Raw genomic sequence first — 1,123,279 nt, 5'->3', positions numbered from 1 at the left:
TTTGAACATATCACCTCTACTTCATCCTGGCTAGCAAGGTTTCTGTTGAAAAATTTCTGAGAGGCTTCTAAGGATTTCGTTAGATGTGACAAGTCTCTTGTCTATTGCTGTTTTCAAGAGTGTCTCTTTGTCTTTGACTTTTGACAAATTGATTAGAATGTGCCTTGGAGTATTTCTTCTTTGTATTGATCTTGCTTGGGCTTCATTAATCTTTCATTAATCCTGTATTAGATCTTTTAGGCTTCATGAATCTGAATATCCACATCCCTCCCAACTCACACTGGTAGCATGAAAGTGTGACATGCTCTTTCATGCTCATGGTGACATGGTGTGATTACCTGCACCACAGAAACTGGCAAATGTTACAGATCAGGGATTTTTGTCCCAAAAAATAGTTGTTAAAAACTTACCAGCACCTTATGAGTTAAGGTAGAATGAGAAAAAGAAAAGTAAACAAAACAACTCTGAAAATTTTATCTAAATACTGCATAAAGGTATAATTTGTAAAGAGGAATGACTTGATTCTCATTTCTCTTTACCTAGCTCTCACTTACCTCCTTGCTCTTCCCATATATAAGAACAAATGTATGCACTGCAATATATCTTCATAATTCCAGGTTTGGTGAATTATATGAGGCAATATGGCATCTGATTTAAGAGCGTGGGATCTGCATTCAGAATTCTGGCTCTGCCACTTTCTAATTATTTTACCATGAATAATTTCATCAAACTTGAAAATCTCAGTTTTCTTATCAGAAAATGTGGATAAGAATAGCTCTTATTTTGTGGAATTATCATGAGAAAGAAATAAGATAATTTCTGGCATGTGATGGGTACCCATTAAAGATTTGTTAAGTAAATGTATGAATGCTTGTAAAAGCGTTTTGTCAATGCCTAGCATAAGCCAAGTGCTTAATAAATGTTAAATAACATAAAATTAATTGTGGGAGCCCAGAATTACCATCAGTATTAATTTATTTACTTTCTTAAACCTTTTCACATATATATCAGTCTTTCAAAATGGTGTAAGTCGGGATCTGTTTTTGAAAATATAACTAATTACTCTCAGATGAAATAATACAAGTTTATTTCTTCTCAAACAAAAGTCCATTCACTGCTCAAACAAGCTGGAGGAGAAGCTTGAGGATGGCAGACAAAAGTCGGTTTATCCATATGTGACAGCTTGCAGATGATGGGCATGCTGTGACATATTCCCAAATAATATTCATCAGCCATTTCTTCCGTGCCTCCTGCTTTATATATATATATTGACCATATCATCTCTGAATATCGTCATTGTAACATTCATTTATATATTTGAATTTTTAAATTTATCTGAATAATATAACTACGTTAGCCCTTATAATGTTCAGTTATCTTAGGGATTTAAAAATAAATACAAAGATTTAACTAAAGAATATAGGTCAGCTTAACATTGCATTGTTTTTTGTTTAAGTAGCTGTATATTTCCTTAAGTGCCTTTCTTATCGGGTATTAGGGGTAGATTTATGTCTCTCTGTTAAACTCATTGGGGAGATTAATGGTGGCAATAACAGTTACAGGAAATAGAGACAATAACAACTATTTGCTTTGGCCAAAAAGAAGGAAAAATTAGAAACATATTGCAAACTCAATGCACTGGTAGTCAGCTGTCAGAAGCAGCTATGCTTTCATATACCAGTGAGGACCTGGCAGCTTATAAATCATATTTAGGGATGGACAGAACTTTCATAAGGAAAAGTAACCATAATTAATGGAAATCCAGACAGAATTCTTTTCTGCTCATTCTCCACCACTACCCCCACTTACCGTTTCTTCTTAATTCTCTGAAAATTCATATGAAATCAAGTGTTGACAAATGAATTACATGAGAAATTAACAGCCCATTCTACAGGGAGATTTCATTTAGTGAGTCCAGGTCATCTCCTCACTATGTTCTTCCCTCCTCTTTAGCAAGCCTATGGGAAACTATGGCTTAGGTAATAAGAATGTGCCGAACATGTGCTCAGAAGTTTCTTGGAGAGGATACTACAAAAGTATGAAACATGATGTCTGCTCCCCGAAGTTCACAATCTACATAGAAAATAAAGATGTAGACACATGCCACAGTACTAAGCAATGTTGCATGTATATCCTTAAGAGCTAGTTATACACAATTCACCAATTAGTGAAGTAATCTCGATGGGAGGGAAATCATTGAGACACTAGTCCATCACAGTTGAGATAGGATTGAATTGGACTATGGGGAAAGGGTAGTATCTGGATATTCCAGGGAAATGGAGGACTTAGGAATTGGGACGGAGGCAAAAGTGTCTGCCGATGGGAAGGCCAGCAGGGTTCCTGGAAGGCATTAAGGACAAGTTATTGGATCTAAATCTAATCCTTAGGGTGGGCATATTCTGCAGGATAGTACGCGTTTCTGTGGAGTTCACGTTTCATTTCGTCAGTTCCTGAGTTCTGTTACTTTATATGGAATTCCCAAAGTGTTGACTTTTCTTATGACTTCTATACACTTAATACAATTTGATTATAATGCATTTAAAGCATTTTAACTTCTATTAGGTACAGGTTTCCAGTAGACAAAGAGCGATCTACAAATCTGCTCTAGTAAACTTGCTGTATCAAAATGCAGCAACATTTTTCTATTTACTACCCAGATTGTGGGAAAATAAATAATCAGAAATCTCATTTTACCTTTTATGTAATAGAGTAATGGTCAACATTATGATTGTTTAATTTTACTGTATTTATTTTTTATAAATGTAATTGTAGAGAAAATAACGCCAATCGCATAACCACCAGCCCCTACTGAAATGTTCCTAAAGGTGACAGTGTGTTCTGCCAAAACCGAATTCACAGTTAGTAAGTATTAAGATGCTGAGTAACAGGAGTGCATCTATACTGGACTCATGAAAGCATTTCTCCTTTTCATCAACAAATCTAGCACATGATTTTCACAAGATAAAAGTGACTTGGGGTTTTCATTTGCAACATCACAGGAACATTAAAATGGTGGTTATAATAACTGTAAGAAAGCTGAGAATATTGGTCTAAGCCAAAAAAAAAAAAAAAAAAGATAGTTGGCCAGGACAGAAAAATACACAGAAAATTAAAAAATAAAAATAAAAACAAAGTAAACTTCCATAGGTGTGCGAGTTTTTAAAACAGATTTAATACTAAAAGCTTTGGGAAAACTTTATTTTATTTCATCATCACTGTTTACTTAACAGATAGAAATTTAAAAAGTAAGTAGAGGCTGAGCATGGTGGCTCATGCTGCTAATCCCAACACTTTGGGAGGCCAAGGCATGAAGATTGTTTGAGCCCAAGAGTTTGAGACTAGTCTGGGCAACACAGTGAGACCCCATCTCTAGAAAAACTAAAAAAGAAAAAATGTTAAAAATTAGCTGGGCATGGTGGCACACACGGTAATCTCAATTACTCCAGTAGCTGAGGTGGAAGAATCACTTGAACCCAGGTAGTTGAGGCTGCAGTGAACTGTGATTGGACCTCTGCACTCCACCCTGGGAGACAATGAGACCCTGTCAGAAAGAAAAAGAAAGGAAGGAAGAAAGAGAGAAAGGGAGAAAGAAAGAAGAAAGAAAGAAAGGAAGGAAGGAAGGAAGGAAGGAAGGGAGAAAGGGAGGAGGAAGGAAGGATGGATGGACAGAAGGAAGGAAAGAAAAGAAAAGAAAAGAAAGGTAGAAACCTAAGGGCATATTAAAGTGACATTTTAAAAGATTTAAGGCTGTCCAAAATTTTGACAATTGGCAAGTTTCCATTTGAATTCACCGCTGTTGAACACGTTCTGTTCCTTGACTCCTTAGTCACCTGCTCACACTCACATGTACTCAGACCCACTCACCCAACTCATCTGCTCAATATCTTTGACTGACCTATTGCAACATTTACACAATGGAAGTCAAGTCCAAACCACTATTATTATTGTTTTTAAATCATTTGTGGGATATTTGGATCTTATCGTTTGCCATTTCAGCAATGGTTATGAACAAGGCCCAGTAACAGTATAGATCTTCTTGTGTCTAGTCGCTAAATCAGTGGGACTTGGCCATTGTTATTCAGCCATTGCTGGTAGGTCTCCCATGTATCCGTATCCCTAAGCTGTCATCCCAGTCCTCACATCCCCCATGCTAATAATGCCATAGGCTCTTGCATTCTTGCTGTCCACATGCTGACATGGACAGAGGTTTTCTTCTATCTGTTTTGTCAATCTTGTACCTCTAAATGAGGGAGGTCCCACTTTCAGTTTCAAACATCTCCTTCCTTTTATTTTATTTCCATGCATGAGGCCATGATATACTCTTCTCTCGGGGTGTACCTCATTACGGAAGCTGTCTGAGAGACTTTGAAAACCACAATGCTTCCTCAATGTTCTAATGATCCCCTATGTCCTATCATTCTCTCTCCCATGATGGTGCCTCCAGAAGCACATGGTCTCTTTGGCCAGACCTGCCCCAAGAGTCTTCACCATCAAGGAGCTTCCAGTTTAATAGAACAATAGGCTTACAAGCCAATATTTACACTGCAGCATTGTAAACACCTGCAGAAAGTACATAGGAGGTACCATAGGAGCAGAGTAGAAGAGGGTGCCAACTGTGCCTAAGGGTGTCAGAAGAGCTGAGTGAGGCGAGGCGTCACAGAGGAAAGGAGGCACACAAAAGTAAGCTCAGGGGGAGGCACAGGCAAGGCTCGACTGCCTGAAGCACACCAAAGATCCCACAATTACAAGCGATGGGACTTGAATTCCTACTACTCACAGGGAAGTGCTGGAAGATAACACTCGGAAGAAAGAACCCAGTTTGTGAAGGTCCTTTTATGCTTAGCTATGGAAATTGGGTTTATACACTAGGCAATTGAGTCTCTCTTAAGTAATTTAAGAAGGGAAATAAAACCCACCTTCTATTTCCGAAAGATAACTCCAAGAGCAGTGTTAGAAACCTTCGTGTATAGTTCAGGATGTTTTGGTTTCAGGCAGGGGGAACGAATGGACTAAATTTAACAAAGAAAAGGAATTTGTGGTGAAGTGTCGAGTTATTTCATTTAACTGAAGAAATTATTAAATAACTTAAGACTACAGGCAGAACCGCAGGAGCTGCAGAAGTCATGAACAGTCTACCTAAAAAGTCATGGACAGTCTACCATTAAAGTATCTCAGTTCTGCCGACCCTTGTTCCTCTATTCCAAGAATTAATCACTCCCATCTCCAGGAAAAAGAATATGCTTTTCCCAGCTTGGATCAATCATTCATGTTCAGGGGATAGGTTAGCTAACCAAGACATGGCCATGAAGGGTTCTGTCTACTGGAGTTGTTAATGACTTCTGTGAATCGAGCAGCCCGTTACCAAAGAGAGTTAGAAAGCAATTGTTCCGTGCCAAGATGGAACAGTCAAGATTTAGGGGAAACAGTGTAGAAAATATTCTACATATATTTGTTAGTCAGAAGCAACATAGTGTGGTAAATAATTAGACATGGGAAGCAAGTGAAGTAAACTAGAATGACTCTTGTAGATTGGAGAATAGGGTAATGCCAATACGAGTCATCCACGTAGACACCAAAGAAAGAAGAGAAGGGGGAAGACGTGGGTTCTATTCTAGACCTTCTGTATTTGAGACGCCTGATGCCTGAGCAACACACCCAGGTGGAGATACTCAATGGAGATCTGAGGTCTGATTTGGCAGTTCAAGAGAGACAATATCCCTGGATGTCATTAGTGTGACTGCATCCCTAAAAGCCATGGATGTGGGTGCTGTCACCCAGGGAGACCACGTAGAGCAAGAGAAGAAGCAAACCCTGGAACTGTAAACAGTGATTCATGACATGAGGGCAAGTAAGGAAAAGGAGAAGGAGGTGTTCTTGTATTCGTTATTTAGAAAATTATTAGTGACTATGTGAGCAATGGGCTGGCATCGTGTGACTGAGAGGTAGCAGCATAGGACTGAACAAATCAGAGGTGAGAAAATAGAAATAGTGAGTACAGAATGGCATTATACTTTCAAGAAGTTTGTCCTGAGAGAGAGAGAGTACACTATATTACATTGTTTTGTTTCTGTATCTGGTGACAAAAGCAATATATAGTAAGTCTGGAAAAATAGAAAGTCATAAAAAGCATAAATTCTAGACTTTAATAATACCATAGAAGAAATTGACATGGTCATATTTACTAGTGCAGGAACACACATTTATTTAAAAAGCAAAAAGAGAAAAAAATGGATGACAAATCTTTAGAGAAACCAGTAGTGTTTGAAAAGGATTAGTTTTAGAAAGAAAACACCTGCTTTTGTGAAGGGGTAAATAAGGAAGAAGGGAACTGAAGGAGCTTGTTAGTTTCTTCTCACTGGGAAGTAGGAGACAAGGCCATCTGCCAAGAAGGATGGGGTAAGGGACTTGAGTTGAAGTAGGTGTTGAGTTGAAAAGAGTGGTGGGATGTGGGAAAGTAATCTTTCCAAGAACAAGGAATTGAAAGGCTCAGCTGACGTTGGAAAGCATACATTTGTACAAATTCCAATCTGAAAAGTTTTCAGACTTCTATTTAATCTTTAGCAGGCTTTAACTCTTTATGCAGGAAGAGAAAAGGTAGATAATTAATGCAGAAGTGTGGCTTCACATATCAGACAAGACAGAAGCACGAGTAGACAAGACTTTGAGTCATTACAAAAGACTAGTAGAAATGGTTTGACCACAGTGTTTAAGCCATAAAGGGAAGAAGGGAAGCCAGTAGAGAATTTATCAGTTGGAATTAAAGAGAGCAATCAAAGACCTAGAGATCTCAGTTAATTAAAGAGAGAATTTAATGGAAGAAAATGATCAAGTAGAGGAAGAGAATGATGTGGGTGGAGAGGAGAATAACAAAGTTGTCGTCTCTAACTTAACAGAGAAATATTGATTAAAAACAAGATAAAGATAATCTGGCTTAAAATAATCATGAAACTGAGCTTTGTCTACAGATGGGATGGTTTATTTCCTTTAGAAATTAAATTTCTCCAAGGTTATGGCAGGAGTTGGGAGACAGAGGATGACTGAGCCAGTTATTAAAATCGTCAAAGAGTGTGCATCGGTGATGGGAAGAACTGTGCATGATTACACCATTTATGACCAGCAGGTGGTAGAGCTGTATGATATGATTACAGAAATAATTTTTTGATTTTTAAAGAAATGTGGGAAACTGATAATTCTAACGTGGCAATTGAGAATAACGTGAATGTTGTTCAGAATGCTCTTAATTATTTAGGAGTGGGGTAAGAAGAATACTGTTTAATTGAAGTGCCCTATTAATAAATATTATACATTAGTTTTTATAACTCATATGTTTTATTGTTAAAGGTATGTTTACAATGGATAATAGCACAATAAGAAAATAAAATAATTTTTTAAATTAAATATAAGGCTAATGGAAGGCTTACTATCTTGTGATGAACAGACCTACTTGGTGTTAAAACAGGCAGTCATCTTATTTGTCAACAGAAAAAGTATCTGCTAATTTAGTGCTAATATTTTATGTTAGTGATAAAAAAAATTCTTAAAACTCCAGAAAAGCTGCCACCTAAGAATATTGTACATTTTCAAACAACCTGGGGTAAGAGGTGAAGGAGAATGAAGAAAGAAAAGAAAGAAAAGGAAGGAAGGAAGGAAAGGAAGGAAAGGAAGGAAGGAAGGAAGGGCCTCCAGAAACTATCCATAAGGTGGATTTTTATGTCCATCAAGTCACTATTTCAGTTATGTGTCCCTTTTAAGTGCTTAGGGGATGCAGTACAGGTGGTGGAAAGAGTAAAGTGCTAGCCTATTAAGGGTCATGACAATTTAATGCCCACAGCTAAAAAAACAAACAAATAAAAAAACCACTTTGCTGGCATATGTTTGTAGTCAGAAAAGGTTAACTAATGTTTATAGATGATTATACTTTATAATAAAGTGTTCAACATATTAAAGAATCTATTGATAAATTATCAAAATATTAGAGTCACTTTTCAGGAAAAAAATAGTGGAAAATCACACACCAAAATATTAAGAGATTATCTCTCAATAATGGGATTACAGATGCTCTTTTCAGTAGCTTCCAAATTCTCTATAATGAACATCTATAAATAGTTTCTGGAGGCCATTCCTTTACTTCTTTTGATTATTAAAAACCTATGATGCTAAATGTTCAATATTCCCTTTATAATTGGAATACAGAAATAAATCTAAAATAAATATAAAAATAAAGGGTGAGTTATAAGTGTTAAATAACCGTTCCTGGGTCAGTTTGACTGGTAGATTGATTCTGCAGTAACAGCCAGGGTCTACCCTCATCTTAAAGTGTCCATAATACATTTATGGGAAAGAAAAACACATAGTTCAACAAGAAATATCCATGAAATGTTATGACTTTATTGTAAATATATGGGACTGACTGGAAGTTTTATTTTAGCTTTAATTTTCAATCCTTATTAAAATCTCTATGAACACTAATAAACAAAATTTGCATGACCTGATAATTATAAATTATGTAGATAAATCTAGTAAATATATCTATTATCTATTAAATAGATCGACAAATTGCAGTCTTGATTTCTTTCAATACAATTTATCAATTAGCTGCAAAGATAGGCATTAAGAAGAAAAAACTTTCATTCATTAGGCTAGAATTTTTGATGAATGGAGTCTTCCTCCTGCACTTCCTCCTCTTATCTTCGTCCTTGCCTAATGTGTACTGAGGATGATCATTAGGCAGGCAATTCTCAAACTGTTTTAGATGTATTACTTTATTTATCACCCACAATAGCACTAGGAGGTAAGTACTGTTAGTATCCACAATTGATAGAAAAACTGAGCCAAAAGAAGACGGGCAACTTGCCTTAGGTGTAATAGCCTGAATAGTGGACCAGGATTTGAATACAGACAACCTGGCTACAGAGCCTAGATTCAGCGCTCAATCACTCTATTGTTTTAAGTATGATTTAGATTTTACTCTCCCTTTAAGATAATTATATACCACTTATAGAAGATTTGTAAAAATGCAGAAGAGAGAAACTTTTTTTTTTTTTTTTTTGAGAGTCTAGCTCTGTCACCCAGGCTGGAGTGCAATGGGGCGATCTCGGCTCACTGCAACCTCCGCCTCTTGGGTTTAAGCAATTCTCCTGCCTCAGCCTCCTGAGTAGCTGGGATTACAGGCACCTGCCACCATGCCCAGTTAATTTTTGTATTTTTAGTAGAGACGGGATTTTACCTTCTTAGCCAAGCTGGTCTCTAACACCTGACATTGTGATCCGCCCACTCGGCCTCCCAAAATGCTGATATTACAAGCATGAGCCACTGCACCCAGCCCATTTTTAATATCTGAGTACTCTTATTACAAATTGAAAGTATGTAAGAAAGAGATTATTAGTTCTCCCTGTCTCATTCAAGGCCTAATTTGTCTCTCTTTCTCTTTCTAGAACTAACACAACTTGCTTTGTCTCCCAGATACCTGGACTCCTACAGTACTGAATGTATCAGTTAATTTAGCACTTTAACATTTTGTGATTTTAAAAATAAGGGTAAGCAGGCCAGGTGCAGTGGCTCATGCCTATAATCCCAACACTTTGGGAGGCCGAGGCAGGTGAATCACCTGAGGTCAAGAGTTTGAGACCAGCTGGCCAACATGGTGAAACTCTGTCTCTACTAAAAATACAAAAATTAGCCAGGTGTGGTGATGCATGCCTGTAATTCCAGCTACTGGGGAGACTGAGGCAGGAGAATCGCTCAAGCCCGGGAGGCAGAGGTTGCAGTGAGCTGACTGCACCATTGCACTCCAGCCTGCACAACAAAAGCAAAACTCCATCTCAAAAAAAAAAGGGGAAGCAAATCTGTTCTTTTCTTTACAAAACACACACAACATGTGCACACAAACAAAACACACACACACACATAGTAGCATGGCACTCTGTTCTTCTCACCAGTTGGTGAGACAGAATGCCTCCCATTACAGGCTTTCAGCCCTGGTTCTGCCATTATCTCTAAAATCCTAACCAGTTTAGGATTCCCTCTGAGTTGAAAAAGGCCTAGGTACCCCAAAGGCTCAACTGAACCCCTGCTCCTGAATTGCTAATCACCCACAGGATTAACTTATGAAAGAATTAACAAGAGGATCCTTTTTGAGAGAAGCTTAGATATGCCTTTCTTTCTGTCCAGAAATTAGTTACATTAAGACATCAAGAAAGAAAGAAACTCTACAGCTTTGACAGTCAGTACCAACCAGAACTTCAAGAACCTTTTTATAGAATGGAATCACTCTTTCTAGGGGTTTGCTAAAATGCATTTTTCTGCTTTGGGCTGCCAAAATACTAATCCTATATAGACATACTTATAACAATTTGACATGATGCCTTATCACTGTGAGCACCTACATACATATGATTTTGTGGAGAAAAGTATGGATTTGCTAAGCTTTTATCTTTAAAATCACTTGCAGAGGTAGCAAATTCTCATTGCCTGACAGGTGCCAATTTGGTTTGTCCATGTAACAGATAGAAAGGAAAACTGAAAAATGCTTTGAAAGCCTAGACCAATCTAGATTAGAATGGAAGAACAGCATTTGACAGACAGCTTAAGAGATCAAGAAAGATGAGATATTCAACCTAACGTGGACTGGGTTTATAGAGTTTTGGAGGATAGAGAAGAGAAATTTCCCAACAGCTTGTATGCCTGAATAAAGAATCAGAGAGATATGGGGAAAGAGGCTTTAAAGTTATTTTCTCTGTGATATGAATGTAAACCCTTTTTGACACTGGTGTGAGTCATTGCAGAAGAGATTTAAATTGCTTTTTAATTTTGTTGGATTTCAGATTTGTGTCTCTTTGCTTGCAGCAGCATGTTGAAATTGGCTAAAAGACTGCCTGGCCTTGGGTAGATTATAGCAAACTATCAACTGGGAAAACTCTTCCACTAATCCAAAACACTAAACATTAGAGAAGGTGCCATCCTGCAGGTAATGGCTATGATTGCACTTCTAATGAGAAGCAACTTACCAAGCAGGAATTTCACCAGTTGTGGATTTTGGGGGCAGGTACAATGGTGGAAAGGTCTTAAACAAATGTAACAGACAACACAGAGGTGTTACCCTGACAGAAGAAAACAAAACAGAGTGCTTCAGCCCAGCTTCATCTGCCAGTGAGTGTTGCATTGAAGCTGAAGAATTACATTTGAAGAAGAAGGCCAATGGATGGAATGCTAAAAGTCTGGGCAGATTTCTGGGAAGTGAGCAGGTTCTGTTTGGTACAGTAAATTCCACTCCTTAATTGTATTTAATTAATCTTGAGCCTCTCCTGCTGTCCTGTTGGCATTTTCAATACTAACAGATAGTTTAAAAGTTTATGGAAAACGAATGTTCTGAAAAAAAAAATACATGGATTTCAAAATTTTTACACCAAAATATACTTGTACTATTTTTTTATAACATGCCTCAACAGCATCTAGTTTGAGGCACTAAGAAGGATAAGACATGAGTTTCAAAAGAGCCCCAATCAGAACAAGATGAATTCTGCTAAAATTAAAGCAAGAATGAACATAAATTTATGGTGAAACTTGGATGGAATAATGATGAAATAAATAATGGGTTATGAGAGTGTATGGGGAAAATGTCCCAAATAAATCGGCAGTTTACAAGTGAATAACTCATTTCAAGAAGGAATGAGATGATGTTGAAGATGAAGCTCACAGTGGCATACCATCCACATATACTTACCAGGAAAAAATTCATCTTGTTCGTGTTCTAATTGAAAAGGACCAACAATTAGCAGCAGAAACAATAGCCCAACACCATAGGCATCTTAATTTGTTCAGCTTACACAATTCTGACTTAAAAATTAGGGTAGAACAAACTTTCCACTTCGTGAATGCCAAAAATGTTGTGCCCATTTGAGTTACAGACAAGAGCAGAGTTTTCAATAGAAATTTTAAACAAGTAGGATCAAGATCTTGAAGCATTTCTTTGAAGAATTTTAACAGGAGATAAACATGGCTTTATCATTATGATCCTGAAGACAAAGTGCAATCAAAGCAATGGCTACCAAGAGGTGGAAGAGGTCCAGCCAAAGCAAAAGTGGATTAATCAAGAACAAAGGTTATGGCAGTTTTGGGGGATGTGCAAGGCATTTTGTGTGTTGACTTTCCAGGAGCAGGGCTGGGGGGGCACAAAACATTAACATCTGCTTATTATGAGTGTGAGTGTGTTTTAAGAAATTTAGCCAAAGCTTTAGAAGAAAAACACCTGGGAAAGCTTCACCAGCGAGTCTGCCTCCTCCATGAGCTCTTGCTCATTCCTTTCGTCAAACAAGGGCAATTTTGTGAAAGTTTTGATGGGAAATCATTAGGCTTTCACCTCACAGTCTTGATTTAAATTCTTCTAACTTCTTTTTGTTTCCTAATATTTAAAAATCTTTAAAGGGCACCATTTTTCTTCAGTTACTAATGTGAAAAAAAAAAAAGATGGCATTGACATGGCTACATTCCCAACTCTCATTTCTTTAGGGATGGACTAAATCACTGGTATCATAGCTTTCAAAAGTGTCTTGAACTTGATGGGGCTTATGTTGAGAAATAAAGTTTGCAATTTTTGTCTTTTAATTCCATTTTTCCATGAATTTTTTGAAGTCCTCTCCTATTTGGGTTTGTCCTTGTAAGAAGTAGTGGGCCATTTCCTCTCATCGTTCTTACGGCTGAACATCTCAGGTCACAAGTGAATTGTCAAGTGCCTTTCTTCCATGGCCCTGAGGTTTACATTCTGTAACTCCCCAGCAAGTGATGTTTGTATCTTCCCGTCCTTAACCCCTAACTCACCTCTGTGCTTGCCCATCTTCCCCATCATACAATCCCTGCCTAAAAGAAATCTGTGAGTTTCCCTACGAGGCAACTAATGAAGTCCTAATGCCAAATGAAGTGTAGGTTATTTCCTTCTTCCAAACAAGTTATATAAAATGTTTTTCTAAGCTTCACCTATAGGATATACTTCTATTTTTTGTTTTTGTTTTATTTTCTAGAAGATATATTATTCTGCTAAGAATCCTAGTTGGAATCATCAGAGGTCACTACTACTAGGAAGAGCGTTTTGACAAAAGACCCTTCCTCAAGGACCTCTGCACTTTCTGACAGAGTTAAAATTAAAAAAATATTTCTCTAAAAAAGGAGAAAATCAAATGAAAGTCATTCCAAAAGAGCACCATATGGCCCACAAGATGTGTGGGTATGGAAGACTCATGCGATGCGGGAAACACACAGATTCTGGAAATCAAAAATGAACCCCCCCCGCCCCCCTCAAAGTAGGTCATCCCTCATAGCCAAATCCTGAGACCAAATTTCTCATAGCATACTGCTAATTTGGTTTACCTCTGTTGGCATAAGTGTGTTCATTTAAAAGTGAATTTCATTCTCACCTCAGCATGGCTCATATTTGTGGTATAGCTAAATGGCTTTATCTTGAGGGTGATGTTGTGCAGCATATGTTACTAAAGTATAGCATCATCTTCTGATCTGAAAAAAGAAATGTACATTTGAACTCACTTTGGAAGCACATGTACACAAAATTGCTCTCCTTAATAATAGCTAGCTAGCATGTCCTAAAAACTGAAAATAGGTTCAGAAGTAGAAAAGAACTCTCGTGGCTTCCTTCAGGACAGGGTTTCTCAACCTTAGTACTATTGACATTTGGGGCTAGATAATTTTTTAATAGATTTCACTTTTCATAGCAATTTAAAATTTGAGCATAAGGTACAGAAGGGCTCCATCTACCATTGCACCCAATAATTTCAATAATTTTTTTGTAGGAAGCTGTCTTGTGCGTTTTAAGATGTTTAGCAGCATCCCGGCCTCTTCCACTAGATGCCAATAGCATCTTGCAGTTGTGAGGACCAAAAATATCACCAGACATTGTCAAATACCTCCTGGTTAAAATCACCCCTAGTTAAACATTATTCTTTCAGAGTTGGGCCTTACCCCTACAGGAAAGATAGAAGGTAGATTCTGTCTTTGAATTTATTAAGGAGCACTATTTTTTAACCCTACTCAATAAAACAGTACAACATGGCTAGATGTTTTATGAGTATTTTATTTCTTTAGATAAAGCCACTACAAATTCATTATAAGCATTTGAAAAAGATGAGACAGTTGGAAGTGGGGTTGAAAAGATGTGGAGAGGAGGCCAGGAACGCTCCATAAGAAAGACGCACACAGTGGTAACGCAGGGTCTATCTGCAGCCCTGCATGTTCACAAGCTCAATATAGGTCAAGAATTATTAGCTAATTGATCAGACTCAGAGTTTCAATTCACAGGGAAAAAACCTCATGAGACATTATTAAATGGAACAACCATTGATAATTTGTGAATTTGCAATGAGAAACATCATAATAAAAAGTATTAAAATCCATATGAGCTTTACTTGCACAATTTCCTCCAGTAAGTGAAACTGCATGGAAACTAAAAATCAGAGGGTATGCTGTAAATATGAAATCAAAACAGGGCAAGTAGGACTTGTGGTCTGATAGTTTAAAGGCTATCAGGGTTTACTCAGCCTGGTACTCTCATCTCCACAGTGAGGCCCTTCTCCCTGCAGCTCTGGGGAAAGTCACATCTGAATTAGTGCTTCCACAAGTTAATGGGCTAAAAAAAAAATCCAGGAAACTTGTTAAAATTCAAATTTGTGGGCTCCATTCCCAGAGATTCTGATTTACTAGGATGGAGGCAGGACTAGTCATCAACATTTGTAACAAACATTCCAGGTGCTTGTGAAACACAGACCTGTGGTCTCCTTTGTATCTGCCTTTTCCCCTTTGCTTCTGTAAGGTTCTGCTCACTCTGGTCAACACAGCCTTTCTCTTGACATGTTAACACCTTCAGAGGTTACAGTAAAGCCTGCCAGCCTGAAACACTCTCTGTCTCTGTAAGGTAATCCTGGAAATACAGGCATTGATTTCCACTCTATCAAAATGTCAGCATATCTCCCTTATTTCCTTACTGGGAATGAAGGAAGGCAGCAGGTAGAGACACAAAAATGTCAATCCCACACAACACCTACAAGTAGTGCAAAGATGATTTTCTTAAATTATTGTTGAAGGTAACAAACTTGAGGAAAGGTTGTGCCTCTCTTTTAAGCAGTCTGTGACTTTTTGTTGTTGATTTTAGGTTACTTATTTTAGTGAAATTACCAAACCAGAGAACAGAATATTACGTACTGAGTAATAGGCACCCTGCCTTGTCTCCAAGTCCCCCGATTACTACGCCGAGTGTCCTGTTCTTTGTATTATAAGCCCATCTGCCCGTTCATTCTGTAAACATTTACTGAGTATTATTGAGATTGTTGTGATTTTTCAGGTTTTGAAATGTAAGCTCTCCATTCTAGGGTGCATAGTTGTAGGACTAGGACTAGAGAGGGAGTAGAAAAATAAAGGATGCTCTGGGTGCAAGCAAAGGGAAAGAACCTAACTCTAATAGGGTGAGTGTGGTCTGGGAGTGGAGAGGAGGCAGCAAGGCTTCTCAGAGTAGGTTACACCTCTGCTGCACAGAGACGGTGAGGAGGAGCCTGTCACACAGAGCAAGGAAGAGATGACATTCAAAAACAATGAAATGTGAAGTACAAAGGCAGAGTACTGTGAGGGAGACCGGTGCTTCCTGAGAAATAAGGGGTGCATATGGAGATGTATCATGTTAGAAGGTAAGCAGGAGACACTCATTGAAGGGCCTTGTACAAAATGCTGAGGACTTTTGACTTGATAAATTAGTGTAGAGATGAGTTCTTAGTTATTTTTAGCAAATGAAATGACATGAGTGGGTTTATGTTTAAGAGAGAGCTCCCTGTAACAAAGTGGAGGCTTCCTAGAGTCAGAGACTCAAGGAGAGGCTGAAAGTTTGTCTTGAGAAAAGATCATGAATAAGAATAAGGAACAGGTTTGCCTTGTCAAACATAAAACATAAAAGTTTTAAAACATTCATCCTCCGAATAATCCATTTGCTTTAAGAACATTTTCTGGCAGCGCTCAGAGTCTATTGTATGGCAAAGAAAGATGATGATCGAATCCACTCACTGTTGTCATGTATAATTTTTAGACCATGGAAGCAACAATTTGTAGGTTTGAACAAGAGGTATGGTAGAAGAAAATAATGAGAGGCAGGAAGGAGAAGCATCAAATAATATATGCTTTTAATACATTTGAAGAGCATATTTGTAGTAGTGATTAGGAAGTGAAAAAAAGCTAGGGAGATGGACTGTGATAGGGTGAAATATTGAAGATTAACGTATAAGTTGCAGTGAGGGGTTGGGGGAAGTGGGGATGGTTAATGAACACAAAAAATATAAATAATGAATAAGACTTACTATTTGATAGCACAACAGAGTGACTATAGTAAATAATAATGTAATAACATATTTTAAAATAACCTAAAGAATGTAATTGGATCGTTTGTAACTCAAAGGATAAATGCTTGAGGGAATAGATACCCCGTTCTTCATGGTGTGCTTATTTCACATTGTATGCCTGTATCAAAACATCTCACATACCCCATAAATACATACACTTACTGTGTACACACAAAACATTTAAATAATTTAAAATATATGTATGTAAGAGGCAGAACTATCCTAGGCGATGAGTCAACACTGCATACAACTATTACAGGAAATCCCTGCAATAGATAGCCTATCAAGTATATTTGTAATTAACCACTCCTGCCCTTTCTCTTACTCCTGAAGCTACAGTGGACAGGGTGACAGATCCTATGTCCATGTTTATGATACTGTGTGGCAGCGTTGACCAATTGGACCAATCAGTTTCTCACTTGAGGAATCTGACATAAGAATATCAGCCATTCTGTTTTGCTTGAACTCTGGTGCTGTGGAGTATCATCATCTTTAACATGTGCCTGTTCATCAGAAGAAAAAAAAATGAGAGCGAGAGAGCGAGAGAGTGAGAGAGAGAGAGAGAGAGCATGCAGAGAGAAACAGAAATGAGAGCCTTTATGTCCAGGAGAGAGAACTCTATTTTTCCCAATGACTTTTCAGTTCTCAGTTCATTTCCTTGGATGTTCTGCCTGTAATTTGTTTACCTGAGCTGGACATCTGTGATATAATTCTTTAGGAAAGAAAGCTCACCCACATTCATAAATTACACACTTCAAATTTAAGTAACTTTATTAGCTTATCAGCTTGGCTACAGTGTTACGATTAAATAATAGCTTCTATGTGGAGGTAGAAAAAAGTATTATCATATTCATTTGGAAAGGAATCTATATATATATATAGCTACCACCTTTTTGAAGGGAAATTTGACAACAGCCAAATTTATATGAAATGTAAACATTTCATGTGTACATTCCTTTTGACATAAAGCTTTCACGTTACATAGTCCCAAAAGTAAACAATCTTCTCTATGCATAATTCTAGTCATTGCAATATTCTTTGTAATATCAAAAAAACTAGAAACATGGTCTATATCCACAAATAGAGACTATCTAGTTACTTACATTATGATACATACGCACAGTGTAATACCTATACTACACCATCCTCAAATGCAGTGAAATATGTCTATATTGGCCAATATGTAAATATTTCTAATACATATTACTGAATGAAAAAGCAAGGCACCAAAGAGTGTGCATACTGTAATTCCATTTCTGTACATTTTATAAGTATATACTTATATATGTAGATATACCCATAATATTTTCTGGACACACAGCAAGTTGGTTACAGTGATTAATTTGGGATGAACAACTTGAGTGCACTGCCAAATGGAGGAGAAAGAAAGCTTTTTTCTTCTCAACTTTTCTTTAAATTCAGTGGGTACATATGAAAGGCTGTATTGTGTATGCTGAGTGTTTGGGGTATAATTGAACCCATTTCCCAGGTAATAAGCACAGTACCCAATAGTAGTTTCTCAATGCTTGCCTTCCCCTCCCTCTCACCACCTTCTTGTGGTCCCCATTGTTTATTATTCCCATCTTCATGTCTGTGTGTGCCCAATGTTTCACTCCCCCTTATAAGTGAGAACATACAGTATTTGGTGTTTCGTTTCTGCATTAGTTCACTTAGGATAATGGCCTTCGGCTGCATTCATGTTGCTGCAAAGGACATAATTTCATTCTTTTTATGGCTGTATAGCATTCCATGGTATATATATACCACATTTTCTTTATCTAGTCTACCATCTATGGGCACCTAGGTTTATTCCATGTCTTTGCTATTGTGAATAGTGCAGCAATAAACATGCAGGTGCATGTGTCTTTTTAGTAGAGCAATTTATTTTCCTTTGGATATATACCCAGTACTGAGATTGCTGGGTCAAATGGTAGTTCTATGTTTAGTTCTTTGAGAAATCTCCAAACTACTTTCCACAGTGGCAGAACTAATTTACATTCCCACCAACAGTGTATGAGTGTTCTGAGAAAAGAAACTTTTTTTCTTTTTAGTCTATGCCTCCTTTATATGCTATTCATCTTTTTTAGTATGTCCATATGTTATGTTGGTTTAAAGAATAAAATAAACTTGCTTTCAGTAGCAGTTCTAATATGGGTCATTTATAGCAAGGCTACTCAAAGTACTGGTCCATGACAAACTCAGGTGTATATGTCAGAATGTAAGTCAACACATTGTTTTCTTCAGCAAATAGTCTTCCTATTACAAAATAATGACAGCTGAACTAAACAATGTGCTTAGTGATATAGTTGATTTCCATTCTAGGGCAATCTCCTCATCCCTCATTGGCCAGCATCAAACAGTCCTCGTGTGGTTTTCATACCACCCTTTAAATAACAGTGATTTTATACTTCAATATGATTTTAGGACAAATTCTCACTCCTCACAAGTGTACTTGTACATTAAGACTCATTCTTTGCTTTGGAGGATAATAAATTTCAAAAATATGGCAAAGCTATTTTCTTGAGCAGAATTCTTTTCTTAATCCCCCAGTCCACGTAGGCGCTCAGGGGGCCAGGCTAACAGTGGCGCTGTCATCCTTAACAAGTGGCTTTAAGAGCATGGAATACTATGCAGCCCTAAAAAATGAGTTCGTGTCCTTTGTAGGGACATGGATGAACCTGGAAACCATCATTCTCAGCAAACTGATACAGGAACAGAGAATCAAGCACTGCATGTTCTCACTCATAGGCGGGTGTTGAACAATGAGAACACATGGACACAGGGAGGGGAGCATCACACACTGAGGTCTGTGGGCGGGGGGACTAGGGGAAGGACAGTGGGGTATAGGGAGTTGGGGAGGGATAACATGGGGAGAAATGCCAGATATAGGTGATGGGGATGGAGGCAGCAAACCATATTGCCATGTATGTACCTATGCAACAATCCTGCATGTTATTTACATGTACCCTAGAACCTAAGATGAAATTATATATATATATATAATAAAATATCTTAAAAAAAAAAAAAAAGCAGCACTGTTGTCAACAGTGGTAAGAACTAGGATACAGTATCACCTAAATGTAAGGCTCCTGGGATAGTCAGTCCCTTGCTGGACAGCTCCTTCCTAGAAACAATTTAACACTGGAAGGGAAATCATCCTTTGGATAGCTCTGTTATAGCATTTAGCATTTCCAGTAATGAAAAGCAAAACCATAGAAATCAGATGCACTATTCCCAAATAACCATTTATATATAATAGATGTTTTAATTCTGATCATTAACTTTAAATATACCTTTTTTGTATACATGGGTGAAATATTTTCCTTAACAAACTATGAATGGCAATTAATATAACATTTATAAAGTATATTTAACTTGAGAAAACAAGGCAACATGGTAACTAGCTGATGACATAATGTGATACAGTAACCTAATCTAGTCTGCGGTCTACATATTTTTTTTGGCCTCCCCAGCCTACTGTGAACAGCTCACCCACCCTAGCCAAACAACCCTGATCATTTTGTTGAGATTCCATAACCCAAACTTTTACCCATTGCCCCTAAATATCTGGGCCAATTAGGGAGACAGAAACTAGTTAGGCGTGGTAAGGGTGGCCACTTTGGCCATGTGCACGTGGAGAATAAAGGTCAGTCGGTAAAGAAAAGATAATAAAGGTCACCCACAGAGAGGAGCCGAAATGAGTAACCACGTGGCCCAGAAGCAAGAGTTACTGATAAAGTGGTGTCTGCCTCCTGAAGGCTTTTCTGTTCTTGGTTCTGGTTCCCCAAGGTTTCCTTATGTTCCTTATATCCTGATGACTAATTACCTCTTTATTTTTCATTTACTAAGTTCATTTGAGTATGTTTCTGTTATTCACAAATAGCCTTAAGACAACTGTTTATCATTCATTCCTTCCAAATTTCTTGCTCATACAAATCAGGTGGTGAAGAAAAATCTTGATTAGGCCCATAGAATTCAGATGTCTACAACTTTTTTAAGTTAGAGCTTCTAAATCTATTTTTTGAGCATTAATGCAGAGAGGGTCCGCTCCCATCTTTTGCTCATGCAGATTTATCTCTTTCAAGAATATGTACATGGCATAGAATATTCGGCAATTCCGCTTTCAAAAATGTATTTTCTGCTTTCCTATGTCTGCACTTCACATAGTACTCATAGTCTCGGTTTGCACTTGCACCCCAGCTTTGTACGAGACATGCTAGACTCTAAAATGTATGAGCTTATCTGACCTGCACTTTTTTCATCCTGTCACACTCCCTAATTGTAGATTCACAATAAAGAGTCCTCCAAGTTTTTGTTTGAATGACAACCAAACTCAAATTGCTGATTTTGACCCTGCAGTTGTAACACTAAACATATTTCTTTCTTAGCCCACATTTATAAGAAAATAAAATTGTTTGAAGAGCGGCAACTTTAATTAGTCATTGTCAAGAATAAATTCTTTTATACCAAAGTACTGAGAATATTTTTCATTAACTTACTTGCCTCACCAGATGTGTAATTTTCTTCTAAGTGGATTTATCAGGATACATGTATACTCATTCCAAAGATGTATCCAGTTATTATAAAGAACATCAGTCTCATGACTTTGTAATGTAGACAAACTCCCTGATGTGGTCTGACTCTGTGTCACTGCCCAAATATCATCTTGAATTGTAATAATCCCCACGAGTCTAGGGAGGGACCCAGTGAGAGGTGATTGAATCATGGGGGTGGGGCTTTCCCGTGCTGGTCTCATGACAGTGAATAAGTCTCATGAGATCTGATGGTTTTTTAAAGGGGAGTTCCTCTGCACATGTCCTCTTGTCTGCTGCCACGTAAGATGTGCCTTTGCTCTTCCTTCATTTTCTGCCATGGTTGTGAGGCCTTCCCAGCCACGTGGAACCATGAATTCATAAACCTCTTTCCTTTATAAGTTACCCAGTCTCAGGTATGTTTTTATTAGTGGCACAAGAACAGACTAATACACTCCCTCTGTAAAAAATATTTTCCCCTGATTTCACTCAGCAAAGCTCTTTGCTCCTTTCCTACTCTGAATTTCCAACCAGCCCTCCTTCTGGTGTGAAGGACCCTAAGAAGGGAGTTGTGAGCTGTGGGGCCAGGCAGAGCTCAGATTCTCAGGCAAGGTACCGTTCCTTAGGAACATTTTCTCAGGTAAGTCTGAGGAAAGGGCACCATCAGGACATTTGATCAACCTTTCTGCTTGTTCCTACCCTGAGATTAAGGCATTAATGTGTGAGTTTGGGAATGAGACTCATCAGAAAAGGATTTTAAAATCAGCACTGTAAAAAGATTTACTCACTTCATATTATCACTCTCAGATTTTTCCATTTCTCCCCATTCATAAAAAATATGGTGTTTAAATGTTTTTTCAAAGAGAACTAGAGTGTTTGTTAAAAACTGAAGAAAATCAAAGGCTTCTGGGTAAGACAAGATCCAGGATAAATCAGTCCTATTTCAGCCAAAGCTCTTTTATTTTCACAATGCAGTAATGTCTTGGTTGCTCAGTGTTCTCATACTAGGTGACTTGTTTGTTTGTTTGTTTTAATGACATGAAATACCAGTCAGAGAGGATAGGATCCTTATATTCTCAATGGGCCTTTATATGAATCAATAAAATCTAGCCCATTTCTATGGTTTCCATCTTGTTCCCATCTCTTGTTTTTCTCCCTCTATTTCTGTCTCGTGTCTTTCTCTCCCTCACTTCAATTACTTGAAAACAATTAGTGCAATTATCTTTATTTGGTCCCTATGACACTCCCTCTCTCTTATACCTGCAGACCTGCCACCACACTGTGACAGTAATATGAATATCAAATTCAATTATTCTAATGAAGGCTTTAATTGAAGGCTGTCATTTGCTCTCAGTCTCATTCTAAGTGATACCAATTCTTTATTTCTAACTTTCTGTGTCCCCCAAAGGTGGTCTCCTCAGATCTTAGTCCTTTATACATTATTGCTCTGTATAATGGCCTGTTTTAAGAATTTCATATTTTGATAGCAAATATCTTATTGACCACTTAAATGTGGTAATGTGCTTAATAATTAATTGCTTTCTATTTTATATACATATACAAAAAAAACCCAAAATACTAATTTTTTAGATACGTTATCACTCTGTCACCCAAGCTCAAGTACAGTGGCATGATCATAGCTCACTGCAGCCTCTAACATCTGGGTTCAAGCAATCTTCTTGCCTCAGCCTCCCAAGAAGCAGGGACTACAGGTGTTTTGCCACTATGCTGGGGTAATTTTTTTTTTTTTTTGGCAGAGATGGTTTTTTGTTGTTCAGGCTAGCATCAAACTCCTGGCTTCAAGCAACCCTCCCACCTCAGCCTCCCAGAGTGCTGGGATTATAGGCATGAGCCAACATGCCCAGCACTAACCATTTTAATTGGGTATATTTAGAGGATTTTAGGGGTAAGTCAAGACAGATTGGTGTTTGGAGTTCAGTCTCCCAGAATTTTGCTAAATAGAAAAGTCCTTTTCACAATCCTATTACTCTTGTTACCTCTTCTATTAACTTCTGGTCTTTTCTTGTTGTTTTAACTTCTGTGGGTCTCAGTTTCTTCACCTGGGAAATCAAGGATATTTGACTATGTCACATCTAACTCTAAAATTCTTGTTACCTTATTAGCAAATCAGTGTTTTCTCCTTATTACAAACATCTTTAGAAATCCCCCACAGATAAATAACCAAGAATAGGTGCAAATATTTTGATTAATTATTAATTAATTTCTCTAAGCACCAGTTTTCACATGGATAGAATGAGATGTTGTTCAGAGCCAGTTAGGACCTATGATCCCACTATACACATGGTAGATTCTTGCTGCCATTTCAATTTAGGAAATATTTTTTGCTACAAATAAATTTGTGTGTTTTCTGTTGTCAGAAACCAAAAACTCTAGAACCCCACTGTCTTTCCTGGCTCTAAGAAAGCTTAGAGCCAAATCCATTGTTCAAACATTGTAATATGCCTAATGCTATGGCTGAGGAAAACATCTCTTTCCTTTCAGTTGGATTTGTTCTCCATCATCCTCAAATGCCTTTCTTGAAGAGTTTTAATTTGTAGGTATGAGCAAAATGCAAGACTTCAATTAATGGTACAGTCTTGAATTCCATACTGATACATTTTCAGGTTCTTGGTTACATGTTAATTGAAGAAAGTACAATTGTACACCTTCCAGCCTGTTGGCAGAAGCCATGAGTAAAGATTTATTCCCTCCATAGGTATCTCTTTCCAAAGACTAAGGAGCTGTTCTGAAGTATTGGAGTATGAGAAAATGGTCCCATAGAACCCATCCATAGGGAGCCAAAGTGGAAAAACTATCCAGAGACTGTAGTAGTTTATGCAAAAACCACCTGCTCATGTATGCTCAAATGGAACTGTTTTGCATAAGCAGATCCTTTAAGTTTCCCAGGCCTACAGAGTCACCATTATTTTTATATCCCAGGGGACATCCTCAATGCTGAGAAATACGTTCTTGCACTAACAGCTATCGCTACTTGGTTCCTTTCTTTCTCAATGTCCTTCTTTCTTGGCCCAACGATTAAGATATTTTCTCCTCAAGTCAAAGCAGCTGTGTACAAAGTTAATAGTGGCCAACAGATGTACAGTCTCTCAGCTTCCCAATAGAACTCTTCCCATAATCTAGTTCAGAAGAGTCTTTTTTGTTTCCATTTGTAGATTTGATCAGTTCCAGCACTACTCAGTCTTGAATGTTCAGGAAATTTCATTTAACTAAAGAAACTCCTGGCCGGGCGCGGTGGCTCACGCCTGTAATCCCAGCACTTTGGGAGGCTGAGGCAGGTGGATCACGAGGTCACGAGATTGAGACCATCCTGGTCAACATGGTGAAACCCCGTCTCTATTAAAAATACAAAAAATTAGCTGGGCATGGTGGTGCGTGCCTGTAATCCCAGCTACTCAGGAGGCTGAGGCAGGAGAATTGCCTGAACCCAGGAGGCGGAGGTTGCGGTGAGCAGAGATCGTGCCATTGCACTCCAGCCTGAGTAACAAGAGCGAAACTCCGTCTCAAAAAAAAAAAAAAAAAAAACTCCTGATGTCTTTTAAAATCACACAACAGATAATATTCACTAAGAATTGTAAGCACTTCTCTTTTGGACTATCACTCACCTATATCCAGTATGAACTCAGCAGCTAAGGAGGACAAGACAAAAGTGATGGCAATTTTTGAGAGGCAGCTAAGGAAATAGGTCAATTCTACTTTCATTCTATAAATCCAGTATCACCTTGATACAAAAATCAGGCAAGAACACAACAACAACAACAAAATAAAACTACAGGACAATATTCCTGGTTAATAGACATGAAAAAAAATTCAAAAAAATACTAGCAAACTGACCAACAGTGCATCAAAAAGGTAATTCACCATAAGCAAGTAGCCTTTATTCCAGGGATGCAAGGATGGTTCGACATATGCAAATCAATAAATCTGACTCACCACATAACCAGAATTAAGAACAAAAACCATATGATCATCTCAATTGATGTACAAAAATGACTCAAAGGAATCCAACATCGCTTTATGAAAAAACCTTCAACAAACTAGGCATCAAAGGAACATACCTGAAAATAAGAAAAGTCATCTATGACAAACACACATCCAACATTATACTGACTGGGAAAAAGTTGAAAGCATTTCCACAAGAACTGGAAAAAGAAAAGAATGTCTTTTGTCACCACTCCTATTCAACATAGTACTGGAAGTCCTATCCAGAGTAGCCAGACAAGTGAAAGAAATGAAAGGAATCCAAATTGGAAAACAGGAAATCAAACTATCTTTGTTCACTGACAACATAGCCATAACCTAGAAAACCCTAAAGACTCCTCTAGAAGAATCCCAGAATTGATAAGTAACTTTAGTAAACTCTCAGAATAGAAAAATAATGTACAAAAATCAGTAGCATATGTTCGAACTGAGCGGGATCCACCATTCTGAATGTTTTTATAATCACTTTCTTGATTTTTCTCTGAAGTGTTACTATCACATTATATATCCCTAACCAATGTTGTTTGATTTTGCCTATTTTTAAATTTTTAAAACAGGAATCATGCATTCTGTTAGCTCCTTTTCTCAATATTATACCACCAAGATTCATTAATGCTGTTGTGTGAATATGCAATTGATTCTGTTATTTATACAATGAAAAATACGCAGCATTTTACTGTTAATGGTTATTAAGATTATTTCCAGGGTTGGTTTATTACCAAGAGTGCTGCTATAAATACTCTTGAAAAGGTATATTATATATAAGCATGCATTTCTCTAGAATTCATCTGAGACTAAAATTGCTGATCATGAATTTCTAGTAATGTAATTAGCTCTTAAACATTTGTTCAAAATGGTTTTGCCAATTCACACTTCCACCAACAATGGACACATACTTCCATTTACATTGCACCAACCCCTAGGATTATGAGACTTCTTAAAGTTTGCCAATATACTAGGTGCATAGTGGTACCTAATTTTGGAATTTGTTTATATTTATCAGATGACTAATAAGATTGAGACATTTATTGGACATTTTAATTACCTCTTTTGTGACTTCGGTCCACTTTTATTCTTTTTTCTTAACTGATTCTGAGTCAATAAATTCTAGGTATACTGATAGCCAATTATAGGTATTACATATATATTTTCTCTCTCTAGGTTGTCTTTCAATTGTGTCTTGATGATCAGATATTCTTAAATTTAATGAGGTTAAATTAATCAATCTCTTTTTTTTTAAGGTTAGTGGGGTTTGTGTCTTATTTAAAAATTATTCCCGACTCTGGGACTCGCGGGCAGGTGCCGCGGCGATCCCGGGGACCTAAGAAGCCATCTCCACCCTCAGGTGGTTTGAACTTTGAGCCTTTTGTAGTCCTGATGAATAATTTCATTTTCCTCAAGTTTATGACACTCGGAACGTCAAGAACTGGAGGTTTCTGCAATTTGAGACCGGTCAGCACCGTGCAGAGATCAGAGTACTAAGAGACAGAGATTAAAATGGCTTCCAGAGGAAAGACAGAGACAAGCAAATTAAAGCAGAATTTAGAAGAACAGTTGGATAGACTAATGCAGCAATTACAAGATCTGGAGGAATGCAGAGAGGAACTTGATACAGATGAATATGAAGAAACCAAAAAGGAAACTCTGGAGCAACTAAATGAATTTAATGATTCACTGAAGAAAATTATGTCTGGAAATATGACTTTGGTAGATGAACTAAGTGGAATGCAGTTGATGGATAGAGATCTGATGGTAGGAAAGCTGGAAAGAGACCTGTACACTCAACAGAAAGTGGAGATACTAACAGCTCTCAGGAACTTGGAGAAAAGCTGACTGCAGATGATGAGGCCTTTTTGTCAGCAAATGCAGGTGCTATACTCAGCCAGTTTGAGAAAATCTCTATAGACCTTGGCTCTGGAGACGAAGTCCTTGCTCTGGCAAGTTTTGAGGTTGAAAAAAACAAAAAAATGACATGGTGCAGAAGCTTGTAACATTGATCACATTCTTATTGTAAATGGCGTCTTTCCTCTGGGGGTTTTCAGTTATGCAAAGAAATGAAGAGATTCTGGAAATGCATCAATAACCTAAGAAAAAGTGACATAAAAGTATACTTATGGCTTGTGTTTATGCTCTTCATCATTGTGCATTGTGTGGGGTTACCTGCTTGAGTGATCCTGAACTTGCTGTGACAGGGACTCACTGAACTCTACTCCTTTTGATTTGTCTAAAAGAGAAAACAAAGTGGACTTGGTTTTTATTAAGGCTGTTTGTTTTTAAGTGTTGATAGTGAATGGAAAGATGTGTAGTAATGATATTTTTCTGCTTGTAACTTATCCCCACTCATTGGAGTGAACAGCGAAGCAAGCTCAGTAGACTTCATATGTGTTCATAGAATTTTAGAGTTCCAAGGAATTTTAGAAATCATTTCTGTTTTTACGAACAAGGAAACTGAGGTCCAGAAAGAGCAAGTGACTTGCTTAAAGTTACATTAGAGAGCTGATGGTAAAACTCAGGTGTCCTGGCTCCCAGTTTAGTATCTTGAATTTTTTTTCCGTACCATTTTATAAAAAATAACACTATTAGTGCAAGTCAGTGTTTTTGAAAATTCAGTGTCCCAATAAAAAGTTGACTGCACATGAAGGGACCATCCCCCAGCCTGTAAGCTGTCTGTATGAATGGGGCCCCTTGTATCTCAGAATTTTGAGGTTGGAACAATGGGAGCCCTGTTGAGCGTCTCCTAAAGTGACTTACCAGCCTGGTTGTTTCACCAGGGAAGCAATAGGAAATGGCAGCTAGAGGCCCTCCCTGTGTGTGACCTCTTGTCACACTCAGAGGGTGGTAACTGTCAGCTGTTATCTACTCTTCAGTTTTTGGAGAAACACAAAATAAGAGGAAAAGCAAATTTCTCTCCTGAGTATTTACATGTCTCTGCATGCTCAACTACGTGGATATGTCCATATACATGTATATTAGCTTATTTCTTAGGCTTTGGCCATTTTATAGCCTTTCATGTGCTTCTCTTTTTTTTTTTCTTTTTCTCCTTTTTTTTACCTAAGTATTCTGGGGGTCATGTGCTTCTCAATATTTTTTCTTTGCACTTTATACAAATTAAAAGCATTTTTAAAGCTTCTTCTATACTGTAAACTACTAGGTGCTTTGCCAACCAGACAGATTAGAGGACCTCAGGTACACTGATGCCTTATTTGGAAATTTTAGTGGGTTTTTTTTTTTTTAAGATGGAGTTTTGCTTTTTTTGCCTAGGCCTGACTGCAATGGTGTGATCTCAGCTCACCACAACTCCACCTCCTGAGTTCAAGCGATTCTCCTGCCTCAGCCTCCCGAGTAGCTGGGATTGCAGGCTTGTGCCACCATGCCTGGCTAATTTTGTAATTTTGGTGGAGACAGGGTTTCTCCATGTTGGTCAGTCTCATCTCGGACTCCTGATCTCAGGTTACCCACCTGCTTTGGCCTCCCAGGGTGCTGGGATTGCAGGCATGAGCCACCTCACCCTGCAGGTTATTTTTTACATATTGATTTATAACTGTCAAAAACTCAGGCTGGGTGTGGTGGCTTATGCCTGTAATCCCAGCACTTTGGGAGGCCAGGGTAGGTGGATCACCTGAGGTCGGGAGTTCGAGACCAACCTGGCCAACATGGTGAAACCTCGTCTCTACTAAAGATAGAAAAATTAGCCAAGCATGGTGGTGCATGCCTGTAACCCCAGCTGCTCGGGAATCTGAGGCAGGAGGATTGCTTGAACCTGGGAGGCAGGGGTTGTGGTGAGCCGAGATCATGCCACTGCACCTCAGCCTGGGGGACAGAGCAAGACTCCATCTCAAAAATTAAAATTAAAAACAAAAAACTCACTGAAATTGTGACAAACCAAGAAAAAGCAAATTAGCTGCTATTCATCTAAGGCTTTATGGTCAATCCTTACTTCATTTTTCTGTACTTATTTTAAAGGAGGTGAAATTCATATATCATAAGATTCACCATTTTAAAGTGTACAGTTCAGTGGCAGAACATTCCCAGTGTTGTGCAACCATCACTACTCTCTAGTGCCCGAACATTCATATCACCCCCAAAGGAGGCCCTATAGCTATTAAGCAGTTATTCCCCAGTCCCTTCTTCTCTGTCTGCTAACAGCCACTAATCTGCCCCATCTTTATGGATTTACCTATTCTGGATATTTCATATAAATGGAATCATAAGATACGTGGCCTTTTTATGTGTCTGGCTTCTTTCGTTTAGCATAATATTTTCTTTTTTTGGTACGGAGTTTCACTCTTGTTGCCCAGGCTGGAGTGCAATGGCACAATCTCGACTCACTACAGCCTCTGCCTCCTGGGTTCAGGTGATTCTCCTGCCTCAGCCTCCCGGGCAGCTGGGATTGTAGGCATGTGCTACCATGACCAGCTAGTTTTGTATTTTTGGTAGGGGCGGGAGTTCACCATGTTGGTAAGGCTGGTCTTTTTTTTTTTTTTTTTTTTGAGATGGAATCTCACCCTGTCACTCAGGCTGGAATGCAGTGGCATGATCTCGGCTTACTGCAACCTCCTCTTTCCGGGTTGTTGTTTTTTTGTTTTGTTTTGACAGGAGCTCTTCCCGGGTTTAAGCAAGTCTCCTGCCTCAGCCTCCTAAGTAGCTGGGATTACAGGCATGCACCCATGCCTGGCTTCTTTTTGTATTTTTAGTAGACGCGAGGTTTCACCATGTTGGATCTCAAACTCCTGACCTCAAATGATCCACAAGCCTCAGCCTCCCAAAGCGCTGGGATTATAGGTGTGAGCCACTGTGCCCGGCTGGGCAGGCTGGTGTTGAACTGACCTCAGGTAATTCACTTGCCTCAGCCTCTCAAAGTGCTGGGATTATAGGTGTGAGCCACTGCGCCCAGCCATCATCATATTTTCAAGGTTAATCAATATTATAGCATGTATCAGTACTTTATTCCTTTTTACAGCTAAATAATATTCCATTGTATGGATATCACATTTTGTTTAATCCAGTATCTGTTGATGATTTGGGTTGTTTCCTTCTTTTGGCTATCATGAATAATGCTTCAATGAACATTTGTGTACAAATATTTGTTTGAATACCTGTTTTCAATTATTTGGGGTGTATATCTAGGAATGGGATTGCTACATTTGTTTTTTAAGCCATAGAAGATTCTTCCCATCAGCTGGGCACAGTGGCTTACGCCTGTAATCCCAACACTTTGAGAGGCCAAGACGGGCAGATCACAAGGTCAGGAGTCCAAGACCAGTGTGGCCAATATAGTGAAACACCATCTCTACAAAAATTAGCTGGGCGTAGTGGTGGGAGCCTCTAGTAGCTAAGAGGCAGGAGAATTGCTTGAACCCGGGAGGTGGAGGTTGCAGTGAGCCAAGATCGTGCCACTGCACTCCAGCCTGGGCAACAGCTTGTCTCAAAAAAAAAAAAATTATCTTACTTTACAAGTGGCCTAGTTTGCATTGCCCAACAAGACATTGACAGTCACAGCTGTGTGACCTTTTGTGGGTTACTTAAACTTTTGAGACTCCTCTTCTACTCAATGGGGATAATAGGACCTCCCTCATAGGATTATCGTGCATTCCCCTCTCTTTGTTAATGCAGATACAGTTTTTACCTGGAAAGCTAACTCACCATTTAACAGCCCTCCTAAGCACCATTGGATATATTTTGTTGCACAAATTTGGTATTCATTCAGAAAAAGTAGTTGAAAAGTGAGTAAATTCTATGCAATTATAGTTATTAAATGACTTATAAACTGTGTTTCTCTTCTACTTTTTGCTACATTTAAAATCTAGGTGTTCAGATGTCTTTGGAGGTTACAGGCAGCAATAATGCTAAGGCAGCTAACGTTTCAACATTCTTGTGTCAGGCTAATATTTTGGTGAAAAGAATTCCTGTATTTCTCAAATAACTAGAGCTGAAGCAGAAATAAGTTTCAATGAGCAAGTGTCCAATTGGGCCATTGAATGAAATCTAGTGTTTTAAACAACAACAACAAAAATAAATAAAAAAATAAAAAATAAAAATTATTCCCAACTCTTAGGTCATAAAGATATCATCCAACATTATTTTGTAAAATCTTTATAGTTTCAATTTTTACACATAGGTTTATGACATACTTACAATTTATTTTTATGAATGATACAAAGTACTAAGTCCAATTTTTTCACCACTAAATATGCTAAGTGTGTGAGATAATACATATTTTAACTAGCTTGATTTGGTCATTCTATAATATTTATACATTTCAAAACATCATGATAAATGTGTGTAATAACAAAATTTTTAATACCCTTTGGATGATTTAGCAACATAAGTTATGAAATGTTTTATTTCCATTACCATTCAATTTGAAATATTGTGTAATCCATTATGATTTCCTTTTGATCCATATGCTATTTAGATGATTATTTCTTAATTTTCAAATATATTGCTATTTCCTGGCTTTATTGTTGTTTTCCATTCCTAATACAATTGCTTTGTGGTCAGAAAATATAGCCTGTAATACTTTAATTCTTTAAATATGTTTAGCCATGCTTTATGTCTAATGTATGGCAATTTTTATGAATACTACTATGTACATGAAAAGACTGAGTTATCCAGTTAGTTATATGAGTAAAAAAGACTTAAATAACAAATATAACCTCATGCTATATAATACCGTCAAAGCAAAAAAACTGAGTTACCTAAACAATTGGACCTCTCCCTCTTTCTTCTTCTTATGCTGTATATACTCCTAGAGTCTTTAAAGCAGTTGTTGGCAATGTGGAAAAAAGGAGCCAATTGTGTCTGCACATAATTTTTTCAACTTGGTCAACTGAAAGGCTCACAGCTATGTTGTTATGTCTGATTTTTTTTCCCATGAACCAACAGAGCATATTTTTAGAATTTCAAATGTCAATTAAAAAACATCTGGGAAAGAAAAATTTGCTGTTAGTAACTCACACCAACTAATCTGTAATGAATTATTGTAAATTTGATGCTGTTCCCCAGCATCAAAGGGTAATATATAAGATAACCATTTTTTTAAACTTTGGCATTCATTTTTAGTTTCACACTATTGCAAATAGAGCCAGTTTCACTTTTCACCTTACAGCCTAACTAAGAATCTTTCACAGGAAAAATCATGTTATTTTGTATTAATAACATACTGATTACATAGTGGTGTCAAAGCAATGGGAGTGCTGTGTTAATGAAAAGAAAATGGGACCCCCATCCTCAAGACTGAATTCTCAGTGAATTTACTATATGACTAGAAATGCATAAGACCAGTTCACACAACGCTCATTGATACCCAGGCAGCACGAAAGGTAGTGATATAACAATTTTGAATCTTGTTCTGTGTTGCCTGAGTTTAGGTTGGACTCCCTGAAACCTGTGGTTCCTTTTTTTATTACATTTTGTATTAGTTTAATGAAACGGCTTGAACAATATCTAGTGAAGCTCGTAATAATAATTGAGATAATAATATTCTTACTCCTTCCCTTTGAAGCTGTGTGACTTTGAACAAGGGACTTAACCCCTGTAGTTCTGTTTCTTCTTCTTTGAGATTGGAAAAATCATACTAACATTGCAAGGTCGCTGTTGAGAGTGACATGTCAGTATTCTTGTGTGTGACTATACAACATATTTGGCACATTGGGTGCATACAGTGCTTTGAACACTTTATATTTCTATGATTATCAGATTAGTGTTAGCTGCTGGAGGAAGCCAAACCTGTAACACAAGGGAAGGACGCACTGATAATAGGAGACAGATGGATCAAGGCTTTTAAACGTAGCCAAGTCTCTCCTTGTGGCTGCTTCCCAAAAGCAACAATTTCCATTTAAATCTTTGAAAATACAACAAGATGAAGTGCTTTTCAGATGACAGGGTCCACTCCAAGATACAAGTGGCTTTTTCATAGAAAATAACTGGATAATGAAAACAATATCTAAAGCCTCCTGTCAGACATTATCCTTTTCTACTGTGATTCATTTTACTTCAGGTACAGACATCTCAGTGTCATTGTATGGTCTGGTTCCTTTTAGATGTCCTTTCAGATGAAAAGGAACATGATTTTTCAGGCTTTCTCAGACAGGAAAAGCAAAATGCAACTAATTTATTTATGATTCTGTTTTGTTCAAATCAGTAAGTGTATTTTTTAAGCTTTGTTCCAGAAAAGTAAAAATATGGCTCTCTTTACCAGAGGGGTTTGAGAAGGGAGAACTTTCTGAATGCCATCAAATAATTCATTGTGTTACTTAGTATAAGTCATTTATGTTTTCTACCATAGAAAAATCAATAGTTATAGTTTCTTCCTTAGGCAAAAAGACACAGAATAAGTCAAAGTTAATAAAGTAATAATAATAGCTGATATTTATCACCACCTAGGAGTCGTCTGCTAATCTAAGCACTTCATATGTAATTAATAGCGTTTAATCCTTAAAATAACCTTTTATGGAAGCTGCTAGAATTATCTTATTTTCAGATAAGGAAATGAAGGAACATAGAAGTTAAATAACTTGCTTAAAATCATGGGACTAGTAAGTAGTAGATTCAAACCCAAGCAGTCTATCTCAAATCCTTACAAGTATACATTGCTGCATTTCCAGTGAAATAACAAATATAGATTCTTATCCCCAATAACAGACATTTAATGAATCAACCAAGATGTGAAAAAAATAATGTAGGAATTACCCTACCAAAAGTTTTCCCTGTTTATTTTTTTAAGTAAGACGTGTTCCTCATGTCTATGCAAAGGTAGGTATATGGTTGCCTTTCTCTTCTGACAAGAAAACCTGGTTCTTGGTACTCATCATGATGTAAAGAGGGTATACTCCTTACAATCGTGCTGCAATAGCTCCAGTGCAGTTCATCCTTTGAGTTCGAAGGCTATATTTCATATGCCGTCTCATAAGATTTTTCTAGAAGTCTTGGTTCAAAATGAATTGTCTACGCTTCAGCATTCCCCAGCTGCACAGAATAACCACAAAGCCAGTTCCAGCTGTGCGTCCTAACATTCTTGCAGCAGCCTCCCTCTCACCTCAACACACATCTTGCTTTAAGGTTGTTTTCCTCAGCTAAGCACAAAGTGCAAACATTCGCAACAAGCCTGCCAAGGCAGGAAAGAACTGAAATTGATGCTACCTCACTTAGTTTCTCTTTCTGTTCCATCTCACATTCTGCTGTCAGAGTAATCTCTCTTGAGTATCAGGCGGTTTTATTGATTTCCATTTTTCTACCACAGAAAATGAATGCATCACCTTCCTTCCAGCCCTCCTTTATCTGTTTTTTTCCTGACATTAAACTTTGCCTTCACTTCTATAGCCAGGCTGAACTACTCCCTATCACAGTTTTAAGCCCCCTTTTCAGATGTTTTGCCTTACTTGCTTAAGTTTTCAATAAATATTTCTAAAGCACCTACTATGTACCAGGTATAAAGCATGGCACTTGTCAAGAATGACTTCCTCTCTCAATCTGTTATTTCTCACCCATATTTCAAATGTCTTAGTACATTTTTCCCATTAACATGGCGTAGTCTTTTCCAGCACTCATTATTCATTATTAATTTAATTCTGTCTCCTTAATGAGGTAGAAGTTGCTTATAGGCTTTAGACCTCTGTATACTTTGCCACACTGAGTAGATGCTAAGCTAGCCAAAAATAGTTACTAGTAGAGGAACATCGATGAAATCCTAAATCTTATCAGAACCACAGTCCAACTAAGGTCACCAACCTTTGCTTAGGAAGCGAGGATGAATTGTTAGGAAACTGATGAATAACTGTTGCCATCTGTGCAGATGTAAGTGAGGAACATGGAGTCACTTTTGGTCTTTAAAAACGTATGGTGTTGATATGTGTCTGAGGACAGCGGGGGTGGGTGCACGCAGAGGAAAGGAATGTACTTTTATCTTACACAACCTGGTCCAAATCCCTTGGTTTTCAACCTTATTATCCTCCCATTAATACAAAACTTTTTTGATATATTGTGTTCCCATTTTTCTGCATTTTCTAACCACAATTTTGAGTGTTCTTTCTGTTAAAGCACAGAATTGATCCAGCTCTCTGACCCTTGCCTTATGCTTTGAGATGGTGCTTTCCTAGCACTGTACGCATAGTGTTTTCTTCATTTATTCTGCAATACCACCAGCCATTTCCAACAGATTATCATACTGTAAATACTTTGGTGCACTCATTTAATCAAAAGCCCACTTTGTTCATTTTACTTTGTAATTCAATTCTCAGTGCGTCTTTTTCAGCACAATTGTTATGAATTTTCAATTTATTTTTATATTTATTTTTATAGCTGCCACTTCTACAGTGTGGCAAGCTTTTTCCCTTAACTTTAAAAACATCATTTCTGAAAGAAAGCTGTTCTGAAATCTGGCTTTTTCAGCAAACTGAACACCCACGCAATGAAGACAGAATGATAGAAGTTAGATGTAGAAAAGATGCATAAGGTCATCTTGCCTATATTCTTAAGCAAATACAAATATGTATGTGCAATAATGCTGAGTTTATGTAACTTCCCATTTCAAGTTTAGAAAATCTTGTCGACCCCCACCCCATTATATGTTCTCTTATCTATGGGTTTTGCTAGAACCTTATGAGCTTTGCTAATAGTTCACATTTTCTCTGAAATCAATTTGTTTTGTATTGTAGAATGGGAGTCTGATTGATTCCAGATTCATTTTTATCTTTTAAAGAATAATAATAACTTGCTTGTACCTACCTTTTTTCTTTCCTGTTTTTAGGAGTAGCATTCTCCTTATCTATTGCTTTCTAACAAATTAACTTAAAACCTTAATAATTAAAATAACCTCAGTCATGTGTTATCATTTCTCATTGTTTGGCAGGGAAATGGGGCTTGTTTAGGCAATTCTTGTCCAGGGTCACGTGAGCGGCTGCACTCAGATGGTGGTGACTGCTAGAGTTATTTTAAAGCATTTTCATATGCACAGCTGTTTGATGGCACCTCAGCTAGAGTTTCCAGCTAGAAAACCTATCAGTGCCATCTTTAGGTGCCCTGGGCTTTCCTCACAGCATAGCGACTGGATCCCAAAGGCAAGCATCCCAAAACAGACGTGAAAGCGGTATTGCCCTGTATGACCCTAGCCTCCAAAGTTATACGACATCATTTTCACCCAGCAGTCACAAAGGACCACCCAGGTGTAGGCAGGGCAGGGAAAGAGGTCTAGGGTGAGGAGTAGAAAAGGTGGGAAAATAGACTCTGCCTCTGGATAAGGGGAGTGGTAAGGTCATATTGTAAAGCATGGGATGAGAGATATTGTTACTGCCATCTTTGGAAAATACAATCTTCCACAGTGCTGGGGGAAGAAGCAAAGGAGAAAGAACTTACAGAGTGCCTATATAAATTGTTTATGAGTAACATAAACTGGGAACAACAAACCGGCAAACTGCAGGAAAACTCTGGGGAGGCAAACTTCCCCATGCCTCGTGTTCCGGTGCAGGGTGACCTAGGCTCTGTTACCATAAACGTTGTGCTCAAGGATGTAAAACCCCTTCGTAGCACTATGACGTAGCCAGACTTGTAGGCTCCTTGTAAGGCCTGCATTCCACCGGCTGCACATAGATAATAGGCTAAAGATAACCACCTGTTCGTGTTTTGTGAAACTCCCAAACTGCCACTGTTATCAATCTTTAGAATGAGGCACCAGTTCCAGCTCACTGATTCATCCCACCATCACATCACCCTCTCCCCACCATCACTCAACCCCACCCTATAGATAAAAGTGACTGTAACCAATCAATACTGTGAGTCATCAGAGCTTGGGGCCTTCACTGCCTCCACTACAAGTGATGGCCCCTGGTCCCACTTTTGGCATTCTTAATCTGTCTTTTTCTGATTCCTTTGTCGTACCCATGGGTGATGTGGGGGCTGGTTCCCTATACCACAGTGGTTACATAATCAACTACTTATTATCTGCAATGGATACAGAATTAGATATTTCAATTTAGATGCCAGTTTCAACCTCTTTTCACACCAACCCATACATAAGTGCCACTAATAGACTGAGCAAAATGCCTAAGTCTTCATTTTACTCATTTTGTCTTAACGCTTCATGATCATTCCCTTAAAGTCAGATACAAACAATGAAAATGAAGAGGAAGAAAAAGACTTGCTAATTCATAATCTGTGTACAATGGGCTTTAATCATTTCCTTCAACAAATCTGGGCTATTTCTCTGCTAACTATGTGAACCTGAGTGTCAGTTGACTTCCCTGGACTTCAGTGTGGTTAAATTATCCCCAAGTTCTCTTTGAGCTCTTATGTTCTAGAATTCTGACTCTTATATTTGCAGGTCTAAAATTCTATTTCCATCTGCTAAATAAAGATCATTAACAGTACCACCAGATAATTATTCTAATGAATGTGCATATGTTTATTTTTCTATTTTGGACCCCATGGAAAACCATGAAATCAATTCCTATCACGTGCTCCTTCATCACAAATAAGATAAAATAATTATGCTTCTGCTTGGAGTTGAGTGTATCCAAGTTACACATATTATTTTTCCTTTCCCTTTTATCCTAGAATAGTCCATCAAAACTCAGAAGTTTTCCCATGAAAAGAATAACACTGTTCAGACAATGTGTTCTCAATAGGCTTATTGGTAACTTCTTTCTTGATCAAACATGAAGAAATGAAAAAAATCTGGATTCTGTCAGAAGTGTGGAACTCACTTGGGAAACTGGTTGCTAGTGTGTGGGACATTTGCAGCACAGCACTACCCCTGTGGTTTTATAAATGAACATGAAACTCAAATCTCCAAAACAACCACTAAGGCTTTCTAAACCAAACCACCTCTGTCTGGGCAGAAGACAAACCAGTGGTCAACATCGGTCCCTAATATCATTCATTAGCAATATTTAATTATTTGGTTTGGTCACTCTGAATAAAATATTTTGTTAATTATAAATAAAATCTCCTCTTTCTTTATCAATTTTTATTTTGAGAGTTTAATTCATACTTCCGGCATCTCCTAAGAGCTTTTCTCTATTGTCTCGATCAAGCGATCTCTCCTATCTTGCTGTTATCAACAAGATGACTTTTCTCCACTTCCACAATTTTCTCTCTCCCATTTGTGACTTTGAAATCAATATGTTTTTCCCTGATCTTTGGTACAACAAATAGGCCTTTCTAACAAGTTTTTCTGGTCTTACTCCTATTTCTAAATCCAAATTACAAACTTAGGTCAAATCCTCTGGGAATGCCTCTGCTTTATAGGGATGGCTCTACTTACAAGCACATGTACTGACACATACTAGACATTGAGGAAAACTGTTCGTTTTCGCCATCTTAATTCATTGTTTATAGTAGTGCTAGCATTAGTCTTCACTATGCCTTCAAACTGACTTATGGGAGCCAAGCCAAGGACTGAGAAGCTCTTCAGCCCCAGGTCTCAGAAGCTGCTAGTCAAGACCAGTGCACTGCTGGAGTGCCACAGAAGCACACGAGAATTCAAGAATTCAGGCTTTCCTCCGCTGAACCGCCATGACTCATGCTCCTGAGGGAGCATGCCAAAGGATTTGCTGGCATTTCTCTCCATCCCTCATGTGTCAGCACTCCTCATAAGCACAAGATTTCTAACGGCAGCTTGAGACTTAGGGGACGAAAGTGAGCCACACTGAAAATGCCACTGTGCTCGTCACAACCTGTCATCCAAATTAGCATTTGGAAAGTGGTTGGACCTAAAACTCTATCAGTGAATCTGTTTACTTAATGACCTCAACAAGAAATATCTGGCCAAAGAGAGAAAGAGAAGAAATGTGGCTGCTCTAACTCCAGCAATATGCCACCTACTATAGAGGAAGGCCACCCACCAGAGCAGCCAAACATTGCACAGCCTCCTTGCTGAAGAAGGCGACTTAGATGCCCTTACACTAAAGTCCTAAAGCTGCTTTGTCCTTTGCTGGAAAAAAAAAAGTTATTAAGCAGCTGATTTGGGAAAACACAGACTTTCTTCTCTTCTTACCTATCCCTTGAAGCAAAACTGGTATTTTCAACAAACAGAAAAAAAGAGACCAAAAAATCATAAAAATCAGCATTGTTCTTATGCTTCTCTTCTCCCATCCCCCAGAACCACCCTTTTTAAAAATAACCAATGAGACTACAATAGAGGTAACTGGATAAAAAATTTCTTCTCAAAATCATTTTGCCCCTGCACTCCAGCCTGGGTGACAGAGCAAGAGACTGACTATTTTTAAAAAAACGTGAAAAGAATATCCACAGTGTGTAAATATTCTGTCAAAAAGAAACATATATGGTTTCCCTAAGATGCAGGGTTGAAATAAAAACAGATTAGATTAGAGGAAAGACACATACACAGCCTAAGCTGATTCTAATTAAAATTAAAATTAAGGGCATATTGAAATAGATGAATAGGTCTGGCTGATAGGTCTCTTTACCTTACTATTAGGTGCCTAGTTGCAGAAAAAAATGAAAATAAAAAGGGATTTAGGAGCCTTGAAAATTAGTTACATTTTTGGTAATTGTCTCTTCTGATATTAAAGAAAACACTGCATGACCAATAAGCTTCTAATGTGTGTGTGCATGTGTGTATATGTGTATGGAGAGTGAGTAGAGGGTTAGAATTTTTAAGTAATTAAATTTGAAATGAAATCCTAATGCATCTGATGGGACCAGAATTTCAAAAAACAAATATGGTGTTGCAGGTGGGGAACTAGGCTCTTGGCATCATCTCCTTGGCAGCTTCTGTAGTGGAAGGATATGCTATGCAGCCCACACTATCTCACCTATGTTGGGAACTAAACAGATGCCTTGTTCCTCAAAACTACAGGTCTGAACTTGAGGTAGCAGATGAGGGCTGGCTGTGCTAATGACCAAACACACATTACCTCACTCACAGACTCACTCACACACAAACCTTTATGTTTGCAGGGGGCACGAAGGTAGAGTATAAATACACATACCAATAAATACACATATCACAAGTAGACATTATGACACTTCTCTTGTTAGTACTAAGAACACTTTGTGCAAACTTTAAGATCAAGTAGAGTGTAATGTTTACTTCTTAAATGTCAAAATTGCCAAAGCTTGTATTCTTGGATGGGGTGGTATATTTGTTTTTAAGCTTAAAACTAATAGATGTGTCAGTACTCTGTCTGACTACGGTAGATGGAAAGTTTCTTATATGAGGCAATTACACCGAAATAAGAATTCTGGTCTTTCAAATTCAAATTAGATTTGGCAAATAACTGTATGTTCTGGCCTACATCTACAAAATAATTTCACATAAGTTTTTAAGACCCAAGTGTCATTTTTCCCGATAGCACAACGTCAGCCTCTTCAGAGTATCTAATAGCTAAGGATTAGAGTCTCCAAAAGGAAGATGGACATAAAACCAAAACTAGTCTGGTAGCTTGCCATCCATATTCAGGGTCTTCCATCTTGCTTTCCAGCTCCAGCTCCTATTGTTCATTCTTTTTGGCTATAAATCTGCTTGTAATCCACAGACATTGTTGACTGACCATTGTGAGAACACCATTGTAAACATCAAAATAGCCTATCTCAGAGTTTCCAAAGCTGCCGGTCTTCGTATTTTCAGAGTAATCTGAGTTATCTGAAGAGGTGTGAAGAATGGTGTGCTCTCCCACACTGTTTATCTTTCCCATCAGCTCAGATTTAGCTCCCTTGAAAATAGTTTCTCCCTAATGTGATTCATTTTTCGCCAATGAAAATGTTTTTCTCCTCAGAGCCAGAAAGTCACTGCAATCTCCATTTCAGCATAGGGCTTGCCCTCACCTATGCCTAACCAAAATAAAGCAACTCAACCTCCCCCACACCTTGCACACAAAAAAGATTGCAATCTTTTACCAAAAATAAAAAATACCTGAAGCAAAGAGATTTTCACTCTCTAGCTCTTGTACATGAAAAATAGCTGGAAGTTTTATAATTACAGGAGTTTTCTGCCAAGTTTCTACCCCACTGCCCCATCAAGTTTCTTCACTTAATTAAAACCACTTCAAGATACCATGTACTTCTCTTCAGCGGCCTCTGATAGCACACAATCTTGAATGAGGGCCTGACTTCTTCAATAATGACAGTGGATTCTGAAATGATGGATCCTTCCACACTCCAGAAATCGTGGTCCCTTGTTCTCATATAATTTTCCATGGTCTTAGAGTCTGGAAGAAAAAGGAGACACATATAAATGATGCCTTCAATTCCAAGGCAATCTGTAAGTAACCATGGTTATCTGAGGGAAGAAAAACATAAAGAAAACTTTGAGTTTTTAAGAAGAATTGTTGGAAGAGTTGAGCTTTGACTTGGGCCTTGAAGGATGAATCACATGTGGACAGGCAGCTATGAAAGGGAAGGGCATTGCAAGCAGCCCGAAAGTAACCAAGTGAATCAAAAGCATGGAGGCAATGGGGTGGAGGGTTGGTTTGTGGAAGAGTGAGTTAATAATTGTGAAAGAATGGTAAGACAAAACTGCAAAAATTAAAGGTGGTTAATTGGGGAAGTCAAATTATTGAGACACTTGAACAACTGGCTAAGATGTTTGAACTTTATTTAAGTGATCGGATGTTGAATTTTTGGAGCAAAAGGTTAATATGATCAGACTTGGGTTTTACGGAAAGTATAAAAGCTATGAGCTTAAGAAATAAGTGATAGACTTAAAGTAGAGAAAATGGGAGTGAAGAAATTAATAGTCATTTATTCCAATATTGAAAGCAAGTGCAGATAGACACACAGTTTGTCTGCAATTGCCACAAAACACCCAATGATAATGACTACTAACAGGCCACGAATTCTTGCTTAGCTCCAATTTCTTTGATTATTGGGAATAGAGCAAAGATGAATGTTGTGTTGTATGAATTACATACAATTAAATAAACCCTGTCTAGAAACAAACTGTCTTGGTTTAAGGAGTCTTTTCTCCAAATGGTTTTATTGTTTATATAACAATCATGAATTGTGCTTGTATGATTCAGTATGGCCTTGTTTTTTAGATATTATTATCTTGAACCATATTGTGGCAGCCTGGAAATATCTTCACAACTGTTATCCCTTGGAATCTAGAAATATGCCCATTAGCCATGAACTGTGACACCAGCTGAAAACTTGCAAATGAAATGCATATTATTAGTCACAGGAACAATTAGGCTAATCATGGTGTAATCAAGCTATCAATCTTATATTGAGCTGCTCACTCTCCCTTATGGCTTCATGATACCGCTAAGTCAGAAAAAGGATGCCATCATTAAAATAAAGAATCCTTTACCTTAAAACAAAAGCCTTGGAAGTGGGGATGCAGGAAGGTGGAAGTAGTTGATTTGTTGACAGAGAAAGCTTGCCCTTCTTAATGAATTATCAGGGTTTTTACATAACTTCAGAAAGTTTAATTCCAAAACTTCTGCATAACAATAAAGTCACTGATGATAGGCCATAGAAGTTCCCTGATGATTAATTCAAGCAATTGCACACAGCATTTATATAGCAGAAGGGACTGAAAGTATTAAAAGTAGTTTCTTGATATTTTGCTGTTAATCCTCAGAGATTTATTGGTGATCTTCCAGCTTTATCATAGTAAATGAATATTTTCTCCATATAGCTACAGTGTTGTATCACTAGTATCATTGTATAGCATAAGCTTTATCTAATTAAAGAAAAACTTAAATGTATAGCAAGGGTCAACAAACTGTAGCCCATGGACCAAATTTGTTCTGCTGACTATTTGTGTGAGATCTACAAGCTATGAATAATTTTTACATCTTTAAATGGTTGAGAAAATAGCAAAAGAAGAATAATATGTTGGGAATACATGAAAATAATATGAAATTCAAATTTCCATTTCCAAAAAGTATTATTGGAACATAATCATGCTCATTTATTTATGTACTACAACAGCAGAGCTGAGTAACTGGAACAGAGACCATATGACCCACAAAGGTGGAAATACTCCCTATCTGGCCCTTTACAGAAAAAGTTTGGTGAACCTTGATTTACCGCATTCCTGGAACATGAAATCAAGAGTCACTTTGTTTTTTTAAAGCCAAAGAGTTTTTAAAATTATATTTATCTAACAGAGAGCAAAAGTTTCCTTTAACAAGGTTTTGGTTTGTGACAGTAATGCCAGAATTCTCACACGGGTACCTGCAAGTATGTGATTTGGAATTATACGGAAAAATATGGGTGAGTAAGTAAAATAATACATGAAAGAACACAGTGTGGGCCTGAAATCCCTGCAAGGCTTGAGAAAATATACTGAGTTACAGAATGTGTGCCTGTTTGCGTTTCATTCTGGCAGGCATGTAAAACTGAACTATTTATAGTGAGTCAGGCAATGGATAAATGCATGTTAGCTACAGAACTACCTTAGAAAATAACGGGAACTGTTCTTTACAGGAGAAAGGGGCAGAGAAAAGGCTACCTTAAACGAACCAGAATAGGAAAAATATCAGAGGAAAAGAATGTAATACATATTTGAAACATGGGAGAGTATGGCTAATGCCTCAACCTGAAGATGCCTTGCTTTAACCATGGCTGATGACCTTAACGTCCCTCCTTGAGAACAAGGGGCTCAGCCACAGAGTGTTTACTGTGCTAGTCCTCCAATCTGGTACCTTACATCTATTCCAACACACATGACTAGTGTTTCCAGTGCCCCTTTTAAGGCATTCCCCTGACGGATCTATGCTATTTCCATTCAGACACAACTAATTAACAACCATAGGTCACTATACAGCCCCCCTGTGGTAATAAACAGAAGAAGAGGAAGGAGTATCTGATTTTATTTGCGATTCCCTACAGACCAAGAAAACAGAACCTATCTAAAAGGTTTTAGGCTTCCATGGCAGCTTGAGGTATTTACTGGCATCACAGTACCAATCAAATGAACAAATAAAACTGCCACTGCTGTGAAAGGAGACGCAGAGCTCAGAGGGAGTCATCTGCAGTCCTCCAACATGATGCAGAGCCTCACTTGGGCTCCCAGGGCCCTGCAGACCTACGAATTTGAACATATTTTAATATAAATCACTAGGATTCATATTTTCCCTTTTAAGTCAAAGGACTGGTTTTTTACATAAGGATTCAGCCCCCCAGATGTCTGTACAATGTCTACGTGCAATACAGCTGGCATTACAGAATCAGAACACACAGCTTTTGGGGACAACTGTGGCTTTGGGGCCAGCGTCATATTATTGCTTTGCTTCCTTGGCATAGCCCTTGGCTGTTTGACCACCTCAGCTTTGTGGCTCTATTGATTTTGATTTGATCGCCTGATTTATTCCTTCAGTTTATTGAATTGGAGCAGCTCTGCCGAGACTCACTCAGACTTTTCTAGTTATCTGCCATCTTTGCATACAGCTTTTTATTTCCTGAGTATTGAAAAAAAAAAAGTATTTTCCTTTTGATAAAAAAAGTACATTGTTTTTAATGAACTAGATAGGTTTAACCTGATAGATGTGATCTTCACATTTACACTTCCCCAGGGTTGATTTCTAACATTATTGTGAGGGCTTACTCTAGTTTTCACAGTAGTTTCCAGTAATTGAACAACCAACAGACCATAATTTAGCAATTCACTTTTAGTTGTTGATTAACTTTTCTTCAAGTGTAACACCTCAAAGTTTTAATTTTCCACTGACATGCTCAGTTAGATCTTTCACTTACAGCCGTTATTTCATTGTGTGAACCACTAACCATTTTAGCAATGTTAGAAAATTGACAATCACCAGCTAAACTGTAATGAAGATGAGAAACAAAGCAATAATAGGAGATGAAGTAAGTGCTAGAACTTGGCAATCGATGAAAAGCACTGAGATCATCATTTGTGTCTAACACAAAAGTAAAGTATTAACAGTAAGTTCCGTCACTAGTGAGGAAGATTCTGTATCTATTGGGAGCACTATGAGAAATGTAAAAGTACAGAGTATTAGAAGGTATATCAATTTAATTTTAGAAATTTAACACAGAGATTTTAAAAAGTTAACACTCATTCTATTGCATTGTAAACTCTAAAATAACACCCTAGCTAGAATCTACCATGTTAGCAAAATGTTCAATACTGTCTTGACGGCCAAGAATTAAAGTATCTATCTGGAAAGAGGAAATACAAAATGCTAAAAAAGAGTCATAACAAAATCTTTTCAACTAATCAATTGAAAAGTAGCAGATGGTGCAAATGAGTAACTGTTTAGACAACTATCATGCAATGTATAGTGCATGCTAAGCAGGTATTTTAAAACCATCAGCTAACTTGAAAGCAACATCATACAGAATTTGGAATGAAGGAGCCTAAATGGTTTTGGACAAGTCACTCAAATCCTTCAAATCTTGGTTTTCTTAGTTTTAAAAGTAGGGTTTGAAATACTGGTCCCCACAGAGCTTAAGGAAATGAGATAATTATATGCAAGATTTTAAAATGCGATCAGTTTGTAAATTGGGAAGCAACTTATGGAATTTTACAAGTTACACACACAAGTGGTTTTGGTTAGAAGGCCCTTTGTGCCTGATGCCAATGCTAATGATGTTAGTGATAATTCTTTTTTCTTAAGCAGCTGCTATATACCAGGCCCTCTGCTAAGGACTTGTAGTACATTTTCTCTAATCTTTATGACAACCTTGAAAAGGTAGACATTGTTGTTACTACTCTGTCTACAGAACACTCAGCTTCTATTTGTTATACATGCACAGCTTCTTTACCCACTGGGTTGTAGGTGAAGGCCGAAATACTAGAGTATCTTCTACTCATTCTTCAAAAACTGGCCTAAATGTCACATGTTACCCCTAGACTGGGCCTTTCTCAAACCCCCAGGCCTGGCCTAGGACTCATTCTCTTGGCTTCTTTAGTGGCATTTCTTATATTCTGTGACAGTTCAGCACAAATAAACAAGGTAAGATACATAAGGGCTTAGAGAGGGAAGAATAAAGAGAAAAATCTTCTGATTTTACAGATATGACAAAAAAACTGCTATAAGAGAAGAGAATTAAATATGAAATTAAAACTGCAACCCTGGAGCTGAAAGATGTCAATGATGCTTGCTTATTAAGAGGAAAACACTGTCCTTTTAGAAATTTATCTCTTCCCTTTTGTATTTGCTACCTGATTTAGAATAAAGTGCTTCGCTGGATGCTTAGCAGACTTAATTATATCATTTTCCCGGGGAAAGAGACATGCTGATGAATGAGAGTGGAGTGATATAGTACCTCAAACAAACCAGTAGTGAGATTTTCCTCCTGGTGTGGTGCAGAAGCGGGGCTGAAGCCACAGCTCCAGGGCCTTGCTTTGCTCTTGTGTACTAATTTTGTTCCAGAATGAAGCAGAAGCATATTGTGCTTGAGATTAGAACCCTTATTTTTTATGAAGCATAATAAATTGTCAGTCTTCAAGGAGACACAATGAAATGTGTGGAAAAAAATAGTGTATTTGTGAATGAGAAGATACTCTTATTCTCATGAAGATAAACTACAGAGAAATTTCTCAGGCACAGTTCTGTGAAGGCTAAATATTGCCACAACTATTTACAAGCCATCATTTCAGTAAGCAATGCCCACGATAACATTCATAGACCTTAGCTACTTTTGCCTTTGTGGGCCCTTTTCTTCAGTTAAAAAAAAAATTTATATGTATATACATATAAATACTATTATTATTATTATTTTTTTATTAGGAGTCTTGCTCTGTCGCCAGGCTGGAGTGCAGTGGAACGATCTCAGCTCATGGCAACCTCCACCTTCCCGGGATCAAGTGATTCTCCTGCCTCAGTCTCCCGAGTAGATGAGACTACAGGCGTCCACCACCGCGCCTGGCTAATTTTTGTATTCTTTTTTTTTTTAGTAGAGATGGGGTTTCACCATGTTGGCCAGGATAGTCTCGATCTCCTGACCTTGTGATCCACCCACTTCGGCCTCCCAAAATGCTGGGATTACAGGTATGAGCCACTGCTGCCGGCCAAAAATCATATTTAATAACTGTGTTGGTAGACAGATGATTATATTGATATTATATGTTGCTTTGAGTCTAGGAGTTTGAGGTTACAGCGAGCTGTGATGGCTCCATTGCACTCAACTTGGGTAGCAGAGTGAGATTCAGTCTCTTAAAATATATCTATCCACACACACACACACATATATTCTATATATATCTACCTATATATTATATATGTATATACTATACATATGTATATACATATATTATATATATGTATATATGCATATAATATATACATACATATATACATATATAATATATAGGTAGGTATATATATTACAATATATACATATATTGTTATATATAATATATAGGCATGTATATATATTATAATATGTATATATTTCATATCTTGCTATTGTGAGTGTGTATATATATTATAATATGTATATATTATAATATACATACATACCTACATATAGGTTTATATAATATACATACCTATATATTATATATAATTATATATATATTCAGTCTCTTAAATATATATTTATATATGTGTATATATATTTTAAGAGACTGAATATATATATTTTATGTATATATAATGTGTATATGTATATGTATACACACACACACACACACACACACAACAACAACATTATAGCAACCAAAACAGCATGGTATAGGCATAAAAACAGATACAGAGACCAATTATACAGAATAGGGAACCCAGAAATAAATCCACGCATTTATAGAAACTCATTTTCTCCTAAGGTGTTAAGAACATAATTGGAGAAGGGACAGTCTCTTCAATAAACAGCTGGGATAATTGGATATGCAGAAGAATAAAACTAGGTCTGTATCTTTCACCATATACAAAAATCAGCTAAAAATAGGCTGGGTGAGGTGGCTCACACCTGTAAGGCCAGCACTTTGGGAGGCTGAGGTGGATGGGTCACTTGAGGTCAGGAGTTCAAGACCAGTCAGGATAGCACAGCAAACCCCCAACTCTACTAAAAAATACAAAAATTAGCTGGGTCTGGTGGCACATTCCTATACTGCTTAGCTGCTTGGGAGGCTGAAGCATGAGAATTGCTTGAACCCAGGAGGAGGAGGTTGCAGTGAGCTGAGATTGAGCCACTCCACTCCAGCCTGAGTGACAGAGTGAGATTCTGTCTAAAAGAAAAAAGAAAAAAACAAGAAAAAAATTGACTAAATATAAAGACTTAAGTGAAGACCCAAAACTATAAACTTCTAGAAGAAAACATGTGGGAAATGCTTCAGGGCAATGGTCTGTGCAAATATTTCTTGAGGAAGATATCAAAAGCATAGGAAACAAACAAAAATTGACAAGTGGGATTATCTCAAGCTAAACCGCTTCTGCACAGCAAAGAAAAGAATCATCAACAAAGTCAAGAGACAACCTGCAGAATGGGAGAAAATATTTGCAAAGTATCTATCTGACAAGGGAATAATAACCAGAATATCTAAGGAACTCAAAAAACTCACTAGCAAAAAAACAAATAATTCCATTTTTTAAATGAGCAAAAAATTTGAATGGACATTTCTCAAAAGAAGACATTAAAATGGCTCACAAGTATATGAAAAAATGCATGTCACTAATAATCAGGGAAATGAAAATAAAAACCAAAATAAGATATTATGTCATCCTCATTAAAATAGTTATCAAAAAGACAAACTGGCAGATATGCAGGGATGTGAGAAAGGAGAGTGCTTGTACATTGTTGGTGGGAATGTAAATTCATACAACCACTGTGGAGAACAGTATGGATATCTCCTTAAAAAATAAAAATGGAACTACCATGTGATCCAGCAATCCCACTGCTAGCTATATATTCAAAAGAAATTAAAATATTATATAGAAGGGATGTCTGCATTCTCATCTTCATTGCAGTGCTACTCACAATAGCCAAGATATGAAATCAGCCTAAGTGTCCATCAATGGATGAATGAATAAAGAAATGCAGTATATATACCAAATGGAATATTATTCAGCCATCAAAAGAATAAAATCCTATCATTTGCAGCAACATCAGTTAAACCGGGACATTGTGTTAAGTCAAATAAATCAGGCACAGAAAGATATATGTCACCTGTTCTTACATGTAAGTAAAAAAGCTAAAAATGTTGATTTCAAGGAGGTAATGAGTAGATTGATGGTTGGTTACCAGAGGCTGGGGAGAGCAGTTGGAAGGGAGGTACAAACAGAAATTGGTTAGTGTCTACAAAAATACAGTTAGATAGAAGAAATAAGTTCTAGTGTTTGATAGCATGATAGGGCAACTAGAGTTAACAATAATTTATTGTACACTTTAAAATAGCTAGAAGATATTTGAAAATGTTCTCAACATAAAGAAATGATATATGTTTGAGGTGATGGATATCCCAATTATCAAAATTTCATCATTACACATTGTATTATTGGATCAAAATATCATCTGTACCCCATAAATATATATGACTAATTTGTATTCATAAAAACAGAAAAAGTAGTGAACAATAAAGTATTAATTGTGCTTTTAGTATATTCACAAAATTATGTAACCATCACTACTATATAATTCCATAACATTTTCAGAACCCCAAAATAAACCATTTATCCATTAGTAGTCACTCCGCATTCCCCTTTCACTCCCAGGCCCTGGCAACAACTGAGTCCACTTTCTGTCTCTATGGGTTCCCCATTAAACAGTTACCCTTAAGGCAATATAAATTTATCATTGCTTCCTGCCTTCACCTAGAATACATTACCCCTTCTCTTTTACCTTCTGTTTGGGACAAAATCATATTCCTCTTTTACCTTCTGTTTGGTACAAAATCATATTCATCCTTAAAGATTCATATTAGATTGTATTAATATTTTCCCTCTCCTGGGAAAAATTAGTGGCTGTTCTATCCTTGCATGCCTGGCACATTTTATGCATATCCCCTGTGACATCTGTAACATGTTGTCACTATCTGTTTGCCTGTATTCAGTGGTAAGTTTTTTGAATACAGATTTAAAATATGGGGATAATTTGTTAAATTTTGTGTTTTTGTATTCTCAGTATCCACTTCCACATTTAAGAATGAGATCTTTCAACTCCTTCGGAAAACTGTCTCTACCACTCAAATGATTTGCCTCTGACAGAAATGGTCATCTAGGCATTTTCTGCTCACTCACGTTAGAGATGCAAAAATCATTAATATCCTATTATTCTGACTTCTGATATTATTATCCTACTCTACTGACTTCTGTTATTTGTGTAAACTTTGGCCATGTGATCCAATCAGAGTCAATCATAACAAATTGCTGGGACTTTCATATATGACTCTGGTAAAAAAAAAAAAAAAAAAAAAACAAAAAACAAATTTCTTTCTTACCTTTTAGGTCAGATATTATAAGGATGTGACTTAATGGTTCCTGTTTATAGATGAGGCAAGGTTTCAAAGAGAAGCTAAAATTAGAGATAGAGAGAAGAAAGAAAGAATATTGAAAGTATTATCTAAATCCCAGAGATAGAAATGCCTAAAGCCAATTCCTCCTCTTTTTCTTACATCATAAGAGCCTTTAAGTTCCTTTAGTTGAATACACTACCATGCTAGTTAAGTACATTATTAAGCTAGTTAAATACACTATTTTCTTATTCATCTTTCTATTACAAGAACTTATGGTGCTTGGCTTACACATAGAAGATATTCAATAGGTGTATGGGATTTTTTAGTTTTAATTTTAATTTTTGTGGGTACATCAACAGATGAATGGATAAAGAAAATGTGGTACTTATTCTATACAATGAAATAGTATTCAGCCACAAAAGATTGAGATCCTCTCCTTTGCAACAACATGAATGAAACTGGAGGTCATTATGCTAAGTGAAATTAGCCAGGCACAGAAACACAAACATCGCATGTTCCCACTATTTGTGGGATCTAAAAATCAAAACAATTGAATTCATGGAGATGGAGAACAAAGGATGGTTACCACATGCTGGGAAGGGTAGAAGTGATTGGGGAGAATGTCAGGATGGTTAATAGGTTCAGTAGGTGTATATTAATACAGCAGGTGTTGGTAATCTTACAGCTTCTACTTGGTAGTTACATATGTTTTTCCAATCTCAAACCTCCAGCACCCAACAATTGATCCATTTCATTCATTTCCCTTATATCTCCAAACCACAAGTATTTGTAGTCACCCCTGAAAGTGTAGCTAAAGATGGTGGTTCTCTGAGTAAGTTCACTATTATAAATATTTTATAGGGATAGAAGTAGGGGGAAAATTTTATGACTAGAACCACATTAATATTTGCTACCTATCTCATATCTGATGTCAGTTTTATTCTTCTTTTTATCAATTCCTTGCAAAACCCCTAACTTGAAAAGCAATGTTCAGATATGAAGAGCAATCTTTGGAAAGACTTTCCATGGCATAATTCCCACCATGGGCCATGTACGCTGTTGGAAGCCATGTGGACAGAATGTTAGGTCCCAGATGTAATCCTGACTCTTCTACCAACGTATTGTGTGACTTGCACAGTTCATTTAGCTTTTGGGAGTTCTCAGCATCCTTACTTGAAAAATTAAGGTTTTGGTCAGATGATTTCTGAGATTTCTTCCATCTCTGGCATGTTATGATTTAGTGAATCTTTACAATCGAAGGTGTTTCATCAAATTGAATTTCATTGTATGACATTATAGGACTACAGTATTCTTATATTTTCAAATATGACTCAGTATTGATGTTTAATTTTAAACTATCTTGTACATGCTCTGTTAACATATACCTCTAAAGGAGGATTACAGTTTGCATATCTTAACTAAAATACATTCACTCATATAAAGATATTTATCTATGTATAGGTCAAACCCTTCCATTGTGATCTACCTTTCATTTTTGTGATTGAATTTAAAATATTGCTCAAATGGCTAAGAGTATTTATTTTATACATTGTAGTAAATCAATGTTGAATCGAAATCTCCATTTTCTTCAGAGGAAAAGAGTCACTCAATAAAATGAAAAGAATTTTTTTGCAAGTAAGGGGTTTTTTAATGATACCATTTTAATGATACAGGCACATGTCAGACTAGAAATCATAATATTAATATTTCCATTGTGCTCTGTAGATTTCAAGTTTCTCTCTCCACTGTTAATAGTACAGTTGTGCCCTGAGAATTTCTCTCATTTCTAGAACCAGCGCAACTCTCCCCTTCTTTTGATTGTAATTGAAGAGTGATTTTTGAAGATAGATATAAAAAGAAGAAAATACTTGTGCATGTGTAATGTCCCAAGCGTTCTTTTATCAGTCATCTATTTAATTTTCACACAGTTCCACTATACCGAAGCTCAGGAAAGTTCACAGGCTAATAGATGTACAGCAAGATAAGAACTCCAGGTTTGTCTGATTTAATTGTAGGTAACATAAGATTCTAGCAGGAAATGTTAAAAGTTTATTTCCTTATAATTGGGAAAGGTAAATAGTTTTTTTTTTTACATGCTTTACAAAACATTTAAGAACAAATACCAGTTTCATAATTGATTACAAATTGATTTTTGTTTTCATAATCTTTTTACTCACAGTAATAGCAGATACCATTTATCTAGTACTTACTGAGACCCAAGCATTATATAAATTATTGTTTTATATATGATCTCATTGAATATAATCCTTATGTAATAAGGATTATTACTATCTTCATTTTAAGACTTGGAGGTTAAGTAATTTAATTTGCCCAAGGTGCATAATTAGTAAGCAGAAAAGCTAGAATCTGAACTCAGGTCTCTCTGACTCAACCACTCAAGCTTAACCCCCCCACTACAGTGCCAAGCACTAGATTAAAAGGAGAGCTGAGTGCGATGCTGGCCTTCCACTAACTCGCTAAGTTACTTTTATAGCTAATTTAACTTCTCTTAATCTCAATTTTCTCCTCTGTAACATTAGTAGGTAGAACCAGAGCACTTTACAAATTTCTTTCCTTTTTAAACGTACTGAGTTTTCATGATCTGAGGCAATTCTCGAATGTGCAAGTGCCAAACTCTCAGACTTCTTCCACCCTGACTTTATTTTTCATTTAAAAAAATAAGACATGGCTAGAAATCTCTGAACTTGAGCCTCATGTTGAGTTTTTATTTGGTTTCACACAGCTTGTGAAATAAACATTGATAGAGTTCCAGCCTCACTCTGTACAAGTTGACCTCCTGTGCGCATTTAGGAATTAGTATGAGACAGTATAATGGTTTCTGGGAGAGGGAACTTTTAAAATGTCTAAAAAGCAGACTAAAAACAGCAAGACCTAAGTTAAATCCATAAAATTCTTTCCCATATATAAAAAATTGTATAGGAAGTAGAAGAGTCCCTATCTAATTTCAAAACTATTGGTTGGTGGCAGGTATCACAAACTATACTGTTGTATGGCCTTTTATAATTTCTTTTTTAAAATTGTAAAATACATACATGGGAGTATTGTATGCATATGAACAATTTGTACACATCATTCATCTTAAGATGCAGAATATTAGCAGCAGCTTTGCATTCCCTTGTGTGCCTTTTTCAGATCACATCCCCCTACCACCCTCCTGAGTTGACCTCTAATATGACTTTTGTACTAATCATTCTGTCACTTTTCTTTATAGTTTTGCCATTCATGTATATACCAACAATGTAGTGTTTAGTTTTGCCTGTTTTCAAGCTGTATATAAATGAATAATCACACTATATGAATTCTATGATTTCCTGTTTTTATGTTCTGTTATTAAGATGTATCCATGTAGAGTGTGTAGCTGTTGGTATTGTGTGACTAATGAATAGTATGCCATGGTATCAATATACCACAATTTATTTATCCATTCTAATGTTAATGCACTTGCAGATTATTTCTGTTGTTTGTGTGTGTGTGTTACAAACTATGAACATTCATTTGCCTGTTCCTGGTCATACACATACAACAATTTCTCTAGCATTTATACATAGGAGAGGGATTGCTGGATCTTAGGGTAGGCACATGTCAACTCTACTAAGCCAGATTGGTTTATCAATAGATTTTCAAAATTTTAATTAATCTATTAAAAATAGGGCATGAAAGAAGGCATAATCCTACTGAGTCGTGAAACCTGGATTCCTGACTATAAATCAAGCATAATAAAGAATGCTGTGCTCAGGTTGTATCAAATGACTTTAACCAAGGTATCAGTAAAGATCACTGGAAGAACAGAGCATTAGGCTGAGTAGGACTACTGAATTAAGGAGAAATGATTAGTTCATAAGAACCATAAGAAAATCAGCATAGGGATGGATACATAAAGAATGCAGAAAGTAGAAACAGGAGGCCACTCTGTTCCTAGAAAAATATTTGAGGAGAATGAGAAGATCTTATTTTTTTTCTGTTAATAACTAGATATTTATGTTACTTCAGCCCCTAGAAGATGGCCAGCCCCCTGTGAACTCTGTATCAATGAAAGCAAGCTTGCAAACCAGGAACACCAAAGGATCTATATTGACTTTGCCTCACCTATTCTTCTTCCCATGCCTCATCCTTCCTTCTCCCCATTTCACCCCACTGTTTCTAACTGTTCCAATTCAGCCATTATAAACTCCAAGAATAACTCCCTACTCATGCTTTTGATGAAACGCCATGAGTCACGGTGTAGAAGGAAAAACATCTCAATTTTTTACAGTAATTGATATTCTGAAGAATATATTGTTAGACAATACAGAGTTCATATTTGTTTATGAGTTTATTCTTTTTTGTGTTATGAAACCTATTGGGAGTCATTCAAAATGGACCTCAAAAAATTGTTTGAATATCCCTGCTCAATAGTTGTTTCCAACCTGTAGGCCATGGAGCTCAGTGGGCATTGACAGCTATCTCAGTTAGACGGTGACTCCATGTGTACTAATAACATTTTCAGTGGGCTAAGTAAATTGCACAGTGCATCTCGCACACCTAAGAGACAATAGCTATTTAGATGTATGTAAATTATGTTGTGAAGAGTAAAGGAAAAATGTACTTAACATATAGGTCAATACTATGTGACTTTTCTAATTTCTTAATGAATATATAGATTTCAGCTACTGTCATGGAGGTAGGAGAGAGGAAATTTTGTTATTAACAGGGTTGGAACTTAAAAGTTTGGGAGCAACTACTGAATAACATACATCTGTACCTCTAAGTATACATATATATATGTAGTTATATATGTATAGACCTATATATAGAGATATGTGTATATGCATGTGTACACACACACACACACACACACACACACTCTTTCTCTCTCTCTCTTTATAAATATCCACACCACCAGAAGGATGTGAAGTATTAGGAAAATAATTTTCTATAGAGATTCACCTTCCAGCTATATCTGAAAGAGCATTTTAAATTATTAAACGGAATACTTAACATTTATAATTGAACATCTTATTTGTAAACAAATAAATTAGAACACACCATTATTCAACAGGATTTCTCACATTACAAAAAGAAGACAGGGTCCCTTTTAGTTACATCTTTGTAAACATTATAAATCACTAAATGCTTAATAGAGAGAAGATCAGAAAGCTTAGTTGAGTAAAAAAGAATCAGAAAATAAAATAAAGCAAAAATTTAATACTAAAAAGTATCTCCTCTTATGTATTATCCAGGTTTTGAAAATTAATTTAAAAAACTTTTCTTAGTTTTGTTGTTCACACACACAATTTCTTCCAGACTGGAATGTAATTATTAGCAGCCCTGAATATACATATGTGTGCATTTACTTTCTCTTCACTTGAGTAAAATTTTCTTGAGTGGAAGAGACTGATCTTTTATAAATAGCATCAGGATGACACCTTCTCTGTACAATTCAATTTTATAATTGAATACTTCAAATGAAAACAAAAATAACAGAATGATTCCTCATATGGCTAAAACTCGGCATAAGAATTTCTCTTGCTAACCCCCCTCAGAGAACTGTTATGGAAAATAACTGGCTTCTGACAAGGTTGTCATATATAAAACAAAATATAAATGAGTGTTTTCATTACTGTTACTAATGAAAATATTGATGTCTAAATATTTATACTCTGGAAAAACATGAAATGAGAGCTTGACTGAATTTTTTAAAGTAGGGGACAAAAAGAAAATGTGCTCATCACTGAAATGTATTTCTTTAGTTATGAAAGAATCAACATCTAATGTCCTATGTAGGGTTTCATCTCCTCCCCTAGTGATGCTTAAGGGAGGAAGTTAAATTAGGGAAAAAGATGAAGTAAATATACCAAGGAAAATAATAAATTTAATAAAATTCTTAATTAGGTGATCCATGAGGTCCCTACTTGCCCCCTCCTCCCCTGTTTTGTGTAAATAGTGTCTTGACACCAGGAAAAGGTAAGATTAGAACTAACTCCCGGAATAGGTCCTGGCCGCCTCACTGAACTGAATGGTTCTTTGGTGTAAGCTGATGCTCATTCTGTGCAGGACAATTTATCCTTTGAATCTGTTTATTGGTGTGAAAATACAGGTTCTGTAGTATACAGACAGATGAACTGTTTGAGAACATTTACCTTTGTTACTCTTGTAACACAATTATTCCTGGTTTTTGCCCTTTAGTGAAAACTTTTCTCTTCCCTTGAGGAAATTAAATGCTGAAATGCAGACAGGCTAATGAGAGTTAGTGTTTACCTCTTGCTGTTTGGAGAAGGAGGGTATCCTCAATGGAAGGGTTTAGAGTCCCTGCAAACCCTATCTGCTAATAAACGGGGGACGTTTACAAGGTCAGACTCCTTGTAGAAAGCTGGACCTTAATCTTTGTGGTAATTATCCCAGAGGAGTTCATCTGTTCAGAAACACAATTTCCTTCAGAGCAGACAGTTCCCAGTTAGTAATCATTTCTCATTTTAAAAAGGCAATTGAAATCCATCTTTCCCTCCTAGCACTTCCACATTGCAACCAGATCCCCTTAGCTCCAAATAGCTAGCTAGATTGAATTCAATTGTAGTCTTTCGTCTTCTAGATTATTCACTTTCTCCCTCATCCAAAGCAAGAGGGTGTATCTTCTTACATGTTTAAATTTTGCTTATACTTTAAAAATATATCATCAACTTACTCATTGTAAATTTGATTAGGCTTAATGTATACCAAGACTGGCAATGCTTTACGTCTATATTCTGAAAGTGCATAAACAAGCATACATCAAACCATTCCAATTCTCCTTGGTATTTGAGGTGTTTAAGTTGCAGTTCTGATGCCTTAAAGCAACCGAGTAGATTCATCGTAATTCATAATTTGTTTAAATACAATGTTGAATTGTGGATTCTTCAAGGCTAATATGTAAAAACAAGTTATTTGGTCCAGTTGAATGCACTGAAGTGGATAATTCTCTGATTAAAATTGACTCATCTTGTATGTAATAACCTACCCTGGGATAGCATAACTGACTCCATTTTAGCTGTAAACTCCAACGTGGCTTCCCCCTCCTTACCACAGCCTCTTTGGGTGCATAACTGGGTCATGCTGTACTTAGAAGCATTGAAGGTACTGTTCTTAACACTTGTAACCATTGTAACTGCGTCCTGCTTGGCATACCTCCCCCTGCTATTGGAAGAAAAAGGTTTCCCTTTGATTATTGTGTAGAAGGAGCCTGATCGCTGTCTTCTTGGTAATTGTATGGAAACCACCTGTGCCTGCAGCCCCTTCCTCAAACCTGCTTTTCTGCTTCTGTAAAATTCCACTTCAGCTAGGTACTCTCCTCCCCTACCTAAATCAAGGTATAAAAAATAATCAGGCCGCTTCCTCCGGGCGGAGAGAATTTTGAGCGTTAGCCGTCTCTGGGTCCTTGGCTAATTAATAAAGGACTCTTAATTTGGAACTCAGAGCGTGGCGCGTTCTCTAACTTGCTCGATATTTGGCGTCCCCAGCGAGGTATTCGCCACCAGGTGCAGATAGGGCTCGTTCTGGGCTCCCGGGGGGGAGGAGGCGGACTATAGGGGAGGCGCCCGGTGAGACGTTCCTGGGCCCCATAGACCACCCCTTGGCGGAGGAGAGCAGATGGACTCCCGGCGCGCTCCACCAAATTATTCTTCAGAGTCCCTGGTCATGCTCCACGGAGAAGGTAAGTCAGGCCTGATCTGGTTATTCCTGGAAGTTACAGGGATCATCCAGTTACCGGGACGCCGGAATTGACTACGGTGATTTCTGTGATCTTGGGCTCTGGGTGCCCCGTAATCCCTGGTCCTAGTTCTAGTTTTGGACTCTGCAAGAGTCCTGGTTCAGTCCTGGTTCTGGTTCTGGACTCTGGAAGAGTCCTGTTTCTGGTCTTTGGACTCTGGGTGCCCCCAGAGTCCCTGGTCCTTGTTCTGGGTTTTGGACTCTGGAAGAGTCCTGGTTCTGGTTTTTCTGTCTTTAAATTCTAGGAATCTAGAGTTCCTGGTTCTGTCGACTTTTGACTGTTTCCGGACTCCGTGTGTTCGGGGTCCCTTGTCCTGTCCTTCTGCCTGATCTAGAGAGGCTCAGCCCTGACGAGGGCACCCCCCTGGATTCCATCGCCACTCCAGGACGCTGGAGGACGGGGTCCCTGGTTTCTGTGTAATTTGAAATATTTATACACAAGATAAAAATTTAGACCAATAACTCTCATGAAGTGAAAAAAAATTGTGTCTTGGAAAAATGATTTCCAAAGAAGTCATTCTTTAAAGAAATCTTTCAAACTGAGAATGAAGAAGGTGTAAGGAGGACTTTACGAATATCAGGTCTGCTGAATTGAATATTTTCATGTCTTCCTGGTGTAAGTTTAGTTCCAACTAGAAACCCTTAAATGTACCTACATTGACACTGTGAGTTGCATGCAATGAAGGATCAGTTCAAATAGAATCACTCAAAAAACAAATTAATAGGCTGGGCGCGGTGGCTCACGCCTGTAATCCCAGCACTTTGGGAATCCGAGGCGGGTGGATCATGAGGTCAAGAGATAGAGACCATCCTGGCCAACATGGTGAAACCCTGTCTCTACTAAAAATACAAAAAAATTAGCCGAGCGTGGTGGCACGCACCTGTGATCCAGCTACTCACAAGGCTGGGGAGGAAGAATCGCTTGAACCAAAGAGGCGGAGGTTGCAGAGAGCTGAGATTGCGCCACTGCACTCCAGCCTGGAGACAGAGCAAAACTCCGTCTCAAAAAAAAAAAAAGTTAATAAAAAAAAATATGGTTCACATAACTGAGAAAGTTGAGGGTGTGGATATAATTACAGATGTGGCTTGATGCAGAGGGCAATAGACATTGTTAAGACTCCTTCTGAGAGTCTTATGTGAGTTTTCTCTTATGAAGCAGTATGTCTGTAGCACCTGCAGCCTCATATCCTTCCAATCTCAAGTCTAATAGGCCCTACATCTGTCTCAAAATTCTCATCTGAAACTTTCATTATGTTTGATTGTCTGTGATTGTGTCATTGTCAGCCCTCAATCAGTTACTGTGGCCAGGTGAATACAACACTACAACGCACTGTTAGACTTGGGCCTTGGTTGCATATTTCACCCTAAATGCAGGCCCATCCAGACTAAAGGGGAAAAGAATGGGGAAGAATGAAGCCATAAACTAAAACTGAAGACTTTTGCCAATTTCTGAGGACAGAAACCACAACATTCACTACTTTACCCTCCTGGAACCCATTAGCACCAGCTCACCAGACATGGCTTCATGTAGCCTTATATGTCAAGGATGTTTAAAAAGTTATAGAGATACACCTTTATAGATCTAATAAGCAATACTAATTTAATAAATTATTAATAAAAGGATTGACTGTATTGAATATAGTATTAACCATTCCTTAAGTGGGTTCTTCATATTGTAATGCACAATCACTTGCAACTTTAATTCAGAATTCAAAATTTATTTTATTTGACTTGAGTCAAAAATAATATTAGTATAATTTATAAGTACACTTATGCAAGCAAAGTTAAACTCTTTCCTCCCTACCATGAGGGCATTATATGGTACTGCATTTAATTTCTTCTATTAAAGATACAAAAAATAAAAAGCAGGGATTAATTAAAAACAATATGCTCAGAAAAATAAATAAGAAGCATCCAAATAAAAAAGTAAGTCAAATTATCTTTCTTCACTGACAATATGATTCTATATCTAGAAGACTCTGGAGACTCTGCCAAAAGGCTTCTAGAATTGATAAACAATGTTAGTTAAGTTTCAGGACACAAAATCAATGTAAAAAATTAGTAGCATTTCTATACACCAATAAAATCCATGCTGAAAGTCAAATCAAGAACACAATGCCATCAACAATAGCAGCCACAATGAAAATGAAATATCTAGGAATATATTTAACCGAAAAGATAAAAGATCTCTGGAATGAGAACTACAAAACGCTGCTGAAAGAAATCAGAAACAATACAAATAAATGGAAAAACATTCATGCTTGTGGATTGGAAAAATCAGTATTGTTAAAATGGCCATACTGCCTAAAGCAATTTACAGATTCAACGTCATTCCTATCAAACTACCAATGTCATTCTTTACAGAATTAGCAAAAATAAAAAACTATTCTAAAATTCATATGGAACCAAAAAGGACCCAACAAGCTGAAACAATCTTAAGCCAAAAGAACAAGACCAGAGGCATCACACTATCTGGCTTTAAACTATATTATAATGTTACAGTAACCAAAATAGCATGATGCTATTCACACTAGTCAGAAACAGACAGATGAATGGAACGGAATGGAAATCTCAGAAATAAAGCCACACTCCTACAGCCATCTGATCTTTGATGAGGCCAGCAAAACAAGCAATGGTGTAAGGACATCCTATTCAATAAATGATGCTAGGATAACTGGTTAGCCATATGCAGAAGAATGAAACTAGACCCTCACCTTTCACCATATACAAAAATTAACTCAAGAAGGATTAAAGATTTAAACATAAGACCTCAAACTAGAAAAATCCTAGAAGAAAACCTAGGAAATACCCTTCTCCACATTAGTCTTGGCAAAGAATTTTTGGCTAAGTCCCCAAAAGCAACTGCAGCAAAAACAAATTGACAAAGTGGGGCCTAATTAAACCAAAGAGCTTCTGCACAGCAAAAGAAATTATCAACAGAGTAAACAGACATCCTACAGAATGGGAGAAAAATATTAACACACTGTGCATCTGAGAAGGTCTAAGATCCAGAGTCTATAAGGAACTTAAATAAATCAACAAGCAAAAAATGAATAGCCCCACTAAAAAATGGGCAAAGGACATGAATAGACACTTCCCAGAAGAAGGCATACAAGCTGTGGAGAAAATGGGAGTCTAATACACTGTTGATTGGGATGTAAAGTAGTTCAGTCACTGTGGAAAGCAGTCTGGAGATTTCTCAAAGAACATAAAACAGAGCTACCATTCAACCCAGCAATCCTACTACCAGGTATATGCCTAAAGGAAAATAAATCATTATACCAAAAAGACATATGCATTTGTATGTTCATTGCCACTCCATTCACACTAGCAAAGACATGGAATCAACCCAGATGCCCATCAATGGTGGACTGGATAAAGAAAATATGACCCATACATACTATGAAATACTATACAGCCATCAAAAAGAATAAAATCATGTCCTTTGCAGCAATATGGATGCAGCAGGATGCCATAATCCTAAGTGAATTAACACAGGAACAGAAAACCAAATACCATACATTCTGACTTATAAGCAGAAGCTAAACCCTGAGCATACATGGACACATACATGGAAATAATAGACACTTGGGACTACGAGAAGGGGGAAAGGAGAACGAGGGAAATTGATTGGCACACTACCTCTTGGGCACTATGCTCACTACCTGGGTGATAGGACCCATACCCCAAATCTGAGCATTACACCCATGTAACAAACCTACATATGTACCCCCTGTTATCTAAAATAAAAGTTGAAAAAAATGCTCTACAAAGAGTAGAGGATACAAGGGGAAAAACATATTACTAGATATAAACACTCCAAGTAGTGTATAATAATACTTTCATATTTAATACTATATTAAGTACTAATTTTATGGCTGAAAAGGACAGTAGAGATTATATAATCCTGAAACTTTCTAACAAAAATGTTTTCTTGTTATGCTGTTCATTACCATTTTCTCCATAAACCGGGACAGCCAGAAAGACATATTCACATTACTGTATCTCTGTGAAATAGATTAATTTAGGCCTCATTCTATAAAGAATTCTCTGTTTGTTCAACGAGGCACAACTGCATCTCAACTTCGCTGATTCCTTCACAAGCCCTTCATTTATTCCAAGTGTCTTTAACCACCCACCCCTTTATTCCTAGCACTGTGCTAGCTGCTGGGAAACAGTGATGATCACATGCTGTTTCCAGTCCAGTGAGGCCAACATACATTAATCATGTTGTTATACAAATACATTCATCAGTACAAAATACTATTTGTTTTATAAAGGAAATTTTCAGTGTACCTGTTCCATTGTCTCAGAGCCTGTCAGGCTCAATTGGAGGCTTAGGGAAGTTGCCTTTGAGCTGAGCATAAAAGAATGAAAGTCTGGGCCGCAGCATACACTGAAGGTTTTGATAATCTCCCCCATGGAACAGAGAGCAAAATGAGGGAATTATGAGGGGCCAGGTTATGCAGCCTTGTAGACTGTAAGAATTTCAGTCTCATCCTAAAGTCTATCTTAAAAATCTCAATTAAAGTATCCTCTAGCCAAGGGCAATATAATCAGATTTGCATTTTAAAAAATAACTCTAGCTGATCTGAACAAACATGGAGACTAGTGTAAAAATAATGTGAGAACAGTTAGGAAGCTAATAGTTGGTCCAGGTGAGAGAGGATGATATGAGATGGCTTGCTCTAGAGTGGCACTATTGGAGAGGAAATATTTGACAGACTTGACTGATTGAAAGATGTATTAGTTCTCACCAAGTTTTGAGAGTCATAAATGCCAGCAAGTTGGTTTTTTCTCCAGTGTACTTTCTGAGAGGCCCCATGACCCCTCTTTCCTAATGAGACTCAATAAACACTGCCATTCTTCGACAGCCACATTCCTTTATTTATATTGATATATAAATACCTGAGGAACAATAGCGCCCATATCCTATAGCTTTCTGGTTATTGCAAATGTGTTTTGGGTGTTAACCTAAATTTTCAATCCTGTAAATTCAAGTCTCTTTGTTCTTGACTGAACTCATAGATACTTTCAAAATGCAAAAAGATCCAACAATTTAGGGTCCCTCTGTGTTTGGAATTTTTCTGAATTATATCATAGTTTATAGATATCCATTTCTAAAATCCTCATATTGACATGATTTGGAGTACTTTACAAGTCAGTAGAGTTAGCTGATCTGACATAACATGCGATGTGGATATTTTTTCTTAAGCAAATGCTATGTCCTGAATTAAAAATTTAAATGTAGACTAAAATAATGTTGGATTGATTACGTGCTTTGAAAATTTTTCTTTCTGCCTCTACTTTTATTCCCTGCTTCCTTCAGTAGTGGTGTTCCCTATTCCCATTGTAGGTGACTTCCTTATTCTAAATCAGCAATGTCTAAATCACTGATGCCACTTCTGAGCCTTTAACAGTCCCACCCAACTGTTCATATATTCATTAACAAATATTTTTGAGAGTCCAATTCTATCTGAGCCCCCATGAAATATCTTCATGGAATGGTCCTCCAATGACACAAATCTACATATCTGAAACTAAGTTAGCCGTCCGACTTCTCCAAATCTATTTCTTACTTGTATTCACTATTTGGTCAAGGTTAACCTTGAAAATGTACTTATTTAGCTGGACAGCCCATTGTTTTACTCTACGCATACACTGATATCTTCCCGCCCTTACAACTCCATCACAAGTCCTACTCTTCTTCCTCTATGACTCTTTCAAATTTATCCTTTTTCTGCCTTCACTTTTAGGGTTTTCATCTCTAAGTTCACACTGGGTTTCCTTTCCTCTAATTGGGAGCCACTTGCCAATGCATCCTTCCAATCCAAGCCATCTTTTTAGGAAGACTGATCAAATCATGATGCTTCTGTACCTGAAAATCTCAAGGAGGATGATTTCTCATTGCTTTTAGGATAAAAGCATAGCACCTCAGTATAGCAAACAGGATTCTTAGAAATATACTTTTTAACCCTTCAGCTATACCATACCACCCCCAACCCTCCAACCTCAGACTCTAGTTGCAAGTGACCTCTTGTCTGCAGTTATATAACATGTTCACGTCTATGCATTTGCTATTCTTTCTGCCTCCCTCTACTGTGACTGTCCTCCTTCAAGATTCAGCTCTAATGTTATTTCTCTCCAATAACAGAGATTTTAAGCATCAAGCCCACACGTACTCCCTTACTCTTTGTTGATCTATGCCTAGGGACACTCAGATCAGCTTCCTGCAATCATTTGTTAATTTCTCATTCTCTCACTCAAGTAAACTTTCTGGAGCACTGATTATCTTTTTATCCCTGGAATCTACCACAGAATATGATATACAATAAGTATTCCACAAACATAATTATGATACTTAAAAACGATTAATATTTAGTATGTGCTGTTTTATGAAGTGTAGGAGGAATACACAACCACGTACATGCTCACACACTAAGAAGACCAAATTAAAGCTTGACTTTAGAACATTAATAGGTCAATTCAAAAAACTCTTTATGGGGCTTCTCAAACAGAATAATTTTCAAGTATTTTTTACACAACGAAAATAGTAAAAACACATTTTATGCCATAATTCTCCACCATCCAATCATATATAATAATGGAAATAAATAGAGATTTTACAAAAACAATCCTCATTCTTCTTGTATATGATGCCTTCTGATATTTTTCTACAACTATTTTGTTTTTTAAATGTTGGTTGAAACCATAAAAATTATTTTATGACTCATTTTGGAAAATGCTTCCTTTATATTTCTACCATATTTGATTTTTATTCACACAATTTCTGTAAACAAGCCTGTATGTGAAAATTAAATAAGCAATTTTGCTAATTTTTAGGGCTACTCAAAACTCATCAATTTCCTAAATATGCTATTATCACTGCTAACTCCACTGCTGTTTTCTTAATAATAATAAATTGCTTATGACCATTGTTGACATATTTCTCACACATTAAACTCATTGGAAGCAAGCTGAGTGACCCTGAAGCAAGATTTACAATCACTGAATTGGTCAATTCCCGTTTGCAGTCTTTTATGTCGAGTCTAAACTTCCTACTGTAAAAGAGTTAAAACTCGCAAATGGTGCCCTATTTCTATTAGGTGTGCTTTCTTTCTTTCTTTTTTTTTAAGTAAAATACTGTAAAATTTGATTATAGGATTGTTTTCTTAAAATTAAGCTAGTGATAGGAATTAATTCAATGTATATATAAAGAATCATTCCAGAATATTATTTCTTTTTTCCTATTTCTGGACAACTCTATCACTGAATAAATCACATATAACTCTCCTATAATCATGGTGTTTGGCAAGGAAACTTGCCACGTTTCTTCCTTAATTTTAAGGAACACATATCTGCCAACTTTCATGTTGCCTCACGGAAAGTAACAAATATTATACGTCATATGTCAGCATTTCAGTGCCCAATAAGGAAGAAACTGCCCATTGTTTCCCTAAATGAAAGCACAAAAAATTCAGAAAGATAAAGAGATTTTGCCAATGTTTTGCTATAAAAACATTTATCTCTTTAAAAAATCCGTTACAGGAACTATAGCAGAAATAAGGATATTTATCATGATATATGCCTTCACATCTAAAGTTGCGAATATTTTAAATTGAGATTTTGAAAAGCACATTTATATAAATAAGTGTTTTGTTTTTAAATAATTCATTTTTCAAAACAAGACTTAAGCTGTGATGAGAAATTTGTCAAAATTAAATTTCTATCCCTGCCCTCCTTCTAACTATAGTAGCACAGCTGTCATGAATCCTAAATTTGAATACACAATTTGTATAAGTGGGACATAGAATGCCATTTCTCAAGTAGAATATGGGGTCCTCTTGATGTGTTTCAAGGCCATGAGTTTCCTTCCTACATTTAGTGGTGACACCAAAACTGAAAGCTTGGGAGTAGTACTTAGAAGAGGGAGGCTGTGAAATATCCTTACTTATATAGGTGCTTTTCTAAATGTTGAATTGGAGAATTGTTTAAACAAGGAAATGTCCAAAGTGTTTGTTGTAAATTTTCCATACTGTTTGATGGAGTAAACAAACAAACAAAAAACAGATGAGGAGTTTTTGCATAGAACAGCCCCACAGAGGGCGAGGAGGACAAGCCACGTGAGCAGTGTCCACACGGTCAGGGCTGCGGGTGTATGGAGAACTGCAGCGGCAGCTGTCCAATGCAGGATGTCACGCCTAAAGTGAGGGTGATGCGGAAAGTGGTAGCTACACTAGGACAGTGGTGATGATGGCCTGGCAATTGGTGTCAGACCTCAGCAGAGCAAGAAGGACATTGGTGCAGTAAGACAAGGGGTAGCAGTAGGGACCAATGCTTAGTTACATACAGGGGGTCTGATTAAGTAAGAAAATAGATTACCAGAAAATATAGTGGCACATGGTGGCTCACACCTGTAATCTCAGCACTCTGGGAGGCTGAGGCGGGCAGATCACCTGAGGTCAGGAGTTCGAGACCATCCTGGTCAACACGGTGAAACCCTGTCTCTACTAAAAATACAAAAAATTAGCTGGGCATGGTGGCGCGTGCCTGTAATCCCAGCTACTCAGGAGGCTGAGGCAGGAGAATTGCCTGAACCCAGGAGGCGGAGGTTGTGGTGAGCCGAGATCGCACCATTGCGCTCCAGCCTGGGTAACAAGAGCGAAACTCCGTCTCAAAAAGAAAAAAAGAATACAGCTCTTTCACAGTATCTCCTTAATTTTATGTATATTTACTTTATTGTGACTTGACAGTAATAACTATACACTTCATCTTATAAATTTATATTATAATTTTTTAATTAAGAAAAAACTTCTCAGGTTTGAATTTTTATTATGTAAAAACCTATCAAGCAGCAGTAGTTGAATATACCTAATCATAGAGAGAAGATTCCTGTATTTCAGAAACTTTCCCTATATGATAAACACTCCCTTACACTTCAATAAAACTGCTTTAACCATTGTTATCACTCATCTCTTTTTTCATTATTTCACTGTGAGGACACTTAGTTCTTTCTTGGTGTTTCATTAGATACTCTTAGCCTTTGTCTCCTTGAAACCCTTATTCCACCTGATTCTGTGACAAGTTTTTGTCATCTTCGTTTTACCTCTTTAGGATTTCCTTCTAAGTAGTTTTCATAGATGCTTTTCCCTCTGATCATCCCTAAAATATTGATGCTCCTCTGGGTTCTGTTCTCATGTCCCATCTCATCCTCCATTACACAATCTCCCTGAATCATCTTTTCAAAGTCTTGATCATTGCCCATGTCCTGATGCTCTCAAATCTCTATTGCATCCAGATATCACTCCCAAGCACAGACCTGAACAGCCCATTGCCTAAAAAACACATACATACTTGTATCCCTTAGGTATATCAAAATGAGTAAGTACAAAACTGAATTCATCACCAAATCCCATTTGCTCTCAAGTTCCCTTCACCAGGCTTGGTGCTCTCTCTTACTCCTCTCTCAGTGAAGTGCATCACCATCTATCTAGAGGCCAAGCAGCAAACAAGGTCTTTTTAAAATTCCTTATTGTGTATCAAATCCATATAAATATATATCTCTCCCTCTCACACTGCCTTGATTCAGACCACAGTTATTTCTTCTCTGAATTATGGCCTTATAGGTGAGGTCCTGGACAGAAGTTTTGCTCCTCTGCAATTTTTCTTCATGATGATCATATTAGGGTTCTCTAGAGGGACAGAACTAATAGGATAGAAATATATATCTATGGAAGTTTATTAAGGAGTATTAACACACGATCACAACGTCCATAATAGACTGTCTGCAAGCCGAGGAGAAAGGAAGCCAGTTCAAGTCCCAAAGCTGAAGGAACTGGAGTCCAATGTTCAAGGGCAGGAAGCATCCAGCATGAGAGAAAGATGTAGGCTGGGAGGCTAAGCCAGTCTGGTCTTTTCACATTCTTCTGCTTGCTTTTAATTCTTGCTTTAAATCCCTGACCCATGCTCCATTTTTTATATTTCTATGTAGACTTAACCGTGGCTATTCTACCAAACACAAATCTGTTGTATGTAACTGACTTTTAATGAAAATATGGGACTTGAGAAAAATTGTATTTTAGAAAAGAAAACAATCTACTATTAAATAGCAGTTCTGAAAACTCACAGACTTTCCCCAGCGAGAAAGCTCTTATAGCCTTTCCTCTCCTTAGTCTCCAGCCTACCACTGTGGTGCTAGACCACTACATCCACCTACAGAGATAATTCTCCCAGAAAATTCCTACTTTTTCTTATTCAGAAATTTCCCTTGTATAATATTTTCTCTCCTAAATTAAGTCCACATATTTAATTTGCAAATAAACCACTAACAGATTTTCCTAAACAAAAGAGATATTCACACCCCTTGATAGAGGAGTAACTCTATTCGAATAGAGCAGAGTTATCATCTTCCTCATTTTAGATGAGTGACTTCCATCAACAATGCCTAAAATTACATTTAGTTTTAGGTTAAACACACTGCGTGACTGACTCTTCGAAACAGTCCAAACTGAAACCTTCAAGTCTTTCACAAGAGTTGCCTTTCAACTGCAACTCTCTCATTCTGTGTTTATTTAGTTGGAACTTTGACCAAAGTACAGACATGTATCCCTGTTAAGTTTCATCTTATTATATTTGGCCCATCATTGCCGCCTGTCAAGATCTTTTAGAATCTTGATTCTGGCATGAAATCTATTCACTATCCTTGCCAACTTCATGTCAAATGCAACTTGCTTAAGTATGTTCTCTATCCTCACATAAGCCCCCAAAAGTGGCTAATAGGCATGTGCAGTTTTGTACATGTGCGGAATTCCAAGAGCTAAAAAGAAAAAATCACCAAACTAGACATCTAAGGACAAATCTCTTTAGATTGAGAGTAAAGGTCTCATGTTCAGGCATGTGTCCCTCATTTCTCTTGGTAACTCTTTTACTACTTATTTTGAGGGATGGATTGAGGTGGTGAGGAAATGAAGCTTGAAATGGGTTAGTGTTTTAAAAACATTTTAATGTGGCAGGGACAGAGCTAGCTTAAGGCTAGTGAGAGGCCAAAGACAGAAAATTTAAGGAGTCACTCACTCTCAGAGTCCTGCAAAAGCAGGGTGGCATTTGCAGACTCTGAGAGCGAGTGCCACCTTAAATTCTGTACCATATGCTTCTCGCTGGTTTCAAGTTAGTCCAGATCCCAAAATGTGGAGGAATGTTTAACTTACAGAAGCTGTCTTTTTCAGAGTTTACTCCTTCAACCTTAGCTTGAGCTATCATATTACCACCTTTCTCATTGCTACTGAAAATCTACAGTTAATATTTCTAGCAATCTTTGAGCCATGCTTGAATTTATCCTCATTTCATTTCTCCAGCTAAGATCAAAATTACAGAGAAGAGTTTCAGGCATCAGAAATAGTAAAAAATAGGTGAAACTCCCTTTTAAATTAAGAATATAGTCCAAAGATGTCATTTCTGTTGTTCAGTACATCTTTCAACCTTCTGTGCCAACCGCAGTACTCTTCTTTGCTCTGTCTTCAGTTCCTTGCAGCTTGGTCCACCAATACCATCACCTCCAGGAAAAACAAGTTGAAAATCAATTCTGACTTAGTTAAGAAGTGTATTTGGATCCTTGTGGCAACCCCATGTTGGTCCATGCAATTAACTTACTCCGTCCAGACATGCTCAGCCACATTTTCTGGTAGTCTATATTTCTACTCTGCATCTGAAACTCTGACCCCCCGGACTGATCCTCAGTGAGCATGTGACCCAAGCCATAATACTTCTCAATTTTTCTTTCTTCATGCCCATTGCTGTTATACCAGCTGCTAGATACCTGAGGAGGTTGCATTCTTTGTTAAAAAATTATGTGTTGCTTTGCCTTCACTGTTTTTATATAGCTGTTTACCTGGTTGAATACACACAAATCCTACCTCATTTGTTTTTAAAATGATAGGTATTTCATAGTTATTTGATGAATGGATGAGTGAACTAATGAGAATGAGCAGTAGGAACTAGGAATCGAACACTCTAGAAGCTGTGATTTAATTAACTGAACTGCTAATCTACCTCACCTTGTGTAAACACTTGGGATCCAGGCAGATGGTAACTGTGATATCTGGGTGATAAACAGCTACTCCTCATCAACCATAAGCATTGCCTGACTTAAGTGCTTCAGTTGGCAAAATTATAATTTACAAGTCCAAAGTCTAATGAATATAGGAGACTCAGAGAAAAGTGATATCATGCATGCATGCATGTTTATATGTGTGTGTGTGCGCACCCACATACACACAGTAAACACATTTTAAAGGACAGCCAATCATACAAGTCATATTATTTACCACTTTTGCTTGCTCCAATATCACTGTTTTCAATGTTCAAAAACAGGCAGCTAAAGTAGATTCTCAATAAACAGAAATATGTTAATTTTATGTAAGATTGTATCTCTTCTTAATATTTTAAAATTTAACCCATCTGGATTAAAATTTAATGGTTTTTTTGTTTGTTTTTGTTTTAGTCCCTTGTGATGTTCTCACAAGTCCTAATTGCTCTTTCAGCAACTGCATTTAAGACATTACTAGACATTACAGTAAGCATTAGGGATACAGTAGTGAAAACATTCACATCCCTATCTTTATGAAGTCATAAACTAGAGAGACAGAATTAACCTGTACTTAAGAAGACATTTGATTAAAGATACATTATACTACATCTCTGATCAAAGATCCCCATTAACATTTTATGAACCTACTCCATTAGTCCATACTCACACTGCTATAAATACCCGAGAGTGGGTAATTTATAAAGGAAAGAGGTTTATGTATATACTTATTTAATTTATTTTTTTGAGACAGCGTCTTGCTCTGTTGCCCATGGCAGAAGGCAAAGAAGAAGCAAACACGTTTTTCTTCACATGATGGCAGGAGAAAAAAGTGCAAGCTGGGAAAATGCCAGACGCTTATAAAACCATCAGCTCTGGTGAGAACTCACTCACTATCATGAGAACAGCGTAAAGGAAACTTCCCCTATGATCCAATCACCTTTCACCAGGTCCCGTGCTCAAAACATGGAGATTATGGGGATTACAATTTGAGATTACACTTGGATGGGAACATAGAGCTGTGCATATCACCCACTGTTTAGAAAAATAAAAGGAGATGGGTCATCAACAGATTAGAGATTTTCATAAATTTATGGAATATATAAAAGAGATTGAAAGTTATAACTGGTAAATAAGGTCAGAGGAAATCTCCAGCCTGGTATATAGAAAGGCTTATAGTTTAAATTCACCTGTAATGGATCTAGGCAATACTTGGGACTGAAATATGCAAGATTTAATTAAGGGCAAAGTCAGACATGGGACTAAAAGCAGGAGAGATAATAGAATGTCTGTATTTGGAACAGTTGACTACCCCCCACACGAAGATCTTTCCAACCTCCAAGAAAAGCACACTGGAAAGCAGGCTTCTGTCCGCCAAGCAGGAGGGGACTTTTCTAAAGAAGTTTAAAAGCCCTAAAGAAAATAACTTATTTAAAGTTTCCCCAGAGTGAGAAACTTGAATGTAGAGTTCCCTCGGTCTCTCCCCACACATTAATTTAAAGAAATACTTGCCTATCAATTAGCACAGTCTACACATATGGAAATAGCAGGATTTTTTTAACCAGCATTTTTTGTAAAAAATAAATAATCAAGATGCACCAAAAACCTTCAGAAATCCTTCAATATGACAGAGTGACTAAAATAAACTAACATAAAAACTATTTTAAAAAAAGAAAATGGCTGAGCGTGGTGGCTCACGCCTGTAATCCTAGCATTTTGGGAGACCGAGGCTGTGGGATCATAAGCTCAGGAGATCGAAACCATCTGGCTAACAAGGTAAAACCATGTCTCTACTTAAAATAACAAAAATTAGCCAGGCCTGGTGGTGTGTGCCTGTAGTCGCAGCTACTCAGGAGGCTGAGGCAGGAGAATCGCTTGAACCCAGGAGGCAGAGATTGCAGTGACCTGAGATCGCGTCACTGCACTCCAGCCTCTGTGAAAAAAAAAAGAAAGAAAGAAAGAACGAAAGGAGGGGGAAGGGAATGGGGAGGGGAGAAGGGAAGAAGGGAAGGGAAGAGGAGGGAAGAGGAGGGAAGGGAAGGGAAGAGAAGGGAAGGAAAGGGTGGCTCACACCTGTAATGCCAGCACTTTGGGAGGCCAAGACGGATGGATCATTTGAGGTCAGGAGTTCGAGGCCAGCCTGGCCAATATGTCTCTACTAAAAATACAAAACAAACAAACAAACAAAAATTAGCTGGATGTGGTGGCGCATGCCTGTAACACCAGCTACTCAGGAGGTGAGGGATGAGATTTGCTTGAACCTGGGAGGAGGAGGAGGTGGCGGCAGTGAGCAGAGATCGTGCCATTGCACTCCAGCCTGGGGAAGAGAGGGAGACACTATCTCAAAAAAAGAAAACAACAAAGTATTTCTAATTTTTTATCTTCAGAGACCCATGGAGGTAATGTATCTGCAAAACAAAAATAGGAAGCCTCAAAAGGAACAACCAGAAAATTCAAAGGAGCTCTTGCATATGAAATGTATTGCGACCAAAAATGTATCAATAGGTTAAAAGATAAAGATGAGTAATCTACCAACAAGTACAGAAAAAAAAAATCCACAAAGAAACTGAAGATGTAAGAGAAAATATTAGAAGAATAGAGAGACAATTCAAGAGGTTCAAATGTCTAACAAACAGAATAGAATTTCTAAAGATAGAGTATGTAAAAATTGATGAGAAATTATCAAATAACTAGTTGAAGGTAAATCTCCAGAGTTAAAAGAGTCAAGTCTTTAAATTGAAAGAAGCTACTGATATCAAGAACAATTAATTAAAATAGGTCACCACTGGATTCCTCAATTCTGAAATTTTGGAGCACCAATACATAGATAAGGGTTTTAAATCTTTTGAAAAGTAAAAGCCATGATATGTACAAAAGAGAGACTTCTCTGCCTGAGGGTTTTTTGTTGTTTGTTTTATCTGCAGCGGTGGATACTGAAAATAATGAAGCGGGGTCATGGGATTTCTGAGAGAGCAATATTTTTGGCTTTAGCTCTATATGCAACAGTTCTACCAAATGAGCAATAGGATTCAAAGAAAATCAGACACATAAAGAATCAGGACAACAATCTTCCCAAACTGGCAGGTGAAGGAAAATCTCCAGATAGCAGTTGTGCATCAAGTTTTAAGATAAACAAGTGCAGATAAGAACAGAAGAATAGAGGATAAGCATGTAGTTCTGTATGAAATAATTAATGTGTCCAATCATATGTAATGGTTAAATAAATCATGGCCCATTCACAGAGCCTGATAAATGTCATACAAGACTATTTGTTGATACATCCATGACTTCTGAAGTAATAAAAACAGTTTACAAGATAATAATTTGCCAGTAAATGTGGTGTGTGTGTGTGTGTGTGTGTGTGTATGTGTGTGCAGATATACTTCATAGCTCTCTCTATATCCTTTAATGCATAGAAAAATTCTAGAGGATTGTATACTACAACTTAAATATTTTTCATATTTTTCTCTGGAATTACAAGTGCTTTTTTAACACCTGAATTTCCCCTCCACATGAACATTTATTATTTTTATGATAAAGATACAAAGACACATTTGGTGATGGTGTTTTGGTTTGCTTTTAAGTAGCCTACACATGCTACCTCCACTTGCTCACTCACTTTTTAAAATTTACTCCTAAACCCTCTGCAATCTAGTTTCTATCCCCAAGTTGTTATAAAAATTGCTGTCCACTGAGGTCACAAATGGTTTTCTAGTAGCAAAAGCCACTAGATAGTCTTATCTCTTTATTATTCAACCTTCCCATGCTATTTGATATTCTTAATTACTCTCCTCTTCTTTTGGCTTCCTTCACCCCAACTATTCTAGCTTCCTTCCCACCACTCTGTATCCCTCCTCTTTTCTGGGCTCTCTTCCTTTGTCCCACCTATCAGTTGTTGGTGTTGCCAGTACTCTGCCCTTGACCTTTGGTTATTCATTCCACTCTTTTCCTGGGTAACCCCATGCATTCCCATGAGCTGAACTACCATCATGTGTATTCTGTTGACTCTGTCATATATATTTCCAATTCAAATATGTGGTCTCAAAAGCCCAGTGTCAAATCCCAACCAAGTATGTTCACTTGAATATGTGAAACTGGATTTATTACATTCCTCCTTGCCTCCATCTTGACCTGATTCTTCTGCATTTTCTGTCTCAGTTTTTCATACCATTTCCCAAACAAAAACTCTCCATCTGAATTTCTCCCACTGGTTCATTCTACATGAGGCCAGTATAATAACGTCATCTTTATTTCCCTTGCATTGGCTCCTCCTAACCGTTTATAATGCTCTTGCTTTTCTGAAGCTCTTCCTACACTTCTTGCCTACAGTGATGCAATAATTTCTAAGTGATCTCTCCCGGCTCCAGTCCTAACTCCTGTATACTTCCCCCAACACCCCAACACACATAAGGCTGCTAGAGTGACCTTCTTAAAATGCAAATGCTCCCTAACGTTTCTCAATTGCCATAAAAAAAAATCTCATCACATAGAAGGCTTTGTGGTTTGATTCTTTCTCTTCAATCAAGACTCATAATTTTTGTCACCTATAGTCTGGACTTCTCCATGAGCACTTTGCTTTTAATAGAAAAAGCCTTCTTTCCCATGCACCTTCTCCACTTGGTTCCTCTTACATCTCTCCAGAAAAAGCGTGACATCTTTCAGAATCTCTCCAAGTTATAGTTTTGTTTATTTGTAACATTCTTCTATCAGATTGTGAAGTTTTCACGGAAGAACCTACATTTTTATTTTTATTAGATTGAATAGTATAGCATTATTCTTTTTAGGCTTAAAAATGGTCAGGTCATATAATAACAATTTTATGTAATACAACTTGATGTGTTCCAGCATTTAACATAATACCTGGCACTTAATAAATGTTGGAAAATGTATTGTTAAAAGAACAGATAGAATTTACCAAAAATGGTGGGGTAAGGGGAAGAATTACTCTTAACACCTGGATTTGAGATTTGTCTACCCAGTTAGGAATAGAAAATAAAGACTTCATTATTATAAGATTTAAAAATTAGTATTTTAAGATCAGAAACCAGACTATTAGCATTTAAGTCAGTGAAGTATATTAAATTAATGATTCCAGCTGTATAATTGCTTTTGAAGCTCAATCACGAAATCACTCTAACCCAAGAAAGGAATCATTAGTTGGAAAATTGGACTCATTAAAAATCAAACAAAAAATATGCTTAAGCTCTTAATATCTAAATTACAGAGTGCTTTTTTTTACATGATCGATATGAAGAGACCTATTGTATAATTTGCTATTGAATATTCTGTCTTCTGCCTCTCTGTGGTTAATTTTTAGCTAACAGTATGTGGTTAAATCAAATGCTTTTTTTTTGTCATTCTTGGTATATATGGATGTTTAAAAGAAGGCTACCCGCTGAACTGGGCATTAGAAGATATTGATTGAACATAGTGAAATCGATTGGACCTTTTAGTGTTTTACATATGTTTGTTTCCTACTAACTTTCAAATGGGTTGACTGATTTTGATCAAATTTCTTACACTACAATTTTACATATCAAGATTAAGGCTTATGTTGAGAGAACTTTTAAGTATGCAAGATTTGTCTTCAGAAACGTCCTACCTTTCAGGTGAGACTAGAACATTTATTGTCTAGGTCACAAAGTGGATCTAATAGGTTCTAGATAGCCTTATATCCTTATCTTCTCCCTTTCCTTCTGTAGGGTGTCCCATTTCCTTCCATCATGGAATCAGAAGCATTTCTAACAAGAAATCGAAAGATCTTACTCCTGATAAATGAAACATCAGCATTGATGATAAGAGAAAGATATATTTATAGGAGCAGGTAGGCCTTCTCACTACTCCAGAAAGCACTTCAAATTCCATCTTACCTTGTAAAATACAGCATAGTATTATTTGTGAAAACATAGAAAACTAATTTAACCTCCTCTGAGCTTCTATTTTATCATCTGAAAATGTATTAAAATCCTATCTACCTTAAAAATTTGGGTATTATGTAAGAAACTACATGTATTCCTCATAACAGAGTACCTGACACATAGTTAGTGCTCAATAACTGTTAGCTGTTTATGTTATATATCCCCAAACAGATGATGCCTAGCAAGCAGAGCTTCCACATTCTATCTCTACCAAAGTCTTCTTTTTTCTTAAATTATTTTCAAATAATAGATACACAGGATGTCACCAAAAATTACGCAGGGTTGTCCTGTGTACTCTCCATGCAAATTCCCCCAGTGGTTACATCTTGCAAAACTCTAGTATAAGATCAAATGTAGGAAACTGACGCTGGTGCAATCTATTAAGTATATTTAGTTTTTGCCAGGTTTGCATGCGTGTGTGTATTTGTATGTGCAGGTGTGTATACTTCTATAAAATTTTATCACATGTGTAGATTTGTGTAATCATTACAATCAGTACACACACTGTTCCACTATGAGGGTCCCTCTTGCAGACTCTCTCCAGCCATATCCTCCTTCACCCCCTTCTTCAGCCCTCTGTGCCTTACCCACTCAACACACACAAGCATGAATTTATACTTCATCTCTATTCAATGATGTTATATAAATAAAATCACTCAGTTTGTAACCTTTGGAGATTGGGTTTTTATACTCAGCCCAATTCTCTTGAGATATATTCAACTTTTGTGTAACAACACATATGTATGTAACATAGTGGTGACACTATTATTTTAACCATTTGTTAAGTGTTAAGACAGTTGAGTTGTTTCAAGGTTTCAGCTATTACAAACAAATGAAACTGCTATGAACTTTAGTTTATAGGTCTTGTGTCAACATAACTTTCTTTTTTTTCTTTTCTTGAGACAAAGTCTTGCTCTGTCATCCACGCTGGTGTGCAATGGTGTGATCTCGGCTCACTGCAACCTTTGCCTCCCGGGTTCAAGCCATTCTCTTGCCTCAGCCTCCCGAGTAGCTGGGACTACAGGCATGTGTCAGCATGCCTGGGTAATTTTTTTGTATTTTTAGTAGAGATGAGATTTCACTGTGTTAGCCAGGATGGTCTCGATCTCCTGACCTCTTGATTCTCCCGCCTCGGCCTCTCAAAGTGCTGGCATTATAGGTGTAAGCCACCGCACCCAGCCATACTTTTCATTTCTCTGATATAAATGTTCAAGAGTGTAATTATTACATCATAACACATATGCATATTTAGTTTTGTAAGAAACTGCCAAACTATTTTCCAAAGTAGCTGTGCCATTTTCCTTTCCTACCAGTGATATATGAGCAACCAGTTTCTCTGCATCCTTGGCAAGATTTGGTAATATCTCTGTATTTTATTTTAGCCTTTCTGATAGGTGTTAGTGATATTTCATTGTGGTTTTATACACTTCAGTGTCTTCAGTGTCTGAAGTGGTATGTCCTCCTTTACTCATGATATTGGTAACTTGTGTCTTGATTCTTTTTTTATTTGTGTTGCTAGAGGCTTGTTAATTTTATTGTTTTTTGTTTTGTCGATTTATTCAATTGTTTTCTGCTTTTAATTTCTTGGAATTTTGCTCTAGGTTTATTATTTCCTCCTTATGGTTGCTTTTAGTTTATTTTGTGCTTTTTCTCTAAATATGAGATGATTGATTTGAGACTTTTCTTTTTTTCTAATATAAGTATTTAGTACTAGAAAATTTCCTCTCAGCGTTGCTTTAGTTAAATCCCACAATTTTTTATATGTTGTTTTTCATTTTCATTGAACTTAATGTATTTTGCTTTCCTTGGGCCTTCCTTTTTTTTGAGATGGAGTCTCACTTTGTCACCCAGGCTGGAGTGCAGTGGCATGATCTCAGCTCCACCTCCCAGGTTCCAGTAACTCTCCTGCCTCAGCCTCCCGAGTAGCTGGGATTACAGCATGCGCCACCTCGCTCGGCTAAGTTTTGCATTTTTAATAGAGACAGGGTTTTACCATGTTGGACAGTCTGGTCTCGAACTCCTGACCTCAGTTGATCCACCCGCCTTGGCCTCCCAAAGTGCTAGGATTACAGACATGAGCCACTGTGCCCAGCTGGGACTTCCTTTTTGACCCACTAATTATTTAGAAATGCATTGCTTAGTTTCCAAGAGTCTATAAATTTTTGTTTTATTTATGTTATTTCACTGCTGTTTTGATTCCATCATGACCAGAGAATACATTCTGTATTATTTCAGTTTTTTAAAATTAGATGAAATCTGTTTTATGGATGCCAAATATATGATCTATTGTGATAAATGTTCTATGAATTCTGGAAGGGACGTGAACTCTGCTGTTGTTGAATGGAGTGTTCTATAAATGCCAATTAGATTCTGTTGTTTGATAGTGTTGTTGACTTTATACGATTGTTAATTTTCTCTGTATTTGTTCTATCAATTGAGAAAAAGTGTTGAAGTCTCTAATCATAATTGTGAATTTGTCTATTCTTCCTTCCAGTTCTATCATTTTTTGCTTCACGTATTGTACAGCTCTGTGGTATGGTGCATCCACATTTAAAATTGCTATGTCTTTTTGGTGGATTGACTCCTTTATCACTAATGATTGTTTCTGTCCCTAGTAAACGTTTTATTATGAAGTATACTTTATCTGATTTTAATATAGCCAATTCTTCTTTATTTTAATTGATGTTTGCATGATATATCTTTCTGTTCAGTTTACCTATATTGTTATAGTTGAAGTTATTTTCCTATAGACAACATATAGTTGTGATTTTTAATCCACTCTGCCAATCTCCATCTTTTAATTGTGATATTTATATCATTTACATTTAATGTGATGATTAAACTTTTAGCACTTAAGCCTGGCATTTTTTTTTTGTTCTCTTTTGTTCTTTTTCTATTTCTCTTTTTTTCCTGACTTCTTGAGGGTTACTTTGAATATTCTTTAGAATTCCATTTTGATTTATCTTGAAGGTTTTTTTCAGTTTATTTATTTGTATAGTTTTTTAGCAGTTCCTGTATGTAGTAGATTGTGCATATATAATGTGTCACACTCTATTGGTATTATCATTTTACCAGTTCAAATAAAGAACAGAAACCTCATCTACCTTTATTATATCTTATTTATAATATATTTGTCTTAAATATTTTCTGTATGTACATTATAAACATACAACATTATAGTTTTCCTTCAACCATCAAATACAATTTACAAAAATTAAGAGGGAAAGGAAAGTCTATTTGATTTTTGCACTTTCTATTTTTCTTTGTCTAAAACTTTTATTTTCAATCATCTCTTCCTTTTTAGGAAAACAAATAATTTCTCTTCCTGTTTAGGAAAATAAATAATTTAATTATTGTTTTAAATTAGGTCTACTGGCAACAAATTCTCTTAGTTTTTATTCATCATGAAATCTCTTGATTTTCCCTTCACTCTCAAAGACTTTTTTTTTGCTGACTATAGAATTCTGAGCTAACAATTCTTTCCGATAGCATTACAAAAATATCGCTCCACTTTTCCAGCCACATGATTTCTGATGAGAATTTCACTGTCATTCCAATTGTTTTCCCCTTATAGAGAAGATTTTTTTTCTCTCCTGATGTTTTCTAAGTCTTTTTTTTCTTTGTCTTTAGTTTCCAGAAATGTCGTTGTGATGAATCTTGGCATACAGTCCTTTGATTTTTTTCTGTTTGAAATGTTTTCCCATTTGACATTTTTTCACCTTCTTCAATCTATAGGTTTATGTCCTTTGCCAAATTTGGGGAAATTTTACCCATTATTTAAATACTTTTCCAACCACACCTCTCTTTCCTCTCTCCTTCTGGGACTCTGATAGCACCAGTCTTGCATTATAGTTTCCACAAAACCCTAAGACTTTATTTTTTCAGTCTATTTTCTCTGTTTTTCAAGTTGAGCAGTCTTCATTGTTCTATTACTGTTGTCCTATGTTTAACTTCAGGTTCTTTCCTCTGTCATTTTCTTTATGCTGGCAAGCCTATCCATTGACTTTTTAAATTTCAGTTCATATATTTTTCACTTCTAAAATTTCTAGTTCATTCCCATATATATATATTATATATATAATATATATATTATTTTCATTAATTTATTCTTTTTGCGGAGTCCTTCTATTTATCTGCTGGTACTGTCCATTTTTTTTCAATTGCTTCAAACTTACTGAAAAACTTTTATAATGCTGCTTTAAAATCTTTGTCATATAATTTCAACATCTGTTTCATCTTGGCATTATCTGTGATTGTCTTTTCTCGTTCAAGGCAAACTTTTTCTGACTTTGTAAGATAAGTAATTTTATATTATATCTGGACATTTTGGCTCTTATGTTATAAGACTCTGGATCTTATTTAAATTATTTGTCTTAGCAGTCCTCCTCTGACATTGTGCCGGTAGGAGAAGAGAGGACACTACCTCATTACCACCAGGTGGCAGTGAAAGTACAGGTCTTGCGCTTAGCTGCAGTTGATGCCCCAGGGGAGGGTCTTTCCCTGCAACTAAGCGAATGTGGGAGTTAGGGCTCCCCTCTCTTCCTCTACTGACACCACTCTGACTTGGAGTGCAGATAATGTCTCAAGTTTGCTTTGGACATAACCTCCACTGACGCTGTCAGGATGAGGTTTGGTCTTAGGGAGGAACCATCTCGCTTTCCACTCCACCTTCACTGATTCAACCCCACTGGTGTAGGGGGCAGTATGTTGCAGCTTCACAAGCATGGAAATCTGTCTACCCACTCCCTCTTTGTTATCAGGAGTGTGGAGACAGTCACAATTTTGTCCAGTGTTTCGCTAGTATAGGGAGAAATGTTATTGTCTAAAAGATTTTTTTAATCTTACTAACCTGTCCCTTTTCTTTTTCTTTGACTTGAGAGATCAGGCCTTTCTTGGGGCTTTTTACTTCTTTATTTATTTGGTCCAGACCCATTGGAGTTTCCAGGTCCCCGATTCCCCACCACACATTGAGGCATAAGAAACAAAAAGAAAACCCAGGGAAGTCACCTCAGCTCCAAAAGTACCTACTAGTTTGCCTTCTTTCCTCCACTTTTCAAATTCTTCCTATGTTTATTCAATATATAACGTCTGAGGTATTAATTTTCCTTAGAAGAAGGAATAGAGAGAAGTTCATCTACTCCATCTCATTCCCAAATCTCTCTTATGATTTTAAATTGCATTTTCCTAATTGCTAATGATGTAACACATCTTTTTATGAACTTATTTGCCATCTGTATATCCTCTTTGGTGAAATGCCTCATCAGGTTGTTTGCCAGTTTTTCCTTTTTTTTTTTTTTTTTTGAGACAAAATCTCGCTCTGTTGCACAAGCTGGAGCTACCTACAATTCTCTGCCCTTAACCTGCCAAGTACCTGGGACTACAGGCACATGCCACCATGCCTGGCTAATTTTTTTTTCATTTTTGGAAAAAAGGATATTGCTGTGTTGTGCAGGCTGGTCTTGAACTCGTAACCTCAGGCGATCTTCCTACCTTGGCCTCCCAAAGTTCTAGGATTACAGGCATAAGCCATTGCACCCACCCTGATTTTCTAATTAGTTTGTTTAGTTGTTTTCTTTTTCTTTTACTGTTGAGTTCAGAAAGTTCTTTGTATTTCCTAGACATAAGTCTTTTGTCAGGTATATGGTTTGCAAATATTTTTTCTTAGTCTATGGCTTAATTTTCATTCTCTTAATAGAGTCTCACAGAGAAAAAGTTTTAAATTTTGATGAAGGTAATTTCTTAATAGCTTTGAATACTAAAACTATTAAAAATTCTCCTACAAAAGTGCCTTAATTGAACACATGGCACAAAGAATTGTTAGAGATGTTTATCGTGCCCTGAGAAAGCTCTGGATCATAAAATAGTCATTAAGAGACCACTCCCTTAAAGGAGAGCATAGGCTTGAGATAGATTTTCTGAGACATCAATTGCTTACTAGCTGTATGGTCTTTAACAAATTACTTAACTTATTTGGATCTCAATTTCTTCATCTCTAAAAAAGGAATGATAATTGTAACAACTTACCACATTATTATGTTAGATTTTTAAAACACATTAATTTTTCCAGAGAAGATTAAACTTATTTTTCAGAGTTGAAAACACTGCTGATTGAAATTTGGATTATAAATGCTTTTAAAATTCAAATTAATTCAGTAATTTTTCAATTTAAAGATATTCCAGTCTCCCCTCAGAATTGGGTATGCCACTCCATTGATTCTAGTTTTCTTTTTCATTTTTAGTAAACCATTATACTTTTGTAATACATGTTCTGTGTATTTTCATTATTTTATATTCTTTAGGTTTTCTCATAAATGAGATCTGTCTCAAAAGCTGATTATTTGTTCCAGTGAAAATGTAACACTGCCCTATGAAATAAGCCCCCCCTAAGACAGAATTCTATAAGAGGAAGATGATTACTGGTTGTCTCCAGACAACCAGTGCACTAGAATCTTGACTATAATAATGAGAAAAGATGCACCATTTCAGGTGGCTACATGCAATACACAAAGAAGTACTGTTTAACTTAAAAATACATGAAGCCAATTAGTGCTTTCAGACTATTTGAACTCTCTACTGTAAGGATTACCGTATGCAATGTTTCTATATACGTACATGTAACAATCTTTTTTTGGACATATATTGGTTTTAGCTATCTGTCTCCAAATCTTCCTCACTGAGAAACTAGTGATGACACTCAGTGTGGCTAAGAGGATAATCTCTCTGCTTGTCCTGACTGTATTCTCTATTTTTTGTGTGGTAGGCTGTTCATTTCTAGGTGAACATTACAGTTCTAATCTTTGTATGTGCATTTGGCTCTATGCAAAGGATTGACTACATTATTCAGCAATTATGACTACCTTGACAATCTGCCTTCTGCTTCTAGTCTGCCTGGATTCTTTTGGTATGGCTTCCCTTTTTACTTCTTGCAGTTGCTGCTCTAAGATGCTGTAACAGTTCAGAGGACTGTTAGCACAAGCTTGAGGTTCAACCAAATACCACCATTTTTGTGATGCCATAAACGTTTTTCTGTGTTCCATTGAACATTCCCCCTTGAAATAGTTGCTCATAATGAGAGTGGGACTACACTGGCATTATTTACTGAATAATCTATTAGAGAGTAATTACTGAATAATTATTAAACTATTTAATAATCATTGAATGAGGTTTCTTTTCTCTACTGAAATAACAAGTAAATAATAAATACTATCTACTAACAAATAATATAATTTTTTGAGGGTTGATATGTATAATTGTAAATTTTCTAGTAATTCATTTAAAAAGTAAAAAGAAACACAAAAAATTTATTTTTAAAGTATGTTTTATTCACCCATTTTAGGTTCCCAAGAAAAATAATCAAATTGGTCTCATTTGACTCCATTCTATTTTCATGCCAGGCCATTTAGCAGACAATTGCTTGTATATAAAAAATCTATCTCTGGGTCAGCAGCTACCTTTCCAGTCCAGTATGTACTATCTCTTCAGGTTCTATCAGTTACTGGGGAGGAAATTTTATTTCATACTGCAGGATGCATGAATCAGTACTTGTTCTTTTTTATATGTAATGACATTTTGCATTAAAATGGAGTTAAGCTCCATTTAATGAAAGGGAAATAAATCCATGTAAACTATTGTGATCAAAGGGAAATAAATCCATGTGAATATCTGTGATTTGTCCATTACCTAGATTTCAGGGTTCTAGTTTCCATCCTGAGGTAAAGACATGAATTGTTGGGGATAACCGTGATATTCACCCTGGCAATTGCTTTACTTTATTGCATCATACAACATGATCTTATGCAACAATATGATCTTATAATTGGCAGGATAAGTAGAATCATCCATCAGTATCTGTTGGGGATTCAGTTCAGGATGCCCGTAGATACCAAACTTAGGATGTTCAAGTTCCTTATATAAAATGGCATGCCCAGTCCTTTTCCCCTGCTTGCTTCTCAGGTCCCCAGAGGATATATGCCAATATTGTATTCTTCAGTCAAGAGAGTGAGCAATTCTCAGGAAAAGCTAAACCACCCTAGAGAAAGCACCAACAAATCCAAACATTTCAGAATCTCCATTATAAATGTTAATGGTCTGTGATCCTATCCATACACAGAATTGCATGATAATGCTCCCAGTGAGTGGAGAGCTTCTAATTAACTCTCTTATATACAGTCAAACATCTCAGTATCACCAGACACTTCTTCTTTTGATGGTAAACATGCACACATGTGTAAACACACACACACACACATACACACATGCATATATATGTCCAGACTGCTGGAGATTAACTCGGGTAATCAGATCTGCCCTGCAGATCTGATTCCCACAATCTCAGGTTACCCATGATTTCATTACTTAGGTTTTGGACTTTTGGCTTTCTCTGGAATTTCTCAGTGTTTTTTAATATAAAACCACTACTCATCCCAATGCTTGTGAAGATGCATGTCTTTAGACCACCCATAAAGCTCAACCCAGAATCACCTGTCTTTATCAGTGGAGGTAACAGCAATGAAGAGAGGTAAGGGGTGCCTTTAGTCATCCAGGAGCTCCTGAAGATAGGTTATCATTGCACAATAATACAGACAGTAGGGTTGGGATCAGAATTAAGTAATCAGGAACATTCTGTATTCTGTCTATGATATAGATTATAATATATTCTCTCTATAATCTATTACAGATCATATTAGATTCTCTCTATAATCTATTCACAAGGATATCTGGGCATAAGATACAGATAAAGAGAGAGCCTAGAACCAAGAAGAACTGAGACAGAACATCATCTCCAACTCAACAAAAGGAATATAGATCAAAAGAAATACTGAATTTAGGCTCCGTTTTTAAATAGAAACATCTTTAGTCTGAATATGAACGCTCTTCCAGTCAGTAGCTGAGGCTGCAAATGGCAAAAGTGATTTGGGCCTGCAGCCTGCCCACTGCTGCTGTTGTCCTCTCCCTACAGAAGGCTGGGCTTGTTTGGGGCATTACCTTTTTCTAACCCAAACATTAAGGCTATCTTTATCATTGTAGTTTCTGGAAAAAAGTTATCTCAAACCTTCCTGGGTTGAAACCATCTCTCTGGAAGTTTGGAAAAAAATCTGAGAAAACTTGAGGGAACTGACTAAAGCTTATCCATCTACTAGTGGTCAGAGAAACTTGATTTATTTTCTTGTATTGAGTGTACTTCATGTATTTGTAGTAAGATGACTTTTGGAAAGTGAAATTTGTTACATTTTGGCTTTTGACAGGTGAAATATAAATAAATCTTATAATGAATTTTTAAAAAAACAAAACAAACACCACTAACAGCTAACAGGCCCAAGTGGAACTGACCAAGAAGATGAGAAAACAGTGTCATGGAGGTGCACCCACCCTGAGCCACCGAGTCCCCTAGGTGATCATCATCATTTCTGCCAAAAGCCTGGCTGCCTGCATGAAGTATGAGGATCTGCACTTAGTGCTTCTTGGGGCCTTAGCTACCAAGCCAGTCCTGCACATCTGGAAGCCTATCCTGGATGAGGGAGGGGTGTGCTGAGGCTGTGCTGCTGCGTAGGGAATGCACACACTGCAATTTGGTTCTGACAAGCAAGGTAGCAGCCTCCAGCTCCAGAGTCACCAGCCAGCACAGATGAAGCAAGGGCTGCTGCACGGTAATCAGCCACCAGAGAGCTGGGTGCATGTTCTGCTTGCCCCAGAAGTTGGAGCTGTATCAGAGGGAGGTGTCCCATCTGAATGCCCGGAAGGAGTGTTTCTCACACTTCTGGACATGATCCCAGCATTGCCAGGGGAGGCTGCACACACTAGAAAGTGATTGACACCAGCCATGACTGCTGCATCTTCTCCGTGAGCAAGAAGATGAAGAGCTTCTGGAGGACCAGGGCAGCTTCTGAGACACTCAGAGGCCCAGTGTCTCCTGCCAGCATCCCAGCAAGGACATGGGGAGGGGTGGGGGAAGAATTAATAAACTTCAGGCATTTAAAAACAAAGTTACTCCTTCCCTCCATATTTCATCTGGTAGAGGATAGTAAAGAGGTCTGTTGTCATCAGTTAGCATTTTTGAATCAATCCTACTCCATCCTGCACAAGAAATATATGCAGCATTAAGAAGCCAGTATCTTCACACCTCTTTAATAGCTCCAAAACAAATGTACACCAACTCAATTGCTTCCTTGCTGAATTTGGCAGGAAGCCCAGTTTTTTCCCCAATCTAAACTAATAGCCTCTACTCCCAGAAATGTCACACAACTCAGGGTCTTATGCAGACCCAAAAAGAAATCTGTCCAATGACCATTTCTAATTCCTACCTGCATTTGGGTTCTCCAGAGGGACAGAAACAATAAGATACATGTATATGTAGGAGAGTTTATTAGGGAGAATTGGTTTACACAGTCACATGGCGAAGTCCCACAATAGGCCATCTGCAAGCTCGGGAAAGAGAGAAGGCCATAGCACAGCTCAGTCCAAGTCCAAAAGCCTCAAAACCAGGAAAGCTGACATTGCAGCTCTCAGTCTTAGACCAAGGTCTGAGAGCCCACAGGAGGCTGCTGGTGAAGGCCCAGAGTCCAAAGACCAGAGAACCTGGAGTCTGATGTCTGAGGGCAGGAAGAGAGGAAGCAAGAGTCCCATTTGTAAAAAGAGAGACAGAGCAAGAAGTCTCAGCAAGTTGCTTATCCTTTCTTCTTTTGCCTGCTTTGTTCTAGCGGCACTGGCAGTTATTGAATGGCACCCACCCACACGGAGGGTGAATCTTTCTCTCCCCGTCTGCTGACTCAAATGTCAATCTACTCTGGCAACACCCTCACAGACACACCCAGAAACGGTGCTTCACCAACTGTCTAGGCATCCCTCAATTCAGTCAAGTTGACACCTGATATCAATCATCATATCACCTAAGAGGGTAAAGAGCCCAGGGAGCTTTAGGTGGCTGCTACCCACATGCTCCTGCTGGCACAGCAGATGTCAAACCCCTAAAGCCCAAAAGATGCATTCTCCTCCATCAATGAGCTTTAATGTCTCCGAGGAGACGTAGTCACCCTACCTGAGTTAACAAAGGAAGACCTTTGATACCTAAGTGATAGTTCTAAGAAAGCCACTAGTCTCAAGGGACTTACCAGTTGAAAGTCGAGCACAGTGATTCATGCTAGAGCAGTGAAAAAAAAGAAAAACACTCATGTTCAATCTTCCTAGGTAATACGTTACTTTTATCTTGGGCTGCACTGCCTACTTCCTACATTTTTCCCAATGAATTCAATCAAAGACTTTATTTTGAGGAAAAACTCTGAATGTGAACAAGTTGTCCTGGCTTTTCTTTTCCTAAGAGATGGTCACCAAAGACATGTTGAGAGTGTCCATGTATGCTGAGAACAGAACTAGGTGCTGTGTGATTAGAAGGATGTGACTATATTAATAGCCACTAGAAAATATTTATAAAAGAGAATCTAGAGTTCCCATATACAGTATTTTTCTTTGCACTTTCTTTAGCCTCTTGAGAAAGTTATAATGACAATTATGAAGAGGAAGCTATTAGCAACCAGGATATTTGAGAGAAGAACATTGTGAAATACGGCTTCTCAGAGGAATTGATTACTAATAGCCTTGAAGTTAGAGTGACATTTGGTACATTTCAGATAAGACTCCTAAAGCCAAAGCTTCTCTTCCACTTTACATAGAAGAGATCTTATGATCACTTTGCTCAACTAAGCAATCATACTTCTTAAGAACCAGACAATCTTTGGACTCCAAATATATTCCTCTTGGAAGAGAACATTGAAAACTACAATGAGAAAGTACTATCTCCTGGCTTAAGTGTTTTTCAAGCCCTGGAATTATTTCCACTTATTTCACTTTGTGCCTAAGTATTTCTCACTTATTCAGTTCTCTTAATTTCCAAGAAGCCTTTCTTGTCTTCATCCTTTGGATTTTCTTCCCTTGTCAGAAAAAAATATCACTCCCACAGTTTTTTCCTTCTTTTCTCCAAGGATAGAGAGTTCTAAAATTGTTTCATCATACCAGATGGTGAGGCCTTTCAACCTCTAATGAAATTCTGTTCATAGAAATTAAGCCATTGTCACAAAATGTATGCTCTGCAGACTCTTTTCCTCATTTGTTATTCTTTATTATTTTGATGCACCTTTCAAAACTCTGTCCCAAGTTCAGGATCTCTATAAACAGGAAAATAACTTTTAGATGGTATGGGAAGAGCCCAATACTCTGGCACAGAAAACTGCAGGAGTTTTTCCAAATGCTAAAATGGCTCTATGTATTTAGAGAAGTATAATTGTGCGTTGCAAACGTCAAAGAAAAACTTGTTTACACAAGGGATTATTGTTACTAAGTGGATCAAAATTGGGAGAATGATCATATGAACAATTATATGAAAGGAGTATTTATTCTTTCAGTTTAAAAGGAATCTAGCAATTACTTGTTTTTCAGACTTTCCCCTTGATGAACTTCACAGAAATTCAGGGTGGGAGGGCTTAAACAACCCCTAGATATAACCACACTCCTGCAAACTGATCTTTCAGCCAATTCCTCAGCATCTCTAGCAATGGAAAACACTATTTCTAGACTGCCTTTTGCCTTGGATATCTGGCTTTCCTGTAATAACTCAGTGCCTTTAAATACAACCACAAGGAGCTGTTGCCCTGACCAGGATGCTGCCCCCAAATTATCTGCAGTCATTCCTCAGAATAAGCTGATGTCTTCTTCCTCCTTAAAGTTGGACCCGTTGGTTCTAGCTTTGCCTTCCTAAGTCACACAGAAGAAATCGAATCCATCTTCTGTGTAAAATCCCCATACTAAAAGGCCACCCATCATGTACCCCGCTTCAAATCTTCATTCTATAAATTAAACATCCCATTTCTCCAACCAGGAGATATGGTTTCTAGATGGCTAGCTATTCCAAACAGCTCCCTCCGAACATCCTTTAGGAATCTCAACTATCATTGAATAGATGCTTCCTGGTAATGTTTAATCAACACAAAATCCAGTAAGACCACTTAGACACTTTCTATAAACGCAGCCTAAACCACAGGAGCTTTCTTGGCAGACACATCTGCTTTTTATTCATTGAGCTCACAATCAGCTAAGCCAAATATTTTGTACCCTGGAATTGTACAGTTTAACATCTGAACCTGAACATATAACTTTACAGTTAGACCCCTTACATATCTTTATCCCAGCATTGAATGCTTTTTAACGTTATTTTCAATTTCTGTTTCTTTGTAATATTATTCTTCCTTATTTTTTAATATCTGAATTTGATTGATATGTCATTGAAACATTTTTCTAAACCTACTTATTTATACTGTCGAACAGAACAGAATGAAAGACAGGCCTTTTGATATGTCTCAAAAATCCACCCAGATTGCCATCAATCCAGCGATATTTCCCATTCTCTTTTGGGTAGGGCCGCTTGGGCCCATCTATTCCAGCCCGACTTTCATAAATAACTATCCCTCCCTGCTGTTTTCTGTAACTTGGGAAGAAATGGAAAAATCTATCAACAGTTTACAAAGTTTTTACAGAAACACCACTTCCCCTATGTATTCAAGGCCATACTGACCTACAAAATGGTGGATACGATTAAGATTGTTGCTATTTATAAGTTGTAGGATAGATACATTTAGGAATTCTTGTTCATTCCAAGGCACTTTGCATAATATATCCTGTACATATATCATCTCAGCTACCCCATACTCTGTACAAGAAAAGAAATGCTAGACGTATTCAACCCCAAACCAAATTCTGTGTGGCCTAAAAGAATCAAGTTAGCATTCAGGGTCCAAGATTTAGGGAGAATGATGTTGATTCATTATAAAAGCTGACTATAAATAACACGGAAGCAGCACGCTGAGTGGAGGCAGGGTTCATATAATGTGTTTATACTTAAATGCACTGACTTATTCCAGGCAAGGGAGATAAAGTGTAGTCTTAAGACATTTCATCTCTGTAGTGTATCTCTGCTAACATTTACCTAGTGTGCAAGAAAGTAAATGGGTACCCTCATCTCAACCATCATCTTTCTACCACGGTGTTCAACCCAAGTCCTTCAACACCAGGCACTTTCTCATACTCCAGATCTTTCTTTATCCTGCACACATCCAAACCAAGAACATACAACCCATGTTTAACATCCTTTAAAAAGGTAAGTATTTTAGTAAGCTAACATTGCAATTAATATATCAACACACCAAATAATATTCGCATTTTAACAAAGGCTGTCAATGTCCTAAACCGATGAAATAGATATTGAATCCTTTACATCATGTTAAACAAATAACCATATTTCTCCACTGACATGCAAAGCCAGCTGTGAAACCACAATCAACTTTGTGAAGCTGGAATCTAGGTGACTTGTCCAAAGAAGAATTGATTACTATCTTTATTTTTATTTTGTATATGAATGATCAGCCCTGTTTACCTTGCCTAGTTAGAATTAAATGCATAATTGTATCTACTTAATAGATTATATGTATGACCAGCTCTGTTATCTACCTGGTTAATTAAGAGCTTTTAGCCCAAAGTTTGGTTTTCATACACATTTAAACATCCTATTAAGAATAAAATGTCAAAAAACTTTCAAAAGAAATACTCAAAAAGTAATTATCCACAAAAACAATAGTTCTAGCATCAATATAACAAAGGTATTGTAACAACCAGCCCTGAATGTCAGCTCTCATTATAGAAGATCTCAGGCACTGCTACTGAAGCTGCATCCCAGCTTGACATTGAAATATAATCAACTTTTTAAAACTGTCATAACAACATCTGTTCCCAAATAACAATTTGCTAAATTTTGAATGTTTTCACCCAATTTAATTACAGTTGAAGGAGTTCATATATATGTAAACACATATGAACATTTTTTATTGCTCACGAGAAATTTCAGGAAAAACTTAGTCTCCAAAACTTTTATGGCAATCCTTGCACATTTAACAATTTTGTCTTGTTTTTGAGGGTTGGCACCAAGTAGTTGGTTAAAGAAAAAATATTACTAAAAATGTATATTACCTTATTACAGTGTAATAAGGATTTAGAAGGTACTTTGAGGCCAGGCATGGTGGCTCATGCCTGTAATCCCAACACTTTGGGAGGCCAAGGTAGGAGAATCACTTGAGGTCAGGAGTTCCAAACCAGCCTGGCCAACGTGGTGAAACCCCATCTCTACTAAAAATTGAAAAAATAGCTGGGCATCATGGCACATGCCTTTAATCTGCTACTTGAGAGGCTGAGGTGGGAGAATCACTTGAATCCAGGAAGCAGAGGTTGCAGTGAGACAAGACTGTACTACTGCACTCCAGCCTGGGTCACAGAGTGAGACTCTGCCTCAAACAAAAACAACAATAAAAAAAAGGGACTTTGAAAAGTCATCTTAAACTTTCAACTTTATAGGCTTAAGCCAAAGCAAAACTCTGAGAGATGTGTAGCTCTTCTTTTGCATGAAGATTTGCAGAAAAGATTTCATGACTAAGAACTTCCATAGTATGCCATTATCCCTGTTTTTATTTTTGTTTCAAGAAAAAACCTAGTCACTGATCAGGAATATAACAACCTTATCTTCTAAAACTCTTCTTTATGGTTGTTCTAGTATTTGTAGAGAGAGAGCACAGCTTCCCCACTATCCTAGTGTGTAATATACTTGGAAATTCTTCTTAGGTTATCATGAACTATCTTTTCTTCAAACTCAAATTTAGTAGGGATTCCAAAGAGAAGTAGAGAAAAGATTTTCACAGCTTTTCTTACCCCAAAATGTTGTTTGTGGAGGCTGTTAGGTTTGCTTTTGGAGGCTCAGTAAGTCTCAAATTAACCATAACATGTGTTTGACAGTGACGTTGCAGATTTTCCCATTCACAGTCACTCCAAGTTGATTATTGTCCTCATTTTGCTGGAAGGCAACAGTTAATAGCAAAGATTCTAGAATCAGATGATATGGGTTCATATTATTAACTATTTACAATACTAGTTAATTTGGCAAGTCTAAATATTTTAAATCTCAGTTTCCTCATTTGTAAAATGGGGTTGTTAATAATGTTTATGTGAAAAATCAGACTCAGACAGTCCTGAATGTGTGTAAGCACTTCAGAAAGGTTAGTTTACTCTTCATCTTCCTCATTCTATCTTCATCACTTAGTTAAAGCTAGACCCTCTGACTTTAAACCCCAGGCCTTTCCCCATACCATGCTGCCTCCATTATACATAATCTTAAACTGCCTAAGGAAAGAACAGAAGATTAAATAAGTCAAGCATCACTGAGGAAACCTTAGGCCAGTAAGTAAAAGCACCACTGGACAAGAACCAGCATGGTCTAGTTAAGTGATTCTAGGGCAATGCTGCCGATTCATCATTTGATCAACCACATGGGAAGACAAACTAAAATCTCTAATAATGTGATTTTCTGTCCCACCTTCACAAAAACGTATGCATCAGACAGGGCTGGTAACACTAGCTCCTAACACAGGTTCAGGGAAGTTAGATGTTTGCCCAGATCACTGAGCTGATGAATAAGAGACTTGAAGTAGGGTCCCTAGCTCAAGTCTCCAAACTCAGATCTTCAGTTTCAAAGCTTAGAACTTTTACAACCACCAAATATTGTCATTTCCACCATAAACCATTTTCCTCAAGACTGATGTTACATTTATTGCATCCACAATGTACCGTTTAGTGAAAAAAGTTTATTAAGTTTCTCAAGTTTCTCAGAGGAAGCCAGCATCTATGTAGAAGATTATTGGTTGAGAATCATTTCCCTATTTCAGATGAAGGAAAGGATTTTGATTTTTATGGTACCCATCAGTTTTTAGCAGGTCTAAATGGACTCTAATAAAATTGGCCTTACTCTTGATCACAATGGATTTGGCTGATAATTTACCAGATATGCAGGCCTAGCTTTGTCTTAGTCAGCATTCCACAGAACTGCAGTCTTGGCCTGGATTATAAATTTCCTAAATAGCCATTATTTGGCTATATGCCTTTCAATATAGTTGGCTGAATCTAAACCATGCCAATCCATCATTTTGCTTTGCCACCTTTAGCAATCTGTGTTTCTACTACTGTGCTACCCTTGGGAATTCTTGATTACAAAAGATTTGCCTATGTAAAGATTCTGTAAACCTAGTAAAGATAAATTTCTGTACAAAGTCATATTATCTTAGAGACATATGTAAGAACCTTCACAAGTGCATTTATTAATATTTGGTGCACTTAAAAACCAGAATGAGGGGGAAAGCATCTGTGGTGAGATGAACATATGTAGCAAGTTTGTTCATTGCTTGTTTGAGAATATTGATCTGTCAATACACGTACTGGGTAATTATTCAACTTGTAAGTGTCAAATCTGAGGGATCTGCTAAGAGAAGAAGCAGAGTTAAGTTAGTATCCAATAATAGAGACTATTGAAAGATATGGAAAAAGATGTTCTCAGGGCAGTTTCTAGTTATCCTTGTTCAACCATTGAAGAAATCATAGATATACATTGTTTTAGTCAACACTTAAAAATTTTCAACAGGGCATGAAAGCTAGATAATGTTATCACTTCTTCTGACAAGTCCTTCCTGATAAATTTCGATGCTAGTCTCCAAATATTCCATGTATTGTGATCAGTTTTGCAAAGAAACGGAAAAATCCACAAGAGTGCATTAGGAGAAGAACGAACAATATATGGAAGCAAATGTTAAATAGCCATTGGTTACAAAATAGCTTTTGTTAGGACGGGGTGAGGGGGGAAGCAAATGTGTGCTTATTTAATATCAATTTTACTTAACAGAATGCTGATATTGTAACTGGTGTGAGGAATGTTCCTCCCTTGAAAGTCTGCATTCTGACTATAAGCTGCCCAAAAGTTTGTTTTTAAAAATCTAAACATGAACATACCAATAACTCTACCTCCCAAAAGCATTATTATATAAAATTTGACTTTTTGTCTAAGTATTTTTAGAGAAACTTTATTCTTTGGCAGCACGGTATGGGATGGTTCTTTAGTTGATTTTAAGCTTTATGTATTCACCCAAAATGTTACTCTTGTAAAATATATTATTATAATTTTTCTAATAGAACATGTGGCTACTTTTCAAGATGCTTTATTAAATCAATTACTCATTAAAACTTTTATTGGCTCTTTCCTCTTCACAAGTGGGAGGCATTTGGAAGTCTATCACTACCAGATGGAGTGGGAAATATATGCCCAGGCTGGGTAATGCTTCTCTGACATCAAGGGATAGAAGAGTTTCCAGAAGACTCTCTAAAAGTGGAGGACAGTGCTCACTGTCCAATTATTACTGTTTGTTTTTCTTTTTGATATGAATTTTTTAGAGGACAGGATATGTAAGCAATGTTCCCCAGATTGCCATCCCTAAGCAAGGGGTGGCAGTAATGCCACACCAATGGCACGGATCAGTGTTGTGTCATCCCTCTCTCACTCGTAGAGTGACTCATACATGGTGGCTCACACTGGTACCTCATCTTGCTGTTGACCCTGCTAACTTCTTTTGCCACAGCCATAACCTAGGAAAGGTCCCCACCTCTGCTTCTAGCTTTGTGGCTTGTGTCCTCTCTATCAGTGCTGTTTCTACTTCTCACAGTGGCCAAGGTGAGCAATGCAGAGGAACCCATTCTGAGTCCCTAACCCAGGGCTCTGCCACTCCCTGTGGTTCCCCCATCTCTATTTGTCACACTGCTGACACATGGCCACATGAATGTCAGGCTGTCTTCCTTGACTTATGGTCAACTTGTTCTTGTCTCACTGTCTGGGCCACTGATCTTGGGTAGAACTTGGACTTCGCCCTGAGGCTGCCTCACCAAGGGGCTCTTTCTTCTTGGCATTGCTCTGGGGAGAATTTGGACCCCTCAGAGATGCAACCATCATTCCTCCCCTCACATTTTAGGGGTTGTGCCTCTTCTCTATCGAAGGGAGCTAAGAATAACTCTTCTTCAAAAATGACCTAAAAATTTGAAATGGCTGGTTCTCCTCATGTTTCTATCTAGAGATTATTTTTCATTATTTTATGCAGCTCATCAATATCATAATCGTGAATGCTTTTCATGTCTTTTTAATTCATTTCTTTCATTAGAAACCTAAATTAGGGAAATAAAAAAAGTGAAGCTGATTCAGCCACCCAGGGATATAATATTACCAAGCAAGTGAAAAGAAGTGACAAATGGGGCTGGTCACAGTAGTTTGCACCTGTAATCCAGCACTTTGGAAGGCCGAGGCGGGTAGATTACCTGAGCTCAAGAGTTTGAGACCAGCTTGGCCAACATGGTGAACCCTGTCTCTACTAAAATTATAAAAATTAGCCAGAAGTGGTGGCAGACACCTGTAGTCCCAGCTATTCAGGAGGCTCAGGCAGGAGAATCCCTTGAATCCTGGAGGTGGAGGTTGCAGTGAGCTGAGATCGTGCCACTGCACTCCAGCCTGGGTGACAGAGCAAGACTCCATCTGAAAAAGAAAAAAGAAAAAAATGAGAAATGGGAAAGAGGCGGCAGCACAGTGACACCTTTTGCAGACTTAACAATGAAGTGCTGGCTTATGTTATAGCTGTAGGGGTCTCAGAAGTCACATCTCCTCTCTACCCCAGTGTTCTACTGTGTGACTCAAATTTCCTCTAGAAGCTGTGTTGTAGAACCTTCCCTTCAGTATTTTAAGTGTGAAGTAACTACATCTCTTAATCTTTCAGAAGTCTCCAATTGGCATCCTTTGAATTATTCCTGGCCTGCAAATATGTTTACTTTGCCCCCACAGTGTTGCTTAATAATCTGAGCCTTAATACCTTTAGACAGAGGAGGTACTGTCAGGTTTAATAAGTCTTCAGCATTCCCTATTGTGTACACTTTGCTGGCTTCACTTATTGGCATGATCTGGTTTTAGGTCCTTATAGACTATGTATGTCCCCAAAAAAATCACAATTGCCCTTTTTACTGCAGAATTACTAATGTGCTAGGATAGTGCCTGCACATAAGAGATATTTAATAAATATTGAATGGATGAAAAATTTTATTTAAACAAATTTGAAAGGGAGTGAAAAGAGAGATCCGGAAATGTAATATGAAATTAACTGCGATAAAAAACTATGCTAAGATCTGACTGGTCAGTAGTGTACACAGCAGACGCCTCAGATTATCATACTACCCCCAGCACCAGTACATTCCTAAGCTTCACTTCATTCCTAAGGTTTAGTATTTTTCTGAATATTGTCACACTCCCCCATCCTGACTCAGTTAGATGTCTCTTATTTGTGATCCCTCAGAACCCCATTCTGAAGGTGTAAAGTATGTGGTACATACTATAATAGCTTATTTACTTACTTGAATCCTTCACTAGCTCTATACTTCTTGAGGACAGAGGTTATATCCTATTCACAGCTGTATCTGTAGCACCCAGCAAAACACTCAATTACCTAACACCTAATAGACTCTCAGTTAATGTTTATTGAGTAATAAAACAAATAATAGATGGATTTGAAGGCTTTCAGGGTTTTGCCTCTTTTTATTTTCTTGCCTTTTGTATTTTATATTGAGAGTGATCCATCATAATCAAATCCAAATAAAATATTTTGAGAAAAAAATATTTTTCCAATAGTTTGAAAATCTCTGTATTACCTCTAAAACCTTGAGAAGTGAGGCTAAGAGGGTGTTTCTGTGTATGGAAACAAAGGAGGAGGCAGGAAAGAGAACTAGTCTGAGCAGAGGAATTGAACTTGTGCTTCTTAGACTGTAGCTTGTTTTTCAGGCTTAACATCTCAGCTTCTGCTCCATGAGATGTAAGTTTCTGTCAAGTGAAAGATAAAAGAGAGAACCTCCTCCTTTAATGACAGCCTGTACTATTTCTCAAAAAGCATCACCAGGAACCAGGCCTAGATAGGATGTCTCCTATACTCTGAGTATTTCTTTGCAGCTTTCAGCTATATCTGTTCTGGCAGAAACTACTTTTTACTGCTTAGTTAAATTATCAAAGCAATAGTTCAATAGGAATGGATTTTTTAACTCCAACTTTTTTTTCTACAACCTAAAGACCATCCTTGGGAAAAGGCTGACATTCCATGTCAAAAGCCCTAAATACTCTGCTGCTCAAAGTTTGGCCAAATATCATAGACTAAAGTTTCTTCCAAGAGAACTATTAGGGCAAACACAAAGGTATCTCAGGGGATCTGCTGAAATAGTGTTATTGTCTTATCTTTACTTCCATTGAAATGCTAAGTGAGAAAATCTGAATATTAAATTGCAAAACCTCCAATAAGACCAAAGACGAATTTCATAAAAAGATAGAGGAATAATTTTTGTAATAATGTAAGTGAAATAAAGGTAAGGACATAAAAGTAGAGGTTATGAAAATGGAGAGCCATTACTAAAAAGACATTTGGATATAAGACTAAATTGCTTTCACTGACTACTAACCAAATTCAGATCTTCTATCTGTCTCCTGTCTGCCAGATTATAAACCCCAGGATCCATATGGTTTAATCTCAAACAATGTTTTGATCAAAGAAAACTCAAACAGTAAGCAAGATTTCTTTAATTTTCATTTTTATGCACGATCTTTACTCAAGTTTCTCTAAAACCATAAACAGAAGGCCAATATATAGAGTTTAAGTAGCTTATTTAGATCCCACATCTCTCCTGCCCCTTCCCTCACACCTTGCTGCACTACTCCAATATTTCTCTCCAAATTCCTCGAGTTCTTTTCCTGCACCTCTCTTTCCCCAGTCCTGGCTTGCCTCTTGATCTTAGCGACCCTCTACTTTTCTTCTTTTCTCTCCAGCTCTATCTTTCTCTCTTTATTCTCTTTGATTTGTTTTTAAAGCACATGATTCCAGAAACACAGCTGCGCATCTTCAGATTCTTTCTCAGAGAGTGGAGGAAAAAGAATAACTGCTGGGCAAACCAAAACCCCCTTGTGTAAGTAGATTGAAAAAGCAAAACTGAATTCGGAATTTTTTTTCCTAACAAGAGCACCAATAGCTCTGTCTTCAGCATCCTCAAGATTAGGTGGTAAAGAGTGGGGAAAAGTGGTAGAAGAGAGGCATAAACTGAGGCTCACTAGTGTAACTGAGCAAATAATGCTACTTAGTGATCAAAGTATGGCCCTTAATTCTCCAGTTTCCACCTGGCAGTGTAGGCAAGAAGATCTTTGAATCCTTGGTCTCAAGTCCTTGACAAAGAACTAACGGGACCCATCACAGTTTGCTGTGAGTATGAGCTTGCATATTGTCTTTAGTAACCATTGTGTTTGTCTCACTATGACTATATAGACTTTTTCACATGGTTTTCAACATTGTCATGTAAGATAACTGTAGATACTCTGAATCCAGCATTGGATTTGCATTGCTTGGGTTAATAGAGTGCAGACTGGTGCCTGATCTTAGGTATCTTTCTTCTTATTTCTGCTCGGACTTGAATCTGCATAGTGGTAGAATTATCTATACCTTTGATTGTAAGTTGTGTGTATTCCTATGTGCCTAATCAGCATAAAAGATTTGTAAAAATGTTTTTCCTGTGGAAGAGAAGATACAGATTTTTTGTTTTTGTTTTTGTTTTTGTGAGACAGAGACTCACACTGTCGCCCAGGCTGTAGTGCAATGGCCCGATCTCGGCTCACTGCCATCTCCGCCTCCTGGGTTCAAGCAATTCTCCTGCCTAAGCCTCCTGAGTAGCTGGGATTACAGGCACGCGCCACCATGCCCAGCTAATTTTTTTGTATTTTTAGTAGAGATGGGGTTTCACCATGTTGTCCAGGGTGGTCTCCAGAGGAGATACAGTTTTAAAAATATAAAAATCATGGAAACAATTAGTGATATTCCCATTAACAAACATGCTAAGATTTTCATGATAAGCTATGGTGACCATAAAGACACTTTCTGCAGCCTTTGGAAAATGTAATAACATTTCCAGGAGTAGAGAAAATGTACTCTATAGACATCTGCATATTTGGCAAATCTTTTATGCCTGAAGGGTTTGTGATGATCACAGACTACTTTTGAGTTTACCATTTCTCCTTTGAGGCCAACACATTTGAACATCAGTCACTAGGACCAAGCACTGTTCTTCAATATGACAGATGTGAAGTCTTTTGACACCTCTTCATCTTGTCTAATGCCAAATATGTAGATGTCTATAGAATACATTCTCTCTACTCCTGGAAATGTTGTTAAGTTTTCCAAAGGCTGCAGAAAGTTTATCACTGTAGCTTATCATGAAAATCTTGGCCTGTTTGTTAATGGGACACTAATTGCTTCCATGATTTTTATATTTTTAAAACTGTGTCTCTTCTTCTACAAGGAAAACATTTTCTCTTTGTAATGATGTCTAAAATGTACGCTGTCTTCAACTTGCCAATTTCAGGCCTAGATGTCAGAGTTCATTTGGAATAATTATCACTTCAGACTTTGCATCCTACCTTTTTCACACAAGTCTCTCCTCTTAGTTAATCACAAATCTGTCTAGGCTTCCACTTGTGTCTTATTTGTAATAAACTTACATTAAGTCAAATTTTGGACATTCATTGATTTCACAAAAGCAAATGCTACTAAATTATATGTGTCTATAATTTTGGAGTAACATATTTAATTGCAGAAAACACAAAGCCCAAAAAAAAGTCACATTAGAAAAAAATCATCCTTAGCACCAAATGTTCAAATATTTATTATGTACTAGAGATATTTTTGGCACTGTACATTTATTAAGTTAATGTTTACAAAATGCATAAGAAATAGATATAAGAATGTTGCTATAATATATTTTCTGAAAAAAAGCTCATGCTTTGCAGAATTGCACAGTGAAAATCATAAGGTTTGTTGGAAAAATAGTTAGGACAGTGAAAACCTATGTATTACAGCACTATGTGTCATAACATTAAGAGAAACAATAACTGTTACCTTAACAGACTATTTTGACAGCCCAGAAAGGCAGTTCATAGTGGTTGGGGGCTCTTTCAGGGGTGGGAAGGCTGGCTTGTAGGCCCTGGAGATGCAACTGTGTATCAGGATCTTAGATAGTAGGGCAGCATTTAAGGTAGGCAGATGTGGAAGTATAACCTGCCAGGAGACAAATCCACCCAAGACTGGAGGTATGCCAACAAAGTCAGCTAAACCTGAAGTTTTCTTTGTAAGAAGTTTTTCATTACTAATTCAATAACTTTTCACTCGTTTCAGGTTTATTCAGACTTCCTATTTCTTTTGATAGTTTGTGGAAATTTGCTCATTTCATTGAGTATGTCTAATTTGCTGGCATATAAATGTTCATAGTATAATATTCACTTATAATCCCTTTTTATTTCTGAAAGATTATTAGTAATGTCCCTGATTTCATTTTTTATGTTATAATTTATTCTTCCTTTTTTTTTTTGTCATCCTAGCTAAAGGTGTGTTACTTTTGTTGATCTTCTCAAATAAACAAGTTTTGGTTTCACTGATTTTTAAAACAAAATAATAAACAGAAATTGATTCCTCATAGTTCTGCAGGCTGGGAAGTCCAAGATCAATGTATCAGCAAATTTGATATCTGGCAAGAAGCCCAGGCTCTCCTTCCAAGATGGTGCCTTTTTTCTGTATCTTACGAAGAGGCCAAATGCTATGTGCTCACGTTGTAGGAGAAACGGAAGGACAAATAAGGGCCTAGTCTATTTTCCTCCAGCCCCTTTATAAGGCACTAATTCACATGAAGGTAGATCCCTCATGACCTAATCTCTTCTCAAAAAACTCCACCTCTTTGAACAAGCACAATGGAGATTAAGTTTAAACATGAATTTTGGAGAGGATACTCTTTCAAACTATAGCATGTATGTTTAACTTTATGATACTGCCATACTCTTTTACAAAGTAACTATACCATTTTGCATGCCCAACAGCAGTGAATGAGAATTTGAGCTCCTCCATATCATCACTACCAACTGGAAATGTCATTCTTTATTATTATTATTATTATTATACTTTAAGTTCTGGGGTACATATGCAGGTCATGCAAGATTGTTACATAAGTATACACATGCCATGGTGGTTTGCTGCATCCATCCCCCCATCACCTATATTAGATATTTATCCTAATGTTATCCATCCTCAATCCCCCTACCCCCTACTGTCCCTCCCCTAGCCCCCCACCCCCAACAGGCCCCAGTGTGTGATGTTCCCCTCCCTGTGTCCATGTGTTCTCATTGTTCAACACCCATTTATGAGTAAGAACATACGGTGTTTGGTTTTCTGTTCTTGTGTCAGTTTGCTGAGAATAATGGTTTCCAGCTTCATCCATGTCCCTGCAAAGGACATGAACTCATTCTTTTTTATGGCTACATAGTATTCCATGGTATATATGTGCCACATTTTTTTTATCCAGTCTATCCTTGATGGGCATTTGGATTGGTTTCAAGTTTTTGCTATTATAAACAGTTCCACAATGAACATATGTATGCATGCATCTTTATAATAGGGTGATTTATAATCCTTTGGGTACATACCCAGTAATGAAATTGCTGGGTCAAATGGTATTTCTATTTCTAGGTCCTTCAGGAATTGCCACACTGTCTTCCATAATGATTGGATTAATTTACACTCCCACCAACAGTGTAAAAGCACTCCTATTTCTCCACATCTTCTCCAGCATCTGTCTCCAGATTTTTTAGTGATCACTATTCTAACTGGCATGAGATGGTATCTCAATGTGGTTTTGATTTGTATTTCTCTAACAACCAGTGATGATGAGCATTTTTTCATATGTTTGTTGGCCGCATAAATGTCTTCTTTTGAAAAGTGCCTGTTGATATCCTTTGCCCACTTTTTGATGGGGTTGTTTGTTTTTTTCTTGTAAATTTATTTTAGTTCTTTGTAGATTCTGGGTATTAGTCCTTTGTCAGATGGGTAGATTTGTTGTACAGAAAGCTGAAACTGGACCTGTTCCTTACACCTTATACAAAAATTAACTCCAGATAGATTAAAGATTTAAACATAAGACCTAACACCATAAAAACCCTAGAAGAAAACCTAGGCAATAATATTCAGGACATAGGCATAGGCAAGGACTTCATGACTAAAACACGAAAAGCAATGACAACAAAAGCCAAAATAAACAAATGGAATCTAATTAAACTTAAGAGCTTCTGCACAGCAAAAGAAACAATCATTAGAGTGAACCGGTAACCAACAGAATGGGAAAAAACTTTTGCAGTCTTTTTAACTTTAGTTATTCTAGTGGTTGTAGAGTGATATCTCATTGTAGCTTTAATTTACATTTGCCTAGTAATTTTCAATGTTGAGCATCTTTTCATGTGCTTATTGGCCACATACATATCTTCTTTCTGCAGTGTTTTTATATCTTTTTCTGTTTTTTGCTTTCATTATTATTTTTAATTGACACATAATAATTGCAAATATCTGTAGAGTACAGTGTGATATTTTAGTAAATGTATACAATGTGTAATGATCAAATCAGAGTAATTAACCCATTCATCACCTAAAATATTTATCATTTCTTTGTGTTGACGATATTCCAAATCTGCTCTTCTATTTGAAAATAAAATATTTTTTACTATAATCACCTTATAATGCTATAGAACCTTAGAAATTTTTCCTCTGATCTAGCTATAATTTTGTGCCCATTAATTAACATTTGGTTGTTCCCACTATTCCCCATAATTGTCCATGCCTCTAGTAACCACTATTCTATTAGGTTGGTATAAAAGTAATTGCAGTTTTTGCCATTACTTTTTTTTCATATATGTAAGAATTTAATATACAGTTAAATTTCCATCATAAATTAATATGTAAAAAGAAGAACATTCAATAAATAATGCTGGAACAATTGGTTAGGTACTTGAGGAAAAATAAAGAGAAATCAAAATGACTTAGTGCTATGCTTAAAATTAAGACAAAATCAAACTAAATCAAACTATTCTAGTAATGAAACTAGAATAAACTATAAATGACCATTTCTTAGGCTCCAAGAAGGGGTAACTGTTTCTAAGAATGAAATATATGGAATAAATCACAAAGCAAAAATAATAAACAAAACCAAACCAGTAGCTTTAACTTCTTAAAAATCTAAAACATGTTTCTCAAGAGTTATTATGAAAAGAAATTCTAAAAACTTGCCAAACTAGGGAATTATTTTAGACAAAGTGTTATTCTTCTTTAAATATTTTTTAAATTGTCCTTTATTAATTATTTTCTACTGAGGTTTTTGCCATTACTTTCAATGGCAGAACCACAATTACTTTTGCCCCAACCTAATAGTTTCTACAGCTATGAGAGCAATTATTTTACCTTCCACACATGAGTAACAAGATGAAGTATTTGTCTTCCTGTGCCTGGTTTATTTCTCTTAAATAATATCCTCCAAGCCCATGATGCTTTGATGACAAAATTTCAGGTTTTTTATGGCTAAATAGTATTCTACTGGGTATATATAACACACTTTCTTTATCCATTCATCTATTGATGGACACTTAGGTCAAATCTATTTCTTGGCTATTTTGTTTTTGTTTTTGTTTTCTTTGAGACAGAGTATTACTCTGTTGCCCAGGCTGGAGTGCAGTGGTGTGATCTTGTCTCGCAACCTCTGCCTCCCAGGTTCAAGTGATTCTCATGCCTGAGCCTCCTGAGTAGCTGAGATTACAGGTGTGTGCCATCACACCCAGATAATTTTTGTATTTTTAGTGTAGACAGGATTTCCCCATGTTGGCCAGGCTGGTCTCAAACTCCCGACCTCAGGTGATCCACCTGCCTTGGCCTCCCAAAGTGCTGGGATTATAGGCATAAGCCACCATGCCCAGCCCATATCTTGGTTATTTTGAATAGTGCTGCAATAAATATGGAGTGGAGATATCTCTTCAAATACAGATTTTCTTTCCTTTGAATATATATCCAGTAGTGGGATTGATGGGTCATATGTTAATTCTGTTTTTAGTTTTGTACAAACATTCCATATTGTTTTCTGTAATGGCTATACTAATTTACATTCCCACCAAAAATGTATGTGTTCCTCTTTCTCTGTGTCCTTGGCAGCTTTTGATATTTTTTGTCTTTAAAATTTTTTTTTTATTATACTTTAAGTTCTGGGGTATATGTGCATATTGTGCAGGTTTGTTACGAAGGTATACACGTGCCATGGTGGTTTGCTGCATCCATCAACCTGTCATCTATGTTAGGTATTTCTCCTAATACTGTTCCTCCTCTATGCCCCCACTCCCTGCTATCCCTCCCCTAGCTCCCCAACCCCCAACAGGCCCTGGTGTGTGATGTTCCCCTCCCTGTGTCCATGTGTTCTCATTGTTCAACACCCACTTATGAGTGAGAACATCTGGTGTTTGGTTTTCTGTTCTTGTGTCAGTTTGCTGAGAATGATGGTTTCCAGCTTTATCCATGTCCCTGCAGATAAGTGCAGTATTACAGTCTCCATGTAGCTTCTTCAACTGTGTTCAATATCAGTAATGCCTTTGAAAGTCTCAGTGGTCTAGGCTGTAGAGTTCAAGTGTTTGAAGCCGCTGTGGGGTCAAGATCCTACGCTGAGAGTCTCACAAACGTATTATGATACCTTGGTCTTAGGGTACAGGTTTATGTTCTGTGGCATGGTTGAATGTAGATTGAATGTAGGTTGCCTACAGAGCCAGGATCTGTGACTGAACTATTTCCTAGCAGCCATCGTCATTCAGGCAAAACCCTCCACCAGCAAAAATATTATGACTCATTGAAGGCTCAAGTAATAATTAACATTTTTTAGCAATAAAGTATTTTTAAATAGTATGTACATTTTTTAACATAATGCTGTTGCATATTTAATAGACTACAGTATACTGCAAACATAATTTTGTATGTACTGGGAAACCCAAAAATTTGTATGACTTACTTTATAGAGATATTTTCTTTTTTAAGGTGGTCTGGAATCAAATTCACAACATCTCCAAAGTATGCCTATAGTTCTAACAAAGCTGAAAATACTGAAAAATTTGGCCCTTTATGTTTTTAGCCTCCAAAACTAAGGTGTTGATACTGAATTTTTAAGAGAAAATAAAGAACAAAGCCCCTAGTCCATGCAAGAATTGTGTACAAATCAAGTTTACATTGCATTTTAAATACATAGAAAGGGAAGAATAAATTATTAAAGAATATGTATTTGATCAATGACATTTCTTAATGTAAAAGAGAATGTCATAAGGGAAATATTGGCAAATCTGCTTTCCAACTGGCTTTTTCCAGAACTCAATCTTTGTGTATGGGTGTGAGATTTTTAATATAATTTGTACATCACTATATTATTAAACTTTCCATATAATTTTGTGTGGAAAATTATAACTTGATATTAGGCAATGGCATGGCTCTAGAATTATGCAGTATCATGGAAGGTGTATTCCAAATTTACAGGATAGTCTTAGTCTAAAGTGAAGAGAATGTGTATGTATTAAAGTTAAGAATGCTATTTTGCAGTTTCACAAATATTATTTTAGAAGCATAGCCACTTGAAAGCAGAAGAGACATTGACCAATAGACTCAATCATAAGCCCACCTAGAGAGACAAGAAAACTGGTTAGAATCTTACTGACTTCAGGAGAACAAGGAATTTCAGGCTTATTTGTCACTAACATGATATACTGCAGGTAGTACACACACAGTTTTGCTTATCAAAAAGAAAATATCAATATTAGAGTGGTACTGATGCAAAAGTACTTCTTTGCACATAAGAAACTAAGAAAATTAGTACTATAAAAATTGTTTTAGCTGCAATTTTCCTCAACACACCTTAATCATAGTATTTTTCACCTTCTGGGCACAGACATTAGAGAAAAACATCATTTCTTAGAACCCTAGAGAACTAAGACCAGCACTAGTTATCTAGAAAGTACTTGAACTCGCTTGCCTAAAATCTGAAAGCAATTACCATAAAAATATCTGAGCTATGTAGTGCCACAAACCTCTAGGAGCATGATTGGCTCATAAAAAGTCATAAACTAATATGCTTTGTATTGTCTATTTTAACTCTAAAGGGATTGCTGATTTAATTGAAACAATACTAGTTTTAGAGCAAGACTCATTTAGCAATATATTTCACAACCTCAGCCTCTATGGACACTGTGGTAACTTTGTCTTTTGACAAACCAAAAGATCATCAATTAGCATCAAATTAAATATAAGATGGACACATTAAATTTCTGTAGCTTAAAATATTTCATAGATGTTGTTGAGTGTGTTCCCTCTGGAGGTTTTTCTGGTAATTATTAAAGAATGTGTCTCTAAAGTTGAAGTTTTTCCTCGCATATCAATACCACTTTCCAATCATGTCAGTGTGATTAAGTTTTAACTGGAAATCACTGGTGACGAGACTGTCAGAGAAGCTGGTTGAAGCAAATGAGATACGCATACCTGTAAAATTAGGAACAAGATATTTCATCCAAGCAGCAACTGACAGTGAATGTAGCAACTACATATAAATGTTATTTTTATTACAGAATATTATTCAGGCCTATTTTGGAAACCTCAGATTAATTGGCAGTTCCTCTATATATACATATGTGTGTATATATACATATATACATATATATGTATATATACACACACACCCCACACATATGCACGCACATGTGTACACACACACATACACATACACCTTGCCCCTAAAGTGACTCATCGAATGCTACCTGTATAGCTTTCTTCCCTTTGATGATTAAGCCCAATGCAAAAGGTCTTTCATAAGTAGCATTGTTTTTACAAACACAGCAGGCTACACTTGTTATCAAATATGAAATACAACAAAAAGTCAAATCTCTGTGCAAAAAGGTGTTAAAAATTATCCGAAAGAATACACTCAAAGCCAGTAGCAGTATTAACCTCCAAGGAGGAGGCAAAGAAAGAAGAATTAGTGGTGGGCAAAGGCAATTTTCGTCTCATTTATAATATTTTGATTTTGTACAAGGAGAATACCTTCATATACTAGCTGTGTAAATTAAAAAATAATTTTAAAAATAGTGTTTTAATAGGTCTAAGTTAGTGTTAGCATATTTATACATCCTTTTTTCTCAGATTTATATTTTTTAAATGCTTAAGACAAAGAACACAATATTATCATTTCTTCAATTCTAGTTGTATTATCTCAAGACCTAATATGGTGATTTTTTTTTTTTTTTGAGATGGAGTTTTGCTCTTGTTGCCCAGGCTGGAATGCAATGGCACGATCTTGGCTCACTGCAACCTCTACCTCCTGGGTTCAAGCTATTCTCCTGCCTCAGCCTCCCAAGTAGCTGGGATTACAGGCATGTGTCACCATGCCTGGCTAATTTTGTATTTTTAGTAGAGACGGTGTTTCTCCATGTTGGTCAGGCTGGTCTCAAACTCCCAAACTCAGGTGATCCACCCAAAGTGCTGGGATTACAGGTGTGAGCCACTGCGCCCGGATCCTTTTTTTTTTTTTTCTTTTGAGAAGAGGTCTCAGTTTGTCACCCAGGCTGGATTACAGGTGCCGACAACCATGCCTGGCTAACTTTTATATTTTTAGTAGAGACGGGGTTTCGTCATGTTGTTCAGGCCAGTCTCAAACTCCTGACCTCAAGTGATCCTCCCACCTCAGCCTCCCAAAGTGCTAGGATTACAAGCATGAGCCACTGTACTCGACGCGATAACTTTTTTTTATTACAAATAGTAAGAATCAGTTATTTTCCCCTCAATTTTTACCATAATCTTATGAGTATTTTTTCTATCTAATTGATACATTACTATATCACAAACCTTACCAAAGACAGATTTTCTTTCTATGGTAGCTATTATCAAACCAGTCACATGTACTGGAGCAGTTACAATCAATTAAAATGATCTCTGGAAATTTTACAAACTACCAGGAAACAAAAATCTTTATAGGAAAGAGAGCAGCAGAATTCCAGACATACAAATATTTCATTAACATATGCTAGAAATAGACAGACCTAGGATATTAAATCAGTGCTTCATCTAATTTAAACAAATCTGTAATAATTTGATGGCAACCAATCTTTATTGCAACCAGCTTCTGATGCTGTCATGTTTAGCAAAACTGGGGCTAGTATCAACTTTTACAGTTTGACTATTTTGATATTTTGGACAGATTGTAAATAACCTTTTAATGTGAAAAAGAACAGAAAATGTGACTAACATAATTCACTAATTTTGTTTCTTCATATAATATATTTCATTGCCATTATTCCTTGATATCAAGGAATTTATATTCTAATTTAATGTGCATAGGCATGAAATAAAAGTAGAGTGTTAGACCTAGAAAAAATCTTTGAAATCTTCTAACTCAGCTTCTCCAGATGAGAAATTGAGAAACAAAATGTACAGACACTGACTTTAAGTCACTCAGCAAAGTAGTAATGAGTTCAACTGGGACAAATGTATTGATCAACATACGCAGTGTAAAAGTGTTTTCTTACACAATGAAATTAGAAGAGTAAATGGGTGTGAGAAGGATACCATCACAACAGTTTGTTAAATATTTCAGGATACTCACTAAGAAAAAATGTACATCTAGTATAGAATTGTTTTATATTTTATTTCTTGGTTTAAAAAACCTTGCTTTCTCTCAGTTAATATCTGGCATCGCTCAATGCTTTCTAATTACAATTAAATTCCTAATGCTGTCATTACAGATAGAGCAGTATCACGACAAGTGGACACTTGCCAATTCCCCAATCACTCATTTTTGTAAACTTTCTATTTTTTCCCTCATCCTGTGACTAAATCAAACCTGTAAAGTTCTACTGTGTAATTCCCCTTTATCTTGTATTGAAAAGCTCTTCCCCCTGCAATCTAATGTTGGAAAATTCAAGCTGTTAGTAAACCGTATGCATTCCTAGGTTGGAAAGCAGACTGTCTATGTACACAAACACCTGGTTATAAAGACTGACGCCTCCTATTACTCATTCAAAACATGAACATCAATGGCAAAATTCTGGAATATTATCAGATAATATACTTGAAGGTGCTAATAAACTAAAAACTTTACACAGTGACATGTAGATGTTGCTTCAACTTCTCTTCAGGTTTTCTTCTTTTCATTCCTTTTTGTGCAGAGTTGCTGGATTAAGCAAAGAAGTGCACAAGATGCTCATTAAATTTGAATTTCAGATAAATAACAAAGAATTTTTTAGTGTAAGTAAGTCCAATGTAATATTTGGGAGACAGTTATACTAGAAAATTATTCGTCATTTATCTAAATTTTAATTATAACTGGGCATTCTGTTTTTTTTGTTGTTGTTGTTCGTTGTTATTGTTGTTGTTTTTTCTTTGAGACAGAGTCTTGTTCTGTTGCCCAGAGTGGAGTGAAGAGGCATGTTTTGGCTCACTGCAGCCTCTGCCCCCCAGGTTCAAGAGATTCTCGTGACTCAGTCTCCCGTGTAGCTGGGACTACAAGCATGTGCCACCACACCCAACTAATTTTTTGTATTTTTAGTAGTGACAGGGTTTCATCACATTGCCCAGGCTGGTCTCAAACTCCTGAGCTCAGGCAATCTGTCCTCCTTGTCCTCCCAAAGTGCTAGGATTACAGGCGTGAGCCACCACACCTGGACGGGCATTCTGTATTTTATCTGGCAACTCTAGTTATATGTAAATACCTCTGGCTATCTCTAAAGATAATCTGGTCTTTTGTATGAGTTAATAGATGATTTTTATATACTTGGAGGGGAAAGATATTCAATTAGTAACTATTCCATAAACTTCACCTCAAGACCTGACGTGGAAATTTACCAGAGTTGGTGTACTGGGTGGTCCACTGCTAGGAAAACATTTTCTTAAAGGGACAGATAGCAAATATTTTATATTTTGCAGGTCATGTAGTCTCTGTAACAAGTATTCAATTCTTCTTTGTCATGTGAAAGCAGCCACAGATAGTGGATACATAGGTGGATGTGTCTATGTTGCAATTAAAGCTTATTTACAAAAACAGCTGTCAGGCTGGATTTGGCCCACAGTTTTCCAACCCCTGTCACAACTGAACTGGCACATAGATGACATTCCAGTGACATTACATTTAACTTATTGGAAAATCAGTTTGACATATTGGATATAACTGGACTCCTCAAAATTATAAAAATAGCAAGGTCATGAAGAGAAATGGAATAAAGCTTTTGCACAAATACTCTGCTGTATCCCTATGCCACCGAAAGTAGATGAGAATGAACATAGGCTTATTTGGGTTTGAAACAGTAATTGGAACTAATCAAATTTAGCACATTGTACTATTGCATAGTTTATAATACAAAGAGACACTGTCATTCAGCCAAATTATAACTTTTAAAAAAAATTAATGAAAATATTTAAAATTTAAAATGATGTTGAGGGCTGGCAACTCAGAGATGGAAAATTTAAACAAGACGAATAACACTGAGGAAGGCAAGTAAAAAAGGCATCTCGTTACACAAGGGCAGCTGAAAGGCAGACAAATAACAGGATATGGCTGGTAGGATAAATAGAGGGAGACAAGTCTTGAGTAGTTTCCATGACTCATTGCTGAGCCACAGTAACCAGAGAGGCATAGAGACTGATTCAAAATGGATACAGGAAAAGCGAATATGGCATGCAGAAAGAGGGATAAAAAGAGCCAAGAACCAAGAAAGGATGAAATGGAATGATGTCTTAGAGAGATACCTTCCCTGGCGAGACTTCTGGAAAATAGAGACACAGAGATTGGTTTTGTTTATGATCTCTTGCCAGCAACTACTTGTTTACAATACAAGGTTAAGTCAAAGATGACACGTGTACCTGACAATGACAGGAAAGCATTTTTACAGCAAGCATGTTTTTCTGTCCTATGGGTTTAGTCTAATAGAAAGAACTCAGGCATGTATTTAAAATCAATCATGTGTCTGACAGCCAACGATGCATTTCAGATAATCCATTGGGACAAATGTTTCACTTGCTAAATTTGAGACACAGATAAAGAGATGCAAAAGCAAATTGAGCGGAAAAAAAAATCACTTTATTTAATAAGTTTCTTTTTCCCTTTCCATTCAGCATCAAAGCTTGAATAAACCTGACACAACAGTAACTGCGGAAATGACTAAAATGAAGTAAAGAGGTAATTGTCTTTGAATAGTTATCCCCATGGCAATAGGAATAGACTGTGAACACCAAAGAGTGGAAGGAATGAGTGAATAATGAATGAATAAACACAATACGTATTCTGAGAACTCAGAATCCATCTGATGGTTTTGAGGATGTGCCAGAAAAGATACACAAGAGTCATGATATCAGAAATGACCAACATTCTAGCTTTGCTAGAATTTGCTAATTTGTGAGATAAAATTCTTCCCATGTGAGAAGGCAAATTTAGGGGAAATGGCCCAAGATAGCTTTAGCTTTAGCTGCTGCTTTGTTATTATCACGAAAATGGTAGCTAAACTACTCTTAAGAGGAGAATTTATACACTGTGATCAAAATAACTTTAAAAAAAATCTCCAGCTCCTGTGTGATTCTTTTTGCATATGTCACACTAAAATATATAAGAAAGTCTTTATTCTGATGAAGTCACTAGATATCATCAAAGGAAAAATTCATCTTGCTGGAGGCATAATAACCTTTATTGAGCACTTTCTATGTGTCAGGCATGGTATAGTAAGTGCTTTGATAGAATTTTCACAACAACCCTGGGAAGATGGTATTATTAATATCTCTGTTTTTATATGGAAAAAAACTGAAGCCTGGAAAGGTTAAGTAACTTGCCAAGGAACACAGCTGAGAAGTGGCAGTGCAGAGATTCTACTGCAGGCTGCCTCACCCAAAAGCCTGAGTCTGGATCTACATTAAAAGGTTTTCTGCATGCCTGGACTGAAATGTTTGGTAACTCACTATCCAAGACAACAGTCCCCGTGGACCTCTTTAATTGGTATTGGTTGCACCAAAGATCTTTAAGAGAACTTTCCAATTCTTGGTTATAAACACTGCTTACCTCTTTACTCATTGTGCTGGTTTATGGTTAGAAAGGTGATTTGACTGGGTCATCTACCACTACACTGATTTCCAGAGACAATTCTGTTGGTTTTACTGGCTAGGCAGGTGTGTTCTTTCTCCCTCTCTGCAGTCTGCGAATGGCCCTCCTGAGGTCCATTCTTTGGTCATGGATATTCATAGAAGGCATCGAGTTTCCCGATTGAATTAATCATAGGGCTAGTGACCTCTCAGGACAGTTCTATTCAATGTATGGTCCTGAGAAGGGCAAAATAGCAACACCTGGGAGCTTGCTAGAAAGGCAGCTTCTCAGGCCCCACCCCAGACTTACAATATCAGTATCTTTGGAGTGGGGGGTAGGGGGCGGAAATCGGCATTTTATCAAAATCCCAAAGCAAGTTGTAAACACATTAAAGTTCAAGAGACACCAACTTAGGGGATTCTCTATGACTGTCTCTCTTCCTCATATTTAGAATATTCATGGCTCTGTATATGCAGAGTCTTTCAGGACCCATAATTAATTTCCTGGGGCGCCCAGGCCAGCTACTCCCAATCTCAGCTGGCTAGAGATTCCCTGGCTAGAGGTAGTAGATGTTGAATGTAGCCACACCTGAAAATTCCTCTTAAAATTTCTCTTCATAGAATTGTAAATTATATGTTTTTATGGAGCCCTAGTTCTCTTCAAATTCCCAAAGAAATCAATGACACCAAAGGCTTCCCCCGGGATGCTCCTGGTTACTCCTTGACTTTGTATTTCACTGCATTAAAGAGCTTGAAGCTGAGACCAAAAAACAATAAAATATAAAGGTCTACATAAAATTCAGTTCAATTTAAGATGATGGAAATCATGGCAGCTGAAAGTGAAAGTTAAGTGATAAATTTGTGATAGAGAAACACCACTCCTGCCTTCCATTCCTTCACTTTATTCCTGGCTGCCTCCGCAATCACCTTTTCCTGAATGTTTATTTAATATTTAAGAGATTAATTTTGATGAACTACTTAGTGCCAGAGTCCAATCCTGCCAAACAAGAGTTTTATAGTCTGCTTGAAGGGCTGCCATGGGTGCATAAATTACACAAAAATAATATAAACAAAATAAGAAGTTGCAAACAAAATCACCAATTATTTACATTACAAGCTGGGTGAAACTCTATATAAATAGAACCTGGAAATCTTATTCATAAGCAAGCCACAACAAGCAATCTATGATTTTTTTAAAAAAGCAAACTAAACTTGAGTTTCAATCACCCAGACTACAAGCAAATCAAATGGCTGAAATTTGTTTTGCAAAAGTGGTTAGTATAGCTTTCCTTTAACTTTAAAATTAATTTTCTTTCTATTTCTTAATCTTGTAATAAAGATTTGCCCCCACCTGTTTCCAAATCTCACTTCCTTCTTGTCTATCTCTGTATCTGTCACCCTATCCTTGAAGTTTTTTCATCTCTCTCCTTGTGATCACACAACTTATTTTAGAACTGGCCAGAGTTTCTTCATAAGCCTTCAATCTGGACTCCTAACACCCAGAATTTAAATTCATTTTGCATCCTGGACAAAGTAGGAATGAGAGACTTGTAAAGACAGACATAACATAAAAGCAGATGCCAAACAATAGTGGATTAAGGAAAGACAGATGTCAATAAAGTAGGAGAGAAATGAATCAATAAATACATGAGCAGAAAGCTAGACAATCAGGGAGAATAAAGATCCTATAGAAAGGGAGACAGGACTTTGCAAGATCTCAACTAAGGACCTCAACTAATCATGGTCTGGGTATCTGAAATTTAGCACTTACACTTTAGAGTTAACTTGATAATTTATAAATAAATAGTGTAATTATTCTTCAACTCTGAATGCACACATCGATACCATCAGGCGGAATGTTCAAAATCATGGTTATATCAAAATTTAAGTTAAATGTACTTTAATTTTCTAATATGCTATTAATATCAGCTTAATTATTATATAGACTGCATATAACTTCGAAAAGAAAAAGTAAAAAAGAACGTTGGCAAGTGGGTAGTATGGGAAAAATGGTCCTTAATATAGTTTTCAAAAGCATCTCTGAATCCAATGGTTGATCCAAACAGAAGCAGATTGTCAAGTGTGCAGCCAGTTGGTCTTCTAAGAGGAACCAAGCACATAAATCTCCATTTTGGCTCTCATGGGCATCTACTATCATTTGAGCACTAGGTAAGAATTTCTGATGTCTACCTTGTATCTGAAAAATGAACTATACAAACAAACACACTAAATATATTGCTTAGGGATACTTACATATGTTATAATAGTCTTTTTATTAAAGGAAGGAAATGCTAAACACAAAATTCAGGATAGAAGTTATCTCCCAGAAGAAGGCCTTGGATAGAAATAAGGAAAAGCACAATGGTATTGACGATATTCTAGTTTTTAAATGCAGTCATGGATGTGCATTTTATTGCTAGCCATCATAACTTAATATCTTGTATAGTTTTATATGCATAAAATATTACATAATAAAAATTTCAAACAAATCATACATAAATTTTATTTTATTTTTTAAATAAATTTTATTATTCTACCAAATCCATAGAATGACAATTTAGAAAAAAAAAAACCTTAAGTTGTGAAAGAGTCATGTTTGAACATAACTAGATAGGAAATTAGAAAGACTTATCTCTTGAATATTTTTCTAAATGATTTGAAAGCAGAGAAGGCATCATTACTCTGCCAAAGAAGTCAAGCAAAGGACACCTGGTCCTTCTGTTTCTTGGCTGTTCATGAATGTAAGAATGAAAATTTTGTCTTTTCTCAAAAACAATTCATAACCAATTTTCCCAGAGAAGTTATAAGTTTAACTAATAGGCTTGGATGTATTTCAAAATAGAATGTTTTTCTTAAATATTAGGCTACTATATATTTTAGTTACATTTGTGAAAACAAACAGAAATAATAAAGACTTGTTGAATTGGTGCTTTATCCGCACATTTAAAATTAGAATATTGATATAAAAGATAAATGAAGATTGAGCAACAATGAGGTAAATTTACAACTTCTTAAATGTCCATGCACTCAATGTGACTGATTCATTGGTGCGTGGTGGGATTCAGGGCTCTTGTCAGACTCAAGGTGATGAAATTAATCTTTATCAATGTAGCAGATTTGAGAAAAATGGAAAAATCAGTTAATACAATGTAGGATAGAACCAATATCCCAAATGGTTGTTGACAAGCTGCAATGGTAGATCAAGCCAAACAAAATATATTTAATAGGAGTAAATTATAGTAAAAAAGTATATGTGAAAACAAGCTAATAAAAAACCAGTTACCAAAAGGAAATTTGGTCTCTGCATTAATAAAAATAGAGTGTCTAGAAGGAGTGAATACTGTGAACTGGTTTGCTTATACTCAGGAAATTTTGTATTCACTTTTGAGTGCCATATTTTGCAGAAGATGTTGAAGAAAACGACCCAGGATAATAAGTTTCTTGAATCAACATAATATATGAAATAGTGGGTATCTAAACCAAGAAAGAGAAGACAGGGCAAGGAGGAGAAGATGAGAGCTCAATCGGATATACGATTACTTTAGGAATCCTAAATGTGAGTGAGGAAATGATTCAATTTCCACATTGTTGTTGGTGAGGGTGAGGATATGGCCAAAGAAAGGAAGGATTACCTAATAGTTATTCTTCCTTAAAGATAATTAAACTGAGGCAAAATGCTGTAAAGGAGACTCAAATATTTGACATAGACTTAAGTTAATTTTAGAAGTACTTCTAATCTAAAGAGGGGTGTGTGTGTGTGTGTGTGTGTGTGTGTGGGATTTTCAATTTATGTGCTGTTTCCAATTAATACAATTTTTTAAAGATTTAAATAATTTATTAGCTCAAATTTTTTACTTAAATTAGAACATAAAGGCAGAGCAAAAACAAGAATCAAGAGAGGCTAAAGATACTGATGATGAGAAAAATATTAAAACAAAGAAAAATTAAATGTGGTGACCAAGATAGCCTTAATGTTCTCCTCAGCTTAACTAACCTTTAGATAGGCTTCTTTCTGACTCGAGGTCCCGACTTTCCTTTTCTTTTTTTTTCCCTCAATCCTACAACAAAATCGACTTCCCTTTTCTTAAAGCATTTACTTTAGAAAACCTTCTATTGTACATCCTTTTTCTGCCTCTTTGAGATGTATATTTTCTCCCAGTCTTTTACCAGTTTAACAACCCAATAATGTCTTTCTCAAGGACCTGGGAGCTATCCCTTTGAAAGGTAATTATCAAGAAAGTGCTGCTATCTCCCAGTCTTGGAGGTGGGGAAGGAGTCTAACTTTCTTGGGCACCAATTAGCAAACACAGATGGCATAATCACAGAGAAGAACATTTGCAAATTCAGAAATAAATAACTCAATGTGCTCAACACATCCCATTGATCATCCTCCTCTAAACGTCCTCCAGCATTTTTCCACTAGCTCACTCCAGTGCTTAAACCTCTCCTGCTTTTTGTTTCAGCAGAACTTACTTCAAACTGGAGTCTCTCTCCCAATACTGCAATTGTCTTGAATAAATCTTCCACACCTGTTTAACTTTCTCCAGTGCAATTTTTACTTTGACAATGGTAGCCAAGGTAAGGTCCAAGGGTAGAATGCCAGGCAAGAAACCAAAGCCTATGCAGGTACCACCATCCAACAAACACTTCTTAGTACCTACTGGCAGTCGTGATAGCAAGAAATATAGCATGTAAAGTCTACTAGCATAATGGGGCATTGCCACAAATGACTTTAATTCAGTTGAAAATGAGCAGTAGCTTGAGAGATCTTATAAAGTTCTATGAAAGAATAATAAAGTTCTATCGTTAATGTTAGAAACCAAAGGCCCAAGAAGCATACGTAAAACTCCAGAAAATAAGAGTGAGGCAAGAAACTTTTGACATAGCTAATACAAGGGCAAGAGGCAATTACCAGGCAGAATTAGTAGCAGAGTTGTTGAGTAAATGGCATGGAGTACAAGAGGTGGAAAGAATGGCAGAGCTTGACTCTGCATCTGTTTATTACTGTGTGGTCCCCATAGAGATACACACACACACACACACACACACACACACACACACACACACACAGAGATATGTTCCAAAGAGCTGGGGGAACTAGGGTGATCAGCTCTCTGCTTTAATGATATAAACAGTAACAACAACAACCAATAATAGACAGTGCCATGCCAAGTGTTACATACTGTACATCATTTAATTCTTCCTGAAATCAAATGCAGAAGGTACTGTTATTATCCTTACTTGGTAAAGAAATTGAGACTCAGAGAAGTCACACAGCAGAAGGTGAGTTGACATTTAAACTAAAGCTGATTACAAACCCTATAGTCTTATATAATTAATCCAGTGGTCCTCAAATCTATCTAAATATTAAAATTACCTGGAGTTCTATCAATATCTGAGTCCTGTTTCTGGAGATTCAGATTTAATTGGTTTGGTCGGTTTTGTGGGGAGAGGGGAAGCAGGCATTAGCATAAAAATGTAAAAAATAAAATTAACCCTCCTCAAGTAATATGCTGCCAGTGTTGTGAACTGTTGCACTAGGCTATTCTGTTTCTCCTCCTACCATTTGTGTGGCAGAAATAATAGCATAAATCAATACTAGCTGAGACAAAACTGGCTTTTCACTGCTTCCTAACCTCTAATTCACCTTAGAAAATAACAGTCTGGCTTCCATACTCACAGGGTGAGTATGGAATAATACAGGGTGGTCGCAGAATAGAAAATTCCAGGCAGCAATTTTGCATGACTAAGTGAAAGGAAACTGTTGAAATAGCTACAGAGCTAGGGACTGATGAGACCCTGAAAAATAGGGTGTGGACCGAGCTGGCTAAGACTGACTGGACCTAATACGGCTTTGGATTTGAGCTAGATTTCTCCTAAGACCTTATTATCTACTCATTAACATACTAAATCACACACCCACCAGCACCACGACAGTTCCAAGAAAAGCCAAATGGGTAAAAATGGGTGGCACCACAGTTCTGAGAAATCTTCATCTTTTTCCAGGAATTTCATCAATAGACCACCCCTTGGTTATAGAAACCCATAAATGTAGAAATCCCAAACTCCATTGCATGACTCTCTCTAGAGTACACCCATACTCCCCTCTCCTGAGTATGTACTTTATGCAATAAATCTCCACACTTTCACTGTTTTCTAACTCATCCTTGAATTCTTACTCACAATTATGTCAAGAGACTGGACATTAGTTGGAATCGAGTTCTCACCAGCATTTGGGGACATCCCACAGCCTACCATTACCACATCCACTTAGACTACAACATGCTGCTAAGACTGCCAATTAACTCCTACCTGACAAATCCACAGTCCTTTTAATATTAGATCATCCTGCATTATTTGACACTATGATTAGAGCATCATTCTTGAAACTATAACTCTTTCTCATTTTGTAAAATATCTTATCTATGGAACCATCCTGTGCTTCTCACTGGATTTTCTTCTTTGGCCCATCTCCATAACTTTAGTATTTCCCAGGTTTTCCCCAGGATTCCATATTCACCGGCTACCTTTCTCATTCAACACAATTGCATTCCTGCAGAGTTATCTCACCCACTCCTACATTATCAACTACTTGCTAAGAAGAGCAAACTCCACATTCCTATCCCCAGCCAAGTCTCTATCTTGGGCCTCAGTTCTACATACCCAGATGCCTATCCCAAATAGCTCCACCTGATTCATTGTAGGCCAAGAGTGCCTGGACCTTGGGAATTACAACTCAGGAGCCATGGGTCTTTCATCTTATGCAGGACCTATTCTTTCAGGCATAGTGTAGGGGACATGGTGATCACTTGCTCATCAGCTCCTGAGAATGAAATAAACCCACTATGTCTTCTACACACACCTCTTAAGCCTCAAGGCGTTTGCCTTGCTGATGTCAAGACAAATGCTTACTAAGAGTATTATTTTAATAGAATGTTAAAGAAATAGAAGTATATCCTACTAGGTCCTTTGCATGTTTCCAGGTTCTTCTATATACAATTATTCTATTGGGACAAAAGGCAAAAAAGAAATTATTCACAATCATGGTTGGTTTGCTATTTCGTGATTCTGTCTCTTTGTGCTGCTAACTATAACTAGAATACAATATTCAGGGTATTTTTCACTTCAGATACTTAAGAAATATAATTTATTTTCCAATTACTAAGTTATATATAGCTGATGTATTTTTCCACTTTTTTCTCATTTCTGAGATCACGTTTATTAAAATGTACTGCCTTTAATAGAGACAAATTGTCAGTTACATGTTCCAATTTTAAGATAAATTAATGTTCATCAATTTTACTACGTAAGGCAATAATACACTGAAAGAAATCACTATATCATTAGTTATTTAAAATGTTATAGCATTATTCTTAATATTTACAATATTTGTGATGATAGTGATAATAACAGGTAAGGTATTTTCTTTAGTGAAACTTCTTTTATAGTTTATATTGTCAATTACTAGAATGTTTGTCTTAAAATTTTCTCTAATATATCAGAACACAAAAATATTATAGCATCCCATTGTTTACTTTTACTAGAGTTATGAATGAGTAATAAGTTAAAGTTATATAAATTAAGTATCTGGCTCAATAATTGAAGTCCAAATTTATGAGTTACAAACCCAAGGGGTGCATGCTCATATTAAGTAATAATTATACAGATTACATGGATAATTATATGGATGAGTGTACCATTTCATTTATAATAAAGTACAAGTGGTTTGCAATTTATATGAAGACAAAAATCCAATTAGGAGATTTGCAAAATTAGTCATTCTATTACTGAATATATTAACTTTATCATATTAAAATCATTTCCTCAGTGCTAAATCATTAAGTCAATTTCTATTACAATTTCCTTTTGCTTACAAATTAATATGTACACTATGCATACTGGACATAATAATATTCAATAGATGATTCCTTTTTGCTTTATAAGTTTAACATACGGCATCATTTTCACTGTGCTCCATGTAGGACATGCTGAAACTTGTCTATGAACACAGAGATACTCTAAGATATTTAATTTTTCATTTCCCACTTCAAACAAAGCCCTAAACTGGGAACTTTAAATACGATGGTTTATAGTCTAATTTGTGATAGAAAAATTTGAGTCAAGAGTTGAAATCTATTTATTGGCTTTTTCAATCCTAATCATTTTATAGTTAAGTAATAGGGAAAAACACTTTAGTTTCATGGGTAATTTACTGCTAAGAATATTCATTAGGATATTCAATTAGGTATGTAATAGGTATGTTTATACAAAATCAAGCAATGAATTTTACCTGTTCTTTCAAAATGGAAGCAACCTCTAATTTGTAAAATAAAAAGCCTTGCAATCAATATGACTGACTGATGAGCTCCAGTTGTGTTCCTGAATAATCATTTTAGGAAGAAACCAAAATACCCTATACACTATCCCTGGTCAATCCTGCAGTCAGGTATTTGGCTAGTGCCCACTTGGCCTTCTATGACCTGCAGACATTTTCATTGACTACCAAGGAGTCCACCAGACAGTTTTTTTCTTACAGCTTGTGGGCCACAGAAATGCCAGGGCAGACAGAAATACCCTGAATTGCCATCACAACTTCTCTTTTTGGTTATCTAGTAGGAATAATCACATGAAATTAAGTCTCCAATCTCCACCCTTTGTCTCACATTTTCCCATCAGTCCTATCTGCAGTTATCAACAGTGGAGAATTTCTAGTTTGTTATAGAGTTCAAATATTAAAAACAATAAAATAATGAAATCATTGAAATTTTAAGGGTAAAACCAATGAGAGTATTGGTTTCCATGTGTATAGGTTAGGATTTTGTAGTCACATGCCAAAGAATATTTCTGATAAAAGACTATTATCCAAAATATACAAATAACTCTTAAAAGTCAACAATAAAACAATAAACAACCTAATTTTTTAAATGAGCAAAAAATATGAGCAGACATTTCACCAGCTATACAAATGACAAGCATATGCATAAATGTTCAACATAATATGTAATTAGGGAATTGCAAATTGAAACAGCAGTGAGGTAGCTAACACTTGTTAGAATGGCCAAAATCTAAAAAATTAATAATACCAAATGCTGGTGAGTATGTGGAATAACAGGAATTCTCATTCATTGCTGGTAGAACTACAAAATGATACAGCTACTTTCAAGATAGTTTGGCAGCATCATACAAAGCTAAACATACTCTTACCATAATATCCTTCATCTTTACAGAAATGAACTAAAAACTTATGTCCACACAAAAACATGCATGTGGGTATTTATAGCAGCATTAGTCATAATTGCCAAAACTTGAAAGCAATCAAGATGTGCTTCAGTCAGTGAATGACAAATAAATTACTACATCCAGACAATGGAATAGTATTCAATACTAAAAATAAATGAGTTATCAAACCACAAAATACATGGATGAAACCTAAATGCGTATTACTAAGTGAAAAGGGCTTATTGCATATTACTAAAAGGGCTACATAATGAAGATTCCAACTATATGACATTCTGAAAAAGGCAAAATTATGAAGACAATAAAAAGATTAGTGTTCTCCAGGTGTTAGGTAGAGGGAGGAATGACAAGGCAGAACACAAGAGGATTTTTAGGGCAGTGAAGCTGAGGTGGGAGGTGGGACTCAACTCTAGAGGTGGGGCTCAGACACCAGACAAAATTGAGGACTAGCTAAAGTAGGGATGGGGCGGAAGCAGTTTTTCATAAGGCACACTCACCAGTGTGCCATGGCAACACACAGGAGTTACCACCCCTTTCTATGGCAATGACCCAAAAACCCAAAAGTTCCTCTTTCCTAGAAATCTCTGCATAAACCACCCCTTTACCTACATGTAATTAAAAGTAGGTATAAACATGACTGCAAAACTGCCCTGAGCCACCACACTTAGCACACTGCCTATGAGGTAGCCCTGCTCCGTAGGAGCACTCACAGAACTGTAACATTGCTGAAGCTATAACATTGCTGCTTCAATAAAGCTGTTTTCTTCTACCCTACCAGTGGCTTGCCCTTAAATTCTTTCCTTAGTGAAGCCAAGAATCCTCACAGGCTAAGACCACTTCAGGGCTTGCCTACCCTGCATCAAAACTACTATAATACTAAAACAGTGGATACATGTCATCATATATTTGTCCAAACTCATAGAATGTACAATACCAAGAGCAAATCCTAATACATACTATGGACTCTGGGTAATAATGGTGTGTCAGTGTAGGTTAACCAACTGTACCAAATGTAACATTGTAAGGTGGAATGTTGACAGTGAGAGAGGCTATGCATGTTGTGGTGACAAGAAGTATATAGGAATTTTCTGTACTTTCCACTTATTTTTCTGTTAACCTAAAACTGCTCTACAAAAAAAAGATAAGAAAATCTTAAAGCAATGCCTGTTGTTCTCTGTAGACTAATACTTAAGAATTGGACATGTTAGCAAATCAACTGCAGCAACACGTCCAATAATGAAAATAATGGCTTTAATGGACTGGGCCCGCTCACTCACGCCTGTAATCCCAGCACTTTAGGAGGCCGAGATGAGCAGATCACTTAAGTTCAGGAGTTTGAGATCCAGCCTGGCCAACATGGTGAAACTCTGTCTCTACTAAAAATACAAAAATTAGCCGGGTATGGAGGTGGGTGCCTGTAATCCCAGCTACTCTGGAGGCTGAGGCAGAAGAATGGCTTGAATCTGGGAGATGCAGGTTGCAAATCATGTGACTACACTCCAGCCTGGGCAACAGAGCAAGATTCCATCTCAAAAAAAAAAAAAAAAAAAAAATGGCTTTACTATATTTATGTAAACCTACTACTTATAAGATATGAAAAAATTTTATTTCATGTTTCTCTTCAAGTTTGGATACTTTGTAATTTAAAATTGCTTTCCAGATGTGCACATCTGAAACTTACTTGATACTGAAATAATTCTAAAATTATAATGTATTGACAGAGCCCTAACAGAAATTCACTAATCTATGAATATTTGATATACCTTAAACATTTAAAATATCATTGTTGTGTGCTAAAGGTAAAAACCAGAAGATACAACATGAGCAGATGGTCAATGTCTATTTTCCAGCACCCAGGTATTAATAAATGCTGCTTGTGCCTTAGCACACAGATTAAATGGCATGTGTTAGTGCTTTCTCTTTTTACTTCCTTAGGAATTTTCCTTTCTAAGAAAACTCTTGGGGATTTTTCTTAAAGTTAGATTCTAGTGCAATAACAAAAACAAATATGAAAATAATTTAAACTCTTCCTTTTTACATTTTTGATTCATTTTTTAAAAAATTCATTGAAAAAGAAAGATGTTGCTAAGGTATTGCTAATAGGATACCTATTAATATCTTGAGAAACACCAGTGTTCTATAGAACAGGAACTGGAAAACTCTGCACTAGATAATTAAGTCCTTTCATAATAAAAACGGACATTCTATTGACAAACCTTGAGTTAACCAACAGCATCTTCTTTCATCCTGGTAAATATTGACAGTAATGTAACAGTGAAGTTTGCTAGACCATAGTGTTGTTTCTTCTACTCTAAGAAACACTTGCTGGAAACAGTACATGGTATATTATTTGAAAAGCTGGTGGTCTTCTGATGTATTCATGCATGTAGATAATGTTAGAATTAGCAGAAATTATTAAAACCTGTTCTTGATGATGGAGAATCTTCAAGAAATGATGGATATTAAATTAACAGCTCAGTACTTCATTTGTGTTATAGTTTGATAGATGAACCTCTCAGGATTTCTAATCTGATCAACCAATGACTTTCTTCCTGTCTCTATACAATCATCCTGGCAGGAGTATTTCCGACTTTGAAAAATGAGACAAGAACCCTTTAATATTTCTACTTTAAAGTGGGTGTCATATTTATTTTCATTTGCATTGTATATAGAATTTATTTGATTAAAAATATTATTAAACTATTTATTTTGATAAATAATTATTTGATAAACTATCAAATTTATTTGAATAAACTATTTATTTGATAAACTATCAAATTTATTTGATTAAAATATTATTAAACTTTTCAAATAATGATAGCAAAAAGCACAAGATTCTATAACTGTTAGTTTTAGAATGTATGGATGACAGTATCAGGAGACCACATGAAACAACAAACAGTCCTGTGACCACAGATCCTTCATAGAGACAGAAGATTATTGCATGATTCAGGCTTACCAAAATTTATCAGGTTTTGTTGATTTCTATCCTCTAATGAATTCATTTTCTTTAAGTAATGTTTCAGTTACTGAAAGAGACGAACTATAAAAGTTATTTTCCCACTGTTTAATAAAACACTTCAATACTAACTGCACCTTAAAATATTGATATTAAATGTGTGCTGTTGATGCAAACAAAAGTTTATCTAAAAGTTACATATAGACAAAAAATAATGTAAATTTGTACTATGAATGCAAAAGAAATTAATCTTTCATAGAAATTATTTTTAAAAGCAGAACACTGACTTAAAAATTTGCTGGATTTTCCTTTTCCATTGCAGACATTAGGTTAGTTCAGTCTTTTTCTGTGGTTTAGTCATATATTAATTATTAGGTATCTAAAGATATAATAATTAAACAATCCAATCCTGCAACATATATCAGCTTGCTAAAGAAAATCACAAGGTAGAAAGTGAGAGCATAATTGTGACAAACTTGTTATTGCACCACTTCTGTAGAAATACAGAGAAGGACATAACAAGGTGAAAGTGTCACCAACACACTGTGAAAACAGTCAGGTATTTGCTTTGCCATCTTTTGTATGAATCATCCCTTTTCTTGAAATACAAATTTAAACACATCGTATCTTGTATTTAGAAAGTTAAAATAATTGAATGCTCTCAATTAAAAATAAAAAGCAATAGATGTGATAGCTCACATTTTGGGAAATATCACAGTGCTAATTCTTGAAAGAAGCTCAACATAATATTATCTATATGTTTATTTTGAATATTGTTAAGTTCTTCACCAGAGTGAAAAGTACAGGGTGTGGAACTTGCAAATTCCATTGTGTAACTTATCTTGGGAGTGTTTGATTCCATTAGTATATTTCATTTTTCAGACAATTTTCTGACCTTGTGGAGCAATTAAGGAAGACCTCTTCTTGGCTGCTTTGCTAAATGTTCTTAGTGCCATCTGCTGCATGCTTCCGGCTACTGTAGGGGGAGATTACTCTAGTTAATAGGAGTTTATGAAACTAGAAAGAGCTGACATCATATTTATCAAATGGCAGTTCATGTGTGGAAAGAAAACACACTATTAAAGCATTCTGACATAAAAAACAGTTAATAATAATGATTATTTTTGTAATTCTTACACTAAAATTATATCCATTTCCTGTATTCCTATATTTCACTAATTGTATTCCATTTCCTCTATAAAATGTCTATGTATAATAATTTCATCTGATAAGTTATTGAACATTAGCTACAGCTCTTCTACAGTGAAGCTGTTATTATCTTTGATCTTGCTCCTTAATCTATAAATCTATTGTATTTGGAAGCAGCAGAAATAATTTAATGGCACCAATAAAGTCTATAGGGAGACATTCATTGCTTTTTTAATTAATGGGCTTCTTTTTGATTTTAAAAAAACTAATAAATAAGACAAATATAGAAAGACATAAAAAGCAGATGAGCCCATTATCCTGAAGAGTATTTCCAAAGATAGATTTTGATAGTTAACTACTATTTAAGTGGAAAGAAAAGACTACTTGTGATTAGTTAGTTTTAAGAATAAGGAAACTGGTATCCAAGTATGCAACTCTATGACTCCTTAACCAACAAATGCCATTTTGAGACATGGACTGTAACTCTTCCACAGATGGATACAGATGGTAGAACTATATCCCTTTGATTACTTCCTTACTTAGTTTTTCTTTTCCTGATACAACATTCATCATTCTAAGACCTGGTGTGTGTTAGGATGGCTGTTGGTTATGAACAAGCTCTTGTCATATTCTGGTTCTAATCTGTCCCCTTCCTCGAATACTTAAGATTCAAGAAAGAACGTGGCTACTCCAGTTTTCAGTAGATGCTGTTCCAGTTCTCACCTCACCTAGTGTGTTGTCCTTTGGATCCCTTGCAAGGGGCTTTACCGGCAAGGGGCTTGGTAATTTCAGTGAGATTTTCTCACTTGCTGTAATAAGCATGATGACATGCTTTGTGGCAATAATTATATAGTTTAATTTTAATAGTCTGGTTTATTATCTAAAATGTGTAAGTATGATGTCCAAAGAGGACTGCCTCAGTCTTTATCTCTTAAACTGTCTACTAGCAACAGTTACTCTATAACAATCCCTTGAGCTGGTTTTTCTTTTCATTCCAGAGAATTATGCCTTTTTTTTTTTTTTTTTTTTTTTTTTTTTTTTTTTTGAGACGTAGTTTCGCTCTTGTTACCCAGGCTGGAGTGCAATGGCGCGATCTCGGCTCACCGCAACCTCCGCCTCCTGGGTTCAGGCAATTCTCCTGCCTCAGCCTCCTGAGTAGCTGGGATTACAGGCACGCGCCACCATGCCCAGCTAATTTTTTGTATTTTTAGTAGAGGCGGGGTTTCACCATGTTGACCAGGATGGTCACAATCTCTTGACCTCGTGATCCACCCGCCTCGGCCTCCCAAAGTGCTGGGATTATAGGCGTGAGCCACCGCGCCCGTATGCCTTTCTTTTATGCTGTCTACAGACCATTCTCATCTGGCAGATAATTAATATATTCAAGATTCTTATTCCCTGTAGTGTTTTAAAATCATCACTTCCTAAAAACTACACAAGCCATTTCTTCAATATTGGAAATGAAGCAGATTGTGCGGTAATGCAAAAGGGGTTTAATTATGTATAAAACAGATTATAGTTGCAAAATGATAAAGAAATTAGCGGCATTATAGTAAAAGACTGCAAGGAAAAACATGATCAAAAACACTGAAAGCTAATAACAAATACATTACAAAAATACTTAGATTGACAGAACTCTTTAAAGAAAATATCAGTCATTGCTTCTAAAAGCCAACTGATATACAGTTGATCGAAAGCTTTGACACCAACCAGTGCCAGGTATGCAGGAACAATTCTTTCTCAGAGACCCTTTTTCAGTGTTTTAACAAGTATAATCCATCTAATATCTATCTGCAGAAAAGTGGCAAGGCATTCCCAAGGCTTTCTTGGTTTGGACTTTGATGCCTAAAATTTAAACTGCCATGGGTGAGACCATCTGCATATTTTTTCATCTGTTGATTATAGTGTATGTAACTTTAAGACAGCATAGTTGTTTTGATTTCCTTTTCAATTCATTTTTCTGATTGTAATATTCACTTTATTTGGTTGACTAAATTAGATCAGATTAATTTTCACGGCATAAGAAGTGGTACAGTGTAGGAAAATATTTTCCGTTTTGTTATGTTATAAAGCACTACCCAACCCAATATAATCACTTAACGTTATATTAAAAAGGCACCTCTAATCAGCCTTTCAAAACAATGAATTAATATGCCTAAAAATATAAAGAATGCTTCCAATGTGAACATGGCCATGAAAGTCAGCATTTTCCCCTTTTCCTACTGGAAAATATAGAAAATCAACAAGAATTAAAACAAAAACCTGAAACCCACATTTTTAGTGAATCTAGGAGACAAATATATTCTAGACTCAAACTACATTTAAGGCAGCCTAAGGAAAAAAAAATTTACATCACTACCAGCAGTGTATGAGAGTTCTAGTTCTTCTGCAACTTTACCAACATTTGGCATGGTCAGTATTTTCAATTTGACTCATTCAAATAAATGTGTAATTTTATTTTCTTATAATCTTAATTTATATTGTGCTAATGTGGTGATGGCGAAAACCTTTTCATATCTTTATTTGCCATTTAAATATATTTCTTGAAGTATCTATAAAAATATTCTATTTCAAAATTGAGTTGTTTTTCTTAGTATTATGTATTGTTAATTAAAATTTTGCTAATGTGGTAGGCAGTGGGGGTAGTACTATTACCTCATTAAGACTGTAAGTAATATTTTCTTAATTATAAATGAAGTTAAAAACATTTTTAAAGGTTTATTGGCCTTTTTGACACCTTTTTGGGCAAACGTCTATTCATGTTATTTATCCCATTTTTTTTCTATTGAATTTTCTCTTTTTATTGATTTTAGGAGTTCATTGTATGTTATGGATATGAATCTTTTCTCTGTTAGCAAATATCTTCTCCCACTGTGGCTTATTGTTTAGTAGTTTTATTGTACCTTTTGATGAACAAAATTCTTACTTGCTTTAAAAAACTTTCTTTGTAGAGTCAGAATATCACTGTGTTGCCCAGGTTGGTCTCAAACTCCTGGTTTCAAGTATTTTCCTGCTTCAGCCTCCCAAAGTGCTGAGATTACAGTGTGAGCCACCACACCTGGCCCCAAATTCTTACTTCTAACATAACCATGTTTATTGATCTTTTCCTTTGTGGTTAGTACTTTTTATGTTGTATTTAAGAAATATTTTTCTCCCCAAATATAATGAATATAGTATCCAAACTTACTTCCAAAATGTTCTCATTTTGCCTATCCTATTAGGTGTCTCATCTACCTATGAAATGGTGTCAGGTAAGGGTCCACTTTAATTTTTTTCCCACATAGATACTCAATTATAATTGCACCATTTATTTTTCAAATGTCCTTTTCCACTGCTCTACACTGCTTAATTCAGTGCTCACAAATGCATGACTATTTCTAGGTGCCCTCTTTTGTCCCATTAGTTATTCTATATTGTGTTAATATTACTAAGTCTTGATATCTGGTAAGGATATATGCTAATTTGTGATATTTTACAACTAACATGTATATCATTTTGCTTTTTATTCCTTTATGCATCTCACATCTTCCATGTAGGGTCATTTTATTCTTATTAGGTAAATCCTTTAGAGTTTCAGTTTAGCGCAGTTTGGAAGGTGGTAAACACTCTTACTTTTCTGTGTATCTGAAGATGCCTTTATTTTCTCTTCACTTTGGATGATAGCTTCACTCGCTACCTATCTTAAAACTTTGAAGTTAGTGTTCTACTGACTAGCAGCCTTACTTGCCATTATGAAGTTGTCAGTCAAACTGATGTTCTTTTGGAGGCAGTTCATCTTTATTTTTCTGTGGTGTTTAACATATTCTTTTGCTTAGGCATTTTGCATTTTCACTATTGTATGTCTACATGTTTGTATATTTTTTAATTCAAATTTTATTGAGATGATTATAGATTCACATGTAGTTGTAAGAAAAAATACAGAGGCTGGGTGCAGTGGCTCATGCCTGTAATCCCAACACTTTGGGAGGCTGAGGTGGGAGGTTCTCTGGAGCCCAGGAGTTCAAGACCAGCCTAGGCAACATAGTGTGACCCCTTCTCTGCAAAAAAAAAAAAAAAATATATATATATATATATAAATATATATATATATTAGCCAGGTGTGGTGGCATATGCCTGTAGTCCTAGCTACTCAGGAGTCTGAGGCAGGAGGACAGCTTGAGGCTGCAGTGAACCATAATTGTGCCACTGCCCTCCAGCTTGGGCCAGAGTGAGTCTATCTTTAAAAATAATAAGAAATAAATAATGCAGAGATATTTTATGTACACTTTCCTATTTTTCTCGATGTTAAAATTTTGTAAAACTGTAGTATAATGCCACAACCAGCATTTATACAATCTACCGATCTTACTCAGATTTCTCTAGTTTTACCTGTACTTATTTGTGTGCATGCACGCGTGTGTTTAGTTACATACAATTTTATTACATGCCTAAGTTTATGTGTCCATTACCTGAATCAAGATAAGAATAGTTCCAATACCACAAGTATTCTTCATTTTGCCCTTTTATAACCACATCCATCTCCCTACTACAGTCTCCTGGCTCTAAGGGAACAAACTATAAAGATTGATTTCTACTCATATTATTTTAGATCTTCCCAGTCTGTGTGTTCTGTGTCTTTTAGAATGTCTTTTGCACTTTCTATCTTTTTGTAGCTTCATGCTGCAATCTGAAAAGTTTATTCTAACCTATCTTCCAGCTCACTGATTTTCTTTTTAGTCTAGTCTGTTGTTAAATCTTTCCAGTAAGTCCTTAATTTTAGTTAGAGTTTTAGGATAAGAATATTGGTTTGATTTTCTTAAAATCAGTAACACTTCTAAAAATAACTTTCTGTTTTTGCTGTTTCCCTCCCTCCCTCTCTCTCTCTCTCTCTCTCTCTCTCTCTTTCTTTTTTCAGGATCTCCCTCTGTCATCCAAGGCTGGAGTGCAGTGGTTCAATCACAGCTCACTGCAGCTTCCACTTCCAGGGTACAAGCAATTGTTGTGCCTCAGCCTTCTGAGTAGCTGGGGCTACAGGCATGCACCACAACCACCAACGAATTTTCATACTTTTAGTAGAGATGGGGTTTCACCAGGTTGCCCAGCCTAGTTTTGAACTCCTGGCCTCAAGAAATCTGCCTGCCTCGGCCTTCCAAAGTGCTGAAATTACAGGCGTGAGCCACCGTGCCCAACTTAACTTTCTGTTTCTTAAGTTGTTTTGTCAATATATATTTTTGCTTGTAAGTATAAGTTGTTTTATACTATGTCTGTTAATTTTAATATCTGAATTTTTATGGCTCTCTATTGTCTATTTTCAAGCAAGGGCTTCTGTACTTCTGGTTCATACTTATTCTGAGGATATAGCTCTTTTCAGACTCCACAGTTAGGTAGAAATTGATTTTTGAAGTGTGTTCCCTTGTCTCAGGAGGCTGCCAAAACCACAGTTCAGTTTCACAGATGTTTCTTTCAATAGATAAATACCCTCTTGGCAAAAGCAAGTTTTAGTTTGGGATCTTAACTCTCTGAATTTTTAGTTTATCCTAGATTTTTGCCAGGCAATTCTTAACTGTCTTGCTAGCTCACTTACACTTTTCAGAAATGTTTGAACCATTTTATCTAGCTCTTTAAGTTGTTATTTCAGGATATTATAGACCCACCATATATTATTCTGTATTATTTTAAAGTTTGAATCATGTAAAATAATATGAATTTAGAAATTACACATGCACACACACCCTCACACCATACACAGGTCGAGGAAGGACTCTGAAGATGTACTGTGAGAATAGGATAATCTGGGAGAATTTTATCAAAGCTATCCATGCCATAATACTCTGTAAAATCAGCCACACAACCATGGAGTCTGTGTTTTGTTATTTACTTTTGAGGCTTAAAAAAAAGATGTACAGATTGCCAAAACTTCTTGGCACAAATACAACTAAAACACAGAATGGAGCTTGGGGTAAAGGAAAACAGATTTATTTTCCGTATTAATCACATAAGTTCATTTACTACTGAATGTTTCTAAGGCAGTTGAATTTAAAGTAATCTATTGGTTATTTTTTTTCTTTAGTTTTAAAATTGTGCTTTCAAATTAGCTAAAAGGAAAGATGATAATGGGTAGTGTTTCATTCAGTGTGTCTTCACTAGCGTACTGAACTCTGGAAAAGTCACTAAATGGAGTCTACAAAGATAAGAGAGTGAGAAGAGTCCTACACAAGAAAGTTCATGCCTTGATCTATAATCAGGTGAAGACAGACTTCTATAAGGCAGTAGCAACTTCAAAAAGCAATAGCTAAGTGGATCCGAAATGCAGCCCCTTGGTCGGCAATTATGCCTTAAGCAAAAAGTTATAAATTATAAACTGCTTAAAGAAGAAACAATTAAGGTAGCACTAATAAGGAAAGACAAAAAGACCACCAAAAAGCTGAGGCGAAAAAACAAGAGCATATATTTGACAAAGATGTTCCTATTTAATACTCTATAAATAAAACAGCAATTTAAGTGGTAGTAATACTGCCTGAAAAACAGTTAGATATTTTGACATGAAAAGAACTGTAATTTAAATGAAGACAAAAGATGATTCAAGGTATCTCTAAATCCCGTTAAACAGTGTCTGTAAGTAATAGATTGTCTGTGAACAGACAGCAAATTCTCTCACATCAAGCTGTGCTTTAAGATAGTTTAACCCTTATGTAAAGCAGTCTTAGAAGGTCGAGAATAGTGAAGATTGCTGAGCTGTCGTTATGATGCAGTTTGTCCCTCCTCCCCTTACCAAAAAATGGCTTCTCCTGTACCAAAAAGACATTCAAGAAATTAGAGATGGGTTGGCTTATTCAGAATCAGATCTACTCTGATAGCCTATGGGATATCTTATAGGAAATGAACTAATAAAATTTCTCTCAGTTATCACATTTGGAGTATGAGTTTTCCTTCCACCACTTATTGGAGATAGTTTCTTTCAATTATTTTCATTAAATATTCAGTAGATAAAAAAATACTTATAAAATATATGAAAGGTACAAAAATAGCAATGCAACACTTAAACAAACGCATGTTTACCTACAACCCAGTTTAAGAAACACAGTATTACTATCACTTTGCAAATCTCATAAATACTGTTCATCAGTCTCATCCCATTTCCTGGCCCTTCCTACCATTCCAAGTAACCACAATTTCTATACCATTCCATTGTTACTAAATATGTTTTTTAAAGTAGCTACCAAATATGTTTGTATATGCAAACAGCATATTGTTTACTTTTGCATGGTTTAGTACAGTATTTAAATGGAATTATCAACTATAGCAAAATCTTTTTGAATTTGGCTTTATTGTTCCTATTATAAGATTCATGTTGTATGTGGTTATAATTCATTCATTTAATGGCTACTTACTGTTCCATCGTAGAAATATCCCACAGTTTATTTATTCAGTCTACTATTGGGTTGTTTCCAGTTTTTTGCTGTTAACAGACAGTGCTTTTAAAGACATTCTTACACATATTTTTGGTATCCATATGCATGTGATTTGGAGAATATATAGACAAAAGTAGAATTGCTAAATCATAGGATTGATGCATCTTCAGCTCGATTGGAAAACATAAAATGCTTTTGAAGTGATGGTTCAATTTACATTTCCACCAAGAACACATAGTGGGCAGGCGGTTCTGTATACTGGGCAAAATATGATGTTCTCAGATTTTAGTATTTTTGCCAGTCTGGCAAATATGAGTTGGCTTCTCTTTATGGTCTTAATTTCCATTACCCTTAATCTTAAAGATATTGAATATTTTATAGATTTTCTGTTTCAAGTGAAATGACCCTTCAGATTTTGTTTTCCTTTTATTCTTTTTGGCCCATTCATTGGATTGTTTGTCTTTTACTTGTAAATTTTGTGGTTTCTTTATATATTCTAGACTAATGCTTTGTCAGTTATATGCATTGCAAATATCTTCTTCCAAATTTAGTTTGTCTTTCTATTTACTTTACAATTATTTTGAGCAGAAGTTCTTTATTTTAATGTGCCCATTAATATATTTTGGGGGGATCTTCCTTTAAAAGCCTTCTCTGTGCTGTGGGCATACTCTCCATCATTACAACAGTTGAAAATTATTTTTATGCTTGGGTTTAGGCCCAATTTTATTTTTCTCCATAATTTTTCCAACACCTTTTATGTTTTAGTCCCTTAATCATCATTAACATAAAATATCAATTCATCATCAAGTGAGTTTATATATGTTTTATTCTGTTTCAGGACACTCTTCTATTTTGTTGACTGGCTTAATTACTATAGTATTATAATTATCCTTTACAATTTATCTGAAAAAGACACCTTTATTCTTTTCAGGGGTTTCTGGGCTATTTAGGGCTCTTTGCTCTTCGTAAAAATTTTAGAATTAGTTTGTCAAGTTCATAATAAAATAAAAAGCAAGGAAACAAAAGCAGAATTTGTCAGAACTTATACTAGAATTGCAATGAATTCACAAATGGAAAAGAAAACTAGTATCTTTATAATATTGTATCTTTCAATTATAAACATGGTGTGTCTCCCCACTTATTTAGGTTTTGGTCTTACTTAATACTTTTCAGTTATGTTTGATATTTTTTCCCATTAATGTTTGCATATTTTTTGTAATTGATTCTTAATTTTTAAATGTTATGCTAAAAGTTATATTTGTTTGATTCCATTTTCTCTTTGTTGCTAATATATAGAAGTATGGCTAAAGTTTTTTATTAATTCATGTGTCCAGAAGTCTTGATAAATATACTCATAGCAGGGGGTGGGGGCATTGGGGAGGGATAGCGTTAGTAGAAATACCTAATGTAGATGACGGGGTGGTGGATGCAGCAAATCACCACCATGGCACGTGTATACCTATGTAACAAACCTGCATGATCTGCACATGTACCCCAGAACTTAAAGTATAATAAAAAAATTTTAAAAAGAAAAAAATGATTCTTTAGAGGTTTCTACACTTAAAAAAATCATACCATCTATGAAAAATATGAGTTTTATTTTTCCTTTCCAAACTTCATAGATTTTTTTATCTTTCCTTGCTTATCTTCATTTGCCAGGGCAAATGCCCAACTAGAAGTGGTGACAGCAGGAATCCCTGTTTCTGTGTTATCTTAAAAGGGACATGGATGAATCTGGAAACTATCATTCTCAGCAAACTGACACAAGAACAGAAAACCAAACACCGCATGTTCTCACTCATAGGCGGGTGTTGAACAATGAGAACACATGGACACAGGGAGGGGAACATCACACACAGGGGTATGTTGGGGGAGGGGGGCCAAGGGAGGGACAGCAGGAGGTGGGGAGGTTAGGGAGGGATAACACTGGGAGAAATGCCTGATGTGGGTGATGGGGGGATGGAGACAGCAAACCACCACGGCATGTATGTACCTATGCAACAATCCTGCAGGATCTGCACATGTACCCCAGAACTTAAAGTACAGTAACAAAAATAAAAGGAACGTTTTCAAAATTTTATCATTACGTAGTCTCTGGGGTTTCAAACATCTTTAATAGGGAAGTTTTTTACTTTCAAATCTTAGATTGGTAAGAGCTTTAACACATACAAAGGTTTAATTTGATCAAATTCTTTATCTGCATCCATTTAGATAATTATACATTTCTCCTAAATGTGTTAATGTGGTATATTACTGAAACTTATTTTCTGTTAAACCACTTTATATTCCAAAATGAATATATTTGCCATAACGTTTATTACTTTTAAACAATGCTGATCTTTTCTTTAAGATGTTAACATCTATGTTCACAAGTTACTTTGGACAGTAACTTTTTTTTAATATATTATCCTCGTAAGTTTCAGAACCAAGGTAATGAAAGCCTCATAAAAAGACCTAGGAATAGCTCATTATTATTTTCTCCATATTTTTTTAACCGTCACAATATTAAAGGGTCTTCAAAAAGGAGTTTCTTGAGATTTCTTTTTTTTCCTTTATTTCTTCTAAAAAAAATGGGATATATGTGCAGAATGTGCAGGTTTGTTACATAGGTAAACATGTGCCATGATGGTTTGCTGCACCTATTGACCCCTCCTCTAAGTTCCCTCACCTCACCTCACCGCCCCGACACAGTGTGGGTTGTTCCCTTCTCTGTGTCCATGTGTTCTCATTTTTATACTCCCGCTTATGAGTGAGAACATGAGGTGTTTGGTTTTCTGTTCCTGTGTTAGTTTGCTGATACTTCCTCTATCTTTATAGTTTAGAATAGTATGTATAGGATTGGAATTACTTCATCTATTGAATGTTTGATGGACTTTATGAATAAAATACTGGAAGCATTTTTGGAAGAGTGTATAAGAAAGAAGATTTTTAAATACTGATTTTATTTTTTTAATAGTAACAACTCAGTTTGGGCTTCCCCCATCCCCATTTCTTCTTAAGTTAGTTTGATTTATATTTTTATAGAATTTTGTCTATTGTACTAATACTTTAAATTTATTGGTTTAATATTTGAACAATAACTTAGTTTAAATTACACAGAATGCCTAGTTATGTTTCCCATCCCCTCCACTGCTAATAGTATTTTTCACTCTTTTCTCCTTTGCACAGTCTAACTGTTTGTGAAGTTTGACATTCATTTCCAATAATTTTTGGCTTTGTTTATTCTGTTTTCTTTTTATTTGATTTTCTATCTTCCACTTTTCTATTTTCTTTCATTTGATTTTTCTATTTTATATGTCTATTTTCCTTTCATTTGATTTTCTGTTTGGGGGGATGAATTCAGGGTTTTTTTCTGTTAGTAATTTTTAAACTCATTCATTATGAGGCTTTTACAATTTTCTAATGTAATAATTTAAAACTTCCTGATTTTAATTATTTAATTTTAAATAATTTATTTATAATTAAAAACAGAAAGTTTTAAATTATTTTCTAATATTTTCTAATAACTGCGTTACCTTTATCACATAAGTTTGTCTGCAGCATTTGTATTATCATTGTTTCCAGTACTTCCTAATTTTCATTATGATTTCTTCTTTGACCTATGTGTTTTTTAGAAATATTTAACTTCTAGAAGTGCGACTTTTCCCTAATCTTTTTGTTAATTACTTCTGACTTAATTATACTGTGGTCAGGAAATATGTTCTGCCTGATTCCAGTCATTTGAAATTTGGTGAACCATGCTTTATGGCACAATATGTGGTTAATTTTGTAAAAGTTCTAAGTGTTCTTGAATGGAATAAGCATTTTGCTGTTGATTCATTAGGTTAAACTTATTAATTGTGTTATTCAAATATTCAGTGCTCTCACTGACTTTACATGTCTAAGCTCTCAATTACTAGACAAATGTGTTAAAATCTCCCAGTCTTATGGTGTATCTGTCTTTTCATCCTTTTCATTTTATACACACACATATACATAAAAGACTGTGGTTTTAAGCAGATGTATACAAATCAGAAATCTTTAGTCTTACCAGTAAATTGAAACTTTTATCCACTTTGCAATTACTCTTTCAAATTTTTGGCCCTAAAATATATTTTGTCAGTATTTACGTAGTTATATAGTTATACCATTCTTTTTCTTATTTCAACTTTTTTTTTTTTTTTTCTGAGACAGGGTCTCACTCTGTTGCCCAGGCAGAGTGGTTTTTTTTTGTTTTTTATTTTTATTTTTTTTGGAAGAAAATAACTTTATTCTAATTAACTCACAAAGAATAAAATCATCACAGCTAGTTTAAGGAGGCCACACAGTTGACCAGCTTTAAATTCTCCTGAGTAGGAACACCCCCTTCCATTTCAGTTCTGAAGCAAGGAAGCTAGGAATGACAGGAGAGGTTTAACTGATGGCTACACTTTATACCTTCACTATTAGTTAAATTTTTATATTAAATTAACTTGGTTATGGGAGCTGGTTTTCCATTTCTCCAGGCTGAACTTCTTGATTGGGCCAATCCATTTGCAAGTTGGCACTGTTTCAGCACTTCACTGAAACCCTCACAGAGCTTGATGTCACCCTGGTTCTGGGCACACTCCAAAAATTGTTTGATCTCATAGAAGCAAGGCTGCTGCTGCTGCTGTGCCTGCTGGGTTCCCTGAGGCTCCTGGTAAATGATGTCAGGCCTTGAGGCTCAAAATTACTTCCTCCACTGAAGCCCCCAGTAATGGCGTGGCCCAGTGTGTGCCCCACAGTAGAGCCCACAGCCACATCAGCTGCAGTGGTTGCCATCTGGGCCATCAGACCTGGCTGCCGGGGTGCAGCAGCAGGAAAGCCAATTGCAGATGGGGGTGCCGCTGCTGGTGGCTGAGCAGCTGGTGCTGGCCTGGGGGCAGTTCTCATCTGAGGGGACTGGCTGGCCGGAGGGGCCATGTAGGAGGTGCGGCTTTGGCTTCCACGCAGCATCCTAGCTATGGGGTGGCTTGGCCTTTAGACGTGCAACAATCAGCGAAGAGCTCAGCGGCTTTTTTTTTCTTTTTTCTTTTTTTTTACCCCTGGGTCCATCATCAGCGAAACAAGTGAGGGAGAAATTTGAAGAGTGATGACCCTAGAAGTTATCTGAGTTTAAGCCTGGGAACCTTAAGGCACAGAGCAGAGGATTTGGGGGCTGAAGAAAAAGACCCTTTTCAGCTTCAAAAAGTGGTGTACTCTTGGCTCACTGCAACCTCCACCTCCTGGGTTCAAGTAATTCTCGTGCATCAACCTCTGGAGTAGCTGAATTACAGGCATGTACCGCCAAGCCTGGCTAATTGTTGTATTTTTAGTAGAGACAGAGTTTTGCCATGATGGCCAGGCTGGTCTTGAACTTTTAGGCTCAAGTGATCTACCTGTCTTGGGATTACAGGTGTGAGCCACCACTTCTGGTCCCAGCTTATATTTTAGATATATTAGGTACATGTGCAGGTTTGTTACATGGGTATATTGCATGATGCTGAGGTTTGGGGTACAGATCCCATCACCTAGGTAGGGAGCATGGCACCCAATGGGTAGTTTTTCAATCCATGCCCCCGTTCCATCCTCTTCCCTCTAGTAGACCCAGGTATCTGTTTTCCCTAAGTTTATGTTCATATGTGCTCAGTGCTTAGCTCCCACCTGCAAGTGAGAACATGTAGCATTTGGTTTTCTGCTCTTGAGTTAATTCACTTAGGATTATGGCCTCCAGCTATTCCATGTTGCTACAAAGGACATGATTTTATTCCTTTTTGTGGCTGCATAGTACTCCATAGTGTATAAGTACCACATTTAAAAAATCCAATTCATCATTGATGGGCACTTAAGTTGACATTGACATTGGCAAAGAATTTTTAGCTAAGTGTCCAAAAGCAATTAAGGCAAAAGCAAAAATTGACAAGCAGGACTGAATTAAAGAGTTTTGCACACCAAAAGAAATTATCAACAGAGTACACTAAATATATTTGCAAACTATGCATTCAACAAAGGTCTAATATCCAGAATCCATAATGAATTTAAACAAATTAACAAGCAAAAAAAAAAAAAAAAACCATTAAAAAATAGGCAAAGGACATGAACAGACACTTCTCAAAAGAAACCATTTATTTTTTGACTCACATTTTCCCACTTTTGCTCCAACCATCCATACTCAAAATGTTTCCTGAAGGTTAAGGTAGGTCTTACATTTTGTAATCAAGACTGAAAATTCTTGTCTTTTACTAGATCATTTTAACTGTATCATTAATTAGATTTTTATATTCCAGCAGGTAAAATTAGGATATGTAATAGTAATAATATAAAAATGCAGATTAATTTCCCCAAACATCAATAAAACACTCTTACACTCATGTAACAAGCCACCAAAGACTTCTGAATTATGTAACGCATTTAAAACACAACTTTTGAAATGATTTAATGGCTTTGCTTAATGGGCCATATATTGACAATGTTGTGTCTAACATATTTTGGAATGGATGCAAATCTCCTTGACTTTTTATGTTCAATAATAAATGTGTACTGTTATGTAACAAAACAAAGAAATCATATGTTTAATATGGTAGGAACATTATCTAAATTGGATTTAGGTGTTAGTGCCTTCAGATAAGTGGCAGACACAAACACAGAAGCTAAACCCTGAGGAAAATCACATTAGTTAGAAACGAAATATTATCAGGATAAAAGCTGAGATACTCAGCAAGAACTATAAAATCTCCTTCCTGAACATACACACAACTTGACATTTTTTCTGGTGCAATTGTGAATATATCATAGTTTTCATTTCAGATATTAGATCACTACAAAAGTAATTGTGGTTTTTGCTACTGAAAGTCATGGCAGAAACTGAAATTATTTTTGCATCAACCTAATAGTAAATTTTTGATAAAACATTTGCAAGTCATTACTGCAAATATCTAAATGTTGAGAGTTGAGAAGAGAGGGGTATTTATTTGGATTTATTTCTACTATCCTGTTTTTGTGCTATTTGTCCCTCTTTATCCGTTTCTTTTTTATTTGTTGTTTTGGGTTGTCTTCTTAAATATTAAATGGATATTTTCCTCACTCATGTTTTCCTCCACAGATTTGTAAGTTAAATATTCTGTTTCTATGTGTTATTGGTTACCTTAACATTTTCAGCATGTATACTTATAAAAATATGAATGTACAATTTTCACTCCTTTAAATAATGATTTTATTAAACCTTGAAGTCTGATCACTCCTTCCGAACTTATATGTAATTATTGAATACCATAGCTTACCTTCTTTTAAATCCCCCAAAAATTGTTTTCTGCATTCAATGCTGTTTATATTTACCCACATATTTACCACTTTCTTTGTCCTTTAATCCTTTTTGTATCTTCCATGTGGAATTGGTTTCATTTTCCTGGAGTATATCTTTTGAATTTTTTTAAGAGAGTTTTGGTTGTAAACTTTCTCACCTTTTCCTCACCTGACAGTAACATTATTTCTTTTTCATTCTTCAAAATTATTTTTGCTAAGTATATAATACTACACTGATAGGCATTTTCTCTCATCCCATCAAAAATACTCCACTGTTTCCTGGCTTCCATTATTGTTGCTGAGAAATCAATTGTCAATCAAAATATAGTTCCTTTTTCTCTGGTAGTTTTTTTTCAATACGTAATAGAATTATATAATTTTAGGGTACATGTGCTATTTTGATACATGCATAAAATGTGTAATCACCAAGGCAACTGGAACACCCATAACCCCTCAAATTCACCCTTTCTTTATGTTGGGAACCTTCCAATTCCTCTCCATCAGTAGTTGTCAGCTATATGACAAATTATTGTTAACTATAATCATCCTAATGGAGATCCACTTTTTTAGCTTCCACACAAGTGAGAACGTGTGGTATATGTCTTTCTGTGCCTGCTTATTTCATGTAATATAATGACCTCTACTATTTATGTTGCTGCAAGTGACAGAATTCCATTATTTTTGAGGCTGAGTAACTATATGTACCACATTTTCTTTGTCATTAAATTTTTAATTGATATCAATACAGGAGATAGAAAGAAATTATTTAGGCAGACAGTGGGGGCAAAAGAGTCCTCAGCAGAACTTCCCTTCTAACAAAAAGCAGCTCAAGAAATCACTTTTTTTTCCCCTAACAAAAACCAGCCTAAAAGATGAAGCAAACATAGATAAGGAAGCTGGAAGTTTGTATGGACGGATGCTAGCAGCTGCACAGAAACAAAAGGGCTACCTGGGGGCCAGGCATGTCCACCATGGCGGGTCCACCTCCGCTCTGTTTTAGCAGATACACAGTAAGAAAAAAATGGGCAACACGGACAAGCTCAGGCAGAGAAACCACCTGCAGAATAAAAGATTGGGGTGGGGGGCTGCCAGAGATTCATGCCCTATGCAGATGGCACACCAGGTCTTGTGTTTGTCATGCCCTGGGTAAATCAGACACTGCCTCCTGACTAGTTCATCTATTAAAACACCTGCATTTTATCTCAGATGAGCAACCCATTTTTCTGGAACCCCTCTCTGTAGCAGAGAGCTCTTCTCTTTCTTTTGCCTGTTAAATTCCCACTCTTAACCTCACTCTTTGTTTGTCCACATCTTTGATCTCTATGGTCATGAGACAAAGAACCTCGGATGTTACCCTAGAAAATGAAGCTGCTTCAGTATATTTTGAGGGTACATGTAATATTTTGATACCTGTTTATAACGTGTAATGATAAAATCAGGGTAATTGGGATATCCATCACCTCAAACATATATCTTTTCTTTGTACCACATTTTTTATATCCATTTATCCACTGATGGACACAAGTTAATTCCAATATTTCAGTTATTTATTTTTAATTTGTATGGGTATGTACAAGGTATATATATTTATTGGGTACATGAGAAGTTTTGATACAGTCATACAATGCATAATAATCACATCATGGAAAATGGGAAATCTGTCCTGTCAAGCAGTTATCCTTTGTGTTACAAACTATCCAATTATGCTCTTTTAGTTATCTAAAAATGTGCAATTAAATTATTATTAACTATAGTCACCCTGTTGTGCTATCAAATTGTATGATTTATTCTTTCTTTCAATTATTTTTTCATTCTTCATTCTTTCTATTTTTTGTATCCATTAACCATCTTCACCTCCCCAATACCACCCACTACCCTTCCCAGCCTATGGAAAGCATTCTTTTGCTCTCTATCCCCATAAGTTCAATTGCTTTGATTTTTAGATCCCATAAGTAAATGAGAATATATAATGTTTGTCAATCAGTGCCTGGCTTGTTTGACTTAACATAGTTACCTCCATTCCATTCATGTGGCTGCAAATGACGAGATCTCATTCTTTATGGTTAGATAGTACTCCATTGTGTATATGTACCACGTTTTCTTCCTCCATTCATCTGTTGATGGACACTTAGGTTGCTTTCAAACTTTGGCTCATATGAAAAGTGCTGCAACAAAAATGGGAATGGAGATATCTCTTTGATATACTAATTTCCTTTATTTTGGATATATAACCCAGTAGTGAAATTGCTGGATCATATGGTGGCTCTATTTTTAGATTTCTGAGGAACATCCAAACTGTTCTCCATAATGGTTGTGCTAATTTACATTCCCACCAACAGTTTACGAGAGTTCCCACTTCTTCACTTCCTCACCAGCATTTGTTATTGTCTGTCTTTTTGTTTGTTTGTTTTGAGACAAGGTCTGGTTCTAGCACCCAGACCGGAGTGCAGTCGTGTAATCTTTGCTCACTGCAACCTCCACCTCCTGGGATCCAGCCATCCTCCTACCTCAGTCTCCCGAGTAGCTGGGACTATATGCAGGCACCACCACGCCTGGCTAATTGTTGTATTTTTGGTAGAGGCAGGGCTGCCTATGGTAGTTTTGAACCTGTTAGTTCAAGTGATCTACCTGCCTTGGCCTCCCCAAAGTGCTGGGATCACAGACGTGAGCCACTGCACCTGGCCTTGTCTGTCTTTTCAGTATAAGCTGTTTTAACTGCCATGAGATGAGATCTCATTGTAGTCTTGATGTGCACATCTGTAATGATCAGTGATGTTGAACGCTTCTTCATATGCCTGTCTACCATTTGTATGTCTTATTTTGAGAAATGTCTATTCAAATATTTTGCCCTTGTTTTGATTGGATTATTAGATTTTTTCCTATAGAGTTGTTTCAGCTCTTTATATATTCTGGTTATTAATCCCTTGCCTGATGGGTAGTTTGCAAATATTTTCTCCTATTCTGTGGGTTGTCTCTTCACTTTGTTGATTGTTTCCTTTGCTGTGCAGAAGCACTTCAACTTGATGTTATCCCATTTATCCATGTTTGCTTTGGTTGCCTGAGCTTGTGGCAGCTACTCAAGAAATTTTTGCCCAGACTGATGTCCTGGAGAGTTTCCACAATGCTTTCTTATAGTAGTTTCATAATTTGACATCTTATTTTTAAGTCTTTAATCCATTTTGATTTAGTTTTTATGTATGGCTACAGATGAAGTTTAGTTTCATTCTTCTTCATTTGGATACCCAGTTTTCCCAGAACCATTTATTGAAGAGATTGTTTTTTTCCCAGTTATGTTCTTGACACTTCTGTTGAAAATGAGTATACTGGAGGTGTGTGGATTTGTTTCTGGGTTCTTTTTTCTGTTCCTTTGGTCTATGAGTTTGTTTTCATGCCAGCACCATACTATTTTGATTACTCTAGTATGAAGAAATCATACTAGAGTATGAAGTATGTAGTATGAAGTCAGATAATGTAATTCCTCTAGTTGTGTTCTTTTTGCCTAGAATATCTATGGCTGTTGTGATTTTTTGTGGTTTCATATAAATTTAGGATTGTTTTTTCTATTTCTGTGAAGAATATCATTGATATTTTGATGGAGATTACATTGAATCTGTAGATTGCTTTGAATAATATGGACATTTTAACACTATTGATTCTTCCAATCCATGAACATGGAATATCTTTTCATTTTTTGATGTCCTCTTCAATTTCTTTTAATAGTGTTTTATGGTTTTTATTATAGAGAAATTTCACTTCTTTGATTAATTCCTAGGTATTTAATTTTATATGTGACTATTGTAGACACAAAATTAAATACCTAGGAATTAACCAAAGAAGTGAAAGTTCTCTATAATGGGATTTTTTTTTATTTCTTTTTCAGATGGTTCACTGTTTGCATATAGAAATGATACTGATATTTTATATATTGATTTTGTACCTTGAAACTTAACTGAATTTGTTTATCAGTTCTAATAGTTTTTTGGTGGAGTCTTTAGGTTTCTCCAAACTTAAGATTATATTTGACAATGATAATTTGACTTCTTTCATTCCAATTTGAATTCCCTTTATTTCTCTCTTTTTCTGATTGCTCTAGCTAGACAAACAAATGGTATCTCGGTCTCTGTTCTGAGCCATGTAAAGCTGGGGGTGAAGTAACACACACACCACTGTCGCCACCACTACTAGGACTATGCTGGGTCAGACCTCAAGCCCACATGGCACTAGGTCTCACCCAAGGCCTACTGTAACCACTCCCTGGCTATGTTTGCTCAGGACCCTGGGGTTCTATCACCAGGTGGCAAAGCCAGCTAGTCCTGTGTCTTTACCTTCAGGGCAGTGAGTTCCCCCATGCCCTGGGCAGATCCAGAGGCACTGTCTGGGAACCATGGACTAGTTCTAAGGTTCAAAACCTTAGAACTCTACCTGACATTCTATAGTACTACAGTTGACCTAGCACACAAATCACAAGACAAAGTCCTTTCCACTCTTCCCTCTCCTTTCTGAAGGCAGAGGAGCCTTCCCCCATGGCTGTTGCCACCACAGGCCCATGGGGTATACTGCCAGACTACAGCTGATGTTCCCTTAAGGCCCATGTCTCTTCAGTCAGCTTGTGGTAAATGCTGCCTGGGCTAGGACTTACCCTTCAGAGAGGTGGGCTTCCTTCTGACCCAGGATAGACCCAGAAATGTCCCGGAATTGGGGACCTCAAAAGCTTGCTTGGTGCTCTACCCCCATGTGGTTGTGCAAGATGAAGTCCCCTTTACTTTATCCTCCACTTTTCTCACATAGAAGAACCATTGCCCTATAGCAACCATAGTTGGAAATGTGCTGAGTCTCACCTAAGGCCAGCAACTCTCAGAGTTTCACCCAATGCCCTCAGGGTAGTACCTGGGTATTATTGATGGCTATTCAGGGCCAAATGCTCTTCAGTTAGCAGGTAATGAATTCTGCCATGACTGGTTCCTTCCCTTTAGGGTGACAGGTTCCATTCTGGCCCAGGTGTGTCTAGAAATGTCATCTATGAGCTTGGGCCTGGAAAGGGGGCTTGGCTACTCTTACAGGAACCCTATCCTGCTGTAGCAGAACTGATATCCAAGATGCAAGACAAAGTCCTCCCCACTCTTACTTTTCCTCTCCTTGAGCAGAAGGAAAGGGTCTCTTTCGGAGCTGTGAGCTGTGCAGCCTGGGGTTAGGGGAGGAGTGATGCCAGCACTCCCCTAGCCACCCTGGCTGGTATCTCAGTAGGTCCCCCCAGTCCACTGTTGGGCTCAGTTCAGCACTAGGACTTGCCTAGAAGTTGCAGTTCTTGTGGCCTAGATTGTCTTTCAAGTTTATTTAGGGCCCCAGAATACCTTCAGCCACAGTGATAAGGTTAGTGGGAACTCAAGTTTGAACCACTAGGATTCAGCAATTCCCCTCTGGCTAGAGCTGGTTTAATGCTTTCTCTGTGGGCCAGTGTCAGCTTTGCTTTCTGCTTTAACAGGTAGCACTGAGTTCAATGCCTCCCAATTACTGAACTCTCCCTCTTGCCTGTGCATGGAAATGCTCTCTGCACCACGCCTCTGCTGCTGGGGGATGGAGAGAGGTGGCATCCACAACTCAAGACTGTTTTCCTACCTCTTTAGTGCCTATTTCAGTGATACGAAATTAAAAGCAGGTACTATGAGTATTCACCTGGTCTTTGGTTCTTACTAAGGTGCTTTTTTCTATAGATAGTTGCTGTCCTTGTGGAAGGTACAATTGGCAGAGCTTTCTATTCTGCCATCTTGGTCTACCTTCTGATTCCATATCTTGACTATTATGAATATTGTTGTAATAAACATAGGAGTGCCGATGTCTTCCCTATACTGATTTCCTTTCTTTTGCAGGTGTAACCAGCAGTGGGATTGCTGGATCAAATGGTAGTTTCATTTTGAGTCTTTTGAGAAATGTCCATACTGTTGTGCATAGCAGCAGTGGATGTACTAATTTACATTCCCACTAATAACAGGGTATGAGTGTGAGTGTTCCTCTTTCTCCTTATTCTTACCAGCTTTGTTATTTTTTATCTTTTTAACTGTGGTGAAATAATATCTCATCATGGTTTTGATTTGTATTTCCCTGATGATTAGTGATGATGATCATTTTTTATATACCTGTTGACCATTTGTATGTCTTAAGAAACAGCTATCCAGATATTTTGCCCGTTATTTAAATGGGTCATTTGTTTTTTGCTGTTGAGTTGTGACCCTTACATATTCTGTTTATTAATCCCTTGTCAGTTTGATAGTTTGCAAATATTTTCTCTCATTCTGTGTACTGTCTCTTCACTCTGTTGATAGTTTCTTTTGCTGTGCAGAGGATGTGATGCGGATTCTGCTTTTGTTGCCTGTGCTTTTCAAATCTTATCAATAAAAATCTTTGCTCAAACCAATATCCTAAAGCATTCCCCAATGTTTTCTTCTAGTATTTTCATAGTTTTGGGTCTTAGATTTAAATTTTTAATCTGTTTTGATTGATGTAGTTGTTAAAGATTTTTCAGCTAATCTATAGCATTCTGAAGTTTAAATTACATAACTGAGATGTTCACTTATTTTTATTTATTCTGTTTTAGGTTCGGGACTTTATAGATTGATGTTTTTCATCAGATCATCAAATTTCTCAATTTTTTTTTCAAATATTGCCTCTACCTCATTAATTTTCCTCTATTTCTAGAACTGCAACTTCTAAAATTAGATTAGAAGTTTTTATTCTGTTTTACCTAACTCTTTTCTGTCACATTTCCTCTTTTTTCCATTGCGTTACTTTCTGGATAAATTATTCAGATCCCTCATCTAGTTCACTAATCCTCTCACGACATATCTAATCATCCATCACACCTAATCATTATTTATTTTTTAATATTTTTTCATTTCTAAAATTTTTATTTTATTCTTTTTTAAGTCTGCTTGTTCCTTGTTAATTTTATAGCACCTTGGGGATATTTTGACCCTCTCTTTTGAAGCATGTATTTTTTACAAATGCTAAGTGTTGCCAAGTTTTGCTAGTTTGATTTATTTGTTTACTCTGCTGGTGGTCATTCATGTTGCTGTGTTTCCCTGGGTGCTTGTGATTTTGGCAATAAATTTCCATATACTAGAACTTTATCTGCAAGTATTCCTTGAGGCCTGGCTTGCTATTGGGTAGCTTGTTTTCATCTCCTTCTTATAAGTTCCTGAGGGTACTACCAACCTGGCACACCTTTAAACTAAAATAGTGCTAATAACGTTTTTGAACTACCCAGATGATATGAATTCAGTCTGCAATGCTTATGTACTGACCTATTAAATTATTAAGAAAACCTTCTCTCCCATAAATTTAATGCTAAGTTTTCATACAAGTAATTATTTTTGTAATCTGTTTTCTATTAGCCCTCTTTTTATTAAGTATTCAGCCCCTTGTAGTTCTATGCTGGGAGAATCACCTATGAGACCCTACCTTGAGTAATTTTGTCTCTTGCTACTATCTGTCACCGCCCTGTGAAAATTAAGGTTTAAGTTCATCTGAATGTTGGCAATTATCTTGAGGGGGATAGTTCCACTTGCCCATCAGAATTGTCATTTTATACTCGTTTTTGACCTCTGAGGGAGGCTGAATCAGAGTGCATCTTCTTCCACAATGCCAGAAACAGAATGTCAATAGTCTTTGTTATGTCAATTAGCATATGTATATGCACATAAAAAAACACACACATAGGGATATATATGTGCTTGGTTTGTTTCAGTTTTTGTTGCATCTGAATCCATGAGAGCCCTTTAAGAAAATCATCTACGTAGTCCGTGAACCCTATCAGCAACACCATGTAATGATTTCTGCTTGTCCTCGAAAGGAGATTAAAGTTCAGATTCTTGTAACCCTTCTCCAAAGACAGAGACCATATAATGTCATCAAATTCCCTGTTAAATCTTTTTGTTTGTTTGGGGTTTGTTTGGCTGGTTGACTGCTTATCTGTTGCCTCCAGCAAATCATATTCTGGTATTGCCTACAAATAATTGTCCCAGAAATAAAAGATATAATTTTAAAATATGCATACCAATTTTTAAATAAATATTCATTTTGTGGTCACAGTTCCAAGAGTCTGATGACATTGAATATGATTCTGCCCTTACACCTTGGAATTCACAATCTGTGTGACTTGAACTCTTTCAAGGGAACAAGCATAAGGAACATTTCTTATGCTTGCAAATGAAACTAGATTTGCTTGTAATTATGTTTCTATAAAATCATAAAGCCAAACAAGCATCTCAGTTTCCTAAATGAGGTAAGAAATTTGTGTTTGGATGTCCGGGAAAAGCAATACAGTTTCTGGGAAAAACAATAAAGGATATTTGACCATTCACTATCTTAAACCAGTAGCTTATTCTGGGCTATGAAAATAGGGTGTAAGAAGCGTGCAAGCCCTTTTTTGTCCACTCCTAATCGCCAAAGTGTCAATCTCAGCTCTAGACTCCAGAACATCTGTATGTTTGAAAAATTCCACTTCAGGCAGAGAGCTAGAAGCAAAGTATATAATATTTAGATGTTGACAGGCACTCCATTTGTTAAAGACTAAAGTGTTTATATGAAATTTTTGGGAACTTCCTGGCTCTCAATATCTGAAATTTTATTTTCACTGAAATATATTAAAATTTACAGAGAAAAATTAAAGTGTGTTTCAATTTAAGAAGGCCAGCAGCCTCATAATTTGGAAACTTCTGTGTTCTTTCTGTGATAGCTCATATATACCATAATCATTGAACAATGTCTATAACAGCACACCACCACCACCAACAGCAACAAATCATATTCTGGCATTATCCACAAATAATTGCCCCAGAAATAAAAGGTGTAATTTTAAAAATCTGTGTGTTAATTTTTAAATAAATACTGATTTTGTGGTCACAATCCCAACAGACTGATGATGTTGAATATGATTCCGGAATCACAATCTGTAGGACTTCCAAGGGGACAAGCATAAGGAATATTTCTATGTATAGTGGACGTTGGTCATGTTTCCTGACTTGTTAGTCGCTTTTGAGTGTTCTTGCTTTGTTTGAGTAATTCCAGGCTCTAACAGTGCCAGAGCACCAAGATAAAGGCAGAAAAAATAGAATGATCCCACTTAAGACTTTGAATTGGAAATGACTAACTAACTTAAGGAGGAAGAACAAACTCAGCTCCCATTTGGTTGGCTTTATGGAGTAGTGTTGGTTTTAAGAACAACCACTAGCTAAAGGAGATATCTGTTGGAAATTGTGGTACAATAAAGAAATGTTCCAGCAAATAGGATATTAACTGTGGCATCAATGTTATCAGACCAATTTTGTGTTGTTTGGTTCGTTGCTCCTAAATGCTTAGCCTCTGGCCTGGTTCTCTAACCTTTGCCTCAATAATGTGTGCAACTCAGTATTCTCCAAATAAACTTTTAATTAATCAGAGCCAGCTACTGTTGTTCTCATCTGAGAACCAGAACTAAAACAAAAGTCATTGCCAGGAGCACTATAAGGGACAAAGGACCCAGCCCATTCACAGCCTGGGAAGCCAGTGGCTCTCAATAGACACTATAGGCAGTTGCATGCTAGATCTGGGGTATAGACCATGTACCACCTGAGGTTGGAATGTTAAAGAAAATGCTACCAAATTTGCAGAATATTTGTGTATAGTAGACTTAGCTTTCTGTTTTCAGCAAATTTCTATAAGAAAGAGATGAAAGCTTTAATGATTAGCATCTGTTCTACTTCTGAGAAAGATATATTAAATCTTCCACTATAATTTTTAATTTGTCAACTCCTTCTTGTAGTTCAGCCAGTTTGCTTTCTATATTTTGAAGCCATATTATTTTACCCATACAAATTTAGAATTACTGTATTATCCTGGTGAGTTTAACCTTCTATCGTTATGAAATGCCTCTTTAATCTCTAGTAACGCTTTCAGCTTTAAAATCTATTTCATCTGATACTGGTATAGCCACATCTGTTCGTATCCTTTTACATTCAATCTTCTGTATCTATGAATTTAAGCTGTGTTACTTGGGCAATCAAGGGGGTGGCCTATGGTAGACATTGCTGGTTGTCTGTCTTTCCCCATTTGTTTACATGGTTCTCAATTATTTCCAGTATGTCCAACTAAAATAATTCACCTTGCTTACCTTACATGCAGTTGTGGTTGGTCATGAGATGGTTCTGGCCAATGAGTTACAGGTAGAAATTCATCAGGAGGATACCCTTTCTTAATAAAAAGTAAAGTCCGTTTTTCCCTTGAGCCTTTCCATTATCACCTGGAATTCAGACATAATGTCTGGAAACACAGCCGCCATTGCTGTCATCATAAGGATGAATGACACATGCTAAGAAGGTGAAAGTGGCAAATGGAAAAAGCTAGGCTTTTATGTCTTTGTGGAGGCTTGCCTGCCTGACTCTTGACTCAAGACTTCTCTGCTTGAAACAAACAGGCCTTACTTAAACCAGTGTTTAGGGAGGGGATCTCTATTAGCAGCTGAACACATTCTTAAGATGCACTGGTAATGTTAGGATTCAGAATCTCTAGGAAAGGAGCATCTGTACTTTTCTGTACCTAGAGATTCCAGGTTCAGTTAGGGAAGTGACTCTGTTCTCTCTCCTGTGTTTGGAGCCAGAATGATCAGTGTTTATGGACCTTTGCAGATATATCTTTCTTCTTCTATGTGGCTGTTAATAAAATTTGTAAATAGGCAACCCTCTATTCCTAAAAGTATTTTCTAATTTGGAGAGACATATGGTTTTGTGATTAAGATCACAGTTTCTGGAGTTAGATAGCCATTGTTCATATCCCCACTTTTTGGTTACTGCTTGTATACTGAGTCTCTTAACTTCTCTGAGCTTATTTCCACATCTCAAAAATGGGGAGAGTAGTAATGCCCACCTCATATAGTTGTTGCAGGATTAAATGCAATTCTTCAGGAAAGCATGTAGGAGAGTATATACTGACATTTTTTCCATCAAGAGTTAAAATTTAAAACTTGGAACTATTTTAGAATTTCTGCATTGGTTGAAAGAAATTTAAATACCATCCCAACTCTAAAATTCGATAGCTCTGTTAAGTATATGAGGGTTGTGTGATAGGGAAAATCAGAACAAAAAGTTTTTTAAAAAAACAGAATGGGAGAGAGAGGCTGAGTTTATTTAGATTCATGTACATGAATGTTTCTATTTACTTTAATATTACTTCAGCTTTGGAACTACTGAAAACATGATAACTTGTAACCTGAGTGATGTTGGATTTGCCAGTTAGTTATGTTCCTTTACAAGAAAATATCTTAAAATAAATAAACATTCCAACATGTGACTCCTAATTTTTTCTCCTAATACTTTTTGTTTTCTCCATAACAAAACTGGAAGCCATCCGTAAGTGTTACTTGACATTTACAGAGCATCTAACAAGCGCAAGGCACTGGCATCTCTTAGACCATAACACATTATGGCCTCTCGTTTTGAAAATGAGAAAACTGGGGAACCAAGAGACCAAAGGCTGCATCCAGATTTACTTGTACATTAAATAGAGTTATTGGGATTTAAGTTAATCCATTTAAAATCTCTGATTTTGTCAGCATAATTCAAAACAGAAAACAATTCAGTCCAAGTTTAATCATTTTTTAAGACAAAAAATTAGAACATTGTTTCAGGAGTATTAAGGAAATAGGAATACTTTCATTTCAAACTTAAGGAGTAGCCTTATTTTTCTTAAAGAAATGACTTTCGGCCGGGCGCGGTGGCTCAAGCCTGTAATCCCAGCACTTTGGGAGGCCGAGGCGGGTGGATCACGAGGTCGAGAGATCGAGACCATCCTGGTCAACATTGTGAAACCCCGTCTCTACTAATACAAAAAAATTAGCTGGGCATGGTGGCGCGTGCCTGTAATCCCAGCTACTCAGGAGGCTGAGGCAGGAGAATTGCCTGAACCCAGGAGGCGGAGGTTGCGGTGAGCCGAGATCGCGCCATTGCACTCCAGCCTGGGTAACAAGAGCGAGACTCCGTCTCAAAAAAAAAAAAAAAAAAAAAAAAAAAAAAAAGAAATGACTTTCTTTTCCAGAACAAAGAAACTTAAGGAGCCCAATAGACCAATAAAGATGGAAATAAATGCAATATTTGGGGGATTTATGTAACCATGTGCTTAAAACCAAACTGAATAAGTGTATACATAAAAAATAAATACTACCTATGGAAAACATATCTTTGATTTAGCAGAGATTAAAAACAAGTTTTTCCAAAAGAGAGGTAAATTTATTCAATAAGAAAATAAACCATTTCTTTCCTTTTAATATCTTCAAATTCTAACAGATTTCCTTCTAACCAGAGACCATTGTTATGTAAGAAAATTGTTAGCTGCTATAGTACATTCATATATTACTAACTAAAGTTAAAAAAAATGTCAGTTTGATACAGCTCTTCTAAGGTTATGAATGTGTGCTTTTATTAAATTACTCAAATATGATACAGCAACCCACAGTGGAAATACTTGCATTAAAATGACACTCAGACCAAATGTTCATGCTTGAATCTCTCATAAAATGCCTCTAGTGAAGCAGTGAATAGGCAGCTATAAACTCTAGGTATTTTAATTTGCTAATTGGTATTTTATTACCACCTTAATCTAAAGCGCTCTTGTATAAATTTATATGAAATTAGATAAAATTAGAATAAGCCTATAGTGTCATTTGAAGAATCTACATTCTAATGCAATTAAGAAAAGAAGTCTCAGAAGAATCCTCATAACCCTGAACCAATTGGCCATTTATTTGTTCTCTGATGTTTTTGCTGTCTCTTTCATTTCTATCCTATATTAGAGGCAGGAAGGTATGTTAATTTTTAGGTATACAAAAATAGTGATACTATTTTAACCTTCTAGAATACTGCAAAGTCTGACGTGTTTACTTACCTGTTGACCTTCCCTGGTTTTGTAAACATTGAAAGATTTTATTTTAAGTGAATGAGATCATCTGCAAAACTTAAAGTTTCTCTTCTGGGTTATCTAAAGGCTTACTCATACTTTTTTTTACAAATTTATATTTCTATAACTTTTTTATATCTGCTAAATTTCAGCTACATGTTAACAATTACGGAAGTTAATGTTTCAGAGAATTTAATCAGCTATTATTTCAAATTGCGGGCTAAATCACAAACTGAACCCAAGGTAAATCTTGTTATACATAAATATTATTAGTAGTTAACATTTAATGAGCACTTACTATGTGTCAGCACTAAGATAAGACCTTTACATGAACTATTTTGTTTAATTATCCCAAAAGTCCTGTGATAAGGATATTATTATCCTTACTTTAAACATGAAAGAAATAAAGACTTAGCGAGATTTGGTAATCAGCAAGGAACCAGGATCCCACAGGTGTATAAGTTTCTTTTGATTCCACATCCTTAGCATATTCTAAAACATATTTAAATATTTTATTAGTATTTATTGTTCTACTTTTAATTTTTGTCATCAAAGCCAATATTGGGTCTGTGGCCCCCAGCTTCTTTCTCATTTTTAATCTTTCTATTCACAACAGAACATGTCTTCTTCCTTAAAACAATTTTCAACTTTGTGTCTCTCTCTCTTAAAAAAAAAAAAAAAGATGCTTTAGTCTTATATACAAAATAACATGCAAAAATGAAACCAAAAACTTGAAAACATGCCAGGTGATACTCCCTTTATGTCACTGTCCCTATATTGTGTATCAACAAAATTTTACACCAGAGTGGTAAAATTCAACTTGATTGCAATCTCACATTTCCTTTCTTTTTCAGGACATTTGCCTCTTGCTCCAATTAACTCTTTTATTTTAATTTTTCCTACACAAGGCCCAGGGTGTCTCTGTAGCATTTAAATCCTAATGCTTCTTATAATCCAGAGAATCCAATCACTGCTGCAGACTCAGAGTAGCTAAAACCTCAGGTCCACCACCTCTGGCTATCACTGGCCTCCTCCTTTTGTCTCAGTGGGCCATAAGCCTTGTCATTTTGTAGCTGAGCCATGACTCAAACAAGGCAGGAAATACTCTAAATACCCTAACAAACAGGACCATTCTGGAGTTCAGTGGTTTTCAAAGACAACTTTAATGGCATTTCTGTTAATATAATTTTATTCAGAAAGTTAATATGTATATATAAGACAAAACAAATATCTGATTGAAACTCCAAAAATTTGATGCCCCTACTCTTGCCAATCCTTGACTTGTCTGAGGGACTCTAGGTATCTCCTGTCGCTTTCAGTAACACTGTTGAAAACTGTGTTGAATAGTTAGCAGGTATTAACTTTCTTTTTTCTGATCTGGTTAGTTCCTCATCCTTCCATTATAAATAAAATCTAACAAAAATGTAGTTTATCTAGCATGAATTTTTCTTCGTGGTAAAACTAAACATGAAAAGTTCACACTTACTAAATTGAATTTTTTGAAATGTTAGAAATGAAATATAATATTTTATTAAAATGCTATTACAGTACTGAATAAAATCAATAAAAGATGTCCAAGTTGTTGCAAGCCCCACAATTGACAGTGAAATAGTGTCTGTCAAAATTGCAGCTGAATTATCCAAACACCTGTGCAGGCTCAGCCTCAGGACCTGTGAGAGTGGCTGCAATAGCCACTCAAGTCTCGAGTGAATCAACATTATTTTGTCTAGTGCCTTCTTCAAACCTATCTTCTGCTTGCTTCTCCCACTTTAAAATAATTATCTCCATTCCCTTATCTTCACATTGTTTCTCTGCCCACTTTGATCTGATTTCTATTTCTGCAGTTCTGCAAGGAAATAATAAAAACAACTTCTTCAAATGATCTCTTTGTTGCTAAATCCAAAATCCTTACCTTATTTGATTTCTTTCAGACATTTCCCTATTTAAGCTCCTTTTTTGGCTGTTGTAGCAGTGGCCCTCAGTGATTACTCAGCTTTCTTGATTTCAGCCTCTTTCCCTACTTGCTGCTTCTCTTTTATCCCGAATGGTCATGCTCACCAGGGTTGGGTTCTCAGTCCTCTTCCTTTTTAAACAAATTCCCCAGGTAATTTGATTCCAACTTATTGATTTCACCCAATATAAATATAGGTTGATGATTCCAAATTTCAATTCTAACTCCCCCTAAGCTGCAGATCCATATATCCAAGCGTCGACTAGATATCTCCACTGAGCTGTCTCAACAGATATGTCAAACTCAATACAAAATTCAACTCAACATCTTTTCCTTCTTCAGACTGTCTTCTCTTTGATCTTTATGAATTGAGTAAATGATGTCATCATTCACTGACTCATGCCTGAAATTGGAAGCTAGGCTTAACATCTGTCCATGGATTGAAGCCTCACTAACCTATAACATAGACGCTGTATTGTTTTCATCTTTGAGTCTCCACTTGGAACAGCGTGTGCCACTTGTAGGTGTTCAAACCATGTCAAGGGCTTTTCTGAAAGTAGAAGTATGACATGTAGTGTTTCTGGCTTAACATTCATCAGTGGCTCTCCCCATTCACATCAGGATAAAATCCAAAGTTTTTGCCAAGACTTTGTCATATAGCCCTTGCCTTACTTCTAGTGCCTCCTGCTGATAGCTACACCTCCAAAAGCAACTGAGCTTCAGTAGAATCCATCTACTTATTATTCTCAAAGTATGATCAGCTCTTAAAATTTTTCTTCTTCTCTGGCTGGGCTCATGCCTGTAGTCCCAACACTTTGGGAGGCCAAGGTGGGCAAATCATTTGAAGTGAGGAGTTCGACACCAGCCTGGCCAACATAGTGAAACCCTGTTTCCACTAAAAATACAGAAATTAGCTGGGAATGGTAGTGTGTGTCTATAGTCCCAGCTACTCAGGAGACTGAGGCAGGAGAATCACTTGAACCTAAGAGGTGGAGGTTGCAGTGAGCTGAGATTGTGCCACTGCATTCCAGCCTGGGCGATGGAGCAAGACTCTGTCACATCTTCTCAAATATTCTCTTTGAGTTATCCCTCATGTCTTCATCAAAATCTAGTTATTCCTCAAGACTTAGCTTAGCTATTACATTCTTTAGGAAGCCCTCTGTAGCTTCCATAACATTCTGTGCAAACCTCTGTGAACTCATCACCATGTTATAATTACTTGCTCACTCATCCATCTCCCCAACCAGCCTATTAACATAATAAGAATCAGGACTGTCTTTTTTCTTTGCACCACTCCAGGTATCTGGCACCTGGTAATTTAAGATTATTTGCTGAAGAGATTAATAGGTTTTCAGGGCTTCATAAAAGAAGTTTTCTTAATTCCCTTTTAAAAAACAACGGTAAAATGTCAGTACCACTAGGGGGCACAGACTAGTAACAGAATTTTCCAGTACACTAGCTCAAAGGAGATGTTTTCCTTCTGTGGCAATCTCTCGCATAGTTTCTAAATATATGGATCTTAACAAACAACTGTATTCAAATTATTCCCAGAGAGATATGTTTAAATAGTTGGCTAAAAGATAGAGAGCAGTACTGACATATTAACATGAAAAAATGAAATCAGGTATAGCCAAATACAATTAACAGGGTTTTATAAATAAAGCTGAGGATAGCATTAAGAAAAAGATCAAAATGTAAATACAATTTTAAGAAATTGATACTATGAGACTTGACGCTATTTTAAAAATTTCAACACAGAAGAGTATCTATGCAGGGAAACTCCTACTTCCACAGGAAAAGTGAAGAGAAATATTGACTCTATTTCTGTGTTTGGAATAAAACCTCAAATCATCCTCCAAGATAATCAATAGAAACTTTCCAATACTTTTCTTTTGTAACAAAAAAACCATCAAGATTATTAATACACAATAATAGGCTAAGTATTTTTTATTCAAAAGCTGATATAGATTAGTAGTTAAAAATCTAGTTTTGATTGTGTTTTTGTCCTGCCTCAGCTATTTTTTAGTTTTAAAAAAATATTAACTTGTCTACACCTCAGTTTCTGCCCCTATAATTGGATATGATTGTAGTGCCTACTTACGAAACCATTGTCACAATCAGGTGACAATAATTGTTTTTCCCCAGGCTGGAGTGCAGTGGCATGATATTGGCTCACTACAACCTCCACCTCCCAGGTTCAAGCAATTCTTATGCTTCAGCCTCCTGAGTAGCTGGGATTATAGGTGTCTGCCACCGTGCCCAGTTAATTTTCATATTTTTTAGTAGAGACAGAGACAGAGTTTCACCATGATGGCCAGGCTGGTCTTGAACTCCTCATCTCAAGTGATCTGCCCACCTTGGCCTCCCAAAGTGCTGGAATTACAGGCATAAGCCACCATGCCTGGCCTGAAATAATTCTTGTAAACCACAGTGCCTAACACATAGAAAACACATAATAAGTATTTGCTATTATTTTGCTTCAATGATTGCGATCAGCACAATATTTTAGAAATTCTTAGAAACATTAATTTTGTTAGCTTCTGGAATAAAAATGGTGAGGACTTGTTGAGGTCTTTCTGCACTATTTCTCACCAGCCTCTCCTTAAGGCCACACTCATTCACACCTGCTTCCTTTCTGCATCCCTGAGGCAGAGGCTGTTTTGAGGAACAATGTCCCATTTGCTGTGTGAGGTAGGCCTGGGATTCCTGCTGTGTTAGAACTCTTCCGCAGTCTGGCTAGGCTCATATGATCTCTGATGTTGTCTTGGGTTCTCTGATTAATTTTTGCTTGTTGAAGAAACATCGTGAAACGCTTGTATCATATCTCTTAGAGATAAGAATTGTTGAATGACCAAAACAAATGGTATATTATTCTGATACATTTAAAATAATAGGAGATAAATATATTTACTGAACCAATGGTTATGATATCTATGAAATGCATTATAGTCGCTATGCTTATTGGTTTGGTTATGGCTTGATTGGAAGGAAATAAAAGCTAAGGAGAAGGGTGGTGTAGCTTAAAGGGACTTCTATTCAGGAGTCTGGAGACTTCCTCTAAGGCTGCAAGGCAAATTGCTGAGCCCTGTGCAAGTTATTAAACAGCAGCCAACCATGAATTTTCATTTCTCCAATAGTGCATTTTCTTTTTGTTTATTATTTTCTACTTTTTTAGTTTTATATTTGCCCCTTCATTATATGCCCGAGCAGACTCATGTCACGTGCATTTCCCTTTTATTATAGGGTTTAAGAATTCTATTTATCATTCCTACTCTTTTTAGCCCAGGAATTTCACATTGGATCAAAATGGATCCCTATCACTAAAAAGCGGCACTTCTGTCACTCACTAGTTGATTAGAACCATGAACATGACTTAGTGGGAACATGTCTTGCAGTAGGAGATTAGGGCAAATGAGAAAATAGGTAGGCATGGAGAAGAAGGAAAGTGGGAGAGAAATGGGTCACTGACACTTTGTGAAACTGGTCCAGATCTAGTTATTCTGCCCCTCTTGTGGGCATTTAAAGTCTTTTCTTGTGCATCTCTAGCTCATACATAGAATTTTAAATATTATTATTTCAGAGTATCTTTCAGAAGAAAAATACAATGGGATAGAAAACACACTGAGGACAGGTGCTGTGGCTCACACCTATAATCCCAACACTTGGAAGGCTGATGTGGAAGGATTGCTTGAGTCCAGGAGTTTGAGACCAGTCTGGGCAACACAGCAAGACCCCATCTCCAAAAAAGAAAAAGAAACACATTGAAGTAAAATATCTCTAGAAACTATGTTCAATTGAAACCATATCTATGTAGGCTTCAGAAAATGTTTCCAAGGTCATAAATTTCAGGCAGGCATCTTACATGTACAGAGAATGAATAAGTAAAAGCAAACACATCTCAAAAGATGGGGAGGGCAAATCAACTCACATACTTTACACTAGCAGTTAACATTTGCTTTTACTTCTACCTCTTCATAATGCTCTAATGCAATTATAATGCACAGAATATACACCATGTTGTTTTACTCACTGCCAAGTAAGCCTATCCTCTTTCTAATGTTCGAATTTTAATATTTCAGCAAAACGAACTAATAAAAGCCAGTTTCCTAGCAACATCTGTATTCAAAGGAACAACAACAAAGCTTAATCACAATCACTTTATTTTCTCCAAAGTTAATTCTGGTCTTTTGAGGGAAGTTAGCAGGTAGCAAATAAGGCAAGGTGCAAACAGAGACTCTTGTAGGAGAGGCTGGCACAGCCTCACTTGGTGTTTTCTTTCTGGGCATTGAAGGGTAGGGTGATTAGAGCCTCAGCTAAGCCAGTCTTTCCCAATGGTTGCAGGCAGAGAGCTTGATACAAAAACCCAGAACCGTGTGCTGTTTTATCCATTCTCTGTTGGAGATGCAGATTGCTGGTGAAGGAACAATGAACTAGAAAGCCAGGTTGTTGGGTTCCTAGTAACTCTCACACTACCCGCGAAAACTTGAGCGGGTCACCTTTTTTTGGGCGGTGTGTACAAATGGCAGTTACTCTAGAAGACATAACTCAAAGGTCTTTCCCAGCAGTTCAAAACTGCTACCGATGACCGGTTCTTTTTCTTTTTCTTTTTATTTATTTAATAAAGCTTAAGTGGCATTTGCTTAATTAGTAACACAGTTTCACTTGCTGCATCCCCAGAAAAGCATTACTTAGAAATTAAGCAGCTGACTCTCTTCCAGGGAAACGGGTCCTTGTGTCCTGCCTTCCTGAGACTTCCTGCCTGCACGCGGGGCCCAGCCTTCCCAGTGAGATGGAAGTGACCTTACCTACCCAGAGATAGCTGAAGTCTGCAACAAGGAAAACAGAAGTTAAGAGGAAGTGGTTTTCATTTTATTGCCTGCAGAAAGGTCAAGATTTTGACGTTTAAAGAGGGCACGCGAGTCATTTTAAGTCTCTAGATCTTTCACCCTGAAAGTCCCTGCACAGAAACTCCATAGGGAGTCTAAATATAGAAACAGCAACCCCCCTCCGCCCCCTCCGCCTTCAGTCCGGGTCCCGCGCAGCTCTAGGATTGGAGAGCTTACTCCAGAGCGCTCTGTGCATCTGCCTCGAATAGCAGGGCACGGAGCAACCTCTCTCGCACCTCCACAGTGCGTGGGTGTGAAGTGTATTAGGGGAAAGCTAGAGTGACTCTGGGTGCTGGTGCTCGGCTCACAGTCACGTGGCGTCGCTGCCAGCTGCACAGAGCTCTCCGCTAGCTAATGCTGCCCAGAGGCTTGGGGGAAAGGAGGGAGGGAAGCAGGCTCCTGCTGGTGACCAGGAGCCGGTGAGAGGGCTGAAACAAATAATAGTGATAATAACAAGTAAAAGCAAAGCATTTAAATTGAGCTATTGCAGGAGATAGAAATCAGCTGCTGCGAACGTGGGTGTGTGTGTGTAGGGTGGGGGTAATTGGGAAAGTATTTATCTCCGAGGGGAGGAGACAGCTGCAAGAAGACTTTTGCCTTAGCATTGTTTTAGCATCAGGAAAGGGAAAGGCCCAAGGAATCCACCTTGCAACTATCTGCTATGTCTTTGTGGTGAAAGCTTAGTTTTCCCTTCAATTTAATTTGGTGACTGTTTTCTTTCAAATTTGGGGAAAGCCACTCTGTTGGAAGAAGTCCCCGAGCCTTTCAGTTTTCCCCATGCTGAATGTGAGGTTTAAACTGGTTTTTCTTTGTAATACACCGTTTCTGAAGGCCAGAGGCAGCGGCCAGTGTGGTACTATGGCCTCTCTCTCCGCCAAGGGCTCATGGGCTTCAGGCCACCCAGCTGCCAGAGGTGGTGGAAGCCCCAGTCAATTGTTCCTTGCAACAGGTCTCTAAACTTGTAAGTTACAACATCAGGTGTGTGTGTGGGGGGAACTCCCCAGAAGCCAGCGTCCTGGACTCCCCACCCTCCAGGTTTTCTTTCCCAGACACTGGGGTCCTCGCCGCCGCTGCTGAACTTCGCAATCATATGACTTTCTCCGACTTAAATGGAAATTTCTTGACGGAGGGAACTGGGTTTGTTTTCCCAGGCTTCGCGCTACAGTCAGGCGGAGTCCCGGGCAGCTCGCTCACCGCGGAGGAGCCACTTAGGAGTTTTACGCCCTTTCCACACCCCACCCATGGGCTGGAAAGGATGTTCAGTTACTCGCGGGCTTGTTGTCTGATACTGGGATGGAAAGTCACAGTCCGCAGGCTGGAGTGAGGCGGAGTGAGGCGCGGGAAGATGCCTGGTCCTTGCCTCGTGGACTCTGCAGCCGCCTCCTTCGGGTCTGTTCACTGAACTGCTGAGGACTCGCCGGTGCGCGGGGACCCGAGTGCCACTGCCTGGAGCGTTACCTTGCGCTCCAGCCCCCAGGCTAGCTAATACCTGGAAGGTAGGGCTGTTCCCGCTCTCACCCCTTGCGGAAGGATGGCAGGATCCGGCGCAGCAACGTAGCGGCGGGAGAGCACAGCGACCTGCGTCTCCAGTTTCTCTTCAGGACACAAGACTGACTTCACCTTCCGGACAGCTGCAAAGCTCCTGCCAGAACCAAACCAAATTCGCACCTCGGAGAGGGGCTTCTGAGGCCGATTCACTGCAAGGCGTGGGGAGGAGGAGAGAAGGAAGAAAGGGGGAACCTGGAGCTAGGTGTGCGCGCGAGGGAGCGCGCCTCGGAGCGCCCCGCACTCCCCCACTCCATCCCCAGGGGCACTTCGGGAAGGAGGGAGTGATAGTCGCGGGAATGAGGGAGCAAGAGAAACCCTCTCAAAGTGACGCCTCAAACAGGTCTGGATTTAGAATTCGAAGCTAAAGGCGGTTAGAAATTGGGACTCCTCGGCCTCCTTTGCAGCCCCTCCTTTCCCGCCCCGAAGCCCGGGCGGTTCGCTGGCTGCCTGCTTCCCCGCCCCCGGCTCGGAGGTCTCTAGCTGGCGGGCGCCCCGTCGGCCGTCAGCTTCCTCCTTGAAACCCGCCGGCGCACATGAGGCCGCTGCCCCCGCCGCAGGCGCTGGCGGCCCCCTCGCGGTGCCCGTGGTGATGCCATGCCCCGCCACCACGCGGGAGGAGAGGAGGGCGGCGCCGCCGGGCTCTGGGTGAAGAGCGGCGCAGCGGCGGCGGCGGCGGGCGGGGGGCGCTTGGGCAGCGGCATGAAGGATGTGGAGTCCGGCCGGGGCAGGGTGCTGCTGAACTCGGCAGCCGCCAGGGGCGACGGCCTGCTACTGCTGGGCACCCGCGCGGCCACGCTCGGTGGCGGCGGCGGTGGCCTGAGGGAGAGCCGCCGGGGCAAGCAGGGGGCCCGGATGAGCCTGCTGGGGAAGCCGCTCTCCTACACCAGTAGCCAGAGCTGCCGGCGCAACGTCAAGTACCGGCGGGTGCAGAACTACCTGTACAACGTGCTGGAGAGACCCCGCGGCTGGGCGTTCATCTACCACGCGTTCGTGTGAGTACCCGCGCCCCCTGCCACGCCCGCTCCAGGGGACCCCTCTTCCTGGCCCCCTGGGGCGTGCTCCGCGCTCGCGCCCTTGGTCCCCGCGAGCGTGCACACGTGGTGGCTTTTATTTCTTCGCACGTGTTTGTGGTCTTCCTTCGGGAGCCTCTCCCCTCCCCCAACCCCACTTCTCCCATCTCTACAGCTTGAACCTTTTCCCCGAGGACACCCAATGAACTCCCCGGCAGCTTCAGCTTCCCGGGCGAGAGCAAGGCAGACACCGGACTTAGGTTGCGCGGATAATTGGGAGCAATTAGGTCCCAAGATACGTAAACTTCAACCGAGCGGGGCGCCCGGGAGCTGGGGAATGCAAAGGGAGGACAGGCGCCGGGTGAGGCTTGAGAGTATATTGGAGAGGTTAGGAGGTGTTGGCGGGGTAGGACCGGGAAGAGGGAGGAGGCACCAAGGGCTAGGTCCTCAGTCCTAGGGGCGGAGTAGGGGAAGCTGCTACTTGGTGGAGAGAGCTGCTAGGTTTTAAGTGCGCCCGGAAACACGCCTCGCCACCACCCAGCCACCACCAACGGAAAATCTGTCAGTGCATGTAGCCCTTCCTGCCCCGGAGAAGGTGGCCAAGGTCTAGAAGGGGCCAGCGGGCCAGGCAAATCCACGCTCCCGCGCTGCAGGGGGCGGGGAGGCAGCGGGGAACCTGGGGCGCAGGAACGCGGAGGTGCGATAGCAGAAGCGCAAATGGGTCGCCTCGCACAGAAATCAGGCAGTGGGTTAAGTCCCCATTTGTGGCGCGGAGTCAGAGAGAGAGAGAGAGAGAGAGAGAGAGAGAGAGAGAGAGAGAGAGAGAGAGGAGAGAGAGAGGAGAGAGAGAGGAGAGAGAGAGGAGAGAGAGAGAGAGAGAGAGAGAATGTGTGTAGTAAGCTTTCTCCATCTAGCAGAGAATGCTTAATGAGAAAATGATTGGAAGCAAATGTTTATTTTTCCCTTAGGCATTTAAAACCTTTCAGTGGCTTTAAAGTTTACTACTGTTTTTCCCACAAAGTCCATTCATTCAGTCTCCTATTAGAGTTATGTTTATCTGGGCATTTTAAGGTTGTTTTTATAACGTTACCTCATGTCTAATTTTTTTTCTTCCTCTTCTCCTTTTTCTTCCTCTTTTTAGTATTATTATTATTTCTGCTTTTTTAAGATGAAATATAAAGACATCAACCTTAGAAGACCGTTAGAGAAAGTTGCAAATACTCACTGATACATTCCTTGTTTCCTAGTAAAATAAGTTTTGAGCACACGGACTAGGTTTATTTTAGAAATAAGGTGTGTTATCCATACATAGCTCTCTCTTGGGATGGAGAATTGGCGTCAACACCAGAAACGTGTTTTGAAATAACGTGGAAGAAGGGCTGGTTTTGTAAATAGGTGAACCTGGAATTCGACCACATAGGAGTCAGGAAATTGGTGGAGTCTACAATCTGTGGGGCTCTGGTGTCTGGAAAATTTTACAGTCCCAGATTGATGTGAACATGTAGCATTAGACAGAATATTCCAGCCAACTTTCTGTTTTACAGTGCACACAAGGAGAGCAGTTGTGTTGCATCATTATTACATCAAACGGTATAACTTTTATGTAAGATTCACATTTATTTAAATATGGTTAGGGCAATGATAGAGAAATGCTACTGATAATTTTCATGTTCATCTATTCTGAATTGGTATATAATTAAACATATTACTTAATAATCCTGGTAAATTATTTTGACCTGTCAGAATATACTAAAACAACTTAGCAATGATGATGCTCAATTTGGCAGCAAATATATACTGTATTGATTTTTTTTTTTCTTTTTTTACAACAGTGTGCTCGCGCTCAAAATATTTATGGCATTGAATTTTAAATATGATACCATTTGTAGCATTTCATTTTTGGTATATTATACATTGTATATTCAGAGAGAGTTAAAGCCTCGGTTGGTGCACATACTTTGCGTCTTCTAACTTGTGCTTGAATGTGAATGAGAACTTGCAACATTTTCTTTTCCATGTGTTGGTGTTAACAGGTTTTCATGGGCTTACAGAATTTTAAAACATTAATAAATGATTTTTCCAAAGGTTCAGGTTAGATACTTCCCTATCCACCAAGATTTATCAGTCTAGCAGTGTCTTCAGTGGTAAATAGGAAATAAATTATGTATCTAGTAGATGTAGCTAATGTGAGGTTTTGCATTGTACATTTTACAGTCTGAAACTGTAATGCCTCAGCATTTAGATAGGGGTGCTAGATCCACATTAGCTCAAAGAGGGAATGGATAGTATCATCTTCTGGGAGGATTGTGCACAACTAAGCAGACCCTGGGGGAAAAGGCCATCTTTGGCAGTTGCTGCTTGTGATTTTAAGTGAGCTTTAGAATAGCCAGACTTTACACATTACATTCATAAATTGAAGTTGCTTTACACTGTAAGTCTAACTAGACCACAAGAAAATAATTTTGAGAGAGGTGTAACTAATTCCCTGCCAGCCTGGGAATCCCCAAATCTTACTTTAATAACAGTTTTTGTAGCATATTAAGGTTCTTGCCAAAAACAAGTGCACTGTGATTAATGAGGTACTTCAGGGATGAATTTACTTGGTCAACCAGTGTTTCACTGCCAAGAAACAAGAAAAGCACGTTTAAAGTTATGCTTGAGGTAAATATAAATTTCTATTATGCAAAAATAATCATAATGATATTTTAGGGGTATAAAATGTCTTTTCAAGAGTACATATCTTAGCCTATTGATAGGATAGCTGGACAGAGCAAGAGATGACCTACTTCAAATACTTACCCTTAAACTTTATAAATTAGTGGAGATTAGGAGATCCTTGCCCTTACTGTTCTTTAAGATTTACCAGACAGCCATATTTCCTGTCTTCAGCTTTTCTTCATTTTACTAGTGTGCTATTCAGATATGAGGTGACACATTTCCTTGAATGTTGTTTGTCCCTTTTTAATTCCTCCTTGTTTAAGGAAAATTTTGGAAGAATAATGAGGGTAGTATAGGAACACAGGATAGGGCTTCGTATATAAATTTGCATTGATGCAGCAAATGTGGTTCTGAGAAATTACATGGCAAATGGTGTTGCAGATACATGTAATTGATCTCTTTGCCTAATGTATCTTTGCCTGAATTAATGCTATGGATGTGAATTTGTAGATATTTTAAACAAGGAGACAAGAAGAAGTCACCCAAGCTAGGAGCTCTGAAGTCATCATTTTTCTCATAGTTACTGCCACTTGCCAGGCAAATGGTCATTAAATACTGTTTGTTTACTTTATAGGTAGTATTCAAATACATTCCCCTTTTTTCTTTACTACTACTACTATTCCATTCTGTTTCTTACCTCTCCATTGGATGATTTGTAATTTTCTCCTGCCTAATCATCTGGCTTCTGTTCTCAGCCTTGTAACTCTCTGCTCTAACATCATAGTGTTGTTCATAAAATGCAAATATCATCATATCATCCTCTTGCCTAAAATATTTCCATGACTCTCATCATCTACTCCTTCATCTATTTATCCATCTACAAGTATTGGAGTGTGTAGTATGTGCTAATTCCCAAATTAACAAGGCAAAGGCCTCCACTCTGGAAGAAGGAAAAGACTCCATCGAGGGATCACTACAAGCCTGTGAATAAGTATGAAACAATGCTATTGATGTGCTTAGAGAGTTAGGTTACAAGGCTACATGGGAATAGAAAAAGTGAAGCCTGGGCAGAAACATCAGCACAGGGTTTAAAGGGGAAGTGAGGTGTGAGCTGAGTTTCCACAAATGAGTAGTTGATTTTCAGGTAGACACAGCAGGAGGGAATAAACAATCTTGACAGAGAAAATAGTTTGAGGAAAGATATGGGGTTGTGAATCAACACAGTAATTCTAGGTACTGTTAGGTATTTTCAGGGTGAGGAAAGCCACAAGAAAAGAAGGTTAGAGCAAAAAGCAAGTAACCAATCTTTTGGGTAGCTTCAGATGCTGACCATAGAATCTGGTATTTATCCCATAGGCAGTAGTGGTCATTGAATGGTGATAATCAGGGAAATGACATAATCAGATATACATTTTGGAAGGATCTGCTTTTCATCAGATCAGCAAATGAATTGGAGAGTGCAAGATGGAGTCAATATGGCTTATAAGGAGATGATAGCGTTGTGCAAGTTTTCCATTCATTATTGCATTCATTTGTTCATAAACGTATTCTGTGAATGTCTGTTGACTATTAACTATATGCTGTGGACCATACTAGAAAGGTGAGAGATGATTGCCTAAGGAACTAAGGTAGTAACTGTGGAGATGAAAAGGAGTTGTTTAACCAAAGAAATGTTAAGGAGATAAAATTGGCAGATTGTTTTCACCAGTCTGACAAGTAGTATGAGGAACATGATTCTGACTTGATTGATTTGAGGAATGAAAGTACCATTCACTAATATATGGAACAAAGAGTGAAGGGCAAATATTCTGGTGAATATAATGGGTTCAGATTTGAACATGTTGGGTTTTCGATGTTTTTGAGTCTTTCAGGTGGATTGTGAGCGGTGGGAACATAGCAGTGGACGAGGCACAGTCTATTTCCAACAATGTTGGATCAGCAACCTGAACTATTTCTGGCACATAGAGAACACTCAATAAAATATTTTTGAACAAATGAATTCATTTATAAATCTGGAGTTTGATCTAAATATCTAACCAGATATTTAGCTTTGAAAGCTTCTGTCAGTTTTGTGGTAATTAAAGCAATGATAGAAACAATGAGATAGTCCAAAGAATGCAGAGAGTGAATGAGGGCATAGTGGAGGCCAGAGACTGGGGAACACCACCACCAAGCAGTAGATGAAGAAGTAAGAGCCCACAGAAGAAACTGAGAAAAGCTTGACAGTAAACCAAAGGCCGAGGGAAAATCTGGGAGACCTTATTTTCATGAAAGCAAAGGAAGATGCATATGGAAAGAAGGTTATGGCCAGCTGTTTCCAATGCTGCAGAAAGTTAGGTAAGATTTCATTAGATTGCTCATTGCTGCTGCAGCTTCGGTGGAGTGCTGAGGGTCGTAAATATGATTCAGGTGGACTGAGGAGTGGTTAAAACTTGGGAAAATGGACACAGTAGTGTAAGACTCCAGATTCCTTGGAAGAGTTCAAACAAGCCCCTCAGAGCATGGACTCCCATGCTGCTCCCCTCTAATATGCACTCTAAGCCCAACGCTTACTGCCCTACTCCACCCTGTGTCTCACCACGTTTTTGCTCATGCTGTTCTCTTGGATTCTGCCTACGTCTTGCACCCTGGCTGTTAAACTCCTAATGTTTCTTCAAAGAAGAGTTCACAGATAACTTCCTCTTGAGCATATTTCCAAACAGTCTCCTTCCCTCAGCCGGGATAAGTTAGGTGCCCCTTGTCTCAGGTTCCATGGCACTCTACCAATGTCATTATGATGGTGCTTCCCTGATTGTATTGTCATCATGGGCTACTTGGTCTGCCTCTTCCACATGAGGGTGAGCTTCTATACAGTGAAACTCCTACTTATCTGGATATTAAGTGCCTAGCAAGGTGCCTTGTGTCTCATAGACCCTCTATAAATACTTGCTTCACGAGTAAGTAAATAATTTTCCTTATAAGCCTTCCACAGAGGAGCTTCGGAATCAGCTGAAGCTGAAGGAACTACCAAGTCTTTTCAGTTTTCTTAGAAGTAAGATACTGATGATTTATTTAAAAGAAAGAAGTATGGGACTAGAAGTAGGAGATGAGTGCTTTGCAACTTTGCCACTAATTAATTCTATAAGTCATTTCACACTTCTGAGTCTCCAAATCTTCATCTGTAATGTGGGCACAATCATGTGTATGATCCGAGATGGTGGAGGATACTGTAAAATGTCTAAAATACTATCATAAAAGGGAAAGAGTATTTGGAATAAGAAGTGATCTGAACTTTTTATCATTTTACTTCCTCATCTCTGAGCTGGAGGGTTGCCTCTTAACTAATTGCTTTAACTTAATTCCTAAATCCTAAATCCTAAATTCCCAAGGTCTCTGTGCTACATAGTACCCAAAGTGATCCCCCACTCCGAGATTGAGTCTCACTCTGTTGCCCAGACTGGAGTGCAGTGGTGCAATTTTAGCTCACTGCAGCTTCAGCTTCGTGTGTTCAAGTGATTCTGCTGTCTCAGCCTCCTGAGTAGCTGGAATTACAGATGTGTGCCATCACACCTGCCTAATTTTTAAAACATTTTTGGTAGAGATAGGGTTTTGCTGTGTTGGCCAGGCTGGTCTCATACCCCTTACCTCAAGTATTCTGCCCACCTTGGCCTCTTAAAGTGCTGGGATTACAGGCGTGAGCCACTGTGCCCAGCCCAAAGTGATCTTTCTAAACACTTAAAAGAACACATCGCTCCTCCTCTGCTTGGAGGGGAATCTGTTTATTGCTTGTCTCTCCCCTAACCTCCAACTCTTTAAAGGCAGAGATTTCTGTCTTATTCACTATTATATCACCAGCACCCAGAACACTGCCTGTCACATAAAAGATGCTCCATGCATAAATGCTGATTCATTTACTGACACCCCAGATCTCCAAAATACACTATTAGTTCCCCTGTAGAAGATGGAATTTTACTCTGTTGGCCATTCTGTGTGTCAGACACAATTAGACCTAATGAATTACTTTATTATTTACATATATATTCTATTCCAAATTAAGTCTGTGTCTATAGAGATTGAGTCTACATAATCTTTTTGCTCCTGTATCCTTTAAAAAAAATCGCTGATTTCTCTTAAGTCTACAGAAGCCTTGTAGAAATTATACTGCTTTATACTGTACTGATATATAAAATGCTCCATACTTTTCTAATTAGTCTTTAGAAATCTAAACAATGCTATTGTACTTGAGGACCATATTACAATAAGAAATGTTGAAAAGTGTTACAGTATCAGTACCTGGAATATTATAGCCTAAAAGGAAATAAAAGGATATTTCAAAATGTAATGAAGGACTGATACAAAAAAAACATTATCAACAAGAAAGATAGCCAGCAGCCTTCTGAAAATTGCTTGCAAAGAAGTAGTGCCAGTTTTAATTTTTAATTGCAAATGGCTATTTTGGCAGATGAAAATGCCAGCAGAGCATGTTTTATCCTAGCCCAGTGGTGTGAAACTACTTGAAGCCCAATTGTTGAACAGTCACAGCTCATAGTTACGTTTAATGATATGTGTGTATTTTCATTTTAATTTCCTTTTTCTTCAGCCATTTATGAGTGTGTTATTTGAAGTTTTATTTGGTTGCAACCTGGAAGAAAGATTGGCCACACATCTGCTTTTTTTTTCCACAGTTAGGGAAATTCTTTGATGGTCTCAGAGTTTCAGGTGATCTTTTAATCCTTTGCAGTCAGTGTGTCTAAAGAATGAACTTCCTAAATGTTGTTAAAGTCATAAATTTCTAAACTTAAAAATAGTTTGAACTTTTTCATCATACACATTTATGTATTGTGCATATATATTTCACACTCATACAAATACATGTGCAACATAAACACATACTGTATCTTTTAGCAGAGAATTTGTGTTAGTGCAAATGTCTGTTTCCCTTTGTTTTGATCCTCTAAAAGACACTTGAATAAAATGCAAGCTAGAAATAAAAAGAACATTAACTTTACTCTTGATAATATAGAGCTCATCTCATAATTTGAAAGATAATTAAATTTTTACATGATGAAGAGATATACACCTTTTACAGACTCAGTCATAGTGGTTATTGTTCTCATTTATTGTACCTGTGAGGGAATTCTAGAATCCCTATTCCTTCTTCAGTCAGTGGCTGGGTAATCTAATAATCCATCATTTTTCTTTTTAAACAGTCAATTTAGTTTAGCATTTGATTAACAGCTATTATGTATGCCAGGTAATATGCTAGGTGCTGGTGGTTCAAAAAAGAGGAATGCTGTGGACCTGACCTCAAAGAAATCCATTGGAGAATATGAGAAATTTAGATTCAATGATCAACTTTACTTTTACTATACAGGTACTAGTTTCTTAATCTATAAGATATCAGTATCAGTTTCTTCATCTATAATATAGGAATAAAATATTACTTCAAGGTGTTATGATATTTTATGTATAGTATTATGATTACATAATGCTATATAAATATATATATATATTCACACAGCATGGTGGCTGTCATTGAAACTAGAGGGAAAAATAGAGACAATGTGGCAGAAGGCTGTATTTATATGGTAAAGGTCTAGGATTTTATCCTGTATGTGATGGGCAATTTTGAGTAAGATAGGATTTAGGCAGGTAATAATGTCATTGGATTTTCATTTTATATTGGTCACTCTGCTAGCTCTATCAGTGATGGCTTGAGGGAGACAAAACTGGAGGTAGAGGATAAATTTTAAAACTCTTGCCAACTTAAGCAAGAGATAATTAGGACTTAGATTGGGGCAGTGGTAGTAAGGATAGAAGAAAAGTGTGGCAATAGAATTGAAATGTATTAGTGAATGGTTGAATGTGGAAGATTAAGAGGTATAGATTTGTTATTTCCAGATTATTGGATTGGGTGGTTGGATAAATAGTGGTGCTATTAACTGAGATCAGTACAGGTGGAACAACAGGTTGGGGAATTGCAGGGGTGATAAAATGAGTTTAGCTTTGGAAATGCTAAGCTTTCAGTGCCTGTGGAAATTCCAACTGTAAATGTACAGTAATTCTTGGATTGTGATTTTAAAGACATAAAAATACAGACAGGAGTTAAAATCATGAGGAAAATAAATAAAGAGTAGGTCAGGGATGGAAATCTGGAGAATACCAACATTTAATTGATGAGCAGAGGAAATAAGGAATGAAATGGAGTAGACAGCAGGTTGTAAGGAAACACTAGACAAAAAGATGGTCAGGATTGTGGAAACCAAGGGTACCGAGAGTTTCAAAAGTAGCCAACTCTGAAATGTAAAGAATGGTTTAGTAAGATAAAGACCCATCAGAAATTACCATTAGATCTGGCAATGTGGAATTCTTCTGTGATTTTTTAACCTTACCAGTGTTAACCTTCAGTGAAGCAGTGAGGGCAGAGGCAGATTATTGTTAGCTGAGAAATGAATCAGAAGTGAGGAGAGGAAACAGCATATAGGCCATATGGTCAGTTAGTTTGGCAAGAATCAAAGGGAGACTGGACACTAGCTACAAGGAAATACAAGGCTAAAAGGAAAATCAAGAGAGAATAAAATTATAGAGAAGAAGATTTTTTTTTCTATCTTTTTTTAAATTTTACTTTTGTTCTGGGGTACATGTGCAGATTGTGCAGGATTGTTACATAGGTATACACATGCCATGGTGGTTTGCTGCATTCATCACCCCGTCACCTACATTAGGTATTTCTTCTAATGTTATCCCTACCCAATCTCCCCACCCCCTGCTATCCCTCCCCTAGCCCCTGACCCCCACAGGACCCAAGTGTGTGATGTTCCCCTCCCTGTGTCCATGTGTTCTCATTGTTTAGCACCCACTTATGAGTGAGAACATGTGGTGTTTGGTTTTCTGTTCTTGTGTCAGTTTGCTGAGAATGATGGTTTCCAGCTTCATCCATGTCCCTGCAAAGAACAACAGCTCATCCTTTTTTATGGGTGCATAGTAATCCAGGAGATTTTTTTAAAAAAAATCACAAATAATAGTCACTTTGATTATTATGTGCTGGACGTTGTTCTAAATGCTTTATGCACGTAATTCTTTTAATCCTCAGAATAACCCTAATAAGTAATATTAGTGTTATCACCTCCCTCTTAGCAAACCAGAATACCAAAGTTGGGGGAGGTTTAGTAACCTGTGCAAAGTCAGCTACTGAGTTAATGGCAGAACAGGGCTTTGAACCAAGGCAGGTTGGCAGAGAGCCACACATGCTTAGGCACTATAATATTTTCTTTTCTTTGCCTGTTAGATTTTTTTCCTTTTTTAAAAAACTCAACTTTTATTTTAGATACAGGGGGTACATGTGCAGGTTTGTTACATGGGTAAATTGCATCCAGGTAGTGAGCATAGCACCCAATAGGTAGTTTTCAACCCATGCCTCTTCCCTTCTCCCACTTCTAGTAGTCCCAAATGTCTGTTCTTTACATGTTTACATCTATATGTGCTGAGTATTTATCTCACACTTATAAGTGAGAACATGTGGTACTTGGTTTTCTGTTCCTGCATTAATTCACTTAGGATTATGTCTTCCAGCTGCATCCATGTTGCTGAAAAGGACATGACTTTATTCTTTCTTTATGGCTACATAGAATTCTATGATGTAAATGTACCAATTTTTTTTTTAATCTATTCCACCACTGATGGGCATCTAGGTTGATTCCATGTCTTTCCTGTTGTGAGTAGCGTAGCAATGAATGTATGACTGTGTGTGTCTTTTTGGTATAATGGTTTGTTTTCCTTTGGGTATATACGAAGTATTGGGATTTCTGGGTGAAATGGTAGTTCTGTTTTAAGTTCTTTGAGAAATCTCTAAACTGCTTTCCACAGTGGCTTAACTAATTTATATTCCCACTAACAGTGTATAAGTGGTCCCTTTTCTCTGCAACCTCACCAGCATCTGTTATTTTTTGACTTTTTAATAATAGTCATTCTGATGGTATGAGATGGTATTTCATTGTGGTTTTGATTTGCACTTCTTTGATGGTTGGTGACGATGAGCATTTTTTCATATGCTTGTGGGCTGCTTGTATGTCTTCTTTTGAGAAGTGTCTGTTCATATCCTTTGCCCATTTTTTAATGGGATTATTTGTTTTTTGCATGTTGATTTGTTTAAGTTCATAGACTTTGGATATTAAACTTTTGTCAGATGCATAGTTTGTGAATATTTTCTCCCATTTTGTAAGTTGTCTGTTTATAAATCAGAGACAACACAAATAGAAAAACATTCCATGCTCATGGATTGGAAGAATCAATATGTTAACATGAGCATACTACCCAAAGCAGTTTACAGATTCAGTGTTATTCCTATCAAACTACCAATGTCATTCTTCACAGAATTAGAAAAAACTAATTCTAAAATTCATGTGGAACCAGAAAAGAACTCGAATAGCCAAAGAAATCCTAAGCAAAAAGAACAAGGCTGAAGGCATCACACTATCTGACTTCAAACTCAGGCTATAGCAACCAAAACAGTGTGGTACTCGTATAAAAACAGACAACAGACCAATGGAACAGAATAGAAAACTCTCTCCTTCCGCATTTACATTTTCCCTGGATGTTTCTTATTTTGCCTTTGCCATTGGTCTGGTTGTATTTTTCCTTCAGTTAAATTGTTCCTAGTTGTTTTTTCCTTTCTCTCTGTGCTTTCACCTTTCTAGAATGGTATTTCTCCTCATTTCTATGTATTATGTTGCTTTCTCTTCTTCTGAAAGCTGTCCATTCTTAATAGATGCATTGAATTTCTAATTACAGGCTCTAAGAGTGTACTGCCTAAGTAGACTGGGTACCTAATTTACATATTGCTCTACGGTAATTAATAGAGACTTCAGAAATATGTGGGTTTTAGAAGTATAAGGGGAGAACCGTATTTTTCTTGGGGTTTTAGTTAGGCTCATATTTCTTAGAAAATAAGGAGTGAAGCCTTAAAATTGCTGAAGTTTTCTGATATCTATATATTATTTCTGAAAATTGGAAATAGTCAGATAATCAGTGAATAATTTTTTAAAGATTCTATCTTCCATTTTGGAAGTTATTGTATATAGTTAAGAAGTAAATTAGAAATTACTTTTTATGCCATGTGGAATTATTATAGAAAAATGCACATTAAAGAAGTCCAAATATATTTGTAACATAGTTAAATATCAGTTTAAAATATTTACCCCATTGGTTGTTATAATCATTAGGAGTTTCTTTACTCAGTGAAACAAGAAATAGATCTATAATCTGGCATCAGAGAGCTGCACTTTTTCTGTTTAATTGAGAGGTTAAAGTATGGCCTCAAAATGCAAATGTATCTTAGGAGTACATAGGAGATAGAAAACCACCTGTATTTTTTTCTGGTTGAGAATTTTTTCAAAGCATAGACTTTGTGAAAGCTATTCTTATAACCTTTTTTTAGAACGGAAAAGAAGTTTAAGGTTCCTGTTTCTCTAAACCTGTTTTCTGTCACACCTGAATGAATCTAGGAGGATTGGATGGAGTTGAGAACTTAGATTCTTCTCCTCATGTTTTGAGTCATTGGCTACATTTCTCAGCCTACTAGTTTGTAAAATTAGGATATAATTATACAATGTTTGTTTTATAACCTGACCTCTTGCTAAGTGTAAGGCCCTAGAGTAGGAACTGTAGGGCTTAACATAAATAAGACATAGCATATCCTCTCAAGAAATTTTTATCTAGAAGGATATGCATTTACTATTTACTAAGCTGCAAAAACCATCTCTCTGAACTGACTTAGGATAAAAGCAAAGGTTGGCCTTTCTACAGTGGCATTTAGCTATTACTCCTTTTGAAGGGATTTACAAGGTAAACTCCAGGATCACCATGTACAGAACTGCTGATTGCCGGTTCTCTTGACCCCTTGGGAAACTTTGGAGCTTGACGTTCAGCTGCCTGTGCAAGTGGGCGTGCTGCTCAGGGCATTCCCACACTGAGACCAAACACAGGAATTCCCACTGATCACAGTAATTTCTAAACAGTAGTAATTAAACTAGTTAAAGTAAATGTTCTAGTTAATAAAACATTCTGAGTATGTTTAATTTGCTGTTTCATAATACTTTGTTTGGAGCTGTTATTTTTTTCTCCTCAAATGGGTTAAGAACAATAATATAAACCAAAAAGTTGGTTTTTTTTAACGAAATGAAGTGTCTGTTTATTTTCAGTATACACTTTAAGCTTCTAATATTGTTCACTTAATTCTAGTATGTGAAAGGAAAATATTATACTTACCCTTCCAAGAACACAGTATGGAGTGGACACTGAAATATTGAATGAGTGAGTGCCCACTGCATACTGTGTTCTTGGAACACTTTGGAAACACTTCTTCCCATTTGTTCAACTTTCTCCAGGCATGTGGAAAATGGCTTTTTTCTTCAACTAGGAGTGGTACTTCCCAGTGCAGCTAATGTCAAAAAGTGTTAGAAATGTGTTTTCATTGCAATCTCTAAGGTGGTTTTTATCCGTCTTTTAAAGACTACATACTTCAAATGGATTTCAGACCTAGATCAGCAGTCAGGTTAAAGAATTGCAAAGTGAGATTAAACTAGTTTTAAATATATCATGCCTGATGATAAAATCTTACAGTTCTGTTTTGCTATGTCAAATGGAAAAGGCAGAGAAATTGATTGGCAATCCACTTAACGTTTGGGAACTCACTTAGAACCTTCAAGATAGGCTCCTGAACCCAGGGAACATCTACTCTTACTCATGGAGTCCTTGATATAAAAGAAATTACAACTTGTTTTGGGGAAACAGTTTTAACAAGCTCGAACATCCAAATTTGCATGCAAGTGTTTTTCTCTGGAAGAAATCTGAGTAAGTTCCTTTAGCTTTGGATTCATCAAGGAAAAAACAAAATGAGATGGGTTAGGATCTTCCCAAAGGAACCAGCTACCTTACTTACATAGGTTCTACTTTAGTTGTGCACTGAGATGGTCCTGCAGTCCTTCCAAAGGTAGGACAGAAGCATAGTAGGAAAGAAAACTATGCAGTCATCATATTTGTGCCAATTGTGTGGATTCCTAGACAGTAGTTCAGGCTACCAGTTTGGTTGGGCCATGTTTCAGTAGCCCATTACTCCTTTCACTCAACAGAATGGCCCCAGCCATTCCCCTGAAATTGAAAATTAGAGTTTCACAGTGTCTCTAGCAGGAAAGATTCCCTTACATGGTTCCAGATCTTTTACATCCAGTATTGGACTTGATGAGCTACTTTACAAATTACATTTCCTAAACTAGTTGGGTCATGCTGCTGAGAGCTGTTTTCCAGAACTAGTGGGTATGGAGTTTTATTCCAGGCTTCAGGGCAGGAAGTGGATAATAAAAATACATTTATAGATGGCGCTAAGTGATGTAGCCTAGACAACCATAAATAGGAGTAATCAAACTATCATGTTGTACTGAAGGAGACAGAATATTCCTCTAATTGAATGGTAGTTATCATAATTTACAATTGTCATCAATGAAAGATTGTACTTTTTTCCTCCAAAAAAGGTTAAAGGCAGATACCTATTTTTTTTTTGTTTCTTGTTGATTCAAATTCATTTTCCATACTGCATTCTTAATATAGATTTCTAAAGTATGTGATAATATATTTAAAAGAACTATTCACAACATATCTATTATGTTTTTATACTTGCTTCAAGGGTGACATGTAAAGTTAGTGGTTGCTCTACGGTAAGCATCTGGCAGTAGAGCAGCAATGAGGCATGACAAGGACCTGGGGAATGTGCAGAAAGGGGGAATGGGAGAGAATTTAAAGGGAGAACTGATGTTCTTAGCTCTCCATTAGCTTCTGGTTGGCAAAAGAGATGAAAGAATCAAAATGTTCACAGTTCTAAGCAAGTGTGACTGTGACCAAGCAGAAGTTGTTTAATTCTGTTTTAGGTAAGGAACAAGTGCAAGTAGACATGGGGCCTGTTTGGGCTTTGGGAAAGACAGGGGATCATCGGTTACCAATGTAGAGTGATGGATGAGGAAATAATACGGGTGCTTGGAGACGTGTGTACAGAAAAAGATTTAGAGAATACTGGCATTTTGAAAGATGAGAAAAGAAAGTTTGGCAAAAGAGACAGAGAAGAGAAAAACTGGGAAAATACAACATCCACAGGAAGACTGACGCTCAAAGAAGGATTGCAGTGGGATAAAAGTATTACAAAGAAAAGAGGTGAAGATTTATGTTAATGTAAAAAGCCAGAATGGAAGAAGAGGGGCCAGAACCTGGAAGAAAACTTAGCCATTTAGGAGTGGATAGCATCTGCAGTGCCGTGTGTTAGGAGGACATCCAATTTCACAGGAAACATGATGTCCTGGGGAAAAAAGACCAGAACAACCCAGCATCTAGGTTGTGTGCAGACCTAGCAATCAGTATTTCAAAAGGGACCATGCAGGGTGAGGGGTGTCCCTGAAAATATCACTGTATATCTGGAATGGGGACTCCAGAAGAGCGGGTGATATTTACAGAGCCTCGAATGAAAACAGGGATATCTGGTTGGAAAGCAGTCTTGCAGTCTCTAGGAGAGATGCTGATAAGTGCAAAGCAGTTCTAAAGAGCTTGAGATAAGGCACCAAACAGTGCTTGCAGGGGAGAAAGGGGAGACAGATTAGGCTGCATAATTGATAAATAAATGGGCAAAGTGAGAGGGAAAATGGTAGATTGGGAAGCAACAGAGTAATACTAAGCTTTATTTCTCCAAACAGCTGGAGATCTGTATAAATAAAAAAGCCTCAGGAAACCCTTTCCCCAAGAAGGGGAAAGATTAAAGTAATTAGGAATAACAAGATCCTGGACTTATGGTAAATAAACGTTTAGGCTGGTTAAAAAAAAAAAGTTTGGAATGGCAGCATTGGGAGGTATGATAAGGCAACATTGGGAGATAAATAACACGGTGTCTCGACAACCACAAGGGCCCCCATGGAGTTCAGGGATGATCATGTAGAAGGCTACCTGGTGTGTGAGGTTGTGAGAATTTCTCTAACAGTAGTGTGCAGGGTAAATTTTAAAAAGCAGGTGGAGCCCTAACCCAAGACTGGCAACTTTGTAGCCAAGGTAAAGGGAATGAGAAATTTTCCGTAAGTCACACACACTGAACATGTGTGACCTTGATCTTGGGCAAATCGTATACCCCTGTAAGCACCAACCATCTGATAAATGTGGAAATAAGAAGACAAAGTGTTAAAGCTCCTTATATAATTGCTAGTGCAAAATAAATGGTAATTTTTATACTTCCTGACCAAATATAGTCTGTAGCCTCTTCAGAGGAGGAAATGCTATAATAATAGACACCTGTAAAAATACATGTGTTCAATGAATAAATGTGTGAATACATGAATTAGCATAACACTTATTTAACAGCATTGTATTTGGTGCCAAGGTCGTAGAACCAGATATTTCCTGCTGTATGTACAAGTTCTCTGAGCTTGGACAAAAGGATTTTTCTTCAGAAATTAAGCCATATTTTATAATCTCTTTATTTTTGAGTGTATAGATAAAAGCACATTCTTAAAGCAGGAACTGCTGTTTTGACACGTTTAAGTAATAGGATTATAGAACTGGAAGGATCTTTGGTGACTGACTCTAGTGCTGTTTTTTTTAGATGGGAAAACAGCCTGCAGAAATGTTAAGTAGTTTCCTCAGGATCAAGTACTATTGGAGCCGGCATTGGTGGTCAGTCCTGTATAGAAATGACTTCAGTTGTAGATCTGTGACCTGCCTTACTTACCTTCCTCTACCGAAGGCACTCTATAATTCTTAGAAAATGAATATTGATATTCATTTTAAATACTATTTGTTGGACTATTTCATGAAGAGTATTATATTAATAAGCATTGTAGTTCTAACAGAGAAAATATTTTTCCCTATTAGAAACTCCTAATAGCCAGCAAAAGATAGTAGTTTCTATAACTTTTCTTTCTGCAAAGGAAGTTAAATTCTGAAGGTGTTTCTCTTGGAGTTAAACCATACATTGACTTGCTCTTTAAAGGATCTAATAACTGAATAGATCAAGTAAGAAACAAATTAGTATTTAGCCCATTCAGTTGTGTGCTGTGGTTTCATTCCAGATCTGAAAATGTGAGAAATATTTCCTGAAATCAAACTAGTGGAAGTGGGAAAGAATATGTATGAATGTTACATGAGGAATCCAAAATCATCATCGTCACACACAGACACACACACACACACACACACAATTTCATTACACTTGGTAAATTCATTAGGGCAGGGCAAATGTATTCATGCAGACATTGAAATAAGCACAAACATCTGTACAGTTTTTAAATCTGCCATATTAAACAGGACTAGCACTTTGTTTATATGTCCCAAAGAGCCTGAACCAAGACAGATGTAAGTAGGAGCAGCCGGATTTGACCCTAACTCTTGAAAATTCTGCCCTGCTTGAGAAGCGAGGCATATCTTCAGCTTTGCAAGCACACTAATGTGTGTATGTGTCTGTGTGTGTGAGAGAGGGAAAAAGAGAAAAAAAATGGTTAAAATTAACTTGAATTTGGTTTCTCCCTCCTGGTATTTCTTTGTCTATATTAATATGCTTTTTTATTGTTAATATTATCATTAGAAAGGTACATTTAGAGAAAAGAATTTTGATATTTAAAGTTATTGGCCTACAATTGACCATTCTCTGCCTGGTCATGTGCGTGCACTGAGAGAGGTTGAAGTGTATTGTATGTGCTTCTTCAGGAATTTCCTTTTTATCTAAGACACTTTTGAGACAGAATTGACTGGAGAAAATGAAGGATTCTCATTTATTTTTATGAACGATTCTCTATGACCTATTACCCCCCAATTTTTTAATATCTACACAATCTTCTCTCTCAGTTGTCTTAACCTCCACACTGACGGTCCTGATTCAGAGCTACTTCATTCATTACCCAAACACAGCCTGGGGAGGGAAATGGAGATGTAAGGCAGTAGAGGCTCAGCTCCCCTTGTTATTATACATGGTTATCACTTTTTACCTTAGGGAAGAGTATTAGTTTGACCCTACTAGATAAAGAGCATGTTAAAAAGGCCTCCCAAATTTACAAGTAAAATCCAAACATTCTGCAAGTAAAAAACAAGCAATCATTTCCTTTGCCCACTACAAATTTTGTTTTATTTAAAAAATGAGCAAGGGATATGAACAGAAATTTTTCGTTTTTTATTATGTGTATCAACTTTTAAGTTCTAGAGTACATGTGCAGAATGTGCAGGTTTGATACATAGGTAAATGTGTGCCACAGTGGTTTGCTAACACAGATCAACCCATCACCCAGGTGTTAAGTCCAGCAAACAGACACTTTTCAAAAGAACATATACATGTCGCCAAGAAGCATATGTAAAAAAAATGCTCAATGCCACTGATCATTAGAGAAATGCAAATCAAAACCACAATGAGATACCATCTCACACCAGTCGGAATGTGGGCAAAAGGGTTACAGTGTCTATTGTTGTAACCGTCTATTGTTAAAACATCAAAAAATAACAGATGCTGGCAAGATTGTGGAGAAAAGGGTACTCTTTGTGTGAGTGTAAATTAATGCAATCATTGTGGAAAGCAGTGTGATGATTCCTCAAAGAGCTAAACACAGAACTGCCATTAAACCCAGAAATCCCATTACTGGATATGTACCCAAAGGAATAGAAATGGTTCTACCATAAAGACACATGCACACATATTCATTGTAACACTATTTACAATAGTAAAGACATGGAGTCTAACTGCCCATCAGTGGTAGACTGGATAAAGAAAATGTGGTACATATATACTATGGAATTCTACACAGCCATAAAAAAGAATGAGATTATATCCTTTGCAGGAACATGAATGGAGCTGGAGGCCATCATTCTTAGCAAACTTAACACAAGAACAGAAAACCAAATACTGCATCTTTTCACTTATAAGTGGGAGTTAAATGATGAGAACACATGGATGCAAAGAAGGGACCAACGGACGCTGGGGCCTACTTGAGGATGGAGGTTGGGAGGAGGGAGAGGAACAGAAAAAATAACTATTGGGTACTAGGCTTAGTACCTGGGTAACAAAATAAATCTGTACAACAAACCCCTGTGACACGAGTTTACCTATATAGCAAAACTGCACACTACCCCTGAACTTAAAAGGTGTTTTTAAAAAGGCTTCCTTTGGTCATGGAGATTTGTACACAAACACAGAGCATTTTCCATTGATCCTCAGACCAAGGGACCCTGCAGTTATTTAACCCTGACTTTACATACCAAAGAAAGTCTAATTATTTGATGTGTGCTAAACATCCTCAGTGTGGTGCTACTGTTCAGCCACATTAAATTCACAGACCAAGTCGGCACCCTATGTAGTACAGATTGAGTATTCTTAATCCAAAAATCTGAAATCCAAAATACTCCAAGATACAGAACTTTTTGAGTGCTGGCATGATTCTCAAAGGAAATGCTCATTGAAGCATTTCAGATTTTGGATTTTGGATTAGGGATGCTCAACCAGTAAATATATACAAATATTTCAAACTTTCAAAAAAACCTGGAGGTCAAAATGCTTCTGGTCACAAGCATTTCAGATAAGGGATTCTCAAACCTATCAATCTGTTAAACTTTTTGATGGTGCCTAAAGACAGCCACAGATGTTATGTAGTTGTCACAGAAACCAGAATTTTCTTTAATTTCTTTAGTTTAATTTCTTTAAACTATTGTTTAGATTGTAAAGATGTAAGCATAAGAATGATCCCTGAAACATTGTTTTGTCATTTTAAAAGTCTAGAAAAAACATAAAACCCTGTTATTAGCATCTAGTTAAATCAGTGATGGTAAACTGTCCAAGGGAAAACTGCATCCTTTGAAAAGAATAAGGTAGATATGCATGATATGGTATAGCATGATTTCTAAAATGAAAAAAACAAGGTATAAACCAGTCTATATAGTGCATACAGGTATCCACTTTGTAAATTAAAAAATACACACATAGTAGGTTCTCATTCTGTTCCATAAAGTCACTGCAAATACTGAATTAGCAAATACTGACTCGTTGCTCCTAGTGGAAATACAGGGTTAGGTCTTACGAGCCTTTGGTCATAACATTTTCATCAACGGATCAATACATAACCTTGTTTTATGTGTTTCTGTTTAAATATACATTATTTAATATATATTGTTGATTTATTAACATTGAACTCGCAGTCTGTAACTCATACCTGAATGTCGTTTATCTTAAACACATTTTCTCCATAAGGCATATCACAGCCTCCCTTTGCTAGGAGCACTAGATCACCCTGTAGCCTGGTTCAGTGTTAGCTGGGAGTATATGAGAGAGGCGACTCAATTTTTGGCTGGTCTGCATATGTCTGCAAATGACCTCAAAGGTGCTGCAGGTTACAAATCAATTTTGAGTCGACAAATTCTCAAATATGAAATCCACAAATAATGAGGATCAGCAATACATAGATAGCACGTGTGCATGTATATAAATAGAAAGTTTCTGGAAGGATTAAACTACTTGATGAAAGTTATCTTTGGCAAACAGGACTGTGGGGCAGGAATGAGACAAGATGCCCCTTTTATTGTAACCCTTTTTTGCCATATATGACTTTTTTTTACTGTGTGTATACCATAGTCCTTCCTTTTTTTTTTTTTTTTTTGGAGTGGAGTCTTGCTCTGATGCCCAGGCTGGAGTGCAGTGGCATGATCTTGGCTCACTGCAACCTCCACCTCCCAGGTTCAAATGATTCCCCTGTCTCAGCCTCCCGAGTAGCTGGGACTACAGGCGTGCACCACCACACCTGGCTACCATAGTCCTTCTTATTCTCTGTCTCCTCCTTTTCTCCCACCATCACTATCATCACCATTCTCTCAGCAAGCCAGTGCATTTCCTGAAGAACTCTAGGGACAAGGTTTTATTTGACCCAAACTGATCATAATGAATAGTCACTGAATCAGGCTCTTGGAAAAGTTGGTCTATATAGTTTTTCAAACTAAGAGTATTTTACAAATGCTAAGTTTCATGACACTTAGAACATGAGTTCTCAGGATAATTTGTTTCACACAGTATTACCCCATATCCCAGCCTGCTGGGAAGGCCTGGACTTTGGGTACTTTTTGTCTGCCAAATACTCTTACTTAGGGGTCATGCACAGTGGCGCATGCCAGTAATCCCAGCACTGTGAGAGGCTGAGGTAGGTGGACTTTATTGAAGCCTGGAGTTTAAGATCAGTCTGGGCTACATAGTGAGACCTTGTCTGTAAAAACAAAAACAAAAAATTTAAAACATAGCTGGGTATGGTGATGCATCCTACCTACTTGGGAGGCTAGGGTGGGAGGATCATTTGAGCTTAGGAGTTTGCGATTGGAGTAAACTATGATCATGTCACTGTATTCCAGCCTTTGTGACAGAGCAAGACTCTGTCTCAAGGAAGAAAAACACACATATACATAAACAAACAAACAAAAAACCCACCAAATACTCTTACTTACATTCTTACTGTAGGTTGCCAGAATGGAAGTTTAATAAGTAGGAAATGAATGATATTAATAATACAACAATCAGTATTAAGTCAATATATGACATATGGTATGGAAATTCTCTTCAGGTTGAATTCCTGTTTTTGGTCTACCTGCGTCTCCCTCATAGAAAGGAGGAAGGGAAGAGGTAGCGAGTCTCTGGGTCTGGTCTTTGCTGGCTTTGCGCTGGGCCCACTCAGAGTTCTTGGGTCCCTCCTTCCCCAGGATGTCCAGACACAAGAGCATTTGGTTATGGTTTGTCCTTACCATGCTTGGCCTCTTGAATGAGTTTGAAATCTTGCTATTTTTAACCTGTAACTTTAGGAGATTGGGAAAGGTTTTAATTTTTGTGTGTTTCTTTCTTTGCATGTCTCATGGTGAGTCCTTTAATGAAAGAGAATGTAACTCCTTACTTCCCTGAAAGGCATTTTTTCCTTAATTGATGTAAAAATTTCCACTTCCCCCCAGGTACTTCATGTGATGTACTGTGCCCCTAGTTAAAAGCAAACTGAAGCCAAGCTGACAGTAGATCAATAAAACGATGTATAAGGCATGCCAATTATAGATGGAATGCAGTCATATTAATGGTCTCCCATGGACTATCACCCTATGTTCATCGTTAATCCGTAATAATTCAGATTTCTATATAATTGGGTTTCTGACAGTAGGATCCTGTCCATCATATTACATCTTCTCAAATATTGACTTTTAAATATGTTTATATGCATATACACATACATAATGAAACTGTGAAAAATACATCTCCATTTGATAAAAAAAGAGTCAACAGGCTTATAAAGAATAACTTTAGCAACAAATGAGTTTATTTTAAAAATAAATGTTGTAAATGTATGGACCTCTAAAAATAAAAATACTAAAATTTCTTATACGTTTATTTTCCTTACCAAATATGGCAGTTATCCACAAGTGGAACAGATTGTAGTTATTGCTGATCTTATGTCTGAAAAACCACATGGATTTTGGGGAAAAGCATATGGTTATCTATTGGTCTACATAGTTTACTGTTGCATGGGTAGACAGAAGCCTTCAGTAAAACTAAAGGGACCTTTTCTAATCAAACCCTGTATATGATTGATAGATGTTCTGCCAATCCAGCCTTGCTTGAGTTTAAGGGTGCCTTCTAGCCTGGGATCAATTTCTCTGTGATTGGTTTAATGTTATTTGCCCCAGGAGTGTACACTGCAGGATGATACTGCTGCCCAAAGCAAGTGCACAGCCTAGGTACATCATCTCATTTACAAATCACCATCCAGGCATGTATATGAACACTGAGGTATAAATCATCATGATTTGTACACTTTAGTCACATTTGAGGGAGTTCTTCTTGCTTACTAACGCTATAAAACTCTCAAATGATTTAGAATCCTCAAATTCACGTAACTATCCTATCCATTTCCTGTAGGGAGAGCCATATGCAACACTAACCAAACATTGGGAGGTGCTTGGTAAACATGGGCACAGAACAGACTTGAATCAATTCTTATAAATCTGGGGTCCATTATAAATAAAGTTTTATTGAAACACCATTATGCACATTAATTTATTAACATCTGTGAGTATTCTCACATTACAACAGCACAGTTGAGTAGTTACAACAGTGATCTATGGCTCAAAAAGCTGAGAATGTTTATTATCTGACCTAGGCAAGAAAACTGTGCTTTCTATTACGTGTCCTTGCCATGTAGGCAGGTGACTTACGGAGAAATGGGATGAAAAGTGGCCATGGTGAGTCAATCATCAGTAGGTCTGAATTGAAAGAATGCCATTAGTTGGAGTCAGAGTCATGGTAAGAGAGGGAGAGTGCAAGGTGAAGTTGTGAGCAAGAAGAAACCATGTATTAAGATGAAGAACCTGGTCAAGAGATGGAGGGATGTGCAGTAGACCCAGAAAACAAACAAACAGAGATGCCATAAGATGAGAGAGAGAGAGAGAGAGAGAGAGAGAGAGAGAGAGAGACAGAGAGAGGCGGGGGCAGAGACAGAGATAGAGAGACTGATCATCTGGCATATGGCCCTGAGGCGGAGATTAGCTTGTGCCTCAAGTTCCCTGGGTTTCTGACAGCTGTTCAGTTCACAGACAGGTACATAATGCCCCCGACCTTCCAGGACCCCCATCTATGGACAGCAAGGAGCTCTTTTTGCAATGAAAAGAGGGGGACTAAACCAGACCATTATGTATTGGACCATAATGAGGTAGATTTATTTCTCTTATTGCTAAGTTCCTATGGGAATGACTCCCCCATTAGATCTCAGTATTGACGATAAGCATGAATAAGCTAATTTGGATAGAGAAGTCACTTGATATAGTAGAATGTAATGTTGACTGTTGTTAAGATATCTCACACGTCGTGAAATTAAATAAGATTTCCCCTTTATTTCATTTGTTCAGCCACTCAGTACATGCTGAAAACCTATCGAGTATAAAGAAGTAAAAGACAGCTTGATAGGTTAGAACATGTATGTAACAAAACCCACTCCCAGGGAACATATACAATCTTGTATGAAAGTTGAGACAGATACACTGATGACTACCACACAGAGAAACCTATGGTAATTAAATTTAATATTATTTATAGCAGACACATTATGTACTAAAGCATAAGGCCATACATCATGGCTATTGAGATGGATGGGGCTGAGCCTTGGACATTGGAAGAACAGTAGCGCTCTGCACGAGAACTGAGGATTTCTTCTTGCCATTAAGACCAGGGAAGCCATCATGGGACATTGTGCAGTGGGCACAAGAGATATACTTAGAATGCCCATTGCAACATTATTGGTAATAGAAGAAAATGAAAATGTCCATAAGGATAATAATGAAGAACTGGCAGTGTCATTATATAGTAAAATACCGTACAGTCATTGAAAGGAATGAATTAGAGCTACATGAATCTATGTTGATACATCTCAAGCCTAATGTTGAGCCAAAAATAAAGGTGCAAGTACATTTTTATAGTGTGAGACAAATTATACAACATGGAAACCAATACTTTTATATTACTTAGACCAGCATACATGTATTGTATAAATATTTATTTAATGTTTAGACTTGACAGATACAAGGATAGCATTTAAGTCTGGAGGGGGGAAAAGGAAAATGGTATTGAGGATGCATATGCAGGAGTTTCTACTGTGTGTGAATATTTTAATTTTTCTAAGACCTAAGCTTGTGGAAATACAGCAAAATGGGAGATTAATACCTGGACATTCTTTTTTTTATTTTCAGAAGTCTTTTGTTTGAAATATCTCAGAAGAGAAAAAGAAACACCGAAGTGTGTTTATGTGGAGACACATCCCAAAGAAGGGACATGTGGTTGTTTATACTCAGGGTGGTTACGTTCAGTTAATCTACCCAACTGGATGATAAGGGTCAGGACCCAGCTTTAGTTCAGAGATCCCCAGTTTTACTGTGTGCTTAATCATATTACTCAACTAAGTGAAATTAGGTTTTGATAGAGTCAAGGTACCACTTTATGCAACCAAACGAATGCACGAAGCCTGGAGATGGCTGTGTTTGAGCACAGGCTTTGTCCTGCTCACAGGTGTGCAGCTGTGCATCTATGGACAACAGCAGAGGGATTCTAAGAACATTAATGGCAAATATGTCAGCAGTCCCTGGCCAATACTGTTGATGCAAAGCTAAGGTTCTAAACATTTTTGGATCACAGCCTCTTTCAGAATCTCTGTGTATTCTAAAAACCAGTGAACCATGTCCTTAAACATGCACATGTATGTACACATATACACATGATTACATACATTTTCAGAAGTTCATAAACCAAGGGGTTTAAGAACCTTAGTTAAGAAGTTCATGTATAGACACATTATCTTAGATAAATTTGGTCACATCTTCCAGTGAAGACAACTAGTGGTGCAGTTTCTGTGAAAACACACAGGACTCTGGAAATGGAGCTACAGAACCCAGTAAAGAGTTTGTACAACTCAGTGAGACTTCCTAAATTCATTGATTTACATACTCTGCTAACCACCATCAATCTTGGCGCACAAATGACCAGAATATACAGAATCTACCTTTGCTTTAATTGCTTTGTAATGGTTCTTGAATGCTTCTTTAAAGAATAAAACTGCTGGACATAGAAAATTCTTCAGCTTGTACAATCATTTAGGCTGGTGTAATTCAGAAGAAGCATTACATGTGAAAAGGAAACTCAGTCAGATGACAAGCAAATTCTTGGCATTCAACCCTGACCACCAATGCAGAATATGACTAAGGAATAACATTTTTAGTAAAAGGTCACAGACAACATGAACTTAACACATTTTTATTCACCAGGTGGCAAACAGAAATGAAATCCCAGAAGCTTAGTTCCTTGAATAAATATTGCAGTGACTGACACATCCAAATATATTTAATACAAACAGTCTCTCATTGCAAGCGGTATGTTTTTTCTGATTGTTACATATTTTTATTCATTATTTACACAGCTAATGATAATGTTAAACTCCACCTTCCATTTTTCTGAAATTATGTCTGTATAGTTATTGGTTTGATGTAATAATTAAAATGCACTTATGTGAGCTATACACTGTTTCCTTTTCTTGTCTTTTTTTTAATAATTTAATCTGTATTAGGTCATTCAACTAGTAATTGTTATTCTAATAATTTCCCCTATTTTCTTTTTTTTTTTTTTTTTGAACTGGCTGACTAGCTAAAGTGTATAAAAACTGACTCACAGACATGCATTTTGAAGTAACCAATATAAATAGGCACGTTCTGGTTATATCACATTTTAAACTGCTTAGTCAAATGAAATGCAAAAAGAAAATTGTTTCAAATACCTTGAAATGTGCGCTTCAAGCTGACTTTCAGAATAGTTCCACATTTATATAGCTGTGTAAAAAAAGAGGGAAAAAAACCACAGAAATTCCAAAATATTTTCAAACTGGCTTAGACATCTTGACACTTTACTGTTTTCCTCTGCCAGGAGAGTAAATGAGTGGTTTGCCCTCTGGGGAAAAATCCATTTAAAAGTGAAAATATTTTAAATGCATACTTTATACAAGAAAGAAAAGGAATAGTTCTCAGTAGTGGGGGAGACGGTGGGATATATATGTATGGAAGGGCACACTGAAATGTATTAGTATAGGCTGTTGTTTGCTTGTAATTATTTTCTTCCTTTTTGTCATTCCTCGCACATTTACATGGTAAGCGCTGGTGATAGAAAGATGAAAGAAACATTCCTTGCCTTCAAGTGGTTTCATTCCTCAGGAAGAACACTCAGGAAAAAAACAGTGTGCATCAACTTAGAGATGCTATGAGAATGAAACGTGCAGTAACTAATCCCATGGGCAGAGGAGAGGATGGTGAGAGGAGGTCATGTTTAAATTGGGTTGAATAAAGTTGCAAAGGGTCAGCCTATTTAAGAGGACAGGAGGGAAGGAGCAGGAACAGAGGCCAAATGCAGGAGATAATATTTTGTAAACTGTTTTGTGTATGATAAATTGTACCTTCTGTGTGGAGGGTATGAGGGGAGATTTCTGCCTTCTTCCAATCTTGTTCTCATATATTTGTTCATATATTTAATGTAGCATGATAATTACCTGATTATCTTTTAATCTGCTCTTTGAAGTCCTTAAGAGTAGGAACAGTACTTTATCCATCTCTTTTTCCTAGTGCCTAACATAGGGCCAGGCAGCTGGTGGATACAAAATGAAGACTCCATTACTTGAATTGAATGAATGAAAGGATGGACAGATGGATGGATAGGTAGATACTCTGTAATTACAAAGAAATGTACCTGGGCTATGGCTCCTTCAGTGGAAAAAGCAACATAGCAGAAAAAATGCAATACATGGGGTGTGGTAGAATTGTAAAAATATTTTTACTAGAAATACTCTTGGACTTTATGACAAATTAGAATTTATTTCCTTCTATGCCTGGCCCTTCCAAGATTTCACATTCATGCATACACTAGTATACTTGTTAAATTGTTGGACAAAAATCTCTTTTGATTTAGAAGTCTATTCTTTCACTGAGATGACAATTTTTAAGTAACAATGAAAGTTTTCCAATGAAAACACTCTAATTTTGCAATATGTACCTCAATTATGTGAAAATAAACAGCTTAGTACACTGGAACAATCTTAATTCCGTTAAACTCCTTAAAATCATATTGCATATCAAAGAGTACACCTTTAAACTACTAATGGAAGAAAAATAAAATAACTCAAGGAGAGCAGGCAGACAGCTGGAATTTTTGCGAAATGTCTGTGGTATTTGGGTTTATTTTCAAAGGAAAGAAAACTTTCCCATTAAATTTTATAACACAATAACACTTTTAAAATTTATACTCAATAAGAATCTTTATAATGCCGATGTAAAATTCAGATTATATTTTATTCATGAATTACAGATTTCTGATGACGGTGGATAGGGTAAGAAGCAGGCTTTTATAAGCATCATTTATCTCTTTTAATTACCTCCTTCTGTCTCAATGCTCACACTTACACTCACTTTAAAAATTTTTTATCTTTCATGGGATCTATATGTAAATAACACCACATCATATGTAAATTAAGAAACATTCCAAATATTCTCTGGGACATTGAAAGGAAATCAAACAAAACATTCTGTAATGTGTAGGCAACTTTAAAAGTGTTTGAGGCAGAAGCAAAAAAAAAAAAAAGTGAGAGAAGGAGGCTTTCTAGCCTGTGTCTTTTTTAGTTAGATGTTTCAGAAGATGAAGAAGTTTTAATTATGTGCTTCCTTAGAGAGTGGGATATTAATTCCTCTGAATCATTCTCTCCAACTTTGAGTCCCACTCTCATTTTTCTCTCCCTCTTCTTTTCCCCCAGTGTTTCCCTTCCCTCTCTACCTTTTCTCCTCCCATCTCTTCCTCCCTCCCTTCTTCTCCCACAAAATGCCAGAACTGCTTGGTGGTGGTTCCCTAGAATTGAGCAGGATTGAACTGGGGGTCATTCTGGCTTTGTACTTTTCCCTTTCTTATCTAACCTGAATATCCTTGATTCTTAAGACTTCTGATCTATATCACAGCCCGTTTCTCTCCTCACCCTGGCCAGTGAGATTTCTCATGGGGCTTTGGAGAGGTAGAAGGCACACTTGTTAGTGTCAAGAGAGCTGTATTCTTGTATTCTGTTTTAACCCTGAAGAGAGGTACTGTGCTAGTGAAGAAAGAATACCCAATCCTAATCAAAGGACCGAGATCAATTCAGCCTCACAAGAGGCTGTAAGTATGATCTTAGACAAGGAAACTTCAGGCCCCAGTTTCCCCTATAAATGAGAATGGTTAGAAGAACTATATTACCAAAGTATACTGAGAATTATGTGAATTGATATATATTTAAAGCAATGCACCCAAATGCTGTTTACAGCATTCTGTGATAAATTCCCTGTTTCAGTTGGTACCATTTATTCACAGACAATCACAGGTATTCAGAGATTTTAAGAATTACGGTAGCTCTTATGTTTATGTTTAGTAATGCCAGATATAGGTGATGGGGAGGAAGGCAGCAAATCACACTGCCATGTGTGTACCTACACAACAATCTTGCATGTTCTTCACATGTACCCCAAAGCCTAAAATGCAATAAAAAAAAATTACGGTAGCAATCGCTTACTGTAGTTTGTTTATTACGTAAGAGTGGCTTTAGTTTATTTTTAAAAGAGAGACTTCTCCCTTGGATTTCACTGTAATATGTTTCAGCTGCCACATTTTCTGAATTTTCCATGTCTTGAAGCCTTTGTGTTGGTGTTTCATAACCAACCTGCAGGTTGTCAGAATCAGTGGAGCATGCCATTTAGTGCTTGTCTTAGATACACTCAATGATTCTTTCTTTCCCGAGTGCTTCAAGTTTTGGCTTTAAAGATCCTCCTTTGTTTGAATAGATTTTCCATTAGTGTCTGCTTATGTAATTTTATCTTCATTTCCAATTGTGAAATTTTATTTATAGATATAAATTTTCTTTCAGTATTATTCAGAGAGAAGATAATGGTTGATACCCAAAAGAGGGGGCTAAAAATGCCTTTTTAAATTCTTACTGTATTTTGATGTTTTTTACCAATGGCATTATTTTATACCTGTGGTCATTATACTGTTTATTAAAAATATTTATTTGAAGTTACTGCACGAATGTCAATCTCTGAATAACATTTTTGCAAATATAGCATGTTATTTTGTCAGTGCAAATGTGTGCTACATACTAATTTATGTTGCTAAATGTGGATACAAAAATAGTTAATTATCTTGCTAAGGACACTCATTAAAGTAACATTTTAATATTTTTCAAGACAACTATTTTTAAATACTTACTAGAGAAACTGTTCTAGGGGAAAAATTAAGATTAGGTATTATGTATTTTACTCTTTCATGGAAACATACATACTTGGATATCAAATAGTTTCATATCTAATTACATATCTTTGTACTCAATATTTGAAAAACTGTTTTCTCATCTGTAAAATATAAATAATAGCATCTTCTCATTGAGTTACTTTGAAAACCATGAAAATAATACATACGGGATTTAATCTAGTGTCTACCATATGGTAAGCACCTAATGAATACTTGATACTGTGATTGAGCACATGCTATAAATATAACCCAGAATAAGACAATAGGAACATAATAATAGGAATGATCAACATTTTAGATAGGGTAGAACAGAAGAGAAATACACAGAAATGACATCATTTATGTTTGAGACCATATGGCATTAGAATTGGAATAGAAGGAAACTGGGATGGTGGGGAGGGAACTGGAAGAGTGTGTAGGGGGTGGGTTGGGAATGAAGAGGTGATACCAAGTTGTGTTTGGGGTATATTTAATTTAAAGTGATAGAAGGTAATTGTAGTAAAGACAGACTGTAGTCATCTCATGGATTAGACCAGAAAGTTAATGGTGTTCACTTAGTTTTCCAGGATATATTTATTATTGGCTAATACTGTGTACTAGATACTGTGCATTGGTACAATAACCAAAGTACAGTAAACCAAGGATGGAAATACATAAATTTGTGAGTCCATTTTCTGAGGGAAGGTTAGAAATGAGGAATGTCGGGTTAGGCATGAAGTTTTGGTTAGTGATTACAAATAGGAGAGGAGAAAAGAAGGAAGTCCTCAAGGACACGAAGCTAGAGACTGAAGGCATATCAAGAGAGTGCTGCACTAGGGGAGAAGACAACTTTAAGACATTGTGATTTTTAGAAGAATTACTTTTATAGAAATTGAATGCTTTCTAGAGTTTAGGATCATTGGTATATGTTTCAGTAATAGAAAATGAAGATAAAGATAAATAGATTATTCTTGGCTTTTATCTACCATATTTACACATGAAAATGATTACACATATCTACTTATTCTGATATTATTTTCATTAAAATAAAGGTATTGAAGCAATTGTTCCATGAACAAAGAAAACTGTACTTTTGACGAAATTGTAGTTAAGTATTCTTAAACATTTTAAAATGCTTAGTTCTGCAATTTTCTGCACAATTTCTAGTAAGCCAGACGTATTTCCAATAAACAATGCTTACCTTCTTTTTGTTTTTATGTTTAATAGCCAACGTCTATCTTTCTTTTTTGAGAAAAGAAAAAAAAAAGCAAGCATTGGATGTTCACTGAGAGCCTCTTGTCTCTGGCTCTGATGCTTTTGGCCTAGACCTAATCACTGCCATTGACCATTGCATCTGGGATACATTAAGCGCCGTCATTAGGTGCTTGAAGATTTTACTGTACAATATCATATAAGAAATTATTCATAACCCAAATCCTGTGAATTAAAGTATATTTTAAAACCTAATAAAATAATGGTTCGGGAGGCCAAGGTAGGAGGATCACTTGAGGCCAGGAGTTTGAGACCAACCACAACAGCATAGTGAGATTCCATCTCTACAAAAATAAAAAACGTTAGCTGGGTGTGGTGGTATAGTCATAGCTACTCAAGAGGCTGAGGCAAGAGGATAGCTTGAGCCCAGGAGTTTGAGGTTGTGGTGAGTTATAATTGCACCACTGCACTCCAGCCTGGATGACAGAGCAAGACCTTGTCTCTAAACTAAAATGAATGGAAATAAAATATGAGAGAAAATAGAATTAAAATGATGGTATGGGAGAAGACCACTTACATTTCACAAATTTGCTTTAGCCTCTACACAAATACTAGTAATTAAATCATATTTCTTAAATTGTAAGAAGTCTTAGAAATGTTACAATTTTCCATATTTAAGAGAATCATTTATAATTTTTTCTCATCCTCTTTAAAAATTTATCCTGATTAATTCACCCAGTTGACAAATAGATATGTTTTCAATGAAATAGATTTAAGTATTATAGTGCACTTTCTCAGACCACAAGAGGTTATTTATTTTACTTCTGAAGGTTTTGAAGTTTGCCTTACAGACTGTAAGTGCCTAATGGAAGAAACAGGGTCTTATTCACCTGCAGTGGTTCGTAGGAGATGCTCAGAAGTTTACCTAAAGTTGTATAATGTGCCAAGACTAGAAATTTTTTCCTCAAACTAAAGCCTTTGTGGTTAGAAATCTATAGCTTATTTGCAAATGATGACATGTTATAGTTGCAGCTTGCTTTTGTATTTGTCAAACTTGTATAATTGTTACAGTTTTATAAGAAAATTTAATGCAGCCTATAAAGCAACATTAGTTTGTCTTTGTTATTCCCAAATCTACCTATTCTCACTTGCTATTCTTACTTTGTGACTTCTCCAACCTCACTTTTCTTGGGAAGGTCCACAGAATCTGATGCACTCAGGCCACATTAAGATGTAAATGATCAACAGACTTCTGAAATATTTGCATTTTAATCCACAATTTAGATTCAAATGAGTCATCGCTATGTTTTGTATTCTTGGCATCTGCAGGCCAGGAAATATGATGAGCAGCCCAATAATTTCTCCCGGAAGTCCTGAAATCCTTCCCTTTGGGGCTTAGAACACCGATGAAGATTCATTCTGAATTCCAAAATACCTGTTTTGAAAGAATAAATGCCCAGGAAGACCCTTTGAAAATAAAGTGGGTTTGTTCTACAAATTAGATATTTATTTTTGTCAAGTTAGTTAATTATTTTATTTTTAATTATGTAAAAACAATTTTATTTTATTTTTTATTTTTACTTATTTTTTTGAGATGGAGTCTTGCTCTGTTGCCCAGGCTGGAGTGCAGTGGTGTGGTCTCAGCTCACTGCAACCTCTGCCTCCTGGGTTCAAGTGATTCTCCTGCCTCAGCCTCCTGAGTAGCTGGGATTACAGGCATCTGCCACCACGCCTGGCTAGTTTTTCTATTTTTAGTAGAGATGGGGTTTCACCTTGTTGGCTAGACTGGTCTCAAACTCCTGACCTCAAGTGATCCATCCGCCTTAGCATCCCAAAGTGCTAAGATTACAGGTGTGAGCTACCATGCCCGGCCACAATTTAATTTAAAAAACAAGAGTAGATAGAACAGGTATAAGGGCAAAGTAAAGCCCATGGAGAAGTGTCTTTCATTGCACACTCTCTACTAGCATGCTTCTTCCATATTCTCAATTTTTCAAGTTCCTAGATTCCTTTAGATTCATCTAAAGTGTCTTCTTCCGGCTGGGCGCAGTGGCTCACACCTGTAATCCTAGCACTTTGGGAGGCCGAGGCGGGTGGATCATGAGGTCAGGAGATTGAGACCATCCTGCTAACACGGTGAAACCCCGTCTCCACTAAAAATACCAAAAATTAGCCGGGTTTGGTGGCACACGCCTGTAGTCCCAGCTACTCGGGAGGCTGAGGCCGAAGAATCACCTGAACCTGGGAGGCAGAGGTTGCAGTGAGCCAAGATTGTGCCACTGCACTCCAGCCTGGGCAACAGAGTAAGACTATGTCTCAAAAAATAAAAATGAATAAAGTGTCTTCTTCTCTGAAGTCCATCTGGGACTTTACTTATTTAGTTACTGACTCTGTGTTTCCCAAGTACCTTGAGAGAGTGTTTAGTAGAACACATGGTATTTTCTCCCTCAAACATGTTGTCTTCCCTACTAGGCTTCTCTAGGCTCAGGCTTTGTCTTTTCATCTGTATTCCCAGTGCCAAGTGGCTGGCTGAATGAATAATTACCACCAAGTTATTCATAACTATAGGCATGTGCTAGTTTGAATTGTGGGAGAGTTATTCATATTTGATTCTTAAGCAGTGATTAGTGATCCTTGGGTCAACAGTTGAGATGTATGTACTGAACTTCTCTCCTTCCTGAGGAGCACTGACTACTTCTTGTATTATTAGCCAAATATATTTCATGATAGACATTTCTTAGAATCATGAATTTTTTTTTACAGTGGTTCATGGCTTTAAAAATTAACATCAGATTTCTAAACATATTGAGAATCCAGACAATCCCAAAGTGTGCTATGCATACAGCTTAGCAATTAGGCAGATATTGTAAGGATTCCTTAAAGATCTCTATTAAGGTGAAAAATTAATTTACCTACATTTCAAATTGCTTTCTTGCAACTTTCCATCTCTCATTTGAGCCTTATTCTGCACAATGTAATTTAATCAACAGTAATCCACTTTTAAATTTTCACCCACATCTCTCCTCTTGTTTATCCAACTGTCATTGATATTTCCAAGGATGTCTATAGACATCTCTGCCTGAATATGTACAAAGCCAGCCTCCTGGTTGTCCTCATCCCTTCATTCCAAACTTGGACCTGTATAATCATCCCCATCTAGGTATCTTGCCACACCTAGCACCATTTTTCTAGCAACTCAGACAAAAACAAACAAAAAAGCCAACAAAAAGAGCAAAGAAACAACCATCTATTTTAATCCATTTGTGCTGCCATAACAAAATACCATAGACTGGATAATTTATAAAAAATATAAATTTATTTCTCAGATTTCCAGAAGCTGAGAAATCCAAGATCAAAGCACCAGCAAAGTTGGTGTTTGATGAGGGCTGCTCTTTGCTTCCAAGATGGTGCCTTGTTACTGTGTCCTCTGAGGGGAACTAATGCTGTGTCCTTACAGGGAAGAAGGAATGGAAGGGCAAAAAAATGATTAGCGTGCTCCTTTCAACCTCTTTTATAAGGTCACTGAACCTTTTCTTGAGGGCTTTGCCCTCATGACTTAATACCTCCAAAAGGTCCTGCCACTTGATATTATCACTTTGGAGATGGATTGTCAATGTATTAATTTGGAGGGATACATTTAAACCATTACATCCCCCAGCCCCCTAAAAAAGCGACAATTTTGAATTATTTTGTTCATTTTTTTTTAAATGCCATGTGCAGTTGATAATATATCCTTCATGATATCTCTATAGCCTTTCCACTTCTAACCACCTTCTCCACTCTCATCTTGGTAGTTACTGCAGTGGCTATCTACATAGTTTCCTACTTCCATTCTTGTCCTTTGTGGGCTGTTCTCAACACTGAAACCAGAGCAAACGTTTTAAAACATAACTCTAGTGATAATTTCCTCTGTTGAGGACCTTTATGCAGTGTTACTGAAGTGTTTTGAACATTATTAATAATAGCATAAGCTAATGCATGTTGATTGTGTAGTGGAATCTGTGCTAAAATAGTGCAAGCCTATTTTCATTTTATCCCCACCACAACCTCTTATTATTACCATTTTATGCATGAGAAACTGAGCTATAGAAAGATTAAATAATTTCTCAAGATCACTCAGATTTTGAGGTGGCAGAGCTATGCTTTGAGCTTAAGCAGTCAGATTCTAGAGCACGGGCATGAAAAAACTAAGCCCCACATTCTCTCCTTTCTTTGTAACTGTTTAACCTCTTAACATGGTATGTTGTTATAATCAAGGTCTATCTGCTAATCTATTTTATCAGTGAAAAGGCCAGAAGTGGCATGTGCTATATTTTGAAGGACAACTTCGTAATGAAGTTTCTTCGCATCCTGTTTTTGTAAGAAGTAACTAGCAGTACGCTGAGTAACTAGCAAGTATTTCTCTTGAGATTGATGGTCCCGGCAGTGTTTTAGTCTCCTGGAGCAACTCCTACTAAGTTTTAATGTTTATCTTGCACTTCATTTGTCAATAAAATCCTACTATTGATGTCCTATTTTGACTTTTTCATCATAATTTGTCTTTTTAAAATCAGTGCTCATTAAGGCAATAAGTGAGTATAAGTAATAAATGCTGTTTTCAGAAAATTGCATTTATCTGTTCTTCATGAGAACAGGCACTAAAATGAATGTAATTGTAGATAAAGAAGAATTTGTTCAATTGTGAAGTGGTACTGTGTTTTATCAGACTAAAACGACGGGAACCAAAGTTATTACAGCCTAAATATTGGCATATAATAAAAAGTACTGTTTCAAATGTATAGAGGACTCATGTGTGGGTGACAAAATTTTAAAAATAACTCATTTTTTTCATGAAGTTTAAGCAAGTATAAATTTCATCCACGAACCAGTCTTAAAATATATATTCTTATCCAATATTTCAGATATCCATGTCTAAATAATTGTCCAAAGGAAACTCATTATATATGTTGATATTTAACCCTCTTGTCAGGAGCCACTAATGTGTTATTTAATACTTATTTTCTTAGAAATGTAGTACTCTATGTAATGTATTATTCTTTATATGTAAGTTACAATCACATTTGTGAATTTATCAAATGGAGTACAATATAACATTGGCGTTAGTTTCTATCTTAAAGTATTTCTAAAACTATCTTCATAGTTTTTCTTAGTCCTATCATGCAGGGTTATCAACTTACTTAGCATCATGACTGTTTCACAATTACACAATTAAAATAATAATAAGTGAATGCCTTCCTTGAGGTACAAGAATTAATCTGGAAAAATGTAAGTTAACCCACCATCCATGATATTCTCAACTTACTGTAACATAATTGAGAGTACATAGATGATTTTTTCACATAGGAGTCAGTTTCTTTCCATATGTTTTTCATTTATTCAGCCTGACTTTTTTTTGTATTGATGTAGGCTTGGAAATGTTTTTACTATTGCATTGCATTTTCCATGACACACACCCAATGTGTATCACTAGAGTGTAGTGATTAGATGAGCTTTCGAGACATGAAGATTGGGGTTTAAAGCCTGGCCTGTGACTTAACTAGTTTTGTTGGCTTTTATGTGGTCAGTTTATTTAATCTCCTTATGCTTGTTCTTCATGGGTTCATATATGTAAAGCATTGAGCATACAGAGGTGTGTGATGGGCCATTTTCCTGCATTTATAGCATTTTATCAATGGGCTAGAATAAGCTTCTTGAAATGAAGAACTGGACTGTTTCCAAATTGTTTATTTATGTTTATCCATCACAGCACCCAATAGAGAGTGTCACATTCAAAATGAACTCATGTGATAGAGGTGGTGCAGTGCTCACGCTTTCCCACACAGCACATCTTTCTTCAGACAGTGTTTGGTTCATATTTTCTTCCTTCTCCTAAACCTCTATTTGGCATAATCTTTCTTCTTATTTCTTCCCTCATCTGATGCATAACTGCTTCCCTATTTAGAAAGCAATCTTTATTATTACTTCTTTTCCTCTCAGCACATTTATATCTTAAACCTTATTTTTTGGTGCAGCTGAGGAGAATAAATTCTATTGCCGTGTAAGCACATTTACTTCAGTCACAATTTATCCTTAATATTTTTAATGATCAAAAGTACTAGCCATGAAAAATAGATATTTTATATCCTAGGAATAAAAGGAAAAACAAATAAAAATTTGTACTTTCCTTGTATAGTAAAATATCTGTGGTTTGTTTCTTTTCAATTCTCTCTAGCCACTCAGAAATGTGGTGGTGATATGATTGCATAAATAACTTTTGTCTGGAATGTTTTTATTTATTGAAAAGCAGATGTGGAGCAGCTACTAGATAGATATCATTACATCATGCCCATGAGAGACAAAAAAGAAATTAAAAATTATATAATCACAAATAGCAAAACTGAAGCAAGTGAGGGATCAAAAACTCAGGTTAACTCCTGGGAAAGAATTTTTTTTTTTTAAACACTACCTAAAGTAGTATTTTTCTCTTACCTTTAGAGAGGCTCATGATATTGTTTAGCAAATACAATGTTGTGACCAATTTAAGAACTGAATCACTGTTCATCTTTTTAGGAGATTGCTTTGCTGTGTTACTGCTTTGTTTTGTTTAAGCTGCCCTAATTATTAGTAAGAGAAAAACAAAGGGTATTTTGAGAGCTACAAATATGCATCATACAAATAAAATGACATAAAATAAGTGCTGATTAACAAATAAACTAATTTATCACTTATACTCACTGATACTACTTGCTATGCATATCAGTGAGTTTTGTGTTGCTATTTTAAAAACCTATGTTAAAGGTCTTCCAGAAAACTTATTCCTGGTACAATAGTAGTTGCCTAATAATTAAAATAATCATGTTTCTAAGGAGGCTTAACGTTTTATTTTATTAAGATCTGTCAATGATGTATAGCATTACATACTGTAATTATAATCATATTTGGTATTTAGCATAAATTTGGCCCCCTGTAAAGTTAACAGAGACTAAACGAGACTTCCTATGAGTGAATACACTGAAAATTAAGGTAACACCCTGGTTACCTTAATTGCTGCTTAACATTAGTTCTTAGGAAGTCACACTTCTCTAAAATTAAATGAAATTTTTAAAAAAGTAATGTTCAGATTTTTGTTATAAATATAAAGCTGTAAGTTGAGAATAAATCTGAAATTGGCATAATTTATGCTATTTCCAAAAGATCCCGAATACAAGTTCCCAAATAAGGAAATTAAAGTTTAGGAACGTGACCTAAGTATAGTGCTTTCCTATTAAAGTATGGAGCTTTTAAAATGCATTCTTCAATTCCAAAATAAGACTTTCTTTCAAAGGCACTTCTTTTTCAAATTTTATGGTGTGAAACACAAAATATATTCTTTTTTTAAAAAAAGTACTTCTAGTGTTCTCAACCATTCTTTATATGTGTGTTAACACTGTGTCCTATGCTTTAAATATTCAGATATATGATCTGTGCTCACCTTGGCTATCTATTTTGAGACCACCCAGTTTTGGATTTTGTTTGGAGATATTTCTCTGGACCAACATCCTACTCCTCAGAGTTTCTAATTCTAACTCCTGACCTTGTTTTCTTCCTCCTCCTTCAACACATTATGATTTCCCAAATACTTTGCACATTTACCTGTAAAGGCTGCTGACTTTAAGAGGACTTTAAACATTATTCTAAAGTGCTGCTGGACATGAAATACAGGAGTGACCAGAAAGTGTTAGGAGGGTGTGGAGATAATGAATCCTATGCGATGGGGAAGTGCAAGAGAGGATTACAGAGTTGGGGTCTAAAGTTAATACAAAACAGGAAAAGTTCATACAGTTAAATTTATTTATGAAATCTCTTAAAACTTTGGGTTCTCCAGTTCCTTTGCAAATCACAAAAGGTATTCTAAAAATACAGTTTGTATTAATGAAATATAATTTTAGTAAATATTACTTGGAAATTTGGCCAGGTGCAGTGTCTCATCCCTGTAATCCCAGCATATTGGGAGGCCAAGGTAGGCAGATCACTTGAGGTCAGGAGTTTGAAACTGGCCTGGCCAACATGGCAAAGCCCTGTCTCTACTAGAAAACACAAAAATTAACTGGGTGTGGTGGTGCTTGCCTGCAATCCCAGCTACTGAGGAGGCTGAGGCAGGAGAATCCCTTGAACTTGGGAGGCAGAGCTTGCAGTGAGCTGAGATCAAGCCCTGCTGCACTCCAGCCTGGGCGACAGAGCAAAATTCTGTCTCAAGAAAAAAACAAAACAACAACAACAACAAACAAACAAAAGCTATATAAGAGAAGCAAGGAAAATAAACTGAGCTCACAAAATGACAGTTTGAGAAAATAATATCGTCAAATGACTCGATATAAGGCCATGACTCAAATGAATTTTACTGGAAAATGGTGCATTACATAAATACAAAAGAAATAGGACATTATTTAAAACTGTTATTGTCATCTTTTACCATTAAATGTAGTTGTCATTAATCTCATAAATCTCCCCTACTTAATTGCTGAAAACAAAGTAATTAACTACCCAGACATTTTATCAAATAGGTAGGCAGACTGTAGTTTACGAGTACAAATATATTTTTGGGTAAAAGTATTGTTTTTGAGAGTAAAATAAACCCTTCAAAAATATGTAACTGGCTGGGCCTGGTGTCTCACGCCTGTAATCACAGCACTTTGGGAGGCCGATGTAGACAGATCACTTGAGATCCAGAGTTGGAGACCAGCCTGGCCATCATAGTGAAACCCCATCTCTATTAAAAATACCAGAATTAGCCAGGCGTAGCACATGCCTGTAGTCTCAGCTACTCGGGAGGCTGAGGCAAGAAAATCACTTGACCTGGGAGTCAGAGGCTGCTGTAGTGAGCCAAGATCGTGCCACTGCACTCCAGGTTGGACAACAGAGTGATACCCTATCAAAAAAAAATCTCAGTGTTATGACTGTGAGTTGAAGATAAAACCCATTTGTATAGTATGGTGTTTTAAAAGTAAGTACCAGAGTCTAAATCTGTTGCCATCATTTAAATCCACCCAAGAATTGTCAAGAATTTCTGCAAAGAGAATCAGTAGCATTCTGGTAAACTTCTAACTAGTTCTGTGTGGATTATTCACATTGTAGATTGGCCATTACATAAGAAACAATTTCCCAAATCAAGACTCACATGGGGGCATTAGAAGCATGGTCTCTGCCCGACACAACAAAACTACTTCCTTTCTTTCCATGTAACTGTATTTTTCATGGATGGTCCCTGTTTTCAAATTTCCACTTGTTTACCCTCATTAGCATGGATCAAGAGTTGCCATGTGAGGGTGATTATCGGGTGCCAGAAGTTATATAATGCACACTGTTGTTGTCTTTGAGGTAATAGCCCCAGGAGGCCACACCACTGCTATATTATATTACAGGGTGGCTATTTCTTAACCTCTTTGGAATTGACTCAGAATCTCTTAATGAACTACATAGGAATTTTTGTCATTATTTGGCTTCTGATCATGAATGAAATTACCCCAAACCTGTTACCCACCTTACTCGCTACTCTTGACTTCTAATGACCTGATATTTGTTTCCATAATGAGAATAAAAGGAAACAATTCTAAACCAGGAGTTCTATAAATGGGTTCAGCTGTGGGTGGGAGTAAAACAGGAGTAATTTCATGGCTTCTCCATATAATTGCACTGTATCAGTAAGAGTAGAAGACTTCAGTCTTCAAAGATTTGATAAGGTTATTTTCACATATTAAAATTAAAAGGTGAAGTTAAATATCATTTATTTTTCAGAAGTAAGTAACAGTAAGAAAGAAATAGAGGCATATATCATGATATTAAAAAGGATTTTAATTTTATAAATAAAAAAATTCTAACTCTAAACTTGTATTCATTTTAACAGTGTATAAAAGAAAAATAACAACTGGAATAAATTTACATATTGATTTGTGGAGAAGTCACACCTTACCCCAAAATCATGACATTCAGTCAGTCAATACCACTGTCATAAAACCGAATGATTTAAAAATGAAAGAGCACTTACTATTTTTCACCAAATCTAACAGGCTGGTAAGTGGTTTGCCTTTTGAATCAATTTAGATTCATAAGTTTGAATCTCATTTGTGCCTTTAAAAAATTCTTTAATTTCTTTTTGAATAACTTAATGTATTGTAATTATACCTAAAAGCTAATTTGTAATTATTCAAAATACTTACAAAATATACTAGAAAGTGATCTGAAATACAGATTTACTTATTCAATGTTAACATAAACTTTTGAGAAATGTGTTAATACTGTACTAAAGAAAAATCCTCGTAATTATTTTATTATGACCATTTACACTTAAAAACTTTGAGAGTGCATTATTATAAAATTCACAATAAGGTGTAGTATGAAGTTTAGTGAGATACTTATTAAGCATATTCATGATATAATGATGAACTAACTCCTAGGGTTCCAACTAAATGTACAATTAGTAGGTTATGGTTTCCATCTTTTATAATTACATGTTCCATTGTTTATAGATATACTACAATAAACATTCCTAAAATACTGGTCATGATAAATCAGCAAACAAATCAATTGAACAAATTTTAAAATATGTGTGCTACTATAACATTAGTAAATATTCATTAGGAAATAAATACTTTTTTTTCAAAGATTTGAGAAACATTGCCTATTTCTGATAGGAAATGTCTGGTGTCTGCTGCTACTCTCCTGCCACTCTGCCCCCACATCTGTTTTCAGTTGCCTTTACAATAAATCTTTAGGCTAGCTCAGATCAAAAATTGGATCTCATCAAGCAAGGGGAGTGGAATGGGCTTGATCTATCAAATTAAGGCAGCAGCCAAAGATGACTTAAGCCTCACCTCTCTCTCTGCTCTGTAGTTAGCCACCATTAAGCCTCCTATTGTACTTGCATTGATCACTCAGACTCTTATCCCAACTTCACCCTGCTTTGCCCTATCCAGGGGAATTAAGGCCTTTGCCTTTTGTTCCTGTAGAAAACTGAAGTTTGTATTGAAAGTTGACAGTTCAGGAATAAGAAAATTGAAAATCACCATTCGTTAAACTATAGAAATAGTTATTGATAGCAAGATCTGCCAGTGAGTGTTAAAATAAATAGATAAGAGATGAAGGAGAAAAAGGATCTTTATATTGTCTCAAAGTATTTCCTCCAAGATACTTATTAATTACAAAGAAAAAGATAGTCACTTTACAGTGGAAAAACCACGCAGGTACCAGTTGGTGATTCGATTAATGTCAGCAGCAACAGGATACATGTATATAAAATGATTGAGGTTAATATCAACAGTAATAAAATATATCCATATTATGTTTCCTAATATACTAATAGGACATATTGAAATCATGTATCCCTTATATGATGGTCTTCATGTTAACAATGCATAATCTTAATCTAATGAGAAAATATCACAGAAGCACAAGCTGAGAAATACTTTACAAAATAACTGACCAGTAATATTCAAAAATTTCAAGGTCATGAAAGGCAAGGAAAGACCAAGAGACTATCACACATTGGAGAAGATTAAGGAGCTACGACAAGCAATTACAATGTGGGATCTTGGTTTGGATCCTGGAACAGAATAAGGACGTTATTGAAAAAACTGAAATTCAAAGAAAATTTGTAGTTAGCTAATACTATGATAATATTAGTTCCTTGGTTTTGATAAAGGTACTGTGATTATATAAGACGTTGATAGTGGGAAGGCTGGGGAAAGTATATGGAAACTCTCCTATACATGCTGTAGTATAGGGTGTACAATTTTTGCCTCTTTTTCTATAATTATAGAATAAGTTCAAAATTAAAAAGTTATTTCTTAGGAAAGTTGACAGCCCAAATCAATATAATTCAACTGCATTGACTAAATGTAATTACTGAGCCTCAGTTCTGTGGTAAGCATTACAGAGGATACGATGATGAGAAAACAGAATTTCTGCCCTCAAACAGTTTACAGTTTCGTGACAGCAATAAAATAAATTGAGCTAGCTATATGGGAGTTGGCACAAAGAGGACAGAAGTAACCTCCTGTTGGGACTGTGTGTGTGTGTGTGTGTGTGTGTGTGTGTGTGTGTTTTGGGTGGGGTCGTAGGTTTAGGAAAGCTTTTTGTGAGCATAATATGAAATAGAACTTGGTAAGTAGATAGGATTTTGATGAAGATGAAGAAGCAGCACTCTAGGAAAAGTAAGGAAGTGCAGGTGTTTGGGAATAATAGGCAGCCCAATTAGGTAAAGCATAGAGTGGTACTTTTGGGTTACTCCAGGTGACTCGCTAGTAGATGTCTTGGTCAGCTCAGGTTGCCATAACAGAATTCCACAGACTAGATGGCTTAAACAGTGGAAACCTCATAGTTCTGGAGGCTGGAAGTTTCAGATCTTTGTGCTGGCTAATGTGATTACTGGGGAGGCCCTCTTTTTGGTTTGTAGGTGGCTGACTTCTTGCCATGTTCTCACATGGTGCAGAGAGAGCACACGAGCTTCCTGGTGTCTTTTCTTAGAAGGATATTAGTCCTGTTGGATTATGGCCAGGCCCTAAAGACCTTCTTTAACCTTAATTACCTTCATATAGGCCCTGTTTTCAAATATGCTCATTGGGGATAGGGGCTTCAATGTATAAATTATGGAGGGAAATAAGCATTTAGTCTGTGACATTCCACCTCATAATAAGAATTTGTGTCCTTCTTTTATGCAAAATATATTAATTCCATCTTAACACCCCCCAAAGTCTTAATGCATCAAGCACCAACTAAAGTCTAAACTCTAAAATCTCATTTAATTATTATTTAAGTCAGATGAATGAGACTTAATGTACGATTCATCCTGAGGCAAAATTCCTCTCCAGCTATGAACCTGTGAAACCAGACAAGTTAATGGGCTTCCAAAATACAATGATGAGACAAGTATAGGATAGACGTTCCCATCACAAAAGGGAAAAATCAGGAGGAATGAAGGAGTGATGGATCCCAAGCAAGTCAAACCTAGCAAGGCATATTTCCATTTGATCTTAAGGTTGGAGAATAATTGTCTTTGGTTTGAATAATCCCCTTTGCTTTGAATAATCCTCTTTGACTTTCCAGGCCTACTGGGGTGGCAGCATCACTGCCACAGCTCTGCAGGGTGGCCCCACCTTGTGGGTCTCTGAGGCAGCTCCACTCTCTGAAATCAAGAAGGAAAGAGCCTTACTCACCTGTCTTCCCCTCCACCTGGGCCTGTGGTCGGGGTGGCAGTCCTGATCCTCTCCGAATTGCCTTCAGAGTCATTCTTCCCTTTCTCTGAAGACTAGTTCATGTTCATAGAAGAGCTCTATGGTCTGGTCCTGTAGAATGCAAGAAGTTTGACAGCCTTCTGTTGTTTCATCCCACTGTCTGTCTCCCCTATAGTTCAAACTGGCAGGGTCTCTGCTGGTGTAATCTTATTCCTGGCTCTGCTGAGATGGCTGATTACATTCATGAATTGCACCTATGATCTCTATCGAACAGTTACTCAGCCATACCCTTAGTGCTTATAGTGTTCTGTTCAAAACAAGCTTTCTTTCCTTTTTCTTGGAATGTGAATGGGCTGAGAAATTTCCAAATCTCTGAGTTCTAGTTCCTTTTATACTTAACAGTTCCTTCTTCCATTCATCTCTTTCCTCTTGAATTTGACTATAAGCAGTGAGAACCAAAGCTACACATTTAATATTCTGCTTAGAAATCTCCTCTGCTTAGTGTCCAGCTTAATTGCTCACAGTTTCTACTTTCCACAAAACACTAGAGCACAATTCAGGCAAGCTCTTTGCCACTTTATAACAAGGATCGCCTTTCCTCCAAGTTTAATCACCTGTTCCTCATTTCTCTCAGGTCCTCATCAGAACAACCTTTAATGTCCATATTTTTACCAACATTCGGTTCATAATTATGTATGTATTCACTAAAAAGATGAAAGCTTTCTCTCCAGCTCTCCTCTTTTCTCTGTGAGCTCTCCCCAGTGTTGCCTTTAATGTTCATATTTCTACCTACAGCTCCCTAATGGCAATCTTAGCTTTTTCTAGCATGTATCTCTAACTCTTGCAGCCTCTACTCATCACTGAGTTCCAAAGCCCCTTTAGAACTTCTAGAGTTTTTTGTTGTTGTCGTTGTTGTTGTTTAGGTACTTTTTACAGTTTTACCCTACTTCTTAGTCCCAAAATCTGTCATAATCAGCTCAGGCTGCCATAATAAAATGCCATGGCGGTATTAAACAACAGAATAAGTGACTTAAACAACATGGATTTATTCTCTCACAGTTCTGGATGCTAAAAGTCCCAGAGTGAGGTGCCATCCAGTTCAGTTCTTGGTTTTCTTCCTGACCACAGACAGCTGCTTTCTTGCTGTGTGCTCCCATGGTTGATAGAGAAAGTGTGAGATCTCATGTGTCTCTTATAAGGACATGAATCTTATAGGATCAGAGCCCCACTCTGATGTCCTTGTTTAACCTTACTTACCTCCATAGGTAAAGACATAAGAGATAATCAAGGACATCAGAGTGGGGTTCTGATCCTATAGGTCAGATCCTGTCTCTAAATAGTCATATTGGGGGTTGGATATTCAACATTCAACACACTAGAACACAATTCAGGCAAGTTCTTTGCCACCTTATAACAGGGATCACCTTTCCTCCAAGTTTTAATAACCAGTTGCTCATTTCCATCTGAGTCATCATCTGAATGACCTTTAACACCTGCATTTCTACCAACATTCAGTTCATGATTGTTTAGTATTCACTTAGAAGATGAAAACTTTCTCTCCGGCATTCCCCCTTTTCTTTCTGGGCTCTCAGATTTGAGGGATTTCGGGGGATACAACATTTAAATTCATAAGAGTAGACAGCCTTTACTTTGGGAAAACTGAGTGAGTCACTTGCTCAGAGAAAGGAATAGGGATACTGATGAGTTTCATAGGGAGTCTACAGTGAGGGCTCATAGGGCTGTGTGGAAGGCGTAGTTGTGTTTATTGTCAGAATAGCCAGAAGTATGTATCATAGATATGCTACTAGCATTTTTATAAAGTCTCAGGAATTGTGACTACTGAGGTTTTCATAAACTTTATTCCAAACCAATACCTTTGTGGTTTTTACTTGAGTCTTGTTTTCTAGAGAGACAAAATAATGACAGTGAACACATTTTTATTCATCACTTTAAACTTGTGCTGCCTCTTGGGCTTAAATTTTCTAATATTATTTATTTAAGAAAAAGCACCAATTTTATATGGTGTGTACTACTTTCACCTTTATACATGACAGAGTATTAGGATTATCAAAATGTAACCATGACAACAGACTTCCTTGCAAACTAGTTCATGATAGCAGAGTACATGGGCATGCAGATTCTTGGCAGGAAATATTTTTTGGTGGTGTATGTATACACATAGATATACATAAATATACACATATAGATCACCAGAATTTTTTTTTAATTTTTAATTTTTTTTGAGACAGAGTCTACTCTGTCACCCTGGCTGGAGTGCAGTGGCACGATCTTGGCTGATTACAACCTCTGCCTCCCAGGTTCAAGCCATTCTCATGCCTCAGCCTCCCAAGTAGGTGGGACCACAGACATGTGCCACCACACCTGGCTAATTTTTCTATTTTTTGTAGAGATGGAGTTTCGCCATGTTAGGCAGGCTTGTCTCAAACTCCTACCTCAAGTGATCCACCTGCCTCTACCTCCTAAAGTGCTGGGATTACAGGTGTGAGCCACTGCGCCCAGCCTTCACCACAAAATTGTATATGTATATAAACATAGAGTAAGCATTTTTTAATAGAAGAAAGTTAAAAAGACACACTAAGAGCCACTAAGATTGTTTTGTAGACATAAGTGGATAGCCTAGGGTTTTTAAAAAGTATAAAAGTTTTGGTGTCAGAAGTCCCAGTTTCTGATTTAGCTCTTTGGCACTTTCTGGCTATATGTGCTTTGGGAGTGACAACCTCCTGCGGCTTCAGTTTCCTTGTCTAAGAAAAACAGAAGCTTTATCCCCTGCCATACCTACCTTACAAAATTGTAAGAATCAGAAGACATCATGGCCACAAAAGGACTTTGTAAAGTATTGCATTGATTTCACTCATTATTTCATTACTATAATATTCGTTATTTTCTAGTATTTATCACTTTCACTTCATAACTAAAGATGATGGGAAAAGTCTAGAAGTATCAGAGTTAGAGTAAAAAAATGATAGGAATGATAAAAAGCACTTGCGAAAAGATGAAATGGTTTGTAGTGATTATGCATGAGAAAGAGAAAGCCAGTAGGTAATTTAATGATTATCTTCAAGCACTTGAAAACCACTCCAGCGAGTTAATACTGATGACCAGACTGGGAAAGTTCAGCATGAGTTATTTAGGCTAACTAAACCAAGTAACTTTCCAATAGTGAGGTTGCTACAAAGTAGCATTGGCCAATGGGGAGGTTGTAGAATCCCATTTGTGAAAGCTGACCCATTGCCTGAGGATCCCTAACGTCCAGCCTTGCCTGGAGTCAAGGACTCTAACTCTAGAGACTCAGGGCTCCCACCCTTTCAGCTTTGTGCTCTGTGCCTCCATATGGATCTAGGGTGTTGGGCTATTGGGCAAGGGAACTTCTTATTTTCCTGGTCATAACTGTTTACTTAAAGAAGAAGAAGCAAGCATTGAAAGACACACCCTAAATATACAATGCATCAAGTATATTTTCTTCCTTGAAATTCACTTTACTTTTCCTTGAAAAGTAAAATGTCCAATTTTTATTTTAAAATATTGGAAACAATGTCATTTACTGAGTATAGTAAACAGTATAACATAATTCTTTTTAAGATTATTTTCATTTAAAGTGATTGAGATGTGAAAGAAGACAAGTAAAAGGAGGTAGACTAGGAAGAGAGTGGACGAAGGAAAGGAGTCTGGAGTGGGGGGATTCAGACAGGCAGAGGCAGTTACTCATGGGGAGGAGTGGAGGAGATGGAGAAGTAAGGCAAGGAAGGAGGATGTAGAGTGGGAATATTTTAGGTTTAGTAACTCTTCATTTAGACTTTGGAAATTGGCATTGTTTTCCTATATCCTCTGCTTTCAAAGAGTTAGTTAGCTGGTTAATCACTATGTTCACATCTTCAGCCATCTAATATCTTTACTTTGGTCCATTACTTGAGAGGGTCACCAGCGTGGACACTAGAAGTTATTTTCTATACTGTGGTAGCAGTGACAAATCAGTTTCATTCAGATTAAATTGAACCAAATGCTCTCAAACCAGAAGTTCTCCATTTCAACTATATGGAGAGGATAACATGAATCAACTTCTTTATTTCTAGAATTTCAACCAATATTAGTATGTTACACTAAAAGCATTGCTGCATTATTTTATTATAATAAAATATTGTCTTAGAAGCTACATTTCTAGCTTTAAAGACTTAAAGATTGAAACTGTACAGTGAATAGTAAGTATCACTACGGATCCTTTTTGGAAACAGGGAGAAGGAAAAATCTATCTGTATGTCTGCCTATCTGTCTATCTGTCCATCATCCGATGTTTTGTTTGTTTGTTTGTTTGTTCTTTCTTTCTTTCTTTCTTTTTTGGAGAAATTACTTCTCATTTTCCCAAAGCCTTGATAATACTTAGAGTTAAATTTCTTAACTAGAGTAATTGCAGAATGTATTCAAGAGATGCTAAATGGAGATCCTTAGGAAAGTTGGCTCTATATTGTATACAGTGTACATTGCTCGGGCAGTGGGTACAACAAAATCTCAGAAATCACCGCTAAAGAACTTATCTATCTAACCAAGAACCAACTATACCCCCAAAACTGTTGAAATAAAAATTTAAAGTTTAAAAAAAAAAATGCCAGCCATGGTGGCTCATGCCTGTAATCTTAGTACTTTGGGAGGCCCAGGCAGATGGATCACTTGAGCTCAGAATTTCGTGACCAGCCTGGCCAACATGATAAAACCCCATTTCTACTAAAAATACAAAAACTAGCCAGGTGCTGTAGCATGTGCCTGTAGCCCCAGCTACTCAGGAGGCTAAGGTACAAGAATCACTTGAACCTGGGAGGTGGAGGTTGCAGTGAGCTGAGATCGTGCCACTGTACTCCATCCAGCCTGGATGACAGAGTGAGATTCTGTCTCTAAATAAATAAATAAAGTTAAAAATAAAAAGGTGGGAGTAGGTGTGGCAAATTATCTTTGATTATCTAACTAAGGCTTTGCTATCAACTAATTTTGATCTCCCACTTAGAGAATAGCTCTATTTTATTATTCTGTGAATAAATATGTGTGTGGGTATAACTGCATGGATACTATAGATCTTTTACTTTAAGTAATGTAATTATTACATAAAGACTAAAGACTGTTTTGTAGAAAGTTCTTTGCTAAGTTGCACTTTAGATTTTTCATTATGTAAGGCACTGTAGTTCAGTCTTTAAAAAATTTAGTAGTTATTTTTTGCTTTGCTCAGGTCTTCCTAAGGCAGACAAAACCAACGAACCAAAAAACAAAAAAACTTTCTCTGGTTGGATTTCCCAAAAGACATTAAGTATTGGTACCTGGGGACCACTCAATTTTCAAAATTGAGTATCCAACGCAGTCTTGGGGACACATAAGGTTTAGTCATGAACATATTTGTTAGGTTAATTATACTTTCCAAGGGACTTCTAAGAAATAACAAAATTGCCATCTATTGTAAGGGAAAGTTTAGTTCCCAGGAAAAATTAGAGAAAGTTTAGATTGTATTAATTTTTCTTGGAATTGAAGTAATATTTAAATTCAGACATTGTGCTTCTGAATTCTATTGTGGAAAGCCAGTCTTTGCCTAGGGCCTGCTGATTTCGATTTTCAGTTCTGTCCCTTGTGTCTGCTCCTACTTTGTCTTGCAGTCTTGCATCTTATCAGATAAACAGTCTGAGATTAAACATCACTGGCTAAGATTGGGTGACTGGACAATAGCAATAACTGCCAGTGAGATAATAAGTGAACTTCTTGGCATGCTTCTCATACCAGTTTTCTGAAGGTATGTGTGACAGTTTTCTAGAATGACCGCCAGTGAAACTTTGTCTCTGGGGAATTCCTGTCCCTTATTTCACTCTAAATTCTTTTAAACTAAGCCTTAGGGTTTTATGTTCCTGTAGCCTGAAACTATTAATATTTAGAATGATTTTCCAGTGATTTATGAGATGGGAGCAGTGGCTTAGAAAAATTGATCCATTTTAGAATTGAGGGAGTAAATCACTGGGCATTTTAACCTAGTTTACTAGACAGTCTCTTTCTTTCATTTTGAAGTATATCCATTCTGAATCTTTTATTGGTTTTGAAACTAGTTATTACTCCTATGTAACTGTCTAAGTAAATTCAGAGCATTGTATCTTTGGGGGTACTGTTATTATGTGATCTAATTTCATTAACTCTTGCAAAGACCTTTGGACTCAAAAGCAGTGTTTTTGGATAATGAGAAGTAACTAACCTGCCATGATCTACTGCACATCCAATTTAGTGCTTCATGAGAAAGACTGGCTATTCTCTACTCTTATCTTGAACACAAAGACACCTCAGCATGTGAGCTAGGAATAGGAGAAGTGTGTGGAAATGCAATGTATCTGAAAGAATGGAAAATTTTGTCTTTCTCTCTCTTTTTATTGGATTGTTTACATATTGGGTTTTGTTGTCACAAAGTAGCAGAATAAAAGTTAAATCATAAACTATTTCACTCTATTATAAACTCAATTTTACCGAGTCAGAATATGCTCAGGGCTGATACAGGAGGGAGAGGATGTTTCCGTTGTATGGTAAGTCTGAGAAGAAGCAGGTTGGTATCTCTATTCCTAGTTTTTCAAGTGAATTTCTGGAGTAAGCATTCCTAATACCACGCAGCCATAAAAAATGATGAGTTCGTGTCCTTTGTATGGACTTGGGTGAATCTGGAAACCATCATTCTCAGCAAACTGACACAAGAACAGAAAACCAAATACTGCATGTTCTCACTCATAGGCGGGTGTTGAACAATGGGAACATGTGGACTCAGGGAGAGGAAAGTCACACACTGGAGGCAGTTGTTGGGGGCTAGGGGAGGGACAGCGGGGGAAGAGGAGGGATAACATGGGGAGAAATGCTGGATATAGTCAAAGGGGGAATAGAAGCAGCAAACCACCTAGTTATGTATGCACCTATGCAACAACCCTGCATGACCTGCACGTGTACCCCAGAACCTAAAGTAAAATATATAAAAAAAAAACTACAAAAAGGAAAAAAAAGAAAACATAAATATTTCTGTATGGAAATGTTAGAAAACAAGACTCTAATAATTAGTATGAAATTTTACTATTCATTCCTTTAGATTGCCATTGTTGCATTAATTGACCAACATTACTTTTAAAAAATGCTATCACTTCTCTTTATTTATATCTTATTTTTGCTTTTTCCCATACATTTGACATTTCCCTTAAAATCTTGGCATAAACTTTGTTACATAAATTTTATTCTGGCTCCTTATAAAATGCTGATTTAAAAAATATATATTTATGTGGAGATTAAATCAATGTGTCAAGATTCTTGTTTTCCTTCAAAAGCCTGCTGTAGGATAACATAGGACCAAATGTTAAGGGTATTTGCTGGCCTAACTCCAAAGCAGTGTTTTTGGATAACAGGGACTCTTTAATTCTCAGGTATAATTGCTGTTTTTAGTTAGTACTTTTCTTTTCAGCTTCGTTTTGGGTTTGATTGTGGGTATGTGTATGTATGTCTGCTTCTGTAACAAGTTTTGAATTTTTTGATGACTTATCTTCTTGGGCCACCAAATCAAATTAGTTAAGTAATTATAGTCTCAGTTCACCTTGTCTCCCTCTCAGTGGGTCAGCCAAAACCTGGTTTGCAGGATCAAATGCACAGCATGCCATACTACTCTGAAGCCTCTACTAGCCTGCTCCTCCATGTTGACATGTGTTCAGGCAGGCCAGGACTTACGTCAGATATATCAGTTACTGGGGTGAGAAACTCTGGGCCTTTCAGATGCTGTCCTCCGGAAACATCAGCACCAGCCTCTGGGTTTAAGATCACCTGGCAAGATTGATTAACTTTAGGGAATGGTACAGATAGGATAGTTCCTGGACAATTTGGGAACCTCAGGAATGGGAGTATTTATATTAGGATGACATAAAATAACTCTTTTTTCCTTGGGGGCCTTGCAGTAAAGATTATCATCACAGTTGGCCATACCATGAACTTTTCTAAGCTATTCAAATTTACCTTGAAATGTTATCCATGTCTGATGTCACAGAGAATGAATGTATCTGGCATTAACATTTTACTGATGCTTGCCTTGCCTTTACTAAACCTTATCTTGTATTTGAAGAAGTTGCCTATTTTTAATTCTGAATACGATATGCCTCAGAATAAGGTTTTAAGGTTTAGGTAAGGTAAAGTTTAACTTTAGTTTGTATCTGTGACACCTAACCCAATACTAAGGAATTCAATTGAATGATAAATTTATTCTAGGCATCCACCATGTTCAAAACATAGTAAATATCTAGGAATTACTTATAGAATAGATATAACCCTATTGAACTGTAAATCAAATATCAACACACAAAGTTGAATGAACAGACTTGTTTGCCTCTTTTTATTTTTTGTTACACTGATGGATACCACATGTCTTAGGTGATGGGGCGGTGGCGGTGGCTAGTAATTACTGCCATTATTGTCTGTGATACAGCAGTGTTCAGATAGGAGCTATTCTGCTTATAATCAGATGAACAAGATACTATGCTTGGCTTTGTTTATGGGAAAAATGCATTTTATGAAATTGTGGTTAGAGACCTGTTAGCAAAAAGGATGAATGGTTTCTTGGAATTACTACTTGAATATTTTGAGAGGAATAAATGAAAAGTATCTCACTGTGGGGCTGAATTGGTTTGTTACCTTGCTTCTCTAGCTGAAGTCTGTTGACTCTCTCAGAAGTGTTGCTAGAAGAAAAAATAATCCCATAAAAGGGCATTAAACAATGCTAAGAAAAAGATGATGATAAAAATGCTTTCAGCTCGCCATGAGCCAAACATCATATTAAACACTTTAAGTGCATTATTGCACTGAATTCTCACAACCCTATACCATACTCTCATTTTACTCATGGAAACATTGAAGCCTAGAGAGATCAAGAAATTTTCTCAAGGCCATAAATAGAGAAATCAGGATTCAAATCAAATAGATCCCAGGGCTTGTTCTCTTCACCACCACATTGCTGCACATTGTTATTCAGTTATTAAATAAAGCCTTGCATTAGTGGCACTTCCAAATGAAAAAAAAAAAAGGAAGAAAGAAAAAGTAACACTGGTCGTATGTATGTGTGCATTTTTAATAAAAATTACATTATTCCGCTTGTTTTTCTGGAAATTTTTGTTGCATCAAGTTGCTAGAATACCATAATATAAAACTTGGCATTTTCTCAATAAATGTGTATGATGCTCTAGTAAGTGTTTAAGATGTCTTTGGAACAACATTTAATTTGCAAGATCTTTTTTATTAATGTGCTGAATTAAGTAATTATTTCTTTCCCACTTTGGGTATGTTCCATATTTGATTTTCTGCTGCTTTCAAGAAGCCATACAATAGAATTCCTAATCCCATTTTGATTCAACTTCATTCCAAAAACTAAAATAAAAGATGTGAAGTACTTCTTTTATCTTATTAGAAAAGCCAATAAAATGAAAGAATCATTTAAAGCAATTTTTTCAAAATATAAAATTGGCAGAGTATTTTGTTGGAAGCCAAGCTGAGATTTATATACAAGGACTTCAAAACTTGTTTTGCTAATGCAATGTCACTCAAGTATTCACTGAACCTCACAAGGTAAACTTGCAGAGAATGTTTGTTTGGGGAAATGATGATGACAGGCAAGAATTTCCTTGGTAGAAAATTGAATTATAGCTCAGATGCCATGCAATTCACTCTTTTAAAGTATGAAAGTTGGCCAGGCATGGTGGCTCACGTCTGTAATTCCAGCACTTTGGGAGGCTGAGGCGGGCAGATCACCTGAGGTCAGGAGCTTGAGACCAGCCTGGGAAACATGGTGAAACCCTGTTTCTAGTGAAATTACAAAAATTAGCCAGGTGTGGTGGTACATGCCTGTAATCCCAGCTACTCAGGAGGCTGAGGCAGGAGAATCGCTTGAGCCCAGGAGGCAGAGATTGCAGTGAGCTGAGATTGTGCCACTGCACTCCAGCCTGGGCTGGGTGACAGAGCAAGATTCCATCTCGAAAATAAAAAATTTTTAAAAAGTGTAAAATTCAGTGGGTTTTAGGATATTCTCAGAGCTAAAGAACCATTATCACTATGGAATTCCCAAATGTTTTGATCATTCTAAAAAAGAAACCTCCTTGTCCATAAGCAGTACTCTCCATCCCCTACCATCACCCCTTTCCTAGGTAACCTCCTGTCCATTTTTATCTCTATGGGTTTGCCTATTCTGGACATTTGGTATACATGGAATCATGTGATATGTGGCCCTTTGTGCCTTTTCTTTCACTTAAGGTTTTCAAGGTACATTCATGGTATAGCATGTATGAATACTTCATTTCTTTTTACTGCTAAATTATATTCAGTTGTGTGGATATACCACAGTTTGTTTATCCACCAATCAGTTAATGTGTGTTTGGATCAGCTTATTTTGTTTCTGCTAAAATTTTGAGGAGTAGGAACAGGAATACCATCCATGCTAGCTTCCAATTGGAAGATGATAATTAGCACTCTTTTATTCTCTCTCATATTAAACAAAATCACAGCCAATGAAGTGAAGATACCTTTAGAAAGAAAAACCTTGACTTATTTAGGCAATACATAACCATTTTTTACTTACTAAAATGCTTCAGCAAGTTAATTTTGCTTCTCATTACTTTGCCTAACAAAAATCCCTAGTGTAAATTCATTGTCTAGAAACTCCCCCAAAATCCACATTAATAAAACTATAAGAAAAAAATATCCCTTTTCAATTAAGTATAAATATAACCAAGGTAGTGTTATGAAACTAAACTAGCATTATGTTTGCTCATTGGCTTTGTTGGATTAATCTCAAATAACCCAAAAGGAAACATAAATTTCAATTTGTAGTGAGTTTTGTGATCTGATACTTTTAAGTGGGTGTTTAGCAAGGGGCAACAGAAGAAGGAGCACTAGACTGTAATTACTTACTGCAAGTCACAAGCTGCTGGAAATACTGCTTTCTAATTTTATACCAAAGAGCTTGAGTGAAAAAGCGTGTCAGGGCCATGAAAGCCTTGCCTCCCCTGTTACTTGCTTCTATAAACCAGGATGCAAGTTGAGTGACCTGTGCGTTTATCCGAGCTCTGTTAGCACACAGATACTGCATGTTTGGGAAGTTACAACATTGAGGACCTGAGGAGAAAGCAATGGGGGCTTGCTGTGCGATGATGCTACTCTGTAACTACTTTTAAGATAACAATAACAGTGACGATAAGAGATCACAATAGCAGCTGTTATTCATTAAGTAATTACTCTCTGCTAGACTCTTTGCATCTACACTTTACTTCTTAACCTCACAACCCTCCTGGATAACTTTTATTATTTCTATTTCACAGGCAAGAAAAGTATGTCACTGAAGAGTGAAGTGATTTTTTTCTTGTGTCAGATAGCTAATAAGCAACAGAACTGAAATTCAAACCCAGATCCAAAGTCTCTCTCTTTGAATTAGTCAAGGATGCGTAATTAATGTTTGACATTAAAACTTTAGATACTTCAAACCCATAATATTGATGATAATATGGCTTATGTGGCCCAAAAGATGCAGCCTCTGCATGCATGCCCTGAGTGAACCTGTTTTGCCAGCTTTTGTTTTAGATCTTGCACCTTCACAGTTGCCCCTTAAAGCTTATCCCTGCAGCTTATCATCATCATGCTGTGATCCTGGGACATTCAGAAGATGTGATAGAGTTTTCATGGGATAAACCTGTGAACTATGTCCTTTCAATACCTTCAGTGCCCCTTTCAAACGTATAGAATATGGAGTCAGTCTAAAATATTTAAATTTTCCCTTGAGGAGTCTCTAGACTTATCCTGCACTTGCTCCTGGGTTCCCTTGGAGAATAAAAGTTCTTCCCTGAGGGGGAACTAGAAAAAATTCTGGATTCCCCAGGATTTAAGGATTTCCTGGAGTGTTAGAAACTAACATCCTTCTTGTGAGATCCTTCAGATCCACGGTCCCAACTCTCAAGAATGTGGAGAAAAGAGCCTCAACAGAGTTATCTCTGTCCAGAGCCACATGATAAAATGCTTTCCTATATATTTTAATGCTTAGCAGTCCCATCTGTAACATGAAAAGGATTGGACAAATTCCTCACATGGTTATGTTCTTTGGCCAGCACGGTATTAAGTAAAAACAAAAACAAAACCCTCTACGTTGCTTTTAGGAGCAAAGTGCTTGCTCTAGTTCTCCATAGTCTCCTCCAATATCTGTTATATCACAACCAGCCAACTGCCCTGATTAACATTCCCTGCCTGACCCCTAAAGGTATTTGCTTCTGAAGGTCCTAGAAGTGATAATCTTCCAAATTTCTTCTATCTCTGCTATCCTCTGATTGTCTCATTACTTTCAGTTTACAAAGCAGGATTTGTACCTTTTTTCCTTTGGCCCCACACTTGTGTCTTCCTTGCTTCCTTCCATTCTGCTTCTCTGACCTTCCCTTCAGTGCTCCAGACATCGAGTGCTTCAACTCACTCTTGGCCATCCAGGTTCTCTGCCATGTGCTCTCCCTCTCTCAGGGATCCAGCCCTCAAAGTGCTTCTCTTATACCCCTACTTTATGCTTAATAAATTTTCTATCTCTGTGAAGAATCATGAAAGTAAGCTCTTTAAACTGATTCAATTCCTCGTATCTTTTATTTTATCATTAGGAAGGAGGGTGAGAGTAGCATGAAGAGGTCCCTAGGAGCTCCAATGAGTTTTTAATTGGTCAAGGCCAGGGTGGTGAGGATGAAGGGTTGTGGAGGGTAAAGACCCATTCTGCTGATTTTTTAACAGTTATCAAAGAGAGAGGAGGAGAAAGCCTCCTCCAAGAGCCTCTTTACATTTTTATGTTGAAAGAGAAGCTGATCTCTGCCCCACTTAGAGGTATCTCACTCCCTTCTCTGGAGCAGGCACCTTCTTCACAGATGGCTCCGTCCTCAGCCACATGTGATTTGTAAACTCAGAGTGTCTTCCTTGGCCTGGATGCAGAGGATGGAAGATGGCATCCTTACTGCTTCATGTGTTTTACAGCAATTTTGTAAGTGGAGAAATTATGGGTAATTAACTCAAGTTCGCACAAATGCTAAGTGTTAAAACTAGTTCTCAAACTAAAGCGTGTCTGAAACCCAAAGCCAAGCCTTTGCTGTCAGACTTTCTGAGGCTCTCAGAATCCAATTTTCAGCTACCTGTGGTCAGAGGAGGGAGAAATCAGCACACATTCTCACCCACTCTCGGACTCTGGTTTTAGGTGGGAGCTTGAAGCAAGTGCTTGTTAGGCACATTTACTTTTTCTCTTGCCCAGCTGATCTTAACTGTACATGATTTAGATGTCTCTTAAGAATCCCTCTGTTCATGTGCTTGATGTGGTTAAAAAAAAAGAGAATTCCATTTGGGTAACTGCTTACCAACTCACCAAATTATGATGAATAAAGTAATTATTTCAAAATTTTTAGGTTTACATTGTCTGGAGCTTATAATTTTATTATTTTGTTAACAGCTAGTTTTTCCTTTATGTTTCCACATCATTTTCTGTCCCCATGGAAAGTCTTAACCCGTGAGAAAGCCATTGGTATCTTTATTTCAGTAATAATGAAACTGAGACTTAGTTTACCAACCCACATGGTCAACATCAACACACAGATCTTTTGATTCCAAACCCTGCAAGAATACTCTGTTCATGTAGATAGATTTTGTTACCTATTATGCACATGGCATGATCACCTGGTCTCTACAAAGCAAAAACAAAAAGCCCAACATGGTTCTGTCAGCCTTCCTATTCTGAATAAGTGTGGTTCCACCATCCACAGCCACCAAGGTCCTTATTCATTCAAGATCCTTCCTCAGTCAGATCCTGAGGCTTTTGTGTGCACTGGCAGCCATGGCACTCCACACTTCCCTGATGCCAGAAGTTACCTACAGACAAGACCCTAACTGCTTCTAATTTTAAGGCACATCTCACATGTGGTAGAGTGAGAGCCTGCACTGACATAATATTGTGGTTTCTTCCCAAGAAACTATTTCTTAACTATTTTGCCTGGAAAACTCCATCCACAGTGGCAGACAGTAAAAATTTCCAAAAATGTCTTATCAGTATCTTTGAGATAGACCTGCCTCTACCACCTGAGCATTAGTATCAGGTCCTGATATTGATCATCATACCTGGCATGTATGTATCAAAATATCACACTATACCTCCAAAATAGGTACAGTTGTCTGTCAACCAAAAATTATAATGCAAGGAAAAAAACTGTTGTTTTCAGGCATTTTGAATTGGCCTTTGCCCATGTTATCTATGTAATACTATGCATTGTCATTTGGAAAGTTTTAGTTTACTAGTTATGAAAATCTTCCAAATATTGACATATTAATTTATGAAATAACAAAGTTACATTTGTTAATGTGAATTAATAATGCTAGCATCTGATAAAGAATTTGTGTGTGTGTGTGTGTGTGTGTGTATGAGTATGTGTCTGTGTATGTATTTCTGAGGCCCTTAGCATTGCTCCATTTCTCCTCTGTATAATTTTTAAGAAACATTTCCATTGGGCTGTGTTGCTTGGCCTATACTAAAACAAGCACAGATAAACGCACTGAACAAAAAAGTGAAAAAGGCGATTAAAATGAGATTTAGAGAGAGGGTGTAGGGCTGTGTGATATGCAGAATGATTGAATGAATCCAGGCAAACTCTGATTTGGTTTGTAAGTTCTATTTTATCTATTTTAGTAACCTGTATTTAATGCCTGGGCCCAAAGAGCTGAGGTGATAAATCATTGGTTTCTGTCTGTGATATACAAAGTGGCTACTCACTAAGTAGTTTGCTTGGAATAAATACCTTAGGAGTTTAAATAAATAAATGCCTTAGGAGTTTATACAGTACTGTCTTACCCATTTTCATAGTACACAGAATTCCATCGAATGGATGGGAACTAATTTATTTAACTGCCTTCAATTATTTCTAATATTGTCTATCATATTTCAGTGAAAATGCTTATATGAATGTCATTTTGTGTGTTAGTATATCAAGAGAATAACTTTCTCTAAATGTGTCTTAGGCTCCTCTAACAAAATACCACTGCTGAGTGGCTGAAACAACAGATATTTGTTTCTCACAGTTCTAGAGGCAGGAAAGTCCTAGATCAAGATGCCAACAGATTCAACTCTTAGTAAGGGTCCTCTTCCTAGCTTGCAAATAGTTGCCACCTAGCTGCATGATCATGTGACTTCTTCTTTGTCCACGCTGACAGAGAGAGCTGTGGTGTCTCTTCTTTTTTAAGAAAGTTGACCCCATTATGGGGCTCCATCTTCATGACCTCATCGAAACCTGATTTACCTCCCAAAAGTCCCACATCCTAATACTATCACATTGGGGGTTAGAGCTTCAACATACAAACTTTAATATGTTGAAAATTCAGTTCATATCATGACTGGGTAAAACTGTGTAAAATTTTGACAGAGTTGCTATTGCTAAAAGCTCTTCAGGATCTCCCAGGTGACTAGGTTCTTAAAGTTCACTCTTCTAAGTGAGTTTCTCTCTTTCCCATTGTCTATATTGGTCCTACCCGTTTCCAATATAAGAAAGAGTAAGACTTTGAGCCTTGCCAACAAAGTGTATTATCAAATGTTTTGAAGTTCCCTTGAGCTGATAGGTTAAAATGATAGTTCAGTATAGTTTTAATTTACATTTCTTTTGTTAATATGTGAGATTGATGAATATTTCGTATGTTTAGTAACTATTAGCACTTTATTTTTTTGAGAAGCAACTAATCACAGTCTATCTACTTTTCTGTTGGGTTGATGATCTTTTTCTTATTGTTTCATACATCTATGTGAAAATTGTCATTTTTCTTTGATGTAAGCTGTAAATACTTTTGCCAGTTTGTCTTGTGTCTTGGTTTTTCTTAAGGGTGTTTTTATTTTTCATTTTAACTTTTTAAAAATTTGTATTGTATTCCATCTCTAAGATGAGATTATAAAATACTTCACTACCCATCTTTACTTTGATAACCTTTTTGGATTTATTTTTTCACTTTTAAGTCTTTGATACATATGGGACTATTGTGCTACATGTTATGAGATAAGAATCCAATATCTTTATTTTATTTTATTGTTTTGTTCCTTCTTTTAATGGTCGTTACTCAGGTGTTCTGTATCTATTTATTTCCTCAGAAAAAAATAGGTTAATCTATCAAATAATGGAAAATATCTCAAAAAAGTCATAACAGGGCTAAAATGATATGATTCTGTATGAGTATTTATTTTTGTCACTGTAAGCATAATCTGGATAATTCAGATTTAGAATGTGTGTGTGTGAAATTAAATATATTTTAGGACAGTTCTTAGTTTATCAGTTAATTGTGTAACTCTTCTATTTAATTTACACAATCTATAAATTGTATTTGTATAGTGAAGATGTTACCTTGAGCAGCCAAAAGTAGTGCCAACACCAACATTTTCTAAGGCTGTGTATGAAGTTTTACTGAATTCTTAAGCCAATATTGCTCTCTGCTCTGTTTCCACTGACGTTGATTATCTGGATCACATATTTGAGTAGAAAATCATCTTCATCACTATATTATTTCTGTTGTATATGTCTTATCTACCTTTCTTATCTAACTTCTTAGTAGAGAGATCATGACTTATACATCTGTTTGATCTGTTCAACAAACATTTTAAGTGTCTGCCATGTTCCAAACACTATCCTGAGGACGAGAGAGACAAAGGGAACCGTAGGCCCTGCCTTCGAGGAGCATGTGGCTAGTGGAGACAGACAGTGAGTTGACAGTGAAAATACATGTGACCATATTTACAGCGTTCCAAGAAGTTCAGAGGAAAGCCATCGGATTTGGACTCGGAAGAACATTATGGGGATTTAAGAAGATAAAAAGTGAAAGCGTACTTGAAGTACTAGGTAAATGATGGATATAAAGTAAGTTTAGGAAAGTCCTGAGTAACATTTTACTTCTGTTTATATTATAAGCTTCGTGTCTCAAACGGTAGAGTGATGTTTCATTTATTCGGCTTTTTCTAGGAAAGAGAAATGAAGTATTCTTCCTAAGAAGTGAAAAGAGCCCATAAGAGCTCCAATTTGCAAAATGTTAGCCTTTTTATTGGTCACTTTTTGAAATGTTCTAAATGCATGTTACATTGCTTTCTTAATATAACTATGCTCAGCAGAGTTTACATTTTATTTGAGGTTTCAGAAATAGCATTCAGAACATCTTTTGTACAACACAGCACCTTCAAGGGCTCTTCAGGATCTCCCAGGTGACTAGGTTCTTAAAGTTCACTCTTCTAAGTGAGTTTCTCTCTTTCTCATTGTCTAAGTCTAGACTGAGATCCAAGTTTACTTCCAGCATTTCTTTATCTTTATCCTTTTTCGTTTGCAGCCTCTGATTGTGTATGTTTTGGGAAACCAGATGAAGAAACTGGTCTAAGTTACAGTATACCTAAAAGGGGAATTTACAGGGTCTCTGTGGCAGCATGCAGTTCCCTCTTGTAAATAAATATATATAAGTTTTAGTGCCAAAACATATGCAGTCAATTTTTACTGTCATTATATCTGTTAAAATTATTGTTTATTTCTCTCAGCAATTTTCAATACAGTTGAGGTTTCTGGATACATTATCTTAAGTATATATGGCGTATGGTCATACATTTAAAAATACAAAAGGTTTCAGACAGCATTTAATGTCATTCTTCAAATTCTTTATTAAAATTGCATCATATTTATCAACAGTAGTTAGCCACCTAACTTGTTTGAATGTTGTACAATAATGCAAAATGTCTATGATTGCAAGAAAAGTGAGTTTTTAAAAGTTTTGATCTTTTGGTGTGTTTTTTTCTCATTGTATCTGAGTTGCCCAAAAATAGAAGCTTGATAAAACTTATTGTCTTAAGAAATATTTCATGTCAAAAGAGAGCACATGTTAAAGTAAAAACAATTCTTGAGAGTGAGAAAAGCATTATAGCTGTATAAATAATTAAAGAGTTTTGACTATTAAAAATGTAACCTGGCCGGGCGCGGTGGCTCAAGCCTGTAATCCCAGCACTTTGGGAGGCCGAGGCGGGTGGATCACGAGGTCAAGAGATCGAGACCATCCTGGTCAACATTGTGAAACCCCGTCTCTACTAATACAAAAAAATTAGCTGGGCATGGTGGCGCGTGCCTGTAATCCAAGCTACTCAGGAAGCTGAGGCAGGAGAATTGCCTGAACCCAGGAGGCGGAGGTTGCGGTGAGCCGAGATCGCGCCATTGCACTCCAGCCTGGGTAACGAGAGCGAAACTCCGTCTCAAAAAAAAAAAAAAAAAAAAAAAAAAAAAAAAAAAAATGTAACCTTAAGTCATTAAGTCATTAAGTATTCATTACTCATTCAAAGTTCTTGCAGTTGGGAATTTACTAACAGGCTATTTATAGTTAATTTTGAGATTTAAAGTAAATGAACTTACCAGATATAACCCTCTGGAGTCCTGGTTAGAAAACAAAAACCGTGAAGCCACTCGCATAGCTCTACAAACCTGTGGTGCCTTCAAGCGTCAATGGCGGAACAGAATGAGTAAGAGTAGAGAAAGGGGGCAGTGACTAAGGGACCTTAAGCCGTGGATCTAATTCCCCTGGGACATAGCTGGCCTTCACACAGGAAAAACAAAACAGAAAATCTCCACCAAATATATGCATTTCTCAATCACAAGAAACATCCGTAACTCATCCAAAATGGTCACTGGTCCAAGGGGGACTGGGTGAGAGAGCATCGACCCAGAAAAGTTAGAGAGCATCTGGTGGATGGGGAAGCCCAAGCAGCAGCCTTACTAACAGAGTAAAACACATTTGTGACAGACACACATTGGAACATTTCAGTCCCTTTAGAAAGTTTCAGAGGTGGCAGTCTTTGCAGTAGCTGAGAATTTGTGTTCAACTAAAAATTGGAAGATTATATATACTTATACTCAGAACGTATTAGGCAAATGGTAGCCTATCTGTGTTCATTATATTAAGTTTTAAAATTATTGGTACTGTGGTAAAATTTACATACCTGAAGTGTATTACAATTCAGTGACATTGCATGCAGTTTTAAAATAGCTTAATGATATTTAGTTTTTCTAGTCGAAAACAAGTTTTTTTGCAACCTCAGTGCAACAGGAAAGTGAAAAATGAAACAACCCATAGTAAGTTGACAGGAATCTGATTGGGTAACTGATTTTTCTTCTATTTTGAGTTATTCAGTTATTTAAGAGTTACTTAAAGAGTACAAGAATAAATTTGTAACTTGAATTTCCAGATTTAGCTGGAGTGGCTTACAAAAGCATGAAAACGGCCAGGTGCGGTGGCTCACGCCTGTAATTCCAGCACTTGGAGTGTGTGAGGCAGGCAGATCACTTGAGACCTGGAGTTCAAGCCAGCCTGGCTAACATGGTGAAACCCTGTCTCTACTAAAAACATAAAAATTAGCCGTGTATGGTGGTGGGTGCCGTAGTCCCAGCTACTCAGCAGGCTGCGGCAGGAGAATCGCCTGAACCCAGGAGGCAGAGATTGCAGTGAGCCAATATCCTGTCTCAAAAAAATAAAAATAGAAAAGAAAACATGCTGTTTCCACAGAATTCATTTATTACAATCAAACATAGTGGCCTATGTTTATTAATATCATTTCATCATCATCGTCGTATATTCAAGTTACTCTTCCTAAATTTTTACCTGCATCTGAATCTCTGTTCTTTGGTTCCTGCTCTTCTCTTTGCCTCATCTCCCTCACTGAATTGTGTGGTTCATGAAAGGAAAGTTTATTTTCTATTTAGGGTTGTGGACAGAGGACTAATAAAATTTCTTGTCACCTACAATTGAATCAAGTTGGTGTTTCCAGTTATTTGTAAATCTACAAAAGATTTATAGTAGAAGAGGCAAAGGCTGGGAAGTGTCAACATTAAGGTTGCTGCTGCTGCTGTCAACATCTGTTCCCCCAACCGCATACAGAACTCTAAGATGGGGCAGCCCATGACTCCTGGAATCTGTTACCAAGAAAAAAAATCCTAATAGTGCAACATTTTTTATTTCTTAAGCCACAACAATAGTGAAACTGTATGTGTTCTTTTGTAGCCATTCCTCATAGGAAAGATGCTGAAGTATAAATTTTGTTTAGAATACCATATATAAATTCCACATAGATGTCCTTTAAGAATTGTAAAAATAATGAAAATTATATTTATCCTTTATCTCTTATTTTTTCCTTAATATTTCCTTAAGAATTGTTGTATATCAGACAACAATTCAAAATATTCATATTTATTAGCCTCTTAACCATTCTGTTTATTAGCTTAAACTAATAATAGCAAATTGGCTTTGCTTCTTAGCATAGGTTTTTGGAAACTTGAACTCAAACTAAAAATCAGTAAATTCAAAAGGAGTTATAGTTTGAGAGTATTTGGCATAATATATTTGAAAAGAATATTCCCTTCACCTATCTTTGTTTGCATTAGACTTGTGTTAATTATGTGATTCCTCTCCATAGCCTCAATAATAAAGAGGTCTCAAGTTGCAATGTATAGTTCTATTTTTCATAATTATAATTTAAAAATCGATTTATAAACCCTATGATTTATGAAATATTTGTGAGCAAAACTCCCAGTATCACTGGAATAATTCAGATGAAAGAGGATCTTATATTGAGCAATTTTCCAGTTTAAGAGCTGCCCTTTACAATTTCTCTGCAATTGACCCTTTAGTCCTATTTTGAGTTAGCAGATGAAAATAAGGTTTCCCTTCAAGTAGTGGTTGCTAAGGGCAACTGGTACTGATGCTAAAGATGAATACTCTACCTCCTTAGTATAATGCCTACTTTGTGAGCTAAATAAAGAGCTAAATTGTAGAAAAGGAGGTGGTATAAATGTGAAATCTCAAGAAAGGAGTAGAAACAAATATTAGTAATGGGAAAATAAGAAAAAGAATTACTATAATCACTTTTTTGGCAACTGCCTGACATTTTGGACAGATGTCCTTATCTCCTGGGCACTCTGCGTTTCCACCTTTCATAGCTAGAAAATTAATATTGTTCACTGGGGCAAGACTTTCTTTTGTAATATGAATTCATGTCATTAGTTCTTAGTGGATTTTGAAAAAGTGGAAGTGAGGCTGTGATAGAAATATTTGTCAACTTTTTAAGCTTGGATTTTTCAAGCATAAATATTTTGTGTCATTAGAATTGCTTTATGCTATTTGGAAAACTTATAGGGGCAGGGTCAGTTATATCTAACTCCATGTCAGTAAAGATTGTTTTATGAACATGTTGGTTTGAAAGAGACTTCATATAGGTTGTGTTATAACAGTGTTCATAATTTCTTTGACCAAATTGCACTTAATGTATTCATTTCTTATGATTTCAGAATATTTTTTGAAAACTTCTTTGTATCCTAGACGATGCTGTTTCTGAAGGGTGAGTTCATTACTCCTTTATGAGAATCTGTTCAATGCCAGGTGTTTTGCCTATCTACAAGGAGCTCATACTGGGAAGATGGACATTAAATCAAGTAATTATAGAAAAGTATACTGTGAGCTACAATCAAGGCATAAATTTGATGTTATAGGAACACAGAGTAAGAAGCATATTCACTGAGGAAGTCACATTTAGCTTGCAGGATGGTTTGGAGTTTGCAGGTTGTGCGAGAAACATCTGCCTGCAACAGCATTCCTTCCTTGATTATCAAGGTTCATGCAACTGATTTGTTTCATTGCACGTCTTTGAATGTCTCTTTCCTTCCTCTACACTTCTAGAATTAATTTGTTGGTTAAGGAAGATAACTCAGCTAGGGGAATATTTTTTTCCTACAGTGGGTTTCTTTATGAGACTTTGCAAATACATTCCATGTAAGTGTGAACATTTTGGAATTTTCTAAGATGAGGAAGAGCAAAATGAGACTCTGTAGGCACAGCTAGGAATGGCTTCTGCAGGAAAGTGTCAACTTTATGTTCCAGATTTCTCAGGGCAGTCTGGATTCCAAGTGAGTCCTTTTACCCTGGTAGAAGCTTGCTTATCAGACCTTATATCCTGATGCTCTTGATTCTAGAAATATGATCAATGTTCAAAGACACAAAGGAAAGAAGGAGGGCTGGTGAGACCCTGCTGCGATATGGTACAGGGTTTATGAGACTGGAAAAGTATGTAAGGACATACTGTAGAAGGTTTTGTGTGCAACACTAAGAAATTTGGACTTTATCCTCCAGGCAGAGGAGAACACCACACTTTTCAAAAAGGAACGAAGAGGTGGAATTACTTTTATAATTTATTTTCTGTAGATAAATTGGCCGGAAAGGTATTATTTTTAAAAATAGTATTTCTAATAGAGAATGGATTGGGCTTAAATTTTCAAGAAAGAGGCTAACTTTGAAGTATATATTTATGTGTTGCTAACTTATAGATAATAATTAAAGCCATAGGAAATGGGTAGGAGAACCCAAAGGAAGCATGTGGAATAAGAAGACAAGCAGGAAGAAGGAAGGAATCATTAAAAGCATGTATGAATTCAAAAAGGAGGAGAAACGTGCACACAACACTTGGAAGGAGTGTTTAGAGAGTTAGAAGAGAATCAGGAGAATGTGTTTGGGAGCAAAATGTGGAGAGATTTTCAGATAGAAGAGTTGATAAGGAGTGCAAAATCCTGCTAGGGCTGTAGGACGAGACTTAAAAAAGTGGATTTGGCAGTTAGGCCATTTGAACCTGAGTGCTGATAGGTTCACTTCATAAGGTCTCCTTTGTTAGAAAACAAAACAAAACAAAGCTGTTGGTACTGGGATAAATGATTCTTCATCAGGGCAAGGGAGTAAAAGTTTTTCTCTGGAGGGAAAAAAGGGAGAGATTGCAGGAAAACGAAATAAATCTTAGGGCCCAGTAAAGGAAGCCCTAATCATAGCATTGTAGGACTGGCCATTACTGGTTGTTTAAATTGTACCACCGAAGGTTAAAACTGCACTTAAACTATTCCAGAGAGGTGAATATTTTAATTGCTTATACAGAATCCTAATTATGAGCTAATAAGAAGAGGCATTAAAACTAGCACCTCACTGATTTAATTTGAAGAGAGACATTTATATTAGCTGTTTCTAAGACTCATCTTTCAATTCTTTCCAAAACCAGTTATTTCACAGTTGGTTCACAGTTTTGAAAGTAGAACTGCTGGAGTAAAGAAAGAAATTTACAGCTTCAGATGTTTAGTTTCTGAAGGTGTCAGAATCCCATGTTTCTCTTTTATTTATGTTTCACCGAATTTTGTAGAACACTGATTAACTCAAATTTTTAGGTTTAATTTCTTCCTATGGATCATTACACATGAATGCCAGCTGCCTTCTGCCAAGCAAAAACTAGGACAGTCCCATTCCAGCCCACCCCATTTTAAGCTACAGGGTCACTGAGGATACAGTGAGAAATTACACATTTTTGATCATGTAAAATATGGATTTTTTTTCTAGTAATTACTCTCTTCCATATTTCACAATTTATCATTTCTATGAGGAATAGTGACACATGAAATATGGAACATTTGTGTCCCTTAGAAGAGGCCCTCAGAGAGGCCTTACATAGGGTTGTGCCCCCCTGTGGCTGGGCAGGAAGACTTGGTCTGCAGATAAACTAGCTGGATAATGGATGGTTGCTGTTATTTTGGTTGGAAGGCTCAATATGTAACAGATGGATCCTTATTTTGTGTCTGTCCTTTCTTCTCATGGATTGAGAGATGCAGAAGGGTTGTGTGGCAGAGTTAAGAGAAAAAGCATTGGCCTGGGTCGGAATCCTGGGCTCTAGTGTTGACTTGGGCCCATATTAACTGTATAGCTGATGGTAGGCAAGTCAGTGAAGCTCACTGAAGCTGAATTTCCTCATGTATAAGGTCAAGGTAGTTGTGCCACCCTGACTATTTAGTAGAATGTCAATGAGGATCCAAGGCGAGAATACCTGGACAGACTACCTCAAGAAGTGTGTTATTGTCATGATATTGGAACTACACCTTTTAAAAAATAATTTCAACTTTTATTTTCCATAAGCATATTACATAATACTGAAGTATATTGCATAATACGAAGCTTGGGATACAAATAATTCCATCACTCAGGAATTATTGCATAATACTGAAGTATATTGCATAAGTATATTGCATAATACTGAAGTTTAGGTTACAAATAATTCCATCACTCAGTTACTGAGCATAGTACCCAACATAAGTATATTGCATAATTCTGAAGTTTGGGATACAAATAATTCCATCACTCAGGTACTGAGTATAGTACCCAACAGTTTTAAAACCCTTTCCGCCCTCTATTAGTTCCAGTGTCTGTTGTTGCCATCTTTATGTCCATCGGTACCCAATGTTTAGCTCCTACTTATAAGTCTCACTTAAGAACATGTGGTATTGGTTTTCGATTTCTGAGTTAATTCACTTAGGATAATGGCTGCCAGCTGCATCTATATTGCTGCAAAGGATATGATTTCATTCATTTTTATGGCTGTGTAGTATTCCATGATATATATGTACCACATTTTCTTTATCCAATTCACAAATGATGGGCACCTAGGTGGATTCTATGTCTTTGCTTATGTCAATAGATCTGCATTGTACATATACTTCTCTATATTCTAGGAAAACTGCTGTTGAGATATTTGTACACATAAGTGATCGTTGTTGTAAAATATAGCATCATATGTCTATATTTCATGACTTTAATGCTGTTTCAAAAGGGCCTTAATTTTTACTTAAACTCAATAATATTTTTATTTGTTTTTTCCTGATGATTTTTAAGCTTACTGAAAAGTACTGAAAACAATAGATATTCTCATACTTTCCTCTTATATAAAATGTTGCTACCATATTGTCACATTTCTTTCAGATTTTTGTACAACAAAACAAAGTTTACAGATGTTGCTGCAACCCCACCTCTCCATCCCATTCACCTCTTTTCCTCTCCGAATGTTATTATCTTTAAATGTTCACACAATGACAAAAATCATCTAGGAACACTTCTCAGAATATATACATGCCATTAAACTATGCATGACTGTGCTTATAATATATATTAGATATATTATAAATGTATGATTTTATATAAATGTATATATGCATATACACACATAAACATACACACATATACTTGTTTTGGGAAGATTTAAACTTATACTTAAATTGTTTCATTCAAAAATAAGGTTTTGAAGGGCTGAGTCAGGTGGCTCATGCATCTAATCCCAGCTATTCAGGAAGCTAGGTGGGAGGATAGCTTCAGCCCAGAAATTCAAGGCCAGCCTGGGCAACATAGCAAGTCTCTGTGTCTAAAAAATTAAAAAATAAAGAAAAGGTAACAGTTTTTTAAAAAGTGAGCCAACTGTAATATTTTAAGAGATTCAGCCATATTGATGCATGCAGTTTTAGTTTATTTTACCTTGAGAAGAAAATGTGGCTATTAAATTGATGGTAAGAAGGTACAAATAGTAGACCAATTTGGAAAAAACAAGTAAATTTGAGGGAATGTATATCCTATGACCCAGCAATTTCACATCTCTGCATAAGAAACTCATACATGTGCACAAAAATTACTTCCAGGTTTTTAATAGTAAAAACCTCAGAGTAATTTAAGTGGTCCTCATTAGTAACATAGGCAAACAGTGGAATATTATACAGCAGTGAAAATAGCATTTTAATAAAAATGAATTATGGTAATCAGAAAAATTATCACTCTATTAACATATAAATCTACAAACAATACTTGATAAAATATAGGTGTGAAAAAAATTTTAATGTTAGGCACTTTATGAAGCATGATGTATTCTCTTATACCCCATTCATCATGATAATTTTTATATAATCTATTTCCTTTTTAAATGAATGTTTTAGGCTTGCATGAGATAATTACAATGACAATAAGATGTTTTCAAAAAACATGCAGGTTAACAAATGATCTATTTTGCAATTTTTCTCCAACATTTTTGTGTGATGCTCAGTAGCAACTCTTTATATTATCTCTTAGTGGGCCATAATTAAAGAAGTCCATAAATTAGTGTTATCTATAGGTTTTCTGCTTTAAGAAAATCTGGCATTTTAAAACATAGACTTAAAAATATATAGTAAGTGGGGGATTTTCTAAAATAGAGATATATTTGGATTTATAATTGGAAACATCTTTGCATAGAAACACTCCCAGTATCTTAAATATGGCTTACTATATGAAAGTTATTTTTTCAAAGCTTCAAGAATACATCTATTGCATAAAGAAGACAAGTATATTCATGGTAGTAATTTTAGCACTAAACAATGATTGATACTTCAATGCCACATATTAGTAGCTCTACTAATAAAACTCTATCGAAGATGGAGATAATCAATCAGTTTACTGCTCACCCTTCCAAAGTCTGATATTTATTTGAGGTCAATCATGGTATAATTCTTTGATTTCATATCTTGTCATGTTCATCACTGTGAAGTTGAGATAAAATTCTTTTAACTCATTCTGTAAAACTGTTAAGTTATAAATCAAATGTTCATTAAAGTCAAGTAGAGCTTAGTTTTGTGATTTCATTCTCCTCAAGAATCATTGAGTGATCTTTTTCCTGTGAAATAGTGCTTCAATAAGGATTGATTTTGCAGCTCAGATAGGTTGGTTGTTTTTACTGGTCATTCACCCTGTTCATTTGTCTTAAATCTCATGAATTAATTTACTTCTGGGTACCATTTGAACTGTAGAAGGAGCAAGTGGGATGCAAGGGAAGAGGAAAGAGCTATACAGAAGTTATAGGACATAATAACTCATGGTGAGTCACCACTTTATTTCAGCACCTTCTTTTCTGAAATTTGGTATACAGCTTCTAGATTTATTCCTAGAAGAGCATCTTAAACTATATGCAGTGAAAGCAGCTGATGGTGGTAAAACAAACTAATCCAAAATGAATTTTCTAATGAAAAAACTTAGAAGAAATTAGGATACAATTCCTTAGGCTTCTGTGAAAAATAAGGAAGGAAGGAGTGATGAAGAAATATTTGGTGATTAAAGTCAAGAGAATTAAAATAAGATAAATCAAAGTTTTAGGATATGAGTTTAGTTACTGCAGTTTTACATTGATGTTTACATTTTTAACTATTTTACCTGTTATGTTGTTTTATTAAAAGGGTTCCTTTTTTCAGCTTTATTAAGGTGTAATTGGTAAATGGATATGTTAATTAGCTTGATTATGGTGATTATTTCACAATGTGTGCATAGATCTGAATATCAAGTTGTGTACCTTAAACATATACTATTTTTACCAAAGAAGTTCTTGGTAAAACAAAATACCTTTTCAAAGTGTATCAACCAGGGACAGTAGCTCACACCTGTAATCCCAGTACTTTGGGAGGCTGAGGCGGGAGGATTACCTGAGGCCAGGAGTTCAATACAAGCCTGGATAGCATAGTGAGACCCTGTCTCTACAAAAATAAACAAATAAATAATAAAAATGTGTCCATTGATGTCTGTAATAGATTTTCACTCAAGTAATCAAGTCAGTAGTTTCAGAACAAAATTATTCTTTATTTTAAAACCCAAATATGTAAAGCACCAGTAAAAATTAATGTATTTAGACATTTTTTTAAATGTTGCAATTATTGGGGGATTTTCTGGGCATGATATGAACATGTTGAAAGTTGTTTAAATATGGAAAAGAGAATAAATGTTCTATGACAATTTGGAGATAGATTTATGTTTTCTTCCTTCCTTCCTTCCTCTTTTATTCTTCTTTTTTTTTTTTTTTTTTAAGAGAGACAAGGTATCTTTCTGTTGCCCAGGCAGTAGTGATGGAGTGCAGTGGCATGATCATAACTCAGTGCAACCTGGGCTCAGGTGATCCTCCTGCCTCAGCCTCCTGAGTAGCTAGGACTGTAGGCATGCACTTCCATGCCTGGCTATTTTTTAATTTTTACTGTTGCTATGTCACCCAGGCTGGTCTCAGACTTGTGGCCTCAAGCTACCATCTTGCCTTGGCCTCCAACAGTGCTGGGATTACAGGTGTAAGTCACCATGCCCAGTCAACTTATGTTTTCTTAAGGATTTATTATACTTTAAAAGACAGAATAGAATTAACAGTAACATAGTCTCATAATTAGAGAGTATATTGATTTCTTGTTGGAAGTGCCAGAAGGTACCCATTCTAACACTGTTTTGGCTGAATCTTACAGATAAGGATGGCTCTTTGGAAAAACTAAGGGTAGGTTGGTACCTGAATGTTTAAAAATCTGAATCAGCTATTAGAACCGAAATCAGTGGGACCTTCTAAATTTTAGATTCAGATTCTCTTTAAGGGATAGCTTTATTTTTCTCTAGTCTTCTTTGTGGTATGAAATACTATTGATCAGATGACTTCTCAGGTTCAAATTAACAATGACTAAAGATGAGATCAGTGGTTAAATGCTGACAGACTTTCATTTAGAGATTCACAAATTGCTCCAATGCCCAAAAAGGAATTGAAATAATTTTTTTATTTGTGTCAGCTGAGTAAGACCTTTCTTGGCTCGACTCTTGACCTCTAAAATGAATAAGTCTAATGTTTTTTCTTACCATGAGAGTTACATTATCCTACCTGGCTGCTTATATCAAGTTAATTAGAAGATTGCCAACTTCCCCACTTTATTAGAAGCTATATAAGTATCACAATTAAAGGGAAAATGATGGCTCTACAAATCTCAAGAATTTATAATTTGATGATCTGAAGGCATATTTAATATGAGAATACTTTAACAACATAAATTTTTGTTCTTAGCCACTTAGTTTGGTTCATGTTGGCATGAAATGGCTAATTTGAAGTTTGATTAATTTGAAAATGTAGCATAATACAGATCAGACTTAAGTACTCTTATTTTGGTGTACTGTTCATTACTTACACTGTTAAATTAAACTTCTGTGAGCAAAATAGTTAACATTTATTGAATCTATGTTTCAGGCATCATGCTTTCCGTGCAACCGACCTTACTTTTCATGCATAATTAATTGTTCCTTGTTGTGTCTTCTTCATCTGTAAAGTAAGGATAAGAACTAGACTCATTTCAAAGGCTTGAGGGTTAAATGAAATTTATAGAAAGCACTTAAAACATAGAGTAAGCACTCAATAAATGTAAAATATTAAAATCAGCTGCTTTGACCATCAAAACAGTCATATGTTTTGTCATGTTATTATTATGTTTAGGCATTATTGTAATCCCAGCTCTTAAATGGTCAGGAAGCTCACACAGCTAATAACTAACAAAGCTGGGATGCAAACTCAGTTGTTTGGTTTTAGGATCCAGTCCCTTATCTGCATTCAAAGATATATATATATATATTTTTTTTAGTTTAACGTATTCTGAATTCTGCCATGAATAATTCCATCTCTACCATCACTGTTCTGGCTCAGGCCCATTCATCTTTCTCCCATTCGTTTTTTTTTAAACTAAGATTTATCAGGTTTTTTTGGAGTGTCTACTCTTAAAACACAATATCCAGCCCTGTGATTCTAAACCACAGTGCAATTTGCTTATTGAGTCACAAGTAACTTTCCTCAAACCAGTAAAATAGTACAATAAAAACCTAAAGCTTAGAAATGACTTTTAAAATCTAAATTCTAGCAGATATGAGACTATTCCTAAAATAGCAACCCATTTACTCCTCCATGATCCTATATGCTTTCTTGAGAGGGAAAGCAATGGTGGAGCTGCAAGCAGTCCTCCAGTAACCTGACACAAAGCAGTGGCCAAGCACCTGCACATTCCCAGCACAGGCTCTTCCAGTCCATCCATCATGGAGGCCAGGTGAAAGGCCCAGAATGGCTGAGGAAACCCATCCTTCAGCTAAGCCTCTGTGGAGGTTTTCTTTCTACCTTAATTTACCAGGTAAAAAAGAAGTATTAATATTACCTAGGATCATTAGATACCCTGTAATTTTAAGATCAAATCACATAGTTTCACTCTTCTATCATGTGACTACATTGTTGTTTACTAAGTTCATTGTAGAGATGCCACAGCAACAACACCTGCCACAGAATTTCCAGGTGGGACTTTAATAGCAGAGATATGAGGCAAGAGTTCTAGTAGCTTGAGTTACTAAAATGACTCTCTGAGAGATTAATAAATTGTACTTTGTAAAGAACCTATTTGTTAAATACCAGCTCAAGGTAAAAGGATGTTTAATTAAAGCTTTATATTCATGAAAATTTAACAAAACAACCAAATTGTTTTACTATAGTTGTGCAACAGTTAACTGAAACTCACATAATGTTTAAGGCTTTTTACCCCAACTTCAGACCCTCTGAAACAACTCCACTTGGTTTAACTTCAAAACTACTACGTTAAACAATTTTTTTTTAACTCCTGAAGAGCAAGAAGCAAATTTTCTGGTAACATTTTGCAAATAAAATACTGTCAAAGAATGAATAACAAATTTGTTAATTTTGTAAATGGACAGTATTACAAATTCTATAGCTAAGAATTATCTTGTACTCCATGCATGTGAAGAAAATAAATAGAGTGTTGTGGGGCCAGTTCTTTTTTTGATTTTTGTTTTGTTTTTGTTTAGAGTTGGGGGTCTCATTCTGTTTCCCAGGGTGGAGTAGAGTGGCACTATCATGACTTACTGCCTCAAACTCCTGAGCTCAAGTAATTCTCCCACCTCTACCATGCCTAGCTAATTTATTTTTATTTTTATTTTTGTGAGACAAAGTCTCATTCTGTCACCAAGACTGGAGTGCAGTGGTGCGATCTTGACTCACTGCAACCTCCACCTCTGGGGCTCAAGTGATCCTCCGAAGTAGCCTGGACTACAGGTGTGCGCTGTGAAGACTGGCTAATTTTTGTATTTTTTGTAGCAACAGGCTTTCACCATGTTGCCCAGGCTGGTCTCAAGCTCCTGGGATCAAGTGATCTGCCGGCCTCAGCCTCCAAAAGTGCTGGCATTACAGGGGTGAGACACTGTGCCCAGCCAACTTTGTTTTAAAAAATTTGTGGGCTGGTTTTTGATGTTTTTAAATAAACTTCATGTTACATCATCATACATAATTATTAGAGATGATGCTCAACTAAATTGTTACATTCTTTCCACAGCACAATAGAATTACAGAATAATTCAAAGCAAATACAAATTATTTTCTTAGCCCATCTTCTTAATTTGTAATATTGTCCCAGAATACCCTTTCAGAATAAATTAACATTTACAAACAAATGATTTTTCAATAAGGATACATTATGAATGTGAGGTTGATCAAAGATAAAATACTAAAATTTGTGTAGCAACGTGCAGGGCTGCTTAGATAAAGGTAGGAACCAAATATAATCACCAACTGATGTGATTCAAGGGAAATAAATGTGGACATTCCTGAGTTATTGGCCAAGATTAAGGAAATACAGTTTTTTTTTTTTCTTAAGGAGTATGAAAAGATTAAGGAAACAAGTAATTTTTTGCAAATGATAAAAAAGTATCATATTCGTGGAATGTTAGAATAAATAGCTATGATCGAAGTAGAGAAAGATGTGTTTTAAAGGAAGAAAAACTCCCTTTCTTTTGTTCCACTCTTGGTGGAAATGCTTTAAGACTTAGCCCTGAGGACTGTGCAGCATCAGGTAAGTTGTGATGTTCTCCCATATCCACAGCATGTCAACCCGTTCACACAGAATATTCGGATACAAACATAGGTTCTATTTGCCAAGTAGTGTATATTTCCCTAGAGTTCATTGCAATTGATTTTTTTAAAATGGCGACTTTACAGTATGATCTCACTTCATAAAGGTACATTTTTGGCAGATCCAGGTAAAAATAAATCATTTGTATTTATTATCATTCTGCATGTTCAGCCTTTTTACTTGCTTAGAATCAGTCTTGATTACTTTTAAAAGCTCTTTACTAATCTTTCTCTTCCTCTCCATCCTGCCATCACTGACCTGCCTCAATCCTTGTTCAACTCTCTCGTTTAAGTCTCCTATGTGGATTGTTCCACTGCTTTCTGTCCTCTGCACAGCCACAAGAGTGGGCTATTTAGGATGCAGATCTGTTTCTGTCACCCCCATGCTAGATCCCCACAGCAGCTCCTCACAACCAGCCTATAGCACACATGCTTTTTCTAGAGCAGATTATACTCCTTGTGGGCAAAAGTGGTAGTTGTTTGTCATCTCTCTGCCCTTGAGATGCTCAACTCCACCCTAGCAACTTTGAACTTCTTGCAGTGTCCTGCCCTTCCCAGCATCTTATCTTGCCCGTGCTGCTCCTTAACGTTCATCCTCTTTCCTTTTCCTCTAACTTCTCCTTTTAGATTCAGCTCCCATGTCACCTCCTCCAGACATTGGTTGAATGACCTTTGTCAATGAGCCCATGTCCTGAGCAGATCTGAATTACTGCACTTCTCTGTTGTGTGTGTGTGTGTGTGTGTGTGTGTGTGTGTGTGTAAAGTGTCTGCCTCCTCCAGTAAAGTGTTAATTTCTGAGGGACTGGAACAATGTCATACCAATTCAGCAAAACTAGAAAGGCTGAAAATAGTTAGTTAAACCATTTCTTAAAAAATATTTTATTTGGCCAGAACCAAGGTACACAGATGTAAATTCCTGTAAAGAAGCATTTGCACAGAACCCAATTCAGTTTATAAAATAGCAAGATTAGGTGGTTTAGCTGTATGTCAGTATTTTTTAGTATTCCTTCATTTGGTCTGATTTTTTAAAAAACATTTTCCATTTATCCAATTCTATTTGTGATGTGTGCTTCAATTTTCAGCTAGATTGCAAGAATGACATGACCCTGCAAAGGAAGTAATTACCTAGGATGAGGACATTTGATATATTTGCCGTTCCTGTGAAACTTATAAAACTACTTGTTCTAAGAGATTTTCTCTTAAAATGAGACTTTTAGAAAGGGAAAATTCATTAAATAGTTTACTTGTTGCTGCTTTTAAATACGAATATTTTGTGCTACACATTGTGTGCCTTAAAAATTTGGCAAAACCATACTTTTTTATGAAAGTAAAAATCCTAGCTTAGTTCCTTCTTAATACTGATAACTGCACCCAACATAGATATTCATTTTGTTTTGGAATTTTAATCAACAGTTTCTATTCTAGGGTTGAACTTCATGTTTTCAGATACGCATTTATTATCAAAAATCAGACTTTGGGGAAGGTCATTTCCTGTTTTCTTCTCTTTTATGTATGCAATTATAAATCTTTAGAGAAATATTTCTCCCTATGTTTATGGAGTAACAGTAGAATCATGTTAAATTCATTTTTTAAATTGTTTTCTAAAACCCCCAAAAGCAAGCTGAAATATTTGCAAGTTTATTATTTAAATCTTTAAATAATACATTCACAATATGCATGCTTTTTTGTCTTTATAAATTATCCTTTTTTAGAATTATTTATGTTACTTTAGACAACTGCAGTAATGGCTTTCTTTGCTCAGCAAGATATATTAAATATTTTACAAAAAATAGAATCATGTAGAATGACATGTCAATAGAAATTCTGTAATTTCTATTATATGTAAAATATAGTTTTCTCTTTGCTTAGAATTGCCCTTTAAAACATGGAATGTTACTATCTGATCTTTACGTATCTTAATCCTGTTGCAAATCTCTTGATTTGATGATACTGCAAAGAACATGCTATGTCTTTCCCGACCCCATTAAATTAACTGCATTTAAAAGATGATTATAATGCTATTGCATTAAAGGTACAAGCTGTTTACAGAGAAAATGTTATCTTTGCAAATTTTATTATGCCCCTGTCAGTTCAGAAGTGTGGAGGCATACCACTGACCCTTAGCCCACCTTTCAAGTTATTTCTAATGTGACTCTTTCTTGGTATCTTTGCTCCAAATAAACTGAACTAGTCAGTGTTTCTCCAATAATTTGTGTTTTCTGCCTCTCTGCCTTTGCTCAATCTATTTTTCCACCTGATGTGCTTTCCTTGATGTTTGAGTCCAAATCCCAAACATATCATTCCCCTTAACCACATAGGGAGATGTTGACATTCTTGATACTTCCACCATGGGACAGAACTACGTATTCACTTCACTTATTTAGTTATTCACTAAATAACTTCTTACTCACTTTGGTCTATGTAGTCAAGTTGTGAGAACTGATATCTATGATCATTAGAATTCACTGTGTGTCTGTCAGTTACCAATAGGCTAAACAGCAGAAGGTAAAGCTAGAATATGTCTTTGTATTGAATCCATTTATTTTTTTCTGCGTTTGACATGTATGAATAATACAGATATACTTTGCCAAGACATAGATGTTAGAATTGCCTCTATAGAGGAAAAGAAATACAAATTGCTTCTTTGTGGAAGCTTTGTGCTTTCATAAAGGAAAGTTTAAGTAGATGCAGATCGACATGTTGAAACATTTTGGTGTAACTATTCTTAAAAATGCCTAGAGGTTTTACTGTCCATGTTTTTTGTTTGTTTGTTTTGCGTTTCTGGCTGAAACACAGCCAATATGATAAATGAAAATTTGTAAAATGTAATCTCTTCTCCTGTAGGATTTTGTGGTCCCTTTGAAAAATAAGGTAGGGAAGAAAATTTCAAAGCAATTATCAGATCTAATATTTAAGACAGAAGAGCTGTCAGATTTTATACCCTTATTACATTAATCTGGGAGGTAATTTGTTATACTGTTATAATGTTGTCAGACTCAAATTCCCTGAAATAAGTTATCAAAATAAGAAGTATAGTATAAGATAAAAAAATTTATTATTTTTGGTACTGCTTCTTACCAAAAAGAAATGAGGGGTTTTTTTCTGTGTGAACATTTAAAAATAAACTATTAAAATGAAGTATTATGTTTATATAAGTCGATTTTGCAATAAATATTGGACAACCTTTACTACATGACTAGCTGGTTAATTTATTTTGGAATTTTGATTAAATGAGGCAACAAAAGTTAGAAATATTAAGCACTATAAAAATGAAACTTGGTTAAAATGTCACTTAAAGTATAGCTGCGTTTTTTCTTTTTATCATGATTTATTGAGTGGATCAAAACAGAAGCATCTTATCTACCACTGTAAATGTAGCCATTATTATTTTGTATTTTATTAAAGCAGAAACATTAACATGCTTTTAGTACAAATTCTGAAATGGAAAGGATATTTTCTATGTAAGCTGAAAAATTCTGATAAATTTAAATATTTTATAATATCTTGTTATAATTAAAATTTGAAAGACCCCTTTCTTTGCTTATGGCCCTGTGGTGGGTACTAAAGTATTTATTATGTGAATAATATATTCACGTATATGGATAATTTTATAATTGGAGAATCTGAGTCCATATGTAAATGTATATGTTTACATATTTTTAATCAACTTAAGACTATCAATCTGTAACTATTTGTTTCTTATTCCCATGCCCAAATTGCTTCTTGATGTTAGCTTAAGTGAATGACAAAATATTAACTACTTTAAGTGATAGGTTCTTTAACTTAGTTGCTAATGTGGCAACCTAAACTGATGTCATAGTGGCCTTGAAAGCATCAAGGTGCCTTCCAAATATCTGAATGAAAACAAAAGCATAATTTAACCAAAAAGGAGAATGTGACTACTGCAGATGTTCATAAAAAGAACAGAATAGTTTTGTATAGTAATCCACACCATCTGTGATTATAAAGTGTCATCTTTATCTATTCCTGCTTATCAAAAGTGCAATACTTAGACCCACATGTAATAATTCTCTCTGCTCATTCACATTCATAAACATGAAGGCGCTATACCAACATAATCATTCTACCAGTATTATACTTTTAGGGCAAATTTATTAACTTAATTGTTTCTTAGTTTTTATATCAGGGACAAAGATGTTTAGCTAACATAATTATACAAACTATGAGTGTTCGTGCATGTGTGTACACCCACTTAGGCATGTGCAACAACCAACGTTTTCAACTGGAAATGACAATTAGCTACTTCATAAATAGTTTTGGCTATGCATGCATATTCACTAGCCACCTGCTTTTTAACAGTATTGAACATTTTCACTACTAAGTTGAAAATCTGAATTTTACAAATGTTTCCTATCATACTGGAGACCAGTATTGATAAATACCATTTTAAGTATCAAGGTAGAAAACCCAAATTAATTTAGTATAATTAATATAAATCAGTATTAATTTGTATTGATAATAGGGGTGTTCTGTATGTGATCATTGTGTCCTGTGTCCTCATCTGAAAGCATTATCCTTATATGTGTGTACGTTTATGTTTATTTCAGAATTTTGACAATAACATTGTTATACTTTTCATCTGGATTCAGTAAGGAATGAAACAAAGTTTATATTTGTTAATTGAAATGAGTAATACTGAAAACTATCCAGAAATTTCCTTGAGAAAAATTATAGCCAAGATAAAATGCTTAAATGTTCAATTAATTTCATGATCCTTGAATCTCCTGGAGCTTAAATTATATGTTAACCTGATAATAGTTAAGACAGAATGTAAACTAGATTCCAATTATAAATTTTATGTGTACTGAATCTCCTGGAACTTAAATTATATGTTAACCTGATAATAGTTAACTTAAGACAGAATGTAAACTAGATTCCAATTATAAATTTTATGTGTACAGAATCTCCTGGAACTTAAATTATATGTTAATCTGATAATAGTTAACTTAAGACAGAATGTAAACTAGATCCCAGTTATAAATTTTGTGTGTACACGTTTAACCATTTATCACACACAGAACTACTTTTTTTTAGAGACAGCTTGCTCTGCTGCCCAGGCAGGAGTGCAGAAGTGCAATCGTAGCTCCCCGCAACCTTGAAATCTTGGGTTCAAGAGACCCTGCTACATCCGCTTTCTGAGTAGCTGGGACCATCTGTGGTGCCATCACGACTGGCTAATTTTTTTATTTTGCAGGTTGGTCTATAGTTCCTGGTTTCAAGCAATCCTCCTACCTTGGCCTCCAAAGTGTTGGGATTACAGGCATGAGCCACTGCATCAAACCAAAATTTCCTGATGAAATCTGAATCAAAAAGATTTTGTTTCCACTAGCTATCCTGGGCAAAACATAGTAGGACCACAGCGATCCTTGATAGTAGCTCTCTTTACTCTTCCTAGATTTACTCTTAGATCTTGCTTCTCAGAAGTCTTTACTGTCTTAATCATAAGACCTCCTACAATAAAGTTTTTGTTTTGTTTTTTGCCAATGTATTTGTTGATATTTAAATTTGAATTGCAACAAAATGACAAAACTTCATGAATTTTATTTTTTTCAAATAATTTTCACATTAAGACATTTTATGTGTATTAAGATATGGAATGGAAAAGAGGATGGAGAAAATTTTTGGAAAAAATTTTGAAGTATAAAAGGGAAACTTCCCTTACATGTTCTTTTTTTTTTTTTTTTAAAGAAAAAGAGAGAAAAAAAATGAAGAAGAGGAAGAAAAACGAAGAGAAAGAGGGAGAGAGAACGGGAATATTGCTTTATTGCCCAGGCTAGAATGCAGTCTAAAAATGGGAATTGCAAACCTCTTTTATGCGAATAATTGTGCTTAATAATGGAGACAGGAAGGAATAAGGAAAGAAAATAACAAACAAGCAACCAACCAATATTTCATTTAAACCTATGAAATGCTATGCAATTATTGAGGGGTGATTTACTTGCAATTATGTAGTCACTTTTGGAATAGGTGTGATATGGTACTGATAAGAATGTATGTTTTGTGTATTTGAAGTGGAGAGTTCTATAAATGCTTATTAAGTTTACTTGTTCCGGGTCTGAATTCAAGTCCTGGATATCCTTGTTAATTTTCTATCTCGTTGATCAGTCTAATATTGACAATGTGATGTTACAGTCTCCCACTACTATTGTGTGGGAGGCTAAGTCTCTTTATAAGTCATTAAGAACTTGTCTTATGTATCTGGGTTCTCCTGTATTGGGTGCATGTATATATGGGATCATTAGCTCTTCTTGTTGCATTGATCCTTTTACCATTATGTAGTGTCCTTCTTTACCTCTTTTGATCTTCATTGCTTTAAGGTCTATTTTATCAGAGGTGAGAATTGCAACTCCTGCTTTTTATTTATTTATTTATGTTTGCTCTCCGTTTGGTTGGTAAATCTTCCTCTCTCCCTTTGAGTCTTTGTGTATCGTTGCATGTGAGATGGGTCTGGATACAGCATACTGATGGGTTTTGGTTTTTTATCCAGTTAATAATATATATGAGTTTAATACTGCCATTTGATGCTAGCTGGATATATTTTTGGAAAGGCTGATACTGGTTGTTCGTTTCTATGTGTAGTGCTTCTTTCAGAAGCTTCTGCAAAGCGGGCCTGGTGATGGTAAAATCTCTAAGTACTTGCTTGTTTGCCAAAGATTTTATTTTTCCTTCACTTTTGAAGCTCAGTTTGGCTGGATATGAAATTCTGGGTTGAAAGTTCTTTTCTTTAAGGATGTTGAATATTGGCCCCCACTCTTTTCTGGCTTGTAGGGTTTCTGCTGAGAGATCTGCTGTAAGTCTGATAGGCTTCCCTTTGTGGGTAACCTGACCTTTCTCTCTAGCTGCTCTTAGTATTTTCTCCTTCATTTCAACCCTAGTGAATCTGATGATTATGTGCCTTGGGGTTGGTCTTCTTGAGGAATATCTTTGTGGTGTTCTCTGTATTACCTGGAGTTGAATATTGTCTTGTCTTACTAGGTTGGGAAAGTTTTCCTGAATAATCTCCTGAAGAGTATTTTCCAACTTGGATTCATTCTCTTCGTCACATTCAGGTACACCTATCAAACGTAGATTAGGTCTTTTCACATAGTCCCATATTTCTTGGAGACTTTGCTCATTCTTTTTTATCCTTTTTTCTCTAATCTTGACTTCTCGTTTTATTTCGTTAAGTTGGTCTTTGAACACTGATATCCTTTCTTCTGCTTGATCAATTCGACTGTTAAAACTTGTGCATTCTTCGTGAAGTTCTCGTGTTATGTTTTTCAGCTCCATTAATTCACGTATATTCCTCTCCAAATTGTCTATTCTCGTTAGCATTTCGTCAAATCTTTTTTCAAAGTTCTTAGTTTCTTTGCATTGGATTAGAACAAGTTCTTTTAATTCACAGAAGTTTCTTATCATCCACCTTCTGAAGTCTACTTCTGTTAATGGAATGCACTCGTTCTCCATCAGGGCTTGTTCTGTTGCTGATGAAGAACTGTGATCCCCTGTAGAGGGAGAGGCATTCTGATTTTGGGTATTCTCAGCCTTTTTACGCTGGTTTCTTCCCATCATTGTAAATTTATCCACCTGTTGTCTTTGTGATTTCCGACTTTCAAATTAGGTTTCTGAGTGGACGTCAAACTTGTTGATTCCCAGCGCTGAAATCTGAGCAATCCACTGTGCCAGCCAAAACAGCGGTGTTAAGATTGATGGTGCTTTTCTGCCTGGGAATCGGCCAAAAGGGGACCCGGTCCCGCTCACTCTGCACCAAGAACTGCTGCGCTGAGGCGCCAGCAAAAGCGCCATGCTGGCCACAAGAGTCGCGCTAGCGACCCGTGGGGCTCTTCTGCTGGGAATCTCCTGGTCCGTGAGCAACAAAAATTCATCTGAAAGTGTGGCGTCCTCTTGTTCTCTGCACTTTCACTAGGAGCTACTATCCTGAGCTGCTAGTGGTCAGCCATCTTGGATCTCTCCCCTACATGTTCTTAAAGACATGAAATTACTTCGAATTTTGCCCTTTTGCAAAGAGAAGAAAAAGTTACATTTGAGCTTATTAAACAAATACTTTGTTTTGTTTTGTTTTGGGAGACAGGGTCTCACTCTGTTGCCCAGGCTGGAGTGCAGTGGCACAATCCACAACTCACTCCAACCTCCACCTCATGGCCTCAAGCAACCCTCCCACCTCAGCCTCCTGAGTAGGAGGGTCTATAGGTGCACACTACCTTGCTCGTCTAATTTTTGTATTTTTTGTAGAGATGGAGTCTGACCATATTGCCCTGCCTGGTCTCCTGAGCACAAGTGACCCACCTACCTGCCTTGGCCTTCTAAAGTGCTGAAATTACAAAAGTAAACCACTGCACCCAGCCCACAAATACTTTTTTTTTTTTTTCAAACTTTTCCCCAGGTTGAGAAACAAATCAAAATGGAAATAGGGGTAGTTACTGTCTTGGCTCAAGTACTTTTCAGGAAGTAATCAGGTTCCTACCATGATATTTTGGAAGACAAAGATCACAATTCTCTAAGAATTTGCAAATATGATATATATAGTTTTTATTAAGTTACTTCTACTTTTTGACAAATTCCAAAATCTAAATATAATGTTGATCCGTTTTGTCAAATTCCCATCCTCAAGTGATCCGCCCACCTTGGCCTGGCAAAGGTGCTGGGATTACAGGCATGAGCCACCATGTGATCAGTTTTCCTTCCTTTTAAGATTCTCTAAAAATGAAACATGCATAGAAAATGTATCTACTTTCTTAATAATACCTGGTTTGAAGTAGAAGTTATTCTAAAAGTGTGCTTTTATTGCCTTGTTTTTAGGACATTTATTTCAATCCATACAAAAACATCCAAATAATTTGGTCTTGGAATCCCATTCATTGGTAAACTAAAGGACCATCCAAAAATAACAATCTGGAGTTACACTTGGTTCTTGGAGAGGAAATATTTCTAGAAATATAAATACTGTTATTCTCTTTTCTCCTGTAATTTTCATAAAACTCTGATGGAACTTTTATGGCCCCTAACAGAGATTTGGCCCAGAAAAGACATGCTTAAAGTGAGGGTATACCCCTGCTAAGTCAAAATAAATTGTGAAATCGCTAGAAATTACTACAACTTCTCTTCATGTTCTGCAAATTGTTCCAAGATGTTTTCTATAAACTTTCACTACTTTTCCTTTTTTTTTTTTTCTTTTACTTAGCAAATATCTACTAAGAACATACCATGTGCTCTACACTAGATGTTAAGTTCCAAGTCACTGGTGAACATAACAGACATTCTTCCTGTACTACAGAGATTACCCTCTGGTGGAGAAAATAGTAAGAATCAATCATATGAATAAATACACCCACTAATTTATTCAAAAAACATTTATTGAGTGCTCCCTGTGTTACGGATCTGTACTAGATTTGTGGAATATAGTACCTAAACCCACGAATCTTACATTCTGGTGCACAAATAAAACAGTAAACAAATAAACAAATAAGTTAATATTATCATGGTGGGTGGTGCTATGAAGAAAAATAAAGCTCTATAAGGGCATAGAAAATTTGAGGAATTTGGATAATATGTTTAGAGTGTAATGGAGTGAGTGGGGGAAAGAATAGTAAGAGATGAGTTCAGAGAGATAGGAAGGGGCTTGGTCTTCTACATGGTGAACAGTGCTTGTTATCATAGATGGTGAAAGTACACTGTAACAAATACAAGATGTTAAGAGAATAGATAACTGGGAGCCTACCAGGAATCAGGGAAAGCTTCTGTTAAGAACTGAATTGTGTCCCCCAAAAGTTCAAAATTTATTTAACTCTCAATGTAACAGCCAGAAATCAATTAATAAGCTGACACTGGTAAGTTCTTACATTCAAAGTAATTACCGACCAATGTCTTTTCTACTTTGTAATTACTTTGAATGTAAATGGATTAAATTCTCCAATCAAAAGGCATAGAGTAGATGAATGGATTAAAAAATTTAAAAAGCAAAAAAAAAAAAACAAAAAAAAAAAACAAGACCCAACTGTATGCTGCCTACAAGAGATTCATTTCACCTTAAAAGACAGACTGAAAGTGCAGGAATGGAATAAATTATTACATGTAAATGGAAACAAAAGAGAAGAGAGGGTTAACTATACTTATTTCGGACAAAATAGACTTTAGGTCAAAAACTGTAAAAAGAGACAAGGTTATTATGTGGTGATAAAAGGGTCAGTTCATTAAGAGAATATAGCAATTGTACATATATATGCACCCAACATTGGAGTATCTAAATATATAAAGCAAATGTGAAGAGATTTGAAGTGAGACATAGACTGCAACAAAATAATAGTGGGGGACATCAATACCCCACTTTTAACATTGGTCATATCATCCAGACATAAAATCAATAAGGAAACATTGGACTTGAATTATACTTGGGGCCAAATGGATCTAACAGACATGTATACAGAACATTCTACCCAACAGCAACAGAATATACATTCTTCTGAAGGGTATGTATACAGAACATTCTGTAGAATAGATCTTAGGTTAGGCCACAAAACAAGTCTTTAAAAAATATATCTTTTCTGACCATAGTAGTAGGAAACTAGAAATCAATAACAGGAGGAATTATGGAAAATTAACAAATATGTGGAAATTAATTCCCCACATGACTATATTTGGAAATAGGGACTTTAAAGAAGTAACTAAGGTAAAATAAGGTCATAAGAGTGGGGCCATAATCCAATAGGACTGGTGTCCTACTTATAGGGAGAAGAAGAGACATTAAGAATAAATGTACACAGAGAAAAGGCCATGTGAGGACATAGTGAGAAGTAGCCATTTACAAACCAAGCAGAGAGGCCTCAGGAGAAACCAACCCTGCCAATACCATGATCTTGGACTTCCAGCCTCCAGAACTGTGAGAAAATAAATTTCTGTTGTTCAAGCAACCCAGTTGGTGGTATTTTGTTATGGCAGCAATAGCAGACTTGTAAAACAGAGTTAATCCCTTGAAAAGAAGCATAATGGAACAACATGTGCAAAGCAGTTGGCACATTTGAGAATCTGAAAGAAAGCAGAAACTAGAGATCATACATGAGAGTGGTGTCTAGGGAGATGAGAGAGGTAGAGGGAAGCCAAATCATACAACGTCTGGTGGACTCTGGGAAGGATTTTGGCCTTTATTCTAAAGGGCTGACATAATTTGATCTGCATTTTTAAGCATATCTGACTGTGGAGAATTGGGGTAGGGAAAGTGTGGGTGCAGGGAGACCTATCCAAAGGTCCCAGGTGATAAAGTACGCTAGATTTGGCATGGTGGCAGTGGAGTTGGAGAGAAGTGGATTGATCTTTAAGAACGAAGTTGACAGGACAAGGATTAATTCTACATTTCTGAGTTTTTCTGGAAGGAAGTTGGTGCCATTTTTGAAGTGGAAAACATTAGACTCAATTTTATCCCCAACTTGACAGTTTCATTTTGGCCATGCTGAATTTGAGATGCTTCTGAAACATCCAAGTGGATAATCAGTCAGCAAATGAATCTGGAGCTCAGAGAACAGATGGACTGGAAATGTAAACTTGGGGGTCAAAAGCATATGTATAGTAATCAAAATATGCTACAGTGTCAGTTCTCTGTAAACAGGGATTTTGTCTGTTTTGTTCACTTATGTATCCCAAATGCATGGAACAGTACTGGTGCACAGGAGGTACTGAACACATGTTTTAGAAATGAATGAATGAGTGAATGATGAATGGATAGATTATCCATGAAAGAGTTTGACATAAAAAGATCAATAGATCTAGAATAAAACCCTGGAAACACCTACATTTATATTCTCTTCTGAGAATGAGCTTACAAAGAACTAGCAAAGGTATAGTCACACACAGGGAGAGATTTATTTAGTCTGAGGTTCAAGAAGACAGGGGAAGAAGACACTTTGAGAAGGAAAGAGAATATATCCTCTGAAGTGAGTGGCATGCAGCAGCAAGCCTAGCATACGAATGAACACTTCTGAATCCTAAAAGCTTTAAAATACTTGAATCTGTTTGTCACTGTTGTCAGTCTCTAATAAGATTTAATTTCTTTTGTGTAAGATTTGCCTCCAGTAATAGCCTGTTGGAACTCCCTTTGAAAGCACATCTCTATCACATTCTCAGCATGGGTGGATATACAATAACATCATCATTCTTTGTATTAGATTATGATCATAATGACAGTTGGGGAAAATATAAGCAACTAATAGACCACCAATAGCTTTTCTTGACAAGTTCACTTGGAGTATCCTCTCTGGATGAAACCTCAATAACTTTTTGCTTTACTACCTTCTGTTACTTAACTCTGTGCTCCTCTATACTTCTGCATAAGAAAAACTTTATTACCTTCATACATAACCACATGATAAGTCATAATTAAGATTCGGATGAGCAGTAAAACATAATTGTATATCACCACCTGTAAATACCTTCTAAAATTAGATGTTTATTACTTGCCTTTGGTCAGTCTTCCCTTGGGAGATAATCTATGTGGGAACAAAAACACTTACTCTCCTGTTTGCTGCATCCCCAGACCCAAAACTGTGCCTGACATATTGTAGTTGCTCAGCAGTATGTACATAATAAATAAATGAATACATGCTTAAAGTCTCATGGCAGGAGGTAGATATAAAAATGTTGGTTGGGTTTGCAGTTTAGTCAGTGATGCAGTTCCTAATATTAAATTACACACTTGAAATCCAAGCAAACATCTCGGCTTGCTGACATCTCTAGCTGACTTTTAAGCCCCAGCCCCACATAGGATGTTCTCACATGAAATCCAAACAGGCACTTTGAACTCAAGGTATCCCAAACATGATTCTTTCCTTTTATTCCTGCACCACTCTTCCCCAGCCCTCACACCTTCTCCTCTTCAAGGCTTTTCTTATCTTTGAGAGAAACATCACCATCATCCTGTTCATCTGAGTTACAAAACTTTTCTCCCTTCTTCAGAAATCCAGTTAATCACCAAATTCTATGAATTTGGCTTCTACAATTTCTTTCATATCTACCTTCCAAATCACCTGTCTTGGTCCATAGAATGACTTGCATTTTTCCCAGTAGTTTCAGTGACCTCCTAAGGAGTTGTGATGCCTCTAGCCTCTCTCTTCTCCAGTCAATATTCCATATTGTCAGCCAAGATTTGCTAAAATAAGTAATTGATACAAATTCCCATTAACCGACAATAGAACATCAGTTAAATTCCTTTTATGCGTCTATTCTAGGCTTAAGGAGTAAGTGCTCGAAGACTGCAGAGGGTTCTTTGTCTTATAGATGGGTATGGAGACTAGATAAGCTTATGTCACTGCCCTTCTCAGACTTTACCTTTACAGTAGAATAAAATTTAACCAATTAAGATGATATTCTCAGACCTTTAAGTACAGACTCTCTTGCCTAACTTTATCCCATATCATTTCCAAAACCCTAAACACATTCTACTTGGATCCTGTGTTGTTTCGGGAGACTTATGCACTTCCATCCTGAGTTACACCTTTTTCATCTCATTTCCCTAACTGGAATGTGTTTTCCTTTCCCTTACACACAAGATAAAATGCCATTCATTCTTAGAATCTCAACTCAAATGTTAACTCATTTATGTGCCCTTACCCATTATATAGACTTCATTTATTTCTCTGTAAGAACAATTACATCTGCTGTGGAGCAGATTCTGAGCAACATAGACACATAAATTCCTAGTGAGTCCATTTGTTGTTGTTGAAGGCCTCTTATTACTAAGTCTTAATCTCTACCTAATTAACTATTTTAGGTATCAAGTTCATATCAACTACAATGTTTGTACGAATTTCCTAGATTCCCTACTTTATGCTCTCTAAGACATTACCCATCATTGTGCAATGCTGCCATAGCTGGTGTGTTCTTTATATGTAAAGTTCCCTGTCTCTGATCTGTAGCAATGGAGGAGCTTGTCATAACCCTTTTGGTAGAAAGGCTAACACCCTCTTTGGAGTTCAAAATGGAAATGGATCCTCCACTAAATTGAAATAAATAAAAAATCCTTTATAGTACATGTCATGCAATATTGTTAAATATTTTGCTTTTCCTTCTCTCTCTCATATGGCTTAGGAAGAGTTGCTTGTATAATTCATGTATAATATTGTGTGGGTTACAAAAGAACATGAAAATATCATTTTATCATGAGTATGGATCGTGATTGCCTTGGGTATTATTTGATAGCTAAAGTGCTTTCCTTGATGACCATCTGACTCAGTTTAATTGTCAACCAATACATGTCAGAACTCCTTCATATACTGGATAATTTCTGTCAGTTTCTAAATGATAACTGCTAATGTCAAGGCAGTTAAGAAACAGCAAAAACTTGATTTCCCCTTAATATCCTGAGGATCATATTCATGGGCACCAGGGAGTCTGAGCAATAAATCTGATGGATTTTTGTCATCATATTTAGAGTAAACAAATTAATGCTAGAAATTTTTTCTAACAGGAGATAAAGGAAATGGGCAAACAAAAATAAATATATAGTCTCTGTGAGCCAATTGTTTTTTGTAAACTGGATGAGATTTTTTAAAGGTAGGCAAAAATTCTAAAATCACACAATTTGGCTAACATAGTATTTGTTCCTATCATTAATTGTTTTTCAATTGGGACCAAAATTGGTATTTAATATTTTAAACATTTAAACTGGTGAGATCACTGAAGAACTCACTCAGTATCTGTAGCAAACAGAATGGCCATGGCCACATATCTGGGTGCATTCACAATATGACCAAGCCCAAATTCTCGGCCACATCCCTAAGGGAATCTGGGTTTTACCTTGCAAATTTTGGCTTCTAGGCACAGTTACAGAGCCTTGTTATGCTGCAGGCTCTCAATAAAAATGTTTGCCCTGGGTTATTATAAAGGTTTTCTTGGTACAGAGATTCAGACAAGATCCTGAAGCTTAGTGTGAAAATACAGGAATGAGCAGAAGGATCCAAATCTAAACTTCTCTGAAGTCAGCTCATGCCTTCACATAATAGTGAACTTCTTGGTCCCTCACTGAAACAAAAAAGGTGAACATGTAATTTACTTAGAAATATGGATGCATCTAAATTAAAAAAAAAATCATATAAAATATGACATTTATAAAGTATCTTGAAAATAATATTTGGTTTTATACGATGGTATTTTAATGATAATTAGAGAAATTCAATTCTATATAATCTGAATATTTTAATATCTCAATTTTTTATCTTTTAAAAAATATATCTAAGTATAATTTTCCTTTATTATATATATCAAAATTCAAATGTTTGTGATTGATGTTTATGTTATATTTTTTACCGTTATATATAGAATTGTGAAACTATATCTGAGATCATGATTAAGCACCTATTTCAAGGCAATAAGAACTCTTGTAGTCTATTTAGGATAATAAATACAGTGGGATATTTGTCTCAGAAAACTAGAGTTCACATCCAGAAACATGGTATTTATATGTAGCATAGACAAAATCATTTTATAAGTTTTAAAAAATAGATATTTCACATAGAGCACTTTTAGTTCATATAATTTACAACAGGTTAAAAGATAGTTGGTGAACTCATTTTAATATTTTTACATATTACCTTCTCCAACTTAAAACTTTTGCACTCTTAAACATTCCATATCCTTTCTGATCTTTTATTTAAAGCAAACACTCTTTATAATAGATGGCACCTTTTAAAGAAAATATGTTACTATATTTATAATAACTTATGACAATAATTCTAGGAATGTCACCTAATACAAAAAAACATATTCTAAAGAACTCCTAAATTAAATTAAAACATCAAGAAATCCTAAAATTTGATATTGGATGTAAACAAATCAGATAGCAAACTACATGTGCCTATTTTAAAGAAAGACCTGAAGCTTAAAAGAAATGATCCCAAGGTGTAGCTGTGGGGAAAGAAAATGAACCAAAACCGAATATAAAGAATCAGACTATATCAATTGCAGGCTTTCTCATAGCCCCTCTAAGGGACAGATTTCCATTATATTTTAAGTTTTAGCACACTGTATCTGACTGTGGATTATTTTGACTCTAATATTAAAAGTATATTTTATTTCTAAATGTGTAATTTTTGAAGGTTTTCAGCAACATTCTACATGTAATTTCTTTAGAAAATAATATAATAATGTGATGAAATAAAATTATTCTTTTAGGAATGTACCTTTAAAGTGTAAGTATAAAATACTAAGATTGAAGAACACATACATGAAATTAGACAATAGGATTTGATCTTAACAATAATTACTCTGATAAGCTTTCTACTTAGGCCACTGATAATATTCTAGGGTTCGTCTTCTAGATTTGCCTTTATAATCAAGCTATGAACCACATAAAAAATTCCTAATATGTTATAGTTGCATCTTGTTCTTAACTCAGATGTCATTGCTCATCTTGATTATTTATGTTGTTTATCATAAAAAATTCCAACTGATTTTTTTCACAGCCCCCCCCAAAAATAAAATTTGTCTTTTAAGTTTAAAAGAATAGGACATACTTCTGAAAAAAGTAAAAATTGATTTTGAAATATTTAAATGGCATGAGAATAAATGTATAACTTCACAAAGTGGCTTTCATACAGGAAAGCAATTATTTGGTTGTGTAAGGCATGGTATGTGTGGTCATACTTTTTATCTATTATGAATGAATTACCATATTAGCATGAAAAACTATTCTTAGCATCAAGGAGGCATTTTTTTAAATTCCTGGTTTTAAGTTCATTTGCTTAGTTGAATATTCATTTGGCTTTTGCAATACCAAAAGCAGTGGGTGAAACCTGGCTCTAGGGGCTTCTTCATGGCCTTTAATTATTTTGAGAGAAGAGAAGCTTTACTTTTTATCAATTAATCTTGGGCACCATATTTTGCATAGAAGATTGAATTTGTTTATTTTTTTTTAACACAGGTAAGACTGGTTTAGTGACATATGGCTGTATATAGTAGGTGTTTAATTACTACTATCTATTAAGTGGATGTTAGATATCAGACACAAACTGTCATATTTAGGTTTTCTGACATTTGAGAGAAGTATTCAACTTTGGTAAGACAAGAGAGAAGATTGTGTTTTCACAAAAGCACCCTTTAGAGAACAGATTGCAGGGTTGTGTATTTATACAGTGACATATAAACTTCTTGCTCACCTTTAACCACTGGTTCTTCAGTGCTATCTCAAAGCAGCAACTTAAATTCACTTATGCATATGATCAACACCATGTTTATTAAACACCTATTGCCTGCCAAAGAGTCTTTCAGGGATGGAGAAAACAGAGCTCCTATGGAGTTTGCATTCTAATGGAGAGAGTGATAATTCTCAAAGATACTGACATTTATTTGTGAGCATGTTTCTGATTATTGACAAAAATGTGAGTCATGATCTCAATATAGTGGAATCTCACTGGCATAATATGATTAGCTTCATTAACTGTCACAGCAGGAAGTGCCAGTTATTTAGTTTGAGCAAATCTAGGCAATTTGAACATCTAACACCTAGTCTTCTTTCACCCATGTTGTAAATGGCCAGCTTAAGAGGAATGGTTGAGCCAATCAACAATAAGGGATCATGTATCTTAAAATTGCTAGAAGAGGAGATTTTTAATGTTTCCACCATGAAGAGATGATAAATGTCTAAGGTGATGATATGCTAATTACCCTGATTTGATTATTATACAACATATGCATGTATTGAAACATACTGTATTTCATAAATATGTACAATTATGTGTCAATTTAAAAAAAGATGTTTTAAAAAGAGAGAGAAATGGTTGACCACTCTAGATTTCACAGGAATTATTACCAAATAACATATCATGAGAGAACATTTTGGGTGTTATTTTAGAAAATAGCACATGTATTATCAGTATGAGAATAACTTATTTTTGGTACAGTCTTTAATAAAGCCTTTATTCACTCATTTGAGGCTTTAGGGCTCTCAATCTTAGCATTAACCACATATTTAAGGGGTAGTAGGCACAATGTAAATTAAATCATTAGTTTAGAATCCCACTCCATGAGGCTTGCCTGTAGATTTTATCATCATCCATCTAAACCACAGAAATAAAAATTGAGTGAATACTTTTGTTTATATACGCATGAATGCATTTCCCCAAAAGCATGAAAACTATTTCTAGTACTAAGGAGGTTTTTGAAAAATTTATTTGTTAAGGACCATTTGTTTAGTTGAATATTCAGCTTTTAACAGTACAGTAGTACCAACAGTAGTTAGATTTCTGCCTTGCAGTCTTTCACAGTATGACCTCACACATCTCTTTCTCCCAAGCATCACATGCCAGTCATTAGCTGCATATGTCTAAGAGGGCAAGGATCCTACTCTCTCTAGCCACCCCAAAGCATACATGCCTCATGCATGAGGTTCATTTACATTTTTACAAATTGACTTTGGTGAAGAATTACGAAGAGCCCTCTCTTCTTTACCCTGTATAGCTAAACTTTGGCCTTGAATGACTTTCTTGAGAAACTGAGGTTGCCCTGGCAGCCAGTATTTACTGATTTCAAATTCCTTTAGAAATCCACAGTCTTCTAAGAAGGTTTCTCCAAGCTGATCCTAAGAACGTATGAATAGGTAATTATGTGACAGTGTCTGCCTCTCCCTTTGTTGGTCTGCATGTTCTGCTTGCCAGATTTCCACCCGCAGTTGGTGGCATTAAGCAGCAGCTGCCTTGTCTTTATCTTGGTTTTTACTTGGAGATTCAGGAGCTAAGCCAGGTCTTAAGACTCTTCCTTTCTGCTCTATCTACGGCCTTATTTGAAATACTTTCACATATTTGGGGTACCAGGACAAGGAGAGACTAAACAAATGATAGTTTCTTCTCAGTTTCCATTATTGATTCCATTTTAAGCCTGCTATTGTAAATCAATTGCTGTTTTTGCATTGAAATCTAAAGGTCGTCTAATTTTGTTTTATAAAAATAACTCCTAAGAAATAGTTCAAACATGGATGTAAAATGCTGTCAATGGAAAAAAATGAGAGAGGTATTTATATTTATATTTCACATTTATTTATGCATTCAATATCTGTTTACTGAGAATCTCCTATTTGTTGGGATCTGTGGGGCTTAAATAGATAAGATATAATTCTACTTCCTTAGAACATGCAGTCTAAATGGGAAAATTCTAATCTTGCCCTGAACCAGCAGGAATCTGAATGCCTGTTGAGATTTTTAGACCAACTTTTTTGATGGAAAAGTGTTCTTCTGTGTTCACTGTGAGGCATATTTTGAAAGACTGACAGTGTTCATTGAGGTGGAAGATAGAGGCAGAGATCTTTCTGACATTAGGCATCCCTTGCTGTTTTCATTCTACCTGCTGTTTCCAAAGATAACTACACTCAGAAGCCCCTCTCTCATGGGTTTCTCTGAGTACATCCCAATATTCTAAATAAAGATGAAATAACAGGAAAAATTTAATAACCAAAGTTCAGTTATATACCAGCAATATTTTATTTAATTCTCTGAACTATGAGATGATATAGATACTTGGCTAGTGAAAAACATGAATACTAGATGACCAACCCAGGATTCGAAGTCAGATCTATGTGACTCCCTAGCCTTGCACTTTTAAAGTTCTAATTTTGGGATCTCCTGCTTAGATATCCTTCTCTGTGACAGTGACACCTATTCTTGGCAGTGGTGGCCCAATGAACCTGTGTGGGTAGCTAGGAAGCTCATAGGTTCCTCTCTTGTCTCTCTGGTAACTCCATTGCTTCCTCAAACAACTCTCCAGGGATTGGACAGTGCAGTGTTGCTCGCTCAGCACCAACTTCAGAACTTTCTAGTGTGGGCAGTTCTCTAGACCACTCCTGAGGCACTTATGCAGGGACTGACACCCTAGACTTGGGGCCTCCTGTCTTGATACCACAGAGCTGGAGTCTATCACCAGTGTCTCAAGTCATCGAATAATTTGGCAAAATCTCATATTCCCCTTTATCCTCATCTTCCTATGCCCGATACGTGCACTAAACTTTGGTAGGTACTCAGCAAACATTGAGTCAGTGTTAGAGAGGTGACCCACTGCTGTATCTGTCAGGCATGCATGCAAGGCAGTGCTCATCATCATTCCACCATGTGGCCTCTGGCAGTGTCCTTTGTCCCACACTGAGGAACTTCAGACACTGTGCTTTTGAGTCACAGTGTCTCAACTTTTTGTAGTTTCAGTATTATTGCCATTGCTTTTTGCTGCTATAAGTGCACAGTGCACTTAAACTTCTGGTAAGTTAGCTGCTTTTAATCTGCCATGGAATGGATGTTCGTGTATTACAAAGCTTTTTTATATTATACTTAAAAAGAGATGATAAAACTTACAGAGAAGGACTTCTCTATGAATTAGTGCATTTGTTGAAGTTTTGAATCTACCAAATTAAGTGTTGCCTGCTCTAAGGGCATTTTTGCTTCCTCCGTGGCGCTCACCTATGTCATGTTATTTGTGTTGCTGAGTCCTTGGAAAAACTGATTGTGAAGGCTATTTTCTTTTCCCTTGTTCCCACAGTTTCTAGACGGGGTTTGAGCATGTGATTTTCTGGAGTTTCTTTCCTACTTAGCCATTTTTCAGCCAAAGAGGTTTCTGCTAACATGTAGAATTCCTTCTACGAGGAGTCCATGCTATCATCAATGTGGAGTGATATATGAGTCTTAATTATTATACTCATAAAATCCTAGAAATGAACAAGATATTTTTGAGATTAGTTTGTCTCGTCTTCTTATTTTCAGATTGAGAAAATGCAGACCATGGAGATTAAGGGATTTGTTCAAAGTCCCAAAGATAGTGGGCTCCAAATCAGGAGAAAAATCCCAACTTCTATCTCTAAGTGCGTTGCTTTTCCCTCTCTCAGTACTTACTTCTTCTTCTTCTTAAAAAGAATCAGGAATATCTATTAAATGATTATGGATTTTATATTTAAGTTTTTGAGTAATTAGTCTTCTATAGGTGAGCATTCTTTGGAAGACAAAACAGCAAAGCCAAAAGTGTATGAATTTAGAAGCCAGACAGAAAATAACCAGATACAGGTTCTATCATCTTCTACCTGTGTGATAATGGAAAAGCTATTTAATCCTTTTACATCTCAGCTTTCTGATTATAATATCAACATCTAGGGTTACTGTGAGGATTAAAAAATTAATATTATATAGTGCTTAAAACAGTACCCTGCCTATAGTTGGTATTCAGTCATTGAGATGTGCAATTCTTAGATGGCTTCTTCCCCTTTATCAGAAACAGGTAAATTTTTTTGCCTTTATGTTTAAAATACTGAATTTTGTTGCATTATTATTATTTCAGATTTGTGATAAATCTTACAAACTAGTGTGTAAACAAGCTTAAAATATACATTTGATTTTTACATTTTTTTTTTAAGTCCTGATCTCATTCCCCTCATGGACTGGGGTAAGAGTGTCAACTTATGAAGACATTTACATGTCATGGCCCAGCATTTCCCAAAGCGTGATCTTAGACCACCTGCATCAGAATCATCTGTGGGGACTGTCTAAAGATTTTTGGACTCCATAGACCCATAAATACTGTATCTTCATCGCAGATCCAGTGATGAAAGGGCCCAGGAACCTCTGTGTTAAAACAAATGTAAAATGTGTTTTTATACACTAATTTTTGAGAACTATTGCTATAGATGAATTGCCAGTTAAACTCCAGATTACCTGACCAAAAATATTACTTTAATCAAGCTACTTACCTGTTTAAATAACCTTCCATACCTCTCACTTGTCTTCAATTGGGCAAGGAGGGCCATCAGGCTGTGTGAACCTTAGGCTGAAAATGTGCCCCCAAAGATGTCATGTGCTTGTCCTCAGGGTCTGGGAATAGGATACCTTATTTGGCAAAGGAACTTTGCAGATGTGCCTAAATTTCTTGAGATGGGAGGATTAACCTGGTTTATCCAGGTGGGCCGAGTGTCATCACCAGGGACTTCATAAGAGAAGGACAGGAGAATCAGAGTTAATATATGATGACAGAAGCGAGAGACTGGAGGGATACAGGGAAGGGATCCTGAGCCAAGGAAGCTGAAAAAGGAAAGGAAACTGATTGTCCTTTCGGAGTCTTCAGAAGGAACTAGACCTACTGGCATCTTGACTTTAGTCCAGGGGGGCTGATTTTGGACTTTTGACCTATAAGCTAAAACAAGGCATACTGTCCCTTTGCTCCACTTCTGTCCACTAGTTCTATGAAATTTTCAAAGTTCTGAATAAAACCTTTCTCCTGTCTAAAAGCTTTCCTTGACCCTCCCAGCCAAGAGTTATTTTCCCTTCTCTGAAGTTCTAAAACAATCAGAATCTCTGCAATTTATTGTGCATCCATTTATGAAAAGCTCTGTCTAGGAGTAGTTATATGCAAGATCTTTCAAATCAGAACACCTAGGTTTAAATCCTGATTCTGCCACAACTACCTTGGGAAAGTTTCTTAGAGTCTCCAAATCTCATTGTCTTCATTTATATTTATCTCAGCAGATGGTGAAGGTTAAAGATGCCCCACCTCGAAGTGAACTGACATAGTGGCTGAATCAGAGTAAGGACTTCACACATGTGGCAATCACCAGAGGCATTGTTCATTCGGCATAGTTAGGATTATTGTCATAAACATAACTATTCAGACCATGTTGTTTACATTTTATTAATAATATATTCATGTTTCTGTTTTCCCCTGTTAATTCCATGAAATTAAGCATTATAATAACAGTAACAACAATAGCAAAGTAGTGTAGTGAAAGGAATATTGGGTTTTGGTAGACTTTTTTTTTTTTTTTTTGAGACAAGGTCTCTCTCTGTCACCCAGGCTGGAGTGTAGTGGCGTGATCACAGATCACTGAATCTTTGACCTCTTGGGTTCAGGTGATCCTCCCACCTCAGACTCCCAAGTAGCTGGGACTACAGGTGTGTGCTACTACACCTGGCCAATTTCTGTATCTTTTGTAGAGATGGAGTTTCACCTTGTTGCCCAGGCTGGGCTCAGGCAATCCTCCCACCTCAGCCTCCCAAAGTGCTGGGATTACAGGCATGAGCCACCACGCCCAGCCCGATTTTGGTAGACTTTTTATTTCAGTTCTAGCTTTGAAATTTACTGAAATGTGAAAAGAAAATAACTTGATTTATTTATATTTAAAATGGAAATAATAATGATAATGGTACTTACTCTTAAAAATGATTTTAGGATTAAGTAAGATTTCAGGATTAAAGACTTAGAGTACCTAACACAGTAAAAATTTAATACCTGATAATTATTATTAATAGTAATTAGTATTTAGTTTTCATTGTTTCTATTCTATACTATGAATCTTGATATACCTTTTACTTTATATATGGCAATAATTTGAGAAACAGGAGGAAGAATACTGGATAAATATCTAATATTTAATGTTATGCTTTGCTATCATATGCATTATAGTATATATATATACACACACATGTATCTATGTGTGTATATATATATACATATATATATGTATATATGTGTGTGTGTGTGTATATATATATATATATCTCACTGACAGGGTTTGCTGTTGGAGCAATGCTCACGCTATGGAAGTGTGCAAGAAACACATAAAAACTGCCTAGGAGGCTCTCTTCTTCCTTCACTTTTTTCCTTTTTCCTACCTTTCTTTCTTTTATCACAGGTGATCATATAGTTTGATATCTTAAATGCTTTTAAATCCATTGAATTTTAGAGCAATTTTTACAAAAAAAAAAAGAAGTATATGATTCGGCCAGGCATGGTGGCTCATGCCTGTAATCCCAGCACTTTGGGAGGCCTAGGCAGGTGAATCACCTGAGACCAGGAGTTCGAGACCAGTCTGACCAATCTGGTGAAACCCCGTCTCTCCTAAAAATACAAAAATTAGCTGGGAGTGGTGGTGTGTGCCGGTAGTCCCAGCTACTGGGGAGGCAGAGACAGGAGAATTGCTTGAACCTGGGAGGCAGAGGTTGCAGTGAGCTGAGATTGCACCACTGCACTCCAGCCTGGGTGACAGAGCAAGACTCTGTCTCAAAAAAAAAAAAAAATCTATGATTCAATACATTGCCATTCATCATTACCTTCCCTTTACAACCCTTTGTGCTATTTTAGTTCAGATGAGAACTCTCCTATCGCATCTAATTTGAAATCATTTTTCAAATGAGAGTTCATGAGCTACTATGCTAAAATTAAGGTCTATTACATCTTCTATACTTCCTTTGTCTGCTAATGTTGTAATATGATTTTAAAGTAATTTTCTTTTGACATGCTTTGCTTTCTTATTTAGAAACTCAGGCTTATTTACAAGTCTGTTATCTCTATAGATGTTTATGTATTTTATATAGATGTTTTCTCCGTGGTTTGCTCCCTAATTATTTTAGAGAGACTTGGAATTACTCATTTTTATGTAAGCCATATAAAATAGCTCCATGTGACCAAGGAAATATGATACAAAAATGCCAGGAAAACTTGGTAGTAATACTACTTTCGTGGTTAAAGGTAAGGAAGGGCAAATCAAGCCAGTTCTGATAAGAAAAAAAAGTATACTTGAATATACTAAATAGATGCTCCTTGTCATTTAATATTTTTAAAGCAATGAAAATTTACCTTTTCTTTTTCCTCTTGCTTCTTTTATTCAAAGAAAGACAAAATTTTATAAATAATTTACAGGATTAAACTTACCTGAAAGGCAATTGGGAGTTTCCCTTCTGACCTGTGGGATAGTCAGTTCTTTGTGTATTCTTCCTAGAATACAAAAGGGGTAATTGCAGTGGTTGTAAGCTCTCCCTGGAAACTTTGTCTAGTAGCCCAGTGCCTTGGAAATTGTCCATTTTGCTTTGAGGAGGCATTCTGACTCTGAACTTATACATACCATGTGTGAATATTAATATGAGAAATGGAGGATTCATTTGACAAACTATAAAACATTGGCTCTGTTGATAGATTTATGCTCCTTGTGTCCCTCCTTGCCACCATGCATGAGTGCCATGGCTGAGAAGTAAAAGTCAGAACTGAATGAAGCTCATATTACTTTATAGACTTGGTGACCTGTGGTTTCACTCATGAATAAGCAACAGCTCATGCTTGTACAAAATGCCTGTCTGTCTGGGTCTCTCTTAGTTAAAAAGAGGTATTTTAAGTCAAATAGAAAAATATTGTTTAACTTACCATAGGCTTCGGTGCAGAAATACGAGTTATGTTTTATTTTATAACATGGTTGTATTAGAGAAGGGAAGCCATATAAACAACTCAACATAATTCTAATAATGTATTGGTTCATGTATGATAAAATTAACCACATATCTTAAAGAATACACTACATTAAAAATGTATTTCTTATGTACTGAAGTGAGGATGTATTTTTACTTAGAATTTTTTTCTGTTTTTCCACTAAATGTGGTTTCTTAAAAAAAAATCTTAATAGAGAACTTGGTATCCTTTCAAATAGACTTTTAATGCAGTATGAAATTATATTATAATCTAATTGATGACAAAATCACATTGTTATATTAATTCTTAATATATATATTCCCCAAATCTATAAACTTTTAATATCTTTAATGAAGATCAAGTAGTAGTCATTTTCCTATGCTTATACAAGTTTCCCCAAAACTGATTAATCATATTGATTACTGCTTTGGGGGGAATTTCTAAGATTAATTTAAAAGTATTATATATGGTGGGACATGGCTTTTTCTGAAGAAGTGTAGTAGAAAAAGAGAATTTCTATGGGAATTATTTTTAAAGTTGAGACTTTAAAACTCACAGAAGTAGAGAACAGAATGGTGGTTGCCAGAGAATGAGGGAGGGAGATAGAATGGGAAGGAGGAGATGTTGAACCAAGAGTACACAATTTCAATAGGCCAAGAGGAATAAGCTTTAGTGGTCTGTTGTGTAGAATGGTGACCATAATAAAAATGCATTATATGTTTCAAACTTGCTAAAAGATGAGATTTTAGATGTTTTCACCACAAAAAGGTGGTAAGTATGTGAGGTGGTGGCTTTGTTAATTAGCTTGATTTAATCATTCCACAGTGTAAACATTTATCAAAGCATCACATTGTCTCCCATAAGTATATACAACTATTACTTGTCAATTAAACATTTTAAATGATTGTATCTAATCAACAAAGATAGTATGCTTCTTTTATTCTTAGTAACAACATCCATTTTGAATTGGAATATTTGAATTTTATAGTGAAAATCATCTACAAAATCAGCCATACATGTATCAGATAGTTTATAACAAAAATGGATGCATCACAGTCATAGCTTTCTTAGCACAGTTTTTTGAAATGACTTACCCCCAAAGTAATTTACAGGCAGAATAAATGGATTCATTATATATAAAAATCCTCATCTCAAATTATCTAAGAAAAAAATTTGATGTTTAGTAAAAATATTTTAGTTCACAATAATATGAGCCCTTACATTTATCAGGAAAATTCAGGTATTTGCAAAGTATAGATAAAAATCTGTTTTTTAATATTGCCATGTTCTCTTAATAAACTTCTTTTCATAAATTTCAAAGTTTAATGTAAACAGGGCATGTTTAAAAAAACTCTTGTGAAAGATGACTGCCAGTGCAGGCATGGCAAACAGGGGAAGATGAAAAGATGATTTAAAAAGAATGGAGAACAGATTGTGAATGTTACTAAATAAATGCAAAGAAAATTTAATACTCTCTTTAATTCTCTTTTATAGTTAAAGGAAAGAAAGAACAATGAGGAATAAAATAGAGAGGATACAAAAAGCAGGAGCAAAGACAGATGAAAGCCTTAAGTTCTAATGCTTTTAAATTTTTTTTTTTAATTTTTTTAGAGATAGGGTGTCACTGCTGGAGTACAGTGGTGTGATCAAATCTCACAGCAGCCTCAACCTCCTGGGCTCAAGCAATCTTGAGGCTTTCTTATTAAAGATAAACTGTTCAGATCATTCTTAGTTGTGACATGCAGGGAAGTGATTTTTTTTTTGAAATATAAGCCAGTTGGTTAACTACTATAATAATTCAGTCCTTAAACACGAAAATGCTTTCTTGAATTGGAGTAAATGTAACCATTAATTTTAAACCATGAGGAACTGTATACCCCATGTAGCACAGCAGGGTCTCAGTATGACCTGCCATGGGACAAGAAGGATGAAAAGTGAGAGGTGTTCTGAGCAGTAACTTCTCGCATAGTCACTTTTAGCTCCTGAACCAGAAATTCCTACTTTTCATCTTGATCAAGATTTATGGGGAAATTAAAAATGCAGAAAATGTCAAACCTATCTCTGAAATATGATTCCCAGTTTGTGTAAGATTGTCATTTCATAATATCTAAACATTATTCTTAAATAAAAAATGTTTTCACATGAAAATTCAATGGTAGCATTTATGTACTTAGTGTCCGTCCCTCTCAGAGAATATCCCCGTTGTTTTCTGAGGGCAGCTACTTTGATTTCACAATTTTTCTGGATTTTTTTTTACTTTTGTAGACATATAGCAATGATTTATAATTGCCTCTAAAATAATTTAGACTCAGTAGCTAGCAACTGGTTTTCCTTCAATAATGCCTCAGGTTCCTGGATTTGTATGTTAGTTAACTGTTGCCACAATAATAATGAATGATATATTACCTAAACCTGAGGGGCATTCAGGAAGTATGTATTTCTTCCTCTCAGGTTGGCTGGGCTCAGCTGAGATGTGGTTGATCTAGGCTGCCTTCGGCTGGGCTTGGCCTTAAGTTGCAGGTTGGATCTACGTCTACTGCACCTTGATTTCATTCTTCTTGAACCAAGAGCTCTATAAGACAGAGTCTTCCCAAGGCCTTAAGTTTCAGGTTGGGTCTACATCCACTGCACCTTTCTTTCGTTTTTCTTGGACCAGGAGCTATATGAGGCAGGGTCTTCTCATGGCAAAAGGCAGGGTAAATGCACCAAAGCTCAACCTGGCAATAACATTTGAATCCTCTGCTAGTGTACTTCTGCTAACACACTGCTTGTCAGCAAAAATCACATGACAAAGCATAATATCAGTGAGGAAGGAAAATACCCTTTGATTCTAGTGGTAGGTTATGCAAAGTCATATAGCATATGTTATAGTTATGGGAAAGAGTAGACAATTAGCAACAATTATGCAATATACCATGTTCCACCTTCTAGATCACAATTATTCACATGCCACCCACACACAAAATAGCTTAGTTCTGTCTCATATATAAATATAATTTTAGGAAATTCTCATACTTTTAATCATAAGTATGAAATCAAGTTTAAACTCTAGGATCTTATTATTTATATCTGTTCCACATGCAGTTTTTGATCTGGAGGCTTTTGAATTTAAGACAAGTTATCTAATGCCCCCCAGCACATACTCCCAACATGTAATAGTGGAGTACTATGGTCTGTGTGCCTCTTATTGTCCACCTTTTGAATAGAATGTTCATTGTGATTATCCTGTGAACACTCCATTCAAAAAGGGGGACAATGAGAGGCACACAGCAGTCATTGGTCCATAGCAATTCTGAAAATTGCTAGGTTTCCCAACCCTGGAGGAAGGTGATGTTCTTTGATTAGGTATTACCTCTGTTCACTGGAAATTAGCTAGAGAGAAAAAGAGGTTGTATCAACACTTGCCTTGGTGAATGTATTCAGAAGCCATCAGAGTCTTCAAGACAAGCAAAGAAAAAAATTTCCTTTCATTTTTGATATTTTCTATACTTCATTAATATGACATCCCCTGGTACATAATTACATAGGTCTTGAGATTTGCAAAGTTCTCAATGATATTTTCTTTCTTTATCTTACTAATAAATACTTATTTAAGTTTTTGACTAGATAGCATATTTTAATGACCCAAGCATCAAAAAGTATGCAAATGTATAGAGTGAACATGTATTTTCCAATATATTTCTATTTTTCTTATCTTTTTTTTACACACACAATAGTGGTGTACTATACTGTGCAATGTTCTTTTTCACTTAATTATATCATAGATTTTTCCATATCAGTGCATTAAGAGCTCCCTCATTTTTTAGAGCTAATATTCCATTTGATGGCTACATCACTATTTTATTTACTCTGTCTCCTATTAAAGGACAATTAAGGTGTTTCCAGTGTTTTTCTATTATAGATAATTGTTGTAATGAATAATCTTGTATGTGTGCCTTTTCACATGTGGGTTAATATTTTTGTAAGAAAAAATTATAAAAGTGGAAATGTAAAGTCAAAAGGTTTATGAGTGTTTGTTTTTTTGTCACCCAGGCTGGAGTGTGCAGTCTCAATTCATGGCAACCTCTGCCTCCTGGGTTCAAGTGATACTGTTGCTTCAGCCTTCCAAGTAGCCTCCTGCCACCACACCCAGCTAATTTTTACATTTTTGGTAGAGACTGGGTTTTGCCATGTTGGCCAAACTGGTCTCAGACTCCTGACCTCAGCTGATCCTCCTGCTTCGACCTCCCAAAGTGCTGGGATTACAGGTGTGAGCCACCATGCCCAGCCCGGTTTATGAGTTTTTAATTTTAAAAGAAACTACTGAATTGTCTTCAGTAGAATTTCTAATAGTAATTATTCCCACCAATAATATAAAGAGGGCTTCTTTATCTACAATCTTGTCAACATTGTATTAACCAACTTTTGAAATTTGGTCAATGAAGTGAAAATAAAGTGCCTTTCCTTTTTATGAATGAGAGAGAATTTATGTATCAAAGAAGTTTTGGTATTTTTGTAAACAAATTTACTTTCTTATACTGGGCCTATATTTTATTGGGTTGTTAGCTTTTGTCTTACTGCCTTCAGTAGATATTAGGGCCAGGCACAGTGGCTTATACTTATAATCCCAGCATTTTGGGAGGCCAAGGTGGGAGGAAGCTTTGAGGCCAGGCGTTTGAAACCAGCCTGGACAACATAGTAAGATCCCAACTGTACAAATAAAGATTTAGCCATGTATGGTGATGTGAACCTGTGGTCCTACCTCCTCAGAGGCTGCCGTGCAAGGATCACTTGAGCCCAGTAGTCAAGGCTGTGGTGAGCTATGATTATACCACTGCACTGTAGCCTGGGTGACAGAGCAAGACCCTGTCATTATATTAAATAAATAAATAAATAATAAGTGAGTATTTTGTAGGAGCTGCATATATACCAAGGAAATTAGTCCTTTTTAGATCAATAGAATTGTAAATGTTTTTCATATTATTTATTTTGCTTATATTTTAAAAAACTACTTAGAATGTTTTGTGTTTTTCTTTAATGTGGATTAATTTATTCATTTTTCTATTACGGCTTTTAGATTTCAGGTAACTGAAAGGCCTTGCACCACTTTGAGGTTATAAAAAGAATTCTCCTGTACATTTATTCTAGTACTTTTGTTACTTTGCTTTGTTGTATTTATTCTCTGATCCTTTGAGAATTTGTTCTGGTGTAATGTAAGATATGGATTCAACTTCCTTCTGTATGGCCACCCCGTTCTCTTAGCACCATTTATTGTATAGCTCATCTTTCTATAGAGGTATGAAATGCCACTTTTATCATATACCAAAATTTTGTGTATGTTTTGCATCTGTAACTTTATATTTTGCTTCTTAAATTTACATCTCTATTCATACAGTAGCTCCATATCAGTTTAATTACTGAGACTTTATGGTGTTTTTATGTGATAGAGTTACTCTTCATTACACTTTTTTCAGAATTCTCCTGGCTGCTCTTGTTTATTTCTTTTTCCATATAAACTTTAGAATGAGTTAATTTTGTTCTGAGAAAAAAAAAAGTATTGACTTTCAGGGTGCCATTACATTTACAAATTAGCTGTGAAAAGATGAATGTTTTTATGGTACGTTTTCCTGTCTAAGAACATAGTATGCATTTCTATTTATGTGTCTTATGTCCCTTAGAAGCATCTTAAAAGCTTTCTTCATGTGGTTCTTGCATATTTCTCATTAAGTGTTTTTCTCTTTCTGATTCTATTTATGGCTTAGCATATGTGATACTGAAAAGGAAGGACTCTAGCTGTTCTAACCCTGGCTCTACCTCAAGATTCTCACAGATTAGAAGGAACAGATAGATGTTATAAGTAAGCAGATGAAAGTTTTAAGTGAAAATGAGGGGACAGGTGGGTAGAGAGAGCATATTGGGTGCTAACTGGTTTTTGTCATCCTATCCAAGGAAAGCCACCAGATTTGTCTGGCACACACAACATGGGCAAAGCACAATGGAGACAGAACGGTCTCAGAAGGCAGAGCAGTTGTCATTTCGAAGTAGAAAATCAGTGGATCCAAGAATTTTTATTAGGCTTTGCTCCATATAAAAGCTATCCCAAATAACAGAGTCTTTCAACACAATAAAGCTTTATTTTTCTCTCATGTAAACGAGTTATGGGTATAGGCATCCTAACATTGGATGGGAATATGATTCAGGCTTCTTTTTTCCCCCCATTACTATTCTTTGTATGTGATTTCCATCTTCAGGTTTGCCTCATGGTTTATGATGGCTGCTCAAAGCTCTCACAAACATGCACATTTCAGTCATGAGGACAAAGGAAAGAGGAGTAAGGAATTATGTGTGTGCCTTCAAGCAAAGCCAGTCCTCTTCTAATACTTTTCAAGAAGCCCCACTCTGTCACTCATCCCTCCTTAAGTGTACAAGAGGTTGCTCCCAACAATATAAATATTCTGTTACTAAGAAACAAGGAGACGATGGATTTCGGGGAGACAATTTCCAGTCCTGCCACAAGGAACAAACTTTTAAAAAATTATTTCTTCAAAAACATGTTTAGAAGTGAAAAGGAAAACACCAATAAGAAAATAAAAAAGTGAATAAAATGAGTGCAGTTTAATTAGTTTTCATATTTTGGAATAATTTAAGACAAGCTAGTGCTCAGAAAAGTCTAAGCTAGATATCGCTGCTTTGATTTTATAGTTTTTGAACTCAAACATGTTTTCAAAGGTAATTGAATCACATGTTCTCTTTTTCTTCTTTGGGATTGGAACCTCTGTAAGGGGTTAAAATACAATCCCCAAAGATTACAGTTGGTACAGGGGTCACAAAGATGTTGAAGATATAGTCCTTGCCTTGAGTAATAGGCAATCTAGTGTGGAAGGCAAATAGATACAGAGATACTTCTAGTGTAGGGTGAGGAGTGATCTGACAGAGGTGAGCTCAGGGTAAGAGGGACCACATACTACAGGAACCTGAGGAAGCCTGAGTAGGGGAATAGCATCAGTAAGGGGAGGGGAGGTGGAAATTGAGCTGAGTCCCAAAGGATCAGTGGCAGTGGAGGGTGTGGATGTATATGTGGGGAAGGGAGGAGGTGGTGGGAGGATAGAATTAGTTAGCTAAAGAGAAGAGCAAATGGACAGAGAACCTGCCCAGCAAGAATGCAGAGTATGTGAAGTCTAGCAAGTGAAAAAGAGCACTGTTTATTTAAGGGCTTTGCCTGCTTTTATGTCTATCCTCAGTTGGGAATGACTAAACAGATGAAAGTGGAGAGGAAGCCACTGGGACTAGATCATAACAAGCCTTTGGGTCAAACTAATTGATTTTTCCATTATGCTTGGGTGCAGGAATCACTGGAATACTTGAAGCGGGATGTGATATGCTCAGACTTGCATTTCAGAAGAATGATTGTAGAGAATGGGTTGGAGGTCAGCAAATTCAGAGAAAAGAGTACTAAAGAGGCACATTAAGCAAGAAATGATGAGGGCCTAAACAAAGTAAAGAGCAGCAAGTGACTTGCAAGTCCTTAAGGGGGAAAAACAGGGAAGCAACGACAATATTTGGCATGGACTGAATCAGGAAGTGGGGAAAATGGGGGAAAGAAAGGAGGAGGATGCCCTAGTTTCTGCCCTGGACAACTATGTGAAAAGTATTACTCTTCACTAAGATATGGAAACAGGATGGAAGGTGTGTTCAGTTTTCTGTGAAATGGTGTTAAGATGCTAGTTGGGGCGTGGTGGCTCACGCCTGTAATCCCAGCACTTCGGGAGGCCGAGGCAGGCAGATCACGAGGTCAAGAGATCAAGACCACATTGGCCAACATGGTGAAATCCTTCCTCTACTAAAATGCAAAAATTATCTAGGTGTGGTGGCGTGTGCCTGTAGTCCCAGCTACTTGGGAGGTTGAGGCAGGAGACTGCTTGATCCTGGGAGGCAGAGGTTGCAGTGAGCCGAGATCACGCCACTGCACTCCAGCCTGGTGCCTGGGGACAGAGCGAGACTGTCTCAAAAAAAAAAAAAAAAAAAGATGCTAGTTGGACATTCACATGGGACTAGAGAGAATTTGAACTTAGGAAAAGAACTGGGCTAGAGAAACAAGCTTAATGTTAGTCTTAAGCCATGCTGTGACTAAGCCAGGGTGAGTGTGTAGGGTGAAAGGACAACTAGGAACAGGAGGATGAGTGAATAAAGGAGACAGAGAAGGAACCAAAAACAAGGAGAAGTGAAACTAGGTGACAGTAGTATTGTTGAAGTTAAAAAAAAAAAATTTCAAATACTATAGATATCAAGTAAAGTAAGAGCCAACATACCTATTGGATTTAGCCACAAAAAGATCATTGAGGACCAATGCAAGGTAGCTTTAGTGGAAAGATAGGATGAGGAGTGAGTGAGTATCAAGGAAGATAAATATAAAATACTTTCAAGCAATGATGCTCATTGGGTTAGGGAGAAGTTAGACTTTAACTTTTTAAAAATAGAAGACTCATGAGCAGGTTTAAATGCTGATGAGAAAGAGCCATACAAAGGTGAGAGACAGTTATAAGAAAGAGAGGGGATGCTGAAGCAAGCTTCTGAGAAGTCAGCAGCAAGAAGAATTTGGAGAACATGTGACAGAATTAGCCTTGAACCTCTTGTGTAAGAGGAGGAAAGAAAACCTGGATAAGTGTGGCTAAAAGCTCCTAAGTGCTGGGAGAGGACAGCAAGGACAGCAACTGTAAGTCTCAATGGTTTCTAATGGGTAATTGAGGCATGAGTTGCTTAGGAACAGATCCTGCATCAGCCTTGCAGCCCCGTGAGGCTGAAGATTTCGAATTTGTACTTCCTCCAATCCATGTGGCTATGCCATTTTCTCCATTAGTGCTCTGCTCAGCAATTCAGGTATAAGGTAGCTGAGGAGGACAGTTTGATTTACACAGGGTTGAAGTTCTCCCAAATGGGCTTGAAGGGAGAACAAGGGGACAGGGAAGGACAAGAGACCTGTTGGTTTGGGCAATAAAGTGTCTACACTGGAAAGAGAATGAAGACATAAGACCAACTGGGGTAATTTGTGGGGTAGGCATGAGATTAGATCTTGTTGATATTTAAAAATTAAAGTCAAAATGAGAAGCAAGCTGTAAGTTTCATTGCAGAGGAGCTTTGTGATACTATGATTTCCCTCTCAAGTTCAAGACTGAAAGATGTTATGTAATTGAATGTTAAATTGTTATTGTTTTATCCAAAATGAATTAATCTCATATGAATAATTAAATATTAGAAGATATTCATATTTAAAATATGGTCTCAAGTGCTTAACACAAATTTTTTAAATCAAGTTTAATAACTATTTTTTTTTAATGTAGCATTAAAGTTATAGCTGGTTTCGTTTGATGTTTGAGACTTTTAGTTGTGCTGTGGTTTCAAATCCCCCTTTTGATACCCAGTTAATCTTTTTTACTTACAAGTAATACCCAGATTAATCTTTTTAACTTTCAAGCTATTATTCTACTTCATAGGCATATAACCTTTTATTGCAGTAGAGCCCAGAAAACTTGGTGGATGATGTTGCAATGTATATATAAAACTGCAATAATTTTAGGTTCTGTTAGATAATTTTAGTAATTTAATTTAAAATTTAAGATTACCCATTTTAGGCCCTGTAGTAACAGAATAACTTCTTCAGAGATCAGTTTTCTCAGCTGTAAAATCAAGGGACTAGATTGCTTGTTAACCCAAATTCTGCGATTCTTTATTTTAATCTTGTTTTCAATTTTACCTCAACCTCATGATAATTCTAATGTCAATCAATTAGCTATGCACAGTTACAAATTCTGTAACTTGTCTACGGCCATACCACCCTGAACGCGCCTGATCTCGTCTGATCTCGGAAGCTAAGCAGGGTCGTGCCTGGTTAGTACTTGGATGGGAGACAAATTCTGTAACTTGATCTCTAAGCCTTCTACATTGGCACAAAAGGAAGGCCATTGGTCAGAAGAGAAATCAAGTGACTATATGTGGATAGTTAAAAAATATCTAATGTATTGGAAAAAAAATTCAAGATGCAAGACTCACTGTTGGATAACTTGGTGATCAAAACACTCTTTTCTTAGACTAAATATCTAATGATAATTGATTATTACAACCTATATTTTAACTTAAAATCAGCAGTACCTGTAGGATGGTTCTCATGAAAGAATTATAGTTCAGGACTTGTATGGACAAGTCTGCACCTTCAGAATTAAGTATTTTATTTTAGCAGAATCCAATATGAGAATTACCATTTCTTTCAAGAAAAGTGCTGAAGACACCATTTGCACTTCAGATGTCTTCAAATGGCATATTTTGAAGACTGGGTTGAAACCATTGTTATAGCAAATAGTTCCAATGTTTTTCTCTTTTAAGACTACATAAAATACAGTACTACTGATATTTTTAATGTCTCAAAATGCACTAAATGTAGTGTCTTTAAATGATTTTCATAAAAAATGACTATATTTTTAAATAACCAAAGAAAATCTTAATTTTAAGAACTATTTTTCATTTATTTTTAAAACTTAAAGTTTTGAATTAGTGAGTTTCAAGCACAGTACAACTTATCGCTTCTCTAGATTTAAAATTCAGATTCTTATTGGTGACTATTAGTTAGAAGGGTCTCCTATTAAGCAAATTGGATTCTTTTTATTTTTAAGAATTTTATTGTAGTCTTTTGGATGCTTTGAAAAATAAAGAAGCTTTCATCTTTCTTCTAATTTATAAATGTTTTATTTATGTAATAAGTAGATATTTAACATTTTTCTAGCATTTTAAAATAAATTTGTAAAACTACTTAGACAATATTATTTTTATCTTTTTAAGCTAAATAATTTTAAAACATCTTTATGGCAGAATGTGTATACTAGTGTAGCAACTTCAAAAAATGGATATTTCTTTTATTTTTGTTTCTTCTTTTGTTAATAGTCCTTGTTAAGAAACATGAAACTCACAATTTAAGATTCACACACATGTGCTTATACACACACGCACACACACACACACGATTCCTCAATTCAAATTGTTAACATAAGATTTGTGACACTGACAATTTTTATCAGAACATATCAAAAGCTCTAAAATATATCATCCCTTTGACCCTTTGACCTTTGAACTCTATTCCAAGTAGTATAACCCAAGAAAACAAGAAAAATGTTTCTGTACAAAGAACTTTAGCAGTGTTATGTATGATATTAAAAAGTGGCAGCAATCTCAATTTCCAATAAGAGGGGGCATAATTAAGTAGATTATGGTTCAATAGTAGTGTGGATTACATTGACAAAAAGATGAGGAATATAAATTGCTAAGAAAAAATATGATAATCTGCTTATGAAGTAATGTAAAATGAGAGTACAGAATTAACATAATATTAATTATGCTTACATGTAAAAAAAAGACTTGAAAGGCAAAATTTTGCATAGGCAATATGTAAAGGTGAAAGTGTTAGTTCCTTTTTAAAATGCTTTAAATTTGATGTGATAGTAAACATATTTGTAACATAGAGCTTTTAAAGAATGTCAACTGTATGATGAATAAGCAAGGTTGGGTTTTTTTTTGTTTTGTTTTTGTTTGTTTGTTTGTTTGAAGTGGAGTCTGACTCAGTCTGTCACCCAGGCTGGAGTGCAGTGGCGCAGTCTCGGCTCACTGCAACCTCCTCCTCCAGGGTTCAAGCAATTCTCCTGCTTCAGCCTCCCAAGTAGCTGGGATTACAGGCACCTACCACCATGCCCAGCTAATTTTTATATTTTTAGTAGAGTTGGGATTTCACCATGTTGCCCAAGCTGGTCTTGAACTCCTGGCCTCAAGTGATCTGCCCACCTTGGCCTCCCAAAGTTCTGGGATTATAGGCATTAGCCACTGGGCCTGGTCAGGTTTCATTTTAGTAGTAGCAGTCATAACTTCCACTATATATATATATATATATATATATATATATATATGTATATGTGTATATATATATACACACACATATATGTATATATATATATGTATATGTATATGTATATAATTTATATATATATAAAATGTATATAATTTATTTATTTATTTATTTATTTATTTTTTTTTTTTTTTTTTTTTTGAGGCGGAGTTTCGCTCGTTACCCAGGCTGGAGTGCAATGGCGCGATCTCGGCTCACCGCAACCTCCGCCTCCTGGGTTCAGGCAATTCTCCTGCCTCAGCCTCCTGAGTAGCTGGGATTACAGGCACGCGCCACCATGCCCAGCTAATTTTTTGTATTAGTAGAGACGGGGTTTCACCATGTTGACCAGGACGGTCTCGATCTCTTGACCTCGTGATCCACCCGTCTCGGCCTCCCAAAGTGCTGGGATTACAGGCTTGAGCCACCGCGCCCGGCCAAATGTATATAATTTATAAATATAAATAAATATATATAATTTAATGTCTGTGAATATATATAAATATATATATAATAAATTATACATATAATTTAATGTTAGTGAAATATTTATAAGAAGAAAAATATGTAATTGTTATGATATTTCTAATTGGCAATCAAACAAAGCTAGCACTGCCTCTGATGGGACAACAATATATAAAGGATAAAGATGTGTGACTCCTATCCAGAAAACACAGGTGTTTGTTTTTTCTCTTGGAAAGCCACCAGCCTGGTACAGTTAGAAGCACTTCCTGAGAGTGTCTGAGAGACGGCTTGGGTGGATGTTGGAGAGTGTTATCCTACCTGTGGGTTCTAGCCCATTAGTAGGGCTTGATATCAATTTAATGCATAGAGAACTACATATTGGTTTTTGTTTCTTTAATTTTATATCATTTATTTTGGAAACTTTTCCTTTTACATTTAAATGTTAATGAAATCACATTCCATATTGCCTTTCTTATATTTTGACTTTATCATAATACTTACAGGTGAGTATTGTTTCATGAAACTTGTCTAAATTTTATTTGCAGGCAAGGTGCAAGGTGGAGAGATAGAAGGGGAGAGGAGAGGAAAGGAGAGCAAGAATATAAAATTTATTACTTACGGTTTAGGTGAAAAAAGTCTGAAAAATACCACCTTACAGGGCAAAAATAATCTGTTGACAAGAGAGGACTCAAAATGTTGACTTTCCAAGTTTCTCAGATTCGAAACAGCCTCAGGCCCGTTTGACCTCATTCACCTGGAGAAGTTTTTGGGCTGCTTTCAGTTTCCAGAGACTTCATTATAGAATCCAGATATTCTGATGTGTAAAAAAAACTTTATTCTCGGGCCAGGCGTGGTGGTTCACTCCTGTAATCTCAGCACTTTGGGAGGCTGAGGCGGGTGGATCACGAGGTTAGGAGTTCAAGACCAGACTGGCCAACATGGTGAAACCCCGTCTCTACTAAAAAATACAAAAATTAACTGGGCATGGTAGCTCATGCCTGTGTGCCAGCTACTTGGGAGACTGAGGTAGGAGAATTGCTTTAACTGGGACCCGGGAGATGGAGGTTGCAGTGAGCTGAGATCGTGCCACTGCACTCCAGACTGGGCTACAGAGCAAGATGCCATCTCAAAAAAAACAAAAAACAAAAAAACATTTATTCTCTAAATTACTATAAACTTATTAAAATGTTATATTACACTTCAGGTTCTCAACTTTATTTACTATTTTTTAGTATATCTAAAACAATATGCTAATAAACTGGTGAGACTTTCAGTTCACATATTCTTTATAATACCTTATTTTTCTTTCTTTATTTCTGCTGTTGTATTGATTTATGACATTATTTTCCATGGTCAATTACAAGAATTTGCATGGTAGCACAAAAACATTTTTATAATGAATTAGGGCAACCAAGATATCCTTCAGTAGGTGAATGGGTTAATGAACTGTGGTACATTCAGGCAATAGCATATTATTCAGGGCTAAAAAAGATAAGCTATCACGTCATGAAAAGACATGGAGGAACGTTCAATGCATAGTACTAAGTGAAAGAGACCAATCTGAAAAGGCTATATGCTGTGTGATTCCAACTATATGATGTTCTGGAATGGCAAAACTATAGGGACAGTTAAAAGATCAGTGGTTGCCAGGGGTTAGGGAGAAGGAGAGATGAGAAGGCAGAACCCAAAGGATTTTTAGGGCAATGAAACTACTCGATGATACTATTATTATATAAATACGTTATTACACGTTTAGCAAAACTCATAGAATGTACCACACCAACATTGAACCCTAATGTAAACCATGGACTTTGGGTGATAATGATGGATCAGAGTAGGTTCACTGATTGTAATCAATGTTCCAGTTTTGGGAGGCACCTCAATAGTGGAAAAAGCTGTACCTTGTGTATGGAAACGCTATACTTTTGCTCAATTTTGCTGTGGACCTAAAAGTGCTCTTGAAAATAAAGTTTATTTTAAATGTAAAAAAGGAATTATGGATTAGTATGAGAGTTGTGAAAAGGATATCACTGTGGGGGAATTATAGAAATCCGTTCCCCATTACATAATTCCATGGAGTAACTCTACTGAGAGTCTAATGATAGTGCTGTGTCCAAAGGACTGAAACAACCATCTGTGGTGTGTTATGGGGCCAACACAGAACACAAGGAAAAAAATCCTAAATTTTACCACATTCTGTCCTATCAATGACCCTTCCACCAACTGCTTATTTTGGTTTGACTCTGCTTTGTCTCTGTTGCTTCTGAACTTCCTTCATTTCCTAACAGAAACACTGAGACTTTGCCACTTCACCAAATTTTGTTTTAAAACCTATTCTTTCTTAGAAATGATAATACAGAAACCACTTTTACAAATACAACAGTTAAAGAAAATCATAGTCACCTAAATAATTTGTTTATCAGAGAAGGCAGTGGAGCTACAGACGGTCTGTTCAGTCAGCTGAGAATTTAGGACTGAGGAGCGGTTAATTTCCACATCAGCTCTACTGATAATTCGATGGTCCCAGGACCTGAAATCTTTCAGAGCCTGCTTCATGCACTATACATCTATAAAATGAGAAGATAAAATTAATTATTGTGTTTCAAGAATATTTACAGCACTGCAAGTTGAGACTATTATATTAATTATCTATTACTGGGTAACAAGATACCCAAAACTTAGTACCTCACAACCACATGAATTTATTATCTCACAGATTCTTGGGGTCAGGAGTGTAGGCAAGACTTTTTTGGATTATCTGCTCAGGGTCTCACTTGGTTGAAATCAAGGTGTTGGCCACTAACAAACTGAGGTACCAGAGAAATTTTTTTTCCAAATGTTTATTATAGTAACCCCATAGCCTTCTCAATATGTTTCAGTGTTTTCCCTGAATAGTGACATTGCAGAGAGCTGCTGTCATTTTTCCAACTGTCTTTGGTTCAAAAATATTTACTAAGTACTTCTTACTTGCTGGTTTAAAGCATTGAAAGTAAGAAATGAATAAGAAGACCTGTTCTCAGGGAACATATGATCTACTAGTAAAGCAGATTGGGGGAACGACATGAAGGGATACCAAGTCTGAATCATTTTGAGAAGTGGAAGGAAACTCGGAGTGGCTGTCAGGATCAATTTGTCTTGAGAGAAACTTCCCTACTAGTTAGTAACTAAAATTCTCTGCAGATGATACATTTGCCATGAGTACCTGTTACACTGGAAGACTGAAGCAGTCTGCAGAGGTCATTCGAATTGAAAGCTAAAATGAGATTCTCAAAGGAAGATTAAGTCCAAATAGCAATTTCATGGCAGGGATTGTGGAGGATCTGGGGAGAGATCACAGGCAAGGGAAATAGTTGAGCAATAGAGCTATATTCACCCAACCCATAAGAGAGATGAATTCTGACAAGTGTATCATAGGGTGAATGAAGACTTCTCCAAGCAGAGTTGTGCAAATGGATGGAAAGATTCTAGGAAGTCGAATTGTGTGCTGACCATTTTATGCCCTGAACCCTTTAGGTAGATCCCTAAGGATTTCGGCTGCTAAGCCCTTAAGTCCTGTTAGCTCTTGTCTCCTTGTCCAGTCTCCTTTACCTGTCCCCTAATTATGACTTTATTGATTGTGATTGAGCATCTTTTGAGGGGGAGACCTAGGAATTGTTCTGAGTTGTTCAGTGTGTTTGCTGTGTAATGACCCCTGGCGCCAAAGTAACACCATTAGAGGACTCTCTCCTGGGGAGAAACTTAAAAGTGTGAGGATGACGTTGTTCACCTGAAAATTAGGGAAGAGAGTGCAGATGAGAATTCAGGTGAAGTCAGTGATGTCTTGCCCTTTTCCTGAGGGCAAAATACAGGAGTTGGGATGTTTAGAAAAGCTGAATAGGCAACAAGTTGAACTTTGGTTGGCATGAACTTGAATGTCAGGCAGGGTCTGATGTAGAGGTTGGAGAGGTGGAGAAGGTGAAAATGAAAATTTGCATTTAAAAAAAGTTGCCAAGTTATGCAAGTGCTTCTGGTCCATAATCTTCATTTTAAGTAACAAAACTTTGGAGCATTAGAATAGGAAAGACATCTTAGATGATGTTATTGTGGTCTTGATATGCTATAAAGCCACCAAATGAGAGGAAATAGCTTACCCCATTAGCTGAAGTATGAACTAATAAAAGAGCAATTCAGGATCACTTACAGATCTATGAGAAAAAAAAACACAACCCAAGCAAACAAATATACTTTCTGGTGGTAATTTCTGTTTTTTCTTAAGAATATGTTATGAAAGAACAGGAAATCTGGCAGTTGCTAGAAAAGCAGACAAACCTAACTCCATTGTCCCCTAAGTCTGAAGGACATAATCTTCTGTTGTAAGTTTTAGGGGTCACTTAATACCAGATAGTTAAATAACTTGGCTGTGCTACTACCCACAACCTACCCCCTTCATCTCATGCCATTGAGCCTGTAATCTCCCATTGACTTTCAACTGCCTTCGTACAGTAATACTGGAAGCAACTGAAGGTTTATTGGCTCAGGGATGGATTCTACACTTGGTTATCAAGTATTCTAGAGTGACTTGTGGTTGGGGGAAGGGTAGAGAATCTCTCTAGGAGTGGCGTCACAGTGGAGCCCTGGTTAGCAGATAGCTTCAGTATCCTTTATTGTAAATAGGTCATTTGAATTTTTAATGCCATGCAATTCAAGGATCTCTGAAGAATTTGTATTTCTCTTAAACTTAATGCAGTGAAACTTTCCTGTGTAATAGATGCTTTTGTAATGCAATCTTGGAAATACTTTTCAAAGTTCAGAAGGGTTGCAAAAGTTCTACTTGATCTGCTCACATATACAATTGTTCCTTTCCCTGCTCCTCTTTCTACTGCTATTTATATCAGCTGTCCTCTAGGAGATCAGTTTTCTTCTCAGTATCTGATATAAATAACCACAGTTCTCAAAGCAGGGTCTGTTCAAAATTTCCAGGTAGTCCATGGACTGATAACTAGTTAATTGTATTCATGATGTGTCAGTGATATATATTTGTTACTATTATCTATTAATACTCTTTATATAAAATGCAATAACAGTTGCACCTGACCTCAACGATATTTTTATTAAAAACTCTGTTATTTTTAACAGGCAGGTAAGTAAGTTGAGTTTGGATGCTGCAGGGTCATTCAGAAACAAGCAGCACTGATGGTCCTTTAGGCCATGCCCTTGAGTTGAAATTTTCCCTGAGAATCAACTTCAAATGCAGAAATGAATGTAATGTACTCAAAAGAGTGCAGCTGTCTGATTTTCCCCAAGCCTGTTCATTATCTGTCAGACCAAAGGAGTGTGGGCTTCTGCTTATTTTCATGTTCCTTATACTGTAACTAAAAGAAACCTGAAATATGCTTGCTTCTCTAAAAACATTACCAATAATTTAAAAAACTGGAATATAAAACTCTCTTTTTAGGGATGAAACCAACCAATATTGTTTTTAGTTTAAAACTGTCCATGTGAAAGGCTACTCAGTCTAGCTTCTGCAAAACATTCTTCAAAAACCTTTGATCATTTTAACCATTTTAGGTGTATTTTGAGCTAAAATGCACTCTTGACTTCAAGTAATGTAGCAGCAGCCATGAAATACTTAGAAGATTTAAAGGTCAAATTATGGAACAGAAGTAGAAGTTTTAACTATATAAGTAACAGTATTAATAAATAGGCTTTAGTTTTTCTCCACTGGTAATGAGTCGAAATATTATTAAATATAATTAATGAAATCTTTTATAATGTACATAATGTATTTTAAAGGTTTTTCATGATTTTAGTCATCAAGGACATAATTTAATGATTTTAATAGAATTTTAATAGATTTAAGCTAACATTACTAAGTAGCTTCATAATTTAAATCTCAAAATGAATTTGTAGTAAACACAAACCCATTTTATTTTTATTTTATATTATACAATATAATGCATGACAACAGAATGTAATGGCGATTTTTCAAATCCAATTTATTAATGTCCCTAGTAGTGACCATACCAAGATTATGCTGCACTAAGCCCTTTTAAAATCTAAATACTGCCCTTACTATTAGGTCCATGCTTATATTCACTTTGTAGCTATTACAAACAACGTGTAAGGAAGAATGCTGGATTCAACCTCTGGTTTGTATTCTTACCAGGTCTGTTGACACTGAGCCTTAGCTTTCTCTTTTATGAGCTAGGGACTCTAATCTGTACTTTGCCTATTGTTTGTGGTAGTAGTATCTGAGGTGAAAATAAAGTATTAGATATTACACGAATTTTTTTTAATCATATCTTTCATGGTAGACCGACTAGGTTTTGCTGCAGTAACAAAAGAAAAACAAAGCCCAAGTCTCAGTGAATATAATCTTAGCTCATAGGTAGAAGTTTATTTCTCCCTCATGTTTCATGTCTACAGGAGCTCAGCTTGTAATCCGTTTGAGACACAGCCTAATGGAAACCCCAGGTTAGCATGTGTTTTCACAATCACCAGGTCGGAGAAAAGATACTGGTAAATCATGCACTGGCACTTAAAACTTTCTTCCAGAAATGACACCCCTGCTCACACTGTATTGGCCAAAGTAAGTCACATGGCCACACAGGTAAGCTCAGAGGCAGCCGGGAAGTGCATTTCTATCATGTGCCTGGAGGGGGAGGGGAACAGACCTATCTATGATGAGTTCTAATGACTGTCACAGATATTTAAATACAAAACTGTAATCTATTTATCCTGTGGTGGATTTAGTGGAGAAATTATTTTTGCCTTGCATTGGTAAGGAGGACTGTTATGTAACTCTCTACTATGAATTATAGATATGTACCACCAAGATTTGAGAAGGGGAGATGTTCTGATATGAAATAAATAAACATGAGAATACTTTTTTCACACTATAGGCACTATTATGTTTCTATCAGTAGGAACATTAGATAGATAGGTATACAAAAGTGAAATAGAAAAAATGGTAAGAGGGCACGGTGGCTCATGCCTGTAATCCCAGCACTTTGGGAGGCCGAGGTGGGTGAATCACTTGAGGTCGGGAGTTTGAGACCAGCCTGACCAACATGGTGAAGCCCGGTCTCCTCTAAAAATACAAAAATTAGCAGGGCGTGGTGGCGGGAGCCTGTAGTCCCAGCTACTTGGGAGGCAGAGGCATGAGAATCGCTTGAACCCGGGAGGCAGAGGTTCAAGTGAGCTAGATCACACCACTGCACTGCAGCCTGGTGACAGAGCAAGACTCTGTCTCAAAAAAAAAAAAAAAGAAAAACGAAAAAAATTGTAAGGAAGGCAGAGGTACAACAGGCTTGCTGAGAAATCCCATAGTTAGAATGGGGAAGGTTTTTTTGGGAAACATGAGTTAAGGAGTGAATATTGAAGCCTGGGAGGGATATGGCTTTATGGAAAAGAAAGGATGATCTATAAAACAGAGAAGTATAATTCAACCCAGAAATTCTGATTTACGGGCTACTATTAATGACTATATTTATGTTATTTTTGCTAAAATATCAGGACCTTTTAATCTAATGACTCAGCTCTTCTGTGTCTTTGTTTTTCCTGCACTTTGTCTTATTGTTTTGCCATTTAAAAATTCAGCCATGAAAGGAATTTTGGAAACTGTGTTCTTTTCCATGTCTGTAATTGCTCCTTGAAACTGAAAAAATCAATTAGGAAATGATTGGCTCCTTCATACTTCTTTTACCACCTCTGTTAATTAATTGATTGAATTGGGTTCTCCAGGTTTAGCTCTTTGTTTTCATTTCAGATCAATAAAAGATTAAATGTTTAAATTAAGTGAGCACATGTAAATTTCACACTCCTTGCAATTTCTAGGAGCCACCTCAGATCATTCAGGATTGTCAGTAACGGTAGCATTCAAGGCTAGAATCAGAGTACTTGCAACTTTTCATTCTTTTTCCTAAACTTCAGCCTATATTTATGGGAATAATAATGCAGCCATGCTTTCCTTAAACTCAGTATATATGTGTGTGTGTGTGTGTGTGTGTGTGTGTGTGTATATTTTAATTAAAGCAGATTTTTGAGACAGAAATTAAGATTGTTGCCCTGATGTTAGTCATAGCGAATTTCTAACCCTTCTTAAAGGAGATGGTTGTATTTGTTTCCTTGGGCTGCTGTATCAAATTACCACAAACTGAGTGGTTCAAAAGAACAGAAATGTATTCTCTCACAGTTCTTGATGCCAGAAGTTTGAAGTCAAGGTGTGTACGGAGGGCATATTCTTTCTGAAGGCTCTAGGAAAGAAGCCTTCCTTGCCTCTTCCTAGCATCTGGTGGTCCCTAGCAGTCCTTGACATGTTTTGGCATGTAGCCACCTCACTCTGGTCTTTGCCTCTGTCATCACATGGCTGCTTTCTCTCTGTCTCCCCTGTATCTCTAACTCCAAATATCTCTCTCCTTATAAGGACACCAGTGGTTGAAATTAGGGTCCACTGTAATCCAGTGTGATCAAATCTTAATTATATCTGCAAAGACTCTATTTGCAAAAAAGGGGACACATTCACAAATATCAGAGGTTAGGTCTTCAACATATCTTTATAGGAGACACAAATCAACTCACAACAGTGCCATTATTGAAACTTCTTTGTAATTTTCTAGCATTCTGTTTGTAGGATTCTATGGGATACTTCCCCTCCCAGCCCAGAAATGTAAGCCAGTTACTAATTTCATCAAGATTATTCTCCTTGCTACCGATTGCCATCACATTTAAAAGTCTGCATTATTGTTCACCTGCCCCAAAACCTGGTTTCTTGATATCCGGTCTTCTCTTTCTCATGATTTTCTCCATGCGACTTGTTAAACTTTTTCTTTCTCTCAGAAAGCACTCAGAGGCAGTTCAGATGTACCAGAGTAGACACGCTAGTCATCAAGGGTGAGTCAGGGATCTGCTGACAGGTACTAATGGGAGCAGTCATTGAACTAAACCTGAAGCAATGGTGAAACAAAACAAGGTTTGCATCACTTCTAAAGAAGATACTTAGAATTGTTTTCTTCCTCTTGCTTCAACAACTACATTAGATATATTTAGCTGAATGCTATATTTTGAATCTAAGCAAAATCTCATAGCAACATCTTTTCTTTCGAAGTACCATTAATATAATTTTGAGTACAGGAATAAGGAAAAAAGTTAGAACACTTCATTAAGGATAATAAATTGAGATTAAACACTACCAGATAATAACTCGAGAACATTAACATTCTTTTATGTTATGCTACGTTATTATGTTAAATTAATGTATATCATACATTATAGATACTAATGTAGTAGCTGTGGAAAGTAATGAAGCTCTTTGATTCTATCTAGCAGAACTACAAACTCTTAATTATAACAACAAAAGATATGTTACAGTGTAAGTCTTGCCTAGAAGGATACAAAGATATGGATTTTGAGGTATTTTAAGGATTATATTATATTATAATTCTAATATTTATATCTGTAGTTCAGGGCTTCATAACCTAAAGTCCAGAATTTGGATAGAAAAAATATATCTTTATTTTTTCTAACTCTAAATGATATTGCTATCTCCTTCAGTTATGAATGTAAGCCACAAACCCCAGTGGTTTTGGCATCAATAGAAATCATAGATTAATTTTCAGTTACATCACAGGTATTGAATTTATCTCAAATATAATTTATACTTAGTACTTCTTCAAACTACTAATATCTGCTGTGATACCTTATTTAATTTTCTTTTAATATTTTGATAACTATTTCTATAAAATTGTTTTTCCTTGTAATGTTTTTATTTTATGTGTTTTAAAACAATCCTATTAAAAAGGGTTCCTTGGGCTTCATGGGACTGCCAAAGTGCCCTATGACACAAAATTGGATAAAAATTTCTAGCTAGTTTTAGTACCTTCTGTTTCATGAAGGCAAATTAAAAGACAGGTTCAAATGTCAACATTATATACTACAATTTTATTTCTTTTTCAGTCAGATAATTCATTAATCATCTAATTTTTTTTATAATACTATACCTAACATTGGCTAAATGACTGAAGAAACAGGATTATAAAAATATAAGTATAGTATATATTCCTGTCCTCAATGACATTCAGTCTATTTAGTTACACAGCATATGAATTGCCATTGTTTGTATCATACCTTAAAATAATTCTTACACTATGTTTTTATAATGCTTTTAAAAATATGTTTTTATACTGTGTTTTTATGATGCTTTTAAAAATGGAAGACAGAATGCTGTCCTCCATAAGAACTCATTGAACACCATCAACAGGGTTGTTAAATTGGTAAAGCAAGATCCTACCAGGTTTAGAAATAAAGAAATGGCTTTCCCTTAAGTAGTGAGAGATGAAGAAAGGAAACAGCTCTTCCAAATGGTAGTTCAGTGGGACTTTCATTTCACATCATTGTTTCCTTAGAAAAATCCTACATCAGAACATCTTCAGTCTTTCTCATTGTATAATCTGTACATTTCTTAAAAGTATAAGATGTCTTGTTAAGAATAAAGTGTGGGTTGCTTGTGTAAGACCTGGATGTCTCAGAAAGGGGAAAGAGAAAGAGAGGAGTGATGTTGAGTTTGGGAGAGTTGTTACTCTCTGTGATCTTTTATACAGTTGATGTGCAAAAGTTTTTTTTTTTTAATTCCAACCTGTTCTTAAATGCAAATATTCACAAAAACTAGAGAAAGAGATGGAATCAAGCTGAAATTAAACTCAAAGTGGGTTCAGTATCAACGGGCTGATTTTTGTAACCTTTCTGTCAAAGAACTGTGCCCTAGGTTTTTACTCAAAAAGTATTCCATAAAACAACAGCTTATTGCTGCATTACCTTGCAGCCTGTTATAGATGAGAATCTTGAGCCCCATCCCAGACTTAATGTATCAGAATCTGCATGTTAACAAAATTCTCAAGTGATTTGAATACACACTAAAGTTTGAGAACCACAGATGACTTTTAATTCAGCCATAATAACTGAGAGAAGACTGTACATTCTTACACCTTGTTCTTCATAATTTAAGGAGTTTCTTGCTGTTGTTTCTACCTTCATCAAGAGATATGAGGCTTGTACTAAGAAAAATGCATTTAATAACTACTTTGAGTGAAAATTCTCAGTAAGTCAGGAAGTTGTTCCTAAAGAGCCTTTAAACAGGTTTTCATCATAGAGAGAATGGTATATGAGAAAAACCCACCCCTGTTGATGCTGTACCAGGCAAACTCCGTGAATGTAAGTGGCAAATGTTTAAGGAGAACAAGAAAGCCCAAGTATTGCATTTAGGCAAATCATAAGTGCCTAGTGTGCCAGAGAAAACAAATGTTTTTCCTGCACTGGCTCTGACACGTTCACACATGAATGTATTTCATTCAGAAAAAGTAAAGGTTCTAGAATGGCACAGTCTGGTTTTATGAGAAACAGATGTGTCATGGTTCACCCACTCCCTGACCACCTGTGGTTTGCCCATGACTCAACTTTCTTGAATAAAGGGAGTTAACTCTTGGCTCCTAAACAAACTCTAAATTACATATTTATTTTCTTCCTCCTCATACTACTTTCACCACTCATTGCCATGATAAAACCTTCCGATTCAGAGAAGTCTGAATTCTCAACACCCCAAAACGTTTTCATTTAAAGGTGAATCCTTGCTCTGGTATTTAGATTGAGATTCTGTTAAAAGTTCAAATAGAATACCAAATTATCCAGCCAGTTAGAGTGATTTTTGTTTATATTTTGAAGCCTCCTGGTTATGAGTATCTTTACTGCCTATTTTGTTGATTGAGGATAGGAATTATTCCCATTTAGAAATATGCTTTTAAATGCCTTTGGTTAATCACTTAGTTTTCAGCTACCTCTGTTTTTGGAATAATGTGAACAAATTTTTAAAAAATCAGTATTCCTCAAACTTTAGTTCAGGTAATATCTACTGTTAAATGTTACTGTGAACTACTTCCTCCAACTGCTCACAAGTAGCCAAAAGGAAGGATTTGAACTTCATTAATTTTATCTCTCCTGTCATGCTCTGCCTTCCACTCCACAAAAAAGGGACAGGAAATAGTCCAATCACAGATAGGTGGATGGAAAAATACAAGGCACAAATAGCCCACACAGAGAATAATCATACCTTAAACAGTCACTGACAACATTTAAAAAATATATTTGTATTTCCATTTATGTAATCAACTTAGGGTTGTTTTTGACGTACTACTCAGGCATTTGGTTTTTTCTTTTCATAGGATCTTTTTCATTTATTTGTTCAGGAGCATTATCTGATTAAAAGCAAACACTTAAATTAACATGGCCTGTCAAGGAAGTACTAACCATTCATGGGCTAAATTATAATTACGATGATAACAATGTCAAAAAGAAAAAGCAAAAACCTTTTCTAAAACCTGTAATTATTGTTTATAATTTTTAATTGGAATGCAAATAACAGGAAATTCAAATTTCATAAAACCGTGGTTTGTATATCTTGTTATCAAAATGCTATCCAAATAGCACATGGCAAAATGTAATTTTTTATATATAAATTGGGAAACTTATGAGACAAAGAAGCAAATAATCCGACTGCAATGTGAATCATTGGCAAACCTTGGAAGGGAAATCCCAAGTGCATTTCCTAAAAGAGTATTTTGTATGTTCAAAGGTACTAACTCTATCCAGAGTGAAAGAATACCTACGAATGAATAATCTGTACAATCTGATAGGATTAAGTATTAATTATCTTTGGGTAAAAATTTACTAGACACCAATTTCAGTGTCAGTTTGAGATTTAGTTTTCAGAAAAGAAAATACCGTGTTAATAGGTTTGGAAATGCAGAACTACTTAAAGTTTACTTGGCTAGGATAACCCTTAATAAATCATCAGTGTACTTTGGGATTTATTAATTTTATAAACAATAAAACTAGATGTTGATTTTGGTTATAGACTGAGCTGCAGAAAATTAATGAGCTTTTAAAAAGACAGTGGATTTTTCACATGACTACAGTATGATGCTTTTTAAGTTCACTTGATTAAAAAGGTCATAATACTAACATTTCAAAATTGAAGTTATTCTATATGATCAAATATGGTTCTATTTGATACATTAAAAAAAATCTGAATTTGAAGTTAAAAAATGCTTTGAATTAAATATATATTAAAAATGTTGAATTCATGTGTCATGCATATTGATTTTGTACATTATAATCAAAGCTACAATGGTACTAACAGGGTGTAATTTGTTCAAACTAAATTTTTATACTAGATGATAATAACCTTCAAAAGGATTTTTACATACGTATACACGTGCCCTGTGGTTGGCTGCATCCATCACCCCATTATCTACATTAGCTATTTCTCCTAATGCTATCCCTCCCCTAACCCCCAACCCTGACAGGCCCTGGTATGTGATATTCCCCTCCCTGTGTCCATGTGTTCTTATTGTTCAACTCCCCAGAACTTAAAGTACAATAAAAAAATAATAATAATCAAATTTAAAAAAAAAAGAAAAAGCCACTTTACCAAGGTTGGGGAAATGTATGTACCTATTGTGAATTAGCTCTAAGCTCACTGAAAAAAACTAGAGAACACTTAAAAAAAAAAAAAGGATTTTTATTTTCAAGGCTTTCACTTCCATTCCTTTGACATACTTAATGAGTTTCATCAATTTAAGTTGTTTAAAAAGATGCATCTTCTGAGTATGCCAGTTAACATATTACATTGTGGCTTTGCTTATATCTAAAATAATAACATATTGTTTTAGATGTTTGCTCAGATACAGCTGGTACTGGGATGAAAAAAATGGCTAATACATGGTTCCTATCATTAAGAAGCCTACAATTTGTCTGAAGAGAAAAATCTATTCAAAACTAGGTTTAATACAAGAAGGGTTATCCAAAGTGCTGGTAGGGAGGGAGACACATAGATGAGTAAGAAGTTACATTTGAATTGGGTTTTAGGGGATAGGCAATGTTTTTGATTGAAATATTAAAAGGCAATTTTAGGAAAAGGTACAGTGTGAGCCAAGACATGGACTCAAGAAAGTACAGGATGAATTTAGGTAATGAATCATCTGTGTGATTTGGACTCAAAATTGAAAGAAAAGTATTAGAAAATAAAAGGTGAAAACATTAAGTCAAAGCCAGATTTGAGAAAGCTTAAATGATATACTATCACATTAAGATGATTCTTTAGTTCATGATGGACCAAGAAAAAAATGTGATTTTTTTTTGTCGTTAGATAAAATTCATGTTGATTATTAAAAAGGAGAAATGTAAAGTAAATATACATATTTAGAACACAAAAATCATCAAATACTTTGAATGACTTGAAACTGTTATTTTCAAAGGTCAACAGCAGTCAAATATCATCACTTTCATGTAGTTCACCTTACTTAATAATTGATTCTGGAATCAGAAATGTGCATTTTATTGACTTGTTTTATGAAAAGATATTCTTAAAAGGCAGTATAATTAGGATTAAGTTAGGCATCATTCTTATTTAGTATAAAAAGCAATGGATCAGTTTTATAATTTTTGACCACCTACTGTGTTCTGAGCATACTATAAGGTGCATTACCCACCTTTATTCATTTGTTATTACTCAAATCATTTTAAGGATGAATGATGGTCAGAATGGATTTTCCTAGATCATATGCAGGTAAATTATTTTTAAACATAGGAAAGTGATGCTCAAGATATTTACGTAAATTTCACCAAATAATTAGCTAGTAAATGGTGGTAATGGGATTCAAATATACATCTTTTGCTTTGTGTTTGGGGTTTGGATTCGGTTGTTGATATACTACCATACGTTGCTTCACGTTGGTGATAAGTTATCTCCATAGCATGACCAGCAATCCCCCAGTGGAAAGTCAACCATTTGTTGAGCACCTGTCTTGAAGGAGACCCCAAATCAGGTGCTGGGTTTAGGGTGGCCAGCACGGAAGACATTGTCCTTTTTCTTATGGAGTTTATATTTGAGTTGGGAGACAGATACAAAACATTAGTAACAAGCTAATTTCTTCACTAAAATCATGCTATGTGCAAGGAGCTAAAGTATAGATGAGTTGAGGTTGTATAAGAGGAGGAACTTGACACCCAAAGGAGAAACAACCTCAGGCATTTAAGCTAATACTTGAAAATAAGTAGAAGTTAATGAAAATGAGAGAAGCTTAGACAAAGAAAATAGCCTAGGTACAGATTTCTGCTTTCTTTAGTTAACAGCTATATCTCAAGGTAAACAAGCTTGGAATAAAAAGCAGGGTCCTAAAGAAAATAATTTTACCCTGGCTCTGCCCCACCCATTGATATAGACAATCAATCATCTTCAATTATTTCTGTGAATTTTCCAGGTTGCATTCATATACGTTCACGACTACAGTCCATTACTCAGTTTGGATCTTCACATTCTCCTGAATTGCCTAAATTCTAAAGTGTGCACAGTTTAGACTGACAAACCAGAACAGCCAGTCCATGTAAAATATGGGACTAGACTAAGTTATTTTGAATCTGTATTTCTGTTCTGATAATCTATCCTATTGTGCTTTGGATTTTCTACAGGTATTAATACTATAAAATTAGATATTTGGTTTTATTAGAAAGAGGGCATAATGTAGATATATACAGTGACAAAGGACAGGAAGTGAAGAATGAATTGATCTAGGTTCTTCTAGGTAGACTATAAAAGAATATTTTCAAGTGATAGGAAAAATTGTATACCCATTGTCAATGTTTTGATATTATTAATAAATCAATAATTAAAATTTAATGTAAGTTTTTACTTGCTAAGAAGGCCTGTGCAGCCATGTAACAAACACCATGATGAAGCTATAGAATACTTCCATAACCCCCAAGATTCCTCCATTTCTCTTCCCTTGATACTATTTTCTAACAGTCACTGATCTGATTTCTGTCTCTATAGTCTGGCCTTTTCTAGAATGTCATATAACAGGAATCATACAGTATGTAGCTTTATATGATTGGTTTTTTTTCACTTGGCATAATGCTTTTAAGATGAATCCATTTTGTTACATGTATCATTCCTTTATTTCTTATATTTTTGAGTTGGATCTCATTTTACAGGTATACTGTAAAAGGATAATTTGTTTATTCTTTCATTAATTGTTGGATATTTGATTTGGTGATTATGAATAAAACTGCTATAAACAGTCCTAGGTCTTTGTGTGGGGACTTTACTTGGATAAATATATAGGAGAGGGAATCCTTGATTGTATACTAAATGTATATTTATAAGAAAATGCCAGATGTTTTCCAAAGTTGCTACACCATCTTACATTCTCTTCAGGAATGTGTAAGTTTCAGTTCAACATCTAAACCAACATTTGGTAGTGATTGTTTTTGAATTTTAACCATTCTCTTTGGCATCTAATAGTATCTTATAGTTTTGACCTAATTTGCATTTCTCTAATACTTAATGATGGTGAACATCTTTTCACATGATGTTGCCACTCATATCTCAAGTGATACACCTTTTAAAATATTTTGACCATTTCTAAAAAAAAAATGGGTTGTTTCGTTTTCATTATAGAATTGTAAGATTTCTTTATGAATCCAGGATGAAAGCTATTTTTAATGAGATATGTGTTTTGCATATATTTTCTCTAGGTCTATGACTTGCCTTTCAATTTTGTTAGTATGTAGTACCTTTCAAACTTTTGAGATTTTCTACATAGGCAATCATGTGGTCTGAAAAATAAAAGATAGTTTTATTTATTCCTTTCTAATATGTGTAATTTTGTTTTGGTACTTTATTACATTGGCTGGAACCTTCACTATGATGTTAAATAGGAATAATGAGAGCATTCTTTCCATATTCCTAGTCTATGTAAAAGCACTCATTCTTTCACCATTAAGTTTGCTGTTAGTTATAGGTTAACTTTAGGTACCCTTCTTCAGGTTGAGGAGGTTCCTTTCTATTCTAAATTTGCTGAGGGTTTTTATCATTAATGGATCCTAAATTGTGTCAAATGCTATTTTTATATCTATTGAGATGTTATTTTTTATTTGTGTAGTGGTTATTGTTGTTAATATGCTGAATATTGACCCAAACTTACATTTCTGGGATAAGCTCACTTGGTCATGATGTATTATCTTTTTTCTATATCATTAGATTTGATTTACTAAAGTTTTGTTGTGGTTTGAGAGCGTATTTTATATCAGTGCTTCTTAGCTAGGGACAGTTTTGCTCCCCAAACGACATTGAGAAGTGTCTGAAACATATTTAGTTGCCACATTTGAAGGAAGGGAGTGGATTTTCTACTGGCATCTAGCAGATAGGGACCAAGGATGCTGACAAATATCCTACATTGCATAGGAAATCACCCCACAACAAAGAATTATCTGGTTCCAGTGTTGATAGTGCAAGTTCAAGACATGCTGCTTTATGGGATTTCAAAAATGTTAAATTTGTTCAGATTTATTATTTTATGACCCAGAATATGACTATCTTGGTAAATGTTCAATGTACACATGAAAACAATGTTTATTCTTTTAATATAGGGAAGAATGTTGTGTAAATGACAATTAGGTCAAGTTGGTTGATAGTGATGTTCAAATTTTCTATATCCTTACCGAATTTTAGATTACTTATTCTATAGATTACTGGAAGAAAAGTGTTGAAATTTCCACCTATAATTGTGAGTTTGTAACTTTTTTTTGTTCTATCAGTTTTTTGCTTTTTGTACGTTTTATTTTATTCATGTCTATCAGTTTTTTGCTTCGTGTAGTATGACGTTCTATTGTTAAATATATTCAGGTTTTTATAAATTCTCAAAGAATTGACCTCTTTATTATTATGTAATGTCTCTCTATTCCTAGTAGTATTTCTTGTTCTGAAGTCTACTTTCTTTGATAGTAATACAGTCACTCCAGCTCTCCAGCTTTCTTTTTTTTTTTTTTTTTGGGAGATGGAGTTTCACTCTTGTTACCCAGGCTGGAGTGCAATGGCGTGATCTCGGCTCACCGCAACCTCCGCCTCCTGGGTTCAGGCAATTCTCCTGCCTCAGCCTCCTGAGTAGCTGGGATTACAGGTATGTGCCACCGTGCCCAGCTAATTTTTTGTATTTTTAGTAGAGACGGGGTTTCACCATGTTGACCAGGATGGTCTCGATCTCTTGACCTCGTGATCCACCCACCTCGCCCTCCCAAAGTGCTGGGATTACAGGCGTGAGCCACCGCGCCCAGCCCCTCCAGCTTTCTTTTGATTAGTGTTTGTGTGGTATATTTTTTTATCCTTTAATTTTTAAACTATGCCTTTATGTTTAAAATGTGTTTATAGCACATATAAAGTATGTTTATATTTTGGGACTTCCTTTAATTCAATTTGACAATTTCTTTCTGTTGATATTTTAAAGGATTTATATTTAATGTGATTATCAATATGGTAAATAATAGTTCATACTTGTCCTTTAGAAATTCGTGAAAATTTTAGCTAAATTTTTCCTACCCAAATTTGTAGGATGGCCCCCTATTTTTCCCATGCTTTGCCAGAGATGAAATACTTTTTACGTCCCTCTTAAGGGACATATCACTCTTTGGAGTTCAGTTTACTTGATTGCCTTGCACCTCAGCTCTCTAATGGGCTCAAGGAAAGTAGTAATTTTGTACCTCTTTTGGTTTTTGTTCATTGTTAGCAGGAGCAACGTTCTCTTGCGTCTTTCTACATCATTTATCAAAGTGGAACTCCTCTTTTCAACATCTTAAACAAATTTTGGATTTGAAATGGCTCAAAGCATTTGGGAACTCTATTTTACATATATTTTTAAATGAAGCTTGTATAGCTCTGTGGTATTTTATATGATCATAATTGTTAATTACTCAGAAGGATATGTGTCACCTATTAGTAACTTTTGGGGGTATTGTTTTCAGAGATTATTTGTCATAACCCCAAAGGATCTATTTCTACATAAGTATTGAAATCATCTTTCAAAAAGCAGCAATAGCAAAAGCTGCTCTAAATTCCATGGCTAAAGGTTGGGAGATATTCGGGGCTGATGGTTTGTGGTGATACTAACCTTGTGATCAGCCTAAATTCCTATTTATTACATTTTACTTGTTTTTATTCCTATAAATATTATATATAAGAATAAAAGTCAAATTATAGAACAGTTGTCACTGGAACATATTTCTCATTCCCCATTTATATATATGCAAATGAAATGCACATACTTGATCAAAGTAAATGCATTAAAAACAATCATCTTTAATTCCTTTGAATCTGTACTGCATACAAAAGACGTATTTTTAGGATTCTCTACAAATTATTAAGTATAATTAAATCAGAATTAAGGTGATCTTCTACATGTTGAAAGCTGCCTTCCAAATGAATGAAATGCAATATAACATTTCAAATATAAAAGGATATGTTGATGCCCATGAAATAATTTCACTTTCGCTTATCTAGGATAAAATATTGTGAAGAAATTTACCGTTATCTATGGATTAGGATTAATATAAAGAGAAATAGGATGGACTGTAATTGAGCATTCAAATTAAGTTTTTCATGTAGTGTGCTCAGATGTTAGATGTTTAAAAAATGTGAATCAGATCTAATCATAGCAGCAGTGAGTGATTATGCAGTTTGCCTGGTAAGGCAAGGCACCCTAGGAAAATGCTATTCATATAACATTGCCTAATCAGTGTGTATCTAAGGCATCTTTAAAGGAAAATGTATTCAGATGCTCCTTGATTCACGATGGGTTATGTCCAGATAAACCCATTGTAAATTGAAAATATCATTAGTTAAAAATGCATTTAAAACACTTAACTCCCCAAACACCATAGCTTAGCCTAGCCTACCTTAAAAGTGCTCAGACACTTAACATTAGCCTACAATTGGGCAAAATTGTCTAACAGAAAGCCAATTTTACAATAAAATGTTCTGTATCTCATGGAATTTATTGAATGCTGTATTGAAAGTGAAAAAGCAGAATGGCTGCATGGGTACTGGAGGTACTATTTCTACTGTGTGCTTATTCTTTTCATGCTGTCATAGGGTCAAAAAATCATAAGCTAACCCTGGGTAAGTCAGGTGCCATCTGTATATCCTTCATATATAGGTTTTTATTATTTTACTTTTCAGAATTTCTCACTGTGATGAAATTAATGTAATTAGGAAAATAATACTGGATTTAAATTCATTTCTAAGAACAGAAGAAAATTAAAGATATTAATTATGAAGTTACAAAACATATCAATGAGCTCTTTTTGGAATTTGAGTTTAGTATTTGAGTCAGAGTGATGTGAGAAATGTTTATTTGTCAAGCATCGAGCAGATACTTCAGTGGCTGCAGTAGTATAGGTTCTGCTCCCAAGTGGCTTCCGGTCTAGTAAAGGGATATACAAAGCCTCAGTCTAAGTGCTGCAGGAGCCATGGCCAGGATTCAGAATGCCCAGAGGTCTCCCAGGCAGCCAGGGAAGGGGAACACTGAAGATGGAAATCACTGGATGAGTATGCAGAAGATTATAAGCAGAGATAAGAAAGAATCCCTTCTTCTCATCCACATGACACATACCACAAGATGATATGGGCTCGAAATCATAGCTCTTCTTATTTTCCTTAAGAACATTCACATGCAATTAACTTAAATCTTTCCAGCCCCCCGTTCTCCCTTCACTAATTACCTTTCTATTTTGCTGTTCATATGATGTGCCTTAAGACTATGGTATGTTAGAACTATTGTTTCTATTCTATTTACTTTCAGGCTTTTAAGAAACTTTCATTAGATGATTTTAGTAATTCGTGTGAAAAAGCATAAATTTACCAATCTGTAGCAGTAGATAATCCAAGGGAGAGTTTATGCTAGAATTGGGGGACCAGAAGTAAATGTTCTCCTAACTAAGAGCTTAGGTCAAACCAGAATCCAAGAGAGTAGAGAGCTAAAGCCTGTGCTGAGAGCCAGAACATAGCAAGAAGCCTTTGATACTCTCAGCTGCCAACTAGGAAACAGGTGAGAAGAGGCACACAAATGAGCAAACGGGTAGAAATGAGATTTACAGCAATTGTAATATATTTATTCAGCGCCTATAATCATCTTTGAATGCACTCACTTATTTAGATTGTGCATTCTGTGTTGCCTATTTGTTGATTCACATTTCCATTAGTTTACCATTGTAGAAATAAAAATAGTAAGTTATATGTCTGTAAGAGGGAGGCATGTCTGGCTAGTCCCTGTCCAGAGTTCTTACTGACTTGATTGACTTAAATATAAGATGAAAGGAATAAAGCTATGTTAGGAAGAAGTGGTTATTGAGATCACCCATAATGGCCAGAAATTTCAGTATGAATATTTATGAGAGAGAGTCCACTGAAACTACACATTTAGTAAGGGGAAACAAGATCTTTGGCTTTTGAGAACTTTCTATTGGACAAAACTTCTTAATGCCAAAAGCAAGTCAAAGGTGCCAGGTGATACTTTTTATTTCAGATGAAGCTGGCTATCTATCACAGAACCACCACTGTGCAGCGACCTGAGTTACATTAAATCCAAAAGCTTTGGAGATAAATGACCTCGTTAAGATTCCTCTCTGGTAATGTGAAGAGATAAGATCTAAATTCAAAGATTCTGATCCATAAATTTTTGTAAGTCTGAGGTCAAAAGACATGAATCTTAGCAAACAATTTCCTTTTATCCAGGGCTTTCTGTCTCTTTACCCATTCACTTGTAAGCAAAAAAAAAACCCAAAATTATTATGGTAGAAGAAAGAATGGTCAGTGCAAGCTGATCTTGGCTAGGGTTAAAGGAGGACCATACAATAACAGTCTGCCTCTTTCCATTTTTATTCAGCTTCCCAATAGAATAATGATTATGCTGTGGAATATTTTGGAATAATTATTTCTGGCAGAGGCATCACTCAGGTTTTACCTGTATGTAAATATAGGACTGTTTCCTTGTGGGTAGATTAGCCACACTTCCCAATTTACCTAGCACTGTCCCTGGTTGTGCCCCTTTCTTCTCAATATACCATGATTTGGATGCAAATATAAATGGTCCCCCTGTTAATGAGCCACTCTTTTAGAGATGGCTGCCTCCCAGAAGGAAAGCTACCTAACTAAATACACCCTCAGATGGTATTAAATATTACTGAAAAGTAAACTATAAATATGTTCTAGTCACATTAAAATAAGTAAAAGAAGTGCAAATATAAGTAAAGAGAGTGCTTCAAATACACATGCGTGCACACACACACACACACACACACACTGGCCTATTTTTCAAATTGAAGTATCTGTGAGACTAAAGTATGGTAAGAAGAAAAGGGAAGAAAATAGAGAAGATGTGCAAATGAGACAAACCTTACTATAAGGGTGAAGGGACAGGGAGAAATGGAGCTAATCCTGAGCAGAATGTACTGAAACACAGTATTTCTTCCCCAGGATGGCATGCTCTTCTGAGGAAATAATTTCATACCAACAAGGGTAAGGGTCCCCTTTCCAGATGACAGGATTTCTCTTCAAAACGAGGGTATGCAATTACTGGACTTTGTCTATACTTGGTAACTTTTATAAATAAACCAAGTCTGGTAATTCATGCTGTACCAAGAAAGGCTGTAGTTGAAACAGCAGCATTAGCATTTTAGATTTTGGTCTAACAGACAGTGTAGCAAGTTCTCCTGGGTAAAAGTTTTAAGAGCAGTTAGAGCTAATAAAAAGACAGGCTTGTCAGCACCTGAACAATGTGGAAAAGGAGAGCCAGCCAGTGGCTTGGCTTTTGATTTTGAACTGCACCCAAGTTAAAGCTAATACAATTGGTTTTTCAGGAGTACGTGTGTGTGTGTGTGTGTGCACGCGCACGCACATGTACACTCGTTTGTGTGTAGCCTGTGCGTGGGGTGAGGGGGTTCATAAACATAGATATAGTTCAGCTTGGGAATAAAAGTGAAAGGCGTTTTTAGTTGCTTCCAAATCCTCTAAAAATAGCCACAAGTCTCTGCCAAAGCTAATACAGACAGGATTCCCATGGAAACCCTCTGGACTAGAAGGGGTGGGTATTATTTTTTCACTGGTTATTGGTTAAAAGACTCCTACCCATTTTCTATAATGTAGGAGTGTGTTTACTGTCAAACTGATGAGCTAAATCTTAAAGGCACCTGCTTATCTGGTCTATTTATCTAAAGGGTTGGGGGAAGTACAGCAGTATCTGTACTTAATAAAAAATTTTCACAAGGAATGCTTTAGTTAAGAAAAAAGTGCCACCTTCTTTCACATTCTGTGCTTATGTTTTTTGTAACTAGTTTTTAAATTCCTACTTTGAGTCCATAGTCACAGCCAGATTTCATTATATTTTTACCCGTATATTTATCTGCGATAACAATCATCCTTTTTTACATTTTCTCATTTTGGGCTGGTGCCTTATTTGGATGTATGTGTCAATTCCAAGGAATCAAGAATTAAAGTATGATCAGCCTAGATTTTGACATTGTGAAGTTAACCCTTAGGAATTTTCATTTTCTTCACTTTTAGATGGAAGATAAAAATTTCAAAAAATATTAAGAGCTAAGAATGATCAATGTATTTCTTTTCTTTTGAATTATAACATCTTTGGGGAAAGTATTTTAAAATAATTAGTTGTTATCACTATCAGTTTGCAAATACAGAGATAAGAAGAACTTAAATATTTTTAAAGATTATAAAAAGCAAGAATACAATAGAAGTATAAAAGTATTTTCCATATATTTTAGTAGGTTCAGATTATGACTAATTAAATGATGAATTGATAGTTATTTTAAAAACTTTGATAGCTTCGTCATTTTATTCTATTTTTTCCTTTACTCTTCTTTCTAATAATAGGTTTTCTAAACCATATTATAAGTAATAATAGCATATGTACATGATTCTTAATAACCTACTAAACACTTCCATATAAATCATATTTAATCATTATAAATACAAACATAAAAGTTTATAAAGTCACAATTTTTATAATTATTCCACAATTATGAAATAATATAAATATTCCTCACATGTCATTCCATTTTATTTCCTCATGTGGTAAATGTCATTTAACCTATAGTTCTAGAAGATGTTTTTGCAGTAACTACAATATGCACATTTTCTTGCTTAGTATTTTACATCTTTAAAGATTGAGGAGGAAATGTAATACCCTAAAATATTACAGCTCACCAAATATATCCTGGAGTTATATTTGAGGATATTCTTCTTCCCAAATAGCAGTAGTAGTGGCTAGAAACAAACCTTTGGTAAGTAGAAGTCCCCTAGATTCCTAGATAGTATCTGGAAGCCTCCAGGGCCTGGTGCTGAAAGGATCTGGTTTTCTTCTCCTGTAGTAGTGGCTAAGAGGCCTGTATAGAAGAAGTTGTGGGTCCCACACACACCAGTCATCACTAGAGCTTTGCTAGGGGCATGTCGAGGAGGCATTTTTCTTCTGTTCAGCCCCACCTGCAAGAGACATTCACTGTACCCAGAGGGAACTGCAGTAGAGGTGCCAGGTAAATCTGAAATACGTACTGCCATTCCATATATGAAAAATTCAAAAAATCACATCAGATGTTTGGGGGAAGGAAAGGCTAGGGTATCACAGTCAGGAAATAACGTTTTTGGGTTAGCTTTACAAATTTTAAATTGTTGGTTTTAGTTTTGTGAGACTAAAGGGAGGTGAAAAGGGAGGAGGGAGGTCCCAGTGTAAAAAGTATGGGTCTTGGAATTACTGAGGCCTGGATTTAAAACACAACTTTGCCACCCAACTAGCCAATGACTTTAGAAAACTTAAAAAAAGATACAATATGTTTTAAATTTGGATCTTCCACACTTTTTAATTGAAGACAGCACAGTTAATGATATGAGATGGCTTATGTATCGTTTTAATCAGGCATCAGCTTTCACAATGGTTAAACAATGCTTGGCACTGAAAGATTTTGAAAACATCAGGACGAAAAGGTGGTGTACTATGGCCAAAAATGTGATGCTGTTGTAATCAGCCAGAAAGCTGATTTAGCTTGGGCAGTGTTTCCTAGGTACTAGAATAAACACAGCCTATTGTCTAGATGAGAAGAAGATGACACTGTGTTGTGATTAAATGAGTAAGTAATACTTATACCCTGCTTGCTACTGTTTGAATAGCTTAACATTTACTGCTGTGTCTTATGAATTACTTAAGCATATTATATTCATCCATTTTAGTTAAATTTTCCCTCTATTTACTAAATTGGCCTATCATTGTCACTTACATCTAATTTAAATATTTAGTCTCATCTTCCCAAGATAGAATAGCAATTGGGCAGCACTGAGCCATTTTAGTAATGCTTGTAGTAAGCACACACATACACACTGACACCTACACAATTACATTGATAAGTTATTATCCAGAATCAGATCTTTTTTCATAAATAAAAATTTGTTCCATAAATGGTAAATTTTAGTTTACCTATAAACTGTAAATCATGTAATGCATCACTTACTTAATACAAACATAAAAATTTATTTTCCTGTAAAGATACATCTTATTTATTTTTCTGCAAAAGTTCTAACACCCTGGGCCATGGGTATGTCATTTCCACAGCACACTGAATAGTATTAACAAGCCTTACATTAATTATTTTTTGAACAGGCTTAATAGCCCGACAGGCAGGATGTTTTGGCCTTAAAGGGCTGAGTTATTATAAACACTATCTGTGTAGACATTTGAAAGAAACAGTGTGGGAGTTAAAATTACAGGTTCAAGAACCTATTTTTCGTCTTTCTCCCACACATATACTCATCTCCTGTCATATTCTTTCCCAAAAGTTTGCAAATTTCCAGTGTTTCTCAATAAATCCTTCTTTTAAATAAGTGTATAAAATGTCAATTACAAGTCATGCTCTGTGCCCTTTATTGTCTCAAGATTCTTAATATCTGAATGCTTACAATGTAAATTCTTACAATTCTAATACCTTAGTACTAAAAAACATTATGTTATCAGTACAAAGGTGTTCATTTCAAGACTAAGGCTTCTATTGTAATTTCTGTCCTAAAAGAGGACTCCAGCTAGTGCTTTCTCTAAATTCCATAATATTCTAGTTAAGGTCTGGCAAGTAAGGAGATGGAAAACCTAAAGAGGAAGAAGATACATGAAGGAACAAAGTTAATGTTTCATGTTTTCCAAATAGTCCCTTGAGGGGTAAACATGAACTGTTGTAGGAAAAAAATAGGATTTTGGGGGAGACAAAAACCTGGGCTGAATTCTGACTCCACCATTTTGTTGTCCTGTTTCCTTGAGAAAGTCATATAATCCCGTTTCGCTTTTGACTCCATTTCAATATAGAACACTAAAGAAAACAACTTTTTTCATCAGATCCAGTGCTCTCTTTTGTAAAATGACTCAGTAACTCTAAGTTACCGTGCAAGTATAAGGTCTTGTAATCATTATTTTGATAATATCTACCAAGAATGAAGAAAGGAAATCTAAGTAAATCAAGCAAACCACCATGGCATGTGTATACCTATGCAACAATCCTCCACGATCTGCACATGTACCCCAGAACTTAAAGTATAATAATTTAAAAAAAGCTGCATTTGCCAAGGTCATACTTAGAACACTGAGAAATGTTCAGATGTGACATCTAATAATAAAACAAAACACTCTGCTAGTTTACTTGTAAAATTAGGCTGAATTCTAAATTGTACTCATTTGGAACAAGAAAAACAAAAATAAAAATCAACCAACAAACTGTATGAGACTTTATCAAAATATATTGCCCTAACCCACTAGGTAGAAATTGGTGATAAGGTGAAGGAATGTAAACTATTTGGTGTGACAGATAAATATTAAACATCTACTATGTGCTGGCTACTATGGGAAATGCTAGGAATACTGTTTTGACAAGGAAAGCACAATCCCTGATATCTTTTTTATTTTTTTTCTATTTTTATTTTTTGTGGGTAAGTAGTATGTGTATATATTTGTGGGGTACATGAGATGAATGTTTGATACAGCATGCAGTGTGAAATAATTGCATCATGGATAATGGGACATCCATCCCCTCAAGCACTTATCCATTGAGTTGCAAATAATCCAGTTATACTCTTTGAAAAGTTATTTTAAAATGTATAGTTATTATTGACTATAGTCACCCTTTTGTGCTATCAAATAGTAGGTCTTATTTATTCTTTCTGTTTTTAGTACCCATTAACCATTCCTACTTCCCCCCGCCTCCAGTGCCCCACTACCCTTGCCAGCCTCTGTTAACCATCCTTCTACTCTCTATGTTCATGAATTCAATTATTTTGATTTTTAGATCCCAAACAAGTGGGTGAGAGCATGCAATGTTTGTTTTTCTGTGCCTGGCTTATTTCACTTGACATAATGATCTCCAGTTCCCTCCAAATTGTTGCAAATGACTGGATCTCATTCATTTTTATGGCTGAATAATACTCTATTGTGTATATGTACCACATTTTCTTTATTCATTTATCTGTTGATGGACACTTAGGTTGCTTCCAAATCTCAGCTGTTGTAAACAGTGCTGCAACAACATAGGAGTGCAGATATCTCTTCAGTATACTGATTTCATTTCTTTTAGGTATATACCCAGCAGTGGGATTGCTGGATCATATGCTAGCTCAATTTTTAGTTTTTTTGAGAATCCTTTGAACTATTCTCCATAGTGGTTGTTCTAATTTACATTCTCACCAACAGTGTACAAGGGTTCCCTTTTCTGCACATTCTTAGCAGCAGGATCTCTTGAGTTTATATTCTGGTTGTGGGGGAAGGGTGGACAGGGTGGAAGGAGAAGAAATATAATCAATAATAAATAAGAATCTCAGATCAAGATAAGGGCTATGCAGAAAGCTAAAACAGAGCAATGAGTCAAAATGACCAATGTTTACTTTACACTGGCTGGTCAGGAAAGTCCCTGGTAATATTTAAGCAGAAGTCTTAATGATCAAAAACAAGCCAGACTGGAATAAGAGTGTTCCGTGAAGAAGGACCAGATAGCATCAGGAAAGATCCTAAGACCAGAGTGATCTAGAGGTTCTTGAGGATCAGTATGGCTGAAGTGTACCAATAAGGCAGAAGTGTGGACTCAAGTACTGAGAAATAGGCAGGAGGCAGCTCATAGCAACCTTCCTATATCACAGGTAAGGCATTTAGATTGTATTATAAGCATGATGAGTTACCACTACAGCGTTTTAGGCAGGAGAATGACTTGATCTGTTTTGCATGTGTATAAAACATAATGCTTTTTGGAGATTAGACTGTAGGAAGACCTGCTAGGAGATTATTAGGGAAGAGACCTAGCGACTTCCTGCCCTCATGTGACTTTTATTCAGTAGAGGATATAGACAATCAAGGGGAATGAAGAGTGATGGGTCTACTTTTAGATAGGATAGTCAGGGAAGACTTCTGCTCATACCTAAATGAAGAGAGGGAGCAAGCATTGCAGTTGTCTGGGACAAAAGGGACTCAGGCAGAGAGATAGCAAGAAGACACTAGGATGGGAATGTGCTTAAGGAGTTGGGATAGCAGCACTGTGGCTGGAGCACAGTTAGGTAGGAGGCAAATGGCAAGAGTTGAGATCTGGAAGCCAGCTGAAAGCTAGATCATGCAAGGTTGGGTAGACCATAACAAGGCCTTTGAATTTTGTTTTAAATACATTGAAAATCATCAAAAGACTTTGGACAGGGAAGTGACTTGATCTGATCTAAAGTTTAAAATAATCACTCTGGCTATTGTGTGAAGAAAAGATAATGGATGTGGGGGTGCTAGAATGGAAGTAGAAGAACCTATTTAGAGACTGTTCACTAAACCAGGTAAAAGATGATGGCAGATTGGCCTAGGTTGGTAGCAGTGGAAGTAGTAAGAAGTGGTCATTTTCCGGATACAATTTGAAGGTAGAGCCTGTAGGATTTGTTAATACATTGTATGTTGGGTGTGCGAGTAAGGAGCCAAGAAAAGTCCAAGGCTTTGTGCTGAACAATTGAGCAAATGGTGGCACCGTTTTCTGGAGATGAGAGGGAAAAATATGGTGTATGGGGGCAATAAGGAAAAGTTGGGGATCAAATGTGTGCATTTGGGCTCGTTAAGTTGGAGATGCCTTTTGTGAAGTTTGCTAGTTAGAAAGTTGTATGTATAAGGCTAGAGTTTAGAGTAGAAGATGAACTTGGAGATACATATGCATGTCATCACAGCATAAAGGTAGTATTTAAGCTATGTAACTGAGTGAAATCACCTAGGAAATAAAGGTAGGTAGAAAAGAGGAGATGAAGAGAATGAGTTTAAAATGTGCTTTGGAGACAGAAATGAGAGAACTTGCTGATTGATCAGGTTGAGGAACAATCACAGATAAATTTGGTTTCAATAACTGAGTGGATAGGTATAATTCACTAAGTTGGAAGAGACTGGAGAAGGAACAACAATGAATTTGTAGGAAAGGAATGAAGAGTTGTCTTTTGCTATGTTAAATTCAACGTGCCTGTTAGAAATGCAAAGCAACTTGTTAATCCATAAATCAAGAGTGAAATCAGTTAATGGTGTTAGGGTAATTGGATAGCTACATGAAAAAGAATGAAATTGAACCCTTACCTCACATTATATACAAAAATTAAGTCAAAATGGATCAAGACCTAAATGTAAGAGCTGAAACTATAAAGCCCTTAGAAAACACCAGGCTAAATCATTATAATCTTGGTTTTGAGAAATAATTATTAAATATGACACCAAAAGCCCAGCAATAGAATAAAAAAATAGATAAATTTTATTTCATCAAAGTTAAAAAAAAGCCTTTTTGCTTCAAAACACACCATAAAGAAAGTGAACACAATCCACAGAATGGGAGAAAATATTTGCAAATTGCATACCTGATAAGAATGTAATAACCAGAATATATTAAAAAGTCCTGCAACTCAATAGTCTAAAGACATCTCATTTTACCAAATGAGTAAAGGATCTAAGTAGACATTTCTCCAAAAAAGATATGCAGATGGCAAGTAATACATAAAAAGATGTTTGAGACCATTAGCCATCAGTGAAATGCAAAACAGAAGCACAATGAGATACCACTTCACTCCAACTGGAATGGCTATAATGAAAAAGGCAGATAATGACATGTGGAGGAGGATATGGAAATACTGGAACCCTCATACATGCTGGTAGGAATGTAAAATGGTACAGTAATTTTGGAAAGCATTCAGTCTGGCAGCTTCTCAAAGGCTTAAATTTAATGTTGCCATATGACCCAGCAATTCCACTCATAGATATATATCCAGGCGAAACAAAAACATATGTTCACACAAAAACTTGAACATTAATGTTCGTGGAAGCATTATTTTTAATAGCCTAAAAGTAGAAATGCCCCAAATGTCCATCAACTAATGAATGGATAAATAAAATGTGGTGTGAGAGTGGAGGATGTGTCGGAGATAGTTAAGAGGAATTGGGCAGTGACTGCTAAAAGGTAGAGGATTTCTTTTAGAGGGAATGGTCAGCTGAGTTGAAATCTGAAAAGAGGTTGAATACAGGAGACCAGAGGATTGACTCTTAAGTTTGGTGGCCTGGAAACAAAGGTGAAGAACCTTCTTAGTGGAGTTGAGGAGGGAAGTCCAACTGGAATGGATGGAGGAGAGAGAAGCTGAGGAAAGGAAGATAACTTCTGATAGCTTCTTCGAGAAATTTTGCTTTGAAGGCAAACATGGGACAGGAGATGGGTTAAAGTTGACTTCTGTTGTTTGTTTCCTTTTCTTTGTTTTAGAACAGCTTTGCTTTATGATGTGACTGTTGTAGGACAGAAAGAGAAATTGATGCTATAAATGGGAGATAGAGGATAATTACCGAAGTCTGTGAGAGAGAATGAGTTCACATGAAAAAGGGATGAACCTTCGATAGAGATGGGACCCTTCATTCAACATAATTGGAGGGAAGTATTGAGTGCAAGATTGAGTGGGTATAAATAAGTGGCCCCAGTTATCATATCACAATCTACTTCATGAGAATGAATGGGCTTCTTTATAGTTGCCTTACTTTTAAAACCATTTGCTTCTCTCTCTCTCTCTCTCTCACTCTCTCTCTGTGTGTGTGTGTGTGTGTGTGTGTGTGTGTGCGCGTGCGCATGCGCACATTAATGTATTAAATTTATTTTCATTATAAAACCCAATTTTTGTTTCCCTTTACATTTATAAATATTGCACTGCCCACTTCAGTATTGGAGCTATCTGTAAGGCTTTAGCCAACAATTCTTGTAATGGAGGGGAGAGGGAAGCATTTCATCATGTGGAAAACTAGTCGCTCTGCAAATACATTGAGTCTCACAATCCTTGGCCTTAGCCCAGAAGTCACCAAATACTCTCCTTTCCTCAAATACTTCGCTTTTCCTATTTCCATGTATGCAATGATCAGAAAAAGGTAAGCCTCCAGAAGAGAATAGCGTTAAATAATTTTGAAGTGAAACAGAAATATCATGCCATGCCAATACATGAATGTAGAACAAATGCATATATATTGCTTTGCTCATCTTTTCAAAAGGAATTTTGAATTTTTGAAAGTAATGAGGGAATAAAATCAATGATTTAATGTTTAATGCTATATATATAATAAAAATACATACTTTTAAGATAACAGCTGTGTTTTGGACTGTTTGATAGAATAAAGTATCAAAATAAGCATGATCAAATACAAAAACATAGATATATCATAAGATAAGAGAGCTATCTGTATTTTTCAATCCTCAGAAACATCTGGTAGAGTTTTTAAAATAAAATACCAATGCCTAAAGTCCACCCCAGATCAATTAAATCAGAATCTCTGGATGGGTACCTGAGTAGAGATTTTTTTTTTTTTTAAGCTCTATAGCTGATTCTTTGTGCAGCCAGGGTTGAGAAACTTTGGGCTGATTACTGACAGTTTCTTGTAGAAATGCACAGAGCTGCATCATAAGCTTGTGTTCTGACATTGCAAACTGCCTGCTACAGACATATAGAAGGAAAAAAACCGCACTAAAATGCAATTCTACACCTTCTGAAACGTCTTATTTCATAATGTTGTCTGAAAACAAAGCTTTGTATAAAGGACAAGAAGTTAGAATGTTGGGCTTTTCTCTTGGTATGTTTCAAAATGGGGAATTAGAATAAAAAGTTCAGCAGGCTTTAGAGATGCAAAGAACTCAACAGCTGTTAATTTGATTGAGGTGGGAAGTCAGCCAGACTAAGAACTATTTTTAGGCAGTGTGTTGACAGGTGTTTTACCTTCTCTCACGCCCTCCCGGACAGGACTTGCCTAGAGTAGCTCTGAGTTTTTAAAACTTTCAATAAAAGAAACAGAAGCCTGTAAAAACAGAATCCACAGCATGTAAGCCCTTTTTATACCATCTCAAGCAACAGGTTAAGAAAGCTTAAATGGGAGATATGGTTTTAAATTGGACTTCAATGGCTCATTTGACTGAAATTTCTTTTAGGGAGAAATGAATTCTAGAAAATGTTGGCAGTTATATCAGGTGAAATTATTTTGTTGTCAATTATCCAAAAATGAAAGCAATGGGAAGAGGAAAGAGACAAAGGCTAGGTAAGTCTAGCTCTTGAGATGATAGGCATGGTACCTCAGAAGGCATTGGGAGACATTTCTCATATTCTGCTTTTGTGTTAAAGATGATAAAGCATTGGTAGATGATTGTGAGATGTTTCAGTAATGGCTTGACAAGTAAATTTATTTCAGGGCTTTGACAGGAATAAAATATAATGAAACAAAATATTACAATCTTTGACAGATACAAAATACAATGACAGTAAATATTATAATCTGCAGAACAATCAGTTTTGTTTTTAAAAACAGAGTCTGTAAGATAACCTGAATCACACATTTATAAATCAAAAATATTCAGTATGAAATCAATAATTCTTTGAAGGAGACAGGAACCATTATTCATATATGTGTACCAATTTTATTTTCCATATTTTTAGAGTGCTATATTGCTTGTGGACTTTAAATATTTCAATTCCTTGTCTGTTATTAAAACTAATTTAGTATTTCCATGCAAACATCATAGAATAAGCTGAAAAGCTAAAACTATGTCCATAAGGATTCCATTGTGAATACAATTGTAAAGTATTAATATTAGCCCCTAAAAGCTTTATCACAGTAAATGCACCACTACAGAAAAGATTCCTTCATTTATTTATACATCCACAAACTTTTACCACTCACTAATGTGTCAAACTCTATCGGCATTCAAATTTAGAGATAAATATGAAATTCTCTCAGCCCTCAAGGGACCCTCAATCTAGAAGGGCGAAAGGGGCGGGGAATTATAACCAGAGAATGTCAGTAAATTTGGCGCACTGAAAGAATTGTTGCACATCTAGTGAAGGAGCAGATAAAGGAGTGGGCAATCTTCTGCAGGGTGAGTGGGGATGAAAGTGTGAGAAACAGTTTTCCTGTGTGCATACAGATTTAACTGCGACCAGGCAGAGGGAAATGGGTGTAGGGCAGACAGTGATAAGAGTAGGTCTCAAAAAGTGAGTAGGCATTTAAGGCTGAGACAAGATGGAAGGGTATCCATTTATTCTAATTCATGAAAATAGCAATAAATATATTTTGACTTAAACTTAAGTTTTTTAATAAAAGACTTAAAGAATGGGAGGATGTTCAGCCTGTTAGGCAACCAAAGTATTTTTCAGCAATTTAAAAGCCAACAGCATATAAGGATTCCCTTTTCTCCCCACGAACATTTGTTATTTCTTGTCTTTTTGATAATAGCTGTCCCAGCAGGTGTGAAGTTATGGTTCACTGTGGTTTGGATTTTCATTACCCTGCTGATTAGTGATGTTGAGCATCTTTTCATATTTAGGTGCTCTTGCCACACACACAATAAAGGGTAACTATGTGAGATGATGGATATGTTAAAACATTTGAATATAGTAACCATTTTGAGGTGTGTGTGTGTGTGTGTGTGTGTGTGTATAAACATCATGTTCTATACCTTAAATATATGCAATAAAAATGGTTTCTGATGATAATGTAATTTGTAAGTAGGAACTTTTTTTCAGGCCTCATTAAAACAGGATTTCTGTGATTTTGATAACAGATTGATGTAGTAGTTCTTATGAGTTGAAAAGCTAGGGGATAGATACAAGAAACTAGAGGATGGGATCTATGGATGGGGTATTTATGCTTAGGGAACAAGGACCTCGTGAAGCCCTGGACATATGCAAAAAGGACGATTTTGTTTATTTCTCTGGGGAGATAGTCTATAGTTTTCAGCAAATTCTAACATGATTCATAACTCTAAAAAAGTTGACTTTTTTGCCTTAAGAACTTACTTTACATATTTTATGATACAGATTTTTCACTGAGTATCTTTATTATTTCAAGTTTGTGAAAAATATTGCACTATAAAATTTAGCCCTAAATTAGCAAATTCTCTATCTTGACTTACATTTTCGCTAATGTGCTTATATTTTAAGGATATTATATATCTTTTAAATACACAGAGAGTACATTGATACAAAAGTTTACATACAAAATTTCAATGTAGACCTGAATTTGCAATCAACTATTACAATAGCCTCTAATAGCCTATTTTATGACAAAGTGCGGTGAAGAAACTCAAAGCTAATTGTTGAAAAGAATAATAACACGTTTTAGTAAGTGGACACCAGTTTATAATATTTATACATAACTCATTATAAATTGTCAAGTGCCTTTATACACTAAGAAGAGAAATTTCTTTTTTATTCTAGTAAAATAAATGACTTCAGAGAAATGAAAATAAAAAGAGGTATTTTGACAACATTAACACGTGTCAACCTTGTAGAATGGTCATCCTTCACCAGCCTCCATCTGGGGTTGTTAGAATTATCTAATGAGATAATGTAGGGAAAGTGCTATGCATGTAACATGTTATCCGAAGCTAACTCAAAATTCACTAAATTCCACAAGATGTATTGAAGGGCTGTGCAGCATTCCTACTTTGCTCAACCTCTCAATTGTTGCTTGTTGGATAAGAAAACAACATTACTTTTAAAACATATCACTGAACTGCAATGTTCAGAAAAAATAACAGTACTGCCCTTTCTCACATGCAAACACTGAGAAATGTTCAAATACAACTTTTTCCTAAGAACTCTGAAGCTACCAAAGAGCTTTCATTGAAAGGACAATGTCTGTACACCTACCGCAACTGAATTGCAATAATTCTTTATAGATCTCTAACAGGAAATTTTAAAATTAAACTAAATTGCTAAAGGACATCTTTTGTTTCAGTGTCACAGATAATCTAAATTTTAGCTTATCAGTGTTGCACTTTATAGAACACAATGTTGAATATATCAATAAACCAAGGGATCTAGAACTAGAAATACTATTTAATCTAGCAATCCTATTACTGAGTATATACCCAAAGGATTATAAATCATTCTATAAAGACACATGCACACATATATTTATTGTGTCACTAGTCACAATAGCAAAGACTTGGAACCAACCCAAATGCCCATCAGTAACAGACTGGATAAAGTAAATGTGGTATGTATACACCATGGTATACTATGCAGTCATAAAAAAGGATGAGTTCATGTCCTTTGCAGGGACATGGATGAAGCTAGAAACCATCATTCTCAGCAAACTAGCACAGGAACAGAAAACAAAGCACCACATAATCTCACTCATAAATGGGAGTTGAACAATGAGAACACATGGACACAGGGAGGGGAACATCACACACTGGGACCTGTCATGGGGTGGGGGGCTGGGGAGGGATAGCACTGGGAGAAATACCTAATGTAGATGACAGGTTGATGGGTGCAGCAAACCACCATGGCACGTGTATATCTATGTAACACACCTGCACGTACTGCACAAGTATCCCAGAACTTAAAGTATAATAAAAAAATGAAAGTAATATTGTATAGATGCTATTCACTGATCTAAATGTTTTAAAAGTTAAATTTATATATAGTTTGAAGCATTCTTTTCACATCTGAAAAAATATATTTTTCAAAATGGAAACCTTTTTTGACTTCCCTAACAATTAAAATATTTGGAAATATCAATATAAAACTTTCTAAAATGTATATGGAAATGCAAAGGACAGCTAATGTCTTCAGATGGATTTACATTACAAAATATAAGACCTATTATAGAACTGTAGCATTTAAGACAGTGCAGTGTTGGTGAGAGGTTAGATAACAATAAATCAATGGAACAGAATAGAGAGCCCAGAAACAGACCCATGCTTACAGGTCTTCTTATTTATGACAAAGATGACACTTTGGTAAAGTGGGAAAAGGATTTTTTTCTCCCAGTAAGAACTGCAAGGTCAATTGGATAGCCTTATGGAAAAAAAAAAAGAATCTTGACTCTTTCATCACAACATACACGAAAATCAATTCTAGATGAATTGCAAATCTAGGTGTAAAGGTTAAGAACAAAATATTCTAAAATGGGAGTTGGAAATCTTTTCTTGCAGTGCCCAATAGTAAATATTTCAGGCTTTACAGATCCTACAGTCTCTGTTGCAATTACTCAACTCTCAGCCATGGTAGCACAAAATAAGTCATAAACAATATATAAGCAGATGAGCCTGTCTGAGCTCCAGTAAAACTTTATTTATAAAAACAGGTGACGGGCTGGATTTGGATTGCAGGCCATAGTTTCCAATCCCTTTTCTAGAACAACTTTCTGAAGCTCAAGTAAGAAAAGATTTCTTAAACCAAAACAAAGGTAGTAACCAAAAAATAAAATGTGCTATATAAGATTACATTAACATTTAAAAATGTGTTTATCCAAAGACACTGTTAAGATTATGAAAAGGCAATCCACACAGTGGAAGAAGGTATTTGAAATACATATATTCAACAAAGAATTGATATCCAGTGTATAAACACACACACATACACACACACACGTACGCGCACACACACGCACACACACACCCTACAGATTAAGAAAACAAATATAATCCAATAGCAAAAAAGAACAAGAAATTTTGAAAGTTTTACGAAAGATAATATCAAATGGCTAATAAACATATGAAAAGGTTCTTGCCTTCATTAGTTATCAGTGAAATAAAAAATAAAGTGTCCATGACATACTTGTATGTATCCACAGATGATAAAGATTGGCAATTCCAAATGTAGTCAAGGAGGCAGAACACATGGGATTTGTACTCTGCTGATGACTGTGTCAACAGGCACAACTCTTAGAAAACTGCATTATCTACTTGAGGTGGTCATCGGTGTGTCCTATGATCTAACAATTTCATTCTTTGGTACCAACACAAATATGTCCATGTGTTCACAAAAAGACATCTACCTGAATGTCCATAGTGGCACTATCCATGTTGTCACAACCTGGAAGCTACTCAACGCACAGCAACAGAAGAAAACATAAATACATATGTTATATTCACACTAGAAATAGCATATAGCAGTGAGAATGACCTACAGCTATACACACGGAGAAACACTGTGATATATTCACATTATATGTATTCATACTACACAGCAGTAAGAATAATCTAAAACTCTATGCAACAACATGGATGAAAGTCAACTCAACTCCACCTCCCTCAAAAAATACTGAGTGAAGAAGCCAGAAACAAATGAACACATTTTGTCCCTGTCCCTGCTTTATGTTTATTTTTTTCTCCTTTTACTTCTACTTAATGTAAATTTGGTGTTTCAAAAATAACCCACATTTCATAAGCCTATACTGATACAATGAGTGATTGAGTAAATTAATCAGTGAGGGAGAAGAGACACATTTGCCATGCAGAAAAACTCCAAGTAATTTATGTAGATAACCCCCATGGAGCTGGAAATACCTCTGCCTTTTAAGGGCAGGCTACACATAGTGACTTCCACAATATGGACAGGAGGGGGTAAAAGTAACTTAACAGTGGAGAAGGCTGACAAATGTTAGCTTAGCCAAGTGATTGAGGTCAACATCATCACTCATATGTCATATTGACAATATGTAGCCTTGACATGATGTGATGAGAATGGCACTTTACGTAAAGGCTGTGGTCTTCTTCCCCAAACCCATAACCCCAGTCTCATCATGAGAACATCAGACGTGCCCACGCTGAGATACATTCTACAAAATAGCTCATCTGTACTCCTCAAAACTCTCAACGTCATCCAAAACAAGGAAAGCCTGAGAACTTGTCAGAGTCAAGAATATTCTAGGAGACACAAAATCTAAAGGTAGTGCAGTATCCTGGATGGGATCCTAGAACAGAAAAACAATATGAGGTAAAAACTAAGGAAATATGAATAAAGTGTGGACTTTCATAATAATGTATCAATATTGGTTCACTAATTATGACACAGGTACCCTACTAATGTAATACGTTAACAATAGTGGAAACTTGGTACAAGATATACTAGAACTTTCTGTACTATCTTTGCAAGTTGACTGTAAATCTAAAATTATTCCAAAATTAAAAGTGCATTTAAAATAATAAACAACTCCTATAATAGGCATCGTGTTACACTGAAACTGGGAAGCATGATCTTCAACATCAAGTTATTAACAATAAGAGAATATATAGGTAGAAAACAAGGAATAGTTTTGTAACCCAATAGCCATTTATAATGTAGTAGTTATTCTTTGTTTTTTTCTATGAGTTTGAATTGATTTCTAGTCATTAAACTTTATGAATGTGAATTACTTCTGTTTACTCCAACACATTAAGGTAGGAGCTTTATGGACAATTACTTAGTCAGAGATATTTTAAGTTAAACTCTTTATTTATCAAACTTCATGCAGAAGAGATGAATGATGAAATAGGGATTTTTTGTTAGTAATTATGGACTATTAAAAATTAACTTTCACTCCATTACACTCTTTCAACAAATATAATAGAAGCATCATGGAATGTTGGAACTGAAAGGGACATTTAAGAGATTAGTTCAGCTCCTTAACTTCACGTGAAATAACTGAGTGCCAGAGAATTTGAGACTTGCCCAGGGTCATAATAAATTTGTGGGAGAGCTGGAATTCACTTATTCAGTTGAAAGAGCATTTACAGAGTATTTATTATGTTCAAGCATTGTGATAGGTGCAAGAAATATAAAAATGAGTGAGAATTTATCCTTCAGGTGGGGTAGGCAGGGTGGGAAGAGGCAGAAAAATGAATAGATGAATACAGTACAATGTGGAAACAAGCCAGCAGACATGAGGACAGGGCACCATGAAATGAAAGAACAGGTCATTTGATACAGCTCAGGCATCATCCGAGCCTTTGGAAGATGGGCAGGATTTACACCGGTGAGGAGGCCAGGAACAGACATTGCAAGCAAAGTGGATCACATGAGCCAGAGCTAAAAGAGGGGAAGGGAAATAATGTGTTGTGAAGATCTCCATCCAGCTTCCAGGAACTGCAGAATAGTGTAAGCAGGGAGCAGGGATGGATGAAACTGAAAATGCTACATCCTGGAGAGGATTTTGTACCATTTAATGAGCTGAGTCTTTATCCTATAAGAAACAGACAGTTATTGCAAGATTGTGAATTTTAGTTTCGCCAATCAGATGGCTTAGTGGAAGGTAGATTTGAGAACAAGGCATTACTGGGAACCCTATCAAAGCGGTTACTATTGCACTCAAAGGACAGATGGTAAACAGTTGGTTTAGGAAAGTGGTGGTAAATATGGAGCGGGGGAGGTGGAGTCAATAAATATTTAAGAAAAATTATTTGTGATTAATTGGATGGGGTGGGGTAAGTGGGGTGAGTGGGTGAAGGTGTTGGTGAAGGAGTCTTGAGCTACACTCCTAGTCTATACCACAGATCTTTGGAACTTCAAATCCCAAGAAGAGCACATTAGCCCTGAGCTCCATTTACACATTTTTCCACCTCCACCCCAGGAAACAGCTCTAAATATCAGCCAGTGAAACAGTTTTTGATAAGCATTTAAACAACAACAACAACAACAAAACTCATATCTTTATGGTCTTATCCTAGGACAAAAGGTACCTTCTTGCCCTACACACATAAAATCAAGAGAAATCACAGAGGTGATTCTTTGAAGAGCTAAGAGAATTCGCTCCCAAGGCTTTTGTCTTTACTCCTAGACTACCAGAGAGCCTGCCCTAAATTTCAGGTATACCCCATAGAGACTATCACCTTGAATCTCTGCCCTGACACACCCTCCATTAAGCTTTGACTGAGTGACTGTGCTCCTTGTAAAAGAGAATGTATGAAGAGGATCAAGAGAAAAGATAATGAGTTTACCTTTTAAAAAGCTAAACTTCAAATTCTTATAGAATATTCAGTCAAAGAAAATCAGTTGGCAGTAGGATAATCAACTCTGAAACTCAAGAAGACGTACAATTTGAAAGTCAAAGGTCGTGGTAAGAAAAAACATGAAAGTGGATGCCATTTTTCAAGGACAGCCTCTAGCATAAGTGGAAAGTGGAAAGAATGCCAGGCCAAAGATGAAGGTCGCAGGGTCACTAGCACTTGAAGTACAGCTCTCCAGTAGAAAACTCAGTGAAGAAAGAATAAGTTTTAGAAATCTACTGCATAATATGATGTAACATACAGGCCAGGCACGTTGGTTTATGCCTCTAATCCCAGTACTTTGGGAAGCAGAGACAGGCAGATCACTTGAGCTCAGGAGTTTGAGACCAGCCTGGGTAATAAGACAAAACCCCATCTCTACTAAAAAATACAAAAATTACCTGGGTGTGGTGGCGCATACTTATGGTTCCAGCTTCTTGGGAAGCTGAGGTAGGAGGGTCGCTTGACCCCCAGTGGAGGAGAGTGCAGTGAGCAGAGATCACGCCACTGCACTCCAGCCTGGGCAATAGAGCAAGACTCTGTCACACACACACACACAAAAAGAAAAAGGAAAAAAAAAAGAATATACTGTATACTTGAAAACTGCTAAAATAATAGATTCTAAATATTCTTACCACAAAAAGATAACAATGTGAGGTGCTAGATATGTTGATTATCTTGACTGTGGTAATCATTTCACAATGTGTATGTATATGAAAGCATCATGTTGTACACTGTAAATATATACAATTTATATTTGTCAATTCAACCTCAATCAAACCGGAGAAAAAATTTAAAAGAATTCAACAGCACAGTCAGAAATGTGGCAGAGAAACTAGAAGAGAGTTGTATCCCAGAGCATAGAAGTTCAAATAGTTTTCAGAACAAAGTGATCAATTGTATTGAATATAGAAGAAGTGCCACTAAAAATAGCTTTTGTCAAAATATTTATTAAATCTGATACTGAAGAGGACAGGGGTAACTTTAGTGATTTCACTGCAGTGCTTGTCCTTAACTGCAGTGAGGTGGACTGATCAGCATGCAGGTGAAGAAGTTGAGGCTGCTTTTCCAGACTGTTCTTTGAAGGTATGGATGAAATTAGAGGGAGAAAGACAAGAAAACATCTAGGGGCAGAGCCTAGGGAGACTCTTGATGTTGTCTGCTTGATTTGGGATGAGATGCATAGTATATTTGTAGGCTACAGGGAAGGATGCCCCCTAGAAAGTGGGTGTTGACCAGAGAGAGCATTATGAGTCAGAGTCTTGGAGGAAGCGAGGGACGCTTAGGCCAGGGTCAAAGGCACACAGAATGTGGGTTGGCACTCAACAGTCAAAAGGTGATAGGAATATTTCTTTTTCAGACCCAGAAAGAAAGGAAGCAAGCCATCATAAATGAATATGTAGACAAGTTTGTGAGAGAGAGAGAGAGAGAGAAAGAAAGAGTGTGTGTGTGTGTCTCAGAGGCAGTGGTGGGACAGAAGGGAGTTGAAAGAGATCATGCTTGACTGTTACTTATTTACTTATTCATTTTTTTTCTAGTAAGAGGTAAGGTAATCTGCTGAGAATAAGGTTAGGTAGAGTTCTAGGAGAGCAGTGAGTATTTGGATGAAGACTAAGGAGAGTAGGCAAGGGAATTACTGAGGAAAAAAAAATAAGATTAAGGAGGAGGGTTTTTTTTGTTTGTTTGTTTTGAGATGGGGTGTGATTCTGTTACCCAGGCTGGAGTGCAGTGGCACAAGAATGGCTCACTGCAGCCTGGACCTCCAGGCTCAAGAGATACTCCCACCTCAGCCTCCCTAGCAGCTTGACTTCAGGCACGTACCACTATACCAAGCCAATTTTTTTTTTGAGGGATGGGGTCTCCCTCTATTGCCCAGACTGGTCTCAAACTCTTAGGTTCAAGCTGTACTCCCAGCTGGGCATCCCAAAGTGCTGGGATTACAGGCGTGAACCACCACGCTGAGCCAAGAGTGGGAGATTCTCAGTTGGGAGCAGCAGCAATCTATAGGCTTGCATAATTTTTCAGCTGTACTCAACTACCTCTATTTAGTTAAAGTCACTTATTAAGTATTCTTTACTATGTTCTTGGCATTATGCATTGCAAACATTACCACACACCGCAGTAGGTAGGTACATTTATTACCCTAATTTATGGGTTAAGTAATTTCTCCAAGGTTGCACAGGTGGTAAAAAAGCAGAACACAGGCCTAACCCACTCCAAACCGTATGTTATTTTCCATATGTTATCCTTCCTCCCAAGGAGTTGGAGCTTTAAGAATTGATAAGAGATTTTGCCTAGCCTGAGGAAATTCCTAATGCACAAGAGAAGATATGCCAATAAATAATCACAACCAAATGTGAGGGATTGGTATGCTCAAAGAGCAGAGAAGAGGAGCCCAGCACTCTGACGAAAGCTTCAGGGAAGCCTCATGGAGCTGGCACCTGAGAATTGCCTAGGTCTGAGTTTATATTCACCAGGTGGACAAGGGCATCCCAGACTTGGGGACTGTATGTGTAAGGAAAAGGAGTTGTGAGAAGCATCCCAGTCTTGCTCAATGTACCTTAGACATGGAGTGACTGTTGGGTGAGGAGTAGAAGACTTGGGGGGAGATATGAGATCAGATATTAAGGGGTATTGTATCTACTGAGAACTTTATCTGGTAATCAGCTGGATAACATGTAAGGTTTTAAATAAGAATATTAGATTTGAGTTTTGCAAACATGATTGTGTTTGTAACAGGCAGGATGGATTATAGAATAGGGAGATCAATAATTATAGTAATTACAAGCCGTCACTTACTTTGGATCAGGCACTGTGTAAGTGTTTTATAGATTCAGCTATTTAATCATAGAAAAGAACCAGTCCCAGGTTTCTAGCTCTGACGCCAGTGGTTTTTCCACTATTTTCTTATTTTTCATAGTTTTTTTGTTTATATCTGAACATAAATCTTCTGACACTAATAATCGTTCAAATAGTGTCTATGCAGAATCTCAAATTCATGTCTATGCAGAATCTCAGAATGTAATCTCATTTGGAAATAGAATCATTGTGGATGTAATTAGTTGTTAACGTGAGGTAGCTGAGAAAGTGGGCCCTAAATCCCATTAATGGTGTCCTTGTGAGAGGACACACAGAAAGGAATGTGAAGACCAAGACAGAGATTGGTATGAAGCAGCACAAGCCAGGGAATGCCAAGGACTGCCAGGATCCATCAGAAGCTAGGAAGGGACAAGGAAGAATTTGTCCGTAGAGTCTTCAGAGGGAGCATGGCTTTGCTGATACCTTAATTTTGGGCTTTTAGCTTCCACAAATGTGAGAGAATAGATTTGTTGTCTTAAGCCACCAACTTTGTGGTAGTTATGGCAGCCCTAGGAAACTAATATACCTTTCTTGTTATATTTCCAGCTAGAGTTATATTCTCATATGTTTATAGCTGCATGCACTTTGAGGGGAAAATCACTCACAGTTGATGATCTCATGGGCCTGCCATCTTTGTCTTTATTGCATTTCACTGTCATTTTCCTGATAGATTAATCTCATTTGGATTCCCTGGGGCAAATCTTGTTTTTATGTTCATGTTGATATTGCTGCCCACACTCTTAAGTATTTTGGGTTACAAAAGCAGAATTATCTTTTAACCCTTACCTGGCAGTTACATGAAGACCTGAAGACCTACTTTATAACCAAAACAACTTCTATGCTTGAAAAAAGGTATTACATAAAAGTGCTCAAGCCTGCTTTCAACTTGACCTAAGGGTTGACAGAGTCTGCTTTTATTCAAAACTGGAAATATCAGGAGCTGTTTGCAAGGTACATGATAAGCCAGTTAAGCGGTTGAACACAAAGAGAGTCTGTAAAATCTTATTTGAAACCCTTTTGACAGCATAGGACTGTAAAATTGTAGAGGTAGCCAAATAGAATTGAGAGTTAAAATTGTTTTAATTTTGACCAAAACAGTGGTATTAACTTAACTCCAACCCTACATCTTTTGTCCTTTTTGCTGCCAACAATTTTCTTGTTGACATGTCACTTAACATTTGTTACCTACTTCACAAACACTCCTGGGATTGGTTCTTCTTAACAATTCAGTTTTCATAGAGAAAAGCTGGACATAAATGCATTTGAGGTTTTCTAGGGTTACTATTCAGACTCATCAGTCACAGAGACAACTTTGTGCATGTGTACACACACACATACACACACACACACACACTCTCTCTCTCTAGCCCCCCCATAAGAACTTTCAAGTACATCTTAATGATAAAGAGAAAGAGACATGATGACTTGGGCAGTTCTACTCAGAGCATCTTCTCCACACCCTATACCCTGGTCCTACACGGTACAGTTCATTCCACACTTCCCCATGAATGAGAGTATTGTAAGTTGCATGTGCATGAAGAAATAAATGATTATCCTATTCTCCAGAAACACAAATGCAGTATCACAAAGCATGCACCATTTTCCTTTTAAAATTCCTTCCTGAAAAGTGTTTGTGGTTGTTGTTTTGATGAATTAATTATATTAGGACACAGAATGTAGATCTTAAGGTTAGTGATGAGGAAGTTTGTAACATTCAAGTTTCAGTGGAAATGTTTCCTGCTCAGAAAGGCCCTTTGTCCCTCTGTGTCTCCTAACCCCCATTTTATTTTATCATAACACCAGGTTTTATCATAATACCTGGTTTTCTTATTTATTAATGTATTCATTGACCTCTTGTCTGTCTAGACCCATAGACTCTTACCTGCCTTATCACTGCATTATCTGCAGAGCCTAGAATGGTTCCTGTTGCTAATCAAATGTTATTTCAATGAATGAATCAATGACTGCAGCTACGTAGCCCAGGAACTATAAGGAGTAAGGACTGAGAGAAAGAAGCAGTGGTGGAAGCTGTAGGTAACTGAAGACAGGTTTTTTTAGCAGAGCAGTAGAAGCAGGAACCCTGGTAGAGGACCTAGAGCAAAAATCTTTTGTAATGTCAGGAAGGGGTTAGCTTCAAGTCTGCAGAGACAAAGGAAGGAGGCATTCAGAGTGTGATCACAAAACAGCTATGGGTGGGGGAGGATGAAAGGACAGTTCCTAAAGGCGTATCCTTCAGGCAGCTGTAGAGAAAGATGGTGGAGGGGGTTATGTAAGCTGAACAGTCTCAAAGCTGATCTATAAAATACATAAAGTAAATTAGACTCTCAATAAAGGAAATTGCCCAATTCCTAAGCACCATTTTCAGAGTCTTCACAATATGAGTATTCATTCTGAAATCCTACATTTTCGTGTATGTACATACTCCATGGAAGATGGCCTTATAGTAGTAATGTGCAATGCGGTAACATGCTGGAAAAGAAATAATGTAGACTGAAATGAAATAACTAAATCACAATACGAAAGACACATTCAAGCAAATATTCAGATAAAGTTACCTATCGGTGGGATGTGTCTTTGCCTGTTCTCTCTACCTGTGATTCCACATGGCTTTATATAGGAAACAAGAGAGGCTTATTTCACCCAAAATATCCTAGGTATTTTTTTATCCTCAGTATTGCCAGATAAAGAAATTATAGAAAGAAGGCAGAGCGTATCATTGTGTTGAAAGAAAAGTAAGGAACTATAGTTACATCAACATTACCCAATGTCACCTGGTTACATTAAAAAGTTCTGAATAAACAGCTTGAGGGGAAAAAGACATTTTCCTTTTCTGAGTTAATACGTCTCTGCGCTGTAGTCTGGGCGTCTTTTCAATTTTCCTTTGTTGACTTTGCTGTTTTTGGATTGGAGGCTTCTTTTTCTTATCTGTGGGGAGAAATGCTTTTCTAACTAGAGCCTGATGATTTTGCTGAGATGACAAGGCTTGTGTGGGTTTACCACAGAACACAAAAGGCCATGTAGCCCTAAAAGAACTGAAATATATTCTCTAATACCCAAGGGCTTACCAAATGGAGAGATAACATTGACATTCCAGCATGGGGAGCTGCCACACCACCTCTCCTGCCTCCATACCTTTGGTGGTGATTTCACCCTTCCTCGAATCCTCAACCCTCTGGCCAAGGGTCTGGGCATACATTCAACCAAGTGCTCTGATGGACACTCTTTCCTTTGGAGAGAGCATGATCAAGATGTGAAGGGGCTGCACGTGTTACTGACTGTGCTTCCAAACCACCACTGCTGTTCAAGGCATTGCGTTTCTCCCAGATGTAACCTTCCCCAGATTCCAAACTTGATGAGTCAAGACCTGACAGAGAGAAGAGAAGGGAGAGAGCAGAGAGAACAAGACAAGTGAATGAAAGACGTAAGAGAAGCACAGTCATTGGGAGACTTCTGGTGTGGAGGGGAGATGACTTATTATAATAATAATATAAATAACAGTTACTCTATGAGGTAATGTTGTATACACTGCAGGTAATAGAAAATTGGACTAATAGTAGCTTAATGAGTTCAGGATTTGTTTTCCCCACACAATGTAAAATCTAAAGGAATTTAGGCCTCCACAATATCATCCAGGACCAGGGCTCTGTCTGGCCTACTCTCCTCAATGTGTCATTCTCATGTTGATCCTCTCATGGTCACAAGATTGTTGCTCCACCTCCAACCTGCATTCCAGTCAAGTGGCAAAGTGACCAAGAGGCTACTAGCAAGGCTTTTCCTTTTTATGGGAAAATATCTTCTTCCAGGAATTTCTGCCCATGTCCCTTTGGCCAGAACTGAGTCATGTGGTAACCCTTACATGCAGGAGAGACTCAGAACTTGGGAATTCATTAGCCTCTGTGGTAGAGATTATCCCAGAAGAGAAAAAGTGATTTTACAGTGGATTCTGAATGAACCATAATGAGTCAAGCCCAAATTATCACATAGTCAAAGGAAAATAATACATCTAAGCACCAAACTACGAAAAGCTAAACAGCAGATAAAAAGTAATCAAAGATTATGCAGCCAGAGAGCAACAACATCCGTCAATGAAGATAACACCAACCAAAGGCAATTGACCAATACTAAACTGTTTTAGACTTGCTTGGCTTTCATCCAATATCTCATAAAGTATTTCTTCTCGTATCATTGAAGACAAATAGAAAAAGAATATTTTGGAATTAACATAGACAGTTTTTTCTCCTGAGTTGTTAGAGGAACATGTGCCCACCTGAGTCTCGCTGGCACTGTGACTATGCTCCTTTGGTCTGGGGTGAAGTTTCTAGTAGCAAAGTTTGGAGACACTATAGAGCTGGGATTGTGACTGGAAAACATGACAGGGTTAGAGAGTCAGTAAAGGTCAGGAGAAGGGCAGATTTGTGTATTTTTCTCATTTATCCTTCCTCTCTGGCACCTGATTAATGTTTAGCCTTCAAGTTGAAGCTTAATCATCACCCTTGCTTGAAGTCTGTTGCACCTCAAGACCCTCCTGGGTGCACACATCACAGAGTTACATCCATTCCCTCAACAAACAATTACTTAGAACCCACCATGTTCCAAATTCTGCCATAAACCCTGGGTTTAGGATAGTTCAACCTCTGCTCCCTAGAGCACATCACAGAGTTACATCCATTCCCTCAACAAACAATTACTTAGAACCCACCATGTTCCAAATTCTGCCATAAACCCTGGGTTTAAGATAGTTCAACCTCTGCTGTCTAGAGCAGCACTGCCCAGGAGACATATAATGGGAGCCCCAAAGTTAATGTAAAGTTTTCTGTTATCTACATTTAAAAAGAAACAGGTAAAATTAATTTTAATAATATATTTGATTTAAATCAGTATATGCAAAATATTACTATTTTGACACGATTGTTATGACATATAAAAATTCTGAGTGAGATATGTTACACTCTTTTTTTCATACTGCCTCCAAAATCCAGTGTATATTTTAACACAGCACACTTCAGTTTGAACCAACCACATTTCAAGTGGTCAGTAGCCATGGATGAGTGCCTACTGTCAGACGATGTTGCTTTAGAGCTTACAGACTGTACATAATGATTTATTATAAAACATGCTAACTATTCCTAATAAATGTTTAATTTATAGAGCTCACGTCATGTGGTAATGGGGAAGCAGTCTCATTTGAGGAAAGGCAGCGGCTTCTCTAGTCAGTTTTCCAAATGATGTCATTTGTCTCAGTGATTTCTCCATTGCCTAGAGTATAGATCTCAGCCGCTTGGGTTTAGAAAAACTTGATTTATTCAAAGTCCTAACATTTGTTTACTTCAGAATGCTGGCTTCTTATGACAGAATTCTGAGAGACCAGTGTATTAGAAATGAGAATCCTGGTTCATTTGCGATGAAACCTGTCTGTGCATTCGTATTATCTCCACAGACCAAGGTTTTGCTACCCTGACCTGTGAGACAAATCCAGCCCCTCACCTGTTTTTGTACAGCCACAAACTCACAGTGGTTTTTGCATTTTTACATTTAAAATGAAAGAAGTCAGAATGAAATTTTTTGATAGATGAAAATTGTATAAAATTCAAATGTCATTGTCTATAAATAAAGTTTTACTGGAACACAGCCATACTCATTCATGTAAGTATTATCTATAACTGCTTTTGTGCTATGATAGCCAAGTTGAGTAGTTACAACAGAGACCATATGGCCCACAAAGCCTAAAATATTTACTATCTTGCCCGTCACAGGAGAAGTTTGCCAAACCCATGTTGTATATGTGAATCACTTGAGGAGCTTTAGAGATGTACAAATATTCAGCAATACCCTCAAGTAATTCAGATTTAATTAGTCTCTGGTGAGGCCTAAGTATCAGTATTTAAAAAAAAAAAAAATATTCGAATACTGTAGCCAATCTATGTAGGAAGCCAAAGTAACCAGAAGGTTGTGTGGAAATCATGGATGCAGAACAAAGGGAATCAAGAAAGTAACTTGAGTACCCTTCTTCCCAGTCCATGCCTGTCAGCATGCAGGCCACTGAGTCAGCATGCCAAGGAACATTCTTCTGAGTCAGCGCTCATCCCTGTTCCTATTCACCTCTGTGACCTTGATGTTCCTACATTTCCAAACTTAACCAGCTCCTCTGTTGATTGGCACATTCTTCCTGTGCATTCACCAGTTAATCCTGTCTTATCAGCCTGAGGGCCATTCTGTCTCGCTAACACGATTTTGTTTATGTGTGTTCTGAGTCACTATGTGCTGCTTCAATAGGTTTCTCAAGACCAATCTGATTTTTCTGTTTTGTTGTTTTCCAAAATGTTTCTTGGTTGCCTTAGTGTCTGTGCCTCGGATAACTTACATTCCAATCACTGCTTTTCTTGGGTATCTTTGCATCTCCAGCCTGACGTCCACTAGTCACTTAAGTGTTTAGTGGATGGGCTCATTGGTAGCCAAATAAGTGAATGGATGAATGAGTGGGGAAGAAAATACAGGAGAAATTTTGTAGACTATGTATTGTGAGTATAGTAAATTTAAAATCAGAACGCCCAGATTCCAAGCCTGACTCTGCTACTTTCCCTGGAAAGCCCATGGGAAGATCCCTTTGCCTTTAATAACAAGACTTTGGATATCTGTAAGATGGGAAGAGTAACACATACTTCACAGAATATTATGGGGATGACTTACCAAGTACGGTAGCACCTACCACAGTGCCTGACTCATAATAGCTTCTTAATAGAAAGTTTCCTTCTTCCTTCTGTTTAGCTAAGACATCCTTCTGCACTTAAAAGGGTCTGAATTGTTTATAGTTAAAAATAGTTTGCTGTCTTGCTTATTAAATAATACAGCGGATAGCGGTATTATTAGAGATAACTTGGTAAAAGTATTTTATTGTTGATCAAATAATTTATAACAAAAAATAATTCAAGATTATATAATTCTATGTTAACCTTATAGTTTGATGCCATGGCTGTAAAAATAGAATTTTTATAATAACAGCATCATATACCTCTATAAAATTTTATTTTTTCTTCAAAGTGTTTTTAAATTTTAAGGTGAGATGTTACTTCATTTAAACCCATGTCTTATATTTTAGGAAAAATATAACCCATGTCTTATATGCTTAGGAAAAATATGGACCATCCTAAAAAAATTGTCCTTTCTTATTTGTTGGTTCCTGAATAGCTATAGATATTGAAGTATTGAAAGTTTTCAACTTAGCTTCACATTAGAAATCCCAGAGGAGATACTTTTAACTTTTAAATACCAACGTCAAGCCCCACTCCAGACCATACTCTCTGATGGTGGAGCCACAGCATTATCTGTTTTCAGTCTTCCAGATGATACCAATGTGTAGCCAAAGTTGGGAGCTACTAATCTAAACCTACCCTCTATGATGTGTGTGTGTGTGTGTGTGTGTGTGTGTGTGTGTGTGTGTGTGTGGTGTTTGTTTGAGACAGTCTTCCTTTGTTGCTTAGGCTGGAGGGCAGTGACACAATCTTGGCTTACTGCAGCCTCTGCCTCTAGGTTCAAGGGATTCTTGTGCCTTAGCCTCCTGAGTAGCTGGGACCACAGGTGTCCCCCATCACACCTGGCTAATCCACCCTCTATATTTAACATATGAGGAGAAATGAAGTCCAGAGGCTAAGTGACTGGCCCAAAGCCCTTCAGCTTAATGAAAACTGAAACTTAGATTTTCTACCTCAGACCAGTGTTTCAGGCTAATCCTAAACCAAGAATCTTGGGGCATACATATTTCTTGATGCATACAGAAACGTTGCTGTAAGGAATATTTTTAAGTTAATTTAAATATAACTTATTATATAGAGAAAGGAAATATAACTTATTATATAATCAGTGATAGAAGAATTAAAGTGTATGCTAAATTCATTTTTAAGTTCAGTTAAGTATACTTCATGTATTAGATGTGATGACCTATTCATCATTAGGTCTGTTTTGTGCGGTAGATATTATCATTCATATATTTCATATATTTTTGAGGAATCTGATACACAAAGATATAAATACACTTGCATTAGTTCACAGCTGGTGAGTGGCTAAGTCAGGAAAACATAGGACACTTAGTCCCATCTTTCTTTTCCCTTCCTAAAAATAAAACCTTATATTTGTACAATATAAGTTTTGTTTTGTTTTCCTTTTGGAGGCTGAGTGGAAAGGACCTCTTGGATAGGAGTGGTGAACAGAATGCACTTACATTTCACAAAGGACCATTTTATAATTAACTTGGATGGGTCCCAGTGCAAGAGAACAGAAGAATAGTATTGAGAAGATGGGATCCTGCAGCGTCCAAGTAGAATCAGAACTAGACTCAACTTGTCAAGATAAATATTTGACAAAACTGGCATGTCTCAGCACAATTCATTAAAATGTCATTTTAAATATTAACAATTTCTTAAAGCAATACTCATGATGCTTAAGAAGTTATACTAACAAGTTTTTCTTTTTTCTTCCTTGGCCTAGTTCCTTTGTGCTCTATAGAATGACTATAATCACAAAATAAGCTCCCAAAGTAGTATAAGTTCCTCAATATAAATGATAAGGTCAATAAAGCCCAGGGAAGCCACATCCAACTGAAGATGAATTTAGTAGCTAATTCAATTTGGCATCAAGTTGAGCTACAGATTAAATGTAGAAAAATAGCCAGGCACAGAAAGACAAACTTTGCATGTTCTCACTTATTTCTAGGGACTAAAAATTTAAAACAATTTTACTGATGGAGATAGAGAAAAGGATAGTTACCAGAAGCTGGAAAGGGTAATGGGGCAGGAGGGTTCTTCACAGGGAAGTGGGAATGGTTAATGGGTACAAAAAATCATTAGAAAGAATGAATAAGACCTAGTGTTTGTTAGCAGAACAGGCTGACTATAGTAAAAAATAATTCAATTGTACATTTAAAAATAACTGAACGAATATGATCAGATTGTTTGTAACACAAAGGATAAATGCTTAAGGAGATGGATATCCCCTAAATAATTCTATAAATGTTTCCATTAGGGAAAAATAAAGTCATTTAGAATGTTAAGGACGTAAAGAATAAAGCACACAGCATTAAAATTGAAGATAAAGAACAGAATTTTTAGGTCCAAAGAATTATATTCAGTGTTTGTTTATTCAACGCAGGGTTTTGTTTATTTGTTTCTTGTTTTGTTTGTTTTTAGTATCCTCTGTGTGTCAGGAATTGTCCTGGGTCTGGAGGTAAGAATGGAAAACATGGGGGGAGATCATCATAAACAGTCAAGAAGTCAATAAACAAGATCATTGCAGCTTTGTAAATGCTCTGAAGACAATAAACAGGATGTGGTCTTAGAGAGTGGCTAATAGGGTATGAGAATGGCTTCTTCCATAGAGAAGCAGCGAGGGCCTCTCAGAAGAAGCAGCATTTGAGGTGAGATGTTAAGGCTAAGAAAGCCAGCCACAGGATGAGCTAAATGCCTGAGATAGCAGCTTTGCATATGAGAACAATAAAAAATCAAAGTGTGCTGTGGTATACGTTCATGTACTCACACATGCATGCCCACACATATGTGTGCCTGTGCACACACACATACACACACTGAATGATGACAATGTGAATATCAGCTAGACTAGTATCCAGAAATCAAGATAGGTAAATTCTCTTGACATCATATTTTGAAGTGTTCTAACTCCCTTCTCTCCCACCCAATGCCCTCCCCTCACCCAGATTAAACATACTGACTTCCAGAAAGGTGCATTACATCTTTATCTGTAGTTTAGGATGTCTCCTGCCTATGCTTGGTTGGTGAATGGCTTTTGTAAATTCAACTATTTGGGAACCACTAGTTTTCAAAGGATCAATGTGCAGCAAAAGAAAATGTCTTAAGTCTGTTTTGTGCTGCTGTCACAGAATACTTGAGATTGGGTGGCTCATAAAGAACAGAAATTTATTGTCTCACAGTTGTGAAAGCTGTGAAGACCAAGATTGAAGGACCGTGTGTAGTGAGGGCCTTCTTCCTGTGTCATAATATGTTGGAAGGCATCTCGTAGCAAGAGAGCACACAGGAGGGAGGGAAGGGGCCAAACTCATCCTTAATAAGGACACCACTTCTCTGATTACAACTTTAATCCATGTGAGGGCAGAGCCCCTATGACCTAATCAACCCCTAAGGGTGCTGCTCTCAACACTATTGCGTTAGAGATTACGTTTCCAACACATGAACTTTGGGGGACACAGTCAAACCATAGCAGCAGGCCACTATATTTTTCATGGAAAGAAAACTAACATAATATACTGTCTGTATTGAGACTCCCACAAAGTAAACTTCTTTGGATGCCATGAGTATAAAATCTTGATTTGGGCTTCATTTCATAGTCATGGTGGCAAATCAAATTGCTAAATATATTTGTGAGTTTGTAATTGTGGAGAAAGTCATTGTCTTATAATATATTCCAAAAATCTTTAAATATTTGTTTTCTTCTGTTTTCAGTGTCTTATAGTCTTTTTCTTTTACCATGCCCATTTATTTCTTTAAATCACCATTCATGAACCTTCCCAACATGGTTTTACATTTAAGCTTCTTGTTTTTTCTGCTTTGGTAGGATCTTGCATACCATTCTTCTCCCCTATGAAGTGCAATAAAGCCAATAGTAGAGACATCCTCTTGTGTCAGTATTTTGGAATCAATATTTTCATAGGTATCTTACAGGCAAATCAGCTCTTGGATGAAGTGGAGCTTTAAAGCTGATTCTTAAACTGACTGTATTCTGGTAATCACAAAGTCATAAAACAGAGCATTTCAGTGGTAATGGGTCATGTTTTTTCAGTCTTAATTTAGAATTTTTCTTTCAACTGACTTTGGGTTGCTATTACAATTCAACCTGCCTCTGCTGTTTCATATCCCTTAAAACTTGTTGGTACTGTATAATAACTGGGAGAGCATAGCTGCAGGGTTCCAATTACTTTGGCAAAAGAACCTTATTACATTGTCTCCAACTAAGCATGTAATTAATGTCTCTATTTCAAGGCTATTTCAGCAAATTCAAAACCCAGAATCTGTCCATACATATTTAGGGATGCATGGGAACACTTGTGATGTCTTCATTGCAGCAGTTATACCAGAGGAATTTTTGGAAGAATATGAAATACTTTATCATGGGTTGCAAATATTTTGTTATAATGAAAGATGTGGTTTGAAATTAAACATGTCATTCTAAAGAGTCTCTGTAGAACTAGAATATAATAGAATCACCCACCTCCTGGGAGAGTTTTTTATGGGTGAGACATTTTCAGATTGTTACAACGTCTGAGCAGGCATTATATGGCAAGAAAGAACATAGAAGATAAATATCTGTCCACAGTGTCTGGGGCATTTGCACTTTGAGTATCCTGCTGCACAGTTATGTAGGTAAAAAGTCTGTTTATAATCATCTGAACTTAAGCTTATCTCCATTTTGCAGATAAATGCAAAGTATTTTTGCACAATCTTAATACTCCCTGAATTTTGCAGGAATACAGCTACCATATAAATGAAGAAGATATTGTAGTTAGTTTTGTTCAGAACTTTACCAAGAATTGGTCACCATTTCAAAAAAAGAAAAAAAATTACACCATTGATGGCAGCACAGCTTGTGGTATTTGAGTTGCCAATAAAACATTCCTGTATTATACATTTACAGCAGTTGCAGTTGTGATGATTCTGCATTTAGGCACCATTGTCCAACAATTTAATTATGTCTTCTAATAAAGCATATGATGCCCAGACATTACCTATTGAAATACATTTTTATTATGAATTATTTCTCTTATTTTTCCCCTTAATTATGGGGGAGTTGGCATTATGTGTTTAGGCAAATTATTTTATTAATTTTTTTCAGAATATTAGAAGGACATTTAATTATATTCTCAAAGAAGAATTAGGTGAGATAAGGTGAAGAACAATTCTGAAATAGATCACTCCTCCAAGAAAAGGGGGGATGTGGTGCATGTGCACACATGGGCCCTTCAGTGCAAAGAAAGAAGCTGGAAAGGGAGATGGGAGAATTGGCCTTGATTTCAGCTCCTATTGGGTGTCAGGCTCTGTGCCCAGCCCTTCAAATGCATGAGCTCATTTTTTGTGCACAATGCTGAGAAATGCCATGTGTGCTTTGAATCCCGTAGCCCCGGAGTGCCACATTGGGAGCTGACTGCTTGACATTTGGAGATCAGAGGATGAGAGGAAATAAGTAGATGAATATTCTTGACATTGCTGGAGTGTTCGAATTATTTAAAAGTTCTATTAAATAAGTGACAGTCTCAGAGCCTGATTTATGGTAGTTAATGAAATTTTCACAAAGAAGTATTATCACAAAATTTGAAAAAAATCATAGCTGCGCACACAAATTCATATGCATATGAATGTCAGTGCACGTTGGTGCATTCGTGCTTCCTATTTATAGCTTTCGGGACACATCCGAAAGTGATAAATGAACATTGAAATGCTACACATATGTTTATATCCACTTTTAGCTATGGGGTTGTTTCAAAATGTGGTATCTCCACTGAGCCAAATTCCAGGCATTTAGAAAGTACGAAAAATTTAAAACTTTAAAGTGAATCAAAGAGGAGAAAAAAATAAAAAAACAAAACTAAACTAAAACTGAGAGATATGGTAATCATAAACCTGGCACCAAGTTATTTTTTAAACGTACTATATGAAAAACTAAATATATCAGAATTGGTTACTAATACTTCTTTGTTGGCTGATTGTCATTTCTAAAGACTGATAAAGCAGGATCTTTCTGATACATAGACATTGCCAAGGCATTTTTAAGCCTTGAGGGTAATTTTATTGTTTATAACATTTCAGGGGGGTAAATGTAAACACTATAAATTCAGATAAGGGACAGATTGCTTTCTTTTAAAAATGCCTGGGTAAAGCTAAAGGTTAGCACTTAATGAGGGGCATGTCTCTGTTCATCTCTTTTTTTATTGACCTGAATATTTCTCTAAGAAGGAATAAAACAAGGCAAAGAGACCAAGTTCAGAGGAGAGTGTACCTGTGCTGAAAAGATGGCCTTTTGCAACCACTGCAATAAAATTAAAATGACTAGAATTTTCAAAACCTTTTTCTTCAGTTACATTTGGTTGCAAGTTGCAGAGACGCAAATAAAACTGATTTAAGCAAAAAACAAAATGTTAGATAACGTGACTAAAAAGTCCAAGAATGTTACTTCCTTCACCATAGCTAGATACAAGGAATTGAATTTTGTTATGTTGATGTCTCTCTCTTGCCATCTCTTAACTTTGCTCTGACTCATCTAAATCGACTTCTGTCTAGGTAGATGCTTCCAACATGTTGGTGGACAAAAGCATAATATCTAAATTATTCTAATCCGAGCAAAATGAAACTTTATTTTTTCAAAAATTAAAAAAGTCGGGGGGGAGTGTGTGTCTTGAACCAATTTGGGTCACATGCCTATGAAACAAATACTGTGGGCTGGGGGTTGAATTACACTGATTGCTAGGCCAAGGTTACGTGTCTCTAAGATAGGGTCAGGGAGCTGTCAGCCCTACCAGAACCTGAACCAAATGCGTCGGTACCAGAGGAGATGCGATTCTGTACCCTTCAGTTGCTAGTAGCCCAACCCAAGAGGGCCACTGGCAGTCAGATATTGCATTGCATTTTGTACATATCCCTCTTGAGATGCAAGAATGCATAGTGAGGGAATAACCAAATTTCAAAACTGAAAAAGATCTTGTAAGTTACATAGTTGAACATCATCAATTTTTTTTATTGTACTTTAGGTTCTGGGGTACATGTGCAGATCATGCAGGATTGTTGCATAGGTATATACATGGCAACGTGGTTTGCTGCCTCCATTCCTCTGTCACCTATATCTGGCATTTCTCCCCATGTTATCCCTCCCCAATCTCCCCGTCCCTCACTGTCCTTCCCCTAGCCGCCCCCACTAGCAGACCCCAATGTGTGGTGCTCCCCTCCCTGTGTTCATGTGTTCTCATTGTTCAACACCCGCCTATCAGTGAGAACATGCAGTGTTTGATTTTCGGTTACATGCAAGGAGCACATGTCTTTATAATAGAATGGTGTATAATCCTTTGGGTATATACCCAGTAATGGGATTGCTGGGTCAAATGGAATTTCTATTTCTAGGTCCTTGAGGAATCGCCACACTGCCTTCCACAATGGTTGAACTAATTTACACTCCCACCAACAGTGTAAAAGTATTCCTATTTCTCCACATCCTCTCCAGCATCTATTGTTTCCAGATTTTTTAATGATCACTTTCTAACTGGCATGAGATGGTATCTCAATGTGGTTTTGATTTGCATTTCTCTAATGACCAGTGATGATGAGCATTTTTTCATATGTTTGTTGGCCTCACATATGTCTTCTTTTGAAAAGTGTCTGTCCATATCCTTTGCCCACTTTTGAAGGGTTTGTTTGTTTTTTTCTTGTAAATATGTTTTAGTTCTTTGTAGATTCTGGATATTAGCCCTTTGTCAGATGGGTAGATTGCAAAAATTTTTTCTCATTCTGTTGGTTGCTGGTTCACTCTAATGATTGTTGTTTTTTTTTTTTTTCTGTACAGAAGCTCTGGAGTTTAATTAGATCCCATTTGTCTATTTTGGTTTTTGTTGCCAATGCTTTTGATGTTTTAGTCATGAAGTCCTTGCCTATACCTATGTCCTGGATGGTTTTGCCTAGGTTTTCTTCTAGGGTTTTTATGGTGTTAGGACTTATGTTTAAGTCTTTAATCCATCTGGAGTTAATTTTAGTGTAAAGTGTCAGGAAGGGGTCCAGTTTCTGCTTTCTGCACATGGCTAGCCAGTTTTCCCAACATCATTTATTAAACAGGGAATCCTTTCCTCATTGTTTGTTTTTGTCAGGCTTGTCAAAGATCAAATGGTTGTAGATGTGTGGCGTTGCCTCCAAGGCCTCTGTCTTGTTCCATTGGTCTATATCTCTGTTTTGGTACCAGTACCATGCTGTTTTGTTTACCGTAGCCTTGTAGTATAGTTTGAGGTCCAGTAGTGTGATGCCTCCAGCTTTGTTCTTTTTGCTTAGGATTGTCTTGGCTATGCAAGCTCCCTTTTGGTTCCATATGAAGTTTAAGGTGGTTTTTTCCAGTTCTGTGAAGAGGGTCATTGGTAGTTTGATGGGGATAATGTTGAATCTATAAATTACTTTGGGCAGTATGGCCATTTTCATGATATTGATTCTTCCTAATCAGGAGCATGGAATGTTTTTCCATCTGTTTCTGTCCTCTCTTGTTTCTTTGAGCAGTGGTTTGTAGTTCTCCTTGAAGAGGTCCTTTACATCCTTTGTTAGTTGTATTCCTAGGTATTTTATTCTCTTTGTAGCAATTGTGAATGGGAGTTCGCTCTTGATTTGGTTCTCTGATAGTCTGTTTTTGGGAACACCGTCAATTTAAATATTTTTTGAGAATTCACTCATCTTTAAATTGAGTCTTGCTAATTGCAAAAACTGGTTACTGTATAGCAGTGTAAAATACTAGATAGGAGTAATATAGCATATGAATCAGAATTATATTAAAAGCATTTGTTGTATATCCCAAAGATGTTTTAGGAATCACTCCTTGATGTGACCTACACAGATTATTATCAAAAGTTTACATAAATTTTTTAATCTGATTTTCCCCATCCCAGCTATGTTATCACTTCCAGAGTTTCTATTATTATAATAACTTGTTACTCAGTCTAAAATGTTCATTGAAAAGTAATTCTGACTTCTTTTTGTATGCATTTTTTAGTTCCTCTGCTCACTATTTCTCCTAATTATTATATACAAGGACAATTGATAAACTCTGTTTACTAGCAAAAAACAATCATTTCATAAATACACACTTTTCAGAAAATGTACACCTTTAAAAGAAATCCAAAATCAACCTCAAATGTACAATCAGACACTTAAATCCAAATTCCAATAGCTCACACCAGATAGAGAAGTATTTACAATAGAGATGTATTTGTGCTTCTAATAACCAATGAGAATATGAATATTCATATTTGCCTATTATAGACAAGTTATTATTAAATATAATTTCTGGAAGTAGTTACAAAATATTAAATATATTTTGAAGTAATTGCTGAATGCTTTTTACAAAGGAAGAGAAATTTGACCCAAACTAATAATCTCTCATTATTTGAGATTTTGTCATTGTAAGTTTGAGTTCACATTTGAAAATTATGTGACTGCCTGTAACCCCACTCCCCAGCCCAGACAATGACGTGAAGCAGGTGTTGTGTTTCAAAAATAGCCAGGACCACAGAGAGCGAAAGGAACTCTTTTGTGCCTGCAACTGGTTACCTCAATTCATTAGAGCTGATAATGAGGCCCAGGTCAGGGATCTGACCTCTGGGAATGTCCTAAGCTCCCTGGATATGAGGCCACAGATCATAGCACTGTATCTATCCTTAAGGGGAATACGACTCAAAGCATATGAACAGAGTAATGCTAAACACCCTCCAACATTATAAGGCCATCTACATAGCATACTGTCCAGTGCCAGTGGCCAGACTCTTCATTCCAGAGTCATTCACATCATAAATGAGAACTATAAAATGATGGGGATCTTTGCTGACCCATGAAAGCTGACTTAAGGTTTCAACATAATTAGATATCTTTGTGATATTAAGACAATATTAAATTTTGCAAGAAATACTGATTTTAAAAATTACAAAGGTCAAAACTGAAATACAAATAGATGCTGTAATAGGATTAAAGGGCAAGAACATCTAATGGCAAATCTGTTCATTGAATATAATGAGATTATTCTCAGGCAGATGAGTTCCTAGCTTAAACAAGAAAATGAGCTATGCAGACAAGATATATACTATTGCAACTTCAATGAACTCACTGCCTTTATGTTTTGTCAATATACATTAATTCTGATTTCTTTTAGAAAAACAGAATTACTGTGACAAGTCTCAGCAAAGCTGCATGAATGTAAATAAATTTTTATTTAATCCTAAATTTATCTAACCTAGCTAATTTATTCACTATTCCAGTTAGAATAGCATATTAAATAAAAGCTCGTAATGCCCATCAACTATATGGTTTTTTGATTTAGCAAAATATTAAGTATAGGCCAGATGTGATGGCTCATGCCTATAATTCCAGCACTTTGGGAGGCCGAGGTAGGAAGATTGCTTGAGCCCATATATTAGAGACCAGCCTGGGCAACATGGCAAAACCCCATCTCTCCAAAAATTTAGAAAAAATTAGCCGGGAATGTTGGCACATAGCTGTCGTCCCAGGTACTTAGGAGACTGAGGTGGGAGAACCATCTTAGCCCAGGAGGTCAAGGTTGCAGTGAGCTGTGATCACTCCACTGCACCCCAGCCTGGGTGACAGAATGAGAACCTGCCTCAAAAAAAAAAAAAGTTCAGTATAAATACTGCTTGTTATAGTTACATTGACAAGTACCCCTAACATGCTATCAGAGCTCAGCCATTAAGTTAATGCTATATTTAATAGGTTCTTATAGTGATACTGTTTATCCAATTGAGGTTTTAATTATGTAAGTAGGATACATTACAAATTAAGAAACTTTATTGGATTTTTATAGATTAGTGACTCAATGTATGAGTTATAACATAGATATATGGTGTGAATAAACAACAAAATAAGGATCAAATTTTGGCTAGTATTTCAAGCAGGAGAAAATCAACATATTAAATCATTAGGATATTATTCATAATTATACAAACTCATTAATTCTTTGTTAGAATTATACCTTCTATATTCATTATTAGTTATCAGTTAATTCTTAAGTTCCTCAAATATGAAAGTTACCATGTGTAAGATGCTAAACTAGTAACTGAGAGAAAACAAATAAATATGAAAATTGTTGACCTTTTAAAGGAATTTATGGCTTAGATTGTACACAAGAAAACAAATACTAAACAAGAAGCAATATAAAGCACTCTGTGATACCCATGAGTGAATTGGGGATATAAATCCTCTAATAGTTAAAAAAGACAACACAGTCACTATGAAATTTTAGCTAAGTCTTCAGAGATGAATATACTTCATATTAGTAACATGTGCTTGAAAGTTCATGAGCATGTCCAGAAACTTCTTATCACAATATTTCCTTGGATGTAATTACTCTACATCTTTGAAATATCTTTTAAGCTGGTGTTATGGTTTGAATGTATCCTGCAAAGTTTATGTGTTAGAAAGTTAATCTTCGATGCAACAGTGTTGGGAGGGAGGGCCTAATAAGAGGTGATTCGGTCATGAAGGTTCTGCCCTTAAATGGTTTAAAGTTGTTATGATAAAAATGAGTTAGTCATCAGAAGAGTGGGTTTGTTATTCATGTGATTTTGGTTCTCTCACATGCATGTGCTCTGCTGCTCTTCTGCCTTCTGCCATGGGACAATGCAGCAGGAAAACCCTCATAAGATGCAGGCCCCTTGGACTTCCCAGCCTCCAGAACTGTAAGAAATACATCTCCATTTTTTATAAACTACCCAGTCTCAGTTATTCGGTTACAGAAGCACGGAATAGACTAAGCTGTTATTTCCATTTCAAGCATTAGGTTTCACTTAGGCCCATTGTAATACATAATATAATTTATAAATATGAATATTCTCAGAGAGATGTACAGAATGGGATTGATCGTGCCTCCAGTTCATGGCACACAGACATTAATAGTCCAGAGATTGACTTTCTTTATCTATCATACTTAATTTTTAAAATTGCATTTGTCTACTTCATCTCCTATTTTCAATCCTTTTCCCTATTTGTGTATATTTAATGTAGGACTGTTCATTTTTTAATTTTTATGAATACATATATATAAAACCTATAATTATGTGTGGGTTATGTTTTTAAATTTAGAAACATTTAGTTATATAAATGGCAAAGAATGGTGTATCAGCCAGGGTTCTCCAGAGAAACAACCAGTAGGATATTTTATTAATATATAAGACAGAAAGAGAGAGAGAGAGAGAAGACATACAGAGAGACAGCTTGCTTTCAAGGAATTTGCTTGCTTACACAATTGTGGGGACAAGGAAGTCTGAAATCTGCAGGGCAGGCCAGCAGACTGGAAACTCAAGGAGGAGCTGATGCTGTAGTCCTGCGGCTGAATTGCTAAAGGAATTTACTTAGTTTTGCTCTTTTGTCCTTTTGGCCAATTGAATGAGGCCCATCCACACTGTCAGGGTAATCTCCTTTACAGAAAGTCAGCTGATTGTAGATGTTAACCACATCTACAAAATGCCTTCAATGCAACAGCTCTATTTTTATCTGATTACTGGGTACTATCGTTTAGCCAAACTGGCATGTAAAACTTGTCCTCATACATGGGTTCTGGTTTCCTATTCTGCTTAAGAAGATTTCCTCCAGGTAACTTCAATTTAAAACTATATGCCTAGCTTCAGCAACAGAATACACTTGTGAACTTAGGTTGTATACCTCCATTTCAACACAAGAAAAAGACAGACTCTGTATTTCCTGCAGTCCAGTCTAGTGACATTTCTTTGAGATCAAACATGGAGGTTCCAGAGTTGGAATGTGAAATGAATATGATGGAAGCACTGAAACTGGTTCTTGGCATGATAGTGCTTAACTGTGGGACTGCCCGCAGTCCTGTTCTTGAATGAGAATGATAACCAGAATGTGTTCCCTGAACACATTCTACATGCCAGACTTTGGGCCAAGAGCTTTTTATACACTTTATTTATTTCTCACAGCAACCTCATAAAACTCTTCCAAATAGTGTAACAGAGACTTAAATGTGTAGCCTTCCAGATGATACTGAAGAAGTATCAAGCTACTTTGAAAAAATATATTTTAAATTTTATTTAATTATTATATCATATGTTCTATTTACTACATTTTAAGGCCATTTAGAATAATTCCAATTAAAACAGAGGAAAAAATTTTACTTTGATTATAGTACCTTATTATGTACTTTAAATCTATCTCTTGATAATGAGACTAATAATTACAAGAGAAGCCTACCTTTATTTCCACCCCCATAATCATACTCTCTGAGTTACAATTTGAATTTCAAGGGTAAAACCACATACTTTATAATGAAGTCTTATTTGACTTCTCATTCTTTATGCAGCAAAACAATGGTAGCAATTTTAGGTCGCTCAAACATTTTTTACAACAAAATAAACAATCGTCTCTTTACTTAATCTACAGATAAAATTAACCATTGACTCAGTTTGTTCTTCAGATGTGCAAAGCAAAACCTAACCTCGTATCATTACTTTAACTTAGAAAGAATTCTGTTTGTCTTAGCTATAGTCTCATTTCAGTAACAAAGATCGTAAGACATGATTCTGAAGATGAGCTTTTACACATTTCTGAATCAAAGTAGTTAGTTTATAAAGAGCCTTTTAGCGCTTCTCGGCCTTTTGGCTAAGATCAAGTGTAAAGAGGCTTGTAGTCTGCATAAAGGAATCCTTTTAAGGTCCAAGAACTCATGTCTCACCACTAGTTGAAAACAGAGCAGAGGCCAGAACTCAGATCCCCTGGCCCTGACCTCCTGCAACCCAGTCAATTATACTGCATTCTGGTCTTATTAGAGCTCAGTCTCATAAAACTTGTTCTTGTAAACTCTGTGATCATATAATCATGCATCTCTGCATTGAACTTAAGGAATTATAACATGATCATTGTATTACAGTGAATGCCCCTATTTCCTTATGATTCTTCCACAGCCCTAACAATCCCTAGGCTGCACCACTGTTAAAGTTTCCTGAGATAATTAGGAAGATTTTTTAAGAGATTGCACCAGGACATTGTTGAGGTCTCTAATAGCAGAACTTTACTTGGTTCTTTAGGCAACCATGGAGTTCAGTCTCAGACCAACCACAATCAATAATTGTCTTAGACACGATCTTCATTCCAATATTTCCACTGATTCTCCCTGTTTTAAGAGAAACAATTTCAGGAGTGAGGAGGGACATGCAATGCCACATACACATTCATTCTCAACATTTTAATTTTTGCGTATAAAAATCTATATAATAGACTCAAGAAAAATCTGGGCTGCAAACAGATAGTTCATGGAAGAAAAGTCATCTTACGCCTCCATGCTGACTCCTAAGAACCATGCCTTCCAAAGTCTTGTATGAGAATTGCCAAGTATATAAATTTCTCCAAGGACCTTAACTCTCATAGACTTTTCTGAAAGTTTGTGCTTAATGGTTTTAATTTCCAAAAGTAGAGCTTATACCAGCTAATTCTGCACAATATGTCCACACCAGAATATTTCCCTACAGGCACTGGATCTGTCCTATAAATTAGTCCTTATCAGATTTCTTCTCAGAACTCTGGAGGTTTGGAGACATTGCATAAATACTTCAGCTGTTTTATGTAGTTTTGAGAAAAAGAAAAAAAAACTCCTAGCATGTTCACAAATCATCACCCTAGGAAGTATTAGACCTACTTGTTGCTGTCAGATACTTTTTAGTTCGTTGGTTCTTTGACTAAATATTTAATATCATGTTCTTCCTCATCTTTTTAATTTTCCTGAAGTGGCTTTTCAGAGATCCCCTAAGATAGATTCTTTTGAACTCATATGTAATACTTTTGTTTTTGAGTAATATAAACCTAATAATATTCCCTTGAATAATTTTAGTAGCTATAAATAGATGCATTTCAGGAGATAAAGCATAGCAAATTATAAACATAGATTCTTGAATATAAGCTTGAATATATAAATATAGATTGATATAAACTTGTGCATTTATATAAACTTACACGTCACTGTTAAAACTTTTTTGAGAAATGCTTTACAGTATACTTTTTTAACGTTAAATTTTTGTGGGTACATAGTAAGTTCATATATTTATAGGCATACAAGGCATAATAATCACTTCAGAGTTAATGGAGTGTCCATCACCTCAAGCATTTCTTCGTTGTGTTACAAATAATCCAATTATATTCCTTTTGTTATTTTCAAATATACAATAAATTATTGTTGACTGTAGTCACCCTGTTGTGCTATCAAATAATAGGTTTTATTTGTTCTATCTAACTATATGTGTGTACCTATTAACCATCCCTACTACCCCTGTTCCTTCCCTGCCCTTCCTAAGCCTCTAGTAACCATCGTTCTACTCTCTGTCTCTATGAGTTCAATTGTTTTGATTTTTAGATCCTACAAATAAGTAAGAACATATGATGTTTGTCTTTCTGTGCCTGGCTCATTTCACTTAACATAATGACTCTGGTTCCATCCATGTTATTACAAATGACTGGATCTCATTCTTTATAGCCCAGTAGTACTCTGTAGTGTACATGTACCATGTTTTATTTATACATTCATCTGTCAATGGACACAGGTTTCTTCCAAATTTTGGCTATTGTGAATAGTGCTGCAATAAACATGGGAGTGCAGATATCTCTTCAATATACTGATTTCCTTTCTTTTGGGTACTTAACAGCAGTGGGATTGTTGAATCACATAGTAGCTCTATTTGTAGTTTTTTGAGGAACTTCCAAACTGTTCTCCATAGTGATTGTACTAATGTACCTTCCCACCAACAGTATACAAAGGTTTTTCCCTTTCTTCCGCATCCTCGCCAGCCTTTGCTATTGCGTATCTTTTAGATAAAAGCCATTTTAACTATAGTGAGTTGATATCTCATTGTAGTTTCGATTTGCATTTCTCTGATAACCAGTGATGTTGAGCACCCTTTTTATATACCTTTTTGCCATTTGTATGTCTTCTTTTGAGAAATATCTATTCAGATCTTTTGCCCATTTTAAAATCAGATTATTGGATATTTTTCTATAGAGTTATCTGAGTTTCTTATGTATTCAGGTTATTAATCCCTTGTCAGATGAATAGTTTGAAAATATTTTCTCCCATTCTGTGGGTTGTCTCTTGACTTCATTGATTGCTTCCCTTGCTGTGCAGAAGCTTTTTAACTTGATGTCATCCCATTTGTCCATTTTTGCTTTGGTTGCCTGTACATGTAAGATATTACTGAAGAAATCTTTGCCCACATCAATGTCCTGGGGAGTCTCTCCAATGTTTTCTTGTAGTAGTTTCATAGTTTGGGGTTCTAGGCTTAAGTCTTCAATTGATTCTGATTTGATTTTCATATATGGCAGGAAATAGGGGTCTATTTTCATTCTCTGCATATGGAAGTTTCCCAGCACCATTTATTGAAGAGACTATCATATCCCCAATGTATCTTTTTGGCACTTCTATTGAAAAATGAGTTCACTGTAGATATATGAATTTGTTTCTGGGTTCTCTGTTGTGTTCTATTGTTCTATGTGTCTGTTTTTATGCCACTACCATGCTCTTTTGGTTATTTTTATACCTATGTGGTATAATTTGAAGCCAGGTACTGTGATTCCTTCCAGTTTCATTCTTTTTGCCCAGGATAACTCTGGCTATTCTGGGTCTTTTGTGATTCCCTATAAATTTTAGAATTGTTCTATTTATGTGAAGAATGTAGTTGGTATTTTGATAGGGATTGCACTGACTCTGTAGACTGCTTTAAGTAGTATGAACATTTTAACAATATTGTTTCCCTACCCATAAACATGGAATATCTTTCCATATTTTTGTTTCCTGTTCAATTTCCTTTATCAGTATTTTATAATTTTCATCATAGAAATCTTCCGATTCTTTGGTTAAGCTAATTCCTAGGTATTTTATTTTATTTTATTTGTAGCTATTGTAAATGGGATCACGTCCTTGATTTCTGTTTTAGATTGTTTGCTGTTGGCATACAGAAATGCTTCATAGCATACTTTACTTCCTGGTGCCTGAAATCTGCTGAGAGACAACTGGTGACAGAGATCTGAAGAAAGTGGAGCCCAGAACTATCTTGGACTTTGACTTTATCTCTTTCTTTGATGGTCTTTCATGATGCTAAACAAGCCCTGTGTGCCTGGATGGAAACTGAAGCTCATCAGAACGTTTTCTCTTTTACTTGGAGTGGATTGGGATCCTCACCATACATCATTAATTTTTTAACTACATTTATAATCACAAAAGACAATACAGCATTAATTTCTTAACTACATTTATAATCACAAAAGACAGTAGAGGCATCATTCCAGACAATACTTTTAAAGCCAGTTGGCACAAGAAATAAGACAAGCAAAAATGCTAAAAAGAGACAAAAGCTCTACCCAATGAGGAAAGGGTCAGCCTCCATGTAAGTAATACAAAAATGGGATTGGCCTGAGGAAGTAGGAATGGGAACCTAGTACTGAAGTTACAAGCCAAATCAAAACACGGGAAATGTAGAAAGGTATTTCTTCAAAAAGATAACATAAAGTGCTTAGGGTCAGTTCAACAAAAGCTTTACAGCTCAAACCTGAAGAGATTAAAAAAATAGCAACAGATGAAGTAAGGCAATAAGCAGAGAATCATAATGCTTACACAACCTCAGGAGGTTCACTTGCTATGACCTGCTGGGAAATAAAATAATATCTGAAAATTACAAGACTCCAAGATGTTGGCCCAGTGATCCTATTATTAAGGAATTAAATTTGTCTTTTGCATTTCCCATATTTTGATTTGGCTTATAACTTCATTACTGGGTTCCCATTTCTACTTCCTCAAGTCGAATCCATTTTTGCTCCTTGCGCTGTAAACCACTGGACTGGAGCTCATTAAGTCTTCCTTTTAAATTTTATTTGTTGATTTTCAGTTTTATTTTTCTCCTGTATGAGAATAAGATCTACAAACAGCTTTACAGTGTGAAAAAGTCTTTCCATAAGTAACAAACATTCAGTTTTATAAGCAGCCTTTGTCTCTGTTCCTATTTATTATTTTAGATTGCATTTCTCATGGACATTTGTCAGTCAGAATTTTTAATCTCTGTGGTAGGGTGCTTTATTCCATTTATTTATTTATTTATTTATTTATGCATTTCTTTATTTTACTGTCAGGAAGTCCGGCAATTTAGCTGAATTATTTAATCATTCAAGAGAATAGTATTGAAACTGAATTTTGATAGCAGCATGTCTGGGTTCAGTTATTAGCTACATCTTGCTAATCCATATAATACTCATACCATAGGGCTTAGTTAATTGTAAATACTCAATAAATTTTTATTTCTAACCTCACCATGTTTATTTAATATTTATTATGAAAATAGCAATATAATAGTTATTTCAAAAGTAATTGATTTATGCAATAATTATCTTTACTACCAAGAGGGTTAAAATCTATTAAATTATAAATGATAAATTTAATTAGCATTTATAATCAATGGCATCTTTTTGTATTTATAAATTATTTATTTACTTAATATCAGGATATCTTCTGTTCTGATAATTATTATCATATTATTTATTTTAGCAACATAGTTTTGCTCCATCACCCGAGCTGGAGTGTGGTGGTGTAATCCTAGCTCACTGCAGCCTCAAACCTCTGAACTCAAGGAATCCTCCTGCCTCAGCCTCCTAAGTAGCTAGGACTAAAGGCATGGCTATTTTTTTTTTCAATATTTTGTAGAGACCGGATCTCAATATGTTGCCCTGGCTGGTCTGAAACTCGTGACCTCAGGCGATGCTCCCACCTAGGCCTCCTAAAGTGCGAGCCTCCACAGCTGGCCTAGACCTAAAGAATAAATAAGGAGTTTCTCTGTGCAAGAGGTTGGCACAGGATGTGGAAAAGTTCCCAGCAGAGGAAACTGCAAACACAAAGGCCTACAGAGCAAAAGCACATGGTCTTAGGGGTAACTGGAAGTTCAGTATGTCTATTTTATAGAAAGGGAAGTGAGAAGGAAGAGTAGGTAGTATTAAATAACTTGGACTTCATCCTGACAGTATTAACTTGCCACAGAAGAGTTAGGAGGAGACAGATGTGATCAAATGTGTTTTACTGGCAGCAGCATGGGGAGTTCACTAGAGGCAGGATGGGGAACAGAAATTGAAGGAGAGAGTCAATGGTGGCCTTATCTGGGCTAGTGGCAAAGGAAATGAAGAGAAGTGGACTAATTTGAGTGATATTTAGGAATATCTAAGAAAGAAAAAGTTGTTAGGATTTTGACTATTCTACTGCAAACAATCAAACACACTTAAGAGAGGATACATAAAAGGAGCATTCACTTTGGGAATGGGGTAAAATGGAAAGATGCAACATAAAGAAACAGAAACTAAGTTGATTTCTTTTTGGATGGTCTGGAATACTTAGTTAAGGTGTCTACATCAACCAAACCAAAATACAAGGAGTTGTTCTGTGCAGGAGGGTGTACAGAGCACTGTATGAGGGTGCCCATTATCAAAACCCATCATGTTTTTGTTAGCCATAAATTTTCTATTTCTTATGTTACTCATCCTGATCATCCACTATATCTATTTAAAATAAACAGAAAGGCTCTTTTTACTTTTTATTTGTGTGTCTAGTGCCCTGGCACTTGCAAGGAGCCTTTCCCAAGCCAGGTGGTGAATGAAGAATAACTATAAAAGTGACACCACACTTTTTGGAGTCATATCTATGTTGACCAGGTAAAACCTTGCACACCGAAGAACACATGTAAAAATAACAATCCATGTGGGCTGAATGCTGACCATGTTGGATGGAAATTTGCACATAGGGCACTTCTCTACAATTCAGTCTTAAAAACGTCAAGACAAAGGAGCATTTAGCGACAGTCATTCTATATAACAAAGATGCACTGCTTTCTAATGCTTCCCTTCTCTTTCACATTTTTCTAAAGTTCACAGATGTGCCCTCGATGTGGTCTGTGTATTTTTGTGAACTACTGGAAAATTTCACTCACACACCAGTGGATCCAATGAACACAAAATACCTCTTTCAGAGGGCAGTTGCCAATAAGCAGTATTTTTAGAGGCACATGTCACAGTTTCTATTTGCCTCTATTGTGACTTTTAATGGGCCCTGAATGATTAAGAAACAGCCTCTGATAAAAGGCATTGCCCGACTGCTTCATTATGTACTATGAGTAGTAAATGTTTACTACACAGTGGGCTCAAGCTAACATGTTATTAAACCGTGTTCCACTTACATCAGCTCCCAGAGCATAGCTGTTACTCCCTTGAACATGTTTGTCATTTCCCTGTGTCTAAAAGAGCAGATCATTCCTTTTGGGGTTCCTACAGCTTAAATGCTCCTTAACAATGATGTCATGTTGTTTAGGCATGCTTCCTCAGGAAAATATGTTGGTTAATTTTATTAATTATTCGGTAAACTTTGTTACTCACTCTAGGAGACTATACCTGTTTCCAATAATTTTGTCTTACCTGTTGAGTAAAGGAATTCTATTCACAGAAGAAGTGAGAAGTGAAGGACACAGATATAGATCTAAACACTAGAACTCATAAGACATTTTATTTCTTAGAATGTATGTCGTATGTTGTTGGGACTAGCTTTCCTGTGAGGATTGGTGAACCAAGATTTCTGCTGTCTGACTAAAGTGGAAATGTATTTTCCTTTATCATTGTCAGAGTAGTGAGAGTATTAAAATTTCTTACCCTCTAGCATTAGCAGGGAAACTTTCTATTTCTTCTACTGTGATTTGAAACGAAAAAGGAAATGCTTGCTTTTGAAAACACTCCCAGCTACTATAATGTTAATGCTAGAAATTATGACTGCGAGTAAGAGGAAGGGAAAAGTCATTCAGGTGCCATTTTGGCTTTCCATGAGCATGGCTATAAAAATAAAGTGCCGCTTTGGGCATGCTTAGTCATTACTTTGGGGTTAAAATTGAAGTCAGAAAAAAAAAAGAAAAAAACTCTGAAACATAAACACGTGTTTTTCATTCTGACATAAAGAATTAGCAATTTTCCATAGCTACAGCCACGGAGGGTTAGTATCTTTTAATCTGTCTCTTTTCTAAAACAGCATGGTAACATTTTATATTGGCTAACCTGGAGGTGCTAAGAATACCCTGTGTCTGGTTCTTCTTGGTACAGAGTATTTACTGTATAAACTGATGAGGTTCATTTCCATGTGTTTATAAAAAGGCAGGAAAATGTCTTTCTGCCTGAAACTCATGCATGGCATCATTGCACATGGCATTGCTCAAGCACAGATCTCGCCTGTTGGCTCCAAAATGAAAGAAGAGTGGGGAGTTGCCCGGGTCAGAGGCTTCGTGCAAAATAAGCTGCCACTTACTGGCATTGAACTTCCATAACTCCCTGTGCTGGGCTTGCAGTGAAGGAAAATGTTGTTGGTGGTCAGTTCTGAAAGCATATTTCTAGTAGAAAAGAAAAATTGTAGAGAGAGATTTTATTATTTCCTCCTCTTCCCAGACTACTCTGCTCATGCTTCCTGAATCTAAGAAAGTCTGATAAATTCTGAATTCTAGAGAGCAAATCATGAAAGTTCATTTGAATGTCATCTGCTATCCAAGTTCTATACATCCCCTTTTAGGAAAGAATCATAATTTATTAAAATTATTTTTCTATGTTTGTGGATAAGTATACTATAAATGATATATGCAAGCATCTCTTTTCTACCAAAAAAGAATGCTATATACTGCCAGTAGTTTTCGTAAAAGAGTAAAAGAGACTCCTCTCCTCTCAGAATTAATTTTCTGTATTCCTACAGCTCTGTCACAGTAACAGCATGTGTCACAATTGGCATGTACTAAGTTATTTAAGGATGATTCTTTCTGTCCCACTAGATTAGAAGCCTGTGGAGGCCAAGTTCCAGGTGTCTCTCATCCTTGGCTACTGCTGTTACCAGAAAGGGGTTCCAATTCGGACCCCTAAGGAGGGTTCTTGGATATCACACAAGAAAGAAAACAGGACAAGTCCATAAAGAGAAAGCAAGTTTCTTTGAGACATAAAGAAACAAAAGAATGCCTATTCCATAGGCAGAGCAGTCCGAAGGGCTGCTGGTTGGCTATTTATATGGTTGTTTCTTGATTATCTGCTGAGCAAGGGGTGGCATATTCATGAGATTTCCAGGGGGAAAGAATCGGGCAATTCCCAGAACTGAGGGTTCCTCTCCTTTTTAGACTATATGGGGTGACTTCCTGACGTTGCCATGGCAATCGTAAATGGTCATGGTGCTGGAGTGTCTTTTAGCATGCTACTGCATTATAATTAGCTTATAATGAGCAGTGAAGATGACCAAAGGTCACTTCATTGCCATCTTTGTGTTGGTGTGATTTGGCCAGCTTCTTTATTGCATCCTTCTTTATCCACAGGGTCTTTATGACCTGTATCTTATAATACCAGTCCTGCCGACCTCCTGTCTCATCCGGTGACTAAGAATACCTGACCTCCTGGGAATGCTGCCCAGCAAATCTCATCCTCATTTTATGCAGCCCTTTATTCAAGAAGGAGTTGCTCTGGTTTGAAAGCCTCTGACACCACAATGCATGGGCCAGTACTCTACCTGTAGTAGGCACTCAAATCATGTTTATTGAATGAAATCATATTGAGCAGGGAGCCCATATCTCTAAAAAGCAGAGTATAAATGATACTTTAGGATTGGTTTAATGGCAAAACCTTGATGTAAAATTAAATTTTAGCATTGAAATTTAAGATTGATTTAATGGCAAAACTTCTGTGTACTGACATGGGACTTACTGCTAAAATTGTGTACACAGGGGACTTTCGAACTGGCATGTTAAAAATCAGTGAGAAAGAGCTATAGAGCCACTTTTGTATGAGGAACATCACTCCTGGCCAGGAATGGAGTCAGAGAGGCTTATTAACTTTGTGTAGAATAGAGTAGGTTGATTAGACTGGCTTCAAAGGTTAGCTCTACTTAGATGCCATAGTCAGTGGCACATTAAGTACATCCAAGAAGAATTTCTAACTATAAAGAAATATTGCAAAGATTTTAGGAACAAGTGAGAGCAAATTACAAAATAAGCAGCAAGCCAGGATTTGTCCTAGTACCTACTGTCATAACAATTACTGGGTCAAGTGAGGAGCATCTGAAAATGGAAACACCATTTTTCTAATTTAAGTGGATTAAAAATGCATATTTCCCTAAGTGATTTATAATCTAGTGATAATTAATTTATAAGATACTATTACAATGTGGTATACACTGCCTTGAAAACATTCCAAGTGAGATTGCTTTCCTGGTGAACATGCATTAGTTTTCATTTTTCTTCGTTATGCCCCACCTAGAGATGCTGTTTATTCACTCATAAGGAACTAGGATGTTTCTTCTATTTGATTTTGTGTTCATTGTGTCTGTTTTATCATTTACCTATGACTAAAGTGAATGTGAGAAATACATGTTTAAATCAAGCAGAACTTTTAAAATAGCCTTTTTTCAGAGGCTTATTTCCAGAATTCTCCCAGAGTGAAAGTCGCACCCTAAGAATATGTTAGGCCACCTGGGGAAACATTTATTTTTTATTTATTTTTTCCTAAAGTCTGTATTCCTTGTCAAATGGAAACATTTACTTTTGAAGCCTACTCAGGTATAGTTTATTGCTTGATAATAGTAATTTGAGTTTACAGAGCTTTTCATCAGTTTGTTAGCATGTTGCATATATCTGGGAATAGAAACTTAACTATTTTTAATCCAAATGGGCCTCTTCCTTTACTTCTCACAATTAATAGACATTACTGTCTGTCACACTCACCTCATGTACCACCTCTTAAAGTGAAAGCTTTAAAAAAGTTGTCTCTAGGGATCCAAGAGCTATTGGTTGATTCCAGGACCCCCAGGGATTGGTTTCAGGACCCCTGTGGATACCAAAATCTGCAGGTGCTCAAGTCCCTGATATAAAATGGTGTAATATTGCATATGACCCAAACACATTCTCTCATATACTTTAAATCATCTTTAGATTACTTATAATACCTAATATAATGTAATTGCTGTATAAATAGTTGTTTTTACTGTTTTTATTTGTATTACTTTTTGTTGTTGTAATGTTATTGTTTATTTTTTCAAATATTCTTGTTCTCTTGTTGGTTAACTGTGGATATGGAGGGTCGACTATACCCTGTTATACTCCTTGGATCAGGCATTTAGGAGCAGTGATTGAGCTATGAGTGGGTTATTTGGGGCTTGCTGACTGTATCAAGATTTGGTTCTTGTCACTGTCACCCAGAGCCTATGGAGCCAGGCAGGACTGCTAGCAGAGCAAGAGCATGGCCCAGCACAGAGCCAGTCCCAAGGCCACTGGTGCACAACATTTTGGGTCTAGAACAGAAGGAAAGGGAAGATAGGAGGCAGAAGACAAAGAACAGCCAAAAGAGTAGAAAAGGGCTGGATCCCAGCAAGGAAAGGCAAAGCCATCATGCCCCAAGGTGTTGATCCTGTCCACCCCGGAAAATGAGTTTCTGCCTCTGAGAACAGGATGAATTAGCCATGTTCAGTCGTGCTCCTCCACTGCAGTGTAACGGCTCACTACCCAACCTGCAGCCAGGCTGCCAGCTTCAAGTCCTCACTCTGGTACTTACTAATTGTGTAACCTTAGGGAGATTACTCAAGCTCTACAAGCACCTGTTTTTTCATCTGTGAAATGAGGGTTATAAAATCATTACCAACCTCATAGATTCCTGTGAGGATTACTTAGAAAATATAAAATACTGTAGCTCACTCCTATAAAGAGCAACGCCTGACACAGGAAGTTAAATATTTTTGTATCATATGTCTTTTGCAACTCCAAGTGCACAATATTAAACTGTTTAAATTCTGTGTGGCTTTCTTCTACCACTAGTATTTGCTATGGTCTTTGTTTCTGTGTCAAATCCTTGGCAGTAAATTAATTTTTAATTTAAATCCAGTAGTTTACTCATGTGGAGCACCTAAGCATAGAGGCATAGTCTCAGTCTTTCCTTTTATCATCTTGTTAATTGTCAAAGCTGATCAGGGCACTAGCAATCCAGGCCCCAATGACATAAGAATTAATTTTTTCTTGGTTATTTGTGTGCATTTTCTTTAAAGCAGGATATCCTTACTTAGAGTTTTAAGTAGGAGACAATTTGTCAGAAGATAATACTAAGAGTTTGAAGTAGGAAACAATTTCGTGTAATAGTCATAATTTTATATAAATTTATACATAGAATCTTAGCTAAAATCAGAAAACAATGAGCGAATATCAGGCAAGGGAATGCATGGGAAGGGAGTGGAGAAGTGGACCATGGTCAGGAAATATGGGATACTGTTTTGGATAACTTATTTAAAGTCATATATGAATATATGGAGTTATAGTGCTTGGGGTTTTAGAAGATGCAAAGGAGAATCAGTTTTTACTCTCAAGGAGCCTATGGAGTCAGGTAGGTGGTATATAATATGTACATGGGGACTTTACCAGCTTAGAACCTAACAGACACCTGGCACATAGGAACTGCGAATCATCCACTTTTTGTCCTTAGAACACAGCAAAAGAGAAAATGTAATAAAGGTTAAAAACAGATTTTCATAAGTATCATAAGAGAGTTGTAAAGTTGTATGTCATATAAAGGAGAGATGAAGGAAAGATGTGGAAAACTAAGCACTTGACTGGGTCTTTCAAGATGTGCAGAACATGTGGCTTTGTGGGTAGAGAGGGCATGAGCAAAGGCAGCAGGGTAAGAAGATTCAGGAAACGTGAGCAGTTTAGTTTGACAAAAGGGAAGTGGTGAGAAATGAAGATGAAAAGTAGATTGGTGCCAAACCAATCAGGACTTTCAAAGTTAAGCTTAGATATTTGAACGTGATTCTGCAAGCAATGAGGATCCAAAGAAGACTTTATGTCAGAGTGGTAGCATGATCAGATTTAAGCATCAGGAAGACACATCATTAAAATGGATCAACAGCTTAACCACTGGGCAGTGAGTTTAGAAATGAGACTGGTGCAAGAGGGATTTATTTAGAAGATAAAATTGATATGACTCATTTTACACCTCTAAGTGACAATTGATGTTGCCATTAGCAGAGCCAGACAGCCCCAAAAGAAGATCTAGCTTGATGGAAAGATGATGAGTTTAACTTGGGACACATTAGGCTGATGGTGCTGGCAGGACATTCAATACCAAAACTCATGAGAGAGATTTTCAGCAGAGAGATATTCATGTACAGAAAATAACTGAAGCCTTGGAACTACCAAAGGAGAAAGTGCCTGAGAACAGAGGCTTCAGGCCATTTCCTAAAGGAACACCCCCACTTGCAAAGCAAGACCACACAAAGAGTGAATGGCAAGAAATGAGGTGAACACTTTAGAGAGTTGCGTAAGTCATAGGGAGAGAAGGTGTGAGAAAGGAAAATCCAGACAAGAATTTTATTGTTGCAAATAAATATGGAACCTGAGAAGAGATGCTGAATTTGATGACTGAGAGAAACTAGTGACCTTTCAGGAGAATAGAAGAGTAGTAAGGGCCAAAGGCATGCTGTAAAGGATTGAGGAGGGAATCGGTGGTGAGAAAGTAGAAGCAATGAGCATAGAAGATTTTCTCAGGATGCTTGGTAGTAAAAGGAAAGAGATCCTAGAATTATCTTAATTTTATTATTTGCAAGTAAAGTCACCAACTTCACTTGACAACTTAAAATTCAAGTAACTTCGTAATATTAGGGAGACTACAACAGGCTATAAACTGAAAGAAAGGTTTCAATGCTCCATAAGGGAGTAAAATTGAAAAATAACAGTAGGTGGTCAAGACCACAAAGCAAGTGGAAAAATATGGGATCAAGGATATAATTGACATGTTCCAATTTTATGAAATCCACATTATATATCTAGATTATTGTAACAATTAACATAGTCTCGAAAACAGCTCAGAGATGCCATGAGGAGAACCTCTACAGTGTTTTGTAATCCAGTCATGTGGTCACCCATGGAAGTGGCCTGTCTTCCCAAGGATGAATTAATTACCTTATCTCTTTATTCATTGTCTTTCCATTACCATTGTCTTAGTAATATCAGAGAAGTGGACTGAGTAATCTTCATAAGAGCGCTCCTCAAGGTGGAAAAGAAAACTAGACTCTCAGTAGTACATTCAGCAAGGAGTAGGGAGAAAGAGTCCTCCTAAAACCTGCCTTGGGTATGAAGACAGGAGTCACGTACAAGTATTTCACTGACCTGAGAAATACAGAAAGATGTTTGGGATGTGGTCCAGGGACAGTTAGGTTGCATTTATTGTCAATGTGAGTAAGAATTATCTAAGAGTAAAATATTGAGGAAGACAAAATGAACATTTGCCTACTTCCACAACCAAGAAGGGATATATAGAAGAATTGATCTTGAAAATAAAATCACATTTGAATGCCACAAATTAATGTAGTTATTAATATTATGATCAACACTAATAGAAATGGCATAAACATACCTTCACACTTGCTACTATATACTGAATTAAGAAATGGTAGAGACAAGGCTAAATTTATTCTAGTTCAACAATGATTCAATTCATATGAGAAAATTGAACATGGTTTGTTCATTTTGAGTGCCTTAAACCAAATATTTTAATGTGCATTACTCACAATTAGATTCTAAAAATATAAAACAAACGTGATGCTACAGCACTAGTACAAAGACAGCTAAAAATGCATTATAAAAGTAGGAGTAGTACTTCAGAAAAATGTGGTAAAACTGAACACGATCCTGAGAAAGTACTACTCAGTGCAATCATGGAACCACAGTTAAAGTTAGGCAAGACATGGAAGGTTCTCCTGAGAGCCTCTTGTTTTATAATTGTAGAAACTGAGGGCCGAGGTTAGTGGCTCATGCTTGCAATCCCAGCACTTCGGGAGGCTGAGGTGGGTGCATCACTTGGGGCCAGGACTTTGAGACCAGCCTGACCAATATGGTGAAACCTCGTCTCTACTAAAAGTATAAAAATTAGGTGGGTGTGGTGGTGCACGCCTGTGATCCCAGCTGCTCAGGAGGCTGAGGTGAGGGGATTGCTTGAGCCCAGGAGGCAGAGGTTGCAGTGAACCATGATCACACCATTGCACTCCAGCCTGGGGGAGAAAGCAAGACTCTACTCAAAAAAAGAAAAAAAAAAACCTGATGCCCAAGGTGTCCAAGAGCTCCATCAAAGGAATGCTTACAGAGAAATCAAGTAAAATCCCTTCATAAATCAGTAGGGTACATACACTATGACAGATTTTATATTTTTATATTGATCAGTTAATATTTTAGAAAATCAAAGCTCAGTTTGAATGAACCTCAACTTAAAAGCAATAAAATTAGCCCTTTAACGTCATAAGAATTTGAAAAAATTGTGACTAACCATTCACACATACTTTTTACACCTGCTTTAAATGTGAAGAAATGCTGATTAATTAAAAGGAAATTTCATTGAGAAATCGTATGTTAATGTCATCATGGCTTTAAAAAGTTAACTTGTTTCTCTCTTGATTAAAACCATAAATCTCTGAATTAATAAATTTTGTAGGTCTATATTAATACAGTTGTGTGTATTTTTAAGAAACTGTTGGGTTTTTAAAAACTATTTTTCCCAGAAAGTAAGCATATTGCAAAAAGAAAACAGCGAGGAAGGGTATTTTTCTGAGTGTTAAACATGTAAGCTGTATTTGTAGTATCTATGTGACAATTTTAATTATTGGCTTTATAAAAGCTAAGATCAGGTAATTTGAAATTTACATAAACATTGCCATTAATATGTAACTAAAATATATATATTAATTGGAGATGTTGTATTTGATTTGTCTTTTACAGAAGTATATCACACCATATGTGTTTTTTTTATTAACCCTCATGTTAACAATTATTTTTGAGATTTTTAGAACTTTTGATAACAGAATTAATGAATAATTCTTTAATAAAGAATTATAAATTATGCATTATTTTAAAATATTAAATTTTTAAATTTTAAAAATATTTTTAAAATATTTTTGTATTTTAAATATTTTTAGTATTTATGTTTAAATAATCTTTATTTATTTAACAAAGAATTTGTTTTAATAACAAGATTAAATTTGCATCATTTTTTATTTTTCAATAATAGTGCAGTTAGATACATACATACGCTTTGTTAGACATAACACATGCTCTGGAAACAGAGTTAATGACCGTGTGTGCATTCATTATGAGGTAGAAAATTCTTACTACTATCGATCTTATTACTCCATGATTTGAATATATTAAAAGTTAGTCAGATGTACAACAGATATAGGGAATTAATATTTGTGTTTTGGTTTTTTTAGCAGTGCAATAATTTTATTTTTATTTCTTTTAATTTTTTAATTACTTAAAAAATTTTTGTGGGTACATAGTAGGTGTATATATTTACGGTGTCTGTGAGATGTTTTGATACAGGAATGCAATGTGAAATAAGCACATCATTGAGAATGGGGTATCCATCCCCTCAAGCATTTATCCTTTGAGTTACAAACAATCCAACTACATTCTTTAAGTTATAAAATATGCAATTAAGTTATTATTGATGTAGTCACCCTGGGAATTTATATTCATCCAACAGTAAAGCTACTAAAAAAATCAACATATCTATGAATAAAAATACCAGGAATTTAAAATGAAATTATATTATATAACTTGATTCATATTATTTCATAATTTAAAGCTCTTTTTGTACAAATCACTATTAAAATCAGTACTGTTTAGTGTTTCTTCCAAGAGTATTCAAAAGTAACAATTATCTGATATTCTAAAAGCATTCCAAGTCAGGAATATCTAATGTGAATAGTTGGTAAAACTGTTGGAGTCCTGTAGATGGGTGCCCTTGCTCCAGGAAAAACTGCTGTTTCTCGTCTCCCAGCTTCCAGTCCAGTGTCCCAGGGGCTCTGGCTGACAGGCTAGCATGAGCCATCATGCCTCTTTGGTATGTCTCAAAGAGGCATAGGTGGAGTAATTTCTCACTTATCATGTTTTGCCATCTCAGCTTTGTCCCAGTGCCTCTTGAGCTTCTCCGAAGGTAACCTAAGCTTCCTGTTTGTCTGCCTATTGCAAAAGCATCTATTGCCACTTCCTTGGCAGCCTGTTGACTTGGAAATAGAACCCTACATTTGGTTTCTGCTCCTGACACTTTCTGAGCTTCCTCTCTGGTCTTCTCTGTTCCCATTCCTTCCTCGGTCTTTTGCTTTACAGATCCCCTTTTAACGTCCCTTCCAGCTGGGTATTGCGCTACTGCTCCATTTTTCTCACTTTTCACATCTGGGGCATTAGAGTTCATTGTACCGATGTAGGCCCATTAAGTGCAGATGCTTCCACTCTGCAGAAGTAATTGTATCTGAGTTTATATTTTTCTTTGTAGTCATATGTCAACTTCTCTTGTCATAGTATGTGTACATGTGGGCTGAATAAATAGAGGGCCTCACGGTTCCAATTTGAGGTCCAAAATACTATAATCATCAGCTGGACATTTGGGGAAACTGAGGGACAAAGAGGTTAATTCACTTGGATGAGTCACCCAGCTGGTGAGAATATGAGCTGGGATTCAAGCCCAGAGAGTCAGAATGACAAAGTGTGTGTTCTTAACACTTACCTTATTATGAGGGTAAGCAGGCAGGGTGAAATATTGAGGACACTAACAAATCTAATCACCCTTTACCTGGGTCCTTCATTTTTTATTTTTTTGTAAGTTGATTTAATAGGTTGTGAGTTTATGAATTCCAAAAAGTAGGTGTGTTGTTTAATAAGCAGTGTATTTGAGCATCTCATTTTCCTATAGTAAGGAGAATAAAATATGTAAAAGCAGGAAGACAGAGGAAGCCTGGGGGAAAGGCTCAAAGAATAGCTGCAGGGTTTTTTTTTTTCTCTCTCTCTCTCACTTCTTGGCATCAAATCAAAGACAGACTCACAGAAAGAGACAGGCAACCCTCAAGATATTAATGAAATGTATCATTTCCCTCTGTAGTGAGGACCTGCCTCTGATCACCAGTAAAGCCTCAAAGCCGTAACAGCACATAGGGTGTTTATGAATTTAGGATTTTACAGAAGTATTATAAGCGTTGTCATTTTCCAAATAGTGCTTTGTATGTTCATCGTATGCTTGCTGGAACATTTTATGACTACTTGTATAAATTGTTTCACTGGACTTGGCCAGGCTTCTGTAGAAAATAAGCTGATACATGGATAATGGCAGTGCACATTGTGACATGGATGTAAGGACAGAGAAAGAAAAGAGATAGGTCCCACCAATGACTGTGTAGTCTCAAGAGCCGGTGGGATGGGGAAGACGATGTGAGGATGTTGAGACAGAGAGACATAAAACCAGTAAACCACAAAGGACAACTGCTAGGGGTGTGTCAGGGGTTGCAACTGTATTTTATAAATGGTGGAAGAATTTTCAGCCTAGTCACCCAACATTTACGTTCTAAGCAACCTGAAATCTCTCCATGAAAGAAGCTTCCTACTGCAATTCCTATTCTACACACTCCAACCTGTCCCCTAAGGAGTAATTCTGAAGAAGGAATACGAGAGATCCATCCTGAGTTCTAATTCTCTCTCTAACACGTGGACACTTACAGACATTATCTTTTTCCTTGAGCTCAACTGCAGTATGCATATAAATGAGAGACAAATTTACTTGTCTACCTCCCAAATAGTCTTTCACTGAATTTCACATATTAGGTCTTGTCACTATGGTAGACATTTTGAGCTGAATATTCCATCAGAACTGAAATGCCACAGCCGTTTAGCTCTCATTCTGAATAGTATTTGTGACAGAGTGGCTGGCTGCTTGTGAATTTTTAAGGGATTTTTTTTTAATGCATTAGAGTTTTCTCTACATCTGGTAATTTCTGAATTACAAGTCTCTCAAATCATACTTCTATCTCTTTTGCTTCTACTTTTATTGAAAAACAATTATTTCTTGCCTGGGCTATTTTACTCCTCTTCTGTTGCATTTCTTGGGGCCTGGATCTGTAGTACCCTCTCACTGTAGTGCCTTAATGTCACTGCCAAAGCTGCCCTCATAGAACTCTGTAGTGATTTCTAGTTTTTCTCTCCAGGTCCCTTGCCATGCTTCTTATGGCCTAATAAACCAGGAGCAAAGGAATTCAATCTCTACATCAGCCTCTCATCAGAGCCCCTGAATGGTGCCATCTCATTCTTTATGCTTCCTCTCTGTGACTCTCAGAAAGGCTGTCAGTTTCCCGGTCAGTCTTTTCCCTAATAACTTTGGGTTCATAGCATACTCCATACTGCCCTTTCTTTTCCCTCAAGGGATCTTTGAAAATCTATCTCTTGCATACAACAGGAGGGCCCTGGGTCTCTAGTACCTTCTGTGACCAGCTGCAGAGACTATCAAATCCCTAAAATGACTGCCTAAGAATACAACTCCCAGGCCACCCTACCCTGCAACATCAATTTAAATTTTCCTCAGAGAAAATATTTCTTAGTTAGCATCTACCACTATACATGGTCATTTGGGTGACTGCAGTTTTGCAAACTTGCCTCTAGACACAAGAGATGTTTAGAATAAATACTTAGGGATTTACTAACTGATGAAATCATAGAATCATGTGTATTTTTTTGAACTTTTTTCTACTCACTATTCCTTGTATGTTATCTGCTGAGCTTTCTTCATAAAATTGGTCTGCACCATGGTAACCAGGGATTAAAAATCACAAAGTATAGAGAGACATGAGAGACATCCACACGATGCTTCTATGAAGCATGCTTTCTTAATATGTGCTTGTGGGAACTTTGGGTGCTTCTGTTTCTTTGTTTTTCTTAAATAATAAGTTTTATCTTCTGTCCATCATTATTGAAGTTCTAACATTATGGAGAATAGGACAGCAAATCATCTGTAAGCTCTTTTAGTTTTCCTATTACTGCTCAAACAAATTACTACAAACTTAGTGACTTAAAACAACACAAATTTATTATCTTATAGATCTGGAAGCCAGAAATCCAAAATGGGTCATAGGAGATAAAATCAAGGTATAGTCAGAGCTGTATTCCTCTAGGAGGCTATAGGAGAGAAGGCATTTCCTCTCTTTTTCCACATTCCACAGCCATCTGTATTCCTTGGCTCATGACCCCATTCACTTAGACCCCTGCTTCCATTGTCTCCTCTGACTCTGACTCTCTTGTTTCCTTTTTATAAGGACCATTGTGATCACATTGGGCCCACCTTCGTCATTTAGGATAATCAGCCCTCCTCAAAAGTCTTAATTCTCTAAGAGAAAGTCTTAATCACTTTCTCCAAAACTTCTTGATCACTTTGCCTATTTTGCTCTATAAGGCAACATATTGGTAGATTCCAGGGATTAGAATGTGGTTCTATTTGGGGGACCTCCTCAACACCCACTTAATTGTAAATTTGAACTTATGTGTAATACTTTTCACATATTGACTTAAAAATAAACATTTTAATATTTTTATTAAGATAGGAAACTTGTTTTTTAAGATCACAACAAGCAGGTACTTGGAATTTTCATGAAAGAATATTTACCACATAGTCTTAATACATCATCGGTGTTAGATATCAAATTGTGGTTGCTGATTTCTTTACATTGTGTAGTATTAAAAATGGATGAGACCTAAAACTGCCAGAGTCCATCCAATACAAAAGTACAAGTATTTTTAGGAAACTCTTAGAATTTTCACATGTAAGAATATGTCACATTTCTTAAAAAAAAAATTTACCCAGTGACACCTTTTCTTACTATACCTGTGTGTTTTTTCAGCGTTAGTATTTGAACATAAACACTTTTCCCTATAAAAGCCTATAAGCCAATAACAGCTGCAGAAGGGAGCCCTGCATGTTATTGGCAGGCTCTGGGGCTCACTTGGGTTCCTGACCTAGGCCTTTTCTGAGTCTCCCATATGCTTCACAGTTCCCTGCACGTCCTAATTCTGTGACACTACCGAAGTTGCACTTGTGGTCCAAGCTAAATGCTAGCTCAAGAGCTCAGAAATAACACCGGAGTGAAAAAAAAATCCTAATTACCCTTGTAAACCAAATGCATATGAATAGTGTGGATTGTGAAGACAACACATTCAAATACATTTTGTATGGGGAGGTCTAGTCAGCATCAAACTCTAATTAGTGTCATCTACTTTATCTACTACATTTGTGTACGATTACCTTTCCTTCATAGTAAACAAATGTGTAAAATATTTTAATGTGTTCTTGTTAGATTCATTTTAATGTTTCCTAATTATTTCTATTAATAAGTACCATTTTATATGTTTTCTCGTGTATTTCTTGTTTTCTCCTGTATTTCTTGTTTTCATCCAGGACTACTAGATTCCAGCAAGAAGAAAATTAAACATTAGAGGGTTGAATTCCATATTATTTAAGAAAATTAGTTTCCCTTCTTAAATAATTACTAATATTTAAAGATTATAAATCATAAACTAATCACAAGCTCCATACCTACTATTTTAGAAGCAATTGGGCAATATAAATGGTCTTCAGATTTACCAGTTCTTGATCTGTAGTAAATTAGAGGGGGGCGGGGGAGGTCTGTGAAATAATGAAGAAAAAATTTCAGTTTTAAAAAAAAGAGCAAAAATGATACCTAAATTAGAAAATTGTTTGATTTATTGTATCAAAATATCTGATAATTTTAACATTCATTACGTATTCTTGAAAGAGCACATACTGTTCATCAGTTTTCTCATCAGTTTTTCTGTTTTTCACTTGACTTTTATTGATACTTTCTATTGCCTGAGTAATTTAAGAGCCTGCAAAATTAACCTGCCTTTAAATTTGCACATTTACTTATTATGGTAAAATCAATATTTTTACCCTAGGATTGATCATGTACTTTGCAGTCTAATGATAAAGAGAAAAATAACCTCAGAATAGTGAAGTTCTGCTGGCCAGCAGTGGAGATTGGGTAGGGAAGAAAGGTGTCATACCACCTGGACATAGCCAGCTAACAGCTTGATTATATGATTACAAGCCAAACCCTACATTTAGTTTCCCTCTCCCTCTCCCCCTCCCTCCCCCACCTTTCACATCTTTATATTGTAGTTAATAATGTTTGGATACACAGTCATCCCACTTATTTCTCACGCAATTCTGCAATAATAACGCCTTTTCAGTGTGTAGAGCTTTCATTGTTTTCAGAGCACCTTTAAAGCCATTCTCTCCTTTGATCTTTACAACAACCCCAAGAAATGGGCAGGAGAGACAGTGATCTTCTCATTTTGACACATGAAGAGACCTCTTCAAGCTTCATTGTCTTTAAGGACCTCTGGGTAGTGATGTCATCTGTCCTGAAACTGCCAGATGACTTTTGCTCTAGAAGCATGCTAGGGAGGAAAAAATAAAAGCCTTCAGAGTGTCTTTCCCCACCTTCACTCCTCAAAATCTACTTTGCAGAGAGCAACATCCACTCACAATTCCCAACATTTTCTATTCCCCTTCCCTGATTTCTTATTTTTCCACAGCACTTACTACTTTTGGGTGTGCTGCTCTGTATTTCATTTGCTTACTTACTGTACTTGTTGTCTGGCTCCCTCACTAGAAGGTAAGATCCTTGAAGGTAAGGATTTTTGTTTGTTTTGTACGTATCTCCCCGGCAACGAGAACAGTGCCACTGGCAGAAGGCGTAAGAAAATGCCAGAATGAGTCACTCAGTGCAGACTGGAACTGGGAACAGGAACAGCTGGCTAGTGGTCCATGGGGAAGCTTCCCTCCTTTTTCTGGTTGAGAGTGAGAAGTCTTATTGGCAAGAAGAAGAGAGCTTGCCTTAGAATACCAGTTTGGCTTTAGGTGTATGCCTCTTCACAGAAGCTAATGGGACCTGCACCATGTAACATGTGGAACTTGAAGGGCCTTGGAGAAGCTGAGTTTGGGAGCAGGCTCACTTGCTTGGGGAAGGGAAGTCTCTCGGCCCATTCTTCAGCCCCCTGCCAATAGTTGTTAGTCAGTTCCGTTTGTCTACCCACACTGGCACATGGGAGGCATTATATTTGTCGAATGAATGAATGATGAATGAATGAAACCAGTCATTTGTATATTGAATGTCATGGAATGTTTTGTGTTTAAATGAAGAGAGACAACATCAATCAGATTAAATATAGGAAGGATATTTGGGATCTAGAAGGCCAACTCAGTTGTTCAATCACAGTTGCCTTCATGGGAGTCAACCTTAAGCATTGTGCCTGTATTCTCTGGTGGAAAAGCCACTGTGATTCTGGGACCCTTTTCCTGCCATTTCGCTTCACAGATCCATGGCAAGGAGCTTCAGCTCTGAAGACTGTAATTTGCACAAAGCAATTCATGGTAAAGATACCAGTTCATTTGACTCTAACCATCAAAAAATACATATACACATATATGACATGAGGAATACTTTAGTCACCAGTTATACTTCCTGTGAGATTAGTCATTAGATCCCATGATTGGCCTTGTTAATGCCTTGGGGAAAAAAACAGATAATTATAATGAGTTAAATTTAGAAAGAACAGTCATTTTTTGTGGATTAGAAATAGTGAAAGTCAGTGTCTAATCAGTCTTTTTGCCTCAAAAGCTACAGGAAGATTATAAGAAATAATGAATTCAAAGAAATATGTACTATTTCTAATTGAAAAATGGCTTTTATTTCAGCTCCCTTGTATGGCCGTTTGCTTAAATATAATCATACTTACGTTTAATGTCTCCTGTACATTCCTGCGATGATCTTAATTTTTTAAATTGTTCTTGGGTTTTAAAAAAATGTTTGTTTGACAGGTAATAATTATACATTTTCATGGACTAAATAGTGATGTTTCAATGCATATAATTTATAGTGATCAGGATAGGGTAATTTGTATGTCTATCATCTCTAATATTTATCATTTCCTTGTGTTAGAAACATTCAGTATATTTCTTCTAGCTATTTGAAACAATATAATATATTACTGTTAACTGTAGTCCTCCTACAGTGGTATAAAACATTAGAACTTATTCCTCCTATCTAGCCATAATTTTGTATCCTTTAACAAATCTCTCCCTACCCCTCCCTTCCCCATTCCAGCCTTCAGTTTCCTCTGTTCTACTTTATACTTCCGAGAGATCAACTTTTTTTAGCTTCTACATATGCGTGAGAACATCTGGTGTTTAACTTTCTGTTCCTGGCTTATTTCATGTAACATAATGTTCTCCAGTTCCCTCTATGTTGCTGTGAATGATAGGTTTTCATTCTTTTTATGGCAGAGTAGTATTCCATTGTTGATGTATACCACATTTTCTTGATCCATTCATCTGATGTGGTAGACCTCAGTCGATTCTATATCTTGGCTATTGTGAATGATCCTGCAATAAACAAGACGGTGCAGATGTCTCTTTGATATAATGACTTTCTTTCCTTTGGGTAAGTTCCCAGTAGTGGCATTGCTGGATCATATAGTCATTCTTTTGTAGTTTTATGAGAAACCTCTATACTGTTCCGTATACTGGCTGTGCTAGTTTATGTTCTCAACAACAGGTATAGTATACAGGTTGCTTTTCTCCAAACCCTCACCATCATTTGTTATTTTTTGTCTTTTTTATAGTAGCCATCCTAACTGCGGTAAGAAGGTACCTCATTGTGGCTTTGACTTGCATTTTCCTGATGTTTAGTGATGTCGAACATTTTAAAATATATTTGTTGGTCATTTGTATGTCTTCCTTTTATAAATGTCATCCAGATAATTTCACCATTTTTTACTCAGATTGTTTGGGTTTTTGCTGTTGATATGTTGGAGTTCCTTGTATATTCTAGATATTAATCCCCTATTGAATGAGTAGTTTACAAATATTTTCTTCCATTCTGTTAGTTGTCTTTTCACTCCGTTGGTGTTTCCTTTGCTATGCAGAAGCTTTTTAGTTTTATATAATCCAAGTTGTTTATTTTTGCTTTTGTTGGCTGTGCTTTTGAGATCTTATTCATAAAATATTTCCCCAGACCAATGTCCTAAACTGTTTCTCCTATGTTTTCTCCTAGTAATTTTATCATTTCAGGTCCTACATTTAGGTCTTTGATCCATTTTGAGTTGATTTTTGTATAGGGTAAGAGGTAGAAGTCTAATTTTATTTTCTCTCTGCATATGGATATCCAGTTTTCCCAGCAGCATTTATTGAAGAGACTATTCTTTCTCTAGTGAGTGTTCTAGGCACCTTTATCAAAAGTCAGTTGGCTGTGGATATGTGGATTTATAGCTGGGTTCTTTATTCTGTTCCATTCTTCTGTGTGTCTCTTTTTTATGTTAGTACTATGGTGTTTTATTTCCTGCAGCTTTGTAGTATATGTTGAGGACTGATGGTGTGATACCGCCATCTTTGTTTTCTTGTTCAGTATTGCTTTGGCTATTCAGATTCTTTTGTGGTTCTATTCAAATTTCAAGTCTTTTTCTTTTTTATCTCTGTGAAGAATGTCATTGTTATTTTGATAGGAATTGCATTGAATCTGTAGATTGCTTTGCATAATATTGTCATTTCAACAACATTAATTATTCTAATCCATGACCATGGGATGTCTTTCCATTTGTTTGTATCCTCTTCAATTTCTTTCATTAGCGTTTTGTAGTTTTCCTTACAGAGGTCTTTCACCTTCTTGGTTAAATTTATTCCTAGGGACTTTACCTTGGATTGCCTTCCTGATTTGTTTTTGCTAGTTCATTCATGTACAGAAATGCTTCTAATTTTTGTATATTAATTCTCTGCCCCACAACTTTACTGAATTTGTTTATCAGTATTAAGAGTTTTTTGGTAGAGCCTTTAATTCTTCTATATATAAGGCCATGTCATCTACAGAGAAAATCTGACTTCCTCCTTTACTCTTCTTAATTTTCTTTTTTTACTACCTGCCTCTTTTTGTCAAAATGACTTTTTCTCCTTTACAATGTGGATGCCTCTTTATTTTGTCTTTCCTAATTGCTCTGGCTAGTACTATGTTGAATAAAAGTGGTGAGAGTGGACAGCCTTCCTATTCTAGTTCTTAGAGGAAAAGCTTTCAGTTTTTCTCCATTCAGTAAAATGTTAGCTGTGATGGTCTTTGTTTTAAAACAACCTACAAAATAAAATAAATTTATGTACATATCTAGATATATACACATTAAATATATATGTGTGTATGTGTGTGTGTATATATATATAGACAGAGAGAGACATCTAAATACATATGAGTAGATATATGACATGTTCATGATAAACTAGTTTGACCGTGGTGTGGCCCACATACTTTTGCTTGCCCGTTTTTCTTCCCACAGTACCGTGGCTCTCCAGAGAGTCTCTCATATACTCTGCTCCAAGAGCCCCAGCATGTGTCCCGTTCTGCAGCAGGATCGCTTATGGAGAGGCTCTTTATCAACTAGGTAGTGCTCATTTCTGTATGTTCTTGAAATCTGGAAAACCTCAAGACAGCAAATGAATTTATTTTTCAAAGTGGAATTTAATGCAGCAGTTAGGCAGATGAGAAATATTTTTGACCCAAGACATTTTTGTTCACACCTTATAAAGGAACAGTTTTGCTTCTGCTTACAAATGACTTTAACATAGTATTGAAGTTTCTCTCTCTCTGTCTCTCTCTCTGTCTCTCTCTCTGTCTCTCTCTCTCTGTCTCTCTCCCTCCCTTCCTCCCTCCCCGCTTCCTGCTTACAAATGACCTTACCAAGGTATTAAAGGTCTTTCTCTTTCTCTGTCTGTGTCTCTCAATTCTTTCATTCATTTATTCAACATATACTTAATATATTCTACGTGCAAGGCACAATGCGAAGAACTCTAGATGTTTTAACCCTCATAAGACACATACTCAAAATGCTGCAGTGTTAATTTGCTGCACCAATCATTTGGACAATTCAGTAGGTGTCATAGAGGTTCTAGGAGAAAGAATGTTTCTGGACCAAGGATCAGAATACAATTCAGGGAGGAAGTGGCAAACATATATAAGGAGGAATGAATAGATATTTGAGACATAGTAAGTGTTAAAGTTTACATAAAAGAGAAGGTTTTTCTAAGAGAGTAGTGGGAAAGTGGGACTAAAAAGACTTGTAGTGAACAAATTGTGGGTAATTTCAAATATGGGCTGAGGGGCTTTAGATTTATGTATTGATAGGCAAAGAGAGCCATTAAGGATGTCTCTAGGAGAGAGACATAGTTGCAGAGCTCCTTTACTAGGGTTGCACTGGAGTACAGAGAAGATTAGAGTGGGCCTTTAGTGAGGTGATATGGGCCTGATTTCAGGGAGTATGTAAAGGCTGGGAAACCTGAATTATAAGGCAGGGATGTTGGGGGCTAACAGAGAGGGAAAGGTCAAAGGTAATGAAGATGTCAATCCCAGATGTCTGGTAGGATAGTGTAGCATTTAATGGAATCAGAACATCAGGATGAAGGCAGTATTAATTTCCTGCAGGGGTAATAGATTGTCCATAGAAAATATCCAACAGGTAGGAGGAAAGACAGACAGAATTGGGATTGGGGAGAGAGTCTGAACTAAAGGTGCATATTTGAGAGTTGCTCATGGAGAGATGAGAACTGATGAGATGTGGTAATGGATGAGATATTTGAAAGAATGAGAGGAAAGAGAATAAATTAGAGCAAAATCCTTTTTGTTTTTAACCTAAATTTTAATGACCAGCCTTAGCCTTTACTGTTCTCCCTGTTTTAGGTGACTCTCTATACCCTCAGTAGTTCTCAACTAAGGGTGATTTTTTTTTTAAGTATGAGAAGAAAAGGGAGTGATACCACTGGCATCCCTGGGTAGAGACCAGGGAGGCACTAAGCATCGTGTCATACACGGGAGAGCCCCACAACAAAGGATTCTCTGGCCCAAAATGTTAATGATGCCAAGGTTGAGAAACACCGCTCTGTGTTTGGCAAAAGAAAATCCTGTTGGTGTCTTGTTTAGTCAAACAAACTGTCTCCTAAATTTGGTCATCTCCTACAAGAAATGAAAAGCAGAAATACTTACAGAACCAAATAAGCTCTCCCACAAGGGTCTCTAATTCTTCCTGCACACTTCTCCATAGAAGAGAAACTGAATACTTAAGAATGACAATTTGGCAACAGATTATTTTTACAAAAGCAAGTAAACACTCTTCTTTTTCAAGTAATTCCAACTGAACACATATATGGTAAAAGGCACTGGGAGGAAAACCAGGAAAGGGCTCCCACATGGCCATGTCTGTTCTGGATGTTCGCAGATACTCATGTTAAGTAAAAAGCATGCCCATGTATTTGAGCAGCCTGGGTCTGCCTTCGAACTTTCTCTTTTTCTTTTTTATTATACTTAAGGTTCTGGGGTACATGTGCGGATCATGCAGGATTGTTACATAGGTATATACATACCATGGTGGTTTGCTGCATCCATCCTCCCATCATCTACATTAAGTATTTCTCCTAATGTTATCTCTCCCCAATTCCCCCACCCCCTGCTATCCCTCCCCTAGCTCTCCCCACCCCCCAACAGGCCATGGTGTGCGATGTTCCCTTCCCTGTGTCTATGCGTTCTCATTGTTCAACACCTGCTTGCCATGAGCAGAATTGATCTACATGGGATGTGTTGTGCTTGTACTTCATTGCACGGTTTCCAAGTGTTTCTGCACTTGGAAATAATACTTTATTTTTGCAACATTCCTGAAGGGATGCCTACTTGATTCATTGTGATAAAATTGGAACAATAAGTACATGTGAGAGAGTCAAAATATCCATGAGCTCTTCAACAAGCCACTTCTCTGTGTGACAACATTTTAGCACAGTGCTTAAGAGAGGAAGTTCTGTGCCATTCTGTCCAGATCCACATCTCAGTCACACTTGTTATTAATGCAGATTACCTCACATCGCTTTCTCAGTTTCCTCATCCATAAAGTGAGGATGGTAGTATGCCCATCTCATAGGGTTGTTCAGGAGTGGGGGTAAGCTAAATTGTTAGCCACATCCCCAAACGTCCGGAATCATTATAATGACATAATTGGGTATTGCTTAGCATTTCACCAAACCAAACTCTTCATATTTTATCCTATTCTATACTTTGAACTGACATTTATTACCCCACATGGATATAGTGATTTCTTCCCTTCGGCATATTTATATGATGGAATAACTATACAACAATTAAGAGGAAATTCATTTTTATATTTTTTATATCTATAGATCTCAAAAATGTAAAATTGGATGAAAGAAGCAAGATAGAAAAGAATATGTAGTTACCTACTTGTGTAAATTTAACAAGAAACATTATGCAATACTATAAACAGATTATAGATAGCAGTTATATCTGAAGGAAGGTAAAGGAATAGGCTGGGGAAGAGAAAGGAGACCTCAACTTTATCAAAAGTTTCTTTTATAAATCCAATTGAATACATAAGAAGCAAAATAACAAAATGTGAACATTTGTGAATTTGGGGGGTAGATACATGAGTGTTGTTATATTATTCTTTGCACTTTTCTGCATTTTTTAAGCCTTAAAAAATAATTAAATTGGACTTGAATATAGAAAAAAAGAATTGCATTGACTACAAAGTAACAACGCTCAAGTTAGGATAATTTTCCAAGAACTGTACTGCTCAAAAGTAATTCTCATTCCTGTTCCAGTAAGAAGTTCAGTGTTGGATATTATGGACGTTGATTTGACTCTGAAATATGTGCCTATATAGAATAAATGATTTTATTTTCTGCGTAGAGATTCTAAAGAGAATACACTGGAAGATGCTTGCAAAAGATAGGAATTGACTTTTATAATTTGCAAGGTCTGATTACAGGTAGTCTGACACTTGTCAGGGTTTTATCCAAACTGGTTCTATTGAACATAAGCTACCCTTTGATAAGAAGACTGAGGCACAATTAAATTCTGTCCTTTTTGCTCAAGGAAACTTTAGGATTGGCCCTCTGATGGAAGACCGTGCTGGCCTTCCTTCTTTTAGGTGGAAATAGAATTCTTATATTCCTTGGAAAACCAAAGCAAGGCCTGTAATCTTTCTTAACATGCATGTGTAACTTCCATTAACACATATCCCAGGTAATATTCCAACACTGCTATTTTTGTTGTATGGCTCTCAGATGGAATGTAGAAAAACAGCCAGGAATTATTTTCTTTTGGTTCCAGGTCCCATGTACTTTATATCATTTTCCAGCTGCCCCTCCTCCACAAAACTGAATTGAGCCAGTTTTGTTTTCTGGCTCTAACTTTGATCATAAATTACATAAATTTATAAAGTAAATTTTATAAATGTTTTATTTAGTCAACCTCCGTTTCAAGTATGTGAAACCCCCAAACTCAGGAGTATGTTCAAGTGATTATTTTTTTTTTCCTCAGGCAGGGTACGATATGAATTTTCTTCAGACCACTGTAAGCATAGACCCACCTCAAGAATGGTCAATGCATATAATGGTTTCTTTCCTTCCCATCACTAGCCATAGTGGCTACTGCTCATATATTAAAGTGTTATTTCCTGCCAATCTTAGAAGCAACCTCAGGATTTTTGTCAATACAACATGCTCAATTAATCTGAATTACTACCCAAGAACCTATTTACTCTTTCTGCAGATGTATTCCAGAATGTATGGAATTCCTTTCTAGGTCATAATCTAGCTAAGTAAATATTGCATCAACTGGTTGAGACCATGTTTTCCCTTTCAGTTTCTAATAGTAGAGTAGGTGTCTAGGAAGCAAAATTGACTAACATTTTGTGATTCTTAGATCACAAAATAAGAAATACATTTTTTTACCAATAAAATTTGCCCCATTATTTTTGTCATTAGTAGAGAAATTTTATCAACAATGTTATTTGTTATAATACATGGAGTGAAATATTATTAGGTTTCAGATGTTGTGCCAAGTGTTATACATGTATTTCCTCATTTTATCTTTGCAATAACTTTATGGTGTAGGTTCTATAATTATTCAGGTAAGAACACTGAGGTTTACAGAGATTAAGAGATTAATCTCTCTAAAGAGATGAATTTGTCCAGTAACACCTGGAAATGATACAGTTCTGTTTCAAGTCCATATACTTCCGATGCCCTTTAACCATTACTCTACACTCGGTACTCACTTCCTAATTATTTACTCCATTTTACTGTGACAATTCTTTGGTTTATTTACATCTATTTTGTCTTCATAATGGAATGACTATGTAATAGTATATTACTGTGCTTCTTCTCAACTCCACATTCAGTGGCATCACATTGGTAGCTTGAAATGAGCCATAGACAGAGAATTTATACCACAGAAGTTGGCAAATACTACAAATTAGGGTTTTGTTTTGTTTTATTGAGAGCCAGTTGTTAAACATTTACCAGAATGCCACGACCACATTGGTGGTGTTCTTGTTTTTGTTTGCTATTTTTGTAGTTGATTTTGCCCTCATTGGATTCCTCACTAATAATATAATCTTGAGTATAAATTAAGATTTTGGTGGCTGCATCTAATCCAAGAGTGAGTATAATGATGAGCCTTATTAGATTATTTAGTCAAGCAGCAAATTACTTATAAAACAAGCCTGAATTTTAAGAACAGAAATATTTATTAGATGGCAAATAGAAAAGTAGAAAATGGGGCTTCTGAGAATAAACCAATGATTATGTGACCCTCAGATAAGTATCTGAAAGTTTTGATTGTATTTATTAAAGCAAAACTAGAGAAGAATTTACAAATTTGTTGCCATGTATATGTTTGACAGGGTCTTTCATTCACCCAGGCTGGAGCACAGTGGCATGATGAAAGCTCACTGCAGGCTCAAATTCCTGAGTTCGAGCAATTCTCCCCCCTCAGCCTCCCCAGTAGCTGGGACTACACATGTGCACCACCACCCTCTGTTAATTTTTCTTTTTTTCTGTAGAGACAGGGTCTCACTGTGTTGCCCAGGCTGTTCTTGAACTCCTGTGCTTCAGCAATCCTCTTGCCTCAACCTTATATTCATTTTTATGTAAACATTTTGATATATTTTATAGTTTCCAGCTATCTGCAATGTCTGGGATCACTGTCTATACAAATAATTTATTGTTTCAATTTTTAAAAGAAAGTGGTGAGATTTTTAGAGTAGAGTTGGGCCTTTTTTATCCTTTTATTTCCATTCTCCATCCCACCCTCTATCTTTTGATAATACATTGCAATTTGTAAATACTAATAAATAACTGGAATTCATCTAGTCATAAGATTCATAGCTGGTGTTATCTTTTTAATGTAATACATTATATTTTCTGCAAGTCTGATAGAATATGGAACTGAGTGGAAAATTCGCATAGTTCCGTTCTCACCTAGAATTGCCGAATAATGTTCTAGTTCACCTTTTATATAAACCTTCAAATTTGGCACCTCCTGGAGACCAATATGAGATCAAATTTTCAAATTAATAAAATTATGTCATTATTCATTCATTCATACATTCAACAAATTTTTGATGAAGTAAAATAATACTACAAGCATAACAGCTACCATTTATTGATCACTTACTATGCTCCAGGTTCTAATACACATACTTATTGCTGTATCCTATACAGAACACACAACAACATTATAAGGCAGCTGTTAATATTATTCTTATTTGAAAAATGAAGAGACTGTTATTTGGAAAGTTGAAGTTACTTATCCAGATCTGAATCCAGATAATTGTTGCTTAATTCTGAGCTCTCCATTGTCTAGTACCTTGCCTTTGTATTTAACACCTATACTAGGTGTTATGTGGAATGTCAGAGAAACATGTAATACTGTTATGAATATTGAACTCTCAGTCTCATTGGAGAAAATACACATGATAATGATTACACAAAAAAGGTGAATATATATCCATTTAGCACAAAAAAAATCAAATATAAAAGACATAAATGAAGTAATACTTGGTTTTCTTTGCTATACCGCTTCCTTTTACCAGCATAAGACATCATTCGTATATCAATCATGGCAAAATAGATCAGAGGAGTCATATTATATGTTTTTTACCTTAAAACAATTTGGAAAGTACACTGTACATTGAATTAATCTAGCTAAATAGAAACCTGATAGTATGTGTTATAGACACCAAGTTCTTTAATAGCTCTTTCATAGTTTCATAGTTTCATACTTTCTCTCAAACACCATCCTCTGTCACCAGCTCTCTAAATACGGTATCAATGTCCAAGACTTCAGTAGCTCTTTTCCTATACAGACACCACTGTTGATTGAATACTTTCTTTGCTTCTTGTGCAGTGTGCTAGAAAGTTCTCCCCAAAGTAGAATAAAATAGATCTCCATACTCCCTGGAAAAAAAAAATTTTGTAAAAGGAAATCAGGAAGTCAGATTCAGTAATCACTCACAAATATTCCCTACCATCTTTGCTGTGTCTAATATATGTGAAACATAACTTGGGCTGGTGCAGTGGTTCATGCTTGTAATCCTAGCACTTTGGGAGACTGAAGTAAGCAGATCACGAGGTCGAGACATTGAGATCATCCTGGCCAACATGGTGAAACCCCGTCTCTACTAAAAATAAAAAAAATTAGCTGGTCGTGGTGGTGCGAGCCTGTAGTCCTAGCTACCCCAGAGGCTGAGGCAGGAGAATAGCTTGAACCTGGGAGGTGGAAGTTGCAGTGAACTGAAATCACGCCACTGCACTCCACCTGGTGACAGAGGGAGACTCTGTCTGAAAAATAATAATAATAATAACTTAGCTTAACAACACTGCTTTCAAATTGTATCACTTTCATTTTCATGAGTTATGTTTATATATTCTGTATTATATAACCTAAAGAAGCACCAACACTTAAAAAAAAAAGTTACAGACCAAGAGTTAGTGAGAAATTTAACTTCACACTATTTTATATAGTTGGTATTCTTATAAATGTTATTATATATTGTATTTCCTAGAAGTCTGTTAGAATATGGAGCTGAGTGGGAAATTTGCATATTTCTGTTCTCATCTAGGATTGCCAAATAATGTTTTAGTTCACTTTTTATATAGGACTGAGTCCAAGTATTTAAAAGGATTTTTTTCTTCTGTGTTAATTTTAACTATTTTATGGCCTTTGAAGAGCAGTAGGTTTTAGGTATTTTTCTGGACTATGTATTTAACAACTTACACAATGCTTGTGTGAAAATTATTTTAAAATACACTTTCTTTCAGATACTCCTTCCATTTGTTTGGAAATTGTCTTAATATACTGGTTTTATTATTTTCATTTTCTCTGCAGAGATTTCATATCAATAGCTGCTTTAAAATATTTCTCTTATATTTCCAAAATTTGTGTCATCTTGGGATTGACATCTGTTGGTTATTTCTCCCTTAAAAGTAGATCATGTTTTCCTGACTGCTTGTCAAATAGTTTTGAATACTATCCTGGACACCGTGGGGATTATGTTGTGGGGACTCTGGGTTCTATTATATTACTCTAAGTGTTGTTGATGATTTTGCTTTAGAAGCCAATTATCTTGGTTAGATTCAAACTGCAAACCATCTCCCCTACAGTTGTTGGTAGCTCAGTTCACCATTTGGAGTACTTTCATTTTGATTTTTATTTATTTTATATTTATGATTGATAAATTATAAATGTACATATTTATGGGGTACAATGTGATGTTTTGTATATGTGTATAATATGGAATGATTAAGTAAAGCTAATTAATGTATCTATTACCTCATATAATTTTTGTGGTGAGAACATTTGAAGTATACTTTTAGTAATTTCAAAATATTAATACAACACATTATTAACTCTAGTCACCATGTTGTGCCATAGATCTCAAAAACTTATTTCTCATATCAGTGGATGTCGGAGGGGAGGGTTGGTGGTTCATTGGTAGAATTCTCACCTGCCAAAAATTTATTTCTCCTGTCTAAATGAAACTTTGTTCCCGTTAACCATATCTGTCTTATTTCCCCTCCCTCCCAACTTCTGGTAACTACCAATCTACTCTCTGTTTCTGTGAGTTTGACTGTTTAACTCATCCAAATAACAGAATTATCTTCTTTTTTAAGGCTGAATAGTATTCTGTTGTGTATATATACCACATTTTATGTATCCATTCATTCACTGCTGGACACTTAGGTTGATTCCATATCTTGGCAATTGTGAATTATGCTGCAGTGAATATGGGAGTGCAGGTCTCTCTTTGACATACTGATTTCAAGTCCTTTGGATATGTACCCAGAAGTGGGAATCCTGGATCATGTGGTAATTTTATTTTGAGTATCATATGGTTTTTCATAATATTTCTATTGTATCCTGTGCTTCATACTTAAAGGGATAGCCAGAGACTCAAGTGGAGTTTATACACAAAACTTGGGGCTGTCTTTCTCAGGCTCTCTCCTTTATGAAGTTCCCCAGCTTGATCTCCAGTGGCTCTTTCGTCATATTGCTCCAGCTACCCTTAGGATAAAACTGAAGATCTGAAACTCAACCCATACCAGTTACTTACTCCAAATATTTACCTTTCTTCAAAATCGTCCTACTTTTATTGACTCTCCAAGGCCCTCAGCTAGTTTTTCTTTCTGTATTTTGTTGACCAGTTGTTACTTACAAGAAGTTCAATTAGGAGCTTACTCTTCCAGACTGCAAATGGAAACCCGTATACAGATTTATTTATTTATTTTTTATTGCATTTTAGGTTGTGGGGTACATGTGAAGAACATGCAAGATTGTTGCACAGGTACACACATGGCAGTGTGATTTGCTGCCTTCCTCCCCATCACCTATATCTGGCATTTCTCCCCATGGTATCTCTTCCCAACTCCCCACCCCCTGCTGTCCCTCCCCTATTTCCCCCCAACAGACCCCAGTGTGTGATGATCCCCTCCCTGTGTCCGTGTGTTCTCACTGTTCAACACCCGCCTATGAGTGAGAACATGCGCTGTTCGATTTTCTATTCTTGTGTCAGTTTGCTGAGAATGATGGTTTCCAGGTTCATCCATGTCCCTACAAAGGACATAAATTCATCATTTTTTATGGCTGCATAGTATTCCATGGTGTATATATGCCACATTTTCCCTGTCCAGTCTATCATCGATGGGCATTTGAGTTGGTTCCAGGTCTTTGCTATTGTAAACAGTGCCACAATGAACATTCGTGTGCATGTGTCCTTATAGTAGAATGATTTATAATCCTTTGGATATATACTCAGTAATGGGATTGCTGGGTCAAATGGAATTTCTATTTCTAGGTCCTTGAGGAATTGCCACATTGTCTTCCACAATGGTTGAACTAATTTACACTCCCACCAACAGTGTAAAAGTGTTCCTATTTCTCCATATCCTCCCCAGCATCTGTTGTCTCCAGATTTTTTAATGATCGCCATTCTAACTGGCATGAGATGGTATCTCAATGTTGTTTTGATTTGCATTTCTCTAATGACCAGTGATGATGAGCATTTTTTCATATATTTGTTGGCCTCATATATGTCTTTTTTTGTAAAGTATCTGTTCATATCCTTCACCCACTTTTAAATTGGCTTGTTTGTTTTTTTCTTGTAAATATGTTTTAGTTCTTTGTAGATTCTGGATATTAGCCCTTTGACAGATGGGTAGATTGCAAAAATTTTTTCTCATTCTGTTGGTTGCCGATTCACTCTAATGACTGTTTCTTTTGCTGTGCAGAAGCTGTGGAGTTTGATTAGGTCCCATTTGTCTGTTTTGGCTTTTTTTCCCAATGCTTTTGGTGTTTTGGTTATGAAGTCCTTGCCCATGCCTATGTCCTGAATGGTTTTGCCTAGATTTTCTCCTAGGGTTTTTATGGTGATAGTTCTTATGTTTAAGTCTTTAATCCATCTAGAGTTAATTTTAGTGTAAGGTGTCAGGAAGGGGTCCAGTTTCTGCTTTCTGCACATGGCTAGCCAATTTTTCCAACACCATTTATTAAACAGGGAATCCTTTCCCCATTGCTTGTTTTTGTCAGATTTGTCAAAGATCAGATGGTTGTAGATGTGTGTTGTTGCCTCCGAGGCCTCTGTTCTGTTTCATTGGTCTATATCTCTGTTTTGGTACCAGTACCATGCTGTTTTGATTACTGTAGCCTTGTAGTATAGTTTGAAGTCCAGTAGTGTGATGCCTCCAGCTTTGTTCTTTTTGCTTAGAGTTGACTTGGCTATGCGGGATCTCTTTTGGTTCCAATATGAAGTTTAAGGTGGTTTTTTCCAATTCTGTGAAGAAGGTCATTGGTAGCTTGATGGGGATAGCATTGAATCTGTAAATTACTTTGGGCAGTATGGCCATTTTCATGAAATTGATTCTTCCCAACCATGAGCATGGAATGTTTCTCCATCTGTTTGTGTCGTCTCTTATTTCGTTGAGCAGTGGTTTGTGGTTCTCCTTGAAGAGGTCATTTACATTCTTTGTTAGTTGTATTCCTAGGTATTTTATTCTCTTTGCAGCAATTGTGAATGGCACTTTGTTCTTGATTTGGCTCTCTCTAAGTCTGTTATTGGTGTATAGGAATGCTTGTGATTTTTGCACATTGATTTTGTATCCTGAGAGTTTGCTGAAGTTGCTTATCAGTTTCAGGAGATATTGGGCTGAGACAATGTGGTCTTCTAAATATACAATCATGTCGTCAGCAAATAGAGAGAATTTGATTTCCTCCTTTCCTAGTCGAATACCCTTTATTTCTTTTTCTTGCCTGATTGCTCTGGCTAGAACTTCCAATACTATGTTGAATAGGAGTGGTGAAAGAGGGCATCCTTTTCTAGTGCCAGATTTCAAAGGGAATGCTTCCAGTTTTTGCCCATTAACTATGATATTGACTGTTGGTTTGTTATAAATAGCTTTTATTATTTTGAGATACGTTCCATCAATACCTAGTTTATTGAGGGTTTTTAGCATAAAGGGCTGTTGAATTTTGTCAAAGGCCTTCTCTGCATCTATTGAGATAATCATGTGGCTTTTGTCTTTGGTTCTGTTTATGTGGTGAATTACGTTTATAGACTTGCGTATGTTGAACCAGCCTTGCATCCCTTGGATGAAGCCTACTTGATCATGGTGGATGAGGTTTTTGATGAGCTGTTGCAATCAGTTTGCCAGTATTTTATTGAAGATTTTTGCCTCTATGTTCATTATGGATATTGGCCTGAAGTTTTCTTTTCTTGTTGAGTCTCTGCTGGGTTTTGGTATCAGGTTGATGTTGGTCTCATAAAATGATTTGGGAAGGATTCCCTCTTTTTGGATTATTTGGAATAGTTTCAGAAGGAATGATACCAGCTCCTCTTTGTATGTGTAGTAGAATTCAGCTGTGAACCCATCTGGACCTGGGCTTTTTTGAGTTGGTAGGCTATTAATTAGTGATTTCATAGAGCAAGACATTTTATTACCATTTACCAGAAACACCTTGCAGGAATATAGAAATTTATGAAGTCTGTGATTCATGGTCTAGGCAGTGGACAGACAATCTTCTGTGAGCAGCAGCTCTGATAATATATGCATATTATGGCACCAGCACACACAGTTATTTTGATACTATAAAGATTATGGGTGGTTGTTTTACATAAAATCTACGGTTATGGTTTACATTTGCCCCTGGTCCTCACCTTCACTGAGTCGCTCACCTAAAGCACCAAAGCACCCAGACTATTGAGAAGCAATTCTGCTCTCAAGTAACTACAGAGAGAGCTTTCCCGTCATGTTGTGAGTAATACAATACTTAATATAGAATTGCTAAGAAAGTCCAACTTAAATCTCGCCTACTGCCTCAGTCACTGCCACAACTGCAAGCTAAATCCTACACCTCTTCATCTTCTCCCTTTCTAATCACACTGCATATTGCTCACCACTTGTAAAACTATCATAATTTCTATTAGTTTTGCAACATCACTATTTCAACTATGAACCTTGATGGTGAAGACAAGCTACATGCCTCCTATTACTTAACACATTGAATCAAAACTTCTATCTAGCTTGAAAAGACCTTCTTGAACTGCATCTATCCCACTCTTCCAACTTGCTTTACTGCTGTAATTATGGACTTGTCCCCTTCCTTATTATGTCGTAGATATAGCATATCAGTCTTCATGCAGACCTTTGTTACAAAAATGCTTAGGATATTGATGACAACTGGAGTGGATAGTTCAAAAAATAAATTTTTAAAAAAATGCTTAGGATATTGAAAGAAATACCTCTGAATTTCTACATTCTTTCTCATGCATATTCCTCCCAAACCTAATTGTTAAAGAGTATACTAAAAAAAAAAAAAAAAAAAAAAAGAGTATATAGTGCCATATTTCTTACATGCTGTTTTTATTCCCCATAATCTCTTAGCCCTCTCTGCCAATGTTATACTGGATTATTCCTTAAAAATTATATAAGCATGAAAACGTTCCTTTTCTTATTTGGATATATAATGCTAATTAAACAGAGTCCTGGTACTTTTTTAAAATATGTGGCGCTCATGTATCAACTTGTACCAATATCAGATTAATTCTACACATTACTGCAATTATGAAACATTTAAGGAATGTTGATATTCAAATCAACTATAGCATAAAACATGTACCACAAAGATGATGATGTTAAATAACTTTTAGAAGACTATGGATCTTGGTTGTCAAGGGGTCCTTAATTGCTATCACATCGTCTCTTGATTAGTGCACATAAAGTATAAAAATAATTTTAATCAAAACTAACTCAAGAATAGAATAAATAAGAAATATCATAGGATTAGTGAGTTGTCTTAACTGGACATTCACACACATCACAAAGCAAGGGTTCGGGAGAGGTCCAGCTGAAGGGGTTTCTGGTGGAGGAAGGTCAGCTGTAAGAAAAAACGTTGGAAGTTGATGGGATGTGGAAACATCATCTGTTGAAATGACTTCCACAGTGAGAGAGTAACACCTTTCTCTTTAATAAATCATTGCGTCTCCACTGTCCATTGTACTTTGGCCCCTGTCTTTTTACAATAGCTGAAAAGTATCCATTGTGCCTGTAGGGCTAGACAGCAATAGCAATGATAACAAGATAAGTTGACAACTCTGATTCATTAAATGTATACTGCGTGCATACACGGTGCTCGTTTGTATTGGCTAGATAATTTGTAAAGCAGCTATAATAATCCTCATTTTTCAGAAGAAGAACCTGATGCTCAGGTCACAATGCAGTTTATCTAAGATCACACTGATGGAGGTAGCATAACTTGGATTATAACTCACATCCATCTGACTCTTAAATTTAAGCTAGTAACCATTGCATTACACAGTGCTTTTTGGAGGGAATGAGCTCATCAAATAAGGACATACCTTGTAAGCTCTCTGGAAAGACTCAAGTTATAGATGTGAAAAAGCTTTGAAAGCCAGAGAGTGCTACAGAGATGCGAGGCATTGTTCCCTTTTGTTTCCTTTTCTTTATTTTTCACCTTTTCTGTCATCACCATTGGTAAATAGGAGAATCATATTAAAAATGTGCAATTCTCTTCAGGTTATTCTCTAGATTCATCCTATAATGAAACATACTCTTCAGTACCTAAGACAGCATAAAATAGTAGAATTACAATAAGATAAACCTCTAACTTCTATAATTCAAACTCTACATATCACCCTTTATTTTCTGTTAATCTAACTTTTTGTAATGTATAGCCAAACAGAGGGATCAGCTAATAAACCTGACTCAAGTCTTCACCTTCAAGTATTGCATAAAAGCAAAATTATACCAATGAAAATAGAAGGCCTCCATAAAAATCCTGCAAAGTACACAATTTTAAAAAGTAAAACAAATCGTAAAGTAATCAGTCCTATAGAAATGACATCCCTAACCTTTCCCTAAATTACATGAAGGTTGTGACATTTCGTGGCCACTGGCACAGCTAAATATAAACGGATTATTCTGTGCCTGCTCCCCGTGCTTTTGCTGACTGACACAACAATTAAGGAAATAAGTTTCCTTTGTAAATTATAGCTCCATGCAGCTTTGAGTAAGCAGAAAGTGTACATTAGAAATATTTTTAGTTTGACGTGAAACTTTCCTAAGCTTCCTAATTAAGCAGTTAAGTCCAAGAAACTATAATTGCAACTGCCAAAATAACTGGGAAATCATACCTTGGGTGGGATCAATCTTAAACTAAAGCTATTGTTTGGAAAATCTTATGAAAAGACTTTATTATTCTTTAACATCCTCTTTAACAGAAGGGTATGTCTAATATTGCCCACATTCTGAGAAATGCAGGTGCACTGTTTATTTGCAGAGTATATATATATATAGTGAGTGTGTAAACAAATGCTAGCAAAAAGAATGACTGTAAGCATTGGTCATTCGTGACTAGAAAATAAACCTCCAGAGTCTTGTCCTATAGTGAACACTGAGACAGAATAGCACCAGCTCATGGGTCAGATGTGGATTCCCACCACGGATTCAGCTACCAGAAACAGCAAAAGAGGTCTTTTTAGAACACCGTTTCATAACTTGATCCAAAAGCTATTTAACCCCCATAGATGTGTCACATTTCCAAAGGAATAGTAGCAGAGTTTTATGCATACTATTTCTAAAAAGCTCAGATATCAAATATTGTTATATGAAAGTAATGAATAGTATACTTTAAATGCTTTCAGATAAACACATCAGTTGTGTTCATGAGAATGTTCAGAGTCATTAGCATATATGAATTTAAAATAGTCATCTATCTCTTGTTGTCACAAAAATCATGTTATGGTCACGGGTGCAGTTACCTCGATAAATCTGTGAAGATGTTTAGAGGATTTTATATTCATGTAATTTTAAATAATCATATTAAAGTGGTGTTTATTTCACTATTATTTTTATTTGAATATCTTTATGTTATTGTTTTGATTCAGTCTAATCCCAAATTAGAAATGATGGTAGCAGAGTAAGAGGCACAAAGTGGGCTGTCAGTAAAACTTTTATGACAGCGGCATTTATGGAATACTTACCATGGGCACCAGATAATGAATGCGTTTACTCACTGAATCCCCAATGCTAATGTTTTAGCCATTCTACTCAGATGAGGAGACTAAGGGTCAGAGGTTAGGAAGCCTGTCCAGGGTGACACAATACAGAGTGTCATCAATTGGGTTTGTACTCAGCCACTCTGGCTACTGCTGACTATCAACATCAGCAATATATTAATGGGTGAACCCTTGTTAAGTGACCCAAGAATGAATGCCAACTGCTTCAGCTTAGAGGAGATAATCAAACAACAGAATGTGGTATTAAAAAATGAGATTTAGTTTTAAACAAACACATCACATTTGTTTCATATATATATATAGTTTGAGAATAGGTCCCTTGAAACGTCCTATACTGATGGCACCACCATTTCTCAAAGAGTTGAGGAGCTATCCTTGGGAACTGACTTTAGAATCAATTAATAAGCCACAGTCTTACACAATGTACCTGAATGGCTTCATAGTCTCACCTCTCTTTTTCTAAAACTGAAGTGGGGCCTGGCACAGTGGCTCACACCTGTAATCCCAACGTTGAGGTGGGAGGAGCTTGATCCCAGGAGTTTGAGACCAGCCTAGGAACAGCTCCAGTGGCGCAATCGGTTAGCGTGCGGTACTTATAAGAGACCAGCCTAGGAGACCTCATCTCTACAGAAAAGAAAAAAAAAAACATTAGCCAAGCCCGTTAGTGCATGCCCTGTAGTTCCAGCTACTTGGGAGGCTGAAGCAGAAGGGACACTTGAGCCCAGGAGGTCAAGCGAGTCACTCACTGCAGTGAGTCACCATTGTGACACTGCACTTCAGCCTGGGTGACAGAGCAAGGCTCTTTCTCAAAAAAAAAGAAAAAGGACTACCCTGGCTGCTTATGTACCTTCCTCCCCAAACTTGGCTCTAAATGATGTTTGACTGTTAAAAGTGTCAATTTCACCCTCAAGGGGCGAAAATGTGCTGATTGTCAAAGTAGTCAAAAGGTTCTGTTGCATTTTATTTCAATCAATTCAAAAAATGTTTTGAGTAATGAAGGGATTATTATAAAATGTGTAGTCGATTAAGTTGGAGGATCTGATGCGGATCCTATTCATTTGAATAAATAAGTTATTTAAAAGACCCCCAAAACAGTCCTAATTCCTTTAAAGTCCATGTGTGAAACTTCTGCCTTGCTCCACTTTCTGTGCTAGGGAATAGGGGAACATGGGATGGAATAGAAAGTAAGGTGGATAGTTACTGATTTTTTTTCCCTTTAAAATGTTATAAGGCTGACATCGTCTAAAAAAAAAAAATTCTTGACCTCCAGTAGCGTCTTTAAATGGTCGTGGTAGTGATAGGGGGTGGTCAACAGCCATTTACCAGAAGTGGAAAAGTAAAGGATTTTAGTTGAGAATTGGCCTTAGAGAAAGCTTAAAAGTCAAAACTTTGTCCTTGGAACCTTCTTAGGCATCCCCAGAGCCTTTATTTCTTCTCTCATTGAGCTTCACCCCTCCTCCAATCATCCTCCCATCACCTTTATTTCAGTGCTTGCGATCAGAAAAGTACTAGCTAATGGCAGCTTGCCATTCTGTATATGGCCAACCACTTATATTTGCATTATACAATGACACTTTCAGAGAAGGAAAAAGCAAACTAAGCCACAGAGGAAAGCCTCTACCGTCTGCACCCACTTCTCTTGAAGGAGACTTGCAAGCCAAACCATCTCTGACACTCAGAGTGGTAGCACCTTCCTTAGATGGGGAAAACCAAATAACTTAGATTACATGAAATTTACTGGTATAATCGCAATAATATATCATAAGCCATGAGTCTTTGAAGAGACCCTTGAATTTCTAGCATTGTATCTCCATCCAGAAAAGAAAAGAAAAGAAAGAAAAAAAAAATTCCCAATGAAAACCATCCAATTTTTAAAGGAAATACTTGAAACTAGCCTAGTTCATGTCCCAAGGAGGCAAGGATACTAGAGCTGTGGTATTTGGTAAGCACTTGAAAGGCCAGCAGTGGCCTCATCATGTAAATATCTTTATGATAAACTCTCAGGACAGCCTTTTTGTGTTTTTTTACTTTAAGTTCCAGGATACATGTGCAGAATGTGCAGGTTTGTTACATAAGTATATCTGTGCCATGCTGGTTTGCTGCACCTAGCAACGTGTCATCTAGGTTTTAAACCCTGCATGCATTAGCTATTTGTCCTGATGCTCTTCCTCCCTTCGCCCCACCCTGACCCCTGCTAGCCCCAAGTATGTGTTGTTCTCCTTAATAGCGATAAAGTTTACCCTTGACAAGAATGTAACATTGATCAACATTAACACTGAGTAATGCTGGTTCATTAATAACAAATATATTTAATTAACAAGATTAAAATTAAAGTTTTATTGTGCAATTTGGAATGAAGAGAGGGGAACCCTGACATAGTTTTGTAACTCAAATAACTTTACACATCCCTAAAAGTCTAACCCAAAAGAAAAATGACAGACAACTTATAAAAACATCAGTTCAGCCTTCAGACATCTCATTGACAAAGTTAAACATATCTACGCGAATCCACTCCACTATGAAACAGCCAGCTATGTATTGATTGAAAGAAAAAAAGAGAAAGAGGTGGGTCAATATAACAAACCATATATCCAACAGAAATTGAAATTTGAATTATTAAATCTAGGTGACCCCAATGTAATCGTTAAATATTCAACTAAATGGAGAAGGATCAAAGCAATGATCCAGGATCAATGCTGTTAAAATGCAAAGGAAGATATTAATACTGTTAAAGTAAGGCAGATGTTTGTTCGTTTTTATAAATTTAAGGGGTACAAGTACAGTTTTGTTACCTGGGTGTATTTGATAGTGGTAAATACTGGGCTTTTAGTGTAACCACCACCCAAGTAGTATACATTGTACCCATTCAGGAATTTCTCATTTCTCACTTGCCCACCAATCCTAGTCTCCAGTGACTATGATTCCACACTCTATGTCCATGTGTGCACATTATTTAGCCCCAACTTATAAGTGAGAACATGTATGATATGGTTTGGCTGTGTCCCCACCCAAATCTCATCTTGAATTGTAGTTCCCATAATCCCCATGTATCATGGGAGGGACCCAGTGGGTTATTTAATCATAGGGGCAAGTACCCCCATGCTGTTCCGTGTTAGTGAGTGAGTTCTCACAAGATCTGATGGTTTTATAAGGGGCTTCTCCTGCTTTGCTCAGCACTTCTCCTTGCTGCTCCCATGTGAAGAAGGACATATTTGCTTCCCCTTCTGCCATAATTGTAAGTTTCCTAAGGTCTCTGCAGCCATGCTAGACTGTGAGTCAAATAATTCTGCTTCCTTTTTAAATGACCCATTCTCAGGTATGTCTTTATTAACAGTATGAGAACAGACTAACACAATGCTATATTTGACTTTCTGTTTCTGAGTTGTTTCGCTTAATAGCCTACAGTTCCATCTGTGATGTGGCAAACAATTTCATTCTTTTTAATGTCTCAGCAAATGCACACACACACACACACACACACACACACCCCAAATTTTCTTTATACAGTCATCCTTTGATGGACATTTACATTGATTACATATATTTTTATTGTGAATAATGTTGCAATAAACATAAAAGTGCAGGTATCTTTTTGATATCACAATTTCTTTTCCTTTGCTTAGATAGCCAGTAGTGGGATTGCTGGATTGAATAGTAGCTCTATTTTTAGTTCTTTGAGAAATCTCTGTAGTGTTTTCCATAGACGTTGTACTAATTTACATTCCCACCAACAGTATATAAACATTCCCTTTTCTCTACATCCTTGCCAACATCTGTTATTTTTGGTATTTTTAATGATAGAAAGATATTTCTGATTCCTCAAAAGATACTGTTTTTAAGTAGATCTGAGAAGTTCAATTGCGTCATAAACTGGTGCCATGTGGCTCCATGTTGGCATGTGAAAAATTGATGATCGGCAAGAACTACATGCCCACCAGACAGAATCAGGGAAAAGGTGGCAAGGAGACAGGGCTAAAAAATTCCAGCAATTTAAAACCTAAACAATGTATCCATGTTTCTTTCCATATAGCCTTCTATGTTTGTAGAGAGAGAGGTCCTCTTCAAGGGGATTCATCAACAATGGAAGAGTCTTGGAACCATTGATCCTATCAGGTCTTAACTCTCTACTCTCTAAATCTCCACTTAGTGGTAGATTTATTTCTAGTAATTCACAAATGGCCCCCAGAGTCACAAACTTCTTGGAATTTATAATACACACTCCAAAATAAATCTTAAACATTCTACTATTTAAAAACATTTTTCTGCATCAAACATATTCCTTATCTAAATATATTGGGTCTACAGAGAATGTTTTGTGAAGATGTCAGCTTATACTGGTTTCCTTCTTGTACACTTAATCAATTTATGATTTTTTAAGACAAGAAATTTTGTAACATTAGGGTCTTTTTTTACCCAGTTAAAAATGCTTATTTAGAAGAATAAGTTTTTATGAGTTCTAGGAAGGTATATTGTCAGGTCATAGATATAAGGCTTGCTCTCTCTTAGATCAGCCGACTTCATGGATAACAAAATTGTTGTCCAGTGCAAATGAAATATGAGTTAAAGTCTGGACTTGAGTTTGGATCTAAAGTACTTTACTTATCTGAGATGGCTTGCACAGTTGACATAATCTACAATGGCATTCATTTTAGAGTTACTCAAAGTCTGCTTTCTATATAAAAGAGAGGCAGAGCTATGTCTTAGCTCTTGCTCTGATTCAGATCTATTAAATGATTTTTATTGAGAGCCTACTACATACATAGCAGCAGCACTCTGTCAATTTCATTTAACTCCTGGAAAATACATCTCTGGTATAACTCTTGTTCCCAGATCTCCTGTGGGAATAATAATCTTTCACACTTACCTAGTTCCTGGAGATGCTGTGATAATTGACAAGTGAATGTTTGTCAAGTACTTGAAATCCTCAGATGAACCTGTTATGTAAACATGGAAGAATGCTGCCTTTCCAGGTCACAGCCATAGCTGGAGCTTCTCTAAACAATGATGATTTTTTCCTGGTTGGGTGCTACTTGCCTGAGGCTCTGTTGTTTTGAGATAGCTGATGTGTTCTTTATTAATATGTATCCCTGACTCTTGGCCCAGTGGAAGACAAAGATATGATGACCAAACTATATTTTACATGGGCTAAATGTCTCCTAATCTCTCATTTCTTTTGAATGGAGTGCCTCAAATCTTGGTGATTCATTATACATTTAAAAAAAAAAGAGTGACAGAGAAAGAAGATTTGCTTCTTGACTAACAGATACTCCTCGTGTTCAGGAAGATTCTTGCAAAGATACTAAAACTTCCCAAATAATTGTCTGCTTAGAAGTTGGTTCATATATAATGGAAGGGAGCAATTTTTCAAATTCTATCAAATTTCAAAATAATTTAATCATCACATTAAAACAGTGTATTATCAGATTAAGGATGGTATTATAACTTTTTCAAGTAGTTCGAACATTAGAAAGCTACTCGTGAAGATTTTGTAATAGACTCACCAAACATCTTGCAAATTTATTTTGTAAGTTGCTGAAAAACCCTACTATTTTAACTTGTCAACATACATCTGAAATTATTGGTTCAATGACACTTTCTACAAAATACAATTTTGTGTCTCTTGTAATGTGTGTCAACAGTTATCAGTATTAATTAGTACTCAGCAGTCAGGAACTGAGCTCATTTCCAGCTGTTAGTCTGGAACCAGCTCAACAAAGAGTCCCATTATCTAAACAAGCCTGGCTACTAGTCCTTCAACCTAAATGTCATAGTTTTCTGAGTAAAGCTTTATATCCACTTGTTTTTTTTAATACCTAAATTATTATTATCATGGCTTTCAATTTACTGAAAAATATCACTTTCTGAAGAAGATATGTAGAAGAAAAACACAAACTTTTATCCAAGGTAGATTTTAGACTTTTTTAGTCTTTGATATATATTCAACTGATCTGAGTCCCATCAATTTCCCTCCACCCTCTACATTCACTTACGTAAAATCTAAGTTATTCTGTAAATACTGTCGGGGCAAATTAATACTTTTAAAATTACCTATACTTACTAAAAAAAGTTAAGAATAGTTACAATTTGTGTGGTAAAATTATACTTTACAGAATTGTTTTTCTTGAAAATAATTGAGATACTTTTTCCAGAATATATATATATACACATTTGGATTGATATCAATAAATTTCTTTTTTTTTATTATACTTTAAGTTCTGGAGTACATGTGCAGAACATGCAGGTTTGTTACCTAGACATACATGTGCCATGGTGGTTTGCTGCATTCATCACCCCATCATCTGCATTAGGTATTTCTCCTAATGCTGTCTCTCCCCTATCTCCCCACCCCCTGCTATTCCTCCCCTATCCCCAACCCTCCAACAGGCCCTGGTGTGTGATGTTCCCCTCCCTGTGTCTGTGTGTTCTCATTGTTCAATACCCACTTATGAGTGAGAACATGCGGTGTTTGGTTTTCTAGTCTTGTGTCGGTTTGCTGAGAATGATGGTTTCCACCTCCATCCATGTCCCTGCAAAGGACATGAACTCATCCTTTTTTATGGCTGCATAGTATTCCATGGTGTATTTGTGCCACATTTGCTTTATCCAGTCTATCATTGATTGGCATTTGGGTTGGTTCTAGTCTTTGCTATTGTGAACAGTGCCACGATGAACATATGTGTGCATGTGTCTTCATAATAGAATGATTTATAATCCTTTGGGTATATACCCAGTAAAGGGATTGCTGGGTCAAATGGTATTTCTATTTCTAGATCCTTGAGAAATCACCACACTGTCTTCCACAATGGTTGAACTAATTTACACTGCCATCAACAGTCTAAAAGCATTCCTATTTCTTCACATCCTCTCCAGCATCTGTTGTCTCCTGATTTTTTAATGATTGCCATTCTAACTGGCGTAAGATAGTATCTCATTGTGGTTTTGATTTGCATTTCTCTAATAACCAGTGACAATGAACTTTTTTTCATATGTTTGTTAGCTGCATAAATGCATAAATGTCTTCTTTTGAGAAGAGTCTGTTCATTTGTCCAATTTTTGATGGGGTTGTTTTTTTTTCTTGTAAATTTGTTTAAGTTCTTTGTAAATACTAGCCCTTTGTCAGATGGGTAGATTGCAAAAATTTTTTCCCATTCTGTTGGTTGCCAGTTCACTCTGATGATAGTTTCTTTTGCTGTGCAGAAGCTCTTATGGTCAATTAGATTTCATTTGTCTATTTTGGCTTTTGTTGTAATTTCACTTTATTACTCTAAATAGGGATAATGTAAAAATAGGTAGCTAGAGATGGAGGTAGTTCACTGCATATATAAATACATATACGCATAGTATTAGTGGTTACTATCCCTTCTGTTTCTCCTTTTTCTTCAGTAAAACTAATTAATAAATGGCAAGGCTGTCTGTGGCCTTACTAATAGTGTTGAAAATGAACTCTTTAGCCATATTAAAGAGAGCACAAACAATTTGAGTAAATGGGACATATTTCATGATATTTATAAAGATATGAATGTCTGCCTTCCCCAGTGGTTTGTTGGAAGTGGCTCATACAAGCTTCTGAGAGCTGGAAGTTAAATTTTCTGGATTTTTGAAAGTAGATTAATACATCGAAGAGATCTACACTCCCATGATTATTGCAGCATTATTCACAGTAGCCGAAATACAGAATCAACCTATGTGCCCATCAATGGATGAATGGATTTTTTTAAATTTGGTATATATACACAATGGAATATTATTCAGTCATAAAAATAATGAATTCCTGTCATTTGCAACAACATGGATGGAACTGGAGGCTATTACGTTAAGTGAAATAAGCCAGGCACAGAAAGAGAAAGATCACATATTCTCGCTTATACATGGGAGCTAAAAAAGTGGATCTCATGAAGATGGAGAGTAGATTGGTGGTTACCAGAGATCAGGGCAGGCAGTGGGGAGAAGGAGATGAAGGGGAAAAAAATATATATAAATGTGTTTATTACCACTGAACTATACACTTAATGATAAAGATGTTAAATTTTGCATATATACTTTACCTCAATGAAAAATAAGATGAAATAATTTTTAGGAATTCTATGAGCCAGTTTTTAAACACACACATTAAACAATTATATAAACTTATAATTAAATAAATTATATTAAAAACAATAAATACTCAAAACTCATCATTCTTTAATTATTGTATTGTCTATGTTCTTGGAATTATGTAATGTCTCTACAAGATGAAATATTATAGTGAGCTCCTGTTACACACTTCTTCACAACTTCACAGTGACATCTCTTTTTTTAAGCTTTAAATAGTAGAAATGTTTATACCATGGAAAACGGCAAATGCTGTGCATTAGCATTTTTTTCCTGGAGAGTTGTTTATTAAACAACTAATAGCACACCACCAGTTTATCCTAACAAAATTTTTAGATAAATAATTATGTTTATCCTTTATATCAATCCATCCCTCCCTCCTGATAGACTTTAGTCAAAGTGAACAAAGTACATTTTATGTTCCAATCTTCTAATAGACTATGTATTTCTCTTAAGTTCTGTGATAAGTGCTTTGAGATTTTGTGATTCTAAGCCCTCTTTCTAAATTTGAACTTCAGGTGGGATCCTAGACAATATTGAACATTTCTTTCCTTTTGGGAGGCTGTGAGGAGACAGTGTCTCCCTCTGTTGCCCAGGCTGGAGTGCGGTGATGCCATCTTAGCTCACTGAAACTGTTGCCTCCCAGGTTCAAGCGATTCTCCTGCCTCAACCAGTTGAGTAGCTAGGACTACAGGCATGTGCCAGTATGCCCTGCTAATTTTTATATTGTTATTAGAGACAAGATTTCGTCATGTTGACCAAACTGGTCTCGAACTCCTGGCCTAAAGTGAGCCACACACCTCTTTTTGAATGTAGGTTAGCAAATAATTTTTGTTTTGCACCCTTCTGTGGGGCAGCCCTGGCTGATGATGTGCAGCCAGGTTGAATGCTTGTCCTGCATCCAGCAGCAGGAATGAAGCTTAACAGGCACTGAAGGGAAGTGGAGCAACCTTGGGGAAGAGGAGGACTCAGTATAAATGTAACACACCAAAGTAATTCATCAGTAATGCCCTTTCCAATAATGGCCCAAGTCTTCACAGTTCCATTTCCATTCATTTTTATTTTGTGGCATATTATCATGTTTCTTATAAATATTTAGAGAAATGTGTAGTTGGGTTATTAATGTGCACACTGAACCTTAAAGTAAAGCTATATTTATTACTTTCTGCCCACCTCCTAGATGGAATAAGTATGCCGTTTTTTTGTAAATCACTTCTAACAGGGACCATGACAGACCAAATCATTCCAGTGTCCTATTTTGTAGTGAAGTATCTGTGTAATGAGGTTATAATGACCTAATAAATGGATATACCATGAGAATGCTTAAGAATCTGCATGCAGCATTACCTTCGAGATTTACATTAGTTATCCTCTGAAAATATAATAAAGATTCTTTTTACAATCTGGTTGTATTGAACTTTCAAATTAACCAACTAATGGTACATATAAAATAATTATAATCACACTTTACTTAGACAGCACTAATATGGGATGATCAGAGTATTTAATCTATGATGACAAAACTGTTAACGGATTACATAGCTTTTTTACATAAAAATGTTTCTTACTATTAATATGTGTTTATTTATGTAAAAAATCAATATTACTCTAGAATCATGCTAAAGTTTTTAAAAATAATCCAAAAAAGTTTATGATGTCTATCTTTAAGTTTTAAAAGAGAGAATAAGAGTAAGTATATGATAAAGGATTCTTTTATTATAGTTTAGTCCTTTGAAGTGTTGTGTTTTCTATTCATCTTTTTTATAATGTCAAAACATGAAAAAATCATATCTAAATGACTTAAGGAGCTAGTAACAAACTCTTTATACACACACACACACATATACACACAGTCCATGGTTTGTGTGTTTGTGTGCGTGTATAGATTAGAGCAAGCAGATTAACTTTATAATGCTATATGAGAAGTGTCATTTATGACTTCACAATTTTCCAATTGTAATTTCATAGCCTTGTGGAAGGAAAGACATAATTACCATTTCTAGTGTCCCTAGCCTCACTGAGCAAATGGCTCTTGATATTGACATTTTGTACCATGGATAATGATGCTCTCCCTTCATTCAGTGGAACAAGAAGTGCTATATAAGCACTCACTCATCAATAGCCATTGTTTTATCCTCAATTATCACACATTAGAAAAGAAACAGCACCAAGCCTCGCCCAGTACAAATTATTATGTTCTCATCAAGCCTCACCAGTATTAAACACTCGAATTTAGTTCAGGCTTCTGATAGGAAGATAAGAAACTATGCCATGGTGGACCAAATGTTTTTAACCAGTTCTAGTATTTTAAACAAAATAAATTAAAACTATTTGAAATTTAAATGTTTATTTTTAAGGAACATGAAAACTCTGGCTAAAATTAACTAGGTACTTAAAAAGTTCATCATCTAGTTACACTAAATATATTATTTTGCTAAAATGCTAGGTTAAAAGAAGGAATTATTGAAATAAATTGCAGTACAAATAAAGGTAATCTGTGTTTTTGTGTATATCAGTATGCAGATATACACGCACAACAAAATGAGCAAAAGTAGTAAGTAGGTCTTAATTCTATGCACCACAGTCCATTATATTTGTAGACAAACCTAGAATACACAAGTTTTATTGTTTTGTCAAGTATTTTTATTTATACTGACAAGACACCAAGGAAATGATATTCATATGGCTTAATGTAGTTTAGAAAGGCACTCTGGTGAAATTTTGGCTAATATTAGACTGGAGGGAGAAAGCACTATTATGGAAACCAAGGTCTTGGAAGTAAGTGGTCTATGAGTCAGAAGTATATTCTGCTGTAGAAATAATGAGTGCTACCAGCTGAGATATAAAATCCACCATGCAGATTTCACCCTCTGGTATAGATGAGATTTTAAATTAGATTTTAGCTAAAGGCCTATTTTCTGAAAATCTTAATTAAAAGTGTTGCCTGAAATTTGTCGGTATACCTGGATTTATCTTAAGACTTAATTAACCAAGAAGTTGAATACAGGATCCTGTATAAAACCATTGTAATTCACATCCATACCTCTCAAAAGAAGCAAAATGAGAGGTTTTGTTCCCTATGAATTGAGGAAAGTATACACTCTTAGTGTGTAAATTTTGAATGAACATTTTAAAATATCTTTATTAGGCACAGCTGCATACAAATGGTATTTCTATTTTGGCTCTGTTCTGTTAGCGATTCTGTTGTTTCTATCATTAACTTTTTTCCTTTTTTCTTCAAGCATTCTGGATAGAGTCCCTCTAAGAAATCAACACAGATGAGACTGGTTTAGAGTACAGCCTACCTAGCATGTATTTCTTTGCTCAATTTTTGTATTGCAGTAATCTTGAGGTTGACAATGACATAAGCCTCTTACCTTAAAAGGTTCAGATTCCCTATATAAATTTTAGGTTCTTAGATAAGGTTTTTTTTTTCATGGTTGGAAAATGTATGATTTAATAAGACTTTAATAATAAAAGTAGGCCAATAATTTTACCAAATCCTTGATAGCAATATATATGTATGTATACACACACACATCACACATGTATGTGTGTATGTATATGTACTTGTATGTGTATTTAAATGAAGATGCTTTCCAGCATGATAGACAAGTTGGGAAAAGGAAATATGGTATGAACTCATTTCTTTAAGACTCCCCTGCCCCAGTGAATCCTTATAAAAATATTAGACTAATGATGGAAATTTGTCAAGTTACAGAATAAGAAAATACATTAAATCTGAATATATGGTACTGAATATGGCCAACAAATAATTCTTTTAAAAAAGTATCTAATGAAAAAGAAATATTTGTGCATTAAGAAAGTGCCCAGGATCTAGACTGTTGCAATGTGGAGGTCCCCATGGCCAGCAGATCTACTCCTTGGCCAACTCTGATGATGTAGCTGCACACACCCCAGGTTGGGCTATAGTAGAAGAACCCCAGACCCTGCCCCACCTCCTTGGGGCTGGAGATGCAGAATGCTGGGGACATGCCTGAGGGTTATGGACATACATGCTTAAGCAGACCAAAGGAGTATATATCAGGCCCAGAGAGAGAAAGATACTCTGTCACAAGGTGGCAAGCCCAGCACAGGCTGTGAAGGCTCTTAACACCCAGTAAGGAAATATCCCAGACCCATAGCACTCATGTGACCATGCAGGAGCCAACAATCTGTGCATGACTGCCTTTCCCAACAGAAAGATATGTGACTAGAAATGAAAAAGCACTACTCAAACTATTCTTTTTCTTTCCTTTTCTTTTCTTTTCTTTTTTTAAGATGGGGTTTCACCATGTTGGTCAGGCTGGTCTTGAACTCCCGACCTCAGGTGATCTGCCCGCCTCGGCCTCCCAGAGTGCTGAGATTACAGGTGTGAGCCACCGCGCCCTGCCTCAAACTATTCATAATAATTTTTTTCAAAGAAATAAAGCACTTATTCTCCAGGTTTCTAATGTTTGAAGTTACAGTATACTAAACAAATATTCATCTTATTCTTTTTCCATTTCCTTAGGCATTTATAAGTGGCAATGAGAGAATTTTTAATGTTTTATTAAAAAATTTTAAAGGCCATGGATCAATCATAATTTTTCCATTAATTATTAAGATCACTTTCCAGTTTCAATTTTCAGGCATTTTCGTGGTCCCACACTACTGCACAAAGGCTGACTGTATGCTTCTAATGTTGGTGTATTCTACGGGAAGGGGAGTTTACAAACAAAGCAAGTTTACAGGATGAAGCCTTCTCAATTGCCTCAGTAATGACCTTGATATTCTGTCTTTGTGATTAAGCATAAAACTAAAAGACCTTAGAATGTAAGTGAGCATCAATCCAGTGAAATAATTTGTGTTTTTTGCTTATTTACAAGTCAAGGAAGACAAAACAATGGCAGCTTTGTTGACCCAGTACACTGATTTGTGACCTGAAATACTGGAAATTCTCTCAGTAGATGTTACATCACATACTGATTATTAACAGTTATTTATTGATAGCCCAATACGTATGCAACAGAGGATACACAAGTGCATGGCATGGACCCTAATCAAAGAGTTCACAGTTTAATTGAAGAATAAAAGTAGGTTCACTAATTTCATCAGTAAAAATTTCTTGAATGCCTACTATGTGCTGGGCATTGAGCAAACTCTTGGGATTCATGAGAAAACGTAATGCACAAAGAACTCTTGCCTCATAGAACTTGCATTCCTCAAGAGTGAGTAAGAAAAGTATATTTGAGTGAAGCATGGTGTAGATCAAAAAGGAGAACAAATAGGGCTTAAGAGGTTGTGAGAAGTCATTGGAGAAAGTAGAATTTGAACTGACTCATAGCTAGTAGAACTATATATGGAGTATACCTTAGAATAAACTTATTCTAAATTTTTCCCATGGCATTTAACTTTAAAATACATTTTTGCTTTGAAAAAAATCATTTATAAATATAGAGAAAAATTTCACAGATACTGAGCTATGCTTTAAAATTGTTTCCATATTTCTACAAAAATACATGTGTGGCATGTCTCTACATCCATAGATATTTATTTCAAAAGTTGGTTTGCATTTGCTTGCCGAGATCAGATGTTGCTATGTTTCTGTCACTTCATACTGTTTCTCCAAAAAAAAAGACTGTTTTGCTGACACATATAAATTTTGGGAGGGTTAGACCATTTTCTTAATGTGGAATATGTATACATATTTATATATATTTATATTTTTCCAATATAAATATTGGAAAATAGTTTTCTAAAAATAGTAACCTTCAAAATGTGATTTTTTTACATTGTTGCTCTCCAACCCTTAGATTTGTATTTTCAGTTTAGTACATTTTTTCCTTTATATTTAATTTTGCTATTTTTTCCTTTAAACATTCTGGTTGTATATCCCATTTAGTTTTCTTTCTAAGAATAGCTTTCTTATATAAAGCATCTCTCTATTGTCTGATCCTTCCATTCCAAGGTGTTCTCCAGTTCTGTATCTTGATTGTGGTGGTGGTTATAAATCTATGCATGTAATAAAATTTCATAAAATTGTACACACACATTCAAAACGCTGTAAAAACTGGTGAAATTTAATTAATATCTACAGTTTAGTTAATTTCATTGTGTCACTGCCGGTTTCTTGGTTTTGATGAAGTGTTATACTTATGTAAGGTGTTACCATGGAAGAAGCTGGATAAAATCTACATATAACATTCTGATGCTAGTTTTGCAATTTTTATGAGACTATACATATTTCAAAATAAGATTTTTAGGGTGTTCTCTAGTTTTCATCTTTATTCAGATTAGACCTGTTTATGTCACATAAATGTAAAAGGTTTATATACTCAAAAAGCATATGGACTTCCTCTTTAAAAAATTCCAAGACTCCCTGGTATGACACAGATAGTTTTATTATATAGAGTTGTATTATAATATTTAAAGTTTTATTATAATAGAGTTCTATAATAATAAACTTTTCCTTTTAATTGCATATGCCTATTCCATAATGCTTTGAGAAAAAAATCTAATCAATGGCATTAAACACATATATTGATAGAAAATATATTTTTAAACATGAGAGTGGCAAAAGTTATTTAATGAATCTTCTTCCAATGTGCAGAAATGGTTGAGAAATAATGTACCCTCATTTTGCCCATATTTTTCACATTTTTTTCAATTTGACTATATCATACATCACTTTTTCTAATATATGATTTTATCTTTGCATCTCCTAAATGTCATTTCTCTATTTTTCTCAAATTTAACTCTGTATTTATTTTTTCTTGTATCTTTGTGCCTACCTCCCTCAAAGGAGGGAAGTAGTTGAATGATCAACTACTTATTCTTGATTTTCTTTTCTTTTTTTTTTTTTTTGAGACAGGGTCTCACTCTGTTTGTCACCCAGGCTGAAGTGCAGTGGCGCAATCACAGCCTCAATCTCCCCAGGCTCAGGTGATCCTTCTATTTCAGTCTTTCAGGTAGCTGGGACTACAGGCATGCACCACCACCCATGGACAATTTTTTCATGTGTGTATTTTTAGTAGAGACAGGGTTTTTCCATGTTTCCCAGGCTGGTCTCTAACTCCTGGGCTCAAGTAATCTGCCTGCCTGCCTATCTTGGCCTTCCAAAATACTAGGATTACAGGTGAGAGCCGCTGTGCCCAAACTGTTCCTGATTTTTAAATACCTTCTTTTGTTATTTCTTTATTATTATGTAATCTTGTTAACAAAAAAAAAAAAAAAAGCTTTTTCCCCTTTTGTTGTCTCCATCCTCAAAAAGCAATTATTGATCTTCTTTATATAAGATACTAGGCACAAAGGGAAGACAATGCCCTTTCCTGAAAAGCCAAGGCACAGTGAAGAGATGAGAGACAGGTACAATGAAACAAATACAAAAGATATGAATAAAAATTCAAATGATGTGAGGATCCTAATGCTGTGTCACAAGCATGATGACACTTCTCCAGCTCTATTTTCATTTTTACTCCAAATTAATTTTGTCTTCTTTTGAAGTCTCACCTGCATGACAGCAGACCACAACAAATACCTGACCCTCCGAGCTACTTAAACTTTATTCCAGTTTGATTATTTCAACAGGGCCTTTTCAATATGCTCAGTCTTCTTTTGGCAGGGAAAAGTTTTTAAAGCCCTAAAATACAGGAATTGGAAGTCTTGACTTCACCCTTTATTAAGTATGTGATTTTGGCTAACTTAATCTTTACTAGGCTTCTGTTTCTTCATCTGTAAAATAATAGGAGTAATAACAGAACTGTTCTGAGGACTCTGTGAGACAATTCATGGAAAGCACTCAGTACAACACCAGAAAATTAGCACAGTATATATTATTTTTCTTCCTTTTTTAATTATCAAGGTCAGTGACTTTTAGAAAATCAATATATTCATTTTCTATTGCGAGAACTTTAATCAAGCAGTATCCATTTTCCTTGTAAAAATCTGTTTGTTCCAGAAATATTTCCCCCTTTTAAAAAATTATTGTACTTCATACACTTTGAGATATGAATTTAATTCCTATGATCTTTATTTCTGTTTATTCTTGGTGTTAATGTATTCCTGGCTCACCACTGTCCTTGGAAGGCTCGTGTGTGTGTGTGTGTGTGTGTGTGTGTGTGTGTGTGTGTGTTTTAGAGGATAAGAGATCACACTCTATGCTGAGTAGTTTTACCTTTGATTGTTATTTTTTGTTCATTTCATAGACATTAGTAGTTACGTATACAGTATTAGAAGCTTTATCTGAAATGTCCTAAGGATATTAGGGTTGAGAGCTCACATTTTTTTTAAGATAGCGATATAAATAATGCTATCCAGTCCTCTAAAATATTCCCAGGCTAATAGGATTAGAAGAGTGGCCACCAGGCAGTCTGAAACCCTTCAAGGACATGATGAGAATGAAGAAGTCCAGCCAAACGGGGAAACAGCATGTGCCTCATGAATTTTCTTTTTTGTTAATAATGACTCAAGAAGAAAACAGGTGGTTGTAACTATGCAAACCAAGCACCAAAATTCCAAATACAGAAAATAAACCTCAGAGATTCCTTTAAAGAATCATTTAAAACACAAATAAATTCCTAGGGGGACAGTAACAAAATTGAAATATGTAGAAGAAAGACCAGTGGGGTGTGTAGGGAATTAGAGAATGAGTTGTGAGTGTGGCCCTCAGAATCCTGGGAGCACATAGGTCTCCAGAGATGAAATGGCCAAAAGAAAGAACTGTCCCTAATTAAAGGTCTCTAGAAAAAAACGTATCCTTTGAAATTCAGTCCAGAATCCTCCTGACCTGCAAAAGATCCTCCTTAGTGTGTATCTGGATATCTTCCTTGGAAATAACTTGATTGTAAACAGAGGGAAAAGGAAAGTAATGGAGCTTAAGCTTCAGGGTCCCTCACTTGAGCTAGGGCCCCATGAGGGCCGCTATGCTAAATTTTCTATTGTAATTTGGAGTTCTTCTTCTGAGAGAAGGCTCCCAAAATGGTATATGTTTCAGGTCCCACAAAACCTGAATCCACACCCAGCTGTCAAGTATAAAAAACCCCTTTAAAGCAACTAGAGTAAGTCATCTCTCCTGAGGTCTCTAGCTTTTTCTTTCTACCCTTCTCACTGTGTCAGCTCCTTTTTCCTGCCAGTTTTCTCAGCCTACTCGTGACTTCCCGGCCCTACTAAATCTTTAGTACATGTGGTTCTGGCTGGCAGTGGTGCTAAGTCTGGCTCAGACTCTATATGAACTTTCAAACCAAACCCCCACAGGCAAGTAACTGACTCCTATCCTTCTGCCCCAATTCTGAATTCTTTGGAGAGGGACCTGTCTGTCTAGCATGAGTTGGTGGTTACCTGGATCCAGTCAGCTGTAGCTGGGCTAACTGGAGAGGGTCCTGTCATGGGCCCATACAACTGCTTCTTGGAAAGTGAGAGGGGAAATTCTCTAAGGAGGAGTAAGTGAAGAGGCCATAAATGTCTGTCTACTGTATTTAAAAAGGAAGTTGACTAAGTGTTTTCAATCTGCCAAAGATATACTAAGAGCTGAACAGGGAGGGGCACTAGCAAATGACTTGCTTTCTCATTATGATTCACGTAGTGTTCCAAAGCCACTGCTTTCCTGCTGTCTCTTTTTTTAGTATTTTTCAAATCTCTCAGTAAATTGCTTTCAAAAGACTTTTTTTCTAATTAACAGAATATGTCATAAGCTCATTCTAGTGTTCTATCACCCTTATATTCAAGAATTTTGTCCAGTGAGTCCATAGGCTAGGGGAAAAAAATCTAGTCAATGTCTTCCTACTTTATTTTTATTTATTTATTATTATTATTATTATTATTTTAGACAGAGTCTGGCTCTGTTGCCCAGGCTGGAGTCCAGTGGTGCAATATTGGCTCATTGCAGCCTCAACCTCCTGAGCTCAAGCAATCCTCCCACCTCAGCCTCTCTAATAGCTGGGACTACAGGCACTCAGCACCAAGCGTGGCTAATTTTTAAATTTTTATAGAGACAAGATCTCACTATGTTGCCCAGATTCATCTTGAAGTCCTGAACTCAAGAAATCCTTCTGCCTCAGCATCCTAAACTTCAGGGATTATAGGCATGAACCACCATACCGGGCCACCAATGTCTTTTAAATATCTAAAAATATAATGTATGTTTGTTTTCTCTTTGCACTGTTATTCATAGGAACATAGCCAAAAAAGAGAAATTTTATTATTTTCCAGATAAAATAGGCTAAAAATCAGAAGCAGCTTATGGCAGACTAAATGATTCAGTTGCTACTATGTGTATAAACATACCCTTTACAGTGTAGTGAATGCATTTCTCAGCAACAGGTGTGCCTTAAATGTGTTAGTTAGGAACATAGGAAAAGTATGGTCCTGGACTTCTAGGAAAAAGCAGGCTTTTCCTGCCCATACTGAATAGCCACTTAGAGACTAGAGTCTTTCCAGACCCTTGCATGTTAATCCTTTTGAGCAAGTTACCAGATAGCTGAACACAAACTGGGTCAAGCAAGTCATTTCTCAGAAGGCAAGATGTGCCATCCTAACACCATAAATCTTACTCACTTTAAGAATACGTTTTTCTTTGATCCAGTTGTCTTTTCTCAATAACGCATTCCTAAAATTTATGTTTTCAGATGCCTGGTTTTTTTTTTTTTTGCATATTATACATAGTGTAATTTGCAAAATATTTCTTGCCATTACACATAGGGCATTTTATTGGAAAGACTCTAAAGGGCTTAGGGAAAGGAAAATTTCCCTATGTTGCAAAGAAAATCAGCTAACCAATCATTCTGAAACATAATAAAAACTAGTTTTTAAGAACAGCTCATGATAGGTAAGGGGGAGTAGGTAGACCCAAACAAGACTGGTCAGTTTCTACCTGGACAATGAAGTAGGCATTAGTTTCCTCCAGATATAGGTATTTCTATAACAGATTTTTTAGAAAGATTTTAAAAAGATGCATAAGGGTATTTTATTTATCAGAAAAAAATAAATGTATTTTAAACTGCTTTGAATGTAAACAAAAAATTACAGCTGAAAATATCAATTGTTTATGTTACACAAATAATTCTAAGTCTTGTGTACTGGAAGTAAACAATAAAAGTATGAACTTTATTTTGACCACCCCTTTCCCCTACCAGAAAAATATTGGCTCCATGGCAGAGGCAGTTTGTGTCTCAGTCCATATCCATCCCCTTCTTACTGGCATTGCAAAGGGATTGCAGCCTCCCCACTGCAAGTAGCTCAATGAACAAATATTGAAACTGTCTGTACGCTGCTGCCCAGGTCATAAATTCTTGTTTCTTGACCTATCATTCTTTTATATGCTTTACTTTTCTTTATGCTTTTTATCCCTATGCCCTTTCCCTTGTACCCTACACCTACCTGAAATGCAGCATGCATGCTGGCCATGCCTGTATCCCCTGAATGCTACCTCCAAAGCTGCCTGGCTCTCTATCCTTCCACTTTTCTTTTTATTATCATTAAAGTAATAATGGGCCATTAGTACCACTCAAGACACAAAGCCAAGGAGTTTACAAATAATACATTACTAAGTACTTTCCTAGCAGCCTTGCTAACTTAATGCCAATTCTAAAATGGCAAACTCTTTGCCCAGAAGCAATGTTTGTTCACTGAGAAAATCTGGGTCAGTACATGGCCTTAGTTAAGCCACTTGTTTTTTCTTTATCTCATTTCTGCCCCGCCCCACCCCCATCACCGTGGAAATATTAAAATGTTAGCAGTAGCCAAAGCTTGAGTGAATTTGACTTTATGAAGCCATGCAGAATTATTTGGAGATGCTAGTTTCTCTCAATAATAACATCACCATGTAATTTAATTTCATACACGTACACACACAGGATCCTAAAAGTCTTAGTGCAATTTTAGGCTTAACTAATTTAGAAATATAAGTCCTATAAACTTGTGAGAGGAAAAAAAAACATAATTTGAAAGTTTAATTAGACTTCTTTCTCAATTATTTACTTTTGTGAATTTTGAATAATATTTTAGTTTTGATTGTTTTTGTTTCAAGTATTTGCTACTTTCAGTCGGAAAAACTGATATGTATTTCAAGGACATGGAAAAATTAGCATCCTAAGAATTACAGAGCTTTTCACATCTGAGTCAATACTGGAACATTGCTGTAAATATAGTTCATGTCTTTCATCCAGTAAACACTTGTTGAGAACCTTCTACCTTTAGGGCCTACATTACATCGGTTACATTTCTTCATTTAATCCTTACTGCATCTTTGGAGTTAGATATCATAATCTTCACTTGGAAGATGAGGAACTGGAAGTCTAAAGGAGTGAAGTGACTTTACCATGATACTTAGAAATCGTATGTGGGAATCTAGACCTGAATCCAAAATCCTCCAGGTCTGCATCTCAGGTTCTTTCCACACACTTGCATTGCCATTCTCCTTGTTGATGTTCTGCGTTTAGACTCTATCTCATTCAAGTGTGGATATATCTAAAAGTTGTCATGAAAATGTGTATTGAAAGACAGTCTAGACCAAAATCGAGAAAAATCATAAGCTGAGTACCTCATAGATATAATCTCCTTTCTCCAGGATAATTAAAGGAACTAAGCAGAATTAGTAGATCCACTACAGAATATTAAACCTATCTCAGGTCATATAATGGTCCTGTCAGCACTCTTCTCTCTGTAAGATTCAGTGCATTATCTCTTTGACAGACTAATCCCTAGGTTGAGTTCTTTTGATCATAAGAGATCCTGAACAGGATGTTTTGCCATCCAGAAAACCAGTACCACTGAGACGCCAGCTGGAGACATGTCATGAAAACTTGGCCCTAATTCCAAAGCCAACAGTGTGTTGAAATTAGGGCATATCATTTACTCAGTTCCTGACTGCATACTTTACAACTGACAACTGGAGATTACTAATAATGTCTTCTACTTGTGTGTACCCCTCATCCAGGAGGATACCAAGTCATTGTATCAGTGTGTAGCAGTCATTTAACTCTCTGATTGCAGAGTGCTTTTAAGTCCCCAGAATCTTTATTGTGGAGCGGTGCTTTTCTGCAAAGAAGGGTTCTCAATTAAAGAGCTAAACCTTTTAGTCACTGCCTGTGTCAACTTGCCTAGTAGACAGACAAACATTTATTGAACATATACTATATCCTGAGAGCTTTACATTATATAATCTCAATCCCACAGTACTTTCAAAATAGCTATTATTAAATCCATTTTATAAACAGGAATACTAAGAATACAAGTAAATTAGATAACTTGCCCAGATGTCACACAGTATACAATAACAGGCAGAACAGAAATCATGTTTGTCTGATTCTGGAGCCTTCATATTTAAAACTTTATTATGCCCCCTCAGAATTTCCCCATTGTACTTATTCTAGTTCCCTCCACCCTCTTTATTTCACCATCGCCCCTGCCCCCTCCTTTTTTTAAAATGGTCTCACTCTGGTTGCTCAGACTGAAGTACAGTGGCGTGATCTCTGCCTATTGCCGCCTCAACCTCTTGGGCTCAGGTCCTCTGACCTCAGCCTCCTGAGTAGCTGGGACTACAGATGCACACCACCATGCCTGGCTAGTTTTTTGTGTTTTTAGTAGAGACGGGTTTCACCATGCTGCCCAGGCTGGTCTTGAACTCCTGGACTCAAGCAATCCACTCGCCTCAGCCTCCCAAAATGCTGCGATTACAGGCATGAGCCACTACATTTGGCCCAGCCATCTTCCTCCTTATCCTCTTTTATAAGGAACTTAGTCTCATCCAAACAAGCTAAAAGAGATGATACAGTTAGTCGTGTGTTAACAGTTAGACACATAGGCCTGTCTCCAAACCACACTTTAATCAAACCCTTCAGGTTATTTCAGTCACTGACATACATCCCTATCAACAATCAGTTAATTTAAAAACATGAAAACAGTTTCAGAATTTAGACTGTGACCTAATCTAACAATACTGCCTAAAGACCTTGAACTTCATAACCTCTATCATCAACATTCTCAACACCATTAAATATGTAATTAGAATATCCTTCCTTCATTTGGAAAATTACATAAACCTCTTAATTTTAACCACCTCCCTCTTATCTGCATGAGCTCAAATTATTTGCTGGCAAAACATATTTAATTTTTTTTGTCAAGTCCTTATGAATCTAATTGATTAAGCTTGGACACTGCCACAACTGATACAGGCATAGATTGCATATTTGGGAGGCTTGCCTATTACTTTAATAGCTGAATGATAAATATATATGTATACATAGAATTGAAGGAAGGTAGTTTGAAATTTTGTACGGGAATCAGCATTTGCTCTATGGAAGGAAATAAGTTACTAAATTGTAATCTAACTAAATATATCACATAAAATTGGCTTAGCTTTTGCTTTTTCAGAGTTTCTCACAGTTTTCCTTATACTCCTTTTTAAAAAAGTAATCTTAAGAAAATACATTGGTTTTGTTTCATTTGAGAGTTATTTGTTAGAATACTTGATACTTGAAGCTCAGAGTCTCTTATGCCAGCCCATTACAACTTTCTTTGGTCTTAAGGTGCTTTAAAAGAAACACAGAGTGTTGTAGATCGGGAGGAATTGTAAACCCATATTGGTGAAACCAACCTGCATTAGTGCAGTGTTTGTTTCAGGCATACTTGAAGAAAAATACAGATAAATGGAAGCATGTTCCAAACAGAGCCAACAAGAAGGTGAAGGGATTTTTAAAACTTCACAAAGAGGAATAGTTGAAAGATCTCAAGATGTTTAACCGAAAGAAAAGACATTGCAGAGGGAATAAAGTAGCTGTTACCAATTAATTGGAGATTCTGGCTGAGTAGGTGGCTTATGCCTGAGATCCCAATCCTTTGGGAGGCTGAGGTGGGAGGATCACTTGAGGCCAGGAGTTCAAGACCAGCCTGGGCAACATAGCAAAACCCCTTATCTCAAAAAAATAACCAAGTGCAGTGGAACATACATATGGTCCTAGGTACTCGGAAGGTTGAGGCAGGAGTATTGCTTAAGCCCCAACATACAAGACTTCAGTGAGCTATTATCAGCCACCACACTCCAGGCTGGGCAAGAGTGGGAACCTATCTCTAAAAATAATGTTGGTAATAATTGGAGATTCTTGGGTGGAAAAGCAATTTAGACCTGTTATTTGACATTCCAAGGAGCAGAACCAGGACTAATCCATCAGCCACATAGAGTTACATGGACTGCATGTAACTTCATGGGAGTCCTGCACAAGGACTTCCAGCCAAGGAGGGAAATGTGGACTGAAATTTTGCCATGTTTCTATGGCCAAGCACTGTAGCCTGGATTAGGCTGTGGTATGTAGAGGCTTTTTTTTAAAAATTGGTCTGTCTAAAAGGGATGCCTTTTTGTAATGTGCACAAAAGCACACTCTGTGTTATGTAGACTCTGATTTCATGTTCATGGAATAAAAACATTTCTATTAGTCATTTCTTTACATGAGATACAATTGGCTTCCTCAAAAACTAGTGGCCTTGTGGATCTCTAAGGCCCAAGAAATTGGATGACCACATAATAGAAATTTCATTCTAAACATGGTACATGGAGGCCTATCAACCAGAAGAAGTCTGGGAGTGGCCCAGATCTGAGCCTCAATTCTGACACTGGCATTGGTTGTTGAAAGAGTGGACCTAGCTGCAATGGAAGGAAATGGATTCAGATGGGTGCCATATTGTATTCAGCAAGTATAATGATTGCCAATAGGTGATTCTGTGGTTACAGCTGGCATCAAGAACTAGGCAAAAGTAACAGACAGGTGGAACACAATCATGGGAAAGACAGGGACCAGTAAGCTCTATGGACAGAACCAAATGGATGGCAGTCTACACCAGAAAGACAGTGTCTGGAGGTAGCCAAGCTTCCATCACAAGGAGATATTCTGAGATGTGTGGAGAGTGAGGCAGCCCCCACTTCCTAAGGAAGGTAATGAAAATAGAGATTCAAGTACAAGAAACAAGGTTGAGGGACTGGGGATAAAATGGGGATGGTTAATGGGTAGAAAAATAAAGAGCTAGAATGAATAAGATCTAGTATTTCACAGCACAACAGAACAATAATTTACTGTAAATTTAAAAATAACTATTATAAAAGAATGGGATTGTAATGTTCCTAACACAAAGAATGATAAATGCTTGAGATAATGGATACTCCAATTACCTGATTTGATTATTATACATTGTATGCCTGTGTCAAAATATCACATGTACCCCACAAATATATACACCTATTATATTTACCTATAATAATTTTTAAAAAGAAAGAAACAATGTAAAGAGCCACCTTCTGGTCAAGATTTAGTCTCTGTTAAGAGAAAAGCGCCCAGTAAGAATTAGTGTTTACCTATAGTGCAGAATTTGTGATGAGGCTGTCTCCCCAAGTGTCAAACCAGAATTCCTTCTATCCTTGACATGTGATGATCTGAGCTTGGGGCAGACTGACACTGCAGGTGAGGGTCAAGTGACTTACCTGAGAGCAGAGAACCAGGCAATGTAAAAAATGAAAACATTAGGTTAGCATTTAGACAAAATGATCTTTTAGCTATGTTCTAACTCACACATACTCTGATTCTGTAGTGATAGATGGACTTTTCTGCACTTAACATTTTTCCATTTTCCCATTTACTTTGGGTAAATACATGAGTGTCTTTTCCTCTGTAGGCTTCCTTGCTCATCTTTGACAAGCATCGCCTTTGTAAAGACAGAACGTTTTGACACAGCCTTTCTGATATTCAGTCACGTCAAGATGTAAAAATATTTTTAAATTGAAAAAGATGGAACTTTTGCTTTGTTGAAGAAGTACCTTTTAATGACAAAAAAAAAAAAAAAAATGGGGGTGGTGTTTCCAAGCAGTGCTCCTAAGGGATGTTTTTCACTCCTGTACCTTCCTTCAAGATATTCCCCACAAGGGGCATGAGGCCCAGTGTTGGGTCGAGGCTGGACAAACGGTGCAGCACTTCAGGGAAGCCCAGGGTGCAATGAGGGTCAGAGAGAATTCAGATAATTTTTGTGCAAAGAACTTGGTATTTTAAGAAGTTAAAAATATAATGGTTTGCTCTTTAAGGCATATCAAAATATTCCCCTGCCAAAACTGCTGCATTGAAAAGTCCACACCATCAAAATGGCCCTATCAAAATTTTACCTGCACATGCTCATACTGTAAACCACAGCTATTTCTGAAGTGCTGGTGTTTTGATTATCATTCTGTTTGACTACTTTTTAAAAATGTTAATATTATTAAATCTTATAATCAGATACCTGGATTTTTGTCATGACTGCAATGACATCAGGATAAATAACCCTGCTCCTTGGGTGATATATTTGTTTTGTTTTGTTTTTGTTTGTTTGTTTTCAGATAAGCTCTCTCTCTGTCACCTAGACTGGACTGCAGTGGCATGATCTGCAGCTCAACTGCAGCCTCAATCTCTCAGGCTCAGATGATCCTCCCACCTCAGCCTCCTGAGTAGCTGAGGCTAATTTATGTATTTTTTGTAGACATAAGGTTTTGCCATGTTGTCCAGGCTGGTCTCGAACTCCTGGGCTCAAGTGATCAGCCTGCCTCAGCCTTCAAAAGTGCTGGAATTGTAGATGTGAGCCACTGCGTCCAGACAGGTGACATATTTTATGTCTCTTAATATTTCCATACTGCTGTGCCCTATAAGCTTGGCTAAAAAAATACAATAAATTCCTCATCTTTATTAAATAGCATCCAAATACTTAAAACCACTGATTTTTTAAACTGATTTGTCATAATTCTTTAGTCCTGAAAAATTACTTATTTGAATGCCCATATTACTTATTTGAATGCCCCTTTACCTAACATGTAACCAGGTAGAAATTTTAATTATACAGTGTAGTAATAATCCAGTAATGCAGATTTCTTGTGTATATCATCATAATAACTATAATTTATACTACACTATATGTGGTACATAGGCTTTTAAAAGTCAAATATTAACTAGAAGAGGATGATGATTATTTCTCTGCTGCTTCAGTTTTCTTGTGTTAATTTTTTCCTTATATGTTTTAATCATTTGGGAGTAAAATCTTGAAAACAATAGGCTTTTTAGCTTCCAGGTAGACACTCTGAGAATCCACACGCATAGGGCCGGAATTGGAGTGACTGGCGCTTTACATACAGTAATAGTCACTGTTGAGCATCCTGTATGACCCAGTCCTATGTACTCTGCCCACTGCATCGCCATTATAATCACAAGCTTTTGATACAAGAATGAGCATCCTCATTTTATAGAAGACTGAAGCAAAAGAGGCTTCTTCGTTTAATTATTTTTTAATTTGGAAGAAGAGATCATTTAAATATATATCACTGTTATAGTTTGACTTCTAATTTTTTAGTTGACCATGTAACATATTCTGATTTTGATTCTGTGAAACCTAGTAAGAAATTCTGGGAAACAAATGAAGTAGATTGCTAGCTTTTCCCTTCTCCTGTTATTTTCCACTCTTTCTAATGCATTTACGTATTCATGTAGTAAATGCCGTGATGATATGGCTGCCAACTCTGTCATCATTTAATCTGTTAAATAAACAAATGTGTGTTGGAATCGATCATTAAAGAAATAGCTACTCACTAAAGTTAAAGATTTATTTTACTTTCAGTGTAATAACTCCCTTGTAGTTGTAACAAGCAAACAAAAATATTCTAAATTATACTTGCCATATAATCCAAAAGAACAATAACCTAAATGTAAACTAAAAGCCATCATGTTGATCCACTAAATACAGAATAGTAAAAGCCAGACTAAAATCAAAGAAACTGCCCCATGTTCCTTGTAATGTACTCTGACTCTGTACATAAAGTTACCTCTCCCACTTTCTCCCACCCCTCTGAATATTAGTCCAAGGATACATCTCTCCACCTAGCAAAATCTGGGATTGAGCAGGCATTCATCTGTAACCTCATATTTTTTCTTCAAACAGATCATTGAAGAGACAAATGTTCTAACTGAGAGCTGGAGAAAATTTTACTCTTTCCTCCCTCTTCCAGGTTAGTAGGCTTCCCTAAAGAACAAGGAACAAAAACAAAGAAACAACAGCAAAACAAACAAACCTGGGTCTCCAGGAAATTATGCATGCATCTTGAGAGAGTTTCTTCAGTCTTTGAAATGGACAGATGGATAAATAGATAGAAGAGGAAATTATTTTATTGCATAGGTTTATCTAAACATGTTCACATGTGCCTCTCTACCTTCCCTTTACTTCCTAAAAGAAATACTTTCAGCATGTGTCTGAGTCATGATCTAATGTAATATGTTTTTATTAACCTGCTATTAAAATTAAGGGGTGAAATTTTTAAATTATGATTTTAAGTTAAAACAATAAGAGTGATCTCTGTTATAATGTCACTTTTGCTAATTTGCATTCAAGTATATTTGTTATGAGAGAGTAAGGAGGTCTACTCTGTAGAAAATGGACCAAAAAGCATGTATTGCACATGTGGGCATGGTTCGTCTTGTGAGTCTCAGCAAAAAACAAACTGTTAGGAACTACTGCTCTGAAATAGCCATCATAGCTGGTACTTGCTATGTAATTTCTATATGCCAGACATTGTTTCAATATCTTTACATGGATTATTTCATTTAAACCTCTCTAAAGCTGTGTTAGGCAGGTATCATTATTCCTATTTTATAGTCTAATGTGCTTAAGTAACTCAGCCAAGGTCACACAACTAGTAATTCTTAGGGCCACAATTTGATCCCAGGCCATCCAACACAGGCCTACACTTTGCTAATTTACAACAAGGAAAAACTTTTCAGTTTCCGATTTGTACAAAAATAGGGGGATCTACATTCAAAGAAACTTCATTATTCAATGAAGAGCATTATTAAATAATCTCCCATCTCTGGAGAGTATTCAAATTATGAATACTCTCAACCAAAAAACCTTGAAATTGACGTCCATATTTTATATTATATTGTTTTTATAGCGAATTCATTCATACAGGTATTGGAGAACCTAAATATAACCCTTGTGAGCTTTCCAGATAGCTCTTCTACTAAAAATCAGAAAGATATGCATGACTTTTCTGCTCTAAAAGTGTCCAGAAATGAGAGTGCTCACATTTTTGTAGTGGCCCACTCAAGCATTTTATACACTTAGAGATACTTTGTTATAAATCTAAGCCTTTCTAGAATTAATATATCTTTCATTTTCTTTCCAATCAATGAGATTTTTTCATTCTCTGTAGTTTATATTCAAATAATTTTTCTAATCACCTTTTCTCTGTTATTAATATAGCTGAAGCTAAAATAAAATGTACCAATTGAAGATGACATTTGAGTTTAACATTTTTGTTCGTATTTACTTATTGGAGTGAGACACGCTCTTTACGTTGGATAATTTAAAAACAATTGTTATAGTTTATGGTTCTACATCATGTCTGTCGCAAACATGGTGTGCCCTTCCTGAAGTATACCTTCAGTTTTGCAAAACAAGCTCACATCCCAGTAAGTAAAGCAGTTCTGCGGGTACTTGTACAATCTGGGTGAGATTTTATTTGACCCCATCAAATATCTTACTCTAATACAATCCTCCAACCTTTTAGGCCAGGAAAAGAACAGAAATGCTTACATGGTATTTCTGCTTCCAGATATCAGATGTGATTTATTACTGAGTAAGGCAACTGGCACAATGGTTTCAACTGGCTTAGAAGAGCCTAACTGTACTTTCTTCTTAATCATGTTAGTAGCAATCTTAGTATTTAATTACATTTTCAGAGCATCTCAATAGGAATAGTATTTTTCATACATTAAAAATAATCTAGAAAAAACTGTTTTTTTTTTTTGTTTCCTAGACAATGAGATGAGCTAGTCTCTCAGACTGGAAACATTCTAAGATAATAATATATATTATATTTTAAAATTCTTCTCTTATATGCATGTATACATATATCTTTTATAAAACCTTAATGACAGTCAGCAAGTATGTTGATATTATGAGTTGAGAAAAGACTATATAAACCATTACACTCAGTAATATATAGACACTAGAATGTATTTTTGGATTAAAGGTCCTCACTATATATAAGTAAATCTAAATCCAGCTGATATTATATTTAATGTTTTAATTATGATATACTTTAAGCATTAAAAATCATAGTTTTTAAGCTAAATGAGAATGCCTCTCTCAGACCTGAAAGGACAAATATTTTAATACTATCAAATATAATTCATATTTGCTATATTCAGAGTAGGAAAATAAAGGAATAACATGGTTTTAGTTTTCTGGAAAACACATTATGAATAATTTTACCTAATTAGATAAGCTAAACATGGCTATGTGTAATTTTTTAGAAAAATTTTACAAAGTGAATTCATTCATCTACCTAGAAGCAATAATGCACTAAATTTCTTAGGTCAGATAAAGTAATGGAGTTGTAGAAATGGGGGCAAATAGAGTTTGGGACCTGGATGGTCTGTCTACATAAATATTTATTGCAAATGATTTAACAATCATCGTACAATGAGATTTTGCAGGAACATTTATTTTCACTTTAATCACTGAAATAACTAAGACCAAAACATAAAAACCTATTCTTCCTCAAATCCAATGGGAAGAATTAATGAGAAGAAAAAGAGCCAAGAGGCCTTTTGTCAAATAAATACCTGGTATCAATCAACAAATATTAACTTTTTGTTGTTATTATTTTAGATTTTTGAAAAATATTTCAGACAAAATTTGATGGGCTATCTTCCCTTCCTCAGTTTAAAAGTCTATATTTTTAATACTATTTACATGGTAACCCATATATATAATGTATATAGTTGTTTGTGTTACTTTTCTTTTTTATACAGATTATATTACATGATGTAATATTTTTTGCAATTGCTTTTTCACTTAACCTAATCAATTGGCTTTTTGATATCTTAGAGGAGATGTCTTTTTTATACAGAAAACATTTATAGTTAGTTGTCTCTAAATTATTATTCTGTTTAAAAGAGTTTTAATTATGGAGCCTAGTTTTCCATAAGATTTTAGAGTAAACTTACAAATTTAAAACTAGTAATTCAGTGAATAAATTAGTATATCAATTTTAATTGTTCTTGATTTAATATTCCATTGGTTTATGTATTTAATAGGTTAAAATTCCCTATATATTTGAAAATATTTAAAGAAAAATTAAGCAAACTCTCTTAAACATTTTTAATTAACACCACAAATTGGATATATCTGTTTCTGGCACTTCAAACACCCAGGAAGCAGACTTTCAAATACTCATTAAGACAATAAAATCTTCCTAAGCACTCAAACACTGCTTGTAAACAATAAACCTAAGTGGATAGTTCTAATAAATCAGATTGCCTTGACCATCTAAATATTGATTAAAAACTAAGGTAAATCTTTTTAAATATTTCAATTAAAATCCAAAGTCTTTTATGTCAGCTTTATTTAAATGTCTGTGTTTAAAAAGCAGATAGCACAAGTTGAAATTAACAAAAACGATATAAATCATTACTAGACTTGGATTTAATACAAAAATATTATACTAAGCATTTGTTTGATGTCTTTTTCCATCTCCATCATGTGTCATACCATCAAGAGTTAAAATTGTTTATCATAGAAGCAAAATAACCATCTCAAACTGGCTGTTTGGTTAGAAATCAAGTTTACAGAGTACACTTAATTAGGACCTTGGTATGTTTGTAGATTTGTCTATTAGTGAGAGATGTGAGACAAAAATTTGGAAACCTGAGTGTACTGTCTTACATGACAGAGCCAGTGATTATCGGGATGGGATCTCTTCACGGTACCATCTGCTGTGGTGTCAAGTAGTCTTTGCAGAGAAGTGGTTTCTCATGGTCTATCCCATATGCATCCCTTAATTGTCACTCTCATCCATTTTTTTAAATTTTGTTTTACTTTAAGTTTCAGGGTACATGTACAGAACGTGCAGGTTTGTTACAAAGGTATATATGTGCCATGGTGGTTAGCTACACCTATCAACTCATCATCTAGGTTTTAAGCCCTGCATGCATTAGGCATTTGTCCTAATGCTCTCCCTCCCCTTGCCCCCCACCACCCCCCGACAGACCCTGCTATGTGTTGTTTCCCTCCCTGTGTCCATGTGTTCTCATTGTTCAACTCCCACTTATGAGTGAGAACATGCAGTGTTTAGTTTTATGTTCCTGTGTTAGTTTGCTGAGGATAATGGCTTCCGGCTTCATCCAGGTCCCTGCAAAGGACGTGATCTCATTCCTTTTTATGGCTGCATAGTATCTCATGGTGTATATGTACTACAGTTTCTTTATCCCGTCTATCATTGATGGGCATTTGGGTTGGTTTCATGTCTTTGCTGTTGTAAATAGTGCTGCAATAAGCATACATATGCATGTGTGTTTATAGTAGAATGATTCATAATCCTTGAGTATATATCCAGTAACGGGATTGCTGGGTCAAATAGTATTTCTGGTTCTAGATCCTTGAGGAATTGCCACAATGTCTTCCACAATGGTGGAACTAATTTCACTCCCACCAACAGTGTAAAAACATTCATATTTCTCCACATCCTCTCCAGCATGTCATCTCCTGACTTTTTGATGATCACCATTCTAACTGGCATAAGATAGTATCTCATTGTGATTTTGATTTGCATTTCTCTAATCACCAGTGATGAGCTTTTTTTCATATGTTCGTTGGCCACATATCTCATACAGAACTTTTTACCACAGACTCCTTAAATTTTTACCTTCTGACTTTTTCTAATGGAACTGAGACAAATAAAATACAATATACTTAAGTTTCAGTTAAGTATCTTCTATAGATGTTATTGAAAATCCATAGTTCAGGCACGGTGGCTCATGCCTGTGATTCCAGCACTTTGGGAGGCCGAGGCAGGTAGATTACCTGGGGTCAGGAGTTCGAGACCAGCCTGACCAACATGGTGAATACAAAAAATTAGCTGGGTGTGGTGCCACATCCCCATAATCCCAGCTACTTCGGAGGCTGAGGCAGGAGAATCACTTGAACCTGGAGGCAGAGGTTTTGGTGAGCTGAGATTGCGCCATTGCACTCCAGCCTGGGCAACAATAGTGAAACTCCAGCTCAAAAAAAAAAAGAAAAGAAAAGAAAATTCATAGATGCATTTGCTTCCATATAGCTTCTATCATTTGTATCGTTGTCCTACCTTATGTAACATTATGAATTCATGCCCTTTGACAGGATTATTATTTTCTTTTTTGGTACTTTGATTGTCGCAACCCCAGGAGGCTTTTTCCCCTCTTACAGAACCATTCCCAGACATCTTTGAAAAGTGTCCTTGCTTTCCAGTAACAATTACATAGTTCCAATATAACTTTATTTTTTCTACCCCATGACAGGAATTATACTCTTCAAGGAGTCCTGGCTGCCTACTTTTATAGAATATAGAGACCAAAATCTTAGCAATAGGTGTGCAGGTCAAATTGTTACTCATGAGTTAGAAATGGTGACATTTTCTTAGCCTACTCAATAACTGAGCTAGGAGAGAAAATTTGAAGTTCATGTGAACTTCATGAAGTTCATTTTACCTTTAAATTAAATTTTATTAAGGCTTGTTAAAAACTTTTTCGTCCTAATATAAAATATCTTATCTCATTTATTTCCCTTTCAGACTATCATTCTTTCACCATTTTGAATATGCCATTTTATTAGTTGCCATATTAAATTATATGATTGAATTATGAGAATGTCTAACCTTTGTATAATTAGATGTGATTTGCTAGAATCGTGTATCCCTCTCAGCTGCTGCTGAGTCTTTTTCTTTATATAAATCATAATGTTATAGTCATATTTTGGATATGCATTATGTTTTCAAGAAACATTATGTTTCTTTTTATGTTATATATAATTTTTGACTATAAGAGACAATGCTGTAAACAAATATCCTTATGTGTGTCTCTATCACTATGTGCCAGAGTTTCTCTGGGGTCTAAATCTAGAAGTGAAATTTTTAGATTATAGGTTCTGCTCACTTTTAATTTTAGTAGATATTGACAAATCACCTTTTAAACTGGGCTGACAATTTGTACTCCCTCCAAGAGTGGTGGGAGATATGAGATTTCCAATTTCTCCTTATTCTTACCAATACTTGATACTGTTTTAATTTTTTGCCACTTCTGATAACAAAATTACTGCTCTTCGTTGTTTTACTTTTCATTCCCTTCATTATAAATGGGATTGAGCATCTTTTCATATTTTTATTTGCTGTGTAAGATTTCTGTTTAATGAATTTCTTGTCCATATCCTTGCCCATTTCTGTTTTTGTATCTTTTTCTTTTCCTAAATGTGTTTCATTTTCTAAATATTTACCATATATGTTAATATACATCTTCTCAGGTACTTTACTTCTAACATTGTGGTACCTTTTATTATGGAGATGTATGTGTATACATAGACAATTTAACAATTTGTTCAATCATCTTGTGTTTTGTGTCTTGTGACATAAAAAATACTTTCTTGCCCTGATGTAATGACGTTATTCTCTTAAATTTTCAAGATGTCTCAAGTTCTTTTTTCATATTCAGGTCTTTAAATCATTTGGAGGTTTTTGGTTTTTGTTGTTGTTGTTGTTGTTGTTTTTTGGTATGATATTTTTTAAAGTCTAATTTATTTTGTATTCCTTTCCAATAGCCATTGTTCCAATATCATTTTTAGTCCATTTTCCTATTTTTTTTGCTGGTTTTTAATACCAAGATCAATATATGCTTGAGTAGCCTCCTGGGCTGCATATTCTTCTCAGATCTGCTTTTCATCTCTACCTGCAGTCACCAATATTCTTGATTACTACATATTTATAACATCTGGCAGAGCAACTCTCTGCTTCCTGATTTCTTTTTCTTAATTTTTATGTCTAATCTTGGACCTTTACTCTTCCATGTAATAATCAAATCACTTTTTCAGTCTGCCATTTCCCCCAAGGAAAACTGTTTATGGTTTGTTTGGAAATTGACAGAATTTATAGAAAAATTCAAAAGAACTTATATCCAAAAAAAAAAAAAAGTGTCTTCTTTATCTTTTCAAGCTGCTATAACAAAATAATACAACTGGGTGGCTTATAAACAATAGAAATTTATTTCTCACAGTTTTAAACTCTGGGAAGTCCAAGATCAAGCTGCCAACAGATTCAAAGTCTGGCAAATGCCTGCTTTCTGGTTAATAGATGATACCTTCTAGCTGTGTCCTCACGTGGTGGAAGGGGCGAGGGGTCTCTTTTGTGCCTCTTTTATACGGTCACTAGTCCCATGCAAAAGGCTTCACCTCTATGACCTAATCACCTCCTAAAGGTCCCACTTCCTAATATCATTGCCTTGGGGCTTAGGATTTCAACATATGAATTTGAGGGGGACACAGTTATTCAGACCATAGCACTTGCTATCCATGCATTTGTGTGGCCAAATTCTGATCTTCTGTGAGTAACAGTGAAGATTACAGACATGCGTGTATTTGTTATATTTATGCCTGAGAACCTTAAAGTTTTGTTGCCCCTGTGAATAGTGTCTTTTTATTCTATTTCATTTTCTATTTTGCTATTGTGGCCGCAGAGAAGCACTACTGATTTTTATGTTTTGGTGTTACATCCTGGCAACCTTGCTGACTTACCTAATTGGCTTTACTAGATTTTATATCATCTTGGATATTATATTTAAATTATGTCAACTTTTTTCTCTACCCTGCTAAAACTTGGTTTCTTGTCTTATCGCTTTTACTAGAATGTCCAGTACATTGTTAAATGGTAGAATTAATAGCTCTTAAAGCCCAAATAACAAGATGAAAACCATGAACAGTTGGATTGATCCAAGATTGATGGAGCAGAGATGATTGAAGATGTTGATAAAATTCTATATACAACTGGACAGTGGTGATATGATGATGGTAATGACGCTGATAGCCAACTTTCAATGAATGATTGTCACTACGTTTCAGAACAGGGCTAAATATTTTATATTTGTATTATACTTAAACCTTAGGAAAACCATAAGAGGAAGGTAACTCTTATTATCACCGTCTTAGGGATGAGAAAATGAGTTCTGGAGAATGTAGTGACTTGTTCATGACCACACAGCTATCAGTTGATGGACAGAGGACACTAATCCAGGCTGCAGGTTCAATCTCTTAGAATCCTTGACAGTAGACCATCAACTAGTTCTTTAGCTCGATGAAGAACAGAATTAGAGGTAATGGATTTCAGTTTGGGCATAAATGGTTTTAAGCCCATTTTCACTTCTTCAAGTATGTCTCTGATTATTTTCTCTGGAGTTTTTTAAAAAACAGGTAGAAACCCTTGTTTCTTAGATTTCACTTACTAAGTAATTATTGCATACCAACTATGTGACAAGCATGATGAGATATTCAAAGATATTATCTATCAACATTTCTTCAAAGAGATTTCAGTGTATTAAAGCAGACGAATGAGGACGTGACCAACTATAATTTCAAGCAGAATCTTAAAAGTGTTATAAGTAAAAGTACAAACAAAATGCTACCTTGGATAAAAACCAGGTAATAGATTAAATTGACTTTTTTTTTTTTTTTTTTTTTTTTCAGACAGTCTCACTCTGTTGCCCAGGCTGGAGTGCAGTGGTGCAATCTTGGCTCACTGCAGTCTCCACCTTCTGGGTTCAAGTGATTCTCCTACCTCAGTGTCCCAAGTAGCTGGGAATACAGGTGCATATCATCACCACATCCAGCTCATTTTTGTATTTTTTGTGGAGACAAGGTTTTCCTTATGTTAGCGACTTGGTCTCAAACTCCTGACATCAGGTGATCCGCCCACCTCAACCTCTCAAAGTGCTGGGATTACAGGTGTGAGCCACCGCACCTGGCTGTAGATTATCGTTTGAGACTCTTTTCAGTGGTGATTCTGCAATTCAGTCATTATTTTCAGGATTTTTGATTGTCTGTTTACTCATTAAAAAAAAAATAAAAGAATGAAAATGAGTGAATTTCTCTGGGCACTTGCCCATACATTTGATTTTTTTAAATGAACAGAATAAGGAAAAAAAAGACAGTATGCTTTCCCACTAAGTAATAATTTTGTACAATATATGATGCCATTTCAAAGGCCAAAATACTCCAATTTAAATTTTAAAAGACCTGTGTTATCACAAATATATTTAATCCCTGAATTTTAGTCTTGCTGTACAAAAAGAGCATCGTGTTAAAAGTAGATGTGGGTGGTTCTAAGATTCATTTGCATAACTGTTAGTAATGCAGAGCCAGGGTACAGGCATCAACTAGGAAATACTCTTTATAAAAGGCCTGAATTTGCACAAGCAAATCTTGAGAGAACTTCCTCTAAGTACATAAGATAGTACAAAAATAAAAATAAAAATGACCCTACATGCAGTTGAATGAGTGAGAGAATCCATTAGCAAGTGATGTGTTCAAGGAAAGTCCAAGACATGATATTGTATAAAGTTAAGAGAATCAGATTTAAATGCTCAAAATTTTGGTCCTTTTACTTGGCTTTTCTTTAACTTTTGGGTATTCACTTTTCTAAAAATAACATTTTAAAATTTGCTTTTGAGTGTTTGGGAGTAATCTTGCACATGTACGGACATATTGCTTTTATTTTCTTCCTTTTTGATCAGCACACATTATATACATTCTAGGAATGGTTTAACTCATGTCTCCGCATTCTGCTGGGTTGGTGCTGATTACGAGATGTCTTTCCAAAGAGTACATGGAAGTTTGACAACAGCGTATGCATGCATCATCGTAAGAGCTTTATGGTCTTTGATTTTGGAAGCAACTTTTTTCATGTAGGAAAAATAGATCTATATCCCATTTTATCTTCAACTTGATTTAGATAATTTTAATGTGACTAACAAGTTATGACTCATGCATTTGTTGGTTTGTAATTAACCACAGGCCTAAGATCCATCAGAAACCCACTCTTCTGTGAGATTTCCAGCAGTTGTGAACCTTATGTTCACCAGTCTTCCTGCTCTGTTCTTAAGTAGTGTCAAGTAATCATTGTTTGATGAGAGCAACTGAAAATAAGAAGAGCTCCATGCTTTGCACTTCTCAAAGTGTTTAACAAGGTGATTTTCCCTCTTACACTGTTTCTATCTATTTATTTACACTACCATTACTTTGTAGAGTAGTTGATACCTCCTGTTCTTAAACAATATTTTTTTGTTTTTTTTTTTTGTTTTTTTCTGGGTGTGCTGTCTTTGTATAACAAAGTGAGAAATTATAATATGAAAAATCCTGATAAAACTGCTTTTTCTGCTGAGCTCATGCTCTATTTAAAAAAAAAAAAAATCCTGAAACATCCATTGTTGGATTTTGTAGATTCCTCTTGAAAATTCAGAGCCAAAAACTTAAAAGGTTTAAGAAAAGAAATAAAAAGAAGAAACAGTCCAATATGAAGCAAATACACTTGGGATAGAGCTGACTCAGGAAGAAAGAAGTCAAAAAAATAGAGTATTTACAAGGAACAGTGAGAGATAACATCAGAAAGAGAACATTGTGTATGCATAGGAGCCAGGGATGCAGGAGAACTGAACAGAAAAGTTTCCATTGCTACCTGCAGAAAATCTTATGTTGAAGCAGCCAATCACACAGCAGCCAATGAATGAGAATAAAAGAAGACCGGGTGGCCACCTGGGCTGACACAAAATATGAGGAAATGGAGAGAACAAAGAATGCAAAGAGTAGGAACCTAAAATAAGGCAGATTGAGAATAGTAAGATGGTACTTCAAATGTCAAAGAAGCACAAGTACCGTTGAATAAATACAAGTTGTGCTGAAAGGATGTCATTAACACAATTAAATGCAACTATATATGACATAATGATTACTATGGTCATTGCTTGTAAGAATCAGTATCATTAAGGACATAGACAGTAAGTCTTATTTAGTGTCTCAGAACTTGTATGATGAAATTAATCTCTGCCACATCAAGTAAATATTCAAAGATATAACTCAAAAATCTGATACATATAAAACAACTGAGGATTGAATTATTTGACCAAAATGTTTTACATCATGATTAGAATGATGTTCCTGCCTGAAGATACTCACTCCTCAATCTAGGATATAAACTAGAGCTTATAAATCCTGATAAAGACTACTTTTCCTGCTTAACTCATGCTGTATTAAAAATTCCTGAAGCATGCATTGTTGGATTTTATAGACTCCTCTTGAAAATTCAGAGCCAAAACCATTTCAAGCATTTAGGAAAAGAAAGATAAAGAAAAAAGAAAGAAAAGTTCAATATGAAACAATCACACTTTGGAAAGAAAGAAGTCATCAGAGCATTTGCAAGCAACAGTGAGAGATCACGTCAGAAAAAGAGCATGTGTATGCATAGAGGGTCCATCCTCAGTGATACATCCTCATTTTCCTTTTCATAAGTTCAAGTGAATCTCTGAAACAATGTATGATGTTGAGTCTATAGCAGTAGAAAATTATTATAAAAATTCAATAGAATTTGATACTTTTTTTTTTTTTTAAGACAGAGTCTTGCTTTGTCACTCAGGCTGGAGAGCAGTGGTGCAATCTTGGCTCACTGCAACTTCTGCCTCCTGGTCTTTAGAGATCCTCCCACCTCAGCCTCCTGTGTAGCTGGGACCACAGGTGCACACCACCATGCCCACCTAATTTTTTGGGTTTTTTTTGATAGAGACAGGGTTTCACCTTGTTGCCCAGGCTGGTCTTGAACTCCTGAGCTCAAACAATTCATCCACCTCAGCCTCCCAAAGTCCTGGGATTACAGACGTGAACCACCTTGCCTGGCAAGATAATTTAAATTTTTTAAATGTAGGTTATGGCTAGCTAATCATAATAATTATTATACTTATCTCTTTCTACACACGAGTCACTTCTCTCAGCCTCAGTTACCCCATCTTTAAAATGGAATATCAACAATGATAAATTCGTAGGATAGTTATGAAGATTAATATGAGACAAGCATAGAGAATCAAAACAACTAGACAATTTTCTAAATTAGAAATGATTCACCAAAAATTAGCTTGTATTATTTTTAATTTACCAGCTTCGTAAGTGCAGGGACCATTTCAACTTTGACTTCCTTTATATATACAAGTGACTTGGTACATCAGTACATAGTAAACAACAGAAACTTATTATTTCTTGACTAAATAAATTATTACATGGTAAGAAATGGTTCCTGCCCTCAGGATGAACACAATCAACTGAAAAAGATGTTTTTTAAAAAAATGGTATTTACAAAGGAATATACTTTGGTAAGCTGAAGCAGGAGGATCACCTGAGCCCAGAATTCTGAGTCCAGCTTAGGCAATGTAGCAAGACCCTGTCTCTAAAAATTTTTTAAAACAATATACTAAATATTATAAAATGGGAAATTTGAAGCACTATGAGAGGGACTTACCTTTCTAACAATATGATGGAATATGTACTCTGAAAATCCTTTTTATAACATCACCTATAAAAATAACACAGTTGAGCTGACAAAACAAATAAGGGAGCCCCTTAAAGGCCTAAATTAAGGAGCAATTTTGAATTCAGAGAGAAAATAGTTGACAGCTGCCATGTGCTTCTGCCATTGCCTAGTGGCCAGGAGCTTAGATCACACATGCACAAAGGAAAAGAAGCAGAGCCTTTTAGCTAGTAAGAGGGTCCCAAGTAAAGCAAAAACGGTTTAAGAACAATTGCCACAAATAAATAGTAAAATCGGGTGGGGGAACCACCTCAGAAAGTGAGAGATTAAAAAAAATCAATGTATTTCAAATTTGGCTCTCACTGGATGGAAGAAAAAAATCTAGTTCTTAGATCAGTGTCAACCTGAATTCATGTTACCTGTGTGTTCCCCCAAAACCTAAGTTCACACGTCACATAAGCAAAAAAAAAATCCTCTCTTGGAGAATAAACCTTACCCCAATAATATAGACTCTAAGAATTCTAACAAATGAATAACCAAAGAGCATGAGCTAACAAGAGTGAGGGTCAGCAAAAGAAACAAATGACAGACTCAGACCATCAAAGATTGTAGATAGTGTGTCAGGCATTTTCAGAATGTAAAACAGACAAGTAAAATATTGAATAAATAAAAGAGCATTCTGTGAATATGAGTGGGGAGCAAGGGAGCATTAGAGATACACAGCCATCATACCTGAAGAATGAATATAACTTATAGAAATTATTATTTGTATGTGTGTGCATGCATGTGTAGTAAATATTAGCATCTTAGACACAACTGAAGAGAAAACTAGTAAAGTAAAATATAGACATGAAGAAATTGCCCAGAATGCAATATAAAGAGGAAAAGGATGAAAAATATGAAAGAGAATTTAAAAGATACATTTAATCAGAATTCCAGAAAGAATACAGAATTATAGAGAAGAGGAAATATTTTTAAACATGATTATTAAAAATTTCCAGAATTGAAGATAAACACCAGTTATGCAATTCAAGCAGCCAAATTTATTCCAATGTGGATTAATAACAAGAAATCCATACACACTGTAGACAAACTGTAGAACACAAAATAGTCTCATAAGAAGCCAGAGAAAATATGCAGATAACTTAAGAAAGAATGACAATTAGACGGACAATTCTTAGCAACTATGGAATATAAAAGACTGAAATAATTATTTTAAAGTTCTGAGAGATAAATTACTGACAAATATAATTGTATGTCTTTCATGAACAAAAGGAAAACAACTTTGTTTTTGGTCATTCCAAAAAATAAATATTAAAAACTGAAACTAAATAATTTATTACCCAGAAACCCTCACACATGTATTTTCCTAAATGATGTACTTAATGAAAAAGGCATATTACCCCAGAAAAGGTGTCTTATCTAAAGAAAAAAGAATGATGAGCAGTATCATGTAATTATAAGTAAACAAATAGAAAAAGCTAATTGTTATAGCGTTTAAAAAAACTACTGAAAAACAATTGCAAATAAATTTTAAGAGGATTATCAGAATAAAAATATTCTAAGGAAGAAGGAAAATTTCCTTAAAGGAAGGAAATTTAGTCCATTTTTACACTGCTGATAAAGACATACCTGAGACTAGAAAGAAAAAGAGGTTTAATGGACTTATACTTCCACATGGCTGGGGAAGAACTATAGTTAATGGACTATAATTAACTATATATGTACTTATAGTTTCACATGGCTGGGGAGGCCTCACAATCATGATGAAAGTCAAGGAGGAGCAAGTCATGTCTTACATGGATGGCAGCAGGCAAAGAGAAGACATGTGCATGGAAATTCCTGTGTTTAAAACCATCAGATGTCATGAGACTCATTCACTGTGATGAGAACAGCACAGAAAAGACCCACCTGCATAACTCAATCACTTTCCACCAGGTTCCTCCCACAACACATAGGAATTGTGTAAGTTACAGTTCAAGATGAGATTTGGGTGGGGACACAGCCAAACCATATCAGAAGATCTGAGATACAAGAAAGTATGATGAATAGATAAATCTAAACAAATTTTGACTATAAATAATTGAAAATAATTAATTTGCACATTAAATAATACAATAAAAAGCAAGACAACAGCATATCAGTTATTGATAGTGGTGGTGATTAAAGTTATATTCAAAGGTCCTTGTATTCTTCCAAAAGTGGGTAAATATATTGATTAAATTTAAACTGTATTGAGTTATGTATGCATATTAGAAATTACAGTAAACACTAAAATTATAAAGTTCAAGACTGCAATTCCAAAACTAACGAGAAACTAAGAAGAGGAAAAAAATCTAATTAGCTCAAAAATACTAAAAGAAAATTTTTAAAAGCACAAATATACTGTTAACCAAGTGAGTGAAAATTAACTAAATATTTAAATTAAAAGACAAAGAATTATAGATAATACATTTTAACTAACATAATGTTTATAAGGAGCCCACTTAAAAATATAACACATTAATATTAAAAATAAAATTGTGAGAAAATAACTACCAAGAAAACAAACCAAAGGGAGCTGACATGGTTTTAAAAGCATATGAAATAAAATTTAAGACCACGAAAAACATTGTCAGAGAGAGAGGGTTAATACATAAAGTAAAACGTCAAAATTTGGCAGAACTAAAGAAGAAACTGGCAGATCCCATATGCTAAGAAGTAGAGGGTAAATTAATGCATTCTAGGCAGTACAAGGAAGGTTTCTCAGAAAAGATGAAACCTGTATTGGGACTTAAAGGTGCAGAAGATGGCAAAATAAGTAGGGTGAGAATTGATAAAGGAAACAAGTTTACAAAAGCAGAGAACACGGCATTTTTGAGAAACTGCTAAGTACTTTAATATAATGCTGTGCACAGAGGACCGGTAATAATGAGGAGAAAATGAAAAACTAGCATACTGGTTTTATTCACTGTTGGACTTTATCTTGAAAAATGTGGAAAATCACTGAAGAACCTTAAGCAGACAAGAGTCATAGTCAAATTTTACTTTGAGACCAGTAGTTCTGGTGTCACTGAGCATAATGGCTTACAGGAGATCCAGACTACATTTGTGATGAACGATACGTGTTTCTGGTCCCAGAATCGGGGAACAATAAAGTAGTGACAACAACTATAAAACCAAATGTCAGTCCACATGACGTGGGCCTTACTGCTCTTTGTAATGCCCAGATAGAAAGTTTCCAATTCCACTTAGTGTTAGTGAATGCCCATCACTTGGCCAAATATAGGGATATCTTACTTTTTTGTCATGTTGCATTCCTGAATAGTCCTTCATTCACATTTTAAAATTCATTTAATATTTATTGTGGAAACTGCTACTTACAAGCATACTTTTGTAGGCACTGGGGATACAGCAGTGGGCAGAAGGAAAAAATCCCTGCCTTCATGGAGCCCACATTCTGTATGTGCACTGTGTGTTTGTGTCTCTGTGCATTTGTATACGTATAGGAAGATAAAGTCACATTACACATAAATAAATTATATAGGACGTTAGAGAGTAATAAATACTATGGAAAAATAAAAGAGGGTAAGGGAGATGGAGAGTGCCTGAGCAATGAAAAGATTACAATTTTTAGGTGTCATGAGGGAAGCTTACTAAGGAAATACCTGAGGTAGGACTTGAATGTAGTAAGGAATAAACCATGCAAATATCAAATGAACAGTATTCCAGGCAGAAGCAATGATAAAGTTAAAGACCCTGGAGTGTGATTGTGCCTGATGTGTTGAAGAACGTCAAGGAAGTCACTGTGGCTGGAACAGAATGAGGCAGAGGGGAAGCAGATTAGCTGGGACCTTGGAGCCTTGGAAGCCACTGGGAAGCTTTGATCAGAGAGCTGCTTAACAGCATATAACTGACGCATTTATGATATGTATTAGGAATAGCCTGAGATGTATTCAAGAAAAGACTTACATTCTCCCTCCACCTTCCACCCTCCTTTCTTGCCATCTCTGATTATTGAAGGTATAAAATGAAGCAGTACTACCAAGGACAGACCCAGGCCATGGTAAGAGAAACAAATTCACCTTGACTCAGCATCTACTATGTGCCAAGTGCCATGCTAGAAACTATACTTTTATCTCAATTCAGCAGCAAAATCAGCCTGTCAGGTATCAGTGACACAAAGAAGAGAACACAGAAATATTTTAGTCAATTACGAAATGGTAAGCTACATTTTTTTTAGTAAGTACCCCCTGCATAAAGAAAAGATAAACGTTTAAGGTGATGGATTTCCCAGTTACTCTAATTTGATCATTATACATTATATGAAAGTATCAAAATATCTCATGTACCCGGAAAATATTAAGGACACCGTGGCTGTTTGCAGCCTTATATGCAGAAACCTCCGTGAACAGGTAGGACACAAGGCAGAGAGAACTGAGTACAGTCAGAGCGAAATGGTGCTTGGAATGTGCCCAGCCTCCCAAGAAGATATCTGTTTACCCTCAGTGAGTAATCACAGTGTCCTCTGCCCAGGAGAGCAAGATTAGCTCTGAAACAGGGTTATTTCTTTTTTTTAAAAAAAAAAGCTCTGTTGAAACATAATTAATATATTTAAATTTTCACATATTTAATCTATACATTTTGATGAGTTCAGACACAAGTACATACTTGTGATACCATCACTGTAATCAGTGTACTAAGCATATTCATCACCTGTCAAAATTACCTTTGTTCTTTTGTGGTTTTGTTTTGTTTTTTGGTAAGAGCACTTAACATGAGCTCTATCCTCTTAACATACGTTAAAGGGTATGATACCTTATTGTTAACTACAAGTACTGTATTGTACAGCAGATCTCTAGAACTGATTCATCTGGTATGACAAACCATCTTCAGGGTTTTTCATTTTTGTGGCAACTCTCTATATGAAAGAGGTATTTGTCGGGGGAAGTTATTAGGTTGCATTAAAACAAGCCATTGAGAATAGCAGTGGGGTTGTGGATGTGTGGCAGTGGCTGCTGCTGTAGGAGGTTGTGTGGCTGGTGGTCATGAATTGTGCCACCACTGGCACCATTTGAGAGCGGACGGAATTCTAGGATACACCAGGATCAAAACCATCTTGCCAGTGTTCTTATTCTTGAGGCAAATAGATGTGTATTTCATGAATTATCAGATAAAAACCTTTGTGTCCTAACTAAAAGTAAAGTGGGGTTCCCAGTGACAAGCTTTGCAAAATTCCCACATCACATAAGCACATCATATCAGAAGACAGTAGAAAGAACAGTGAACATCAAGATTGACACCAAACATCTGGCCCTTGTAAAGAGAACATGTAGTCCTCTCAAGGGAATTCCAGTAGTTGAAATGAAATGAACTCTATCCCAGTATCTGCAAAACTCCTAAATGAGATAAACAAATCACTGTCCACTGTTGTGGAAGAATTTTGGGAAATGGGAAAGGTGCTGAAAGACTAGAGACAGACAAACGTTATTGCTGATTTTAATATGTTAGGTAATTTCAAGAGCCAACATGCTTCATATTAATCAAAAGCAATATTCTAGAATGGATTTAATAGGTGGGTATATGAGTCCTTTGAAAAGCAAGTGTGTTTGGGATCCTGTATGTGCTCACCAATAATAAATCACATTACTCTTACTTTAATTCCTTGTTTGACAGAGATCCATGATGCTAGTATTGCACAGTTAAATCCAGGTTTCAGTAAAATTGTTGACAGAATCTAACCTGAAAGTCTTCAGAAAATGTTCATTTATTCAATTCTACACATTGAGTATGTGTAAATGGTTGGATGAACAGACTCAAAAAGTGTCCATTCAGATATTCTAGAGAATTATCAATATATGAATGAAGATATTTGGATAAAGGATCCTTCATACCCAGATAACCTATGATTTTAATACTATTATCTGATGACTATCATTATTTACCATGGCTAAAAAGCCTAGAAAAAGGTGGCAATTTAAAGTGATTTAAATAAAACACCATGTAACTAAAATTGCCTCTCCATATGCCCCCCAAAATGGTTACATAATCTACAGTCATGTAATGAATGCCTCAAAAATAATGGTGTTGCATAATTTATGCACTGATGTTAGAACTCAGTGCCTACCTGAGGCATAGCTCTACCATCCTGTTTAATCCTTACTAAAATAAATGTATGAATATATACTGATTCTAGAGGTTTAATTTTAAAATGAAAATATAATCACTATAATCAGACAAGATTATTCTAGAACCCCCTACCATCCATTCTCCATTTACCTAAAAATTTGATGATAATCTAGAAGGCAGAAAGGCTTGAATGTCCACACATTTGGATATAGGGTTTCACAAGTTCTCAGATCTGGGGTTATAGTAGTTATTGCTATGCTAACAACATCATGAATACTATACTTTATGGTCAATTTAAAAGAAATTTAGGGTTATTTTTGTTGTGTGTAATGGTATGTCTTTCTCATTAGATATAGAGCCTAATCCCCATGTAAGAGGTTACTCTCATTTGCATCAGCTATATATACACTATCACAGAATGATGGACAAAGATTTATCTCTCCTCTCAAAAAGGAAAACCATTAACATTTACTGGGTGCTTGTTAAAAGAGCATCATTTTAGGATCTCTAAGTACTTTAACTAAAATGTAGAACCTTCCTTCAGGAAGGTTAGAACTCATCTCCATCAGCAGCATCCCTTTATGCACAACTGAGTTTCTGTTCTTAGGTTCTTACTGCTTTAAGTTCTCTTAGACTGGTCTAGTAGACCTAAAATAGGTCAAGTTTGGTCACATAATTTGTAGTGCCTCAATTGATCAGAGCCCTTGACATACATAGACCTTCCCTAGTTTTCAGGAGGAACATTGCTAACACATTTGGGATGAAAGTTCACCCAGATCCCTGTAGCAAGCTATGCCAGTGGCTTCACTGCAGAGGTACCTCTCTGGCAGATTTGGAGATTTCAAGCAAATATATCAAACCCTAATGTGCTATGACAGGAGGATTTCATCTACCGATCATGAGTAGAAATGTCTGGGAGCTATTATTCAATAGGAAGCAAAGCTCCTTCAGCTGAAAAGTAATGTGCAGACTGACACTCCTGCTACACCATTTTTATCATGAGTTTGTACTTTGAATGGAATCTACCTAAAGAAAAAAAGACATTGTATCTTATATCCTGGCTGTTTGAGATTTTGAAACAGAACATCTATAGCAGAAAGTAACAGTTTTCAGAAGCTCATCTGCTCTGAATTAAAATATCAGAATTGGAGGGTTTTTTTCCCTGTTTGAACAAGAAAAACATATAGTGCCTATAACAAATTATATTAATTATCAGTCATATAAGCCCACAAAGTGGAACCATCTGAATACAGTCCCTGTAAAGTTATAGTGGGAAAAATAGACATATGGACATCCTGGGGAAAGGGGCGGCCATGTTCATTTTCCATTTGCCTACCCCAGAACATGCCATATTGAGTGAAATTTTTCCATTCATGTGTATCTCCAAAAATGAAAATAAAAATTATAAAACATCTTTGTGAGCATGGTGCCAGCAGAAGAGTAGGGTAGGGATGAATGTATAATCAACTTTTTTGATGTAAGGACTGCTGGCAAGCAGCGTGGGCCAGCCAAGCACATGGCAAGTAGAGGAGCGGCCATAGAAACACTGGAGACTTCTCTGTCCTAGGCTGCACTGAGATGTATGCATCAAGCTACTGTGCTTTTTTTTTTTTTTTTTAATTAATGCCAATTCCAGACATTTCTTTTTCCTTTGTAAAATAAGGCTTATCAAAAAAAAGGAGTATAGAATGTTTCCTCCTGTTTGTGAGTGTGTGGCAATGGGCAGGAAACCTGGCTGTCGTCAACAGAAAGGGAGTGGCAACCACCAGGAGACTGGAAGAGATGCTTTTACAGGGAGCTTGAGAGAAAATATTGACACACATCTTTTCCAACCTAATCTTCAACACAATGCTTTAGGAGAGCCAGGCACCGTGTTAGAATCTGGTTAAAGTAAATATTGTACTGTTTTCTTCTCTTGGTAAACATTGACTTTGTGTCTTGTAAAAAAAAAAATTATATCCTTTGTATATGAATTTATTCTCCTGGTAATAATGAATTTAGAGCTATTTTTCAACACCATTTTTGCTGCCCAGGTAGGTATTATCAAGCCAGCTCATTAAGTTTAAGTGGGTAATCCACATTCATTCATTTATTTAATAAATTTTAATTAAGCATCTACTCTTTGCCAGGCGCAGTGCTTGGCACAATCACAATAGAAATATTGCCTCTACTCCAAGCTCCTGCTTATTAAAACTATACCAAGGAGGCTTAGCTTTCCCAGGTCATCCTGGGACCCTAGCCCCAGAGCTCTTAGCAGGGATTCTCATCCTTTCTTATGTTCTGATACTATATAATTAGGTATTGTGAACCACATTCACTCCTAAAAGTCTTATTAGAGTTTGTTTGTCCTATACATTAAATTGAAAATAACTTGGTGTGGATGTTTATAGTAGACTTCAGGGTAACTAAAAACATTCTCAAATACTGAAATCTAAACAACCACTCTGCAAGAGCAGCTTTTCCAGGACTTTTTAACATTTGTCATCTCTATTGACTCACATGAGTCAAAGCAATTATTCTGACACTTGAAATTTTACCTTTAATGTTTCCTAGGAAACATAGCTTATACTCACTCCTACACTTCTTATGGGTTCGTTTAAAGAGGAAGTAATCTGGAAAACAGCCATGAATAACAGAATTACCCAGTACCTTGATATTTTGCCATTTCTCTGCTGGCATTCAGCCCAACAGCTGTCACTGTACCTCTATAGGAACTTAGTTCTTGTATGGCAACTTGAGTGGCACTGAGCTCTGATAGAAGGTCATAACATCTTTGTTAGAAATAATATGCAGATTTTTCCAAGAGGTTATGTCTCAAGTTGCTGTTCTAAAAGCAAAAAAAGCCACAAAACAAATTTCTTAAAATTAATTTCCCTCTGGCTTTTGTCTTGGTTGACAATTCTTCTGGGATAAGGTTGATTATTTCTATGATTCCTCATGGAGACTGTCAGCTCTGCCTGATTAACTGAAAACTAGCATAAAAAGATTGTATAATGAATATTATTCATATAAAAGTATTCCTTTTAGAGTCTAAATAAGAAAATTTGCCTTACATAGAAGGAAATTTGGCCACTCTATGTTGGTTGTCTTACTTTGATTACCAAAAATCACTTTTTGAATCCTGAATGATAACTCTCATATTTTAGAGTAGCAGTTGATCTCAGAGAGAGTAAATAACATGGCCACACAACTATTATGTGATCAGACAAAGGTTTGTGTGCAGTAATTATCACCTGGGAGTGTCCATGAGCACATGTACACACACACACAAGCCTTGGCTCCACACGTTCTGATTCAGTAGGTTTAAGGTGGAGCCCTAGAGTCTGGACTTTTTAAAAGCATCATAGGTGATTCATGTGCTCATCCCAGTTAAGAACCACTACCCAATATGCCACTTTAACTTCAGATGGGCCTTGAAATGACAAGAATGCTCCCCAAAACATCTGATTAACAATTCAAAAGCATGCCATTGAGAAAATGATTTTTTAATAGGACCTTTGAAGAGAAAGAAGAAAGGGTGCAGTTATATGGATTCTTTAAGAAAATACAAAACCAAGGAGAACGAGGGTTAGGAAGAACATTAAGTAACACTTTGAATTAGTCATTACCATGTACAGTATAATGAACTCAATATCTGAGTTGTTTAACCACTGAGGAATATGCATAATATATATTCAATATACATAGAGTCAACATACATATGATATATAATATATACAACATATATATTCAACATATATATAACTTACCCCTAATAGGCCTAATGCATTTATTTAACATTTATGTATATTAAAACTGTTAGTTTTTTTAAAGAATGGAAAAGGAACTGTAAAGCCTTTTCTCTTACATCTAAAGTAATATATATTAATTCTCAAAGGATTTATAAAGTGATACAGGTCAGAAAGGCTTTATATCTATTCCAAAAAATCAAGTTATTTACTAGAAATTTCAGTGAGATCTTTACTAGATGGATTGGACAAATTCTAAGAGTTAGACATTGTAGAAGGATTTTTTTTTTTTTAAAAATAATGTGCCTAAGTCACAAAACTTAATAGTCTCAAAACAGACAATGGGTTAAGTTCCAAAAGTTTATTTCTTAGCAAGTCTATTAAATTATAACAAAGTTATATACAAATTATAATAAAGTAGCCAATGAGAGTTTGTAAAGAAGATCACAATGTAGTTGAAATGTCATATCGTTTCCTTGAAAAATGCTTGAAAACAATATTTCTATACTTATTTAACGGTACTTAAACCAAATCTTTAATTGAGTAGCCATAGTAGGTATAAAAGCACTGTCAGAAATGGCAGACAAAAAGCAAGTTTTAACTTTGTATGTTGACTGTACCCCAAAGGCACCCTGTGTAGATTATTTACTTAGTAAATTGTATTGATGATGCTCTCCATTAAATGTTTAGAGGAATATTATTGAAGAAAAACAAAAAGAAATACCTATTTGTTAAAAAAAAAATTTAAGTAGTGTTTCTCAAATTTCAATTACTAAGCAACTGAAGAGTTTGTGTGAAATACAGATTCCATACTGTAACTGTACAAATTCAGACTCAGAAGGTCAGAAATTGGAGATTTTATGTTTCTAACAAATACACAGTAAGAAGCCCTTAAAATTTGTCCATAACTGTACTGCTGTTTGCTTGTCGTCCCAGTATAATTTTTAATAACACCCACTCCCACTCTCAGTGTACTTATTTCGATGATATATTATGGTCAACAGAGGTTTAGAGTAAGCAGAATTCTCTAAAGTCTACCAAGTTGTAAAAAGTGCTGCTCCTAGCATTGGTAGGACTCTCTGCTACCTTATCATCACTGGTGCCTTTGCTGTGTGGTGGTCACAGAGCCATCTCTCAAAAACTCATTGAAACCACTCCAAAAGGAGTCTTTGATGTTCTCTTAGTAGAGAATACTGAGTCCTGTTTTTTTTTTTCCAGTAAGTTCTTATCTACTATATTCTCATATTATGTTATCTTAGGAAGTCATTCCAAGCAACACGAAAAGCAAGAATAAAATCCCCAATAGAGAAAACAGAACATATTTGGGTAATGGTGAGAAGAGCAGAGTACTGTATGCACAGAAGGAAAAAGAGAGTGAAAGTGTAGATTGGACCACTTTGGGGCCCAGGATAATGGGGGGAAAATTGGAATTACATGGCTTCTGTGATGGAAATTATTGAGGAAAAAATTTATTGAAAAATAAGGATCCAGCAGGGCGAGATGGCTTACATCTGTAATACCGGCACTTTGGGAGGTTGAGACAGGTGGATCACTTGAGGTCAGGAGTTTGAGACCATCCTGGACAACGTGATTAAACCATGTCTCTACTAAAATTGCAAAAAAGTTAAATGGGCACAGTGGCTCCACTTGTAATCCCAGCTTATTGGGAGGCTGAAGCAGGAGGATCACTTGGACCCGGGAGGCAGATGTTGCAGTGAGCCAAGATTGCATCACTGCATTCCAGCATGGGCAACAGAAGGAGATGGTAAACAATAAATGCTTATGAATCATTTTCAGAATCAAGGATATCTTAAAAAAAAAAGAATCAAGAGAAGAAATAGCAAAAGAAAAGGCAAAAAGAAGGAAAGGAAGTACATAAGCTGTGGCTCCATTAGGACAGGGCCTGGAAGTAAAACGGGGAAGGACCACAGCCTAAAAATCATGGCATTGTTGGGGGTGGGGGTCAGTGGAAGGGAAATATTTCTAAAACTAATTTTAAGAATAAGTGAACTCCCTAGAAAATATTTTTGCCTTATAATTGATACTGTGCCTCTTCTAAAAAATGAAGTGGTATCTATTCTGTCTACACTTCCCAAATCCTGTCAGTCCTATTCATACTACCAAAACAGAGCAAGGCAGGAATGCTTTTCTTGAATATTTTGTTCATCTTCAATGATAAATATAGAAGTCCAAGTACTAAAAGTATGCTATTTGATTAATATTCAGATAAAATATGTTTTCTGTTTGTTAATAAACAATGGCACATGAGGGAAAAATGTCTGTATACATGACAGGGAAATGTTTGTGTAATGAGATTTTATTTTATTTTATTTTACTTTAAGTGCCAGGCTACATGTGCAGAACATTCAGGTTCGTTACATGGGTATACGTGTGCTTTGGTGGTCTGCTGCATCTGTCAACCTGTCACGAAGGTTTTAAGCCCCGCATGCATTAGCTTTTTGTCCTGATGCTCTTCCTCCCTTCACCACCCCACCTCTGACAGACCCCATTGTGTTGTTTCCCTCCCCGTGTCCATGTGTTCTTACTGTTCAGCTCCCATTTATGAGTGAGAACATGCAGTATGTGGTTTTCTGTTCTTGTGTTAGCTAGCTGAGAATGATGGTTTCCAGCTTCATCCATGTCCTGCAAAGGACATGATCTCATTCCCTTTTATGGCTGCATAGTATTCCGTGGTATATATGTACGACATTCCTTTATCCAGTCTATCATTGATAGGCATTTGGGTTGGTTCCATGTCTTTGCTATTGTGAATAGTGCTGCAGTAAACATAAGTGTGCATGTATCTTTATCATAGAATGATTTATATTCTTTGGGTATATACCCAGTAATGGGATTGCTGGGTCAAAATGGTATTTCTGGTTCTAGATCCTTGAGGAATCGCCACACTGTCTTCCATAATGGTCGAAGCAATTTATGTTCCCACCAACAGTGTAAAAGCATTCCTATTTCTTCACAGCCTCACCAGCACCTGTTGTTTCTTGATTTTTTAATAATCGCCATTCTGACTGGCATGAGATGGTATCTCATTGTGGTTTTGATTAGCATTTCTCTAATGATCAGTGATGTTGAGCTTCATTTCATATGTTTGTTGGCTGCATAAATGTTTTCTTTTGAGAACTATCTGTTCATGTCCTTTGCCTACTTTTTGATGGAGCTCTTCATTTTTTTCTTGTGGATTTGTTTAAGTTCCTTGTAAAATCTGGATATTAGACCTTTGTCAGATGGGTAGATTGCAAAAATTTTCTCCCGTTCTGTAGGTCGCCTGTTTCCTCTGATGATAGTTTCTTTTGCTATGCAGAAGACTGAGACATTATTGAACAGATAATTTCCTGGCCTGATATTTCATTTATGTTTTAACAGAAAGGTTTTCTCCTGATATTTTATGTTCTTCTCAAAAGTCATTTCTAATAACAATATACTATTCCAACTTGTACATGTACCAATATTTCCCAGCAACCATCATCCTTTCTTGATACATTTAAGATTCTTTTACTTTTGAATATTGCTGTGCGTAGGATTTTTCCTTTTCTCAGATTATTTACTAATGATACAATCATGAGAGTATGATTACTGGGTCAAGCAATATAAGTAGTTTTGAGGCACATGATACATATTTCCAAACTACTTGAAAATACATTCATAAACACATTCTGCAGTGTATAAAATATTTATCTCAAATTCATTTTGATAATAGTATATATTTATTTTTCTTAATTTACTTTGGTTTACTTATTAGGTCAAACATATTCATATTTTCTCCTTCTTTGAAGTTTTCTTTTTTTAATTTTTAATTTTTCATAGGTTATTGGGGTATAGGTGGTGTTTGATTACGAGTAAGTTCTTTAGTGGTGATTTGTGTGATTTGGTGTACCCATCACCAGAACAGTATACACTTCACCCTATTTGTAGTCTTCTATCCCCTACTCCCCTTTTACCTTTCTCCCTAAGTCCCCAAAGTCCATTGTATCAGTCTTTTGTATCCATGTCCTCATCGCTTAGCTCCCACATATCAGTGAGAACATATGATGATTGGTTTTACATTCCTGAGTTACTTCACTTAGAATAATAGTCTCCAATCTCATCCCGATCACTGTGAATGCCATTAATTCATTCCTTTTTATGTCTGAGTATATATGTATTCACTGTTGATTGATGGGCATTTGGGTTGGTTCCACAATTTTGCAGTTACAAATTGTACCACTATAAACATGTGTGCAAGTATCTTTTTTGTATAATGACTTCCTTTCCTCTGAGTAGATACCTAGTAGTGGGATTGCTGCATCAAATGGCAGTTCTGCTTTTAGTTCTTTAAGGAATCTCCACGCTGTTTTCCATAGTGTTGTATTAGTTTACATTCCCACCAGCAGTGTAGGAGTGTTCCCTGACCACTGCATCCATGCCAATGTCTACTGGTTTTTTTATTTTTTTAATTTTTTGGTTATGGCCATTCTTTCAGGAGTTAGGTGGTATTGCATTGTGGTTTTGATTTGCATTCCCTCATTATTAGTCATTTTGAGCATTTGTTCATATGTTTGTTGGCCATTTGTATATCTTGAGAATTATCTATTCATTCCTTATCCCACTTTTTGATGGGATTTTTTTTTTCTTGCTCATTTCATTGAGTTTGTTGTAGATTCTGGATATTAGTCCTTTGTCAGATGTATAGATTGTGAAGATCTTCTTCCATTCTGTGGGTTTTCTGTTTATTCTGCTTACTGTTCCTTTTGCCATGCAAAAGCTCTTTAGTTTAATTAAGTCCAAACTATTTATCTTTGTTTTTATTGCATTTGCTTTTGGGTTCTTGGTCATGAAATCCTTGCCTAGCCAAGGTCTAAAAGGGTTTTCCAATGTTATCTTCTAGAATTTTTACAGTTTCAAGTCTTAGATTTAAGTCTTTAATCCATCTTCAGTTGATTTTTGTATAAGGTAAGAGATGAGGGTCCAGTTTCATTCTTTTATATGTGGCTTGCCAATTATCCCAGCACCATTTGTTGAAAAGGGCATCCTTTCCTCACTTTATGTTTTTGTTTACTTTGTCAAAGATCAGTTGGCTGTAAGTATTTGGGTTTATTTCTGGATTCTCTATTCTGTTCCATTGATCTATGTGCCTATTTTTATACCAGCACCATGCTATCTTGATGACTATGGCCTTATAGTATAGTTTGAAATCAGGTAATGTGATGCTTTCAGATTTGTTCTTTTTTGCTTAGTCTTGCTTTGGCTATGTAGGCTCTTTTCTGGTTCCATATGAATTTTGTCATTGCGTTTGCTAATTCTGCGAAGAATGATAGTGATATTTTGATGGAAATTGCATTGAATTTATAGATTGCTTTTGGCAGTACAGTCATTTTCACAATATTGATTCTACCCATCCATGGCATGGGATGTGTTTCATTTGTTTGTGTCATCTGTGATTTCTTTCAGCAGTGTTTTGTAGTTTTCCTTGTAGAGGTCTTTCACCTCCTTGGTTGGGTATATTCCAACTTTTCTTTTCTTTTTTTTCTTTTTTTTTTTGCAGCTATTGTAAAAGGGGTTGAGTTCTTGATTTGATTCTCAGCTTGGTTACTATGGTATACAGAAAAGCTACTGATTTGTGTACATAAATTTTGTATCCATTGCTGAATTCTTTTATCAGTTCTAGGAGCTTTCTGAAGGAGTCTAGGGTTTTCAGGGTAAACAATCATATCATCAGCAGTGATAGTTTGACTTCCTCTTTATCCATTTGAATGCTCTTTATTTCTTTCTCTTGTCTGATTGCTCTGGCAAGGACTTCCAGTACTATGTTGAAGAGGAGTGGTGAGAGTGGGCATCCTTGTCTTATTCCAGTTCTCAGAAGGAATGCTTTCAATTCAGTACTATTCTGGCTCTGGGTTTGTCATAGATGGCTTTTATTACATTGAGGTATGTCCTGTGTGTGCCAGTTTTGCTGGGAGTTTTAATCATAAATGGTGCTGGATTTATCGAATGCTTTTTTTGCATCTATTGAGATGATCATGTGATTTTGGTTTTTAATCCTGTGTATGTGGTGTATCACATTTATTGACTTCTGTATGTTAAACCATCCCTGTGTCCCTGCTATGAAACTCACTTGATCATGATGGATTATCTTTTTGATATGTTGTTGGATTTGGTTAGCTAGTATTCTGTTAAGGATTTTAGTATCTGTGTTCATCAGGGATGTTGGCTATAGTATACTTTTTTTTTGGTGTTGTCCTTTCTTGGTTTTGGTATTAGGATGATACTGGCTTCATAGAATGATTTAGGGAGAGTTCCCTCTTTCTCTATCTTGTGAAATAGTATCAAAAGGATTGGTACCAATTCTTCTTTGAATGTCTGGTAGAATTCTGCTGTGAATCCATCTGGCCATGGACTTTTTTGTTGATAATTTTTAAATTATCATTTTCATATCACTGCTTGTTATTGTTCTTCCTGCTTGTTATTTTTCCACTTTAAGCTAGGAGGGTTGTATCTTTCCAGGAATTTATCCATCTCTTCTAGGTTTTCTAGTTTATTTGTGTAAAGTTATTCATAGTAGACTTGAATTATCTTTTGCATTTCTGTGGTGTCAGTTGTAATATCTCCCATTTCGTTTCTTATTGAGCTTATTTGGATTTTCTCTCTTCTTTTCTTGGTTAATCTTGCTAATGGTCTATCAATGTGATTTATCTTTTCAAAGGACCAGCTTTTTGTTTCATTTATCTTTTGTATTTTTTGTGTGTGTGTTTCAAATTCATTTAGTTCTGCTCTGATTTTATTTCCTTTCTTCTACTGGGTTTGGGTTTGGTTTATTCTTATTTCTCTAGTTCTTTGACGTGTGACCTTAGATTGTCAGTTTGTGCTCTTACAGTCTTTTTGATGTAGGCATTTAGGGCTATGAGCTTTCCTATTATCACTGCCTTTGCTCTATCCCAGAGGTTTTGATAGGTTATGTCACTATTGTTGTTCAATTCAAAGAATTTTTTAATTTCTATCTTGATTTCATTTTTGACCCAATGATCATTCAGGAGCAGGTTATTTAATTTCTATGCATTTGCATGGTTTTGAAGGTTCCTTTTGGAGTTGATTTTCAGTTTTATTCCACTGTGGTTTAAGAGAATGCTTGATATAATTTCAATTTTCTTAAAATTTTGAGGCTTATTTTGTGACTTATCATATGGTCTATCTTGGAGAAAGTTCCATGTACTGTTGAATAGAATGTGTATTCTGTGTTTATTGGGTGGAATGTTATGTATATACTTGTTAAGTCAATTTGTTCCAAGGTATAGTTCAAATCCATTATTTCTTTGTTGACTTTCTTCGTTGATGACCTGTCTAGTGCTGTCAGTGGAGTATTGAAGTCCCCCACTATTACTGTGTTGCTGTCTATCTTATTTCTTAGGTCTATTAGTAATTGTTTTATAAATTTGCGAATTCTAGTGTTGAGTCCATGTATGTTTAGGATTGTGATATTTTCCTGTTGGACAAGGCCTTTTACCATTATGTAATGTCCTTCGTCTTTTTTAACTGCTGCTGCTTTGAAGTTTGTTTTGTCTGATAGAAGAATAGCTTTAAAGTTGGTTTTGTCTGGTATAAGAATAGCTCTCTTTTGGTGTCCATTTTCATGGAATGCTTTTTTCCACCCCTTTACTTTAATTGTCCTTATGTGTTAGATGAGTGGGTTGAAGGCAGCAGATAGTGAGTTGGTGAATTCTTATCCATGCTGCAGTTCTGAATCTTGTAAGCGTTCATTTAGGTCATTTACATTTAATGTTAGATACCATTCTATTCATCATGCTATTTGTTGCCTGTCTACCTTGGGTTTTTTGCTTTTTTAATTGTATTTTTGTTTTATAGGTCCTGTGAGATTTATGCTTTAAAGAGGTTCTGTTTTGATGTGTTTCCAGGATGTGTTTCAAGATTTAGAGATCCTTTTAGCTGTTCTTGTAATGTCTAGTAATGGTGAATTCTCTCAGCATTTATTTGTCTGAAAAAGATTGTATCTTTTCTTCATGTATGAAGCTTAGTTTCATTGGATACAAAATTCTTGATGATAATTGTTTTGTTTGAGGAGGCTGTAGATTAGGCCCCAATTCCTTCTAGCCTGTAGGATTTCTACTGAGAAATTTCCTGTTAATCTAATAGGTTTTCCTTTACAGGTTACCTGGTGCTTTTGTCTCACAGCTCTTAAGATTCTTTCCTTCATTTTAACTTTAGATAACCTGATGACAGTGTACCTAAGTGATGATCTTTTTGTGATGAATTTCCCAGGTGTTCTTTGTGCTGCTTGTATTTGCATGCCTAGGTATCTAGTAAGGCTGGGGAAGTTTTCCTCAATTATTCCCCCAAATATGTTTTCCAAACGTTTAGATTTCTCTTCTCTCTCAGAAATGCCAATTATTCTTAGGTTTGGTGGTTTAACATAATCCCAGACTTCTTGTAGGCTTTGTTTATATTTTTTTAATTCTTTTTTCTTTGTCTTTATTGGATTGGGTTAATTCAAAGGCCTTGTCTTCAGGCTCTGCATTTCTTCATTCTAATTGTTCACTCCTATTGTTGAGACTTTCCAGGGCATTTTTCATTTCTATAAGCATGTCCAGTGGTTCCTGAAGTTTTGATTGTCTTTTATTTATGATATCTATTTCATTCAATATTTCTTCCTTCACTTCTCATATCATTGGTTGGATTTCCTTGCATTGGGCTTTGCCTTTCTCTGGTGCCTCCCTGATGAGCTTGATTAATAACCTCCTGAATTCTTTTTCAGGTAAGTCAGGGATTTCCTCTTGGTTTGGATCCATTGCTGGTGAGCTGGTGTGATTTTGGGGGTGTGTTAAAGAGCCTTGTTTTGTTATATTACCAGGTTTGGTTTTCTGGTTCCTTCTCATTTGGATAGGCTCTGTCAGGGGGAAGGTCTAGGGCTGAAGGCTATTGTACAGATTCTTTTGTCCCAAGGGTATTTCCTTGATGTAGTACTGTCCCCCTTTCCTAGGGGTGTGGCTTCCTGAGAGTCAAGCTGTGGCGATTATCTCTCTTCTGCGTCTAGTCACCCAGCAAGTCTACCAGGCTTTGGACTGGTACTGGGGGTTCTCTGCACAGAGTCCTGTGATATGAACAGTCTGTGGGACTCTTAGCCATGGATACCAGCATCTGTTCCAGTGGAGGTGGCAGGGGGGTGAAATGGACTGTGATGGTTCTGAACTTTCATAGTTTAATGCTGTATCTTTATGCTGGTTGGCCTCCTGCAGGATATGGTGCTCTTCAGAGAGCATCAGCTGTGGTTGTATGGAGAAGAACTGGTGGTAGGCAGAGCCCTAGAACTTCCAAGACTATATGCCCTTTGTGTTCAGTTACCAGGGTGGGTAGGGAAGGACTATCAGGTAGGGACAGGGCTAGGTGTGTCTGAGTTCAGACTCTCCTTGGACAGGTCTTACTATGGCTGCTGTGGGGGATAGGGGTGATCTTACCAGGTTAATAGAGTTATATATGTAGGAGGATTATGGCCGCCTCTGCTGAGTCATGCAGGTTGTCAGGGAAGTGGGGGAAAGCCTGCAGTCACAGGCCTCACCCAGCTCACACACAGTCTGAAGGGCCGGTCTCACTTCCACCATGCCCCGCCTAGCAGCACTGAGTCTATTTTCAGGCAGTGGGCAAGCAGGGCTGAGAACTTGCCCCATGCTACCTGCCTCCCAGCTGCAAAAGAAAGTAGGGTGTTAGTTCTTCCCCCACCTGTGGAATCTGCACGCTGGATTCACATCCTCCCCAAAGTTCTGGCCAGGAGGCTTCTTGACCAGTTTAAATTGTTACAGAGTTCAGCTGGTGATTTCCTTCCCCCTGTGTGTTCTCCCCACGCCTCTGGCCACCTTTCCTGAAGGGATCCTGTGATGCCAGGCAGGGATGGCCTGCTTGGGGACCCAGCGAGCTCCCAGAGCCTTTCCCACTGCTTCCTCTACCCCTGTATTTCACTCAGCTCTCTAAACTGATTCACCTTCAGGTAAGGTCAGAACCTTCACCTGTAAACTAGACCTTTAGTTTCCCCAGTGGGGGTATGTGTTCAGGGCTGGAGGATCTACCTTTCCCACTTTGGGCATACACAGTATTTGGGGTATCTTCCAGGTCCTGCAGGAGCAAGGACCCACACACCCTCCACTTCCTTCAGAGGGTGTGTGGGCCCTCTCAAGTTTCCTGATTTATTCCTACAGTTGTTTTGGAGCAAAAATTCAAGATACAAGCCTTCACACAGTGCTCCATCCATCCAAGTAGGGGCTGCAGTGTAGTCCTGCCTGTTGTCTACCATGATGGACCTTTTCTTTCTGAAGTTTTCTGGTTATGTTATTATCTCTTTACTAGTTGGGATCGTGTTTTTCTGAAAGGTTTTAAGAAATTTTGTGATCAATGATTGTCATATTATTGGCCATGCTACTTTTTTCCACCTAGATTATAGGGTACCTTTTAGATTTTAGTATATTCCTTTGAATCACATAGAAATTTCAAGTGTTTATTACTTTTACTGTGTTATTTTGTGCATGTTTATAAAAGTCCATCCTCTGAGAGGAGGGAGAGGATCAGAAAAAATACTATTGGATACTAGGCTTAGTACTTGGGTGATGAACTAATCAGTACAACAAACCCCTGTGACACAATTTACCTATATAACAAACCTGCACATGTACCTTGAACCCAAGGTAAAAGTTTAAATACATAAATAATAAAAGTCCATCCTCAAATTAATTTTCTATAACTAATCATTTTTGTTTTTATTTAGACTGCTTGGGGCTTTATTATTTACAACTAGCCCCAATATGTATGGAATTTATTTTTGGTTAATGCTGTGAGACAAAGACTTCACATTATTTTCTTTTCATAAATAGCTAGCCACTTGTCCTACAATTGATTAATCCTTCCTTTCTCTGCAGTGATAATTGTGACTATTTCTTTTACTATAAGTAAAAGGAGCTTGGTGTTTATTTCCTCCTAGGCTATCTCCTCTTCTTCCTTGACATGCCTATCAATCATATGACATGAAAACACCATCTTAACTGTTATACCTTATATTTTTATTAAAAATAAACTTTCAAAACAGTTTATAACAAGTCAATATAAATGATTTTACTTTACTTGGAGAAGAGATTCTGACCAGTCTCATCTGCAAACTAGGTTAGCTGAGGTTTCTAAGCAATCCAGTAAAGACTTTGTATAAAAGTGAGTTTTGGTACTTTTTTTAAAGAGAAGGAGGTCACTTAAAAGGTGTAATTTTCCAAATCCACATCATTAAGAGAATAAAATCTTAGCGGTGACTTTTTCTGTTAATTATTTCTAACCACCTATCATGCTGTGACACCAGTGGAGATATAGGCTTTTTCTTTTCCTAAGTGATTAGCACATACAGTGAACCATGACAAGTAATTATCTTAACCCTTGAAATTTTCATATATAGGAACATTGCCACAGTATTATTTTTAGACATTTCTCCTAAATTGCTTTATACTATTCTTTCAATGGCATATGCCTTGAAAATTCTTAGCCTTCAAGTTAGTTCTAAACCTATTTGAGTGCAAGTCGAGATTTAATGCTAGAGGAAGAGGTCATTTGCTCCACTGCCTTGCCTGAAGGAAGAGGCCTACTCAGAGATGGGTTCAAATTTACAAAGTCACTAGTAGCCAAGCCAAGACTTAAGACCACATCTCCTGAATACCATTTCAATACTCTTTCAAGCCTGCCCTCACACATTTCATATGTCTGCATGCTGTTGTTTCATTGCTTCATTGAGGTAGTGTCACATAAGTTTTTCATCACTCAAGATCTATACGTGTTTTTTATATTAGGAAATAGAAATATCACACAGCCCAATCTGAATTAGAAATACTAACAGACATACATAACAAGCAAGGATGTTTTCTTCTACAAGTGCCTTCACCAAGTATGTACATTAGTTCAACATTTCTACCATCAAGAATTTGCAGTTTTTGCCAATTAAAACCACTATGAGCTATTACCTCTCACCTGTAAGGATTATGATTATCAAAAAGACATGAGGTAAATTTTGGTGAGGATGTAGAGAAAAGTAATACCTAGTACACTGTTGGTTGAAAATGGATTGGTACAGCTATTATGGAAAACAGTATGGAAGTTGCTAAGGAAATTATAAATAGAGCTATCATATGACCCAGCAAATCCTCTTCTGGGTATATACTCAAAGGAGATAAAATTATTACCTTGTAAACATATCTGTATTCTCATGTTTATTGCAGCATTATTCATGATAGCCAAGATATGGGAAAACTAAATACTAATTGACAGACAAATAAATACAGAAAATTTATATATAGGCAATGGAATATTATTCAGCCTTAAAAAAAGAAGCAGATCCTGCCATTTGCCACAACATGAATGGACCAGGAGGACATTATGCTAAGTGAAATAAACCAGACATACACACACACACAAATATTGCATGATCTTCCTTATATGTGGAACATTTAAAGAGAGCTCAAATACGCAGAAATAGAGAATGAAAGAGTGGTTACCACAGGTGGAGAGGGAGAACATGAGGAGATGTATGCCAAAGGATACAAAATAGCAGATATGGAGGATGAACAAGTCTAGAGATCCAATGTTTAATAAAATTGTGTTGTGCTAGGAATTTTTGTTAAACAAGTAGATTTAGCTGCTCTTGTCACAAGAAAAGTAATTATTTGAAATGATAGATATATTAATCTTCTTCACTGTAGTAACCCTTTTGCTATCTATACGTATCCCATAGCATCATTTTGTAATTTGTAGTTTTGATCTTTATTTTCCACTAGACATTTAAAAATGCATCAAAGAATATACTTTAGCCACAGACATATTTTCCATGTCCATTTAACTATGGATAGAGAGCTATGCTCCAGAGAGCGTTTATTAACAGAAACTAAACATACGGACTTTCTAAAATTAAGAAAACCTTTTTGGAACTTGAAGAGACTTTTGAATAGGGCTGGATGCAACAAGCTATAGTGAATTATTCAGAACCAGGATATCAAAGAAATGGAGGAAGTAATTTCATGCTGTAGAAGCAAAGCTCTGTAAATTGATATGTGATGATATTCAGGATAGTTTAATTTGGTAGCCTGGAAGAGAATCAAATGAATTGAAGAAATTCTTATAAATATTTCTATCTTCTTTTTTAAAATTAAAGATATCTGCTAATTTGAATATGCCACCTGTGCTTTACTCCAGTGTTCAAATTTCTTTTTATAAATTGTAAAAAATGCATCTAATTTTACAAACATTCCTCATTCTCTGCAATTAAAAATATATGCATATAATTTAATATTCTTATGAAATCAAATATCTAAAATAGAAAAAGCCTAATACAGACTTTACTTTTTGACCATCTTTGTGATATACCAAATCCGCAGATATTTTAAAATGGAAACAATAGTATTTCAATAGGGAAGTTTTCAAATAAAAGATCTTACTTCACTTGAAAGAAAAATGCAGGTGTGAGAGGAAAAGTTACAGGTAATAAGACTTAATGGCTGAGAGAAATAGACAAAAATGGATGGTGTTCTCTAGAGAAAACAGCTTTGGGGCAGATAGAAGAGAAATGAGGTGTGATACTGAGTGAAGTTTTAAAAATAAAGAAAACAGAAGCAGTAATAGCAGAGAAAGAACAAGAATCAAAAAGAAAATTTAACCAGAAGATAACATGCAAGTAGTCCTCAACTATTTTCTTGATCAATATGATGGAAAATTAAGCACTAGAGTACGTTATTCCAAAGTGAGAATAATGATCTTTGGCTAACACTAGCTTGTTTCCATAGATAGAGGCTAGAATAAAGTGATGTCTGTAATAGTTTAGGTGGGGAAACAGCCTTCACTGAGGCTCTGTGCTGGGCCCCAGAGCTGGGGCCATAAGAACCATGATGAGGGCTAAGCAGTTCAGGAGGTTGTTTTCCAGAACTCTTAAACCCTAATAAAAACCCAAAGACTGGGAGTAGCAATGTCCACAGGTAAGCCCCATGGTTATCATGTGCCTATTTAGAGGTTTCCTAGCTTCCTAATATAGGAGACAGAATTCAAAGCAGATACCTAAAGGGATATCTGGGAGATTTCTAAATGAGTGACTGACTGTCTCTAAGGCAGAAAAGAAAATGTTTCAAACTGATAACCACAGGCAATTTTACATTAAGTGAGATGAAAGATTTAGGAAATTCTCTCAGCAAAACTTTAGACATCAACCCACATTTACTGGACAAAACCAAAGGTGATAATCAGTGAGAGCAGTTCCAGGTTGTTCCTTACTCTTGAATGTGACTGACTCTCTTTAATGTGAAGTTACATATTCATTAATAAAATGAAGGCAGTCCTTTATCAAATACAACTCAGTGAATTTTTGTTTACTTGAATTGCATGGTTGCAAACACATTACTGCCACCAATTTGTGAATACACCTAAATCACAGGAATACCGTTTAACCATAATGCTAATCTGATTACTATTTATAATATTAAGTTCAGGATTATGATTTTATTTCTCACACATTTCCAAGGAAATGCCAAATTATTAAGTTTAGAGCTGGACAGGACCTTTAAGTTTATTTCTTTTAACCTTCTCATCTTATCGTTGAGGAAATGAAACCATACAGTTTACATTTGTTCAGTGTTAACACAGTGAGAGGTGGAAAAGGAACCATCTGCCAGTGCATATAATGCTTATATTGAATACTATTAAGAATTGCGTTTTTACTATCGCCACCTGTGGATCATTCTCTTAGCTATCATTCTTCACCTGATTAGCTATTAGTGTGTAGGCATTTATAAACCAAAACCCTTTCAATTATAATAACTCTTATAGAATGGAAAGGGGTGTGTGTGTGTGTGTGTCAAATTATTGACTTCTGTGTACTGTTCTCTACTTATACTTCATCACCTCTTACCTGGACCTCCTTCTCTTCTAACTGAAATACCCTTGCACTCTAAATTTTGTGACTGTGTCTCTAGATAACTTCATAAAGAAGTTTGATGGGATTTATCAGCTTCACATCAGCTGACCACCACAGGAAGCCATAAATGGAAGATACACATTATTTTAGACACTTGCAAGGGAGGATGAGTGAGAAAGAGGCCTGAACAAAGAAGCTTACACACAGGGCCTGTGCCTATGACTCCAGATGAAGCCAAGGTCAGGCTGTGAACAGCTCTGTTAGCTATGCTAACCAAGAAGTTATCCCAAGGGCAATGGAAAGCCAATGCAGGATTTAAAGCCAGAAAATGACAAGATGAGATTTATGTTTTGGAAGAATCCTCCTGGCTTGAATGTAAGGAATGGAGAAAGAATGGTGTAAAGGACAGAATGTTTGTGACACCCACCCCAAATTCATGTTGAAATCCTAACTCCCAATGTGATGGTATTAAGAGGTTGGGCCTTTGGAAGGTAATTAGACCATTAGGGCGAAGCCCTCATGAATGCTGTTAGTGCGCTTATAAGAAGAGGCCAGAGAGCTAGCTAGCCTCTCTTTCTGCCATGAGAGGATACCACGAGAAGTCAGTAGTCTGCAGTCCAGAAGAGGGCCCTCACCAGAACCCCACCGTTCTGACACCGTGATCTTAGACTTTCATCCTCCAGAACTGTGAGAAGTAAATTTTCATTGTTTACAAGCCACCAGTTTATGGCACTTTGTTACAGGAGCCTGAACTAAGACAAGTAGGACGGGTCTGAGTAGTAAGACCAGTGCCTAGAATGGTGCCTGGCAAATAGGGGATGACAGATGAAACTGCTGAGTATGTATGACAGCAGAAAAACCAATTATGATGCTGTTGAGAATCCAGCAGGAGAACCCATCACTGGGACCACCATGGTAGCTGTCACTGCATATGCATTAGGATTCAGTGTCCTATGCCAGTCTGCAGAACTAAGATGTTTTCAAGTTGTGTCCAAATCCAGAGTAAAGATAAAGTTTTTTTTATTTTGTTTGCCAAGATAGCATTTTACTTTTAGCAGTTTTTCTTCTTTAAAGATGTCACACTCTTTCACCACTAAAGTTGTATTACCTCTGAACTGGCAGTTTTGCTGATGACTTCTGGGGTCTGGAGGCTTGCCTATTTATTTTCTGATTCTCCCTTTGGCAGTGCACATTTCTGCTGTCATTCTTCACTGCAAGGTTCAAATATATAAGCATTCTAGTTATTAACGACCAAGAGACGAAGAGATTGGGGGATAAAAGTACAAGAGTAAGCAGATGCATCCCTGATGAGTTATTGCAGGGTGTTTCTCTTGATCAATGCCGTTATCATCCCAAATGTTGACAGTTTGATAGGATCCATTATACTCACTGTTACTGAAAACAGTTAATTACTTGAAGAGCATTATGTGTGCTGGCAACACAGGGCTATGTACATATAGGTAAATAAAAGAAAACTTAATGGGCATATTAATCCATAAATTTTTCATAATAAGCATTGATGAATTAGATCTGATTACTAAATTTGTAGATACTTCCAGTAGAGAATAAAGCTTTTCACCTCCTTGTTAACCTAGGGTCCTCCTTGCTTAGTTTCAGAGATGTTTGTGATTTACCAGCACTGACAGCTACTGTTCTCCTTTTAGCTGCATTTATTAGAGAGGTTTCTGACCTTGTGTAATGCAGAATGCTCAGGCTTCGTTACCATACTGATTTGCATTTAAATTCAAGTCATGGAATATTTCAGCTTGGTGACCATGGGCAAGTTGTCAAATTTTTCTGAGTCTGGCATTCTCCTAGTAAAATAATCACAATCTCAAAGATGTGCTTGATGAGTTTATTTCGATTGTTTATGTTATTTTAAGTCTAGCACAATGCTAGACACATAAAAGGAATGAGTCTTCATGACCATTCTGTTGTTAAATTAAAAAAAATTATCCAATGCTATCTTTGTTGTATTTAAAAACATTAGATAGGCCGAAATATTTTTAAATAGAAGCTCAGAGATAATCACACTGGTGTTATTTGAATTCTATATTACTACTTGGAAGGCTTCATTAACTTCCTTAAAAAGGAAATGGTGACCTTTCAGGTGGGAGACAGGAGAGGATCAGGAGAAATAACTAATGAGTACTAGGTTTAATACTTGGGTTATGAAATAATCTGTACAACAAACCCCTATGACACAAGTTTATCTGTGCAACAAACCTACACATGTACACCTGAATTAAAATGAATTTTTTTAATGGTTCATACTTCTGCATTCTCGTTCATGATATATGCATTAAGCCTAATTTAATTTAGGTAAAAATATTAACTCGAAATATTTGGGATATTAGGTTGAAATTTTAGGTGTATCTTTCCAATTTCTATTTTTTCACCACGAGTAGATTTCAGTAAGATTTTAACCAATGGCATTGGTGATGCTAAACAAGACTGGGAAACTCTCAAGTTACCCTATTGGTAAAATTATGGAAATCCAGACCTAAAATACATCTTCAAGGCCACTAGATTGTCATGAGAATTTAAGGTAGTAAGTGGCACCAGGTCAACATAATTATTCCCTAGGACAGTGCTTTCCATTTGTATTCCAAGGACTAATGGGAGACTTTGAGCTGTGGCAAGGGCTGTGTGAATCCATGGGTCCACTATGTGTTACCTGTAGAAAATCAGTATTATGTGTCCCACATATGTATGCAGCTACTTTTCAAAAGTATACAGACACTACTGTGATTAGAGAAACAAATTCATTCCAAGACATACTGCATTTCAATGGTGTTTTATGTGTTTTCTCAACCAACAGTTGTGTGAAGTCTATCTGTTCGCATGTGAAACATTTAGACATTTTAAATGGTGTAGGAGAAGGAACTACTCTTCCCATCTTAGGTTCATGGCTAAGGCTTCTGTAACAAAAGATAGATTAACAAGGAAAGCTTACAGATTTAATGTAAGTTTTCATGACATGGGAGACTTCATAAAGAAATGAAGCTCCCCCCAGCAAAAAAAAAAAAAAAAAAAGATAAGATTGTATATTTTTATGCTTAGGTTTTATGAAGAGTGGACTGTCCTAAAGAACTATGATTGGAGAATAGAAGGGAATGACCTGATGGGAATAAACTGGAAGAACTTAGCAAGGCATGTTTGTTCAGTTTTTTCTCTGGGTCTGTGTGTCTTCAAAGATAAGGATGTTCCTTTCCTCCAAGTATAGGGAGAGCCCCTCTGGAATGAGGATCTTATGACCTGCTACAGGGGATATGAGGGAGGGAAAGGTAAGAGTGACTTGCTGCTTAGGCTTTTGTCAGATGCCAAGGTGACATACTTTGGGGTAGAATGTCCTGAACCCCCATCAATAGAGTCCTTGTACTTGAAGGTCAGAGGCTTGGATTTATTCATATGGGCATAACAATTTGGAATAAAGAAACTATGGCATATGCAAATGGCATCTAGAGAGGTTACTCAGTTTAAACTGGGAAGAAAGTAATGAGGGACTTGATAAAAGAGAGTAACAGTAGTAGAGAAAAGCTAGGAAGGATGCATGGGCTTATCTTCTTGGTGAAGGAAAGGGAAGCAAGATGGGTTTTAGCCTGCCAATGTTTTAATTTATTAAACTACTAGAAGGGAGTACTTTAGAGAAGAAGTTAACAAAGCTCAACAAAGGGCTGTCTTTCACAAGCAGGCCACCTTGTGAACTCAACCTCTTCAGTGCCAATAAGGAGGACTCGTCTCATGCTTCAAGGATCCAGCTTCCCCCCAACACGTCTACCATGCCATAGGGTTCTCTCTTGCCCATTTTAGATGTGAACATATAAATTTAAATGTAAAACAAGGAATAAATAAAACAGGAAAACTCCCATTGCTGTGACAAAAGAAACATCAAGGCCTTAAAGAGCTAAAGAGTAGATCTTGGTTTCTTTGCTCAGGAGCTTGTCTTACAAGGCTAAGTTCATGGGGGCTTTCTAGCCCCTGGTGGCCATGGAAGAGCCATTGGCTGGATCCTTACACTCAAGCCTCAAGCCAGGGTGTTGGGCAGTAATGTGTTATACCTGGGGTGGAGGTGGGTGCCTTTGAAGAATGCAAGCCCAGCAAGTCTCCTAGTCAAAGGAAACATGAAAAACCCAGACCAGACAAACACTTCTGGCTCTCTCTCTTCACCTCTCAGTAGATAGAGAAGTTGCCTTTTGTATGGCTCTGCACTTTCAAAAAAGATATATAGAGAAAATTACAAGAATAATACAAGAAACGGAATATAGAACCTGTTAATTTAAAAAATAAATAGACAGATTGAGGTTATTTATTCAAGAGAAGAGATGCCAAAAGGAACATCTTAATAATGGCTTTTTAGCAAAAAGCAAAAAATAAAAATAAAAAATGCTGCAGTGAAAATGCAGATCTATTTTTTTTACACTGAGGCAAAATAAGAAATAGCTAGAGTTGGCAACAAGATATATTTAGATTAGGCATGAGGAAAGACTTCTCAGTTATAAGTGATGTCTATTCTAATTATAAAGAGTATATAGCTTGACTGCTTATACAGTCTGGCTTCCAGAATATTTTGCCTCTTATTTTTAAAAGTTTAAATAACTATTGATTCTTTTCTCCCAAGGTTCATGCTTTTTGCTCTTTTAAAGAATCACAACAAAGAATCCAAAAAATTGATCAAATGGCTTCCATAGTGAGTAATTTTCCTGAATTTTTCCCAAATAAGTATTCCTTAAATCTCCCTGAAAATAGCAGATTCCATCTTAAATATTTAAATTTTAGAACGTGTTATTTTTTAATGAGAAATGTATGTGTCTATGCTAAGAACTTAAAGATTTAAAGCATAGCAGACCTTTTACTGTGTGATGTGTGCCTCACCTCTACACACACACACATAATCACACACAATTACACACATGCACGTACACACACACACACACACACACACACACAGGCACACTGACTAAACTTTAAGTACTATCAAAAAATCTCCAAGCATTAGAAAATGCCAAGTGCATTCATTGTATGTTTTCACATCCAACCTTGTATAGTTATTTATATAAAATCCTGTACTTGAATTTTAACACATAAAAAATGAATCTGGCTTAAAATGTTAAGATTCATGAAGTGAAATCATAATCAGTACCAAAATTCTCACCTAAACTAGAATTTCTAGTGCAAGCAGAGCCTCACAAATGAATTTGCTAATTGAATTCTTCTGTAGACTGTGAATATTAGGCAGCTTTGGGTTTTATCTCTGTTAGATAATCTTGGGGAATTGAGACATGGCTATACAATTGGTCTTTTGGAGGAAATTCATTTTTAATGATAAATTATTAAAAACTGAGCCCTTTTATACCAAAGTGACAGTGTGGAAACATTGGTAGTTTCTATGGCAGCAGTTTCTCATTTTATGTCTTTTTCCCAGCCACTTTATTATTTACACGGGTTTAGTAATACGTATTAATTCCTAATACAAAGTAAAAACATTTCAGGTTTCACTCCAAGCATTACATAGTCATAACCCAGTAACTACCAGATATTGTGCCTGCCTTGAAATATTTTTTAATTGATATTAGCTTGTGCTCTCTAGGACCTTTCAGGAGAATAGACCAGGAGAAAATCTTAGCAAGCCAGAGGGAGATAAAAATAGGAACTGTGCTGATGATAGAGAGAAGCAGGATTACTATGAGATGCCAACTCACTTCACTCCCGCTTTCACACAGTTGTGCAAGTACCACTGCTTCCTAAGCACTACTGGAGAAGAAGAGCATATTTGTATCCAGTCTAATTATTCCATCCATGGATCTTAGCAGTAAAGCTTCTTAGGTCTGAAAGGGAGAACATTGTTCCTATTGTCAGTTCCACTGGGGTGGAAGTGAATTCTTTCCCTTTCATATCTCATCATTAAGTAAATTCAAAAAGTTTTCCTATATAACTACAGTCTTCTGCAATATTTTATTTAATAATTGATTTTATTTACAAAAAAAAATTTACTTGTTTGACCATTTCTGCCTCTGGCAATGATGTTTACAAATGAGGAATAATGCCTCTAAGATGCATCCTCAAGTATTGGAAGTTTCAACTTCTGCAGTCACTTACAGGGCAGATTTGAAAGGGGCTAGGTAGACCCTGTACTGAAATACCTGCCTAGAGAGAAGTCTAATGCTCACATGAATGCTTATTTCCCTGTCCTCTTCCTATATCATGAACATATTCCCTGGCCATGGAGGAATAAGGCATCAGTCTTCTTATACATTCATAGGAATGAGTTCTCTGTCAGGGAAGAGAGGCCGGGCAACTGGAAAGGAGCCCAGAACCCTGAAGGGAGATCTGATGCAGGGAGGATTTAGGGAGCGGACAGTCCTCAAAATTTCCTCTGCTGCTGTTTGTCTTCTACAGCATGCAGTAGAAATATATTAGATTGAGAAAATCTTGAGAAAGCATTAAGCCAGAAAAAAATACTAATGCTTATTTCACCCTTACTTTCCCTATTATGTTGTAAATTTGAAATATTTTTAAAAGTATGAATATAATAATACTGTAAGACATGAAAAAGTTTTTTGTTAAACTGAGGCCCTCAGGGACCTATAGAGAACTTAATCTGGAACAGATTCTGGGGGATTTAGGAGCTCCCTTTTCATGATGTGTTTTGCCCTGGGTAGGAAGGACATGCCCAAGAAGCCTGCTGCCCACTCCCTCCCACTCTACCCCTCAAGTTACTATACCCTGGGTCAGGATTTCTCAACGTCAGCACTACTGACATTTGATCCAGGTGATTCTTTACCGTGGGGGTTTCCCTGTCCCTTGTAGGACATTTAGTAGCATCCCTACTGTCTGCCCACTAGATGCAACAGTACCCTGTGCCCCTTAGTTGTAACAACCAAAAATCTCTCCAGACATTGCCAAATGTTCCTGGAAAGGGCATGAGGGCCGGGGGAACAAACTCTAACCAGTTGAGAACGATTGATCTAGATGAAACCTTCCAAACTGGGTTTCCTGTGTCACTATGCCCCATAAAAAAGTGGCCTCTTGGGAACTGGTGCATGCTCTCCTCTCTTCTTATTCCTGCTGCACAGTAGTGTTTTAGAATCTCTCAAAGTCCAGCTTGTCTTTGTTTAAACTCCTGCCAAATTTATTTAAGTATGGGACCCCTGTTTTTCACTAATGTCGATCAGTACTTTGTGGAACTCTTTGTTCTTGAAACACTCTGAAGTGCCTTGGACTGATAGAGCCTAGAATAACGGACAATTTGTTTTATATTAATGGTTCATGTGTTTAAAAGTCTCCAAACATGAAAGTTACCATTTTTGTGGATGTGTCTCAAGATCATGAGAGAGAGAAGTCTTTATATGAGAAAAGCCACATTTTATTCCTCCAAGACCTTGGAAATTTGGGCAAAAGTCAGAGTGATAGAGAAAAGGACAGAGGTGACAGAAAAGTTCCTAATTAGAACTTCAAAGCAAATCAAGGGCTGACTGGCCCTACCTTCCTTTCCCCTACAGAAAATCAAGCCAAACCAAACAAATCAATACAATGAGAGGGAGATACATGGCAATACCTGGCAAAGATAGCCACCAAATAAAATTTTCTAGTCCTGTCTACTAATTGGGGGCCTCTATGCTAGAGGCTAGTATGGCATTCTGCATATGGCTAGTATATACTTTTTTCTGCATATGACTAGTATATACTTTTTTAAAATTACACTTTAAGTTCTAGGATGCATGTACAGAACGTGCATGTTTGTTACATAGGTATAAACCATGGTGGTTTGCTGCACCCATCAACCCATCATCTACATTAAATATTTCTCCTAATGCTATCCCTCCCCTAACCCTCACCTCCCAACAGGCCCCGGGGTATGATGTTCCCCTCCCTGTATCCATGTGTTCTCATTGTTCAACTCGTACTTATGAGTGACAACACGCAGTGTTTGGCTTTCTGAGAATGATGGTTTCCAAGTTCATCTGTCTCCCTGCAAAGAACATGAACTCATCCCTTTTTATGCCTGCATAATATTCCATGGTGTATATGTGCCACCTTTGCTTTGTCCAATCTATCACTGATGGGCATTTGGGTTGGTTCCAAGTCTTTGTTATTGTGAGCAGTGCTGCAATAAATATACATGTGCATGTGTCTTTATAGTAGAGTGATTTATAATCCTTTGGGTATATACCCAGTAATAGGATTGCTGGGTCAAATGATATTTTTAGGTCTAGATCCTTGAGGAATCACCACACTGTCTTCCACAATGGTGAAACTAATTTGCACTCCCACTAACAGTGTAAAAGCATTCCTATTTCTCCATATCCTCTCTAGTATCTGTTGTTTCCTGACTTTTTAATGATCTCCATCCTTACTGACATGAGATGATATGTCATTGTGGTTTTGATTTGCATTTCTCTAATTACCAGTGATGATGAACTTTTTTTCATATGTTTGTTGGCCACATAAATCTCTTCTTTTGAGAAGTATCTGTTCATGTCCATTGCCAACTTTTTTTTTTTTTTTTTTTTGAGACGGAGTTTCACTCTTGTTACCCAGGCTGGAGTGCGATGGCGCGATCTCGGCTCACCGCAACCTCCACCTCCTGGGTTCAGGCAATTCTCCTGCCTCAGCCTCCCGAGTAGCTGCCTTGCCAACTTTTTTATGGAGCTCTTTGTTTGTTCCTTGTGAGTTTGTTTAAGTTCTTTGTAAATTCTGGATATTAGCCCTTTGCCAGATGGAAAGATTGCAAAAATTTTCTCCCATTCTGTAGGTTGCCTGTTTACTCCAATGATAGTTTCTTTTGCTGTACAGAAGCTCTTTAGTTTAATTAGATCCCATTGGTCAATTTTGGCTTATGTTGCCATTGCTTTTGGTATTTTAGTCATGAAGTCTTTGCCCATGCCTATGTCCTGAATGGTATTGCCTAGGTTTTCTTCTAGGGTTTTTATGGTTTTAGGTCTTTTGTTTAAGTCTTTAATCCACCTTAAGTTAATTTTCGTGTAAGTTGTAAAAAAGGGGTCCAGTTTCAGTTTTCTGCGTATGGGTAACCAGTTTTTCCAACACTATTTATTAAATAGGGAATCCTTTCCCCATTGATTGTTTTTGTCATGTTTGTCAAAGATCAGATGGTTGTAGATGCATGGCATTATTTCTGAGGCCTCTGTTATGTTTCTATATATGTCTATATATCTGTTTTGGTACCAGTATCTTGCTGTTTTGGTTACTGTAGCCTTGTAGTATAGTTTGAAGTCAGGTAGCGTGATGCCTCCAGCTTTGTTGTTTTTGCTTGGGATTGCCTTGGCTATGTGGGCTCTTTTTTTGTTTCATATGAAATTTAAAGTAGTTTTTTTTTAATTCTGTGAATAAAGTCAATGTTAGCTTGATGGGAATAGCATTGAATCTACAAATTACTTTGGACAGTATTGGCATTTTCACAATATTGATTCTTTCTATCCATGAGCATAGAAAGTTTTTCCATTTATTTGTGTTCACTCTTCTATCCTTGAGCAGTGGTTTGTAGTCCTCCTTGAAGAGGTCCTTCACATCCTTGTTAGTTTTATTCCTAGATATTTTATTCTCTTTGTAGCAATTGTGAATGGGAGCTCACTCACGATTTGGCTCTGTATTATTGGTATATAGGCTTGCTTGTGATTTTTGCACATTGATTTTGTAGCCTGAGACTTTGCTGAAGTTGCTTATCAGCTTAAGGAGCTTTTGGGCTGAGGTGATGGGGTTTTCTAAATATACAATGATGTCCTGTCACATAGAGACAATTTGATTTCCTCTCTTCCAATTTGAAAACGCTTTATTTCTTTCTCTTGCCTGATTGGCCTGGCAAGGACTTCCAATACTCTGTTGAATAGGAGTGGTGAGAGAGGGTATCCTTGTCTTGTGCTGGTTTTCAGAGGGAATGCTTTCAGCTTTTGCCCATTCAGTAAAATATTGGCTGTGGATTTGTCATAAATAGCTCTTATTACATTGAAATACATTCTATCAATACCTAGTTTGAGAGTTTTTAGCATGAAGGGTGTTGAATTTTATCAAAGGTCTTTTCTGCATCTATTGACATGATCATGTGGTTTTATCATTGGTTCTGTTTATGTGATGGATTCTGTTTATTGATTTGTGTATGTTGAACCAGCTTTGCCTCCTAGGGATGAAACCAACTTGATCATGGTGGATAAGCTTTTTGATACACTGCTGGATTTGGTTTACCAATGTTTTATTGAGGATTTTCACATCAATGTTCATCAGGGATATTCACCTGAAATTTTCTTTTGTGTGTGTGTCTCTGTAGGTTTTGGTATTAGGATGATGCTGGCTTCATAAAATGAGTTAGGGAGGAGTTCCTCTTTTTCTATTGTTTGGAATAGTTTCAGAAGGAATGGTACCAGCTCCTCTTTATATCTCTGGTAGAATTCAGCTGTGAATCCATCTGGTCCTGGGTTTGTTTGGTTGGTTGGTTGTTACTGCCTCAATTTCAGAACTTGTTATTGGTCTATTCAGGGATTCTACTTCTTCCTGGTTTAGTCTTGGGAGGGTGTATGTGTCCAGGAATTTGTCCATTTCTTCTAGATTTTCTAGTTTATTTTCATAGTGGTGTTTATACTATTCTCTGATAGTAGTTTGTATTTCTGTGGGATTAGTGGTGATATCCCCTTTATCATTTTTATTGTATTTATTTTTCTCTTTTTCATCTTTATTAGTCTGGCTAGCAGTCTATTTATTTTGTTAATTTTTTCAAAAAACCAGCTCCTGGATTCATTGATTTTTTGAACGGTTTTTCCTGTCTATATCTCCTTCAGTTCTGCTCTGATCTTAGTTATTTCTTGTCTTCTGCTAGCTTTTGAATTTGTTTGCTCTTGCTTTTCTAGTTATTTTAATTGTGAGGTTAGGGTGTCAATTTTAGATGTTTCCTGCTTTCTTCTTGGGTATTTAGTGCTATAAATGTCCCTCTAAACACTGCTTTAGCTGTGACCCAGAGACTCTGGTATGTTGTGTCTTTATTCTTTTTGGTTTCAAAGAACTTATTTATTTCTGCCTTAATTTTGTAATTTATTCAGTAGTCATTCAGGATCAGGTTGTTCAGTTTCCATGTAATTGTGTGGTTTTGAGTGAGTTAATCCTGAGTTCTAATTTGATTGCACTGTGGTCTGGTTTGTTATGATTTCCATTCTTTTGCATTTGCTGATGAGTGTTTTACTTCCAATTATGTGGTCAATTTTAGAATAAGTGCAGTGTGGTGCTGAGAAGAATGTATATTCTGTTGATTTGGGGTGGAGAGTTCTGTAAATACCTATTAGGTCTGCTTGGTCCAGAGCTGAGTTCAAGTCCTGAATATTCTTGTTAATTTTCTGTCTCATCGATCTGTCTAATATTGACAATGGGGTGTTAAAGTCTACCACTATTATTGTGTGGGAGTCTAAGTCTCTTTGTAGGTTTCTAAGAACTTGCTTTATGAATCTGAGTGCTCCTGTATTGGGTGCATATATATTTAGGATAGTTAGCTCTTCTTGTTGCACTGATTTTTTACCATTATGTAATGTCCTTTTGTCTGTTTTGATCTTTGCTGGTTTAAACTCTGTATTTTTCACAGACTAGGATTGCAACCACTGCTTCTTTTTTTTTTTTTTTTTTTTTTTTTTGGCTTTCCATTTGCTTGGTAAATATTTCTCCATTTCTTTATTTTGAGCCTGTGCGTGTCTTTGCATGTGAGATGGGTCTCCTGAATACAGCACACCAGTAGGTCTTGACTCTATCCAATTTGCTAGTCTGTGTCTTTTAATCGGGTGTTTAGCCCATTTACATTTAAGGTTAATATTGTTATGTATGAATTTGATCTTGTCATTTTGATACTAGCTGGTTATTTTGCCCATTAGTTGATGCAGTTGCTTCATAGTGTCAATGGACTTTACAATTTGGTATGTTTTTGCAGTGGCTGGTATGGTTTTTCCTTTCCATATTTAGCGCTCTTTTCAGGAACTCTTGTAAAGCAGGCCTGGTGATGCCAAAATCTCTCAGCATTTGCATGTCTGTAAAGGATTTTATTTCTCCTTCACTCATGAAGTTTAGTTTGGCTGGATATGAAATTCTGGGTTGAAAATTCTTTTCTTTAATAATGTTGAATATTGGCCCCCACTGTCTTCTGCTGAGAGATCCCCTGTTAGGTTTCTGCTGAGAGATCCCCTGTTAGTTTGATGAGCTTCCCTTTGTGGGTAACCCAACCTTTCTCTCTGACTGCCCTTAACATTTTTTCCTTCATTTCAGTGTTGGTAAATCTGACAATTATGTGTCTTGGGGTTGCTCTTCTCAAGGAGTATCTTTGTGGTGTTCTCTGTATTTCCTGAATTTGAATGTTGTCCTGTCTTGTTAGGTTGGAGAAGTTCTCCTGGATAATATTTTCAAGAGTGTTTTCTAACTTAGTTTCATTCTCCCTGTCACTTTTAGGTACATGAATCAAAAGTAGGTTTGGTCTTTTTACATAGTTCCATATTTCTTGGAGGCTTTGCTCATTCTTTTCCATTTTTTTTCTCTAATCTCTTCACATTTTATTTCATTAAGTTGATCTTCAATCTCTGATAATATCCTTTCTTCTGCTTGATGTATTTGGCTATTGATACTTGTGTATGCTTCATGAAGTTCTCATGCTGTGTTTTTCAGCTCCATCAGGTCATTTATGTTTTTTCTACACTAGTTATTCTAGTTAGCAATTCCTCTAACCTTTTTTCAAGGTTCTTAGCTTCCTTGCATTGGGTTAGAACATTTAGCTCAGAGGAGTTTGTTATTACCCACCTTCTAAAGCCTACTTCTGTCAATTCATCAAACTCATTCTTCATCCAGTTTTGTTCCCTTGCTGGCAAGGAGTTGTGATCCTTTGGAGCAAGAGAGGTGTTCTGGTTTTTGGAATTTTCAGGCTTTTTGCTCTGGTCTCATCTTCATGGATTTATCTACCTTTGGTCTTTGATGTTGGTGACCTTCATATGGGGTTTCTGTATGGATGTCCTTTTTGGTTGATGTTGATGTTATTCCTTTCTGTTTGTTAGTTTTCCTTCTAACAGGCCCCTCTGCTGCAGGTCTGCTGGAGTTTGCTGGAAGTCCACTCCAGACCCTGTTTGCCTGGGTATCACCAGCAGAGGCTGCAGAACAGCAAAGATTGCTGCCTGTTCCTTTCTCTGGAAACTTTGTCCCAGAGGGACACCCACTAGATGCCAGCCAGAACTCTCCTGTATGAGGTGTCTGTTGACCCCTGCTGGGAAGTATCTTCCAGTCAGAAGGCATGAGGGTCAGGGACCCACTTAAGGAGGTAGTCTATCCATTAGCAGAGCTCAAGCCATGTGCTGGGAGATCTGCTGCTCTATTCAGAGCTGGTAGGTAGGAATGTTTAAGTATGCTGAAGCTGCACCCACAGCTACCCCTTCCCTCAGGTGCTCTGTGCCAGGGAGATGGGAATTTTATCTATAAGCCCTTGACTGGGGCTGCTGCCCTTCTTTCAGAGATGCCCTGACCAGAGAGAAAGAATCTAGAGAGGCAGTCTGGCTACAGCAGCTTGGCCAAGTTGGGGTGAGCTCTGCCCAGTTTGACCTTCCTGGTGGCCCTGTTTACACTGTGAGGGGAAAAACCACCTACTCAAGCCTCAGTAGAGGTGGGTGCCCCTCCCCTCACCAAACTCAAGCATCCCAGGTTGACTTCAGACTGCTGTGCTGGCAACAACAATTTCAAGCCAGTAGATCTTAGCTTGCTGGGGTCTATGGGGGTGGAATCTGCTGGGCTACACCACTTGGCTCCCTTGCTTCAGCCCCCTTTCCAGGGGAGTGAGTGGTTCTGTCTCACTGGGGTTCCAGTTGCCACTAGGGTATATATAAAAGAAAACTCCTGCAACTAGCTTGGTGTCTGTCCAAATAGACGCCCAGTTTTGTGCTTGAATCCCAGACCTCTGGTGGTGTAGGCACCCAAGGGAATCTCCTGGTCTGCAGGTTGCAAAGACTGTGGGAAAAGCATAGTATCTGGGCCAGAGTGCACCATTCCTTACAGCACAGTCCCTCATGCCTTCCCGTGGCTAGGGGAGGGAGTTCCCCAACCCCTTGCACTTTCCGGATGAGGCAATGCTCCACCCTGCCTCGGCTCACCCTCCATGGACTGCACCCACTGTCTAATCAGTCCCAGTGAGATAAGCCAGGTACCTCCGTTGGAAATACAGAAATCACCCACCTTCTGTGTTGATCTCTCTGGGAGCTGCAGACCAGAGCTGTTCCTATTTGGCCTATTTGGCCATCTTGCCAGCCACCTCCACTGTATATACTTCCATGATACTATTATATGTTAGGGTGAAAGAAAAGAAGTCATGCAAACAAGCTGAAGTAAACAAGCAGCAAGTATTGGAAAGGAAAATTGCATGAAGTCCAGATTTGTAAAGACTAGAGCTTGAAAGAGAAAACTTCAGGAGCTGAAGTGCTATCCTCTCTTCTCCCCTCTTGCCTTGTCTTCACTCCTCTTCTCTCCTTTTGTTCTCCTTTCTCTCCCTCCCCACTGCTTCTTATTCCCTCCCCTCCCCTTCCCCTCGATCTTCCTGATTATTTCGGTTCTCATAATTTCAGTTAGCACATGATTTTGTGACTTTGTTGTGCCCTAGGGCTGACTTTGGCCCTGATTCTAAATGGCGCTTCCCCAAAATGACTTGAGCATTTATGGCCAACCAATGGTCTAGGTGGCCTTAGATCAGGTGTTTGCCTCTGGTCCAGCCATCTGAAGCCAAGGAAAGGTGGGGCAGGCACAAAATAAATTAGAGGGTCACCTAGACTACTCATTCAGCAGGCTGTAAGGACAAAGGCAGCTCTTAAAGATGTCATGGGTGAGATAGAAACCTCAAAACAGAGCAATTGCCACCTATGCTGTGTATAGTTTAAGCAGTAGTAGTGACATAAACAACAATAATAATAGTTAGCATTATTGAATGGTTGAGTGCTAACAATAAATATGTCGGGTACTTTTCTAAATGTTTTTTGGTAATACACTCATCTTATTCTCAAAACAAATCTATGGGTTTGATACAGTTATATGTTCTGTTTTTCAGATGAGGAAACAGAGGACTGAGGTTCACTTCCCAAAATCAAGCAGCTAATAAATGGTGTAGCCAAGATTCAAACCTAGACATCTGGTTCACAGTTTATTCTCTTAATCTGCTGAACTCCTTTTCTGAAAACAAAAATAATAATAATAATCAGTATGTAAAAATATATAACTTCAGGAAATCCGATGCCTAGATTTTGGCAAACTGTTCTGGGTAGGCTTGCATTTCAGAAAAAGTATCAGCCAGTATTTAAAGAAGCCTGCCTTTGGTTATAGACCAACCATGTCATTTGTCTCTGACTTTCCATGCCCAATATGGATGTGCTCTCCGAAAGCTCACTAGTAATTTATTCCACTTAGAATTTGTCTATTTCTTGGAGCCAAGAGCCTAAGCCCAGCAACTGTCCACCACAATCCAGAGCTGGGGCCCAGTTGCTCACCAAAAATGTCTTGCAGCAGCACTGCCTCTACCTCCATTGTATAAGAGAATGGGGCTGGGCAAAGTGGCTCATGCCTGAAATTCCAGCATTTTGGGAGGCCAAGGTGTGCAGATTATCTGAGGTCAGGAGTTTGAGACCAGCCTGGCCAACATGGTGAAACGCTGTCTCTACTAAAAATACAAAAATTAGCCAAGCATGATGGTGGACGCCTCTGATTCCAGCTACTCAGGATGCTGAGATGAGAGAATCTCACTTAAACCTGGGAGGCGGAGGTTGCAGTGAGTTAAGATCGTGCCACTGCACTCCAGCCTGGATGACAGAGCAGGACTCTGTATCAAAAAAAAGGGGGGTGTATTCTGCCTGTTTCCTCACTTCCAGTCAGTCTGTCCACCTGTGTTATAAGATGTACTTCTCTTCTTTATTGGTAAACCAAAAGAATGGTTTGATCCCTTTAAATGTAGTAGAGAATTCCAAGCCAGAGTGTTGGAATACACACAATGGTTTGATCCCTTTAAATGTAGTAGAGAATTCTAAGCCAGAGTGTTGGAATACACACCTAAGATGAACCATGAACCTATACAGATCATTTATATTCCCCATAGCTTGCTCTATTATTAATAGGTAGCCATTAAAGCCTCTTTCTGAAGACTTCTGCCACTCAGGTGTTATTTCAGAATCAGGAAACTCTAACCTTTAACATTTTCCTGACATTTCTTTGAGTGAAGAAAAAGCATGATGTTCTTTTTTTATGTTCTACATTTTTGCTCAGAATGTTAATGGTCTTTTAGAAATATTTTTCTTTTATGTGTGTATTTTGTCTGATTTTCTAAGTATAGTGGTTTTGCCACACACTAAAATTTGGATGGATCAACCATCTTCTTTAGGAAGTCAAGTCTGCTTGCTACCACAGCACTGATCTGGCTTCAATAAATGTAATCTTGGGCTGTACATTTGAGTTGCATTCAATTGGGAACAAAATTTACCTTAAATGTTCTTCCTTATGTGTTTAATTAAACCCAATTCAACAATAATCAGGTGGATTTATTGGACCACCTGAAACATGAAGAAACACAATGATATTACTCCAGTGAACTCAAAGAATGGGAAACAAAACCCTGCCCTAAAGGGCCTTATTGTCTAGTTGGGCTGAAGGGATAGAGGAGACAGACTAAAACAAGAGTTAGAGTAAGCAACCCCAGGTTCCATATTAAGATTGACCTCATAACATAGGGAATAATAATCATGTATAAAATCAGTATAGCCATGCTGCTTGAATTGAAAGGAAACAGCAGTAAGATTTGATTAGAAATGAATAGGAAATGCTTCATTAGAAGACACTGCAGGAAGTATAGTTAGGAGAAGCAGATGGTCAAATATATGAAGAAAGACACAGAAATAAGAATACACATGGCAAGTTTAAAAAATAATGTGAAGGTTGACTGGGTTCAACAGCATGTTAGGGGTGAGTAGAAGATGAGCAAGAAATCACTGACAAGGGGCATTTCTGGAAACCCCAAGTATGTAGTCAGTGGCAAAGAGCAAGATAGTGGTGTATTTGGGAGCATCGGGGAATATATAGGAGTATCAGGGTTTGAATCCTGGCTCTGCTACTTACTAGTTGTATGACCTTGCTTGCATGAGAGATTCTCTTTGAGCTTCAGTTTCCTTCTCGGTAAAATGTGGAAAATAAGAGAATCTACTTCACCAGGTTGTTGCAATTAGGTTCTTTGTAGGCACTCAATAAGTATTTATTAATAAGTACTTATAACAGATACTCCAAATTCGTTAACAAAGCTGGATATCAGTAATTCATAACTCATAGAATCGCTGAACCTAAAACTAACTTGGCTTTATGACCTGAATATATTAACTTTGTCAGTTAAGGATGTAAGGAAAAATTTAAGACGTGTGGCTCCCTCAACTTGAAACTCTTGATACAGTTAATGAATGTTCCTCCAAAAATCGTTGTGGGTTGGGGAGAACAGGGCCAAGAAAATCCATTTACTTACAGCTTTTGGTGGTATGTAACCAGCAAGTCACTCAAAGAATATTAGAGGTGCTAGCCCCAATTCTGTATTAAGATCAACTTCCTATTTTTGGACATATTTTATGTAAAGACATCCTATATCTAAACATATAGCAAACACTTAGTGAATCCTAGTGGTTTATTTAATAGATGAGAATATCATTTTACTGTCTGTGCTTTAGCTATCTGTTATGTAATAGTCTACTTTTTTATTATACTTTAAGTTCTGGGATACATGTGCAGACCGTGCAGGTTTGTTAACATAGCTATACACATGTCATGGTGGTTTCCTGCAGCCATAAATCCATCATCTGCATTTGCTATTTCTCCTAATGCTATCCCTCGCCTGGGTCCCCACCCCCTGACAGGCTCTGTTGTGTGATGTTCCTCTCCCTGTGGCAATGTGTTCTCATTGTTCAACTCGCACTTATGAGTGAGAACATGCAGTGTTTGGTTTTTTGTTTTTGTGTTAGTTTGCTGAGAAGGATGGTTTCCGGCTTCATCCATGTCCCTGCAAAGGACATGAACTCATCCTTTTTTATGGCTGCATAGTATTCCATGGTGTATATGTGCCACATTTTTTTTATCCAGTCTATCACTGATGGGCATTTGGGTTGGTTCCAAGTCTTTGCTGTTGTGAAGAGTGCTGCAATAAACATACATGTGCATGTGTCTTTATAGTAGAATGATTTATAATCTTTTGGGTCAAATGGTATTTCTGGTTCTAGATCCTTGAGGAATTGCCACATTGTCTTCCACAATGGTTGAACTAATTTACACTCCTACCAACAGTGTAAAGCATTCCTATTTCTCCACATCCTCTCCAGCATCTGTTGTCTCCTGATTTTTTAATGATTGCCATTCTAACTGGTGATCATTAAATGAGATGGTATCTCAGTGTGGTTTTGATTTGCATTTTTCTAATGACCAGTGATGATGAGCTTTTTTTCATGTTTGTTGGCTGCATAAATGTCTTCTTTGAAAAGTATCTGTTCATATCCTTCGCCCACTTTTTGATGGGGTTGTTTGTTTTTTTCTTGTAAATTTGTTTAAAGTCTTTGTAGATTCTGGATATTAGCCCTTCATCAGATGGGTGGATTGCAAAAATTTTCTCCCATTCTGTAAGTTGCCTGTTCAGTCTGATGATAGTTTCTTTTGCTGTGCAGAAGCTCTGAAATTTAATTAGATCCCATTTTTGAACTTTGGCTTGTGTTGCCATTGCTTGTTGTTTTGGTCATGAAGTCTTTTCCCATGCCTATGTCCTGAATGGTATTGCCTAGGTTTTCTTTTAGGATTTTTTACGGCTTTAGTTTTCACATTTAAGTCTTTAATCCATCTTGAGTTAATTTTTGTATAAGGTATGAGGAAGGGGTCTAGTTTCAGGTTTCTGCACATGGCTAGCCAGTTTTCCCAACACCATTTATTAAATAGGGAGTTCTTTCCCCATTGCTTGTTTTTGTCAGGTTTGTCAAAGATCAGATGGTTGTACACTACTTTTTATGCAATCTTTCTTTATTATTTAATTTTATTTTTCAACTGAGAAATAATATTATATATACTTATGGTATACAACATGATTTTTAAAATATATATACACTGTAGATTGACTAAATCAAGATAATTAACATATCCATTACCTCATATCTTTATTTGTGTCAAGAATATTTAAAATCTGCTCTCAGTAATTTTCAAGTATGTAGTACATTGTTGTTAATCATAGTTACTATTATGCACAATAGATCTCCTGAACTTATTCCTCCTGTCGAATTGAAATGTGGTATGCTCTGACCAACATCTCCCCATATCCCTCTCACCAGCCCCTAGTACCCACAATTCTACACTCTGCTTCTATGTGTTCAACCTTTTCAGATATCATGTAAAAGTGAGATCATGTGGTATTAATCTTTCTGTGCCTGGTTTATTTCACTTAACATAGTGTCCTCTAGGTTCATCCATGTTGTGGAAAATGACTGTGTTTCCTTCTTTTAAGGCTGAATTGTATTACATTGGATATAAAAGACATTTTTTTTTTGAGATGGAATCTCATTCTATCACCCAAGCTGGAGTGGAGTGGCTCAGTCTTGGCTAACTGCAGCCTCCGCCTCCTGGGTTCAAGTGATTCTCCTGTCTCACCCTGCCCCCCACCCCCACAAGTAGCTGGGATTACAGGTGCCTGCCACCGCATCTGGCTAATTTTTGTATTTTTAGTAGAGTCAGGATTTTACCGTGTTGGCCAGGCTGGTCTCAAACTCCTAACTTCAAGTGATCCATTCACCTCAGCCTCCCAAAGTGCTGGGATTACAGGTGTGAGCCACTGCACCCAGCCAGGACACATTTCTTTATCCGTTTGTCTATTGATGGACACTTAGGTTGATTCTATATCTGGGTAATTATGAATAATGCTTCAGTAAACTTGAGAGTGCAGATGTCTCTTCCACATACTGATTTCATTTCCTTTGGAAATAGAATTGTTGGATCATGTGATAGTTCTAGGTTTATTTTTTTGAGGAACCTCAAAACATTCTGTTTTCCATAATGACTGCAATATTCCCACCAACAGAATACAAGGGCTCCCTTTTCTCCACATCCTCACCGGCATTAATTATCTTTTGTCTTTTTGGTAATAGCTAACTTAATAGGTGTGAGGTGATGTCTCATTAGGGTTTTAATTTTCGTTTCCCTGATGGTTAGTGATGTTGAGCTTTTTTTTATATACCTGCTGGTCATTTGTGTGTCTTCTTTTGAGAAATTTTTTTTAATCCTTTCCCCATTTTTTTTGCAGTTTTTAAAATTTCAACCTTAATTTTAGATACGGAGGGTACATGTGCAGGATTGTTACATGGGTATATTGCACCAAGGTAGTGAGTAAAGTACCCAATCGGTAGTTTTTCAACCCAAATCTGCCTCTCTCTCTCCCTTCTCTAGTAGTCTGCAGTGTCTACTATTCCCCAAGTTTATGTTCATGTGTGCTCAATGTTTAGCTCCCACTTATAAGTGAGAACACACAGTATTTGGTTTTCTGTTTCTACATTCATTTACTTAAGACCATACCCACATTTTAACTGGGTTATTTGTTTCCTTGCTAGTGAGTTGTTTGAGTTACATATTTTTTAAATAAAAGAGAACCAGAAACATTTTTTGTCTTGGGGGATAATTTTTTAACACAATGGTTTCCCTTTTAGGTCAAGGTAAGCTTGGAAAAAAGTATTGAAATAATTCAATCATAGTTCACTAAATGAGAATATTTTGCTAACACTTTATGGGTTACATGTATAACATTTAACTTGGGAGGTTTTTTTAGTATTTTTCATTTTTATTTCTTTTTCTAAAGAATATTAATGTCAAAACAAGTTTTCTTATAGTTCATCTTCTAATCACCTTCTTATACACCATAACATGCTCACTTGAGATCTACCAGTCATTTTTATAACGATTTCTAATGCAGCTGAGATGTGAAATCATGACAGATATTTTTAGTTTTCTGAGATCGAAGAGCAGATTTCAAAATAACACTTTGAACTAATTACAGGAAACTAGGAAGCAGAAATAGTGATTTTTCTGAGCAGAAATTAATATTGGAACTAGCAGGTCAGTAATTTTATTTAAAAGTCAAAACTAGGGTCACCAAAATCCTACTTAGAGGTCATCACCTCACATTGAAGACTAAGACAAAAGCGCCTTCTCAAGTGGGTCTCCATCCCCATCTTAGTTGTGAGCATCATCCTGCCTTTTCAGACCCCACAAGCCTATTGTCATCAACAGCACATCTCTGCCATTGTAATTAGTTCAGTGTGCTATTCTGAAATCTATTCTTCATGCTCAGAGCTCTCATGCAGGTGGAAGGCCCTTGCCTTCCCTTCTCAGAGCTACGCAGAATTCTTCTCTCTCTCACCCTCCTTCCGCTCGCATACCACACACACACCATCGCTTCCACCTCCCTTATAGGGTGAGCAACCATTGTCTTGGTTTGCCTACAAACCAAGGATTTCTTGAGATGAGGAATTTTTGGTACTAAACCCAGGACATTGAGTCACATAGGTGAGGAGTGATGAGGGATGAGATGGTGAAGGACTCCTGGCTGTTCCTTATCTTATTTCTTTCTTTTCCTTTTGTTCCCTAAAAAATTATTCAGATAAACAAGAAAGAGAGGATCCTTTTACTGTTCAATTAGTTCTTCTCAAAATGTATCATTTTAGGGCATAATTTTCTGAATCTATTAACCATTTTCTAAAAAACGTCCTAAGGTTTATAAGCCATAAAAATGTTTATGTTTATTTGATAATATGTAGCATAAATAGATGGACCTACTGTTGAAAATTCTCTCTCAGTAAAACATTAGCACCTCTTACGGGAATAATTGAATGATTTTTTTCTGAGAAATGTATCTAAATAAGTATAACCAACATTCTAGATAAGAATGTTCTCATATAGCGTCCTATAAATGAGTGAGAAGGGAACAGAGGCAAGATAATATATATGGAGCCTTGGAAATCTAGATGAGTTTCCAGATGGAACTCTTCAATCCGAATCTGTCAACTCAGTAAAGATGTTTATAAAAATCAGTCAAAACAGCTGCCTACCATCTGAATGACTTAATTAAATGCTTTATATCTCAACCAATTGCTTTTGCATCTTGTAATAATGTCCTTCAGAGGCCAACATCATCAGAACATATCCACAAAGAATTCATTATACATTCAACTATTTCCTAATTAAGCATCCAGTATGTGCCACTTGCTCTTCTAGGCATGTTCTAAGCAATATGGCCTCACTGCCTGGCCTTATGGAGTATTTAATACACTGGGTATACAAAAGAGAAAGCAATAACTCAATAAATACATAAGCAGAACTCATAAAGGCTTTGGGAGAAAATAAATATGTTCAACAGCAAGGGTAGAAAGAAAAGTGGGCCTATTGAAATCTAGAGGTTAGCACCATCCAGGCAGGAGTGAAGGATGATTCTGGGTAGAAAGAACAACTTGCGTGAGGGAGGACCTTGCTTAGTAGTTCTAGGAATCTGAGGGAGATGCTGCAATGGGAACCTTGTGGGCAAAGGGCAGCTGCTGCTGAAGTGACAGTCATTAATCATAGAGAATTTTGTAAGCCAAGACAAAGGCTTTGCATTTTATATGAAATGTAATGAGAAGCCACCGAAGAGTTTTACACTTATAAACTTAGATATGCGGTCCATTTAATGTTGTATAAAGATTACTCTGTCTATCTTTGTGAAAACAGACATAGGAATGCAAGAAGAATAGCAGGGAGCCAGAAGAGGCTGCATCTCCGCCTCAGGTGGATGCAGGATTGTTCTCAGCAGTCTGGAGGTAGGGGATTGAGAGCTGAGGCTGAGAGTCTGCTTGCTTACCTATTTGCCTTCAGGAGTCCACTCTCATTCATCCCATGAACTACCAGAGATGAGGATAAACTGCTCTGCCCCCACCAAATTTTAAAGTCACAAAAAAGTGACTTTAAAAGGTTAATTAGTATTACTGCTGTAAGGAATCAGCTATGAAAAGCTATACTGTATTAAAAACTAGCATGCTTATACATTATTTATGGAAAACATCTGTTCACAGTGTCTGCTAAAGCATCATTTCTTTCCACTTCGCTTCTCTCTATCTGGCACTTTCTAGAAGTTGGTGTACTTTCTAACTATAATCATGATTTCTGATCATACAGTTGGTGATGTAAACAGTGGTACCTAATGACTCCCTAGTCTTCAAATTATATTGAAAGACAATGAGCAGTATCTAAGGGGTACCAACAACATTAATGTTCCTTAGAATTTTTCATTTAATTCTTTGAAGAAAAAAAAAACTTGTAATTGTGAAAGTTCAAAATCCTCTTTATATCATATTTCTAAGGGAAAGATAAAGAGTTGTATTTTCCTGAAAATCCTGTAAGAACAAATGTTGTGCTCTAACAAATTTATCATTACCATGGTGACTTCTCTTCTTTTAAGTTCAACAAATCATTCTTAGTACTTGATAGATGTTTAGACAGAGTCAAGACTCAGAAGCTGCATTTAAAAAATAAAAATCAAAGCCTCACAAAACATTGACACAAGGAATTAAGTTGTATAACACTGGCTAACTTTGGGCCCACTGCGGGATGAGGGTGAGGCTTTATAGGTGTTTCAGTAGTACTTAGTGATTCTTTTTTAGCCATGTGGAAATGCTAAAAGTTTTACAACCAGAGTTCTGTAGTTTTAATTTGTGGCAAATACCCTTGGACTAAGTCCCACCGAGCCAACTATGACAAAGCTTCAAATTTTTTTTCAGAAAATATGACTTGTTCATATTTCACTTTGGAAAACTGTTTGATTTTTTTATACTACAAATCAGAGAAGCAAGTCATCTCTTATTTTGTGATGAATTGTTTTTGTCACATGTTCTCCTGTGATTTTGGAGAGCCTAGAGATTTCTACAAACAAAAGCTTTTGGTCTAGTCTAGATGACAATGAGACGAACACAATAAGAGTTTTAAATAAATTCAGTGTCTCAAAACAGAATCATGTCAATCTAGAAAAATGAGAAAATGGGGTAGGTAGATAAGAAAATCTAACTTCTTACTGTTGGAAAATAAACTATTTAAAGACCATGATATAAGTAATATGGATATAAGCTCAACCATACTCTGTATTTTTCTTTAGCATTATATACTTTATTGCTTCCATTAATTGAATTTTCTAAGATTCATTTGAATTTACCAATCTACATTATTTTAATTAAGCATATTGGTATTAATTTGCAGTCATTTATAGGTGACCAATATAAATGGTTTTTTATTCACTTGTTTTCACAAAAGATAGATAATTCTGTACTCACAGATTTCTAGGCATTGTTCCTGGTCATAACAGGTATTCAGTAAACATTGGTTCCCATTCCTGTACCTAACACCTTCTACACATCACAGGAAGAAAAAGATGTGATCCTTGAAGAACTTAGTCTAGAGAATAAATACATGAAAAGGAGGGAAAACAGAAAAATTACATGCCAACAAATGTGTACTGTTTCAGAACTATTTAAGCAACAAAAGTGTTGTCTCTATTAAAAGCAGACAGGTAAGGTTACCTGAGAAGAAACCTGTGACTTCATGTTAATCTTTTTAACATGGGGCAGGTCCTTAGGTACAAAACAGATCTGAACTTCTTGGTTTCTGTTACTCTTAACTGGCTAAATGAGTAATACAACTTTCCTTTTAGGAAGTTATACTACACAGATATTTTATTGAGTACTCTCTGAATCTAGAAAAAAAAAGGTTCTAAAATATGCCCAGTGATGTAGGAACTATACGCAGTTGGAAGGACTCTAGAAAACTCTGAGGAATCTTGTAGATTCCTTGCAATGTGTTTCATAATTGCTATATGGGTTATATTCATACTAAAATCCTTTCTATATAGGAATAATCTTAGAGTTAAATAATTTTCTTTTAGCCTTTTAACCTCCTCGCTATAAATTTTTAAAGAAAATTCTTTTTAATTAATTTTAGTATGGGAGATTGTAAGCAGAAGGTCCCATAGATTTTGGATCTGTGGTAGCATGGGAAATTTTCTTTATTTTTTTTTTCCAAATAAGCCTTATTTTAGAAAAACAAATCTCTAGCTAGCTAGCTACATAGATAGATAGAAGTAGACAGTGATATAGGTATAGAGTAGACCCTAATATGTCTCTATGTATATCTATGAGGAAAAGTAATTCTTAGTCTAATTCCTATGAAAATTAGATATTAGAATAAATGCTAATATACCTAGCACAGTTCTCTGCTCTGCAAGTGCCCATAAGCTCTTGATTTTTTATTCATTAATTTTTCACTTAATCAACCAGGATTTATTAAACATTCTGCGCCAGGCACTCTACTGGGTGTTAGAGATATAAAGATAAGTAAGACTTGGTCTCTGTATTTAAAGACTCACAAAGTATCCTCAGGCTATCTCCCAGTCCTTAAGTCATGTGTATAGAAGTAGAGGGAGATCATTATGATTATATAATTAATCAGTCCTATAAACCATATTTTAAAATCCTAACTCATAAATGCTGACCTATAACAGAGGTTCCTCATAACTAGCTGTAAAACCATAAACAAGTCCTTTAATTTCTCAATGCATTGAGAAGTTTGATTTGTAAAATGTGGTACTGAAACTAAGATCCTTTTATATTTGTAGGATTCAGCTGAGAGTTAATATTGATTGACTGCCATGTTGATGTGGATAAAGAGAAGCGCTGAAAGCTTGTCAGTTAACCAATAGAAAGAAAAAAATAAAAGTTTGGTGGAATAAGAGCAAATGGACAATGCGAACTGCCCACTCCCTAAACCTCCCTCAGGCACATAAAGCGACTGCCAAAAAGTGTACTCTCAATTGTCTGGGCACATGGAAATATCTGGCACAGTCTCTTATCCATTAACATCCTAAGTATATTAATTAAGAACCTTGTCTTTGGAATTGCGAAACCAACTTCATGTGTTTTATGTGGTTTTAAACTGCAAAGTTGTCAATTTATAAGCCTGCAGTCATGCCAAATGGAATACATAAAGTACCCTAGTTTGAACCAGGAGGTTGATAGGATAGAGGAAAATGGCCCAAGATAAAAACATGCAAAATCCAGAATATGAAAAATGCGTATTTTACCCAGGATAATTTAAAATGTGTACAATTTGTTAGATATAATTGTTGATTAAATTAATAAAGAATATCAAAAAGCCCATTAGGTAGATATTTGTTAATATGAAACACAGTCTTGTGACAAGAAGTATCAAGAACAAGGACCGCATTTTATTCATTTTTATTTAGAAGAAACTTATGTAATTTAACTTTTCTTTATTCCATGACTGTCAGAAAGTTTAGGGTAAGATTTGATCCTCAGTCCTCGTAACTGGTAACTATTTGTGCTCTCTTCCTTTTCTTACATTTCATGTTACTGTTTAGTGTTTGTCTCATTTTATGAATGACCATTTTTTAAGCTTTCTTAAGTCATCTTTGCAGAAATCATATTTAACAAAAGCATAATATGTGTACCTTTGTCTCATCAAAGAGCTGAACAGAGTTCCTTATGTGGAGTAGGAGCTTTACACATATTTGCCACATTAATTATTAATTAATTGGTGAAGTATTTCATAAATAGAGTAAAGCTAGAGAAAAATATATCCACTGATGTATTAAATTTATTTAATAGCAAGTTCATCTGAGAGGAGCAACTATGTCTTATTATTTTAAAACTTACAAAGGAAGTTTTTCCTTAAATGTAAAACATACTACTTAATTCCAGAAAGATTGATCCTTCATTTGGCTTTTGTGAATTTTAGCCAGTCTTGGCTTTCTAAATCGTGTTGAAAACAAACAGAGCATTTGTGCCATGTTTGCTGTTAACTAAGTAATAAACCAAGAGGCTTTTGCTAATTTTTTGAGGTCATTAACATAATACAATTAATCACCTTAGTTAAGACATATGGACATTTTACAAAAAAAAAAAAAAAACGTGCAAGTGGTCCTTGAAATGAGGTTAAATAGATCTAATTTATGTTAAACTTTAATTAACCATATGCACTACTGAGTGATAATGTTCATGCATATGTTGCTTACATTAATTGCTTTCATAAGTTAATAACTGCAACACACTTTGGCTTCTGTTCATTTAAAACTTAACAAATGTTCACACCAGCTGTGGAAGTGATTGAAGGCAATAAATGAACGAGTAAACCATTGGTTTACTTGTTTAAAGTAAATCTGCTATCTCAAGCTGTCCTGTGTCTTAATACATTAGAAAAGACACTTTGGAATCAATGATCATGTAATTCCTATTTTAATCACTGTTAGTCATACTTAAAGTAATAGGGACATTGAACTTTAACATTTGTTTGCTAACCTCTGTTTTCTAGCGTTAACTGGGCCATCACTGACTATGGTTTTCTTTTATTACAGCCAAATTGAGCTATACTTTCATATAATTATATATTCGTCTGGTCCTTGTATAAAAGCATACAGACTGTCATGCCTGATGTTTTTTATTGCCCACTTTAACTGGATACTAGTTTGTGTTTAAAGAGATAGTTCATATAGACAAATGACTTCTTTTAAAAAATAATAGAATCTGTATGTTATTGAAACTAAAGTTTACTTTTTTATTATACCGTTTGTCTCTCTGAATCTGTAGCATATTGGCCAATATAGTGTGATAATAAATTACTACTAGAATATCTCATATGAAAACTTACATTTTTCTTGATTATTATTTGAATCATTTTTATAAGAATCAAATTTCAGGATATCTGGTTAAAGATAGTGGGTTGAACACATACATTAACCTCTGAGCCCCTTCTGAAACCACAGCAAAATGAATATAAAGAGGTTTTTTAAAAATCTGAAATCACTAGAACACAAGAAATAAAAGAGAACACAAACAACCCTGGAAAGCATATGGACAAGTGGTAACTGACTTAGCAGAACCTAGAAAGTTAAATCCTAAGTCAGCAGCTGGGAAAGCCAAGAAACCTGATTTATATTGCAGACCAAAAGGCCAGGAACTAGTGGCTCCAGGCACCTCTGGAAGTGGAAGTGAAGTGAGGCTAAAACAAAACCCTCTTGTAAATTTGCTCAACAGGCATTTAGACACCTAGGACCCCTTCCCAACTCTGCAGGTGAGGTAATTGCCTCACACTTTGCCTCATATTTTGGCAAAAATTGGAGGAGTATTCTCTGGAAGGCCTGCCAGAGACAGCTTCCAGATTATAGTCCCTAAGGGCTAGCACTGGGCAAGGAATACTAGACTGAAAACAGGCAGGTAAATGAAAGTTAATTAAATACATTATGGGTAAGCTCTCCGTCACTTGACTCCCAAAACACCCACCAAGCCTTGGAAGAGCATTCTCTCAGAAATCTGCAGTCCAAGAATAAACATCTGACTACATAAGGGCAGAGGGGATATGGGGAATTCCTCATGAAAAGACCCAGCCAGACTGACCTACACTGAAGCCGATCTAGCTAAACAGAGCTTCCAATTAGCTTCTACTCTTCTCACTAGTTGTCTTATCTAAGAATGGAGTTTATAAGGTCTTAATAATAGAAACATTGAATATGAATCATAAATCTTTTGGGTGAGTGAGAGCTGGGACATGGAAAATGTGTGTGTGTGTCTGTGTGTGTGTGTGTGTGTGCACGTGTGCATGTGTGTGGTGAGGGTGGCAGGGAGATAAGAAGAAAGGGAGCCACGTCCTCATCTTCCTAATAGTAAGACAATAGTTGAGGCCTAAACCTGAATAACTGAGAAGCAGCAAATAGGTGTCTTACTTAGATTTTCTTTTTTAAATCAGTTAGACCTGAAAGCAGTTGACTTGGGAGCAGGAAACTCTGTGCCTCTCTCAATTATATGCACGCATCACTTTGACAAAAATAAACACTTAATTTAAAATTATAATAGATGCTTACATAGTTTTCATTTTAAAAACAAACTTTAAAGGAGAGAAAGCTGTTATTCTTTTTTTAATCAATTTCCCATACTTGTTTTATTACAACTTATTTTCATGTACATCCTCCTGATTATCTATTTTAAGACCTACATAGCCTAGGAATTAGCATTTTTGGACACCCTGTCCTACATCATATCAAATACGGTAGCTTAAAATGCATCTATATCCTGCATAAATTATACATGATATAAAATTAAAGAGAGCTTTTGTAATTTTGCTTTTTGAACTATTATCACTTCAAAAGACTCATCTACTTTATGACTTATTTGTTAGCATTATCAGCTTTTCTGTGCTTTATATAAAATATATAAAACTATTTCTGAAAATGTTTCTTGAAAATTCATATAACATGTCTTTCTCAACTAAGATATATCTGCCAATTGACGATGATTTTTATGAAACATTAATTATGTTGCTTTAAGACAGGTTTGAACATGGAAAAACAAATTCAATGTCATTTTTGAGTAATAACCCTCAAGAAAATACCAAGACAGGAGAAAAATCTGGATTTTTAATAAGCCGGTATATTTTGGAGTATGATAAATTAAAATCAACTTCAGATGTTCAGATTTTAAAAATTCTGGATAGAACTTACCATGTTAAGGATTTAGAAGTTTTAATTACATTAGGACTTACCTTAAGAGATATTATGATAACTACAGATAAGAGCCAAAGGGAGCCATGAGATTAGCCTTTCCTGACCGAAATGTTTTATCTCTCCGCATCTGATTAGTTTCTATCATCTGTTAAAGGATTATGCCTTTGCTTCTGGTGGGATACCATCTGTAATTCTTACAGGATGAACTTCCCAGTCTGTTGGCAGCAGAGGGGATGAGGGAGGTTAGGAGGCAGCACCCTTTTTCTTCTGAAGATTTGCACATTGTTTCTAACCATATTGTGTTAGGTCAGTCTCTGTCATCTGTCACAGGTAATTAATTCTACTTGATTGTTTCAAATTAACTCTAGTGAGTTGACTATTACTTATCTTTCACTCTATAAACCTAAATCTTGAGATCCTTAAAAAATAAGTAAAAATCATGCTGCAAAAAATATGACCTATAAATCAATTACATTTCTTTGAGTTATAAATTGCTACTTTCTTTAATTTGATTACATTGAGATCGTGTGTCTCCTTCTAAAAATAATAGTAGCTATTTGTAGAGGATGTTACAGTTTACCTTTGCATTCACAAATACTGATTTATCATTACTATAAGCTGGTCATTATTCTAGTTTTAGGCAAGGTCCCTGATCTCATAGAATTTTTTTCTTGAAAGAGTCTATACAAACAATAAACAAGCAAATAAATGTAATTAAACAAGTAAATAAATAAATGTATACCATCTCTGAGCCCAGGAGTTAAAAGCTGCAGTGAGTTATGATCACAATACTGCACTCCAGCCTGGGTGACAGAGGGAGATGCTATCTGTAAATAATAATAATAATAAGAGATAAAACTGGGTGTATGAGGAACAAAATGTGTCAGAGGCATGAAGGTCCTTCTTTAGTTTGGGTTATGGGGTTTCTCTGAGGAGGTAACATTTGAAATGAAGGCAGATAATCTGTTGAACATACATCTAGGGGCAGAGTGTTCCATGCAGAGCCAGTAGAAAGGCCCTAAATTAATTATGGCAACCTATATATATTAGTGATGATGGTGATAATGATTGACGATGACAACAATGATAATGGTAAGAAGGAGATAATGATGTTGATGATGGTGGTAGTGGTAATGACGATACTAATGGTGATGGTGGTCGTGATGACAGTGGTGATAGTGTTATAACAGTGATAGTGGTGGGTGATACCCTACATTTATTAAGAGTAGCTCAATGAAACTACGTAAAATGCCCGTGGTCACACAATTAGTAAATTATACAGATCTCCAAACCGAAATATTTAGTTACAATGAGATTTCAAATGTGATCTGAACTTTGTCCTTTTAGCTGTTATATCAGAAGTGCTTTAGATAATTGCCATATCTTTAAAGGAATTCCCTAATTTCAAAACTCCTCTTTAAGCATTTCCCAAATTACAGGGACAAATCCTATGCTGAAGGACCCTAGTACTCCATCTTGGTAACAAGAGGTTCTTTCTCTTGTCTGGGCTCTCATGGCCTGCAGAGTTCAGCTATGTTGTTTCACTCCACTGATCGAAAGTTTGGTTTTGAGCATCTCACTTGTTATTCTAGCAACACTCACTTTAGTGTCCCGAGTCCCACTAAATCTTTGGCCCATTGAAACCTCAAATACAGTGACACTGACAATACCCATCACCTTGCTCATTCACTCACTTCCTTGTTTTAACTAGTGTAAATTCCATATACCTTCAATATGATACTCCCTTGCAATAAATACCCTTTCTCAAAAGCTTCCAACTTTAACTGAATCCATATATTGGCCTTCTCCTATCTTCGTCTTGTGCCTAAGGAACTAAACATTGGTAAAATCACATAATCATGCTGACTGATATCCCTTTAAATTTATGACCATGTATCTCAAATGGGTCCTCATTCCCTTGCTAAGTGTACTTCCAGCACTCACGGGCAGCTGCATCAAATCTTCTCTTCTTTGCCTGATTAGTTATTTCCTTTCTATTGCATCATTCTCATCAGCTTTTTGACATGATCTAATATATCCCTTTAAAACCAAAACAAATACAAATACCTTGGCTGTCTTATCCCCATTCAGCTTATGCCTATTTCTCTGTTCCTCTTCATAGCAAAACTTCTCAGAGGGATGGTCTCCACTTCCTTCATCCCCCATTTACTCTCATTCATTCCTACGGAGTTTCTACTCTCATCTTTTCAATGAAACTGTTTTTGTCAAATTCAAAATCCTCACTGTACCAAATCCGGTGGCATCTCCTCTGCCTTCCTCTCACTCTACCTCAAAGCAGTATCGTGCAGATGATCAGCTTGCTTGAAACTTTCTTCTCTTGCATTCCAAGACTCTACACTCTTCTCTCCTAGGAGAACCCTTCTCAGCCTTGTTAATGAGTACCCTTAAATGGTCTCAGTCAATGCTATGTCTTCAAATCCCACCTCTTCTGATAATGCCCCTTTTTTACTTGCTGCTCCAATCTCCAGACTCACAACTAGAAGCCTTTTTGACATTTCCACTTACTTGTCTAAGAGTCTTCTCAAACTTGGCACAGCCAAAAAGAGTCAACCAGAGTCTTGATGTCACCCAAAAAAAAATCAGAGAAAAGAGTTCCCAGATCATCTCATCTGAAATAACCACCTATTCTCTATCCTATTACTCATTTTTTGTTTTCTTTATGTCAGTATCAGAAATTTTTACTCACTTTTTTATTTTCTTGTGCCTCATCTACTTTCCCACCAGAATGAAAGCTCTGTGGGGGCAAGGAGCTCATCTGACTTATTCTACCTCTAGTCTTGGAGCACAGAAGAATGCCTGATCCCTAGCAGACACTCAGTAAATATTTATTGTAGAATTAATTAGAAAATGAATGAAAAAAAAACACTTCAACTTTAACATTAAGTTTAATTCAAAGATCTAAGTGAGGGGATTTCCTAAAATGAGGAAGGTAGCATAGAATTAGATGTATTAAAATCCATCACATGCAAAGTTTTGAACTGATGAATTTATGATTTTTCCAGTCTCTTACAAATGAAATTATAACCACAGAAAATATCATATTTTGTGTTCTATAATTCAGTTATCTGATTTTTTAATTAATCTACTTAACTCATTAAAATACAAATTCTGTAACAAATTCTTGACTTTTGTCAAAATCTTTTTCTTGTTCCCCTCTTCCTCAACTTAAATTTTCACATGTAATTCAATTTCTCAGAGCCTTGGTTTTTCTCATCTTTGGGCTTAATGACTTCTAGTTTTCAAATTCTCTAACTCAGTCTTAACATTATCATCATACAGATGTGTTCTTGTTCATGGCTTTGCTTGTCTCTGTAATTTGCTCACATTTTCATTTGTGTATTTTGCATAATTGACATGGAACTGTGGCTGTAACTGTAACTGGAGCTATAAGAGTCTCCAGAGAGCTGAGAGTACAAACAAAACAGCTAACTTATAGAAACAACTATTCATATTGATAAATTTACTCCTAAGAGCTGAGATTTTGAAGATATAAAGCAAAATTTTATTGTAGTAATTTACAAATAATGCTCTATAAAAAGAAATTAGTCCTTCACGAACCCAGAGATGGCTTTAAAATTCTTTAATAGTCACTCTCTCCTCAAATTTTTTTTTTTTTTTTTTTTTTTTTGAGATGGAGTTTCACTCTTGTTACCCAGGCTGGAGTGCAATGGCGCGATCTCGGCTCACCACAACCTCCGCCTCCTGGGTTCAAGCAATTCTCCTGCCTCAGCCTCCCGAGAGCTGGGACTACAGGCACGTGCCACCATAACCAGCTAATTTTTGTATTTTTAGTAGAGACAGGGTTTCACCATGTTGACCAGGATGGTCTTGACCTCTTGACCTCGTGATCCACCCGCCTGGGCCTCCCAAAGTGCTGGGATTATAGGCGTGAGCCACTGCGCCCGGCCTCTCTCCTCAATTTTTTGGATATCCAGGGAAAGCAGGACTTGCTCCTGTGTGATATTCTGTAAGTCCTGGACAAATTCAGCTGCCAACTGAAGTCAGTTTTACTTCAGGCAAAGAACTATGTCTTCCTTTGCTTGAACCAGCAAGAATCTGTCCTGAGGGACAGGTTAACAAACCTTCACAGGCATGCACCCACCAGAACCACATTTAAAGGAAAGTTATGCTTGCCTCTACCACAGAAGCATATGTCTGTAAAATATAGCACACATTACCAAAATAAATATAATTTTGATCAAGTTAAAGTATGTTTCAATAAAAAGTGATTTTCTTTTCTTCTGTAAGGCTTTTAATAATTCTTTCCCATACGGATTTGGCTATGTAAAAGTGGGTGAATTGTGCATCCTCTCCCCACATGAAGGACAAAATTGAACAACTGGCCACACAGAGAAGTCCTCAGAAAACTGCGTGCTCTCAAATTTGCCAATTCACAAGAGAAAAATGTGTGTTACTCTTTTGAGTTCTCTGTTATTATGCATGTGTAAACCTCATTTTAAAGTCAACATTTTTTTATTTTACTACATCAAATAAATTCAGAGTTAAAGATAATAGCAGTTTTTATTTAAGTTCTACATAAAGGTCCAAATATGTTTATGTAGACCCCAAGTTTTCTCAATATTCTATCACCCTAATTTGGCCGTGATGGAGTTAACACTGGCTATGTAGTCAAAAGGCATAGCTTTATCACTTCAATTGGGAGATTTGAGCATATCACTCACTCTCTCTACATCTGTTTTATCATTTTCAAAAAGTATCACCCTGCCCTGACCACCTCACAAGGTTGTTCTGATGAAATAAGATGATGCCAGATTAAAGTACTTGGCATACAAATAAAAAGTTGGATTTCATGAGCAGAGAGTGCTGTGTCCCTCGTACCTAATTAATTCATTAATTAAGACATTAATTTAATAAACTTTTATTGAGTGCCTACTAAGGACCAAACATTTCCTGAGGCACGGAAGCTTCATGAATAAGTAGGACAAAAAACAGATTCATGGTTGCCTAATCCTGGAGGGTAGGAATGGGAGTGAAGGCACATGAGCAGGGGACTTCTATTTGGAGTGATAGAAATGATTTCGTAATATGTGTTAATAGTTGCACAATTCTGTAACTATACTAATATCATAAAAATATACATTTATTCATTTACTTATTTTTTCTTGAGATGGGGTCTCACTCTTTCACCTAGGCTGGAGTGCAGTGGCATGATCTCAGCTCACTGCAACCTCCACCTCCTGGGTTCAAGTAATTCTCCTGCCTCAGCCTCCCGAGTAGCTGAGACTACAGGCATGCACCACCACACCTGGCTAATTCTTGTATTTTTTTTTTTTAGTAGAGATGGGGTTTTACCATGTTGGTCAGGCTGGTCTCTAATACCTGACCTCAAGTGATCCACCTGCCTCAGCCTACAAAAGTGCTGGGATTACAGGTATGAGCCATCACACCTGGCAAATTGTTCATTTAAAATCAGTGAATTTTATGGTATGTATAGTATACCTCAAGAAAGCTTTTAAAAAAAATAAAGTGTAGTTCCTACCATCAAGAAGCTTATCGTCTAATAGGGGAAATTGTCATATAAACAAAAGAAAGCTACAATATGCTAGAGAAATACGGATGTTGCTGTTGTTGGCCTGAAGTTATAAATGATTGAAACTTCAAGTGATTTCAGTATTTTAAAAGAAATGTTAAATACTTCTAACATTAGTAATACTGTTTCAGAACCAGAACAGATTTCATGCTCTGTTGTTAGACATATAATATCTAAAACTTGCAAAAACTCATTAACTCGGTACCACACTTGTCATATATGAGAGTGTATTTTAAGAAACAAGGCCTTGACATGTCTGGAAATGTTGCCAATATTGTCAATTTGATGTTCATTGAGCATTATGGAACCCTCAGTGCTTTTGGCGAGCGGGTGAAAGCTGGGCTGAGGAGGAGCGGCTGAGCCCTGGCACACTTGATTGCTTGAACCCAGTCCCCCAGGGACTCTGGCTGGCAGGGCTCCCGGATCATCACAAAGCAAGCAGGACAGAAGGGGTGGGCAGAGTGGAGACTGCCAACCCACCACAGCTGGGGGCTCTGCTCCCACTCAGAATGAGTCTGCTGTTCCAACCCATGTGTCTTTCTCCAGAGACACTTTGCCGCTTTAGGGAAATGTAAAGGACACCCTTGCTCTGGGTTTGAAATTGGATTTCCAACTCTTTCAAGCATGTTGTATTCACAGAAGTTGTCCTAGTTTAAATCCTAAGCCTCCAAACTTTTTCTTCAACTTACAAGCTGGTCCTCCTTGGAGAGACATTTCTCCACTAAACATCTGCCTCCCTGAACACGTATTATATATTGTTTTCTTCCAGCCTATTCCATACACTTCAGAGGAGAGATGTCTCATGTATGTTTCCCCACTGATTAATTTATGCAGTCTTTCATTCACTCAACAAATACTTATCAGGCCTTATTATCTACTTAAACTTGGTGCAAGTCTATAAATCAGATAGTATCTCTGGTACAGACCACATAAACCTACCTGCACATCTCCCCACTGAGCTTCTCGTATTTGGCCCGTGGCTACCCCATGAGCACATGTTCCCTTAGCAGAGAGTAGGCATTTCTTTTTTTTCACTCCTATGGCAGATGAGTATAATGTAAAAATGAGTAAAAAGATTAATAGCAACAATAATTTACCCACTGGTTTTCTCTGTTTTGTAACTAAATGTGAAGGCAGCACATAAAAAACGTTTATTCTCTATGGTGTCTTTCTCTCTGAGTCATTTTAAGGTTTGAAAGAAATATTCATTCTTCTTAAAATACCTCTCTGGGCCTTAGTTTTCTCTTATAAAATGCGGTTGTTATATTCACGACCTCTAAGCACTCTTTAAACTTGAACATTCTTTGATGTTCTGAATCATACCCAAAATTCAGCCCTTTATTTCCCAGTAAGAAGTAGAAATGTGAAGCAGAACCAGGAAGGGTCTGACTCTTCCCAAAAAGAAGATTTAATAACTTGACAACGTCTACCAAAGGAAAAATCTTATCAAACTGAATTGTTATGCATTATTATTGAGATGGTTATTATTTCAGCCAAATTATTAACATTTCAGCAGGAAACTTTTTTGCCTGGCTCTGATATTTGTTTTCATGCACAGGACGGGTGTTGTCTAACCTGGCCTGAATCTTATCTGACTGGAGAGTCTCCTCAGCCCTACCCATGCCACAGCTAGGGCTGCAACAGTCATGTCCAGTCACTGGTGATGTGATCATTGGGAGAATAGGAAGACAGGCCAGGTGTGACCAGGATTCTGGGATGCTACCAGCTGTTAGTCAACACTACCAGATGGGGGCAGAGATGCTTGTAATGTGTATGTCCTAGTGAACCGTTTTAGTCAGAATAATTAAAACTGCTCAGACAAATCACTTCAATTGCTCAATAATCTGTTTGCTCTACAAAGAAGCAGTATCAGGTAGGAATTAAGCACAAGGATTCTGAATTTGAGTGCACCTGTATTGAGTCATAGCTTCCGCACATAGTATCTCTGTAACTCTTAGCCTTAGTGTTTCCTGTTGGTAAAGGGGGAATAATGGTAGGGTTGTTTTAAGGATTAAATGAGGTAATACATGTAAAGTATTTAGAGAAATAGCTGGCACATGATAGCCTGTGTTAATTATCTGTATGCTGTAAGTTCCTGTGGAAAATAATTTTAAATTAAAATTAAGCCATAAAGAAAAAAAATTAGATGAGTGAAGAAAATATGACATAATATGAAGGACATTAGTGTTGGGTGGGATCTTATTGAACAAAGATTCAGAAATCCCTGTTTCATAAGATTGTCATCGAACTGAAATGTTTATAAAGTACCTAGAGTAAGATAGATCTCAATGAGAATTAATTCCCTTTCCCTGTCCAATATACTCAATTTTATTTCTTTTGCCTTCTTTTTAAATTTATTTTTCCGTTCATTTTTTAACCTTGCTTCCTTCTATCTTCATGCATCTGATGAGTTGCCTAACCTGGCATGAATCCTGTCTGACTAGAGAGTCTCCCCAGCCCTGCTCATGTCTGTCCATCCGTCCGTCCGTCCGTCCGTCCTTCCTTCCTTCCTTCCTTCCTTCCTTCCTCTCTTCCTTCCTTCTTTCTTTCTTATCCCTCCTTTCTTCCTTTCCCACCCCCACCTCCCTCCCCATCTCTCTCTTTCTTTCTTTTCTCTCTCAACTACTGATTGCTGGTTTCCTTCTCCATGCCAGGCACTCTGTGGATTCTTGGGATAAAGTTGGGAAACAAACCAAGATTGTTCTAACCCTCTTATAGTCTAATACAGGGAAAAGTTGTTCATCAGATTACCTCGCTAATGAATGTGTAAATACAACTTTAGATAAGGGTTCTGAGCAAACAGAATGCTGTTTTGTAAGGGCATATGTCTGAAACACCATGCCTGTGAGAGGGTAAGAGACAGTTTACCCAGCCCGTAGGAGGGGAAGGGCATTTCCTGCTAAAGCAATAACTCCTACAGAGGACCTGTGGCCAGAGCTGCCATTTTAAGAATGTGACTGAAGCTCAGGGAGGCAGGTAACAGAGGTGCTAAGGCTGTCTACTGGAGAGATTTCAGAGAAATAGAACAATATCTAGCAAAAAGTTGCTCTGCTTTACAGATAACCGAACAGTATTTCATGATTTATTTCTAAACAAGAATTTTCTCTTTTTGATTTACAGAACCACACATTTTAAATATATAAAGGCTAGTCACTGATTGACATGGAATATCCAAATTAAACCTATTTCTCTTATTCTGCATAAATTAATGTTAATATTATTATCAGTAATTGCCCCCATACATAGCCAAACATGCATCAAGAATTGTATGATTACTCTACGTAAAAATTGAAAAGTGGAATCATTCTTGACACCTTAGCTCCATAACTGCCAAGTAGACATCCAAAGGAGTCTCAAAAATACATGCTACAGATTAAAAATTAAAGAGACTGACAAAAGAATTAAAGAAAGCACAACCTCCATGGTGGAGAAATTCTGCTTTCAGTATACTAATTGCCTTTTAATTTTTCAGATTATTTTGGGGAAATTTGAATATAGAACTGAGGCTTCAAAATATCTGAGCCTCCTGAGCAGAAATGCAGGTTTCTTTAAAATAGTGTTTCCTCCCGGGTTCACTGTGGTGCTGTGGGGACTCTGAGGAGATACGGAATGACTGTGGTAGAGGCACCATCTAAAGCTAACATGTCCAGTTTAATTTGCCAAAAAGTTCATCACTTTGGCCTTGGCCTGCATCTGTGTGGATAAATCTATTTGGCTGATTTCAGGAAGAAAAACAGCTGTAGTTTTTGATGAAAAATCACCTCTTTGAAGTTTGTGTTTCATTTTATACTGTATTTGGAATACTTGGCTAGATTTCACAAGCTGTTTAAACTTACAAAGCTGAACTGCTCTGAGGGGAGATTTGGAAATTAGATAATCGATTTTTTTTTTATCCTTTTCATGATCGTACCATTGATTCAACTAAAGAGGCAATTCAGCATTAAAACAAGCACAATTTCTTTTTATCCACTACTTAAATGTACCCTGCACTGTTAGTAATACATGTTATTTTCTCACCCTTTTTTAAATTAAATGTGTGGTTCAACCATTTTTCAAAAGCATCAGCCTCTTACACAGTCACTGAAAGATGATCTTGCCCTTCCTTGTGCCATACAGAATCTGCATAAATACATCCTAAACTACAAGGTATTGTTGAGGATCTACCACTTCAGATGGGGAATTGAACATAAATAATTTGCTAGTGTCAAATGAATGCAAAGCTAGTCTCTCTGTGATGAGGCTTATTTTTAGTTACTAACAATTTTTGAAGCCTAAATTAAAGAAAGCAGCAATCATTTTCTAGTGCATCGGCTCTTAAAATCAATCAGGCAACTGGATTAATAATAGCTTATTTTTATTAATAACCTACAGAAACACCTGTACTTATTCATCAAAAATCTTCAAAATGATATTCTAGTAAAGAAGTGTCAAACTATCATTTGAAAATTATTGAATAAATTCTAGGAGTAGGTTATTACTAAGAATGAGTTAAATAGCTTTTCAGCACATTCATTTGAGGAGATACAGTGGCATAGAGGTTAAGAGCAAAAGGTACCAAGTTAGATTACCTAGATTCCAATCTTAATTTCAATAGCCACTAGTTGTTTGATCTTGAACAAGTCTCTGGGCATCAGTTTTCTTATCTGTAAAATGGGAATGATATTAGTAACACAGAATGACTGCTAACATTTAGCTCCTACTTTGCACAAGGTACTGTTCTACATGAGCAAGAGAGAGAATGACAGATAGATATCACATGCCTATCACTCTTCTAGGATCAATTATATATTTAACCTTCACAACAACTGTATAAGGCCCAGAGAGTATTATTTCCCCCTTTTTACAGATAAAGACACTTGGAGACCAAGAAGGTAAACAACTTGCCTGAATTTATCAGAGAACATATCAGAACCTGAACTTAGACCTGGAATGTTAAGCCCCAAAGTCTGTCTCCAACTACCACTTTACACATCAAGACATAGCTGTTATTTAGTGAGATTATATAGATAAACCACTTAGATCATCACATGGTTCCAGTAAATATTCAATGAGTATTCATTACCATTATTATGTAGTGTCTCTTTTATTGCATTAAATACTTTCCACTAATATTTTTTTTTTCCTATACCATCTTTTGCCACATTTTGTGAGATTTGGTAAGATTATCTTGGGGGTCAACGCATAATAAAAGGCATCACACATTTTTAGTTTCTAGTAATTTGATGCATCAGATTCTGAAACAAATCAAGGTCAATTTTTTAGAATTATTCATTTTTTTCTACAAATACTTATTAAGCACCTAGTACATGCCCAATATTATTTCAGGACCTATTCTAAGGCATTCAGCAGAAAACAAGACAAAGGCCTGTCTCTCACAGAATTTACCTCCTAGTGAATCATTTTGTCATTAACCGAATTCAAACTTCAGCCTTTAATTCTGGGAAATAGTGCTACAACTAAAACTGAAATCTTCCACTGTTAAACTTAGGACATTAGCAGGAAGATGTTTACGCAGCCCACAACCCTCTGTGTCACTGGCCTTTTCTTATGGTCTTAAGAAAACTGCTTCAGAGAAAACCTCTGAATAACTTGCCACCCACCTGTGGCAGCCTACCTCAAACCAGCAGCTGAAGGACAGAGCAAAGACATTCCAGGATCTCTGAGAACTGTTTCCATAAATAAAGTCCATTCAAAAACGATGCACTGATCATGTTTTTCTCCACTGGAACATGAGAGGATGTTTCACAAGTCACCCATTCTCCTCATTGCTGCGTGGTGAAAGCTATGAGTTCCAAAATAGATGCTGAGGCTTTCAGATTCCTGAGGACAGAATTTGATTCTTATTCCCTTGTTTTTCTCCTGCTCTCATTCTTTCAAAAAAAAATTTCATATTCTGCTATCGATATTTCATGCGAAATAATTATATTAGTGAAGATTTTTCATACCAGATAATGTCCTTTGAACGTACAAGGAAAAAACCCCATTATTATAATAGTATTATTATTCAAGATGCTTTTTTTAATCATTTTATTATTTGAAGGGAAAATGAGCTTTAAAAAATGTAATTTCCTACAAACTTAAGGGAAAAGCATGTGTTTCTTTTCTCTATTTTTTTAAAATCTTTTTTCTTTGTGTGCGTGTGTGTGTGTGTGTGTGTGTGAGACAGTCTTGCTCTGTCACCCATGCTGTAGTGCAATGGCACAATCTGGCTCACTGCAACCTCTGTCTCCTGAGTTCAAGTGATTATCCTGCCTCAGCCTCCTGAGTAGCCAGGACTGCAAGTGCACACCACCATACCCGGATAATTTTTGTATTTTTTAGTAGAGAAGGGGTTTTGCCATTTGGCCAAGCTGGTCTCAAACTCCTGGCCTCAAGCGATGTGCCTGCCTCGACCTCCCAAAGTGCTGGGATTACAAGCATGAGCCACTGTGCCCCACCTGTTCTATGTATACATTGTGGAATGAACATATCAAGCAAATTAACATATCCATGTTTCTTTATATTGCAATGTTGGTGTAGAATATTCTTAAGAGATTGAGGAGGAGAAAAGAAGTACATATATTGCCCACTCACAAATTTTCACATTTAATCTAATTTAAGTCTCACAACAACTCTGGAAGTAATCAAGTAACCCTCATTTAACCAAGTGAAAACAGATTCAGGAACGCCAAGTAACTGGCCCACTTTCACTGACACAGCAGAGCTAGGACTAGACCAGCTGTGTCCAAAGGTCATGTCTTCCCACCAAATACAGTATTTTACTTCAGCAGAGGTCATGCAGATATCTGTAAAACCACTGCTTTTCAGGAGAAAACAGTTCTAAACAGCCTTTTATTGGACATAGTGCTAAATACATCACATTCATATTAACATGTAAAACCATCTATAGGTGTTCCTATAGTTCATCAAAAAACTACCACAGTAATGTTAAAGCAATTATACCTCCCAGATGAAGTGTTACATTTTAAACATTACTTGATGATTCCATCAAAAGGAATAAAAATAATGTAATTGACATAGATGAGATTAGCACCTTTCCCCATTAATTTTATGATATACCTTTTAAAGTCATCATCATCATCAAATAATATTTATTACACACTGTAATTCCTAGAAGGGCAGGATTTGGACTGAAAAACATAACTGAGTTACAAGCAAGACTTATTGCTTATTTAATGTATCATAGACTGCTATAGAAGTGTTATGTTTTATGTAATGATTAGGAAAATCTTTGCATTAATTTGTGGAAAAAAAACAGAAAAATCAAAAGCCTACAAAAATTTTGGTACAACTTTGAATTTAACTATTTCCCCTAAGAAACCAAAGATACATTTATTTCTTCTCTGCCTTAACATTCAATTGAATTGAAAAAGCTAGGAGAAAAGGAAATAAATATGGATTTGTTTAATGGTAAAGTGCTTGATATTGCTGTTCGTTATAACTTAACTATTAAACAACTTGCATAGAAATCTTAAAGTATCTCAAATATTTATCTCATTTATAACATATGGGAGAGAAAGATTCCTTTCTCTCATTTTCCTCCTATGATGATAAAGACCAGAAAGGGGATGTACAGAGAGTTTCACAATGACTTATGTAACCAAGACTAATCTCCAGACTTTCAAGTCTGATGTCTTCCATTCTGGCAATCTCATAACTCTTCATATTCCTAGGCTTTGCACTTTCAGTTTTCCACCAATGATTACTTTAGCCATATCCCCAAATGACCAACATGCATAGTAGCCTTTAAACCTAGTATTAACCGCAGCTGTATTAGCGAGCTCACAGGGCCTTGTATGTAGGCTCTCATGGATAATATTTAATAATGATGATGTACAGGGGGAAAAGGTAAAAAAAAATTGAAACTAATATATGTGCTTCACTTAACATGCTATTTCTCCTGAGCTTTGAATATGAAATAGGCATTGTTTCACAGTATAAATTTGAGGTCCGGCAGTTTTTAATTACTCTTTTCATTCTAAGTTTGGAGTATCTAAAATTATTATCATCATCAAAAAGTATTCAGACTATATAGAAGGACAGGGTTTGGACTGGTAAACATAACAGAACTACAAGCAATACTTCTTGCTTACTTAATAGATTATTTTCCATTTTAACTACTGTAGAGGTGTTAAGTCTGTTCTTAGCCACTGGTTTGAAATATCTAAAGCTTAGCAGAATATCTCTGATGAAACACAAATGAAAGTGTTGAAGGGTTTCTTACTTTTAGTATGAGATTCAATTCTGATAGATATAATTAACCACTCCATATCCAGAAACATTATCTGTTTATCTTTCTGCATTTAAAAATGCAAAAAAAAAAAAAGTTGATTTACCTTATAAAGAGATCTCATGGCATTTATCTATATCTCTCAGTCTATCAGTCTACATGTCTATCCAGAATGGCCATGTTTATTCTGTCAAATATTAAATAGTGAGTTTTATTATTACAGCAAAGGACATATCTATTTGGAAAGTTATACAGATAAGTGACATGAAGATACAGAGTTTATAGTTCATTTTGTTTTACTAGAAGCAATTACAGAATACTTTAACTGGAACTTTGGCTTCTATACAGTTTAGATGCAGTAAAAATATTTTTAACAAACATTTGAAAAAAACAATTTCATGAAACTCTGAGGGATCCAATCATACAATGTTATGGAAAGATACTAACATTCTGAGGTTTTCCAGAACAACAAGAAAATCAATTAATGTAGCACCACATCAGTTTAAAAAGCAATTTATCAACTTTTCCTACCAACTCAGGGTCAAATTTCATGGTGTCAAAAACTTAATTTTAAAGTAATTGCTGGAATGAACTTTGATTAACAGTAGCACAAATTTGAAGGAAATGTGTTAAGGTTCCTTGAGGTCATTCTTATAAGACTAAGAAAAGGAAAATATATTGGCTTCACAAATGGCCAAGACCTTTTTAAAACCATCTAGCTTACAAATCCAACTGACTTGTTACCATACTTCACAGTTAAGAATCATGAGAACAACTTGTTCCGAATCTTTTGGCTGACTCCCCAAACAGAGTGAGCATTGAGTATCTTCTGTGATATAAACTGTTTTATTGAGTTTTGGCTTCCTTTCTCTCTGTTCCATGAGAGGAAGGAAAAGAAAAAATTCCTTTTTTCTTTTTAATAGATTTATGGTCAATATAAATTTTTCCTCTCAACGTATGTATTTTGAGAAAAAAGAAAATGGACATTGATTTTATAGTATTTTTCTATACTTAAATCTATACCCAAGTAATATATGTTTTTATATTTTCAAAAAAGAATTCCTCATGTTATTATCTATATTTCAGTATTTAGTTTATTTATCGTACTAATAGATTAACATATGCCAAGAGTTCATTTTCATTTTCTTTAAATGGATTCACAAAGGAAAGCCTGAGCTTGAGTTTTATAAAGAGAAGATGAATATTTTACATATGATGACTTTAATTGATGTTAACAATATTATCTCCTGGAAATTTCTTAGGATAGGAGGGAAGTAGATTTGTGGATCAAAGGAGTTTTAAACAGCAAACAAATGCACATGTACTGGATTGTTAGAGCCCCATTCTTTCTGAAAAGCACATTTTTAAAATTTTTAGCTCTTTTTTGAATAGTATTGTTATTGGATCAAAATCGAAGTAGTGTTCCTTGATTGGCAATGTTCATATTTTTTATATTCATTCAGGAAACAGCAGAAAAGAACACTTATTTTTAACTCATTAAAATTAAAGTAAAGCTCAGACACGACATCTTTGGCTTTCTCAAATGGATGCTGAAGGCTGGAAAATTGAGTCTGGCTTGCACCTAGTATTAATTTTCTACAGCATTTTATAAATCATCTGCCTGTGCTGTCTCACAGAAAATATGAATAGTGGAAAAGTTATTTCCTCTTTTTTAGATATTGTGGCTTTTGGCTCTCATGGTGTAGAGCCAAAGGGTGCAAAATAGAATTACATGTGGCAAATAGCATTTCCAACCATGTTAAGTGGAACAGGACCCTTGGATCCACCATGTTGGAACAGAGCCTCCCATGCAAAGTCATGGGCAAGGATGACTGTTAATATCCTTGTAATACTTTTGTGTCTCTCTCATTTCTTTAAAGTAGATTATGAAACATCAACGTCAATCAATGCAATATTTTTCTGAGCTAATACACCATATGCATAATGTAGTGCCAATATTATAAACTGTTGAGAAAAATTTTAACCACATGAGTATAGCTTTAAACATTTTCATATTTCACTCATTTTCACATACACCTCAAGTCAATGTTTGATCATATTCAATTTTGGCATTTTTGCTCAAAAGGGCCAAAATTTTGCACTGAATGAACATATGAATGAACATTTCTGCGATGGATAATAAATCTTTCCATTCTTTTTCATAAATCATCATGGGAATAAAACTAGCTGCTACTCCCACCAAAATTACACTGGTAAGCAAGAATAACATTTCCCTTGCCCTTTCCTTCACCCAATAAACTAAATTTGTTTTTTTAAATGGTTATCAATTTAATGCTATCTTTAATCATGAGAGAACAAAAGTTCCTTCCCCTTTTTAAAAAAATGCTATACCCTCTCAAATAGTTTTTTATTTAAAACTCTACTGCACAATCTTTTTATTCAAAACTCTCTACCCTTTTCAAATTTCCAAAATAGATGGAAAAAAATTGCTTTTATTTCTTCAGGAGCAGAATTAGTTTAAGAATATCACAGAAATTTATCTTAAATTATTTACAAGGATCCTGGAAAGCCACATCACTGAAAATCAAGAATAGCTAAGAAAAACTAAGAATTGTGCCCACTAGAAATTTGATCCCTTACTGCTTTTTTAAAAAATCTGTCTTGATAGGAGTTTGTAATAATAACTGGTAGCATATTCAGTATCATGTCTTCATGACATGCCACTAGCAGCCAACCTTGGTAAACAAACTGATTAAAAGATTATCTGTCACCCGGGGTTTCATCATCCTCTACAGTGATTCACTTGTTTGGAATCAAGGCACAGTCTGAAGTCACTGAATGGAGTTTGATGAGGCTAATGCTTCACAAATAGAAAATGAAAATCATCTGAAAACCAGGGAGAAAATCCTCACTGATTATTGCCAACTTGTTGGTAGGATTCTAATCGTATGGTCTCCATGCATGAATCACAGAAACCATCAGTTGCAGCAAAGCATATCACTTCCTCCAGTGGCATGAGCCCTCTGCTGTACCCTCTATTCACCTGGTGACAGTGATGACAAAGACGCTTACTCCTGCTGCAGTGATGACCACACAGGCGTGAGCAGTCCTTCCACAGTTGTGTGTGTGTGTGTCGGAGGGCATTGGAGGGGGAGTGAATTTCAAGGACTGGAGTGGTAGAACAATTCCAATCTAGCATGGTCTGTCTTGAATTCTAAGAATATGTTTTCATAACTTGGAGGAGGGCCAGATCATGGAAAGGGGAAACCCAAATATTGATGCTTATTGCCTATCATGATATCATAAAGATTAATCATCCAAATGTAACTTTCTGAGCTCTACAAAAGGTCATGTGAAATCAAATTTCTATTAATGATTAGATTAGACATCTGATCCCAAGCCCTCAGAGCAATCTTCTCTGGCCTGTTTTGTTACTGCTGCTTGAGCTGAGGATGTTAATTACTGTTTTCTGAAAACTTTAAACCTGATTTCTAGCTCTTCTCGTTTTTCCCCAAATCCCAAAAAAATCAGTGTTAATCAACTTTACTATTTTCACATGCAAAGGAAATATTTGAACGTGGGACAGTGTGGATATTCTCCCGATGATCAGGATTTTCAAATTTCTTGTTCTTTCCCGATCCTCTCTTCCCACCAAAATTATTCTCTCTTAAATTAATTTAACCCCTTAGCCTTCTCTTTTTGTTTGTTTTTGTTTTTGTTTTTGTTTGAGATGGAGTCTTGCATCTTGCTCTGTTGCCCAGGCTGGAGTGCATGGCGTGATCTCTGCTCACTGCAACCTCTACCTCCTGGGTTCAAGCGATTCTCTCTGCCTCAGCCTCCCAAGAAGCTGGGATTCGGGTGCCCACCACCATGCCCAGCTAACTTTTTAAATATTTTTTAGTAGAAAAGGGGGTCCGCCATGTTGGCCAGGTTGGTCTTGAACTCGTGACCTCAGGTGATACGCCCACCTTGGCCTCCCAAAATGCTGGAGTTACAGGTATAAGCCACTGCACCCAACCTAATCCCTTTGCCTTCTATTAATAATACAAAAACATGCATCCTCCCCTAAGATACATAACTTTTCAGTAATTATGAAAGGATATACCTATGCTTAGTTTTTATTTGATGATTCTGTTCTTATTTTATTTTAATTCACTGCTATTTTCCACAGAATGTCCCATAGAACAAATACGTTCTTAGGGATGAGAATTATGTATTATTTATTTAGAACAAGGGCAAAGTTTAATTCTTAGTACATGGCAAAGCTGATCTCATTCCTGAAGAGTATAGAGTAATGTACTTCTAGAACTTCATCTTCTATCCAAATCCATTAAATTAAAAGGGATTGAGGGTACTGAGTGGGAAAATAGTCAACATTTCACTAAGTAAAATGAAAGTCATCTCTCTGAAATTAGTTTGGCTTATGTAACTCTAGCTAGATAGAAATGTTTGTCCCTGACACACTGAAATCATTACTTAAAAGCAATGTTTGCATTTGGGGGAAAAACACGGCCATTGTAAGTTTGCCAAGTTGAAGGTAAGAAGGATGGATGGTGAAATGGAAGCAAAGAATGATTCATCAAGATTAGTATTGTTGGATAAGGATAGTTGATGTGTCACACAGTGGAGCCAACTTCAAAGTTTGACTTCAAAGAAAACTCTCCAGGAAAACACACTTGTGCATGTACACACACACACACAAACAAAGCAACCACAAACACTTGGTAGTTTCTCCCTTTTACTTGTGCCAACAAACTTTTCCATTCTACTTGGTCTAGGATTTTCTTTTCCTTTTTGATATGCTTCAAGTTTGGCATCATTGAAAATAAATTTTATTAGATGTGTGGCTAGATTCAGTTTAGACCCTTGTGTTTTGCATTTCCTAATATACATAGCGCATAACTTCTCCTTCTAGACCACAGTAGTCTAGAGTCTGTCTTCCCACTGTGTTAAGAAGTACCCCAAAATTTTAGAAAACATTTTATAGTGATGTAAAATTACCTTAATAAAATCAGAAACTCTATAAAATATTTTAGCCTTCTACACCAATGCTAAATTCTAAACCTAATTTCACATTGTAAATTATTTTCCAACTGAAACTGAAAAGTTTAGACCTTGTGACACGCAAAGCCAAGTGATCAAATTCTGACTTCTTTGAAGTGCCCCTTCTTTGATAGTAACTGCTTCCTCAGTAATTTTCTGACTAGCAAAACTTGTGAAGACCTTTCTCTGGAATCTTCCCTATCATTCATTTCTTCTTTATCATCCTGCCAAAATCATTTCTTCACTGGGACTTTTTGCTATAATTAGCTCAATTGTGTTGTTTTAACTCAAAAGTAATAATCTCATATTCTACATCTACATTACAAATTCCAGAAACAGAGATTGGTTCTCTTTCCTGCATTTCCTGTTTTTCCTGAGGATCCAGTAATGTGCCCTTGAATGCAATAAATGCTTACTCACCCTCTCCAGTAGGCTGTTTCCATCTGATTCTGTCTTTCATCCCTTCAGTGATTATTTGTTATAAAGTACCTAATGTGTTTTGAGCACACTCCGAGGCTCTAGATACATACCATGCAGTGAAATAGACTTGGTCCCTGGCCTCGTGTACCTTACAACCCGGTGATGAAACCCACATAACAAGAACTTCTCTGTACAAACATTTTATCCAGTGAAGATGTTTTTAAAATGTGAGTAATTAACATTTTCCCAGGTGAACTTCAGCCTGACTTGCAGCCAACTAGCTACAAACTAAGATTTCTTTCTTGGAATAACAATTTCAGTTGGCAAACTGTGAATCACAAGACTTTTCCAGCCATCACTAAAGGTGATAAAGGCCATTTATGTTGAAGCCAGGTGTATTTTAGTTGCTTTTTCATAATGTAGGAAATGACATCAACAAATTGTAAAATGTTTAATGACTGAAACAACAATTACACTTAAATTCCTTTTCAAATCCAATGAATCATACTAACTTGTCACCTCTGTCCCTCTCCCTCCCCACAGAAAAAGAGCTCCTCTCTTAGGACAGCCCCCACCAATCCCTGCTGCCCCCTTTAAATTCTCTTCATGCCCATCCCTTCTGTAACTAAGAAATCTTGGACTGACTGCATCCACTTCAGGAAACATGAAGAGGACTCACATTGTTAGTTGCCTTTAGAGATGGGAGCAGTGTAGACAGAGTCAGGAGTGGAATGAGACTTTCTCAAGATATGTATGTTACAGAATTTTGACTTTTAAAGATTGAGAGTGTATAAAAACTTAAAAGAAAAATATAAAGAAAATAAAGAGAGGCAGTATGGTGAGAAAATGAAGTGACTGGAGGAGGCAGCACAGCCAATATTTCACCCACAATCATTAATCTTTATCTCATCTTTCTGGACCCCAGATTTTCCCTGGGGTGACTTAAGAAATTTCGATTAACCAACCACCAAGAAAGAACAGGAGCAAAACTGAGTCAACAAAAGGCCCCTGATACTTAAGTTCAGATTCCTTGGCAAACTTTCAAAGTTTTTCTTTGGCAGACCTCAGCACAAACACGTAAGAGTATGTCTGTGTCTTTGAGTTCATCTTCATGTTCTTCATCCAGCTTTCTTATCTGTAACATAGAACAAGTTTCACTAAAACCATACCAAGCTTCTGGTTCCAACTATAGTGTGTGTTAGAAAGCCACACCTGAAAAATCAAGCATGTCAGATGCAGAAGTGTATGCTATGCCTTCACTGCTGTTGAAGAGGAAAGTGTGAGTGCTGCGGGAGGAAGGCAGGAGGAGGATCCAGAGACTTGGTAGGGGTGAAGGTACATGGAGAAGAATAACTAAAAGTAAGTACAAAATAATGCTGCAGGAAAGCAGTTTGAGATAACTAAGGCAGCATTCCAGTGTATCCACTTAAGGAAGGGCTGTTAATGCAGCTATGCTTTTGTGGATAAGAAATTAACTTACTGGGTAATTGGATTCTCAGAAGATCTTTCAAGACTCTCTGTCTCTCTCTTTCTCTCTCTCCCTCTCTCTCTCTCTGTGTGTGTGTGTGTGTGTGTGTGTGTGCACGCGCGCCTGTGCGCGCGCGCGCTGATAAAAACTCTCACTTCTAGTAAATTTAAAACAAAGGCTATGTCTTACTAATCTATCTCGTTGGTTATTGAAAAACTGTCACTCTGTAGTCAGGGGTGGCATGAATTTAAGTTGAAAGTATGATATGACTACAAAATGTGCATTTCTAGATACACAGCCTTTCCCCAAACAGACTTGGCAGAGTAAGTTAGTTTAAATGGTTGGTTCCATCTGTGTGGTAAAAGTGTGTTTGACATCTGTTTAAAATGAGCATATGATGCTTGAAAAAGAAGGGCAAGCCTCACTGTTGAACGTGATGGAATCTGGGGCCATGGTCCTCGTGTGTGTGTACAAGCTCACAGCTCACACGGTTCACCAGTCTTGTCAGCTGTTACTACCTTTTTATCTGGATCCTGTTAACTTGAGATTTGTTCTTAGCTTATGGAAAAGGTCTCCCTGTGTTTTCTTCCTCCAGATAGGCGAAGTCTCTTGGCAGAGTTCTTCAAAGGCAGTTAAGTCAGTAGCATCATGGAAATTTGGCAGCATGTTGAGTACCAGAGCAGATCTAAACGTTAGTTTAGGTTATTTTCACAAGCAATTGTTCCACAATTTTTCATCCCTTTATTTTAGCAGTTAGCATAATCACTCACAACTGTTCCTAAAGTGAACCTGCTTGTCCATTCTTTTGTGTAGTCTGAATAACCATGAAATTTAAATTTAAATTGGATACATAAACATCACAAAACATGAATAAATCATCCAAGGCCTGAATTGTTCAGTTTTCACCTCCTTAAAGTTAATGCAAAAAGTCAAATTGAGGCCTTTGATTAAATAAAAAATTGAACAACTAGATTACTTTGATGTATTTCATCTCTGGTAATTTTGTTCTTTTGCCTTTTAAATCATTTTTAATTGCTTTGAGTGTTGCCAAAATGCATGCTCACCCTATCTATTATAACTATAAGTAGGAACTTTGTGCCTCTAATAAAGAAAACGAAGATGTATATTCTAGATGATTTAATCCACCTTACATTGGTTGGGTTACTTGGGAAGTCTTGAAGATTAATACAGAAGGAATTAGGACTTGGCCCTTGAATAGTGTCTCAGATATTAAATATCTTGAAACTGAATTACTTTGCATTTTGTACTTTGAAAACATGGTGATGCACCAAAGTAACATAAAAATGAGTCTTCTAAGTTTATGTTTTTTAAAGGTACTATCCAAAAACAGTATTTCTCACCTGTAGTAACATAAAAATAGGTCTTCTACATTTATGTTTTTTAAGGGTACTATGCAAAAACAATATTTCTCACCCATAGTAGCATAAAAATGGGTCTTCTAAGGTTTTGTTTTTTGAAGATACTATGCAAAAACAATAATTCTTGCTTGTAGTTTCATGAAATAATAAATGTAGTAAAGAATTTAACACAAAAACTACTCAGGAGACAGAGGTATGAGGATCGCTTGAGCCCTGGAGGCAGAGGTTGCAGTGAGCCAAGATAGCGCCATTGCACTCCAGGCCGGGTGACACAGAATGAGACGCCATCTCAAAACAAAACAAACAAAAACCAGTAATTCTCAAAATAAGGCCAAACTTAAAATATTTCAGGAGCTAAATCATTTAGCCTATATTCTGATATCACTATTTAACAGAAACTTTTCCATTGCTATCAACTAAAAGGGAAGAAAAGGGAATGAAACTAATAAATTCTGAGCACATGCTTCATGTTGAATACATTTATTGCTTTACATTTGCTTTTTGTGCTAAATCCTTTACTGTGTTTATCATTTCATGCAATACCTGCAACAACCCAGCGACAACATCTTTATTTTACATGTGAAAGAAACATGTTCAGAGAGGTTGCTCAAAGCCACACAACGAGTCGGTTATCAGAAGAAAAAAAGATCCAAACCAAAGCCAAAATTTTTTGGCAGTCTCAAAGAAATGGACTTCAATGGCTAACCTTCCTTCATGGTTAAATATTCTTTCCAGGATAGTAGATGTAAGTAAAATAATATCTAAACAAAAACTCAAGCCATTATATTCCTTGAAGTTTGGGGGGAATATTTAAATTGGTTTTGTTGTTGTTTGGTTTTTGTGGTTTTGGTTTGTTTGTTTGAAGCTTCTTTTTAGCTCTTTTTTTTTTTTTTTTTTTTTTGGTAGAAACAGGGTCTTGCTATATTGCCCAAGCCAGTCTCAAACTCTTGGCCTGAAGCGGTCCTCCCATCTCTACCTCCCAAAATGTTGAGATTATAGGCATGAGCTGCTGCACCTAAGCCTTCGCTTTTTTTCTTGACATGAAATCTTACATGCAAAACCTATATATTCAACAGATTAAAACTGAGATACTCTTGCTGGAGGAGGAAAGAAGCAAGGCAAGCTGAACTCCTGAAACTCTGGCTTCCCCCTCTCCCACCAAGATGGGCTTCTGACATCTCAGAAGAACCACTGATTTAAGTTTGTTAGGCAATCTGAAGGTGTAATAGAGTTACTGTTAGTGGGCTATTTAAAGGTTCCTCAAAAGTACGCTTGGATAAAAGCAGATGTTTGGAGGACTAGGGGTTCAGACCCATTGCCTTACAGTGCCCAGGCACTAGCAGCCGGGCTGAGCTCTGCCTCTACTTTAGAGCATGGCCTGGAGTGCTTCACTTCACCTTTTGAGTCTAGGTTTTCTAAGCTTTGTAATGAGTAAGGGTGGACCTAGAGCAGTAGAAGATCCCAACCCTGGCTGTACATATGTAGGAAGTTTTTTTTTTTTTTTTTTTTTTTGACAGGGAGTCTTGCTTTGTCTCCCAGCCTAGAGTGCAGTGGTGTGATCTCAGCTCACTGCAACCTCTGCCTCCCAGGTTCAAGCAATTCTCCTGCATTGGCCTCCAGAGTAGCTAGGATTACAGGAGCACACCACCACACCCAGCTAATTTTTGTATTTTTAGTGGAAACAGCGTTTCACCATGTTGGCCAGGCTGGTTTCAAACTCCTGATCTCAGGTGATCCACCCGCCTCAGCCTCTCACAGTGCTGGGATTACAGGCGTGAGCCACCGTGCCCAGCCTTAGGAATCTTTTTTAAATGACAATACCAAGACCCCACTCCCAGGGATTCCAATTTACTTTCATCTTTGGAGGAAGTCTGAACATGACCATTTTTAAAGTAATCCCCTGATGATTCTGACATGCAGCCAGAATGGAGAACCACCGGTCAGTGTGATTTCCCTGTTACCTTCCATGTCTAAACTCATTATTTCCATAGAAATGCTAATAAGGACATTTTAAAATGCCTCTGCCTCCTGTTGCATAGCATCAGGAGCTTAAGGCAGGTTCATTCTTATAAATGTCACTCTCCTAGTGTCCAGATTATTCACAGACTGGATTTAATCACATGGTGGGCCTTTTTCACAGAAAACCTGATAAAAAGGCAGATAGCTTAAGAGGTTCCCCAGAAAAAAATTTCATTCTTGTTCTCATCTTTTTTCCAGGTCTTTTCAATGTTTTCTATAAATCACTCTTAAATATTAAGTCTTACAATTTATAATAAAGAAAAAATCTGAGCCCTGTTTCAGAATGACTACATTATTTTCTAGATCCCGTACAGCAAGTGCTGTTCTTTATGAACTGATGTGTCCCCGGCACCTAACACAGTGAGTGCCTGGAACACAATAGGTGCTCCATCTTTTTTTTTTTTTTTTTTTTTTTAAATGAATGAAAGGCATCCAAGCTTTCAAAATTCCAAGTCACGTTATATAAAAAGCATTCCCTTATGAAGCTCAAACTACCCATTACAACGGTGTTATGAACAGTTTGAACATAATATAAAACAAATAAGCAGCAGAGAGGTAGTCAAGGCTATAGCCTCCCCACCCCCAGGCCAAGGTTACCAGTTGGGAAGATGAGTGGTTGATTTGCTAGGGATTGTCTCAAATAACCTCTTTATAACATATAGTTAGTGGAAGCACAACTTTCTGTTGTGTTCAATTTGTCAACACTGTTTCACAATTGTTTTTCATGTGAAGTTTAATATCCTGCCTGTCTAGCCCCAGAAACCCATTCTACACTCCTTCTCATTGTATCCATGGGGACAATCACAATGACTACCTTCTGTCAAACACATGCTCACTTTCTAGATTCTCACTTTACATTAAGTGCCTATCTGCAAGCTCTTAAAGTCAAAAATTTCTGCTATATTATTATGGTAAGAGAATTTAGATTATTTTATGCAAGTATATTAAGGTAAAATGAAATATGAAAACACATGAGATACACAACAAATATGTATTCAGTTAACGTTAGCAGGCTTTACACTAAGGTCAAGAATCAAGTAACAATTCTAGTGGCATAAATGGAAGAATTGCCCTAATAAGTACAATAGAAACATAATTTTTTACATTTTCAAGTTGCGATACATTATCTGAAAGCAGGAAAACCTGTGTTAACCATCTATTAGTAACACATTAGGAGAGATGTTATGTTCCTATACCACAGCCAGGATCTATTTTACTAACAGCACTAATGAATGCAAAACTTTATGGAAGCCTATATATATATATATATATATGTTACCTGTTTATGGCAGTAAGAGTGAAGAGAAGAGGTGTTTATCCTTCTCTTTTCTCCTGTATACATCTAAATTATATCTCAATACTTAGAATGTTAGCAGCCAGCCAGTACTCTTTGTTTTCCCTCTATAAAATATGAACTTTAAATCAGATTTTTTTGCAGGAGAAAGTAAGTTTAGTAATCTGTGGTCTTGTTATGAGGCAGAATATGCATCAATATGCAGAATAAAAGGCATTCAGCTTTCAGGCTAGGCCTGGACAATAATGATCCTGCAAATTAGAGCTAGAATTCCAAATGCTGTGCCTGGGAATCTTGCCCAGAGCATTTTTGGCTCTCATTTTTGCTGTTTTGTATTTGCTATTTCATTTATATGCATCAAATTAATACTATCATATTTAGGCAAGAAAAAGAAGAGAGAATGGTTGCTAGAATTAAAAACTCCAAGGAACTCTCTGAGGAACATAGCTCCTAATAAAGGTTTCAGCTTTCCATATTTTTAGAAAATATGTATATATTGATTATCCACAAAGATATTCAACACACATCCTTAATTCTAGAAATTATGCTACCAATTGTAGATACCATGAAAATATTTTAGGAAGCATACTTTGCTACAGCATATCTGAATTGAAAGAGTAGCAAATGATATTCTTTTGACTATATAATGTTCTGAGGAGCCCTAAGATTCATAAATGTTAAGGAAAACAAGAATTCTTCCCCATAAATAAATCATACTTTCTCATTTTAGAGTTTACAGTATAAAATGATCATTTTTTTTCATTTTTTAAAAAGTTGCTTTGGGGAAAACTCAAACTGAAATTGTTGGTGAATGAAATTTTATAAATTTGAGAATCCAGGAGATTCACAATACAATTCAAACCTAATTACAGGAATTAAATCCCAAAGCACAAAAGTGTGAAAAGTGTCTTGAGTGTGTTTAGTTTCTTAACTAAGCTTTCGACAATAGCTCTTTTCATCTAACACTTGAAAACAAATAAATATAGTGTGATTTTATGCTGCTAAGAATTTTTGAAAGCACGCCAAGTTGTAGGCCAGAAGGAAAAGGAATGCTTTGATGCATGCTATTTTGTGTGTGCTGAGTTTTTATCTCCAATGGAGTAGGTTCATAATGAAAGAAGCCTGACAACACACTCTTATTGATGTTATCATGACATCAGAGCCTCTCAAATAATAGAACTACTAACATAAAACTGAGTGAGGGGGATAAAGTGACCAAATGATCCCATAGCCATTTCATCACAGTATTCCTAGCACAAATGATCAAGATCTATCAAGAGGCAATTAATTAAGACAAACTTTACACTACCCATGATGTCAATTTATAAAAATATTTATTTGCCAAATAAATGTCTCTGGACTTTGATATTCTTAACTTTTAAATAAATATTTGTTTCCCTCAATATTCTATTTCAGCGCCCCCAGATAAGTTATTGTTGTGGGGTTTTGTTGTTATTTTGTTTTTGTTTTTAAGATGGAGTCTCACACTGTCACCTGGGCTTGGAGTGTAGAGGTGCAATCTCAGCTCACTGAACCTCCACCTCCTGGGTTCAACCAATTCTCCTGCCTCAGCCTCCTGAGTAGTTGGGATCACAAGTGCCCACCACCACACCTGGCTAATTTTTTGTATTTTTAGTAGAGAGGGGATTCTACTATGTTGGCTAGGCTGGTCTCTAACTCCTGATCTCATGATCTGCCTGTTTTGGCCTTTCAAAGTGCTGGAATTACAGGCGTGATCCACTGTGCCCAGCCAAGTTATTTTTATACAGGGCTATTATCTAATGAAACAAACAAACAAAAAATGACTCTTCTAGCCAGGCGTGGTGGCCTATGCCTGTAGTTCCTGCTACTAAAGATCCTCTTGTCTTCTGAGTAGCTAGAACTGCAGGTGCAGGCTACCATGCTTCGGAGGTGGGAGGATCATTTAAGCCCAGGAATTCAAGGCTGCAGTGAGCTACGATCACACCACTGCACTCTAGCCTGAGCAAAAGCCCATCTGTTTAAAAAAAAAAATACAATCAGAGCCAGGAATGGCAGGCTTGTGCTTGTAGTTTACACTAGTGAGCCTGAGGTGGAAGGATAGCTTGAGCTCAGGAGTTTGAGACCAGCCTGAGCAACATAGTGACACGCTGTCTCAAAAGTTAATATTCTAAATGGTTAATAATTTATTCATTTCTGAAGCTGATGAAATTGAATAAACTGAAAAGTAAATATATTGTGGACCCTCATTATATACTGTGGATGAGTGATATAAAGAATAGGTTAGATAATGACACAAAAGACACATTGATAATCACATGTCAAACTATGCAAGACAGGTATTTTTTGGAGATGACTTCAGGTTAAAGTGGAGTGGACTGGGGAAGGCAGGATTGGTGGGAGTTTGGATGGGCTGAGATGAGAGGATAAAGTATTTCAGGTGTGGACTTGAGAAAGGATGAACAAATTAGCATGAAAATGATGAAATCCATTCAGATAATTGTACACATGGAGAAAAGAGGTTGACAGAGGATAACAGAAAGACCATGTCTGTAAGTGAAGTAACTCAGGAATGGAAAACCTAAAACCACATGTTCTCATTTATAAGTGGGAGTCAAGGCTGGGTGGAGTGACTCACACCTGTAATCCCAGCACTTTGGGAGGCCAAGGCAGGCAGATCCCTTAGGTCTAGGAGTTTGAGATCAGCCTGGGCAACATGGTGAAACCCCATATCAACAAAAAGTACAAAAAATTAACTGGGCAAGGTGGTGTGTGCCTGTAGTCCCAGCTACTTGGGAAGCTGAGGTGAGAGGATTGCTTGAGCCTGGGAGGCAGAGATTGCAGTGAGTCAAGAACATGCTACTGCACTCTAGCCTGGGTGACAGAGTGAGACCTTGTTGCTAAAAATAAATAAATAAATAAACGAGACCTAAACTATAGGTATGCAGAGGCATACAGAGTGATACAATAGACAACAGAGACTCAGAGGCAGGAGGAAGAGAGAGGAATGAGGGATGGAAAACCATCCATTGGTTACACCATACACTGCTCAAGTGATGGATGCACTAAAATCCCAGACTTCACTAGTGTATAGTTCATCCATGTAACTGAAAGTCACTTGTACCCCTAAAGCTGCTGAAATTTTTAAAAGTTAAGAAGTAAAATAAATCACTAAGTTCAGAACAAAAAAGAGAGAGAAACCATGTGTGGGTCATGCATGGTGGCAATCGAAAGGCAATTGAAACCTTGTTTAGTCCAGAGGGCCGTAGAGAATCACTGAAGGTTGTTAGAGGTGAACTGAAAAAAGGAGGATTTCAGGAGTAATTTGTAGACAATGTGGCAGCAGAGAAAGAGTGGAGCCAGAGAGACTAATAAGGATTAGCAGCATCCAGTTGTGAGGCCACTGGAGCCTGGACTGGATGGAGAAAATTTACTTGCTTCTCAAGGCCAGTAGCTTATGCTTGCTATTACGTAATGCCCAACTACAACCAATGCCTATCTTTCATTTAGGAATTCTTTTACCTGAGGATTTAGATGCGTTTAAAGACACTCTTGCTTCTTTATTTCCTCTAAGGTAATGAGATTTATACCTCATACTTTTCTGAGGAAAAAAACAGTTTAATCCAAGTTCTAATATTTATAAGCTGAAACATCCTCATTTCTAAAAAAATAAAAATAATAAAAATAAAACAAACACTAGGGTAATTTACATATTTACAAAAGAAAAAACATTCTGGAGTTGGTTGAGTTTATGTGACAAATATTTTCAGTCATTTTGGAGTTAGTTTCCTTTGGAGGCACTGATAAGAGTTTAAATTTCAGGTCTAAAGAAAAATATTTTAAATAGCTCCTTACCTTTGGTTACTAAAAAATAGAACATTATCCAATGGAGATGGAAAAAAATCCTCTTTGTTTGTCCAGTGCAGTACATGGGCTGCATATATGGAATTCATACTTGCAAATGGTCTATTTAAAGCTTGCATCAAAATATGATTTGACTAATATATTTTAGCACCTGTTTTTCACTGAACAAACCTTAGTCTTACTGGAATTAAATTTTTTTTATTTTAATTTATAACTATTTTATCTTACCAAATGCTGCCATAGAAAATTAATTGACATCTGCATTTCTAATACCATGAAAATGCCTAAAATCTGGAAAGGAGTATTGTTTAGCAAATAAGTGTACATTGCTTATAGTGTAGCAGAAAACATTGTGTTAAAGACTGAGTGTGAAACCTTCATTTAGATTGGTATAGGTATTCATCACAGCTTTTATTTTATTTATTTATTTTTTTTTTGAGATGAAGCCTCACTCTGTTGCCCATGCTGGAGTGCAGTGATGCAATCTCGGCTCACTGAACCCTCCACCTCCTGGGTTCAAGCAATGCTTGTGTCTTAACCTCCTGAGTAGCTGGGATCACAGATGTATACCACCACACCTGGCTAATTTTTAGTATTTTTTTAGTAGAAATGAGTTTCACCTGTTTAGTAGAGACAGGCTGTTCTTGAACTCCTGGCCTCAAGTGATCTACCCACCTCAGCCTCCCAAAATGCTGCGATTACAGGCATGAGCCACCCTGTTCAGCCCACAGCTTTTATTTTTAAGATGGTGAGCTTCGTATATTTCTTGTGAAGTCAGTTATGATGTTTCAGTGTGTCATTTGAGGTCTCACAATTTTCTTTAGTTTGAGAAAAATTTAAAAGATTATTTACTTAAATGAATCATAGCAATGTTGTCTTGGCCACTTTTACAACATTAGTTCTCAAATGACTGAGTGTCTTGGCAGCTGTGTATTTATTCAATCAGTGTACTCAGTAATCGTGATCGTGCCTCGATAGACTTTTAAGTGTAAGTTATCAAACTTTAAAAATGATGGCATCATCTAAATTGCTCACTTTACTCCTCTGGATGACCTGTGCAATTACATGTGGATTATTATAGGGATGTGGTCAAATGATTTGTGTTAATAGTAGGAGTAAGCCTCATTACTCTCAAGTTTCTAAGAATATTTGCAGCCTCCATAGGTTTTCATGCTTTAATTCCTGTTTATTTGTTGCTTCTAAAACAAGCCACCTTTATTCATAGTGAAAATATACGTTAGAATACAGAAAGACATTGTTTGTATATGAACTACAAATACCTTATTGATTTCCCATATTTGGTGATTATAAGAAAGTATTCATTTAAGCTCATCTTTTACATAATTTAATAACAGAAATACCATTCTTTGCTTTTAAAATAAAGAAGTGTAATACTTAGAATTTTGCCTATTTTGAAATTTGTATGTAGTTTATACAGAATTGATTCAATATTATTAGCGCTTTCCATGTTTACAAATTTGCTAACTCACTAAAAATGTATTTGTGAGGTGAAAATCAACACCCATGGCACCTTTGTGGCCATTTACAGAGCAGCCAAAAATTTTAGTCTCTCAACATGCAGGTTCTCAACTGAGTTTGAACAAGCTGGCCCTCTGTCTTCTTGTTTCAACCCTCATACTGTAAACACATGGCCCTTGCAAGACCTATTTACTGCTGTTTTTCACATTATTGTGCTTTTTTTTAAAAAAAAATCTTTTTTGGTTTATGTTTTATTTATTCATGTATTTATTTATTTAGTAGAAACAGAGTCTCACTATGTTTCCCAGGCTGGTCTCAAACTCCTGGCATCAAGTGATCCTCCCACCTCGGCCTCGCAAAGTGCTGGGATTACAGGCATGCTCAGCCTTTTGTGCTTTTGTTGATAATTTCACCACTTAAAATGGTCCCAAAGAGTAGTGCTGAAGTGCCGTCTACTATTCCAAAGCATAAGAAGGCAGTGATGAGCCTCTTAGAGAAAACACACTTGGTTAGATAAGCTTCTTTCAGGTATGAATTATAGTGCTTTTGGCTGTGAGTTCAACATTAATGAATCAATAATATTAAAGCATCATTCAATGGAAGCACATGTAAAACAATAATATGTATTGATCGGTTGATGAAATTGTTGAAACCAAAGGCTCCTGGGGACTTAGCCCCACATATCACTATGAGCAATGGCTTGGTATTTACTAATTCAGTGTTTGTAGTGACTTAACAAAACATAACTGCCACTGCAAATAATGAGAATTGGCTGTATCTCCTTCTGTTTTTTTTCCTTTCCTAGAAGCCATTTTCTCAACATCTCATCATGAACCATTGTGGTCTCATTGGGAATGTGAAATGTGTCATCTGAGCAGATGTTCTTACTGTTTTCCTATCCACTGACCCATAGCATCAAACAATTTACAGGAGAGAAGTGGCCCTGTAGTATCCGGTTATTAACCATTGGATGCTTATCTATTTTGTTTTTAAATCCAAACTTCCACAATCAAGCTGCTATTAAGGTTTATCTTATTAGCATTTAAATTTTTAGGAAACGCTCCTTACTAGGTTGAGCACCTAAGAGTCATATTGCATGAAAAGTGCTGTTTGTAAAACAGAATGTCCTACTTTGTCTATGTGTGAGAGAATCTGATGCACACTTTATATATATATATACTTTTAATTCTGGGCTACATGTGCAGAACGTGTAGGTTTGTTACATAGGTATACACGTGTCATGGTGGTTTGCTGCATCCATCACCCCGCCATCTACATTAGGTATTTCTCCTAATGCTATCCCTCCCCTAACACCCCAGACCCCAACAGGCCCCAGTGTGTGATGTTCCCCTCCCTGTGTCCATATGTTCTCATTGTTCAACACCCACTTGTGAGTGAGAACATGTGGTGTTTGGTTTTCTGTTCTTGTCTTAGTTTGCTGAGAATGATGGTTTCCAGCTTCATCCAAGTCCCTGCAAAGGACATGAACTCATCCTTTTTTATGGCTGCATAGTATTCCATGGTGTATAAGTGCACATTTTCTTTCTCCAGTCTATCATTGATGGGCATTTGGGTTGGTTACAAGTCTTTGCTATTGTGAACAGTGCTGTAGTAAACTTACATGTGCATGGGTCTATAATAGAATGATCTATAATCTTTTGAGTATATACCCAGTAATGGGATTGCTGGGTCAAATGGTATTTCTGGTTCTAGATCCTTGAGGGATCACCACACTGTCTTCTACAATAGTTGAACTAATTTACACTCCTACCAGTAGTGTAAAAGCGTTCCTATTTCTCCACATTCTCTCCAGCATCTGTTGTCTCCTGATTTTTTAATGCTCACCATTCTAACTGGTGTGAGATGGTGTCTCAGTGTGGTTTTAATATCTGCTGCACACTTTCAAGTGGAATAATATTGTCATGGATTTGGACATATCTGGAAGTGCTATTTATGCTTATACAGATCAACCTCTTGGTTTTACAGAAGAGAGATGCCAGTCCCAGGGAGACTAAAGTGCCTGCCCAAGTTCGTATGCTGGGGCAGATGGGGAGGTGCTGCCCTCCAGTTGAGTTAGAGCACTTCCCACCATCAACCACCACAAGGTCCTGAAGCCAAGTACAGAAGATAGTGTCTATTTTTATTACTTTGAGATGTCATCCTGAGCCCAAGAAGAATTTCTTGTTGCTATCTCATAAATATAATTCTTTTTTTATTCATTAGTTTAGGTACGTTATGACTAGCAGTCAAATATTCCCAATAATGTTCGAATCAAAAATTTCATTTTTTTTTTTGTATTGTAAAAAGAAAAGCAGGCCAGGCGCGGTGGCTCACACCTGTAATCCCAGCACTTCGGAAGGCCAAGGCGGGCAGATCACGTGAAGTCAGGGATTCGAGACCAGCCTGGCCAACATGGTGAAACACCATCTCTACTAAAAATACAAAAATTAGCTGGGCGTGGTAGCAGGCATCTAAAATCCCAGCTACTCGGGAGGCTGAGGAAGGAGAATCACTTGAACCCAGGAGTCGGAGGTTGCAGTGAGCCGAGATCATGCCATTGCACTCCAGCCTGGGTGACAAGAGTGAAACTCCATCTCAAAAAAAAAAAAAAGAAAAGAAAAAAGAAAAGCAAAGCAACGTTTTAAAAGGTATTCTTCTCTTAAATTTGTGGTTACCCTCAAATATTTATGCTAAAACTTAACTTTCATTATGGAAACAGAAACTGGGTTCAATTTAAAATCCATGACTGGATCATAAGCGGAGTAAGGTGAGAGGAATTGTGGGATAGGGGCAAATGCTTTGAGAATTTACTCCATACAGACTCTTTTCGGGAACCTAGCACTTCCTCTGTGACTCATTAACTGGCACAGGTGGTTGGCAGGGACTACCAACAGCTGATTTCAATAAAATTTATCCGGTTACACTGGGAAGACTTGTTGTTTCTGGAGGGAGTTGGAGAAATTAAGGAATGTGGACTGAGTTTTTTAAATATGTCTTATAGAAGAGGAAGATATAGAAGGACAGAGATATACTCAAGATACAATCTTTTCTTCTGTACATTTTGTTACATGGAGCAGAATTTTAGCATAGGATCCCTTCTGCCATGACAAAGGAGAAGGTCCGTGGTTATAAAGTTTTCCATTAGACTCACCTTACACACAGGAAATGAATTTCCATAAATTTAATGACATGACTCTTAGGGTTTTATTTCTTCCTTTTTACAGCCCTCTTTAGGATAGAAACTCATTTTTTGCACTATAAAAATTTTAGTCAATAAATTTTTCATGTTCTCACAGTGATGTGATAATCAGTCTGCACACTCTTCCTATGCAATAACTTTTGATGAGGATAGTGAAATATAATGGTATTATGTAATTTTAAGATGTACATCTTAAAGACAAAAGACATCCCTTTAATTAAAGATAAGTCAATGAGAGAAATGTGTGGTGAGAGGTTTGGGCATATATTAGTTATCTTTCAATATATTCTTCATTTTTTTAATTTTATTTCCTTCAACCATATGATGCAGTCAACAGATATTTGTTGGGTGCTTTGATGTTTTCAGATCTATGCACTACAAGAGTCTCTAAAATGAATGAAGAACAAAGTCCCTGCTCTCAAGAATGTAGCTTTCCACACGAGGTTCTAAGAACCATTAAGGTCACTTAAGATAGCAATAAGAAGGTGAATAGGATGATGTTCCTCTATGCAAATTTTAGGAATGTGGCATACTAAAATCTTCCCCTGGAACTTCACCATTCACATCTAAGAAGTTAAAGGTGTCTCAGTAGCATCTCACTATGTTGCCCAGGCAGATGTCAAACTTCTGACCTCAAGGGATCCTCCCACCTTGGCCTCCCAATGTGCTGAGGTTACAGGCACGAGCCACTGCACCTGACCCACCTTTTCCTTCTGAAAACTCTTTTGGATTTCAGGATACCATGTTCTCTGGATTCTTCCCCACTTCCTCTGACTTTCCTTCTTGACCCCCACTGTCTCTTCCTCATTCACAAGGCTACTTCTTCTTAGCGACCCCAAGAGAACCCAGTCTCAAAATTGGACATCTGATATATGTGACAAAGAATGTTTTCATTTATATAAAATGTGAATAGAAACTTATACACACACACACAAGGTGTCTCAGAAGTTCTGCAACAAAGAAATCCACTTAGCGTCATTGAACCCAGAACTCCCTAAATGTATATAAATATTTTTATTTATATAAAATGTGAATAGAAACTTACACACACACACACACACACACACAAGGTGTCTCACAAGTTCTGCGACAAAGAAATCCAGATATTGTCATTGAACCTAGAACTCCCTAAGTGTATTTGACAGAGCGCCTTTTTTTGAGACAGATCTATAAAAATCTCTTGGGATAGTGGTGTTCTATGGAAAACAGTCTGGGGAATACTGAATTAAAGAACCATGTGAGTTATTTTATTATTAACATTTAGTACAACCTCAAAGTGCTGAAAGTGTAGAGAAGAGAAATATCATGGTCTATGCTGGTGAAGAAAAGAATCTCAAAGGGGGTTGGACTTTAAAAGAAATAGGTGAAAAAAAAAAACCAGAACATTGCGGCAAGGAGGGGGGAATTCGGATTATATCTCCCAAATTGTTGATATTGATTATTTGAAGGAGGAAGCCAAAGGTGCAGACAATGATTACTAGGGACTTTGACTTTCTAAGTTATACATTTCTATATTGTTTATGTGCTTGTTTTTACAATAAATGTGGCTCATTCTTAAGAAGTTAAAGGGGTCTCAGTAGCATCTCACTATGTTGCCCAGGCAGATGTCAAAATTACATAATACCATTATATTTCACTATCCTCATCAAAAGTTATTGCATAGGAAGAGTGTGCAGACTGATTATCACATCACTGTGAGAACATGAAAAATTTATTGACTAAAATTTTTATAGTGCAAAAAATGAGTTTCTATCCTAAAGAGGGCTGTAAAAAGGAAGAAGATCCAGAGATATTTTCCTAAAACTAACTAAAGTTAACTTATCAGATTAACTAATGATGTGTATAGCTCTTACTCCCATAATTATCCATATATACATATATATGCAATATTTACAAACATAGAGATGTTCAAATTTAATATCTTGGCCAAAAATAATTGAGGCATCAAAGTCAACCTACATTGTGAACTTGGGCAGCACCTGTTTATTCATCTCTCAAGTGTGGCTGACTTCAGGGATGAGCATAAACAATGTGATCTCTTACTAAGCTTCCCCTTGGACTACTCATACAAGTGGTATGTGATGATTTTATACCTGAAACTAAGGAGTTGAGGAATAAGCTGAAAATAGCCAACTTGAGTTTCCTAAATACAGTTTGGCTTCTGTCAAAACTGTTTGGTTGCTCCTCAATTTCAATGTATTCATTTTTTAAGTATATTTATTTTAAAAGTGGCAAATTCAGGGTATTACTTAATAATTAAGAAGTTTATGCCCAAATGCAAGATATGTTTACAACCAAATTTGAAAGTAATTGAACTGATAACCCTCTAGACAAAGGAGATGTGTTATAATAAATATTGTTGTCAGCTTTCCTTCATCTTAAGATTTTTTTAATCTTGAAAGAATATGTACATGAACTTTGTGTTGGGCATATATAAATGTATACACATATATACCTAGCAAGGTATAAGCACAATACAGGTATAACATGTAAGGTTGGACCATGTAAACTTGCTGAAATTTAATTGTTTCTGACCTACAATAATTGCAATTTCATACAGTTAAACCTAATGGTTTGTCTCAGTCATTAGGTAATGGTGCCTCCTGCCTTAGGTGGAGTTTGCCAATTGTGTTGGGATGGTATTTTGACTCTGGTAACATTCCCAACTTGTATCAGAATTCCCTTCATCTTGCCTCCTCTACTTTTATATATGTATATATGGATAATTATGGGAGTAAGAGCTATACACATCATTAGTTAATCTGATAAGTTAACTTTAGTTAGTTTTAGGAAAATATCTCTGGATCTTCTTCCTTTTTACAGCCCTCTTTAGGATAGAAACTCATTTTTTGCACTATAAAAATTTTAGTCAATAAATTTTTCATGTTCTCACAATATAAAAGTAGAGGAGTCTGTCCACTCCTAGACATGACTGGACAGACTGTTTACTTACAGCAGTCCCTATATGCTATTCCATTTCTTGGTCACTGAATTCTCAGACATCAAACCTTAAAGGCCAAAGAAAATCCCTGTGCTGTGTTCAGAATCATGTATACAGAATCAGTCAACTATTGCTGCTCTTTCCCTATTATCTGTCCCTATTTCTGTTACTGTTGATGTTGTCCAAGAGTATCTAAACACTCCCAGGAATTCAGGTACCTAAGAGGACTGTCTGGATAACAATGTCTGATTGTCTGGTGTCATTTCTGAACCTCTTGGCAGGAGTGCTAAGGCCTGCATAGAAGACTGGCTCCAGGACAAACGCTATCAAGAAAATATTCCCATTGGGTGCAGGTGGCTGATCCCTTTAGTACCAGTCACTCAGGAGGCTGGGGTGGGAGGATTCCTTGAGACCAGGAGTTTGAGACCAGCTTAGGCAATATAGCAAGACCCTATCTCTAAGGAAAAAAAATAAATTAGCAGAGCATGGTCGTGTGCACTGGAAGTTCCAGTTACTCCAGAGGCTGAGGTGGGAGGATTGTTTAAGCCCAGGAGTTCAAGGCTGCAGTGAGCTGTAATCACACCACTGCACTCTAGCTTGGATGACAGAGAAAGACCCCATCTCTAAAAATATAATAAAGACAAAAAAGAAACTACTTCCCCATAATTCAAATATGTTTATTACTTTTTGTTTCCTAGAGTTTATTCTTCCTTGCCCCTCACTATGATTACAATCAAAGTAACTACCAGCTTCTGTGGATTAAGTTTCTAAACCTTGATGTGACTGGCCAATGGTTTGATTACTACCATGTGTGTATTACATATGCTCATGTATTCAATACTGACACAATAATCTGTAAATAGAAAATTTCAATAGTTTTCTGCATGCGGTTTCAGTAGTACCAAATCTAATTGCCAGTTGAGAAGAATTTGACTTCATGGGAAGTTCTAAATATGATCTAGTGAGTTCTGTGGCAGATATTTTTAAGTAGAAACAGGGACAATCACTTGTTATGATTTCTTGATGGTGTCAAAGGCTGTATTGCCTCTCTAGCTACTGGTAAAGAAATTCTCTTACCCTAACCAACAAGTGCCACAGCCCCCACCTCTGCAAACTGCTGTCAATCTGAAGGCAATCTGCCAGGCCAGGAAGCCAGTTTTCAGAATCTTCTTTCAGAAATCTAATATGGAAATGACAGTTTTGTAAAGACTTGCATTTTCTATTTACTACTGAATAGATGAATATCTACTTGCCATTAAATATAGCAATTAACCAATACAAGTCATCAATCATTGAGCTGCTTCTTTTTTTTTCTTTATTTCTTCCTTAAACAATGGAATACATGTGCAGAACATACAGGTTTGTTACATAGGTATACGTGTGCCATGGTGGTTTGCTGCATCTATTGACCCGTCTCCTAAGTTTGCTCCCCTCACCCCCATCCCCCAACAGGCCCTGGTGTGTGCTGTTCCCCTCTCCGTGTCCATGTGTTCTCAATGTTCAACTTCCACTTGTGAGTGAGAACATGCAGTGTTTGGTTTTCTGTTCCTGTGTTAGTTTGCTGAGGATGATGGCTTCCAGCTTCATCCATGTCCCTGCAAAGGACATGATCTCATTCCTTTTTAAGAGCTGCTTCTTTGTATAAGTGCCTGGTGGTTAACACAAGTGCCTAGTAGGTGTTTAATAAATTTTTCTTCCATAAATTAAAAGAAGTAAAATAAGGCCTAATCTCAGGGGCATTATAATCTTCTCACAAGAATACAGTCTGTTTATATAATGTTTTTATTTCCTCACCTACATAATAAAATCCTATCTACACACAGCATGTATTAGACTTCATTTTACCAATGAAAAAATTGAAGCTAGCAGTAGATCAGAGATTTGTCGAAGAGTTCCAAGCTAGGAAGTAGTGAAACTAAACTCTAGGCCTTCTAATGTGTAATTCAATGAAAATTCTACCAAATCTCCCTGAATCACTAAATCAAATTGAAGAGGAAACACTTTGGCTAACAGAGGAAAACCATAGCCACATTCACTGATGTCCCAAGTGATTGAAAACGAGTCCCACTTTCTGCAATAAATGACCCTCAATTAATAGTTTATTGGTCATGGGTTACAGGTTATCATAGTCATATCATATTGGTAGGCCTATAAATGTTTACCATTAATAAAAAGAAAACTTCAAGATTTTGGAGTCATGGGAAATCCTTGCACCTTTGTCTCAATTTACTGTGAATCTAAAACTTCTCTGAAAAAAAAAACAAAGTCATTCAAAAGAAAAAAAATTCCAGGATCAACAGTACTTTTTTAGAGATGCCATGGATTTTTTTTGTCAAGCATTTTGCTTTTTTTTTTTTTTTTTTTTTTTTTTTCCTCCTGGAGGGAAAGGATTTTGTAGAACTCCTTTGAAAGGCTGAATTATTGTGGAAAATAATTTTGAAATTTGAGAACATTAAATTGCTTTGTTTCCCAAAGCTTCATGGCAAAAACGAGATACTCTGGAAAACTTTTCAAGCACTTAGAATTTTACAGTGATGTAAAAGTTGTCTGACACCCATTATGAGTAATAGTACCTGGTTAATTTCCTATTGCTTTTCTTTAAATTATGGTTTTCCACCAATCAGCATTAAATGGGGAAGACAAAGATCAAATACTCTTCTGATCGACTGATCTTATTTTATCTCATGCAAATGACAAAAAGGGAATAGTAAAGAACAGAAATAGCTTTTCTGTCACTTGCAAAACAGTATTGGGAACTTAATTCTGCCAAAGAAATTATAAAATATGTAACCTCTCTCTCTGCCTTTATTTTTCCTTTGGTTATTTTTGTATTTAAAGAGACAAAACACATTCAATAGTGTACATAAATTTTTCCCATATTTTAAATGTATTTTTGAATGGTAACCTTTAAATTCACAATGAGTTCTGACATAAAAGTACATTCATGATGGGGCCTTTATCATGAGGACTTGAGTAGGAGGAGACATACACTGAAAACCTTGCTGGGGGAGAATTAACATTGTCTTGCCAGATGAGAGTAGAAATCACATTCTACCCCTTCTTAATACTCTAAACCAAGGGTTAGCAACCTATGGTCCAAATCGATAGGTTTTGGACCATTGGTTACCACTTGTTTTTGCAAATAAAGTTTTATTAGAGCATAATTACACCTATTCATTTACAGTTTGTAGCTGCTTTTGCACTACAACTGCAGTGCTGAGTAGCTGCTAGAGAGACCATATGGCTCACAAAATCTAAAATATTTACTATCTGGTTCTTTACAGAAAAAGTTTGTCCCCCCCTGCTGTAAATCTTTCTCTCTTCCCTTCCTCTCCCACAGATGGCAATAACTAGTGGCAAAAAAAAAAAAAAAAACATAGCCTAGACTCTCTTATGGCAAGACGTGGAAAATAGCGTATTTTTTTCTGGATCATGCAGGTGATACTTCTGGGTCACTGCCAGCCTTGTGCATTTTCAAGGGCCCAGGAATCAGAAACCATTTGTGACTCTTTGACAGCATAGCCCTCCTCCCAGTACTCTCTAAATAGAAGCATTGACATCAGAGTATCCTTAAACAACTGAATATTAAACTGATGGGGACATGTTTATTTGGTGCAGCCCAATTAGAAAACTGAGTTATGTTTCTCTTTTAATAAATAGAACAGGTGCCCATGAAAACTGAAAATTTAGGGCAAACTATCTATGCTAATAACACTTTCTACTTTTTTTTTTTTTTTGAGACAGAGTCTCACTCTGTCGCCCAGGCTGGAGTGCAGTGGGTCCATCTCAGCTCACTGCAACCTCCACCTCCTGGGTTCAAGCAATTCTCCTGCCTCGGCCTCCCAAGTAGCTGGGATTACAGGCACCCACCGCCATGCCCGCCGGTAAAATAAAACAAGATAATTTTTTGTATTTTAGTAGAGAGGGGGTTTCACCGTGTTGCTCAGGCTGGTCTCAAACTCCTGAGCTCAGGCAATCTGCCCGCCTCGGCCTCCCAAAGTGCTGGATTACAGGCGTGAGCCACCACTCCTGGCCCTACCACTTTCTACTTTTACATCTTCCAGCACCATTTAATATGTTTTAGTTTCAACTATGCACCTAAAACAATAATAACAAAATTTAAATAAATATCTCTAGAACTTTCAGTGAAGGATAAAATATTATGTTATGTAAAGCCACATTTTTGTCTTCCTTTTTATCCCCCTAATGTGTTTCTATCTATATAAAATCATCAATTTTAATTTTTGGTCACAAAAATAAAAAGCTTGATGCTTATCTATATAGCAGCAGCAAGAAAAAAAAACATACCTTTTTTCTTTACTTACCAGGCCCCAGAGGAGTGACTACAGCTTTAAAGCTGACTGTGAATATAATTTTGGAGAGAAGAAGTATGTGTTGTCTAGTGTCCATCGCTTGCCAACTTTTCTGATCTATAAAATGTTTCAGTGACTTCACACACTGATGGTGGCTTTCAGCTTTCTTTAGCTCTGGTCACCAAGAGCAACAAGTGCCATTGTAGGTCAATCCCTAGAGAAACATCTATCTTCTCTACTCCTTGGGCAGGTATTTTCATGTGTAGTAGTTTCAGAGTTTATGGTTATTACTCTCTGGAGACCATCTGTCTGCTGGGCTTATTTTTTCCTGATGTTGTACCACATCATAAAGTCTCCTGCCAAGAGTACTTTACTCAAGAAGAGTTTGTTTTCTGCTGTTTTAGTCACTTCACTACTTTATTTCTGTAGGCCAAATCAAGTGGAGAAAATCAGTAGCAATTCCCCACTCCATAGACCCTAAGGCATAACCTGGCCAAGTGTACTTGCAAGTTCTTATTTTTTGGCTGCTTTAAAACATTCTCCTCACACAAGAAGCGATGGGTCCTCTTGTATATATGTGTAACGAAGAGCTGCACTGAGATTTTCTGTGAAGTGTGAATGCTCTCAGAAAGCCTTTTCAGGTTTTTGAAAACAAGTGAATTACGTAGGTCTAATCAGTTGAAAGTAATCAAATTCATAATTGATTTTTGTTAACAAATATAGTACCTTAAAATAGCTTTTTATACTGCATGACCCATGGTTAACAAAAAAAACCGCTTTTTGTTTTCAGGGAAAAAGAAGCTTAGGCTTATTTTTATCCTTTCTTAACTTTAGTTTGCAATAATTATATTTAAATAAATGTACTCCAGAGTTTCTGTTTTTCATTTTCAGATAATGGAATGGTTATCTTCATATAGTCGTAGAAAATTGCAATGATTAAGTCATTATTTGCCTAATAAATTTACAGCCTTTTTATGGAAAAATGATTCAGGCCAGACAACTGTTGTCAAACATATTTTAATGTGTTTTCAACCTTTGTCACAGCTCACTTCCTTACATAAACAGACCCTTCCAAACAAAGCATGGAAAATTTAATCCACATAGATTCATATTATCAAACCTAGTACACTGGATTATTTTCCATAGTGTCAGCAGTGACATTAATCTCTTGAGAAGATAACTTTAAAAGGAACACTCACATAGATTTTACAAATGTCTCTTCCTCACCCTTACAGATAACTTTTATTTCATTCACAGCTATAATTAGCACTTCCTTTAAGGCAGCCCTTTTCTTGATTGTGGATGGGCACACTGTGAATTCGTTAGCATGGTAGCCAGGTCAGCAGAGTCATTAGTGGTCATTTTAATAATGACTTGGAATCCCTGCCTGGTCATTTTAACTGAGGCTCATTCCCATGTACTGACTGCAGCCAAGCAGCTTCACAATATTACCCATTTATTTAGGCAGCTTCAAATAGTTTCCCAGGAACTGGAGTAACAAGAGGCTGAATGCAGAGGTCCAGCTCATCAAAGCTGCTGTGTGTCAAGAAGTTTCCATGACTAGTGAACCTTGAGCACTTCTCTGTACACATCCAAACACAACTCATGTTCATTCTTCAAATGGATTTGCTTTAGACCAAGCCAGATTACATGAGCACCTTAAATTTTGCTGGGTATTGTTTCATGTTCTACATTTATAAGAGTTTTGCATTTTAAGCAAGGATTTTAGATAATAAATCAATATAATTTATTGTCAGAATTGTTATCCATGTTAGTGAAAACTTGTAAAATTATGTAGCAATTATGTGTCAATTGGCATTTTTTACTCTTTTTGGTCTTTATTATGTTAAATACAGATTCTCAGTTTGATGCTATCTCATTTATTCTTAAAACAATGCTAGAGGAGAGGTAGTGAGGATGTGGAAAGGAGGCTGTGTACCTTGGACACAACGAGTATGAGCTTGGGGATCAGCTGATGTCTGACTTGCTGACTGTCGCTGCAGGCAGGGGAAGTAAGTTCATTATTATATCATGTTATTACGTTACAGCATGATATCGTGCAGGAGACAGAAACCAGCCCGACCTGCCTAGAAGGTCTACTCTGAAGAAATGGAAGAATTAATGTTCTTGTGAGGATCTTAAAAGCCAGATGAATGAGTTTGGGTGGATAGCAAGGGAAAGGAACCTTATGTTTTAAAACAAGGAATTGGCAGTTCCATAAAAAGCAGGAGCCGCAGACCTGTGTAGGCTGAATTCCAAATGCATCATTGCTTTGCCTTGATGACTTTAGGGGGTTTCACTTTAGAAATTCAATAAATGTCACCTTTTCAGTGGGAGAGACTTCCCTGACCACGGTGTCCTTACTTTCAACTCTCCCCGCTTCTGCATCCTGTCCTCTCTCTCTCTGCTGTGTTTTTTTCTCCTTAGGAGTTATCACTTTCAAACACAGTATACATTTTATTTAATAATACGTTGTGTATGACCTGTCTTTCCCGCTATAATGTAAGTTCTGTAAGGGCAGGGATTTTGTCTCTTTATTCACTATTATACCTTCAGCACCTAGAACATGGCCCGACACATAGTAGCCCCTGAAGATTCCGGGTTGCATGCATCAGTGAATTGATTAGTACCTGTACTACATCCTATTCTTAATACTGGAAATAAAGTAGTAAATAAGAGACACAAGTTTCCTGCTCTCATAAAGCGTACATCCTAGTAGAAGATATCAAAACAGAGATGTAATTCCAAATGGTGCTGTTTGCTCAGAGGAAAATTTAACAGAGTTAACAAGAATATAAAATATCAAATAAATGCTCTCCTGTTGCACACATTGAACATATGACAGTCGAAAAGGCTGTTTTTGTTTCTGGTTTTGAATTCATTATTCCTGAACAATATACACTGGTTTCTGATTGCAGTTGTTTTTCCTGGAAAAGACACAGAAACAGAGCTTGCAAAAGCAAGAGCCTGACTGTGATAGATTTCTAAATCGTAGATTTCATTCCATTCAGCAAGATCATTCCCAACTATTCCATTCAGCCATGAACTGCATGTCCCATCTCTAGGATGAAAACATGCTTTTCAACTTCTATCAAAAAGTAGAGGTTTGTTTTATTTATTTTGACAGGCTAATATCTATTTGGTTCATTCCACACAGAGTTGAGTGTCTTCAAGAAACTCAGACTTGGGATAGGGACTCAGTGATGAGGCAATAATTAAGAAGAATCTGGACTTTCTCATTCCAAGGCCTCTTCTCAAGGCAGTTGTGATCCTTTTAAAAAATACAGACTGAAGGGACAGAATAAGTACAAAGAAAAGGAAGCACAATTAGAAGCTAGGAACACAGTTTTTTAAACAACAGTAAAAAGAGATTTGAAGCCCCAGAGAGGGCTTATAAGGGGAGCAAGAAGTCAGGCACAGTCGCTCGTGCCTGTAATCCCAGCACTTGGAGAGGCCAAGGCAGGAGGATCACATGAGATCAGGAGTTAGACCAGCCTGGGCAGCACAGTGAAACTCTTGTCACTACAAAAATTTTTCTCTAAGTTAACCGGCCATGGTGGCATGTACCTGTAGTCCTAGCTACTTGGGAGGCTGAAGCAGGAGGATTGCATGAACCCAGATGTTCAAGGGTGCAGTGAGCTATGATCTGGCCACTGTACACTAGCCAGAGTGACAGAGCAATATGTTGTGACATACACAAAAAAAAGAGGAGCAAGAAAGAACATAGGAAGAAACCAATCTTGTTCACCCAGAAATTCTCCAAAGAACTCAGATTTTTTAATCTGTTTTTAAATATAGAGAAAATGGAAGGCATGTAACTAAGAGCATATTTTTAACAATTTAAAAAACCACAGTCATCAAGAATAATTTCAGATGAGCTGAAAGCCAGATAAACCACAACGTTCCCCCGTCCCCAAAAAGGACTTTTTTAAATAACAGGAATCGAGAAGAAATAATTCTACTGTTCGTGATCAGTATTGTTACATTAACACCAAGAAATCAGAGCTATTAAAATCCTAACCTATTCCTAATTTTCTACCAAAAAGCCTTATTTTCCATCACAGAATGCAAATGAAAACCGCAATTATATTCCATCTCACACCAGTCAGAATGGCTAGTATTAATAAGTCAGAAAACAACAGATGCTGTTGAGGCTGTGGAGAAAGGGACCACTTATATACTGTTAGTGGGAAGGTAAATTAGTTCAGCTACTGTGGAAAGCAGTTTGGAGATTTCTTAAAGAACTTAAAACAAAGCTACCATTTGACCCAGCAATACCATTACTGGTTATATACCCAAAGGAAAATAGATCATTACACCAAAAAGACACATGTATTCCTATGTTAATTGCTGCATTATTCACAACAGCAAAAACATGAATTCAACTGGCTGCCCATCAGTGGTGGATCGGATAAAGAAAATGTGGAGCATATACACTACGGAATACTACCCAGCCATAAAAAAAAAACAGAAATTGTGCCAACATGGATGGAACTGGAGGCCAAAGTCCTAAGCAAATTAGTACAGGAACAAAAAAACAAATACCATACATTCTTACTTATAAGTGGGTGCTAAACATTGAGTACCCAAGGTCGTAAACTTGGGAACAGTAGACATTGCAGACCACTAGAAGGGAGGGGAAAGAGAGGGACCTGGGTCAAAAAACTACCTATTGGGTACTGTGCTGACTACCAGAGTATAATATATTCATGTAACAAACCTGTACATGTACCCCCCAGTATCTAAAATAAAATTTGGGGGAAAAACATGATTTTCTTTGTTTAAACTAAAAGGGATTTTTAAAAATATGATTACAAAACAATGAAAATATGAAATGGGAAAATTGTTGGCCATTAATCAGTTCATATTTTTGCATCTAGGTTTGTATCATAAGGCATCAAAGTATTTGAAGATGAAACTGAAGAACTTTCATTAATAATTTCTCTTACTATTTTAGCTTTTATTTTAGGTTCAGGGGCATGATAAATTTTAATAAATCTTTAAATAAATATAATGAATGCCAAATGACCAGAGAGAGGAAAATATCCTGAGTGTCAAAAAGGAGTAAAATAAGAGCCCTTAGGCTTTATATATTGATAAGCTCAATAATAATTCCTAGATATATTCTAGAGAGAATATTAAGCAAATGATTTATAATAAATTCTAGGGTCAGATGCGGTGGCTTACGCTTATAATCCCAGCACTTTGGGAGGCCGAGGTGGGTGGATCACTTGAGGTCAGGAGTTCGAGACTAGCCTGACCAACATGGTGAAACCTCATCTCTACTAAAAATACAAAATTAGCTGGGCATGGTGGTGCACACCTGGAGTCCCAGCTACTTGGGAGGCTGAGGCAGGAGAATTGCTTGAAACCAGAGGCAGAGGTTGCAGTGAGCCGAGATTGTGCCATTGCACTCCAGCCTAGGCAGCAAGAGTGAAACTCCATCTCAACAACAGGGCAAATCCAAGATGGCCAAATAGGAACAGCTCTGGACTGCAGTTCCCAGCGAGAACAACACAGAGGGTGAGTGTTCACATTTCCAAACGAGTTTTTACTGCCCACAGACATGGAGATTCCCAGGCAGAAAAGCGCCATGAGTTTCCAGTATGGCTGTTTCAGCCAGCGCAGCGGGTCTCCACACAAAAACTCACACAAATCTGAGCCACCGTTTCAATTGGCACCTGGAACACCTGGGAGACAGAGCTGCCCATTCAACTGAAAAAAAGGGGGCTGAAACAGGGAGCCAAGTGATCTGGTTCGGCGGGTCCCACCCCCACAAAGACCAGCAATCTGAAATGCTCTGGATTGAGAGTTTCACAGCAAGCACATCTGGACCCAGGATGGTCCAGCTTTGTTGGGGGAAGGGCATCTGCCATTACCAAGGCAGTCCACCACTACCAAGGCAGACTGCCATTACTGAGGCAGTCCACCATTGCTGAGGCAGACTGCCATTACCAAGGCAGTTCTAACTACACCTCTGTAAACAAAACCGCAAGGGGGTTCACACAGCAGCTGGGTAGAGCCCATGGCAGCTCAGCAATGCCTATGCTGGCAGACTGTGACTAGGCTACCTCCTCGCTGGGCAGGGCCTTTCTGAAAAAAGGCAGCAGCACATCAGGAACTTATAAATAAAGCCCCAACTTCCCAGGACAGAGCACCTGGGAAAAAAAGGTGGTTATGAGTTCTGCTATAGCAGACTTAAACGTACCTGCACAGCAGCTCCGAACAGAACAATGGAGCTCACAGCTTAGCACTTCAGCTCCTATAAAGGACAGACTGTCTCCTCAAGCAGCTTCCCAACCCCCATCTATCCAAAGAGACACCTCATAAAGGACAGCTCAGGCTGATATCTGGCAGGTATCCTTCTGGGACAAAGATAGAAGAAGAAACTGGCAGCACCCCTTACTGTTCTGCAGCCACTGCAGGTGATCCCCAGGCAAGTAGGGTCTGGAGTGGACCTCTAGCAGTCCTACAGCAGTGGGGGCATGGCTGTTAGAAGGAAAACTAAAAAACAGAAAGAAATAACTTCATCATAAACAAAAAGGACATCCGCTCAGAGATCCCATCCGAAAGTCACCAACTACAATGACCATACGTAGATAAATCCAAAAAGATGGAAAGAAACCAGTGCAAAAGGATGAAAACACCCAAAACCGGAACACCTCTCCTCCTCCAAGGGATCACAACTCCTCACCAGCAAGGGAACAAAGCTGAATGGAGAATAAGTTCTGATAAATTGACAGAAACAGGCTTCAGAAAGTGGGTAATAACAAACTTCTCTGAGCTAAAAGAACATGTTCTAACACAATGGAAAGAAACTAAAAACCTTGAACAAAGATTTGATGAAATGCTAATGAGAATAAACAGCTTAGAGAAGAATATAAATGAATTGATGGAGCTGAAAAAGACACAAGAACTTCACGAAGCATACACAAGTTTCAATAGCCAAATCGACGAAGCAGAAGAAAGGATATCAGAGATTGAAGAACAACTCAATGAAATAAAATGAAAAGATTCAATGCTATCCCCATCAAGCTACCTATGACCCTCTTCACAGAACTGGAAAAAACCACCTTAAACTTCATATGGAACCAAAAGAGAGCCCGCATAACCAAGTCAATTCTAAGCAAAAAGCACCAAGCTGGAGGCATCACGCTACCTGACTTCAAACTATACTACAAGGCTGCAGTAATCAAAACAGCATGGTACTGGTATCAAAACAGCATGGTACTGGTACCAAAACAGAGATATAGACCAATGGAACAGAAAAGAGGCCTTGGAGGAAATGCCACACATCTACAACCATCTGATCTTTGACAAACCTCACAAAAACAAGCAATGGGGAAAGGATTCCCTGTTTAATAAATGGCGTTGGGAAAACTGGCTAGCCATGTGCAGAAAGCAGATTTGGTCAAGTATATCCTGAATACCTTGTAACATGTGGAAAAGATCTGTGACCACTTACATAATATATGTAATATAAGTGGATAAAAATAAGGAAAGGTTTGTCTTCCCATTAAACTGAAAGCCCTTTTAGGACACAGACTATGCCTGAGTTCCCAGCTCCTAGTACGGTGTCTGTAAATATTTGTGATTGATATAGTATAGTGAAAGTAAGATAATAATACAACAGTGCAGAGAAATTGGGAATTAGGTTAATCCATTAAAATGTATGCCAGAAGGATCTGGGCCACTATTACTATTTGTAATGTGAGTCCCAAATTCACTTTTGAGCCTCCTGGCAGCCAAGGCAAGGAAACAAATATGTTAAAAGATCACAGTCTCCAAAACCTAAAACGTCATTCGTTTTTCCAGAAGCAACATATTAATAGATTTTTCTTGCAATAAAATCCTGAGATAAATTTCTTACAGGATGTCTCGTTAAGGAAATACAATGTGAAATACTGAGAAATTCTTAAAATACAGTAAGTTGGTTTAATGTTTTTTACTCCTTCTTAAGGAAATAGCAGAAATCCAATACAGTTTGGTTAAAGTAATTCCTTTAGGGACCAATGTAGTAGGTCCAAGGACACAGATTCCCAGTGGTCAGCTTTGCTCCAGGCCCTGCGGTGTGGTAGGAAAAGTACAAGAAAATAAGTGATTGTATATCCTTGAGACAGTCTTTTTTGAAACCAAACTTTTGCTGTAGCTGGGCAATGGCAGGTTTGAACCTGTATTCTCCAGCAAGAATGGACAATGCAGATATTTACTGTTTGTGATTAAATGCCAATTCTTTGAGTCTGGGTCCCACTTTGAGGGATGCAGTAACAAACTGGGCAAACATAAAGAATAGTGACAAGGAGAATGACATATCAGGACATAATTTCATATGCAAAATAGACAGCAAACTGGGCTTGGTATATTGAATCCGAAGACCAACAGGGAAGTCATGATAAAACCAACGCCTAAAGAACCCTCTTAGGGAGGAAGGAGTACACATCCTCTGTGGTCCAGAAACCAACCAATGAGTAAAGGTCCCAGACAAGGAGAGCAGACTCAGGGGAAAATCATTTTCCAACTGTAGAGCTGTCTGTAACAGGGCTATGCTGCTTTAAAATGATGGGAGGTTCCTGGATGCTGGAGGGGTTTAGAGACAGACTACACAACTGCCTATCAGTGATGTTTCAAACATAATCCCTGTCCTCAGAGGGAGAATGAATCAGAAATCCTTCTGGCCACACAGGTTCCCTGATCCTGGGGTAAGAAGAAAGCAGAGCATGCTCCATGTCTGTTTATGCAGAGTCCACCGACTGCTCTGAGGGAAACCTCTTGAACTCTTTATGGGTTCTGTTGCCATCTCCTAGCTCGTTTACATTGGTCATAGTCCTCTAAAGAAACACTCTAAGCAAGCGGAAACCATGGTTTCCCGTATCATCCGATTTCCTGTTAATATCCCACATGTAAAATGCAACATTTCATTCTTTAAAAACTGTTAGCTGATAACACTGTTTTTAAAACTTCACAGAGATTACAGTGATAGTATTTATTTATCAGGGGTCTTTGTTAATATTTAAGATTCATTGCACTTGAAAACCAGAAGCATGCAGTGTTCTAATCAAGTATTCCAAATCACTGTTAAAGACACCAAAAATGTCATAATTAATTGTTATTGCTTTGCAGTGGAAGCTGGGGTGTACTGTGAGTAGATCTCAGGTGCCGAGTTCACTTCTCTTAAGGAAATGTTATGCATAAAGGGTATTTTGCAAAGTACCAAGTTTAGAAAGAAAGATAAATTTAGGATGCTAGAAGAAGGAAATGGCTCCAGTGCTTCCCTCTGCTGATAAGGTTTTGATTTCATTAGGTGGCTTGTCCTCTAGGCAAGTGCTGTGCCAGCCAGTGGGGTCAGCTGTAGTCTCTAATGTCAGCATGCACACTCCAGTCATCATAATTCATGAAACGCTCTCAAGGTCCTCTGTCAAATGCACTGAAGAGCATACTTTATCAAAGCAATACTTTAAAATTTATGAAAAGTCAGAAGCAGTGTTGAATTTCCTTTGGAAGTTATTTCTGAAGAATTGTTTTCTTAAAATAGTCTATATCGTCTTCCTGTTAGCATCTTTTATTTTAATCCCATGATTCCATTCAATTTCAAACATTTAAGATCTCCCCTCCCCCAAAACTTTCTTAATAAGTATAACTGACTTACATGGGCCATTATGCCATGGAATGCTTATAGTCTGCCAAAATGCTTACTGAGAGCACCTTCCAGGTGGAATTGTGTTGTTGCTTCAATCAGCAAAGCCTACTCTGTTGATTTGCCTGTTCTATCAAGCTAAGTTCAGAAAGATGTCTACTTTAAACTTCTGCTCCATTTCTCCTTTCTTCATTGCATATTCCCAATTGATTGTGAGTGCCTGGGGATTGTGTGGTTGTGTGAATGACATTAGGGCAACTTGCCATGGTTCATTCAGCAGAGCTTTTCTGAATGTTTTATTTTCACATCATTTTCATTCTTACTAAATGAATCTGTACTTGATGCACTAGCTCTGGAAGCTGGACATCATCTGTTATACAAGCACCCATGAGATTCCCAAGTCAAGCTTTTTGTCAAATTAAATGTGACAAATTGATTCTTAATTAACCCACAAGAAAAGTTGATGATAGTTTTGTTGAGTAAACATAGAGTCCTTTCAGCTGGTACTATTTAAACTTTTCATAAATTTCCTTCTTTACTCTCACAATAATCAGTGCCTTCCAAATAAGAAGTTTTGGATAAAAGATCTAGATCAGAATGAATTTCCTCATAAACAAAATATAAATGACTGTTTCAGGCAAAATAAAGGCCAATAGCTATTTCAGACTAATTTTGAAGGAATATGCATCTTATGATACCTCAGGATTAATGTATACATGGAAAAACATTCATATTTCTTAAACTGATCATAAAGCTGACAGGTACAAAAATGGGCCACCTTCCAGCCCCGTCTTCCCAATTCTCAATTACAGATGTCTTAATTTTTATGTGTGCCATGGGCCCTTCAGCAATCTTGTGAAAACTGTGAACCATTCCTCAAATATATGTGACTACAAAAGGAAAACTTATGTTGAAATCTATTATTAAAACATTACACAAATTTGCAATATGAAATGCATATGCATCTTTATTAAAACAAGCCCTAGGAGTGGGACTAATAGCTACATAATTTGAAATGATGAGCAAAATTAATATTCAAGATGAAAAAATTATGGTTTCATCTATAACTGTAAAATGAGATTTTAAAATTTGTAATTTTTATGAGCAACAAAGTCACAAGTGCTGCTAATACCATCCTAATCTATTGCCATGGTTAGTGAAAGATAAACACATAATTTTTCCTTCCTCTATGTTCACAACCCCCTAAATTTTACACACGGATCCCTTGGAGGACCATGGACTCTACATTAGGATAACCTGAGCCCAGTGACTCTTGCCACTGCTTCTACTTGTATTCGACCACTAGAGAGGTGCACTGGGGTCATGGTCAGTCATCATCATGCATACATGTACACGGGATCCTCAGAAGCAATGGTGTCAGCAGAACCACACACAAACCCCACCATGTCACTGCCCGTGATCCCAGCATCTGAACACTGTCACCTTAGAGGGGTCACTCTGTGTCAGTTCAGTGCTTTCTTCAGCTGGGAAGTCTGCCTCCGGCAGTGATAACAAGAACTAATTCATAGCAGAATGTGTTCATTGTTCTCCATGATGTCATTTGCCAAATGAAAGAAATGGTTCTAGAATATCCTCTATGCTTATTTACCAAAACTTTATATGCTTGGTCTTCACTGTCAGGATATCATGTTCCATACATTTCCTTCTTCTGGGGGTGAAAAAAAAAAAGGAACTTCCATATCTCCAGCTAAAATGTGTGCTCAAAATCCACATTTCCATGTAGATGTCTAAAACTGGATTATTCTCTTCTCCCCAAAACCAGTTTCTCCTCCTGACTTTGACTTTTCTCCTCCTAACTTGTACAGTCATCTCAGACTTTACAGCCACCACATTGGCTTCCCAGACTCCACTCCCAAACATCCTTCAGTCTCCCTCTTTATTCCATTTTCATTTCTACCATGTTCATTTACAGCCTAGCCTGGATTCACTGTTACCCTTGTTCCTGCCTCTCACTACTCAGATCCATTCCATATACACTGCTTCAACTTAATTTTCCCAGAAGGCAACTCTAATGAACCTTTTATCCTGTTCAGAAATCTTCAGTGGCTCCCTTTTTTCTACTGAACTAAATGCAGACTTTGCCCTACAAGCCTCTCCTCAACTTGGCTTCAGACTCCCAATACAGCCACCTGTTTCACCCTGTTCTGCAAACTTTGGTGACTTTTGTTCCATGAAAAAGAGATCAAATAGTTTGCCTCATTCATATTCTGGCTTGCTGCCTTTCACATTTTGTACCCTCCTTCTAGGATATGTTTCTCCAGAAATTTCTCTTGTTGGAAACCTACTCTTCCTTCAAAGACCATCTCAAGCACTATCTTTTTTTGGAAAACTTCTTGATGTGCTCCCACCTTTCCCAACTAAATAGAATTTCTCCCCAGTTTCAGCCTCTATAGCATTTTTCTTAGCATTTTTCTGCCCCTGCCTTTCATTATGATCCGATGTGTTCACTTTGCCCACCTCACTAGATTTTGATTCCTAATGATAAGAATTTGTAGGCCATTCCTGCAAATCCATTTTTGCATAGGAATTATTTCAATACAATTGAAAACATGTATTGAGTACTCATTGTAAAAGGCACTGTGCCAAAGACTACCAGAGGTACAAGGATAAATTAAAATAGCATTCAAATATTGACGAAGAAGGAACTAGCAATAGGTGTGTTTTGAACACAGACATAGAGATTATAAAACTGCCATTGGGATGCTCTTGAAGGAGGAAAATATCTTGATGATTAAATAATCATCTGCTTGCTTTTCCAAGTGTTTTCTGGTAAATCTGGACTTGCTGGGGAAGGGGAGGGAATATCCAGATAACAGCTACTCACCAGAGGAGAACATATGTCGCTGTCATCTGATTCCACATCATCCTCCTAACTACCTTAGTGATCCCTATATTTCACTTTCTCAGTTGTAGTTAGGAATCAGGTAGGCATACTGGATTTTGGCCACTAGTTTGCAAATTCCAGTCCATTAGTACCAACTTAAAATACACTCCACAGTATCCTGAATCATTAGATGCATGAATCAAAAGTATCATGATGCCAGACACACTTTGGGAGGCTGGGGTGTGAGGATCCCTTGGGGCCAAGAGTTCAAGACCAGCCTGAACAACATAGTGAAACCCTGTCTCTACAAAAAAAAAAAAATTTTTTTAATGAAATTAGCCAGTCCTACTGGCCTGTGCCTATAGTCCCAGCTACTCAGGAGGCTGAGGTGGGAGTGTGGCTTGAGCCTTAGGAGTTCAAGGTAAAAGTTACAATGAGCTATGAATGCACTACTGCACTCTAGTCTGGTCAACAGAGAAACACCCTATTTCTAAACATTGAAAAATGAAAAATAAAAAAGCATGATGAATTATTAACATCGTGTACTAGGTTTTCTCCACTAACAGGCTGTTTACTCTTTGAGGCTTCTGTTTAGAATGACAATTCCTTCTCCCTCAGTTTGAGGAGATAGACAAGTGTCTCCCTGGGCCAAAAACGTTACCACCATTCTCATCTTTGCATGTTTATTCAGTAGCACTGTGTACAGGCTTGGACTACACAGTGCTTAGGTTCTCTTTCTGCTACACAACCTTGGATGAGCTACAAATGTTAATTCTCAGTTTACATATCTGTAAAATGGTGATTGTAATATTTTTACTCCATAAATTTCTGGGGATAACATAGAGATAATGAATAATGTAAGGAGATGAGGAGACTGCATATAAAAGGGCTTAACACATTGTCCAGCTTACAGGAACCTCCCTATGAATTATTTTCAGCATAGAAAACATGAGCAATTATGAACTGCTTCTCCAGTCCCATGTTGGGATAAATATAAGGAAACGAGGAAAAGATGGGGTCAACAAACTTTTTCTCTAGAGGGTCAGATAGATAGTATATATTTAAGTCCTGTGGGCCTTACTATCTCTGTTGTAACTACTCAGTTCTGCAGTCATAGCATGGAAGCAGCCATAGACAATACATAAATGAATGAGTGTGACTGTGTGCCGATAAAACCGTATTTATACAAACAGGCATTAGGAGCCAGATTTGTCCTGTAGGCATAATTAGCCAAACTCTGGCCATACTGCCCAAACCCTGGCCTTTGGAAACTTCTAGTCAGGTGTGGTGGTAAGATTTGTAAGACTTTTCAGGGGAAGCAAGGAGGAGTCAGGGACTAACTTCTACGTCAGCCAGAGGAGCATAGAAACTTGGTATTTTAAGACAGCTTACTGTATGAATTTCCCAGAGATGAACATAAGTAAAAATATGCCCTAGAGCAAGTAGCTCAAGTTTGTTTTTTAATCTGGCATTTCAAAATAAGTAACTTCAGCTTTCAAACAGAACCTTTCCTTTCAGTACACGTTTTCCTCAGAAACTCAGCTCTCCCCTTGATCCTAGAAGTTACACATTTCTAGGAATAAAAATGTCTGTAGGTTAATAGGAAGACAATGCCTGATCCTGACTTCTGTTCCCTATCCTTATATATGAATAGACAGAGCTGAGAAGTCATTTCTCCTGCAGTTTGACTAGAAGGAAATGGAAAGTGCATGGTAGCAGAGGAAATCATTTACTTCCTTTTTTATTCTCATTATTAATATGTGATCATATTACTAATAATATAAAGGAATAGCAAATGAGAATCCATGAGCAATATCAGACCCTGAAAATGAGCCAGTGGCTAAGTAACAGCCACTTAGGGTACTTGACAGTTTAGTAAAGTTGCCAAACAGGAGACAGACTCTGCTCCTTTGAAAGAAGGGTGACTGCAGCGTGTGTTCCCCACATAGGAGAGCCAGAACATACTTTCTGGGACTTTCTCAGGATCGTTGCTTGGGAAGGAAGTTGTATGAGAAATTCGCAAATTTTTAGATGTTAACATTTAAATGCAGCATGCCACAAAGACAACCTTTTTTTTTAATCAATAAAGTTGCAGGGGAGCCCCATTTGCACTGTATATCATATTGTATTTTGATATCCAAAACAGCTTCTCTCTTCCAGAGTTTTTATGAATTAATGTCTGCCAATTTAATGGGCCTGGTGCTTTATTCATTAGAAGCAAGAAATTAAGTCTGTGATAATAAGGCAAGGTTCTTATCAGATTTCTCTCTTTTTTTGTTTTACAGTTTTCTCCTTGTCTTTGGTTGCTTGATTTTGTCAGTGTTTTCTACCATCCCTGAGCACACAAAATTGGCCTCAAGTTGCCTCTTGATTCTGGTAAGTGAAACATGAGCAAGAATGTACCTGAATGTTATATAAGAACTGCCTGTAACATTTATATTATGCATATTATCCCACAATAAAATCCATCTCAAAAAGAGTTACTGCGAAATATAAAAGTTTCAAAGATTACTGAAACATTCGCCCACCAATTTAACATGTCGTCAGTCCTTAGAAATATATAGAGATGTTCAGGATTGCTATTACACAGCAATATCTTGTGTTATAGATATAAATAGAAGGCAATTTTAGAAAGCACTTTTAAGTATGTTTATCTATGCTAATAAACAAATTGTAAGAAGAGTCAGTATCTATGAGGCCTCTCACTATATTGTGAAAGACTATAGGGTAGAGTGCATTTTCCAATAACTAATTTGGCAGTAGCTAAATATAATTGGCCAAGAACTATGAACATATGGCACCTCATAAGAAAATAGAAGGCTCCTTCATGCTCTTTTCAGCCAACAGACTGCATTATGAGTTTTGCTGCTAATGCAGTTACCTGGTGATAAATTCTGCAGTTTGCTCTGTTTGCATTATGCTGTCAATCCTCAGCCACAAAGAATTGCTCAATTCACTTTAAAATGGAAAAAGACCCCAAGATATTTTTATCCAAATTATTCTTAGCCTTTTAAGCTCTCATACTTTCTATTACACCTAACCTATAGCACTTTATACTCAAATCACATCTGATTGAAAGTTTGGTTCATTGTTCAACTATTTTGACCCACTCACTTTGTCCAAAATTATCAGATTTGACAGTCTTAGAGCTGTTTGAATGAACTACAAACTGGAACAACTCACTGTTTCTGTAAAGCCTAGGGGTATACAGACACAGGGGGAGGAAAACAGTAAGATGGTTTATGTGCCGTAATAAGCAGAGATTGATCATGTTACAGCAATAAATATTGAATATGAAAAAAATGTTTCTACCATGAAGATGGAAACTGAAAGTTTCAACTCATATAACCTGAGAGAAGGGGGCAGATGTTTTCCTACCTTTGGTTTCAGATGGCTAGTTTGTACTTAAGGTTGCTAAGACATCATCAAGTCTTTCCGTGCAATATCAAGGAGAACTCATTTTGAATCTGTAATAAATCTCTCTCAATTCATTTGCATACAGACTGTGCTCCAGCAGCATATTGCTCATGTTAAGGTTACCATCTTAAAACCCAAGGTAGCGAACAGATAGACCAAAGAGCACGTCAGAGGTCTGTTCCATTTCCAAGCTTTCCCTTTGGGTAGAAAGCAAGCGTTTAACCTTGTCTACCCTTTTGATAACAACAAATGATCTGAGCCCAAGGGCTAAGGTACGGCTGGTCCACATATAGAACTACAACCAGGAATTTTAGACTGAAAATATAAATCTGATTTTTAAACTTGGAAACAAAAAACTGGATCTACTGCATGACCAATGATACATATTAGGAATAAATCAATCATTAGGAATCTCATGTAAACATTTGTTTCAGATTAGGAATCTCATGAAAAGGTTTGTTTCAGATCCAGGTCAAGAATCCAAAATGTTAGATTTACATCCTCCAAATCTCTGAAATATAAATTCTGTCATTGCTAATGAATTTCTAAATAGTCCAAAGAAACCCATGTAATTACAATGTCTAAAACTGATTCATTTCTTGACTTTTATTTTTTTATTTTAATTTATTTATTTAACTTTAGGTGCATACTATATCTGGCATTTCTCCCCATGTTATCCCTCCTCACCCTCCCCTCCCTCCCCACCCCCCACTGTCTCTCCCCTACTCCCCCCAACTGTCCCCAGTGTCTGATGCTCCTCTCCCTGAGTCCACGTGTTCTCATTGTTCAACACCTACCTGTGAGTGAGAACATGTGGTGTTTGGCTTTCTGTTCTTATGTCAGTTTGCTGAGAATTATGGTTTCCAGATTCATCCAAGTCCCCACAAAGGACACTAACTCATCGTTTTTTATGGCTGCATAGTATTCCATGGTGTATATGTACCACATTTTCTTTGTCTAGTCTATCATTGATGGGCATTTGGGTTGGTTCCAGGTCTTTGCTATTGTACACAGGGCTGCAATGAACATACTTGTGCATGTGTCTTGATAGTAGAAAGATTTTTAGTTCTTTAGGTATATGCCCAGTAATGGGATTGCTGGGTCAAATAGAATGTCTATTTCTAGATCCTTAAGAAATTGCCACACTGTCTTCCATAGTGGTTGAACTAATTTACACTCCCACCAGCTGTGTAAGAGTGTTGCTATTTCTCCACATCCTCTCCAGCATCTGTCTCCAGATTTTTTAAAGATTGCCATTCTAACTGGCATGAGATGGTATCTCAATGTGGTTTTGATTTGCATTTCTCTAATGATCAGTGGTGATGAGCATTTCTTCATATGTTTGTTGGCCTCATATATGTCTTCTTTTGAAAAGTGTCTGTTTATAACCTTTGCCCACTTTTGAATAGGGTTGTTTGTTTTTTTTTCTTGTATATCTGTTGTAGTTCTTTGTAGATTCTGGTTATAGGCCCTTTGTCAGATGGGTAGATTGCAAAAATTTTTTCCCATTCTGTTGGTTGCCAATTCACTCTAATGATGGTTTCTTTTGCCGTACAGAAGCTCTGAATTTTAATTAGATCCCATTTGTCTATCTTGGCTTTTATTGCCATTGCTTTTGGTGTTTTAGTCATGAAGTCCTTGCCTATGCCTATGTCCTGGATGGTTTTGCCTACATTTTCTTCTAGTGTTTCTTGACTTTTAAAACCTGTTGAATAGTGAACAATGGATCAGAGTTTAGTAACTAGAGTGCATTTAGTAGAAAATAAAAATGTAGATGTCAGTCTTGAATGCTTTCAGATTTAGCAAAATAGAAATGAGTTCCTCTATGCAGAGACCTTTGTTTTGAGCAATGTAGTTAGTGCTACAGATAGATATACACAGAAACCTATTGCAACAAATCTTTCCATAGGGAGAGGGTTTGTTAACCCTACTGTCTTTGTGCTATAGTGATACATTGTGAAGGTATATTCTTAAAACCCACCTAGAAATACGCAGACTGCATTGCAGAGCTAAGATTTACTGATGATATTCTTCACCAATGTTTTCTCCAAAATCTGTATTTTACTTGGACAAAAAATTCAAATACAGTCTTTGCTTTACTTTTTCTTTAGCTAGGAATTAATAAATTAGGAAAGCATTAATATTTTAATTATTTTTCATAATGAGTTAACATAGTATATGCTAAAAATTCAATCAGTTGTAGAAGATTGGGAAAAGTCACTCATTAAGATGATAAATCTTATGATTTAAGGAATCTCTTATTTACTACTTTTTAACATGTATTTTTGTGACATTACTATGATTTTAAAGTCACAGAACTCATAGAACACAATTCTGATTAGCAGTAAAGTTCCCAAGATGAGACATAACGAATTACCATTCAAAAGAAGAAAAGGGATTGTCATTCAAACAGTAATAGGAATAGCTTTTAAAATGTTTGCAAGGCCAGGCACAGTGGCTCATGCCTGTAATCGCAGCACTTTGGGAGGCTGAGACAGGCAGATCACTTGAGGTCAGGAGTTTGATACTGGCCTGGCCAACACAGTGAAAGCTTGTCTCTATTAAAAAATACAAAAATTAGCTGAATGTGGTGGCACACACCTGTAATCCCAGCTACTTGCGAGGCTGAGGCAAGAGAGTAGCTTGAACCCAGGAGGCAGAGGTTACAGTGAGCCGGGATTGCATCACTGCACTCCAGCCTGGGCGACAGGGCAAGACTCCATCTCAAAAATAAATAAAACAAAAAATAAAATGTTTGCAAAAATGTACAATAAGTCCACATTTGTTCACTTTTTGTGTACACTGTTGATGTGTAAAGATGACACCAGAGGTGTAAATTTATAACTATGTATAAATCCTATATCAGAACTGTGTATTTTTTCATAACTTCTGTTCCTTTTGGTTTTTTTTTTTTAACATTTTAAAATATGTTCAGAGATTTCCTAGAATTCTATTTCTGTGCAAGTAAAAGGCACTCACATTTGTGACAGGGAGCACACCACAGGCAAACCTGGCTCATAGTCAGAGCCCTCTTTGACACTCCTTTTCCACCTAATTATTCCCTTGAGGGCACCAGCATATTAGGTGCAGGCCATCCCTTTAGACATGTCTCACTTGCCTCCTGGGGCCCCCATAAAGACATTATCTGTCCATCTCACATCCCAAAGGGATATCTCCCCTCACTTCCATCCAGAATGGCACTGCCAACGCTCTTGTAAACTTGTAACTTCATTAACTTGCCTTTGTTAAAAGCCAAATGAATACCTGTGTTAATTTGCTCATTTATTCTTTTCAGTTGTGGCAACTGAGGTTTCAGTCTGTACACCAGATTCCTTCTCTCCATAGAAACAGTGGAGCATAGACTTAAGAATGTGATACAGACTATAGTTGGGCTCCATGAATTCAAATTTCACACCTATCCTGTTTTAACTATGTGATTTGGAAAATCACTCCACTGTGCCTTAGTTTTCTCATCTGTTAAAAGTGAATAGGAGGATTCTAGAAGAAAGAGTAGGAAGCACCGGGAGTCTGTCTCCCTACCTAAACAGCAATTGCACTGGCAGAATTTAATGTAATTCAGTGGATGGAACTCTGGAATCTATTGAATGTTTGCAGCCTTCAGAGGAAGGCTTAGATGGTAAATTGCAGTTAATTTTGGTCCACTTCAGCTCTTAACACAGTGATAGCTACCCATGCCCTACACCCAGTCCCATTGTAGGCAGCTGTGCACATGTTCCAGGAGGGACCTGAACATAGCTTGTAAGAGCCAGGATGGGCAAAAAGAACCCTGTCCTCCAAACGTCAGAAATCTGACCTCTGATGACTAATTGCTGCTTCTGATCACAGAGGCGCAGACAAAAGATGTGGCAGCCATTGTTGTTGCACCTTCCCCCATTGCTGTAAGTCCTTCCCCCACCAGCAGAAGTGACTTCCAGGGGATTAAAAGCATCCTCCCCACATCCTTCATTTTTCTTTTTTCCTATTTTGGAATACAATGTATAAATATGTGATTATATGACATTAATAACTGAAAGGAGTAGGGATAGAGATGTAAAGGAACAGAGTTTTTGTATGCCATTAAAGTTAAACTGGTATACATTCAAATTAGAGTGTTATAACTTTAGGATGTTAATTTAATTCCCATGACAACCACAAAGAAAATAGCTATAGAATATACACAAGAAGAAGTGAGAAAGAAATTCAAACATTTCACTACAAAAAAAAATCAGCTAAACACAAAGGAAGGTAGCAATGCAGGAAATGAGAGACATAAAAGCTATAAAGTATATATAAAACAAAGAGTAAAATGATGAAAGCATATCCTTATCAGTAATTACTTTAAATGTAAGTGGATAAAAGTTTCTAATCAAAAGACAGAGATTGGCAGAATGGATAAAAATACATGATTCAACTATGTATATGCTGAGTTCAAGAGACTTACTTTAGATTCAGAGACACAAATACATTGACAGTAAAAGGGTGGAAAAGATATTTTATGCAAATAGTAAACAAAAGAGAGCAGGGGTGGCTATACTAATATCATACAAAATAGACTTTAAATCAAAAAAGTTATGAGAGACAAAGAAGGGCATTATATGTTAATAAAAGGTTTAATACAACAAGAAGATATAATAATTATAAACATCTATGCACCTAATAACAAGTCATAAAATACAGAAGCAAAAATTGACAGAATTAAAGGGAGAAATAGATAGTTCTACAATAATAGTTGGAGAATTCAGTACCCCACTCTCAATGGATAGAACAACCAGACAGAAGATAAGTAAGAAAATAGAAAACACAGTAAACCAACTAGGTCTAACAGACATATACAGAACACTCTACCCAATAACAATAACATAAACATTCTCCTCAAGCACACAGGGACATTTTCTAGGACAGGCCAGTATGTTAGCTACAAATTAAATCTCAATGATTTTGAAAGATGTACAGTACACAAAGTATTTTTTCCAACCACAATGGGATGAAGTTAAATACTAATAACAGAAATAAAACTGGAATATTCAAAACTTTAACAGCATACTTTTTTTTTTTTTCCTGAGACAGAGTCTCACTTTGTGACCCAGGCTGGAGTGCAGTGGTGGGATCTTGGCTCACTGCAACCTCTACTTCCTAGGTTCAAGTGATCCTCCTGCCTCTCAGCCTCCTGAGTAGCTGGGACTACAGGCGCATACCACCACTATCAGCTAATTTTTGCATTTTTAGTAGAGACAGGGTTTCACCATATTAACCAGGCTGGTCTTGATCTCCTGACCTCAAGTGATCCACCCTCCTTGGCCTCCCAATGTGCTGGGATTCAGACATGAGCCACCATGGCAGGCCTAAATAGCATACTTTTAAACAACGAATGGGTCAAAGAAGAAGTCTTAGAAATTAATGAAAACAAAACACAACCTACCAAAACCTATGGGACACAGTGAAAGCTGTGCTAAAATTAAAATTTTTAACTATAAATGCTTACATTAACAAAAAAAAAATCTCAAATCAGCAACTTCATCTTACAAGGAATTATAAAAAAAGAATACATTAGACCCAAGCTAGCCAGAACAAAGGAAACAATAAACATAGATAAATGAAATAGAGACTAGAAAAACAAGAAAGAAAATCAATAAACCAAAAGTTGGCTGTCAGAAAAGGTTGACAAAACAGACTAACCTTTAGATAAATGAACTAAGGAGAAAGAATACTCGAATTAATAAAATCAGAAGTGAAAATGGGAACATTGCTACTGATTCTACAGAAATAAAACGGACGATAAAAGAGTACCATGAACAATTGTATGCCAATACATTGAATATCTAGATGAAATGGACGAATTTGTGGAAACACAAAACCTACCAAGACTAAATCACAAAGAAATGAAATGGAATAGAGCTGTAACTAGTAAGGAGGTTATCAATAATCTTTCAACAACAACAAAAAAGCCCAGGATCCGATGGCTTCACTAGTGAATTCTAACAAACATTTAAAGAACTAGTACCAATCCTTCCAAAACTGTTCCAAAAAAATAAAGAGGAAGGAACACTTCCTAATTCTATGAGACATTACTTTGATGCCAAAGATAAAAGAAAAAGAAAATTATAGACCATTATTTCTTCTGAACATTAGTGTAAAAATCATCAACAAAATGCTAGTATATTCAGCAGCATATTAAAAGGATTTTGTACCTTGGCCAAAGGGGATTTAGTCGTTCAGTGAAAGAATGGTTCAACACACAAAAATCGATCAATGTTATAGGCCACATTAACAGAATGAAGGGGAAAAGCCACATAATCACATAATTATTTCAATTGATGCCAGAAAAGGCATTTGAAAAAATCCAATACCCTTTTATGATTAAAAAAATATACTCCACAAACTAAGAATAGAAGGAAACTACCTCAACATGATAAAAGCCACATATGAAAAACCCACAGCCAACATCATACTCAAAGGTGAAAGACTAAAAGTTTTTTCTCTAAAATCAGGAAGAAGGCAAGGATGTCTGCTTTTGCCACCCCTATTCGACAAGGTACTAGAAGACTGTACTAATTGCTAGCTACAGCAATTAGGCAATTATTAAATAATAGAAATAAAAGGCATCCAAATTGAAGAAGTAAAATTATCCCTGTTCACAGACGATGTGATCTTATATGTAGAAACCCTTAAAAAAAATTTTTTTTAAACTGTAAGAAATAATAAATGAATTCAGCAAAGCAGCAAGATGCAAAGTCAATACATAAAATTGAGTTGCATTTTACCAACAATGAAGAATTTGGAAAGGAAACTATGAAAACAATTCGTTTATAATATCAAAAAAATACTTAGGAATTAGCTTAACCAAGGAGATGAAGAACTTGTACAATGAAAACTACAATAACATTGCTGACATAAAGTAATAAGACATAAATAAGTGGAAACACGTTCCACGTCCATAGTTTTGAGGAATTAATATTGTTAACATGTGCAAAGTGACCTACGATTCAGCGCAGTTCCTCTCAAAATCCCAATGATGTTTTTTGCAGAAACAGAAAAACCCATCCTAAAATTCATATAGAATTTCAAGGGACCACCAAATTGCCAAAACAATTTTGAAAAAGAAGAACAAAGCTGATGGATTCATAATTGTTTATTTTTAAACTAAAGCTACAGTAATCAAAACTGTTATAGGCATAAAGACCAATACATAGACACATGGAATAGAATAGAAAGTCCAGAAATAAACCCACACATATATAGTCAAATGATTTTTGATCATTCAGTGGGGAAAGGGCAGTCTTTTCAACAGATGGTGATGAAAATATTAGATATCCACATGCAAAAGAATGAAACTGGACTCTTACCTAAGACAATACACAAAAATTAACTTGAAATGCATTAAAGACCTAAAACCATAAAATTATTAGAAGAAAGCATAAGGCAAAAGCTTCATGACATTGGATTCGTAAGTGATTTCTTGGACATAACACCAAAGGTATAGGCAATAACAGAAAAAAAATAGAGAAATTGACCCTCATAAAAATTTAAAATTGCTATACATCAGAAGACGGTATCAACAGAGAAAAAAGGCAACATACAGAATGAGAGAAAATATCTGCAAATAACATACCTGATAAGGGGGTTAATATACAAAATATGTAGAGAATTTCTGAAACTCAACAACAAAAAACAACCTGATTCAAAAATGAGCAAAGGACTTGAATAAACATTTATCCAAAAAAAAAAAAGGTACAAATGGCCAATAAGCACATGAAAAAATGCTCAACATTGTTAATCATTAGGGAAGTGCAAATCAAACTACAGTGAGTACCACCTCACACCTGTTAGGAGGGCTACTATCACAGAAACAGAAAATTGCAAACGTTGGCGAGGATGTGGGAAAATGGAACCCTTGTTCGCAATTGGTGGAACTGTGAAATGCTGTAGCCACTATGGAAAACAATACAGCTTTTTTTCCTCAAAAAATTAGAAATAGAATTATCATACGATGCAGCAATTCCACTTCTGGATGTATGCAAAAAAAAAAAAAAAAAAAAAAAAAACACTGACAGCGAGGTTGCAAAGAGATGTGTACACCCATGCACCCATGTTCGTGGCAGCATTATTCATAATAACTGAAATGTGGAAGCAACTCAAGTGTACACTGACAAGTGAGTGGAGAAGCAAAATATGGCATATACATATAAAAAAATTACTCAGCCTTAAAAAGGAAGGAAATTCTGACATATACTTCAACATGGATTAATGTTGGGGACATTGTGGCAAGTAAAATATGCCAGCCACAAAAAGAAAAATAATGTATGATTCCACTTATATGAGATACCTAGAATAGTGAAAAAATTGTAGAGACAAAGTGGAATGGTTGTTGCCAGGGGCTCTGGGGAGTAGGGAATAGTGAGTTATTGTTTAATAGATAGATAGAGGAAGAAAAGAGTTATGGAGATAGGGGGTGGTGTTGGTTCTATAACATTATGAATGCATTTAATACCACTAAACTAGACTTTAAAATAGTTAAGCTATAAATGTTATGTTATATATATTTTACCACAATAAAAAAAATTGAGAAAACATTTTTTAAAAATTAAATGAGCATTAGGAAAAATAGCTAATGCATACTAGGCTTAATACCTAAGTGATGGGTTGGTAGGTGCAGCAAACCACAATGGCACATGTTTACCTATGTAACAAACCTGCACATCATGCTAATGTACCCTGAAACTTAAAAATAAAAGTGAAAAAAATAATAAATGAAATTTAAAACTACAGAAAAAGTGGTTAATAGTATACCCTACTTTGTAAGGCTGACGTGGAAATTAGATAAATTCAAGTGCTTGGGACTGGGCCCAACAGAGAGAAAACTCTTGGAAAGTTAGCAAATATGATCATCACGGGATCTTCCACGTATAATGGAGACCTCATAGGGACAGAAGTACAGGTGAACTGTGGAATATTTGAAAATGCTACACTTGAGAAAATATTATATTTTATAATAGAAAACAAGTATCTGTATAAGAGTTTTCTCACCACAAACACTTAATTACAGAAGCTTGCTACATAAACATGTTCACTGAAAGTGACTCAGTGGTATACATTCCACGTGCAGCATGTGTTGACAATAGCCACTTATTTCTGATGACTGATGAAATCGATTGTTGCAGCTTTTTGGTAAATATGTCTGACGACAGTGTTTGTGGCTTTATATCTCTTCTCTCATGTCTGCCTCTGCTGAGTGACACATTGGGCAGGGATAACTCCAGATCTGATGGACTTGCTTGCTGTGCCATCACCCTGGTGATAAAATTTATGAACTCAAGAACATGTATGAAACTATGTGTCCACATTCCTAGGACAGTGAAAAGCTGGTGTTAATTTCCTGTATTTGGTGACTCCATCAAAAACGAAAGGGAGCCAGCATTTTTTGAGTACCCTTCATTTATTAGGCTTATTGATTTCTTATTAAAAAATAAATAGAACTGACAATGTTAAGTATCTCCTCCCATTTTCACAAATAGCTAAAGAAGTTGTGCAGAATAACACACCAAGTGTAAAATAACCAAGATTCCAGCCTAGGCCTGTCTGAGAAAAAGCCTAGGGGGAATTCAGAGCATCCCACTGCCTGTCATTCTCTTGCTTCTTTCAGGGCTGACAAGTCTACCTAAATGCATATGCCAGAACCCAATGAAGCACTCTGTCTAAGGCTTCTTTTTGTTCCATATATGCCAAGTGAGGCTTACAATACTTTTACTTAGGATGTTATGCTTTCATAAAAAGTTCCACTTACCAAGTCATCACAAATGAGCATATCAATTCATACCACTAAAAATTCTTTGTACTGAGAATTCTAAATTCCATTTTGTAAATAATCAAGAGCCTGATTCATGGGGTAAATAGTCAAGTGTAAAATGTCATCTTCTAGTCCCAGGTCATTTTGTTCAGGTGAGCATCACACTGTTGAAAAGAGTTCTCCTGTTTCCAGGTGAGGCTATTGAGGAAAGTTTGTTTGGTTTGTTTTGATTTGATTAGCCAGAGGTTGTATGTTTTAGTATTGTATTTCCCGCCTTTTTGAGAACAATACTATTTGGAGTGCATTTCCTCTCTGTTGAATAACTTCTTGCCTTCCAGATTAATTTTAAAGTATTTATTTTAAGTTTTTAGATGAAAATTGTCCATCATATTGAGAACAGAAAACTCCTGCATTTAATGAAAATGATGCATATTATTTGCAAAATTCTTATTGCAGGTCATCATTTCTAAAATTACCCACCCATAAGCAATAAAAGGAATGCCACTATCAATTTTAGCAAGATAAGAGCCTGTCTTGGTGTATTTGCTCCTGTACCCTCCTGTTGTGCTAGAAAGACTCCGAAGTACAGACGGATCGTGCTCAGCATCTGGATGAGTACCCATACATGTGGTCAAATATCCAGGCTTTCCCAAACATCCAGATGTTTGCCAGCTTCTACATATGCGTATTTGCTCCTTATGCTTCAGGTAGCAAAGTAAACATGAGTTTATTGTTTCCTTGCACAGTGACTCTGCTCCTGAAATGTGTACAAACTCAATTTAGGCAGGTCTAATTATATCTTAAATGCACTACTGGAGCTTACTATTTAAAGAAAATCCATAGGGAATTCTTTTGTAAAGTGAAGCATCCCCTTAAAAAGGTAATAACAACTACATAATTAACTTGTTACACGTTTGTTTTCTTTTTTAATGTGGGTACATGCATTTTTAATTGCCGTATAACTATTCACTATATATATAACATGGTATTGCAGAATTAGAGATGTTGTTGCCACTTCCTATCTACCAGTATTAACAGGGGAGGGAAAAAGTCATCCACAAGCACATTTACCAGTCCTTACAAAGTAGAAAGGTTTGCACATGAAATTGTATGGATTTGATATAGAATGAGTTGACAGTAGTCTTTACATTTAAAACTTCTGGTATTAAACATTGTAAGTGAGGATGACAGAGTGTAAGGATGAGAATCCACTTGAGGATATTAAATCTTACGTTTGTAAAGGCAGTGTCAAGAGTATGAGATATGAAGCCGTCAGATATGAGGAATGAGTGATGCTTCTTTAGATTTATCGCATCCTATAATTTACTGAAGAAAGCTCTCAGAATATCCCAATGAACACTGAAAACTGCAATTATTTTCCTTTGCTTTTCTTTCATCAAGGAAAATGCAAATAAACTCTAAAATGATTCATAGAAACTAACGACCCTCGTCAATCTGCCCATGACTGAAAAGAAAAAGCAAGAGTAATTAAACACCTACACTGAATCTTAACAGAGGGATAATAACATAGTAAGTTGCCCTGTAAAAAGTATTTCAGATATTAGAGGACAGAATTTTTCAAGTTAAAGATAATGATTATGCCTGAAAAAAACCATGCCTCTATCTACAATCAAGGAAGGAAATAACTTTCCATATTTTTATGCTAACATTGATATCTAACCGAGTGGTCCAGGCTATACCACAGAACTCTGTACAATTTTGTTTCAAGACCCAGCAGACATCCTTAGAGCTATCAATGAGCCATACTCAACCAGGTCCACACTGATGTTTAGCTCTTATGCCCTTTGAGTTTCAGCAAAGTATATTCAACTGAGAGAAAAAGAGAAACAAGATATTATGATAAACTTTACAGGGTTTCTGGAAGATAAAAGAAGCAAAATGTTTGTTAGTAGAAGGAAGAACACCCTTCCCTTACTATCTTTCCATGCTTTGAATACTTTGATCATTTCCACCATTTGAAACCTGGACCAAATGCCTCCTCCTTCCTGGAATAAACATTCTTTCCTCAGTCCTGTCTACTTGACATTGTATATTCTCCATTACTCATTTATTCAACAAGATTTATGAAGGACCCAATATGGATGAGGCATTCTTTTTTAGGAGCTGAAGATATAACAATGAACAAAACAGCCCAAATCTCTGTTCTCATGGAGCTCATGTTTTTGTGGGAAAGATCTAGAGTAAACAAACAGGAAAATCAATATATTAGATACTACAAGTAAAAGGAAAGCAAGAAAAAGGAATAGGTAATAAAGGAGTGTTTAGATAGTGTGTTTACAGAAGTCCACTGAAAAGGGTGGCAGAGACTTGAATGGAATGAGTTGACGAGGCATGTAAAGATCAGGGAAAAGAACATGCCAGGCAGGTGGAGCTTCAAGGACAAAAGCTTTGGGCAGGAGCATACCTGGTGTGACAAGGAAGGGCCAGAAGATGAGCAACTGAAGGAGGGCAAGCCGGGGATGGGGGAAGTGGAGAAAAATGAGGCACCAATTGAACTGTAAATTTCTTAAGAATAGAATCCAAAGCTGATTCAGTGACAGAACTTAATACAGTAATAGTTGATGGCAAATCATCAGTAAATGGAAGGAGATGGCCCATTAACTATATAATGCTAATATTGACATGTTCATGGAATCATAGAAATGGCACCAAAATTCAAACAAGGTGCAGGACCTGACTTTAGAATGGACTACAGTAGAGAGTAATAGGATAAGGGATTGTAGGGAGCAGGTGAAGTTATTCAAGTAAAACACAGTAGAGCCCTAAACCAAACAGAGACGCCATGAATAGGAAAAGGGCCTGGACTAGAACAATACAGAGAACTTAAAGGTTAAACCAAAACTGTAAGTCCTGTGTAATTGGTCTGTGCCTCCCAGAAATGTCTGGGAGGGCTCTCCTCAACAGGTTAGAAGCATTCCACCCCTTCAGTTACTACACAGCTGCAGGTTACCTGCCTCTTGCCAGACATGGTGTGCTTTGTTCATGGTTCCCATTGGCTCATTGCCTCTCTGATTGAGACCTGCCATCTTGCTCTGGCCTACTTATCCTAACTCTGAATTTCCCACTTGGTCTCTGATCCTGTGGATTTCTAGAGATTTTCATTTATTTCCCTAGGTTCTGCTTACTTCCTCCTCTAATTTTTCCAAGTCCAGTTCCTTAACTCATGCAATTTTAACTCAAATATATATTAAATGCTTCCTATATTTTAACCTGTGTGCTGGGGACTAGAGTCCCAAAAATGAATAAGGCATTGCCCTGCCCTGGAAGAATTTCACGGTCCACAGTATGGTATCTTCTACAACCTCTGACTGACTCCAGAAGAAGAAAATAATCTTGAAATCATGGTGAAATTGCTAAATTAGAAGATGAGAGAGAAATAGGTTAATTCATAATTTTTTAAGTTCCCACTTTAAGACATATCCACATAAGAAAAGGGGTCTATCTCTAAGTCATTTTTTTCTCTTGGAGACCACAAATGAGATGATCAAAAACTAGTTTCAACATAGGTTGCTACTGATCATGCCCATATATTGAATATTGTTTTGGTATGGCACAAAGCCAAAGGCTGGAAGCAATAGTGTAGATCCCACTATTCCCGATGCAGGCATACACACCAGGGGTTACATCTAAAGTGAGAAGACACATCATGCCTCTGCAAAGTAGATTAGAGAAAAATTTTCCAAGCTGTAAATGGCAGCTTGACAAACAACATTACAGGCTGGATTCAATGAAAACGCTGCAGACCTGGCTCCCTCCAGGGCTATAAATCACAATGAATACACAGAACATTAATGGAAAATGGAGAACAGAAAAGAGACTGTGCAAGTGTTACAGGCCCTCCAGCCTTGGCTCACTGAAGACTAATTGAGGGAGATTCAGTGCGGCAAGGGGCATTATGGGAAAACCTGGAAAGCCCTCCTCATGAAAGAACACTGCAGAAGAGTCTTAACAAAGAAATGGAAGCTCCACACTGAAACAGCTTACAGGGGAGACCAGAAGGGTAGAAAGTAAAAGAGGACCACCCCTAGGAGTGCAGGGCAGGAGGGAAGACTCACTCTGGTTCTCACTCCCCACCCCTTACTCTCCTGACGTTATTTTTTAAATCTGGTGAAATTAAGTACAAATAACACCAAATGCAACCTTAAAAGAAAGAGAAATCCCAACGTTTTATGTCGGAGGAGTGTTATGCAGAAGTGAAGAAGAGCTGGGGGGCATTCCTGCCTCTTTGACTTAATGATAATAATGACTGGAGAATTTGTGAGTTATTTACACCTCTATAAATCTGCAGGTTTCTCTGCCTCAGGCAGTTAACCCATCTGCATCTCTGCCTTAGGCTCCTTTCTGAGTTACTTTCTGGTCTTGACCTGTAACCCACAGCAGAGGAGAATTGGATGCCCAGGGGCACTGTAGCCAGTCAGGGTGCGCATACCACTGGCTGAGGCAAGTGGGCTCTGTGATGAGGTTGGGAAGCTTGTCAGTTTGCAGAGTCCAAGAAAGAGTTATGGAGAGCTCTAGGATAGAGGTCCAGCTGTGTCCTTCAACACCCCCCCCACCCCCACTGTCAGGACAAACATTTACTTGAGTCACTTTTGCAGTTTTTTTTATCTTGAGCTGTTTATTAATTCATTTATTCACTCATCAAATATTCACGAAGGACCTACCAAGTATGCTGTGAGCTAGAGGCATGGCATACATTATATAACAGCCGTACACAAAGATACTCATATAGTCCCCATCCCTGTCTGTGATGATTCTTTAAAATTATTTTCCTAGTTAAATCAGGTGGAGAATGTGGGCTACTGTGCAAATACAGTCAATCTGCTACCTTAAGTTTCCCTAATGCAAGTTACCTCACCCACAATTTATGAAATTGTACATACAGTAATGATGTCAATGTAACACAGAAATTAGAGATTATTTTTCTCAAATAATAGCAGCTCAGCATACAACACATTGGCCTACCTGAATGCACCAAGACTGAAGGAATGCAGTACTGCCATGTCCACCTTCTTTATTCTGGATACTTGCTCTTCCTTGGAAGTTACTTAGGCAGCTCTTCCCAGTCTTGTGCAGAAGACACGAACGTAGATGATGAACAAAGTAATCCATCATTAGCATCACCACATTGTATGCAAAGCCAGCACCTCTCTCTACCTGTGACATGTGACAGGGTGACCTTGTCTCCATAATGCAGCAGCCTGAACACTTACTAACATCCCAAGCCAGCAAGCTCTCTTCACCTATGTGTAAGTGAAGGCCAGGATTACTCCAGCATCTCCTTATTAGAATTTGACACGTCTTTTTAACAGTACTTCTATCTTACTAAAATTGTTTTCGTTAGGTCTCTGTTTACAAAGTTTCATAGGTTTAGAATGGTTGGGTCTAATTCTGTTTTTATCATAAGCCCTGTTCTTTTCAGCGTGAAATCTTTCCCTAAACTAGGTTTTCCAGCAATGTATATATGGCATTGTGGCAGGAAAGCCATTCTGCCTTTTCAAAAGCGCGATATATTCTGCATGATAATGCAGTCTTTTCAAGTGAAAGACATCAACAATACAAACTAAGTTTGGGGGTGTCATCTGCAAGTCCCATAAATCAAAAGGATAATAGGATAAAACTTGCAGTAGGTCATTGTTTGGAATACTCTTCATCCAATCAAACTTTTCTGCCCTCCTTTATCCAGCTATATTAAAGATATCTTTAAGCTTTACAAACCTATTTATCAAAAGTTCAAATTTTTAAAATTAGCCTAAATTTTAATAAAGGAAACTATCCAGTAGTTTAGATAGAAAAACAATGTTATATGGTGCTAAACTTAGAAACAAATTCTGCAGCTATTACTATAGAGCAAACAATCTTTTATTAAAAATATAAGATAATCTGATTTAATAATTATAAACTTTCTTTACATATTTTGACATTTTCCCAGTGTGTAACACCTATAACATGGGGATCATTCTATCTTTTCCTGTTTTTAACCCATAGTAAAATTCCAAATATTTTTCAGAATTTAAAGATTTAATTCTTTACCATATCTGAGAGGAAAAAACAAAGTCTTTTATCTGTCTACTCACAATACAGAACACTTCCTACACCAGATGTGTGGGGAGTTTTCCCTATACACAAAGCAAGCGATCAGTTCTACAGCAGACACCAGCTGGGTGTCCTCTAATTCAATTCAGTTCTGATACTATCTACCTGGAGATAGCATCAGATGCCGCAGATCTCATGGCTCAGTCCCACAAGACTTCCCCAACCTTCAGATGCCAATTGCAAGCTTTAGGTTTGTTTTTTTACCTGTGCTTCCAACCAATCAGTTATAGATTAGAGTTCCCATGACCTTCTCCTTGGGCTCAATTAATTTGCTGGAATGGCTCACAGAACTCGGGGAAACACTTATTTCATTTACCAGTTTATTATGAAGGATATTACAAAGGATACAGATGAAGAGATGCATACAGCAAGGTTATGTAGGAAGGGATGCCAAGATTCTATGCCCTTCCTGGGCACACCATCCTCTAAGAACCTCCACATGTTCAGCTATACAGAAGTTCTCCAAACCTTGTCCTTTTTTATTTGTAGGGAGGGTGCTTCATTACATAGACATGATTGATTAAATCATTGGCCACTGATGATCAGCTTAACCTTCGGCCCCTTTCCCTTCCTTGGAGCTTGCGTGGTGGGACTAAAACTCCCAACCCTCTAACCCTGTCTTGGTCTTTCTGGTGACCAGCCTCCATCCTGAAGCTATCTAGGGGTAGGGGCTTCCAGCCACCAGTCAACTCATACAAAATGACACTTATCACTTTAAAGATTCTAAGAATTTTAGGAGTTGTATGCCAGGAAACAGGAGGAAAACCAAATATACTGTGTATTTCACAGTTATCACACCTTATTATACACAGGATTCCCACATCCTGATCTTTCCTACATCTCTAGGCTAATTCCTGCACCAATTTCCCTTAAAGGTACCCACATATGTACCAATTCATGTGCACATGCACACATGCACACACACACAGTCACATGCTATACTCCAGCAATACTAAACCATTCATATTTTCTATGCACACTATCTCTGTGCCTTTAGAAATGATATTCCTTCTATTTGAAAAACCCAGTTCTACAACTTCCCTTCACCTTGGTAATTCATTAATTCTTAGGTTGCTCTCGAAAGTTTTCCCTGACTCTCCAGCAGTTGTTACATTCCCTTCCTTTGTGTTCTGGGATTCAACACAGCTCAGAGGGAATGGTCTGTAGCAGTGGATGGTCTATAACAGTGTTCATCACACTCTTCTACAGTTGTTGGTTTCCATACATTTATTTCTGTTAGATTGAAAACTACATAAGAATAGGAACTGTTTGTTAGTAGTCTGTGCATTTCCTAGTATGTATCACAGTGCTTAGCATATAGGAGATGCTCAATACCTATGTGAATAACCTGACCATTCAATCTAAGGAAGCCAGAAGCAATTCTCCACATGTATTCCTGTTTTATTTTCTTCATTTATCACTATTTGATGTTTGCTGGCTTGTTACTGTCTTTCATTACTGGTTTATTATACACCAGAACATAAGCCCCTTAAGAGTGGATCCTTATTGTTTTGTTCATCACTTTAGCCCCAGTGCCGAGAACAAAATAGGTATTCAGTGCCTGGATCAAAAGAGATGCAAGATAAAACTATCAACTGCATGAAATGAATGAGTAGATTCAGATTTTTCTCTCCTGTACTAATAGCAAGCTTTTTAATAAATTAGGATATAGGTTCAGTGCTTCCATGGAGACATTAAAATACTCTGGTTTCAATTAATCTTGTAATTCTAGCAGTATTAAATTCCAAAAACAATTTTTCACTCATTTGGAAGATCTATAAAGGCAAGTGTAATTAAGTAATCTGGAACACAAGTTTCAAAGTCTGAAATAAAGTGATTATTTGCTCATTTTGTGCCTCTTTTTTTTTTACTCTTCCTCATTTTTTTCTGAGATTTATTTACCCTTCTGAGTGTTGGCTAATCAATCATTTATGTTATTAAAGCAAGCATGCTAATCTAATATCAAAGCAGTATAATCATTAACATTAAAGGATAATAGTATAACACGAGTTGTAGCCAACATTAAAAATGAGTAAGATCATATAACAGGAATTACTGCAAAGACCTAGCCAGTTATTCAACACTAACATATTTTAATTAAAAAGTAATTTAGTAATAACTGAGTCATTCACTAGTGATCTCTAGAGGCAAAAAAAATAAAGACTAATGCCTTCAAATAACTTCCTATAACATTTTAGATCAACTGAGCCTAGGCAAACTAAGACATAGTTATCAATCCCTCCTCAGACCTCACATGAGTTTTTCACTTTTGACACATATTTTGCTTTTAAAGCACTGTGTCCAGTTTATGTTTAAACATAACAGTGTTTAAACAGTGGCTCATGCCTATAATCCCAGCAACTTGGAATGTTGAGGAAGCGGGAATCACTTAAAGCCAAGAGTTCGAGACCAGCCTGAACAGAACAGTAAGCCCTCATCTAGTACATGCCTATTGTCCTTGCTACTCAGGAGGCTGAAGGGGAAGGATTGCTTGAGCCTAGGAGTTCAAGGCTGCAGTGAGCTATGATCATGCCAATGCACACCAGCCTGGGTGACGGAATGAGTTTCTGTCTCTGAAAAAAAAAATGCATTAATCAAGTATTTCTTGAGTGCCCACTAGGTTCAGTGCCCCAGCTCATTCCTGACTTCATTCATGCTTAAGTGAGATGACCTAAAGTAGGTAGAATGAGAGCCTAATTGATTACATGAGAGGAAGGAATTTATCTTCAATGGCAACTGAAGAAAGCTTCCAGAGATGGAGACACTGGAGATGGTTCTAGCATCACAAAGGTCTTGGTCAGTCTGGCTAGATTTTATGGGGTCAGGTAGATGAATAGAAGCTCAAAGGAAGATTGAAACAGAGAAGAACCTAGTTTTCTGAGTAGAGTCATTTGAATTTTATGCTGTAAGTGATTGGAAACTGAAAGGAGGTCCTTAACTAGCACAACGACCTGATCAAATTTGGTTTTGAGAAAGACAATTCTGACTACGTCTTGAGGGAAAACTGGAATAGAGAAGGAATAGTGGAGGACAGGAAGGAATGGAGGCTGCTGCATTGCCCAGAAGCTGCATAATGAGCATCAGGACTAAAACAGAGGCAGAGAAGACAGAGAAGAAAAACCAAATTCGGAGAACATTTCTGAGGCCAAGCCATCAAGAGGTGATGTTTGAGGTGAGAGACTGGGGGTGAGGATGTCTGCCCTTTCTGACTTTGGGGCATGGTCAGATAGTGATGATATCGGCCAAGACTAAGAACATATGGTGTTCAACAATTTCAGAGGAAAGATAGGCTGGTTTTAAATATATTACATTTGATTCATTTGGAGACCATCAGAAGATATTGGAAATAATTATCTCTAGTCCAGGAGATGTGAGAGTCTAGATTTGGAGATCATGGCTATGTGGGGAAAACAAAGGGACCTCATGAGGTAGAGAGTGAAATGAAATGGATAAGGAAAGAGTAGCCACCATTATGATGAGCAAAACACTCTGAAAACAGACCCAGCATTAACACTCTTCATTTTTGTATTAAGGCCCTAGGAGCCTTCATTTAAAGCAGTGCTTCTATTAAAATTTAGACTTGAGGCATTTCATCAGGTGCCTTCCCAGGACATGGCTTAACATCTGCATCATCTTCAATGCTAGCATTTAACTGGTTAGAGTATTAGCTTACAGCAGTCTTCATCCAAAGTCCTGGTGGTCCTGGCTGATGAAAGCAAACTTAGGGATGGAGTCTTCTTGTTTTGAAAGAGCTATAGATTAACATTACTTTGAGGACTTGTTGAAATTAATTGTTTTAAAGGGCTCACTTGGAACCATTCTTAAACCTAATCTAGGATTTTAAAAAACCCAGAATCTTTAGGGTGATTGCAATCGCCTGCTGCTGCCAATTTTCCCGAAAGACAAAGGGATGGAATTCTCCAAGAAATGGAGCACCTTGGAAGGTTTAGTTTTTTTATCTACAAAAATATCATTGTTTGCCCGAAATTAACATCTTCCCCAAATGTCAGTTGTCTTTCCAATAATTACTAGGTCAATCAAAATTGCCTTCTAATGCATCAAAGGGAACGTCCTGCTCTTGACAACCACTCACCTAAGCTAATATGAACTGTAAGCAGTCAGTCTTTACCCTTAAGCTTCTGACATAAATTATCCTGGCCAAATACCTAGCAGCAAATATCAGTATCGGTGTTCAACCACTGGCACAAGCATCTGCATCATCAGGACAGAATGACTTCAAAGGACAAGGTAATTAAACAAAAAAACACTTTAGATTACCCACATATGTGAATTTCCCTTGATAGGTCATCAACTGGTAGCTCTAGATAAATAGACAGACAGACAGACAGACACACAGACACACAGACCTCAAAGTTTGGAGTTTGCAGCAGATGAGGGCAGGAAAGCAAAAGAGAAGAATTAATTGCTTGGAAAAAGCTCCATGAAAAAAATTCATCTGAAATGAGGGATTACTCTTTCTCTTGACTCAGTAATATTCAGAACTATAGGGAAATGAAAAAAAATCTTAACATGATTTGACCCTAGCCAGAACCAGAATTCATTTTTATTTTTTTTTAACTGCCAACAACTTTTTTTTAATTATGAATTGAAAATTTCTAACCACAATAGTGACTAGTAGCTTTTTATAAGACTGACATTTCAGATGAACAAAAACATTATTCAAGGACATTCTCATTCCAGCAGACAAAATGTGATTAAATAATGACATTCAACTTGTATGAATCAGGTCCTAGCCTATAAATGTTCAGTGCATTCTGCATGACAATAGTCATCCCACTGCCCACCTTCCTGCCAGCACACTGTCTCTCCTCAATACCCAAAGATTTCAAGTAATAGTATCAATTATAAGCCATATGCTTTTCATAATATTTTGAACGTTCAGCATTTGATTGAGAGGCAGGGAAAGATAGAACTATTATGCCCCTAACTTTCTTAGTAATATTCTTACTTTATGGCCAATCCTTTACACTCAGTGCTAAAGTCAGAAGATAAGATAAATTCAAAGTCTCTTCTCCCAGCTTTGGCTTACATGCCAGAAAAAGTGAAAAGTGATCTAATTCTCTCTATTGTCATACCATTCCAAAGACATTCAAGCCAGACATTTATCAAAATTGGAGAAAAAGATGGCAATTTTACCAAAATTGTTGCAACATAATTGATGCTCTAGATTTTCCAGCAAGAAGAAATTGAGCAGCTGAACAAGATAAGCAAGCATTACAGGGTTTTATATCCTACAAACTTATAAATAAAAACGTTTCAGCCCGACGCAGTGGCTCACACCTGTAATCCTAGCACTTTGCGGGGCCGAGGCAGGCAGATCACATGAGGTCAGGAGTTCAAGACCAGCCTGCCCAACATGGCAAAACCCCGTCTCTACTAAAAATACAAAAAAAAAAGAAATTAGCCAGGCATGGTGGTAGGTACCAGTAATCCCAGCTACTCGGGAAGCTGAGGCAGGAGAATTGCTTGAACCTCGGAGGCAGAGGTTGCAGTGAGCCGAGATCTTGCCACTGCACACTAGCCTGGGCGACAAGAGTGTAACTCCATCTCAAAAAAAAAAAAAAAGTTCAAGTGTTCTGAATTCCCATTTAAATGTATTTTGGAAAGTATATAGAAATCAAACATGATTCTTCCCATATCTGCTGTTTTGCTTTCCTTTGTTGCCAGTAAACAATACCAAATCTCACATTGTTTCTCATCTCCTCAAAGACATTATTGGAAGCTTGTCCGTTCATGGCCACGTTGAGGACCAGGGCTGAGTAGCTGTGGGTTGGCACTTGGCAGTGAGCAGAATAGTACTCACTTGAAAGTTCTTATAATTATGGAAAATCATCTAATGAGGATATGATATATTTATATTTTCAAGCTTCTGCTTTTAGCATGCATCAGGGAATGCCTTGTTCTTAGCTTAGATTCTCATTCCTATTCCCTTGCCTAGAATAGACATACTCATGAGTCTTGTCCCAGTTTCCATGCCCTGATCCTCAGATCATCTCCAGGTGCCCAGTTCCTTTTAGAGGGATCTTCCATCTCTACCAAAACCTGCTGAGGGATAAGAGCAGCTGTGGTCAGAGCACGAGTCCAAACTTCTGCCTAAGGTCTTTGTCCTGGAATGTACTCCCCTTTTTTTGCAGAGTAAAAGCCAAAGTTCTTACAGTTACGTAAAAACTATGTAGGGACACAGGCTAGTCAGCGATTCTCAGCTATCCTCACCTCCTGTCCGTCTTCTTTTATCCAGTCTGCTTCAGCCACCCCAGTCTCCTTGTTCCTCATTCACATCTCAGAGCTTTTGTACCAACTGATCCATCTGTCTCGAAACTTCTTTCATTAGATATCTGCTTGGCTCCCTTAATAACGTTGAGTTTGCTCCAAAAGGCCTACCCTGCTCCTATTTAAAGCTGGAAACCTTCCAGCTCTTCCCAGCGGCTTCATCCTCTTTTATCACTCTCTGTAGCACTTATCTTCCAATGTTCTATCTTTCTATATCCCAATGTACTTGTTCATTATATTATCTGCTTGCCTCCACTAGAAGCATCAAGTGGGCAGGGATATGTTTACTCGGTTCACTTCTGTATCCCAGCACTTAGAAGAGCACTTGGCTCATAGTAAGCGCTCAGCAAATATTTAATGAGTGGACTTACTTTATTTAACAGAGTTAAAGTGTTTTCTATGTATCAGGCACTGTTTTAAGCACTGTAAAAATACTAATTCATTTAAAGTCTGGTAACAACCCTATTAAAAATGGGTTTTTCATTCCAGTTTTATAGAAAAAAAAAAAATGAGGCACAAAGAGATTAAGTTAAATTGCACACATACCATAAGTGGCAGGGCCCCTCCATGCTTCTGTCCCCTGGCTCTGCTAAATGAATGAATGAAACATAGTGGAAACCACCTTTTCTGCACTTTGTCCTCATCATCCCACTCTGACCAAATTGATGATCCCAGTGTTTGGCATTGACCCAGTGAAGTCACTGTGCTGGGCCTTTGCTTCACCAAAATTTGTAGCTTCTTAGGGATTAGGAGCCATTATCGAGGAGTAAGAGGCAATTAGGCCTTATCTACTGGGATAGGTCTACCTTTTAGTAGAAGTATGAAAAGGATCAAAACAGAATATGTAAATTCAGAACAAGGAACTAGTGAAGATAGGGCTGTGGAAATGAATCTCAAGCCCCTTGGATCAGTGGTAGACCCTCCTTCTGGTCCAGTTTGTCATGCTTCTGCTAGGCTAAGGGCTGCCTCCACAGATCACAGGAGCCTGGAGCTTACCTGTGGGACAGACTGACATGTATTTGCATACCAATTTATACAGCTAGCTGTAGCTTATTTAAATGATTATTTCAATGTTTGGGAAACATTTAAGATGATTGAAAGGGGATAATTAGCATTTGAGAGGAGGCATATCTCTTACCAATTTTCCTTTGAGTCAATACTTAGAGAATCTCTGCTAACAAACTGTTGCCAAATAAAAATCCTGCTGGGTTTTCTTTAATTAATGAGATGGCTTGATTGTAATTATTCTATTAATTGTTTAAATGCAAATAAGTGCTATTAAGGATCTTGAAAAGTGTTTCCTCTTAAATATACTAAATCTTCCCCCTTGTCCTCTCATTTCTGTTCTTAATTTGCCTAGTAAATCCTCTTTTAATAAATGATACAAAAATAAGTGTCACCCAAACTCTAGTGGAATGATCATAAATTCTGAATTAATGGAGTCTGAATGGAAGTGACAAATTGTATTAGTGTTCTGGAAGAAGATGAAATTCCATTGAATCCATACTTACTGTGCAAACAAGCAGGGTAAAATAACAGAAGAAGTTGTAAAAATGGGAACTTTCAACAGTGTAAATAATTTATAGTCTCTGATGAGCTACCAATCTTGGGTATATAAACCTAGTCTTTGAATACTGTACTTTCAGTGACTGTAGATACTCTTTATTATGGAGGAAAAAATTTTGCTTTAATACAATTCTGTTCTCTGCCTACCAAGATATGGGGCTGGAGAATACTGTACTTTCAGTGACTTTAGAAACTCTTTATCATGGGGGTAAAAATGCTTATTTTAATACAGTTCTATTCCCTGATTGCCAAAATATGGAGCAGCAGAGTCTCCCCAGCTCCCACACTTGCAGAGAGATTCTTGGGGTACCCACCATGACAAGATGCTGTGAAGGACACAGCTGCACAGTCCGGCTACCTGTAGGTAGGCGTGAGAGCATTTCCTCCCTCAAGGCTTCATGACTGGCCTGGAATGTAAGCAAGGATGAAAAAGGGGGATGCCAACAAGAGCGAGGCTAGAGTTGTTTCCCTTTCAGCTTAGAAAATTTTTCAGAGCTCTCCTTGTTTCAAGAGGAGAATCCACCGCTGTGGGTTCCTTATTCCTTTTTTCCTCAGCCCAGCCACCCCCATTCACTCTGAGCCAGGCTGTAAATTTACTTCTTGTACACCTTGCTCCAGGACTTCTTTCGTCTAGATTTTACAAAAGGTCAACCTGACACTGCTGTATCACTGTACATCTATTTATTCAGGCATCCCATGCTGCTTAGTAAATAGTAAGAAGTGCACTTTCTCTCTCTAATGCATTCTTTTCTGGGCAGACTCTTAGTTCTGAATAGACAGTTATTTTTGCCCAGAGCTTACTTCTTGTTAATGTCCTGTAAATTCAATATATGGGTCTATATTTCCATGGCTTTGGTCACTAGTTGTGTACAGGATGCTTTCTTAGTTAAAATTCTGAATTGGTCCGCTCATATATCATTAAACTACTACCATGGTCTCCAAATCAAGTGTCGTGTTGCCAGGTAGGACTAAGTCTACAACCAAATAAAGGAGCAGGAGAGCAGAGGAGGGTTTCAAGTTACTGTGGCAGATCAGTTCCCTCCTATACTAAGTGATTTTCCAAATCATTTCAAGCAATGGCAATTAATCCTGCTGTGGATGGAGGCCGTCACCTATCAGAGATTATTTGGCAGGTGTGTGTGCATAATGGGTGGCAAGCAGGCAGTGATTATTAATTAAGATATATTGATGATGTGAGCAGAGGTACATGACAGCAGTAATATTCCAGATACTACTGTGTGCAAATAAGAGTGATGGCTTGTGTGTAATAGGAGTCATGTCTATCTGAGATAAAGGCTAGACTTAGCAAGCAAGGTATTTTCTCTCCAGCAGGGAAACTTTAGAAAAACAAATGGGAATCAGAACATGGCTTGGTGAATAACACAAGAGAGAAATGGATTATGATAGAAACAAAGGATGCTCCCATGAATTCCTGGATTCATCTGTCGGGATAATTCAACATTAAATCTAACTGCAAAATATTTGCTATGTTTCATGCTTAGGGAACATCAAACAAAATTGTGTTCTAAAACACTTGGAAACTGCCCAGGTAGTTCTCTTGCTTTTATCCTCAACTCCTTTTTTTTTTTTTTTAAGCCAATATAGAAACATATTGATTCCTAATCTATTGTTTAACGGTTCAAATGAACAACTAGCAGAAGAGCTCATTAAATTAGTTCAAGATTATCTCTGATCAGGCCCTTCATCTTACTCAATTTAAGAGTATACTTGATTTATGGCAAGAGTGGTCTTGAATGATTTTGATGGATGACTGGAAACAATTAAAGATATAAATAAATAACCCAGAATCATGACAGATTTCATGAAGAATACACTGTGAAGATTCACATGGTTAATAAAATTGAAACTATTAAAATAAATGATTCTGCATATATTTGATTTTTCTTTGTGATCTAGATGTAAAAAGTGACAGAATACTTTAAATTTTCCCTAATTTTGAAAGTGTCATTAATGGAATATTGTTACAATGCCATTGATTTATTTACTTTGAGGATAGTTAACTTCTTTATGTTTATTAGAAATTGCACCGAGAGCTAATGTGCAGTTTCTATTTGTGGTGATACATTCTGTTAATAGGGTCTCCTGTCAGTTTTATTTCTGAAATTTTTGCCTTTCCTGTTCTTTTGCATGAGCCTAACTGACTGAGTTTCAGTATCAAGTTCTGAAAGCAAGTGAGCATACAAGTGTGCATGCAGTATGCACAGAAAGAGGTGTGTTTCCAACCTCTCAAAGCTCACCAAAGGATATTCCTCATATTTCCACAAAGTAGATATACACCAATAATATATACTATGGTCATGGGAAAAATATATAATCTTAAGTAATAAAATGCACTTTGGTGCTTATAAAGGAAAACAATCGTAGGTAGGAGAGGAGGAAGGCAAGACTAGGTTTTGAATACAAATGTTCTCATTTTGCTAGGAAGTCTAGAGGTTGGGTCAAATGACCTGAGGAAGCAAGGAGATTTCTCCCAGTGGCATATGGAGGGGCACAAGAAGCCTAGGGGCATGGAAAGAAAGCGAGATTGTATCTATCTGATTTCTACTGAACTCCAACACTACCCTGCCAATACCGTTTTCTCCTCTGAAAGACATGATCCCAAAGGATTCCATTTCTTCTAGGTTTTTCAGTCTATCAGCAAGCAGGATGTCTTCCTCACTGACAGCTCAACAGTTGAGGTTTTTGGAGTTCTACCCCCTGCATCAACACAGCCTTTGACTTCCGGGTTACTGAGTAGATAAAACACATTGAACACTTCTGCTTAGCCTTCAAGAGCCACTCTGGCTCCACCCTGAAGTTCCATTTCCTTCAAGAACTAAGACATTTGGAGATTCTGCCTAAAACACGCTCAAATAAAAGGGATAAACTGTCTCTTCTTTCCTCCGTGGCTTTTCTTAAGAATAGTGGTGTAACCATTGGTGAAAAATCCTTTCAGGCCAGTAAAATGTAAAATGAGAAGAGCTATCGAGTAACAACAAATGAAAATAAAATCATTCAGTGGTATAAACCATAGGAGTGAAATTAGGTAGTTATTGTCCTCCAGCTTACATTGATCAAAATAAGCCCACACTGTCACTAAGATGTCTGGCAGTGAGAAACCATTCACCCTCTCATTACAATTAGTGTCATAAAGCTCAATAGACAGGTCAGAAATGAAAATCATAGGCCAATTAACTTGTTCTCATTTTTCCACCTCCAGCTAGCTCTTTTTGAGAATTTTGATTTTAATAGATTAGTAAAACAGTATGCTAATTGGTTTTTGCTGAGCCTGAAGCCTTGAACTGAAGGAAACTTCAACAGACATTTAGCCAGGGCCTGCTCTAGGTGGAGGTGTTACGACAATGGGTTTACTGAGTAGATGGGTAAGGCGTTTCTCTAGGAACCACCACTCGGCAGAACTTCTGGCACATCATTTTGTGAGTTTTCTAGTGATGTGTATTTTCTTCCCCTAATAGATTATAAGCTCCTCGAGGGTGGCAGAACAGGTTGCTGATCTTTATATCCTGCATGTTGATGGTATTTAGTAGACATTTGTAAAATGAATTCATGAAAAGCAGAACACCTAGAAATGAAGTAAACATTGTTGAGAAGTTAATTATACTAAACTCTGTAAATACCCTCAAGGAAGAAGGAAGAAGCAGATTTTCTGGAAATCAAGGGGTCTCCCAGTATAAGAGCAATTCCTTTGGTCCAAAGAAGGGCAGCTGTAAGAACAGAGGTGTAACTCCTCAGTAAGAAAAATTAAAAGTTCTGAAAGTTCTCCTCAACATGCCAATCCTGACCTGCCTCTCAGCCTCTCAGTAGCAAGGAAGCCATACTAAATCTTGTCTCAACACAAGCGTCCACTTCAATCCACAGGACAAATGAAGATAAGGTCTGTTTTATAGTCAACTTGGCTGACATGCACTAATTTCTCAAGGTCAGGATATCTCTCTAAATAGAAATACTTGTTTGTTTTAAGGAATTTTATTTAAATTCATATAAATATCTTAAATTTTAATTTTGATCTCAGTTCACTGCAACCTCCACCTCCCGGGTTCAAGCGATTCTCCTGCCTCAGCCTCCTGAGTAGCTGGGATTACAGGTGCTGGCCACCATGCCTAGCTAATTTTTGTATTTTTAGTACAGACGGGGTTTCACCATATTAACCAGGGTGGTCTCAAACACCTGACCTCAGGTGATCCACTTACCTCGGCCTCCCACAATGCTGAGATTACAGGCATGAACCACTGCGCCCGGCCTCATGTAGTTCTTAAAAGGAAGAAAAGCCTGTAGATTAATGAGAAGTAGACACATTAGCAATTTGAATCAAATGAAAACTTGGTTTGATTTCATTTATTTGGAGACTCTTTTGGTGTTTCCATTTTGATCTGATTCAAGACTTTTACCTTTGATTATAAGTTGAACTGGTTAATTTGTGATTATTTTGCAAAATCATAACAGAATACATATCTGGGTTCAGTTTAAGGTGCAGCAAGCCATTTTCAGTGTTTCCAGCTTGGTGTTTACGGTTCAGAGGCTGCATGCAGACACACCCAAATACAAACCTCAAACCAATTAAGGTATAATTAGGTTTAGAATAGGCAAGGATAGGCAACCAAAAAACCTCAGCAAGCCTGCTTTTTGGTCCCAGGGGAGAGAAGAGGAGGATGTGAAGGAATCCCCATCATATGTATTGCCAGCTCAGGCTCCTCCACAAAGGGCACCACTTCATCTTGGTCCCATGGGCAGACTTCACCTGTGGCAGATGAAGGAGAAAGCCTAAGACGTCCTTTGCCCTGATGCAGATGTGACTCACAGAACATAAAACATAAACACAGAAGGGATCATCTGGGTGGCTGCTCATACCAGGCAGGCATTATAGCTCCTAACAAAAGCCGACCCATCCCTAAGGACCTAAAATCACTACAAGAGAGGACAGAAGTCCTCTCATCATGGCATCCCAATAGTAACTGCAATGCATAGGGCCACTGTAGGTAGGCAGCTGGGGTAAACCAGGAATGTCGTGCTGTTTCTAACTCTTCTCCCCAGGAAGGAGGCACCTACTTCCTGCCTACAGCCCATATGGTCTCAACCCATGGCTTCAATACCTGACAAAAACCAGCCTTGATCCTTCCTTAGTAACAAAGTGTAAATCAGTCATTTGGAATGAGGCATTTTCAAACTATTCCCTTCCCTATAATCTTCTGAAGAACCTCTGGGATAAATGAACATTGCTATTTAGGTATGGTTAAATGAATTACTTTTCAGGAGCAGATTTATATAATAACAGGTATGAAAAACTTGAATGGATAAGTTATTTATAAAGAAATTTCAGGAAGCAACTAATCACAAGGGGGAAGACCTACTAAGGCACTGGATTTTGCTGGAGCTACCTCAGACAAATTCATCTATCACATCTTCCGAAGCCTTCCCATTAATCAGGCTAACTGCAGTGACACTGTCTGTCAAAACTACCTCAGTCATTTGTTTCCAAGGCAGGAAGCATCCATACCCCTTCATACCTTAATCTAACCTCCTCCACCTCCACCCACTCTAATCTCTCCCATCTCTACCACTCCCACTTCTATGACCGCCATCTCCCCATACCCACCCCCTGAAATGTCTAGTAGGCAACTTAGTGAAGTTCTGTCACTCTCACAACCAGCCCCATCAGCAATGATTCTGTAAATATCCATGTGTCCTCAACTTCAGGTCAAATTAGTCCCTTTGACTAATTTGTAGGGGAACAGCAGCAAAGGCACCAGAACTTGTCTCATGGCTTGCCCAGCAAGGGTCAGAAGAACCATCTCATCCCTAATTTAAATGGTAAAAACATTCATTCCCTCAAATTCTCTTCCAATACAATTAATATACTTTCCCGAAAAGTCAGGAGAAGTTTAAAAGTTAGATAGATTAATGATTGTATGTGATGTTCTGTAAGTTATGATTAGTAAGCATGTTTTTAGGATATTTTTCTGCTCTCCGAAGAGACCAAATTCCAAAAGATAATTTACTTTTGTATTTTTTCACATTTTGATATAAGTTTGGAGCCATATCTGGATCTTAATTTCATTCCCCTAACGTGTTATACTAGTAGAATTTTCCGAACTATATGGAATGATAACTGCAACCCTTCTGACTGATGCTTTTTTTTTTTTTTTACAATGCAGTTTACGTCACACATTCTTTCCCTGCAAGGATTACGTAAGGAGGCATGCTGGCCTGCTAGCCCTATGTTACTTTAAGTATATGCACACACACAAAAAGGAACAAAAATAGCTGGGAATTGATTATGTTGATATTCTGAATAAAAGCAATAGTTCTAATTATATATGTCTAATTAGCCACAGCTCTTCAAGAATTGGTGCAAATGTCACAAGGTTTATAATGTCGGCATTTCATCTTCCCAAAAATGCTATTTGATGGCATAAAACCAGAAAAAACTAATGGTCCCAGAAGACAGCATGTAGATTAGACAAAGGTCACCGTGTTTTAATGAACAGTACTGTTAATTAATGAGAAAACAACTGGAACGTGAACTTTTAAGCATTGTGAATTTGTACCCCAAAAAATTAATCTTTACCTAAAACAATTTTAAGCAGATAAAAAACAAAATAAGTGCAAGAACATAATTTAAACCTCAAATGGTACACCAAACTCATATATATCAATTAAATTGCATCAGAGTTCTCAGATGTGACATATGAAGAGGCTTCTTTAATGCCTAGAAAAGAGGGTTAATGTAGATTAGTATGCTCAATATATATTGTAGATAAAATTCAGGACTAGCTCTATTATTGCCTCTTAGGCTTCTTAATTCCCTTTTCATTTAAGAAGAATAAAAAAGGTCTTCTGTGTTTTACCAAAATTCTGTGAGGACAAATGAGGAAACACTAACTCCTTAAGGGTGAGTGATAAAAATAATAGACATTGATGGCTTTGCTTTTGTAAAGAGCTATCAAAGCCAAGCTTCTAGGGGCTTCGATAAGGACAGGACCATTGTTAATAACATCATCTTTCCACTCCAGCTTTCCTCCAAATAAGTCAAGTATTCTGAATATTATTCACTGATCACTTTAGCTGCCATTTCAGTAAATAGTAAGCATTTTATTTCAACTAAAACCAAGCAAGAGAAAATGAACTGATTTATCCTGAGGTACAGCAGCAAAGGCACAGAACTTGTCTCATGGCTTACCCAGCAAGGGTCAGAAGAACCATCCCTAAATTAAATCATCTCAACTGAATGTAACAGTTTTTTGTATTTTCAATTCATATGACAATAAAACAATGGGACCTCATCCAAAGGGTGATTTAGAGCGTACCTCTAAACAAAACAGTGAGATCAGACCTAGCATCTGGATTTGAAGAAGAACACATTTCCTCTTATGAGTCTATCCCATTGTCTAGATTGCCGATAATGGCTTTTTAAATTTAAATTGTTATTGAGATAATTGTAGATTCACATGCTGTTGTAAGATATAGTAGACATATCCTGTGTATACTTTACCCAATATCCCCAAAAGGTAACATTTTTGTAAAACTGTAGTATAATATCACAACCAGGATAATAGTATTGATACAGCTCACAAATCTCATTCAGATTTCTCCAGTTTTCTCCAGTTTCACTTGAATACATTTGTGTGTGTGTGTGTGTGTGTGTGTATTAGGTCTGTACAGTTTCATCACATGCAGAGACTCGTATATCTAACACAACAGTCAAGATATTAGACAATTCTGTTCTCACAAGGATCTCTCAAGTTGTGCCTTTCTAACCACATCCACCTTCTCTTTCCCACATGCACACTCCTTCCTTTCCCCAGCCTGACACCTAGCAACCACTAATCTGTTCTCCATTTCTGAAATGTTTTTATTTCAAAAATGTTATATAAATGGAATAATATAGTGTATAACTTTTTAAGACTGTCTTTTTTTGCACTTAACATCATTCCCTGGCAATTCATTTATGTTACTCTGCATATCAATAGTTCATTCATTTTTATGATTGAGTAGCATTCCATGGTATGGAGGCACCATAGCTTGTTTAGTCATTCTCATAGTGAAGGACATCTCACATCTCAGCTGTTTTTAGGTTTTGGCCATTATGAATAATTCTGCTATGAACATTCATGTACAGGCTTTTGTACAAACATATGTTTTCATGTCTCTGACATGAATGCCTAAGAGTATAATTGCTGAGTCATATGGTAACTGTATGTCCAGTTTCATAAGAAACGACCATACTGTTTTTCAGAGGGACTACACTGTTTTGCATTCCCACCAGCAGTGTTTGAATGGTCCAGCTTCTCTGCATCCTCCCTAGCATTTTGTGTTGTAACTATTTTTTGCCACTATTTTCTGTTTTAGCCGTTCTGCTAGCTGTGTAGTGATATCATTGTGATCTAATTTGCATTTCCCTGATGGCTAATGATGTCAAATATCTTTTTACGTGCTTCTTTGCCATATGGGTAACCTCTTTTATGTATGTCCTCTTTTATGAATATTCTGTTTATATCTTTGCCAATTTTCTAATTGAGTTTTTGTTTTTTTACTGTTGAGTTTTAAGGTTTCTTTACATATTTTAGATATTTGTCCTTTGTCAGATATGTGGTTTACAAACATTTTCTCCCAGCCTATAGCTTGTCTTTTCATCCTTAGTACCTAGGCTCTCACAGAGTAAGTTTTTTCTTTTGATGGAGTCCAATTTATTAATTTTTCCTTTTCTAACTTTTGCTTTTGATGTCAAGATTAAGAACTCTTTGCTTAGTTCAAATCCCGAAAATGTCTTCATCTTTTTTTACTAAAAAGTTATATTTAATTTTTAAACCCATAGTCTATTTTGAAATGGTTTTCATATAAGGTAGGAAATAATTAAGGTCCACTTTTTTTACTATAGATGTCTGATTTTTCCAGCATCATTCATTGAGGGCTCTTCTTCCTCCATTGAGTTGCTTTTGCACTTAAAAAAAAAATCAATTGAGCATATTTGTGTGGGTCTTGTTCTGAATTCTCTACTCTGCCCACTGTTCTGTATGTCTATCCCTCCACCAATACCACACTCTTGATTACTGGAGCTATATAGTAGGCCTTAATATCAGGTAAAGTGGTTGCTCTAGCTTTATCTTCTTTGTCAGCATTGTTTTAGCTATTCCAGGTCCTGTGTATTTTCATATAAATTTTAAAATAAATTTGTATCTACAAAAAAAAAAAAAAACCTTGCTTAGATTTTTAGGAATTTTATTAGACCTGTACCTGTAGATCAGTTTGGGAAGAATTGACATCTTTATTATGTTGGGTCTTCTAATTCATAAACATGGTATTTCTCCTCACTTATTTAGGTCTTCTCTGATTTCTTTCATCTGCATTTTGTAATTCTCAATGCACATAAACTGCATTTTTCTAAGTGTATCGTTAAGTATTATTTTGATTTGAAATTGTTATAAATAATATCATGTTTCTAATTTTTGTTTCCACATGCTCATTGTTAGTATAAAGAAATATGAGTAATTTATTACATTGATCATATATCATGCAACCTTAGTGAACTCATTCGTTTCAAGAGTGTCTTCATAGATTCCTTGGGATTTCTCTATAGTCAATCATGTAGTTTGCCAATAGATCATTTTATGTTTACCTTTCTAAACTGCATGTCTTTTTTTCTTTTATTTGGCTTATTGCAGCAACTATTAATATAACTTACAATACTATGCTAAATAAGAATGATGAAAGTAGACATCTTGGTTGTTCTTAATTTTAGGGAAAAGCATTCAGTCTTCCACTATTAAGTATGATGTTAGTTGTTTTGTAAATACTATTTATCAAATTAAGCTGTTAAACCTCTTTTCCTAACTTGCTGAGAGTTTTTTTTTTTTCTTATCATAAATGGGTGTTGGATTTTGTCAAATGCTATTTCTTCAACAATTGATATGGTTTTGTGATTTTTTTCTTTAGTTTTTTTAGGTAATGTATTATTTTGATTGATTTCAACCATTGAACTAGCCTTACATACCTGGAATAAATCCTACTTACATATATATTGACTGATTCAGTTTGTTAATATTTTGTTGAGGATTTTTATATCTAAGTTTATTATAGATATTGGCATGTAGTTTTTGTTTTGCTTTGTTTTATTGTCTTTGTCTGGTTTTGGTGTGAGGATAATACCTCATAAAATGATTGAGAAAACTTTTTCTCCTCTATTTTTTGGGAGAAATTATGTGAAAATAGTATATTCTTATTTAAATGTCTGGTTGATTTTGCCAGTGAAACCATTTGGCCTAGACATTTCTGTTTGGAGAGATTTTAAACTATGAGTTCAATTTCTTTAGAGGTTATAGGGCTACTTAGATTGCCTGTTTCTTCTTTGTTGAGTTTTGGTGGATTGTAGTTTTCAAGAATTTGGTCCATTACTTCTAAGTTATCAAGTGCATAAGGTTACTCATAGTACTCCTTCATTTCTTCAGTGGCTGTAGCATCTGCAGTGATTCCCCTATTACATTCCTGACATTGGGGATTTTTGTCAGCTCTCAAGAAAGAGATTTATCAATTTTGTTGATTTTTCTCAACCACTTTTTTGTTTCATGGATTTTCTATATTGTTTTCCACTTTTCAATTTCATTAATTTACGCTCTTTTCTATATTATTTCCTTCTGTCTGCTGCCTTTAGGTTTATTCTATGCTGCTTTTTCTAATTTCTTGAGGTAAGAACTTAGATTATTAATATGAGAACTTTTTCATCTACAGTGTAAGCATTTAGTGCTATAAATAAATTTTTCTCTCAGTATTGCTTTTACTGATTCCTACATATTTTGTTATGTCATTTTTATTTTCATTCAGTTCAATGTATCTTTTTAATTTTTTGAGACTTCCTCTTTGACCATTGGATTACTGAGAAGAATATTGATTAATTTCCACATGTTTAGAGATTTGCTTATTGTCTTTCTGTTACTGACTTCTGGTTTTATTCCATTGTGGCTTGAGAACACACTCTGTCTGATTTTATTCTTTTAAACTTGTTGAAATTTGTTTATGACCCAGTATATAATCTATCTTAATAAATATGCCATGGGTGCTTTTTAAAAATGTGTATTCTGCTAATGTTGGGTGGAATGTCTTATATCCGTCAGATCCTGTAGGTTGAATGTGTTGTTCAAATAGTTTATATACTTGTTAATTTTCTTTCTGGTAGTTCTATTCCCATAGTTCTGAGCATGGATAGGGTGGGGTGATAAAGTCCCCAAATATGACTTAAGATGTGTCTATTTTTCCTTTCACCCCCATTAGTTTTGCTTTATAAATTTTGAGACTCTCTTGTCATTTTTCCCTCACCTCCTTAAAAAAAAAAAAAGCAGCAAGCAATATTTCTGAACAGTAGGCCTTGAATAAAGAACTTGTAAATGTAATTTATCCTGCCTCACTGCAACATAAAAATAGTGCAGTGACCTTGGCATACCTAAGAACAATGGGCATATATCTGTCATCCCTTAAGATCAATGGGCATATTGGTGTCATCTGTTTCCACGAAGAAGAAAAATTACTACATGGTAGTGTCCGGGGGCTCAGGCCACATTTGGGATTTTCTTGGGATCCCTCATAATATGAATCCTCACAACTGGAGTGCCAAATGTCCTGGCATAAATAGGAATTAGGAGCAGGGATAAAAAGTGGACCTGCCATTCAACCTAGGTTGGGCACAGGCACAACTACATGGGCATTTTAGGCCTGAGTATGTTTTCTGTATCTGAAAAGATGTGCTGGATTAAAAACAAATGATCTGGCACTTTAGATACCTTAATAAACGGACAGATTCATCTACCCAGATATGCATTCAAAACCAAAACAAAACAAAACCCTGGGATTATTGATGAGTGTATGTTGACCCTAGTTTCGGTTATCTGTGTGTAAGGTCATCTTTGAAGGTTTATCCTATAAGTAATTTTGAATAACTGTGAGTAAGCGGTGATGATATTAGATATTTATTTCCCATGATAAGAAATACTGTGGATTACTTAGTATCGTACAAATAAAAGAAGGATAGAATGATATAACTCTACTAGGCATTTCAAAAGTGCAGTATATCATCACATGCTCTAACTAAAGAAACAGACATTTGCCTGAAATTTGCAACAAAAATGCCACTTTTATAAATTTGGTAACAGTTTTTATCCTGAGAGTAGAATGGGAAAGTGGGGAGTAGGTTTAAACTTTTATTTTCTCTGCTTTATATTTCTGTGATGTTTGGAAGTTTTAATAAAGATCATATATCACTTTTATAATTAAGCTGTTATAATAAAAATCTATATTGTTCTACATTATAAATGTTGAATCAACACTTGTTTTAAAACAAGAAAGGTAAATACTTTTTAAAGGAAAAACAATTTTGATAAATTAAATGCCCGTCTTTTTAGGAAGAAACAACAAGGTGACTGTGCTAAGCTTGCTCCAGAGATGCTTTTTTTTTTTAACAAATTCCATTTGGTTTTTCATTCTATCACCGACTGTTTAATGAGCTACTTTAGCTGACCTTTCCCCATGGTTAACTCACAACTCTTCCTAAATAATCTCAGTCATTTTCCTGGAACAGGTGTTGTTTTCTAGGCAGCTCTCGCCAAAGGGCAGCATAATAATTAACAAGCTTCAGATCCAGAGGATTCAGGGTCTCATTTCTGGCAAAGGATATACATGTCTCACACTGTAATGCTTTTGAAACTTACTGTTTTATAAGGAGATTTTGACACTGTAACAAAAGAACTAAGTGTACTTCTAAATATTTGCTTCTTTTTCTCTGAGAACAACTCTTGAAGATTTAGAGATTATGTCACTCCTTGCAGCAAAATGAAGCTCTTTTTTCTGTAAAACTTGCCATTATATTTCAGGATCCGCTATTTTATTTCAGATATTTCACATGTTACTGGGTAGCTAAAGTCAGCTACACTATAAATTCCAGACAAGACAGATTCATTATTCAGCCTGCACACTTACTATTGAAACTGACTCCCAAATTTGTGAATTAGTGACTTGAAAAGAAATAGCATTCCGTGATAGGAAATGCCAACAACATGAGGTTCAAATGCTCTCCAGATTTAGTTTGATTTGGAGAAAGGAAATATTCTTAATGTTAGATATTAACAACTAGATCCTTTAGACAAAGTGCCTAAATATCCAGAAGCATTCATAGAGCTTCTTACTGTACTTTGCTCCATAATGCTTCTCTCTGATATGTCTTATCTGATATTTCAGGAGTTCGTGATGATTGTCGTCTTTGGTTTGGAGTTCATCATTCGAATCTGGTCTGCGGGTTGCTGTTGTCGGTATAGAGGATGGCAAGGAAGACTGAGGTTTGCTCGAAAGCCCTTCTGTGTTATAGGTGAATATCAGAGTCTCAGCTACCTGGACTGATGACACTAGCATCCTTTTCTTCTATCTCCTGTTTTGCAATATTTGATTAATATTAAAAGCTAACATCCATGGAGTATTTATCATGGACCAGGCACTTTTGTGTTTTGAAAAAGTCGACTCATTTAATCCTTTACAGCATTATGAGGTAGATATTTTTATTATCCCCATTTTACAGTTGAAGAATTTGAGGCAAAGAGAGGCTGAGTTAGTTGCTGAATGTCATACAGCTACTAAGTGGTAGAGCTGGAATTTTAGCCAGGCAATTTGGCTCTAGAACACCAACTTATATCAATTGACTTATATGGAAATATATGGTACTCCAGTGTTGCCCTGATTTAGGGGAGCATTGATTTCAGTGAATATAAAAAACGTTTTTTGCTCTACAATATGACACCAGGTTATGCTTTAGATCAGCTGGAATAGATAGCCATACATTGGTACTGGTAATGCATATCAATTAACATTCTTCAAGAATGATTATAAGTATGGTTTACTTAATGCACTGGCAACTTTAGACTGAACGAAGTGTTCTACACTCTGAAATATGAGTCCCCCACCCTCCAACCCAAAATCCCCAAATACATAGCACATCTCGGCACCTCCCTAGCTGCTGTAGTGTCTGAGAGACATCATTCACCTGGGTTCCAGCTTGAAATTATACTTCCCAATGAAGAGGCCATAGAACATTCTGGAATTAAGATCTAACATTTCTCAGTAATATTTAAAAGTATTGTAAAATTGAGAAGTCTATATATAAAAGCTATTACTATTATTATTTAGCAGCTAAATTTGGTTTTCTTGCTTTTTAGTCTTTATTACTTCTTAGGCAGTCATTCAAACCCAAATACTAAAAATTCTTGATGAGGCTTATTTATTTCAACTATTTTCAACCTGAAAAAAGTAGGTTTTTAATTTACAAAATAGTTTAGACTATCTTCTTCAGCTACCACAGGTTTTCCTTTTTGTTTTAGGAGTCAGGAGTTACTGAGTAATCTTCTTAGTTTCCTCCCTTACTTCTGTTCCCTACTGTGGGGGCATAATGGATTCAAGGAAGAAAGTGTATCCCCATCCGTGGGCACTGTTAAGAAGACTCCTTTATTCCATACTTCTTTCATAGTATGCACATTTCAAAAGTCTTCATTTATTAAACCGGAATTTATGGAAATTTGGTTGTGGGTGAGGCACTAGTTTTACAATAGTGAATCTAGTGCAATTCTAAGTTAAATCTATCTTAAAATAGATTTGGCCCTCATGAATGCAGTCTGTTTGTCCAGCTGTCTATCTTCTCCAATAATAGGCTTTACTTCTTTTTGGAAGCTGTTATGCTAAGGTATGGAGGAAAGTAGGTGGTAACTCCCAGCCTTGAAGGTTCTTAAAGCCCCAAGGCATATTAGTGAAGGCATTAGATTTTTCTCCCTGGAGATATATTTTTCTCTCTGAATTCTCTACTTAGGCAGCATTACGAAGGACTGTAACTTGATGTGAAACTACTGCACAACAAGTACTTTCTGTCCCATAAGGGGCCCAAACAAGACAATTCACAAGGCAGATGGTTAGCCAAGATTCACTCAACTTCTACAGGATAAGGTCAGTTCATGGATGACTGGAAAGATGTTTCATTCCAGATTTTAAAACCAATTAAAAACTGGTTTTGTTCCAATTCAGAAGCAATGCCAATGTATCTCTGGCCTCCATACTAAACAGAAGGTTTTTTCCCAAATGTCTGTTGCCTTTTGATAACTGTTTTCAGTTATGGATACATCAACACATCTTAGTCCTTTAGTCTTTCTCTTCCTTTCTCAGGTCCTTGCAGGTCTTGATATATTATGTAGTTCTAAAAATAATGTTATGTTATCTATATTCTTATTTGCCTTTGGACCTAGCAATAGTGACCTTAAAAATTTAGTATGAGTCCTGGCACAGTCACTCCTGCCTGTAATCCCACCCCTTTGGAAGGCCAAGGAAGGCAGATCACTTGAGCCTAGGAGTTTGAGACCAGCCTGGGATGAAAAGACCCTGTCTCTACAAAAATTGAAAAATTAGCCAGGCGTGGCAGCATGCACCTGAAGTCCCAACTACTCAGAAGACGGAGACTGGAGAATCACTTGAGCCCAGGAGCTCGAGGCTGCAGTGAGGCATGTTCCTGCCACTACATTCCAGCCTGAGTAACAGAGTAAGACCCTGTCTCAAAAAAAAACTAGTATGACATGGTTTAGGCATAATTGCAGTTTTGTTAGCCCATCAGCCCTTTTCTTTATTTAGATATTTTACCTCTAGTAAATTAATTGCTTTGGAAGAAAATTTCATGGATAAATACATAATGAATCCCATTAGAACAAGGTCTAGATTTGTACTTACAGTTAGGATACCTATGAATTTTTTTTAGTCTTTTATTAAATGTACATGTTTGATCCAAGGTCCAGCTGAACAGATGTTATAGTGAAGCACATTCAAACATGGCTTATCAGCATGAGGTCAGTAAAATTTAACCTACACAGAAGAATCTAACATCACCTTCCTGAAGGCAGCAAGCTGTACCAGATAACTGTTGAGACTATTTCTAGGCCTGTTCAACAGGTTCATAAAAATGCTTGATGTAACTTGTAAAATAGTCAAGTGAACACTGTAGTCCCCTTGTTCAAGCTGATTTACTGTGACAAAATGAAAAAAGGAATAGCATCTCTCATCTGTTCATGATAACTGTTCTGAATGAGTGTTTGGAAATGTAGCTAAAACCTCTCAAAACTTCATGTATTTGTAAGATTTGATTACTCTGAACATGCCAAGTATACACCCAAATGTTTTTAGAAGTCTTTTCTTGATTCAAGAAAAGAACATAGAAAAGATTGTGGTAGACTGGCTGTGCCTTCAACCTGAGAAGTGCTTTCTGTAAGCACACCAATGTTTTTCTTTCCAGTTCGAAACAGACTAAAGCTGCTACTATGGTCAGCTAACAAGCCTTATATAGTATTGCACCCTATTGACAAAGGCTCAATTGATAGAGGTTTTATAGGCTAATTCCTGAAGATTTTAGCATGTCTCCTTCTGGACTGCCCACCCTCCTTACCCTTGTACTCTAGCCAGAACAAAGAGCATTTCAAAAGCTCATTGATTTCATAAATCATAAAATCATTACATATTTGTGTTTGGGAAACATATTTTAAATAATTGTAATATAAGGGAAGAAAAAATCTATTTAATGTTTTTAAGTTTGGTACTTTCTCTCATTACTACTGTATATTGATTTATCTCTACTTGATTTTGAGAGTTTGCTTTGAAAATTGGTAAAATCTTATCTAGAATATAAAATTCTTCCTTATATATATGTGTTCAATTTTAATCTCTCCCCTAAGACTCTTCTGTCATAATAACATTTCTATAGCTATGAGCAATAATTGCTGCATTGCTGATTTGGATAGTCTAGTGTATTTTGGAATGACCATCCAAGCTACCCTTCATTTACCTGGGCTGGCTGCTTTATGATTTCTCTATGTGCAAACACAAATCACTCACCCAGTAACATCAGCATAAAGAATTTGTGAATAACCTCTAAGACTGATTTCATAGTCATCCTTTTTCTAGCTTTCATTACTGACCTACCCGAAAATTGCAAATAGTGCCAAAGGCTGATACTCGGATCACAATAATGAGCCTGATGTGTCAGGAATCCAACAAATTACTTCTCACAGTGGCTTTTTAGGTTCCTTGATGATGCTTTTCAAAGGCAGATACAACAGGGCCATATTTTTCAGTTTTGCAGGAAGTCTCAATGAAGCAGAAAATACCAGCCTGTTATTAGTCTTCAGTCTATATTTGATGCTAAGTGTAATTTGATTTCTTGTTGTGATTTCAACAGTTTCTTTTCAGTGTAATTATTTTCACAAGAGGACAAAAGATGCATAAAATAAATTTTTATTTTATCCTACTTGGATAAAATAAAATTAAAGCCTTTATTAAAATAAACCACATTGCTGAGGCTACTCTAATATATCTATGATTTCATCTCATTAAAAGACAAGTTGCTAATGTGTTCAAAAGTTATATCACAGATTACAAAACTGCCACTGGGTTCTAAATTGATTTGAGACATCATTTTTCTATTTCTCTACCTTCTCCATCTTTTGTTCTAAGAGACTCTTGAGTGACATTATTTTCTATACCTTCTACTCTCTTCCTCTTTAGTAGAAATTATTATTTCACTTATTTCCTGTTAGTCATATACTCTTCTGTGACTTTTTACTTCTAAGTGTTCAGACTCTCTCAGTGCACATAGATTCCTTCCATGTGATTAATTGGACCATCTGAAGACAATTCAAACCGGTTGGATTGACTGATCACAAAACATTAAAACCATTTCAATCCCTCTAGTTAATAATAGCTGATATTTATTGAGAACTACTATATATTAGGTACTGCTCTAAGCACTTTATAAATATGGTCTTATTTAATTCTACATAAGTACTATAATGTCACATTTTATTTATTTATTTTTATTTTATTTTGTTTTATTTTTTGAGACAGAGTCTCCGTCACCCAGGCTGGAGTACAGTGGCAAGTCTCAGGTCACTGCAACCTCCACCTCCTGGGTTCAAGCCATTCTCATGCCTCAGCCTCCTGAGTAGCTGGGACTACAGGCACATGCCATCACACCCAGCTAATTTTTGCATTTTTCATAGAGATAGGATTTCACCATGTTGGCTGGGTGGTCTCGAACTCCTGGCCTCAAGTGATCTACCCACCTCGGCCTCCGAAAATGCTGGTATTACAGGTGTAAGCCACCATGCCTGGTCTTTATAAGTAAGAAGTAAGACAAGACTTAAGAAATATGCCCAAAGTTTATAAGTAAGTAAGATAAGACTTAAGAAATATGCCCAAAGTTAAGAAAGAACCTAGATTTATTTCTCATGATTTCACTCTAGTAAAGTATACATACCCAACTGGTAAATTTCCTTTACTGTTTATTAGCATTTTAAAATTAAATTTAGGCCAGGCGCAGTGGCTCGCACCTGCAATCCCCGAACTTTGGGAGGCTGAGGCGGGTGGATCACCTGAGGTCAGGAGTTTGAGACCAGCCTGACTAACATGGAGAAACTCCATTTCTACTAAAAATACAAAAATTAGCTGGGCATGGTGGCATACAACTGTAATTCCAGCTACTTGGGAGACTGAGGCAGGAGAATCACTTGAACCTAGGAGGCAGAGATTGTGGTGAGCTGAGATCGCACCATTGTACTCTAGCCTGGGCAACAAGAGCAAAACTCCATCTCAAAAAATAATAATAATAATAATTTAATTAAACCTTGTCTATTGTCATCCACTTATAAACAAAAGAACATGATACCGTTATGCTTATCATTAGTAATTCAAATCATAAAATCATTGAATATGAAAAGCCAGGCTTTATAGAACATTAATTGCAGTATCAGCCTTTATTATTTTAACTAAATTATGTTACTTATTGCTGCTCTCTAACCTGAAGGTGAAATTAGGGTCTAAAATAGACTTACTTGCCTGTATCAAACTTGCGTATGCTCTTGAGTAGATGTTATCATGAGGCTCCCTGGGTGGTTCCAAATTGGAGACATCTCAAGAGCAAGTAACATTACTTTTAGGAATACCTTCAAATGTTTGTAAACATTAATAAACTATTGATAATTTAGGTAATTGTTGACTTGGTATACAAATCTGAAAGTTGAACTTCTGAGGTAGCTTGCTTAGCTGATATGATTGGACCATATGAAGAAAATTTATTTCCTAAGAGGCAAATGAATAAAGACTATTTTCCACTTTTTCTACAAACTTTAGTAGAGCACTATAATATGCTGTGTTAACATTCTGTACTATCACAAGTAACATAAGAAAATTCAATCACAGAGTATTTATTATGTGCCAAACAGAATCTTAGGTACAAAGGATACAAAAGTGACTAAAACACGGTCCCTGCCTGTAAGAATAGAATCTCCTGTGCCCTTAGAGAATGTCAAAACTGAAAGGAGGTATACTATAATTATGGTATTACAGAGCAAAGGTGATGGAAATTGAAGTAGTTCTGGAAAGAAGGCTATTGAATATCATGAGTGACTGTATAAAACAAAGGAGCAAAGGATTACCCCCAGGTTTGAGATTATGTTTGAGTCATCCATCAAACATTTATACAATTTCTACCATGTCCAAGCATGCTTATTGATGTTGGAGGGGCTGTATGGCACCAAATGGACAAGGTCTTTCTTCTTGTAGAGCTAATATGTTCATGGACAAAGAAAACAATATACAAATATGTTTTTGAAAAACAAGATGATATCAACTACAGATAACCACAATGAAGAAAATAAAAGAGAGAGAGTAGAGGCTATCTTAGCTTGGGTGGTCTGAGAAAGTCTAAATAGTTGACACTTGAGTTGACCTGAATATTAAGAAGAAGCCAACCATGAGAAGGTGTAGGCCCAGATCTTTCCAGGCCGGGGAATTGTAATTGCAAGGATTATTCACACTTGATAAGCTTGGGTTGTACAAGGTGGAGATGTAAGGTATTGTGGCTGGAGCTCAATGAGCAGTGGGGAGAATAGTAGAAGGTGATGGAGAGACAGGCAGAGGTCGCACCCTGAAGGCCATGTAGGCTCTGCTACCCTGAATCAAGGTGGCGTCTTAAGACAGGTCACCAGGCAAAGGTCCAACAGGTTGCTGGCAGCCCTAATGTGAATACTATTCAGGTTATGAACAAGAACATTAATCAGGCACCAAAAAGTATGGTTGTTTAATGCCCTGGGTTCTTTAGTTATCTATGCCTGTTGGAACTTCATATCAGCAGTTTACAAATTATTACCCATTCTGAAAAATATAAACATAAGTTTATAAGGAAATAATGTTCTGAATTTTCTGTGTTTCTATATTTCTGCCCTTATAAACATAAAATTTTACATTTTTTTAAAAAAAATGTTATTTTCTATGAGGAAGTGGAATTGAAATGTGATGGAAACTATTTTACAGCCCCAGTGGTAAGTATCGCCAATAAGCAATTCCTAAGAGCCTCCTTGCCAAAGGACTCTATTCCATACTGTTAGTTATGATGATTGCAGTGCAGAATTATTTCATTAAAGATTGTTTATTTCTTTTGAGAAATTGTTCCTTTTTGCCTTGAGATGTTATCTGAAACTGTATGATCAATAAGAAGCATTAAACTGTCACTATGGGGTAAATTTTCAAAGTGGTGCCTGCAATTTGCCAGTATGAGTCCCATTAACTTCAGTGGAAGTCCTGCAGTTAAGCCACTGCACATGGCTTTGAAAATGTTCTATGGTTTGTCTTTGTGGTGCCTTTTTTATTTTCAATAAATATCATGGAGCAACTCAGTGCATAGTTGATTGCAGCATTTAAGATGTGGATAATGTACTGTGCAGGAGGAGGCTTTTAAAATTAGATTTTAAAGTTTCATTTCTATTAAGAGTCACAACAACAATATAAATACATCTTTAAGTCTTCAAAGAGCACCTTTCTATAAAGGAATTTGGAGCTCAGTTAGAATATAGAGCTTACAAAGCAGCACTATGTCCCTCTGAGACATTGTTTATCTCACTCTATAGACAGAAAAGTCGAGGCACTGTGAAGTGGGGCTGCTTTGTCCTTAGCCCATGAATCAGCAGTAAAGCTAGGAATAGCATGCTGGCCTCCCAATAGCTCATTGCTCTAAAGCACTGCCTCTTGTTAGAGTCAAATATAATTATAGTATAATCCATTTAATCTACATGTGGAAAAATAATGAAGGAGCAGGAAAAATGAATTTATTAACAGATCACTGGGAAACCATATTACATAGATTAGCATCTGTCTTTTCAGGATCCAAATTTTCAGCATGCTCTAGGTGATGTCTGAGGCCATGAAAGCAATTATTCTAATTCCACTGGCCAGAACTGGCAAAGAATCTTATTTTCCTTACTTTGAAACATAAGTAAAGGGGTTCTACTTGAAAACGAATAAGCCATGTGATGAGATTCAATTTCTGTCCCCAGATCTCCCTCCTTCCAGGGGCCATTATCTAAAGTTTAAAAGAAAACAGATCAGGCACAGTGGTTCATGCCTGTAATCCCCGCACTTTAAAGGGAGACCAGGGTAGGAGGATCACTTGAGCCCAAGAGTTCAGAATCATTAATCTGGGCAACATAATGAGACCCCATCTCTATTAAAAAAAAAAAATTGCTGGGTGTGGTGGTAAATACTGGTAGTCCCAGCTACTCAGGAGGCTGATGGGGGAAGATAACTTCAGCCCAGGAGTTCAATGGTCCAGTGAGCTATGACTGTACCACCGTTCTATAACCTGGACAACAGAGGAAGACAGACAGACAGAAAGAAAGAAAGAAAGAGAGAGAGAGAGAGGAAGAAAGGAAGAGAGGGAGGGAGGGAGGGAGGAAGAGGGAAGGGGGAGGGAGAGAGGAAGCGGGGAAGGAGAGAGGGAAAGAAAGGAAAGGAAAGGAAATAGATGTAAGTATTATAAAAGATGTTCAACCTTTTATTTTGGAATAACTTTTTTTTTTATTGTATTTGGGCTGTGGGGTACATGTGCACGTCCTGCATCCTGCAGGATTGTTGCATAGGTACATACATGACACTTCAGTTTGCTGTCTCCATCCCCACCTCCTCCCCGCCGCCGTTGCCTATATCAGGCATTTCTTCCAGTGTTATCCCTCCCCCTCCTTCCCACCTCCACACTGTCCACCCCCCCCCCACTCCCCCGCAACCTAGCCCTGTGAGCTTTGTTCCCTTCCCTGTGCCCAAGTGTTCTTATTGTTCATCACTCACCTATGAGTGAAAACATGTGGTGTTTGGTTTTCTGTTCTTGTGTCAGTTTGCTGAGAATGATGGTTTCTAGGTTCATCCATGTCTCTACAAAGGACATGAACTCATTGTTTTTTATAGCTGCATAGTATTCCATGGTGTATATGTTCCACATTTATTTTGTCCAGTCTATCATTGATGGGCATTTGGGTTGGTTCCACATCTTTGCTATTGTACACAGGGCTGCAATGAACATACACGTGCATGTGTCTTTATACTAGAACGATTTATAGTTCTTTAGGTGTATACCCAGTAATGGGATTGCCGGGTCAAATGGAATTTCTATTTCTAGATCCTTGAGGCATCGCCACACTGTCTTCCATAATGTTGAACTAACTTACACTCCCACCAACAGTGTAAAAGTGTTCCTATTTCTCCACATCCTCTCCAGCATCTGTTGTCTCCAGATTTTTTAATGATCGCCATTCTAATTAGTGTGAGATGGTATCTCAATGTGGTTTTGATTTGCATTTCTCTAATGAACAATGATGATGAGCATTTTTTCATATGTTTGTTGGCCACGTATTTGTCTTCTTTTGAAAAGTGTCTGTTCATATCCTTCGCCCACTTTTGAATGGGTTTGTTTTTTTCCTGTAAATTTGCTTTAGTTCTTTGCAGATTCTGGATATTAGCACTTTGTCTCATGGGTAGATTGTGAAAATTTGTTGCCCATTCTGTTGGTTACCAGTTTACTCTAATGATTATTTTGCTGTGCAGAAGTGCTTAAGTTTAATTAGGTCCCATTTGTCTATTTTGGCTTTGTTTCCATTGCTTTTGGTGTTTTAGTCATGAAGTCCTTGCCTATGCCTATGTCCTAAATGGTTTTGCCTAGGTTTTCTTCTAGGGTTTTCATGGTGTTAGGCCTTATGTTTAAATCTTTAATCCATCTGGAGTTAATTTTAGTATAAGGTGTAAGGAAGGAGTCCAGTTTCAGCTTCCTGCATATGGCTAGCCAGTTTTCCCAACACCATTTTTTAAACAGGAGTCCTGTCCCCATTGCTTGTTTTTGTCTGGTTTGTCAAAGATCAGATGGTTGTAGATGTGTGGCATTGCTTCCAAGGCCTCTGTTCTGTTCCATTGGTCTGTATTTCTGTTTTGGTACCAGTACCATGCTGTTTTGATTACTGTAGCCTTGTAGTATAGTTTGAAGTCAGGTAGCATGATGCCTCCAGCTTTGTTCTTTTTGCTTAGGATTGTCTTGGCTATGTGGGCTCTCTTTTAGTTCCATATGAAGTTTTAAGTGGTTTTTTCTAGTTCTGTGAAGAAGGTCAATGGTAGCTTGATGGACAGCATTGAATTTATAAATTACTTTGGGCAGTATGGCCATTTTCAAAATATTGATTCTTCCTAACCATGAGCATGAAATGTTTTTCCATCTGTTTGTGTCCTTTCTCATTTCCTTGAGCAATGGTTTGTAGTTCTCCTTGAAGAGATCTTTTACCTCCTTTGTTAGTTGTATTCCTAGGTATTTTATTCTCTTTGTAGCAGTTGTAAATGGGAGTTTGCTCATGATTTGGCTCTCTGTCTATTATTGGTGTATAGGAATGCTTGTGATAGCTGCACATTGATTTTGTATCCTGAGACTTTGCTGAAGTTGCTTATCAGCTTAAGGAGGTTTTGGGCTGAGACGATGGCATCTTCTAAATATATGATCATGTCATCTGCAAATACGAACAATTTGACTTCTTCTTTTCCTAATTGAATGCCCTCTATTTCTTTTTCTTGCCTGATTGCTCTGGCTAGAACTTCCAATACTACATTGAATAGGAGTGGTGAGAGAGGGCGTCCTTGTCTAGTGCCAGTTTTTAAAGGGAATGCTTCTAATTTTTGCCCATTCAGTATGATATTGGCTGTAGGTTTGTCGTAAATAGCTTTTATTGTTTTGAGATACATTCCATCAATATCTAGTTTATTGAGAGTTTTTAGCATAAAGGTCTGTTGAATTTTGTCAGTGGCCTTCTCTGCATCTATTGAGATAATCATGTGGTTTTTGTCTTTGGTTCTGTTTATGTGGTGAATTACATTTATAGATTTGTGTATGTTGAACTAGCCTTGCATCCCTGGGATGAAGCCTACATGATCATGGTGGATAAGCTTTTTGATGTGCTGTTAGATTTGGTTTGCCAGTATTTTATTGAAGATTTTTGCATAACTTTAGACTTACTTAGAAGTTGCAAAAATAGTACAGAATTTCCATGTTTAAATGTACTCTTTACCAAGCTTTCCACAAAATATTTTACCTATCAAAACCAGGATATGAATACATACTATTAACTATAGTCCTTATTTGAATGTCACCAGTTTTTACGTGCATTCAATTTTTATATACACTCCTATCAAATTTTTCTCATGCATGTATGCATTAAACCACCACCACAATGAAGATACAGAACTTTTCCATCACCCTAAATAAACTTAGAATAATGTACTTTGTATTATTCCTTTACAGGTACTCCCTCTCTTCAATCTTAACCCTAGAGAACCACTAATCTGTTCTGTTTCACTATAATTTTGTCATTTTTATAATGTTATATAAATGAACTTGTAAAATAGTAATCTTTTGAAATTGGCTTTTTCTCACTCAGTATGATGCTCTTGAGATCCATCCAAGTGCATCAATGGTGCATTCCTGTTTATTGCTTAATAGAATTCCATGATCCAGAGGTAACATAATTTATATATTTGTTTACCTAATAAAGGTCATTTGGGCTGTTTCTGGCTTTTGGCTATTACAAATAAGGCAGCTATGTACTTTTGCCTGCAGGTTTGTGTATGAACATAAGTTTTTATTTCTCTAGGGTCATATGGTGCTTGTTTATCTTTATCAGAAACTGCCAAACTGTTTCCTTTTAAAATATAGAAATGCCAATGTGAGTATGTGCATGGAGGTCAGCAGCCCCACCTCCTGCCCCACTCTGCCACTGCTGCCAGCATAAACACATGCATGGAGGCTGGCAGTCCCACACCCACCAGCCTGCCCCCGCACTGACACTGCTACCAGCATGAGCGTGCATGTGGAGGCCAGCAGCCCCATGGCTACCAGCACTCTGCCCCAGTTGATGAGCATTCGCCCCACCACACTGCCACTGCTCTTGACACTTACAAGTGAGCACAGATCCTGCTGCCACCACCCCAACAAAGTGCTTTGGCTGGTACCACCCATCAGAGTGTTATGGCCAGAGGTCCAAGAACACCTCAGCCCCTCCAATGCAGCAGGTTCCTAACCTCAAGGAGCCAGAGAACAAACTCAGGGATCCAATAACAGCCTCCCAGAGTTAGAGCATGCGCTCAAAAGTTCTGAGCTGAGCCTTGTCCCCCTAAATTCGTCCAGAAACAATGCCAGTCAACTGAACCCACCTTATACAAGATTCAAACCTTCAAGGGCATCAAAGAAGATAAAAGCAAAAAAAACCCATCCAAAGAACAGCAATTTCAAAGACTGAAGGAAAATGAGCCCACACAGATGAGAAAGAACTAGTGCAAGTACCCTGGCAACTCAAAAAGTCAGAGTGCCATCTTACCTCCAAACAATTGCAGTATTTCCCCAGCAATGATTCTTAACCAGCTGAAATGACAAAAACAGAAATCAGAATGTGGATAGGAACAGAGATCACTGAGATTCAGGAGACAGTGTAAACCTAATCCAGGGATTCTAAGGAATACAACAAAATGATACAGGAGATGAAAGATGAAATGGCCACTTTAAGAAAGAACCAAACTGATCTGATAGAGCTGAGAAACTCACTTCAAGAATTTCAGAATACAGTCACAAATATAACAGCAGAATTGATCAAGTGAGGAAAGAATCTCAGAGCTTGAATATTGCTTCTCTGAAATAACTCAGAGAAAAATAAAGAAAAAAAGATTAAAAAGAATGAACAAAATCTCCAAAATATGGGATTATGTAAAAGACACCAAATCTATGACTCACTGATGTCCCTGAAAGAGAGGGAGAGAAAGCAAGCAACTTGGAAAACGTATTTCAGGATATCATCCATGAAAATTCCCCAAACTTTGCTAGAGAGGCCAACATTCAAATTCAGAAAATGCAGAGAACCACTGTGAGATACTACACAGACAACCATCCCCAAGGCACATACTTGTCAGATTCTCCAAGGTCAAAATGAAACAAAAAAAAATTGCTAACAGCAGACCTTACAGCAGAAACTCTGTGAACCAGCAGAGATTTAGGACCTATATTCAGCATTATTAAAGAAAAGAAATTCCAAACAAGAATTTCATATTCAGCCAAACTAAGCTTCACAAGTGAAGGAGAAATAAGATTCTTTTCAGGCAAGTAAATGCTAAGGGAATTCATTACCACCAGACCTGCCTTATAAATTGTCCTAAAGGTAATGTTAAATATGGAAGGAAAAATTATTACTGGCCACTACAAAAACACATTTAAGTACAGACACCATTGACGCCAAAAAGCAACCACACAAACAAGTCTGCATAATAACCAGCTAACAATGCAAAATAGGATTTGATCCTTCAGATCCACACATATCAATATTAACCTTAAATGTAAATGGGCTAAATGCCCAATTAAAAGGCAGAGAGTGGCAAGTTGCATAAGGGGCTGTCTTGAAAAGACCCATTTCACATGCAGTGACACACATAGGATCAAAGTAAAGAGATGGAGAAAAATCTACCAAGCAAATGAAAAACAGAAAAAAGTGGGAGTCGCTATTCTAAGTTCAAACAAAACAGACTTTAAACCAACAAAAATCAAAAAAGATAAAGAAGAGCACTACATAGCGGTAAAGGGTTCACCTCAAAAGGTCAGACTTAACTATCCTAAACATATATGCACCCAAAACAGGTGCACCCAAATTCATAGAGCAAGTTATTAGAGACCCACAAAGAGATTTATATAACCACACAATAATAGTGGGAGACTGACAGTATTAAGACAGGTCATTGAGGCAGAAAACTAACAAAGAAATTCAGGACCTGAATTTGACACTTGACCAAATAGACCTAATAGACATCTACAGAACTCACCACCCAAAAACAACAGAATATACATTCTTCTCATCTGCACATGACCCATAATCTAAAATTGACCAATCAGCTATAAAATAATCCTTAGCAAATTAAAAAAAAAATACCATCCACACTCTCAGACTACAGTGCTACAGTGCAATAAAAATAGAAATTCATTAAAATTAACCTTCTCCTGAATGACTTTTGGGTAAACAATGAAATTAAGGCAGAAATGAAGAAATTCTTTGAAACTTATTAGAACAAAGATACTACATACCAGAATCTCTGGGACACAGCTAAACCAATGTTAAGAGGGAAATTAATAGCGCTATTAAATGCCTACGTCAAATATTTAGAAAGATCTTAAACTAACAGCCGAACATCACACCTAGAAGAAATAGAGAAACAAGAGCAAATCAACCTCAGAGCTAGTAGAACACAAGAAATCAAAATCAGAGCTAAATTGAAGGAAATTGAGACACACACAAAAAACTGAAGGAAATTGAGACATACAGAAGATAAATGAATCTAGGACTTGGTTCTTTGAAAGAATAAATAAGATAGATAAAATGCTAGCTAGAGTAATAAGGGAACAAAAAGAGAAGATCAGAATAAGCACAATCAGAAATGACAAAGGGGATGTTACCACCTACCCCACAGAATTTTTTTTTAAAAAAACCCTCAAAGACTACTAAAAGCACCTCTATGCACGCAAGCTAGAAAACCTAGAAGAAATGGATAAATTCCTTGAAACATACAACCTTCCAAGATTGAACCAGGAAGAAAGTGAATCCTGGACAGAGACCAATAATGAATTCTAAAATTGAATCGGTAATAGCCTATCAACCAGAAAAAGCCCAGGACCTGTGGGATTCACAGCTGACTATTACAAGAAGTATAAAGGAGAGCTGGTATCATTCCTATTGAAACTATTCCAAAAAAACAGAAGGAGAATGGACTCCTCCCTAACTCATCCTATGAAACCAGCATCATCCTGGTACCAAAACGTGGCAGGGACACAACAACAACAACAACAAAAACAACTTCAAGCCAAATTCTTGATGAACATAGATGCAAAACTCCTCAATAAAATACTAGTGAACTGAATCCAGCAGCATATCAAAAAGCTAATCCACCGCTATCAAGGAGGCTTCATTCCTGGGACACAAGGTTGGTTCAACATAATGCAAATGAATAAATGTGATTCATCACATAAGCAGAATTAAAACCAAAAACCACATGATCATCTCAATAGATGCAGAAAAGGCTGTTAATAAAGTTCAACACCCTTCATGTTAAAACCCCTCAACAAACTAGACATTGAAAGAACATACTTCAAAATATTAAGAGCCATCTATGAGAAACCCACAGCCAACGTCATATTGAATGGGCAAAAGCTGGAAGCATTCTTGTTAAACACAAGAACAAGACAAGGATGTCCTCTCTTACCAGTCCTATTCAACACAGTACTGGAAGTCCTAGCCAGAGCAATCAAGCAACAGAAAGGTACAAAAGCCATCTGAATAGGAAGAGGGGAAGTCGAACTATCCCTGTTTCCAATCAGTATGATTCTATGCCTTGAAAACCCCATAGTCTCTGCCCCAAAGCTCCTTGGTCTGATAAACAACTTCAGCAAAGTTTAAGAATACAAAGTCAATGTACAAAAATCAGTAGAACCTCTATACACCAACAGCGTCCAAGCTGAGAGCCAAATCAAGAATGCCATCCCATGCACAGTAACCACAAAAAGAATAAAATACCACTAACCAGGTAGGTAAAATATCTCTACAATGAGCATTATAAAACTCTGCTCAAAGTAATCAGAGACAATACAAACAAAAGGAAAAACATTCCATGCTCATGGATAGGAGTAATCAATATTGTTAAAATGGCTGTATTGCCCAAAGCAATTTACAGATTCAGTGCTATTCCTACCAAACTACCAATGACATTCTTCAAAGAATTAGAAAAAAAAAAACTATTTAAAAATTTATATGGAACCAAAAAAGAGCCTAAATAGCCAAGGCAATTCTGAACAAAAACAACAAAGCCAGAGGTGTCACATTATGTGACTTCAATCTACATTACAATACAGTAACCACAACAGCATGGTACTGGCACAAAACACATAGACCAATGAAACAGAAGAGATAACCCAGAAATAATGCCACACACAAACCATTTGATCTTCAACAAACCTAGCAAAAACAAGCAATGAGGAAAGGAATTCCTATTCAATAAATCATGCTGGGATAACTGGCTAGCCATATGCAGAAGACTGAAATTTGACCCCTTCCTTATACCATATACAAAAATCAACTCAAGATGGGTTAAAGGCTTAAATATAAAACCTAAAACTATAAAAACCCTGGAAGATGACCTGGGACATATCACTCTGTACCTAGGACCTGGCAAAGATTTTGTGATAAAGACAAAAGCAATTTCAACAAAAACAAAATGTTGTCAATTAAACTAAAGGGACCTAATTAAACTAAACAGCTTCTGCACAGCAAAAGGAACTATCAACAGAGTGAACAGACAACCTACAGAATAGAAGAAAATATTTGCAAACTATGCATCTGAAAAAGGTCTATTATCCAGAATTTGTAAGGAACTTAAACAAATTTTCAAGCAAAAAAACAAACAGTCCTATTAAAAACTGGGCAAAGGCCATGAACAGACACTTTTAAAAGAAGATATACATGTGGCCAACAAGCAGATGAAAAAAATACTCAGCATTATTAATCATTAGATAAATGCAAATCAAAACCACAATGAGATACCATCTCACAAAAGTCAGAACAGCTACTATTAAAAAGTCAAAAAATTGTTGATACTGGCAAGGTTATGGAGAAAAAGGATGCTTATATACTGCTGGTGCAAATGTAAATTGTTCAGCCATTGTGGAAAACTGTTTGGCAATTTCTCAAAGAACTCAAAAGGAAATGACCATTTGACCCAGCAATATCACTATTGGGTATATTCCCAAAGGAATATAATTCATTTTGCCATAAAGGCATATTTACTCATATATTCATCACAGCACTATTCACAATAGCAAAGACATGAAATCAGCCTACATGCTCATTGATGGTGGATTGGCTAAAGAAAATGTGGTACACATACACCATAGAATACTATACAACCATAAAAAAGAACAAGATTATGTCTTTTGCAGCAACATGGATGAGACTAGAGGCCATTATCCTAAGCGAACTAACACGGGAACAGAAAACCAAATACGCATGTTCTCACAGGTGGGAGCTAAACATTGAGTTATACGGTCACAAAGAAGAGAATAACAGACATGGGAGCCTACTTGAAGGTGGAAAGTGAAAGTGGGAGGAGGGGGAGCCTAAAAAAGTTACATATCAGGTACTACACTTACTACCTGGGTGATGAAATAATCGGTACATCAAACCCCCATGACGCACAATTCACCTATATAACAAACCTGCACATGTATCCCTGAACCTGAAATAAAAGTTTAAAAATAAATCATAAAATGTTGAAATGCCTAGAATGTTTCATTGCATTAAATTACACATGCTGACTTAAATGACATTTTATTTTCATAGAAATCATGTTTCTGCTTTTTCTGCTTTTCTATGAAAATTATTTTTAATAAGCAGAAGTTGCTGAAATTTGTATTTTGCCACTTGGGTCAAGAAACAAATGAAAGTGTTGCCCATTAAAGAGTGGTTCTTCATGCTGTAATAAATGGATATAAATATTATGTTTACATAGATGAAGTGTTAACAGACCAATTAATGTAAAAAGCCAATACTGTAAAATTCCTGAAGGACCATTATTTAAATCTAAGTTTACTTTTTAGAAAGTCCTTATTCAAGCAAACTTACTGATACCAATACTAATTTTACTTTCCTGCTAAAAGATAAATATAATGACATTAGTTACAGCCTTAAAGTACCATTCCAATGGAATAAAATGTTTAAAATTGCCACCAAGACCCAATGGTGCTTTATAGAGTTGGGGTCGATATTCATGGTTCTAATGTGATCTAAAAAGAGGTCATTTGTTCTCCTTAATTTAACACCTCTCAGAAATTGCCCTATTCTTAAAACTATTCTCTAAGACTGCTTCTCCTCCAAAACTCTGCCTAATGTCTCCCCTTGGATCTTCCATCATAACCAACAAAAAAATTACTTTCTCAAAGTTAGAAACAACCCTGTGTGGCCAGATATATGAATCTCAACTTTATTCTCACTCTGGTTATAAGAAATGCTGGAATAATTAATTACTCATTTGGAAAAAGATAAAGTTGTATCAATATCTATCTTACCAGATTCCAAGATAAACTCCAAATAAATCAAAGATTTAAATTAAATAAGACCATAAAACACTGGACAGCAGAAATTGGTAAATTCTCTTGGAAGCTTGGAATCTGGAAATATTTTCAAATTATAACTAAAAATACAAAAGTCATAGAAGAAAATATTGATAAATCAGAATACATAAAATCAAAGAATACTGTGTGATAAACTAAACGGCAACATCAAAAGACAAATGTGAAAAAATATTTACAGCTCCTACCAAAGAATAGAAGCTAATCACCTTAAATTATAAGGAGTTCTAGAAATCAAAAAAACCCAACAACCTAATAAAAAATAAAATGGATATGAAAAGACCTGTCACAGAATAAGAAATACATATACACCTCTTAAACATACTCAGTCTCACTCAGAAAAAAAGAAATACAAATGAAAGTATTCTCTCACCTATCAGATTGGCAAATATCTGCAGTTTGACCACACACTTTCTTAATGAGACTGCAAGGAAACAGACACTAATACGCCACAGGAGTACAAAGGGGTATTACCCTTATGGAAGAGTGTCAATATCTACCAAAATTACTTAAGCATTTATTCTTTGACCCAGTAAGTCTACTTCCTAATAATTTCATCAATTCATAGTAAATGTTCACTATAGCTGAATAAACTATGGTACATCCAAACAATAAAATACAGTGAAGATCTTTCTGCACAGCTATAGAAGAATCCCAAGATATATGAAATAAAAGAAAAACATGCTACTTTTGTGTAAGAAAGGAGAAAAATAAAAGTTTACGTTCGTATTGCTTGTGTTGGTATAAAGAAACATGTCAACTATTCAAAGACTAAATTAAAAGAATTATTGCCTGGCACAGAGGAAATACAGTTTAAATGTTGACTATTATTATTTTTGTATAGCAATATTGGGATGGGTTGATGGGTTCATATGATGTACAGTTCTTCTGAATTTACTGACACTCTTGGCACTTTTGTCATTGCAAAGAGGGACAATGCCAAAGATAACTTACCATAGGATTTTCATGTGTGCCTCCTCAGTTCTAGGCTGCAGTAACACAGAATGGCATTTTTAACTCATGAAAAACTCTGTTCTAAAAGGTGCTGTTTATTTGCCTTAATTTGTTCTTTATATATTTCCTTAATTTTAAACTTAGAATTTTAGTTGTACCTTTTCAAAGGATTGCCCAAAATGCAATGAGATGATATATGTAAATTGCTTAGCTTAGTGCCTGGTATTTAATCAATACTCCATAACTCTTAGTGGTAGCAAAGAGAATCATAAAAGTGATGTGTTTAATGAAACCTCTAATCAATCCTAGAGTTGATATCTACAATCAGAAAAAATTATCAACTCGGACCTTCTTTGTTTTTGTTGATTATTTTTCCTCAAAATTTCAATACTGCATTCCTAGAATTTGAGAGTCTTTAAAATAAAATGTATCTTAAACAAGAATACATTTTATTTTAAAAGGTAAATGGAAAGAGCAGGAACCAACACAGGTACTTTTTGAGTCTGGAGTCTTTAGATATAATAAATAATTTCAGGAATGGTATGTATGGCACCTAAAGGATGTGGTTTAATTAAAAAGGCTTTTGAAGCTTTCTTGTAGACTGGTTGTTAATTATGGCTTCATCTGTGTTTCTCCCAGAAGGCTTCCCTGGCCTCTTAACAAAGTAAATTGTCCCTGCAATGTGCTCCTTGTATTTCTTCTATCATAACATTCATCACCCATAATTGTGGTTACTCAGTTCAGCATCTTCTAGGCAAACCATCCTTTCAGCCTTGTGCAGACAGGAGGCATCTATCTGGTCCACACCATCCATGCCCCATCCATGTCCTTTAATATTATATACCCAGGTCCTAGAAGTTTCTGGCCACAATGCATGTGTGTTGAATGAATAAAAAGTTTAGAATACTTTAAGCTAGTAAACAGTCACATGAGGAGCCTTATCCCCACCCACAACCGCTACACACACAGAGTAAAAACGACACAGTCAACATGAACAAATAGAGAAAAAAAATTGTGGCAATTATAAGCAATGCAAGGTGAAAAATAGCCCCTTTACCTCAGTTATCAGAAGTTTTCAAAAGGATATTTTTTGCCTGCATTTTTTAATCTGATTGCTTCAATTCTTTAATTTGGTCTTGTGAACATTATTATATTTTTTAATAAAGTGCTTAATTTGCATGCATGCTTTTAATTACATGTTCTTTTACAGAAGCCTTATCTACTCCCATACTGCCTTTTTCTCAATTATTTTACTTCTGCCTTGTGCAAAATGTTTTAAATATTTGATTTTAGCCCCTAACACAGACTCCAAATCTGTGCTTGGAATTTGGAGATCAAAGTACTGTAGCTAATCCTTAGGACATTTGCCATCATGTGATTTAAGAATCCATCTCTTATCAAGTTTCTGTGGTTTTCTGGAGTATTCACTGGTCATAATGTCAAAATGTGCACATCTGAAACTATTTTTGAATTATGCTTTCTTTATACTCTTCCATATTTAGTTAATGGGACAATATCCAGCTCCTGAATGGTATTGAACTCGATTAGACCATCTCCAGTCTCCTTATAAAGGATTCCTAAGTTGTAATATCACATGTTTTCAATAAACCTTGTTTTTTTCCTTTAAATAGAGCATGGCTTATTCAAAAAGCTCATGACAGTAGGAAAGGAATTGATAATGAAAAGAAGGTGAGTCCAAAGTAGGATTTTTCCTCATAGCTTTAGGATTTGTTATAAGACAATGTGTTTCACCGTCTGACCTGCAGTTTTGAGAGTCAGTTGCCATGAATTCTGATCCTGTTTCTGGAAGTAGTTTATTACATTATCATGTACAAGCCTCTCTGGGACACTCTTTCTTTCCTTTCAAGCACAGATAAGAGCAGCAATATATAGTTTACAGGGTTCATAAATAGCAATACATAAAAGCAAATATGAAATTAGAAAGTTCCAAAAACTGCTCTAATCTAGTGCCAGTAAAGGCAAATTTTGGCAAGGATTTCATAAATAAAGATGGGAGTTAGATGCATAATTATATGTGACCTGTTTGGTTAACAATCTCACTGAAATACAGATAGATAGATAGATAGATAGATAGATAGATAGATAGATAGATAGATAGATAGATGATATAATACATATAATAGATCTACACATAGCAACAAGCAGGGTTTTCAAAATTATAATAAACGTCAGGTATTTACTCTTGGCTTATATTTACTCAAATTCACTCCTTCAAAGTGCTGTCTTTTTATTCTTCGCAGGAGGAAAAGTCTATTTTCACACCCCAGTGTTTATCCCTAAGGATTAGCCAAGTGCTTAAACTGTATCCATTTTATATTTCCAAAAATAAGAAATTGTTCATTGAAAAAGATTAAGAGAGCAAAGTGAACCAGGTAATTCTAAATTTCCCCGGATAATACTTAGAATGAATTCCTATCTGTAAACATCCTTTGCTGAATGACGTTTCAGCTCCAGTGGCATCTCCATTGCAAAATCCAAGTAACACAGTCTATTCAAAGAACTTCCTGAAAATATCCTTTCAAAAACTTTTAGCAGTAGGTGATGATTAATCATAACCTGCGTGTCATCTGAAAATAAGTATCAAGTTTCTCAAAGAAAAATTACATATTCCAACACTATTAAACACAACTGGCTGCTAAGTTTCAGAGAGTCCATATTATTTAGCTGCTTAGAGTAAGTACAAAAAGAAAGTATTATAAACTAGGTATTGTGGGTTTGCTCTGTAAATTTAAACCCGTAATGCCATTGTTTGCCTGTTGATGTTTAAATATTCAAGCTATGACCTTGAGTAAGATATCCAAGCATGGAATTTCATCATAGGATGTTGGGATTTCCAGCAGATGTTTCAACTTTGATTATTCGTTGGTGGAATCCAAATCTTTTTTTTAATTTGCAGTCAAATACTGGTATGGGGTTCTGTTTAGGAATCAAAACTGACTGCAGCTTGTCATTTGGTATGTGTGAAAATAGATACCGAAGAAAATTTTAAACATCTGAGGACATCAGAGTGCAAAATTGTTGCTTCTAAAAGCTTGTCTTGAACTTTCTATATGAAAGAACATAATATAAAGCTACTTTATCATTGCCCTAAACCATGTTCTAAAACATCAAAAAATAGACATGACTTTTCATCTCTTTGATTTATTGAGAACTGATGGAATCACACCTAGGTAATTTACCCCAGATGCTACAGTATACCTTAAATAGGATGTGCCTCCTACTCCATGATGACTCTCAGGGGACAAACGCTTCTTCCCTGTTTTATAAATACAGAAACACAGCTTCCTTGCCTCCTTCAGTTTGTAACCCACATCTGAAATTAAATGTTTGTGATCACACTTTGAAACAATTTGTTTCAGTAGGTTGCTGATACTGCAAGGGATTCATCCTGTGGTATTAAATAAATAGATGAATAAATAAATCTGCTACTTGACTCTGCATCCCTGACCTCTCCCCCAAACTCCAGCCCCATTCACCATCTACAAAATGCCTACTAGGCATCTCAAAATTAACATGGCTAAAACTGAACAGGTAGTTCTGGCCTTCATGTAGTGCTCCCTTCTCACCTATCCCCATGGTATTTCCCCAGCTCAGTAAATAACACTTCATTCACCCAATTGCTTAGACCAAAAACCCTGAAGTCAGCCTTAGACTCCCTTGTTTGTGTCACATCCCACAGTCAGTTTCAGCAAATCTTGGCCTCTCCACCTTCACAATGTGCCCCAAATCCAGCTCCTTTACAGCTCCTCCTGACTTTAACCTCACTCTTGTAAAGCTGCTCTCACCCTTTTTCCAGACCACAGCAGTGGCTTCTTAACTGGCCTTCCAGCTTCCTTTCTGACGTCTGGCTTCCTTTCTGGCATCCAGCCCCCTCCTGATTGGTTTCCCAAAGGTAACCAAAATGATCTTGTAAAATGCACATCTGATCCTGCACTCTGCCCAAAACTCTCCCCCTACTGCTATTGTGTAATATTTAGAAGGACTTCTAAAGCTATTTCCAAAGTTACTGTGATCCGTCCAGAGCCTTCCCTCACTAACTTGATCTCCTTGCCTTCCCTTGAACATGCTGAACACGCTTCCACCTCAAGGCCTTTATATTTTTCGTCTGGAACACTTTCTCTTAGATATGATCACAGTCACCCCTTCACTTCATTAGGTCTTGGCTCCTCTGGGATGCTTTCCCATTAAGACAACCTAAAATATTAAAAATGGCCAGGCACGGTGGCTCACGCCTGTAATCCCAGCACTTTGGGAGGCCAAGGCAGGTGGATCACTTGAGTTTGAGACTAGCCTGGCCAATATGGTGAAACCAATATGGTGTCTCTACTAAAAATACAAAATTAGCCAGAAGTGGTGGTCGGCACCTGTAGTCCCAGCTACTCGGGAAGCTGAGGCAGAAAAATCACTTGAACCTGGGAGGTGGAGGTTCCAGTGAGCTAAGATCATGCCATTGCACTCCAGCCTGGGTGACAGAGACTCTGTCTCGAAAATAAATTATTAAAAACATGTTAATTATAAGATGTTTGCTAAATTTTACCTGAATATCAACCATTTGCAAGTAGTTATATTTCCTGTTCTTAATAATGCTTTTACTTCTTGGAACTTCACATCAAGATAGACCACCTGCTCCTCTGTGACTCCACCCTCAACCTGCTCTGTATTTCCCCAGGGTTTTTGTCACTACCTAACATTATATTCTGTACTTGTTTATTGCTTTAACATCAGCCTACCCCAGAAGAACATAAGCTCCCTGAGGGCAGAAAACTTTTCTGTTTTATTAACTGCTCTACGTCTCATGCTTGGGTCATAGTAGACATGCAACAAAAAATATTTGTTGAATGAATAAATTGCCTTAACAGTTAATTTGAGAAAAGTCATATCCAAAACACTCCTGCTGATGCTTCATCATTCAACCAGTATTCAAAACGAAGAACGTACCACTTAAAATTTGAGAAATTCAGTTAGAAAGGATCCTTGACACTTTCCAGTTCAATCCAACTCTTAAAGGTATGGAAACCAGCCCTGAAAGATAAGTGATGACAAAGCTAGTTAATGGTGGACAGATAATTAAACTAGGCATTGTTCAATGTTTTGTTTTTGTTTTTGTTTTTGTTTTCTGAGACAGAGTCTCGCTCTGTCACCCAGGCTGGAGTGCAGTGGTGCAATCTCATCTCACTACAACTTCCACCTCCCGGGTTCAAGCAATTCCTCCTGCCTTAGCCTTCTGAGTAGCTGGGATTACAGGCACACACCACCATGCCCAGTTTATTTTTGTACCTTTGGTAGAGATGGGGTTTCACCATGTTGGCCAGGCTAGTCTTGAACTGGCTGGTCTCGAACTCCTGACCTCGTGATCCACCTGCCTCGGCCTCCCAAAGTGCTGGGATTACAGGTGTGAGCCACCATGCCTGGCCAGTTCAATGTTCTTTATGCTTCCATACTTTACATCTCTGTTTCTTTTGAAAGTTCCTTTTAGAATTCTGTATACATACGCAAATATAATGGAACCAGAACATTTCAATTCCATCTTACCTTGCTGCTCTGTTGGCAATAAAACATCTGGCACATGATATACATGGAATGCTAAAAAAATTATAAATTTCTACAGAAAAGAGCTCACATTGATAAGACAGGTTGACCTCTCTTTCTCAATCTGCTATGCCATTGAGACAACCTAAAATATTTAAAACATGTTAATTATATTTTTGCTAAATTTTACCTAAATATCAACCATTTGCATGTAGTTATATTCCCTATTCTTGATAATACTTCACTTCTTGGAATTTCACATTTAAGCCTTTGTTTGACTTTCTACATCTCTGTTTACTAGACCTCCTACAAAATAAAAGCTACCAAAAGAAAAACATGGGAAAAATATGTAAGTGCTCTGGAAACAGAAATGAGTTTGATTTTTGGCTCCGTTTACCAGCTAAATGACTTTGGATAAGATTCTTGAACTTTCTTAGTATCAAATTATTGATCTAGAAAAGTGAGGGGAAAGTTATATATATAAAACACTTTTTTTTAGATTGAGAGTTAACATGATACCAGGCACACTAAGGCAGATTAAAGGCTTTATATGTATTATTTCATTTAATCATTACAATAGCCCTGTGGGAAAAAGGGATCTATTCCCTATTTACAGGTGAGGACTCCAAGACTCAGCAAGATTAATAGGCCCAAGGTCACACAACTAGAAAAGGACAGAACTAGAAATACCTTGGCTGTTGCACATGAAGTTTACACTCATAACCTCTGTGCCTCCTTGAAGGGCTATTATAAAGAAATAATGAAATAGAGTCTGTGTACTGAGTGGCCCACACAGCCTCATACATCAGAGGTACTCAATAAATGTTGCCCATTTCTCTTCTCTTTTCCCACCATTGACTAAATAAATTACCTTGGCCAATGTACTAACCTTTCTAGGCCATAGCTACTTTTTAAAATAAATAATGGTCCTCTTTTTTCTCATTACAAAAGCAATACATGGCTATTAAAGATCATTTGGACAGAAGATATATATATATATATATATATATATATATATATATATATATATATAAACTAAAATTTGTACATAATCTTACCACCTAAAGAAAATCACATTAATATGCAGATATATATATTATAGTATTTATTTTTCTATATACTATAAGAATACATAATCTGGCCAGGCGCAGTGGCTCACACCTGTAATCCCAGCACTTTAGGAGGCCAAGGCGGGTGGATCACTTGAGGTCAGGAGGTCGAGACCAGCCTGATCAACATGGTGAAACCCCGTCTCTACTAAAAATAGGAAAATTAGCTGAGCATGGTGGCAGTTGCCTGTAATCCCAGCTACTGGGAAGGCTGAGGCAGGAGAATCCCTTCAATCCGGGAGGCGGAGGTTGCAGTGAGCTGAGATCACACCACTGCATTCTAGCCTGGGCAACAAGAGGGAAACTCTGTCTCTAAAATAAAAAGAATACATAATCTTCTGGGAGAGCAAAACTGAAATAATCCTATATATCCTGCTATGTAATCAATTATGTAGATAATGATGTTTAGAAACATTTTATCTCACAATATTCTTCTAAGACATGATGTTTTGTGGTTGCATAGTATTTGTGGTAATAATAGTAATAATAAATTAGCTAAAATGTGTTGTGTAGTTTAGTATTATACTGATATGTTTCACAGTTAAATTATTCAATTCTAACGATCCTATGACATAGGTACTTTTACTATCTTCATTTCACAGATAAAAAAAACTGAGGCAAAGAAAGTTTCAGTCACTTAACCCAGGTAACCTAACTATTAAACAGCAGAGCCAGAATTGGAGCTCAGGCACATGAGCTCCACAGCCCATGCTCTGGAAAGGATATACCATGTTGTTTTTTATTAATCCATCTTTATTGGAGATCTGGATTGGTTCTAATTTTTTTATACTATTACTAGTAGTGTTAGGTATGAGCTGAGAGGAGAAAAAAATAATAGTTTAATAAGTATGCTGATGCAAACTTTTGTTAGCCTCTACAGTTTTATCACACATCCCTAGAGTGTAAATTCCTGAAATAATAGTTATTCACATTGTTAATAGTCTTGGCAAATAATGTCAAATTGCTCTCCTAAAAATACCATATCAGTTTATCCTTGCAGAAAATCTTCATCAATTACTTTTTGTTCTCTGCCTTGCCAATATTGACAATTCATTTTTTTAAACTTTGTAAGTTTGATAGAATACAATGGTACCTTTCTACTATTTTAAATTAAAAAACTAGAAATCGTTAAGAACTTCTTTCTATATGTTGCCATCATATATGTTGCCATTTTTTTTCCAGCTTTGTTTTTTGCATCTCAATCTGGATAGAGTTTTTGTTTTTTTAATGTATGGATTTTTGTGTATTTGTGCCTTCACTTCTCAGCTGTAAAATGTGGGAAGAATAAATAGGTTTACAATAATTGATACTACTTTGAAAAGGAATAATATTATTGTCATACTACTATAGGAATAGGCAATAAAATGTAACAGAATCCAAAAATAGACTTCTCAATAAGTACATAGAAACATTGGGAGAAGGACATAGTTTTTATTTAGATGGTATTGGGAAAATTGACTTTCACAGTTTTTATTTAGATGGTATTGGGAAAATTGACTTTCACATGGGATAAAAAGTGAGATTTGTTCTCTACTTCACCACAGAGACAAAAAAAATTCCATTAAAGCTACAGATTGTATAAGCTAGAGCAATGCTTAATTATTATACAAATCTCCAAATTCTAGTAACTAAACAAAATAGCAGTTTATTTCTTACTTGTAGAATATCCAATGAAATTGTTCTTTGTTTTGGGCTGGGGTATATGATAAAGGCTCTGTTCCATGCAGTCATTCAGGAATCCAGGCTGACAAAGGCACTGCCATCTTCAGCATATTGTTTCTAAGGGCATTCTTACCACCAAAATGCAACTAACATAGAAAAAGAGATAGTGATAAGCCAAATGGGCTTTCCCTAAGCCTGAAAGTGGCATACATCATTTCCATTCATCTTCCACTAACTAGAATTAGTCACCTCATCTCATCCAGAGCAAGGGATCCAGGGAAATGAGACGTCTGGACGTGTAGGCACTTCTCAGAGATAATGCTATATCTTGGAAGGGAAGCACATATCTGTGGTAGACAGCTAGCTACCTTTGACACAAAGACTATTCTGAATAGTCAACATAAATTTATTAACTAAACAAACATATAACTGTGCCAAAATAAAATATAGGAAAATATTTTTATAATCTTGGTTGGACATAGTCATTCTAGATAACTTCTGTGACTTTTAAATGATATGAAGTCCAGGAGTCTAAAGCAGGAGGGGCATGGTTTTGTTTTGCCTATTGTATTTGCAAAGATTGAAGACTTATAATATCCCAGATAATACATGAAAATGCTTAGAACCATGTCTATCACATAGTGAACAGTAAACATTAGCTTTTACTAGTACTATTTTTATTAGTAGTAGTATTCTTTTTTATTAACAAGGAGAGAGAGAAGTAAGTGTTTCCATACATTGTTAGGGAGAATTTGTACCATCATTTTGAAGGCATCTTGAGATCAATCACAAATCAAAATATGCCAACAATTTAGTCTCAAGGAATTTACCCTTAAATTCCTTATCCTAAAAATAGATGTATAGGACTATTCATTTCAGCATCATCTTAATAGCAAAACCAAAAGTAACCTAAAATTCATTAATAACTGTCTTAGTTCATTTGTGTTGTAATAGGGGAATACACAAGGCTGGGTATTTATAAAAAAAGGAGGTTTATGTAGCTCAGAGTTCTGCAGGCTCTACAAAAAGTGTGGTGCCTGCATCTGCTCCTGGCGAGAACCTCAGGCTGCTTCCACTCATGGCAGAAGGTGAAGCGGGGCCAGCATGTGCTGAGATCACGTGGTGAGAGACGAAGCAAGAGAGAAGTGCCATGTTCTTTTTAACAACCAACTCTTAAGGGAACTAATAGAGCCAGAACTCAGTCATTACCTCAAGGATGGTACCAAGCCATTCATAAGCGATTCTCCCCCATGACCCGAACACCTCCTATTAGGCCTCACCTCTAACACTGGGGATCAAATTTCCACATGAATTTGGAGGGTCAGATATCTATAGCATAAGTAATTGGTTAATTAAATAAGTGTCTTACCTTATACATATTTGTATTGCTTTGATATTTTACTTTATAACTTTAAAATGTACATTTCATTAAAATTATTCAAAGTTTAGCTTATAGTGAGGCCACTAAAATAACTCAAAGAACTGAAACCAAAAAAAATATGGTGGGACAGGGGGATATAAACGTTAAGAACATTGTATTTGTTGCACTTCTGATTTTCCCAGAGAGAACAGGATGAAATTAGTTTAAAGAGAAAGAGGTAAATTCATGTCCGTTATTAGGGAAAACTTTCTGAGACTCTAGAATAACTTTTAATATATAAAAATTTTAAAAGCCTGAAGTCTCCAGACAGTTTCTAGGAGTCAAGATGTACCCTCTTTGTGGCTTACCTCCAGAGAATTTATCTGTCCTTACAACTACTAGTTTGAAAGTGTTCAACCATACTTTGTTTGATCCAGATGATTTAGTTCTTTTCATTGTGTTTTTACATTGAGCCATGTTATACCTTCTAAAAGATGCGTTATGCAGTATAATTGTAGCAGCAAAACACAGACCATCAGGTTCAGATGTACAATTGGCCTTGCTTTAACCCAGTCCTTGAGTTCATGACAGGGAAGTTTTGGATGTGAATTTACCTTATAATGAAGGCTTTTTGGTATTTCAGTGACTAACACCTTTTAGACAGGGTCCATGGTGATCAACTCATATTGATTTTGCTGACTAAATAATACTTGAGCAAAGTTCCAGTGGCATCTAAAAATAAGCTCTTTCACAGTCCTTATGTGTCTTAAATATCATTATAGTATTTATTTTGTTCAAATCTTTGCAGTCACCTCAAATTTCGAGAATTCCTGTGTAAATCATTCTAAGTAATTCATTAAATTTGTGAACCTACTTCCTAATATCTTGTAAACCTGCATTTCACATTTCTACTGGGCTGCTTATAATCAATAGCTCTTTCTTCACTGCTTCCCAACTTGTTCTAATTTGTTTCCTTTGGGAGAGGTAGATTTTAAGAGCTTAGGATTACATGCTTTTTTTTTTTTTCCATGCGATTTAGAGCTCCTCCTTGTTTATTAGCAGTTCTATGTCTTTCTCTAGTCCCATTTTCTCTTGAAGCAGCCATAAAAGTACCATCTGTTTTTTAGCATCGTTCTATTTCTGCTTTCTCCTCCCTGCACTTTTTTCTTCTCTGAATGCTTTATGCAATAACAATTTATTCTTGATTTATTATCCACCTGCTTTCACAGCCTTCCCCATTCTGCTCCTCCTCCACCCCTATCCCACCCTGAATGGAGTGGTATACCACAGTTCTTAAGGACACAGCTCTGGAGTCAAGTAAGGACCAACTCAATCACTTATGCATGTTGGGCTTTAGTGACTTGACCACTATGAGTCTCAATTTCTTCGTTTATAAGAAAGAGAAGGTTATAGTACCATCTACTACATAGGGTTTCTTGAAGAATTAAATAAAATAATATACATCAGGGTTTCTCAGCCTTGGCACTATTGACATTTGGGCCTGAGTCATTCTTTGTTCTTGAGGCTGTCCTGGGCATTGTAGGATGTTTAGCAGCAACCCTGGCCTCTACCACTAGATCCTCATAGCAACTCTCTTCCCAGTTATGACAATGAAAAATGTCTCCAGACATTGCTAAATATCCCAGGGAGGCAAAATTGTCCCCATTCAGAACCACTGACGTATAGAAACATTTAGCACAGTGCCTGGTACATAGTGGGGACTTGATTAATAATCGTGATGAATGGCTGGTCAGATGAATGATTGAATATTCATTTTTAATACAAGTGTCTAATATAATCCTTGACAGTCAATTAACCACTTAATACATAAATGGATAAACAAATGAACATGAAGCCAGTGAGTTTCAAGGGCTGTCCATAGTTTCTACCTTATACTAAAATGTGGTATCTTCACTAAACACAAGCTTCCTATGTTTCAAAAAATATTTTAGACAATTAACTAACTGCACAGCTTAAGCTACTTCCCCAATTTAATATATATGCATATACTTTAAAGAATAGGGAGATTTTAAAAGAAACTCTAATGGATGATAGCTATAACAATTATCTTGTAGTAGAATTCATTGCTAAAACTTGAAGTGATCTTTGGATTAACCTGAGTATTTCAGGTTGATATTCCAGTGAATAAGCCATTGATGTGGTAAGAGAACAGAGCTCAGGCAACTTTTAAATATTCGTTAATCTCAGTTATCTTATGTAAATATTTTTGAGTGCCTACTGTTTTTCAGGCACTGTTCTGGGTACTTAGGATACATTCATGAACAAAACAATGATCCAACCCTGTGGAACCTCCATTCTATGAAGTAATGATCACAAAAATAATAAGTACATATATAGAAATAAAAATATAGATTACTCACAACTTCTACAATATTAGTGTAGGAAATACTCTAGGTGATGCTGACAGCAAAATTCTAGTGGATGACTGTAACTGAACCAGAAACGTTTTTGTGACTGCATTCACTGTTTGCCATTTGGTTGCTCATCTGTGTTTTCAGTTTACTGAACTCTAACTTTCTTGCCTGATTTGAATTACAATGAAGGTATTAAATCAAATCTGTGGTTACCTTTGCATGTTTTGGAACTTCAAACATTTAGATTATGATTCACTGTGTGCATAATTTTTTAAATTGTCTCAAATCAACAATCTTACTCTTACTTTTCTAGGTTTTTCTCTAATGAACTAACTTTATAGCATACTTTTTATGTTGTAGTCTAACAAACCAATAGCTGATTTTTTAAGAAAATGAATACAATATATGCTTTTTGTGCCTCACTTTTTTCGCCTGTAAAATGGGATCTGTGAGATACCTAACACATAAAGTTGTTATAAGGATTAAATAAGGTAATGTTTGTTTAAAAAAAAAAAACTTAGAACTAGAGAAAATGCCAAGCACATAGTAAGTATTAAGTGTAGTGTTTTCTGCACCCCTACTGGCCATGTACTTTTTTCTAGTATTTCCAATATTTTAACTTAGTAAATTAGGTAGCATATCTTTTTCTTTTCTTTCTATACTTGGGAGAAAGAAAGCAGGATTACAAGGAAATAAAAGCAAAATACATATCCAACAGGGCCATATAAGTAATGTCTCTTTGTAAACCACTAGTCTCAGGAGTAACTCCCTCTACATGATGAATAACAAGAGATGTGTTTGCACATAACTCTTTTTATAAAGATTTTTTTAATTGCAAAGACACAGTCTTTTTTATAAAATTCTAACATACCAAAATTCATAATTTAGAAAGTGAAAAGCACCTTTATGCATATATTAACTCCAGCTCACTACCTTTAGAGATAATTAATGGTAATAATCAATGTATTGTCTCACTTTTTTCTTTTTTGAGACAGAGTCTTGTTCTGTCGCCAGGCTGGAGTGCAGTGGCAGGATCTCAACTCACTGCAACCTCTGCCTCCTGGGTTCAAGTGATTCTCATGCGTCACCTTCCTGAGTAGCTGGGATTACAGGCACCCACCACCACACCCAGCTAATTTTTGTATTTTTAGTAGAGATAAGATTTCACCATGTTGTCCAGGATGGTCTCAATCTCCTGACCTCATGATCCACTTGCCTCGGCCTCCCAAAGTGCTAGGATTACAGGCATGAGACACTGTACCCAGCCTAGTCTCAAATTTTTTCCTGGTCATATACTAGTATATATTTCTATTAAAACAAAATCACATTGTACATAGTTTTGCAACTGGCCTTTATTCACTTAGAATATGTCTTTGGTGTCTGTTTTGCCACATTTAGTTCCTTCTTGTTTCCAACAGCTGTTAAGAGTGGTAACTCTCTGGGTCTCTGGGTACTTACCCACAAAAGTACATGCATTAGAGCTGGTTGAAAAAGTCCTTCAGGGCGGGCACCAGCGGCTCACACCTGTAATCTCAACGTTTTGGAGGCCAAAACTGGCAGACAATGTGAGCTCAGAAGTTCAAGACCAGCCTGGGCAACATGGCAAAACCCCATCTCTACAAAAAATACAAAAATTAGCCAAGTGCATGCCTGTAGTCCCAGCTTCTCGGGAGGCTGAGGTGGGATACAGAGGTTGCAGTGAGTGGAGCTCATGCCACTGCACTGCAGCCTGGGTGACAGAGTGAGACCCTGTCAAAGGATGGATGGATGGAAGGAAGGAAGGAAGAAGGGAGGGAGGAAGGGAGGAAGGGAGGAAGACAGGGAGGAAAAAGTCCTTCAGCTGAAACTTGCAATGACAACAACTGACCCCTCTCTCTTTCTCAAAGCACTGACCCAACAAGGGGCATGAGCAGACAGGCTCAGAAGGTCTTCTCAGTCCACACCAAGAAACCAGACCTTTCTCAGTGCAGGGAGAAGGATGAACTGAATGAGGAATACTCACTCATATGGCAGTTAATCCAGAGGATGACAGAAACATTACAAATGTGACACCATTGAAATGGAACTCCTCTTTGGAGTGTGGAAGTCCAGTCTTACACAATTCACTTGAAGCAGAAAGGAAATTGTATTTGAGGATGTTAAGGTCAAGGTAACTTTTATTAAAATTGCCACGGCAGGTCATTCATCCCCACTTCATTTATACCACTTCAAAGCCTACTTCCCACCACTCAGATACTTACTTGTGCAGTGATTAAGTTCTCTTTTATCTTTTCTATGCTTTCATTAGATGCTGTTTTTCTCTTTTTTGCTTATAAAAAGGATGATTGTTTTAAGTCAAGTGTCAATATGTCAAACATTAAGTATCCACTCCCTTGCAATGCAGTGTTTATATTTACAAACCCTATTATAACAAAGGTAATATTACTTCATTATGCAGCAAACTTACACATAATTGGCAAACCAGGTCTAAGGAATACTCTGTACAGGAAGAATATTCAGCTTAGTTGAGGCCTTTGTTAAATAATATGCAAAGTTGCAGGTGCCATGCTAGGGAATTTTTGGGATCAAGGAAATGCAAACTTATTTGGCAGGAAAACTAGAGGCATGATTATACCTTGTAGCACTTTCATGGCTGGACAGATTTAGATGCTTCTGTCATATCACCCAGAAGCTGTAGTGTTGAAGGCTGAGGCAGGAGCTCCTTTTGCCACAGGAAAAAGAATGAAACCAGAGACATTGTGAAACGTTGCCCCAGAGTCTTCAGGCTCTCTGAAACCTTGGGTTTTTTTAATGCTATTGTCCAATCTGTTGAAGGTTAAATAATATGTGGTTCAAAATTGCGTAGGTAAAGCACAGAATGGCCAAAGGGTCAGAACTACAGCAATAGGTAGGTCTTGTTCTCTGCCTTTTCACTCTTAAGTCTTCACAGAGGCCAAGTGGCACTAGGTGTGGCTGGGGATCAGGATCTGCATATTTGTGCCTTAAATAGGTCAAAGCGAATTTTTGGAAATATTGTTTTGGTAAATAAAAATTCCTGGTCGTGCTAATTATGGCTGTTTCAACCTGTTTCTTTCAGATACCATTGTTCTTATCGCTTCAATAGCAGTTGTTTCTGCAAAAACTCAGGGTAATATTTTTGCCACGTCTGCACTCAGAAGTCTCCGTTTCCTACAGATCCTCCGCATGGTGCGCATGGACCGAAGGGGAGGCACTTGGAAATTACTGGGTTCGGTGGTTTATGCTCACAGCAAGGTAAGATTTGCTTTCTGAGTTTAAAAACAAAATTTTTGAAAACTTTTCATTGATTGCTCTAATATTTAATAAACCTATCACAAGCAAACTTAGTCATTGCAGAAATTGGTTCGAATAATTCTGGGACATGATGTGCAATGTATTGTGTAAAAGCCATCGTAAACATCCAAGAATTAGTAAAGTGGATAGAATCATCATAGAATTCTTTTTTCCTTTTTCAAAGATTTTCCACCTCTAAAAAATCTTTCATTCCTTTTATATCTAGGAATTAATCACAGCTTGGTACATAGGATTTTTGGTTCTTATTTTTTCATCTTTCCTTGTCTATCTGGTGGAAAAGGATGCCAATAAAGAGTTTTCTACATATGCAGATGCTCTCTGGTGGGGCACAGTAAGTATAAAAATATGTTTTTATTTATTGGATGTTGTGAAATTTTTTTTAATATAATGTAATGGTTCCTATGGAGGGTCTCAATAAAAATATCAACTTGCAAAAGAGAGTTATGTGGAAAATATACTACTTATAATTGTCTAAAGGCTTTCTACATCTTTTTGGGCCAACTGTGGTCTCTTGTAAACCATCGTTAATATTTCTTGAGTGCTAGATTGTTGCCAAAATAAAAATATATAAAATATATAAATATATATTATTTTTTAAACAGTGATTAAAACATTGATAGGTTGTTTATTTGTTTTAACTTTATGGAGCACAAATTGAAATTATCAATTGTTACATTGATTTTTCACTCTTCAAAAGTTTATCTGGGTTTAAAAAATGAATGGAAGCTCTGAATAAAATTGCAGCAATGAAAAAGAAGACTGGTAACCATCTGTGAGATCAGAGATTATAGACATCTAATTTCAAAACTTTCCTCTCAAAACCTGCTTTTTCTTTATATTGTTATTAAAGAATAATTTTCCAAAAAAATAAAGTAAAATCATGATTCTCACATAAATAGAAAGTTAACACATGCTAAACATTTTATTTAACTCATTTTTAAAATTTAAGTCATTAATAATGAAGAAACCAGTGAGATGTTAAAACCAGTTCAAAGCACTATCCAAAGAACAGAAACATTTAAAGATCAGGAATATTGAAATCAATGTGCAAATAGAGGCAAAACTGGCTCCTTCACAGTGTGGGAGGGAAGTCAGTTAAACCTCCACTAGGCAGAATTTATTTACATGTCCATAGGCAAGAATTATTTTGCATTGCTACGAGTTATCAACAACTTACAGAGCTGTAAAATAGCTAAAAGGCTATGAAAAGAGCAGAGCCCCATAAAATCAGAATCCAAAACCCTGGAAGGGTGTACTCTGAACACATAGTTTTCCACTGAAGCAAAAATTTTCCCTGCATTGTGAAGAATTTATAAAACAGTCATTGAAAGTTGTGCCTTAATAAGAATGTCACGGGATGTAGGAGTGCTATATAGAATGTATAAATTACATTTATTTTTATTTTATTCCTTTAAGGTATTCCAAAGGGGAGTTATATGAAAATAATTATAACCAAGCATGGTGGCTCATGCCTATAATCCCAGAACTTTGGGAGGCCAAGGCAGGAGGATTGCTTGGGCTCAGGAGTTTGAGACCAGCCTGGGCAACATAGCAAGACCTCACCTCTACAAAAAAAATACAAAAATTAGCCAGATGGGAGGATCGCTTGAGCCTGGGAGGTAGATTATAAATGCTTATCTACAGAATGTCCATATCTTTTTGGTCCAAACCCCTTAAGTTCTCTTTTATACCACCCTTAGTATTTCTTGAGTTCTAGAGTGTTGCCAAAATGAAAATATATGATTTTCTTAAACTGTGATTTAAACAATAAGCTTTTTATTTGGTTTTTTTTAATGGTTTTTTTTGTTCAGTGGAGCACAGATTTAAATTACCAATTGTTGCATTGTTCCACTACTCATCAAAAGCTCATCAGCAAGACCCAGAACACTGGTCAGAGACAAGGAAAATTTGTTAGGGCTGTATTAAGCAGCACTTGTATTTGTTGATTGCATAGCAGCAATAAAATGAATAAAAATCAGAAATACATTCACCTAAAGATTAGAATTTTTTTCTTAAGTTGTCTCAGTAAATGTCTACAAGATTATGCCATTGGTTTCAAAGGATTCTGTTGGTTTAATAATGTGGTTTCCGGCTGCTCCCCAATATTCACAAGCAATAATGGGCATTTCCAAAGAAGAGTGGAAACTTGAAAGAGAGCAGTCATCTGACATTCTTAAAATACTTTTTATATGTAGAGAGCAAATGAAAATCTATGACTCATGATGGGATAAACTGTAAACTGAGAAAACAGGAGGCTTTTCTTGCCAGCAAGGGGAAGACAGTTTATCATCCCAGCCTTCAAAGCAATGGTTTGAATTCAAGTTTAATTTTGCTTCTCTTGGATAATTCTAATGTGTTTAACTTACTGATGCTCCCAGATGCCCCTTTTCCCACTGAGATGCAGTTGTTGGTGAGTTTAGCCTGGCAGCTCATTATCCTTCTTTTTATTAGTCTTCCCTTTCTCCTTATTACTAAAAAGAATTGCTGTGTTGTGTGTTAAACAGTGTGTGGGAAACTCTTAATATACCTCTCAGTTAGTCACCAGCTTGTTTCTTTTGCCAGAGTTACCCACGCAGCAGGTTTTCAAAGGTCATATCTGTGACTTTCAGGGGAAGAAACATATTTTCATTGATTTCCTTTTCAGTTGTGCTAATTTGACTGGCATTTAACCCATACTTAACAGGTTCCCGAATGGCCTAATTATGTTTCTATTTTTTTAAAAAAATCTAGTCTTAAACAGAGTAAAAATCTTATAAGATGTCAGACTTTGAAGAATTTTTTAAGGCCTTATTGTTTCGTAGCGGGTTTGTTGATATTAACTGACTCGTTAATGAAATTGTCTGAAATGTAAAAAGACAGAAAAAGCAAACAAGAGAACTCGCTGTTTCTATTTATTTTAAGAAGAACATATACTAGATTCCTAATGGGAAATAAAATACATTTAGACTATTATACCTTTTATTGATACATTAATCAAGACCTTAGTGAAAAATATGGTTGGGTATTTCTTAGTTAAAATGGCCCATGTTGCACCTAATAGATATCTTAGTAACTATGGAAGTATCCAGAATAAATAGGGAAAGGAGAACATCCTAAGTGGGAGTATTTCTAAGCGTTATACTTTGATGAAAAAAGGAAATCCTCTATATTAAAAGAGCCCACAGTATCAAAATTAATTATCAAAATATATTTTTTTTCTACAGATACACTGTCCCAATGAATTTTCAATACTCATTACTGAACTCCTTCCATTAAGATAGTGAGGTCTGTCCCCAAGATCAACTTTTGGAGGGTTATCATGGTGGGATCAGTGCTGCTCGAAGCCAATAACAATTCAAAGAGTTTTGATCCCTGAAAGCAATTTCATATTAGTGAATAGCAGTACCTAGCTCACTGAGTAAGTGAAATAGATATAAAAGACCTCGTACCAAGAACATTGCAAGTGCCCCATCAACTATGATAGCTATTGTTGGTGTAGACATCATGGCTGCTGTGGAAGTTAAATGAAAGCACCTTTAATACAAAAGGAACAAAAAAATCGCTGAGTGCTTTGTTGCAGACCCACAGAACACAGAAAAGGCTTGGGAATTGGAGGTTGTGATGAAAAGATGCCCTGGGTTCTGATGTGGCCACTAAAGTTGCATTGATGGCAGAAAATGGAAGAGGGAAGTAACTGTAGTAGCTGAGGCACTGAGAGCTACTGGAAAAGGAGTTCTGATTGCTGGGTGGAGCTCCACTTATTATCACTTTCTATTGTTATTTTTCTCATTGATTGTTTCAGATTTATTCTGAAATAATTTAAGAATGGGTTTTCCTGGGGTTATTTTGTTATTAAATCCTTCCTGTTATTATTTTTCTCCTTTTGGTTTGCTTTAGATTTATTCTGATGTAACTTAAGGTCAGGTTTTCCTGGAGTAATTTTTTCTGGTAATAACATTGAAGGCCAGTTTGTCCTCTTTCTATTTACTGCTATTACTATAATGAAGATAGTGTTATGGGGTTTTATTTTTAAAAGATGCATACAGCAGCAGATAGTATAAATCTACTCTTGAGTAAGCATCTGAATATAGACTTCACCTAAGACCATGTGCTTGAAGTGAGTATTTCAGGCATGTAGAAGAATTTTATGTCAGCCAGAGTTAGTCTAAGAATTCATGCTGAAAAATCTCATAGTCGTTCCAGAAGCAAACCATATAGATGGTTCTATGTATAAAATGTAGTATACTGTGCACTCAACATGTTGTACATCCCAAATACACGCCTTGAGATTCATCCATCTATAAAATCTAAGGGTAAGAAATTGTGTAAATTTGTGGAATAAACAATGATACTCTTGTCCTGATAGTACCAGGACCCTTCAGAGAATCAACTCTCCTTACATTGCATTTACCAATACAAAATGATTCTGCAACATCATCTAAGCTGATGTTTTTGAATTAGTGCTGGCATATTAAAGTTAATAATTACTTCTTACTACCAATGCATTATCTGATGGTATCAAAATGTTACTTGGCCATTAAAGGATCAACACACTAGCTCCTAACTATTCAAGAATATTATCAGTTACCAAGAAAAACAGAGACACACATACCCCAGCCTCAACCCACTGAAACATTCAAGCTATTATGAGCATCTGTAAGTCCTACCTTATTGGCATGCATTTGTGATGTATATTATCATATGCCTCTTTGGGGAACTCTTTCCTAATGAGAAATCTAAAGTAGCATTGATGACAGAATATTTCTTCAATGATGTCATCTCACACATGCCTCTGGACACTTTTTCTCAGTGATTATTATTCTATAAGCATTGAGCATAGGCTGTTTTGAAAAAGTAGAAGAATTGGAATCAAGACACCTGGGTTCTGGCCCTAACATTATGATTTAATGGAGGTATGTTATTAAGCAGTCATTAACATCTCTGTAAAATTGAGATATCACCCAAACACAAAGTTGCTATCTATATAAAATGAGATTAGGACATGTAGATGTGCTTTATCAAGCACTAAGCAAATAGTAGTCATTACTGTTGTTTCACAACCAGTCTGAAAGAACAAGATGGAATGCTAATGCCCTGAGCTACTTGCCACAGCAAAGCCCAAATTTTATGATGCCACCACCACAGGAGATTCTAATGTTTGAAGATGGAAAATCTTTCTGACCTACTAGTTCAAGGTGACTAAATTTCAAAATTGATTGCACAATTTCTGTGACCACCTTACTAGGTGAATCACCCTTCCTTAAAAGACTTCCTTATGGGCTGAGCATGGTGGCTCATGCCTGTAATCCCAGCATTTTGGGAGGCTAAGGCAGGAGGATCACTTGAGGTCAGGCGTTGGAGACCAGCGTGGCCAACATGGTGAAACCCCATCTCTACTAAAAATACAAAAATTAGTTGGGGCGTGGTGGCATGCACCTATAGTTCCAGCTACTTGGGAGGCTGAGGCAGGAGAATTGCTTGAACCTGGGAGGCAGTGGTTGCAGTGAGCCAAGATCACAGCACTGCACACCAGTCTGGGTGACAGAGTGAGACCCTGTATCAAAAAAAAAAAAGACTCCCTTATGGAGAAATTATGCTGTGCCATGGAAGTCTACCAACCATATATTGTTCACTGTCTAAATTATAATCTGACCATAGCCTCAGCCATCTCGTTAGAAAAAAACAAAAAAGCCTGGACCAGAATTTTCATTTGTTTTGCAGTAGTATTTCTGAGGAAGAATTCTTGAATGCTAAACACACGAAGGTGCCCCCACTCCACCTCAGATTTTGCTAACATAATTACAACTCTGTGCCAACATTTCAACCCACAGATTTTTCAGAATGTATTTTCTTTCACCTGTGTGACTGTATCTGAGCATAGGAAACATGAGGGCAAAATATATCTAAGCTGTTTCTATCTGCAAGACACCTTCAAGTAAATGGTCCAACTGAAGAGATGGCACAGACTACCAGGGATTCCTGAGGCCAGCTTGGGGGAGGTAGCAGGGTGAAGCAGGCCATCCCTGCCCAGATCCTCATCCATCTTGTTACCCTGCAGCCTGAAAAGGCAGCTGCCAGCTTCTACCTCAGGTCATGAAGTGTGGCAAGAAATGCCAACGTCTCACTTAAGGAGAATACTACTCTGCCTAGAACTTCCCTGAAAGAGATGGTGGACATTTTTGTGACTTGTAATTTATTTTTTAATTTTAAAAAGTAAATTTAGCCAGGCACAGTGGCTCCCAAAGTAATCCCAACACTTTGGGAGGCCGAGGTGGGCAGATCATGAGGTCAGGAGTTCAAGACAAGCCTGACCAACATGGTGAAACCCTGTCTTTGTATTTGTAAAAATACAAAGAATTAGCTGGGTGTGGTGGCGCGTGCCTGTAATCCCAGCTACTCAGGAGGCTGATGCAGAACTTATTTCCTTCACTGACTGGCCAGATTAACCAGCACACCTCACTCCCACAAAACATACTGAGGCCTATAGAGCATTAAATGCTCTTTAGTATCCACAGAATTCTGTTCTTAACATTGTTTGAATGCTAGCAAAGAGTCAGAGTGTTCATTACCAGATCTTTTCTTTTTCTTTTCTTTTTTTTTTTTTTTTTTTTTTTTTGAGACAGGGTCTCACTCTGTCGCATAGGCTGCAGTGCAGTGGTGGGATTATGGCTCACTGCAGCCTCAACCTCCCATGTTCAAGCAGTCCTCCCACCTCAGCCTCCTGAGCAGCTGAGATCCCAGGCAGGTGCCACCATGCTTGGCTAATTTTTTACTAATTTTTTGAAGAAACAGAGTCTCACCATGTTGCCCAGGCTGGTCTCAAACTCCTGGGTTCAAGCAGTCTGTCTGCCTCGGCCTCCCAAAGTGCTAGGATTACAGGCATGAGCCACTGCACCCATCCCATTCCCAAACCTTGTTATGCCAGTTGTATTTGTAATTATAATGGCATGGTTTAATTTTATATTATTGCATAAACTGATGACATATGGTACAGAAAGAAAGATGGATGGTTTATGAAAATAGAATGCTTTAGAAAAGCTTGATAAATGCAAAATACTAAATATACTAAAATACCAAAAATACTTTAAAATCAGGGGTGAACACACAACTATGTGGGGGGAAAAATCTTAAATATCTAGGACTTTGTCCTCAGATGACTCCCACAAAAGTTGAGTTCATGTGCCACTAAAAAAAAAAAATAATTAATTTAAAAAAACACTAAAATTAAGGAAAATAAGTGATGCATTATGAGTGAGATTTATGCAAAAATGATAAGGCAGAACCCCAATTGCAGAACACATTCTTCATCCAGAATATTGCATTTATGTGCTTTAGGCTAAAATTAAATATGTAACATATAAGTCTCTTTGTGATTATCTGCATTACTCAGATTTCTTACTAAGCAACCAAGTATCCATCATAGAAGTTTCAATTAAGAAGTCTTCTCTGTGTATTCTCATGTATTAATATATAATATCAGAAAATCACCTCACCAACAGAGAATAACAAGGCTCTCTCATAAGAACATTTACTTTACATTGATTCAACTGCTTTATGGTTCTACTAATTCCCTTGCAACACATTTGCTATGCAGAGTAAAAGTCTGATGTATTGTGATTCACTTTTAACACTGTATATATTAGAAGAGAATTAAATGCTTTGACTCAGGAAGTATCAAAAATATATTAGTACAAAAAGAACCCATTAACCGACCACACTTTAGTTCTTTCTGTCATCCCAAACCCACCCAATCCCTGTCATCCCCACCCACCCACCCAGCCCATATGTAGTTGTGAAGCTCCTCTTGGTTCACCCAAGATGAACAGAGTCACTGGGTTTGATTCCAGCACCGTCACCCATGGGGCTCAACCCTTGTACCCTAATGCCATATGCACATGTAGAACTAGCAGAGAATTACACAACAAAGGGGTGGGGTGTGATGGAAGTATCTTCAAAGGAGCAACTATATTATTTATTTAATGTTGGATTCCCAGTCTAAAGACAGTATAAAGGAGTGTGTTATTTATTTGTTTTTTGTTATAACAGTAATCCATTTTTTCCAAAATTAACTCTGGCCTTTTACCTTCATTCTGCCCACATTACTGTGTTAACTGTATACAGTAAGTAATAATAGCCACCTGCCCTTCTGCCTGGGAATCACTGAGATATGCAGTTTGTAGGCATCTGCAATACAGAGATGATGCGATACAATCGAATAAGTCATCTTGCCATGCCATGCCATTGAGATGCTGCTGGGTTCTTGGAGATCTGTGAGGAGTGTTTCTAGAAAACGAACTGACTGCCTCATCACCCAATTCAATTGTGAAGTCTAGGTGTGATTTCCTCCAACCCCTTAAAGATCACATATGCAGCCTCTCAAGGTTCTCTGAAACATGCTGGTGTTCTAGAATCTCCCCAAGTATTCTGAAGAACTGGTGCCTTTGGGTTCTTATGTGGGCCTGCCTTTCTCTGACCCTGAACCTAAATGAAACTAATCATTATTGGGTTCAACCAGTGAAAAGATTCACAACACTTCTGGAAGGCAGAAAGAAGTTTATTATTTAGCACAAGCATGGGAGAATGAGCACCAAGAGGGCTTCTGCTACTCAGTTCATGTACAAAGGATCAGCTAATAAACATTAGCAGGGCCTTCCAAGTGCTAGGAAAAGAAAATAAACATAATGTAGTTGAACAGTTCCAAGGAGACTCACTGGTACTTCAAGGACAGCTTGACCTGAAAGTCCACAAAAATCAATGAATATCTATGCAGCGCTCATCTAAGGATGGCTTTATCAAATGCAGCTGGTTCTTGCCTTAGAATGTCAAAGCCAGAATCAAGCAGATGGGTCAGTGTGAATACCTGGAGAAGATTCACGTCGTTTTATTGTAAGCACACCTTAAAGACTTCATAATTTTATGTCTAGTGCTACCTTTCTGTTCACATCATGAAACCCAGGTGTCCTCTTTGCATGCACAGAAGGGAAATAATGCATTCTCCAGGCAAAAAACAAAGGAAACCCACACCAACTCCCTCTCTGAGATAGAAGGAGACAAAACTGCCACCCTGTGTCCAGATCCTTCCCAAGCCTGAGCTGACAACAAAATGCCCGTATGCTTTCAACCAGATATCCCTAGCTCCTTTGAAATTAGAGTGGAGGAGGTTTTTGAGGCTGGGGGTTCAGTTGCTGGCTATTCAGGTTCCTTGCACTCAGTGAAATGTCATCATCCTGGAAGCCTGAACCAGAGCGTAGGGAGAAAGTGGGCAGAGTCGTTGCCCACCCCCAGAGGAACTCCAGAGTGCTGCTCTCAGATTTCACAGCCTTCTATTCTCCCCCACAAACCACCCCTGTAAGAGAAAGGGGCAACCCTCAATTCAGAATGAAAGAAAGTAGGCCCTCTTTTCTACTCAAGATAAAACACAGCACATTGTCACTTGGCTATGTCCCATTCTTCAGAGTTAGAGGCAGTGGTTTAAAACCCACTCCCTGAGCACTGGGCCAAGCAAATGTATTACTGGAATGAAAAGCAAAGCAAACCATGAAATGGAACATTTTTGCTGTGACCAAACCATGAAAGTTCTTCTTCAGTCTATTATTAATAAACCGATGTAAAAGGATTAAGCTGTCTTTCAGAAAAAGGGTAGACTAAAATCTGTCCCACATATATAAAGATTGAGAATAAAATTGAGCTGGGAATTTTTTTCTGCATTCTCAAGGAATTCTTTTGAGAATCCCGTATTAATACTGCTGGTGACATGTGATTAATTTGGCTCCTGTAAAGTTCTACTACAAATTCCCTCTCTCTGACATTGGATCAGCTCTTCCAACCAGCAAACCTCTTATTAACCTGTCCTTGACCCCTTCTCAGACCTTCACAGCCCGAAGCCTTTTTGCCTGTTCCAAGCCTCTGACTCCCCACATGTGACCCTCCCTTCTTGTCTATAACTGAAAGGACAGACATAAGCATTCCTAATCCTTCCCTCCACTCACGCTGAGGCCACATCATACCCCCACCATGGAAGCGCTGTCCTTTCACGCTGCCTGGACTAACCCCTCCAACTGTGCCCTTAACCCGGTTCCTTCTTGGCTACTTTACTCCATCATGATGCTGCCACCCCTTTCCTCTTCAGTCTCACCCTCTCTGCAAACGTGCACAAGTACATCCTGGAAAGCCCCCCCTCAGGTCAGAGATTCCTGGGAGTTCTTGCCCTCTACTTCTCACTCCAGTTGCTGCCAATGTTCTTGAAAGTATTATTCATTTATTTATTTAATATTTAGTGAGTTCCTCTTACTTTGTGGCAAGCATTATGCTAGATGTTAGGGAGATAAAGAGTAAGTCAAGGTTCCGCTTTCTAGTTAAGAAAATAAGAATCCCTACCCAAAGAAAAATACAACACACTACCACTCATGTTAAGCGTTATGAAGAAATAAGGAGCTGAATAGAGAGTAATCAGAGACCCCACTGAATATAGGTAGAGAAGACCTCTCCAGTGAGGATAAGACCTGAAGGATGAAAAGGAGCCCTGGGAAGAGTGAGGAAAACAGCAATTCCAGCTGAGGGAACAGCTCGTGCAAAGACCCTGAGGCAGAAAGATCCTGGCTTGTTTGAGGAGCTGAAAGGCCACTGCCATTAAAGTGCAGTGACCAAGGGTAAAATCAGGATGATCTTAGAGAGGTAGGCAGAGACAGCTTAGTAGCTTAGAGTTTATTTTTAATTCAACAGGTAACCATTTAAGGATTTTTAGATAGAAATAAGAAAATGATACCCCTTGCAGGTATATCATGAAGGAACTGGAGGAAAGCAAAAGCAGAGAGAGCAATTAAGAGGCTACTGTAGCAGCCTGGTCTACCATGGTGGCAGCAAAGACAGAGAAAAGGTGGTGAATTTGCAAAAATTTAAGGAGATAAAATCAACAGGACTTGCTGATTCACTGAGGAGAGTGAGGGAAATGAATAATTAGGATGATTCTGAGGCTTCTGACATGAGCAACTGGATAAATTGGTGGCTCTTGGTTAAGACAGGAAGGAATACATTTGGTAGAAATAAGAGTTCTGTTTAAAACACATTAAGTTTAAATGACTGTGTGACATCTAAATGGAACTGTCAACTGCAGATATGTGAATTGGGAGCTCAGAAAAGTGGCCTGGCCTAGAGGTATAAATTTGGCATGTTTAGCATAAAAGTGGTATTTATATCTATGAGAACATTTAAGACCACCAGGAAAGAGAGAAAAAAAAGGGGGATAGAAAAAGGAAAATCTAAGAAGAATAAAATTCTTAAAAGAAGAAAAAGATCTAGAACCAAACCTTAGAATCCAGTGTCCAAAGGTTGAAAAGGATAAGAGGAGCCACAGAAAAAGAGCCACTAAGGATATAAAGAGAAAACCATGCAAGTGAAGATAGAAGATTGCTTCCAGGAAGGCCTGGTCAGCTGAGCTAAATGCTTCCGAAAGGTCTGGCATCATAGAGTTTGTCTCCATCTTTTTCATTTCTGCTTCTGAATTGTTCCCCCTCTTTCAAAGCCCCAGACAGGTAAGGGGCATGACCAGAGCAACCAGTTTCTCAGTGATAGCCAGTGACCACCTATCTCCACCATATTCAGTGTCTTTCTCAATGCTCACTTTCCTTCCTTCCTTCCTTCCTTTTCTTCCCTACCTACCTCTCTCTCTCTTTCTTTCTTTTTCCTTCCCTCCTTCTTGCCTACTTGCCTTCCTTCCTTCCTCCTTTCTTTTCTTTTCTTTCTTTTTAAGACAAAGTTTCACTCTTGTTGCCCAGGCTGGAGTGCAATGGCATGATCTTGGCTCCACCTCCTGGGTTCAATCAATTATCCTGCCTCAGCCTCCTGAGTAGCTGGGATTACAAGCGCCCGCCACCACACCTGCCTAATTTTGTATTTTTAGTAGTGACAGAGTTTCACTGTGTTGGCCAGGCTGGTCTTGAACTCCTGGCCTCAAGTGATCCATCTACCTCAGCCTCCCAAAGTGCTGAGATTACAGGCATGAGCCACAGCACCTGTCCCTGTTGTCCTTGCTTTCTATTAGCCTGTGACATCAAGGATTACCTGGTCCTTTGTGAAACTCTCCATTCTCTATTGAGTTTCCATTTATATAACCCTTTCCTGATTGTCCTACTTTTGAAAAGCTTTTGAAAAGCATGATATCCAAAGACATTCTTCTCTGACTTTCCTTTCCCTTCCACTCCTTAAATGTCTGTGTTTCTTGAGGTGTCCCTGGATCCCTTCTGTGTACTTTTTATAATGTCAGTTATGTACATAGCTTTAACAATCACCCTATACCTGATTCTAAAACCCAAATCTCATGCCAAACCCAATTTCTGTCTCAGGACTTAAGCTCTCATTCTCAGTTTCCTGCTAGACATTTCTGCACTAGTCATACTGACATTTTAAAAAACATTATTTGCAAAACCAAAATCTTCACCTTTGCTCTAAAACCTTCTTTTTCATTATCATATTTTTATTTATGGTGCAACCATCTTTCCACTTGAAATTTTCACATTGTTGACTTAGTCTTTCCCTTTACCTCAATCAATAAATTTATTTCTGTTGAACTTCCTAAACATTTCTCTTTACTCTCCACTCTTGTATAGTGTCTTAACTGGTCTCTTCATCTCTCATTTCTTCCTATTTTAATCTCTCCTGTACATTTGCTGCCATAATTTCAGCTTCTAAAAGCACCACTCTGATCACATTATGTACTTTGCTTACAAAAACCTTCCATCAGTATTTCTGGGCTGCAAAACAGAGAGCAGAATCCTTATCCCACCCGCAAGGCTTTCATTCCTTTATTCAGTAAATATATATTGAGTGACTACTGTATGCCAGTCACTGTGCAAGGTTCTTGGATTCAGCAGTGAGTAAGATGAAGTACCAACCCACATGCAATTTACTTTCTAGTTGGGAAGGCAAACAATAAACAATTAATTTAATCAGTATATAATATTATTTCAGGTATTGATACATTCTGTGAATAAAGATGAGCACAATAAGGATTTAGGAAACAATTGGGAGGAAAGTAGCATATTTTGTTGTTTTTTTGTGAGTTTTTTTTGTCTTTATGAGAAATGACATTATTATACAGTGTCCCCCAGTGATTTTTTTTTCCATAAGTTAATGGGGAACAGGTGGTATTTGGTTACATGAGTAAGTTCTTTAGTGGTGATTTGTGAGATTTCGGTGTACCCATCATCCAAGCAGTATACACTGCACCTGATTTGTGGTCTTTTATCCCTCACCTCCTTCCCACCCTTTCACCCTGAGTCCCCAAAGTCCATTCTGACATTCTTATGCATTTGGTTCCCCATAACTTAGCTCCCACCTATGAGTGAGAACATAGGATGTTTAGTTTTCCATTCCTAAGTTACTTCACTTAGAATAATAGTCTCCAATCTCATCCAGGTCACTGCAAATGCCATTAACTCATTCCTCTTTATGGCTGAGTAGTATTCCATCATGTATATATATTCCACAGTTTCTTTATCCACACATTGATTAATGGGCATTTGGGTTGGTCTCACGTTTTTGCAATTGTGAATTGTGCTGCTATAAACATGCATGTGCAAGTGTCTTTTTCATATAATGACTTCTTTTCCTCTAGGGAGATACCCAGTAATGAAACTGCTAGATCAAATCGTAGTTCTGCTTTTAGTTTTGTAAGAAATCTCCACACTGTTTTCTATAGTGGTCATGCTAGTTTACATTCCTACACCAGCAGTGTAGATGCATTCCCTGTTCACCACATCTCCACCAATATCGAATGTTTTTCAATTTTTTTATTATGGCCATTTTTGCAGGACTGAGGTGGTATCACATTGTGGTTTTGATTTGCATTTTTTTGATCATTAGTGATGTTGAGGATTTTTTGTTTCCTGGCTATTCGTATATCATCTTTTGAGAATTGTCTGTTCATGTCCTTAGCCCACTTTTTCATGGGATTGTTTGGGGGTTTTTTGTTGTTGTTGTTGATTTGTTTGAGTTCATTGTAGATTCTGGATATTAGTCGTTTGTCAAATGTATAGATTGTGAGGATTTTCTCCCACTCTGTGGGTTGTCTGTTTACTCTGCTGACTGTTCCTTTTGCTGTGCAAAAGCTCTTTAGTTTAATTAAGTCCCAGCAATTTATCTTCGTTGTTATTGCATTTGCTTTTGGATTCGTGGTCATGAAATCCTTGCCTAAGTCAATCTGTAGAAGGGTTTTTTTCAAGGTTATCTTAAAGAGTTTTTATAGTTTCAGGTTTTATATTTAAGTCCATAATCCGTCTTGAGTTGATTCTTGTTTAAGGTAAGAGATGAGGATCTAGTTTCATTCTCCTACATGTGGCTTGCCAATTATCCCAGCACCATTTGTTGAAAAGGGCATCCTTTCCCCCACTTTATGTTTTTGTTTACTTTGTTGAAGATCAGTTGGCTGTAAGTATTTGGGTTTATTTCTGGATTCTTTATTCTGTTCCGTTGGTCTATATGCCTAATTTTATTCCAATACCATGCTGTCTTGGTGACTATGGCCTTATTAGTTTGAAATCAGGTAATGTGATGCCTCCATTTTTTTTTTTTTTTTTTTTTCTCACTTTGGCTATGTGGGCTCTTTTCTGGTTCCATATGAATTTTATCATTGTTTTTTCTAATTCTGTGAAGAACGATGGTGGTATTTTGATGGAAATTATGTTGAATGTTTAGATTGCTTTTGACAGTATGATCATTTTCACAATACTGATTCTACCCATCTGTGAGCATGGGATATGTTTCCATTTGTTTGTGTCATCTACGATTTCTTTCAGAAGTGTTTTGTAGTTTTTCTTATAGAGATGTTTCACGTCCTTGGTTAGGTGTATTTCTAAGTATTTTTTTTCTTTTTTCTTTTATCTTCTTTTTTTTTTTTTTTTTTTTGCAGCTATGGTAAAAGGGTTGAGTTCTTGATTTGATTCTCAGCTTGGTCACTGTTGGTATATAGAGGAGATACTGATTTGGGTACATTAATTTTGTATCCAGAAACTTTGCTGAATTCTTTTATTAGTTCTAGGAGCTTTCTGGAGGAGTCTTTAGGGTTTTCTAGGTAAATGATCATGTCATCAGCAAACAGTGGCAGTTTGACTTCCTCTTTACTGATTTGGATGCCCTTTATTTCTTTCTCTTTTCTGATTGCTCTGGCTAGGACTTCCAGTACTATGTTGAAGAGGAGTGATGAGAGTGGGCATCCTCGCCTTGTTTTCAGAGGGAATGCTTTCAACTTTCCTCATTCAGTATTATGTTGGCTGTGTGTTTGTCATAGATAGTTTTATTACACTGAGGTATATCCTTTGTGTGCCAGTTTTGCTGAGAGTTTTAATCATAGAGGGATTCTGGATTTTGTTGAATGCTTTTCTGCATCTGTTGAGATGATCATTTGATTTTGGATTTTACATCCTAACTTAACGTGCAGCTTAAGTACTTGAGTGGAAAGCTAGGACCTATGATCAGGGATTATTCTCAAGGATAGACCAGGATAGAACATATGTAAGGCCACAAAACAAGTCTTAAGACATTCAAAAAATTGAAATAATATCAAGTATCTTCTCTGACCACAATGGAATGAAACCAAAAATCAGTAACAAGACAAAATTTGAAAACTATACAAATACATGTAAATTAAACAATATGCTCCTGAATGACAAATGGGTCAATGAAGAGCTTAAGAAGGAAATTGAAAAATTTCTTAAACAAATGATAATGGAAACACAACATATCAAAACCATTGAGATACAGCAAAGGGAGTACTAAAAGGGAAGTTTATAACTATAAGTGTTTACATCAAAAAAGAAGAAAAACTTCAAATAATCTATTATGCAACCTCCAAGAGCAAACCAAACCCAAAGTTAGTAGAAGAAAGGAAATAAAGATCAGAGCAGAAAGAAATAAAATTAAAACAAAGAAAATAATACAAAAGCTCAACAAAAGAAAAAGTTGTTTTTTGAAAAGATAAACAAAAATGACAAACTTAGCCAGACTAAGAAAAAAAGAGAGAAGACCCTGATAAATAAAATCAGAGATGAAAAAGGAGACATTGCAATTGATACTGCAGAAATTCAAAGGATCATTAGAGGCTACTGTGAGCAACTATATACCAATAAATTAGAATACTTAGAAGAAATGGACAAATTCCTATGTGCATGCAACCTACCAACATTGAACCATGAAGAAACCAAAACCTGAATAGATCAATAACAAGTAATGAGATTGAAGCCATAATAAAAGTCTCCCAGCAAAGAAAAACCTGGGACCTGATGGCTTTACTGTTGAATTCTACCAAACATTGAGAGAAGAACTAATACCAATTCTGCTCAAACTACTCCAAAAAGTAGAGGAGGAATGAATACTTCTAAACTCATTCTATGAGGCCAGTGTTACCCTAATACCAAAACCAGAGAAAAATGCATTAAAAAAAGAAAACTACAGGCCATTATCCCTAATGAATATTGATGCAAAAATCCTCAACAAAATATTAGCAAGTTGAATTCAGCAACACATTGAAACGATCATCCGTCATGACTGAATGAGATTTATCCCAGGGATGCAAGGATGGTTTCTTGTGTATTTAGAACACAACAAAGATGCTCATTTTCTCCACCGTTATTCAACATAGTACTGAAAGTCCTAGCTAGAGCAATCAGAGAAGAGAGAGAAATAAGGGGCATCCAAATTGGGAGGGAAGAAGTTAATTCATCCTTGTTTGCAGATAATAGAATCTTATATCTGGAAAAACCTAAAGTCCCCATCAAAAACCTATTAGAACTGATAAACAAATTCAGTCAAGTTGTAGAATATAAAATCAACATACAAAGATCAGTAGCATTTCCATATGCCAACTGCGAACAATCTGAAAAAGAAATTGAGAAAATAATTCCATTTCAATAGCTACAAATAAAATTAAATACCTAGGAATTAACCAAAGAAGTGAAAGATCCCTACAAAGAAAACCGTAAAACACTAATGAAAGATATTGAAGAGAAAAATGAAAAGATCTTTCATGTTCATGGATTAGAATAATCATTATTGTTAAAATGGCCATACTTCTCAAAGCATTCTACAGATTCAGAGCAGTTCCTATCAAGAATACCAATGACGGCCGGGCGCGGTGGCTCAAGCCTGTAATCCCAGCACTTTGGGAGGCCGAGACGGGTGGATCACGAGGTCAAGAGATCGAGACCGTTCTGGTCAACATGGTGAAACCCCGTCTCTACTAATACAAAAAATTAGCTGGGCATGGTGGCGCGTGCCTGTAATCCCAGCTACTCAGGAGGCTGAGGCAGGAGAATTGCCTGAACCCAGGAGGCGGAGGTTGCGGTGAGCCGTGATCGCGCCATTGCACTCCAGCCTGGGTAACGAGCGAAACTTCGCCTCAAAAAAAAAAAAAAAAAAAAAAAAAGAATACCAATGACATTCTTCATATAAATAGAAAAAAAATCCGAAAATTTATATGGAGCCAGAAAAGACCCAGAATAGCCAAGGCTATCCTAAGCAAAAGGAGAAAAACTGGAGGAATCACATTACCTGACTTCAAATTATACTACAGAGATATAGTAACCAAAACAGAATGGTACTGGCATAAAAACACACATTGACCAATGGTACAGAAGAGAGAACCCAGAAACAAATCCTTATATCCACAGTAAACTCATTTTTGAAAAAGTACCAAAAACATGCAATGAGGAAAGGACAGTCACTTCAATAAAAGGTTCTAGGAAAATTGGGTATCCATATGCAGAAGAATGAAATTAGACCACTATCCCTTGCCATATGGAAAAAAAAATCAAATCAAAATGGGATTAAAGACTTAAATCTAAGACCTCAAACTGTGAAACTACTACAAGAAAACATGAAGGAAACTCTCTAGGACATTGCACTGGGCACAGATTTCTTGAGTAATAGCCCATAAGCACAGGCAACCAAAGCAAAAATGAACAAATGGGATCACATCACATGAAAAAGCTTCTGCACAGCAAAGGAAACAATCAACAAAATGAAGAGACCACCCACAGAATGGGAGAAAATATTTGCAAATTATCTATCTGACAAGGGATTAATAACCGGAAAATATAAGGAGCTCAAACAACTGTATAGGAAAAAATATAATAATCCAGTTTTAAAATGTGCAAAAGATCTAAATAGATATTTCTCAAAGATGACATTACAAACCACAAACAGGTATATGAAAAGGTGCTCAATATAATTAATCATCAGAGATATGCAAATCAAACTACAATGAGATATCATCTCACTCCAGTAAAAATGGCTTTTATCCAAAAGACAGGCAATAACAAATGCTGGCAAGGATGTGAAGAAAAGGGAACCCTTGTACACTGTTGGTAGGAATGTAAATTACCATAGCCACTATGGAGAAGAGTTTGGAGGTTCCTCATAAAAAAAAAAAAAAGGGGCTACCATATGATCCAGCAATCGCACTGCTAGGTATATACCCAAAATAAAGGAAATCAATATATCAAAGAGATATCTGCACTCCCATGTTTATTGCAGCACTATTCATAATGGCTAAGATTTGGAAGTCACCTAAGCATCCATCAACAGACAGATAAAGAAAATATGGCATGTATACACAATGGAGTACTATTCAGCCATTAGAAAGAATGAGAGACTATCATTTGCAACAACATGGATGCAAATGGAGCTCATTTTGTTAAGTGAAATAAGCCAGGCAGAGAAAGACAAACTTCATATGGTCTCATTTATTTTTGGAAGCTAAAAATTAACAGTTGAACTAAAATAGAGAGTAAAATGATAGCTACCAGAGTGTGAGAAAAGTAGTGGAGAAAGTGAGCAAGGAGAGAAGTGGAGATGGTTAGTGGGCACAAAAAAAAAAAACCAGAGTGAATAACATCTAGTATTTGGAAGTACAACAGGTGACTGTAGTCGATCATAATTTAATTGTACATTTTTAAATAATTAAGAGTATGATTGGATTGTAACACAAAAGTTAAATGCTTGAGGTGATGGATACCTCATTTACCCTGATATCATTATTACATATTGCATGCCTGTATCAAAATATCCCATGTACCTCATAAATATATATACCTACCATGTACCCACAAAAATTAAAACTTATTAATAAATTATTTGATTTAAAAAAACAAGGATGCCCACTTTTGCCACTTCTATTCAATGTAGTAGTGGAAGTCCTTGCCAGAGCAGTTAGACAAGAGAAAGAAATATAAGGCATCCAAATAAGAAAGGAAAAAGGAAATTGTTGCTGTTTGCTGACAACATAATCTTTTTTTTAACATAATCTTGTATATGGAAAACTCTAAATATTCCAGGAAAAAAAACTGCTAGAATAAATAAATTCAGTACAGTTGCAGGAAAAAAGGAAATTTTTGCTGTTTGCTGACAACATAATCTTTTTTTTTTTTTTAACATAATCTTATATTTGGAAAACTCTAAATATTCCAGGAGAAAAAACTGCTAGAACAAATGAATTCGGTACAGTTGCAGGATACAAAATTAACACCACAAAAATCACTAGCATTTCTATATACCAACAGCAAACTTTCTAAAAAAGAAATCAAGAGAACAATCCTATTTACAGTAGCTACAAAAAATAAAATACTTAGGAATCAATTTAACAAGGTGCTGAAAGACCTGTACATTGTACTCTATAAAATATTAATAAAATAAATTGAAGAAGTCACTAATCCTTCTCTTTTTTTTTTTGCTTTTTTTTTTTTTTTGAGATGGAATTTCGCTCTTGTTACCCAGGCTGGAGTGCAATGGCGCAATCTTGGCTCACCGCAACCTCCGCCTCCTGGGTTCAGGCAATTCTCCTGCCTCAGCCTCCCAAGTAGCTGGAACTACAGGCGTGTGCCACCACGCCCAGCTAATTTTTTTGTATTTTTAGTAGAGACGGGGTTTCACCATGTTGACCAGTATGGTCTCGATCTGTTGACCTCGTGATCCACCTGCCTCAGCCTCCCAAAGTGCTGGGATTATAGGCATGAGCCACCGCACCCCACCCACTAATCCTTTTCAAATCCACCATGCCCCAGTCCAGCTGAACAACTCGTACATTTCAGAAACTACTCTATGTGTTCTCACTGTTCTGCAGCTAGCCACCTCTTTCACCTCCTTAGGTCACCTTGTTTATCATTTCTGCTTCTCAAAATGTTAATCCTCCTTCAAAGCCCAAGTGTGATGGCATCTCCCTAGTCAAGAGCTCCCTCAATACCTCAAGCTTATCATAACTAATCTCTTCCTTGAATTTCCATAGCAGATTATTTGTACCTTCATCATAATACCTGTCTCATCCTATTTTGTGTTTTAATTATTCATGTGTGACATATTTCTCTTATTAGGCCATAAGTATCTTAGGACAAGAACTATGCCCTCATTTTTGTTCCACTACAAATCTTATCACATACCTTGCACACAACAGACCTTCAGGAAATGCCTGCCAATGTAATGAATGGACACTCTAAATTAACATAAATTATTATTTTGTGTACTGACCCAGTCCTAAATCCACAGTGCTATCATTTCTGTATCACTGATGGTTATCCACTTACTTAAATAACCTTTCTTTGAATACACTTAGAAAAGATGGAAAACTGTGTTATAAGGGAGGAACAAGTATGTAGGTTATTCTTTTCCTTAAACAAAGAGAAGTTCTGTTATGCGTCATGGAAAATTAAAGCACAGTAATAAAAAGCACCAACAAGATTTGTTGAATAATGATTTAGTGGAAACGTTGCTTGCCTCCTGATCATAGGTCCTAACTTTCCTCTCAAGTACTTAAGCTGCACGTTCTATTTATTTTGTTTCTAGATTACATTGACAACTATTGGCTATGGAGACAAAACTCCCCTAACTTGGCTGGGAAGATTGCTTTCTGCAGGCTTTGCACTCCTTGGCATTTCTTTCTTTGCACTTCCTGCCGTGAGTATCTTTGCACCAATAAACCAGTTTAAATTAGGTCTTAGAGACTTATTAGAGTGAACTCTCACAAATTGGTATGCTTGGGAACATATCTATATCATTTACAAATATAATTTTTCTTATATAATGTTGACTTCTCTAAATATATCTACTTGGATAATTTATAAACTATGATCTTCCCTTGGAGACACTTAACCTGAGACTTTATTTAATATTGGCTCATATTCTGTGACCAAATAATAATTCAGATGACTCACTTTTTAGGCAACATGCTACTAAGACATTTAAAATATTTGCAAAGATGTAAAGCTATCTTTTTTTAAAACTGATCCTTCCAATTTGGTTTATAATGTGTGCTACTTAAGAGATGGATATGCACAGTGGAGTGTTTTTCTCTTCAGATCCATTTGAGTGAAAAGCATATGACCTTAAAGGGTGTTAAACATGGCAGATGATTTATTCATTGTGTCATCATCATTGATTTTTTTAATGAGCAGTTTCTGTATCTTATCAGAATAAAGGGCACATTAATCTGCCCCCAAGCTTCTGATTATTTTCCCTTCAGTGAATGAAGCCTGCCTTTCTGATCATTTTATTCTCTTGTGTCTTTAAAGGCAGCTGTTCAAAATATGACAGTTTGCCCCCATTTCCAAGTTCTTGCTTTTTTTTATTCCACCTTGGGTGGGGAAGGAGGAGCCAACCAAAAGGAGAGTTAAGGCGGTGGCAGCTGGAGTGCTTAAGGAAAATAGTTCCAGTCTTGCTGCAGACACAGCTCAAGCTATACCAGCGAAAGACCCCAGAGCACCTCTTCAAAGCTCTTTTAGCTCATGGGGCTTCTCCTGAGCCTGTTAATGAGTACAGAGGACACCCTTGTCCCACCAGTGCCCAACTCTAGATTCACCAGATGGTTCTGCCTCAGAACACTCAAAATCACAGAAAGACTGAAAAGTCCATGTGTATGCTTGGGTACTAGACCTCAGTTTGAATTACATTTTTATCACGTACTAACTCTATGACTGCTTTAGTTTACTAGGGCTGCCTTAACAAGTACCACAGACTAGGTGGCTTAAACAATAGAAATGTATTGCCTCACAGTTCCCAAGGCTAGAAGTCCAAAATCAAAGTGTTGAGAAGCCATGAGAGCCATGAAGGAAGGATGTGTTCCAGGCCTCTCTCCTTGGGTTATAGATGACTCTTATTCCTGTGTCTTCATGTCATCTGTGTCCAAATTTCTACTTCTTATAAGAACATCAGTCATATTGGATTACGGTCCATCCTAATGAACTTGTTTTAAATTGATTACCTCTGTAAGGACCCTATTTTCAAACAAGGTCACATTCTGAGGTCATGGGGATTAGGACTTCAACATAGGAATTTTGAAAGGACACAGTTTAGCCCGAACAGTGACCCTGAACAAGTTTCTTTTTTATTAGAATGGAAGAAGAATTATTGAGCCCAGAGAAATTTTGTGCAGACCAATGCAATAATGTAAGTCAAGTGCTTGTCATGAAGAGAACTCAATAAATGTTACTTCCCTTTACCAGGATGAATCTAGAAATACATGTTTCCTGGAACAAAATGATGAAATCAAGGAGAGTCAAAAAAAACAAAAATCTTATGTATCCAAGGCAACTTCATCTGGCAATCTCAACAATTCAGAACAGAGAAGAGATTCACTCAATAATCAGATTCCCTACAGGAAAATACCTTTAGAAACAGTACAACACAGTCTTGAGTTTTTTCCAAAAATAATGGCAAAAAATAATTGCAGCTTTTGTGTTTATATTTATCCTGAGGCCACATTTATAGCAACCTCTATGATTCAGTGAAAAACTGTGAAAGGAGGTAGGCAACCTCTGGTTTGTTGAAATAGACAACAGTGTGTGTTCTGTCCTCATAGGAGAGCCACTTGAGATCTAATTCATAACCTAGTCTTCATTCCTAGAAAATTCTGATAAACTCACATATATGGTTTCACAATTCTTTGAAGATTATAAGCAACAAATACAGAGGAAACTGATAGAAAAAACACTGCAACAGAAAGAAATGGTAAAAGACCAACAGCAAAGGAGGGGAAAGGAAATCTGTGAGTAGCAAGGAGACATAAATGTTCAAAATGTGTATCTTGTCGTAAGGTGGTCAGTAAAAATAAAATAAAAAGATCAAACAAAATGTGTAAAGATCTAGGGCCAATTAGTGTTAGGGTCAACACTCCTCTGGAAGTAGGCTGCATCCAGCACAGCAAAAAGCCAGTCCCCATAAGGAAACTCTGCACTATCACAGGGAGGTTAAATATGTCACTGGTTAAGTTAAAGGTCAGAGACTAAGTAGTCGTTCTTGGAAATGTTTCCAATAAAGTAAGTATGAAATTTTTATATATAAATTAAATTAATACAAATTAAATTAAATTGGAAATCTGAAAATTTTGCTTTCATAGAAAAGAACATTTCTTAACAATGCCAAGAAAAGTAACCGTTACTATAGATCTTTTACTGAAATCTCACGATATTTTCTGAGTCCTCATTTATTAAATGAAAGACTAAATGGTCCATATATACCTTTAGAAAAAAACAAGGTGGCCGCAGATTTTATTATATCCTGTGTACCTGCCAGCCAATAGTGTTGTCTGATTTAAATTTAGGAAGACAAATTGGTATTTTGCTGAGAAAGCTTGAGGGCAATTGTGGGCTGCCCCTGTGTAGGGTTCCTCTTACCCAGGACACCTGAGAACCAAGAAAGAAAAGAGCCTTTCTCCATCTTACCCTCAAAGCAGAAGGGCTGTCCTGTACATCACAGAGTCACACAAGCCACCCTTCCGAAGCTCCACTGTGGGGTCACTTCCCATGGTGCCCCTCCATCTCAGGGCTAATGAGCTCACAGAAGCAGCCCCAGCCTCTCTGTGTTACCCTGATAAGCAGTTCTTTCTCCTCTTTAGGGTGCTCCCTTTTCTGCTAGATTTTCCTGCTAAGAGTATCTTTTCATTGATGAAGAAATTGAGTTTTATAGAGACTGAATTTCTTGAGACCTCCAGCTAGTAAATTCAGTGCAAGAACTAGTTCTGTTTGACTCAAGATATTAACCACTCAATTAAAAAAAAATAGCCACTGTAATCATTAACCATATTAACTAAATGTAATTATTGCAGATAATAAAATGTTAACAACCATTTCAAAAATAGGGTATCTTTCAGCATAGCCTTTGCTATGTTTGGGTTACAAATTAGGTTCATTTAATCCAGAAGATAATGAAGGGTAAATATTTTTTAGGCCAAAATGTATTTCTTCTGTACTTGGTGTTTATGTAGCAGTTCTCAGCAAAGTGCTGAATTGTAAAACCTAAAATATTAAGTCTTGTTGTCTTAGAAAATGAATTAAAACAAAACTCAATGTCTAAGAATTTACATCTATTGGTGTCAATATTTGGAGGGATGACACATGTGTTCAAAGCTTAAGCCATGTTTTATGTGTGTATATATATAATAGACTTTATTTTCACAGACTTCTATTTAGGTGCACTGAGCTGTGTACTAAGAGAGAGGTGGAAAAAAATTGGAAAAGAGCCATTATGAGACAATAAGCAGACCTGGTTTAATAACTGCTATAATGTACAGTCTGGCGCAAGAGATGCGTAGCAAACATTTGCCATTCACTAATATGTTTCCGAGCAATGCCAATTTGATTTTCAGCACATTTTAGATTGTTTGGCAGATGATAGATTTGTGCTATGTAGGGCCTGTCTTTATTTTCCAAAGGGTATTAAACTCTGAACCTCATTTGCACATAGTAAGTGCTCAAAATGGTAGCTAGGACTGTTAATTCAATGTCTACAAAATCTGAATTATGCTTCATACAAGTGGATTATACACATATATGCATATAAATGCATGTATATATAATATATATTATAAATATATGCTAGAAATTCTAACATTCATATTCTCTTACATGTCTACACTTTATGAAAAGTAATATTAAAGGTAAAATAAAAGAATCTTTCCTAAATGATCTTAAATAGCAGAAAAAAAATTAGAAGTTACAAATGACTTAAGTTGTTCTGGATTTAGAAATGGAGGGGCACTTTTATAACTCCTAAATGGAGGGAAACGTTGTTTAAATCTATAAAGCAGATCACAGAGACCAGGTTTTTATAAAGCTGAGTTTGTACAATCACAACCTGTATCAGATGGAGATCTTAGACAGTGTAAGACAGTCACTGAAAAAGAGAGATGAAAAACAGAACCTATGATGTAATTTCTAATTTCATAGTACAGTCATTTATACTAATTAATAATGGAGTAGATCATTGCTCATGAATAGCAAATAGTATTATTAGACCACTGTGTATTTTAAACATGATTGCATTACTTATTGTCTGGTTATTGTCACAGATGTACTCAGAATTATGGAATCTCAAGATAAGAAGGAAGGTTAAAGGCTATCTAGAGCCCAAAAATATCTCAGCCAAGTTGTTATTCAGCTGAGACTTAACACCTTCTAAAGATGAAAAACCCACCGCCTCTCCAGGCAGCTTATGGCATCTTTGAACCATCTTTGAACTACTCTAAAAATATAAAGAAAAGAAAAACAACCATTCCTTACCTGTGGCACGTAACTGACTTAGTGCTTATAAAATGTTCATCTATAACCTAAGGGTTAGACTCCTTGAAGTTTAATAAAAAGCTAATAATTTATAGCTAGCAAGTAAAATCCACAGACTTGAAAGCAGCAGAGCTCCCAGTCTCATGCCAATAAAGTCAAGAGTTATAGACAAAGCCCAGAAACTGAATTTAGCAAGCTCCAAAAGTCAACCCAAGGCTGAGACAAAGCATCTTGTTTTCACAAATGTTAGTAGACCAGAACAAATTGAAGAGTGGGGAACATCAGACATCAGAATTTTGGCAGATCAAGATGATAAGCAGAAGGAAAACAAACTGGCCAAAAACTAACGTAAACCTAGAAGGGAATACTAATCTTACTAATCCCAAAAACTGAGTAGGTGAACCAAAATCAAAAAGACAAGGAGTGGTAAAAGTATGAATTAAAATGGAAATGTGCTTTGCAATGATCCTTGTTCTTGTCTCTATTATACAAATGGGCAAAATAGAAAATCTTCTACTGTGTGTCTTCAAAACTGGGTATTCCCTTCCTCCTCCATTTTACTTTTCTTTTAGTAGGTGTAGAGTTATAACACTATAAAGAACTACAGCTGGGACAGATTGTATACAGTCCTCTCTCCTCCATTTCATGGATAGAGAATATAACTTTTTTTTTTTTATTGTAATGTGGCACAGGACTATATTTATTTATTTATTTATTTATTTATTTATAATTGCATTTTAGGTTTTGGGGTACATGTGAAAAACATGCAAGGTTGTTGCATAGGTGCATACGTGGCAGTGTGATTTGCTGCCTCCCTCCCCTTCACCTATATCTGGCGTTTCTCCCCATGCTATCCCTCCCCAACTCCCCACTCCCCCGCTGTCCCCCCCACTCCCGCCCAACAGACCCCCATGTATAGTGCTCCCCTCCCTGTGTCCATGTGTTCTCCTTGTTCGACACCCGCCTATGAGTGAGAACATGTGGTGTTTGATTTTGTGTTCTTGTGTCAGTTTGCTGAGAATGATGGTTTCCAGGTTCATCCATGTCCCTACAAAGGACGTGAACTCCTCGTTTTTTATGGCTGCATACTTTTAAAGTCTCATCAAAGTGCTAGACGTATTCCGACATTCACAGCAGTGAGACTTTAACTCCCCCAGATTTAAAATCCAGCTCCGTCCCAAGCTGAAATTCATGTTCTCTACCTTCCATCACTGGATGAGACCATTCACCCTAACTTAAGCAAAAAGAAATGTCATAGAGAAGGACACACACACACACACACACACACATTTTTATTGTGATTTTATTTATAGTCATGGTGCTTCTTGCTATACCACAAAAGATAATAAATGACAATGCCTAATTGATTTACTAAAGAACAGACATTGTATCTCTTGGCAGTATTGCCCAACAGTTTGCCATTGGCTGATGGTATTATAATGGAGAGAAATACTGCTTATTTTAACAAGTAACATGTTTCTGGACAGGTTACATACTATTTGTCTTCTCTCAGACTCATTTTAGTGACTTTTCAATATTTGTATTATTTAACTGTGCTTTTGACATTTTTGAGTGCCGTTTTTGTATTTTGTTCCAGGGCATTCTTGGCTCAGGTTTTGCATTAAAAGTACAAGAACAGCACCGCCAGAAACACTTTGAGAAAAGAAGGAACCCAGCTGCCAACCTCATTCAGGTAAATGTCAATGTAATAGGTAGATGGCAACATCTGTGTCCATAGTGCTTGATGGGTCATTTTCCAATCTCTGTGCTTCGTTGCTTGGTAGAACTACTGCTTTGTTCCTTTTTTAAAAATGAAGTCAGAACTTAATATACAGTCTTGGATTTGGGCAGGTGTTCCTCCTCTCTCGATCTGAAAAACATGTATTTTTAGCAAATGATCCATGCATCGTTCAGATTAAGTAACCATGTCAGCAAGGCTATGCAAAGGTTAGCAGTTATGTTGCTCCTGGAATTATCTAATACATCTTATGAATTACTTGATGAAACATAATTGATCATTAAGTGATAGAGCAGAACAAGGCATTGTTTCCTGCATTACAATTACTTTCTCCAGCCAGATGTATGTCGCTGCTTTAAAGAACAACATATTTGTTTAGAATGTCAAGGTTTAATACCTGTGAAATTGCTTTTAGTGCCTTCGAGGGCAGTAAGTGGAAATAGTTATCCTATTTTGAGAGCTGATGGGATTATGGAATACATCAGTGTTTGAGAATATTAAACAATAAGCATATAATTTGAAGCTAGCTCATAATCCATAGGTTGTTATTTAGCGTTTCATTTACTTTTCAGTAACTCAGGATTAGCTTCAGCACTAAAAGGAATGCTTGTCTTTTTGCCATCCATATATTTGCCATCCTAGATTCAGGTTAAGAATCACAAAATATATTTTTTGTTAGATTCATAATGTAGAGTTGACATTTAGTTATGGACTAAATAATTCTACAATCTAAAGTTTCCCCCTTCCTGCTAGGGAAGTGGAAGCTACAGAATTTCTAAACTGGAGGGACTTGAAGTGGTGCTCCAAGGCCCTAGGAAACTTGTCTTAATGCTGCAGTAACAAGCACACTGCTGTAATTTAGGTTGTGGGTTTGAGTGGGTGGGTGGTGGGAGATAACCACCACAACCCCTGCCTTTAGTGTTTATCTGTGACTGTGATACATGCAGTGCCTCCCACAGACATGGAGCCGGGAAAAGGAGAGGGCAGTATGGCTCATTATATCATGAAGGAGATCTGTTTGTATTTAATCACTAAATGAGGATACTAATTTTTAAATCAAGCTATTCTGCAACCGTTGACAAGAAAGTGGACCATTGGGCATGACTTCCAATGCAAATCACCGAGAATCTCTTATTTTTTACTTTTTAGTTTTTACAATATTTTTACATATTCTTTATGGGTTTTAAAAGGGCACTAAAGAGAAAGTAAACTCTATTTCCTTAAACAAAAAGACCCTTATGTAGTTAGAGTTTAAGATCTGATGCCAACCAATAATCAGCAGAATGAAAAGATGAGTCACATACTTTAGGACACATGCAAAATACCCCAAAGTCCAGAATTCATAGCCTTTCATCCTTTAGCACTCCTTAACTGGTTACACATGTTCTCGTGCTTCTAATAAGTTTTTTTCTTTACTGTTCTTATCCTTTAATTTCCCTTCACTCTAGAACAATGTTTTCCAGCTTGTGAGTGCAGAAGTTATTGCATGGGTTCCTTGCATCCATCTGAGCACCAAGCCCTATCTACATATGGAACCAATAATACATTTCACACAATAAAATCTCTTGGAATATCAGCTGTTCTGTTAGAAAGTGAGCTCTTTGAGGAATTTCTCATGCACATATCAGTTGCAATGATAGAAAGCTGTGCTGCTCAATACAGCAACCACTAGCTACATGTAGCTTTTTACATTTAAACTAATTAAAATTAAAAACCAAGTTTGCCAATGGCACTAGCCACTTCTCAAGTGTTTGATAGCTACAAGTGGCCATCAGCTACCATACCGTACAAGATAAATATAGAGAATAACTGCAGGAAATCTTCTGATCTAACTTATTATTGACTACTAGACTGTGCAAGAACAATTTCCAATTGAACTTGAAAATAAATTGCTATTTCTACAGCAAATCATTGGAGGAGAGGCATTTGTATGTCTACAGTCAAAACAAGGCAAGGCTTCCCTCACAGGTAACCCTGTGGAGAAGAGGCTAATTGAACAGTTTTATTTGGAGGCCTAGAATTTTATTTTATGGAACTGGGTTATGTAATATATATTGTGATCAGTTATTGAACTTGTACAAATGCAGGTAACAAGTAAAATCAATGAGTTTTTATTTTACTTAAAACTCCAACTTGTATGTTGCTCTTATTATTTTTGTTATTCTTAACAAAAATAATGCAAAATGGAAGGCTTGAAGCATTCAAGAGTACCTTTAAAATCTAATCATAATATCATTAATCAAAGGAGAATCTACTAATATTAAAAGCAATAGCTCCTTCACTTAAATGCAATTATTTATTAGACATAGAAATAATAATATAATTATTACATTTGTTCATTGTTTTTCCTTGCTGTAGTATTTAGACAGAATTCAAGGCTTTAAGCCTTGATTATATATTGTAGAAATTTATATTTCAGGATGCAGTACATTGAAAGGCAACTTCATTTACTGGTCCATTCACTTTCTTACCCAATAAACCTGACTTGGTTTGCTGAACACACAAAGCATCAAGCCCAAAAGCGTCTTGTTTATTTTAGGCCAGAGTCACTATCTTCTTAAAAGGGCAGCTGAGATGCCTAAATTGCTTCGTCATTTCATTGGTGAGAGAACTAAATTAACCAACATTTCAGGGTTTTAGGAAAAAATTTAAACCCCCAGAAGCTTGCAGCAAATTTAGCTGTGTCAATATCTTTGCATGATTCACTTAAATTAACTTTTCATTTCAAGCTGGAGCAGTCTGGAAAAAAGAAATCAGCTCTCAGTAATGTTTTGAATACCTGCCCAAATGTCACAATTTTTATTAATAATGCTTAAGACTCATGAAGTGCTTTTTAGTTTGCAGGGTGCTTCTAATACATTATGTTACTTGATCCTCAAGACAGGCCTAGGAGGAGCTAGGACTCAAATCCCTGCTGTCTGAATCTGAATCCATTACTCCTTTCTAAAAGCATCATTTACATCCTCGTAAATATATGAGGATGTATGGGATGCCTTGGGACTTACACTTAAAGATTCTTCAAAAGTTCTATGTTAAAGTTTACTTCTGGAGAGATTGGATTAGTTTATGGTGGGATCAGGATGCTTTATTAGAAACAGAAACAGAGAATTAAGTAAAAGTTTGTGAAATAAAGGCTGGTAGGGATAGATTAGAAGATGTTGCTTTGATGCTAACTGACCCAAAAGAAAAATATATGTTTGTATTGAAACTTTGGCTTCCCCCAGTAAAATGACTTAGTCTTCGCCAAATTACCCTAAAGTGAAGCCACTAGTCATTAAGCTCAAGCCACTTAAATAGAGATTTTACATCTTTTTAGTTCTCCATTCATAAATAAAAACAGGGCCAGATGCAGTGACTCATTACTGTAATCCCAGCATTTTGAGAGGCCAAGGTGGGAGGATCACTTGAGTTCAACATCAGCCTGGGAAATATAGTAAGACCACATTTCTTTAATAAATAAATAAGGAGAGACTCTGAAAAAAAATCTTAGATGTGAAAAACATGAAGGTAAGAAAAAAAACAAAAGGTAAAATAAAGTTGTGAAAATCTCCCTGAAAGCAGAATAAAAAGAGATTGAAAATAAAGCAAAAAATATGAGAAACATGAAGGACCCATCCAGGTGTTCCAATATCCAGCTAACAGAGATATCTCAGCTCAAGTGCAGGGAAACTAAGAGGAGGATTTTATCCAAAAAATACGACATTATGATTTTCTAGAACAGGAGGATGGGAGTGGCCATAGTAGAAGAGCTCACCAAGTGCCCAGCACTGTGAACCAAAAACTTCACCCCAAATTATCATAGTAAAATATCAGAAAACTTACAAAAGGGGCATCCTAAATGCTTTCTGAGCAGAACATAGCCAAAGGATCAAAAATAAGGATGACGTTGGATTTCTCATTCGTAACCCAAAAATTAGAAGACAATGAAACAATACTTTCAAAATTATAGAAATTATTTTCAACCTAAAACTCTATATCCACCCAAACCATCATCAAGTGTGAGAGCAGTGCCAAGTCACTTTTAGGCTTGCAAGATATCAAAAATTACCCTACCATTTACAAAGTTTACTCAAGAAACTTTGTGAATAGAATTTCTCTACGAAAACAAGGGGATGAGCCAAGAGAGAAAGAAAGGTAGGATCAAGGAAACAAGAGATTCTACATAGGAAAGAGCAAAGGGGATTTCTCTGATGATAAGGAAGGGAAGTCCCAAGACAATAGCTACAGCAGGCCTTGAGAACAGAATGAAAGGAAGGCTGAGAGCTCCAGGAGAAAGATCTTCAAGGAAGCAAAAGAATGGAACGCTCAGATTTCATGACGTGTTTGACCAGAGGAATTTTATAGTTCTGTTGGAAAGATCTGGAATGTATTTATAACAGGTACATATATGCAAATCAAGAAATTAAAATAGGGCAATTATAACTCCCAAAAGAACAAAAACTTGTGTAAGAAAGAAAGAGTAGCCATAGTACATTACATTGCTGAACTGAAAACAAGTTACATTGTCATAATAATGCAGATATTAAATAGTAACTTAATTAAGAATTGTGATATTAAAATCTTGATAGGATGAAAGAAGAGGGCCTGCAAGTGGGCAATGTCATCTTTCATGATAGGAAGTTAATTGATAATGTCTAAAATTGAAAAATCAAGAAATATAACCATAAGCATAATCCTTAAACATAAGCATTCTTGGCTGGGTGCAAGTGGCTCATACCTGTAATCCCCACACTTTTGAGAGGCTGAGGTGGGAGGATCACTTGAAGCCAGGAGTTCAAGACCAACCTGCACAACATAGTGAGACCCCACCTCTATAAAAAATTAAAAGTAAGTCAAGTGAAGTGGCATACACCTGTAGTCCTAGCTACTCAAGAGGCCAAAGTTGGAGGATTGCTTGAACCTGGGAGTTCAAGGCTGCTGTGAGCTATGATCATACCACTGCACTCCAGCCTGGGTGACAGAGTATGACCTTGTCTCAAAAAAATAATAATACTAAATTAGGATTCTTAAAAATAGAAGCAACAACTATAAGAACTGAAGAGGTTGCCTCTGAGGAATAGAAAGTAGTGTGAAGAGAAGTGTGGAAAGGGATGGCTAGTTAATAGCCTAAATCTTTCAGGACTCTGACATTTTAAACTCTATACCTTGAAAAAATAAGTTCCATGTTCATTATTCCTTTAGATGGTCAGCTGAAACTTTCTAGACCATTTCCAGTAAGGATCAAACATGCCGTAATTGTAATACTCTAAGCGAGACAAACAAAATACTCCCAAAAAACTGAATTATGCTGGCATTGTACTTATTGAGCAAAGTTCAAATGTGTTTGGCTGCCTAGAGCACCAGCATCACCTGGTAAATGGTAAATTTGTCTCTCATCTTGCTTCTTGTTGATTTGTCCTTTGAATTGTATACACCATGTAAATTAACCACAGGAAATTCCTCTAAACAGTTATTTTTCTCTTGCCAATTACTGTGTGATTTTGGCTTTAAATATAGGAACATCAGCTACTGGATCACAGGGATATGGGCTCAAAGTTCAGCTACTAGAAGCAATTTGCTGAGAGAGTGAGCTAAGGACAAAGCAAAGTTGTCAGAGTGTAAGGGGCACAGAGTTACACTTTCCACCTTCGCTTTGACTGTTAACTAATATCAGCCGTGTGACAGGTGCCACCAGCACCTTCTATACCTCTCATTTAAAAGGCATTTTTGGGAGATGAGTAATGAAGGAAACAAGCCTTAGCTGTTGGGATCAATTTGATAGAAAAATAGCAAGACACCAGGTCTCATTGTAAAGAAAATCTTTAGCTTTTTCAGAGTGGCCTCTTTTGCCCCCAGTTGTTTATAACACTCACAGGCAATGCCTTGGTCCCTTTCTTTGTTGTTGTTCTTGTGGATTTTTTTCACTGGAAGTCTGATAGTACAGATCTGCTATATGCTTATGCTTCTACTTCTACAGGAGTCTTGCTTTCAGTGTATCAGAATTCATATATATGTGATGCCTTCTATGGAAATTATTTAATTAAAGCAGCCATCTGTGTCATCACAGTATTAGAGGATCTCTGGGCTTCACTACTACAGAAGCTGAAATAATAAATCCATGTTTTCCTTACTTATTCTAGATCACTCTATAAATTGTGTGTGTATAATATTTACAAAAAATTAACATTTCCAGATGATACAACAATAGTTGCCTTATATAAGATGTTAAGATACTTGCTACAAATTTCCACAGATTTGTAAATTAAATCAGCATGAACTATGTAAGAAGGCTCCAGGCAAAGAACTGTTTCAATCATTTAAACCTTCCTTAAAAATATAAAAAGTCCCTCTGGTTCTACTACTATATTTTTCTAGTTTTTTATATCATTTTCTGAAATTTCATTGAAGTATAATGTGCATGCAGAAAAGAGCACATATCCTAGGAGAACTTAGCACTCCTGCATAACCAGCACTCAGATGAACAGAGCATGACCTCCTGTGTACCCCTTCATGATCACTATCCCATAAGGATAACCATTGTGCTAACTTCTAACAGCATAGAATAGTTTCCCCTGGTTTTTGTACTTTATGGAAATGTACTCCTTGGTGTCTTCTTTTTCTTGCTCAACATAATTCACGTGAAATTCATCCATAGTGTTGAGTGTAGTAATATGTACTATTGCCATGTAATATTACACTATGTAAATGTATTACAAATTTTCTGTTTTACTGCTGCTGGGTGTTTGGGCATTTCCAGCTTTAGTTTATTAAGAAACTAACATATAGTGCATATCTTTTAATGAACATATATAAGCATATTTGTTGAAAGTATACCTAGGAGTGTGTAGCTGTATCATAGGACACATATATGTTCAACTTTAATAGAAACTTTCAGTTTTCCAAAGTAGTTGTGTCAATTTTTAACTTCTATTCAGCATACATTTATTCAATGATATTCTCAGGAAAAGGAATATTATTAGATCACATTTAGTTCATTGGAGATTTCAAAATTATGACTGATGGTTATATAGTAGGAAAATGGCCCATTTAAATGAATCTGTCTGCCAGGCATAGTGGCTCATGCCTGTAATCCCAGCAAGTTGCGAGGCCGGGGTGAGCAGATCACTTGAGGTCAGAAGTTCGAGACTATCCTGACGAACATGGTGAAACCCTGTCTCTACTAAAAATATAAAAGTTAGCCAGGTGTGGTGGTACACGCTTGTAGTGCCAGCTACTTGGGAGGCTGAGGCACGAGCATCGCTTGAACCCAGAAGGCAGAGGTTACGGAGAGCAAAGATTATGCCACTGCACTCCAGCCTGGGGACAGAGGGAGACCACGTCTCAAATAAATAAATAAGTTTGTCACATAAAATAGAATGTTTTGATTAATCCACTATAATGAAAAATTTTCTCTGAGAGATCAGTGTAAATACTTGGCCATTAGAGATGTTTGCAGACTCATTACAAGAAAGAAATTTATGAAAATCTATATTGGAAAGTAAGGTCAGCAATCTCGCAGATGAGCAGTTCAAATAGAAGCTTTTCCAACAACAGTCTTCAAGCAGTGAGCAAGTATCCGTGGAGGGTTTCTATGACTGAGAGCCAGGCAATTTGAGATATTGTCTCAACTCCACCAACCTTGTATAAACCTCTTCATTTATCTAAGCCCTTCTTTTCTCACCTACAAAATAGGAATCTTAATTCACACTTTGACTGTGAGGATCACATAAAAATACTTTGTCTTATGTATGCCAAGTATAATTATATGAAATGGAGAGAGCTTATGTTTTACATAAAAAAGCTATAAACATATCCTTAGATCATGGCATAAATCCTTAGGTGTTTTCCAGCTATACACCTAGAGAGTACATTTTCCCCATCTTGTTCTAGTTCTGCTTCTTGTAATCACTATCTTCATTTTTAGCATTCGAAGTATTACGTAATTCAAGGATTTCAATAATTAAATCATTAGCATACCCTGGTGTTCATTAGTTAACTAGTTAGCTTACTAGTTGCATAGTGGATTTTCGTTAGTCCTTTGCTTCTCCTTTATCAAATATCGATTAAAGATCAATCCCTGGAATATATGTTCATGCTCAAGTGGCTTACCTAACTACTATCTTGGAAATCAGTATTTAGCCAGTCAATCATTACTTTTTGTTCTGGATAATATAGTATCTCCCTTACCAATTCAAAAATTATGTTATATTATACTTTTTGGGCCTTTTGCTTCTTGGTGTGTTGTTTTGAAAAGCAGCTGTGGCCGGGTGCAGTGGTTCATACCTGTAATAACAGCACTTTGGGAGGCCAAGGTGGGCAGATCACTTGAGGTCAGGAGTTTGAGACCAGCCAGGCCAGCATGGCAAAACTCCATTTCTACTAAAAATACAAAAAAAAAAATAAAATTAGCTGGGCATGGTGACGGACACCTGTAGTCCCAGCTACTCTAGAGGCTGAGGCACAAGAATTGCTTGAACCCAGGAGGCGGAGATTGCAATGAGCTGAGATCGCACCACTGCACTCCAGCCTGGGCAACAGAGCAAGAGTCCATCTCAAAATAAATAATTTTTAAAAATAAAAAATGAAAAGCAGTTCTGATGTGATGCAAAATGTTTAACAGCCAGCTGAAAATGCCAAAGTAGCCTTCTTCCTCTTTTGGGTATTTATCAGGGCTAAGTATGAGAGGCAAAAGATCCTTAACGTGTAGTAACTCAATCATTTCTCTCCTGATTTTATTCTATCTCCTGCTCTTTTTTCTTTTTCATGTCCCCATCTATGCCACATGCAGTGTGTTTGGCGTAGTTATGCAGCTGATGAGAAATCTGTTTCCATTGCAACCTGGAAGCCACACTTGAAGGCCTTGCACACCTGCAGCCCTACCAAGTAGGTATCAGTGTGACAGCTGCTGCTGTAGTTGAGTCTTTTCGAGTTTGTTAAACAAACCATACCCACACATAAAAGGTGTTGATGTTTGGCTTGTCTTACTCTCTGTTCCTCTTAGAGAGATTCAAACCTTTTTAGTAGCAATTCCGGCACAAAACTAAATAGAATCACTATTATTCCTCACAATCCACAGACTGGGATTAAAGATTAAAAGAATGTAAACTTTTATAGAGATTTATTTCTACTATTTATGTTTTTTTTTTCTAATGTCTCATTTCATAAAGCCCACCAGCATCCTAAAGGTAAGCACCACAGTTCTTGAAAAACAAGGATTATTTATTTTGTACCCATCACCTGACCCCAAGAGATGAGTGCTTTGAAAGTAATCCATCTTTGTACGTTTAAATCTCTCAAAGCCATTTCTCATACGAATCCCCTCTGGATGGTCCTAAAGCTTTCACTTGCAGATCAAACTCACATCAGTGGCAAAAGAAGAGAAGAACAGGAGTCCTGGTATATTACAGTTTACAATGAGGCAGTGGGACCAAGCAGATTAAAATTTGGAATTAGCATTCACAATTTTCAAGTAATATTATTTTTCTTCGCATTTCATTGGCCAAAGAAAATCACCCAGCCATGTCTAAACACAAAGAAAATGGGGAAGTACAGTCTTACCATATGCCTAGAAGGAGGCAAGAACCAAGGAAATTATGAACAGAGATTCATAATGATTACCACAGAGACCTGTAATTAAAAAAAAATAAAGTCCTGTCTTAATCTTGGAGTCTTGGAGTCTTTGAACCCTGGACTCCAGTTCAACTATCATAGAAAATGTTAAATCATATTCACCACCTAATTAAAGATGTCCTCGTTGAAATACCAAAGCAGTAAGTCCTGAGAAAGGCTGTGAGTCAGCCAGCTTGATTAGCATAGTCAGTTCCTCGGGTTGTTCAAAAGTTATTAAATTGCTCATACGACTTAGTGTTTGAGAGCAATGGCTGTTTTTCTTCATATCCCAACAAAACCTTAATCCTAGTGGCTTCATGGGATTCAGAACACCTAGGTACTGTGACTCAGGAAAAATCACCTGTTCTTACTGATCTGGGGGGCTATCAGCTGGGGAAATCTCCACGGTATTCCCTGGCATTGCCACCTTAATGGAGGTTTGCGATGCAGCAGAATGCGCACCATTGGGGAGTACCAAATTCATCGTTAACTACATTACTTCCCTGTCCTGCCCTGGGCCTCAGTTTTCCCACCCACAAAGAGAAGGACAAGAGTTGGGCTAGATGATTCCTAAGCTCTAATGGGACATGTCTCCTGGTGGGTGGTATCTAAAGTTCTTGTCAGCACCGAGGACAGAGATATTCATAGCACCCCAGGGATTTTAGAGAGGATGGAACCTTAGCATGGATAGAAGCATGGATGCTGTTGAATGCATGTGTGGATTTGACTCTTTTTATTTAGATCTTGAAGTTTAGTTGAATTTTTTATGGAGTATAAGACCCTTTCAACATTTTGATACTAAAAAAACAAAAATAGAACATAACTCCTGTGCCACCTATTCCTTGGGACTGTGAACCAAAAATGAGAATTACATAGAAATTGCATTTCTTGTCTTCATGAAGTTTGCTAAGTAAATGCAGAAAAGGAATCTGAGTAGGAAAACCAATAGAGAATTCTCAAGTGACAGAGGAGAGTGGTCTATTGTCATATGTGATTATTTGGCTTCCCACTTACTGCAGTTTTTGGATTAAAAGTCATCTGAAGCCTGGAAAAACTTTTTGATAATGAGTCAAATTCCCCCAGTAAATCAACTATTATTTTACTCACATAATTTCTTTCTATTCCTCTGATATTTTCCCTGTCTTAAGTGGGGGTGGAGGTGGAGGAGGATTTATGCAAACACCTGTATTCATCACGTCCCACTGTGCCTGTCAATCTTTCCCTTACTTTCCTTTTCCTGCAATCTCACAAACCATGGGGCTCAGCGCCATTGAATCAAGAACAGTTGTTTGTCCAGAATGACACAGCAGTCACTGGTAAAGTTCATGGGAAATTGGATGTCCTAACATCTCTCCCTCCAGTGATGCTTCATTGCCTCAAATTGCAGTGGGTCTTAATCTTTGTTGTTGTTTTTTGTTAAACCAGTGAGAATATGATGGAAATTATGGGGTCTTTATCAAGAAAGATATTCAATGCACAAGAAAATCAATACTTTGTCTACAATTTTAATGTATTCACAGACTCCCTCAAGCAAAGTTCAAAACTTCTGCTTTAGGAAGCAAACTTGCTTTAATCAAGTGACAATAATTTTCAATGACTTAGAGGGATCTTTTTACATTTAAGTGGCTTACCGAATGCAGAGTGATGTAGTAACAAACAGACTAAAATTACTTTTTTATTTGCAGTGTGTATTTTCCTTTAGCATTCAGCCTAAGAACTTCTGATGGGAAAGATCATTTATTCAGTCAATGTATGCATTCAACAATTACTCATTGAGCATCTATGATGTGCAAGGTTCAGTTCTAGACACTGAGAATGCAGCAGTTTGAGTTCAAAAAACAAATTAGAATCTCTGGCCTTGGGAAGTATGTATGCAAGGGATGCTGGGATAGACAATAATAAATAAATAAATAAAATACAGAATATGTTAGATGGCAATAAGTGCTAAGGAGAAACATAGAATAGAGAAAGAATTTAGGGAGCACCAGAGGCTATAATTTCAAGCAGGTGGCCAGGAAGAAGATCAATTTATCAACAATATCATCATCATCATCAGTGGTATCATTATCATTAAAAAACACCAGCCCCGGCTGGGCGCAGTGGCTCACGCCTGTAATCCCAACACTTTGGGAGGCCAAGGCAGGTGGACCACGAGGTCAGGAGTTTAAGACCAGCCTGGCCAACATAGTGAAACCCCGTCTCTACTAAAAATACAAAAATTAGCCAGGCGTGGTGGCACACACCTGTATTTCCTGCTACTCGGGAGGCTGAGGCAGGAGAATCACTTGAACCCGGGAGGCGGGAGTTGCAGCAAGCCGAGACCACGCCATTGCACTCCAGCCTGGGTGAGAGAGTGAGACTCTGTCTAAAAAAAAAAAAAAAAAAAAAAAAAAACCCAGCCCCAAGCTCTTGTTCCCCATAGTTTTAGAGACACAGTGGGATGCTTTGATTGCACTGAGTAGGATGAGAGAGGTCTGAGAAACAGCTGTGCAGGGGAGAGAGGTATGGGAGGAGGGGCACTCAAACCTGCCAGGGATACAACCAGCAGTTCCTTACTCTCTCTTTTCGGTCTGGTTTGTCTCTTACGTACACTCTAGAGATCTTAGCTGTTCTATTTCAAAGTTTTGTTTTAAGAACAGAAGGATGTAAAGAAAGAAGTATTTTTCTTGATTTTCTCTTCAAAGAGAGTGAAGCCTATGCAAAGGGCAAAACACAGGTAAATATGCCGTATAGGGAATGAGTCAGATATTTTATGAGGCTAGGGGGAATTATCAAGCTCCAAAAACACCATGTGGTACCTTAAAAAGTGGGAATTTGAAGATTATCTAACCCAAAGCCTTTGATTTACTCATAAGAAGACCAAGATCCGCACGCAAACGGGGTGCCTGCCCAAAGGCACACAGCTCATTCGTGAAGAGTACAGACCCTGCCTCATGGTGCTTAGACCTAAATTTGCTAAAATGAGTTATTACAAATGCCACCCAACAGTATAGGCTAAAAGAGTTTTGGTAAATGTTCTGTGTACCTTATTTACTCCATGGAAACTTAGACTTTATACAATACAAAAAAAAAAAAAAAAAATCTGCCTCAGCAAGTGACTGAGATACAATTCATTAATGAATCCAGGTTTAGAAACCTAAGTCTGCCAGAAGCACAGAAAACAGTTATGTTGTAACTAGCAACTTTCTAAGAGCCGTCACTAGTGCTGGTTAGAGCAGAACCACTTTTTCTTAGCCATGGACGGCTTTGGCTAATGAAAAGTCTATTGTTTTTGGTTCTATGTGGGCAGTCTTGGCTTTGCCAAGTAAATGTTGTGCCAGCTCAGGTCTGTACCACAAAGAACATATGTTAGCAAGTTGAGTACATTTATTATAAAGAACACTGCTTTTGTGGATCTTGCATGAAAAGACTCACTTAAGGTACTTGATTCCTCAATCTCCAATTTGGCCGCTATCAAGTGCTATAAATATATTCACTGGTTTATCATCATTTCTCTTCTGCCTACACGCACCTGAAGGAAAGAACAAGGGGAAGCAGCAAGCAGGTTTGTGATTTCTCTTTTGCTACATGTTTGTTTATAAATCTGATACCTACCAGATGTTTTAAATGTGTCTCATGTGAGTAGAATCAATCAACAAATACCAGATGATTAAAAGTGAACTTTCTCAAGATTTGCCTGCAAAGGTTACTATTTTATTGATTTTCCCCCCTTAGTATCAAAGCGTTTTTCCCTGACTCACTCCCTGCTTTTTCAAAATCTGCAGGGCATGGAACATTTAGAGGTGGGGGAGGAGAGGAATTGATCTTGGATTAGTACTTGCTGTCATTTTCCCAGAGAGGAATCTTACAAAGTATTAAAATGTGGTAATCTAGAGAGTGAAAGAAAGAAATTTTTTTCTGAATGTTATAAGCCCAGGTGGCAGTCTAGGATACCCTCCCCTTCACTAGGGTCCTTCTTTTGGAATAATTGAATTTGTGTGTGTGTGTGTGTGTGTGTGTGTGTGTGTGTGTGTGTGTGTGTGTGTATACCCTCTCTCTGTGACACCTCTAGCCCACTGAGTGCTAGAGTCTACTCAAGTGACTCAAAAAAGAGTCCCACCCCCATCTTTTAGGAAGAAGCTAGCCCTCCCAAAAATTCACCAAATAATTTATGGTCAGTTTTTTATGCCATAGATGGAATGCTTCATCAGATTTCAGCAGAGAATTAAACCTAGATGGAATGGGAGGTGAAAGAAAAATTTCTTAATATGTGTTAATGGGTACCAGGAAGTGTCTAGATTTGAGAACAAAGCCCTGAAAAACAGAACCAGGTGGAACCCAGCATTAATGACGTGATGAGTGGCAGAGGCAGAACCAGGTGCCTGGAAAGGTAGAAGGGATACCTTTTTTTTCCTGTCATTGTCTCTTGTTTCAGCAAAGAAGTGAAAGCATCCACCTACTCAGAGTTGATCCCTAAGTGGAGGCCAGTGTGGGTCCAGGGATTGTTCTTTTAGCTTTGTACTATTGTAATAATTACATTAATCATAATAGAGTCATGCAATACTGAAACCAGTTTTGAAAGTTCACTTGGGATGTTAACATTCTGGATTATCCATTTTTGCATTATGTTAATATGTAAAGATTCACAAATCAGAACATAAATGCATTCATCTATGATGGGAGATAGATACAATAGGCTCTACAACATCAGGCAGATCTTCTGGGCAGGTAACTTACCCAAGGGAGGGCATTAAAGTCCCTTCTCTTATTTGGTAGCATAGAGTTAGAGTCAAGGGCATTGGATATTCCTTGGTGATATTTCCAGAAAAAGTTGTTCTTCCCCACCTAAGAAAAGTTTTTGACCAAAGAGAGATTCTAGTCATTAGATTCAGAATAGTCTTTGCCCAGACACTGGAGGAGTTAAGCTGACCAATTCTAGACCTTTAGTACTTTTTCTAGATTCCATACAGAGCTCACCATCCTTCTGTTGTGACAATTTTACTTGAAAAAAGTTACACAAAATAAATCATAGCCATTTTAAGCTAGATTACAGCTGCTTTTGTGATATTTTCAAAGCTTTCATTGTCTCAGGAGCTATCCATTTACTAATTCTCTCAAAGGGTGATTTGCCTCCAAATCCAAAGGACAGAGACCATATTTGGCACAAATTCCAGAGCTACCTGAGAATGTGATCACCATCTTAGTTTCATCCTCCAAAACGGAGCTGTTAACAACTAAAAGAGAAATTTGTAAATCACATGGAGGTGCTTGAATAAGCATAAACTCTATGGCAATCCTGAGTGAGGGGTCACCTTGGGCTGACACAATGATACTGCACTGTTTTTAAATGTTAGCACAGCAGAAAACGAAGACAAAATTAAAGTCTCAGTGTTGAGCTTCTGCTCACCAGTCCAAAAACGAGCTTCCTACTCAGTTGTCACATTTCAAAAAAACTACCAACCAAATTTTCTACATTTAGGATGTTCGCATATATCTACAACATTTACCTCCCTGCTGTATATTTGTGACTGAGGTTGTCAATGATAACTCACATATAGGTTTAAATATGTACAAAACCACTGAAATGGGTTGATCACTTAAAGAGTCACACATAGCAATTTCTTGCTTCTCTGTGGTCATTGAACATTTAGCAAAACCACCCTGAAATAAGTTCTGTACTATTACTTAGCCTTGATTCCTTACTTAATGTCTTATATTTCATGCACTTAGGTTTCCTATCTTCCAACTAGCTGTCACATCACTCTGGGTAAAGCTATGACAGAATGTGCTCAAGAAATAATTATTGGATAGAGTAATAAAATGCCCCTGACCTCAAGTAGTTTGTGGGAAGACATAAAACACCAAAAAAAAAAAAAAAAAAAAAAAAATGGGAAGAGAGGAGAACTATAAAAAGAGAAATAGAAAATTAAAGACATTGCAATGATCTAAAGAAAATAAGCTGAAGCTCCCATTTTAATATTATGTAAGCTTTCACCTTGTGCTCCATATACAGAATTTATAATCCTACATAAGGAATGCAGAAAGGCTGTTGTAATAACAATAGCAACAGTACCATCTTAGAAAGTAACAAAGTTGTCCTTACCCAAGCAAAATATGCACGAAGTAAAATGCATTTATAATGTGAGTTCTTCCTTAGAGAAGAGCAGATCTGAGTCCAGAGTATTGTTAATTAATGCTTGACCCCATTTCAGAGGAACTAATTAACACCACCCAACTGTAGAGTCATTTACTGCCTTTGGGACAGCAAAGTTACTGATGGTGATTTAGATTAGCAAAGTAGACAAGCTTCGGCTCAAGCAGGAGCCAAGATTTTCATCTTTTAGCTCAGAGCTTGGAATCTCCTAAGTCCTTCCTCATGGTTGTCTATGTGTTACAAACTGAGAGTAACCCAAGTGTAGCTGAGTTCAACACAGCAGCCAGCATCCCCTTCTGGGTGCCTGGCACTCTCACCGAAGAACGGAGCCATGACTAGAGACTGGGCCATACAGAGAGACTTTTCTTTCTGCAAAATTGATTAAGATGTCAAACACATTTGTAGAACCCTTAGTTAACTATACTACTGGCTTTGGAATGTTCTTTTTAAAAAGAGATTTTTGTCTTTCTACACTGAGGTAAGGGTATGTTTAAACAAAATTTGTCTACGATGTCTTGGGCTAAGGAAAAATGTCACATTCTTTGTGACAGATCCAAAACCTTTCTTTAAATTACAATGGCCAGGTGCAGTGGCTCACACCTGTAATCCCAGCACTTTGGGAGTCGGAGGCAGGTGGATCACCTGAGGTCAGGAGTTCAAGACCAACCGGGCCAACATATTGTGAAACCCCATCTCTACTTAAAAATGCAAAAATTAGCCAGGCATGATGGCACACACCTGTAGTCCCAGCTACCTGGGAAGTTGAGCAGGAGAATCGCTTGAACCCGGGAGGCAGAGGTTGCAGTGAGCTGAGATCGAGCCACTGCACTCCAGCCTCGGCAACAGAGCAAGACTCCATCTCAAAAAAAAAACAAATACAAGACATCAATCTAAAGAAGAGCCTTTTAAATATAGCTCAACTGACCAATAGTGGAAATACTGTTTCATCACTTCTTTTTGGTACAGAGTCAGGTACAAATTACTGTTAGTCTCAACTGAGCCTGCTCTGTTTTTCCTCTACTCCAATCATAAAATACTTCTTTAGCATTATTTAATCACTCATTTATTTTCCTCTGAATTCCCACTTAAACAGTTCTAATCTCACATATGTGGTGGTAAATGTGTTTATTTCATTCTATTAAAAATCAGTTGGAAAAATCATTTTTTAAACTGGACAGGTTTTTTTCTGTGTTAATGTAAATTGTCCTTTTCAGAGAACTGAATTTACCTGTGAACCCATCTGGCCAGAATAAGCCAATATTCTCACGTTGAGGGTTTTATGTTGTTCTCCCTTCCTCCTTGACCATATAATCAAATAGTAGTCAGTTAGTCATCACATTGGTACAAGAAGGCTTTTCCTTCTTTCTACCTAAGTTTTATTGCTACAAAAACAGATTGTACTGTCTGAGGTTCTGAGATTGTCTGTACATCTTGCTGCCTCTACTTACTCTGTCTTCTAAATCCACAATGGTTGGCTATATGCCTGCTTGATACTTAAGCTTCCTTAATGGCAATATTGAAAGTGTTACTAGAACCCTTTCAGATTGCTTAGTAGACTAAAGTTGCTTTACCAGGTACCTGTGAGACTGCTGTAAAGATGCATGTCTTAAAAGTTAAGGCACAAATGATATTTTTGTATTACATTACACTCTTGCGTTGTGAGCCACTGAGTGCTTTTTCTGAACCACTCCTGCGTGATTGGTTTTACTGGGTTCTGAGGCAGTGTGTGGCTCTTGTAGAGAACTCTAGAACCCTGGTTCTAGACGGCGTGCTCTTATATTTCTTCTGCATTTATTTCCCATTATATAATTTTTCTTTCTTCTGTGTGCAGTGAATGATCTGCATGTGTTGTTAAACTAAACCCAGTGAGACTAAACTATGTTTTTTTTCCAACATAGTCAACTTGTGTCCTTATTGGCAAAATGTGTCATTGTTTCAAAAACAATCTTTCCAAAATGGTCTCTCCTTCTGTTCACATTTATTGATAGAGGAAATGGAGTTAGGCTTTTAACAACACATCATAGGACTTAAAATAAGAAACGTACTTTTCTTTCTTTTTCTACAAACTAGCAACCTAGAATCTTTCCTTCTGTTTTGTTGAACATATTCTGACAACTGGTTACCTATTCAACTCTCACTGCAGAGGTTTCACACAAACCAAGAACTTATGTTTTTAAATTTTAACAGTTAGGAATTTATTGACTTCTGTAAATATTTATTCCTTAAAGTTCTAAAGCTTATTATGACTCATATATACTGTTTTATTGATATTTATTACAGGGGTAGTTGTATTCTAAAGTATTTATTCTTATTTTCATATGAATCATGCTAACACAGAGACTGTCGTCATTCGTAATGTCTAGTTCATATCTAATTTTTCCACCTAGTCATTAAGATCACTGGATAGCTTTCAAGCAGCACAGTTAAACAACATTGTTAGTACTCTCTGCTTAAATAGTCTGTGTGCTTCTATATTAAAAACAATAAAGCCAAATGGCTTTGTTTTTATAAAAGAAAAAATCCCTAAGCACTTTCCTATTCGTTAAATGCTTAGTAATGTGCTGCTCTATTTCCCTCACTCCTAGTAAGTTCTGTAGTAATAAGCAGAAGCTCTTCAGAATGTACACCTCACGGAAGCAGAGGTACCCAGCATCCGGGCTATTGACATGAGACTTGAGAATGCCAACTAACCTCAGGTGCATGACCAGGTTATACCCACCCCAACTGAGCCCTGTTCAGAGACTCACTCTTTCTAGGAACTCGAATGAGGTTTTTAACCCGCTTGTAATTTTCCTTGTTGCCTGTTGCCTGCTTTGATACTCTCCACCACTGGGACCAATAGTCGGCGTCCCGCGCGGAACTGGCAGTCAGCCCTTTGGCGCCTCCTTGTGGTTGGACATCTGCTAAGCTGCTGCACGCACTGGATTGTCATAGCTCAGTTGCCATATTGTGCCTGAGGCGAGAATTTGTAGAATGCTTATCCCATGAAGGGCTAAAACCCTAATTAAGTATAACAATAACTACAGCATTCTAAGTCCCAGAGGATTACTATGGGGTTATGATGATGCCACACAGTTCCCTGGCAGGGAACAGCCGGTAATAGACTGCATGCTAGGCCATTTGAATAACCTGTACATCTAGTTCCTAGAGACGGGAGAATTCTCTCTTGCAGGATGACTGTGCAGGCTCTGCTGAGCATGGTCCTCAGCTGGGAATGTGGGACTGTATACTAAGAAAGATGCTCCAATCAATGACCACAGCAATTTTTTGTTACTTTCTGTAAGCAAGACCTCCTTGTTGGTCTCCTGGGGATAATCCTTGACATTCTTCCTAAAAATACTGTTACATAACTCTTTAAAAATCATGTGCATAGATGTCACCCAAAAATGCAGGAAAATAATGAAAACTTCAAGGTACCAGTGAAGAGTCTATATTTTTTAATCAGTTCAGTGTGTGTTTTCAGTAACAGTCACCTAATCAGCTTAATAGTCATCTAATCAAGATGCTCTGTTGATTTTCAAAGGGAAACAAAGTAGAAAAATAACAAAAGTGAGCTTTTTGTAAGAGGACACAACTACAGATCTTTGCTTTAGAAAAGAAAATTTTGCCTGGTTAAACAGCTCTTGATTAGAATCTTATTCTTTCACATAATTATGTCAAAAGAGAAAATGAAAACATCACTTTTTGTCTGATTTAGTATGTAATATACTGAGTTTATCGGGAATCTTTAAAATATTAGACATTAGCAAATATCCATGTAGCTTAGAAGGACAAAAGGGAAATGTTACCTAGAATTTATTTTTGTCAACTTTAAGTGCTTTAAATGATACTGAGATTTAGAGAATATTATTCCCACTTTCCAATTTATTCATAAGGTAATGTCAAAATGTTTCATAGAAGCAATTTTTAAAAATACTTTTATAAAAATGATTTTTAAAAGACCATTATTATAAATAAACCATGGTGGAGTTAATGCTAATACTTCCATTTTGGATGTTTTTACTTTTTTAGTAATTGAATTTTTTTATTTTTCTTATTAAATGTTTTTATGATGTCTTATCCATTTCCTATTTGTTTAACTGGCATAGAAAAGAGATATATCTTGAAAGTTTGAGAAAATAATTTGATATTAACTAAACCCAACCTTTTACAGTAATTAGCGTCTGTTAGTTCCAGAAAAGGTAATAGATAAAATCAAATATAGTGAGGACAATTGTAATGATATCTTTGTCAACTTGAGCTATTCATTAATCTAAATAAAGGTGCAGAAGTGAACATATGCTTCCTGAACTAGATCATTGTAAATTTAAATTATGGAACAGATGTGTTGAAACTAAAAAGAGATTTGAAACTTCTACAATTTTTAAAAAAGAAAAAAAGCTTGAGAAAAGTAGACATTTTTGGGCAGTATCCCTTTGACGGATTTGTTTAAATAATTGAAGGCTTTGGGATGACATGGAAAACCTAGCCTGAGAATTAAAAGATGCAGGTTTATGATGTTATTGTTGCTCTTGTTTAATGTAATCTATCATTTAATCACACCTGTGTCAAGTACAGATAAACCCTTTCACTGTTGGGATTGTCGTAAAGAACTCTTGAACCCACCTGACCTCATCACCAAACTGCCCCGCCTGTTCTTTGCATGCGCCTTCAGCGAGTCATGCTGGACTTAGCCGTGTCTGCATTTCCGAGGGGAGCTGTCAATTGCATGGTCAACTTGTTTATTGTTTCCAGAACTCCCTGACCACCGTAGTTCATTATTTGATTTGTTTTCATGTAAACACACATGAAACATGGTGCCCTTTTAGAATATCGTTTGTTAAGCAACTAGGCATGGAAAAATAAATGTTACTGTTTCTTGTTAGCTACAAAACACATATCCACTAAACACATTTGCTGTTGGCATGCTGCAGCTGGGGACAGTGGACATTGCGGTAAGTGGAAAAAAACAAGGCCTCCACTTCGTCTCAAATAAGCCTTATCCATGAGAACGCTGCTTTCATACCCCACAAAGGCTGCGGCACGACTCAGAGTAGCTGCTCTGAGTGACTTCCCTCAGACTCGCTGCCCCGTGATTTCTTCAGGCCCTGCGGAGTCCAGGGCCTCTCACATTGATGACAGTAGCACCTTCTAATGAATGGCACAATTACTTTATAAAGGAAACAAGAAAACAAACAAAATGGGTGCACAAAACTTCTTACAGTTCATTTGATTCCCACAAAAATCCCTTAGCTGCGTTGCTATGTTTATCTCCATGTTAGAGATGAGGACCCAGCGCCCATGTCTCTAATCCCAACCTGCCTTTCCTAGCACGTCACACCACAGCTCTCGATTAGGAAAGCATGAAGATGTACTTTGGATTTTATGATTGTTGTTAATGCTTCTTTTATCAGCCCACAACAGTTCGATCTTAGCCAGCATCAGAGTTGAACGCCTGAACAAATATAATTTACCAGTAGCTGCCACAGCAAATCAATAACCTGTTTACTAGCAGGAAATTGTGTTAGTGAACATAACATCTCATTCTGTTCATCAGTCATCACATTCATTATATGTTGGGGCTGTTCTAGCTTGTGTGGTTTTCATCTCACAAGAACGAATGTAAGCATAAAAGAAATCTAATGTTAAGTGTTGTATGTTTAATATTATGTATGTGGTGCTACCAACTGCTATGAGACTGCATGAATTTATGGATATCATAATCTTGCCTGGAATATAAAATGCATGCCAAATGTAGGTATAAGTGTAACTGTCATCCCTGTTTTCCTGTAGAAATGTTTAGAAATTACAAAGAGATATGCTCCCAAATAAAAAATAATTTTTTAAATCTTAAAAGTTGAGGTTAAAGCTAAAATTATTCAACTGTTTTTCAAGTGAATTCCAAAACAGTTCTTAGTTATCTACAGTGTAATTGTGGACAAACTGCTGTATGACCTCAGGCCTTTCTATGATGAATCCAAGAAAGATGTGTGTACCTGTAGAATGAGATTGATCTCAAATGAATGCAAATACAGAGATTAGATAAAGCTTAAATTTTAAATAAGGGAAAAATACATTGCTGTGCTCTTATATGCTGAAATATATAACCACATGAGCTTCATCAAATAATTTACCCAAACTGGAAGAAATTGCTTGAAATGGAATAATCATGCCTCTGTTCTCCACAGTCAGAAGCTAAGTTTTAAGGAGCGAGTGCGCATGGCTAGCCCCAGGGGACAGAGTATTAAGAGCCGACAAGCCTCAGTAGGTGACAGGAGGTCCCCAAGCACCGACATCACAGCCGAGGGCAGCCCCACCAAAGTGCAGAAGAGCTGGAGCTTCAACGACCGAACCCGCTTCCGGCCCTCGCTGCGCCTCAAAAGTTCTCAGCCAAAACCAGTGATAGATGGTAAGCCCTGTTTTTCCATAACCATTTTTAATTTGATAGGCTATAGTGAGTGAGAATATGAAGTAATTAATTCTCCATAGTGCCACTTGAAGATAGAAGAAAACAACCCCAGGGAAAGAATTGTTTGTTTGTTTTATTGGAAATTTATTCATTGCCTTGGGCAAATGTACAGAACAGAAGTTTACTTTTGGAAACCACTTTGGCAGCTAAATTTACATTTCAAAGAAGCCAACAAAATGTTGTTAATTCTTCACTTGTATCTACACATTTATTTCTCAGACAAGGGCCATGTTAAGATCAATGGGGCTATCATTCTGATGTATATATGTCGTCTGACCAGCAAAAGTCCAAGACCCAGGAACAACCAGGTGCTCTGTGAATATCTTGAAACACAATAAAAAGGGTGATCATTTCTGGTCAAGAATGAAGGGGCTCTTTCCGTCTCTCACACACTCCGCCTACCGGCAAATCAGAGACCACTGCTTATCTTCCTTAAAGAGGTTCCTGCTGAAAGTTACTTCAAAGTCTTCCAATGATAAGTAAAATTCAAGTTCTTCTCCCAAGAGGAATTAACCTATTTTATTTATCATATTGTGTAGCAGACATTCACTTGCCAACACATTTAATTGAGTGCCACATAATTTTCATGTTTATAAAACATTTTATTTTTCATTTAAGATAAGCTTGGCTTTCCTTTTAACTAGGCCCCCTGGGATCTCTTATACTGGGCAAAGAACCAAAATCCAATAGCATCTCCCATTAATGCATAAAAACTGCAAAGGCTATCAGTCCTTCTGTTCTCTTTCCCTAAAATAACATGTATTTTCCCAGGCCCTGAAAGCCCGAGGAATAAAATTAACAACCAGGGGTCATAATCACAATGATCTTAGGCTCCCTGCAGTGAAATCCCTGGAACCTCAGTCCACCGGTTCCTCCCAGCTTACTCAGAGGTCCTCAGGGATATCTCTTCCACGCTTAAGTGAGCAACACAAGTCTCCTCTTTACGCTTCACTCCACACGCCGTGAGTGCCATGCTCTTCAGGGCGACCCCTAGTGGCTGCACTGACATGGCTCCTCCTGGAGGAGCTTGCAACTCCCATACGGGCCCAAGTCGTCTGATCCTGCCTTGCTTCCCCCCAACCTGTCCTGTGCTAAGGGAGGAAAAACCTCCGCCACCAACACGGGACACTCCTCCGTTGAGCCACTTGCAGGATCTGAGTCACTTGTAGCACAGCTTTTCAGTGTCCTCTAGTTTCCTCACTCTTCTCTTAGGATTTTGGCTGAAAGCCCTTGAGCAGCTGAGTCAAGAGTTACCAGTGACAGGGCTTTATGTTGCACTCAAAATAGACTTTCTGAATATAAATGGGTACATCCTTTCTGGAGGGCAATTTGGCAAAATACATTAAAAGTTTTTACATATGTCTAAGCCTAGACACATCCTACCCACCAATTCTATTTCTAGGATATAATAGATACAATGAAACAATATCAGACATTAGAGATGATGCTCTAAACTAAAAATTATTGACACAGAAAGATGAAAAAATAAATCATTCCATTTATGTATATTATATAAATTCGTGAATATATAGGGAAAAGTCTGGAAAGATTTACAAGAATGTATGAACAGTTACCTTTGAGTGGTGTGATCACAGTTATATCTTGTTTCTTCATTTTTTTAAATCTGTATTTCCTAATATTTCTACAATGAACAGGTGAATCTCTTGTAATAAGAAAGCAATAGAGGATTTTCTTTTTTTTTTTTCTTTTTAATTTTATTGTACTTGGGCTCTAGCGTACATGTGCACGTCCTGCATCCTGCAGGATTGTTGCATAGGTACATACATACCATGGTGATTTGCTGTCTCCATCCCCCCGCCACCACCATCGCCTATGTCAGGCATTTTTCCCGGTGTTATCTCTCCCCCCTTCCCCGTCCCCCCTGTTGCCCCCCTCCCCTCCCCTCCACACCCCTACCTAGCTCTATGAGTGTTGTTCCCTTCCCTGTGCCCAAGTGTTCTCATTGTTCTTCACTCGCCTGTGAGTGAAAACATGTGGTGTTTGGTTTTCTGTTCTGTGTCAGTTTGCTGAGAATGATGGTTTCTAGGTTCATCCATGTCTCTACAAAGGACAAAAACTCATTGTTTTTTATGGCTGCATAGTATTCCATGGTGTATATGTGCCACTTTTTTTGTCCATTCTTTCATAAATGGGCATTTGGGCTGATTTCAGTCTTTGCCATCATAAACAGTGCCGCAATGAACATATGTGTGCATGTGTCTTTATGATAGAACGATTTATAATCGTTTGGATATATACCCAGTAATGGGATTGCTGGGTCAAATGGAATTTCTGTTTCTAGATCCTTGAGGAATTACGTACTGTATTCCACAATGGTTGAACTACTTTACACTCCCACCAACAGTGTAAAAGTGTTCCTATTTCTCCACATCCTCTCCAGCATCTGTTGTCTCCAGATTTTTTAATGATCGCCATTCTAACTGGCGTGAGATGGTATCTCAGTGTGGTTTTGATTTGCATTTCTCTAATGACCAGTGATGATGAGCATTTTTTCATATGTTTGTTAGCCTCATATTTGTCTTCTTTTGAAAAGCATCTGTTCATATCTTCTGCCCACTTTTGAATGGGTTTGTTTGTTTTTTTCCTGTAAATCTGTTTTAATTTGTAGATTCTGGATATTAATTAGCCCTTTGTCTGATGGGTAGATTGCAAAAATTTTTCCCCATTCTGTTGGTTGCCAGTTCACTCTAATGATTGTTTCTTTTGCTGTGCAGAAGGTCTTAAGTTTAATTAGGTCCCATTTGTCTATTTTGGCTTTTGTTGCCATTGCTTTTGGTGTTTTAGTCATGAAGTCCTTGCCTGTGCCTATGTCCTGAGTGGTTTTACTTAGGTTTTCTTCTAGGGTTTTTATGTTGTTAGTTCTTATGTTTAAATCTTTAATCCATCTGGAGTTAATTTTTGTATAAGATGTAAGGAAGGGGTCCAGTTTCAGCTTCCTGCATATGGCTAGCCAATTTTCCCAACACCATTTATTAAACAGGGTATCATTTCCCCACTGCTTGTTTCTGTCAGGTTTGTCAAAGATCAGATGGTTGTAGATGTGTGGTGTTGCTTCTGAGACCTCTGTTCTATTCCATTGGTCTATATCTCTGTTTTGGTACCAGTACCATGCTGTTTTGATTACTGTAGCCTTGTAGTATAGTTTGAGTCGGGTAGTGTGATGCCTCTAGTTTTGTTCTTTTTGCTTAGGATTGTCTTGGCTATGCGGACTCTCTTTTGGTTCCATATGAAGTTTAAAGTGGTTTTTTCCAGTTCTGTGAAGAAGGTCAATGGTAGCTTGATGCAGATAGCATTGAATCTATAAATTGCTTTGGGCAGTATGGCCATTTTCACAGTATTGATTCTTCCTAACCATAAGCATGGAAGATTTCTGCAATGAACAGTTAAATCTCTTGTGATAAGAAAGCAATAGAGGATTTTCTTTATTAAAAAAATAAAAATTTTTAAAAAGCCCTTAGTTTATAAAAACAAAATGGTAGAGGAAAAAAAGAAAACAAAACTAGACATTGAAGAAAAAAATTAGCCCTTCCTTTCACACACTGCCCTCTCCCTTGCCCTTACTCTAGGGGCCCTTGCACTGACTCGTACTCACCTAACTCCTCTCCTTAAGCTGATGTCCTCCCGAGTGGTAGAAGGAGCAGCTTGTCTTAATGGTGAAAACCAGTCTTTGTTGAATGCAAACATGGGCTATCTAATGATGTTTAACAGCTTCTACCACAAATGGAACTTGTATTAGTTTGCTCAGGCTGCCACAACAAAGTACTAGAGGCCTTAAACAACAAAAACTTATTTTCTCACAGTCTAGAGGCCAGAAGCCCAAGTTCAAGGTATCAGCAGGGTTGGTTCCTTCTGAAGGCTTTCTTTTTGGCTTGTAGCTGGTCTTCTCCCTGAGTCTTTACATAGACTTTTCTCTGTACATGTGCAAATTTCCTCTACTTATAAGGATAGCAGTCATATTGGATTAGGAACCACCCTAATAACCTCATTTTAATTTAATCACATCTCTAAAGACCCTATCTCCAAACACAGTTGCATTCAGGGATACTAGGGCTTAGGATTGTAACATATGAATTTTGGAGGAATGCAATTTGGCCCATAGACAAAGCTCATGCTCACCCATATCACAGCATCCCTGGCAAGCTGAAATGTGTCCATGTCTTCATCCCTGGTCCTGGCTTCACACTGTATTAGAAATTGTATATTACATATCGCAACAGGACTATATTCTTCTAACATGGGCTTCAAAAAGCATTTAGCCTTATAATGTAAGGTCCCTGCTGTTGGCTGAGCATATTTAAATATAAAATTCATAGAATCTGGATTTTGATTTGGAAAACAAATTCTACTTGTACTGTTTGGCCAGAGGGAAAGAATTTTTCAAAGACTCTAGAGTCTGCACTATCTATCACAGTATTTTCAGTATCTGCAAAGATGTCTCGGAGGTCAGAAAGAAACAGAACTCCTATTCTCTACCAAATCACAAACTGGAAAGGTCTCCTGTCATCTATTTTCTAGGTCATTTCATACGAGTTCAGTTTCGTTTGTTTACAAAGGAATTGCTTCTCCCTTGTTGATGCCCATATCAATTAATTCTGAGTTTCCCAAGTGACGAGAGGACCAATTGCTGATCTGTTGAAGTTGGCTGCCCACCTGCAAGACAGAATAGTTCCTGCCTCCTCATTTAATCCAATAGTCCAGAATCTTTACCTCTGATTGAACTCAATGTTGAGTCTTGGGAAACTGGAAGTTCTTTTTTTACAGGAAAAAGAAAATTAAGTAGCTGTCAAATAAATGTAGACTTCATTTATACGTCTTTACTTATAGTACCTCTCTAGGTTTTAAGTATTTCTAAAATTTACTTAATACCATAGAAAATAATATATAACACAGTCAGCTTTCAATTATTATTTACTCATTTACTTCTGGGGCAGTTTTCTTCTTCTCCCTTACCCTCACATATTTTTTTGGCATTCCATTGCCCATTAACATGCTCAGGAGAATAGAAAAATAAAAGAAAGAATAATGGAAACTCAGATCAACTTTAAGTTAATAACTAAAAGTTACATTTGGAAAATAATAGGCCTGCAATTGAAAGACAGTATAATAGAGAAACAAAAAATATTTGGGGTTAAACTGTAAAATTTAATAATTCCTGACAAATCTGATACCTTTTACTACAGATGGGAGTGTTTTCATAATTTAATGATTCTTTAAAAAGGTTATTAAACATCCATGGCATTTTTCTCTTGCTATAATTTTTAATAAGATTAACATGTTATACTTAAAAAGGCACAATTATCTCTCAATATGCCACACTTGTGTGTAACAGAAAAGTTGAAAGTAGCAGGCAGATGCTGAAGCCACAAATGACAAAGGAAAGAAAGTAAACTCTAAAGGACTGGTGTGGTGTTGCCATAGCAAATTTATTTTGACCACTGTGATATGAATCATATTTTTAGCTGATAAATCCTATAATAAAAGATAGAAATACTCTATTCATCGATAGTATGTAACCCTCTTCATATAATTTTAGAAATTAGGTAATATAGAAATATTTTTGTCAAGTACAACAGTAATAATAATGATAAAACTAACATGTATTGAATTCTTCCCAGTGGCATGCATTGTTCTAAATTCTTTACCTCTATTATCTCATTTAATTCTGCCAATACCCCTATGGAGCAGTTACAGTATTATCCCTATTTTACAGATGAGAAAACTAAGAATTTAAGCTAAGTAATTTGCCCAAGGTCTAGCAGTTTTAAGTAAAGGAGCCACAATGCACATGCAGTTTAATATCACAGTCCTCCTACAAATGTATTCTAAGATGTTCTCCCAGATGTTGTATCAATTTCCCTTTAAGAATCTTTCATTTCTTCTCCTCCCCCGACCCGCCACCCACCATTTGCCTTCACTCTTCCAACTTCAATTGGTCAGATTCCTGTTCCTATAAGCCACTTGACCATGCCACTATCCCATCTTTATCCCAGCCCCAGCTGCCAACCCTCTCAACTACATCATCTCAAGGCAGCCAGAGCTAGAAAATTAGGCAAATTGGGGAAATGGCCTTTCAGTGACTGTTCTCTGTTTCGATCAGGTATCTGGGAAGAGATTCAGGGTAACAGCCACACTTATCTGTGTCTATTTTCCCTGGGAGGGAGGCCAATAGTGGGGTCATCTGAGGTCTGTTTCAAGATGCAAAGGATAGTGTCAAGAGATGCACAGGTGTTGCCAAAAGACAAGCAACTGGAAGGTGGCAGATTGCAAGTTAGAAAAGTAGCAAGCAGCCAAAATCCACAAGAATGATATTAAGGTAGAGCTAGGAGAAAAATCTTCGATTTCTGGTGACTAGTTTGCTACAAAGGAGTCCTACACTTACTGAACCCCACTGCATTTGGGAGTGACTTGCAGAATTACAATCAAAGAGTACAATAACCCAGACAGTAAAGGAGAAGGTCGTAGCTTTAGGGCGTTCTGCCTTACAGTGCTTGATAGTAACTAAATCCAACATTCTATAGTAATTAGCGTGTTCATTCCAGAAGTGGTAATATATTTAAAAACCTATCTCACGTACATGTATAACCATGCATGTTTTAACAAGTTTAACATTGTTTCTGCTTAAGGAGAAATTACCATTCCTGCTGAGCAATACTCAGGGCGGCTGCCATGGAAGGTCCATCCTCACCAGGTGTTTATGGGAAAGACTGGCACAGCCTTGGTTCAGGAGATGTTTTCGGTTCACCAGGGTGGGGTCTGGGTGAGATGAACATGCAGAATATCTTCCACTCATGAGGGTCCCTCAAGGCTTTGTTACAGGCACTGTTGGTAATTCCTCTCTCTTCACTACCCTTCATGTTCCTTTCTCCTCTCAGCCAGTGTACCAATTAGGATGCGTTTGGCAGCAGGGCACAAAAGCAGCAGATTCAACTACCTTAAACCATAATGCAATGCATCATACCACATAGAAAGAGGCTCAGAGATAAGATAGCTCTCCACAAGTAGCGTCAGGACTCTGGCTTCATTTCTCTGATTCTCTTGAGTCTTCTTTTGACTTTGTCCGTCTGTCTGCCTGCCTCCTCCTCAGGCTGGAGGCAAAATGGCTACAGTAGTTGCCACACCTTCTCTAGATGCAACACTTTCAGAGGCAGAAAGAGGCCATCTTATGTTTGTGTCTCTTCTTAAAAGTGAGGAAAACTCTCCATTCACATCTTATTTTGCAGAATCCTCATGCCTAAAACAATTACGAGCATGGAGGATGGGACCGCCATCACTGGCAGTCACCCATCAGGACCCAGCAGCTGGATCTGTACCAAAGCACACGATCAAGTGTAGGGGGGAAGTAACTGGATAAATTTGAGGGTTTATGTTTGGGGATTGGATCTGGGGAAAGCAACTTCCCATAGTATAATATTTGATATAGCCAAGAAACCTCTTCCACTTTGGGGTGAGGTTAAGGAGGCAGCATGTCCTTCAACATGATGCTTTCTCTCAAATATTCTGTCTACATGTCATTTCTGTTCTCTAAATGTCTGGGCTTTTAAAAGCATAAAAGCCAGATTTCTCTTTTTTTTTTTTTTTTTTTTTAACTTTTCTCTTATCATTTCCATGAGACAACAAGCATAGACTAGACTGACTCCTTGAATTTCAAAGGAAAGGCAAAGTGGGTAAAGGAACAACTAGCAAAAATAAATAAATTAGTATTTCGATCATGTAATCCTTCCTCACTTTCAGTCAGCCCATAAATGTTCTATCACCACCACTACTAAGGGAAACCTGGTACAGTTCCCTTCCTCTCCACCTCCTCAGCAGCTTCATGACACCTCGCTCCTCAAGCTGTTTCTCTTGGTGACTCCTTCTTCCTTCTGAAGTTAATAACTAACCCAGTCTCACCAAAAAATAGCAAAAAAGGAGAAATACGCCATGTGGGATGCCAGAACTCTCAAGTCTTCTTAAAGATAGTTCACCCTCTTCCTCTCTTCTTTTAACCTCTGCTTGGGTTCTAGGCCCACCAGTCTGCCACAACCCTTGTTTGAGAATATCAAGATCACTGAAAACAGTGACAAAAGGCAGCATTTTCATGCAATGGTTTTGACAACTATCCTGAACTAACAGTCTCTTGTATCCATAATGGCACATTCTCTTCCAAGCAGGATAAATCACAGACTATCAGCATTTTATACTTGACTAATTTATGCACACGGGCTTTCATCTTACACTAATCCTCTTTATGCTTATTTTCCAATGGCATCTTCCTTCCTCATGTTTTTCTCAGTCTCCCCAGTTGACATTTTTGGTGTTTCCACAAAATGCCAAGCACCACGCTGCACTTAGCATTTTTCCTGACTTTCCGTAATGATGGCCCAACTTCAGCCAGGCCTTGATTATAATTTTCCACATGATGCTTCCTGGCACTTTCTGAAATTGCCTGATAATGACTCTGCATTGTGTTGACAGAAATAATTCTTGTTAAAGCCGTATCATATTAGGGCTTCCACTTAACCTGTTTGTGCAGATTCCTGGCCTGGGATTCTGACTGAGTCGGGCACCCATTCCTGTCAGCCTCTATTTGTAACAAAACCTGAGGGTTTTCTTTAGTGATAAGAATAAAAGGATATATTGAGAATGACCGGATCTAAACTCTGGAAGTTTATTGTCCATATTTGACTCTATATTAAGCATAATTGTTGAAATAATTCTATGCAAACACCTACAAAGGGGATTCAGGATTCTAAAACGCACTTTCAGTTCTTCCTTAACTTACTGGTAAAACCCATTACCTGAGGAAGTTGTCTGAATTCTGATCCATACGTGTCTTTTTTCTTTAGTTGTCCAGGTTCTTCATTCAGTTCCTCAGGCATCTTCATTCAAAGGCATATCCTAGTCCTCTGCTGTGTGTCACATGTACTCTTGTGCCCCTAAGATCTCCTTCTGCTATTGGGTGGAGAGTGACTTCTCAGTCTCTGGTTTTAGACCCCAAGTGACTACATTATTTCTTGGATTTCTGAGAAGAGTTGTGTCTTAGTTTGTTTGGGCTGCTGTAAAAAACATACCATAAACTAAGTGGCCTATAAACAACAAATATTTACTTCTCACAGTTCCGGAGGCTGGAAGTCCCCGAGCATGATGCTGGCAGATTCTGTGTCTGGAGAAGGCACACTTCCACATGACGGAAAGGGTGAGGTACCTCTTGGGTCTCCTTTATGAGGGCACTAATCCCTTGTATTAGGGCTCTGCCCTCATAGCCTAACCGTCTCCCAGAGACCCCACCTCTTAATACCATCACCTTGAGGGTTAGGGTTTTAACACACAACTTCTGGGGGGACACAAATGTTCAGACCGTAACAGGCTGCTGCTTCCATTACTTTTTGTGAAATGCTTGTTCTTAGTTTTTAGTGACAGGGGACATGCTTTTCTAATTTAATTAGACTGGAGTTCCACCTGACTTTCTACTCTAATCCAAGTGCTTTCTATTATAGAGCAGGATTTGTCAGATTTCTCTAGGTTCTGTCCCAATGTTTGTTGTTACCCTACAGTGGTAAGGAAAAATATCTTATTTCCATTGGTGGGTAAAATAGCTCCCTGCTTGAGCTATGAATGGACCTCATCTCCTCCCTTCCAGCAGAAACTGAGCTGCCAAATGACCTTTGAGTGACAACTTAACCATACCTTTTGGCTTCCATAGATCCAGGTTTCATTGGGAAACTCAGGGTTATAAACTGGAGCTCTCTATTTTATTTCATCAGCAAAATGTGTGTGCATGTGCACATTGATACTTTAAAATGCATCAGAATGCTATATTAGTTGTATATTGTTACATAGCAAATTACCCTCAATTTAGTGGTTTAAAACAACATGTCCTTATAATCTCACAGTTTCTATGGTCAGGTATCCAGAAGCAGTTTAGCTGAATGGTTATGGCTCGAAGTCTCTTATTAGGCTGCAGTCAAGCTCTTGGCTGGAGATGCTGGGAGAGGACCCATTTCCAAGCTCACTTGAGCATTTGCTAGCAGGCCTTATTTCCTTGCCACATCAGTCACGCCCTAGGTTGCCTGAACATCCACATGACATGCAGCTGGCTTCCCCCAGAGAGAACAGAGAGAGCACGCAGACAGAAACTGCTGTCTTTCGTGCCCTAACCTCAGAAGTGTTATGCCATCACTTCTTTCATGTTCTAGTAGTCACACAGACCGACCCTGTAGAGTGTAGGTGGGGACTACACAGGGGGGTAATACCAGGAGATGAGGGTCACTGGGGACCGTATTACAGGCTGGCTTCCACAAATGCCTTTAACTAGATTATGTCTTTTAAGTTGTGGATTTCAACCGGTCCCTATTGTCTTTCCAGGAACCTAAACCACCAATTCCCCATTCCTTTTCTTTAATGACATGGGTTTATGACTTCTGGTCTAACCATTTCATGTCCAGTGTCCTTTGTATTATATCTAAAAAAAAAAAAATCCTGGCCTCAACCTATAGCTACACAATTATATTCCACTCTTAGTGCAACCTTTCAAAAGTAATATTAGCGAAATATTAAGCACATGATTACTGAAGCAACAAATAAAATGAGGAGGCCAGGTGCAGTGGCTCATGCCTGTAATCTCAGCACTTTGGGAGGCCGAGGGGGATGCAGATCACCTGAGGTCAGGAGTTCAAAACCAGCCTGGCCAACATGGTGAGACCTCATCTGTACTAAAAATACAAAAATTAGCTGGGCATGTTGGTGGGCGCCTGTAATCCCAGCTACTCCGGAGGCTGAGGCAGGAGAATTGCTTGAATCCAGGAAACGGAGGTTGCAGTGAGCCAAGATTGCACCACTGCATTCCAGCCTGGGCTACAAGAGTGAGAGTCCATCTGGAAAATAAATAAATAAAATGAGAGAGCAGGACACCAACTAGTAAGTTGCAAAACCAAAATTTCCTAACTTCTAACCCAGCTCTCTTTCTTGTACAATGTATGGCCCCTCTTCAGCTTTTCAAGAGGTTGAAGATGTGTTCTTGGTTGCTTCGAAGGGCAGAAGAAGAACTAAAAGGTGTTACCAGTGTTGAGTTCAGTATAATGACAGCTTAGCAATTAGAGACTCCACAGCAATCAAATGGATTCCATGATTGGAAGTATTCAAATCAAACTTGGATGATCAATTTCAGGAATTTCTGGAAGCTTAAGGAGATCAAACCAGACACTCTCTGAGAAATTTTCTTCCAAACGTGAGTTTCTATAATCTGCTCTTCTGGCCCAGTGGAAAGTAACTTCCTTAGCCATTAACTCATATTCCCACTAGGAATTCAAAACTAAGAAATGGAAGAGGAAAGCAAGGATTGGCTGAGGAATGCCAGGAGTGAGTTTTCTGTCCTTACCCTAGTTTCACATCTCTTTGATACAGAGAAAAGTGCTACCTACTGCTTCTTGCCTCTCATTCCCCCCATTCTTTCTCTTTCCTTTTCACTGTCAACCATCGTCCTTTCTGTCCTGAGAAGTGCATCATGTGTGTCCCACCCTCCATTGTGAGGTTTATGTGTGTGTTTCATAGTGGCTCATTCTTAGAATTTGGATAAGCCCTCCACTGAATTTCAATTCAAATTAGGAAGTATTTGAGGGCTGATACTCAGAGCTAGCATGTTTCTGGGCATTTAGAAGGCAGGGAGGAGGCGTGACACAACTGTCACCTTAAAGAACTTGCTGTTTGTAAGTTTTACCACCCTAGCCCACCCCAGTTACAATATTGATTGGCACTGAGGGGAACAAAAGCCATCCTCCTCATTCTCCAGACTTCACACTTTTCAGAAATAACCCATGGGTGACCTCCGAAATTTCACACAAAATAAGCACAAAGTTAACCATTACACAAATCACAGAATTTAGCCTGTATTTAAGAGAAGCACTTTTCAGCTACATGGTGGTTTTTACTTCTTATATCTCAAATTATTTCCTTCAAAGGCACACTTAGTTGTCTGCTGCACAAAGAGAAACCAATATGACACAATTTTAAAATTATATTTAATCACTTTCATGGTGTGCTCTACTTGGTAAAGAAGCAGGGAAAAAAGGTTAAGTAAAGGCCAGGATCGTTTTTCTGCAGTGGATGACTGACATGGGAAAGAGATGAGTTACCCAGGCTTTGCTTTTTGCTACCTGCAGTATAAAACTCCCTAACATCGTCCAAAATTCCTTTTACAGATATTTTATTTTCAATGTCTAATTTTGTTCAGCTTTTCTTCCCTTACCATCTTTTTCTTCTTTTTCCATGTATAATATGTAACAACAGTTTCAGAACTCCAAAAACATAGAAACCTCAGAATAATATTTCCTGGGAAAAATTAATCTCTGTACCTCCGGGTACCAAGAATCATTTGCACATGAAGCCCTGAATTCCCGCCGGTGAAAGATTTGCGTCTTTCATTAATCTAATGCAGTAGCAATTCTTATACCACATCATTCTATCGGAATTGATGACTAATCATCCCCAAAACTGTTTTGAAACTATTGTTCCCATAATTTTGTGTTTTGATTGAAAAATGTCATGACCCATATCTCCTTACATTTGTATGTTATCTGTTGCATAGCTAATCCCTCCTCTTCAGATTTAGTGGCTTAAAACAGCAACCATTTATTTAGCTCACAATTCTGTTAGGCAGTTCTTCTAGTCTTAGATGAACTCACTCATACTCTGTGATCAGCTGCTCTATTGGCTGGTGCTGACTGGACTAATGGGGCCTCAGTTAGGAGTACTCCTCTCTGCTTATGTGGTCTCTCATCCTCCAGCAGGCTGGGCTGGTTCACATGGTGCTGGTGGGCTCCCAAGAGCAGTACATTGGTATCTGAAAGGCCTCTTCAAGTTCAGCCTCAACCTATCACAGTGTAACGTCCACTATGTCCTGTTGGTCAAAGCAAATGACAAGGACAGCCCAAATGCAAGAAATGGAGACAGAGATTCCACCTCTGCATGTCAGAAGCTGCAAGTATTGTGGCCAGTATTGCAATCTACCATCCCAGCCATTTAAAGCTTATTTTCTTTTAGTATTTTCAACATCCTGTTGGCTCTGTGAAGACAGTGTCAGTGTCTAATTTACTCTGTTATTTCTTCCTATTGTATCCTTCATTCACAGAGCCTAAGAAAGGAAAGGAAAATAACACTGTTAGCACCTAATATATTGAGGCATTGGATAGACATTTTCTATGAATTAGTTCATTTAATACTCACATAGCCATTTTGCAGACAGGGAAATTGAGAATCAAAATGTAAATAACTTGTCCATATCATTCAGTCTAAATGCAAAAGTTGGGGTTGCAAATTGCACTTAGGTCTATACTCAAAGCTTTTTATGTTCTACCATGCTTGGTGCTTAGCACATTTTCTTTCATATAATTCATGCTGCTAATGAAACAGAATAAACCAGCTGTAAGTTTAGTGTTAGTGAAATGACTTCTTTTCTTCTTTTTCAGTAAATAAGTTTGCTCAATTTATACTCTTTATCACTGTATACATTATAAATATTCTCTCTATATACCTTCACATGTCAATTAAGGTATGCAACAGTAATTTCCAGTAAAAAAAAAAAGGGAGTATTTTATATATATATATATATTTTTTTTTTTTAATTGCAGTTTAGGTTCTGGGGTACATATGAAGAACATGCAGGATTGTTGCATAGGTACATATGTGGCAATGTGGTTTGCTGCATCCATCCCCATCACCTATATCTGGCATTTCTCCCCATGGTATCCCTCCTCAACTCCTTACCTCCCACTGTCTCTCCCCTAGTCCCCCCCAACAGACCTCAGTGTGTGATGCTCCCCTCCCTCTGTCCATGTGTTCTCACTGTTCAACACCCGCCTGTGAGTGAGAACATGCAGTGTTTGATTTTCTGTTCTTATGTCAGTTTGCTGAGAATGATGGTCTCCAGGTTCATCCATGTCCCTACAAAGGACACGAACTCATCATTTTTTATGGCTGCATAGTATTCCGTGGTGTATCTGTGCCACATTTTCCCTATCCAGTCTATCATCGATAGGCATTTGGGTTAGTTCCAAGTCTTTGCTATTGTAAACAGTGCTGCAATGAACATACGTGTGCATGTGTGTTAGAACAATTTATAATCCTTTGGCTATATACCCAGTAATGGGATCGCTGGGTCAAATGGAATTTCTCTTTCTGGGTCCTTGAGTAATTGCCACACTGTCTTCCAATGGCTGAACTAATTTACACTCCCACCAACAGTGTAAAAGTGTTCCTATTTCTCCACATCCTCTCCAGCATCTGTTGTCTCCAGATTTTTTAATGATTGCCATTCTAACTGGTGTGAGGTGGTATCTCAATGTGGTTTTGATTTGCATTTCTCTAATGACCAGTGATTATGAGCATTTTTTCATGTTTATTGGTCTCATATATGTCTTCTTTTGAAAAGTGTCTGTTCATATCTTTCTCCCACTTTTGAATGGGTTTATTTCTTTGTTTTTTGTAAAACTGTTTTAGTTCTTTGTAGACTCTGGATATGAGTCCTTTGTCAAATGGGTAGATTGCAAAGATTTTTTCCCATTCTGTTGGTTGCCGGTTCACTCTGATTATTTCTTCTGCTGTGCAGAAGCTCTGGAGTTTAATTAGATCCCATATGTCTATTTTGGGTTTTGTTGCCATTGCTTTTGGTGTTTTAGTCATGATGTCCTTGCCTATGCCTATGAGCTGAATGGTTTTGCCTAGGTTTTCTTCTAGGGTCTTTATGGTGTTAGGTCTTATGTTTAAGTCTTTGATCCATCTGGAGTTAATTTTACTGTAAGATGTCAGGAAGGGGTCCACTTTCTGCTTTCTGCACATGGCTAGCCAGTTTACCCAACACCAGGGAATCCTTTCCCATTGCTTGTTTTTGTCAGGTTTGTCAAAGATCAGATGGTTGTAGATGTGGGGCGTTGCCTCCAAGGCCTCTGTTCTGTTCCGTTGGTCTATATCTCTGTTTTGGTACCAGTACCATGCTGTTTTGATTACTGTAGCCTTGTAGTATAGTCTGAAGTCAGGTAGCGTGATGCCTCCAGCTTGTTTTTTTCTGCTTAGAATTGACTTGGCTATGCAATCTCTCTTTTGGTTCCATATGAGGTTTAAGGTGATTTTTTTCCATTTCTGTGAAGAGGGTCATAGGTAGCTTGATGGGGATAATGTTGAATCTATTAATTACTTTGGGCAGTATGGCCATTTTCATGATACTGATTCTTCCTAACCATGAGCATGGAATGTTTCTCCATTTGTTTGTGTCCTCTCTTATATCCTTGAGCAGTGGTTTGTAGTTCCCCTTAAAGACGTCCATTACATTCTTTGGTATTTGTATTCCTAGGTATTTTATTCTCTTTGTCGCAATTATGAATGGCAGTTCGTTCTTGATTTGTCTCTCTTTAAGTCTGTTATTAGTGTATAGGAATGCCTGTGATTTTTGCACATTGATTTTGTATACTGAGAATTTGCTGAAGTTGCTTATCAGTTTCAGATTTTGGGCTGAATGATGGGGTCTTCTAAATATACAATTATGTCGTCTGCAAATAAAGACAATTTAACTTCCTCCTTTCCCAATTGAATACCCTTTCATTTCTTTTTCTTGCCTGATTGCTCTGGCTAAAATGTCCAATACCATATTGAATAGGAGGGGTGAGAGAGGGCATCCTTGTCTAGTGCCAGATTTCAAAGGGAATGATTCCAGTTTTTGCCCATTCAGTATGATATTGGCTGTGGGTTTGTCATAAATAGCTTTTATTATTTTGAGATATGTTCCATTGATACCTAGTTTATTCAGAGTTTTTAGCATAAAGGGCTGTTAAATTTCGTTGAAGGCCTTCTCTGCATCTATTGAGATAATCATGTGGTTTTTGTGTTTGGTTCTGTTTATTTGGTGAGTTATGTTTATAAACTTGTGTATGTTGAACCACCCTTGCATCCTTGGGATGAAGCCTACTCAATCGTGATGGATAAGCTTTTTCATGTGCTGTTGGTATCAGTTTGCCAGTATTTTATTGAAGATTTTCGCATCTGTGTTCATCATCGAGATTGGCCTGAAGTTTTTTGTTGTTGAGTCTCTGCTGGGTTTTGGTATCAGGATGATGTTGGTCTCAGAAAATGATTTGGGAAGGATTCCCTCTTTTTGGATTATTCAAAATAGTTCCAGAAGGAGTGGTACCTACTCCTCTTTGTATGTCTGGTAGAATTAGTCTGTGAACCCATCTGGATCTGGGCTTTTTTTGGTTGGTAGACTATGAATTGCTGCCTCAATTTCAGCCCTTGTTACTGGTCTATTCAATGTATCAACTTCTTCCTCGTTTAGACTTGTGATGATGCAAGTGTCCAGGAATTTATCCATTTTTTCCAGGTTTACTGGCTTATGTTCATAGAGTTGTTTCTAGTAATCTTCGATGGTGGTTTGTATTTCTGTGGAATCTGTGGTGATATCCCCTTTATCATTTTTTATTGCATCTATTTGATTCTTCTTTCTTTTCTTTTTTGTTAATCTGGCTAGCGGTCTATTTTGTTGATCTTTTCAAAAAACCAACTCCTGGATTTATTGATTTTTTGAAGGGTTTTTTGGTCTCTATCTCCTTCAGTTCTGCTCTGATCTTAGTTATTTCTTGTCTTCTGCTAGGTTTTCAGTTTTTTTTATCTTGCTTCTCTAGCTCTTTCAGTTTTGATGATAAGGGCGTCAATTTTTTATCTTACCTTGCTTCTCATGTGGACATTTATTGCTGTAAATTTTCCTCTAGACACTGCTTTAAATGTGTCCCAGAGATTCTGGCATTTTGTGTCTTCCTTCTCATTGGTTTTGAAGAACATCTTTATTTCTGACTTCATTTCATTGTTTATCCAGTCAACATTCAAGAGCCAGTTGTTCAGTTTCCATGAAGTTGTGTGGTTCTGAATCCTGAGTTGTAATTTGATTGCACTGTGCTGAGAGACTGTTATGATTTTCATTATTTTGCATTTGCTGAGGAGTGATTTACTTCCAATTATGTGGTCGATTTTAGAGTAGGTATGATGTGGTGCAGAGAAGAATGTATATTCTGTGGATTTGGGGTGGAGAGTTCTGTAAATGTCTATTAGGTTTGCTTGGTCCAGGTCTGAGTTCAAGTCCTGGATATCTTTGTTAATTTTCTGTCTTGTTGATCTGTCTAATATTGACAATGGGGTGTTAAAGTCTCCGACTATTATTGTGCGGGAGTCTAAGTCTTATTTATCTGGGTGCTCCTGTATTGGGTACGTATATATTTAGGATCGTTAGCTCTTCTTGTTACATTGATCCTTTTACCAATATGTAATGCCCTTCTTTGTCTCTTTTGATCTTTGTTGCTTTAAAGTCCATTTTATCAGAGTCTAGGATTCCAACTCCTGCTTTTTTTTGCTCTCCATTTGCTTGGTAAATCTTCCTCCATTCCTTTATTTTGAGCCTATGTGTATCCCTGCATGTGAGATGGGTTTCCTGGATACAGCACACTGAAGGGTTTTGACTTTTTATCCAATTTTCCAGTCTGTGTCTTTTGATTGGGGCATTCAGCCCATTTACATTTAAGGTTAATATTGTTATGTGTGAATTTGATCCTGCCATTTTGATGCTAACTGGTTGTTTTACCCATTGGTTGATGCAGTTTATTCATTGTGTTGATGCTCTTTACCACTTGGTATGCTTTTGGAGTGGCTGGTACTGGTCATTCCTTTCTAGGTTTAGTGCTTCTTTCAGGAGCTCTTGTAAGGCAGGCCTGGTGGAGATGAAATCTCTGAGCAATTGCTCATTCATAAAGGATTTTATTTCTCCTTCACCTATGAAGATTAGTTTGGGTGGATATGAAATACCAGGTTGAAAGTTCTTGTCTTTAAGGATATTGATTGAATATGGGCCCCTATTCTCTTCTGGCTTATAGGGTTTCTGCTGAGAGATCTGCTGTGAGTCTGATGGGCTTCCCTTTGAGAGTAACCCACCCTTTTTCTCTGTCTGCCCTTAGCATTTTTTCCTTCATTTCAACCCTGGTGAATCTGATGATTATGTGCCTTGGGGTTGCTCTTCTTGAGGAATATCTTTATGGTGTTCTCTGTATTTCCTGGACTTTTATATTGGCCTGCCTTGCTAGGTTGGGGAAGTTCTCCTGCATAATATCCTGAAGAGTGTTTTCCAGCTTGGATTCATTTTGTCCATCTTATTCAGGTACACCTATCAAACATAGATTAGGCCTTTTCACATAATCCCATATTTCTTGGAGGTTTTGTTCATTTCTTTTTACTCTTTTTTCTCTAATCTTGCCTTCTCATTTTATTTCATTAAGTTGATCTTCAGTCTCTGATTTCCTTTCTTCTGCTTGGTCAATGCAGCTATTGAAACTTGTGTATGCTTTGCGAAGTTCTGGTGTTGTGATTTTCAGCTCCATCAATTCATTTATATTCCTCTCTAAGCTGTTTATTCTCATTAGCATTTTGTCAAACCTTTTTTCAGGGTTCTTAGTTTCTTTGCATTGGGTTAGAGCTTCTTCCTTTAGCTCAGAGAAGTTTGTTATTACCCACCTTCTGAAGCCTGTTTCTGTCAATTCATCAGACTCATTCTCCATCCAGACTTGTTCCCTTGCTGGTGAGGAGTTGTGATCCCTTGGAGGAGGAGAGGCGTTCTGGTTTCAGGTGTTTTCATCCTTTTTGCACTGGTTTCTTCCCATCTTTGTGGATTTATCTACCTGTGGTCTTTGTGGTTGGTGACTTTCAGATGGGGTCTCTGAGTGAATTTCCTTTTTGTTGCTGATGAAGTTATCTCTCTGCTTTTTAGTTTTCCTTCTAAAAGTCAGGCCCCTCTGCTATAGGACTGCTGGAGGTCGACTCCAGACCCTGCTTGCCTGGGAATCACCTGCAGTGGCTGCAGAACAGTAAGAGTTGTTGCCAGTTTCTTCTATCTTTGTCCCAGAAGGATACCCACCAGATATCTGCCTGAGCTCTCCTTTATGAGGTGTCTCTTTGGATATATTGGGGTTGGGAAGCTGCTTGAGACAGTCTATCCCTTATAGGAGCTCAAGTGTTGAGCTGTGAGCTCCATTGTTCTGTTCAGGGCTGCTGAGCAGGTACGTTTAAGTCTACTGCAGCGGAACTCATAACTGCCTTTTTTTCCCAGGTGCTCTGTCCCGGGAAGGTGGGGCTTTTTTATAAGTTTCTGATGGGCTGCTGCCTTTTTTCAGAGATGCTCTGCCCAGCAAGGAGTTAGCCTAGTCACAGTCTGCCAGCAGAGGCATTGCTGAGCTGCCTTGGGCTTTGCCCAGCTGCTGTGTTAACATCCTTGCAGTTTTGTTTATAGAGGTATAGTTAGAACTGCCTCGGTAATGGCGGTCTGCCTCAGTAATGGCAGACTCCCTTGGTAATGGCAGACTCCTCGGTAATGGACTGCCTCAGTAATAGCAGACTGCTTCGTTAGTAATAGCAGTCTGCTTCCCCCCACAGAGCTGGACCATCATGGGTCCAGCTGTGCTTGCTGTGAAATTCAGTCCAGAGCATTTCAGATTGCTGGTCTTTGTGGGGGTGGGACTGGCCAAGCCAGATCACCTGGCTCCCTGTTTCAGCCCCCTTTTTTTTTTTCAGTTGAATGGGCAACTCTGTCTCCCAGGTGTTCCAGGATCCAGTTGAAATGGCGCCCAGATTTGTGTCAGTTTTTGTGCAGAAACTTGTTGCACTGGCTGAAACAGTCATGCTGGAGACTCATGGTGCTTTTCCACCTGGGAGGTCTGTGGGCAGTAAAAATGCATCTTGAAATGCGGTGACCACTCACCCTCTGCGTTTTTGCCGGGAACTGCGATCCAGAGATGTTCCTATTCGGCCATCTTGGATCCTCTCTCCAGGAAAATTATTTTTTAAACACTTATGTTATCATCTCTAGACAAGCTAGTCTAGATGATTTTTGGGTTCACATGTTAGCATTTCCTGGCACTATTACTGCTAGCTGAATGAGAGTTGAAAGTTGGGGGGAAAAATTTACCACATATGTATTAGTTTGTTCTCACACTGCTATAAGGAACTACCTCAGACTGGGTGATTTATGAAGAAAAGTTTAATTGACTCACAGTTCCACAAGCTGTACAGTAAGCATGCCTGGGAGGCCTCAGGAAACTTACAGTCATGGCAGAATGGCAAAGGGGAAGCAAGCATGTCTTTACTTGGTGGAAGGAGAAAGAGAGAGTGAGAATGAATGTGGAAGTGCCACAGTTTTAAACCATAGGATCTTGTGAGAACTCACTCACCAGCATGAGGACAGCAAGGGGGAAATCTACCCCCTTGATCCATTCACCTCCCAACAGGTCCCTTTCACAATATTGGGAATAACAATTCAACCTGAGATTCGGGTGAGGACACAGAGCCAAACCATATCAAGATTTATTTAGAATTCTCAGAAGATTTGATTAATAATATGGATTTGCCATTCTGCAATTTGTAGGGTCATTATAAAACATGACTGCTTTGATTGCAATCGGATATCTCTGAATATGGTTCAAAGGAAACAGATCTCATCCTTGTGGAGACAGGATTACATAACTCCCTCTCAGTCATGTTGGCATTGATTCAGAATGTTTCTCCCTAAGATGAAGTACTGTTTTAGCCTAGAACAGTAAGAGCAATTCATCACCAGGCACAGTGGCTCATCTGTGATCCCAACACTTTGGGAGGCCCAGGTCGTTGGGTCACTTGAGCCCAAGAGTCAGAGACTAGCCTGGGCAACAGGGTGAAACCCCATCTCTACAAAAAATATAAAAATTAGCTGGACATGGAGGCACATGCCTGTAGTCCCAGCCACTTGGGAGGCTGACAGGTGGGAGGATCTTCTGAGCCCAGGAGGTCAAGGCTGTACTGAGCCATGATCACACCACTGTACTCCAGCCTGGGCAACAGAATAAGACCCCATCTCAAAAAAATAAAAATAAAAAAAGGCAACTCATTGATCTCTTCTAATTTGACTAGTTCAATTATATATGTGAGAAGGCTACCTGAGATGATGTCAGGTGTGGAGCAATGACTATCCCAATGATCTGAATGTGACTGAACACTTGGCTTTACCAAGTGTTCCATATTTGGTAGATACAGGTAATGGGGAGGAAGGCAGCCAACCTCACTGCCATGTGTGTACCTGGTACACACCAGTATTTGGTGTATTAGAACCAGTATTTGGTTCTAATAAAGGCAGTCATTCTAGGCTATGAATTTACCTTGCTTTTGCTACCAACACTTCAATGATATACAGTGAAATGACAAAAATCTATAAAAATTGGGTTTTGTATGTGAGTTTTAAAAACAATGTTTTCACCAGGCTGAGAGTTTTATGTCTTTGCTTTCTATTGGGAAAACCAATAGTGCTATGACTAGTATGTTCTCAAGTAAATTTTTATGAAAATTGAATTAATCAGACACAGTGCATGGTTTTGGAGTAAAACAGAACTTGTTTTAAATCCTAGTTCTCCCACTAGGTTGGGTGAGATGAGACAAGTGACTTAACCTCACTGCACTTTAGTTTGTTCTCTCTCTCTGTCTCTAGGGTAGTAGAAATGATACCTACCTCATAGGGTTATGTGAGTAATAAGATATAGTGTGTATAAAATTCTTATACAACGCCCAGCACAGAATAGGTGATCAATATATTAAATGTATTGTTGTTATTTTTATTAATTAATATATGCTGACTTCTGCATTAATTTTAATGAATTGAAATCCTGGACTTGATTAATTTGCATGTTTTCATCTTCCCTTCTTCCAGTACTTAATGGCAGTTTCTACCTGTGGTAAACGGAAGGCTAAAAGTTGTATGTTCATTCAGACTTTAGTCCTTTATTCCTTAGAGTGAGTTTTAAGAGTCCTCGTGTTGAATAATTCCTGTAATCACAGAAAGAATACTATGTATCAGGGACCACTTCCTTTATTAAAGATAAAGGGAATGGAAATACTGCCTTTATCAGAAATACTTCAGTTACTCTGAGAGAGACATTGGTTAACTATAATACAGCACAGTGATGACACATAATAGAAGTTTGCAAAATATTTATTTTGAATGAAAGAATACTGAACACATTGTGAACAAAATAAATGGTTTACTATTTAATTATTCAGGAATCAATTAATTAAGCTTTATTCATAAAAATTGTTTGGAAATTGTCAAAAGCCCACACACAAAAGAGATGCATCACAGAGGCAAAGACTATGATATTATTAAAACTGTTATTGCTGAATCACAGTTCAGCAATAAGTGAGCAATACGTATTTGAGGTATTCAAATAAGTGAGTATTTGAGTGATTCTCAAGAAGATAATGAAACTCCTCCATTGCTTTACAGTTGCAATAATTTTTAAGGAACACATAAAAACATACTCTTGTGTTTCCATTTGAATAAAGATAATATATATAACATATGAAATTAAAAAGAAAACAAATTTTTAAAAATATTTTATTGCATTTTAGGTTTTGGGGTACATGTGAAGAACATGCAGGATTGTTGCATAGGTACACACATGGCAGTGAGGTTGACTGCCTTCCTCCCCATTACCTGTATCTGGCAATTCTCCCTATGTTATCCCTCCCCAACTCCCTACCTCCCACTGTCTCTTCCATGGGCACCCGCAACAGACCTGAGTGTGTGATGCTCCCCTCCCTGTGTCCGTGTGTTCTCATTGTTCAACACTCGCATATGAGTGAGAACATACAGTGTTTGATTTTCTGTTCTTGTATCAGCTTCCTGAGAATGATGGTTTCCAGGTTGATCCATGTCCATACAAAGGACATGGTGAGAGAGGGCATCCTTGTCTAGTGCCAGATTTCAAAGGGAATGCTTTCAGTTTTTGCCCATTAACTATGATATTGGCTGTGGGTTTGTCATAAATAGCTTTTATTATTTTGAGATACATTCCATCAATACCTAGTTTATTGAGAATTTTTAGCATAAAGAGCTGTTGAATTTTGTCAAAGGCCTTCTCTGCACCTATTGAGATAATCATGTGGGTTTTGTCTTTGGTTCTGTTTATGTGGTGAATTACATTTATAGACTTGCGTATGTTGAACCAGCTTTGCATCCCCGGGATGAAGCCTACTTGATCATGGTGGATAAGCTTTTTGATGTGCTGTTGCAATCAGTTTGCCAGTATTTTATTGAAGATTTTTGTATCTGTGTTCATCATGGATCTTGGCCTGAAGTTTTCTTTTCTTGTTGAGTCTCTGCTGGGTTTTGGTATCAGGATGATGTTGGTCTCATAAAATGATTTGGGAAGGATTCCCTCTTTTTGGATTGTTTGGAATAGTTTCAGAGGGAATGGTACCAGCTCCTGTTTGTATGTCTGGTAGAATTTCGGCTATGAACCCATCTGGACCTGTGCTTTTTTTGTTTGATAGGCTATTAATTGCTGCTTGAACTTCAGCCCTTGTTATTGGTCTATTCAGGGTTTCGACTTATTCCTGGTTTGGGTTTGGGAGGATGCAAGTGTCCAGGAATGTATCCATTTCTTCCAGGCTTACTAGTTTATGTGCATAGAGTTGTTTGTAATAATCTCTGATGATGGTTTGTATTTCTGTGGACTCTGTGGTGATATCCCCTTTATCATTTTTATTGCATCTATTTGACTATTCTCTCTTTTCTATTTTATTAATCTGACTAGTGGTCTATTTTGTTGATCTTTTCAAAAAACCAGCTCCTGGATTTACTGATTTTTTGAAGGGTTTTTTGTGTCTCTATCTCCTTCAGTTCTGCTCTGATCTTAGTTATTTCTTGTCTTCCGCTAGGTTTTCAGTTTTTTATCTTGGTCCTCTAGCTCTTTCAATTTTGACAATAGGGTGTCGATTTTTGTCGATTTTAGATCTTTCCTTGCTTCTCATGTGGACATTTATTGCTATTAATTTTCCTCTAGACACTGCTTTAAATGTGTCCCAGAGATTCTAGTATGTTGTATCTTCATTCTCATTGGTTTCAAAGAAAATCTTTATTTCTGCCTTCATTTCATTGTTTATCCAGTCAACATTCAAGAGCTAGTTGTTCAGTTTCCATGAAGCTGTGCGGTTCTGAGTTAGTTGCTGAACTCTGAGTTCTAACTTGATTGCCCTGTGGTCTGAGAGACTGTTATGATTTCCATTCTTTTGCATTTGCTGAGGAGTGATTTACTTCCAATTATGTGGTCAATTTCAGAGTAGGTGTGATGTGGTGCTGAGAAGAATGTATATTCTGTGGATTTGGGGTGGAGAGTTCTGTAAATGTCTATTAGGTTTGCTTGTTCCAGGTCTGAGTTCAAGTCCTGAATATCCTTGTTAATTTTCTGTCTTGTTGATCTGTCTAATATTGACAATGGGGTGTTAAAGTCTCCCACTATCATTCTGTGGGAGTCGAAGTCTCTTTGTAAGTCATTAAGAACTTGCCTTATGTATCTGGGTGCTCCTGTATTGGGTGTGTATATATTTAGGATCGTTAGCACTTCTTGTTGTATTGATCCTTTTACCATTATGTAATGTCCTCCTTTGTCTCTTGATCTTTGTTGCTTTAAAGTCTATTTTATCAGAGACCAGAATTGCAACTCCTGCTTTTTCTTTTTTGCTCTCCATTTGCTTGGTAAATCTTCCTCCATCCCTTTATTTTGAGCCCATGTGTATCCTTTCATGTGACATGTGTTTCCTGGATACAGCACACCGAAGGGTTTTGGCTTTTTATCCAATTTGCCAGTCTGTGTCTTTTGATTGGGACGTTTAGCTCATTTACATTTAAGGTTAATATTGTTATGTGTGAATTTGATCCTGCCATTTTGATGCTAGCTGACTGTTTTTCCCATTAGTTGATGCAGTTTCTTCATTGTGTTGATGCTCTTTACCATTTGGTATGTTTTTGTAGTGGCTGGTACTGGTTGTTCCTTTCTATGTTTAGTGCTTCTTTCAGGAGCTGTTGTAAAGCAGGCCTGGTGGTGATGAAATCTCTCAGCAATTGCTTGTTTGTAAAGGATTTTATTTTTCCTTCGCTTATGAAGTTTAATTTGGCGGATATGAAATTCTAGGTTGAAAGTTCTTGTCTTTAAGGATGTTGAATCTTGGCCCCACTCTCTTCTGGCTTGTAGGGTTTCTGCTGAGAGATCCACTGTGAGTCTGATGGGCTTCCCTTTGAGAGTAACCCGACCTTTCTCTCTGGCTACCCTTAGCATTTTTTCCTTCATTTCAACCCTGGCGAATCTGAAGATTATGTGCCTTCGGGTTACTCTTCTTGAGGAATATCTTTTTGGTGTTCTCTGTATTTCCTGGACTTGGATATTGGACTGCCTTGCTAGGTTGGGAAGTTTTCCTGGATAATATCTTGAAGAGTGTTTTCCAGCTTGGATTCATTATCTCCATCACATTCAGATACACTTATCAAATGTAGATTAGGTCTTTTCACATAGTCTCATATTTCTTGGAGACTTTATTTCTTTTTACCCTGTTTTTTCTAATCTTGCCATCTTGTTTTATTTCACTGAGTTGATCTTCAACCTCTGATATCCTTTCTTCTGCTTCATCAGTTCGGCTATTGAAACTTGTGTATGCTTCAGGAAGTTCTGGTGTTGTGTTTTTCAGCTCCATCAATTCATTTATATTCCTCTCTAAGCTGTTTATTTTCATTAGCATTTCGTCAAATCTTTTCTCAAGGTTCTTAGTTTCTTTGCATTGGGTTAGAACTTGTTCTTTTATCTCAGAGAAGTTTCTTATTACCCACCTTCTGAAGCCTGTTTCTGTCAATTCATCAATCTCATTCTCCATCCAGACTTGTTCCCTTGCTGGTGAAGAGTTGTGATCCCTTGGAGGAGGAGAGGCGTTCTGGTTTTGGGTGTTTTCATCTTTTTGTTCTGATTTCTTCCCATCTTTGTGGATTTATCTACCTGTGGTCTTTGTAGTTGTTGACACTCAGATAGGGTCTCTGAGTGGATGTCCAGTTTGTGATGATGAAGTTATTTCTTTTTCTTAGTGTTCCTTCTAACAGTCAGACCCCTCTGCTATAGGACTGCTGAGGTCCACCCCAGGCCCTGCTTGCCTGGGGATCACCTGCAGCCGCTGAAGAACAGTAAGGGTTGCTGCCAGTTTCTTCTTCTGCTATCTTTGTCCCAGAAGGATACCCGCCAGATGTCAATCTGAGCTCTCCTTTATGAGGTGACTCTTTGGATACACAGGAGTCAGAGAGCTGCTTCAGGAGACAGTCTGTCCTTTATAGGAGCTCAAGTGCTGAGCTGTGAGCTCTGTTGTTCCATTTAGAGCTGCTGGGCAGGTACATTTAAGTCTGCTGCAGCAGAACTCATGAATGCCTTTTTTTTTCCCCAGGTATTCTGTCCTGGGAAGGTAGGGCTTTATTTATAAGTTTCTGTCGTGCTGCTGCCTTTTTTCAGGGATGCCCTGCCCAGTGAGGAGGCAGCCTAGTCACAGTCTGCCTGCAGAGGCTCTGCTGAACTGCTGTGGGCCCCACCCAGCTGCCATGTGAACTTCCCTGCAGTCCTGTCTATAGGGGTAGAGTTAGAACTGCCTCAGCAGTAGCGGCCCACCTCTGTAATGGCAGACTTCCTCGGCAATAGCCAGCCACCTAAGCAATGGCAGACTACTGGTAGACTCCCTTGGTAATGGTGGACGCCCCTCCCCCACAGAGCTGGACCATCCCGGGTTCAGCTGTGCTTGCTGTGAAACTCTCAATCTAGAGCATTTCAGATTGCTGGTTTTTGTGGTGGTGGGACCAGCCAAGCCTGATCACCTGGCTCCCTGTTTCAGTCCCCTTTTTTTCAGTTGAATGGGTGACTCTGTCTCCCAGGCGTTCCAGTCGCCCGTTGAAAAGGTGCCCGGATTTATGTGAGATTTTGTGTGGAGACCCACTGCACCGGCTGAAACAGCTGCACTGGGGACTTGTGGCACTTTTCCACTCGGGAATCTCCTAGCCTGGCTCCCTGTTTCAGTCCCCTTTATATCAGTTGAATGGGTGACTCTGTCTCCCAGGTGTTCCAGTCACATGTTGAAAAGGGACCTGGATCTGTGTGATTTCCCGTGTGGTGACCCACTGTGCCGGCTGAAACAGCCATGCTGGAGACTCGTGGCACTTTTTTGCCTGGGAATCTCCTGGCCTGGCTCCCTGTTTCAGTCCCCTTTTTATCATTTGAACAGGTGACTCTGTCTCCCAGGTGCTGCAGTCACCAGCTGAAATGGCAGCCGGACCTGTGTGAGTATTTTGTGCGGAGACCCCCGCACCAGCCAAAACAGCTGCGCTGGCAACCCATGGGGCTTCTCTGCATGGGAATCTCCTGGTCTGTGGGCAATAAGAATCTGTCTGGAAATGCAGCGTCCACTCACCCTCTGTGCTTTCACTGGGAGCTGCAATCCAGGGCTGCTCCTAATTGGCCATCTTGGATCCCTCTAGGAAAACAAATTTTAATGCATTTTGCTTTTTACCTTATGGGCAGTTACTAAATATGTGATCAGCAACTTCAGCAGTAGAGACCATATTAATTGTTTTTGAAAGCTCTCTAGTGCTTCACATCATCACTCAAAACAGAAAAATTCCTTTGAATTAAGTGTCAGGAACTATTCCATTAAATTTTGCCACCATTTCTGCTAGCCAGTAAGGTTAATTGTCAATCTTTAACAGAGAATCTTAGAGAAATTCATATCATAATTAACATAATTTAAGATACTGATGATGCATGAATTATCTACTCAATGTAAATGGGGTCTTTGATTGTAGAGAGAAATGCTCAAGTGCAGTAGTATCTTACATAATAGATCCCCTCATTAGTGTGAATTAGTGTTTCTGAATGTTGCTAATTAGCAAGCCTGGGAAGAAACAATAAAAAATCAAGTTTGCCAAATCACAAAAGAGTATTAGTTAGCATATTTGGTAAACATGTGTCAATAACTATTTTGATTTAATCTCCCAGCAACCAAGTTTACTGTGGTTGCAGGCCCTGTGCATAGTATGTTTTACCTGCCATAGGTATAATCAACCAAATACTAAAAGTTTGTAATGACTGTTGAGATAAAAAGTATTTCAGAAAATCACCAAGAATATAGTTTTGTGAGGAATAAGATGATGATGTTCTATTTCTGATGTAACTGTAAAAAGGCATAGAACTTAAAAGAGAAAATAATAACAGTGCCTCTCATTTTCCCAGAATTTATTTCAACTGGCTGTTGAGACTGCCCTTGCTCTCTTAGGACTCATGTTAAGTAAAAATGCAGATTCTCTGCAGTTCTGGTTACCTCCTAGGGAAGCATTGACAAGGGAGCAAGTAATAAACCTAAGGAAAAAAATGCTTTTTATCTTTTGTGTCAAAGAGCAGTAGGTGATTTTTATAAACATCTGAGATAGAATTGGTGACAGAAAAGTTACAAAAGAAGACATACTGAAAAGTAAAATTGAGGGATGTGGACCAGGTAGAAAGCACTGTGTCTACCATGGTTTTCAAGCTATAGTAGAGTGTCATAAAATCAAATGAATGGGTTATGATCAGCATTCTTTTAGTGAAGTGAAAAAAGATGGGATGAGAAGTTATGGAATGAGATGGGAAGGTCTGGTGTAAGATGGGATAGGATAGGACAGAATAGGAAATACATATTATAGAATGTATCTCAAGAAGAGTCAGTGTCATTTTTTTTTTTAATTTTACTTTAGGTTCTGGGGTACATGTGCAGATCATGAAGGGTTGCTGCATAGGTGCATACATAACCAGGTGGTTTGCCGCCTCTATTCCACCTTTGACTATATCCAGCATTTCTCCCCATGTTATCCCTCCCCACTCCCCACTGTCCCTCCCCAAGCCCCCCCCCCAACTGCCCACAGTGTGTGGTGCTTCTCTCCTTGAGTCCATATGTTCTCATCCGCCTATGAGTAAGAACATGTGGTGTTTGGTTTTCTGTTCTTGTGTCAGTTTGCTGAGAATGATAGATTCCAGATTCATCCAAGTCCTACAAAGGACACGAACTCATCATTTTTTATGGCTGCATAGTATTCCATGGTGTACATGTGCCACATTTTCTTTGTCTAGTCTATATTGATGGGCATTTGGGTTGGTTCCACGTCTTTGCTATTGTACACAGGGCTGCAATGAACACACACGTGCATGTGTCTTTATAGTAGAACGATTTATAGTTCTTTGGGATATACCTAGTAATGGGACTGCTAGGTCAAATGGAATTTCTATTTCTAGATCCTTGAGAAATCGCCACACTGTCTTCCACCAATGGTTGAACTAATTTGAACCCCCACCAACTGTGTAAGAATGTTCCTATTTCTCCACATCCTCTCCAGCATCTGTTGTCTCCAGATTTTTAATGTTCGCCATTTTAACTGGCTTGAGATGGTATCTCAATGTGGTTTTGATTTGTATTCTATTGACCAGTGATGATGAGCATTTTTTCATGTTTGTTGGCTTCATATATATCTTCTTTTGAAAAGTGTTCATAACCTTTACCCACTTTTGAATGGGTTTTTTTTTTCTTGTATATCTGTTTTAGTTCTTTGTAGATTCTGGATATTAGCCCTTTGTCAGATGGGTAGACTGCAAAAATTTTTTCCCATTCTGTTGATTGCTGGTTCACTCTAATGATGGTTTCTTTTTCTGTACAGAAGCTCTGAATTGTAATTAGATCCCATTTATCTATCTTGGCTTTTGCTGCTATTCCTTTTAGTATTTTAGTCATGAAGTCCTTGCCTATGCTTATGTCCTGGATGGTTTTGCCTACGTTTTCTTCTAGCGTTTTTATGGTGTTAGGTCTTAGTCTAAATCTTGAATCCATCTGGAGTTAATTTTAGTGTAAGGTGACAGGTAGGGATCCAGTTTCTGCTTTCTGCACACGGCTAGCCAGTTTTCCCAACACCATTTATTAAACATGGAGTCCTTTCCCCATTGCTTATTTTTGTCAGGTTTATCAAAGATCAGATGGCTGTAGATGTGTGGTGTTGCTTTTGAGGTCTCTGTTCTGTTCCATTGGTCTATATCTCTGTTTGGTACCAGTACCATGCTGTTTTGGTTACTGTAGCCTTTTAGTATAGTTTGAAGTCCAGCGGTGTGATGCCTCCAGCTTTGTTCTTTCTGCTTAGGATTGTCTTAGCTATGCGAGCTCTCTTGTGATTCCGTATGAAATTTAAAGTGGTTTTTTTTCCAGTACTGTGAAGGTCATTGGTAGCTTGATGGGAATAGCACTGAATCTATAAATTACTTTGGGGAGTATGGCCGTTTTCAGAATATTGATTCTTCCTAACCATGAGCATGGAATGTTTCTCCATCTGTTTGTGTCCTCTCTTATTTCCTCAAGTAGTGGTTTGTAGTTCTCCTTGAAGAATTCCTTTACTTCATTTGTTTATTGTATTCCTAGGTATTTTTTTCTCTTTGTAGCAATTGTGAATGACAGTTCGCTCTTGATTTGCCTTTCTGTTTGTCTGTTATTGGTATATAGGAATGCTTGTGATATTTGCATGTTGATTTTGTATCCTGAGACTTTGCTGAAGTTGCTTCTCAGTTTGAGAAGATTTTGGGCTGGGACGATGGGGGTCTTCTAAATATACTATCATGTGGTCTGCAAATAGAGACAGTTTGACTTCCTCCTTTCCTAATCGAATGCCCTTTATTTCTTTTTCTTGCCTGATTGTTCTGGCTAGAACTTCAATACTATATTGAATAGGAGTGGTGAGAGGGGACATCCTTGTCTCATGCCTGATTTCAAAGGGAATTCTTCCAGCTTTTGCCCATTCAGTATGATACTGGCTGTAGGGTTGTCATAAATAGCTTTTATCATTTTATGATACATCCTGTCAATACCCTAGTTTATTGAGAATTTTTAGCATAAAGAGCTGTTGAATTTTGTCGAAGGCCTTCTCTGCATCTATTGAGATAATCATGTGGTTTTTGTCTTTGGTTCCGTTTATGTGATGGATTACATTTATGGACTTGCGTATGTTGAACCAGCTTTTCATCCTGGGATGAAGCCTTCTTGATCGTGATCAATAAGCTTTTTGGTGTGCTGTTGCATTTGGTTTGCCAGTAATTTATTGAAGATTTTTTCATCGAATCATGGATATTGGCCTGAAGTTTTCTTTTTCAGTTGAGTCTCTGCCTGGTTTTGGTATAAGGATGATGCTGGTCTTCTAAAATGAGTTAGGGAGGATTCCCTCTTTTTGGATTGTTTGATATAGTTTCAGAAGGAATGGAATCAGCTCATCTTTGTATGTCTGGTAGAATTCGGCTGTGAACCCATCTGGAGCTGGACTTTTTTTGGTCAGTAGGCTATTGATTACTGCCTCAACTTCAGCCCTTGTTATTGGTCTTTTCAGGGTTTCAACTTCATCCTGGTTTAGTCTTGGGAGAGTACAAGTGTCCAAGAATTTATCCATTTCTTCCTGGTTTACTGGTTTATGTGCATAGAGCTGTTTGTAGTAATCTCTGATGGTAGTTTGCATTTCTGTGGGATCAGTGGTGATATCCTCTTTATCGTTTTTTATTGCATCTATTTGATTTTTCTCTCTTTTCTTTTTTATTAGTCTGGCTAGCAGTCTATTTTGTTGATCTTTTCAAAAAACCAGCTCCTGGATTTATTGATTTTTTGTATTTCTATCTCCTTCAGTTATGCTCTGATCTTTGTTATTTCTTGTCTTCTGCTAGCTTTTGAGTTTTCTTTATCTTCCTTCTCTAGCTCTTTCAATTTTGATGATAGGGTGTCAATTTTAGATCTTTCCTTTTTTCTAATATGGGCATTTGTTGCTATAAATTTCCCTCTCAACACTGTTTTAAAGGTGTCCCAGAGATTCTGGTAAGTTGTGTCTTCATTCTGATTGGTTTCAAAGAACATATTTTTTTCTGTCTGTCTTCATTTCATTGTTTATCCAGTCGACACTCAGAAGCAAGTTGTTCAGTTTCCAAGTGGTTGTGCGGATTTGAGTATGTTTCTTAATCCTGAGTTCTAATCTGATTGCGCCGTGGACTGAGAGACTCACGTTTATGATTTCCGTTCTTTTGCATTTGCTGAGGAGTGATTTGTTTCCAATTATGAGGCCAATTTTAGAGTAAGTGCGATGTAATGCTGAGAAAAAGGTATATTCTGTGGATTTGTGGTAAAGAGTTCTGTACATGTCTATTAGGTTTGCTTGGTCCAGCTCTGTATTCAAGTCCTGGATATCCTTGTTAATTTTCTGTCTCATTGATCTAATATTGACAGTGGAGTGTTAAAGTCTCCCACTATTATTGTGTGGGAGTCTAAATCTTGTTTTAGGTCATTAAGAACTTGCTTTATGTATCTGGGTGCTCCTGTATTAGGTGTGTATATATTTAGGATAGTTAGCTCTTCCTGTTGGATTGATCCTTTTATCATTATGTAATGCCCTTCTTTGTCTCTCTTGATCTTTGTTGGTTTGAAGTCCATTTTATCAGAGACTAGGATTGCAACCCCTGCTTTTTTTTATTCTCCATTTGCTTCATAAATCTTCTTCCATCCCTTTGAATCTATGTGTGTCTTTGTATATGAGATCGGTTTCCTGAATACAGCACACTGATGGGTTCTGACTTTTTACTCAGTTTTCCAGTCTGTGTCTTTTGATTGGGGCATTTAGGCCATTTACATTCAATGTTAATATTGTTATGTGTGAATTTGATCCTGCCATGTTGTTACTGACTGGTTTTCTTGCCATTTGACTCATTTCCTTCATTGCATTTTTGGTCTTTGCCATTTGGTGTCCTTTTGCAGTGGCTGGTACTTGTTCCTTTCCGTGCTTAATGTTTCTTTCAGGAGCTCTTCTTATAGGGCAGGTCTGGTGACAGAATCTCTGAGTAATTGCTTGTCCATAAAGGATTTTATTTCTCCTTCACTTATGAAACTTAGTTTGGCGGGATATGAGACTGTGGGTTGAAAGTTCTTTTCTTTAAGGATGTTGATTATTGGCCCCCTACTCTTCTGGTTTGTAGGGTTTCTGCTGAGAGATCCACTGTGAGTCTGATTGGCTTCCCTCTGTGGGTGACCTGACCTTTCTCTCTGGCTCTCCTTAGCATTTTTTTCCTTCATTTCAACCCTGGTGAATCTGATGATTATGTTCCTTGGGGTTGTTCTTCTTGAGGAATAGCTTTGTGGCATTGTTTGTTTGTATTTCTTGGATTTGAATGTTGGACTACCTTGCTAGACTTGGGACGTTCTCCTGGATAATATCCTGGAGCATGTTTTCCAGCTTGGATTCATTCTCCCTGTCATATTCAGGTACACCAATCAAGCGTAGATTAGGTCTTTTCACATAATCCCATATTTCTTGGAGGCTTTGTTCATTTACTTTCTTGTTCATTTATTTTCACTCTTTTTTCTCTATTCTTGCCTTCTCTTTTTATTTCATTGAGTTGATCTTCAGTCTCCTCTGATATCCTTTCTTCTGCTTGATCGATTCAGCTATTAAAACTCGTGTTTGCTACACGTAGTTCTCATGCTGTGTTTTTCAACTCCATCAAGTCATTTATGTTCTCTAAGCTAGTTATTCTAGTTAGCATTTTGTCTATCCTTTTTTTCAAGGTTTTTGGTTTCTTTGCATTGAGTTAGAATGTGTTCCTTTAGCTAAGAAAAGTTTGTTATTATCCACCTTTTGAAGCCTGTTTCTGTCAATTCGTCGCGCTCTTTCTCAGTCATGTTGTGTTCCTGTGTTGTTGAGGAGTTGTGATCACTTGAAGGAGAAGAGGTGTTCTGGTTTGATGGTTTCATCTTTTTTGCACTGGTTTTTTCCCATCTTCATGGATTTACCTGGCTGTGATCTCAGGGAGCTGCTTGATGAGGTCGCTTGTCTGCCCGTCAATGTGCTACTGGGTTTCTAGGGACTCCTTCAGGTTACTAGGTAAGCTTCCGGTGTCTTTTTTGTTTACACTGGGAGTTTAGGCCCGCCTCTACTGCTGACCTGGAGTCACTGCTGGGTGGTCAAGAAGACTGTCCTGTTGCTATATAGGCATCCTGTGTTTTCTGTTAAAACATGAAGCCTAGTCCCACTTCTTTAATGGTGGGTTGTGTCTTTCCTCCACAGGGCTGGATCATTCAGGGTTTAGCTCAGACTGAGGCACTGGCTGTCTCCCCACTTTCAGCGCCCTCTCTCTCTGGGCAGGGAGAGGGGGCGATAGCTCTGTCCACAGGCTCTCCTGGCCAGCTTATGGACTTACACGTTTGCCTAGATCTGTGCGCCAATCCAGGACACTGTTCTGGATTATCATTCAACTCTGCACTTGTAATTTGCAGTGCTTGACTGGCAAAGATCCCCTGTTCTGTGTATTGCTGAGGCTTTGGGGGAAGCACTGTATATGGACCGGAGTTCCAGAAGGGGAGCCTCCAACTCACCAGTCAGATGCACTTTCTGGGTGAAGCGGCACCCCTTCCTACCTCAGTCTGCCCTGCCTGGACTTTGCTTACCATCTGACCAGACCCGTTGAAATGCACCTGGTGGTCATTACTGATCCAAGATGGCCAAATAGGAACAGCTCTGGACTGCAGTTCCCAGTGAAAATGCAGAGGGTGAGTGATCACATTTCCAAATGAATTTTTACTGCCCACAGACCAGGAGATTCCTGGGTGGAAAAGCACCATGAGTCTCCAGCATGGCTGTTTCAGCCAGCGCAGTGGGTTTCCACACAAAAACACAAATCTGGGAGGCATTTCAACTGTCACCTGGAACACCTGGGAGACAGAGTTGCCCATTCAACTGAAAAAAGGGGGATTAAAACGGGGAGCCAGGTGATCTGGCTCGGCCGGTCCCAACCCCACAAGGACCAGCAATCTGAAACGCTCTCGACTGAGAGTTTCACAGAAAGCACAACTGGCCCCAGGACTGTCCAGATCTGTGGGGGTAAGTGCGTCTGACATTACCCAGGCAGTCCGCCGCTACCGAGGCAGTCAGCTATTACAGAGACAGTACACTATTACCAAGGCAGACTGCCATTACTGAGGTAGTTCTAACTGTGCCTCTTTAAATAAAACTGCAAGGAAGTTAACGCAGCAGCTGGGCAGAGCCCACAGCAGCTCAGCAACGTCTCTGCTGGCAGACTGTGACTAGGCTACATCCTCGCTGGGCAGAGCATCCCTGAAAAAAGGCAACAGCATGTCAGGAACTTGTAAATAAAGCCCCACCTTCCTGGGACAGAACACCTGGGAAAAAAACGCATTTATGAGTTCAGCTGCAGCAGACGTAAATGTACATGCTTAGCAACTCTGAATGGAATAGTAGAGCTCACAGCTTAGCATTTGAGCTCCTAAAAGGGACAGACTGTCTCCTCAAGCAGCTCCCCAACACCTGTATATCCAAAGAGACACTATATAAAGGAAATCTCAGGCTGACATCTGGAGGCTATCCTTCTGGGACAAAGATAACAGAAGAAGAAACTGGCAGCAACCCTTATTGTTCTGCAACCACTACAGGAGATGCCCAGGCAAGCACAGTCTGGAGTGGCTGTCCAGCAGTCCTATAGCAGAGGGGCCTGTTAGAAGGAAAACTAAAAAACAGAAAGAAATAACTTCAACATCAACAAAAAGGATGTCCACTCAGAAACCTCATCTGAAAGTCACCAACTACAAAGACCACAGGTAGATAAATCCACAAAGATGGAAAGACACCAGCACAAAAATGGAGAAAACACCCAAAACCAGAATGCATCTCCTCCTCCAAGGGATCACAATTCCTCACCAGCAAGGGAACAGTCTGGATGGAGAATGAGTCTGATGAATTGACAAAAACATACTTCAGAAGGTGGGTAACAACCAACTTCTCTCGACTAAAAGAACAAGTTCTAACCCAATGCAAAGAAACCAAGAACCTTGAAAAAGAGGTTTGATGAAATGCTAACGAGAATGAACAGCTTAGAGAGGAATATAAATTAACTGATGGAGATGAAAAACACAACACCAAATTGACCAAGCAGATTAAAGAATGTCAGAGATTGAAGATCAACTCAATGAAATAAAATGAAAAAGCAAGATTAAAGAAGAGAGTGAAAAGAAATGAACAAAGCCTCCAAGAAATACGGGATTATGTGAAAAGACCTAATCTACGTTTGATAGGTGTACCTGAATGTGATGGAGAGAATGAAACCAAGCTGGAAAACAAACACTATTCAAGATATGATCCAGGAGAACTTCCCCAATCTAGCAAGGTGGGCCAATATTCAAGTCCAGGAAATACAGAGAACACCACAAAGATATTCCTAAAGAAGAGCAACCCCAAGGCACATAATCATCAGATTCACCAGCATTCAAATGAAGGAAAACATGCTAAGGGCAGCCAGAGAGAAAGGTCGGGTTACCCACAAAGGGAAGCCCATCAGACTCACAGTGGATCTCTCAGCAGAAACCCTACAAGCCAGAAAAGAATGGGGGCCAATATTCAATCAACATTATTAAAGACAAGAACTTTCAACCTAGAATTTCATATCCACCCAAACTAAGCTTCATAAGCGAAGGAGAAATAAAATCCTTTATGAACAAGCAGTTACTCAGAGATATCATCACCACCAGGCCTGCCTTACAAGCGCTCCTGAAAGAAGCACTAAAACTAGAAAGGAACAACCAGTACTAGCCACTCCAAAGATGTACCAAATGGTAAAGAGCTTTGACACAGTGAATAAACTGCATCAACCAATGGGCAAAAACAGCTAGCATCAAAATGGCAGGATCAAATTCACACATAACAATATTAACCTTAAATGTAAATGAGCTGAATGCCCCAATCAAAAGACACAGACTGGCAAATTAGATAAAAAGTCAAAACTTATTGGTGTGCTGTATCCAGAAAACCCATCTCACATGCAGGGATACACATAGGCTCAAAATAAAGGGATGGAGGAAGATTTACCAAGCAAATGGAAAGCAAAAAAAAGCAGGGGTTGCAATTCTTGTCTCTAAAAAAATAGACTTTAAACCAACAAAGATCAAAAGAGACAAAGAAGGACATTACATAATGGTAAAAGGATCAATACAACAAGAAGAGCTAACGATCCTAAATATATACGCACCCAATACAGAAGCACCCAGATACATAAAGCAGGTCCTTAACAACCTACAGAGACTTAGACTCCCACAGAATAATAGTGGAAGACTTTAACACTCCACTGTCAATATTAGACAGATCAACGAAACAGGAAATTGACAAGTATATCCAGGACTTGAACTCAGACCTGGACCAAGCAAACCTAATAGACATTTACAGAACTCTTGACTCCAAATCCACAGAATATACATTCTTCTCAGCACCACATCATACCTACTCTAAAATCGACCACATAATTGGAAGTAAATCACTCCTCAGCAAATGCAAAAGAATTGAAATCATAACAAACAGTCTCTCAGACCACAGTGCAATCAAATTAGAAATCAGGATTAAGAAACTAACTCAGAACCCCACAACTTCATGGAAACTGAACAACTGGCTCTTGAATGTTGACTGGATAAACAATGAAATGATGGCAGAAATAAAGATATTCTTTGAAACCAATGAGAACAAAGACACAATGTACCAGAATCTCTGGAACACATTTAAAGCAGTGTCTAGAGGAAAGTTTGTAGCAGTAAATGCCCACATGAGAAGCAAGGAAAGACCTAAAATCGACACCCTATTATCAAAATTGAAACAGCTAGAGGAGGAAGATCAGCAACACTCAAAAGCGAATTCACATGTTAATCCCATCCTCAAACACCTTCACCAACTCACCTAGTAATAATCCTCCACGGGGGGGAGATTGGGCAGGGGACATCCAAGATGGCTGAATAGGAACAGCTCAGAGTGCAGTTCCCAGCAAGAACAGCACAGAGGGTGAGTGCTCACTGCATTTCCAAACAAGTTTTCACTGCCCACAGACCAGGAAATTCCCGGGCGCAAAAGTGCCACGAGTTTTCTGCAGTGCGGCTTCAGCTGGTGCCACGCTGATGCACAGAAACTCACACAACTCTGAGCAGCCATTTCAACTGGCGCCTGGAACACCTGAGAGACAGAGCTGCCCAGTCAACTAAAAGGGAGGGGGCTGAGACAGGGAGCCAGGCCATCTGGCTCAGTGGGTACCACCCCACAAAACAAGCAATCTGAAACACTCTGGATTGAGAGTTTCACAGCAAGTGCAGCTGGACCCAGGACCGGCCAGCCCAGTGTGGGGAAGGGTGTCCCCCACTATGGAGACATTCTGCCACTACCAAGGCCATTCACACAGCAGCTGGGCAGAGCCTGCAACAGCTCAGCAACACCTCTGCTGGCAGACTGTGACTAGACTACTCCATGTGGGACAGGGTATCTATGAAAACAGGCAGCAGCACAACAGGGACTTATAAATAAAGCCTACCTTCCTAGGACAGAGCACCTGGGAAAACAGGCAGTTATGAGTTCCTCTTCAGCAGACTTGAAGGTACCTGCCCAGCAGCTCTGCATGGAACAGCAGAGTTCCCAGCACAGCACTTGAGCTCCTGTAAGTGACAGACTGTCTCCTCAAACAACTCCCTGACCCCCATATCCCCAAAGAGACACCTCATAAAGGACAGCTCAGGCCAACATCTGGTGGGTACCCTTCTGGGACGAGGATAGCAGAGGAAGAAACCAGCAGCAACCCTTGCTGTTCTGCAGCCTCTGCAGGGGATCCCCAGGTGAGCAGGGTCTGGAGTGGATCTCCAGCAGTCCTGCAGCAGAGGGGCCTGACTGCTAGAAGAAAAACTAAGAAGCAGAAAGAAATAGCTTCAACATCAACAAAAAGGATGTCCATGCAGAGACCCCATCCAAAAATAACCAACCACAAAGACCACAGGTAGATAAAATCATTAAGATGAGAAGAAACCACAGCAAAAAAGATGATAACACCAAAAACCAGAACGCCTCTCCTCCTCCAAGGGATCACAACTCATCAACAATTCGGGATCAAAGATGGATGGAGAATGAATCTGATGAATTAACAGAAACAGGCTTCAGAAGGTGGGTAATAATAAACTTCTCAGAGCTAAAAGAACATATGCTAACCCAATGCAAAGAAAAGAAGAACCTAGAAAAAAGATTAGATGAGATGCTAACTAGAATAAACAGCTTAGAGAAGAACATAAACGACTTGTTGGAGCTGAAAAACACAGCACCGGAACTTTGTGAAGCATACACAAGTTTCAATAGCCGAATCCACCAAGCAGAAGAAAGGATATCAGAGATTGAAGATCAACTCAATGAAATAAAATGAGAAGGCAAGATTAGAGAAAAAAGTGAAAAGAAATGAACAAAACCTCCAAGAAATATGGGATTATGAGAAAAGACCTAATCTACGTTTGACAGGTGTACCTGAATGTGATGGAGAGAATGAATCCAAGCTGGAAAACACTCTTCAGGATATTATGCAAGAGAACTTCACCAACCTAGCAAGGCAGGCCAATTCCAAGTCAAGAAAATACAGAGAACACCACAAAGATATTCCTCAAGAAGAGCAACTCCAAGGCACATAATCGTCAGATTCACTAGCATTGAAATGAAGGAGAAAATGCTAAGGGCAGCCAGAGAGAAAGGTCAGGTTACCCACAAAGGGAAGCCCATCAGACTCACAGCAGATCTCTCAGCAGAAACCCTACAAGCCAGAAGAGAATGGGGGCCAATATTCAACATCCTTAAAGAAAAGAACTTTCAACCTAGAATTTCATATACAGCCAAACTAAGCTTCATAAGCGAAAGAGAAAGGAAATCTTTTATGGACAAGCAATTGCTGAGAGATTTCGTCACCACCAAGCCTACTGTACAAGAGCTCCTTAAAGAAGCACTAAATGTAGAAAGGAACAACCAGTACCAGCCACTCCAAAAACATACCAAATGGTAAAGAGCATCGACACAAGGAAGAAAATGTGTGAACTAATGTGTAGAGCATCCAGCTAGCATCAAAATGGCAGGCTCAAATTCATGCATAACAATATTAACCTTAAATGTAAATGGGCTAAATGCCCCAAAGACATAGACTAGCAAATTGTATAAAAAGTCAAAACCCATCGGTGTGCTGTATCCAGGAAACCCATCTCACATGCAAGGACACACATAGGATAAAAATAAAGGGATGGAGGAAGATTTATCAAGCAAATGGAGAAGAAAAAAAGCAGAATTTGCAATCCTAGTCTCTGAAAAAAGGACTTTAAAGCAACAAAGATCAAAAGAGACAAAGAAGGGCATTACATAATGATAAAAGGATCAATGCCTCAAGAAGAACTAACGATCCTAAATATATACACATCCAATACAGAAGCACCCAGATACATAAAGCAAGTTCTTAACAACCTACAAAGAGATTTAGACTTCCACACGTGAGAGACTTTAACACGCCACTGTCAGTATTAGATCAACGAGACAGAATATTAACAAGGATATCCAGGACTTGAACTCAGATCTGGACCAAGCAGACATAATAGACATCTACAGAAATCCCCTCCCCGCCCCCCCAAATCCACAGAATACACATTCTTCTCAGCACTGCTTGGCACCTAGTCTAAAACTGATCACATAATTGGAAGTAAATCACTCCTCGGCAAATGCAAAAAAATGGAAACTGTAACAGTCTCTCAGACCACAGTGCAATCAAATTAGAACTCAGGATTAAGAAACTAACTCAGAACTGCAAAACTTCATGGAAAGTGAACAACTGGCTCTTGAACATTAACTGGATAAACAATGAAATGAAGGCAGAAATAAAGATGTTCTTCAAAACCAATGAGAACCAAGACACGACATACCAGAATCTCTGGGATACATTTAAGCAATGTCTATAGAAAAATTTATAGCAATAAATGTCCACCAGAGAAGCAAGGAAAGATCTAAAATTGACACTCTATCATCAAAATTGAAAGAGCTAGAAGAGCAAGATCAAAAAAACTGAAAACCTAGCAGAAGACAAGAAATAACTAAGATCAGAGCAGAACTGAAGGAGATAGAGACACAAAAATCCTTCAAAAAATCAATAAATCCAGGAGCTAGTTTTTGAAAAGGTCAACAAAATAGACCACTAGCCAGATTAATAAAAAAGAAAAAGGAGAAGAATCAAATAGATGCAAATAAAAAATGATAAAGGGGATATCACCACTGACTCCACAGAAATACAAATTACAATTGGAGATTACTACAAACAAATCTATAAACAACTCTATAAGTAAACCTGGAAGAAATGGATAAATACCTGGACACTTCACCCTCCCAAGCCTATACCATGAAGAAGTTGAACCTTGAACAGACTAATAACAAGGGCTAAAGTTGAGGCAGCAATCAATAGCCTACCAACCAAAAAAAACCCAGGTCCAGACATGTTCACAGCTGAATTCTACCAGACATACAAAGAGGAGCTGGTACCGTTTCTTCTGAAACTATTCTGAACAATATAAAAAGAGGGAATCCTTCCCAAATCATTTTTTGAGACCAACATCATCCTGATACCAAAACCCAGCAGAGACTCAACAAAAAAAGAAAACTTCAGGCCAATCTCCACGATGAACATAGATGCAAAAATCTTCAATAAAATACTGGCAAACCAATTGCAACAGCACATCAAAAAGCTTATCCATCACGATCAAGTAGGCTTCATTCTGGGCATGCAAGGCTGGTTGAATATATGCAAGTCTATAAACGTTATTCACCACATAAACAGAACCAAAGACAAAAACCACAAAAATCACATGCATCTCAATAGATGCAGAGAAGGCCTTCGACAAAATTCAACAACGCTTTATGCTAATAACTCTGAATAAACTAGGCCTTTGACAAAATTCAACAGTCCTTTATGCTAATAACTCTGAATAAACTAGTTATCGACAGAATGTATCTCAAAATAATAAAAAGCTATTTACGACAAACATACAACCAATATCATAATGAATGGGTAAAAACTGGAAGAATTCCTTTTGTAATCTGGCACTGGACAAGGATACCCTCTGTCACCACTCCTATGCAATATAGTACTGGAAGTTCTAGTCAGAGCAATTAGGCAAGAAAAAAAAAGGGGTATTCAATTATGATAAGAAGAAGTCAAATTATCTGTATTTGCAGATGACATGATTGTGTATTTAGAAGACCCTATCACCTCAGCCCAAAATGTCCTTAAAATAAGCAACTTCAGCAAAGTCTCAGGATACAAAATGAATGTGCAGAAATCACAAGCATTTCTATACACCAATAACAGACTAACAGAGAGCCAAATCATGAGCAAACTCACATTCACAATTGCTACAAAGAGAAAATACCTAGAAATACAACTAACAAAGGATGTAAAGGACCTCTTCAAAGAGAACTACAAACCACTGCTCAAGGAAATAAGAGAAGACACAAACAAATGGAGAAACATTCCATGCTATGGTTAGGAAGAATCAATATCATGAAAATGGCATACTGCCCCAAGTAATTTACAGATTCAACTCTAACCCCATCAAGCTACCAACGACCTTCTTCACAGAACTGGAAAAAAAACAACTTAAATTTCATATGGAACCAAAAGAGAGCCTGCATAGCAAAGACAATCCTAAGCAAAAAGAACAAAGCCGGAAGCATCACACTACCTGATTTCAAACTATACTGCAAATCTACAGTAACCAAAACAGCATGGTACTTGGTACTAAAACAGACCAATGGAACAGAGCAGAGGCCTTGGCAATGCCACACATCTACAACCATCTGATCTTTGACAAACCTGACAAAAACAAGCAATGGGGAAAGGATTCCCTGTTTAATAAATTGTGTTGAGAAAACTGGCTAGCAGTGTGCAGAAAGCAGAAAGTGGACCCCTTCCTGACACCTTACACTAAAATTAACTCCAGATGGATTAAAGACTTAAACATAAGACCTAACACCATAAAAATCCAAGAAGAAAACGTAGGCAAAACCATCCAGGACAGAGGCATAGGCAAAGACTTCATGACTAAAACAGCAAAAGCATTGGCAACAAAAGCCAAAATAGACAAAGGGGACCTAAGTAAATTCCAGAGTTCTGTACAGCAAACGAAACAATCATTAGAGTAAACCAGAAACCAACAGAATGGGAAAAAAATTTTGCAATCTGCCCATCTGACAAAGGGCTAATATCCAAAATCCACAAAGAACTAAAACAGATTTACAAGAAAACAACAAATAAACCCATCCAAATGTGGAAGAAGGATATAAGCAGACACTTCTCAAAAGAAGACATATATGAGGCCAACAAACAAATGAAAAAATGCTCATCATCACCGATTATTAGAGAAATGCAAATCAAACCCACATTGAGATACCACCTCACATCAGTTAGAATGGCGATCATTAAAAATTCTGGAGACAACAGATGCTGGAGAGTATGTGGAGAAATAGAAACACTTTTACACTGTTGGTGGGAGTGTAAACTAGTTCAACCATTGTGGAAGACAGTGTGGCGATTACTCAAGGACCTAGAAATAGAAATTTCATTTGACCCAGCAATCCCATTACTGGGTATATACCCAAAGGATTATAAATCATTCTATTATAAAGACACATGCACACGTATTTTCATAGCGGCACTGTTTACAATAGCAAAGACTTGGAACCAACCCAAATGCCCACTGATGACAGACTGGACAAGGAAAATGTGGCACATATACACCATGGAATACTATGCAGCCATAAAAAACGATGAGTTCGTGTCCTTTATAGGAACATGGATGAACCTGGAATCCATCATTCTCAGCAAACTGACACAAGAACAGAAAATCAAACACCGTGTGTTCTCACTCATAGGCAGGTGTTGAGCAATGAGAACACTTGGACACAGGGAGGGGTGTATCACACACTGGGATCTGTTGGGGGGCCAAGGAAAAGACAGCGGGGGAGGGTAGGGAGGTCAGGGAGGGATAACATGGGGAGAAATGCCAGATGTGGGTGAAGGGGGGATGATGCAGCAAACCACATTGCCATATGTGTACCTATGCAACAATCCTGCATGATCTACACATGTATCCCAGACCTAAAGTACAATTAAAAAAAAAAAAAGAAAAAAAACTCTCAAAAGCTAGCAGAAGACAAGAAATAACTAAGATCAGAGCAGAACTGAAGGAGATAGTGACACAAAAAATGCATCAAAAAAATCAATAAATCCAGGAGCTGGTTTTTTGAAAAGATCAACAAAATAGACCACTAGCCAGATTAACAAAAAAGAAAAGAAAGAAGAATCAAATAGATGCAATAAAAAGTGATAAAGGGGATATCACCACAGATTCCACAGAAACACAAACCACCATCAGAGACTACTAGAAACAACTCTATGAACATAAACCAGTAAACCTGGAAGAAATGGATAAATTCCTGGACACTTGCACCCTCCCAAGCCTAAACCAGGAAGAAGTCGAAACCATGAATAGACCAGTAACAAGGGCTGAAGTTCAGGCAGCAATTAATAGCCTATCAAACAAAAAAAGCCCAGGTCCAGATGGGTTCACAGTTGCATTCTACCAGACATACAAAGAGGAGCTGGTACCATTCCTTCTGAAACTATTCCAAACAATCCAAAAAGAGGGAATCCTTCCCAAATCATTTTACGAGACCAGCGTATCATCCTGATACCAAAACCCGGCAGAGACTCAACAAAAAAAGAAAACTTCAGGCCAATCTCCATGATGAACATAGATACAAAAATCTTCAATAAAATACTGTCAAGCCGATTGCAATAGCACATCAAAAAGCTTATCCATCACAATCAAGTAGGCTTCATCCCAGAGTTGCAAGGCTGGTTCAACATACACAAGTCTATAAATGTAATTCAACACATAAACAGAACCAAAGACAAAAACCACATGATTATCTCAATAGATGCAGAGAAGGCCTTCAACAAAATTCAGCAGCACTTTATGCTAATAACTTTGAATAAACTAGTTATTGACAGAACGTATCTCAAAATAATAAAAGCTATTTACAACAAACATACAGCAAATATCATAATGAATGTGCAAAAACTAGAAGCATTCCCTTTGAAATCTGGCACTAGACAAGGATGCCCTCTCTCACCACTCCTATTCAATATAGTATTGGAAGTTCTAGCCAGAGCAATCAGGCAAGGAAAAGAAATAAAGGGCATTCAATTAGGAAGGGAGGAAGTCAAATTGTCTCTACTTGCAGATGACATGATTATATATCTAGAAGACTCCATCGTCGCAGCCCAAAATCTCCTGAAACTGTTAAGCAACTTCAGCAAAGTCTCAGGATACAAAAATCAACGTGCAGAAATCACAAGCATTCCTATACACCAATAACAGACTTAAAGAGAGCCAAATCAAGAACGAACTGCCATTAACAATTGCTACAAAGAGGATAAAATACCTAGGAATACAACTAACAAAGAATGTAAAGGACCTCTTCAAGGAGAACTACAGACCACTGCTCAATGAAATAAGAGAGGATACAAGCAGATGGAAAAACATTCCATGCTCATGGTTAGGAAGAATCAGTATTATGAAAATGGCCATACTGCCCAAAGTAATTTATAGATTCAACACTATCCCCATCCAGCTACCTATTACCCTCTTCACAGAAATGGAAAAAAACACTAAACGTCACATGGAACCAACAGAGAGCCCGCATGGTCAAGTCAATGCTAAGAAAAAAGAACAAAGTTGGAGGCATCATGCTACCTGGCTTCAAACAATACTACAAGGCTACAGTAATCAAAACAGCATGGTACTGATACCAAAACAGAGATACAAACCAATGGAACAGAGCAGAGGCCTCAGAAGCAATGCCACACATCTACAACCATCTGATCTTTGACAAACCTGAGAAAAACAAGCAATGGGGAAAGGATTCCCTGTTTAATAAATGGCGTTGGGAAAACTGACTAGCCATGTGCAGAAAGCAGAAACTGGACCCCTTCCTGACACCTTACACTAAAATTAACTCCAGATGGATCAAAGACTTAAACATAAGACCTAACACCACTAGAAGTAAATCTAGGCAAAACCATCCAGGACATAGGCACAGGCAAGGACTTCATGACTAAAACACCAAAAGCATTGGCAACAAAAGCCAAAATAGACAAATGGGACCTAATCAAACTCGACAGCTTTTGCACGGCAAAAGAAACAGTCAATAGAGTGAATCGGCAACCAACAAAATGGGAAAAAATCTTTGCAGCCTACCCGTCTGACAAAGGGCTGATATCCAGAATTTACAATGAACTAAAAAAGATTTACAAGAAAAAAACAAACAAGCCCATTCAAAAATGGGCGAAGGATATGAACAGATACTTTACAAAAGAAGACATACATGAGGCCAACAAACATATGAAAAAATGCTCATCATCACTGGTCATCAGAGAAATGCAAATCAAAACTACATTGAGATACCATCTCACGCCAGTTAGAATGGCGATCATTAAAAAATCTGGAGAAAACAGATGCTGGAGAGGATGTGGAGAAATAGGAACACTTTTACACTGTTGGTGGGAGTGTAAATTAGTTCAACCACTGTGGAAAACAGTGTGGCGATTCCTCAAGGACCTAGAAATAGAAATTCCATTTGACCCAGCAATCCCATTACTGGGCATATATCCAAAGGATTATAAATCGTTCTACTATAAGGACACATGCACACGAATGTTCATTGCAGCACAGTTTACAATAGCAAAGACCTGGAACCAGCCCAAATGCCCATTGATGATAGACTGGACAGGAAAAATGTGGCACATATACACCATGGAATATTATGCAGCCATTAAAAAGGAGGAGTTCACATCCTTCGTAGGGACATGGATGAACCTGGAAAACATCATTCTCAGCAAACTGACACAAGAACACAAAATCAAACACCACATGTTCTCACTCATAGGCGGGTGTTGAACAAGGAGAACACATGGACACAGGGAGGGGAGCACTATACACAGGGGTCTGTTGTGGAGAGAGGGGATAGCGGGGGTGTGGGGAGTTGGGGAGGGATAGCATGGGGAGAAATGCCAGATATAGGTGAAGGGGAGGGAGGCAGCAAATCATACTGCCACGTATGCACCTAGGCAACAACCTTGCATGTTTTTCACATGTACCCCAAAACCTAAAATGCAATAAAAATAAATAAATAAATAAATAAATAAATAATAAAAACTTGAAAGAAAAAAAAAATCTGGAGATAACAGATGCTGGAGAGGATGTGGAGAAATAGGAACACTTTTACACTGTTGGTGGGAGTGTAAATTAGTTCAACCATTGTGGAAGACAGTGGGGCAATTCCTCAAGGACCTAGAAATAGAAATTCCATTAGACCCAGCAATCCCATTACTGAGTATATATCCAAAGGATTATAAATCGCTCTCCTATAAGGACACATGCACACTAATGTGCATTGCAGCACTGTTTACAATAGCAAAGACCTGGAGCCAACCCAAATGCCCATCGATGATAGACTGGATAAAGAAAATGTGGCACATATAGACCATGGAATACTATGCAGCCATAAAAAACAATGAGTTCGTGTCCTTTGTAGGGACATGGATGAACCTGGAGACCATCATTCTTAGCAAACTGACACAAGAACAGAAAATCAAACACCACATGTTCTCACTCATAGGCGGGTGTTGAACAATGAGGACACAGGGAGGGGAGCATCACACACTGAGGTCTGTTGCGGGGGACTAGGGTAGGGACAGTGGGGATTAGGGAGTTGAGGGGGGATAACATGGGGAGAAATGCTAGATATAGGTGATGGGTATGGAGGCAGCAAACCACATTGCCATGTGTGTACCTATGCAACAATCCTGCATGTTCTTCACATGTACCCCAGAACCTAAAGTGCAATAAAATATTTTTAAAAAAAAGAAAGAAAAAGAAATGCACCTGGTACCTCAGTTGGAGCTGGGAGATGTCTTGATTTCTGTGTCTCTCTCACTGGGTGTTGTGCACCAGAGTTGTGTCTATTCGGCCACCTTGTGGCCCAGTTGTGTCTATTGGCCATCCTCTGAGCCACTGTCATCTCTTCAGCCTTTTAGGTTTTTTCAGAGATTTTTAATTTTACCAAAGTAATATATGTGTACCTGATTTTAAAGGTCAAGTAATAAAGCTTAACATAAAAGGAATCAAGACTTAAAGTATAAAACTTTTAGAAAAAAGTAAGAGAAGATCTTTGGGTTCTAGAATTAAGCAAAAAGTTCTTAGGCCTGACAACAAAGGCACTACCCATAAAAAGAAAACTGATGAAGTGGACCTCATTGAACTAAACACTTTTGCTCTGCAAATAATACTAAGAGGATGAAAACACAAGCTGCAAACTGAGAGAAAATATTACAAATGACATCTGACTAGAATATGTAAAGAACTCTCTCAAAACTTTATAGGAAAAAAAAACACCAGTTGAATTAGAAAATGTGCAGAAAACATGAGGGACATTTCACCAAAGAGCATGTAAATATGGTAAATAAGTGCAAGAAAAGATGTTTAATATCATCAGCCCCATGGGGAAAGGCCAATTAAAACTATAGGAGCTATCACTACTCACCTGCCAGAATGGCTAAAACAAAAAATAGGATGATGCAAAGTGCTGGAGGAGATGCAAAGAGGCCAGATCACTTACACATTGCTTGTGGGAAAACAGTTGAGTAGTTTCTTAAAACTATTCAGTTAGTTACTATCTGACCAAGTAATTGTATTCTTGGGCATTTAGTCAAGAAAAACTGTTATGTTCACATAAAACCTATATACGCATGGTCCTAGTAGCTTTCTTTGTAATTACCTAAAACTGGAAACAACCCAGAGTAATACTTATATAATACATATTGCATATATTATATATACTAATATATTACGTATAATATTGTATATGTATTTTTTATATATATATATGTATATATATAATACAACTTAGTTGTATTTCATAACATGTGTGTGCCACAATTTGTTTAACCTTTTGCTAATTGAAAAGTTTAACCAATAGGCAAAAGGTTAAACAAATTGTGGCACACACATGCTACTGATTACTACTCAGCATTAAAGGTGAATGAAGAATTGATACACACAACAATGCAATTGAATCTTGAAAGAATTATGCTGAGTGAAAATATACCAATCCCAAAAGATCACAAATTATTAGTTATTAGGAACTATTGATACATTATATATTAGTGTAGTGTGGGAAGTGTGTGTATGTATTTAACATTCTTGAAATTATAGAAAAACATATCATATTAGTGGTTGCCAGGAATCATGGTGGGAACTGGGAGGGACAGGTTGTGGTTCTAAAAGGACAACATGAGGACTCCTTGTGGTAATGGCAATGTCTGTATCGTGACTGGATCAATGTTAGCACTATAGTTTTGCACGATGTTACCATTGAAGGAAACTGAATAAAAGGTACACACAATCTCTGTATTATGTTTTACAACTGCATGTGAATCTACAGTTACCGCACAAGTGAAAATTCAATTTAAAATAATAAAAGTCAAATGATATAAGCCCTTTATTACAGAATATAATGATTTTCTTCCTTACCCACTCTACCCCTAGATCACCTTTCCAGGAGTAGCCATTTTCTATTTATTTTAGCTGTTTCTCCTGATATTTACATATTTTTCCAATAATATAAGTGTACTTCTAACTTCTGAGGTATTCATTTTGAATACTATCTGTTTACTTTCTATTCTGGTAAATCAAGATTTCACTCCTTTTTCCCTCTTCCTTCTAGAGACCCTCCCAACCTTTCAACATAAGTCACTATAATTTTTTGAGAAGTCAAAATTCAGTGTCTACACTATGTATATGTATTATATTGCACCATGATTGTTTCTTACCTTTTGCTTTTCCTATAGTAAATAAATACCTTGTTCATTGTTGCTGTTTTCATAATTCTTCCCACATCTTCCAATAATCTCTCAGTAATGTCTTCCACAAGATAAATTGCATCAGGTAACCAATCGGTCCCATTGTGTCTTTTCTTCAATAACACGTTCTGAAAACCTCCAATCTCCTTTTATCTGAGCTGGCTGCTCTCTAAGCATGCTGCACAGCCATTATCTTTTGAATTCCCTTGTATGTTCTTCTAGATTGGATCTTCAGTTTTCATGATCTCATGTTTTCGTCTTTCTTGATATACTCCATTATTGCAGACAGTAAAAATCCAATTTTTTTTTTGAAAGAAAGAAAGAAAAAAAGGAAAGAAGAGGAAGAAAAAGGAAGAGAAAGAAAGAGAGAAAATGAGAGTATTGCTTTCTTGCCCAGGCTAGAATGCAGTTTAGTAATGGGTATTGAAAAAAAATCCAATTTTTTTTTTAGGTAAAAAGATGATATGGTAACAGAAGGCATGATGGCAGCTGTCAATGTGTCTGTCCCTCAATTCATGCTAGTCCTGTCTGCACCAGTTTCCCTCTCCACCTGACACACTGCCATCACACAAGAATCTTCCTTCACCATCACCCTGCTGACTCCTGCTGTATCTGTCTGAGTCACCTTGTTCTGTGGCTATGTCTTCCTTTGGTTTACTTCCTACTTGGTTTACTTTGCCGTTTTGATGAAGTACGTCCTATCATACATTCCTGAGAAGAGTGTCTGGAAGGCAAAATTTGTAAGAGCTTGCATGTCTGGAAATGGTTTGTATCCATTCTAGAATACCATATTGGGGTTTTTTTCTCCCTTCATTTTCTCTGTTCTCACTTTATGAAAATCTGTTATTTGAAGGTTGGACTTGCATACTGGCCCTGATTTTCTTATCTTTCCTCTCTCATTTTCTACCTGTCTTTTTGTTCTAATTTCTAGGAATTTGGGGCAATTTTATCATCCAAACCTCTCACTGAGATTTTCATTTCTGCTGTCATTTCTAAGGTTCTTTGTTATTATTGTTGTTGACTAAGGGTTCTTTTATTTTAGTATCTATTTTTATTTCATGGATAGAGTATTTTGCCTTGTATCCGTGAAGATATTAATGACAATGTTTTGAAATTTTTGTTTCCTTAATTTCTGTTACCTTCTAGTTGCTTTTTTTTTTTTTTTTGACACGAAGTCTCACTCTTGTTGCCCAGTCTGAAGTGCAATGGCGTGATCTCGGCTCACCGCAACCTCCACCTCCCAGGTTCAAGCAATCCTCCTGCCTCAGCCTCCTGAGTAGCTGTGATTATAGGCACACACCACCAGGCCTGGCTAATTTTGTATTTTTAGTAGAGACGGGGTTTCACCACGTTGGTCAGGTTGGTCTCGAACTCTCAACCTTGGGTGATCCACCCACCTCAGCCTCCCAAAGTGCTGGGATTATAGGCGTGAGCCACCTCACCCAGCTCTAGTTGCTTTTGATCTCTATTTTTGTATTGGAAGATTTCCTTAGATACTTAGTAAACTTGAATGTTTTCTCATAATAAAATGTTGAAGACTGGAAGGGTGATGGAGTTTCCGAGTGTTTAGAGCTGATCAACTTTGATCTTCACCATAGGTTGGCCTGAGTCAACCATTTCTTAGGGAATTCCTAGTGACAGTATCTTTAGCTGTTTTTTCTTATAGTGGTCAGATTCCCCAGAGAGTAGTTACTCAAACTGCTGGAGGGAAAAGGCCTTACTACCATTATTATGATAGCGAGCAGGTTGCAGTGAGTCCTCAACATTCAATCTATATATGGTCACTTAATAACCCAGCTTTTGGTTTAATACCTGTCCTTTAACTGTGTTGGATGTATCTTTGGATGAGGGGGTGACCTCTCATCTAAAGATTTGCATTTTCTGCTGGAATAGTAGAGAAACATATGCCCAGGAGTCTGAGAGAGATTGCACATAACCTTCCTTATCTTAGTTGTGCCCCCTCTAAGGCTGGATCAAGAAGTACCTAATGCTGCCAATTCCTGAGGCTTTTGAGTTTTCTAAAGTATAAATCTTGTTGTTCTTAGCTTTTCTCAGTGTTGGCATAGGGTTTTCTCTCTGCTATCAGCTAGTCAGTTACCTAACTTGTCCATCTGCTTTCCCACTTCCAAAATTATGTTGTTATCTCCTTTCCTTTTCTCTTCTTTTATGGTTTATGTCTTTTTTTAAAGTATTTCATCACTATAGTTTTAGTGGGTTTTTCAGAGGGAGCAAGATTAGATGTATATGTTCAATCTACCATCTTAACCTAGAAAGGAATTTCTGTCTTAATTATATGTGTGTCTGTGTGTGCATTTTGTATGTGTGTGTGCTGAATCACAATATAAACTATAATCCTTATTGTGGATGAAAGTCAAAAAAGTCAGTTAGTCCAGGCCAACAAAAAGTAATCAAGTCCAGTCAAAGGCTAGTCATATTTTCTCTTTGCTATGAAAGTCTCCCATAGAGCTGAGAGAGTTTTGAAGACATATAAGGACATTTTTTTCAGAATGTGGTATTCATAGGAAGCTCTAAATCTATCTCTTTAGGAAAAAAAATGGTGAGCTACACTTCCTGTAATACTCCATTTGAATGTGTCCTTCATTTCTGTTTTGAGTACTAGGATTATTTATTCTGGGTCCCAAATTTTCATGTCAAGAATGTCATAATACTAAATAAGTAAAATAAAAAATAATAAAAATAACAAGTAATCCCAGCACTAAATTATGCAATCTGTATCAATCTGTAATCTTCAATTCTGCTAAAAAAAAGTTTGCTATCCAGATTGCATCTACTTTGGCAAAAATGCATGGAAAAGTCAATTACCTGTTCAAAATATTAAAATTAGTTATTTAACTAGAATATTGGTTTAAAAGCTCAAAAGGATATTTAACTTTGAAACCAATATGTGCTGCAGATATGGACACCTAGAGGCTTCTTTTTCCAATAAAAACAAATTTTTAGAATTTTTTCAAATATTATATCATTTTATTTCTACAGCCTAGAAACAATGTAATGAGAGTAATTTCACAGAGGTATCAAAATTTTTCTTACAGCATTATCTTTTATTTCTATGGGGCCTCAGTGAGATGATTTTCTAACTGTTAATTTAAAAAAAAAAACTCACCTGTGGGCTATTACTCCAAATCTCCTAAGATTCAGAATTGAGTAAACATTGGTCACATGACTGAGATTTTACAATTTGTCGCTACGGTACCAGCAATATAAGGTACTGGGATAAATGTCAGTTTGGAAAAGGTGATAGGAGTGAAATATCCAAAAGTGACATGTGAAGTAACACAATCTTGCTGTATAGTATTTATGTTTCCATTAGTGTGACATTGTTCCTGAAGAGAAAAAATAAGTCTGGACTGCCTCTTTTCTGTTTTCCTATTTTTCAAATACTTCATATCAAAAAGTATACATTATTTTTGTGATAGAAAAAAATTCTTAAATTCCTTAAGGAACTTTAAATGAAGTACAAATAATTTATAGTCTCATGCACTAGTACAGCTAATTTTATTTTTACATATTCTAGCTATTTTTCTTTTCACATACTATTGTACATAGTTATAATCAACATAAGTAGTTTCATATTTTAATTTCATTGCACATTTTAAAATATTTTCATGTTACTACATACTATTCATAATTGTCTTTTTCATAGCTGTGTAGTATACCTGCATGGTCAAACACTATAATTTACTATAATTTACAGTTTTCTACTTTGGGACATTGAAATTTATGTAACTATTTTTTTATAGCAGGTGACAATGTGATAAACATTATTACATTTCTATTCTTTATTAACTTATTTTCCAAAAAAAACTTCTCTGGCATAAAATTGTAAGATTGCTGATTATATATCAAAGACATGGAATCAATCTAAGTGCCCATCAGTGACAGATTTGATAAAGAAAATGTAGTACATACATACCACGGATACTGTGCAGCCATAAAACAGAAAGAGATCGTGTCCTTTGCAGGAACTCAGTTGGAGCTGGAGGCCATTATCCTCAGCAAACTAACACAGGAACAGAAAACCAAATACCACATGTTCTCACTTATAAGTGGGAGCTAAATGAGGAGAACACATGGACACAAAGAGGGGAACACACACACTGAGGCCTGCTTGGGGGTGGATGGTGGGAGGAGAGAGAGGATCAGAAAAAATAACTATTGGATACTAGGCTGAGTTCCTGGGTGATGAAATAATCTGTACAACAAACATGAGTTTACTGATACAATAAACCTCATGTACCCCTGAACTTAAAAGTTTAAAAATCAAAAATGCAAATAAAAAGATTGCTGATTATTCATTTTTTTATTGTCATAAAAATTTCAGTTTGTATTGTCACCAGCAATGTCAAAGTGTACCAAATTCCTCCTAATTTTGTATTATTTATTATTCTTTTGCAAATTAAATAGGTATAAGTTCATGATTTTAATTTACAATATTTAAATTTCTAGTAAAGCTGAATAATTTTCAGTCATTTTTCTTTCCTATTTGTACATTTATATTTTAGATTGTGATTCATTCAGGTAAGTTCCTTATATATTAGAGATATTAAGCCTTCTTTATATTTTGGAATTCTTCCCTAATCAAGAATTATTTTGGCACTGTAATTTAGTTATTGTGGTTAGTAACATTTTGTCTTCATGATCAAAGCTCTCAACTCTCTCCTTTATAATTTCTTCTATTGCCCCAAATGTGAGGACATTATTATTCCCCCCAAGACAAAACAAGTGTTTTCTGCTATATTTTTGACAATTGGGGTTTTTTGTCCGTGACTGTGGAAGCTGCTTGTGTGTAAAAGTAGTAGTGACTTCTTTAAAAGAGAAAGAGGGCAAAAGCCCGAGAAGAGGGGTTTTTTGATGGCTGCAGGTAGAGGACAATGACTGGAATTCAGAAGGCTGAGGCCTTCAAGCTGAATTAAAGATGACAGGGACAAAACCTGTTTCCTATATCACCAATTTGTCAAAGGATTTTTAAATTCTTTCTCTGTTTTTTATGACGTAGTCATTTACTGCTGTCTTGTGAGGCACATATGTTGTCTCAAATTGCTCCTCTGCAAAATATATCAGCAGTACCAAGGAAAACAGGATGGCAGATTAGCCAGATTGCTCAGCTCTGTCTGAGAGAGACCAGGGGATGTCATTTTTCTACCTACAACCAGTGGTCTTTGCCCTTGGCTGCACATCAGATTCCTCCAGAGAGCTTAAAAATAACTCTGATGCCTGGATCCTAGTCTTTGCTTTCTAATGTTATTGGTCTTGAGAGCATTCTGGGTACTGGGAACTTTTTAGTACTCCCCAAATGATTTTAATACGCAGCCAAGATTGAAACCCACTGTAATAGTTTCATCAATCCCAGCTACTCAGGAGGCTGAGGCAGGAGAATTGCCTGAACCCAGGAGGCGGAGGTTGCGGTGAGCCGAGATCGTGCCATTGCACTCCAGCCTGGGTAACAAGAGTGAAACTCTGTCTCAAAAAAAAAAAAAAAAAAAAAAAAAAAAAAAAATAGTTTCATCAAGAAATGCAAAAAGGATATCCAAAGACTTAAACATAAGACCTAACACCATAAAAACCCTAGAAGAAAACCTAGGCAAAACCATTCAGGACATAGGCATAGGCAAGGACTTCATGAATAAAACACCAAAGCATTGACAACAAAAGCCAAAATAGATAAATGGGACCTAATCAAACTCCGCAGCTTCTGCACAGCAAAAGAAACAATCATTAGTGAACTGGCAACCAACAGAATGGGAAAAATTTTTGCAATCTACCCATCTGACAAAGGGCTAATATCCAGAATCTACAAAGAACTACAATAGATTTACAAGAAAACAAACAAACAAACCCATTCAAAAGTGGGCAAAGGATATGAACAGACACTTTACAAAAGAAGACATATATGAGGCCAACAAACATGAAAAAATGCTCATCATCACTGGTCATTAGACAAATGCAAATCAAAACTACATACATGTCCTTTGTAGGGACATGGATGAACCTGGAAACCATCATTCTTAGCAAACTGACACAAGAACAGAAAATCAAACACCGCATGTTCTCACTCATAGGCAGGTGTTGAACAATGAGAACACATGGACACAGGGAGGGGAGCATCACACACTGGGGTCTGTGTGGGGGAACTAGGGGAGGGACAGTGCGGGGTGGGGAGTTGGGGAGGGATAACATGGGGGAGAAATGTCAGATATAGGTGATGGGGAGGAAGGTAGCACACCACATTGCCATGTATGTACCTATGCAACAATCTTGCATATTCTTCACATGTACCCCAAAACCTAAAATGCAATAAAATATATTTTTTTTGAAAAGGATATCCAAAAGAAAAGAAATCAATATATTGAAGAAATATATGTGCTCCCATGTTTATTGCAGCACTAGTCAGAATATCCAAAATATGAACTTAACCTAAGTGAATCAATAAAGAAAATGTGGTATAGATACACAATGGAATATTATTCATCCATTAAAAAGAATGAAATCCTGTCATTTGCAGCAACATGGATAGAACTGGAGGCCATTATGCTAAGTGAAGTAGGCCAGACACAGAAAGAAATAGATCATATGTGCTCATTCATAAGTGGGAGCTAAAAAAGTGGATCTCATGAAGACAGAGCTTAGATTGGTGGTTGCTAGAGGCTGGGAAGAGAAGTTGGGAATTGGAAGAATGGGAATGAAGAGAGGTTCATTAATGGCTACAGTTTGATAGAAGAAATAAGTCCTAGCATTTGATAGGTCAGGTGACTATAGTTTACAGTAATCTGTTGTATATTTCAAATAGCTAGAAAAGAATAATTCAAATGTTTCTAGCATAAAGAAAAGACAGATATTTAAGGTGATGGAAAGCCCAAGTACATTGCTTTGATCTTTACAAGTTTTATGAATGTAACAAATTATTATACATACTCTAAAAATATCTACTTCTATGTAGCAATGAAAAATAGAATTATTTTTAAAAAGAAATGCAGAATCTAATCTGTAAAAGGAGATGACTAAGAAAAAGAACTAGAAACTGCCTGTCCTTCTTTCATAAACACCTGCATCTTGATGGCAAAATTTCATAAGGGAAATAGAAATATGGTCTTTGGACATAGCAGAAGTTTCCAGAATGTTCTTTACCATCCTGTCTCTTCACTCTCCAAGGTCCAATTGTCTTTTCCAAACAGTATGGAAAGTAGCAATTAGTCATTTTTCAAAATTCAAACTTTGGCTTGGATATTTTTATTTTATCCTACTTTATTTTTATTTACTTATTTATTTATTTTAAGTTGGAGTTTTGCTCTTGTTGCCCAGACTGGAGTGCAATGGTGCCATCTTGGCTCACTGCAACCTCCTCCTCCCAGGTTCAAGTGATTCTCCTGCCCCAGCCTCCCCAGTAGCTGGGATTACATGTACCTGCCGCCATGCCCCGCTAATTTTTTTTGCATTTTTAGTAGAGATGGGGTTTCACCATGTTGGCCAAGCTGATCTCGAACTCCTGACCTCTGGTGATCCACCTACCTCGGCCTCTTAAAGTGCTGGGATTACAGGTGTGAGCCACCGCGCCCAGCCAGCTTAGGTCTTTTTAAATGTAGGGGAACAAAGTACTTGAAAGCAAATCCTGAACATTGCTAATTAATAGGAAACAGGAAAGGCTTGGGGAAGACAAACAGTTATATTTTGTATTTATTTTTCTTCCTAATGCCAAGCATAGATCATAGGGCTAGCTCTGCCAGAGAGGATCCCAAGAGAATAGCTCACAGAGAGCAGGACTTTGGGGAGAACCTTATTCCATTGGCATTTTGCTTTTTTTTTCTAACTAGGTTTTGACTAGGTGCTCATATGAGTTCACCGTCCCATAACCTACATCTCCCAAAATACCAGGACAGAGAGGCAAATGTGTAGCTGGAGAACAGAGGGCCAGCCTCAGCTGGAAATTTAGCCCCTCCTAAGTACCTTAGCATTCAGAGGGTTTTAAGTCCCTAGGAGTAATAAGAAAGACATTTAATGTGTTACTAACCTCACTGGAAAGAAAATTGGTAACTCAAGATACAGCAGGTCCACAAATAAAATTGTTTCCTTCAACATCGTTTTGTTAGATGGATGAGAAAAAAAAAATGATTCTTGGCTGAGATCACTGTCTGTGTGGAATTGGCACATCCTCCTCAGGCCTGCATGGTTTTCTTCCAGGTCCTCTAGTTTCCTCCCATATTGCAAAGCTGTGCACTGAAGTTCACTGATGTCTAAACGATCCTCGTCTGAATGAGTCTGGAGGTGTGTGTGAGCATGCTTTGCTATGAGATGCGTCCTGTCCATGGCTGTTAGCTGCCTTGTGCCCTCAGCTGCCAAGATGGGCTCCAGCCACCCTCAAACCTGAACTGGAATAAGTGGACTGGAAAATGAATGAATGAATGAATGAATGAATACAAAATACTGTAAAATCAAAATGTGTCAGACCAGGCTCCATGCTCACACCTGTAATTCCACACTTTGGGAGGCCAATGCAGGAGGATCGTTTGAGGTCAGGAGTTCAAGACCAGCCTGGGCAACATAACAAGACGTCCCCATCTCCGCAAAGAATTAAAAATAAAAATAAAAATTAGCCAGACATGGTGGCATGTGCCTGTAGTCCTAGCTACTAGGGAGGCTAAGGAGGGAAGATCGCTTGAGCCCAGGAAGTCGATCACACCACTGCACTCCAGCCTAGGCAACAGTGGTGTGATCACACCACTGCACTCCAGCCTAGGCAACAGAGGAAGACCCTGTCTCAAAAAAAAAAATTGTCAAGTATACAATAATCATACATCTGGCAGTAAAATGAGTTTGGCTAAAAGTAAATAAAGTATGCAACAATCATACAAATGCACAACAATAAATGATGCAGTAGGAAAGCACTCAGTAAGCCCACCAATATTTGCTCTTGTTTGTTTTTCAACTGCATAGTGGTAGGAAGTACCCCTTCCAATTTTCACTTTGCAAGCATTTTTTTTTTATTTAACCTGCCACCACTATGACCACTGTCATAATTACCAAAAATTAGGTAAATAATTATCTTACTTGTTTTTATTTTTCTTAAAGGTATATGTAGCTCACATTTGTTTCAGTGTTTAATACTGCATTTTGTGTCTTTATGTAGAAATGTAGTGATGTTTTTGTGGCCAGAAACATGCCATAGGACTGTAACTCTTGTTTAGATTAAATAGCTTTGGTAAAATTGTTTTCATTATATGTGATTTCACTTAAAGTCACAATTTCCAAGAACCTATCAGAGACATTAAGTGAGGACTTAGTGTACTTACGAAGCAGAAAGACGGCATCTTGCTCATTTTTGTAGCTTTGAAGCAAGAGAAAAATATTCCCTAATTCACTCCTGCCTCAACACATGCCAGCAAAGATATATTTCCTATTCATTTGCTCTAACTACACCTACTCAGAAAAAGCAGGATTGAGCGTTTAATTTACAGCTTAAAATCAAGTTATAAAGTGCTATATAAAACTGCACAATCAGATGCATTTGAGTATAATGTAATTGATTATAACTGACTCTCATCCTCAGTCTAGCCCTGTTCCTAAACAGGATGAGTCTCTTATTGAGGTACAGGATGTTGAAGGGGAGTGCAACATTAGGCTGGGAGGTAATGTCTTGTAATCATTTGGGATGTTCTCAGGTCCCTTTATATATGAACAATATAGTTTCACTATCTTTACTTTTGTCCTTATTGTGACAGTAAACACCTGCTGAAAGGAGGTTTTCCATTAACCTCAAAATTGAAGGACTCTGTATTTTATGCTATTTCATTATTTGAACATGCATTATCATGTTATGGTTGGTTATACTGTGTTTTCAAATACAGAAGTTATTAATATAGGCTTGCAGGATCTGTCTTGTAACCACTCCAGTGTTCCTCAGTTTTCTCAGATATAAGAGACTAAGATAGAAGTAGCTTTCATTCAGATTCAGATGAGAAAAAGCAGTCATATGCCTCTATTTTGAAGGACAGCATAAAACATTCTTGTGAATTATGTATTGGGAATATTTTTAAGAGACAGGGTCTCACTCGGTTGCCCAGGCTGGAGTGAAGTAGTACAATCATAGCTAACTGCAACCTCAAACTCCTGGGCTGAAGCTATTCTCCCTCCTCAGCCTCCTGAGTAGCTTGAATCACTACAGGCACACACACCACCATGCCCAGCTTTTATTATTATTATTATTTATAGAGACAGCGTTGCCCAGCCTGGTCTCAAACTCCTGGCCTTAAGCAATCTTCCTGTCCCAGCCTCCCAAAGTGCTGGGATTACAGGAATGAGCCACCGTGCCCAGCTGTACTGGGACTCTAAATAAACTGTTATTCAACATTTCCTTTGGGGAGCTAACATCTGGGCATCTCACAGGGCTCCATAATAATGGTTGGTGGCTTCAGTTTTGTCAGCCACCCAGCCTGTATGTGAGTCCTCTATTTCACCTGACCTCCCCTCATCCCTTACACATACCCCTTGAAGTTCCAGGGTCGGTATATTTCCAAGTCTCCTTTGGGTGTGGCCTGGCCCAGCACATGGCCATGGTGACCACATTGCTCAAAATCAGATCCCCTCTGCATGTTATGGGGTCCACGCCATGCCAAGTACACCAGCCATGGGAAGGAAAATGTAATGCAGGAGATGAGAACCCAGATACCAGTAAGAGATACAAGAAGGGCAGCCAGGCACAGTGCCTCACACCTATAATCCCAGCACTTTGGGAGGCCAAGGTGGGTGGATCACCTGAGGTCAGGAGTTCAAGACCAGCCTGGCCAACATGGTGAAACCCCGTTTCTACTAAAAATACAAAAATTAGCTGGACATGGTGGTGGGCACCTGTAATCCCAGCTACTCAGGAGGCTGAGGTAGGAGAACTGCTTGAACCCAGGAGGCGGAGGTTGCAGCGAGTCAAGATTGTGCCACTGCACTACAGCCTGGGTGACACCATCTCGAAAAAAAAAAAGAGAGAGAGAGAGAGCTACAAGAAGGGCAAATCTGAAAGCGGTCAGAGGTGAGGCTCAGAGTCAGATAGCTCCAGAACCCAATTACCGGGGTTAAAGTTCTCATTTTCTCATTCTTTCATTTATTCTCCAAGTGTCCTTTGGCAAGTTTCTTAGCCTTCTATTCCTCACTTTCATAATCTACAAAATAAGAGGTAATAGTAATACACACTTCATGGGGTTTTGATGTAATTAATTTAAGTTCTTGGCACATAATTAAATTTCTCTTAAAAAAAAAAAAAACTCATATTACTATCATCATCATTATTGTCCTGGAGTAAAGAATTGGAAGCCATGCAGGAAAGTTTTCCCAACTATATTAGTTTCCTTGGGCTCCCATCCCAAATTACCACAGATCAGGTGACTTGAAACCACAGAAGCATATTATCTTACAGTACAGGAGTCCAGAAGTCTGAAATCATGGGATCATTGTGTTTGCTTCCTTCTGGAAGCTCTGTGGGAGAAACCAGCCCCTCCTCTCTCCTAACTGCTGGTGGTGGCCAACAATCCCTGGTGTTCTTGGCTTGTAGATGCATGACTCCAGCCTCTGCTTCCATCTTCTCTGTGTCCCTATGTCTTTGCCATTTCTGTCTCATAAAGATGTTTTTGCTGCATTTAGGGTTCACACTAATCCAGTGTGATCTCATCTTAAACCCTACATTAAGTACATCTGCAAGACCTTTATTCCCACTGAGTTCATATTCTGATATTCCATGTGGACCTAAATCTTGGGATGACTGTATTCATCCCACTACAGCAACTAAGAGCAGTTTACAATAAAAATCAGAAAAAGAAACCATGAACAATTCCTGGAAAGAATGTCATCTAACCCTGGGCATGATGTTTATGGGCTAAAAAGACTGTGTTGTGTGGGTGGTCAATCCAGCAAACTGGGCTACCCTGAAGTGACATCACTGAGTCAGAGCCAACTGTCAAACACAGAGTTAATCAATGTACTCCCATTCCAACTGGGACAAACTTTTCTGGAGAAAACATGTATCTGACAGGGACAGGCTGTACACATCAGGCAACATGCACAGGTAGTGAGCTCTTTGCCCTGTCTCTCCTGACATGTTGTATGTCACGATTTAACCCCAAACTTATTCTGACATTGAGTAATACAGTGCAAAGGGTGTGGGCTTTGGAGCCTCAGGAAACTGGATTCTAATCTCATCCTCTGCAACTTACTAGCTCCACTTGCCACCTTGATGGCCTCAGGGGAGGTACTTACCCTCTCCAAGCCTTAATTTCTGCATCTGAAAATTGGTCATAAAACCATCAACAACTTGCAAAGTTGCTCTAAGTATGAAAACTAATATATGCGGAAGCTGCACCCCAGTACCTGGCGTAAATTTCAATAAGTGGTTGCTATTTGTCTTAGTCTATTTGCACTACTATAACAAAATGCCTGAGACTGGATAACCTATAAAGACTAGAAATTTATTTCTTACAGTTCTAAAGGTTGGAAGTTCAAGATGGCACCTTGCTTCTGAGTCCTCCAGAAGAGACCATGCTATGCCCTCACATAGAAGGACAGGAGGGCAAGAGGGCCTACCTAGTTCACTCCAGCCCTTCTATAAGGTTGCTAATCCCATTCATGAGGGCTCCACCCTCATAAATGAATCACCTCCTAAAGTTCCCACATCTTAATACTATCACACTGGTGATTAAGTTTCAATATATGAATACAGGAAGACAAATTTAGGGAAATAGCACTATTATTATCATTATTGTGAGGTAGTAGTTTCATCTGTCCCCCACTAGGCTCCAGGGCAAGAAAGCCAAAGGGACCCTGAAGAAGAGCTGTGAAGATCCATGCGTCTACATATATCTCAGTATCTCTTCCCCCACCACCACCTGCACTCCAGCAAAAAGTAAACTGCATAAACACACGGTAAATATTCACTGACATAAATGACACACAAACTGCATCCCAAATATAAGCACTGCCTCAATGAATGGACTTCTAATAGCCTTTCAAAATTTGGAGCTCAACCAGGACAGCCCATGGCAAATTATTTCCCTTTCATGACTTAGCAAATGGACACTGCACAATGCAAAGGCAATACAAAGTAGTGTTAGTCCTCTAGTGTGTGTCAATATTTAGAGAGGCTTGGACCATATAATGGTATTTGGAGGCTGGGCGTGATGGCTCTTCCCTGTAATCCCAGCACTTAGCGGGGCCAAGGCAGATGGATCACTTGAGGCCAGTAGTTCAAGACCAGCCTGGCCAACATGGTGAAAACCCACCTCTACTAAAAATACAAAAATTGGCTGAGTGTGGTGGAGCAGGCCTGTAACCCCAGCTACTTGAGGGGCTGAGGCATAAGAATTGCTTGAACCCAATAGGTGGAGGTTACAGTGAGCCAAGATTACACTACTGCACTTCAGCCTGGGTGACAAAACAAGACTTTGTCTCAAAAAAAAAGCATTTGGAGGCCACGTAACTCCTCCTTCATGAGAGTATTTTTATTACTTTGTTTACTTTGTATTACTAAAGTAATACATGTTCACTAGAGAAATATTAGAAAATACAGGCAAGGAAAAACAATAAAATCATTCTTAATTTCATGTATATAGAGAGATTTTTTTTCTTTAACAATACCTTATGACATTTCCCAGTCATTAATCTTCAACATCATTTTTTAAAGTTGTCTAATATTCCATTATATAAACCTACCAATATTAATTAAACCTATCCCCCATCACAGGAATTTTAACTTCATTCCAATATTGTTACTGAAAACAAAAGTGCAATGATATGAACATATTCCTTATTTATTTTACAAATTCATAATAATTTGGCATTTATTATAACCTTGCTCCCTTCCCCAAACATTTGCAATTAACCCAGAAGTAAATTTCCTTGATTTATAAAAAACTGATTTTTTTATCCAGTCTGAAAATCTGCTTTCAGCTTTGGCTGTATGATCTAACGCAAGCCCTTTCCTGGCCACCTATATCCAGTAACTAATGAGTAGTCAACTTTCTCAGCTCCTGCCGCTTAGCTTACTTGTTCAGGGCATAAGGCTAATAGGGTCAATGTCATGGGATGTGAGCTTGACATATACAGGCTAGTTAGTTACAAGTCCAAAGACTATTTCTGTAACTCCAGACAGCTGCCATTTAAAAGCTGGCTGTTTCCAAGAACTGGGCAAAAGAGCATGGGTGGATCAACACAAATCCATCACCACTACTGGAAAGATAATGTGTCAACAGCTTCATCTTCCCCACAGAAAACAGCTCAGAAAAGCATTCATATTAAATTACATAAAACTGAGGAGGCTGTAGAAAAAGAAGAAAAAATAATATTGGTAAGACAATTAGCTGACCTTACACATATCTGGGTTTATCAGCTTAGTCTGTGAGTAACCCACCATTTCTACACGAGAAAAATTCAGCAACATGTTTCAAACTGCGGATGGTGGTGTTATTTAACTGGCAATATTCTCTTGCAGCTGACACAGCCCTTGGCACTGATGATGTATATGATGAAAAAGGATGCCAATGTGATGTATCAGTGGAAGACCTCACCCCACCACTTAAAACTGTCATTCGAGCTATCAGGTCGGTGAAAATCTTGAACAAAGTGATTCAGAGACATACTTCTGATTAATTGAATTGCTATATTGCTAAGTTATTTTTCTACAGGTAAATATCCTGAAATAACCACTTTCCCTTTTCCTGTTCATTCATAGGCCTATACATTGTGAAATACTTGTTTCATAATACAAAACTCTGCTGTGTTCAACACAAAGTGTTATAAAACGTAGGTGGGATTTGAAAAGCCAGGTCATGTTAGAGAGATTATACAAGTCTTGGCTTGTCATGTCTATTTGCTGCTTTAAGGACATTTTGTTTATTGATGCAATTTGATTTTTAAATTATTTTTATGACTTGCTCATATTTTATATACAAATATAATGTATAATGTATAAAATATAATTTTATATACAAATATAAATATAACTTGCTCATTTTATATACAAATCTGTATTCTGTACAGAATTGTATATCAAAGAAAAGGCCTTGTAGGCTATTTTTAAATGGCTTGAGTTCTGAAAATGGGAAACCTAAAGTGTTTTGCAGTGACTTAGTCTTATTCTCTGAAATGTAATTGTTAAAAGCTGATCCTCTAATTTGCTTCCTCTACTGATGGCAGAGAGCTAAGAGAGTACACACAGCAACTTAAATTTACATTTTCCATGGCCTTTCCCAACACACACACACACACACATCTGGATCTGGACTAGATGAACTACTGCATGCTCAGCTAGCCCAGTTTAATCCTTTTGGGAGAATTTGTATCTGTCAGAGAATGCTGAGTAACTATATTGCAAAAAAAAAAAATACCTCTGCCTGTTGGTGAAAAACTGAAAGTAAGTTTAAGTATCCAAACCAGGCCAGGTGCACTGGCTCATGCCTGTAATCCCAGCACTTTGGGAGGCCAAGAGGGGTGGATCACTTGAGGCCAGGAGTTTGAGATCAGCCTGGCCAACATGGCAAAACCCCGTCTCTACTAAAAATACAAAAATTAGCTGGGCATGGTGGGGGGCACCCGTAATCCCAGCTGCTTGGGAGGCTGAAGCAGGAGAATCACTTGAGCCCAGGAGGTAGAGGTTGCAGTGAGCTGAGATCAAGCCCCTGAACTCCAGCCTCGGCAAAAGAGCAAGACTCTGTCTACAAAAAATAAAATATCCAAACCAATCTAGCTATTCAGATGCTTGGTCTAATCTTAAATATCAGTAGGATTGATCACTTCTATTTTTAGTTAGTCATTTGGCATCATGTTAGACATTGCTTTACTCTATAGTTGAGAGTCACTGGGAAAGCAGAAATGAATTCTAAAGATTTTCATAAATATTTGCAGGGTCAAAGAAAATCATGGTATGTTAAAACTCCAGAAGATGCTTAGACACTATCTGTAGCAACAGCCTAAAAAAAAAGTGAAGTCCAGTTACTTCTCAATGGAACTCTCAAGTCGCAAACCCTATGTGTGGAGAGATTATACTTTCCTGTTTGGCCTGGACAGTCCCAGATTATGCCTCTGGTCTCATCACAAATGTTAATAATGCTCCCCATCTTTCTCAAAGTGTCCTAGTTTGGACAATCAATTATATGGTCACCCTATCTCGAGTGAACCTAGAAGCTTTGGTGATTATAAGCCCAGATAACCCAGAATATATAGTGCAAAGATGTCTAAAGCCTTCAGTTAAAGGGACAGAGAGGATTTAGAACTGCACTGTCCAATATGATAGCCACTGGCTACTTGAGACTATTGAGGCTATTTAAATTTTGATTAATTAAAGTAAAATACATTTTAAAATTTAGTTGATCAGTCACACCATTCATATTTCAAGTGTTCAGTAGCCACAGGTGGCCAGTGGCTACTTCATCAGACAAAGAAACAGAACATTTCCCTTGTCACAGAAAGTACTATTGAACATTACTGGTCTAGAAGTCCCCTGGAAATTTTTCACATGCGTTGAATATATACATAAAAGACCCTAAAGTAAAGGTGGGGCAATTCAGTCCACAAATTAATCTGACTTGCAACAAGTATGGAAAATCTTATCTAGTGAAAGCAGATTAGGCTTCCTAAAAGTCATACTTAACCCAGTTTATGTCATTTCCCAAGACCTTCTGAAGCTTTCTGCTTTTGCTTTACAACCTATAAAAAGGATCCTGAGCTTCAAGAAAGAAAATGAAATATGAAAAAGAAAATGAAATTCTGCTAGCTAAGCACTTTAGCAACGGCTTAAGATTTTCTTTGTTATTCTTCTTGAAACTCGACTGATTTTGGTGAAGTCCTTTGCAGAATTCCCTTGCTAATTATTTCTTGGTTCTTATTTTTAATGGAATTTTACTATTTATATATCTATCTTTTGGTGGATTCCTGAAGTTTTCAGCTTGCTGCATTGTGATACCTAAGGGGGATGCTTTTCTCCTCCATATCCTGATTCTGCTTAGTGGTTTTTCATCACTTCTAAATTTCATTTAAAATTAACAGATCCTGTCGCTTGAACCCAGGAGGCAGAGGTTGCGATGAGCCGAGATCATGCCACTGCACTCCAGCCTGGGCAACAGAAGAGACTCTGTTTCAAAAAAAAAATTTTTTTTAAGAAAATAAACAGATTCTATAAAAACCTAATAGATACACTCAACAGCTTAATAACCTAACTGAAAATTTTTTACTCATGGTAGACTTCATTTCCAAAGATAAGTAATTTTAAAACCAACCAATACAATTAGCAGTTCTAAGAAGAAGTTTTCAGGTATAAGTCCTAAATTTTATGCAGAAGGGTTCTTTTCCTAAGGAGTTTAATGATGTTAATAAGTTCAACATCAGTTGCTGGAAAGGTTTTTTGCCAGAACATGCCCACCTCTTGCAGCTCCCCTAAAGAAGTATATATATGTATATTACTGATTGCAAGTGTGAAACATCTATTATTCATCTCTAAAATAGTAATTTCGTTTTGACATTTTTCTTATTTTTTAATTGTTAGAATATTTAATATGATACTTAAATATGCCTTTTGTATTTCAGTAACTGTTGCAATAGTAGGTTTTCCTAAGAGCCAAATTAAAATGGGTAACAAAAAATATGCATTCCATTGCAAGGATGACAGTATGGAAAATAATATTACTACCTTCACAAAGAGCAAAGTAAGAGTTCTTAATTTCAGCTATCAATATTTATTAAACACCTGCCATTTTCTACAACCATCTGATCTTTGACAAACCTGACAAAAACAAGCAATAGGAAAAGGATTCCCTGTTTAATAAATGGTGTTGGGGAAACTGGCTAGCCATGTGCAGAAAGCAGAAACTGGACCCCTTCCTGTCAGCTTACACTAAAATTAACTCCAGATGGATTAAAGACTTAAACATAAGGCCTAACACCATAAAAACCTTAGAAGAAAACCTAGGCAAAACCATTCAGGACATAGGCATAGGCAAGGACTTCATGAATAAAATACCAAAAGCGTTGGCAACAAAAGCCAAAATAGACAAATGGGACCTAATCAAACTCCAGAGTTTCTGCACAGCAAAAGAAACAATTAGAGTGAACCAGTAACCAACAGAATGAGAAAAAATTTTTGCAATCTACCCATCTGACAAAGGGCTAATATCCAGAAAATACAAAAAACTAAAACAGATTTACAAGAGAAAAACAAGCCCATTCAAAAGTGGGCAAAGGATGTGAACAGACACATCTCAAAATAAGACATATATGAGGCCAACAAACATATAAAAAAATGCTCATCATCACTGGTCGTTAGAGAAATGCAAATCAAAACTACATTGAGATACCATCTCACGCCAGTTAGAATGGCAATCATTAAAAAATCTGGAGATAACAGATGCTGGAGAGGATGTGGAGAAATAGGAACACTTTTACACTGTTGGTGGGAATGTAAATTAGTTCAACCACTGTGGAAGACAGTGTGGTGATTCCTCAAGGACCTAGAAATAGAAATTCCATTTGACCCAGCAATCCCATTACTGGGTGTATATCCAAAGGATTATAAATCATTCTGTTATAAGGACACATGCACACATATGTTCATTGCAGCACAGTTTACAATAGCAAAGACTTGGAACCAACCCAAATGCCCATCAGTGATAGACTGGACAGGGAAAATGTGGCACATATACACCATGGAATACTATGCAGCCATAAAAAACGATGAATTCATGTCCTTTGTAGGGACATGGATGAAGCTGGAAACCATCATTCTCAGCAAACTGACACAAGAACAGAAAATCAAACACCGCATGTTCTCACTCATAGGCAGGTGTTGAACAATGAGAACACATGGACACAGGGAGGGGAGCCACACACTGGTGTCTATGGTGGGAGGAACTAGGGGAGGGACAGTGGGGATTAGGGAGCTGGGGAGGGATAACATGGGGAGAAATGTCAGATATAGGTGATGGGGAGGAAGGCAGCAAACCACATTGCCATGTATGTACTTATGCAACAATGTTGCATGTTCTTCACATGTACCCAAAAACCTAAAACGCAATAAAATATATATTTTAAGAAAAAAAAAATCTGCCATTTTCTAGAGGTGATTAAAGATACTCTGAACTTGTCTGGATGCTATTGCCCAAATGCATTCTGACACTTTTCTAAAGGTAAATAATGTCACTGTTTATAGTACATAGTAAAGAATGACTATTTTTAGACTTTTTCCAAAATATGTCTTCCACTCAGAAGAAAACTTAGTTTTGTGTATTTCCTCCCGAATTATCACAGATTTTTCCCAGAATATTATTTCATGGAAATGCAAAAGTTTGCTGGAAATATGTTTCCAAACTCACCTCTGGGAGTGAAGACTGTACTTTAACAAAATGTCCATATTTTAGTGATTCCGTTCAATGTTAAGTTTCTTTTCATTCATTCTTAGAAATTAGTTCCTAAATGGAGAGAGAAAATTAGCAGGACAGTAAGTGAACAAATGGATAAACTGTAGAGGATTCTACACACTCACTTACACCTATTTCATAGTAGGTTACCCGTTTTTCTATCACTGACTGAAAAATATAGCCCATAAATTACCTAGATGTGTTCCTTCAAAATGTCAAGCATCTGGCTAATTGGGAATATCTGAAGGTAACAATTATCGTTCATGCTAGTACTTGGCATTGTAGTCATTACAGATACATGAATCTTGGGCAAAATTTTACACAAAAATTAATATATGTTTCTTTAATTTAAAATAACAGGCCAGGCATGGTGGCTTATGCCTGTAAATTCAGCAGTTTGGGAGGCCAAATCGGTGGATCACTTGAGCTCAGGAGTTCAAGACCAGCCAGGGCAACATGGTAAAACCCTGTCTCTAAAGGAAAAAAAAAAAAAAGACTGATACTAAAATAAATATTTGAAAGTCATACGCAGCTGCATATTTATGCAAGAGCCCCCAAATAGTAACTTTTTTAAATATAACAGAAATTGTAGTTCTGTACTGAACTGGCAGGTAATTTATCAGATATGCATACTGACACAACATATGAGTACTGTGTAAAGGATTCAGCATTTGAGGAAAAACCTTTGTTAAAACGGTGTAATACAAAGAAGAAATATAACAACAACAACAACAAAAAAAAAAGACGGTGTAATACAAAGCTTACCTGCTTCTTACCAGTATTGTTTTCATAGAATTACTACATCTAGGATCAAGGCTACTTTTTTTTTTTCAATTTGTAAAACTATTTCAACAGATATAAAATTATCCTGTCAAATTACTATTAAAAGTTTCTAAGCACTAATCTCTGCATGGATTGGTACCCAACAGTTGGTGAAGCAGCTCTGCAAACCATACTTTTAAGGCTACTCGTAACAAGATCCTCAGTAACCGTTGTTTTCCTGTCAATTTGTTTTATACACCATGTTTTCTGTCAGTTGTCAAGAACCAAATCAAAATGCTGTGCAACCTGTTCTTCTTGTGGATATCAACAAAACCATTGATGCATATTACTCATTATTTTCAAGAGAAATGACCAAGAAGCTGTCGATTGTGTCTTGCTCTTAACGTCTCTTACTATCTCCATGCAATAATGGTCATGCCTGCTATGTTTCACTTTATGCAACCTTTTCTTTCCCAGGCCAGACTAGCCTTTCAGAGAATAAAATGGAAAATAAGTAAGGTCCAGGGTGAAAACTCAAACAAGTCTTTAGTTGAAGCTACAGCCGGGCTTTACACAGGCATCATCACCTAATTCTATCCCCTCCCCCCACCCTTCCTAAAGCTGCTAGGGAGAGGTAGTCCAAGAAACAGGACAGCCTCTGTACACCCTTGAGCAAGTCACATTCCCTCTTTAAGCCTCTGTTTCCTCATTGGCAAAATGGGGATGGTAATGGTATTGACCTCATAGGGTTGTAGTAAGGAATGAATAAATGAATAAACATTTGCAAACTACTTAGAACAGTATACACAGTCATCATTATGTAAATGCTAACATTATTACCCTTGAGGTGTCTGGACTCCTAATGCCTTCCAACATGCTGCCTCCACTGCCCATCCTCTGCTCTGGCTTATCCTTTTCCTTTCTGAGTTCCACTCGCTCCCATGATGAGTCACATGAGAAGCACTTTGTTCCCTCTTCTGAAGGGTGCTCCCATCCTCCAAAACATATACAGCCTCACTGGCTTGCATCTCCTTCACCTGGCAGCACCTGCCATTATCCCCTTGAAGTTACCTTCCCACCACCTGGGCTGAGAAATAACTCAGAGCTGGAAGAGCAATTTTTTCACCCATGAAGAGCAACCATGAGTCAATGTTCCAAGTAGATTTCACCTCTTTTCTCCTCAGGGTGAGCTTGCTACCTTCCCATGCACCCTCTGAAGAAGCAACAGGACAATGAAACGGATAAGTTAACTCTTCTCTCTCCCTCCCTGGCCCTTGCCAAAGCCTGACTACAGACTCTTTAAAGCTCTTCCCAGGGGTTCAGTGCATGCATTTGAAAAATAGGTCTTGAGCTTCAACTGTGCACCAGGCACAGAGATAAATGGGTTTTTGTTTGTTTGTTTGTTTGTTTGTTTTGAGATGGAGTTTCGCTCTTGTTACCCAGGCTGGAGTGCAATGGCGCGATCTCAGCTCACCGCAACCTCTGCCTCCTGGGTTCAGGCAATTCTCCTGCCTCAGCCTCCTGAGTGGCTGGGATCACAGGCACGCACCACCATGCCCAGCTAATTTTTTTGTATTTTTAGTAGAGACGGGGTTTCACCATGTTGACCAGGATGGTCTCGATCTCTTGACCTCGTGATCCACCCGCCTCAGCCTCCCAAAGTGCTGGGATTACAGGCGTGAGCCACCGCGCCCGGCAGAGATAAATGTTAACAAGAAAGATGGATCCCTGCTTAGAGTGTGAGGAGCCACCAGAAAAGTAGGGTCTATTACAATGCAGAGAAGCATATTACTACAATGACAGAAGTCCAGAATGGTTTGGGCCAACCTATTTCAGCACTTCTGGGGAAGGTGGCATTTGGGTAGACTTTCTAAAGAAGGAAAAGAGGAAATCTGGTAGATATGTACGAACTAGCCAGGTTACTAAGGAGGGTGGTCGAGGCTGGCAGAGAGAACTGCAGTTGCAAAGAAGCAGAAATGAAGGTGGCATTAGAAAGTACGGGTGATGGCTGAAGGTGGAGAACAAGGATGAGGAGAGTAAGGCTGAAGAGAGGAGCAGGAACCATAAAAATGAGCAGGAATGTGGAAAGATTCTAAGTACAGAAATGAATTTATCAGATCAGGGCTTCATATGGTTTGGATCTGTGTCCTTGTCCAAATCATGGAGAACTGTAATCCACAATGTCAGAAGAAGAGCCTGGCGGGAAGTGATTGGATCATGGTGGCGGATTTCCCCCTTGCTGTTCTCATAATAGCAAGTGAGTTCTCATGAGATTCGTGGTTTAAAAGGGTGTAGCACCTCCCTTCTGTCTCTTCATTCTGCTCCAGCCACATAAGAAGGCTGCTTCCCCTTTGCCTTCCGCCATGATTGTAAGTTTCCTGAGGCCTCCCCAACCATGCTTCCTGCACAGCCTGCAAATCTGTAAGCCAACTAAACCTCTTTTATTTATAAATTTTCTAGTCTCAGGTTTTTCTTTATAGCAGTGCAAGAACAGACTAATACAGTGCTTCATTTGAAAACTTGGGAAGATGACTCTGATTGCAATGTAAGGAATGTACTGGAAAGAGAGAAGTATTGTTACAATACCTGGATCTGCTGGAGCCTGAGCTGGGCAGTCATGATGGAGAACAATGAAGGATGGATTTCAGATAGGATCTGGATATTTATGTATTGGAGAGGATGGAGGGAAAGAACAGGAGGAATCAAGGACGGCACATCTGGAGGATGGTGAGACAGAGGCTGGCTTGAGGGGAGATGGTGCATTATTGTGTGTTGAGTTCAAGCAGTCACAATAGGGCTCAGCAGTAGGTGGATCTCTGGATCTGACACCCAGGAGAACAATCTGAAATTTGGACAAATTTGGTAGCTGTCGGCACAGAGATAAATGGTTTGCAGAAGTCTCACCCCAGGGACTAAAAAGAGAAGATGGTCAACACAGAAGTCTAAGGCTCACAAACAGGAGCTGCAAAAGGAAGACTGCTCTGAAGGTGACAGATTCAAAGCATCCAGACAGATGGAAAACCAGGAGAGTGTGACAGAAGAGGAGCCAGAGGAGGAAAGCGTTTCAAGCAGGAGGCAGATGTCAACTCTGTTAAATGCCGCTAAGAGGTCAAGAAGATAAAAAGTGGGAAGGTCCTCTGAAAGTGGCAACGAGGTCATCCATGACTACAGAGAAAATTTCATTAGAAAGAAAAGGGTTTGAAGCCAGATGGTAAATAGAACACTTTTTTAAATTACAAGAATCTTTCTCTCTGATACGAACATAGATGAAGTGTCAAGAATTTCTTTGTAACTAGCAAAGGCTCATCAACTCTTCTAAAATAGCTCAGATCTGATCGGTGAACTGAAGAACCACTAATGACATTTCAGAGTTTCTGAGGTGGGTATGCAAATCAGGCCTCACTGTTACCCTGGGTTGGGTGATAAAGTTTTTCAGTTTTTTTTTGCCCCTGTGTTCTTCCTGTTCTGAAAGGCATGTGTGGGACCATTCTCTTGACCATCCCTAAAATGCAGTCTCAGCTGTGAATCCTTCTTACACCTCACTTCATATTTCAGGCAAGAATACGCCACAAGTAAAGAAGAGGCACATGTTTGCCATTGTGGGTTTCGTCAAATCTACAAGCTGTTTAATCATCACCAGTTCTTAATTTTGCTGATGGCATCTCTGCTATTTTAGCAGAGGTGATGAGTCTTTGTTTGCAAGTCACTATTAAGACATTCTTGACAGCCAATCTATGACACATTACAGTAAAGGATGCTGCTAAAAGAACATTTTATGGATTATTTAGCACATATCTTTAAAATCCACTAATATACTCCTTAGAATGTTCTTTTTGCTTATTTTTGTTTTGAAGGTAATTACTTGTGGCTACATTTGCTCTGAGGCTGTGTTAGTGTTTTCACTGAAGATACACTTACTTTATAGCATCTGAGATATTAAACCTTTTATTTAGCTATAATTTAAACTGAGTCTTCTATTCTTTGCTAATAATATTATCTCCTATTCTATGCTAAAAATATTTAAAAGCAGTCAACATGTATAGTCAACTTATTTATTTTCTTATTCATTTCACACTTTAAAATTTATGCAAGATTTTATACTCCTAGGAAAACAAATCCCCAAATTTAGTGGCCGTATCAATGCTTACAAATTCCTGGCAGGAAAAACTAAGACAAACAAACAAACAAACAAACAAACAAACACTTTTCCAAGGTTAAAAAAAAAAAAGAAAAAGAAAAAAGGAAGAAAAAAAAATCCTGGCAGGAAAGACTTGCTCAGATCTGGAAGTTACTACTCTTACATCCTTAAAGAAAATCCAACAAAATCTGTAGTTGGGGGCAGGTGCAGCGGGTCATGCCTATAATTTCAATACTTTGGGAGGCTTAGGTGGGAGGATGGCTTGAGCCCAGGAGTTTGAAACCAGCCTGGGAAACACAGCAAGACCCCGTCTCCACAAACTTTAAAAAAAAAAAAACCTCTGCGGAAGAGTCTACTAGATCCTGCATATAAAGGACAAGAATGGCAAGCATGAGGAGAACAAGTCTACTCTCAGTGGTGGAAACAGTGTGGCCACAGAACATCTGAATGTACTAAAGGAGCCAAATGTGGTATCTGCTTGCCCCTACAGTAAGAACATCAGACAGAATGTACACACGTGGAGTTAATTTACATTTCTCTATTCAGAGTTAAAACCAAGAAAATGGGACAGATCAGTGCGTTCAGGGACTCCTGAGGTTCCTTGGTTTTGTCTAGTAACACAATCTGAGATGAAAGAAGAATAGAGGAATCTTAGATATATAATTTTATGACTTGCTTTGCAGGTTATAAAACTGTCAAGAGTTTAAATACTGTATACACAAATGCAGATCTGTATTGCTGAATTATGTTTATGTATTAGCAGGAAAACAATGTTAAAAAGTATTCTAAATAACTAACATATATGCTTTCAATAACGATGCAAATTATCAAGCCCTGAAGCCCTAGTTGTCTGCTGGATTTATTCCACAATCAATTTCGAGAGAGGGCTACCTCAGGGGAAATTCTGTGATCAAAAGGCTCTGGGTCACCTGAAGGATAATCCTTGGGGTTCGTGCTTTTAAGACAGATGCCGTATTTCTCATGGAGAGTCAGAAATCAGAAGACAGAATTTTCCAAACTGGAAGACGGAGTGTTTCAGTCTGTTTTCTGATGTTTATAACAATACCTAAAACTGAGTAATTTATAAGGAAAATGAATTTATTTCTTACAATTATAGAGGTTGGGAGGTCCAAGGTGGGGGAGGTGCATCTGGTGAGGGCCTTCTTGCTGGTGGGGACTCTTGTGGCATCCTGAGGCAGCACAGGGCATCACACAGCAAGGGGACTGAGCATGCGAAATACTAGCTTAGGTCTCTCTTCCACTTCTTATAAAGCCACCAGTTCCCCTCTCATGATAGCTTAATCCATTAACCCATTAATTTATAATTCATTCATACAGCCAGAGCCCTCATGATCCAATCACCTCTTAAAAGTTCCACTCCTCAATACTGCCACATTGAACATAAAATTTCAACATGAATTTTGGAGGGGACATTCAAACCATAATAGAGAGATGTGGAATGCATGTCAATAGTGTAAATTAACCCAAATAACCAATATAAAGCAAGGGGTTAAGGGAGAGAAACCCACATCCACCCCATAAACGTAAGATATGCAATCAGCAGCCTTCAGAAACTCAATAATATTCCCAGAGACTCGGTTGCAGAGTAGGTAAAGGACTGTCATCCTCTCCAGAAATCATCTCTGATTACCTCTACCAGTCTGGGTTAAACATTCCTCTTCTGAATTCCCATATGAATCTGGGCTTCCCACCACCTTGCATTCACAAAGGGAATTTTAACTGTCTGCCTACTTGTCTGTCTGCCTTACTAGACTGGAAGTGCCCCAGCAATAGGATTTGATTTTTCATCACTGTATCCCTGGCATCTAGCACAGAAGCTGACATATAGTAGGCACTCAATAAATGTTTGATGAATGAATGAATGGATGGATTCTTAAGTCCCACTCATGAGGCATCACTGGGGGAGGCAGCCACATGGAGCTCATCTAGAGAACTCCAAGCTCTGGACAAATGAAACTCTCAAATCCTATCAGACAGAGCTTACAGTCGCAGAAACCATTGTCTTGCACCATGATAGCAGAGAGGAAGAGACTGGTGACCAAATGATCACTGTCATCACGTAGGAGGCTTCTTTAACTCTGCCAGCTCCCAGTAGTTAACGGTTCGGAGCCTAGCACAGTACTCAGCACAACGTCATAGGTGCTCAATGAATATTCATTGAAAGAATGAATGAATCAGTCATTTTAGCACTTCCTTTCCCTTCCAAGGTCATCTTTTGAAAAATTAATAGAACTTCTTAACTACTTCTTACATGAAATTTCAGACCTCACTCAAGGAAAGGGAGGCATTTGGGTTCTGATTAGAGGTCTGACACCAAGGCACTCTAACACCGTTCCTATGGGTCTGACATGTGTGACTGAGAAGATTTATGAAAGTGGCATGAATCATGATCACTTCTTTGCCTGAGAGCAAGGATTGTTCCACCCACAACACACTCCACCACCACATGCCACCGCCACCCCAATCCTGTCTCTACACCAGTGGCTCTCAACCTTGGCCGCACATTAGCATTATCTGCAAAGTTTTATAAAATCTTTGGACCACCCCCTGGAATAATTAAAACAGAATTTCTGGAGGTAGGACCCAGACATTTTTGAAAGCTCCCTGGGTGATTCCAAAGAGCAGCCAAGCTTGGGAAGTATTGCTGTCTTGACAGTCAATCAAACTGCCTCTTCAGTTCACAGTTGGCTGAGCCTTCTCCACCCTGCACATGGTTTGGCTGCTGGCTGGGTCCGTCCATCTGTTTGGTGATGGCAGCAGGCACTGCTGCTTCTGTTTTCTCATCGTTCTTATCTCTGCATATTCATATGCAATATTTTTACCCTAATTTAGAGGATTGGAATAAGACTTTTGTAAGATTTTAAAACTCATTGCAGTACAACAAATGCACCTACATTTCCTTATAAGTGCACATGTGTTCGTGTGTATATATAGATGTCGTCTACCCAGAGTTTCACTTTTTAGTTAGTTCTTCATGCTCAGAAAATTGTATGAGCAGGCTTCAGTTTCAAGAGGAGGTACCAGTTTAGGTTTGTGATGAATCTTTTACACCCTCTAGTGGTACTGCTGGGCCATGTCAGTTTTGTGCAATAGGTTTGTTAGACTCCTAGCCTCTTCGTAACCAACAGCATCAAAAGAGACTAAACTTAGGGGTCTTTTGCTCCTTGCTGCTGTGTTAGTCCCAGGGATGCAATTTACCCTCATGAAGAAAAGAAGCAAATGAGTATGTAACTTACTCCTCGGCCTTTTGCTGGTCCTCCAAAGGGCTCATCATAGGTGTTTAATGACTATTCATTGAAAGAATAGATGAATCAGTCACTTCAGCACTCCCTTTTCCTTCTAAGGTAATCCTTTGAAAAATTAATGGAACTTCTTAACTACTTCTTGCGTGAAACTTCAGACCTCTCTCAAGGAAGAGGAGCATAGTAAGAACAGGATAAACTTAGCAAAATAAACTTAGCAAAAGTTTATTGAACACTTACCATATGCCAGGCACATGTGAGTAAAGAGCTGTATCACATCAAAGTGTCTTTTTCGTTGTTGTTATTTTGTGTTAAACTATTAAGATCTTAATATTAAGACAGTAGAGGAACCTTACAATTAAGAGCTCAAAGCTGGAGCCAAGCTGGTCTATATCCTAATTCTACAATTACTGTATATTTAACATCAGGCAAGTGTGCCTCAGTTTCTTTATCTGCAAAATGTGGATGGCAATAGTACCCTTCTCATAGGATTATACTAAAAAATGCTGCCTAATGTTATTATTTTAATCATTAAATATAGCTTAAAGGTCCTAATTTAACTCTCGAATGATTTGCCCAGACACTCCTTTCTAGTAGGAAACACACAAGTCATATAGTTTTTTGTAAGCATGTAAGAGGCCACCAAGGTCTTCTGCTTCTTCCCCAGGTGAGTTCATAGGCTTTCATTTATTCCTGGCTTCAAGGTATTTTTTCATAGCTCTTCTTATCTAAACCAGGGTTCAGAAAACTATAGCCAGGGGATCCAAATCTAAGCCAAGGGGCTTGTTTTTATAAATAAAGTTTTACTGACATGTAGTTACACTCATTCATTTATTGTCCTATGGCTGCTCCCATGCTACAGTGGCTGACTTGAGTAGTTTCAGCAGAGACCATACAACCCACAAAGCATAAAATATTTACTACCTGGCCCTTTTAGAAGATGCTTTCTGGCCCTTGTCTAGACACTGAGTTGCTCTGGACTTACTCCCAGCTGTGTTTAGAGAGTGAGACACAGAAGGTTTGGGCTAGCCTATGTGAGAACTAAGCATGAAATCAGATTTCACTCTTCTACCTGCCAACAAGAACTCCCCTATCCCTCAGTCTCTCCTCATCCCCCTCATCCTGTAGTTAAAGCCCTTAGTATATGAAATGTAAATCTTAAAAATTGGAGAATTAAAAGACCTTTTGAATTCATAGTCTGATACCTACTCTGAGACATTTTCCTCAATTTTCAGCACCCACATGTTTTTCCTGGGGTCTAGGATTATTGAACTCTGAGCTTCCTTGCTCTCTGCAAATAACTAGATAATGGCCTCATCTCTCCCCTTCTCAAAGGCTAATTGGGTGGCTTTTTGCTCATGATATACCTTGGGAATATATTATATATTATATATATATATATATAATTTGCTTGAAAATATACCTTGTAAAGCAAAACTAACAGACTTTAATGAGACTGATGCATATATCCTACAAATGAGGTAAAGTAAGCAGATGGCCCCTAAAATTTGTGATAAAAGGGAAAACATTACAATTATTGGAGGTGGGTAACTCATATTAGTCATGGCCTGATTCCCAGAGGGGACCTATGAGAGAATGCAGGTGCCCAGGTTGAAAGGTAGATGTATTCCAAGCATGGGATCCCCCTCGAAAGACAAGGACAGAGATGGATGGATAAATGACTGATGTGGCCTTGGATTCATTTGTGTGAGAATGTCAGAGCATACAGGGCAGAGTAGGAAGTCAAACCATAGACAGCCTAAACATTCTCCTTAATGTTTACAAGGTTGCCTGCCAGGGATTCACTCTGTGATGCAGCACCGTGAGTGGAATGGTAAAAATGTGAACCTTGGCATCAGCAGTAACCTTGTTCTTACTAGTTCTGTGACCTTGAACAGGCAACTCAACCTCCTGAGCTTTACTTGACCCAAATGTCAAAGGTGGAAAATTCTTAGAGTTTTAAGTTGACATAATGCAGTTAAGTACTTAGTACAGCACCAGCCATCGAGCCAGGCACAAGTCTTGGAGACCCACTCAACATTAAGTTGAGGAGGGCAAGGTCTATGTCTTGCTCAACTTTGTATCCCCGCCTTCCAGTTCTGTGGCCAGCAGATGGATAGTAGTTGCCCAGGTTAAGTTCAATGCATCACAGAGACAGAGGCAGTTCCAAGCATTCCAATCATGACCATAGAAATAAGAAGATGCTGCAGGGGCCAAGGAGGACAATACTAAATACTCAGAGATACTTGCTCAGACTTAGCTTAGACTCAAATTTTCCTCTCTAACTTCTGATTTTGATCATGAAAATCATGTACTGTCCCTGAAACAAGTGAGGGGATTGAGTAGAGAGAGGGAGGCTGAGATAATTGAATAATGTAAACATCTCAAGTTTACATGACCCTGCTGACTAGGCAGGCATCTTCATTCACAAAGTATGATGGCTAAAACAGTTAGGAGCCCCAGATAGCATCCTCCTCGCCCCCAACCTGGGCCTGCTTAGAGCAAGCCAGGCACACATGATTTTTGGAAGCACTGATAGCAACCTCCTAGGAGCAAAAAACTGAGGTTGTATTCTTTTTAGACTCTAGTCACATGTTTTCTACTGTTTTCTTTGTGGTCTTATAAAACCATAAATTTCATTCAAACTATATAATTCCATCCCAACAAGCTCTTCCCTCTCTTTTGCCTGGACAGTTTTGTTTCGCTATTAGGTCTCTCTTTACATTTGCTGCTTATCATGTTGCAGTATTATGTATTCCTTGACTTCCAGTGTTCTTGCCTTTCTCCTTACTTCCTCATGATGATGTCTTATTGTTTGCAATGCAGTTGCTTTCTGTAATCCTAATTACATTGGCAATCTAAGGGGAAAGAATATTATATACTCATGATTTTCAGAAGCAGTTCTATTTAAAAGACTTTTCTGAACCACACATTGTCGTATTAAATGAATGAACATTTCTTTTACTTTAGAAAGTTTTTTGTATTCATGGAGGAAACCCAGAGGCTTATGCTCTCTCTGAAATGTGCCTGAAGAATTTGAATCTATTCTAAGGCATACTTTTTAGAAGATCTGTACAAGAGTCTGCCTTGTCACAGAACACAAACAACTTTGAACTATGGAATAGCAAATCCTCATTTATTTCTTTAGCTAGCATTTAATGAATCCTCTAATACTTGCCAGGGATTATGCAGGATGCTAAAGTAAAAAGCAAAGTTCCTGGCATGAATAAATTCCAGTGGGTAAGACACACTGCCACAGATTTAACTACATCATAGTACGTTTGAAAACACAGAGAAAGACCATCTACCCCAGTGAGGGTGGTTAGGAAAGATTTCCTAGAGCACTTGGTGCTTGAACTGAATCTGGAACAATTAGCATTTTACGTAGAGGGCAAAGAGACAGAATACTAATGAATGGGCACTTTAGTGACAGGAAAATCCAGATGGGTTGCAGAGCAGGCAGCATGCAGAGGAATGACCAGAGATAAGCATTTGGAAAGAGAAGGGGGAGCTCTCACCATCCACCACCCTCTTCCCTCTAGAGTTGCCCAAGTCTCCCCAGCAGAGCTTCTAAACAAATGCTCATTAAACTCTGTGCCAAGTGTTAGGATATCAAGAGTAAAAGACAGAATCCCTGCATTCAATGGTCTCACACAGTGTGGTGGAATAAGCTAGTATATAAGCAAACACTTATAGTGTGGTGTGTTAGGCACTAAACTAGAGGTTAATAGAGAAGTGATTATTTTGTTGTACTCATAAAAATTTTCATGAAAGAGTGACTTTTTTTTTTTTTTGAGACGGAGTTTCGCTCTTGTTACCCAGGCTGGAGTGCAGTGGCACAATCTCAGCTCACTGCAACCTCTGCCTCCTGGGTTCAAGCAATTCTCCTGCCTCAGCCTCCCAAGTAACTGGGACTACAGGCGAGCGCCATCATGCCCAACTAATTTTTTGTATTTTTTAGTAGAGACGGGGTTTTCACCATGTTGACCAGGATGGTCTCGATCTCTTGACCTCATGATCCAACCGCCTCAGCCTCCCAAAGTGCTGGGATTACAGGCGTGAGCCACCGCGCCCTGCCCAGAAGTGACCTTTTTTTTTTGAGACAAGGTCTTATTTTGTTACCCAGGCTGGAGCACAGTGGCAAGATTATAGTTCACTGCAGCCTCGACCTTCTGGGCTCAAGTGATCCTCTCACCTCAGCCTCCCAAGTAGCTGGGAGCATAGGCATGTGCCACTATGCCTGGTTAATTTTTTTTTTTTTTTAAGACAGAGTACGCCTTTTGTTGCCCAGGCTGGAGTGCAAGCACAATCCCTACTCACTGCAACCTCCGCCTCCAGGATTCAGTCAATTCTCCTGCCTCAGCCTCCCAAGTAGCTGGGATTACAGGCACCTGCCAACATACCCAGCTAATTTTTGTATTTTAGTAGAGACATGGTTTTGCCATGTTGGCCAGACCAGTCTTGAACTCCTAACCTCAGATAATCCACTCGCCTCGGCCTCCCAAAGTCCTGAGATTATAGGCATGAGCCACTATGCCTGGCCACACCTGGTTAATTTTTTATTCTTTGTAGAGACAAGAGTCTCACTATGTTGCCCAGGCTGCTCTCAAACTCCTAGGTTCAATAAATCCTCAACTTCCCAAAGTGCTGTGATTACACATGTAAGCCACCACACCTGGCCAAAAGAAGTGACTTGAAAGCAGAGTCTTGAAGACATAGCAGGATTTCAGGAAAAAGAAATAGCAAATGTAAATAATTGAAGTATATAATTGATTGGCTGGTGTTTAGTGGACCTGCACATACTTTATTGTTGCTGGAACCGAAAGTTCCAAGCAGGAAGTGGAAGGTAATGAGCAAGAGAGAGAGAGACAGAGGCCAGTTTATAAATGGCCATAGAGGATGTACTTCTAAGGAGTTTGATGTTTATCCTACAGGCCATAGAAAACCAGCGAAGGACTTTAGGAGCAAGGTAATATGCCCTTACTTGCATTTTGAAAGGTTTATTCTTTCTCAGGCTATAGCAGCATTGATGCAAATGAGGGGACAGCTTTGAGAGCTATTAGGACATGCCTGGACTTCCTTTAACAAAAGTAAAATGACAGGGTCATCATTCTTTATATAAATTATTGATTTCAAAAATATGTATTGGCTCATGCCTGTAACCCCAGCACCTTGGGAGGCCAAGGCAGATAGATCACTTGAGTTCAGGAGTTTGAGATCAACCTGGGCAACATAGGAAGACCCCATCTCTACAAAAAACACAAAAATTAACCAGACTTGGGGGTTCATGGTTGTAGTCCCAGCTACTTGGGAGGCTGAGATGGGAGGACTGGCAGATTTGAGAGGCCAAGACTGTAGTGAGCCATAATTGAGCCACTGCACTCCACCTGGGTGACAGAGTGAGACAGACAGAAGGGAAGGGAAAGGGAGGGAAGGGGAGGGGAGGGGAAGGGAAGGAGAGGGGAGGGGAGAGGAAGGGAGAAAGAAAGAAAGAAAGAAAGAAGGAAGGAAGGAGAGAAAAAAGAAAAGAAAGAAAATATTGTAAACATTCCCTCCACACTTGTAAATAATAGAACATGATTTAGAACTTTCATATCACACTTCAAGTATCTTTAATGTTTTTGTTTTCAACCCACAACACAGCCAGTTGAGAAAATTTATTAGATTTCTATCTTCAAAAACTTAATCCTTAGTAAGGAAGATTTTTTTTTTTAGCCTCAATAATGCACTGGTAAATGCTGAACAACCAGCTCTTCCAGAGAAGGAAACCCTGATTTGTAGTGTTTGCCAATTTCTGTAGTGTAAATACTCCTGTAATGGCTGTTTTCAAGCTACCAATGTGACATCACTGAGCAGGAGTTGAGAAGACACGCAGTATTACATTATTAGATAGAATTTCCATGGTACGGACACAATAGATATGAACAACTCAAGAGCACAGAGAGTAACATGCAGTAAAATAATTAGAAAATGGTGAGTTTTGAGTACATATTACCTTTGTTTTTAATATAATATACTTGATTATAAGTCTACATAATTTAATTTTTAGTAATAGTTGTATTTAATAACCACCAAAATTCTTAAAAGTAGTCAGTACTTGGGAGTCAATACAAGCTTACTCCAGGCACTACTGCACATACTCCTCCTTACTAAATAATTAAAATGATATTTATTAATCCAATCTTCACTGTTTAATTCTCAAACATAAAGTAGGAAAATCTGGAAGTAAAGCATTGGAGAAAAAGCAATACTACTTGAGGAGTGGTATAATGTATAAAAATAAATAAGCCTAGTAAGAGTTTTTAAATCTGTATTTTACATACTTTTCATTATGTGAGTATTGAAATAACATAAAAGATAATCAGTTTCATTTCTATTAGTGATCAAAATTATAAAACATGGATTTTAATTTTAACTAGCTAGCTCATAAATAGTAAATTATGTAAGTAAAAGTGGAATTATTTTAGCTCTGCATAAACTATGACTGCATGAGTGCTAGAGTGCAATATTATCTATCAAATGCCTTCAAAATGTACTTTCTGTTAAAACATCTCTGAAAGGAAGAGAGAAAAGCAACAAGCAACTTTAGATGAATTATCCAAAAGAGCTTACATAATGTCCCACCAAGAAACAAGGGCAGATCCCCATTAGGGCACAAAAGGTAATTGGAAGTATGTAGGTTCACATGTGGGCAGACACATCCCAAACCACAAATGTCTGAGCTACAGCCAGTGAGAACACACTGACTTATGATGTAGTTTGCCCCTCCTCCACCACCACAGGAAAGAAAGAACTGCTAAAGATCCCACTCAGACTTCTCAATTCTGCAGAATTGATGCCATGGGAAAACCAGGACATTATGTGGGGGTGAGAACCAGACAGATCTGGATGAGATCATGGTTTTGCCTCATACCAGTTGCTTATTTTGGGGGGCAAGTCACTTAAGTTATTTGAACCTCAGTTTCCCAAAATAGGAGAAAAGAATATCTTATCAAGTGCTATTGAAGACATACATTATGTGAAGATATACTTGTTATGTGAACAAGAGTACTTCACATAACAAGTGGTAGACAGATGTTATGAAAACACAACCACACGAACACCCACAAAACCATCTTGGGATGTATGAAAGATGATTTTCCCTTTTTCCTGCCTACCTAGGCATCATTAGCTACTTTGAAGATAGAAAAAAAAAAAAAAAAGGTTCTAGGCTGTTAGATGAGCTCTTCTGGTTTTATTCTTAATATGACTCAGATTAGAGGATCTTCTCTTTATCTCTTTCTTTCCTTCCTCCTCTTATTCAACAAATAGTTTCTACTGTGCTGAGCTCTGAGTACACAATGTTCAGGAAAAATAGTAACAGTCATAGTAGAAGTGGTAACAAAAATAGCTAACTTTTATTAAGCACGGATTGTTGAATAAAAGACATCCATCTCTGCCTTTACCTAATTGACAGTCTGGTATAGGGAAACAGATAGATACATAATCGCTCAGGGCCAGAAATTTCACATGTAACATATTTCACTATTTTTCTCACTTTTTTTATACAGGACACTAAGACTGTATGAAACCTAAATGCTGATAAACCGATTTGGAACCAAAGCTTAATACTAAGAGATTAAATTAAAACACCAATTTTCTTTACTTTCTGCTGGATAATTTTGCTTAAATGCTTTTGAAGGGGGAAATAAAAAACCTATCCTGAATAAAGAAGAGATTGCTGAAAAATATGTAGTTAGAGAAAGGGAGTAAGAATATTACAGATAAGTGATTCAGGAATAATTAGGATATAACTAATTGAAAGTTATACAATTGCAAGGTAGGGTTTAGGCTCTTTAACCTGTAAAATGATTTGGATTCCTTGAAATCAGCTCTCACCTAAGATAGGCAACCAATGTTTTGTTTTTAAACTTTACATTTGTTCCTAATCTTCCCACTTTCCACCAAGGGACAGCAAATTTTGGCCCTTAGTGACTGATTCCCAGCCTGGGATCTAGAAATGCGATAATGGAAGTCTATGGGCCATTTAGTAGTTGAAAAACACCAACAGGTTTAAATTTACCTGCAGTAAGGCTACACAAACTAATTAAAATGTTATGTTTCTTTGCTTTCATCAGAAATTGCATCAAGTTATTGCAGGAACTAGTTATGTTAGGCAGATTAGCTATTGATGACATCACGGAATTTGTTGGTGAAATATCTTTAAAAGATGGGGTCCATGTTGTGGGAGGCATTGTAATGAGAGGTCTCCGGTTTTGAAAAGCACAGGCTATCAAGGCTTAGTTAAGAAATGTGTTGGTGACTCATGCCTATAGTCTCAGCACTTGGGGAGGTTGAGGCAGGAGGATTGCTTGAGCCCAGGAGTTAAGAGCCAGGAGTGGGAGACCTCATCTCAAAAAAAAAAAAAAAAAAGTGTGTTATGTTTAAAATAAAAAGAACTTGGCTAGCTAATCCAGCCTTATTTTGCAGGAATAATTTATGAAAAAAATGCAAATTTCCATATTAGTGTACATTTCTCTGGAGAGAATAAAGTGTTTTGCAAACACATTTGTGTGTCAAAAATGCATGTAGTTCCACAAAAGACCATTTAACAGCCTTTACATTTTTTAAGGGATGCTATCATTAGATGTTATATCTTGGACTTCTGGAGATCACGTGGAAAAGTTAGAATTGCATTTTGACTTTAACTTTCATTCAGGGTTTCAATGGACATTAAAAAGGCAAAGCACTTGGTATTCAGCCTCTTTTTTAGTGTGTTTTTCTATTCTTAAGGTGTGTCTCACATGAGATGTTCTTAAATTGTCCACTGTAATCTCAGGCTTTTATATTACACATCTGCAGATGCCAAAAATAATTTGATGCATGACTTTTCCCCCTAGAGTTTCTATTATATTTACTAGTAAACTATTTTGGTAACTTATATTAGCAAAGTTACAGAGATTAATATGTAATATATTTTCATGCAGAATTATGAAATTTCATGTTGCAAAACGGAAGTTTAAGGAAACATTACGTCCATATGATGTAAAAGATGTCATTGAACAATATTCTGCTGGTCATCTGGACATGTTGTGTAGAATTAAAAGCCTTCAAACACGGTAAGCAATGGAAATGTCATTCCTTGTAAAGGAATGGGCATAGAAACTATCTAGGAAGAACTTCTTTTTAGTAGAGTAAACCTCTGAAGTCCACCTTTTTAATTCATTTTTAGCGGGCAAATGGAATTTCCTTTTAACATTGATTTTATTTTGCTTTTAACATAGATATAACTCAGGCATTAAAAAGCATCCAACTGTTTCATTTTCTTCAACTGTAAACATGGAAAGAAAGTTTGTTCTTGCCTTATAGGGTCATCATGAGGATTGAATAAGTTAATGCATGTAAATCATAACATATAACAGGCCTGGCACTGTGTCTAATAAACATTAATGGTTGTTGCTAATGTTTGAATTATTGCTGCTGCTGCTGCTGCTATTACATTATCTAAATTCCATTTATTATCTAAATTCTAATCATCCTTTGGGAATAACATATTTCTCCTTCATTAAGTTTCATCCAATCATCGAGCCCATGAAGACAAGCCTTTCTCTGACCTTTATACAGTAGTAGAGTCTACTGCAGAGCACTAGAGCACTCAGAATCTTGGTGTGCTGGGCCAAAGTTGAGACCTGGCCCTTGTGTTGTTTCCCAGTTGCAATTGTGTTCACCTTGCTCTGGACCAAGACTGAGCTCTTTCCTTCATTCATGTCCTGTATGGTTCTAGATATATACTATCCTTCTAGTAGCATCTTATTGAGTGGTTCGAAGAAATTAGTTCTATATGTTAATTCCAACCACATATGGTTAATTGTGATATCTCAAAGCCAAAATATTTAGTCAATTCAGTTTTTTTTAAGACTCTTGCTTTATTATCAGCACAAATTACCAGCATTTGTGATTGTATAGTGCCTAAAATGCAAGGACTGAGTCATGAACCTTTTTTATATGGCCACAGCATGCTTAGCCCAGTGTGAGGCATATGATGGGCCCTTAGTAAAATACCTGTTCATCAGTCGTGATAGAAATAAGCATTTGTCAATTCATTCAGCAGATAATTATTGAGCCCATCGGTGTGTGCCAGCACCTGTGGACATCCAGAGATTGATAAAATCATGACCCAGACCTGGTAGAGTTTTCAGTTTAGTAGATTAGATGCCATGGCAGGAAGTGAGTACTGCCTATGTTTCTGTGCAGACAAAGTAAGCTGGAAAGTTGAGTCAAGACTCTCGATAATTCAATTCTAAACACATACAAAAAAAGAAGAAAGTGATTCTCATTTAGGCTGATCAAGTCTTCTTGGAAATTGCTTTAATTCATTCTGTAACATCTGTAACATGACCAGAGATTGTGGTCATGTTACAATCTCTGCCTAGATGGCCATGACCCTCCAAGTTCTTTAATAAAACTGTCTATGGCTCCCAAGTTTTATAAAGTTGAACTGCTACAGAATTTATACAACCAATCTTGAGTTTCTAGCTCATGTATCTTCTCCAGCTTGAATTTCAAAAGAAAAATACCATAGCTTTCCTATCTGCTTATCTTTCATATATGTACAATAAGTGCTCATAGAATAATCTGTTCTATTAATGCAAAATAACTATAGTTATGATTTTTGTCATATTTTGAAATGGTTAAATTCAGGAACTGCCTGATCAGAGGTAGAAACCATTACTTTGTAGTTTACTGAAGTTTTATTTCCAGAAGACCACCCATAAGTGATTTCATCTGTGACCAGAATAATGAGAAAATTCATCTCATATGTAATCTCAGGTTAACAAAATAAGCATATCAACTGGAACAAGTTTATTCTTATTTCATCTCACATAAATTGAATAACTGTATTTACTATTTTTTTCTGAAACTCTTCATTCTGTCCTAAGCCCTCATAACCAGATCTCCTCTTCTCTGACAGTGTTGATCAAATTCTTGGAAAAGGGCAAATCACATCAGATAAGAAGAGTCGAGAGAAAATAACAGCAGAACATGAGACCACAGATGATCTCAGTATGCTCGGTCGGGTGGTCAAGGTTGAAAAACAGGTACAACTCAACTACACTGGGTAACTTTTTAGCCAGAATTTTTTAATCAAAATTCATTATAGGCAATTGGATGTATTGCAGTGATTATTTTAAAATAAATAAAACCAAGAAAAGAGTGAAGGAAATTAAATTTTCTCTGTGTGTAGACAGTACTCTCTGAAACACTTTGGATTTCCATATAAGAAATAGAAAATTTCATCTTATCAATTAATAGTTAATTGGGAACAGCAATAGATTTCCAATAGTTGAAAATGATTTAAAAATAACAAAGATCTATTCTTCATTTGTGTTTTGGTTGTTGTTTTGTTTTTTTCTTTTTGAGACAGAGTCTCACTCTATTGCCCTAGGCTGGAGTGCGGTGACGTGCTCCGGCTCACTGCACCCTCCGCCGCCCAGGTTCAAGTGTTCTTGTGCCTCAGCCTCTCCAGTAGCTGGGGTTACAGGCATGTGCCACCACATCCAGCTAATTTTTGTATTTTTAGTATAGACGGGTTTCACCATGTTGGCCAGGCTGGTCTCAAACTCCTGACCTCAAGTGATCTGCCCGCCTCGGCCTCCCAAAGTCCTGAGATTACAGGTGTGAGCCACTGCACTCAGCAGGTCACTTTTTTAAAAAATAAAACAAAACCGTATTATAATTCTGATGACACTGAATGTTTGTTAACCTTGAGTCTTTTGTATCTTTACATACAAAGACAATTTTCCAGAAATCAAATGGTTCCCCCAATTTAATCAAAAATACTTCATATATTAATTCTGGAGCATTTTCTACCATTTTTTTAATATACCTGTATTTTTAAATTCAGAATCACCTATATTGATACTTAAGGCCTTGATTTCATTATAGAGTAAGTTCCTTACTAGATTTCTGTAGAGTTTCAGAATGTCTTTATAGAGAAGACTTAGGAAAGAGAATCCGGAGAGAATGGGAAGTCTTTTTTTTTATTTCAGATAGGGACTTCTCTGTCACCTGTCACCCAGGCTGGAGTGCAGTGGCACAATCATGGCTCACTGCAGCCTCTACATCCTGGGTTTAGTCAATCCTCCCAACTCAGCCTTCCTAAGAGCTGGGACTACAGGCACATACCACCACACCCAGCTAATTTTTGTATTATTTTTGGTAGAGGCTGTGTCTCACCATGTTGCCCAGGCTGGTCTCAAACTCCTGGTCTCAAGTGATTCTCCTGCCTCAGTCTCCCAAAGTGCTGGGATTACAGGTGTGAGCCACTGTGCCTAGCCTGGAATGAAAAGTCTTTTTTTTTTTTTTGAGACAGAGTTTTGCTCTTTCTGCCCAGGTTGAAGTGCAATGGTGCTATCTCAGCTCATCAAAATCTCCACCTCCCAGGTTCAAGCAATTCTCCTACCTCAGCCTCCCAAGTAGCTGGGATTACAGGCATGGGCCACCATGCTGGGCTAATTTTTTGTATTTTTTAGTAGAGACAGGGTTTCTCCGTGTTGGTCATGCTGGTCTCAAAACTCCCAGCCTCAGGTTATCCGCCTGCCTCAGCCTTCCAAAGTGCTGGGATTATGGACGTGAGCCATCATGCCCAGCTGGAAAGTCTTAAAGTTGCATTTTTATAGTGCTTATATGACTTTCAAGAAGCACTATTTAAAGAAGTGGGAGGGAGAGATGCTAATGAAGACTAAATAGAAGCCAAAGTGTCCCTCCTCTGGCCCCATCACTGCTAAATGCTACATTCACTAAGGGTCCAGACTGCATTGCACTTTATATTCAATATTTCTTTAAAGGTGTTGGCACACCTTGACTTCATTTTTTAATTCTAGAAATGAAGTCCATTCTTAATAACAGATTATACTCATGTGTAACCATTTTCCTCACTTCTAGGTACAGTCCATAGAGTCCAAGCTGGACTGCCTACTAGACATCTATCAACAGGTCCTTCGGAAAGGCTCTGCCTCAGCCCTCGCTTTGGCTTCATTCCAGATCCCACCTTTTGAATGTGAACAGACATCTGACTATCAAAGCCCCGTGGATAGCAAAGATCTGTCGGGTTCTGGACAAAACAGTGGCTGCTTATCCAGATCAACTAGTGCCAACATCTCGAGAGGGCTGCAGTTCATTCTGACGCCAAATGAGTTCAGTGCCCAGACTTTCTACACGCTTAGCCCTACTATGCACAGTCAAGCAACACAGGTGCCAATGAGTCAAAGTGATGGCTCAGCAGTGGCAGCCACCAACACCATTGCAAACCAAATAAACACGGCACCCAAGCCAGCAGCCCCAACAACTTTACAGATCCCACCTCCTCTCCCAGCCATCAAGCATCTGCCCAGGCCAGAAACTCTGCACCCACACCCTGCAGGCTTACAGGAAAGCATTTCTGACGTCACCACCTGCCTTGTTGCCTCCAAGGAAAATGTTCAGGTTGCACAGTCAAATCTGACCAAGGACCGTTCTATGAGGAAAAGCTTTGACATGGGAGGAGAAACTCTGTTGTCTGTCTGCCCTATGGTGCCGAAGGACTTGGGCAAATCTTTGTCTGTGCAAAACCTGATCAGGTCGACCGAGGAACTGAATATACAACTTTCAGGGAGTGAGTCAAGTGGCTCCAGAGGCAGCCAAGATTTTTACCCCAAATGGAGGGAATCCAAATTGTTTATAACTGATGAAGAGGTGGGTTCTGAAGAGACAGAGACAGACACTTTTGATGCCGCACCGCAGCCTGCCAGGGAAGCTGCCTTTGCATCAGACTCTCTAAGGACTGGAAGGTCACGATCATCTCAGAGCATTTGTAAGGCAGGAGAAAGTACAGATGCCCTCAGCTTGCCTCATGTCAAACTGAAATAAGTTCATTTTCTTTCCAGGCATAGCAGTTCCTTTAGCCATACATATCATTGCATGAACTATTTCGAACGCCCTTCTAAAAAGTTGAAATTGCAAGAATCAGGAAGAACATGAAAGGCAGTTTATAAGCCCGTTATCTTTTAATTGCATGAAAATGCATGTTTAGGGATGGCTAAAATTCCAAGGTGCATCAACATTAACCCACTCATTTAGTAATGTACCTTGAGTTAAAAAGCCTGAGAAACCAAACACAGCTAATGCTATGGGGTGTATGAATATGTCAAGTTTAGGTCATTTAGAAGATTTGACACTGTATTTTGAAATTATGGGAGTAAACACCTACAAATTTCAGACATTTCTGCTTTGTGAGTAAATACAAACTACATTTTCAAGATTAGGCCATAATGTATATTTAAACACAATGGCTATCAACCGCTGCTAATAAGGTATCAACTAAAGCAGAATTGGGGAATAATAGAAATGGATGCTTATGTCAAGATATATTTGCCAACCCATTCCTATTCAGTCATTTTATTATTAATGTAATTTGAATGTCAATTTGTGTGCTTTTGGTAATTTAGCGCTGTAGCAAGCAATTTTGCACATCATTTTCATGTTGTTCTTTATGAGAAGAATCTTCTTCAATTAGAAAATGTGCAAATAATGAAATTCAGGGCCAGTGGGGCAAATAGACTATCTGACATATTTGACTTTATGAAAACATATTCCCTGATGGCAGAATCAATAAGTGGTCAACTTCTACACAAGCATATGAAATACTGATCAACCATTGTGATTAGGCTGGTTTCTCTGCAGTGGCGCCAACACCAGGCTTGGCGATACTGCCCACATAAAGGGCAAGTGTGAGAAACTATTCTCATTTTGCTGACATATAGGTAGGACCCTGGGGGATGGGACATTTGAGTGGGACTGAGATAGGAAAGGCTTGAAAATAATCCAGAAACAACACCAGGAAGTTGGCAAAGTAAAAGAAAATGACTTCCCCCTCAAAGGGTAATGAGCGGGAGAGAAACAAACCGAAATGGAAGAACTAGATTTTTTTAAATGAGTATTCTTAGGGAATTCAACTACCTAATCTTCCCTTATTCTTATATATAAGCAGAGAATTTTTGCAAGCTATTTATTTTTTAATATGCCCTGAATGTCTTTTGCTATTATGTGTACATTTTGCATATGAAAGTCTAAAACGAAACTTCCTTTACTTTTTATACTGTTGTGAAAATTTTCTATTCTTCCCAAGAACGTTGTCCCAAATCTGAAATTACTGGTTCAGTTTCCTGATGTGAACATTTACCATTAGAAGCTAGATAGTAACAGCAGGGTCTGCAAATCAGAACACTTAAGTATATCACGGCAGCGAAAAGACCAAGGGAAACAAAATGACCAATGTATTTCTCAGAAAGCAAGCAGTGTTGCTGACTGCTTGTTAGAAACTTGTCTAGTTATCTCAGGCCATCAGAACTTCAGCCAAAGTAATGATATTCAAAAGAAAAGGACATAAGAGATAGCATTTCAATTCAATTAAACCCTAGCCACAGGAGGACTCAAGAAAGGAAGTTTTTCCTTGGCAGACATTAATGCGGTCTCCAGAAATACTTCTCCAGCAGCCAGGCAGAATGAGCAGGGTTATCCAGTGGATGTTCAAAGAAAGAAGGAGGCCCTGAACTCCACCAGTCCTCCCAGCCCTCCCCAACAGGCTTTCTCCATCATTGACTCTCCCTTACTTTTCTTCTTCATTAACTCCTTATTCATTCCCTGCCAGTATTTTCCTTCTGAACTTCACCACGTCTTAACCAGCCTCCATCCCCAAGGAAACCAGTTCTCCGCTTTACCTAAAATGTGCTTCTCAACCTTTTAGAACTTTGTCCCTTTTGATAAACATGGACATTTTTAAAGCTCCATCTTCTCATCCCATTTAGATTCTAACACAGAATCATTTAGAATCTTTTTGGCTGCTGGAGACACGAAGAAGATAGAGGCAAAATTTTACACCCCAGTTAAGACTCTGTCAATCCTTTAAGGCAATTGTTTTCATTTTTAAAATATAGAATGTCAGTAAATTATGAAATTCAAGTTTTCATCTTCACTCAACTGAAGTGGTAATTCCCCCTCCCAAGAATACTACAGCGCGCGCACACACAAACACACACACACACACACACACACACACACACGCAATTTCCACTGACCTAAAGCCAGACACCTGCCATGACTGGGCAGGCTCTCTCCCAGTATTAACAGAGGAAAAGGAGGGAGGCAGCAACTTTCAGGTAGCACTGATTCTTGGACATAATCTGTCCTGGGTCGAACCCCACTGGCAGCAGGAATTCTGAATGTATTGGGGACCCCTCCTTGTCAAGCCTCAAACACAGTACAGCTCACCCAGCATTGCTAAAGACCGAAGATTCAGAACAAAACCTACACACAGCACTGAGGTCTTAATCGTAGCAAAACGTGATAAACCATGTTGTGAAAAACTTTTATACATTGAAGCCATGACCATTTTGTGTCTATCTTACTCTAGCACAAAAATTTGGGGATGTTAAATGATAGTTGTATTATGTGGAAGCTTTAAGGTTCTGTCTGTCATGTTACTCTCTATGGAAATGAGAGGGGTCTCCCATTTACACTAAGCAAAGTTCCATTGGTCAATCTTAAATGATGTCTTGAAGCACAATTTAGCTGAGCGCTGAGTGGCCATATGCTTTCTCAGTACAAGTGTGTCTGCCTTCTTCAACAAGTAGGGTTGATCAAGCTAATATTTAATTGCAAATATCCCTTGTATGAAGTTAACTAAAACAATTTTGCTATGTCTGATCTAAACATTTGCATTCTGTTCAACTAAATTAATATTTGTAGATTGCAAGTTTTCTTTAAAATAACTTTATTGAGTTTTTAAGTCCTGATCTGTTCTAAGGTGCCTGTCTCACCTCCCACTGACTTATCAATTCTCAAAGTTCTTAATTTGCAAGTAAAATAAGTCTAACAGAGAGGAGGAAATCAGGCACTAAGTGACCAATTCTCATGCCCATTTGCAAAGCAAAACTATAAGGAATGATGAAACCTGGGCAACTAAATTAATGGATCATTTCACTAACTCAGATTAAGGAAATATAAATATTAACTTGTCTCCCTTGAAGCTATTTTTCGCCTTAAATGACATGGTTGTGTTTTTGTAAGAAAAACTTAATCTAATATAATTATGTGCATTTAAGCGAGCAGTTCTAAAAGTCATGTATGACAATGCAATTGTCTGTTTCCTGAAAACAAATAAATCAGGAACACCATATCCATTTCAAGCTACCATTAAAGTGTAATTTATTTTGCTCCCTTTACTGGGATTATTTGTTTTAAAGTAAACATTAAAAAGATGTCTATAAACAGCTAGTGTGACTATTTTTATCTAGTTGGTTCTGAACTGACTGGACAAAGTCAACCAAACTGACTGTATACAGATTTTGGACTGAAATATAAAAATTACGTTTTTGCAGTGTTACTGAAGAAGTCTTTAGTATTTTGGGAAGGGGGGAGATTTGCATATACTCCTGGGGTTTTCGTGAGAAATATTAATTTGAAATTGATTATAACTCAGATACCACACATGTGAGTTTTGTGTTAACTATAATAAAGAGATTTTCTAAACAACGTTAAGAAATGAGGACCAGGTGGCTGCCCAAATGCTGCATCCTCTGGCTACTGAGAACTACCATTTTAAGCACCTACCCAACTCTGCCTTACCAGGGAAGAGCTTCTGCTCCAAAAGGACCTTTTTTTCTTCTTCACTAAAAAAAATCCCATTTTTTTTCTATTTCACTAGCAATTTTGCACTAAATGCCAAGGGTTAATCCCAGTGGAATTATTTTCAAGGAGATACAGAATGTTAAAACTCTGGAATACAAAGCAACAAAACCCCAACAGAGGTGGAAGAATTAGGGAGTGTTATTCTGGAGGGAGGAAGGGGCTTCCCACTATGGATCTAAAGAGAGCAAATTGGTATGTGCCTATTCTATCAACTTCTAGATGAGTGAAAAGAAAATTGTGTATGGAATATGCTTGCTTGACCAACTTAAAAATGTAAACCGCTTCCAGAGATTTTTGGAAATACTTTAGCAGAACTTCCCACTCCCACCACTTAAAGCAAAATATACTTACAACAGTCCTTCTATCCTAACCATTCATGAAAATGGGCTGCCAGATCTTGAAGTGGCAACTTTTATCAGTCTAGATTCAACTACTTCGAGAATCTGGTACAAGTAAAAATTGTTTCTTTAAAAAAAACTTAAGTTTTTTCTCACACAGCTCTGAGATTTGAAAACAAAATAGAAATCTAAAAATGTTTTTAAAATAAAAATAGGCCAGTCACAGTGGCTCACGCCTGTAATCCCAGCACTTTGGGAGGCCAAGGTGGGTGGATCACCTGAGGTCAGGAGTTCGAGACCAGCCTAACCAATATGGTAAAATCTCATCTCTATTAAAAATGCAAAAATTAGGCTGGGCCTGGTGTCTCATGCCTGTAATCCCATCACTTTGTGAGACCAGGGGTTGGGGTAGATCACCTGAGGTCAGGAGTTCCAGAACAGCCTGACCAATATGGTAAAAACCCGTCCATCTCTACCAAAAATACAAAAATTATAGGGGCGTGGTGGCATGCACCTGTAGTCCCAGCTACTCAGAATGGTGTCTCACATCTGTAATCCCAGCACTTTGGGAGGCTGAGGTGGATGAATCACCTGGGATCAGGAGTTCAAGACCAACCTGACCAACATGGTAAAACCTCATCTCTATTAAAAATACAAAAATTAGGCCGGGCGTGGTGGCTCATGCCTGTAATCCCATCACTTTGGGAGGCCTGGGGTGGGTGGATGACCTGAGGTCAGGAGTTCGAGACCAGCCTGACCAATATGGTGAAACCCCGTCTCTACTAAAAACGCAAAAATTAGCCAAGCGTGGTGGTGCATGCCTATAATCCCAGCTGCTCGAGAGGCTGAGACAGGAGAATTTCTTGAACCTGGAAGGCAGAGGTTGCAGTGAGTTGAGATCGAAGAGATCACACCACTGCACTCAAGCCTGGGCGTCAGGGCGAGACTCCGTTTCAAAAAATAAATACGTACATACATAAAATAAAATAAAAATAAAACAAATTTTCATTAACTGAGACAAGACTTCTCCCTCTAGCCTACCTAATTCCAAATTACTGAAGTTTTCACTACATTTCAAAGCAGAAATGTAGCAGACACATTATATGCAAACTATTGATTTAGGCACTGCCCTGGAAACCACAGCACCACAAAGTGGTGAATGGCAAAGCTTTCCTGTTCAAACAAATAGGAAGGTCAAAGGTACACTGATATATTACTCTTTGTCTAGTCACATCATTTACTTCATTTGTCATGATGTTGGCAACTATTTTAAGTCCAGTATGCTCTAGGATAGATTTCGGAGTTCCAGGACTTCCGTGCACCGTCACAACACCTGCACCTACTTTTAGAATTTTCACCTGTATACTTTTTTCCTTTTTTTTTTTTTAATTTGTTTCATTTGTTTGTTTTTGAAGGCAGAGTCTTTCTCTGTTGCCCTGGCTGGAGTGCAGTGGTATGATCTCTGTTCACTGCAACCTCCACCTCCCAGGTTTAAGCAATTCCTGTGCCTAAATAGCTGGGATTACAGGTGTCCATCATCATGCCTGGCTAATTTTTTGTGTTTTAGTAGAGATGGCGTTTCAACATGTTGCCGAGGCTGTTCTCAAACTCCTGAGCTCAGACGACCCACCAGCCTCAGCCTCCCAAAGCGCTAAGATTACAGGCGTGAGCCACCATGCCCAGCTCCTTTTTTTTAATCTTTGGTGACACTCATCTCTTTCCATTACTTGCTTTTTCTTCCTTCTCTGTTTCTTTGCCTGCATTGCTGTGACTCCACCAATCCCTCCCCAATTCCTGTGCCCCCAAGTAACTAGGTACTTACACCCTCCCCTTGCTGCAACTCAGGGTGCCACTCACCCTCACAGAAGCCATGAGAACATCACGCCATGCACACCCTCAACACGTAGAAGCTTTTCAAAATCGCTGGCACTGACGCTCCTCACCTGAGGACGCTCCTCAGCCTTCTGGGCAATGCTGCAATGCCCAGCCCTACCAGAAATCCCTCTGCTTGCTTGTTGGGCGAGGAGACAAACACCACTCCAAGATGGGAACTCCTTGCTTTTTTTTTTTTGAGACAGAGTCTTGCTCTGTCAGCCAGGCTGCGGTGCCGTGGAGAGATCTCAGCTCCCTGCAACCTCCACCTCTCAGGTTCAAGCAATTCTCCTCCCTAAGCCTCTGGAGTAGCTGGTATTACAGGAATGGACCACCACGCTTGGCTAATTTTTGCATTTTTAATAGAGACGAGGTTTCACTATGTTAGTTATTGTCTCTATCTCTCTTGATTTTTCAAAAGGTCAAACATCTTAGTTTTGGCTTGGTGATGTGCAAGTTTAAGTGATTACATTGTGGTTTGGTCTGTTGGGCCTGGCAGTAGTAGTTCAGTCCAAATCAATGGCCTCCTATAAATTTCCTTTAACACCACCATCAACTAGTCAATCAATTCTGCAGTGGACACAACTGTGTGTCTTCTAATTAAATTCAATTCTGGCCTGGGCTTGGTGAGTAACACCTGTAATCCCAGCACTTTGGAAGGTGGAGGTGGGCAGATCCCTTGAGCTCAGGCATTCAACATCAGCCTGGACAACATGGTGAAACCCTGTCTCTACTAAAAATACAAAAATTAGCCAGATGTGGTGGTGGGTGCCTATAGTCCCAGCTTCTCGGGAAGCTGAGGCAAGAGAATCGCCTGAGCCCAGGAGGTGGACGTTGCAGTGAGCAGAGATCATGCCACTGAACTACAGCCTGGGCTACAGAGCCAGGCCCTACCTCAAAAAAAAAAAAAAAAAAAAATCGATTCTGAATTATCTACCTGGAGGTAGCATTAGATCCCAAAAGTTGATGGCTCAGTCCCACAAAACTGCCCTCCACTTGAGATGCCAATCACAAGCCCCAGGTTGTTTACCTGGGCTTCTGACCAACTAGGTGTAAATCAGGATTCCCACAACCCACTCCTAGGATTGGACTCATTTGCTACAGCAGCTCACAGAACTCAGGGAAACACATTTACTCGTTTATTATAAAGATTATTTCGAGGCCGGACATGGTGGCTCACAACTGTGATCCTAGCACTTTGGGAGGCTGAGGTGGGCGGATCATGAGGTCAGGAGATCGAGACCAATAACACGGTGAAAACCGTATCTACCAAAAATACAAAAATTACCCAGGCATGGTGGCACCCGCCTGTAGTCCCAGCCACTCTAGAGGCTGAAGCAGGAGAATCACTTGAACTCGGGAGGCCAAGGTTGCAGTGAGCCAAGATCACCTCACTGTACTCCAGCCTGGGCAACAGAGCAAGACTCCATCTAAAAAAATAAATAAATAAAAATAATATTTCAAAGGCTATGGATGAAGACATGCATAGGGCAAGGTTATGAGGGAAGGAGTGCAGAGCTTCTACGCCCTCCTCAGGCATGCCACCCTCCAGGAACCTCCAGGGGTTAAGGTATCCAGGATTTCCACAAACCCAGTCCTTTTATGGTTTTATGAAAGCTTCATTACATAGACACGATTGATTTAATCATTGGCCATTGGTGATTAGCTCAACTCTCAGCCCCTCTCCCCTTCCCAGAGTTGGAGGTGGGGTTGAAAAGTTCCAACCCTCTAATCACATCTTGACCTTCCCTGTGACCAGTCCCCATCCTGAAGCTACCTAGGGGCTCCCAGCCACCAGTCGTCTCATTAGCATACTAAAGATACTCACCAATTTGCAGATTCCAAAGGTTTTAGGAGCTGTATGTCAGGAAACAGGACTAAGACCAAATACTGTACATATTTCACACAGCCACAGTCCTTCCTCTCTGGCTTGGTCATCTTTATAGAATTCTCCAAGCTCCTATTGTTTCGCATTTCTTTTTTTTTCTTTTTTGAGACAGAGTCTTGCTCTGTCGCCCAGGCTGGAGTGAAGTGGTGAGATCTTGGTTCACTGCACCTTCTGCCTCCCAGGTTCAAGCAATTCTCCTGCCTAAGCCTCCTGAGTAGCTAGGATTACAGGTGTGCACCACCATACCCATATAATTTTTGTATTTTTAGTAGAGACGGGGTTTCCTCATGTTGGTCAGGCTGGTCTTGAACTCCTGACTTCAAGATCCACCCCCCTAAGCCTCCCAAAGTGCTAGGATTACAGGCGTGAGCCACTACGCCCAGCCTGTTTGGCATTTCTTAATTGTAGGTGTTCCCATGGATTCCATCATGAGCCTCTTCACTTTTCTCCCTCAGGCTCCATTCTCCCCAGGTGGTCTCACCTATGATATCAACTACTAACACAGAATGATCCCACCCAATTACATATCTCCAGTATCAGGTGCCCCTCCAGAACATCACCTCTAGATGTCTTCCCTAGGGCCCAAAGTCACCACAAATGCCCCAGAATAAAATGGCTTAATGGCAAGGATATCTCACTTACGTTATACCTCTAGCTTCTCACAAAGTACTATGTAGTAGGGACTCAATATGTTAGTGAACAAAAGTGTTTTGCTCACCCCAGAACTTCTATTCAGCTTTCAACAACTTCCAACCCCTACTTTCAGAGGCTCTGCAGTCAACAGTAAAGTGCAGTCATCAAGCCTCATTCACACCGTGTCACGAATTTAATCTGCTACTTTTCCCAGGTCTTACACTTTTCCAAAGGGGCCTAGGAAGAAATTAATGCCACATAACCAGTAATCATGCTTCTGCAAAACTAGGACCTAAAGAGCCCCACTCCCATCCCACTCAGACCTCACATCCTTGGTCTCTGTTCGTCCCCATCCTCCAAAACAATTGACTCAGACCCCATAGATGACACCCATGCCTAGACTTTGCCCATTCATCAGAAAGAATGCCTTCTGTCACACTTCACTGCAGAACCCAAAGAAAAAATGGGGACTGTCTACTCTTCCACTGTCCTTGCGCCCTGTAACACAATATTTCTGCTCCCCACTTCTCTTTACTCTTTCTTACCAATGCCAGACCCACAGCCAGAGCCCAGCCTACACAGTCTTTGGATCTCAGGCCTTAGAATAACAGCCCATACTTACTGACTGCCCAATACTGTGTCAAAAAAATGTTTCCATCAAATATAATCCTTACCACATTACCACAAGAAACAACCTTCAATACAAGGACGTTTTTATCTAACTGGAAGAACAGAGGTAGGACTATCTCCAGGCATAGCATAATTTGCTCAATGACATCGAAGTTCCAGATTATTTCTGTCTCTACTGTCCTCATTGTCAGCCATATATTATTGGTGGCTCCTCTTATTGTCTACGAAATGACAACAGAGGCAACTAAAGCCACATACCTCCTAAATCACATCTAACCAGAGACGGGAGAAGGCAGGGAACCCTCTATCCAAGTGCAGCATATAAATCCTTTCCTAACACCTGGTTAGACTAATTCAGGTCACATGCTCATTCCTGGACCAGTGAATCACAATGTGTATGGTCTGATTGGCTTAAGCCAATCACCATTCCCTTTTGGAGCTAGGAAGGTAGAGTACACCTGTACTTTATTTTATTTTATTTTTAGAGACTCACTCTGTCACCCAGGCTGGAGTGCAATGACACGACCTCTGCTCACTGCAACCTCCACCTCCCAAGTTCAAGTGATTCTCCTGCCTCAGCCTCCCGAGCAACTGGGATTACAGATGGCTGCCACCATGCTCGACTAATTTTTGTATTTTTAGTAGAGACAGGATTTCACCATGTTGGCCAAGCTGGTCTCGATCTGACCTCAAGTGATCCACCCACGTTAGCCTCTCAAAATGCAGGGACTACAGGCGTGAGCCACTGTGCCTGGTCTGGGTACATCTTTAGGAAACAATAGTTCTGTAGAAGAAAGATGGTGAAAGAATGCAGGCAAACGAAAATTGCTCACCTGAGGTGGTCAGTATTATTATCTCAATTTTATATCAGAAAACCAATGCACTAAGAAACCAGTAACTTGCTGAAGACCATAAAGCTATCTACTGGTAGAGCTGCGATTTAACTGCCTGTAATCTCACACCAGTGTGTCAGATATTCACTCCTCCATTATGCTACCTAGGCCGTATCCACACAGAAGCTTTTACTGACTGGGATTGAGAGATGAGAATTATAGCCTTAAAATACAAAATACTAATTTCATCATTCATGGTATAAAACTTGAGGGAGAAAATACTTTTGCATATGTATTTTACAAAATAAGTTTTTCCTCTAGTTCATGAGCCATCAATTATTAATTTATACACTTAAAAGTAAACATGATATTCCCCTTGAGAATAGTATAGTTTAGTTACATTCTTCCTCAAGCAAATTCCTAAGTGTCTTTATACTTTGAATATCACCTTTCTAACTTACATTTGGTAACTGGCCATGTAAAAACTATGTAATTAGCGCATCTTGTTGGCTTCAAAATGGTTCCAAATTCAGCCATCTCCTAAAACTACTACCACTCCATTCTGGTCCCAGTTATGATTGTCACTCTCCTAGAGGACTGAAATTGCCTCATTGTAAGATACAGACTGCTGGAGAAAGAAAAAATTGGAACAGGAAGAGTTCAACTGAGGACAGGTTTAGCTTGCCACAATCTTGACTAGACCAGATCCAAATGTAGATTTGGCATTTGGAGAAACTTCTGGAAGGGATTAATTCACAGCCTGAGGGACTTCAGAACCTCTATCTGGACCCTTCCTCCCACCTTTCCATTCTCCCCATTGGTCTGCACTTCAAGGTCCAGGAAATCCCTGGGGCTCCTAGGAGGGTCTCTTTTCAGAAGGCCCTGTTTCACTCAACTCAGAGCAGCCTAACTAGGCTCCAGGCCTGAGAGGACTAGTTCCTGAAAGAGCTGACTTTTGTGCCTGGCTCCTTCCCTGGGCTGGGCCTCCCCAGACATCAGCACTGGCCTTGCCCAGAGAAGCCCCTTCAGGGTTGAATAAGTTCATCCTAAGGAAAAAGAGGACAGCACATCAAAGGCTTTGCATCTTAGGTAGCCTATTTTATTGGATTGCTTTGCCAATATAACACTTTCTTACATTCAGGAGATTTCCCTCAGACACATGCCTAGAAGGCATGAGAGGGACAGGAGTCAGCCACAAATTCAAGCTGTCTTCAGTGTCTTTCTTGTCTTTCTCACCAAAAGCAAAGCCAAGACTTCTCTCATCCGAAACTTCCCAGGGGAGATCAGTCCTTAATTATGCACAGAGTGAACTCAGAGATGGAATCCCAAACAACAACCCATCACTTGGTAAGGGGAAGGCTGAGGAACACTAAGACAGATTGTTCCACTTATCCTGGGAGCCAAAGACTGGTCTCCTGTGGACAGTGGAACGCTAATGGAGGCGACCAGGTCATTGTTGGTCAGGGGCTGCCTCCGGACACGCTCCAGCATCTCAAGACCTGCAAAAAAGAAAGGTCCCGGACTGGTGAAGCAAAGCCCATTACAGGGGCCCTTAGCAGGCCGAGACTCCACCAGGGACATTGCAGGGTGGATGTCACCACAGCCCAGGCCTTCCAAGGTAACCCATTTACAACTCCCGGCTACCTGGCCACAGAAATGAGCCTTCCTTTCCCAATGGACTCTGGGAAGCACCTGGATTCCCCAGCCACACAAGGGATTCTTCAAGAATCCAAGATGCCACACAACTCAGCCAGAACTCCACCATCAAGCCCCTCCACCACCACAGTTCAGCCGAGGATACCTACCTCGAGCATGACGATAGGAGTCCTGGCTCCCCACGCAACAGAACATGTGCTGCAGCCACTGCCTGGCCCTGTGTGGTCCCACTACAGTCACACGAGTCTGGCCTGTAGCTGTGAACCAGCTCTCCAGCTGAATAAGGGTGTGACTGTTCATCTCGATGCAGCGAAGGTATGTGTCACTGTGCCCTGTGAGCAGAAGAGGTGAGAGGAGGGAATGTCAGCCACCAGCCCTTGGGGAGTGGGGAGGTGGCCTTGAGGGAAGGGATCCGAGACCTATGAAGGTGGCAGAGTAGGGAAAGATTGAAACTCGAGAAGACAAGGCTGAAGGAGGGGACATTATCAAGGGCTACTCACCGAAGATAAGCTCCTCCTGGTCCGCTTCCATGTGGAACACCATTGGAGCATCAAAGTTTTCAGGCAGGGTCCACCACGGCTTCTGTGTGACAGTTCTTGTTCCCATGTCCATGCTCTGCTCTGACCACATTCAGAAGAGGGGCAAGTCCAAGCAACCAGTTGGCCAAAGACTTGGAAATAGTGAGGAAGGGCTTGGGCTCTGTCCTTAATAAGGAATCCAAATGACCCACCCCTTGAACCACCCTAGGGTCGGTGTCCAATCCCCATAGCTCTTCCTAAGATAATTCATTCCAAGTAATTATCTGCTCCGAGTTAAATCCTTTCATGCCAAACTTAATCATCTGATTAGGTTAGCCTTTCTGATGCCCTGGAATCAAACACTGTCTTCACGCTAAATTCAAAGGAGGTTGGAGCAGATCTACTGGGGGTGAATCAGGGCAGGGGTTGAGGCACAGAGCTGCAGGGAGGCTCCAAATGGGCTCCCTAGATTTGCACAGGTATCAGCAGCCATCCAATGAACACACAGTGTATTCCAACAAGACTGGGTTTGTTTGGTTTGCTGCATCAAGAGAAAGCAAATAACTAGGAAAAAAGCACATCATAGGGAGCTGATTTTAGGAGTTGACGAGGGGAGTCTAAGGAGTGTTTAGGAAGTAGGGGCCGGTTTTCCAAAATGGGGCCATTTGGTGATGATCCGGGCCACTTTATCTGGGAGGTAGGGGGATTAACCCGGTCTTGGTTGCAGACGGTTGAATCTCTCTGGTTTCAAACATAGAGTAAATTTTCTACATCTTCTTGCATGACAATCACTGAGCCATCTTGACTGGTTAAGATATTTTGTAGCAGTTGTTTATGTTTGATAGGGAAGATTCAACCATGCCTGTCAGCTCCCAACTGCAGGTTCCTAGGTGCTTTTACACTTATCATCCTCCCCTTTGACCAAAGGCAAAGTCAGCCATCAGGACTTTCATCTGTGGGCTTCAGATCTACCCCATTGTCAGAATCCACTGATCATAAGTTTATCAGGACAATGTTGCCTGCATCTACATGCATGCAGTTGGTCTCTCATGTACATTTTGTTGCAAAATATAATAGTGAAAATAACCACACAGTAGCATTTAAGACTGTGCAGGATGCACTAGTCAAATACAATTCCAGTCATTACTAGGAAAAAAATGACTATTAATCCTATTAATAGGCTGCAAAGACAGAAGCCTAGATTTCAAAACTAGGCCATGAAATCATGTCCCAAATCCATCTAAATCTGGTCTAGAGAGCCAGGTAGATTTGAGACTTCCAGGACAAATCAGAAAACCTCCCGATTTCCAGAGTTCTCTGACATTTGGAACAACTCAATCACATATCTACAGCCTATACAAATATTTGGTTTTGCCAGGCCTCTCCATTTGAAATATTTCATTTTTTCATCTCCTATTTGCTGAGTGAAAGAGAACAATATAACCACTAGAGCTCGTTTAACTTCTGGGAGAAGGTCATATACTAACAGTAAATTTAGATTTGTGATGGCATAGAATACTTGAAAACTTCTACCTAGTTTTTTAAATATGAACCATTAACAAGAAGCATTAAAATTACAAAAACGAGATTCTAAAATATCTGTACAAAGCATGGATAGCTCCCTAAAACAGCTCAAATAATCACAAACACACCCTACTCAAATAAGAGAAGGAGAGCTGTCATCAGAGTTAAGGAGGCCACTAACAAATACCCAGGGACTTCCATTTACCCCACCAAGTACATTATGAATGTCGCTCATTAATAATTGACAATGGTTAGTTTTCTTTTTTAAATTCAATGTGTTACCAGTTATATGTCACTGTACAATAAACCAGAGGGTTTTTCTAACTTTAGAAGTACATGTCATTTCTAAAGACCTCAGGTACAGCGGCTCACGCCTGTAATCCCAACACTTTGCGAGACCAAAGTGAGCATGGATCACTTGAGGTCAGCAATTCGAGACCAGCCTGGCCAACATGGTGAAACCCTGTCTTTACTAAAACTACAAAAATTAGCCAGGCAGGTGGCACATGCCTGTAATCTCAGCCACTCTGGAGGCTGAGGCAGGAGGATGGCTTGAACCCAGGAGGCAGAGGTTGCAGTGAGCAGAGACTGCACCACTGTACTCCAGGCTGGGTGATGGAGTGAGACTTCATCTAAAAAAAAAAATAAGGATACATTTTATTATAATTAACCCAGGAAAACAAAACTTTGATTTTGACTTCTCAGTTTTTATGTTATTCTTAGTTTGGTAACCAAAAGATAACGCACAGTGTGTTTGAGTACTTAAAATTTAGGTAATATCAAGCAAAACTAAATCTTTTATTAATTTTTCCTTTAATAAATTAAAAGTACAAATATTTTTATTAACAGAAGTCATTGCAAGAAATTCAGATAGAAGACATCTTAGCACTGAAATGTCCTTTGATGTCATTTTAAAAAAAAAGATATAAGACATCTTAATAGCTTGAATATTTTGGACTTTGGAGCTGAATTTCATTTAATTAATTATTTATTTATTTCAGTTTATTTGTTAATTAATTTTTTAATTTTTCGGAGACAGAGTCTGGCTCTCTTGCCCAAGCTGCAGTGCAGGATCTCTGCTCAAGTTTCCCTCAACTGCCTAGGCTCAAGCAATTCTTGCACCTCAGCCCTCCAAGTAGCTAAGACTGTAGGTACACACCACCACACTCGGCTAATTTTTTTGTTTTGTTTTGTTTTGAAACAGAGTTTCACTCTTGTTGCCCAGGCTGGAGTGCAATGTCGCCATCTTGGCTAACCACAACCCCTGCCTCCCAGGTTCAACCAATTCTCCTGCCTCGGCCTCCTGAGTAGCTGGGATTACAGGTACCTGCCAGCTTGCCCAGCTAATTTTTATATTTTTAGTAGAGACAGGGTTTCACTATTTTGGTCAGGCTGGTCTTGAACTCCTGACCTCAGACCATCCAACCACCTCAGCCTCACAAAGTGCTGGGATTACAGGCATGAGCCATCTTGCCCAGCCAATTTTTGTATTTTTGGTAGAGACGGGGTTTTACCATGTTAACCAGCCTGGTGTCAAACTTCTGATATCACATGATGTGTCCACCACGGACTCTCAAAGCGTTGGGATTACATGTGCCACCCACCGCACCCGGCCTGGGCCTGAATTTTTGAAAAAAGAAATCAGAAACTGCATTTTAGACTAGAGAACTGTTGGTTGAAATGTATGAATTTGGGTTGTATTTTGAAGACAGAGCCATCAGAATTTCTTATTTTAAGATTTTGGGCAAGTGGCTCCAAAAAAAGTTTTTAAACTCAAATCCCAGCCAGGCAAGGTGGCTCACACCTGTAATCCCAGCACTTAGGAAGGCCGAGGCAGCTGATCTCGAGCTGAGGAGTTTGAGACCACCCTAGGCAGCATGGCAAAACCTCATCTCTACCAGAATAGAAAAAGTAGCAGGGCGTGGTGGCCCACACCTGTAGTCCCAGCTACTCTGGAGGCTGAGGCAAGAATCGCTTGAACCCGGAAACAGAGGCTGCAGTGAACTGACATCACACTACTGCAGGCCAGCCTGGGTGACAGAGTAAGACCCTGTCTCAAAAAAAAATGGAAAACAAAAACTAAAAACAAATCAGATTCCAGACTGAGTACTCCCCCAGCATCTTTCCACCTCTTCCTCCTGCAGCTGTGGCAGCAGCAACAGCAGTGACCCAACCTGAGGCTGCTCCCTGGGTAATACCCGTAAGCCCCTCAGCTGAGGGAGGAGCTCTGTGCCCCAAAGAAGTGTATGTAGTCATGGAGGGGGTGCAGCCAGCTAGAACCCTGGGAAAGCACCAACACCCACTCACTCCTTTCCCATTGCAGGCTGTTCCCCCAAGAGTGGAGAGAAACGTGAATACCTTATGTGAGTCTGTGCAGGCACCGAGTAGAGATGGCGAGTTGTCTAATGCTAGTTATGCACAATCTTGGTTACCTCATATTTTGGAGCAATAAAAAAGGCAAGGTTTGCAAGTGTAACACATGGAGTAAGTAATCATCTTTATTTCATATATTCATGGGAAGGTGCACACACACAGGAAGGAGAGGAGCCCTGATGCTCTTGGCTTTGCCTGTCCCTGCAGGATGTGGACTCACAGCGAGGCAGGCACATCTGAAAACAGAAGTGCTGATAATTTTCTGATGGTAATGGGTTTTTTTGGTTTTGTTTTTCTTGTTTCGTTTTGAGAGACAAGGTCTATTGCCCAGGCCACAGAGTAGTGTCGTGATCATAGCTCACTGCATTCTCAAACTCCTATACTCAAGGGATCCTCTTGCCTCAGCCTCCCAAAGCATCAGGATTACAGGCATGAGGCACTGCACCCAGCCTCATTGTAGAGTAATTATTTATTTATTTATTTATTTGAAACAAGGTCTCACTCTGTCACCCAGGCTGGAGTGCAATGGCACGATCTCAGTTCACTGCAACCTTCACCTCCCAGGTTCAAGTGATTCTCCTGCTTCAGCCTCCCAAATAGCTGGGACTAGAGGCACGTACCACCATGCCCAACTAACTTTTGTATTTTTAGTAGATACTAGGTCCACCATGTTGTCTAGGGTGGTCTCAAACTCTTGGCCTCAAGTGATCCACAAGCCTCTACCTCTCAAAGTGCTGGGATTACTGGCATGAGCCACCATGCCTGGCAGTACTTAGAAAGCAGGACTATGCTAAGAAATATGCAAATGAAATATTTCTTTTTGTTGTTTTTTTCTTTGTTTGAGACAGAATCTTACTCTGTCACCAGGCTGGAGTGAGGTGACACAATCTTGGCTTACTGCAACCTCCGCCTTCCAGGTTCAAGGGGTTGTCCTGCCTCAGCCTCTTGAGGACCTAGAATCTCAGTTTCCCAGGTCATAAATACATTTCTTATTCAGTGGCTCTATCACTCTGTCAATCTCTGGCTGACGATTGCAATTTTTCACCTCCCAGATGACGTCAAAATATAGAAAAATAAAATCTTGTTTAGTGCTGATGGACACTAACTCCTAACATCAATTTAACTCCAGGTGATTGGTTTAGACTAATCATGATAATCCCATTCCCCGTGCCAGTGATTGCTTTAGGAAACGGCACAAGTCCCAGTTTTGAAATGAAGTAAAACCTAAAGGAGGCTTCCCACATAGGATGTCTTATTTCTGAAAACAGACACAAAAAATGACTCGTGTCTTATTTCCTTCTGGTGTTTATGACGGGATATGATTTTGGAAATGGCTACGAGTATTTTGCTACCGACCCGAAGAGGAAGCCAACACAAGGTGGACAGAGAGCCCTTGGCATAATATGCCTGGAATGCCTGCTATTGGCAATACTACTGCTTTCCTTTGCTGTTGTTGTTGTTGTTGTTGTTGTTGTTGTTGTTGTTGTTTTGAGACAGAGTCTCGCACTGTTGCCCAGGCTGGAGTGTGGAGTGTAGTGGCACAATCTCAGTTGATTGCAACCTCTGCCTCCCAGGTTCAAGCAATGCTCCTGCCTCGGCCCCCCTAGTAGCTGGGATCACAGGCAAGTGCCACTACGCCCAGCTAATTTTTGTATTTTTAGTAGAGACAGGGTTTCACCATGTTGGCCAGGCTGGTCTCAAACACCTGACCTCAAGTGATCCACCTGCCTCAGCCTCCCAAAGTGCTGGGATGACAGGCATGAGCCACCGCACCCGACCATTTATCTTCTTTTGCCTAGTATTGTAGAACGTGCTTCACTCCTTTACAGGTTTTGCCTTGTTTTGTTTCTTGAGATAGGGTCTCCCTCTGTCACCCAGACTGGAGGACGGTGGCTTGAGCTCCACTCACTGCAACCTCCACCTCCCATGCTCAAGCAGTCCTCCCACCGCAGCCCCTTTTCCTAGCAGATGGGATGACAGTGGCCCGCCATGAAACCTGGCTAATTTTTTAGTATTTTGGAGAGAGTCAGGGTTTCACCAAGTTGCCCATGCTGGTCTGAAACTCCTGAGCCCCCCTTGGTCCCCCAAAGGGCTGGAATTACAAGGATGAGCCACAGTGCCCGGCCACTACAACTTGACTTCTTTCAGCATTTTCTCAAAATGTTTTTCTACTGGGAATATGACCTTTCTAACTTATATTTGGTAACTGGCCTTGTAAAAACCATGTAATTGGTACACCTTGTTGGCTTCAAATTATGGTCCAAATTCAACCATTTCCTAACACTACTACCACTCCACTCTGGTCCCATCGCCACTCTCCTAGAGGACTGCAGTTGCCTTATTGTAAGATACGGACTGCTGCAGAAGGGGCAATTTTGAAAACAAGAGTTCAACTGAGGACAGGTTTTAGCTTGCCATAATTTTGGCTAGACAGATCCAAATGAAGACTTGACAATCAGAATATTCTTCAAGAGATTCAGGAAGCCTTTCTACTTGATTTAATTTGTGGCATGAGGGACTTCAGAAGCCTTTGCTCCCCAAAAGCCACCCACTCCACCCTTACTCCCATCCACAGACTTGGGCATTCAGGGACATGTGCGCCACCTCGTGTTCACCAGGTTCCCTGGCTGCCTACTTCACCAGGCATTTGGGGTGGGAACACTTTCCATCTCTATCTGGACCCTCCCTCCCACCTTTCCATTCTCCCCATTTGTCTGCACTTTAAGGTCCAGGAAAACTCTGGGGCCAATAAGTTCATCCTAAGAAAAGAGGACAGGACATCAAAGGCTTTGCATCTTAGGTAGCTTATTTTATTGGATTGCTTTACCAACATAACACTTTCTTACATTCAGATTTCCCTCAGACACGTGCCTAGAAGGCATGAGAGGGACAGGAGTCAGCCACAAATTCAAGCTGTCTTCAGTGTCTTTCTTGTCTTTCTCCCGAAAGCGAACCCAAGACTTCTCTCATCCACACTTCCCAGGGTAGATCAGTCCTTAATTATGGATAGAGTGAACTCAGATGGAATCCCGAACAACCCATCACTTGGTAAGGGGAAGGCTGAGGAACACTAAGACAGATTGTTCCACTTATCCTGGGAGCCAAAGACTGGTCTCCTGTGGACAGTGGAACGCTAATGGAGGCGACCAGGTCATTGTTGGTCAGGGGCTGCCTCCGGACACGCTCCAGCATCTCAAGACCTGCAAAATAAGAAGGGTCCCGGGCTGGTGAAGCAAAGCCCATTACTGGTGCCCTTGGCTGGCCGAGACTCCACCAGGGACATTGCAGGGTGGATGTCACCCCAGCCCAGGCCTTCCAAGGTAACCCATTTACATCTCCCGGCTACCTGGCCACAGAAATGAGCCCTTCCTTTCCCAATGGACTCTGGGAAGCACCTGGATTCCCCAGCCACACAAGGGATTCTTTAAGAATCCAAGATGCCACACAACTCAGCCAGAACTCCACCATCAAGCCCCTCCACCACCACAGTTCAGCTGAGGATACCTACCTCGAGCATGACGATAGGAGTCCTGGCTCCCCACGCAACAGAACATGTGCTGCAGCCACTGCCTGGCCCTGTGTGGTCCCACTACAGTCACACGAGTCTGGCCTGTAGCTGTGAACCAGCTCTCCAGCTGAATAAGGGTGTGACTGTTCATCTCGATGCAGCGAAGGTATGTGTCACTGTGCCCTGTGAGCAGAAGAGGTGAGAGGAGGGAATGTCAGCCACCAGCCCTTGGGGAGTGGGGAGGTGGCCTTGAGGGAAGGGATCCGAGACCTATGAAGGTGGCAGAGTAGGGAAAGATTGAAACCTGAGAAGACAAGGCTGAAGGAGGGAACGTTAGTAAGGGCCACTCACCAAAGATAAGCTCCTCCTGGTCCGCTTCCATGTGGAACACCATTGGAGCATCAAAGTTTTCAGGCAGGGTCCACCACGGCTTCTGTGTGACAGTTCTTGTTCCCATGTCCATGCTCTGCTCTGACCACATTCAGAAGAGGGGCAAGTCCAAGCAACCAGTTGGCCAAAGACTTGGAAATAGTGAGGAAGGGCTTGGGCTCTGTCCTTAATAAGGAATCCAAATGACCCGCCCCTTGAACCACCCTAGGGTCGGTGTCCAATCCCCATAGCTCTTCCTAAGATAATTCATTCCAAGTAATTATCTGCTCCGAGTTAAATCCTTTCATGCCAAACTTAATCATCTGATTAGTTTAGCATTACTGATGCCCAGGAATCAAACATTTCCTTCTGGCTAAATTCAAAGGAGGTTGGAGCAGATCTACTGGGGGTGAATCAGGGCAGGGGTTGAGGCACAGAGCTGCAGGGAGGCTCCAAATGGGCTCCCTAGATTTGCACAGGTGTCAGCAGCCATCCAATGAACACACGGTGTATTCCAACAAGACTGGGTTTGTTTGGTTTGCTGCACCAAGGGAAAGCAAATAACTAGGAAAAAAGCACATCATAGGGAGCTGATTTTAGGAGTTGACAAGGGGAGTCTAAGGAGTGTTTAGGAAGTAGGGGCCGGTTTTCCAAAATGGGGCCATTTGGTGATGATCTGGGCCACTTTATCTGGGAGGTAGGGGGATTAACCCGGTCTTGATTGCAGACGGTTGAATCTCTCTGGTTTCAAACATAGAGTAAACTTTCTACATCTTCTTGCATGACAATCACTGAGCCATCTTGACTGGTTAAGATATTTTGTAGCAGTTGTTTATGTTTGATAGGGAAGATTCAACCATGCCTGTCAGCTCCCAACTGCAAGTTCCTAGGTGCTTTTACACTTATCATCCTCCCCTTTGACCAAAGGCAAAGTCAGCCATCAGGACTTTCATCTGTGGGCTTCAGATCTACCCCATTGTCAGAATCCACTGATCATAAGTTTATCAGGACAATGTTGCCTGCATCTACATGCAGTTGGTCTCTCATGTACATTTTGTTGCAAAATATAATAGTGAAAATAATAACACAGCAGCATTTAAGACTGTACAGGATGCACTAGTCAAATACAATACCAGTACTTACTAGAAAAAAATGACTATTAATAGGCTACAAAGACAGAAGCCTAGATTTCAAAACCAGGCCATGAAATCATGTCCCAAATCCATCTAAATCTGGTCTAGAGAGCCAGGTAGATTTGAGACTTCCAGGAGAAATCAGAAAACCTCCCAGTTTCCAAAGTTCTCTGATATTTTTAATAATTCAATCACATATCTACAGCCTATACAAATATTTGGTTTTGCCAGGCCCCTCCATCACACAGAAATATTTCATTTTTTCATCTCCTTTTTGCTGAGTGAAAGAGAACAATTCAACCACTAGAGCTGATTTAGCTTCTTGGAGAAGGTCATATGCTAACCTAAATTTAGATTGGTGATGGCATAGAATACTTAAAAACTTCTACTTTGTATTTTTATATATGAACCATTAACAAGAAGCATTAACATTATAAAAACGAGATTCTAAAATATCTGTACAAAGCATGAATAGTTCCCTAAAACAGCTCAAATAATCAGGAACACACCCTACTCAAGTAAGAGGAGAGTTGTCATCAGAGTTAAGGAGGCCACTAACAAATACCCAGGGACTTCAATTTACCCTGTAAAGTACATTATGAATGTCGACTAATAATTGACGATGGTTAGTTTTCTGTTTTAAAATCAATGTGTTACCAGTTATATGTCACTGTATAATAAACAAAAGGGTTTTTCTAACTTTAGAAGTATATGTCATTTGCTTGGTGCGGTGGCTCATGCCTGTAATCCCAACACTTTGGGAGACCAAGTGGAGTGGATCACTTGAGATCAGAAGTTCAAGACCAGCCTGACCAATAAAGAAACCCTGGCCCTACTAAAACTACAAAAATTATTTTTTTTTCAAAATATATTAGATTTGGTTTTTATTGTAGAGCACACATATCAGGGCAAAGTCCTGCACACACAACTACAAATTAATTTTTTTTCTTTTTTTTTCTTTTTAAATTAATTTTTTTTAGTAGCCCCAAAGCAGCATTTATTTAGCCATTGAATTCCAAAACATTTATTTTAGAAGTCTGGCATTTCATAATCACCCATCTTGATTGACATGCGCTGACAAACATGACACTGTCAGGATATACAAGGACAATAGCCAAAGAGTTACAAACTCCCAGGTGACTTCAAAATGTGGAAAAATAGAACCCTGTTTAGTGCTGATGGACCCTAACTCCTAACATCAATTTAACTACAGGTGATTAGTTTAGACTAATCATGATAATCCTATGCCCCTTGCCAGTGATTGCTTTAGGAAATGGCACATGTTCAAGTTTTGAAATGAAGTAAAACCTAAAGAAGGCTTCCCGAATAGGATGTTTCATTTCTGAAAAGAGACACACAAAGGACTCGTGTCTTCTTTCCTTCCTGGTGTTTATGACGGGATACGATTTTGCCAACAGCTACAGGTATTTTGCTACCAACCCAAAGAGGAAGCCAACACAAGGTGGACAGAGAGCCCTTGGCATAATATGCCTGGAATGCCTGCTATTGGCAATACTACAGTGCTTTCTTAGCATCCAACTGGACCAGTGTTTCCTGTTACTTGCAGTTCAAAGTACGCTACATGATTCTGGACCTTTTTACATACATCTCTCATTTTGATTGATTGAGTTCAGCAATGTTCCACTTTCCAAGGAGGGAGAATGAACTCAAAGTAACCAATGTTTCATCACATAAAACTTCAAGACTGAAAAGTACAAAGTATATCTTGATTATTTTCCTTGATAGCACTTTCCAAGTCATATAATATTAAGCATTAAAGAATTTACAATCAAAATCTATATGCTGCAGTTCTGGCCCCACTGAGTATCAAAAAACTAATGCTATAGAATAATCCTTATCATCTGGCAGCCAACAATAAAAAAATAAATAAGAGAAAAATTCCTATTTGTATGTTAAAAATCAAAGCCCTTCAGTTGAAATTCTCTTGCTGTGTATCCTGCTGTCAGGCTGGAGTGCAGTGGTGTGATCACAGCTCAAAGCAGCCTCAAACTCCTGGGCTCAAGTTATACTCCCATCTCAGCCTCCCGAGTAGCTTGGACTATAGGTGTACACCACCACGCCCAGCTAATTTTTATTTTTTATTTTTATAGAGACAAGTTCTCACTGTCTTGTCAGGCTGATCTCAAACTTCTAGGCTCAAGTGATCCTCTTTCCTATCTCTCCCAAAGTGCAGGGATCACATGTGTGAGCCACTTTGCCTGACCTCAAATGGATTTTTAAATGGTTTGTTCATTTAGCACAATGATTATTCATCTATTGATTGAGTGGTTGAGTAATCTGCCTTTTCCACATTAATCTGAATCATCTTTTTTTTTTTTCTTGAGACAGTTTCTCTCTTGTTGCCCAGGTTGGTGTGCAATGGCACAATCTCGGCTCACCACAACCTCTGCCTTCCAGGTTCAAGCTATTCTCCAGCCTCAGCCTCCTGAATAGCTGGAATTACAGGCATGTGTCACCACACCTGGCTAATTTTGTATTTTTATTAGAGATGGAGTTTCTCCATGTTGGTCAGGCTGGTCTCGAACTCCCGACCTCAGGTGATCTGCCCACCTCGGCTTCCTGTGATCCGCCTGGGATTACAGGCGTGAGCCATGGTGCCCAGCCATCTTCTTTATCAAATAGTAAATTTCTATGCACATATGTGGGTATATATTTGGTTTTCTATTCTATTCCATTGATTTGTCTTTCCATTCATGCGTTAATAAAACACAGTATTTTGGCCAAGTGTAGTGGCTCACACATGTAATCCCAGCACTTTGGGAGGCCCAGGAGGGCAGATCACGAGGTCAGGAGTTCAAGACCAGCCTGGCCAACATAGTGAAACCGCATCTTAGAAAAAAGAAAAATAGTATTTTATATACTGAAGTTTTGTATTATTTAGCACAAAAAGGATGAATTGTTTTTCTTTTTTCAATTTTTTTTTTTTTTACTTTAAGTTCTGGGATAACGTGCAGAACATGGAGGTTTGTTACATAGGTATACAGATGCCATGGTGGTTTGAAGCACCCATAAACCCCTTATCTAGGTTTAAAGCCCTTAACACTTTTGGTATTTGTCCTGATGCTATTCCTCCCCTAGCTCCCCACTCCCCAAAAGGCACTGGGGTGAGATGTCGGCCTCCCTGTGTCCATGTATTCTCATTGTTCAACTCCCACTTATGAGTGAGAAAGTGCAGTGTTTGGTTCTGTTCCTGTGTTAGTTTGCTGAGAGTGATGGCTTTGCACCTTCATGCTTGTCCTTGCAAAGGACATGAACTCATTCTTTTTTATGGCTGCATAGTATTCCATGGAGTATATGTGCCACATTTTCTTTAACCAGTCTATCATTGATGGGCATTTGGGTTGGTTCCAAGTCTTTGCTGTTGTAAATAATGCTGCAATAAATATATGTGTGCAAGTTTCTTTATAGTAGATTGGTTTATAATCCTTTAAGTGTTTACCCAGTAATGGCATTGCTTGGGTCAAATGATATTTCTGGTTCTAGATCCATGAAGAGTTGACACACTGTCTTCCACAATTTTTCATGCCTGTTTTTTGTATAGATCATGGTTTAGGATTTTCTTTTTTTTTTTTTTTTTTTTGAGATTGATTTTACACTTGTCACCCAGGCTGGAGTGCAATGGTGCAATCTCGGCTCACTGCAACCTCCACCTCCTGGGTTCAAGCAATTCTCCTGTATCAGCCTTCTGAGTAGCTGGGATTACAGGCGTGCACCACCACACTCTGGGGCCAATAAGTTCATCCTAAGAAAAGAGGACAGCACATCAAAGGTTTTGCATCTTAGGTAGCTTATTTTATTGGATTACTTTGCCAATATAACACTTTCTTACATTCAGGAGACTTCCCTCAGACACATGCCTAGAAGGTATCAGAGGGACAGGACTCGACCCAGAAATCCAAACTTTCTTCAGTGTCTTTCATGTCTTTCTCACCAAAAGCAAAGCGAAGACTTCTCCTCTCATCTGCACTTCCCAGGGGAGATCAGTCCTTAATTACGGATAGAGTGAACTCAGATGGAATCCCGAACAGCCCATCACTTGGTAAGGGGAAGGCTGAGGAACGCTAAGACACACGGTTCCACTTATTCTGGGAGCCAAAGACAGGTCTCCAGTGTATGGTGGCACACTAATGGAGGCGACCAGATCATCGTTGGTCAGGGGCTGGCTTCGGACACGTTCTAGCATCTCCAGGCCTGCAAAAGAAGTGCTCAGGGCTGATGAACCAGGGCCCATAACTGGGGCCCATGGGAGGCCTGGACTCCACCAGGAACATTGCAGGGAGGATGTCACCCGAGCCCAGGCCTTCCAAGGTAACCCGTTTACACCTCCCTGCTACCTTCTCCAACTTAAGCAATCTCATGCCACAAAAAAATGAGCACTATTTTTCCCAATGGACTCTGGGAAGCACCTGGATTCCCCAGCCACACAAGGGATTCTTTAAGAATCCAAGATGCCACACAACTCAGCCAGAACTCCACCATCAAGCCCCTCCACCACCACAGTTCAGCTGAGGATACCTACCTCGAGCATGACGATAGGAGTCCTGGCTCCCCACGCAACAGAACATGTGCTGCAGCCACTGCCTGGCCCTGTGTGGTCCCACTACAGTCACACGAGTCTGGCCTGTAGCTGTGAACCAGCTCTCCAGCTGAATAAGGGTGTGGCTGTTCATCTCGATGCAGCGAAGGTATATGTCACTGTGCCCTGTGAGCAGAAGAGGTGAGAGGAGGGAATGTCAGCCACCAGCCCTTGGGGAGTGGGGAGGTGGCTTTGGGGGAAGGGATCTGAGAATTATGAAGGTGGCAGAGTAGGGAAAGATTGAAAATCGAGAAGACAAGGCTGAAGAAAGGGACATTAGCAGGGGCTACTCACCAAAGATAAGCTCCTCCTGGTCCTCTTCCATGTGGAACACCATTGGAGCATGAAAGTTTTCAGGCAGGGTCCACCATGGCTTCTTGCAGAGAGCACTCGTTCCCATGTCCATGCTCTGCTCCCACCTGTTTCAGAAGAGGGGCAAGTCCAAGCAACTGGTTGGCAAAGGACTTGGAAAAAGTGAGGAAGGGCCCAGGCTCTGTCCTTAATATGGAATCCAAATGACCTGCCCCTTGAACCACGCAACAGAACATGTGCAGCAGCCACTGCCTGGCCCTGTGTGGTCCCACTACAGTCACACGAGTCTGGCCTGTAGCTGTGAACCAGCTCTCCAGCTGAATAAGGGTGTGGCTGTTCATCACGATGCAGCGAAGATATATGTCACTGTGCCCTGTGAGCAGAAGAGGTGAGAGGAGGGAATGTCAGCCACCAGCCCTTGGGGAGTGGGGAGGTGGCTTTAGGGGAAGGGATCTGAATTATGAAGGTGGCAGAGTAGGGAAAGATTGAAGGTTTTTTTCCAGTTCTGTGAAGAAGGTCATTGGTAGCTTGATGGGGACAGCATTGAATCTGTAAATTACTTTCGGCAGTATGGCCATTTTCACGATATTGATTCTTCCTAACCATGAACATGGAATGTTTCTCCATCTGTTTGTGTCCTCAGCAGAGCAAAATTTTTAAAGGAGGGCAAAGATACCAGAACGAGTATCTTGTTTTATTGTCTTGGGTTAAAGTATCTACTTGTCATCAGCAGCTTGATCTGAAGACACTGTTTTGGTCATCTTCTTCCAAAGATCATTACTCTGGAAGATACTTAAGAATCCTCAGTTTATGGTTCCTCAATGAAGTCCTTTCCATTGAGGACAAGGGTAGTTTTTCTTCTGATTTTTAGAAGTCTTTTCCAAAAGACTAAATCTTCAGGTTTCTAGTCATGCAGAGACTAATTAGGTAGATATATGGGGAAGATTGTTGTTACCTATTAAAAGCTAGATGCATCAAATGAATCCTTTGTAGTATTTAGAAATGTGAGCTTGTGGTATGACAGAGTACAGGTTCAGGAAGTGAATTCCTAACTGCATGGAGTAGCCTATGGATCCCAGGAGGAGTTGATATTGCCATCAAGGCTAATAGCAATTCCCAAGACATGGAAGTTCAAGTCCTGGAGAGCAGTCTCAAATTTAGAGTTAGAATTCATTTTTTTCCTAATTGTTCTAAATATTCATTTGGTACAGCAAGTATGTTATTATTGTTAAAACAAACAAAAAAAAAAACATTTTGGAACTCCTCTTTTATAACAGCTATGGGAAATGTGTGCCACACACACACCCCATCCCCCAATCACTGAAGATATGTTGGAATTCCTTAAGTCCAGAATAACAGTCAAGCAATTTAATCAGCAAAACCTTGGTTGTCTATCAGGAATATCTTCAATCCATTCTGCAGGTAAGCAGACAATGGCTAGAACATATTTACAAACCTTCAGTATGGCAACTGCTTTCGTTAATGCTACTTGTTTAGTGTAATGGTACATTATTTCCTCAGGATGCTGGGTTATTGCACTTTGAATGTGAATCTCCATTTTATCATATGGCTACCCCCTTAGGTAATAGCAAAGCTTCTAAAAGTTCTTTAATTTCTTGCTATTTTTAATGAGACTTACTCAAGAGGTCAGAAAACCTCTTCATTTCCAAAGTTTTCTGATATGAACCAACTCATTATATATCCACTGCCTATATAAATATTTGCTTTTTTTTTTTTAGCAGGCCCCTCCACCACTCAGAAATATTGCCTCTTTTAATCTCTCCTTCACTGAATGAAGGAGAACAATTCAGCCACTTGAGCTGATTTAATTTCTGGGAGAAGGTTATAAAATAATGGTAAATTTAGAATCATGATAGCATAGAATACTTGAAAAATTCTTGTTTACATTTTTAGACATTAACCATTAAGAAGATACATTAACATTTTAAAAAGAACTTTCCTTTAGATCAAATAGTCCAAGACCAACAAAAAGAAAAAGAAAAAAAAAAGAACTTTCCAAAATATCTATATAATGCATAGATAGGTCCCTAAAATAGGTCAAATGATCATGAATACTCCCTTCTCAAGTAAGAGTGGGACAGTTGTCATGAGAATTAAGGAGGGCACTAACAAATACCCAGTAATTTACACCATAAAGTACATTATGAATGTCACTAATTAGCTTTGTGCAGTGGCAGTACTGAAGCCAATGAGGTTTATCTGAGGCACGATTATTGCTAATTGAATGTCTCTAATTGATAAATGACAAAGATATTTTCTTCTTTATAATCAAGGTCTTAACAGTAATATGCCAGTCTATAAAATAAGAAGGTTTTTTAACTTTAGAAGTACACATCATTTTATTAGAAATAACTTAGAAGAAGCCAATTTTTCTTTTGACTTGTCAGTTTTTTATGTTATTCTAAGTTTGGTAACCAAAAGAACACTCATAATATGTTAAAGCCACTCAAAATTTGCAGAACATCAAGCAAACCTGAATATTCCTTTTTATATATAAATTAAAAGAGCAAACACTTTTATTAATAGTGGACAGTGGTCATTCCAAGAAACCAAAATAAAAGGCATCCTAATACTTTGATTATTTTGCACGGTAGGCTTGAATTTTAGGAAAAAAAAATAACTTTTTTTTTTTTTTAGACAAGAGTTTTGCTCTTGTCGCCCAGGCCGGAGTGCAATGGCATGATCTCAGCTCACTGCAACCTCTGCCTCCTAGGTTCAGGGAATTCTCCCACTTCCACCTCCCCAGTAGCTGGGATTACTAGGTGTCCACAATGATGCCCTGCTAATTTTTGTATTTTTAGTAGAGATGGGGTTTCACCGTGTCAGCCAGGCTGGTCTTGAACTCCTGACCTCAGGTGATCCACCTGTCTCAGCCTCCCAAAGTGCTGAGATTACAGGCGTGAGCCACCGTGCCTGGCCCAACATGTTTTAGAATAGAGTAGTAGTGGTTGAAATGTATGCATTTGGGATGTATTTTGAAGACAGAACTATCAGGATTTTCTGATTTCAAGATTTTGGACAAGTAGCTCCCAAAAAAATGTTTTTAAAAATTAGATTCCAGACTGAGTACTTTCTTCAGCATCTTTCCACCTCTTTCTCCTGCAGCTGTGGCAGGAGCAACAGCAATGACCCCAACCTGAGGCTGCTCCCTGGGTAATACCCATAGGCCCCTCAGCTGAGAGGGGAGCTCTGTGCCCCAAAGAAGTCCATTTGAAAGAATCAAGTTGAAGACACAGCCCCTTGCAAGAAGGAGATTAAGTCACACTTGATGCTTCCCCTCAGTCGGAAAGTGGGGTCCAGCCAGCTAGGACCACCTGGTGGCCCTGGGAAACACTAACACCCACTCACCCCTTTTCTGTTGCAGGCTGTTGCCCCAAGAGTGGAGAGAAATGTGAATGCCTCCAACGAGTCTGTTCAGGGACAGCAGTGGAGTCCCAGACCTGGCGCCAGGCCCTGGTCCTCGCTCCAGGTAAGGCAGCGAGATTGGCTATATTGGGTTTTGGTAGTGGGAGACAGACCTGAGGACGGAGCCCGGGTGGACTACTGTGAGAAATATGAGACCACATGTGCGTCTCCTGGAAAATCATTTTGCACAGTCCTGAGATTGAGAGCCTGGAGCATCCCCCTTTCTGCTCCCTCTTTCTTTCTCCTTCTCTCCTCTGTCTTCTACTCTAATCTAATGTCCCATCTCTCTCTCTCTCTGTCTCTTTCTCTCTCTCATCTTCCCTTCTTCCCCTTCTTTCTTCTCTCCCTCCTCCTGGTTTTCTTTCCCCCATTTTCTTAGAGAAGACTGCCTTTTCTCAGAGGAAAGTGGGGTGAAGTAAACAGAAAGATTTCTTTCTGCCCAGGGGGAAAAATAAGATAGAATATATGATCTGAGAAAATTAGAGTACAGAATGCAATTAAACCGAAAAGAGGAAGTTAACAAGACATCCCAGCCCCTTGGTCAGTGAGGGGAGGCATCAGGTGTGACTTAGTCTCCCTCTTCCAAGAGGCTACCTCTTCCACTTGATTCTTTCAAATGAACAAATATTAATCAACAATCCAATCCACTTTCAATTGCTTAATTACTATTCCTTTTAAATGCCAACCATCTGACTTTTCCTGTTTCCATCTGTCCTGTGGAGCTATTTGGTATTGCACATCAATGGTAATGTCTGAACTTAAAGGAATTTTTTGAGGAAAAAAATATATAAATAAATTATCATACTCCTGAGGTTTTCTGGTATGACCTTTATGTTAGGAGGCAAAAAGAAAAAGGTAAAATTTCAAAACATTTATTTATAAATGACACCAGTGTTATCAGGACACTTGGATTTCTACTGAGAAAGCTAATCTTCTAGTTAGCTTTGTGTACACGTTGATAATCACTTTCTCAAATATTAACCCTTTGGTGAAATAAAGAAACCATTTAACTTTTGTATTAAAGCTTTAAAACAAAAATCCAGTTTACCAATGTGGTGCTACCAGGAAGCTGAGGCAGGAGAATTGCCTGAACCCAGGAGGCGGAGGTTGCGGTGAGCCGAGATCGCGCCATTGCACTATAGCCTGGGTAACAAGAGCGAAACTCCGTCTCAAAAAAAAAAAAAAATTATTCTCAAGGACACTAGACTTAATGTTGAATCAGAAAACCTTTAGGTGGAGAAAAATACTATTGATAATACAGAAAGCCAATCATTTGCCTTCTAACTTAAACATGTATGAGAAAAAAATTTACATCTAACCCATAGAAAGTTTCAGTCCCATCTTAGTTTTTAAGTATCACTGAACACACACTGGAAAATATAAACATAATCAAAAAGAAATGTTTCATTGTCCTTCCATCCTATTTTTGACATGAGAAAACTCACATTTCAATGAATTGCTAAAGCCATAGATTCAGCTGTTTTGCACTAAAAGAAGTACACAGTTCAATTACAAAAATTATTAAAATTAAATCATATACTTAAAAAAAAAATTTTTTTTTTTGACAAGGTCTCATTCTGTCCTCCATGCTGGAGTACAGTAGCAAGATCACAACTCACTGCACCCTCAACCTCCCAGACTCATTCTATCCTCCCGTCTCAGCCTCCTGAATAGCCCAGGCTGATCTTGAACTCCTGGGACTAAGTGATTGGCCCATTTTTTCAGTCTTCCAAAGTAGAGAGATTACCAGTGTGGGCCACAGCTGAGGCTCACTGCAACCTCTGCCTCCCAGGCTCAAATGAGTCTCATGCCTCAGCCTCCTGAGTAGCTGGGATACAGGCATGCACCACCACGCCCAGCTAATTTTTGTATTTTTTATAGAGATGGGAGTCTCCCTATGTTGCCCAGGCTGTTCTCAAACTTGTGGACTCAAGCAATCTGCCCTCCACTACCTCCCAAACTGGAAGGATTACAGGTATAAACCACTATGCCCCGCCCTAAATCATATCCTAGTAATGATTTTGTTGAAATTTTTTTTACAGATATCACAATGTATAGAGTGAATTAGCTCTTCTGGTAACTTAAAGCAATTGTCAGGCAAACTTTTTCTATAAAGGGCCAGAAACTATCCACTCATAAAATGCAGTACAAAAGGAGTCAGAGGCAATACATAAATAATGGGCACTGCTCTGTTCCAATAAAACTTTATTTATAAACACAAATTGAATTTTATATAATTTTATGTCATAAAAATATCATCCTTTTGATTTTCTAAACTATGTAAAAATTTTTAAATGATTCCTAAACTACAAGCTATACAAAAAACAGGCATGAAAAAGGCATAGTCCTATCCATGTACTAAATAGTGCAATACTTCAATAAATAAAAGGCTGCAATTTTATTAATGCCTGAAAAGACCAATCAATTAAATAGAACAGAAAACCAAAAATACATCCACATGTATGCACAGAAATTTAATATTGAATAAAGGGAACAATTCAGATTACTATGGAAAAGACAGGTTACACAATCAAGGATTGAATAATCATCATTAGAATAAACAGGTTAACCTATTAAAAATCCATTTGAGGCCAGGTGCAGTGGGTCACACCTGTAATCCCAGCACTTTGGGAGGCCAAGGAGGGAGGATCACTTGAGCCAAGGAGCTTGAGATCAGCTGGGCAAGACAGTGAGACCTTATCTCCACAAAAATAAAAACAATTAAAAAATTAGCCAGACATAGTGGTCCATACCTATAGTACAAGTTGCTCAGGAGACTGAAGTGGGAGGATAACTGGAGCACAGGAATATGAGGCTGCAATGAGTTATGATCACACCACTGTACTCCAGCCTGGGTAACAGAGTGAAGGTCTGTCTCCAAAAACAACAGAAAAAAACTGTAAAATTAGATTCAAATATATATATGTAAAATAATAAAAATTCATTTGAACAATACCTAACAACCTAAATTAAATCACATCTCAGGAATATCAAACTTTTAAATGTGAAAAAGAAAACACAAACCATAACAGAGGAAACCATTAGTAAATATTTTATAGTTATGGAATGAGGAGGGCATACCTAAGATTGAAACAAAATCCACAGACAATAAATATAAAAAGACTCAGGCCGGGCACAGTGACTCACGCTTATAATCCCAGCACTTTGGGAGGCCAAGGTGGGTGGATCGCTTGAGGTCAGGAGTTCAAGACCAGCCTGGCTAAGATGGTGAAACCCCATCTCTACCAAAAATACAAAAATTAGCTGGGCATGGTGGTGCATGTCTGTTATCCCAGCTACTCAGGAGGCTGAGGTAGGAAAATCGATTGAGTCAGGGAGGTGGAGGTTGCAGTGAGCCGAGATTGGGCCACTGCACTCCAGCCTGGGTAACAGAGCGAGACTCTGTCTCAAAAAAATGAGAGAGAAAGAAAGAAACTATGAGAAAGTGTTCCTGCTCTAAAATGCAACCATCCACAAGATATATTATTAAGTTTAAAAATGGCAAGATGCTAAAGAGTGTATTGTATGATGCCATCTGTATAGAAAAAAGAAGAAAAGAAATTGTGTATGTGCATTTATCCGAAAACTAAGGGTACACAAGAAATTAAAAACAGATTTCCTACAAGAAATGATACTGTATAGCTGACAGACAAGATTTGGAGAGTATCTTTTTCATTAAAGGCACTTTTTGAATACTGAACCCAATAAAGATATATCTTCAAAAAACAAAATTTTAAATTCAAATGAAAATGACCTAGCTGAATTTTTTTCAGTTATTGGTTTACTAAAAAACAAAAAATAAGCTTTTTTTTTTTTTTGAGACAGGGTTTTGCTCTGTTACCCAGGCTGGAATGCAGTGTTGCGATCTTGGCTCACTGCAGCCTCCACCTCCTAGGTTCAAGCAATTCTCCCACCTCAGTCTCCCAAGTAGCTGGATTACAGGGGCGAGCCACCACACCTGGCTAATTTCTGCATTTTTAGTAGAGATGGGGTTTCACCATGTTCGCCAGGCTGGTCTTGAACTCCTGACCTCAGGTAATCCATCCACCTTGGCCTCCCAAAGTGCTGCTGGGATTACAGGCATGACCACACCCAGCCTTTTTTTTTTTTTTTAACCAGTTTTCTCAAGAAAATGCTTCAGGCAAGCATCCTTCAGTGGGATCATTGCTTGCAGTCATTGTAGTTTAAGGAGTGACAGGTCAGACTCCTTAAACTACAATGAAGTATATACAGACCTTATAAGAAGAAGTATTTTCTAGAAATTTGTGTAATAAAAACTAGCACAGGGCCATGATTGTCAAGCCTGAAGTTTTAATGGAGTTAGAAATACTGTGGTACCACTGACAATCATGAGGTTCCTGTCTAGGAATGTTTTAGTAGAATCAAAGTGGATTACTTTCCAAAGGTCAGGCATATACATTTATCTCCTTAGGCCTAGTAATTCAGAATGTGCTTCACTCCTTTACAGGTCCTTTTATTCAATATTAGAATAAATTCCTAGCTATTAAAAAGACATTCATTCATTTATTCAACAAATAATTACTTAGTGCCTACTATATGGCAGGTGCTATGCTAGGCCTCAGGACCATTATAACATTGAACAATTTATTTCTAGAAAATAGCTTCATTGAACAACTTTTGAGTACATTATTTATAAACTTATTGAAAATATTATTTTCCCATTAAGAAGTGGCCTTTATGCGTAGACAATTTTTATTGGCAGTCTGTGAACAATCTGAATTATTTCAACATTTGCTTTATAACCTCACTCTAGATTTAGACATAAGCCAGTCAGGGTGTCTGGAGTTACAAATTATATTTGGTCATGAAAAAGCAGCATGATAGAAAGTTCTTACTATTAAAAGCCAATTTACTAATACATAAGTGTATCTGCCAAACATAGCTGGTGTAACTGGTGACTTCACACTTTAGCATTGCACATATTCTTCTCAGCCGAAGTAAAATATGTGACAATATAACGACATGGTAGGAGAATGGTGCCTGTCTTATAAGACATTTCCAGATGTCTCATCTCATATAATCCACACTCCTGTTATCCCCATTTTACTATCAGGAAACTGATTTTAAGATAAGTTTCAATAGGTGTCTAGCTAGTAAATAGTGGAGTTTGAACTGGAACCGAACTCTCCTGGTACTAAGCTTTATTCTTTCTACTGAGGTATGTATGGGCTTAATGTTTATAAAATAAAATGCTTTAAGTAAATTATCTAGAGGTGCACCTGAGTTAACGTAATTAAAATTACCAGCTGATCCTTACAAAACATTCCCCAAAGAAGGTTCTGACTAATATGTATTACAAGGCATGGCTGATGGGCCATGGTGACTCATGCCTGTAATCCTAACACTTTGGGAGGCTGAGGCAGGTGGACAGCTTGAGTCCAAGGGTTTGAGACCAGCCTGGACAACATGGCAAAACCCCATCTCAACAAAAAATACAAAAATTAGCTGGGCATGGTGGTGCATGCCTATAGTCCCAGCTACTGGGGAGGCTGAGGTGGGAAGATCACTTGAGCCCAGGAGGTCGAGGCTACAGTGAGCCCTCATAGTACCACTGCAGTTCCAGCCTGGGTGACAGAGTACAGTTTGTCTCAAAAGAATTAACAAAAACAAAAAAGAAAGGCATGGCCTTCCTTAGGAATTTTGTTTGAGGATTCTCTAACAATGGCAACCAAATTGAGGATGTCTGGGTCATGGTTGAGAATTTTTTTCCTTTGGTTCTTTTTTTTTTTTTTTTTTTTTTCTGAGACAGGGTCTCGCTCTGTCACCAGGCCAGAGTGCAGTGGTGCGATCTCAGCTCACTTCAACCTCCGCCTCCTGGGTTCAAGCAATTCTCCTGCCTCAGCCTCCCAAGTAGCTGGGACTACAGGTGCGCACCACTACGCACAGCTAATTTTTTTGTATTTTAGTAGAGACGGGGTTTTACCCTTTTGGCCAGGATGGTCTCAATCTCCTGACCTCCTGATCTTCACCCACCTTGGCCTTCTAAAGTGCTGGGATGACAGGCATGAGCCACGAGTACAGTGGCACAGTCTTGGCTTACTGCAACCTCCACCTCCCAAGTTCAAGTGATTCTCCTGCCTTAGCCTCTCGAGTAGCTGGGCCCTCTTTGGTTCTTGATTATGATTCGTCTTCAAATAGTTAAGAGCAGCTTGTGCTGTTTGATATTTGTGATCAAGTAAAACTCTTTGACCCTCAGACAAATATAGCATGATTTCACATATATGAAATATCTAGGCCATGCATAGTAGCTCACACCTGTAATCCCAGCACTTTGGAAGGCCAAGGCAAGAGAACTACTTGAGGCCAGGAGCTGGAGATCGGGCTGGGCAACATAGTGAGACCTCATATCTACTAAAAATTTTAAAAATAAAAATAAATTAGGGCCAGTAGTGGTGGCCTGTAATCCCAGCACTTTGGGAGGCTGTGGCAGGTGGATCAGTTGAGGTCAGGAGTTCAAGATCAGCGCGGCCAACATGGGGAAACCCTGTCTCTACTAAAATACAAAAATTAGCTGGGCATGGTGGTGCATGCCTGTAATCCCAGCTATTCGGGAAGCTGAGGCAGAATTGCTTAAATCTGGGAGGTGGAGGTTTCAGTGAGCTGAGATCATGCCACTGCACTCCAGCCTGGGCAACAGAGCAAGACTCTGTCTCTAAATAAATAAATGAGCCAGGTGTGGTGGCATGCACCTATAGTATCAACTACTCAGGAGACTGAGGTGAAAGGATCACCTGAGTCTGGGAAGTTGAGGCTGCATTGAGCCATGATTATGCCACTGCACTCCAGCCTGGGTGACAGAGCAAGACCCTGTCTCAAAAAAAGAAATATCTAGAATAAGCAAATATATTGCAAAAAGTCTCTCACTATTGCTTGGCCTACAAGAAAATCACGTAAGTGTTAGCCCAGTTAAAATGAACGCTGAGTCTCTGTATCACAGCTCATGCTGTGGAAAGAATGCATGTGACTATTCCACAAGCTTAAAAAATGTCTTATTGCCAGGCGAGGTGGCTCACGCCTGTAATCCCAGCACTTTGGGAGGCCAAGGTGGGTGGATCACGAGGTCAAGAGATTGGGACCATCCTGGCCAAAATGGTGAAACCCCGTCTCCACTAAAAAATACAAAAATTAGCTGGGCATGGTGGCATGTGCCTGTAGTCCCAGCTACCAGGGAGGCTGAGGCAGGAGAATTGCTTGAACCCAGGAGGTGGAGACTACAGTGGGCCAAGATTGCGACACCGTACTCCAGCCTGGTGCCTGGCAACAAAGCAAGACTCTGTCTCAAAAAAAACAAAAAAAAAATTCTTATTAAGGATCCAAGGGCCAAAGGCGGAAGGTGGAGGGGGTGATCAACTTTGAAACCTAGATTCAAAAAGCACTTGTGTGTGACTTCAGAAAAGTTATCAATCTCTCAGCATCAGTTTCCTTACCTGTAAAATGATATTGATCATTCCTAATTCCCAGCAGTTGCTGGATCACATAAGTTAATGTGCCTGAGTACAAAGCTGTGAGCCCTCTTCCTCTCCCTAAGACCCAGGTGAGTTGCTCACCCAGCAGATGGAGACTGTCTGGAAGGGCCTGTTGGGCTGCCTACTATGGTATCAAGCTTTGAGCTGGTAGGGATAGAGGCCTGACCCAACGAGAACCCACTGGTGAGAGGAATGGCAGTTAATTGCAAGGGCAAGGCTTGCAGGAAGAATTTTTAATAGAATCTGCTGCTCAGGTGCCTTACACAAATTCCCTGGGGACCTGCTTCATCCTACTCCCAGCCAGAGCAATATTGGGACCAACAAGCTCTTAAGGGAACCTGGTGGCTTAAGACAACATTTTGAAATTCAGGTAGTGTTTTACTTTCCTGTGTGGCTATGAAAGTGATTATAGAGTTGGTACTCACATCCAGGTCCCATCTTTCCTCATTTTGGAAGGCTTTCTGCTGACAAATCCAATATGCTTTTTTTTTTTTCTGATGTTCCTCACAGACAAGAACCAATATGCTTTTTTAAGAGACCAGTTCTGCTATGTTGCCCAAGCTGGAGTGCAGTAGCTATTCACAGGTGCAGTCATAGCGCACTAGCCTGGAGTTCCTCGGCTCAAGCAATCTTCCTGCCCCAGCTTCCTGAATAACCAGGACTACAGCCATGCACTACCACACCTGGCTAAATTCAATATTTTAACTCAGTTGGAAGAAGAAGGACATTGGGGTTCTTCTTACTTCCCCTTGAGAGGACCAGATCTGGTACCCAATTTTTTTTTTTTTTTTTTTTTTGAGACAGTCTGGCTCTATCACCCAGGCTGGAGTGCAATGGCACGATCTCTGCTCACTGCAACCTCTGCCTCCCAGATTCAAGCGATTATCCTGCCTCAGCCTACTGAGTAGCTGGGATTACAGGCACCCGACACCACACCTGGCTAATTTTTGTAATTTTAGTAGAGGTGGGGTTTCACCATGTTGGCCAGGCTGGTCTCAAACTCCTGGCCTCAAGCAATCTGACTGCCTCAGCCTCCCAAAGTGCTAGGATTACAGACATGAACCACCTCGTCCGGCCTGGTACCCAATTTTTAGAACAAAAATATTTACATTCAGAAAGAGAAGGATAGATCAAAGAGAGTGCAGAAGCAGTCACATAATAGATGCAGCAAGAAAGTCATCCTTCAGATTTATAAACTCCTTGTCATGTTGTTTCCTCTCTTGTCCCCTTCTCCACACTTTTAAACAAGTATGTTATGGTCTAAGTTGAGAGCTTGACAAGGTTTTCGCTATGATTGAGGCATCAATCTCTTTTGTAATTGAATCTATTCACCCAGGGATAATGTGAGCAAACCATAATGAAGCTCTTTGTCCTAACTAGGCATTTACCATATAACCATAATAAGAAACAAGCCCCTGGAAGTCTTTTTTTTTTTAACCACTTATCTGGCAGTTTCTCTTGCTGTAGTTCTGCCTTCATTAAAAGCTGTTCAGGGAGTAGGGCACAATCTTTGGAAGCATATCTAAGATGCCAATTTATTTGCATTTCAGTGAAAAGTAAGTCATCAGGGTATTTGGGACACCTATTCAAGCTTTTCACTTCAAGTGGTCAGTATCAGCAGGGACCACTCCTTTCCAGCTTTCCTCATTCCTACTTTAGAGTCAGCTATTGTGCCTTTATACCTTCAAATTAGGGTATAGATCCAATATAAAAAAAATTTTGGGGCTGGGAGTAGTGGCTCATGCCTGTAATCCAAGCACTTTGGAGGCCAAGGCGGGCGGATCACCTGAGGTCAGGAGTTCAAGACCAGCCTGACCAACATGATGAAACCCCGTCTTTAAAAAACAAAAAAAGGGGCCGGGCGCGGTGGCTCATGCCTGTAATCCCAGCACTTTGGGAGGCCGAGGCGGGTGGATCACGAGGTCAAGAGATCGAGACCATCCCGGTCAACATGGTGAAACCCCGTCTCTACTAAAAATACAAAAAATTACCTGGGCATGGTGGCGCGTGCCTGTAATCCCAGCTACTCAGGAGGCTGAGGCAGGAGAATTGCCTGAACCCAGGAGGCGGAGGTTGCGGTGAGCCGAGATCGCGCCATTGCACTCCAGCCTGGGTAACAAGAGCGAAACTCCGTCTCAAAAAAAAAAAAAAAAAAATTTGTTTCTGTAGTTATTAGAGAGGAGTCCTATGTGATTTACAGAACAAGTTGAAATCATTCTATCAAGATGTAACAAAGAATTAAGGGGAAGGGGAAGGTTAATTAGCCACTGACCCACCCTAAAGATGAACTTTCTTTAGTTCACAATGATAACTGTCAATTTATCCTCAATGTTCAGAATAATGCCTAATACCCAGTAACCAATCAACAAATATTTGTTTAGCAAATGAGTAAATTATTACCATAGTTTATGTACCTGCTGAAATTATATTTTTCTAATTTTAAACCATTATGCAAAAAATGTTTCCAGTTAAATATCTTGCATACCTCTTTTTGAACACCTGTTTATCTGTAGAATAAAAAAGTGAAATTAGAATGTCTGAAGCAATGTTTTTCATTATAATCAGTATTACTTTGAAGATTACTTAATTTTAATATTTTAACTTGAATTAATACTGCCAAATCTACCCGTACCCCTGTCAGTGACTATCCTGATTTATACTTCTACTAAGAATATTCACTTTTCCACAAAATTGATATTTTCAAATTTTAGTTTTAGCCAGTGTGAGAGATAATGGTTCTATTGTTTTGCTTTGCATGCCAGGGTCACTAGTGCAGTTAAGCATCTTTTTGTTTTTTAAGCATCTTTTTTTATGTGGTCAGCTTTATTTCATTCTTACTTCTTCATCGATTATCTATTTATACATTTGCCCATTTCTCTATGGGGTTGTCTTTTTCTTTTTTTTTTTTTTATTCCATTTCCACAGAAGATTCACTGATTGACTTGCAAAGAAGGGTTGGCTTTTTCTTACATATATTTGTTTTCACTGCCTGTTCCAGATGTCAATTATTTGTGCACTGTATATGTTGCCTCTTTTTGAACTTTACTCGTGGTATTTTTGTCCCATGAAACATTTTAGCCCATACTCTCACATGGAAGAATAATTACCTTGCAAGCCTGTCTTGTCTACTCCTATTCAGTAGCATCAAATCCAGTTGATTTGAGTCTTATCCTTCCTTCAGAGGAAATACAGTGTGGTGATTAGAAGCACAGGCCAGGCATGGTGGCTCACTCCTGTAATCGCAGCACTTTGGGAGGCTGAGGCAGGCGGATCACCTGAGGTCAGGAGTTCTAGACCAGCCTGGCCAACACGGTGAAACCCCTTCTCTACTAAAAATACAAAAATTAGCTGGGCATAGTGGTGCACACCTGTAATCCCAGCTACCTGAGAGGCTGAAGCACAAGAATGGCTTGAACCCAGAAGGTGGGGGATTGCAGTGAGCCAAGATCATGCCACTGCCCTCCAGCCTGGGCAACAGAGCAAGACTCTATCTCAAAAAATAAATAAATATTTTAGAAAATAATAATAAGCATAGACTCTAGGACCAGGCACAGTGGCTCACGCCTGTAATCCCAACACTTCGGAAGGTCAAGGCAGACCCCTTGAGCCCAGGAATTTGAGACCAGCCTGGGCAACGTGGTGAAACCCTGTCACTACAAAAAAAAATACAAAAAAAAAAAATAGCCTAGGTGGTATGTGCCTGTGGTCCCAGCTACTCAGGAGGCTGAGGGGAGAGAATTCAGACTCTGGGGCAAAACTGATGTGTTCAAGCAAAGGTTTTGCCACTTACTGTGTAATCTTGGGCCAGCTGCTTAACCTCTCTAGACCTCACCTGCCTTCTCTGTAAACCAGAGGTGATAACCGTACACCCATTTCATAGGGCTGTGGTGAGAACTAGGTAATACATTTAAAGAGCTTAAAACCGTCTGGTGCATAGCAAGTGTTACGTAAATGTTAAACCTTTCCTGCCCTTTTCATCTGCTCCTCCTTTTCCTTTTTTCCTGTTACAGCATTCCTTCTTTTTTCTTATTTCCTCACTATGCCTTTGCTTGAATACTAACCCTTAAAGAAATTACTGGTCCAACAAACAGCAGGCAATAAATACTTCGTGACATTATTTTAAATGACTTCAGAATAATACAAATATATCCAGCATAATAGTTTACATTTTAAAGGTGTTATACCCATTTTGTTTTGAGGTATGTCAACAAAACCCATGTTTCTTTTCTATCTGTAAGTTTAAAATGTCCCCAAATCAATTAAAAATAGAGGAAAGTCAGGCTGTTTTTTCTCTTTGTACTGCTATCTCCTGTTTCTACTGTTCTTACACTTCTTTGCAGCTCAGTTTCTTTATCTGTAAGATATTCTTAGGATGAACTTAGTAAGAAATGTGCAAAATCTAGATGAAGACCCACCAGATAGGATGCTCTCTGCAGACACGCAACTCACTGACTCAACCAATGAGGAAATTATCCCACAAAGCAGATAGTCCTAATGGAGGGCAGAATTCAGGACTGAGGCATCTCAATGATGCCGCCGGGAACCCAGGCTTCTCTGTCCCTTCACTGGACTAACCGAGTTCGAGACCACAAGCGGGTCAGGTCGCCAAGGCTGGCGTGGCCGGTAGGAATGAAGGAGGTGAGGGTGGGGCGCCGCAGGCCTGGGCAGGGTATTGGCTGCGGCGGCGGCGGCGGCGGCGGCTGGAGGCCCGGCTGATTTGAGGAGACTGCGGTGTCTCCCGGGCCGCGCACCTGATCCTTCCTTGGGTCCGCGCGCGCACAGCGCGAGGCGCGCTCGAGCGGAAGTGGCGGCGACCCCGCCGGAAGCGCGCGGCTAAGGCAGGGGAAGCAGCCCAGAGCCCTCCTCCCGCCTTCTCTGTGCAGGAGCCAGCCTAAGGAGCCCGTTGCCGACGCGCGGATAGTTCAGCAGCTCTTGAGTCCGGGAAGCAAGAGTGGGCGGAGGGAGGAGCCAGTGGCAATGACCCAGACCTGAACGATCACCCCTTACCAAGCCGGCGGAGCTGTTTGATGAGTGGCTTCCAGGCGGCGTCTCTTGCTCTCAGCCCGGACGGGGTCTTGGGGACCCAGGCTGTGGGGCCGCCTCTTCCCCTGCCTTCAGTTCACCCAGAGATAAGGTGAAAAACCTTAGAGACCGTCGGGAGTCGGTCCACCAAGGAAGGGCCAGGCTCCCCAGGAATGTTGCCTGGGGAGGGGTGTTTGTGGGGAGGGGTGTCTGTGAGGAGTGCCCCAGGCTCACCTCTGCGGGGCACTTGAAATGCTCCACATCCCCAGCGAACAGCGTGTCATGCATCACACCATGGTGTATTTGAGATCCCATCTGCCACTTGGGCTGGAGGAAATGAGTGTTCCTGAGTTTCTTGTCATTGCTTCCTGAGGGTTTCAGTTTACTGCTGTTGGTTTATGGCCTCAAACATAAATTTGAAGAATTTCGCCCTGTCTCGCAGCATTGGGAAGGAGATTCTTTTGTTCCAGTCCGTTTGGACAATTAGTTGGGAGTATTTACAAAAGGTCAGGCCGGGCATGGTGGGTCACACCTGTAATCTCAACCCTTTGGGAGGCCAAGGCGCAAGGATCGCTTGAGCCCAGGGGTTCAAGACCCACTTGGGCAACATCGGGAAACTGTGTCTCTACAAAAAAATTTTAAAAGTAGCTGGGCATGATGGTGCGTGCCTGTTGCCCCAGCTACATGGGAAGCTGAGGCAAAAGGATTGCTTGAGCCTGAGAGTTCAAGGCTGCAGTGAGCTGAGATCGCACCACTACATTACAGCCCCGGCGACAGAGCAAGACCCTGTCTAAGTCAATTCTTCAGTGAAATCACAAAATCACTAATGTAGGTAGGGAAGGGCCAAGGGAGGTAACAGGAGTGAGGGAACACAGACACCAACAAAAGTTCTAACTTTGAGGACGACTCTAGTATTCTTTTCATCCTAAGACTTCTGGCCTATCAGCTAGTTCAGACACAGCCTAGGAGTCTCAAGCCAGTAAAAGGAACAAGGAGGCAGGTTGCCCTCCTGGGGCAAAGCTGTGGCCCCACCCTTGATGAAGAAGGCCTGTCAGAACCCAGGACCAGTGAGCAGGTAGACTCCTGAAGGTTTAAGATTCTGTGGAGCAGGTATGTGCAGTGCCAGTACTCAACCAGCAACTGATGGACAGGAATAAGTAGAGCTGCTCTGAGTGTATTCTCTTGCAAGCCTGGGCCAGAGGCACACAGGAAGGAATGAATCATGTGGTGTGGTAGGCCAGGTGTGGAGCCAGAGTGGAACCAGGACCAGCCAGTGCCAAGGCAGGGAGAAGAGTTCCTCTGGCTGACATTGACAGGGAAGCTAAGTCAAAAACCTGGAATGGTTTGCTTCAAAGACTGGATGCTGCCTAATGACCTCAAAGACCAGTGACATCTGGACTTTGAGTAAGCAAGGCAGATTTTGGAATGAGCACACAACTTCAAGTAAGCCAAGACATGATTACCTCTAGTTTCTGCTGCTCCTAGAGGCAGAATCATCTGAGAACTGATTGAAAAGTGTCTGTATATCCCAGAGACTAGTGCACTCTAGGATAAAAAGAGTGTCTCAGCCCTTACTCTTGGTTGGATGCAGGGCTCTAGTGTAGTTTGAATAAAATGTCACAGAACAAATGTCTAAGACCTTTAGATTGAGTGAGTGTTAGAGTTTGTCTAATAGTAACTTTCTCATCAGTATCTATTTAGCTGTTCTGCATAGGCCTTTGAGATATGGAAATAAGTAAGATAAATACTCCCCACAAACTCCCAAACAATTAGAATTTTGAGAGAAGAATGAAGTAGGAACTCTACTGTACTGAAGAAGGAATTGGGTGGACAGAAAAGAGCTGACTGCCTGAGATCAGGAGTTCAAGACCAGCCTGGCAAACATGGTAAAACCTCATCTCTACAAAAATAAAAAAATTAGCCGGACTTGATGGCAGGTGCCTGTAATCCCAGCTACTCGGGAAGCTGAGGCAGGAGAATTGCTAGAACCCAGGAGGTGAAGATGGCAGTGAGCCAAGATCGTACCATTGTGCTCCAGCCTGGGCGACTGAGCAAGACTCTATCTCAAAAAAAAAAAAAAAAAGAGGTGACTGGTCACTGTGAGCTGGATTTGGGGAAGGTGGGAATGGAGACTCAGGGCTCTTGCTGAGAGGAGTTTGAGTAAACCTTTTTCAGGTTCTCATGTCTTTAGCACTTAAATCTTGGACTTAATAAATAGACTGGCAGTGGTGGCATCAACACAACTAAAAGGCAGGGTTACCCTCTTAGAGTACACTTGAAAAATCGGTCTGAAATGAAAGAAACTTTGTTGGTGGAGTGGAAGTGCAAGTTTTGGTTGGGTGCAGTGGCTAATATTTTGGGAGGCAAAGGTGAGACGATTGCTTGAGACCAGGAGTTTGAGACCAGCCTGGGCAACATGGGTCTGGCTTCATTACCCAGGCTAAAGTGCAGTGCAGTGGTGTTCTAACACCCACCCAACCTAAGGGTCTTAGTAGCCATAGAAAAAGCATTGCCAAAATTATGCCATATGTTAAGATCAAGGCTTATCTTTGGGTGTTGAGTGCAACAGTTGTTATAAGAAGCAAAATAAACTTAGAAGCAAAGGAGTGGATGAGGATCTGTCTTGGGGGAAAATCCAAAAATCAGTTGTGATTAGGGTGTAGTACCTTTTGGCCTGACATATAACAAACTCTGCAAAACTTGTTTAATGAAAACAAGTGAGATGTTAGACCCTAGTGTCACTCATAATAATGAAATAGTCAACATTTATTGAGCTTTTACTACATACCATAGGTATTCTTCTAAGCTTTTTACTTTCATTAGCTCAATAGTCCTTGCATTATCATATAATAGGCACTACTGCATGGATATTTGTGTCATTTACTGAGGGAGCAGTTATCAAGAGCCCAGCCAATAAGTGAGAAATCTGAGTTGATTTTAAAGTCCCCCTGTGTTTCAACGAGGATGCCAAGACCATTCAATGGAGGAGGGACAGTCTTTTCAAAAAATGGTATTTGGAAAGCTGGATATCCACATATGAAAGAATGTTGTAAAAAAAAAAAAAAAGAAAGAATGTTGTTAGACTCCTTACCTTATACCATACACAGAACTTAAAGTGGATCAAAGACCTAAATGTAAAACTGTTAGAAGAAAACATAGGGCAAAACCTTAATGATGTTAAATTTGGCAATGATTTCTCATATATGACTCCAAAGCACAAGCAACAACAAGAAAAAAAGATGAATTGGATTTCATCAAAATTATAAACTTTTGTGCATTAAAGAACATGATAATGAAAAGACAACCCACAGAATGAGAAAAAATATTTGCAAATTATCCATCTGACAACAGAATAATATACAGGATAACAAACAACCCAATTGAAACATAAAGTAGCCAAGCACAGTGGCACACACGTATACTTCCTCCTATTCAGGAGGCTGAGGCGGGAGGATTGCTGAGCCCAGAATTTCGAGACCGGCCTGGGCAACATAGCAAGATCCTATCTCAAACAATAAATAAATAATAAGCAAAGGACTTGAATAGATGTTTCTCCAAAGATGATATACAAATGGCCAATAAGACCATGAAAAGATGTTCAACATCACTAGTCAATAGGGAAATGCAGATCAAAACCACAGTGATATACCACTTCATATCCATTAGTATGGCTACTATCAAAAAAATGGAGCCTGGCACAGTGGCTCATGCCTGTAATCCCAGCACTCTGGGAGGCTGAGGCAGGCAGATCACCTAAGGTCAGGAGTTTGAGACCAGCCTGGCCAACATGGCAAAACCCTGTCTCTACTAAAAAATGCAAAAATTAGCTGGGCATGGTGGCAGGTGCCTATAGTCCAAGCTACTCGGGAAGCTAAGGCCCAAGAATTGCTTGAACCTGGGGAACGGAGGTTGCAGTGAGCCAAGATCATGCCACTGCACTCCAGCCTGGGTGACAGAGCAAGACTCCATCTCAAAAAAAAAAGAAGAAAAGAAAAAATGGAAAAGACAAAGTGTTAGCAAATATATTGAGAAATTGGAACCCTTGTTCATTACTGGTAGGAATATAAAATAGTGCAGCCACTGTGGAAAACAGTTTGATGTGTCTTCAGAAAGTTAGAAGATTGCCATATGACCCAGCAATTCCATTTTTAAGTATATATTCAAAGTAATTGAAAGCAGAGACTGAAATAAGTACAGACACTTGGATGCCAGTATTTATAATAGCATCATTCACAGTGGCCACAAGGTGGAAGCAACCCAAGAATCCGTGAGCAGCATAAACAAAATGTGGTTTATACATACAATGGAATATTATTCAGCCTTAAAAAAGAATTAAATGTGACACATGCTACAACATAGATGAGCCTTGAAAACATTATGCCAAGTGAAATAGGCCAAACACAAGTGGACAGAAATTCGAAGATTCTACTTTTATGAGGTACTGGGGATAGGCAAATTCATAGAGACAGAAAGTAGAATAAAGACTACCAGGAGCTGAGAGTACCCTCTTAGAGTACACTTGGAAAATCAGTCTGAAATGAAAGAAACTTTGTTGGTGGAGTGGAATGGAAGTTTGGTTGGGTGCAGTGGCTAATATTTTGGGAGGCAAAGGCAAAGGTGAGAATGGGATGTTGTTATTTAATGGATACAGAGTTTCTGTTTAGGATGATGAAAAAGTGCTAGAAGTAGATAGTGATGATGGTTGTACAACATTGTGAATGCACTTTTTTTATTTTCAAAATGATCTTTTTATGTCTAAATGAATGTACTTAATGCCACTAAATTGTACACTTAAGGATTAAAATAACAAATTTTATGTTATATATATTTTACCGCACACACACACAAATCCTTTTGCAGGTGGATATGTCTAAAAAGTCATTTTTGTTTTTAGTGTTCCAGCCAAGAATGGCAGACCTTACTTTGGAATCTATTTTGCCATTGGACAAAATAAGAGAAGATTGTTGGACCTCTGATGAGGCTTCTGCCTGGAGTGGGGGTGAGCTGTTTGGAAGAGGATTGGAAGTCTCAAAAGCAGCAATTAGTCAAAGCCAGGCGAAACAGGCTGGTGGGCTGGATGCAGTGGCTCATGCCTGTAATCCCAGTACTTTGGGAGGCTGAGACTGGTGGATCACAAGGTCAGGAGATCGAGAGATTGAGACCATCCTAGACAACATGGTGAAACCCCGTCTCTACTGAAATATAAAAAATTAGCCGGGCGTGGTGGTGCATGCCTGTAGTCCCAGCTACTTGGGAGGCTGAGACAGGAGCATCGCTTGAACCCAGGAGGTGGAAGTTGCAGTGAGCTGAGATCACACCATTGCACTCCAGCCTGGCGACAAAGCAACACTGTCTCAAAAAAAAAAAAAAAAAAAAAAAAGGCTGGTGTTGGGAAACTGCTCGGGAGTCATGTTGTTGCTCCTGGAAGTGGGTTGAGTCAGCATCTTCCTAGGTAACCTTACCATCTTACTTTCACACTTTCTTCCTGATTTGGAGTCCAACACTTGTGGTATCATCAAAACTTAAAAGAGTGTTATAGCAACAGAAAATGGACTTAAGGAAAAAAAAAAAAAACTTAAAAGAGATGATCACCTTCTAAGAATTAACCCAGGACTAAAATGAAGGAGTTCTGCTGAGATTGAAAATTGGAAGGTTCTAAACCCCATTGTACCCATTGTATTGGTTTCCTATGGCTGCCATAACAACCACAAATTTGGTGATTCAAAACAGCAGAAATTTATTTTCTCACGGTTCTAGAAATCCAAAATCAGACCGTTGGAAGGCTTGGTTCTTTCCGAAGTGTCTCGGAGAAAATCTGTTCCTTTCCTCTCTCCTAGTTGCTAGTGGCTGTAAGAGTCCTTGGCATTCCTTGACTTGCAGATGCATCACTCTAATCTCTACCTCTGTCTTCGAATGACTTCCCCCTGCATCTCTATATATCTACTTTTTTGTATCTTATAAGGACACCTGTCATTGGATATAGGCCCATCTGAAATTCAGGATAATTTCATATTGAGATCCTTAATTACATCTGCAGTGATGGCTCATGCTTGTAATCCCAACACTCTGGGAATCCAAGGCGGGCGGATCATCTGAAGTCACGTGTTCAAGACCACCCCGGTCAACGTGGCGAAACCCCGTCTCTACTAAAAATATAAAAATTTGCTGGGTGCAGTGGCGCATGCCTGTAGTCCCAGCTATTCAGGAGGTTGAAGCAGGAGAATCGCTTGAACCCCGGAGGCAGAGGTTGCAGTGAGCTGAGATCGTGCTACTACACTCCAGCCTGCGCAACAGAGGGAGACTCCATTCCAAAAAAAAAAAGAAAAAGAAAAAGAATAATTACGTCTGCAAAGACCTTATTTCCAGGTAAGTCTATGTTGACAAGTACCAGGAGTTAGAACTTAGATATATCTTTTTGAGGTATATAATTTAACCCACTACACCAAGTTTACAATATATATCAAGACCCTCTTCACTTAGTGTCCTGAAGGAAATGATCCTACAGATGGAAAAGTTTTTATTTCTATTTTTTCTTTTATTTTTTCTGAGATAGAGTTTCGCTTTTGTTGCCCAAGCTGGAGTGCAATGGCATGATCTCAGCTCACTGCAGCCTCCACCTCCCAGGTTCAAGTGATTCTCCTGCCTCAGCCTCATGAGTAGCTAGGATTACAAGCACGTCCCACCACACCCAGCTAATTTTTGTATTTTCAGTTGAGGTGGAGTTTTGCCATGTTGGCCAGGCTGGTCTCCAACTCCTGACCTCAGGTGATCTGCCCGCCTCGGCCTCTCAGTGCTAGGATTACAGGCGTGAGTCACTGTGCCCAGCCTCTATGCCTTCTTTTTAGAGACCAGGTCTTGTTGTGTTGCTCAGGCTGGTCTCAAACTCCTAGACTCAAGCAGTCCTCCCCGCTCAGCCCCCCAAGTAGCTGACTCTGTTCTTTTTTTGGTACTGTACTTTATCTGTTCCAAGGACTGTTCCCAGTCTTTCCCTGCCCCAGTGAGGCCCTGGACTTCCCTCATGCTTGCCCTTGCTCTCTGGCTTAGGATTGATCCTGCCCCAGGAATTCCATGCTGGGGAGTAATTCTTGGGAACCAAGAGAAAAAGCTGAGGGGAGTGGGTGCAGTGGCTCAAGCCTATGATCGCTTTGGGAGGTCGAGGCAGGCAGATCACCTGAGGCCAGGAGTTCGAGAATAGTCTGGCCAACATGGTAAAACCCCATCTGTACTAATAATTCGCAAAAAATTAGCGGGGCATGGTGGTGGGCACCTGTAATCCTAGCTACTCAGGAGGTTGAGGCAAGAGAATCGCTTGAACCCAGGAGGCGGAGGCTACAGTGAACCAGGATCACGCCACTGCACACCAACCTGGGCAACAAGAGTGAAACTCGATCTCAAAAAAAAGGAAAAAAAAAAAAGCCAAGAAATAGAGAATATGAAACATTCCAAGAGTTTCTGGCCCAACTGGTCTTCCGCATGGGCCTCAGTGAAGCCTCTCTACTGTGAGCATTTGAACTCATTAACATTACCCTTCTTAACTGAGTGGTATATTTATTATTATCTCTCTCATTATTTCAACTACTAATGATGCTGCACTATTGCAAATTGATCCTTCTGTAAATAAGAAAATATATATATATATATATATTTTTTTTTTTTTTTTTGAGACAGAGTCTCCCTCTGTCACCCAGGCTGAAGTGCAGTGGCACAATCTCAGCTCACTGCAACCTCTGCATCATGGGTTCAAGCAATTCTCCTGCCTTAGCCTCCCAAGTAGCTGGAACTACAGGTGCACGCCACCATGCCTAGCTAATTTTTGTAATTTTAGTAGAGACGGGGTTTCACCATATTGGTCAGGCTGGTCTCGAACTCCTGATCTCTGGTGATCCAGATCCACCCACTTCAGCCTCCCAAAGTGCTGGGATTATAAATGTGAGTCACAGTGCCTGGCTTTTTTTTTTTAGATGGTGTCTTGCTCTGTCACCCAGGCTGGAGGGTAGTGGCACGATCTCGGCTCACTGCAACCTCTGCCTCCCGGGTTCAAGTAATTCTCCTGCCTCAGCCTCCCGAGTACCTGGGACTACAGGCGCATGCCACCACACCCGGCTAATTTTTTGTATTTTTAGTAGAGACGAGTTTTCACCGTGTTAGCCAGAATGGTCTTGATCTCCTGACATCGTGATCCACCTGCTTCAGCCTCCTGAAGTGCTGGGATTACAGGCGTGAGCGACCGTGCCTAGCCTGTTCTCTTTTTCTTTACACATTCTGTCAATATTTTAATGGTTAATTAGTAAATGATAGCAGTGTTTTTCCAACTGCAGGTTGTCACCCTTAGAGGGTGGTGAAATTAGCTTAGTTGGTCACAATCAATATCCTTTATAAATGGAGCAAAATCTGTTAATTTCTTTTAAAAATACATAGACGTGATGTAAAATGTATTTTTCATCATGTATGATGCATTCATACCCAATAGCCATTAAGAATACTGAGGTTGGGCTGGGCGTGGTGGCTCACACCTGTAATCCCAGCACTTTGGGAGGCCAAGGCAGGTGGATCACAAGGTCAGGAGATCAAGACCGTCCTGGCCAACATGGTGAAGCCATGTCTCTTTTTTATTTTTTTCTATAAAAAGAATACTGAGGTTGATCAGTAGGTACTGACAGATGGGAATGTTCTTGGTACATATGGCTGTGGACTGAAAAATCAAGTCTTTATGGTGTAATACCATTAAAAAAAAAAAAAGGTTGACCAGGCCGGTGTCTCACACCTGTAATCCCAGCACTTTGGGAGGCTGAGGCAGGCAGATCACCTGAGGTCAGGAGTTTGAGACCAGCCTGATCAACATGGTAAAACCCTGCCTCTACTAAAAATACAAAAATTAGCTGGGCATGGTGGCACATGCCTGTAATCCCAGCTACTTGGGAGGCTGAGGCAGAAGAATTGCTTGAACCCAGGAGGTGGAGGTTGCAGTGAGCGAGATTGCGCCACTGCACTCCAGCCTGGGCAACAAGAACAAAACTCCATCCCAAAAAACAAAAAAAGGTTACAAATTGTGCTTTTCTATAAATAGTGTTGACTGTCAACACCAGACAACATTACTCATAGAAAAGCACAATTTGTCTCTAAAGGTCCACCAGAAAAAACTTTTGATCATGCAAACTTAAGTTTATTAGAATTCCTACACCATCTTGACAGAACCTTAGTATAATCTCAGAAGGAAAAAGCCAGGTAGAAGGCCAGACACGATGGCTCATGCCTGTAATCCCAGCACTTTGGGAAGCCAAGGTGGGTGGATCGCTTGAGATCAGGAGACCAGCCTGGCCAACATGGTAAAACCTAGTCTCTACTAAAAATATAAAAATTAGCAGGCTTGGTGGCAGGCACCTGTAATCCCAGCTACTCAGGAGGCTAAGCAGGAGAATCACTTGAACCCAGAAGGCAGAGGTTGCAGTGAGCCAAGATGGCATCACTGCACTCTAGCCTGGGTGACAGAGGAGCCTCTTGTCTCAAAAAAAAAAAAAAAAAAGAAGGAAAAAAAAAAAAAGGGCTGGGCATGGTGGCTCATGCCTGTAATCCCAGCACTTTGGGAGGCTGAGGTGGGTGGATAACCTGAGATCAGGAAATCAAGACCAGCCTGACCAATATGGTAAAACCCCGTCTCTACTAAAAATACAAAAATTAGCCAGGTGCGGTGACACATGCCTGTATTCTCAGCTACTCGGGAGGCTGAGACAGGAGAATTGCTTGAACCCAGGAGGCAGAGATTGCAGTGAGCCAGGATCACAGAACTGCACTCCAGCCTGGGCAAAAGAGCGAGACTCTATCTCAAAAGAAAAAAAAAAATGGTATTCAAGAAGGGAAAAATATGAAAAAAAAAAAAGAAAAGAAAAAGAAAAAAAAAGCCAAGAAGAGATCTTTATATGGTTTTAGGGCCTGAGCTGGATAATTTTATTTATTTATTATTATTATTTGAGACAGAGTCTCTCTCTGTTGTGATATCTCCCAGCCTCTGCCCAGGCTGGAGTGCAGTGGCGTGATCTCGGCTCACTGCAACCTCCACCTCCCAGGTTCAAGTAGTTCTCCTGCCTCAGCCTCCCGAGTAGTTGGGATTACAGGTGCATGCCACCACAGCCAGCTAATTTTTGTATTCTTAGTAGAGATGGGGTTTTACCATGTTGGCCAGGCTGGTCTTCAACTCCTGACCTCAGCCTCCCAAAGTGCTGGAATTACAGGCTCAAGCCACCATGTCTGACTGATATACCTCAGATTTAAAGGATAGAAAAGCCCTAAAAAGGATAAGATGTCCTCTGGCTCACCTGCATTTAATTTGGAATTGCTTCTCTGATAAGACACAGGAGTATAGACTGCATGCCTCTCTATATTCTTCAACTCAGTAGGGTACAGGGATGCTCAGACCTGAAGAAGCTGTGAATAATATGGTCCTTGATGCACTATGCAAGTTACTCACCTCTATTTGAGGTGCAAAGAGGGTGGGGCTGGGGTTCTAGCTCAGCTTCTGGAACTCTAAGGACCCAGGTTAGAACTCTGCTCCTGTCTGGAAAATGGTCTTCTTGGTAGAACACTGCCGAAAGATCCAAGCAAATAAGTCCAAAACTTTAAAATATGTTTTTTAAAAAGTTAAAAGGTCATTGGTGTCATTAGTGAGAGTAGTTCTGGTGTGGTAGATGCCAAACTGGAAAGGCTTGAAGAATGAAGTGGAGATATCACATGGATACAGCTCATGCTGAAAAGGGATTCAGAAAAACCAAGTTGTACCTGGAAATGTTGGATCAAGCAGGGTTTATTAAAATCAAATGACAAACTCAAAATGCTAAAGTCTGGGGTAATGAATAATATAGAAGGTTGATGATGCAGCAGAGAGAAACTGAAGGTAGAGCAAAGCCCTTGTAAAAGTGGGAGGACATAGGATCCAGAGGCGAAGGGATTGGCATTTATAGGGTGAGGAACACTTTCTTCATTCCAACAGGAAGGAAAGAAGGAGATCTATGCAGATCAAGAAACTTTTATTTTTGGCCCTAGAAAAATGAATACATTCCAATCCGATGCTTTTTTTTTTTTTTTCTTCACTCAATCCTGAGTAATGAAGCAGTCATTAGCTGTTATGAAGAAACTAGAGAAAATAAGAAATAGTGAACAGTGAGTGAGAGAGTACTTAAAAACCTGCTAAGGGGGTGAGGCTGAGCTGAGTCCTGTTTGTGGCTACATTTGTCTCTACATATGATGTTTGTAGTGGGCTTAAATTAAAAAAAAAAAAGTCTCTACTTTTTTTTTTTTTTTTTTTTTTTTTTGAGACAGGGTCTTGCTCTGTCACCCAGGCTTGAGTGCAGTGGTGCGACTTCGGCTTATTGCAACCTCCACCTCCCGGGCTCAAGCAATCCTCCTGCTTCAGCCTCCCAAGTAGCTGGGATTATAGGCACCTACCACCACACCTGGCTAATTACTGTATTTTTAGTAGGGAGAGACAGGGTTTCACCATGTTGGCCAGGCTGATCTTGAACTCCTGACCTCAAGTGATCTGCCTGCCTCAGTCTCCCAAAGTGTATTGCAGGCTTTTTCTGGGGTTTTTTTTAGACAGAGTTTCACTCTTGTTGCCTAGGCTGGAGTGCAATGGCTCCATCTCAGCTCACCACAACCTCTGTCTTCCGGGTTCAAGCAATTCTCCTGCCTCAGCCTCCTAAGTAGCTGGGATTACAGGCACATGCCATCACACCTAGCTAATTTTGTATTTTTAGTAGAGATGGGGTTTCTTTATGTTGGTCAGGCTGGTCTCAAATTCCCAACCTCAAGTGATCCGCTCACCTCAGCCTCCCAAAGTGCTGGGATTACAGGTGTGAGCCACCACACCCAGCGGTATTATATATTTTCAAGTTTTTGCCATGTTCTTGTATTTTTTTAAGTTACTAGCCCTCATATTTTATTTCTGTATTGTTTTTTGACAGAGTCTTACTTTGTTGTACAGGCTGGAGTTGTACATGGCACTACCATAGCTCACTGCAGCCTCAACCTCCTGGGCTCAAGAAATTCTCTTGCCACAGCCTCCCAAGTAGCTAGGACTATACAAGCAGGTACCACCATGCCTGGTTAATTTTTAAATTTTTTGTAGAGGCAAGGTCTCCCTATGTTGCTCAGGCTGGTCTTGAACACCTGGCTTCATGTGATCCTCCCACCTCAGCCCCAGAAAGCTTTGAGATTACAGGTATGAGCCACCACACCAGCCCCTCCTATTTTTATAGCTCCTGTGAAGACAAGTATGCCTTTGACTTTTAAAATTTCTCAAAATGTTTATTTATATTGGATACAGGGTCTCATTCTGTTGCTCAGTCTGGAGTGCAGCGGACTACAGGCACGTGCCACCACACCCAACTAATTTTTGTATTTTTAGTAGAGACAGGGTTTCACCATGTTAGTCAGGATGGTCTCAATCTCTTGACCTTGTGATCCACCCACCTCAGCCTCCCAAAATGCTGGGATTACAGATGTAAGCCACCGCGCCCAGCAAAGTCTCAGGATACAAAATCAATGTGCAAAAATCACAAGCATTCCTATACACCAATAACAGACTTAAAGAGAGCCAAATCAAGAACGAACTGCCATTCACAATTGCTACAAAGAGAATAAAATACCTAGGAATACAACTAACAAGGAACGTAAAGGACTTCTTCAAGGAGAACTACAAACCACTGCTGAACGAAATAAGAGAGGACACAAACAGATGGAGAAACATTCCATGTTCATGGTTAGGAAGAATCAATATCGTGAAAATGGCCATACTGCACAAAGTATTTTACAGATTCAACGCTATCCCCATCAAGCTACCAATGACCTTCCTCACAGAACCGGAAAAAAAACCACCTTAAACTTCATATGGAACCAAAAGAGAGCCCACGTAGCCAAGTCAATTCTAAGCAAAAAGAACAAAGCGGGAAACATCATACTACTGGACTTCAAACTATACTACAAGGCTACAGTAATCAAAACAGCATGCTACTGGTACCAAAACAGAGATATAGACCAATGGAACAGAACAGAGGCCTCAGAGGCAACACAGCATTTCTACAACCATCTGATCTTTGACAAACCTGGCAAAAACAAGCAATGGGGAAAGGATTTCCTGTTTAATAAATGGTGTTGGGAAAACTGGATAGCCATGTGCAGAAAGCAGAAACTGGACCCCTTCCTGACACCTTACACTAAAATTATCTCCAGATGGATTAAAAACTTAAACATGAGACCGAACACCATAAAAACCCTAGGAGAAAATCTAGGCAAAACCATTCAGGACATAGGCATAGGCAAGGAGTTCATGACCAAAACACCAAAAGCATTGGCAACAAAAGGCATAATAGACAAATGGGACCTAATCAAACTCCACAGCTTCTGCACAGCAAAAAAAAAAAAAAGTCATTAGAGTGAATCGGCAACCAACAGAATTGGAAAAATTTTTTGCAGTTTACCCATCTGACAAAGGGCTGATATCCAGAATCTACAAAGAACTAAAACAGATTTACGAGAAAAAAACAAACAAGCCCATTCAAAAGTGGGTGAAGGCTATGAACAGACACTTTACTAAGGAAGACATACATGAGGCCAACAAACATATGAAAAAATGCTCATCATCACTGGTCATTAGAGAAATGCAAATCAAAACTACATTGAGATACCATCTCACGCCAGTTAGAATGGCGATCATTAAAAAATCTGGAGAAAACAGATGCTGGAGAGGATGTGGAGAAATAGGAACACTTTTAAACTGTTGGTTAAAAAATTAGTTCAACCATTGTGGAAGACAGTGTGGCGATTCCTCAAGGACCTAGAAATAGAAATTCCATTTGACCCAGCAATCCCATTACTGGGCATATATCCAAAGGATTATAAATCTTTCTACTATAAAGACACATGCACACAAATGTTCATTGCAGCACAGTTTACAATAGCAAAGACCTGGAACCAACCCAAATGCCCATCGATGATAGACTGGACAGGAAAAATATGGCACATATACACCATGGAATATTATGCAGCCATAAAAAACGATGAGTTTGTGTCCTTTGTAGGGACATGGATGAACCTGGAAACCATCATTCTCAGCAAACTGACACAAGAACAGAAAATCAAACACCACATGTTCTCATTCATAGGCGGGTGTTGAACAATGAGAACACATGGACACAGGGAGGGGAGCACTACACACAGGGGTCTGTTGGGGGGAAATAGGGGAAGGACAGCGGGGGGTGGGGAGGTGGGGAGAGATAGCATGGGGAGAAATGTCAGATATAGGTGAAGGGGAGGAAGGCCACGTGTGTACCTATGCAACAATCTTGCATGTTCTTCACATGTACCCCAAAACCTACAATGCAATTAAAAAAAAAAAAGTATTTTTTGCTGACTCATTTGCAAGTCCCCAACATCTTTATACCTCATAACTAAATAGGAATGCATCTTCTGAGAGTAAGGTGCTTTTTTAAAAAATTCTAATAAGATCTTTCAACAGGAATGAAGTAGAAAGTTTATTTTTAAAATAAAGAAAAATTCTGTTGAGACCTCTGAAGGCAGTCAAACATTCGAACTTCTGGCAATGGCACTGTCTAAATTGGTTTCTGCAGGGCCAGTTGGCCCAGGGCTTTAGAATTCTTCTGCCCATTCAGGATTTTTGTTAAACATGTAGTAAAATCAATTACTGACATTTATCTAGTACTTAACAACTTCTATTTTATCCTGTCTTGATTTATTAAGCTGTACGTTCCTTTGTAATAAAATATTATTTCCTAAATTTATATTTAAGCAAACTGAAGCTAAAAGAGACAAATAATTGCTAAAAGCATTCCAGTAGTAAGTGGGGAAGTCAAAGCCTGATTCTAAAACTTCTGTACCAAGTTTAATGGATTTTGTTTATATTTTTTAACTTTTATTTTTTGTAGAGATAGAGATCTCACTGTGTTGCCCAGGCTGGTCTTGAACTCCTGGTCTTAAGCAGTCTACCCAACCCTGGTCTCCCAAAGGGTTGGGATTACAGGTGTGAGCTACCATACTCAGCCTGCTTTTTCTACTAGGGTAGTAGCTGTCAAATTTTCTTATTTCAGAACTTTTTTATATTCTTAAAAATCACTGAGCATCTCAAAGAGCTTTTGCTTGTATGAGTTATATCTATTGATATTAGCTGTGTTAGAAATTAAAATTGACTTTTTTTTTTGAGACGGACTTTTGCTCTGTCACCCAGGCTGGAGTGAAGTGGCACGATCTTGGCTCACCACAACCTCCACCTCCAGGTTCAAGTGATTCTCCTGCCTCCGCCTCCCAAGTAGCTGGGATTAAAGGCACATGTTACAACAGCCAGCTAATTTTTGTATTTTCAGTAGAGACGGGGTTTCACCATGTTAGCCAGGCTGGTCTCAAACTCCTGAAATGAAGTGATTCCCCCCGCCTTGGCCTCCCAAAGTGCTGGGATTATATAAGCATGAGCCACTGCTCCTGGCCTAAAATTGACATTTTAAAATATTCTTTTATTAATTCATTTTAAAATAACAGTAATAAGCCAGGCATAATGGTTCATGCCTATAATCCCAACACTTCGGGAGGCCAAGACATGAGGATCACTTGAAGCCAAGAGTGGAGACAAGCCTGTGCAACCTAATGAAACTGCATCTCTATAAAAAATAAAAAGTTAACTGGGTGTGGTGGCACATGCCTGTAGTCCCAGCTACTTGGGAAGATTGCTTGAATTCAGGAGTTTGAGACTACAGTGAAATATGATGGAGCTACTGCACACCAGCCTGGGTGATAGAGTAAGACCCTTTCTCTAAAAAAATTAAGTGACTATAATAGCCACTACATGTTATCATAACATTTTTATTAAATCAATTTTTAAATTTTTATCTGATATTATTAACATAATATTACATTTTTCATGAAAAATAACCATTTTCCAAAATAAAAAAGAATGGCATCATTCTACATTTTTGCAAATATGTGTAGCAGGGCTCCTTAGATGATTGCCTGGACTCTTATCCCAGTCTACTTCTATTTATCAGTTGGTTATCATTGTAGCTATCATCCTCATTCTGGTGTATCCATTGCTAAGAGACAGAAATCTATGAACTCTACCTAATGTTGGTGAGCAGTGTGCCTTATAAGGTTTGGCTCTGTGTCTCCACCCAAATTTCACCTTGAATTGTAATGATCCCCACGTGTAAAGGGCAAGACCAGGTGAAGGTAATTGGGTTATGGAAGTGGTTTCCCCCATGCTGTTCTGATAATGAGTGACTCTCAGGAGATCTGATCATTTTATAAGCATCTGGTATTTCCCCTGCTGGTGCTCATTCACTCTGCTACGACACTGTGAAGAGGTGTCTTCCACCATGATTGTAAGTTTCCTGAGGTCTCCCCAGCAATATGGAACTGTGAGTCAATTAAACGTCTTTTCTTTATAAAGTACCCAGTCTTAGGTAGCAGCATGAAAACAAACTAATACAGTGCCTTTGATAATTTTGTAACATTTATTATTGGAAAATAAGTGAAGCAAAGAAGGCTTCTATTCCAACCCAGGTTCCTGCACCCTAACCCTGTGAGTACCACCTGGACTGGCTGGAGATGGAAACTATGCACTGCTGAGGCCTTGTATTGGCTGGCCAGGCTCTGAGGGAGCCCATGAGCCAGTGCCTCTGGAGGAGGCAGGGCTTACAAAAGGAACTAACTTGGCACCATGGGCTAATCTAGAGCAGTCTTGTCCTGTGCCCAGTCCACAAAGGATTCCAATTTCAGATCCCAATCTGTTTGCAAGCAATGGCACCCAGCCTGGTTGCAACACTGTACAGGGTGACATGGCTCTATGGAAAGTGTTTCCATCTGGAAAGGGACTCCCTTTGCATACTTGCCTCACTGGTGCTTGTTTAGACACATTCTGAAACCATCAGTGCTGCACTTGGTGGCTGGTCAGCTGGAAAAGATATCTGGTAAGTGCTCTGGAGTCTTTACCACTGTGCTACACTTTTGTCTCCCCTGGCTCACCCTGAGCCACCCACCCATCTGAAACCTAAGGCAGAATCTAGTGTCCTGCAGGCAGCATCCCAATGACCTCTTTCCCCTCTCCCCCAAATCCCCTCCCAGCCTTGCCCCATTTGGTCAAACCTCAACCTTCCTTTCTACACAGGCTCAAGCAGAATCTTCCTCCGGGTGTTCCAGCAGGAGTTGAAGGTCCTGCTCCATATGGGACAGCCAGATTCTGAGGGCAGTGTTGAGATCCTCATGTCCAGAAGGTGCTGGTGCCAGAAACATGACAAAAGACTGATTCATATCTTGGCAGGGAGATCCTGAAAGAAACAGGCTCAGGGTAAGGAGCTTAATGTGCCCAGGCCCTGGGTGCTAGAAACCTAGGCCATGTGTGCTAAGGAATCTATCCTATTTCATTTTAACAACTTCCCTCCCACAGGACTGGGACTCCCTCTCAAATCCTGGAAAGCTTGCATTCCTTGGTTTTAGAGTAATCATGTGGAAGGCCACCAGGAAATCCCAGGAAGAAGAGATCTGAAGATCTCCTAGCTTAGGCCCTTCCCACCAATCTGCCCCTGTGAACCTCTTTTCAGGGACTGGGAAGGATTCCAGCTGGCTTCCACTTTCTGTGACACACTCCTGCCTTGATGCACAGACTCCATTTCTTGGCAGTTTGTGCATCAAATAAAAACTAAAAACTCCAGCCTGGAAAGTCCTGTACTCAGTGATTCTCAATCTTAGAATGAGCCCAGGAGCAGTATAAACATGCAGCTTACCCTGCACAGCCTCCCTCCCTTCCAGCAGTCAAGCATACTGGCAACAACTTCACCTTCCTGTTCTTCAGTCTCCTCACCTATAAAATGGGGCTAGTGACAGGAGCCTATTTAGAGGTTTTTTCCCAAGGATTAAAGAAATGAATGAATATGGTAAAGCACTTAGAACACATGGAAAGTGCTTAATAAATATGAGCTATCATTATTTTATTGGGTGTTCTGGGTGATTCTGTTGCAGGTGGTCTACTCTAGAGTGACCAGTAGAGTAGCCTCAGCAGTGTTTTCTGTGGGGTCACATTCCCTGTGTATCCTGTATGGTTTCCCATACAGTGTGCCTACTCAATTCCATGTTTTACTTCTAGCAACAGTGATGCTCAACCTGGAAACCATGGAGTTGCTTAAAACAAAATACTCATTCCAGTGTTTTCCTCTCAGTCACAGTGATAAACAGACTGAATGAAGACTGAAGTCACTGGAAGTAGGCTGGGAGGCCGCCAACGAAGCTGTTAACAAAACTATGGGCCAGGCATTGTAGCTCACACCTGTAATTCCAGCATATTAGGACACCGAGGTAGGATGATTGCTTGAGCCCAGGAGTTCGTGACCAGCTCTAGCAACACAGCAAGACCCCTGTCTTAACAACAACAACAAAAATTGGGGGGCACGGTAGCCCACACCTGAAATACTAGCACTTTTGGGAGGCCGAGGCGAGTGGATCACTGAAGTCAGGAGTTCAAGACCAGCCTGGCCAACATGGTGAAACCCCATCTCTACCAAAAATACAAAAATTAGCCAGGCGTGGCAGTGCGTGCCTGTAATCCCAGCTACTCAGAAGGCTGAGGCTGAGACAGAAGAATCGCTTGAACCCCAGAGGTGGAGGTTGCAGTGAGCAAGATCACGCCATTGCACTCCAGCCTGGGCAACAAGAGTAAAAGTCCATCTCAAAAAAAAATTTTTTAATTAGCCTTAGGCCTGTCATGGTAGCTCACACCTGTAATCCCAGCACTTTGGGAAGCTGAGGGTGGAGTGGGAAAGTATTGACTCTCCTTGTACTGCAGTTATCAAAAAAGAAAGAATGGGGCCAGGCACGGTGGCTCATGACTATAATCCCAGCACTGTAGGAGGCCGAGGTGGGCAGATCACCTGAGATCAGGAGTTCGAGCCAGCCTGGCCAACATGGTGAAACCCCATCTCTACTAAAAATATAAAAATTAGCCAGGCATGGTGTTGCACGCCTGGAATCCCAGCTACTCGGGAAGCTGAGGCAAGAGAATCGCTTGAACCCGGGAGGTGAAGGTTGCAGTGAGCAGAGATCATGCCACTGCACTTCAGCCTTGGTGGCAGTGTGAGAGTCCATCTAAAAAAAAAAAAAAAAGAAGCTGACGTATAGGTTGCAGTGAGCTGAGATCACGACAGTTCACTCCAGCCTAGGCAAAAGTGCAAAACTCTATCTCAAAATACATATATATATATATATATATATTTAAAAAAAAAAAAAAAAAAAAAAACTAGCCAGACTTGGTGGCATGTGCCTGTAGTCCCTGCTACTCAGAGGCTGAGGTGGGACGATTGCTTGAGTTTGGGAGGTTGAGGCTGCAGTGAGCAATGTTGGCACCACCTCACTCCAGCCTGGGGGACTAAAGGAGATCCTGTCTCAAAAAAACAACTTTGTAAACTGTGATCCAAACAGTGCCATGGGATAAAACTGTCCAGCAGCCTTGGCTTCCAAGATCCAGTCTGAATCCTGCTTTTTTGCCCCTGTAGCTAAAGGGCAGCAAGTGTTTTCTGTACTCTATATTCACTTTTAGACAAGTCACTTTTAGAGACTTGTTTAAAGATTCAAAATGAATTTAAAAATAAACGTTAAATACATATAGTGACTAGAATTGATTGCCAAGAAGGCTTTCTTTACTTGCTCCCAAATGAAGAAAAACAGTGAAGAATTACAAAAGGTTGGTTCAGCTTTTCAATTTTTTTGGATTAAGTGGCTGTAGTTAGGATAATTAATGTCCCATGGAACTTTTGTAAATAAGGAAGAACATTCCTGTTTATTCTTTCATTAATGCTAATTTTGAAAAAATAAACAATTTCTATAATTAAATTTTTATGTGTTGAAACATTGATAAACTGATTCCATTCTCCTTAACTTTTAGTTAAAAAGAACAAGTCTGATGAGGCCAGGCGTGGTAGTGGCTCACCCCTGTAATCCCAGCACTTTGGGAGGCTGAGACGGGTGGATCATGAGGTCAGGAGATCAAGATCATCCTGGCCAACATGCTGAAACCCCATCTCTACTAAAAATACAAAACTTAGCTGGCCATGGTGGCACACACCTGTAGTCACAGCTACTAGGGAGGCTGAGGCAGGAGAGTTACTTGAACCTGAGAGGCAGAGGTTTCAGTGAGCCAAGATTGTGCCATTACACTGCAGCCTGGGCAACAGAGCAAGACTCTGCCTCCAAAAAAAACCAAACCAAAACAAAAAAGAAGTCTGTCATGTTTCTTTATCATGATTTTCAGTAGCTTAAATGGAAAAACACATTATCAATTAGTATAAAACTTTAAAATATCACTAGGGCCAAGCATAATGGCTTATATCTGTAATCCCAGCACTTTGTGAGACTGAGGCAGGAAGATTGCTTGAGCCCAGGAGTTCAAAACCAGCCTGGGCAATATAGTGAGACCTTGTCTCTATTAAAAAAAAAAATTAAAAATTAGCCAGCTACAGTCCCAGTTGAGGTGGGACTCCTACAGTCCCAGCTGCAGAGGTAGCAGTAGGTAGGACAGAGGTGGAAGGATCGCTTGGGCCTGGAAGGTTCAGGCTTCTGTGAGCCGTGATCACACCAGTCACTGTGCTATAGTCTGTATGATGAAGATCCTGTCTCAAAAAAAGAAAAAAATCGCTGAATTAGCATTTGGTATATGCTAGGTTTTGTGTTTTTTATTGTTTGTGAAGTTAAATATCTTTTTATACTTTTGTCAAACATTTGTGTTTCTTTTGTGGAATGCTTCTTTTTTTTTTTTTTGAGAGGGAGTCTGGCTCTATCACCCAGGCTAGTGTACAGTGGCATGATCTCGGCTCACTGAAACCTCCACCTCCCGGGTTCAAGGGATTCTCCTGCCTCAGCCTCCGTAGTAGCTGGGATTACAGGTACAAGCCACCACGCTCAGCAAATTTTGTATTTTTAGTAGATGGGGTTTCACCATATTGACCAGGCTGGTCTCAAACTCCTGACCTCAGGTGATCTGCCTGCCTTATTCATGCTTATCATGATTCTTTTTTTTTTTTTTGACATGGAGTCTCGCTCTGTCACCCAGGCTGGAGTGCAGTGGCACGACCTCACCTCATTGCAACCTCAGCTTCCCCAGTTCAAGCGATTCTCCTGCCTCAGCCTCCTGAGTAGCTGGGATTACAGGCTCCCGCTACCATGCCCGGGCTAATTGTGTATTTTTTAGTAGAGACAGGGTTTTGCCATGTTGGCTAGGTTGGTCTCAAACTCCTGACCTCAGGTGATCTGCCTGCCTCCAAATGTGCTGGGATTACAGGCATGAGTCACCACACCCAGCCCATTTTTAGAAGAATTAAGGCTTTCCAGATTTTGGTCCGTTCCTAGTTCCAAGAGTTGATCAAAGTTAGCCACCAGATGGAGCTCAGTCTTCTCTTACTTCCATCCTCAGCTCATTCTTTAAAAGACAAACTGGAAAGTCCTTTTTCTCCTTTTTTATGCTAGTTTCCAAAGCACATTTCCTATAAATACCCATACTTAGAAAGGGAAAGGGCAAAGGGAAAAACTTATCTATCCACATGATTCAGCAAACTGTCCACTCAACATAGCAACACTTAACCACCCATCTGTGTAGCCAGTGAGAATTCTACACCCATTCCCAGCCTTATCCTGCTGCCAGATCATACCCCAGTGTGTCAGGGAATAAGAGCTACTTTTCCTTGCTTGATCCTAATGAATTCACTCATTTGTGGGGTTTTTATTTAAGTCAGTGATGAAAAATTCAGAACTCAAAAAAAGTCTTTATATAGCTTGCATAACTATATAGTTTGCATAACATGATGAAACCCCATCTCTACTGAAAATACAAAAAACTAACCGAGTATGGTGGCACGCACCTGTAGTCCCAGCTACTCAGGAGGCTGAGGCAGGAGAATAGCTTGAACATGGGAGGCGGAGGTTGCAGTGAGCCGAGATCGCACCATCGTACTCGCTGTTGCCCAGGCTTGAGTACAATCTGCCTCAGAAAAATACAGAAATACAAAAATTAGCTGGACATGATGTCACACACCTGTAATCCCAGCTACTTAGGAGCATGAGGCAGGAAAATTGCTTGAACCAGGAGGTAGAGGTTGCTGTGAGCTGAGATCGTGCCACTGCACTCCAGCCTGAGCAACAGAGTGAGACTCTGTTTCAAAAAAATTAAAAATATAAGACCAGGCACAGTGGCTCATGCCTGTAATCCCAGAACTTTGGGAGGTGGAGGCAGGTGGATCACAAGGTCAGGAGATCAAGACCAGTCTGACCAAGATGGTGAAACTCCATCTCTAGTAAAAATATAAAACTACAAAAATTAGTCAAGCATAGGTGCCTGTAATCCCAGCTACTCAAGGAGGCTGAGGCAGAGAATTGCTTGAACCCAGGAGTTGGAGGTTGCAGTGAGCTGAGATGGTGCCACTGCACTCCAGCTGGGGTGACAGAGCGAGACTCCATCTCAAAAATATAAATAATGGGACTTTCCAACTTTTTGCCTCCCTGATCTAGTATTATTTTGATTTATGATTTCTGCCTTTGATGTTGGGTTTATAGAAGCCTGATTATATAATTTATTATTTAAACATTTTCTTTTTTCTATCAGTTCTTACATTTACATTTTTAAATTATTTATTTATTTAGAGACAGGGTCTTGCTCCGTCACCCAGGCTGGAATACAGTGGCACAATCACAGCTCACTGCAGCCTCCAACTCCTGGACTAAAGTGATCCTCCCACCTACCTCAACTTTTCTGAGTAGCTGAAACTACAGGTATGTTCCACCACACTCGGCTAATTTCTTAATTTTTGTAGAGACCAGGTCTTGCTATGTTGCCCAGGCTGGTCTAGAACTCCTGGCCTCAAGCAATCCACCCACCTCGACCTCTCAAAGTGCTGAAATTACAGGTGTGACCCACAATTTTAGTTTACAACAGGAACCTGGAGGGGGTAAATCAAATAATCCTGAGTAATCATCAATCTTGGAAAATCAAGTTATAGGGCTTAGGTAAGGAATGCCATCCTAAGCAACCAACATCTTCCTATCACCCAGATGTCAGTCGCCTCTGCCAGCCTACCCCACCCACAAAATCACCATCCTGAACATGGGATAGCCCCTGACCCCAGCACTTGATTATCTGTATTATTCAAAAGACAGATGGGTCTGGGACTCTTCTCATCAAAATTTACTAGAGCTTCAAAAAGAGAGAAATTATCTGTTCCTCCTTTTAGTTCTTTCCCCTCCACAGACCCCAAGCTCTGTTTTCTTTTGCCCTAATACTCTTGTTTCTTTTGTCCTACTTGTCCCCATTAAAGTCCCATGCCTGTGAAAGAAGTTTAGGCTAGGAGTCCTATGTTGCACATTTTCTTCTCCTTTTATAGTGGTACAATGAAATATTAGTCATCTCTCCGTATCCAAGAGAGATTTGTTTCAGGACCCCCTCTCCCATACCAAAATCCAAAGATGTTCAAGTTCCATTTGAGGAATGGAATGTTTACATACAACCTATGAACATCCTCCCCTATATTTTTTAATAATCTCTAGACTACTGACAATATAAAGGCTATGTAAATAGTTGTCATATTTTGTTGGGTTTTATTTGTATCTGTATTGCTGTATTGTTATTATTTTCTTTCTGAATACTTTTGATGGGAGGTTGGTTGAATCTGTGGATGCAGAACAGCCAATACAAAGGTTTGATTGTAGTTAATTCAGCTCTTTCCTTTTGTTTTACAGTACTGCTCCTTGCAGAGCAGGGCTCTTTCATAGGCAGTGATCCCAGAGTCGGCTACTTCAGCATTTTCATGAAGGTAAATCTTCTATATCCCCAATGCAACAATATCTAGGCTGTTGAAGCTAAAAAGAAAAGAGAAATCCCATGAAACTAGGTCCAGCTTTTGGCAATTGAAGTTCAGATAACCTGGTCCTTCCCTGTAGATTGCAAAATGGCTACAAGACTTGGTGCAGCAACCCCTCTCTGGACAAATTCCAACGCCGGAATTCTAGTGCCATACAGATAACTCCCAGAAAATAAAAAGTGTGCCTCTGATTACTTACCATACAATTTAATATTCCAAATTTCTTTCATGTAAGTAACACTCCAGACACTTGTTTTCTGAAAATATTCTCTGAAATCCTGATAATGTTCCCAGGCCACATTTTCGATTTTGTTTTCTCCCTAAAACACCACTCCTGAGTATGTACCAAAGCAGACACTCAACCAATGTTTCAATAACAGCGTTCAACAAATGTAATCAATAAATGGGTCGATGGGAACAGTGGAGGCAGGGCAGAGCAATTAGAGAAGAATCAGGATCTAAATGGATCTTAGCGGCAGGGGACAAGAAAACTAAGCTGATCTGAGTGATTCCATAGTTACCTCCTGCTCAAAGCCCCGGGACGGCTTATCCTTGCTCTCAGCGAGGTCAGTCAGGCCAGCGAGGCCCCGGGTGGAACTGCCTCGCTCCCATTCTGGCCACGCCCCAATCCGCTCAACCTTCAGGCCTAGCCAAGATGCTCCTCTGTTCTCAGGGCCGCGCTTCCCTTCCTCCTCCCTGGCTCACTGCTGCCGGCCACCCAGATCTCACCCGAGGTGACTTCCTTGGGGGTCCCCTGACCTCCCTGCTCAGGTCTAGTCTCCAACATTTCAGCCGTGGGGCCAGCACAGCACTGACGTCATTTCGCGGATTCTTCCATCCACGTGTCTCCTAACCAGACCGGAAGGTTCCGGAGGACAAGCCTGTGTACAGAGGTTGGAAGACTTGCCCCAGACCACCCTGCAGGCAGCTTCGGTCCCCGGAGACCTAACAGCGCCTGCCTCGAAGCCCACTTGGGAATGATTTGGGCATAGGTGACCCTGCGGGGCCCTGTGAGGAACGTCCACACCCACTCGGAGACCGGCTTCTCCTCTCCGGTTGTATCAGCCCACCCAAAGGATAAAGTCTCAGGGGGCCCGGAAGGGCGCGATGGCTCACGCCTGTAATCCCAGCACTCTGGGGGACCAAGTTGGGCGAATCGCCTGAACTCAGGAGTTGGAGTCCAGCCTGGCCAACATGGCGAAAACCCGTCTCTACTCAAAATACAAAAATTAGCCTGGCATGGCGGCGCCTGCCCGTAATCCTAGCTACCCGGGAGGCCGAGGCAGGAAAATCGCTGGAACCTGGGTGCTGGAGGTTGCAGTGAACCTAGATCGTGCCACTGCACTACAGCCTAGGCGACAAAGCGAGACACCGTCTCAAAAAATAAATTAATTAAATAACAAAAACTTTTCGGCCGGGCGCCGTGGCTCCCGCCTGTAATCCCAGAACTTTGGGAAGCCAAGGCGGGTGGATCACCTGAGGTCAGGAGTTCGAGACCAGCCGGACCAATATAGTGAAACTCCATCTCTCTTAAAAAAGTTTTTTTTCTTAGGACCCCCAAAGAAATCACGTACATGTTTACATGTAAATACATAAATCCTGGGAGGTGGTGTGATTGGTGGGATCTCGATTTCCTCAAATGGACAGTGAGAATGATATTTTGAGGATTCAGTTACTAAAAGGAAGAGCCCAGCTTCTAGCCCCGTGGGCTAGAAGATCTCAATCAGCGTTGACTATTGTCATTATCGCTTGTAATTTAAAGGCTTTCTTGGACTTTGTTTTACCTCCTATTAAAAACTCTTCAATCCCATTGTGTGACCCTCCTTAGGGCGAATCCTCTCATCTCCATTACAATGAAAGCGTGTGGTTTCCCGTAATCGTCATACTTCACCTTGGTGGAAAGCTGATCACCAGCTGCAAACTCAAAAAAAAAGAAAAGAAAACCGCTCCAAGGCAAACACTGCTTTTCACCTTCAGACTATTACTTCCAGTCTGACCAACATGGTGAAACCCTGTCTCCACTAAAAATACAAAATTAGCCTTGCTTAGTGGCCTATAATCCTAGCTACACAGGAGGCTGAGGCAGAAGAATCACTTGAGGGCGGAGGTTACAGTGAGCTGAGATCGCACCACTGCACGCAGCCTGGGTGACAATAGCAAAACCATGTCTTAAAAAAAAAAAAAGTAAGGTATTCATCGAAACTTTGTAAAAGCAAAAGATTGGGAATAAACTCAAAAGTCATTTTGTAGAGAATTAAGTGGAATAATACCCAGCTGTAAAGAAGAGAAAATAATCTACAGTATAATTGCTTGTATTTGCATTTTTTAAAAACTCTGGAATAGACATTCAAGAAAATACTGCTTTTAACCTTTAGGAAGTAGGAAATGCATGAATATGTAATGAGATAGGAGGGAGACTTTTTTTTTCTTACTTTTTTAAAAAATTTTTTAAGACAGGGTTTCACCATGTTGGTCAGGCTGGTCTTGAACTCCCAACCTCAGGTGATCCGCCCGCCTTGGCCTCCAAAGTGCTTGGATTACAGGCGTGAGCCACGGCACCCGGCCAGGAGGGAGACTTTTATCATTTTAGATTTTTTTTTTGATACAGATTTTCCTTTTGCCCAGGATAGAGTGCACTGGTGTGATCATAGCTCACTGTAACCCCATGTTCCTGGGCTCAAGCCAATCTCCTGCCTCAGCCTCTTGAGTAGTTAGGACTACAAGCATGTGCCACTATGTCCAGATTATTTTTTGAGATAGAATCTCACTCTTGTCACCCAGGCTAGGGTAATGGCATGATCTCGGCTCACTGCAACCTTCCCCTCCAAGGTTCACTCCACTCCAGCCTGGGCAACAAGTGGGAAACGCAGTCACACACACATACACCATACCTGCTACACTCACAATGGTCCTGACTTCATATTATATATATATTTAGACAGGGTTTCACCATGTTGGTCAGGCTGGTCTTGAACTCCCGACCTCAGGTGATCCGCCCATCTTGGCCTCCAAAGTGCTTGGATTACAGGCATGAGCCACCATGCCCGGCTGACTTCCCATATTTTTGTTGGAGACATTTGCTTTCCAGCTTATATACAAAATATCAACCTATGATAGGTTTGTTTCCAAGTGAGTCCAGGTCAGTTGAGACAATCATTACATCTCCGATAGATTTTTAGTTGTTTTGCGTCTCAGGACCCTGGCTCCTCTACCCGTTTTGACCCTAACCCCTAAAGTGTGCCTTTGGACCCTCTTTTTGTCTTTGGAGGGTTTCAATTAAGGGTTAAGCTCAGGGCCACACCTCAGCTGTGTTTCAGAGATATTTAAGGTAGTACCTGCAATCCATCAACCACACTGATCTACTTACTGATTTAAAACTTTATTGTTAATTTTTAAAATGGGGAAGAAAAACTTTTATTGGCAACCATCAAAAATATTCACAACAAGACTCAGACCCAAGGTAGAGACCCCTAAACAGATGATTTTCCTTCAACTTCTCAGGCTGGAACAGATTTTAAACCAAGCTGGAGAAACCACTCCAACACTGGCCACTAACTAATCTCTACATCCTGGCCTTCATCCTGGTTGGAAGCTGGTTCATTTCATCCAGGGGCTTAGTTCGAGGGCATTCATGGCTTCCTCAAGTTTGAGCATCCCTGCACCAGAAATAGCAACAGCTGCGTGAGTATGGGGGAAGACAATAACCCGGACGGTTCTCTGCCTCTTTCAGGGTTCGTTTCTGGGACTTCTGAACCAGTCGTTCTGAGAGTCAGACCCAGAACCTCGGAACCCCAGAACCCCAGACTACTCTGCCCATTTGAACATTCTCCAAGAAACTGAAGGGGCGGGGAGACGGTTTAAATAGCTCAGATAACCCTGCCCAGGGGGTCTAGCACCGGCCGCCTCTCATCATAGTCTCACTCCTAGGTCTCCAAGACGAAAGGCTGGCATTCTGGGGCCCCCATTCCCAAAGGGGTCTCGGGAAGGCCCAGACGCCAAGGACGCCCCTGGTGAGGCCCAAGTTGCGGGCAGCGAACAAGAGAGAGGAGAAAGACCACAGAGCTGGAGGACAGGCCAGAAGCGGTCCCCACGAGCCTGTGTTCGCGTACCCGGTCCCCAGGCCTCTCACCTCGCTCCTGGCGCTGGCGGTGCCACTCAGCCATAGACTGGAGCATCCACTTGGCCCGGAGCTTGTATATATAGGAGCCGTAAACCACGACCTCGGTGAAGTCTGGAGACTCCAGAGCCTTCAGCTCGAGCATGGCCTTGCTCACCTGCTCGATGTAAGGGATTCGACATCCGTCTCGGCCTGTTGGGGTAAAAGAATGAGAGTCCCGGGCAGGCTGAGACTCCCGGGCCGGGGCATCCCCGCCAGAACTGGGCACACTCACCGAACATGGCTTCCAGCAGCCGCGTCTGGACCTGGAACACTTCTGGATCTTTCAGGTCTTCGGGAACTTTCACCCACGGCGGGATAGTTCTACGTTCCGGGAGCGTTCCCATCTTATGACCCTCACAAGCAAAACCACGCTCCAGCGCAAGCCAGGCCTGGCCGCGCCTCAGAGCTGGTAAAACCTCACACCTGGAGGCCCCGCCCCCAGCCCGGCCCCGCCCCCGCCCCCAGCCCAGGCCGGGACCACGAGTCCGCGCCCCGCCGCCCTGGCTGCCGTCCAGAAGGTTGCAGTCTCTTCTGCTTCCCGCGACCTCGGGATAGCCTCACCCGGGCCCAGCTGCCTGCAGGTTAACTAGGGTTTCCACGTGCGTTGACCTGTGTCTTTTGCACCAGAATCCCTTGGGCTTGGGAATGGCTAGAAGGGCGCTGTTGACTCTTCTCCTAGGGAACAATCCGTGGGGCCTGAACCTCGGAAAAAGGGCGTCCAGGCTTCAGGGTGCGAGGACCACGCAGTAGCTGCCGTATCGACTTCCTGCCTCCCATGTTCCAAAGGAGGGTCCGTATCCCCTCGGACCTAAGGAGCAGGACCCGCGGCTCTGCTTTGCTGGCGACCTGGCAATGTCCCAGGAACTCTGGAGGAACTCGTGCCATTGAACAATGAAGAAACCGAAATTCGGAAATTTCGTTATCTTACCTGAAAGGATTAGCATTCCTCGAAGCCCCTGACTCTAGAGCCTTTGAACCTACCCTGATTTTAAAGCTGACCTGTGCCCTGCCTGGGCACTCCGGCCAAAACCTGGCTAGGCTTCTGGCTCGTTTCTAAATAAATTTTGTTTATTCGTTTTTTAAACACAATGTTTGGAGCGATGCACTGGATTTACTCGATGAGAGTGTGATTTCACTGTTTTATGCCTTTATGGTGATGAACTGGCATTTCCAGTCCTGGTAACATCTAATATCCCATCAGCTGTTCACTATTGACGGCTTCTTAGGGCAGACCTCTTCTCACACACACACCCCCACCCCAACACACACACACACAAAAAAAAAACTATGGGCAGGGGCAACCACCAATGTAGTTAATTTAGAAAACAATCATCAATAGCTAAACTATCAGATGAAGACTGTTGAGGAACCAGTCACAAGGTTTGGAAGCCTTAGCACACAGATTATGAATTAAAAAGGAGAATAAAACGTTTATTTACAATAGAGACTTGGAAGAAGCCACCTTAACCCAAATTCGCATCACCAATAATTGGACAAATGGACTTCTGGTTTGACAATATCTTGAAAACAAAAAGGGGACTGTTTTATTAATTGACTAAAGAGACACTAAATACAATGTGCATGGTTCAAATAATTCTGAATCAAAGGTGGGGGGATGCATTTCAGGACAATGAAGAAAATTTTAATATGCCCTATATTGCAAAGTAGTATTAAAAGCTTCTAAAGTTTAGAAACTTCTAGAGTGGGATGTGTACTACAATTATGTAAGATAAGGTAATCTCAGGAGAAACACGTATGTATGTTTCTATTTTTTTAAAATAAAAGTTATATCCATGGGAAAGCGAGAATACAGTCCCTCTACCACAAATTATGCAGTCGAGTTTCCCACATTTCGGGAAATCGCAGGGGTCAGCACATCCGGAGTGCAATGGATAAGCCTCGCCCTGGAAAACCACCTTCGTGATCATGGTATCTCCCCTGCCAGGTAAGTATGTGTATGTATGTTTCTAAAGTAAGTAGAGTGAATTTGTTTTCTTTGTTTTTATTTATATTATATATAATTTTTTTGAGGAGTCTTGCTCTGTCATCCAGGCTGGAATGCAGTCGCATGATCTCGGCTCACTCACTGCCACCTCTGCCTCCCAGGTTCAAGCAATTCTCCTGCCTTAGCCTCCTGAGTAGTTGGGATTACAGGTGTTTTTGTATTTTTAGTAGAGACAGGGTTTCACCATGTTGGTCAGGCTGGTCTTGAACTCCTGACCTAGTGATCTGCCCGAGTCAACCTCCCAAACTGCTGGGGTTACAGATGTGAGCCACCACACCCGGCCATAATCAACTTTCAATTTCCCATCTCCCATTCCTCTTGCAGCCCAAGCTCCATTTTTCCTGTCACTCAGACTCTTACGAAAAGCAACTCTCAGCCGGACGCAGTGGCTCACGCCTATAATCCCAGCACTTTGGGAGGCCGAGGTGGGTGGATCACGAGGTCAAGAGATCGAGAGCATCCTGGTCAACAAGGTGAAACCCCGTCTCTACTAAAAATACAAAAAATAGCTGGGCATGGTGGCACGCGCCTATAGTCCCAGCTACTCGGGAGGCTGAGGTAGGAGAATTGCTTGAACTCAGGAGGCAGAGGTTGCGGTGAGCCGAGATCGCGCCATTGCACTCCAGCCTGGGTAACAAGAGCGAAACTCCATCTCAAAAAAAAAAAAAGAAAAGAAAAGCAATTCTCACTTCTACTTCTGTATACCTTACTTATTCCTGAACCCATCATTCCATGGTACTTTCCTTTGCATTTCAACAAAAGGGACTCTGGACCTGCACTGTCCAATATAGAAGTCACTGGTCACATGAGGACTGGAAATGTGTCTAGTCTGATTTGAGATGTGCTGTAAGTATAAACTACATGTAAGATTTTTATGACATTAATACTAAGAAATTAAATATTCTTGGCCAGGCGCGGTGGCTCACGCCTGTAATCCCAGCACTTTGGGAGGCCGAGGTGGGTGGATCACGAAGTCAAGAGATCAAGACCATCCTGGTCAACATGGGGAAAGCCCATCTCTACTAAAAATACAAAAAATTAGCTGGGCATGGTAGCGCGTGCCTGTAATCCCAGCTACTCGGGAGGCTGAGGCAGGAAGAATTGCCTGAACCCAGGAGGCGGAGGTTGCGGTGAGCTGAGATCGCGCCATTGCACTTCAGCCTGGGTAACAAGTGAAACTCCGTCTCAAAAAAAAAAAAAAACAAATTAAATATTCTCATTAACAATTTTAGATTGATTGTATGTTAAAATGATAATAGTTTTGTTTTTTTGTTTTTTTTTGAGACGGAGTTTCGCTCTTGTTACCCAGGCTGAAGTGCAATGGCGCGATCTCGGATCACCGCAGCCTCCGCCTCCTGGGTTCAGGCAATTCTTCTGCCTCAGCCTCCCAAGCAGCTGGGACTAAAGGCGCGCGCCACCATGCCCAGCTAATTTTTTTGTATTTTTAGTAGAGACGGGGTTTCACCTTGTTGACCAGGATGGTCTCGATCTCTTGACCTCGTGATCCACCCACCTCGGCCTCCCAAAGTGCTGGGATTATAGGCTTGAGCCACCATGCCTGGCCAGGTTTTTTTCTTTTTAAAAAATATTTTTCGCTGGGTGTGGTGACTCACGCCTGTAATCCCAGCACTTTGGGAGGCCAAGGCGGGTGGATCACAAGGTCAAGAGATCAAGACCATCCTGGTCAACATGGTGAAACCCCGTCTCTACTAAAAATACAAAAAATTGGCTGGGCATGGTGGCGCGTGCCTGTAATCCCAGCTACTCGGGAGGCTGAGGCTGGAGAATTGCCTGAACCCAGGAGGCAGAGGTTGCGGTGAGCCGAGATCGCGCCATTGCACTCCAGCCTGAGTACCAAGAGCAAAACTCCGTCTCAAAAAAAAAAAAAAAAAAAAAAAAAATTTTAGTTAAGACAGGGTCTCAGGGAGAGAGATCCAAGATGGCTGATCACTAGCAGCTCTGGCTTGTAGCTCCCAGTGAAAGCGCAGAGAACGAGAGGATGCCACACTTTCAGACGAATATTTATTGCTCACGGACCAAGAGATTCCCAGTGGAGGAGCCCCATGGGTCGCGAGGGTGACTCTTGTGGCCGGTGAGGCAGTTTTGCTGGCGCCTTAGCACGGCAGTTCTTGGTGCAGAGTCCCCAGATCCCCAGGCAGAAAAGCACCATCAATCTTAACACCACTGTTTTGGCCGATTGCTCAGATTTTCAGCGCTGGGAATCAACAAGTTGGACATCCACTCAGAGACCTAGTTAGAAAGTCGGTAATTACAAAGACAACAGAGGGATAAATATATACTGAAGGGAAGAAACCAGCCTAAAAAGGCAGAGAATACTCAAAATCAGAATGCCTCTCCCTCTACAGGGGATCGCAATTCCTCATCAGTAACGGAACAAGGCTTAATAGATTACAAGTGTGTTCCAATAACAGAAGCAGTTTCAAAAGGTGGGTGATAAGAAACTTCTGTGAATTAAAAGAACTTGTTCTAACCCAATGCAAAGAAACTAAGAACCTTGAAAAAAGGTTTGACGAAATGTTAACAAGAATGGACAATTTAGAGAGGAATATAAGTGAATTAATGGAGCTGAAAAACACAACACGAGAACTTCGCGAAGTATGCACAAGTTTAAACAGTCGAATTGATCAAGCAGAAGAAAGGATATCAGAAGTCGAGGACCAAGCTCAGTGAAATGAAATGAGAAGACAAGATTGGAGAAAAAATGGATAAAAAGGAATGAGCGAAGTCTCCAGGAAATATGGGACTATGTGAAAAGACCTAATTTACGTTTGATAGGTGTACCTGAATGTGACAAAGAGAATGAATCCAAGTTGGAAAATACTCTCCACGATATCATTCAGGAAAACTTTCCCAACCTAGCAAGGCAGGGTAATATTCAACTCCAGGTAATACAGAAACACCACAAAGATATTCTTCAAGAAGACCAACCCCAAGGCACATAATTGCCAGATTTATTAGGGTTGAAATGAAGGAGAAAATACTAAGGGCAGCCAGAGAGAAAGGTCAGGTTACCCATAAAGGGAAACCTATCAGACTTACAGCAGATCTCTCAGCAGAAACCCTACAAGCCAGAAAAGAGTGGGGACCAATATTTAATATCCTTAAAGAAAAGAACTTTCAACCCAGAATTTCATATCCAGCCAAACTAAGCTTTATAAGTGAAGGAAAAATTAAATCTTTTGCGAACAAACAAGCACTTAGAGACTTCACCACCACCAGGCCTGCTTTACAAGAGCTTCTGAAAGAAGCACTATACATATAAAGGAACAACCAATATCAGCCTTTCCAAAAATATATCAAAAAGCAAAGAGCATTAACACAATGAAAAATTTACACCAACTAATGGGCAAAACAGCCAGCTAGCATCAAATGCCAGTATTAAACTTATATATATTCTAATTGGATAAAAAGCTAAAACCCATGGGTATGCTGCATCCAGACCCATCTCACATGCAATGATACACAAAGACTCAAAACAAATAGGAGGAAGATTTACCAACCAAACAGAGAGTAAAAATAAACAAATAAACAAAAAGCAGGAGATGCAATTCTCGTCTCTGATAAAGTAGACTTTAAAGCAACAAAGATCAAAGGAGGCAAAGAAGGACATTACATAATGGCAAAAGGATCAATGTAATAAGAAGAGCTAACGATTCTAGAGATCAACGAGACAGAAAATTAACAAGGACATCCAGGACTTGAACTCAGACCCGGAACAAGTAAACTTAATAAACATTTATAGAACTCTCCACTTCAAATACACAAAACATACATTACCACCTCACACCTATTCCAAAAGCAACTACATAATTGGAAGTAAATCACTCCTCAGTAATCGCATAGTATTTTATAGGTTTAAATGAAATATTCGTTGGCTGCTTGTTTGTTATTTTCTTCCCTTATTCCTTCCTGTCTACATCATTAAGTATAATTATTGGTATAAAAGAAGTTTTCAATACCCATTACTAAACTGCATTCTAGCCTGGGCAAGAAAGCAATACTTCCATTCTTTCTCTCTCTCTCTCTTCCTTTTTCTTCCTCTTCTTCATGCTTTTTTTTCTTTCTTTCTTTCTTCGAAAAAAAAAAAAAAAAGACAGGGTCTCATTGGCTGGATAGGGTGGCTCATGCCTGTAATCCCAGCACTTTGAGAGGCCAAGGCTGGTGGATCACCTGACCTTGGGTCAACCTCAGGGGTCCAAGACCAGGCTGGGCAACATGGCAAAACCTCATATCTACAAAAAAAGACAAAAATTAGCCAGGTGTGGGGGTGCATGCCTATAGTCCTATCTATTGGGGAGACTGAAGCACAAGGAATTCTTTGAACCCAGGAGGTGGAGGTTGCAGTGAGACAAGATTGCGCTATTTCACTCCAGACTAGGTGACAGAATGAGATCCTATATTAAAAAAAAAAAAAAAGACAGGGTTTCTTGCTATGTTGCCCAGGATGGTCTCAAACTCCTGCACTCAAGGGATCCACCCACCAAAGTGCGGAGATTACAGGCTCAAGCCATTGCGCCCAGTCAAAATGATAGTATTTTGGATATATTAAGGTAAATAAGACATAATATTAAAATTCATTTCACATGTTTCTTTCCACTGAGGCTATGAGAAAGTTTGTATTATTTGTATCTCATTCTATGTCAGTTGAACAGTATTGTTTTAGATGGTTTCCTACAACTTTCTTTTTTTTTTTAATTTTTTTTTATTTTTTGAGACAGAGTTTCACTCTTGTTACCCAGGCTGGAGTGCAATGGCGCGATCTCGGCTCACCGCAACCTCCGCCTCCTGGGTTCAGGCAATTCTCCTGCCTCAGCCTCCTGAGTAGCTAGGATTACAGGCACGTGCCACCATGCCCAGCTAATTTTTTTGTATTTTTAGTAGAGACGGGGTTTCAACATGTTGACCAGGATGGTCTCGATCTCTTGACCTCGTGATCCACCCGCCTCGGCCTCGCAAAGTGCTGGGATTACAGGCGTGAGCCACCGCGCCCGGCCGGTTTCCTACAACTTTCTAAGTATCTAATCCAAAACTCTTTTATATGTACATATATAGATATATATTTCCGCGCCTGGCCTCTGTTTTACATTTCTTATCAAGTATAATAAGAAATGGTTTCCTTTACTCTTAGAGGGTCTTCCTATCCTCTGTCCTTTTCCTCTTCCCTGCCAATAGCTTAAATGTTGGCGGTACTGAGTATATCGTTCACCTCTTCCCTTTATTACCTTTTGTCATTCTTTCTAAGTAGTTTTGTCTACAACTCACATTATTATTTCCAAACATAGATTTCCAAAATCACTGAGTGCTTCATCAGTAGCTCATTACGCTTTTTTGCTTTATTTTGTTTTGTTTTGACTTGAGACAGGGTCTTGCTGTCACTCAAGCTGGAGTGCACTGGCTGCAGTGCAGTGACAGTCACCTCTCACTGCAGTTTCTACCTCCTTTTTTTTTTTTTCTTTTTTTGAGACGGAGTTTTGCTCTTTTTGCTGGAGTGCAATGGCACAACCTCCAATTCCTGGGTTCAAGCGATTCTCCTGCATCAGCCTCATGAGTAGCTGGGATTATAGGCATGCACCACCACGCCCGGCTAATTTTGTATTTTTAGTAGAGATGGGGTTTCTCCATGTTGGTCAGGCTCGTCTAGAACTCTCGACCTCAGGTGATCCACCGAACTTGGCCTCCCAGAATGCTGGGATTACAGGCGTGAGACACCTCCTAGGTTTAAGGGATCCCCCACCTCGACCCCCAGTAGCTGTGACTACAGGCACAAAGCACCATGCACAGTTAATTTTTGTGTTTTGTTTGTTTCTGTTTTAATTTGTTTTCAGAGACAGGGTTTCGCCAGGTTGCCCAGGCTGTTCTCCAGCTCCTGGGCTCCAGCAATCCTCCCTCCTTGGCCTCCTCACAAAGTGCTGGGATTATAGGCGTTAGCCACCACGCCTGCCCTGTACTTTCCCATCTTCATGTTCTCGAGGTTTCTAAAACTCTACAGGTTCCAAAGCAAACACATTAGCTTCTCTCCCCTTTGGCTCCTCTTCATATTTTGGATTTTGTTTTTTGTTTGTTTGTTTTGAGATAGAATCTCACTCTGTCACCCAGGTTGGAATGCAGCAGCATTATCTGGGCTCACTACAGCCTCCTCCCAGGTTCAAGCTATTCTCCTGCCTCAGCTTCCCGAGTAGGTGGGACTACAGGTGCCCACCACCACACCTGGCTAATTTTTATATTTTTCTTTTTAGTAGAGATGAGGTTTCACCTTTTTGGCCAGGTTGGTCTCGAACTCCTGATCTCAAGTGATCCGCCCGCCTCAGCCTCCTAAAGTGCTGGGATTACAGGCTTGAGCCACCGCGCCCAGCCCTATTTTGTTTTCTAAAACATATGCCCAATCCGGTTTAAATGACTTTCAACAATTACCTTTCATCTGTTTTCTACCCATTAGCTGCAAGTCTTGTCAGTTCCACCTCTGAAAATATTCACAAACCTGTTTCCTTTCCAGATACGGTTCCTATGACCAAGTTGAGATGCCATTTTGTACATATAAGTATAATCAGACAACATATGTAACTGTACATAAGCAGAAATGTGTGAGAGAAGTCAACTAAAATAGCTCTCAGCGTAATAACTAACAAGACAGTAAACTAGTCTCTCTTTTTTTTTTTTTTTTTTTTTTTTTTGAGACGGAGTTTCGCTCTTGTTACCCAGGCTGGAGTGCAATGGCGCCATCTCAGCTCACTGTAACCTCTGCCTCCCGGGTTCAAGCAATTCTTCTGCCTCAGCCTCCAGAGTAGCTGGGATTACAGGTGTGCGCCAACCACGCCCGGCTTATTTTTTGTATTTTAGTAGAGATGGGGTTTAACCATGCTGCTGGTCTCAAACTCCTGAGCTCAGGCTATCTGCCTGCCTCAGCCTCCCAAAGTGTTGGGATTACAGGCGTGAGCCGCGGCACCCGGCCTGTCTCTTCACTTAGTACACCTCAAACTGTGATAACGTTTATTCATTTACTTTGCATTCAGGCAAGCACTGCAGGGTTGTGATCACCTCCAGTAGGAGCCGGAGGGAGGGTCGGGAGGCCGGTGCAGCCAATAGCATGAGGGGTCCTGGCGCAGGGTCTGAACTAGGCTAGCTGGCCTAAGCACCCTCCACCCCTGCGTCCTTCCGCGCTCTTAGGCGGCCCCGAGGCCCACACGGGGCCAGGGTGCAGCGCGTGCCGGAGGGACTCTGCCTAGCGGGCGGCACTTCCACCCCATCCAGCACGGCCGGGGTGCAGCCCGAGGTCCCAGCTGGGGAGGGGTCGGGGAACCTTGGCGGGCTGGGTCCTGTCGCGCCCCCTTCCAGCTCCGCAGACAGCGGCTCCTTTGGAAAAGAATGTGAACCGTGATCTCGCCAACACAACAGCTCTGGGAACCACGGGTTTAACTCTGCTGCTGGTCAGGAGGTGTCAGTCCCTTCAATAGGGGCGGCGACTGCGGTGCCCACCCCCGGGGCCGCACTCGGGAAACGGGACGACAGTCCGGGGAGCCTTTGCGGGAAATTGTTCTCCCGGAAGAAACGCTTCCCCTGTTTTTTCTCGAAATCGCACCAGCTCTCTTCCTGAGCGAGCTCTTGCCCCATAAAAGCTGAAAACCCTGTCCCCAGCCCTCCCTGGGGCTGGTCCTGCACCGCCACGTGCTGTCGGCTGTGTTCGGTGGCTCCAGCCCGGGAAGGTTCCATGTGCTGCTGTTTCATGAGCTTTTTCTCTCTAGCCACAGGGCTTCCCAGGTAGGTCCACCTAAGGCTGAAGCCCAGCTTCGCAGACCCTCGAGGGTGAAGGAGAAGACGACTTCAACTCGGTAATTTCTTGCAAGGAGTAGCTACACACTCTCCCCTTCACTTATTTAGCCTCTTCACAGGTTGCACCCCGTGTCTTCTCAACCCCTCCCTCACTCTCTCCCCTAACGGGTATGATAGTATGTGTTACTTAGGAAATCTGCAAAGTACGGAGTCCTTCCAGGGCAAGAGCTTAGTCTATATGGGAAGAGTCTAGTAACTGGAAGAACCCCTGCCAAGGAAAATGGGATTGAGAAATGCTGCATGTGGGAAACCTGAGCTTGTCCTTGAATTTACTCCATGTGATCCTGGATAAAACCCACTCTCCCTCCTCCACAGCATGTTGAATGTGTCATCTTCCTCTACAGTTGGGTTCCACTTGGTCCCGAGGAATGCCTGCCTTGCCCTCTGTCTGCTTCTATCTGAGCTCGGTTTCTGTTGTTTAAAATGGTGGTTTTCTCCAATATATCTCAACATCTTGCAAAGGAGGATTTTTGTTAGGATACTGAAGGCCAGAATTTCAGTGCAGGTTTGAGCCAACAGTTGGAAAGTTAAGCCTTGAAGACTCGAGATATTTTAGCAAATTGTTTGGAGAAAATACTTATTTATTTATATATATTTTGAGACAATGTCTCACTGTGTTGCCCAGGTTGAGTGCACTGTCGTGATCTTGGCTCACTGCAACCTTGGTCTCCCTTGTTCAAGGGATCCTCCCACTTCAGCCTTCCAAGTAGCTGGGACCACAGGCATGTGCCACCATACGTGACTAATTTTTTAGTTTAGTTTTTTTCTTTCTTTCTTTCTTTTTTTTTGAGATGGAGTCTCGCTTTTGTTGCCCAGGCTGGAGTGCAATGGCACGATCTCGACTCACTGCACCTCTGCCTCCCGAGTTCAAGCAATTCCCCTGCCTCAGCCTCCCAAGTAACTAGGATTACAGGCATGCACCATGTCACCTGGCTAATTTTGTATTTTTAGTAGAGGTGGGGTTTCTCCATGTTGGCCAGGCTGGTCTTGAACTCTCAACCTCAGGTGATCTGCCCACCTTGGCCTCCCAAAGTTCTGGGATTATAGGTGTGAGCCACCATGCCCAGCCTAATTTTTTAGTATTTATAGAGATGGGGCTCTCCTCTGTTGCCCAGGCTGGTCTAGAACTCCTAGCCTCAAGCAATCCTCCAGCTTCAGCCTCCCGAAAGGCTGGGATTATAGGTGTGAGCCACCACGCCCAGCCCTGGAGAAACTTTTTATAACTAAATGTTAAAGGTCACTTCTGCTGTAGGTCTGGGTTGAAGCAAGTGTCCTAGAGGACATCTGGCCATTGCATGGGCTCTGCTTGCCACCCACCCCTACTTGCATTTCCCAATAATAAATGATTTTTTAGAAAGGAGGAACCCTTAAAAGCATATGCATTGGTTTTGTCCAAAATTAATGTCAATGTTTATCATATTATAATGTTAGCAACAAGGCTGGTGAGTATGTAGGTTGGTTCAATCTCAATGGGATGCCATTTGGCAGTACCTTATCAATTGGAAATTTAAAGATCCTTTGACTCAGCAATCCTAAATTTGAAATTTCATCCTGGCCAGGTGTGGTGGTTCATGCCTGTAATCCCAGCACTTTGGGAGGCCAAGGCGGGTGGATCACCTGAGGTCAGCAGTTCGAGACCAGCCTGACCAATATGGTGAAACCCCGTCTCTAAAAAAAAAAAGAAATTTCATCCTGTAGTTATACTCCCACTTATAAGAAATGACATGTAGAAGGATAGTGATTTCAATAGCATTACTGGCACAAGTAAAAGATAACATACAAGGTAAATATTCATGAAGATTGGGAAAAAATACATATTAAAGAAATAAGACTGGGCTCTGTGGCTCATGCCTATAATCCCAACACTTTGGGAGGCTAAGGTGGGAGAATCACTTGAGAATGGAGACCAGCCTGGACAATATAGTCAGACTCCCATCTCTATATTTTTAAAGGAGATTTAAATTATTCTTTTTTTTTTTTTTTTTTTTTTTTTAAGATGGGGTTTCACCATGATGGCCAGGCTGGTCTTGAACTCCTGACCTCAGGTGATCCACCCACCTCGGCCTCCCAAAGTGCTAGGATTACAGGCGTGAGCCACCACGCCCAGCCCAATTTAAATTATTCTTTGAAATAAATCAGTAAATAAAAAACAGAGGGAACCAATCATTTATGGTTTTTTGTTTGTTTTTTGTTTTGTTTTGTTTTTAGATGGAGTCTCACTCTGTAACCCAGGCTGGAATAATGGTGTGATCTCAGATCACTGCAACCCCTGCCTCCCAGGTTCAAGCAATTCTCCTGCCTCAGCCTCCAGAGTAGCTGACACTACAGGTGCGTGCCACCAGACCCGGCTCTGTGTGTGTGTGTGTGTGTGTGTGTGTATTTTTAGTAGAGACAGGGTTTCACTATGTTGTCCAGGCTGGTCTCAAATTCCTGACCTCGTGATCTGCCCATCTCAGCCTTCCGAAGTGCTAGCATTACAGGCGAGAGCCACCGTGCCTGGCCCATGGGGTTTTTTAACTGAAACAAAACAAAACAAAAAAAACTATAGAGCCAAATGTCCAATTAACTATGTGGATAGAATGACAAAATGTTCAGATATTCAAGACCTCAAAATATGCATTCTCCTTCAGAGTAATAGAGACTTTGTTTCATCAGAATGAAAGGAAGTCTTTCTCTGATAAGAAATAAAATAATGAGCTGGGTGTAGTGGCTCAGGGCTCTAATCCTAGCACTTTGGGAAGCCGAGGCAGGTGGATCACCTGATGTCTGGAGTTCAAGACCAGCCTGGCCAGCTGGGCGTGGTAGCTCACACCTGTAATCCAAACACTTTGGAGGCCAAGGCAGGTGGATCACCTGAGGTCAGGAGTTCAAGATCAGCCTGACCAACATGGTGAAACCCCGTCTTAAAAAAATTAAAATTAAAATTAAAAAAGAAAAAAGAAAAAAAAAAAAGACCAGCCTGGCCAACATGGCAAAACCCCATCTCTACTAAAAATACAAAAATTAGCCAGGCGTGGTGGCAGGCGCCTGTAATCCCAGCTACTTGGGAGGCTGAGGCAAGAGAATTGCTTCAACCCATGGAGCAGAGGTTGCAGTGAGCCAAGATCATGCTCTCTCTCTCCCCACTGCCGGGGAAGGAGCATGTACCAAGAGCAACAATTATGGCGTGCTCTGAGAAGAGCACCGCCACCAGCTGCTCACATGTCTTCTCCCCCAGCATCGTCGGTTGCATCTTCTGTACACTATAGCTGTTGTTAGATTGCCTGCGGATACGCAAGACCTCTGTCCTGCTGGTGCTGAGCTCCCTGGTGTCTTTTACTGGCTGTCTACAGAGCCTAGAATCCCATTCTTCCTGCTCTATGATTTCTGCTTCGTTTGCATCACCATCTATGCCATCCCTGGGCCTGATGTGGCTCAGTTTCCAGAAGGTCCAAGAATCCCAGGGCAAGGCTAAAGGGCATTGAGCCCTCACCCCCAAGCCAGGCTGACCTCTGCTTTGCTTTGGCATGTAAGCCTTGCCCAAGGGGGCTTGTCTGAGTCCCTAGAAGGCCCTACAACTAAGGTCTTCTAGAGTCTCTCCTTCCCACCACCATATCCACACACAACAATGAACCAAATGTGCCACATATTCGCTCTTTTTTTCCCAGTTCCTCTGGCTCTATCTCCAAGGCCTGGTCTCTGAAGCTCTTGCCACTGCCCAGAGAGGGAAGGTCCTGAGCAATAATTTTTTTTTCTTTTTTTGAGAGGAGTCTCACTCTGTCACCCAGCTGGAGTGCAGTGGCACGATCTCGGCTCAATGCAACCTCCAACTCCCAGGTTCAAGCAATTCTGCCTAAGCCTCCTGAGTAGCTGGGATTACAGGTGCCCGCCACTACACCTGGCTAATTTTGTGCCCGCCACTACACCTGGCTAATTTTTTGTATTTTCAGTAGAGACGGGGTTTCACCATGTTGGCCAGGCTGGCCTCAAACTCCGGACCTCAGGTGATCCACCCACCTCAGCCTCCCAACCGCTGAGATTACTAGTGTGAGCCAACATGCCCAGCAATAAAATTTTTTGAATAACAAACAACAGCAACAATCCTTGCCCAAACTGAGTGGGGAAAACTTCTGGATTTTTCTTTCTTTTATTTATTAAGCTATGCATTGATGGGTTCTTAGGCTGAATGCAGACCAGGGTAGACACAGAGAAGTAAACTGCCACTTAGAATACAAATTCCCTGTCTCTCACAGAAAGACAAATACTCCATGATTCCACTTATATGAACTATCTAAAATAGTCAAAGCAGCAAAGAGTGGAATGGTGGATGCCAGAGGCTAGGGAGCAGTGGAAAATGAGGTGTTATTAAATCAATGGGCATAAAGTTAAGCAAGATGAACAAGTTCTGGAGATCTGCTGTAAAACATTGAGCCTATAGTCAACAATACTCTTGTACAGTTAAAAATGAGTTAAGGCCGGGCGTGGTGGCTCACGCCTGTAATCCTGGCACTTTGGGAGGCCGAGGCGGGTGGATCACGAGGTCAAGAGATGGAGACCATCCTGGTCAACATGGTGAAACCCCATCTCTACTAAAAATACAAAAAATTAGCTGGGCATGGTGGCGCGTGCCTGTAATCCCAGCTACTCAGGAGGCTGAGGCTGGAGAATTGCCTGAACCCAGGAGGCAGAGATTGAGGTGAGCCAAGATCGCACCATTGCACTCCAGCCTGGGTAACAAGAGCAAAACTCCATCTCGAAAATAATAATAATAATAATAAGTTAAGGCCAGGCACAGTGGCTCATGCCTGTAATTCCAGTACTTTAGGAAGCTGAGGCAGGTGGATCATCTGAGGTCAGGAGTTCAAGACCTTCCTGGCCAACATGGTGAAATCCCATCTCCACTAAAAATACAAAGAATTAGCCAGGTGTGGTGGCAGATGCCTGTAATCTGAGCTACTCTGGAGGCCGAGGTAGGAGAAGCACTTGAACCTGAGAGGCAGAGATTGCAATGAGCGGAAATCGTGCCCTGCGCTCTAGCCTGAGTGACGGAGCCAGACTCTATCTCAAAAAAAAAAATGTGGGCCAGGCGTGGTGGCTCACACCTGTAATCCAAGCACTCTGGGGGCCAAGGCAGGTGGATCACCTGAGGTCAGGAGTTGAAGAACAGCCTGACTAATATGGTGAAATCCCATCTTAAAAAAAAAGAAAAGTGTTAAGAGGTTAGATCTCATGTTAAGTGGTCTTACCAAAATGAAATAAAAATTTTATTTTTTGGGGCCAGGCGCGGTGGCTCACGCCTATAATCCCAGCACTTTGGGAGGCCAAGGTGGGTGGATCACGAGGTCAAGAGATCGAGACCATCCTGGTCAACAAGGTGAAACCCCATCTCTACTAAAAATACAAAAATTAGCTGGGCATGGTGGCGCGAGCCTGTAGTCCCAGCTACTCAGGAGGCTGAGGTAGGAGAATTGCTTGAACTCAGGAGGCAGAGGTTGCGGTGAGCCGAGATCGCGCCATTGCACTCCAGCCTGGGTAACAAGAGCAAAACTCCATCTCAAAAATAAATAAATAAATAAAATAAAAATAAATTTTTATTTTTTTACCTCTTCTAGTAATTCATAGAAGTAAAATTTAAAAAATAAAAATAAAACCATAAATGATAAAAAGACTTCAGGAGCCGGGCGCAGTGGCTCAAGCCTGTAATCCCAGCACTTTGGGAGGCCGAGGCGGGTGGATCACAAGGTCAAGAGATCGAGACCATCCTGGTCAACACGGTGAAACCCCGTCTCTACTAATACAAAAAAAAATTAGCTGGGCATGGTGGTGCATGCCTGTAATCCCAGCTACTCAGAAGGCTGAAGCAGGAGAATTACCTGAACCCAGGAGGCGGAGGTTGCGGTGAGCCGAGATCGCGCCATTGCACTCCAGCCTGGGTAACAAGAGCGAAACTCCATCTCAAAAAAAAAAAAAAAAAAAAAAAAGACTTCAGGAATAGGCCAGGCTGAGGCAGGCGGATCACCTGAGGTTGGAAGTTCGAGACCAGCCTGACCAACATGGAGAAACCCCATCTCTGCTTAAAATACAAAATTAGCCACGCGTAGTGGCACATGCCTGTACTCAGGAGGCTAAGGCAGGAGAATCTCTTGAACTCAGGAGGCAGAGGTTGCAGTGACTCGAGATCGCACCATTGCACTCCAGCCTGGGCAACAAGTGAAACTCTGTCTCAAAAAAAAAAAAAGAAAGAAAGAAAAAGACTTCATGAGTAATACTGTAAAGCAAATGAAATGATAAACTACTTATATGCTTGAAAGTACTGGGGAGAAATTTACACAGCTAAGGAGAATTTCGAAGTAAAAGACGAGTATGCCAAAAAAATTTTAAAAATCTTTTTTGAACACAAAAATGTATTAGGCCAGACATAGTGAGTCATGCCTGTAATCCTAGCAATTTGGGAAGCTAAGGTAGGAGGATTGCTTGAAGTCAGGAGTTTAAGATCAGTCTGGGGGCCAGTCGAGGTGGCTTACAACTGCCAACAAGGGCTGATCACATGAGGTCAGGAGTTCAAGACCAGCCTGGCCAACATGGTGAAACCCTGTCTCTACTAAAAATACAAAATTAGCCAGACATGTGGCTCATGCCTGTATTTTCAGTTACTTAGGAGACTGAGGCAGAAGAATTATTTGAACTTGGGAGGCAGAGGTTGCAGTGAGCCTCCAGCCACTGCACTCCAGCCTCAGGGGAGCAGAGCGAGACTCTGTCTCTATTTTTTTTCTCTTTTTTTTTTTAACGACCCCTCCCAGCTTGAGACTCTGTCTCAAAAAAAAAAAAAAAAAAGAAAGAAAGAAAGTCCAGCCTGGCCAACAAAGTAAGACCTTGTCTCTACAAAAAAATTAGCCAGGTATGGTGGCACATGCCCATGATCCCAGCTACTTAGGAAACTGAGGTGGGAGGATCACTTGAGTCCAGAAGTTGGAGGCTTTGATGGGTCACTGCACTCTAGTCTGGGTGATGGAGTGAGACTCTGTTTCACAATAAATGAACAAATAAATCCATTATAAATATCTAGAAAAACAAAACTTTTTCAAGAAAATAAATCATAGTAAAGTATATATAGCTATGAATAGTTCACAAAGTGCAAACATTGAATATTTATCTAACAAAATCGTATTTCTGTTTTAAGAGGATCTAGGTCTGATGCACGTTGTTAAGCCCCAGCTTACCTGGATTAGAAAAGGGTGAAAGATAGTAGTAGATATATATATCCTAGTCTTCCAAAGTGCTAGGATGACGGGCATGAACCACAGCTCTCTGTCGTTTGACACTTTTTCTCTTCCCCCCACCCCCCTCAATCTGGCTCTGTCATCCAGGCTGGAGTGCAATGGCATGATCTTGACTCACTGCAACCTCTGCCTCCTGGGTTCAAGCAATTCTCCTGCCTCAGCTTCCCTAGTCGCTGGGATTACAGGCTTGTGCTACCCTGCCAGGCTACTTTTTTTTATTATTATTATTATTTTTAAAAGATGAGATTTCACCATGATGGCCAGGCTGGTCTTGAACTCTTGAGCTCAGGTAATCCACCCACCTCAGCCTCCCAAAGTGCTAGGATTACAGGTGTGAGCCACCTTGCCCAGCCTAAGTTTTATATTTTTAGTAGAGATGGGGTTTCACTGTGTTGGCCAGGATGGTCTCGAACACCTGACCTCAGGTGACGTACCAACCCCTGCCTCCCAAATTGCTAGGATTACCTGTGTGAGCCACCACACCTGGACCATTTTTTGACTTTTTTTTTTTTTTTTTTTTTGAGACGGAGTTTCGCTCTTGTTACCCAGGCTGAAGTGCAATGGCGCGATCTCGGCTCACCGCAACCTTCGCCTCCTGGGTTCAGGCAATTCTCCTGCCTCAACCTCCTGAGTAGCTGGGATTACAGGCACACGCCACCGTGCCCAGCTAATTTTTTGTATTTTTAGTAGAGATGAGGTTTCACCATGTTGACCAAGATGGTCTCGATCTCTTGACCTCGTGATCTACCCACCTCGGCCTCCCAAAGTGCTGGGATTACAGGCGAGAGCCACAGCGCCTGGACCCCATTTTTTGACTTTTTAATAAAAGCATTTGTGAGGCCAGGTGTGGTGGCTCATGCCTGTAATCCCAGCACTCTGGGAGGTTGAGGCGGGTGGATCACAGGGTCAGGAGTTTGAGACCAGCCTGGCCAATATGGTGAAACCCCATCTCTACAAAAAAAAAAAAAAATACAAAACAAACAAACAAAAACAAAAAAAACAGCTAATGCCCTTTTCGGCATTAGCCCACCTGCACCCAGGTGAATTTAAAAAAAGAAAAGAAAAAAAAATACAAAAGTTAGTCGGGCATGGTGACAGGAGCCTGTAGTCCCAGCTACTTGGGAGGATGGGGCAGGAGAACTGCTTGAACCTGGGAGGCAGAGGTTGCAGTGAGCCAAGATTGCTCCATTGCACTCCAACCTTGGTAACAGAGTGAGACCCTGATGCTGAGCATTTTTTTATATGTTTGTTGGCTGCTTGTATTTCTTCTTTGAGAAACATCTCGTTGTTATTTGCCCAGTTTTTTGGGTTTTTGTTTTGTTTTGTTTGTTTGTTTTGTGGAGACAGAGTCTCGCTCTATCCCCCAGGCTGGAATACAGTGGCGCGATCTTGGCTCACTGCAACCTCCGCCTCTGGGATTCAATTGATTCAGCCTCCAGAGTAGTTGGGATTACAGGTGCCCACCCTTACGCCCGACTCATTTTTTTTTTTTTGAGACGGAGTTTCGCTCTTGTTACCCAGGCTGGAGTGCAATGGCGCGATCTCGGCTCACCGCAACCTCCGCCTCCTGGGTTCAGGCAATTCTCCTGCCTCAGCCTCCTGAGTAGCTGGGATTACAGGCACGCGCCACCGTGCCCAGCTAATTTTTTGTATTAGTAGAGACGGGGTTTCACCATGTTGACCAGGATGGTCTCGATCTCTTGACCTCGGGATCCACCCGCCTCGGCCTCCCAACCGACTCATTTTTGTATTTTTAGTAGAGATGGGATTTCACCTGTTGGCTAAGCTGCTCTAGAACTCCTGGTGTAAGCCACCTCACCCAGCTTTGCTCAGTCTTTAATGTGATGTACACATTAAAGTGTTTTTTCTTGTTGTTTTGCAAAGTACTTTGTCTCAAATTAGCAAGTAAGAACTTCCCAATGACTAAATCATTCCTATATATCAAATATATTCAGTCGTCTGGGCGCGGTCTGAATATTTATGTTCAGCCTATTAATGTGGCAAACCTGAAATTCTCTTTAGTGTTTCAATACCGAATAAAAATGAATTATAAATTATAATTTATTGTATAGCAACACATTTAAAACAGCTTTTTGTTTGTTTTTTCTATTTTCTTTTTTTTTGAGACAGGGCCTTACTCTGTCACCCCCGGGGGGAGTGCAGTTTACTGTGGCTATAGCCTCAACCTCTCTGGGCTCAGGTGATTGTCCCATCTCAGCCTTCCCAGTAGCTGGAACTACAGATGCGAGCCACCTCGCCCAGCTAATTTTTGCATTTTTTGTAGCGATCCAGTTTCATCATTTTGCCCAGACCAGAAAGATTGCTTGAGACCAGCTGGGACAATATACCTTGTCAGAAGGGGAAAAGAAAGGAAAGGAAAGGGGAAAGGAAAAAGAAAAGGAAGGAAGAAAGAGACAAATATAATTGTATTATTAGAGAACAGAGGCATCACTGGGCCTGGTGGGGGGTTTCCCTACTAGGGAAGCTGAGGCGGGAGGATCTCTTGAGCCCAGGAAATGAAGGCTGCGGTGAGCTATAATCACATAACTGCACTCTAGCCTGGGTGACCACAGAGTGACTCTGTCTCAAATTTATAAATGGTGGCTTAGCCCGGCGCGGTGGTTCACGCCTGTAATCCCAGCACTTTGGGAGGCCGAGGTGGGCGGATCACCTGAGGTTGGGAGTTCGAGACCAGCATGACCAACATGGAGAAACCCTCTCTCACTAAAAAAAATACAAAATTAGCCGGACGTGTGGTGCATGTCTGTAATCCCAGCACTGGGGGCGGGGAGGGCAGGGGGCGGTTAAGGCAGGAGAATCGCTTGAACCCGGGAGGCAGCAGTTGCGGTGAGCTGAGATCCTGCCATCGCATTCTAGCCTAGGCGACAAGAGTGAAACTCCATCTCAAAAACAAAACAAAACAAACAAACAAATAATGGTGGCTCACGCCTGTAATCCCAGCACTTTGGGGGGCTGAAGCAGGTGAATCATGAGGTCAAGAGTTCAAGACCAGCCTGGTCAACATGGTGAAACCCTGTCCCTACTAAAAATACAAAAATTAGCCGGGCTTGGTGGCTTGTACCTGTAATCTTAGCTACTAGGGAGGCTGAGGCAGGAGAATCGCTTGAACCCGGGCGGCAGAGGTTGCAGTGAGCCAAGATGGTGCCACTGCACTCCAGCCTGGGCGAGAGTGACACTCCGTCTCAAAAAAATAAATAAATAAAAATAAAAATAAAAAATAATAGAAATGTCAAAAAATTTCAAGGAATCTCCTCTGGTGTCCAAACCATGGGAACTACCTGTGGTTGGGTGGGTTCAATGCTGCATTAATTAAAAGTGCGCCACAGTCCCACTACTGGGGATGATAAGCAGGGAGGATTTTTTTTTTTTTTAACTCCCCAGAGTTTAAAACCAACCTGGGCAACAAAGCCAGACCCCATAACTTTTTTTCTATCCATTTATTTTTTTATTATGCAAATCTCACTACACAGACCCTATAACTTAAAAAAGAAAGGCCCTTATTCTGCTCTGTAGTCAGCTGTCTCAGGCAGGTAACAGAATAATCTGAAAACCTGGTGCAAGAGGAAGTAAACATAGTGGCCAGGGATCAGAAGCTGTGGGGGACCTAAGAAGTATTCATTCTGCAAGTACCAGTTCCTTCCTCTGAGAAAAATACTGGGCTTATCCACGCCTTCCTGAGTCCATCGTTAAGACTCCCTCGGCTTTCTACCGGATTCTTGGAGCCCAGAGCCCGGTTTCTCCTACCGGATGCGCTGGAGAAGGGCTGCTCCTGACAGAAGGAACCCTCTGAGAGCAGCCCAGAAACCAACGCATTTGTGCGGCCTCGGAAGAAGCCGGCGCTTTAGGAGACGGAGGTGACGCCTGGAATCCAATGAAAAGGGAGCGGATGGAGAGGAGGGGCTGGCCAAAAGCCCTTAAAATAAGACCCAGCTGTAAACGCAACTCTAGTCGCCTACCTCCAGCTCGTCCTTTGGGTTTGCGGTTGTGCTCTGGTCTCCTGCAGGGCCGGCGGCAGCATGGATGCTCCCAGACGGTTTCCAACGCTCGTGCAACTGATGCAGCCAAAAGCAATGTCATTCGAGGTGCTGGGTCAGCTCCCCAAGCAGTTCTCCTGGTTCCACTCTGAGTTTCTGAAGAATCCGAAGGTAGTTCGCCTTGAGGTTTGGCTGGTGGAAAAGATCTTCGGTGAGTGGACTAGGGACGGGTAACCCCCATGCGGCTTCTTTCTGCCCCCATACCTACACCCCACATGTTCTGGCCGCGTTCCAGGGCAAACCTCCCCAGTAGCCAATGTCCTCTGGCTGTCTTCTCCTTCCAACTTCCTCTCCCAAGACCTCTGGGAGCTACCCGTCCCTCACAGCCTCTCTGCTCCCGGCGCAGGCAGGGGCGGAGAGCGCATCCCGCAAGTACAGGGTCTGTCCCAAATCCTGATTCACGTGAATCACTTGGACCCCAGCGGAGAGGCTGAGATCTTGATATTTGGGAGGCCTTCTTACCAGGAGGACACAATCAAGATGATCATGAACTTGGCTGACTATCACCGCCAGCTCCAGGCGAAAGGTACGAGGTTGGGAAAAGGGCTACATGGAGCAAATCCTGACTGCGTAGGAGTGATCCTGGGGTTTCCTGGCTGCTGGGGCGGCAGTCTCGCCCTCCCAGTTGGTCCGCGGTTGGTGGGTGAAGGAGGGGGCGGTTCTGGTCGCCACGGATCGAGAAGGCCAAATTGAACCTGCGTTCTGGGATTCCCGGCTCCTACTCCCGCAGGCCGCATGGGTGATTGTCCTTTTTTAAAAAGAATATAGGGATACAGCTGTAGCCTCTGCACACTGCTCTTTTTCTAGGCTCAGGAAAGGCCCTCGCCCAGGATGTAGCCACTCAGAAGGCCGAAACCCAGCGGTCTTCAATAGAAGTCCGGGAAGCCGGGACCCAGCTTTGGGTAGAGGTTCGGGAGGCCGGGACCCAGCGTTCGGTGGAGGTCCGGGAGGTCGGGACACAGGGTTCTCCGGTGGAGGTGCGGGAGGCTGGGACCCAGCAGTTCCTCAAAGCTGCCAGTGAGTCGGAGACCCAGCGATCTCCCAAAGCTGCCAGCAAGGCACGGACCCAGAGGTTTTACGTGGATGCCCGGGACCCAGTTACTAGATTATGAAGGCATTTCAGGCCCTGGAACCAGAGCCAGTCAGGGGTTAAGTGGAAGCCCGATACACTTAAGCCCCAGAAGGTGGGGTTGGGGGTGGGGGAATGATGATGTGAATTGTTTTTGTTTTACCCCTTCTGTTGAATGGTTGCAAACACAAACTTGAGTTCTAATAAAGAATTGCATTTCCCTAACGTCTGTTTTTTGGAAGGTAGAGGGGAGGGAATGCCCATTCCTGTGTCAGCCCAATTCTGCCCTTGGGTTCTTAGCCGCCCAAGGTCGCAATCTAACCCGGCTGCGCTTCGGTGTGCCCCTTGTGCTCCTTAACCGCGCTCATCTGGCTTACCCAGGTGAGAAGCCTCTCGGGCCCACTAGGAAACCTCTCCAGGCCCGCTCTGGTTCTACTCAAGGTGACTTGGGATGAGAAAACCGGGTCGCTTGGGGCTCAGCTGGATTTGGAATACCCTGGGTGTACTGCGACTCTGCCACAGACCACTTTCCTAGCTGGGGAAAATGACATCGGGGAAGGGGAAAACGGAGAGAGCCGAGCTGCGCTCTCGGGCTGCACTGTTGCCGCTTTCAGGTCTTGCTTGGGTCACCGACTTTGCACGAAGGTCGTGGACACCAAGATGCAGGCATCGGCTACTCTTTCCTCAGTTACTACAGCAGCGAAGAGTCCCAGCAGAGAACACTTTGGCTTCCCTCGGGTCAAAGCTCTGGTTGGGGAACTGAGATGCAGTTTTGCAAATTAATCTAGGAGGATGCAAGCCAACAGCTGGGTGGTAGGATTAAACAACAGCACGCAGTAATTCTATAATTATGAATTTTTTCGTGTGTGTGTACACGTTTTTTTTTTAACCAACCAAGAATCACCGATAATTTTTATTTTATTTTGGAGACAAGTCTCAATCTGTCGCCTAGGCTGGCGTGCAGTGGCCTGATCTCAGCTCAATGCAACCTCTGCCTCCCGGGTTCAAATGATTCTCCTGTCTCAGCCTCCCGAGTAGCTGGGACTAACAGGCCCATGTCACCACGCCCTGCTAATTTTTGTATTTTTAGTAGAGACCGGGTTTCGCCACGTTGGCCAGGCTGGTCTCAAGCTCATGACCTTGGGTGATCTGCCCGCCTCAGCCTCCCAAAGTGCTGGGATTACAGGCGTGAGCCACCTTGCCTGGCCGAGCCAATCGCTGGTAATTTTAAAAAGTTCAAAGCTAACTTTAAATATCAGGGGAATGTCTATCACAGACTCTTTTGTCACCACTAATTATCACTCCAGTTTAAAATAATCATGTATCTTATAATAAGGGAATTACTACTTAAAGCTGAATTTACAAGAATTTATTAACAACTTTTAACTGGCAATTTTATTAAAATAGTTGACTACTTTTAGAAGAATTTTAGACCATTCTAAACTCAAAATCAACACAAAATCAGTTTCAAATGAGGTTACATTAAAGGAGAACTAAAACTTAATGGGTATGTTGTTTGTCTTCCTCTATGTAATACCTACCTTACCAGAATGTCAGATTCTCTCCTTTACAACCTGTTTTCACTGTCCTCGCCCAAACTCACTGTTACCGATCTATTTTTATGTGTAACTTTACTGCTTTTTCTAATATCTACCCCTTATTTTAACTATGTAGCTTTATAAACTTTTAATATGTAAGAGGGCAAGTCTACTCTTTTTTGGGACAGTCTGGTTTTGTCTCCCAGGCTGGAGTGCAATAGTGAATCTCGGCTCACTGCAACCTCTGCCTCCTGGATTCAAGCAGTTCTCTTGCCTCAGCCTCTGAGCAGCTGGGATTACAGGCACCTGCCACCACACCAAGCTAATTTTTGTTATTTTTAGTAGAGCCCAGGTTTCAACATGTTGGCCAGGCTGGTCTCGAACTCCTGACCTCAGGTGATCTGCCTGCCTCAGTCTCCCAAAGTACTGGCAATACAGGCCTGAGTAACCACGTCTAGCCCTCACAACCTTTTCAATTCATCCAAAACACTTTTTTTTCCTTTTCTTTCCTGCAGATGCAAAAGTCTTAAGAGTCAAAGGTTTCAAATATTGCCCAAATATAGTCACATTCTGGGGTACTGGGGTTAGGACTTCAATATATGTTAATGTGTACAAAGGATGGAAGGAGTTTAGGATCATCCCCTTTCCCCCCAATAACAAAATGCTAAATGGGCCAGGTGCAGTGACTCAGGCCTGTAATCCCAGAACTTTGGGAGGCAGAGGCAGGTGGATCAGTTGCGGGCAGGAGTTCAAGACCAGACTGGCCAACATGGTGAAAACCAGTTTCTACTGAAAGTACAAAAATTAGCTGGGTGTGGTGGCACGCATCTGTAATCTCAGCTACTAGGGAGGCTGAGGCAGAAGAATCACTTCAACCTGGGAGGCGGAGGTTTCAGTGAGCCGAGATTGTGCCATTGTGTTCCAGCCTGGGTGACAGAGCAAGACTGTCTTAAAAAAAAACCAAAATGTTCAATGGTTTTATAAAAATCCCACCAGCGGCCGGGTGCAGTGGCTCACACCTGTGATCCCAGCACTTTGGGAGGCTGAGGCGGGCAAAACACGAGGTCAGGAGATCGAGACCATCCTGTCCAACATGGTGAAACCTCATCTCTACTAAAAATATAAAAATTAGCTGGGTGTGGTGGCGTGTGCAATTCCAGCTACCTGGGAGGCTGAGGCATGAGAATCACTTGAACTCAGGAGGTGGAGGTTGCAGTGAACCAAGATCATGCCACTGCACTCCAGCCTGTCGCCAGAGTGAGACTCCATCTCTAAATAAATCAACCAACCAACCAGCCCACCAGGGCCAGGTGCAGTGGCTCATGCTTATAATCCCAGCACTTTGGGAAGCCAAGGCAGGAGGCTAAGGTAGGAGAATTGCTTGAATCAGGGAGGCAAAGGTTGTAGTGAGCCAAGATGACACTACTGCACTCCAGCCTGGGTGACAGAGTGAGACTCCATCTCAAAAATAAAGTACAAAATAAAAATCCCACCAGGAAAAACCTGAAAAAATATTCATCAAATTTCTATGGAAGAAAATTAGGAGCTCCTAAACTTATAAGGGTGGGGACATGGGCGAAGAGAAACAGTAATTGATTTAACTACATAAAAACCTATCCGCTTCCAAAACAAAAATTTAAGAGGGTGGAAAATATTGGTAATAATGGACCATCATTAGAAAAGCTTATAGAGATAAAAACCCTTCACCAGTTGAAAGAAGATAGGGATGAATAAAGAAAAAGGTAAATGAAAAAAAATTTTCAACATCACCGCTAATCAAAAAAGCACAATAAGACTTTTGAGTTTAAAACTCTTGCAAAAGGCTAGAACACTTTATTGCCAAGGAGTGAGTTAATTCCATGAGTCAAACCAATCTTAATTGTGCTTGAAGCCACAGAGCTTTTGGCACCCTTCACCCCAGAAATTTTGCTTCCAGAAAGCGGGGCAGCAAGGATAGGAGCTGTTTTGCACAAATTGGTAATCTCAGTACAACACGTAATGGAAAAACCTGGCCCATGCTGGACACCTGTGCAACCTCGCCTTGCAGAAAAAGGGAGACAACTGGCTCCAAGGCAGGGCACCATCCACAAGCCAAGGTGCCCAGGATCCCCGCTCTTCCATGGTGAATTGCAATGCTAGGGTTAATGAATGCTGACTGCCCAGGCTTGCTCATTGGAATCTCATCCTGTGGCCAACAAAGCCCTCACTCTAAGAAAAGGCACAGCCGGTGCTCCTCAGGGGGTCAACTACCAACTTCAAAGTGAGAAACTCAGACGAGCTGCTTTGGTAGTACTTGTGAGCTCATCAGAAATGCAAATTATAAACCCTACCCCAACAGTACCGAATCAGAATCTTCTGAAGGAGACCAGGAGATTATGTTTTAACAAGCTCCCAAGGTGATTCATTACAAGCTTTAAAGTTTGAGAACCAATGACGTAAAAACAAAACAGATCACCATTTGTGAGGCTATCTGCCCCCTGTGGCTGAGGGCCTGACTCTGACCATAAAATCATAAAAGGATTAGGAGTTTCAAAATAATGGGAATTCAGGAATAAACCCCACAAAACTACAATCTGCCAGCCTTCTACCCACCCTTCATATCAAAACATGAATGAGAGTCAATCTTTTATAAATTTGCTTTATTATAAGTGTACGAAGATCTTAATGTCACTGGGCAAAATAGCCATTTATTAGAATAGTTCAAATTCACTCTTTCAACAAAATAAACCACATTCCATCAAGACACAGGAAAAAACGAATGCAGGGATTTAGGAATGCTATACTTGCTTCTCTTCAACTTTAGCAGCAAAAGTTGCAAAGTTCTCAAGATGCTCCTGACACTGTTGTCTTAAGCAATAGAATCTTGGGGAGTGTGGGGGTCTGATGCTTGGGCCTTCAAGTTCTTCTCAAGGTGTTTCATCTTCTCAGCTGGAAGAGAAACAGTTGATACTAACCATGGACAGGGAGAAGTGTTCGCTGTTTCAAACTACTCAGTGATTGGGAGTTGGGGAGGAGAGGAGGATCTGGGGTGGAGGCTCTGAACCTGGGATCTGCGATAGTGCTGTAGCCCAGCTGAGGCTGACTTGGGCAGTGATGGGTCTGAATGTATCAGATCTCCACTGACTTTCCCAAGGTCCTACCCCGGTGATCCCCTCCCAACAAACTTCGAGCAGCTTCCTGGGGTGCGGAAACTAAGAAATTAAGAGATTAAGGGAGGATGGAAGGAAGCCGAGCAAGACCAGTATGGTCACTCGTGGCTTCCTCCACGTGTAAGTTCTCAAAGACCCTCACCTCGGGCTCGATGTTCTCGGTGAAACCATGCCAGGCACAGAAGCATGCTCTTCACCCGATTCTGTACACGGGGCCGTCCAAAAATGGTGATTTCGACTAGGTTCCCAGAGTCCACTATGTTCACTGTCAACAGGGCCTGGCTCGTCCACTCCATTTCTGGAATTATGGCTCGGTCTGGGCCTAAACAAGTAAGGAAAGACTATTTAGGGGTCGCACAGTCGCAGGTTAGAAGCTGAATTTGAAGGGAATGTTGACCAGGGAAGGGAAGAGCTGGAAGGCGGGCACCACAGCAACACTCCTGGCTTATGAATCTGGGAAAGAGGCTGTAGAGAGATGCTCTGCCGAGCCTCTCTCAGACTGAGAGACTCAGAGTCTGGGTCGCTCACCAAAGAGCGCGTCTGCCAGCCATGCCTCCAGGTAGAACACCAAAGGGTTTCTCAGTTCCTGCACCGGAAACCACCAGGGCCGGATGCGAATCTGTGGCGGCGGAAGTGGTAACCTACGCAGCTGCTCCAGAGAGTGGGCCGGGGTCCGTTTGCCCCGCTGGGACTCAGCAGCACGAGCGTCATCGACCATACTGGGACCAGCAGCCGCCGAGCGCGCTCGGGGCGGCTTTCACGTGACCTCCTGCAGACTCAGCGCCGAGGCTCCGGCTCTCTTTTACAGTATTCGACCCGCTCCGCCCCTTCCGGCGGCACCTGGCACCGCTTCCGGGTGAGCTGACGCAATCGATGCCTGGGTCTAGCGGCGCTTCGGGCACTTCCTGCGCTGCCACAATCGTCAGGACTGCTTTTTGACCTAGAACTAGTACTCATTTGGGCTCCTGTTGGGTCTTCAACGGTCTCCTTCGACATCTCCGCCTGGTAAGGTATATTTAGCCTAAAAGGCCTCTGCCCACTGTATAGCGGATTAACAGTGTTAGTTTGAATTGACGACCCTGTTGACTGGGAATCACCTTTGCTGTCTAGGTTAAGGTTTCGACGTTGCCTTCTAAAGACAGGTAGATCAGACCCAGGCAGGCTTGTTGAATGTGTCAGTTTTCTCTCTTCAGCTCCCTTGTTATCTTCTGACTCTCTGGATGGTTACCATTTTGAAATTATTCCAGAAAGTGTGTCATGTTTTAAGCAAAACATCAGAGGTGGGGTTATAGAACATGTAGCAAGTGACACAGTTTTCCTTTATTTCCACTATCCTAGACGACCTAAGACAGCCAGTATCGATGCACATTTCTTCTCAATGTTTGTAATTTTAATTAAAAATTTGAATTATGAAAAGTTTCACACATCCAAAAGAGTAATATAACACAGCCATGTACCCTCTCCCACTTTAACAGATGTTGACATTTCCCCACATTTGCTTCACTTCTCTGTTCTTTAAAGTAGATATTACTCAAGTATCTTTCCTTTCCCTCTCTAGAGGACATCATCCTGAAGCTAGTGTATATCATCCCCATGCATGTCCTTACATATTTTCTACTGTATTTCTAGAAATATTGTTTGGTAGTTGTTTCAGAATAGATAGTTATCTGCCGAATATACTATTTTGTTCTTACAATTAACTATGTGTTTGTTCTAAAAAATATTTTCTGGGGAGCGGGAAAAAAAAATTTCTTTTGTTCCAAGATAGGTCTCACTCTATTGCCTAGGCTGGAATGAAGTGGCACGATCTCAGTTTTCACTGCAACCTGGACCTCCCAGGCCCAAGTGATCCTCCCACCTCAGCCTCCTGAGACTACAGGTGCCTGCTACCACACCCAACTATTTTCCATCCTTTTTTTTTTTTTTTTTTTTGAGAGTGAGGGTCCCACTATGTTGCCGGGCTGGTTTTGAACTCCTACCCAAGCAGTCCTCTCGCTTTGGCCTCCCAAAGGGCTGGGATTACAGGTGTGAGCCACCACAGCCAGCATAGAAGAAAAAAACTCAAAATAGTGGAAAGCATGTTACAGATTCCACATGATCATCTTGGACTGTGTGGAGGCTCCAGTTTTCTGCCCCTGAGTTCACCCTCTGTCACCCTCAACGGTTTCTGAGAAAACTTGAGCATCAGATGTGTAGGGTATACTTTCAGGAAAACAAGATTTAGCTATGGCTCTGATGGAATAAACATTTAAAACCTTATCCTTTGCAATGGCATGCATGTTATGAAAAATAAAAGATTAAAAAAATTAAAAAATAAAACCTTAACCTGGCAGGGCAAGGTAGCTTATGCCTGTGATCCCAGCACTTTGGGAGGCCAAGGCAGGCAGATCACTTGAGGTCAGGAGTTGGAAACCAGCCTGGCCAACATGGTGAAAACCCATCTGTACTAAAAATACAAAAATTAGCTGGGCATGGGCTGGGCACGGTGACTCACACCTGTCATCCCAGCACTTTGGTAGTCAGGCAGATCACCTGAGGTCAGGAGTTGGAGACCAGCCTGACAAACATGGAGAAACCTTGTCTCTACCAAAAATACAAAAGTAGCTGGGCTTCTGCAAGGACAATATTAAAGAAAAAAGAAAGCAAAAAAAAAAAAAAAAAAAAAAGGTAACCGGGCGTGGTGGTGAATGCCTGTAATCCCATCTACTTAGGCTGAGGCAGGAGAATCACTTGAACCCGGGAGGTGGAGGTTGCTGTAAGCCAAGATTGTGCCATTGCACTCCAGCCTGGGCAATGAGAGCGAAACTCTGTCTAAAAAAAAAAGAAAAGAAAAAAAAATTAGCCAGACCTGTAATCCCAGCTACTTGAGAGGCTGAGGTAGGAGACTTGCTTGACCCCCAGATGCAGAGTTTGCAGTGAGCCAAGATGGCACTGATGGCACCACTTCACTCCAGCCTGGGCGACAGAGGGAGACTCCGTCTCAAAAAACAAAAGACAAACAAACAAAAAAAATGTTTAACCTAATCAAGGTCAGGTACTGTGGCTTGCACCTGTAATTCCAGCACTTTAGAAGGTGGAGGCCAGCAGATTGCTTGAGCCAAGGGGTTTGAGGATGCAGTGAGCCATGATCACACTACTGCACTCCTGCTTGGGTGACAGAGTGAGACCCCAACTCAAAAATAAGTTCAAAAAAATCTAAAACATTAATCTAATCATAAGATGCACTTCCATTGCTGTTGACAAGGAATATTTTACCTAGCATGTATAGAATTTTAATAACTTCTTCAGGGGGACTGTGGTGATCTGAGCCACACAAGAATAAGTTAATTAACTTCTCTCAAATTCCATTTTCTGGTGTGGATAAGATGGCACCCTATTATCTTGTGGGGATCTTCTGCCATAAACCCCACATAAATCCCCAGCACACTGGATACCATGAAGCAGTTAGTCTAAGACACAACTCAGTCTCAGGGACAACCCCACAGTGGCTAGTTCAGCCACTTCTTCCCCAAGGAAGAAATGATCCAGTGGGATTGCTGCTTACCCCTGATGAGAGAACCTCCCTGCTCAGTAAGTGGCCAGAATCTGATTCGCAAGTGTTGATTTTGTACCTCTCAGCTTTGGGGAGACTAATGTGCCTTTGCACCAGAGCCTGCCCAAATGGGAGGGCTATTATGCAAGAAAAGCTTTTGGGAACTCTTCTGGTCATGTGGGCCTCCTTGGAAGCCTGGGTACAAGTGGGCAGTTTTCCCAAGTGCATGGAAGCCAATACCAGAGACTGAGGTGGAGAGATGCACTGAGCTGGCCTGATCGGGTTAACAAAATCACTTCTCCCACCATCTGGGTTAGCTTCTTGGGGTGCCAGGGGTCCTGCAGTGGGCCTGACACCAGCCCAAGATCAAAATGGGAATGTGGATAGAGCAAATTGATGTTCTACAGAGCTCTTCAGGACTGGAAGATTCTTTCTCTCTTTCTCTCTCTTTTTCTTTCCTTCTCTTTTTTTGTTTTCTTTTTTGAATCCAGGCTGGAGTGCAATGGCGCAATCTCAGCTCACTGCAACCTCCCCCTCCTGGGTTCAAGTGATTCTCCTGCCTAGACCTCCCAAGTATCTGGGATTAGAGGCATGCACCACCATGCCTGGTGAATTTTGCATTTTTAGTAGGGGTGGAGTTTTACTATGTTGTCCAGACTGGTCTTGAACTTCTGCACTCATCTTGGCCTCCCAAAGTGCTGAGATTACGGGCTTGAGCCACCTCACCTGCCAAAAAAAAATTTTTTTTCAGATGGAGTTTCACTCTTGTTGCCTAGGGTGGAATGCCATGGCGCTATCTTGGTTCACTGAACCCTCCATCTCCCGGGTTCAAGCAATTCTCCTGCTTCAGCCTCCTGAGTAACTGGGATTAGAGGCATGTATCACCACGCCCGGCTAATTTTTTGTATTTTTAGTGGAGATGGAGTTTCTCCACGTAGGTCAGGCTGGTCTCAAACTCCCAACCTCATGTAATCCACCCGCCTCGGTCTGCCAAAGTGCTGGGATTACAGGCGTTAGCCCTCTCACCTGGCCCAAAAATATATTTTTAAAATATATATACATGCCTGTAATCCTATCACTTTGGGAGGCTGAGGATCACTTGAGCTTAGGAGTTTGAGACCAGCCTGGGCAACATAGAGAGGCCTTGTCTCTACAAAAAATAAAATAATTAGCTGGTTGTGGTGACAGGCGCCTGTAGTTCCAGCTACTCAGGAGGCTGAGGGAGGATAGCCTGAGTGTACAAAGTCGAGGCTGCAGTGAGCTATGATTGCACCATTGCACTCTAGTCTGGGTGACAGAGTGAGAACCCATCTCTTAAAAAATGAAATAAAAATGATGTACAATTTTATGTATTTTTTTAATGAAAGAAAGGGGCTCCATTAAAAGTACCTGGAGTCTATGACAGTCATAATGCCTGGCTGCCCTCATACAGTGATGTGGAACCCCAGAGGCCCAAGTATGACTAGGCCCTTTCCAGGACCCATTACCAAGTGTTTGCCCAACTCTCCATTTCTGTGGTGCAGAGCCAGTCAGATCTACAGGACCAAAACTTGAAGCCATCCCCAATCCTACCAGCAACAAAAGATGATGGTTGAAGAGCTGATAAAGAAGGCTCAGATTCCAGGCCTGCCCCCAGCCCTGAAATTGTAGTCCAACACATACTTCTTTTACCTTACCTTCTCTGTATATTTGCCTGTGTGATCATAGTCTGGAGTTTTTGTTTTTGTTTTTCGAGACGTGGTTTCACCATCTTGTCCAAGCTGGTCTAGAACTCCTGGCCTCAAGCAATCCTCCTGCCTTGGTCTCCCAAAGTGCTGGGATTACGACATCAGCCATGCCCAGCCTAGTCTGGAGTTTTTACTGGAACTGTTAAAATATGTCTTCTCATCTTTGTTTTGATTTACTGATGGGGGACGGAGACTGATCTCGTACTTAACTCTTCTTTTAAAAAACCAGCTGTCCTTGCTGACATACTTGAGTGGCTTTATTCGTATTTAAGGTGAAGCCAAGCTTTCTGGCCATTTCTAGAATCCCCTCCAAGCTACCTCTTTACTTAGAGAACTAACCTTTTCCCAGCTAAGAGAAGAGAAACTAAAAGTCTGATTAGTGAGACTAGAGGGATGGCTCAGCCCTGTAATCCCAGCACTGTGGGAGGCTGACGTGGGAGTGCCTGAGGCCAGGAGCTGTAGACCAGCCTGGGCAGCATAAGGAGGCCCTGTCTCCACAAAAGAATTAAAAATTAACACGGCATGGTGTCTCATGCGTTGTAGTCCCAACTACTCTGGGAGCTGCAGGCAGGAGGATCACTTTAGTCCAGGCATATCAGTAACAATGAAACATCCCATTCTTGCCTGGAGGATCTAAGTCACTTTATTGATTTTTTTATTTTTTATTTTTGTTTGTTTTTCTAAGTGAGTTTTATACAGAGAAACAGACTTAATTTACAACGCAGTCACAGCTGTTTCAGACAATGAGTTTCCAAATAAAACATTCCACATCTATCTCAATTAAGGCCCCTGGGTTCACTTCACAGTCAAGATCTGATGTTGATTTTTATATATACAGCCCAAAGAAACATAACTTACTTACTTACTTTATTTATTTATGACAGAGTCTCGCTTTGTCACCCAGGCTTGAGTGCAGTGGTGCAGTCTTGGCTCACTGCAACCTCTGCTTCCCGGGTTGAAGCAATTCTTCTGCCTCAGCCTCCTGAGTAGCTGGGACTACAGGCACATCATACCATGCCTGGCTAATTTTTGTATTTTTAGTAGAGACAGGGTTTCACAGTATTGGTCAGGCTGCTCTTGAACTCCTGACCTCGTGATCCACCTGCCTCAGCCTCCCAAAGTGCTGGGATTACAGGTATGAGCCACTGCACCCAGCCACAATTTTATATATATATATAAATATATATATATATATATATATATATATATATATATATATATATATATATATTTTAACTGCATTTTAGGTTCCGGGGTACATGTAAAGAATATGCAAGATTGTTGCATAGGTACATACATGGCAGTGTGGTTTGCTGCCTCCATCCCCATCACCTGTATCTGGCATTTATCCCCATGTTATCCCTCCCCAACTCCCTACCCCTCACTGTCCCTCCTCTAGTTCCCCGCTACAGACCTCCACGTGTGATGCTTCCCTCCTTTACAATTTTTTGTATGTTTAGTAGAGACGGGGTTTCACTACGTTGGCCAGGCTGGTCTCAAACTCCTGACCTCAGGTGATCCACCTGCCTCAGCCTCCCAAAGTGCTGGGATTACAGGCATCAGCCACCATGCCTGGCCTCATATCCTATTCCAAATTAAATTTGTTGCAATATGTGTTTTGGTTTAAGAAAATCCAGCGTCACACAGATATTTAGATAATTGTGGACATTATTCTTTCTATTATACCAACACTCAGCAAATGGTAGCTTCTTACCTTTGAATGGCCTTTTTTTTTTTTTAATTTTTTTTTATTGTATTTTAGGTTTTGGGGTACATGTGAAGAACATGCAAGATTGTTGCATAGGTACACACTTGGCAGTGTGATTTGCTGCCTTCCTCCTTCCTCCCCTTCACCTATATCTGGCATTTCTCCCCATGCTATCTCTCCCCACCTCCCCACCCCCCGCTGTCCCTCCCCATTTCCCCCAACAGACCCCAGTGTGTAGTGCTCCCCTCCCTATGTCCATGTGTTCTCACTGTTCAGCACCCGCCTATGACTGAGAACATGCAGTGTTTGATTTTGTGTTCTTGTGTCAGTTTGCTGAGAATGGTTCCAGGTTCATCCATGTCCCTAGAATGGACGCGAACTCATCGTTTTTTATGGCTGCATAATATTCCATGGTGTATATGTGCCACATTTTCTCTGTCCAGTCTATCATCAATGGGCATTTGGGTTGGTTCCAGGTCTTTGCTATTGTAAACTGTGCCGCAATGATGAATGGCCTTTTTATTCATGCATGATTTTGTACCATCACTCATTAGCCATTTGGAAAATATCAGTTTATTGAAATACTTAGATTTTCCAAATATTGACTCATTTCATTATACAATATAATTAAAAAATCACATTGATTAGTACCACCACCAATCTCATCAGAAAAATGTAATTATTGTGAAGCTGTTAAGACACAGTGGTGATAAAAGTTTTCCAAAATTCTAATTTTTTTTTTAAGACAGGGTCTTGCTCTGTTGCCCAGGCTGGAGTGCAATGGTACAGTCTCCACTCACTGCAACTTCTGCCTCCTGAGCTTAAGTGATTCTCTCATCTCAGCCTCCTGAGCAGCTGAGACCACAGGCATGCACCACCATGCCTGGCTATTTTTTTTTTTTTTTTTAAGATAAGGTCTTGCTCTGTCACCTAGGCTGGAGTGCAGTGGCACAATCTCGGCTCACTGCAATCTCCATCTCCCAGGTTCAAACGATCCTCCCACCTCAGCCTCCCCAGTAGCTGGAACTACAGCTTCACGCCACCATGCCCAGGTAACTTTTGTGTTTTTTGGTAGAGACTAGATTTTACCATTTTGGCCAGGCTGGTCTCAAACTCCTGACCTTAAGAGATCTGCCCACTTAGGCCTCCCAAAGTGCTGGGATTACAGGTGTGAGCCACCGTGCCTGGTCTAATTTTTGTTATTTTTTGTAGAGATGGGGTTTGACCATGTTGTCCAGGTTGGTCTGGAACTCCTGAGCTCTAGCAATCACCCTTCTCAGTCTCCCAAAATCCTAGGATTATAGGCATAAGCCACCACACCCAGCCTTAATAAAACTGTATTTGTAGAAAGTGTATAGTTTGCCAACACCCCAATGTAAGACAAAACAAACTTGCTACTGCTGCTGCTGCTGCTGCTGCTGCTGGTGGCAGGTGTAAGTTGATACAATTTTGGAGACCATATCTACTAGAATTGCACATACCACCTTGTGACTCAGCAGTTTTACTCCTAAATACATACCCAGGCTGAGCGTGGTGGCTCATGCCTGTAATCTCAGCACTTTGGGAGGCTGAGGCATTCAAGACCATCCTGGGCAACACGACGAAACCCTGTCTCTACTTAAAAAATACAAAAAAAAAAAAAAAAATTAGCAGATCGCTTAAGCCTGGAGGTCAGGGGTGCAGTGAACCCTGATGGTGTCATTGCACTCCAGTCTGGGCGAGAGTAAAACTCTGTCTCAAACAAACCCAAACATCACATATCCAACAGAAATGCACTAATAACACTGCTATGAATGTTCATAGCAGTGTTACTCAATGTGGAAATAAAAAACAGAAGTGACCAAATGTCTGTCTATAATAGAATGGATAAATTGTGGCAGATCCATACAATGAAATGTTATATACCAATGAAAATTAATAAACTCTTCCAGCATGAGTGAGCTAAAAGACACTGTAGGCCTCCATTTGTATAAATGTCAAAAAGCAAGCAAGTTTGATCTGGGTGGTTGTCACATCACTATTACTTTGACATTTTCTTGAGCTTCACACTTATGATTTGTATACTTTTTAGTAAACAGATTAAACTGAGTTGTTTTTTTTTAAAGTGGACTTTAGAGATCTAGACACTAAATATGATCAGTCTCAACAGATTGTGATTTACCTACACATTAGAAACTTTATGGTAGAGAGGTTAGAGAAGATGAAGTAAGTTGAGTTACATTTGAGTGTTGATTAATACAATCAAAGCTAGACATGGTGGCTCACACCTGTAATCCCAGCACTTTGGGAGGCTTAGGCAGGTGAATCATCTGGAGTTAGGAGTTTGAGAACAGCCTGGCCAGCATGGTTAAACCCTATGTCCACTAAAAATACAAAACAAAAATAGGTGGGCATGGTGGCAGGCACATGTAATCCCAGCTACTTAGGAGGCTGAGGCAGGAGAATTACTTGAACCCAGGAGGTGGAGGTTGCAGTGAGCCAAGATTGTGCCATTGCACCCCAGCCTGGCCAACAAGAGCAAAATTCCATTTCAAAAGAAAAGAAAAGAAGAGAAAGAAGAAGAGGAAGAGGAAACAAAACAAAAAAGCATTAAAAAAAGAAGATGGAGTAAATTCCAGAACATAAAAACAGCATTGAATGAGAAGGGAGATTGAGAGGCCCAAGTTCACTCACAAGATTTGGAATTCAGGCTACTTGGATTTGGGGCTAAGTCTTTGAGGTATGCCTTGAGGCACTAGAGAACTTCACTCTGAATACCTGGAGTAACCTGGAGCAAGAGCTGAAGGCCAAGACCATATGTTGGCAAATCTCAAAACTGAAAGCTAGTTGAAGAAAAGATGTTTTAGGTGGGGAAGGAAAGGTTGAGAAAGTTAGACTTCACCTTGCCAAAAACTCTGGTGTTCCAGTAAAGCGGGAACAGATACTACTTTGCAGAAGACTAAAAGTAAGCATGGGCTGAGGAATTCAGGATGGCCAGTACCTTCTTCTTGGTAGCCTGAATGTTCAGGGAAAGAGGTGGAGGGGCAGTTAATATCAAAAACCATGCTGGGCACGGTGGCTTACACTGAGCAAGACTCTATCTCAAAAAACAAAACAAGACAAAAGAAACAAGCAGTTTGCCTAAAAGATTTCTTAGGGCTGGTAACACTAATGGAATTGTAGAAACTGCTTCTAGTTTCTTGATCAAGTAGTTGGCAAAATCATCCAGGAGCCAGGAAACATAGTCTTATTAGTGTGGGCTAACAACAGGCAAAATGACCAGGAAGGAAGAACAAACTAAAATCAATGCAGAGCCAGGCACGGTGGCTCACACCTGTAATCCCAAGACTTCGGGAAGCCGAGGTGGGAGGATCACCTGAGGTCAGGAGTTTGAGACCAGCTTGGTTGACGTGGTAAAACTCCGTCTCTACTAAAAATAGTAAAATTAGCCGGGTGTGGCAGCACACACCTGTAGTCCCAGCTGCTTGGGAGGCTGAAGCAGGAGAATCGTTTGAACCTGGGAGGCAGAGGTTGCAGTGAGTGAAGATTGCACCACCGCCCTCCAGGCTGGGTGACAGAGCAAGATTCCATCTTAAATAAAATAAAACAAATGCAATCAAAGCAAGGAGGAAGTATTAAAGATTAGAGTAAAAATTAATTGTGTAGAAAATAGAGAAAAATCAAAAGTGGGGTCTTTAAAAAGATAAAACTGACAAGCCTTTAGATAGAATAACCAAGGAAAAAATACTCAAATTACTAAGATTAGAAATGAATGTGAGAGCCTGGTGCGGTGGCTCACACCTGTAATCACACTTTGGGAGGCTGAGGCAGGCAGATCACTTGAGCCCAGGAGTTCAAGAACAAGCCTGAGCAACATAGTGAAACCTCATCTCTACAAAAAACACAACAATTAGCCAGGTGTGGTGGCACATGCCTGTAATCCCAACTACTTGGGCTGCTGAGGCAGGAGGATCACTCGAGCCAAGGAGGTCAAGGCTGCAGTGAGTCAAAATCATGACACTGCACTCTAGCCCAGGCAACAGTGAGATGGTGTCTCTAAATAAATAAATATAATAAGAATAAAAAATAAAGCAATGAATGGAGGACATGACTACTCACCTTACTGACCTTCCAGATATAAAAAAGATTATAAGAGAATACTACAGAACAACTATATGACAACAAATTAGATAACCTAGATGGAATGGATAAGTTCCTAGAAAAACATAAACTAAGAATAAATAGAAAATCTGAATAAACCTGATATAGGAGATTGAATTAGTAATGACAGCACATCCCACAAAGAAATGATCAAACCAGCTGGGCGAGGTGGCTCACGCCTGTAATCCCAGCACTTTGGGAGGTGGAGGCGGGCGGATCACGAGGTCAGGAGTTCAAGACCAGCCTGGCCAACATGGTGAAACCCCGTCTCTTAAAAAAAAAAAAAAAAAGAAAAGCTCAAACCTAGATGGTTTTACTGATGAATCCAACCAAGTATGTAAAGGAGAACTAGTGCCAATCTTTCAAACTCTTCCAAAAAATAGAAGATGAAAGAACACTTCCCAACTCATTCTAGCAGCATTACTTTAATACTATAACCAAAGCCGGGCGCGGTGGCTCATGCCTATAATCCCAGCACTTTGGGAGGCTGAGGTGGGTGGATCACGAGATCAAGAGATCGAGACCATCCTGGTCAACATGGTGAAACCCCGTCTCTACTAAAAATACAAAAATTAGCTGGGCATGGTGGCACGTGCCTGTAGTCCCAGCTACTCGGGAGGCTGAGGCAGGAGAATTGCTTGAACCCAGGAGGCAGAGGTTGCGGTGAGCCGAGATCGTGCCATTGCACTCTAGCCTGGGTAACAAGAGCGAAACTCTGTCTCAAAAAAAAAAAAAAAAGTACTATAACCAAAGACATCACAAGAAAAGAAACACTACAGACCAACATTCCTGATTAATATAGATGCAAAAATCTTAAATAAAAAGATGAGCAAACTTGGCTGGGCATGGTAGCTCATGCTTGTAATCTCAGCCCTTTAGAAGGCCTAGATGGGAGGATCACTTGAGCCCAGGAGTTTCAGGTGTTGAGCCATGATTGTGCCACTGTACTGCATCACTTGAACTCCTGGGCTCAAAGGATTGGCCTGTCTCAGCCTCCCAGCCTAGACAACAAGGCAAACAAACCAGTCTTTTTTTGAGATGGAGTCTCGCTCTGTTGCCCTGGCTGGAGGGCAGTGGCACGATTTCGGCTTGCTGCAACCTCTCTCTCCCGGGTTCAATCACTTCTCTGCCTCAGCCTCCCGAGTAGCTGGGATTTCAGGTGCCTACCACCACACCTGGCTAATTTTTGTACTTTTTTACTAGAGATGGGGTTTCACCATCTTGGCCAGGCTGGTCTTGAACTCCTGACCTCGTGATTCACCCGCCTTGGCCTTCCAAAGTGTTGGGATTACAGGTGTAAACCACCATGCCCAGTGTTTTGTTTTGTTTTGTTTTTTGAGACGGAGTCTCACTGTTGTCTGGGCTGGAATGCAATGGCGCAATCTCAGCTCACTGCAACCTCCACCTCCCGGGTTCAAGTGATTCTCCTGCTTCAGCCTCCCAAGTAGCTGGGATTACAGATGTCCGCCACCACACCTGGCTAATTTTTTGTATTTTTAGTAGAGCTGGGGTTTCACTATGTTGGCCAGGCTGGTCTTGAACTCCTGACCTTGTGATGCAACCACCTTGGCCTCCCAAAGTGCTGGGATTACAGGCGTGAACCACTGTGGCTTTTTTTTTTTTTTGAGACAAGTCTCGCTCTGTCACCTAGGCTGAAGTGCAGTGGCACAAACTATGCTCACTGCAACCTTTGCCTCCTGGGTTCAAGAGATTCTCCTGTCTCAGCCTTCTAGATAGCCGAGATTACAGGCATGTGCCACCATGCCCAACTAATTTTTGTATTTTTAGTAGAGAAGAGGTTTCACCATGTTGGCTAGGCTGGCCTCAAACTCCGGACCTCAGGTGAGCCACCATGCCGCTCTCAATCCTGTTTTAAGAAAAAAAAAGGCAAGGCTGGGCGTGGTGGCTCACGCGTATAATCCCAGCACTTTGGGAGGCTGAGGTGGGTGGATCACAAGATCAGGAGTTCAAGACCTGCCTGGCCAACATAGTGAAATCCTGTCTCTACTAAAATACAAAAAATTAGCTGGGCGTGGTGGTGCACACCTGCAGTCCCAGCTACTCAAGAGGCTGAGGCAGGAGAATCACTTGAACCGGGAGGTGTAGGTTGCAATGAGCCGAGATTGAGCCACTACACTTCCGCCTGGAGACAGTGAGACCATCTCAATAAAAAAAGGCAAATGGAATTCAGCATTATAGAAAAAAAGTTATATACCATGAGCAAGGGGATTTAACCCCACAAATGCAAGGCTGGCTTAAATCAATAGTAAATTAATATGCCATATTGAAAGGATAAAGGACAAAAACTAAAAGAACACTTCAAGAGATGCAGCAAATGCATTTTACAAAATCAACACCTATTCATGAAAAAAAGATACTAGGAATACAAAGTCCCTTCCCTAGCCTAATAAAAGCTATTTTCAAAAAGTCCACAGCTAACATTATATATGATACTTAATGGTAAAAAGGCTGAATTCCTTCCCCTGAAAGATCAAGAAGGCAAAGATGCCTACTTTCGCTTTTATTCAACATTGTACTGGAGGTTCTAGCCAGTGCAATCAGGCGAGAAATAGAAGGCATGCATACTAAAGAATACCAACAACATGCTTTTCTATGTAGGAAATCCTAGAGAATCCACCAAAAAACAAACACACAAACACAAATAGATTTAATGAGTTTGGTAAGGTTGTAGAATACAAAATCAATATACACAAAATCTAAATACTTTTACAAATAAGTTTAGTAAGTGCACAACTTGAAAACTACAAAACATTGATGAAAGAAAGATATAAAGAAATGGAGAGTTATTTCATTCATGGACTAGAAGATTCAAGATGAACTCAGACCCTTACTTCACAACATACACAATTAAATTGAAAAAGAACTGCAGAGCTTAATGAAAGGGCTAAAACCAAAACTCTTGGCAGAAAACAGAAAAGCAAACTTTCATGCTCAAGCAAAAGTGATTTTAAAAATTGGTGAGTCCATCAAAATTCAAAACTTTGGTAATATTAAGAAATCAGCCACCAGGAATGGTGGCCTACACCTGTAATCCCAGCACTTTGGGAGGCCAAGGTGGGTGGATCACCTGAAGTCAAGAGTTTGAGACCAGTGTGGACAACATGGTGAAACCCTGTCTTTACTAAAAACTCAGCAAAAAAAATTAGCCAGGTGCAGGCTGGGCGCAGTGGCTCATGCCTGTAATCCAAGCACTTTGGAGGCCAAGGCGGGTGGATCACCTGAGGTCGGGAGTTCAAGACCAGCCTGACCAACATGGTGAAACCCCGCCTTTAAAAATAAAAAAATTAGCCAGGTGTGGTGGCAGGCGCCTGTAATCCCAGCTGCTCGGGAGGCTGAGGCAGGAGAATTGCTTGAACCTGGGAGGCAGAGGTTGCAGTGATCTGAGATCACACCACTGCACTCCAGCCTGGAAAACCAGAGCAAACCTCCATCTCAAAAACAAAATAGGCTGGGAGCAGTGGCTCACACCTATAATCCCAGCACTTTGGGAGGCCAAGGCCAGTGGATCACTTGAGGTCAGGAGTTTGAGATCAACCTGACCAACATGGTGAAACCCTGTCTCTACTAAAAAAAAAATCAGCTGGGCATAGTGGCAGGCGCCTGTAATCCCAGCTACTCTGGAGGCTGAGACAGGAGAATCACTTGAACCCGGGAGGCGGAGGTTGCCAACAGTGAGCTGAGATTGTGCCATTGCACTCCACCCTGGGCAACAAGAGTAAAACTCTGTCTCAAAAAACAAAACAAACAAACAAAAACCACACACACACAAATAAAAGCAATCCTGGATTGAGTATTCCTATTTATATAATTATTGTTATTTTTGAGATGTAGTCTCACTCTGTCGCCCAGGCTGGAATGAGTGCAGTGGCAAGCTCAGCTCACCGCAACCTCCACATCCTGGGTTCAAGTGATTCTCTTGCCTCAGCCTCCTGAGTAGCTGGGACTACCGGCGTGTGCCACCAAACCTGGCTAATTTTTTGTATTTTTAGTAGAGATGGATTTCACCATGTTAGCCAGGATGGTCTCCATCTCCTGACCTCGTGATCCACCTGCCTCAGCCTCCCAAAATGCTGGGATTACAGGTGTGAGCCACCGAACTGGGCCTGACAACAACGGAATTAAAACTTCTTTTAGTGAGGAAAAAAATCCTATGCCTCACCCTGCCCCAAAGTGAAATGAAAATACAAATTACAAACAGCGAAGAATGTAACAAAAAATTGTATGTCTGACAACATGGGAAATGTTTATTATATAAAATTTAAGGGGAAAAGTCAAAGTATAAAATTGAATAGGGAGGCCGAGGCGGGTGGATCACGAGGTCAAGAGATCGAGACCATCCTGGTCAACATGGTGAAACCCCGTCTCTACTAATACAAAAAATTAGCTGGGCACGGTGGCGCGTGCCTGTAATCCCAGCTACTCAGGAGGCTGAGGCAGGAGAATTGCCTGAACCCAGGAGGCGGAGATTGCGGTGAGCCGAGATCGCGCCATTGCGCTCCAGCCTGGGTAACAAGAGCGAAACTCCGTCTCAAAAAAAAAAAAAAAAAAAAAAAAAAATTGAATATACAGTAGAATCTCAAAAGTTTGCCTAGAAGAAAACTTGGAAGGACTAAATTTATCTCCGGGTAATACTTTTATTTTTCCAAATGTATGCAGTGAACACACGTTAATTCTAAAATCATCTTAAAGCCAAAGTTATCTATCCTAATGCCAGGAACCATACGTAGCTTTTTTCTTGAAAAAGGGATGGCAGCTGGCAGCTCGAAACCCCTTTCTCCTGGGAAGTACACTCACTGGTTCCTGAGAGGCAAAGTGGTGGACCAGAAAATGCTCAGCCTTGGCATCACCTCCACTGGGGTTTTCAAGTACTGGCCTCGGACTTCAGTTTCTTCATGGTGAAATGGGGATACCCACATCCGTCTCACACGAGTTTTCTAAGAATTAAATGAGTCTGGCAGGTTGTAGGTGCTCAACGTAAGATAGTGCCGCCCTCTCTAGTCCAGGTGATAAGTGAAACCCCTAAGGAGTGGATTTTCCAAAATCAGGGCCCGCTGCTCGGAGAGCTAAGGGTGCGGTGCTTGCTGCCTCCTTGTGGGAAAGTGGCTCCTTGCCTGGCGGAGTTGGAGGAATAAGTTCTCTGAGAGTAGAGGGACCGTACCTTTTTCCAGCTCTGCCAAACCCACGTTGGGTGTACTCCCTTAGGGAGCCTGCAGAGGTGCAAATGCGAAGGAAAGTCGCCACGCGAGCTGGAACTTGGGGCGGTGCCTCTGGCGCGTCGCTATCCGGGGGAGCTACGTGGAGAAGGCAAGCCACTGAGCACCAGTGCAGACCCGGGAGCTTTCAGAAAGCCGGAGGATCAGAAGAAACCGCCCGGCAGGCAGAGGAAAGGCCCGGGGCTCCCCTCCTGAGGTTGAGGATCCCCGTCAGAGAGAAGCTGCACCGAGGACGTGGGTCGATTGATTCAGCTTCTACCCCAGGAGCCGCAGAAGTCCCCGCCCTGCTTGGGAACTGGCGGTCAACTCCTTCAGGTCACACCTGAGGCAAAAATGCAAGCGGGTGGAAACTTTCTGCCTTCAGGTCAAAATTGGGCGTGAACTCTGCCTTTTTATCTTTTTATCCTTTTTTTTTTTTTCCCCTTGTCTGGTGGGGAAAAGTAGGTGGTAAAAGGACCTTTAAAGCCCCGCAGGCATATCCAATTTCTACTTGGTTAGTGAATGCTTTTCTAAGTCCTAGACCAAGATGGGATCTAGGATAAGAGATTCCACGGCTTTTTGTTGCAAAAGGATTAGTGTCACAGATCCAAAAAAGCAACTCATTTTGTTCTATATTGTGAAAAATTTAAAACACAAAACTAAAAATATTAGTGTTACCTGGGATTACCGTTTTAGACATCTTTCCTCACCATGTGAGAAAATAGTATCAAAATGTTAAATCGGCTGGGCGCAGATCATTTGAGGCCAGGAGTTAAGAGACCAGCCTGGTTGGCATGGTGAAACCCCATCTCTACTAAAAATGCAAAAATTAAAGAAAAAAAGAGAAAAGTTCCTAGTTTACATGAGGATTCACTCTCAGTGTTAGGATAATTTCTCTTTTTTTAAATTTTTTTGAGGCGGAGTCTTGCTCCGTCACCCAGGCTGGAGTGCAGTGGCACCATCTTAGCTCAGTGCAACCTCTGCCTCCCAGGTTCAGGTGATTCTTCTGCCTCAGCCTCCCAAGTAGCTGGGACTACAGGTGCATGGCACCACTCCCAGCTAATATTTTGTATTTTTTTTAATTTTTTTTTTTTTTAAAGATGGGGTTTCACCATGATGTCCAGGCTGGTCTTGAACTCCTGACCTCAGGTGATCCACCCACCTCTGCCTCCCAAAGTGCTGGGATTACAGACGTGAGCCACCGCGCCCGGCCCAATATTTTGTATTTTTAATAAAGACGGGGTTTCGCCGGGCGCGGTGGCTCACGCCTGTAATCCCAGCACTTTGGGAGGCCGAGGTGGGCGGATCATGAGGTCAAGAGATAGAGACCATCCTGGCCAACATGGTGAAACCCTGTCTCTACTAAAAATACAAAAAATAGCCGGGCATGGTGGCACGTGCCTGTGGTCCCAGCTACTCAGGAGGCTGAGGCGGAAGAATTTTTTTTGAGACGGAGTTTCGCTCTTGTTACCCAGGCTGGAGTGCAATGGCACGATCTCGGCTCACCGCAACCTCCGCCTCCTGGGTTCAGGCAATTCTCCTGCCTCAGCCTCCTGAGTAGCTGGGATTACAGGCACGCGCCACCATGCCCAGCTAATTTTTTGTATTTTTAGTAGAGACGGGGTTTCACCATGTTGACCAGGATGGTCTCCATCTCTTGACCTCGTGATCCACCCGCCTTGGCCTCCCAAAGTGCTGGGATTACAGGTGTGAGCCACCGCGCCCGGCGACTGAAATGATTTTTTTTTTTTTTTTTTTTTTTGAGACAGGTTGTCTGCTTTGTTGCCCAGACAGGAGTGAAGGCACCATTTATTTCAGCATTTCGGCTCAAGGTACCTCAACCTTCCTGACTCAAGTGGTTCTCCCACCTCAGCCTCCTGAGTATCTCGGACTAAGCATACACACCACCACACCTGGCTAATTAAAAAAAATTTTTGTAGAGACAGGGTCTCACTATGTTACCCAGACTGGTGTCGAACTTCTGGGCTCAAGAGATCTTCCACCTAAGCCTCCTAAATTGTTGAGGTATGAGCCACCCCTCCTAGCCTAAACTGAAATTTGTTCAGGTAACTCAAAGACCCTAATCAAAGCAGTGCACTCATAGCCAGTTTGAACCCCTGTAGTAGTATGCCCAGCCACAGAGCCAGGCTGCAATGATGGTAATGCATCAGGAATCTATTCAATTTATTTCCTTAGCTCTAAAACTATGGCAGGCCAGGCACTGTGGCTTATGCCTGTAATCTCTGAACTGTGGGAGGCCGAGGCAGGAGTTGGAGACCAGCCAGGCAACATAGGGAGATTTTGTCTTTACTAAAACATTAGCCTGGCGTGGTGCCCCACACCTGTAGTCCCAACTATTCAGAGGGTTGTGGCCAGAGTATCGACTGAGTCCAACAGAGCAAAGCTGCAGTGAGGAGTGATCACACCACTGCACTCCAGCCTAGGCGACAGAGGTTGAAAACAAAACAAAATAAAACAATACAAAAAAAACCACAGCAAACATTCAGAAGACTGTGTAGACCAATGAATGTCTCTCAAGCCAGTGATTTTTTTTCTCTTTATTTTTCACATGAGGCAGGAAGTGTGCCCATTTCCTAACAATGTTTGAGGGAGGTACATTTGACACAAGAGCATGAAAACCCAATCACACTTACGACCTACAAAAGGATCAAGTCAGTGATCTTTAAGCTGTGGTCATTAATTACATTTTGTGAGCCGAGTGTGGCTCAGGCCTGTAATCCCAGCACTATGAGATCTGGAGGTGGGAGGATCACTTGAGTCCAGGAGTTTGAGACCAGCCTTGGCAGTATACTGGGACTCTGTCTCTATTAATTTTTTTTTTTTTAATTTTGTGGTTTACAACCATTTAAAAAACTAAAATAAGCTTAAATGTATCAAAATGCTGCTTACATATTAAGGATAAATGCTGTTTTGTCAATCTGTTCTTTCAAGATTTTTATGTGTGGATTGGGTCACCTTGTAATAGTGACTTAACTTTATGGGTCACTGTTAAAAACATTTCCGGTGCAGTGGCTGGAGTCTGTAATCCCAGCACTTTGGGAAACAGAGGCAGGAAGATCACTTGAAGCCAGAAGCCAGGAATTCAAAACCAGCCTGAGCAACACAGTGACACCACATCTGTATTTAAAAAGGGGAATAAAAAAAGGTTTCCAAGGCACCGAGATGCCAGGAACCTGAGGTAGGTGTTCAGTAGGGGCAGGAGCAAAGTGGGAGTTTGGGAGAAGTTCCACACCTAGAAAGGAATACACCAGGCCGGGCGCGGTGGCTCACGTCTGTAATCTCAGCACCTTGGGAGGCTGAGGCGGGCGGATCACCTGAGGTTAGGAGTTCAAAACCAGCCTGGCCAACATGGTGAAACCCTGTCTCTACAAAAATTAGCCAGCTACTCGGGAGGCTAAGGCAGGAGAATCGCTCGAACCTGGGAGGCGGAGATTGCAGTGAGCCGAGATCACACCACTGCACTACAGCCTGGGCGACAAGAGCGAAACTCTGTCTCTTAAAAACAAAAACAAAAACATGATCGCGCGTTGACTACTTCAAGGCACACTCCCACGGTTCAGAGAACCTATAGGCCAAACTGGAAAAGTCCCACCCTCAACGCTCGCTGGCCAATGACTGTGTGAAATCAGGGCGCGTGGGCGGAATAGGGGGCGGGGGCGTGGCTGGCCTCGTGCAGGCTCCTTAAGTAGCTGCTGCGTGGCTGCCCTGGCGTTTTAGCCTTACGACGGCACAGTCAGGTTGAGCAGAGCCGGACGGCAACAACGTCGGACGCGACCATTCTTGGAACTATGTCCCAACACGGAGAAGTCCCCAAGGCCTCTACATGGGTCGTTGCTGGTCAACGAAGTTCGACAGCGTCCCGGGCACCAGAAAGGAGGTTGGCGGAGGAGTTGAATAGAGGAGGTTCGGAGGGATATAGGGTCGTCAGAGGTGGCTGCTGGAGAGGCGCCTCTAGGCCCCCGAACGCCGTGGCCGCTGGTCACGGGGAACCGCCGCTATGTTTCGCTTTGAAGAATCACTGCGTCGGCGCGGTGATCGGTGAGAATGGGTGTGGCTGGCTGGGCAGGGCAGGATAGATGGGACCAGGGGCGGAGCCTGGGCGAAGGCATTCCCTCCCTACGGCCTCACCTCCAATCAGCTGCCGCCTAGTGAGGTTCAGGTCTCTCAGAGCTATTTCTAAAAACTGGGGCTAGAATATAATTTTTTTTTTTTTTGAGACGGAGATTCGCTGTTACCCAGACTGGAGTGCAATGGCACGATCTCGGCTCACCGCAACCTCCGCCTCCTGGGTTCAAGCAATTCCCCTGCCTCAGCCTCCCGAGTAGTTGGGACTACAGGCGCGCACCACCATGCCCGGCTAATTTTTGTATTTTTAGTAGAGACGGGATTTCACCGGGGCTAAAATATAATCTTATCTGGCCGGGCGCGGCGGCTCCCGCCTGTAATCCCAGCACTTTGGGAGGGCGAGGCGGCTGGATCACCGGAGGTCGAGAGTTCTAGACCAGCCTGGTCAACATGGCGAAACCCCCGTCTCTACTAAATATAAAAAAATTGTCCGGGCGTGGGGTCTGTCGTGCGCCTGTAATCCCAGGTACTCTGGAGGCTGAGGCATGAGAATCACTAGAACCTGGGCGGCAGAGGTTGGCAGTGAGCCGAGATTGTGCCACTGCACTCCAGCCTGGGTGACAGCAAGACTGTCAATTAAAAAAGAAAATTCGCCTTTTGGTGTTTATACAATGTATTTGGGAGAGCAACTCCTAGAAGGCTTTTGAAATCTTAAGGTTGGCTGGGCGCGATGGCTCACGCCTGTAATCCCAGCACTTTGGAAGGCTGAGGCGGGTGGATCACCTGAGGTCAGGAGTTCGAGACCAGCCTGACCAATATGGTGAAACCCTTTCTCTAAAATAAATAAATAAATAAATAAATAAAAATGAAATCTTAGGGCTGAAGAAGGATGCTTAGAACAGGCTTTTTGACAGCTAACCCAAGAATGAAAAACAAAACTTACTCAGTCTTTGAGTACCATTTAGAGCCAGTAGTCAAAGAAAAGCTATACGATTATTGTAGGGCTGTGTAGAGTAGTTTTATCTTGCTTTTAGTTTCTTTTATTTTACATGTTTTAACTGTTAAAAAAAAAAATTTTCTTACTACATCTTTTTTTTTAGAGATGGCGTTTCACCATCTTGGCCAGGCTGGTCTTGAACTCCTGACCTTGTGATCCACCCATCTCAGCCTCCCAAAGTGCTGGGATTACAGGCGTGAGCCACCACGCCCGGCTTTTACTACATCTTGAGTGTTAACATTCAATTCTGAATTTTAAATTTTTTTATACTGTTGATTTATTTTTTGAGACAGCTCTGTGACTCCGGCTGAGTGCAGTGGCGTGATCTCAGCTCACTACAACCTCCAACTTCCAGGCTCAATCAAGCGATTCTCATACCTCAGCCGCCCCAGTAGCTAGAATTAGATGTGCGCCACCACCCCTGGAAAATTTTTGTGTTTTTAGTAAAGATGAGGTTTCACCATAGTGCCCAGGGCAGTCTCAAATTCCTGTGGATCCACCCATCTCTGCCTCCCAAAGTGCTGAGATTACAGGCGTAAGCCACTGTGCCTGGCCCATTTCTGAATTTTTTTGAAAAGCATTTAAAAAATGATTAGAATGACTATCCCATTGATTGCCATTAAGCCAGCGTATAAATTGCCACATTTTACCTATTAGATAAATTTAACCCTTTTTAAAACCTGAGAAAAATGAACAGATGGAGGCTGCTATAAAATAGTGCACTATAAGACTAACTGCTATACTACTCAGAGATTCATTGGCCCTTCAGAAGACTTGGGTTTAAGATCTGAAGAATGATGCTCCGTAAAAGAAAGCCACTGGATTTGCTATAAAAATCACTTAAGTTAACACTTAGCAGATGTAAGGGCACTGTGCTACAGCACACTCACTTGATGTTGGATCTGGACCCAACTTTTTTATTGTTAAATTATCCTCTTTTAAATGTATATCACAATACTAACAATAAGCACAATGTTGTATCCCAGATCTCTGGAACTTGCATGACTAAAACTGTATACCCATTGAACGGCTCCCCATTTTTTCCTGCCCCATCCCAGGGAACCATGATTTATATTGTTTTGGAGTTAGATTACTTTAGATAATCCATAAAAGTAGAATTATGCAGTAATTGTCCTTGTGATTGGCTTAATTCTCTAAGCTTAGTATCTTCCAGGCTTATCCGTTTTGTAGCTTGAGACAGGATTTTCTTCCTTACTAAGGCTGAATGGTATTCCATTATTATGTATCTATCTCAGTTTATCTATTAATGGGTCTATGATAAATGGGTAGCTTCCACCTTTTGACTTGAGTGGTGTTATTATGAAAATGGGAGTGCAATATATCTTTGAGACTCTGCTTTCAATTCTTCTGGATGTCCCAATTGAGACTGCTGGATCATATGTTCTATTTTTAATGTTTTGGGAAAACTAAACTGTTTTACATAGTGGCAGCACCATTTTACAATCCACCAACCGTACACAGAGGTTCCAATTTCTCCACATCCTTACCAACAATTATTTTCTGTTTTTAATAATGGTCATCCTACCAGATGTGAGACGACAATAATTTTGTGGTTTCGGATTTGTGTGAACCTGATTAGTGATGTTGAACATCTCCTTATGCCTGTTGGCCGTTTGTATATCACTGGAGAAATGTCTATTAAGTTTTGTCCATTTTTCCAATTTCTACATCCTCTCCACCAGTTTGGACCCAATTAGGTTTTGTTCGAGCTGATATATAATCTTTAGTCTCCACCTCTCTGGGATAAGAGCCTCCTAAAACCCACCAAAATTTGAAATAGAACCTCTTACTTCCCTCTTTCCAAATAAAAAGTGATTGTTGAACCCTAGGAGCATTTGTGGAGAACTAGAGAATGTTTGTTGAGGAAAATGGGTAAATTTTTAACTTGCTGATTTCAACTGATAATTGTATTTCCTTTATTTTTAAAAACAGGTCGTGGTGGGTTGAAAATAAAGCATATACAAAATACAACAAACACCATAATCCAAGTAAGTCATCTGTGTTCTTCAGTCCTTCAGAGAGCATTATGCATTTCTAAGGGAGCACCTAATTTAATTTTTTTGTTTTGGAGACAGAGTATCCCTCCATCACCCTTGGTGCACTGCAACCTCTGCCTCCCGGGTTCAAGCAATTCTTCTGCCTCAGCCTCTAGAGAAGCTTAGATTACAGGTTCCTGACAGCACGCCTGGCTAATTTTTGTACCTTAAGTAGAGACAGGGTTTCACCATGTTGGCCAGGCTGGTCTTGAACTCCTGACCTCAGATGATCCACCCGCTTCAGCTTCCCAAAGTGCTGGGAGTGCAGGCCTGAGCCACCATGCTTGGCCAGAACAAGCATTTTAAAACACAAATTATTTGTGTCCCTTTCCTGTGTAAAAACATTTCACAATATATCAGGCCTGTAAGTCTATACTCTTTAAAATTGTTGACTTGAGCTGGCCTGTGCACCCTCTCCAGTCTCCTCTTCCCTAATTCCTTGAGTATTCTACCCACTTCCTGACACACCCTGCTATCATAGCTATTTCCACATAAATAATTCCTGCTCACCTTTTAGGTAAGTCTAAGACCCCCATTCTATGTAATTGTCCCTTCCCATAGTATCCCGTAATGGCCTTGCTTCAGTACTCATACAGAGTTGTAGTGCCTGTAAATACTGTAGATGGTAAACATTGAATTACCAACCTAAGACAAAATTTGGTGTATAATATTTTCTAGATAAATATTGAATCTATTAGGTTATTTGAAATTATGCTTCTTGATAACTGTTACTTGTAGATTCTATTCACAAAATGTATCAGTCTTATGAACATACTCCTAACAGTATACATAAGTATAGAATCCTATCAAGTTAAGAATTTAGCTAAGTAACCTGGCAGTTCAATAAACTCTCTAGCACATAGGTTACTTCATTTCAGCCCTACAATTCTGTATGAGTGGTGAAACAAATATCATTTTATAGGTTGAAAACCTCAGAATCAAAATACTATCACCTGTCAGGTTTAATGCCTTAATTATTTCTCTACACGATTTGCTGAGTTTATTCCCTAGCTGTCCATTGTTTAGATGTTCAGGTTGTCCTGCCCCTCTGCATCTGACCAGAAGGTTAATCCCCTAGTATAAAAGTAAGACTCTTCTCTAACTAGAAATATAGACTTCGATTGGTAATAATACTGTATTTACGTTATACTGTAATAGTTTTAAAGATGAGTGATTGTTGAAAGGGGTTAGGGGCTTAGGGAACTTTTAAATCTCACCTCTTTTTTTCCCCTTGTACCTAGATAATACAAGAAAGACCAGAATCATTAGTCAAAATATATGGCAGCAGAGCAATGCAAGCAAAAGCAAAAGCAGTGATAGATGATTTTGTGAAAAAGCTAGAAGGAAATTCAGAATGCAGAGTTGGTAAGTAATTTTTTCTCACTGAAGCCCTTTAAAATGTTTTAATTTCATTCAGTGTTATAAGCCATTATACTTGCTTTCCTTTTCTGATTCAAAGCATTAGACTGCCATAAATGTAGTCTTAATGATTTTTTGCTATGAATGAAAGCCCAGAATATTTTTCCTCAAATTAAAATACCAGATCTCTGTGTTCATGCCTAGCAGTTTTACTTTTAGCCACAGTAAATGAAAATCAAATAACCCTTTATTTATTTATTTTTCTCGTTGTATTAATCTAGTTCCTGCAAGCAGAGAAATAACCCTTTAATACACATACTTTAGTGTTAGTGGGTAGAGTAAGGATTGGTCCCAGGATCCTAACCCTAGTCCTGTCTTCAGATTCGTGGCTGACATTGAAAACTGCTTAAATATTTATTTATTTATTTATTTATTTATTTATTTATTTATTTTGAGACGGAGTTTCGCTCTTGTTACCCAGGCTGGAGTGCAATGGCGCAATCTCGGCTCACCGCAACCTCCGCCTCCTGGGTTCAGGCAATTCTCCTGCCTCAGCCTCCTGAGTAGCTGGGATTACAGGCACGCGCCACCATGCCCAGCTAATTTTTTGTATTAGTAGAGACGGGGTTTCACCATGTTGACCAGGATGGTCTTGATCTCTTGACCTCGCGATCCACCCGCCTCGGCCTCCCAAAGTACTGGGATTACAGACTTGAGCCACCACGCCTGGCCAAATATTTATTTTTAAAAGCAGATCTGTTTAGAATAGAGAAAACAATTACTGAATCATATCTAGAAGCAATGTGAAAGTAGAATAGAGACACTTGGGTTTAGAAGGCACCATTGTCTTTTAGTGTTTTCTGGGGAAAAAAACAAGGTCTAAGGTTGTATTTCTGTATCGGTTTTATTTATTTTTTTATTTTAATTTATTTTTTAAATTTTTTTTAGATGGGTTCTCACTGTGTTTTCCAGGCTGTAGTGCAGTGATATGATCATGGCTCTTTTTTCTTTGCAACAGAGTCTCACTCTGTCACCCAGACTGGAGTTCAGTGGCATGATCTCAGCTCACTACAATTTCCGCCACTATGGAAATACAGGTGTCCACTACACGCCTGGCAAATTTTTATATTTTTTCATTTAGTAGAGATGGGGTTTTACTATCTTAGCCAGGCTGGTCTCAAACTCCTGACCTCAGGTGATCCATCTGCCTTGGCCTCCCAAAGTGCAGGGATTACAGGCGTGAGCCACCTCGCCCGGTAGATCATGGCTCATTATAGCCTTGACCTCCTGGACACGAGTGATTCTTCCACCTCATCCTCTCAAGTAGCTGGGACCACAGGTGTGTGCCACCATGCCCAGCTAATTAAATTTTTTGTAGGGTAGAGACGGGGTTTCACCATGTTGTCTGGGTTGTTCTTGAGTCCTGAGTTCAAGCAATCCACCCCACCATCCTCACAAAGTGCTGGTATTACAGGAGTGAGCTACTAAGCCTGGCTCTTCATCTATTAACCTGGGATAATATCTGCTTCCCAGGAGTATTGTAACAATTGAGTAATGGGTATGACAATATTTTAACAAACATTAGATTTGTGCTATTTTAGTTACCTTCTCCAATAAAATTAAATTTTTATAAGTTGTTGAATGATAACAAATGTCATGTTAATGTAGTACAGAAACCCCAAATTTTATATTTTAAGCATTGTCTGATTATTAAGAAACAAATAGAAAAAAACTAATCTGATAAAAATGTTTTTAACAGGTATTGCATTACAACCTTCTGGTGGAAAAGGTCGAAGCACAGGTAACAGTGTAGTTGCAGGAGCTCGGCCGTTGATAGACTGGGATCAAATTAGAGAGGAAGGTTTGAAATGGCAGCAAAAAAAGTGGGCAGGTCTGTGCTGCTTCCTATCATTTACATATATTGTTTCTGTTAGCTAGTTTTTATCCTCCATAAAATGTCTTGCTTTATTTTTAGTAATGAAATGTTATAAAAACAGTAAAATCTAAAATGCTGCAATTAGTCCCTAGTTTCTATGTTGTCAGCTGTCATTTATGCTACAAGGGAAATATTACATGTTAAACCATTTTTTTTTGAGACAGTCTTGTTGTGTCACCCAGGCTGGAGTGCAGTGATGCAATCGCAGCTCACTGCAACTTCTGCCTCCTGGGTTTAAGCAATTCTCCTGCCTCAGCCTTCCTAGTAGCTTGTATTACAGGTGCCCACCACCACGCCTGGCTAGTTTTTGTATTTTTAGTAGAGATGGGATTTCACCACGTTGGCCAGGCTGGTCTTGAACTCCTGACCTGGTGATCTACCCACCTCGGCCTCTCAAAGTGCTGGGATTACAGGCGTGAGCCACTGCACCTGCCCTGGTATAATATACTTTTAAGGAATGTAGCTTAAGAGAGTAGGCCAAGGATAGATGCAATTCCTAAAAAAGTAATTGGATGAACCTTCAAAGAAAAGATAATCAAACTACTATGCATGAGAGTATATTTATCAATTGTGTTGTTTTATGTCTTAAAAAGCATGCATCATTTTATTTTTTATTAAACTTGTTTTTGAGGGTTTCACTCTGTTGTCCAGGCTAAAGTGCAATGGCAAAATCACAAGTCATTGCAGCCTCCCTCTCCCAGGCTGAGGCAATCCTCTCACCTCAGCCTCTCAACTGGCTGAGACTACAGGCATATACCACCATTCAAAGCCTTTTTTTTTTTTTTTGAGACTGAGTTTTGTTGCTCAGGCTGTAGTGCAGTGGAGCCATCTCAGCTCACTGCAACCTCCGCCTCCTGGGTTCAAGCAGTTCTTTTGCCTCAACCTCCCGAGTAGCTGGGATTACAGGCACACACCACTATGCCCAGCTAATTTTTGTATTTTTAGTAGAGACGGGGTTTCACCATGTTGGCTAGGCTGGTCTTGAACTCCTGACCTTCTGATTCACACTCCTCAGCCTCCCAAGAGCTGGGATTATAGGCATGTGCCACTGCACCTGGCTGCCAGACTAATTTAAAGAAATTTCTGTAGAGACAGGGTGTCACTATTTTGCTCAGGCTCAAGTGATCCTCCCATGCCAGACTCCCAAAGTGCTGGGATTACAGGTCTAAGCTACTGGTGCCCAGCGTGCAGAAAGGGAGATCTTTTCGATGGGAGCAAGCCTAGCTGGCAGAGTGTAGAACTGTCAAATGATAGGTGTGGTAAATAAAATATATTGTATGATTTCTGTAGCTTTGACTATTAATGATGCTGTACATTCATCAAAGTGTGGATTTTCATTTTTGTCCCAGATTTACCACCAATTAAGAAAAACTTTTATAAAGAGTCGGCTGCCACAAGTGCGATGTCCAAAGTACAAGCAGATAGTTGGAGGTGGGTAGTTTTATTACCTTGTGGTGTAAGTATATGTATAGTTATGTTATTGGTGTTAATACTTTGGGCAAATGTGAAATGATAGTCGAAGGCTACTACACCTTCAATATTCAAATGTAAATGTGTTAACTTAACTTATATTGTATTAAAGTATTGTTGTCTAGTAAAACTTCCTGCAGTAATGGAAAATGGTCTATATTTATGTCTAATGGAGTAGACTGGCATGTAAAGTATGGCTGGTGTAACTGAGAAAACGAAAGTTTATATTAATTAAATTGAGATAGTCATGTAGGGCTAGTGCCTGCTATATTGGACAGCAATTTTAGAGAATTATTCCTCCAATAGTTTAATTGAAAAAAAAAATAATCTTGTTAATTTCTTAAACACTTCAGTCCTTGTTACCTGTAATTGGAAGGTTTCATTTATTTATTTGTTTTTATTTTTGTAGTTAAAGTCTTTCTTTGTCTCCCAGGCTGAAGTGCAGTGGCATGATCTTGGCTCACTGCAACTTCTGCCTCCTGGGTTCAAGCAATTCTTCTGCCTCAGCCTCCCAAGTAGCTGGGACTACAGGCACACACTGCCACACTAACTAATTTTCTGTATTTTAGTGGAGAGGGGGTTTCACCTTGTTCCCCAGGCTGGTCTTGAACTTCTGAGCTCAGGCAATCCACCTGCCTCGGCCTCCCAAAGTGCTAGGATTACAGGTGTGAGCTGCCTCGCCCAGCCTTGGAAGGTTTGAATTGCAAGCTTTTTTCTTACTATTAAAGTTTGATAAAACTGAAAGATGCTTGTGAACTTTCACATAAACGAAAAGAAAAAAAGAAAAAAACACTGAGAGATGCTATGGAATAGCAGAATGGTCAAGGTGAGGAACAAGGTAACTTACTGTACAATCACCTGTCAAATTGATAATATTTCCTAATACATAGGATTGTTAAGGATGCATTAATGAAATGTGTGGAACATCGTAGGCCTTCCTTGTTTGCCAAATCTGATTTTAATTTATGAAGCATGGTTTTCAGACTTCTCACTTTTGATCCATGAAACATTCATTGGCCTACTAATGTATAATGTTTTTGTTTTGTTTTGTTTGCCAGAAAAACTGTATAATGTTTTTAACCTTCCCATTGCAACTATTCTTAGATAAGGGACAGATGGACTCTTGCTTCTATTTCTTTGTACGTTTCATTATAACTTTCCCCACAGTCACAGTTGCAGTTGAATTTCTAGATAAGACCAGACTGATTTTGGAGAATGTCTTGCTTGGGGAGTAAAGTGAGAAAAGCCACTAATTGTTTTTATTCTTTGAAGGAAAGAAAATTTTAATATAACATGGGATGACTTGAAGGATGGGGAGAAACGACCTATCCCCAATCCAACCTGTACTTTTGATGATGCCTTTCATTACTATCCTGAGGTTATGGAAAACATTAAAAAATCAGGTTTTAAAGAGCCAACACCTATTCAGGTATGCTTTCATTAATTACAGTATTTCAATGTTTTTCTTCAAAAATAGTGTTATCTTTAGTGTTTTTTGTTTTTTGTTTTTGTTTTTGTTTGAGATGGAGTTTTACTCATTACACAAGCTGGAGTGCAGTGGCACAGTCTCGGCTCACTGCAACCTCCACTTCCTGGGTTTAAGCAATTCTCCTGCCTCAGCCTTCCAAAGAGCTGGAATTACAGGTGTGCACCATCATGCCTGGCTAACTCTTTGTATTTTTAGTAGAAATGGGGTTTCTTTTTTTTAAACCAACCTCATGATTCAAGAAATGGGGTTTCACCATGTTAGCCAGGCTGGTCTCGAACTCCTGACCTCAGGCAATCCATTTGCCTCAGCCTCCCAATTGCTGGGATTATAGGCATGAGCCACCACGCCTGGCCGATATCAGATTATTAGAAGACACCAGGGAGCCATTGTCTCTTAGCATTCCCCCAGCACCTTCTCCCTAGTGTTCAAAAAGTTTTTGTTGAAAGAAGTTTGGAACTGGGAAAAGAGGAATAATTGGCCAAAAAAATGATGTACTTGTTGTGTTAATGTTTATCATTCTGTTTCAGGCACAAGCATGGCCCGTTGTGTTGCAAGGAATAGATCTTATAGGAGTAGCCCAAACTGGAACAGGGAAGACATTGTGTTATTTAATACCTGGATTTATTCATTTGGACCTTCAACCAACGTAAGAATTCCTTTAACTGGTTTCTTTTTACAGAGGTTTAATAGATTTAGATATCAGAAATGTAAAGTTTCTTTACCTATTGCTTGATTCAAAGGTAATGCCTAGCTTTGGAGAAGATGCTAGGAAGTACACTTACATTGTGCTGGTGAAAGTATAAATTGGCAAAACATTTTTAGAAGGCAATAGGTAATATCTACCACAAGCTTTAATAGTGAAACAGCAGAAACTGTTTAAACTATGTCCAATATACTTATCTATTCCATGATAAAATATTTGACATTTTAAATGTCAATGAAAAAGACCATCTTAAACAAAAGACTGCTATTGGGAAATTGGGTTTTAAGGTTTGTAGTTTTTAAAAATTTCTCTAGTTCGTGGTAAATATGTATTGCTTTTGTAAAAAAAAAGTATATAAAAACTGACACTAGTCTCTCGGTAAAGCAATGTTAAATCTGAGAAAACAATACATTCTCTTATGGGAAATTTGGCATGTTCTATATAATATCACCCATTTTTTAGGTACGTAGATTATAATTAGCAAAGTCTGTGATATGTAGAGACAACTTTTAATCATATACCTTCTCACAAAAAGGCATACTGTATGTCTGATACTCCTTGCTACAAATCTTTTTTTTTTTTTCTTCTGAGATAGAGTTTCACTCTTGTCACCCAGGCTCTGCCTCCTGGGTTCAAGTGATTCTTCTGCCTCAGCCTCGTGAGTAGCTGAGATTACAGGTGCCCGCCATCATGTATAATTTTTTGTATTTTTAGTAGAAACAGGGTTTCACAAAGTTGGTCAGGCTAGTCTCAAACTCCTGACCTCAGGTAATCTGTCCACCTCAGCCTCCCGAAGTGCTGGGGTTACAGGCATAAGCCACCTCGCCAGGCTGGTTGCTACAAATCTCGATGGCACTGAATGTAACAATATTAATTATTAATATTAATGTTTTCTCTCCAAAGCTTGAAAGGTCAAAGGAATAGACCTGGCATGTTAGTTCTAACTCCCACTAGGGAGTTAGCACTTCAAGTTGAAGGAGAATGTTGCAAATATTCATATAAAGGGCTTCGGAGGTAGGTAATTAATTCTTGCCATTCCTTCACTAGTATCATATTTTAATCATTTGTAGCTTTCTATATCTTCTCTTTTTCACACTTTCAGAAAATCTAAATGGCTCTATGGGTCATGCATTTAGCACTAATCTAATCAGTCAAGAGCCTGGGTCAGGTGATAGTATAAATATTGGTCTTTAAGATACAACATTATGGATTGGTGGGTGTACATAATCCTCAGAAAGGGGTAGATACCATTAAAGGTACCTGATAATTGATTTTAATCCCTTCTATTGGATTTTAAGTTGTGATGCGGTATTCTGTGCCTGAACATTGACCTTTGAATTTTTTCTTTTTAAGTGTTTGTGTATATGGTGGTGGAAACAGAGACGAACAAATAAAAGGACTTAGAAAAGGTGTAGATATCATAATTGCAACTCCCGGAAGACTGAATGATCTTCAAATGAATAACTTTGTCAATCTGAAGAATATAACCTACTTGGTAATCATGATAGGGGTTTGGGGTGCTGGGTTCAAAAAATAACTGAACTGGCCAGGCACAGTGGCTCAGGCCTGTAATCCCAGCACATTGGGAGGCCAAGGAGGGCAGATCACCTGAGGTTGAGTTCCAGACCAGCCTGACCAATATGATGAAACCCCGTTTCTACTGAAAATACAAAAATTAGTCTAGCATGGTGGCATGTGCCTATAATCCCAGCTAATCCCAGCTACTCCCTGCTACTCAGGAGGCTGAGACAGGAGAATCACTTAAACTGGGAAGGTGGGGGTTGCAGTGAGCTGCGATCATGCCATTGTACTCTAGCCTGGGCAGTAAGAGCTAAACTCATTAAAAAAATATATAAAAAATTAAAAAAAAAAAAAGAGTTCATCTCAAACAACAACAGAAAAACTGAACTATATTTTATTTTCTCCTCCTTCCCCTTGTACTTTTAATAGTTTTAATCAACTCCCAAGTGTTTGGATATCAGTTCCTTTTAGAACAGCTGTTGATTTTATTATTTTTTGAGACAGAGTTTCCCTCTTGTTGCCCAGGCTGTAGTGCAGTGGCGAGATCTTGGCTCACTGCAGCTTCTGCCTTGTAGATTCAAATGATTCTCCTGTCTCAGCCTCCCAAAAGCTGGGACTACAGGCACTTGCCACCATGCCCAGCTAACTTTGTAGTAGAGACAAGGTCACAATGTTGGCCAGGCTGGTCTTAAACAACTCCTAACCAGGTGATCCGCCTTCCTGGCCTCACAAAGTGCTAGAATAACAGGCATGAGCCACCACACTCAGCTATGGCTGTCGGTTTTCTAATGGATCTAGGAATATTTCCCATTCTCTTTAGCATGTTGAAAGAATTAAGAATCCTATTTGAAATTATCATGTATGTTTGTTTATTTTAAATTTTGGAAAATTGAGATAAGTACACAATAATTAAAATCTACTTGGATATTTTAGACACTTAAAAGTTTAAGGAGATTTGGAAGGTATTGGAAAGCCAACAATAATCAATTTAGACCATGTACAATGACAAATTGCTTAGTATTCTGACCTCTGGAGAAATTAAAATCTTGGCTTAAGTAATAGGGAAAATGAGAAAAACCTTTCTTAGTGTTCTACTAGTAAAGAAAGCATATGTGTTGTTACCTGCCTCCCACTTGTAATCGAGTCACATTCTTTTTTCAATGCAGGTTTTAGATGAAGCAGACAAGATGTTAGACATGGGATTTGAACCCCAGATAATGAAGATTTTGTTAGATGTGCGCCCAGATAGGCAGACAGTTATGACCAGGTAGGTATATGCCTAATTACTATGTGCAAAATAGAAATCAGTGGAACAGAATCTCATTCTGTTTCCCACAATATTTGAGCATTACTTGGAAGTGTTGAAATCTTGAGGTGAAAGATCTCATGACATTCGAAGTAGAACAGGGTAACAATAACTGCTTATTAATTACTATTGAGTTTCCTAAATTACAGATAGAGATTTCCACACAAACAGTTACTATGAAAGTAAGGTCTCACTTTTGAATAAAGGGTTCACTTATCTAAGGAGATAAACATTTGATTACTGAATCCTTACTGCTCACAGTAAAATAGGAAGCAATCATTGAATATAGAGTGCTCTATAAAGAATATCTCCTGGGCTTATAGCATTTGTCTTTATTAGTAAAAATAACATAAAATTTGCTGCACGCAGTAGCTCACACGTGTAATCCCAGCACTTTGGGAGGCCAAAGCAGACAGATCACTTGATGTCAGGAGTTTGAGGCCAGCCTGGCTAACATGGCGAAACTTCACCTATACTAAAAATAGAAAAATTAGCCAGGCATAGTGGCACACCCTGTTGTCCCGGCTACTCGGAAGACTGAGGCAGGAGAATCACTTGAACCCAGTAGGTGGAGGGTAGGAGGTTACAGTGAGCAGACATCATGCCACTGCACTCCAGCTTGGGCAACAAGAGTGAAAATCTGTCTCAAAAAAGAAAAAGATATCTCCTGAGCTTATATCCTTTGTCTTTATTAGTGTAAATAACATAAAGTTGAAGAAATACTAAATCCCTCATATATAGTTTTATCACAAATGACCTTCATGTTTCAAGAAAAGTGAATTTATTCATTTATTTTGAGACAAAGTCTTGCTTACGCCCAGGCTGGAGTGCAGTGGTGCAATCTTGGCCTATTGCAACCTCTGCCTCCTGGGTTCAAGTGATTCTCCTGTCTCAGCCTCCTGAGTAGCTGGGACTATACTCACACACCACCTTGCCTGGCTAATTTTTTTTGTATTTTACCAATGGGGTTTCCCCATGTTGGCCAGACTGGTCTGGAACTCCTGACCTCAAGTGATCCACGTGCCTAGGCCTCCCAAAGTGCTGGGATTACAAGTTTGAGCCATGAGGTCCAGCCCAGGAAAAGAGAACATAGATTTTATTGAATTACTGTGAATGTATACAAAGTGGTCACTTTCATTATTTTCTAGTTGAGGAAACATTTAAATGTAGATCTTCTTTGATCACTGTGTTTTGAAAGTTTTTCTTGTATTGTTTTTTGACCCAGGATGGAGTGCAGTGGCACTACCTTGGCTCACTGCAGTCTCTACCTTCCCAACTCAAGCAATCCTCTCACCTTAGCCTCCAGAGTAGCTGGAACTACAGGTGCATGCCACTATACCCAGCTATTTTTTTTTTTATTTTTAGTAGAGACAGGGCTTCACCATGTTTCCCAGGCTGCTCTTGAACAAGTGATGTACCAACCTCAGCCTCCCAAAGTACTGGGATTACAGGCGTGAGCCAACAACCTTTTATTTATTTATTTATTTTATTTATTTATTTTTACTTTTTTTTTTGTACGAGGTTTCACCATGTTGGTCAGGCTGGTCTTGAACTCCCGACCTCAGGTGATCAACCCACCTTGGCCTCCAAAGTGCTTGGATTACAGGTGTGAGCCACCACGCCCGGCCAAGCAAACAACCTTTTAAAATATTTTTACTTGGCTTAAGTACTTGGTATCGCCTAATGACATTGAAATATTGTTTTTTCTTTTTTTTTTTTTGTCATTTATAAACACCAACATATAAAATTAACCTAATACTAATCCCTTTAGTACCTTGTCTTTTTCTTTCATTTATTTATATTTTCTTGACATGGAGTCTTGCTCTGTCATCCAGGCTGGAGTGTGGTAGGATCTCAACTCACTGCAACCTCCACCTCCCAAGTTCAAGTGATTCTCCTGCCTCAGCCTCCCAAGTAGCTGGGATTAGAAGTGCCCACCACCACACCCAGCTAATTTTAGTAGAGACGAGGTTTCACCATGTTGACCAGGCTAGTCTCTCTTGACCTCAGGTGATCTGCCCATCTCAGCCTCCCAAAGTGCTGGCCTGAGCCACTGGGCTTGGCCAAAAACCTATTGATGAAAGCTATTATTCTGTCTAATAGCTTTACAATAGTTGACTAATTAGTGAATTAACTGTTAAATCTGCCTTACTGAAAAAATAAGAACTACTAAATTTGTCTTTCATGAGTAACTTGGTTCATAGCATGGTTAAGAAAACATAGTAGTGTTTTTACAACAAAATTGTAACATTTGTATCTTGTATCCCCAGTGCTACATGGCCACGTTCTGTTCATCGCCTCGCACAATCTTATTTGAAAGAGCCAATGCTTGTCTATGTTGGTACATTGGATCTTGTGGTAAGTTTGTTTTTTACTACTATTGTTTAACATATCTTACGAAAATTCTGAAGATAGCTAATTTTGGTGTGCCTAGTCTGCCCACTCCCCAGTTTTAGGGCAAATCACAAATGCATCTAAGTTTAATAGAGCAATAATACCATTGTCTTATTTGAAATTTCAATAATCGGCCAATACCATCAACCTCTAGTCTCTACCTTCCCAACTCAAGCAATCCTCTCACCTTAGCCTCCAGAGTAGCTGGAACTACAGGTGCATGCCACTATACCCAGCTATTTTTTTTTTTATTTTTAGTAGAGACAGGGCTTCACCATGTTTCCCAGGCTGCTCTTGAACAAGTGATGTACCAACCTCAGCCTCCCAAAGTACTGGGATTACAGGCGTGAGCCAACAACCTTTTATTTATTTATTTATTTTATTTATTTATTTTTACTTTTTTTTTTGTACGAGGTTTCACCATGTTGGTCAGGCTGGTCTTGAACTCCCGACCTCAGGTGATCAACCCACCTTGGCTTCCAAAGTGCTTGGATTACAGGTGTGAGCCACCACGCCCGGCCAAGCAAACAACCTTTTAAAATATTTTTACTTTTAAAATATTTGTACGAGGTTTCACCATGTTGGTCAGGCTGGTCTTGAACTCCCGACCTCAGGTGATCAACCCACCTTGGCCTCCAAAGTGCTTGGATTACAGGTGTGAGCCACCACGCCCGGCCAAGCAAACAACCTTTTAAAATATTTTTACTTGGCTTAAGTACTTGGTATCGCCTAATGACATTGAAATATTGTTTTTTCTTTTTTTTTTTTGGATTACAGGTGTGAGCCACCATGCCCGGCCTTTTTTTTAAGCCCCAGTCAGGGCTTTTTTTTAAGACAGAATCTCACTCCGTTGCCCAGGCTGGAGTGCAGTGGGGGCAATCTTGACTCACTGCAACCTCTGCCTCCTGGGTTCAAGTGATTCTCCTGCCTCAGCCTCCTGAGTAGCTGGGATTCCATACGTGGCCACCATGCCCAGCTAAGTTTTGTATTTTAGTAGAGACAGGGTTTGGCCCTGTTGGCCAGGCTGGTCTCAAACTCCTGACCTCAGGTGATCACCCACCCCAGCCTCCCAAAGTGCTGGGATTACAGGCATGAGCCACTGCACCCAGTGAAGTCAGGGTTTATGTTTTTCTGATGCCTCATTTTAACCCTGTTAGGATCAGGGTATAAACATAAGTATATACATATACATAAATGTAAGTCTGTCCCCTTTATGAAGTTAGGATTGAATATTGGGTTCATGTGTTGTCAGTGTGGGACCCCTTTGTTATATATGAAGTTCTCTTTCTGGCTTTTTGCTTAATCATTAATAGATGAAATTGGCCTCTCACTTAATCATTAATAATAATGGGTCATTGCTTAGACCCCTTATTTCATTAGGGATTTAGAAACAGTGATCCAGTAACAGTTTGTTTTGTAAAATGATTAGAGACATCCGGCCACTGCACTCCAGCCTAGGCGACAGAGTGAGACTGGTCTCAAAATAAAATTAAATAAAATGATTAGAGACATCCAGCCACTGCACTCCAGCCTAGGCGACAGAGTGAGACTGGTCTCAAAATAAAATTAAATAAAATGATTAGAGACATAGTTTGAAGGAATGGTACCAATAGTATTTTGAGGCTAAGTGAAGTCTCAGATATAAATCTTGAGTAGAAACAAATTATTTTTAGGACGTCAGCCATTTTGCTTAGTAGTTTATTAAAAACAACCAATGAGAGAAGATCTATTGAGCTGATGTATGTGGTCTCCTCTTAAATCTTCATGAACTTGATGAACTGTGTTCTTTGAATTCTTTAGGCTGTAAGTTCAGTGCAACAAAATATAATTGTAACCACCGAGGAAGAGAAATGGATTCACATACAAACTTTTCTACAGAGTTTGTCATCCACAGACAAAGTCATAGTCTTTGTTTCTCGAAAAGCTGTGTAGGTATTTTTTCTTGGATGTCCATTGTAATTAAGTTGATTTGTCTAGGATCATTTCTACTTATATACTAATTTCAAATGGGGATGATATATCTGTTATATTACTTCAGATTTTTTCTAATAGAAGTAAAACTGGTGGTATTAGAATAAGCACCTAAGTATGCTGTCTTTATCATTTGCTTCAGCGCGGATCACTTATCAAGTGAGCTAATACTTGGAAATATGTCAATAGAGTCTCTGCATGGAGATAGAGAACAGAGAGATCGGGAAAAAGCGTTAGAGAACTTTAAAACAGGTATGTTATGTAATTTCATACAGTTTAAAATAAGTGCAATACCTGGGCTTGGCTGAGTGACAGCATCTTTTCATGAAAGCCATTTATTTCTAAGATCTGTCCTCACCTTCTATATCCTAAAACTACACTCATTAGAGCTCTAAACATTAATCTGCCTCTAAACATTAAACACAAAAGACTTTAGACCTGGATATCAAGGTATTAATATGCAACAGGAAATATATCTGAAGTTACCTGAAAAATGTACCTTTCTATCATGGTTTGAAGGGTTTAAGAACCATTTGCTGAACCACGGTATCTTGTAGCTTGCCGGCAGTTAAAGAAAAGTCCATTTTAACTAAGTAAGCAATTTAATGTGAGCAGTAAGAAATAAACTGATTAAATTAGTAAGGGCAAGTACAGTTTTTAGATCTTGGGTTGGTTTATACTGGAATGGTTCAATGTTCATTTGGCTTTACTTTTTAGGCAAAGTGAGGATATTGATTGCAACTGATCTAGCCTCTAGAGGGCTTGATGTCCACGATATTACACATGTCTATAATTTTGACTTTCCACGGAACATTGAAGAATATGTACACCGAATAGGGCGCACGGGAAGAGCAGGGTAAGTAAGCTTAGTCCACTCATGAAAGGCCAATTCTGGATTCTTAATACTCCCCTCACAAACTTTCTACCCAGAAAAACATTTTATTCTATTGCCTAAAATTTTCAGCTACTTCCTAGATTCTGCTTGGCTACTTTATTTATCCCTGTTCATTTGGCTTGTTCCAGACTGAATGAGATTCCATCCATGATTAGCTTCATACATCTGGTTCTATTTGTTTTATATCTAGTGTCACCACTAGTACCCAGTGGTTACTCTGAAGGTTATTGACAAATTGGCATGGATATGAGAAGAACTTTTTCCTCTTAAGAGAGCTACCGTCATATACCCCCTATGCTGTTTAAACCACAGCAGATTCAGATTCCAAATCTGTTTGACCCTAAATCTTAATACATTCTAGCTTCTGTGAAAAAGTTTTCATTAGTCATATTCTGGATTAACTGAATCATGAATGCATATTATAAATGAGATGACATGAGTTTTTTTCCCCACACTAAAGGAGGACTGGTGTTTCCATTACAACTATGACTAGAAATGATTGGAAGTTTGCCCCTGAATTGGTTAATATTCTGCAAAGAGCAAATCAGGTGAGACTTTGTGTGCAATTCATTACAAATCTACCTCTTATAAGTTTCTCAGTCAGTTATGCCAGGTACTATGGCTTGCTATTTATCAGGAAAGTTCAAATTAAGTTTTTCAGCATGTTTTGGGGGCTTCAGCATGGCAATGATAAGAAACTATGGGAGTATATGACTGAGAAACTTAACCTCATGGGGATGAGCAATAAAAGCCCCGCAGAGAAAGAAACCAGTAGAGTGGAGGTGGGGGTAGTTGTAGAAGATGGGGTAAACGATCTAGCAGGGGGAACATATTCAGGCCCAGAGGTAAGAAAGAATATGTAGAAAACACTACCATATAAAGGCACATTAAGGGCACTTGGAAGCAGCTGAAGCAGCAAATTTTGTAGCCTGCAGATAGATGTGGGGTTTAATCAAGATACCTGTTTCATGTAACCTGCTGTGCGATTATCTGAAATGATTTGGAGGCATTTTATTTAGCATTGTAGAAATCGCAGAATACTAATAACACGTTCAATAATTTCAGACTATTCCTGATGACCTTTTATCAATGGCTGAGAGGTTCAAGGAGCGTCAACAGAAAAGAGAAATGGAAAGAAAAATGGAAAGACCTCAAGGAAGGCCCAAGAAGTTTCATTAATGTCTTCTGTACTAGTGTGGTAGAGGTGAAAGTTCAGTAACACACGGACCTTAAAATGCCTGCTTTCTTAAACGAGGCTCTGTGAATAATGTTTATTACAATGAGCATTATATTGTATTTGTTATGTTAAACTAGGTATTACTCAAAATTATTAGTCAATCTTTCTGGGTATACATTGAAACTAATGAAACCAGGTCTTTTTGTACTCATGTTTATAGCAGCACTATTCATAATAGTCAAGGGCATACAACCCAAGCATCCATTAGTGAATGAGTAGATAAACACAATGGAATATCATTCAGCCCTAAAAAGCAAGAAAATTCTGTCATAGATGAACCTTGAGGATATTATGGTTAGAGAAATAAGCCAATTACAAGGACATTCTATATGATCCCACTTGTAGGAGGTGCTTAGGATAGTAAAATTCACAGTGCCAGAAAGTAGAATGGTGGTTACAAAGGGCTTGGGAAGTGGGTAGGGGAATTGTTTGGTGAGTACAGAGTTTTTCATGGTATGAAAGTTTGGGAGGCCGTACACAGTGGCTCACACCTGTAATCCTAGCACTGAGAGGTTAAGGTGAGTGGATCACTTGAGGTCAGGAGTTCGAGCCCATCCTGGCCAACATGGGTGAAACCCCGTCTCTACTAAAAATAAAGCCAGGCATGGTGGCTCACATCTGTAATCCCAGCTACATGGGAGGCTGAGGCAGGAGAATCACTTGGTTCTGGGAGGTGGAGGTTGGAGTGAGCTGAGATTGTGCCACTGCACTCCAGCCTGGAAAACAGAAATGCTGTCTCCACTACGGAGCTGCACACTTAAAACTGGTTGTGGTAAATTTGGGTATATTTATTTCATCACAATTAAGCTTTTTTTTTTTTTTTTGAGACAGAGTTTCCCTCTTGTTGCCCAGGCTGGAGTGCCATGGTGTGATCTTGGCTCAGCAAAACCTCTGCCTCCTGGGTTCAAGTGATTCTCCTGCCTCAGCCTCCCAAGTAGCTGGGATTACAGGCACAAGCCACCACGTCTGGCTAATTTTGTATTTTTAGTACAGACAGGATTTCTTCATGTTGGTCAGGCTGGTCTCAAACTCCCAACCTCAGGTGATCCGCCCACCTTGGCCTCCCAAAGTGCTGGGATTACAGGTGTAATGCACCGTGCCTGGCACAATTAAGCTTTTTAAAAATGTTAGGGTCAGTAATTTGCATTTTTTATCTGTTTTTCAGAATTCAAGATTTTTTAGAAATCTAATAAGATGGAAGTATTGGATATCCTGGCAATATGAACAGACTGTAGTGATTTGAGTGATTCTTACAATAGTAGTGTTTGAAAATGTAGAATTAAGTGTTTTATACTTTCTTTAATAAAAGTAGAAGTATTAAACTTGGAAGTTGTTTTCTGGATTTTTATTAAGGAATGTAGCATTAGAATGTTTTTCTTTTAATCTTTTAAACTGTCGCCTGTAATTTTGCTGTATGTCGTAAGGTCAGTCTTTCAGACTTTAATGTTCAGATTTTGTCATGGCAGAGAAAAAGATGTTTTTTTTTTTTTTTAAAGATGGGGTTTCACCATGATGGCCAGGCTGGTCTTGAACTCCTGGCCTCAGGTGATCCACCCACCTCGGCCTCCCAAATTGCTAGGATTACAGGCATGAGCCACCGTGCCCGGCGAAAAAGATGTTTTCAAAGAAAGAATCAGAACCTGAAAAAAATACTGTTAACTGTTAAAAACAAATGTTCATTTCTGTGATAAAAAGACAAGTTGATAATTTGTCTTTCTGTATAACATTTTAATTTTGTGTTTGCTAAATAGTATATTATTGGGGTATACTTTTCATAAATTATCCTTTACCCACTTTGAAATGAAACAGTAAATTATTTCATGAGGTCAAAATATGCAACACCAGTTTATCTTTCCATTGTACCGTATGGTTTCATGCTAAAACCTTTGGAAAATCAAATTGCATTTCCATGAATATTTTTTTTTTGAGATGGAGTTTCATTCTTGTTGCCCAGGCTGGAATGCAGTGGCATAATCTCAGCTCACTGCAACCTCCACTCCCTGGGTTCAAGCAATTCTCCTATCTCGGCCTCCCAAGTAGCTGGGACCACAGGTGTGCACCACCATGCCCCGCTAATTTTTGTATGTTTAGTAGAGACAAGGTTTCACCATGTGGGACTGGCTGGTCTTGAACTCCTGACCTCAAGTGATCCACCTGCCTTGGCCTCCCCAACTGCTGGGATTACAGGTGTGTTTTTATTTTTTATTTCCCTGCCAGAAGTCTTAGACTACAAAAAGCTTATTTAAAAGGTTGTTTGTTGCCAGAAAAGATGGTTGCCTAGCCTTAGTATTCATGTGGAGAACTTACTAAACCTGAAGAAGGCCTATATCCAAATTGGATTGTGTTTTAATGGACTATGGCTGTATTTTCCCCATGTTAAACGAATCCTAATAAAATCGCTGTTTTTTAAGTTCCTAGGGGTCTATCTAGTTGTCCAGAATCCCCAAGGACAAAATGTTCCCCAGAAGAGTAGAACCTTAACCTCACTCAGTGACATTGTAGGAGCCTCTATACCTGTGGAATTTCTTGGGAGCTCAAACTTCCCAAAGCATCCAGGTAGTCCAAGCTGGGGAAAAGAAGCGCATACAAATAATAAAATTTATTTTTTATATTCCACTAATAAATGCTGTTGTACTTGGGCATGATCAGTCACATAACGTGTCATTTTTTTGGTTTTATTCTGTTTTGGTTTGGTTTTTGCCAACTATTTTATTCATATTTCCAAAAAACTAAATAAAATCATTTTACTTTTACAAAAGTAGTCCGAGCCCTTCCACCCTTCATTTTTTACTCTCAAGATGTAAACTTTTCATCTTTTAGCCATTAATAACTTGCTTATATTGCAATTTCTTGGTTTTAAAAATTTGACATCTACTGACTTCCTACTGTAAATGAGTAATTCAATTCTTGCATATCTGTGACAGTTGGACCCTCAGCGTTATCCTGTGGCCCCCCTCCCAGCTCCTGAGATTCACATCTATGTAGTAAAGAATTTAACCTAACCTAAAGAAATGTCTCACTTCTGCCCCGGCTTCTGAGAGGTAATGACTAAACTCTTGGAATGTGCCAGGAAGTATAATAATGTGATTTATGGTGGGGTCTTGGGGTCATGGTATGACCTTAACTGTTTGCCCTCCAGAGGAGCGGGAGACTGAGGTTAGGCATATGGACAGCCAACCACTAGCTGCAGTAAGAACTCTGGACACAGCTCAGGTGAGCTTCCCTGGCTGACAATATTCTGTGTACTGGCACACTGATGCCAAGAGAATAACGTGTCCATGACTCCACGAAAAGACAACAGAAAGTGCCGTGTTTGGTACTTATACTCTGCCCTTGCACTTCTTCCCTTGGCTGATTTAAACTGTCATGCTTGCCAAGTATAAACTGCAACAATGAGGATAATGGTTTCAGTGAGTTCTGCCGAGTCTTTCATCAAACCTGAGGGTGGTCTTATGGGAACCATTTTCCCCCTAACTGTATCGATGGCACCTGAGATAACACCTTTGAGTGATTCCTCTCCCCTTGGGTATGAGTGGGACCTGTGACTGGCTTCCGATCAATAGAATACAGTACAGGCAATGGGCTGTACATAATTATGTGTATATAATTGTGTTAAACGAGTTCGTGGCACCCCTCTTGCTGGAGTACCTCCCTTGCAGGCTTTGAAGAATTGAGCTACGGTTGTGGGCTGCCTATGTTGGGAGTCTCACATGGTAAGGAACTGAAGGCAGCTTCTAGGAACTGAGGGCAATCTCTGGCTGACAGCAAGAAACTGAAGCCCTCGGTCCTACAAATGTAAGGAACTAAATTCTGCTGCCAACAAAAATGGGTCCCTCTCCAGTCAAGCCTCAGATGAGGCTACAGTGCTGGCTGACGTGTTTTTCTCTTTTCTTTTTTGAGACAGTTTCCCTCTTGTTGCCTAGGCTGGAGTGCAATGGCACAACCTCGGCCTCCCAGGTTCAAGCGATTCTCCTGCCTCAGCCACCTGACTAGCTGGTACAGGCATGTACCACCACACCCAGGTAATTTTGTATTTTTAGTAGAAACAAGAGACAAGTTTTCTCCATGTTGGTCAGGCAGGTCTCAAACTCCTGACCTCAGGTGATCCGCCTTCCTCAGCCTCCCAAAGTGCTGGGATTACAGGCATGAGCCACCACACCTGGCCTTGATATCTTAATTATAGCCTTGAGAGACTGAGCAGAGCCATGTCCAGAACTTTGGCCCATTGAAAATGTGAGATAATATGTGTTGTTTTAAGCCACTGAGGTAGTGGTTAATTGTTACACAGGAAACTAATGTAATCCCAATCCCCTCTACCACTATCACCATCCAGGCACTCAGCCTGTTGTCCTATCCTAACCACAGAGTGGGTAATCATAATTTCTTTTCTTTTGCATTAAAAAAAATTTTTTAGAATTTCTTTTCTATAACTCGATGAAGACAGTTGCAGGTGGGAAAAAAAAATTTCAAGTCAGATAACAGTCCATAACTTCAATAGTCAATAGTTACTATTAGTGATTTTGTCAATACTTACAGCTGAGCAATATTCTCATCAGACTTTTCTTCCACACATCCTTTCTTTATGGAGTTACAAGTTGCTTAGATTATTTTATTTGGATAGTGTCCTATTTATCATTAATTGTCCGCAAAACTCTTCAGATGTCTAATGTTTCTCTTAGTATGTTCAAACATAATAGGTTGTTAAACAAGATGTATAAAGCAAAAACCATAAAAAATTCAACTCCAGTTTATTCTCAACGGTTTGAATGAGAAAAAAAACTCCATTAAAATTTTAAAATCTTTAAAATAAAAACACAGAAAACCTTGTTTAGTGAAAGACACCAAAAACGCTGAAGACAATCCACACGATAGAAGTTATTTGTTACACAGACAACAAATGAAGGATAAGTACCCCAAATACATTAAAAACTTCTAGGCCAGGCACGGTGGCTCACGCCTGTAATACCAGCACTTTGGGAGGCCAAGGCGGGCAGATCAGGAGGTCAGGAGTTCCAGACCATCCTGGCTGACAAGGTGAAACCCTGTCTCTACTACAAATACAAAAAAATTAGCTGGGTGTGCTGGCGGTCGCCTGTAATCCCAGCTACTTGGGAGGCTGAGGTAGGAGAATCATTTGAACCCGGGAAATGGAAGTTGCAGTGAGCAGAGATGCACTCCAGCCAGGGTAACAGAGCAAGACTCTGTCTCAAAACAAAACAAAACTTCTACAAAACAATGAGAAGATAAGAAAATGTGCAAAATATATGAACAGTAAAAATTTAACAAATAGCAGTTGCCTGTAGGCTGAATACTACCTAAAAATAAGTTACTCAAAGTAAAAATAAGTAACAGAAAATATAAGGTTTTACATTTAGTCACATATATTAAAATAAAGTACCTTACATTTTCTTGTAAGATTGTATATTTCCTGAGACATACAGAGACAATGTAGAACTTTTCTCATTTCCTTCCTTCTTATTCAAACGTATAACACAGGGCATTGCTTCCATCAAAATATACTTGTACGTTGAACAACACCTACTGGTTTTATGGAGACAATGATCATTTCTAATATCGTCTTTCACAACCTTCCACATACCTGTGTTAGGTGAGAGGTTAGGTGTTTTTCAGTAAGTACCTGATGAATTTAAGGTGATATGTACATTATCCTTTTTTCATTCCAATCCGAAAATGTTATTTATTTGCATGTATGATAAAGCGAGCATGGTAATGTTTTTAAATTTCAAATATTACTTTTGCTTCTTATTCCTTGACTAATCTTTTTCCTAGGATAGTCAATCCTTTATACTGATTGGAGTTTATTACAACAAACTGAAAATTGAATAATTATTTACATTCATTTAAGTCAATTATTGCTGTGACAAATTTCAAACATTCCAATTATTACAGTCACTATAATTTTTTGTTATTTTGCTTTTTAAAAATTTTAATAATTTCCTAATTTTCTTTTTTTTAATTTTTTTGAGACAGAGTCCCGTTCTGTCACCCAGGATGGAGTGCAGTGGTGCCATCTCGCCTTACTGCAACCTTTACCTCCTGAGTTCAAGCAATTCTCATGTCTCAGCCTCCCAAGTAGCTGGGATTACAGGTATGCATCACCACACCTGGCTAATTTTTATATTTTTAGTAGAGACAGTTTCACCATGTTGGTCAGGCTGGTCTCAAATTCCTGACCTCAAGTGATCTGCCTGCCTCAGCCTCCCAAAGTGCTGGGATTACAGGCCTGAGCCACCTCGCCCGGCCTCTTTTAAAATTTTTTTGGTATTCTCCAGGATTGAGAGTCACTCAAATTCTTTCTAAACACAGAATCTCAAAATTCATCAAAAACTGGAAACTCATTGTTTCTTTCATATTCAATTTGCTTTGACAGAAATTCTTTACTTTTTTTGTCAATTAAGTTGCTAGAGAACAGATTGAATGCAGGAATAAAATAATTGTCAAGTTTTTCTGTCCTGAGGCACTGAAGAAAGTACGTCAGGCAGTTATCAAAGCAGAGCTCCAGGTCTTTGGGGTCCCACTGACTGTCTTGAGGGTTCTCGGTACATACGTGAAAGAAAGCAGTTTTCACATGATAAGAACAGAATTTATCCATATGTTTTTCACTCTTAAACTTTTCTTTCAGCCGTTCTAAAAGGTATTTCATCAGTTTTAAACAATCTTTCCTGTTGAATGAAAAAAGAGAACACTTATTTTTAGTTATTTACATTTAACAAAAGATTTTATGCATCTCATAGGAAAAACATAAACAATAAAGATACATAATAACATAAACATAAGCTGGGCGGGGTGACTCACGCCTGTGATCCCAGCACTTTGGAGGCCAAGGCAGGCAGATCACCTAAAGTCAGGAGTTCAAGACCAGCTTGGTCAACATGGTGAAACTCCGTCTCTACTAAAAATACAAAATTAGCCAGGTGTGGTGACGCATGCCTGTAATCCCAGCTACTCAGGAGGCTGAGGCAGGAGAATTGCTTGAGGTCAGGAGGTAGAGGTTGCAGTGAGCCAAGATCATGCCATTGCACTCCAGCCTGGGCAACGAGAGCAAAACTCTGTCTCAGAAAAACAAAATAAAATAAAATAGAAACAATTACAATCACACTAAAATCTGATTATGTTTTCAAACATGTGGTTTGAAGTTTCAAAAATGTCAGGCCTCCATATGTAAGCCCCGACCCAGAAAGTCTGAAGTTCTGTCTGCTTCGGCTAATCACATCCCCCCAACAGCCCCAAACCCCCACCCCAGTTTGCCATTATCCCTGATGGCCCTGCTGAGCTTCCCCTAGACATTAAGCTTTTCACCCCACCCTGCCATCTTAACTGTGATGATGGTAATGTGAATACTCCTTCCCTGACCCTGCCATCTTAACTGTTGTTGCTCTGCAAATATCCCTCTGCCCCACCCTACCATCTTAACTACTCTTAACGCCTAACCCCACCACCACTGTAACTAAACTTATGCTATTGTATACTCCTTGCCCCTACCCCCACCACTGTAACTGATCTTACTCTGTAACACCCCTGCCCCCTCCCCAAAAGATTTGCCCCAACCTACCACCAACTCCTATCCCACAGCCCTTCGCTAATGCCCTTTTTGGCCTCAGCCCACCTGTACCCAGGTGAATAAACAACCATGTTGCTCACACAAAGCCTGTTTGCTGGGGGGATCTCTTCATTCAAAGCAGAAATTTTAACAAAAAACAATTTTTTGTCCTCTTTCCCATTTTTAGCTTAAATATTTTATTCTCTCAATTTCTTCAACTGTATGAAGCTGAAATATTTAAGGTTCATATAAAAAGGTAAATATTTATACCTTTTTTTTTTTGAGATAGAGTCTCACTCTGTCATACAGTCTGGAGTGCAGTGGGACGATCTCAGCTCACTGCAACCTCCGCCTCTTGGGTTCAAGTGATTCTCCTGCCTCAGGCTCCTGAGTAGGTGGGACTACAGGCATGTGCCACTAAAAATTTTTTTGTATTTTTAGTAGAGATAGGGTTTCACCGTGTTAGCCAGGATGGTCTCGAGCTCCTGATCTGCCCGCCTCAACCTCCCAGAGTGCTAGGATTACAGGCGTGACCCACTGTAGGTCAAGATGGCCAAGGGGAGACCTATGTTAATTCTATCTAAATAATTCTAAGCTTGCTTGGATCAGAGTACATACACTGAACTAAACTATATTATTGGTGCAGTTAATGAGAAATCAGACGGCAACAGGAGGCCTAAGGTAAAAACCATGGAGAGTGCAGTAACACCAGAGAACACCTCGGGGTGGTTGCAGAGCAGGTAATACTGCCCTCGTCCCACGAATGCCTTCTCAACATGGAGACTGCAGGAGGGCCTCGTAAAGAGGGCTTATGCAAAGATCTCTGAGAAGGGAGGTGACCTCTGCTCACAAGATCTGAGAGGGTCTTTGCAGATGGGGGAGCTGGCAAGGAGGAGAAAAGCCTTGCAGGGCAGAGATCATGGAATGCCTCAGGCTCTGCCTAGTTTCTCGGAATATGGAGTGATTTTAATTGCTCTATGTCCTCAGTGCTCAGGAGATAAAAGCCCCTTGATACATTGGGTGTGGTCAGACCAGGTGGCTCCTCATCTGCTATACTTCTGATGCAGACACACCCTGATAACAATCAGTGATAAACTCAGAGTACTAGTTTAGCATGTCTTAGAAGGATCTCAAGTGCTCTCCCACCGGCTATCTTACCTACCCCTTCACCCTTCCCTTCCACATCCATAAGATCAGTGAGATTGTGCACATAATAAAAGTGTATGGAGCCCAGAGCTCGGGGCCAACGCACTTCCCATGCTTGCGGTGGTCCCCTGGACCCATGCTGTAAGTTCTACTCTTTATTTCTGTCTTTATTTCCTTTTCTCAATCCCTCGTCACCGCCAGGACTAAGGGCACTCACGTACAGGGTTGGGGCTGGTACCCAACACCCACCGTGCCCAGCTATTTATTTATTTATTTATTTATTTTATACAGGGTCTTGCTCTGTCACCCAGCCTGGGGTGTAGAGATTCAATCTCAGCTCACTGCAACCTCTGTCCTCCCCACATTCCCCTCAAGCAGTCCTCCCACCTCAGCCTCCTAAGTAGATATTTATACTATTCATCCAGTTATTCAGTACCTACAAAAATAGTTTTAATTTTTATAATACTAGAGAGAGAGATCCAAGATGGCTGATCACTAGCATCTCGGGCTCGTAGTTCCCAGTGAAAGCGCAGAGAACGAGAGGATGCCACACTTTCAGATGAATATTTGTTGCTCACGGACCAGGAGATTCCCAGCAGAGGAGCCCCACGGGTCGCCAGGGCGACTCTTGTGGCTGGCGCGGCAGTTTTGCTGGCGCCTTAGCATGCCAGTTCTTGGTGCAGAGTCCGGAGATTCCCGGGCAGAAAAGCACCATCAATCTTAACACCACTGTTTTGGCCGGTGCAGTGAATTGCTCAGATTTCGGCGCTGGGAATCAACAAGTTGGACGTCTGCTCAGAGACCTAGTTAGAAAGTCGGTATTACAAAGACGACAGAAGGATACATATATAATGAAGGGAAGAAACCAGAGTAAAAAGGCAGAGAATACTCAAAATCAGAATGCCTCTCCCTCTACAGGGGATCGCAATTCCTCATCAGTAACGGAACAAGGCTTAATAGATTACAAGTGTGTTCCAATAACAGAAGCAGGTTTCAAAACGTAGGTGATAAGAAACTTCTGTGAATTAAAAGAACTTGTTCTAACCCAATGCAAAGAAACTAAGAACCTTGAAAAAAGGTTTGACGAAATGTTAACGAGAATGAACAATTTAGAGAAGAATATAAGTGAATTGATGGAGCTGAAAAACACAACATGAGAACTTCGCGAAGCATGCACAAGTTTAAACAGTCGAATTGATCAAGTAGAAGAAAGGATATCAGAAGTCGAGAACCAGCTCAGTGAAATGAAATGAGAAGACAAGATTGGAGAAAAAAGGATGAAAAGGAATGAGCAAAGTCTCCAGGAAATATGGGACTATGTGAAAAGACCTAATTTACGTTTGATAGGTGTACCTGAATGTGACGAAGAGAATGAATCCAAGTTGGAAAATACTCTTCAGGATATCATTCAGGAAAACTTTCCCAACCTGGCAAGGCAGGGTAATATTCAACTCCAGGTAATACAGAGACCACCACAAAGATATTCTTCAAGAAGACCAACCCCAAGGCACATAATTGCCAGATTTATTAGGGTTGAAATGAAGGAGAAAATACTAACGGCAGCCAGAGGGAAAGGTCAGGTTACCCATAAAGGGAAACCTATCAGACTTACAGCAGATCTCTCAGCAGAAACCCTACAAGCCAGAAAAGAGTGGGGACCAATATTTAACATCCTTAAAGAAAAGAACTTTCAACCCAGAATTTCATATCCAGCCAAACTAAGCTTTATAAGCGAAGGAAAAATTAAATCTTTTGCGAACAAACAAGTACTTAGAGACTTCACCACCACCAGGCCTGCTTTACAAGAGCTTCTGAAAGAAGCACTATACATATAAAGGAACAACCAATATCAGCCTTTCCAAAAATATATCAAAAAGCAAAGAGCATTAACACAATGAAAAATTTACACTAACTGATGGGCAAAACAGCCAGCTAGCATCAAATGCCAGTATTAAACTTATATATATTCTAATTGGATAAAAAGCCAAAACCCATGGGTATGCTGCATCCAGACCCATCTCACATGCAACAATACATAAAGACTCAAAACAAAGAGAAGGAGGAAGATTTATCAACCAATCAGAGAGTAAAAATAAACAAATAAACAAAAAGCAGGAGATGCAATTCTCGCCTCTGATAAAGTAGACTTTAAAGCAACAAAGAGCAAAAGAGGCAAAGAAGGACATTATATAATGGCAAAAGGATCAATGTAACAAGAAGAGCTAATGATTTTATAGATCAATGAGACAGAAAATTAACAAGGACATTCAGGACTTGAACTCAGACCCGGAACAAGTAAACTTAATAAACATTTATAGAACTCTCCACTTCAAATACACAAAACATACATTACCACCTCACACCTATTCCAAAAGTGACTACATAATTGGAAGTAAATCACTCCTCAGTAATCACATAGAATTTCATAGGTTTAAATGAAATATTGGTTGGCTGCTTGTTTGTTATTTTCTTCCCTTACTCCTTCCTGTCTACATCAAGTATAATTATTGGTATAAAAGAGGTTTTCAATACCCATTACTAAATTGCATTCTAGCCTGGGCAAGAAAGCAATACTCCCATTCTCTCTCTCTCTTTCTCTTCCTTTTTCTTCCTCTTCTTCATTTTTTTTCTTTCTTTCTTTCAAAAAATAAATAAATAAATAAATAAATAAAACATTATTTTTGGAGGCCATAAAAGAATGATTAGAAATTCATGAGAAAACAGAGATTTTTTTATCTGATAATAAAATACGTTACTCTCAGATAATTAAATATATTACTATCACATAGTTAAGTCCCTTACTATGGTTTAAAACAATGCCTCTGATTAATCTCCCCTCCTCTCCAATAAAAAAAAAAAAATAGAATTTCAATGGGCAAAGCTGCAAGGAGAGAGCAATGCAGAGAGAGTAATCTGAGCAAAACCAGGAGATATGAGACGGCTTCTGGTCTTAAAAAAAAAAAAATTTTTTTAATAATACTATTTCATTTTATTGAACCGAAAATATTTACATTCTTTTTTCTTTTACTTTTTAAAAATCCACTAATTGTATCACATAATTATATTATTAGGAGTACCACCGATAATCTGCCATTTCATCTAGTTATTTAGTAGTTGACAAAATTTATGTATGAAACTATTAACCTTATCAACAATATTTTTTTTTTTTTTATTGAGACCAAGTCTCACTCTGTCACCCAGGTTGGAGTGCAGTGGCATGATCTCAGTTCACTGCAAACTCCATCTTCCAGGTTCCAGTGATTCTCTTGCCTTAGCCTCCCAAGGAGCTGTGATTACAGGCACGCCCCACTGTGCCTGGCTAATTGTATTTTTAGTAGAGATGGGATTTCGCCATGTTGGCCAGGCTGGTCTAGAACTCCTGACCTCAGGTGATCTACCTTCCTCAGCCTACCAAAGTGCTGAGATTACAGGCATAAGCCACCATGCCTGGACAATACTGGCCAACTTTAGAAATTCAAATTAACAATTCCTTTTCAATTTTAGCTTTTTATGGTGTATATGCTATTATGAAAAAAAATGGTAGGGTACACTGTCTCATGCCTGTAATCCCAACACTTTGGGAGGTCAAGGTGGGAAGATTTCTTGAACCCAGGATTTAAGAGACCAGCCTGCCTGGGCAACAAAGGGAGACCACCATCTCTACCAATAAAAGATAAATCTTTTTTGAGATAAGGTGTCACTATGTCACCCAGGTTGGAGTGCAGTGGCACAATCATGGCTCACTGCAGCCTTGATTTCCTGGGCTCAAGCGATTCTCCCACTTCAGCCTTCCAATAAGCTGGGACCACAGGCACCAGTCACTATGCCTGGCTAATTTTTTTTTTTCTGAGAAGGAGTCTTGCCTCGTCACCCAAGCTGGAGTGCAATGGTGCGATCTCAGCTTACTACAACCCCCGCCTCCCGGGTTCAAGCAATTCTCCTGCCTCAGCCTGCTGAGTAACTGGGATTACAGGCACGCAACATCACATCCAGCTAATTTTTTGTATCTTTAGTAGAGATGGGGTTTCACCATGCTGGCCAGGCTGGTCTTCTTCAACTTCTGACCTCGTGATCCGCCCACCTCGGCCTCCCAAAGTGCTGGGATTACAGGCGTGAGCCACCGCACCAGGCCTGCCTGGCTAATTTTTAAATTTTTTGTGGAGGCAGGAGCCTCACCATGTTGCTAGGCCAGGATTACAGGTGTGAGCCACCGGCCCCTCTGCAAAAAAAATTTTTTTAATTAGCTGAGCATGGTGGCATACACCTGTAGTCTCATCTACTTGGGGGCTGAAGTAGGATGATTGCTTCAGCCCGGGAGATCAAGACTGTGGTGAACTGTGATTGGGTCAATGCACTCCTGTCTGGGTGACAGAGTGAAAGTCTGTAATCCCAGCACTTTAGGAGGCTGAGGGGGGCGGATCATGAAGTTAAGAGATGGAGATCATCTTGGCCAACATGGTGCAACCCTATCTCTACTAAAATACAAAAATATAGCTGGGCTTGGTGGCATGCACCTGTAGTCCCAACTACTCAGGAGGCTGAGGCAGGAGAATCACTTAAACCCGGGAGGCAGAGGTAGCAGTAAGTCGAGATCGCCCCACTGAACTCCAGCCTGGCGATAGAATAAGACTCTGTCTCAAAAAACAGAATCGATTACTCAGTTAGTGTTGTTTTCAGTTTGGCCAGTCAATCCCTAGCCATCAACACAACCCAACTATCCCAAAGCAAGCCCAGTATCCAATAAGTGATCCTTCGGCCGGGTGCAGTGGCTTATGCCTATAATCCCAGCACTTTGGGAGGACGAGGCGGGTGGATCATGAGGTCAAGAGATCGAGACCAGCCTGGTCAACATGGTGAAACCTCATCTCTACTAAACATATAAAAAAACTAGCCGAGCATGGTGGTGCATGCCTGTAGTCCCAGCTACTCGGGAGGCTGAGGCAGGAGAATTGCTTGAACCCAGGAGGCGGAGGTTGCGGTGAGCCGAGATCGCGTCATTGCACTCCAGCCTGGGTAACAAGAGCGAAACTCCGTCTCAAAAAAAAAAAAAAAAAGTGATCCTTTGGCCTCCTCCAATTATATGACATTAATATTCATTACCTTTAAACAAGCAAAATACTATGATCCATTGAATTGTATGGCTAGTGTTCATACCCTCTCACTCGGTCCTACTGATACATCTATACAAAAACAATTCATCTGATCCAAGGTTCAGAACTACTACTCCCTGGCCTTGCCTTCCAACAACACTCTTTCCTTGGCCCTTTGGATCTAGCCTCTCTGGTTTCATACTCACTCTCCCCAGGTCAACCCAATCCTGCCTGATCCTCAGACCCAACCCAGCTCAGCAATTCAGGTTTGAGGTATGGAGTCAACAAAGAATTAAGCATAGTATAGATAATCTGTCATTTAACAAAATAAGGCTGTTACCTGCAACATTTCACTTCTTTCTTTTCACAGCACGTTTTAGATTTTCCATGATTGCTCAAAATTTCCTTTTCAATGTGAGAGAAGGATAGCCGCCATGTTTCTCCTTAATTTCAAAAAGAAAAACAGAAAAGCACTTTACCAAAACCATCCATATCTAAACAATGTTTAAGTGGGGCTGAAAAAATTCTAGGAGTGAATCAAAAGAAGTGAACAGATAAATAATTACGTATAAAAACAAGTACACAGATAAAAAAATGGGCCTAACTGAAAAACAATGGGAGGAAGCCACAGATGCATATAGTTAACAATAGTGAGATGTATTATCATTTATATATTGCTGAATTCCCTTTGTTAAATATTTTGTTTCAATAATAACTTCAATCAATTTATTCACTTTTTCTGTACCATCCTTACAGGTTTTAGTATTAATACAAAATGATTTGGCCGGGCTTGGTGGCTCACACCTGTAATCCCAGCACTTTGGGAGGCTGAGGCGGGCGGGTCACGAGGTCAGGAGTTTGAGACCAGCCTGGCCAACATGGTAAAATCCCCTCTCTACTAAAAATACAAAAATGAACCAGGCATGGTGGCACGAGCCTTTAATCCCAGCTACTCTGGAGGCTAAGGCAGGAGAATCACTTGAACCTAGGAGGCGGAGGTTGCAGTGAGCCAAGATCAGGCAATTGCAACAAGAGCGAAACTTCATCTCTAAAAAAACAAACAAGCAGGCCAGGCGCAGTGGCTCACGCCTATAATCCCAGCACTTTGGGAGGCCGAGGCGGGTGGATCACGAGGTCAAGAGATCGAGACCATCCTGGTCAACAAGGTGAAACTCTGTCTCTACTAAAAATACAAAAATTAGCTGGGCATGGTGGCGCATGCCTGTAGTCCCAGCTACTCGGAGGCTGAGGCAGGAGAATTGCCTGAACCCAGGAGGCGGAGGTTGCGGTGAGCCAAGATTGCGTCATTGCACTCCAGCCTGGGTAACAAGAGCGAAACTCCGTCTCAAAAAAAAAAAAAAAAAAAAAAAAAACAAGCAAAAAGATGAAAGCAGAACATGCTAAATGACACTACTAGAATGTACTCTGAAAAATCCTCTCTTTGGGAAACTCTACAGGAAAAAAATAAGCTGTTCCTTCAATGAGTAAATTGAAAAGGAATAAAAAAAGTAATGAAAGAGGAAGTTATGAGCTAAAAGAGATTTAACAGATAGTCAGTCACAATGTATGAACCTTATTTGAATCCTGATCCAAACAGGCAAACTGAACAAAAAAAGTGTGACACAAGACAAGTGGAACTTTTAATACTGAATAGATGTTTGATATTAGGGAATTATTGCTTTTTTTCTTTTTTTGAGACGAGGTCTCCCTCTATCACCCAGGCTGGAGTGTGTGAACACAGCTCCCTGAAACCTCGACTTCCTGGCCTCAAGCAATCTTCCCATGTCACCCTTTCCCATAGCTAGGACCAGAAGCACACACCACCATGGCTGGCTAATTTTTAAATTTTTTGTAGATATGGGCTCTCTATGTTCCCCAGGCTGATCTTGAACTCCTGGACTCCAGCAATCCTCCAGCCTCCCAAAGTACTGGAATTACAGGCGTGAGCCACTGTGCCCAGGCAATGTAAGAAAATTATTTGCTTACGCATTTATTTTATTTATTTATTTTTGGGATGGAGTCTTTGTTGCCCAGGCTAAAGTGCAGTGATGCCATCTTGGCTCACTGCAACCTCCGCCTCCTGGGTTCAAGCAATTCTCCTGCCTCAGCTTCCCCAGTAGCTGGGACTGCAGGCATGAGCCACCATGCCGAGCTAATTTTGTACTTTTAGTAGAGATGGAGGTTTCACCATGTTGGCCAGGATGGTCTTGAACTCCTGACCTCTGCCGGCCCCAGCCTCCCAAAGTGCTGGGATTATAAGTGTGAGCCACTGCTCCCAGTCATTTATTTTTTTAAGACAATGTCCCACTTTGTCACCCAGGCTGGAGCGCAGTGACCTGATCTTGGCTCACTGCAGCCTCGACCTCCTAGGCTCAAGTGATTCTCCCACTTCAGCCCCTTAAAGAGCTGAAACAACAGGTGCATATCACCATGCCCAGCTAATTTATTTTGTATTTTTTGTAGAGACAAATCTTGGCTACATGGCCCAGGCTGGAACTCCGGGGCTCAAGTGATCCACCCACCTCAGTCTCCCAAAATGCTAGTATTACAGGCATGAGCCATTGCTCCCGGCCTAGTCTCCTTTGGTTCTAGTTTAAGATTTTCATAATAAAAAGTTTTGACCGGGTGCAGTGGCTCATACCTGTAATCCCATCACTTTGGGAGGCTGAGGCGAGCGGATCACCTGAGGCCAGGAGTTTAAGAGCAGCCTGGACAACATGGTGAAACCCCATCTCTACGAAAAATACAAAACTTAGCCAGGCGTGGTGGTGGCCACCTGTAATCCCAGCTACTCATGAGGCTGAGACAGGAGAATTGCTTGAATCCAGGAGGCAGAGATGCAGTGAGCCTAGATTGCACCACTGCACTCCAGCCTGGATGACAGAGTAAGACTCCGTCTCAATAATAATTATAATAATAATAAATAAATAGTTTTAAAATAGATCAATTACCTGTGAATAAGTTAACAAACGATATACAAAACCTCTGCAGCAAAAATGCTAATGAGAGAAGCTGGGAAGTATTAGAGGAGATCTAAATAAGTGGATTGGGGAACTCAATATTGTTAACATGTCAACTCTCCCCTATTTTTTCTTTCTTTCTTTTTGTTTTTTTAGAGACAAGGTCTTGTTCTGTTTTGCAGGCTAAAGTGCAGTGACAAGTTTATAGTTCACTGTAATCTCGAACTCCTGAACTTAAGTGATTCTCTTGCATAACTAAAACTACAAGTGCACGCCACCAGTATAGCTAATTTTTAAAAAAGTTATTATAGAGATGGAGATGCACAACTCTCTGTAAAAGCTTTTTTTTTTTTCTTTTTTACGGAGTTTTGCTCTTGTTACCCAGACTGGAGTGCAATGGCCCGATCTCGGCTCACCACAACCTCCACCTCCTGGGTTCAGGCAATTCTCCTGCCTCAGCCTCCTGAGTAGCTGGGATTACAGGCACGCACCACCATGCCCAGCTAATTTTTTGTATTTTTAGTGGAGACGGGGTTTCACCATGTTGACCAGGATGGTCTTGATCTCTTGACCTCATGATCCACCCGCCTCGGCCTCCCGAAGTGCTGGGATTACAGGCGTGAGCCACCGCGCCTGGCCTGTAAAAGCTTTTATAGACAGTTTTTCTTTATTATATATTTTTTTTTGAGACAGAGTCTTGCTCTGTTACCAGGCTGGAGTGCAGTAGAATGATCTCAGCTCACTGCAACCTCCACCTCCCAGGTTAAAGCAATTCTCCTGCCTCAGCCTCCAAAGTCGCTAGGACTACAGGCAGGCACCACCATGCCCAGCTAATTTTTTTATTTTTAATAGAGGCGGGGTTTCACTATGTTAGCCAGAATGGTCTCAATCTCTTGACCTTGTGATCTGCCTGCCTCAGCCCCCCAAAGCGCTGGGATTACAGGTGTGAGCCACCAGGCTCAGCGAGAGTTTTCACAGAGTGTTGTCCAGGATGGTCTTGAACTCCTCACCTCAAGCAATTCTCCTTCCTCAGCCTTCTGAAGTGCTGGAATGACAGGCATAAGCCACCATTCCTGGCCCCAAATTTATCTATAGATTCGACATTATCTCAATCAAAATTCCAAAAAGCATTTTGTGGAATCTGACAAGCTGATTTCAAAATTTATATGAGAATGCAAAGGGTCAAGACTCTCTAAAACACCCTTGGAGAAGAACAAAGTGGTAGAACTTGCCCTAAAGGGTATCAAGACTAATTTTAAAGCTACATTATGTACAACAACATGGTACAAAGATAGACAAAGATTTTTAATGGTACAGAATAAAGAGTACAGGAATAGCTACAAAATACAGTTGGCCCTTTGTATTCAAGTGTTTCACATCTGAGAATTCAACCAACCATGGATTGAAACCCACAGATATGGAGGTCCAACTATACTACATCATTTTATGTAAGGGATTTGAGCATCTGTGGACTTTGGTGTCTGCGGGGTACCCTGGAGCCAATCCTGAGGGTCAACTGTATATGCGACTGTAAAGAAAGGTGACATGTACCCTTTGAGGGAATATGTTGTCTTGCCAGGTACACAAGGGGGCTTAGTTTCAAGAGCAAGAATCTTCCCAGCGACATGCCCCGCCCCCTCAACCCATCCGGAGGATTAGAGATCTTTGTTTAAATTTTCGATCCTGCGGGAAGAATCAAAGATCAATCACTCCAGCGGACGTTTAAAGGAACTCCTTTCATAAGTCAAAGGGCTTGGAAAGGGAGGGAATTCCTCCCAGGTTAAAAGTCCCTGTCCCCCACGTCCGGGCCGGCGGATTCCATATTTGGGTCCCCTTCCACAATCTTTGTGGAAGCTTTCTCTTTCTCATCCTTTTCTCTTTTTCTATTGCTCTGCCTAAATAAATAAATCACTTTCTGCAAAAACTCTTTGGGGTCCGATATTTACTTGCAAGTGCACGGCACCCCGCGTGGTCCTCTCTCCCATTCTTGGGTGAGAGACACCAAAAACCTAGAGCCCACTGGGGAGCGAGCTAAACCTCCCCTGCACCCTGGGTCCCAGAAACCGGCAAACACCCTTGATAAAATGTGATAAGGATGGCACTTTGCCTCTGTGACCTTCCTCCCCCAAACCAGTAACTGGTCTATTCATAAGAAACATATTAAACAAATCTCCAGTAAAAGACATTCTGCAAATTACCTAACTAGTACTCCTCAAAAGTGTTAAAACTGAAAAACTGTCACAGTCAAGAGCAGCTTAAGGAGACATAATAACTAAATGCAATATGGTATCCTAAATGGGATCTTGGAACAGTAAAAGGACATTAAGAAAAACTAAGGAAATCTGAATAAAGTATAGACTTTTTTTTTTTTTTGAGATGGAATCTCGCTCTGTCACATAGGCTGGAGTGCAGTGGCATGATCTTGGCTTACTGCAATCTCCGCCCCCTAAGTTCAAGCGATTCTCCCGTCTCAGCCTCCCGAGGAGCTGGAACTACAGGTGTGCACCACCATCCCTGGCTAATTTTTGTACTTTTTTTTTTTAGCAGAGATGGGGTTTCTCCATGTTGGCCAAGGTGGTCTCGAACTCCTGACTTCAGGTGATCTGCCCACTTCAGTCTCCCAAAGTGCTAGAATTATAGGCATGACCCACTGTGCCCAGCCGATAAAGTGTAGACTTTAGCTAACAATAATGTATCAATATTGGTTTATTAATTGTATAAATGTACTATATTAATGTGAGATATTAATAATAGGGAAATGGGGGTGCTGCAGTGGCACGTGTCTGTAGTCCTAGTTACTCAATAGGCTGAGGCGGGAGGATCATTGAGCTCAGTTCCAGACCAGCATGGGCAACACAGTGAAACTCTGCCCCACTACCTCCCCCACAAAAAACCCCAGGGAAAAGGGATTTTTTCCCATTATATGGGAACTCTCTGTACTATCTTCACGATTTTTCTATAAATATAAAACTATGCTAATACAAAAAGTTTATTTTTAAATAAACTACATTGAGATATCATTTCTCACTTTTTGAACTACTGGAAAGAATTTCAGTTGGCAAAAAGTTTAACCAGTCAATGAAGGTGAAACAGGTACTCTGATACATTGCTGTGAAAATGTAAATTGGAATGATGCCTATGGAGGAGATCTGGGAAATACCTAGCAATATTACATAAAGATTTACTGTTTGACCAGCTGTAAAAATAGACTTTAAAAAGGAATGGGTTCCCTGGTAAGCAGACTCGGATGGAGAAAAAAGAAAAAAAAAAAAGGGAATGGGTGTTTTCTCTACATAGAGGTATGGAGTGAGATCCAAGATATTTTGTTAAAATGAAAAAAAAAAAGTGTTATATCTGAGAGCTGGGCTTCTAAAAAGCAAAAAATAAACAAAATTAATAAAATTAAAAAGAAAAAGGTATGGCCTGGGTGTGATGGCTCATTCCTGTAATCCCAGCACTTTGGGATTGTTTGAGGTCAGGAGTTTGAGACCAGCCTGGGCAACATAGCAAGACCCTGTGTCTACTTAAAAAAAAAAAAAAAACCTTTTATTTTAAAAAGGGGGTGATCATACAAATATATTTTATATATAAATTAGTATATTATCTAATATTTATATGTTTAATCTACCTTTTTCAAAATAATACCAGTATTATTACCAATAATATACGTTTAAAAAAGAGATTTTTTTTGCACTTTTTGTTCTTAAGATAAAAGGATAGTCAAAATACCAAGTTTTAAGCCCACTTGAAAAAAATGTCCAGCTGGGCACAGTGTCGTGCACCCTAATTTCAGCTACTTGAGAGGCAAGAGGCTGAGACGAGAGGATCACTTGAAACCAGGAGTTTGACTCCAAGAAGAACACCCCTAACTCCTGGGCTCAATGGTCCTCCTGCCTCAGCCTCCCAAAGGCCGAGGGAACTAGGACTATAAGCACATGCCACTGCACCCTCATTTCCCTATTATTAACATCTCATATTCATAAAATACATTGGTACAATTAATAAACCAACACTGATACATTATTGTTAACTCAAGTCTATATCCAGATTTCCTTAGTTTTTACATGATCTTTTTTACCTTAAAAAATTAAATATTATGTACTATATCATGTTTATATGCCACCACCTCTTTTTTTTTTTTTTTTTTTTTGAGATGGAGTCTCACTCTGTTGCCCAGGCTAAAGTGCAGTGGCGCGGTCTCGGCTCACTGCAACTTCACCTCCCGGGTTCAAGCAATTCTTCCACCTCAGCCTCCAGAGCAGCTGGGACTACAGGTGTGCACCACCACACCCAGCTAATTTTTGTATTTTTTTTTTAGTGGAGACGGCATTTCACCATATTGGCCAACCTGGTCTGGGACTCCTGACCTTGTGATCCACCCACCTCGGCCTCCCAAAGGGCTGGGATTACAGATATGAGCCACTGCTGGCTGCCACCACCTTTTAAAAATAAAAGGCACACTTTTTTTTTGTTTTTGAGACAGGGTCTTACTCTGTCGCCACTGGAGCGTGGTGGCACCATCTTGGCTCACTGCAGCCTCAACCTCCCAGCTCAAGTGATCCTCCTACCTCAGTCTCTCGAATAGTTGAGATACAGGCATGCACTACCATGCCTGGTTAATTTTTGTATTTTTAGTAGAGATGGGGTTTCACCATGTTGCTGAGGCTAGTCCCAAACTCCTGAGCTCAAGTGATCTCCCCGCTTCAGACTCCCAAAGTGTTGGGATTATAGGTTTGAGCCATTACATCAGTGAGATATAGAATATATTTATTTATTTATTTATTTTTTCAAAGACGGGGTTTCACCATATTGATCAGGCTGGTCTCGAACTCCTGACCTCAGGTGATGCACCTGCCTCAGTCTCCCAAAGTGCTGGGATTACAGGCGTGAGCCACCGCGCCTAGCCAGAATATATTTATTTACCTATATTTTTAAAACATGGAAGGGCGAGCATGGTGGCTCATGACTGTAATCCCAGCACTTTGGAAGGCCAAAGTGGATGAATCACCTGAGGTCAGAAGTTTGAGACCAGCTTGGCCAACATGGGAAAACCCTGTCTTTACAGAAAATACAAAATTAGCCAGGCATGGTGGCACGTACCTGTAATCCCATCTACTCCAGGAGGCTAAGGCAGAGTGACTTAAACCTGGGAAGCCGAGGCTGCAGTGAGCCAAGATTGCCCCACTGCACTCCAGCCTAGGTGACAGAGTGAAACTCTGTCTCAAAAAAATAAATAAATAAAATAAAAAATAAAACATGGAAGGGTTAACTAAAAACAATTAAAAGGGTTTCTACTCAGGGAAAGAGAAAAGCGTGGAGAGGACATGAACAGAAAATGTTTCTCTAACTGTACCTTTTTCCATAGCTTTGACTTTGGAACTATGCAAATGCTTTATAAATTTATGAAACAAATTAAATTAAACTTTAAAAACCAGTATATAAAAACAGATAACATAATGAAACAAGTTAATTTACTCATGTTTAGTTAAACTGTCCAGAGACTTTTTTTGGAGGGGGAAGAGGGGTCCAGAGGACATCTTGCTATGTTATCCTGGATGGAGTCTAGTGGCACAATCACAGCTCACTATAGCCCTTAACTCCTCGGCTCAAGCAATCCCCCTGAGTAGCTGAGACTACAGGCACGGGACACTGCACCTGGCTGAACATTTTTTCAAGTGGATTAAAAACCTCATATTTTGACTGTCCTTTTAAGAACAAAAAAACTGCAAGTAAATCATAAACTGTTTTTTTATAAATTATATTCTTGGTAACAAAACTGGTATTATTTTGAAACAGGTAGTTTTTTTTTTTTTTTTTTTTTTTTTTTTTTTGAGACGGAGTTTCGCTCTTGTTACCCAGGCTGGAGTGCAATGGCGCGATCTCGGCTCACTGCAACCTCCGCCTCCTGGGTTCAGGCAATTCTCCTGCCTCAGCCTCCTGAGTAGCTGGGATTACAGGCACGCGCCACCATGCCCAGCTAATTTTTTGTATTTTTAGTAGAGACGGGGTTTCACCATGTTGACCAGGATGGTCTCGATCTCTTGACCTCGTGATCCACCTGCCTCGGCCTCCCAAAGTGCTGGGATTGATTTTTTTGGTTTTTTGGTTTTCTTTGAGACGGAGTTTTGCTCTTGTTGCCCAGGCTGGAGAGCAATAGCGTGATCTCGGCTCACTGCAACCTCCGCCTCCCAGGTTCTAGTGATTCTCCTGCCTCAGCCTCCTGAGTAGCTGGGATTACAGGTGCCCGCCACCACGCTCGGTTAATTTTGTATTTTTAGTAGAGATGGGGTTTCTCCATGTTGGTCGGGCTGGTCTCAAACTCCCAACCTCAGGTGATCCGCCTGCCTCTGCCTCCCAAAGTGCTGGGATTACAGGCTCACATGAGACATCACACATGGCCCAACAGGTAGACTTTTAAAATTTGAAATTTTTTGGCCGGGCGTGGTGGCTCACGCCTATAATACCAGCACTTTGGGAGGCCGAGGCAGGTGGATCACAAGGTCAAGAGATCGAGACCATCCTGGTCAACATGGTGAAACACCGTCTCTACTAATAAGAGAAATACAAAAATTAGCTGGGCATGGTGGTGCACGTCTGTAATCCCAGCTACTAAGGAGGCTGAGGCAGGAGAATTGCCTGAACCCAGGAGGCGCAGATTGTGGTGAGCCGAGTTTGCGCCATTGCAATCCAGCCTGGGTAACAAGAGTAAAACTCCATCTCAAAAAAAAAAAAAAATTTTTGAAATTTTTAATTAAAAATCAATAAAAACAAGGCCGGGCACAGTGGCTCATGCCTGTAATCCCAGCACTTTGGGAGGCTGAGTCGGATGGATCACCTGAGGTCAGGAGTTCAAGACCAGCCTGGCCAATATGGTGAAACCCAGTCTCTACTAACAAGACAAAAAAACTAGCCAGGCATGGTGACACGTGCCTGTAGTCCCAGCTACTCAGGATGCCGAGGTGGGAGAATTGTTTGAATCCAAGAGGTAGAGGTTGCAGTGAGCCGAGATTGCACCACTGCACTCCAGCCTGGGCAACAGAGCAAGACTATATCAAAAAATAAATGACAAATGAAAATAAATAAAAACAACAACATAATATTTTTAAAAATATAGCTTGTGAGACCAGGGAATTACTAGTGGAATGCTTAGAAAAAGAAAAGATAAAGCAGGTGTTGTAAGTGTCTCCAACCTAGTACAAGTATTTTCACTGTTAAGTCCCTTTGTTCACTCAAATACACATACACTCACACACGTACACAGAAGCAGGGTTTTGTCTAATTATACATAATCTGCCATGATGGGAGATGCAGAATAGCCAAGGGTAACAGAAAGCAGAGGTGAAGCTAAGCACCCAGAACCAGACTTCACTTTCTTCCATTTTAATGGAAGGATGCAAAGAACTTCCTAACCACATAGGCCACCAAAGGACACTTTTTCATCTCTAAGCTGATATGTCTTCCAGTGTCCTCCAGGACAGGCCAGAAAGAGACAGTATGGGATCCTGTTGCGATGCGTATATCACTTACAGTGAAAGTTTCTTGGGACAGCAATTCTAAAACTTGTTCAAGTTGCAGAACAACCTCTTTGCAGAAAGCTATAATCATTTTGTAAAAATATAAACAATGATATATATAAGTCCCTTTCATAAACTATTTTTCTTACAGAAAAATTCCTATATGTATGCAATACATAAAGTTATGATGTGTGTCCACAGAAGCACAAATTATCAAACTAAGCGTGATTGACTATTTCTAGGCTTTTTCAGCAATACTCATTTATGGTTCATTTGTTTTGTGGTCCCCTTCAGTTTCCCTGGAATCCAATAGTAGTATGTGCCAAAAAGTCCTATATAAACCTATGGGAGAAAATGAAAATAATCACTACTTTCTTTCTTTCTTTTTTTTTTTTTTTTGGACTAAATCACAAGAAAAAAGCTGCTTCCCAAGAGTTTGAGACCAGCCTGGCCAACATGGTGAAACCCCATCTCTACTAAAAATACAAAAAATTAGCCAGGCATGGTGGCAGGTACCTGTAATCCCAGCTACTCGAGAGGCTGAGGCAGGAGAATAACTTGAACCCGGGAGGCAGAGGTTGTAGTGAGCTGAGATCGCACCATTGCACTCCAGCCTGGACAACAAGAGTGAAACTCTGTCTCATAAAAAAAAAAAAAAAAGCTACTTCCTTCTACCTTCAAAATTATCACCATTATTCAGTTTTAGCTGTAGACCAACTCAATCTGGTTCTTGGAAGTTAAGTGTTACCTAAGAGCACAGCCTGAAAACCCATCCTGATCTATAAAGCTAAGACACGCAGGTAAACAGGCAAACCTAACCTGTGCCCAAATACAGCTGAGGCTGGAAAGTTCTCCCGGCTGCATGGGAGAAGTGGAATGGGAAGATGCAGTAAAGAGAGAACCAAGGCTGAGAATGAGAGTCCAGACTCTAATGATAATATTGGTATGTAATAATGTATAACTGCTAGAACAAAACTGGCCACAGAACTGCATGCACATTTTATCTTTGCAGAATCTTTCAAGTAGCTTTGGTTAATGCAGTGTACAGATGAGCAAATGGGTTTAGAAAGCATCATAACTAGCTCAAGTTCACACAGCTAGTAGAAGGAGCCTGAGGATTCTGAACCAGGGCAGTCTGACTCCAAGGCTATTGCTGCTTCTCTTTACTAAAAAAAAAAAAAAGATCAAATTCAAATACGGATTGCTAGACATCTTAAAGCTGAGTATTTGATATTAATACTACAACTATGCCCTTTTCAATTCTGTCTGTCACCAAACTCCCATCTTGTAACCTATTTTGCCTGATGGCTCTTGAAACGACAACAGCATTAGTTGGCTGTTGACCTTATACTGCCTGAGCATGTAACATGAACAACTCTTTGATGTCTTCTTTAAGTTAATGTTAATATTTAAAATACCTTGGAAACTATTTCCTTCCTTTGCATGCTTGGGTACAAGGTAAAATGGCTTTCGTCTTAGCTCCGTCCTAACTTTTGCTGAAAGCCAGTTTTTGATGGGCAGGCCTTCCTGGGTGCTAGCAGGCCAGCTACTTTTTGATTCCAAAGCCAGGATTATATCCACAGATATTTCGTTTCTAATAAGAAGTGTTACAGCAGGGCTCCCTCTTCTCTTCTTCTCCATGATGACATCTGTATCTGCTTGAACATATAAAAGAGAAGAAAGTATTTATTAATCCAATTTTCTCTGAAAATACAGGGGAAATAATGTAGCTATAATTGAAGATCTCTGGTGTGCTAAGCATAAAGTAAACAATAGTGGTAAAACAGAAACTGGCTCTAAAAGGCTACATGTTTTACTAATTTAACCAATATTGGCCAGGTGTGGCTCACGACTGTAATCCCAGCACCTTGGGAGGCTGAGGCGAGCGGTTAACTTGAGGACAGGATTTCAAGACCAGCCTGGCCAACATGGTGAAACCCCATCTCTACTAAAAACACAAAAATTAGCTGGGCATGGTGGTGAACACCTGTAATACCAGCTATTCAAGAGGATGAAGCATGAGAATTGCTTGAACACAGGAGGTGGAGGTTGCAGTGAGCTGAGATCACATCACTGTGCTCCAGGTGACAAAGTAAGACTCTCCCTAAAAAAACAAAAAACAAAACCAAACAAAACAGTATTTCTTGATAGCTCCCATGGGAGGCATTGTCAGACTGTGTGTGGCATATATGATGAGGGGGGTCTCTGTAAATTTTGAGGTTTGAGGGTACTCTGATTAAATTTTCATTACAAATTATAGATGGCAGTGTGGAGGGAAGCCTAGAGAAGAGGCCAGGTGGGCAAGAGGGAAGAGACAAGCAGCAAAAAGACCACAGCAACAGGCCAGCACAGAGGCTGGGTGCCATGGCAGCACAGAGGCAGGGAGCATCAAGACACAGGGGGAAGAAATGAGAGCAACTAAAGAGGTTCAAATCAACATAACTGGTCATGAGTTGAGTCCACGGTGTGAGGAGGAAAGTAAGAGCCTTGGTATGCCATCCCAGGATCTTGGCCTAGGAAATGGCTGATGTTGGTTCCATTCCCCAAAACAGAATAAGCAGGAAGAAGAAGATTGGGCCAAGCTGAACTTCATGAGACACAATGAGGTCTAGGTGCCTGTGGGACACTCAAGTGGAGATGGCTACCAGGTAGGTGGCCATGGTCAGAAATTCAGACAGTTTTGGGAGTTGGGGGTGTATGAGCAGTAAAGACCACTACTCTCAGATAAGACTTCCAAAGTGAGGAAGTAGAGCACAGTGGAGAAATTGCTAGAAAAATCTGCAAACTGGGCTGGGTGCGGTGGCTCACGCCTGTAATCCCAGCACTTTGGGAGTCCAAGGCGTGTGGATCACAAGGTCAAGAGATCGAGACCATCCTGGCCAACATTGTGAAACCCCATCTCTACTAAAAATACAAAAAATTAGCTGGGCATGGTGGCATATGCCTGTAATCCCAGCTACTTCGGTGGCTGAGGCAGGAGAATCGCTTGAACCCAGGAGGCTGAGGTTGCGGTGAGCCAAGATTGCGCCATTGCACTCCAGCCTGGGCAACAAGAGCAAAATTCCATCTCAAAAAAAAAAAAAAAAAAAAAAGAAAAAGAAAAATCTGCAAACCTGGCCACCTCTTACCCAAATCTGGCCACCTCTCCTGTTACCACTGAGGAAGTAAATGTCCATCTACCTTTCTTTTTATGAGATGAAGTCTCACTCTGTCGCCCAGGCTGGATGGAGTGCAATGGCGTGATCTCGGCTCACTGCAACCTTCACCTCCCAGGTTCAAGTGATTCTCCTGCCTCAGCCTCCTGAATAGATGGGATTACAGGCTTGCGCTACCTTGCCTGGCTAATTTTTCTATTTTTAGTAGAGACAGAGTTTCACTATGTTGGCCGGGCTGGTCTTGAACTCGTGAGCTCAAATAATCTGCCTGCCTTGGCCTCCCAAAGTGCTGGGATTACAGGTGTCAGCCACTGTGCCTGGCCTTCCATCTACCTTCCAAAGGCCACCTCTGCACGTGGTCTCTGAACCCCTTCCTTCTCAACTTCTCAAGTACCTTGCTCTTCAACTATTCCCTCTCCTGCATCAGCCATCTCTCCCTCCCTGCTAGATCATTCTGAAATTCATACAAAGGGTTACAGTGTATACCTCTCCTTTCACCCCACATCTGCCTCCTTTCCATACTCATCCATCTTTCTGCTTCCTTCCATCCCAAACTTTTTTTTTTTTTTGAGACAGGGTCCCGCTCTCTCACCCAGGCTTGAGTGCAATAGCATACACATGGCTCACTGCAGCCTCAACCTCCTAGGCTCAAGTGATCCTCTTGCTTTAGCATCATATGTAGCCGGGAACACAGGCGCATGACACCATCTCTGGCTAATTTTTAAAATATTTTTGCAGAGATAGACTCTCCCTTTGTTGCCCAGGCTGGTCTTGAACTTCTGGGCTTAAGCGATTCTTCTGCCTCGGCCTCCCAAAGTGCTGAGACACCACACTCAGCCCAGACAGAACTTTCTAGAGCAGCCTACACATGCTGTCTCCACTGCAACAAAACACTTGTATTCTCTTTTTGCTCATTCTCTGCTTCCCAAACTCTAATGGAATTCTCTTCTTACCACTCTACTTAACATTGGGAATTCCCACCTCCATCTCCCACATTCCTGATCCCTCTCTTTGCTATACTTTTACACAACAACACTTCCTACTATCTACTACACAAGATAATCAGCCGGGCGTGGTGGCTCACGCCTGTAATCCCAGCACTTTGGGAGGACAAGGTGGGTGAACCACTTGAGGCCAGGAGTTCGAGATCAGTTTGGCCAACATGGTGAAACCCCACCTCTTTAAAAAAAAAAAGATAATCATAATTTCCATTTGTTGTTAATTGTATGTCTGTGGTTGCAAAAATTATAAAGTACAGAGGGTAGAGGTCTTCATGTATTTGTTTACTAATTAATCCTAAATAACCAGAATACCTGCACATTAGATAATCAATGACTATTGATTAAATTGATGGATAAATGAATCTACACTCTCTACCTAGGTATTTCATCTATTCCCAATGCTACCTATATGATGACGACTCCCAAATGTTACTTGCAGCCCAAATGTATCCTTTGCACTACAAACCCATATCCAGCCACATAACACATCGACTTTGATGTACCACAGGAATCTATAAACAAACATATCCAAAGCCAGTAACATAACTTAATTCATATCCCAAAATATGTTGTTCCTCAGTTCTTCCCGTCTCAGAGAATGGCACAATCAATCCACCCAGATGCACTATCAGGAAACCTGGAAACTGTCTTAATTTAATCGTCTCTCTTACCCCCTACACTTAATTCAGATGCAAGTGCTGCTACATACAGCCTGGACCTGTCTGCTGCTCCAATCCCAGCACCCTAGTCCCACCCCATCTAAGCTGCCACCATCTTTTAGGTGAACTATTACATCATTTTTCTTTCTAGTTTTCCTATTTGCCTTCTTGTAAAATCTATCCTTAAAAGCCAGAGTAAATATTTAAAAATTCAAAGCCAAGCATTATTCTCTGATGAAAACCTGGCTTCTCAATGATCAGATAATAAAATTTGGCCAGGCTCAGTGGCTCACGCCTGTAATCCCAGCACACTGGGAAGCCAAGGTGGGTGTATCACGAGGTCAGGAGTTCAAGATCAGCCTGGCCAAAATGGTAAAACCTCGTTTCTACTAAAAATACAAAAATTAGCCAGGTGTGGTAGTGGGCGCCTGTAATCCCAGCTACTCGGGAGGCTGAGGCAGGAGAATCCCTTGAAACCGGGAGGTGGAGGCTGCAGTGAGCTGAGATCATGCCACTGCACTCCAGCCTGGGCATCAGAGCAAGACTCTGTCTCAAAAATTAAATCAAATCAAATCTAAACTTCTTTTCAGGGTCTACAAGTCAGTACAGAATCTGGTCCCTGACTGCCTCTTCAGTTTCATTTCATGTCACTTCACCTTTTCTGCAAAAGTCTCTTTTTGTTCCTAGATCTTGCCAAGCTCCTTTTCCTGCCTCAGGGCTTGGCTCCACTACCCTATTCTACCCTAATTATTATCACTTTTCCCAGTTTATTCCCTTCAGAGCACTCACTGCAATTTGTGTTGTATATTATTACACTATTAGAGTACAAGCTTTAAAGAGGATCCCATCAATTTTATGCAGGCACGTATACCCAGTGGCACAAGCAGCAGACTAAGTGAAAAGCAGAGTGTTGTTTCTAGACTGAGAGAACAGTCATACCTACTAAGTGCCAATGTACACTCCTCTCCTGATATTTCTTGGCTTCTCTACTGCAGGTTTTTTTTTTTTTTCTTCAGAGAGGTCAAGAAACATCAGGAGAGGAGTGTACATTGGCAATTAGTAGGTATGATTAAACCTTTAAGAGTCAAAAGGCAGGCTGGGCACAGTGGCTCACACCTGTAATCCCAGTACTTTGGAAGGTTGAGCCAGACAGATCACCTGAGGTGAGGAGTTTAAGACCAGCCTGGCCAACGTGGTGAAACTCTATCTCTACTGAAAATACAAAATAGCTGAGCATGGTGGCACATGCCAGTAATCCCAGCTACTCTGGAGGCTGAGGCAGAAGAACTGCTTGAACCTGGGAGGTAGAGGTTGCAGTGAGACGAGATCACGCCAATGCACTCCAGCCTGGGTAATAAGAGTGAAACTCCATTTCAAAAAAAAAAAAAAAAATCAGAAGGCAAAAATCTTACCTTGCATGTTTTTAATTTCTTCCTTAATGATTTTTCTAAACTTAGACAGCATCTTAGAAGCTGATAATATTTCATCTTCTAAAAATTGTCTCAGAGGATTTTCTTTGGGATTTCTTTTGAATTTCACAAAGTAATATGCACCAGTGTTGGAATATTCTTCTAGTTGAATTCTGGGGAGTTCCAGTTTAAACATGACATCAAATTCATTAGGTGCAGAAATCTAAGAAACAGTAAAAAAAAATAGCACTGAAATGTTTGCTTATGAATATTTTCCAAGTGACTGGAACTTTTTTGTTTGTGTAAAGGGATTTTTCTATTAATTAATTAATTAATTAATTCATTCATTCATTTATTTATTTTAAGATAGCGTTTCACTCTTGTTGCCTAGGCTGGAGTGCAACAGCGCGATCTTGACTCACCGCAACCTCCACTTCTGGGGTTCAAAGGATTCTCCTGCCTCAGCCTCCTGAGTTGCTGGGATTACAGGCAAGTGCCACTATTCCTGGCCAATTTTTTTGTATTTTTAGTAGAGACGGGGTTTCTCCATGTTAGTCAGGCTGGTCTCAAACTCCCGAGCTCAGGTGATCTGTCCGCGTTGGCCTCCAAAGTGCTTGGATTACAAGCGTGAGCCACCACTCCCGGCCGAGTACCACTTTGTTTTTAAAAATTATGTCAATAAGGCCGGGCGCGGTGGCTCAAGCCTGTAATCCCAGCACTTTGGGAGGCCGAGGCGGGTGGATCACGAGGTCAAGAGATCGAGACCATCCTGGTCAACAAGGCGAAACCCCGTCTCTACTAATACAAAAAATTAGCTGGGCATGGTGGCGCGTGCCTGTAATCCCAGCTACTCAGGAGGCTGAGGCAGGAGAATTGCCTGAACCCAGGAGGCGGAGGTTGCAGTGAGCCGAGATCGCGCCATTGCACTCCAGCCTGGGTAACAAGAGCGAAACTCCGTCTCAAAAAAAAAAAAAAAAAAATTATGTCAATAAAAAGAAATTCAGTGAAATTTGTTTTATCTAAAACTTTTTTTGAGATGAAGTCTTGCTCTGTCACCCAGGATGGAATGCAGTGGCTCACTGTAACCTCCACATCAAAATTATGACAGTAAATAAAACAGAAGCAATATTTTTTCTATAGGCTTTTCTTACTTTACTAGGGAAATCAATATGGGAGAAGAGGCCAGGCGCGGTGGTTCACAGCTATAATCCCAGCACTTAGCTGTTTTCTGAATGTTTTGTTCTCTAATTCCAACTAGAACATTCTTTTTATTATTATTTTTTTTAACCAGAACAACATATAATCCCAGTACTCAGAAGGCTGAGGCAGGACACTCACTTGATTATTTCAGATGTAACAGCAATGTTAAAATTGACGTTTAATTCTTTTTTTTTTTTTGACAGAAGTAAAAATATTTATTTTATCTTAAAAATCTGGTCCCACAAAAAGGCCAACACTTTTTTCAGTTCATGGTCTTGACCCTTCAAAAAAGAAATCTTTCAACTGAGAGGTAAGTTGATAAAAGGAATTTCAGAGGTGCTTTCAGATTTCTTACAAGCCAGTAATCCAAGCAACCCTGGACTTCTAGTTACTGAGCTCCTTCTGCTAGTCATTCACAGTTCCTGAAGGAGAAAAGAAAGATGTTGTTTGCAGATAAGGCACTTTAGAAACCACCAGAGAGAAACCCAAGTCTGCCAGGAGCTGTGTTGTGAATCGGTGAGCCCAGAGGGCCACTAGTTGACAGGAGTGCTGGCTCCCGCAGCTCCATGCTGACAGCTTCTACCTTCCTGCTCCAACACTGTTCCATCTGGCTTCCAGCACCCACCTTGGCTCTGTGTTGCCTGACTGGCCTAGAATACATGGAAACCAGACAACTGGCCAGAGATGAACACTGCTGCCTGAAGACAGTGAGGAATGCCTTCAGAGACCATGCTGGGGCACACTGAAGGAGCAGTTCTTTTTGCAAAGATGAGTTAGTGCGGATCAGCACATTAGCAAAGCAAAACATTTAAACATTTTTAAAAGCTGCTTAATCCTTCCAATTTCCCTCCTGATTGTAAGCTCAAGCTATAGCCTCTAAACCTACTAAAAATCAGGAAGGAACCCCTCCTCTGGAGGGCAGATGGACTGAAGTGGCTACAGCCAGTGTGGGTAAAGAAGGCCCCCAGCTGAACAGTGATCACATGACACCTGCAGACTCTGGGAAGGGCTGATCTGAATCCAGGCAGCAAATTCAACCCATTCTTTTGCTTTGGGGACTTGTCTTTAATATGTGTCATTGCGATAGAAGAAGTCTCAGAGTCTCTCTCCTGTCAAGAGGACAGACGGGAAGACAGACGGGGACAGGAATCCTGGAGCTTTTCTTCTCCTGTGTACTGGGTGCATACTTGAATCCCAGGAAACAGTGTGACACGATGCCAGTTTACTGCCAAACATGCCCAGTCTGTCAACAGAGCCAGGCAAGGAGAGAGGAGAGATTCATGCTCCAAACATAGGCCAGTGGAGGCATGCTTGGATCTCCTTCCTTTGGCCCAGACGAGGGAGCTCCTTCCCAGAACTCACATGAGGAAAAATTGTGCTCAGGTCAGAACTGGACCCGGCCTGGTTGGGTCTGGCTGGGAGCTGATCCTGTAGATTTGGTAAAGTCTCCCCAGATGTCAGCAGTGGCAGCGGTGGCAGGCTTGGGCTGTGGCCAGGGTACAGAAGCACCTCCTGAACTGGGAGCAACTGCTGGTTGGACGAGGGATTCCCTCCACCGACAACTGCTCCCGGAGGGATGAGGGTGAAGGTTTTGCCCCCTGGGGGAGGGGGAGGCAAGCTCAACCCTCCTTTGCTGGCAGGCCCGGCTCGGGGATTCCCGGCCACTCCTTCCTCCTTCTTTATGTTTGCAATGTTGAGCCTGATGGTCTGGCCCTCCTTGAAGCCCAGGTCCAATTTGGGGCCTTGGTCTGGGTTCTGGGCTTGTTTTGCAAATTCACACTGCTGTTTCACCCACTTGAAATGATCCTGCAATGCAACGTTGAAGTCAAAGGCATCACCTTGGTCCCCGAGGCCAATTCCAATAAACGCCAGTCGCCCGTCTCCATCTTCAATGCGGATCACAAAGTACCTGCTGGGATCCATCACACTCTCCACAGGTGTGCCAGGAAACTGATCCACTGGGGCCCCAGCAAAGAGCTCCCCTGAGGACCTGTCCTCCAGCTTGATGTAGGCCATCTGCCCCTTTGCAGTGATCCTCAGCCAGCCATTCCATGATGGCTGGTCCAGCTGCAACTCCGCGGTCCTGTAGCCACGGTTGGTAGCCCGCGGAGGGATGCGGTAGACGTGGACGTCAGGCTTGACACAGAGCACCGACTCATATCCGCTCTCCACCATCGCGACGCCTGGAGTCCACGGGACTTCTGGCTCCTTCCTGACAAGTTTAATTCTTTTTTTTTTTTTTTTTTTTTTTTTGAGACAGAGTTTCGCTCTTGTTACCCAGGCTGGAGTGCAATGGCGCGATCTTGGCTCACCGCAACCTCGCCTCCTGGGTTCAGGCAATTCTCTTGCCTCAGCCTCCTGAGTAGCTAGGATTACAGGCACGCACCACCATGCCCGGCTAATTTTTTGTGTTTTTAGTAGAGACGGGGTTTCACCATGTTGACCAGGATGGTCTCGATGTCTTGACCTCGTGATCCACCCGCCTCAGCCTCCCAAAGTGCTGGGATTAAAGGCGTGAGCCACCGCGCCCGGCCCGACAAGTTTAATTCTTAACTGCACCAAGTAAACTTAGCCATTTAAGTTTTTTGTTTTTTTTTGTTTGTTTGTTTTTTGTTTTTGTTTTTGTTTGTTTTTTAAGTTATTCCCTCCAAAAAACTGAGGGAGCTTTTCTTTTCCACCACCACACACCATGGTTTCCCAATAGTTCTCTTTTTGGAGGACTTTTCAATTGATGAGTAAACTGCTTTAGAGATATTTCAGAACTTCTCCCAAATGAAAATTAACCTGGACAAACTATATATGTATGCATAGATTTCTCTACAGATTCTTTGATTTAAAACCTAAATGCAACTACCATAAAGTGTAATTTTAACCTATTTGCCCCACAGTAAAAACTATTTGTACCAAAAAATATGATGGATATATCCTGTGATTTTCGAGTTAACAGAATTGTTCTACCTTGAAGATAATTATTATCATATATCAAAATAACCAGCTCAACATGGGACATTAGTTCAATCTTTACTGACTCATAGGTATATGAAATTGTACCCAGCTTTTTACCTCTTCCACATTCTTTTCCTCCTCATCCATAAGTGGATGAAATTACTTAATATAAGTTTGATATAGGACAATTAACCTTTTACAAACATTTACAATTTAGGTTAAGCCACTGACAAGCGTGGAAAAAGAAACTCTCTATATTGATAGGGAGCCTACACACTCAATTCAAAATTTAATATTTTTTCCTTCTTACATAACGTGTACGTGTCATGAGGCAGCCATTCGGTTTTCAATAACCACATTTAGGGACACATTCATAGGACTGATTAGATAGTCCAGGTGAAATAGTTATAGAAATAGAGGCAGTGTCATCTCAGAAAACCATTTATGTATCAAAGTCCATTTTTATATCTGGGAAGTTTACAAAAAGGCTGCTGTATTCTTCAAACTAATTACACCTTCTGTAACTCAAGCACTCTTCTCTTGGCAAGAGCAAGATGAAGCTTACCCATGAAGATAAAGGTGCTTAATGCTAAACTTTTCTTCTAAGCTTAGCTATGGATTGTTTAAGAAACGAACAACCCTCCAAAACCAGCAAGGTCTTTCTACATTTTTACCATCTTAAGATTAGAACCCTATAAACTCACTCATCAACTATCTTCTTTTTCTGTATTATTCTTGGCACTTAAGACTGTTGAAGTCTACTCCACTTTGTACTTTCATATTCTCAAAAACTTAAGGTTATAAAGTGTGCATAAACATGTTATAAAATAATTTTGTCATTTAACATATTTGAAGATGAGACTTTTATGCCAAAATTTTACATAAGAGGATATATACTATGAATGAAACTTCCTTTTAAAGTCAAATGACAGAAAGCTCAAGCCCTGTTCATGATTTTAAAGTCTGAGAAAATGCCTAACTGTTGGAGATGGGACTACAAGAGGAAAACATAAATATTTCAGATGTCTCCCATCTTACCAAGTTATCAACCTGTCAAAGCCACTCCCTATGTTCCAGGAAATGATCTGGCATAAACTAATTGTCTCAGTGGAGGAGGTCACAGTGACATTTGTATTATTAACATTTTAAAATTCTGCTTTTCCAAGAATAGAAGCAATACGTTTAACAATTATCCCTGCCCCAAATCCTTAAACTCAATATCATAGGCATTAGAGCGTAAGCAAATCTGGGATGTTCTCCAACAGATATGCAATAGCACAGCTATGTTATTCTAAAAAATACGGTCTAGATATTTTTTTCCTGTAAAATCAAATGCTCAGTGGTCACACTTTTAACAGCTGGCACTGGATGACATTAATTGCATTTATTAGGTCACAGTCCATCTAAGCTTCCTTTTAGGTATTTTTAAATATGTTCAAGAGAAAACACTTGCTTCAGGTTTATTTAAGGGTAGTGACCTATAAGGACATCAACTCAACTTTTTTTTTTTTTTTTTTTTTTTTTTTTGAGACAGAGTTTCGCTCTTGTTACCCAGGCTGGAGTGCAATGGCGCGATCTCGGCTCACCGCAACCTCCGCCTCCTGGGTTCAGGCAATTCTCCTGCCTCAGCCTCCTGAGTAGCTGGGATTACAGGCACGCGCCACCATGCCCAGCTAATTTTTTTGTATTAGTAGAGACGGGGTTTCACAATGTTGACCAGGATGGTCTCGATCTCTTGACCTCGTGATCCACCCGCCTCGGCCTCCCAAAGTGCTGGGATTACAGGCTTGAGCCACCGCGCCCGGCCAACTCAACTTTTAAGGTTAGACTATTTTTGGGTTTACTGAATAAAAAGGAACAGGGGAAAAAATTAAATCACAACAAACCTCTTTAGGTCAAAGGCCATATCTCTAGCTGGGATATTTAAAAAAATTAATCTCACCAGCCCATATTCTAAAAGTTAATGCCACTGGTAACAATCAACAGCAGGAAAAACAAACCTGCTAACAACCAGCCCACTCATTAGCAAAAAAAGCAGTTTAACTCAAATACTTAGACAAAGTATAACACTACCTAAACCAAACTGCCCTGCCCACTAGCAAGAAGAGAAGAAATAATTGCTTAATAATCTAAAGAAGCTTAGTATTTCTCACAAGGATAACCACGTTCCAACTGCTGAGAGAGTGCTCAGAAGGACTAAAGGTGGAGTGAAGGCAATGCCTAGGGATTAGTATCCCACAAAGTCTTTAAAAACCCAAAGTACCACAAACACACTCAACTTGTCTATGAATTAGAGAATAAGATATTGCTGCTGCTTCTTTTTGTGTTTTGAAATATACAATGTTTTGTGGGCTCTGCCCTTCAATGTGAAAGCAGGACATTAAATTTGAAATTATATGACAACTAAATTTTTAGGACCATCTAACTTTAACTGCAAAATTAAACAGATCTACGTTTTCCTTCCTTCAAACCACCTCACAAAAATAAGAGAAAACGATCAAAACATGATTTTTTTTTAAAGTCCTTGAAAGTATTAAAACTCTTAGAGGAAACAAAAGGAAGAAGGAAAAACAAGAACAAGGAGGGAGAAAAGGTTTAAAAGAAAATGTGGGAATCAATGGGTCTCTCTTTTATTTGATGACAAGCAAGTGCAAGAAAGTTCATTTGTAATTTGTTCAGTTGTCTGTCTTTTGCACATCTGCATTCTGACCAGAAGGGACTTTGAGGTTTTTCTGCAGCAAATGGGCATCTGCGGGCTGTATCCTCTTAGAGTAGTTCTTCTTTGTCTCGATAATTTCAGAGCCAAACTTCCTGTAGAAGTCAATTGCCGACTAGTTGCTGATCTGGATATGCAGATAGATGTTGTCAAAAGTACCATCTTTTTCACAGATGTTTAAGACATGGTTTAACGCCTGTAATTCCAGCACTTGGGGAGGCCAAGGGGGTATCCTTGATCACCTGAGGTCAGAGTTCAAGGCCAGCCTGGCCAACATGGTGAAACCCCGTCTCTACTAAAAATACAAAAATTGCCGGGAGCGGTGGCTCACGCCTGTAATCCTAGCACTTTGGGAGGCCAAGGTAGGTGGATCACCTGAGGTCAGGAGTTCAAGACCAGCCTGGCCATCATGGTGAAACCCCATCTTAAAAAAAATACATATACAAAAATTAGCCCCCCATGCTGACAGGCGCTTGTAATCGCCTGTCAAAATAGGTGGCTACTTTGGAAGCTGAGGGAGAATTGTTTGGACCCAGGAGGCAGAGGTTAGTTCCTATTCCTTGTCTTTGGTAAGGTGCCAGACATCCTAGTGTCATGATGTAAAGTCTCTTCGGATTCTATGAATGATCTACTCTACATCATACCGCACCTACAGCAATATCATCGAAACAGACAGGTTTTGCTACCTCCAGCACATCCTTGCAGAACTTGTCATTGTAGTTGACTGGAAAGATGACTTGATTCAATCTTTTCAACTGTTTAATATTGTGTGGTGTCACATCTCCCAGCTTGATCCGGCTGTTTCATCTTTCCCGCCTGCTGAGGCCGTCGTTACCACCGATGTCAACGCAGTCGTCGTCGCCGCCGCCCTCAGGTCTCTGCGCCCTCAGCTCGGGCCACTCAACCCCGCAAGCCGGCCTCCTAGCCCGGGCCCGGAGCTGAGCGAGCGAGGAAGGCCAAGAGAGGCCAAGAGAGGGCCTGAGTCTCTGGTGGGGGCAGGCCTGTCTCCAGCCACTGCGCTGGCCCGGCGGCTTTTCCGCATGTGCACTCCGGTCTCTCAGCTCCCTCCCGCCGCTGCCGCCAGCCAGACCCGCCGCCGCCAGTAACTTTCTTTTTCCTTTGGACCCTCCATACACAGGAATCGAACTGAATTTATACATAATAAGAATCATGCTCAATTAAAGACATATCTGATGCTAAAAAATAAATTAGTTAATTAAAAGAATCATGCTGAAGACACAGTCTGGGCCTGGCACGGTGGCTCATGCCTGTAATTCCAGTACTTGGGGAGGCCAAGTGGGGCGGATCACCTGAGGTCAGAGTTCAAGACCAGCCTGGCCAACTTGGTGAAACCCCGTCTCTACTAAAAATACAGAAATGAGCAGCCCGTGCTGACAGGCCCTTGTAATCCCACCTACTTTGGAGGCTAAGGGAGAATTGCTTGGACCCGGGAGGCGAAGGTTGCAGTGAACTCGAGATCCCGCCACTGTACTACAGCCTGGGCAAAAAGAGTGAAAGAAAGAGAGGGGGGGGGAAGAGAGAGAGAGAGAGAGAGAGGGAGAGAGAGAGAGAAAGAAAAGAGGGAGGAAGGGAAAAAAGGAGAGAGAGAGAAAAAAAGTGAGAGGGAGGGAGGGAGGGAGGAAATCTGCTGCTGGGCAGGAAACACGCTCCAGTCAGAAACCTGCTTCCAAACTTTCAATTTTCACAGGAATTATTACTTCAATGACTCAGTCACCCACAAACAAATGGAGCTGTGTAATACACACTTCGAAGCAATTATACGGAATGTGTATCATGCTTGTTAGTAGTATCTGTAGGGAATATTCTTGTTTGTTTAACATTACACTGTAAGCTTCCCATGATTTCTGCATAAGAAACTGGTGAGAAACAAAAGAGCCGGAGAGGAAAAGGGGGAGAGAAACTTAACATATGTTTTCTATGGAGTAAGAGGTCTTCCTCATAGGAAAATGTCTACTTGGAATTTTTCACAGACCACTTCAAATTACTCAACTGAATATTTGACTTGGGACCTCAGGTCCACACTATTAAACAGCCCTGTTACGGAAACTCGATACGTTAGCTTGCATGAATGAACCCACACACTTGAATTCCCCCTGTAGCTGTGTTTTGAAATTAGCCAGCAATCAGTGCCGGTTATCTGCTCGTTGCATGTGTAGATGAATAAACTAACGGTTTGTCGTTTTACTTAGAATAGGCTACCGAAACATATGCAAGAGTCTAAGTTACTTCGGATGGGAAGTGAGGGGCGCGACCCGGGGGAGGTAGGGACTGCGGACTGCGGGGAGGCAGAGGAGCGGGGCTCGGCGAGCGGGCGCCGCGCAGCTCACCTTCACGCGCTCATAGTAGCTCCCCGTGCGCAGCAGCTCCACGCCTTTGAACTCGGACTCGCATTGCTGCAATCTGCGCAGCAGGTGGTCCACAACGCTGTTCACCACCGTGGCCGCGGTGGAGACATCCTCGCGACTGAGCCTTAACTTCTCTAAAACCGCCCGGAGCTTCCAGGTCCTCGGCGCCGACTCCCTTCGGCCGAGGATGGGGCCCGAGACCGGCAGGCCGGGGTTGGGCAAGTCCCAGGGCCCGGGCGGGGGTCTGGGCTCCGCAGAGCAGCGCGCCCCCCTCGAGCGGCGAGAACCAGCTCTGGAAAAAGCCGGCTCCGGAGCCGCGGGAGGCTCCCGCCCCTCCGTCCCAGCGGCGCTGGTGGCGTCCGAGAGCCGCGCGTCCTTGGCGCGCTGAGGGGCCTTCTTGGGGCGGGCCCCCAGCTCGCGGGCTGGCGGCCTCTCCTGGGTGTCCTGGGCGCTCTTCTTCTGCCTGGATCCCGACTCCCTGGCGGGGCCGAACTTTCCCGCGTTGGGCTGGGCGGCCTCGCGGGCAGCCGGAGACTCATTTGGGTCCGTCGGGGCGCCCCTGGCACTTGGCGCAGAAGCCTCGGGAGCGGTGGCTCGGGCCTCGGAAGCTCTCCGCGTGGCCTTTCCGTGCCGAGGCTGCATGGCTGGCGCTTTCTGATCACCGAAAGAAGAATCAATTTCAGGAAAAGGCCGCGAGAGGAAGAGCCAGCAGTAGCCGTAGGAAACGAAACAGTACTGGCGGGAAGGAACCCCAGGCTGGTAAGTCGCTGGGAGCCACGCCCATGCCGCGAAGGGGTTGGCCGCGGCCGTTCTTGAAGCTAGAAAGTCGTGGAAGTTTCTCACCCTTCAGGGCAGTCAGTGCCCCTGCCTTCAGAAGATGAGGTAGGGCCCCGCGCGGTGACTCACGCCTGTAACCTCAGCATAAGGTAGGCCGAGGCCGGCGGGTCCCTTAAGCTCAGCAGTTTGAGACCAGCATGGGCAAACCAGCAAGGCCTTGTCTCTCTTGTAATAATAATAATAATGACAACAACGATAATAACACAATATTTTAATTTTTAAAAGTTGCCCGTGTGCGGTGGCTCACACCTGTAATCCTACCAATCTGGGTGGCTGAGGTGGGTGGATCACCTGAGGTCAGGAGTTCCACACGAGCCTGGCCGACAAGGCAAAACCCCGTCTCTACTAAAAATACGAAGATTAGCCAGGTGTGGTGGGACACGCCTGTAATTCCAGCTACTCAGCAGGCTGAGGCTGGAGAATCACTTGAATCCAGGAGGCGAAGGTTGCAGTGAGCTGAGATCGCACCACTACACCCCAGCCTGGGAGACAGAGCGGACTTTGTCTCAAAAATGGAATAAAATGAAACAAAAAGTTGACAGAGACTGGGCACAGTAGCTCACACCTGTAATCCCAGCACTTTGGGAAGCCGAGGTGGGTGGATCACTTGAGGTCAAGAGTTCGAGACCAGCCTGACCAAGATGGTGAAACCCCATCTCTACTAAATACACAAAAATGAGCCGGGCATGGTGGCGTGTGCCTGTAGTCCAAGCTACTCGGGAGGCCGAGACAGATAATTGCTTGAATCCAGGAGGCGGAGGTTGCAGTGAGCCGAGATCACGCCACTGTACTCCGGCCTGGGCAACAGAAGGAGACTCCCTCACAAAAAAAAAAAGAAAGAAAAGAAAGGAAAGAAAGAAAAAATTGACGGACAATTTTCTCTTTCAGTTAAAAATTGTTTTTGTTTAATTTTGTTTTGAGTCAGGGTGGTGCGATCTCTGCTGACTGCAACCTCCGCTACTAGGGCTAAGCGATCATCCCACCTCAGCATCCAGAGTAGCTGGGACTACAGGTGCCAACACCATACCCAGCTTTTTGTTGCTGTTGTTAATTTTTTATATAGATGGGGAGGTCTCACTATGTTGGCCAGGCTGGTCTTGAACTAATAGGCTTAAGTGATCCTCCCGCCTCTGCCTTCGAAAGTGTTGGGATTGTGGCATGACCCACTATGCCCTGCAGCGGAAACGTTTTCTTTCTTTCTTTCTTTTTTTGGAGATGGAATTTTGTTCTTTTTTTTAATTGCATTTTAGATTTTGGGGTACATGTGAAGAACATGCAAGACTGTTGCATAGGTGCACACATGGCAGTGTGATTTGCTGCCTTCCTCCCTATCACCTATATCTGGAATTTCTCCCCATGCTATCTCTCCCCAGCTCCCCACCCCGCTCTGTCCCTCTCCTATATCCCCCCGACAGACCCCAGTGTGTGATGTTCCCTTCTCTGTGTCCATGTATTCTCATTGTTCAATACCCGCCTATGAGTGAGAACATGCCACTTTTGATTTTCTGTTCTTGTGTCAGTTTGCTGAGAATGATGGTTTCCAGGTTCATCCATGTCCCTACAAAGGACACGAACTCATCGTTTTTTATGGCTGCATAGTATTTCATGGTGTATATGTGCCACATTTTCCCTGTCCAGTCTATCATCGATGGGCATTTGGGTTGGTTCCAGGTCTTTGCTATTGTAAACAGTGCTGCAATGAACATTTGTGTGCATGTGTCCTTATAGTAGAACGATTTATAATCCTTTGGATATATACCTAGTAATGGGATTGCTGGGTCAAATGGAATTTCTATTTCTAGGTCCTTGAGGAATTGCCACACTGTCTTCCATAATGGTTGAATTAATTTACACTCCCACCAACAGTGTAAAAGTGTTCCTATTTCTCCACATCCTCTCCAGCATGTTGTCTCCAGATTTTTTAATGATCGCCATTCTAGCTGGTGTGAGATGGTATCTCAATGTAGTTTTGATTTGCATTTCTCTAATGACCAGTGATGATGAGCATTTTTTCATATGTTTGTTGGCCTCATGTATGTCTTCTTTTGTAAAGTGTCTGTTCATATCCTTTGCCCACTTTTGAATGGGCTTGTTTGTTTTGTTCTTGTAAATCTGTTTTAGTTCTTTTTTTTTTTTTTTTTGAGACAGAGTCTCACTCTGTTGCCAGGCTGGAGTGCAGTGGTGTGATCCTAACTCACTGCAACTTCTGTTTTCTGGTTTCAAGCAATTCTCCTGCCTCAGCCTCCCGAGTAGCTGGGACAACAGGCATGCACCACCACACCTGACTAATTTTTTGTACTTTTAGTAGAGATGGGGCTTCACCATGTTGGCCAGGATGGTCTTGATCTCTTGACCTCATGATCTGCCTACCTTGGCCTCCCAAACTGTTGAGATTACAGGCGTGAGCCACCGCGCCTGGCCAATCTGTTTTAGTTCTTTGTTGATTCTGGATATTAGCCCTTTGTCAGATGGGCAGATTGCAAAAATTTTTTCCCATTCAGTTGGTTGCCAATTCATTCTAATGACTGTTTCTTTTGCTGTGCAGAAGCTATGGAGTTTGATTAGGTCCCATTTATCTATTTTGGCTTTTGTTGCCAACACTTTTGGTGTTTTGGTCATGAAGTCCTTGCCTATGCCTATGTCCTGAATGGTTTTGCCTAGATTTTCTTCTAGGGTTTTTATGGTGTTAGATCTTATGTTTAAGTCTTTAACCCAACTGGAGTTAATTTTAGTGTAAGGTGTCAGGAAGGGGTCCAATTTCTGCTTTCTGCACATGGCTAGCCAGTTTTCTCAGAACCATTTATTAAACAGGTAATCCTTTTCCCATTGCTTGTTTTTATCAGGTTTGTCAAAGATCAGATGGTTGTAGATGTGTGGTGTTGCCTCCGAAATCGTCAGATTCACCAGGGTTGAAATGAAGGAGAAAATGCTAAGGGCAGCCAGAGAGAAAGGTCGGGTTACCCACAAAGGGAAGCCCATCAGACTCACAGCGGATCTCTCAGCAGAAACCCTACAAGCCAGAAGAGAGTGGGGGCCAATATTCAACATCCTTAAAGAAAAGAACTTCATATCCAGAATTTCATATCCAGCCAAACTAAGCTTCATAAGCGAAGGAGAAATAAAATCCTTTACAAACAAGCAATTATTCAGAGAGTTCGTCACCACCAGGCCTGCTTTACAAGAGCTTCTGAAAGAAGCACTAAACATAGAAAGTGTTGAACAACCAAGACCAGCCACTCCAAAAACATACCAAATGGTAAAGAGCATTGACACAATGAAGAAACTGCATCAACTAACGGGCAAAACAGCCAGCTAGCATCAAAACGGCAGGATCAAATTCACACATAACAATATTAACCCTAAATGTAAATGGGCTAAACCCCCCAATCAAAAGACACAGACTGGAAAATTGGATAAAAAGCCAAAACCCATCGGTGTGCTGTATCCAGGAAACCCATCTCACATGCAAGGATATACAAAGGCTCAAAATAAAGGGATGGAGGAAGATTTACCAAGCAAATGGAGAGCAAAAAGAAGCAGGAGTTGCAATTCTAGTCTCTGACAAAATAGACTTTAAATCAACAAAGATCAAAAGAGACAAAGAAGGACATTACATAATGGTAAAAGGATCAATGCAACAAGAAGAGCCAATGATCCTAAATATATATGCACCTAATACAGGAGCACCCAGATACATAAAGTAAGTTCTTAATGACTTACAAAGAGACTTAGACTCCCACACAATAATAGTGGGAGACTTTAACACCCCACTGTCAATATTAGACAGATCAATTAGACAGAAAATTAACAAGGATATCCAGGACTTGAACTCAGACCTGGACCAAGCAAATCTAATAGACATTTACAGAACTCTCCACCCCAAATCCACAGAATATACATTCTTCTCAGCACCACGTCATACCTACTCTAAAATTGACCACATAATTGGAAGTAAATCACTCCTCAGCAAATGCAAAAGAATGGAAATCGTAACAAACTGTCTCTCAGACCACAGTGCGATCAAGTTAGAACTCAGAATTCAGAAACTAACTCAGAACCACATAACTTCATGGAAACTGAACAAGTGGCTCTTGACTGCTGATTGGATAAACAAGGAAATGAAGGCAGAAATAAATATGCTCTTCGAAACCAGCGAGAACGAAGACACAACATACCAGCATCTCTGGGACACATTTAAAGCAGTGTCTAGAGGAAAATATATAGCAATAAGTGCCCATATGAGAAGCAAGGAGAGATATAAAATTGACACCCTATTGTCAAAATTGAAAGAGCTAGAGGAGCAAGATCAAAAAAACTCAAAACCTAGCAGAAGACAAGAAATAACTAAGATCAGAGCAGAACTGAAGGAGATAGAGACACAAAAAACCCTTCAAAAAATCAGTAAATCCAGGAGCTAGTTTTTTTGAAAAGATCAGCAAAATAGACCACTAGCCAGATTAATAAAAAAGAAAAAAGAGAATAATCAAATAGATGCAATAAAAAACGATAAAGGGGATATCACCACAGAGTCCACAGAAATACAAACCATCATCAGAGATTATTACAAACAACTCTATGCACATAAACTAATAAACCTGGAAGAAATGGATAAATTCCTGGACACTTGCCTCCTCCCAAGCCTAAACCAGGAAGAAGTCAAAACCCTGAATAAATCAATAACAAGGTCTGAAGTTGAGGCAGCAATTAAGAGCCTACCAACCAAAAAAAGCCCAGGTCCAGATGGGTTCACAGCTGAATTCTACCAGACATACAAAGAGGAACTGGTACCATTCCTTCTGAAACTATTCCAAGTAATCCAAAAAGAGGGAATCCTTCTCAAATCATTTTATGAGACCAACATCATCCTGATACCAAACGCCAGAAGAGACTCAACAAGAAAAGAAAACTTCAGGCCAATATCCATGATGAACATAGATGCAAAAATCTTCAATAAAATACTGGCAAACTGATTGCAACAGCAATCAAAAAGCTTATCCATCACGATCAATTAGGCTTCATCCCGGGGATGCAAGGCTGATTCAACATACGCAAGTCTATAACCGTAATTCACCACATAAACAAAACCAAAGACAAAAACCACAGGATTATCTCAATAGATGCAGAGAAGGTCTTTGACAAAATTCAACAGCCTTTATGCTAAAAACCCTCAATAAACTAGGTATTGATGGAATGTATCTCAAAATAAAGCTATTTACGACAAACCAACAGCCAATATCATACTGAATGGGCAAAAACTGGAAGCATTCCCTTCTAAATCTGGCACTAGACAAGGATGCCCTCTCTCACCACTCCTATTCAATATAGTATTGGAAGTTCTAGCCAGAGCAATCAGGCAAGAAAAAGAAATAAAGGGTATTCAATCATGAAAGGAGGAAGTTAAATTGTCTCTATTTGCAGACGACATGATTGTATATCTAGAAGACCCCATCGTCTCAGCCCAAAATCTCCTGAAACTGATAAGCAACTTCAGCAAAGTCTCAGGATACAAAATCAATGTGCAAAAATCACAAGCATTCCTATATACCAATAACAGACTTAAAGAGAGCCAAATCAAGAACGAAACTGCCATTCACAATTGCTACAAAGAGAATAAAATACCTAGAAATACAACTAATAAAGAACGTAATGGACCTCTTCAAGGAGAACTACAAACCACTGCTCAATGAAATAAGAGAGGACACAAACAGATGGAGAAACATTCCATGCTCGCAGTTAGGAAGAATCAATATCGTGAAAATGGCCATACTGTCCAAAGTAATTTACAGATTCAACGCTATCCCCATCAAGCTACCAAAGACCTTCTTCACAGAACTGGAAAAAACCACCTTAAACTTCATATGGAACCAAAAGCGAGCCTGAATAGCCAAGTCAATTCTAAGCAAAAAGAACAAAGCTGGAGGCATCACACTACTGGACTTCGAACTATACTATAAGGCTACAGTAATCAAAACGGAATTTTGCTCATGTTGCAAAGGCAGGAGTGCAACTGCGAGATCTTGGCCCACTGCAACCTCTGCCTCCCAGATTCAAGCTATTCTCCTGTCTCAGCCTCCCAAGTAGTTGGCATTACAGGCATATGCCACCATACCCGGATAATTTTGTATTTTCAGTAGAAATTGGGTTTCTCCATGTTGGCCAGGCTGGTCTCAAACTCCTGACCTCAAGTGATCAACCCTCCTCTGCCTCCCAAAGTACTGAGATTACAGGTGTAATCCATTGTGCCCGGCCAGAAACTTTTACTTTTTAAAAAATTTTTGAGACCAAGTCTCACTCTATTGCCCAGGCTGGAGTGCAGTGGCTTGACCTCAGGTCACTGCAACCTCCACCTCCCAGGTTCAAGCGATTCTCCTGCCTCAGCCTCCTGAGTAGCTGGGATTACAGGCACGTACCTCCAACTGGCTAATTTTTGTATTTTTAGTGGAGACCGGGTTTCACCATGTTGCCCAGGCTGGTCTCAAACTCCTGACCTCATGATCCACCCGACTTAGCCTCCCAAAGTGCAGGGATTACAGGCGTGAGCTACCGTGCCCAGGGAACTATTTCAATGTAAATTTAAATAAGGATTTTTAAAAGTTAATAAGAAATAAAAAATAATTTTTAAAAAAGAAAAGAATATACGGTTATATTTCTAGTTTAAAAGAAAAATAAGAAATGAAAAATAATTTTTAAAAAGGAAATAAAAAATTAAGAGAAAATATTCAACTTTTATAAGATGGAATGAGATAAAACTTGACTACAATTGGAGTAAATATTTAATTTTATTTGACATTTTTTTAAAAAGCACAGAAAATCTTTAAAATGTTGTGTAAGGTTCCTGCTGAGTGCGGTGGCTCACACCTGTAATCCCAGCGCTTTGGAAGGCCAAAGTGGGTGGATCACTTGAGGTCAGGAGTTCAAGACCAGCCTGGCCTACATAGTGAAACCCTGTCTCTTCCTAAAATACAAAAGGTTAGCCAGGTGTGATGTCACACGCCTATGATCCTAGTTACTTCGGAGGCCGAGGCAGGAGAATAGCTTGAACCCAGGAGGCAGAGGTTGCAATGAGCAAGTTCCTGCTACGGCACTCCAGCCTCGGGGACAAAATGAGACTCCATCTCAAAAAAAAAGTGCGTATTAGACTGTTGGGGTCTGTGAGAATGGCACGTCTGCCGGGGTCTCTTGACCTGCAAGAGGGTTCCAATACCTGGAATTGAGAGTGTGCGGAAGAAAAGATAAAAACTCATCTTGCAAAACTGAAACTCTGTGCCCATTAAACAATAACTCCTCATTCTCTCCTCTCTCCAGCCCCTGGCAACGACCATTCTACTTTCTGACTGATTTTGACGGCTCTAAGTACTTTATGTCAGTGAAATAATACAATGTTTGTCTTTTTGTTACTGGCTTATTGCACTGAGCCAAGGTCCATCCATGTTGTGAGAATCTCCTTCCGTTTTAGGGCTGAATAATATTGGTTTGTATGTATATATCACATTTTGTTTATCCATTGACCTGTCAATGGACAAAAATGCCTTGATACTTTTAAAAAATATTTCCCTGAAACAAAATATTTTTATATATCCTTAAGTTCAAAGAGATTTTTACCACCTGGGAGCAAGGAGCCATAGTTTGAATTAGGATGCCAGAAAGGTATATTTTCTCTTGTAAAATATAAAAGGAGGAGGAATAGAAAGAGGACCATTGCATAGTCAAACCTGTTTCAAGCTGACCAATTTCAGGGAAGAGCAAAATGGAAGTTGAAATTTGGAAATCTGTTTCCTTGAAACTGCAAGTGCTGGCCAAGCACGGTGTCTCACGCCTATAATCCCAGCACTTGGGCGCCTCAGGCAGGCAGATCACCTGAGGTCAGGAGTTCAAGACCAGCCTGGCCAACATGATAAAACCCCATCTCTACTGAAAATACAAAAATTAGCCAGGTGTGGTGGTTCATGCCTGTAATCCCAGCTACTTGGGAGGCTGAGGCAGAGGTTGCAGTGAGCCAAGATTATGTCACTGCACTCTAGCCTGGGCAATAGAGTGAGACTCCGTCACAAAAAAAGGAAAAAAAAAGTAACTGCAAGTGCACCTGGATGGTCTTCCAGGATGTTCGGGGATAACAACCACATTCTGAAGGCTTCTGCTCTATGGTTCTGTTTGTTTTATCCAAAAACTCCAGCTGTTTGTCATGAAATCTTGTAAATGACTCTACAGCTAGTTTAATTCTCTCTTCCATCAGTTTCTAAAATCCCCTAAAGTCACTGGTGGTTTCTTTAACCAAAAGCACACAAGCAACGATACACTGGGCCAGATCAAATACCTCTACTATTGGCCTACCAAAGGAGGAGAAGTCATTCTTTATTCAACCTTGCTGCGGCAGTTAGTGTCCAAATCACAGAGAAAATGACTGTTTAGTGGAGTCTCGATGTGGAACTTGGATTTTATCTAGTAGGAAACCCCAGGAAATTTGTTTGTGGGTACATATATATATATATATATTTTTTTTTTTTTTTGAGACAGAGTCTCACTCTGTTGCCAGGCGCCAGGCTGGAGTGCAGTGGCACGATCTCGGCTTACTGCAACCTCTGCCTTCTGAGTTCAAGTAATTCTCCTGCCTCAGCCTCCCAAGTAGCTGGGACTACAGGTGCATGCCACCATGCCTAGCTAATTTTTGTATTTTTAGTAGAGTCGGGGTTTCACCGTGTTGGCCAGGATGGTCTCAAATTTCTTGACCTCGTGATCCGCCCTCCTCAGCCTCCCAAAGTGCTGGGATTACAGGCGTGAACCACCGCGCCCGGCCAAGTGGGTATATATTTTATCTAGTTCACTTGACTTTACAACTTCTTTTTCTAAGACAGCATCTCACTCTGCCACCCAGGCTGGAGTGCAGTGGTGCAATGTCAGCTCATTGCAGCAATTCGTACCTTAGCCTCCTGAGTAGCTGGGATTACAGGTGCGTGCCACCACACCTGGCTGATTTTTGTATTTTTAGTAGAGATGAGGTTCTTCTGGCCTCAAGTGATATGCCCACTTTGGCTTTCCAAAGTGCTGGGATTAGAGGTGTGAGCCACCACGCCAGGCCTACATCTTATTCTATATACCTCATGTTTGTCTCTAGTCAGCCTTGGATATGAGAACATCTGGTAGAGCCTACCTCAGCCACAAGCCCAGAAAGTGATCTCTGTGACTTTGTAATCTTGGCCTGCCTATAACCTGTCCACAGCCTTCTAGACAGAGAAACTAAAATTTCCACCTTGCCTGCATACAGCTGCCTGTGGGCCAGAGAATCACACACCAAGAAGTTGAAACTTTTGCAAGCCCTTCTGTGAAGCCCACTGTGGCGGGTGCACGGCAACATATTCAAGCTTATGTACAAGGCATTTGAGGTCAGGGCATGGAAGAAACTGAGGCACTGTGTGCATTTTATTTGTGCATGAGAACGAAACTCCTGGATCCTGAAAACAGGACAGGGAGTGGAGTGTGTGATGTGATAACGCTGAAAACAGCCTGTTGAGAATGTGGTTTGAGTGTTGTACAAGGTCATATGTGTCTCATGACCTGACCTCAAAAAGCCATCTAGTGGATATTTGTAGTTAATACAAGCCCTTTCAATAAATACTTGGCAGAGGGATGCTAAGGCTGACTCTCTCAGAAGAGCTGCTCCCTAACTCTGCTCAGCTAGAATTAGTCTAAGTACTTCATTCTCGGCATTCACTGCAAGCTATAAGCTTTGCACCCACCTGTGACCCAGGAGGTCTGCACAGAGCTGCTGCTCCCTTTGGAAGCCCCCAACTTTGCACTGCCCATGCTCTCTGAAGGCCTTCTGTACTTGGGATATGAATGCCTTCCCAGTTTAATCTTTGGGTATTTTCCCTCATCCCTAAGGTACCATATAGAGTTTCCTTATGTCTTAAGTTATTATTTTTTTGATAGAAAAATGTTCATGATTATTAAGACTAGATTACAAAACAATGCATATACTATGATCTAATTTTTAATAAAAAATATAAAAAGTATGTAAATGATGTTGCAAAAAGCAAAAAAAAAATTTTAAAGAAAAAAATATCAAAAACAGTCTGGAAGCAGGGCTCACACCTGTCATCCCAGCACTTTGGGAGGATTGCTTGAGACCAGGAGTTCAAGACCAGCCTGGGCAACATAGTGAGACATCCCCTTCTCCAACCCTGTGTAGCCAAAAAATAAAATAAAATAAAACAAATTAGCCAGGCCAAGTGTCTGCCCACACCTATGGTCCTAGCTACTGGGGAGGCTGAGGCAGGAGGATCGCTTGAGCCTAGGAGGCAGAGGTTGCAGTGAGCCATGATAGCACCACTGCATTCTAGCCTGGGCAACAGAGATCCTATTTTGAAAAATAATAATATTAATAAAATAATAATAATGAATAATGTTTAGTTTTTGTTTTGTTTTGTTTTGTGGCGTTTTGTTTTGTTTTTGAGACAGGGTCCCGCTCAGTTGCCTAGTGGTGCAATCTGGGCTCACTGCAACCTCCGCCTCCCGGGTTCAAGTGAGTCTCCTGCCTCCGACTCCTGAGTAGCTGGGATTACACGTGCGTGCCACCATGCCCGGCTAATTTTTGTAATTTTAGTAGAAATGGGGTTTTACCATGTTGGCCAGTATGGTCTCGATCTGCTGACCTCCTGATCCACCCGCTCCGGTCTCCCAAAGTGCTGGGATTAGAGGCGTGAGCCACCACACCCCGTCCGAATCTGTTCTTATTTTCAGCTTTTAGTTTTTTCTGTTTGTTTGTTTTTGGTTTTGGTTTTTTGTTTTGTTTTTGAGACGGAGTCTCACTCTGTAGCCCAGGCTAGAGTGCGGTGGTGTAATCTCGGCTTACAGCAACCTCTGCCTCCCAGGTCCCAGTTCAAGTAGTTCTCCTGCCTCAGCCTCCCAAGTAGCTGGGATTACAGGCACGCACCACTATGCCCAGCTAATTTTTGTATTTTTAGTAGAGACAGGGTTTCACCATGTTAGCAAGGCTGGTCTTGAACTCCTGACCTCGTGATTCGCCCGTCTCGGCCTCCCAAAGGTCTGGGATTACAGGCATGAGCCACCAAGCCCGGCCTCCAGCCTTTATAGTTTTTATAGACAAACAGAAAATGATAGTGTGTCAGATTACAGATTACAAAGATCTAATAAGGCAAATTTTGATCAAATTCATTCATCGTAGGTGGCTACCCGGCGATAAGGATTGCAGGGCCTGAAAAAGGGCAAAAGATGACCTTTATTAGGGGCTCCCAACCCAGAACCACAGGAAATTATAGCCCGCAAGAACTAGGAAAGAAAACACACAACTGGCCTTCGGCGCGTTTACTCACCAGGAAAGTAGCTCCAAACTGCCAATCAGCGGCGACGCTGGACGTAGACGTGCTACGGCGTCACATTAAAGCAAGATGGCTGCGCCCTGCAGATTCTCTCTTGTTGCCTAAGTTTTTTTTGCCCGTCCCTCCTATCAGGTTCAAAGTCAGATTTTCTCCTAGCATGTTCTCCTTCCGAGGCTGTGGCGGTCGGGTCGCGGCTTCCTTCACCAAGCAGCAGTTTCCATTGCCCCGGTTGAGCAGTGACAGCGCGGCGTCCCGGACTCCGCACTTCGACGTGATAGTCATTGGTGGAGGACATGCCGGGACTGAGGCAGCCACTGCTGCCGCTCGGTGCGGCTCTCGGACTTTGCTCCTCACGCACCGCGTGGACACGATCGGTGAGGAGCGTGGGTTCTGTGGAACTTCTGTAGGACCCAGGCTGCTTCCTTCCCGCCTCCCCGGGTCTGAAGTGGGGGACCTCTTCCCTCCCTCAAAGCTAGTGAGAATCCTACTTTCTGTGGTTTTAGATTCGATCAGTGTCTCGCAAGAATCAGGCGGGCCGGGCCAGAACTCTGGATTAGTCTATTCTCCGAACCACAGATTGTGCTGCTGCTAACAATAGTCTGTTGTGGGAGGTTGGGGGTTGGGGTCCGTGCCTTAGGAAAGGGAGAAAGTTCAAGAATACTTCCTGGTAACTTCTTAGTTCATTGCTGCGTTTGTCTTTGACTATGTTACTCTAGATAAAGGGTGAATTAACATTATTAACAATCGTTTATGGCCAGGCGCAGTGGCTTACTCCTTTAATCCCAGCACTTTCAGAGGCCAAGGCGGGTGGATCACCTGAGGTCAGGAGTTGGAGACCAGCTTGGCCAACATGGCGAGATTCTGTCTCTACTAAAAATACAGTGATTAGCCAGGTGTGGTTGGCTAACCCATAGGTGGGTGCCTATAATCCCAGCTACTCGGGAGGCTGAGGCAGGAGAATCACTTGAATCCCGGGAAGTGGAGGTTGCAGTGAGCTGAGATCGCGCCACTTCACTCCAGCCTGGGCGAAAGAGTGTAACTCCATCTCAAAAAAATAATAATAAAAAGATAAATCGTTTATTAAACGGTCCTTCTATTTTTATTTTAAAAAATATTTTTCAGAGACAGGGTCTCGCTATATTGCCCAGGCTGGGGTGCAGTGGCTATTCAGGGGCAGGATCATTGCCCATTACAGGCTCCGCCTTCTGGACCCAAGAAGTTTTCCTGCCTGGGCCTAACGAGTAGCTGGGATTGGAGATGCACAGCACCCTTCCCAGCCTGATCTTTGTGTTTCTGTTAAGATTTTGTGACGCCCTTTTGAAGAACCATGCTAATTTTTGCTTCCTATATTCCTTCTGGGTGTCGTCCCTGGATTTTGTGCTTAGTACTGAGACAGTACTTCCTTTGCTCTGATGGGTAATGGTTGTATGGCCATTCTGTAGCATCACGATAGATACTGGTGAAAACATCAACTTGTAAATTATATATGCCTCTGTCTTTCCTCCTGCCTTTTGCTTAGGAGCAAGCAGTAATTAGAATATGTACTTGTTTTGTAAAAGTTGTGAATGAATCATGTGTTTATTTTCAAAATCTTTCTTTAAAATTACCATTCAGCTCATAACTATGAAGAAATATATAGTATTAAATGCGGTTTTGTGGGTGGGGGACAGGAGGCTGTATGATATCCCAAAAGATTATATTTATACACTTCAGTATGGGTTTTTGTTTTGTTTTGTTTTTTGTTTTTTTGAGATGGAGTTTTGCTTTTGTTGTCATGCCAGAGTGCAGTGGTGGCACGATCTCTGCTCACTGCAACCTCTGCCTCCTGGGTTCAAGCAATTATCCTGCCTCAATCTCCCTAGTCCCTGGGATTACAGGTGCCACGCCCGGCTAATTGTTTGTATTTTTTTTAATAGAGATGGGGTTTCATCGTGTTGGCCAGGCTGATCTCAAACTCCTGACCTCAGGTGATCCACCCACCTGGGCCTCCCAAAGTGCTGGAGTTACAGGTGTGGGCTACCACACTCAGCCTGCTGTTTACATTTTTTTTTTTTTTTTTTTTGAGATGGAGTTTCGCTCGTTACCCAGGCTGGAGTGCAATGGCGCGATCTCGGCTCACCGCAACCTCCGCCTCCTGGGTTGAGGCAGTTTTCCTGCCTCAGCCTCCTAAGTAGCTGGGATTACAGGCATGCACCACCATGCCCAGCTAATTTTTTTGTATTAGTAGAGACGGGGTTTCACCATGTTGACCAGGATGGTCTCGATCTCTTGACCTCGTGATCCACCCGCCTCAGCCTCCCAAAGTGCTGGGATTACAGGCTTGAGCCACCGCGCCCGGCCTACATTTTTAAAAAATAAAGACCTAGTGCTCACTTTAGCAACATATATACTAAAATTGGAATGATACAGAGATTAGCATGGTCCCTGCACAAGGATGATGCACAAATTTGTGAAGTGTTCCATATTTTTAAAAAATACTAGCAAAGACCTAGGTCAGGGTTGGTTGCTAACACTTGTAATCCCAGCATTTGGGGAGCTCAGGAGTCTTCTAGTTGAAAGGAAGAAGGGGGAAAATAATCTACCACAGCTGTCATTCCTGTTTTTACAGTAGAGAGGCTGAGGTATATTAGGTAAATTGCCATGATAACAGAGCTCATAAGTGGTAGGTCTAGAAATTGAGCCAGATCTCTTTCTCTTTCTTCTTTTTTTTTTGAGACAGTCTCGCTCTGACTTCAGTCTGCCGTGCAGTGGTGCGATCTCGTCTCACTGCAACCTCCAACTCCCTGGTTCAAGGGATTCTCCTCCCTCAGCTTCCCGAGTAACTGGGACTGCAGGCACACACCACCATGCCCAGCTAATTTTTGTATTTTTAGTAGAGGCAGGGTTTCACCATGTTGGCCAGGATGGTCTTGATCTCCTGATCTCATGATCCAGCTGCCTCGGCCTCCCAAAGTGCTGGGATTACAGGCATGAGCCACTGCCCCCGGCTGAACCAGATCTCTTTCACACACACTCCTCATAATGACACACTTCATGCTGATAATCACAGTGCTATCCAGCCTCACTGTGGAGACCATTAAAATTTTTGGAGGCTTTGATGGTGGTGGCAGTGGATATGTGGATGTAGACCCAACTTGCCCATCACTTCACCTCCCATAAAAACCTTTGAGGTAACCACATGGGATTAGACTTCCAAGTAAGACTGAGTAAATGTAAGAGGAAGGTTATTTGCAAAGGTATATGCCACAACTGAAAAAAAAAAAAAAAAGAAAAGAAATAAATAAAAGAGACAAGGAAAGTATCCAATATGGTCTCCACTTTCAAGAAATTTGTAATTTCATTATATTTAATTCTGCAAAGTAAGTGCAAAAAGAAAATATCAAATGGCATTTATGGAAGACATAATTGCTTGTAAATGAACCAGTGCCAAGGGGCTTCTTTGTTTGTTTGTTTGTTTTTTTCTTTTTTGAGACGGAGTCTCTCTCTATTGCCCAGACCGTAGTGCAATGGCAGGATCTCGCAACCTCTGCCTGGTGGATTCAAGCGATTCTCCTGCCTCAGCCTCCCAAGTAGCTGGGATTACAGGCATACCCTACTATGCCTGGCTAATTTTTTTCTATTTTAGTAGAGACGAGGTTTCACCATGTTGCCCAGGCTGGTCTCAAACTCCTGATCTCAGGCAATCCTCCTGCCTCGGCCTCCCAACATGCTAGGATTACAGGCATGAACCACCATGCCCAGCCCTGGTTTTTTGTTTTTGTTTTTTTTTTTTCTTTTTCTTTTTCTTTTTTTGTGTGTCCTTATTTATGTTGAAGCACTAGGGACTTCTTATAACTGTACTTGATTTAGTAGATTCCTCTGGTGCTGTCTCAAAAAAGAACAAGTAAATAAATAAAATAAATTGTACTTGATTTAGGAAGGTTTCATCGGGTAAGGATTATACATTTGAAAGGAAAAAGAAACCTAGTGAAACTAAAAATATGCATCAAGGAAGAGATTCAAAAGGAAATTCAGGCCGGGCAAGGTGGCTTACACCTGTAATCCCAGCACTTTGGAAGGCCAAGGTGGGCAGGTTATCTGTGGTCAGGAGTTTGAGACCAGCCTGATCAACATGGTGAAACCCATCTCTCAAAAATACAAAATTAGCCAGGTGTGGTGGCAGGCACCTGTAATCCCAGCTATCAGGAGGCTGAGATAGGAGAATTGCTTGAACCTGGGAGGCAGAGGTTGAGTGAGCCGAGATTGCACCATTGCACTGGGTAACAGTGAGACTTCACTTCAAAAAACACAAAAGAAAATTCAGGCAGTGGTTTGTCTTCCAGGTTGCCCTGGACACTTTTGCATCCCATTGGGACTTCGGAATTTTCTTTGTAACATATCTTTCATGTTTTTTTTTGAGTGTGTGTATGTGTGTGTGTGTGTGCAACAGCTATTTACTCACCTGGGTGCAGGTGGGCTGAGGCCTAAAAGAGCGTTAACCTTGTGTGTGTGTGTGTGTGTGTGTGTGCAACAGCTATTTACTCACCTGGGTGCAGGTGGGCTGAGGCCGAAAAGGGCGTTAACCTTGTATGTGTGTGTGTGTGCAACAGCTATTTACTCACCTGGCTGCAGGTGGGCTGAGTCCGAAAAGGGCGTCACCCTTTGTGTGTGTGTGTGTGTGTGTGTGTGTGTGCGCGCGCACAACATAGCTGTTTATTCACCTGGGTGCAGGTGATCATTCATGTTTTCTATTTTTTATCATATGAGAAGACTATAGTCACCTGTACAAATATTTCCTTATTAAATACTCACTATGTGCCCGGTGCTTATATATTTATTTTGTTTATGTCTATTCTCTTTAGGTCAAATGTCATGCAATCCTTCCTTTGGTGGCATTGGAAAGGGGCATTTAATGAGGGAAGTAGATGCCTTGGATGGCCTGTGTTCTCGCATCTGTGACCAGTCTGGTGTACATTACAAAGTGTTAAATCGGTGTAAGGGACCAGCTGTGTGGGGTCTGAGAGCTCAGATTGATAGGAAACTCTATAAACAGAACATGCAGGTAAGAATAGGGCATGAGCACAGGAAAGATTGTAGTGATTGTTTAATTACCATGTTTCAACTGGCATTTTCTTTTGATAGAAAGAAATCTTGAGTACACCACTGCTTACTGTTCAGGAGGGAGCTGTAGAAGATCTTATTCTTACAGAACCAGAGCCTGAACACACTGGGAAATGCCGTGTCAGTGGTGTTGTTTTGGGTATGTATTGGTTATAGATGATATGTGATAACAGCATATCAAATTCCATGTGAGAAATTTATTTTAGAGCAAAGTATGGAGATATTTTGCTTATTCAAGGAAATTGTTGCATTTTCTCTTCCTGGATGAGGAAAACTATATAAATAAATACAATTTCTCTTTTTCATCTTGGCATTTATGATGCTCAGTCAAATTCTGGGCTCATCAATACCGGGTTCCATCTTAGTGTAGAACTTTATAATCTGCACATTAATGTCTCCCTCTTTCCCCATCTTTCTATTGTAATTTCTATTTTTTTCTGGTTCTGACTTCAAATTTTTAAAAATTTATATTTTAACACCTTATGTATATTTTTATGTAAAAGAGTTATATATTTAGTTTTTTTTAATCAAAGTAACTCACGCATATAATTTTTTAAAAAAATTTAAAGAATCTGGGCATGATGGCTCATGCCTGTAATCCTAGCACTTTGGGAGGTCAAGGCAGGTGGATTGCTTGAGCCCAGGAGTTTGGGACCAGCCTTGGCGAGAGGTCGAAATCCCATGTCTACAAAAAAAAAATACAAAAATTATCCAACCATGGTAGCAGGTGCCTGTCGTCTCAGGTACTCAAGAAGCTGAAGTGGGAGGTCAAGACTTCAGTGAACTGAGACTATGCCACTGCACTCTAGCCTGGGCAACAGAACAAGAGCCTGTGTCAAAAATACATAAATAAATAAATGAAATTTAGAAATTTATGTGGAAAAACAACCATCTCCTTCCCTGGAGACAGCCACTTCAACATTTTTTTTTTTTTTTAAGACAGAGTCTTGCTCTGTCTCCCAGGCTGGAGTGCAGCGGCATGATCTTGGCTCACTGCAACCTCCACCTCCCAGGTTCAACTGATTCTCCTGTCTCAGCCTCCTAAGTAGCTAGGGCTACAGGTGCATGCCACCACACCAGGCTAATTTTTTGTATTTTTATTAGAGACATGGTTTCACTATATTGGCCAGGCTGGTCTCGATATCATGACCTCGATCTGCCCGCCTCGGCCTCCCAAAGTGTTGGGATTACAGGCATGAGCCACCATGCATGGCCCACTTCAACTTTTTCAGTTATCACTTACTGTATATACTTCCATATTTCTAAATAACAGGCTTATATTTTTACTTCCTAATTTATAGTTCTAGACATTATCTATTAACCGTTTTCGAGACAGAGTCTCAGTTGGCCAGGCTGGAATGCAGTGGCACAATCTTGGCTCACTTCAACCTCCTCCTCCCAAGTTCAAGCGATTCTCCTGCCTCAGCCTCTTGAGTAGCTGGGATTACAGGCATCTGCCACCACACCCAGCTAATTGTTTGTATTTTTAGCAGAGACAGGGTTTCACCACGTTGGTCAGGTTAGTCATGAACTCCTGACCTCAAGTGATCCACCCACCTCAGCCTCCCAAAGTGCTGGGATTATAGCCATCAGCCACTGCGCCTGGCCTATTTATTAACTTATTATTATGGTAATTTTCTTTAATATCCAACTTCCCTTTTCTCTCTCCTTCTGATATAATTATACCATAATTTTTGATTGATAGTATTTACATTATTGACTAAGTATTGTGTACTGCATAGAAGTGTATTATATTTGTCCCTTTCATACATTTTATTTTGCCTTGAGTTAATAATTATTTTGGCCAGGCGCAGTGGCTCATGCCTATAATACTAGCACTTTGGGACGCTGAGGCATGCGGATCATGAAGTCAGGAGATTGAGACCATCCTGGCCAACATGGTGAAACCTCCTCTCTACTAAAAATACAGAAATTAGCTGGGCGTGGTCATGTGGTGCCTGTAGTCCCAGCTACTTGGAAGGCTGAGGCAGGGGAATCACTCCAGGAGTTGGAGGTTGTAGTGAGCTGAGATTGTGCCACTGCACTCCAGCCTGGCGACAGAGCAAGACTCTATCTCAAAATAAAAATAAAAATGACTTTATCTATTTATTTTTGATATCACCCAGGCTGGAGCACAGTGGTACGATCTTGGCTCACTGCAACCTCCATCTTCTGGGTTTAAACAATTCTCCTGCCTCAGCCTCCCGAGCAACTGGGATTACAGGCACCTGCTACCATGCCCAACTAATTTTTTTGTTTTTAGTGGAGACAGAGTCTCACCATGTTGGCCAGTCTGGTCTCGAACTCCTGACCCCAAGTGATCTGCCCACCTCTGCCTCCCACAGTGCTGGGATTATAGGCGTGAGCCACCACACCCAGCCTTCTCCAATTTTTTTGTGGTAAAATATATGTACTACAAAATATACCATTTTAACCATTTTTAAGTGTACATTTCAGTGCTATTAAGTATATTCACAGTGTTGTGCATCCATACCACCAACTGTCTCCCGAACTTTTTCATCATCCAAAATTAAAATTCTGTACCCATTAAACAAAAAGTCCCCATTACCTGAAGAATATACCTCCATTTTACTGTAAGGTAGATCTATCTGGGGACAAAACCTTAATGTGTAGATTTCAGCTGTTTATTTCATTTTCTGGCCTAAGTTTAATTCCAAATTCCTCCTCAGTTCTTATTCTCAGTTCTCCAATTTCTGCAATTTCTGAGACTTTGCAGGGCAAATTAGTTCACTCTCATTGATATCTTCTCTTCAGATAGCAATACTTAAGTTATAGTTATCTCCCCTCTGCTAGGTGAGTTTCCATTCTTCCAACCACTTTCTGTCTTTCAAAAATATGTTGAAATTTCTTATCTTTTGACTAGTTCTTTTCCATTACTTGTCCTTTTGGTTTTATACTGTTTTTATTCCCTTATTTAATTTTCTTTGAGTTTTAGAAGGGAGAAGTTTAAATGTGAGGTTGTATACCATATTTATCCTGAAGTCTAAATTAATTTTTTCAATTAATTGAGACTTTTTAGTGTTAATATGATTTTAGGTATATGTGAATTGGTGATAACACATTGTATTCTCTCTCCTAGATTGCTTAGATTCTTGAGATTGATAACATATAGCCTTCTTACTCATTTAAAATTCTTAGTCTGGGATAGGGGAAATGAGAGATATTGCTCAGAGGTTACACATTTTCCGCTGTAAGTTGAATAAGTTCTAGCGATCTAATGTACAGTATAGTAACTGTAGTTAATAATATTGTACTACATACTTGAAATTTGTTAAGGGAGTAGATCTAAGTATTCTCACCACACAAAACATGTAACTATGTGAGGTGATGGTTATGTTAGTTTGATTATGGGTATCATCACAGAAGATATACTTGTATCAAAACACTATGATGCTTACTTTAAGTATATTTAGTATTTTTTTTAATGTCTGTTATACGTCAATAATGCTTGAAAGAAACAAAAAAAAATTAGAAAAGATTCTCAAGTTTCTAAAGACTGATAGTTTTCCTGTAGTTCTAATGTAAAATAGTCACATTCTATTTTGATCCATGGTAACGATTTAAAAATGACTTTATTCCTTTTTTCTGTTATTTAGTGGATGGAAGCACAGTATATTCAGAGAGTGTGATTCTGACTACCGGGACATTTCTGAGAGGCATGATTGTAATTGGATTGGAGATGCATCCAGCAGGACGTTTAGGGGATCAGCCTTCTATAGGGTTGGCTCAGACGCTGGAGAAGTTAGGGTTTGTGGTGGGAAGATTGAAGACTGGGACTCCACCCCGAATTGCAAAAGAATCCATTAATTTCAGTATTCTAAACAAGCAGACACCGGACAATCCATCCTTACCATTCAGCTTTATGAATGAGACAGTATGGATTAAGGTAAGATATGTTATGAAAACCTGGCTCACAGCTGATGTTGGCTAGTCACAGCAGGAAGTACTGTAACTTTTTTTTTTTGGCAGCTGTTCACTTTATAGCACTCTTGCTTATAGTGCAAAGAAGTGTTCTTTTTTTTCTTGTCCTTTTTTTTTTTTTTTTTTTGAAATAGGATCTCACCTTGTCACCTAGGCTGAAGTGCAGTGGTGCAATTATGGGTCACTACAGCCTTGGCCTTCTGTCATAAGTGATCCTCCCACCTCAGTACCCTCGAGTAGCTGAGACCACAGGCATGAGCCACTGTGCCTGGCTAATTTTTAAATTTTTTGGAGAAATAGGGTCTCACTGTGTTGCCCAGGCTGGTCTCGAACTCATGGACTCAAAAGGATCCACTCCCCTTGACCTCCCAAAGTGCTAGGATTACAGGTGTAAACCATCACACCCAGCCAAACAAGTAATTTTTTTTTTTTTTGAGACAGAGTCTCGCTCTGTCGCTCAGGATGGAGTAAAATGCCATGATCTCTGCTCACTGCAACCTCCACCTCCCCGGTTCAAGCGATTCTTCTTGAGCAGTTGGGACTATAGGCATGCAGCACCACGCCCAGCTAACTTCTGTATTTTTAGTAGAGATGGGGTTTCACCATATTGGCCAGGCTGGTCTTGAACTCCTGACCTAGTGATCTGTCCGCCTCAGCCTCCCAAACTGCTAGGATTACAAGCATGAGCCACCACGCCCAGCCCAAAGAATTAACCTTTAAAAGGGAATGGCTAACTTGGCTAATTGGGTATTTCCCCATAAATCATAAATTTCTTTTTTTTTTTTTGAGACAGAGTCTCGCTCTGTTGCCGGACTGGAGTGCAGTGGCTTGATCTTGGCTCACTGCAACCTCCGCCTCCTGGGTTTCAGCGATTCTCCTGCCTCAGCCTCCCGAATAGCTAGGATTACAAGTGTGTGCCACCACGCCTGGCTAATATTTATATTTTTAGTAGAGACATGGTTTCACCATGTTGGTCACAGTGGTCTCGATCTCTTGATCTTGTGATTCGCCCGCCTTGGCCTCCCAAAATGCTGGGATTATAGGTGTGAGCCACCATGCCCAGACTTTTGTTTTTTGGTTTTTTTTTTTTTTGAGACAGAGTCTCACTCTGTCCCCCAGGTTGGAGTGCAGTGGTGCAATTTTGGCTCACTACAACCTCTGCCACCTGGGTTCAAGCAGTTCTCCCACTTCAGCCTCCCAAGTAGCTGGGATTACAGGCATCCGCTGTTGTGCCCAGCTAATTTTTGTATCTTTATAGAGACCAGGTTTCACCATGTTGGCCAGGCTGGTTTTGAACTCCTGACTTCAGGTTATTTGCCCCATTTGGCTTCCCAAATTGCTAGTACTGGGATTATATAGACATAAGCCACTACACCCAGCCTTTTTTTTTTTTTTTTTTTTTTTGGAGACAGTTTCACTCTTGTTGCCCAGGCTGGAGTGCAAAGGCTCAGTCTCGGCTCACTGTAACCTCTGCCTCCTGGGTTCAAGTGATTCTCCTGCGTCAACCTCCTAAGTAGCTGGGATTATAGGCGCCTGCCACCACACTGGCTAATTTTTGTATTTTTAGTAGAGATGGGGTTTTGCGGGCGTGGTGGCTCACGCCTGTAATCCTAGCACTTTGGGAGGCCGAGGTGGGTGGATCACCTGAGGTCAGGAGTTCAAAACCAGCCTGACCATCATGGTGAAACCCCATCTTTATTAAAAAAAAAAAAAAAAAAAGACGGGGTTTTGCCATGTTGGCCAGGCTAGTCTTAAACTCCTGATCTCAGGTGATCTGCCTGCCTTAGCCTCCCAAAGTGCTAGCATTACAGGTGTGAACCACCACACCTGGCAAATCATAAATTTCATTACTTTTATAACTTTACATATTTTGTAAATTAAGCTTTTATTTTTTAAAATGTATTCATTCACTATTATTTTTAATAGAGACAGGGTCTCACCATATTGCACAGGCTGGTATCAAACTCCTGGGCTCAAGCCATTGCTTACCTCGGCCTTTCAAAATGTTGAGATTACAGGCGTGAGCCTCCACACTCAATCAAATTAAGCTTTTTTTTGTTTTGTTTTTGAGGTGGAAATTAGCTCTAGTTGCACAGCTGTAGTGCAATGGCGTGATCTTGGCTCACTGCAACCTCTGCCTCCTGTGTTCAAGCAATTCTCCTGCCTCAGCCTCCTGAGTAGCTGGGATTATAGGTGCCCATCACCACGCCCTGCTAATATGTTTTTGTATTTTTAGTAGAGATGGGGTTTCACGATGTTGGTCAGGGTGGTCTCAAACTGTTGACCTCAGGTGATCCACCTGCCTCGGCCTCCCAAAGTGCTAGTATTACAGGCATGAGCCACCATGCCTGGCCAAGAAATTTTTTAAACACTAAAAAGAGACCGGGTGCAGTGGCTCACGCCTGTAATCCCAGTACTTTGGGAGGCTAAGGCAGGTGGATCGCTTGAGGTCAAGATCTCAAGACCAGTCTGGCCAATATGGTGAAACCCCACCTCTATTGAAAATACAAAAATTGGCCAGGTGCGGTGACTCAAGCCTATAATCCCAGCACCTTGGTAGGCCGAAGCGGGTGGATCACGAGGTCAAGAGATCGAGACCATCCTGGTCAACAAGGTGAAACCCCGTCTCTATTAAAAAAAAAAAAATACAAAAATTAGCTGGGCATGGTGGTGTGCGCCTGTAGTCCCAGCTACTTGGGAGGTTGAGGCAGGAGAATTGCTTGAACCCAGGAGGCGGAGGTTGCGGTGAGCTGAGATCGCACCATTGCACTCCAGCCTGGGTAACAAGAGTGAAACTCTATCTCAAAAAAAAAAAATACATGGTGGCAAGCTCCTATATTCCCAGTTACTCGGGAAGCTGAGACAGGAGAATTGCTTGAACCTGGGATGAGGAGGTTGCAGTGAGCTGAGATTGTGCTACTGCACTCCAGCCTGGGCAACAGAGTGAGACTCTGTCTCAAAAATAAATAAATAAATAAATAAAACAAGATTTAGAGGTTTGCTTAAATTTAACTTCATCTTTCGAGATGTTTATTTTTGGCAAGAATACTTCATAAGTAATACTAGGCATTATGCACAAGTTTAGTGTCTGTTGAAGTAAGTACATATCATGTGGAATTTATATGGATAAGAAAGAAACTAGCACAGAAGCAAATCAGTATTGTATCTGTTTACTGTCTTTTAGCCAGAAGATCAGCTGCCATGTTACTTGACTCACACCAGCCCTAGAGTGGATGAGATTGTCCTTAAGAACCTTCACCTTAATAGTCATGTTAAGGAAACAATAAGAGGACCCCGGTAAGGACAAAATATCCGTGCTCAATTACTTTAAGGAATGATGTCAATCCTCTTTTGTTCATTTCAAATTTGTTTCAATGTTCTATTCTAGTTACTGTCCCTCCATTGAGTCAAAAGTTTTACGTTTTCCAAACCGTCAACATCAAGTTTGGTTGGAACCTGAAGGAATGGATTCTGACCTTATCTACCCACAGGGGTTATCTATGACACTACCAGCTGAGTTACAAGAGAAAATGATCACGTGCATCAGAGGCTTGGAGAAAGCTAAAGTGATTCAGCCAGGTAAAGAGGATCACAGCTACCTTTCAGTGTAAACTCAGCATTGATTTAATGGTCAGTAAGGAGGCCTTAGCTACAGTCATTGTTGCTTAGAGTCTCAGAAGATGAAGCCCAACACCTATACATTTTAAATATTCTGTTTTTAAAGAGCATTTAAGGGTAATGTTTGCTTCTCTACCTTGAGCAAACCCAACTCTGTGTTTACTTATTTAATGCCTTTATTCTTTGGTCAGGCTATGGTGTTCAGTATGATTACTTAGATCCCCGTCAGATCACTCCTTCTCTGGAGACTCATTTAGTTCAACGGCTCTTCTTTGCTGGACAGATCAATGGCACCACTGGTTATGAGGAAGCTGCAGCTCAAGTAAGAAGTTGTTAAGATGTTACTGTAAACTGAAAGGGACTATTTAACTGGTATTTCTCCTTTTAATGTATGTTCTGTTAACTATATAGATTTTAGATACAACTCATACTAATAGAAGACAATATCAATTTTGGGGTATTTGGAGATGGCTTTTGTAGATAATAGGATTTTTTTTCTTTCTTTTTTTCTTTTTTTTAGACACAGTGTCACTCTGTCACCAGGCTAGAGTGCAGTGGTGTATCTTCCAGGTTCAAGTGATCTACCTGTCTCAGCCTCCCAAGTAGCTGGGACTCCAGGCATGCGCCACCACGCTCAGCTAGTTTTTGTATTTTTAGTGGAGATGGGGTTTCACTGTGTTGGCCAGGCTGGTCTCAAACTTCTGACCTCAGGTGATCCACCTGCCTTGGCTTCCCAAAGTGCTGGGATTACAGGTGTGAACCACTGTGACTGGCTAATAATAGGATTATCAAAACACTTATGGCTTTATTTCACTTTTCTGAGCTCCTGTGATATCATATTTTGATTAGATTTATTGTATTGCTTCTGAAGTTTAAATTTTATTTTAATATACTTTATTTGAAATTATTATTATTCCTTGTAAGTCAGAAATTATTTTATTTTTTATTGTTTATTTCTTTTGAGATAGGATTTCATTCTTGTTGCCCCAGCTGGAGTGTAATGGCATGATCTAGGCTCACCACAACCTCCACCTCCTGGGTTCAAGCAATTCTCCTGCCTCAACCTTCCCGAGTAGCTGGGATTACAGGCATGTGCCACCATGCCCAGCTTATTTTGTATTTTCAGTAGAGACGATGTTTCTCCATGTTGGTCAGGCTGGTCTCGAACTCCTGACCTCAGTGATCCACCCTTCTCGGCCTCCCAAAGTGCTGGAATTACAGGTGTGAGCCACTGTGCCCAGCCTGTTTTATTTTTATTTGTAAGGGGGCAAAGGCTAGAGAAGTTTCACAGGTGGGTTTTAAAAGAGGATTAACTGGCCAGGCATGGTGGCTCACACCTGTAATCCCAGCACTCTGGGAGGCTGAGGAGAGAGGATTGCTTGAGCCAGGAGTTCGACACCAACCTGAGCAATGTAGTGAGACCCCATTTCTACAAAAAAAAAAAAAAAAAAGTAAAAAGTAACCAGATGTGGTGGTATGTGCCTATAGTTCCAGCTACTTGGGAGAATGAATTGGGAGGACTGCTTAAACTCAGGAAGCCAAGGCTGCAGTGAGCCAAGATTATGCCACTACACTCCAGCTTTGGTGACAGAGGAAGAACCTGTCTCCAGAAAAAAAAAAAGATTAGTCCCCTGGAAGATTAGATAGGTATCTCTGAAAACAATGAATCATAGCCTGCTAAAGTGATATATTACCCATATTCTGTATCTGAATATGGATCACATTTTCTATCTCTATTATATCCCTTAGGTACAATACTTGCTTTCTTCCTGTGCCATGCCATTGTTTCCAGGTAGTGTTATGAATAGGATAGTCCTTTGTTTAGTTCATAATGGCCTTTTAAACATTTCAGTGCTCTTGTAGGGTGTGATAGCTGGAATCAACGCCAGTCTTCGGGTCAATCGCAAGCCTCCCTTTGTGGTTAGCCGAACAGAAGGTTATATAGGAGTTTTGATTGATGACCTCACCACTCTGGGCACCAGTGAACCATACCGCATGTTTACCAGCCGAGTAGAGTTCCGTTTGTCACTGCGCCCCGATAATGCTGACAGCCGGCTCACACTGCGAGGTATCTCTTCCCTGAGTCCTGCAATCCAGCCAGTCATGGTGGCTCACACCGATAATCTGAGCACTTTGGGAGACCAAGGCAAGAGGATCACTTGAGGCCAGGAGTTCAAGACTAGCCAGGACAATATAGTGAGACCCTGTCTGTACCAAAACATTTGTTTTAAAAACCACACTTCTCATTATATTCTCTTTCTCCCTTCCCTAGGATATAAAGAAGCTGGCTGTGTGTCCCAACAGCGATATGAAAGAGCTCATTGGATGAAGTCTTCTTTAGAAGAAGGCATTTCTGTGTTGAAATCTATTGAGTTTTCAAGCTCTAAGTGGAAAAACTTAATCCCAGAGGCTTCTATAAGTACTAGTAGAAGTCTGCCTGTCAGGTATACATTTTTAATACAGACCTTTCTCACTTTTTATAGAAAAATAAGATCATTTCAGAAACATTACCTATATATATGCTCCTACCCACATTTTAAATGAATGTAGCTTGTTTTTAGCTTCTTTTCAAAATCCTTCAGCTGTTTTCTCAGTATTAAAAAATACAGCTAGGCATGTGGCTCACACCTCTGATCCCAGCACTTTGGGAGGCCGAGGCAGGTGGATCACCTGAGGTCAGGAGTTCGAGACCAGCCTGGCTAACATGGCAAAAGCCCGTCTCTACTAAAAATACAAAAATTAGCCAGGCTTTGGACATTCAGATTCTTGATGTGGCAGTAAGAAAAGGGAAAAAAAAAATTAGCCTGGCATGGTGGTATATGCCTGTAATCCCAGCTACTCAGGAGGCTGAGGCAGGAGAATCACTGGAACTCAGGGGCAGAAGCTGCAGTGAGCTTAGATTTCGCCACTACACTCCAGCCTGGGTGACAAAACAAGACTCTGTCTCAAAAAAAATTATATTTATATATATGTATATATTTGGGAGTCCAAGGCGGTCAGATCACTTGAGGTCAGGAATTTGAGACCCGCCTGGCCAATGTGTCGAAACCTTATCTCTACTAAAAATACAAAAATTGTCCAGGTGTGGTAGCATGCACCTGTAATCCCAGCTACTCGGGAGGCCGAGGCAGGAGAATCACTTGAACCTGGGAGGCAGAGGTTGCAGTGAGCCAAGATCGCTCCATTGCACTCCAGCCTGGGTGACAGAGTACGACTCTGTCTCAATGAAAATAAAAAATTACATATATATATATACACACACACACACACACACACACGTACACACACACACATATGTGATTTGAAGTTATTATTTTTATTTTTTATATGGTTTTTCTGTGGCTCCCATTGAGTTCTTTAGGCTTTCATAAGATTTAGAAGGCTCAAACCAAGAAAAATAGTTATCTGCTTTCTTTTCTAGGCTTGGAGCAGTGTGGAATGATGTTATCTTGTCCATGAGCTATAGCAAGGAAACTCCTTTGATAAACAAAGCAGAGTGTTATAAATTCTTTGGACTTACATGAAGAATCCCTTGCTACATTTTAGGGTTTTTTGTCCTTTTTTGTCCATTATTCTAGTTCTATGGCCTCTGAGTCTAAAAGACATTAACATAGAGCATTTTTGCTCCACAGATATGTTCCTAAGGATCTTAAATAATTTGAAATCTATATATTTTACTCTTGATTTTTCCTATTTGAAAAACTTTAATTAGAATGAGAGAAGATCCCCAGAAGGCATAAATCTGCAATCGTTGTAGCTTAGAGTTACGTTATGCACATTATGGTAGCATTGATCATGAAGCTGTGTCTCCAGTATATTTTCCCCCTTTTAAGTCCCCATTTTCCTTATGATTTTTTTTGGCAGGGGAACTTAAAGATATAACCATTTTAATTCTGTTCTTCATTATCTCTAATCTTTCCAAGTGTTCCTTCCTTAATTGCAGTCTGGCATATGTTCTTGTTTGGATTACATTTCATCAAAGTGTTTTATCTTTTTTAACTTCTGTTCCTGAGTTTTTAGGGCTTTTTTTTTTTGAGGCGGGGTCTCACTCTGTCACCCAGACTGGAGTGCAGTGACACAATCTCGGCTCACTGCAACCTCTGCCTCCCAGGTTCATGTGATTGTCCTGTCTCAGCCTCCCAAGAAGCTGGGATTACAGGCATGTGCCACCATGCCCAGCTAATTTTGTATTTTTGGTAGAGACAGGGTTTCTCCATGTTGGTCAGCCTGATCTCGAACTCCTGACCTCAGATGATCTACCTGCCTCGGCCTCCCAAAGTGCTGGTATGAGTACAGGTGTGAGCCACCGTGCCTGGCCCAAGCTTTTATTTTCATAAGGGTTTCCCAAAGCACTTAGCACCACTGTTATAGTATATGAAACAATTTTTTTTTTTTTGAGACAGAGTCTCACTCTGTCACCTAGGCTGGAGTGCAGTGACGCGATCTTGGCTCAGTGCAACTTCTGCCTCCTGGGTTCAAGCGATTCTTCTGCCTCAGCCTCCCGAGTAGCTGGAACTACAGGCTCCTGCCACCGTGCCCAGCTAATTGAAACAGATTTTTAATAATAGTAACAGCAGGTTTTGAAGAATTTGCATATTTGTTATCCAGATCAGGGGATTTCATTCATAGAAATGACAGCCTCATTCACAAATAAGGATGGTGGATATCTTTGTCCATTCAGACTGCTATAACAAAACACCTTAGACTGGATACTTTATAAATGACAGTAATTTATTGCTTACAGTTTTGGAGGCTGTGAAGTCCAAGATCAAGGCACCAACGGATTAAGTGTCTGGTGAGAGCTTGCTTTTTACTTTCAAGATGGAGCCTTTTTTTGCTGTGTTCTCACATGGCAAAAGGGCAAAAAGCTCCCCAACCCTCTTTTATAGGGGTACTAATCCCACTTATGAGTGCCAGAACCCTCACGACCTAATCACCTCCAACAAAGGGCCCACCTCTAAATACTATCATATTGAGTATTAGATTCCAACATATGAATTTAACCATGGGGATACCACCAACACTCAGACTATAGCGGTGATATATTTGTTTACCAGCTAAGTAGCATCAGGAAATAGTTGTAGTGTAAGCAGTTTATAACTGACTCATTTCTCCAGCTATTTATTGATTTAAATTTAGGAGGGTTCACATTATTTCAAAAGTTGGACAAAGAATTGATAACAAAGGCTAGGCATAGTGCCTCATACCTGTAATCCTAGTGCTTTAGGAGGCTGAGGTGGGCAGATTACTTGAGGCCAGAAGTCAAGACCAGCTTGGCCCACATGACAAAACCCTGTTTCTACTAAAAATACAAAAATTAGCCGAGCGTGCTGGAACACACCTGTAATCGTAGCTACTCAGGAGGCTGAGGTAGAAGAATCACTTAAACCTGGAAGACAGAAGTTGCAGTGAGGCAAAATCACACCACTGCACTCCAGCCTGGGTGACACAGTGAGACTCTGTTTCAAAAAAAAAAAGAATTTATAACACTATGCTTTCTTTTATAACAAATATTACACTAATTCATATAATAGGAACTTGCATTGAATATGACTAATGTGTATTGAAGAATACTGAGAATGTGGAAAGTGATCGTTTTCAACAGTCTCACATGCTAACTGATGAATAAAAAGATGAACAAAGAAAACATATCAGTTGTATTTTTACCATACCAATCCCACGAGTAGCCATTTTGTTTAGATGGATTTTTTAAAAAGGTAATTTGGCCAGATTCCTTTTTAATCCAGGCATATTTCCCTTCAGGAAGAATCAGTCTACATATTTTATTTGAGAATATTTGCAGTCTACCACTTAGCCTTTCTTTTTTTTGAGATGGAGTCTCACTTTGTTGCCTAGGCTGGAGTGCAGTGGCATGATCTCGGCTCACTGCAACCTCCGCCTGCTGGGTTTAAGCGATTCTCCTACCTCAGCCTCCCTCAGCTGGGACTACAGGAGCATGCTGGCTAAATTTTTGTATTTTTATTGGAGGCAGGGTTTCACCATGCTGGCCAGGCTAATCTCAAACTCCTGACCTCGTCATCTGCCCACCTCAGCCTCCCAAAGTGCTGCCCGGCCCCCACCACTTAGCCTTTCTTTCTTTCTTTTTTTTTTTTTTGAGATGGAGTTTCGCTCTTGTTACCCAGGCTGGAGTGCAGTGGCGCGATCTCGGCTCACCGCAACCTCCGCCTCCTGGGTTCAGGCAATTCTCCTGCCTCAGCCTCCTGAGTAGCTGGGATTACAGGTACGCGCCACCATGCCCAGCTAATTTTTTGTATTTTTAGTAGAGACGGGGTTTCACCATGTTGACCAGGATGGTCTCGATCTCTTGACCTCGTGATCCACTCGCCTCGGCCTTCCAAAGTGCTGGGATTACAGGCGTGAGCCACCGCGCCTGGCCCACTTAGCCTTTCTTAATGAACTCACTTGATCAATGCCCAGACGTATAAAGCTAAAAAGATTTTACAATCTGGTTAAAATACAGTTGCTGCATACGTGCCAGACCAACCAGTTGAACCTGACTCTGAACAGGCATTTAACAGAAGAGATACACAAATGCATGTCCATGTGCACCTGTGCATAACACATACATATTTCCTGTCAGGATTACAGGGAAATGTGTTGATGTGTTAGGTAGCTCAGAAATTCCCTCCTGGCATGGTTGAAGTATGCTAACTTACCCATTCTTTGCCAGAGCGCTGTACTCTGAGGCATAGGCTTGATTCAAAGCAGATCTTGAAGTTTGGAGTTGAAAGTAGCTCAAAGCCTTGCAAACAAATTGTTTTAAAACTATCTCAAATTCCGGGGCTCAAGGGCTCTGAGGTTTAGGCTTGATTCAAAGCAGATCTTGAAGTTTGGAGTTGAAAATAGCTCAAAGCCTTGCAAACAAATTGTTTCAAAACTATCTCAAATTTCGGGGCTCAAGGGATCCTCCTATCTCCACCTCCCAACGTGCTGGGACTACAGACATAATCCCCCCAAAAAAGAAGAACATAATTACCAGCTTAACTATTTGTAAGTTTAATTATATTCATATGGTTGTAAAATAGGTCTCCAGGACTTTTTTATCTTGTAAAACTGAAACATTATACCCATTAAACAGTAACTCCCCCTTTCTCTCCTTCCCCCAGCCCCTGGTAACCCCATTCTACTCTGTTTTTGTGTATTTGACTACTTTAGATAACTCAGAAGTAGAATCATATAGTATGTCTTTTTGTGACTGGCGTATTTCACTTAACATAATGTCCTCAAGGTGGGGCATGGTGGCTCATGCCTGGAATCCCAGCACTTTGGGAAGCTAAGGTGGGAGGATCCCTTGAGCCCAGGCGTTTGAGACAAGGTTGGGCAACATAATGGGTCCCTACCTCTACGAAAAAATCCAAAAATTAGCTGGCATGGTGGTTCACACATGTTTTTCCAGCTATTTGAGAGACTGAGATGGGAGGATCCCTTGAGCCTAGGAGGTCGAGGCTGCAATGAGCTGTGTTTGTGCCACTGTCCTCCAGCCGGGTTGACAGAGTAAGACACATTCTCAATAATCACAATAATAGTAAATGTCCTCAAGTTTCATCTACCTTGTAACATGTAACAGGATTTTCTTCCTTTTTATGGTTGAATTTTGTATGTATATACCACATTGAGTTTATCCATTCATCTGCTGATGGACACTTGAGTTGCTTTCACCTTATTGTTCGTAAATGTTAATGTACATGTTAGTGCTGCTGTGATCATGGGTATACAAAGATATCTTCAAGACCCTGCTTTCAGTTTTTTTTTGAGACAGTCTCACTCTGTCACTCAGGTTGGAGTGCACCATCTCTGCTTACTGCAGCCTTCACCCCTGGCTTCAAGTGATTCTTGTGCCTCAGCCTCCTAAGTAGCTGGGATTACAGATCTGCCACCACGCCTGGCTAATTTTTGTATTTTCAGTAAAGACAGGTTTTGCCATGTTGGCTAGACTGGTCTCAAACTCCTGACCACCTGCCTCGGCCTCCCAAAGTGCTGAGATTACAGGCATGACCCACCACACCTGGCCCCTGCTTTCTTTTGTGTGTGGGGTGGGGTTTGTTTTGTTTTGTTTTTTTTTGAGACAGAGTTTGGCTCTTGTTGCCCAGGCTGGAGTGCAATGGTGCAATCTTGGCTTATTGAAACCACTGCCTCCCAAGTTCAAGCAATTTTTCTGCCTCAGCCTCTCAGGTAGCTGGGATTACAGGCGCCTTCCACTATGCCCGGCTAATTTTGTATTTTTAGTGGAGATGGGGTTTTTCCATGTTGATCAGCCTGGTCTGGAATTCCCGATCTCAGATGACCTCCCGACTTGGCCTCCCAAAGTGCTGAGATTACAGGCATTAGCCATCCACTGCACCTAACCAGCCCCTGCTTTCAATTTTTTGACTGTATACCCAGAAGTGGAATTGCAACATTGTATGCTAGTTATAGTTCTTTGTGGGGGTTTTTTTTTTAATGTTTTTTTTTCTTTTTTTTTTTTTTTTAGAGACAGCCTCGCTATGTTGCCCAGGCTAGAGGACAGTAGCTTTTCACAAGCAGGAATCCCACTATTGATCAGCACAGGAGTTTGGCTGACCTGGGCTGGTTGACTCCTGCTTAGGCAACCTGGTAGTCCACCGCTCCTGGGAGGTCACCATATTGATGCTGAATTCAGTGTGGACTCCCAATGGGCACTACAGCCCAGAACTGCTAGGCTCAAGCAGTCCTCCCACCTCAGCCTCCCGAGTAGCTGGGACTATAGGCTCATGCCACCATCTCTGGCAGTAGTTCTAGCTTTAATTTATTGAGGAACTGTTTTCTATCGTGATTGCATCATTTTACAATCCCTTCAACAGTGCACAAGATTTCCCATTTCTCCACATACCAACAGTTGTCATCTTCTGTTTTTTGATAGTAGCCGTCCTAATGGGTATGAGGTGATAAGCTCATTGTGATTTTGATTTTATTTCTCTGATGATTAGTGGATGCTGATCACCTTTTCATGTGCTAGTTAGCTATTTTTATATCATTGGAGAAATATCTATTCATCCTCTGTCCATTTTTTTAATCAGTTGTGTTTTTGTTTTTTTTTCTTATAGAGACAGGGTCTCCCTCTGTCACCGAGGGTGGAGGTGCAGTGGCACAATCATAGCTCACTGCAGCCTTGAGCTCCTGGACTCAGGTGATCCTCCCACCTCAGCCTCCCAAGTAGCTAGGACCACAGGTGTGCACCACCCTATCCAGCTAGATTTTTATTTCTTGTAGACACAGGATCTCGCTGTGTTGCCAAGATTGATTTTGAACAACTCATGGTCTCAATTAACCCTCCTACCTCAGCCTCGCAAAGCACTGGGATTACAGATGTAGTCACCGTGCCTTGCAAGATTTTTTTATTGTTGAATTGTAGTTCTTTATGTATTCTGTATATTAACCCCATTTCAGATATATGATATGCAAGTATTTTCTGCCATTCTGTGGATTGTGTTTTCACTCTGTTGTTTGTGTCCTTTGATGTACATTTTTAAAAAATTTGAGGCCAGGAGTGGTGGCTCACACCTGTAGTCCCAGCACGTTGGGAGGCCAAGGCAGGTGGATCACTTGAGGTCAGGAGTTCACAATGAGCCTGAACAACATGGGGAAACCCAATCTTTAAGAAAAAAAAAAAAAAGTTGATGTAGGCCAGGCACAGTAGCTTGTACCTGTAATTCCAGCACTTTGGGAGGCTGAGGCAAGCAGATCACCTGACGTCAGGAGTTTGAGACCAGCCTGGCCAACGTGGCAAAACCCCATCTCTACTAAAAATACAAAAAAAATTAGCTGCACGTGGAGATACATGCCTGTAGTTCCCAGCTACTGGGGAGATTGAGGCACAAGAATCGCTTGAATGCAGGAGATGGAGGTTGAAGTGAACAGAGATTACACCACTGCACTGCAGCCTGGGCAAAAATGCTTTGGACTTTATATTGAAAAATTAAAAAAAAAAAAGAAACTAAATTGATGTTGTTCCATTTGTCTACTTTTGCTTTTGTTCCTTGTGCTTTTGGTGTCAGCCAAGAAATCACTGGCAAAACCAATATCATGAAGCTTTTCCTGTATGTTTTCTTCTAGAAGTTTTATAACTCAGGACCTTTCCTTAGGTCTTTAATCCATGTCATGTTGATTTTTGTACATGACATAAGGTAAGGATCCAAAGTCCTTCTTTTGCTATTTGGATATCCAGCTTTCTCAACATTATTTGTTGAAATGACTGTGCTTTTCCCATTCAGTAGTTTGGGTATGCTTGTCAAAATAATTTGATTATATAGTGAGGGTTTATTTCTGGATTTTCTATTCCATTGGTCTGTATATCTGTCTTTATGCCAGTACCATGCTGATTTGATTACTGTAGCTTTGTATTATGCTTGAAATCAGGAAATGTAAGGCCTCTAACCATGTTCTTTTTTCAAAATTGTTTTGACTATTTGGGTCTCTTGTGATTCCATGTGAATTTTAGGATGAAATTTTCTATTTCTGCAAAAAAACAATGGCAATAACCTTTTAAATGAATTACAACAACAAAAAAAGGCATATGTAAATGAAGTAAGTAATAATTAATAGCAGCAAGTGACCTAGCTAGGTCCATTTTAGGAGAGGGTCTGGGTCAATTTGGGGGTGGGAGGTTTGTGATATCAAGAGGGGAGAACTCAGATCAGTATAAAAGGGATTAAACTGGTCATAAGAGCATCAACACTTGTGAAGACTAAACATAGCTAAAGTTTTGCTCATTAGTTTGATTTCAACAAATGCTAATGAATTAAGTTATTGGAAATCTCACTTGATATATGTACATTAATACTTAGTCATGTTTCTTTTTTGGCCTAGGTAAGTTGCATGGGAATTTTAGTAATTGTTCCCACTATCTGCATACATTGCTCTCCTTTCTTAAGGAGAGGTAAGGCATTGGCTCTGGAGGCTTTAGCCCATCCAGAGTGGGTAGTAGAAGTAGAACCCAGAAGTGACTATCAAAAATTTCCATGTGGTAAAAATTGACATGGAGATTATACCAAATTAGGAGAAAAAAAATCAGACCGAATATTTATGAACCAGCCAGACACAATAGCTCACTCATGCAATCCTAGCACTTGGCCGGGCGCGGTGGCTAACGCCTGTAATCCAAGCACTTTTGGAGGCCAAGGCAGGCGGACCACCTGAGGTCGGGAGTTCAAGACCAGCCTGACCAACATGGTGAAACCCCATCTCTAAAAAAAAAAAAAAAAAAATCCTAGCACTTTGGGAGTGCTAGGTAGGTAGGTAGATCACCTGAGCAACATGACAAACCCTTTCTCTATTTAAAAAAAAAAAAGAAGAGAAATACTTATGAACCCCAATATCATTTTTATCAGTTTGTTTTGCAGAGACTTAAAGCATGCTCATAATGTCCTCTTGTTCTTCCTTAGGGAATTCTGTAGAAGAAAGCAGGAGATCACTGTCATGATTCCTAGCATGCAAACGGATGATTATTTACAGGACTGTAGGACTTAACATGGCTTAGATGTAAAGTACTTTACAATGCTTAGGGAATTCAGTGAAGCCCTTGTTATGAGATGATATTCTATATGAAAGGAAAGACAAATGGATTACAGCCATGCCACCCTTACCAGCAATTCTCCTGATAAGGAGTTGGAGACAATCAAATAATATGTCTTATTGAGGTCCTACTGTTTAGCAGATGCTGCTGCATTTGCTCACCATACTTAGAAAGAATCTTTTGATATTTATTCTGAGATTTGACATTATTTCAAAGAATCTTGTTCTTGATCTGCCTTATATGACATGGATCCTTATGTTAATAAAACTTTTGTATATTTGCAGAGCTCTCGATGTTCTGAAGTATGAAGAAGTTGACATGGATTCATTAGCCAAGGCTGTTCCAGAGCCCTTGAAGAAGTATACTAAATGTAGAGAGCTAGCCGAAAGACTGAAAATAGAAGGTAGAAAATAATTTTTGACTTAACATACCTTTACAATTTGTGCAAATTATGAATAGACAACAGATCCATTATTACTGTTGGATCAGCATAGTGTTAGCTTCTGTGCTCTTCAAAAGCGTGGTCCTCAGCTAACAGCGTTGCAATACCTGTACGCTTGTTAGAAATACAGAATCTTGGGCCAGGCACGGTGGCTCACGCCTGTAATCCCAGCACTTTGGGAGGCTGAGGCAGGTGTATCATGAGGTCAGGAGTTCCAGACCAGCCTGGCCAAGATGGTGAAACCCCTTCTGTACTAAAAATACAAAAATTACCCAGGCAAGGTGACAGGCGCCTGAATCCCAGCTACTCAGGATACTGAGGCAGGAGAATTGCTTGAACCCGAGGGGCGGAGGTTGCAGTGAGCTGAGATTGTGTCACTGCACAAAATACGTATATATATATATGTATTGTGTGTGTGTATGTATGACAGAGTTTCATTCTTGTTGCCCAGGCTGGAGTGCAATGGTGCAATCTTGGCTCACTGCAACCTCCGCCCCTCGGGTTCAAGCAATTCTCCTGCCTCAGCCTCCCAACTAGCTGGGATTACAGGCGCCCACCACCACACCCAGGAAATTTTTGTATTTTTAGTACAGACAGGGTTTCATCATGTTGGCCAGACTGCTCTCGAACTCCTGACCTCACCTCACCTCAGGTGATGCACCCACCTCGGTCTTCCAAAGTGCTGGGATTATAGGCGTGAGCCACTGTACCCGGCATGCATGTGTGTGTGTGTGTGTGTGTGTGTGTGTCTATATATATATATATATATATATATATATATTTTTTTTTTTTTTTTGAAGACAAAGTCTCACTCTGTTACCCAGGCTGGAGTACAATGGCATGATCTTGGCTCACTGTAACCTCTGCCTCCCGGGTCCAAATGAGTCTCCTGCCTCAGCCTCCCGAGTACCTGGGATTCCAAGCGTGTGCCACCACGCCCAGCTAATTTTTTTGTACTTTTAGTAGAAATGGGGTTTCACCACATTGGCCAGGCTGGTCTTGAACTTCTGACCTCAAGTGATCCACCCACTTTGGCCTCCCAAAGTGCTGGGATTACAGGTGTAAACCATCATGCCCAGCATATATATATATATATATTTACCCTGAACTTTGTTTTTATACTCTCCCCACCTAATATTCTAATAATGAGAAACATAATACTATCTTTGGCTTTGACAGTATACTGAAATACTCTACCATTGACAAATACTTTTTATAAATATTCTTGGTCACTTTATAGACCACCAAAGCCACAGATGTGTTTGGTAGTTGCTCTGCATTTTTTAAGTTTTTCATAATGAAAATTTTTATTGTGAAAATACTGAAGCTGGACATGGAGGCTCACCCCTATAATCCCAGCACTTTGGGAGGCTGAGGTGGGTGGATCACCTGAGATCAGGGGTTCAAGACTAGCCTGACCAACATGGTGAAAGCCCATCTCTACTAAGAATACAAAAAAATTAGCCGAGTGTGGTGGCAGGCGCCTGTAATTCCAGCTACTTGGGAGGCTGAGACAGGAGAATTGCTTGAACCCGGGAGGCGGAGGTTGCAGTGAGCGGAGACTGTGCCACTGTACTCCAGCCTGAGCGACAAGAGTGAGACTCCATCTCAAAACAAAAAGAAAAAATACTGAGAATAATACTGGCTTCTGCATTTTGATAGAAGGTGTTTTTTCATGGGTGGAAAATGATGTAGTGAAAAAGGCAGGGAACAGGATAACATGGTGAGAAGGGAAGAAAAAGTTAGATAATGGTGTGCTGTTCAAACAGGAAAAGACTTTGCTCTTTGGGGACCAGCCAGAATGGTGATCATGCTGCATTCCTTCTAGCAGTGGCATTTTCTTTTTTTCTTGAGATGGAGTCTCACTTTGTTGCCTCGACTGAAGTGCAGTGGTGCCATCTCAGCTCACTGCAACCTCCACCTCCCAGGTTCAAGTGATTCTCCTGCCTCAGCTTCCCGAATAGCTGGGAGTACAGGCATGCACCACTATGGCTGGCTAATTTTTTTATTTTTAGTAGAGACAGGATTTCACTGTGTTGGCCAGGATGGTCTCAAACTCCTGAGCTCAGGTGATCCACCCGCTTTTGCCTCCCAAAGTGCTGGGATTACAGGCATGAGCCACTGCACCTGGCTTTTTTTTTTTTTTTTTGAGACAGAGTCTCATTCTATTGCCCTGTTTCCCAGGCTGGAGTAGAGTGGTACAATCTTCATTCACTGTAACCTCCACCTCCTGGGTTCAAGCAGTTCTCCTGCCTCAGCCTCCTGAATGGCTAGGACTACAGGCGCTCACTACAAGGGCTAATTTTTGTGTTTTTTAAGTAGAGATGGGGTTTCACCATGTTGGCCAGGCTGGTCTCAAACACCCGACCTCAGATGATCCGCCCACCTCGGCCTCAAAGTTGTGAGCCACTGTACCCGGCCAGCATTTTCTTTTAGTTCTACAAAGGTCTATCAACTTGCTATGCTTTGGCTGTGTGTGTAGGATGACCCAGGTGCTACCTACCATTCAACCACACACATTTACAAAAGTCTGGCAACAAAAGGAAACTCGTCAGAAACTCTAGAATTATTCTTCCAAATGATTAAACACTAGTAATATATTAAGGTAGAAGAAGCGTTGTTGGCCCGTTGTTTTGCTATTGAGTAAAAATTATTTTATTAAATACTTAGGACTGTTAGATCTGGGGAAGAGTGATTATATACTTTAAACTTGGTTTGCAGTTTTACTTTGTTCAATAAATCATCAGGTTCTGATTAGGATAATCCAGAAAAATTATCATTAACTTGTTTATAGGAAGTCCTGACTTCAACCGTGGAATAGCTTTAAACACTTCGGCGTATAAGGCCTGGCGTGATGCCTCATGCCTATCATCCAAGCACTTTGGAGGCCAAGGCAGGCGGATCACCTGAGGTCGGGAGTTCAAGACCAGCCTGACCAACATAGTGAAACCCTGTCTTAAAAAAAAAAATAAAAGACTTGGGCATATATAAAGACCCTAATAACTATCCACGGCTTAAAAATATATATATACTGGGCCAGGCGCGGTGGCTCACACCTGTAATCCCAGCACTTTGAGAGCCCGAAGCAGGTGAATTAAGAGGTCAGGAGATTGAGACCAGCCTGGCCAACACGGTGAAACTCTGTCTCTACTAAAAATACAAAAATAATTAATCGGGTATGGTGTCACACGCCTGTAATCCCAGCTACTAAGGAGGCTGAGGCAGGAGAATTGCTTGAATCTGGGAGGCGGGGGTTACAGTGAGCCGAGATCGTGCCACTGCACTCTAGCCTGGGTGACAGAATGAGACTCCCATCTCAAAACAACAACAACAACAACTAGATTGAAATATAACACGTATTGCTGGTTTTCAAGTTGCTACCTGGATTCCTCCACTAGACAACACATTTCTTGAGGGCATAAATCAGTGTCAGATTCTTCTTTGTACTATCTTTCTTGTTTTGTTATATATGAATATATATAACATTATACCCTTATATACCTTTAGCTTATGCATTACCTCATATATTCCATGATGCCCTGAAGAGTCAGTTCATGAATCATAACATTATATTACAATTTGCTGTACTAATTTATTATATTACAATATTATGTGAGCTCTTCATATGCATTATTTCATTTGATACTTAGAACTACCCTGTGGAGGACAGATATTAGCATTGTTGTCCTAATTTTACAGATAAGTGGTAATTGCCCAAGATCACATGGTGAGTTGGCAGAGCTGCGATTGGAACCTAACTTGTCTGATTGTAAAACCTGTGTACTTCACAACTATTCTTTGTTGCCGTAAAGACCCTCAGAAGTCATCTGGGCTAGTCCTTGCAATTTCTAGAAAAAGAAGCTAAGTCCCAAAATGTTGATGATGTGCTCATAGTCAAAGGGTAACTCATTGTCGGAGTCAGACACAGAGATGAGATTTTCTGGCTGCCAGTCAAGTGATGGAAGAAGGTGACACCAAATCCTCAGAGGACTCCCTTTGAGGGAGTCCCAGAATGAGCACCTCAATTTAGGTTTTAAAACAGTTTTTTATTTCAGTTTCATTTTCTAAGAACAGAATGCTTTAATTATTATTTTTTAATTACATTGTTGAATTATCTTCCTAACTTCACTTTTGAATAATCCCTTAACTAAATTATTTAAATTATGTATTGTCAACTAAGCCTTCCCTTCCCTCCCCTTCCCCTCCCCTCCCTTCCTCTTCGCCTCCCCTCCCCTTCCCCTCTCCTCCCTTCCCCTCCCCTCCCCTCTCTTCTCCTTTCTCTTCCCTCCCCCCTCCCCTCCCCTTCCTTTCCCTTCCCTCAAAAAGAAAAAAAGAAGTTTTACTTTTAAAAATTATAGCTCTATATGGAGATACTTCAAAAAACCATTTTCTTAGAGAAATAGATTATCTCAGCCGGGTGCAGTGGCTCACGCCTGTAATTCCAGCACTTTGGGAGACCGAGGTGGGCGGATCACGAGGTCAGGAGTTGTAGACCAGCCTGGCCAACATGGTGAAACCCCATCTCTACTAAAAATATAAAAATTAGCTGGGTGTGATGGCGTGCATCTGTAATCTCAGCTACTTGGGAGGCGGAGACAGGAGAATTGCTTGAACCCGGGAGGTGGAGGTTGCAGTGAGCTGAGATCACACCACTGCACTCCAGGGCAACAGAGCAAGACTCTGTCTCAAAAAAAAGAAAAAAAAAAAGAGAGAGAAATAGCTTATCAGTAGGACATAAAATTCAAACTCATAGCCTATTGAAGAAAATGTTCCAGCCAAGGTTTGCACTGACAGTGGAAGCAAATTCTTTTTTTTTTTTTTTTTTTGAAATGGGGTCTCGCTGTCACCCAAGCTGGAGTGCCATGGTGCTATCTCAGCTCACTGCAAGCTTCACCTCCTGGATTCAAGCAGTTCTCCTGTCTCAGCCTCCCCAGTAGCTGAGATTACAGGTACATACTGCCATGCCTAGCTAATTTTTTATATTATTAGTAGAGATGGGGTTTCACCATGTTCCCCATGCTGGTCTCAAACTCCTGAGCTCAGGCAATATACCCGCCTCGGCCTCCCAAAGTGCTAGGATAACAGGCAGAGCCACCACGCCCAGCCGCAAATTCTTTTTTTACTTTTAATTTTGCAGATATTTGAAAAGGACATGCATTAAACTACTAGACATTAGTTTAATTGTAGTTAATATGCAAGGTACTCCATTTATCTTAGCTTCAGTTCCCTCCTATGTAAAAGGGAACACCTACCCAACCCATCTTATGGTGTTGAAATGAGTGTTGAATGAGATGATGTACACAAAAGGTTTTTGTAAATTGTAAGATGCTACACAAACGTAAGTTGTTAGTATAATATAATCTGGGTATTACAACATGATTCTGATTTTGTTCACCAGCCACTTATGAATCAGTATTGTTCCATCAGCTACAAGAAATAAAGGAAGTTCAGCGAGATGAAGCTCTCCAACTGCCAAAAGACCTAGATTATTTGACTGTCAGGGATGTGTCTTTGTCCCATGAAGTTCGAGAGAAACTACATTTTAGTCGTCCACAGACGGTAAGAAAATAGGCAGGTGAAAAGGAACAAGTTAAAGATCCGGTGCTTTCATTTTTTTAAACCTGGGGTTACAATGGCCATATAACTAATGTTTTATTTAATAATAAGAAACTTCCAGCTTGGGCAACACAGTAAGACCCTATCTCTATAAAGATACAGAAGTTAGCTGGGCATCATGGCATGCACCTGCAATGCCAGCTACTTGGGAGGCTGAGGTGGAGGATCACCTGAGCTCAAGACACTGAGGCTGCAGTGAGCCATGATTGTGCCACTGCACTCCAGCCTGGGCAATAGAGCGAGACTCTGTCTCAAAAAAAAAAAAAAATTGACCTCAGACTTTTTTCCTGTATTTCTATGTAGGACAGGTGTTGGTATGTCTGTATCTGTATGACAGATAATAAAGCTTGACTTTAAGTAAATAACTGGAAGTCAAGAATTGGTTTGATTGGAACTATTCTCTAGTCCCAACCATGTGATAAACCATCAGTGCAAACTATGCAAGGTAGTATATATGTATGGCTTAAAGGAAACCAGACTAGATTAAAATATAACACACATTAGTAGTTTTCAAGTCACTACTTGGATTCCTCCCTAGGAGTTCCATAGTGTTGCCTTGGGAACTAATGGGAGAAAGGGGAGCCAGAGTGTCCCCGCCACATGCTTCAGACTAATTGTGAGAGGCTGTGTACATGTTCCTTTGTGTAAACAAATAAAACCTTTAATTTATTATATAGTAATTAGTGTTGGGCTTCTAATAAATGTTTAAAGACTGTGAAACTATACTTAACTGATTCTGAGATGCACTTTTTTCCACATTTTAACATCTCTAAAATTGTATCTTTAATATCTCAAAAATAGATGGTGTGTCACAGTTTAATGGGCAGCATTTTTTTTAGTAGTGATTCATAAAATAAAGGGGTATATTATAAAAATACAGACTGTAGAAAAATTTGAAAAAAAAATATTTTTACAAGGAGGAGTGATTTTATTAATATAACATGGTATTCTTAGCAATAATCATCATGGAAACCAGGAAAATAAGACTTATATTTTATAACTTTGTCCCTTCCTATTGATTTCAGATTATGTTTGTGTGGATAATCATAGGCTACACTGCGCAACATGTTAGCCACTTGCTCATTGTAGTTATTTACATTAATTAAAATTAAATAGGCCAGGTACAGTGGTATGTACCTGTAGTCACAGCTACTTGGGAGGCTGAGGTGGGAGGATCTCTTGAGCCCAGGAGGTAGAGACTGTAGCAAGTCAAGATTGTACCACTACACCCCAGCCTGGGTGACAGAGTGAGACCTTGTCTCAAAAAAAAAAAAAAAAAAAAAAGATGAAAAATTAAATAAAATGTAATTCAGCTCTTTAGTCTTACTAGCCACATTTCAAGTGCCCAATTGCTGCATATGACTAGTTGCTATCATATTGGACACCGCATTATTGCAATATATATAGTATAGAAGATTTCCCTCATCACAGAAAGTTCAGTTGGACAGCACTGGTCATAGGAGTTCAGAACTCCTTACCCACAATTCCATAATACAAAAGGCTCTGGCAGAAGTTTGCCACAAACTCATTTGGTAGCAAAACTGAGCTCAGCTCACATGAGGATATATGGTCTTTATACTGTTTATAGTGAATATTCATGCCTTTCACTGTAAAAATATACTGAAGAAATATTAATAGGATTAAAAATGTGGGGTGCTGCCCCACACACTGCTGAGGCTGTTACATTATGTACAGTATATATACCTTATTACAAAAACATGGCCTCAAAGATTTCATTTTTTTGAGAGAGGGGCTTACTTTGTCACCCAGGCTGGAGTGCAGTGGCATAATCATAGCTCACTGCATTCTCGACCTCTAAGGCTCAAGCAATCCTCCCACCTTTGTTTTCTGAGTGGCTAGTACTACAAGTGTGTGCCACCATGCTAAGCCAATTTTTTTTATCTTTTGAAGAGACAGAGTCCCACTCTTTTGCCCAGGCTGGCCTCAAGAATTTCAAAAAAGTGACTATGGACCTATTTTTGAAAAAAGAAACTTGTTTATAGTTTTTCTTAGTTTAATGGGAAGAAAAAGTAGATACTCTAATATCTATTAGTTATGTGATCTTGCACAAGCTATTTTAATATCTCTGTGCCTCAGTTTCCCATTTATAAAATGAAGACATAAATAATAACATTTCTTTATCTACTTTAAAAGGTAATACATTAAGATAATACATCAAGATAGTAATTAAGAAAATACTATGGGCCGGGCATGGTGGCTCACGCCTGTAATCCAAGCACTTTGGAGGCCAAGGCGGGTGGATCACCTGAGGTCGGGAGTTCAAGACCAGCCTGACCAACATGGTGAAACCCAGTCTTTAAAAAATAAAAAATAAAAATTTAGAAAATACTGTATAAACTATACCATATAAGTTGTTATTAAGAGGAAAATCGATTTGATTTGACATAGCTCATTTATGTTTCTCTTGTGATATTGATTATTAGATCGGGGCTGCTAGTCGTATACCTGGAGTAACACCTGCTGCCATCATCAATCTGCTGAGATTTGTGAAGACCGCTCAACAAAGACAGGCAGCTAATGAATGAATCACCCAAGACTGATCAATACTTACATGATACAGACAGACTTCAAGAGAGAGAGTTACAGCTTTCAATTCATAAAAGATTTGTAAAGAGCATGTAAATAATTTGATCAATACAAAAGTATAGATAAAAGGAATTATTTAGCACCTGTTAAAATAGATTTATTAGGTTACTTTGGGTTGGCCGTTAATTTATGAATGGGACAGAGATCGTAACTGTGCTTTCTTGGGTATATGAAAAAACTAGTTGTAAACAATTTGTGCTCTTTCTCTAAGGAGCTCTAATACAAATAACTTTGTGCAGTGTTCCTCAAAGAGAGAGATAGATAGTGAACCTAAAACTAAGCCTGAAAGAAAAACAACATGCAGATTTGCCTACTCATAGAGACTTTGCCTACTAAGTGTACCAAATTAAAACTCTTACTCAGCTTGTTTTGAGAGTTAGTAATCTTTTGCTTGGTTATACTAGGCTAGGAAGCAATATCAAAGCCCTTAAATTCTTAAGGCTAAAGACTTGAGATTATGTAAAATTATCCAGAATCATTCAGCTAATACTATTGGAATATAGTATGTAGGGTGAAAGTTGACAGAAATCTGTACTACTTCAGGAAATCCTCAATGGTAATTATTTTTGAACATTAATGAAAACCCTATAAAATAGAAAGATTGGAAATCAGCATTGTTTCCTATTATCTACAATATGGATACTTATTTGGTGACCTAGTTAAGGGAAAATTAAGTTAGTTATTTTATATAATACCATAAAAATATTTTCTTTTTTTTTTGAGACAGAGTTTCGCTCTTGTTACCTAGGCTGGAGTGCAATGGCGCGATCTCAGCTCACTGCAACCTCCGCCTCCTGGGTTCAGGCAATTCTCCTGCCTCAGCCTCCTGAGTAGCTGGGATTACAGGCACGTGCCACCATGCCCAGCTAATTTTTTGTATTTTTAGTAGAGACGGGGTTTCACCATGTTGACCAGGATGGTCTCCATCTCTTGACCTCGTGATCCACCTGCCTCGGCCTCCCAAAGTGCTGGGATTACAGGCGTGAGCCACCGTGCCTGGCCATAAAAATATTTTCTTAAGAAACTGTCATGGCCATGGTTTCTTAACACTGAAGACAGATCCATAGTAACTGGTGAATAGTGTTTTCCTGTTTTTAAGTCAGAATGACAGAAAAAACAGAATAGTTCTGGTACCCCTCTTCCTCTCCAGTAGTTGAATGGTATGTCATCACAAGGGTTAGAGTGGAATAATCAGCTGGACCTTTTGACTGGCTCCTTAGATATCTCAACCATTCTGAGTAGACTAAGGGATGAATACAGCCAAATGGGCTAGACAGTCCTGCTTGTCTCTGGAATTCCAACCCTAATCTTTAGTGTTAGCCTAGGGAGAAGCTCCTGTGTCAGGTTCAGGCCAAAGCGGGTACTTTGGCTGCAGATCTATAGTTAAGCCTGATTATGGGTGTGAGGCAATCAAGTATCTTGTTACTGTAATTGCATATGGCCACTTGGATGTAGCTCAGTTTTCATGGTTTTTTTTTTTTTTTTTTTATCTTATTTTAGTTTTTTCCAGAAAGCAGCAAGATCAGTAACAAATAAAAAGTATTTGGGGGCCGGGGCACGGTGGCTCACGCCTGTAATCCCAGCACTTTGAGAGGCCGAGGCGGGTGGATCACGAGGTCAAGAGATCGAGATGATCCTGGTCAACATGGTGAAACCCCGTCTCTACTGAAAATACAAAAAATTAGCTGGGCATGGTGGCGCATGCCTGTAATCTCAGCTACTCAGGAGGCTGAGGTTGCAGTGAGCCGAGATCGTGCCATTGCACTCCAGCCTGGGTAACAAGAGTGAAACTCCGTCTCAAAAAAAAAAAAAAGTATTTGGAATGCTGGATAATTTAGCAATGATGAATTCTTTTTAATTCTTGATTTAATAATTTCAAAAGGTGGTAACTTTTAGTTATAGCTACTCCTGGGCAAAATTCTTATTACAGAGACAATATTAATTACAATACCACATTGTATATATATTTTGAAAAAAGGCCAGGTGCAGCTGGTGACGCCTGTAATCCCAGCACTTTGGGAGACTGAGGTGGGTGGATCACCTGAAGTCAGGAGTTCAACACCAGCCTGGCCAACATGGTAAAACCCCATCCCTACTAAAAATAAAAAAATTAGCTGGGCATCGTGGTGCAAGCCTGTAGTCCCAGCTAACTTGGGAGGCTGAAGCACAAGAATCACTTGAACCCAGGAGGCAGAGGTTGAGTGAGCCAAGATTGTGCCACAGTACTCCAGCCTGAATGACAGAGCGAGACTAGGTCTCAAAAAAAAAAAAAAAGGAAACAAAAGGTATTTTGTGTTTTTGTGCTACCCATTTAGCAAAATAACAAAATTCATTGTTTTTAAACATTTTTTTCTGATTAATACAAGAGTAAAAGCAGTGAATGGAGTGTCTTTTGAATGGAATATAACAATTTATCTTAAAGAAACATAAATGCTATGGGAGGTTCTTGACAACTACAATTCGGGGCTAGTGACACAACGCATATAAAGAAACTTTAAAGTTTCTTTGTAATGAAGGTTTGTAATGCTATTCCATTACAATAGTAACTGTCTGACTGAAAAATGTTTAATAGAAAATATGTATTTTAGATTCTGTGATTTGCTTTAGGATGTGAAACTTCTTTATTTTATTCTCTTATTTTAAGTTATTTATTGTAAGATAATTTACAAATATCTTGCTGTCTTCAGTAATCCAAACGATTGATAAACAGTTTCTTCTGACAGAGACAGCAGTAAGCTAAAAACAAAATCAGCTGGCTGAATTTTCCTTCTTTACCTCTTGTCTGAGGATGCAGCTTGATTTTCATCAATCCAGAGCTGCAGCACCAGAGATGATTTCAATCAACTCCTTTGTGATGACAGCTTGGTGGGTACAGTTGAATGTCAGTGTCAGTTTGTCAGTCATCTCAGAAACATTCTTGCTGGCGTTGTCCATGGTTGTCATCCTGGCGCTCTGCTCACTAGTGGTGGACTCCTTCAGAGAGTAGTAGATGATGTTGGCCAGATTGTATTCTTGGTAATTTTGCAGCACATCAGCATCAACATCATCGCAGATACTCATACTCTCAGCACTTACAATGGTATTAAGGGAAAAGATGGGCTTTTCCTCTGTCTTATAGGAGATGACAGACCTGAATTGATTAAAGACAATGGAACCTTCATCAAATTCACATCCAGAATTTAGCAATTCAAGGGCAATGACTGACACATCTCCAAAAGTTGAGGGCTTTCTTCCCACTTCTTTGAATGCCACTAGAAACTGGTCAGAATGAGTCCTATAAAGTATGCCTCTGATTTTGTCACCAATACCAACAAGCATAACCTCTTCCCCAGCTGCTGTTAGTGTAGCAACCTCACTTTTCATCTGTTTAGCAATGGAGGAATGAATAGCATCACACAGTCCTCGATCTGAGGACACACCAATAAGGAGGTGTTTCTTCTTGCCTTCAGGCACCTTGATGTCAGCTTTTTCATACAGAGCCAAAGATCCCAATCCATATATTCAAGCTGGTTTCAGCTCTCTTTCAGCTCGGGCATATTTTGCTGCTGCTACCATTTTCATAGGCTTGGTAATTTTCTGGATGTTTTTAATGGACTTTAGTCACCTGGTAATATCTTTCAAAGTTGCCATATTTCGAACTTGAATCCATTGTGGCTGCAAGGTCCAGGCAGACAGCCCAGAGACACCCGTGCCAGAGAACATGGTAGCCGCAGCCCTGCTAAAGGTTGGTTGTCTTTATTTTATTTTTTAGAGACAGGGTCTCACTCTGTTGCCCAGGCTGTAGTGCAGTGGCTCAATCATAGCTCACTGCAGCTTTGATCTCCTGGGCTCAGGTGATCCTTCTGCCTCAGCCTCCCAAGTGCCTGGGACTACGGGCATATGCCACCATGCCTGGCTAAGTTTAAAAAAATTTTTTTTATGGCTGGGCACATTGGGTCACACCCGTAATCCCAGCACTTTGGGAGGCTGAGGCTGGTGGATCACCTGAGGTTGGGAGTTCCAGACCAGCCTGAGTAACATGAAGAAACCCCATCTCTACTAAAAATACAAAAAATTAGCCAGGCGTTGTGGCACATGCCTGTAATCCTAGCTACTCGAGAGGCTAAGGTTGCAGTGCGCTGAGATTACGCCATCGCACTGCAGCCTGGGCAACAAGAGCGAGACTCCGTCTTAAAAAAACAAACAAAAGTTTTGTAGGAATGAAGTCTTGCTGTGTTGCCCAGGCTGGTCTTGATCTCCTGGCCTCAAGTGATCCTCTTGCCTCGGCCTCCCAAAGTGCTTGGATTACAAGCATGAGCCACCACACCCAGCCTGACCTCTTTAAATCCACAATGTTTGTATGTTAACTTATACAAAATTACATCACTTAATATGTCAAAACATCCTACCCTCTGGTGCTGCTAGCCAGAAGTGATACAGAATACAATACCCTCATAATAAATCAGCTAAAAACATAATCTTAATGCAGTTACTTCATAGACATCCCCTGACAGTACAATAATCAGCTGCCAACAAAAGCTGGCCATACCTGTGACTTCCTCCAGTCACCACAGACCAGACTGCCTAGCAATTGGAGAAGCCAGGTATTTTTCCAATTCATTTCAACAGGAACACCAAAAAAGAAGAAATGACTAACAAACACTAAGCATTTGTAAAATTATTGGGGGAGGAAGGATGAAGATAGGGACCTATGCTAAATTAAACCATTATAGCCCTGAAAACGAAGTTCCCTTATAGCCAAAAGCTTAAATTTTATGACTGATGGTTTTAAAAGTATTTTGTCAGGCCAGGCATAGTGACTCACGCCTGTAATCCCTGCACTTTGGGAGGCCGAGGCAGGTGGATCATCTGAGGTTAGGAGTTCAAGACCAGCCTGGCTAACATGGTGAAACCCTTTTCTACTAAAAAATACAAAAGACTAGCTGGGCATGGTGGCATATGGCTGTAATCCCAGCTACTCGGGAGGCTGAGGCAGGAGAATTGCTTGAACCTGGGAGGCGGAGGTTTCCATAAGCTGAGATCATCCCATTGCGCTCCAGCTTGGGAAACGAGCAAAACTCCGTCTCAAAAAAAAAAGTATTTTGTCATTTTTTAGTTTCAACCCAGATTGGAATAGCCATGGCTTTTCCACTTCAGAAATTTCAACTCCTACAAGAATGCCTTGTCCAGAAGAAGTGGTCAGGAGTATCAGGAAAACCACTAACAGAGACTAGGGGTTTATTCTGATCTGGAAGAGCACTTATGCTTCCTCTTACACTCCCTCTCCACAATACTTCTATTATTGCACTTATTTCATTCTATCTTAATGTTTTTATTTTATTTTTTTATTTAGAGACAAGATCTCACTCTGCCACCCAGGCTGGAGTATAGTGGCATGATCACAGCTCACTGCTGTCTCAACCTCCTTGGCTCAAGCTATTCTCCCACCTCAGCCCTCCAAGTAGCTGGGACTGCAGGCATGCACCACCATGCATGGCTAATTTTTAAAGTTTTTGTAGACATGGGATCTTACTGTGTTGCCCAGGCTGCCCTCTTCAGCCTTCTGTGTAGGTGAGATTACAGGCATGAGGCACCATGTGCCTGACCCTCCCTTAATGTTAATATCTGTCTACCTTAACAATATATAAGCCTCGTAAAGGTAAGCAATATCTCAGTTGTAGATGCTCATGCTTTTTAAATAGATTGATGAATATTACTAAAGGCAAAGAAACTGTATTACTAAAACTCAAGTGAACAATTAAATGAGATTAAAATATTTGTGACAAGCCAGGTGCAGTGGCTCACGCCTGTAATCTCAGCAGTTTGGGAGGCTGGGCGGATCACTTGAGCTCAGAAGTTCAAGATCAGCCTGGGCAACATGGCAAAAACCCATCTTTACCAAAAATACAAAAATTAGCCAAGCATGTTGTCCCAGTGACCTGGGGGCTGAGGTGGGAGAATCATTAGAGCCCGGGAGTTTTGAGACTGCAGTGAGCTAATAGCATGCCACTGCACTCCAGCCTGGGCAACAGAGCGAGACCCTGCCTAAAAAAAAAAGCCTGGGTGCAGTGGCTCACATATGTAATCCCTGTACTTTGGGTGGCCAGGGCAGGCAGATCACTTGAGGACAGGAGTTTGAGACCAGCCTGGCCTACGTGTTGAAACCCCTACTAAAATACAAAAATTAGCCAGGCATGATGTCATGCTCCTGTAATCCCAGCTACTCGGGTAGCTCAGGTACAAGAATCACTTGAACCTAGGAGGTGGAGGATGCAGTGAGCTGAGATCAAGCCACTGCACTCCAGCCTGGGTGACAGAGCAAGACTGTCTCAAAAAAAAGAAAAGGCTGGGCACAGTGGCTCACGTCTATAATCCCAGCACTTTGGGAGGCTGAGGTGGGTGGATCACAAGGTCAGGAGATCGAGACCATGTGATCCACCGTGTCTAACACAGTGAAACCCCATCTCTACTAAAAATAAAATTAGCCGGGTGTGGTGGCACTCGCCTGTAGTCCCAGCTACTCAGGAGGCTGAGGCAGGAGAATCGCTTGAATCCAGGAGGCAGAGGTTGCAGTGAGCCAAGATCATGCCATTGTACTCCAGCCTGGGGGACAGAGCAAGACTCTGTCTCAAAAAAAAAAAAAAGAGGGCACCATGGTGGCTCAGGCCTGTTGTCCTGGCACATAAGGAGGCAAGGCTAGGCATTTGAGGCCAGCCTGAGTAAGACAGAAACCTCTCATCCATATAATAACAACAACAACAAAAATTTCCAGCCTGGGCAATACAGTGAAACCTGACATCTCTACTAAAATAAAAAAATAAGCCAGGCATGGCAGCATGGACCTGTAATCCCAGCTACTTGAGAGGCTGAGACAGGAGAATCGCTTGAACCTGGGAGGTGGAGGTTGCAGTGAGTTGAGATCATGCCATTGCCCTCCAGCCTGGGTGACAGAGTGAGACTCAATCTCAGAAGAAAAAAAAAAAGATATTTGTACACTCATGTTCGTAGCAGTGTTAATTCACAATAGCCAAAAGCTGGAAGTAACCCAGGTATCCTTCAATGAATGAAGGGATAAACAAAATGTGGCATATATATACAATAGAGTATTATACAGCCATAAAAAGGAAGGAGATTCATATACATGCTACAAGATGCTGAACCTTGGAAAAGTTATGCTAAGTGAAATCAGCCAATCACAAAAAGATAAATACTATATGATTCCATTTATAAGAGTTACCTGGGGCCGGGCGTGGTGGCTCACGCCTGTAATCCAAGCACTTTGAAGGCCAAGGTGGGCGGATCACCTGAGGTCGGGAGTTCAAGACCAGCCTGACTAACATGGTGAAACCCCGTCTTTTTTTTTTTTTTTTTTTTTTTTTGAGACGGAGTTTCGCTCTTGTTACCCAGGCTGGAGTGCAATGGCGCTATCTCGGCTCACCGCAACCTCCGCCTCCTGGGTTCAGGCAATTCTCCTGCCTCAGCCTCCTGAGTAGCTGGGATTACAGGCACGCGCCACCATGCCCAGCTTATTTTTTGTATTAGTAGAGACGGGGTTTCACCATGTTGACCAGGATGGTCTCGATCTCTTGACCTCGTGATCCACCCGCCTCGGCCTCCCAAAGTGCTGGGATTACAGGCTTGAGCCACTGCGCCCGGCCAACCCTGTCTTTAAAAAAAAAAAAGATGGTTAAGATGCGGCCAGGCACGGTGGCTTCCGCCTGTAATCCCAGCATTTTGGGAGGCTGAGGCAGGTGGATCACGAGGTTAGGAGTTCGAGACCTGCCTGACCAACATGGTGAAACCCCTTATCTACTAAAGATACAAAAATTAGGTGGGTGTGGTGGTGCACGCCTATAAAATCCCAGATACTCAGGAGGCTGAGGCAGGAGAGTTGCTTGAACCCGGGAGGCAGAGGTTGCAGTGAGCTGAGATTTGCACCACTGCACTTCAGCCTGGGTGACAGAGCGAGGCTGCGTCTCAAAAAAAAAAAAAAGGTTAAGATGGAAATTTTTATGTTCTGTGTTTGATATGGTTTGACTGTGTCCTCACCCAAATCTCAACTTGAATTGTATCTCCTAGAATTCCCACGTGTTGTGGGAGGGACCCAGGGGGAGGTAATTGAATCATGGGGGCTGGTCTTTCCCATGCTGTTCTTGTGATAGTGAATAAGTCTCACAAGATCTGATGGGTTTATCAGGGGTTTCCAATTTTGCTTTTTCCTCATTTTCTCTTGCTGCTCCCATGTAAGAAGTACGTTTCACCTCCCGCCAAGATTCTGAGGCCTCCCCAGCCATAGGGAGCTGTAAGTCCAACTAAACCTCTTTTTGTTTCCAGTTTTGGGTGTGTCTTTATCAGCTGCGTGAAAACGAACTAATACAGTGTTTTATCACTTTTTAAATTTTTTTTTTCAGGCAGGATTTCACTCTGTCCCCCAAGCTGACTGCAGTGGTGCAATCATGGCTCACTGCAGTCTTGACCTCCAGGGTACAAGCAATCTTCCCACCTCAGCCTCTCAAGTAGCTGGGACTACAGGTATGCACCACCATGCCCAGCTAATTTTTATTTTTTGTAGAGACGTGGTCTTGCTATGTTGCCGAGGCTGGTCTCAAACTCCTGGACTGAAGCCATCTTGCCTCAGCCTTCCAAAGTCCTGGGATTATAGGCATGAGCCACTCACAACAGCTATAATTTTTTTTTAAAGCCAGCTGAAGCTAGGCATGGTGGTGTACACCTGCAGTCTCAGCTACTTGGAAGGGTGAAGCAGGAGGATCATTTGAGTCTAGAAGTTCGAGGCCAGCCTGGGCAACATAGCAAGAGTCTGAAAATAAATAAATAAAAGTATAAACATATATATATATACACACACACACATATATAATTATATGTATAATAAAAAACTTAAAGCCAGATGGATTATTCATGTATATATATATATCTTGGTCTCCTAAATATATTTCATATAGTTGTTGATAATTTATCCCTTGCTTATTTCTAAAATCACAGTTAAGACATTTTAAAATAAAATAGAACAGTTTAAGATTAAAGATCAGCTGAGGAAAAGGCAGATTACACTTAAATGTCAAATTCCAACTTAGAACTTCCTGGCAGTAACGTTCTTCTGTCTCAAAGAAACCCGGAGAAAACTTTTTCATGTTACTAAAATCTAAGATAAATTTATCACATGACCCTTTAAGGAAAACAATACCTTCATTAGGGATTTTGTAAAAGATAAAATTATCTAATAAATGTTTAGTGTGCCATATGTGAAGTGCTTTAAATGCGATATTGCATTTAACCACATGATAAAGCTGTCCCATTCTAGGAAACACGGGAAGGAAACAAGACTTGGAGATTATAAGCAGTTTGCTTATGATGAATACTGCTGGTTGTCTTCCCAATAATCACGTCTGTCCTCTACCTTCTTCCTTGTAAAATAATTGGGATTTTGTTCATTCTCTTCCCCCTGTATTCCCAGAAACTAAATCTTCATTAGTTTAAACCAGTCTTGGTTATTGCAGTTACCCCAGCATTTGCTCTAGGCCTGAGGCTGGGGTACCTACTGACCTCATGAATTGTAAAAGACTCTTCTGGGTGGCTTCTCTGCCCTTAAAAGGGGTACTTCTTGGCTGGGCCCTGTGGATCACGCCTGTAATCCCAGCACTTTGGGAGACTAAGGTGGGTGGATCATGAGGTCAAGAGTTCGAGACCAGCCTGGCCAACGTGGTGAAACCCCATCTCTACTAAAAATACAAAAGTTATCTGGGCACGGTGGCACGTGCCTGTAATCCTAGCTACTTGGGCAGCTAAGGCAGGCAAATCACTTGACCTGGGAGGCGGAGGTTGCAATGAGCCCAGATCTCACCACTGAACTCCAGTCTGGGTGACAGAGCGAGACTCTCTCAAAAAAAGAAAAAAAAAAGGGAGCACTTCTTATCAAAGGAAATATTTATTTTTTACAGGCACTTCTTTTTTTAAAAAATTATTTTTTGAGACAGAGTTTCACTTTGTCACCCAGGCTATGGTGCAGTAGTGAGATCTTGGCTCACTGCAACCTCCACCTCCAAGGTCAAGCAATTCTCCTGCCTCAGCCTCCTGAGTATCTGGGATTTACAAGTATCTGGGATTACGGGTACCTGCCACCACACCCAGTTAATTTTTTTGTATTTTTAGTAAAGATGAGGTTTCACCATGTTGTCCAGACTAGTCTCAAACTCCTGATCTTAGGTGATCTGCCTGCTTCTGCCTCCCAAAGTACTGGGATTACAGGTGCAAGCCACCGCGCCCAGCCTAAAAGGGCACTTCTTTTTGAGGTGATGAAAATCTTCTGAAATTAGATTATGGTGATGGTTGTACAACTCTGTGAAGATACTAAAGACCATTGAATTGCACACTTCAAAGGGTGAATTTGGCTGGGCGTGGTGGCTCACTCCTGTACTCCCAGCACTTTGGGAGGCCAACGTGGGTGGATCACCTGAAGTCAGGAGTTCGAGACCAGCCTGACTTACATGGTGAAACCAGTGTCTACTAAAAATACAAAAATTAGCCAGGCGTGACAGGTGCCTGTATTCCCAGCTACTCAGGAGGCTGAAGCAGGAGAATCACTTGAACCCAGGAGGCGGAGGTTGCAGTGAGCCGAGATTTTGCCATTGCACTCTAGCCTGGGTAACACAGTGAGACTCCATCTCAAAATAAAAAAAAAAAGAAAAAACGAAAGGGTGAATTTGCCCCAGCACAGTGACTCACACCTATAATCCCAACACTTTGGAAGGCCAAGGTGGGAGGATCACTTGAGCCCAGGAGTTCAAGACCAGCCTGGGCAACATAGTGAGACCCTGTCTCTACAAAAATTTTAAAAATCAGCTAGGTGTAGTGGCTTGCACCTGTAGTCCCAGCATCTCAGGAGACTGAGGTGGGAGGTTGGCTTGAGCCTAGGAAGTTGAGGCTGCAGTGAAAGACACCTGGGTAATAGTATAAGATTCTGTCTTCAAATAAAGGTGAGTTTTATTGTATGTGACATATCGATAAAGCTGTTATTTAGAAAACACTAATCGAATGTATGATTGGCAAGCCCTGAGCACTGATTCTCAAATCTAGCTGGACATCAGAATTCCAATAGAACTTGCTAAAAATATAGATGGTCAAGCTTTACCACAAGCAATTCTGATTCAGTTGGGAAGGGCTTGGCATTTATGTTTTAACAAGCTCCATAAGCTATTCTGATGCCAAGCCAGCTGTAAGAACCATTGGCTTTCCTCCATAAATATCCATTGTCACAGCTACTTTTGGCAGAAACCAGACTGCAATTAATTTAACAGTGTGTGGGGGCTCAGGAATCAAGAATACAAATAATCTGCACTGAAGTACCAGAGCAGTTTGTGCAGATAGCTGAATTCACTTTTTTTTTTTTTTTTGAGACAGAGTCTCACTCTGTAGCCCAGGATGGAGTGCAGTGGCACTATCTCAGCTCACTGCAACCTCTGCCTCCTGGGTTCAAGTGATTCTCCTGCCTCAACTTTCTGAGTAGCTGGGATTATAGGCGCCCACCACTACGGCCTGGCTAATTTTGTATTTTTAGTAGATACAGGGTTTCACCATGTTGGCCAGGCTAGTCTTGAACTCCTGATCTCAGATGATCTCCTGCCTTGGCCTCCCAAAGTGCTGGGATTACAGGTGTGAGCCACTGTGCCCAGCCTAAATTCACATTCTATCATAAAAATTCAAGCCTAGCCGGGCGCGGTGGCTCAGGCCTGTAATCCCAGCACTTTGGGAGGCCGAGGCGGGTGGATCATGAGGTCAAGAGATCGAGACGATCCTGGTCAACATGGTGAAACCCCGTCTCTACTAAAAATACAAAAAATTAGCTGGGCATGGTGGTGCATGCCTGTAATCCCAGCTACTCAGGAGGCTGAGGCAGGAGAATTGGCTGAACCCAGGAGGCGGAGGTTGCGGTGAGCCGAGATCGCGCCATTGCACTCCAGCCTGGGTAACAAGAGCGAAACTCCGTCTCAAAAAAAAAAAAAAAAAATTCAAGCCTAAAGGAAAGTGATTCTACCTTCCAATGGATAGGTTAGCTATGTTGATTTGTGGGAAAGACCACATTTTTTTCAATCTTAACCTTTGGGACTGCTTGAATGCCTGAACAATGTAACTTGATACCCTATGCTTTTATGCCAAAGAGAAAGCATGCTATTATTTTGACCTAGAACTTCATTTTGACTGTCACTGACCAAAATCAACATTTTCCAAACTGCTGGCAGCAATTCATTAGTGAGTCATGAAATATTTTTGTCATGGGTAGTAAATACTATTCTCAGAAATTTTTGTTGCAGGCCGGGTGCAGTGGCTAACGCCTGTAATCCTAGCATTTGGGAGACCGAGGTGGGTGGATCACCTGAGGTCAGGAGTTCAAGACCAGCCTGACCATCATGGTGAAACCCCATCTTTATTTAAAAAAAAAAAAAAGAAAGAAATTTTTGTTGCAGTAATTTTTTTTCTCTCTCTTTGAGACAGGGTCTTGCTCTGTCATCCAGGTTGGAGCATAGTGGCGTGATCATAGCTCACTGTAACCTTGAACTGCTGGCCTCAAGCAATCCTCCCACCTCGTTCTCCTAAAGTGCTGGAATTACAGGCATGAGCCACCATGTCCAGCTTGTTTCAGTAACTCATATGCAAATTATATTCACCAAGTTTTTTTTTTGAGATGGAGTCTTGCTATATCACCCAGGCTGGAGTGAAGTGATGCAGTCTTGGCTCACTGCAACCTCCGCCTCCCAGGTTCAAGCAATTCTCCTGCCTCAGCCTCTCGAGTAGCTGGGATTACAGGTGCATGGCCATAATCCACCATGCTCGGCTAAGTTTTGTATTTTTAGTAAAGATGGGGTTTCACCATGTTGGCCAGGCTGGTCTCAAATTCCTGACCTCAGGTGATCTGCCTGCCTTAGCCTCCCAAAGTGCTGGGATTACAGGTGTTAGCCACCACACTCGGCCTATATTCACCAATTTTAAGATGCACATCTTTCCATATTTTAGTATATCTAAATGGGAGTATATCTTACAATTAACGGCATCTGACAGTTATAACTGGCAGCATTTGTGACTGAAAAACATCTCAGATGGAATGAAATACAGTGTGTGTGTTTGTATTGTGCTGCAATGTAAAATATATTTCAGGCTAGGTGTGGTGGCTCACACCTGTAATCCCAGCACTTTGGGAGGCCAAGGTGGGAGGATCACTTGAGCCCAGGAGTTCAAGGCTGCAGTGAGCTGTGATCACACCACTCTACTCCAGCCGAGGCAACAGAGCAAGACCCAGTCTCTATAAAATAAATAAAAATATGTGTTCCCCCACCCCCGAGACAGAGTCTTGCTCTGTCTCCCAGGTTGGAGTGCAGTGGCATGATCTCGGCGCACTGCAATTCTCCCGCCTCAGCATCGTAGCTGGGGTTACAGGCGCACGCCACTATGCCTGGCTAATTTTTGTATTTTTAGTAGAGATGGGGTTTCACCATATTGCCCAGACTGGTCTTGAACTGACCTGGTGATCCAACTGCTTCCACCTCCCAAAGTGCTGGGATTACAGGCGCAAGCCACCATGCCCTGCCGAAAATTCACTGTGGATCACAGTCAAAGTTTGAAAAAACATAATCTGTTTGAACAGCACTACTTTCTGACAGGAAAATCCCAACAGGTTAGGATCTGTGTATTCCTCAAAGAAAGAATTTTTCTAGGCTGGGTGTGGTGGCTCATGCCTGTAATCCAAGCACTTTGGAGGCCAAGGCAGGCAGATCACCTGAGGTTGGGAGTTCAAGACCAGCCTGACCAACATGGTGAAACCCCGTCTTTAAAAAAAAAATTTTTTTTTTAAGAATTTTTCTAAAAAGTTTTTAAAAACTTAAAGTCTTATTGATCTCTTTATGCTCTAATTTTATAGATATAACTTACCCTTGCAGGTGACATAATTAAAGTTTAACATCAAGTTGCTGTTGAGCATAGATCTCAGGTCTTCTGACATCACAATACCTTTCTGCCACTTTCAGTGGGTTTTTCCCTCCTAGGGACCAGCAGTCCTCTACTGGATTAAAAGTTTCTCCATCCCTTTTGAACAATCTAGAAGTCTGTTTCTCTTAACTTTCAGTTCCCACTCCCACCCTTTGTAACCTATTTCACGTTAAGCGTTTATGGAGTTGCCATGCTTAATTAGCCATTACGGCACTCACTCTTTTCAAAGGTATTCTAGTTTGGAGACTGTAGGGGAATTCAGAATGTGAGTTTCACTTGAACAGCACCCTCTGCGGACTTGTCTTCATATATCTGAAGGCAATAATACTGTCTTAGAATTAGCTAGGCTAAACTATTTTTTAGCCCAGTGGCCCATAATTAAGTCATTTTTAGTCTTTAATTATGTTGGTTGCTTTTATAATTCTCTTTTGGAGTTGGTCTACATCCTTTTAAAACATGGGCAATCCAAATTTATAACAGTAAAGTAAGATACATAAAAAACACACTGCCTAAATTTAAAAGGAAACACTTATAGAATATACCGTATTTTAACACAAGACCAGACTGTGCTATGTGTATGTGGTGTTTCAAGTAACTTAAGGAAATGGCTTGAATTTTCTATATTTTCAATTTCATAAGAAACAACCTTAAGGAGGGCCATTTAACTCAAAATTCAGAGATATTAATTATAGCTCTGAAGAAAAATACTGCTGAGTAGTTATATGAAATGAGAAATTGAGTTACAAGAAATGCATCACTAACCTCAACATAAAGATAATTATGAGAAAACATTCTTTGTATGCAACCATAACTGAATAAAAATCACCGCATTTCTCATCAGACATTTACTGAGTTGCTAGTTATATACGGAATCCTGCAAGAGGCTCAACAGAGAAGTCCAACGAGTCAATCGAGAAGGTATGATAATGGCTAAAGTGAGGGACCGTAGGTGAATGCTCCGTGAGGTTCTTCTTTTGTTGCACCAATATAGCTGCACTGTTATACCCATATGGTTACAATCCAGGCCTCAGAAAATGTTGCAGATACCCTCACCAGAAGGCTAAGAACCACTTATTCAGTTTTCATGCCTCCAGGCAGCATCAGAACTCAAACTCAAATTGCTTACATGGTAACCCTAGTTTATCCCAACACCAACTAGGATATTCCCTCAATCACATGATTTTACTGAAAATATCACCAAGTTTTATGTTTTTTCATTTGATGTTATTTATGTTTTTTCACTTGGTATTAGTCATCTGGCATTTACCTTCTGAAAACCACACAATCTTCTATATGCTTTTTTCCACTGGAATGGACAAAACTGCTTACTTTTGACTTACATCTATTTGGCTTAATACAAGCAATAACCCATATTTTAGACAGTGTCTCAAAAGGGATTGTGTTAAAGGCAATATCCAGACTGCATATTGTTGCTTTGGTGTGTTTTGAGTTAGTTTTTATTTATTTTTTTCAAGACGGGGTTTCACCATGTTGGTCAGGCTGGTCTTGAACTCCCAACCTCAGGTGATCCGCCTGCCTTGGCCTCCAAAGTGCTTGGATTACAGGCGTGAGCCACCGCACCCAGCCTTGAGTTAGTTTTAAATGTAAAGTTTGATAAAAGCAAAACTACCTAAACTCTTTTTTTTTTTTTTGAGACGTACGTTTGCTCTTGTTGCCCAGGCTGGACTGTAATGGTGCGATCTTGGCTCACCACAACTTCCGCCTCCCGGGTTCAAGTGATTCTCCTGACTTCAAGCAATCCTCCTGCCTCGCCCATAATCATATATATATATTTTTTAACTTTTATTTTTAATTTGAGACAGAGTCTTGCTTTGTTACCCAGGCTGGAGTGTGGTGGTGTCATCTTGGCTCACCACAACTCCCACCTCCTGGGTTCAAGTGATTCTCCTGCCTCAGCCTCCCGAGTAGCTGGGATTACAGGCATGTGCCACCACACCTGGCTAATTTTGTATTTTTAGTAGAGACAGTTTTTCCATGTTGATCAGGCTGGTCTCAAACTCCCAACCTCAGGTGATCCACCCACTTCAGTCTCCCGAAGTGCTGGGATTACAGGTGCCACACCCAGCCTACTACTTGAACGCTTTTAGGGAAACCATGACTGGCTCAAATAGAAACTTTTAATTTCTAGTACAAAGATTATTTACTCCCACCTTGACCTTATAACTCTTTTTTTTTTTCCACCATGTTGGCCGGGCTGGTCTTGAACTCCTGACCTCAGGTGATCTGCCTGCCTCGGCCTCCCAACATGCTGAGATTACAGGTATAAGCCACCACGCCCGGCTGACCTTATAACTCTTAAGTGGTAGAGCAGGCCGGGTGTGGTGGCTCACGCCTGTAATCCAAGCACTTTGGAGACCAAGGCGGGCGGATCACCTGAGGTCGGGAGTTCAAGACCAGCCTGACCAACATGGTGAAACCCCGCTTAAAAAAAAAAAAAAAAATTACAAAAAAAAAAAAAAAGTGGTAGAGCAAATTATTTTTGTGTGCCCAAAAATTGAAAGTAATTTAAAGCTATCACTCACTTCACCTTGCTTTTATTAAACATTTGATAAAATTTTCACAATTGCCTTGTGATTAACATTATACCTATGTTATGGTCTTGTTAGGTGAATTTTCAACCACTTGGCCCACCATAATCAAATAACCCTCTCCAGTGCAGAACCACAGGCCTCTGTCTTTAGAGCTTCTTTGTCTAGTACTTAAAGTAAAAACACAAAAACAAAAATATCAGATCTGTAAATCACGACGTCCATATTTTTACTTAATCATGCTAAATAGCAGGCTCCAGATACAGAATTATCTTAATGAGATGATAAAATACAGTGGTGATAATGCCTGTGTTTTTAAAATTAACCATCCATCTCTTCTTGGCATTTTGGCTAAGATCAAATGTAAATTAACCATACAGTGGTATGGTGTCCTGAATTGGATCCTGAAACAGAAAAAAGGGTATGAGTAGAAAAATTGGTAGAATGTGAATAGTCTGGAGACTAATAGTAACATACCAATGTAGGCTGGGTGTGGTGGCTCATGCCTGTAATCCCAGCACTTTGGGAGGTGGGTGGAAGGACTACTTGACCTCAGAGTTTGAGACTAGCCTGGATGATATGGTTAGACCTTGTCTCTATTATTTTTATTAGAAAAAAGAAATTAGTTTCTTAGTTTTGACAAATGTACTATGGTAATGTAAGATGTTAACATTCGGGAAGGCAAACTGGGTGAGGGTTATATGGAAATTCTTATCTTTGCAACTTTTCTGTGTATCTAAAATTATTCCAAAATGAAGAAAAAGACCATCCACAGGCAGATCACTTGAGGTCAGGAGTCCGAGACCAGCCTGGTCAACATGGTGAAACTGTCTCTACTAAAAATACAAAAATTAGCCAGGTGTGGTGGTGGCATGAGTCCCAGCTACTTGAGAGGCTGAAGCAGGAGAATCACCTGAACCTAAAAGGCAGAGGTTGCAGTGATTGTGCCACTGCACTCCAGCCTGGGGAACAGAGTGAGACTCTTTCTCAGAGAAAAAAAAAAAAAAAAAGCTATAAGCTGTCTGGGAACAATCTAGAAACCATGTGACTAAGAAACAGCTGTAAGAACTGAAAGTGTTTATCTTGGATGTAACTAAGAGGTATCAGTTTGTGTCTTCAAGTATTGTGGCTCTTATAGATAAGAGAATAAAAAAAAAAGAAAAAATATTAAAAGAGAGAATAAAGTGAATTGTAATACTAGAGCCTAAGTGTAATGAGAAGTTACTGGCAGGCAAATTTAAATAAATATTGGAAGGGCTGGGTGCAGTGGCTCACGCCTGTAATCCCAGCATTTTGGGAGGCTGAGGCGGGTCGCTCACTTGAGGTCAGAAGTTTGAGGCCAGTCTGGCCAATATGGTGAAACTCTGTCTCTACTAAAAATACAAAAATTAGCCAGGTGAATTTTTAGCTATTACATTAGCAGATGCCTGTAATCCCAGCTTCTCGGAGGCTGAGGCAGGAGAATCACTTGAACTCAGGATATAGAGGCTACAGTAAGCCAAGATCATGCCACTGCACTCTAGCCTGGGCAGCAGAGCGAGACTCCATCTCAAAAAGAAAAAAGAATAAATACATAAATAAATATTGACAACAAATTCATGGCCTGGTGCAGTGGCTCACGCCTGTAATCCCAACACTTTGGGACGCTGAAGTGGGTGGATCATTTGAGGTCAGGAGTTTGAGACCAGCCTGGTGAAACCCCAACATGGTGAAACCTTATGTCTACAAAAAATACAAAATTTAGCCAGGCATGGTGGCACGCACCTGTTGTCCCAGCCACTCAGGAGGCTGAGGCAGGAGAATCACTTCAACTCAGGAGGCAGAGGCTATAGTGAGCCGAGATTGAGACACTGCACTCCAGTCTAGGTGACACAGTGAGACTCTCTTAAAAACAGAACAAAAATAAATTCATCTAGTAATAAGACAATTTAGGAGAAGGTAAACTCCCCAATACTTAACCTCTCTATACATCAGTCTATCATCTGTAATATAGGGACCTGCCTCCTACCATGGTTGTTGTGACGAATTCAGAGATGCCTTTGCCCTTCAATGTATGACATACACATCATCAGAGTAATAAAGGTCAGGTGCATGGCTCATGCCTGTAATTCCAACACTTTAGGAAGCTGAAGCGGATTGCTCGAGGCTAGGAGTTCAAGACCACTCTGATCAACATCGCAAAACCCTTTCTCTACCAAAAAAACCCCAAAAGAGCTAGGTGTGGTGGCATCTGTAGTCCCAGCTCCTAGGGAGGCTGAGACAAGAGAATCGCTTGAGCCTAGAAGTTTGAGGTTGCAGTGAGCCATAGCTATGATAGTGACACTGCACTCTAGCCTGCATTCTAGTGAGACCTTGTCTCTAAAATAAAAAAAATAAAAAATAAAGATTTCAATTAATATAGTCAAAGTTGATTTGAGTATGTTAGATTCAAAGGTTTTTAAGTTTTCTTCTCAGATTTTCTGATTCTATGTGATTGTTCTTAGGCCTAATTAAGCCTTAAATACCAAGATGTCTAAAAAGTAATACAAGCCATGTGTGGTGGCTCACGCCTGTAATCTCAGCACTTTGGGAGACTGAGGCAGGTGGATCACTTGAGGTCAGGAGTTCGAGACCAGCCTGGCCAACATGGTGAAACCCGGTCTCTACTAAAAATACAAAAATTAGCTGGGCGTGGTGGTGCACACCTGTTGTCCCAGCTACTTGGGAGGCTGAGGCACGAGAATCACTTGAACCTGGGAGGCGGAGGTTGCAGTGAGCTGATAAAGCATCATTGCACTCCAGTCTGGGCAACAGAGTGAGACTCCGTATCAAAAAAAAAAAAAAAAAAAAAAAAATTGAGGCCGGGTGCAGTGGCTTATGCCTGTAATCCCAGCACTTTGGGAGGCCAAGGTAGGCTAATCACGAGGTCAAGAGATTGAGACCATCCTGGCCAACATGGTGAAACTCCGCCTGTACTAAAAATACAAAAATTAGCTAGGCATGGTGGTGCGCGCCTGTAGTCGCAGGAGCTCTCGGGAGGCTGAGGCAGAAGAATTGCTTGAACTCTGGAGGTGGAGGTTGCAGTGAGCTAATATCGCGCCACTGCACTCCAGCCTGGTGACAGAGCGAGACTCCATCTCAATAAATAAATAAATAAATAAATAAATAAATAAATAAATAAACATATATAAAGTAATACAATGTTTTCATATTCTTCCCTCCTACTTATCCTTCCAGTGTCAGCTATTCCTGTCAAATACCTTCTCTGGCCAGTCTAAATTATGTCCCTTTCTTTTATTATTCTCCTTCAACATACACTTCTCTTTTCCTTCACGGTACCATCACAACTCAAAATTGATTACTTTTATTTATTGAATCTCTATCTCCCCTACTAACTATAAACTCAAAGGTCAAGAACCATGTCCATTTTGTTCATAGGTCTAACCCCAATCCCTAGAACAGTGCGTAGAACATAGTAAGCACGATATTTTCTAAACAAATTACTTCACTGACCTGTGAAATCTATTTAATGCTCATGTAGTTTATTTGTCTTCCTCAAAAAAATTAATCTCTTCATTACTGAATGGTTCAGCCACTTTGGAAACAGCTTGGCAGTTTCTTATAAACACTTTGCACTTATTCCAGTAATCACTTCCCTAGCTATTTACACAAGTAAAATGAAAACATTGTTATACACAAAACTATATGTGAACACAAGACTAAAATGTGAGCTTAATTAATTGTCCCAAACTGGAAACAACTAAATGTCCCTCAGCTGGGAATAAATACACAAACTCTTATACATCCATTAAAAGGGAAGAGATTACTGATAGATGCAAAATGAATGGATCTCAAATGCATCATGTTAAGTTAAAGAGGCCAGACGTGGCTGGGCACGGTGGCTCATGCCTGTAATCTCAGCACTTTGGGAGGCTGAGGCAGGTGGATCACCTAAGGTCAGGAGTTCGAGACCAGCCTGGCCAACATGGTGAAACCCTGTCTCTACTAAAAATACAAAAACTATCTGGGCATGGTGGTGGGCACCTGTGGTCCCAGCTACTCAGGAGGCTAAGGCAGGAAAATTGCTTGAACCAGGAGACGGAGGTTGCTGTGAGCTGAGACTGTGTCGCTGTACTCCAGCCTGGGTGATAGAAAGTCCATCTCAAAAAAAAAAAAAAAAAAAACCACCACTCTGAAAATTCTACAGACTGTGAGTCCAGGTATAGGACAGTCTTGCAAAAACAATATTATGAGGATAGAAAATAAATCAGTGCCTACCAAGGGCGAGGGGTAAAGAGGTTGACTACAAGGGGACACATGTAGCCAGGTACAGTGGCTCATGCCTGTAGTCCCAGCTACTTGCTAGGCTGAGGTGGAAGGATCTCGAGCCCAGGAGTTCAAGGCTGCGGAGAGCTATTAGGGCGCTGCACTTCAGACTGTGTACCAGAGCAAGACTTCTCTAAAAAAATTTTAATTTTTGAAGGGGCACAGGGGAATTCTGTGGGGTGACAGAACTGTTCCATATTTTAATTGTGGTAGTTTGTATGTTGAAAATTGCATAACTGTACACTTTTAGAAGATGAGGCAGGGCGCAGTGGCTCATGCCTATAACTCCAGCAGTTTGCTTGAGGCCAGGAGTTGAAGCCAGCCTGTTTTTTTTTTTTTTTGTTTTTTTGTTTTTTTGTTTTTTTTTGAGACGGAGTTTCGCTCTTGTTACCCAGGCTGGAGTGCAATGGCGCGATCTTGGCTCACCGCAACCTCCGCCTCCTGGGTTCAGGCAATTCTCCTGCCTCAGCCTCCTGAGTAGCTGGGATTACAGGCACGAGCCAGTATGCCCAGCTAATTTTTTTGTATTTTTAGTAGAGACGGGGTTTCACCATGTTGACCGGGATGGTCTCGATCTCTTGACCTCGTGATCCGCCCTCCTTGGCCTCCCAAAGTGCTGGGATTACAGGCTTGAGCCACCGCGCCCGGCCCAGCCTGGTTTTAAGAGACGTAGTGAGACTCTGTCCCTTAAAAAAATAAATAAAATAAATAAAAATATATATGTAAGAAATAATAGGAGCCTTATACATATTTTTGCTTAAAATTTTCTATTTTTTTTCTTCTTTTTTTTTTTATATAAAGACGGGGTTTCACCATGTTGGTCAGGCTGATCTTGAACTCCCGATCTCAGGTGAGCCACCCGCCTTGGCCTCCAAAGTGCTTGGATTACAGGCGTGAGCCACCACGCCTGGCCAATTTTCTATTTTTTTTTTTTTTTTTTTTTTTTTGAGACGCAGTTTCGCTCTTGTTACCCAGGCTGGAGTGCAATGGCGCGATCTCTGCTCACCGCAACCTCCGCCTCCTGGGTTCAGGCAATTCTCCTGCCTCAGCCTCCCGAGTAGCTGGGATTACAGGCACGCACCGCCATGCCCAGCTAATTTTTTGTATTTTTAGTGGAGATGGGGTTTCACCATGTTGACCAGGATGGTCTCGATCTCTTGACCTCGTGATCCACCCGCCTCGGCCTCCCAAAGTGCTGGGATTACAGGCGCGAGCCACCGCGCCCGGCCCTTCTATTTTTTTTTAAGACGGAGTCTAGCTCTGTCACCAGGCTGGAGTGCAGTGGCGCAATCTCGGCTCACTACAACCTCTGCCTCCCGGAGTCAAGCGATTCTCTTAACTCAGCCTCCTGAGTAGCTGGGATTACAGGTGTGTGCCACCATGGCCAGCTAATTTTTGTATTTTTAGTAGAGACAGGGTTTCACCATGTTTGCTAGGATGGTCCCAATCTCTTGACCAGGATGGATTACAGGCGTGAGCCACTGCCCCCGGCCAAGTGTCCTATTTAAAATAAAAAAAATTTTTTTTTGACACAGGGTCTCACTCTGTTGCCCAGGTTGAAGTGCAATAACACCATCATAGCTCACTGCAGCCTCAGCTTCCCAGGATCCGGCGATCCTCCTGCCTGAGCCCTGCAGAGTAGGTGGGACTGCAGGTGTGCACCACCATGCCTGGGGCTAATTTTTATTTTTATTATTTTTTTGAGACCAAGAGTCTTGCCCTGTCAGTCAGGCTGGAGTGCAGTGGCACGATCTCAGTTCACTGCAACCCCTGCCTACGGGGCTAAAGAGATTCTCCTGCCTCAGCCTCATTTGGGACTATAGTCATGTGCTACCATGCCTGGCTTTTTTGTACTTTATAGTAGAGATGGGGCTTCACAAATCTTGCTGCTTTGGCCTACCAAAGTGCTGGGATTCCAGGCATGAGCCACCATGCCTGGACTTTTCCTTAATTTTCTTATATCCCTTCCTTACTTAGAATTATTGCAACATTAAGGTTATCTTTGTTGCCATTGTCTCCCACAGAGACCACAAACTAAACTCTAAACCCTGAGATCCATGGGCCTGCTAAAAACAGTCCCAAAGTAAATGACAAAATGTTTAACTGCAAATAATTAGACAAGAGAAAAAGGACATTTAAATATCAGGGGTTCTAGCTGAATGAAATCTTTAGAATTATACTAAGATATAAATGGTTAAGTCACTAAGTTGGAAACATTACGAAGATCACAAAGACAAACCAGTGCTAAAATCTGGCATGCTGACGAAAGTTGTCAACAGTGTTCACTATAAAGAAATGAAACTGGGTTGAGGTTAGTAAGTCTGAACAAACCGTGTCCCACTAAGAGCACATGGCTTCTTCCTTGAGTCACTGCTGAGGCCTGGTACATCTGAGATTTGAAAGAAATATCAGATTAACTGGGAAAGAGAGTACAGGCAGATCGCTTGAGCCCAGGAGCTCCAGACTAGCCTGGGCAACATGGCAAAATGCAAAAATTACCCAGGTGTGGTGGCAAACACCTGTGATCCCAGCTATTCAGGAGGCTAAGGCTATTCAGGGAGGATCACTTGAGCCCAGGAAGTCAGGACTAGTTAGCTGTGAATGTGTCATTGCACTCCAGCCTGGGCAAAAGTGAAACTGTCTCAAAAAAAAAAAAAAAAAAAAGCCAAGCTAGCTTGAAATACTCGTTAGTTCTTATTTTTGAAATCCACTCAAAAATTTTTAATCAATTCCAACACAGTAACTGTTAGAGAAATGCCACTTCATCTTAAAGCTTAAACATTCATTTATTGTACTGGGCTAGTTTGTAATGAATACCAGCAGGTGGGGCTCAAGCCACAGTTGTCTGACACCGATTTCAGAGTAAGTTTATCTCAGTATACAACTAGTTAAGCTGACTTGCTCTCTTTCCTGTTTCCAGGGGGAAAAAGTTTTCCATTAGCTCTTGCTTCCTTGCATGTCAACAGTACTCTCTATTGGTAAATCTTACAGCTGTGTCAACTTTCATTATCAGGGCGTCTGTTGGCCATCTATTAAAAGCCTTACCTGTCTTTTCACCCTTCATCTAGCAAGTATCAGGCCATTTACTTGTGTAAATACGAAGCAAGATAGCTGAGAACAAAAAAATCTCTGGTTCAATTTACACATTTGATACTTCAGATGATTGGTAGATGGGAAGGTATTTTATCTAATTCAGACTTACAAGAGAGGAAAGGGTAAGATTTTGTTACAAGCTCACCTCTACAGCCAATTGAAGTGCCTTTGAACCTTGAGCAACACACATTACCAATCACTGTAAGAGGCCTTGTCTTTAACTCCTACTTAGCATGTCCTTAGAGAACATATCCTGGCCAGGTGCGGTGGCTCACGCCTGTAGTCCCAGCACTTTATGGGAGGCCGAGGCAGGTGGATCACCTGTCAGGAGATCGAGACCAGCCTCATCAACATGGAGAAACCCTAAAAATACAAAATCAGCCAGGCATAGTGGGGCATGCCTGTAATCCCAGCTACTTAGGAGGCTGAGGCAGAGAATTGGAACCCGGGAGGCAGAGGCTGCAGTAAGCTGAGATCATGCCATTGCATCCCAGCCTGAGCAGCCATCTTAACTCCATCTAAAACAAAAAAAAAACACAAAAAACCCACTTCAATTTTACCTATCCTTCAAACTTTTTGTTTCCTTGAAACTTTAAAAAAATTTTCCTTTTATAACCAAAAAGTACCTTTAGATACTATTTCACATAGAAATGTTTAAGATTCGCCAGGTGCGGTGGCTCACGCCTATAATCCCAGCACTTTGGGAGGCCAAGATGGGTGGATCATGAGGTCAAGAGATCGAGACCATCCTGGTCAACATGGTGAAACTCCGTCTCTACTAAAAATAAAAAATTTAGCTGGGCATGGTATCGCACACCTGTAGTCCCAGCTACTAGGGAGGCTGAAGCAGAATTGCTTGAACCCAGGAGACGGAGGTTGTGGTGAGCCGAGATCACGCTATTGCACTCCAGCCTGGGTGACAAGAGCAAGACTCCATCTCAAAAAAAAAAAAATTTTTAAGGTTCATGGGAGACTGGGTGCAGTGGATCACAGGATCGTGAGCTCAGGAATTCAAGACCAGCCTGGGCAACACAGACCTCATTTTTCTCATATTAAAAATTTCATACAGCTTTTCAAACACACAAATTTATAAGATTCAGGAATTTATTAAGTGGGTCATCAGTGACACCTGTTAAGCCTATGACCAGTTTCCTTGCTAGTGATGAAGTAGACAAAAATTGCTATTTATCCAAATATAGAAGGTATTGGACTCTGCAGGATATAGAAAAAACTTCATTGGGCTGTTTGTTCTATTTTATAGCTACTTCAAATTACCATCTCATATTTTATCTATCAGTACCTTGTTCTTATTGTTAATAGCACTCATTAGAACTTTCAAAATGATCAAACTGGCATAAAGCTTACTCCACTAACTTTAGAATGGGTCCTTCTACTCACATAGGCTGTGTATTAGCCACTACACCTTGTCATGGGAAATACACAACTTCCACTACACTGCTCATTTTAACCTACAATGTTTCAAATGTACATGTCAGCTAATTTTAAACTGAAGTTTCAAGTTTCTGAACATTCATTGAATGTTGGTTAACTACAACAACTTTTCAATGCAACACAAGGACTCATTACAGCTTTGGCCTTCAGTAACAGTAACATGCTGTTATCTCTCCAGGGTGTTGCAATCAAAGCAGCCCTCCATAGCCTAAGGTCAGATTCCCTCCCCTTCAAAATATGGGGGGTAACAACCCTATCCCTGAAGGAAATGTTAATCTAAGAATAACATTCTCACGAAGTTTCAGCTGATCCATAAAACCAGAAATAGGCATCTTCCACATAAGCATTTTGAAGTTTCAGTATTTACCAAAAGAACACACAAGTTTCTCATTAAACTTTTTTAATGGGTCTCAAAATTCTGTGACAAATTTTTGGTCAAGTTGTTTCCATTAAAAAGTACTGATTTTAAAAACTAATAACTTAAAACTGCCACACAAAAAAAAGAAAACCAAAGTGGTCCACAAAACATTCTCCTTTCCTTCTGAAGGTTTTACGATGCATTGTTATCATTAACCAGTCTTTTACTACTAAACTTAAATGGCCAATTGAAACAAACAGTTCTGAGACCGTTCTTCCTCCACCACTGATTAAGACTGAGGTGGCAGGTATTAGGGATAATATTCATTTAGCCTTCTGAGCTTTCTGGGCAGACTTGGTGACCTTGCCAGCTCCAGCAGCCTTCTTGTCCACTGCTTTGATGACACCCACGGCAACTGTCTGTCTCATATCACGAACAGCAAAGCGACCTGTTAAAAAAAAAAAGTTTTACCAAAATCCTGTTTGTTCACAGGTTTTTTTTTTTTTATCTTTAGCACCAATTAGTCAACCTTACCGAGAGGTGGATAGTCTGAGAAGCTCTCAACACACATGGGCTTGCCAGGAACCATATCAACAATGGCAGCATCACCAGACTTCAAGAATTTAGGGCCATCTTCCAGCTTTTTACCAGAACGGCGATCAATCTTTTCCTTCAGCTCAGCAAACTTGCATGCAATGTGAGCTGTGTGGCAATCCAGTACAGGAGCATAGCCAGCACTGATTTGGCCTGGATGATTCAGGATAATCACCTTGGAAAAAAGATTTGCTTTCAGTACAAATCCAGTCTCAAATGACTTTAGGCTCTGCAATAAGAACATGTTACTTTAAATTGTTACCTGAGCAGTGAAGCCAGCTGCTTCCATTGGTGGGTCATTCTTGCTGTCACCAGCAACGTTGCCGCGACGAACATCCTTGACAGACACATTCTTGACGTTGAAGCCCACATTGTCCCCAGGAAGAGCTTCACTCAAAGCTTCATGGTGCATTTCAACAGATTTCACTTCAGTTGTAACGTTGACTGGAGCAAAGGTGACCACCATACCAGGTTTGAGAACACCAGTCTCCACTCGGCCAACAGGAACAGTACCAATACCTAAGAATATTTACAGTATACTGTAGTACTTATGTGAAAGCAGATGGCACTCTTACAAACTCCAATTCAGTGTATTAACAGTCAACTTACCACCAATTTTATAGACATCCTGGAGAGGCAGGCGCAAGGGCTTATCAGTTGGACGAGTTGGTGGTAGGATGCAGTCCAAAGCCTCAAGCAGCGTGGTCCCACTGGCATTGCCATCCTTACGGGTGACTTTCCAACCCTTGAACCAAGGCATCTGAAACACAAGCATGCCAATTTGTGTTAGCATGAAATCACCATTCCCAGAGCTTTTTAACAATGGTTTTGAAAGTCACTTACGTTAGCACTTGGCTCCAGCATGTTGTCACCATTCCAACCAGAAATTGGCACAAATGCTACTGTGTCAGGGTTGTAGCCAATTTTCTTAATGTAAGTGCTGACTTCCTTAACGATTTCCTCGTATCTCTTCTGGCTGTATGGTGGCTCAGTGGAATCCATTTTGTTAACACCAACAATTAGTTGTTTCACACCTAGTGTGTAAGCCAGGAGGGCATGCTCTCGGGTCTGCCCATTCTTGGAGATACCAGCTTCAAATTCACCAACACCAGCAGCGACAATCAGGACAGCACAGTCAGCCTTTAAAGCAAGCAAAGACATCCCTGTCAAAAGCGCTCCAAAAGACAAAACAGGCCTTTCCAAAAAAACCCCCAAAAAACTCTGGAGTTATTAATCCCAACCTGAGATGTCCCTGTAATCATGTTTTTGATGAAGTCTCTGTGTCCTGGGGCATCAATGATAGTCACGTAGTACTTGCTGGTCTCGAATTTCCACAAGGAGATATCAATGGTGATACCACGTTCACGCTCAGCTTTCAGTTTATCCAAGACCCAGGCATACTTGAAGGAGCCCTTTCCCATCTGTAAGGATTAAGAGTTACTTGGTTACTAAAACAAACTCTAGCTTCTATTTCCTTGCATTCCCCCCTCTTAATTGGCACAAAGCAGTTTCCACTTTACAACTTCAGGTCCTAAGTGATTTTAGTCAATTAGGAAATCAATACAGCTACAGAAGTAACCAAAAAGCAAACTTTTAGTAGGACCGTAACTATTAACATTCAGAACTAAACTACTTATTATCAATAGTTACAGAAATAACCAAAAACCAAAGTATGATTTCCTAAGTAGGATAACTATTAACATTCAGAACTACTCACTAGTTCTGGGGAAATCAACGATCCTGCTGGTAAAACTCATTTTAGTTGGTATTTCTCTTTCTGGTATTAAACATACCTCGGCAGCCTCCTTTTCAAATTTTTCAATGGTTCTTTTGTCGATGCCACCGCATTTGTAGATTAGATGACCAGTAGTGGTGGACTTGCCCGAATCTACGTGTCCAATGACGACAATGTTGATATGAGTCTTTTCCTTTCCCATTTTGGCTTTTAGCGGTAGTTTTCACGACACCTGAAATGGCATAAATAAAAACTTTGAACCACTATTCAAGGCTTGACAATAAGCCAAGATCCAAACTCAAAAAGGGCAAATTCCAAGGAGAATTATATGGTGTGCCAAGCTGGCCTAACTCTTCAGTCTCCACCCACTAAGTGTGGGGAAACTCCATCGCATAAAACCCCTCCCCCCAACCTAAGACAGACGTACTCCAAACGCTGGGAAAACTAATCAAGGTGCCAGAACGGCCCTGGTACTCCGTGGGGTCACAGGAAGCGGCGGCCGAGGAGGGAAAGGCCCTTTTCCTTTGTGTGGGTGACTCACCCGGCACGCTCTCCCCGGCCGCCGCGTCCTCCATTTTGAGTTCCCTACAGCAGGGCCAGGAAGCGGCCATCTTTCCGCTCACGCAACTGGTGCCGACCGGGCCAGCCTCGCCGCCCAGGGTGGGGCGACACACGGCGGCGCGAGGCCGGCCACCAGAGCAGGACGGACGGCTTTAGACTGCCCCCGTCTGACTCTCGGCAGCCACTCGCAGGCCCCGCCTAGCTGAACATGTGCGCTGGGACGGACGGGCCCCGTAACCCCCCGCGGTACCCCAGAGTCCCAAAAACCGAAACACCAGTGTCCAGATCCTGGCCCGCATTAATAAGACTGTCTACCCAGCAAAAATACGTCGCAGGCTGTCATCAACAATTTCAAATGGCTAGACTTAGCGAAAACAGCGGGGCAGGCACAAAGGTGCGACCAGATTCGCACGCGGCGGCCCGAGCGCCCAAGCTAGGCCTCAACTCAAGCACGAGGCGAACGGGCTCCTGGAAAAAAGCGCAAGGCCTCGAAGTCTCCTACCCACTTCCAACCCGAAACTCTGGATCAAGAATCACGTACAGTGGCCAGTACCTTGGAAGTAGTGAAAACCACACGAGGGCCATAGTCCGTAAAGAGGCCAGTCCCGCGGAAACCAAACACGGCACTTACCTATATCCTGGCGGCAAACCCGTTGCGAAAAAGAACGTTCACGGAGACTACGGCACTTATATATGGTTCTCCCCACCCTCGGGGGAAAGGGGCGGAGCCAGTACACGACACCACTTTCCCAGTTTACCCCGCGCCACCTTCTCTAGGCACCGGTTCAATTGCCGTCCCCTCCCCCCAACTTCTCGGGGACTGTGGGCGATGTGCTCTCAGCCCACTGACGGGCACCGGAGCCTCGCGCATGCTCTTCTCTACCTCCATGATGACGAGAGCGGGCGGGTGAGGGGGCGGGAACGGAGCGATCTCCGGGTTCTAGGTTAGTGGGAGTTTAACGACGGTCCCTGGGATTCCCCAAGGCAGGGACGAGTCCTTCTTTTGTATGAATTACTTTCAGCTCCGGCCGGGGGGTGGGGCGATGAGGAGGCGGCCTGGAAGGGACGTCCAGAATCTTCCCTCTATCACTGCTGGCGTAGCCCCAAAGGTTGTATCGAGATAAGGATGTAACTTCGCCCCTCAATCCGCCTCCTGTCCTCAGCCTAGCCATCTCGCTAGTCCGGGACAAATCCCTAGAGCGTCTTCCTCTGCCGGTCGCAGCCCAACCCCGGGTTGGCTCCTCCTCTGCCCCGGTTTCCGCGCCCCTCCCTTGTAGCGAGGAGTACCAGGCCCGGGGACCCTGAAGGGCTTGGGGCGAAAGGTCCGGACTGGGGACCTCCTTCACAGCTCACCGACCCGCGAGAGGTTCGGCTCGATGGCCGTGAGCGCGACGAATCCGCTCTTGTGCTGGTCTCGGCTTGTTCCATTCAAATCCAACTGCTTTTATCGAAGCCGGTAACACGTCATCTTGCCCTGGTACTCCAGATGTCCAGGTTTTCAGTTTAGAATAGACTCAGTCCTACAGTTAGCTTTAGATCTAATTCTAGTTTTGTTAAGCCAAAAAGTTCCTACGAGTGTGTGTTTGTGCCTTGTGGTACTTTTTTTTTTTTTTGAGACAGAGTCTCGCTCCTTCGCCAGGTGCCAGGCTGGAGTGCAGTGGCGCGATCTCGGCTCCCTGCAACCTCCGCCTCCCGGGTTCAAGCAATTCTCCTGCCTCAGCCTCCCGAGTAGCTGGGAGTATAGGCGCGCGCCACCACGCCCAGTTAATTTTTTTGTATTTTTAGTAGAGACAGGGTTTTACCATGTTGGCCAGGATGGTCTCGATCTCTTGACTTCATGATCTGCCCACTTAGGCCTCCCAAAGGCCTGGGATTACAGGCGTGAGCCACTGTGCCCGGCCGCCTCATGGTACTTTTTAAATTAAAAAATGTAGTCATTTGTTGGCAAACATGAGAAACCTAAATAAATTTCAAATTCAGATTTTCCATATGATCTCCTGTAGAGACTAAGATCTACAGCATCAGCAAGTTTATCCACCCAGTTTCCTATCCCCAACACTTGCTATGAGGTCACAGCTCCTCCTATTTAAATAAATGCCTATTATATTTAAATAAGTGCTTTCGTTTTCTGTCATCCTAGATTGTAAAAGCATTTTAGCATAAATCTAGGGCAAGACTGGATGAGCTTGGCCTTTTTGGATGGCTATCAAGGCAGGCCTTGGGAAATGCTCCTCTGAGGAAAGAAGAACGTTTATTTTTAATGAGCTAATTACTAGATCATTATGTTTCTTCTTCCAGCTGTAGAATATCCCTGCCCAGCTTCTTGCACCAACTTATTTACTAATTGAGACTCTACTATGTGGCCAACGCTAAGCTAAGTACTGTGGAGTTTCTTTTGGAGAAGAACCCACAATCAAACTGGAAGAGGAAAACAAGTTGGGAAGCAGTTAAAGGCAAACGCGTATGGTGCTTAGTTGGTTTCTGTATCTTTGTAGTGTCAAGTTTTTCTAGTCAATTTTCACAGTATACTTTTTTTTAGGGTGTCCTGCTCTGTCGCCAGGCTGGAGTGCAGTGGCGAAATCTCGGCTCACTGCAACCTCCGTCTGCCTGGTTCAAGCGATTCTCCTGCCTCAGCCTCCCAAGTAGTTGGGACTACAGGCGCCTGCCACCATGCCCAGCTAATTTTTTTATTTTAGTAGAGATGGGGTTTCACCATGTTGGCCAGGCTGGTCTTGAACTTCTGACTTCAGGTGATCCACCCGCGTCGGCCTCCCAAAGTGCTGGGATTATAGATGTGGACCATGGCACCTGGCCACAGGCAAAGTTTTTCCCAAGCCCCTGTTATTGTGGATAATAGTAAACGCTTCATAAATACCTTACAGAGAATGGTTTTTAAGGGCCAGGCTCGGCGACTCATACCGGTAATCCCAGCACTTTGGGAAGCAGAGGCTGGTAGATCACGAGGTCAGGAGTTCAAGACCAAGATGGTGAAACCCCGTCTCTATTAAAAATACAAAAAATTAGCCGGGCGTCGTGGTGGGTGACTGTAATCCCAGCTACTCAGGAGGCTGAGGCAGAGAATTGCTTGAACCTGGGAGGCAGAGGGTGCAGTGAGCTGAGATCACACCACTGCACTCCAGCCTAGGCAACAGTGAAACTCCACCTCAAAAAAAAAAAAAAGGAATTTTAAAAATATCACCCAAGGAATGGCAAAATTATACTGGTCCTTGATTTATACCTAAGTAATCTATTGCGCAACATCAGCTGGTGTTCTGAATGTTGCAGTATTGGCCCAGACCTTCATTAGATGAAAGGAGATCTCAATTCTCGTGTTTAAGAACCAACACGCCTTTAATCCCAGCACCTTGGTTGGCCGAGGCAGACGGATCACTTGAGGCCAGGAGTTCGAGACCAGCCTGGCCAACATGGTGAAACCCCGTCTCTACTAAAAATTAGCTAGACGTGGTGGTGCACGCTTGTAATCCCAGCTACTTGGGAGGCTGAGTCAGGAGAATCGCTGGAACCCGGGAGGTGGAGGTTGCAGTGAGCCAAGATCGCGCCGTTACACTCCAGCCTGGGAAAACCAATACCTTTCAGCCCATCTGAGCCATATTATTGTGCATTAAGGGTAGTCACTGGCCACGAGCATTTTCTCACGGCAGAGATCATTTTCTGCTCTCGCTCGGGCCAGGGCTGGGCCGGAAGCCCGGAGAGGGACTGGAATGCCGGTCCCGGGGAAGCCCCGCGCGCCCCGAGGCGCACCCGGTTTCCTAGGAAGGGAGCCTGGGGTGGCAAGGCTGGCGCAGGTGGTCCTTGCCCCGCGCCAGTTCGCCAGGCCACGTCACTGGCGTTTCTCCAGCGCTGGGTCACCTGCGGGCCGGCGGGGTCCCGCGGCGGACAGCTGGGCGGCATGGATCCCCGCTCGAGTCTCCCCAGCGTCAGGTCGCCAGAGTCCGCCCTGCAACTCGCCCCACCTTGAGGTCACTTTCTTCCGCCCTCTGATTGCGGAAGGAAGGGCCGGGAGGAAGCAGAAAACCTCACGGGGCTCCGGGTGAGAGTCAGTTTTTGCCACTGTGAGCTGGTCTCTAAGACTTTTTAAGTCTCAAGTCTTTCTTCTTCTTCTTCATCTTCTTCCTCTTCCTCCTCCTCCTCCTTCCTCCTCCTTCTTCTTTTAAATCCCTTTTCCCCAGACCCTATGTTTTCAACATGATCATAAGCCATTCCCCGCTCCCCTGTGCCTCTACAGCTCATCCAGTATGCTTTTTACTGTCTTAAATAAAGCGGTAACAGTAACGATGTTGAGGCTTGTAAACGTGTTTTGGGGTCATAATCTAAGGTGGTATTTGCTGAAGATTTTTCTTAAACTTGCTCATAACCATTTCGAGTGACTAACTTAAAATACATTGTAAGTAAACATCACCATGACCCCTTTTAGGAAGAAAAAGATTTCAGTTATTTACATAGTAGCAAGGCAAACAAGAATAGTTCTTTGAGGTACATAATTGTGATTCACCAGGCTTTCAGTATAGGCTAATCACTCTGCTATTAGTCTAATTTAAAGCAGCCTTAAGTAGTTACATTTTGCCATGGCCTGCCACGTGAAAATGATTTTTAAATCTTTTTATCTGCTGTAGCTACCTCTGAAGAAAAGATGATGGCTGGGCACAGTGGCTCACACCTGTAATCCCAGCACTTTGGGAGTGCAAGCTGGGCGGATCACCTGAGGTAAGGGTTCGAGAGACACCCTGTCTATACTAAAAACACAAAAATAGCAGGGAGTGGTGGTGTGCACCTGTAATCACAGCTGCTTGGGAATCTGAGGCAGGAGAATCGCTTGAACCTGGGAGGAGGAGGTTGCAGTGAGCAGAGATCCTGCCACTTCATTCCAGCCTGGGTAACAGAGTGAGACTCCATCTCAGGGGAAAAAAAAAAAAGATTTTTAAAGGGGTATTTTAGAATGTGATTAAGCCAAGAATGTGATCAGTTCAAGGAACTATTTGGACTGAGAATCCAAATAAAAATGGCGCGTTAGTGTGACAGGCACTGTTCTAACATTTGCAATATTTAATATAATCCTACCACCTACATTGTATAGATGGAGCAGCAATGGGCAACAGACAGTTTATGCATAATAAGCAAATAAGACATATATTCTTTTCTAAAGTTTTACCCTTTGTTTGGCACAAAATGGTAAAATTACAATATGCCACCTTGCTTTTTTTTTACCTAATACAGCTTGGTGATATTTTCTCGTGAATACATTAGGGCCCAGCAGAGCAGGATTGGAAGCCGGGTAATCTGATCAGAAAGCTAGTCCTAACCCTTACCAGCTGGCTGAGGCAGCCTGTATAATGAAAATATCAGTGGCATTGGTGTCAGAAAATTAGGGATTTAGTCTTTGCTCTTCGGCTTAGACCTTGTGACAGCCCAGCAGTTCTGAGTACATCTGTGAAATGGGTTGGCTCAGCCAGGAGTGATGGCTCATGCCTGTAATCTCAGCACTTTGAGAGGCTAAGGCGGGTGGATCACAAGGTCGGGAGTTTGGGACCAGCCTGGTCAACATGGTGAAACCTCATCTCTACTAAAAATACAAAAAATGAGGCAGGCATGGTAGCCTGCGCCTGTAATCCCAGCTACTCTGGAACCTGAGGCAGGAGAATCTCTTGAACCCAGGAGGCAGAGCTTATGGTAAATGGAGATCAGTCATTGCACTCCAGCCTGGGCAACAGAGCAAGACTCTGTCTCAAAAAAAAAAAAAAAAGAAAAGAAGAAAAAGAAATGGGTCGGCCTCCTGAGTAGCTGGAACTACAGGCACTTGCCACCACACCTGGCTAAAAGTTTTTTATTTTTCGCAGAGATGAGGTTTCACCATATTGGTCAGGCTGGTCTCAAACTCCTGACTTCGTGATCTTCCTACCTCGGCCTCCCAAAATGTTGGGATTACAGGTGTGAGCCACCTCGCCCGGGAGCTTTTTGTTCCTACTTAGTACCTAGGTCGTAATTTTAATATACAATGACATGAAAACAAATGGGGGCTCTTTATTAGTACAAAAGGCAGCGTTTCTACAGGGTTTTTGGAGAAAGCCTGTTCTTAATTGATATGCCAGTGACACCAACTTGAGTCAGTAGAGAAAATAAACTCATTGGTATCTTTTTAATTGTAAGCATTTTTACATAGGTAATACGTATACACTGTAAGAAATTGTACAGAGGTTATACAGTGAAATGTTACTCTCATTTTAGTAGTTTAAAGGAAGCCTGAAGAATACGCCAGGGAAACTGAGAAAACTAAAGATAGTTCTACTGCTGCTCTCATAATTCCAAAGCCAGGGCCTACTGGGATAAGTGCTCTCTTACTTGGTACGAAGGAAAAGATTTTCTTCTCTCACTGTTTTTTTAGTGAGTGTATTTATTATTTTATTGCTACATTAGAAATGAAAATAAACTGTGAGAAGCTGAAAAACATGCAACTTCATGAGGATTATGAAGCAGTGGAAGCACTCATAGAAGGTTAAAATTGGCTTTTCCATAGGAGGTGCAAAGACTGTACACACACAGGTCATCTTTGGTTAGATTACTGGCAGCATCTGCCATGTGGAATTTATGCACCAATGGGAAGATTTTCGATGTTTTGTTTTGTTTTGCTTTGTTTTGTTTTGAGATGGAGTCTTGTTCTGTCACCCAGGCTGGAGTGCAGTCGCACGATCTCCACTCACTGCAACCTCTGCCTCCCAGGTTCAAGGGATTCACCTGCCTCAGACTTCCGAGTAGCTGAGATTACAGGCATGTGCCACCATACCTTATTCATTTTTGTTTTTTTTTTTTTTTTTTTTTTTTTTTGAGACGGAGTTTCGCTCTTGTTACCCAGGCTGGAGTGCAATGGCGCGATCTCGGCTCACTGCAACCTCCGCCTCCTGGGTTCAGGCAATTCTCCTGCCTCAGCCTCCTGAGTAGCTGCGATTACAGGCACGCGCCACCATGCCCAGCTAATTTTTTGTGTTAGTAGAGACGGGGTTTCACCATGTTGACCAGGATGGTCTCGATCTCTTGACCTCGTGATCCACCTGCCTTGGCCTCCCAAAGTGCTGGGATTACAGGCTTGAGCCACCGCGCCCGGCCTTTTTTTTTTTTTTTTAAGACAGAGTCTCACTCTGTCACCCAGCCTGGAGTGCTGTGGCAGGATCTCAGCTCACTGCAACCTCTGTCTCTCGGGTTCAGACGATTCTCCTGCCTCAGCCTCCTTAGTAGCTGGGACTACAGGCAACGCGCCACTACACCTGGCTAATTTTTGTATTTTTAGTAGAGATGGAGTTTCACCATGTTGACCAGGCTGGTCTTGATTTCCTGACCTCGTGATCTGCCTGCCTCGGCCTCCCAAAGTGCTGGGATTTTAGGTGTGAGCCACCGCGCCCTGCCCCATTTTTATATTTTCATTAGAGACGGGTTTTAGCCATGTTGGCCAGGCTGGTCTAGAACTCCTGACCTCAGGTGATCCACCCACCTTCGGCCTCCCAAACTGTTGGGATTACAGGTGTGAGCCACCAAACCCAGCCCCCATCATATGATGTTTGTATATCCTCTTTCTCCTGCTGAATACTTTCCTTGGAAGAAAGAGTTTTTTTTTTCTGCAATGTTAGTTTTCTTCAGTTTTGACCTGTCAAACTTCACTTCTGACAAGTCTGGGTTCATCACTCATCTTGATGAAAAGAAAACCTGAAGGCTTCTAGACTGGTGAAAGGCTAGTCTGAGACCACTGTTCACTCTGGACCAGGTTAGAGTTCCTGAGCAGAGCCCAATAGTTGTAAGCCTAGTAGCGGGGCTTCCTCACTCACTATTCATTTGTGAATGCATATTTTATAAATAATGTCAGTTTTCAGTATTTCTTTATCTTCATAGCTGATATGGTTTACAGAGCACTTAACTAAGAGACAAGCTGAAATATATTCGTAGTCCCAGATAATTTCTTTATCAGAGTGATCTTGAATAAATCACACTGGAAGTCATTATTTCATAGTAAAATAATCTAACATCTATTTCATAGAACTGATCATAAGGATTAAATAAGATAATAGACCAGACAATGCAAACCATTTTTACAAATGTCAGAGCTCATTATACTTAGAAAATAATCCTTAGCCACCGCACCCAGCCAGCTCTTTTAAGCAGAAATCTGTTTAAAATATAGAGAAATTGGCCAGGCGTGGTGGCTTACACTTGTAATCCCAGCACGTTGGGAGGCTGAGGTGGTCGGATCATGAGGTCAGGAGTTCAAGACCAGCCTGACTAACATGGTGAAACCCCGTCTCTACTAAAAATACAAAAATTAGCTGAACTTGGTGGTGTGCGCATGTAATCCCAGCTACTCAGGAAGCTGAGAGGCAGGAGAATCGCTTGAACCCAGGAGGCAGAGGTTGCAGTTAGCCGAGATTAAGTCACTGCACTCCAGCCTGGGTGACAGAGTGAGACTCCATCTTAAAAAAAAAATGTAGAGAAATTTACTCTACCAATTCTCAACATTTATCCTAATAATGAGTACCATTTAGTGAATTTCATTTAAGTATTAGAACTATAGATTCACCAATCTATGCAGGTGTTATACATACATGTGACAATGTGTGTTCTGTAAGTGGCAAGGACTTCTGAATTATGACATTCAGTATATGTTGGTGCTAGGCACGGAAGCTTGTGCCATTAATTCCAGCTACTCAGGAGGCTGAGGTAGGAGGATCACTTAAGGCCAGGATTTTGAGGCTGCAGCGAGATATGATTGTCGTAGTCTGGGCAACAGAGTGAGACTATCATGTCTGAAAAAAAAAAAAGATGATGGTAATTGTGCAGGACTTCTGAAGTAAGTCTTTATTCATTTATCCATCAAACATTTATTGAGCATCTGTTCTGTGCCAGGCACTAGGAGAGAAAAAGCAGACTCTGCTGCATGGCCCTGGAGAGGTAGGGGAAGGAAGACAAATAGTAAACAGATAACTCCAGGAGAGCATGAGTGCCAGAACCAGGTATGCCTAAGGTGCTTTTGAGCACTCAGGAATATCCAGACTCAGGGAAGGGACGAGGACAGCAGCAGGCAAAGCTTCCCAGAAGGCAGAGTCTTACCTGGGTTTGGAGGATAGCAGTAGGGAAACCTTCTCAAAGGACAGAAAGTCTCACTTGGGTTTGGTATGAACTGTGGGCATAAGCCGGTGAAAGGAGGCTCTGAATGCGGGAGGCTATGGAAGTGACTGCTCTAGGAAAGAAAGTGGGAGGAAGAATTTACTCCTACACAGACAGGAACAAACAGCAAAATGGAGCTGTCTGGGGGCATTCACCAAGGTATTTGGTCTGTTTTAAGCTTCAGATCCTTTGTCTGTAAAGAGCAGATTATGATAACTATTTTATAAGACTGCTGTGAAAATTAGATAAGGAAAGTATTGCAAGTGCTGAGCAAGATTTTTTGCACCAAGTTAGAATAGTCATTGGCAGGAAGTTTTTGTTCATTTTTGTTTCAATCCATTGTGTTTATTATTTATTACTTTAAGAGCAAAGAAACTCTGAAGTTAGAACATCTTCACTTATATTTCTGTTGGCTCTACCACAACCAGAGGTAGAATGTTTAGCAAGTGACTTAACCTCACTGAGCCTCAGTTTTCATATCTATAAAGTGATGATAAGGATAAATAATATCTACCCATAGGCCTGTGTTAAGAATTAAATGAGACAATCAATGTAAAATAATATAACCCAGTGCTGGACATGTAGTAAGCATTCAATAAATTTTAATTGTTCTTTGATACTTTAATTTTTTGTTATTTGAGATTCCTTATTAACTATCATCTTATTATAGAATGAAGTTTCTTTATTAAGAAAATGCCATAATGGCCGGGCGCAGTGGCTCATGCCTGTAATCCCAGCACTTTCGGAGGCCGAGGCAGGTGGATCATGAGGTCAGGAGTTCAAGATCAGCCTGAACAACCTGGTGAAACCTGTCTCTAAAAAAAAAAAAGAAAAGAAAATGCCATAATGACCTTGCCTTGAGCTCTGTGTTTAACATTCCTGCATTTCAGGTTTTCTTATTAATTTTCCTATAACCTGCATTTTCAGAATCTTAAAGATGCTGTTGGCTGGGCATGGTGGCTCATGCCTTTAATGCCAGGTTGAGGCAGGCAGATCAGTTGAGTCCAGGAGTTCAAGACCAGCCTGGGTGACATGGCGAAACCTGTCTTTATTCAATTTTTTTAAGAAAGAAAGAAAAAGAAAGAGAGAAAGAGAAAGAAAGAAAGATAGATAGATAGATAGACAGATAGATAGATAGATAGATAGATAGATGGATGCTGTTTTGGTCCACTTGGGCTGCCATTACAAAATACCTTAGACTAGGTAACTTATAAACAACAGACGTTTGTTATAGTTCTGGAGGCTGGGAAGTTCAAGATCAAGGCACTAGCAGATTCTGTGTCTGGTAAGGGCCTGCTCTGTTCTTCAGAGATGGTGCCTTTCAGCTGCATTCCTGCATGGCAGAAAAGTCAAGGGGGTTCCCTCAGGCTTCTTTTTTTTTTTTTTTTTTTATTTGAGATGGAGTCTCACTCTGTTGCCCAGGCTAGAGTGCAAAGGTGCAATCTCGGCTCACTGCAACCTCTGCCTCCCGGGTTCAAGCAATTCTCCTGTCTCAGCTTCCCAAGTGGGATTACAGGCGTGTGCTACCACACCAGGTCCTGGTTTGTTTTTATTGTTGTTGTTGTTTGTTTGTTTGTTTGTTTGTTTTTTGAGATGGAGTCCTGCTCTGTCATCCAGGCTGTAGTGCAGTGGTGCAATCTCGGCTCACTGCAAACTCCAACTCCTGGGTTCAAGTGATTCTCCTGCTTCAGCCCCCTGAGTAGCTGGGATTACAGGCACCCACCACCATGCCCAGCTAATTTGTTTGTATTTTTAGTGTTAGTAGAGATTTTTCACCGTGTTAGCCAGGCTAGTCTCAATCTCCTGACCTTGTGATCTGCCTGCCTCAGCCTCCTAAAGTGCTGGATTACAGGCATGAGCCACCACACCTGGCCCTGGTTTGTTTTTTTTGAGACAGAGTTTTATTCTGTCACCAATGCTAGAGTGGCACAAAAGTAGCTTATTGCAGCCTTGACCTCTTGGACTTCAAGCAGTCCTCCCATCTCAACCCCCCAGAGTAGCCAGGACCATAGCTGTGTACCAACACACCTGGCTAATTTTTTAATGTTTTGTAGAGATGGGCTCTCACTGTGTTGCCCAGGCTGATCTCAAATTCGTAGGCTCAAGCTATCCTCTGGCCTAGGCCTCCCAAAGTTCTAGGATTACAGGTGTAAGCCATAAAGCCTGGCCAGATGTCATGTTTTAAATAATTATGGATGAGGCAAGAGGATTGCCTGAAGTCAGGAATTCAAGACCAGCCTGGACAATATAGTGAGACCCCATCTCTACAAAACATTTTTTAAAATTCGCTGGGCATGGTGGATGATTGTACCACTGAACTCCAGCCTAGGCAACATGGTGAGACACTATCTCTAAAAAGATAAAATATAATGTAAAAATACTAGTTTGGCCAACATGGCAAAACCCCATCTCTACTGAAAGTACAAAAATTAGCTGGGCATGGTGGCATGCACCTGTAATCCCAGCTGCTCAGGAGGCTGAGGCAAGAGAATTGCTTCAACCTGGGAGGCAGACGTTGAACTGAGCCAAGATTGAGCTACTGTACTCCAGTCTGGGTGAGAGTAAGACTTTGTCTCAAAAAAAAAAAAAAGAGTAAAAATAAATAAATAATTATGAACATCATAAAGTTAGAAATATTAAGGAAAACAAGTTTGTTTTTTTTTTTTAAAAAAACCTAAGATTTATTTATTTATTTTTTTGAGATGGAATCTCACTATGTCGCTCAGGCTGGAGTGCAGTGACGCGATCTTGGCTCACTGCAACCTCTACCTCCTAGGTTCGAGCAATTCTCCTACTTCAGACCACTCAAGTAGCTGGGACTACAGGTCCCCGCCACCATGCTCGGCTATTGTTTTTTTTTTTTTTTTTTGTATTTTCAGTAGAGACGGGGTTTTGCCATGTTGACCAGACTGGTCTTGAACTCCTGACCTCAGATGATCTGCCCGCCTCGACCTCCCAAAGTGCTGGGATTACAGGTGTGAGCCATTGTGCCTGACCAAAAACCTAGAATTTTTAAAAAATGAAAAGCAGGCCAGGCGCGGTGGCTCATGCCTGTAATCCCAACACTTCGGGAGGCCAAGGTGGGTGGATTACCTGAGGTCAGGAGATCAAGACCAGCCTGACCAACATGGAAAAACCCCGTCTCTACCAAAAATACAAAATTAGCCAGGCGTGGTGGTGTGTGCCTGTTATCCCAGCTGCTTGGGAGGCTGAGGGAGAAGAATTGCTTAAACCCGGGAGGCAGAGGTTGTGGTGAGCCAAGATCATGCTATTGCTTTCCAGCCTGGGCAACAAGAGCGACACTCTGTCTCAAAAGAAAAAAGAAAGAAAAGCAGCATAAACAATCACTTCTAATTCTAAAATCCTGTCATGTATTTTCTAAGATTGTCTTCTTTATTCTTTTTAATTTTTTTCTTAATTTTACCTCTTGAATTGTTGCTATGTCATCGCCTTTGTTTATCTAGTACCATCTGCTTCTGCTGTATCTATTGGCAAGCTGTGCTTGCTGCAAAAGGAACTTTGCAGATTTAGTTTTATAAAACGCCCAGCTATTTCACATGTCACACACTCATCAATGAAAAGGGAAAACCAGGTCTCAGTAACTAGAAAATCACTATGGTAAGCTCTTAGATCATCTTTTTTTTTTTTCCTTAAAATGAAGCAAGAATCTGGAAGCCATCATGTGAATACAAACTACTGACAATTCTCTTTACTAATTTGTTTTTGTTTTTGTCTTTAAGACAAAGTTTCGCACTTGTTGCCCAGGCTGGAGTGCAATGGTGCAATCTCAGCTTACTGCAACCTTCGCCTGGGGATTCAAACGATTCGCCTGCCTCAGCCTCCTGAGTAGCTGGGATTACAGGTGCCTACCACCATGCTTGGCTAATTTTTTATATTTTTAGTAGAGATGAGGTTTCACCATCTTGGCCAGTCTGGTCACGATATCCTAACTTTCAGGTGATCTACCCGCCTCAGCCTCCCAAAGTGCTGGGATTACAGGCGTGAGCCACCTTGACCAGCCTCTCCATTAATTTGTATATCTATCACCTGGGACCCACTGTAAAATAACTACTACTGTTCTTTTTTGGATAGTACTATATTATTTTATTATTTTCACGCTTGAGTTCATTAATTCCACTTAAGGTATACCAACCTTTGCTCTCAAGATCTAGAATAATAAACTCTTCACTTTTGAAGACAGTTTAATTTTCATGTAGCAAAAACCACTAATTTTACAGGTGAGAAAGTGTCGGAATTACTGAGCGATTTGCCCAGCGCTCATGTGGCTGAAGATCAAGCCTGCCCGCCTTCTGGCTTCCATTTTTGGCCTTCAGTGAGTAAAGCAGTAGGGATTAAAGGTGTACGTTTTAGAGCCAGGCTAGCTGAGTTCCAAGCCCAGCTCTAACATTTAATAGCTGTGTGACCTGGGGCATATTAAACTCTTTAAGTCTCAGCTTCCTTATTTGCAAAATGAAGATAATATTTCTTATTTATAAAGTTATGACAAGTTAATACACGTATTCTAAATTATTTACATTGTCTAAGTATTAACTATTATGTTTTGTTCATTATTCTACCTCCAGAGCCTAAAACAGTACCTGCACAATGACTGTTTGTTAAATGAATAATTGAATGGTTAAAGGGTAAGCTGCCTCCCTATGCCATCATTGACTAGTTGAGTCAAAAAAATTTTTTAAGATATCCATTTCTGTGGAAGGATGGTTCTCACTGTCAGATATCAGTAGGTTAGTTTGAGTTACAGAAGTAAGTGAAAGCTGTAGGTAGGACTACTTTTAAGATTTTTGGTCTACATTAATATGTTATGGAGAAATAAAATGGCTGAACATATCACAAATTTAGTGAAGGAGAGATTCAACCCAGTAAGTGAAACCCAAGCAAGATAGTAAGACTTCGTTTAGGCACATTGTAGTCATCAGTCAGACTGGTGAAAACAAAAGATTAAGAAAAAACTCAGCTGGGCTCGGTGGCTCATACCTGTAATCCCAGCACCTTCAGAGACTGAGCTGAGAGGGGAATGCTTGAGCCCAGGAGTTCAAGACCAGCCTGGGCAACAAAGTGAGACCTTATCTATACAAAAAATTAGCTGGGCATGGTGGTATGCACTTGTGGTCCCCAGCTACTTGGGGAGCTAAGGTGGGAGGATCACTTGAGCCCAGGAGGTTGAGGCTACAGTGAGCCATGATTACACTCCAGCCTGGGTGACAGAGCAAGACCCTGTTTCAAAAACAAAAACAAAAACAACAAAAAACTCCTTTTGGAGGGCAGTGGCCAAGTCTGTCAATGCTACCTGAGGAGTGAGAGCTGTTATATTCCTTCCTTTTCCACTTTACATTGCAACCAATAAAGATGGTCTGTAACATTAAAAAAAAAAAAAAAAAAGGAAGGGAAGGGTAGGGAAAAAGAAAAACCTGAAAGTGCTCAGAGAAAAATATACTACGTACAAGGGACGCATTACCTACCTGGGAGCAATGATTGAAGTGACCGCTTCTTATTAGGAATATGGAAGCTAGGAGGTAAATGAACATCTTAAAGTACTGAAGGAAAAAACCAAATCTGTCAACCTAGGACTCTCTATCTAGTAAAACTCTCCTTCACAAATAAAGACAATAAAATCACAGTGAGATACTGCTACACACTCACTAAAGTCGCTAAAATTAAAAAAGACTAACAATATCAACTCTTGGCAAGCAATTAGGAGTCTTACACAGCTGGTGAGAATGTAAGATGGTACACTGTCTTAGGAAAACAGTTTAGCAGTTTCTAAAAAAGTTAAACATACATCTACCATATGACCATCGATTCCACTTTCAAGTGTTTACCCAAGAGAAATGAAAGCATATATCCAAACAAAGAATTGGGCCAAAATGTTCATAGCAGCTTTATTTGTAATTACAAAAATGGAAATGACCCAAATGTCTATCAACGGGTGAATGGAAAACAAATGGTGGTATATCCATGTACTAGAAAACTACTTAGCAATAAAAAGGAATGAACTATTGATACATCCAACAACATGAATGACTTTCAAAATAACTGTGCTGGGCAGGGCATGGTGGCTTATACCTGTAAATTCCAGCACTTCAGAAGAAGCCCAAGGAGGGAGGATTGCTTGAGGCCAGTCATTTGGGACGAGCATGGGCAATATAGCAAGACCCCCATCTCTATTTAAAAATGAAAAAAAGGCCAGGCATGGTGTCTCACACCTGTAATCCCAGCACTTTGGGAGGCTGAGGTAGGCAGATCACCTGAGGTTGGGAGTTCAAGACCAGCCTGGCCAACATGCTGAAACTCCATCTCTACTAAAATACAAAAATTAGCCAAGTGTGGTGGCTAGCACCTGTAATTGCAGCTACTTGGGAGGCTGTGGCAGGAGAATGACTTGAACCTGGGAGGTGGAAGTTGCAGTGAGCCAAGATCGTTCCATCACACTCCAGCCTGGGTGATAATAGCTAAATGCCATCTCAAAAATAAATAAAATAATAATAAATAATAAATCAGCCAGGCATGGTGACTCACACCTGTAATTCTAGCACTTTGGGAGGCAGAGATGGATGGATCACTTGAAGTCCAGAGTTCAAGACCAGCCTGGCCAACATGGTGAAACCCTGTCTCTACTAAAAATACAAAAATTAGCTGGGTGTGGTGGCTGGTGCCTGTAGTCTCAGTTACTCAGGAGGCTGAGGCAGGAGAATCACTTGATCCTGGGAGGCGGAGTGAACAGAGATTGGACCACTGCACTCCAGCCTGAGTAACAGAGGGAGACACCATCTCAGAAGAAAAGGGCTGGGTGCGTTGGCTTACCCCTGTAATCCCAGCACTTTGGGAGGCTGAGGCAGATGGATCACTTGAGGCCAGGAGTTTGAGACCAGCCTGGCCAATGTGGTGAAACTTCATCTCTACTAAAAATACAAAAATTAGTTGGGTGTGGTGGTGTGTGCCTTTAATCCCAGCTACTGAGGAGGCTGAGGAAGGAGACTTGTTTGAACCCGGGAGGCAGAGGTTACAGTGAGCTGAGATCATACCATTGTACTCCAGCCTGGGTGACAGGGTGAGACTCTGTCTCAAAAAAAAAAAAAAAAAGAAAAAAAAATGCTTAATTAAACTTAGAAAACATGATTCCATGAAAACTGGGAAATAATACATGTTGTTTTGATTAACTATCATAAAATGTAATCACTATATGAACATTTTCCCTGCATAACAGTTTTTACTGTATGGATGGCCACAGGAGGGTAAGATGGGAAAAGTACAAGACTCAAGCCTGGCTGCTCCAGCTCCTCCTACAGGTCTCATTTCACAGCTGCCTTCTCAGAGTAATCCTCACTGACTACTGCATCTGAGAAGGTCCCCTGTTGGCTGGGCACGGTGGCTCATGCCTATAATCTCAGCACTTTGGGAGGCTGAGGCAGGAGGTTCATGAGGTCAAGAGATCGAGGCCATCCTGGCAACATAGTGAAACCCCATCTCTACTAAAAATATGAAAATTAGCTGGTTGTGGTGGTGCATGCCTGTAATCCCAGCTACTCGGGAGGCTGAGGCAGGGGAATGGCTTGAAACTGGGAGGCAGAGGTTGAAGGTTGCAGTGAGCCAAGCCTGTCCACAGAGCAAGAATCTGTCTCCAAAAAAAAAAAAGGTCTCCTGTTATTTTCCATTATAGCTGCTTCTTTGTTTCCTTCTAAACACTTACCACAACATGTAATTATCTTATTCATTTGACTATTATTTTAGCTTTGTCTCCTCTACTAGAATTGAAAATCCAAAGCAAAGATCTTTCCTTTTTTTTTTTTAAACCATGGTATCCAGTGTGTGGTGCATAGTAGATATTCAGTAGACATCTGTTGAATGAATAAATAGGGAGGGAATCTGGGAATGCAGTCTGCTTCTCCTCAAGTACATTTATTTCACTGACATATATACATTGTCTTCAGTTTTAAGTATGAAAACCTGCCCTTCCTTTGGTATTAAAAATAATTTCATAGTTTGTATGTTTTCCAGCTGTCTTCCTAATGTGCCTTGGTCTTCCTCTGTTTTTTTTTTTGAGATAGAGTTTCGCTCTTGTTGCCCAGGCTGCAGTGCAATGGCACAATCTCAGCTCACTACAACCTTTGCCTCCCAGGTTCAAGTGATTCTCCTGCCTCAGCTTCCTGAGTTAGCTGGGATCACAGGCGTGTGCCACCGTGCCTGGATAATTTTGTATTTTTAATAGAGATGGGTTTCACCATGTTGCCCAAGGTGGTCTCAAACTCCTGACCTCAGATGATCAGCCCACCTCAGCCTCCCAAGGGATTACAGGCCTGAGCCACCGCACCTGACCGGTCTTTCTCCTTTTCTAATTTGGACTTGCACTTTGTTTTCTTGCTTGTTTTTTTTTTTTTTTTTCCCAAAGAAACAGGGGCTCATTCTGTCGCTTAGGCTACAGTGCAGTAGCGTGATCATAGCTCATTATAACCTCCAACTCTTGGGCTTGAGGGATTCGCCTGCCTTAGCCTCCTAAGTAGCTGGGACTACAGGCCCACACCCAGCTTCTTGCTTGATTTTTTAAAGTTTGTCTAGAAGTGAGGGGTTCACCCAGGCCCTGGTAGAGATAGGGAACATACTTAGAAATTGTTGCCTTGCTGTCTACTTTGCAAATAAAGAATGACATTTTCATGTGGCCTAACAAGAAGAGTTGGTCACACTTATAACTAGGACTGGCTTAAAGACAAGTAAGGGATGGCAAGGGCTGAAGGGACTCGTTGAGAACAGAGATATAACCATGTTTATTTATCATCCAATCATCAATCCATCCCCTTTTTCAGTAACTATAGTATTTACTGATCTCAGACTCAGACAAGCACCATTCTACATGTTTTATACATATTAACTAATTTAATTCTTACAACGACTATACAAGTAAGTACAGTTATTATCCCCAGTTTATAAATGAGAAAACTTATGGCCTGGTGTGCCAGCTCATGCCTGTAATCCTAGCACTTTGGGAGGCAAAGGTGTGTGGATCACCTAAGGTCAGGAGTTTGAGACTAGCCTGGCCAACATGGTGAAACCCCATGTCTACTAAAAATAGGAAAAAAAAAAAAAAAAAAAAAGCGCCAAGCATGGTGGTGGGTGCCTGTAATCCCAGCTACTGGAGAGGCTGAGGCGGGAGAATTGCTTGAACCTGGGAGGTGGAGCTTGCAGTGAGCCAAGATTGGCCATTGCATTCCAGTCTGGGTGACGAGAGAGACTCCGTCTCAAAAAAATAAAATAAAATAAATGAGAAAACTGATAAGCATCTATTAAACATTATTGTTCAGTGATCAATAATGAGATATGATCAGATAATCATTATAGAGTCAGATAATGCAGTTTACAAAAAAAGCTATGATAATTTTCCAAATTATTTTTGACACATAATGATGATAGAACAGTATTTAAGCAAAATTACAAGTACTGGGCTGGGCTGGCTGGCTCACACCTGTAATCCCAGCACTTTGGGAGGCCGAGGTGGGCAGATCACCTGAGGTCAGGAGTTGGAGATCAGCCTGGCCAACATGGTGAAACCCCATCTTTAAACAAACAAACAAACAAACTTACATATACTGTTTTAGGATTATGGAAAGTGTTGTTGCCATATAAATTATACATTTTAGGATGAAGTCAGTGCTAAACAGAAGAAATAAAGTGCTGTGGCTGCAAGAAGGACGCTGGGGGAATGGAAAGAACCCAATATTGGGGTTGGAGAGACTTGACCCTGAATCAGCTCTCTTTTCCTCAGGAGCTCTGTGATTGATCTTGGGCTTAAGTTTCTATGATTCTCGAGTAAGAGTAATGAAGCCTCTGGAGGTCTTGTGAATTCCCCAAATTAAGCTGTGCCCTTCTCTGTGCTTTTCCATCACTGTTTGCAATGTCTTGCATATCATTTGCCACATGAAAAGTACCTTTATTTTTTATTTTATTTTATTTATTTATTTATTCATTCATTCATTCATTCTTTCATGAGACAGTGTCTCGCTCTGTCGCCCAGGCTGGAGTACAGTGGCATGATCTCAGCCCACAGCAACCTCTGCCTTCTAGATTTAGGTGTTTCTCCCACTCAGCTCCCGAGAAGCTGGGGCTACAGGTGCCTGCCACCATGCCTGGCTAATTTTTGTGTTTTTTAGTAGAGACGAGGTTTCACCATGTCAGCCAGGCTGGTCTTGAACTCCCGACCTTAAATGATCTGACCACCTCCACCTCCTACAGTCCTGGGATTACAGGCATGAGCCCCCGTGCCTGGCTAGAAAGTCCCGTGTGTGTGTGTGTGTGTGGCCAGGCATGGTGGTTTATGCCTGTAATCTCAGCACTCTGGGAAGCTGAGGCCAGGCTGGTCTCGAACTCCTGACCCACCCACCTCAGCCTCCCAAAGTGCTGGGATTACAGGCTAGAGCCACTGCATCCAGGAAAGTTCTTTTTTAAAATTAACTTTTTCTTTTTTTTAGAGACAGGGTCTTTCCCTGTAGCCCAGGCTGGAGGGCAGTGGCACTGTATGCCTGAAACTCCTGGGTTCAAGTGAAACCCACTGCCTCAGCCTCCTGAGTAGCTGGGACCACAGGGGCATACCACCATGCCTGGCTAATTTTTTTAGTTTTTGTGGAGATGGGGGTCTCACTATGTTGCCCAGGCTAGTCTCGAATTGCTGGATTCAAGTGATCCTCCCACCTCAGCCTCCCAAAGTGCTAAGATTACAGGCATGAATAAGCCACAATACCCACTTGTCTTAGTTTGTAAATATACATGAATTGTACTGACTATTTGATAATTGTCTCCTTCTCCCCTTGCCCTGTTGGCCTCAAGAAAGCTAGGACGAGGTAGATGTAGATAATGGTTCACCACTGGATTATACCTGGGGACTTTCATAGAGAATATGGGTCTTGAAAGATGCAAAGGAGGCCAGGCGCAGTGGCTCACACCTGTAATCCCAGCACTTTGGAAGGCTGAGATGGGCAGATCACCTGAGGTTGGGAGTTCAAAACCAGCCTGATCAACATGGAGAAATTCCATTTCTACTAAAAATATAAAATTAGCCGGGCATGATGGCACATGCCTGTAATCCTAGCTACTTGGGAGGCTGAAGCAGAAGAATCGCTTGAACCCAGGAGGCGGAGGTTGCAGTGAGCCGAGATTGCACCATTGACTACAGTCTGGGCAACAAGAGCAAAACTCTGTCTCAAAAAAAAAAAAAAGAAAGAAAGAAAGAAAAAAGGCCGGGCACAGTGGCTCACGCCTGTAATGCCAGCACTTTGAAAGGTTGAGACGGGAGGACTACTTGAGCCCAGGGGTTTGAGACCAGCCTAGGCAACATAGCAAGACCTTGTATCTATGAGGTAAAATGGATTTTCCTCTAATAAAGACCACTTTCTATTTCATGGAAGGATGGACATGTTTGAAACTTAATTCACCAGTTTAAATAATATTTAATTATTCAAAAATATTTTTAGTTTATTTATTTATTTTTTGAGACAGAATCTTGCTCTGTTGCCCAGGCCAGAGTGCAGTGGCATGATCTCGGCTCACTGCAACCTCCACTCCCCAGGTTCAAGCCATTCTCCTGTCTCAGCCTCCTGAGTAGCTGGGACTACAGGCATGTGCCACCACACCCAGCTAATTTTTAGTAGAGTCGGGGTTTCACCGTGTTAACTGAGCTGGTCTCAATCTCCTGACCTCGTGATCTGCCCACCTCAGCCTCCCAAAGTGCTGGGATTACAGGCATGAGCCACATGGCCCAGCCCCTTAATTATTTTAGTTACATTTTCTATTTAGTTACACCGCACCCAACCTTTAATTCTTTTTTTTTTATTATTTTTTGAGAAGGAGTCTCACTCTGTCACAAGACTAGAGTGCAATGGCGCAATCTTAGCTCACTGCAACCTCTGCCTCCTGGGTTCAAGTGATTCTCCTGCCTCAGCCTCCTGAGTACCTGGGACTACAGGCACGTGCCACCATGCCTGGCTAATTTTTGTATTTTTAGTAAAGATGGGGTTTCACCATATTGGCCAGACTGGTCTCGATCTGTTGACCTCATGATCCACCTGCCTAGGCCTCCCAAAGTGCTGGGATTACAGGCGTGAGCCACATGGCCCAGCCCCTTAATTATTTTAGTTACATTTTCTTGGCAATTTAATTATATTTGATTATCCTGTTTAACCCTGTTTAATTGACTGTTAGATTTCAGGGATAGATAATGGAAACAAACAAAATGTCTTTGCACATTTAGCTATTCTTAAGTTGTTTCTTGATTGGGCATGGTGGCTCACACCTGTAATCCCACCACTTTGGGAGGCCATTGCAAGAGGATCACTTGAGCTCAGGAGTTCAAGATCAGCCTGAGCAACATAGGGAGACCCTGTCTCCACAAAATATAAAAATAAATTAGCCAGACGTGATGGCACACCTGTGGTCCCAGCTACTTGGGAGGCTGAGGCAGGAGAATTGCTTGAGTCCTGGAGGTTGAAGCTGCAGTGAACTGCAGTCACACTGCATTCCAGCCTGGGTTACAGAGAGCTTGTCTCAAAAAATAAAATAAAATTATTTCTTGTCATTACTAAGCATACATTTGAACTTCTGAGGTTAATAGTATGGGGCTCCTTTTAGAAGTAAACAGATTACTGAATCAAAAAATAATTAGGCTGGGTGCGGTGGCTCACGGCCTGTAATCCCAGCACTCTGGGACACTGAGGCAGGTGGATCATTTGAGCCCAGGAGTTCCAGACCAGCCTGGGCAACATGGCAAAATCCCATCTTTACCAAAACAAAAATAAAAAGTAGCTGGTCGTGTTGGGGAGCACTTGTGGTTCCAGCCACTTGGGAGACTGAGATGGGAGGATCACTTGAGCCCCTGGGGCAGAGGTTGCAGTGAGCCATGATTGTGCCACTGCACTCCAGTCTGGGTGACAGAGCAAGACCCTCTGTCTCAAAATAAAATAAAAATAGAATAACTAAAATATACAACTATTAATATAGAAAAGGTACAATATCAAGCTGAAAATAGCAAACAAGTTCCAGAGTAAGGAATAACTAGAGTAGGACTGTTCGTGAAAAAAAGAAAAAAGAGGGTATAATGCTGTGGTCGTATAACTCAAGAGTTTCCAAAGGACCGTATTAGAGATTGTAAAACACTATTAAGCTGCAGTCACTAATTTCTACCTTAGTCCATCTTTTGCCTTATTTTGTTAAAAAAAAAAGGAAATCTTAAGTTTAAAACTCTTAATAAAGCCACAGAGCTTTTCTTTTACAATTCTTATTTAGAAGTTAAGGGGAGGCCAGGCACGGTGACTCAAGCCTGTAATCCTAGCATTTGAGGAGGCTGAGGCGAACAGATTGCTTCAGCCCAAGAGTTCGAGACCAGCCTGGGCAACATAGTGAGACCCCCCCCATCTGAAAAAAACCCAAAAAATTAAAAAGAAAAAAAAAGTTAAGGGGGAAAGTTTTTAATCAGAATGCATAGCTGGTTGGTAGGAAATCAACACAGCCTTGTTATAATACTGTCTAAAGCCCAGATTATTGAAATGCAAATATCTGCATTGAAACAACTGATCTCAACATAAATGTGATTGCTTTGTTCTGGGTTACAGTAATTGCTACATTGTCTTTTTTGGGATTTATGAGTGACCCTATGTATTGTTTGAAGATTCGTGTGAGAGGCCGGACGCAGTGGCTCACGCCTGTAATCCCAGCACTTTGGGAGGCTGAGGTGGGTGGATCACAAGGTCAGGAGTTCAAGACCAGCCTGCCTAACATGGTGAAACCCTGTCTCTACTAAAAATACAAAAGTTAGCCAGATGTGGTGGTGTGCACTTGTAATCCTAGCTACCTGAGAGGCTGAAGCAGGAGAATGGCTTAAACTCAGGAGGCAGAGGTTGCAGTGAGCTGAGACTGTGCCATTGCGCACCAGCCTGGGTGACAGAGCAAGACTCCGTCTAAAAATAAATAAATAAATAAATAAATAAAAATAAATAAAAGGATTCATGTGAAAGCAAATGAAAACATTTGACATTTCACAAATTAAAACACTAGTTTTATTGCAGAAGGCTGCCTTAATGCTAGAAGGCTAGAAGGCAGTCAACAGGAGTGATCACCCTAAGACTGGAGAAGATAGAGCTGCATGGAGAATAGGCAAATGTTTGCACCATTCTCATAGATCCTGGGCTTCTTTTATCCTAGACATTTCATAATTCATTATATAAGTGGCTATTTTTAGAGCCAGGTCTGCCTGTTACAGAGGGTTTTCTTTTCTTCTTAGACAGGGTCTTGCCATGTTGACCAGGCTACTCTCAAACTCCTGGGCTCAAGCAATCTTCTTGCCTCAGCTTCCCAAGAAGCTGGGACTGCAGACATGCACCACCATACCTGACTTTTTTCTTCTTTCTCCTTGTTTTCTCCTCCTTCTTCTTCCTTTTTCCTCGTCTTCTGGCTCACTGCAACCTCTGGGCTCAAGTGAGCCTCCCACCTCAACCTCCCAAATACCAAGACTGCAGGTGCGTACCACCATGCCTGGCTAATTTTTCTCTTCTTCTTCTTCCTCTTCTCCCTTCTCCTTCCTCCTCTGCCTCCTCCTTCTTTTTTCTTCTTCTTTTTATTTTTTTGACAAGGTCTCTCTCTGTTGCCCAGGCTGGAGGGCAGTGGCATGATCCTCAATCAGTGCAGCCTTGACCTCCTAGGCTTAAGTGATCCTCCCACCTCAGCTTCCCAAGTAGCTGGGACTACAGAGTCACACCACCCCACCTGGTGTGCATTATTTTCTCTTTTTTTTCTTTGTTTTTGTAAAGATGGGGTTTTGCTGTGTTTCCCAGGCTGGTCTTGAACTCCTGGGCTCAAACAATCCTCTTGCCTCAGCCTCCAGAATCAATTTTTTTTTTGAGACAGATTTTCGCTCTGTCACCCAGGCTGAAGGGCAATGGTGCGATCTTGGCTCACTGCAACCTCCCCCTCCTGGGTTCAAGTGATTCTCCTGCCTCAGCCTCCTGAGTAGCTGGGATTACAGGCACTTGCCACCACGCCCAGCTAATTTTTGTATATTTAGTAGAGACAGGGTTTCACCATATTGACCAAGCTGGTCTTGAACTCCTGACCTCAGGTGATTCACCTGCCTCAGCCTCCCAAAGTGCTGGGATTACAGGCGTCAGCCACCGCACCCGGCCCTCCAGAGGCAATTTGCAGACATTCTTACATCTCCCTCTCTACCTCCACACCTCTTTTCAACAAAATCCCTATTCTTGCTGAAGTCAGGAGTCTTTTAAAAATAAATAAATAAATGAAAGCCAGGCTCAATGGTTCACATCTGTAATCCCAACACAGGTTCAAATGAGCCAAGGGAGGAGGCTCCTCTGAGCCCAGGAGTTGGAGACCAGCCTGGGCAATATCTCTACCAAAAAAAAAAAAAAATTTAGCTGGTCGTGGTGGCACGCTGTAGTCCCGTAGTCCCATCTACTTGGGAGGCTGAAGTGGGAGGATCACTTGAGCCTGGGATGCCGACACTGCAGTGAGCTGTGATTGCACCACTGCACTCCAGCCTGGGCAAAAGAACAAGACATTATTTCAAGATAAAAAAAAATGAGTGAATTTTATGGCATGTAAATTGTACCTCAATAAGTTGATTTTTTAAAAGATGAAAGTGTCTCAACTACTCATCCTTCTTCCCAAATCATTGTAATTCCTTTGGCAGGATGCTGTTCAAATATCAAAGTCTTGGCCAGGTGCGGTGGCTCACGCCTGTAGCCCCTGTACTTTAGGAGGCCGAGGTGGGTGGTTCATGAGGTCAGGAGTTCAGGAGTTCAAGAACAGTCTGGCCAACATGGTGGCCAACTCCATCTCTACTAAAAATACAAAAATTAGCCAGGCATGGTGGTGGGCCCCTGTAATCTCAGCTGCTCAGGAGGCTGAGGCAGGAGAATTGCTTGAGCCTGGGAGGTGGAGGTTGCAGTGAGCCAAGATTGTGCCATTGCACTCCAGCCTGGGCAACAGACCAAGACTCTGTCCACCCCTCCCCCACCAAAAGACCAAATTCTTATCTAAAAGCCCTTCAGGGCCAGGCATGGTGGCTGAAGCCTGTAATCCCAGCACTTTGGGAGGCCAAGGCAGATGGATCTTGAGGTCAGGAGATTGAGATCATCCTGGCCATGGTGAAACACTATTTCTACTAAAATACAAAAAAAAAAAAAAAATTAGCCGGGCATGGTGGTGGGCACCTGTAGTCCCAGCTAACCAGGAGGCAGAGGCAGGGGAATCGCTTGAACCCGGGAGATGGAAGTTGCAGTGAGCCGAGATTGTGCCACTGCACTCCAGCCTGGTGATAGAGCAAGACTCCATCTCAAAAAAAAAAAAAAAAGCTCTTCAGATCATTAAGTTACCACGTGTTTATATGTGCACAAAAGCATTCTATCTATATATATGCACAAAGTTTAACTGAATTTATAGGCCTCCAGTTATGTTTTAGTGACATATAATGACTATATTGGACCTGGTTCGATGGCTCATGCCTGTAATCCTAGCACTTTGAGAGGCCAAGGTGGGTGGATTACTTGAGCTCAGGAAATCGAAACCAGCCTAGGCAACATGGCAAAACCCTGTCCGCTACCAAAAATACCCCAAAAAATTAGCTGGATGTGGTGGCACACGCCTGTAGTGTCAGCTACTCAGGAGGCTGAGGTGGGAGGATCACTTGAACCCAGGAAGCAGAGGTTGCAGTGAACCAAGATCGTGCTACTGCACTGCAGTCTGGGTGACGGAGTGGGATCTCCATCTCAAAAACAAAAAAGACAATATTGCTTGAAATCACATTACCAGTTTTCAGAATCGAAAGCTTAAACAGCCTCTTTTGAATAAACAGTGATGGAAAAGAAATTCTTAGAATCCTGTAGAAAGAAGGAAATAGCGTTCATATTCCTCTCATCACTACTCCATTTCTCCTAGTTCCTGATTTATTTATTGTGTGTTTGTGTGTGTGTGTGTTTTTATCCTGGTACTGATTATTTTGTTTTTTGGTTTGTGGTTGTGAAACTTGAGTTTGAGAATTGAAGAGCAATTGATTTCTATCTCAAGATAGAATAAAAATAACCCTAAAGATTGAGCTTGAAGAGGTCAAATATTTTTTCTTCCTTCTGTACTATAAACAAAGTGCAGGGCCAGGTACATTCCTTGTAGAAAATCATCAAACTTTTTATTAATTAATTAATTTATTTATTTTTACTTCCTCTAACATGGATCATAGGAAACAAGAAAATCATCAAACTTTTGAAATAGTCCAAAGAGAAATTTTATTTTCTTTTTGAGACAAAGTCTTGTTCTGTCACCCAGGCTGGAGTGCTGTGGTGCCATCTTGGCTCACTGCAACCTCTGCCATGGGTTCAAGCGATTTTCCTGCTTCAGCATTCTGAGTAGCTAATTTTTTTGTGTGTGTGTGTGTGTGTTTGCAGTAGAAAGGGGGTTTCACCGGCCAGGCGCAGTGGCTCAAGCCTGTAATCCCAGCACTTTGGGAGGCCGAGGCGGGTGGATCATGAGGTCAAGAGATCGACCATCCTGATCAACATGGTAAAACCCCGTCTACTAAAAATACAAAAAATTACCTGGGCATGGTGGCGCGTGCCTGTAATCCCAGCTACTCAGGAGGCTGAGGCAGGAGAATTGCCTGAACCCAGGAGGCGGAGGTTGCGGTGAGCTGAGATCGCGCCATTGCACTCCAGCCTGGGTAATGAGCGAAACTCCGTCTCAAAAAAAAAAAAAGGGGGTTTCACCATGTTGGCCAGGCTGGTCTCAAACTCCTGACCTCAAGTGATCCGCACCCCTCGTCTTCCCAGGGTCCTGGGATTACAGGTGTGAGCCACCGAGCCTAGCGCCTCTAGTCTTTATTAATGTTTGTTTTCATGGAGGTCCTTATAGCTTATTTAGCCCCCCTGAATTTCACGAGTTTCTTCAGTGTCAAGTCCTACTCATGTCTGAATAGTGAAAGTACTGATAAAAAATATATATATAAGATCTTATGCTAACAAGTTATTATTTAAGATAGAACTACAAACTGTACCTTAATTAACAACCTTGTTAATTATTCTTTTCCGAAGTTCTTTTTTGAAGTTACTCACCCTGCCGGTCACATGTGAGGCATGATCTCATTCTCTGTACTTCCCAAATCCATTCATAGTTTGTCCTGTTTGGTCACTTAACTTATACCTTCATCAGTGTTAAACTATTCCAGTCCATGAAAAGTAGTTTTCTAAGAACCTAATGAAACAACTATGGTTTTATTTATTGTTATTTATTTATTTTTTTTTTTTGAGACGGAGTCTCGCTCTTGTTACCCAGGCTGGAGTGCAATGGCGCGATCTCGGCTCACCGCAACCTCCGCCTCCTGGGTTCAGGCAATTCTCCTGCCTCAGCCTCCTGAGTAGCTGGGATTACAGGCACGCGCCACCGTGCCCAGCTAATTTTTTTGTATTAATAGAGACGGGGTTTCACAATGTTGACCAGGATGGTCTCGATCTCTCGACCTCGTGATCCACCCGCCTCGGCCTCCCAAAGTGCTGGGATTACAGGCTTGAGCCACCGCGCCCGGCCCTATTGTTATTTTTTTAAAGCTAAACCATTATTCAGTTTGTGTGGCCATGTTGCAACTGTGAGAGTTTGGTGAGTCAGTATTAGCTCAGGGGTAACATTCATTAAAATTCAAACCAGTTGTTAACTTGGAAAATAGCAATGCAGTAATACAGCCACTTGGAATTTACTCCCTGTTCACTGTGGTCCTGGGTTCCCAGGGGATACAAAAGAACCACACTGGCCAGGTGCGGGTGGGGGAGGGGCAGTGGCTCATACCTGTAATCCTAGCACGCTGAGGGAGGTGGATCACCTGAGTTCAGGAGTTTGAGACCAACTTGGCCAACATAATGAAACCCCATCTTTATTAAAAATACAAAAAAGTTAGCCATGCATGGTGGCAAGCGCCTGTAATCCCAGCAACTAGGGAGGCTGAGGTAGGAGAATCGCTAGAACCCTGGGGGCAGAGGTTGCAGTGAGCTGAGATCATGTCATTGTACTACAGCCTGGGCAACAAAGTGAGACTCTGTCTCAAAAAAAAAGAACCACACTATCTTTGAGTAGCTTCCATTTCAGTGGGACAGACAAGATAAATGAAATGTACACGAAACCATATTGCATTTATTAAGTGGACAACTCCCATTTGCTGCAAGTCACTATATTATATATTATTTAGTCCTTAAAACTATAAAGTGAGATAGGTATTATAACCATTTCACATATAAGAAAACAGAGGCTTTGAGAGATTAAGAAACTTGCTTAAGGTAGTAGTCCATGAGTGACTGCCTGGCTCCAAAGCAAATTCCCTTCTTTTCTTTAAATAAATAAAAAAAAATAATAGAGATGGGGTCTCGCTATGTTGACCAGGCCAGTCTCAAACTCCTGGCCTCAAGAGATCCTCTCATCTCAGCCTTCCACAGTGCTGGAACTACAGGCGTGGTGGCCTCCAAAGCAAATTCTTTACCTCTTCTACCACTCAGATTATCTAGTCCACTCTCCTCCATTTAGGAAATAAAGAGTTAATATGGGAAAAACAACTTATTTTTTTTCTAAGTCAATGTTTATAATAATGGCTATTGTTAAAATCAGCATAACAAGAATAATGTGCTTAGGAAAAGGACATGCTGATAAAGAGATCATGCTGAGGTAAGAAGCTCACACCAGAAAATTCATTTGTAAGAATATGTTTTGCATGGGACTAAATGCTATAAGGAAAAAACATTTAAACTAAAATGTAAACTATTTAATCTAAATTCAACTTGCATTTTAAAAATTGTGCGTTTAAATCTAAAGTTATTTTAAAAGTAAAGCTACAGTGCTAGAATCTATCAGAGAAGGTAGACATATATGTGATTTGGTGCCCATCATGCTTTAGAGATCATTTAAGTCAGTCCCTAGAAGACCATGACAGCCAGGCCTCCAAGGTTTGTTTCTGGAAGACTAGGAAGAAACCATAATGTCTCCTACTTAGGTTTTCAAAAAGTGATAGCTCATTTAATTGAAGTTCCTGTTGGTCAGTACTGATAATGTCATTAATAGGTCAAGGCCAGGCTGCCACCAGGGTACTCAACAAGTAAGCCTATGCCAAAATATACCAAAATTCCTAGGACTTAGAATGAAAGGTGGAGAGAGCATTATCATCCCCCAAAGAGCTTTGTCCAGAGATTCAGTGAGATTAGGAAATGATGACACAGACACAAAAAAAGGGGACTCTTGCCTAGGATGATCAGCAAAACAACCAATTAATCAAGATTATGCTAGAATGTTGTGATTGATGTACTTAGTACAAAGTACTTAGGATTATTTCTAAAAATAAATCTTATCCTGTGTGAGTGTATAATGGAAACTCTCTGAACTATCTTTGCAAATTTTCTATAAATCTAAATTATTCCAAAATAATTACAGACAATAGCTAAAGAAAAAATCTTTTATAACGTTTTGACAATTTATCACTTCCCTTGATGGGATTAAAGAGTGGAGGAGTCTGGAGCCAGGAGTTACAGGTAGAAGGTAGAGAAAGCAGGGGAGTTGGAGGGATGAACCTCTCTTCCCCAGCAGTGTATTTTGTAAGCCCTAAGAAACCCAAGAAATCCTAACAGTCTTTTACTGTTAGAATGAGAAGTAAAAGCACAGGGAAGTTACTCTAAGAAGCTAACTATCCTATATGTAAACCTAAATAATCAATATTTGTGGTCGAGCACGGTGACTCATACCTGTAATCCCAGCACTTTGGGAGGCTGAGGCAGGAAGATCATTGAGGTCAGGAGTTTAAGACCAGACTGGTCAACATGGTGAAACCCAGACTCTACTAAAAAAATACAAAAATTAGGTGGTCATGGTGGTACATGCCTGAAGTCCTAGCTACTCCAGAGGCTGAGGCAGGAGAGTTGCTTGAACTTGGGAGGCAGAGGTTGCAGTGAACTGAAATTGCGCTACTACACTCCAGCCTGGGTGACAGAGCAAGACTTAGTCTCAAAAGAAAAAAAAAATAGGCCAAGCGTGGTGGTTCATGCCTTTAATCCTAGCACTTTGGGAGGCCAAGGCCAGATCATCTGAGGTCAAGAGTTCAAGACCAGCCTGGCCAACGTGGTGACACCCCGTATCTATTTTTTTTCTTAGAGACCGGGTCTCACTATGTTGCCCAGGCTGGAGTGCAGTGGCTATTCACAGGCGCCATCCCACTGCTTATCAGCACGGGAGTTTTGACCTGCTCCATTTCTGACCTGGGCCGGTTCACCCCTCCTTAGGCAACCTGGTGGTCCCTGGCTCCCGGGAGGTCACCATATTGATGCTGAACTTAGTGCGGATACCCGATCGGCATAGCGCACTGCAGCTCAGAACTCCTGGGCTCAAGCGATCCTCCCACCTCATCCTCCCGAGTAGCTGGGACTACAGGTATGCACCACCGCACCTGGCGAAACCCCGTGTCTACTAAAAAATGCAAAAATTAGCTGGATGTGGTGGCAAACGCCTTTAATCCCAGCTCCTCGGGAGGCTGAGGCAGAATGACTTGAAGCTGGGATGTGGAGGTTGCAGTGAGCCAAGATCGAACTATTGCACTCCAGCCTGGGGGACAAGAGCGATACTTCGTTCGTTTCAAAAAATAAATAAAATAAAATAAAATAATAGGCTGGGCATAGTGACTCATACCTGTAATCCCAGCACTTTGGGAGGCCAAGGTGTTTGGATCACTTGAGGTCAGGAGTTTAAGACCAGCCTGACCAACATGATGAAACCCTGTCTCTACTGAAAAATACAAAAATTAAGGCAGATGTGCTCCCTTGAACCCAGGAGGCAGAGGTTGAGGTGAGCCAAGATTGTACCACTGCACTCCAGCCTGGGCAACAGAGTGAGACTCTGTCTCAAAAATATATATCTATATATATATATAGATAGATATATATATATAATCATCAATATTTTTCTCACATGGAAATCCATTTTAGTTTTTTTTTTTTTAGATGTAGTCTCGCTCTGTCACCCAGGCTGGAGTGCAATGGTGCCATCTCAGCTCACTGCAGCTACTGCCTTTCAGGTTCAAGTGATTCTCCTGCCTCAGCCTGCTGAGTAAAAGGGATTACAGGCACGTACCACCATGGTTGGATAATTTTTGCATTTTTAGTAGGGATGGGCTTTCACCATGTTGGTCAGGCTGGTCTCAAACTCCTGACCTCATGATCTTCCCGCCTTGGCCCCCCAAAGCGTTGGGATTACAGGCATGAGCCACCTTGCCCAGCCTCATTTTAGTTTTAGTTTCAATTTTATTTACACTGTTAGTGCAATGACTCTTTTTCAAGTTGACCTGTAAAATACACAATTAAAAGTTACATTATTTACATTTTTTTTTGAGACGGAGTCTCAATCTGTTGCCAGGCTGGAGTGCAGTGGCACAATCTCGACTCACTGCAACATCCACCTCCCGGGTTCAAGTGATTCTCCTGTCCCCTGAGTACCTGGGATTACAGACATGAACCACCATGCCCAGCTAATTTTTGTATTTTTAGTAGACAGGGGGTTTCACCATGTTGGCCAGGATGGTCTGATCTCTTGACCTCATGATCCACCTGCCTTGGCCTCCCAAAGTGCTGAGATTATAGGCATGAGCCATCGCACCCAGCCATTTTCATTTTTAAACAACTGGGGCATTATAATAAGGAACAGAATAAAGTTATAGTACAGTAAAGATTTTCTAATGTCTTCAATATAAAACCCAAGTATCCTCTCCCATCAAGATTAGAGACTTCTCTTTTGATGTCTGAACGTAAAAGAAATGAAAGAAAATCTAAGAAAAAGAAAGGCTAAAAGTAATGTACAGTGGTAACTAACTTTTTTCAGTAAACTACTTACAAAGGGATAAACTTTTGTTAAAGGGAAAGTAATATTTATTTACTGTATCCCAGGTGCTTTACAAATGCTGTCTTCTTTAATCCTCACTGAGTGTCTGACAGTGTGATAGGCACTGTTATCTCCAGTTTGCCTAGGAGCAAACAAAAATTCACAGACATAAACTTTCTACAGATCTCCAGCAGTAAAAAAGTGATGGCAAGTTCTGATCACAGATCTGACAAATTTAAAATGCTTTTGCCAACACCCCACACTGTTTAGTAAGAAATGTAATACTTCTCGCCCATTTATTTAGGTATTTTCTTCCTCACACTTATGTGATTGCTAAATTTAATGCATACGCTGGGCACAGTGGTAATCCCAACACTTTGAGGGGCCGAGACAGATACATCACTTGAGGTCAGGAGTTTGAGACCAGCCTGGCCAACGTGGTGATACCCTGTCTCTACTAAAAAATACAAAAATTAACTGGGCATGGTGGCACATGCCAGTGGTCCCAACTATTTGGGAGGCTGCAGTGGAAGGATCATTTGAGCCCCAGAGGTGAAGGTTGAAAGGAGCAGAGATTGCGCCATTGCATTCCAGTCTGAGTGGTCTCAAAGAAACAAAATAAAATAAATATAATGCATACAGTGTTTCAAAGCACAATCTATGGCCATATGCATCAGAATTACTCAGGCTACAGGGTAAAAATACCAATTTGGGTGTGCTGCCCAATCTCAGATCAACTGAATCACAATCTCTGGGGTGGGGTCTGGAAATATGCCCATTTAACCAGTCGTCCCAACTAATTTTATATGCGTTTAGTATGAAAAGAGAGTGGGGTAGGGGGCGAGGTGGTTCATGCCCGTAATCCCTGTAGTTTGGGAGGCCAAGGCGGGAAGACTGATTGAGGCCAGGAGTTTGAGACCAGTCTGAGCAACATAGCAATGCCCTGTCTTTACAAAATATTTTCTGAAAACTTAGCTGGGCATGGTGGTGTGTTCCTGAGGTCCCAGCTATTCCAGAGGCTTAGGTGAGAGGATTGTTTAAGCCCAGGAGTTTCAGGCTGTAATGAGCTGTGATCATGCCACTGCACTCTAGCCTGGGTGCCAGAGTAATATTCTGTCTCACTCTGTTGCTAGGCTGCAGTGCAATGGTGCGATCTCAGCTCACTGCAACCTCGGCCTCCTGGGTTCAAGAAATTCTCCTGCTTCAGCCTCCAGAGTAGCTGGGGCTACAGGCACATGCCACGACACCCAGCTAATTAAAAAAAAAAAAAAAAATATATATATATATATATATATATATATATATATGTATTTTATTGCACTTTAGGTTCTGGGGTACATGTGCAGAACATGCAGGATTGTTGCATAGGTACATACCTGGCAATGTGGTTTGCTGCCTCCATCCCCTCGTCACCTATATCTGGCATTTCTCCCCATGTTATCCCTCCCTAACTTCCCTATCCCCTGCTGTTCCTCCCCTATTCCCCCTCAACAGACCCCAGTGTGTGATGCTCCCCTCCATGTGTCCATGTGTTCTTATTGTTCAACATTCACTTGTAAATGAGAACATGCAGTGTTTGATTTTCTGTTCTTGTGTCAGTTTGCTGAGAATGATGGTTTCCAGATTCATCCATGTCCCTACAAAGGACACAAACTCATCACTTTTTATGGCTGCATAGTATTCCATGGTGTATATGTGCCACATTTTCCTTGTCCAGTCTATCATCGATGGGCATTTGGGTTGGTTCCAGGTCTTTGCTATTGTAAACAGTGCCACAATGAACATATGTGTGCATGTGTCTTTATAATCGAATGAATTATAATCCTTTGGATATATATCCAGTAATGAGATTGCTGGGTCAAATGGAATTTCTATTTCTAGGTCCTTGAGGAATCACCACACTGTCTTCCACAATGGTTGAACTAATTTACACTCCCACCAACAGTATAAAAGCGTTCCTATTTCTCCACATCCTCTCCAGCATCTGTTGTCTCCAGATTTTTTAATGATCTCCATTCTAACTGGCATGAGATGGTATCTCAATGTAGTTTTGATTTGCATTTCTCTAATGACCAGTGATGTTGAGCATTTGTTAATATGTTTGTTGGCCTCATAAACGTCTTCTTTTGTAAAGTGTCTGTTCATATCTTTTGCCCAGTTTTGAATGGGTTTGTTTGTTTTTTTTCTTGTAAATCTGTTTTAGTTCTTTGTAGATTCTAGATATTAGCCCTTTGTCAGATAGGTAGATTGCAAAAATTTTTTCCCATTCTGTTGGCTGCTGGTTCAGTCTAATGATTGTTTCTTTTGCTGTACAGAAGCTCTGGAGTTTAATTAGATCCCATTTGTCTATTTTGGGTTATGTTGCCAATGCTTTGGTATTTTAGTCATGAAGTCCTTGCCTGTGTCTATGTCCTGAATGGTTTTGCCTAGGTTTTCTTCTAGGGTTTTTATGGTGTTAGGTCTTATGTTTAAGTCTTTAATCCATCTGGAGTTAATTTTAGTGTAAGGTGTCAGAAAGGGTTCCAGTTTCTCCTTTCTGCACATGGCTAGCCAGTTTTCCCAACATCATTTATTAAACAGGGGATCCTTTTCCCATTGCTTGTTTTTGTTGGGTTTGTCAAAGATCAGATGGTTGTAGATGTGTGGCGTTGCCTCCGAGGCCTCTGTTCTGTTGCATTGGTCTGTATCTCTGTTTTACCAGTACCATGCTATTTTGATTACTGTAGCCTAGTAGTATAATTTGAAGTCAGGTAGCATGATGCCCCCAGCTTGGTTCTTTTTGCTTAGAATTGTCTTGGCTATGCAGGCTCTCTTTTGGTTCCATATGAAGTTTAAGGTGGTTTTTTTTCCAGTTCTGTGAAGAGAGTCATAGGTAGCTTGATGGGGATAGCGTTGAATCTGTAAATTACTTTGGGCAGTATGGACATTTTCACAATATTGATTCTTCCTAACCATGAGCATGGAATGTTTCTCCATCTGTTTGTGTCCTCTCTTATTTCGTTGAGCAGTGGTTTGTAGTTCTCCTTGAAGAGGTCCTTTACATCCTTTGTTAGTTGTATTCCTAGGTATTTTATTCTCTTTGTAGCAATTGTGAATGGCAGTTCATTCTTGATTTGGCTCTCTTTAAGTCTGTTATTGGTGTATAGGAATGCTTGTGATTTCTGCACATTGATTTTGTATCCTGAGACTTTGCTGAAGTTGCTTATCAGTTTCAGGAGATGTTGGGCTGAGACGATGGGGTCTTCTAAATATATAATCATGTCATCTGCAAATAGAGACAATTTGATTTCCTCCTTTTCTAATTGAGTACTCTTTATTTCTTTTTCTTGCCTGATTGCTCTGGCTAGAACTTCCAATACTATATTGAATAGGAGTGGTGAGAGAGGGAACCCTTGTCTAGTGCTGGATTTCAAAGGGAATGCTTCCAGTTTTTGCCAATTCAGTATGATATTGGCTGTGGGTTTGTCATAATTATCTTTTATTATTTTGAGATATGTTCCGTCGATCCCTAGTTTATTGGGGGTTTTTAGCATAAAGTGCTGTTGAATTTTGCTGAAGGCCTTCTCTGTATCTATTGAGATAATCATGTGGTTTTTGTCTTTGGTTCTGTTTATGTGGTGAATTACGTTTATAGACTTGCGTATGTTGAACCAGCCTTGCATCCCCGGGATAAAGCCTCCTTGATTGTGATGGATAAGCTTTATGATGTGCTGTTGCAATCGATTTGCCTGTATTTTATTGATGATATTTGCATCTATGTTCATCATGGATATTGGCCTGACGTTTTCTTTTTTGGTTGAGTCATTGATGGGTTTTGGCATCAGGAGGATGTTGGTCTTATAAAATGATTTGGGAATGATTCCCTCTTTTTGGATTGTTTGGTATAGTTTCAGAAGGAGTGGTACCAGCTCCTCTTTGTATGTCTGGTAGAATTTGGCTGTGAACCCATCTGGACCTGGGTGTTTTTTCGTTGGTAGGCTATTAACTGCGGCCTCAACTTCAGCCCCTGTTATTGGTCTATTCAGGGTTTTGACATCTTCCTGGTTTAGGCTTGTGAGGGTGTAAGTGTCCAGGAATTTATCCATTTCTTCCAGGTTTAATGGTTTGTGTGCATAGAGTTGTTTGTAGTAATCTCTGATGGTAGTTTGTTTTCCTGTGGGATCGGTGGTGATATCCCCTTTCTCTTTTTTTTTTTTTGAGACGGAGTTTCGCTCTTGTTACCCAGGCTGGAGTGCAATGGCGCGATCTCGGCTCACCGCAACCTCTGCCTCCTGGGTTCAGGCAATTCTCCTGCCTCAGCCTCCTGAGTAGCTGGGATTACAGGCACGCGCCACCATGCCCAGCTAATTTTTTGTATTTTTAGTAGAGACGGGGTTTCACCATGTTGACCAGGATGGTCTTGATCTCTTGACCTCGTGATCCACCCACCTCGGCCTCCCAAAGTGCTGGGATTACAGGCGTGAGCCACCACGCCCGGCCCCCCTTTCTCATTTTTTATTGCATTTATTTGATTCTTCTCTCTTTTCTTTTTTATTACTCTGGCTAGTGGTCTGTCTGTTTTGTTGATCTTTTCAAAAAACCAGCTCCTGGATTTATTGATTTTTTTGAAGGGTTCTTTGTGTATCTATCTCCTTCAGTTCTGATATTAGTTATTTCTTGTCTTCTGCTAGCTTTTGAGTTTTTTGATCTTACTCCTCTAGCTCTTTCAATTTTGATGATGGGGTGTCGATTTTAGATCTTTCCTTGCTTCTCATGTGGGCATTTATTGCTATAAATTTTCCTTTAGGCATTGCTTCAAATGTGTCCCAGAGATTCCGGTATGTTGTGTCTTTATTCTTGTTGATTTTGAATAATATCTTTATTTTTGCCTTCATTTCATTGTTTATCCAGTCAACATTCAAGAGCCAGTTGTTCAGTTTCCATGAAGTTATGTAGTTCTGAGTTAGTTTCTTAATTCTGAGTTCTAATTTGATTGAGCTGTGGTCTGAGAGATTGTTTGTTATGATTTCCATTCTTTTGCATTTGCTCAGGAGTAATTTACTTCCAATTATGTGGTCAATTTCAGAGTAGGTGTGATGTGGTGCTGAGAAGAATGTATATTCTGTGGATTTGGGGTGGAGAGTTCTGTAAATGTCTATTAGGTCTGCTTGGTCCAGATCTGAGCTTAAGTCCTGGATATCCTTGTTACTTTTCTGTCTCATTGATCTGTCTAATATTGACAGTGGAGTGTTAAAATCTCCCACTATTATTATGTGGGAGTCTAAGTCTCTTTGTAAGTCATTAAGAACTTGCTTTATGTATCTGGGTGCTCCTGTATTGGGTGCGTATATATTTAGGATCGTTAACTCTTCTTGTTGCATTGATCCTTTTACCATTATGTAATGTCCTTCTTTGTCTCTTTTGATCTTTGTTGGTTTAAAGTCTATTTTATCAGAGACTAGGATTGCAACTCCTGCTTTTTTTTGCTCTCCATTTGCTTGGTGAATCTTCCTCTGTCCCTTTGTTTTGAACCTATGTGTATCCTTGTACATGAGTTGGGTTTCCTGGATACAGCACACCTATGGGTTTTGACTTTTTATCCAATTTTCCAGTCTGTGTCTTTTGATTGGGGCATTTAGCTCATTTACATTTAAGGTTAATATTGTTATGTGTGAATTTGATCCTGCCATTTTGATGCTAGCTGGTTGTTTTGCCCGTTAATTTATGCAGTTTCCTCATTGTGTTGATGCTCTTTACTATTTGGTATGTTTTTGGAGTGGCTGGTACTAGTTGTTCCTTTCTATGTTTCGTGCTTCTTTCAGGAGCTGTTGTAAAGCAGGCCTGGTGGTGACGAAATCTCTCAGCAATTGCTTGTTCATAAAAGATTTTATTTCTCCTTCTCTTAAGAAGCTTAGTTTGGCTGGATATGAAATTCTAGGTGGAAAATTCTTTTCTTTAAGGATGTTGAATATTGGCCCCCACTCTCTTCTGGCTTGTAGGGTTTCTTCCAAGAGATCCGCTGTGAGTCTTATGGGCTTCCCTTTGTGGGTAACCCGACCTTTCTCTCTGGCTGCCCTTAGCATTTTCTCCTTCATTTCAACCCTGGTGAATCTGACGATTATGTGCCTTGGGGTTGCTCTTCTTGAGGAATATCTTTGTGGTGTTCTCTGTATTTCCTGGCCTTGAATATTGACCTGACTTGCTAGGTTGGGGAAGTTCTCCTGGATAATATCCTGAAGAATGTTTTCCAGCTTGGATTCATTCTCTCCATCACATTCAGGTACACCTATCAAACGTAGATTAGGCCTTTTCACATAATCCCGTATTTCCTGGAGCATTTGTTCATTTCTTTTCACTCTTTTTTTCTCTAATCTTGCCTTCTCATTTTATTTCATTGAGCTGATCTTCAATCTCTGATATCCTTTCTTCTGCTTGGTCAATTCAGCTATTGAAATGTGTATGCTTCATGAAGTTCTCGTGTTGTGTTTTTCAGCTCCATCAGGTCATGTATATTCTTCTCTAAGCTGTTTATTCTTGTTAGCATTTCGTCAAAACTTTTTTGAAGGTTCTTAGTTTCTTTGCATTGGGTTAGCACATGTTCTTTTAGCTCTGAGAAGTTTGCTATTGCCCATCTTCTGAAGCCTGTTTCTGTCAATTCATCAGACTCATTCTCCATCCAGCTTTGTTCTCTTGCTGGTGAGGAGTTGTGATCCCTTGGAGGAGGAGAGGCGTTCTGGTTTTGGGTGTCTTCATCTTTTTTGTGCTGGTTTCTTCCCATTTTTGTGGATTTATCTACCGGTGGTCTTTGTAGTTGGTGACTTTCAGATGGGGTCTCTAAGTGAATGTCCTTTTGGTTGATGATGAAGTTATTCCTTTCTGATTTTTAGTTTTCCTTCTGACAGTCAGGCCCCTCTGCTGTAGAACTGCTGGAGGTCCACTCCAGACCCCACTTGCCTGGGGATCACCTGCGGCAGCCTCTGCATTGTTGTCGCTGGGAACTGTACTCCAGAGCTGTTCCTATTCGGCCATCTTGGATCACTCTCCTCTGATTTTTTTATTTTTAGTAGAGACAGAGTTTCACCATTTTGGCCAGGATGGTCTCAATCTTCTGACCTCGTGATCTGCCTGCCTTGGCCTCCCAAAGTGCTTGGATTACAGGTGTGAGCCACTGTGCCCGGCCAAAAAGTGATATTTTTCAACGCTTCATCCACACTTTAAAAAAAGATTATGTTGGGCTGGGTGCGGTGGTTCATGCCTGTAATCCCAGCACTTTGGGAGGCTGAGGTGGGAAGATCATGAGGTCAAGAGATGAAGACAGTCCTGGCCTACATGGTGAAACCCAGTCTCTACTGATATACAAAGAATTAGCTGGGCATGGTGGTGTGCGTCTGTAGTCCCAGCTACTCTGGAGGCTGAGGCAGGGAAATCGCTTGAATTCGGGAGGTAGAGGTCGCAGCAAGCCAAGATTGCTCCACTGCACTCCAGCCTGGTGAGAGAGTGAGACTCCATCTCAAAAAAGAAAAAAAAGATTATGTCTTTCTCTTTTTTCAAGTTTCCCAGAATAGAGACGAGGTCTCACTGTATTGCCCAGGCTGGTTTTGAACTTTTGAGCTCAAGTGATCCTCCTGCCTTGGCCTCTCAAAGTGCTAGGATTACAGGCATGGGTCACCATGCCCAGACATAACTTATGTTTTATAATAAATTTTTTCAGCCAGGTGCAGTGGCTGATGCCTGTAATCCCAGCACTTTAGGAGGCCAAGACAGGCAGATCACCTGAGTTCAGCAGTTTGAGACTAGCCTGGCCAAGATGGTGAAACCCTGTCTTTACTGAAAAAGAAATACAAAATTAGCTGGACGTGGTGGTGGGTGCCTGTAATTCCAGCTACTTGGGAGGCTGAGGCAGGAGAATCACTTGAAATCGGAGGTGGAGGTTACAGTGAGCTGAGATAGCACCATTGCACTCTAGCCTGGGCAAAAAGAGCAAAACTCTGTCTCAAAAAAAATTTTTTTTTCTACATTATTTCAAGTTAACCTATGGTGTTTTTTTGTTTTTTTTTTTTGTTGTTGTTGTTTGTTTTGAAACAGGGTCTGGCTGTTTCACCCAGGCTGGAGTGCAGTGCACTCTTAGCTCACTGCAACCTCCGCCTCTGGGGCTCAAGTGATCCTCCTACCTCAGCCTCCCAAGTAGCTGGGACCACTGTCATGTGCCACCATGCCTGGCTAATTTCTTTAATTTTTGTAGAGATGAGTTTTGCCATGCTCTCCAGGCTGGTCTTGAACTCCTAGACTCAAGTGATCCATTTGCCTTGGCCTCCCAAATTGCTGGGACTACAGGCATGAGCCACTGTGCCTGGCGATCTACACTTCTTGAACTCATGTCTTCTCACAGCTGCTGCCAAGAACTCTCAAAATCAATGACTTCACTTTGATGAATCTTTGTTGGTAGCCTTGAAATGAGGTTGTTAGGGGGAAGCAAGAGTTTCCAGGTAGAAATGTAAATAATAACAGTAACAAGAGTTAGAAATTGCAGTTCACATTTTATTTTATTTTTTATTTTGAGACAGAGTCTCATTCTGTCATTCAGGCTGGAGTGCAGTGGTATGATTTCGGCTAACTGCAACCCCTGCCTCCAGAACTCAGGCGCAGATCACATTTGAAAAGCAAGTAGATATGGCTGGGCACAGTGGCTCAAGCCTGTAATCTCAGCACTTTGGGAGGCTAAGGCGGGAAGATCATGAGGTCAGGAGTTTGAGACCAGCCTGGCCAACATGGTGAAACCCCGTCTCTACTAAAGATACAAAAAATTAGCTGGACATGGTGTGCCCCTGTAATCCCAGCTACTCTGGAGGCTGGGGCAGGAGAATTGCTTGAACTCGGGAGGCATAGTTTGCAGTGAACCGAGGACAAAACTCCATTAAAAAAAAAGGCAGTAGTTACAATTCCTTAGTTGTTGCCTTCCATTGTTACAGATGGCTCCTCTGAGAGATGAATGTACTTGACCTTCCTATGTAGCATGATGCTTTCAACGCTTGCTGCTATTGAAGATGTAAATGTTTTCCATCTTTTCTCTCCCCTTTCATTGTCCTTCCTATTTCTTCCCCTTTGGTTTCTCTTTTTTCTCTCTAGTATAAACATGCTGGGAAGTGATACACTAAAATGTTAACAGTGGTTGTCTCTAGTGAGTGGGACTATAGATAGGTAATTTTCTTTACCTTCCCCACTTTCTACTTTCACCATTGCTAATGTTAAGTCAGTCAGCAAACTTAAAAAAAAATACATGTGGCCAGACGTGGTGGCTCACGCCTGTAATCCTAGCACTTTGGGAGTCTGAGGCAGGTGAAATCACTTGAGGTCAGGAGTTCAAGATGAGCCTGGCCAACATGGTGAAACCCTGTCTCTACTAAAGATACAAAAAAATTAGCTGGGCATGGTGGCAGGCTCCTGTAATCCCAGCTGCTTGGGAGGCTGAGGCAGGAGAAGCACTTGAACCTGGGAGGCAGAGGTTGCAGTGAGCCGAGATCATGCCATTGCACTCTAGCCTGGGTGACAAGAGTGAAATTCTGTTTCAAATAAATAAATGAATAAATAAAAGACATGTGAGGCCGGGCACGGTGTCTCATGCCTATAATCCCAGCACTTTTTGAGGCCAAGGAGGGTGGATCACCCGAGGTCAGGAGTTCAAGACCATCATGGTCAACATGGTGAAACCCCATCTCTACTAAAAATACAAAAATTAGCCAGCTGTGGTGGTGGGCGCCTGTAATCCCAGCTACTCAGGAGGCTGCAATGGGAGAATTGCTTGAACCCAGGAGGCAGAGGTTGCAGTGAGCTGAGATCCTGCCACTGTACTCCAGCTTGGGCAACAGGGTGAGACTCCATCTCAAAAACAGATACCAAAACCAAAACGAAAACCACATATGTATGAGAAGAGAGAGTCCTGTGGAAGGAATCACTGGCTACCTTAAAAAGAGGGAAAGTAGGGAGACTAATTATATATTTGTGTTTCTTTACTACTTACGTGTAGTTTTTAAAAATAGTAAGGATCTTGGTGGTATAATTTGAGTTCTTTTTTTATTTTATTTTATTTTTTTAAAGACGGGGTTTCACCATGTTGGTCAGGCTGGTCTTGAACTCCCTATCTCAGGTGATCTGCCCACCTTGACCTCCAAAGTGCTTGGATTACAGGCGTGAGTCACCACGCCCAGCCAATTTGAGTTCTTAAAGATAAAAAAAAAAGAAAAAGAAAAAAAGAAAATAGGAAAGATTAAAACTTTCTGTAGTTTTTTTTCCTTCTGCTCCATGTTCCTCCCTTTCTTGCTGATCCTATCTTCTCACCCTCCCCAACTGAGAATTCTTTATTAGCAAAGCAGCTGGCTGACACTTGCTGGAATGAAAGAGCCACTGTCCAGTCTTGCTATTTAAGTTTAAGCCACACTGCATTTATGTATAGCTTCTTTCTCCTGGAGGATTGAGATACCTCTTTATAATTCCACTGCTATTTTTAACATCCCCACAGGGCAAAGAGAAAGCTAGTCCCTTCATCTTTGAGCTGGTCACTTGTTTTCTGAATTTCCATTTTCCCAGGGCAGATAATACAAAGCAGGAGAGATCATCACAGTTAGAACGTAGTCTTGGATAATAACCTCTTTCCATATTACTAAAGAATCCAGACCTCTTAGTTATTAATAGGCCATAGGGAAATCAGGAAAACACATGTATAGTGTTTTAGATTTGGGGAAGGATCTTATAATCATTTAAAACCTCAGCAGCATCACACAGCTTTGTCCTGTAATCCTGAGTGAATAATGCCCCAGACAATGAATAGCTCAGTACATCCTGCAAAGGCAAAAGATATTCCAGCAGGCACTCCAGGCTCTCAGTCCCCCGGCTATATGGCCTTGATAACTTCCCCGATTACTCTGGAAACTTATTTTTTCAGTCTGTACTTGAAACAGAGCTATAATTGCCCAGTGAGTGCAAGGGAAGAAGGTAAGTCAGCCCTGGTAGAAGGCACCCTGACCACTGCCCTGTTTCCATGGCTCTGCCCAGGGCGCTGGGCTTGCAGGCAGAGAATTACACTCAATTCCAAGGCAAGCCTTGCCTATGCTCTCTCATGAAGAAGTAAGTGAGTTTTAACTCCAGACGCAGCACTCACTTTTAGCTATGGGGATTATTTTAGCTATCTCCAGTTCTCCAGTCTGGGTTTGTGTTCAAAGTGTGAAGACATCAACCATCCTTCCCACCCTCCCTCTTTTTTTTTTCTTTGAGACAGGGTCTTGCTCTGTCACCCAGGCTGGAGTGCAGTGGGGACAATCATGGTTCACTGCAGCCTGAACCTCCCAGGTTCAAGCTGTCCTCCCAGCTCAAACTCTTGAAGTAGAAGGGATCACAGGCATGTGCCACCACACCTGGCTGGATCTGTGTGTGTACCTTGCCTGGCTGTGTGTGTACCTTGCCTGGCTGTGTGTACTGTGTGTGTGTAAAAATGGGAATGTCACTATGTTGCCCAGGCTGGTCTGAAGCTCCTGGGCTCAAATGATCCTCCCCCTCAGCTTCCCAAGGTGTTGGGATTACAGGTGTGAGCCACTGTGCCCGGCTTAAATATTTTAAATAGTCCTAAAGGCAGAAGTCCCTTGACTCTTCGGAGAAATGGGAAAATAGTTTAAGGCATTCTTACCACCACAAGTGGCTGTGGCAGTATATTCACGTTTATAGTCATCAGGGCATTTATAATTGGTTAGGGGCTCATCCTTTATAAAGCTGTTTCAACAATCTCGCCCTCATCTTTCTTTGGATTTGGGGTTACTCTTTTACATTAGAGACAAAATGTAGGCTAATGGGTGAGACTTCAGGGAGAAATAGAAAATGGGAAATTTTAATCAGGGTTGTAAACTGAAAGGAGTATTTTAACTTGAATTGCCCAGTATAAATATACATAGATAGGCTGGGCATGGTAGCTCACGCCTGTAATCCCAGCACTTTGGGAGGTTGAGGTGGGTGGATCACAAGGTCAGGAGATTGAGACCATCCTGGCCAACATGGTGAAACCCTGTCTCTACTAAGAATACAAAAATTAGCTGGGCATGGTGGCATGTCCCTGTAATCCCAGCTACTAGGGAGGCTGAGGCAGGAGAATCGCTTGAACCATGGAGTCGGAGATTGCAGTAAGCCTAGATCATGCCACTGCACTCCAGCCTGGCAACAGAGCGAGACTCCATCTAAATAAATAAATAAATAAACAAACATAGATAAACCAAAAGCAAAAAGATTTGAAACCTCTCTATTTGTTACATTTATGGATAAGAAACATCTGATTCTCTAATCAACAGTAATCTATATGCTTTTTCCAACTGAAATAACTTAAACACTTCAGTGGGTGAGTTGTGATGAATGACTATTGAAGTCATTCAACCACATTAATTCACCTAATATGCCCCAAGGAGTAGCTGCAGCCTTAATGATCTAGAAACACAAAAGACGGGTCAGTCAGGTCCTTCAGCTTCTGGAAACAGGAAGCCACATGGGGTTCTAATGGGGCTACTAAATTAAGGAAAATAATGTGTAAGGAAGTTAGCTGGAAATGCCAATAATATTAATTTCCTTCTATGGAAGACCTAATGTGTACCAGGCACTAGACCAACAGCCTTAAGACGAGAATTTTGCTCCCATGGGTTAAATGAGAATCCAACAGGCCAAGTAACTTACTTGAGCCATAGAGTTAGTAAATGGCTAAGACCCATGCTTGGGGTCCTATGTCAGAGGAATGTGAACCAGATCAACTCCATCTTAAATAGGGGCTAGGTAAAATAAGACTGAATCCTACTGGGCTGCATTCCCAGACGGTTAAGCCATTCTAAGCCACAGGATGAGATATGGGATCAGTACAAGATGCAGGTTATAAAGACTTTGCTGATGAAACAGGTTGCACTAAAGAAGCTGGACAAAACTCATCAAAACCAAGATGGCGACAAGAGTGACCTCTGGTCATTCTCACTGCTATACTCCCACCATCACCATGACAGTTTACTAATGCCATGGCAACGTCAGGAAGTTACCCTATATTGTCTGAAAAGGGGAGGAACCCTCAGTTCTGGAAATTGCCCACCCCTTTCCTGGAAAACTGTTTAGCATATAATCAAGAAATAACCATAAAAATGGGCCAGTTGTGGTGGCTTATGCCTGTAATCCCAGCATGTTGGGAGGCTGAGGCAGACAGATCACCTTAGGTCAGGAGTTCAAGACCAGCCTAGCCAATGTGGTGAAATCCCCATCTCTACTAAAAATACAAAAATTAGCCAGTGCAGTGGTGCACACCTGTAATCCCAGCTACTAGGGAGGCTGAGGCAGGAGAATCGCTTGAACCCAGGAAGCAGAGGATGCAGTGAGCTGAAATTGCACCACTGCACTCCAGCCTAGGTGACAGAGAGAGATTCCATCTCAAAAAAAAAAAAAGAAGCATTGTTAAGATACTGTGCTATTTTGGCTGACGGGTTGGAGAAGGACGAGCCTAGCAATGGGACATTGGGTTGCTTAAGACTAGGAGACGGAGGTGGAAGGGACAGGGTCCACAGACATTTAAAGAATGTCTGCCATTTGAGTGTGCACAGGCAGCTACACATTCCTGCCCCAGGCCTCTGGGATTCCTGCAGATTTAGTGTAGAGAATAGGAAGCCATATGCAAGTTAACATACAAATCTGTATTTCTTATTATTAAAGTGTGTTTTGTCATGGCATTTTGAACCAACAGACCGATAATCAAAGGAGCCAATATTCAACTTCCCACCTCCCCAAAATTGGCCTGAAGGACTGTTTGGAGGGAAGTTTTAAGAGATAGTAGCTCAAATATTTTCCTAATGCAGTTTTGCAAATGCCAGAATAGATGTAAGATGATGTAGCCTGCATCTTCCATCAAAAGTGCCATTTGGTAGTTTTCTAATTTTGTTTCTTTTTCCTTTTTTTTTTTTTTTTTGAGACAGAGTCTCACTCTGTTGCCCAGGCTGGAGTGCAGTGCTGCAATCTCAGCTCACTGCAACCTCCACCTACTTGGCTCAAGTGATCCTCTCACCTCAACCTCTGAAGTAGCTGGGACCATAGGTGCATACCATCACGATGGGCTAATTTTTTTTTTTTTTTTTGAGACAGCGTCTCACTCTTTTAGACCAGGCTGGAGTGCAGTGGTGTGATCTAGGCTCACTGCAACCTCCACCTCCTGGATTCAAGCAATTTTCCTGCCTCATCCTCCTGAGAAGCTAGGATTACAAGAGTGTGCCATCACACTCAGCTAATTTTGCATTTTTAATAGTGATGTGGTTTCACCGTGTTGGCCAGTGTATGTGTTCTTTTTTTTGACACTGAGTTTCACTCTTGTTACACAGGCTGGAGTGCAATGGCATGATCTCCACTCACTGCAACCTCCACCTCCTGGGTTCAAGTGATTCTCCTGCCTCAGCCTCCCTAGTAGCTGGGATTACAGGCATGTGCCACCATACTTGGCTAATTTTGTATTTTTAGTAGAAACAGGGTTTCTCCATGTTGGTCAGGCTGGCCTCGAACTCTTGACCTCAAGCGATCCTCCTGCCTCAGCCTCCCAAAGCACTAAGATTACAGGTGTGAGCCACTATGCCTGGGCCCCGCCTGGTTAATTTTTTTTGTAGACATGGGGTTTCTCCATGTTGCCCAGGCTGGTCTTAAACTCCTGAGCGCAAGGGATCTGCCCACCTTGGCTTCCCAAAGTGCTGGGGTTACAGGTATGAACCACTGTGCCCAGCCTCTCATTTGCTTTTTAATCATTATGCAAATTCAAGTAAGAATTTTTTTTTTTTTGAGACGGAGTTTCGCTCTTGTTACCCAGGCTGGAGTGCAATGGCGCGATCTCGGCTCACCGCAACCTCCGCCTCCTGGGTTCAGGCAATTCTCCTGCCTCAGCCTCCTGAGTAGCTGGGATTACAGGCACGCGCCACCGCGCCCAGCTAATTTTTTGTATTTTTAGTAGAGACGGGGTTTCACCATGTTGACCAGGATGGTCTCGATCTCATGACTTTGTGATCCACCCGCCTCGGCCTCCCAAAGTGCTGGGATTACAGGTATGAGCCACTGCACCTGGCTCTCAAGGAAGAATTTACTGGCTCTCCAGTTTGAAACCACCCTGGAGTTTACATTTATAACCTCCTGTTATATGCCATTAAACATCACAATATTTCTATTTTCTGAGACTGTGGTTCCAGTTTACCAATAGAAAGTTAACAAACTATATATTTAAGGATAAATTTGCATTTGCTCAACTAATAGATAAATATGCTAGGCCCCAGGGATATACATATAAACAGGACAGAACAAAAAGTCCTGAATTCCAGAAAGTTGGCAGTCTAAAGAGAAGATAGGTATATAAGATAGTAAATAGCAAAACATTTTGGGCCAGCACAGAGAAATAAACAAGTGACTGACTAAAAATGCTGGTAAAGATATAGATGTACTATGTATTCAAATATTTTTTATTTGAAAATATTATACATATATATGTGTGTATAAATATATATATGTATATATTTTTAAGAGACAAGCTCTTGGCTGGGCGTGGTGGCTCACGCCTGTAATCTCAGCACTTTGGGAGGCTCCCAGAGTGTTGGGATTACAGGTGTGAGCCACTGTGCCTGGCTTTTTTTTTTTTTTTTTGAGATGAAGTCTCACTGTGTTGCCCAGGCTGGAGTGCAGTGGACTGCAACCTCCATCTCCCCCAGCTTCAAACGATTCTCCTGCCTCAGCCTCCTGAGTCACTGGAATTACAGGTGCCCACCACCATGCCTGGCTAATTTTTGAATTTTTAGTAGAGATGGGGTTTGGCCATGTTGGCCAGGCTGTTCTCAGACTCCTGACCTCAAATGATCAGGCCTCCCAAAGTGCTGGGATTACATGCATGAGTCATCATGCCCAGCAATAATTTGCATTTTAACAAGTTTGAAAGTAGTGCATATTCTTTGAAACTACTGGTCCTTATGGCACACTTTAAGAACCATTGCTTGAATATGATGACTGGTTTAGCAAACTCTCTGCCTCAGCCTCCCGAGAAGCTAGGATTACAGGAGTGCACCACCATGCCTGCTAATTTTGCACTTTTAATAGTGATATGGTTTCATCATGTTGGCCAGTGTATGTGTTCTTTTTTTCGACACTGAGTTTCACTCTTGTTGCACAGGCTGGAGTGCAATGGCACTCCACTCACTGCAAACTCCACCTCCTGGGTTCAAGTGATTCTTCTGCCTCAGCCTCCCTAGTAGCTGGGATTACAGGCATGTGCCACCACACCAAGGGTTTGCTGGGTAGTCAAGAAGCATGCCCCAGAGCCAGTTCTACACATTTCCAAGCCTCTTCCTTCCCCAAACCCTGCCAGCCTGCAAACATCGATTCAGAAATAGTTGTTTCCCAGTCATTTTGCCCTTGTTACCTATCTCCCAGTTGGTTTATGTGCATGTTGAGTATAACAGTTGAACAAGTATGTTTTTAAATATAATAATGTCTTTCTTTCTTTTTTTTTTTTTTGACATGGAGTCTTACTCTATTGCCCAGGCTCGAGTGCAGTGGCACAATCTTGACTCAATGCAACCTCAGCCTCCCAGGTTCAAGCGATTCTCCTGCCTCAGACTCCTGAGTATCTGGGATTTCAGGTGTATGCCACTATGCCTGGCTAATTTTTGTGTTTTTAGTAGAGATAGGATTTCACCATGTTGGCCAGGCTGGTCTCGAACTCATGACCTCAACTGATTCACCCACCTCAGCCTCTCAAAGTGCTGGGATTACAGGTGTGAGCCATTGTGCTGGGCCGATATGTCTGTATAAATCAAGAATACCACTAGATAGGCTGTAGGATAATTTCAAAGAATTTATACTTATACAATGGAATAGTAGTCCACTCTCTTAGTAGGACTGCCCTTGGAAAGCATGTGGTCAAATCCTGTGGGTTCCAGCAGAGTACCAAGTGCAACCAGTCTTGCTGGTGTGTCCTTATTATATTACCTGCCCTTTATTCTGGCTCCCCAGCTGTTGCTGTTTTCCTCTCAGCTCACCTCAATATGTGTATTGGCCTACAGTGTTCTCTGGAAAAACTTGTTGGAACAGAGCAGTTTGGGAACTGAGTAGCAGGATTTGGGCAAGGCATGATGAGGAAGCAGGCTTTCAACTGAGATAGTTGTTCATCATTGTAAAAATTACTGCTGCTGCACTGAGTTTGCTCCAAAATCCAGAGGCACATAGCTCCAGGGACTCAGAAGGGCCAAGAACCCTTGGCCCTTCTGAGTGGAAGCCCAGCTGTGTTTGGTACACACAGTCAGCATCTCCCTGTTTAACTTAAATGGATACTTGGTTAAGTGCTTCCAACTTGCCTGTTGCCCAGGCTGGAGTGCAGTGGTATGATCTCGGCTCATTATAACCTTTGTCTCCCAGGTTCAAAGCGATTCTCATGCCTCAGCCTCCGAACTAGCTGGGGTTATATGCGTTCACCACCATGCCTGGCTAATTTTTGTATTTTTTAGTAGAGATGGGGTTTCATCATGTTAGCCAGGCTGGTCTAGAACTCCTGACCTCAAGTGATCCACCCGCTTCAGCCTCCCCAAATTCTGGGATTACAGGCATGAGCTACTGCACCCATATTTGCTTGTGTATGTGTGCACCTGCATGCATGTGTGTGTGTATGTGTGTGTGTGTTCTAGTTTAGTGTCCAGGGCCAACTATCCTGGGAGCCAGTTTGATGTAGCATGTTCTCCTTCATCTTTAGACATAGGGGACCAAGAACCTTAGTTCCATGTGGTATGTGTTTCCTTGGCTGGGACAGGTGTCAGTGAGCCACGGGTATTATGGTCAGAAGGAAACAAGACGTGGTATTACCCTTCAGAGGACCTAGGGAGCTGGATCCTACACCTTGGCAAGCTGTTTTGCAATTAGATGCTATAAATGTTTTGGAGTGTCACCCTTGATGTATAAACCTTATTTTTTAAATTCTTTTTCTCTTTTCCTCTTTCCTTCCTTCCTTCTTTCCTTCCTTCCTTCCTTCCTTCCTTATCTCTTTCTCTCTTTCTTTTTTGAAATGAACAGGAAGAAGACATCTAAGCCTTAAAACTCAGTAAACCTTTTGGTTCTGTACCTACATTTGGCCATCATTTGAGTTTTCAGCATTGTGCAGGACGAGTACTTGAGGTCTGTTTTTGTAAACCAGGAACCTGAGGCACAGAACAAGTAAGTGGATAGAAATAAACGCTGTAAGAACAAATAATTTTATTTAAAAATTTATGTTTTTCATTTATTTTTCAGAAGAAGCATTAATAAGTAGGCAGTAGTTTCTGGGTATTAAAAAATCATCAGAGACATTTCTTTTTCCTTATAAAAGAAGTCATAACAGTGAACATATATAGCACTTAGGTTATAAAGGGTTTCACATCTTATAATCCCAGTATTTTGACAGGCTGAGAAGGGAGGACCTCTTAAGGCCAGGAGTTCAAGACCAGCCTGAGTAACATAGCAAGACCCTGTCTCTATTAAAAAATAATAAAATAAAGAGTTTCACATGCATTTTAGAAATTAGACCTCCAAAAGTTGTGAGATTTGTAATAATGCTCATTTTAGAGACTAGAAAAGTAAGCCTCACTAAGGCCATGTGACTTGTCCACCATGGCACCAGTGCTGAGTGGCAGATCCCTGGCCTGGAAGCCACATTCTTCTCACTATACCACGTTGCCATTTTCCACCAACTGGTGCACAGTGCCTATTCTCCAAGACAGAAGGGAAGGAGGCTTGATTAATCATGGCTCAGCCTTTCCTCCTAGTTTTGGGGCTGCGAGACCTGTGCGTTGTAAGTGGACCATGAAGTCTGTTTGCCTCAGAGCAGGTGACTTCACACCCTGCTGCTGCTGCTAAGCAACCCACGATGAACTAAGTTTGGGAGCAATTTTCTCTCGCTCTGGTGGTGGCATCCCTTCAGCTCACTTTCTCTTTTTTCTTTTTTTTTCACTACTCTGCACTTATTGGTAAGATATTTTTCATCTCACTTTCTTTGTGCTGCTCCTCTTCAGTTTATGGCCGTGCAGTTGTCAGTGCTCGTTGTCAGTCTTTCCAATCTTCCCTCTAAATTTCCTGGTAGCAGCGGTGGCCTAGAACACACTGATCTTCAGCACCCTGACAGAAACGGCTGCTGTCACAGTGGGAAGTGTGGCTTCCTGGGCTGCCTCCTGGCAAAGGACTCTAGCTTGTCCAGATATGGATCTGCCCCAGGATCTATCGGCTCCAGGAGAGGTGTTGAAGGGCTGTGACAAATGCCTGCCCTGGCAGATGGAGGAAGCTTTGGCTAACTTGAGAGTGCAGTGTAATAACAGCTGCCCTGAGAAGAGATTTCCAGCCATTCTTGTGCTCTGAGATGGTATCTGCAGCTATGCTGACCCACCTCTTAGGTGAGGCCTTCACAAGTACCAGCATCTTCACAGATCTTTACTTCCAGTTCATTGGCGGTTACCACTACTGTGCCACAGAAAGAATCAAAGAGGGATCCAAAAGAATTAGCCAAAATTCTGCTGGCCATGGTGGCTTATGCCTATAATCCCAGCACTTCTTTGGGAAGCTGAGGCTGGTGGATCCCCTGAAATCAATAGTTTGATATCCGCCTGGACAACATGGTGAAACCCCATATCTACTAAAGATACAAAAATTAGCTGTGTATTGGTGTGCATCTGTAATCCCAGCTACTCGGGAGGCTGAGGCAGGAGAATCACTTGAACCCAGGAGGCGGAGGTTGCAGTGAACCGAGATTGTGACACTGCTCTCCAGCCTGGGTGACAGGGCGAGACTCCATCTCCAAAAAAAAAAGAAGAAGAATTAGCCCAAAACCCAAAATTCTTTCTTGAAAGGCATCCTTATCAAGAAACCTGGGTGTAGGAGGCTGTAGACTTAGATTCCAGGGTTAGCTCTGATGTTGGGATATCGTTGGATGCTACAGAAAACTGATTCAGTCTGGCTTAAACAAAAGGGAAATTTATTATTTTTCATAACTAGAAGTAGGGTGAGCTTTAGGCAGGGTCTGATCAGTGGGTCAGCGATGTCATTAAGGACCCAGGGCACTTTCTGTCTTCCTACTCCTACTCCTCAATGTTGGTGCCATGCTAACACCAGTGCTGCTGATTTTTCCTTACGGTCCTGAGATGATTCCTACTAAGGCTGCCAGTGGCAATCAGAGCTATAGACTTCACTCATGACTACAGCAGGCAGAAATGTCTCCCATTATGGACCATAAATCCTTCGTTTCAGTCTGGTCAGCCTAATTTAGGCCTCCAGCCTTCACTCCTGGATCAATAACTGTCACCATGGGAATGCTGTGCTAATGGGCTCAGAATTGCCCTGTCCAATATGGAAGCTACTAGCCATATGTGGCTACCGAGCATTTGAAATGTAGTGTGAATTAAGATATGTTGTACATGTAAAATACTCATCAGATTCCAAAAACTTCAGCTGGGTACAGTGGCTCATGCCTGTAATCCCAGCACTTTGGGAGGCTGAGGGGGGCTTGAGCCCAGGAGTTTTAGGCCAGCCTGGCCAACATGGTAAAATCTTGTCTCTACTAACAATATAAAAATTAGTTGGGTGTGGTAGTGCGTGTCTGTAGTCACAGCTACTTGGAGGCTGAGGCAGGAGAATCACTTGAACCCGGGAGGCGGAGATTGCAGTGAGCCAGTGGAGATCATGCCACTGCACTCCAGTCTGGGTGACAGAGAAAGACTTGGACTCAAATTAAAAAAAAATTCCAAAAATTTCATAATATACACACACGTAAAACATATATTTCATTTTTTTCCTTTTAAAAATTAGTTGTTTTTTTTTTTTTTGACTTAGAAACAAAGTCTTGCTACATTGGTCAGACTGGTCTCCAACTACTGAATTTCAAATGATCCTCCTGCCTCAGCCTCAAAAGTGCTGGGATTATAGAAATGAATCACTGTACCCAGCTTATTTATTGTTTTTTATATTGATTACATGTTGAAGGCTGGGTATGCTGGCTCATGCCTTAATCACAGCACTATGGGAGGCTGAGATGGGTAGATCGCTTGAGGACAGGAATTCGAGACCAGCCTGGCCAACATGGTGAAACCCTGTCTCTACTAAAAATACAAAAATTACCTGGGCGTGGTGATTCATGTCTGTAATCACAGCTATTCAGGAGGCAGGAGAATTGCTTGAACCCAGAGGTGGAGGTTGCAGTGAGCTGAGATCCTGCCACTGCACTCCAGCCTGGGCAAGAGAAAAAGACCATCTCAAACGAAAAAACAAACCACCCTAGAAACCTTAGTTGAAGTAATATTTTTGATATATTGGATTAAGTAAAATTTATGAATTTCACCTGATTATTTGTAATTTTTTTTGGGTCTCTTTTTTTTCCTTTTTTGGAAAACGGGGTCTTGCTATATTCCCCAGGCAGGTCTCAGATCCTTGACCTCAAGCTATCCTCCCACCTCTGCCTCCTTAAGTGTTGGAATTACAGGTGTGAGCCATTGTGCTTGGCTATTTTAAATTTTTTATTTTATTTCTTTTTTTTTTTTTTTTTTTTTTTTTTTTTGAGACGGAGTTTCGCTCGTTACCCAGGCTGGAGTGCAATGGCGTGATCTCGGCTCACCGCAACCTCCGCCTCCTGGGTTCAGGCAATTCTCCTGCCTCAGCCTCCTGAGTAGCTGGGATTACAGGCACGGGCCACCATGCCCAGCTAATTTTTTGTATTTTTAGTAGAGACGGGGTTTCACCATGTTGACTAGGATGGTCTTGATCTCTTGACCGCGTGATCCACCCGCCTCGGCCTCCCAAAGTGCTGGGATTACAGGCGTGAGCCACCGCGCCCGGCCGTATTTCATTTTTTTTGAGATGGAGTCTCATTCTGTTGCCTAGGCTGGAGTGCAGTGGCATGATCTTGGCTCACTGCAACCTCAGCCTCCCGGGTTCAAGTGGTTCTCCTGCCTCAGCCTCCCCAGTAGCTAGGATTACAGGTGTGCATCACCATGCCTGGCTAGATTTTATGTTTTTAGTAGAGATGGAGTTTCACCATGTTGGTCAGGCTGGTCTTGAACTTCTGACCTCAGGTAATTTGTCCACCTCACCTTCCCAAAGTGCTGGGATTATAGGCATGAGCCATCTTGCCTGGCCTATTTTTTATTTTTTTGACAGTCTTGCTGTCGCTCAGGCTGGAGTGCAGTGGTGTGATCTTGGCTCACTGCAGCCTCCACCTCCCAGGTTCAAGCAATTCTCCTCCCTCAGCCTCCTGAGTATCTGGGATTACAGGTGTGAGCCACTGTGTCCCGCCTATTTTTAATTTTTAATGTGGCTACTAGAAAATTTAAAATTAAAGGCTGGGCATGGTGGCTCGTGCCTGTAATCCCAGCACTTTGGGAGGCCGAGGTAGGCAGATCAGGAGTTTGAGACCAATCTGGCTAACATGGTGAAGCCCCATCTCTACAAAAAATACAAAAATTAACCGGGCTTGGTGGCATATGCCTGTAGTCCCAGCTATTTGGGAAGCTGAGGCAGGAGAATTGCTTGAACCTGGGAGGTGGAGGTTGCAGTGAGCCGAGACTGCACCACTGCACTCCAGCCTGGGTGACAGAGCAAGACTGTCTCAAAAAATAATAAAATAAAATAAAATAAAATAACATATGTAAGTTGATTGCTGTTTCTGTTTGATAGCACTGGCTCAGACAAATCATGATCTATTTCCAGAAATTGAGAGGGACAGATTCCTGACCAAAATGATGTTTTTTTTTTTTTTTTTTTTAAGGAGGAGGAAGTATTTTCTTTTTGAAATAATCCATGCATTATATTTCTTTACAGATATTTAACAGAGAGGATGGATGAAGGGCAAACAATGAGAGGCTATACATTCACTGAGAACTATTTATGTGCAAAAGTGCTGTGCTCAGTGTTGTGGGGAAAAGAAATTGCTGACCATGTAGGGGAGATAAGATATGCAGGCTTGTGAGTGGTGAAGATAAAGGCTGTAGAATTTCAGACTTCAGAGATATTCTGTCTTGTGTGACAATGGAATGCTAGCTTGATCTGGGCCTTGAAGGTAGGTGGGGTTTAAATAAAAGAAGTCAGGTGGAGAGAGATGGCTTGGGAGGCATTCTAGGTGGAGAGAAAAGCACAGAGAAAATGCTGAGGCAGCTGAGTACTAAAGAGAGAGAAGACTGGGTCACATTGCTAAAGGCCTTAACAGAACCAAGGTGAATCTTAGTAGCAGCTTTATTATGGGATGCCTGAAGGGAACATTTATTAGAGGCATAGGCAGCAGTAAAACACATCTTTAGGTACTTTAGCAAAGGAGCTTAATTAAGCCAGGTTGCACCTCTCCTATTGCTCTTAGGAAACATCTACAGGTCACATCAGCATACGTTAATGCTTGGGAGCATGGTTCTAATCCCACCTGTGCAATTTTATTAGTTTTGAGATTTTGGGTGATTAACTGCTCTTTGCCTCAGTTTCCCTATCTGTAAAAATGGGAATGATGGCTGGGCAAGGTGCTTACACCTGTAATCCCAGCACTTTGGGAGGCTGGGGTGGGTGAATCACTTGAGGTCAGGAGTTCAAGACCAGCCTGGCCAACAGAGTGAAACCCTGTCTCTACTAAAAATACAAAAATTAGTCAAGCGTGCTGGTGAGTGCCTGCAATCCCAGCTACTCAGGAGGCTGAGGCAAGTGATTGCTTGAACCTGGGAGGCGGAGTTTGCAGTAGGCCAAGATTGTGCCACTGCACTCCAGTCTAGGTGACAGAGCGAGACTCCATCTCAAAAAAAAAAAAACAAACAAACCAAAAAAGGGAATAATAATAGTAGTACTTACTTCATAGAATTGAGAATTAACTGAGTTAATATATGTAAGGCTAAGAATACACAATGTCTGCACATATAGTACGTACTATATAAGGGTTTGTTTAAAAAAATTTGGTTTGCTTTTGCTAACTACACATAAGCAACTAGGAAGCCACAGTCAGGAAAAAAATATATTTTTTTCCCCAAATCTGTATCTATGTAAGTAATAACTCTATGTGTATAAAGATAACGCACAGAGAGAATCCTGTGGGAAGAAATGCCACTGATAGGTCAGTCTGGCTAGTTCTACATCCGCTGCAGCACTTGCTAACCCTGCTTTGCTGATCTCAACTGAAATTGTTGCATGCGTTTACAAATAAATCTCCAAGTATTTAACAAAAGCGGAGGAGCAAAATGCACTAATTAGGTCTAAACATTTTTAGCAAAACAGGATATTTTTCAAAATTCAGTGCTGAATTGGGCTTTTTTTTTTTTTTTCTGAGACCGAGTCTTGCTCTGTCACCCAGGCTGGAATGGTGTGCAATCTTGGCTCACTGAAATCTCCGCCTCCCGGGTTCAAGCAATTTTCCTGCCTCAGGCTCCTAACTAGCTGGGATTACAGGTGCTGCCACCATACTCAGCTAATTTTTGTATTTTTGGTAGACATGGGGTTTTGCCATGTTGGCCAGGCTGGTCTCAAACTCCTAACCTTGCGATCCGCCTGCCTTCGACTCCCAAAGTGCTGGGATTACAGGCATGAGCCATCGCGCCGGCTTTTTTTTTTTTCCTTTTTAAATTGCCCCTCTGCCTGTCTTCGTCTCTCCTTTCCTTTCACTAGGAGATTGTGAGAAGTAAATAATGTTTTCTGGCTGGGTGTGGTGGCTCATGCCTGTAATCCCAGCACTTTGGGAGGCCAAGAGGAGCAGATCACCTGAGGTCAGGAGTTCAAGACCAGCCTGACCAACATGGAGAAACCCCGTTTCTACTAAAAATACAAAAAATTAGCTGGGCTTGGTGGTGCATGCCTGTAATCCCAGCTACTTGGGAGGCTAGGGCAGGAGAATTGCTTGAACCTAGGAGGCGGAGGTTGCAGTGAGCCGAGGCTCCGCTGTTGCACTCCAGCCTGGGCAACAAGAGTAAAACTCTGTCTCAAAAAAAAAAAAAAAAAAAAGAATGTTTTCTGAATGTAGATAAATTGCTTAAGTCTCTTAAGGTGACTGTATATACTAATATCCTATAGGGACAGGTTTTCCGTTGTCGCCTGGGTGTAATTATTAGCATGGTCACATCATCTACGGGAAAAGGAGGGGGCAAAAATGCACTTGTGTGTATTCATGAATCGGGGGTGTGTATTAGCGTATTTGTGTATCCCCAGGGAATAGAAGGAAGATTTAGAGGGCAACTTGTAAATCTGGATGACATCCTGGGCTGTGGGGCTGGCAGGAAGCTGTCCTGGACAGGGCACAATGTGGCCAGGACAACAGGGAGGAGAGGCACTGGCCAGAGGGGATTTGTCAGAAGTGATGCCTTCCTTCCCTAGCAGGGCATGTGCTCCAGATCTCGTGCCACTTGGCATGCAGAGCCTGGGTGCAACCTGCAGAAACTTGGTGGGCTGTGCCCCAACCTGGGGGTGGGTGTGGACCTGGTCTCCCTGGGGACACTGGTGGGGCCTCTGGGAGATATTTAGGGCTGCACCCTGGACCTCTTCTATTCAATGCGCTGGCAAACACACAAACAACAAAAAACCAGGGTAGTCAATATGTTCTATTGATTTTTAAATGTTGGCTGCAGCTGCTACATTCCTCGAGAGTAACTGAGTCCCACACAAAAAACCTTAGGCTCAACAGATTCTGTATTGGATGATTGCATTTTTTCTGAAATACTCTCCTAACCACCAGGCCTCTGGCCAATTTCTTTTCCGAGTTCCTGTTCCTGCCAGAAAGGGCAAATTCATATCCCGTGAGGTCCAAACTTGCCTCTCGCAAGTACAGCAAAGCCTTTCACCCTTGACCTGGAAGTGGAGGCTTGAGATGTGGGGCCCTTGAGCTATTTTTTCCCCCCCATAGTTTTCTGGTGAGTTAAAAAAAATGTGTGCAGGGTCCTATCCAACCCCACCCCCATCTCCACCCCAGGCGTGGTGATCTGTGGTCTCCTGGCATTTGTTATTTGCTGCCCAAGTGACCCTGGCCTCTGGGAATGAGGCCCTGGACCTTTGCTTTTAGGTCCCAGAGCTCCTGTGGGGTTTACAAAATTATCATGATTATATTTCAATCTTAAGAGCTAGTTCTGCATTTTAGGCTAGAAAGCAAGAAATGAGGGACAGGAGAGTCACTTTTTGCCTAGTGTCCCTGCTGCCCCCAGCAACCAGCAGCCTCTGGTGCTGTGGGTGTAGACTCGGGTTCTGAGGCCCCACTGTGACTTTCCATTGTTCGCGAGGCCCTCACCCGCTGCGCCGCCTGGGCTGAGTCATTCTAAATTCCTTTCTTTGTGTTTTCTCTCTGCGAATCTCGCAGAAATGGTTGCTCTACTAGTCATCTTTCGTTAAACCAAAAAGGAAAAAAAATCTGGCCTTTGATAGTTCTTATTCACGAATCAGCTAAAATATGAGTCAAACTCAGTTTCCTGAGAGCTATAAATATTTACTGTACCCCACCCTACTGGGAAATACCCACAGTCCATGTTTCGCCACTGAGTGGCTCAAATCTGGAGGATTTCTTTAGTGTCCGGGGTAAAACAATCCCTGCTGTGAATGGTTTTTAGGACAGTGAAACTGTAATATATTCCAAGCTTCTGAAGACAGAGGGTGTGTGTGTGTGTGTGTGTGTGTGTGTGTGTGCGCGCGCACACACACTTTAACAAACGGTTCTTTAAAACATATTTTTTAAAATACAAGTCCTAATAGTGAAAGCTGTGGACGTTGACACTGGGATAAGAGAGTGGAGAAAGTAGTGAACTGAATAGCATCCTCCAGGAGTGTCAGTGTTTTGTTTTCTGGTGTTTTTTTGGCAAGAAAATATGGGTCATTTGGCATGGCCAGTAGGCTGACATGAATATCAACAAGGGCCACTTTGTAGGCTGCAGAAGCCACCTTACTATCCAGTCTGAGGAGTAAAGTTTGAGGGTGTTGTGGGGAGGAGCACTCCAGCCTGAAGCCCAAGGGCCAGAGACCCTGCATTTGGGGTTCCAAAGTCGGGGGAATGCTTCTGGGGCTGACCTTGAGTTTTTGTATTTGTTTTTTACAATGTGTTCTTTTTCTGATTGTTACTATTATTTTTAACTACCCAAAGCAATCTACAGAGTCAATGCAATTGCTATCAAAATACCAATGACAGTCTTCACAGAAATAGAAAAAAAAAAAATCCTAAAATTAATGTGGAACCATAAAGACCCTAACTAGCCAAAGCTATCCTAAGAAAAATGAACAAAGCTGGAGGTATTACACTAACTGACTCAAAATATACTACAAAATGATAGTAACTGAAACAGCATGGTATTGGTATTAAAAACAGACACAGACCAGTGGAACAGAATAGAGAACCCAGAAATAAATCCATGTATTTACAGCCAACATTTTTTTTTATAAAGGCACCAAGGACATACACCGGGGAAAGGACACCTCCTTCAATAGATGATGCTGGGAAAACTGGATACTCATATGCAGAAGAATGAAACCGGCCCCCTCACTGACTCTGGACACATTGCCTATGAGTTAGCCCTGCTCCTCATGGAGCAGAGAGAAAGAGAAAAATAAAGAAAAGCAACTAGACCTCTATTTCTTACCATATACTAAAATCAACTAGTCTGGGTGTGGTGGTTTATGCCTGTAATCTCAGCACTTTGAGAGGCTGAGGCGGATGGATCACTTGAGCCCAGGAGTTTGAGACTAGCCTGGCTAACATGGCAAAACCCCATCTCTACTAAAAATACAAATATTAACCAGGCGTGGTAGCACATGTTTGCAGTCCCAGCTACTCGGGAGGCTGAGGCATGAGAATTGCTTGAACCCAGGAGGTGGATGTTGCAATGAGCCAAGACCACACCACTGTACTCCAGCCTGGGCAATAGAGTGAGACCCTGTCTCAAAAAAAACAAAAAAACACAAAACACTGTATGTGAATGTTCTAGCAGCATTATTCACAACTGCCAAAAATAGAAACATCAACTAATGAACAAATTTTTAAAAAAATCCATTCACTGAAATATTATTTGGTAATAAAACAGGAATGAAGTACAGATATATGCTACAAGAGGATGAACCTAGAAAACATGCTAAGAGAAATAAACCACTCACAACAGATCACATATTTTATAAGAAATGTCCAGAATAGTCATATCTTTTTTTTTTTTTTTGAGACAGAGACTTGCTTTGTTGCCCAGGCTGGAGTGCAATGGTGAGATCTCAGCTCACCATAACCTCTAAATCTCCCAGGTTGAAGAGATTCTCCTGCCTCAGCCTCCCAAGTAGCTGGGATTACAGGCACATCCCAGCTCATTTTTGTATTTTCAGTAGAGATGGGGTTTCACCGTGTTGGTGAGGCTGGTCTCAAACTGTTGACCTCGTGATCCATTTGCCTCGGCCTCCCAAAATGCTGGGATTACAGGTGTGAGCCACTGCGCACAGCCGAGAATAGTCATATCTACAGAGACAGAAATTAGGTTAGTGGTTGACTGGGGTTGGGGTAAAGAGAGGGAATGAAGAGTGACTGTGAATGGATATGTGATTTCAGGGTGATGAAATGTTCTGGAATTAGACATTTAATAGTTGCACAACCCCGAATACACTAAAAAAAATCTCTAAATTGTACACTTTTTTAAAAAAGAGATGGGGTTTTGCTATGTTGTCTAGGCTCAGGTGATCCTCCCTCCTCAGCCTCCTGAGTAGCTGGGACCTACAGGTGCACGCCATCATGCCCAGTTGAATTGTACACTTTCATTTTATTTTGCTTTGGTTTTTTTTGAGACAGAGTCTCAATCTGTCACCCAGGCTGGAGTGCTGTGGTGCGATCTCAGCTCACTGCAACCTCTGTTCTTGGGTTCAAGCGATTCTTTTGCCTTAGCCTCCCAAGTGGCTGGAACTACAGGTGTGCACCACCATGCCCGGCTAATTTTTGTATTTTTAGTAAAGATGGGGTTTCACCATATTGGCCAGACTGGTCTCGAACTCCTGACCTTGTTGTCTGCCTGCCTCAGCCTCCCAAAGTACTGGGATTACAGGTGTGAGCCACTGCACTTGGCAATTTATTTAATTAAAAAAAAAATTTTTTTTTTAGACATAATTTCACTTTTGTTGCCCAGGCTGGAGTGCAATGGTGTGATCTTGGCTCACTGCAACCTCTGCCTCCTGGTTTCAGGCCTTTCTGCTTCAGCCCCGGAGTAGCTGGGATTACAGGCATGTGCCACCATGCCCAGCTAAATTTGTATTTTTAGTAGAGACGGGGTTTCTACATGTTGGTCAGGCTGGTCTCAAACTCCAGACCTCAGGTAATCCGCCTGTCTCGGCCTCCCAAAGTGCTGGGATTACATGCATGAGCCACTGTGCCCAGCCTATTTTATTTTAATTTTTAGAGACAGGCTCTTGCTATATTGTCCAGGCTGGTCTTGAATTTCTGGCCTGAAGTGATCCTCCTGCCTCAGTCTCCCAAAGTGCTGGAATTATAGGTGTGAACCACCATACTCAGCCTGTACAATTTTTTTGTCTTTTTTTGAGATGGAGTTTCACTCTTGTTGCCCAGGCTGAAGTGCAATTGTGTGATCTCAACTCACTGCAACCTCTGCCTCCAGGGTTCAAGTGATTCTACTGATACAGCCTCCCGAGTAGCTGGGACTACAGGCGCCCGCCACCACACCTGGCTAATTTTTGTATTTTTAGTAGAGATGGGTTTTCCCCATATTGGTAAGTCTGGTCTCAAACTCCTGAGCTCAATTGATCTGCCTGCCTCAACCTCCCAAAATGCTGGGATTACAGGCATGAGCCATCGCGCCCCGCCTGATTTTTTTTTTTTTTTTTTTAGATTTTTTTAGATGGAATCTGATTCTGTCACCCATGCTGGAGTGTAATGGTGTGATCTTGGCTCACTACAACCTCCGCCTCCCGGGTTCAAGCAATTATCCTGCCTCAGCCTCCCGAGTAGCTAGGATTGTTTTTTAGCCACCACACCTGGCTAACTTTTTGTATTTTAGCAGAGACGGGTTTCTCCATGTTGGTCAGGCTGGTGTCGAACTCCCAACCTCAGATGATTTGCCCACCGCAGCCTCCCAGAGTGCTGAGATTAAAGGTGTGAACCACTGCACCTGGCCTCCAAACATGATTTTTAATGCAGATGGTGTAGAATAGGAGTAAAGAGATTTTTGCTCTAACATCAGAGAAACTTGGTTTGAAACTTGTCTTTGCTATTAGCTGTGTGACTGTTTTAGTTTACTCCTTTATAAAATGGTGGTGCTGGTATCCATATGGTAGGACTGTTATGAGAATTAAATGTTTCATGTAGACTCTCCTACAGTTCCCAGCACTAGTTCTCTACTTTGGGAAATTTATCTATCTATCAATCTATCTATCTATCCGTCCGTCCGTCCGTCCATCTGTCTGTCTGTCTATTTATCTGAGATGGAGTTTCACTCTTGTTGCCCAGGCTGGAGTGCAATGTCGTGATCTTGGCTGACTGCAACCTCCACCTCCTGGGTTAAAGCGATTCTCCTGCCTCAGCCTCCCAAGTAGCTGGGATTACAGGCGAGCACTGCCACGTCTGGCCAAATTTTGTACTTCTAGTAAAGACTGGTTTCACCATGTTGGCCAGGCTGGTCTCGAACTCCTGACCTCAGGTGACTGGCCTCTCAAAGTACTGGGATTACAGGTGTGAGCCACCCTATTCCGCCATAACTTTTATTTATAGTAATGTAATACTAGATAATACTACATTCAGTTTTGAATACATCTCTTCACTATTTCCTCATCTACTTTAGTTTGTATTCACTTGACAGTCTCAGGTAGTCCTGGTTGAATCCACTTCACCCTTGTTCCTCTTCTTTCCCAGTCTCCTCGGACTCACAGTGGAAGAACTGGGGGAAGATTTAATACAGTGCACCCCAAGCCTGCCTAAACTTCTGGCCAGTCTAAACCTAGAGAGAAACTCACTGCCATTTTCCTGATGAGCTTTCACAGGCTCCATTTTACTGAGTGGGTCAAAAAGCAAAGGGCAGGCCGGGCGCGGTGGCTCATGCCTGTAATCCCAACACTTTGGGAGGCCGAGGCAGGTGGATCACCTGAGGTCAGGAGTTCTAGATCAGCCTGGCCAACCTGGTGAAATCCCATCTCTGCTAAAAATACAAAATTAGCCAGGTGTGGTGGCGCATGCCTGTAATCCCAGCTACTTAGGAAGCTGAGGCAGGAGAATCGTTTGAACCTGGGAGGTGGAAGTTGCAGTGAGTCAAGTTTGCGCCATTGCACTGCAGCCTGGGCAACAAAAGCGAAACTCTATTTGAAAAAAAAAAAAGAGCAAAAGGCAGAGAAGAGGTCCTGTGTCCAAGGCAGCCACCCAGAAAGAGCAGAGGTAATGTACGTGAGCGCTGCACAAATGCTATATTATGCTTCTCTGTAGCTGGTGGTGGTCAAAAGCAGAATCTTCAGTGGTGGGTTAGGCTGTGTGTGTTTGGGGAAATCCTGTCTGGTCTAATAATAGTGCGTTATTAGAACTTATTATATTAGTGTGAGTCCCTTTGAACCTATTCTGGTTTGGCAGTTACCCCATACAGAAAATTTTTAAAATTAAAAAACCCCAAAAAACAAAAAATTAGTGTCACTAAATTCTTCCCTGCTAAATTTGCTTGGGCAATATATATTTATTTTATATATTTATATTATCTATTATACACATATATTATACAGCCCTTAGGAATGTCCCAGGATATACTTCCTATCGCTGATAGTAGAGCAACTCAAAGCACTACAGGCATCTGAAATTCTGAATTATCTTTTTTTTTTTCCAAGACAGGGTCTCATTCTGTTGCCTAGGCTGGAACGCAATGGCGTGGTCTTGGCTCACTGCAACCTCCTCCTCCTATGCTCAAGCGATTCTGTTGCCTCAGCCTCCTGAGTAGCTGGGATTATAGGCTCTGGCTACCACGCCTGGCTAATTTTTGTATTTTTAGTAGAGACGGGGTTTCACCATGTTGACCAGGCTGATCTCAAACTTCTGACCTTAAGTAATTCTCTCGCCTCGGCCTCCCAAAGTGCTGGGATTATAGGCATGAGTCACCATGCCCAGCCCCAAACAGATCTTAAGCATTAAAAAGACCAGACTCTTTATCCTATCCAGATCACTTTTAGTCTCAACAAAACTTCTGGGGAAAGTTCAAGTTTCAGACTGTGGAGTGAAGGCTATAAAAAGTGCTTAACACAAGGGGCTATTTGTGGTGCTCTAAAGCGTGACTGGGACCACGACGTACACTTGATCTGAGAGGTGACAACACTGTTGAACACGTTAGCATATTTCAGTTGTTTCTGACAGTGAGCGTGCTTAAGAAAAATATTTAATACAATATATATGTATATTCCTACCCCTCTACCAAAGTCTAGACGATTATGGCCTGAAAATGTGTGTGGGGGGAGCGGATAGTTTCAATACTTCTTTAGCTCAGTTGTGCAACAATGGCCTCTCACTTGAGCGCACAGGACTGGCAGTGAAGTAAAACTTCTAAGTTTCCGCCTCCCCCAATATCAAGATAAAGTGAAAGTAAACAGGTGCTTGGAAAATTACTAGTGTTCTTCCTGCTCCAGGCACGTTAAGAAAAGGGGGCAGATAATTCCTTACCTTTCATTTCTTTTCAGTATTGCTTATGCTCACAGCTTTCCACTGCAGAGCTCCTAGAAAGAATTTTCTATATTATCCTTTTAGAGTGAAAATTTTATAGTTGGCTTTTCTGCTTATGGTTGCTCTAAAAGGCAGAGGCATCTTAAAAGGCTTTGTGATCCATCTTAATTTACATGTCTATGAGAAAGATACTTTATTCTTTAACTGAAATTAGACATTTACCCCATGTCTCTTCTTCTGAGGCAGTAACATGCTTTCACTGAGAGGAAGCAGGCCATTTCCTACAGTGCTCTTCCTGCCTTCAAATTTAAATATTACATCAGTCTTTCTCTGTTTGGGGGAATCAATCTCTCTCTCTCTTTCTGTCTCTCTCTCTCTCTTTCTGTCTCTGTCTCTCTCTGTCTGTCTGTCTGTCTCTCTCTCTCTCTCTCTCTTTCTGAGACAGAATCTAGCTCTGTCACCCAGAGTGGAGGGCAGTGGTGTGATCTTGGCTCACTGCAGCCTCGACCTTCTGGGCTCAAGCTATCCTCCCACCTCAGCCTCCTGAGTAGCTGGGACCACAGGTGTGCACCATCACGACTGGCTTTTGTGTTTGTATTTTTTTGTTTTTGTGATAGCTTTGGTACCGATATTTGGGAAAATTTTATTTTGAACATCCAGATGGGAGATTAGATAACCTATCTCTGCAACAGAGGTTAAACTCCGATATCTCTATTTCTGATTTTCTGATAATGAAACAAAGGCTGAAGTAAAAAAGACATCACCATGGCTAATGAAAACTGCTGTCTTCAGTGTTTGTCTCAAGTTCTTTCATAAAGCGGACTCTCCAGGTCAGTTGGCATGCTTCTTTCCCACTGGATTTGATTCTTGGGTGGATAATAACGCTTTTACATGAGAGGTTTTGAAAGCTGGAGCTTATAAAGAAAAAAGTTTGATAAATAAAAATGTGAAGTCCAGGAGAAAAGGGACTTGGCTTATTTTTTTTTTTTCCACTTCTGTGTCCTTGTGCAAAAAGGAATGCCTGGTATATAGTGGATGTTTAGTAAATACTGGTTGAATAACTGCGAGGAAACTGGGAGAAGTATTTTGCATATACAAAACTAAGCTACTCTCAAATATTTTCAGAACTATTTGCTAGTAATTACCACTTATAACTTATTTTGAGGTTAGCATATTTGTTTATTAAAAGCTTGCACTACTGTTGACTTGAACCTTATTGAAAAAAAATCAAAAGCAGTTGGCACATTTATTTAATTTTGGGAGGCAGCAGAAAACAACATGTGAGAAAAACAATATACGAGGTCAAAAATTTCTATTTATTGACCTGGCACAGTGGCTTACACATATAATCCCGGCACTTTGGGAGACCTAGGTGGGCGGATCACCTGAGGTCAGGAGTTTGAGACCAGCCTGGCCAACATGGTGAAATCCCCTCTCTACTAAAAATACAAAAATTAGCTGGGCATGTAAGCAGGTGCCTGTAATCCCATCTACTCAGGAGGCTGAGGCATTAGAATCACCTGAATGCGGGAGGTGGAGGTTGCAATGAACTGAGATCGTACCACTGCACTTCAGTCTGGGCAACTGAGAAAGAGCGAAACTCTATCTCAAGAAAACAAAGACTATTTATTTATTTGTTATTGTTTTTTGAGACAGGGTCTTGCTCCATTGCCCAGGCTGGAGTGGCATGGTGTCAACATGGCTCACTGTGGCCTCAACCTCCCGGGCTCCCCACCTCAGCCTTCTGAGTAGCTGGGAACACAGGCCTGTGCCACCACACCTGTCTAAATTTTTAGAATTTTTTTTGTAGAGACTGGGTCTTGCCTTGTTGTCCCAGCTGGTCTTGAACTCCTGGGCTCAAGCAGTCCTCCTGCCCTCAGCCTCATAAAGTGTTGGGATTACAGGTGTGAGCCTTTGCACCTGGTCAAAAATATCAATTTATAGTCTATTTAACTAAAGGGTTATTATTTAATAAGCATCTGAAGTGAACTCAGCACATGTTGTTATGAGTGAGACCATGCTGAGATGAATGGAATGGACCCTGCCCTCAAGATGCTTGTGATGAATCTATTACTGGGACAGACACAGACATGTGCTCATAAGCATTATAAAGAAAGAGGGCCAGGTGAGGTGGTTCATGCTGGTATGTAATCCGAGCACTTTGAGGGGCTGAGGCAGGTGGATAGCCTGAGCTCAGGGGTTTGAGACGAGCCTGGGCAACAAGGTGAAACCCCATCTCTACTAAAAACATAAAAAATTAGCCAGGTGTGGTGGTGTGTGCCTGTAGTCCCACTTACTTGGGAGGCTGAGGCAGGAGAATTGCTTGAACCTGGGAGGCAGAGGTTTCAGTTAGCTGAGATCACGCCACTGCACCACTGCACTCTGGCCTGGGTGACACAGTGAGACTCTGTCTCCAAAAAAAAGAGAAAGGGATCAAGGAGTCAAGGAGCCAGCAGGAGTTCCAGGGAAGGAAAGGGCTGTGTCAGATGCATCTCTGTGTCCTTGTTGCCTAGCAAAGGGTAGACACTCAGTATTTGCTAAATGAAGAGATTCTCTCTTCCATATAACTGAGCCTAAATCCTTGAGTTTAAAGGAAAACCCCAAAATAAATACTATGACATTTTAATAGGTGTAAGGAAGACGCCACATCTAGATCAGGGAGGGTAGAAGAAATCAGGGGTCGTGAAGGAGGTGGCAAGGTTGAGGTGAGAACTTCCAGGCCCAAGGAAGGAAATTAATAAAGGTATGGAGAGGAAAGGGAAAATGGAGAGCAGCCATGGGGAGTGAAGCAGCCAGATGGCTGCAACAAGGCATGGTGGCGATAAGGGTAGGGTAGGCTGGACCGGGGGATGAGGAGGGCGCAGCTGCTGGGTGGGAGAGTTTACTGGTCAGGCCCAGGGAAGCCATGGGCCTCACCATGGGGGAGCCCCTGATCAGAGAGATTAGTTGTGTTGGGACGATGAACTCAACACTGAGGGGAAGCTGGGACAGAAGAGGACAAGACTAAAGGCAGTGATAGCACTTCACTTTTCTCTTCGAGGTGGAAACAAAAGCCACTAGGCTGTTACTTAGGAGATGACAGAGGGATTTTTTTTTTTTTTTTTTCCTTGAGACAGAGTTTCGCTTTTGTTACCCAGGCTGGAGTGCAATGGCGCGATCTTGGCTCACCGCAACCTCCGCCTCCTGGGTTCAGGCAATTCTCCTGCCTCAGCCTCCTGAGTAGCTGGGATTACAGGCATGCGCCACCATGCCCAGCTAATTTTTTGTATTTTTTTTAGTAGAGACGGGGTTTCACCATGTTGACCAGGATGGTCTCGATCTCTTGACCTCGTAATCCACCCGCCTCGGCCTCCCAAAGTGCTGGGATTACAGGCGTGAGCCACCGCGCCCAGCCGACAGAGGGATTTTTTTTTTTTTTTTTTTTGAGAAAGGGTGTCACTCTGTCACCCAGACTGGAGTGCAGTGGGATCTCAGCTCACTGCAGCCTTGTCCTCCTGGGCTTAAGTCCGCCTCCTGTGTATTGGGACTACAGACATGCACCACCATGTCTGGCTCATTTTTTGTATTTTTTGTAGAGACCAGGTTTCACCATGTTGCCTAAGCTGGTCTCAAACTCCTGGGCTCTACCCACCTTAGTCTTCCAAAGTATTGGGATTACAGGTGTGAGGCACTGTGCCTGGCCTGGTAGAAGGATTAAGAAAAAAAGAAATTCCAGGCTGGACATGGAAGCTCACACCTGTAATCCCAGCACTTTGAAAGGTGGAGGTGGGAGGATCACTTGAACCCAGGAGACTAGACTGGACAACATAGTGAAGCCCCATCTCCACAAAAGACAAAAATTAGCTGGGCATGGTGGTGTAGCTGGTGCGCCTGCACTTTTAGTAGACGGGGTTTCACTGTATTGGCCAGGCTGGTCTTGAACTCCTGACCTCGGTGATCTGCCCACCTCAGCTTCCCAAAGTGCTAGGATTACTGCACCCAGCCAAATATATTGTTGCCCAATACTCTGAAGGCTGAAGTGGGAAGATCTCTTGAGCCTGCGACGTAGAGGCTGCAGTAAGCACTGCCCTCCAGCCTGGGTGACAGAGTGAGAGTCTGTTTCAAAACAAACAAAAACTTCCAGAAACCTAAAAAAACTGGAATGGGAAAGGCAGGTGGTTGTTTAGACACAGAGTCGGGGGTTTGGTGGGAGGCTAGAAAGGAGGAACAAAAATGACTCTGGGCCAGGCCTAAGTGACTGGGAAAATGTACTTTTAACAGAAATAAGAAGGTGACAGGAACAGCCAGTTTTATTTAGAATGGGGCTGCACAAGTGAGGTTGGATTTAAATAGTCTCAGGTGCAAGGAAGGATAGCCAGCTGCGGGTGTCTAGCTGGCAGGTGAAAACTTAGCGGTGATTACACAACAGCTTGGGCAACAGGTCTTTTGTTTCTAAAACAATATATTTGGCTGGGCACGGTAATCTTAGCACCTTGGGAGGCCGAGGCAGCCGGATCACCTGAGGTCAGGAGTTTGAGACCAGCCTGGCCAACATGGTGAAACCCCGTCTCTACTAAAAATACAAAAATTAGCCCTGTGTGGTGGCACAGGCCTGTAGTACCAGCTACTTGGGAGGCTGAGGCAGGAGAATCTCTTGAACCCAGGAGGCAGAGGTTGCAGTGAGCTGAGATCGTGCCACTGCACTTCAGCCTGGGCAACAGAACAAGACTCCATCTGAAAAACAAAAATAAAATAAAACAATATATTTATTTGAATAGGTTGTACTGCCACATTTGGTAAAGTGAAAATTAATTCTCCTTCCTATCCCTAATTGCCAATTTTCTCTCTCTAGAGGTAACCACTGTTTGTGGAAAAATCCACTCAAACTGTTTTTTGCTAGTTTCTCATTCAACAATAAACACAGAAGATTTCTGTGATTAAATGGTTGTGGGTTTTTCCCCACACAGCAACTAAGCAATCAGTTCTGTAACAGACACCAGCTGGGTGTCCCCCAATTCAGTGCTGACACTGTCTACCTGGAGGTAGCATCAGATCCCACAGTTTGAAGGCCCAGTCCCCAAGATTGCCCACCACTGCAGACATTAGTCCCAAGTCTAGGCTTCTGGAACTTCTGACCTACTGGCTTCAAGTTGAGGTTTTCACAATTGCCTTTTTTAGTTCAATCAATTTGCTAGAGTGGTTCAAAGAACTCAGGAAAACACTTAGGTTTATTGGTTTATTATAAAGGATATTATAGGCTGGGTATAGTGGCTCATGCCTGTAATCCCATACTTCGGGAGGCCGAGGTGTGTGGATCATCTGAGGTCACGAGTTCGAGACCAGCCTGGCCAATATGGTGAAACCTTGTCTCTAATAAAAATACAAAAATTAGCCAGACATGGTGGTGTGTGCCTTTAATCCCAGATACTCTGGAGGCTGAGGTAGGAGAATCACTTGAACCTGGGAGGTGGAGGTTGCAATGAGCTGAGATCATGCCACTGCACTCCAGCCTGGGCAACAGAGCAAGACCTGTCTCAAAAAAAAAAAAAAAAAAAGGGATTTTACCAAGGACACGGATGAAGAGATGCATATGGCAATGTCTAGGGGAAGGGATGAGGAGCTTCCATGCCCTCTCTGGGCTTGCCACCCTCCAGGAACCTCCATGTGTTCAGCTCTCAGGAGGTTCCCCAACCCTGTCTTATTAGGCCTTATATGGAAACTTCATTTGGATAGTCATGATTAACAACCATATAGAAATGTGATTGAACAGAAAGGGTATGATCTAATACTAATAGACTCACAGGGAAACCCAGGAAGTCCTATCCAGATTCTTCTTGGCAGCATTTCTTCCTCCAGGACATGAAGAGGACCTCTTCTCAATTGCGGGCATGGGGTCTTGTAACCTACAATCCAACAAGGTAGACCACAGAGTTTTTTTTTTTTTTTGAGACCGAGTCTCACTCTGTTACCCAGCCTGGAGTGCAGTGGCACAATCTCAGCTCACTGCAACCTCTGCCTGCTGTGTTCAAGTTATTCTCCTGCCTCAGCCTCCTGAGTAGCTGGCACTACAGGTACGTGCCACCATGCCCAGCTAATTTTTTGTATATATTTTTTTATTAGAGACAGGGTTTCACCTTGTTAGCCGGGATGGTCTTGATCTCCTGACCTCATGATCTGCCCACCTTGGCCTCCCAAAGTGCTGGGATTACAGGCATGAGCCACTGCGCCTGGCCAGAATTGTTTTTTTTTTTTTGAGACGGAGTCTTGCACTGTTGCATGGGCTGTAGTGCAGTGGTGCGATCTCAGCTCACTGCAACCTCTGCCACCCAGGTTCAAGCTGTTCTCCTGCCTTAGCCTCCAGAGTAGCTGGAGCCAGGAACCAAGTACCATGAATGAAAATCTCTATCTCTATCTATCTATCTGTCAATCATCACACTATCTTTACCAGTTTGAGTGTTATCTTAGAGATATTCTGTACACTTATGATTTAATGTCCCCAGGAGACTTTTGTATTTTTATTTAAGGACTAGAGAAGACGTGTGTATCGCTGTGACAGAAGGAAAAGAACAAGGGGAGAGTCTGAAGAGGTAAATGAAAGAGGAACTACTAACTGGGCATGATAGCACATGCCTGTGTAGTGCCAGCTACTTGGGAGGCTGAGGCAGGAGGATTGCTTGAGCCCAGCTTGGGCAACAAAGCAAGACTCTATCTCAATTATTTACAAAAAGAAGAATTACTGAAGCAAGCCCTTAGAGGAGGTGGGAGAGAGAGAATCAGTGTAGTGTGGGCATATGCTGTAGCAAGAAGGATGGACCCTATTCATCCTTCTTGAATGAATCCTTCTTGGCAGGTTGATGGCAACAGAAATTCCTGATGCTGTATCCCTTAGGAGGCCCAAGTTGCTCAGCTTTGTGGTAGCTTGAACAGGATGCAGAAAAAATGTCAAGTGGTCACTGTGGACACTAGGAAATATCACAGAACTGTCAGACCCAAAAAGTAATTCAAAAACGTTTATTTTGATTTATAAAATAAACATTGCCATAGCAATTTAAAGCTATTTACAAACTTGAAAATAAATTTACATAAATTATTCAAGTCACATTAAACAGTTTTAATGAAAACATTACAGGTAGTGTTGAACACAAAACATAAACTAAGTTTTAAATCACATAGGTGCTCTGAAAGCATGCTCAACAACCACAACCGCTGGAGGATGGTCCACTGGAAAAATACGATTTCAGGAACCAGAAGTAAAGATGATGACCCTAGTCTCAGGTGATGTGGTCTTTTACTTTAAACTGCAACTGCAAATTTGGATGAAGACAGACTGAACAAACAGTGAGAGTTAATTAAAAAAAAAATCCTCGTGTAGCTTAAAAACCACAGAACAGGCTGGAAACAGTGGCTCATGCCTGTGGTCCCAACACTTTGTGAGGCCGAGGCAGGAGGATGGCTTGAAGCTGGGAGTTCAAAACCAGCTTGGGCAACAAAGTGAGACCCTGTCTCTACAAAATACAAACAAACAAAACACAGCACTTAGACATTTATACTGTGGTCCATGTGAGAGTAGATTTAAACCAGGATGATCTTATTTGTGATTGACTGCACATCGGATTTTTTCTTTTGCAGGCTGCATGCAGCCAATATTCCTCTGTGCTGGGAAGGGAAAGTTTGAGGAGGCATCAAGACCACAGCAGTGGATCTCACTGCTCCTGCCTTCTCAGGGCTTTATCTACACAGTAATAGCCCCTCGGAGGAAGGGCACCAGCCGAAGAGTGAACACGGGCTCTGGGCTTGGATGCTGCCTCTGATAAATGCTGGGTGCTCTGGCCCCGAAGCCAAGGAGGGAGTGCTTGGCAGCTGCCTGGGCACACTCCCCTCAGTACAGTTGCCAGGCCAAATTATATGGTGGCTGGCAGCTCCATGGAGATGCTAAAGTTTGAGATCTAAGTGTCAGAGCCGACAATTTTTATGAGGAAAATGGACAAAAACAGGTGTTTATCAATACCTGAGAATTATCATCTAGTGTAATTAAGCAAAGGTTAGGAGGTCTATTTCAGCTCATTCCCTTAAGCATGGCCCTAAAAATCAATAGAACTCTCCTACTTCGTGTTGCCCAACTTGCAGGCAGGTATGTGAACCTAAAGTAGAAGTCCTAGCATATATATTATTCATAATTAAACATAGTTCATTTTATTAATCTGGCAACTAGTGACATTTCATGACAATAGGTCTTAAAAATCTAATACAATTAAAAAAACAGAGAATGCTTACACAATAAAATACCGAAGGCACTTTGAGGTTACATGATAAATAAAAATACATCAATAGGGGCAGGATTTTTTATTGGTTCCTTCAGTGTCTGTGTCCATGGTGATCATTGAGAGCCCAGCTTTGTACTTCACCTTTGCCGAATAGTGTAAAAAAAAAGGCACCAAAAACGTTAATAACAGCAGCAATATAGAACACAGTTTGCCATTCTCCAACAGTGTTCTGTAAGAAAAGAAAAAAAATGCAAGTGAAGTGAAATTTCGTTTGTAGTTCACTAAAAAGATAGTGTCACAAGACTGTTAAAACAGCAATGTTATTGATAAAAGCCTCATCCCTGAAACAACCCAGATGTCCACCAGCGGTAGGATTGTGGTATATTTGCTCAATGGAATATGATACAGCAGTGAGAATGGGCTACAACCTCACAATCAAAATGTGAAACAAAAGAAACCAGACAAAAAGAGTACATACTGAATAATTCCATGAATATAAAGCGCAAAGTCAGACCGTAGTCATCTATGGGGTTAAAAGTCGGGAGAGTGGTTTCTCTTGGTGAGGGTGAAGAAAAAATAGCAGGAAGAGGTACCTGGGAGCTTACTGAGGGAGGTAAGATTGTTTCTTGACTGGGTGCTGGTTACACAGATGTATTTTTTAAAAAAGCTTTTTTTGAGCTGGAGTCTTGCTCTGTCTACCCAGACTGGAGTGCAGTGGCACAATCTCGGCTAAGCAATTCCCTGCCTCAGCCTCCTGAGTAGCTGAGATTACAGGCACATGCCACCATGCCCAGCTAATTTTTGTATTTTTAGTAGAGACCGGGTCTGAGCATCTTGGCCAGGCTGGTCTTGAACTCCTGACCTCGTGACTCACCCGCCTCGGCCTCCCAAAGTGCTGGGATTACAGGCTTGAGCCACTGTGCCAGGCTACACAGATGTATTAACTTTGTGGAAATTCATCTAGCTGTACACTTTAGATTTGTACATTTATTTATTTTTGTTTTTATTTTTGAGACAAAGTCTCACTCTGTCATCCAGGCTGGAGTACAGTGTGCAATCTTGGCTCACTGCAACTTCCACTTCCTGGGCTGAGGCAGTCCTCCCAACACAGCCTTCCAAGGAGCTGAGATTAGAGGTGCATGCTACCATACCCAGTTTATATATATATATGTGTGTGTGTATATATGTGTGTGTGTGTGTATTTATTATTTTAATATATATTAAATTAACATATATAATACATATATATATTAAATATAAAATATATATATATATAATTAAAATATATATATATATTTTAATAGAGATGGGGTTTCACCATGTTGCCCAGGCTGGTCTTGAACTTCTGGGCTCAAGCGATCTGCTCACCTCAGCCTCCCACAGTGATGGTATTACAGATTTGAGCCACCACGCCTAGCCTGGATTTGTACATTTAAAAGAAAGTTATACTTCAATAAAAAGTTTACTGACGATAGACAGATATACTTCAATAAAAAGTGTACTGGGATGTCCCTGCATCCTGCCTGAATAACATGAACTAACACTAAGAAAGTGTCTGCCTGTGCATGGTCTCCCAAGTTCTTAGGTGAAAGGTGTCAGGAGCATCAAGTAAATACGGTTAAGATGAACTCAAGTGCAGCTTTGAGGATCTGGGACATTGTAGCAAGCGTAAAAGATCTTGAGCGGCACACAAAGCAGGACATACATGGGATCTGTCGTAAGACAACTGTTCAGTGTATATCCCTGTGGCATAAAAATATCAGACAGTTATCTAAATTACTGATTTCAATCCAACCAGAGTGACTACATTTGCAGTATTAAAAAAAACAAGTAGGCAGGCATGATGGCTCACACCTGTAATCCCAGCACTTTGGGAGGCTGAGATAGGTGGATACCTTGAGCTCAGGAGTTTGAGACCAGCCTGGGGAAGGTGGTGAAACCCCATCTCTACAAAAAATAAAAAAATTAGCCAGACATGGTGGCGCACACCTGTAGTCTCAGTTACTTAGGAGGCTGAGGTGAGAGGATCACCTGAGCCTGGGGTGGTTGAGGCTGCAGTGAGCCATGAGTGAGCCACTGCACTCTAGCCTGGGCAACAGAGTGAGACCCTGTCTCAAAAAAGCAAACAAAACCCCCAAACAAACAAGCAATAGAACTAGCAGTGAGGAAGTCAAAGAGCAGGCACTGGGAAGCCAGTATGAGATCATTTATTTGGGAAGAAAGGAGAAACATGAAGAAAGGAACGCCCTGTGGTTGTTATACTCATCTGAGATGAATGCATTTTAGTGAAAAAAAAAAAACTCTTAGATACTCATCTTAAATTGTGATGAGGAATCAGTCAATAATTACATCTTATACCAGAAAGGTATGTTTGAAACAGCTTCTTAGGATTACCAAGACAAAGCTGCCCTGTGTGGTCTCTGGGATAAAAGAATACTTCAGTGTTATCTGAAGGCAATGAGTGAACTTAAAATCAATCATTGTACTAGAAGTCTCACACAGCTCCTAGTTTGTTTTTTAACAAAAATTCCACCAGTTTTTAGAGAATACTGTTTTGTTTATAATAATGTTGAACCTCAGACACACTTTGAATTTTAATTATTGCATTATTTATTTATACGATGACTCATTCCACAAAGTTTTTGAGGCAGTGCCTATTCCATAAAGTAAGAAAGTACAGGCTGGGCATGGCTGCTAACACCTGTAATTCCAGCACTTTAGGAGGCTAAGGCGGGCAGATCACTTGAGGTCAGGAGTTTGAGACCAGCCTGGCCAACGTAGTGAAACCCCGTTTCTACTAAAAATACAAAAATTATCCGGGTATGGTGGCACACTAATTTTTGTATTTTTAGGTATGTGGGAGGCTGAGGCAGGAGAATAATTTGAACCCAGGAGGCAAAGGTTACAGTGAGCCGAGATCATGCCACTGCATTCCAGCCTGCACAACAGAGTGAGACTCCATCTCAAAACAAAAACAAAAACAAAAACAAAAATTAGCCTGGCGTGGTGGTGGGTGCCTATAGTCCCAGCTGCTCGAGAGGCTGAGGCAGGAGAATTGCTTGAACTTGGGAGGTGGAGCTGAGACTGCACCACTGTACTCTAGCCTGGGCAACAGAGTGTAATTCCATCTCGAAAATAAATAAATAATATAAAGTAAGTTTTATTTATTTTTTTGAGACAGGGTCTCCCGCTGTCACCCAGGCTAGAGTGCAGAGACATGATCATAGCTCACTGCAGCTTCAAACCCCTGGGCTCATGCATCCTCCTGCCTCAGCCTCCTAAGTAGCTGGGACTACAGGTTCGAACCACACCCAGCTAAAACAGTGATATCCTTTTAATAGCATTAAACAAATGCTATAACATAACCCAAATCGAGCTCAGTTCCCCCTTGTAAACATACAAGACTTTGCTTCAGGAATCCATATTTCCCTAGCACAAGTGCTGGCATTATTAGTAAGTGAAATGAACACATGGTAGTATGCTGATTTAGGTTCTGGTGTTGCCACCCTGCTCCATAAGGACAAGGTTAAACATTTTTTTTTTTTTTTTTTTTTTTTGAGAGGAAAATAGGGAGGAGGAAAAAGGAAGAGAAAGAGAGAGACAGAATGGGGAGGAGGGAGAAGGAAAAGAAAGAGGGAGAGAGAATGGGAGTATTGATTTCTTGCCCAGGCTAGAATGCAATTTAATAATGGGTATTGAAAACCTCTTTTATACTGATAATTATACTTAATGATGTGGTCAGGAAGGAATAAGGGAAGAAGATAACAAACAAACAGCCAACCAATATTTAATTTAAACCTATGAAATGCTATGCGATTACTGAGGAGTGATTTACTTCCAATTATATAGTCACCTTTGGAATAGGTGTGAGGTGGTAATGTATGTTTTGTGTATTTGAAGTGGAGAGATCTATAAATGTTTATTAAGTTTACTTGTTCCGGGTCTGAGTTCAAGTTCTGAATATCCTTGTTAATTTTCTATCTTGTTGATCTATGGAATCGTTAGCTCTTCTTGTTGCATTGATCCTTTTGCCATTATGTAATGTCATTCCTCGCCTCTTTTGATCTTTGTTGTTTTAAAGTCTACTTTATCAGAGGCGAGAATTGCATCTCCTGCTTTTTGTTTATTGGTTTATTTTTACTCTCTGTTTGATTGGTAAATCTTCCTCCTTCTCTCTGAGTCTTTGTGTATTGTTGCATGTAAGATGGGCCCGGATGCAGCATACCGATGGGTTTTGGCTTTTTATCCAATTAAAATATATATAAGTTTAATACCGGCGTTTGATGCTAGCTGGCTGTTTTGCCCATTAGTTGATGTAAATTTTTTATTGTGTTAAAGTTCTTTGCTTTTTGATATATTTTTGGAAAGGCTGATATTGGTTGTTCCTTTATATGTATAGTGCTTCTTTCAGAAGCTCTTGTAAAGCAGGCCTGGTGGTGGTGAACTCTCTAAGTACTTGTTTGTTCGCAAAAGATTTAATTTTTCCTTCACTCATAAAGCTTAGTTTGGCTGGATAGGAAATTCTGGGTTGAAAGTTCTTTTCTTTAAGGATGTTAAATATTGGTCCCCACTCTTTTCTGGCTTGTAGGGTTTCTGCTGAGAGATCTGCTGTAAGTCTGATAGGTTTCCCTTTATGGGTAACCTGACCTTTCTCTCTGGCTGCCCTTAGTATTTTCTCCTTCATTTCAACCCTAATAAATCTGGCAATTATGTGCCTTGGGGTTGGTCTTCTTGAAGAATATCTTTGTGGTGTTCTCTGTATTACCTGGAGTTGAATATTACCCTGCCTTGCCAGGTTGGGAAAATTTTCCTGAATGATATCCTGAAGAGTATTTTCCAACTTGGATTCATTCTCTTCATCACATTCAGGTACACCTATCAAACGTAAATTAGGTCTTTTCACATAGTCCCATATTTCCTGGAGACTTTGCTCATTCCTTTTCATCCTTTTTTCTGCATTCTTGTCTTCTCGTTTCATTTCACTGAGCTGGTCCTCGACTTCTGATATCTTTCCTTCTGCTTGATCAATTCGACTGTTTAAACTTGTGCATGCTTCGTGAAGTTCTCGTGTTGTGTTTTTCAGCTCCATCAATTCACTTATATTCTTCTCTAAATTGTCCATTCTCGTTAACATTTCATCAAACCTTTTTTCAAGGTTCTTAGTTTCTTTGCATTGGGTTAGAACAAGTTCTTTTAATTCACAGAAGTTTCTTATCACCCACGTTTTGAAACCTGCTTCTGTTATTGGAACACACGTGTAATCTATTAAGCCTTGTTCCGTTACTGATGAGGAATTGCAATCCCCTGTAGAGGGAGAGGCATTCTGATGTTGAGTATTCTCTGCCTTTTTACGCTGGTTTCTTCCCTTCATTATATATTTGTCTGTCTGTCGTCTTTATAATTACCGACTTTCTAACTGGGTCTCTGACGTCCAGCTTGTTGATTCCCTGCGCCGAAATCTGAGCAATCCACTGAGCCGGCCAAAACAGCGGTGTTAAGATTGATGGTGCTTTTCTGCCCGGGAATCTCCGGACTCTGCACCAAGAATTGGCGTGCTAAGGCACCAGCAAAACCGCCACGCCGGCCACAAGAGTCGCCCTGGCGACCCGTGGAGCTCTTCCACTGGGAATCTCCTGGTCCGTGAGCAACTAATATTCGTCTGAAAGTGTGGCGTCCTCTCGTTCTTTGCACTTTCACTGGGAGGTACGTGCCCGAGCTGCTAATCATCAGTCATCTTGGATCTCTCTCTAAGGTTAAACATTTTGAATGTGTCTATATTGAGACACAAGTTTAGAAAAAACATTTCTACAACATTCCTTTTTATTAAGTGAGAGAAAATAGTAACATGGAGGTACTACGTCACTTAAGGAATTAGAAATGGTGGAAGTGGAGAAGAAATTGGAACACTATCTGTGGGAACACATATATGTATGAAATCAGTATATTTGGTAAAGTCTGTAAGTATGTCCTGAAATTTTAAGGATTATACATGGTGTTAATTTGATCACAGAGACAAAACAGAAAATTACCTATTTTAGAAGCTTGAGTTAGTCTCTTATGGTAGAAAATTAAAGTTGAAAGGGGCCTTTGAGGTCATTTATTTTTATTTATTTCTTTTTTTTTTTGAGACAGAGCTTCACTCTTGTTGCCCAGGCTGGAGTACTGGCATGATCGTGGCTCACTGCAACCTCCACCTCTTACGTTCAAGCGATTCTCTTGCCTCAGCCTTCCAAGTAGCTGGAATTATAGGCTCAAGTCACCATGCCTAGCTAATTTTTTGTATTTTTAGTAGAAACCCAATGGGGTTTCACCATGTTGGCCAGGCTGGTCTCGAACTCCTGACCTCGGGTGATCTGCCCACCTCGGCTCCCAAAGTGCTGAGGTTACAGGCGTAAGCCACTGTGCCTGGCCATTTATTTTTATTTCTTACATAGTGACGGCGATCTTTTAGATATGCTCTGCATGGAAGGCTGAGGCAGGAGAATTGCTTGAACCAGGAGGTGGAGGTTGTAGTGAGCCGAGATGGTGCCACTGTACTCCAGCCTGGGCAGCAGAGCAAGACTTAGTGCCAAAAAACAAAAACAGGTTCAAACGATTCTCCTGCCTCAGCCTCCTGAGTAGCTGGGATTACAGGCATGCACCACCACGCCTGGCTAATTTTTTATATTTTTAATAGAAATGGGGTTTCACCATGTTAGCTAAGCTGGTCTCAAACTCCTGACCTGAGATGATCCACCCGCCTCAGCCTCCGAAAATGCTGGGATTACAGGCATGAGCCACCTCACCCGGCCAGATATCTAGCATATTAATAAGCACCTAAGAAATGCCTGTTGAATAAGTGTTTGTTTCAGGGGTTACTAAAACCCTTAAGGTGGCTCCTTCCATAAAGGAACAGCTTTGAACAAAGAATCTTCCTAATATCTCCTCATAACTTCTCTCAATCTGTCTTTGTGAATCTGCTGAGAATAAGTCTCCATCTTAACATTTAGTAGCCCTTCAAATATATGAAGACACCTTTTATGTCTTCCCGAGTTTTCTGGTCCTCTAAACATTCTTGGTTATTTCAACTTTTCCTCATTAATGCTCACATGATTTCCTGATACCTCACCTTCATGGGCTCACTTTTTTTTTTTTTTATTAGCAGTACAAAAGCTATTGCAGAAAATAGAAGAGGGGAACTATGACCTTTTATGCTGACTTTGCAGAGGATAGTAACTTTGTTTTTATTTTTATTTTTTTATTTTTAGAAAGAAAAAAAAAGGAAGAAAAAGAAAAAGAAAAGAATGAAGGAGAGGAAAAAAAAGGAAGAGAAAGAGGGAGAGAGAATGGGAGTATTGCTTTACTGCCCAGGCTAGAATGCGGTCTAAAAATGGGTATTGAAAACCTCTTTTATGCCAATAATTGTGCTTAGCAATGGAGACAGGAAGGAATAAGGAAGAAAATAACAAACAAGCAGCCAACCAATATTTCATTTAAACCTATGAAATGCTATGCAGTTACTAAGGAGTGATTTACTTCCAATTACGTAGTCACTTTTGGAATAGGTATGATGTGGTACTGATAAGAATGTATGTTTCGTGTATTTGAAGTGGAGAGTTCTATAAGTGTTTATTAAGTTTACTTGTTCCGGGTCTGAATTCAAGTCCTGGATATCCTTGTTAATTTTCTATCTCGTTGATCAGTCTAATATTGACAATGTGATGTTACAGCCTCCCACTACTATTGTGTGGGAGTTTAAGTCTCTATAAGTCATTAAGAACTTGTCTTATGTATCTGGGTGCTCCTGTATTAGGTGCGTATATATTTAGGATTGTTAGCTCTTCTTGTTGCATTGATCCTTTTACCATTATGTAATGTCCTTCTTTACCTCTTTTGATCTTTGTTGCTTTAAAGTCTATTTTATCAGAGGCGAGAATTGCAACTCCTGCTTTTTATTTATTTATTTTTGCTCTCCGTTTGGTTGGTAAATCTTCCTCCATCCCTTTGTTTTGAGTCTTTGTGTATCGTTGCATGTGAGATGGGTCTGGATGCAGCATACCAATGGGTTTTGGCTTTGTATCCAGTTTGCCTGTCTGTATCTTTTGATTGGGGGTTGTAGTCGATTTAAATTTAGGATTAATAATAATATATGTGAGTTTAATACTGCCATTTGATGCTAGCTGGCTGTTTTGCCCATTAGATGATGTAAATTCTTCATTATGTTGATGCTCTTTACTTTTTGATTTATTTTTGGACAGGCTGATACTGGTTGTTCCTTTCTATGTGTAGTGCTTCTTTCAGAAGCTCTTGTAAAGCAGGCCTGGTGGTGGTGAAATCTCTAAGTACTTGCTTGTTCGCAAAAGATTTTATTTTTCCTTCGCTTGTGAAGCTTAGTTTGGCTGGATATGAAATTCTGGGTTGAAAGTTCTTTAAGGATGTTGAATATTGGCCCCCACTCTTTTCTGGCTTATAGGGTTTCTGCTGAGAGATCTGCTGTAAGTCTGATAGGCTTCCCTTTGTGGGTAACCTGATCTTTCTCTCTGGCTGCCTTTAGTATTTTCTCCTTCATTTCAACCCTAATGAATCTGATGATTATGTGCCTTGGGGTTGGTCTTCTTGAGGAATATCTTTGTGGTGTTCTCTGTATTACCTGGAGTTGAATATTGTCCTGCCTTACTAGGTTGGGAAAGTTTTCCTGAATAATACCCTGAGGAATATTTTCCAACTTGGATTCATTCTCTTCGTCACATTCAGGTACACCTATCAAACGTAGATTAGGTCTTTTCACATAGTCCCATATTTCTTGGGAGACTTTGCTCATTCCTTTTTATCCTTTTTTCTCTAATCTTGTCTTCTCGTTTTATTTCATTAGGTTGGTCTTCGACCTCTGATATCCTTTCTTCTGCTTGATCAATTCGACTGTTAAAACTTGTGCATACTTTCCGAAGTTCTCATGTTGTGTTTTTCAGCTCCATTAATTTACTTATATTCCTCTCTAAATTGTCTATTCTTGTTAGCATTTCATCAAACCTTTTTTCATAGTTCTTAGTTTCTTTGCATTGGGTTAGAACAAGTTCTTTTAATTTACAGAAGTTTCTTATCATCCACCTTCTCAAGCCTACTTCTGTTAATGGAATGCACTCGTTCTCCATCAGGCCTTGTTCCGTTGCTGATGAGGAACTGTGATCTCCTGTAGAGGGAGAGGCATTCTGATTTTGAGTATTCTCTGCCTTTTTAGGCTGGTTTCTTCCCTTCATTATAAATTTATCCATCTGTCGTCTTTGTAATTACCAACTTTCTAATTAGGTCTCTGAGTGGATGTCCAACTTGTTGATTCCCAGTGCCGAAATCTGAGCAATCCACTGCGCCGGCCAAAACAGCAGTGTTAAGATTGATGGTGCTTTTCTGCCCAGGAATCTCTGGTCTGGCTCCCTTCTTGAGTCCGTCCTTCAATCAGCTGAATAGGCAACTCTGCCTTCCAAACGTCGGCCAAAAGGGGACCCAGTCCCGCTTACTCTGCACCAAGAACTGCTGCACCAGCCACAAGAGTCGCGCTGGTGACCTGTGGGGCTCCTCCGCTGGGAGTCTCCTGGTCCTTGAGCAACAAAAATTCGTCTGAAAGTATGGTGTCCTCTCGTTCTCTGTGCTTTCACTGGGAGCTACAATCCCGAGCTGCTAGTGATCAGCCATCTTGGATCTCTTTTTTTTTTTAAAGTATGTTTATTATAGAAAGCTATACATAAAACTCATCATTTTAACCATTAAAAAGCCTACAATTCAGTGGGATTTAGTATACCCAATGTTGTGCAACCCTCCTGACTATCTGGTTCTAGAACATTTTCGCCACTCCCCAGAGAAACCCCCATAACCATTCAACAGTTATTCTCTTTCCACCTCCCCAAGTCTATGATGATTTTAACTAAAATCAATACTTTAAAACATGGCTGGAGGATACTGCATTGGTGAGAAAGTTGGCGGGGGCTGGGAAGGCCAGAATTGATTTCCTGAGTGTCGGCTGCGTGCTCCTGTCTGTGGGAGGCACAGGTGGATGCATGGTCTCAGCTCCATCAGGCATGTGCAAAACTATGAAGGATGTTGTGATGCAGGAATGTGAAGAAGCACAGTGGAGTTGGAAGCAGTCTCAGTGTTTTCGTGCTCGGTGTCGGTGAGCATGAGGTTGGAGTTGGCCCGGCTGGACAGGCAGGAGCTGTGCCCTGACCATGTGCTCTGGCCCCACAGCCGCACAGGGTGATCAGGGGACAGCACCGTGTCAGCCTCCATGTCAGCATCGGAGCCGGCCCCCATGGAGTAGCCGCAGTGGGGGAGGCCAATGTCTGTCCAGTACAGGGTCCTGTGAGGGGGCGTTACTTCTTTTAGCCCCAGCTCCTGCAGGGTGAAATTGGCACCCCAGGAGTCACTGTCATTCTTTGAACTTGTTGTGGCATTCTATGCCCCTGCCTTTGCTCAAGTGATCGCCTCTGCCTGAAGGGCTTTTTCTGCCCCCTCACTTTTTAAATAATTTTACATTGCCAATTTTTATTTGTTCAAATCAAAGACAAAAATTATTTGTCTGGTATAATATCACAACTTTAACTACTGGTGTGGTTTCAGCTGCAAGATCTTCATTTGCTTAGTTCTACTGTTTTGTCTAAAATCTAAAAAGTGTTCTTCGAAAATACACTTTCTCATCTAGTAAGGCATTTATTTTTTTGTTGCCATAAAGAATTTCATAAGAACATTTAGAATTTTACCTTTAATGAAAATACACTGAACTTTGACTCAGATGTGGAGTTCCAAAACCCTTCCAGTTTACAAGTAAATTATTTACTTACCTCAGGGGTCAGACTTTTAGCAATGACAGGCCCAACCATTCCTGGAATAGTGGCAAATGTATTTGTGATGCCCAGGAGGATACCAGCATACCTGTAGAAACATTTTCATAGAAGTTTATTATTGTTTTATACACTTAAACAGCTTCTTTCTTTTTTATTTGAGACAGAGTCTCACTCTGTCACCCAGGCTGGAGTGCAGTGGCATGTTCTTGGCTCACTGCAGCCTCTGCCTCCTGGGTTCAAGTGTGCCTTAGCTTCCCAAGTAGCTGGGATTACAGGCATGTAGTACCATGCCCAGCTAATTTTGTATTTTTAGTAGAACTGGGGTTTCACCATGCTGGCCAAGCTGGTTTTGAGCTCCTGACCTCAAGTGATCTGCCTGCTTCAGCCTCCCAAACTGCCGGGATTATGTGTGAGCCACCGCACCTGGCCGCTTCTTTCAGTAGACAGCTATTCTGCTCTCAGGTTGTGTTCCTGTGAAATTTTATGTCTAAATAAAATGTCTTATAGAACCTGCATTTCAATAGTTAAGTAGCATTTTAACATTACATAGAGGAAGACAGCCATTGAAATAATCCCTTTTATAGTGATGTAGGAAAGTTCTGAGATATCATTTTCATACAGAAAGTTTGGCATGTCTAGCCTGAAGTTTTTGAAAGAATTTCTTTTCTGATTTGAAAATTCAATTGTAATTAATTTTTGAAAATTAATAAAAGAAAAACAATAAGGAAATAAAATTACCTTTAATTCTTCTTTATAGAGATAATCAACATTAACATTTTCATAAATATCCTAATTATATTTTCTATCTGTATATATTTTTAGTATATTATTATAGACATGAGATCATATCAAACATACAGTTTACTTGTTCCATTAATTACACATGTGCTTATAGGTAAATTACTGAGTGCTGTCCTAAAAGAAGACAAGTTGGATCTACATTGTGTGTATGGGTATTAATAAAAAGGGCATTTTAAATAAGTTTGGAAAAAGTTTCTCAAATGCAATGATTTATTTTAAGGGTGAATCATAGGGAATGGGATAGTCCTCTCTATGTCTACATGCAAATCTTTACAGAATTTTTGCCTGTATTTGGGAAATACTAATGACCTATTGATTTCTTTACTATATAAGGAATGTATGTAGAATAAGAAATGTTACCTTAGCCAAGATCTTGAGTAAGTACCGTCATAAAAAGGAATGAAATACCTATCATTTTCTATAAAAAAGTCATATTAAACTGATTAGAGATTCCTGACGAAGCTCCACCATTACCAATCTATGTGACCTTGGGCAAGTTAGTGATGCATTTTTATTTCCTTTTATTTTTTTTGAGATGGAGTCTCTCTCTGTTGCCCAGGCTGGAGTGCAAGGGCACGATCTTGACTTACTGCAGCCTCTGCCTCTCAGGTTCAAGCAATTCTTCTGCCTCAGCCTCCTGAGTAGCTGGGATTACAGGCGCCCACCACCATGCCCAGCTAATTTTTTGTATTTTTAGTAGAGATGGTGTTTCGCCATGTTGGCCAGGCTGGTCTTGAACTCCTGGCCTCAGGTGATCTGCCCACCTCGGCCTCCCAAAGTGCTGGGATTACAGGCGTGAGCCACCATGCCTGGCCTATTATTTCCCTTATTATCCATTGGTTCACAGATGTATACATATAACATGTCAACTGTGAGCTCCCTCACACTCTATCAGATATACTAAAACAATTCATTTGAGTGTAAAATACATATGGAAAAGTGTATAAACCATCGGTGTACAACTTGCTGAATTTTCACAAAGTGAACACAACCACATCACTAGCATCTGATCAAGAAATAGAACCTATTGGTATACACATTTTTAAGGACATTTTCCATGTGGTTGAACTACCTCTCAAACTGTATAAGCCTTCATCCGAATAGTCAGGTCACCCCTCTCTACCAAAAAACCTACTAGAATGGTTTAACTCTTACCTGCAGAAGACTGCAATCTTCTGCCTGATTTGCAGTGGCCTGGACTTGGTCCATCTACACAGCCTTATTTCCTAGCACTGTAAAATCACTCCTTCAGATCCAGACAGCTCCAGCTGCTCACATCTGTCATGTTCATTTCTGCTACTTATCTTTACTAACACTATACCTGCTGCCTGAATTCCACTCACCTTCCATCCTAACCACTTGTTTGGTGCTTCTTCCATGAAGCTGTCTGTCTTGATCAGCTCATACTGAAGCTGTCCTCTCAGAATCTTTATTGTCCTTAAAGCTAGTATCATGTGTTTTAAGATATAAGTCCTCTAATTCAAGTTCGCTAATTCTGACTCCATAATCTCATTGAAGAAGCATGTTTTATTTCCCTTCATTATATTCAGTGCCCAGTACAACACCTGTGCTCATTCAATATATGCTGACTAAAGAGAGGTATCATGTGACTCACACTAATCTAGTCCCTATGCACTGAACCATGGGGCTTTGACTGCACAGACCACTGGAGATTTTTCCATACAGACTAGAACTCCTCTGCACACTGCTCCAAAGAGTGACAATTCCTGCTCAGGAATTTTATATGAACAGAATAATACAGAATGTAACATTTTGGATTACATGCTAGGGTTACTATTATTCCAAACTGTTGTGTGTATTAATAATTTTTTTTTTGAGACAGGGTCTCACTCTGTCACCAAGGCTGGAGTGCAGTGGCATGATCTTGGCTCATTGCAACCTCTGCCTCCTGGGTTCAAGTGATTCTCCTGCCTCAGCCTCCCAAGTAGCTGCGACTACAGGCACCCGCCACCACACCCAGCTAATTTTTGTAATTTTAGTCAAGACAAGGTTTCACCATGTTGGCCAGGCTGGACTTGAACTCCTGATCCCAAGTGATCCACCCATCTTGGCCTCCCAAAGTGCTGGGATTACAGGTGTGCATCACTGTGCCCAGCCATTGATTGATTGAGATAGAGTCTCGCTCTGTCGCCCAGGCAGAGTGCAGTGGCACAATCTTGCCTCACTGCAACCTCCACCTCCCGAGTTCATGCAATTCTCCTGTCTCAGCCTCCCAAGTAGCTGGATTGCAGGTGCCTGTATTAGCCCAGCTAATTTTTTGTAGATATATATTTTTTAATAGAGATGGGGTTTCGCCATGTTGGTCAGGCTGGTCTCGAACTCCTGACCTCAGGTGATCCACCCACCTTGGCCTCTCCAAGTGCTGGGATTACAGGTGTAAGCCTCCACACTTGGCCTGATAATTTATTTTTAAAATTGCTGTCTCTCTTTTTTTTTTTTTGAGATGTAGTTTCACTGTTGTTGCCCAGGCTGGAGTGCAATGGTGTGATCTCAGCTCACTGCAACCTCCACCTCCTGAGTTCAAGCGATTTTCCTGCCTCAGCCTCCCTAGCAGCTTGGATTACAGGCATGTGCCATTATGCCTGGCAAATTTTGTATTTTTAGTAGAGACGGGGTTTTACCATGTTGGTCAGGCTGGTCTCGAACTCCTGACCTCAGGTGATCTGCCTGCCTCGGCCTCCCAAAGTGCTGGGATTACATGCATGAGCCACTGTGCCTGGCCTAAAACTGCTGTATTTTTACTAGGATGTTTGTCCTATATATAGTCATGAATTCTGGACTTTGAAGATGGTATCTCTCAGGTATCATTTCACATAATCTTATACCTCCTGTATTTCCTGTATACTGATAGTGGCTAGACTCTAGATCCTAGAGGGTTCATTAGATTTAGATTTAATATTTTTGGTAAAAAACCTTAAAGGTGGTAGAGGAGTTCAGTTAAAAAAAAACTTAGTTAAGCAACTAAATGGCATTTATTACTTTTTCATAAAAATCACTTAGACATATATAAAGTCCAAATAGAGCTTTAAATGTTTTGTGAGATAATTAGTAGTATTATAAAATACAATTCCAGTCAAAATTAAAGCAGCTTGATATTTTATTAATTCATACTGTCTTAATGTAGAATAACCCAATTTCTATTAGAATTTTGGATCCTCAGTTGTAGACTACTTATCTGAAACTCCTCCCCATTTTGGATGGAAAGGTGTCTAAATAAAAAATTCTGCTTAACTAATTCAGTTATATATAAAGATCACAAATTTTTATGTTCAAAACTCTTGCATACACAGCACTATAACAAAACCACGAGGCACAGATCTTTTTAGCTTATCCCCTTTAGGGAGTGTATCTTAAATTAACCAAGCTTGGCAGAGCCTGCCTTTTTTTTCTTTTTAAACCATTAACACCTTGGCAGTAAGAGGAACCAACTGCAATGCTGCCAGCATTTCCAGTGACAGATATTAAGTGCAGACGAATGCCGTGAAATTCTAAATGTCAGCACCAAGAAATTCATTCAGGTACTTATATTTCACTTGGCCATGAAAGATTGATGACTACTTGGAATAAAACAAGTTGTATGGACTCAGTCTGGATTCCATGCTGTTAGAGTACTATTGGAATTAATAGCTGAAAATCTATCCAATTCCTATGATTCGAGCAACAAAATTACCATAGAAAATCTCTATTTTGAGGCTGGGTGCAGTGGCTCACGCCTGTAATCCCAGCACTTTGGGAGGCCGAGGCGGGTGGATCACCTGAGGTCAGGAGTTCGAGACCAGCCTGACCAACATGGTGAAACCCCATCCCTACTAAAAATATAAAAAAGTTAGCCAGGCATAGTGGCACACGCCTGTAAAGTCCCAGCTACTGGGGAGGCTGAGGTAGGAGAATCGCTTGAACCCGGGAGGTGGAGGTTGCAGTGAGCCGAGACCATGCCATTGCACTCCAGCCTGAGAAACAAGAGCAAAACTCTGTCTCAAAAAAAAAAAAAAAAAAGAAAAAGAAAATCTCTATTTTGGGGCCAGGCGCCATGGCTCATGCCTATAATCCCAGCATTTTGGGAGGTTGAGGTGGGAGAATTGCTTGAGCCCAGAAGTTTGAGACCAGCCTGGGCAACATGGTGAAACCCTGTCTCTACAGAAAATTTAAAAAACACCAAAAAAATTAGCTGGGTGTGGTGGCTCATGCTGTAGACCCACCACTCAGGAGTCTGAGGCCAGAGGACTGCAGGAGGATTGCTTGAGACTACAGTGAGTGGTGATCTTGCCACTGCACTCCAGCCTGGGTGACAGAGTGAGACCCTGTCTCAAAAAATAATAAGTAAATAAAATGAAATCTCTATTTCAGTCTATAGAAGGGAAGGCCTAGAAAATCCAAGTTCACATTTATATGTTAATAGGAATATTATTAATTGGAAAACCTTGTATCTATTTATTAGAAAACCTTAGACATGTTTATAAGGGTTTTATATATATCATATTATATCATTTGAATCATAAAACCAACCCCATGAGGTAGGATTATGTTTATTTATTTATTTATTTGAGACAAGTCTCGCTCTGTTGCCCAGGCTGGAGCGCAGTGGTGTGATCTCGGCTTACTGCAACCTTTGCATCCCAGGTTCAAGCAATTCTCCTGCCTCAGCCTCCTGAGTAGCTGGGATTACAGGCGCATGCCACCACGCCTGGCTAATTTTTTTTGTATTTTTAGTAGAGACCAGGTTTCACAACGTTGGTCAGGCTGGTCTTGAACTCCTGACCTCGTGATCTGCCCGCCTCAGGCTCCCAAATTGCTGGGATTACAGGCATGAGCCACCATGCCCGGCCCATTTTATTGTGTTAATTAAAAAATTTTATTTATATTTTTAGAGACAGGGTCTTGCTATATTGCCCACACTGGTCTCAAACTGCTAGGCCCAAAAGATCCTCCCAACCTTAGCCTTCCAAAGTCTTGGGATTACAGGCATGAGCCACTGCACCCAGACAGATTATCTTCATTATATAGATAAGAAAAAACAATAAAATGTCACCCAATTTGTCTGATTCTAAATCAGTACTTAATATTATAATGTTATAATCTACAATGCTATCTTGTTAAAAAACAAAAACAAAAACACAGTAATCACTGAACCCAATCCATAGGAAACATAAATTTTCTCATGCTTGATTTTTCACCACAAGCCCTGGTGTTGAATGCTTGTTTATGGTCCTCAAGTGCTCCTGTTCTAACTAGTAGAGTGTTACACTGAATGGGCACTTAGTTGTTACCACGACAAAAAGCAACTAAGAAAAACATAAGATATGTAACCCCCAAGATAGGTAGCCAAGACTCTGGGAACTAGAAAAAACTGGTGTGCTTTGAACCAAGAAATTCCAGTTGGAAAAGAAAAACTAAAAAGCTGATCTGAAGGGCTGAATCAAAATATAAGGGAATTATCCTTTGAGCTAGAGCTGCAAGGTTTAAAAAAATACACACACACACACACACACACACACACACACACACACGGAGATTAATAATTTTGACTTTGGGCTGGATGTGGTGGCTCACCCTTGTAATCCCAGCACTTTGGGAGGCCGAGATCACCTGAGGTCACGAGTTTGAGACCAGCCTGACCAACATGGAGAAAACCTGTCTCTACTAAAAATGCAAAATCCAGGCGTGGTGGCTAATGCCTGTAATCCCAGCTACTGGGGAGGCTGAGGCAGGAGAATTGCTTGAACCTGGGAGGCAGAGGTTGCAGTGAGCTGAGATTGTACCACTGGACTCTAGCCTGGGCAACAAGAGTGAAACTTCATCTTAAAAAAATCATTAAAAAAATTTTTTTGACTTTGATCAGATTAACTTCTTTTCTTTTCTTTTTTGAGACTGAGTCTTGCTCTGTAGCCCAGGCTGGAGTGCAGTAGTGCTCTCTGCTTACTGCCATCTCCTGTGCCCGACCTACTTACATTTGAATAGTTGTGTCTCAGAGAGCGAGTACAGCCGCCCTCATTACCTGAGGCATAAAGGCACTTGCTTACCATCCTCCTAACTGCTACAACTATTTGCTGGTATCATTTATGTTGCTAAAACTGTTTAGCTTCATATGATATCTAGATAAATGTCTTTTTTGACTTATGAGACTCATAACATTTCAGGGTTGGACCTGGGTCTTTAAAATGTAGAGTTCAACCACCCACCTGATGCTTGAAGCTGAGGCACAGGATCCCACCTACTGCCTGTCCAGCATATACTTTATGACATGACCCATCATCCTTCAGGCCAGCTTATGCTTACACAGATGCACGCAGGAATCATTTTACTTTCATGTTTGTGTCTTCAACATCTGGTACAGTGCCTGGCACAGTGTTTCTCAAATGACTAGATCCATTAATCAGCATGCTATTACACTGAACTTTAGTAGTGATAAATTTATCTAATTGTACATCCAATTCATGTTTCTCTACCTTGTCCAAAGGGTATCTATCATAGGAGACCTGGCTGAAGTCCTGACATATCAAATCTATATTTTCTTTATTGTATCAGGCTAAAAATGATGTTGAGAAATTAGACTGTTTTGTCATTTTGGCTCTAGTGACCCAGTGGTGGCTCTTTGGTCATCAGCATTTTCTTTTCTGAAAGCACACCAATCATCACTTTAATATTTTACTTGGATTGATCTGTGACCCTGGTCACCACACCTTACTCAAAGTTAGCCAGAAAATAATAATTACATTTGCTGCATTATATGCAAATACATTTATTGCATTATGAGCAAAGGGTTGTGTGTGTGCTCTGTTTAATCCTCACAATGATCTTATAAGGTAGATATCATGGATATTTGTTTTTTGATTTTTTTTCTTCAGTACTTATTTTCATCTCTTGACAATAGCTCTAATTTTTTTTTTTTTGAGATGGACTTTCACTCTTGTTGCCCAGGCTGGAGTGCGATGGCTCACTGTAACCTCCACCTCCCAAGTTCAAGTGATTCTCCTGTCTCATCCTCCCTAGTAGCTGGGATTACAGTCGCCTGCCACCCCGCCTGGCTAATTTTGTATTTTTAGCAGAGAAAGGGTTTCATCATGTTGGCCAGGCTGGTCTTGAACTCCTGACCTCAGGTGATCCGCCCTCCTTAGTCTCCCAAAGTGCTGGGATTACCGGTGTGAGCCATTGCACCAGTAGCTCTAATTTTTATCTGATGATCCAATTTTCTTTCATTGACAGTTCAAGAGAGCAGGGTGGGAGGCCCTCATCAGATTCCAGAGATTCTGACAAGACTTCAGGAACCTGATGAATCTTAAGCTACTTTTCTTTCTTTCTTTCTTTCTTTTTAAAGACAGGGTTTCACCATATTGGTCAGGCTGGTTTCGAACTCCTGACCTCAGGTGATCCGCTCGCCTCAGCCTCCCAAAGTGCTGGGATTATAGGCGTGAGCCACTGTGCCTAGCGCTACTTTTCAGATTCATTAAATGGAGTGGGTGGCTTACCACCTTCTTCTGGCTGGATGGCTGCTGAACCAATTTTACGCTACTTATAATTTTTTAAAATAATAATTTAAAGTAAATCACAGCAAATCTTTATATTAGTACTCACGAAGGAGCAATATCCAGATGGTTGATGCTAAATCCAGAAGAGCAAAAGCCTCCCAGTGTTGTTGATATAGTTAGGAAAGCAACGGCTAAAGAATAATCACAGCCAATGAAGCCAGCAGCTACCAAGAATACGGCAGGTCCAATCATTCCTGGAGTCGAAAAGTTTTAAAAGGGAAAAAAGCCCCAGCATTAATATTTGCTCTCCCTTAATATGGTATAAATCTGAAATCTGAAATTGCTGCCACCTACTGTAGAAACAGTATACTGCCTAGAAGACTAACAAATTTCATGGAAAAAAAAAACCTGCTGGAAAACATGGGTATAACACAACTAATATACTATAAAAGGAAAATCTTATTATGCAATGTTATTAAATTTACATGTGACTAAAACTCAGCTAAAATTCCATGGTGTTAGGGAAGATGAGAACAACTTAAAAATATGTTTCTAGAGAGAAGCAATAGCTGACACAGAATGTGATTTAAAATACATATAACCAAAGAATATAAACTAAATAATAAACTCTGTTGGATGAGATTAGAGAAATACTCCATCTTGGCTAGGTGATCTCAGCACTTTGGGAGGCCGAGGTGGGAGAATCACTTGAGGCCAGGAGTTTGAGGCCATCCTGGGCAACACAGCAAGACCCTGTCTCTATGAAATATTAAAAACAAAATTCGCCAGGCATGGTGGTGCACACCTGTAGTCCTGGTTGCTCAGGAGGCTAAGGTGGGAGGATCGCTTAAGCCCAGAAGTTCAAGCTTACAGTGAGCTACGATGGCACTTGCCACCATGCCAGGCTAATTTTTGCATTTTTAGTAAAGATGGGGTTTCATCATGTTGGTTAGGCTGGTCTCAAACTCCTGACCTTGTGATCTGCCCACCTTGGCCTCCCAAAGTTCTAAAATTACATGTGTGAGCCACTGCGCCTGGTGAATATTATGAATCTTAAACCTCAAAATGTATGATTCAAAAAGAAACATATGTGAAGAAATGCACTTAAATGTATCATAGGGTTTTGTTATATGAACAAAATAAATGACTAATAACATTTTTATTTTGTCTTAAACTGTTGTGATATTGTGATTAAAAAAATATGGTGGGGAGCTGGGTTGGTGGCTCACACCTGTAATCCTAGCACTTTGGAAGGCTGAAACAGCAGAATTGCTTGAGGTCAGGAGTTCAAGGCCAATGTGGGCAATAAAGTGAGACCCTTTCCCATTAAAAAAAAAAATGGCTGGGGCTGGGTGTGGTGGCTCACACCTGTAATCCTAGCACTTTTGGAGGCTGAAGCAGCAGAATTGCTTGAGGTCAGGAGTTCAAGGCCAATGTGGGCAATAAAGTGAGACCCTGTCCTGTTAAAAAAAAAAAATGGCTGGGGCTGGGTGTGGTGGCTCACACCTGTATTCCCAGCAGTTTGGGAGGCCAAGGCAGGCAGATCACTTGAGTTCAGGAGTTAAAGACCAGCCTGGACAACGTGGTGAAACCCTGACTTTAATACAAATACAAAAATTAGCTGGGCATGGTGGTACATGCCTGCAGTCCTAGCTACTCAGGAGGCTGAGGTGGGAGGATCACCTGAAGCTGAGAAGGCTGAGGCTGCATTGAGCCAAGATTTCCAGCCTGGGCTAAGAGCGAGCCCCTGTCTCAAAAAAAAGAAAGAAAGAAATATGGCCCATGCGGTGGCTCATGTCTGTAATCCCAACATTTTGAGATGCTGAGGCAGGAAGATCATTTGAGGCCAGGAATTCAAGACCAGATTGGGCAACATAGCAAGACCTCATTTCTATTAAAAGATTTTTTTAAAAAAATAAACATACATTTGGTCTCTGCCCTGGTTTTTGGCACGCAGCTCCTAAAACTTTTGGAATCTCTGGAGTGGTAACAGTATCTTTTGTATGCTAATGAGACAACTGGTGGCTGGGGGTCCCCATACAGCTGCAGGATGGTGGCTGGATTAGAGGTCTGGGACTTTTGGCACCACCCCCAACCTCCAGAGAGAGGAGAGGGGCTGAAGGGTGAGTCAGTCACCAATGGCCAATGATTTAATCAATCTTGGCCACTTAATGAAGTCTCCATAAAAACTAAAAAGGACAGAGTTGGGATGAACTTTTGACGTGGGGGTTCCTGGAGGTGGTGTTCCAGGAGAGGGCATGAAAACTCCCTATTTGGTCCCACATATGCTGCCCTATGCAGCTTTTCCATCTGGCTGTTCGTCTATATCTTTTGTAATACCCTTTATAATAAGCAGGTAAACATAAATAAAGTGTTTCTCTGAGTTCTGTGAGATGCTCTAGCAGATTAATTGAACCTGATGAGAGAGTCATGGGAACCCTGATTATAGCTGGTCAGTCAGAAACAGGCGTCACAAGCTGGGACTTGTGTTGGCATCCGAAGTACGGGGGTGGTCTTGTGGAACTGAGCCCTCAACCTGTAGGATCTGATGCTACTGCCAGCTGGACAGCGTCAGAATTGAATGATAGGACACCCAGCTGGCGTGCGCTGCAGACTGACTGTCTGGGGAGAAATCCCCACAAACATTTTGGTGATCAGAGTGAAGTGTTCTGTGTTGAGTATTGTGTTAACTGTGTGTAAAAGTGAGTATTGTGTTAACTTGTGTCTAAAAGTGGGAAACACACCTTGTTTTCCTATCTCCAATAGCTATAAATATGGTAAATAACTGTAAACTAAAACCAAACCTGATTTGCTTCACTTACCTATAAGGCTAAAAATTCTGCGAACACATAAAGTTGAAAAATTCCATTTTGCCCTTAAATTGTCAGCAGCTTGACCAGACAGGATCATACATAACCAAGAGCCTAAATAAGGCAATGAAGATAAAAGCCCATTCTGGAAGGAATAAGAAGATATAGGAGGAAAAAACAAAACATACACATTCATCACAGCCAACAACCACCACTTGAAAACAAAGGAAATGCATAGCAATATGTTGTTAATTTTTTATATAATTACAGTAAATAAGTCTGGTTTTCAGAAGGATTATTGGATTCGTCCAAGGCAGTCCCTAAGAGTCTGTCTCAGAGGAAATAAGGCTTGCCCTAGTCCTGTCTGCTTCGGGTAATCTTGACTGTTTCTTTGGGATTTCAGTTGTGGGAGAAGACAAGCCTTCCTATTAATCTATGGATTCTCCCTACTAAACATTTTCGTCTTCCATTCTCACTTATTTATTTTAAAATTTTTTTACTATAAAATAAAATGCAGATGCAGAAAACCACGTTAAGTCAAACATACAGCTTAACGAATCATTCTTTTTTTTTTTGACAGTCTCACTGTGTTGCCCAGGCTGGAGTGCAGTGGCACAGTGTTGGCTCACTACAACCTCTGCCTCCTGGGTTCTAGTGATTCACCGGCCTCAGCCTCCTGAGTATTGAGGACTACAAGCACCTGCCACCATGCCAGGCTAATTTTTATATTTTTAGTAGAGACGGCATTTCACCATGTTTGGCCAGGCTGGCCTCGAACTCCTGACCTCAAGTGATCTGCCCACGTTGGCCTCTGAAAGTGCTGGGATTATACATGTGAGCCACTGTGTCCAGCTGAATTTGTTATTCTTTTTTTCTTTTTTTGAGACGGAGTTTCGTTCTTGTTACCCAGGCTGGAGTGCCATGGCATGATCTCGGCTCACCGCAACCTCCGCCTCCTGGGTTCAAGCATTTCACCTGCCTCAGCCTCCTGAGTAGTTGGGACCACAGGCGTGCGCCACCATGCCCAGCTAATTTTTGTATTTTTAATAGAGACGGGGTTTCACCATGTTGACCAGGATGGTCTCGATCTCTTGACCTCATGATCCACCTGCCTCAGCCTCCCAAAGTGCTGGGATTATAGGCGTGAGCACCGGGATTTGCTATTCTTAATCTTCCTGTGGGTCTCAGTTTTACCCCAAATGATAATTACCAAATTAACCTTGTAATGTGCAGTTGAATGCAATTAATCACTGTGGTAGTATATTATTTATTTTCTTTTTTAAAAATCAGCTCCACTTTATAGTTGAAATGTGGTAGATTATAATCAGGCTCTGTTAACAAAGAACCTGGGAAAAATAAGGCTGCTCACAATGAATCCACCCCTTTTAGAAGTGAATACTGGTACCATTTGAATTTGGTATCAACTGATATCCTGGCATATTACTAGAGACTATTAAGATCTTCATTGCTAAAGGGAATAACTGGCAAAAGATACCTTAATCAAGAGTTAGCACACACTGAGAAAAGAAGTAACAACTGTGGAGGCCAAAAGGAGACATCTCTAAAATTTAGGACAGCAGAGTAAAATGGAGGATGCAAAAATAACTGAATTTTATATAGATGAAAACCAATTCTGTGTATGGTCTTAAAATTATATATAAGAAAAAAATATATATAAAAAAGAAAAAAATTCTAAGAAGCAGATGATTATTTTTTCTTACCTCTTGAACATTAAACCTTAGGATCTCCTTCATATAAGTAGGCAATAATGTCAATAAAGTATAAAAAGTCCAGTTGTATGAAAAGTGTGCAACTACAATAGCCCAGAGTGGCAGCGATTTTAAAATGGGTACCCACGGCACTGACTTCTGTGAAGAAAGCTGAAAAAAACAGGAATAATTAGGATAAGCTACACCTATGTTAATGCTTAGAGCTGTACCATATCAGCTAAAACTCTATCCAGAATTCATACAGAATATTACCTTAATTAGTAAACTCTAAATTTTTAAATCAACTCCTTGGAAATATTAAATAGCAAAATGCATGATAAAGTAAAAAGGTAATGGTAGAGCTATAATGTCAGCCCTAAACATTGCTTATGAATGTCAGAAGTCACCTGCAGCATTGATTTCTCTCTTTTTTTTTTTTTTTTTAAGACAGTTACACTCTTGTTGCCCAGGCTGGAGTGCAATGGTACAATCTTGGCTTACTGCAACCTCTGCCTCCTGGGTTCAAGTAATTCTCCTGTCTCAGCCTTCTAAACAGCTGGGATTACAGGCATGTGCCACTACGCCCAGCTAATTTTTGTATTTTTAGTAGAGACGGGGTTTTGCCATGGTGGTCAGGCTGGTCTTGAACTCCTGACTTCCAGTGATCTGCCCACCTCAGCCTCCCAAAGTGCTGGGATTACAGGTGTGAGCCACTGCACCCAGCCTGATTTCTCGATTTCTAAAATACAGTTTCATAGTCAAATAATTCAGAGGCTGACATAAGGGTAAAGGAAAGAGATAGGAAGGTCCTGTTAGAATTCATATTTAATTATCCAATCTTTATTCAATTGAAATGATTTATAAGAACTAGGCAATAGAAGCTTTCTGTTGTAGTCATATGGAGCAGTGGTCTTTAAAGCCGGCTAAAAGCACCATGGGGGCATGCAAAATGATCTTCTGGGGTGAGGAAAGACATATTTCTATTTTTACTCATTTTTATTCTAAAAATAAGAAACTACACTCTATTAATATTTAATAAATATGTTGGTCCTGGAGTATGTCAGATGATTATAAATTGTATGAGTCCCCTAATTCAGAGGGGTTAAAATGGCATCTTCACTTGTTTTTTTTGCCCTCCGTGTATTATAGCATATTACAGTTTAAGTGCATTTATTTATTTATATTTGTTTATTTATTTATTTATTTATTTATTTGAGACAGAGTCTCACTCCGTCACCAGGCGCCAGGCTGGAGTGCAGTGGCCTGACCTCGGTTCACTGCAACCTCCACCTCCTGGTTTCAAGCAATTCTCCTACCTCAGCCTCCCAAGTAGCTGGGACTACAGGCGTGCACCACCATGGCCAGCTAATTTTTTGTATTTTTAGTAGAGATGGGGTTTCACCATGTTGGCCAGGATGGTCTCGATCTCTTGACCTTGAGACTACAGGCGTGCACCACCATGGCCAGCTAATTTTTTGTATTTTTAGTAGAGATGGGGTTTCACCATGTTGGCCAGGATGGTCTCGATCTCTTGACCTTGGGACTACAGGCGTGCACCACCATGCCCAGCTAATTTTTTGTATTTTTAGTAGAGATGGGGTTTCACCATGTTGGCCAGGTTGGTCTCGATCTCTTGACCTCGTGATCCGCCCGCCTTGGCTTCCCAAAGTACTGGGATTACAGGTGTGAGCCACTGCACCTGGCCTATATTTATTTATTTTATATTATTATTATTTTGTTGAGACACCGTCTTGCTCTGTCATCCAGGCTGGAGTGCAGTGGCATGATCTCAGCTCACTGCAACCTCTGCCTCCCGAGTTCAAGCTGTATTCTCCTGCCTTAGCCTCCTGAGTAGCTGGGACTATGGGCATGCACCACCATACCTGTCTAATTTTTGTATTTTTATTAGAAACAGGGTTTCACTATGTTAGCTTAGGCTGGTCTCGAACTCCTGACCTCAGGTGATCTGCCCACCTTGGCCTCCCAAAGTATTTGGATTATAGGTGTGAGCCACTGTACCTGGCCTATTTTTTTTTTTTTGAGACGGAGTCTCACTCTGTTGCCCAGGCTGAGAGCAGTGGTGCGATCTCAGCTCACTGCAACCTCTGCCTCCTGGATTCAAGAGATTCTCCTGCCTCAGCCTCCCAAGAAGCTGGGATTACAGGTATGCCACCACATCTGGCTAATTTTTGCATTTTAGTAGAGAGGGGGTTTTACCATGTTGGCCAGGCTGGTTTCGAATTCCTGACCTCAAGTTATCTGCCCGCCTCTGCCTCCCAAAGTACTAGGATTGCAGGTGTGAGCCACTGCCCCAAACATAGGTGCATTTATTTTAAGTGCCTTTTAAAGTGCATTTGTGGGCCAGGGATGGTGGCTCACGCCTGTAATCCCAGCACTTTGGGAGGCTGAGGTGGGCAGATTACTTGAGGTCAAGAGTTTGAGACCACCCTGGCCAACATGGTGAAACCCTGTCTCTACTAAAAATACAAAAAAAAAATTAGCAGGGCGTCATGGCACATGCCTGTAATCCCAGCTACTAGGGAGGCTGAGGCAGGAGAATCGCTTGAACCCAGGAAGCGAAGGTTTTGGTGAGCCGAGATTGTGTCACTGCACTCCAGCCTGGGCAACAGAGTGAGACTCTGTCTCAAAAAAAAAAATAATAATAATAATTCAAGGACATGTGAAGATAAAAAAAGAAGAAAAAAATTATATATATATATAATTATATGCACACATATATATACTGCATTTGTAGATTTTATTAGTTTTAATTAAATCAAACCTCACAAAATTGACAGTGTCTTCAAAAGATTCCTGCAGAGCAACAGTTATTAGAAGAGACTGATCTACTAGACAATAGTCTAATGGAAGAAGAGAATTTTAATAATATTTAAACAGAAGAAACACTAAGGACATAGTAGAGCTACCACTTTTCTTTTCTTTTCTTCTTCTTTTTTTTTTTTCCAGGTTGGAGTGCAGTGGTGCGATCTCCGCTTATTGCAACCTCCACCTCCCAGGTTAAAGCAATTCTCCTACTTTATCCTCCCGAGTATCTGGGACTATAGGCATGTGCCATTTTGCCCAGCTAATTTGTGTATTTTTAGTAGAGACGGGGTTTCACTGTGTTAGCTAGGATGGTCTCTATTTCCTGACTGCGTGATCTGCCTGCCTTGGCCTCCCAAAATGCTGGGATTACAGGCATGAGCCACTGCGACCGGCTAAGCTGCCACTTTTCTTGATGAGTCCTTTGTCAGCTACTTCACCAAGCAAAATAATGACAGATCATTAACTATAACATAGTCGAACACATTGCTCCCATTAAACATTATTATTATATTAACAGATTATGGCTGGGTGCAATGGCTCATGCCTGTAATCCCAGCACTTTGGGAGGCCAAGGAAGGAGGATCACTTGAGGCCAGGAGTTCAAGACTAACCTGGGCAACATGGTGAAACCCTGTTTCTACTAAAAATACAAGAATTATCCAGGTGTGGTGATGTGCACCAGTAATCCCAGCTACTTGAGAGGCTGAGAGATGAGAATTGCATGAACCTGGGAGATGGAAGTTGCAGTGAGCCAAGATCTTGCCACTGTACTCCAGCCTGGGTGACAGAGTGAGATTCCATCTCAAAAAATTAAAAACAACAAATTATTTGTAATTTTTTAGTTATAGCAAAGTTTTTTTCTATTAAGATGTAAACTTTATGTATATACTGTTTATTTCATCTATATATCCTTTAAAAGTCTATTTCTGTATATATTTTATGATATACATAAGCATCATAGCACATATAGATGACTTGAGAATAAATATACATACATTCAGATTGTGAGCCCCCCATCTATTTATTGATTCTTGCATGATCAAGAAAGCTTGGATACCACTGATCTAGGGCATCAGATATTTACATTTCCTATACACCAAAACTGTGGTTTTTTAAAATATTTCCTTTACACCAAGACTATGGCTTTTCTCAAAAGCAAGAGCAATCTATGTTTCTGTCTTCAGGGTTCACAGTTACTGTTATTTTGAAAAGAGGAAGAACCAGAGAAAAGAAAAATTAAAAAATTAAAAAAATTAGGAAGAACCAGTATTGCCCAACCTTCTTTTGGCCTTTTTTCTATGGACTTTTTACTTGACACCTTGCTAGATATGCTCGTGTTTTTTTTAATTTAAAAACATTTAAATTAATTAATTAATTAATTAATTTATGAGATGGAGTCTTGCTCTGTCATCCAGGATGGAGTGATGTGGCACGATCTTGGCTCACTGCAACCTCCGCCTCCCAGGTTCAAGAAATTCTCCTGCCTCAGCCTCCCAAGTAGCTGGGATTACAGGTGCCCGCCACCACACCTGGCTGATTTTTATGTTTTTAGTAGAAATGGGGTTTTACTGTGTTGGCCAAGCTGATTGAGAACTCCTGACCTCCGGTGATCTGCCCACCTTGGCCTCCCAAAGTGCTGGGATTACAGGCGTGAGCCATTGCACCCAGTTGTGGTTTTTAATATGATCAAAGACATACAGACAGAGGGAAAGAGAAGGAGAGATAACATTTATTCTTTTACAGCAGTGGTTCTCAACTCCAGCTATCCTCAGAATCATCTTTGACACTTTAAAATTATAAGGGCCTATGTTCTACTCTTGGCCTATTGAATAAACAAAACAAAAACAAGTAAAGCAAAAAACTCTGAGTAGGGCCAAGGAATCTAAGTTTTAAAAGGCTTCACTGGTAATTCTGTAGAGCAGTGGGTTCCCAAACTTTGATGCATATAAGAATCACCCAGCAGAGCCTTAAAACCACTGAGACCAAGGTCACACCCTAGACCAACTGAATAGTTTGTGGGTGGGTGGGAGGTATGCATCCCTAGTTTTTGAAGATCCCTGGGTGATTTCAATGTGCAGCAACTTTGGGACCCACTGCTGTAGAGATTAGATTTTAAAGTCTGCCTTCATCCCTCTTAACCGAAAAGCTCAGGACAGAGAGGATTTTAGAGTTTGAAGGAATTTGGAACATAGCTCTTTTTATATGGCTTTGAAATCCACAAAAGAAGGAAAATTATTCTTTCATGCTGAAAGACACAAGTGTAAATGTATTTGAAGTCTGAAAACTGAATATATTCTGAAGAATGTATCCTACCTCTTAGAAATATAATCTGTAATATGAAATATTTAATTTTAGACACACTGGTATGTTTTTACAACCTGTTAATAGCAATTGAATTTTTGATAATCTGATGTTTTTGGACAATCACCCGACCAAGATCAGCTGTATGTCTAACACAGAAGCCCGACACATGGCAGGCTGTCAACAGCTGCTTATCAAATGCATACAAGGCCAGAGGGTTAAAGGCTTAGGAAGAAGAATGTGAAATATATGATTTACAGCTTAGTATTCATTTGTAACCTAGGTACAACACAACAGTTTTCTGTTCTCCCAATATGAATGGTAATATCAACTTACAGTATTTCCACATTACAAATTTTATTTCAGGTGGGAAAGTGTTCATTTATAAAAAGCTTTCAAGTTAAAGATGAATTTTCAAATGTTACTAGGAGAAACTATCCAAGTATCTAGCAGACATTAAAAAAAAAATCCTTCAAGAGTTTAAGATGGTGCTGTCCAACAGAACTTTCCACGATGATGGAAATGTTCTATATACACACTGTCCACAGGGTAACTAGTAGTTACATGTGGTTATTAAATCCTTGTCATTCTAACAGGTTGAGGAAAGAAAACAAAATGAAACAAAACCCTGGTCATATGGGTAGTGTGACTGAAGAATTTTTTCTGAGTCTTGCTCTGTTGCCCAGGCTGGAGTGCAGTGGCCTGGTCTCGGCTCACTACAGTCTCTGTCTCCCGGGTTCAAGCAATTCTGCCTCAGCCTCCTGAGTAGCTGGGACTACAGGTACCCACCATCATACCCAGCTAATTTTTGTATTTTCGTAGAGATGGGGTTTCACCATGTTATCCAGGCTGGTCTTGAACTCCTGACTTCAAGTGATCTGCCCTCCTTGGCCTCCCAAAATGCTGAGATTACAGGTGTGAGCCACCGCACCTGGCCCAGAACTAAATTTTTAATTAAATTACTTAAAAATTTAATTAAATTAGTTAAATTAAAAATATAATAGCCACATGGGGCTAGTGGCTACCATACTGGACAACACAAGTTAAGGCTGGACTTAACAAGGTACAAAACAGCTTTTTTTTGATGTTCTGGATCTATAAATTATTCTCTTGCTGTTGTTTCTAACACACTACTATCTCGCTAATCAAGCAATGTAAACACATACTCTCTATGGCTTCATCACATCTAATTGTTGGCAAAAAATAAAAAAATTATGAAAGCATTTTTTTTTTTTTTTTGAGATAGAGTCTCGCTCTGTCATGTAGGCTGAAGTGCAGTGGTGTGATCTTGGCTCACTGCAGCCTCTGCCTCCTGGGTTCAAGCAATTCTCCTACCTCAGCCTCCTGAGCAGCTGGGAGTTCAGGCAACTGCTACCATGCCCAGCTAATATTTGTACATATATATATTTTTTAAAAGATGAGGTTTCACTATATTGGTCAGGCTGCTCTCCGACTCCTGACCTCAGGTGATTCACCTGCCTCAGCCTCCCAAAGTGGCTGGGATTATAGGCATGAGCCACCGTGCCTGGCCAACATTTGTATTTTTTGTAGAGATGGGGTTTCCCCATGTTGGCCAGGCTGGTCTCAAAATTCTAACCTCAGGCAATCTGCCCGCTTCAACCTCCCAAAGTGCTGGGATTTCAGGTGTAAGCCACCGTGCCTGGTGCTTTTTTTTTGAGACAGGGTTTTGCTCTGTTGCCCAGGCTGCAGTGCAGTGGCACGATCACGGCTACCACAGCCTCAACTTCCAGGTCTCTAGTGATCCTCTCACCTCAGCCTCCGGAGTAGCTGAGACTACAGGCATGTACCACCATACCAGGTAATTTAAAAATCTTTTTTAGAAATGGGGTCTCCCTGTGTTGCCCAGGCAGGTCTCTAAGTCCTGGGCTCAAGTGATCCTTCCACCTAGGCCTAGCAATGTGCTGGGATTACAGGGAAAAGTTACTCCACCTGGTTCTGAAAGTTCTTATTAGAGCTCTATATTCTAAAATACCACTGCTGATAAAGGAAAATATATATGTGTGGCTGGGTGTGGTGGCTCACACCTGTAATCCCAACACTTTGGGAGGCCAAGGCAGGAGGATCACTTGAGGCCAGGAGTTGGAGACCAGCTTGGCCAACACAGTGAAACCCTGGCTCTACTAAAGACACAAAAAAATTAGCTGGGAATGGTGGTGTGTACGTGTAATCCCAGTTACTGGGGAGGCTGAGGCAAAAGAATTGCTTGAGCCCGGGAAGTGGAGGTTGCAGTGAGCTGAGATAGTGCTCTCCAGCCTGGGGAACAGAGTGAGACTCTGTCCTCCCCATCCCCTTCTCAGCCTCCCAAATACATACAGGCAAGGAATTTTAAAATTGCTCAGATCATTTGCCCAGCTAACATTTTGAAAGCAAATGTACTTTGGAGATTTAAATGATAATGTTTGTGAAGGAAAAATTAATGAGATCCTGAATCTTGTATACAAAATGTATTGTCAAATTTCTAATAATAGCTCAATCAACTTTTTTTTTCCATATGAGTTGAAACAGAAAAGGACAAACTGTAAAAATTATTTGTCATGAAATGTGTGAAATATAGAGAGGGTATGATCACTCAACAAATACTTCAATATCTTCTAATATGCCATTTTACAAAAAAAAATTTCTTATCAAATGCAAGTAACAGCAAACTGATTTAGCAAAGTTACATGTAATAAATGCTCTTAATTTCTATCTTAATTAGACAACCAAATATTCAAATCAAGGTCCCCATTTGATTTGCTTTGCAATGCTGCAAAATTGTATACTCTTCCTAAAAGGCATAAAGGAGAAGTAAAACAGTTAAAAAACATGCTATCTTCAGGCTGGACATGGTGGCTCATTCCTGTAATGCCAGCACGTCGGGAGGCTGAGGCAGGCGGATCACTTGAGCTCACAAGTTCAAGACCAGCCTAGGCAACATGGCAAAACCGTCTCCACAAAAAATATAAAAATTAGCCAGGCATTGTGGTACACATCTGTGGGGTCCCAGCTACTTGGTGGGCTGAGGTGGGAGGATGGCTAGAGCCTGGGAGGTGGAGGGAGGCTGCAGTGAGCTGAGATTACGCTACTGTACTCCAGCCTAGGCAACAGAGCCAGACCTTTTCTTACAAACAAACAAATCTCCCAAAACCCCAGAACCAAACAAACAAGAAAACCCCACGATATCCCCAGAATTAAGAAAAGAACAACAACAACAACAACAAAAAATAGCAGATATATAGGAAAGGACATTTCAGTGGGTGAAGCGGTGATATCTTTCCATAATTCATTAAAAAGAGATCTTCAAAATAGAGTAGTTGATGGTCTTAAAGCACTCACTAGTTATGAGCTGGCCTTCTGAATTTAACTGCAGGGTGCAATGAAGATTTTTGTTTCTCTCTCTCTTTTTTTTTTTTTTTGAGACAGAGTATTGCTGTCACACAGGCTGGAGTGCAATGGTGTGGTATCTCGGCTCACTGCAATCTTCGCCTCTCGGGTTCGAGCGATTCTCCTGCCTCAGCCTCCTGAGTAGCTGGTTTGACAGGTGCCTGTCACCATGCCTGACTAATTTTTATATTTTTAGTAGAGACAGGGTTTCACCAAGTTGGCCAGACTGCTCTTGAACTCCTGACCTCAGGTGATCTGCCTGCCTCGGCCTCCAGAAGTGCTGGGATTACAGGCATGAGCCACTATGCCCGGCCTTCTCTCTCTCCCCTTTTTTTTTTTTTTTGAGATGGAGTCTTGCTCTGTCACCCAGGATGGAGTGCAGTATCATGATCTCGGCTCATCACAGCCTCTGTCCCTTGGGTTCAAGCGATTATCTTGCCTCAGTCTCCCCAGTAGCTGGGACTATAGGCATGCACAACACCCCTAGCTAATTTTTGTATTTTTAGTAGAGAAGGGGTTTCATCATGTTGGCCAAACTGGTCTCAAGCTCCTGACCTCAGGCGATCCTCCTGCCTTTGCCTCCCAAAGTGCTGAGATTATAGGTGTGAGCCACTGGACCCAGCCTATTTCTTTTTTTGTAGAAATTTCAGAATCAGAATTAGAAGTATATACGCTGTCATACTTGTAAAATCCACTTATTGTAAGAATGAAATCACATTTCTGCCTATTAGTACTGACTTTTTCTTAAATAACTGAGAAAACATTCTAACGGCAACTCTTGCTTGTCCAGCTCAGATCTCCTTTGACATTACTGCCAGCATAAGCTATCTATGATGCAAACCTGATTCTGTCACTTCAAGCTTACAAATACTACATGGCATCCCAGTGCCTAAAGGATAAAGGCTAAGCTCCTTAGTGAGGCACAGGGGATCCTCCATGACCTGACTTACACCTGCTTCCTCTTCCTGTTATTTTTTGCCTTTGCCTTATCCATGAGAGCAACATCCAACTGCCGCACTTCCTGGAAGGTGTCACTTTCTCTCTGGAAGATACCACTCTTTCTCTCAGCAAAGTGAGAAAGAAAAACAGCAATCAGGCTTGGCGTGGGGGTTTGAGCCTGTAATTCCCACACTTTGAGAGGCTGAGCCAGGTGGATCACCTGAGGTCAGGAGTTTGACATCAGCCTGGCCAACATGGTAAAACCCCATTTCTATTAAAAATACAAAATTAGCTGTGTTTGGTGGCACGTGCCTGTGATCCTAGCTACTCGGGAGGCTGAGGCAGGAGAATCACTTGAACCCGGAAGGCAGAGATTGCAGTGAGCTGAGATTGCACCATTGCACTCCAGCCTGGGCAAAAAGAGCAAAATACTGTCTCAGAAAAAAAAAAAAAAAGAAAAGAAAAGAAAAAGAAAGAAGCAGTCCCAGGCTGCTGTAAGCTAAATTGTCCTGGTTCTAACATCTAGGCCCTGGGGTTCTCCTGTTGAACCAAAACCAGGCCACTCTATGAGCATGCTGGAGCAAGACAAAAATAAGACCACTTTACAGGTTCTCGCTCTGTTTCCCAAGCTGGAGTGCAGTGGCACAAACACAGCTTACTATAGTCTTGCCTCCCAAGCTCACGCAATCTTCCTGCCTCAGCGTCTTGAGTAGCTAAGACTATAGGTGCATAACTTCATGCCCGGCTGATTTTAAAATTTTTTATAGAGATCAGGTCTCATCATGTTGCACAGGCTGGTCTCAACTCCTGGACTCAAGCAGTCCTCCAATCTTGGCCTCCCAAAGTGTTGGGATTACAGGTGCAAGCCACCGTGGCTGACCAAGGGAAAGGGTTTTTTCTTTTTTGAGATGGAGTTTTGCTTTTGTTGACCAGGCTGGAGTGCAATGGCCTGATCTAGCTCACTGCAACCTCTGTCTCCTGGGTTCAAGCGATTCTCCTGCCTCAGCCTCTTGAGTAGCTGGGATTACAGGCATGCACCACCACGCCTGGCTAATTTTGTATTTTTAGTAGAGATGGGGTTTCTCCATGTTGGTTAGGTTGGTTTTGAACTCCCAACCTCAGGTGATCCACCCACCTCAGCCTCCCAAAGTGCTGGGATTATAGGCCTTAGCCACCGTGCCTGGCCGGGAAAGCTTTTTAAAAAATTTAAACAAACTCAAAAGTTTTATAAGTTCTGGAAGATAATGATAAAAATGAAATATTGGAAGAAGCAAGCTGTTACCCATCAGTGTTAAGAAAATACAAAACATCAGGTTTTACATGGCAACATCTGTTTATAATGCATTAAATTCAACCTGTTCCTTAAGAGGAAAAAGTGGGTAACTCACTTAACATCATGTAGGACACTAAACTTTCAAAGTAACTTTTTTTTTGTGACACGGTCTTGCTCTGTTGCCCAGGTTGGAATGCAATAGCTGATCATGGTTCACTGCAGCCTTGACCTCCTGGACTCAAGCAGTCCCCTTGCCTCAGCCTCTTGAGGAGCTGAAACTACACATGTGCCTCCACACCCAGCTAAAACTTACTATTTGTATTAAAATTTTTTTTTTTTTTTTTGCTGGGAATACTCAGACCCAAGTAACCTTGGATATGAGCTCTCCACCTGGTTAAAACATTATTACAGTGCTTATTTCTTCTGTTTCTAAGTTTTTGCCAATCTTTGGCAAAGATCATGACAGGTCATATTTCTTCCTTTTTTTTTTTTTTTTTGAGACGGAGTATTGCTCTGTTGCCCAGGCTGGAGTGCAGTGATGCGATCTTAGCTTACCATAACCTCCACCTTCTGGGTTCAAGTGATTCTCCTGCCTCAGCCTCCCAAGTAGCTGGGACTACAGGTGTGTGCCATGATGCCTGGCTAATTTGTGTATTTTTAGTAGAGATGGAGTTTCACTATGTTGGCCAGGCTGGTCTCAAACTCCTGACCTCATAATCCGCCCACCTCAGCCTCCCAAAGTGCTGGATTACAGGTGTGAGCCACCGTACCTGGTGACAGGTCATATTTCTTAAAGTTCAGCTGCTGTAGAGACATTTATAGCAAAGTAAAAAACTTAAAAAGAAATGTTAAAGAGTAAATTTTTTCTTCTTTTTAGAGTTGGGGGTTTCACTATGTTGTCCAGGCTGGTCTTGAACTCCAGGGCTCAAGAAATCTGCCTGCCTTATCTTCTCAAAGTGCTCAGATTACAGGTGTAAGCCACCATGCCCAGCCCATATTAAGTTTTTAATTACTGCCTGATTATACTACATATAAATATTTAAAATATCAATCTTGGGCTGGGAGTGGTGGTTCACTCCTATAAGCATCTGAAATCTTTTTCTTTTTTTTTGAGACAGAGTCTCACTCTGTCACCCAGGCTGGAGTGCAGTGATTGGATCTTGGCTCACTGCAACCTCCACCTCCTGGGTTCAAGCAATTCTTCTGCCTCAGGCTCCTGAGTAGCTGGGACTACAGGTGTGCACCACCATGCCTGGTTAATTTTTGTATTTTTTAGTAGAGATGGGGTTTTGTTGTGTTGGCCGGGCTGGTCTCAAACTCCTGACCTCAGGCGAACCGCCCGCCTTGGCCTCCCAAAGTGCTAGGATTACAGGTGTGAGCCAACATGCTTGGCCAAGCATCCTAAATCTTAAAATCTAAAAAATCTGAAATGCTCCGATGAGCATTTCCTTTGAGCATCATGCGGGTTCTCAAAAACTTTTGTATTTCAGAGTATTTTGGATTTAGAATTTTTAGATTTGGGATACACAACTGTATAAACACACTAGTTGGTTTTTTAACAACTAATGATCAGAATGAGAATCCTTTCATGAATAACACATTTTATTTTCTACTAATCAAGTGGTAAAAATAAACAAGACTCATTTGATAACCACTACTCTAAAAGGTTTAAAATGACTCAAAAAGTATTTTTTATAGCTTATAAAACTATACTTTCTATAAAAAATGAAAGAACTGCATTCTTCAAACAATACTTTGTTCATATTTATTTAAAAAAATTTTTAAATATTTTAAATGTTGTGTAGAGACAGGGTCTCACTATGTTGAGGTGGCTAGTCTGCTGGCCTCAGTGATCCTCCCACCTAGGCCTCCTGAAAGTACTGGGATTACAGGTGTGAGCCACTGCACCCAGCCAGACAGTACTCTGGATATTTATTTCATTTGCCTCTTCTACTTTGTCTAGGGCATGCACAATAGAAATATCAATTTTTAAAAATTGGTATCTTAATTCTGAAGCAAAAAACATTCTGGTATTGTTTTTAAAATGTGTCAAAGTCCATACCTGATTTCTTAATGATGAAAGAATGTATTCCTTTTCATAACGGGAAATTCTCTTGTGTGTTTCTGGTGTGTCACTAACTAACCAGATCCACAAAAGAAACCAAAATATTCCAACAGCACCTTAAAATCAAAAAATAATCGTTAGATAAAGTTAGAATGTAACAAAAGACAAAACAAAAACACAAAATTAGAATGTACCAACAGTAGTTTTTACATGTCTTGAAAACATTCTGTAACTATAAAATCGATGTAAAACTAACTTCAGTTTGGATTCAAGTTTCTCTCAATTCTTTAATGGGATAATTGCTATAACTGTGTTATCGTTTACACATTTTGAAGAAATTATTTTTTTTTTGAGACAGAGTCTTACTCTGTTGCCCAGGCTGGAGTGCAGTGGCTCTATCTTGGCTCACTACAACGTACTCCTGCTGGGTTCAAGCAACTCTACTGTCTCAGCCTCCTGAGTAGCTGGGACTACAGCATGTGCCACTGTACCTGGCTAATTTTTGTATTTTTAGTAGAGATGGGGTTTCACCATGTTGGCCAGGTTGGTCTTGAACTCCTGATCTTGTGATCAACCTGCCTCGGCCTCCCAAAGTGCTGGGATTACAGGCATGAGCCACCATACCCGGTCAGAAGAAAACAACTTTTAACTACATGACTTTGCCCATCAGGGTCTACCAGACAAACCTTTTTGAAGATACATTTCCACAATCTACATATTTCCAAAGGTGTCTGTTTTTGTAAGTTGATTTTTAAATTTTGATTGCAGATATACTTCTTGCATGACACATCCATGTGAAAAGTTAATTTATTAAAAATGTGTATCATGCTGCCAATGAAATTGAGAAATAAAATGCCTTGGGACTAGATAAAAAGAAAAAAAAAAACATTAAAACTACCAAGTGAGAACATCCTACTTTGCTTGAGAAGAAATTGAAAATATCCAAGATAGTGATTTTTTTGATAGCAAATGTGTGTCCAGGATCAACAGTTGTTAGAAATTCTACTGAGAAATATTCCAAAACTAACATCAGGTCATAACTTAGATAGGTCGAGTTAACAATATTAACTTGAAAAACAGGTTATCAGTAAGTGTTTTAGAACTTTGAGGTTTGGTGATTTGGAATGTATATTTTTAACAAATTATTAGGCTACTATTTACATTTTGAATTTGTTACGTTATAATTTAGTTAAAATTTTAAACTTACCGAAAAAGTAGAAGACGTAAGTCCAATTCATATAGTAGCAAATTATTCCAGAAAGAGGAAGAGAAATTACTGTCCCAAGCTGTGCTCCTAGAACAACACATAAGACTTTATAAACTTTGGAGAGAGAGAAACAAAAATAGGACAGACAAGTCTACTGCTTACAGAGGATGGGTAACAGGCTGGGCACAGTGGCTCATGGCTGTATTCCCTGCACTCTGGGAGACTGAGGTGGGTGGATCACTTGAGTCTAGGAGTTTGAGACCAGCCTGGGCAATATGGCAAACTCCTACCTCTACTAAAAATACAAAAATTATCCAGGTGTGGTGGTGGCACATGCCTGTGGTACCAGCTACTTAGCTACTTAGCTACTTGGGAGGCTGAGGATCACTTGAGCCTGGGATGTCGAGGCTCCAGTGAGCTGTGATTGTGCCACTGCACTCCAGCCTGGAGTGAGACCCTGTCTCAAAAACAAAAACAAACGCAAACAAAAAAAGGCTATAATTTGATCCCATAGAAACAAGATTAGAAAAAAGATACAGAGTTAGTGTAACAGGACAAGCAAAGGAATGGAAGTAGGAAAGCAGACAGTAGGCTTGGGAACGTCATTTGGGTAAAGGAAAGGAAAAGAAAAATAGATAAGGCTGGAAAAATAGGTTGAACAGTCAAACAGTTACTGAGTACCTACTCCATGCTAGGCACTATGTGCCAGAGATATAAGGCTAGCTGCAACAAAGTAGTGAAGACTGTAAAGAACCTTGCTCCTCATTCAAGGAGTTTGGGATTTATTCAATAGATAAAGGGGAACCTTAGACAGTACCTGTTCTTGAATCTATCAAAAGATTTCTCATGTCAATCTCCACATAGTTGCAAGAATAATTTTCTTAAAATGTAACTGAATCATGCCTCTTAAAAAAAAAAACTACATTATTTCCTGTATCCTGTAAGACCTCATATAACCCAGCTCTTGTCTCTTTCTCTAATCTCATTTTATGCCATTATCCTCCTTACTCACTGAGTTCTAGCCACCCACAGTAGTTTTCCATTTCTTTGAACCCTTATGTTATTTCTTGCCTGAGAGCCCTCATACATGCGGTTCTGACTGGCTGAAGTGCTCTTCTCCCTGCCTGACTTGTTTGATCTTATCCTTCAGATTTTAGCTTAAAAGTACCACAAAGAGGGCTTTTCTTAACTACTGTTTTTAAAAAGCAGTCAGGTGGAAAAATTTCAGTCAATGAAAGAAAGGCTAGAATTTCTTATGCAATCTGGTAAAATTATAATTCACATATATAAATCTCATGTTCTCTCACCTGTAGATCAAAATGATGGCAAATAAAGATGCATCGAGAAAAGATGCATGAAGAGAGGGGTTGAGAATCATGATACATTCATTAGATAATCAAAAGAGAAATCACAGTTTAAGGACAAAAACATTCCATTTTCTAGCTTCTGGCCTTTTTTTTTTTTTTTAAAATAGCATCTCCAAACAAACAAAAATAAATTAAAAAAAACAAAAAAAGTAAACAAACAAACAAAAAAAATAGCAGCTCTATACCAATATCTGAAAAGGCAACACACTTTGAAATAAATGATGGTAGATGGGGAAAATGATAGTCAATTAAGCCACATTACTACAAGCTGTTGAGCCAAAGAGAAAAATTGGTAATAAAGTTATACTACTGAAACTTAAGTTTCTCCCCAGAGGGGCATCCAATCCAACATTGCACGATTCTGGTATGCAGGTACTTTTTCCCCAAGGGTGATATATACATAACATATTACAGCAAAATTCGATAATAGTTATCTCACCTGCATATGAAATGCTAAGAAGCTTGCTTCTTTCAAGAGGGGGAGCCCAAGAAGACCACATGGCATGCATGGCTGGAAATGTGACACCCTGAGAGAAGGGAACATGATATTTCTGATGAAATACAAGGTAGTTTTGTTAATGTTTTAAAGTAAGTTAAGTATTTTGCTGCAAAAGCATTATCTGGATAAGAATCAAATCTGAATCAGGTTCCATGAAGTGAGACATTTTTACAGTGTTAAGTGAAAATACCTTATAATTAAGTACTTTCAAAATTTGAGGGCTGGGTATGGTGGCTCAAGCCTATAATCCCAGTATTTTGGAAGGCCAAGGGAGGAGGATTGCTTGAGCCCAGGAGTTCGAGATCAGCCTGGGCAACATAGTGAGACCCCATCTCTTAAAAAAAAAAGTAAAAATTCCCAAAGATTCATGGATTTTGGAACTGGTTTGAAGATAACAAGAAAAAGGTTATAATAAATCTAAAAGAACTGTACTGAGTGAGGACATAAAGGGATCATGCTCAAGGTTAATTTTTCTCGTTCACTTTATTGATCACCTGAATGAAAAGGGAATATTACTAACTTATAACTTTGAAAAACACTGAGTTAATACTTTGGGATACTGAAAAAAAATTCGAGTTGACAATCAATAGGCATGTTTACAGCCATTTTTCTTTTTTTACTGTGATAACAAGCCTAGTAAATGACAATTACTGATACAGAGAGGTAATGGGATGTAGAAGCAGGAGGTTTGTGGAGGTTGGGTAAATGAGGAGATAGCACAGCAGAGTGGGAGAGAACAGCTCTCCTTGGACACTCTCTGTGTCACTTCAGGAAGATCAGTTAACCTCCTTGAACTTCAATTTCTTTATCTGTAAAACAGAGACAATACTCCCAATCTTGCATAATTGTTGTAAAGATAAATGGTAGCGCCATTTTTAGTGGAGAGAATAATAAATATTTTAATACTTTGTACTTCCTGGTGACTCTTTCAAAAACAAAACAAAGGAATTAAAAGAAAAAGTAATACCAATGGAAGGCAAAGATGATTTAGGTACATTGCTAATCAGTAAAAATCTGTATCATGGAGTATTCACAGGATGAGTCATTCTAGAAGAAAACTGAAGATGTTTGGAAATGCCCACAGATATTATGTTGTAGAAAACTTTATTATAAAACCTAGGGACAATGTAGGTATATTTATCATGAATTAGGTGGTAGGAATGAGAGATGGTAATCTAAGTGTCCTTTATAAATGAGGAAATATACCTGTGATACATATTGGAAGGATGAAGAAGGACGAGAGAACCTGAATATAAACACAACTTCTTAAATTAAACATTGGCTGGGAATGATGGCTCATGCCTGTAATTCCAGCACTTTGGGAGGCCAAGGCAGGTGGATCACTTGAGGTCAGGAGGTTGAGATGAGACTGGCCAACATGGTGAAACCCTGTCTCTACTAAAAATACAAAAATTAGCCAGGCATGGTGGCAAGTGTAATCCCAGCTATTGAGATCCCAGCTGAGGCAGGAGAATCGTTTGAACCCAGGAGATGGAGGTTGCAGTGAGATGAGATCGCACCACTGCACTACCGCCTGGCGACAGAACGAGACTGTCTCAAAAAAAAAAAAAAAAGAAAAGAAATAAAATGTCACCTGAGATAACAGTAGTAATATGATCAACATGATAAAATGTTAAATTAGTGGCATAAACAGACAGGAAGTAAAATATGGGGATACATCCAGCAAGGAGATTCAGTACTAGGATAAGAGAAAATATGCTAGATTTAAGTATATTTTACTTTGTCAGGAAGAAGAGGAACCTGGTAATAGAGGAGTCATTTTAATTTTGTGATCAGGAAGGGTTTACTTAATAGACCTCTACTGATAAGAACAAAAACATTCAGATGAATGAAAAATCTTCAAATAGTACCTTGTAACATCCAAAGTATTCTAGCAATCCTTATCACATATGAATTTTTTATCCTGTGGCTGAAAACAGGGAAGGTATTTGAGTCCCAATTTAAAAAATGATGGAACTGAGGTCTAGAGATTAGAGCTTACCTAAAGTTTCCTTGTTAGATACAATGGAGTTTCCTTGTTAGATACAATTCAGATTCTAGTCCAGTGTTCATTCCAACAGCATGATATGCTGCTACTTAAAATAATCTTCATGCTCTACACCAAACCCAGTGGCCACTACCTTGCTTGAATTAAAGAAATGCAAGAGAACAAAATACACCTTTGCCTTTCACAAGTACAAGTTCAAAGTTATAAAGGAAAAGTGAAAATCATTTAAGTATGGAGGCACACATGATGAAATCAAAAGAAAAGTGGGAAGGAAAAGAAAGACAAGAATCAAAATTTTAAAAAATGATAAAATTCTTAAGGGGAGGGAAATAGAGGCAAAAATTAATAATACTTCTAAAAACAGCAGAATCATAGAACTAAATTGAGATAGTTACATAAAATCATAAAATATTTGTCCCTAAGTTACAAGACCAGAAAAAATAAAAGAACAAGTGATAAAGAAGAAATTCAATGCAACTTAACAGTCTAATGTGTAAAATGTGTTTCAGATCTGGGCATCAATGATAGAGCAGAGTTAAACTGTGACAAAAGTACAAGAGGTAAGGATGGCCAATCTTAACCATCTTTTTTTCTTTTGAGATGGAGACTTGCTGTCACCCAGGCTGGAGTGCAGTGGCGTGATCTTGGCTCACTACAACCTCCGCCTCCTGGGTTCAAGCGATTCTCCAACCTCAGCCTCCCAAGCAGCTGGGATCACAGGTGTGTGCTGCCACACCTGGCTAATTTTTGTACTTTTAGTAGAGATGGGGTTTTGCCATGTTGGCCAGGCTGGCCTCTAACTCCTGGCCTCAAGTGATCTGCCCACCTCAGCCTCTCAAAGTGCTAGAATTACAGGTGTGAGCCACCGTGCCCAGCCTATCTTAACAATTTAATAATGGTTTATTTTCTTCTCTCCTAAAGTACAAGTTATGAAGTCTCTTCTGGAAAAACGTTTTCTCTGGTTTTTGAGTAAAGGTTCAAATTTTGGGGTGCTCCTACCCAAGACCTCATTTACCACAAACAAAATCTATTCAGGTAATTTTCTAGTTAGTCCTTTCTGTAAAAAACAAATCCCTGTTATCATCCAATGTTATTTTTTGGTTCATATTTATACCAAAGAGTGAAATCTTTAAGAAGAAGAGGAGACATAGGGTAAGAAGTAAAACAAGAGAGAAAAGAAAATTACCTCTCCTAGTCCTTCTAGTGCTCTGAGTACAATGAGTGGTGCAACTCCTAAATCTGCAGCAATAGGAGTGAACAGGGTGAGGACAGCAGTGCCAAGGATCCCAAATCCTAGCAGCAGTTTCCCCCCTATTTTGCTGGCAACATATCCTCCAGGAATCTGTGTGATGATGTAGCCATAAAAAAAAGAACCGAGAATCCATCCTTGAGTTTCTGCATCCCATTGGTACTTCTTACCCTACAAAAAGCAGAAGAGAATAAAACAACCCTTTAAGACCTTCACAGAACAGCTCTTTTCTCTTACTGGCATGTAAGGACATATAAATGAGATTTTGAATTACTACTTTGGACTGAAGAACATGCAAACTTTCTAGTAAGTGGGTGAGTCATAACAATACAGACATATAGCATTTAGAAGTGAATGAATGGAACTGAAAGTCGTAAACTTCAAGAAGCCTTGCAATTTTATGAAACTAGACTGCAGGATGAGCTGCAGAAGCTTTGTAATAACTATGAGCAAGAAGGCTCACAAAAGAATCACAAAAAAGGTTTAAGTGTCTCTGAGCCTACTATGGCTCGGGAGGCTGCCATTCCCTGCTACTCTAACCAAAAAAAAGAGTCACAGGCTTAATCTAGAAACCTAGTAAACAGAATTAAACTGTAGTGGTTGAGTTAGGCTTTGGGAACCAGGCCTGGTTATAATCCTAGCTCTATTACTTAACGGATGTGTGATCTGGGAAGAGTAAATGAAATAGGCACATAAAATAAAGCTTGATGCACTGTGTTTACTTAATGCTAGTTATTGACAAGCATAAATATAGATATTAATAATATCTCCCCATTTCAGACCAAGCACTTAAGCATATTGAACAATACCAAAAAGCAAAATTTAAATCAACCAACAAACTTAATGTGAGTAGAACCTGTGCTTTCATAGTAGCAGCACATGGTAAGGTACTAATGAAAATTAATGACTGATCTGAATATCTGACATCTTCAATGCACGTAGCTATATAACCAAGCCAACGGGTCAAGAACCATTCCTGGATTTCTTTCTGTTGCTGACATAAGGCAGATGAAGATAAGTAGCAGAGTCAACAAAAGCACTTTGCAAAGGAAAAGACACAAAGCAAATTCCTACTTTTCCTAATTTAGGGTGCCAATTTGCAGTTTATCTGTGGAATTCTAGGATTTCATGTACGATCCAGCAGTATTGTCCCTGAAGGTCACAGGTTGGAGTGGAGAGAGTGAGTGATGTGTGCCCAAATGTTATTCAACAACATTTTTGAAGTCAATATATAAAGATTTTTGGAGAGATTTATTTTGTTTAGAGAGAAAACCTCTTTCCTGCTTGAATACACTGCTTATAAATGACAGAGGAGACTCACCCAAGTATGAACCTTCATGAGCAGTGAAACCCAAATAAGCACTGAAAATGGATGAAAGTTTACTTTTTTTTTTTTTTTTTTTTTTTTTGGAGTTTCACTCTTATTGCCCAGGCTGGAGTGCAATGGTGTGATCTCGGCTCACTGCAACCTCCACCTCCTGGGTTCAAGTGATTCTCCTGCCTCAGCCTCCCAAGTAGCTGGGACTACTACTAGGTATGCACCACCATGCCCAGCTAATTTTCTATTTTTAGTAGAGACGGGGTTTCTCCATGTTGGTCCAGGCTGGTCTCGAACTCCTGACCTCAGGTGATCCGCCCACCTCAGCCTCCCAAAGTGCTGGAATTACAGGTGTGAGCCACTGTGCCTAGCCCTTTTTTTTTTTTTTTTTGAGACAAGTCTTGCTCTTGTTGCCCAGGCTAGAGTGCAGTGGTACAATTTCAGCTCTCTTCAACCTCTGCCTCCCAGGTTCAAGCGATTCTCCTGCCTCAGCCTCCTGAGTAGCTGGGATTACAGATGTGTGCTACCACACCCAGCTAATTTTTGTATTTTTAGTAGAGACAGGGTTTCGCCATGTTGGCCAGGCTGGTCTCGAACTTCTGACCTCAAGTGAACCACCAGCCTTAGCCTCCCACAGTGCTGGGATTACAGACATGAGCCACTACACTCAGCCTGAAAATATACTTCTAAAAAGAATACTAGCGTTTCTTTCTGTACTATCTCCTTGTGTGATAAGCAAAATAAAATAAAGTTTATATAACTTAATTATAAACAAATGATGAACACACATTTATCAATTCCACTATAACATAAGGCAGGCAAAATGACTTAAGTAGCTTAGGTTACGCATGTGTACATTCAGAAAAGAATATCCTAAGAAATTGGCCAGTTCTTATTTTTCAACTTGCAAATGAGATTACCTAAACTCTCTTGCAGCAGTAATCCTATAAGTGATAAAGGGTTATAAATGATACTCCTATAAAAGCTATTTAGAAAATTTAAAGCAGTTTAATTTTTATTATGTAAAACAAGTTTTTCCAAATTTTCTTCAAGACGGTATATTTATAGAAGTAATGGAAGAACTATTTTTCAAACAGATCAAGATGTATTATGGCATAGCAGTAGCAGCTATAGTTACAAGTTATTGCCCAATCAGTTCCTGGGAAAACAGAAAAAGAAAGTGATTCAGAGTATACATAAACAAAGTGTTTGTGGTTTCTGTAGGATGAAAAAATACCTCTTAATATTTTTACTTGTAAGGTTTTTTTTTTAAATTAAGGTTGTTTCCTTAAAAAATAGCACCTACCGTTTGATTATGATGAACTTTTATGGGAGAAGAATGCTCTGGACACGCCTTAGAAGTTCTATTATCTTCTAAAGTTGTATTTGAATCTACCATATCCACTAACGCAACACTTAGATTCACACGTAATGCATACACAATGAAGAAACCAAAAAAGGCCAAAATTGCTAAGTTGTAACGAGCAGAGCAGCACGCTGGAGCTGAAATAAAGATTGGGGAAAATTTTTATTTATTTTTAAACTTTCATTTTTGGAGACAGGGTTTTGCCATGTTGCTCAGGCTGGTCTCGAACTCCTAGGCTCAAGCCATCTGCCTACTTCAGCCTCCCAAAATGCTGTGATTATAGGCATCGGTCACCACACCCGGCCACTTTAATTAAAATAACTAATTACATGATACTGTCTAAATAATGAAAAAGGTTGCTTTTTAAAAGTACAAAAATAATTATAAAAGAAATTTAAAGAATATTCTCAGATTAAACAAATCTAAGAAACATTGATCAAAGATTAGCCATTCCTCATAACTGTAGTTTTGGTAAAAATATCACACGAGAGCCTGAACTATAAGAAAGTTCATTAAAACATGGAGGTAGTAGTTTTATCACCTTTGCTGAGAAAAAGATCTATTCCAGATTCAAACTGAACCCCTATTCTCTGTCAGCTAGCACAGATATACAGCATGAGAAAAGTAGGTAAGGAGGTTTAATGGCATTACTATTCCTGAAAAACTATCTGAAACATTGTCAATAAGTACTTCAGCACTTACAATGACATGCTATATTACTATGAGTTAGTAGCCATCTCATCGTAAGTGTAGCATAGCAAAAAAAATTTACTGCCAAAGGTAGGGTATGAAATTTCTCTTGATAAATTTCTTACCTCGAAGAGTATCCTTAAAGGCTGGGTTTGAATCAGAAGCCATGATTAATACTTAAAGCTGTCATAAACTAAATGCATTTAAGAATCTAGACACAAACTTGCAGAACCTATGACAGTTGCAGCATCTGTAACAGTTCTCAGTAGTTATCATGCTTAAAGGGCTCACAGCCAAGAGGGAAATGAGTGAATGTACCACGATGATTTAAAGAAAAAGGAATGCAAAGTAGGTTGGAGGAATCAATAAAAGGATCATGTGAGAGGAGGAGTTTGACCTATTTTTTACTCTAACTGTGGGCTTATGCATAGTTTCTCTTTTTCTTTCTTTTACTGAGTTGCAGAATTGGAGAGGGATGAGATTCAGGAAGCTAAGGATAATCAACCTCTTAGTAACAGATAAATTAGCAAATTCAGTCTGAACATCTTTAAGTTTAGTGAACTCTGCGTGGCTGATAAGCATCTCTTTAAAGATCTAAATATGTATTTCATTAAGCAATGGCATATTTAAATTAAAATTAACTATATATGCAAATATGTGTGCTTTTATTTGGTAATGACACATCAACATCATATATGTGTGTATGTTTTTCTCCTACTTAAGAATCTTGGTGTTTTCATTTACCTAGCATCAAAGGAGAGAATATATTTTACAGAATACAAAAGTATTAATACTGGCTCAGATGAACTGATTTGGACTGAAACATTAATGAATATGCACAACTATACTTAAGTTTATATTAATATATTATGATCCAACTCATTTTTCTGTATGCTTTTATATATTTAACAACTGCTATTAATTGTTTTCTCTAAGATTTACTTCGCTTAATAGAAAACTTTTCATTTGGCATTCTTAAATCCTTTCTTCAAGGGGCACAGCTATGAAGTTCATGGTACCATTACCATACTTAGAGCCAGATCTGTAAGAACTGAATTTCTAAAGTTCTATTCACATTGTCTCTATAACTAGAATCCAGGTGAATTTGCTTTCTGCTTCATCCAAATGGGCAGTTGTCCAGTTAATGACAGTTTGGATACTGAGAGGCATGTTTTGTAAAAAAACCACATTTCCTTTTTTCTTCTTTTGTTTTTTTAGAGACAGGGTCTTGCTCTGTTGCCCAAGCTGGAGTACAGTGGGTGATCATAACTTACTGTAACCTCAAACTCCTGGGCTCAAGTGATCCTCTCACCTCAGCCTCTTGAGTAGCTGGGACTAAAGGCATATGCCAGTATATCTGACTAACTTTAAAATTTTTTACTTGTGGAGTCAGGGTCTCACTATGTTGCCCAGGCTGGTCTTAAACTTCTGACCTCAAGTAATCTTTCCATCTCAGTCTCCTCAAGCACCAGGATTATAGGCGTGAGGCACTGTGCCTGGCAGAACACATTTTCTTTATCATTGCTCTGTGTTAGGTGATATTACCTAAAAGTCTGGATGAAGGACTCATAACCTTGCTACATTTGTGCATTAAAATCTGTTACTTTGAGCATTTTGGAGCAAGACAAATCTAGATTTAGGTACTATGTATGCTTTGTCATGCAGTATTTAAAAAGATCATTATCTATTTCAGCAAAGGAGTGAGGAGATGTGAATTATGGTTTAAAGAGCTTATCCAGCTGATGGTTTAAAGAGCTCATCTGGTCCCTGCATGGAGATTATAAAGAGGAGAAGTGTGAATGGGAGTGGGGAATGTACGGTCAGGGAGATCACTTAAGGGACTACTGTAGCTCTCCAGGTAAGAGATGAAGGTGGCTTAAACTAGAGTGAAAGCAGCAACGAAGAAAAATGGGCAGATCTGAGATGTTTAAAGAGAGAATTAACAGGCTTTGCCCAAAGGTAGATGTGGGAGTAAGTGGAGGGATGAAGTTGTTAGTAATTCTCTTACTCTAAAAAACTTTATTTTGTGCTACTCTAATTTGTAATGTTATTATGCCATTCTATCCATATTTGCAGTTATTTTACTGTATGTTATTAGTTTTCCCTAAGTGATGTTTTATTTGGACTATGATATATCTTATGTGAATTAGAAGGGGCTAGAAAGTTGGAAATGAAAGCAAGGTAAGTAAAATGATTTCAAATTACTAGTGATATTACTTGAAAATCTGACCTTCAAGTTATAGGTCAGGCGACTTTAACTTTTGAGTACACAGTCAATAATTAGAAAATAAAAAGCTAACTCAGTTGTCACAAAGTATATGACTATGAGATTCTAAGAAATATTAATTACTAGCTAATAAAATGGTTGCTGATTACAAATATATTCAATCAGAAAAAATTATTTCAAGAAGGTATAGCAGTAAAGAAAAACCTGCCTGTGAACTTGGATAATCTTTGAAACTGATCCAACAAAACATGCTTGCATGACCAAGAGAGAGAATATCCATTGAGCATCAAGTTCAAAGCACAATCATGCTTGCATAAGGAACATGGCACCCATCAAAACAAACATCAGCTTCTAAAATATTTTTTAAACTTAGGAATGTGTGTGGGTGTAAACTGAAAGTACACATGCTAATTTAAGGTGGGACCTGGGAGTAATTTTCAGTGGCTGTGTGCTTTTGCAGAAATTACATAATAGTTTTTATCCTCAGGTTTCTCAGCTATAAAATGAGGAGACCACCATCTACCTCATTGGGCTGAGTGGGGATTAAATGAAGTACTGTAAGACATTATAACAGGCACTTAGTAAAAAGGATTGCTTCCTCCTTTTAATCTGGAGAAAGTTATGCCAGTAAGACAAAGTACCATGTACATTTATATAACAAGGAACAAAGTGGCACATTAATCACTGGAGGGGATGGTGGAGACAGTCAGGGAAGGCCTCTTGGAGAAGTCTTCTTGAATGAGCAGGAAGTCACCTGTAGGGACAGGTGGAGCAATCCAAGCAAAGGCAGCAGCATGTACAGATGTATGGAAATGAGACAGATAAACACAGGGAGAGCAGGGCATTCTAAATGATCTGCAGTATCTGGACTACATACTGTAGTAACTCTAAGAACTAACACTATTGAGTGGGATAGTGGGTACTAAGTTTAATAACATAAAACGATAGATAATTTTTTTTTTTTTGGAGACGGAGTCTTGCTCTGTCACCCAGGCTAGAGTGCTGTGGCACGATCTCGGCTTACTGCAACCTCTGTCTCCCAGGTTCAAGCAATTCTCCTGCATCAGCCTCCCAAGTATCTGAGACTACAGGCATGCGCCACCACACCCAGCTAATTTTTGTATTTTCAGTAGAGACAGGGTTTCACCATGCTAGCCAGCCTGGTCTCAAACTCCTGGTCTGAGGCAATCCACCCACCTTGGCCTCCCAAAGTGCTGGGATTACTGGCATGAGCCACCGCGCCCAGCCAATAATAGAGAATATTTATTAAGCAAGCAGGGTATGGTGGCTCACACTTGTAATCCCAGCACTTTGGGAAGCTGAGATGGGGGAGGATTGCTTGAGGTCAGGAGTTTGAGACCAGCCTGGGCAACATGGTGAAACCCCATTCCTACAAAAAATTTAAAAAATCAGCTGGTTGTGGTGTTGCACACCTGTAATCCCTGCTACTTGGGAGGCTGAGGTGGGAGGATGGCTTGAGTCTGGCAAGTTGAGGCTGCAGTGAGCTGTGATTGTGCCACTGCACTTTGGCATGGGCAACAGAGTAAGACTCCGTCTCAAAAAACAAATATTACTAAGCACTTACTATATGCTTGGCACTAGTCCAAGTGTTTGGCCTGTATTAGGGTTATTAGAAGGGTTCACTAAGTTAGTAATGTAAAATACCTAGAAGAGCTTGGCGTAGAGTAACTGTGAATTATTATTATGGTTTTTTTTCTGGATATTAGGAATTTAGGTTATTTGTTAGGAATTGAGGTTATTTCTTATTTGTGAGAAAGTAGGATTTGCAAAAAGAAGTTGTTGAAAAGAGTAGGGGCATGAGGTTCCCAGTGAAACATAGGAATGCTGGGCAGATACCCATACAGAACAGGTGGGAACAACGTTCCCAGTGAAACACAGGAATGCTGGGCAGATACCCATACAGAACAGGTGGGAACAATCTGTCCTAGTGTGTAACTTCACAAGCACTGAGTACTGCGTGCCTGCGCTCAGGAGTAGGTACTAAGAAAGCAGAGAGCCGGCACTGAGATGGATGTGATTACAAAGCAGAGGGCAAGGGAACTGAAAGTATTGGCAAGAAAATAAAGTGTTGGGCTGGGTGCTGTGGCTCACGCCTATAATCCCAGCACTTTAGGAGGGTGATGCAGGAGGATCGCTTGAGCCCAGGAGTTCGAGACCAGCCTGGGCAACTAAGTGAGACCTTGTTTCTACAAAAAAAGAAAAAAAGAAAAAGAAAAAAATTAACCAGGTATGGTGACACATGCCTGTAGTCCTAGCTCTTTAGGAGGCTTAGGTAGGAGGATCACTTTGTGCCTAGGGGGTTGAGGCTGCAGCGAGCCCTGTTTGTGTCACTGCATTTCGGCCTGTGCAACAGAGCGAAACCATGAAAAAAAAAGAAAATAAAGTGTTGGACTTGGTTACAACCCAAGAAGAAAGCAAAATGGAGAGGGTTGAAAGTTTAGGAAAATATACACTAGAATATAAAAATCTAAGGGCAGGAGCTTTTGTTCTGTTTTGTTCACTTCTTTATATCTCTAGTGTCTAGAGCAGTGTGTGGGAGAATTAGCATGCTGACACAATTCTACTTTCTACACTTCACATTCTACTTATGGAATACTCATGACAATAATTCAGAGAGACAGACTCAATCCTATCAAACTTTCAGACCTACCAATTACCAATTTACAGTAAACCAGGAGGGCAGAAGAATATATTAAAGGACAGCATAGGCATATAAAATTGGAAGGAAAAAAAAGGAGCGGGGGGAAACAGATTAAAAGAGACAAAAAACATTTCAATCATTTGGAAGGTATGGACATGATGGAGATCCTGATTTGAACACGCTATAAAAAATTAGGACATAGGCCGGGCACAGTGGCTCACGCCTGTAATCCTAGCACTTTGGGAGGCCGAGGCGGGCAGATCACCTGAAGTCAGAAGTTCAAGACCAGCCTGGCCAACATGGTGAAACTCCATCTCTACTAAAAATAAGAAAATTAGCTGGGTGTGGTGGCACGGGCCTGTAATCCCAGCTACTTGGGAGGCTGAGGCAGGATAATCACTGGAACCCGCCAGGTGGAGGATGCAGTAAGCCAAGATTACGCCACTGCGCTGCAGCCTGGGTGACAGAGCAGGACTGTCTCAAAAAAAAAAAAAAAAAAAGAATATAACTGAGGAAATATGAACACTGAGTATTTCATATTCTTTTTATTTGTTGTGATAACAGTACTGTAGTTATGCTAAAAAGAGTATCTTCTAGAGCTAAACAGCAGAAACATTTACATATGAAATGACATGGTATCTGGGATTTGCTTCAAAATACATAGTATGTATGAGCATAAGAACAAATGAAGCAAGACAGGCCATGAATTGATAACTGTTTAATCTGGGTGCTGGTTACATGGAGGTTCATTATATACCTCTCTTGATTGCCATATATGCTCCTCCTCTTTAAAACTTTTATCATATTCTAAATAGCAAAAACAATATGTTACTACTATTTCCACTTCACTTGCTTTCCAGTGGGTATGTAAAAACAGTAAATAAAAAAGGAAATGGTTATAATGAAGGTAGCCACCTCAAGCCAGCAAGGACAGGGCCAGTACCCTAAGATCTATATATTCAACCCACGAATCAAATAGGGATTGTTTTTAAAAGTGATGCTTGTAATCCCAGCACTTTGGGAGGCCAAGGCTGGTGGATCACGAGGTCAAGAGATCGAGACCATCCTGGTCAACATGGTGAAACCCCGTCTCTACTAAAAATACAAAAAAATTAGCTGGGCACGGTGGCGCGTGCCTGTAATCCCAGCTACTCAGGAGGCTGAGGCAGGAGAATTGCCTGAACCCAGGAGGCGGAGGTTGCGATGAGCCGAGATCGCACCATTGCACTCCAGCCTGGGTAACAAGAGCAAAACTCCGTCTCAAAAAAAAAAAAAAAAAAAAAAAAAAGTGATGCTATGAGCTACTTTTTTTTCAATCAACTTTATTGAAATATAATTTACATGATAAATGTATACATTTGTCCATCTCAGTCTTGATTGAGATGTATAGCTTTTCTATCCACATCTCTGCCATTTGGTATACTCAGCCTTTTTGATTTTAGCTATTCTAGTGGGTGTATAGTGCCTCATTGTAGTTTTAATCTGCATTTTCCTGAGAAAAATGATTAACACTTGAGCTAAATTTTGATTATACATATACATATTTTTCAATTGTAACAATATAATAGTTTCTGGCAAGTATCTTTATTATAACTTTTATTTCTGTATTTCTATATTATTTTATGAGGAATATTATAAAATTTGAATGCTACAAGCCACAGAAAATGATCAGTTTATGGAACTAAATCTGACTTCCAGGTAAAACGTAACTATGGTACGGTATTTACAGTTTGTGTTGACTAAAGGAACCTCCCAGCTGCCATTTGGAGCTACAATCTTGCCACCTCTACTGCCATCATCTGGTAACATTAAAAACATAAAAAATATAGAAAACTATACAATTCTGGGTCAGCCAAAGTCAAATTTCCAATGCAACTCTTTCTCAGACACACATATATTTGAAACTATAGAATGCATGCAAACTGATTTGCTCTTTTGTTTTTGTTACTTTTAAATATACTACAAAAGTGTCAAATAGCAAAATATTTTAATTTTCTCAAATTTAGGGAAGATGCTTTATGAAGTACCTGCTTTTCGGTTTGGCAAATTACCTTAGCACTCTATAGATATCTTGAGGATAACTGAACTGTTTCCTAACTTAAGTCATAGACTGCCAGACGGAAAAAAAAATGTCCTCAATGTCTTTAGTCTCTTACTGCACAAGACATTACTGTCTGTACTGTCAAGACATTCTCTGGGTTATGCAATAATTGCCCTCTGCATACTCATAAATGTTAACTCCAGTCCTTTTTTGTTTCCCCTCCCCGCCTAAGAAGCTACCAGGTCACATGCTGGCGGATACGCAGTGGCGGAAACCTAGCGGTGACAGGAAAGGGCAGCCCTTTGCCTATTGATTTGCAGGTTTCTCCTCCAGTTCGCTCTTACACTGGGGTCCTTCGCACGGACCTTAGCCCATTCATTTGAAGGTTCTCTCCCAGTTCGTTTTTCCACTGGGTCCCTCGCTCAGCACTACCCAAAATAAGCACCAGCTCAGCGCCGGCTGTACAGCCGCTCCTCGTCCCCACCCCGAGGGGCTGCACCCGCCGAGGCCCCGGCTCGGCTCCGCGGTCACGGTACGGTCCCCGGGGTCCCCGAGGGGCTTCTGGGCCCCAAGGCAGGCGGGGCTGAGCGGGACTCTGAACGGGCACCCCTTCTACTCTCTCCTCGAGCCTGAGCAGCTTCGGCCCCGCCGGCGCAGGGTGCGGGTACCCCGGCCATGCCCGCCCAGAGACCGCTGCCCCCTGGACCGCCGCCTACCCGAAGCCCCTCGAAGACCCCGGCGCATACCGGCTTCGGCCTGTGGGGCGCCTGGCAGAAGAGGCGTGCGATCCGTACTCTCCTCGTCATCCTTCTGGGCCAGGTCCCGAACCGGGGACCTCATGACGCCTACGTGGAGCAGGCGCCTTCGCCACCTGGCAGAGAAGAGCGCGCCGACCCAACAGCCCGAAGCCCCTGGGCCGAGCTGGCGGGACCAGCCGGGGCGGGGGCGCTGGCACCGCCTACCGGACACGTCTCGTCCCCGCGACCCCGCCCAGAGACAGCCGCGCTGACTCCGCCCCCGCCGCCATCTTAGGTGTGGGCAACTCTGGCGAGGGTTGGACGAGGGAAGCGGAGTTCCGGGAGTTCTGGCTGTATTGGCGCAAAGTGAGCCCGACCCGCCGGTCTACGCACGCCGGGGAGCCGGGGTTCGGACGACCGTCTCCGCTCCTGCGCCCTCTTGTAAAGTGCAGAGGCCGCCCTTCCTGCAGCGAGGAAGGGTGGGTGATTGCAAGAGGGCAGTGGGGACTTGAATTGCACATAATTAAGGGGAGGTCTTCGACCGAACTAGGGAAGTGGGTGGTGTGTATTTGACAATTTGACATTCAGTTGTTAGCGGTCGGTTGCCACTCTGTTAGCAACCTTTGTATGATCTACCCTGTGACTGTGACAGCATATTGTCCCTAAAATAGCATTTTTTTTTTATTCAAACAATGTCTTCCTCTTTTGCCCAAGCTGGAATGCAATTGCGCAATCACAGCTTAGGGCAACCTGGAACTCCTGGACTCAAACGATTCTCTTACTGCAGCTCCCCCAGGTAGCTGGGCCTACAGGCACACGGCACCATGGCTGGCTAATTTTGGTTTTACTTTTTATTTTTGTAATGGCAAGGTCTCATTATATTGACCAGGCTGGTTTCGAACTTCTGGGATCGAGCAGTCCCCTCCTTGGCCTCCCAAAGTGCTGGGATTACAGGCATGAGCCACTGCTCCTGGCACTAAAATAGCTTTGAGGTGAAAAAACAGCAATGGAAATTTGTTGAGTCCTATGAAATTGTTCGTTTTATAGGTAAAAATAATCAGCATAGGTAGTTTGATATGGTTTGACCTATGGAATCCTCTGATGTATGTGTGCTGTTATATCTCCACAATATAATTTGGATAGATTGTGCTAGCATTTGCAGACTCTGAGAAAGTGAAACTAGGAAAATGTGGGGGTTCAGTCAGGCTGTTGGGAGAAATTTTAGTTATAGAGAATATACACAAACCCTTTTGGAAGGCCTGTGGGTTTTTACTATAGTACTTGGCTGAAGGCAACCTTGTCCCCTTAGTTAAATAGAGTAGCAACAAAGGAATGTGGGGAGTTTATCTAACTTGTTTACTAATACAGTCCTAAAACTAACCTTTGATTATTCTGATGGCTCTCTCAGGGGGATGTCTACCAGGGATATTACCTTGGGATATTAATGGTGATTGCTTTAGGCCTTGGAACCTGGCCTTTAATCTTTATCCTCAAAGCCTTTGTCATTTAATATATGCTGAATAAAGGCCGGGAAGGCCAGGGAGTTGGGTGGGGGGAGCTGCTATTAACTACTTTGAGTGAATGGCCAGGACACCCCAGCCTTCTCTCCATTGTATTCTGTGTTGGAATGTACTTATTTATCCATTGTTGAGTCAGTATGCTGAATAAAGGCCGGGAAGGCCAGGGAGTTGGGTGGGGGGAGCTGCTATTAACTACTTTGAGTGAATGGCTGGGACACCCCAGCCTTCTCTCCATTGTATTCTGTGTTGGAATGTACTTATTTATCCTTGTTGAGTCAGGGTGTGCAGGACAGACCCCTGCAGGAAAATCCAGCTTGCCTTGGTGGGGCAGATCTGGAGCCACTAATAAAGGCTGTCTCTGTGGAGGTAGAAAAGATGTGGTAAATGCTCTCTGAGAGTTCGGTGTAGACAGGGAAGACCCACAAACCAATAATTTAGTAAACCAGAGTACAAGCGTGGTGAGGTCCATGTGGGAACAAAGGGGAAGGTCCTTTACCCAAAAGGAAGGGTGAGGATTTCTGCAGGCATCCCTACCTCCAGATCAGTAAATGCTAGGGAAGTTCTCAAAGCAGCAAATCAAGCCTTGTTTCTGAATTGCTGAATTACCATGTAGATTTTTACACTCTTTAAGAGTTGTAGGAAAATGCCATTCTCAAACTTGATTATGCAGAGTCACCCGCAAAATCCTTTTAATATGTAGATTCAGATTCAGCAGATCTGGTGTGATGGTTAATTTTATGTGTTAACTTGCAGGATGTTTTTTGATGAGGTTAACACTAAAATCATTGAACTTTGGGTAAATCTGGTTGCCTTCCATAATCTGGGTGGGCTTCATTCAATCAGTTGAAGGCCTGTCTAAAATAAAAAGTCCAACTCCCCCACTTCTCCTCCCCAAGCAAGGGAGACTTCTCCAACAGAGTGTCTTCAGACTTGATCTGCACCACAGATCCTCCTGGGTCACCAGGCATGTGCACCATCATCTGTTTTGGGTCTGGAGTTGGCTGGCCTATATTGTGAAAGCCAAAACTTTATTACCCAAACTACCCAATTGGCACTGTTTCTCTGAGAAGCCTACTACATCTGGGATAGGCCTGAGATTCTGTACTGCTATCGGGCTCCCAGATGTCCAAGGTTATAGAAGTCTTGGGCCAGGGAATATAGGTTCCAACAGACTTGAAAGACTTTAAACCAGAGGAATTCTTTTTTTTTTTTTAAATACACTTTTTATTTTAGAAATTTTAGGTTTACATAAATGTTGCAAAGACAGTACAGTAAGTTCTCCGTAGCCTTTGCTTAGGTTGACCTATTATTAAGATCTTATGTTAGTATAATGCATATATCATAATAAGCCAGTATAGATAATGAATTACTAATTGAAGTTCATACTTGATTTTAATTTCTTTAATTTTTACCTAATATCCTTTTCAGTCCCAGGATCTTATCCAGGATGCCACATTACATGTAGTTATCTTGCCTCTTTAGGCTCCTCTAGATTGTCAGTTCATGACTTTCATTGCTTTTGCTGACCTTGACAATTTTGGTAGGTTTTGTAGAAAGTCTCTTAGTTTGGGTTGTCAATTTTTTTTTTTTTGGATGGAGTCTCACTCTGTTGCTCAGGCTGGAGTGCAGTGGTGTGCTCTCGGCTCACTGCAGCCTCCATCTCCTAGGTTCAAGTGATTCTCCTGCCTCAGCCTCCCAAGTAGCTGGGATTACAGGCTCATGTCACCATGCCCAGCTAATTTGTTGTATTTTCCATAGAGATGGGGTTTCACCATGTTAGCCAGGATGGTCTCAAACTCCTGACCTCGTAATCAACTCATCTCAGCCTCCCAAAGTGTTGGGATTACAGGCGTGAGCCACCACACCTGGCCTGAATGTTTTTCTTATAATTAGACTGGAGTTACGGATTTTTGAGGGAAAGGTCATAGAGGTAAAGGGCCATTCTTATCAAATAATGTCAAAGGAATGTGCTCTCAACTATGTATCACTGATGATGATCACTAGTGATTTTAAGCCTCATC

At 39.0% G+C, this 1,123,279-nt stretch overlaps 12 protein-coding genes, 2 long non-coding RNA genes, 3 other non-coding genes and 6 pseudogenes across 21 annotated transcripts; 8 read left to right on the top strand and 15 right to left on the bottom strand.

Moving 5' to 3' along the window:
• The first annotated feature begins 26,312 nt into the window (after positions 1 to 26,312).
• LOC110568139 (protein LZIC-like) lies at positions 26,313 to 27,039 on the top strand (annotated as a pseudogene).
• Positions 27,040 to 137,055: 110,016 nt separating this feature from the next.
• Positions 137,056 to 137,575, bottom strand: LOC105730506 (coiled-coil-helix-coiled-coil-helix domain-containing protein 2-like; annotated as a pseudogene).
• Positions 137,576 to 161,675: 24,100 nt separating this feature from the next.
• Positions 161,676 to 746,399, top strand: KCNQ5 (potassium voltage-gated channel subfamily Q member 5). 2 transcript variants are annotated; one of them, XM_012471827.3, is made up of 14 exons: positions 161,676 to 162,198; positions 529,601 to 529,691; positions 567,727 to 567,853; positions 602,156 to 602,331; positions 602,597 to 602,722; positions 623,197 to 623,307; positions 629,503 to 629,598; positions 638,411 to 638,505; positions 642,749 to 642,775; positions 651,532 to 651,752; positions 716,034 to 716,142; positions 738,078 to 738,209; positions 740,063 to 740,189; positions 742,036 to 746,399. In XM_012471827.3, the coding sequence occupies exons 1-14, from the start codon at positions 161,801 to 161,803 to the stop codon at positions 742,996 to 742,998; spliced, it is 2,799 nt and encodes a 932-aa protein (XP_012327250.1). In that variant the 5' UTR covers positions 161,676 to 161,800; the 3' UTR covers positions 742,999 to 746,399. The 2 variants fall into 2 exon arrangements, with proteins under 2 accessions (XP_012327250.1, XP_012327251.1); XM_012471828.3 differs by lacking the exon at positions 642,749 to 642,775.
• LOC105730550 (uncharacterized) lies at positions 652,905 to 663,278 on the bottom strand. The gene is made up of 5 exons (XR_001110502.3): positions 663,190 to 663,278; positions 656,484 to 656,613; positions 655,426 to 656,015; positions 653,387 to 653,454; positions 652,905 to 653,129 (listed from the first exon to the last, which is right to left on the bottom strand). It is a non-coding gene; the product is annotated as an uncharacterized LOC105730550 (long non-coding RNA).
• A 7,923-nt stretch (positions 746,400 to 754,322) lies between the features above and the next one.
• LOC105730577 (KH homology domain-containing protein 1-like) lies at positions 754,323 to 755,285 on the bottom strand. The gene is made up of 3 exons (XM_012471896.2): positions 755,168 to 755,285; positions 754,817 to 754,999; positions 754,323 to 754,510 (listed from the first exon to the last, which is right to left on the bottom strand). The coding sequence occupies exons 1-3, from the start codon at positions 755,277 to 755,279 to the stop codon at positions 754,323 to 754,325; spliced, it is 483 nt and encodes a 160-aa protein (XP_012327319.2). The 5' UTR covers positions 755,280 to 755,285.
• Positions 755,286 to 762,082: 6,797 nt separating this feature from the next.
• Positions 762,083 to 763,053, bottom strand: LOC105730576 (KH homology domain-containing protein 1-like). The gene is made up of 3 exons (XM_012471894.2): positions 762,942 to 763,053; positions 762,591 to 762,773; positions 762,083 to 762,282 (listed from the first exon to the last, which is right to left on the bottom strand). The coding sequence occupies exons 1-3, from the start codon at positions 763,051 to 763,053 to the stop codon at positions 762,083 to 762,085; spliced, it is 495 nt and encodes a 164-aa protein (XP_012327317.2).
• A 4,831-nt stretch (positions 763,054 to 767,884) lies between these two features.
• Positions 767,885 to 784,720, bottom strand: LOC105730575 (KH homology domain-containing protein 1). Of its 2 annotated transcripts, XM_012471893.2 has the most exons (4): positions 784,330 to 784,720; positions 768,984 to 769,108; positions 768,633 to 768,815; positions 767,885 to 768,304 (listed from the first exon to the last, which is right to left on the bottom strand). In XM_012471893.2, exons 2-4 carry the CDS (start codon positions 769,093 to 769,095, stop codon positions 768,105 to 768,107), a joined length of 495 nt encoding a protein of 164 aa, XP_012327316.2. In that variant the 5' UTR covers positions 769,096 to 769,108; positions 784,330 to 784,720; the 3' UTR covers positions 767,885 to 768,104. The 2 variants fall into 2 exon arrangements, with proteins under 2 accessions (XP_012327316.2, XP_064216491.1); XM_064360421.1 differs by lacking the exon at positions 784,330 to 784,720 and having other exon boundaries at positions 768,984 to 769,113.
• Positions 771,182 to 771,359, top strand: LOC135268459 (U4 spliceosomal RNA; annotated as a pseudogene).
• A 27,704-nt stretch (positions 784,721 to 812,424) lies between the features above and the next one.
• Positions 812,425 to 813,330, bottom strand: DPPA5 (developmental pluripotency associated 5). The gene is made up of 3 exons (XM_021670316.2): positions 813,219 to 813,330; positions 812,957 to 813,136; positions 812,425 to 812,483 (listed from the first exon to the last, which is right to left on the bottom strand). Exons 1-3 carry the CDS (start codon positions 813,328 to 813,330, stop codon positions 812,425 to 812,427), a joined length of 351 nt encoding a protein of 116 aa, XP_021525991.1.
• A 1,449-nt stretch (positions 813,331 to 814,779) lies between these two features.
• On the bottom strand, positions 814,780 to 814,939 carry LOC135268611 (U1 spliceosomal RNA). The gene has a single exon (XR_010336911.1). It is a non-coding gene; the product is annotated as a U1 spliceosomal RNA (small nuclear RNA).
• Positions 814,940 to 834,063: 19,124 nt separating this feature from the next.
• KHDC3L (KH domain containing 3 like, subcortical maternal complex member) lies at positions 834,064 to 835,438 on the top strand. Its single transcript, XM_012471786.2, has 3 exons — positions 834,064 to 834,304; positions 834,500 to 834,679; positions 834,961 to 835,438. The coding sequence occupies exons 1-3, from the start codon at positions 834,136 to 834,138 to the stop codon at positions 835,263 to 835,265; spliced, it is 654 nt and encodes a 217-aa protein (XP_012327209.2). The 5' UTR covers positions 834,064 to 834,135; the 3' UTR covers positions 835,266 to 835,438.
• A 3,946-nt stretch (positions 835,439 to 839,384) lies between these two features.
• Positions 839,385 to 840,732, bottom strand: OOEP (oocyte expressed protein). Its single transcript, XM_012471783.2, has 3 exons — positions 840,438 to 840,732; positions 840,052 to 840,231; positions 839,385 to 839,688 (listed from the first exon to the last, which is right to left on the bottom strand). The coding sequence occupies exons 1-3, from the start codon at positions 840,625 to 840,627 to the stop codon at positions 839,609 to 839,611; spliced, it is 450 nt and encodes a 149-aa protein (XP_012327206.2). The 5' UTR covers positions 840,628 to 840,732; the 3' UTR covers positions 839,385 to 839,608.
• An 18,065-nt stretch (positions 840,733 to 858,797) lies between these two features.
• Positions 858,798 to 858,898, bottom strand: LOC135268604 (small nucleolar RNA U13). Its single transcript, XR_010336907.1, has one exon. It is a non-coding gene; the product is annotated as a small nucleolar RNA U13 (small nucleolar RNA).
• Positions 858,899 to 860,038: 1,140 nt separating this feature from the next.
• On the top strand, positions 860,039 to 879,624 carry DDX43 (DEAD-box helicase 43). The gene is made up of 16 exons (XM_012471782.2): positions 860,039 to 860,288; positions 863,266 to 863,321; positions 864,611 to 864,734; positions 866,488 to 866,619; positions 868,014 to 868,095; positions 869,407 to 869,563; positions 870,151 to 870,269; positions 871,230 to 871,340; positions 871,680 to 871,821; positions 873,014 to 873,114; positions 875,424 to 875,511; positions 877,348 to 877,475; positions 877,661 to 877,770; positions 878,236 to 878,374; positions 878,874 to 878,961; positions 879,479 to 879,624. Exons 1-16 carry the CDS (start codon positions 860,039 to 860,041, stop codon positions 879,590 to 879,592), a joined length of 1,941 nt encoding a protein of 646 aa, XP_012327205.2. The 3' UTR covers positions 879,593 to 879,624.
• Positions 878,087 to 920,087, bottom strand: CGAS (cyclic GMP-AMP synthase). Of its 2 annotated transcripts, XM_064360917.1 has the most exons (6): positions 919,356 to 920,087; positions 910,149 to 910,368; positions 905,340 to 905,576; positions 893,788 to 893,890; positions 886,215 to 886,333; positions 878,087 to 880,386 (listed from the first exon to the last, which is right to left on the bottom strand). In XM_064360917.1, the coding sequence occupies exons 1-6, from the start codon at positions 920,013 to 920,015 to the stop codon at positions 880,307 to 880,309; spliced, it is 1,419 nt and encodes a 472-aa protein (XP_064216987.1). In that variant the 5' UTR covers positions 920,016 to 920,087; the 3' UTR covers positions 878,087 to 880,306. The 2 variants fall into 2 exon arrangements, with proteins under 2 accessions (XP_064216987.1, XP_021525974.1); XM_021670299.2 differs by lacking the exon at positions 878,087 to 880,386 and having other exon boundaries at positions 884,007 to 886,333.
• On the bottom strand, positions 912,489 to 913,520 carry LOC105730572 (adaptin ear-binding coat-associated protein 2-like; annotated as a pseudogene).
• Positions 916,908 to 917,810, bottom strand: LOC105730573 (N-alpha-acetyltransferase 50-like; annotated as a pseudogene).
• Positions 920,088 to 931,587: 11,500 nt separating the features above from the next.
• MTO1 (mitochondrial tRNA translation optimization 1) lies at positions 931,588 to 964,504 on the top strand. The gene is made up of 12 exons (XM_021670301.2): positions 931,588 to 931,920; positions 936,388 to 936,587; positions 936,668 to 936,785; positions 940,264 to 940,553; positions 943,773 to 943,885; positions 943,977 to 944,167; positions 944,398 to 944,528; positions 946,070 to 946,274; positions 946,479 to 946,650; positions 956,042 to 956,160; positions 961,598 to 961,758; positions 964,260 to 964,504. The coding sequence occupies exons 1-12, from the start codon at positions 931,704 to 931,706 to the stop codon at positions 964,359 to 964,361; spliced, it is 2,019 nt and encodes a 672-aa protein (XP_021525976.2). The 5' UTR covers positions 931,588 to 931,703; the 3' UTR covers positions 964,362 to 964,504.
• On the top strand, positions 933,912 to 934,015 carry LOC135268505 (U6 spliceosomal RNA). The gene has a single exon (XR_010336819.1). It is a non-coding gene; the product is annotated as a U6 spliceosomal RNA (small nuclear RNA).
• A 2,469-nt stretch (positions 964,505 to 966,973) lies between the features above and the next one.
• Positions 966,974 to 968,124, bottom strand: LOC105730548 (ATP synthase subunit gamma, mitochondrial-like; annotated as a pseudogene).
• Positions 968,125 to 990,188: 22,064 nt separating this feature from the next.
• EEF1A1 (eukaryotic translation elongation factor 1 alpha 1) lies at positions 990,189 to 992,871 on the bottom strand. Its single transcript, XM_021670313.2, has 7 exons — positions 992,544 to 992,871; positions 991,992 to 992,171; positions 991,594 to 991,890; positions 991,360 to 991,510; positions 991,013 to 991,269; positions 990,691 to 990,925; positions 990,189 to 990,604 (listed from the first exon to the last, which is right to left on the bottom strand). The coding sequence occupies exons 1-7, from the start codon at positions 992,685 to 992,687 to the stop codon at positions 990,480 to 990,482; spliced, it is 1,389 nt and encodes a 462-aa protein (XP_021525988.2). The 5' UTR covers positions 992,688 to 992,871; the 3' UTR covers positions 990,189 to 990,479.
• A 1,222-nt stretch (positions 992,872 to 994,093) lies between these two features.
• On the top strand, positions 994,094 to 1,052,674 carry LOC110568137 (uncharacterized). Of its 2 annotated transcripts, none has more exons than XR_010336703.1 (4): positions 994,094 to 994,502; positions 997,681 to 997,771; positions 1,043,171 to 1,043,311; positions 1,052,494 to 1,052,674. It is a non-coding gene; the product is annotated as an uncharacterized LOC110568137 (long non-coding RNA). The 2 variants fall into 2 exon arrangements; XR_010336702.1 differs by lacking the exon at positions 994,094 to 994,502 and adding an exon at positions 997,047 to 997,097.
• A 12,016-nt stretch (positions 1,052,675 to 1,064,690) lies between these two features.
• On the bottom strand, positions 1,064,691 to 1,119,856 carry SLC17A5 (solute carrier family 17 member 5). The gene is made up of 11 exons (XM_064360916.1): positions 1,119,748 to 1,119,856; positions 1,111,322 to 1,111,518; positions 1,108,635 to 1,108,868; positions 1,105,381 to 1,105,468; positions 1,103,575 to 1,103,661; positions 1,102,365 to 1,102,483; positions 1,089,592 to 1,089,750; positions 1,087,883 to 1,088,015; positions 1,085,167 to 1,085,314; positions 1,076,770 to 1,076,860; positions 1,064,691 to 1,066,187 (listed from the first exon to the last, which is right to left on the bottom strand). The coding sequence occupies exons 1-11, from the start codon at positions 1,119,839 to 1,119,841 to the stop codon at positions 1,066,050 to 1,066,052; spliced, it is 1,488 nt and encodes a 495-aa protein (XP_064216986.1). The 5' UTR covers positions 1,119,842 to 1,119,856; the 3' UTR covers positions 1,064,691 to 1,066,049.
• Between the last annotated feature and the right edge of the window lie 3,423 nt (positions 1,119,857 to 1,123,279).

The sequence above is a fragment of the Aotus nancymaae genome, unplaced genomic scaffold, assembly GCF_030222135.1.
Source record: "Aotus nancymaae isolate 86718 unplaced genomic scaffold, 86718_ANA_hifiasm-v0.15.2.pri h1tg000040l, whole genome shotgun sequence".
Classification (NCBI taxonomy): domain Eukaryota; kingdom Metazoa; phylum Chordata; class Mammalia; order Primates; family Aotidae; genus Aotus; species Aotus nancymaae.
The sequence above is the reverse complement of the archived record's forward strand: the minus strand, read 5'-3'. Positions and strand labels throughout refer to the sequence as shown.

Excerpts from the sequence above, each read along its gene's own strand:
- KCNQ5 (XM_012471827.3), top strand. The coding sequence starts at position 161,801 with ATGCCCCGCCACCACGCGGGAGGAGAGGAGGGCGGCGCCGCCGGGCTC. Across the intron at positions 162,199-529,600 it reads TTCATCTACCACGCGTTCGT|TTTTCTCCTTGTCTTTGGTT; the intron begins GTGAGTACCCGC and ends TTTGTTTTACAG. Across the intron at positions 642,776-651,531 it reads CAAGGGGAAGCAGCAAGCAG|TCAGAAGCTAAGTTTTAAGG; the intron begins GTTTGTGATTTC and ends TGTTCTCCACAG.
- LOC105730577 (XM_012471896.2), bottom strand. The coding sequence starts at position 755,279 with ATGGACATGGGAACAAGAACTGTCACACAGAAGCCGTGGTGGACCCTG. Across the intron at positions 755,000-755,167 it reads CCAGGAGGAGCTTATCTTCG|GGCACAGTGACACATACCTT; the intron begins GTGAGTAGCCCT and ends TTCTGCTCACAG. Across the intron at positions 754,511-754,816 it reads CTCCTATCGTCATGCTCGAG|GTCTTGAGATGCTGGAGCGT; the intron begins GTAGGTATCCTC and ends TCTTTTTTGCAG.
- LOC105730576 (XM_012471894.2), bottom strand. The coding sequence starts at position 763,053 with ATGGACATGGGAACAAGAACTGTCACACAGAAGCCGTGGTGGACCCTG. Across the intron at positions 762,774-762,941 it reads CCAGGAGGAGCTTATCTTTG|GGCACAGTGACACATACCTT; the intron begins GTGAGTGGCCCT and ends TTCTGCTCACAG. Across the intron at positions 762,283-762,590 it reads CTCCTATCGTCATGCTCGAG|GTCTTGAGATGCTGGAGCGT; the intron begins GTAGGTATCCTC and ends CTTATTTTGCAG.
- LOC105730575 (XM_012471893.2), bottom strand. The coding sequence starts at position 769,095 with ATGGACATGGGAACGAGTGCTCTCTGCAAGAAGCCATGGTGGACCCTG. Across the intron at positions 768,816-768,983 it reads CCAGGAGGAGCTTATCTTTG|GGCACAGTGACATATACCTT; the intron begins GTGAGTAGCCCC and ends TTCTGCTCACAG. Across the intron at positions 768,305-768,632 it reads CTCCTATCGTCATGCTCGAG|GCCTGGAGATGCTAGAACGT; the intron begins GTAGGTATCCTC and ends CTTCTTTTGCAG.
- DPPA5 (XM_021670316.2), bottom strand. The coding sequence starts at position 813,330 with ATGGGAACGCTCCCGGAACGTAGAACTATCCCGCCGTGGGTGAAAGTT. Across the intron at positions 813,137-813,218 it reads GCTGCTGGAAGCCATGTTCG|GCCGAGACGGATGTCGAATC; the intron begins GTGAGTGTGCCC and ends TTACCCCAACAG. Across the intron at positions 812,484-812,956 it reads CCGCCAGCGCCAGGAGCGAG|GGATGCTCAAACTTGAGGAA; the intron begins GTGAGAGGCCTG and ends TTTCTGGTGCAG.
- KHDC3L (XM_012471786.2), top strand. The coding sequence starts at position 834,136 with ATGGATGCTCCCAGACGGTTTCCAACGCTCGTGCAACTGATGCAGCCA. Across the intron at positions 834,305-834,499 it reads GCTGGTGGAAAAGATCTTCG|GCAGGGGCGGAGAGCGCATC; the intron begins GTGAGTGGACTA and ends CTCCCGGCGCAG. Across the intron at positions 834,680-834,960 it reads CCGCCAGCTCCAGGCGAAAG|GCTCAGGAAAGGCCCTCGCC; the intron begins GTACGAGGTTGG and ends CTCTTTTTCTAG.
- OOEP (XM_012471783.2), bottom strand. The coding sequence starts at position 840,627 with ATGGTCGATGACGCTCGTGCTGCTGAGTCCCAGCGGGGCAAACGGACC. Across the intron at positions 840,232-840,437 it reads GCTGGCAGACGCGCTCTTTG|GCCCAGACCGAGCCATAATT; the intron begins GTGAGCGACCCA and ends TTACTTGTTTAG. Across the intron at positions 839,689-840,051 it reads CCGAGAACATCGAGCCCGAG|CTGAGAAGATGAAACACCTT; the intron begins GTGAGGGTCTTT and ends TTTCTCTTCCAG.
- DDX43 (XM_012471782.2), top strand. The coding sequence starts at position 860,039 with ATGTCCCAACACGGAGAAGTCCCCAAGGCCTCTACATGGGTCGTTGCT. Across the intron at positions 864,735-866,487 it reads AAATTCAGAATGCAGAGTTG|GTATTGCATTACAACCTTCT; the intron begins GTAAGTAATTTT and ends TGTTTTTAACAG. Across the intron at positions 877,771-878,235 it reads GTTAGAGAACTTTAAAACAG|GCAAAGTGAGGATATTGATT; the intron begins GTATGTTATGTA and ends TTTACTTTTTAG.
- CGAS (XM_021670299.2), bottom strand. The coding sequence starts at position 920,015 with ATGCAGCCTCGGCACGGAAAGGCCACGCGGAGAGCTTCCGAGGCCCGA. Across the intron at positions 910,369-919,355 it reads GCTACTATGAGCGCGTGAAG|ATTTCTGCACCTAATGAATT; the intron begins GTGAGCTGCGCG and ends ACTGTTTCTTAG. Across the intron at positions 886,334-893,787 it reads AAAGAAGTGAAATGTTGCAG|GAAAGATTGTTTAAAACTGA; the intron begins GTAACAGCCTTA and ends TTCATTCAACAG.
- MTO1 (XM_021670301.2), top strand. The coding sequence starts at position 931,704 with ATGTTCTCCTTCCGAGGCTGTGGCGGTCGGGTCGCGGCTTCCTTCACC. Across the intron at positions 931,921-936,387 it reads GCACCGCGTGGACACGATCG|GTCAAATGTCATGCAATCCT; the intron begins GTGAGGAGCGTG and ends TATTCTCTTTAG. Across the intron at positions 940,554-943,772 it reads ATGAGACAGTATGGATTAAG|CCAGAAGATCAGCTGCCATG; the intron begins GTAAGATATGTT and ends ACTGTCTTTTAG.
- EEF1A1 (XM_021670313.2), bottom strand. The coding sequence starts at position 992,687 with ATGGGAAAGGAAAAGACTCATATCAACATTGTCGTCATTGGACACGTA. Across the intron at positions 992,172-992,543 it reads TTGAAAAGGAGGCTGCCGAG|ATGGGAAAGGGCTCCTTCAA; the intron begins GTATGTTTAATA and ends TAATCCTTACAG. Across the intron at positions 990,926-991,012 it reads CAGCTGGCTTCACTGCTCAG|GTGATTATCCTGAATCATCC; the intron begins GTAACAATTTAA and ends CTTTTTTCCAAG.
- SLC17A5 (XM_064360916.1), bottom strand. The coding sequence starts at position 1,119,841 with ATGAGGTCCCCGGTTCGGGACCTGGCCCAGAAGGATGACGAGGAGAGT. Across the intron at positions 1,105,469-1,108,634 it reads CACTAGAAGGACTAGGAGAG|GGTGTCACATTTCCAGCCAT; the intron begins GTAATTTTCTTT and ends CCCTTCTCTCAG. Across the intron at positions 1,088,016-1,089,591 it reads TAAGGTTTAATGTTCAAGAG|AATGGGCTTTTATCTTCATT; the intron begins GTAAGAAAAAAT and ends TATTCCTTCCAG.